Source organism: Homo sapiens, chromosome 19 (assembly GCF_000001405.40).
Source record: "Homo sapiens chromosome 19, GRCh38.p14 Primary Assembly".
Taxonomy (NCBI): domain Eukaryota; kingdom Metazoa; phylum Chordata; class Mammalia; order Primates; family Hominidae; genus Homo; species Homo sapiens.
Genome location: NC_000019.10, coordinates 55,572,592 through 56,594,819, shown reverse-complemented (window position 1 = coordinate 56,594,819; position 1,022,228 = coordinate 55,572,592). Strand labels below are relative to the sequence as shown.

The window sequence follows — 1,022,228 nt, the reverse complement described above, 5'->3', positions numbered from 1 at the left end:
GAGGAAGGGCTGGGGAGAGACTAAGGGAAAAGAACAGGTCAGAGAGGAGAGGAACCAACAGAAAGAAGAGGGAGCGGGTGGGAGGAGGGAGGGGCAGGGAGGCAGGAAAGGAAGAGAATGGAGACGGCAAGGAGGAGAAGGAAGAAAGGGTGGAAAGGGGGATGAGAAGGTGGAAAGGACTATAAGGAAGAAGAAAAGGGTGGGAAAAGGAGGAAAGAAAGAGGAAGTCGAGTTGGGGAGGGCAGGACAGGCTGAAGAGAGGAAAGAATGGGTAAGGAGAGGGAGGAGGGAGGAAGGAAAACAGAAAAGGACAAGGGATGGGTGGAGGCAGAGAAATGAGGGGGATAAAAGAGGCGTGTCACATCTGCTGCAGACATTTCTGCAGTCCAGCCAATGGACTGGCCTGAGGGACCATCCCAGGCAACTTTAAACCTGATAATCATGCTTATCTTTAAAGAACACTTTTTAAGCATACAGATGTGCAAAGAAGAAAATGAGCATAGGTGTAGAATAAAATGTATAGGAGACTATCGGTTTGGACTGAGTTCCTGCACTAGGCCCAACAGATCAAATCGAAATGGAGCTACTCATGCTGAAGTTCCAGGCCACCAACTCCAACTAAGTTGTTACCTGACCTCCTCTCAGGAGAGAAAGAGAGAGATAATAGCCAAGTCCCAAACAGGCCAGTTTAGCAGGCATGATAAAAGAAATCCCCTTTGCTTTAACCATGATAGGGAAAGTAACTTTGAAATGACCCATCCACTCTTGTTCTCTGTTTCTGCTTTCCTCAGCCCGTTTCTGTGTATGAAGCCATATTCCTCTGCTTGGATCACCAGAACACTAGTTCTATTTTATAGAAGGAGGTGTGGCTGGATTCTAGAATTGCAAATAAAAAACAACTAGATCTTTAAATGTCAATTCCCTATATCTTTAGATATAAGAAAAAAAGCATTAATCCTTGTTGTGAGTTTCCTTTGTTCTGACCCCTGGTCTCCACATTTTATGATTTATAAACAATCTTCACAGCCAAGCTACTTTCCAGATTAGTTGGGTAATACAGACAGGGGAGCTTACACAAGAGGAAAGGTAGGAACCAGATGCCTGGCTGAGACCCTTTTCTATAGTAAACCACAAAGCCAAGTTTAAAAACATTTGCTGAATGTCCAAGTGGCCACAAAACCATCAACAGCAGCTAGCCTTAGGTGGTGATTAATGATGTATTTAAATGAAATATTTTATTCTGAGATAAATGTGGATTTATTCACGTCAGGTTGTAAAACATAATATAGAAATCATACAGAGAGACCTATGTCTCTTAGGTAATTTCACCCAAGGGCAACATCTTGCAATATCACAAGTAGGATACTGACGTCGGTCCATTCAAGAGACAGAACATTTCCATCACAAGGATCTCTTCCGATATTTCCACAAGGATCCTTCATCTTGCCCTTTTATAGCCACACTCACTTTCCTCCAGACTCGATCATTAGTCTATCCTCCATATATACAATTGTGTCATTTCAAGAATGTTATACAAATGGAATCATACAGTATGTGAATGGTGGAATTGGCTTTTTTCATTCAGCACAATTCTCTGGAGATATATTCAAGTTGCTGTATAGAGAGAACTTAATTATCTTGCATAACAGAAACTTTATACTCGTTGAGTAACGTCTTCTCACCTCCCCCAGCCCCTGGAAACCACCATTCTAATTTCTGTTTCTATGAGGTTGACTATTTTAGATTCCACATGTAAGTGGAATCATAAAGTATTTGTCCTGTGACTGGCTTCTTTTACTTAGCATAATGTACTCAAAGTTTATCCATGTTGTCGCATATGACAGGATTTCTTTTTCTAGGGCTTAAAAATATGCCATTGTGTGTGTATGTGTCTGTGTGTGTCACTTTTTTTATCTGTCCATCTGTCAATGGACATGTACATTGTCTTCATCTCTTGGCTATTGTAAATAATGCTGTAATGAACATGGAAGTGCATTATTCATTGCAACCTCCTGGAGATCTCCTTGAGATCCTAGTTTCAATTCCTTGGCCATATACCCAGATGGGGATTGCAGGAATATATGGTAGTTCTACTTCTAATTTCTTGAGGAATCTCCAAACTGTTTTCCAAGAAGCACCACTACTTTGCATTCCCACCAACAGTAAACAAGGGTTCCAATTTCTCCACAGCCTAACACGTTATGTTTGTTTGTTTTTTTTTGAGAATAGCCATTGTAACTGGGATGAAGTAATATCTTGCTGTGGTTTTGATTTGCATTTCCCTGATAATCAGTGATGTTTGAGCATCATTTCATATACTTGTTGGCTATCTATATGTCTTCTTTGGGAAAATGTCTACTTAAGTCATTTGCCCATTTTTAAATCGGGTAATTTGTTTTTTAGTGTAATTGAGCTGAAGGAGTTCCTTATATATTTTGAATATTAACCCCTTATCAGATATATGGTTTGCAAATATTTCCTCCCAATTAGTAAGCTGCCTCTTCCCACTGGTAATTGTTTTCTTATTACAGGATTTTGTGTGAACATAACTCTTCATTTCTCTGGGATAAATGCTCAGTAATGTAATTACTAGGTCATATAGTATGTTTAGTTTTCTTCTTAACAAACTGTCAAACTGTTTTCCAGAGTGGCTGTACCATTTTACATTCCTGGCATCAATTTATGAGAGCAGTTTTTCCAAATCCTAGCCAGATACCCAGGAGTGTGATTGCTAGATCATATGGCAAGGGTATGTTTAGCTTTGTAAGAAATCACCAAACTGTTTTCCAAAGTGCATACCCACAGCAATGAATGAGAACTGCTGTCCACAATCTTGCCACCATTTGATATTGAAAGTTCTTTTTGGATTTTAGTCATTCTAATAAGTGTGTAGTCATATCTTGTTGCTTTAATTTGCAATTCCCTAATGACATATGATGGTAATATGATGGTAAGCATCTTTTTCCATGCTTATTTACCATCTGTATATCCTCTTTGCAGTTTTTGTTAGATCTTTTGCCCATTTTTCAAGTGCATTGCTTTCTTATTGTTGAGTTTTATGAGATCTTTGTATATTTTGTATGTAAGTCCTTTAGCAGCTATGTGTTTTGAAAACATGTCCTCCCAATGGTGGTTTGTCTTTTAAGTCTAACAGTATTTTTTCACAGAGAAGTTTTTGTTTGTTTTTTGTTTTGTTGTGTTTTGAGACAGAGTCTCCCTCTGTCGCTCAGGCTGAAGTGCAGTGGCACGATCTCAACTCACTGCAACCTCCACCTCCCGGGTTCAAGCGATTCTTTCACCTCAGCCTCCCGAGTAGCTGGGATTACAGGCACCTGCTACCACACCTGGCTAATTTTTTGTATTTTTAGTAGAGATAGGGTTTCACCATGTTGGCCAGGCTGGTCTCGAACTCCTGGCCTCAGGTAATCCACCCGCCTCCAGCCTCCCAAAGTTCTGGGACTACAGGTGTGAGCCACTGCACCCGGCCCACAGAGTAGTTTTTAATTTTAATGAACAACTTATAAATTTTTTTCTTTCATGTATTGTGCTTTTTTTTTCTTTTTTTAAATTATTTTGGATTGTGCTTTTCAATCTTGTATTTAAAAACTCATTGCTAAACCAAAGGTCACCTAGATTTTCTCCTGTTACTTTCTAGGAGTTTTATAATTTTGCATTTTTACATTTAAATCTATGATCCATTTTAAGTTAATTTTGTGAAAAATGTGTCTGTTTTTTCCATGTGGACATCCCATTGTTCCAGCACTGTTTGTTGAAAAGACTGTTCTTTCCCCATTAAGTTGCCTTTGCTTCTTTGACAAAGATCAGCTGACTATATTCATGTGGTTCTATTTCTGGGATCTCTATTCTGGTCCATTGCTCCTTCTCTATTCTTTAGGCAACACTACACTGTCTTGATTACAATAGCTCTGTCTTGAAGTCGAGTAGTATCCGCTCTCCAACTCTGTTCTTCTCTAGTATTGTGTTGGCTATTCTGAGCATGTTTGTCTTTTCATATAAACTTTATAATCACTTTCTCAATATCCACAGAATAACTTGCTGGGATTTTGATTGGGATTGGTTGAGTCTATAGATTAGTTAGGAAGCACTGACATCTGAACAATACCAAGTCATCCTACCCATGAACATGGAATCTCTCTCAATTTATTTAGATCTTCTTTGATTTCCAAGGACTGTGTATCTGAAGTTTCCCTTCTGGGTTCAATCGCCATCCTGACCCTTCCCAGTGGCTTCCAGTGGGGCTTTTCCTCTTTCTTCCCCAAAAGAGGAACTGGATGGTATGGGGGTGGGCCTGGTTCTCCAGCATAGAGATGCCACTGAGCTGCTGCTGTGGCCTCTGCTTTATGTGTGTGTGGGGATGCAGGGAGTGTGAGTGATCCCAAGGGAGGTTCAGAAGGGAGGGGTTGTTGGGGCCCCAGGTTGTTGGTCCTTTGGAACCAACCACAGCTATTCCTCCCCAGATGTTTCTTCCAGAGTGCCTGGCTCAGGATCCACGATTCCAGCTGTGAGTGAAGGAATTCAGTGTAGGTGCAGGAGGGCCTGTGTGTCCTGATGCCCTGTGCCTCTAACCTCCCCCAGAATGTCCTGTCTGACGTTTTTCCAGCTCAGGGGTGCCGAGTCCACGTTTTTAATTTGAATGATCCAGTGGCCACAATGACCCTCCCCACAAAATGTAGGAGGAGACCCAGAGCCCATTTGCCTTCCTGGGGCACCCCCAAACCTATAACTGCTCCCTGAGCATCAGAGATGCCTAGATGGGGGATACAGGGAGGTGCTACGTTCAGGTAAAGAGAGGACCTACTGTCAGATGATGTGACTGAATTAACGGGCTGTCAGTGCATGTGCCAGGTACGGAATTGGTTCTAGGGAGGGCACAAGGGATGGAGTGTGGGCCTCTCACTCCACGAGCTGAGCTGGAATGGGACCCTCTCACCTCTCCCAGTGAGCGGGCAGGAGCAGGCTCAGATTTGAAAAGGGGGCAGTCTTGGGGGATCCCCTGAAGTCCTCTCTGAGTTCTGGTCTCTGCCCCTCTCTCCTCCCGCCTCTGAGCCAGCAGCTGAATGTCCGTGATCCAGAGATCCCGGAACTTGGACACCCAAGGATGGTGGTCTTTGTTTCCTGGGTCTGTGAGGGGGGTTCAGTCTCTACCTCCTCCTGAATGGGGGCTTGCCTGGCCTCCCTGGGCCCCACAACTCCAATGCTCATCCTCAACCCAGAGCCTCCAGACCATGGCACCAACCTCCCCTGACAGGTGAGCCTCCTCTGGGACTAGTGTGACCTCAGAGAGCCTTTAACTCAGCATTTCCCGAGAGTCCTTGCGCAGGTTGTTGGGGGCCTTGAGGAGGCTTGTTAGGGGTTCCTGGAGGCAGAAGCCAGGGCCCCTACCAGAGCAGCAGGTGGTGGTGACTTGGGGGTGGCTATAAGCTCTCCTGGGACCTGGAGCTCAGTACTCAGTGGGTTTCCATCAAGCCTCCCAAGGCCTCTCTGTGGAGTGTGAGGGGCTGGAGGCTGACCTCTGGGTTTTGGGGGTGAGGCAGAGGACAGGACCGCAGCCTTCATTCAGCACCCTCACCTCCTTTTCCTTCATCTCCTTTGCCCAAGGTGGCCTCCCTCCTTGCCCCTGTGGGCTGGTGGGAGCTCTGGCTGCTGGTCCTCACCTGCTCAGAGAGTGGGCCCCCTCCTCAGTGATGCCCTCTGAATATTCCCCACCAGGCAAGCAGACCCTTTACTGCCTCCAGGACTCATTCCAGAACCTGGACCTGGGGCCTGTCTTCCTGGATTCAGCAACGAACTGCCCCTCTGATTTAAGAACTGTGTGATCTCTCAGAGATGAGGTCCTTGAGGAGTGTATTAGGCCATTCTTGCATTACTGTAAAGAAATACCTGGTAATTTATAAGGAAAAGAGGTTTAATTGGCTCACAGTTCTGCAGGCTGTACAGCAAACATGACATTGGCATTTGCTTGACTTCTGGGGAGGCCACAGGAGGCTTACAATCATGGCAAAAGGTGAAAGGGGAGCCGCACATCACATGGCAAAAACACATGAGCAAGACAGAAGGGGCGAAATGTGCCACACATTTTTAAAGGACCTAATCTCACAAGAACTCACTCATTATCGAGAAGACAGCACCGTGCCATGAGGGACCTGCCCCATGATCCAAACACCTCCCACCAGGCCCCATCTCCAGCACTGGGGATTACAATCTAACATGAGATTTTGGGCAGGGACAAATATCCAAACTATTTCAAGGGGTGGAGCCAGTGCCTAGGCTGAACCTATACCGCATCCTCAGGACCAACAGCCCAGGGTAAGAGTCCAGCTGGTACTTACCTGTCCCCACTCTCAACATGCATTCTCTATTTCTTTCTTCATGTCTTTCTTTCTTCTTTTCAATTAAGACTTTAGTTTGTTTGTTTGTTTGTTTTCACTTTCTGGAAGTCTGAGATAATTGGCAACGTTTTCTGCCTTTAGCTATTTATAAAATATTCAACACTTGTGTTGTTTCATCTTGAATCTTGTTCTTAAAGCTCCCGTTCTTCTTGTTCAACTTACTGATGTGGCATTTTCAGGATATCTAAATCATTGTTCCCCAAAGAAGGAAATAGTCAAAGAGTAGATTGTAAAAATACATAGTTACAACGCAGAAGTTCACATAATTAACTTTACAGACCCTCCCCCTACAAATAAAACTCTTATGTCTGTTTTACCTGTTTCCAAATTAGTATGTGCATTCTAAATTATTTTGATTTTCAGTTTTAGCATTCATTTAAGCCATTTATGTCTATTTTGAGGCACATTTTTCCTCTTTTTTGATCATATATTTCCTTTAAAATTACTCAGATTTAATTAAAGCCCTTTGTACTCTTCTGAAAATACTTTATTTAAAACACCAATATGCTATTAATCAAAAACTGAGGGATCAATTTGAGTGACTCTAAATTGCGTGTAACTCAGACTGTCCCTGTTTGGGCACTGTATTAATAGTGCTTAGTCACAAGGACAGCAGCCCTTATGCCCTTATGAAGACTGTTCCTTAATGTTCCATGAGGTACATGCATTCTGAGTTCCAGGCTCCTTGGATACAAGGAACACAACAAACATGTCAGTGTGAAGGCCACATTGGGTGGGTGGTGGGAGTTTTTCCACCGTGATCTAGAAATGTCAATTCCTTCAACTTAACAGATGGCTCCTATGTCACTCCTGGCCAGCTTCCTGTAAAAGTCAAAGTTTGTCCTTCTGGGGTAAACTGCCAGAGACATTGTTCAGTTATTGCCAAGACTTCTCTTTAGTAAGAAATGGGAACTTGTCGGCCAGGCCTGGTGGCTCACGCCTGTAATCCCAGCACTTTGGGAGGGCGAGGTGGGTGGATCATAAGGCAAGGAGATCGAGACCATCCTGGCTTACACAGTGAAACCCCATCTCTACTAAAAATACAAAAAATTAGCCGGGCATGGTGGTGGGCGCCTGTAGTCCCAGCTACTCGGAAGGCTGAGGCAGGAGAATGGCATGAACCCGGGAGGTGGGGCTTGCAGTGAGCTGAGATCGCGCCACTGCACTCCAGCCTGGGTGACAGAGCGAGACTCCATCTCAAAAAAAAAAAAAAGGGAACTTGTCCTCCTACAATTTAAACTGGGAAGTGCTATAAAGTTGGCAACCTAACTTTATGTTTCCCAAAGGATAGTGATATGGTTTGGCTGTGTCCCCAACCAAAGCTCAACTTGAATTGTACCTCCCAGGATTCCCACGTGTTGTGGGAAGGACCCAGAGGGAGGTAACTGAATCATGGGGCATGGTCTTTCCCATGCTATTCTCGTGATAGTGAATAAGTCTCACAAGAACTGATGGGTTTATCGGGGGTTCCGCTTTTGCTTCTTTCACATTTTCTCTTGCCGCCACCATGTAAGAAGTGCCTTTCACCTCCCACCATGATTCTGAGGTCTCCTCAGCCATGTGGTACTGTAAATCTAATTAAACCTCTTTTTCTCCCCAGTCTTGGGTATGCCTTTATCAGCAGCATGAAAACAGACTAATACAGTAAATTGGTACCAGTAGAGTGGGGTGCTGCTGAAAAGATACCGAAAAATGTGGAAGTGACTTTGCATAGCTTGAGCTTCAAGCCTCTTAAACCTTGCCTGAGAAAATTTCTGTTTGGCATGATGTTAATTTCTACTTACATGAGAGCCAAAGAACTCCCAGTCCAGTTGTGGTAACAGAATCAGTCTACAATCGTCAATTAAAAATCTTACTTTGATTTTTTTTGAATTACATTGAATGTAAAGATCGATGTGTGTGTGCTTAAAGTAGATCAATATGTGTGCACTTCTTTTTAATAAAGAAAAAACTCTTTCAGTGGGAACAAAGGAATACGTGGCTGGTTCCTTTATACAAGGTGTTTTGTTAGAACAAAATAAAGATGGAATAAATATGTGCGCACACGTTACAGGATTTTTAGCCCATTCTTCTCATGACTCATCTGCCTTCATTTTCACAAAACAAAACACTGCATTTCCAGCTGTCATTGGAGAGTGAGAACATTGGGAAGGCTCTGTCACCTATCCATCCTCAGGATGACAAAACCCCACCGCAGCATTCCTTCCCCTGTCTGGCCCTTTCAGGGGGCAGATCATCGTGGTTTTGATACACATTTCCCTAATGGCGAGTGATGTTGAGCATCTTTTCATATACTTGTTTTTCATTCATATATTTTCTTTGGATAAATGTCTATTCAAACCTTTTGCCTATTTTTAATTGGGTTATTTGTCTTGTTATTGTTAAGTTGTAATTCTGGATTCATGTCCTTTACAGATAAATGATTTGCAAATATCTTCTCTCATTTTGTGAATTGTTTCACTTTCTCGATGGTGTCTTCTGAAGCATAGATTTTTTTGTTTTTTTGTTTTTAAGACAGTGTCTTGCTCTGTCACCTGGGCTGATGTGTGGTGGTGCGATCACAGCTCACTGAAGCCTTGATCTCCCAGGCTCAAGCAATCTTCTCACCTCAGCCTCTCGAGTAGCTGGGATTACAGGCATGCACCAACTCATCTATTAATTTTTTTTTTTTTGTAGAGACTAGATCTCACTATGTTGCCCAGGCTAGTCTCAAACTTTTCCTCAAGTGATCCTCTCACCTTAGCCTCCCAAATTCCTGGGATTACAGGCATGAGGTACCATGCCCAGCCTTGAAGCATAGATGTTTTTAATTCTGATAATAGTCCAACTTGTTTTGCTTTTGTTGCTTGTACTTTGACAGTTATATCTATGAAACTATTTCCAAATCCAAGGTCATGAATATATACCACTATGTTTCTTCTAAGAGTTTTACGATTTCGGTTATTGCATTTAGATATTTGATCTATTTGCATTCATTTTCATATATAGTGTGAGGTAGGGGTCCAAATTCAATCTTTCTTTTTTTTTTTTTTTTTTTTGAGACAGTCTTGCTCTGTCGCCCAGGCTGGAATGCAGCGGCACAATCTTGGCTCACTGCAAGCTCTGCCTCCCAGGTTCATGCCATTCTCCTGCCTCAGCCTCCCGAGTAGCTGGTATTACAGGCACGCACCACTACACCCGGCCAATTTTTTGTATTTTTAGTAGAGACGGAATTTCACCGTGTTAGCCAGGATGGTCTCAATCTGACCTCATGATCCGCCCGCCACGGCCTCTCAAAGTGCTGGGATTACAGGCGTGAGCCACTGCGCCCAGCCCCAAATTCATTCTTTTGCAAGTAGATATCCAGTGATCCCACCATTATTTGTTGAAATGACTTTCCTTTTTTTTTTTTTTTGAGACAGAGTCTCACTCTGTCACCCAGGCTGGAGTGCAATGGCGCGATCTCGGCTCACTGCAACCTCTGCCTCCCGAGTTCAAGCAATTCTCCTGTCTCAGCCTCCCGAGTAGCTGGGATTACAGGTGCACGCCACCACAGCCGGCTAATTTTTTGCATTTTTAGTAGAGACTGGGTTTCACCATATTCTCCAGGCTGGTCTCAAACTCCTGAGCTCAGGCAATCCACCTGCCTCAGCCTCCCAAAGTTCTAGGATCACAGGCGTGAGTCACCGCGCCCGGCTGAAACAACTCTTCTTATCCCACATTAAATTGTTTTGACATCCTTGTTGAAAATCAATTGAGCATAAATGTATGGGTTTATTTCTGGACCTTAATTTCTATTCCATTGATCTCTATAACTATCCTTATGCCAGTACTGCATAGTCTTGGTTACTACAGTTTTGATTTAAAATTGGAAAGTGTGACTCTCCAGCTTTGTTTTGCTTTTTAAATATTGTTTTGGCTATTCTGAGTCCCTTGTGCTTCCATATGAATTTTAGGATCAGCTTATCAATTCCCACAAAAAGGAAATTAGATTGCATTGAACATGTAGATAATGTTGGGAAGCATTGCCATCTTAATAATATTAAGCCTTCCAATGCATAAATATGGGATTTTCTTTCAACAATATTTTATAGTTTTCAGAATCTAACTTTTGTACTTTTGTTGATTCCTAAGTATTTAATTCCTTTTGATGCTATTGTAGGTAGAATTTTTTAAACCTTATTTTTAAATTGTTCTTTGCTTCTGCCACCAGGAGCCCCAAAAAACCTCCCCAAGGCCCCAATCTGCCCAAGGACTCTCAGGCCATGCTGAGTTAAAGGCTCTCTCTGAAGTCACATTAGTCCCAGAGGAGGCTCACCTGGTGGGGCAGTTTGGTGTCATTCCCATTTCAATTAGTCTTTTGATCAGAGATGCTCCTTCAGTTACAACCTCTCTACATAGCATTCTTGATCTGCCAGAGAGTCGGTGTAATGGTTTTAAAATCCATTAGACAAATGGTGTTTTTCTCACGGGAAGAATGAATGTATAGGTTTCTGGACTCTTGTCAGGAGACCTGATGTTGCAACACAAGAACCAATCCAGCAATCCTGCCTTTTGAAGTCTGAACAACATCCTTTACATTATGTTAAGAGATTTCTGGCCTTATAATGTAATTTATTAGCGGCCAGCATTTGGTACATGGATGAGTTCAACAAATTCTTAGAACCATGGCAGGCTACTCAAGCTACTTTGTCAATATATTCAGCCTCCTCAAATTTCACTTCCACAAATGCCCTAGATTTTTCTTAATCTACACTAGTAAACTAACTGCCGAAAATTCTTCTAAGATACAGTTACTCTTTGCCCTATTTTAATTTTGTACATATGTATGATTTTATTTATCTATTTTTCAAACAGGGTCTGGCTTTGTCACCCAAGCTGGATTGCAATGGTGTGATCATGGCTCACTGCAGCCTCGAACTCCTGGGCTCAAGCAATCCTCCCACCTCAGCCTCCCGAGTAGCTAGGTGCCACCATGACTGGAAAATTTAATTTTTTTTTAGATATGGGATAGGGTCATGCTACATTGCCCAGGCTGGTCTCAAATGATCCTCCTGCCTGGGCCTCCCAAAGTGCTAGGATTACAGGCATGAGCCACTGTGCTCAGCCTGATTTTTGCATTTAATGTTATGGTCATGTTAAATTCACTTTGTTATTCCATGTGAGCAACAATGGAATGGGGGAATAAGATGAACTGTTAGCTGTCTCTTCAGAACAGCCATATGTACCTATGCAAACAGATGTTAATAGGTGGTATATCACACGAATCCGGAAGTTCAGTATATTCCAATCCTTTGGCTCATCTCCAATATCACCTTTCCAATAGTAGAGCTATATTTTTTTCTGTTCAATATTCTGTTACACAAGAAGTATGACCATATATCCTGCTTTGCTGAGGATATGAACACCTGTTGTCAAGTGCCCTGTGCAGTTAGCTACTCCTTTCACTCTCAAAAATGTCCCAGTTTGAACAATAAATTATATGGTAATTGCATTAATCAGTTCAGGCTGCCGTAACAATATACCACAGACTGGGTGGCTTAAACAACCAACATTTATTTTCTCACAGTCCTGGAGATTAAAAGTCCAAGATCAAGGTGCTGGCAGGGCTGGTTCCTGGTGAGGTCTCTCCTCCTGGCTTGCAGATGGCAGCATTCTTGTTGTGTCCTTACACAGCATTTCCTCTGTGCACATGTGGAGAGACAAACCTCTGGTGTCTCTTCCTCTTATAAGGACACTAGTCCTATGGGATTAGGGCCTCACTCTTATGGCCTAACTTAACCTTAGTTTCTTAAAGGCCTTATGTCCAAATACAGTCATGTTGGGGTTTAGGACTTCAACAAGTAAATTTGGTGGTGGTAGAGGCCAGCATTTGGTGGTGCTGGTGGGAACACAATTCAGAACTGAATTCACAATTCAATTCACAGTGACTCTTGTGAATAAAGTATAAAATTTAACCAGCATTCCACTTTAACAATGCATAAAAATAGTCTCTAAATTTGGTTATGAGCCATCTTAACCCTATGACTTTAAACAATGTAAGACATCTTTCAACAATATCATACAAAATCCCTTAGGTGAATTTTTTTTGCCTTAATGCTAGAAATTCAAGAGCTAAACTTTAAGTTATTCCAAGCAGTTAGATACCAGTATTACATATACCTTTTGGATTCAGCATTCTCCATCCTCCTTAAATTATCATTATCCAGAACCCTAGACCTCTATTCATCCCAGGTGACTATAATGAATAATCAGGCGTTTGCTCATCGCACACCATGAGATGCTTTCCAGTCTAGAATATAAGTCTTATTCGCCCCATCTCATCCAAAAAGCAACTCCCAATACCTGATTTTTCCAAAGATTCTAATGCCCATTACCCAATCTTCGTACCAAATTCTGTATGATTGTTTCTTTACTTGCAAGCAACTGACCAACAGGAGGCAAAAATCAAGTACCGGAAAGACAATGGGTAGTTTGAGGAATCACAGACTTGGAAAGTACAAAAACCAGGGTGGTTCCAAGGACCAATCAAAAGAATAACTGCATCAGCTTTTAGGGAGTTGCCATTGGATGACACAGATCCAAATGCCTTTTGAAATTCAGAGACAATTTTATTGGCCACGTCCATCAAAAACATATGGTAGGGTATGGCCAGTTACTCAAAAGGAAAAGATGAGATAGTGCAGCCAAAAGGAGGAGGCAAGGGAAACTGGGCAGAGAAAAACAAATGCCTACTATAATATATATTTTGATTTTTATTTTTGATATCACAATTATGGGCCTATACTACAATACAGGTCTGCAATTTTTCATTTAGTATAGCACAGCTATCTTTCTATGACTACACACATTGATTTTTTTTCAACAGCTGCATAATTCCTATTGAATGGATATATACCATAATTAATTTATTTATTACCCTGATGGACACTTGTTGTTTTAATAGTTTACCATTAATTTTTTTGCCACTAATACATTTATCTACCTTTGTATATGTTGGTTTCCAAGGAATATTAATTCAAAGGGTATATACATAAAGCAATAGATATGTAATCAACAATGGAATTCCCTTGTTTCCACACATTCACCAATACTGAATGTTATCACTCGATTAGTCAGTCTTTTGGGGAAAAAGTAGATAATCACTTTAATTTGCATTTCTTGATTTCTAGTGATATTGGATAATTTTCATTAACTGCTTTTATTGCATCTTTTGTGAATGGGACATTAGTCCATTTTTCTAAGTTGCAGATTATTATTGGTTTGTAATAGTACTTTGAATATCACGAATTACAGTCCTTTATTATATCTGTTGCAAACACTTTGTGTCAGTCTCTCATTTATCTATTGACTATGATGTTTTCCACCATATAAAAGCCTAATGTCAGCTTTGGGGTTATGCATTAGTGCTTAAAGTCTATTTCAAACCGAGGGTACATATATATTATTCTGTTTTTCATGTACTTTAATTTTACATTTAGACCTTTAATATCTCAGGCATTTCATTAGTGTGAAAGGTACAGATCTGTTTTTCCAGTGAGCTAAGTTTCCCAATGCCATTTGATCAAACCACCTTTTCCCCACTACAATGAAAAATCCTTTTTATCATATATAAGGAGAGTCTGAAAGCTCCACATTCTCTGGTGAGACTACCCATCCCCTAGCCATTATGCTTCTATCAGCAGAAGTGAAGAGGGAGCCCCAAACTCCATTTTCTAGCAGTCATGTACTCTGGATAACGGCTTCCCTCACATGGCCCTCTATACTTCCACAGAAAGCAGTTAAGAGGGAACCCAAGAGCTCTGGGTGCTTCAGTTGAAAAAAAAAAAAAAGTACTCTTCCAGGGATGGCCATAACTACAAAAGGACAAGGGATTCCTCTTTGAGGTGATGAAAATGTTCTAAAATTGATGGTGGTGATGGTTGCACAACTCCGTGAATGAACTAAAAGCCATAAGTTGTACACTTTAAGTGGAACTTTGGGGCTCCCTCTTCACTTCTGCTGATGGATACAGAGAGAAGGATATGGGTGTTCTCCAGAATTGCTTTGTCTCAATAAAGCTGTCACTCAAAAAATACCCTTCCACCAGCTTCTAAATCAACATTTATATGAGTGAACATAACTGCCATGATCTCTGTTAAACCATCAATCCTCCCTTCCTCCAACACTCAAAGCATCATAAACAATATCTGCCTTGGGACTATCATGACTATTTTCATTATGCCTTTTGTGTCTCACAGTTACCTCTAGTTCTTCCCTCATCCTCTAATACCAACATGTTCTGGGGATAGTAAGGTGCCTGATCCAGCACTCCCTAGCTTCTTTTTTATATCATTTCTCTTTATGGGACATATCATATACTTATCACATAGCATGCATTTAATTTTTTCTGTTCTACTAGATCTGTAAGAGCACGTATTTTTGTCCATCTTGTACCTTACTGTATCCCCCAGCACCTAAAATAGTGTGTGAAACATTAGCAAATGTTCAATTAGTATTAGTACTACATTCCTAATGTAAACTACATTCCTCGTTAAAATCAAAATTCTACAGATGATCAGAATCAGCTTCTCAACTAAAAAAATATGGAAATTTTTACTGGAATATCAATGAATTTACAATTTAGGGAGAAATATTTTTATCAGATTTTCTATACAGAGGCATGTCTAGCCTTCCTATTTTTAAATATTTTAAAAATAAGTTTAAGTTGTAACATCTACATTCAGAAACTAATTGCAGTGTACATATTTTTATGTTTTGGCATGTCTTGTCAATCTCATGGAACAAGATGGAAGGTCTTATTGCATTTTATTTTATGCTAGAACAATTTAAATACCACACGAATTGTCTGTGGTACTTTTATAAAGGCCAAAGTATTGAACTACCCTTTTCAGTGTTTCATGGCTATTAATCTATTCAAGTTTTTTTGGCTTGTTACTTTTGGTTTACTACTACCTACCCTGGTTAGTCCTACATTCTACCAAATGCTTTTGTTCTTTGTTTTTCCTTGAGACAGTGTCTGGCTCTGCTGCCCAGCTGGAATTGCAGTGGTGTGATCATGACTCACTGCAACCTCTACCTCCTGGGCTCAAGCAATCCTCCTGCTTCAGCCTCCTGAGTAGCTAGGACTACAGGTGTGCACCACCACGCCTGGCTAATTTCTGTATTTTTTGTAGAGACAGGGTTTCACCATGTTGCTCAGGTTGGTCTCGAACTCCTGAGCTCAAGCAATCTGCCTGCCTCAGCCTCCCAAAGTGCTGGGACTACAGGCATGAGCCACCGCACCCAGCTAAAAGCTTTTGTTCTAATTGGCTGATTCTCACTTCTCAGTGTCAGGTAAAGTGAGAGTTGCTCATCAACAATGTCACAGAGGGAGTGATAAGCCACCATGTTACCTTGTGTACCATAAATCTTTCAATTCTGAGTTTGTTCATCTTTCCTCTCTACCAGGAGAGTAGTCTTCTGTCTGCTCTAAAATCTTAGTCTTAGACTTACTGTTTGGTTTACTTGCTGCTTAATATGATAGTTTGTAAGGAAACCTTTACCTTAATGGCTAGCATTTATTTAGCAATAACTATATGCCAGTGTGTGCTAAATCCTTGAAATGGATTAGTTAATATATTTTTCAAATCAAGTGTTTTAAATGGGAAAATAACATAAATTATGTATTTTTATTTTTAAAAGGTTAGGCTGCCTACAGTGTTAAACATGTAGTTGATAGAAGCAAAAGGGGCAACAGTTATGCTACTGCAGAAATCCAGATGAGATGGTTGCGTCTTGGACTATGATGATGGGACATGTGCTGGAAAAAAGCAGATGGATGCTAGAAGCATTTACGAGATTGAATCTATAGGACTTGGTGGTATGGGAGGGCAGAGGAGAGAATAACTGATGACTCTCCGGTATGAATTCGCTGATGATGAGCAAGATGTACACTCTGCCTGAAGGCTTTTCCACATTCTTTACACTCATAGGGCCTTTCTCCAGTATGAATTCTCTTATGTAGAGTAAGATGGGCAACCTGGCTGAAGGCTTTGCTACATTCCTTACACTCATAAGGTTTCTCTCCTGTATGAATTCTCTGATGCAGAGTAAGGGATTTACGATGGCTAAAGGCTTTCCCACAAACATTACATTCATAAGGTTTCTCACCAGTATGACATCTCTGATGACAAATCAAGGATGCCCTCTGCCTGAATGCCTTCCCACATTCAAGACATTCATACGGTCTTTTGCCACTGTGGAGTCTCTGATGTTGAACAAGATATGAGCCATCACTAAAGGCCTTCCCACATTCAATACATTCGTAAGGCTTCTCACCAGTATGAACTCTCTGGTGCTGAACAAGGTGTGCAATCTGACTGAAGGCCTTACCACATTCCTTACATTCATAAGGTTTCTCCCCAGTGTGTATTTTCTGATGTTGCGCGAGGTGTGCATTCTGGCTGAAGGTTTTGCTGCATTCCTTACATTCATAAGGTTTCTCTCCAGTATGAATTCTCTGATGATGAGCCAGATGCGTGCTCTGCCGGAAAGCTTTCCCACATTCTTTACATTCATAGGGTTTCTCTCCAGTATGAACTCTCTGATGAAGAGTAAGAGACCCACGATGGCTGAAGGCTTTCTCACAGATATTGCATTCATAAGGTTTCTCTCCTGTATGAATTCTCTGATGTACTGTCAGAGATGAGCCATGGCTAAAAGCCTTCCCACACACATTACATTTGTAAGGTCTCTCTCCAGTATGAGTTCTCTTATGCTGAATAAGTCCTATGTGATCAGTGAAAGCCTTCCCACAATCAATACAGTCAAAGGGTTTCTCTCCAGTATGATAATATCGCCGATGACGTATAAGAGAAGCATTCTGCCTGAAAGCTTTCCCACAGTCAATACATTCATAAGGTCTTTTCCCAGTGTGAATCCTTCGATGATGAGCTAGGGATGAGCAATCACTAAAAGCCTTCCCACATTCAATACATTCATAGGGTTTCTCTCCAGTGTGGACCCTCTGATGTTGAGCAAGGTGTGCAAGCTGGCTGAATGCTTTATTACACTGCTTACACTGATAAGGTTTCTCTCCAGTATGAACTCTCTGGTGTTGAACAAGATGAGCATTCTGGCTGAAGGCTTTCCCACATTCAGTACATTCAAAAGGTTTTTCTCCTGTGTGTATTCTCTGATGTTGAGCAAGGTGGGCACTCTGGCTAAAGGCCTTTCCACATTCAATACATTCATAGGGTTTCTCTCCTGTATGAATTCTTTGGTGAAGAGTAAGGGTTGAGATTTTGCTGAATATTTTCTCACAGTCATTACATTTTAAAAGTTTCTTTTCTCCACGGTCTTGCTTGTGTTTTTTCACAACTGAATGTGTTTTTAAGCTTTTCTTATCTGTATGAAAATTAAATATTCTCTCTTCCATGGGAAAAATCTGTTTTATATAAGATAATGTATTCAGATGAAAAACTGTCCCAGATTTGTTAGAGTGATCTCTTTTTTCAATAAGAGTATCTATATGAGTGATGGTCTCTTGCCTAAAATGTGTCTTCTGGTTTACAAGCTCCCTCTCAAACAAGTCTTCACATTTCCAGTTTTTCCCTAATGTTGAACATTCAAGGTCATAGCTTTTAAGTCTTTCCATTATGATTGCCGGGGGTAATTTTTCTTCATAAATATCCTGGTTTAAAGATAATGATTTGGTCACCCACACACACTCCAAGTCTGAAAGATATTAAGAAAGTAAATGTCTCCTTTATTAAATGCTAGAATAATGGAAATTTCGAAAATGAAAATGTGAATCACATAGTTATTGAAACCCACAAGCAGAGGTACATGTTTTTATGGTTCTTACATAAGATTAGGTGATACAACCATCCTTGCACTGCTGTAATAAATCCTCCTTGGCCATGGTATACTATTTCAATATGACCTTTTAAGATTTTGAACCAATATTGATAATTGAGGTTTGTCTCTAATTTCTCTTTTTGGTGCTATTTTGGTAATTTTGGTATCATCGGATATGCTGTATTCATAAACAAAAATGTTTTAAGCTCTCTTTTTATTCTCTATCCCAGAACAATTTAAACAACATTGATGATATTTTTCCTTAAAGAACTATTCGGGGATGTGGCTTCTTTTCTTGGGGGAGGCAGTTCCTATACAACATTCTACATTTCTCTGATGGTAACTTACTTGTTTAAATGTTGTATCTCCTCTTGGTATCAGTTATGGTAACCTACATTATTATATTCTTCTAGAATATCATCTATTTTTTCAAATTATTTTATGGAGAGTTGAGGAAAATAGATTCACATGATTCTTTTAAGTTCTTATGCATGTGTGGTTATTTATAATTATTTTGTTTTTGTGTTTTCTCTCATTTGTCCTTAGTTTATATACTGTGTTGGTTTTCTAATGAAGTATGTACAATACTTTATTTTCAGTAGCGCTACTGTTTCTAATTCATTTATTCCTACTTTTATTTGTAGACGTATAAATCACTACATATAACTTATCTGGGCTTTCCTTAAATTCATTTTGTTCTTTTTCTAATATTGTGAATCAGATGCTTACTGATTTTCATTATTTCTTATTTATTAATGTACATAGGACCACAAGTAACCCACAATCCTCTTGTTGAAACTATAAGAACTGAAAGTAGGGCCAGGTGTGGTGATGCATTCCTGTAGTCCTAGCTACTCAAGAAGCTGTGGTGGGAGTATTGCTTGAGCCCAAAAGTTCAACTCCAGCCTGGGTAACATAGCAAGATCCTGTCTCTAATTTTAAAAAGTAAAATAAAATAAAATAAAATGAAGAACTGAAAGTAGGAAAAGTCTACGCTTCAGGCCACAGATTAAACCAGGACCATCTCATTTGAGGTTCATTTTCTTGCAATATATTTCTGTCGTCTCTTATCTAGCTTTCTAAATCAGTAAAACAGCTACAAAGCAAGGCAAGAAAATTAAAAAAAAAAAAAAAAAATTGAATGAAATACCCTGCGTCAAAAATCCCAGTGAGCACAATATAAGTGGGGAAATGATGTACACAGGGAAAGAAAGTAATATTCATGAGCTAATTTCTTCATCTTTTGTAAGGGTATCAGAAGACAATGTTTGGAATACCAAGCAGAAAAATTCTAAAAGATCTTAAAATATATAAATACATAAAGGTAACAACTTGTAGAACTAAAAACTTTTCTAATTCAAAGGGTGGGGTGGTATAAAGAAGAGAGTGAGAAAAAAACAGACCTAATAAACAACAAAACAAGAATAAATAACACAAGAAATACAAAAAAGAAAAAGGCAGAGGGAAGAAAATAGCTGTAATACATGTTAACTCAATAAACTCACCTTTTAAGGAAAGGAAAATATTTAAACCAGTTCAAAAAACTAAACATCAGCTTGTCTAAAGGATTCAGAAATGTTTGAAGTCAGGGATGATGACAACAATATGGTGCTTGAGTAGAATTAGGTAAACATCAGTAAAACAAGAGCTCAGAAATAGACCCTGGTATGCATAAGAAATCAATAAAGGTAAAGGAGGCAAGTTACACTAGTAGGGAAGAGAATAACCATTCAAAAACTGGTGTTAGAAGAACAAGTTTCAGTTTGGGAGGGAGTTTGAGAGGTGTTTTCCAACACACTTCAGAGACAAGAACATGTTGAGAACAGTTCCTTTATCTCTAGGTATCCTCCACTTACCTGGGCACAGGCCTCTGTTCATCCCTCCTTTTATCACCCAAGGGTCTTTCTCTTGCTCCAGTAAGGAGATCACATCTGGTTTAGAAATGCAAAGACCTGCATGTAAAAAGACATATAAAAATTGCCTATGCTGTGGAAAACTATGGGAAATTCTGATAATGGCATAAAAGACTACTGAGTCATGGGGAGGCAACAGGAGGAAGATACTCTTACCCACTGAAACTAGGTTCCTGTAGTTTTCTAACATCACCTTCTTGTACAAACTTCTCTGAGCAAGATTCAGCCACTCCCATTCATCTTGGGAAAAGTCTATGGCCACATCTGTGAAAGTCACTGAACCCTAAAATGACACAAATATGATCTTGCTCACTCAGTGTTCACATTCCAATGCAGCTCTAGGGTAAAGAGTTATGCTGTTCTCACTTTGGGATTAAAAACACTATGTATAAGTAACTGCACTAAGGGTCTAAATGATCCGGGTCAGGTAAGTTATTGGACAACTTTTCTGCCTAGTTATGCTGTACATATTAGGAAAAAGAAAAAAATGAGATACTCCTTGCTCTTCAAACATTTGCAATTCTAGGTGGCGAGAATACATTACCAATGAAAAAATGCTGACTACATTCAAAACAGGATATAATCAAGTGCTAACGCAATGCTATTCATGTTAGGAGCTAAATCACTTCTCTACATGGAGAAGCTAAAGAGCTCTGGAACTGTGAGAAAAACTTGCAAGGAAGGATGCTGACCTGATGAACATGATTTCAATCTCCACAATATTTTCTAAGAAATCTTAGTGTTCTTGAGATGTTAAGAGGTATGCCTAAAAAATGAAAGGAAAAAAACACCTAGCTATAGTCTTTTCTTCTGAAATAAAAGTATATTTGTATTAGGAGAGAAGAACACATTTGAAAAGTTGTTTTTCATTTTCCTTTTTTATTTACTTCTTCATTTTGTAGAGACAGGGTCTTACTATATTGCCCAGGCTGATCTCAAACTCCTGGCCTCTCACAATCCTCCCACCTCAGCCTCCCAAAGAGTTGGGATTATAGGCCTGAGCCAACATGCCCAAAAGTTGTTTTTTGATAATCTAATGGGAAATTATCAGGAGAAATAATGTGATGTGAGCACATATCAAGCAACCTGTGTTTTGTTACATGAGCTCCATTTCCTAACCAACCCACAAAGTGATCCACTGGACTGTTACTGGGAGATTTTCAATTTTTTTATGACTTCACTTATATCAACATCAGACTTTTAAATAAATACCAGTTTTGAATAAATCAGAAAAAAGGTCAGATTACTCCAATGAATTTGGTCTGTAGTACTGACTAGCTGGGTGAGGTTGGCCAAATTTAACTTCCCTGTGCCTCAGTTTTCCCATCTGAAAAATGGAAATATAGTACTTGCTTCATGGCAGCACCGTGAAAATTAAATGAAGAAACAGATCTAAAATGCCTGGCATGATGTAATTGCTTAAGAATTGTTGCCTATGATAAGGATGAAGAAGGACAGAAGGGAAAAAACAGAGAGAGAAGAAGAGAAGGCCAAGAAGAACAGGTGAAACATTTCATTTAGTATTTCAATCATAATTCTTACATCTTATTTTACCTAACTGTAGTATGCTACAATAGTTTAGACATGGTCTCTGAATCTAGATTACCTATATTAAAATACTGTTCTGTTTAGTTAAGCTATCAGCTTTGTTTTTAACCATTGAAGATATTTTTATAAACTCAAGAGAACAGTCTATTGTATTTACATATAATATTTCCCATTTCTGTTGCACTTCCTTCACCCTGATGCTCCAAGTTCCCTTCTGGTATAATTTCTATCTGAAGAACTCCCTTTAGTGATTCTTGCAGAATTCTGGCAGTGAATGTTCTTAGTTTTCTTTCCTATGAGTAACTTTATTTTATCTGCATTCCTAAGGGCTACTTTCCCTGGACATAGTATTCTAGGTTGACAGTTCTTCATCGTTTTTCAGTGGCTGGTTTTTGAGATTTTTTTGTCTTTAGTTTTCAGCAGTTTGATTATCAACTAGAAGGCTTCTCCTGCAGCTCTTTCTGTCCACATCATTACCCACTTGCAGGTTTTGAGTCTCTTGAAGGTAAACGCACCATGGTCTGGTGGTACTTCAAATCTGGGGCTTTTTCCCCAATCTGACTGCTACTTTTTTTTTTTTTTTTTTTGAGACAGGGTCTTGTTCTGTTGCCCAGACTGGAGTGCAGTGGTACAATCTTGGCTCACGGCAACCTCCACCTCCCAGGTTCAAGTGATTCTCATGCCTCAGCCTCTTGAATAGCTGGGATTACAGGCATGCACCACCACACCTGGCTAATTTATATATATATATATATATTTTTTTTTTTTTTTTTTTTTTTTTTTTTTTTGTAGAGACAGGGTTTCACCATGTTGGCCAGGCTGGTCTTGAACTCCTGGCCTCAGGTAATCCACCCGCCTCAGCCTCCCAAAGTGCTGGGATCACAGGTGTGAGTCACTGTGTCCAGTCTGCCTGCTACTATTTACTTTACAGAGACCTCAGATTGCTGTTCCAGGCATGCTGTCCTGGTTTTATAGCAACTTTCACTGGGAAAAAGAGTGGAGTGTGCATAGTCCATCTTAACCTTTATGACAAATTCTGCCACTCTTAAAATATTTTCCTCTGGCAACTGACATGAATGCTTTTGTTTAAAATGTCCAAATGCGCTAAGAAACAAGTTACCTTGGTAGTGTATGTTTCATGGCATTATACCTAAGAAAAGGTGTCATGCTCTGGCCATAAGTTGTTATGCCTATTATAAAAAAAAAATTTTTGCCAGGCACAGTGGCTCACACCTGGAATACCAGAACTTTGGGAGGCCAAAGCTGGCAGATCACTTGAGGTCAGGAGTTTGAGACTAGCCTGGCCAACATGGTGAAACCCCATCTCTACTTAAAAAAAAAAAAAAAAAAAAATTAGCCAGGTGTGGTGGCACAGGCCTGTAATCCCAGCTACTTGGGAGGCTGAGGCAGAAGAATCATTTGAACCTGGGAGGTGGAGGTTGCAGTGAGCCAAGATTGCACTACTGCACTCTGGCCTGGGCAACAGAGTGAGACTCCATCTCAAAAAAAAAAAAGACAAAAAACAAAAAGAAAACTTAACTACTCCATTTTAAAAATTTTAATTTTCTAAGTTTGTAAACCAAATTCAATACTTTCTTACAATAAGCAATTTGCTGGTGAAACTAGATTAACAGTTTATCTTAATCAGAACATGAACTGTAGCTCTGAAGCTTCTATTGTTGGCCATAAAAATAATAAAATTTAAAATGTTCTAGGGTAGGGTCAGTTTGAGAAACTTTAATCCACAAGGAATGAAAAACTAGGAATTTAGTCAAAGAAAATAATCAGAGATGAGGGCAAAAATTCAACTACAAGAATAATTACTGCAACACTCTATTAACAGCAGATAATTGTCAACAATTTACCTACGGAACAACAAGGGACTGACTAAACAGATTATGGTATTCAACCTAGAAAGAAGAAAGGATGTAAAACATTCCTTGGCATTTTAAGATGTTCACGGCTCCATGGTCAAATGGGGAGAACAAACCTTTGCATACTCTGTTCAGAATGCCATCAATCCCATATGCCTGCACTTCCTCCATTTCATTCAAGGCGTAACTCAGGAATCACTTCCTCTGTGAAGTCCCCCCAACCCTTCCTGCCCTCAGCAGTGAGTAGGATGGTGCAGGCTATATCCTGCTCAAGGATCCCTCACCAAGGAGGCAGGAAGGAGCTAAAATACGGTAGACTTCCTCTTGCCATATTGTGCGGCCTGTTACAGAGCTTCATCAGTAGAGAGGAAGGGGCACTTTTTTTTCTAATTCACCCAAAGACATCATATGGGCTATTAATGGCCCTTCCCAAGTATTCCACTGTGAGTCTACTCTCTGCTTGCAGCACTTCTCACACTGCGTAAGTGTTTGCTGCCTTTTCATTTCTCCAGCAGATTATAACCTCTCTGAGAATCAGGACTGAGACTTAGGAACCAGGCATGGAAATTTCCTCTGAGGATTGTACTTCTGCTTTGTCAGATGCCTATGAAAAGACTGAGCACAAGGGAAGGGCTCAGACTGGGTCATTTCCTGAATGAAAAATAAACAATGAGCAGGAAGGAGAGAAGGAACCTCTGAGAGGGCACTGGGCTGTGTGAGTCTATCCCTCACTCACAACCCCATCACATATCAGAAAGGGAAGAAACAGGAAACAGGCCTCAGGGTGGAACTCTTAAGCACAATATTTTCAGAAGAAAACAAGTATTACCAAATCCAGAAAAGCAAAACTATTTTAGTGGGGAGAGGGGGAATACTAACTCACCAGGGACATGGCTTTACAAAGTTTAATTCCTGCCACCTCTACCTCTTCCTGGCTCTTCATTTGGAGAAGAGCTTTACTCTGGGATTGTAGAGCTGGGGAGAAAAAGAAGTAGTGAGAAACCAAGTAGCACTAATAATCAAAGTCTGAAAATGCTTTCTTCCCTTCAGCTTCTTCTGTCCTCACTCACAGTCCTCACTCCAACTCCCCCACCCCACAGTCCTGATGCTCTTTGGGAGACTTGAAATATATAGCTGGGGTTCCCCTCTGCTCTGGGTTTTCAGGATGAGCATAATATCTCTTGACCCCCTCTCCCCATCAGCCACCAATTCATTAACAACAGATTTATTAATACTAGCCTGTGTGTGTGTACATTTTTTTTTTCTAAGACAGGGACTCACTCTGTTGCCCAGGTTGGAGTACAGTGACGTGATCATAGCTCACTGTATCTTCAAACTCTGGGCTCAAGGGATCCTCCTGCTTAGGCCTCCTAAGTAGCTAAGATTACAGGCATGTGCCACCATGCCCAGCTAGTTTTTTTACTTTTGATAGAGATGGGGGTCTCACTATATTGCCCAATTGCTCACTATATTGCTTGAGGCCAGGAGGTGTCAACCTCCTGGAGTTAGGTATCTGGTCAACCTCCTGGCCTCAAGCAATCCTCCTGCCTTGGCTTCCCACAGTGCTGGGATTACAAGCATGAGCCACCATGTCTGTGCTGCATATATTAATACTGTCTTTAAATCTCCAAAATCTTCAAACAGAATCGGGTATATTGTCACCATTTTACACAAGAAAGCTCTGGGAAGTCAAGTCTTTTCCACAAGTCACACAAATTTGTAAATAACCTAGTCACCAACCTAGGTCTGGCTGACTCTATCACAGAAGTTATTTGCTCATATACCAGAAAATAACAGAAAATAAGTCCTCTGTGCAGTTGGCCAGGATTTGTGAACATTCTATAAGACAAATTCCATGGAGAATTCCATCTTTTCCAGAGAGAGGCATTCCTTTCGTTACAACAGAGTCCATGTGACTTGCAGACAACCAAATGAAAAAATCCTCATGAGGCCTAGGATCTCATTTTGTTTTGTGACAAACTACAGTGTTGAAGCAGTCCCTTGACTCCACTGAGCCATGTTTCCTTAATTAGGAAGGAAGAGGATAAAGTATCTGAATTAATTCTAGTTTCTTTCATCTAAATTCCACTGCCTTCTCAAAGGATTATCATAATGATGATAAAAATGAACACATTACATGGCAGGGACTATACCAAGTGCTTTACATGTATGAGGTCATTTAATCCTTATGACAGTACTGTGAGGTATATAATATTACCATCTCCATTTTACCTAAGAACTTAGAGTCATAAACTTTTTAAGAAAAAAACCCCAAACCTGCTCAGTGGAGGTTCTGGCATATGAACTATTTAGTTATTTAACCCTTTCAGAGTCAGTTTCTTTAATTGTCAAAAGTGGCTAAGAAACCTACCTGAGGCAGTAGTTGAGGAAACTACATGACAGCCAGTGACTCTGGAGTCAGCCTGTTCTGGATCTGAATCCCGGTTCTTCCACTTGCTAGTGATTACTTATCCTCTCTATGCTTCTGTGTCTTCATCTGTAAAAAAGAGGTAAGTAGTTCCTACTTCATAATGTTGTGAAGTTTGGTGCTGATACTCCCAAAAGGTCTTAGAACTGTGTCTGGCACATAATAAACACTCATTAAACATTAGCTATTACTATAGCATGCAGGAAACTAAACAAGCACAGAACAATATGGCTAAAAATAGCCCTTCCTCCCCCTTTCTCTTTATTGGAGTGGGAGGCCAGAGGGGAGGGAGAGAAGCCCAAGGAATGGGGATATCTTCCGTTATTGACTAGAACGTGATTAAGCCATAGAAAGGCTGGAATGCCTCGGCATTTCTGGGTGAAGCTGTGAATCTCGCCTTCTTCCCAAATCCTACAGTGATAGATGGGACAAGGCTCTGACGGGTAAAAATCTAAATGCTGAGCTATTCCTTCAACAGCAGCAGAGTACCCAGAAGTAATGCTATAATGGGTAATATTACGGGTAGTGTTCTCTCCCATGGGCCCTTAGTGATATACCAAGGACCTGAGTCAGGTTATCTGGTTAGGTGTCTCTGGCCAAGTCAAGGTCCCTCCCTAACTAAACCCAGCTCCACTCTGACCCAAGGTGACCCTCCAAATCTTTCGACTTCCAGGTCCACTAGCCTTAGAAACGGGGGACATCCTCCTCCAGCACCTGAACCCCGAAAGACAGCACCCAAAACCTCAATGTCCACTCCGGCAGCCACATCCGTCATCTGTCACTCTTACCTGTGTACTCAGTCCCCATGGTCTTCGCTCCTCGCCGTCCTGTGGACATGGAGCCCTGTCCTGGGCTCTGCCCCTTCCAGATAGGGCTGACAGGAAATGCTTCAGCCGAGGCTGCCCCGCCCGGGCAACTTCCCCGGGCTCTAGGACTTTGCCCACACTGGGCTCTACGCAGTCGATACAGGGGAGAACGGGGTAAGCCTCCTCCGGCCGGGTTTCCTGCTCTTGGCCACTTAAAGTGCTTCACTCATTCCAACACACACCGCCTTCCGCACGCCGCCGGGCCATGCACGCAGGCGCAGATTCGCGGCCACGCACCGGACAGTCACACACCGGGCCGCCATCCCCGCGCGCGCTCGCCCCTCCTCAGCACAGCACCGCACGCTCACCACGTATGGGCACTCACAGCCACCAGGCCACACGCGCACGCTCACGCCCGCCGCCCACACAGGAACCAGGACACCGCCCCCGCCGCGCCCCAGTCCAGCCTCGGCCGCTGCCCCGCCCAGACCTCCCTTCTCCTCAGCAACCGGCGGGACGTGCACTCGCCCGGCTTTGGGTCCTTTCCGGAAGTGGGCGTGTCCTCCGCTGCAATAGCCCCTGGGAAGTGTAGTCCGGAACGGAGGCGGCGTTCAGAAATAGGGCGCTGGCTTTGCCAGGAGCGGCTCCTCTCCAAGCCTGGCGGTCACTGCCCTGTGTCCCCTTTTGGGCCTCTCCTGGTCCTCCTGGTTGGATTAGGAGGCCTCTCAGCCCGGAGTCTGGGTCGCCGAAGTACAGGCCCCTTCACTGAAGCGACCCACGGCGCAGGGGTTTCTGGAAGCCATCGCCAGGCTCCGAGTGTTCAGATGCAGCTGCCAGGCTCAGGACGCAGAGAACTGGCTTCCAGCTCGCAGGAGCGCCTGTCCGTGGTGGGTAGGGTCGCAGGCGTGGGGTGTGCAGGAGCAGTGGGACAGCACTGAAACGCAGTCGGTAAGGCGTAGCGGCTACCCTCTGGAGAGGAAAACCATGACAGGGCGGGGCTTGGGGCGCGGGCGGGGCCTACGCGATAGAAAAGTGAGGAGATTGGGATTTGTCTGCTTTGCACACTTGTGACTTTCTGATGGTGCGCGTGTGGAACCTGTTTTATTTCATGCCTACTAGTTACTGCTCTCTGATATACGGTACGCCCCTCACCTCCCCCCACCCCATTTTATCTCTCCCTGCTGGAAGGAGGGTTCCAAGAAGGCACACAGCTTCCGTCCTGTTCAGGGTTATATTCTCAGTGACTAAAACAGCACATAGTAGGTGCTTAGTTTTTTATTTTTATTTTATTTTTTAGGAAATCACGAAATCTAGCATTGCCAGTCTCACCATGACACAACATGTTATAGGCTGAATATGTCCTCCCAAAATTACTATGGTGAAACCCTAACCCCTAGTGTGATGACGTTAGGAGGTGGGACTTTGGGGAGGTAACTGGTTTTAGATTAGGTCATAAGGGTGATACCCTTATGATGGGGTCAGTGCACTTATTAAAAAAGAGGAAGGAGGGGTCTCCATGTTTACACAACCACCAAGCAAAGGCCATGTGAGGACACAGCAGGATGTAACCCATTTGCAAGCCAACGGGGCCCTCACCAAGAACTGAATGTGCCAGCACTTTAACTTCCCAGCCTCCAGAATTGTGAAAAATAAAGTCTCTTAGTCAAGTCACTTAGTCTATGATATTTTGTTATAGCAGCCCCAGCTGACCAAGATACAGCATCATAGATACTGGCTCACCAGAAACTAACTCACCCTCCCAGTCACACTCAATCACCCAAGGCCACACAGTGACATCTAGACTGGACTCTCCTGGATCCAATTTATGTCAGACATCATAAACAACATAATAAAGCCAAGTCTAGCTGTGAAGATACTTTAACTATGAAACAGCAAATATCATCTTAGAGCTTGTAACGTTTGTGGTTATTTGAGTTGGATGAAAATGATAATATTCTCATTTTAGCTCTGGCATATAAAGAGCTCGGAAGCCTTCATTCCCATCTTCACAACAACAAAATCATTCAACAAACTGAAAATCAACTTTTCTTAGATCCATCAGAGAACTGAAGATAGAAAGGTAACTGACACCCCAAAATCCCGAGAAAGAAAAATACATAAAATTACAGCCAAGATTAGCTTACTTGAAGCAGAAGCCACTGGAGTTATAAACTGGTAAAAACTTTTATTTTTTATAATTTTGATGAATTGCTGGAGGCTTAGTGTGGGCTAACTTGTGAGTTAAAAACTCCTAGGGGCCCAATCTTAGATGGGCCCCCACACTTTCGTGAATTTTACCTCCAGAAACCCTATCAAATTCTCTCAGTGAAGAATGGGGAAAAATCTCAGGTTTTTGGGCAAGGGGAGGAGAAAAGTAAGCACCACATTTTCCATAATAAACACCTGCACTCCAAGAAAAACTACTTACTAGAGTCTTGTTGGACCTTGGGGAGAGGCAATTGGCCAGCTCCAGTCCCTCTATAGCCTGTCTGTCTCAGTAAGGCAGGATTTTTGAAAGGCTAAGAAGTGCTTCTGAAGATCACAGTCCAAGGCCTCAAGCCCACTAGAAAAATAGTATTTAATAATAAGATTATAGAATGCTTCCCTCCCCACTGTACCTCACTGCCACACTAATGGGGCTCTGGTCAATAACAGTAGATTACAACAGAGAAAACTGCAAGGCACAGACTCTATTTAAGAAGGAGTTCTTAGGGAAGCCCACAGAAGGAGAAGCATCTTGGAAAAAGTAGACAACATGCAAGAACAGATGGGTAATGTAAGCAGAGAGATGCAAACTGTAAGAAGGAATCAAAAGGAAATCCTAGCAATTGAAAACCATTGTAACAGACATGAAGATTACCTTTAGTGAGCCCCTCAGACTAAGACACTCTGAGAAATGAATGGGTGAGCTTGAAGATATGTTAATAGAAATTTCCCAAACTGAAATACAAAGAGGAAAAAAAAAGAATGAAAAAAGAAAAAGAACAGAATATCCAAGAACCATGGGACAATTACAGAAGGTGAAATATATGCGTAACTGGAATACCAGGAGGGGAAGAGAGAAAGGAGAGAAAATATTTGAATAATGACTGAGAATTTTCTAAAATTAATGACAGGACACCAGGCCAGTGTGGTGGCTCATGCCTGTGATACATACCAGCACTTTGGGGGGCCAAAGTGGGAGGATTGCTTGAGCCCAGGAGATTGAGACCAGCCTGGGCAACATAGTGAGACCCCATCTTTAAAAAAATACAAAAATTAGCCGGGTGTGGTGCTGTGTAATTGTAGTCCCAACTACTCGAGAAGCTGAGGTGGGAGGATTGCTTGAGCAAGCCATTATCCTGCCACTGCACTCCCTCCTGGGCAACAAAGCAAGACCTTGTCTCTAAAAGCAAGAAAACAAACACCAAACCACAGATCTAGGAAGATCAGAGAACACAAAGCATTATCACAAGTCACCTTTTGACATTATCACCAGCACTATTCAGTCCTTTTAATTTCTTTCAATCCTTTTTGTTTCAGATTAAATAATTTCTATCTATATTCAACTTCATTAACTATTCTGCCACCTCAAATTTCCTGTTAAACCTATCCAGTGGATTTTTACTTTCAAACATTGTATTTCTTAGTTTTAGAATTCCCATTTTCAAACTGATTTACTCATTTGCTGAAATTCCCATCTGCTCATCCATTAATAGCATTTTCCTTTATGTCATTCAGAATAATTATAATAGGGGCTTTATCATTCTTGTTTGCTAATACCAGTGTTTAAGGATTTGTATTGCTTTCTTCTCTTGAATGTGGCTTATGTTTTCACATATCTAATAATTCTTACTCTATGAGTAACACACTGTAGAGACTCTGTTGTCTCTACAGACAAAAAGTCCGTCTGAATTTTGTTTTTAGTAGGCAGTTCACTGTGTTGAACTCAATCTCCAACTCTTGTCTCACTGAGACAGGTAATGCTAAAGCCTTTGTTGGGATGCTTGGAGTTTGTCCAATACTTGTATAGAAAAGGGACTGTCCAGAAATTTTGGGTCTTAAGTGCTGGTGAAGGCTAAAAGGATAGTGAGAAATACTCCATTAAAAACTGGAGGAAAGAGGGTCCTTGTTATGTAATGGCAGAAAGTTTAGCAGCCTGTTATTTGCAGCTAATGCAGGAAGAAGAACTGGGTGACGTAGCTAAGATTTTCAAGGAATGTGCTGAATGTCCTGTTGCTGTTGTTTTCTTGCTGCTTACAGAAACATGCAAAAGAAGAGATATAAATTGAGGGAATAACTGTTAACAAAGAGGACATTAGGATTTTGAAAATTCTTAGCCTCTGTAGGTGGCAAACAATGCCAAAAACAAGAAAGGGCTTCCAAGCAAAAATGAAATCCAAGTTACTGCTAGGAAAACTGGTCTAGATAAAAACTAAGGGCATGGCTGTAAAATCCAGAACCTCAGAAAGACCAAAGCTGGTATCTCAGTACTATTTAACCACACAAAAGCTCTGTAAAGAGATTAAGGCGACCTGACAGACACTCTTATTCAAATAATTAGGCCTCTAAGAAGCTTATCTCAAAGAGATTTGTGGCTGTGGCTTTTGTCTTGTGCAGTGAACCCCAATGAGGTTCTCATGAAGCCCACAACATTTTCAGAAGACTCAGTAGAAACTCTGCCAACTGGAGTGAGAGGGACAGAGACAGCACAAAATGAAGAGACGCCACTAGATTCCTAAAACTCTAGTAAGCAAGCTAAGAAAGCTATTGATAGCATTTGGAGAGATACCTAATGTTAAATGACGAGTTACTGGGTGCAGCACACCAATATGGCACATGTATACATATGTAACTAACCTGCACGTTGTGCACATATACCCTAAAACTTAAAGTATAATAATAAAAAAAAAGCTATTGAACTGCAAATGCGTTGCAGGAAAAAAGGATTCAGAGGGCAGAACCAAGAGTTCAGATGGTGGATAATTATCCCAGGCCATGTGACCTAATAAAGGAATTTCCAAACATTTGTCTGGTTAGATTTCAGAATTGCTATGGAGCAGTGATTCCACTGTATCGGTTAGGGGTGGTGGAGGAGGGGAGACAGATAACTTGTTCTTTATTTTCTTTAAGTCTAAAGGTCTGCAGATCAATACCCATACTTAAGAAAGTATATCTTATGGGCTTCATTAGCACCTGTACCTATGTTAGATGACAAGATTATTGACTTTGAGGTGATCCTGTAATGAGGTGAGACTCTGAGAGGGGCCTTGGAAGGAGTGAGTGTATTCTGCATCTGGAAGGGAAATGAATCACTGGGAGGTGGGGACGGAGGAAGACTGTGGTGGACAGCCATTACGATGTCTCTCAAAGTTCCCCACCTCCTCTTACTCAAACTATTTTGTAATCCCCTCCCCTTGAAGGTAGGCTAAACCTAGTGACTCCTAATTAACCAAATACAAAGATGAGGGGATATCACTTCTAATATTAGGTTACAAAAGGACTTCATCTTCTATCTTGGGCATCCTCTCCTGCTCACTCACTTTTCAAGGAAGCCACTTGCCATATTGTAAGCTGCCCTACAGAGAGGCCCACATGGAAAGGAACCAACATGTCCAGCCAAAGCCTGTAGGGAACTGAGTCCTGCCCACTTACTTGAGCTTGAAAGCTGATTATCCTCTAACAAAATCTTCAGATGACTGCAGCACTGGCCCACAGCTAAGACTGTAGCCATCTGAGAGACCTTGAGCCAGAGGCACCCAACTAAGCTGTGCCTAGATTCCTTCCCCAAAGAAACTGAGGTAATGAACGTCTATCTGTTTTCAGCCACTAAGGTTTGGGGATAATTTGTTACAACAACAGGCAACTAACACGCCATCACAGTTCCTACTCTATAACTCAGGGAAAATAGGAATTCTATCATTAGTCAAAGGTATTATATTGATTAGAATTATAGTAGCTGCTATTACAATTGAAATCCAAATATCATTACCTTAACACAATATAAGTTTATTTCTCACTCATATAATAATCCATTGCTGGTGTTCCTTGATGACTGGGGAGCTTTCCTCCAAATAGTGGTTTAGGGACACAGAGTTCTATCTTTCAGCTTTGCCATTCCATATGATTAAGATTCTACTTCCGTCTGGACAGAACATCCTTTTCTTAAAAACCAAGCCCTGAGTGCCATATTGCTTCTATTCACACCACACTGAAGAAAATTCATCTGATAGACAAAACTGGAAGCAAAGGTGCCTGGGCAGACACATCCCAGGATCAATTCCAGACAATAGAAAAGAACACAAACTTTTGGTGGTCATCTAGTCACATCTCATATCATAGATATCATTAACAAATGCACACCCAGGACCTGGAAAAATAGCCACAGTATGCATTTGTGGTCTCAATAGACCTTGTTCTAAGCTACGCTTGTATAAGAATTCTTCCATAAGCCCTCACTCTGCATAAATGCAAGTCTTTTTCGAATTCCCATGGAATTGTTCATAGAAATTTTAATTACAGTCATTCAGACTCCTGAATGACCCAGTCCTGTGCCACTGATTTAAGTCAATGTGAGATTTGGATGCCATGCCATGGAGTGTTTTTAATTAAAATAAAACCTTAGTGCAGTTTCAACGCTGGGGATCAATTATTAATTACAGTGGAAATATCAGAAATCAGAACACTCTAGAGTTCTGAGGTTTGTTATAACCTTTTTACTTTCTTCTCATAGTTAATGATTGCCCTATAATCCAGCCACTACACATGCCACAGTTCTACACAAATCGGATACCCTTTTCAAATGTAATCACTCATGAAAAGTCTCTGCACCTAAAGGTGGAGATATAGGGACATTTTTCAGTGCTTCTTTCATGTCAAAGGAATATGGAAAGGCTATTGGGCCCTGATGGGAACTTGCAGATGAGTGAAGGGCATGGACATAAATGATCCAATCCAGCATTATAAACTTCTGAATTCTTTCAGTCCATCTATATTACGCAAAGTAATTTCTAACCCTGAAAATACACTTGCAACAATGTTCCCTAGATTTTAGATGTTACAATTAATGAAGGAAATTAAATATTTCTGGGTGAGATTAATCTCTTTCCTAACTTTCTGTATTTCAAACTACAGGTCATACTAAGCTCTGATTTTGGTTACCAGCCAAGCAATAATGGTGACCATGTGAGAAAAGGGACAATCAAGTTTTCAGTCACAGGCTGGGTATGGTGTCTCACACCTGTAATCCCAGCACTTCAGAAGGCCGAGGCAGGCAGATCACTTGAGCCCAGGAGTTCAAGACCAGCCTGGGCAACATGGCACAACTATCCACAAAAAATTTAAAAATTCTGGGTGTGGTGGCACACGCCTGTAGTCTCAGCTACTCGAAGAGGCCGAGGTGGGAGGAACGCTGGAGGCCAGGAGATCAAGGCGGCAGCAAGCCATGATTACATCACTGCTCTCCAGCTTGGGGGATAGCAAGACTCTGAGAAAGAAAAGGAAAGAAAAGAAAAGAAGAAAGGCAGGGGAAAGGAAAGGGAAAGGAAGAAGGAAGGAAGGAAGGTTTGTTTCCAGTCACAAGGGAAGCATGGAGAGGAGAATCAGTGGGGAGGTTGCTTAAGGGTTGAGAGGGAGAGTCAAGGGAGAGTCAAAGTTTTGTAAGATCCTTGAATCCTTCTTGTTAGTCTCATTCCAATAATCCAAATTCCAGTATTTCCCTAATTGCTTAACAGAAGTGACACGGTTGTGAATTCAGTGTGGGGAAAAGAGAGGTCAGACTGTTACTGTGTCTATGTAGAAAGAAGTAGACATAAGAGACTCCATTTTGTTCTGTACTAAGAAAAATTCTGCCTTGAGATGCTGTTAATCTGTAACCCTACCCCCAACCCTGTGCTGGCAGAAACACGTGCTGTGTCGACTCAAGGTTTAATGGATTTAGGGCTATGCAGGATGTGCTTTGTTAAACAAGTGCTTGAAGGCAGCATGCTTGTTAAAAGTCATCACCACTCCCTAATCTCAAGTACCCAGGGACACAAAACACTGCAGAAGGCTGCAGGGACCTCTGCCTAGGAAAGCCAGATATTGTCCAAGGTTTCTCCCCATGTGATAGTCTGAAATATGGCCTTGTGGGAAGGGAAAGACCTGACCGTCCCTGAGCCCGACACCGGTAAAGGGTCTGTGCTGAGGAGGATTATTAAAAGAGGAAGGCCTCTTTGTAGTTAAGAGGAAGGCATCTGTCTCCTGCTCGTCCCTGGGGAATGGAATGTCTTGGTGTAAAACCCGATTGTGTGTTCCATCTACTGAGATAGGAGAAAACCGCCTTAAGGCTGGGGGTGAGACATGCTGGCGGCAATACTGCTGTTTAATGCACCAGATATGTTTGTGTATGTGCATATCAAAGCACAGCACATTTTCTAACCTTGTTTATGACACAGAGACATTTGTTCACGTTTTCCTGCTGACCCTCTCCCCACTATTACCCTATTGTCCTGCCACATCCCCCTCTCTGAGATGGTAGAGATAATGATCAATAAATACTGAGGGAACTCAGAGACCGGTGCAGGCGTGGGTCCTCCGTATGCTGAGTGCTGGTCCCCTGGGCCCACTTTTCTTTCTCTATACTTTGTCTCTGTGTCTCTTTCTTTTCTCAGTCTCTCGTCCCACCCAAGGAAAAACGCCCACAGGTGTGGAGGGGCAGGCCACCCCTTCATTCAGTAAGCATCATTGTTGAGCAAATAACTGCATCTACTGCTGCCTTTTTTAGCAAATACAGCCCCATGCTTAAAAGGAGTATGAGATTCTTCCCAACACAGACATACAGGTACTGATTCAATTCCTTAAGGCCAGAATTTCAAGTAGCCTTGAAATTTTAATTACCCAATTTCATTATAAACAGGTATCATATATACTTTTGGAAGTAGTATTCCTCAATACCTTTGTTTTTGGTAGGAGCTATCCAGACCCTAGTGCACAATGGGCTTAGGATCCTGCTATATCATGAATATCCTTTCACAGCACAAAATAGGATTAGGAATTCATCTGTGCTTTGATCTGTCTCACTGGACATCCATCTTGAATACTCTGCTTCTCTACAGTCTAGTAATCATTCTGTAGTATAAATTTCTGCATTGGCTAGCTCTCTTTGCTTGAGAACCAAAGTATTTGACTCTGACTTAAAATGAGAAATATTAGAATACCAGGTAGTTCACAGACTCAAAGAATTTAACTCAAAACCAAGATGTGAGAAAGCAGGAATCATCTCAATGGATCTCAGTGACAGGTGGAGGAATCCTTAGGTTGCTGCCAAAGGATGACTTAATTCAAACGAATTCCAGCCTAGGAGTCATATCCCACATACTTCACAGCAGGTATAATAAAGGTCCCACCAATCAAAATGAATATTGACTAAAACAAAACATCCATTCTGGCCATACTGGTTCATAAAGCTGAATATTGGCCCTGTTCCTGTCCCTGTGTCTCTAATCAAAATACAGAGAATGAATCTGGTTGTCTTACTTGGAGCATGTGTCACTGACAGTTCATCAGAACAATACAGAATGAAGAAAGGGAAAGTGCCCGCAAAATGCTAGGAAAAGTCTGTGTGTTAAAGACAAAACCAGATTTCAACATAGATACTGAGGCTGTGCATGTGTTTGTATGTACATACACACATATATATTCAGTATTAATTTTGACTCTATGACTAGGTCATTTTACCTGTAAGGTTCTGTAAACCACATATTTCATTAAATATGTTGTAGACGCCACTCCATAGAAGTGTATGTAGAGCTTAACTGCTTTCTACTAATCGCACAACACAGTACTGAATAACTACAATTTAGTCAATCCACTTGGCAGGGCGCTGAATTCTTATTTGTCATAATTGAAACAATTCTACAAGAAAACAATATTTATATCTACCTATTTATTCCAATGGGATAAAATTCCTAGATCTGGAATTACTGTTTGAAAAAAATTCACGTTTATAATGTTGATAGGTCATGCCATCCGAGGAGATAGGGGACGAAGTTACACTGCTAATAGTGATCAAGTACCTGTTTTCCCACACTAATACCATTACTGGATATTATCCAAATTTTATATTGTAATCTACCAAGAGCCAGGAAAATGTGGTTTCATTCATATTCTTCTGATTAATGAGGTTAAGAATTTCACGAATTTTCTTTATCCATTTGGATTCTTCAGGGTGATTCGCCTATCAGTGTGCATGGCAAGTTGTTCCCCACTGCTCTGTATATGTAACAGCATTCTGTTATTTTCTATAAGTTGTATACATTTCCCTTCAACTGTCTTTTACAAGTTTTTGGTGCCTTTCACCATGCTGAAGTTTTAGATCGTTGCATAGCCCAACTTGTTCTCGATTTCTTTATGGCTTCTAGGACTCCATGTCCTACTTGATAATACGTTCCTTTTTTCTACATTTGCCTCTAACATGTTATTTTATGATTAGATATGTCAAATATGATAGTCATATTTCTCTGTAAGGTGTAAATGTGCTTCTAACTTTTTTCTTGGAGAGGGTGGATAACCAATTGTCAAAACATAATTTTCCCGATATTGAAATAATAGTGCCATTATATACTAAAATCTCATATGCAAAGAAATCTATTTCAAAAATTTTGGGGAAGAGTGAGGCAGGAGAATCACTTGAGGCAAGGAGCCCAAGACCAGCCTGGGCAACAAAGCGAGACACAGTCTCTACAAAAAAAATATTTTAAGGTTACAGTGAGCTAGGATCTTAGCACTGCACTCCAGCCTGGATGATAGAGTGAGGCCTCCATCTCTTAAAAAAAAAAAAATTCTTGGCCGGGCGTGGTGGCTCATGCCTGTAATCCCAGCACTTTGGGAGGCCAAGGCGGGTGGATCACGAGGTCAGGAGTTCAAGACCAGCCTGGCCAAGATGGTGAAACCCCATCTCTACTAAAAATACAAAAATTAGCCAGGCGTGGTGGCAGGTGCCTGTAATTCCAGCTACTCGGGAGGCTGAGGCAGAGAATTGCTTGAACCTGGGAGGCGGAGGTTGCAGTGAGCCGGGATCACGCCACTGCACTTCAGCCTGGGCAACAGAGTGAGACTCCATCTCAAAAAACAAAACAAAACAAAAAAAACTTCTTGCTATTCTTGCCTAATTATGCTTCCCTGTTACCGTCAAAGTAAATATATCTTACTGGGACTGAATTATAATTTACAAACATTTTAACAATATTGAGTATTTCATCTAGAAAAATATCATTTCTCCTTTTATTGACATCTTTATTTTTCAATATAGTTTAATAATTTCCTTTCACCTCTATTGATAAATGAGTTCCTTTATCATTTGTTTTCTTGTTTCTGATGTGACAGTTGTATTGCCCTCATAAAATTAAAATCTTTTATACATTTTTCTCTACTCTAGAGCAGAGGTTGGCAAACTTTCTGTTAAAGGATAGGAAATATTTGCAGTTTTGCGAGCCATATAGTCTGTCACAGTTGTCTAAAGCAGCCATAGTCAATAGCTAAACAAGTAAGCATGGCTGTGGTTTGATAAAACTCTATTTACAAAAACAAGCAGCAGATAGGATTTGGTCCATGGGCTTTAGTTTGATAACCTCTGCTCCATAGCAGGGATCACACACATTTTCTGTGTAGGATCAGACAGTAGATATTTGGGCTCTGCAGGCCACATGGTCTCCTGTCACAACTGCTCAACTCTGCTGCTACAGCCTGGAAGCAGCACAATCAAGGTGTAAATCACTGTGTGGCTGAAGCCAACAAAACTTTATTTACAGACACCAAAACTTAAATTTCATATAATTTTCATGTTGAAAATATTCTTTTCACTTTTTTCAACCCTTTAAAATTTTTTTAAATTCTAGATCATGGACCATACAAAAACAGTCAGTGAGACTGTGGCCATGAGTCATAGTTTGCTGACCCCTATTCTGGATCAGTTTACCTCACAATGAATGGTTCCTTAAAAGTTTTAATACGGTTCACTTATAAATGTGATTTTTAAACAAGTCAAATCTTGCAAAGTTTTCTAATTCTTGAGTAACGTCAGTTGTTTTAACTTCATGCATATAAATCTTGCATTTTTCTGATTTTTTAAATTCATTTGTCCCAGCTGGCCTATTCATTCATGGTCCCTAGACTTTCTAAAACAAATCAAGTCAAATGTAAAGTTTAATTTTCTCACCAACAAGGTCACATCACCTTACATTCACATAGGGTCAGATGGAAAGCCACAAAACTAACTTGGCATTATAGAATCAAGTTTTAAAACCAACAAAGGCAAAACCTCACCCACTACTGGAGAATTCTGTTCCTGATAGAAAATGTGCTTTTTCCTACCCTCACCCTACTGCATCATTTTTTTATCAGAGCTGACTACTGTAACTTTTCAATGTTCAAATACAAAGTTTTTAAAACAGCTAAGTTTACTGAGCACTTACTATGGACCAGGCACTGTGCTGAGCACATCTCACACATTAACCAATTTAAAGAAACTATAAGTTTTACAAGAGGAGTGAATAAGTTACATTTACACTTATGTGAAGAACTAACTAATAAGGGACAAAAAGAAAACAAAAGGGCAGGGAGATGGGGTTTTAAACTGCTGGAGTAGTCAAACAGAAATGACGTCTCGAGGCTATGGTGATGGGAGGGAGGATGGATTCCAGAGAAATTTGGGAAACAGATCCACAGGATTTGACGTGGAAGGTAAAGAGGGGCATGTTGACGACTCTCCAGTATGAATTCGCTGATGATGAGCTAAGTGAGCAGTTTGCCTGAAGACTTTTCTGCTTTTCTTATAGTTATAAGATCTCTCTCCAGTATGAACTCTCTTATGTTGATTAAGGTGTCCAATTTGGATGAAGGTTTTCCTACATTCCTTACATTCATATGGTTTCTTTCCAGAATGGATTCTCTGATGTACACTAAGGGATTGACGATGACTAAAGGCTTTGCCACACACACTGCATTCATAAGGTTTTTCTCCAGTATGACTTCTGCGATGACAAATAAGGGAGGATTTTGTCTTGAATGCCTTTCCACACTCAATACATTCATAAGGTCTTTGGCCAGTGTGCAGTCTTTGATGTTGAGTACAGGATGAGTTATCACCAAAGGCCTTCCCACATTCCATACATTTATAGGGTTTCTCACCAGTGTGAACTCTCTGATGTTGAATGAGGTGTGTGGTCTGGCTGAAGGCTTTACCGCATTCCTTGCACTCATATGGTTTCTCTCCTGTATGGGTTTTCTGATGCTGTGCAAGGTGAGCCTTCTGGGTGAACGCTTTACTACAAACCTTACATTCATAGGGCTTCTCTCCAGTATGGATTCTCTGATGAGTGGCAAGCTGAGAACTGATGCTGAAGGATTTTCCACACTCCGCACATTCAAAAGGCTTCTCCCCAGTATGAATCCTTAAATGACTGGCAAGGTGTATATTCTGCCTAAAAGCTTTTCCGCACTCTTTACACTTAAAAGGCTTTTCTCCAGAATGTACTCTTTGATGTTGAGTGAGTGATGCATGATGGCTGAAGGCTTTTCTGCAAACATCACATTCATATGGTTTTTCTCCGGTATGAATCCTTTGATGTACAGTAAGGGAGGAACCATACCTGAAGGATTTGTGACATACATCACATTTGTAAGGTTTCTCTCCAGTATGAATTCTCCTGTGTTGATTAAGCCCTATGTGGTCACTGAAGGCTTTCCCACAATCGATGCAATCAAAGGGTTTCTCCCCAGTATGATAGTATCTCCAGTGACGGATAAGGGATGTGTTCTGTATGAAAGCTTTCCCACACTCAATGCACTCATAGGGCTTCTTGCCAGTGTGACATCTCTGGTGTCGGGCAAAGGATGAGCCGTCACTAAAGGCCTTCCCACATTCATTACATTTATAAGGTTTCTCTCCAGTGTGAATTCTCTGATGAACAGTAAGAGATGAGCTCTGGGTAAAAGTTTTCTTACATTCATTACACTTGAAAAGCTTTTTTCCTGCATAGATGCCTGTTTGTTTTATTACCACTGAACTTTTTTGAAAATTTTTAATTGAATCACGATTATGAACTTTCTCTTCTGAATCGTCCAAATAGAACCATCTTCCAGATTTGTTATATGTACGTTCTCTTTCCTTAGAGAGGGTTTTGTTATGAGTAATTGGCTCTTGCCTGAATTGTGTCTCTTGACCTACTGCAAGCTTCCTTCCAAACACATAGTCAGAATCCCAATTTTCTCTGAAACTGGAACAATCAAGTTTAGTGTTTGAGGTTCTGTCTGTTACCCCTTCAGCATATGAATCTTGCTTTGGAAATAATTCCTGGGTCTCATGTACAGATCGCTGGCCTGAAAGATACCAAGAAAACACATATTTCCTTTTTCGTGTGCTAGGAAAAAGGAATCTGCCAAAAGGAAAACTAGTGAATTAATTCACTAATTGGTGAATTCATCAACATACATTTTACAGCTCTAAAAACTATTACATTTAGGGCCAGGCACAGTGGCTTACACCTGTAATCCCAGTGCTTTGGGAGGCTGAGGTGGATCACCTGAGGCAGATCACTTGAGGCGGATCACTTGAGGCCAGGACAACATAGCCTGCACAACATAGCAAGACCCTATCTCTAAAAAACTTTTTAAAATTAGCCAGGCATGGTAGTATGTGCCTGTAGTTCCAGCTACTCAGGAGGCAAAGGCAGGGGGATTGCTTGAGCCTAGGAGGTTGATGTGGCAGTAAACTATGATCAAGCCACTGCACTCCAGCCTGGGGAACAGAGCCAGAATCTGACTCAAAAAAAAAAAACAATTATTTTCACATTTTCCTGGTTACTTCCACAAGCCTGAAAACATCCTCAATTCTCTGGCCATTCTATAATGAAGCCTTGCAATTTCTCTCTTTTTGGCAATATTTTTCCAGCTTTATTGAGGCATAGTTGACAAATAAAAATTGTATATATTTAAGGTATAAAATGTTTTGATATGCTTATACATGGTGAAATGTTTGCCACAATCAAGCTAATTACCATATCACCTCACATAATATACTGTCACTGAATTGTACACTTCAAAATGGTTAAATTTTATGTGTACTCTTCTATAATAAAAATATGTAAATAAAACAAACAAAAAACAGGCCACACAGCAAAATACAGAAGAGAAAGGTAAGGAAAGAAGGGAAAAATGAGAAGGAAAGAAAGAAAAGGAAGGAAGGTGATAAAGGAGAGAGAAATAATTAAGTTACAGAAGGTCAAACAAATGTATTATATGATTCAAATGGGACTATACATCTATTCATTTTTTAAGAGATAGGAGTGAAACAAATGAAAAAATCAACAAAGTACGTGCTTCTATAAATGAAGATAATTCCCAAGTTAAGCTACTATATAGTAAGAAATACCATATGCAAACTTCTAGACCACACAAAATTGGGGAAAAATTTTATCAAACTTATTAAAAAATAGCATTCATATCAATGTTGCATAAATACAGGAAAATATACAACCCAATAGAAATGTGACTAATGAGTATAAACACACTATGAATAGAATACAAACTCTAAACAGATTTAAGAGCACATATTCTCAACATCGTAAGTAGTTGGGGAAATGCAAATTAAATAAAACATTTTTCATCTAGCAGCTTGGCAAAATTTTTTTTAAACTACAAAATACCCATATTGGTGATGATGTCTAGAAACAGTATTCTCATATATTCTTTACCAACGGTACAGCAAAATATCCATGACACTTTAAAAATACATATACTTCGACCATGCAAATTCATTTCCAAGCATATATCTTCAAGAAATATTCTGACATGTAAGCAAGAAGATATGTACAAACTGGACCACTGTTGATTATAGGTGAAAACTGGAGAAGACCTCCTAAATGTTTAAATATACTCAACAGTAAATAATTTAAATAAATTATATATATTCATATAATACTAAATAGTCATTAAAAATGAAATAGAACTATATGTGTCAAGTTGTTAGCCACACAAATAGGAGAAATCACATTAGAAATAATATACTGGACTATATAAAAATTGAAAATTTTTACATGTCATAATTTTAAAAGACCTAATTAAAATTAAAACTCTTATTGCCATATGTGAAAATAGTTTGAGACAATATATCACAGAATTAGTATGCTTATATACATAGCAGTCACTGAGACTGTTAAGAAAATATTTAACACACAAGAGAGAACTGGGTACAAATGACAGACATTTTACAAGAAGATAAGAGAAAAACCAAATTTACGAAAAAATGTTCAACTTCTTTCATAAAAAAAGAATAATTTTAGTGTATAATCTTTCAACAAATAATGAGCAAAAGTTTTCATGTAAATAACCAATACTTTCAAGATGCAATTAAACTCATACATCTAATTGTTGCTAGTCACCAAAAACAAAAAAACTTTCAGAGCCTAGCAGGTGCTCATATCCAGGAATACAGCAATCCCCAAAATGTGTAGTTTTCACTTAACTTGAAAAAAATCTATTATAATTGTATCTTTAATACTAAGAAATGTAAAGCAACCTAAGTGAGCAATGGTATATACAACGTGGAATCCACATGAAAAACGTGTATGCGTAACTGAATATACACTGTAATTTCTACTATGTGAAAAAATGTGTGTTTATCCTGACTTAAATGGATCTAAGGTGTATGTTGTGATAACGTCACGGTTTTATATTCTTTTGCCAAACAGTAAACAATTACATTTTCTACAAACCATTATTTTCTATGGAAATTTCCTTTCTTTCCCTTGTGCATCAAGAGGAAAAGATCCTTTACTTCCACCTTCTTGCAATTCAACTTCTACCCACCTGTCCTACTAAAACATAGACACCACTGGGAACAACATCTCCTTTGTCTCTATAATGCCCTATTTGAAATTCTGCAAACTCTACTTCATGCAAGCTATCCATAAACATGTCTTATCCTTTCCATTAGAGTAATTCACTGATGGCTTACATTTATGTGTAATTCTCCCTTTTTCCAATCGCCTGCCAATACTCAGCAGAGTGGCTCAATCCCATAACTTTCAATTTGTGGTTCTCACAGGAATGGATGCATGATGAAAACAATAGGCCATTTAACCACAGAAGAGAAAACCTTTGGAAGTCAGCTCAAAAGTGCATCAGGGTCCAGAAAAGATCATTTAAGGAAGCAAGTGGATGATACACGTCCCAGTGGCCAAGAAAAGAAGGAACTTCAGGGAAATGGCAGTTACTGGAGAGAAGGGGGCAAAGGAGGAGGAAAGAATTATTTGGAACTCCCAGAGTTCAATTTTCTTTCCAGACCCAGAGACCCTGGGTAAAGTTTCCTACTGTATATTAGTGAGGATGCAGCCTTTTTGGTAAAAGCTCCGCTCTCTCTTGCAGTAGATTTTCCACACCAGGCTCTCCTGCACTCACCTGAGAACAGGCTTCCTGTCAGCTCTCGCTTCACCATCCAGGGCTCCTTCTCTTGCTCTAGTAAAGAGACTAAATCTGGCTTAGCCACACAATGTCCTGAAAAAGTGAAAAGAGATGAGGTTTGGCCAATAGTCTTGGCATCCTAAAATTGAGAACCACTTCCTTGTTGATAGAAAAGTGTTACTGCTGAAAGAAACAGAAAAACAGGTGAGTAGGATCTGAAAGACACAAGAAGATAACGCTTCAAGCCTAACAAAGACACCAACTTTCACCTCTACAAATGCCAAATTCTTATCTTAGGAATCCACAAAATTCAGGCCAGCATGTCAGAAGACACCCCCTCCCTCCTCCATAATTCAAAACTGAAGTTTGGAAATGGAGGTACCCGACGATAGATTCAAATATGGGAGAGGGACATCCTTACCTGCTGATCCCAGGTCACTGTTGTTCTCCCATATCCCATTCTTACAGAAATTCTTCTGAGCTGGGTGTAGCTGCTGGCGGAAGTCAACAGCCAGGTTTTTGATAGTCACCAAGCCCTGCAATGGTAAAAGCACGTTTTTTAAATCAAACCATGTTCGTGAACTCACCTGGTCTCAGTGGGATGGACTGTGTCCACACTGCAAAAAAGGCACTCCATACCAAGAACTGCAACTTAAGTTCTGGTACACCAGGTCAAATAATGACAGGGCTTAGTTATAGCATACATGTTTGGGGAAAAACACAGAAAAATAGGAGAAACTTTCTGCTATGGAGAGTTTGTCATACTTACACACAGTATGAACTTACACACAGTATGAACCTTTTAACAGACGGAAGGCTTTCCCATATTCATACAAATTATTCAACAAGTCCACAGAGTTTTTCTCTTGTATGAAATCTTTGATGAAAAGGAGGGGTTGATATTCTGCTCAAAGCTTTTTTTTTTTGAGACGGAGTCTTGCTCTGTCACCCAGGCTGGAGTGCAGTGGCGCGATCTCGGCTCACTGCAAGCTCCGCCTCCCGGGTTCATGCCATTCTCCTGCCTCAGCCTCCTGAGTAGCTGGGACTACAGGCGCCCGCCAGCACGCCCGGCTAATTTTTTGTATTTTTAGTAGAGACAGGGTTTCACAATGTTAGCTAGGATGGTCTCGATCTCCTGACCTTGTGATCCACCCGCCTCGGCCTCCCAAAGTGCTGGGATTACAGGCGTGAGCCACCGCGCCTGGCCTCTGCTCAAAGCTTTCTTACATTCATCACAAGTCAAACATTTCTGACCTTGACAGATTTGTTTGTAATTCATTACAACTCAATTTCCCCCTCCACTGTTCTTATGTGTATGGAGATTAGGCACTCTCTGTTCTGAGGGGATAATCTGTCTATAAGAAGCATTGTATTCAAATGAAAACTTCTCTTATAGTTGTTGTAGTCATGGTCTCTTCCCTCAAGAAGAGTTTCCTCATGAAGGATCCTTCCTCTTGCCTGAAATTTGTCTTGTGACTTACCGGCTGTGTCTCAAACAGAGCATCATAATCCCAGTGTTCCCCTAACAGAGAGTACTCCAGATTATAGCTTGTGAGTCTCTCTGTTATCACTGCCTGGGATAGCTTTCCTTCGCAGAAGTCCTTCTTGAGAGGTAACTCCTTGATCTTCCACACAGCCTTCAAGTCTGAAAGACGTAAAGAAGGTAAATTTATCTTTTATCATGTGTTAGTATGAAGAAAAATTCCAAAATGCAACCGTTAAATTAAAAGCCACAAAAAAGCATATAGTCATTTATTTTTATGGAAGAAAATGAAAAGCATATCATTTTGAAAGCTTTCTTATATTACTAGCAATATTCAACCAACCCTACATTCCTAAATTTGTGTAGCCATAGTCCTAAAGGCCACAATAAGACCTTTCCCACCTAAAAGTTGAATAAGAGTTCACATTATGTTTTTAGCAGAAGACTGGAAAAAGCAATTAAAAATCAAGAGATAAGGGAGCTCACAAAGACTTAAATGTAAAATAAAATGTCTAATATAAAGAGAAAGTGGAGGCTATAGAAGAAAACTGCCATATGATCCTTATTTCAGCTTTAAGTCAACTCTTTTTCACTCCTTGTCCATTTCATCTAGAAAAAATTTCATCTCTATCTCTACATACCTCCTTTTTTTTTATTACGATGCTAACTAATAAAAGTCCAGATCCTGGCCTTAAAAATGTAAGTCTTCACAATTAACTAGTCTCAAGAAGAGATGAATGATCTGCAGGAAGAAAAAACAGTTCTATCTCATTAAACTAGCTCAAAGTATGTGATTTCATATGATGTTAAATTGGAAACTTTCACACATTCTTGTTCTCTTATGCTATATGATGACCCATGTGAGTCACTTTAATTTATAACTGTCAGTAACTTGTCCTGTTGTCAATGCAAGCGTTTCCTTTGAAGTGTGAATTGAACAAAGAAACCTTGTAAGATTCCCAATGCTTTAGAAACTGTAACCATTTCCTGTTAGGATAAAACCTCTGAAAGAAATCTATAATTCTAATTCCTTGTCTTAATAATTTGCTGTTCTGGAAATAATACTGTAGTTGAAATTTCTGTATTCCCAAATAGTAAAAATAACAGATATTCCTAAGCAAGAGGCTTAGGAAGAGTCTGCTGAAGATGTTGCGTGTCTGAGTCAGCTGAACTATGACCAGCAGTGGCCTCACCCTACCTGGTTCTCCCACACTCACCTGGGCACCAGGCTCTTGTCATCTTTCGCTTCACTGTCCAAGGCTCTTTTCCTTGTTCCAACGAGGAGATCACATCGGGCTTAGAAACACAAAGTCCTAGACACATAAAAAACAACCTGGTCATACTGTGTGGCTGTCCAGACTGAGATGCAGTCCCCTTGGCTTGACGCAAGAGGGCAGTGCAGGTCTGGGTGATAAAGGCATGAAAGGCTTCTTAGTCCAGGACGTGGGTAGGGTGAGGGGTGGGAAAAGGGGTGGGAGCCCTTACCCAGCGATGCCAGGTTCCTGTAGTTCTCCAACATCACCTTCCTGTACAAGTTCCTCTGAATGGGGTTCAGCCACTCCCACTCCTCTTGGGAGAAATCTACAGCCACATCCCCAAATGTCACCAAGCCCTGAAATGATATAACCATGTTCTTGCTCAACCAGTGCTCATGCCCCCACATGACTGGGGGTTTGTTATAGAAAGAAATGTGTCCCCTGACAAAACTCCTACATTAAACTCCTAATCCCCAGTACTTTTGAATGTGACTGTATTTAGAGACAGGGCCTACAAAGAGGTAATTAGGGTTAAATGAGGTCATATGGGTGGGGCCCTAACCCAATCTGTCTGGTGTCCTTATTAAAACAGGAAGAGATACCACGGTGTGCAGGCACAGGGAAAAGACCACGTGAGGACACAGAGAGAAGACGGCCGTCTGCAAGCCAAGGAGAGAGGCCTCAGGTGAAACCAAACCTGCAGGCACCTTGATCTTGGACTTCCAGCCTCCAGAAGCTTGAGAAAAGAAATTTCTGTTGTTTAAGACACCCATTCTGTGGTATTTGTTCTGGCAGCCCTAACAAACTAATATAGGGATCTAAAGATTCCTTGTCTTCATTTTGAGTAAGAGACTATAAACTCAGAACTGTGGAGATCTAGTTAGGTATTGTACAGCTAGCCTCATTCTGTCTTAAACTCCAGGTAAAAGAGAAAAATATGGAGACAGCCCCTGACTTTGGAGAACTTGCAGTTTTGTGGAGGTGAAAGGAGGCAGCCACAAGAAAAACCCCTGACATCAATTCAAAACTATAAATAACAAAGACTAACTTGTTCTATGCACAACAGGTACTACAGCACTGTCCAACATGGGGACATGTGAGTGGCCTGAAGCAGCACAAGAACTGGGCAATAAACTTGAGATGAACCTCAAAGCATCAATATTATTCATGACTAAACTGGGTTCTAAGAATTTCTATTTTTACTCTCAGTGTTCAGTAGAGGTCATTAAAAAAAAATCTAGCAATTTTTTTTTCTAAAATGAATATGTAATAAGAATGAAAAACAAAAAGCACTATAATGTTTTTAATTAATGAAATGCCTTTACGAACCAAGGTGCCATCTTGGAGAAGCTAGGCATTATGAGGAGCTATCAGGAGCACATTTGCTAACAGCTTGGCATGAGCAGGATTTTCTTGACCAACTGGCAAGATGGGGCTGCTCAGCTCCTGCTGGCAGATTTTTATGGAGCATAGTTTTACAAATTCAGCCTACAACTCTGATACGTTCCAATGTATTTTAAACATCTATTCAGTTGCAACTCTAATCCCAGGAACCTGTGGCTAACAGAAGGCAGATTTAACTGACTAGCAGCTGTGGGATTTTCAAAGTCTAAACTGAAATGAACATGCGAAACAGTTGGACTACCCCAAAAGCTGAATTACAATTCCAGCACTCACCAGCTCTGAAACCTCACTTGGTTACCTAACGCCTCTGTGCCTCAGTTCCCCAGCTATAAAATGGAAAAGGCAACAATACCAACCTTGTAGATTATGTTTTGGATTAAATGAGGCAACACATACACAGCACTTAGAACGTGCAAGGCACAATGGAAGCATGCAGTGAACATGACTTGTAATGATGCTGACTGTCATAACTCTCATCCATAGGGATGCTGCCTCTGCTTGTCACCCTTGACCTATATATTTTCAGGCAGTCCTCACCCAGTCCCCATTTGTGTGTTCTAGATAGAAAAGGCCCCATACTATGAAATGACTACTGTCCTTCTGCATGAAGCCTGGTGAACCTGATAATGTAGCCTTCAAGTTCCCTTACTGAGCCTTGAGCTCCCTTCAAAGTATCCAAGCCAACCCTGTCTTGGGAAACTCACCTAGATAATGCCCTGAACCCCAATAAAGGCTCCAGCCCACAGGTCCCTCCCTCTCTCTTGGTCCCCACCCTTTGGCTGGGCATGTGTGTCCTCAATGTCTCCAAGCCCTTCCAGTAAGCCCTGCAAGGTGTGCTGGCCACTGTTCTCTGGAATCTGTGAGTAATAAACAATCTTTTTGCCATTCTGCTCTAAGTGTCCCTCACCATGCTGCATCTGACTACACAAAACCTAATTTAAATACCTCACTTAACAAACCACAACACCAACCAAGAGCTGAACCTTTTAAAGATTCACATTATTCTACTAGAAACAAAAGTCCCTTTGAGGTTTGATATCTGCTGAATAATATACAATCACTTGTTCTTTAACCTGCTACCAAACTTTAAGGACATTTGTAACTGAATTGTGTAAAAATAGGTCAAAAGGGTTTTGTAAGTGATATCCCAATTTGAGTGAATATCAACTGCAGAGGGAGTTGAATCAGTCAACTGCAGAGCTACACTCTTGATGGTAAACTCATCATGGAGAAGTCTCCTAAGCTGGGGACTGAAAGGCCCCCTGCAGTGTAAACCATGAGGTAATACTTGCAGGAAACAGCCAAGAACTGCTTAATGTCCTTGAGCAAAAGACACACTAATATGGCTACCTGAGGAAGCTAGTCTAAAACAAATGCTGGTCAGCTCTCAGCAATAATTTTGCAAGTTGAAGCATCTTGGCATAAAAGAAGAGGAACTTATTTGCTTGCCAAGAAGAATCAACCCTAGTTTCCCAGGTTGATCATGCTATGCATTAGTGATCTGCTTTTGTACCAGTGGTTTGTTAAATGCCTTCAATGTAATCACGTAGAGGGACCCAACGTTAGCAATATACATATATCCTCCTAAGACATTTTCTGTTTATTCGGACAGCTCTTTATGTATAGAATCAATGACTTTTGTTTTAAAAATGTCTTTTACTGTAAATAACAGCAATAACAATAGCTGAAAGCACTTACAACACTTCAGACGCAATTCTATATACTTATATATTAGCTTATTTAATCCTCACAACGATCCTAATAGTCAGTACTATTACTATTCCCATTTTACAGATGAGAAAATATTGAGCTGTAATGTGCCCAGGATCACAGACAGTCAGCTGTAGAGCTGGGTTTTGAACCCAGGAGTCTGACTCCACAGTCCATGCTCTTAACCTCCACTTCAGGTGTCAGCAAAGTTTTTCTGTAAAGAGCCAGAAAGTAAATATTTTAGGCTTTGTGGGCCAAATAGCCTTGGCCGCAACTCTTCAATTTTGCCACTGTAGCACAAAAGCAGTCATAGATAATACATAAACAAACAAGTATGTTGTGCTACAATGAAATTTTTTTTATGGACACCAAAATGTGACTTTCATTTAATTTTCATGTATTCTTCTTCTTTTGATTTTTTTCAACCACTGAAAAATGTAGAACTCATTTGTAGCTGGTGGGCCACACAAAAGGAGGTGGTGGTGGGCTGGATTTGGCCTATAGGCCATAATTTGCCCAGTTCGGTCCTATATTAAACACTTTTTTTGAAGTACGCCATCTAAGTGTCTTGCCTGTAAATTTCTAAAACCGTCATGATGACATGAGGATGCTGCCAGCTAACACTAGTAAGTCCTTACTATGTGCCAGGTACCTCAATCCAGGCACTATACACATCTTAACTTAATCCTTACAAGAACTGCTTGAGGCAGGTCCAATTATTTTCCTCATTTTACAGATGAAGAAAATGTGGTCACTTGAGTTGCCTGAAGGTTACGCAATGATTAGATGCTAGGGCTAGCATGTGAACCTAGTCCATGACCTTTGACCACTTTGCCATTCTACTTCTATTAAAAGGTTCCACTTTGATAATAGCAGTAATACTTAGTATCCATTCACCCTGACAGTGAAACAAGTTCCAGTAGAAAACATGTTTTCAGATAAAAATAAAATGAACTTTCCCTAACTGATGTCTGGATCAACCTACTTAATTTAGGTGGAGACAAAACATTGTCAAATGTGCAGGTCCTGTTCTTATTCCTGTTGCTGCAACATAAATATGCAGACTTCAAAATGGGTTTCACATTTTTACACTATACCACAGAGAAAACATTATACAGGCACAGAATCTACTCCTGATATAGGCATCTGATGTAAGTTAACTCATCTTAATATACATATGAACTGGGTATGGTGGCACACGCCTATAGGCCCAGCCACTCAGAAGGCTGAGGCAGGAGAATTCCTTGAGCCCAGGAGTTTGAGGCTGTAGTACACCATAACTGTGCCTGAAAATAGCCAATATACTCCAGTCTGGGCAAAACAGTGAGACTCCCATCTCTTAAAAAAATTATATATACATATATATATAATATACATATATTAATATATATATAAAATATACATATATAATATATTCTATATAATATATAAACACACGCACACACACAAAGATAGAGACATTAAAAGAATACCAACAAAAAATAAAAGCAACTTTATACTTACAGAAAAATCTTTCTGTTGAAATTTCATAGAAAAGAATGAATATGAAGTACTTTATAGAAAAAATACACTAAAAAGATTTGTTTAAATTCAATTCAGTTAATTTTTAAAACATACAAATAAACATTTATTTGGTAATAACTATTATTCCTGATGAAGTGTACATTTTTTTCAAAACATGAATTCTAGCTTTTGAGGCACCACTGCTGTTCTATCCAAAAATAATTTTAGAAGTATTCCGATTTCACATAAGCTTAGGAAACCTTAATCCATGAGGCAAGAAAAACTTCTAGGAATGTATTCATACAAAATAATCAGGGGCTGGGCATGGTGGCTCACACCTACAATTCCAGCTCCTTTGGAAGCCAAGGTGGGAGGATTGCTTGAGGCCCGGAGTTTGAGGCTGCAATTATCTATGACTGTGCCACTGTACTCCAGCCTAGGTGACAGAGTGAGACCCTGTCTCTAAAAGCAAAAAAACAAAATAAAAAAATCAGGGACGAAGCACATTTTCAGGTATAAAAATGACTATTCTAACACTATACTAAATATCAAAACACTGGCCACAAGAGAACTTTAAGACTATATTCAAACATTCATCCACCAAATATTTTCTGTATCAGACATTAGGCAAAACTGCCCCAAATCCTTGCCTATGAAGTAAGGAAATGAGACAAGAGAAACTGAGATAAATTAAGTAAAATACATTTGACCTTCGAACAACATGGATCTGGGCTGCAAGGGTCCACCTATATGCAAATTTTTTCAACCAAATGCAGACTGAAAATACAATTATTGTCTGGGCGCGGGGAATCACACCTCTAATCGCAGCAATTTGGTAGCCCAAGGCGGGCGGTTGCCTGAGGCCAGGAGTTCGAGACCAGCCTGGGAAACATGGCAAAACCCCATCTCTACAAAAAATACAAAAATTAGCTGGGCATGGTGGCACATGCCTGTAATTCCAGCTACTTCGGAGGCTGAGATGGGAGCACTGCTTGAGCCTGGGGAGGTCAAGGCTGCAGTGAGCCGTGATGGCACCACTGCACTCCAGCCTGGGTGACAGAGTGAGACCTTGTCTCAAAAAAGATTATTTGTGGTATGGAAAACCTGTGTCCACTGAGGGCTGACTTCTCATATCTGCAGGCTCCACATGGCTGATGAATAAGTGCAAATTTTGGTATACGTGGGATTTCTGTATATAGTATGTTGAAAAGTACTACGAGGGCCAGGCACAGTGGCTCATGGCTGTAATCCCAGCACTTTGGGAGGCTGAGGTGGGCGGATCACTTGAGGTCAGGAAATCGAGACCAGCCTGGCCAACATGGTGAAACCCTGTCTCTAAAAAAAAAAAAAAAAAAAAAAAAAAAAAAAATTAGCCAGGTGTGGTGGCTACTCGGGAGGCTGAGGAAGGAGAATCATTTCAACTCAGGAGGCGGAGGTTGCAGTGAGCCGAGATCACGCCACTGTACTCCAGCCTGAGTGACAGAGCAAAACTCTGTCTCAAAAGAAAAGTACTAAAAGAAAAAAGCAAAGCAGGGAAGAGGGATGTGAAGAACAGGTAGGAGGCTCTGAAATTCTAGACAGGGTGAGCAGGAAAATGAGAAGGCGATTTTTCAGAAAGAAGAGAGTGATGTAGATGTCAGGGGTAACAAGGAGCCAGGTCATGTAGGGCCTGGTCAGTAACAGGAAGAGTTTTGGCTTTTATTCAGAGAAACCACTGGAGGGTCCTGAGCACAGCGTGACACAAGGTGACATGTTTGAATAGACCCCTCTGGCTGCTCATCGGGAAGGGGCTGTGGGGAGCGTGAGCAGAAGCAGGAGGTCACAGAAGCACAGTCAAGAAGCCCACAGTAAAAGGAGGACTTGGACCTGCTGCTGGTGATAGATGTGATGAAAACTGCCAGATTCTGCACATAATTTGCAAATAGAACTGACAGGATTTGCATCAGGACCAAATATGGAAGGAAAAGGCAAGAAATGAGCCAATCATGACAAGGCTTCCGGACTGAGTAACTGAGAGGATGAAACGGCCACTGACTAAGACTCAAACTGTGGGAGGAGCTGGTTTATGGGAGACTCTCAGGACTTCGGGTCTGGACAGGCTGTCTTGAGTTACCCATCAGACACTCAGGCAGAGGAGTGGAGCAGGATACACAGGCCGGCGGCTCAGAGGAGAGGTTTGGGCTCACAATGTGAATCTGGGAGGAGCCACCATGTGGGTAGGTTGTACAGACAAGGAACAGGCTACTATCCCCAGGAGACAGCATGCAGACAAAAAAAGAAAGGGCCATGAGCAGAGTGCTGAGGCACACTCTGTTCAAGTCACGGAGGTAAGAACTGTGGCAAAAACTGAGCAGTCAGGAAGATGAAAGTCAGATGAGTGTGAGATCCCAGTAGCCAAGGGAAAAAAGGGGGCCTATTGAAGGACAGGGATGAGCTATTTGAGGGATAGGTAGCCACCTGTTTTGTAACTGAAGTTTTACTGGAACACAGCCCATCCATTCATTTACATATTGTCTTTGGCTACTTTAGCTCTATAAGAGCAGAAAGGAGTAGATGCAGCAGGACTTTCAAAGCCTAACATATTTTCTGCTGTGGCCTCATCCAGCACAAGTTTGCCAGCCTCTGAGCTATTTCAAATACCAATGATAGTCAAAAAAGACTAAGAATTGAGCACTGCATCTGGTAATGTGAAGATCACAGTAACCCACTCAAGAGCAGTTTGGGTAGGACAACTGGAAGCTGGTTCATCTGTACATATATTTTTTGAGGCCTCAGTGGAAGTGAAATGGTTCATCTATTAATGAGCTAGCTATGATATTTATAGGAGAAGCCAACCGAAACAAACACAACTATTTACTGGCATGTTTTAAAGCCACAAAATCAAGTGGAAAAGCCTTTCATATTGCGCCTCCTCTCCCTAAAATGTTGTCTTTCTTTACTGTGCCTCCCAAACATCTTCTCTCCCTTCAAGGCAAGGCTCAAAAATCACCTCCTTGGTAAATAGGCCTACCCTTCCGCTACAGGAGGCTGGAAGCCAGGAGCGCCTTGTAGTCCTCGCTCATAATACTTGGCCCAAGGATGATCACATTCTAGAATCTTGCTTGTTTCCTTGACATTGGGTCAACAGGCTGTGAGCTCCAGAGCAGGGACTAGGGCTTAGCTATTGGTTTGCTCAGTGGCTGGCACAAAGTGGTCACCAAACAAACCATGTATAGCAGAAGAGTCTGCCGTGTTCCTCAAGGGGCACAATTCCTCCATCAGAGTCCCTCTGAGAAAAGCGGTACAAGGGAGAGGCTGAATCATTTCATCAATCAAGAATGAAGGCTGATTGGGATGAAGAAGAAGCAGGCATCGAGGCCCCGGGCAGTTTAAACTTTTCCCCGTAGCCCATCACTTCACTAGAACGTGAAGAAATAGAAACCCGCGCCCAAACAGGTCTCTTAAACTGAAAACTTTCAAGAAAATAAGCAACATTAAGTCCCGAAAAGCAAGACTGCATTTCAGAGACAAGAGATGAAATGCCAACTCACCTGGGACATGGCTTTAGGTTCAATTCCTGTCCCCACAGCCTCCAGCTTCTTGTTTCTCTCCTGGGGAAGAGCAGTGTCCCTGGAAGGCAGAGCTGAAAGAGAAAGGAGTAGCTAGAGACCAGGTCTACACCACAGTCCCAAATCACCAGCCTAGAAACGTCCCTTCCTGCATGAAAAGGTGGGATCAGATCATTACCCTGCCTAGGGACTGCCACAACGTGGAGATAGGTTTTTTTCCTCCCTGGGAGCACGAAAACAGGAAAAGCGTCTAGTTAGAGTCACCCTGGGAAAGTCAACACCCTTTTACCGCGGCTTGCTGCTCTGAATCAGTTGAGCTTCCAAATCTTCAGATTCTCCCACTCCACCAGCTTCAAAGACCAGGGGCACAGTTCTCCAGCAACTGGTCCCCGAGAGCCCAACCCCCTCCCAGATCTCATCCCGAGATGAATTCGTCCCTGTCCGCTCGGCCCCAAACACCTGTCACTCTCACCTCTGTGCCCAGGCCCCGTAGGGGCCGCTCCTCGCTGGCCTTTGGATGCGAGGCCATTCCTTGAGCGCGGCCTTCCCCGGGCAGGGAGGGCCAAGGTGGCTGGAGTCCCTACAGTCGGGCCTCGGCCCGCCCGGGGCTTTGTGCGGGGGGCGCCTCTACCCGGGAGCGGCGTCGGCTCGCGGACACTCGCGCTCGCCGCCCCCCGCATGTCACCCGAGGCCGCGCGACGCCCTTCCGACCGGTCCCTCACAGACCCACACCCCTGGCCACACCCGCCCGCCACGCCCAGCGAACAGCCCCGCGCGCGCTCCCCCATGGCCCGGCATCCACTGGGCCGCGCCGCGGAGCCGCCCCGCCCCCGGCCGCGCCCCGCCCCTCCCCACCCCTCCCCGCTGCCCCGCCCCGCCCCGCCCCGCCCCGCCCCGCCCCGCCCCGCCCCGCCCCGCCCCGCCCCGCCCCTCAGCCTAGAGAAGCCCGGCGCTTCCCACTTCCAGTGCGCAGGCAGCGCCGCCGGAACCGGGCGTGGCCTCGGCGCAATGCCCGCTGGGAAGCGTAGTCCCAAGCAGGGACGGATGCGGCGGCCCTCGGAGCTCAGGTTGCAAGATACGGTTTGGCCCCGGGCCTATGCAACGCCCGTCCGTCCTGCCCTCTGCGGGTCGCTCTCACTTGTCCCTGGACCGCAGCCGCCGCATAAGTGGTGGCCAACGCTGGGCCTGGGTGTGGCCGGAAGCAGAGGCCGCTCTGACTACACACCCACCCCCCAAAGGCTTCTGGGAGTCGCGCAGGCGCAGCGGCAGACCGGGTGAGGCGGGGCTTGCGGCGAGGGGTGGGACCGCAGGGCCGGAGTAAAAGGGTGCTTGGCTGTGACAGGTGCTAAGGGCCTGGGCGTCAGCTCCTTGCGGGAGCGTCACTGCCGACCGGGAAGGGAAAGGCAATCTTGGGGGCCTCCGGAGTCCGGAGGATCACTCTGATGGGTGATGTGTGTGGGCTAGGAAGGGGGATGTAGAGAGCTTGTGGGATTGTTTTGGGTGCCCCCTCACCTTCTCCCATTATCTCTGGCTACACGGGCCTCCCATCCTCCAAAATACCATTTTCCATTTTGTAACCTATGTATTTGCACGTCCTGGGTCGAAATAGTCTAACCCCAAATTTTCGTCTGGGCTGGCTCCTTTATGCCATTCACTTGTCATCGCCTCAGAGAGGGCTGCCTAACGTCTCAAAAATACCAGCCCTGGCGACCTCTTAAAGTTCCCTTCCTGTGTGAATCACGGTCTGAAGTTAGCTGATGGATTTATTCTTGAACATGTTTAGGACCGGTCTCTCCCCCAGGGGCCTTATCAGAACTGGAGAGCTTCATCCTGGGAGCCAAGGGCCTTGCTGGCTCACAGGCAGTGATGCTGTTACACCAGTCATCACAGATGCACTGACCTCTGCACGCCCAGTCACACTGCACGCCTGGTCTCCTTACTCTTGAATTGATTTCTTTCAGGTCTCCTGGCCTCAGTGATGGAATTAAGATGACTTCTATCTCTGAATCCAAGGGTGACTGAAAGCCGCAAGCTGCAGAAAGGACAAGGTCAGCATTTCTCTCAAAGCACTTCAGTCTCATAGAAAAGGCTTAGTTTCAGTCAGGTGGACCTAGCCATGTAATAGCTGTGGCAGACACTGCTAATGGTCTCTCTGGTGTCTATTTTGCACTCCTTCCACAGCAGAACATTGATGCTCTTCAAGTGGCCATCTGCCCAGCTTATAATACTCACCTCCCCAGTCTCCTTGTAAGGAGTAGTGGCTCTGTAACCAATGAATTTTAAGTACACATTTGCTGGGGGTTTGGTGGATGTGTGGAAAGAGACACAGCTGGCATGTAACTCTGGCCTTTTGTCATCTCACACAACCTTCTTCCTGCTTGGGTATGACACAGGATGTCAACAGGTAGAACAGCTGTAGAGAGCTGGCAAAGGGATCGTGGCCAACTCAACATTCCACTGGAGGCTATATGATCAAACAGCAAACTGTTTATCATGAATGCAGAATGTGGGCAAAGTCGCTTCTGCTCCAGCCACCAGAAGGTTTGCTGAAGGCAATCACTCCCTGGTGTCATGCTCCTTGAGGTTATCTAATGGGACATCTAGAGCCTATTGGTTGACGAATGCAGTCTTGCAAGCCTGCTGTAAATCAAGCTACTGACCGACAACCACCCCCCTTCTCCCTATTCACTCTAATAAATACGAAGGGCTGTAAAGGCTCAGGGCCTGTGTTCACTGGAAGCAAGGAGCCCCCAGACCTCTTCTTCCAAATATACTCTTTTGTCTTTGTCTTTATTCCCATGTTTGTCATCCTTTGTTCAGTCCAACAAGGATAGGGTCCGCTGCAAACAGCCACCTTGGCATCATGAGGATGAAAGTTATGCTAAAGATGGCTTAGCAGAAAAAAAGAGAAATAAACAATCAAAGAAATGGTATTAGAAATGAAAAAGTGGACATAATCACAGAAATTTTTAGAATTTTGCAAATACTGTGATCACCTTATCTCAATATATTTAAAACATATGCAGGGGCTTACCATAGAGAAAATTATAAGTACCAAAACTGACTCAAGAAGAAATGGAAAATCATTAAATAAGTTCTCAGGCTTTTCCATGAATACCAAAGCAATAAATAATCCTTATCCTATAAAACTATACTGGAGAATTTAAAACTAGACACCCTTGATACCAAAACTGGACAAGGACAGTAGGGAAAGAATTTAAGTAGGGAAAGAATTCCAATCTTCAGGGACAACATACACATTAAAATCCTACCTAAAGTGACAATAAACAAAGTCCAGCAATACATAGAAAAATATGTCATGTCCAAGGAAGATATGTCAGAATACTTTCATGTTCTGGAATGTAGAGGCATCACCTATGTGGATAAAGACAGCATCCTGAGTTGATGGAGAAATGGCATAGAAGGAACCAGGTCCTTTGATGACATCATGGAGCAAAGCTGTCTTCTTGCCTTGACCTGCTACCTACCTACATGGGAAGCTGTTACTTGAGAAGGCAATAAAATCTATCTTCTTTATTGACAGAGTTGACAATACCTTTTTTATCTTATTGTAGCAGTCACTTATCCTCAAATGACTGCTATATCCTATTTTCCTATTATATGGGGCTATATGCGTCCTTGTTCATATTTAGCAGAGAAGCAACAGAAGCACACTAAAGAATTATGAAGAAAAATATTTCAATATATCCAAATTTTTAGAGAGCTATAAGAATAATTTCATTATTAAGTTCTCCTGCAGCAGGAAGTTGACAAAATATCTCATCTTAACCACCAGGAGTTACACTGTGCTTTTTTTATAAACCCAAAACTATAGCTTTTTGAAAAACAGAAACCAACAAGAAAGATGAATAATCTCCCGGCTGAATCATTTAGATTAAGCTGATACAACTTATGAACTACTGCCAATCTTCACATTTGCCATATTTATAAATTGTTTTATTAATTTTTTTAAAAATTCAGTATAAAGAGTAATATATACTCACAATAGGCAAAAATAAAATTTATAGCACAAAGAAAGGATGTCATATGCTTAGGTGTCAGATGTTTAACAAACAGAATGTACAACATAATGACATTTGATTTGGGAAATAATACTTAGTCCAATGAATTTAGTTATCCAAGGAATCTACTGATTAAAAATATGAATTTTCTATAAAATCATAATTTCTGATTCTATATTTTTCTCTGGAGAGGTATTTTATGTTTTATGTCCATAGGGCCTTACCACATCATGGGACATAAGTCTTTCCTTAGTCACTCAGGAATAGCCTTGTGATATCTGGCTAAGATGAAGGGCAGTCTACTCCTGTCACTGGGAATTCAGTCAGCTTTCGATGAATCATCTGAGGGTGGAAGAGACACCTGAGCACAAGTTGAGTTTTGTTAGAAAAGACAAAAAGGAGACTGGATGCCAAGCAGGTAACCAACAGTACATACTGCCAAGAAGTTATCACAGGAGTGCCACGGTGGGGAGCCTGTTAATATCATTCACCACTATTAATAAATAAGGATGAAACAGTTCCTGGAATCATCTCAATAGATGATTGAGATAAAATGCAGCTCACACCTGTGATTTTAAAAAGAAAAAGCCTTAGCAAACTAGGAATGGTGGAGAGCTTCCTTACTTGGATAAGAAGATGGAATAAAATTATTATAAACCCCAAATACTTTCATTCAGCTTTGGTTAAAATGGTCTGTCAACATCAGACTGGAAAGCAAAGGTTTCCATAGGTAGTCCTGAAAATGGAAAGCAGTGGCATAGACTTTGTCTTTTATTATAAATAATATTTACTCATAACTTATTATTAATTGGAAAATGGAAAAAAAAAGCCTCAGACCAAGAGGTGAAACCTCACTTAGGTTAGATTTTGTGAGCCTACTTTAAAAGCAGTAGAGTGATAAATTGGCCTTCATCAAACTGAGATACACAGCATGTGAAATAAAAAATTCACTGGGCTTAAAAGCAGAATGGAAACAAAAGAAGTAAGACTAAGTGAACTTGAAGAGAGATTGATGGCAATTATCCAATCTGAAGCACAAAGGAAAAAAAGTTGGGGGGAGAAAAACACTGCTTCAGAGCAATGAACAGGCAGTAACTAAAATTCAAAATACAATACCATTTCCGATTATGAATTTTAGCTCCAGATCAACTGCAAGAACAAACCAGAAATCCCAAGAGTACCCACAGACCCTCTGAAGGAGGCAGGAGACACCCCAAATACTGTGAGTGCCCCAACTTCGGAAATGGGAAAGAGAGATCCTCCTCTTCCAAACATACCCCACCCCAACTGGAGAAACTGAAGGTCTGTTTGTGGGAGAAGTTTCTGACATTTCCTGGAGCTGAGTCAATTTAGAGAGCTGAGCAAAATACAGGGATAGAGGAAGCAGCGGGAAAGACCCTGGGAGCTTGCTGGACCCCAGGCAGGCCATTCCTGCCTGGCACCACAGGGATCCACTGGGAGGGCACTCAGGTGAGAGGGGGAAAACACCAAAGGGAGAAGGAAATCTCCAGCTGCACTTTGTGACACTTTGAACTGGGTGAGAAGCCTCCTGGTCAGAACTTGAGGCAGGGCACAGATCAGGTGTGCAGACTCTGCAGGCAGGAAAGAACGAAGCCCTTTTCTTTTGCAGTTTGGAGGCTCGTAGCCTGGGGCAAGTTCTCAAGCCTGGTTCATCCACTGGCTGGAAACAGACTCAGTTCTGTTGGGGGGTCACAGTAGGAGTGAGACCGGTTCTTTCGTTTGTGTGGGAGCTGGGTGAGGCCTGTCACTGCCAGCTTTCCCCCACTGCCCTGACAACCAGCATGACTCAGCAGAGGCAGCCATAATGCTCTTAGGTACCCAACTCCATTCATCTGGGAACCTCACCCACATCCCCCACAGCAGCCATAGCAAGACCTGCCCAAGGAGAGTGTGAGCTCAGACATACCTAGACCTGCCCCCACCTGATGTTCCTTCCCTGCCCACCCTGGTAGCTGAAGACAAAGGGCTTATAATCTTGGGAGTTCTACAGCCCCACCCACCAATGGTTCCTCTCCAAACTGCCACAGCTGGTGCTCTTTGGAAAGTGCCACCTCCCAGCAGGAGGCAAACCAGCACAAAAATAGAGCATTAAACAACCAAAGCTAAGAACTGTCACAGAGTCCATTTTATACCACTGCCACCTCCACCAGAACAGGTGTTGATATCGATGGCTGAGCGACCCATAGGTGGTTCACATCACAGGACTCTGTGCAGACAATGGCCAGTACCAGCCCAGAGCCAGGCAGACTTGCTGGGTGGCTAGACCCAGAAGAGAGACAACAGTCACTGCAGTTTGGCTCACATGAAGCCACATCCATAGGAAAAGTGGGGAGAGTACTACGTCAAGGGAATAGAAAAAGAATGGTAGAAAAGAATCTGAACAACAGCCTTCAGCCCTAGACCTTCCCTATGACAAAGCATATCCAAATGAGAAGGAATCAGAAAACCAACTCTGGTAATATGACAAAACAAGGCTCTTTAACACCCCCCAAAATCACACTAGTTCACCAGCAATGGATCCAAACCAAGAAGAAATCCCTGATTTACCTGAAAAAGGTTAGTTATTAAGCTAATCAGGGAGGCACCAGAGAAAGGTGAAGCCCAATGCAAGGAAATCCAAAAAGTGATACAAGAATTGAGGGGAAAAATATTCAAGGAAATAGATAGCATAAAGAAAAAAAATTAAAAATGCAAGAAACATTGGACACTTATAGAAATGCAAAATGCTCTGGAAAGTCTCAGCAGTAGAATTGAACAAGTAGAAGAAATTCAGAGCTTGAAGACAAGGTCTTAAATTAACCCAATCCAACAAAGACAGAAAAAGGAATAAGAAAATATGAACAAAGCCTCCAAGCAGTCAGGGATTATGTTACATGACCAAACCCAAGAATAATCAGTGTTTCTGAGGAAGAAAAGAAATCTAAAAGTTTGGAAAATATATTTGGGGAAATAATCAAGGAAAACATCCCTAGCCTTGCTAAAGATCTAGACATCCAAATACAAGAAGCACAAAGAATACCTGGGAAATTAACTGCAAAAAGATCATCACTAGGCACATTGTCATCAGGTTATCTAAAGTTAAGACAAAGGAAATAATGTTAAGATCTGTGATACAGAAGCCAACAAGCAACCTATAAAGGAAAACCTATCAGATTAACAGCAGATTTCTCAGCAGAAACCCTACAAGCTAGAAGGGATTGAGTCCCTATCTTCAGCCTCCTCAAACAAAACAATTATCACCCAAGAATTTTGTATCTAGTGAAACTAAGCATTATATATGAAGGAAAGATACAGTCTTTTGCAGACAAACAAATGCTGAGAGAATTCACCACTACCAAGGCACCACTATAAGAACTGCTAAAAGGAGCTCTAAATCTTGAAACAAATCCTGGAAACATATCAAAACAGAACCTCTTTAAAGCATAAATCACACAGGACCTATAATACAAAAAAAAAAAGTTAAAAAGCCAAAAAAAAAAAAACCAAGGTACACAGGCAACAAAGAGCATGATGAATGCACTGGTACCTCACATCTCAATACTAACATTGAATGTAAATGGCTTAAATGCTCCACTTAAAAGACACAGAACTGTAGAATGGATAAGAACTCACTAACCAGCTATCTGCTGCCTTTATGACACTCACCTAACCCATAAGGACTTCACATAAACTTAAAGGGTGGAAAAAGGCATTTCATGCAAATGGACACCAAAAAGAAGCAGGGGTAACTACTCTTATATCAGACAAACCAAATTTTAAAGCAACAGCAGTTAAAAGAGACAGAGGGATATTATATAATGGTAAAAGGCCTTGTCCAGCAGGAAAATATCACAATCCTAAACATATATGCACCTAACACTGGAGCTCCCAAATTTGCAAAACAATTACCAATAGACCTAAGAAATGAGATAGAGATCAACACAATAATAGTGGGGGACTTCAATACTCCATTGACAGTACTAGATAGGTCATCAAGACAGAAAGCCAACAAAGAGGTCTGGCACAGTGGCTCATGCCTGTAATCCTAGCACTTGGGTAGGCTGAGGCAGGCAGATCACCTGAGGTGAGGAGTTCAAGACCAGCCTGGCCAACATGGTGAAACCCTGTCTCTAATAAAAGTACAAAAATTAGCTGGGTGTGGTGGCAGGCACCTGTAATCCCAGCTATTCGGGAGGGTGAGGCAGAAGAATCACTTGAACCTGGGAGGCAGAGGTTGCAGTGAGCTGAGATCATGCCATTGTACTCCAGCTTGGGTGACAAGAGTGAAACTCCATCTCAAACTTTTAAAAAAAGAAAGTCAACAAAGAAACAATGGAATTAAACTATACCTTGGAACAAATGGACTTAACAGATATATACAGAACATTTCATCCAACAACCACAGAATACACATTGTATTCAACAGCGCATGGGACTTTCTCCAAGATAGACCATATGATAGGCCATAAAATGAGCCTCAATACATTTAAGAGATAAGAAACCACTTTCCTAAAACAGTCCTTCTTTGAAATGTGCCTAGCATCCTATGGATGGCAAGTAAAGCACTCCCTAGAGGTAAAATGCTGCTCTCAAGCACAGGATCAGGAAAAGCTTTTCAACTGTTTTTAGCCGAGGTTTCTCCCAGCAGGCTTAAACCCAACCAGAGGCCTTAAAACATCCCCAGGCACTGATAAAGATATCTAAGCATCATCTAGCCTAGATGTATGAGCTGGGCTTGTGCAAGAATCACCACCCATAATTCTTCAGAATGACTGCAACAGAAGTCTACCTTCCTTAGGGCTCTCCCAGAAATACTATATCCCTTTCTTCAGTATGTGCATACCTTAGTTACAGTTCTTTTGGGACTGCTCTGCCAATTCAGCAGGACAAAACAGGTTTACAACCTGGCAGAAGCATGAATCGGGTCAGGTCTAGGGAGCACAGCAGACAAACTCATATACCATCTTTAAGTCTTGGCCAAAGGATAACTCACATTCAACTTCCCCCATGTCTCAAGGAGTATCTCATTTGATTTAAATGAACCATATACAGGCTGGAAGCGGTGGCTTATGCCTGTAATCCCAGCACTTTGGGAGGCCAAGGTGGGCAGATCATGAGTCAAGAGATCGAGACTATCCTGTAGTCCCAGCTACTCAGGAGGGTGAGGCAGGAGAATCGCTTGAACCCGGGAGGTGGAGGTTGCAGTGAGCCGAGATCGCACCACTGCACTCCAGCCTGGTGACAGAGCGAGACTCCGTCTCAAAAAATAAAAACAAAAAATGAACCATGCACAACAAGCAACACATAAAAAAACTCATGGAATAACATGAGAGCAGCTCACCCCGCCCGCTACCAAAAACAAAACAAAACAAAAACAAACAACAGGGAAGGAGTTCTTGTATCTGTGTGCATGGTTTCTATTTGTATTGTAAACAAAAACAACAAATAAGATACTATGAATGCATTTTTTAAGCTTTATAAAGTTTATGTAGTTAATAACGATGTCATCATGTTAGTCATGAAGTTACATCTCAGTTCATAAACTGCAAGACATCTTTGAGTAGAGATCCATCTCATTTTCCGTAACTACACAGTGATCTACTAAACTGATTTTCTGTAACTTAAGTAACCCATAACTTTAATAGCACTAAACATTTTTTCCAAATTTTTCACAATTCTGCAACACATTTGCTTATGCATCTATATTTCTGCACTTGTGCTTTTTGAGAACATAACTGACTAGGTGTAGAATTGTGGCAAAGGGTAATTATATTCAAAATGCTGACAGGTAACACCACATTGCCCTCTAAAATGGCTTTCCTCTAATTTACCCTCTCAATATTTGAAAATACGGTTTCTCACACCTGCGACAATACTGGATATTATCCAAACTTCACATTCACATAAAATTTCTGCTGGTTTGTGTTGGTGGGGATGAGGACTTTTACAATCTGCACTTATCTGATCATTAGTGAGGTTGAGAACTTCTTCTATTTAACCATTTTAATTTCTTCATCCAATAAATTTTGTTGACATGCTCTGCAAGACTGTGCACCTTATCCTTGCTGCTTTCCAACAGCCCTTTTTCAAGGGCTATATCCTTTCTAATGTATGTTTAAGATATCTCTCAGCCTGTCATATGCCTTTTAACTTTGCATACAGTATCTTACGCCATGAAAAAGGTTTAAATCTTCTACACAGTCCTGTCATTCTCTCTTCATGGCTTCTGGACCTTGTCCTGCTTATCAAAGACCTCCTGAACCTAAAGGCACAGAAATACTCTACATTCTCCTCTACCATCTTAACCTCTTACATCTGTAATGAGTATAGAATGAACTTCTGTGTAAGGAGTCAAATGGGATGCTGACTTTATTTCTAGTTGGACAACTGTCAAAGACATTTAATCTCCCCCAATGATACATCGAAAACACTTTTCAAATATAAAAAACCCATGGATACGACCTTCTACAAAACCTCCCTTCTGATTCCTGCCTAATTAACACTCAACATGAATTTCAGAACTGTCAATGTAAAAGTAACTTACAGGATTACAATATTGAAACATTCATGTAGGATCATGTTATGGATCTCCATTTATTCACAGCCTCTGTTCTCCATCAGCAGAGGCTAATAATTTCCTTTTGTATATAACTAAGTAAACTCACCTATAATTTCATTTCTTTCCCCTTGGTTTGATATCAGAGTTGACTTAGCCTCATGAAAGAAGTGGAACATTTTAAGTGTTTTTTTTAAAAAAAATATACTCCAGAACAACTTTACTAGTGGAACAACTTTACTTGGAAGGTTAGAATAAATCTGTGAACCCACATGTTGAAATAGAACTATATTATTCAATTTCTCTTTCTTCAGTTAAACATTAGTGATTTTTTTTTACTTGACTAAATAAAGTCTTGTATATATTCCCCGCAGGAATTCTAATTCTTTTGTTCGTTTTATCCAGAGCTATATAGCCACTTCTTAAAACATGTTCTATTTATCAAGTCATAATTAATTTCCTCACCAACAAGGGAACACAGCCTTAATCATGAGACAGCCGCTGTGATGTCTTATTATAATATTAAATGTTAAGCATACTACATGTGCTAATCACCATCTACCTTAAGATACTGTTTTAAGTCAGGCTGGTTGCCTGTAATTGCAGCCACTTGAGAATGAGGTGGGAGGGTCACTTGAGCACAGGAGTTTGAGACCACCCTGGGCAACATAGAAAGACACCATTTAAAACTTTTTTTTTAGCTTAAAAAAAGATACTGTTTTGGTTCCAAAATTTTTATGACTGCCATACTGCTTTCAAGAATGCACTGTTTAAAAATAATTTACATCAATTCTGGAGAATACTTATCTAACATTTACTAAGCACTTAGTATGAGTTGGTCATTTTGCTAAGCACTTTATGTACATCAAGTATTTTAACTAGAGTTTTAAGAGTAACTTAATTTGCATTTTTGAAAGGTCACTGTGGCTGTAATGTTAACTCGAAAGGGACAAAAGAGGATGAAGTTTTAGAATTCATGGGTATGCAACCCATTGAATGTGAGGACTTTTTTGCTTATCGGAGGTGGTGTATCACTAAAACTATGCACAGACTTTTTTTTTTTCTTAGCTCATCAGCTATTGTTAATGTTAGTGTATTGTATGTGTGGCACAAGACAATTTTTCTTCTTCCAATGTGGCCCAGGGAAGACAAAAGGTTGGACACCTGTGTAATGATTGAAATAGTCCAGGTGAAATGACTGTGTTTTGGACTGGGGAACCAAAAGAAGTGGATAAATTCCAAAAATATTTAGCAGATATATCCACAGGACTTGGTGATGTAGTGGGTGAGGAAGAGCTGGCTGCCTGAAATGAACTCACTAATGAGCAAGGTGTGCATCTTGTCTGAGGACATTTGCACATTCTTTACATTGTTAAGACCGCTCTGCAGTATGAATTCTTCCCTGTAAAGCATTCAATCTGGCTGAAGGTTTTTCTTCTGTATGCTTCACGAAGTTCTCATGCTGTGTTTTTCAGCTCCATCAGGTCATTTATGTTCTTCTCTAAACTGGTTATTCTAGTTAGCAATTCCTCTAACCTTTTTTCAAGGTTCTTAGCTTCCTTGCATTGGGTTAGAACATGCTCCTTTAGCTCAGAGGAGTTTGTTATTTCCCACCTTCTGAAGCCTACTTCTGTCAATTTGTCAAACTCATTCTCTATCCAGTTTTGTTCCCTTGCCGGCAAGGAGTTGTGATCCTTTGGAGGAGAAGAGGCATTCTGGTTTTTGGAATTTTCAGGCTTTTTGCACTGGTTTCTCCTCATCTTCGTGAATTTATCTACCTTTGGTCTTTGATGCTGGTAACCTTCAGATGGGGTTTCTGTGTGGATGTCCTTTGTTGATGTTGATTATATTCCTGTTAGTTTTCCTTCTAACAGTGAGGCCCCTCGGCTGCAGGTCTGCTGGAGTTTGCTGGAGGTCCACTCCAGACCATATCTGCCTGGGTATCACCGGTGGAGGCTGCAGAACAGCAAAGATTGCTGCCTGTTCCTTCCTCTGGAAGCTTTGTCCCAGAGGGGCACCCACCAGATGCCAGCCAGAGCTCTCCTGTATGAGGTGTCTGTGGACCCCTGCTGGGAGGTGTCTCCCCGTCAGGAGGCATGGGGGTCAGGGACCCACTTGAGGAGGCAGTCTGTCCCTTAGCAGAGCTCAAGCGCTGTGCTGGAAGAACTGCTGCTCTCTTCAGAGCTGGCAGGCAGGAATGTTTAAGTCTGCTGAAGCTGTGCCCACAGCCACCCCTTTCCCCCACGTGCTTTGTCCCAGGGAGATGAGGGTTTTATCTGCACTTTTTTCAAAGATGCGCTGCCCAGAGAGGAGGAATCTAGAGAGGCAGTCTGGCTACAGAGGCTTTGCTGAGCTGTGGAGGGCTCTGCTCAGCTGGAACTTCCCCATGGCTTTGTTTACGCTGTGAGGGGAAAACCACCTATTCAAGCTTTGGTAATGGTTGGCGCCCCTCCCCCCACCAAGCTTGATCATCCCAGGTTGACTTCAGACTGCTGTGCTGGCAGGGAGAATTCCAAGCCAGTGGATCTTAGCTTGCTGGGCTCAGTGGGCATGGGAACCACTTGGCTCCCCGGCTTCAGCCCCCTTAACAAGGGAGTAAGCGGTTCTGTTTCACTGGCATTCCAGGTGCCACTGGGCTATCAAAAAAACTCCTACAGCTAGCTCGGTGTCTGCCCGAATGGCCGCCCAGTTTTGTGCTTGAAACCCAGGGCCTTGGTGGCATAGGCACCCAAGGGGGATCTCCTGGTCTGTGGGTTGCGAAGACCATGGGAAAAGCGTAGTATCTGTGCCGGAGTGCACCATTCCTCATGGCACAGTCCCTCATGGCTTCCCTTGGCTAGGGGAGGGAGATCCCCGACTCCTTGCACTTCCCAGGTGAGGTTACGCCCCACCCTGCTTCAGCTCACCCTCCGTGGGCTGCACCCACTGTCTAACCAGTCCCAATGAGATGAGCCAGGTACCTCAGCTGGAAATACAGAAAGCACCCACCTTCTGCGTTGATCTCACTGGGAACTGCAGATCAGAGCTGTTCCTATTCGGCCATCTTGCCAGCCTCCTGGCTGAAGGTTTTTCTACATTTCTTACATTTATATGTTTTTTATCCAGTGGGACATCTCTGATTAACAGTAGGGGATTGGTGATAACTAAAGGCTTGGCCACATGCACTACATTCTTAAGGTTCTTCTCCAGTATGACTTCTTTGATGACAAATTAAGGATAACTTTCTTCTGAACGCCTTCCCACATTCAAAACACTGATAGGGCCTTTGGCCAGTGTGGAGTCTTTGATGCTGAGCACAGGATGAGCTATCACTAAAAGCCTTTCCACATTCAGTACATTTATAGGGTTTCTCTCCAGTATGAATTCTTTGATGTTGAGTAAGATTGGAAGTTTGGCTGAAGGCTTTCCCGCATTCATTACACTCATAAGGTTTCTCTCCTGTATGAGTTTTCTGATGTTGGGCAAGGTGTGATCTCTGTTTGAAAGCATTTCCACATTCAATACATTCATAAGGCTTCTCTCCAGTATGAATTCTCTGATGAGTAGCCAGCTGTGAACTGATTCTAAAAGCTTTTCCACATTCTTTACATTCATAGGGTTTTTCACCAGTATGAATTCTCAAATGACTAACAAGGTGTACATTCTGCCTAAAGGCTTTCCCACATTCCTTGCATTCATACGGTTTCTCTCCAGAATGTACTCTTTGATGCTGAGTGAGTGATGCATGATGGCTAAAATCTTTCCCACATATATCACATTCATAAGGTTTCTCTCCTGTATGAATTCTCTGATGTACAGTACGGGATGAACCCGAGCTGAAGGTTTTTCCACACACACCACATTTGTAAGGTTTCTCTCCTGTATGAATTCTCCTATGCAGAATAAGTCCTATGTGAACACTGAAGGCTTTCCCACAATCAATGCAATTAAAAGGCTTCTCTCCAGTATGATAACTCCTCCAGTGACGAATAAAAGATGTGTTATACCTAAAAGCCTTCCCACACTCAATACATTCATAGGGTCTTTTGCCAGTGTGACATCTCTGATGTCGAGCAAAAGACGAGCCATCACTGAAGGCTTTGCCACATTCTTTACATTCATAGGGTTTCTCTCCAGTATGAATTCTCTGATGCTGAGCAAGGTGTGCAGGCTGTCTGAAGGCTTTTCTGCATTCCTTACATTTATATGGTTTTTCTCCAGTATGAATTCTTTGATGCTGAATAAGGTGTTCACTTTGTTTGAAGGCTTTCCTACATTCTTTACATTCAAAGAGTTTCTCTCCAGTATGTGTTCTGTGATGTTGAGCAAGGTGTTGCCTTTGCTTGAAGGCTTTTCCACATTCCTCACATGCATATGGTTTTTCACCAGTATGAATTCTAAAATGAACAGTAAGGGATGAGCTATGGGTGAAGGTTTTGTCACATTCATTACATTTAAAAAGCTTCTTTCCTACATAGACTTTCTTGTGTTTTATTACCATAGAATTTTTGGAGAAGCTTTTTTTATCTGATGTGTGATTATAAATACTCTCTTCTATGTTTTCCAGATGGATACATTTCCCAAATTTAGTATATTTGAATTCTGTTTCCTTAGTGATGGTTTCTTTATGAGTGATTATTTCTTTCTTGCTAAACATCTCATGACTTCCCATCTGCTTCTCAAAAAGGTCTTCCCATTTCCAATTTTCTTCAAAAGTGGAACACTCAAGTCCATAGCTAGTAATTCCCTCCATGCATGCATCATCATACATGAACTGCTTCAGAGGTAATTCCTGTGTCACATATATAGATTCCCAATCTGAAAGATATTAAAAAAAAGTGAATGTTCCCTTTATCATGGGCTACAACAAAGGAGACATTGTGAAAAAGGTAATTTAAAAATATTTAATAAATCTCACAAAACCTGTTATGTACAGGCATGTCAACTGGAAAACATTCAGGGAGACCCCAAGAAAGACAGCTCATGAAGGAACATGGGAGAGGTGACTAAGAAAGCGAAATGGGCTAGGTGTAGTGGTTTAGGCCTATAATCCCAGCACTTTAGGAGGCTGAGGTGGATTGCTTGAGCCCAGGAGTTCAAGACCAGCCTGGGCAACATGGCAAAACACCATCTCTGCAAAAAACACAAAAATTAGTCAAGCATGGTGGTACATGCCTATATTCCCAGTTACTCAGGAGGCTGAGGTCAGAGGATCACTTGAGCCCAGGAGGTTGAGACTGCAGTGAGCCATGATTGCCCTACTGCACTCCAGCTTAGGCAACAGAGCAAGACCCTGTCTCAAAACAAAAACAAAAACAAAAAACAAAAACAAAAACCTCAATGTAGGATGAAATCCTAGAGAAGTAGTCTGCAATGGTAATATTTCATGCCTGTATTGACCTAACAGACTATAAATTAAGCTCTCTTCATCTACTCTCTTCCACTTGTAATTGGTTTTCATATACAGTTATGTTAACTTTGTTTAAATACCAATATCGTATCACTACTGCTGCTGAAAAGTCTCTGGAGATCTCCAGTAACCATATACCCTATGGCTTGTGATTATCTTAGGATTTAGGTGAAATCCTATGGTTATCTTTTCATAATGTGAAAATGGTGTTCCTATGAAATCATCTACATGTTTCAATACAGCAAACTCTCCAATTCTCAGAGTTCCCTGAACTTTAATCTGCATATTAAGAGATTTTCCCTTTCATCTTACTTTCAACAGCCTGGTAAAATTATCACCTCTTAGACCACCTTTTTATAAAAAAAAAAAAAAAAGAGGGTTTCACTCAGTTGTCCGGGCTGGAGTGCAGTGGCATGATCATGGCTCACTAACTCCTGGGCTTAAGCAATCTTCCCACCTTCTCTTGAGTAGCTAGGATTACAGGTGTGAGCCACTGCACCCAGCACCTTAAGCCACTGCTTAACAGGGTTTTACCATTTCCCCTTTTGAAGAAATGAATTTTATAATGATATGTAGGTTGATATAACTACTATTAATCACATTCTTATTTACTACCACGAGTAACTTTCTTAACTCCTGACCTAGAATATAAGTTTACAGAAGGAATAAATGTGCTTTAAAAATTATTGCAACATCGGCCAGGTGCAATGGCTCATGCCTGTAATCCCAGCACTTTGGGAGGCCAAGGCGGGCATGTCACCTGAGGTCAGAAGTTAGAGACCAGCCTGGCCAATGTGGTGTAACCCTGTCTCTACTAAAAACACAAAATTAGCGGGGCATGGTGTCACCTGCCTGTAATCCCAGCTACCTGGGAGGCTAAAGCAGGAAAATTGCTTGAACCCAGGAGGCATAGGTTGCAGTGAGCCAAGACTGTGCCATTGCACTCCAGCCTGGGTGACAAGAATGAAACTCCATCTCAAAAAAAAAAAAAGAAAAAAAGAAAAAATATATTGCTACATCACTTACCATAGATAGAAGAAATCTGGGCATATATACAAAGTTATCAGTAAAATATAAAGAAATTTGTATTGAAGAGATGATACTGAGAGAAAACCTGAGGGAAAAGGTGGTTTCAAGAAAAGGCAAAGGAAGGGCTTTCCTTTTCTATGTCATCCATAGCAAATCATCGACTAATCCAATATTTCCTAAGCAATTATACATTATGCACTAAGCATTTGTGATATCAAAGTAATGAAGGAATTGTTCTTGAAAAGTTTAGAAAGTAATTTAGGAAGACAAGACCAACAAAAAAAGTTTTGAGAAGATAATACAAAACATAATCAAGTGTGAGATAAAGATTAAATTGTTATAAAAGTTCAGAGATGGGAGAGATCAAATCCACTAGAGCAGTCAAGAAAGGTTTTGAGGTATTAACATGCTTTGTAGTCCAGGTCTTCATGGTATCAGGAATATCCAGTGTCTTGAATAACTTGGGTTGCTATAACAAAATAGTCTTGTGTCACTTAATGATGGAGAAATGCTCTGAGAAATGCATCATTACGGATGGGCAATTACAGAGCGTACTTATACAAACCTTGATGGATGGTGTAGCCTGCTGCACACTTAGGCTATATGGCCTACTGCTCCTGGTCTACAAGCCTGCACAACATGTTACCACTGAATACTATAGGCAACTGAAGCACAATGGTATTTTTGTATCTAAACATATACAAACATAAAGAAGGTACAGTAAAATATGCTATGAGGACATTTTATATATATTTTTTGAGACAGGGTCCCCTCTGTCATCAGGCTGGAGTACAATGGCATGATCATGGCTCACTGCATCCTCAAACTCCTGGGCTCAAGTGATCCTTCTGCCTTAGCTTCCTGAGTAGCTGGGAGTACCAAGTGCATGCCACCATGCCCAGCTAATTTTTTATTTTTAGTAGGGATGAGGTCTTGCTGTTGCCCAGGCTGGTCTGGAACTCCTGCTGAACCAATCCTCCCACCTCAGCCTCTCAAAGTGCTGCGATTATAGGTGTGAGCTACCATGCCCAGCAATAGAAGAGTTTTTTTTTTTTTTTTTTTTTGAGACAGAGTCTTGCTCTGTTGCCCGGGCTGGAGTGCAGTGGCGCAATCTCGGCTCACTGCAAGTTCTGCCTCCCGGGTTCATGCCATTCTCCTGCCTCAGCCTCTCGAGTAGCTGGGACTACAGGCACATGCCACCATGCCCAGCTAATTTTTTTGTATTTTTAACAGAGACGGGGTTTCACCATGTTAGCCAGGATGGTCTCAATCTCCTGACCTCGTGATCTGCCTGCCTCGGCCTCCCAAAGTGCTGGGATTATGGGCATGAGCCACCACGCCTAGCCAGAAGAGATTTTTTTAAAGTTATACCTGTATAGGGCAGTTCCATCATAATCTTGTGTGACTGTCTTATATGCAGTCCATAATGGATAGATACATTGTTTATGTGGCCCATGACTGTACCACATAGTGGGTAGCTTATTGATGTGGTTTGGCTGTGTCCCCACACAAATCTCATCTTGAATTGTAGTAATACCCACATGTCAAGGGTGGGGCCAGGTGGAGATAATTCAATCATGGGGGCAGTTTCCCCCATACTGTTCACTGGCAGTGAATAAGTCTCACGAGATCTGATGGTTTTGTAAATGGGAGTCCCCCTGCACAAGCTCTCTCCTGACTGCCACCATGTAAGAAGTGACTTTGCTCCTCCTTTGCTTTCTGCCATGACTGTCAGGGCTCCCCAGCCATGTGGCACTAAAAGTCAATTAAACCTCTTTCCTTTATAAACTACCCAGTCTCAGGTATGTCTTTATTAGCAGCTTGAGAACAGACTAATACACTTACAAACAACACTTATAACTAAACAGACTAATACACTTATAAAAAATTAGCCGGCCATGGCTAATTTATTTCTCACAGATCTGCAGACTGGGAAATCCAAGATCAAGGCCCATGGCATGGGCTGGCTTTCTCACAGATGGTGCCTTCTTCCTGTTTCCTCACACAGTGGAAGGGGCAAGGAAGCTCCTTTGGGCCTTTTATAAAGGTAATAATCCCACTCATGAGCCCTCATGACCTAATCACCTCCCAAGGTCCCCACCTACCACCAGCACTCTAGAGAAGATGATTTCAACATGAATTTCAGGGGCACACAAACATTCAGACCAGGGCACCCATGCTTCAAGAATTGAGGCAATGTGGGGTTAATGAACTAATCACCTATAATTTTTCCTACGTAGACAGACTGAAGAGAACAATACTAGAAAAAGACACAGAATGCTGAGTCCATCATCTACTGTTTTCTCACATTTTACTTTTTTGTCACATGAAGATTGTCTTCAACTCCAATTTCCTACAGAGAGCCATGGTTGTTCCTCATTTCCTGGCCTTTTTTAACAGACACTAAGATATCTTATGCATACAATAATACTTATATCTACACATTGACTCAGCATCCCACCAGACTTATAGCTTCTTCCTTTTCCCCTTTTCCCTTCTTCCACTTGTTCTTCACAGGGCCAATTATCAGGAAAGTTCTTTTCTGTTTCTCTATTTGAGGCAGATGGCATCTTCATACAAAACCAAAGTATAAAGTACATCCAAGCAGGGTCTATTTCCCTTCTGATGTGTGGGTATAGTCATCCCTCCTTATCCACAGTGGACACATTTCAAGACCCAGTGGACGCCAGAAACCCGGAATGATACTGAACCCTATATTCACTACACACAACAGATCTGAAAAGCTAGACGAGACTAAGAGACTAAAAGGCAGGTAGGGCATACAGCATGGATGTGCTAGACAAAGGGATGATTCATGATCTGGGCAGGACAGAACAGAAAGGTGCAAGACTTCGTCATACAACTCAGAATGGTGCACAATTTAAAACATATAAATTGTTTACTTCTGGAATTTTCCATTTAATATTTTTGGACAGTGGTGGACTGTGGGTAACAAACTGCAGAAGGCAAAACCTTGAATAGGGGGACTATTGTATTTGGAGGACACGGGAAATTTAGGATCCAAATTATTCCAAAAGATCAAACACTGTTACAGAAGGGAAAGGAGAATGCTTTAAGCCATAATTGTAAGGGCATATATTGATATGCCCTTTTCTTTTGGAACTTTAATTTCAGTGGGAGAGGCAGAATATAAGCATTAAACATAAGCAAGTTAATTGTAGGCTTTCCTGAGTGTTAGAAAGAAAATAAACAGTGGCTTGGTGGACAGTTATTGGGTTGGGATGGGGAAATGTTCATCACATAAGGTGGTTAGGGAAGGCCTCTGATGAGATGATTTTTTAGCTCTGATTTGATATTCAGGATAGACAGACCCCAGGAGAGGAACACTCTGGGTAGAGGAAACAGGAAGTGCATATGCCTGAGTCAGTAAAAAGCTTGGTGAGTTCAGAAAAGTTGACCCTAATATGACATTTGTAAAACACAGGTGGAGCAGGCAAAAGAATGATACTGCCTGTGACTCAGAGGCAATCAGATTTGGAATTACCTCTGGAGCCATCTAGTCTCCCAAGGCTCTTGAGAGACTCAGTAGCTTGGTATACCTGTAACTCACTTGAAACATACCCTGGGTATCTCACATAATTTAGCAAACTCTGGACTAAAGTATAATGAAAAAGCTAAAAAGTAATAAAGAATGAGGTTATAGAAGTAGGAAGGAGCTGATCAGGAAGAGGCTAACAGGGTTTAGATTTTTCCTATCTGCTACAGGAAAGGAATGAAAGAGCAGCAGGGTACATTATAATTTGTAAGCAGTACCTAATTCAAGAGTTAAGAAAAGATTTAAGAAACATAGAAGTTTATATAAGTCTGTATGGCAAAGCGAAAGACGGGATGGTAAGGAGCTGGATAATGATTTTTGCAAAACAAAAATCTTAGAGATTTAAGATTCTCTAATCTCTACAGAATATTAGTTCTTAGAGAGAAGACAGTCAAGTGGAAGAGAAGATATTTGAGGGGCCCATGTGAAGCATAAAGTTTCAGTTTTCTCTCCAGGCCTGTAAGGCTTATGAAGAGTTTCTGAGATGCATAAGTGAGAAGGTATCACCTCTAAAAATGGCTGAGCCATTATGTCAAAAAGATTCCCCTCTCTGGTTCTTCCACACTCACCTGAGAATGGGCTTCTTGTCATCTCACTCGTCATCTCCCAAGGCTCTCTCCCTTGCTCCAATAAGGAGATCACATATGGCTTAGAAATGCAAAGACCTACATATAAAAAAAAGACATGAAAATTGGTCATGTTTTGGGTTATTTCAGAACTAAAAGCCAGTACCTTAATTCTGGTGGAATGATATAGTAGGAATACTAGATAAGAGATAAAGCACATCTGAAGGACAGACTACATAAAACTCTGGAATAGCCTAGTAAGACTGCTAACAGTTAACTCTGTGAACTATTTTATGAGGGGCTTGAGGGCAGAAATTTAGCCCAACATTTTCTGAATATTATCACACAGTAGTAAATGAGGTATTTTAAAAGGTCCCTAGAAACAGTTTGAAGTTTTGAGATAATTGCCTGCTTTAGAAAAAAATCAATACTCTTTAGGGGAATATGACAGAATCCAGAGGCTCTACAATGTTTTATTTAAGTATACATGATAAAATTCAAAATTACTTGACATAAGAAAAGGAAAAAGTGAATCATGCCCATTAGAAAAAGCAAGCAATAGACGCTCACACTGCAATAACGAAGAAGAAATAGCACATGATTTAAAAACAGCTATTATTATATCAATACTTAAGAATATAAAGGCAAATATGCTTGAAATAAATGTACACACAGGATATCTCAGAAACGAAACTACAAGAAGAACCAAATAAATATTATATAATTTAACAAATATAACATCTGAAACTTAAAAATTCACTAGATGCACCTAACCAAACATTGAGGGTAAGGATAGAGTCAGGGAATTTGACTATGAATCAACAGAAATTATCCAATCTGAGCTGGGCACAGTGGCTTACGCCTGTAATCCCAGCACTTTGGGATGCTGAGGTAGGCAGATCACCTGAGGTCAGGAGTTCAAGACCAACCTGAGCAACATAGTGAAACCCTGTCTCTATTAAAAATACAAAAATTAGGTCAGGCACAGTAGCTCACACCTGTAATCCCAGCACTTTGGGAGGCTGAGGCGGGCAGATCACGAGGTCAGGAGATCAAGACCATCCTGGCTAACATGGTGAAACCCCATCTCTACTAAAAAAATACAAAAAAATTAGCCAGGTGTGGTGGCAGGCACCTGTAGTCCCAGCTACTCAGGAGGCTGAGGCAGGAGAATGGCGTGAACCCAGGAGGCGGAGCTTGCAGTGAGCCGAGATGGTGCCACTGCACTCCAGCCTGGGCGACAGAGCGAGACTCCGTTTCAAAAAAAAAAAAAAAAAAAAAATTAGCTGGGTGTGGTGGTGGGTGCCTGTAATCCAGCTACTTGGGAGGCTAAGGCAGGAGAATTGCTTGAACCTGGGAGGTGGTGGGCCAAGATTGCGCCACTGCCCTCCAGCCTGGGCAACAGAGCAAGACTGTCTCAAAAAAAAAAAAAAAAAGAGAGCGAGAGAAAAATTAAAATTAAAACAGAACAAAGATTTTTAAAAGTGAAACAATCCTTAGTTACCTAGGGCACAATATCAAACAATCTAACATAGGTGTAACTGAAGTCCAAAACAGAAAAGAACAGAAAAAAAGATTTGAAGAAATAATGGCTAAAAATCTCCCAAATTTGGTTTAAGATATAAATTTAGTTTCAAGAAGCTCAATGAACCACAAGCATAATCAAAAGGGCTTCTGGAGAACAGAAAGCTAATCTAGCCAATGGGGTGGCCCCAGTGCTTAGAAGAAAGGTCCATAGGAATTTCCCTAACAGTAAGTGATCTGAAGCCATTTTCAGTTTGTGTCTTCAGTTTGTTACTTAATACAAAGATACAGATTTTAAAAGTGATATTCTGAATTTATAGTAATCTAGCTATATATTCTTTGTGAACCTTGTTGTTGTCTAGTGGTGATAGTAATTCTGTAGGAGAGAGAGAACAAGGAAACTGAGGAGACTGGTGAGATTCACATTGTGTCTTGTGTTCCCAATTGCCTTAAGGGTGTATGCATGGAATATTTGATATTCTCCAAATTCACTAACTCTAAATCTCAAGTTTTCTTCAGTCCCTCAATATCCTCTGTTTCTCAGATTCCATTCCCAAATTCCATTCTGACCTACATATAATAAAAGCAAATTTAATAATATATAGACAAAAAAGTTCCTTAAAGGTAGATTATGCAGGAGGGAAAAGATCCTCACCAAGTGATACCAGGCTCTGATAGTTCTCCAACATCATACTCCTGTATAAACGCTTCTGAGCAGGGTTCATCCATTGCCATTCTTCCTGGGAAAAATCTATTGCCACATCCTTGAATGTCACTAAGTCCTGAAGTGACAAATATATTCTTAACCAACCAATGCTCGTGTCCAAAGATAACTCTGAGTTGATCCAAAGTGTCTCTACTTTAGGTGAGAAATAACTCATAGAAGAGAAAAAACATAAATAGGAAGATCCAAGCCAAAACAGTACTTATGGAAGTGTTTAACTGCATTGGGTACAATGGGGCCAATCGATTCCGAACATAGGGAAATATGGGTGCATAACTACAAGGCAGTGAAGACGGCTTCAAGGGAGAACACACACCTGTGTTGAATCTTCAAAAGCATAAAAGGAATATCTAAACTGATATTTTTCAAATGATACTCCATGGGATCCAAGTTTTATTGGCAGGGGCTGGAGAAAGGCATTGAACTAATGTAGCTGATTTTTTTTTCTTAAATAATAAAAACATGTTTAAGAATGCAATTTTCTTAGGTCTGCATCAGTGAATACTGTGTTTTCCACCCACGGTTGGTAGAACCCACAGTTGCAGAACAAAATGAAATTGAAGTTATAACTTTTAAATATTCTTAGAGAAAAATTAATGACCAGTTATAATCACCAGCAGCTTGTAAGAAATTTTAAAAGTTATTGTGGGCATTTTTCACCTTCAGATTTACTTCCGTTGAAAATGAATATCTTCTTAATCTTAGTGCCTGATTTGCAAAGTTATCAAAAATATAACTAAAGACAAGGTTATGAGCACATTTTAATTCGCTTTAAACAGTAATCTCTGTATCATGTCTTTGTTCTGAAGATTAGTGTTTAAAAGCACATTTTAAACAGATATTCAATGTACGGGACTTTAGAAGATATACATACCTTTAGGAAAATGTTTAATATATTTTTCATATAAAAGAATTACAAAATTGTTTACATTTCTCTGTGTACTCACAGTTTTACTGAATTCTAGTTTTCACCTTCTAGTGAGTTGAGAACTAAGAACCATCATTTCACATATTCTTATAAAATGAGATGTATTCCTCAATGCAAGCAAAAGGTGTTCACATTCTTTCCAATATTTAGGATAATTTTGCTGACTATTAAGGACAGAGGAGCTTTGGCTGTTCCCACAGAAAAAACTGCTTTTGATCCTGGTACTTATGGTTAGTAATCTAGTATATATACTACCAGAATTTTACCAATATCTATAGAATAACTTTACATATATGTATGCATGTATATGTAGTGATTTTTTTTAACTGATAATGCTATAACCAATGAAGTAAATCCCAATGGATAGCATCTGAAGAGCTTGTAATTCTTTTTTCTTTTTAAGGACACAACCATTTATTGCAAGGTATCAGATAATTTATGAAATTTCCAGGAGGATTAATACTGAGTAAGTGACTAAATTAAGACTAAATAAATAAATGAGGAAAATAGGCAAATATCTCATTTAGAAGATCTTTCAAATGATTTATGTTTGCCCTTAAGGAGGTAGAACATAATTTCCCACTTCTGGAGTGTAGGTTGTGCATAGTGACTTCCTTACAAACAGTACAGTATGGAAAAGTGAGGGAAAAAAGAGTAACCTTATTATAGAGAAACCTGACAAACACTACCTCAAAGTTAATTAAGTTAACATCTATTAACATCAACAGTAATAAATCATGTTTACAGTGTGCACCCCTGATTTGATGTGATGAAAAAGGAACTTTACCTCTGCAGTCTTCCTCCCCAAAACACAGTACCCTAGTCTAATCATGAAAAAGCATCAGATTTGAGACATTCTACAAAATAACTGAGTATTCCTCAAAGCTGACAAGGTCATCGATAAGCAAAGTATGAAAAACTATCACAGCTAAGAGGAGTCTTAGGAAATATGACTATTAAATGTAATGTAATTTCCTAGATAGAATCCTGGCACAGAAAAAAAACATTAGATAAAACCTAAGAAAGCCTGGCCGGGTGCAGTGGCTTACACTTATAATCCCAGCACTTTGGGAGGCCAAGGCCGGTAGATCACTTGAGGCCAGGAGCTCAAGACCAGCCTACATAGCATGGCAAGGACAACATGGCAAAACCCCACCTCTACCAAAAATACAAAAATTGGCTGTGCATGGTGGTGCATGCCTATAATCCCAGCTACTCGAGTGGCCGAGGCACGAGAATTGCTTGAACTGGAGAGGCAGGTTATAGTGTGCTATGATCCTGCCACTGCACTCCAGCCTGGGTGACAGAGTGAAACTCTGTCTCAAAAAAAAAAAAAAAAAAAAAATTAAAAAGTTAAAACAATGAAAGAAAATCTAAACTAAGCACGGACTTTAGTTACTAATAACATATCAATATTGGTTCATTAATTTTAACAAAAGTACCACACTAATGTAAAATATTAATAGGGGAAGCTTGGTGTGGTATAAGATTTCTCTACACTATCTCTGCAATTTTTCTACAAATCTAAAACTATTCTAAAAAATAAAATTTATTTTTTAAGTAGACCTTCTCAAGAGGAGGACATCAAAGCTTCAAACTATCTTTTAAAAATATATAAAGTCTAGCACTAAACCCAAAATGAGGCATTTAAGACAAAAAACAAGATAATTTTCAAAACATCACAAAATAGAAACACATAAGAGATCCAGATAATGGAATTATCCAACAAGGATACCAAAATATTATGATAATATTTTTAAGGAGCTAAAAGGAAAGGTAGTGAATTCAGGAAGAAAATAGAAAATTACATAAAACAATTAAATAGAAATTCTAGAACTAAGTATGCAATAACAGAAGTTAAGAATTCCATTATGGGCTTAACAGGAGATTAGAGAATTAAAGAGAGAATTAAAGCATAAGTGACATATAAAACAGTGTCAGTTATGTATATAATTGTGATCTTAGAAAAAGAGGAAAGTTTCAGAATATTTGTGGTTGAAAAATTTCCAAATTGATGAAAGACACCAAGCTACGCTGAACACTGACTTAAAACAAAAATAGTGAATAATGTTTACAGTCTATCAAATAAGCATGTGTGTGTGCATTTCAGGTGGTGGGGTTAATGGACTGCATCTTTATCATCTATAGTAGTAGGTTACTGGATCATTTCTAAAACTAAAATAATCAAGAAATAGTGTATGGAACATTATTCAGGAGTATGAGGTTAAATATCAAAACTAAAGACAGTAAGTTGTATTGTGGAGATCCCAACTTACTTCTATAGGGCAAATTGGAGGGGACTAATTCTGTTGTGTATGGTGCTTGTGACTTCAGGTAGAATTTTAATGACAACATGAGGCACACAAACTAAAAGGTCTGTATCTTTGGAAAATTATGTTAGGTAACTCACAAAATGGTTTTAATGCTGAGGAAGACACAGATGCCCAGAATCCATGTAAATGTTTTTTAATATCTCATGAACTCTGACAGCACAAGAAAAAAAAGCAGTGTTTCAAAATTAATTTAACGTAACTTTCCATATGAAGCATATAAATTAATTAAGCATTAATTATGGACATCTGACACTCATGTATGTCATGAAAACACATTTTCCACTTAGAAAAAATGTGAGGAGGGGAATTTCACAGTGGGAGAATTAAGGATTCCTTTTTATACATTGTTTCTTATACATGTGCAATATAATATTTAAAAATTAAAAGATTAAAAGCAGAAATTCAAGTAAAACTGAGTGTAGTACAGCAACAGAACCAAATACACACAGGAATTTAGTGCATGATATAGGTGGCATTTCAAATTAGTGAGAATGAGATGAATAATTCAATTAATGCCATTGTGCCAACTTGAAAAAATAAATCTCTGCCTCACTTATTATAAATTATACATGTAATGTAAAAATGTAATGTAAATTAAATGTAAAAATCTAATGTAAATTAAATTTAACATAAAAAGTTAATGTAATTTCAGCCCTACCATGATAGAAAACCACAAAAATCAAGTCTAAGCTTACCAGAAACTTAACTGTGAAGGATAAAACAAATCTTAGAAGAAAAATAGGACCTAAAGGTAGACAAAAATTTCATCAACAAGACACGAAAAATCATTAACTTTGAAGGGAAGAAAGTATTTTTGTATACACGCAAAGGCATAACATAGCTCTGAATGAGATACATGGTGAGAATAACTTCTTAAAATAACTGGGAGTTAAGGGTGAAATTTGTTTGTAAATTTTGTACCATGTCAACTTCTCACCTATTTAAATTTATAAAATTTGCAAAAATTAAGTAGAATAAGATTTTTCAGGTGAACGAATGAGGTTGGTAATTCATACTTAAAATGTAAAGAAAAACTTTTAAAGAATTTATCTTAAGGACATAATTAGAGATTTGGAGAAAACTTCAGGTAGAGGAATAATTCCTAATGCATTCTATATATAGGAAACGCACTGCATGCACATTTAACCTGGAGCCCAACTCACTAGTACTAACATATCCACATGTATATTCCACACAACATAAATCAAGTCTTTTCACAAGAGTCAACACTAAATTTAAAATGTACACAAGGTGGGAAGAGGAATCTCAGAGGGACCTCCATGACTTTTTATACTAAGCTATTACTCACTCATTAGGTAATTAGAGTTAAAGACAGTGGCCCCTGAGAGAAGTGGGAACTAGGCTCCTGGACTGTTAATCAGGGAATTTTCAAAAGAAAAGAAGCATTACAAAAAGTCCTAAACAGCAAGACTGCCTTTCATGAAGAGAAAGAAAATATCCACTAACCTGGGGCATGACTTTTACTACTTCAACATTCATTTTTGCCTTCTCTTCTGGTCTTTCTCTTGAAGAACAGTGTCTTGGGAGGGCAAGGCTGAAGGAAGGGAAAGGTTAGAGAGAGATGAGGCCAGAGATGCTGCACTCCCAGAATCACTAGCCTAAAACTGTCTTCTTCTTCCCAGCTTTGGTTGATCCCATAACTGGGTATGAGCAACCTATGGCCACTGAAGGGCTAAAACTCATAACGGTTTTTTTTTTTCATGCTTGAGGTCCTAAATTTAATCTTTTTCAAAGAGCTACCTTCCCATTCAGATGCATTAGGTACTCTGCATAGATTAGATTATCTCACTTTATTTTTCAAATAATCCTATAAAATAGTCATTTCCTCCATTTTACAGGTAAAGGTGGAGTCATTCTCTTCTTGGGTCTCTGCTTCATGCTTTGAAAGTCTACTGTTTGAAAATCTGGCTCCTTTCTGGGCCAGATGGATGGGGTTTTTGGGAAAAAAAAAAAAACAAAAGAAAAAGGAAAATCTGACTCCCAAATGCCACCAGAGGCCAGGGTTATCCTCCTTCTTCACTCAATCCCCACCACTGCATCCCTGACCCACCCCCCGGCACTGTTTCACTTTCCTCACCCTGAAACGATGGAACCTTTAGCACTCAATTCTGCCACTTTCACTCTCACCTCTGTCCCAGCCCCTTAATTACCCTCCTGTCACACAGAAGTGAGGGTGTCTCCTGCTTCAGTTAGGAGCTTCAGTCACCCCAGCTTTGCTTCTTACTGAAACCCTTGGACTGGGGACAGGAATTCTATTCCACATTTCCTATCCCGGCAACACACAATTCCAAACAGCCACACTCATAAAGAATCCAATCCTATCAATCTTCCAAGTAGTCTCTCCATACACAGCAGTCATACAGGGCCACAATTATGGGTATACAGGGTGACATACAAACACTAACACAGGTTTCATGGTCACACGGAGGACACAATCACAAGCACCCCAAAACAAGCACATATACACAGTCACATTTCCATTGCCTGAGGACATGAATATAAGCACACGTGGTGATTCACCAACACCTTCACACATACCCCCAATCTTACTTCTCTCACACACACAGCTCACTGTCCCTTATCTCTGTCTCACTCACACATGCATGCTTCACAACCTCACAGAGGTTATATTTGTAAAGCCTTTTGGATAACACACCATGGTTCACATAGTTTCTTTCTCACCCATTTTGGTCTCTCACACAACCACATCACTAGTCTTTCTCTCCCTCTTTCACACATATAAACATGATGGTCTCTCATACATACACATTCAATGGTATCTTTCAAAGAGGCCTCAGTTACTCAAATGCTCCAGTGTCTCACACAGATACACAAACACACTCTGATCTCTCATATTCCAACTGCTTTATCTCATGCACACAAAATACATACTGGTCACTCTCACTCCAATCTTTTTCATACTGTGATACACCCTCTCACAACCTACCAGTCCAGACAGAGACATACTCTAGTCTCTCACATACCCATTGGTCTCTCACACACTCACACCAACATACCCCAGTCTCTCCCAATCACTGAACTCTCAGTCTAGTCTCTTGCTTTTACTCAGACACACACATGATCTTTCTCAGACTCCAGGGAGCCTCATACTTGTTCATCTTTCACACAGGCACATCTATTTCTCTCACACATTGATATACCCTGGTCTCACACTCTGGATTCTCACAATCCAGTCCCTGATAACACACTCAGGTGACAAAGAGGAAAAACAAACTGTTTCTCCTACTCCACTCACACAACACAAAACAGTTCTAAGACCAGATGTGTGGGGATCTACACACACACACACACACACACACACACACACACACACACCAGGCAAGCAATAAGTTCTTCAGTGAATACCAGGTGGGTGACCTCTAGGGCAACCCAGTGAATACCAGGTGGGTGACCTCTAGGGCAACCCAATTCTGACACTATCTACCTGGAGACAGCATAAGATCCCACAGGTTGAGGGCTCAGCCCTACAAAATTGCTCCCCACTTCCAATGCCAGTTGCAAACCCCAGGTTGTTTTACTTGTGCTTCTGACTAGCTATAAATCGGGGTTCCTATGACCCCCTCCTTGCGTTCAATTAATTTGCTAGGGCAGCTCACAGAACTTAGGGAAACACGTTTGTAGTAATAAAGGATATTACAAAGGATGCAGGTGAAGAAATGCATAGGACAAGGTTATATAGGAAGGGGCTCATCCTACAGGAACCTCCAGTGTTCAGCTATCTGGAAGTTTGATGAACCCAGTCCTTTTGGGTTTTTATGGAAGCTTCATAATGTAGGCATGACTGGTTAAATCACTGACCACTGATGATCAGTTTAACCTGTGGCTCCCTTTCCTTTCCCTGGAGATTGAGGGATGGGGCAGGTAATCCCAACCCTCTAATCCTGCCTAGATTGTTCTTGTGACCATCCCTTACCGTGATCAACCTACAGGCTGCCAGCCCACCAATCATTAGCATGCAAAAAGACACTTAATACTTTGGAGATTCCAAGGATCTTAGAAGTCGTAAGCCAGGAAACATAACTTTGTCCTATACTTTGATCGCCTCCCTCTCTCTCACAAACTCATAACAACATAACCTAGTCTCACTCTTTGGACTCTCACAGTTTAGTCTCTTTCTCTCTCTCATACACACACACCAGCCTCTCAAGGAGCCTCACATAATGACTGGTCTTTCACACACAGCCACGTGCTCATCTCTCTCACACTCACTGGTCTCACGCTATGTTGTCTCTCACACACGAACACACCCTGGTCTCACACTCTGGTCTCTCTCAGTCTGTCAGACACACATAACACGGCCTCACACACTGACGGGTCTTTCACCCAAAACACCCATTTCTCACACTCACTGGTCTCCCTTTCACACATTAACATACCACAGTCTCACACTCTGTTCTTGCACAGTCTAGTCTCGCATACATGGTGATTCTTCTCTCTCTCGAACACACACCGGCCTCTCATTGAGCCTCACCCACCGACCGACCGGCCTTTCACACACAGGCACACGCCCATCTCTCACACTCACTGGTCTCTCACACTCCATCCAGCCCGTCTCACTCTCTCACACGAATACATCCTGGTCTCACGCTCTGGACACCTGGTCTGTTACACACTTACACACCCACACACCTCGCAACCTCTCACTGAGCTTCACACGCTCTCTTTCAAATGCAGGCACATCCCTATCTCTCTCACACTCACTGGTCTCTCACACTGGCCCGTCTCGCTCTGTCACACACGAACATACCCTGGTCTCACACTGGACTCTCGGTCTGTCACACACACACACACACACACACAGAAACCACACCCTCTCACGGAGCCTCACACTCTGACAGATCTTTTACACACAGGCACACCCCCATCTCTCCCACAGCTCACTCCAGTGGTCCCGCCGCCCCAAGCCGCCCCGAACGCCCAGCAGCCCCGAGCCGCGGCCTCCGCCCCGCAGACTCGAGTACGCGCGCCCCGCTGGCCTCTGGGAAATGTAGTCGTCCTGGGGACAGAGGACGCGGCTGGGCCTTCGCGACCCGCGTCGGAGCCGCCCGCCTCGCCTGCCCTTCCTGGCCCAGCCCTCGAGCTCGGACTCCCAAACCACCCAAAACAAACCCCCGGCCTCGTCTGGCACCCAGACGCTCTCATCCGAAGGACTCCGTGAGTCGACGCTGGAACCCCCCATCGCGCAGGCGCCAGCCTCTCTCCAGGGGTCGGACGAGAGGGGCGGAGACAAGGCGTGGCCTAGTGTTGAGGGGATTGTCCTCGGGCTGCTGAAGGAGTGAGAGGGACCTTAGAGCAGAGCGGGCGGTGCCTGCGCAGTGCGTGATTACGCGAGCCGGGCGTGGCCCAGGGTTCCGGCGGGTAAGAGCAGGAGTGTGCGCAGGCGCAAAGATTGCGCTCTCCCCCTCTCCTCGCCTAGAGACCAGAAGCGTCCCTAGTTACTAGTTCCTGGGGCCTGGGAGGGAAACGCGCGACGGCTGAGCCTTCGGTGTGAGTACGCGTGGGGCTTTGTGACGCTGTCTGTGCCTCTGTGATCGCGATGTCATTCGGAGCGCGGCCTTCTGTGCCAGTCCGTGGGAGTGTCATTATCTTTCTGTGTTAAGCTTATTTTGGAATAAGACAGCGACGAGGAACCCCGACCGTGTTGTGACTCTGGCGAATTAATACCTCTTTCAGCTGCAAATGGGAATGTCACTGATCAGAGGCAGTGAATAACACGACGTTTTTGGAACCAATCTGCTAGGCTTGAACCGCGTTCAGCCCCTTAACAAAATGGAAATGGTCCCCGTTTTAGGGGACTAGCCCTGACTAGGAGAACTGTAGAATTAGTATTGGAAGGTGAGACAAATAAGGAAAAGCAATTCAGGGGGATACAGCAGAGAAAAAAAAATCCCTGTCCTCTTATTATGTAATTTACTTTGAAGCGGAGAGAGACAAGCCACAAATTCATGAGTTAGATAAACAGTCTGATGAACAGTAAAAAGGGCTATGGAGAAATATAACTCAGAGAAGGTTGTATCGTATACATTTTTTCTATTGTCTCTTATAATGTCTTAACATGTCAAAAAAACCTGTCTGCAGCAGACACCAGCCAGGTGACCGCTACTCCAATTCAATTCTGACGCTACCTGGAAAACATCAGATCCTACAGGTTAGACAGCTCAGTCCCAAAAGACTGTCCCCCACTTCCCATGCCAATTCCAAACTCCAGATTGTTGTACCTGTGTTTCAGAGAGATGTGCTATAAATTGGGGCTCCCACAGCCGGCTCCTTGGGTTCCATTAGTTTGCTAGAGCAGCTCACAGAACTCAAGGAAACACTTATGTTTACTGGTTTATTATAAAAGATATTTTAAAGGATACAAATAGCCAGATGAAGAGACATGTAGGGCAAGGTCCGAGAGAATCCCTAGTGCAGGAACTTCTGTGCCCGTGGAGTTGGGGTGCACCACCCTCCCAGCACGAGGATGTGTTTTTGTCTACCTTCTTGGAAGCCGCTTGAACTCAGGCCTTTTCGGTTTTCAAGGTTTCATTATGTAGATGTGATTGATTAAATCATTGGCCACTGGCGATCAACTTAATTTTCAGGCTCTCTCTTTTCCCAGAAGTAGAGGGTGGAGCTGTGAGTTCCAGTCCTCTGAGCACATGGCTGGTTCCTCTGGCAACTAGCCACCACTCCCCCCAAATATTGGGATTATCTTGAGAGTTTCCAAAAATCACCTCATTAACATAAACTCATGTGTGGTTGAAATACTGTCTTTCACCTTTATGGCTCTGGAGCTGTTCTGGAGCTTTTTCAGGAACCAGGAACAAAAGGCCAGATATTTTAACAAAAGATACTTTATTGCTGCAGTCATTTAGGAAATTAAAAGAGCTGTAGGAACTGAGAGCCATGAACTGTACCTTTCTTTCTAACTCCACATTCAGTGATGTCATATTGGTAGATTGAAATCCACCACAAGGGGACTATTTACAGTATGGAAATACAGTCTACATCGCTAAAGGATGGAGATACATTCTGAGAAATGGGTTCTTAGGCAATTTCCTAAGAACCTTGTTGTGCAAACATCATAGAGTGTACTTACACAAACCTAGATTGTGTAGCCTACTACACACCCACACTCACTCAGACTGGGACAACTTAGACATACCAGTTAACTTACTGTGCACATCTTTGGGATGTGGGAGGAATCTGGAGTACCCAGAGAAAACCCATGGAGACATGGTGAGACTAGTCAGATTGCATTAGGACCCACCCTAACGACCTCATTTCAACTTAATTAACTCTGTAAAAATCCTATATCCAAATACAGTCACATTCTGAGGTACTGGGAGTTAGGACTTCAACATGCAAAATTTGGGGCAGACAAAATTCAACCAATAACAAGAGATTATTTTGATTCTTCTGTCCTCATTCATCCCACCAAGGAAGTAAGGGGTATTTCCATTATCATACTATATATTAAATTATCATTACATTACATATATAATGTTTTCTTTATCTAATTTTTACTTTATATATACCACATTTTTGTTCATGGGCCATCAAAGGTATTATCTCACATAATTCTTGTAAAAATAAAATTGAATAACTAACTTTACAGTTGAAGATTTAAACAATAAGGGACTTTTTCCAAAGCCACACATCTAATAAGTTTCAAAGGTATTACTCTAATTCAAGTTTCTTCTTTCCAAATTCAGAACTCTTTCCATCCTGTAACAGTGCACTATTTTTAAGCTTAACTCCTTTCTGAAGAATATCAAATTTAACAACAGTGTTGGTGACCAGGTGAATTTGGATTACAAATTAATTTCTGGGACAGAATATGATATTCTCAACTTTTGGAACTTCAGGTGAGAGTTGACCAGTTTTCCCCACAGGCTCCATGTGGTCAACGTTATTTGTTTAGAATTGGAAATGGCCTTGTATGACACTGGATCCAACTTATCCTAGCTTGGGGTCAGCTTTATTAATTCTAACAAACTCTTTTTTGTTTGTTTTGAGAAAATGCAAAGTTTGTTTAATCTCTTCAGGTTTCACAACCAGTGGTAGCATAGTGAGTTTATTCACGCCATCATGTTGAATTTTATAAAAGAATCTTACATATGGTTGACTGCTAACATCTACTTGCTTAGTCCCTGAGATTTGCTTATATGGGATAGAGTAGGAATTCCTACAAAAAGAAAGAGAGGTCTGAAAGATAAAATTCCTGGAGTAGCACTGAGTCAGAGTCTCTGGCAGAATCCCAACAAACTCACAGTTCCTGATTTACAGCCCAGGGATTCTTAAACAGTGGTGCCCAAGTGTAGTAACATCATTTGATTGTCCAAACATTAGTTAGCCTCTTCCCTGCCTTATATTATAATGTTCTTCAGGGCAGAAATGACCCGTATCTTGTCCTCTGTTCCTTCTACAGTGTCTAAGTAGATGTCAAGCACATAGTGGGTTATCAATACATTTTGTTAAATGAATGAATTAAAGAAGGACAAGCTATAGCCAAAACTTTAATGGGAGTTTGATGTTTTTTGCCTTTTGCAAGAATCTTGAAGCAAGAAGAATGGATACATTTATTCTTATTATCTCTCTTTTTCATTTAAGATTGTTTACCTAGTGAGAAATCCCAGAGATATAGTTACTTTTGGTTATTATTTCTGGAGAATGAGGATGGTCAAAAATACGGAGTCATTTAAATAATATTTGGAATGGTTTCTTCAAGGATATGGTGAGTCTGACTCTAAATATGGGTTCTTGGCCAGGTGCAGTGGCTCACACCTGTAATCCTAGCACTTCGGGAGGTCGAGCTGGGAGGACTGCTTCAGCTCAGGAGTTTGAGACTGGCCTGGGCAAAATGGTAAGACCTCGTCTCTTCTAAAAATCAAAAAAATTAGCTGGACATGCTGGCCCATGCCTGTAGTCCCAGCTGCTCAGGTGGCTGAAGTGGGAGGATTGCTAGAGCCCAGGAATTCAAGGCTGCAGTGAGCCATAGTCACACCACTGCACTCCAGCCCAGGCAACAGAGCAAGACCCTGTCTCAAAAAAAAAATGGATTCTTCCAGGTGCAGTGGCTCACGCCTGTAATCCCAGCACTTTGGGAGGCTGAGGCAGGAGGATCACCTGAGGTCGGGAGTTCGAGACCAGCCTGACCAACATGGAGAAACCCTGTCTCTACTAAAAATACAAAATTAGCCGGGCGTGGTGGCTCATGCCTGTAATCCCAGCTATGGGAGGCTGAGGCGGGAGAATCGCTTGAATCTGGGAGGCGGAGGTTGTGGTGAGCCGAGATCACGCCACTGAACTCCAGCCTGGGCAGCAAGAGCAAAACTCTGTCTCAAAAAAAAAAAAAGGATTCTTGAAGGGGTAGTGGAGTTTCTGCACCTCAACAGGTATTACTGTCTCACAGTTTAAATGAATGTTGCCATCCAAACTTCTAAGTGTTGTTAAATATCCGATACCTCCAGTTAGCAACAGAAGCTCAGTCAACGTGCTTTGTCCATACAAATTATTCTAAGTACTATGAACATTAAAAAAGATAACTTATGACATTCAAAATAAGAGGAGTGTAATTCACACTACACTGAGATACCATTTCTTACCTATCATACTGAGAAGTGTATTCATTTTTTTATCTCCGCTGTAACAAATTACCATAAACATAGCAGTTAAAGCAAAACAAAACAAAAAAATTATGTTGTGTAGTTCAGAATTCCAAAATATACTTTATGAGCTAAAATTAATGTCTGGGCCTAGCTGCCTGCCATTCCTGAGGCTCCAGGAGAGAATCTACTTCTTGCCTTTGCTGGCTTCAAGAGCAGTGGTCCTCAACCATTTTGGCACCAGGGATGGGATTTCTGGAAGATGGATGGGGCAATGGTTTCAAGGTGAAACTGTTCCACTTCAGGTCATCAAGCATTAGTTAGATTCTCATAAGAAGCGTTCAACCTAGATCCCTCACATGCGCAGTTCACAATAGGGTTCACGCTCCGGTGAGAATATGCTGCCACTCATCTCACAGGAAGCAGAGCTCAGGCGGTGACGTTTGCTCGCTGCTCAACTCCTTCTGTGTGGCCTAGTTTCTAACAGGTCACAGACTGGTACCGGTCTGCGGCCCAGGGGTTGGGGACTCCTGTTCTACAGGCTGCCCTCATTTCTTGTCACAAGGCTGCATCTCTCTTGTCATCAGGTCTCCTTTGCTTCTTACACTTCAGCCTCCCTCCTATAATGACCCATGTGATTACAGTGCCTTCACCTGAATAGTCCATGGTGCTCTCCCTGTTTGAAGATCCTTTAATCACATTGGCAAAGTCATTTTTGCCATGAAAAGTAACAAATGAACAGATTTTGAGATTAAGACATGGACATCTTTGGTGTTGAGAGCGGTGGGGAGGCTCCTTCCTACCACACAGCTAGCATTCAAATTATTCAGATCACTCTAGTGGAGAGACCCTGGGTAGACAGGTATGCTCATATGTTGGCGGTTAGAAGGAAAATGACACAAGTCTGTGTAAGATAAGTTTGCAAATCCTCACATTCTAACACTTAAAATTTACATTTTCATGCAGAATTCCCCCTTCTCCAGTGAAAAAAGTATACAAGCAAAACCACGAAAAAGGTAGATTTACAAAACTATTCAAATGTTTCTTATTTGTAATAGCAAAAAAGAACCAAAATTCCCACCGACAATATCCTGGAACAGCACCCAACTTACAACAAGAATAAGGAATACTGCCACACCACTGCAGAGTGGCCTCTAGGATCCCCTGTTAACTTAAAAAGATTAAGGTATGGAACAAAGTTTGTGACTATTCTACCAATGAACCAAGACAGAGGACAACCCAGAAGACTGCACAGGGAGAGCAGAGCTGGCACAGCTTGGAGTCAGGGTTGGGAGTCAGGTGTGGTCAAGACATGAAGCTACTAACGTCTGCATGGTCGATATCATGGACAGCCTTAAATACAGAATTAAGGAGCTTGGATTTTAACCTGTATTCCGAGTTTAAAAAAATACTGTTTCTGACAAGTACTCTCAGATTTTGGGAGTGGAATTTTTATAAAAGATATTTTAAAGGCTGTAATGCTCCCGCCCCCAAATTTAAAACGTGTTCTAGTTTTGTCAGCTTATCCAAGTCTCCAGCATCTTGCGAGGTTCCCCTATGAACCCATGGAGTATCCATATTTTTAACTACTTCAATTTTGGTATAGCAGCATGGCATGGCCCCAAGGTCCATGATCTTGCATGTTCCTGCATAAATGCTCTCCTTTCAGAGCTCCAAGTGTCTGCATTCAAACAGTGACTATCCAACTTTTTAATAGCTGTTTTTCGGCAGAAAGATGACATAACTTCTATGAGCCTCAGTTTTCTTATTTTTCAAATGGGGATTGGGACTGTATTCATTGAAATAGTGCTGAGACCCCTTCCATGCATAAAAATAATGTGGTATCTTCAGTGTAAGATGAAAAAAAAGTCTTCCTTTTGGTTTTTGAAGGTCTTGGAGTTTATTATCTATATCAGGTTGAACACATCACTTGGTTATTAGAACGTTAGATCATGTCCACAATCAGAGCTCCTATTGGATTATTCCAAACCCTGAGTTGCAGACAACATTAGACATGACAAGGAATTCAAGCAAAAGGGAAACAGAAAACACTGTGCTTTTTCAATGAATCCAATGTAGGAATTGAGCTCCACCTTTTTCAGGAATAGCTGCAATTGTGGAATCAAACAGAAGTCCCTAAATCTCTGCAGTTTTCTGCTTGAATGTTTCATTTTCTAGGTCTCAGTGTAAGTTTCTATTATTTTGTGCCCACATGACCTGAATGTGACCTGACCATTTCTGAGTATGAGGAATTCAATTTTATTGTCCAGATATACAGAGAGAAACAAGTTCACTGTTGATACAAAGAGCAAAAATGTCAAGAGAAGAGGCACTGGTGTGCATACGTCAGATGCCCCACTCTGCAAAAATCAATAATATCTAAGTAATAAGATTCCTCGGGACATGACCCTCCAGCCACATTCATCTGAAGAGAGTACAGATGTGAGGGGGAAAACTCCTGATAACATGTGCTGTCCCAAAGGTTTGTGTGAGTGGAGGATAAACTAAAGATACGTGTTTGCTGCAGTTAAGTACATCATTTTCTGGCATAGCAGAGAGTAGCCAGATTCACAGCAGAAACGACAAAGTCATTGACTCTAAATTAGAGGACACTTAAGTTTAGCTCCTACATTGCTACCTGCATTCTCTTCACAATTCACAATCTATTTCATCACAGACAGAGGTGAGACTCATCTTCAATACTGTATCTCACACAACACCCACTGCTCTGTATCAAGGCTGTAAAGGCAGAATTCCATTTCTCATGCAAATGAGGGAAACAGGAAAAGAATACACGTGTGTAAACGGTAAGTAATACTGTTCAAGACAATTGCAATGGGGGAGAGACAGTGAACTCAACTCCCCAATATAGCAACAACAGTTGGTTTTGTAGCCAACTATAAGAGTAAGGGGGTCAATGGGTGGGAAATCACAAACAGGAACTTGATTAGGTATTAAGGGTAGAATCCTGCTAAAGGCAGGCCAAGGACTTAGACATTAAGGGTGGAAGATGAGGAACCTGATCAAGGATAAGGGAATTCTCACTAAACCTACTTAACAGGATTCTTGCTAAAACTGGGTGCAGCAAGGATGGACACAGAAATCCAAGGTCCAGGCCTACTCAAGAAGAGGGCTCAGGGAAGCCTAAGAAAAGTCTGGTCAAGGAGAGGTCTGGGGCTCAGGAGGACTTACCAGTTCCACCGGAGGAGAAGCTTGAACTCAGTGGGACTTCAATGGGCCCCTGCTGGTACCTTAGCTCCGGTTTCAGGCAACTCCTTAGGGGTCCTGAGTCTTCTCTGAGGCCCCACGTTTGGGCGCCAGATTATTGTTGACGAAGAGTCAAACTCTGTAAAATATTTTAAGAGATTTATTCTGAGCCAAATATGAGTGACCATGGCCCGTGACACCGCCCTCAGGAAGTCTTGAGAACATGTGCCCAAGGTGGTTGAGGTACAGCTTGGTTTCATAGATTTTTAGGGATGCATGAGACATCAATCAAATACATTTAGGAAATACATTGTTTAGGTTCAGAAAGGCAGGACAATTCAGAGTGGTGGCTTCCAGGCTATAGGTAAATTTAAACATTTTCTGGTTGACAATTGGTTGAGTTTATCTGAACACCTGGGATCAATAGAAAGGAATGTTCAGGATAACATAAAGGATTGTGGAGGCCAAATTTTATTGTGCAGAGGAAGTTCTCAGCAGACTTGAGAGAGAGAGCAGGTTGTAAAATGTTTCTTATCAAGCCCAAAAGGGTACCTGGCTCTTAGTTGATTATCTCCTGGATCTGGAAAGAAATGAAGGAAAACAAGGGGGAAAGGAGATTCTCTATAGGATGTGGATTTTTCCCAAAAGAGACTTAGCAGGGCAGTTTCAAGGTATGGCAAGGAAATATATTTTGGGGTTAAATATTTTTTTCCTGGTCTCATAATGTTATGCCAGAGTTATACTGAAAAGTAACTCGTGATGCGTAGGGCCAGACAAAACCCATCTGATGAGAATTTATAGTTTGTAGGGCATGACTCCTTAGACCCCTTAGGTAGGAATTTGGGCAACATAAAAATATCAGAGCTTAGTCCTCATAGCATAGCATAAAAGTCTAGTTCTTTTTTTTTTTTTTTTTTTTTTTTTTTTGAGACAGAGTCTCCCTCTGTCGCCCAGGCTGGAGTGCAGTGGCACAATCTCAGCTCCCTGAAACCTCCGCCTCCCCAGTTTAAGCAATTCTCCTGCCTCAGCCTCCCTAGTAGCTGGGACTACAGGCACCTGCCACCACACCTGGCTAATTTTTGTATTTTTAGTAGAGATGGGGTTTCACCATGTTGGCCAGGACGGTCTATCTCTTGATCTCGTGATCCACCTGCCTCGGCCTCCCAAAGTGCTGGGATTACAGGTGTGAGCCACTGTGCCCGGCTATTTTTTATTTATTTTATTTTACTTTATTATTATTATTATTTTTTGAGATGTAGTCGCGCTCTGTCGCCCAGGCTGGAGTGCAGTGGCACGATCTTGGCTCACTGCAACCTCTGCCTCCCGGGTTCAAGCCATTCTCCTGCCTCAGCCTCCTAAGTAGCTGGGACTACAGGAGTGTGCCACCACGCCCAGCTAATTTTTTTGTATTTTTAGTAGAGACAGAGTTTCACTGTGTTAGCCATGGTGGCCTCAATCTCCTGACTTCGTGGTCTGCTCATCTCGGCCTCGCAAAGTGCTGGGATTACAGGCGTGAGCCACCGCGCCTAGCCTATTTTTCACAGTATAAAATTCAGTGGCCTTGTTATAATCAGAGTTATGCAACAGCCACCACAATAGTTGAGAATACTTTAACGACTAAAGAAATCCTACCCACTAGCCATTACTTTTTATTCTCTTCTCTCGCCAGTCCTTGGCAACCACCAATCTAATTCCTCTGTTTATCTATTTGCCTACTCGGGACATTTCATACAAATGAGATCACAATATGTGGTGTTTTGTGTCTGATTTTTTTTTTTTTTTACTTAGCATAATGTCTTCAAGGCGCATCTAGATTGTAGCATGCATCACTATGTCCTTGATTCAACATATCCCACTAAATTAAAGGGTCAGTTTAGAAACTGATTAAGCCTGTTTGAGCCTATAGTTTCCTTGTGTAAACAGATAATGCATCCACAGTGCTTTGTACCATAGAACATGGGTTGATGTGATGGTTAATTTCAGGTATTAACTTGAATGGATTAAGGAATATGTATGTAACTGGTAAACATTACTTCTGGCTGTGTCTTCAGGGTATTACCAGAGGAGATTGGCTTATAAATCAGTGGACTGAGTGGGGAAGATACACCCTCAACATGGGTGAACACCAGGCTTACCTTCATGATCTATAAATAGCCTTCAAATCAATGCTCATCCACATTTCTTTGACTCACTATATATTTAAGTAAATAAAACCTCTTAATTACTTTTGTTCTGCCTTATCAGCTAGTACACATGTGATTTTAGCTGGATGTACAGAATGAGATCAATTGTTTTGTGGGGTCTCTTTTGTGAAAGGGCTGTATATGCAAAGCATTCCCCAACACAGGAGTCAAGAAACCAAAGAATGAGGTAGACAAATCTAGTATGTGCCTGTAATCTCAGCACTTTAGGAGGCTGAGGTGGGAGGATCACTTGAGGTCAAGAGTTTAAGATCAGCCTGGTCTCTTTATTTTCTCATCTCTGCAGAAAATAAGAAAAGTTAGCTGGGCTTGGTGGCGCACCTTGATGGCACACCTCCTGAGTAGTCCCAGCTACTCAGGAGGCTGCAGCTGAAGGATCGCTTGAGCCCAGGAGGTCAAGGCTGCAGTGAGCTATGATGGTGCTACTGCACTCCAGCCTGAGTGACAGAGCAAGACCTTTTCTCAAGAAAAAAAAAAAAGGCATTGGCTAAATCTAATACAGATGATAAGTACCTATAGTTTGTATAGTTGTTCTATCACTTAGATGATATTAGGCACAACAGGGTATATGTCAGCAAATACCTTATTGAATTCCCTGTAGTCTACTGTCACGTGCCCGGTGCTGTCAGATTTCCTTTCCCAGTCACACAGAACTCCTGAAGGGACTCTGGGCTGGCCGACTAATATTAACTTTGGCTAGTTCCTCTATGGTGGCTGTCATTTCTTTTATTCTGCCAAGAAAATAATTTGTTACTTCACACTGATGATACATCATGGGGGAGGAAAAAGTACAGGTGCCTATTTCACTGCCACTCTTTAAATAGTGTTTACCACCCAAACTCATTGGTGGAATTCCCCCATGGACGTTTGCAAAGTGCATCCTTAAAGGATGTCCATATCCAACATGTTTTCTGGAATAGGTGAGATAAAGACAGTATAGTAAGCAGGGAAACTCCACCATCCAATACCAAGAAGGGGAGGAGTTTGTTCCACTTGGATTGTTTGTCCCCAGTAACCATCTAGAGCTGTCCACTTACCAGCGTGTCTCTCTGGGCTTCCAAGAACTAAGGTGCACTCTGCACCTGTGTCCACTACAACTAGTGTCCTCTGCATGTGTTTTTCAACTCTGATATTGTGAGCTCCACATGGAGCCTCTAGTCACCCTCTACTGCTCATCCCTAGAGGCAACCTTGCCCCCCTTCCGCCCCCTCCCACCCCCGCCCCCCGCCCCGCAGTCTGTAGGCTGGATAGGAGTCCAAGGCTGGAGCAGAGACCGGAGTTCTTTTTTAATACATAGTTTCATCTCCTCCATCCTCCTTTTCTGGCCGGATGCTGGGAAAAGGTCTAAACAGTTGGGCGGGAGTTAAGTCCTTTCAAATGCCCACCAACATGGCATGAGGTTGCTGATTCCGTTTCTTGGTTTATCCCAGCTGAGATCAGATTGTACCACATTTGTTTTCTGGTAATCCTAACTGGGTCTTTTAGACCTCCTTTTTCAAGTCCAACAGACTTGCTATCTCCTTTTCTTTTCCCTTGGTAACCAGTTGGACCTTATCCCTTCCCCTTTCAGTTTCTCCAAGACCAGCTACGGCATCCCGCACATAATATACATCTTGTCCTACAAGGGGACAACTGCAACTGCTGGTCATAGATGGCCTGCTGCATACCCAGCTCCCCTGAATTGCTCTGTGCCTCCTCCAGAGACCACCATGCCAGTGTCTGACCTGGGAAGTCCCCTTCACTGGGCCTCTCGCATAGCCACACCACCATCCATGTGGCTATGCTGTCTCTTGGCAGCTGCTTTAAGAGTTCTTGCTGTGTCCAATAGTTCTGCTGAGGTGTACTCTCAGAGTTAAGCTTTGCTGTGAAAAGACTGCTTGCTATTGTACAGCTGTATCTGTTGGGTTTTGTTTTCCTCCTGCCCTCAAAAGGGGAGGACAATCCTCCTACTCTGAGATAACCTCTGTCTTCATCTGACTCACAAGTCGATTCCCAAGGATTCCAGGTCTCAGCATCTTGGTCTGGTCTAGCAAGGACAGCTCACACTTGCAACCAGTGCAGTTTTTGTCCTCGCAGCTGCATAAAAGCGGCAGACAACAGTTTCCACCTGCACCTCCTGAGTTTCAAGCTTATGCACCAAATTAGATGCTAACACAGATGTGGAGATCCTCATATCCTTCTCTAACTGTAATTACTTCTCTAGCTTCTGTACCTTTGTCTCGGTTGCTAACTGTACTTCTGGGGTCACATGTGCAACCCATAATAGCGGCCACCCCTCTGTTGCCACCTTCAGGGACCTTCAGTGCATGGTGTGGTTTTCTTCTCACAAGCACTCTAGACCCTGTAGTGTTCTGGGCCATCCCCGTACTCAGGCGGTGGTCTGCAGGCATCCAGCAAACGGGCAATATCACCCCACACACACAGAGGGCTGCCCCAAGACTTCCCCAACTGAGGCTTCCTTCCCTTGCCCATACTTTGGCTCCTGAATTCCTCCTGGCTAGCTCACCAACAGTTTCATGAAAGAACCACATAGGGAAAGCAAATCCATACCAAAAAGGAACCAAGAAACCAAAGAATAAGGAAGACAAATCCAGTTTGTCAGTAGAAGGTGATTTATTGGAAAGTTTAGAAACATGTGGCAACAAGACAGGTAGATCTCTGCACTGTTACTCCCCAGACCGAGAGCTTACATACCATATAGAAAGAGCATAAGTGCTTCAGAAGGAATGTGTAGGATCGCTGAAATTGACCCCTCAGGGAAAGGCAAGAATGCTGTGTCTCATAGCCCATAATTTGCCAAAGGACAGGACTTAGGTAAGTACATGTTTATGATAACATCAAGGTTGTCTTGGCTTACACAAGCAACAGTAAGTAAAGTAGAAATCTTGAGGCATTCCTGGGCCTGGGGTTAATCAGAAGTCAACATGGCAGATTAGCATCCAAGATGAAGTGGCATCATCCTGCACAGTGTCCAACGTTGTACACTTGATTAGGAGGGAATAAACGAGATTGAGCACTAGGAGCAACAGTGGCAGGACACCCAACAGCCCAAAGTTGGAAGGAGCACAAGTGTTCACTGATGGATGAATGGATAAACAGAATGTGATCTAAACATACCATGAAATATTATCCAGCCTTTAAAAGGGGAGGAAGTTCTGATGCATGCTACAACATGAATGAACCTTGAGGACATTATACAAGTGAAATAAGCCAGGCAGAGAAGGATAAATGCTGTATGATTCTACTCATATGAGGTACCTAGAGTAGTCAAACTGATAGAGAAAGTAGAATGTTGGTTGCTAGGAGCTGTGGGGATGGGAAGATGGGAAGTCGTTTAATGGGTAGAGTTTCAGATCTGCAAGATGAAAAGGGTTCTAGTGATGGATGGTAGTGATGGCTTGCACCACAATGTGAATGTACTTTACTAACTGCACATTTCAACATGGTTAAGATAGCAAATTTTCATTGTGTTTTTTACCAGAATTTAAAAAGAAAAAAAGGGTTTTTTGTTTTTGTTTTTTTCAAAAAAGTCACAGGACAAAACAAGGTGAGAATGGTCTCATGAAAACCAAAGATATAGAGTGTTTCTAGAATGAAGGATTCATTGAATGCTGCTAAGAAAAAGATGAGATGAGGAATGAAAACATCAGGGGGACTAATGAACAGGGGCACTACTGCTGAAACCATACAGTGTCTTTAAGATGCAGAAGTAGGGTTGAAACCACACTGAAGTAGGTGACACTCTCTTCTTCCTTATCCGGGAATGAGTTGGTTGTTGGTGATCATCAGTCTGATCCACTCCAAGAGAGATCGTAGCAGGGTCCAGTCTGTGCTCTCCTGCGATCATTCGCCATGACTAGAAGTTAAAACTGGGCAAGAACATGTAGACAGTCAGAAAGGCTCATGCTTCTACTGCTCTCCCCTCCCCATTCAGGTCTTCTCCAAGTCATTAATTCCAAGGCCAAGGTGAGTTAATAATGGAATGTCCACCAGGCATGGTGCTCACGCCTGTAATCCCAGCACTTTGGGAGGCCGAGGTGTGCAGATCACGAGGTCAGGAGATCGAGACCATCCTGGCTAGCATGGTAAAACCCCATTTCTACTAAAAATACAAAAAAATTAGCCGGGTGTGGTGGCACAGCTACTTGGTGGGCTGAGGCAGGAGAATCGCTTGAACCCAGAAGGCGGAGGTTGCAGTGAGCCGAGATTGCGCCACTGCACTCCAGCCTGCATAACAGAGTGAGACTCCGTCTCAAAAAAAAAAAAAAAAGAATGTCCATGTGGACTACTTTTCTGACTGCCCTCAATATCTTTGTTTTAGAAACAAACTTAAAATGTGATTCAGTAAAGTAAGCAGATTAGAAAATCTTGTTCTAAGCTACAATGTCATATACAAGAGAATCTGCCTGGTATTGCCCCAGAGAATATTCAGTCTTCAGTTTTATAAATCCTGGCTGCACCCTCAACACAGAGGCACCCAATGTTGACAAGCCCATGTGGGAAGCACCTCAATTATAAGCCAGTACCTCTATTTGAGAGGAAATATAGGTTTGGTACTCACATGTGAAACCCAATTGGGTTTTTCTAACCATGATATTACCTATTCAGACCATGTCTTTCCCAGCTGAAAGGACTCAGATGCATCATTTCAGGAGCTCTACATAAAACCTCTAGCATTGAGTGACCCTGTGCTATAAAATGTGAATGTGTACTCATCATAGATTATAGTTTAAATCATATGGCATTAAAACCATCAAAACTGTATGAAACTCCCTTGAAGCATCTTAGGTGATGTGGTAGTAGCAGTATTATCAAGATATTATAGGCCAGGTGTGATGGCTCACACCTGTAATCCCAGTACTTTGGGAGGCCAAGGTGGGCAGATCACCTGAGGTCAGGAGTTTGAGACCAGCCTGGCCAACATGATGAAACCCCATCTCTATGAAAAATACAAAAATTAGCAGGGCATGGTGGCACATGCCTGTAATCCCAGCTACCCGGGAGGTTGAGGCAGGAGAATCGCTTGAACCTGGGAGGCAGAGGTTGCAGTGAGCCGAGATCACGGCACTGCACTCCAGCCTAGGCAACAGATAGAGACTCCATCTCAAGAAAAGGAAAAAAAAAAAAAAGGTATTACAGTATTATGCTATCACATTGTATTACTACTGTGCTATGTTTCATTTGCTGGCTTACTTACTGTCAGGCTGATTCATTTTACCGTGACATCCATGATTATGAAGACCATGTTTATTATCTTACTATTTTTACTGTTTTATACTAATTTGGCAAAGTGCTTAAAACGTTGTAGAGATTTAAGAAAATATAGGATGAATAAATGAAAAAGAAAACAAATAGCCCAAGCAAACAGCCCAAGACCAAGCTCTGTAATATGATTGTGACTTTATCTCAGAAAATTCCAGTTTGAACCTTGGTTCCACATTTTGTCTACTGGCAAATAGTGCAGCGTCTTTGAAGCACAGTTTCTGTGTGTTTAAACTGGCAGTACTGATTCTTCCATGTACTCACTTCTGATTATTAATTAACTTATGTATGCATTCATGCCTTTTATTCCTTCATACATTTAAGTATTATGCACCTATCATGTGTCAGGCTCTGAAACAGGATTGAGAAAAAGGTGATGATTAAGATGACCCCAACCCACATATTAAGGGAATTTACAGATTTGTATTTGGGCACGACAAAGAGTAGACATATACTTGGTTTCTGTGGTGACAATATCATTTACTGACAGCCTAGCTTAGTATCAGATCCCAGGGTGCAGTTGGTGAAAACATCTATTTTAAGAAATATCATAGATAGGTAAAGAGGGTGAGGCAGGGAGAAAAATACAGAAAAAGTATTGGTTGTCCCAGGAGATTAAATGCAGTGTTTACTGATGGAGTTATGCAGATGGAGGATTTGGTGACTTTGTCAAGCTGAACGAGGAGAAAATCTGGAGTTATTAACTGATTCCATTTACCCACCATCTTTCTTTGTACTATTTCCCTCACAATTTTCACTCTTATCTACATTGCAAAAACTGTCTACGGGGTTATTTTGCTTTAAACACTCAGCTGTCTTTTAAGTTAATTGGAAGAGGAAAGAAAATGTCTTTTAAATTTACTCCTTTACTGTTTCTTGGCTTCTTCCTTCCTTCCCCCTTGACATACACTATGATTCCTCACAGACTGAAGGACTTTAGAATTCGTTGTCGTGTAGAGCTGACAGCAATAAATTCTCACAGCTTTCATGTTTCTAAGATTACCTTGAGTTCATCCTCATACGTGAAGCATATTTAGCATGAAGGTTTTTTTTCCCCCTTCAGCACTTTAAAGACAACTTTCCATTTTCATTAGGCCTTTGTTTTTCTGATGAGAAGTTAGGGGGCATTTTTCTCCTCTTTCTCCACTGCCTGGAATGTGTCTGTTTGTAGCTGGCTGCTTTCAATGACTCAGCTAGATAACAGGAGTGTTAAGAAGCTGTTAGAAGTCACTACTATTTGGTAAAATTCTGGTGATCTTGCCCCATGCCTGTACAGCCCAGCCCTTAGCCATAAATGTACAGAGGACTCGGACGCAGACTTCTTTCATTGATCCATTATAGCTGTATGTCTAGCACATAGTAGGTTCTCAATACATTTTGTTAAATGAATGATTTAAAGAAGGCTGAGCTACAGCCAAAGACTCTAATGTGAGTTAAATTTTTTTATCCACTTGCAAAAATCCTGGAGCAAAGGAAATGGATATATTTATTCTCAATATCCCCTTTTTCATTTACGATTATTTACATAGTGAGAAATCCCAGAGATGCTGTTATTTCTAGTTACTATTTCTGGAGAGCAATAAGGATGGTCAAAAATCCAGAGTCATCTGAAGAATATTTTGAATGGTTTCTTCAAGGACATGGTGACTATGACTCAAAATAGGGGTTCCTAGAAGAATGGTGGAGTTTCTACGTCCAGGTCTTACTGTCTCATGGTTTAAACAAATTTTGCCCTCCAAACCTAGGTGTTGGTTAAATCTCTGGTACCTCCAGTTAGCAACAGAATCTCAGTGAACATGCTTTGTCCCTCCAAATTATTCTAAGTGCTGTGACCATTTAAAAATACAACTTACCATACTCAAAATAAGAGAAGTGTAATTCAAACCACACCGAGATACCATTTCTCACCTATCACACTAGGAGGTTCATTAGTTTCTCTCTGCTGTGATGAATTACCACAAATACAGCAGTTAAAACTAAGCAGTTTTGTTTAAACTGCCATGTTCTGCAGTTCAGAATTCCAAAATATGTCTTATGAGCTAAAATTAATCTGTGGGCCTAGCTACCTGCCATTCCTGAGGCTCCAGGAGAGGATCTACCTCTTGCCTTTTCTAGCTTCTAGAGGCTGCCCTCACTTCGTCACATGGCCACATCCTTCTTGTCATCACATCTCTTTCTCTGCTTTTGCCACTTATGCCTGCCTCTTAAAATGACCCTTGTGATTACACTGTCTCCAGCTGGATAGGCCAAGATAATCTCCCCATCTGAAGATTCTTTAATCACACCTTCAAAGTCACTTGCGCTATGAAAAGTAACACATTCACAGATTTGAGGATTAGGATATGGACATCTTTGGTGTGTGTGTACTGGGGGACCTGCTGCCTACCACAGCTAGCATTCAGATCATTCCAATCACCCTAGTGGTGAGACTCTCATAGACAGGCATGCTCATATATTGGTGGTTAGATGGAAAATGACATAAATCTATGTAGGAAAAGTTTGCAAATTCTCACGTTCCTGCAGTTACATGTTCATGCAGAATTCCCCCTTATCAAACAGAAGAAGTACAAAAGCAAAAACACAAAAAAAGATGGATTTACAAAACTATTCAAATGTTCTTTACTTGAAATAGCAAACAAGAAAGAACCAAAATTGCCACTGACAATATTCTGGAATAGTACCCAACTTAAAACAGGAATAGGGAATACTGCCACATCACCGCACAGTGGCCTCCAGGATCCATTGTTAACTTAAAAAAAATAAGATATAAAGAAAAACCTGTAGACTAGGCTACCAAGGAACCAAGCTGAAGGACAAACTCAGGAAACTGCATGAGGTGAGAAAAGCTGGTACAGCTTAGAACCAGGATGGGAGTTAGGTGTGGTGAAGGCATTAAGGTACTAATATCTGCATGGTCAACATCATGTGCAGCTTTAATCACTATATTAAAGAGCTTCAAATTTAACCTGTATTTCAATTTTTTAAAATATTGTTTTTAAAGGGTGGACTTCCATAAAAGTTATTTTTAAAGGCTATCATGCCAAAAATAAAAAATTTAAAACATCATTTTTCTTTCTGCCAGCTTGTGCAATTATCTGGCATCTTGTGAGATTACCTTGTAATTCATGGAGTAACCATATTTTTAACTAGTACAATTTTTGCTATAGCAGCATAACATGCTCCCAAAGTCCATGATCTAGCATGTTCCTGCATAAATGCTCTCCTCTCAGAGGTCCCAATGTCGGCATTCAAACAGCGATTATTCAACCTTTTACTAGCTATTTTCAGCAGAAGAATGGTTTAACTTCTACGAGCCTCAATTTTCTTATTGACCAAAGTGTTCAGAGCTGCTCCATGTTACAAAAATACTTAGCATCTCTGGCTGGGTGCAGTGGCTCACACCTGTAATCCTAGCAATTTGGGAGGCTAAGGCAGGCGGATCACTTGAGGTCAGGAGTTAAAGACCAGCCTGGCTAACATGGTGAAACCCCGTCTTTACTAAAAATACAAAAAAATTAGCCGTGCATGGTGGTGGGCACATGTAATCCCAGCTACTTGGGAGGCTGAGGCAGGAGAAGAGCTTGAACCTGAGAGGCAGTGAGGTTGCAATGAGCCAAGATCATGCCACTGCACTCCAGCCTGGATGACAGAGCACGGTTCTGTCTCAAAAAATAAAAATTAAAAAAAAATGTAAAAATACTTGGCATCTTTATTGTAAGATTTTTAAAAGCATCCACTTTGGTATTTGAAGTTCTTGGGGTATATGATCTACATGGAATTGAGCAGATCACTTCATTATTTGCACTTCAGCACCATCATGTCCACAGCCATAGCTTTTACTGAATTATGCCAAACCTTTAGTTGCAAGAAATATTAAATGTAAATAATTTGAGCAAAAGGGCAATTATGAAAACACTATGCTTTTTCAATGAATCCTACATAAGAATTCAACTCGACCTCCTTAGAATGAGCTGGAGCAGTGGAATCAAACAGAATTCCCTCAATCTCTGCACTTTTCTGCTTGAATGTTTCACTTTTTATGTTTCAGCATAGGTTTCTATTACGTATGACCCGAAAGCAAGCTGACCATTCCTGAATATTAGTTCTTCTATTTTACTGTCCAGATTTACAGAGAGAAACAGCAAGTTTACTCTTGATATGAAGACTAAAAATATCAAGGGGAGATGCTGGTGTGCATGTGTCAGATGCCCCACACTATATGTCAACAATATCCAAGTAACAGGATCCCTTGAGACATGACCCCTCCAGCCACAGTCATCTGAATACAGTGCAAATGTGAGGAAAAACCTTCTTGGTGGGTAGAAGATAAGCAAAAAACATGTGTTAGCAGCCATTAATTACATCATTTTCTGGCATAAGAGAAAGCAACTAAATTCATGATAGAAACAACAAAGTCATTGACTTCAAAAAAAAAAGAACAATGAAGTTTAGCTCCTATATTTGCTAACTGAATTTTCTTCATAATTGAAAATCCACTTCACAGGTAGAGGTGAAACTTATCTTCAATACTCGATCTCACACAGCACCTGCTGCCTTGTATCTAGGCAGTAAGGGCAGAATTCTATTTCTCTTGCAAATGAGAAAAAAGGGAAAAGGATTTCCATTCACTTCACCCATGTGCTCCTTAACTACTTATGGCATGCATACAGTGGGCTGCAACTGTGCAGACAATCAAACCCATCACCTCTTTTCCTCATCTTTCTCACAGTGACTCATGACTCATGGTATGACCACACTCATGGCTGGCTACAAATGAGAGGAAAAAAGAATGTCCTGATAGTAGCATGTGAGGAACTGCATCAGGTAACCATCTTTCCCCAAAATTCACTCTCTTTCACACCATTTCACAGCTATCTTCCCTCCATTAATGGTTCTATTCCACTGTCCCATTCAAAGGTTATCCCAGTGAGAAGATCAAGGATGGTCGCTGTCTGCCTTTTCTTCATTGTTCCAGTTAGGTGGCAAATGTTATTTATTCAATTTTCTTATTTCCTCTGGCAACATTTCATGCATGTATTGAGGAAGAGCTTAACATATACATGCTGAGGGCTATCAACAATTCTAGGGAAAATTTTGATGAATTCTAGAAACCCAGAGGCAGTGTCAGGAATGGGTGGGAAGGAAGATGGGGCTTTGAGGGGGCTTCAAAAATGGAGCAAGAAGTATTTATATATTCCAAGATTGACAGGAAATTGGATTCCAGCAAGGATGGAGCACGTCAATATTCAAAGACATGCACAGAAAGGGATGGGTGCCATCAAAAGTGGCTGAAATAGAGCTTAAAGTTCAGTCAATGTGCATTGGGGCAGCTAAAGGCCGGGCTCTCCTCAAGGGGAACCAAGGTTTGAGTTTTACAGGATGAGAAGAGAGGAGTATATCTCTGTGTCTGAACTCAGGTGGCAGTTTTCGTCTATTGTGAAACCTACTGTTCTAGCCTCTCTTGGTTTTCTTGTCCCTTGCTCAGAGTGGTTGGGACAATCCCACTCTAAAGAACTGTTTTGCAAATCTCACAAAGAGTCAGTTAATAACCATTTATGGGGTAGAGAAGAAAATAAAAGAGGGAAAACTGGGGAATCTATCATTTCTGTTCTAGTCCATTTACATGGGTGATATACAAAATTAGGAAAGCTGGTCATTTTGGTTGAAAGATAGCTCTATCTTAGAGATTTAAGTTGGATTAAAAGAGGTAAAATACACCATAATCATTTCCCACTCACCATCTATGCTGTTGCTGTTTCTTCTGCTAGAAAAATTTATGGTGTCCTTGCATTGATTTGACTAATTCTTTACAAAACAGCTTAAAATTATCTAGCATATAATCTCCCTAAAAATTCATACCCTCAGACTAATCACACACACACAAAAGTCACACAAACTCAAACTGAGGGACATTTGATAAAAATCCTGATGAGTGACAAGGTCATAAAAGATAAAGACTGAGGAATCATTGCAGACCCAAGTAGACTAAGGGACATGATGGCTTAAAGAAATGTGAGATTTGTGACTAGAACCTGGAACTAAAAAAGATAATACTTGGAAAAACAGTGGAAATCTGAATAGTCTGCAGTTTCTCTGAGAGTATTGTACCAATGTGAAGGTTTTAGGTTGACTAAGGTACCATGGTTCTATATGATGGTAGCATTAAGGAAAGCTGGGGAATGTGTATATAGAAACTCTGTACCATCTCTGCAGCTCTTTGGTAATCCAAACTTATTTAAAAATAAAACTATTCAAGAAAGAATGAAAAAAATTCACTACTTCATAAAAGCCTTTTCTGAAATAATTAATATCCTAAAGTTATATGTTCCCGTAGCTCTCAAAACTTGTTTTCTTTTTTAATATTCCTTGCCATTTATTTATGTCAGTGTTGGTTTGCCAGCCCATGTTCCTCTAGTTTTCAGGCTAAGAATGTATCAAGGACACTCAGATCTAACGGCATTTAAACAGTCTATTTGCCTCTGAAGAGCATTCTCTTATAAACACTATTCTCTATCATTTATTCAGATTACACGTTTGCCAGACGAGCATAACAAACTCATTCTCTTCCTATTTCTCATTTTTTCTTTCCTCCTCATCTTCATTCTCTGCTGCCACTGTTTGTTTTCTTTTTCCCCATTGTATTTACCCTCATGTCCTCTCTCTTGTGGTTCTCATCCTAGGACATAAGAGCCAGTGTAGAGATAATCAGCCAATTACTGGGCAAGAAACTAAGCCCAGAAGAACTGAACTCAAGTCATTAAGCACACATCCTTCCAGACCATGAAAGATAATAAAATGAGCAACTATTCCTTACCATTTATGCCTGAGGTTGCAATTTTTTGAATTTCTGCAATCAGACCTTGGCAATGACTTGAACAGTAGGATATAACTCCCACATGCTTAGCATTCCAATAATGGAACACTAGCCATAAATGGGTACTTGATAACTATATGCATCACAGTAAAGGATGGTTCATGAGAAAAGGTAAGAGTTCTAGTATTAGGATGTGAAAGAAATAAAGACTGAATTTCCCTTCTTCTATTGATACACTAAGACATGAGACAAGAAAAATATTTGACTTTATAAAATAACATAAGTGGCTCATGACTTTGAATGACTAAGAAATGGAGTATTTTTAAGATTATGAAGAAGACTTCTGAAAACAGAGCATTGTTAATGAATAGTGTATATCTTGGGAAACCATCTGGCCTCTGGCCACACTCTTTTTTTTTTTTTTTTTTTGAGACGGAGTCTCGCTCTGTTGCCCAGGCTGGAGTGCAGTGGTGCAATCTCGGATCACTGCAAGCTCCACCTCCCGGGTTCACGCCATTCTCCTGCCTCAGCCTCCCGAGTAGCTGGGACTACAGGCGCCTGCCACCACGCCTGGCTAATTTTTTGTATTTTTAGTAGAGACGGGGTTTCACTGTGTTGGCCAGGATGGTCTTGATCTCCTGACCTCATGATCCGCCCGCCTCGGCCTCCCAAAGTGCTGGGATTACAGGCATGAGCCACCGTGCCAGGCCTGGCCACACTCATTTTCTAGATATTGTTCATCATGTAGAGCACTCTCACGTTTTCTTCTTAGAGAGTTTCTTCTGCTCACAGTGCTGATCTAGGCCCTAGCCCTGTGGAGTGAGTCTTTCTTCACATATACTGAAAATAAGGAATGTTTATCCCACCAAAGAGGCTGAATAGAACCCCTATGGAGAAAAACAGAGGGCAGACATGTGACTTATTACAGGTCAAACCTTCATCTGAGACCCTGTAATAAAGCCTAAACATGCTCACCACACAGTGGGCACTGGAAAGAATGAGGTTGCTGACTTCACAGGGTGGGAAGATTCCATTTTCAACCTGCAGTCTACAATGGGGTGGTTGGGAAGACCTCAAGGAGAGGATGATATTGACCTATTTGCTGGGCTCCCCAAGGGAAGAGCATTCCAGGTAAACGAACAGCAATGTACAAAACCTTGATGTGGAAGCAAACCAGCCACGTTTGAGGAAGAACACAGGAGGCCAGTGGGACTAAAGTGGAATCTGAGAGATCACAGTGTGGGGTTTCATTAGAGTTGTCTAGGCCATTGTGAGGAATCTGGATTCTATTCTTTGTGAGGTAGAAAGTCGCTGGAGAAGTTAAAGGAGACCAGAACATGATCTGACTTAAGGTTTTATAAAATTAATCTACCTGATATGTTAAGAATACATGACTATAAAAAAGTGACAGAATGAGTTAACAAGTTGTTGAAGTAATCCACGTGGAAAATGATGGTGTCAATCATCAAATGGCCAAATAAAAAGAGGTTCAAGGATGGGGGGTTCATCAGCAACCTCACATCTTGGTAAAGATTTAGGTAGAAGAAGGACTAATTGATCCTTTAATTTAGCATCATGGACAACTTTTGGTGACATTTATAAGAGCAATTTCAATGGTGGCGTTAGAGGCCCAGTGTGTTCAAGGAAAAATGTTATCAAGGAGCCACAGACAAAGAACAAAGACTACTCTTTTTAGGATCTTTTCTGAAATGGGGAACAGAGAAATGGGGGAGTTGTTTAAAGAGTATGCATGACTTAGAGTAACAGTGTTTTTAAATTAAGGGAAATTCCAGAACATTTTTATTATTCTAGAATGATTTAAGAGAGTAGGAAAATTATGTGGAAGACAATGCTCATAATTATTAGAGCAGACAATGCTCATAATTATTACAGCAGACAATGCTCATAATTATTAGAGCTACACCCTGAGCAAGTAAGCAAAGCAGTGAGAAAAGTGAGCCTCAGATGAGTGGTTGCCCTTCAGCAGGAACATGGACAGCTCATCCACAGTAATGGGAGGGGGCAGGGGGATGATTGTCCTGTTGGGAAATGTGGAACTTCTTCCTGACCCATCCTGGTTTACTCATTAAATGTGCCTCAAGGTCATCGGATGAAAGAGAAGATTGGAAGAAGCTACTGAAGGTAAAGCAGAAATATAAGGTATGATGTTTTCTCAGGCAACAAGTCTTGGTGTAAGTGGACATTAAGGTTAAAGAGAGATAAGTAAGCAAGGTTTTCTGGTTTCATCTCCTGTCATGTTTAAAGTTGAGTTTACTTGGGATTAGTGTTTATCAGATGAATTCTCTCTAGCAAAAAATGCAAAGAAGTGACTAAAGTAATTAAAGTGACTAAAGTAATTAATTTCAGCATCTCAATGTGGGCTATGAAGTAAATTAGCTCATGAGAGGAAAGGGATAGTAAGATGAAGGTAGATCACTCAATTGTAATTCTCGAGTTGAAGTACTGTGGAAATGGAGTAGCTGCTAATGCACATTTTCTTAAAATATAGATATGTGACATTGAAATGATGGTGGAAATACATACATTATTAATGAAACACAGGTGGGGTAATCTTTTAGTTGAGTGGCTGATGGGGTAGAAGACATGGTCACTAGAAAAGGTCAAGGAACAGAGAGGTGGAGCAAGATGGCAGGAAGGAACACTTCAGCAAACCCCCAGGCAGGAAAATAAATTTCAACAACTATCCATGCAAGAAAATATATTCACAAGAGCTAAGGAAACTAGATGAAAGATCACAGTACCTGGTCTTAGCATAACAAGGAAAGACAATTGAAGACAGTAAGAAGGATACTCTCCCACTGGCCTCACCTCCCTTCTTCCAACCCTAGGCAGCATAGCACGGAAGGCCTTAAAGGAAGGAGAGGGAAACGTGCATGGTACAAGTACTTGCCCTGCCACAGTAAAACACAGCACTGGGCAGAACCTCAAGGCCCCTGAGTACAGAATGGTGGCCATGAACAGAGATTTTAGATCCACCCCAGGCCAGAAGAGAATCTGCCACCCACACAGGAGGGTCCCATGTCCCAGACCACTTCACTGCTGGCTGACTAAAATGGCCTCAGCCCTAAATCAATTCACTGGCAGGCAGCCTCAAATCAATTCACTGGCAGCCATAAGCCTTGGGCAGGTAAAGAGACAACCTACAGATTGGGAAAGAGTAATTTGCAAACCATGCATCTAACAAGGGATTAATATTCAGAATATGTAAGGAACTCAATTCGATAGCAAAAAACTAAATAATCTGATTTTAAAATGGGAAAAAACCTGAATAGATACTTCTCAAAATAAGACACACAAATGGCAAGCAGGTATATGAGAAATGCTCTATATCACTAAGCATCAAGGAAACGGACATCAAAAGGACAGACAGCTCCTGGCCAGCTTTCACAGTACAATTGCTAAGATTATATACTGTGATGGGATATAGGTGCAGAAGAATGCCCTGCCATGTGCAGTACCTCTAGCCTTTGATTAGTACAGCAGAAATAGCAACCATTAGGACTGTGGAATAGGTGCCTTTTAAAAAGTGCTACTAATGCAAAGAGCAGAGAAAATAACAATCTCAGATACCTTAATCAGCATTCTAAAGCGTGAATATCAAAAGGAGCATTTAAAGAAACTGTCATCTCTTGCAGTCAGAGGGCAGGCAGAGCTCAAGTCCGAGCATATGCACTTATTGGAAGAGGTGACTCAGGCTCAATTTCTCAACTACACAAGTCTCCCAAGCCAAAGTTGGACCCTTGATGAGGAAAGAGTTGGCTTTAGGACCGGAGATGGGACATATAAGCAGATGAAGTTGTAGATCTTAAACAGTCATATTCTCTTTAGCCTTATTTTTGCTTTAAGAAGAGTTTCATTCAGTTTCTTGAAAGATAAGGCCCCCCTTCTTTGAAGACCATGCAGAAGCATCATATCAGCTATGTACCTCACAAGATAATGCTTGCCTTCCATAGGAATGTGTATACCATCGAGGCCAGGATTTCAAGACCAACCTGGCTAACATGGTGAAACCCTGTCTCTACTAAAAATACAAAAATTAGCCGGGCATGGTGGCAGGTGCCTGTAATCCCAGCTACTCAGGGGGCTGAGGCAGGAGAATTGCTTGAAAAAAACCTAGATATGACTGTGATTTTAAGACTTTTGCAAAACACAATGCAAATAAGCCAGCACACAACACTGAGTAAATGTTTGTCAAAGGGTAGACAGCAGTGTCTCGTAGTTTCTATAATTTGCTGAATTTATTTTTCATGTGTTCAGTAGATAACTTCAAGATATAAAGAAACCTGGTGCACAACTGGGTTATCGATCGTAAGCATTTGAGCAAAACTACACACCAGGGTTCATGCCTGACCTCAGGGTAGGAGAAGCTCCAGGACTAGTGGGATGTGACTGATAAGTGAAAGGGAGGGAGAGAGAAGCATACATTTGTGACAGCATAAGGAGATTCATTTGCATGTAAGCATCTAGCACGAAAAGATATATGCTGTTTCCTTAACTCTTCAACACCATGCTCTCAAATCCTCTGAAAATATTTCTCCCACAAGAACTTTATTCTGTTGTCACAATTCAGGCCCTTGAAATCCCACAAATAAACTGTATACCTCCCCAGTGATATCCTGACTCAATTCTCTCTGCTTAATCCCTTCAAACAATACTCACAAATATGAGTTCTGCTATGGGCTATGATACAGAAGCTTGTACTAGACAAGTCTTCCTATCATAGCATATGGCAGATGCAACTATGTATGGTAGATCCAACTGTGTATGGTAGACACTGATAGCAATAACTTAAGCATACTCTGAAAATGACCCAGCATGGCAGACGCACCTGAATACATGTTCGGAGTTCCAAATATGACCAACATGGAGATTCATCTTTATCTATGATAAATGCCTGAGTCCCTGGCCTGTCCTGTGGAACGTGGGCCCTATAGGGGATTAAGGCTCTTTGTCTTGGGTTAAATGAGTCCCTGGCCTGTCCTGTGGAACGCTGGCCCTATGGGGGCTGAGGCTCTTTGTCTTGGGTTAAATGAGGGTTGCCATGTGGATGCTGTTAGGAGGAGAGTATTAAGTGAAAATGCTATACAAAGTCCATGCTTTCTGCAGGCGGTGGCAGTTCTCCTGTTCAGCCTACCACCACTGGACCACTCTGTATGTAAGTTCCATCTCACATATAACCTATGCCTCATTTCCTGGATCTGAGTCTCTTCTTCAGCCTCTTGAACCTGGTGCCATCCCTTTTGGAGCTGAAAGAGTTGCAGCATGACACAATAGCATACTACGAAATTAAACTATATCGGGGCAGTTTTGAGGCAGTGGACAAAAGATTCATGTGAGAGGGGAACCTGTTAACAAGCTGAGCCTCTTTATCTCCCCATTCTCTGTCTAGGGATAATTCCTCAACTACAGTGGACAGAGCTGGAATCTGAGCCAAGCGGAGCAGTCATGCTGAGTTCAGGAAGCCTCACTGCTAAATGCCACCTATCAAAGTGGCCTCCCCTGACCATCCTGTGTAAAATAATCCCTCCTTCCTCTCTAGACTTTCTAGCGTCTTTACCCTACTTTTTTTTTTTTTTTTTTTTTTTTTAACAAATTAAATCTTGGGCTGGGCGTGGTGGCTCACGCCTGTAATCCCAGCACTTTGGGAGGCTGAAGCGGGCAGATCACGAAGTCAGGAGAGTGAAACCATCATGGCTAACAAGGTGAAACCCCGTGTCTACTAAAAGTACAAAAAAATTAGCTGGGTGTGGTGATGGACACTCGCAGTCCCAGCTACTCGGGAGGCTGAGGCAGAAGAATGGCCTGAACCCAGGAGGCGGAGCTTGCAGTGAGCAGAGATCACGCCACTGCACTCCAGCCTGGGCGACAGAGCAAGACACTGTCTCAAAAAAAAAAAAAAAAGATTCCAGATACTCTGGAGCTGTCATAGGATCAGGTATTTAATTTATGCCTGTAATTCCCATGGGTTCCTGGGGCAGGGGGGGAAGTGGTGGGGAGTCCTGAGGTGAGAGTGAGGGAAGGTCTGACCAAATCCAAGACCAGGACTAGATTCTGGACCTGGGCTCTGGGACAAACTGTCTTAGAAAACTCATGGGTGTCTTGGGAGATAGTTGCTTTATTCGGAGAATGGGCACAACAGAGCCTGATCAGGAGCCAAGACATCCGACCCACACACTCTGGTTTCTCTGAACTAGGACAGTCTGAGGCATAAAGCTTTTTCCCAGATTTTCGCACTAACATGCCCCTAAAACAGCAGAAAGGATGACATACTTTCTTGGGAGGTGGTTTAAAGAAAACAAAGAAACTGCCAAGTGACAGATTTATCCTAAGATTTCTTGGATCTCTTGACCACACCCCTTATTCTAGTATTACCAGGTATTTAGAACAATCTCCAGTCTAGAAAGAAACTTGCTCCAAGGAACAACTCAGAGAACGGCTTACAGGATTAAAGAAAACCTTAAATGGAAAAATTCACTTTTGACCAGGGACAACAATCAGTAAGTGCTAGCTGCTAGTCACAGAGGTAATGGTAAAAGTCCTAATAGTAGTATCTGTTAGCTTTTATTTTTATTATTGCTACTACCTAATCACAGAAATGGGAAACCAAAACTAGTTCCTCACACATTCTCCCTACTACCTAGTCCCCAAAACTTGCTCAGAGTCACCTGGGAAGAAAGAAATCACAGGCCCTGGGTTCCCCTCACACATATACCCACCTATGCAACTACAAAAACTGGGTCTCAACACACAGGCGGGTACACACACACAGAGTCAAAAACACTGGCTTTCCTTGGCCGGTCGCGGTGGCTCACGCCTGTAATCCCAGCACTTTGGGAGGCCGAGGCGGGCGGATCACGAGGTCAAGAGCCCACATGGTGAAACCCCGAATCTACTAAAAATACAAAAAACTTAGCCGGGCGTGGTGGCGGGCGCCTGTAGTCCCAGCTACTAGGGAGGATGAGGCAGAAGAATGGCTTGAACCTGGAGGCGGAGGTTGCAGTGAGCCGAGATCGCGCCACTGCACTCCAGCCTGGGCGACAGAGCGAGACTCCGTCCCAAATCAATCAATCAATCAATCAATCACTGGCTTCCCACACACACACAACACTCATCCACAAAAACTGGCTACGGCTCGAAACCTTAGTCGGATAGTATTTTAGGCTTTATGGGCCACAAGATCTCTGCTGCAAGTACTGAACCCTGCCATTGTGCAAAAGCAGTCATAGAATAGACGTAAATATACACAAGTATACATATTCAAAATGTGTGGTTCCCCACAGAGACGTACACACCGCAAAAACTGGGCTCTAGAGTCAACAGTAAATAGTTCAGGCTTTGTGGGGCCACACAGTACCTGTTCCCACCTACTCAACTCTGCCCTTCCGCAGAAGTGGATGCAGAAGCTAAACAAATGTCCAGAACATACACACATATTCAAAATCAGTGCCCCCCGCCACGTACAAAACCACAAAAATCGCCTCAGAGACACACGTATAAGAAAACACAAAGGTTCGTCCTCACACATGTTCAGGGTAACACAATGTGGGTCTCACCTACACAAACGCGCGATCAAAACCCGGGACCCGCACGCCCAGATGACCGGGACGAGGCCATACTTCACATCTTCTCTCACAGACTCACAATTACGCAACGGTCACCTCAAACGACTTTATGGCGGACACTCCCGGACCTTCCGCTGTCCGCCCCTCCTCGTCCCTTCTCCCCGCCGGGGTGAGCCTCATCCACCCAGTCTCAACCCCGACGCAGTCAGTCTCACTGCCAGCCCGCCGGCTACGCAGGCGCAACACCGCATGGAACAGCCCCCAGGGCGTGCAGGGGCCGTTGGGAAATGTAGTCCGAGCGCCACGCAAAGGACTGTGGGCCTCTTCGCAAAACGTGCAGGTGAGTCCCCACTGTTGGCCAAAAGAAACATCCCTCCGCTGCTCTCCCGGGTCAGTTCATCTCCGACCCGGACAGAGCAGAACCAGCGCAGCCCAAGCCTTCTTCACCTCACGTTCTGGGTGGGACTTTCCACAGCCTCGCTGCACCCCGGTGGATTCTGGAGGTCGCAGGATGACTGCGTAGTGCGCACGCGCGGGTGGGCGGTGTCCGCCTCCGCGGGTGAGGCCGGCTCCAAACCTCGTGAATGTGGGGGCGAAGGACGCTGGCTGGCTGGAGGCAATAAGCCCTCACACGGGAACGTGTGGTTGTGGGAGCGGGGAAGGCGGCGAATTGGGGAGGTTGGGTTTGGTTAAAGAGCTCGAGGAAGGGCCTCAGTGTCCACACGTGATCTCCTGAGAGGATGAAAAGCAGGGCCAGGCGCCAGTCCCCTAGGAGACCGGTGTGCGTGCCAGCCTCGGGGGTGTGCGCAGGCGCGGGACCTCGCGCGTCCGCCTGCACCAATCGTGCGAACGCGCTTGTGCGTGTGGCGCTGAGGGGTCGGGGCCTCAGGCCGGGGCTGGTGGTACTGTCCCCGAGAGGCGGGTGAGCGCACGCCGCGTGGCCTTGTTTGGGGGCGGGGCCACGCGCCCGCATGCGTGGTGCGTGTGTGAAGGGGGGTGCAGCGCGCGGTCCCGGGGTCCCGGAGGGGAGTGCGCAGGCGCTGAGTCCCTGCTCGGCTGTCTCGGTGGTCGCCGCCGGGGTCTGAGCCCGGGAAGACCGAGGTAAGGGGGCTGGCGAGAGTGTGGGTGTGTCTGAGGGCGTGGGCGGCGCGCCCGCCACTGCGTGGACGTTCCTGCCAAGGCGCGCGTGGGTTTGCGCATCCACGATGGCGTGGGCGTCTGCGCGGGTGCTTGCGTGGGCGGTGGGCTCGCGCCTGCGTGGGTTCTCGGCCCGCCACGGCGTGGGGTTTGCGCCCTTCGCTGCTGTGGTTCTCGGGGCTTGTGCGCCCAAGTGTGAAGTTGGCGCCGCGTGTGAGGCGAGCCGTGTGTGCCTGTGTGTGAGGGAGCTATGTCGGGACCGCGGATGTGTATCGCTGCGTGACCCACGCGAAGGAAACAATGGAGCCATTGGGAAGCCGGGAGTGGGTGTGTGACGCTGACTGTGAAGATTTGTGTTTCTGGAGTGTGTGCGTGTGTCAGTGTCAGGCTGATGTGGGCGTTTATTGTAGCCTTGGGTTACTGTGTGACTTGCCTGGGCGTCTGTCTGCCACTTAGCGTCAGTGGCTTTGCGGTTATGAGTGTGTGACTGTGCCTTTCTGGTGTATATCTCACTGTAACCATGGAAATGGAGGCCCACAGGGGAAGAATTCTTAGCAGCTCTAAGATGTGATGGGCTGCCCTGGAAATCTGTGGAACTGTTTAATTGTGCATGACTTTCCTCCTTGGTAAAATAGCATATTAATAGCACCTGCCTGGGTGTTATTGGGAAGATTAAATGGGATGACGTAGCTGAAACACCCTGCACAGAGCTTGTCACATACTAATCACCGTGTTTAGGTGTTGGTTATGGTGCTGGTGGTCGTTTTTCTTTGACCCTATACAGAGGCAGAGGTAGTGGTGAATACTGGAGGACTTTGCATCTCTGAGCTTCGGACTGGGCTATCTTTGTCCACATACCAGGGCATCTGACCATCTCCAGTTGAGCAGTGGTGCGCTGCCCCCGCCAACCACCTGCGTCGTCAGTTTTCTGCATGTGTACATTTGAGTGGAGGACAGAGCCCTCCACTGACGCTAAGTATGGTTGTGTCCCCTTCCTACCAAGGTAGCTTGGAAAAATAAGAGCATGGACTGTGGCGCCCCGCTGTCTGGTGTTGACTCCTGGTTTCACCACTGGCTGGCTGTGTGACTGAGAGAGCTTACTTAAGTCCACCACTCCTCGGTTCACTTGTAAAACAGTAGTAATAACAGAACCAACCTCAGGTTTATGGTGAGCATAAGTAGAACTTGGCACAAGGAAGTGCCACATCAATGATCATCGTTTTATTATTAGCATAATAACCGCAGGCGTCCCACACCTGGAGAATAAAATCCATAGGTAGAAATGCAAAAGGATGAGCCCCAGAGTAAGGGTTGCAGGTCCAGAGGTAAAATAACTTGGACGTCTAGATCAGGGCTTAGGTTCAGAATTGTGTAGGCAGGGTCCTGGGAGGGCAGCATTAGGGTAGAGGAGGTGGGGTCAGGAACAAAGGATCTTCCTGATGGAGATGTCCCTAGGGAGCCCATGGGGTCAAGAACAGAACTTTGAAGTGTCAGGGACTAAGGGATGTTTCCATATAACACATGGGTCTGGAAATGTTTCTGTCCAGACCAGTGTTTCACAGCCTTGGCACTGTGACATTTGGGGCCAGATAGTTTTTTGTTGGGAGGTGGGAGGGGCTGCTATTCTATGTATTATAGGATGTTGTGCAGCAACCCTGGGCTCTATTTACCAGGCCAGTAGCACACCGCGCCTCCCTCTGGGTTGTGACAAGCGAAAAAAAAATGTCTCCAGACACTGTCAGATGTCCCCTGCAGGGGCAAAATCACTCTGATTGAGAGGACCGTGATGCAAGCGCATGGACAGACCGAAGGCATGATGACAGGGAGAAGAGTAAGGGAGCTGGGGAAGGCGGGGCACGGAGAGATGATAAAAGGATAGTGTTCTGAGATGAGAAGAAACGGCCTGCAGCCCGGGTAAGCTCCGAGATGCATTCATTCATTCAGCCAGTGAGTGCCTACCATGGATTGGGCACTGTGCTAGTCTCTCAACAAAACAGGCAAGGTTTTTACTCAGCTGGAACTTGCATTTAGTAGGAGAGACAAAAATAAAGTCTATAATAGGTGCTGATAGGTACTTTGAAAAGTAAAGCAGGGTAAAGGGATTACAGGGTGTTTGGCAGGTGTTCTTTTTGGAGTCAACATCCAGGTCTCCCATGGGCATTTTGGTCAACTCCAGAGCCAGGAAGGACCACCAGCAGTGACCCTTTGGTATCACTTGATTGGGGAATCTAAGAGTTTGACTTTGATCTTAACCAAAGACTTTTCTCTTCACTGAGGTCTGGACTTCAACAGAAAGAGGTCAGATCTCTAGCCCTGTCCTTGAGACTCTGAGACTCGAACGTTATTCTAAACGATGCCTTCAATGTTACTCTCACCTTGGAATGCTTTATTTAAAAAAAGAAAAAAAAGGGCGGGTCAGACTCAATCCCCAGAGATTCTGATTTAATTGGTCTGGCATAGTGAACTGCCATCAGCTGTGACTATTTATTAGAAAGCTCCCAAGAGACTAATGTACGCACAGGGTTAAGAGCTACAGCTCTGAGTGCCTGCAGCTCAGGCTCCTTTGGGGCCTCTGGGAATGAGATAAATTGATTTGGAGGAGTCAGGGGGAGGATGCAAGTGACCTCTGCTTGGCTATCTTATCAAAAACAGTCCTCACAGCTGCACTTCCCTGCAGTAGGGGTATTCCTAGCCCCATCCTGCAAGTGAGGTAACCTAATGTGTTCCCGGGCAAAGTGGGGAAATGGCAGGCTAGACATGCATATGCATAGCCTGTGTTCTTCCTGTGACAGCTGTGCTGACGTCTTTGGAGAAATTGCCTACGTATGTCCCTGGCCTCTGGGGCTGGCAGGTTCAGGCCAGGAGTGATTTTTGAATATTTGACAGCTGGTACAGCAAAAGCTGACTGGCCCAAAGGAGGCAATGAGGCTGTGGCAGTGCATTTAATGGCTGGTTTTCAGTATATCAGGACCCTCCCCCAATTCAATACCCAGCACAGCCCCCAAGGCTCAAAGGGGTGCCAGGGCAGGAGGGGAAGGCCCCTCAGTTATTTGCCTCAGAAGGGAGGCACAACCACGGTTCAGTAACTCTTTGAAGCATGTTCCCATCCAGGTTCCAGCCGTCCTCACCTCAGGAGGACATAGCTTTGTGCCTTTCAAAGCCCTTTCTCATCTATCATCAGGGACTCGGAAGACGAGCCAGGTTTACAGCCCTGCCTTGATGTGGTATGTGCGATCCAGCCTTCTTTTATTTCATTTGTTGTTTTGAAGATGTAATTATACGTTCATGACACAAAATGCCAAAGCGGGTTTTGGATTTTTCCATACTCACACATATAACCTGGTTCCTTTCTTCAGGGACAGTCACTGCTACAAACTTTTTGTTTATCTTTCCAGAGCCTTTTCAAAGTCATGTATTTGTATACTATATTTTGTTTTTTTCTAAATGACTTTTCTATGTTTTTGCCCTTATAATACCATTTTATCTTGGAGGTTTTTCAGCCTTGGCGCAGTTGATGTTTTGAACCAGATCCTTCTCTGCTCTGGAGGGCTGTCCTGTGCATTGCAGGATGGTGAGCAGCATCCCTGGCCTCCACTCACTAGATGCCAGGGGCACCCCTACTCCCAGATGTGACAACCAAAAATAGCCTCAGACATTGCAGTTTTCCCATAGGGGGCAAAATTACCCCCAGTTAGGAATCACTACTATGGTTCTACTTTGTTTCTTTTAATATGTGGTGTCTCATTATATGCATGTAATATTCACTTAGCCATTCTCCTATTGATGGGCTGTTAGGTTGTTTCCAATCTCCTGATGGTGGTAGTAATAATGAAAATCTTAGCATTGGCCCTGCTTCCTGGCACCACTCTAAATGTGTTACGTATTTTGACTCATTTGATCTTCACCACAACCCTGTGAAGTCATTACTGTGTTTTGTCTCATCTTACATATGAGGAAGCTCAGGCCGGGAGAGGACACATAGAGTGTCTAAGTCCACACAGATAGCGGACGGCAGAGTTAAATACTGAACATAGACAGCCTGCTGCAGGCCCACCCCTTACCCAAGGAAATGTACTGCCCCTTTCTATAAACTCTGCCATTGTGAATACCTTTGTGTGTCTCTCATTGTGCACATGTGCAAAGATGTCTGAAGACATGTACAGGAAATAAGGTTGCTGGATTAAAGAGTACAACAGGGGTAAATAACGTGTATCTTCGGTCTTAAAGACATTGCCAAATTGCCCTCCATTGAATTTACACCAATTTATCTCCTCCAGCACTGGATAAGAATTCTAATCTCAGCCTTTTTAGTGGGTCTCAGTCTTCGTTGGTCTCTTGGATGCTTGGTATGTGGTTGACCCTTGAACAGTGCAGGGGTTAGTGGTACCAACCCCCTGTACTGTAGAAAATCCACATAGAGTTTTCACTCCCCAAAGACTTAAGTACTAATAGTCTACTGGTCACCTTACTGACACCTAAGCAATAACCTACACAGTCTATTAACACATATTTTGTGTGTTACATGTATTGCATACTCTATTCTTACAATAAGCTAGAGAGAAGAAAATGTTATTAAGAAAATCATAAGGAAAATATATTTACTGTTCATGAAGTAGAGTGGTTTTCATCGTCATGGCCTTCAAGTTGAGTAGGCTGAGGAGGAAGAGGAGGAGCTGGTCTTACTGTCTCAGAGGTGGAAGAGGTGGAGGAGCCGGAAGGGGGAGGCCGGAGAGGTAGGCACACTCAGTGTAACTTCTATTGAAAAAAATCTGCATATAAGTGGACCCTCACAATTCAAACTAACATGGCTCAAGGGTCAACTGTATTGTGAGTTGAAAAGGAAAAGGAAGGCAAGCAATGACCATGTTCCAGTTACCGAAGACATCACATGTAAATATCCTAACAGCAGAGGTGAGGTAGGTTTTCTTTACCCCATTGTATAGATGAGCAAACAGGCTTTGTGTAACTTTTTCACAGCCAGTAATTGGCAGAGGCAAGCTTTGAATCCAGGATTACCTAATATCAAACTGCTGTTCTTTCTTCCCCAGTAGTGCCGAGTTCCTTGAAGAAAATTATTTTATGGACAATGTATGAGTCTGTTTTCGTGCTGCTGATAAAGACATACCCAGACTCACAGTTCTACGTGGCTGGGGAGGCCTCACAATCGTGATGGAAGGTGAAAGACACGTCTTACATGGCCACAGGGAGAATGAGAGTCCCTGTACAGAACCATCAGATCACATGAGACTTACTCACTGCCATGAGAACAGCATGGGGGAAACCGCCCCCATGATTCAGTTATCTCCCACCGGGTCCCTCCCACAACACGTGGAAATTATGGGAGCTATAATTCAAGATGAGATTTGAGTGGGGACACAGCCAGACCATATCAGACAAGAATCATCTTCTCAAATTTGGGGTGCGTGGCTGAGTGCACACACCTGTGAAAACTGCGGGATGAATGCATTACAACTTCCTGGAACAAGTCATTTTACCTAAGTAATTGGAAGGGGAAAGCCAACTGATCTGCTTATCTGGTAAATCATTTAAAACATGATTTTTACATTAACACAAACCCAGATTTATTATGAAGTAATATGCACAAATGAACGTGTTTCAAAACAAGAAATCAAAAGAGTTTTCTGTTATGGGCAGCTGCTTTGGGATATATCTCAAACCATAGAAATAGGCATTAGCCCTCCTGTACTCTTCAGGGATATCTGCCCAAAGTTTAAGAATTCCCAGGCAAAGAATAGGGCTTTGTTCTCAAAGGCCCTGCAGCAGTGGTGTGCTGGAGCTGGCTCACCCAAGCCATTCAGCCCCATGCCAGGTGACATCAGTTCAATAGCTTACAACCTGCTGTGGTGGGAGTGTGTATTAGTCTGTTCTCACACTGCTATAAAGAAATACCTGAGACTGGTAATTTTTAAAGAAAAGTTTAATTGGCCCACGGTTCTGCAGGTTGTACAGGAAACATAGCAGCTTCAGGGAGGCATCAGGAAACTTTTACTCATGGCAGAAGGCAAAGTGGGAGGAGGTGTCTTACATGGTGGGAGCAGGAGAAAGAGGCAGGGGGGGTGGGGCTACACACTTCTAAACAACTGGATCTCGTGAGAACTCTTATCACGGGAACAGCACCAAAGGGATGGTGCTCAACTATTCACGAAGGATCCACCCCCAAGATCCAGTCACCTCCCACCAGGTCCCACTTCCAACATTGGGGATTACAATTAAACATGGGATTTGGATGGGGACACAGATCCAAACCATATCAGAGTATTTACTCCATGGAAGTTGTAAACACTATAAATCACCCCTGCAGCAAGCTGCTTATTAAACATTCCCCAGCACACCGTTGTCCTAGGGTCTAACACAGCCCAGAATTCAGGTGTCCAGGATTCAGGGCAGGCCTCTTGGTCCCCATCTCTGTACGAAGGAAACCTCGCTCAGAAAAGTCAGAATCGAAGGCCAGTCTGCTCAGTTCGTCACCGAGCCCTCGCTCCTCAGTCTTAACATGATATGCTCAAATTTTCCCCAACTCCTGTGGCCACTCTACTATGACAGAAACATACATATGGGGATGTTTTCCGGAAGCATTTCACCACACCGATGCCTCCCGTGCCCTGCCAGGGTGGATAGTGGACTCCTGCCATGTGTGAGGAGTGCAGAGTGTGCGGCTTGTGGATAGGGCCTCAAATCCAGGCTCCATCAGTTAAAGCTCTGTGACAACAGGCGGGTCATCGTCCCTCTCTCATCCCCGCGATGGAAGATGAGGACCCTGGGTGGTTGATTTGCCATTCAAGGTTAAAGGAGATGGTGTGATGCATAGAAAGGAGCCAGCACAGCTTTCATTCTCATCGTCATTAACTGAGGAGGTGACGCTGCTGCCCAGGCATGGAGCACATTCAGCACACACACCTGAGCACGTGCATAGAGCATGTGGGCTAAGGACGGTCAATGCGACCTTTTCCCAAACTCACATCCCACAGAACTGGCCCCACCTGGCACTTGTAACCTCAACAGCAGTGAGGGTAAATAGAGTTTACCTTAACGGAGCACTGACTGATATGATCTCATCTCATCCTCCAGCAGCCCTTTGTCCTCCCTTTGCAGATGTAAAGGAGGGAGGTAAAGACCCAGCAAGGTTCAGTAACTTGCCCAAGGTCACACAGCTGCACACATGAGAACATTGGTCAATGCATTGTCCGGTGGAGGACAAGAGATAAAGCCAGAAGGCAAATGTGCTCACAATGGAATGTGTTTCCGCTGTGAAGAAGTGGCACCTGATACATGTGAAGCATACCCCTACCCCGGTTTAGTGGGTGAGGGAAGGCTCCTTGAAAAAGTGTTGGTAAAGAAAGTTAATATTTATTACAAAGCCATTCAGTCATTCAGTTAGCAAACACTTAAGCCCTTTCCGTGTGCTGGATGCTGGTCTAAGGCACTTGGAATACAGAGTTGCCTGTCCTCAGGACGGTTGACAGTAAGCATAATAAGCAAATTCTGCAGCGAGTTACACCACGATAAGAGCTGCTGAAAAAAAATATCTGAACCAGCCGTGAAGGGTGGTGGGGGGCAGCTTGCATTATTAAATAGAATGGTTAGTGAGGCTTGCTGAGAAGGTGAGGTTTGAGCAGACTGAAGGAAGTGAGGTGGGGCTGTGGCAGCCCCTTCAGGGACTAGCAGGGAGGCACTGGCATGGGGGTGGGGGTGTAGGACCCAAACGTGATTCTTCATTCTTACAACTCCCTCCAGAAGTAGGTTCTGTATTGTCCCCAATTGAGAGGTGAGGAAACTGTGGCACAGAGAGGTTCAGTGGCTTGCCCAGGGTAACACAGCTGATAGGAACACTTGCCACCCTCAGTCTGACCCCAGAGTGATGTGTTTACCACCACTGGGGGCCGCCTCACCCTTCCCTCTGACCCTGGCTAAAACAAGGCAGGACCCTGAGCTTCCTCAGCATGAGGGAGCTCTGGATGTGCGTGCGTGGGTGTGTGTGCACGTGTGCAAGAGGGAGGCAGGCAGGGCTGATGTTTCAGCGCTCCTTTCTGCCTCTTGGAGTGGCCTCACAGGCCGGCTTCAGCGATCACCAGCCGACCTCTTCATCTCACCCTAGCCCTGTAATTCCCCTGAATTACAGATGTTTTCAGCACCAGGTCACTGACAAAAGAAGCCCATTTATTGGGCATGAGGACTGGAAGGAAATAGTGGAAGGGTCACTGTGTTCATTTCCTCTTGCTGCTGTGACAAATTGCCGCAAACTTGATGGCTTCAAGCTACACTCATTTATTCTCTTACAGTCCTGAAAGGCAGAGCTACGAAGCCATGGCAGCAGGTGCTCCTTCATCTTCAAGGCCAGCAGCATAGCTTCCATCTTGCAATTTCTTTTTCTGTCTGACTCTGATCCTCCTGCCTCCGTTTTATAAAGAGGACCTTTGTAATTATGTTGAGCCCACTTGGGCAATCCAGGATTGTGCTATTGAGAAATAACTATTTAGCCTTTAGCCTGTTTCCTGGCATAAAACTCCTGAAATCTTACAATTTCTAAAGTGATGTCTGTGAACCCAAAATATCGGAGACAAGTCTCAGTCAATTTAGAAAGTTTATTTTGCCAAGGCTAAGGACACACCTGTGACACAGCCTCAGGAGGTCCTGACATGTGCCCAAGGTGGTCGGGGCACAGCTAGGTTTTATATGTTTTTGGGAGACATGAGACATCAGCCAGTATGTGTGAGATGTACGTTGGTTTGGTCCAGAAAGGTGGGACAACTCGAAGCAAGGGCCCTGCCTTTCAGGTCATAGGTAGATAAGAGACAAACAGTTGCATTCCTTCAAGTCTCTGATGAGCCTTTCACTGAACACACAGTTTACATGTGACAGGAGGGTAGAGGAGTAGTCACTTATGCCTTGGTCTGGCTTAGTGAAATAGGGCAAAGGGAGCAATCAGGTATGCATTTATCTCATGAGTTCTGTGTGTCCTCTGTCCAAAAAGAATTTTCTTTTGGGCATATTGTGAGGGAGGTACGTGGTTAGTAATAAAATGGGAAACAGGTTTGCCTGAAGCAGTTCCCGAAGTGCTGGGATTACAGGTGTGAGGCACCATGCCCTTTTCTTTTACATGTCTTTTGTATGCTAATGAGATGGCTGGTGGCTGGCAGCCCCTGGGTAGCTTCAGGATAGGGTTGGTCACCAGGAAGACCAAGGCAGGACTAGACAGTTGGGACATTGAGCTCCACCCTTCAACCTCTGGGGAGGGGAGAAAGACTAAAGGTTAAGTTGATCACCAAGGGCCAGTAGTTTAATCTTGCCTGTGTAATGAAGCCACCATAAAAACTCAGAAGGACAGGGTTTGAAGAGCTTCTGGATAGCTGAACACATGGAGGTTCCTGGAGGGTTCCCAAGGAAGGCATGGAAGCTCCACACCACCTCACACATACCTTGTATTTCTACACATTTCTTTCTCTGTATTCTTCGGAATAGCCTTCATAATCAACCAGTAAATGTCAGTATTTGCCTGAGTTCTGTAAGCTGCTTTAGCAAATTATTAATAATTGAACCCAAAAGGGGATTGTGGGAACCCCAGCTTAAAGCCAGTCAGTCAAACATTCCTGAAGTCCAGACTTGCAACTGGTATCTGAAGGTGGGGCAGGTGGGGCAGTCTTGGGGGCTGAGACCTCAAGCTCTGGGATCTGATTCTGTCCCCAGGAACATAGTGTCAGAATTGAGTTGGAGGACACCCAGCTGGGGCCGCTGCAGAAATGATTGCTTGCTTGGTGTGTGGAAAACTCCTCACACATGTGGTCATGGATTGTTGTGGTGTGACAGCAGAGGAAAAATGGTTTGTGTGTTTTCCATTTTCAGGATAATTTCCCCCGCCCCCAAGATCCTTAACTTCATCACATCTGCAAAGTTCCTTTTGCTGTGTAAGGTGCCATATTCATGGGTTCTGGAGATTAGGATGTCCATATCTTTGGGGGGGTGGCCATAACTCTGGTCTACCACAGTCACTAATGCCCACAGTGCCCTCATTTCCCCCCCACCCCATTCCCAGGCAGATGAAGTCAAGTATTCCCCTTAGCATGATGTGGCCGGCATGGCACACAGTGCTAATTAGAGGCCCCTCCTGGACCATGGCTCACCTGCATGGGACCCCGCCCCTTCTTGCCCAGTGAGTGTTGCTGGAAAAGAGGGTCCCAATCCAGACCATAAGAGAGGGTTCTTGGATCTTGCACAGGAAGGAATTCAAGGTGAGTCACAGAGCACAGTGAAAGAAGCAAGTTTATTGGAAACTACCCTGTTATAGAGTAGGGTGTTCTCAGAAAGCAGGAGAAGGAATGGGAAACTGTAAGGAGCTGTCATTAAACCTGGAATGTGCAGATGCACTCACTAAAGGTAGGGCTGTTTGTGCTATCAATGACCATTCATCCTTCAGCCTAAGCCTGGTCATTGATGTTATCTCTGAGTAAAGTGGGCTGCACTCTCAGGACATCTGGACATTCTGCAGGCTTGGTGGGAGATGTTCTGTGTGTCTATAAATTTTCTGTAATTGTAATAGGTGGTCAGCTCAGGATGTGGCTACTTTCATACTGTAAGCATTAACCTTATAGCAGGGGCCTTGTGAGCGCCTAGCTACTCACTTTAAGACAGAGTCACTCTAGTCATGTTTTATTAAACCAGAGGCCTGGTAACCAGGGGTCCCTCTAACAAGAGCACCAGAGAAGTGGGGTGTGGCTCAGGGCACCATCCTGAGGGGCTGGGAAACCACACCTCCAGCTGCCTCCCATTGGGGCCAGGACATTGATCATGTGCCCACCTCAACTCCATCTGTTGCAGAATGACTGTTCGCTGGATCCTCATTCTAAGGCTGATACAGCTGAGGGGTGTGATAGAGTGGGGGTTACCTCTTACTGGCTTATGTTTCGGAGTCTGCAGGGCCACCTCCCAGGTTCCAGCATTCTCGAGGGCCTCCCAGGACCCAACCTGTAGTCATGCTCACAGCTAATGATTTATTACAGCCAAAAAATGCAGAGCAGTATCAGCAAAGGGAAGGGTGCACAGAGCAGAGCCTGGGGAAGCCAGGGCCAGGCTCCCTGGAGTCCTCTCCCAGTGCAGTCCTGAGTGACATACTAATTCCCTTAGTAACGAGTTAGAACAACACATGCGAGGTGCTGTCTACACAGCATGCCCATTAGAGACTCAGTGTCCACATTTGTTATTGTGAGCTGGTTACGTCGGCATTCTCTGGTTGGCAGATAACAAAATTGCAGACTCCCAGGAGGAAAGCAGGGGTTCAACATAAGGCGTAAATTGTATGCTCCCTGCACCACACCATGAAGCTGAAGGTATTCTTAACAGTCAGGAAAAGTTTTATATCCGTGTAGGGAATGGTCTCCCAGCCAGGTCCTTAGACGCCAGCCTGGGGCTGACCCTGCACACAGGCCTCTTGGGAGAGCAGCCTCAAGCCTGCCCTGCTGATCTTCTCTGCTCAGCTTGTTTCCTCTGACATGGGCAGAGGGGAGGGTGCCACACAGTAGGGTTAAGAGCCAGGCATTTGGGGCAAATGTCTAGGTTTGAACCCTGGCTCTGCCACTGGTCTACCTTATGACGTTGGGCAAGTGATTCCTCCCTCTCTGTGCTTCCACCTTCCCATCTGGAAAACGGCGTCAGAACTGGACTTGCCACCAGATGTGAGAATTGAAATGATAATCCTCAGTGTTGCTTAGCACATGGAACATTTATTCATCTTGTTAATAATTCATCTTAGTATTCGTATTCTTACTACAACTTCATCCTACAAAGAGAGACATGTAATAATCCAAGCATTCTTCTGCCTAGCTTCTCTTAAATAGGATAAGGCCATCTTAGGATCCATGTTTTGTATCAAAACATATCCATTACCTAACTCTGAACTCAAGCCTGATGGCCTTGGATTTATCTTCTTCTACCTCCACCCCTACGGGGACGAAACAAACATCTGTAGAGGGAACATCCATTATTTCCATTTTCCAGGCTGTGTCCTGCTGTACTTTTTTCATTACAAAGTCACAAAAAGCTTTTGGGGATATTTCTGCTGTTGTTGGCAGCAGGGTATGACGATGGCATTCTTTGGAGGCGTGTGCTGGAACATTTAGGGATGAACTGTCATTCTACAACTTTCAGACAACTGCCTTTTTATAAAAAAGGGTAGGAAAAATGTTAACATTTGGTGAAGAGTAATTAGGCATTCATTGTATCATTTTCTCAAGATGTCAAGCTTTCCACAGTAAGGGAAGTGAAAAGTATGTCCCCATTTCTGTCCTCTCCAAAGACAAATGTGGAGGGCCAGGGAATGGCTGCAGCAGAACTGTGTCTCTGGGATGGGGTTTCAGCACACTGAGGATCTGGTTGAGTTAGTCAACAAGTGTTTATTGAGCACCTGCTCTATGCTAGGTAGGTTCTCAGCCCTGGGAGTAGAGCGGTGAACAAAACAAAGTCTCTGCTTTCCAGCCTAGATCATTGTGTGTGTTTAGGGAGGGGGGAGGTACTACCCACATAAACACCCACATAAAGAAGCTGTTTTCAGAAAGCGGTAAGTGCTATGTGGAAAATGGGGCAATACAATAAGAGAGCATGTGGCAGCACTGCCCCACAGAAACATAATGTGAGGCTGATAATTTTACATTTTCCAGAGGCTACATTGAAAAGGGTAAAAAGCAACACATTTATCATTAAAGTTAATTTTGTTTTGTTTTGCTTTGTTTTTGAGACAGGGTCTCACTCTGCTACCCAGGCTGGACTGCAGTGGCATGATCTTGGCCCACCTCAACCTCTGCCTCCCAGGCTCAAGCAATCCTCCCATCTCAGCCTCCCAAGTAGCTAGGACTACAGGCACACACCACCACACTCAGCTAATTTTTTAATGTTTTATAGAGACAGGGTCTCACTACATTGCTCAGGTTGCTCTCAAACTCTTAGGCTCAGGTGATCCTCCTGCATCAGCCTCAAAGCATTGGGCTGGCCCATTAAAGTTAATTTTAATAACATTTAACTGACTATATCAAAATATTAACATTTCAACATGTAGCCAATATAAACAGTTATCAATGAAATAGTTATTTTTTCATACTGATAGTTTACATTTTTTCATACTGAGTCTTTGAAATCTGATACAAATTTTATACACACGGTCCATCTAGACCCTTAATTTTCAGTGGAGATACCTGATCTGTACTTAATTTCCTAAAACCTTTGGAAAAGCAGAGTCACATACCCAAGTTGTTCCAGACATACTTTAAAGTTTTACGGTAACCAAATTGAGTATCAGTTTTTCATTTTAAATTTACAGTAAATTTTAATAATTTTAGCAATAATTTTAAATTTTATTTTATTATTGTTTTAATAGTGAATAGATTGGAGTGAAAATGAGTTCCGGGCTGGGCACAGTTGCTCATGTTTGTAATCCCAGCACTTTGGAAGGCCTAGGCGGGCTGATTGCTTGAGCCCAGGAGTTTGAGACCAGCCTGGGCAACATGGCAAAACTCTGTCTCTGAAAAATACAAAAATTAGCTGAGTGTGGTGGCAGGTGCCTGTGGTCCCAGCTACTTGGAAGGCTGAGGTGGGAGGATCGCTTGAGCCGGGGAGGTTGAGGTTGCAGTGAGCCAAGATCACACCACTGCATTCCCGCCTGGGCAACAGAGCAAGACCCTGTCTCAAAAGAAAAAAAAAGGGAAGAAAATGAGTTCCTCAGTTCCACTAGTTTTATTTCCCGTGCTCAGTTTTCATATGTGGCTAGTGGCATTCACATTGGACAGCATAGGTATAGACTGATACAGGGCAGAGATTCTTTGAGATGGGTGGATAGAGGGGCCCTCTTGAGGAGGCGATCTGACCACATCTTCCTTCCTCCACTCCACCCACCCTAGTCATGCCACCAACATCTTCCCCGGATTTCTGCAAAGCTACCTAGTGAGTCCTGTCCTCACTCCTGCTCCCTCTTCTGACACACAGTTAACCCACCATATAGACATGCCACAAATTTTTGTTAAATGTTGTCTGATGGTGTCACTCCCCTTCTCAGCTCCCCCTCCTCCCCCAGTGATGTCACACTTGAGATCAAATCCCAGCTGCTCAGCACCCCTTTCATGATCCGGCCCTGCCTGCCTTAGCCCACCCTCCCCGCTGCACTCACTCTGCCTCAGTACACAGACCTTGCTCTCCTCACACCTAGCCTGCGCCCACCCATGACGCTGACACCTGCTGTGCCTCTACCTGGAATGCTCTTCCCCTAGCACCCACATGGCTCATGCTCTCATATTTAGACCTCAGCTCAATGTGACCTCCTCAGAGACACCTTCCCTGACCATTCCACGACTCTAACCCCTGCCCTGGCCTGTTTATTCTTCATAGCAATGACCATGTCCATCATTGTGCTTTATATGGACTTTCTTTCCCTACTGGAATGTAAGGTGCTTGGGAGCCGGCACTCTTCCACTTTAACTCACTGCTCTCCCCCCAGTACCTGGGACAGCTGGACACCCAGTAGGTGCTCAGTAAATACTTGTCAGATGGATGGCCAGAGGTCTGTGCAGTCCTTATTTGCCTCATGACCAAGAACCTGCTATGATCTTAGGCACAAAAAGGGTTGGCCGTGCCCTTCCCTGACCGTGAGCAGGTGAGGGGGGACAGGAATGCGCCAGGTGTTCTGACATCTGTGTGTGTGTGTGCACGTGCATATGTGTGCATGTGTGTCTGTGTGTGTGTGTGTCTCCAGGTTAGGTAGGGGCCTGTGGACTCTGGCACTGCCTCATGACCTGTCTTCTCCCCACAGCCCTGCCTTACCAGCTCTCTGCCCATCTCTCAGTGTGGACCCTAAAGGGGGAGGAAAGGATGCCTTCTGCACGGGGGAAATCCAAATCCAAGGTAAGTGGCAATTCCTCTTCCTTCCGGAACACCCCATCGTGTCTTGTGAGATGTGGACCATTTGCTTTCCTTCCATGGAGACTTGTTGCCTGTTGGAGATCCATCCAACACCTAGTCTTTGGTTTTCTCCCGTTGCCATGAGGGATGAGAACCTGAGAAGGGCCCAGCAGCCAGGAAACTGCTCAGCGAGCCTCTCTCCATTCCCAGTGTGCACATGGCCACTGGCCTGTTTGTTTAGCATTCCCAGGGGCTTTGCCAGTGCCAGGAGAAATGCCCTCCCCAAGAGAAATGTCCTCCGTGGAGGAAGATGAGAGCCACTGTGATTTCTCAGCATGGAGATGAATGCCCAGGTGGGGCCTGCAGTAGCAGAGGGGACTTGACATGTGCTCTGGAGTTAGTCTTGTTGTGTGGTTTTGTATCTCCTTGTAAAACCCATATTTACATGGAGGAAATCTCTTTAACTAAGGTCCCAAGACTAAAAGGCACCACATAGCCCTGCTATTCCATTGACTGCACTGGTGCAGGCAGTGAGGTTGTATGCGTAGCCTCCTGTGGTCAGCATGCTCCACGACTGTCAATCATTGAGTGGTTTTTCCAACAGGCATCTCAAATGCAGTTTCCCATAACAAATGTGTTTGCTTTCAGTTGGGTGTATTAGTTGCCCCTTGCTGCTGTAACAGATTAGCTGCAAACTTGGCAGCTCAAAACAGCACGTGTTTATTATCATGCAGTTTTGTGGTTGGCGTCCAGGCACAACATGGTTTAGCTGGGTCATCTGCTTTGGAGTTCACAGGGCTGAAATCAAGGTGTCAGCCGGCTGTGTTCTCATTTGGGGCTCAGGTCCTCTTCCAGACTTGCTGGTTATTGGCCAGATTCAGTTCCTTCCTACACTTTCCACCTGACCCTCATTTTTCATCTTCAAGACAGCAAGAACCAATAACCAACTGGCCAGGTCAAGTCCAAGATAATCTGCCAAGGTCAAGTGATCAGTAACCTTGATTATACCCTCAAAGAACCTTTTGTCATGTGTAACATATTCACATGTTTCTTGGAGAGCAAGTGGTTAGGAGATTAAATCAGGAGCTGTCTGGGCTGAACACTAGCTTCTCCATTTACTAGCTGTGAGACCTGCAGTAAGTTTTCTCATCTCTCTGGGCCTCAGTTTCCTCATCTGTAACATACTGTGATTCCGCTGACAGTGCCTCTATCACTGATTCACATGAGCACTAAGTGAGCCAGTACAGTCAGGTGCTTAGAAGAATGCTTTGACTTTGTAAATGCCTGGTAGATCCAGGTTGCCACGTGTTCTTAATGCAACATAATTTTAATAACAGCTATGTCTTATATTGTATTTTATTTAACTTATTTAATACACCTGCCCCTTTTGGCCTCAGAACCCTGAATGCTTCCTGAATGATTCTTGGTACCTTGTGTCTCCCATGTTTAAGATGTGTGCACCATTTCCTCCAGCCATGTGGAAGCACAAGTCCATGGTGAATAGACATTTGATTTTTCATTTCAGGCACCTATAACATTTGGGGACTTAGCCATCTACTTCTCCCAGGAGGAGTGGGAATGGCTGAGCCCCATTCAGAAGGATTTGTATGAAGATGTCATGTTGGAGAATTACCGGAACCTGGTCTCGCTTGGTAAGGCTCTTCGTCCCCCACAATCCAGAACCAGCCTATTGAGGGACATGCATCACTCTGGGTCTAGTCAGGAAAATGGAAGCCACTGCAGTTTCTTTTTTAAAAGAGCTTTATTGAGATATAATTCACATACTATACAATTCACCCATAAAAAGTACACAATTAAATGGTTTTTATAATAGTGTATTCAGAGTTATGCATCCATCACCACAATCAATTATATTTTCATTATTTCCACCCAAAAACCCAGTACCCATAAGCAGTCACTCTTCGTCTCCCCTGGCCACTCATCCCCCCAGGTTCAGCAACTACTAGTCCACTTTCTATCTCTCTGGTTGTGCCTGCTCTGGGCCTTTCATACATATGAAATCATAAATATGTGGCTTCTTTGATTTCTAATGTTTTTGAGGTTCATCATGTTGTAGCATGTGCCAATACCTCATTTCTTTTCATTGCCAAAGAATATGTATGGTATGGATAGACCACATTTTGTTTATCCATTCATCAGTTAATAGATGGGCATTTGGGTTGTTTTCACTCTTGTTATTTTGATATGCTGCTATGAACATATACAAATTTTTTGTGTGGATGTATGTTTTCATTTCTCTGGGGCATATACCTAGGGGTAGAATTGCTGGGTCTTATGGAAACTCTGTAGGTAACTCTTGAATTCTTTTGGTATAAATTTTTTTTTTTTTGATACAGAGTCTTGCTCTTTCGCCAGGCTGGAGTGCAGTGGCGCAATCTCAGCTCACTGCAACCTCCGCCTCCTGGGTTCAAGGGATTCCTCTGCCTCAGTCTCTCGAGTAGCTGGGATTACAGGCACGCTCCATCACACCCAGCTGATTTTTTGTATTTTAGTAGAGATGGGGTTTCCCCGTATTAGCCAGGATGGTCTCGATCTCCTGACCTCGTGATCTGCCCACCTCGGCCTCCCAAAGTGCTGGGATTACAGGCATGAGCCACCGCACTCAGCCCTCTTTTGATAGAATTTAAGGAATTGATTTAAGAGGTGTTGTTGAAAGGTGAATAGTGGACATTGATGTAACACAGAGACAGTAATTGCAGGATGCTGCCACCATTCCTGGGGTTGGAGGGACAAAGGGAAGAGTTTGGGGTTTTTAGCGCTTTAAGGAAGGTCCCCTCGGATCTGGGACTCAGAACTTCTGAAGGAGGGGGCAGTGTGCTGCCTGGTTTGTTTATACTTCTGAGGAGCCAGATGAAACTGGTTCTGGGAGTACAGAACTAAAAAACCCAGACATAGAAACCAACAAAGCCCCTATTGGTGGATGTTGACAGGAAGCAGCTGGTGAAGCAGAAGTGAAGACAGCAAGGCCCCCACCCTGGCACCACAAAACAGATAATAGAAGGGTGAGGGTCTGGAGCAGAAAGACAGTAACTTCATAACCAGCCTCAGGAGTTTCTGACTCAATTCTCAGGAAAATAGTTTGCTTTGTCGAATTAAAATTTAACAACTCTACTGGCTATAATTTAGATTCCTGCCTTTCCATGTGAGATTTAAACAACCAAACTCAACACCGCACACTCTAACACCAGATGTTTGGAGGTTTTCCCACACACACCAAACAGTTCTCTAGCACACTCCAGCTGGGTGTCCTCCAATTCAATTCTGACACTGTCTACCTGGAGATAGTGTCAGATCCCACAGGGTAAGAGCCCAGTCCCACAGGACTGTCCCCTACTTCAGAGGCCAGTTGCATGTCCAGGCCTTCCAACTGACCAGCTCTAAATTAGCGGATTCCCATGACCCTCTCCTCAAGTTCAGTCATTTGCTAGAGTAGCTTTCAGAACTCAGGGAGGCGCTTTACTTATGCTTACCAACTCAGTGTAAAAGATATTACAGAGGATGCAGTTGAACAGCCAGATGCAAGAGATGCAGAGGGTAAGTTATGGGGGGAGGGACACAGAGCATGCACCCTCTACTGCACCACCTTCCACGTGGTCAGCAACCCTGAGGCTCTCCAAACCCAGTCCACTGGAGTTTTTAAGGAGGCTTCAGGTAGGCAAGGTTGATTAAATCATTGGCCATTAGTGATTGGCTCAACCTCCAGCCTCTGACCCCTCCCCAGAGGTCAGGAGATGGGGCTGAAAGTTCCAATCCTCTAATCACATGATCGGCAACCAGCCCCCATCTGAAGGCTGTCCAGGAGCCCCCAGTCACAGTCTTCTCATTAACATAGAAAAGACACATATGCAGGAGATTCCCAGGGTTTAAGGAGCTGTGTGCCGGAAACAGGGATGAAAAGCAAATACATATTCTTATAAATCACAATATCACACTCCCCATTCTCCAGCTGCCCTTCACATCCTCTGTGCTCCCTTCATGCTACTAAACCTGCATTCCTGTTGATGCAGAGCGTGGCTCTGACTTCTGTGGTGCCCACATTTATGATCATTTCCCATGTTTGTCCCACGTACAGGTCTTTCCTTTCGGAGACCAAATGTGATCACCTTATTGGAGAAAGGGAAAGCACCCTGGATGGTAGAGCCAGTAAGAAGACGCCGGGCTCCTGGTGAGTGACAGAGAACCAAGGCATATGTCTCAGTCTACTGGGGCTGCTATAACAGAATGCCATATATTAGGTGACTTACAAACACCAGAAATCTACTTCTCACAGTTCTGGAGGCTGAGAAGTCCAAGATCAATGCATGAGCAGATTCGGTGTCTGGTGAGGACTGCTTTCTGGTTCATAGGTGGCACCTTTTTGCTGTGTCTGCACATGGAGGAAGGAGTGAGGGAGCTCTCTGGGAGAGAGATTATAGGTGATTATAGATGATATCTCATTCATGAGGGCTCCACCTTCGTGACTTAAACACCTCCCAAAGGCCCCACCTCCTAATACCATTACCTTAGATGGTAAAATTTCAACATAGGCATTTGGGGAGACATAAACGTTCAATCTGTTGCAGCATAGAGGCAGGTGTTCTGCATAAGAGCTCATGTAATTGTGAGGGGGCAATCTCTTTAAGAGATTATTTGTGTGCCTCTCCCACTGAAGGCTCCAGGCCTGTACAGAGAATTCAAGTCTCTTCAGTATGAGTCCTGGAGGAAGAAAAAGCAACATTTAGTAAGCCCTTACTAGGTATCAAGCACTCTTCTAAGTTCAGGGTCTTCCTCCCAACAACCCCATAAGGTGGGTGCTGTTATTACCCCTACTTTATAGATAAGCAAACAGGCCCAGAGAGGTTTGTTGACTTGCCCAAGGTCACCCAGCTAGGAAGGAGCAGCAGAGGAGGGTTTGAGGCCCAGACCCTCTTCAGAGCGCCAAACAGCCTCTGCCTGTTTCCAGAAGCTCAGCTCTCCACACCCTTATGCCCACCTGTCCCCCTGCATCTCTGCTTTCGTATTTCCTTTCAGAGAAGGTGTAGACTGCCCTCTCTGTTAATACTTACGATAACATTCAAATCTGCATGATTTTTGTGATTCTTTTAAAAATATTTTTTAACTCTTTTCTCCAAGTGTTCTTTTCAGCTACTTTTCAAGGATTCATTGACAAATAGGTTCCTCTTTGGTTGGCCAAGTTATATATTTTGTATGTTTGTTTCTTTAAGTAGCATTCATTGAGTTTCTGCTTAGATGGGATGCGTCATCTAGGAGCTAGGGATCAACATTTTGGTGTAGGCTGGGAGAAAACGGCACCACCTCGAGCGTCTGGCTTTGGTGACGTCCAGGTTCTGAGGGTGTGTAACGGAAGCCAGATGGAAGCACAGTGCAAAAAGAAGACACGTGCATTATTTTACATCTTAATTTCAACATGAAGAAATATCCTTTATTAAAATACTGTTTTTAAGTTTAGAAGAAATTTAGTCATATAACAAAGTTTAGAAAAAGGAAAAGACAAAAACAGTTTATACATAGAGTTATCACTGATTACTTGTTTATTTAATGAAATTGGATTTCATCGTTATTATAAGGTTTATATATTTCTGCTTTTTTCACATTTTGTTTTAGTAGAAATGTTCTATGTTACTAGTCTCTCATGTCCTATTTTCCATTTAGATTCTAATTTATTATTATTAACATCAGCGTATCTGCATTAAGTGCTTTTGCCTGTTTTCTATAGTACTGAGTCACAGAGGGGGAGCTCTAGATACTTCTGAATTACTTTGCAGAAGAATTGTCATATCACCAGCCCCCAGTAAAAAACCCTAGGCACTAGGTCTTTATCTAGAAGACATTTCTCACAATTGCGAGGTCTCACAATTGTGAAATTTCACAAATTGTGGGTGTGTTGTCGCAATTTGTTGCAGGAGGAATGAAGTGCAGCCTGTGTGACTGCACAGGGACACAGCTCCTGAAAGCTGTGACCAGTTTCCTCTAGAGTCTGCCCCATTTCCCTTTGCACACTTTGCTTTGAATCCTTTTGCTGTAATAAATCATAACCATGACTACAACTTAAAAAGGAGAATTATCAAATCAGCACCATCAATAGCAACAGGGTTTGATTTTTCATACTCACTAGTATTGGATATTGCCATTAAAATGTCTCTCTTTATTTAGTAAAATGAATTAATAGCAGTCAGCATTTATTGAGAACTTACTTTGTGCAGATTCTGTGCTAAAGCCTGTAAGTTCAGCATTTCATTTAGTCCTCACAACACTTGTAGAAATCTCTGTCATTCCCAAGTGACAAGATGAGGGTTTGAGTCTTAGAAATGTTAAATAACTTGCCTAGGATCTCCTGTCCGGGAGATGCAGTAGAAGGTTTGAAGCCTTGGCAGTTCACCTTTTTAAATTTTTTTCTCTTTAATTTTTACGGGATATAGAGGTGTATATATTAATATTTACAGGGCACATAGGATATTTCAATACAGGCATATAGTGTGTAAGAATCACATCAGGGTATGTGAGGTATCTATCACCTCAAGCTTTTATTATTGTGTTACAAACATTCCTATTGTACTCTCTCAGTTGTTCTAAAATGTACAACAAAGTATTGCTGACTGTATTCACCCAGTTGTGCTATCAAATAGTAGATTGTATTTATTGCATCTTAACTGTATTTTTGTACCCACTAACCATCTCCTTTTTTCTGCTACCCTTCCCAGCCTCTGGTAACCATCCTTCTACTCTCTTATATCCATGAGTTCAATTGTTTTGATTTTTAGCTCCCACAAATGAGTGAGAACATGTGAAGGTTGTCTGTGTCTGGCTTATTTCCCTTAAAATAAGGTTTTCCAGTTGTATCCATGTTGTTGCAGATTACAGGATCTCATCCTTTTTTATGGCTAAATACTACTGCATGACTGTTGATGGTCATGTGGCTATTGTGAGTAGTGCTGTAATAAACATGGAAATGCAGAGATCTTTTTTATATACTAATTTATTTTTTTGGGGGGGTATATACCAAGCAGTAGGATTGCTGAATCATATATTAGTTCCTATTTTTAGTTTTTGAGGAACCCCCCCATACTGTTGTCAATAGTGGCTGTACTAATTTACATTCCCACAGTGTACGAGGGTTCCCCTTTCTCCATATCCTCACCAGCATTTGTTTTGCCTGCTTTGGGATAAAAGTCATTTTAACTGGGGTGAGATGATACCATGTAGTTTTGATTTGCATTTTTCTGATGATCAGTGATGTTGAGCACTTTCTCATATGCCTGTTTGCCATGTGTACGTATGTCTTTGAGAAATGTCTATCAGATCTTTTGCCCATTTTTTAATTGGATTATTACATTTTTTTCCTATATAGTTGTTTGAGCTCCTTATGTATTCTATGGTTATCAATCCCTTGTCAGATGGGTAGTTTGCAAATATTTTCTCCCATTCAGTAGATTGTCTCTTCACTTTGTTGATTGTTTCCTGTGCTGTGCCCAAGCTTTTTAACTTGATATGATTCTATTAGTCCATTTTTAGTTTCATTGCCTGTGTTTGTGGGGTATTACTCAAGAAATATTTGCCCAGACCAATGTCCTGGAGACTTTTGCCCGTGTTTTGTTTTAGTAGTTTGATTGTTTTAGGTCGTAGATTTGTCTTTAATCCATTTTTATTTGATTTTTGCATATGGCAAGAGATTGGAGTCTAGTGTCTTCTGCATGTGGATATCCAGTTTTTCCAGCACAATTTATTGAAGAGACTGTCCCTTCCCCAATATATATTTGTAACATCTTTGTTGAAAATGAATTCACTGTAGATGTATGGATTTATTTCTGGGTTCTCTATTCCATTCCATTGGTCTGTGTGTCTGTTTTTATCTCAGTACCAAGCTGTTTTGATTACTATAGCTCTGTAGTATAATTTGAACTTAGGTAATATGATTCCTACAGTTTTATTCTTTTTGCTCAGGATGGCTTTAGCTATTCTGGGTCTTTTGTGGTTCCATATAAATTTTAGGATTACCTTTTCTATTTCTATGAGGAATGTCTCTGATATTTTGATAGGGATTGCATTGAATCTGTAGATTAATTTGGGTAGTATGGGCATTTTACTAATAATTATTCTTCAAATCCATGAGCATGGACTATCTTTCCATATTTTTGTGTCCTCATCAGTTTCTTGCATCAGGTTTTGTAGTTTTCATTGTAATTTCACTGTGTTTGTTAAGTTTATTCCTAGGTATTTTATTTTATTTGTAGCTATTGTAAATGGGATTACTTGATTTCTTTTTCAGATTGCTCACTGTTGGCATATAGAAATGCTGCTGGATTTTTATATGTTGATTTTGTATCCTGCAACTTTACTAAATTTATCAGTTGTAATAGTTTCTAGGTGGATTTTTTATGATTTTCCAACTAAAAGATCATATCATCTGCAAAGAAGAAGAATTTGACGTCTTCCTTTCCAACTTGGATGCCTTTTATTTCTTTCTCTTCTCTGATTGCTCTAGCTAGGACTTCCAGTGCTATGTTGAATGTAGAATAATAGTTGTGAAAGTGGGCATTCTTTTTATTTTCCTGATGTTAGAGGAAAGGCTTTCAGGTTTTTTTTCCATTCAGTATTATACTAGCCATGGGTCTGTCATATACGGCTTTTATTGTGTTGAGGAATGTTCCTCTATAACCAGTTTTTTGAGGGATCGCATCATGAAGGGATGTTAAATTTTATCAAATGCTTTTCAGCGTCAACTGAAGTGATCATATGTTTTTTGTCCTTCATTCTGTTTATATATATCATTGATTTGCATATATCAAAGCATCCAGGCATTCCTGGGATTAATCGTTCTTGTTCATGATGAAAGATCTGTTTAATGTGTTGAATTCAGTTTGCTAGTATTTTGTTGAGGATTCTTGAATTAATATTAAGCTCTTTTTTTGATGTGTCCTTGGGTTTTGATATCAGGGTAATACTGGCCTTGTAGAATGAGTTTGGAAGTATTCTGTCCTCCTCTATTTTTTGGAATAGTTTGAGTAGGATTGGTATTAGGTTTTTTTAAGTATTTGGTAAAACTCAGCAGTGAAGCTGTCAGGTCCTGGGTGTTTCTTTGCTGGGAAACTTTATTACAGCTTCAATCTCATTGTTTGTTATTGCTCTGTTCAGGTTTTGGATGTCTTCATGATTCAGTCTTGGTAGGTTGTATGTGTCTAGGAATTTATCTATTTCTTCTAGGTTTTCTAATGTATTGGCCTAGGTTGCTCATAGTAGTCTCTAATGATCCTTTGAGTATCTGTAGTATCAGTTGCAATCATTCCTTTTGCATCTCTGGTCTTATCTCTTTTTTTCTTAATCTGATTAAAAGTTTGTCAATTCTGTTTATGTTTTTGAAAAAATTTCATTTTGTTGATCTTTTGTGGCATTTTTTTTTTTTTGAGACAGAGTCTTGCTCTGTCACCCAGGCTGGAGTGCAGTGGCACAATCTCGGCTCACTGCAACCTCCACTGCCATGTTCATGCAATTCTCCTGCCTCAGCCTCCTGAGTAGCTGGGATTACAAGCGTCCGCCACCACGCCTGGCTAATTTTTGTATTTTTAGTAGAGATGGGGTTTCACCATGTTGGTCAGGCTGGTCTTGAACTCCTGACCTCAGGTGATCCGCCCACCTTGGCTTCCCAAAATGCTGGGATTACAGGTGTGAGCCACCGCGCCCAGGCTCTTTTGTGGTTTTCTAATTTAAATTTCATTTCTTTCTGCTCTGATCCTTACTATTTCTTTTTTTCTGCGAATTTGGGGTTTGGTTTGCTCTTGGTTTTCTAGTTCTTTAAGATGCATCATTAGGTTATTTGAAGTTTTTTACTTTTTTGGTGTAGGCGTTTATTGTTACAAACTCTCTTCATACTGCTTTTGCTGTATCCCATAGGTTGCAGCATGTTTTCATATGTTGTGTTTTCATTATCATTTGTTTTGAGGAATTTTTAAATTTTAATTAAGAAATTTCTTCAGGCCGGGGGTGGTGGCTCACGCCTATAATCCCAGCACTTTGGGAGGCCGAGGTGGGCGGATCACCTGAGGTCAGGAGTTCGAAACCAGCCTGGCCACCATGGTGAAACCCTGTCTCTACTAAAAATACAAGAAATTAACCAGGCATGGTGGTGGATGGCTGTAATCCCAGCTACTCGGGAGGCTGAGGCAGGAGAATCGCTTGAACCCAGGAGGCAGAGGTTGCAGTGAGCCAAGATCGCGCCATTGCACTCCAGCCTGGACAACAAGAGCGAAACTCTGTCTCAAAAAAAAAAAAAAAAGAGATTTCTTCATTGACCCACTGGTCATTCAGTATTATATTGTTTAATTTCAATGTGTTGGTATACTTTCCAAAGTTCTTCTCATTATTGATTTCTAGTTTTGTTCCATTGTGGTCAGAGAAGATACTTGATATGATTTCAATTTGAAAGTTTTTTTTTTTTTTTTTTTTTTTTTTTTTTTGAGACAGGGTCTTGCTCTGTCACCCAGGCTGGAATACAGTGGTGCGATCACAACTCACTGCAGCCTCAACCTTCTAGGCTCAAGCAATATTCCCACCTTGGCCTACTGAGTAGCTGGGACTACAGGCATGTGCCACCACGCCTGGCTAATTTTTGCATTTTTTTTAAAGATGGGATTTCACCATGGTGCCCAGGCTGGTCTTGGACTATTGAGCTCAAGCAATCCACCTGCCTCAGCCTCCCAAAGTGCTGGGATTAGAGGTGTGAGCCAGTGCACCCAGCTTTTTTTTGGATTTTTAAGACTTGTCTTGTGTCCTAATATTTCATGGTCTATACCTGAGAATGATCCATGTGCTGAGCAGAATGTGTAACCTGTAGTTATTGGATGAAATTGTCTGTAAATATCTATTAGGTCCATTAGGTCCGATGTTTCTTTGTTGATTTTCTGTCTGGATGATTTGTGCAATGCTGAAAATGAAGTGGTTAAGTCTCCAACAATTATTGTATTGTGGTCTGTCTCTCTCTTTAGCTCTGAAAATATTTGCTTTATGTATCTCGGTGCTCCATTGTTGGGTGTGTATATATTTACAATTGTTATATCCCTTTGCTGAATTGATCCTTTTAGCATTATATGACTTTCTTTGTATCTTTCCATACTTTTTGTCTTAAGCTCTATTTTATCTAAATATAGCTGCTCCTGCTCTTTTTTGGTTTTCATTTGCATGGGATTTTTTTTCCCTCCCTTTATTTTTAGTCTATGTGTGTCTTTATAGGCAAATCATGTTTCTTATAGGGAACAGATCATTGAGTCTTTTTAAAAATTCATCCAGCCACTCTGTGGCTTTTGACTGGAGATTTAGTCCATGTACATTTAATATTTATAAGTAGAGACCTACTACTGACATTTTGTTATTTGTTTTGGTTGTTTTGTGGCCTTTTCTTTTTCCTTCTTGTCTTCCTTGTGAAAGTGATTTCTTGAATTATATTTTTTGTGTATCTCTTACATATTTTTTATTTGAGGTCAGCATGAGGCTCGTAAATAATATCTTATAACCCATTAATTTAAACTGATGACAATTTAACTTTGCAAAAACAAACCAACAAACAAGCAAAGAGAAAACTAATAAAAACCCTATACTTTAAATTTATCTCCTCTGCTTTTAAACTTTTTGTTGTTTATATTTTAATACTGTGTGTCTTGAGTTGTTGTAGTTGCCGTTTTTTTGTCAGTCCGTCTTTTAGTCTTCCTACTTAAGATATGAGTAGTTTACACATCACAATTACAGTATTATAATATTTTGTATTTATCTGTGCAGTTACTATTGCTAGTGAGTGTTGTATGTTCAGATGACTTTTTATTCGTCATTAGCATCCTTTTCTTTCAGACTGATGAACTCCCTATAGGCTTTCTTGTAGGAGAGGTCTGGTGTTGACAAAATCTCTCAGCTTTTGTTTGTCTAGGAAAGTCTTTATTTCTCCTTCCTGTTTGAAGGGCATTTTCACTGGATATAATATTCCAGGATAAATGTTTTTGTTTTCTTCAGCTCTTTAAATATATCATAATTCTCTCTCCTGGCCTATAAGGTTTCCACTGAGCAATCTGCTGCCAGATGTATTAGAGTTCCGTTTTATGTTGTTTCTTTTCTCTTGCTGCTTTTAGGATCATGTCTTTATCCCTGACATTTGGGAGTTTATTAAATTATCTGAGGTAGCCTTCTTTGGATTAAAGCTGCTTGGTGTTCTATAACCTCCTTGTACTTGAATTTTGACATCTTTCTCCAGGTTTGGAAAGTTCTCTGTTACTATCTCGGAATACACTTTCTACCCCAGTCTCTCTGCCTTCTCTTTAAGCCACTAACTCCTAGATATGCCCTTTTGGGTCTATATACTAGATCCTGTAGGCATGCTTTATTATTCTTCTTCCCTTTGACTCCTCTGACTATATTTTCAAAGAGCCCATCTTCAAGCTCACTATTTCTTCTGCTTGATCAATTCTGCTGTTGAGAGACTCTGATGCATTCTTTAATTTGTCAACTGAATTTTTCAGCTCCAGAATTTCTGCTTGATTCTCTTTAATTATTTCAATGTCTTTTTAAAATTTATCTGATAGGATTCTGAATTCCTGCTCTGTGTTATCTTGGATTTTGTTGAGCTTCCTCAAAATAGCTTTTTTTTTTTTTTTTTTGAGACAGAGTTTCTCTCTGTTCCCCAGGCTGGACTACAATGATGGCATGATCTCGGCTCACTGCAACCTCCGCCTCCTGGGTTCAAGCAATTCTCGTGCCTCAGCCTCCCGAGCGGCTGGGATTACAGGTGTGTCCCACTATGCCCAGCTAATTTTTTTTTATTTTTAGTAGAGACGGGGTTTCACCATGTTGGTCAGGCTGGTCTCGAACTCCTGAACTCAGGTGATCCACCCGCCCGCCTTGGCCTCCCAAAGTGCTGGGATTACAGGCATGCTCCACCATGCCAGGCCAAGATAGCTATTTTGAATTCTCTGACTGAACGGTCACATTAGCTCTGTCACTCCAGAACTGGTCACTGTTGCCTTATTTAGTTCATTTGGTGAGGTCATGTTTTCCCGGATGGTCTTGATGCTTATGGATGTTTGTCAGTACCTGGTCATTGATGAATTAGGTATTTATTCTTATCTTTGTAGTCTGGGCTTGTTTGTACTAGTCCTTCCAGAGAAGACTCTCCATGTATTCAAAGGGGCTAGGATGTGTCTTTGTTCACTGCAGCCATGTTTGCATTAGGGGTCACCCCATGGCCAGTAACTCTGTGACTCTTGTAGACTCACAGAAGTACTGCCTTGGTGGTCTTTGGTAAGATCCAGGAGAATTCCCTAGATTACCAGGAAGTCATTCTTTTCCCTTACTTTCCCTGAATGAATGGAGTCTCTCTGTCTCTGTGCTGAGCTGCCTAGAGTTGGGGAAGGGATGATACAAACACTCCCATGGCCACCAACACTGGGACTGTGCTGGGTCTGACCCGAAGCCAGCGTAGTACTCATTCTTGCCCAAGGCCTGTGGCTACCACTGCCTGGCTACCACTGATGTTTATTCGAAGCCCAAGAGGTCTTAATTCATCAGGTGGTAAATTCTTCCAGGCCTGTTTTTCCCTTTAGGGCAGCGAGTTGCCTTCTGGCCCAGGGTAGGTCTAGAAATCTTGTCCAGGACCTATGGCCTAGAATGAGGCCTTCAGGACACTGCTTGGCACTTTTTTTTTTTTACTGTGGTTGAGATGATATCCAAGTTGCAAGACAACGTCCTCTTTACTCTTCCCTCTCCCCTTGGAGCTGCCAGCTGTGCTGCCTGGAGTTGGGAGAGAGTTGATACAAACACTCTCTTGGCCACTCCAGCTGGTGTGTCACTGGTATGTCACTGGGTAGCAGGTACCCCAAGTCCACTGGTTCTGAGCCAAGCACAGCACTAGGATTTGCCCAGGAATTGCAGTCCTTGTGGCCTAGACTGCCTTTCAGATTTACTTAGGACACCAGAGTGTTTTAGTCTGTGGTGGGGGTACTTGCTGGAACTCAAGTTTCCACCACTGTGGTGGACAATTCTTAGGCTAGAGCTGATTTAAATGCTTCCTCTGGGGGTGCTGGCCAAATTCTGCCCCACGTTGCTTTCTGCTGTGACAGGGCAGCACTGAGTTCCAATGCAGAGTCCCACCATCACTCCATTCTTCCTCCTCCAAACACATAGATTCTCTCTTGTTGCCATGCTGCACTGCCAGGCATTGGGGGAGGGGTGGTGCAGGCATATGATGACTGTCTTTTCTACCCTCCTCAGTGCCTCTTTCTTTGAATACGATGTTAAAACTTGATACTTTGATTGCTCACCTAATTTTTGGTTCCTATGAAGGTGTTTTCTTATGTGGATAGTTGTTCAATTTGGCGTTACTGCAGAGGGGGCAATCGCTGGAGGGCTCTATTTGGCCATCTGGCTCTTCCACTTTCTCCTTTTTAGTTGTTTTGTTTGTTTTTTGAGATAGAGTCTCCCTCTGTCACCTAGGCTGGAGTGCAGTGGCACCATCTCAGCTCACTGCAACCTCCGCCTCCTGGGTTCATGCAATTCTCCTGCCCCAGCCTCCTGAGTAGCCGGGATTACAGGCACACATCACCATACCCAGCTAATTTTTGTGTTTTTAGTAGAGATGGGGTTTCACCATGTTGGTCAGGATAGTCTTGAACTCCTGACCTTGTGATCCACCCACCTCGGCCTCCCAAAGTGCTAGGATTAAAGGTGTGAGTCACCATGTTTGTTTGTTTTTTTTTAAGGAGACAGGGACAGGGTCTTCTGTTACCCAGGCTGGAGTGTAGTGGTGCAGTCATGGCTCACTGCAACCTTAAACTCCTGGGCTCAAGCAGTCCTCCTGCCTCAGCCTCCCAAGTACCAGTTTGTTTCTTGAGCCCTTGTGGATAGACTGGATATCCATATTGGTTTACCCATACTGGATAGGCCATAAATCTTTCTTGTAGATTTACTAGCATTTGTTTTCTGTTTTTACTTATTCTCGTGAATTGTTTTTTCGTGATCTTTCCCCTTTTATCTAGCAGTGACTTTTTTATTTTCTGCTTGTATAGTAAGCTTTCATATAGAAAATACATTAACCATATGACATTACATTTGACTTCAAATATTTCCCCATTCTTTCCTAAGTCTTTTTATTTTATTTACCTCTTATTTTTCTACTTGGTTATATGAAAGTTTTTTTCATTTTTGTGTGATTGGAAGTATTGGCATTCACATTATAATTTTTCTTTTTATTTCCATAGTTAGAAAGAATTTGGGGTAGATTTCATATTATTTTAGTTTGTAATGATTTTGTACTTTATATTGAACTAATTTACCTGGGATTAATTTTGGTGTCTGGTGTGGTTTAAGGATTTCCACATTGAAGATGGGGAGATGGGCTGAGGGGATATGTTAGTATTCCACACAGGAAGGAACAAAGGAAGGTACAAAGGAAAAGGAAGGGAAGCTAAGAGTTTTAGGAAAATGTGAGAGGGAGAAGCAGCTTAACTGATGTGACTTAATGGGATGTGGGGTGGGAAGGACTATAGGAGGAATCTTGGGTTTCTTGTTTTGCTGATGCTGCTAGCTTCACTATAAACATTTCCATTATCTTCCTGTGTTAATTCCTTATTTTGTCTGGTTGTTTTCTGGAACTTCTACTAATAATAATTATAATGGTAGCTACTACCAGTTATTAAGCAACTGCAGGTCCACAAAGCTTTCTCTAGAACCCTTGGAGCAAGATGTGTTTCAGAATTCAGAATGGTGCAGATTTTAGAAAGGTGAACAGGTCATATACTATGTGTGGCATAACATACCCAGCAGGGGCTGGAGCAGTACCCCAAAATCAAACACATTGAGATAGCTGCAAAGACTAGACTTCCTAAGAGCAATAAATGGAGGCTATGAATAGCCTCATTGCATTTCAGATGGGGTTTCACTCCAAATATGTATTCAAAAAGGAAAAGAAAAAAGGAAAGAAGACTTTGGTTCTCAGCTTTTTGAATACTGGAATGGCAGATTAGAGGTCATAGCATGTGCCAGAAATCTCGCACATTATTTCTAATTCTCATGAAAACCTTGTGAGGTACGTGATTATTATCTATATTTTCAAGATAATATGCTTATGGTAATAGAGTTAACAAGTGTGTCACAAGATTATGCAGTTAAATGAAAAACACCTCAGTTAATTCAGTAATGTCTGCCTTTAAAGCACACCTATGAAATAGAAATATAATGTGAGCCACATATGTACTGAAAAAATCTTTAGTATCCACATTCAAATAAAAATCTAAAACCAGTGATATGGTTTGGATCTGTGTCCCCACCAAATCTCATGTTGAAATTTAATCCTCAGTGTTGGAGGTGGGGTCTGTGGGAGGTGATTGGATCATGGGGGTGGATTTCTCACCAAATCTCATGTTGAAATTTAATCCTCAGTGTTGGAGGTGGGGTCTGTGGGAGGTGATTGGATCATGGGGGTGGATTTCTCACCAAATCTCATGTTGAAATTTAATCCTCAGTGTTGGAGGTGGGGTCTGGTGGGAGGTGATTGGATCATGGGGGTGGATTTCTCACCAAATCTCATGTTGAAATTTAATCCTCAGTGTTGGAGGTGGGGTCTGGTGGGAGGTGATTGGATCATGGGGGTGGATTTCTCACCAAATCTCATGTTGAAATTTAATCCTCAGTGTTGGAGGTGGGGCCTGGTGGGAGGTGATTGGATCATGGGGGTGGATTTCTCACCAAATCTCATGTTGAAATTTAATCCTCAGTGTTGGAGGTGGGGCCTGGTGGGAGGTGATTGGATCATGGGGGTGGATTTCTCACCAAATCTCATGTTGAAATTTAATCCTCAGTGTTGGAGGTGGGGTCTGTGGGAGGTGATTGGATCATGGGGGTGGATTTCTCACCAAATCTCATGTTGAAATTTAATCCTCAGTGTTGGAGGTGGGGTCTGGTGGGAGGTGATTGGATCATGGGGGTGGATTTCTCACCAAATCTCATGTTGAAATTTAATCCTCAGTGTTGGAGGTGGGGCCTGGTGGGAGGTGATTGGATCATGGGGGTGGATTTCTCACCAAATCTCATGTTGAAATTTAATCCTCAGTGTTGGAGGTGGGGTCTGTGGGAGGTGATTGGATCATGGGGGTGGATTTCTCACCAAATCTCATGTTGAAATTTAATACTCAGTGTTGGAGGTGGGGTCTGTGGGAGGTGATTGGATCATGGGGGTGGGTTTCTCACCAAATCTCATGTTGAAATTTAATCCTCAGTGTTGGAGGTGGGGTCTGTGGGAGGTGATTGGATCATGGGGGTGGATTTCTCACCAAATCTCATGTTGAAATTTAATCCTCAGTGTTGGAGGTGGGGTCTGTGGGAGGTGATTGGATCATGGGGGTGGATTTCTCACCAAATCTCATGTTGAAATTTAATCCTCAGTGTTGGAGGTGGGGTCTGTGGGAGGTGATTGGATCATGGGGGTGGGTTTCTCACCAAATCTCATGTTGAAATTTAATCCTCAGTGTTGGAGGTGGGGTCTGTGGGAGGTGATTGGATCATGGGGGTGGATTTCTCACCAAATCTCATGTTGAAATTTAATCCTCAGTGTTGGAGGTGGGGTCTGTGGGAGGTGATTGGATCATGGGGGTGGATTTCTCACCAAATCTCATGTTGAAATTTCATCCTCAGTGTTGGAGGTGGGGTCTGTGGGAGGTGATTGGATCATGGGGGTGGGTTTCTCACCAAATCTCATGTTGAAATTAATCCTCAGTGTTGGAGGTGGGGTCTGGTGGGAGGTGATTGGATCATGGGGGTGGATTTCTCACCAAATCTCATGTTGAAATTTCATCCTCAGTGTTGGAGGTGGGGTCTGTGGGAGGTGATTGGATCATGGGGGTGGGTTTCTCATGAATGGCTTAGCACCATTCCCTTGGTGGTGTCTTAGCAATAGGGAGTGATTCTTACAAAATCTGATCGTTGTAATATGTGGCACCTCCTCCACACTCTCTCTCCTTGTTTCACCATGTGATGTGCCTTCTCCTACTTCGTCTTTCACCATGAGTAAGAGCTCACTGAGGCCTCCCCAGAAGCCAAGGAGGTGCCAGCACCATGCTTGTACAGCCTACTGAACCAGGAGCCAATTGAACCTCTTTTGTTTATAAATTACCCACTCAAGTATTTATTTATAGCAATATAGGAACTTCCTAATACAAACAGGTAAAATTAATTTTAGTAATATATGTATTTAACCTAATATATCCAACATATTATATCATATAACCAGCATTTTTACAATGAGATACTTTATACTTTTTTGTAGTAAATTTTCACAGTCTGGCATATGTTTTATACTCATAGTATACCTCAAACCAGCCACATTTCAATTCCTCAGTAGCTACAGGTGACTAATGGCTACTATATTGGATAGCATAGTTCTAAAGCCTGTGTTTATCATGCCACATTCACTCAGGTTTATAGTCAGTTTGCCATACAAGTAGTTATTTTATATCACCTTGGACTTTGGCACCCTATGCCAGCCATATTGATCTATTTTACTACAAAATAGATTCCTTCTTTTAGTCTAATCTCTTACCTATTTTTCTGAGCTTTTCCTGCTTCTTGCTAAAGACTTCACCTTTGTAAATATCTAAATACAGTCATATGCTGCATAATGATGTTTCAGTCCAGTCAACAACAGACTACATATATGGCCATGGTTCTATAAGATCATAAAACTGTTATTTGTACTGTACCTTTTCTACATTTATGTATATTTAGATACATAAATACTTATCATAGTGTTAAAATTGCCTACAGGATTCAATACAGTAACGTCATGTACAGGTTTGTAGCCTAGGAACAGGCTATACAATATAACATAGGTGTATAGTAGGCTATACTATCTAGGTTTATGTAAATCTACTGTAAGATGTTTGCACAATGATGAAATTGCCTGACAATGCATGTCTTACAACATGTTCCCATTGTTAAGCAACCCGTGACTGTACTCAATTCTAATTTTTACTAGTTCTTTTTAAATTTGATCTTAAGAATACATTTTTTAAAATCTACAACTTTATTGAGGTAAACATCATAAAAGTCACTATATCTAGAATATAATTAAATGATTTTGGATAAATTTACAGAGTGTGTAACCATCAATATGATCCAGTATTAGAACATTTTTATCACCCCTGTAAGATTCTTCATGTCCATTTTCAGTTAATCCCCATTCCTACCTTGAGCCCCAGGCAACCACTTATCTTCTGTCTCTGTAGACTTACCTTTTCTGGACACATTCTCTAATAAACATACATTTATCCATTGAACAACCTGTGGAGTTCAATGTGCCGTATATGGCATAAAAGTTATCGTATAAATAAAATCTTATTCATTTTCAAATTACACTCTTCTGAACTCTGGTTATTAAATATCTCTGTAAAGCCTTTAGTATAGTCATCAAAACCACAATAAAACACTAAAAAGTTATGTTTTGGTAATCATAATTGTTGTTGTGATTAATAATGATAATTACATTTATATTGTAGAATCTTCATTTTTTCAGCATGGAAAAGGAGAAACATTTAATTCCTTTATGTCTTTCAGACTCGGGGTCTAAATGTGAGACCAAGAAGTTACCTCCAAATCAATGCAACAAATCTGGGCAAAGCATCTGCCAGAAACTAGTTTCTGCACAACAAAAAGCTCCTACACGAAAGAGTGGCTGCAACAAAAATTCAGTCCTAGTAAAACCTAAGAAAGGGCATTCAGGGAAGAAACCTTTAAAATGTAATGACTGTGGTAAAACCTTTAGTCGAAGCTTCTCTCTTAAACTTCATCAGAACATTCATACAGGAGAGAAGCCTTTTGAATGCAGTAATTGTAGAAAAGCTTTCAGACAGATCTCATCCATCCTACTTCATCAGAGAATTCACAGTGGAAAGAAAAGCCATGAATGCAATAAATGTGGGGAAAGCTTCAATCAAAGAACAACCCTTATTCTACATATGAGAATTCATGATGGAAAGGAAATTCTTGACTGTGGGAAGGCCTTGAGTCAATGTCAGTCTTTCAATATACATCAGAAAATTCATGTTGTTGGGAATGTCTGCCAGTGCAGAAAGTGCGGAAAAGCCTTCAATCAGATGTCATCCCTTTTACTTCATAAGAAAATTCACAATGGAAAGAAAACACATAAATATAATAAATGTGGGAGAGGCTTCAAAAAGAAATCAGTCTTTGTTGTACATAAAAGAATTCATGCTGGAGAGAAAATCCCTGAAAATGCGAAGGCCTTAAGTCAGAGTCTACAGCAAAGAAGTCACCATTTAGAGAATCCTTTTAAATGCAGAAAATGTGGGAAATTATTTAATAGGATTTCACCCCTGATGCTTCACCAGAGAATTCACACTTCAGAGAAACCGTACAAATGTGATAAATGTGACAAGTTCTTCAGGCGGCTTTCAACCCTTATTCTGCATCTAAGAATTCATAATGGAGAAAAACTATACAGATGCAATAAATGTGAGAAGGTCTGCAATCGGCATTCATCCCTTATTCAACATCAGAAAGTTCATACAAAGAAAAAGAAACTATTTGAGTGTAAGGAATGTGGGAAGATGTTTTCTGGAACTGCAAACCTTAAAATACATCAGAATATTCATTCTGAAGAGAAACCTTTCAAATGCAATAAATGTAGTAAAGTTTTCGGCCGCCAATCATTTCTTATTGAACATCAAAGAATTCATACTGGAGAAAAACCCTACCAGTGTGAGGAATGTGGAAAAGCCTTCAGCCACCGAATATCTCTCACACGACATAAGAGAATTCATACTGAAGATAGACCCTATGAATGTGATCAGTGTGGGAAGGCCTTCAGCCAGAGTGCACACCTCGCCCAACATGAAAGAATTCACACTGGAGAGAAGCCATATACATGCAAAACATGTGGTAAGGCCTTTAGTCAGCGCACATCTCTTATTCTACATGAAAGAAGTCATACTGGAGAGAAACCCTATGAATGTAATGAATGTGGGAAGGCATTTAGCAGTGGCTCAGACCTTATTCGACATCAGAGAAGTCATTCTTCAGAGAAACCCTATGAATGTAGTAAATGTGGGAAGGCATATAGTCGGAGTTCATCCCTGATTCGACATCAGAATACACATTCTGAAGAAAAAGCCTAAGGTTGTTTTAAATCTATAAAATCAACGAATGAGGCTATCAAACATATGGCAAATATGTATTTGTCTATAATGTAAATTTTGTGTATATGGGACCATTTGATGATATGTCCCACTTTGAAAGCCAAAGAGCAAAAGTCATTGGTGATTTTGACCTCAGGATTTGAAATTAACTGAAGGAAACTCAGAAGTTTGGTCAGTCATTGTGAATGAAGATCATTTTTCATTTGATAAGAATTACTGGCTGGGCGCAGTGGCTTACACCTGTAACCCCAGCACTTTGGGAGGCTGAGACAGGCGGATCACGAGGTCAAGAGTTTGAGACCACGGTGAAACCCTGTCTCTACTAAAAAATACAAAATTAGCTGGGCGTGGTGGTGCGCACCTGTAATCTCAGCTACTGGAGAGGCTGAGGCAGGAGAATCGCTTGAACCCAGGAGGTGGGGGTTGCACCGAGCAGAGATTGCACCACTGCACTCCAGTCTGGGCAACAGAGCAAGACTCTGTGTCAAAAAAAAAAAAAATTACCGATATTTTACTTCCAGCATAGTTTTAAAGATAATTTATTGGTCACATACAACAAAATAGAATTGTGAAGTCCATTATAGGGCTCTGAGCCTGATTTAAGGTCACAGAAAAAAGAATTTGAGTCTGTTTCTCAGATCTAGAATTATCAAATATAAGGAACTTCTCGGCAAAACAGGGTGCCACTTTCAGCTGACAAACTTGTGGGTGAGAATAAAGAAAAGTGAGTCTTTAGGTAGATAAAGTTGTCACTCATAATGGTGTGTAACAGTAGAAACCTTACTTTACCATCTCCACGGATATGAGGATATATGATCTTCATGGTGTGAACGTCTAACTTGGCTGAGACAAGCTATCAGTAAAAGAACCAAGATATAGTGAAGAATGAGGATTTCAGAGCCAGGAGAAATCAGTATTGTTTTATTTGGAAATAAATCATCTATATTTATATGAGTAAACATTGGTATTTTCATGTAACAATACTGGTATGCAATAAGTGGTGTAATATGAGTTGTTATGGACTGAATGTTTATGTCCCTCCCAAAACTAATTATGTTAAAATCCTCACCATCAATGTGATGTTACTTGGAAATGAGGCATTTGGGAGGCAATTAGGATTAGATGAGGTCATGAGGGTGGAGCCCTCGTGATGGGATTAGTGCCTTTATAAGAAGAGACATCAGGCTGAGCCCGGTGGCTCATGCCTGTAATCCCAGCACTTTGGGAGGCCAAGGCGAGTGGATCATGAGGTCAGGAGATTGAGACAATCCTGGCTAACACGGTGAAACCCCGTCTCCACTGAAAAAAAATACAAAAAATTAGCCAGGCACAGTGGCATGTGCCTGTAGTCCCAGCTACTCGGGAGGCTGAAGGAGAAGAATCGCTTGAACCCAGGAGGCGGAGGTTGCAGTGAGCCAGGATCACGCCACTGTACTCCACCCTGGGCGACAGAGCGAGACTACGTCTCAAAAAGACATCAGAAAGCCTGCTTGCTCTCTGCACCATGTGAGGATGCAGGAAGAAGCCAGCTGTCTACAGAACAGGAAGAGAACCCTACGAGAACCTAACCATGCTGGCGACCTGTTCTCAGACTTCCAGACTTCAGAACTGTGAGAAGTAAATTGTTGTTTAAGCCACCCAGTCTATGATGTTTTGTTATGGCAGCCCCAGCTAATATATGGAGTGGAAAGCCTAGATTTATCTACTGGGTTCTTTTCCTGTCAGCAGTTCAACATGTGTAGTAGCTTTCAGTCTCTGCTGTTTGTGCCAAATATATAAGAAATAAAATCAGATAACTTTTTTGTAATTGGATCATACACAGTTGGGCTCTTCTGTTTAAGTTTTCCTTCTGTAAAAGTTATTTTTGAGAATACCTTAAGTTTAAGATGACTTTGTGGAATGTGTGGAATGTATATGGGTTAGGTCATCCTAACTTTGACCACAATTGATAAAACAACAATCCAAATTGTGAGGGGTGAGCATGCATACAGGATAGTACAACTAACTTCCCATTTAAACTTGTTCTTTCGTATTTGTAAAGCAAGCATAAAAATCCACCCCTTGGAGCAAATGGGTGAGCAAACAGCACAGAGGTAACTCATGGAGAGGCAGGTCTTTTTTCCCCCTCTTTTCTACACACACCCTCTAGCTTGTTAATTCCTCTGCCAATCTGCCATACAAATACATGTCAGTCCCAAATGAATTGTGACACACCTGAAGACTAGGGAGAAGCAAGAGAATGCCCTGCCCACAGTCACCTAATTTCCTCAGGCTTATCTCATTGCCTATTGCATTTCTTGCTCCTCTTGGGGATTTCAAGAGAGCATTAGAATGGCAATACATGATACAGTTAAACTTAACTTGGAATTACTTGTGAGAATTGCATATCCTCACTGCTTTATTTCTGGCCCAGTCAAAAATTCTCATTTCATCTAGTTTTGTCTATTCTCTCCTATTCTTAAGCTCTTAAAGGCATTTGTGAAAGTGCAATAAAGGTAAAGTAACTTTGGGTTCATGTGTCCTCCCAACTGCTTGGAACTCAATTATATCCTAATAGGCCGAATCATTTATTATTTAAATTATTTTGCATTACATGAATTTAAAAAATATATCCAAACTAAGAAGGAAATCAACTTTGTGTTTTTTTAAAGTCCTGAAAACTTAACTGGCAAGAAAAATGTTTTGCTTTACTCCTAGACTGTTGTAAGAGAGCCCATTATTACAGTATTTTGCTTTTAATAGATGCCTATAGATTTCCAGCTTTCATTAGCAAATATTTTCGCTGCACATTTGTTGTGCATGTAAACACCCTGGACCAATCACTGCTAAATCCTGTGGATATGTAAACTAATAAGACACTGTTCTTGCCAGCAGACACTTACAGTTTACCAGGGAATTCAGGTAATAAAATATGGAATTCTGTATAAGGTGCATAGGTAGTACGGAGAAGAGGATGATAAACTTCATGGTGATGGAGGTATGGGGACAGGGATTGTTTTTGCAGATAATATTAAAGGAAGAATGTGAATTTGCTAGGCACACAAAAGTTGGAAAGCTAAAGAGAAAATTACAGATGGATAAAATAATGGCAAACAATAATAAAGTATTTGGGGAGTTACAAGTTCCAGCGTTTAGTACAATGACACATAATTCAATGGTTAGCACTCAATAAGTATTTGAATGAATGAAAATATATTAGTATAGATGGGCTATCTGAAGCATAATCCAATGGGACCTAAACCTGAAGATCACCCTGACATTGAGATAGACCCTTGGGAAAACCAGTTCGGACCCTAAAGATAAGGAATCACTATTCATATCTGAAACCTATGGTGAACTTATAACCACAGCAACAACAAACCATAAACCTTCCTCAATTCCTAGCTATAATTATAAAAATCTTACCCATCCACCTCCCACACACTAAAGGCTACATAGAAAGACATGCCCTTTCCAGGAATTAAATCCATTTACCTTCATATCTATTGTTCTACAGAAGATACTTGGCTTTCAGGAAAAAAAAAATGCAAGGCATACAAAAATGCAAAAATGAACACCTTACCCCACCAAGAAACAAAATTCATCAGAACTAGACTCAGAAATACATAGCTGTTGGACTGACATGGAATTTAAAGGAACTATGAGTAGTATCTTAAGAGTTATAATGGAAAATGCACAACAGGCAAGATTAGATGGATAATTTGAGCAGAGACACAAAAACTATAAAAATAAAATGGGGCTGGGCGTGGTGGCTCACGCCTGTAATCCCAGCACCTTGGGAGGCCAAGGTGGGCGGATCACGAGCTCAGGAGATCGAGACCATCCTGGCTAACACGGTGAAACCCCGTCTCTACTAAAAAATACAAAAAAAAGTAGCCAGGCGTGGTGGTGGGCACCTGTAGTCCCAGCTACTCGGGAGGCTGAGGCAGGAGAATAGCGGGAACCCGGGAGGCGGAGCTTGCAGTGAGCTGAGATCACGCCACTGCACTCCAGCCTGGGAGACAGAGCGAGACTCAGTCTCAAACAATAACAAAAAGAATAAAATGGAAATACTAGAAATGAAAAAACTCAATAAGCACATGAACAATTGTCTTCAACAGGCTCATCAATATACTTGACATAGTCAAGGAAAAAGTAAATGAACTTGACGTTAGGACAATAAAAGTTACTCAAACTGAAACATAAGTGGGGTAGGGTAGGACAAGAAGGAACAGAGAATCCAAGAGCTCTGAGAAAATATCCATTGGTCCAACACATACACATAATTGGAATCCCAGAAGATACAGAATAAATGGGACAGAAGAAATATTTGAAGACATAATGGCCAATATGTTTCCAAAATTTATGAACCCAGAAAACACAAATCTATGAAGCTCAGAGAACCTCAAGGAAGGTAAATATTAAAATCACTCACACACACACACAAACACACACCACCCCAGCCATATTATGTTCAAACTACTGAAAATAATCTTGAAGCAAGCTAGAGAGGGGAAAAAATTACATATAGAAGAACAAAGTTAAGAAAATTACAGCAGACTTATCAGAAGTATTGCAGGCCAGAGGACAATGTAATGGCATCTTTTAAGAGCTGAAGGAAAAAATCTGTCTTCATGAAATGCTCATGAAAATCTTTCAAACTGATAGAGAAATACTCTCAGAGAAACAAAACTGAGAAAATAATACATTAAGAGAAGACCTACTCTACAAGAAAAGTTCTTCAAACAGAAGGAATATGAAACACAGCAGACATTTGGAGATACATAAAGAAATGAAGAGATGCGGAAATGGAATACATGAAGGTAATAACTTTAAAAACTTATCTTAAAAAGTAACTGGCTGTCTTAGAGTAAAAATGTACCATGTAAACAGCATATGAAAGTAAAATATGATAAGCATAATGGATGTCGGAGAAAATGGGAATATATAAAATACTAACATGTTAAGTTGTGTATTATTTGAATGTATATTCCAATTAAAGAAGTAACAACTGAAAATGTTCAATGAGATGTAAACAATAATATAAAATAGAATTATTAAAAATGGTCATTTAGATCATAGAAGGCAAAAATAGAACAAAAACTAAAGAACAGAACAATTAGGATAGAGTTAACAAGGTGGAGATTTTAATCTAACTATATATTTAAAAATATCAAATGTAAATGGTCTAAATATACCAGTTAAACGACAGAGATTCTATGATTGAATGAAAAAGCAGTATCCAACTATATGCTGTCTACCAGAAACATACTTTAAATATAAAGGCATAGAAAAATGGTGGGAAAAAGATACACCACGCAAACATTAACAAAAAAGCAGAAATGACTATATTACTATCAGATGAAGTAGACTTCAGAACAAGGAATACAATCAGGGATAAAGAGTGAGATTACATAATGATAAAAGTTCTGTTTACTGGGAAAATGTATTTATTTATTGATTGATTTTTTTAAGACAGAGTTTCGTCTCACTCCTGTCTCCCAGGCTGGAGTGCAATGGCGCAATCTCAGCTCACTGCAACGTCCACCACCCGGATTCAAGCAATTTTCCTGCTTCAACCTCCCAAGTAGCTGGGACTACAGGTGCCTGCCACCATGCCTGGCTAATTTTTGTATTTTTAGTAGAGATGGGGTTTCACCAGGTTGGTCTTGAACTCCCGACCTCAGGTGATCCACCTGCCTCAGCCTCCCAAAGTGCTGGGATTACAGGCATGAGCCACCACGCCTGGCCGGGAAAATGTAATTCTAAATGAGTACACATTGAATTGCAAGGAAAAATGATAGAACTGAAAAGAGAGAAAGACAAACTGACAATTGTCATTGGAGACTTCATCACTCCTCTTGGTAATTAATAGAACAAGTAGACAAAAAAAAAAGATATAGAAGACCTCAACAACATAATCAACCAACTTGACCTGGTTGACATTTGTTAATATAAAATATTCCAAACAATCCAGGCAGGGTACACATTCCTTTTAAGTGTTCATGAAACATTTACCAAGACAGAGTATAAATATTGATAAATTAAAAAAATTATTTTGCAAACTATGTTCCTTGACTATACCAGAATTACAGTTGCAGTAAACACAGACATCTGAAAATATTTGGAAGGCTTAAATTACAAATTCCATTTTTTTTTGAGACAGAGTCTTGCTCTGTCGCCTAGGCTGGAGTGCAGTGCCGGGATCTTGGCTCACTGCAAGCTCTGCCTCCCAGGTTCATGCCATTCTCCTGCTTCAGCCTCCTGAGTAGCTGGGACTACAGACGCCCACCACCACGCCCAGCTAATTTTTTTGTATTTTTAATAGAGACGGGGTTTCACCATGTTAGCCAGGATGGTCTCGATCTCCTGAGCTCATGATCTGCCCACCTTGCCCTCCCAAAGTGCTGGGATTACAGGCGTGAGCCACCGCGCTTGGCCACAAATTCCATTTTTCTAATATAGAACTGAGTATTTCTTCAGTAAACCTTGTTAGCTTCTTTCAAGAATTTTTAAATTGTCAAATTATTTGCATAAAGTTCATAACATTCTTTTATTCATTTAATAACTATCATTTGTAGTGATATCACATCTGCCATTCCAGATAGTGATAACTTGTATAATCTCTTTTTTAATTGTCTGCAATTTTTTTGTTTATTTCATTGACCTTCTCAAAGAACCAGCTTTTGTTTTTCAGGTTTCTATTTCATTGGCTTCCATTCTGATTTTTATTATTTCCATTCTTGTGTTAACGTTGGGTTTCATTGCTCTTCTATTTCTAATTTGTTAGGTGGAAATAGGAGTCACTGATTTGAGTCATTTGTTTTGTAACATTGGCATTTAGTGCCACTGTATTTCTTTCCAAGTACTGTGGTACATCCCATACATTTTGATGTACTTTTCTCTAAGTTTCATTCAACTCAAAATATTTATTTTCCCTTTTGATTTCTTCTTAGAAATATGGTTACTGAAAAGTGTGCTCTTTTGTTCTAAATATTTGGGTGTTTTCTAATTACTTTTCTGTTATTGATTTAAATCCATTCTGGTTAGAAAACATATTTTGTATGACTTCAGTCCTTTTCAGTTTACTGATATGTGTTTTAAGGTCTGGAATTATTGTCTGTCTGGGTGAATGTTCTGGGTTCATTTGAAAAGAATGTGTGTTTTACTCTTCTTGGGGTGAATAGTTCCACAAATGTCAGTTAGGTCAAGTTGGTGATAATATTCAAGTCTTCAATATCCTCACTATTTTTTCTATTTATATGTTCTATTGAGAGGCATGCTGAAATCTCCAATTATAATTCTGGATTTGTTTATTTCTCCTTGTAGTTCTTTAAGTTCTTTCCCCAATTTCAGGTAGTTGCTTCACATCCATATTCTGATCTGTACTCAGATAAAAAAAAAAAAAAAAAAAGAGGAACACACTGTAGATTACTAGATGCTTTTTTTTCCCTTTTCTGAGAGCTGTCTCCTCTCAAACTCTCTATCCTGGGAACTCTAGCCACCTTGATCTCCCTGACTCCCAGCTCCATCACCTTAATTCGTGGAGATCTGTACCACAGCCTGGAAACTACATGCAGTTGTCTGGGGAAATCATAGGACTCACCTCATTTGTTTCTAATTTCTCAGGGATCATTATTTTATTGCCTGGTGTCGTTTTTTAGTATTTCAGGTGGGAGATTAAATTATTCCCTAGGACTCCATCTTTGCCAGAAGTGTAGATCTCAGATAAGCATTTAGAGAGGGCGGTAATAATGAGGAATCTAGGATTTTTAATTTTTTTAAATAATATCGCAATTAACATTCTTGTACATATGCTTTTGTAAAGATTTACCAATATTTTTAGAGAATAAATTATTGGGTCAAAACGTAGGTATATTTAACATATATTACCAACTTGTCTTTCCTATCCAAACTACTATCTAGAGTGAAGTAGGATTCTTAAGAGGAATTTTATGTATGTTTGTTCATTGCTGCCTGCATCTCCCCCCTTCCCCACACAACTATCAGGATATATCAGTGAAATTTTTTCAGATTTTCTTCTGACTTTTCCTCCATTATGGAGACTTTCTCTCGCTCTGCTTTTCCCAGAGGGCAGAGACTACCAAAGATGCTGGCACATTGTTGTAGTGTGAACTTACTATTTCTGTATTATATTTTCAAGTATGTGATATGAGGTAGTGCAATTTTCTCATTCCATGATGCTAGCACATTCTTTTCATTTTGTTCAGTTTTAATGAAGGGGTGTTCTGTAATTTTGAGCTTACCATTATCGATAAGATCTGCGAATGGCTGGAGTTTTTAATTTTTGAATGAAATGAGCTTTTCCTGATCTACTTATTTATCAAAGGACAGTGCTTTACACTAGCAGATAATTGGTTTTACCCCAGTGAATCTGAAACCTTAATGTGTACAGATCATCTGGAGATCTTGTAAAACTGCAGATTCTGAATGATTAAGTCTGGGTTAAGGCCCAAGATTCTGGAATTTTAACAAACTCTCAGGTGATGCTGATGCTGTTATTCCATGGCGCAGACTTTTGAGTAGCAAGGATTAGTCTTTACTTTGCATTCTTGCACATCACTGGCAGTATTTTATTTCCTCTATTACATGATAAACCTTTTTTTTTTTTTGAGACGGAGTCTTGATCAGTCGCTTAGGCTGGAGTGCAGTGGCGGGATCTTGGCTCACTGCAAGCTCCAACTCCCAGGTTCCCGCTATTCTCCTGCCTCAGCCTCCTGAGTAGCTGGGACTACAGGCGCCCACCACCATGCCCAGCCAATTTTTTTGTATTTTTAGTAGAGATGGGGTTTCACCATGTTAGCCAGGATGGTCTCGATCTCCTGACCTCGTGATCCACCCGCCTAGGCCTCCCAAAGTGCTGGGATTACATGATAAACCATATTTTAAAACTCATGCATTTCCTCCTTAAGCCCTCCTGTCACTCACACGACACTCTGCAACTATAATAGAGTTTACGAGTGCTTCCAAAGCCAGAATGTTTGAAGTGATGTTGTGGCTGCAACCAAGGTGCCCTTTCTTTTGCCCTTCCAGATATGCTGCTGCTTTAGGAAAATTCTGTGCTCCTCAATGCAGCAGTAGTTTCTTTCCCAGGATTCTCACCACATTTAGCCGCACCTCTTTGTGGATTTTGAAGCTCAGAATTATAGATGTTTCTTCACTTCATTAAAGACGAAGCCTCTACATGCATTTCTTACTCTTGTTGCTTTAACTTGGTTTCAGAAAGGAGAAACAAACAGAAACTACTTAATTCCATCTTGTTAAATGCAGAAGTTAGTAAATATTTTTAAAGGCTTCTCACACATATATTCAAACTTGTTTCCTTGTGGGAATACACCAGTCTACCACTCTGCTGTGGAGAATAGGATAAGGGAGTAGGAAAATGAAGTTCCTTACCTGAAGGCCACAGTCTCTATAGATCAGATCTGCTTTCCTTTATACATGCAAACCATCTCATTTTCTGTGAGTTGTATCTCTGACACTTTCTGCGAGGGAGACCTTCTGTGGAGTGTATTAAAAGGAACCCCCGTGAACTGTCTCACTTTCTGTGGGTTGTATCTCTTACACTTGCTGTGAGGGAGGCCTTCTGTGGAGTGTCTTAAAAGGAACTCCCCTGAAGTCCCCTGGCATGCTGGATCCAGGTGATGCTAAACCAATTCTTGTCACCACAGCCCCAGCCTCTTTCTGCTGGGGTTACTTTATCATGCAACCTTCTCTGGATTACTGGCAAGACAGTTTAATTACAAGCCACTGTGTGCTATGTCCATTTGACCCACAGACATGTAACTTACCTATGCTACAGAGTCTGAGGCAGCACCCCTGAATTGAACAAATTAATATTTCTGAAGAAAAAGATATGAATGTTTATACTAACTGGGATCAATGTCAATAAATACCCTCATGTCAATTCAGGTCAGGTTTTGCCATTATGAGAGCTGATTCTCAACCTCCCTTCAACCAGCCCCAATTCTGTGTGTTTTTTTTGTGAATTGGTCAGTTCAGTGATTCAGTCTCTCTGGAAGAGGCATGTACACTTGACACAGGCTGGCTAGAGTACCCCACATACCATGGACCCAATGACTGGTTCAGAGTGGGCACACAGCCAAAACTGAAACAAATCATATTTTCCTCCCAGGGATTGACACGGAGGCAGAGAGACAGAGATATTGCCCTACTTTTGAGATTAAATATTCTATGGACATTTTAAGTCTAATATCCTCAGATGCCATTTCTTTCCCACCAAGAGACAGAACCTGGAGAGAAGGAAACTACTGAAAGCAGAGCTGAGTTACAAACCTCTGATAAGTCTGAGCACTTAAATCCAGCCTAACACTATGCCATACATGTTCAATGCTTTTTAGTTACAAGAATCAATAACCTGTTTCCTAAACTAATTTTGTTTGGTTTCTATCAATCCTGACTACTGTTGCTGTTTCTGGATTTATTTTTATACGCTCTTTATAAGTCTTTTATGAAAGGAAAGGATGTAAGTCATCCCATGTGAGTTTATCACATTTGTTGCATTTTTAACTTGAAATATAGCTAACCTGTATTTTCTTATTCTGTCAACTTTAGGCAGATCTCCTGAATCTCCTCTGCACAATGAGATTATTGCCACTTATCCTTGCTTCAATCTTTCATTTTCCAATCTACCTTCCACCATCCAATCAATCAGCTATATTCTGCCTTTCACATTACTAGATATTTATGTTACAGATAATACTTCAGTGATTTCTATATTCTAAATGTATAAAATAAAATAGCATTGCATTACTACCAACATTTGTTATTCTCTGAAGAGCCAGAGCCAAGTAATATGTAAAGATTACATTCCTCCTCTACACATCCAATGTTATGATCTTAGTACTCACTCAAAGGGAACTATCGTCATATCAAATGGATTTTCCTTTTTCAGTTTTCTAAAATCATGCAACATTTCATGGGGAGTTGCTTAACGTTAAGACTATGATATCTAGTTTGGTTTTTTCTTTGTCTTTCCCAGAGCCAGTAATTATCTTTCTTTCCTTCTCGTATGAACAAAATTTTATCTCCATCATATTGCTAAGATCCTCCAACTTCATATGAATTCTGTTTAATGGAACTCATTCCATCCTTCAAAAAGTTTTTCTTCACTGGCTCCCTGGATTCTTAGTCTACCAATAATTTGGTTGGATTGTTTTCTACACTTATTGCCAAGTGGGTATCCTTGTAATCCTCAACTCCAGTTTCTTGGGTTACAGCCACTGTTCACTTCAGCCTATCCTGCTGTCTTCTTCCTTTTTCATCTACATTTTGCTTGAGTGACTCCTTTAATATCCTGGATAATGGAAATAAATTCCATGACTGAAAACATCAATATTTGGCCTCATGCTTTAAATATTGTTGGCCAAGTATAGACTTCTAGGTCCAAAGTAATTTTATCTCATAAGTTGGAAAGTGCTATTCTGTATTCTATCCAATATTTATGATAGGAGGAAGGGCTAAAATCATCTTGACTGTTGTTCTTTTTTAGGTGACCTAATCATTTTTGAAAGCTTTTAGAATGTTTTCTTCTTTAATATTCTGAAATTTCACAAGCATATTTCTGGATTTTCCTGTTGTGGTTTTCCTAGTTCATCCTATACAACATTCAGTGAGCTAACCCAAGCTGAACATGCTTGCCTTGTTTCAGTTTAGAAAGATTCTCAGTCATTCGATACATTCTTATATTTTCTGTGAAATTTTTCCCAAAACATTGATATTGGACCTTGTAAATTTCCATGTCCCTTTTTCTCATTTTTCTTTTTAATTTATGCATCTAAGGTTTCTTTTCTTTCTAACCTTTATTAAATTTATTACAGTGTATTTTTTTATTTCTTAGTTCTTATCTAATTGTTCCCTTTATTTTGTAGTTTCAAATTGCAGGCTAAAATCAATTTTTCATTTTCTTCTGTTATTACATGACTTTCCCCACTCAGGATTCAATTATATCTCTTGGTCCTTATTATGCTGGTGGTTTTCTTCAAGTGATGATACTTAGCTATCAGTTGCCATTTAAGTATTACATGGTTTGATTACCATAGGTAAATGCCAGGGGGTCCTTTGTATATTTCCACTGTAGGTCTGTTTGCCTAAATTGGAAGGGTTACCAGGGTATCTGTATGCCTGGGAAGGGCTGGCAAGTCAAGGAGAGATGCTCCAAATTCCAAAAAAGAGTTTTAACTTAGACTGCCAACTTTTCATTCTAGGTGTCCAGTTCGTTGTAAACTCAATTTTTTCATGTTAAAGTTTTTTTTTTAATTATTACATTGATGTTTAAAACTTCAAACAGTACAAATAACACTAAATCTTCCTTTGACCAGAGCATCCAATACCAGTCCCTTCCTAGAGGAAACATTTATCAGTTGGGTGTCTGTTCAGAACTTTCACTAAGCATTTGCATACTTCTATAAATGCATTAGAAATAAAATATATTTTTAAATATACAATAGTGTATGCGAAATTTTTACATTTTCAACCAGTAAGTCCTTTAGTCAAATTCGTATCAATATTATCAGCCCATTCTTTTAAACTCCAGCATAGAACTCCTAGTCATTACTTTACTGATAGAAATTTAGGTTGTTTTCAGTGTTTCAAATACTAACTGTACCCTACAAAGTGGCTATAGTGAGCATTTTAAAAACTTCACTGCCTCTAAAGTAGCTGTGATGAGAAATCCTGTCTCCACACCACGACCAATATCTGGTATTATACTGTCTCAATTTGAATCTCTCCACCCGTGATTCCAGCACTTTGGGAGGCTGAGGGAAGAGGACCACTTGAGCCCAGGAGTTTGAGACCAGCCTCAGCAACAAAGTGAGACTTCATCTCTACAAAATAAATAAATAATAAATGAGCAAATTTGCATAACTTAATACTAATGAGGTTAAGCAGAGACTTAGACATCTGTATGTCTTCCACAATTTGGCCATTCTCATCTTTGCACATTTATATACTTGCTTAGTTGTCCTTTACTTATTGACTTATATGTGTTCTTACATGTGTCCGTTATGTGTTTCTTCCTTCCTGTTGCTTATCTTTTAACTTTCTTTAAAAGCACACTAATTTTTGTTGTTGTTGAGACCGAGTTTCACTCTTGTTACCCAAGTCGGAGTGCAATGTCGCGATCTCAGCTCACTGCATTCTCTGCTTCCTGGGATCAAGCCATTCACCTGCCTCAGCCTCCCAAGTGGCTGGGTTTACAGGTAGCCCCACCACACCCAGCTAATTTTGTATTTTTAGTAGAGACAGGGTTTCACCATGTTGATCAGGCTGGTCTCTAACTCCTGAGGTCAGGTGATCCACCCGCCTCGGCCTCCCAACGTGCTAGGATTACAGGCGTGAGCCACCATGCCTGGCCAAAAGCACAATAATTTTTTTTTTTTTTTGAGACAGAGTCTCACTCTATCGCCCAGGCTGGAGTGCAGTGGCATGATCTTGGCTCACTGCAACCTCTGCCACATGGTTCAAGTGATTCTCCTGCCTCAGCCTCTCAAGTAGCTGGGATCACAGATGCCTGCCACCACACCCAGCTAATTTTTTGTATTTTTAGTAGAGATGGGGTTTCACCATCTTGGCCAGGCTGGTTTTGAACTCATGACCTCATGATCCACCTGCCTCAGTCTCCCGAAGTGCTGGGATTACAGGTGTGAACCACCGCACCCAGCCAAAGCACACTATTTTTTGACACAGTCAATTTTATCAATCTTTTCCTTTATGGTATTTGAATATTTTAGAAACACGTGTCTGACACCAAAGTCGTTAACATATCCCACTATATTTTTTCTAATACTTTTGCTTTAGTAATTTACATTTAGATTTTTATTCAGTTAGAACTTATACTTGTTAATGGTGTGAAATAAGGATCCCATTCAATTTACTTATACAAGAGAGGGGAGAGTGAGGAGGCTTTTGGCAAGGGCTACTGACATAACTTTCACATACAAAGGCTTCAAGAGGCTTTTCATCATGTCTTCTTAGAAGCCACAGCCTGTACATAAGCCAACTCCAAGCCTGAACTTCTCTAGGGATCCTTTGGGCAGACTAGATTCCATTTTTAAAACCCTTCGGTCATTCGCATATAACATGCAGCATCTTCTGCTACAATTCATGAACACTCTTCCCTGTTTTGCCTTTTACAAAATTATTTCATCCACTCAAAAGCCTCACCTTTTTTTTTTTTTTAAGAATCATTTACATTGTTCTATGTGTATAATAGAATCTGGAGGGAAAGACATTGTGTGCCGAGTTTTTGAACTTCAAAATAAAATTCTACTTTTCCCAATTAAAATTCTGAAGTTGACAAATTGCCTACCAGAGTTTGTACAAACTCATGCTCTTTTAAATTAGTGCATAGTATCTCTTTTTGTATGCTTTCAATGCAGTTTTATTAATCTGATATTGAAAAAAATAGTATTTCATTGGCCTAAACTGTATTTCTTCTGATCCTAGGGAGATTTAGTACTTACCACATATTTATTGGTCACCTGTTGCCTCTTCATATCCTTTGACTATGAGCTGGAGAAAAGCGTCATTTCCTAAGGGATTTTTATGAGCAATTTTATGTTAAGGATATGAATTCCATAGTTTATATGTGCTGCAATAATTTTCTCCCATTCTTAGGTTTAAAAAATATTGTATCTTTTACTATCTTTGATCATATAAAAGCTTTATAAAGTTCTTATACAGTCAAATCTATGACTTGTTGACAGGAGGTGGGGAGGCTTCTGAATCTCATGTTTAGGAAGGCCAGTCTCATTCCATGATTAGAGTGTGTCACAGACTCCTCTAATCACTGTTTGTTCCACATTTAGATAAAGCACTTGAAAGTAACTTTCACATATGGAATGAATTGTTGTATAGAGCACGATAAATTTTTCCAAAACTGTTAAACCACTGATGGTATAGGTCACTTTTGTTATAATTTTCTTTATATGTGTAACAGCATGAATATGTATGTTCACACATACATGTTAAAACCTTACAAAATTTATTAGAATTTTGTTAGGTAGAATCTGTAAATTAATTCATGGGCTACTGACATCAGTATGATAGTGAATCTGTCTTACCATATAAAGGATAAAATATTTATTTGTCTTCTTTTTCATCCTCCATTAAACTTTCGTCATTCTGTTTGTATCTATAGTCACATGTGAATTGATCACTGCATTGATTATATGCCAAAAGAATTCTGGGGTCAGGAAGTAATATTAAAAGAGGTCAGATGTAAAGAATCAGGGAGTGGTTTGAATGTTGGAGAAAGGGAAAACACATGGTCTGCTGAAGGTATTCATATGTATTTTAAACTTAATGCATACAGAATCAAACATGTTTGTGGGCCAGTTTATGAGAACTGACCTACAGTTTTGGTTTCTTTTCTTCACTAGTTTTGAAATTTTAGTAATTTAACAACCTTTATTATTTTAAATGACATAGATTTGATATAATTCATTCACCCAGATTTAGAACAGGGGTTCAAACTTATACTTTATTTTCTACTCATCATTGGTTACTGACTTGTTTCAAGATTTCTTTTTAATTTCGATTTTGCCTTTGTTTACATGTAAATGATGAATACATCTCAGTAAACTGTCTTATTAAAAATGACTTTTTAGGCCAGGCACGGTAGCTCACGCATGTAATCCCAGCACTTTGGGAGGCCAAGGCAGGCGGATCACCGGACGTCAGGAGTTAGAGAAAAGCCTGGCCGACATGTCAAAACCCTCTCTCTACTAAAAATACAAAAATTAGCTGGGCGTGGTGGTGCAGGCCTGTAATCCCAGCTACTCAGGAGGCTGAGGCAGGAGAATCACTTGAACACAGGAGGCGGAGGTTGCAGTGAGCCAAGATTGCACTACTGCACTCAAGCCTGAGCAACAGAGCAAGACTCCATCTCAAAAAAAAAGACTTTTAAAATAAGACATTAGCATCTTAGAACTGTTAAATATCCAGTGAATGCTGATACAAGCCACCATCTTACCCTATATCATGGACTCTAATGTAAATCCTACTGTTAGATACCCTCCTCACCTACTTTTAGAAAAATGCCTACCATTCCTAAAAAAAAAAAAACTTCACAATCTCTCAGTCCTGAGCTGCTGCATCTCTTTTTATTTCTGAGATAATCATGGCTGAGATGATTGGCTTTCTATGTATAGTATGGTTATCTTTTTACTTTACATTATGGTTTGAGTAATTACTTTATGCTAGGCACGCTGCTGAGCAATTTACATGCATTATTTCATTCTTCTATTAACTTCTGAGGTAGAACCATTATTATTCCCACACTATAAATAAGACTGAAGCTTACAAAGCACAAACTGCTGCCCCCAAATTAGAGGGCAGGAAATGGAAGTGCAAAGATTGGAACCCAGGTCTTTTTGATCCTGGAATATGTATCTTAATCCTGGATAAGTATTCAGAGAATGAGATGGATAGTGACACAAGATAGAAACTTTGGAAGGTAACCTGGAACAAGGTGTTAGAGGCTAGGTTTTTAGGCTATTTTGAAGAATGTGTGCTTTAACTTAAAAACCATGGGATGCCACTGAGGGATTTTAATGAGGGAGAAATGAGATTAAACATATTTTTAAAAATACAAATTTGGTTGCAATGTGGACATCTGACAGAGACAATGGTGAGTACAAGGAGACCAATTAGAAAGCTACTCGAGTATCCCATGTCAAATATATTAATGTGCATTGGACAAGGATGATGGGATGGAAATGGATTCAAGAGGTGGATTCCAGAAATATTCAGGAGATGAAACCTACAGGTCTTGGCAACTGATTTGATGTGGAGGGTGAGGGAGAGGAAAGAGTCAAGAATGACTCCATAGTATGAATTCTCTCATGATGAGCAAGATGTGCACGCTGCCTGAAAGATTTCCTGCAATCTTTACATTCATAGGGTCTTTCTCCAGTATGAATTCTCTGATGTAGAGTAAGAGATCCACTATAGCTAAATGCTTTCCCACAAACATTACATTCATAAGGTTTCTCTCCAGTATGAATTCTCTGATGTTGAGCAAGGCCTGCATTCTGGCTAAATGTTTTCCTACATTCCTTACACATATAGGGTTTTTCTCCAGTATGACTTCTCTGATGTTGTGCAAGTGATGAACTATTGCTAAAGGCCTTCCCACATTCAATACATTCATAGGGTTTCTCTCCAGTATGAACCCTCTGATGTTGATCAAGGTATGCAATTTGGCTGAAGGCTTTCCTACATACTTTACATTCATAAGGTTTTTCTCCAGTATGAACTCTCTGATGTTGAGCAAGGTGTGCATACTGGCTGAAGGCTTTCCTACATTCCTTACATTCGTAGGGTCTCTCTCCAGTATGAATTCTCTGATGTACAATTAGGTATCCACGATGGCTAAAGGCTTTCCCACACACATTACACACATAAGGTTTCTCTCCTGTATGAATTCTCTGATGCTGAGCAAGAAATGAACCATTACTAAAGGCCTTTCCACATTCAATACATTCGAAAGGTCTCTCTCCAGTATGAACTCTCTGATGCTGAGTCAGGTGTGCAATCTGGCTGAAGGCTTTTTTACATTCTTTACACTGATAAGGTTTCTCTCCAGTATGAACTCTCTGATGTTGGGCCAGGTGTGCATTCTGGCTGAAGGCTTTCCTACATTCTTTACATTCATAGGGTTTCTCTCCAGTATGTATTCTCTTATGTTGCGCCAAGTTTGCACTCTGGCTGAACGTTTTCCCACATTCAACACATGCATAGGGTTTCTCTCCAGTATGAATTCTCTGATGAAGAGTAAGGGATGAGCTCTGGTTGAAGACTTTCTCACAATCATTACATTTCAAAAGTTTCTTTTCTACATAGACTTTCCTATGTTTCATTTCAACAGATTTTTTTCGGTAACTTTTCTTTTGTGGTTCATGCTTATGTGCTTTTTCTTTGGTGGGAAAACTCTGTTGTATATCAAAGATTGTATCCTGGTGGAATGTTTGCCAAGATTTGTTATATTCTTTATTTTGAACTTCTGGAAGGATTTCTTTATGAGTGATGATTAATTGACTAAGATGTACCTCTTGACTTCCCAGCTGGTTCTTATACCAGTCCTCACTTTGACAGTCTTCTCTCAAACTGGGATAGTCAAGGCTATAACTAAGATGTCTTGCTCCCACTGTCACAACTTTGGATGATTCTTCATATGTCTCTTGCTTTGATGAAAATTCACTGTTTTTAAATACATACTCCCAATCTAAAAGATATCAAGAAACAAATGACTTTTGTATTTAATTCACTAGAAGAAATTTCTAAAACAAAAACGTGAATAAAATACATCACAAGTTAAAGGATTTAAAAGCTTATAATGCATTCTAAAATAATGACATTATAAATAATAAGAATTTAAGAGAGTTGATTAAGGAAATAATCATTGACAACCAGTAAGGTAAATATAAGAACAAAACAATGAAGGTGGTATTCTAAAAATCATAATCATCTTTTTATATCTAAGTTAATAACAGACTTCAAACACCTTTCCTCTCTTGTCATAGGTTATCCTGCATTCAAGCTAAGTTATCTTTTATAAGCCAGTTTTATGATGTTAATATGATTAAAAACTCCATTGGAATCCCAGGCCTAAAAACAACAGTAGGCAGTATTAATATCCTTATTAGGATACATGTAAAACTTTATGGTTGTTCATATTGTTCATAAAACTCTATGGGTAAACATCTGTAGTTAGAAAAAAGTCTTCCAGAAAATCATTTTCTATGTAACAAACTCCAACCATATGTAAACTTTCAATTGATCCCTGCAGCTAAGATGCCTTCATATAAGAGTAGTTTTGTATCAAACTGCTTGGTCTTACTAACCTAGCACAGAACTTAGTCTGCCTTCCCCTGTCCAGTTCCAAATCAGATCACTTCATTTTTCTGCTTAAGATTTTCCTGTTTCTTACTACATTTAGAATAAAGTGAAAATTCCTACCTTGGTTTATGAAACTCTACATGACCTGGTGTTCTCTGATCTTATCTTCTACTACTCCCTTGCTTGCTTACTCCACTTCAGTCATATGGGAATTCACTTTATTTCCACTTTAGGAGCACCAGACTTGCTGTTTCTCTGCCTGAAAAGCACTTTCCACAGATATCTGCTTGATCCCTTCTCTCATTGCACTTCTTCACTTGAGGTTCTGTTCACATATTACCTCTTCAGTATGGCCTTTGCCGAACATCCAATATGAAGTATTCCACACTCTTATGTTTCTCTTTCCTCCTGCTTTGCACTTCATAGCACTTAACTTATTTAATATCATATTACATGTTAACTTACTCTCTATTCTTATTAGAATGTAAACATTCATGTGCAGGAAGTTTTTTTCTCACCCTTGAACACCCATTGCCTAAAATAGCCTGGACAGATAGAAGGTGCTTAGTATCTTTGGAATAAATACTGAATCAATAAGACATAAAACACCACACTAATTCATCCTCTTATTAGAATGACATGCTTGCATGAATGGGGTAAATGTCTGAAACCAAATGGAATATTACCACTAAACTTAAATATTACAGTGGATAATGATATTTGGAAGGAAAAGAATCTGAAGGCAACATACTTAAATTGAGGCTGCTAATTCCGCTGTGCTGCCTCAGTGCCCTTCCAAATTCCACTTTCCTCTCTAAACAGTTGCAAATCACACCCATGAATGCCCTATAAAAAGTCAACATGAAAATTAAATTCTGAAGACTGATGGGTCAAAAAAGAAATATGAAATGACTGCCAAGGAGCAATGATCTAATTAAACCCAGAATTAAGTTGATAAAACTATAATAAGGAAGTAAAAACACTAATTCTCATTAGACTGAAAAGTTAAGGATAGATATTATAATCGTTACAGGCATGATTCTTACATTTTAGAGTGTATCAGAATTAGATAAAACTTGCTAAACTACAGATTGCTATACCCCACACACAGAGTTTTTGATTGAGTTAGTGGAGGTTGAGGGCTGAGAATCTTCGTTTCTAATAAATTCACAGGTGGTGCTGCTGGTCTCAAGACGACATTTTGAGCATCATTGCACTATAGCACCCACTGGAAGCATAATATAAAAAGGTACAACAAGCCAGCAGATAAAATAAAATGGAATTATAAAAAATATTCAAACATCCCAAAAGAAGATAGAGATGAGCAAATATTTTTTAATGAGAAATATTAAAGAGAAAACAATAGTAGACTCAACTCAAATTATATAAATAATTAAATATTAATGAACTCCTTATTCAGTTAAAAGGCAGAACTTATAGGAATCAACAAAATGAAAGACACAATTATATGCTGTTTATAGAAACCTCACATTACATATAAGAATACATTAATAATACAGATAAAGAAAGATGTAACATGCAAACAGTAAGCATAAGGCTAGATTAACTATATTCACGTCAGATAAAATAGACTTTAAAACTGAGTATTACCAAAGATAGAGACGTATAGTAATAAAAGGATCAATTCATCAGAAAGAAATAATCTTTAATGTCTGTGCACCTAATATAACGCCTCAAAATACATAAAACAAAAATTGAAAGTGTAAGAAATAGGTAATCCTATAGTCATAATAGGCAACTAACACATGCTTTGCTCAGAAACTGACAAAACTAGGAAAAAATAGTAACAAAGAGGATCTCAACAGGGTTAACTACTTTGATCTAATTTATATTTATACAACACTACACCAAACACTTGTACAACATGTATTCGAGTGCACACAATGTGTTCAGTAAATAAGATAGACTATATTCTGGGGCATAAACCAAGTCTCCATAAATCCCAAAGTACCGAAACCAAGATGAGTATGCTCTCTAACCTCAACAGAGGTTAGAGGTTATTGATTTTTAAATCAATAATACCTAGTCAACTCCAAACATCTGAGAACTAAACACATTTCTATATAAATCATGGGTCAGAGTATACAAGAGAAATTAGAAAATATCTTGGTTGATAATGACAGTACAACATATCAAAATCTGTGGGATACAGCTAAAATGGTACTTAAAGGAAAAATCTACAGTTTTCAAATGCTTATGTTAGAAAACAACTAAAAGTCTAAAAATCAATAATCTAAGATGTCACCTCAAGAAGTGAGGAAAAGACCAAAGTAAACTTAAGGAAAGTAGAAGAAAAAGTTAAGAAAGAAAATTAACAATATAGAAAAACAACAACAGAGGAAATAAAACAAAAGTAGGTTCTTTTAAAACATCAGTTATCAAGAAAAAAAGAACAGATATCAGCAACACCAGAGGAGTTATCATTACATAGCCTACAGCTGTTTTTTAAAAACATTAATAAATTGAAAAACTCAGATGAAACACAGAAATCTCTTGAAAGACACAGCCTACCAAAGCTGATTCAACAAAAATCAGATAACCTGATTAACCCTATATCCATTAAAGCTGTTATGTAAAAAATACTTCAGGCCCAGATGTCTTCATTGGTGAATTCTATCAAATATTTAAAGAAGAAATAATACCATTTTATTCAAACTGTCAGAAAATAGAGAAAGATAAACACTTTCCAACTTGTTTTCATAAGGCCAGTATTATCTTGATACCAAAACCAGATAAAAAAATTATAAGAAAGTAAACCCGCAGGCTGGGCGTGGTGGCTCACGCCTGTAATCCCAGCACTTTGGGAGGCCGAGGCAGGTGGATCACGAGGACAAGAATCGAGACCATCCTGGCCAACATCATGAAACCCCATCTCTACTAAAAAATACAAAAATTAGCTGGGCATGGTGGCGCATGCCTGTAGTCCTAGCTACTCGGGAGGCTGAGGCAGGAGAATCGCTTGAACCCGGGAGGTGGAGGTTGCAGTGAGCTGAGATTGAGCCACTGCACTCCAGCCTGGTGACAGAGCAAGACTCCATCTCAAAAAAAAAAAAAAAAAAAGTAAACCTGCAGACCAATGTAGCACATGTACATAAGGCAAAATCTTTAATAAAACTGTGCAAATGAAATCTAGGAAAATATTAACAGCATGATCTTGACCAAGTAGAGTTTATCCCAAAAATGCAAGATTGGTTTCACATTTGAAAATCAATCAATGTAATTCACCATATTAAAAGGTTAAAGAGAAAAAAAATCACATGATCATTTCAACAGATGTAGAAATAGTATCTGATCCATTTATTATAAAAATTATCAGCAAACCAGGAATAGAAAGTAACGTTTTCAAACTGATCAAGGACATCTAAGAAAAACTGACAGCTTACACTGACTTAATAGTAAAAGACAGAATACGTTTTCCCTTAAGATTGAAACAGCACAAGTACATTTCCTCTTACCCCTTCAATTACACATTATATAGGAGGTCCTAGCCATTGCAATATATCAAGAAAAATAAGGTATAAGGATCAGAAGGAAAAAAAAACTGTATTTGTAGATAGCATGATTGTCCATCCAAAAAATCCTCATGGACCTACAAAATAACTGTGAGGGCAACCATTAAATGAATCTAGCGAGGTCATAAGATGTAAAGCTAATATAAAAATCAATTTACATTTCTGCCTACTAGTGGCAAACTATTAGAAAACTGAATTGTTAAAAAAAATTCTATTTATTATAGCACTCAAAAAACTATTACAGACTTAGGAAAAAAAATTTAACAGAGTACCACTACACTGGATACTGCAAAATATTCTTAAGATAAATTTTATTATTTTTCCTTTTTCTTTTTCAGACAGAGTCTTGCTATGTTGTCCAGGCTAGTCTCCAAGTTCTGGACTCAAGCAATCCTTCCAAATCAGCCCCCCAAGTAGCTGAGATTACCAGCGCACACCATTACACCCAACTTCAAGACATTTTTAAAGACTAATAAATGGCTTAATAAACCATACTTATATTAGAAGACTCAATGTTAAGAGGTCAGTTTTTTTCAATTGACATACAGAATCAATGTAATCCCAACAAAAATCTAAGTTTTTTGAGCAGAAATTCTCAACTTCATTCTAAAATTTATATGAAATGCAAATGATCTAAAACAGTCAAGGCAATTTTACAAATTGCTCTATCTGGTATCAAAACTTACTACAAAGCTACAGTAATCAAGGCAGTATGGAACTGGTGAGACAATAGACATATAGATCAATGGAACAGAAGACATTCCAGAACCATACCCACACATATGTGGTCAAGTAATGATCAGGAAAAGTAGCAAGGTGATAGGTGATAGAATTAGGAAGGGAAAGTCTTTCCTGACAAAGGGTCTTGGGGCAACTGTATATCCATATGGAAAAAAAAATGAACCTCAACCTTTACCTCACACAAGACACATAAATTAGCTCAAAATCATTCACAGAGCTAAATATAAATGCTAAAACCTTAAAACTCCTAGAAAAATATCTCTGTGACCTGGGAGTAGCAAGAATTTCTTAGATATAAGAAGCACCAACCAAGACAAATTAATAAATTGGATTTTACAAAAACTGCAAACTTTGCCTCCAACAGAGGTGGCAGCAGAAAAACAAAAAGGCAAGCCATAATTGGCATACATATAAGCCAATACATATAAATGATAAAGAACTTGTTTTAAGACTATATACAGAACTCTTACAAATCATAAGATAAACAATCCAATAAAACATGGGAAAAATGTTTGAACAAAGTTTTCATAAAAGTTATATGCATGGCCAGTAAACATATGAAAAGAGGCTCAACATTATTAGTCATTCCAGAAATGCATATTAAAACCACAATACAACCTTTAGAATGACTAAAATTAAAAATACTACTGACGATACCAAGATTTGGTGAGAATGTGGATTAACTGGAAGTCTCATACACTGCTAGAAGAATGGTATAATTCCTTCAGAAAACTGACAGTTTCTAACAGAGTTAAACATATACCTATCATATAACTCAGTTCTTCCATCTTAAGTATTTACCCCCCAAAAATAAAAATATATGTTCACACAAAGTCCTGTACATGACAGCTGCATAGCAACTTTATTTATAATAGCCCCAAACTGGAAACAACCCAAATGTCCATCACCAGGTGAATGGATAAATGAAATGTTGCATTCATACATGCAACAATACAGATAAATTTCAAGATGATTATCCTGAGTGAAATAAGCCAGACATAACAAAATACATACTGAATGATTCCATTTACTTTAGATGCAAATTAATAAAAAATAAAGATCAGATTCATGTTTGTTTGGAACTGGGAGTGGAGAGTAGGATAGATGGAAAGAGACACACGCAATCTTTTGGGGTGATAGAAATACTAAATGTGTCTTGATTGTGGTGACAGTTTCATGGGTATATGCAAGTGTCATCAAACTGTACAATTTATATGTATCCAGTTTACTGTATGTAAATAATTCCTTCACACTGTCTGATCAAATACAATAAAACCAGAAAACTCTCTTTTAAACAACTCTGGGTGAAAGAAAAAAATGTTTAAGGTAGATTATCTAGTATGAACAGCAGTAACAAAAACACTAAGTATCAGAATCTACAGGAGATAGACAAAGATAAACTTAGAGGAAAATTCGTAGTCCTTAATAATCTCATTACTAAATAAAAGAATTAAATTAATAGATTAAGCTCTCATTTCAGCACTATGGAAATCAAAATAAATAAGAAAATTAGAAGGAAAGAATTAGTAAGGAGAAAATATTTTATGAATTAGTACAGAAAAAAACACAAAATTGGAAAAGAATATGAATACATAAATCCATAAGCTAGTTCTTTAAAAATAAACTGATTTATGAGTAGAGCAACCTAATAAATGTATTCTTTTTTTTTTTTTTTTTTGAGACGGAGTCTCACTCTGTCTCCCAGGCTAAAGTTCAGTGGTGCAATCTCAGCTCACTGCAACCTCCACCTCCTGAGTTCAAGTGATTCTCTGCCTCAGCCTCCTAAGTAGCTGGGATTACAGGAGCCTGCCACCACACCTGGCTAATTTTTGTATTTTTAGTAGAGGCAGGGTTTCACCATCTTGGCCAGGCTGGTCTTGAACTCCTGACTTCATGATCCACCCACCTCGGCCTCCCAAAGTGCTGGGATTACAGGTGTAAGCCACCACGCCCGACCAATATATTCTTTTAAAAAAAGAATAGTTACACAAAATAAAAAATTAAAATTGGAAACCATTATACATATAAAAGAAAACTAATTGTAGATTATTTTGCTCAAATTCATGAAATCTGATAACCTAAATGAAAAGGACAATTATCTAGAAAAATTAAAATGCATAAAATTTAACCAAAGACAGGCTGGGGGCAGTGGCTGATGCCTGTAATCCCAGCACTTTGGGAGGCCCAGGTGGGCAGATCATTTGAGGTCACAAGTTCAAGACCAGCCTGGCCAACATGGTGAAACCCCATCTCTACTTAAAATACAGAAAAATTAGCTGGGCGTAGTGGTGCATGCCTGTAATCCCAGCTACTTGGGTGGCTGAGGCAGGAGAATTGCTTGAACCTGGGAGGTGGAGGTTGCAGTGCACCACTGCACTCCAGCCTGGGCAACAGGTCAAGACCTCATCTAAAAATATATATATATTAACCAAAGACAAATTATAGAGATGCCATTTACCATGGAGGATACTGAGAAAGTTATCAAAGATTCACTTCCCCACAAAGGCCTCAGCATCAGGCTTTATCTCTCAAACTCTTAAGACCAGTGATCTCATTCATTCACACTGACATCTCTAAATCATTCTATTTTTCTGAGCCCCCATCTTCTAAACCAGTTGCATGTTGCATTTCTTTGCTTGGAACTCTCCTCATCTTATATATATAACCCTCTTATGTCCACAGCCAAATTTTTCATCTTTCCTCCTATCAACTTTTGCTTCTGATTGTTTCTATTAAGTGTTATCATCTTCTAGTTACCCAGAATTGAAAATAAAATTGGCTTTCTTTTTTCTTTGTTGGTGTATAAGCCTCTGAATAATCCCAAGAATTTAGCAGAATCCTCTTCTCAAAACATAAAGTCAATGAGGCTTGGTAAAAGAATAAATAAATAAATAAATGCATCAATCCTTCAATCTAAAAGGAATGAGTAACTGAGAAAGGGAAAAACAAAACAAAACAAACAAAAATAACCTGGCTTTTTTTTTTTTTAGACAGGCTCTTGCTTTGTTACCTAGGCTGGAGTGCAGGGGCGCGATCTCAGATCACAGGCTCAGGTGATCCTCCCACCTCAGCCTCCCACATAGATGGGATTACAGGCGCGTGCCACCAGGCCTGGCTAATTTTTTTTTTTTTTTTTTTTTTGTATTTTTAGTTTTGCCATGTTGCCCAGGCTGGTCTCGAACTCCTGGGCTCAAGTGATCCACCCACTCTGGTTTCCCAAAGAGCTGGGATTACAGGCACCTGGATTTTTAAAAAATGAAACCAAGCAACTTGTATAAAACTAAAAGGCAAGGACAGGGAGATGCTGTGACATCTGGATCCAACAATAGGAAAATGGGTTATCAGAGAAGATTACTGTCAGAGAAGACTGTAACTTGTGAGAGAATATAGACAGAGAGAACAAATTGAGGAGCTCATACTAAAGATGCCTCAATATTTCTTCCCAGGCTTTGAGTCTTTAAGAAGAGCTACCCAGGAAACGTCAATTATGAACTGAAATCTTTCAGAATTGCTGAGCTTTTCCTGGCAATGGCTTCTGTCTCCCTATTTCTCTCTCACTCACCAGGGCATGGGCCTCTTGTTCCCTCCTTCTTCACCATCCAGGGCTCTTTTCCTTGCTCCAATAATGAGATCACATCTGGCTTAGAAACAGAAACTCCTGCTTACAAAAAACAAAAGGGGAATTAGGCAGGTCTATAAATAAGATCAAGTTTCTGCATCATCAAGAAGGTGGGAGAATAATGGGAGGGAGCTGAGGAATAAGAATGGGGAAGATGAAGCTGCCAATTCTACAAATTCAACCTATTTTGGGAAGCACAAGAAAAGGAAATTTAGTGAAGCACGTCAGAGGTTTCCCAAATATTACATTGGAGCTCAGTCCCATGTACAGATTCTGAATTAAGGGGACATGTCCTTACCCAATGATACCAAGCTCCTGTAGTTCTCCAACATCACTTTCCTGTACAAATTCCTCTGAGCAGGGTTCAGCCATTCCCATTCCTCTTGAGAGAAATTTACAGCCACATCCCCAAATGTCACCAAATCCTGAAATGACATAAACACATTCTTGCTCAACTAGTGTTCATATCCTCACATGAGCCTAAGTTAAAAAGTTAAATTGTCTATACTTTTAGAGAAAAATATTGCACATAGCAAAACTTTCTGACAGTATCTTAGGTTCTGAGCAACACATGTCAGGTAATTGCTAAATGACTTCTTTGTGCTTTGTTTTGATATTCTGTCATGGAAAGTATACAATTTGAGAGATAATCCTACTGGTAGAGAAAGGATTTATCACACACACAAAATTGGAAAACAACAGAACACTGTAAATAAAGTATAAAATATGTTATTCATACTAAATGCCAGAGCATTTCTCAATATTGGAAAATCAGATACACCGGGGCAGTAAAGAGCTTCGAGGAGGAAACAGGCTAAGCTTTATAATGTGTACATGGTTGAATCTGGCATTTTTCCAAACTCAGTACAATGGAATGGTCAATGTTCCAGAGACATCAATAAGGTTGTATAAAAATATATATAAATATGTTTGATGCTTATATTGACTTTCCAAAATTAAATATATAATAGAAACAGTAAACAAAGTTATATACTGACTTGCAAAAATATGGCTTAAATGTATACCATAACAGAGAGCAATCAAGAAGCTGAGTGACAGATCACCTGATGTGTGAAAGTATGCCACTGAATTTGTGCTTGGTGGCAAAGACAACATTTGCCAACCAGCTGTCAAAGTGATGCATCTCATCTCACTGATGACCTAAGGTATCTCACGTATTTTTTACATTTCATATTACACATTTCACAATGACAACCTAGGTCTTGTGTGTGTTGAATTTTAAACATTTGTTTTACACAAATTCCTCTCCTGTAGATGGTTTAAATGAATGGAAGGCATATGGTTTAGATGACCAGCAGCTTGGTGTCACAAAAGGTATCTGAATCAGGCCAGGTGTGGTGGTGCATGCCTAAAGCCCCAGGTACTCAAGAGGCTGAGGCAGAAGGATTGCCTGGGATGCTTGAGTCCAGCCTGGGCAATATAGTGAGACCCCGTTTCTAAAGACAAACAAACAAAAAGGTATCTGAATCAAAACAAGAAAAAATTTGTCACAGATAAAATGAAGTTGATCTCAAAGACTATGACTTCTAATGTCTTGAGAAGAAGAAGAGTGATATTACAATAAATGTTTGAATCTGTATAATCAGTACTTGATAAGAAGGAATCAAAGAAGTACAATAAAAGTTACTTCAATATGGGACAAATGTTCATTGGAAATAAAAATTTTCCTGAGACTGTGTGTAAGAGGCGACAAATGATTGCCTAACAGCTCTTGATAACCCCACTAAGTTGTAAAGATAGTTGGTAACTTATAATCATGCTACATGAGACAAAATAATAGTAATTTAAGCACTATTAATTTACTTAGTGAATGTCTCCAAGTCTGATAATAAAATGCATCAAAAAATATCTACAGCTCTCACTAGAGAAACATACACAATTGTGCCTGTTTGATGAGCAAGAGAGTTTTAAAAATGTTACAGTACAGCTCCCAAATAATACTACCGAATGTTGAATTAAGGATCTTTAAGATAACACGGAACAAGACCTAGTTTGCTCCCTAAAAATTAAAAATGGGTCTTCTTCCTAACAAGATAAATCAGCTCAAGACTTATCAGGGCTTGTTGTATGGTTAGGCATATGCATCTTGGTTTTGACATGTCACAGAGCCTGCTCTTAAGCTGGGCTGACATAGAGATGGCATTCAATGGTACACACCTGAACATACTGATTTCTTAAATACTGAAATACTGCCACACTCATTGATAAACAGCTACTTCACTGAGTGCTGCTAGTGACCACACCAGATTTCTCCATAAGGAATTCAGCAACTGAAGATTAATGCCCAGCATGGCAGCAAACTCCAGGATCCCAGCTAGGATAAGTTCTGCTGTGTGCCTTTGCCTTGTTGGTTGTCAAATATGAACATCACCCCTACTCTTATATGACTCTTTGCAGAGTAATGCTCCTATTGAAGAAATACTCAAATACATCAGTGATTTTATTTAGAAACCTTTTTAATGGAAAAAAAAATGAGTCAATGTTAATTGCTACTGCCGGAAAAATGCACAAAAATGTTAAGGAGGTTATCTATAAAGGAAGCAAAAGTATGGCTCCAAGAAATATCAATTACACGCATCAGCTGCTTAAAAAGCTTCTATCTCTGAAACATTTCTTAATACAAGGAAATCTGAGGAAGTGACTTGTAGCTTCAAAGAAGGAAAAGAATGTGAATCAGGTCTAAAAATTAAAACTCGTGCTGGATAGGCCTGGGCGCTGCTAATCATCAATTCTACTGTAACTCAAATACTTCAATACAAACTCTTTAAAATTTTGTGCGGGAAAGTGTTCCACACACATCATTTATTCTGTAGACATTAGCGAAGCAGCTTTTGCTACATGAAGTCCTTGAGACATTTTTTAGCTGCACACATGAACTAATAGAGTCTGTGTTTTAACTATCTGACATTTTCCTGTCAGCCAATGAGACCATGAATACCTTGTACATTTTTTTATATTTACTTTGATTTAATTTAAAATATTGCCATCATTAAAGAAACTTAAAATATACTTTCCAGTATTTCTACCCTCAGTGATTTCCCCCCACTCCTTTGTTTTAATTTTATTTTTTGGGAGACCGGATCTTGCTCTGTCGCCAAGGCTGGAGTACAGTGTCACAATCATGGCTGATTGCAGTCTCAACCTGTCAGGCTTGAATGATCCTCCCAACCTCAGCCTCTCAAGCAGCTGGGACCACAGGCACTCATCACCAGGCACAGGTAATTTTTTTTTTTTTTTTGGTACAGATGATGTCTCACTATGTTGCCCAGGCTGGTCTCAAACTCCTGGGCTGAAGGGATCCTCCTGCCTGGGCCTCCCAAAGTGCTAGGATGCTGGGATTGATTACAGGGGTGAGCCACCTCACCCAGCCAATTTTTTCCCTTTTTAAGTTAAAGAATTGGAAGTCTTTCACCCCCATGCCTACTCCCATGTCACCCTACCTCCTAAAAGCAATTATAATTTATAGTTAGTATAATCTGCTCAAACGGTTCCTTATACTAATGTCTATGATTATGTATATATTTCACTTACTGATAATGTCACTTTTATTGGCTGAGTACTATTATACAGTATAATTATGCCCTATCTTATTTACTAACCCCCATGCTTATTTTCAGTTGGGTAAATCTTAATTTTTGTTGTTGTTGCTGTTTGTGTTTTTGACATGGAGTCTTGCTCTGTCGCCCAGGCTGGAGAGCAGTGGTGCGATCTTGGCTCACAGCAACCTCCACCTCCCATGTTCAAGCAATTCTCCTGCCTCAGCTTCCCAAGTAGCTGGGATTACAGGGGCCCACCACCACGCTCAGCTAATTTTTTTGTATTTTTAGTAGAGATGGGGTTTCACCATGTTGGCCAGGCTGGTCTTGAACTCCCGACCTCAGATGATCCACCCACCTCGGCCCCCCAAAGTGCTGGGATTACAGGCGTGAGCCACCACACCCAGCTGGATAAATCTTAATGTTTTACTATGATGTTGCATAGGTCTTGAATTATTTTCTTAAAATCGATTCACAGACGTCATTCTCTCCATTGAGACCAGGATTTCACAAAATTACTTAACCTCAAAAAAATTTTTAATTACACTATTTTGACCCAGCAACGATACGGTCAAATTGTTTTTGAATTGAAAAAACAATTCAGGGTGGGAGTAAAGTGTTGGCTTGCACTCGAAGACATACTCGAAGAGTTCTTCAGGTATTAGTAATACAGAAGGAAAATGGAAGCATGAAAACACAGGAAGAAATTAAGAGTTCTAAAGCAGTAATTACAAATAGAGCAATAAGAATATTGTGGAGTTAAATCACCATAGGCATCTTATCCTGTTCAGGAAGTGATAAGGGTACTAATCATAGGAGGAAGATTACAGAAGAAAGAAGGATTACTACATATGAGTAATGGATGAATATTATCTTAGAAAAGCCACTAAAAGAACAATAAAAATTATGTATAATTACTAAAATAATAAGGAAAAATACCTGACTTAACCAAAAAAAAGCAAAAAAGGAGAAACAAAGGAAAAAAGAACAGATGGGATAAATGGAAAACAAACAGAAACACAGTAGCTTTAAGCACGTACGTATAAGTATTACATTAAATATGTAATAAACACTAAAAGATTAAGATTATCAGGCTAGCTTTTTTAAAACTAGCCAGTTATATGCTGCTTACAAGAGGCATACTTTAAATATAATCTTTAAAGGCAGAGGTTCTCAAAAACCATGCATTAAAATCATCCTGGATACCTGTAACCCAGCTACTTGGCTACTTGGGAGGCTGAGGCAGGAAGACAGCTGGAGGCCAGAAGTTCAAAACCAGCCTGGGCAAAATAGTGAGACCCCATCTCAAAAAAAGATAATCATCATCCTGGGAAACCCAATAAAAATGTGTTTTCTTAGGTGCCACCAAGAGACCATGATTCAGGAGGTCTGGGGTGGGGTCCTGGAAACAGCATTTGGGCTAATGGGTTCCACCTATTCTACACATCATACTTTCAGCTTTTTCTTTCTTCTGTTACCAAATCAGTAGCAGGAAAGAAGAGGTGGCTAACTCTAGCTATCCTGGTCTCACTCACAGATAAGGAATTCATCTGAATGCCTATTACCAACCAGGCACTATTCTAAGAGTCAGGAATACAAAGGTGAACAAAACAAAGTTCCTCCTCTTAATATTCTAACAAAGGAGAAAAACATTAAACATAAGGTCATACATGTCAGGTAGTGACATATGCCACAAAAAACAAAAGAAGGTAAAGGGTGATTAAGAGTGATAGGCTGTTTATTGTAGATAATATAGTCAAGGTAAGTCTAAATGAAGAGGTAAGGTTTGAACAACAATCTAAATGAAATGGGGGAGCAAGCTATGTCAACATGTAGGGGGATGGGGGGGCAAATGCAAAAGTCCAGAGACAAGAAAAAGCACAGTAAGTCTGAGGGACAGCAAATTCACAACTGTGATTAAAATGAAGAGAGGTAAATACTTGTAGAAAATGAGGTCTAGGAAAGCCAGGACCTGAAGCACAAAGGGCCTTATAGGCCATGGTTAGGACACTGGATTTCATTCCAAGTAAGATAGGAAGGCAATGAAGGTTCTGGGCATGGGAGTGAAATAATGAGCCCCATCACAGACTCGCTACAGTGTCCCTCATCATTTTCTACCACCCTTTTCATATCATCACTCATCATCATCGACATTACTGACCCTCAATTTTTATTACAACTTCTTACATCTGACTCAGTCACTAACTGGTTACGTGGACATGTCACTTTCTTCCCCTGGCCTCTTTTTCTTCATCTGTAGAATGAGAAACTTGGACAAGATCACCCATAATTATCTTCCTGGCTTTACTGTTTTATAAGCCTAAGACTGTGCTGTCTAATACACTAGCTACTAGCTACATACGGCTAAATTTAAATCAATTAACATGAAAAATTCAGTTTCTCAGTCATGCTAGTATATACAAGTCTTTGTAGCCACATCTGGCTAGTGGCTACTATGTTAAACACTGCAGATATAGAACATTTCTATTGTCAATCATCACAGAAAGTTCTATTGGACAGTGCTGTACTAGTTGATTTCTGCATCTGCCTCACCTTACTCTTTCTCCATTTTCCATATTTTAACCTAGAGGTGTGTGTGTGTATATATATATATTTAACCTATACAATGCATTTAACCTCTATGTATTTTTCTCTAAGTGCAGAGAATTTTTTTTACTAGATGAATAATCCATCCCTTTCCCACTGATTTAAAATAATATCAGTACATCATATAATAAACTAGTATACATTAAATTCTATGAAGACAAAGACAGGGCCTATTTATCACAGCACTTGGCACAAGGTGTTTATTTTTATTTATTTTTATTTATCACAGCAATTAGCACAAGGCCTTTAATAACTATATGTTCAGTGAATGAAGATTTCCATTCTTATGGAATTCTTATACTTGGATTTGTTTCTTAACATTGTATGTTTCTTCTGGCTCCATTCCACACTATCAACTGTTTTCATTATTATAGACATATACAGCTTTTATTTTAATGCAGATTCAAGTGCTCTCCCATTAGTCTTTTCCAAAACAAAGTTCTGCTATTTTTTACATATTAATTCCACTAATCTTAACTGGATGACCTAGAATAACATAGCTGTGGACACTCAGAATGTCCCTAAAATGGTACCTCATTATTCCCTGGAATACTGTTCTTCAAAGCCCACGGAGTGCCTGGAAAAATCCCTGCCCTAGCTGACCCACACTTTAATATTCAAGACTCAACACATCTCACTCCTCAAGATCACTTTGAGCAAGAGACTTTGCCCTGTTCTGTGACTAAGACCACCTGATAACCCTCCTGTCTTGCCTTCTTTTCAAACCTAGGTCTATGGAAAAGCTTTATTTATGCTAGTGGTTACATCTGAACATACACCTCAGTCTCAATCAACTTACTACAATGAAGGTTTACATATGCCAATGAGTGTATTTTTGCATCTTGAAAGCTTCTAACAGACACTAAACCCAGAGAAGGTGCTGAACTATTTCTTGAGTGAAGATAAAAATGCTGGCTGTGGAAAAAAAGATAACTAGGCTTTTGGAGACTTTTACTGGAAAGCAAGATATGAGGAACGAGTCACTGGATGAATGGAACCTTATTAGGTTGCAGAATTTTGGAAGAAAAACAAAATGTTCGTATAACCTAAAAAATAAGATGGCATTTTAGGGAAGAGAGAAGAAATGCTTCCTTACCTTGGACATGGCTTTAAGGATTCCAGAATTTGACAGTTCTTCTGTCCTACTCCTTCAGCTCCTCTGTGGGAGAGGGACAGTATCCTGAGAAAGTCGAGCTGGAGAAGGAAAAGAAACCATAAAATGCCAGGCCTGCCCTGCAGCTCTCAGTATCATCAGCCTAGAAACCTTTCCTTCTCTTTCTCCTTCTTTCCCCAACCTCAGGAGTAAATTAGAGGTATCACTGAGCAATTCATTTATATCTAAATTTACAATTCTTTTTCCCACATGCTTTGGATCTTAAGAATACAACATACGGGCCAGGCGCGGTGGCTCACGCCTGTAATCCCAGCACTTTGGGAGGCCGAGGCTGGCGAATCACGAAGTCAGGAGATCGAGACCATCCTGGCTAACACGGGGAAACCCCGTCTCTACTAAAAAATACACAAAATTAGCCAGGTGTGGTGGCGGGCGCCTGTAGTCCCAGCTACTGAGGAGGCAGGAGAATGGCGTGAACCCAGGAGGCGGAGCTTGCAGTGAGCCAAGATCGCGCCACCACACTCCAGTCTGGGCCACAGAGCGAGACTCTGTCTCAAAAAAAAAAAAAAAAAAAAGAATACAACATACCTGTTCTGTGTTTAAGTTACCTCCCCATTTATAATTTAAAACAAAAACAGCAATTACAGAATGGTATTACCAAGCAAGGATTTCCCCCTCTTTCACACATGAAGGCTCTTCATCGGAGTAATTATTCAAGGCATCATGGTAATAATTAAGCCAAACTGGAAACCAGTTCTAACTTTTAATTCTTTCCACCCGATCATGATGTTGAAAGGAAATATGTTCCCACCCTTTCTGCAAGGATGACAGATAAAGCTACAAAGTGAAATTTCTCAGAGAAAGCATCTCTATACACAGAGTGAGTATCAGAGGGTCCATGTAGTGTGGTGGACACTCGATCAAAGAGTCAAGACGGCCTACTTCTGGTCCTGGCTTATGACAACCCACAACTGAAAACTAATCTCTTGACTTTTCTGGGCAATCTCCTCAGACAGAAAGAAGGAGAGAGGGAGGGAGGAGCAGGCTATGCTTGAACAGTCATCCAAACCCCCTATGGTGAATTCTTGTCCAGCAGACCTCACTGCCTTGAAGAATAAAGCCATTACCTATGAAGTGGCATAACTCAGTGGTAAGAACTACTAGGCTTAAGGATCAGAACACCTGGTCTCAAACAGCCAAACCACCACATGCTACCTATACAACCTCTGGCAAGTTAGGTAACCACTGCAAACCTGTTTCTCTATCAGTGAAATGGTAACTATTCCCTATCAATTGTTGGGAGGATTCTGAAATGATCTACATAAAGCATTGAGCACAGTGCTTAATTTTCATCTTTCTGTCATTTATTTTCATAACCAGCACATGGTAGGTCTCCCATTCCTTTTTCCTTTTAAATTCCTCACGTGCCCCCAGAGACTGAGAGGGATGGAAAAACTACTGTGCCAGAGGACAAGCAGCCAGCGTGGTCAGCTTTTCAGGCTTAAGGCTGAGGCTCCTGTCTGTCTCTCCCTTTTCAGCTCTCGTCCCTCCCTTTCTCCATCTTTTCCCCTTTATCTCAATCTTTCTGTCTCTCCACCACAACAGCAGTCTCCCAAACCCCAGAGCACACCAGCATCTCCAAGCACCCACACAGCTTCCTGCCCACACAAATCACAGACAACAAACCACATAGTTTCTCATTCTGGCACCTCCCCTGGCAACCTATGGACATGCCCCCACATTGTAGCCCGCCCTGCTCTCACAATGGGTCATATAAGGCCATTCTCAGTCACACTGTCACACTCACTGTCGGGATGACATACAGTGCTAAGTCACACCATCTCCCTCAGTCTCACATAATCACACACACTGTCATGCACAATCTCAAACACTGTCACATACAATCTTAGTCCAACAACAAAAACTCTGTTCACATACAGTTTCACATACAGTGACACAGTCTCACACACTGTCACACAAATTCTGTCGCAGTTTCATGTGGTCCCATATCAACAGCCACACACCGTACACAACCACACATAGCCTCACACACGGTGACATGGTCTCACATACTGTCACAGTCTCATCTAATCCTACACACACGGTCAAGCTCTGTTCACAAAGTCACACACACTGTCACACAGTCTTACATTATCCCACACACACAGGTCACACACACAGTGACATGGTCTTACACACTGTTCACACGTGGTCTACACATAATGACAGTTTAACACTGTCACACATTCCCAGTCTCACACATGGTGACGTGGTCTTAAGCACATACAGTGTCACACAGTCCCACACGGTCCCATATACTGTCAAAGGCTCCCGCATACACCGGGGCAACGGTCTCATACTGTCGCACACATTCTCACACCCAGTCTCATACTGTCACACATAGTCCCACATTTGTCCCACATGGTCTCACACTGACACACATATTCACACACGGCCTCACATTCTCACACTGTCACACACGGTCTCAAATTCTCACACAGTCACACATGGTCTCACACACGATTCCACACTGTCAAACACATTGTCACACACGGTTCCTTAATGTCTCACACATTCTCACACACTGTCACACACGGTCCCACACATGGTGGCATGGCCGCTCCCGGCGTCAGCTCCATCCCGCGCTCCTCACCGCCTCCTCCCTCCAGTGGGCACCTCCTTCGGCGCGGTCCTTGGAGGCCGGGGCTGGGCCAGGGCCCGGGCCAGGGCTCGATCCTGGCCGGCGGCCGCGCTCACAAAGGCGCCGCAGCCCTAGGGCAGGCCGCAGGGGCCGCTGGGAAATGGAGTCCGGGGCCGGCGCGGCGCAGAGGATGCTGGGATGTTGGCCGAGGGCCCCGGGCGGCCGCAGATCCCGCCGCTCAGTTGCGGGTAGTTACTGCTGCGCCCCTTTCCCTAGTAAGCCCACCTCCGCTGGCCTTCAGAATCCCACCCGGACCAGCTGAGCCCTCTCAGGCCGTTCGACTGTCCGCTCCCCCACCCGTTCCACCCGTTCCACCTGCGCAGGCGCAGCTGGTTCAGGTCCCCAAAGGCTGCCAGGCCGGGGTGCCAGCGCGGTGAGGCGCACGCGCAGTGACCGCGTCCGCGCTCCAGCGCTCCGGGTGGGGCTGTGAGTCCATCGCTGAGAAAAGGGAGCTGGAGGACCAGTGTGGAGCCTGAGCCAGCTGGAGAGGGGCCCGGTAGGATGTACGTGTGATTAAGCGCTCTGGCGGCCCGGGCTTTCTCTTTCCCTTTCTGTTTCTTCTCTCTCCGCCTTGCCCTGTCTTTCATTCGCCACTTATTGAGCGCCTGCTGTATCGGGCACTGTCGTGGGCCCTGGGCACACAGCAGTGAACAAGCAGACAAAATCCCCACCTCATGGAGCAGCATTCTAATGCGGGAGGAATTCAATAGGAAAAAATTAATAATAAAGGACACTGATGCATATTGGGAAGTAATGCGTATTATCAAGAAAAGCGAAGCAGAGTATTAAGATCATTCTTTCAGTTCTTCATTCTTTCAGTTATGCCCTCTGAATCAGTGGAAAAAACGCAAGGTGCATTTTTTTCTATTATCTCAACGACAACTAATCATAACAGAAGACTTTTCTGACCAAATATAGGGGAGTTTCCCACACATCTCAAGCAAGCAATGAGTTCAGTGAGTTCTGCAGCGGGCACCAGCTGGGTGTCCTCCAGTTTAATTCCGACGCCGTCTACTTGGAGATGGGTCAGACACCATTCGCTGAGGGCTCAGTCCCCAAGCCTGCCTCCCCCTTCCCACTTCCCACTAAAGTCTAGCCTCTGGAACATCTGACTCCACCACCTTCAAATTGGGATTTTCACCACCCCCTCTTTGCGGTTCGATATTTTGCTAGAGTGGCTCACGGAACTCAGGAAACACTTATGTTTACTAGTTTATTATAAAGGATATTACAAATGATATAGATGAAGAGATGCGTAGGGCAAAGTACAGAAAAAAGGGTGTTGCACCTTCCAGTAACCTCCACATGTTCAGCTGGGTGGAAGCTCTCTAAACCCTGTCTTTTGGGAGTTTTACAGAGGCTTCATTACATAGGCATGGTTGATTAAAATCCCGTCCCCTCCTTAGGGTTGGGGGTGGGGTTGAATGTCCCAACCTTCTAGTCATGTCTTGGTCTTTCCATAACCAGTCCCCATCCTGAAACTCTATAGGGGTTGCCAGCTGTCAACTCATTAGCATACAAAATGAGTTTTTACTGTTACTTTGTAGTTTCTAAGGATTTTAGAAGTTCTATGCTAGGAAGATCAAATATATATTTCACAATATCATACTCTTATTCCTATTCTTCAATCTGTCTTTGAAAATATTTTATAAACTCCTATCTCTAGTTTATCTCCCAATCCTGTACCATCCCTTCCAAAATCCTGTTGTGCCCTTCAATTGCTTCATTTAATTGTCTGACCAAAGTTGCCAGTGACAAAGAGCATCATATAAGCTGGGAATTTTATTTGAGGAAATTAAACAAACGCAACTATGATATCAGCAAAAAATACTAACTGAAACTTTTTTTTGAGACGGAGTCTTGCTCTGTCACCCAGGCTGGAGTGCAGTGGCGCAATCTCAGCTCACTGCAAGCTCCACCTCCCAGGTTCATGCCATTCTCCTGCCTCAGCCTCCCGAGTAGCTGGGACTACAGGCACGTGCCACCACGCCTGGCTAATTTTTTTGTATTTTTAGTAGAGACGGGGTTTCACCTGTTAGCCAGGATGGTCTCAATCTCCTGACCTCCTGATCTGTCTGCCTCAGCCTCCCAAAGTGCTGGGATTACAGGCATGAGCCACCGAGCCCAGCTGAAACATTGTTTATAATAAAATGTTGAACATAAACAATATACCTACTGTCATGGGTAGCAACTAGATAGGGCTTGTATCAAAGGCGGTAAAGAAAACAGTCTCATATTTACCAGGACAGTCCTAAAGAAAGGCAGATTTATTAGAGAACGTATGAAAATACATTGCAAGGTTGCAACTGGCAGCACAGGAGAGAAGGAGCTGTCTGCAAAGAGGCAGGAGCTGGAAGGAAGTTTTATAGGGTCATCCTGGAGAGAGCTGTTGTTTGATTAGCCATTTCTCAGGACAACTGTTCATTGTACTTCCCCACTGGGGCCCCTTCCTCATTGTTGCTTACTTATCAGGACTCCACAGCTACAAGTAGAAGAATGGTCAAATAAATAACAGTATGTTGTAAACCAAAAGGTATTGGAGACAGGTCTCAATCGATTTGGAAAGTTTATTTTCCCATGGTTAGGGAAGCACTGACAGTCTCAGGACGTTCTGATGACATGTGCCCAAGGTGGTTGGGGTACAGCTTGCTTTTATACATCTTAGGGAGATATGAGACATCAATCACTATGTGTAAGATGTACAGTGGTTCAGTCAGGTAAGGTGGAAAAATCTGAGGTGGAGGCTTCCAGGTCATAAATAGATGTGGGACAAAAGGTTGCATTCTTTTGAGTTATTGATTAGCTTTCCACTGAATACACAATTTAGTCTGGCTCTGTGAATTTGCATTTTTACATAAACACTAGGTCCAAGGAAGCAATCAGATATGCATTTCTCTCAGGTGAGCCTCAGAGGGATGACTTTGAATTCTTTCTGTCCTTTGTCCAAAAGGAATTTCCTTGTGGGCAAATTGTGAGGGAGGTATGTAGCTTTTAATCTTTATAGCTATTGTATTTAGGAATCAAATGAGAGGCAGCCTTGCCTGACATAGTTCCCAGCTTGACTTTCCCTTGGCTTAGTGATTTTGGAGTCCTTAGATTTTTTTTTTTTTTTTGAGACAGAGTCTCGCCCTGTTGCCCAGGCTGGAGTGCAATGGTGTGATCTCTGCTCACTGCAGCCTCCGCCTCCCGGGTTCAAGCTATTCTCCTGCCTCAGCCTCCCGAGTAGAGTAGCTGGTATTACAGGTGCACACCACCACACCCACTTAATTTTTTTTTTTTAATCTTTAGTAGAGACGGGGTTTACCATGTTGGCCAGGCTGGTCTCGATCTCCTGACCTCGTGATCCACCCGCCTCGGCCTCCCAAAGTGCTGGAATCACAGGCATGAGCCACTGTGCCCAACCGGAGTCCTGGGATTTATTTTCCTTTCACATCTATCTGATTGAAAACTATACAACTTTTTAAACGAATAATTGCATGGCAATGAAGCAACATGTAAAAATACTTCTTGTATTAAGGTTTCTTAAAGGAGGAACAAAGCTGATAAAATTGCATTATGACTGCAACATTGGAAAACTGTTCCTAAAAAGTAAAAGGAACATAATCCACAAAAATTGTAGTTGGGTTGTGTTTGAGTGTTGAAATTGTTAGAAATAAATTTTCGGTGCCACAAAAGAAATAGCATTCGAACAGAAATTTTCTCAGCAAGGCAATTTTACTTCTACAGAAGGGTGCATCTTGTGGATGGAACAATGGTGAGAGCACACCTGAACAAGGGAGGGGAAGGGGTTCTTATCCCTGACACAGGTAGCCCCTACTGTTGCATCGTTCCCCTATTGGCTAGGGTTGGACTGCACAGTCTAAGCTAATTCCGATTGGCTATTTTAAAGACAGCAGGGGTTAAGAGCTACAGTGGTGGGGTGAGCAGTTGTGGCAGGAAAGACGGTTACGGAATAGGTGACTAAAGGTGACTTAGGTTAGAGCGGGTGACCAGGGGTCTCAGGATGGAGCAAGTGACCAGGAGAACAGATGTGAACTACTGATCAGAACTGGCAGGGAGGTTGTTTACTGAAACTAGGGGCAAGGAGATGAAGAGAATGAGGAAGTTAAACTTTAAAATGGAAAACAAAGAACTGAACATACTGACACAGATTCTTTGAGGAGAAACTTAGAACTCACTGTATTTAACAAAATTATGATTGATAGCTTCCCCTCACTTTTTCAAACCAGACAAGCCTTGTTTAAAATAAGGCATCAGTAAACGTCCAGGTTTTTGCAGTCTTTTCGACATTTCACAAATGTGTGAAGAGAGTAGGCATCTTTATGAAACCACCTTTGCAAAAACTGTATCAGTGAGAAAAATTATTATAGTAAACTGAGCTAACCCACCTATCTTGCCTTTCCCTTAATTATTCCTGGGCTATAGGGCTGAGCTAACTTTGGAAGACATTTACGCTATAGTTTAAATAACAGGCTTTGCCCAAAACTCAATTGTTTTTGTAAAGCTAATGGGAGGCCATCAGTCTGGGAGGAGAGGAGTCTGGGTCCTGCTAAGGTGGCAGCATTATTCAACTGTCAGCCATTATTCCAAAGGTTATAGGATATGCAACTTTCCCAATTACTACTACAAATGACATCACTACTGTAGAACCTCAGATTGGCCTTTTGAGATATCTTTTCAGGTTTTTTCATGTCTGACACCCATGGCTCCACCTGGACCTGATGGTTCCACTTGGACTAACCAACCCAGTTCCTGTGGCACCACCCAGAAGCAATTCACCCCACACAAGGAGAGCTTTGACCCCCTATGATTTCATCTCCAGCCCAACGAATCAGCAGCAAGCACCTGTTATCTGGCCACTCCCACCCCTTCCCCCAAAGTGACTTTGAAAAACCTCTAAGATAAGAGCTTTGGATTAGATGATTTGAGTACGAACTCCATTTCCCATGTGGCGTGGCCAGCCTCATGTCTATTAACCTCTTTCTCTACTACAATGCCATGGTCTTTCTTTATGCAGTGGGCAGGAAGAACCCCTTGGGCGGTGGTAACATTTTTTATTTTTAGCCGTTATCTCTTAAGCTTCTCCTTTTGGCACAACCTTCTACAAAGCTTGGTAAGAGTCACTAAGTAAACTTTGATTTGCTTAAAAACCACATTTATTCTTTGTTTCAGGTGAGCAGCAACTGTTTGGGCTGGTGGCACAGAGGTAAAAGAACTTACCAAGACAGCTGTGGGTGAAGAAAGGCAGATTTATTAAAGACAGTATCAAAGTATGTTATCAGGGAGCAACAGGCAGAATCAGTGGAAGAGGAGCTGACTGCAAGGAAACAAAGGCTTGCTGGAGATTTTATAGGATGGTTCCTGGGCTGATTGATAATGCCAAGGCAGCAGGGAGCTGACCTGCATTCTTCTGTCACCCGAGGTGTTTGATGATAAGTGGATGCGTGCGTTTGATGATAAGCAGGAAGTTTGTGAGTTACGTTCATTATTTGCTCGGCAGGGCTGTATGTCCTGGGTCATAAAGAAAAGCAAGCCTATAGCTTATCTGCTTCCTTTTTTTGTTTATATATCCTGGACCATGAAGAAAATGCAGATCTATAGCTTATTTGCTTTATCTCTTTGCTTTCCCCTGGTCCCACCAGCCTGACTCCTTTTCCCTACGTACGAATCCACATTCTTCCTAAACAGGTAATCAGCAGACGTATGTCTACCTAGCACACCCAAGTTTAACATAATTATCTAAATGCAAAATCTTGAGGAATAAAGATAAAAAACCCTCTAGCAGGCACAGCGGCTCATGCCTGTAATCCCAAGTGACATAGGAGTTAAAAAGAAATTATTTAGGCAGATAGTGAGGGTAAGGAAATCCCCGGTAAGGTTTTCCTTTTAATGAAAAGCAGCCCCCAAGTCATTTCTTTTCTAACAAACAGCAGCCTGAAAAATCAAGCTGCAGACATAGATAAGCAAGCTGGAAGTTTGCACGGGTGAATGCCAGCAGCTGTGCCAATAGGAAAAAGCTACCTGGGGGCCAGGCATGTCCAACATCGCAGCTCCATCTTCCCTTTTCTTTGTCAACCACGTGTACAGCAAGGAACATACAACATGGCCCGGTCAGACAGGGACTCCATCTGCATAATAAAAGATTAGGGTGGGGCAGCCAGCTTCTGATTGGCACACCTGGTCCAACCAATCTTTGGGGCCTACGTAAATCAGACACCACCTCCTGAAGCCAGTCTATAAACCCCGTGCCCTTCGCCACGGACTGGAAGTCCTACTTGGGAGCCCTTTTCTCTCTGCAGGAGCTAGAGCTATTCTCTTTTCTCTTTCGCCTATTAAACCTCCGCTCTTAAACTCACTTCTTGTGTGTCCACGTCCTTGATTCCCTTGGCGTGAGACAACGAACCTCAGGTATTTACCCCAGACAATGATGCAGCTTCACCATCATTTTGCAAGGCTGAAGCAAGACGATCACTTGAGCTCCGGAGTTCAAGACCAGCCTGGGCAATACAGTGAGGCTCCCATCTCTACAGAAAAAAAAAAAGAAAAGAAAAATTAGCTGGTGTGGTGGTACGCACCTGTGTTCTCAGCTACTTGGGAGGCTGAGGTAGGAGGATCGCTTAAGCCCAGGAAGTTGAGGCTGCAGTAAGCCGTTTGTGCCACTGTGGCAAGCCAGATCTCACAAAAACTGAACAGGCAGGCCTCCATAAGAACTGTTCTAGCATTGACTAAATGGTTAGGTTAAATATTAAAGGCTGAGAGAGCCAGCGCCCTAACACAAAGGCTGATGATTTGAAGCATGACAAAATAATGAAGGAATGGTCACACTCCTCATACCAGGATCCATTTAGGATTAAACAAGTTTTATTGGGGGTCTAAAGGAACTCTCCAGACCTCCATAACTTAGTAGGAGACAAGATAAGGTAATTACCTTTGGCACTTGGACCCATCTAGAGTAAGTAAAATCACTGAGGCTCCAGAGGAATGTCCCCAAGGTCTATAACTCAGACCTTAGTTATAGATTAGAAGAAATTAATCACTTGTGTCTTTAGATGAATGCACACTAACATGTAGACATATAGCTTAGAAGGTAGATAAGCACTGGAAAACTTTGTAATTTTGAGTTGGTCTGGCAATATTTTTCTGGCCCTCTCCCTGTACCCGGTTACAGAAATAAAACTCTCTTCTTTCACAGTTCATCAGCATCTTGTTATAGGGCTGCGAGAATAAGCAGCCTGACCTTCAGTTCAGTCCAGGAACACCACTGCACACCAGCTTGGGTGACAGAGTGAGACCTTGTCTCTTAAAAAAAAAAGTCCTCAGAGAGAGGCCACATGTATTTTGTCCTCAGTTGTCACAAGGAAGATGCAATACATTTATTTTTCTCCTGGATTAGTACTGCAGAAAAGCCTTTTATCCTTTTTCTTTTTTGGCTATGGATGTCCAGTTGCTCCAGCACTGTTTGTTGAAAAGGTTATACTTCCTCCGTGGAAATTTATTATTATTATAATGCACAGATTTTAGGTCAGAAAAATTGGGGGAGGTGCCCAAGGTCACTCAGGGAGTAAGTAGCTAAGATTGGGTTAGAACCCACTTTGTTGTGTGATTCCTTGCTTGGATTACTATGCACAACAGAATATGGCCCACCTCCCCACAGTTGATCTCATTCAAGTGATAATGGGTGATCCTGAAACAGAAGGAATCTGGCAGAAGCACGGATATGGCTGGGGATAACAGGAGAGGGAGCTGCTGGAGTAACTCTGTGGGCGGCAAGCCACCCAGGTGCCAAGGCAAGAGACCGAGGACACGAGCTGTTCCAGTATAATAAAATATAAAACAAGAATAGTTATACCAGATATAGATCTTAGATATGATTATATATGAATATCATTAATCATTAGTTGGTAGCAATTACTCTTTATTCCAAATTATAATAATCCTCACTCTATAATCATAACCTGGGAAAAGCCAGGCCATATAGAGATAGGAGCTGAGGAGACATAGTGAGAAGTGACCAGAAGACAAGAGTGCGAGCCTTCTGTTATGCCCAGACAGGGCCACCAGAGGGCTCCTTGGTCTAGCGGTGATGCCAGCATCTGGGAAGATGCCCGTTGCCAAGCGGACCGTGGTCTAGCAGTAGTGTTAGTGTCAAGGAAAAACACCTGCTACGTAGCGGACCGGGAAAGGGAGTCTCCCTTTCCCCGGGGGAGTTTAGAGAAGACTCTACTCCTCCACCACTTGTGGAGGGCCTCAGGCCCACCTGCAGTTATCCGGAGGCCTAACCGTCTCCCTGTGATGCTGTGCTTCAGTGGTCACGCTCCTAGTCCACCTTCATGTTCCATCCTGTACACCTGGCTCTGCCGTTTAGTTAGCAGTAGCAAACCAGTGAAAGTACTAAGTCTCTAATAAGTAGAAATAATGGTGTAAGCTCTCTCTCTCTTTCTCCTCTCTCTCTCTGCCTCGGCTGCCAGGCAGGAAAGGGCCCCCTGTCCAGTGGACATGTGACCCATGTGGCCTTACCTATCATTGGAGATGGCTCACACTCCTTATCCTGCCCCTTTGTCTTGTATCCAATAAATATCAGCGCAGCCTGGCATTCGGGGCCACTACCAGTCTCCGCGTCTTGGTGGTAGTGGTCCCCTGGGCCCAGCTGTCTTTTCTTTTATCTCTGTCTTGCGTCTTTATTTCTACAATCTCTCGTCTCCGCACACGGGGAGAAACCAACCGACCCTGTGGGGCTGGACCCTACAAACTCTGCATGTGCTTTGGCACAGGAATGTGTACTGGGAAGTGGCTGACAAAAGACCTATGGATTCCATGGAATGGAGAGGCTAGCTCAGAGCATTCTCATACTCTTAAAAGGAAGAAACTGGAAGCCACCCTCTAAGACGACCCTGAATGATCCCTGCCTCCTAGTACTTATACTCTTGTGTAGCCTCCACCTACTTAGACTCACAGCTGATTTTGTGACCAAGAGTATAATGGTGTATGACTTCAGAGGCTTGGTTCAGAGTCAGAAGTGGCCATTTCATCATCCTCTAAATTTCTCTTTGGCAGATTAATGAATGTGAGAAAGTAAAAATGGTATAGAAGAAAGTTAGCCTGAGAGATGGCTGGCTTTGTACCTGTTTGGTCTTTTTCCTTCCTTTCCTCCATAAGCAAATACTGACGCATGTACATATAGACACACTCAACACAGTGGGATGTTAAAGGGAAACTAGAGCCACTCGCCCCTTCCCAAGATCAGAGAACATAGGAAAGATGATGACTTTTTGCATCTACCCTCTCCTCTTGAACTCGCAACACTGTCTTGAACCACAAATAAGGTCAAGTAGGATAAATCTACAACTGTCTCCTCAACTGTCCGCTCACAAGTGTGAAATTCAACCATCCTTGCTGAAGTTGTCTTTTAATATCAGTAATCAGCAATAACCAACCTCTGAGCTTTGCTTATATTATTAAATCATTTTATTTGACCCTCAGGACAAAGCTGCAAGCCCAGCATTACATTCTTCCTTTTATGGACAAAAAAAAAAAAACAAAACAAAACCGAGATAGGCACGAAGAAACTAATAAATGGCTGAAATGCTATTTGAATCCACATCTGTCTAATTCTAAAAGTGTGCTTTCCACCACATCACCGCACCTACAAGGAAAATGCAGCCTCTACCCTCTCCTGAAGAATGTGTAAAGAGGCAATATGGTGTGTTTTGGAAAAAGCATCTTTGCAGAAAGAAAGCATTAGCTTCAGTCATATTAGCATCCTTATCCAGCAGCAGTAGCATTATTTTACATATCAGTTACTCCTCCCCAACAACTCAATGAATTAGATGCCACAATCATCCTCACTTTCAAATGTGGAGACCGAGGCACATCTCTAAGACTGGAGTTCAGGCATTCTGGCTCCAGTCTTAGAGATGGTTAAGGGTTCACACTCTTAACCATTTATTACACCATAGAGCTCACCAGGTTTGAGGGAAACAGGATCAAATCAAAAGAGTCACTCAGGACTCCAGTCCTCACTCAAGGACAAACTGTTCCACCTCGGACAGGGAGAGTTTCCGCATTCTGAGACCCAGCATAACAGGTCCTGACCGGCATCTGGCACTCGGACTCCCAATCATACTGGATCACACTGGCTCGGGATGTGTAAAGTCCAGGGCTTCTCACATTTGATGACACCAAAGCCGCCTAAAAACAAGAGAGAATTAACAACTACCTACGGCGGTCTGATATTTGCCCAAGAGATGCCGCCCCATAAAACTCCTTTACATCTTTATAACGTTTTTATTTTGCGTTCTCCTTCATAACCCACATTTAACTCACCATAGATGTAATGTTTAAAATTAGTTACCAGATAAACTCTTACGCTTCCAAACTTTAAGGTTCCTTCGAAACCTTCTGGTAAAACTGTTGTTCCACGGAAATGGGAACGTAACGGATGAGGCAATCTTCCACAGCCGCACACAGTTGTGTATCCACCGCTAAACGGTCCCAGTCATACATTCAACGACCCACGCGGAGTCAGAAGCTACCACCACACACTGTCAAAATCACGCACACACAGTGACGGCCCCTTGCCCACTCGGTCACTCGCCCACAATCTCTCGCTAGAGAATCACACGCAGATAGCACACCCAGCACCACAGACCCCAGGAAGCAACCCAGGGACTCGAACACACGAACAGCACTCCTCCGCGCACTGCGCAGGCACGCCTGCGTCCGGCTCACCCTGAAACATCGCGAGATCCGGCTTCAAGGCCGGGCTGCTGCCTTTACGCCTAAAGACTATGTTTCCCGGAAGACACTGCGGCGCCGGCCCTATCATGGCGCAGCATCGGTGTGCTTTGTGCGTCTGCGCCATCTTCCGGCTGCGCACGGCGAATCCACCGGTACCGTGGTGGAAGCGCGCCCTGGGCTGCCGGGGGCGCGGCCGCGGTGGCACTTGGACCCGAGGAGGCGGCAGGTGAGAGGTTCCGGAGCTTTCCAGGCGCTCTGGGGTCCAGCAGGAGCTGGTGCCCGGGCCGGTTGGGTCTCAGGCCTGAGAAGAACGCAGACGTCTCGCCTCATCGTCGCTCTGTGGCTTTACCGGCGTGAGACTACATTTCCCGCCGGCCCTCGCGGCGTGCGCTTTCTGGCGCCCCCTTTCTGCTTCCAGCCTCATAGCCCAGGTGCATGGACCCCTTAGGTGGGTGCGCAGGGGTCTCCGACCCCCTGAAATTGCGGATGTTTTGCATTCACTGTTATGCGTGCCTTTTTTTTTTTTTAATCTGAGAGGAAATCTTGTTTCATGAGGTTCTCAGAGAGTTACAAGACCCCAGAAGACTTAGAACCGCTAGTTTAGAAAAACTTATACTTGGGAACATTTTATATGTTCAAATTCTATGTCCAGCAATGGGGAAACACTTGAGTGGATCACAGGCCATCCTTTGTAAATAGGATATCGTGCAGTTAATACAAATAATGCTTATAAAAGTGGTCATAATAAGGAAAAGCTGCCTATTACATCATATTAAGCAACATTCATAATTATTTCACTTACACGTTACTTAGAACCAAATGTTTGTAATGCAGTAGGCACCTTATATACTCCTTTACAGAGTACTTCTTGTTTAACAGTGAGCTCAAGAACTGGTTAAATGACAACACTGCGAATACTTGGGTGTTTTTTCTTCCAATTTTTTTGTTTTGTTTTGTTTTTAGCCTGTGTGTTAGTGAGTTTGACTTCTTTTTGCTGAATGTTCTCAAAGGATTCAGTAGTTAATATCTTTGCTTGTCAGTTTTTGATAGTCATTTTTGATAGTCACTTGGCATCCCATTATATGGCTGTGCCAAAAATGATTCAACCTCTTGGCTACTTGTGGACTTGCCTACTTACGTACTAATTTTCAGTTCTCCTATTTAGCAAATATTATTGGACATGCAGCTTTGTGCACTGCTGTGTCTCTATGGAAGGACACATTTATGTGCTGATAATGGAGCACTGGGCGTGCTGTGTGTAATTTGTCTCTTACTGTTCCTTCCAACTCTATCCCATTTGTTGATGCAAGGCATGCTCCATGAAGTGGCATGCACAAAGCCTCAGTTTGGGCTGTAGAGCTTTTTGTATATTTGGCGGTTGGGAAAAGAGCCAGGTAGACTTTCAAAGGTGTTATATTTGCTGCAGGAGAGAGTTAAATGGCCTAGTCCTGGAAAGGCTTTATTCTAGGCTGGGGCTATGCAAATGATGCAGGCCTTCTATGCTCCCTGGCTTGAGGGAAGCCCTCCTTGTCCTTGAGGTAACATGTGGGTCTCAGTCACTAGAACAGCCCTCAGCATCCCTGTCTTAGACTTGCATTTGCAGCAAAACAGAACCACTGGATGTTTAGGGGAAATGGGAGGGAAAGGACCACTGGTTCCCCTTTGCCTTGCAGCAGCTAAAGCTGGTTTCCTGGGGTTGGGTGAGGATCCCTTTGCCTCCCCCTCCTTCTCATTTTCTTGGTGGGCAGAGGGCAAGCAGGTGGGGACTTGTAACTTGGCATTCTAGGAACTGTGAGGCAAGCCTAGCCTCTCATGTTTGCTCTTTCCTCCCCCAGCTCTACCGTCGCAGGACTCTGCCCTTCCCCAAGAGAGGAACCAGAAGGAGGACCTATCAGCCCTTGAAATTCTAAAAGTCATGTCCCTTGTGAGTTTTTAAATCCCATAAATATTTGCTTTCCTTATCTTGAAACTTTCCACCTGGGTTCCATCCAGAAATTTGGTTCTCAGACTTTCCCATTTTAGGGAATAAAAGGACCAGGCAGGAGTCTCCTCTCCCATTGTCCTCTCCCCTCTGACAAATGCCCACAGATTTATTCTCTATAGCATTCTGCATCTCCTGATGGTTTTCGTCTGCTAGGAGGAGAAACTCATTTCCCTGTATGAAATGAGAGCATCCTTTGTAAGAACTGAAGTTTGAAGAGATGGAATGAATGCTTAGGAGCAATCACATATAGAAAAGCAGGGGAGGTGGTGTTGGTTGGTTTCAGTTTCAGCGCATGGTACAGTGTCCTGCTTTGGGAATGATTAATGATTGGATATGTAATTGAGGTTTGGCTGGGAATCCATCAAAAATTTGATGCCAGAATTAAAGTCTAGTTTGACGTTGGACAGAGCATTTGAATCTGGGACATCCTCCATTAGTTTCTTTAGCTTAAGAGGAAGAAAAGTACAGAGCTGAGGATGGTGAGCGATGTAGCAAGTGAGATGATCATCTAGGTGGGTGAGTGGTCAGGGCTTGGAAAAGCCTTAGAGATCTGATCCAACCTCGGGATCCAAAATAAGAGGATGTTTGAGTCAGTTGTTTCACTTGATAGAAAATTGTGCACTCAATAAAAGTTATCTCCATGGTTTTTCCCATGAAGAAAAATGCTTGTGTTATGTTCCAACATAATGATGAACTTTCATCTCCAAGAAATTCTTGACTTACATGAAAATCCTGTATCTAAGATAGAAAACATGTTTCCATAATTTTAAAAAATAAAATATTTGGGGAAAATCCATCAGAAATATTTTTTGTTGTTATTGTTATTCCAAAAGATAGAAGTGATAGGTCTCACCTTGAGAATTTATTGTATGCCAAGTATAGAGTGGGCAGTGTGCTTTATTACACTGTTTCTTAACAATAAGGAAAACTCCATTTAGCTTGATTTTAATTTTCATCCCAGACCTGTACACAGAGCATTGATTTGCAGTTAAAAGGAATGTTTGAGAACAATTTGATCATTCTGTTTTACTCATCCCCATTTCTTCTGTCACCTTTCACATTCAGTCCCACCCTTCTTGTTCAACAAAACAACCCCCCCTCCCGCAAAGACCTGCCCCATCTCCTTTCATCCCACTGTGAACCATTGAAATACATATATATCATACATGCCTGTCATTCCAGGGGTCAGAATTGTTCAGGGATGTGGCCATAGTCTTCTCCCAAGAAGAATGGCAGTGGTTGGCACCTGCTCAGAGGGATTTGTACAGAGACGTGATGTTGGAGACCTACAGCAACCTGGTCTCACTGGGTAAGGTGATCTCGTCTGTTAGTTTGGAGGTTATCCTTGGGCATGTTCCTTCCTGGTCAGTTTTTGGGTGCTTTTCAGTCTTATGATTGGTTGGTCATTTTTGAGGGGTTAAAGGGCGGCGCTGTCGGCTGAAGCTGCATCCCCCTACCCCCAGGCAACTGTCCCATCTTCCTCTGGCACTTCCTGCAACTGCCTCTCCTGCTTGATGACCAGGTCCTGGATCTGAATTCTGGGGCCCCCACACCATAACCAGGTGGCATGTTTCTTCTCATCTCCAGGTCTTGCCGTTTCCAAACCTGATGTGATCTCCTTCCTAGAGCAAGGCAAAGAGCCCTGGATGGTGGAGAGAGTGGTGTCTGGAGGCCTGTGTCCAGGTGAGTGAGGTATCATTGGGAAGGGAGCAGCCACTGCAGGTATCAGGTCCGCTGGAAGTGGCCCTTTGTCTTAGAAGATCTTCCCTGCAGGTTGCTACCTTCAAAGCTTATGTCTTACGTGTTGTTTTCCTCAGCTCGTCAGCAGCATTTGACAAAGGTGGCTGCTCCTTCCTCCTGAAACACTTTAAAAATTCAACCTGGATTATAGGGCTAGACTGAGTACAAATATGGTGGTTCCTAAGGAAAGTATTTTGTCTTTGGAAAGATGTCTGTATCTTTTGACCATTTTTCTTTTTTTATTAATTTTAATTTTAATATTTAAAATTTTTTTTAACTTCAGGAGTATAAGTGCAGGTTTGTTAAATAGGTAAACTTGTGTCATGGGGGTTTGTTTACAGATTATTTCATCACCCAGGTATTAAGCCTAGTACTCATTAGTTACTGTTCCTGATTCTCTCCCTCCGCCCAACCTTCCATTCTCTGAAAGGCCCATGTGTGTTGTCCCGCTCTGTGTGTCCATGTGTCCTCATTTAGCTCCCACTTATAAGTGAGAACATGCAGTATTTGGTTTTCCGTTCCTGTGTTAGTTTGCTTAGGATAATGGCTTCCAGCTCCATCCATGTCCCTGCAAAGGACATGATCTTGTCCTTTGACCATTTTTCTAAAGGAATTTGTATCGGTTTGTTTGAATTCTGGAGTCAGTTAACAAGTACTTATTAAGCTTTTATTATGCACCATGGAATATGCCACAGTATACATTGATGAGGCAGGTGGACATTATCCTTGCTTTCATGGAACTTACACTGCAGTGGGAAAATAGACATGAAATCATACACACTGGACATGAGCTAATATGTGAAAGAAAAAGAACAGGTTCAGTCAGGGTGCATGGTAGGGCCAATGGCCTCTTCAAGGATAAGGCATTTCAGCTGAGACATGGAAGGTGTGATGTAGCTGGGGAATACCAGTTGTAGCCAATGAGTGTGAAGGACCTGAGCAGGGAGCCCTTGGTACCTCTGAGATAATGGATGGCCCTTGTGGCTGAGGTCAGTGAGCAAAGGGAGGAACACAGAGATACACTAGGGGCCGGGCATGGTGGCTCATGCTTATAATCCCAGCACTTTGGGAGGCTGAGGCGGCCAAATCACTTGACCAGTCTGGCCAACATGGTGAAACCTCGTCCCGACTAAAATCACAAAAATTAGCCGGGTGTGGTGGCACGTGCCTATAATCCCAGCTACTTGGGAGGCTGAAGCAGGAGAATCGCTTGAACACGGGAGGCGGAGATTGCAGTGATCCGAGATCGAACCACTGCGCTCCAGCTGGGGCAACAGAGAGAGACTCTGTCTCAAAAAGAAAAAAAAAGATACGCTAGGAAAGGCAACCACGTTATGAAGTTTGGGTTCTGCACTGTGGGCAGAGGGAAAGCACTGTAGAAATAGAGGCAAGCCATGATTTTATGGTCCACCTGGAGAGGATATAAATATTGTGCTTCTCACAAATTATTCACCTGCTAGTTTCAGAAGTCATTGATAGTTTTCTCTTGGATCAGATATGATTAATAGTTACAAAATAGTGATTTTTAAAAAAACTTTATTCTTATTTATTAGATCACATACTCCTGTAAAGAAGAGCTTTCTCCCTTTCACCATTTGTTTCTTCATTTATATCATATGGATTAATAGTAGGTGGCATATTTTTTCTCATTTCCAGGTCAGAATAAAATAAATCTTGTTTTATCCTGTAACAGATTATTACCCATTATCATTATTTATCACAACGTTCATAGTTTTCCAGACTTGCCCAGTGACACCCTTTCAAACTGGCTCCTGGGTTCTTTGGACATAATCCCCCCCCCCTTTTTTTATAAGCACGTTTTTAACTTTTTTAGTTTCAACAATTCAGTAAAAGCTAGTTAACATAAATACAGAAGAAGTCCACACAATTGACATCCGTGTACATAAATGCAAGAATGCCAAACCTCACATGAACCAAAAAGTATCAGCTCTTACAATGTTGACTATTTAGCTATGACTAGTAGGTCATAAATCTTCGCATAAGCAAGGGTACACATTCAAATGTTTTTTAAAACTAAGAATAAAACAATTTTATGTTTCTAAAAGGAGAAGCATAAAAGTCAATCTGTCGAAGAACATAAGGATGTGATAGAAAAGAGATTTGCGTGGGCACAAAGTTAATACACTGTGTTAATACTTTTACATATTAAAATCCCTCTGCAGCCAGGCGTAATAACTCATGCCTGTAGTCCCAGCTACTCAGAAGGCTGACAGAGGAGAATCACCTGAGCCTAGGAGTTTGAGGTTGTAGTATAATATGATTGTGCCTCTGCACTCCAGCCTGGGCAACAGAATGAGACCCCATCTCCCCTGCAAAAAAGAAAGAGAAAGAGAAATACTTTGGAGGCAAACTTTATATAGAACGTTTGTATATAGTTTTTTTTTAAGTCATCAGTGTCATACTTAAACTAAAATGCAGATTGTGTTTTTGTCTCCAAACTGATTGTAATACTTTTGAGTCCAATCAAAACACCTCAGAAACATCCAGTTACTGTTGATTACAATAAATGTGACATGCTGACAGAATTTAAGAAGGTACAGTTTTTCACTGGTGAGAGCAGTAAAAGCTTGGTAATTTTCAATAATGTTGGGATCACTACAGTGAATAGATCTGCAGAACAACATATCTAAAACCCAGACAAATGTTAGGAATACTGGTTCTGTTGAATAAATGACCAATGTTTTTATAGAAATACGTAACATAGAATTCCCTCCTGCTCTTTCACCCTCAATAAATGCTATAAAGTGCATTCACAAAGAGCCATATTAAGATAAAGCTACTGCACAAAATACAGCACTCATATATACTGAAATGAGTAGTATCACACTGGAGTTTAATTGTGCACATTTTATATACCAGTATAGCAACATCCTTAGCCAGAAGTCTCAACAGAATTATCATGAACATAAACGTTTAAGGGTTATATACATATATCAATTTAAAGTATGAAAAGGTGCATTTGAACTTCATGGCAACATTTAAAAATGATATCCTTGTTAGCACATCACCTTGAATCTATGATGTATGATTCAGCAAATTAGGACAGAATCAAATTCTCAGCAAAAAGTACTTTGAGGCTGGGGATGGTGGCTCACGCCTGTAATCCCAGCACTTTGGGAGGCCAAGGCAGGCGGATTGCTTGAGCCCAGGAGTTTGAGACCAGCCTGGGCAATATGGCGAAACCCCATCTTTACAAAAAAGCACAAAAATTAGCTGAGCATGGTGGTGCCCACCTGTAGTCAAGCTATATCTGAGTCTCTTTAAGTCAACTGGGGTTGGTTGCTATAAGTACAGTAAAACCTGCCACTGTAGCTGAAATAATGTACCAGGTAGAATCACAGTCCATTATAGCATTCAGCTTTTTCATGCAGTTTGAATAATCAGCAAAGTATGTTGCTCTAGAAGGACCCACCCTCAATCAACTGGCCTAATCCTCTAAACAAGGAAAAAAGCCCTTCTTTTTCCAAGGTCACCTTTAAGAAATGAAAAGGTTCAGGTAAATGCATGACATTTAAGAAATTTAAGAAATGTCATTCAGTTGATAATGGGCTTCAGCCATGGCGTTCAACTAAACTTCAGATATAAAAAACACCATGGTGTTCAGCTAAACTTCAGATATAAAAAGCTTCACAGAGGAAGACAGCAGCCATGTCATTCTAACTTCTAGCGGACACATGAGAATAGCTGCCACTGTACCAGCATATTCCTCTGGTTCATTCTCCTGCATGTCCTCCAGGCACTGAGGCAGGTTGCAGATCCAACCACACACTTCCAACACCACTTTTATTTTTATTTTTTAAAACTGTGGTAAAATACAAGATTTACCGTGCTCACCATTTTCAAGTGTACAGTTCAGTAGTGTTAAGTACATTCACACTGTTGTACAACCATCATCACCGTCCATCTCCGGAACTCTTTTCATCTTGAAATCCCCATCATCTTTTTAAAATTCACTCTTTTGGGGGCATAATTTATGGTCAATAAAATGCATTTTTAAAATGTGCTATTAATGAGTGTTGACAAATTTATACACCCACATAACCATCACCTCAATCAAGATAGCGAACATTTCCATCAACCCAAAAAGTTCCCTTGTGCTCCCTCCTGCACAGTCCGTCAAACCAATGATTTGCTTTGGTTTCTGTCACTCTATATTTGTCTTTTCTAGAGTCTCACAGAAACATTTACTGTCTTAAAAAATATTGTTCAATAGTGATTCTGACCCACACCAACTCTTTTTTTTTTTTTTTTAAAGTCTCCCTCTGTCACCCAAGTTGGAGTGCATTGGCGTGATCATAGCTCTCTACAGCCTCTAACTCCTGGGCTTAAGCAGTCTTCTTTTCTCAGCTGGGACTACAGGCATGTGCCACTGCAGCTGGCTAATTTTTAAAAATTATTTTGTAGACATGGGGTCTTGCTGTGTTGCTGAAGCTGGTCTCAAACTCCTGGCCTCAAGTGATTCTCCCTTCTTGGCTTCCCAAAGCACTGGGATTACAGGCATGAGCCACCATGCCCAGCCCCACACTAACATTTTAGAATCACTTTTATAACCTCTCTTATTGCCTCCCTCATCTCATGTATGTTATTTTCCTTTCACTGTTCTACTTGTCCATTTTATAATTGCTTAGCTACATTCAAGAGTTAATAGGCATTGAGTCTAAACCCTCCAGTTCTTATTTTAGTTCCTTTATCTGGAAAAAAAAAGAAGCCAAACATATTCGCTTTTTTTCATTCTTAGTATTGGAGTCCAGATATGATACCAAGGAATTATTTCCAAAGCAGCATGTTTATGAAGTCGAATCACCCCAATGGGAGATAATGGAAAGCCTTACAAGTTATGGTCTTGAGTGTTCAAGTTTCCAAGATGATTGGGAATGCAGAAACCAGTTTGACAGACAACAGGGAAATCCAGACAGACATTTCCATCAGATGATCATCAGACATGAAGAAATGCCCACTTTTGACCAGCATGCATCCCTTACTTTTTATCAGAAAATTCATACTAGAGAAAAACCTTTTGGGTATAATAAATGTAGAAAAGACTTCTGGCAAAAGGAACTCCTTATTAATCATCAAGGAATTTATACTAATGAGAAACCCTATAAATGTAAGGAATGTGGGAAGGCCTTTAAATATGGCTCACGACTAATTCAACATGAGAATATTCATTCTGGTAAGAAACCATATGAATGTAAGGAATGTGGAAAGGCCTTCAATTCTGGTTCAAATTTTATACAACATCAGAGAGTTCATACTGGTGAGAAACCGTATGAATGTAAAGATTGTGAGAAGGCCTTTAGTCGAAGCTCACAGTTGATTGAACATCAGCGAACTCACACAGGCGAGAAACCCTATCAGTGTAAGGAATGTGGCAAGGCCTTCAATCGGATCTCACATCTTAAAGTACATTATAGAATTCATACTGGTGAAAAACCCTATGCATGCAAGGAATGTGGGAAAACCTTTAGTCATCGTTCTCAGTTGATTCAACATCAGACTGTTCATACTGGCAGGAAACTCTATGAATGTAAGGAATGTGGGAAGGCTTTTAATCAAGGCTCAACTCTTATACGACATCAGAGAATTCATACCGGTGAGAAACCCTATGAGTGCAAAGTATGTGGAAAGGCCTTTAGAGTGAGCTCACAACTCAAGCAACATCAGAGAATTCACACTGGAGAGAAACCCTACCAATGTAAGGTATGTGGTAGGGCCTTCAAACGGGTCTCACATCTTACTGTACATTACAGAATTCATACAGGTGAAAAGCCATATGAATGTAAGGAATGTGGGAAGGCTTTTAGTCATTGCTCACAATTGATTCATCATCAGGTTATTCACACTGAGAAAAAGCCCTATGAATATAAGGAATGTGAGAAGACCTTGAGTCATGATTCAACTACCGTTCAACCTCAGAGAATGCATAATAGAGAAACACATGTGAATATAATAAATGTAGAAAAGCCTTCCATCAGCAGTTACCCCTTACTAATCATCAGAGAATTTATGTTGGCAAGCAACCATATGAATGGAAGTAATGGGGAAAGCCCATTAGCCTAGGCTAATTGTGACTGTGACTTACTTCTCCCTCTTGGAGAAAGACTTGAAGAATGTAATGCCAGTGACAATGCCTTCATTCAGAGGTAAGCCTTTATCCTAAGTCTGAAAATTCATATCAAAGAAAATTTTATGGATGTAAATTGTTCAGATCATAATTGTCAAAAATGCTGGGAAAGGTTGGGAGAAATTTTATTTCTAACACATTCCAGAACCACATTTTCTAACCACAGTGTAGTAATTTTATCAAGAGCAAAAGTTATAGTTTTCTTACAAGTTAAAAAAACAGCCAGATTATCATTTGCTTAACAAAGAAATCATGCAATTACCATAAATGGTAATGAAAAGAATGAATTGAGAGTTTAACATGCCAAGAGATGTGAAATGTGGCCAAAGAGATGTGAGGGTAAGGGGAAAGCCAAAGCTACACTGGAGGAATTTTTATAGCCTTTGAATGCATGCATATACATGAAAATCTGAAAGATAAACTCATATGCACTAAACATGCTATTCAAGTCTACCAAACATCCAGGCAGTGAAAGAAGAAAGTAACAGAAAATGATGAAATAAAGAGACCATCTTACAATAATCTCAGTTTTTGTTTCTTTCTGATCCAGAAATAATCTAAATTTAGGAGAATATTTCTTAATTTCCACATTGTTACATTGTTTTATGTGACTGGCACAGACAACCATTGGTTGTCATCCCAGCAGCCATACCCAATTCCCCTTGTTATTGGCAGCATCTGTGTCTTGCCTTGGACTCTGAGAATATCAGATGCTAATTTTCCAGTCTCCTGTGCAGCACAGTATGGCCAGTATCTCCCAGTGTTGCTCAGTGGAATCTGCCGGGGCTTCTGGGAAAGATTTTCCTCATTCAGAAGAGACAGGTTTATCATGAAGACTTCCTCCTCTCTCACTTCCTGCTTTTAAACATTTTTATATAAGAACATGATGCCTGAAGCTGCTGCAGCTGTCTTGGAACCAAGAAGAGAAAAAAGTGGACCTCAGAGAAGCTGACCCAGAGCCTGAGAAGACTCAGCTACTAGGCCAATTCTGGAACTGCCTTTTTGATGCCTTGTTATCTGAGAAAAATAAAACTTGATTGCTCAGTTAGTTTTAGTTGGATATTTTGTAAATTCGCAGCCAAAAGCATCCTAAGTGATATAATATCTAATTTAATTTTATTATGGTTGGTAAATGTGGCCTGAAGTTATCTACTTTTTGAATTTTACTCTTTTTTTGGAGATGGAGTCTCGCTCTGTCACCAGGCTGCAGTGCAGTGGCACAACCTCTGCCTCCCGGGTTCAAGCGATTCTCCTGCCCCAGTCTCCCCAGTAGCTGGGACTACAGGTGCACGCTACCATGCCCAGCTAATTTTTGTGTTTTTAGTAGAGATGAGGTTTCACCATGTTGGCCAGGATGGTCTGGATTTCCTGACCTTTGTGATCCACCCGCCTCGGCCTCCCAGCACTTCCTATAAGTGCTGGGATTACAGGCATGAGCCGCTGTGCCACCCAGTTTGACTGTGTGTGTGTGTGTGTGTGTGGTTAAATACAAGATTGATTTCTGTATACCATGAACATTGAAAAAATATGTATTCTGCATTTTTGGATACAAGTTTCTAAATAAGTCCATTAAGCCACTAGATTGCAATAGTAAAAATCTCCATGTTTTCATATAATTTGGTATGCTGGATCAGAATTTCCTAAAAAAATGTTGCCAACACCTTGAGTTTCCAGACATTTACGCTTTTTAATTTATATTGTTTGACTTACAGGGACATACTACTAACCCTCTATTTATGAATTATACCTTTATCTTTACATAATATCCCATTTTGCCTAGTGCAGGGTATAAAAACCAAATCCAGCCCGCTACCTGCTTTATAAAGTCTGAGTGACACATTGCATTTATGGTCTACGACTGCTTTGGTTTCACTACAGCAGAGCTGAGTAGTTGCCACAGAGACTATATGGCCACAACACCTATATTTACTGTCTGGTTTTTTTGTTTTGTTTTTTGAGATGGCATCTCAAACTGGAGTGCAGTGGCACAGCCATGGCTCACTGAAGCCTCAACCTCCCATTCAAGCAGTCCTCCTACCTCAGCTTCCTGAACAGCTGGGACCACAGGCATGTGCCACCACGCTAGGCTAATTTTTAAAAAATTATTTTGTAGATACAGGGTTTTCTTATGTTGCCCAGGATGGTCTCAAACTCCTGGACTCAAGCAATTCTCCCACTTTGGCCTCACAAAGTCCTGGGATTACAGGTGTGAGCCAATGCACCTTGCCTTCTCTGTTTTTTAGTTAAGTTTGGGCCAGGCACTATGACTCCTGCCTGTAATTCCAACACTCAGAGGCTGAGGCAGGAGGATCACTTGATATCATGAATTCTAGACCAGCCTGGGCAACAAAGGGAGACCCTATCTCTACAAAGAAACAAAAAAGTTAGCCAGGTGTGGTGGCATGTGCCTGTAGTCCCAACTACTTGGGAGGCTGAGGTGAGAGGATTATTTGAGCCCAGGAGTTCAAGGTTGCAGTTGAGCTGTGATCATGCCATGTACTCCAGCCTGGGCAACGGAGCAACCCCTTGTCTCAATAAGTTTACTCTTATTGGAAGCAGATGACTTGCCATTGGCAAACTCATGTGCTATGAGCCAGAACCATAGATTTCTGAAGATCAATCTCCCCAGATTCTATTCTAAGCCTTCTACCCATATGGTAATTATGGCCCTCCTTGCGTTTGATGCTAAGAGCTATCACCTGGCTGCCATTATTCTGAGATCCTATCATTCCCATTGCAACTAGAGAGCCCAGTTCCTTAACAGCACCTCTTGCAGCCAGCCCTCGCCTAGGGGACAGCTACTATTGGCCATCTCCATGACGCTTGTTCTCCCTTGTATATCCACTTCTTTTGATCCCATCCTCATTTGTCATGGCAATTCTGCTATCTTCATTTTATTTAATGAGAACCAATGCTTTTTCCAAGCTTCAAAAACTGTCCCAGCATCCATTAGAAGCATCTTTTTCCCTTGCCAGTGTGTTAATCCTGTCATACAGTGACCCCATAGCAAAAAACTCTCCCCTATTCAACTTTGTATTCTACCTAATGATGCAGTAATCTCAGGATCTCCTCCCAGGTATACTCTTCTGGTTCTTGCTTGTACATGTTAGCCAGGTCCTACAGCTCCTTTGGTGTCTGAATCCATTTCTTACCACAGCAGTCCCAGAACTTCCCCAGTTTGGGACTGCTGAAATTTGACCCATTATTGACTTGGGGGAAAGATACTGTGGAAAGAAAGCATTGTTTTAAAGGGAGCATAGAGGGTATAGGGAAATCTGGGATTTGAGCAAGATGTGCAAATGCATATGCTAAGAAGTCTACATCCTGACTCAGAGTTGCCACTTCCTCCCCACTAAGTCTTTCCTCCTAAGACTGAAAGCAAAACAAGGGTGCCTACATTTATCACTTTCATTCAACACTGTCCTGGAGGTCACACAGCAATTGCAATAAGATGAGAAAAAAAAGAACAGCACAGACCAGAAATGAATACACTGTCTATTTGCACGTGACATGATTGCTTATGAAAAAAATCTTAAGGCCAGGCGCGGTGGCTCATGCCTGTAATCCCAGCACTTTGGGAGGCCGAGGTGGGCAGATCACGAGGTCAGGACATAGAGACCATCCTGGCTAACATAGTGAAACCCCGTCTCTACTAAAAATACAAAAAATTAGCTGGGCGTGGTGGCAGGCACCTGTAGTCCCAGCTACTCGGGAGGCTGAGGCAGGAGAATGGTGTGAACCCGGGAGGCGGAGCTTGCAGTGAGCCGAGATCGCGCCACTGCACTCCATCCTGGGTGACAGAGCAAGACTCCGTCTCAAAAAAAAAAAAAAGAAAAAAAAAAAATTTAAGAAATCTGTATGACAACTCCAAGAATAAGTGAAATGTTCAAGACAAGATGCAAGATAAATGTACAAAATGCTATTTTGATGTACAAGTAGCAAACAACTGGAAAAGTAAAAGACAAACGAATTTACATATTGTGAAAATGTCTATTAATAAACTTAAGAAAATACATTCAAGATCTCTATACAGAAAACTACAGGTATTTCTGAGAAAAATTAAAGGAGACAAATAGAACTTATGCTAAGGTTACAGACTGGAAGTCACTGCTGTTAAGTGTCAATTCTCTTCAAGTTTGTCTACAGACTTCATGCAATCTCAATTATAATACCGACAGGCTTTTTGGTAGGAACTGACAAGGTGACTCTGAACATTTATTAGAAAATGCAAATAAGCTAGAGTAGTGAGGCCAATTTTTATTTTATTTTATTTTTTAATCCAGAAAAGCATCACCAGGATTTTTTTTTTTTTTTTTAAGAGACAGGGTCTCATTCTGTCAACCTGGCTGGACTGCAATGGTGTGATCACAACTCACTGCAGCCTTGAACTCCTGGACTCAAGCAATCCTCCCACCTCAGCCTCCTGAGCAGTTAGGACTACAGATGGGTGCCACCATGCCCAGCTAATTTCTAAATTTTTTTGTAGAGATAAGGTCTTGCTATATTTCCCAGGCTGGTCTTGATCTTCTGCGCTTAAGTGATCCTCCTGTCTGGGGCTCCTAAAGTGCTGGGATTATAGGCATGAGCCACCATGCCCAGCCTAGAGAAATTTGTTAAAATAACAAAACTGGAAGACTTACTACCAAATTTCAAGACTTCCTCTAAAGCTATAATTAAGACAATGTGGAACTACTGAGAAGACAAATAGATTGATGAAACAGATCATTTCAGAAGTATACTCATGATAAATAATTGATTTTTGCAAAAGGTGCCAATAACAACGTAAGGGCGAAAATGAAAGACATCTCCCAAAACTGGTGTCACTATGGGTCAATAATATGGGGGAAAATATAATTCAACCTTTACCTCCTCCATTATCCATAATAAAAACATGAAATAGATCTAACAGTAAAAGGTAAAAATACACTATAGCTATAGAAAACATGGAAGAAATTCTATGTAAGCTCAGCATAGAATAAATAATACTTCTTAGAACATAAAAAGCAGAACTAGGTCAGGCACAATGGCTCATGTCTGTAGTCCCAGCACTTTGGGAGGCTGAGGCAGATGGACTGCTTGAGCTCAGGAGGTCAAGACAAGCCTGGACAACATGGTGAAACCTAGTCTCTACAAAAAATATAGAAATTAGGTGTGGTGGCACATGCCTGTAGTCCCAGCTACTTGAGAGGCTGAGGTGGGAGGATCACTTGAGCCTGGGAGGCAGAGACTGCAGTGAGCCATGATTGTGCCACTGCACTCCAGCCTGGGTGACAGAGTAAGACCCTGTCTGAAAAACAAATAAAAGCATAACTATTAAAAAATGTGATTAATTGGATGTGATCAAACTTAAAGCTTTTATCACTGTTATGTAAATGAAAAGGTAGGTTACAGAATAGAAAATATTTCCAAAATCTGGTGAACTCTCATAAATGCACCCGAAGAAAAACCTCTAATTTTTTTTTTTAATTATACTTTAAGTTTTAGGGTACCATGTGCACAACGTGCAGGTTTGTTACATATGTATACATGTGCCATGTTGGTGTGCTGCACCATTAACTCGTCATTTACATTAGGGGGAGGGGGGAGGGATAGCATTAGGAGATATACCTAGTGATAAACCTCTAATTTAAAAAATAATCTGCAAGGCTTCAACACACACTTCACAAAAAATACATATCAACAGTCAAGGGAAGGCATTTTTAAGTTAAATTAAAAGTGCAATGAAATATCATTCCATACAAACTAACAGAGCATATTTAAAAAGACTCAAAGTACAAAGTACTGGTGATGATACAGAATAATCAGAATTAACATTTTGAGTTTTGGTTATTTGCTAAATTTTCCATTACACATTCTACAGTGTCGAGTAAGGTGAGAGCTGCAGCTAAAGGACTTCCCGCATTGACTGCACTGAAAGGGTTTTTCACCAGTATGAATTCTATTATGTTGACAAAGTGTGGAGGAAGTATTAAAGGCCTTCCCACAGGCATGGCATGTATAGGGTTTCTCTCCACTGTGTGTTCTCTTATGAGTAACAAGGGAAGAGTGCGCACTGAAGGCTTTTCCACATTCCTTGCATTTATACGGTTTTTCTCCACTGTGTGTTCTCTTATGAGTAACAAGAGAAGAATGGGCGCTGAAGGACTTTCCACATTCCTTGCATTCATAGGGTTTTTCACCAGTATGAATTCTCCTGTGCAGAGTGAACTGCATCACACGACAAAAGGTCTTTTTGCAGTCCTTACATTGATATGGTTTTTCTCCAGTGTGAATTCTCCAATGTTCAATCAGGGAAGACAGGTGCACAAAAGATTTCTTACACTTACTACACTCATAGGGTTTTTCTCCAGAATGAGTTTTCTGATGTCTAATGAGCTGGGCACTTTGAGTGAAGGCTCTTCCACACTCCTTACATTCATACGGCTTTTCTCCACTATGAATTCGCTGGTGATCTATAAGAGCTGAGACACGGCTGAAGGCCTTTCCACATTCACTGCATTCATGGAACTTTTCTCTCGTATGTGTAGTCTGATGCTGTGTGAGATGAGTCATCTGGCTGAAGGTTTTCCTGCATTCCTTACATTTGTAAGGTTTCTCACCAGTGTGAATTCTCTCATGCTAGGTAAGGTGTGCCCTCTGGTTGAAGGTTTTAATACATTCGTTACATTTATAGGGTCTCTCTCCCGTGTGGATTCTTTGATGCTGAATGAGAGTTGATTGACGAGTGAAGTATTTCCCACAATCTAAACACTGATTGCATTTCTTTTGTGTATGATTTCTCTTATGGAGAGTAAGCTGCATATTGTGGCAGTATAGATTTCCACATTCCTTACATACGTTTCTTGTACATTTTATCACTGTGTCAAACTGCGATAATACTTCATTAATAGCCCTCTTTGCAGATAACTCCTTAATCTCTGCACCTGGCACATCTGAAAGGGGAAAAAAAATCAATGAACAGAAGCAAATTAAACTAATGTAATATACCTATCTTTTATCTTTTCAATCCCACTTTAGGCACCTACTCAAGAAACTAAGATACCAGTTTTTAAGGTTATATTGATAAGAATGCTTATTGAAATAGGCTTTATATTGGAAACAAACTAGGGGTCCCTCATCATTAACCATGGTATATCTCTATCTGTAGTATTACTTAGCTACTAAAAAAAGAGTGAACTTCAGCTGTTTTCTGAGCTGCAGGATAATGTATTAAGTGAAAAGGACAAGATGCAGTGTGCTAAGTTATACCACAAGTTTCAAAACACAAAAAGGTAAATGATAGTTTCTGTATGTATATGTATGCATTAACCAGAGGAATTAATGTGTCCAGACAGAAGGCATCTCCAATTATTTTACTGCAGAAACAATTTGACATAATATAGAAACAATAAAATCAATCATATAATCAGGGGCAGATAGGGTATGAATTCTCACTGATATAGACATTTTGAGATTAAAGAGATCGCTAAGCAAACAGGAAAAATAAGAGGGTCAAGTGAAGGCAGCAAGGAAACAGATTTAGAGCTTAAGAAAACATGTACTATGGGGAATTGCAGGGGCCAAAATGGCATTACAGGAAGACTGATCAACAGGATCAAAAATTAAAGAAAGGCAATAGGACTTGCTACAAAGACGAACATAATACCCTTCTAACCTGTAGTTGTTTTTACTGTTTAGGAGCTAAAGGGCAGAGGGGCAGAGATGCTGGCTGTGCTTGCTGTAAAAGAACAGAACAGAACCCCGGTCAATTATGGAAAATGACTGAGTCTGGCCTGTTTTTCATGCACTAAACATGTGGGAATCCCACTGTTTTTTCCAGATTATACTGTGTATGTAGACAGTGGAGAGGGCTAACCTCATTAAGGGTGCAAGAGGGGCTGGTTTTACAGGGGGCCTCTACTACGAAGGCCTAATGGTTTTGAAAATGAACTCAAATAAAAGATTATTACCAAATGTGACGATTCAAGCTCATTATTCTACATCCTTTTCACCATAGAAATATCCACTTTAGCAAGAACCATAAATTAGTCAGATATAAACTACCTTTCAACGTTGTCTTATCCTAACGTCTTGGTCTTACTTTGGTTACCTTTTCTTCATGAATAGTGAGGCCCTGGAATTCTAACACAGGATGTTTCCTGTTTCTCTTGCTACCAATCAATCAGTCCTTCTCTGCTATCTATAGGCAATTCATTTCTTCCATTCCTAAGGGTCCATCACCACAAAACATATAAAAAACACATTCATCTCCAATTCTGAATTACTATTGAGATCCAGCTACATATTTGTAACTCACAGTTCAAGACATACCTTAATTCCAACAATTCCTTAAATAAATATATCACAAATGTACTTCATTTCCTCACTTTCTATAACTTTAAATATCACCCAGTTTTGAAACTAAAACTTTACTAACTCCCACACATCAAAATAAACCATTTTAATTAGTTTCTACTAGTTAATTAGTTTCTACTTTGCACAAGGTTTGTGGAAGCAAGTCTTAATCCCCTCACTCAAATGTAAACTCACTGCAAGTTTCTATACTTTTAAACAAACTCAGAAAAGAACACAGCAGGCTTTGAGACTGTTCTCCTTAGAAAGGTGTGCTTACAACGTTGGCCCCTGACTGACCTCTAAGGAACTTGGATTTCATGAGGGTTTCTACCATTCCCGGAACTGGTACAAGTGGCTTACTGTGCCTAAGCTATTTGTGCAGATGATGTGGTTTATGCGGAACACCTACTTTCCTTCTGAGATTCTGGATTTTTAGCATATACTCGGCAGAGGGTACCTTTATGGCTTCCCTAAGTAAATTCCTTGGCACTAAGTCTAATGTTGTCTAGCTGCTATTATCTCACACATACCACACAAGTTGCTGCTAGAGGAATTAAGTACCTCCTGTGTGACTCCCCTGGGAGAGGAATCTCGGAAGCACATTCCTGATTTCCTCCAGACTTTGCCTTATGAGCTTACCTTTGCTGATTTTGTTTTATATCTTTTGCTAAAATAAATCTTAGCCATTGTGTAGTAAATAATTTAACCTTTTCCAAAGAGAGTTCTAGTCTTTGCCTTTGGCTCCTGGGAGATGGTCATCTCTGACACCTTGAAATATCCTGCAAGATAAAAGTGTCTCTATTTACCTATGGGCGTTGGACCACACCAGATAATCAAACTATGTGATTTATGTGGGGCTTTGGGTCACATGATATTAGGGTGACCTTCAGAGGAGCTAGAGATTGAGGTGAGACATTAGCAGTCAGCCATGTCTACATGATGGTGCCCTAATGAGGAGTCTGGATAACAAGGGTCAGATAGGCTTCCTTGGTTGGCCACACACTGTGCATACTGCCACACATCATTGTTGGGAGGAGTTAACACTGTCCATGACTCCACTGTGGGGGCATAAATGGAAGTCCTCCGAGACTCTGCCCCATGTCTTTTTCCTCGGCTGATTTTTAATGTGTATCCTTTCATGGCAATAAACTCTAACCATGAGTGTAACAGCTTTCAGTGAGTTCTGTGAATCCTTCTAGTGAATTATCAAACCTGAGGGTCATCTTGGGGACCTTTGGATTTGCAATTCGTGTCAGAATTCAGGGTGGTCTTGGGGACCCCCATACTTTGCAGCTGGCATCAGAATGATGGTGTTCTTCTGGACTATTCACTAACTTTGCAGGCATGAATACAATGATATGATGACTCCTGTGACGACTCCTAGTAAGTCCTTGAACCTGGGGGTGGTCTTGGGGACTCTCAACAGTTGACTAGTTTTAAAAATGGAATTAATGTTAATGAATAAATGACCAATGAATACACCCATTCAAACAATCAGACCACTATATAAGTCATCTTACAGTAAAGAAAACAATATCAAAGAGTCAAATAAAAAAAAAGTCATGAGAAACAGGATCCTGAATTTAAAAGGAAGCTTACCATAGACAAAGAGGAAAGACACACCTGTAATTTCTGAGCCCACAGGCATTTATAAAAGCAGATATAAATGGTGGGTGATCAGTACCCTTTTAGGAACTCAAACTCAAGGAGCCTCAATTTCTACATACGTATGGAACATTGGAAGAGAGCATCTTTCACATCTTAAAGGTGCTTTGCCCTCTAGACCTGGTATGCCTTTCATATACATGGCTTACCCCCGCTAGTTGGTTCTTCATACTCACCTGGCAATGGGCCTCTTATCTCTTCTTTTGCCATTATCCAAGGCAGTTTCCTTTTCTCCAACAGTGAAATCACAGATTTAGAAATGGAAAGTCCTGTGAATAGAAAGAGTTGGCTATGCTCTGGTTACTCAGGTATTGTGACAGATCAACACTGTAATCGAAACACAAGCCATTATAAAAACAAAAACATTAGAACATCTGGCAGATAGGATAAAGAAAGCTGCTCACTCCAATTTCCACATCTCATGTAAATTCTGAATCTCACCAAAGACTCCCAGTATAAAAACAAAAAAAGAAATACTCAAGACCAGTTGCTGAATTAAGGGCTTTAAGCACTTACCCAGCCAGACCAGGTTCTGATAATTCTCCAGCATCACAGTTGTGTACAAATCTCTCTGAGCAGGGTTCAGGAATCCCCACTCTTCCTTGGAGAAGTCAATGGCCACATCTTGGAATGTCACTCATCCCTGAAAATGATAAACACTTCCTTAGAAGAGCCCAAGGAAATAACTGGAAGTTGGGAGGAGCTGATAAGGACTCTTTGTCTTATAAAAGCAGCTTATTTAAGTTACTAAAGAGCAATACTGTGAAATAGTGTTTATTAAAATTTGGGTATAGAAAAATACTTAATAAGGGAAACATTCAAGATGAACAGGGTGATTCAAAAAACACTGAATAATTTAAGAAATGTATTGCTCAGAGATTGTGTATCCACGTATTCAAAACCAATTTGTAAAGGAACTAGCATAGTTGATTTTATAATCTTACATATTCATAGTATGACCACACATTGACTTTGTTGAAAGCCAGTCATGATCAATTCTACCATGGATCTGTAGTGTATCAGAATAACTTACAAATTACTTTTTTGCTGAAACAAAGTGTAGTCCTCTTTCTTTAAATCTGGATCGGACCTACAATTTGCTTTAATCAACAGAATATGACAGAACTAACACTAACTAGTTCCAGATGAAAGCTTCAGGAAGGCTTGGCATCTTCTGTTTTGCCCTCATAGGGGCTCATGACACATAAGAAAAGACAATGAGACGTTGCCAATGGAGAGTGAGACATTCTGAGACTACATCAAGTAAAGCTGAGTAACTCAGCTAGCAGCAAAGAACAGTGGCCCAGATACATGACTCCAGCAATTCTAGCTAAATATAAAATACATGAATGAAGAAGACATCTTGGGGATTCAGGCCCTGGCAGGCATCATAGGATCAGAGATTAATCATTCCCACCCTGTTGAGTTCAGTGTGAATTCCTCACCCATAGAATCATAGGAAATAAAGTAGTCTTTGCTCTAGCAGCTACATTTTAGGGTAGTAGATGTAATGGTCTGAAAACTGCAGCAGATGTGTTATTATTTCACCTTATTTGCCTCCATCAGGCTGTGCAACAGGAGCAAAGAATAAGGTTTCATCCTCAGCTACTTAGGAAGAAGGTGGGAAGAACTGAGGATGCCCAGCCTATGGTTAGTTTTCCTTTCCAATATCCTGGGACTTCATCAACTCATAATACAACTATGATTCCCAATCACTCCAATCATATACAGCTGCCCTGTGTTGTCCTTTCCAAATACACCCTTGCACCATCTGTAACAACAGTACATAGGTCAAAAGCTATTGAAACTTAATTGTATTAAACATGGGGCAGAGAAGGTTCCTCTTTTCTCACTTGAATGTGGGGTTTAAGAAATCTTAAGGATCTCTGGGTGCAGTGGCTCATGCCTATAATCCCAGTGTTCCTGGACCAAGCTGAGGGTCAGGCTGCTATTTATTGAGGCCCAATAACGAGATGCAGATTAACTGGGGAGGAAGGGAGTTTTTATTTCTGTAGCCGGTTACAGGGAGAAGGCCTGGAAATTACTGCCAGACCAACTCACAATTACAAAGTTTTCCAGAGCTTATATACCTTCTAAGCTATATGTCTATGTGTAGGTGTGCATTCATCTAAAGACAAGTGATTAACTTCTTTTAATCTATAACCAAGGTCTGAGTCTTGAAGACCTTCCTCAGGAGCCTCAGCAAATTTACTTAATCTAAATGGGTGTAGGGTGCTGGAGTGATTACCCTTATCTTGTCTCCTGCTAAACCACGGTGGTTTGGGGATTTCCTTCAGACCTCCAATAAATTTGTTTGTGGAGGCGTGGGGGGTTTCTTCAGACCCCCAGTAAAACTTGTTTCATCCTAAATGGGTCCAGTTAAGAACTCCTTCATTATTTTGTCATGCTTTAAGGCCCAGGAAAGGCCGAGGCAAAACTGTTGGTGGGCTTTTGTTACATTCCAGCCTCTTTGTAAGGGTAGTGGCTTTTAATATTTAACCACTCAGTCAGTACTGAAACAGCTGTTATGGACACCTGCATTTGGTGAGACATGGCCTGCCACACCAGCACTTTGGGAGGCCAAGGCAGGAGGACTGCTTCAGGCCAGGAGTTCAAGACAAGCCTGGGCAACACAGCAAGACTTAGTCTCTACAAAAAAATAAAAAAATTAGCCAGGCATGGTGGCACATGCCTATAGTCCCAGCTACTCAGGAGTCTGAGACAGGAGGACTGCTTGAATCTAGGAGGTTGAGGCTGCAGTAAGCCATGATCAATATGATGAATTCATGTCCAATAGGATCAATTTTCACAACGCAATACACCCATCAGCAGATCCCCGATCAAGAAACTGAATATTACCAACACCTCCAAGATTCCCCAAGATTGCTTCAAGACACACCTCTTGCTATCCTGAATTCTGTCACCATAAATGAGGCAGACTACAATATTTTAAATGAATATTTTTTCTTGATATTCTTCAAATGCCAGTATTTTCTTTCTTTTAAGAGACAGCAGTCTTGTTATGTTGCCCAGGCTGGAATGCAGTGGCTATTCACAGGTGTGATCGTGCTGCACTATGGTGCTGAAATGCTGGGCTGAAGTGATCCTCCTGCCTCAGCTTCCCAAGTTGCTGGGACTACAGGTGTGCGCCACTGTGCCCAGATGCCAGTATTTTTTCTACCACTACATCTTCTAAAAGATCACAAAAAGACATATACAGGTTGAATATCCCTAATCTGAAATGCTTCAAAATCCAAAACTTTTTAAGTGTTGATGTAATAGTCAAAAGAAATGCTCATGGAACATTTTGGATTTCAGATTTGGGTTGCGCAACCAGTAGGTATAATGCAAATATTCCAAAACAAAACAAAAAAAATCCAAAATCTGAAATACTTCTGGTCCCAGGAATTTTGGATAAGGGATACTCAGCCTACACAATAATATTCATAGCAGTTTTACTAATAATAGCCAAAAATCTAGAAACATCCCAAATGTCTATCAACAGGAAAATGAGTAAGTAGACTGTAATATATTAACACAATGGAATACTCAGCAAAACAACAACAAATAATGGACATTAATGAACATTAAAATCATTATGTTGAGTTAATGAAGCCAGACACACACCTACTGACTACTTGACTCCATTTACGTGAAGCCAAGCAAAACAAATCCACTGTCATCAAAACAAGAAATTAGTTTCCTCTGAGGGCCAGGGCAGGGAAAACTACATGAAAAATACTTGCAGAAGTGATGGAAATCTATCTTGATGGTGAAAATATCAACAGAGTTAAGGAAGCATTGGAAGTATGGAGGAAATGGGATAAGAACTGGTGGTTAAAAAAAGCCTTAAGCTCAAATACTTCACATCAAAATACAGAAACAATAAAGTGGTAAAAATGTTTTTTTCTGCATGGTTGTTATATGACGGTTGAAATTTTTTTAACAACTTTTCTTTTAAAATACATAAATATAATTTAACAACTTCATGAACAGCTTGAGTCATCATAACAAACAGAATGTGTAGGGAAAATACTGCCTGTTTCCCTAAAAGAAAATGTAAGTTTCCCCTTTGAGAAGAAAATCTATTTTTCAAACAAAATGTCTTGGTGACTACATTTAGCGGGCTAAGAATCAAATCTGGTTGTATTTGCACAAAATTTCAGAGACCATGCAAACACCCTGAAGAGAACCCTTTTTTGGGAAATATAGCCAGCTCATCCATCTTCTCCCTTGCAGCATACTTCTTGTTCCTCATTTACAGAAAGCCAATAGGTATTTTCCGGAATTCCACAGATGAAGCCTGTGACTTTAAGCTGCCCAACGTCAAACTGGAACCTGTGATCCACAACACTCTCTTTCACTAATGTCCTAGTAAATGGCCTGACTTTGTTAACCTGGACTTTCATGCTTAAGATATCAATCACATTCCCATTCCCCAAAATTTCCAAAGGCAGATTACCATTACTGAGTCTGAACCACTCATAAGCATTTTCTATGCTGCGTCCTCTCAGTCTGGAGCTGTAAAGGAATTCAAAGATGACTGAGTATTCACCCCTACTTCAGGAAGACGACAGTCCCCGGATAAAGGCTCTTGTCTTCTCCAGGGAATGTATCTCTGACCCACCACACAGTGCTTAAAAGAAGACTGGTGACAGTGGAGACTCAGATTAATTCATTCAGTGAATAAATGAACACTAAAGTACAGGACATGGACTCTGAGAAGAGAGGTTGCTATAGTCCCACGTGTTGCTGAATGAAAAGACCTGAGCCTTGTACCGGTGTCAGTCTTTACCACCCAAGTAAGCAAAATTAGATGTGCCCAGGACTTAAAACCTATGATGTTGCAGGACAAAAACTTACCTGAGACATGGCTAACGCGCACTGCGCTGGAACCGTGTCCTGAATAGTGACCAGGTCCTGGAAATGCAGAGCTAAGGAGAAGGAAGAAAACTTCAAAGACGAGATTCTCGAACCCACTGCCACCCATTTTCAACCATGTTCCTAACAAACTCCAAAAACGACAGATTTCACTGTCAAAAGAAAACAGTTTAGCGTGCAGCTCTGGTTCCTAAAAATGTAACTGGGCTTTTTTCAATGCCCCAGTGGCCTACTCTGGGATAGAACCATTCACACAAAGAGTAATTTTAATAATGTCCTCTGTGTACACAAACGCCAACACACTGATCACGCGAGCATTCTTGTAAGGCACCCGCCACCTCCAAACTCAGGCCCGGACGCCAGCGCTGACCTGAACGGATCCCTGGGCCTCTGGCCATTCAGCCGCCCACTCCTCCCCGGAGCGCCTCTGAGACGGACCGCCCCGACGCAACACAAACCTCATAATGGCCCAGCCTCCGCGTGGCGCTGGGAAAAATACTGCCCAAGAAAGGAGAAACGGCGACGCTGCCCACCCAGGTCTCCCTGGAGCCCGCCGACCTGAAGCAGCGGCCGCACCGCGTATGCGCCCGGGTGGTTTCTGGGAGTAGGCGAGGACTCGCAGTGCGCATGTGCAGCCCCCACGGCCCCGCTCCCAGTGACCGGAATGCAGAGGCGTACATGGCTAAGAGACGAGCTACCTGGGACACAAAGTACGCGTGCGTATTGACGCCCCGTAGGGCCTCGACGCGGAGCCTGGTGGAGAGGGTTCCGCTGGTGACTGAGTACGTAGGCGTGAGTTCGGCCGTGGGGGCGTGGCTTTGTGCCCGTTGGCGGTGTTGAGAACGCTGCGCCTGCGCAGAGAATCAAGCGGTTGCCTTCTGAGGGCTGAAGCGTATATCAGTACCAGGTTCAGACTTCGTGGGAGGCTTTAAGAGGGGGGGAAGGGCCTATGATAATACATTGGCGTGGACATGTGCGTCTTAAGTTTGGGAAAGTGTTATGAGAGGTGGTTGGGACCACCGAGCGTCTGCTTTGGTGTATCTGATGGCCCCATTCTCCGTGAGGTTAGGCCCATTCTCCGTGAGGTTATGTGATTTGATATGTGACCCTATATGCATCTCTGTGGGTGTTTGGTTGACACTTGAGCTGTAGAGTGTGTCTGCTGTGTGACTTTTTCTTAATTGTTTAATCTTTATGAGCTTCAGTTGCTCATGTGTGCACGGAACAATATTTCTTAGCTAATAGTGTTGCGAGGATTAAGTGCTCATAAATGTGCCTGGCACAAAATAAGCAATGAATGGAGAAACTGTGCTTCAGTGCATTATTTAGATCATGGGCTTTTAGGTCATTTGATTCTACTTTGTCATTGTTTTGAGCTATTTACCAACTCACATTGTGGATCACTGATGGCAGTTCAAATTACTTCTTGTTTACAGAAAAGTAAATTGGAGGAGGCTCAGCTTACTTCCCTCCTCCATCTCCATTTGTGAGGAGGCCAGTTTTTGCCTCTTTTGCTGCTGCATATCATTTTAATTTTAATTTTTTTTGTTTTGTTAAGAAACAGCATCTCACTCTATTGCCAACACTGAAGTGCAGTGGCACCATCATAGCTCACTGCAGCCACGACCGCTTGACATCCTGGATTGAATCTATCTTCCTGCCTCAGCCTCCTGATTAGCTGGGACTACAGGTGTGCACCACCATGCCCGGCTAATTTTTTAAGTATAGGTGAGATCTCACTATGTTACCCAGGCTGGTCTCAAACTCGTGGCCTCAAGCGATCCTCCCACATTGACCTCCCAAAGTGCTGCGATTACAGGCATGAGCCACTGCAGCCAGCCACTTTAATATTCTTGATCTATAAATGTGACTTTTTTTCGGCTCGGGGAAGGGTTCTCTTATGAGTTGGTTTTAATACGTCACCAGTTTTTCTCATTAATGAGTTAAGTAAAATCTTCAATCTGTGTATTTTGCCTATTAGAGTGCCTTGTAATTTTTTCCTGATAGCTGAATATGATGTACTTGGTAAAATGAGCCGCATGATAGGTCTTTAGTAACATGGTGATAAGATTTGGTTGTGAGAGGGGAAGTGTTCTATGGTCTGCAAAAATAATATATAAACTTAGGCACATTAAAATTTTAAAGAGTTTAAGCAGATAGCAGTTCATGAATTGGGCATTGCCAGATCACATGCAGCTTAGGGCCTCTCTGAAGAGGCATGAGGGAAGGGCTTTTACAGGCTGAACTCAGAAACAAGGCAAAGAAAATACTTGATTGGTTAGAGTAGAGCCTTATTTGGATCATTCCAGTGGGAAGTCAATAGTAGGAGGTTAATTGGTGGTTTCTGATTGGTTAAGGCCAGTTACACTGAGTTGGGTTTGGGTTTGCTTAGGTTAAGAATTCAGGCTACTGGAGCCACCTCGGCCTAATGGCCTCCCAATTAATGGTTTCAACAAGTCTTAATGGTAAGGTTTCTTTTTTTTTTTTTTTTTTTTTGAGACAGAGTCTCGCTGTGTCACCCAGGCTGGAGTGCAATGGCACAATCTCGGCTCACTGCAAGCTCCGCCTCCTGCCTCAGCTTCCCGAGTAGCTGGGACTACAGGCATCCGCCACCACACCCAGCTAATTTTTTGTATTTTTAGTAGAGACGGGGTTTCACCATGTTAGCCAGGATGGTCTCGATCTCTGACCTCGTGATCCGCCCGCCTCGGCCTCCCAAAGGTTTCAGTCTCTTATCCTGAGCCCAGGGACTATGAATTTCACAAGTCCTTCCGAGTAAAACCCTTTCCCCTTAAGTGGGACAGGGTGGCAAGAGGGGACCAGAATTGTTTATTTTCCTTCTTCCAGGTCATTTGGACACTGATAAAACCCCAAGACGGTAGGCTCTGATAAAATAGTTTCTCTCCTGAGCATTGAACAGAATGCCGTGGTATATTTCAAAATGGCTACTCTTCCTCTTCCCCTGCCAGAACCAGCTGGGGACTTTTCTCAGATCTTCACTGTGAGAACCTGCTAGAGTCCTTGGAGATAAAACTCACGAAAGTGTAAAGATAGCTCTATGGCAAGGTCTTCTTGGAGTTTTTAATTCTCAGACTTAACCACATTCAGCTTCCAGCAATTCATCAATTAGAGTTCAGGTTTTCCTAACCTTGTTCTGGTTCCTGCAGAGGCACAAAGATTACTGCTTGTGAGTTTCTGCTCTGGTAAGTTATCATTCTCTGTGTCTGCCTGTCTCCAACTTTGGAGGCAGTAGCTTGCCTTGTGACCTCACTTATTTGACAGATCTAAGAAGAATTGCTGATTTTTCAGTTTGTTCAGCTTTTTATTTGTTGTTAGGATGGAGTGAGGACTTCCAGCTCCTTGCTGGACCAGAAACTGGAAGTCTCAGTAATGTCTTTAAACACGTTCACTTTTGTATCCATATGAGACTCATCTTTGAATAGCAGGTAGTGAATTTTAGCTGCTTAAGCCTTTTAACCATGTTGTATAGGGAAACTGCGTGTCTATTGTTGAGGAAATAAAAACAGAAACTTCCTGCCAACCCAGAAAACCTCGCTACAAAGGTAGAAGGGAAAGAAAACAGTTTTATTATTGAATAAGCATTACACCAGAATCCAGTATGTACCATAGGCAGTCGGCTAAAGAGATTGCTAAGACAGAAATCTCATCTTTTTTCTATAGCCAAACAAATACAACCCATTATGTACATTTCTCAAGATCAACAATAATTAGTCAAGTCATAGGAATTGGAGGGCCTCCACTACCAACCAGAGGGCCAAACCATGACTTTAAATGAAGTAATACATTCTGATAAGAACAAAGCGTTCTTGTTTATGTGTGATGTGTCTGTTCTGTTTCCAGGAATGGATGTTTTCTTTTAAAAATGGTTTATTGAAGTATCATGTACCTATCTTAAGTGTACAGCACGATGATGTGTATGCCCATGTAACCATCACCTAGAAGGTAAAGAATATTTCCATCACACTGGAAACTTCCCTTGAGCTCCTTCCCATTCATCACCCCCTTAGAAGAACCACTATTCTGATGTTTATCCCATAGATTCATTTTGCCAGTTCTTGGCCTTCTTAGAATAGTATACAATATGTATTCTTTTGCATCTGGCTTCTCTTAGCATAATGTTAGCAATTCATATGTGTAGGGTATACGTCAACAGTTCTTAGTAGCATTCCATTGCATGAATGTACCAGTTAGTTTATGCATTCACTCATTAATGGACATCCAGCTTGTTTTAAGTTTTTAACTGCTGTGAATAAAGCTGTATGAACATATCTCTCTATGGCCATGTGCACTCCTTTCTCTTGTAATAGAGGTAGGGTCATGGGATAGTTGTGTGTTTAATTTTTTAAAAAACTGTCAGTTTTCCAAAGTGGTTGTACCATATAACATGTTCACTACCAATGTATGATAATTCCAGTCATTCCACATCCTTTCCAAGACTTTATATTGTCGTTCTTTCAATTGTAGTCATTCTGATGTGTCTGTAGTAGTATCCTGTTTTCTTAGTGAAGCAAAAGTAATATCAATAGACAGTCTGATTTATTATTGGCCTACAATAGCTGAAAACCTATTTAGTTCTCAACTTTCTTGAGTAACAACATAAGTTCATATGGTAAGCTGTCTCTACATTGCTTGGTTCAAAAAGTCCTGCAGAGGACCACTGAGCTTTAAAAAGTGCTGTCACCCTTCAGGTTCTCTGTCTCCTCAATCTATTCTTTGCCTGACTTAAGGATTTTTTTCCTGCCCAGAAGCTCTCCAGCTGTTCATCCCCTCCTCCATGTTCTAGCTTTACTGGATGGATGGATTGCCTGTGATGGGAGGGGTTGCTGCAGAGGTCTCTGAAATGCCTTTGAGACCTTTCTGCCATTGTCTTTGCTATCAGCTCTTGTTTGCATTTTACTTATGCAAATTTCTCTATCAAGTGGTTGCTTAGCAGCTCACTTGAATTCTTCTCTTGAAAATAGGCTTTTCTCTTCTACCACATGGCCAGGTTGCAAATTTTCCAAACTACTATGGTCTGCTTCCTCTTTAAATAGAATATAATTTCCAACCTTAGGTCATTTATTTGCTCACACATCTGAACATAGGCTGTTAGACACAGCCATGCCACATCTTGAACACTTTGCTGCTTAGAAATTTCTTCTGCCAAATAACCTAAATCATCACTCTCAAGTTCAAATGTTCACAGAGTCCTAAAGGATGGACACAATTCAACCAAGTTCTTTCCTAAGGCATAACACATGTCACGTTTGTTCCAGTTCCCAATAAGTTCCTCATTTCCATCTGACACCTCAGCAGCCAGGACGTCACTGTCCATATTACTATTAGCATTTTGGTCACAACCACTTAACAGTCTCTAAGAAATTCCAAACTTCTTTCATCTTCCTGTCTTCTTCTGAGCCCTCCAAACTCTTCCAATCTTTGCCCATTACCCAGTTTTGAAGTTGCTTCTGCATTTTCAGATATCTTTATAGCAATACTCCACTGGCTCTTATGTCCTAGGATGAGAACCACAAGCATGAGAACATGAGGATAAATACACTTTGGGGAAAAAGAAAACAGACAGAGGCAGCAGAGAAGGAAGACGAGAAGAAGAGAAAAAGAGAAGTAGGAAGAGGATGAATTCATTTCGCTTATCTGGCAAATGTGTAATCTGAGTAATAGAGGTGAGTGTTTCTAAGAGGATGCTGTTCAGAGACAAATACACTGTTTAAAATCCATTAGATCTGTGTGCTCTTGTCATATCCCTCACCTGAAAACTAGAGAAATATGGGCAGGTAACCACTGAAATATATAAACAGCAAGGAGCATTAAAAATGCAGAGGTACTGAGAGTTACAGGAATGTATAACTTTGGGACATTAATCATTTTAGAAAATGCTTTTATGAAGTAGTAAATTTTTTTCTTTTTTCTTGAGTAGTTGTATTTTAAAATATGTTTGGATTACTAAAAAGTTGTAAAAATGGTACAGGCAGTTCCCGTATACATGTTCTTCAGCGTTGGCTGATGTTACCTTTTTTTTTTTTTTTTGAGGCAGAGTCTCACTCTGTCGCCCAGGCTGGAGTGCAGTGGCATGATCTTGGCTCACTGCAAGCTCTGCTTCCCTGGTTCACACCATTCTCCTGCCTCAGCCTCCCAAGTAGCTGAGACTACAGGTGCCTGCCACTATACCTGGCTAATTTTTTTGTATTTTTCAGTAGAGACGGGGTTTTACCGTGTTAGCCAGGATGGTCTTAATCTCCTGACCTCGTGATCTGCCCTCCTGGGCCTCCCAAAGTGCTAGGATTACAGGCGTGAGCCACCGCGTCCGGCCATCTTTTTTATTTTATTTTATTTTATTTATTGAGATGGAGCCTCACTCTGTTGCCTTTTTGTGCAATCTCGGCTCACTGCAACCTCTGCCTCCTGGGCTCAAGTGATTCTTTTGCCTCAGCCTCCCAAGTAGCTGGGATTACAGGCGCATGCCTCCATGCCCGGCTGATTCTTTGTACTGTCAGTAGAGGTGGGGGTCTCGCCACGTTGGCCAAGATGGTCTCAAACCCCTGACCTCAGGTGATCTGCCCACCTTGGCCTCCCAAAGTGCTGGAATTACAGGCACAAGCCATAGTGCCCGGCATAATGTTACTTTCATACTTAAGTGTGGTATATCTGTGAACCTTAAAAATTCACATGGGTACAATATTTATTAAAGAAATTACAGACACATTTTCAGTGGGTTTTTTAATTTTTTTTTTTTTTTTTTTGAGACGGAGTCTCACTCTGTCGCCCAGGCTAGAGTGCAGTGGCACAATCTTGGCTCACTGCAAGCTCCGCCTCCCAGGTTCATGCCATTCTTCTGCCTCAGCCTCCCGAGTAGCTGGGACTACAGGTGCCCGCCACCCCGCCCAGCTAATTTTTTGTATTTTTTAATAGAGATGGGGTTTCACCGTGTTAGCCAGGATGGTCTCGATCTCCTGACCTCATGATCTGCCCTCCTTGGCCTCCCAAAGTGCTGGGATTACAGGTGTGAGCCACCGCACCCTGCCTTTTTTTTGTTTTTTTAAGTTCCAGAGACCATGTGCAGGATATGCAGGTTTGTTACATAGGTAAATGCGTGCCATGGTGGTTTGCTGCACCTATCAACCCATCACCTAGGTATTAAACCTGGCATGCATTAGCTATTTCTTTTGATACTCTCCTCCCAACCATGCCCTCCTCTGACAGGCCACAGTGTGTGTGTTCCCCTCCCTGTTTCCATGTGTTCTCATTGTTCAGCTCCCACTTATAAGTGAGAACATGCAGTGTTTGATTTCCTGTTCCTGTGTCAGTTTGCTGAGGATAATGTCTTTCAGCTCCATCCATGTCCCTGCAAAGGACATGATCTTGTTCCTTTTTATGGCTGCATAGTACTCCATGGTGTATTTGTACCACATTTTCTTTATCCAGTCTATCACTGATGGGCATTTGGGTTGATTTCGTGTCTTTGCAATTGTGAATAGTGTTACAATGAACATACACATGCATGTATTTTTAAAATAGAATGATTTATATTCCTTTGGGTATATACCCCATAATGGGATTGCTGGGTCAAATGGTATTTCTGGTTCTAAATCTTTCAGGAATCACCACACTGTCTTTCACAATGGTTGAATTAATTTACATTCCCACAAACAGTGTAAAAGCATTCCTATTTCTCTGCAACCTCGCCAGCATCTGTTGCTTCTTGGCTTTTTAATAATTGCCATTCTGACTGGTGTGAGATGGTATCTCATTGTGGTTTTCATTGGCATTTCTCCAGTGATCATTGGCATTTCTCCAGTGATCAGTGATATTCAGCTTTTTTTTCACATTTGTTGGCCACATGTATGTCTTCTTCTAAGAAGTGTCTGTTCATGTCCTTTGCCCATTTTTTAATGGCATTTTGTTTTTTGTAAATTTGCTGAAGTTCCTTATGGATGCTGAATATTAGACCTTTGTCGGATGGATATGTTGCAAAAATTTTCTTCCATGCTGTAGGTTGCTTATTCACTCTGATGATAGTTTTCTTTTGCTGTGCAGAAGCTCTTTGGTTTAATTAGATCTTAGTTGTCAATTTTTGCTTCTGCTGCAATTGGTTTTAGAGATTTCATCATAAAATCTTTGCCCATGCTTATGTGTCCTGTATGGTATTGCCTAGATTTTCTTCTAGAGTTTCTATAGTTTTTATTTTTTTTTTACATATAAGTCTTTAATCCATCTAGAGTTAATTTTTGTATAAGGTGTAATAAAGGGTCCAGTTTCAATTTTCTGCATGTGACTAGCCAGTTCTCCCAACATCATTTTTAAATAGGGAATCCTTTCCCCATTGCTGGTTTTTGTCAGGTTTGTTGAAGATCAGATGGTAGTTTAGTGGGAATAGCATTAAAGCTATAAACTGCTTTGGGCAGTATGGCTGTTTTCATGATATTGACTCTTCCTGTCCATGAGCATGGAATGTTTTTCCATTTGTTTGTGTCCTCGCTGATTTCCTTGAGCAGTAATTTGTAGTTCTCCTTGAAGAGGTCCTTCACTTCCCCTTATTAGCTGTATTTCTAGGTGTTTTATTTTCTCTGTGGCAATTGTGAATGAGAATTTATTCATGATTTGGCTCGCTGCTTGTCTGTTCTTGGTTTATAGAAGTGCTTTTAATTTCTGCACATTGGTTTTGTATCCTGAGACTTTGCTGAAGTTGCTTATCAGCTTAAGAAGTTTTTGGGCTGAGTTGATGGGGTTTTCTAGATACAGCATCATGTCATCTGCAAACAAAGACAAGTTGACTTCTTCTCTTCCTATTTGAATACCCTTTATTTCTTTGTCTTGCCTGATTTCCTTTGCCAGAATTTCCAATACTGTGTTGAATAAGAGTGGTGAGAGAGGGCATCCTTTTCTTGTGCCCGTTTTCAAGGGGAGTGCTTCCAGCTTTTGCCCATTCACTATGATACTGGCTGTCGGTTTGTCATAAATGGCTCTTATTTTGGATATGTGCCATCAATACCTAGTTTATTGAGAGTTTTTATCATGAAGAGATGTTGAATTTTATCAAAGGCCTTTTCTGCATCTGTTAAGATAGTGTTGTGTTTTTTGTCTCTAGTTCTGTTTATGTGATGAATTATGTTTATTGATTTCATGTATTGAACCAGCCTTGCATCCCAGGAATGAAGCCAACTTGTTCATGGTGGATAAGCTTTTTGATGTGCTGCTGGATTTGGTTTGCCAGTATTTTATTGAGGATTTTGACATCGATGTTCATCAGGGGTATTGGCAAGAAGTTTTATTTTTTTGTTGTATATCTCTGCCAGGTTTGGTATCAGAATGATGCTGGCCTCATAAAATGAGTTAAGGAGGAGTCTCTTCTTTTCGATTGTTTGGAATAGTTACAGAAGAAATGTACCAGCTCCTCTTTGCACCTCCAGTAGAATTCAGCTGTAAATCCATCTGGTCCTGGGCTTTTTTTGGTTTGTAGGTTATTAATTACTGCCTCAATTTCAGAACTTGTTATTGGTCTATTCAGGGATTCAACTTCTTCCTGGTTGAGTCTTGGGAGGGTGTATGTGTCCAGGAATGTGTCCATTTATTCTAGAGTTTCTGATTGATTTGCATAGAAGTGTTTATCATTTTCTCTGACAGTAGTTTGTATCTCTGTGGGGTCAGTGGTAATGTCATCATTATCATTTTTGATTGTGTTTATTTGAATCTTGTCTTTTTTTCTTTATTAGTCTAGCTAATGGTCTATCTATTTTATTGATTTTTTTTTTCAAAGAACCAGCTCCTGGATTTGTCGATTTTTTTGAAGGGTGTTTTGTGTCTCTTTCTTCTTCAGTTGTGCTCTGTGCTTGGTTATTCCTTGTCTTCTGCTAACTCTGAAATTTATTTGCTCTTGGTTCTCTGGTACTTTTAGTTGTGATGTTAGGGTGTCCATTTGAGATCTTTCTAGCTTTTTGTTGGATCTATTTAGTGCTGTAAATTTCCCTCTTAACACTGCTTTAGCTGCATCCCAGAGAGTCTGGTATGTTGTCTCTTCGTTCTCATTAGTTTCAAAGAATTTCTTGGTTTCTGCCTCAGTTTTATTATTTATCCAGAAGTCATGCAGGAGCAGGTTGTTCAATTTCCATGTAGTTACGTGTTTTTGAGTGAATTTCTTAATCTTGAGTTCTAATTTGATTGTGCTGTGGACTGAGAGACTGTTATGATTTCAGTTCTTTTGCATTTGCTGAGCAGTGGTTTACTTCTAATTATGTGATCAATTTTAGAGTAAGTGCCATGTGGTACTGAGAAAAATGTATGTTCTGTTGGTTTTGGGTGGAGACTTATGTAGATCTCTGTCAGGTCCAGTTGATCCAGGGCTGAGTTCAAGTCCTGAATATCTTTCTAAATTTTCTTTCTCGATGATCTGTCTAATATTGGCAGTGAGGTATTAAAGTCTCCCGCTATTATTGGGTGGGTATTCAAGTCTCTTTGTATGTCTTTAAAAATTTGTTTTATGGGCTGGGCGTGGAGGCTCACGCCTGTAATCCCAGCGCTTTGGGAGGCTGAGGCGGGTGGATCACTTGAGGTCAGGAGTCCGAGACCAGCCTGGCCTACGTGGTGAAACCCTGCCTCTACTCAAAATACAAAAATTAGACGGGTATGGTAGTGGGCGCCTGTAATCCTAGCTACTTGAGAGGCTGAAGCACAAGAGTCACTTGATCCTGAAAAGTGGAGGTTGCAGTAAGCTGAGATCGCACCACTGCAGTACAGCCTGTGAGATAGAGAGAGATTCAGTCCTAATAAAACAAAATAAAAATAACTTGTTTTATGAATCTGGGTGCTCCTGTATTGGGTGAATATATATTTATGATAGTTGGCTCTTTTTGCTGAATTAAAGTTTTTACCATTACCTAATGCCCTTCTTTGTCTTTTTTGACCTTTCTTGGTTTAAAGTCTGTTTTGCCAGAGACTAGGATTGCAACCCCTGCTTGTTTCTGCTTTCCATTTGCTTGGTAAATTTTCCTCCATCCGTTTACTTTGAGCCTAGGTGTATCTTTGCACGTGAGATGGGTCTCTTGAATACAGCAGTCCAATGGGTCTTGATTCTTTATCCAATTTTTTAGTCTTTGTCTTTTACTGGGGGCATTTAGCCCATTCACACATAAGGTTAATATTGTTATGTGTGAATTTGATCCTGTCATCATGATGCTGGCTGGTTAATTTTGCAGACTTGTTAATCTAGTTGCTTCATGGTGTCGTTGGTCTGTGTACTTCAGGGTGTTTTTGTAGTTTTGAAGAGCACTTGTCAAATTTTTTTATCAAATGTCCTTCAATTTGAATTTGATTTTTTTTCATGTGGACAGAAGGATTAAGATCTAGTATTTGACAGTACAGTAGAACTATAGCTAACAATATTTTGTGGTATAGTTGCTGGGGAAGAGGAATTGGAATGTTCCCAACATAAAGATGGGTGAAGGTTTGGGGTGAGGGAGTCCCAGTTGCCCTGGTTTATTGGTATACATTGTATGCATGTATCAAAATACTGCGTGTACCAACAAAACATGTGTAAGTATTATGTAATGATAAAGTCTGTGTCAGGGGTCTCTGTACACTTATGGCTGAGGGCTGGGCTTCGCATGCATGAGGCAAGATCACCAGACATTTACCAAATAGCAGTGATATGTTTTATTATTCCTCACTCTCCAAACTTGTTAACACACAGCAGTGACTATGAACAGTTCCTTAACACCCTTGGCATCCAGCTGAGTCATTGAATGTAGCCAGACAAAAACAGACACGTCACAGACAGTGGAGAAAGAGGAGAAGAAGGCCCCCTGACTTCTCATCCAAAAAATGGAGGCCTAACACAAATGGAAAATTGTCTTTAAATTGCTGAAGAATAAAAAATACTTAATGCTATATCCTATGAAAATATCCTTTAAATATGAGGATAAAAATCAAGGTAATCTTAGAAACATGCCAAGCTATGAGAATTTTTATTGCCTACAACCTACATGACAACCAGTTCTAAAGGAACTCCTTCAGTCTGCAGGAATCATAGTGCAGGTCCAGGGATGAACCTGAGAAGCAGTAAAGGAGTATATATAAAAGACAACATTTTCTTTCCTGATGGAATTGCTGTAAAACACTACCGACTCTTTAAAGAACAATAACCCCACAGGCAGTTTTTATACTGCAGGCAAAAGTAAAAATTATAAGAATTGCACAAAGAAGGATATGGGGTAAATGGAATCAGTTATACACTCTTGGTTTTCTCCTCACTGAGACTGAAGAGGAAATTAATGAATTTTACAATATGTGAAGCCAGAAAATTAACTTTCCCCTCAGGGCTTAGTTATAAGGTAGCGCCCCCGTCCCCACCCCGTAGTAGAAGTTAGAGAAGGATATTAACAGCCTGTGCTCCTTCTGTGCTCCATGAGCCTCATCTATACTCCCCAGTTTCACATTCCTTAGAGCTCTGTGAATTCTTGCTTACCTCCCCAGCACAGCTGCAAGGTCATAAGATTGATACGTATATATTACACAACCATGTATTCCCAAGGATGTAAGACATGGAGTAACAACTGCCTTTCTTCTCGCTTCTGTAAGTACGCTTCCTGCATCACGTAATTCCCACCACTGATTGTTTAAAAGGTGGCTGCTCTCTTTGTTCGGGGCTCAGACTTTCCTGGACGCTAGTCCTACTGAGCCAGGTGCTCACCTTAATAAAGGCTCTCCTGAACTCTGTTCAGTCTCTCCCATCTCTGATTGTCCCGCTACAAGACAGTTACCAAATCCTCCATCTGCATAACTCCATCAGCAAACCCTGCATTTACCTTCTGGGACAATGTGGTACTTTCCCTACATTTTTCTCCCTGTCTCATCCTTTCATCTATTTATTGCATATCTTAAAGTAGATGTTTTTCACCAACTACACACTGGTATCTGGTATTAATGAGGATGTCAGTAAATAATATTGGCACCACAGAAAATAAGTGTATGTCTGTTCTTTGTCTTCCCAAATACTAATCTGTAAATTTCTTTAGGTTGTGACTTGAGGTCATCATAATCATTACCTTCTTCCCAATCCTGATTCAAACCTTGACCCATAATAGGTGCTTAATACCTAAACATATGAAGGAATAAAGAATGGATGCATATTCTAAGTTAATAAATAATCAGGAACAAATACATGGAAGGATCAGTACTGCCAGTTTAAACACACACAAACTGCGCTTCAAACATCTTGCACTATTTGCCAATAAACACAGTCTGGAGCCAAAGTTCAAGTTGGAATTTTCTGTTATAAATCATTTTATCATAATTGTTTTACAGTCATAATTGTTTTACAGAGCTTGGTCTTGGGCTATTGTTGTTACTTTATTTTTTAATTTAGTTTTTCCAGTATTTTCTTGTATCTCTACAATGTTTTAAGCATCAGCTAAGTCAGTGTAAAACAGTAAAAATTGGGAAAAAAATTGACATGATCTTCAAAATCATGGAGTATACAGTAAAATAAATGAACCTGACAGTAAATAAGCAAATAGAAATACAGCACAGTATTAATACATTGTGACACTGTAATATTAGAACATTTTGATAATACTGTTACTACCACATCACCTGAGACATTTGGAGGCAGTTTTATACAATTTTGATAGTTTTGGTAAGTTTTGATTTAAGCAATAATCTATCATGAGAAAAAGTTCACACTTACTGCCCAGGGTTACTCAATGCTAGAGGCTTCATGTGGAGCTTCTGAAATTATGTATGGGAGACCCGTGGAGCTGTCAATTGGGAACAAAATGCCCCACATCATGATTACTATCCTCAATAGAAAAACCACGTTGGGTTTCAAATATCAGTGTCACACCCACATTTCCTCTGAAATTCAGGTGCTGGTTTACAGCTAAGATGCTTTCCACATGAGCATATTAATGTTGGGGTCCTCAGTTTTGGGGATGTAGCCAGGATTTACTTAAATGAAGGCTGAGGATTTCCTGGGGAAATACCAGAAACATTGTCTTGTATATGACACAGTAGATTGGAACAAGATTTTCTAATATGCATAGTTTAGGGAATCGCATTTTAACTCTGTCCCTAAAACACAGTCATTCAGCCGTCAGAAAGTGGTCCACGCTGACATTCCATTATTAACTCACCTTGGCCTTGGAATTCAAGAATGACTTGGGGAAGAGCTGAATGGGAAGGTGGGAGGTGTAGAGGTGTGGGCCCTTCTGACTCTCTAAACCTGCTTTCTTACGTTTAACTTCTATCCATGGTGAACGATCCCAGGGAACAACAGATTGGACCCAACTAGGATCTCCCTTGGAGTGGATCAGACTGATGATTTCCACTATCCAAAAGCTTCCTGAATAAAAAAGAAGAAGGTGTCACCTACTTCAATGTGACATTGACCCCACCACTACATCTTAAAGACCCTGTGTTATTTCAGCAATAATGCCCCTGCCCATCAATCCAACTGGTGTTTTCATTCCTCATCTTAGTCTTAAGTGCATTCAACTGATGCTTTATTCTAGAGGTACTCTGTTCCTTTCACCTTTATGTGGCCATCTTTACCCTGTTTTGTCATAATACTCTTTTAAAAAACCAACTTTTAAAATGTTAAATTGTGGTAAAATACAAACAAACAATTGACTGGCTTAACCATTTGTAAGTGTCCGGTTCAGTAAATATGCACATTATCATGCAACCATCACCACCATCCATCTCCAGAATGTTTTTCTCTTTGCAAAATTGAAACTCTGTAAACATTAAAAAGCAACTCTTTTTATTCTCTTCCCATCAGCTCCTCGCAACCACCACACTACTTTCCCTCTCTATGAATATTTCTATACCAGGTACCTCCTATGACTGGATCACACAGTATTTATCCTTTCATGCCTGACTTTTACATAGTATAGTGCCCTCAAGGTCCATCCATGTGGTACCATGTATTAGAACTTCCTCTCTTTTAAGGGCGACTAATATTCCATTGTTTGTATAGAGTACATTCTGTTTATCTGTTCATCTGTCGATGGACATGTGGGCTGCTTCCACCTTTGGGCTGTTGGATGCCCTAATATTCTTGCTCCCACTGCTCAATATCATTTTATTTATTTATTTATTTATTTTTTATTTTATTTTTATTTTTTGAGACAGAGTCTCGCTCTGTCACCCAGGCTGGAGTGCAGTGGCACGATCTCGGTTCACTGCAAGCTCTGCCTCCCGGGTTCATGCCATTCTCCTGCCTCAGCCTTCCGAGTAGCTGGGACTACAGGTGCCTGCCACCACGCGCAGCTAATTTTTTGTATTTTTTTTTAGTAGAGACGGGGTTTCACCGCCGTTAGCCAGGATGGTCTCGATCTCCTGACCTCCTGACCTCCTGATTCGCCCGCCTCGGCCTCCCAAAATGCTGGGATTACAGGCGTGAGCCACCGCGCCCGGCCTCAATATCATTTTAAAAAGAGCAAAACTGTCATGTGCAGCCAACATGGAGGGAGGGAACTGGAAGAAATTATGTTAAGTGAAATAAGCTCAGCCCAGTAAAACAATGGCACCAAATAGTCTTAATGCACAGAATAGACCATTGAACCACTGCACACATGCACTTGCTAAATATTACAATATTTTCACTCCCATTTTCCCACCTTTCATATTCTTTCTCTAGTTACACTGTAGTATCCGTTACACTCGATAATCCCAGCTTCCCTGTATGTGCTTCTCCACCAGCGATCTCTGCCTCAATGCATGACACCAACACATGTCTACTATTCTTTGCCTGAAACCTCAGGCATATGTATGTGCCTTCTCCTCATCCATGCGGTTCTCAGCTGGGGTAAACTGTGTCCACCTCAAGGGAAAATTAACAGTGACTGCAGACATTTTGAGTTATCACACTTGAGTATGCTACTGACTCCAGTGGGCAGGGGCCAGGGATGCAGCTAAACATCCTACAATGCACAGGACAGCCCTCTTCCCCCTGAAAATGTATTATGTGGCCCACAATGTCTGTAGTGTAATAGATCGAAACACTGCCATCTGGCAAAGACCTTCTCCTCGACCAGACTTGACTTGGGCTTCCCTGAGTCCTCTTCCTGACTAGGCCTGGACTTTGGACATCTGTGTTGAAACTGTGTTGCACCCAGTTTCAACAAGGGTAATGAGAATCCCCCCATCCTTGATACCTGATCAGATTTCCCATGTTCCACTCTTAATGTCTAAATCTTTGGCCTGCCTTTAGCAAGGATTCTGCTCCTGATACCTAATCAAGTTGTTCTTTGTAATTTCCCACCCACTGACCGCCTTACTTTGATAATTGTCTACAAAAAACCAACTATCATTGCTATATTCAGAGTTGGGTCTCTCTCCCCTGTTGCAATTGTCTTGAATATTCTTCCTCACCATTTACCCAAGTGTCAGAATATTTTTTCTTTTACATCTAACAGTCTCACATTCACGCTCAGCATCTAAGGATAAATGTTTATTTTTTCACCGAAATTCTTTCAATAATCAGTCCCTTCTAACCATCCTGCATGATCACTTAAATCTGCCTTAGCTTCTGTGGGATCTCATGTCTCTCTCTGTCTCTACAGTGCCCCAGTAATCACATTCATTTGCATTATGTTTAATTGTCTGGTTTAATCCGTCTCTCTGAGTAGAAGCTTTGTTAAAACACCACACTATCGGCGCCTGTAGTCCCAGCTACTTGGGAGGCTGAGGCAGGAGAATGGCGTGAATCCAGGAGGCGGAGCTTGCAGTGAGCTGAGATCGTGCCACTGCACTCCAGCCTGGGTGACAGAGCGAGATTCCGTCTCAAAAACAAAGAAACAAACAAACAAAAAAACCCCACACTATCCACCAAAGCATACCCAAGCGCAGGGCATAAAGAAGGCACTCCATCAGTATCTTCACCGCATCCCTTCCTGAGTTTCGGGTCCCACTTCCCTACCTGACTTTGGGTAAGAAAGTGTAATGACATCTTCATCCCGCAACACAATTTCATCTTGCAAACGTCTCAGGTCTGTAAAATTATTGCTGGGAAAAGGAATCCCTTCAATCCAGATAGATCCACCAGCCATCTAAAGAAACACCACAGTCTTCCCAGGTTCGTATTCGCTGCACCTGTGCAATCTTAGCGGCACCACTTTTCTTGTTCTGCGACAGGTTAAGATGCAAAGGATGGAGACATTGGGACAGAGCAGCCCAAGTTCATTTTGATACAGCTCCGATGACTGGACGATTACCAGGCTTTTTGGTCTGGTGCTGATAGGATTAACGACATGGACACATGTGGAGTAGTTTTAAGGAGTGAAAAGTTTAATAGCAAGTAAGAAGGAAGAAAGAAGAGAACAGCTCCCCCGTACTGAGACATGGGAAAGGAACAGAGATAGACCCTGTGCGCAACAGAAAGACAGTCCCTTATATCTGGAGGCTGGAGGAGGCAGTATCTGGTTTGCATAGGGCCCAAAGGATTGGCTTGACCAGGTGTGTTATTCATGTAGCCTGGGAGAAACCAGGCCCTCCCGCCATAGCCTTTTAATATGCAAATGTGGGTTGCCATGATGGTTTGAACACATGGTGTTACTTGGAGGTGGCCTTCACACTTTGCACAGGTGGTAACAAGGAGAAGACGGTGGGAATCACCATGTTGAGTGGACCCAGTTTCTAGTGGCCAGCATTTGCATATCAAAGCTTGTCAGCCCGGCCCTTGAAGCCGCCTTTTTGGTTAGAAAAGAGATTGCTTGGTTAGAAAAGAGATTTCTTATTACAGGAAAATTTTCACCAAGAACCTTTACCCTTACTGTATGCCTAAAATGATTTCTTAATAACTCCTGTAATATCCCCCCCTCAAAGAGAAGTAAACCTAACTGCTGTTAGGGGGTGTTAGATGATGATTCTTTCTGGGTACTGTCTGCTGAAAAGGGGCGTGTGGTTGGGGGGGGACAGCAATTGGGCCTTCTCCTGTGGTTGATCTGAGGTTCTCAGAAGAATGGCATGTCTGTGTGTGGCTCAGCTCACAGCACCATTTAAAGTTTAATTGCTTCTATTAAACTTTATTTAATGTTTTATTAAATAAAACATTATTTAATAAAATATTAAAATATTAAACTTTATTTGATTTAAGGTGAAAAAATATAAATTTTACAAGAAGATTTAAAATGTAGGGTTAGGATACAATTATTAAAATTACCACCGTTAGTGGGGGGCCCTGTTAGACCATAACTGACAGTAGAGTTTGACACCTTTTAGTTACACCAATGGATTGCAATACTGGCTTGCCTCCACTAGATGTCGGTGTACATTACCAGAAACGTTAATATAGCGGTAACTTTTTCCTAGAGAAAAGCGGACATTTCCCCCTTAATCTGCCGTTAGAGAATAACTTTAGGCCTAGGCCATTTTTACAACTTGCAATATGATTGGGAGAAAGACATTATTGGGTGGCTAAAATAACTTTAGCGTTAATTTTGACAATTCCTTTCCTTTAATTACTAAATTCTTTTATGACTTTTATAAACCTTCTTACAACACCTTTACACTTTTTGATTTGTCCTAAACATCCTTTCTTTAAACAACCGGTTATTTCCCTTTAGTACAAGAATTTACCATACAAAATCCTTCCGTACATAAAATCTCTTCCTTTATAACCTTTTCATAGTGTGTATTATATTACCAACCTTTAGTAAAAAGTCTTTTCAAACTTAGTGATGGTATAACTTTCATGCTTCTTATCCATAACTATTAGTCCTGCTATAAGCAAAACAACCTTGACTAAATTTTTCCTGCAATTATTAATCCTGTTATAAGGATGATAATCTGGCAAAATATTACAGCAATTAGAATTTTACAACCAGAATTCCACATTGTGAGTGCCACAGCGTTTAGTTCTATTGCAAATAGTAGCTTGACTAGAACAATTTTCACAAGAGTGGCATAGTAAATAATTTTCATTTAAAACTTTACTTGCCAAGACATAACATGTCCCTTTGGGGATTTACAAAGTTACAAATATGATTCTATGAATAATTAAATCTCTCTGCAAATATGCATTAAAAAGAAGTTCTAATATTTGGCAGTGAACTTTGAGAGGAAAGTTTAGAAATAATAAAAAGTATTTGATAAGGTAGGAGTGGGACTGAGTAAGATGCGTAGCCCTCACTCAGTTACTTATCTTTTATGATTTTCAGCTTAAGATCTTCTACTTTTTTTTTTTTTTTTTTTTTTTTTTTGAGACGGAGTTTTGTTCTGTCGCCCAGGCTGGAGTGCAGTGGTGTGATCTTGGCTAACTGCAACCTCCACCTCCCGGGTTCAAGCGATTCTCCTGCCTCAGCCTCCTGAGTAGCTGGGACTACAGGCGCCCACCACTGCACCCGGCTAATTTGAATTAGTTTTTGTATTTTTAGTAGAAACAGGGTTTCACCATGTTAGCCACGCTGGTCTCGATCTCCTGACCTCGTAATCCGCCCGTCTCGGCCTCCCAAAGTGCTGGGATTACAGGCGTGAGCCACCGCGCTCGGCCAAGATCTTCTATTTCTTCACACTGATATTGAGGACATTCCTCTGGACCGTCAGGGGTTGCTTCCTCAGCTTTGCAGGCTTTGGCTTGATCGTGATGTATTCACAAGTTGATTCCTGTAACTTTTACTGCCCAAGGGGGTTGAGAGAACAACAGTGTAGGGCCCTTCCTAGCTTGGCTTAGGGAAGGTGACAGAGGTGAGAGTTTTACTAATACCAAATTTCTTGGGTTAAATAGAGGTGGTTCCTGCTGGAAGTGAGCTAGAGAGGTTACATGCTTAACCAATTTAGAGGTTTCCTGCCTGAAAACAATTTCTGAGCACATGGATAAGTTTTATCCTTTCCCAAGTGAAAAGCTTGGTGAAGGATTTTAAGAACTTTTCATTGGCTGGAGGCTGGCAAATAGAGTTTGCCATCCTGACTGTAGCCATCCTGAGGGCTGAAAAGTATGCCCTAGAGAAGTAGTCTATTCTATTTTTGTAGGGGAATACTGAGGTTTAATTTCTCTTACAGAGTCTTTTTAGATTAGAAGGGGCTTGAAGTGTGTTAATACCTCGAAGCTTTCATGCCTTTGACTTAGCTGCCTGATCAGCTAATTTATTTCTTTCGGCTACCTTGTTTCCTTTTAATGTTCCTTAAAATGCATCCTTGCTATTTTTTTGTGGAAGAAAAACTGAGGATAATAACCTGCTAATTTCCTGGTGATATTTTATAGGAGATCCATTAGTGGTAAGAAAATGTGTTTCCTTTTAAATGGCCCCAGCATGAGCATGGAGAGCTATGAAAGCATACTTGGAGTTAGTGTAAATGTTAGCTGCCTTTCCCTTGCTTAATTTAGGTGCTCTTGTAAGAGCTATTAGCTCAGCTAATTGAGCGTTTGTGCCTGGGGAGAGTGACTACTGCTTATCCTGCCTTATGTACATCTTGCTTTACTGGCTGTCAGCTAAGAGCTCCCCCTAGAGGACCGTGATTCTGCTACATTATGTGGGCTGTAAACAGTTAAATTATTTCCTAGGGTTAACTTGGAGGCTTTTCTGACTAGTAGAGCTATCATGACAATGGCTTGCAAGCGTGTGTCAACTAAGGTTGAGAAAAAGATTGGATTAGCCTTTTTCCTGAGATGCCCCTTACGGTCATGCTCTGGGGAGAGGGGAGATCTGGATTAGAGAGGAGAAGACAGAGAGAGACTAGCTCTAGTGTTTGGAAGGAGGTTTACTTTCCTTCCTTTAATTTCCAGAATCATCCAGAGCTCCTGTGCTATAATGGCAGTTTGAACCGCTGGAGCCGAGATTTGAGCCCCGGGACCCATCAGTCCTGCTGGACCGTCTGTGAAACTGGTCCTGAACCCAGTGACCTCCGCCTCTGGGGGCAATTCCATCTCCAGTGGTTTTTGCCACAGGCTGGACAGGGTCGAAGTTGCTTCGTCTTGCTGCCTGGGCAATCCTTAAAATGCCCTGGCCTGCCACATCAATAGCAACTAGCAGATGCACCTTGGGGATTCTGGATGTTGCAAGCCTGCAAAGCTGCTGCTAGAGCCTCTGTCCGTCTCCCGAGCTTGCTCTCTTTCTTTTGGGCATCCTCCTCCTGGTCCATATTATTAAAGACCGAAGTGGCCACTTTCAGGAGGCTCTCTAAGGTGCTGTCTGGTCCTGTACCTTGGTTTTGTAGTTTCCTTCTACTATCAGGAGCTGCCTTGTGTAATAAACTTGTCCTTCAGGATGAGCTGTTCCTCAACTGAATTACGGGATAAGGAGGTATACTCTATTAGTGCCTTTCCATAAAGGCTACAGGAGTCTTATCTGGCTTTTGGTCCATTATAGACAGTTTAGAGTATGATACCTTGTTTTAACCTGAATTGACTCTCCCTTAGCTGAGAGAGCCAGACAGACACCATCTTGGCTCCTTCACTTACAGCCCCTTACTCACCCCCTTCCTCAAGGACTTAACTTGTGCAAGCTGACTCCCAGCACATCCAAGAGTGCAATTAACTGATAAGATACTGTGGCAAGCTATATCTGCAGTTCCTAGGAATTTGCCCAGTTGATAGCACCCAGAGCCCCCCGCGTTTGTGTCCGGTTGATAACACCCAAAGCCCCGCGCCTATCACCTTGTGATGGATTTAAAACCCCTGCACCTGGAACCGTTTGCTTTCCTGTAACCATTTATCCTTTTTACTTTTTGCCTGCTTTATTTCTGTAAGATTGTTTTAACTAGACTCCCCCCACTCCCCTTTCTAAACCAAAGTATAAAAGAAAATCTAACCCCTTCTTCAGGGCCGAGAGAATCTTGAGCACTAGCCGTCTCTCGGTCTCTGGCTAATAAAGGACTCCTGAATTTGTCTCAGCGTGTGGCGTTTCTCTGTAACTTGCTCGGTTACAACAAGAATAATTGAGGCTGGGCACAGTGGCTCACGCCTGTAATCCCAGCACTTTGATAGGCCGAGGCAGGCGGATAACGAGGTCAAGGGATCGAGACCATCCTGGCTAACGCGGTGAAACCCCATCTCTACTAAAAATACAAAAAATTGGCCGGGCATGGTAGCAGGTGCCTGTAGTCCCAGCTACTCGGGAGGCCGAGGCAGGAGAATGGCGTGAACCCAGGAGAATGGCGTGAACCCAGGAGGTGGAGCTTGCAGTGAGCAGAGATGGCACCACTACACTCCAGCCTGGGCGACAGAGCGAGACTCCGTCTAAAAAAAAAATAAAAAATAAAAAAAAGTAATAGAGAGGTTGGCCTTGGTTTTCTAAAATGCATATTACAAAGTGCTTTATCTTCCGCTTATCCCCCTGAGCTAATGGGGTACCATTAGGACCCAAAATTCCGTTGATATCTAAAGTTTATTTTGCTGTACAACTCTGGTTTTTGTGGGTTCTTTTTTTCTTTTTTTTTTTTCTAGAGTTTTACTTGCTTCTAACACAAAAAAGGCCAGGTTTTCCTTCAGGCAACTCCTTTATGGAGTTTGAGCTTGCCTTCAACAGGAAAGATGAGGTTTTTTGCCCTGCTCCCCTAATGGTAGAGAGCAGGCTTCAACCTGTGACCCATGATCCCTAGATAAGTAACTGAGTTGGGGATTGTCTTGGCCAAAGAGAAGAGTAGCAACCAGCTGGTCTTCATTTCTTGTTACCATCAGAGCACTCCATAATCATATAAGTTGTGTGATCATTTGTTTTGCTTAAATGTTTTTTGTTGTTGTTGTTTGTTTCTGTTTTCGTTGCTGTTTTGCTTTTTTTCCCCATTGGGTTTTATCAACTCTACCTTTTTTTTTTTTTAATTGAGCAAAGGTTTTTTCTTCTCAGCTGACTGACTTCTGTTTTCTTCTTTTACTTCTGCTGTCTCTCCTTTCTCTTGCACCCTCTGCTGCATGAGGAACGTGACATAGTTTATCATAGTCTGAGGTTCCTTAAAGAAAATGGAGAAGGTGCAACTCCCTTGGGGTAGACACCTGTTTTTCCTTATCAAACCCCAAGAGTGTAAACAGAAAAGTTCATCTCAGCTCTTAAACTGCTTGCTTTTGTATTGTGTTACCTGATTTATTGACTAAAATAGTTATCACAACAAAGTCTACTCTTTGGGTTTTAAAGAAGTGTATAGTTTAGACAGTTAGAAATGTCATTGTTTACAAAATTTTTTTTCTAAGTGCACTGTAAAAACATCACATGGTCTAGCCTCATAATAATTCTCCCTTTTTGGAAACACAGCATTCAGTGTGGGTTTCTGCCCAGAGCTCAGAGAGCCAGTTAAAGGATAGATAATCCCTATCTAAATAAAATTGGTCTCCTTATACCATTCTATGATAAATTTTTATAATTTTATGTTTGATTTGGCATCCCTCTTTAATCTCCTTCTAGCACACCAGACTCTTTCTTTCCATACTTTATAATGCAAATTTTTCTATTTGATTTTCACCTGAGTTGTTTCCTTTAATATGCAAATTTAAGGCTATTTCACTGACAACTGCCTAGAGTTGTGAAACAGGTTACCAAGAATCTGAAAATCCATGATAGCAAAAAAGAAGGTTTTTGTGAATTGGTGAAGATGTACTTCTTTCCGCATGTCTAATATATCTTGTGTATTTATGTGTTATGTAAACAATGTTTCACTAATGAAAATATATAAAAGAGCTCTGATTAATTGGCTTAAAAAGTGTACATCAAATTATCAGAAAAAGAAAAGACTACTCAAATGCTTTTTCAAGTTTATGTGACTTCAGTAAAATCTTTAATAAACAAGCTAGCTTTAAAATTATTATTAAAGTAATATTAGAAATGTCTTAAGAATTGCCAGCATACATTTTTGTTTGCATTTTTTTTTTTGAGATGTAGTCTCGCTCTGTTGCCCAGGCTGGATTTGTAGTGGCGTGTTCTCTGCTCAGTGCAAGCTCCGCCTCCTGGGTTCACACCATTCTCCTGCCTCGGCCTCCCGAGTAGCTGGGACTACAGGTGCCTGCCAACACGCCTGGCTAATTTTTTGTATCTTTTTTTTCTTTTTTTTTTTTTTTTTTTTTTTTTTGAGACGGAGTCTCGCTCTGTCGCCCAGGCCGGACTGCGGACTGCAGTGGCGCAATCTCGGCTCACTGCAAGCTCCGCTTCCCGGGTTCACGCCATTCTCCTGCCTCAGCCTCCCGAGTAGCTGGGACTACAGGCGCCCGCCACCGCGCCCGGCTAATTTTTTGTATTTTTAGTAGAGACGGGGTTTCACCTTGTTAGCCAGGATGGTCTCGATCTCCTGACCTCATGATCCACCCGCCTCGGCCTCCCAAAGTGCTGGGATTACAGGCGTGAGCCACTGCGCCCGGCCGTATCTTTTTTTTAATAGAGACGGGGTTTCTCCGTGTTAGCCAGGATGGTCTCGATCTCCTGACCTGGTGATCCGCCCACCTTGGCCTCCCAAAGTGCTGGGATTACAGGCGTGAGCCACCATGCCTGGCCCTTTGTTTGCATTTATGGATCAAACAATTTCATACTTATCCCTGCCAAATACTATAAGGTGTCAAAACTTGACATAGGGGTTGCAAAAGCATAAACACAGCCAAAACAGAATGACCTTTGCTTGTGTAATCTTTAATAAATAAGACATTGATATTGGTTTAATAAAAATAGCTCTATCTTGAATTTAGTAACATTACCGTAACTTCTAATCTTGTGGCTTTAGGTGGTCTAGTCCACAGGCAGTAAGGAAGTTGGTTTTGGGAAAGGACTGTTATCATCTTCGTTTCAAAGCTAAATATAAAGTGAGTTCCTCCCAAAGTTTGTTTGGCCTATGCCCAGGAATGAACAAGGACAGTGTGGAGGTTAGAGTCAAGATGGAGTCAGTTAGGTCAGATCTTTGTTATTGTCTCAGTTATGGTGGTTTCATAATTTTAAATGATGCCTATCACAGTTTCATAAACAATGTAGGTAAGTGATTAACATAAGATAATTAGGTAAATGTAATGGGATGAATACTTGTAGATAAAATTGTCATAATTTAAAATCTAAATTACTATTAAATAATAGATATTTTATTATTTGGGTATTTTTCAACAAAATATATTGTAGGAAAACATTCTTTCTAAAAACAGGTGTGTGCTTTTTAAAAAGGTATACACTCTTTTGTCTAATTCAAAGCTTATGTAAAGGTTTTATATAAAACAAGGTAAAAGGAACCAGGAAATAAGAGAGATATAAAGAAAGTTAAAGAAATAAAGAGGTTTTTCTCTCCAGCGTGGGGAACGTCCAGCCTGTGGAAGTCAGGCAGTGAGTGCCGGAGGCAAACCCCGAGGCAGAAGAGTTTTACTACTCACTACCTGTGTGACCTTCTGTAAATTAGTCTTGGAACATCCATTTCCTCATCTCTATAATTGAAATGATAATAGTACCTCTCTCAGGGTTGTTGTGAGCCGTCAATGAAAATACACTTAGAGCAGCTTCTGGCATTTGGTAGAATTGGGCTATTTGCTGAAGCTTCTTGGTAGCCCTTGGTAGCCCAGGAAGAAACTTACATTTTGATTTTTTCGTACCATGGCTTTGGTTCACAAATTGCTGCATGGCACTTATATTCTCAGAAAATGCTCTAAGACAACTGCTACCTTGCATTCATTTTTGGGTATTCACTTTGCACACCACTCCAGTAGTCTTCAGAAACTAGTGGCTTCTCCTGGCAAAGCCTCCTCACAGAGGAATACTGAAGGGGGTTGCCAAGGACATCACCAGAAAGAAGTTGCTTTGGATATAACTTCTCCTGAGGAGAAACCTGAAGTTAGTTTCAATAAAGCAATTAGAGATGAAATAAAGGACCATTTTAGGCATTTGAAGGATGAAATTGTGGATCATTGGATAGGACCCGAAGGCCGCCCTCTGCATGAGGTCTTGCTGGAACAAGCCAAGGTTGTCTGACAGTTCTGGGGGAAAGAAGACTTGGATAAGTAGATAGTGACTTCTGAAAAGACGATTGGAGGCAGAAGTGAAGTATTTTTGAAAATGGGCAAGAATAACCAAAGTGCACTGCTATATGGAACTCTGAGCTCTGAGGTGCCTCAGGATGGGGAGACTACCTGAAGTGGGTACTGTGCAATGATATCCAGGATTCCAGGGGGTGCTTTTGAGAGGAAGATGTCTTAGGAAAATGTCTTATGATTGGTCCCAGTTCAGTACTCTGTATCTCCGTGTATGTGGGGATGGTTGGCCTTGGATGATGAATATCAGGGAGGACACAGATATAATCCAGAGGAAAAACAGATGTATAGTTACTTCATGTTCACCCGTGGGGACTCCTACTGGCAGGAGGTCAAGATCCCTTTTTCCAAATTTTTTTCCCTAATCAAGGAAGAGTGCAGGATGTTCAGAGTCAGCTTCTGCTTGACAAGATCTCTTCTATAGCATTCACCTTGGCTGATAAAGTGGGTGGTCCATTCTTCCTGGAGATAGATTTTATTGGAGTGCTTACTGTTCCAGCCCACACAGAATTTGCCTATGAAAATTCTCCAGAGCTTAACCCAAGAATTTAAAAATAAAGATCATGTGGTAGTTTTCTTTTACTAAACTAAGGGTACTAGTATCTACAATGATATAAACAAAATAAAATATTTATTTAAGGGCATCCCCCAAAAAAAAGAAAGAGGTTTTTTTTTTGTAAGACAGCTTAAAGAGAAATAATTTTATATGAGAAAGAATCTTGTATGGTAAATTTAGTCCTAGAATAAAATGACTAGTTGTTTAAGAAAAAGTGATATTTAGAACAAACCAGAAAATCCAAGCATGTCATGAATGGTCTGTATAAGTCACTATAAGAAGATTATTAAATAAGCAAATCAAAAACTTTTATGTGATTAAGTTGTCTATAAAGAGAAATGATAGTAGTGTTTCTGTAGATTGGGTTTGATGTAAGAAAACACTTATACACTAAAGAATTGGTTAGAACAATGAAATTTTCTTAAGGGGTTGATTTACTCAATAAATTATAAGATATTTTATTTTTTAATTTTTAACCCAAAATTCAACTTTTATTGCATCTCACGGGTTTTGGTTTTCTCTCCCTTTTTAAAAGGCACAAAATAGTAACACTCTCCTTCAACTCATTTTCAGGTCATATAAGTTTGTTTTCCTTGGGTTCCAGTTTTTTGTTGTTGTTGTTGCCTGATGCTAACAGTGTTTTCTCAAAGGTCTAAAGGAAATGTTTCCTTTGAACATAATATTCTGTGCACTGCAGAAGGGTTTTTTTTTTTTTTTTTTTTTTTTTGCCTTTTGGTAACCTGCCTAGAAGATTTTATGTTTTATTGCTTAGAAAAAACTGAGGTTAAAAAAATTTTTAATGAAGGTTATTACATTTGTTATCTTCCTGTATGTGCTTTTAAAGTCCTTGTGACATTGAGTTACAGGGCCTTGACTCCTGGGTCTAAAAATGACACCAAGCCCTACTAAATTTTAAATACTGAGAGCTTATATTGAATATATTGTATATATTTCAACCTTGGAGAATCTGACAATTATTTGTCTTGGGGTTGCTCTTCTCGAGGAGTATCTTAGTGGTGTTCTCTGTATTACCTGAATTTGAATGTTGGCCTGTCTTGCTAGGTTGGGGAAGTTCTCCTGGATAATATCCTGAAATGTGTTTTCCAACTTGGTTCCATTCTCCCTGTCACTTTCAGGTACACCAATCAACTGTAGTTCGGTCTTTTCACATAGTCTCATATTTCTTGGAGGCTTTGTTAGTTCCTTTTCATTCTTTTTTCTCTAATCTTTTCTTCATGCCTTATTTTAGTAAGTTGATCTTCAATCTCTGATATCGTTTCTTTTGCGTGATCAATTTGGCTATTGATACTTGTGTATGACAAATGATGGCAACTCCTCTCCAGCAAGGGCACAAAACTGGACGGAGAATGAGATTGATGAATTGACAGAAGTAGGCAGATTTGCCCTGAGGGGTTCCCAGCTTGAAGGGATCCAAGATATTTCCCTTTCACAAGACAATCCCATTCTGTCAATGAATTAATCTGTTGGAGTTTGCTGGAGGTCCACACCAGACCCTGTTCACAAGAAGATCTTTTCACTTCCCTCTTCTCCTGCAAGGGAAGACTTTAAGAGACCTGAATTGACATGGCAAGGTGGTCTCATTTTCAACTCTCAAGCACAAAGTCTTTCTTCTCTTTGGTTTGCCTGCCAAAATGAAAATTCGAGGTTACCAAAAGCTTCAGTTCCAGTATATCTCCTTCTTATTCCACAGAAATTGTAGTTCATGGATATGAAGGCTCTAACAGCTAAGTATAATTTTGCCATCATGAAAAAGCCAATGAGAAGCCAATAAAAACAGGATTTCAGAAACACATAAGTACCTCCATTTCCAACTATGTGTCAAAAGCTTTCCTGATTAAGCTTGTTTGTTTGAGATTTCTCTAGCTGTAGCCAAAAATATCCTAAATTATTATCATTAGTATTCCTTTCATGACATTGATGTGACCTGCTACCCTGACTCATACTAAGAGAAGAATCAAGAGAATTGTGAAAAGGAAAAGTGGTTTTGAACTTCGTTCTCCTGGAGATCCGACAATCTAACCTTAGAACTCTGCTTCCTCCAGTTTTCTCATTCCGTCTGCAGTGAGAGCTGCCCTGCTGGCTCCACTGCTACTTTGAATGCAGGCACTGCCTTGAGAGACATTTTGCTGACAGAAAGATGATAGGGGGGCTTTCAAATGATTCCTTCTGAAAGTTGACATTCAACTCATGTTTACTCTTTGGGTAACTTTATCCTGCAAATTCTGAGAGAACACCATCCTTCTAGGTCCAGTTGGCCACAGAACAGGTTGCATGAGTCTCCATAGCAAAATGGAAATCCAAATGGAATCCAATTTCCATTTGGATTTCCATTTTGCACAAAGTGAGTTTTCTCTGTCCATTTTGGGTTTGGATGGAGGAGGGGAAAAATGCTCAGACTTTCCCCAAGACAGTAGTATCAGACAATCCCCAGGAACAGATTGGAAGGGTCAGTGTGGGCAGGTGTTGAGTTCTCTAAGTCATCTAGAGCAAGGGCAGGCAAATCTTGGCCCACAGGCTAAATATGGCTGCAATTCCTCCTTTACATATTGCTAAATACGGCTACAACCGCTCCTTCACATATTGCTAAATGCGGCTACAACCGCTCCTTCACATATTGCTAAATGCGGCTACAACCGCTCCTTCACATATTGCTAAATGCGGCTACAGCCGCTCCTTCACATATTGCTAAATGCGGCTACAGCCGCTCCTTCACATATTGCTAAATGCGGCTACAGCCGCTCCTTCACATATTGCTAAATGCGGCTACAGCCGCTCCTTCACATATTGCTAAATGCGGCTACAGCCGCTCCTTCACATATTGCTAAATGCGGCTACAGCCGCTCCTTCACATATTGCTAAATGCGGCTACAGCCGCTCCTTCACATATTGCTAAATGCGGCTACAGCCGCTCCTTCACATATTGCTAAATGCGGCTACAGCCGCTCCTTCACATATTGCTAAATGCGGCTACAGCCGCTCCTTCACATATTGCTAAATGCGGCTACAGCCGCTCCTTCACATATTGCTAAATGCGGCTACAGCCGCTCCTTCACATATTGCTAAATGCGGCTACAGCCGCTCCTTCACATATTGCTAAATGCGGCTACAGCCGCTCCTTCGCATATTGCTAAATATGGCTACAGCTGCTCCTTTGCATATTGCTAAATACGGCTACAACTGCTCCTTTGCATATTGCTTACAGTGGCTTTCAATCTGCAAGAGAAGACTTGAATAGTTGCCACAGACACCTTCTGGTTTGCAAACTGTAAATATTTATTACCCTTTACAGAAAAGGTTTGCTGTCATATGTCTCACAAATCCAGTGCAGTCTGTAATTAGTTACAATGAAAAGATGACAATGCCCAGGTCACATTGTTCCTAAGGCCTGTTCTGTATTTCTCCCCATTTAGAATGAATTCCCTGCAGGCATTTTTGCACTCCAAATACATTACGTCACTGTCAAGCTTTCTCCTTCCATATATGCTTTGAACCCTGGGAACAGGCCACCTTTTCAGTTCAGTTCACAGTGGCTGTGTCTTCTGCTTCAGCCAAAACTTTCACTGTGGTCATGGCCTTCCAAGCTACAAGGCCAGCTAGCAGGATGGGAAAGCTACAAGGCCAGCCAGGACCCAAGGTCCTGTTGGGTACCCTAAAATCTCATTCTGTTGTCACCTTTGCCCCCTCATCCAAGTGACCATCTCTGGAATCTAGTTGGAAACATCTCCTTCCTCCCTAGACAAAGACCCATAGTCCTGGTATAATCATCATCCAGTGTAATGGGGGCTCTATCACTGTTTTCTACTGTGTCTTGAGCTATTTGGGCTTCTTGGTTCTGGGGACCTTTGCTGTAGTCTTCCTGGAAAGTAACCCGCCTGACATCTTCAATGAAACCAAATGTCTCACCTTCAGCATGTTGGTGTTCTGCAGTATCTGGGTGGCTTTCCTCCTGAGTTATAGTAGCACTCAGGGAAAGGCCATGGTGGCTGTGGAGATTGTCTCCATCTTGACCTCCAGTACTGGGTTACATGGATGCATCTTGCTCCCAATTGCTACGTGATTCTCCTTCACCCAGAAAGGAACAGTCTTCAATGCCTAAAGAAGAAGCTGAGAAACCATAAACAGAAGGACTATACTATATTTAGATTAAGAGGAGGGACTATAATGCTTATTAGTGGTAGAGAATTTGTAAGCTAATTGTGTAAAGTGCTCCTGAAAAATCAATAAATATTAAACAACTTGTTTCAAAAAAAAAATGAGATATTGGCAAGTTACTTACAGAAGCAAACCTGAATATCCAGTGAATAAGAAGATTCTGGGCTCATTGGAAGGTATTGAGTTGTCACAATTAATTTTTCACAGTAACAGATTTATCTTGTTATACTCTCCCCTCTTCCAGGATTCAACTTTCACTAGTCTTCAGTTTTAAAAAAGAAGATGCTAAGCCTAACTAGTAATCAAAAATGCAAATTAAAAAGCCACGAAATAGCATATTACTTTGCAGAATAAAAGAAAAACTTACAAATCTGTAATCACTAAATATTGACCAGGATGTAAAGCAACATGTACCTGCACACGCACACACACAGAACTAGATAAACTTCACACCTGTTAAGGAATAATTTCCAGGAGGCATTGTTAAGTAAAACAAGCAAGTTATAAATGAAAGTACAGGGCGGGTGGAGCCAAGATGGCTGAATAGGAACAGCTCCAGTCTACAGCTCCCAGCATGAGTGACGCAGAAGACAGGTGACTTCTGCATTTCCAACTGAGGTACTGGGTTCATCTCACTGGGGAGTGCCGGACAGTGGGTGCAGGACAGTGGGTGCGGTGCAGTGCACTGTGCATGAGCTGAAGCAGGGCGAGGCATCGCCTCACCTGGGAAGCACAAGGGGTCAGGGAATTCCCTTTCCTAGTCAAAGAAAGGGGTAACAGATGGCATCTGGAAAATCGGGTCACTCCCACCCTAATACTGCACTTTTCCAATGGGCTTAACAAACGGCACACCAGGAGATTATATCCCACACATGGCTTGGAGGGTCCTACACCCACAGAGCCTCGCTCATTGCTAGCACAGCAGTCTGAGATCAAACTGCAAGGCAGCAGTGAGGCTGGGGGAGGGGCGCCTGCCATTGCCGGGGCTTGAGTAGGTAAATAAAGTGGCCGGGAAGCTCGAACTGGGTGGAGCCCACCACAGCTCGAGGAGGCCTGCCTGCCTCTGTAGGCTCCACCTGTGGGGGCAGGGCACAGACAAACAAAAGGCAGCAGTAACATCTGCAGACTTAAATGTCCCTGTCTGACAGCTTTGAAGAGAGTAGTGGTTCTCCCAGCATGCAGCTTGAGATCTGAGAACAGGCAGACTGCCTCCTCAAGTGGGTCCCTGACCCCCGAGTAGCCTAACTGGGAGGCACCCCCCAGTAGGGGCAGACTGACACCTCACACGGCTGGGTACTCCTCTGAGACAAAACTTCCAGAGGAATGATCAGGCAGCAGCATTTGCGGTTCACCAATATCCGCTGTTCTGCAGCCACTGCTGCTGATACCCAGGCAAACAGGGTCTGGAGTGGACCACCAGCAAACTCCACAGACCTGCAGCTGAGGGTCCTGACTGTTAGAAGGAAAACTAACAAACAGAAAGGACATCCACACCAAAAACCCATCTGTACGTCACCATCATCAAAGACCAAAGGTAGATAAAACCACAAAGATGGGGAAAAAACAGAGCAGAAAAACTAGAAACTCTAAAAATCAGAGCACCTCTCCTCCTCCAAAGGAATGCAGCTCCTCACCAGCAACGGAACAAAGCTGGATGGAGAATGACTTTGACGAGTTGAGAGAAGAAGGCTTCAGAAGATCAAACTACTCCAAGCTAAAGGAGGAAGTTCGAACCAATGGCAAAGAAGTTAAAAGCTTTGAAAAAAAATTAGACGAATGGCTATCTAGAATAACCAATGCAGAGAAGTCCTTAAAGGACCTGATGGAGCTGAAAACCACGGCATGAGAACTACGTGACGAATGCACAAGCCTCAGTAGCTGATGCGATCAACTGGAAGAAAGAGTATCAGCAATGGAAGATGAAATTAATGAAATGAAGCGAGAAGAGAAGTTCAGAGAAAAAAGAGTAAAAAGAAATGAACAAAGCCTCCAAGAAATATGGGACTATCTGAAAAGACCAAATCTACGTCTGATTGGTGTACCTGAAAGTGACGGGGAGAATGGAACCAAGTTGGAAAACACTCTGCAGGATATTATCCAGGAGAACTTCCCCAATCTAGCAAGGCAGGCCAACATTCAAATTCAGGAAATACAGAGAATGCCACAAAGATACTCCTTGAGAAGAGCAACTCCAAGACACATAATTGTCAGATTCACCAAAGTTGAAATGAAGGAAAAAATGTTAAGGGCAGCCAGAGAGAAAGGTCGGGTTACCCACAAAGGGAAGCCCATCAGACTAACAGCGATCTCTCGGCAGAAACTCTACAAGCCAGAAGAGAGTGGGGGCCAATATTCAACATTCTTAAAGAAAAGAATTTTCAACCCAGAATTTCATATCCAGCCAAACTAAGCTTCATAAGTGAAAGAGAAATAAAATACTTTACAGACAAGCAAATGCTGAGAGATTTTGTCACCACCAGGCCTGCCCTAAAAGAGCTCCTGAAGGAAGCACTAAACATGGAAAGGAACAACTGGTAGCAGCCACTGCAAAAACAAGCCAAATTGTAAAGACCATCAAGGCTAGGAAGAAACTGCATCAACTAATGAGCAAAATAACCAGCTAACATCATAATGACAGGATCAAATTCACACATAACAATATTAATCTTAAATGTAAATGGGCTAAATGCTCCAATTAAAAGACACAGACTGGCAAATTGGATAAAGAGTCAAGACCCATTAGTGTGCTGTATTCAGGAAACTCATCTCACATGCAGAGACACACATAGGCTCAAAATAAAGGGATGGAGGAAGATCTACCAAGCAAATGGAAATGTTGGCCTGGCTAGCTAGGTTGGGGGAGTTATCATGGATGATATCCTAAAATATGTTTTCCAAATTGGTTCCATTATCCCCATCTCTTTTGGGTACACCAGACATAGATTTGTTCTCTTTACACAATCCCATATTTCTTGGAGGTTTGGTTATTCCTTTTCATTCTTTTTTTTTTTTCTATCCTTGTCTACCTATCTTATTTCAGAAAGGCAGTCTTCAAGCTCTGAGATTCTTTCCTCTGCTTGGTCTATTCTGCTATTAATACTTGTGATTGCATTTTAACATTCTTTTATTGTGTTTTTCAGTTCTGTCAGGCTGGTTACATTCTTCTCTACACTGGCTATTTTGTCTGTCAGCTCATGCAATGCTTTATCATGACTTTTTAGCTTCCTTGCATTGGGTTAAAACATGATACTTTAGCTCAGTGAAGTTTGTTTTTATCCGTATTCTGAAGTCTACTTCTGTCATTTCAGCCATCTCAGCCCAGTTTCAAACCCTTGCTGGAGAGGTGATGTGGTCATTTGGAGAAAAGAGGGCACTCTGACTTTTTGTGTTTTCACCATTCTTGTGCTGATTTTTTTCTCATCTTTGTGGGCTTACCTACCTTTAATATTTGAAGTTGCTGACCTTTGGATGAGTATTTTTTTCTTTTAATAATTTGGCCACTTTTCTATAGGGCTGCTGTGGTTTGCTAGGAGTCCTCTCCAGTCCCTAGTCATCTCAGATTTTCCAGTACCTGGAGGTATCACCAGTGAAGGCTGAGAAATAGCAAAGATGGAATTCTGCCCATTCCTCTGGGAGCTCTATATTTGTGTTTGTAACACAAAAAATAAATTCTTGGGGTGATGGATACCCCATTTATCCTGATGTGATTATTATGCATTGCATGCTTATATCAAAATATTTCATGTAACCCATAAACATATACACCTACTATGTACCCACAGAAATAAAAAATAAAAATAAATGGTTATGTCAATGTAACTGATACATCATGTTGGAAAAGTGAACAAAATAAAAAATTTAAAAATAATAATAAAATAATTTGTGCAAGATCAGATCATCACCAAATGGTAGAGATGTGATAAAATAGGCAGTCTGTGAGCCACCCCACCCTTTCTTTGCAGAGATTGTGGTGCAGTGGGGTGGTCTATAGTCCAAGCCCAGGCAGACCTCCAGGCATCTAGAACACCCCACTCTATGCAGAGAACTTGGAGCCAAGGAGGTTTCCTATCTGATCTCCATGGCTAGTCACACCTCTGGGTACATGGTTGACACTGGTGCTTGTGTCTGCTATCAGGAAGCCTGTACATGGGCCTGCCCATTCCAGACTTGTCCATCTTGGAATGCATGCTTTGAATTTTTAAATCTGTAATCTCTTATTTTCCATTTTGGTTAGGGATCATTGCTGAAGAGCTAGTGTAATCTTTCAGTGGTGTCACAACATTCAGATTTTTCATGATGCCAGAATTCTTACAATGGCTTCTTCTCATCTGGAGATGTTGGCATTCCTAATTTTTGTAATTATTTTCATGCAGACAAGATTCTTATATATATATATATATTTTTCTTTTTCCTTTCCCCTGTCTCCCTAGAAGGTGTGAGCATACAGTATGTTTGCTACCATCTTTTGGCTTTGCTTTTATAGCCCTATGGACTCTTCTCATGTCTGGCTTTATATTGAGCTATTGTGCAGTTTGGCATACTACCAGCAGATGGCATGCATGAATAAGAGATGGCTGTGGCCAATGTCACTAGGTATATACTTTATTATTGTTTACTAAGAGAAGCTCTCAAAAAATTCAAAGCATGCATTGCAAGGAAGCTCAGCAACACCCAAGGCAAGGTTCAAAATCAACACAAATATTTCTACAGCAATCTAGTAAATGAAGGAAGAGATAAACATGTCAAAAAGAAATCAGTCAGAGCTTCTGGTATTGAAAAGCTCAATTAAGGAATTTCAAAATACAATTAAAAGCTTTATCAATAGACTGGAGCAAGCAGAAGAACGAATTTCGGAATTGAAGTCTGGTCTTTTGAAGAAACTCAAACAAAAAAAAGAATTAAAAAAAAAATAAAGTCTTTGAGAAAGATGGGATTATATAAAGTGACCAAACTTATGAATTAATGACATTTCTGAGAGAAGGAGAAAAGGTAAATGACCTGGAAAACATATTTGAGAGAATAATTTAAGAAAATCTCCCTAATCTTGCTGGAGAGGTAGACATCCAGATAGAAGAAATCCAGAGAACACCTGGGAGATACTATACGAAACAGACATCACCAAGACATAGTCACCACACTGTCTACCATCAATACTAAAAAAAAAAAATCTTAAAGACAGCTACAGAAAAATGTTAGATTATGCACAAAGGGAACTCCATCAGACCAACAGCAGACTTCTCAGCAGAAACCTTGCAAGCTGGAAGGGATTGAAGGCCTATTTTCAGCATTCTGAAAGAAAAGAAATTCCAACAAAGAATTTTATGTCACACCAAACTAGGCTTCAAAAGCAAAGAAGAAATAAAATATTTTACAGACAAGCAAGCAATAAGGGTATTTGTTACCACTAGACCAGCCTTACAAGAAATCCTTAAGGGAATTCTAGACATGGAAACAAAGGAACAATACCTGCTACCATAAAAATACACTTAAGTATATGGTCCTCAGATCCTATAAAGCAACCACCCAATAAAAACCTACAAAGCAACTAGGCAACAACTTCATGAAAGGATGAAAACCTCACATATCACTATTAACCTAGAATATAAATGGCCTAAATGCCTTACTCAAAAGGCGTAGAGTGGCAAGTTTGATTTTAAAAAGAAAGACTCATTTGTCTGCTGTTATCAAGAGATCCATCTCACATGTGACAACACCCATACGGCTCAAAGTAAAAGGTTGGAAGAAAATCATACAAATGGAAAACAAAAAAGAGCAGGGGTAGATATTCTTAGATCAGACAAAACAGACTTTAAAACAACAAAAATAAAAAAGTATGAAGAAAAACATTTCATAATGATAAAGACCTCAATTTAATAAGAAGACTTAACTATCTAAATACATACGTACCCCACATTAGAGTACCCAGCTTCATAAAGCCGTAGTTCTAGATCTATGAAAAGACTCATCCACACAATAATAGTAGGGGACTTCAACACCCCACTGACAGCATTAGACGGATCATCAGAGCAGAAAACTAACAAAGAAACCTGGACTTAAATCTGACACTTGACCAATTGGCCCTAATAGACATTTACAGAACACTGAAGCCACAACTACAGAGTGCACATTCTTCTCATCTGCACATGGAACACATGGACAACAAGCTCAGCCTAAAGCAAGTTTCAATCAATTAAAAAAAATAAAAATCATGGCAGCCATACCCTTGGACCACAGTGCAATAAAAATAGAAATCAATACCAAGATCTCTCAAAACCACACAATAACATGGAAATTAAATAACTTGCTCCTGAATGACTTTTAGGTAAACAATGAAATTAAGGGAGAAATAAAAAAAATTCTTTGAAATACTAGGCTGGGCGCAGTGGCTCACACCTGTAATCCCAGCACTTTGGGAGGCCGAGGCGGGTGGACCACCTGAGGTCAGGAGTTCAAGACCAGCCTGGCCAACTGACGAAACCCCATCTCTACCAAAATACAAAAATTAGCCGGGCATGATGGCGGGTGCCTGTAATGTCAGCTACTCAGGAAGCTGAAGCGGGAGAATTGCTTGAACCCAGGAGGCAGAGGTTGCAGTGAGCCGAGATCACACCATTACACTCCAGCCTGGGTGACAGAGCGAGACTCCGTCTCAAAAAAAAAAAAAAAAAAAAAAAAAAAGAATGCAATTCCATTTACAATAGCTGAAAGAAAAAAAAAAAGCCTAGACTATATATAACCAAGAAGGTGAAACATCTCTACCAGGGGAACTACAGAACACTGCTGAAAAAAATAATAGATGACAAAAATTAATGGAAAAGCATTCCATGTTCATTAATTGTAAGAATCAATATTGTTAAAATGGCCATACTGCTCAAAGCAATTACATATTCAACGCCAATCCTATCAAGCTACTAACATCTTTTTTCACAGAACTAGAAAAAAACTACTCTAAAGTTCATCTAAAACCAAAGAATAGCCTGAATTGTCAAAGCAATTCTAAACAACAACAAAAACAAAGCTGGAAGCATCACATTACTTGACTTCAAACTGTACCACAAGACTACGATAAGCAAAACAGCATGCAAAAACAGACATAGATCAATGGAACAAAAAACAGAACCCAGAATTAAGCCACACACCTACAGCCATCTGACCTTAGACAATGGCAACAACAGAAAAACAATGGTGAAGAACTACCTATTTAATAAATGGTGCTGAGATTGCTGGCTAGGCATATGCAGAAGAATGCAACTGGACCCCTACATTTCACCATATACAAAAATTAACTCAAGAAGAATTAAAGATTTAAATGTAAGACCTCAATCTAAGAGATGTCTAGAAGAAAACCTAGGAAACACCATTCTGAAGATTGGCTTTGGAAAAAAATTTATTACTAAGTTCTCAAAAGCTATTGCAACAAAAAAATGACAAATTGGATCTAATTACACAGCAAACGAAACTAATAACAGAGTAACAGACCACCTATAGAATGGGAGAAAATATTCAAAAACTGCATCAAAAAAGGTCTAATATTCAGAATCAACATAAAAAGTAAACAACTAAACAAGCAAAAATAAAGTAACCCCCTTAAAAGTAGGCAAAAGATGTAAACAGACACTTGTCAAAAGAAAACAAGCAGCCAACAAACATGAATAAATGCTTAACTTTACTAGTCGTCAGAGAAATGAAAGTCAAAACCACAATAATGAGATGCCATCTTACACCAGTCAAAATGACTATTATTAAAAAGTAAAAAAAACAAGAGATGCTGGCAAGGCTACTGAGAAAAGGGAATGCTTATACACTGTGGTGGGAATGTAAATTAGTTCAGCCACTATGAAAAGCAGTTTGGAGATTTTTCAAAGAACTTAAAACAGAACTATCCTTTGACCCAGCAATTCATTACTGGTTTTATATCCAAAAGAAAATAAATTTTTGTACCAAAAAGACACATGCACCCATATGTTCATTGCAGCGCTATTCACAAAAGCAAAGATGTGAAATCAACATAGCTGCCCATTATTAGTGGATTGGATAAAGAAAATGTGGTACATATACACCATGGAATACTATGCAGTCATAAAACGGAACAAAATCTTGTGCTTTGCAGTGACATCGATGCAGGTAGAAACCATTATCCTAAGTGAATTAACACAGGAACAGAAAACCAAACACTGCATGTTCTCACTTATAAGTGGAAGTTAAACACTGAGCACACATGGACATAAAGATGGGAACAGTAGACACTGGGGAGTACCAGAGGGGAGAAGCAAGACAAGAGGCAAGGGCTGAAAAACTATTGGGTACTGTGCTTTCTATCTGAGTGACAGGATCAATCATCAAACCTCAGCATCATGCAACATACCTAAGTAACACACCTACTCATGTATTCCATGAACCTAAAGTGGAAATTAGTTTTGAAATAAAAATTTTTTAAAAATAAAAACATTCATTGTTGGGATAAATAAACTACCCAGATTACAATGGTGATACACAAAGAACAAAATAAGATATTTGACCTACCAAGATGTGAGAAAGTAAATTATCATGAAAAACTTTTTTTTTATGTTTTTTAAATTGTATTGACTATTTCAAGGAATATTTAGATGTTGACTTTCTCTATTTTTCTATTTTCAATTTCAATAATTTCTACTCCAATTATTATTATTATTTCTTCTGCTTGCTTTGGGATTAGAGTACAGAATACAGTACTTTTTCTAGTTTCCTAAGGTATAAACATAGACTATTGAATATAGAATTATCTTCTTTACTGATATACTTAATACTATAACTCTCCTATTTCCCTCTTAGCATTTCTTTTGCTTCATCCTACAAATCTGGTAAGTTGTAACTTCATTTTTATTTAGTTCAACTTTTGTTTGTTTGTTTGTTTTTGTTTTTGTTTTCTGAGACAGAGCCTGGCTCTGTCACCCAGGCTGGAGTACAGTGACACGATCTCGGCTCACTGCAACTTCTGCCTCCCAGATTCAACTGATTCTCGTGCCTCAGCCTCTTAAGTAGCTGTGTTTACAGGCATATGGCACCACGCCCAGCTAATTTTTGTATTTTTAGTAGAGGCGGGGTTTCGCCATGTTAGCCAGGTTGGTCTCATACTTCTGGCCTCAACTGATCCATCCACCTTGGCCTCCCTAAATGCTGGGATTACAGGTATGAGCCACCATGCCCAGCCAAGGTCAAATTATTTTTAAAATTTCTGTTACATTTCTTTTATTTATTTATTTATTTATTTTTTTTTTTTTTTGAGACGGAGTCTCGCTCTGTCGCCCAGGCTGGAGTGCAGTGGCGCCATCTCGGCTCACTGCAAGCTCCGCCTCCTGGGTTCACGCCATTCTCCTGCCTCAGCCTCCCCAGCAGCTGGGACTACAGATGCCCGCCACCATGCCCAGCTAATTTTTTTTTTTTGTATTTTTAGTAGAGATGGGGTTTCACCGTGGTCTCGATCTCCTGACCTCATGATCCACCTGCCTCGGCCTCCCAAAGTGCTGGGATTACAGGCATGAGCCACCGCGCCTGGCCATATTTCTTCTTTGACCCACATTTGGTTTATGTGATTATCTTCTTTACCATATTTTACCCATTTTTTGGAACAATTTTTTTTTTTTGAGTCAGAGTCATGCTCTGTAGCCCAGGCTGGAGTGCAATGGTGTGATTTCAGCTCACTGCAATCCTCGGTTCAAGTGATTCTCCTGCCTAAGCCTCCTAAGTAGCTGGGATTACAGGTGCGCACCACCATGCCCAGCTAATTTTTGTATTTAGTAGAGATGGGGTTTCACCATGTTGGTCAGGCTGGTCTCAAACTCCTGACTTCGTGATCCACCTGCCTAGGCCTCCCAAAGTGCTGGGATCACAGGCATGAGCCACTGCGCCTGGCCACAAATATGTTTTTTTAATGTCATAAAACTAAAATTATTTTATAATAAAATAGTAAAATTTTTAAAACAGGAAGTTTGCATTCTGTGACAGCATTTTTCTTTATAATTGTATCTTTGGAAGTATTCAATATGTTGAAAAAACAACTTGCAACATACATGTCAGTTATAAAACATAGTAAAATGATGAACTACCAAAAACATCCCCATCCACCTAAGGAGTAAACACTGATCACTTCTCCTGTCCATCCATGCTTCTCTCTTTCTCCCTTCACTGTGCTACTCCCATACATGACCACTACCATAAATGTTGAGTTTATTATTAAGCTACTTCTAACTATGTGGATATACTTCATAATATAAATGTATGTAAGGTTTATAATGTATATGTATCAAAATATGTACTAATGTGAATATATCATGTATACTATCATATTTTGATATATATGAATTATCTATACTACACATATTCATTTACATGGGAAATATATACACGTATGGATACTTATGTAATACTACATATAACACACAACTATGCATATGTAATACATGAACTACAGTGCATATGTATCGCATGTGTATGTAAATACACATGTAAAAACAAAATAGATTACATATATTAGTAGATGTGTAAAATTGAATATATACATAAATTTATGTATTGTATAGTATTTGTATAGAATACATAAAATACATTTATACCTAGATAGTATAAGATATGCATGCACTTATATTGTAAAATATGCATTTTGGGATGTAAAATTATATATCATACATATAAGATATTTGTATATATTTAATGTCATTTAATATAATGTGCATATTTATATTCAATATGTGTATGACTTATATGGTATACATATTTAACATGTACATTATAAAACATAATATATAAACATAGTAAATGTATTATTAATAAATATATATATTTATAATTAAAATCATTGCAGTTGGCCAGGTGCTATGGCTCACACTTGTAATCCCCCACTTTGGGAGGTGAGATGGGAGAATTGCTTGAGGCCAGGAGTTCGAGACCAGCCTGAGAAATATAGCAAGACCCCATTTCTATAAAGAATAAAAAACATAGCCAGGTGCGGTGGGATGCACCTTTAGTCCTAGCTACTTGGGAGGCTGAGGCAGGAGTATTGCTTGAGCCCAGGAGTTTGAGGCTGGAGTGAGCCATGATCGTGTCACTACACTCCAGCCTGGGTGACATTAGAGACCTAATGTATATATAGCATGACGAATGTAGTAAATCCTAATGGACACCTGAAATTAGACTCTATCTCTAACAAAAAAAAAAAATCACTGTAGCTTTTCTATATTCATGTAAGTGTCACATGACTATTTTGAGGTTAAGCACAACCTCAACTCGTGAAGGGCATTGTAGGTGGGTCAGCATATAGCACTGAGTGAATGTTTGCTGGATGAGTGAATGATGGGTACAGAGCAAAGTGTAAGGAGTGTCTTTCAGCTGCTATGTTCTGCTCAAGGCTGGTTTCTTTATGTGTTGAAGAGGAAGCCACAGGCATGAAGAAGACTTGGCATGATTGATTATGAGCAGCGCATCAATATGTTGCATATTAGGGCCCATGATGGAAATCAAAGCAGAGGAGACTCGAGATCTAGTGGGATTTGTACCATTAGTGAAGTGGAGGGAGAGATGCCGCACATTTACGTGAGAGCATGTGTGGGTGGGGGTGTCATTTGCAGTTAATCGCCCAGTACTGAAAGGCACCCAGCGGTACACTATGGGAAGTGAAATAAGCCACGCACAGAGAGCCACATACTGCGTGATTCCCATTTATATGTGGAATATTAAAAAGTCAAACTCAGAGAGTAGTAACAGAGAGTAGAATGGCAGTTACCAGGGGTGGAGGGTTGGGGGATTGGGGAGATGCTTGTCTAAGGGCAGAAACTTTCAGCTATAAGATGAAATACTGTTAGAGACCTAATGTATAGCATGGTGAACATAGAGAATCCTAATGTGTACTTGAAATTTTTCAAGAGTTATCTCAAATGTTCTCACCACACACACACACACACACACACACACACACAATGGTAACTGTGAGATGTGGATATATTTATTAGCTTGTTTTAGACATTTTACAATATATACGTATATCAGGCCAGGCGTGGTGGCTCACGCCTGTAATCCCAGCATTTTGGGAGGCCGAGGCGGGCCGATCACGAGGTCAGGAGATCGAGACCATCCTGGCTAACACGGTGAAACCCCGTCTCTACTAAAAATACAAAAAAAAAAATTAGCTGGGCGTGGTGGCGGGGGCCTGTAGTCCCAGCTACTCAGGAGGCTGAGGCAGGAGAATGGCGTGAACCCGGGAGGTGGAGCTTGCAGTGAGCGGAGATCACACCACTGCACTCCAGCCTGGGCAACAGAGCAAGACTCCATCTCAAAAAAAAAAACCACAATATATACATACATCAAGACATCCCATTGTACACTCTAAATATATGTAATTTTTTGTTAATCAAAACTCAAAGCTGGCAAAAGGCACTCAATATATATTGTCTTCTTAATTCTTTAACACCACACTCTAATCCTCTTGAAATATTTCTTGTCATAAAATCTAGGCCCTGAAATCCTGAAAACAGCAACAACAACAACAACAACAGATAACCAGTATATCTGCCTCACTAATCTAATGAATTCTCCCTCCTTAACCCCTTCAAACGCTATTTTTTTTTTTAAGTGTCTACTTCTGGTGATGACAGAGTGACTGGTGCTAGACTGGACTTCCTGATACAGAAAACAACAAACCTGGATGCATTCTATCTGGCAACAGTTTTCAGGCAGGGATAAAAGGTCATGCAAGAGTGAAATTCACACAAGAAGGGAACCTAGCAAGCTAAGCCCCATGACCTCCCTGTTCTCTTTCAGGGGATAATTCCTCTCCCAGTAGATACAACTGGAATCTGGGCCAAACAAAGCAGTCATTGATATGGTTTGGCTGTGTCCCCACCCAAATCTCATCTTGAACTGAGCTCCCATAAAGCGGGACATTAGGAAGGAAGACAGTTTCTGGGGAGGGGCCCCATTCTGTGTGGGAAACGTGTGAGGGGAGAAGAAAAGACACACACACAATACCTTTAAGGGTAAACAACCTTTATCCCACGTAAATGGCAATGTAGATAGAATAAGCAAATTATATAATAAGCAAATGGATATAATAAGCAAATTGCAATGGGGAGGGAAGAAGGGAAAAGATATACATCTATTTACACTCACCAGACTATGGAGGATTCACCACCAGGCTGGGAAGCAACAGCCTAGGCTCCAGAGTCAGACACTCGTCCATGCACAGAAAATGAGAGGTCTCATGAAGCTTCAACGCAGTCTGGGACCCTAGTTCTTTTTGTAAGGAGTTGTTTGACATGAGGCCCAGTCACAAGGGCCCTTCACGACTGGGCTCAAGGAACACAAAAAGGTCAACTTTTTTTTGTGGTTGTCTATTGTTTTTCAATAACTAATGTATAGGAATAGATTGAAATAGACAGTTCTCCAAAACAGTGCTGGGTGAATGCCTCAAGGGGCTCACACAACCTGTTCCAGGACTTGGTGACCATTGTTTGTGGCCATGTTCAATTGAATTCAAACTTAATATTTAACTTTTCCTCCACAGGCCCTCAGAAATTTGTGTCAGTAAATGTGGGAGGGCAGATATCTTTTTGACCTACTAACTTCCTTTTTTTTTTTTTTTTTTGAACATGTACACAGCAGTGGGAATGCCAGTCACATGGGGATTCTATTTTTAGTTGTTTGATGAACCACCACAGTTTTCCATAGTGGCTGTACTAATTTACTTTCCCACCAACATTGTACGAGGGTTCCCCTTACTCTGCATCCTCACCAGCATCCATTATTTTTTGGCTTTCTGATAAAAGCCATTTTAACTGGAGTGAGATAATTTCTCATTGTGGTTTTGATTTGCATTTCCCTGATGTGCTGATGTTGAACAGAGTTTCATATACCTCTTGACCAACTGAAGAACAAAATATGATACATATACACAATGGAATATTATTCAGCCATAAAAAAGAATAAAATGTTATTTGCTGCAACATGGATAGAATTGGAGGACATTATGTTAAGTGAAATAAGCCAGGAATAGATGGACAAATATTCCATCTTCTCACTCATATGTGGGAGCTAAAAACATGGATCTCATGGAATTAGAGAGTTGATTGGTGGTTACCGGAGGCTATGAATAGAGGGGGAAAGGAGAGAGGTTGTTTTGTGGGCACAAAAATACAGTTGGATAGAATGAATAAGATCTACTGTTCAGTAGTACAGCAGGGCAACTATAGTTAACAATAATTTGTTGTATGATTTAAAGTTGCTGGAGGGGAGGAATTGAAATGTTTCCAACATAAAGAAAGGGTGCAGGTTTGGGGTGATGGAGTCCCAATTGTCCTGGTTTATCATTAGACATTGTATGCATGCATCAAAATACCACTGATCCCACAATATATATAACTATTATGTATCTATAAAAAAAAAAGTTCTGCCGGCCAGGCATGGTGGCTCATGACTGTAATCCCAGCACTTTGGGAGGCTGAGGCGGGTGGATCACCTGAGGTCAGGAGTTTGAGACCAGCCTGACCAACATGGAGAAACCCCATCTCTACTAAAAATACAAAATTAGCAGGCTGTGGTGGCGCATGCCTGTACTCCCAGCTACTTGGGAGGCTGAGGCAGGAGAATCGCTTGAACCCGGGAGGCGGAGGTTGCAGTGAGCCGAGATCATACCATTGTACTCCAGCCTGGGCAATAAGAGTGAAACGCTGTCTCAAAAAAAAAAAAAAAAAAAAGTTCTGCCTCAGGGTTCTGCATCCATAAATTCAACAAACCTGGGATCAAACATATTTTTTTGCCAGGCACAGTAGCTCACACCTGTAATCCCAGCACTTTGGCAGGCCAAGGCAGAAGGATCACTTGAGTCCAGGAGTTTGAGATCAGCCTGGGCAACATGGTGAGACCTTGTCTCTACAAAAAATAAACTATGCACCTAGTCCCAGCTACTCAGGAGGCTGAGGTGGGAGGATCACTTGAGCCTGGGAGGTTGAGGCTGCAGTGAGCTGTGATTGTGCCAGCGCACTCTGAGTGACAGAGCAAGAAGCCGGTCTCCAAAAAATATTTTTAAGAAACCAAGGCCGGGCGCGGTGGCTCACGCCTGTAATCCCAGCACTTTGGGAGGCCGAGGCAGGTGGATCATGAGATCAGGAGATCGAGACCATCCTGGCTAACAAGGTGAAACCCCGTCTCTACTGAAAATATAAAAAATTAGCCGGGCGTGGTGGCGGGCACCTGTAATCCCAGCTACTTGGGAGGCTGAGGCAGGAGAATGGCGTGAACCCGGGAGGCGAAGCTTGCAGTGAGCAGAGATCGCGCCACTGCACTCCAGCCTGGGCGACAGAGCGAGACTCTGTCTCAAAAAAAAAAAAAAAAAAAAGAAACCAATAAAAATAATACTAATTTAAAAACCAAGAGAGTCTAACAACTATTTACATAGCATTTACATTGTATTAGGTATTATATGTAATCTAGAGATGATTTAAAGTATACAGGAGTAAGTGCTAGGTTATATGCAAATAGTACTTCATTTTATGCAGTGGACTTGAGCAGCCTGAGATTTTGGTGCCTGAGATGATCCTAGAACTAATCCCCTACAGACATACTGAGAGGCGACTACATGTCTGTATCTATAGATAGATATCAAGATGGCGAGAGATAGATTGGGCAGGGAGGGAACGCGTTTACATGAGATAGAGACAGAGATGAACAGAGAGGTAAGATCCACAATTATTAAAGACACTGTAGTGGAAGTTTTTCCAGGATATTTTGCCCCCAGTATTACTGGAAAAGCTGGTGAAGTGTAAAGCCAGGCGAGGGCTCTGAGCTCTGATGGTGGGGTTGCGGGGTCGCCCGCCTCCTGGACAAATTTGTAGGCCTAGGGAAGCCTGCCGGCTGAGAGGTGTGGAATAGGGGAAGCCAGATCTGGCGGCAGACAATGAGAAGTCCTCAGGCTAAGAAATGGCCTTTCAAAAGGCAGTGAAAGGGACAATTCTTGTTGAAGGAGGTGCTCTTGCAACTGTTTTAGGACTTTCTCAGTTTGCTTATTACAGAAGGAAACAAATGAGCCTGGTCTATGTTGAAGCAGCAGACTGCATTTCAGAACCTGTTAACAGGGAGCCTCCTTCCAGAGACGCTCAGCTACTGACTTTGCAAAAATATATCTGAATTTGATATCCTTGTTATGGGAGGAGAAGAAAGAGGAAGTGGCTGTGCACTAGATGCCGTCACCAGAGGACTAAAAACAGCCTTGTAGAAAGAGATGATTACTTACCAGGGACCAGCAGCAGAAGCACTAATTTGATCCATGGTGGTGTGAGATATCTTCAGAAGGCCATGATGAAGTTGGATATTGAGCAGTACCGGATGGTAACAGAAGCCCTTGATGAGCGTGCCAACCTGCCAGAAATTTCTCCCCATTTATCAGCTCCATTGCCTATCATGCTTCCAGTTTACAAGTGGTGGCAGTTACCTTACTACTGGGTAGGAATCAAGCTGTATGATTTGGTTGCAGGAAGTAATTGCCTGAAAAGCAGTTATGTCCTCAGCAAATCAAGAGCCCTTGAACATTTCCCAATGCTCCAGAAGGACAAACTGGTAGGAGGAATTGTCTACTATGATGGACGACATAACGATGCATGGATGAACCTTGCCATTGTGCTGACTGCTGCCAGATATGGGGATGCCACAGTCAATGACAGGGAGGTAGTGAGCTTGCTTAAGAAGACAGACACCCAGACAGACAGCGAAAGTGCGTGTGAGTGGTGCATGGTGCAAGGATGTCCTCACAGGGCAGGAATTTGACATGAAAGCCAAGTGTGTTATCAATGCCGTTGGACATTTCACAGACTCTGTGTGCAAAATAGATGATAAGGATGCTGCAGCTATCTGCCAGCCAACTGCTGGTGTCCACATTGTGATGCCTGGTTATTACAGCCCAGAGGGCATGGGACTTCTTGACCAGTGATGGGCGAGTTATTTTCTTCTTACCCTGGCAAAAGATGATGATTGCTGGCACTACTGATACCCCAACTGATATTACACACCATCCAAGTCCTTCAGAAGAAGATATTAACTTCATTTTGAATGAAGCACGTAATTACCTGAGCTGTGATGTTGAGGTGAGAAGAGGGGCGACATCCTAGCAGCGTGGAGCAGTATCCGTCCCCTTGTTACAGATCCCAAATCTGCAGATACTCAGTCTATCTCCTGAAATCATGTTGTCCATGTCAGTGAGAGAAGTCTTATTACTACAGCAGGTGGAAAGTGGACAACTTACCGGTCTGTGGCGAAGATACCCTAAATGCTGCTATCAAAACCCACAATTTGAAAGCAGGACCAAGTAGAACAGCTGGGCTTTTCCTTCAAGGGGGTAAAGATTGGAACCCCACACTCTACATGAAGCTTGTCCAGGATTATGGACTTGAAAGCGAGGGGGCACAGCATCTTGCTGCCACCTATGGTGATAAGGCTTTTGAGGTGGCCACAATGGCAAGTGTGACTAGCAAAAGGTGGCCTATTGTTGGAGTACGTCTTGTGTCAGAATTTCCATATATTGAAGCAGAGGTGAACTATGGGATTAAGGAGTATTCCTGCACCACCGTGGATATGATTTCACGTTGTACTCGCCTGGCTTATTATTATTATTATTATTATTTTTGAGACAGAATTTCGCTCTTGTCACCCAGGCTGGAGTGCAATGGTATGATCTCGGCTCACTGCAATCACCGCCTCCTGGGTTCAAGCGATTCTCCTGCCTCATCCTCCCGAGTACCTGGAGTTACAGGCTAATTTTGTATTTTTAGTAGAGATTGGGTCTCCACCCTGGCTAATTTTGTATTTTTAGTAGAGATTAGGTTTCTCCATGTTGGTCAGGACATCACCACGCCTGGCTAATTTTGTATTTTTAGTAGAGATTGGGTTTCTCCATGTTGGTCAGGCTGGTCTCAAACTCCTGACCTCAGGTGATCTGCCTGCCTCAGCCTCGCCTGGCCTTTCTAAATGTCCGGGCAGCAGAGCAAGCCCTACTCAGGATTGTTGAACTAATGGGCAGAGAACAGAATTGAGATGATTATAAGAAACAGGAACAACTTGAAACAACCAGGAAGTTTCTATATTATGAAACAGACTAAACTTTGATCAGAACAGTTAACAGATGGCTCTGAAATTAGCCTACTGCCTTCAGACAGTGACAGGTATAAGAAGAGATTTTGTAAGTCTGATGCAGACCAGAAAGGCTTTATTACCATTGTTGATGTTCCATGTGTATTAGAGAGTATCAATGTCCAAATGGATGAAAATACACTCCATGAAATTCTAAATGAAGTCGATTTGAATAAAAATGGACAGGTTGAACTCAATGAATTTTTGCAGCTGATGAGTGCTATTCAAAAAGGAAGGGTGTCTGGAAGCCGGCTCTTTATACTAATGAAAACTGCAGAAGAGAACCTCGACAGAAGAGTCCCAATTCCAGTGGACCATAGTTACAGGAGGGACCGGGCTTAGGATGCGACTGGCCCGAGCAGATCTGTGTTTGTTAAACAGGTCTTGTTTGTGCATATTTTGCTATGAATGAAGTTCCTTTAAGGACAAAGAAAAGCACACTTTTCTTCTTTTGAGCATATCTGCTTTTACTTAAAATCTGCTAAATGCTAAAACACACGGTCCTTCACCAATCCCAGAGACTCGTTTGGAAATGAACTGATTTCAAGCCATTACTGTGAATAAAGCACCCCAGCATTTTGTGTAAATTCTTTTTTTTTTTTTTTTTTTTTCCCGAGATGGAGCCTTGGTCTGTCGCCCAGGCTGGAGTGCGGTGGTGCAATCTCGGCTCACTGCAACCTCTGCCTCCCAGGTTCAAGCAATTCTTTTGCTTCAGCCCCCCGGGTAGTGAGGATTACAGGCACCCGCCACCACATCTGGCTAATTTTTGTATTTTTAGTAGAGATGGGGTTTCACCATGTTGGTCAGGCTGGTCTCAAACTCCTGACCTCGTGATCCACCCACCTCAGCCTCCCAAAGTGCTGGGATTACAGTCGTGAGCCACTGCACCCAGCCATAAGTTCTGAATTAAGCCTGTACAGCTTCCTTACCTGATTTAAGAAAGGGAGACAAGAAATAGGGGGGAATGAGCTTCTTTGAAATTCGTTCCAAGAACAAAAGAAAAAATTTTCCATTTGCATATAAACTTGACATTAGTTGATTCTGTTGGGGTTGGGGTGGGTATGCAGGGATTGCCTTTTATTATCAAGTGATTTATTTCAAGAGCCTTTAAGGGGAGTCAGGTGAAGGAACCCCCATCTGTGCTAGAGAGTTGGATACTCCTTTAAATAGCCCCACCACAGTCATAACAATAATGATAATGCTGGATTATTTGTTTAGCCACGGTGGTCTGCCTCATATCCATCATGCTGTTTGCAATATTCCTGCTTTCAATCAATTTATACTGAGTGTATTAGGATTTCTGCTATTAAATGCGTGATCCCTCTTCTGCTTCAGTTTCTGGCTTGGCTTTGTCTGTTTCAAAATATGTAGCTTCCTCTTTGGCACAACAAAAAACTCATTTTCACTTTTATTAAATATACGGTGTTATCATTGATTTTATTTTCTCTTATGTATCTGTAAAGATTTTTGGCACATAAATGTAATATTAAAGTCAGTGATGCTATAACTTGCAATGTTTGCATCATGTCCACCTTTTTTAAGGAGTGAAAAAGCCCTAGTATGTTTTTAAAGAATAGCCAGTGCAAGCTCAGTACTAGAGTGACTACACACACTGCATGTTTTCATATGTGGCACTTTGATGTACCGTGTTGGGTTATTGTTCTAGATTGGACTGTTAAATACTATGTTCAAGGCTGGGTTGTCATTTTTATAAAGGTCTTGGTGTTTTATGGCCATTATTTATTACTTTTGATATAGAGAATGAGCTACGTGCATTTATAAAGCAATAAGAGGATGTATTTAATGTGCCTTGTTTTGAACTGAATAAGAACCGGAAGCATGAATCAATAAAACTGATTAAAATGGTCAAAAAAAAAAGCTGGTGAAGTATTTATGTTTTCCTTTAAAACACATGCAGAACACATATACGCATGCTTGCGTGCACGCACACACACAACTCACACACACAACTCTCACACACACACACACACCAGCCAAACAGTCCACCTAAATGGCGCTGTGGTGGTGAGAGCTCTGGGCAATGGAATCTTACCAAACGTGCAGTGCTCTGTTTTGGAGACAGTGACACCCTTTTTGTTTATTTCAGATATAAAACAATGCAGGCTTTGTCCTGAATATCATTATCCAAACAAGAAAAGGGAACATACCTTCTCAAATAGGAGACCTTCCTGGCCTATGATGAAACTTTGGGCCTGACTCTGGCATGCACAGCCTTGTTCTACTCTGTCCTCTCTGTTCTGATCCTTGTGGAGTTTGTGTGGCACCAAAACACTCCCATAGTCAAGGCCAGCAACCAGACTCTGAGCTACACCCTCCTTGTCTCCCTCACACTCTGCTTTCTCTCTTCCTCGCTCTTCATCGGCCGCCCCAGCCCTGCCACCTGCCTCCTCTCACAGACCACCTTTGCAGCTGTGTTCACAGTGGCTGTGTTTTCTGCAGGGCCTTCCAGGCTATAAGGCCAGAAAGCAGGATCCGAAAGTGGATGGGTCCCCAAAAAACAAATTCTGTTGTCTTCCTTTGCTCCTTTACCCAAGTGACCCTCTGTGGAATCTGGCTGGGGACAGAGCCTCCCTTCGTAAACAAGGACCCTCAGTTCATGCCTGGCTACATCATTATCCAGTGTAATGAGGGCTCCGTCACTGCCTTCTACTCTGTCTTGGGCTACTTGGGCTTCTTGGTTTTAGGGTCCCTTGCTGTAGCCTTTCTGGCAAGGAACCTGCCTGATGCTTTCAACGAAGCCAAGTTCCTGACCTTCAGCATGCTGGTGTCCTGCAGTGTCTGGGTGGCCTTCCTCCCGAGTTACTAAAGCACCCAGGGCAAGGCCAGAGTGGCCGTGAGATCTTCTCCATCGTGGGCTCCAGCACTGGGTTACTTGGCTGCATCTTTGCTCCCAAGTGCTATGTGATCCTCCTTCATCTAGAAAGGAACACTATTCAATGTTTAAAGAAGCCTAGTCCAGGCATGGTGGCTCACACCTGTAATCCCAGCACTCTGGAGGCCAAGGCGGCTGGATCGCTTGAGCCCAGGAGTTCGAGACCAGCCTGGGCAATGTGGCAAAACCCCATCTCTACAAAATATACAGAAATTAGCTGCAGGTGGTGGCATGCGCCTGTAGTCCCAGCTACTCAGGTGGCGGAGGTGGGAGGATTGCTTAAGCCCAGGAGGTCAAGGCTACAGTGAGCCAAGATCACACCACTGCACTCTAGCCTGGAAAACAGAGCATGACTCTGTCTAAATAAATAAATAAGAAGCCTGAGAAACCATAAACAGACCAAACAATAAACAGGCTGAGAAGAGGAATTGTAATGATCATTAGTGGCAGAGAATTTGTAACCTGATTGTGGAAAGCACATCTGAAAACAAAGATTGAATGAACTATTTGAAAAAAATGGCAATGAAAGAAAATTTACAGAGGCAAAACCTGAATATCCAGTGAATAATAAAAAGATTCTGGCTGGCTCAAAGGTAGTGAGTTCTACCAATGTATTGTCCACAGTCAGTTACAGACCAAATTCCTTGGTCTACTCTTTCCCCCCTCCTCACTAATGCACTTGACTAGTCTTTAACGAAGAAAAAAAAAATATGCTAATCCTGATAGTCAAAAATTCAAATTTAAAAAACCATAAAATAGTTAATTACTTCTCACTACAATGGCAAAAATTACAAATCTGGAATCAGTAAGTGTTGATTGGGATGTGGAGCACAATAAGGGCATTGGGTAGGGTGAGGTCTGTGAAGATGACGGAACTACTGACCGGGATTTTAGCACCGAAATTAACCTCAAAGCTCAATTGCGCACCCCTTGGTTATGTTGTTACAGATGGTGCAATGCTGGGCCACAGAGCTTGCCCCAGGTCCCCAAGCAAAGTCAGTGGCACTGCCTGGACTGGAAGTTCATCCCCATCCATTTTCACGTGCGGAGTCTCAGGGCTCAGTAAAGAACCATGATTGACGGAGGTCACACAGCAACTGGTATGACAGGGACAGGTTTCCGGAATTCCAGTGTCTTAACACCAAAGCCTGTAGTATTTCTCAGAGAGAACAACACCACTGCTCGTGTGTGCTCAGAAGAAAGTTTAGTGGTCGTAACATCCAATACATCCAACCTGCAGATCAATACACAAAGACCCTGGAGGAAGGTGGGGCGGTAACTTGTCCAAATCTCCAAAGAAAAGGTAAGAATGGTGATCATCAAAGCCGCTGACATTTGAAGGGTCATTGTGTGCTGGCCATTGCTCTGAGGTTCCCTTAATTCTCACAACCACCACCTAAATTTTAACATCAAATTCTAACATCATCCTCACTTTACCTATGCGGAAACTGAGACACAGAGTGTGTCTCTTGCCCGGGGCCCTGAAATAGTAAGGGAGCACAGCAGGGGTACCAGACATTATTTCACAAAAAGGGAAACTGAGGCCCAGAGAGGGTGAAAGGTCACCGGCTCACCCTTTCCGGGACGAGTGGTATAGGGTAGGTGGCCTCAAAGACAGAGCTTGGCTGAGAACCCACAGCCCCTTCACATCAGCTTTCTCCCCTCCCGTGGGCAGCTATGAAGTCACAGGGGAACTGGGAGGGGCCGTTACCATGGAGACTCGAAGCCCATTCAGAGAATAGGGTGGAATCTGCGAGTCGCCCTCATCTCCCAGGGCACCACTTTGGAGCCAGCATTTTCGGCCTCGGAAATGAGACCCAGAGCGCCTCGCGCGAGCAGCCCCAACCTCCCCGCAGACGACATGCGACACCGCCCGGGTGACCCAGGCTCGGGAATCTCTAGGCTTCACGGACGCAGAACCAGGGAAGACACGCCTCAATGCGCGTGTGCAACTCTATCCCGTCCTTTAAAGAAGGCCATGTGGCCTCTTCACCAATCGGAATCCTGCTTTTTCCCTGGTCCCGCCTTATTCCCAGACTTCCGGCGTCTCGCTGGCCGCAAAACAACCCTAAACTACAGGGCTCGGCGACTCCCAGAGACTTCTGGGTATTGTAGTCCTAAAGGTTCAGAGCGACAAGAGCACGTTTTAGTAAAAAGCAGCTTAGAATAAAATGCCTGCACTAGTAATGATTCGGCGAGTTGGAAACGCTTGTTAGATGCTTTCACTCACTGTTATTTGTGGGGGAAGCAGGAGTGAAGGAGCAGGAAGGCGGCCGCAGAGGCTTCTGGGAATTCTAGTTCAGCCCTCTGAGCAAGGGCTGGGAGTTGCGACCCCCGCCCCGGATCCGGAAGTGGTCGCCGAGGCCTCCTAGCAGCCAATGTGAATGCGACAAGTTCCCGATCCAGGCGTCCCGCTCTCCCCGGCCCCACTCGCCAGGTCCTACCACGATGCCTGACTCGTTTGCGGCTTTGGGACCGGTTGTAGGTGGCTTGACCGTCACTAGTAGACGTTTCTGAGTGTGTCGCGGTCACCATGGTAACGACTTTAGCTTCCCTTCCGCCCTTGCGGTGACGTCACTGGCGGAGGCCGGACTGGGGTGGGTTGGGGAGAGGGAGGGCGCATGCGCCTGGGGCGGGGACGTGGGAGGAGGGGGAGATTCGTGGGAGGACCGAGCCCGGGGATGGGACTGGAGGAGTTTCCGTGACCTTGCGGGCTGTTTGTGCTGAGGGACAGCTTTATTTAAATAATAATATGCGTGCAGGCGCCCTGCATGATTCCTGGCCGCGTGCTTTCTAGTAAGTGCGCAGAGACTTTTCGCAAGAATTGATTCACTCTTTTTTCCTTCCCTCCCGATTTTTGATTGGAAACCCAGACTTCCTTTCACGCCTGTCGCCAGGTTAACTAGGTCACTGTTTGCTCTCAGGAGCAACCCTGCCTCCCGCAGTTCGCTTGGTCCTTGATTACAGGTTCGTGCTGTGCATTCATTCATTCACTGAGAGCCGAATAAGTGCTAGTGGCCAAGGAGACAGCAGTGAGCTCAACAGCTGAATGGCCTCAGACCTTACCGAGTTTCTCAATACCAGGGTTATTGACACTGGGGACAGACATTGCTTTGTTGTGGGGGGCTGCCCTGTGCGTGGTAGGATATTGAGGATCTTCCCTCACCTCACCCACTGGATGCCAGGAAAAATTCTCTCCAGCCCCTAGCTCCTGGTCGTGACAACCAAAAATGTCTCCAGACATTGCCAAATGTCCCCTGGGGGCTGAAGTCAGCCTACTGAGAACTGCTGCCCTAAAAGTTTTCCTGAACACTCTTCTATACCTTCCCATAACTTGGTCACCCAGTAAACTCTCACCAGATGATTGAAATCTGATATGAATGTCTGGACATGATCTGACACATTAACTTCATTTTACATCAAATTTAAGAGCACTCCCATCATCAAAGGGAAGGGATAATTAAATGTACAAAGGCCATTAATGGTATCCAGGAGAAGTTACAAAAAACTAACATCAAGCACCTGGACATATAATCATCTGGTTAGCGTATGAAACCTCCTAATGATAAAAGAATTTATAAAGCTAGTTTAAAAATTAGTTACTACTGGGTTCCACCAAAATAAAATACATCATTTTTGCCTAACTTACCTACGGAGGGATTGGCATTCTCTTCTGATATGGTTTGGCTGTGTCCCCACCCAAATCTCATCTTGAATTCCCACATGTGGGAGGGACCCCGTGGGAGGTAATTGAATCATGGGGGCAGGTCTTTCCCATGCTGTTCTTGTGATAGTGAATAAGTCTCACGAGATCTGATGGTTTTTTATAAAGGGGAGGTTCCCTGCTCAAGCTCTCTTCTCTTGTCTGCTGCCATGTGAGACGTGCCTTTGACCTTCTGCCATGATTGTGAGGCCTCCCCAGCCACGTGAAACTGTAAGTCCATTAAACCTTTCTTTTGTAAATTGCCCAGTCTTGGATATGTCTTTATCAGCAGCGTGAAAACAGACTAATACATCTTCCATCTGTCTGTCATCAACTTACTGGGTGGTTTCCGTGGCTTTTAGCAGTTTCTTTATTACATTTTAAAGGATCAGCCCTGTTTGCACATGAGTTGCTGTAAGAAAAGACAAGAGCTTCCTATGAGCTGTTATGCAAACACAGCCATATCAACTCAGTCAGAATGTCTGGAGATGGGAGCCCAGACCTCTGCACTTACAAATAAACAATCATAATCATAGCAGCAGCAGTAACAGTAACTGGCGCTAACAAGCATGGTGTGCTGACAATGCCTGAACTATGGTTGCAGGATTTCTGTGGAAACACCATCTTTAATTCCCACGATGACTGTATGAAATAGGTGCAGTCTACATCCCCATTTAACAGAGGAGGACATGGGGACACAAACACGTAAGATAAGTGCAGCTGAAGAGTGGAATATTTTTTATTTTACATTTTTAATTTTGGGATAATTTTATATTTACAGAAAAGTTGCAATGATACAGTACAGAGCATTCTCATGTACCCCTTCCCCACTGCCACTACTGTTAACATCTTATATAAGCCTAGTAGATATGTCAGAACCGTAACATTGCTACAGTACTGTTAACGCCAGACTTTATTCACATTTCCCCAGTTTTTTCTCTAACGTCCTTTTCCTGTGCTGGGGTCACATGTGGGACACCACATGACATTTAGTTGCCATGTCTTCCTGCCCTCCTCTGATCTGCAGCAGTGTGTCTGACTCTCCTTGTTTTTAATGATTTTGACAGTTTTGAGGTGTACGGACTAGGTGTTCTGTAAAATGTCCCTCCATTTGGAATTGTATGATGCTTGCTTATGACTAGACTTGGATTATGGGCAGGAACTGACTTGTAAAGTTTTTTTAATTTTAATGAAAAATTTTAAATTGATACTTGGTTCAGTTATCAGACAACCTTTAACCCTGTTTGGAACAACTTGGATATGTGGATCTACTCTTTAACTATAAATGTTAGAAAATATAATTGCAGATCAATTTTAGCATTCAAATTGAGATGTGCCATAAGTGAAAAATACACAATGGATTTCAAAGACTTCATACAAAATGAAGGATATAACTGATCTCATTAATAATTTTTTTTATTGACTACATGTTGAAATGTATCTTGGATATATTGAATTAAATCGTACATATTATTCAAATTGATTTTACCGGGCTTCTGGGCTAGTAGGAAGTGTGAAATAAGTGTGGCTCACAGATTTTTATTGGATAACACTGCCCTAGATAATAACAATACATTAATTGAGAACTATGTGCCAGGCAGTGTGTTTTAGAAATATTATCTTATTTAGAACACGTGAACACATAGGGGTGAACAACACGCACTGGGGCCTGTCGGGGTATGGGATTGTGGGGAGGGAGAGCATTGGAAAAATAGCTAATGCCTGCTGGGCTGAATACCTAGGTGATGGATTGATAGGGGCAGCAAACTACCATGGCACACATTTACCTGTGTAACAAAACTGCACAGCCTGCACATGTATCGTGGAACTTAAAAATATATATATATTATCTCATTTAAACTTTACCTCTATGAGGCAAACTCAGTAGACTGTTTCTTAAACTCCACTTTAAAATGATCCCTGGGGTAAAAGAATTTTCCATCCGTCTATGAAATATACCAACTGATGCTTCAGGCTCACTGAATGCCCCTGGCTAGTGCAGTGCTTTCTAATATGCCTTCATTCTTCTCTATTGGTTCAGTTGTGTGACTACCCAGAGCTAGTTGAGTTGCATTTATTCTAAACCTTTTCATTCTAATGGATTTTATTTCAATTATGTAATGCAATTACATTTAACATAAATGAGGAAAATATGAGTGCATCAGCAAAGAATTGTTTCCACCCAAAACAGTAATTCAGTGGGAAAGATGTGATAAAGGCCGATTGTTAATAAGAGCAACAACAAAAAATATGTCAAGTTGGAATGAGCAAGATGGCTATAGGGATGATCTTTTTCTTTTTTTTAATGCAGTGAGGATTTTGCTTAAATAGCTTTGCAAGCATGCCTGTGTCTCCGCTGCCCTTTTAAGGGACAAACTGGAAATTGTAGGTCCATAGACCTATACAACAACAACAACGAAACCCCCTGGTCTTATATCAAAAGATTAGCAAATGCCTGTACAATTTTATGTTTTAAAACAAAATGGTAAAAGTATTTTTAATTACCTATTGGAACCAACTTATTTGATGAACCAACCAGTGATGGTTCTGATCATGATGATAAGAGAACTTCTACCCTACTGTTACTATCCCCATTTTACAGATGATAAAATAAGGCATTAAGAGACAATACCTTCCCCAAGCCTGCATATCTATTAAGGGGTGGAGCTGGGATTCGAACCCAAGAAACCTGTCTCCAGAGCCAAAGCTTTCAACCAGGACAAGGAACCTCCTCCAGAATAGGCAAGAAACATGCAGGCTGGAGAGCTGGATACGGCTTCCTCCTGGAACAGCCATATCCTCACAACTGTATTTCCTCAGGACGGTGGGGGCAGCCCCAAATCTTTACACAAAAGAATACGGACTTTGGAATGAGTCCAACTGGGTCAAATCTCAGCTGTGTAGCTTAGTGTGATGTTGGACGAGCCATCGGTCTCTCTGAGCTGTAGTGTCTTCACCTGTAAAGTGCACAGTTAACTGATAGCGTTTGATTCTTGGTAATCCACCAGCATACCTGTTAGTTTTCAGTGTTGGGCGAATGGAATAACCCAGCCTTTTCAGCCATTTCAACAAGTATACATTTTATTATGGAAGTAGTGGGGAAAGTTCGAGAACGATCTGGAGGAGAGATTTTAGGGGAAACTCCTGCAGTTGCTCTCTCAGCCGCCCTGGGTGCATCCCCCTAAGGCATGGCCCCCACAGACACCTTCTGGCCATGCCTCTGGGCACCCAGGTGCCATTCCTTAAAGGACCCAGTTCATTACCCTCCACACAGGCAGTCCAGGGGACAGAGAGCTTTCTTCAGAGGTTAGAATGCCTGGGAGATGGAGGCCTTGTGAAGGCTAAGCTGAGATGGAGCAGGCTCACTAGAAAGAACAGCAGGGATCATCCCTAAGAAAGGAGAGAGAAATGTATTTGTGCATTGATTTTCGTCTTCATGCATTCTCATACTCCTTGCCTGGTGCCCTCTCCATCCACCTCTACAGGGCTCTTTGTGACCTGCCTCAAGCCCACCTCCTCCCTCCAGCTTAGCCCATTCTCCCCACTCACTAGGTTCCACCAAGTTTGTCCCTATTCCCACCGGGCTGTTCCAGCAGCTGGAACACGCTTCCCTCAGATCTTATGGACCCTAGCTCTGCCCCATCACCAGGGCAAGTGTCTCCTCCTCAGAGCAGGGCTCTTCTAGAAACCAGCCAGTGGGAAGCAGCGCCCCCTCCAGTTCCTCACTGTCCCGGCGCCGGGCCTGAGCTTGTGTTGCACCCCTACCTCCCACTAGAGGGCGCGCCCCGCAGGAGCAGGGACTGCCCAGGCCTGGCTGGGCTGCACCCCCTAGCCTGGTGTGCTGGAGTCACTCAGAGTTGCAGGAAGAGAACCTTAAGGTTTGCTTCTGGGTGCTGGAGTTCCAGGGATGGATCAGGGGTACTTCCTGCTCCCACAGGGGCTCACAGTCTATGTGAGCAGGGGCCCTCAAACTGTGTTCCGCAGGGCCAACTGCAGCCTGCATCCCTTTTAATAAAGTTTCTTTTTGTAATTGAGGTAAAATGCAAACATAATGCATAACATAAAATTCACCATTTTAACCATTTTGAAAGGGCACAATTTAGTGGCCTTCATTACATTCGCCATGTTGTGCAATTGTCACTTCTAAGAGTGGAACATTTTCATCAACCCAAAAAAGAAATCCATTAAAAGCAGTCACTCCCCTTGTTCCTTCCTCCCCTCAGCCCCTGACAACTAGTAATTGGCCTTCTGTCTCTTTGAATTTGCCAGATCTGTCTGTTTCATATACATGGCATCATCTACTGTGTGATCTTTTGTGTCTGCTTCTTTCACTCAGCACAGTGTTTTCAAGGTTCAGCCGTGTTGTTGCACGTGCCAGGACCCCATTCCTCTTTTGGGGGCTGAATAATAATCCATTGTATGAATGCACTACGTTTTGTTTATCCTTTCATCAGTTGTTGGGTACAGTCACAGCCATCAGTGTATTCTCTACGATTGCTTTGACTAGAGTAGTTGCAACAGACCATATGACCTGAAAAGCCAACACGTAATATTTGGCCCTTCACAGAGAAAGTTTGCCAACCTCTTGCCTAATGGGTTGAAAGCACACCTTTATATGAAAATAACTATCTGGTTTGACCGGTGCTTTAATGTATGGTTGAAGAGAGCCTGAGAAACCGTTCAACACCATTCATTTCCTTCAGCATCCTCCCCAGTGGAATCTGAAGGATTGCTGTTGGTTCCTGAACCAAAGCATTGCTTAGGTGAATCTTGAGGACTGAGGAGGACTTTTCTAGGTAGACAGAGATCAAGGAATCAATGTGTGCAATGGCATAATGGAGCGGGAAAAAAAATGTGATGTTTTGGGGGGAATCAGAAATGATTTAATATGGGGGGGCGTGGTGGCTCATGCCTGTAATCCCAGCACTTTGGGAGGCCGAGGTGGGTGGGTCACCTGAGGTCAGGAGTTCGAGACCAGCCTGGACAACATGGTGAAACTTCATCTCTACTAAAAATACAAAAATTAGCCAGGTGTGGTGGTGCATGCCTGTAATCCCAGCTACTTGGGAGTCTGAGGCAGGAGAATCGTTTGAACCTGGGAGGCAGAGGTTGCAGTGAGCTGAGATTGGGCCACTGTTCTCCAGCCTGGGTGACAGAGTGAGCCTCCATCTCAAAAAAAAAAGACTGGGAGCCACCGCTCACGCCTGTAATCCCAGCACTTTGGGAGGCCGAGGCGGGCGGATCACAAGGTCAAGAGATCGAGACCATCCTGGCCAACATGGTGAAACCCCGTCTCTACTAAAAGTACAAAACTTAGCTGGGCGTGGTGGCACTCGCCTGTAGTCCCAGCTACTTGGGAGGCTGAGGCAGGAGAATTGCTTGAACCCGGGAGGCGGAGGTTGCAGTGAGCCAAGATTGCGCCACTGCGCTCCAGCCTGGCGACAGAGCGAGACCCTGTCTCAAAAAAAAAGGTTTAATATGGACAGGGGATGGAATGTGGGTGGGGGGATCAAGAGAAGTGGAGAAAAGTTTAGAGAAGCAGGAGGAGCTTGGAGCCTGAGAACCCTTGGGTACCATGCCAGAGACCTGAACTTGATCAATGGGGCAGAGGCTTCCTGCCAGGTTCCCTGAAAACTTGGGATCTTTTAGGAATTCCACAAAGGTTTGCTTTGATTTTCATTTCAAAAATTAAACTATTTTTTAAAATAGGTGTGTACCCAAAATATAGCACATGGACTGAAATTTTTATTCACTGGAGAGCCACACCAACCTGTTGCATGTTTTACATACAGACCTTGGGGAAAAAATTGTATTACCTGAAGGGCATGTACACTTCACAAGGCAAACTATTAGGCATTTGCAGTGACTTATCTCTGTGGGCTCAGATTTTTCTCCGTATGAACAATTAAAAGGAAACACTGCAAGATACGGGGTAAAAGAGAGTAACGTAAGACAGCAGAGGCCTTCTGTACCCTGTGCTTGCAAATCTCATCACCTCACTTCATAATAAGTAAATGTCACACAGTTAACCTTAGGAAAAGTACCTCTGGTAATGAAAAGCAACTTAGAATTTTTTATATATTGGGATTCCATGTAAGATTTCAGTAGAAAAGTGTTTTGGATTTTCTTTCTTTTAAAGTTTGAAAGACACTCATCATAGTTGGTGAGTTTCCACTGGTGGATTTAAGCAGGACTGCAGCAGGGGGTGGGGGTATATCGTATGATCGAGTTGACATTTTTTAATGTAAAAAGGGCACTGGGGATGCCAGGGAGAGGATGAAAGGCAGGCGACGTGGGAGAGGCCAGGGAGGAGCCTCTTTGTAGCTATCAAGGGAAGAGAAATCTCCCATCTGTCCTTAGTACTTTCTCTGGCGACGTGGGAGAGGCCAGGGAGGAGCCTCTTTGTAGCTATCAAGGGAAGAGAAATCTCCCATCTGTCCTTAGTACTTTCTCTGGCAACAGGGGAGAGGCCGGGGGGGACCCTCTTTGCAGATACCGAGGGAAGAGAAGTCTCCCATCTGTCCTTAGTACTTTCTCTGGCGACGTGGGAGAGGCCAGGGAGGAGCCTCTTTGTAGCTATCAAGGGAAGAGAAGTCTCCCATCTGTCCTTAGTACTTTCTCTGGCGACGTGGGAGAGGCCAGGGAGGAGCCTCTTTGTAGCTATCAAGGGAAGAGAAATCTCCCATCTGTCCTTAGTACTTTCTCTGGCGACGTGGGAGAAGCCAGGGAGGAGCCTCTTTGTAGCTATCAAGGGAAGAGAAATCTCCCATCTGTCCTTAGTACTTTCTCTGGCAACAGGGGAGAGGCCGGGGGGGACCCTCTTTGCAGATACCGAGGGAAGAGAAGTCTCCCATCTGTCCTTAGTACTTTCTCTGGCGACGTGGGAGAGGCCAGGGAGGAGCCTCTTTGTAGCTATCAAGGGAAGAGAAATCTCCCATCTGTCCTTAGTACTTTCTCTGGCGACGTGGGAGAAGCCAGGGAGGAGCCTCTTTGTAGCTATCAAGGGAAGAGAAATCTCCCATCTGTCCTTAGTACTTTCTCTGGCAACAGGGGAGAGGCCGGGGGGGACCCTCTTTGCAGATACCGAGGGAAGAGAAGTCTCCCATCTGTCCTTAGTACTTTCTCTGGCGACGTGGGAGAGGCCAGGGAGGAGCCTCTTTGTAGCTATCAAGGGAAGAGAAATCTCCCATCTGTCCTTAGTACTTTCTCTGGCGATGCGGGAGAGGCCAGGGGGACCCTCTTTGCAGCTATCGAGGGAAGAGAAACCTCCCATCTGTCTTTCGTACTTTCTCTCCGTACCCTGGACCCTAGCCTTGACCAGGCTACCGTCATCTCGTGGAAACTGAGTAGCCTCTTAACTGGCCTCTACACTTCATGTCACTGGGACGTGTCTCTTTCTCACTGACAGCCTTTCCGTGGCTTCCCATGGCTCTGAAGGTTGGGTCTAAAATGCTTGCTCTAATCTTCCAGGTCTGAGGTGGTCTGCTGAGCATGTCACCCACACTCCTCCCATAGTGCCCTCCCACTCCCTCCCCCTTCTCCTGCCCCCATTTTTCTTTCTGACTCCAGGCACATCTAGGCCACTTTCCACCCCAGGGCCTTCGTACAAGCCAGTTCCTTCACCTGGAGGCTCTTTCACTTGTTTTCTGTGTATCTGACAACCCCTCATTCTACAGGCCTTTGATTCATTGTCACTTTCCTAAAGAGGCTTTCCTTCATCACCCAACTATCCAGGGCAAGGTTCTTTAGTTCTCTTTTTCATCATATCCTCAGCTTTTCCTCTAGCTCTAAGTATCACCTGTAATCATCTAATTGTTTTCTTGTGAGCTCAGGAATCTTGTCTGCCCCGTTCACTACTGCATCCAGGATGCATCAGTGGGTCGTTATAAACACAGAATTATCATATGACCTAGCAATTCCACTCCTAGTTTGTACCCCAAAAGATTTTAAAACAGATATTCTAACATAACTTGTTCATAGCACCACGACTCACAACAGTCAAAAGGTGGGAGCAACCCAGTGCACTTTACCTGATGATGGATAAACAAAGTGTGCTATGTCCATGCCGTGGAGTGTTATCCAGCAGAAACGAATACAGTCCTGATACAAGGTATACCATGATGAACCTTGGAAATATTATGCCAAATGAATAAACCCAGATGCAAAGGGCCACGTAGTGTATGATTCCATGTGTATGAAATGACCAGAGTAGGTGAGTTCTCAGAGACAGAGAGTAGACTAGTGGTTGCCAGGAACAGGGGGAAGAGACGATGTCTTGGTACAGAGTTCCCTTTTAGGATGATGAGAAGATTCTGGAAACAGATTAGTGGTGATGGCCACACAATATTTTGAGTGTACTGAATGTCACTAATGGTTAATTTTATGTCGTGTGTGTTGGGCCACAAGTCCTAAGACTTGTGAAAAAATTATAGAGTGAATTTATAAAGGAGTTCCTCCTGCCCGGCACATCCCTGTCATTTACAATGTGTTTCCTTGCCCCTGTCAGGCAGTGGCTTGCAAGTAAGGGTGACGAACTTGGGACTTCTCATGGAATTCTGGGTTTCTATGATTGCAGCTTCCAAATCCACCTGTGTTCCTTACCTCAAATGCCAGGCAGTTGGGATGAACCTCCCCTAACCCCACCCCAGCGGTGGGAAAAGCCCACTTCCCTGCCATAGCATACCTGATGTCCAGTTCCAAGTTACAGTAGTGGCAGTAACACTTGGGAGGAAAAAGTGAACTGGGAACAGAGAAAGAAACAGTTGGGGTGAGGCGAGTGAATTCCTTCCTTACCTCCCTTTCTCCCCATCCCCCTCTCGCTTCTTTCCCGTCCTCCCCCTCTGCTCTTTCCCTCTGGTTGTAACATCTTCTGGTCTTGCTTCTCTATTCAGCCCGCCTCTCACCACTCCCACCTTCTTCCCCATCTTCCAGCCAGTTCTCCTCATCCCCATAAGCAGCACAATCCCCTAAGCTGGGGTTTCTCAGCCTCAGGTTCCTGACGTTTTGACCTGGGTTATTTTTGTCGTGGCGTGTTGTCCTGGGCCGTATGGCAGGTTGAGTGGCCTCCCTGGCCTCTGCCCACTGGATGCCAGTCGAGCTCCCTCCTCCAGCTGTCACAACCAATCCTGTGGTCCAGACACTGCTGAGTGTCTCCTGGGTGGCAACGTCACCCCCGTTTCAGAACCACTAGCATAACTGAAGTCACTGTCTCAGGCTCATCTCCCTGGTCTCTCCATTTTCCTTATTCCTCACACCCAGCGCATAAGCAGTTCCTTTAGAACTGCTGCACGGCTCTCATCTCCATGAGCACCGCCAGGTCCCCTGCGCTGGCTGGTCGGGCCTCCTCTCAGTGTGTCTCCTCCTCTCAGTCTGTCTGCTCCCACTCTCGCCCTGATTCCGATCCACTCTCCACAGGCAGCATTGAGAAGGATCCTTTGATAACTCAGAAGGGATCTTGCTGGCGGCTGTCCACTAGCTTAGAACACAAGCTTCCTTCTCGTGGTCTATGAGAACCTTACATGACCTGGACCCCCCTGCCCCTCTCAGGTCACATAGATGTTCCTTTGGTTCCTCGAAGGTACTCAGTGTGTTCCTGCCTCAGGGTCTGCTGTGCATGCCTGCTTTGCTTGCAGTGGTTGCCCCCAAGCTGCTCTGAAGGCAAGATCCTTCCACTGTCTCATCTCTTATGTCCAGACGTTACCTGCCCGGGGAAGGCTGCCCGTGGCCATGGCTGCTCACTCTGTGATATCACCCTGATTTAGTTCATGTTTTTTGGAGCTGGCTGCTTGTTTCTCTGCAGTCCTCCTGCTATCCCAAACATGGGAGCCCTGGGGACTCAAGGACCTTATGGGTTCCGTTCTTCTCTGAGTCCCCAGCATCTAGGATGGGTCCTCTACACACGTGAATATTTGAAGACTGACTGAATCAATGAATGAAGGATGACTTGTCCTTCCTTCCATCCCTCCTTCCCTTCCGTCTTGCCTCCCTCCCTCCCTCCCTCCTTTCCTTCCTTTCCTTCTTTTTTTTTCTATTTACTTTAATTTTTTGAGACAGAGTCTCACTCTGTCACCCAGGCTGGTGTGATCTTGGCTCACTGCAACCTCTGCTTCCCAGGTTCAAGTGATTCTCCTGCCTCAGCCTCCCGAGCAGCTGGGATTACAGGCATGCGCCACCATGCCCGGCTATTTTTTGTATTTTTAGTAGAGACGGGGTTTCACCATGTTGACCAGGCTGGTCTTGAACTCCTGACCTCGTGATCCAGCCGCCTCAGCCTCCCACAGTGCTGCGATGACAAGCGTGAGCCACCGTGCCCGGCCTGGCTTGTAGTTTCTTGCACCCTGCCTTATTTTCACCTCTCTGAGTCTCGCACATGGTGTTTCTCTGGAATGCTTCCCCTGCTTCCCCTCCTCAATTGGCTAATTCCATTCTGTCCTTAACCCACAGCAGAGGTGTCACCTCCTGCAGAAAGGCTTCCATGAGCCCACACTTCCCCTAGGCTGAGATAAGCGCCACTGCCTCCTGCACTAGCACCTGCTCATGAAGTGCTACCACTCGGTGATCTGGTTCTCTCTGTGGATGTCTGCCTCCCTTACAGAATTAGGACCTTCTTGAAGGTAGCTCAACCATCAGAGTCCCCAGCAACCAGCAACAGGCTTGGTCCTTATGAACGTCCCTTAGAAAGAACAAGAGACAGCGGCAGAGAGAGAGGCAGAATGAGTGACAGTATTTCAAAGGAGCCCCTGGGGCTGTGTTAGTGCAGAAGGGAGAAGTTTTATCCCAGTCTAGAGGTGGGAGGGAGGGAAGAAGGAAAGAGAAGGAAGGAGAGAGAAGGAGGGAAGGAGGAAGGAAAGAACAGGGAGGGGGGGAAGAAAAGGAAGGGAGGAGGAGGGAGGGAGGAAGAGGGAGAGGAAGAAGAGGGAGAGGAAGAAAAGGGGGAGGAAGAAAAGGAAGGGGGGAGGGAGGGAGGAACGGGGAGGAAGAAGAGGGAGGGAGGGAGGAAGGAAAGAAGGGCAGAGAGGGAAGAAGGATGGGAAGGAAGAAGGGAGGGAGGAAGCAGACGGAGAGAGGAAGAAAGGAAGGAAGGGAGAAAGGGAGGGATGAAGGGAGGAGGAAAGAATAGGGAGGGAGGAGAGAGAAGGAGGAAGTAAGGGAGGGAAGAAAAAAGGAAGAGGAAAGGGAAGGAGGAAGGGGAGGGAGGGAGGGAGAAAAGAGGGAAGAAGGAGAGAGGAAGGAAGAATGAAATGAGAGATGGAGGCGGGTGGGAGAGTGGGAAGAAGAGAGTGTTTTACAGAAGGGCTCTCCCACCACTTCCTGCTTGGCACCTCTGAGGCACCCTCCTTCGCTTCCTCTGTGCCCCCACTTCCCTCCTCTTTCCTTCCTCTCCTCACACTCCTCCCCTCCGTGCTGCCTTCTTCTTACCCAGTCCCCTTTGTTGTAGGATACGAAGAGGTAGGTCATCACCATGTAGGCGCATTTCAGGAAGTTCCACGTGTTCTTCCTCTTGGGGAGTGGTTTCCTGGATGGGGTGGTGCCTGAGAAGGGTTTAACTGGAGAGAACCGTGGAGATGATTGATGCTGATGGCCTTCCCTTCCTGCCTTAGAGCTTCCTGTCACTGCTGTCTCTCCATTCTGATCTCCAAACTCACATCTCTGCCTGCCTCCTGAATTGAAATTTTGGTCCACACCCACCATCACTGCCAGCTTCCCCCTTCTTGGTTACCACCATACTCCAGACAAACAGTCAGGAATGCCTTTTGGCTCTCCCACCTCACATCCAAGACATCACCAAATCTGACCCTGTCTTGCCCAGATTTCTCACCAAACTGTCAGAGGGGTTTGAACCAGAGTGACTCCGTCTTGAATAGGGGCTGGGTAAAATGAGGCTGAGCCCTACTGGGCTACATTCCCAGTAGGTTAAGGCATTCTTAGTCACAGGATGACAATAGGAGGTTGGCACAAGATACAAGTCGCAAAGACCCTGCTGATAAAACAGGTTGCGGTAAAGAAGCTGCCAAAACCCACCGAAACCAAGATAGCGATTCAAGTGACCTCTGGTGGTCCTCACTGCTCATTATATACTAATTATAATGCATTAGCAGGCTAAGAGACACGCCCACCAGTACCATGACAGTTCACAGATGGCATGGCAACTTCAGGAAGTTCCCCTACTGGCCTAAAAAGGGGAGGCACCCTCAGCTCCAGGAAATCTCCACTCCTTCCCTGGAAAACTCATAAATAATCCACCCCTTGTTTATCATATATTCAGGAAATAACTATAAGGAGACTCAGTCCAGCAGTCCTTGCTGCTGCTCTGCCTATGGAGTAGCCAGTCTTTTATTCCTTTACTTTCTTAATAAACTTGCTTTCACTTTATGGACTTGCCTCAAATTCTTTCTTGCACGAGATTCAAGAACCCTCTCTGGGGGTCTTGATCGGGACCCCTTTCTGGTAACAAAACCACCACCTCTCCCCCATCCCCAGGCTTCAGGCTCTGCTCTTGATGGCTGCCTCTGCCCACTACGCCATCCTTTCTCTTTCTCATCCATCTCCCACATGAGTGCCAGCAGGATCTTTCTAGCACCAGATCCGACCGTGTCGCTTTCTTATGTCAAACCTCATGAGGTGCAAGAGTGTTTCTTTCGCCTGTGTAACATTTTTCCCTTGTCTTTTTATTTTAAAAGTATTACATTCAGAAAATCTCATTTTTTTTTTACACGTAAACCTGTCTGTCTAAACAGGTTTCCAATCAAAAAATAAAACATTACCAGTGTACAGGCAAATGCAAATCGAAAACGAAAAAAAATGAATTCTCCCTGTTGAAAATTCAGGAAGCGATTACTCCTTGTCCCCTTTGCTTAGAGCATTTACTTTAGAAAATTTTGCCATTGCAAGTCTCTCTCTCTTCAACGTTTACACTAATCTTTTTCAAAGCTAAGTAAGCCTGCGGCCAGCATTATGACCCAGGAGGGTGTTTTCAAGGACCTCGAAACATCTTCCCCAGCTTCTTGTTGGGAGGGGATGGAGCCTAACTTTGGTGGGCACCTCACCCCAAGTAGCAAATCTACCTCCTGTGATAAAGATACTAGAAGTTTATTTTTCCCTTGGATTAAGCCAATTAACAAACACAGTTGGCTATCCCAATAACCAAGTGAATTTACGGTGAACCATGTACAGCAAATAGAGCTGTCAAGTTCTTTAACTTGAGGACTAGCTGTTGTTTATCTTGAGAGCAGGTATGTAATAAGTTGTATCTGCTTGGCTATATAAAAGGGTGAAATTTTTTTTTTCTGTCTTTGCAGTCTCTTCGCATATCATGTTCTGGTTTAATGCTTACCCATTAATAAAACTATTTTCTTTCTCTTCTACCTGGGTGGAGAAGAGCTCTGGGTTTGGAGGATATTTTGTTTTTAATTATATTTCACCAACACCAGCATATCCCAAGCCTCTCAGATATACCCTCCCAATCAAAGGTACACAATCACATCTATAAAAAATGAGGCTCATCTTTCTTTCTTCACAATCCTTTTGCCTATTATTACCTTTCTCTTGCCTGGCTAGGATTTGCACTGGATAGAACGTTCAGTCCAATGTGAAATGCAAGTGGTGATAGCAAGAACGTCTCATCTGTGATCTCAGAGGGAACATGTTCTACACCCTCAGCCCTCTGTGTCGCTGGACTCTGCATCTGAGGACCCAGCCAAAAACTGGTCAAAAATACTTTTTAAAATCCCAATAAAAATAGCAATACAACAATAAAAACAATACAAAAATATAACAGTACAATAACTAAGGAGCATTTACATTGTATTATAAGTAATCTAGAGATGATTTAAAGTGTGCAGGAGGCTGTTCATAGGTTAAATGCAAGCATTATGCTATTTATATCACGGACTTGAACATCAAGGAATTTTGCTATCTGCGGGGAGGTCCTGGACCCAACCCCTGAGGATACTGAGGGACAACTGTGTTTTACCTTAAACAGCTTGTTCTTTGTAAGTTTTTGGTGGCTATTCCTTATTATATTAAGCTGTTCTCTCTACTCCTAGCTAGCTGAGATTTTTTTTTTTTTTAATCATGAACAAGGCTGGGCATGGTGGCTTATGTCTGTAATTCCAGCACTTTGGGAATCTGAGGCGGGAGGCTCACTTGGGCCCAGGAATTTGAGACCAGCCTGGGCAACATAGGGAGACCCAAACTCTACAAAAAATTTAATAAATTAGCTGGGTGTGGTGTCTCGTGCCTGTGGTCCCAGCTACTCAGAGGCTGTAGAGGGGAGGATCACTTGAGCCTAGGAGTTTAGGGCTGTGGTGAGCCGTGATCATACCACTGCACTCCAGCCTGGGCAACAAAGCTAGACCGTGTCTCAAAAAAAAAATAATGTAAGCTGTAAAATCTTACCATATTCTTTTTCTGTATCTACTGAAATGATAATGTGCTTGTTTTCTTTTATGTTAATAAGGTGGGAATACCATATATTTGTTTTTACCTATTAAACCATTGTCGCATTGCTGGAATAAAGTGAATTTAGTCATGATTGTTTAACATGTATTGCCAAATTGCACTTGCTAATATTTAGTCTAGGATTTTCCATCTATATTTATGAGGAAGATTGGCCTGAAATTTTCCTTTGTCGTATTTGTCAGATCTTTTATCAAGGTTATTCTGTCCTAAAACCGAGTTGGGAAATGACTGTTTTTAATTTTCTGGAAGATTTCCTGTAAGATCAATGTGATTTCTTCCTTTTAATTCACTATTAAAGCTAACTTGATCCTGAAAGACTTTTTTGTGTGTGGTAAGGCTATTTAATTACAGGTGGCATTTCTTTAATAGATAGAGGATTATTCAGATTTTTTTTTTTTTTTTGAGATGGAGTCTTGCTCTGTTGCCAGTCTGGAGTACAGTGGCACGATCTCAGCTCACTGCAGCTTCCGCCTCCCAGGTTCAAGTGATTCTCCTGCCTCAGCCTCCCGAGTAGCTGGGACTACAGGCACCCGCCACCACGCCTGGCTAATTTTTTTGTATTTTTAGTAGAGACGGGGTTTCACCAGACGGGGTTTCATCATGTTGGGTGGGATGGTCTCAATCTCCTGACCTTGTGATCCGCCTGCCTCGGCCTCCCAGAATGCTGGGATTACAGATGTGAGCCACCGCGCCCAGCCCAGATTTTTTATATCATTTCATTTGTTTTTGGTAATTTGTGTTTTTTTGGGATTTTGTCCGTTTTATCTAAACTTTCAATTTTATTGGCATAAAGTTTCTCCAATGATCACCTTATTGTTATTTTGTTACCTGCAAGATCTGCTATGATACTCTCTTCTTCCTTCCAAATATTGGCAGTTTGTTTCTCCTCTATTTTTTCTTGTCAGTAATGCTAGAGGATTAAATTTGTATTACGCTTTTCAAAAGAACCAACCATTAGTGTTGTTCTGGCTTTTTTTTTTTTTTTTGAGACTTGCTCAGTTACCCAGGCCGGATGCGGTGGCACAATCACGGCTCACTGCAGCCTCCACCTCCCCAGCTCAAATAATCCTCCTGCCTCAGCCTCCCGGGTAGCTGGGACCACAGGTGCTGCCACCATGCCCGGCTCTGCCTACTTTAAAACGCTCATCTCCACCATCTGGATCACTTGGTGGCTTGCTGCTATTTTCTGGTTTTCCGGCCCTCAGTCCTATCACCCAGGACTTAGCTTGGTAATTTCCATGTCGGGAAGAGAGGACTCACAGTCCACAGAAGCAGCAGCTGGGATAGAAATGTCTCCCACTCACATCTCAGTATGTTGGGTCTCCTCGATGCCCATGAGCAGTGTGAAAGGGGCAGTGGCTTGCAGACTTTGGATGCCCTTCAGGAAGGCAGCCTCTCAGGTACCAAAGCCCCTGCAGGGCCTTGATTACCTGAAATCTTCTCTTCTAAGGCTTTATCATAGCCCAGACAGAAGGGACACACTGTCTTATAGATGAGGAATGGTACGACCCCAAGCACTTACCTTCCTCCTTGCAGCCACTTGTTTCTTCTAAAAATGAAGAGATGGAGGAGAAAAAGAAGCAGGAAGAGAAGGAGGAAGAGGAAAGGAAGAAAGGGAGGGAGAGAGGGAGGGAGGAAGAGGAAGAGGAAAGGAAGAAAGGGAGGGAGAGAGGGAGGGAGGAAGAGGAAGAGGAGGAGAAAAGAAAGGAAAAGAAAAGAAACCATCAGGTGAATTATGAAGTGGGTGGAGACCAAACTCTAAATAGTGCTTCCAGGTGCCTCGAATGAGGAGAGAAGAGAATAAAGTTAGTCTCCCTGTGTCCCTGGATCCCAGGGACTCAGCTGCCTCAGGGCCTTTGCATATACTGTTCTCTCTTCCTGGAATGCCTTTCCCCCAGTTATCTCTGGCTCACCTGCCCTTCTTCTTCAAGCCTTTGCTCACATGTCATGTTCCCTGATCGCCCTTTAAAAACTTTTTTTTTTTGAGACAGAGTTTTGCTCTTGTCACCCAGGCTGGAGTGCAATGGCATGATCTCGGCTCACTGCAACCACTGCTTCCCAGGTTCAAGTGATTTTCCTGCCTCAACCTCCCGAGTAGCTAGGATTACAGGTGCACACCACCATGCCCAGCTAATTTTTTCTATGTTTACAAAATTTGTTTCAAAATAATTGTTTGTATTTTAGTAGAGACGGAGTTTCACCATGTTGGCCAGGCTGGTCTCGAACTTCTGACCTCAGGTGATCCACCCACGTCGGCCTCCCAAAGTGCTGGGATTACAGGCATGAGCCACCATGCCCAGCCAAAAAACTTAAGTTTCCCGCACTGCGTTTCCATCCCCATTACTCTATTGTCTCCATAGGACATAATAGCCTTCAGCAGACCTATAACTACTGCTCTTTGTTTTTTCTCCTCTGATTGGAATACAAGTTTCACTTGGTCACAGACTTCTGTCTGTTTTATCCTCTGCTGCATCTCTAACACCTAGAATAACATTTGGTACAGGAGAGCTAACATCAGTTAATATCTGTTGGACAAATAAAAACATGTTAAACATTTATGATGCAGATGATGATACGGATAAAGAGTGTAGGGTCTGATGATATTTAAGGGACCCCCCACCATAGAAAAAACCAGTACCTGTATATTTCTGTGCACAGGAGTGAACACGAAATAGCAGTCACCAGACTTACCATGCAGTACTTGGAGGCTCAGCAAGCCTAAGGAGGACAGGGGCATACAACGCGAGTCAGAAGGGACAGCATGATAAACACTTCCAGACCAGCAGGTCCAGCAGGCTCGCCCCAAGCCACTCCTCCTCCGAGAAGCCCTGCTGGATTGCCCGCATCGTCCTCTTGCACACTGTCCCCACTGCCACCTCCCCCCTGTGCCACACAGATTCCTGTTGTAGTTTAACTGCCTGTTACTTTTCCATCTCCCCACCTCCACTAGACTGTGAGTTGACGTGAGGGTGTGAGCTTGTCAGATCCATCTTTCAGCTTTCCACCACCCTGCCCAGCCCTAAAAAGCATTCCTCCCAAACCAGCTTCCTACAGAGTCCCGGGGCAGGCATGGAGTGAGGTGTCACCTAGGATCTCTGATGATGTCCATCCAGAAGGAGATGGGGTCCAGGAAGCAAGACAGGTCAGGGGAGCAGACAGGCCCAGAGTATGGAGTTCCCAGGAGCCGTGGAAGAGGAGGCCACATGTAGGGAAAAATCACAACATCAGAAGACAGAGCGATGGGAGCACAGGAGAGCGGAGCCCTGGGTGGGTCGTGCTGAGTAGTCAGGACATGCCACAGTGAACAGCGCAGAACAGTCAGAGGCTGCTTCGTGTGGGTTGGAGGGACGTGCAGTGACTTGCAGGATTTGCACCGCAGCAAGGTTAGGCTGGGAAGGAAGCCGCCACGCCATTCCCATCTCTTCTGTTTGTTTTTGTTTTGTTTTGTTTTTTGTTTTTTAGACGGAGTCTTGCTCTGTTGCCCAGACTGGGGTGCAGTGGGACGATCTCGGCTCACTGCAACTTCTGCCTCCCGGGTTCAAGCGATTCTCCTGCCTCAGCCTCCTGAGTAGCTGGGAGCACAGGCACCCGCAACCACACCCGGCTAATTTTTGTATTTTTAGTAGAAACGGAGGTTTCACCACGTTGGCCAGGCTGGTCTAGAACTCCTGACCTGAGGTGATCCGCCCGCATCAGCCTCCCAAAGTGCTGGGATTACAGGTGTGAGCTACCATGCCAGGCCTTTTTTCCATGTATTTTGTGTCACTCTAATGTAGGCACCTACATACTCATCCAGGGGTGGCACATTCCATCCCACCACCCGTTGTTGTTTTCTGAACTTTGTTTTTTAATAACAACTTGACTGGTATATTAATATAATTCACATAACTTATGACTCACCCATCAAGTGTACAAGACAGTAGTTTTTAGGACATTCACAAAGCTGTGCATCCATCACCACAAACAATTTTAGAACGTTTTCATCACCTGAAAAAGAAACCGTGTACCCGTTGGCCATTGCCTCCAAACCTGGTGCCCCTGAGCAGTCACTCCCCATCTCTCTGGGCTCACCCCCCTCTCCCGCGGTCCTAGGCAACCACTAAGCTGCTTTCCCTATCTGTGGACTTGCCTGCTGTGGACATGTCGTAGAGACAGAGTCATACCCTATGTGCTTTTGTGTCTGGCTTCTTTGACTGAGCACTGTGTTTTCAAGGCGCGTTTATGTTGTGTCCTGTGTCAGCACTTTCTTTGTGGCTGAATAACATTCCATTGTATGAATAGACACATTTTATTTACCCATTCATCGGTGGGTGGACATCCTGACACTTGCTTTTGTAGATGAAGTTTTATTGGAACAGAGCCATGCCCATTCACAATGTGTTGTCTACTGCTTTTGTAAATAAAGTTTTATTGGCACACAGCCATGCCCATTCACTGTGTGTTGTCTGTGGCTGCTTTCAGGCCACAAAGGCAGCATTGAGTAGTGAGTGGCAGCAGAGACCACCTGGCCCTGAAAGCCTAAGATGTTTACTATTTAGCGCTTTACAGAAAACAGAAAAAAAAATGCTGATTGATCCCTGCCTTATGTCACTGAATTCTCAAACAAGCAAAAAATATTATCTCCATTAATCAGGTAGGAAAATAGAATCTAAGGGAGTTTGGGTAAGTTACGCCCACATTATAGATGATGGGAGTAGAGTTCCCACCCAGGCCTCTTTGCCTTAAAACTCAGGCTGTCTCCACCGAACCACTTGCATCCTGGGTTAATGTGAGGGTCCGGGAGAAAGAGCCCACGTGAATCGCCCAGTACAGAGCTTGGCACCTGGTGGGCCCTTAGGCAGGTGTTTGGGATTTTCCTGCTGGGTTTGGCTTTTGCTCGTTACTGGAGCAGGGCTGGGTCTGCTTGGCACCTGGTGGGCCCTTAGGCAGGTGTTTGGGATTTTCCTGCTGGGTCTGCTTTCAGTTTGCAAAGTGCTGTCAGTGCAGCATGAGGACGGAGGCTGGAGAAGGGCCTGGGAAAAGGAGCGAAAGGAGCAAGGCAGAGGGGCCTCCTGCAGACATGGGAGTGTTCAGAACAAAGGTAAATGAGGTGGTCCTCACAGACCCTTGCTGAGCTCTTATCCCGTGCCAGACATTTTATTCAGCGGGGGGTTTCTCAACCTCCAGACGAGTGACATTTGGGGCTGGATAGTTTTTTTGTTGTGGGGGTGGGGTGTCCTGTGCATTGTAGGATGTGTAGCAACATCTCGAGACTCCCCCCATTAGATGCCGTTAGCCTCCCCTACCACCTCCCTGAGTCCTCACAACCAAAAATATCTCTAGGCATTGCCAGGTGTCCCCTGAGGGGCGAAATCTCCCCAATTGGGAATCATCCTGCCAAGTGCATGATCCTGTTTACTCCTCACAACCATATGAGGCTGGAACTATTATGTGCATTGTACCGACCAGGGGCCTGAGCCCTTCAGGAGGCGAGGGTCCGAAGCCCACGGAACTAGAAAGTGGTGCAGTCAGGACCGGCGCCCACAGTGCACACTCTCTGCCAGTTCCTCTTTCCCTTTCTTAGCATAATTTTATCTTCCTTACAATATATACAACATACAATTATAATGATAATACTTCCAGTGTAGGGATGAGGCAGGGACCTCGTTAGTCTGAGCCGCTTTGAACACTTTTGAGTTTGCATTGTTTAATAGCACCGTTTGGGATCCAGACTGGGCTTAAGTTATTCTCTGCACCTGACTGGCTGTGTGACCATGAGCAAGCGACTCTCCCTCTCTTACCACAGTGTTTTCAGTTGTAAAACAAGGACGATGACTTGGGGACTGTCATGAGTCAAGCACTTAACAACCATGCCTGGTACCCAGAACGTGCTCTTGAGCTGCAGGATACCATTTTTCAATTTGTTTTTTCAGATCAGGATGTCTTGGGTTTCACTGAGGCTCAAGCTGCATAGAAGTGGGGTTTGGAGGTGGGTGTGGGGCATGGACAGGATGGTGTCTCAGAACTGGGGTTTAGATGGCTTTGAATGTGGACCAAAAGAAGAGTGTGTCCTCAGCCGAAAGGTAGAATCAACCCAAAATTCAATCAGTGGATGATTGGATTAAAAAATGCAGTCTATCCATGCAATGGAGTATTGCTCAGCCATGAAAAGGAGTGAAGCACTGTCACAGGCCACAATGTGGCTGAACCTTGAGGACACTGTGCTGAGTGATGAAGCCAGACACAAAAGACCACATCGTGTACGATTCTACTTCTATGAGGTACCTAGAATCCTCAAACTTGCAGAGACAGAAAGTGAAATGGTGGTTGCCGGGGCTGAGGTCAGAGGGAGAATGGGGACTGACTGTTTAATGGGTACTTTTTTTTTGGTGGGGCAGTGATTATAAAGTTCTGGAGTCAGTGGTGATGGTTGCACACCATTGTGTGTGTACCAAGGGCCACTAAATCGCACACTTTAAAGTGGTTAAGGTGGGTGCAGTGGCTCGTGCCTGTGATCCCAGTGCTTTGGGAGGCTGAGGTAGGAGGATTGCTTGAGCCCCGGAATTGAAGACCAGCCTTGGCAACAAAGCAAAACAAAAAAGTAAAAAAAAAAAAAGTAAAAACAGACAAAAAAACCAAAAATAATTAGCTAGGTGTGATGATGCACACCTGTAGTCCCAGTTCCTCAGGAGGCTAAGAAAGAAGGATCGCTTGAGCCCAGGAGGTCTGCACCACTGTGCTCCAGCCTGGACAACAGAGCAAGATCCTGTCTCTAAAAAATGAAAACAAGTTACAATGGTAAATTTCATGTTTTGTATATTTTACTACAATTTCAAGACTTTTTAAAAGATGTATGTTACCCACATGTGGCAAACAGTGACTTTTTCAGGGAACAGCATGATGAAATGGTCAGAGATGTTCTTGGGGAAAATAAGTCTGAGCCACACAGCAGTGGGAGGAAGCACAGCACCGTGGTTAAGCAGCTGAGTCACGCAGCCCAGGATCCGTAACCCACCGTCACCACTGGGATGCCCAGTCTTGATCTAGTTACCTAACCTTTATACCTCAGTCAAGTGCAGATGAATAATACTTGCCTTGTGAAGAAGTTGTGGGGAATAACTACACATAACACATTGAAAAGTGCTGCTCTGGTGCCTCGCGCCTGGCACCTAGAAAGCTCTTTGTAAATTTCCATCACTGTCATCACCATCCTCATCATGGCATTACATGAATGCCTGATTCGAGGAGGGATTGGTTTCCATGAGACATCCCATCTATTTGAAGATGATGGTAATATAGCTATTTTTTCCCAGTTCTTGAGTTTAAAAAAAAAAGATGGTCAAAAGCTGAGAGTTGATCCATGGCTAAGAGTGGACCTCCCTTGGCAGAGATGAGAACAGGAGCAAAACAGAAGGGGTCAAATGTGAAACAAGACTCTTAGGTTTCAGTGCTGTTGAGATGAGATGCCAGGAGCAGAAGATCCAGTGGGCATTGTTGGGCAGCAGTGGAGGAAGGAAGGAAGGAGAGGAGAGGAAAAGGAAGAAATTAATAACGCCTTCTTCCTAGCTCCTCCCACCCTGTGGTTCTCAAAACAGATCTTCCCAAAAAAGAGAAATAAAGTGTCTTCCAGATTAATGCGATAGGCTGGGGCCCAGGGTGGGTGACTCGAGATGCTTCTTTGAGACTTTACTCCTTTAGAGACGCATTAATCCAGGTGGACAGAAGCCCCAGGTATTCAGTTTCCGTGGGGATTCATCTTCCAGAGATTAGGAAGATACTAGAGCATCCCTTTGAGTCTCCAGGGTTCTCTCTCATTTCTCCCCCGAGGGTCAGGAGGGAGCTTGAGGAAGGAGCAAGGTGCCCCTCTTTGGTTCTCTTCTCAATGGCCCTCCCAACAAATATGTACAACTCAATGCTTTCTTGTCTTCTGGGGCAACGGTCCTGTGAGCTCGGGGACGTGATATGCCAAGGGCTCACATACTCAGTCCTGCATGTAGCCCCAGACCCACCGTATCCCAGACACACCCTCACGGCTCTCCACACAATCTGGGGCTTGCAGCCCACCCTGAAACCCCTTCAGAGAGGGGAGCAGCAGATGGAGGGTCCCTCTCAACTTGTGTTCTACATTGAGAAGAACTATCCAAAGATTCCCTTCTTTGGATAGTTGCCTCTTCTTCCCAGCACCTGAAAACTTCCAAGTGACCCATAGGAAAGGAAAAATAACTTACTTTTTACTGGAGGAAGTAGCAGAACCAGCATTCGGGGAGTCAGTGTGGAGAAGAGTGAGCAAGAGAATAGAATCAGCAGTATAGGACATTCAATTATTCCTCCATTCAATATCGTAAAACTATTTTAAACTGTTTATGTATTTATATTTCATAGAGAAGGGGGTCTTCCTATGTTGCCCAGGCTGATCTTAAACTCCTGGGCTCAAGCCTTCCTCCCACCACAGCCTCCCAAAGTGCTGGGATTATAGGCATGAGCCACCGTGTCCAACCCAAAGAATCACCATTTGGGAAGCAAACTCAAGAGCTTAGAGTTCCATCACAGACATCCTCCTTCTTTAGATATGAAGTAGGGTCCTAGGCCCTAATTTTAAACAAAGACCCTGAGAAGCACTGCTCTAGCTCAGAGGTCAATAAATGTCTGACCTCTAAAGGGTCAGACAGTAAATAGTGTAGGCTTTGCAGGCCACATGGCCCCAGTCACAACTATGCAGCTCTGCCATTAGAGCACAAAGACAACTACAAATAATACCTAAATGAATGGGTGTGATTGTGTGTCAGTAAAACTTTATTTATAAAAACAAGCAGTGGGCCTTTCTGCTGAGTCCTACTTTATCTCAGTAGTTCTCAAACCATCTGAGCCAAACCATCAGAAGCACCTGAGAAACCTTTTGAAAGGACAGATTCCTGGGACCCACCCCTTGGTATTCTCATGCAGAAGGTCCAGGTAGAACAAAGAAATCTGTCTTTTTGAAAAAGTTTCAGATAATTAGCCAGTTTGGGGAAACCACTCTTTATAACTTGGGTTCCATTTGACCAGTGCTCTTGGGAGAATTCAGTTATATAATAGAGGCAGGTTCTCCAGTATTCGTTTTCTTCAACTCCTTCTAATGAGCAAAAATAACATGAATTAGAGGTACAAGAAACATTTGTGAGGGTCAGAAGTGGTGGCTCCTGCCTGTAATCCCAGCACTTTGGCAGGCTGAGATGGGAAGATTGCTTGAGCCCAAGAGTTCAAGATCAGCCTGAGCAACATGGTGAGACCCTGTCTCTACAAAAATGTAAAATATTAGCTGGGTATGGTGGTGTGCACCTGTAGTCTCAGCTACTCAGGAGGCTGAGGCAGGAGGATTGCTTGAGCCTGGGGGGTCTAAGTTGCAGTAAGCTATGATTGCACTACTGCACTCCAACCTGGGCAACAAAGTGAGAACCCATCTCAAAAAAACCCAAAAACAAACAAACAGACCACCACACACAAGAGAAACATTTGTGTGGTCCAACTATGTGCCATACAGTTTTCTAGGACATGTACTAAAAGATGGACAAGTCTTTGGCCTCGAGGATCAGTACTCATGGGAAGAGGGGTCTCTCTCCGTCTTACCCGAACTAGAGTATAAATACGTCTGTCTTCCGAAGAGACTGCTCCACCATCTTTCTTCCTTGAAATTTCCCCTCCCCTCTGTAAAGGGCCTGGCCCCTTTCTCTCCTCCAGACTATCACTTTTCCTTTGGAGGAATGAATGGGGTAAGCTCCCTCGCATTGGAGCAATTTCTACACCAAATAAAAAAAGACATAGCTTACACTTAGTGAGGTGCTGAAGCTAGCTTACAAGAGACAATTACTAAAATTTAGGAATTGTCCAATGCAGCTCTCAGACCCTTAGCATCCTGAAATCAGGCATGGTCAGAGTATTTACACCATGGGAAGTGGTAGTCGCTACAAACCAGGGCTCCCTTTCCCACTCTCCCCTTGCAGAGGTGGTTGTTAGACATTTACCAGCACAGCATAGCTTAGATTCTTTGGCAGAATCTGTACTGATGATGCTCCTGATGCCAGGCGAATGGCTAAACACTGGGGCCTGGACCAACCCTTCCCTGGCATTTTCTTAAAGGAGTTTGAAGGCCCAGCGGTGGTTATGAGAATCTAATTTCAGAGACAAAAACTGTCACAGTACTTACTTTCTTCTTCTGTCCTATCTGGAGGCTAGAATGTAGGCAGCCCAGGTTGCAACGGAGGGGCAGAGTAGAGAGAGAAATCAACATTAAGACACGGGTCTCAGACACCACTGACTAAGCATCCCTGACCAGTCAGAGGAGAGCAGAGGTGGAAATGCTACTGGAGATGAGGCAACCCAATTCACTCATTTTACGGGTGAAGACACAGACTTAAGCACTCAGTCACGCCTTCTAACAAATGTTTATGAGGCATCTCCTGTGTGCTGGGCATCACGCAAGGTATGGAGGGTGCAGTGGAAAGCAAGGCAGGCCAGACCCAGCTGCTCAGGGAGCTCACAGACTAGTCAGAGAGAAGCAGACAGCAAAAGCATCAAAAGTGGGGTATCGTTGGGATGAGTATTCTGGGTAGACCTGCTGGGTTCCATGGGAACCTATAAGGGGGTGATGGTTGCTAACCTTGCGGGGACACCAGGGGAGGCATCTTGAGGGAAGTGATGTTGTGTCTGAGACCTGGAAGATGAGCAGGGGTTAGCTGGGTGAAGAAATTTGGAAGAGGAGGCAGGAAAGTGTCGCAGACAGAGGGAACGATGTGGGCGTCTTCCTGGGCTGGATGGAGCCTGCAGCTGCCGGGGGCTTGAAGGAGCCCACCTCAGGGGCATGATGGTAGGTGATCATGGTACAAGACGTGGCTGGAGAGTATCTGGAGCTCAGTGAGGCAGACCCCTGTGGGTCAGCTTAAGGGCCTCAGCCTTCATCCTAAGAACAGCGGACACCATGGACCCATTTGGGCCTGTGCTCCCTTCTTGGCTCTGCCACACCAGCCTCGTGACCATCAGCAACTCACTCCATCTCCTTGTGCCTCAGTCTCCTCATCAGAAAAGTGGAATCATAAATGAGAGACCCACGCTCCTGGTCTGCCCAGAACTGAAGGGGTTCCCAGGATGCGAGAGTTTCAGAGCTAACACTGGAAGTGTCCTGGGACGAGCTGGTCACTGTAGCTTTTGTGGCATTTACACCTCTTAGAGGGCTTATAAGGATTAAAAGAATCCATGCAAAGGGATACTTGGAAATTCATTGGCTGATTTAAGGTGCTGAATGAATCTACTGTTAGTGGCCACCTTGCCTCTGATGCTCTGCCTCCTTCCAGCCCTCAGTTTCCCCACCTGTTTAATGACTCAGATGATTTCTAGCCCCATGAGTCTGTGACTTCCTCCACATCTGCCTCAACCCCCTGCCGTTATTATACCTGACAGTGGCTACATTCGATTGGTACTTGGTTTCGTGGCAGGCACTTCACATGTGGAATAAGAACATTTTGCTTTTTATAAAGTCCGGCTGCATTCCAAGGAGGAAGCTCCTGGTGCACAGAGGGCTGATATTTATGGGTTAGGTGGACTTGGGGGGATGGGAGTGGGGGAGAACTGAATTATTGTGCTTGTTAAAAGGAGAAGACTGTGTAGCTCCGCAGGCAATGTGGGAGGGAGGAGAGGCGGGAAGGGAAGAAAAGGAGAGGTGAGCAGAGTTGGTAAGGTGAGGAACCATGTGCTCGAGGCTGGACTGACTGTTCCTGACATTCTCCATCAAAACTCAGTCATAGGTTTCCGTAAAATGTTTCCCACAACACATTTCTTGGGGGAACCCCCGGAGGAGAGTTCTACTTCCAGGTCGATGGGCAAGGAGGAGAGTTCTACTTCCAGGTTGATGGGAAAACAGAGAAAGTGCATGGTGGTTTCACCACCTAAGATGGACAAAACTCGGAAACTGTCATCACAGGAGTAACAGAAACCACAAGGAAGACTTTAGACTCCAGAATCCATGGAATGGTGGGGGTGGGAAGGAGTCAAATCCACTTTCACCAGCTCCCTAATATCTGAGTGTTTCTGGCATTTTATCATAATCTCACAACCACACTGTGCAGTGCGTGCTGTGAATCCTGGTTTACCGGGAAGAAAACAGACTTGTCCTGGGTGGTGTGTGCTGGTAAATAGTGGAGCCAGGTGGAAATTCCAGATATGGATGTATTGGGAAGCCCCACTAGCATTCGCTCTGCCGGGCATCTCTAGCAGTGAGAGATGAGTGCTTAGTGACGCCGAGCAGATCTCACGTGGACACAGATTCAGCTTGAACTCCTTGGGTACCACATGGTGAGAAAGGTTTTCTCTCTCCAATTCTCTTTCAACCAGAGAGAAATTCTCAAAATGGCACTAACGCATCTTTAACTCATAACACTTGCTAGTGTTTATTTCCACCGAACAGCGGGAACAACCTTCACACAAAGAGCCTTGGCAGAAAACAGTGTCTAGTTATAATTTAATCTCGTTTTGTTTTCATGATATTTATCTTCACAGTTGTCTCCTCCTTATGAGGCTGACCACTTACTCAAGCGGTATAAAGCAACTTTTTCAAGTTTATTGACTTAAGGAGAAAGCTGTACGTCCATTTGAAGAATGGGAGGTGTGGGGGTTCTGGCGGTGCATAGATGCAGCAAGAACACCTGTTGGGGTTCAGTCCGTCTGTGAAAAAAATATGGGGGGCAGTGTTTTTTGGCCACCACATTATCAAAAATAAAAAGTTTGGGTCAGGTGCGGGGCTCACACCTGTAATTCCAGCACTTTGGGAGGCCGAGGCAGGAGGATCACAAGGTCAGGAGTTCAAGACCAGCCTGGCCAACATGGTGAAACCCCATCTCTACTAATAATACAAAAATTAGCCGAGCATGGTGGTGGGCGCCTGTAGTCCCAGCTACTCGGGAGGCTGAGGCAGGAGAATCGCTTGAACCCGGGAGGCGGAGGTTGCAATGAGCTGAGATCTCACCACTGCACTCCAGCCTGGGCAACAGAGCGAGACTCCGTCTCTAAATAAATAAATAAAAAGTTAGATAATATCCCATGCTGCTGAAGGTGTGGGGAAACAAGCATCCCCACAGGCTGTATATGAAGATGCAAATTTGTTAAACATCTGTCCAGATTTAAAAGGCAGATACCCTTTGACCCAGCCATTTCCCTTTTAGGAACTTAACAGATAGGAATTTGCAAAAATAAAAAAGCAATGACTGGATAAGGATTTCCATTATAGCGCTGTTTATAATAACATCAAAACAAAATAAAACAAAACTGGGCTGGGCGTGATGGCTCATGCCTGTAATCCCAGCACTTTGGGAGGCCAAGGCGGGCGGATCACGAGGTCAGGAGTTCGAGACCAGCCTGGCCGACATAGTGAAATTCTGTCTCTACTAAAAATACAAAAATAATAATAATAATTTAAAAATTAAAACAAACAAAACAAATCAAAATATGTTAGGAATCCCAGTCAATGGGGTGAAAGGAAACAACTAAAAACATATATATTAGAAAAAAAACTAAATGTACATGAACCAGAGGCTCATTAAATTATGGGAGTACACACGAAGCATTTCTCAGGTATTTGAAAGAGGTAAAGTTATATCACTAAAACACATAGTACTTTTAACTTGAAGAGTTAAGGATGTACATACATGTGTATGACTATTTCTGGGGAGAATACACGTGAGACTAGAAATGGTGCTTGCTTCTAGAGAGCAGAGCCGGGAATGTGGTGAAGAGAATGATTTTGACTTTCATTTTATGTTTCCTCGATATTTTCCCATGTGCATATGCTATTTATAAAACTTAAAAAACTCCACAGCATAATAATTATTAGGCAAAATTCTAGCTGTAACCTTATATAGCAATAAAGATTTTCATTACATCAAAGTTCAAACAAAACATGTGCTTGGATAATACCTGAAGTGTTCTTTAGACTCTACCTAAAAGCATAAATGACTCAATAAGTCTACATTACCTTGCGGACAAGAGAAAGACCAGGTTTAAAAGATACAATCCTGACACTTACCATCCGGTGACAGTCTGCTCATGAGACCTGAGGAAGAAGACATAACACATGATGTGCAAATGCAGCAGAAAGAAATATGCCTAATTAATGGATTTCTCCCAGTTCAACAGATGTAACAAACTCTTCTTCAGGAAGTGTGGCTATAATGCCTCAGTCATGATGCCTCATTATTCCCACTTAATCCCCTTTCCTACCTCTATCAATCATAGCAAGGCCAGGCGCAGTGGCTCAGGCCTGTAATCCTAGCACTTTGGGGGCTGAGGTGGGTGGATCACCTGAGGTCAGGAGTTCAAGACCAGCCTGGACAACATGGCCAAACCCATTTCTACTAAAAATACAAAAATTAGGCAGACATGGTGGTGGGTGCCTGTAATCCCAGCTACTCAGGAGGCTGAGGTTGGAGAATGGCATGAACCCGGGAGGCAGAGGCTGCAGTGACCTACAATTGTGCCACTGCACTCCAGCCTGAGTGACAGAGCAAGACTGTCTCAAAAAAAAAAAAAAAAAAAAATTACAGCAAGCATCACTTGTCTCTAATCTAATTTCTGTTTACTTATCTCTGTTTCCCACCAGACTTTGAGTTTATAAAGAATGAGCATATCAGATCCACTTCTGGGCTCCCATCACCCAAGCATGAGTCCAGGCACAGACTAGATACTCAGAAATTCTTGCACAAAATCCTTGCACCATATTTTTATCATCTAAAACCCACCAATGAATACACACAATCTAACCCAGTTGTACATTCTAGAGCAAAGCCCAAAATTTCCCGCCAAAGTGCACAGTCTGGGGGCATTGTGAAGTGGCAAGGTACTTACCTATGATCCCTGATGGCAGCCCATCCAGGAGAGTCAGCATGGTGGCCAAGGTTACATGCGTGGTCCAGAATGTTGTCCCCAAGAGGTCACAAAGACGAAGCCATAATTAGAAAACCAAAAACGAGGTCAGATGCTGGGGGCTGGGAACAGATTGGGAAGTAGAATCCACAAGGGGTCATGCATGGTGAGCAGTCAGGGACTAAGACTCAGAACGCTGTGAGATTATTGAGGACCCTCGTGCATTTGATGCAGGGAAGAGCGTCCAAAGTGGAGAAAGAGGTTGGGACAGTAATCATGAACCGTTCTTCATTCATGCTAGGAACAGAAGAAAAGATGATCCTTTATTGCCTCTAGAAAGAGGAGCCAAGCTCTGTCCTTCTATTTACCCCACACCAGCCCTTTGAGATCAGATATTGTCCCTATGTTGCTGGTGAGGACGGGTGAACCTCCAAGGAATTACGTGATTTGCAGAGACCTGTGCAGCTGGTGAGTGAAAAAGCAGGAACTCAAACTCAGATCTCTCTGACTTCTTCTAGAAGTCTCCATTTCCTCATCTGCAAAACGGGAACGTTAACTGGGGCGAGGCTTGCTACGTATTGAAGAATCCCACTGGGTTTGCTAGTGGAAAGTGCTGTATTTATGGAGCTCGCAACACCTTTCTCGGTATCACTGAAAATCGTCTGGTAGTTAATGCCTAACGTTGTTGGGAATATTGATGTGGGCATTGAATGGCTGATATCCAGGCTATACATTTTACTAAGTGGGTGGCCTTGGGATGATGAATGAACTCTCTGTGCTCTTTAAAATGGAGATATTGTTTCCTGTTTGGATCTGTGTCAATAAAGAAGGAAGATAATGCAGATTGAGTACTTAGCCTAGCTCCTGGCTCAAGGTAACATTTAGTAAAGTTAGAAATAGTAATATGAAGTACGTAATAATAATAATGATGATAATAGTATTGGATTCATACATAAGGGTGTGTACGTGTGTGTGTGCAGTGGGAGCAGGGACGTGGAATCAGAAAGAGGTGGTAAAGTCTGGATTTATGGAGTTGAAAATGTTTTGCAACCGTAAGTTCACTTAACCTTGCAAAGTAGGCACAGAGAGGTGAAGTGACTTCTCTAAGATTGCCCCACCTAGGAAGGAGCAGAATTAGGCTCCGAATGCAAAGGTGCCTAATGTGGGCCTTGTCCCCTTTCTGCAAGTCATCATCTCACTTCCTGACCTAGCCTTCTGCCCCAGAGTCTTGCAAACTCAGTGACAAAGCCATGGTCTCATTCCACCTAACTTGTTCCAGATTGCTATCTCTAGGAATTATTAAATAGGCAGCGATGATGGTGGCTTTTACTACCTGACCTCAGAAAGCAAAGATGTAAGTCATTGTGTCTAACCAAATATTATTATCGATGTCAGGTAGACCTGAATTGAGCTCTCAGACCTAATAGCTTTCCTTGAGCCATGTGCGGACCATGAAAGAGTGCTCAGTTTCTGGACAAGTGGCTTTGAGGGGAGACAAGTAAAAGGGCTTTTGTTGTTGTTGTTGTTCATCAAAGGACAATTCCACACTTGGTTTTACTAGTTCCGCTATTAGAAGCTAAGCTGTGAACAGACCAGAGAAGAAACGTAAGTCGAAGTTCAGCAGCAATGATCCCTTTTGGACAAAGGCAAACAGACCCCAAAGGGAAAGAGATGGAATGAGAAGCTTACCTTTCAGCACTGTTGGCAGACAAGCAGCAGGAAGGACAGGACCGATGGTAGCCAGTGGGAACCATATTGCCAATGAAGGTTCAGAGAGAATATGAAAGGAATTAAGTCATCCTTGGTACCTCATTGCACCCCATAGGTCCTGAGATAGGTTAGGGAACCAGAATGGGGAGCTGCAATTCATTCTAAGTGCATTGGACCCCTTTGGAGGCACATTTACCCTGAAGTCAGAAACTTCAGGGGTACCAGTGGCCTGGGGAATCCAGACCCTCCCTTCTCCAGCTGAATTTCTAGCATAAGGAAGGTCTCCATAATAACCAAGTGTCATCTCCACTTCTCAACCGGAGACTGGATGTTAATTCTGGGAAAGGAAGACGTCTTACCCACCCTGTACCATATTTTTCTCATCTAAAACCCACCAATAAATACACACAATCTAACCCAGGTGTACATTCTAGAGCAAAGGCCCCTAGATTGTGGTAGGTCATTGATCCTACTGAAAATCTGATCAAAGCTATTTCCCAGAACACCACACAGGTTCTCTTTCTCTCTGACAGCACACCCAGTTTTAGACCTAATGACAGAGGCTTGTTGGCCTCCTCAAAGTCCATCCAGTTGCACCGTTCCCACCCCGGGCAATCTGCAGATTCTGGGTGAAGAGGTCATGTTTGAATTGAGGACATCTGAATCTGCCCCAGGTTGAATGTGATCGTCAGCAGTTTTGCCTCTCTCTTTCATTCCCTTCCTTCTCTAGGTTGAAGGGCGGGCTCCCCATTTATGTAGGGAGAAGGAGATATGACTTACAGTTGACTGGAAGGGGCAGCAGAGCCAGGAGCCAGTGAATCAACATGGAAAATTCAAGGAAGAGAGTGGAATTAATATTAACATCATCCATCTCTGTTAATTTTTACATGCATTTCTTTATTCCTTCATGGAACATTTATTTGCCTGTTGTTATATGGAGTGCGATCTTTATATGGGACGCTATTTTTATGTAGTTTGTCACATAAATTTGACAAAGATCAATACAGCGATAGCATTGTAGTGGCACGAGTGTTAGAAACCCTTCTTTAACTTTGCAGTTTCAGAAATTAATCTTACAGATATATATTTATATAAATATGTAAATGTATATGTGTACATACACACACCGTTGACCCTTGAACAATACAGGTTTGAACTACATGGTTACACTTATCCACTTAGATGTGCATTTTCTTCTGCCTCTGCCACCCCTGAGACAGAAAGACCAACCCCTCCCCTTCCTTCTTCTGGTCAGCCTACTCATTGTGAAGATGACAAGGATGAAGACCTTGATAATGATCCACTTCCACTTAATGAAGAGTAAACATATTTTCTCTTTCTTAATAACATTTTCTTTTCTCTAGCTTCCCTTATTGTAAGAATCAGCATGTAATATATGTAACATACAAAATATATGTTAATCTACTGTTTATGTTATTAGTAAGTCTTCTGGTCAACAGTAGGCTATTCGTAGTTAAGTTTTGGGGAAGTCAAAAGTTATATGTGAATTTTCAACTGCACTGGAGGTTGGTGCCCCTAACTCTCACATTGTTCAAGGGTCAAATGTGTATGTGTTATGGTTTGAGTGTGTACCCCAAACAGCATGTGTTGGAAACTTAATCCCAAATGCAGCAGTGTTGGGAGGTGGGGCCTAATGGGAGGTATTTAGGTCACAAGGGCTCAACTTTCATGAATAGATAAATGCTGGTTATAAAAGGGCTTGAAGCTCTGAGCTCTCTGTCTCTGTTTCTGTCTCTCTCTCTGTCCTTTGATCATAGGATGACACAACAGGAAGGCTCTCACAAGATGCCAACCCCTCAATCTTGGACTTCTCAGCCTCCAGAAACATGAGCCAATAAATTTCTATTCATTATAAATTATCCAGTCTCAGGTATTCTGTTATGGCAGCCCAAAACAGACTACGACAGTGGTTATATCTAGATGATAAAGAAATATATATCTATATATAGATATAATTCTACATATTTCCATGTATAATCCTACAGATATAAATATGTAGATCTACATTGATATATATCCTATATGTCTAATTTCATGTAAGCTGAATTTTTCTTTGAAGGATTATTTAAAAGAGCAAACTACTGAAAACAACCTGAGTGGCCATTAGTATGTGACTGGTCAAACAAATTGTGGACTTCCATACAAGAAATATTATTCAGCCAAAAACGTATAAATAAGAGGTTGAGGATGCTCCTTATGAACTGACACAGAGTCATCTTCTGGAAGTATTATTAGGTGAAAAAAGTAAGGTGCATACAGAACAGTGTGTATAATACGCTGTCTTTTTTGTAAAAATAGAAACAAGAGGACTTTGAATATATAAATACACATTTGTTTCTACTTGCATAAAATATCTCTGGAAGGATCTGGAAGAAATAATTAATATCAGATTCTTTCGGGGAAGGGAAATGAGTGAATAGGTTGGGAAGGAGTTTTTTCCAGTATAACCTTGAGAACTTCTTTAATTCTGAACCCTGGAAATCTTATTTTAAATGAAAATAACATGATGTTTTAAATTGAATAATTAATTAGTAATTTAAATGTAATTAAAGTTTATGTAAATACTGTTTTGTTAATTGAAATATTAATAAAATAATTTAACATAAAACATTTTAATTAAAACAGCATAATATTTTAAATTGAAACAAAAACAGTGTGGATCATGAGATGTTTGCATTTGTTTAGGTTTAGAAGGTTCAGCTTTTGAAGATAGGAAGGAACTAACATAGGCTAGCTTTTTAGGTATAAAAAACCCAAAATGTTATCTGCAGGCATTTTAGCTCACCAAGTCTGGTGTGGGGATTAAATATTTTTAAAGTTTCCCATGTGATTCTCATGATGATGGTCCAGTGTGAGGATTCAGAGCTTTGGAAACCTCAGACCCCATATGGGACACTTACGATTTTGAAAATTAAATTGCATGACGTATTTTAAATTCTCAGTACATGCTAAATGCTTAATTAATATTGGATCCTTTTATCTCCTTTCAACCTGAAATAATAGCATTAAATTATGTTCTCACAGTCCTTTCCATTTTGCAAGGCTCTTTCCATTTATTTAGTCCTACTGAGCGCTAGGAATTTTGCTAGGCTATAGGAATAAACAGATTGAGTAAAGTACAGTCCCTGCCCTCTAGGAACTTACAGTCTTGCAGTCTAGTAGGGGTGGAAAAAAAAGAGATCTTTTTCCCTTCCATGTGACTTGGAGCAGAAATTCTCGAAGTATCATCCAAAGACTACTTGGTGGGGGTGGGAGGTGGTCCCTGAGATCCTTTCAGGGGATGTGATGGTTGATTTGGGGTGTCAGCTTGACTAAGGCACCCATATAGCAGTAAGACGTTTATTCTCAATGCTTCAGTAGGCACTGAGTCCATCCGTCTTCTGCTGAAAGGGAAGCCTGAGTGGTTTGGCATTTGATTAGAATGTTTGGGCTGCCCCAGGTGTGTCTGTGAAGGTGTTTCTGGAGGATATTGGGGTGTGAGTTGGAAGACTAGGTAGGGAAGATCCACCCTCACGGTGGGTGAGCACCATCCAGTTGGATGGAGGCCCAGCTGAAGCCAAGAGGTGGAGTAAGGGTCAATTCTTGCTCTCCCTTCTGCAGCTGGGATGCCCTTCTCCTGGCTTTGGATGTCAGAACTCCAGGTACTCCAGCTTTTGGGATTCTAGGACTTGAACCAACAGCTCCCTGAGCTCCCAGGCCATTGGCCTCAGACTGAGAGTTAGTTAGACCATCCATCAGCTTCCTTGGTTCTGAGGCCTTCAGACTTGGACTGAGCCACACTACTGGCCCTCCTGGTTCTGCAGCTTGCAGACCCCACAACTGAGTGAGCTAATTCCCCTAAGAAATTTGTTCTCAAATATCTCTATCAATATCTTTATCTATATATGTATCTATATGTATATCTTCATGGTTCTGTCTCTCTGGAGAACTCTGCCTAAAACGGGTCTGCATGATCTTCCCTTTTCCAACTCCTTATCTGTGTGAGATTAGATTTTCATTTGCTTCAACCAAAATAGCACATTGTGGCTGGGCGGGGCGGCTCACGCCTGTAATCCCAGCACTTTGGGAGACCGAGGTGGGCAGATCACTTGAGGTCAGGAGTTCAAAACCAGCCTGGCCAACATGGTGAAACCTTGTCTCTCCTAAATATACAAAAATTAGCCAGGCATGGTGGCATGCACCTATAGTCCCAGCTACTTGGGAGGCTACTTCGGATGCTGAGGCAAGATAATTGCTTGAACCCAGGAGGCAGATGTCATGGCGAGCCGAGACCGTGCCACTGTATTCCAGCCTGGGCGACAGAGCAAGACTACGTCTCCAAAATAAACAAACACATAAAGCTAAAAAAAAAAAAAATAGCACATTGTGACAGACTGAAGCAGAAATGAGAATTCAGCTGTTTTCTATTAAACTAGACATCAAAGAGATTTGCAAAAATGTAAAATAATACCTTTCTTACTAAACTTTTTTGGTTTGGAAACAGCCATTTCACTAAAACATTTTATTTATGTCAGTATGTATATTTATTATCCTTATTTTTCAAATATTTTTAATTTCAGTAGCTTTAGGGGTACAAGTGGTTTTTGGTGACATGGATGAATTGTGCAGTGGTGAAGTCTAGGATTTTAGTGCACCAGCATCTTTGTAATGTACATTGTACCCAAAAGGTAGTTTTCATCCCTCACCTCCCTGCCACCCTCCTTCCTTCTGAGTCTCTATTATCCTTATTTTTTTAATGCAGTAATAGATATTTGAATAATAGCTTTACTGAGATATAATTCACATACCATGCAATTCACCCATTTCAGTGGTTTGTAGGATACTCAGACTTGTACGACCATCACTACACCAGTTTTAGAGGCTTTAATCACCCCAAAATAAACCCTGAACCCCTTAGTCATTGTCTCTAAATTCCCCCACCCCTCACCCCCTGGAAATCACTAATGTCCATTGTGTCTCTATGGATTTGCCTATCCTGAATATTTCATATACGGTAAACGGAATCAGGTAATATGTGATCTTTTATCACTGGCATCTTTCACTGAGAATAATGTTTTCAAGGCTCACACACGATGTTGAATGCATCAGAACTTTGTTTCTTTTTATGGGTGAATAATATTCCATTGTATGCATAGACCACACTCTGTTTCTCCATTCATTAATGGATGCATGCTAGGATTACCTTCACTTGCTAGCTCTTAGGAATAGTGCTGCTGTGAACATTTGTGCATGGGTTTTTGTGTGGACTTACGTTTCATTTATCTTGGGCACATACCTAGAGCGGAATTGCTGAGTAACTCAGTGTTTAACATTTTGAGGAACAGCCAGACTGTTTTCCAAAGCAGCTGTATCATTTCACATTCCCACCAGCAGCATATGAGGGTTCTGATTTCTCCACGTTAGTTAGTGTGAAGTGATACCTCACTGTGGCTTTGGCTTCCATTTTTCTGATGGCTAATGAGGTTGAGCATCTTTTTATGTGCTTATTTGTAAATAGAAATAGTTTTTGTAAATATAAGTATTTGTATTTGTAAATATTTATAATATTTGTAAATATAAATATTTTTAAGTTAAAAATCCTTGAATTTACAATAAGGTAAATATCAATAAAGATAACCTTTGGCCGGGCACAGTGGCTCACACCTGTAATCCCAGCACTTTGGGAGGCCGAGGTGGGCGGATCACCTGAGGTCAGGAGTTCGAGACCAGCCTGACCAACATGGTGAAACCCCGTCTATACTGAAAATACAAAATTAGCCGGGCATGGTGGCGCGCAGCCTGTAGTCCCAGCTACTCGGGAGGCTGAGGCAGGAGAATCGCTTGAACCCAGGAGGCAGAGGTTGCAGTGAACCCAGATCGCACCACTACACTCCAGCCTGGGCGACAGAGCGAGGCTCGTCTCAAAAATAAATAAATAAATAAAAATAACCCTCACTGGAAAAAAAAAAAAAGAGCTCTTTAGATCCTTAATAATTTTTTTCGCGTGTTCAGTGGCCCTAAGACCATGAAGTTTGCAAACCACCAGCTGGTGTTAAACATAAGCCAAGGTGTTATTCTAATGGAGATCTGCCCGAAGTCTCTCTTCCCTGATAAATGCTCTTCATTTTCCGAATAGGCCTCTCTTCCCCAGACAAAGGAGTGAAGGAGGGCTGCTCTTTTAGTTGTGAGCATCACTGTAAGCAAACAATAGGTTTGCTTTTCTGAGTCATGTCCAGACCCCATGGCAGGTCTGTGCACCAGATCCAAGTGCCACCCTTCCCCAGAATTGCCAGAGAGGTTGCAAGATCGAAAAGAATTTTAGGAGAGGTAGCTATGAAAATACAGACTTGGGGGTTCCACGGTTCTTACTTTTTTCTTTAGTTGCAACTGGAGACAAAAGCATCAGCCAGCCAGTTCACAACGGGAGCAGGGAGCAGAGAGAGAAATTAGCATTAGACTCAGATCAGTGCAATAACCAAGAAGACCAGAGATAGAAGTGTCCCTGGAGATCAGCTGACCCACTCACTGCTATCAATAAAGCTACTCGGGCCCATCTATCAGCCCATCCATCCATCGATAAGTCCATTCGTTCATCATCCATCCAACCAACATTCACATGGTACATGCTCTGGGCATTGGCCCATGTTTGGTGTTGGAGACGCAGATAAATCAGATTCAGCCCCTGCTCTGTAGGTATTTGCAAGGCTGATTGGGAAGAGAAGTTCTGGTATAAGAGTACACTAGACACCCCAAACTCTGTTCTCACAGAACTTGCTATCTATGGATGTCCCAAACATCTTACAGGTGCTTCAAGCTTAGCCTGTTCAAAAAAGAATCTGTGGTCATCACACTCCTATCCATCAAAAAATAATCTGTTAATGCAATACTTTTTATTTATTCTTACTATTTTTTGTAGAGATGAGTCTCACTATGTTGCCCAGGCTGGTCTCAAACTCCTGGCCTCAAGTGATCCTCTTGCGTTGGCCTCCCGAAGTGCTGGGATTAAAGGCTTGAGCCACTGCACCCAACCAATACGATAAATATCCCTGAGTTCACGCTGATATAAATAAATACAGTACTTGAATAAATAAATGGAGAAGAAAAGTCAGCTTTTCCTTACAGAGAAAGGCCATTGAATATATGTAGATGAATAAGGGGAATAGAAAATCACCATTGGAGAAGCACTGTAGCAATCATTTCTGCAGCAAGATCCACAGATGGATGCTAAAATTAATGGGCAAAAATTGGAGGAGAACAGGGTATTCGCATAGCCTCAAAATTTCTCCCCCAGCGTATTTATTAATTACAAAGGGGGAAAATAGTAACTTAACAGTGGAGAAACCTGGCAGACACCACCTTAGCCGAGGGACTAAAGTTTACACCATGGGTAATAAGACACATCAACATCATGTGGTCCCTGATATAATTCCCGGGGAAGGGTGTGAGACCACTTCTGTGGTATTCCTGCCCTAAATGCATAGTCTCAATCCAATCATGAGAAAGCTTCAGACAAACCCAAATTGAGAGAAATTCTGCAAAACAACTGATCAGAGCTCTTCAAATGTTTCAGGGTCGTGAAAGACAAAGATTGAGGAGGTTCAATCACACATCCTAAGGACAAATCACAAGACCAAAGGAGATGGGATAACAAAATGCAACATGGTTGAGCAAGAGCTGGATTTTCTGAAACAAAACAAAACAAAACAAAACAAAAAACTTAATTGAAAATACAAGGTGGGATCCTGGATTGGATCCTCAAATAGAATAGTTTTTCTATTAGTAGAAACATTAGTAAAATTTGAATGAGGTCTGTAATTTCTTTAATAGTTTTGTTCTGGTGTTGGGTCTTGCTTTTAGTCATTGTGCTATGGTTAGGTAAGATGTTAACAGCTGAGATAACTGGGTGAAGAATATTCAGAAACTTAATTTTTGTGACTTTTCCTCAAGTCTAAAATAATTTCAAAATAAATTTTTTAAAAAACGTGTTCCTCTACAGAGTTTTTTTTTTTTTCTTTTTTTCTTTTTGAAACAGAGTCTTGCTCTGTTTCCCAGGCTGGAGTGCAATGGCAGGATCTCGGCTCACTGCAACCTCCACCTCCTGAGTTCAAGCGATTTTCCTGCCTCAGCTTCCTGAGTAGCTGGGATTACAGGCCCCTACTACCATGCCTGGATAATTTTTGTATTTTTAGTAGAGATGGGGTTTCGCCATGTTGGCCAGGCTGGTCTTGAGCTTCTGACCTCAAATAATCCAGCTGCCTTGGCTTCCCAAAGTGCTGGGATTACAGGTGTGAGCCACCGCGCCCGACCTCTACAGAGTTTTCTCATCTCAGTTAAGGGCAGCCTCAATTCCCCAGTTGCAAATACATGTATGTATAAAGAGAGCCTTTCTGCATGCTTCTCTATCCCCAACCACCAGCATCTGACCCATCACTCAATCCTGTGAGCTGTTTCCTCAGTGCCTCGTAACCTTCTACTTATCCCCATCTTCACCCTGATGACCAAAACGTTTTCTAACTTGTGTGTTTGCCCCTAATCTGATTCCCACCTAATCCATTCTTTCCTGAGGGCAAGACACATTGTTTAAACACACAGAAACACACATACATGCACACACACGCTCCTAAATATGACACTCCTTTGCTGAAAACCCTTTCACAGCTTCCTTTTCCCTGAGGATAACATCCAACATTTTTCCTGTGACTCACATGCCCCCGTCTGTTCTGTTTCCTGCCTCCTGTCTCTTCTTACTTGTAACAGTCTCACCACCATGCCCCTCCTTCTGCCTACCACGTTCCTGACACACCGGCCTCTCTCTGATGGAGGGACTCAGTGCCTTCTGCCCCAGGACCTTTGCATATTCAAGTCTCTGCCTGGAATAGTCTCTCCTAACTCTTCAGCTGGCCAGCTCCTATTCCTTACCTCAAATGTGACTTTTCTAGAGAGGCCATCTCCGAATCCCCACACTAGAATGTGTGTGTTTAGCATGAGAATTCCATGAAGACAGAACTATTTTCATCACTATATTCCCAGCATCAAGCCCGTGGAAAGAACCAGGAATAAACATTTGTGGATCGAATGAGGAAATGGGAACTCAGAGTTATGGCAAGACCCAAGTCCTCTTCCCAATATACTCTTTGGTGTCTTTACGTCGCAAAAGTCTGGAGTCTCACTAGAATTATCTAACTATGGTAATGTTGACTTCCAGGCACTGCACAACGTAAGCTCGTCAATGACATGCAACAGTCCCATGAACTGGGGATTCTTGTGAGCCCCGTTGGTCAGATGAGGACAGCAAGGTTTGCAGACGCAGTGTCTCCCCAAAGTCACAGAATCAGTGATAGAAACCAGGATGCAGACACAAGTGTATCTCCAAGGGCAGGGGCTAGCAACCTAGACTCATTCACCCCACTGTGTCCATCAAGGGAAATGTGAATGTCTAAATGGGAAGCAAGAAGAAGTCTGTTAGACTTCAGGAGCTTCTCTCTGAATCCAGCCCACAAGAGCCTCCCAAGTTGTAAGAAAATACATAGAGGACACAAGGCATGGCTGGAAGCATTACCTTCACGAGGAGTACAGGCTTCTGCCAATCCCAGGAAAAGCAGAATCAGCAGCGACATTTTCAGAAATGGCTCTGATCTGTGCATGATGGGGCTGGGATTTGGGCTGAATGTTCTCCTCCTAGGATAGACAGGACTCTCTGGTCACCCACCGTCTTCCCAGGCTCCAGGGACAAAACTAACTGCCCACACCTGCCCTCTAGCCTGCCTGGAGGCTGGCAGGTCTCCAGACCTGTGCCCACGCCACCAACTGCTGACCAAAGAACTGTATCTGCTTTTTCATCTTAAAGCAACATTTTAGAACAGTTTCATGCTGAGTGTGATGCTTGTCATCCTATGATCTGCTGGCCAAATCCTGCCCTCCTCCTGTTTTTGTAGGGCCTATGAGCTAAGAGTAATTGTTACCTTTTTTAATGGTTGGAGGGAAAAAACAAAAGAAAATATTTCATGACATGAAGATTATATAGAATGTGAATTTCAGTGTCCATGAATAAAGTGTTATTGGAACACAGCCATGCCATTTCACTATGTATTGTCTACAGCAGCTTTCAGGCTGCAAGACTGAGCTTTGTAGTTGTGACAGAGACCATCTGGGCCAAAAGGCCTAAAATATTTACTGTCCGGCCCTTTATAGAAAACGTTTGTGGACCCCTGTCCTAGACGTACTGTAAATTTCAGAAAAACAACAAAGCAAGCAAACAACATCTATCGTATTTCTACTCAGAAGTAAGTATTGTTTTTACATTTTTGTGTATATTCCTTTCCAAAGATGTCTACGTTTATACTTACCTCTAGCACTTACTAGCTATGTACCCTGAGCAAGTTACTTAACCACTCTGTGCTTCATTTTCTTGATCTATAAAGTTGGGATAATGATATTTCCAGGCTAATGTGATACTATCATATCACACCTGTATGATAGTAAATTTGTACTGTTGTAGCCATTAAGTTTGTAATAATTTTTCATAGCAGCCACAGGGAACTAACTGTTTCCACTGGTAATTCTTAGAAATTGCTTTGACAGTCAAGAACTTTAGCTGTCAGTGGGAATATGAACTTGACCCAGTATCCCTCTGGACTCCTGGAATAAAGGCAGAGTGTAGAGACCACTGGTCTATCTAAGCTCTGAAGGTTTCTATGGTACTTCCTTCAAGCCTGATAGAAACAGAGGGTTGTGTGTAGTGTCCTGGAAGGAAAGAGTTCCAGGTGTGGAGGGATGTCCACTCTTGCAGGGGACTCTCTCCTGCCGCCATCTCTGGTGCTATCTATGTTTCAATCCCTAGTACAAGCTGGACCATCTCATGTACATTAGGGGATACCTCAGCGATCCTTCAGACTAGGCTGGAGGAGAGAGTTCTTGTTGGCCATTTGCCATATTTCAGAGCTCCCCTCCTTTGTGAGCACATGGTCCTGGCAACTCATCACCGGGAAAACGTGATACTACAGGATTTGTTATAATGAGCAGAAGAAACAAGGCGTAAAACATGTGGAAGGCTTTTCACATCCGGTGCTATGCGGAAGTAAAGACCACCCAATGAAAACAAGCAAAGGCTATTAATTCAGAGCTTGCTGTAATAAGGGAGGCCACTGACACCATTTGTGTTTGGCACAGACTCAAAGGCAGGCAGGGTAGTGGGAAAGCTTATAGTGAAAGAAAGGGAAGGCTTCAAGAGTGCCTGGTTGGAGGCCGTTGGCATAAGGAAGCTGGCAGTGGTTAATTAGAGGCCATTGTGATTGGTTGGGGGAGCATATTTGGATTTCTCTGATTAGTCCTACGTTTCGATTTTCCATCCTTCCTTAGCAGCCTCATTACCAGCACAGCTGTTTCTTTGCTTTATCAAATATAATCACAGTCCCTAACTCATAACACTAGGGTTTAAATGCAACAAATGCCTGGGATGTAGAACATCATTAATATTCTTTAGCATTATCTGCTCTGCCAGACTGTGATCTGGGGACAGAGATGAGTCAGATACTGGCCTTGCTCATGAGGAACTCATGCTTTAGGGAAGATCAGGATTTCTCACCATTGGCACAGCTGACATTTAGGACTAGATCGTTTTTGTGGTGGGGGCTGTCTTCCGCTTTGTGGGATATTTAGCAACATCTCTGGTCCCTATCAATTACACAGTAGCACCTGCCCCACCCACCCCACACCAACCACCACCGCCACCATGTTTGGGGAGCCACAACTAGGAAGTGATGAGCTTTTAGTGCTTATTACTCTATTTTTATTATAACTTATTTATGTTCAAGTTTATACAATTTAGTTTTGAGTATTGGGCTATGTTAGGCAAGCAGCTAAAATGAGGAATTTTACCTCAATTTAAAAATGTTTTAAATGTAGAAAACTGAAAACGTTAACAATTGACCCTCATAAGCTGGCTCCAGTACACGTATGTAATATTATTTTGTGTGTTTTTACATTTATTCTAAATGGTGTTTCACTGAATCTTTCTTGCACAACTTGCTAGCTATGTATGTATTTATTTATTTATTTATTGAGACGGGGTCTCACCCTGTCGCCCAGGCTGGATTGCAATGGCACGATTTCAACTCACTGCAAGCCTCCGCCTCCTGGGTTCAAACGATTCTCCTGCCTCAGCCTCCTGAGTAGCTGGGATTACAGGCGTGCGCCACCACACCTGGCTAATTTTTGTATTTTTAGTAGAGACAGGGTTTCACCATGTTGGCCAGGCTGGTCTCGAACTCCTGACCTCGTGATCCACCCACCTCGGCCTCCCATAGTGCTGGGATCTTTTTTTTTTTTTTCACCCAGCGTGATGTTTGTGAGATCCACTCATGTCTATGTGGAGCAGGGAAGTGGTGCTGGACCTGGAGACGGCAAAAAACCTGGTTGTTATAGTCACAGACAGCCAATCAGTTAGAATCACAGACATTGAGTCAATCCAGTGTGGATGCCAATCCCTGCCCCACCACACTACGGCTGGCCTGAGTTTCTTCTTGCTACCATAACAAATTACCATAAAATTTGTGACTTAAGACGACATAGATTTATTATCATACAGTTCTGGAATTGAGAAGTCTGAAATGGGTTGATAGAGTGAAAAGCCTTGGTAAAGCTACATTCCTTCTGCCGGCTCTAGGAGGAATTTGTTTCCTTGCCTTCTGCAGCTTCTACAGGCTGCCCACATTCCTGACTCCTGGTCGGCCTCTTTCATCTTCCTAACCAACAGCATGGCGTCTTCAAATCTCTCTCCAACCCTCTCCCATTTTCAGGCCAGCGATGGCCGGTCAAGTCTTTCTCACCGTACATTGCTCTGATTCTCTGTTTTCATCATTCCGTCTCCCTCTGTTACCCATTTCCCTCCCTCTTTCACTTACAAGATCCTTTGTGATTACATTGGACCTACCCCAGTAATCCAGGATAATCTCCCCACAAGGTCAGCTGATTAACAGTCTTATTTTTATCACATCTGAGAGTAACACACTCCCAGGTTCCAGGAGTCAGATGTGGGTATCTTCAGGGACAATTATTCTGCCTGCCTCACAGATGCATAAACTTGCTCAATTGACTATATCCCTGAGCCTCGGTTTCCTCCTATTAATGATAGCAACAATTATTATCATTAATTATTATATTATTATGCCATATAATTGTGAATGTTTTAAAGTATATTGAGGGGATGTGGAGAAATTGGAGCTCTTATACATTGCTGGTGGAAATGTAAATTGGTATAGCCCCTGTAGAAGATAGTTTGGCAGTTTCTCAAAAAGTTAAATATAGGGCTACCGTATAACCCTGAAAGTCCACTCCTAGGTATGTACCCGAAAGCACGGAAAACAGGTAATTACACAAATATTCACACACGAATGTTCACAGCGACACTATTCACTAGAGTCAAAATATGGAAATGATTCGAATGTCCATCAATAGATTAATGGGTAAAGTGTGGTATAGCCATATAATAGGATATTATTCAACTGTAAAAAGAAATCAAGTACTGATACATGCTAGAACATGGGTGAACCTTGAAAATATTATGCAAAGTAAAAGCAGCCAGACACAAAAGACTACCTAGTGTATGATTCCATTGATACGTAATATCCAGAACAAGTAAATCCTTAGAGACAGAAAGTAGATAGTGGTTGTCGGGGACTAGGAATGGGGAGGGAAAGAGGAATGGCTGCTTAGTGAGATGGGGTGAGGGGTAAGGAAAGTGTTTTAAAACTAGATGTGGGTGACGGTTGAACAACATCGAGAATGCACTAAAGGCCACTGAATTGTACACTTAAAATGGTTAATTTTATATCATATGAATTTTACCTCAATTAAAAAAGTTTTAAATGTAGAAAAATGTGTTAAAAGCTCTAAAAATAGCAATTAAAAATCCCATGTTACCAAAACAAAACAAAGAAAACAGTACAAGCATAGGGACTGTGCATATTAAAAGTAACTAAATTTAAAAAGTATTAAAAGTAACTAAATTTAAAAATTAAACCAGCAGCAGCAGCAGCAGCATCTGAGGCTTCTACAGGGAAACAAGTGGAAATAGTTCAACCCCTCTGTACAGTTCCTGGGGCAGTCCCAGAGCTTGAGCAGGTGGGAGGGATGAGCATTCTGTCCCTGCCGCAGGGGCCATTACACCCACAGGGGCAGCGCCCACACAAGGGGTCTCGGCTGCAGCTGGCATGACTGGCTCAGCCACACCAATGCTTCTGTGTCCTGGGCAGCCTGGCTTCCCAACCCCCAAGGAGTCCCAAGCCACTGACTAGGTCCTAGAATAGACAACCCATGTCCTGGGCTCTGGCTGGCTCTCCAGTCAGTTCCTTCACATCTATCCTAGATAGAGGAGCCCTTGGAGTCTTCTGTCCCCCACTAAACAGATAAGGGAGCAATGGGTCAGAAGTTTCAGGGATTTTTCCCAGAAGGGACCTGAAAAGTGTCATCGGATTTAGCCAGGCTCTGAAATCATAGAGGTGCGGGATCAAACCTCAGCTCCCTCCACCTCCTGGCTGTGTGCACTAGGACAAGGATTTCTTTTCTTTGGACCTCAGTTTCTCAGGGAGTAAAAATGGAGGTGTCATAGCAACAGTCGATACTTTTTCTAGCACTGACTACATCCCAGATGCTCTTCTAAGAGCCTTTGCCTATAATAACTCCTACAACACTATGAGATGGGAACTGTTATTAGCGTCATTTTATAGATGAAAAAAGTGAGATCTAAAAGCATAAGGTCCACTCAGAATCACACCACTAGTAATTGGCAGGACTGGGATTCGAAGCTAAGTATATGAATCTGCAGTGAATGCTCTAAACCAGCCCTGTCCAGTAGAACTTTCTGCAGTGATAGGAATGTCCTGTATCCGTGCTACCCAGAATGGTGGCCACTAGCCACGTGCGGCTGCTGAGCACTTGAGGTGACGCTAATGCAACTAAGGAAATGAAGTTTTCATTTTATTTCATTATGAAGCATGTAAATCTAAATAGCTACGTGGTAAATCTAAATAGCTACATATATTGGACAGTGCTGCTCTAAATCATGATACTAAGCGCCTCTCAGCCTTAATAGACTATATACCTAACAGGGTTGCTATGACAGTTCTGACAGAGCCATATGTGTAAAAGCACCCTCTGTGAACCAAGCAGTCTCGGTGTTGGGGATGCACTTTCTCTAACCCTGTGGAGTTTATAGTCTGGTGTAGGAAGACAAACAACAATATTGACAAACACATATATAATTTCATGTACTGGTCATTGCTGCAAAGAAACTGAAATAGGGCCATGTGTTAGAGACCGATGGGGTTGAGATGCTGCCGTAGCTAGAGTTGTCAGGAGAGACCTCACTGAGATGGTCACATTTGAGTTTAGATCCTAATGAAGATCTGGGGTAAGAGTAGCTTAGACAGAGGGAACAGCTTGTGCAAAGACCCCGAGGCAGAAAAAAGCAGAAGGAATTTGACACGCAGAAAGAAGATCATTGTGGATGGAGCAGGGTAAGCTCATGGGAATGTGGAGGGAGGAGAGGTTAGAGTGGTAGGCAGGGGCCAGATTGTCAACAAACCTGAGTGGGCTCCGCCGTGAGAATGATAGTAAGCACAAACCAGGAACATTCCTCTTTGTCTGCTTTCCCTGGGCCCTCTTACACCCACTTGGTTCTCTATTAAATATGGGCATCTCCGGCCAGGCACCGTGGCTCACGCCTGTAATCCCAGCACTTTGGGAGGCCAAGGCAGGTGGATCACGAGGTCAGGAGATCGAGACCATCCTGGGTAACATGGTGAAACCCCGTCTCTACTAAAATTACAAAAAATTAGCCGGGCATGGTGGCAGGTGCCTGTAGTCCTAGCTACTCGGGAGGCTGAGGCAGAAGAATTGCTTGAACCAGGCACCGAGATCGCGCCACTGCTCTCCAGCCTCAGTGACAGAGTGAGACTCCATCTCAAAAAAAAAAAAAAAAAAAAAAGTGGGGGCATCTCCCAAGCAGAAAGCAAAGCCTAAGCCTACTCACTTCTTTGGGGAGAGAGGAAGAAAGTCTTGGACAGTAATTGAGCATCCTCTTTGGGCACCTGCCCCAACAACTTCACACACATTATCATCTCATTTAACTGAGGTTGGATCTGCAAAGGCAGCTTGGCTTGGCAGAAAGAGCGGGAGCTTTGGAATGAGGGCCTAGATCTCACCGTGGGCTCTATCACTTGGTGCTATTTTTAGCAAGCATGCAGTAATAATCATAATACTCTCAGCAGTTAAGCTTAATTGGGTGATTATGATGTGCCAGACGTGGTTCTAAGCACTTCATATCTATTAGCTCATAATTTTAAGAGCTGGGTAGTATTATAATTTCTCTTTGCAAATGAGATAACTTTGCCCAAAGTCAACAAAGCCAATAATTGGAAGAGGTAGGATTTGAATCTATACAGGTATGATTGACATTTGTGAACTTGTTTAGCTGCTAAGTCTCTATACCCTGATTTCCTTTGGAAGAATTACCTCTGCTCCACTGTATGTGGTCCTGGTGGGATAGTTAATGCACGTGCCCATTTTCTCATAATGAAAAGCAAGCAGGGTCCCTCAAAGCTCCTTGCACCAGATCCTTATTTTTACACTAAAGCCAACCAACCTTTGTCCTAAGCCAGGCTAATCAGACTGCTTACCTGGCACTTTAAATCTCGAATTGAGTAAAGCAAGAGTGGAAGAAGCAGATTTAATGCTTTTCAGGTGAGAGTGTTGAGTGGCTCATGATACAGAAATCTCTTGGTTTCCCAGGCTTCACTCTTTCCCAAACCCACTCTCCAGCCTTCACTTTAATCCTTTGAACTCCACCCCTTTGCCAGTTCCTTCCAGTGATTTCTCTTTTAAGCTAGCCAAAGTCCGTTTCTGCCACTGGAACCCAAAAAACCTGCTTGATTCAAGAAGTTCAGCTCTGTTTGTGTTCTAAGGCAACCTCTGGCTGCTGTCCTTCTGTACATAGTCTTCCTTCCATTGGATCTCTCAAAGAGAAAGCTCACTTCCTCAGTTTACTTTCCACCAGCTTTAAGTTTCAAGCCTTACTGCTTGCTTACAGCTTTAACCACTTACATAGAGTATAGGTGCATACTAGATGCTCAATTAATATTTGTTGAAATGGTATTCAAGGTGAAAGATTGAGAAGTGAAGATGGTTTGGAATTGTGTTGTTGATGCCTTTATCATGGGAGTGCCCTGTGCTAGGATGGATCTGAGAATGGTTTTTTTGTAATTCTGAAATAAGCCCATGTGTCTCCCCTACTCCAAATCCTTCCATGGCTCAACATTACATACAGGATAAGCATTTATTTAATTTATTTATTTATTTTTGAGATGGAGTCTCACTCTGTCACCCGGGCTGGAGTGCAGTGGTGTGATCTCAGCTCACTGCAACCTCCGCCTCCCAGGTTCAAGCAGTTCTCCTGCCTCAGCCTCCCGAGTAGCTGGGATTACAGGCGCCTGCCACCACACCTGGCTAATTTTTGTATTTGTAGTAGATACGGGGTTTCACCATGTCTGCCAGGCTGGCCTTGAACTCTTGACCTCAAGTGATCCACCTGCCTCGGCCTCCCAAAGTGCTGGGATTACAGGCATGAGCCACCGCGCCCAGCCCTAGGATAGCATTTATGACTAAAAGCTTTAGTGTGACCTAGATCAAGAGTAGGAAAACTTTTTCTGTCAAGAGCAAGATAGTAACTATTTTTGTCTTTGTTAGCCATATGGTCCCTGTCGCAATTACTCAACTTTGCCACTGTAGTGAGAAAGCCACCAGAGACAATACATAAGCAAGGGGAGCTAGCTATGTTCCAATAGAACTTTATTTATAAAAACAAATGGTCAACTATAGTTTGCCAGCCTCTGATACAGACTCTTCATACTTCATAGTCCAGTCTCCCAACACTTCCTCATCTTACCTTGATTTCTACTAAATGAAACTTTGACTTCAGGATTCAGATCTGATGTCACTTCCATAACACATCTTTCTTGGAATGTACTGCATCATTCCTGGAAGATGGAAGATCTCAGTTAATAGGAAGACCTGAACAAACAGGTCATTTTCTGTAGTGGAATGAGCATGAGCTTGAGAGTCAGATCCAGGTGTAAATCCCAATCCTGCTACTCCCTTACCCTGAGATAGTGTCCAAAAAGTCTTTCTTGGGCTGGGTGTGCTGGCTCATGCCTGTAATCCCAACACTGGCAGGTTGAGGCAGGTGGATCACTTGAGGTCAGGAGTTCGAGACCAGCCTGGCCAACATGGTGAAACCCCATCTCTACTAAAAATACAAAAAATTAAGCTGGGTGAGGTGGCGGGTGCCTGCAATCCCAGCTACTCAGGAGGCTGAGGCAGGAGAGTTGCTTGAACCTGGGAGGCGGAGGTTGCAGTGAGCCAAGATAGTGCTGTTGCAGTGAGCCAAGATCATGCCATTGCACTCCAGCATGGGTGACAGAACGAGATTCCATCTCAAAAAAAAAAAAAAAGTTTTTCTTGGAGCTTCATTTTCCTCTTACATAAAATCATAGACTTTTAGGGGGAAATAAATGAGGTGAAGGTTGTAAAACACTTAGCAATATGTATAGCATATAATATTTATATGGCTCATAGAAGCATAATACTATTATAATTATTGTTATTACATGTTATTATCATGCATTATCATCATCTCAGAGGTTCTTATGAAATCTATACTTCTTTAAAAATGGTGATTTTCGCAATTCCTTGTCTTTGTTTAAATGCATAATTCTCTCCTCTCTCGCCTCCCTTCTTTCAGATGTTTTAGGTAGAAGTAGAAAGAGGAAAGTGTTAGAGTTTCTTCCAAAGAATATGGGAAGATGTTCTGATTGCGTCGTTTAGAACATCCAGGGTCTAGAGTTGCAGTTTTTCTGGGTTAAGGCACTCAGAACATTTTATCTATCAAAGCCACTTGGGACTGGTAGGTCCTGATAGCATAGATGCAGGATTCCTTAATGCCCTTTGCAACTCCATCCCTGTAAATTCAACGAGCCTCCTTCTGGCTTGGAGATGAAAGGAAGATGAATAAGATGATTCTTACTAGATCTGGGATCCCAAAGCTCTGGCTTTCGGAAAAGTGAAATATTATTTGTTCCAGAGGGCACATAACATGTTCCTGGCACATTGGAGGGCTATTCCTCATAAGCTGGAGCTCAGCGCTTGCCCTTAAAATGCACTTCACCCAGCTCACCGTCTCATGTAGGCCAAAGCTGGAAGAACCTTAGATATCACCACATTCCAGAAGCCCAATGCTAAATGTTGAGTATGTGGGCAATCTTCTTGGAAGAAGAGTTGAAGCTGTTACCAAGTCATTGGAGGTATGCCTGGCCCCAAGAAGGGCAAAGGATCACTGCCTAGTCCCAAGGCATCATTCAGATGTGCATGTGAGGAGTCTCTACCAAGTGTCTCTATGTTCAGTAATACATACTCCTACCTTACCCATCACTAAGGAATTTATAATCTACTAAATTTGTTTTTAAAAAAGTATTGTTTCTACCAAAAGACATATGCAAAACGACTTACAGCATAATTACCCATATAGATAAACGTTGGAAATAATCCAAGTGTCCGTCAACAATAGAATGGATAAATAAATCAAGGAATGGATAAATAAATCAATGGAATATTGCACAGCAATAAAAAGGATGAACTATCGATACATACAACCACATGGATGACTTTTATCAATATAATGTTGAATGAAAATCAGGGCCGGGCGCAGTGGCTCATGCCTGTAATCTCAGCATTTTGGGAGGCTGTGGTGGGTGGATTACTTGAGGTCAGGAGTTCGAGACCAGTGTGGCTAACATGGTGAAACCCCGTCTCTACTAAAGACACAAAAAAATTAGCCGGGCATGGTGGTGGGTGCCTGTAATGCCAGTTACTTGGGATACTGGGAGGCTGAGGCAGGAGAATTGCTTGAACCCAGGAGGCAGAGGTTGCAGTGAGCCAAGATCATGCCATTGCACGCCAGCCTGGGCAACAGGAGCAAAACTCCGTCTCAAAAAAACAAAAAAACAAAAAAAAAAAAATTAGAAACGAGACTGCATACTGTAACATACAACTTTTATGAAACTCTAAAATAGTCAAAATTAATTTATGGTGATAGAAGTTAGAAAAGTGGGCCGGGCACGGTGGCTCATGCCTGTAATCCTAGCACTTTGGGAGGCTGAGGCGGGTGGATCACTTGAGGCCAGGAGTTCCAGACCAACCTGGCCAACATGGTGAAACCTTGTCTCTACTAAAAAATACAAAAATTAGCCGATCATGGTGGCAGGCGCCTGTAACCCCAGCTACTCAGGACGCTGAGTCAGGAGAATCACTTGAACCTGGGAGGGAGGCAGAGGTTGCAGAGAGCTGAGATTGCACTCCAGCCTGGGCAACAGAGTGAGACTCCATCTCAAAAAAAAAGTTAGAAAAGTGGTTACCTGTAGGTAGGCACAGATTGGAGGGGCAAGAGGGAGACTTCTGAGGTACTGGAAATATTGTGTCTTCTTATCTGGGTCATAGTTATGTGAATCTATCCGTCTATCCATATGTAAAAATTTATTAAACTGTAACCTTAAGAATTGTACACTTCACTATATGTAAGTTATACCTCAATAAACAAACAAAAATAAAGAAAAATTGTGATAGCCAAACTTTAGACTTGAATTGTTATTTAAGCTCTTTATTTTACATGTGAAATTTTCAATAATATCAGTTTTTGGTGTTTCCAAACAGGATATTAGTCTGAAGAAATAATCTCTTTTTCTCCCCTTTTTCTCCCCTAATACACTTTTCAGTTGTATTTTGATTCTCTCTCTCTGTCTCCCTCTCTCTCTCCCTCTCTCTCTCAATTTGCTCCTGGATCTGATCCAGTCCTGAAAGACACTTTCAAGTCAGGCAGCTATCTGTGCTTTATCCAGCCTCTTCTGGGGAATACTGGACAGATAACAGGGTTCTCTCTAAAGAAAATTAGGTTTCATTCACCAGTGGGGGCCATGCTTGGGAGAAAGATGTCCCTGAGCTAAGGGAAAGTCCCAGCTCAGATGTCACTTCCTTCAGGAAGTCCTCCATGATTAATGGAGGCAGATTAGATGCCTGTTCTAGGAATGTCACAGCCCCTGAGCTACCACTGGGAGATCAGTACCATATCCTGTAGACAACATCAATTTGGCCATCAGCCAGGCTTTGGACTTAATTCCTGTCTCTGTCACTTAAGCTCCCTACATTTTATTTTTTTCTTTTTTTTTTTTGAGAGTCTTGCTCTGTCACCCAGGCTGGAGTGCAGTGGCACAATCTCAGCTCACTGCAACCTCCGCCTCCCAAGTTCAAGAGATTCTCCTGCCTCAGCCTCCCAAGTAGCTGGGATTACAGGTGCCTGCCACCACACCTGGCTAATTTTTGTATTTTTAGTAGAGATGGGGTTTCACCATGTTGGCCAGGCTGGTCTTGAACTCCTGACCTCAGATGATCCACCCGCCTCGGCCTCCCAAAGTGTTGGGATTACAGACATGAGCCACCACGCCCAGCCACATTTTCCATTTCTATAAAATGAGTGTAACAGTTTCTTGCAGTTGGTTGTGGAGTTTAAGTGAGGTAATTTTTACAAAAAAGAGTGCTCTCCAAATGTTTATAAATTAAAAGAAAAATATCTTCTAGCTCAGGGCTTCCCAAGCTTCTCTCAAGAAAGTACCACCTCCTAGTTTTTTGTCAATTCCATGTGTATCCTTAGTATTACTTTTTATTGATTGATTTTCCTCAAACATATTAACTTGTTTACTTAGATGGTCACTGTAGCTTTATCCTAAGCAATACCTAAATACAATAAAATTGCAGATTTTTGTCCTACTGATATTTTACTGCACATTAAAATATGTAATTATATTAGTTTCAACACCAGAGGGAAAAAAAAGAAAAAAGAAATTAAAAAAATGTAAAAAAAAGCCCAGGCGCGGTGGCTCATGCCTGGAATCCCAGCACTTTGGGAGGCCGAGGCGGGCGGATCACCTGAGGTCGAGAGTTCGAGACCAGCCTGACCAACATGGAGAAACCCCATCTCTACTAAAAATACATAACTAGCCGGGCGTGGTGGCACATGCCTGTAATCCCAGCTACTAGGAAGGCTAAGGCAGGAGAATTGCTTGAACCCTGGAAGCGGAGGTTGCAGTGAGCCGAGATCGCACCATTGCACTCCAGCCTGGGCAACAAGAGTGAAACTGTCTCCAAAAAAAAAAAAAAAAAAGTAAAAAAATATTTAATTACTAAAACAAAATCTATATATTTCCCAAAATATTCTCTAATATGTCCATGGTTGGTAGATATTACAGAGCTTAGAAAAGTTTTGCTAGTTGAGAGCAGAGGCTCAAACCTGAAGTTAGTGGTGTTCTCCTTGCCGATATTGTTTCATTGTTATTTTTATTAACTTTTTTCTTTTTAAAAACATTTTTTATAGCATTTAACAATTTTTTAATTTTTATTTTTTTAAAACAAGGTCTCGCTCTGTCACCCAGGCTGGCGTGCAAGGGCACGATCACAGCTCATTTGCAGCCTCGACTTCCCTGGCTTAAACTAGCCTCCACCTCAGCCTGCTGAGTAGCTGGGACCACAGTCAAGTGCCACCATGCCCAGCTAATTTTTATATTTTTTGTAGAGATGGGGTTTCGTTACATTGCCCAGGCTAATCTTAAACTCCTGAACTCAAGCAGTTCACCTGCCTTGGCCTCCCAAAGTGCTGGGATGACAGGCGTGGGCCACCGTGCCCGGTCAACTTTTTCATTTACTTTCAGATAAGCTGCTTGGCATGCACACAAATCCTGAGTATGAAACTCCCTTAAAATCCATTTTTAGCTACTCAAACACATGAATTTTCTGCCACTAAAATTTTTAGTACACACGCCACAAGCATACCTCCATAGATCTCACAAGTGCCTCTCAATAAACAAAAGGGGCAGAGAGGACAGAACGGGTAAACGAGAGGCATGAACAGGAACCAAATCCCAAAGAAAAGGCTGATTGAATTCTAGAGACTGAGATCCCAGGGAAATCGTACGAGGGTCCAGGTAAGAAGAGGGTAAGATCAGAATTACAGGGTGCAGCCAGGCGCGGTAGCTCACATCTGTAATCCCAGCACTTTGGGAGTCCGAGGCTGGTGGATTGCTTGAGCTCAGAAGTTCATGGTTCTACCATGTTGCTCAGACCAGCCTGGGCAACATGGTAAGACCTCATCTCTATTTTAAAAAAAAAATTAATAAAATAAGTACAGGGTGGGAAGACACAATGCTGTTCCAGTTATCTGTAGCTGTATAACACATCACCCCAAAACTCAGTGACTCAGAACAACAGTGCTTTTAGTATCTCTGTGGGTCAGGAAATCGGTGGTGGGCTCAGCTGGGTGGTTAGGCTCAGGGTCTCTTCTGTGCTGACTAGAGCTGGATCTCCAGGTGACTGAAACAGCTGGGGCCCACCCACCAGCTCTCTCTTCTCATGCTGTCTCAGGTCCTCTCCGTGTGTCGTGGGCTAGGTGGGGCTCCCTCACAACATGGCAGCCTCTGGACAATGGGACAGCTGAGGGGAACTGAGGCCTTCGTGCACTTAAGGGGGAGGTTGTGTCGTCTTTTCTGACCTAGCCTCAGGAGTCACGCAATGTCCCTTCTGCCACTTTCTGTTGGAGACAAGCAAGTCACAGCCCTGCCCAGATGCAAGGGGATGGAAATCCAACTCCACCTCTTGATGAGGACCTGACACATTTGAACAGATCAGATGGGAGAGTGTTGTGATCATCTTCAAAAACCACAGCAAGTGTGTTTGTGTGTCTGTTACCCCCTACACCGGAAGGCGTGTCGGTCACCCCCCACACTGGAAGGCGTGTCTGTCACCCCCTACACTGGAAAGTGTGTCTGTCACTCCCCACACTGGAAGGTGTGTCTGTCACCCCCCCACACTGGAAGGTGTGTCCGTCACCCCCACACTGGAAGGCGTCTCTGTCACCCCCCACACTGGAAGGTGTGTCTGTCAACACCCACACTGGAAGGCGTGTCCGTCACCCCCACACTGGAAGGCGTGTCCGTCACCCCCACACTGGAAGGTGAGACCTTCAAGGACAAGGACTCCATTTCCTCTCAGTGTCCCTTGTGCCCACACGAGACCTGATACGTAGTCAGTGCTCAGTATTTATGGAAGACTCTATTGGTGGCCCAGAAAAGGCTCACAGAAGAGATAAGCTTGGTTGTGCTGAAACCACACCCCCTCACTACCCTGTTATAGCACCAAGAGGCGGGTGGGAGCTGAGTCCTGGGAACCTGCGAAAGGCTTGCAGAATCCCCCAGCACCTGTGTCTAAGAAGATGGGCAGTGGTAGGAGGCAGGAGCCAGGTGTGAAAGGCTTGCAGAGTCTCCCGGCGCCTGTGTCTAAGAAGATCGGGCAGTGGTGGGAGGCAGGAGCCAGGTGTGAAAGGCTTGCAGTCTCCCGGCGCCTGTGTCTAAGAAGATCGGGCAGTGGTGGGAGGCAGGAGCCAGGTGTGAAAGGCTTGCAGAGTCTCCCGGCGCCTGTGTCTAAGAAGATCGGGCAGTGGTGGGAGGCAGGAGCCAGGTGTGAAAGGCTTGCAGAGTCTCCCGGCGCCTGTGTCTAAGAAGATGGGCAGTGGTGGGAGGCAGGAGCCAGGTGTGAAAGGCTTGCAGAGTCCCCTGGCGCCTGTGTCTAAGAAGATGGGCAGTGGTAGGAGGCAGGAGCCAGGTGTGAAAGGCTTGCAGAGTCCCCCGGCGCCTGTGTCTAAGAAGATGGGCAGTGGTGGGAGGCAGGAGCCAGGTGTGAAAGGCTTCCAGAGTCCCCCAGCGCCTGTGTCTAAGAAGATGGGCAGTGGTAGGAGGTAGGAGCCAGGTGTGAAAGGCTTGCAGAGTCCCCCGGCGCCTGTGTCTAAGAAGATGGGCAGTGGTGGGAGGCAGGAGCCAGGTGTGAAAGGGGACCAGCTCTTCAGCCAGGTAACAATGGTGGGCATCTCGCTCCCACATACCAATGGTCTGTTTAGTACTGCAGGGACACTGCAGTCCATATCCCAGGGACAAGTGTTCTGTATCCTCCCGTGACATCTGTTGGGAACGTGGAGATCAGCCCTTGGGTTCATCTCCACCTGCCTCCCTTTGTTCTCCCAGCCCTGATCAGTCACCTGGTTCCAGGGATTCTAACGTGTAAATCTCACTCGAATCTCTCCTTTCGTGTCCATTCACATTGCTTCTGTCCAAACTTGGGATGCCCCTGGTTCCCCGCTCTCCTGCCATCACTCCTTCTGCAAACTCGCCCCTCTTGGACCTAAGCCTGACATGTGGCTCTTCTCTCCACACTCTGTCTTTTGAGGGGCTATCTAACCCCGCTAGAAATGATAGCCAAGTCAGGTGTCTATTCCAGAGCCCTTACGCAGGTATTCCCCTGATGGCAAATACACCTCTGGACATCCCACATGTTAAGTTAAATGAGCATTTAATTTCCCCTTCCCACCAGCTCCTCATCTTGGGTTTCCCTTTCGGGGGGATCCCAGAACCACCTGTTTGCTTTTTTTTTTCACCACTATCTGCAACAGATAATCCATCGCAAAACAGGTGGCTCCGGATTTTTCCAGTGCTTCTCAAACATTTCTTCTGCTTCATCAACAGCCCTTCCCTGAACTCAGGACACAATCGTCACACGACTGGATGTCAGGGATCAAGCCCTGGGTGACCTGCCCACTGGTCCCTGCCACCAGGGGCTGCCCCTATATCTGTCTCCACACTAACTGCCAGAATGATATGAAATTTGAATCATGCCACACCCATGTTTAAATCTCCTCAGTGTCTCCCCCGTTTTTCTGCATCTTAAAATACGTGTCTGTGGATATGTGTATATACAATATATATAATGCATGTATGTATATATGTATACACGCACACACCTGAAAAATGTAAGGACATGCACTACATATTAAAAATACAGGCTGAGCACAGTGGCTTACTCTGTAATCCCAGCACTTTGGTTGGGAGGCTAAGGTGGGAGGATCACTTGAGCTCAGGAGTTCAAGACCAACCTGGGCAACATGACAGAACTCTGTCTCTACAAAAACCACAAAAGATTAGCCGGGTGTGGTGGTGTGCACCCATAATCCCAGCTACTCAGGAGGCCGAGGAGGGAGGATTGCTTGAGCCCAGGAGGTCAAGGCTGCAGTGAGCTATGATCGCACCACTGCACTCCAGCCTGGGCAACAGAGTAAGACCCTGTCTCAAACAAACAAACAAAACAACAAAAAATTTAAAATCCTCTCTTTATGGTGGGATTATGGATGACATATATTCTCCATTATCCTTTTTTCTGTATTTTAAAGCATTTCCTCCTGACTGTTCTTTCTTTTTATTGTGTTTCTAGTTTTTTAGTGTGTGTGCATTTTCTCTTCTGAACTTTACCAGCTACTTAACAAGTTCTATTCAAATATCTCATTAAAAGTTTCATGGGAATACAATTTCCAAATGTATTCACTACATGCATGTATGTTATCTTCAGGATTGGAAACAGGCAATAATTACTGTTTTTTAAATAAGCCCTGAAATAAATCAAGTCACCCTTGAGGCCAGCAGTTAACAAATCATGTTTTCTGCCTCCTCAGAGTTAACTTTTTGATGCCAGTTTAGCAGCTCAACGGGCAGAAATAGAGCCAGGTGCTTTGGGACTCATTAAAACCACCCTAACAACCCTCCTAGGGACCCTGAGAATAGACGACACCATGTTTTTCATCCGTCCAGGTAGGCTGTGTAATTATGATCAGTTTATTCAACCCATCTCAGGGCTGGCAAGAAAAACAGCTTCTTTGAGGGAGAAAAAAAAAAAGCCAAAGGGAAAAACCACGTTGGGTCACAGGCAAGAGGGGTTTGGGAATTAATCAACGTGGACCCGTTAGAGGGAGTGAAACAGTGAGATGGCAGGTGGAGAGTTGCACTGGGCTACGGCACAGAGTCGGCCTGTGAGCACTGAGGCAGGTTGGGTTTTTTGTTTTTCTGTTTGCTCGTGGGCAGCAGCGGGCGGCAGACTTTCTAATTCTCTGTGGCTGACTGGGCAAAGTCTTCCCTACCACAGGCAAATCCATAGCTTCCCTCCCCACTCCCCACCTTGTGCGCTCAGCCGGCTATTGTCCACGCTTTGCTCAATATTGACGTTCTTGGAATTGTAGGTTATATATCACTTTGTGTATTTTTTGGACTATCTAAATATTATTCAAAAGCTTTCCTAACTAAAATGGAAGTTCCTTTCCTGTTTCCAATGGGAGCAGCTTTAAAAATGCAGAAAGCCTGTGAAAATGTCAGAACACGACAAATCATAAACTGATAACGTGCCATTTACTGTACCTCACTTATTCCTAAATAAAATTGTAATAAGAAAATATATATTTTAAAATATATATTTTAAAACTCACAGTTTTTGCATCAAAGGTCACAATCAACAGAGTGAAAGCAACCAATGGAATAGGGGGATACCATATTCGCACATTACATATCTGAAAAGGGGTTCATCTCCAGAGTATATAAAGAACGCTAACTCAACAACAAAACACTAACAACATGATTTTAAAATGGGCAAAGAACTTAGACATTTCTCCAAAGAAGGTCTACAAATGGCCAACAGACACAAGAAAAGGCACTCCACCTCACTAATAATTAGGGAAATGTAAATCAAAACCACACCACTGCTATCAAAAAACAGAAAATAACAAATTTTGCCAAGGATGTGGAGAAATGGGAACCCTGGTATACTGTTAATACACAAGGAAAACAGCATGGCAGCCCCCCCCAAAAATTAAACATAGAATTACGATATAATCCAGGAATGCCACTTCTGCTTATGTACCTAAAAAATTGGAAGCAGGAACTCATACTCCTATGTTCATTGCAACGTTATTCACAATAGCTCAGAAGTAGGAGCTACCCAAGCGTTCACTGAAGGAATAGATAAACAAAATATGGTCCATCTGTACAATGGAATATTATTCCCCTTTCCAAAGGGAGGACATTGTGACACATGCTACAAAGACCTCATTTGACACCAGAAAAAATAATATAATAATGTTAGCAGTTTATCCTAGAATTTGTTACAACTAATAGGTAAGATGATGAAAACATTGGTCTCCTCCTGAAATTGTATAATAAATAAAATAGTCTATACACTAATTAGAATGTAATTATATATAGCAACCAAAGTTTATGTAATACTTTGGGACCAACAACAATGATTTGTATAATAATAAAATATTTCATTATAAAATTTAAATATACATTCTAGTAGAGTACAAGAAAAAAATGTCAGATCGAGTGAACCATCATATGAACCACCAAATTTAGCCTCACACTAACAGAAGAGGAAGACTTATTTAAAAAAAAAAAAAAAGATGCTCATTCACTGGTATATCAGTTAGATAACCTTTTCTGTTGTTTGACGCTTTGGTTATGTTTAATGTCAAACAGAAGCAGAACCATCTAGCTGTTATCTGTTAGAACAAGATCTTTTCTGCCATCTGCTGGACATCTGTCATAACTATACAAATTAGCTATAAAATCATTCTAACTTTAAATTTTTAACATAAGCTGGGTGCGTATGATGCTAGTGGCACCGGCTTAGACACAGCCACCTTACCCCGTGCAAAACCTGAATTGACGAAGAGACACTGCATCCCTACTTTCTCCAGTTCTCATCCACTCAGATCTTCAACTTCTTATTGTAAGAAAAAAAAATGTATTTAGTGTCTGTAACACCGGATAACGTCTCCCCACGCGTCCTCATTCTGTTGACATCCCAACGTTCAAAACTGTTCACCTCAGTCCTTAATATCACAACCCTCACCTCCAGCCAGTGTGTGTCTTGCCAGCACACCGATGGGAGCCACTTGTTCACGTCCCTTCACTGGGGTGCACAGACTGCCACCCAGGTGTTCAGCTTTCTGGCATTTTCCTGTTATTTGCGTGCTTTATTTGGTGCACGGGATTCTTTTACAAGTTCTATGATCCTGCGGACAAGCCACTACTTCCATTTCAGGTGTTCCAACCTTTCTAGGTGAGCTATATTCTTGGGGTCCACAAATTTCTCTCTCCATCTTTTTTTCTCTCCCCCTCCACCCCTCCTCCCTGCCCACCTTCTGTTGCTCTTCTGACCATCCAGAGGACTTTTTTTTTTTTTTTTTTTGAGACAGCCTCTTGCTCTGTCACCCAAGCTGGAGTGCAGTGGCACAATCACAGCTCAAAATTCCCAGGCTCAGGTGATCCTCCCACCTCAGCCTCCAGAGTAACTGAACCTATAGGCTCACACCTCTGCAAGGGAAAGGAACAGGGCTTCTGTGTCAGTTACCAGTCAATTGCCTCCCAGCTTCTAAGTCCACAGGTTCAGTGCCGGCCCTGCAATCACGGAGCTGTCCTGGCAACTTTGCAGGGAGCGCAGTGCTAGGCTCTGCCACTAGAGGGGGTGGGAGGGATATCCCAGGAGGAAGAGGCGCCACTGCGCCGCCATCTTGTCTTTCTTCTTGCTCCTGTTATGGCCTTGTCAGCCCCACGTGAATGGGGCCCCCTGGCGTGTTCACGACCCCAGCTCCTGCCTGTGGCTGCCTTACCACAGGCCTCTCCATACTCCAGCCACCAGCCTTGGCCCCTGGACCCCAGAAGGCTGCCTCCTATTTCCCCTGGTGACCATGGTCCCACCCTTGCCCAACCAGAGGCCTCACCCAGACGTTGAGGTTCATACCTCCACTTTTGACTTGCTCTTTCCTTGGGATTATTAAAAGTTTGACCATGTTTGATGTTTGTTTCTTATCACCCCACAGCTGGACAAGCTGATTAGAAAACCTGGGTACTCCCTCTTCTAGTGCCAGTGGGGAGTTCAAACCCTGTGCAGTACCCCTGGCTGTGGCCCATCCCCTAAGCACCATAAAACCCCAACCCCAAACCAGCCTCCTTTCTCTGCCCTCTCAAGCCACATTCAGACCAGCTTGGGAAAGCCCACTCTGCTCTCTTCAGAAATCCTGTTATGTAATAAGCTTCATACCCTCTTGGAGTGTGGGTATGTGTGTGTCCTCAGTCTTAACATTCAAACTCAATTTTGGGTGGTGTAATCCTTTTTCTCCTGGGCGGCCCCAACCTTTGCGTTGTTACAGCCTCTCACCTGCTCAAGCCAGGTTTGGGTAGGTGCACCTGAATCCATCAGTTCTCCTTTTTCTCTCCCAGAAAACCATAAGAGAATCTTGATTGCTCCCATATCCTCTCTTACCCAGCACCCTCCAATCCATTATCACTTGACAGGCATGTTGAGCTTTAAATTAGGTAAACCCAATTGTGCTGCTCCATTCTTTAAAATTTGTCAATGGATTCCCATTCCTCTGAGAAACCTTCCTCCCTAGGTATCCTTCAGAATTCTTTTTTCTTTATAGTTAGGCCCATGTTGTGGTCAATAAATCTTTATTTTGGAGGTCAGAAAGCTTTTTTCCACAAAGGAGCAGAGAATATATATTTTAGGTTTTGCAGGCTATTTGGTCTATGTTGGATATTCTTCTCTGGTTTGCTCATATTACCACACTTTAAAAATATAAAAAACAATTCTTGCCCAGGTGTGCTGGTTCACATCTGTAATTCCAGCGCTTTGGAAGGCCAAGGCAGGAAGATCAATTGAGCTCAGGACTTTGAGACTGGCCTGGGCAACATAGTGAGACACTGTCTCTATAAAAACATTTAAAAATTAGCCAGGCTGAGCGGGCAGGATAACTTGGACTGGCTTATTTCACTTAACACAATCACCTGCTGGAAGCTGGTGCCCAGGAGATCAAGGCTTCAGTAAGCTATGATCATGCTACTGCACTCCATCCTGAGTGACAGAATAAGACCCTGTAAAACACACACACACAAAACTATTTTCTAGCTGTGGGCTATTGAAGGTAGCAGGCCATCGTGTGCCAGCCCCTGCTTTATATTAAATGCTGCTTGTGCAAATTGCTGTGGGTTTTTTTCTCTTCATTGGACTCTGACTGATACAGCTTCTCAATGCAGATTCTCTTTCGAAACTCCCAATCATTTTTCCCCAGAGAAAGAATACGCTAGAAAGTGGATAAAGGCCAAAAGTCCAAAACTAGTGTATCTTCAACTACACAGAAAAGCACCAAAAATGGGCCATAGACATCCCCCATTCAAAAAAATTAAACATCATGGAGAAAGGCACCCCCAGTCAGTCACTGAATACAGAAGGGTCTTCCTGAAGTACGGAGGGTAACAGAGACTGACAGTCACAAGGGTCATCAGTGGTCTTTTTTTTTTTTTTTTTTACACGGAGTCTAGCTCTGTTGCCCAGGCTGGAGTGCAGTGGCACGATCTTGGCTCACTGCAATCTCTGCCACCCGGGTTCAAGCGATTCTCCTGCCCCAGCTTCCCAAGTAGCTGGGACTACAGGTGCATGCCACCACACCTGACTAATTTTTTGTATTTTTAGTAGAGACAGGATTTCACTGTGTTAGCCAGGATGGTCTTGATCTTTTGCCCTCGTGATCTGCCTGCCTTGGCCTCCCAAAGTGCTGGGATCAGTGGTCATTTAGTTGAATAGCTTAGGCCACATAAAGCACATGGTCTTTTTGCTAAAAAGAATAGAATCCATAGAAAATAAAATGTAAAGAGTGTAACAGCAGGATTAGATTTGCTCACTTTCATACTCAGTATGGCTGCCATGTGATAATGGGTGGAAAGCCGTTGGGTAGGAGCGGATGTGGGAGAAATAAAACACTTAGTGTAGCATTCTGGGTAAGAAACCAGAAGGATTGAATATTTCAAATGCACTTATCAGACACTGGCCTCAAGATGCTGACTTGAGCAGTAAGAGATGGTAAGATTTTGCTCAGTTGATGCAAAGCTGGAACCCAGAGGAGACTGCCTCCTCACCACTGAAATGAGGGTCTATTGACGAGCAGCATGTGCCTCACCTGGAGCCTGTCACTGAATCAGACCCTGCATTTTAACAAGATCTGAGGGTGAATTATATGCACATTAAAAATTTGAGGGCCACGAGGTTACAGTAAATGAAGCGAGATGCTAGAAATTTCTCTTTATACTGTACACCAGTGGTTCTCAACCTTTGTTGCACATTAGAATTACCTGGAAAAATTTTTTAAACCTGATTTCCAAGTATCGACTCAAACTCGTATCTCTTGAGGGTGAGAGTCAGGCATCAATATGTTTCAAAATTGTCTGGGGATGGAGAAAGGGAGTCGCTCTTGAGCAGGTCTTTGCTATCTTATCCTTAGGAGCAGCCAGCCTTAAATCCACTCTCTCAGGGTGTCCTGTCTATTCTGCCCTTACCTTTCAAAATTTTCTTATTCCTTTGCAATGAATTACTCTATGCTGCATCTCTTTTACTGTGTGTCTATTGTTTACATTCCTTTAAATTAAGAAGACAAGAACCGAGGTGTCACAACAGTGAACTTTAATAAATGAATCCAGCCTATTTCCGGAGTTCTGAGGATCTCTGGTCTCTGCCTCTGTGAGCTCAACCAGCCATTCATGAAATACCCTCCCAAGACCAGCAGCATCAGCATCACTGAAAATGCAGATGCTCAGGTTATTTAAAACAAGTAAAATCTGAGAAATTTTCACCAAGAGGAGCCTAGGGAGGCATGACAACTCAAGGCAATGTGGCGCCTTGGATGGAAAAGAAGGAAGAGGAGGCCATCGTATCAACACTGAGGAGGTCTCAATAAAATAGGCACCTGAGTTCACAGCAATATACAGAGTCAGCTCATCGCTTGTGGCAAATGTGCCGTATTAAAGAACCATGTGAACAGTGGGGGAAATGGTGCAGAGCATTGGCGAGCTCTATAGACTTTTGAAAGATATTCTAAGATGAAATCTAAGGCCAGGTATGGCGGCTCGTGCTCATGTAATCCCAGCACATTGGGAGGCTGAGCCAGGCAGATCACCCAAGATCAGAAGCTCCAGACCAGCCTGGCCAACATGGCGAAACCCTGTCTCTACTAAAAATAAAAAATTAGCCAGGCGTGGTGGCGGCACACCTGTAATTGCAGCTACTCAGAAGGCTGAGGCAAGTGAATTGCTTCAACCCGGGAGGTGGAGGTTGGGGTGAGCCGAGATTGCGCGACTGCACTCCAGCCAGCCTGGGTGACAGAGTGAGACTTGGTCTAAAATAAAATGAAGTCTATTTTTCAATGCAAACTCTAAGGCCACACCCCTGATCTACTAAACTGGAAGCTCTGGGATCAGGGCCCACCCTTTTGTAGATTAGCAAAGCCTTCAGGATGTGGTACTATCACTAAGACCAACTAGTCACCAGAGACTCCCAATGCCTCTGTAGTTCAAGATTCAAATCAGGAATTTAGAAGTTGCCAAATTTAGACCAAGAAATACACCATCTGGGGCGGGGAGATAAATAGGCAGAGCAGAGAGGATTCGGGGGGGGCAGTGAAAATATCCCCCATGATACTCCAGTGGTGGATACTCATGAGGCCTTTGTCCAAACCCACAGGATGTACAACACCCAGAGCGAGCCCTAATGAACACCATGGACTCTGGGTGGTGGTGATATGTCCAGGCAGGCTCACTGATGGAACAGGTGCACCGCTCTGCTGGGGATGCTGGGCGGGGAGAGGCTGTGCCGTGTGGGGAGGGAGTCTAGGGGAACTCTGTGCTGTCCACTGAATTTCCCTGTGAACCTAAAACAGCTCTGAAAAAGTCATTAGCCAGGCGTGGTGGCTCACACGTATACTCCGAGCACTTCTGGAGGCCAAGGTGGAAGGATCGCTTGAGGCCAGGACTTTGAGACCAGCCTTGGCAACAAAACCAGATCCCATCACTACAAAAAATTATTTCAAAAAATTTGAATAAAATAATACTAATAAAGCCTAATACAAACAATACAGGATGCAGTGGCTCACACCCGTAATAGCACTTTGGGGGGCCGAGGCAGGCAGATCACTTGAACTCAGGAGTTCAAGACCAGGCTGGGCAACGTGGCAAAACCCCTCTCTACAAAAAAATACAAAAATTAGCTGACATGGTGTGGTGTGTTCTAGTCCCAGCTACTCCGGCGGCCAAGACGGCAGAATTGCTTGAGCCGTGGAGGTCAGGTCTGCAGTGAGCTGTGATTACACCACTGCACTGCAGCCTGGGTGAAAGAGTGAGGCCCCATCTCAAAAGAAAAGAAAAGAGAAGAAAAAGAAGCAAAAAAGAAAACAATACAGGATACCCAATAGAAGCTGAGTTTCAGATAAATAATGAATAATTTAGAACAAGCTGATACTAAAAAAAAATTGTTTATTTGAAACACAGATTTCCCCAGGCATTGTGTATTTAATCTGGACACCTACTTTGACAACTTTAATTTACAGCAAAACAGTGGGTAATAGCATGTCAATCAGAAGGCTCCGTTTTTTGTTATAAAATACTGAAAACTAATTAGATGTTTGTTTATTGAAAGAACAGGCCAGGTGCGGTGGCTCACGCCTGTAATCCCAGCACTTTGGGAGGGTGAGGCGGGCGGATCACGAGGTCAGGAGATCGAGACCATCCTGGCTAACAGGTGAAACCACGTCTCTACTAAAAGTACAAAAAATTAGCCGGGCATGGTGGCAGGCGCCTGTAGTCCCAGCTACTCGGGAGGCTGAGGCAGGAGAATGATGTGAACCTGGGAGACTGAGCTGGCAGTGAGCCGAGATCGCACCACTGCACTCCAGCCTGGGTGACAGAACAAGACTCCGTCTCAAAAAAAATAATAAAAGAAAGAACAGCAACACACACCCACATAAACCTGTACGAAAACAATGGACCTAATGAAACAGAAAATAAAGCTCTGTGGGGAGAATGAATATTTACTCCGACATCCTGGCAATTCCTATCTAGGGCACTCCCTCTGTGTGCCAGGCGCCCTTGCACCTGCTTCATGTCATATCTCATCTAATAGCGTCAGTGAAAAATCATCCTTCACATTCTCTGGGTGCAGTGGTTTCTTGATGTGTTTTCTGGTGGTATTTTAACGTTTCAGGCCGACGAAAGGCTCTTAGACACTTGGGACATTTATAGGGTTTCTCTCCGGAGTGGATGAGCTTGTGCTCGTTCAGGTTCTTCCTGTAGGTGAAAACTTGGTTGCAGTCCTTACATTTATAGGGCTTCTCCCCCGTGTGGCTCCTCTTGTGACACTTCAAGGAGAACATCCTGTTGAACCGTTTGTGACAGATGTCACATGTGTAGGGCTTCTCACCAGTGTGGATTCGCTGGTGGACGCGGAGGTCTGAGAGCTGCGTGAAGCACCTCTCACAGAAATTACATTGAAAGGGTCTCTCTCCTGTGTGTGATCTCATGTGGATGGCTAGCTTGGAATTACACGTAAACCTCTTATTGCACACGCCACATGCAAAGGGCAGCAGTTCCTTGGCTTCTTGGCCATTGGGGTGACTGACTGCACCTGCAGGGCCTGGGGAATAAACTGAATTTATCTCAGGTTTTCCTGGGGATTCGCTGTTGCCCACAGGTGTGGCTCCTCCTTGAGGCCCTTCTTGGGAAATGGAGGTGGCGTCTGGTTTGCTTCTTTTGGGACATCTCAGATTCAGAGCGTCTCCTCTGCTCCCGCTGTGAGTCGAAGCTTCTCTCTCCACAACGCAGGCAGAAGGTGTGTCAGCATCCACATTTTCGACAGAGGCTCTTTTTTTGGGTTCCTTCCCCTCCTTTGCTCCCACCACACCTGCTGGAAGAAGGGATTCCACACACAACAGTTAATAAGGTACATTTTCAATACACCAAACTCATTGCAACCAAACACTGATGTTGGCTGACAACTTCCCCTCAACCTTAAACCTAAGACATTGGACCGTAGGTCTCTGGAGAGTAAGGGATGGAGAGGCTTTGGCAGCTGAGTGCCAACTCCCCCAGACATGATAATGCTGGGACCCCAGCCCCACACCCCAGAAGAGAGGGGCTAACCCCTGTGGATCCAAGTCTTCATACTCACTAGGACCGTTTGGAAGCTGAGGCTCTGGGGATGTAAGTCCCGTGTTTTCTTCCCTGTCTACGTTCAGATCCTTCTCCAAGGTTGGCTTGGGTCTCAGAGCCTTTGGGGCACTTTTCATGACAGTAGTCTCTGGCAGCAGGAAGTCCTCTTCCTGACAATGGAAAACCAACAGCAATGACTGCCCTGTCTAAACTGGTGGGTCATGGACATCACTGTCCCTTCCTGACTGGATACACCAACTTTTCTAATGACACAGGTTTAGGGATACGTGCAGACTTCCTATGGGCCTCCCACATCATCCCAAATAAACATCACCACCTCATTTCTGAGTCTCTCCCTAATCTGCACCCTCCATATTCTAAATCAGCTCCTGTGCCTGGTGGTTTTCACTGTTTGGTTCTCTGAGCATATTTCTCCCCGCTGTGCCAACGTCTCCCTGCCCCTGACACTGGAAGGAGCATGACTCTAGGTGGAGGCCCCTAACCCCTGGCACCACTGGCATTGGGGCTGCATCACCCTCCTGGAGGGGGCGCTCCTGTGCAGAGCAGAGACCCCGCCTCCACCCTCTAGATGCTATCAACACCCCACCACCCCCTACAATGACACACAAACACATCTCCAGACATGGCCATGTGTCCTGAAAGGCAAAATCACCCCAGTTGAGAAACACTCCTCAAATTAAGAAATTGACAATCTGTAGAAAGTGCGCTCCTTGCTGAATTATGACATTAAATGTCTTTGAGGAAACTGAATGGGGAAGGGACCTTCAGTTCATTCATCGGTGCCAACTGCCTCCCTCATTTCACTGAGACCATTTCTGACCCCCCACCCTACATGCTAAAAGCTCTCATGGTGGAGAGAAAAGTAGATGAGGCTTCATTCTCTGTGATGACTCAGGAATGTCTAAGGATGTAACACATCCATGGGGAATGTCTCTGTTCTTGTCCTGTGCCAAATCTCTCAATCAGTCCAGAGGCACACTCAGTTTTCTCCTGTTCCTTCTCCCACCTCTGCCCAGACACCAGGGCCTCACACACTCACCTGCCTTCTGGACAGTGCAGGGACCCTGGGCAGGGTCTGCAGCTCTTGGCTGGCCTGGCCTTCCCCCGGACGCATCTCATTCACAGAGGAGGCCCGCTGGCTGGACACGCCTCTCGGATCATCTCTGACACTGGCAGGGATTTCAGCCATCTCGACATCTGATTCCTGCATAAGATATTCCTTGCCAAGAAAATTGACCACAGACTGTAGAGAGAAAAAAGACAATCAGACTCACTATGAGAACCTGAAAGTAGCTCTCATATTCCCTGGGTCCTGCCATAATGCTCACACTTTACTGTAATGTTCAAATCTGCCTTCCCAATGCAGAATCAGCTCTGTGGACACAGCAATCTGTCTGAATTTTTTCCTTTTCTACATAAGTACATAAATATGAGTCCTTTAGATGAAAGGGTCTCTAAACCAAAGAGAAGACAAGGAGAAATATTCTGGGTGAATCCAACTCAATTGGCCGATGGCAGCTCACCTTGTATTAGAACTTAGGGGCTCATTTGGGGACCTGGAGGCAGATCCCTGCATCTGATACCAACCACTTTCCCTGCTTCAGGATGGGACTCCTGGGCCCCGCTTCAGTTCACTCTAATGCCTCCTTCCCTACATTCCATCAGACCTAATATTTCACCAATGTCTTTCTTTCATGTTGGCCTCACACAGTGTGTGGGTCCCTGTACCCCCTCTGCCTGTCCATCTCCTACACCAGGAACTTGCCGTCTCAGCACAGCTGATATTGGAATCTGGAAGATTATTTGTCATGGTGGGTTGTCCTGAGCATTAGAGAATGCTTAGCAGCGTCTCCTGTCCTCCCCCTTGTGACAACAAAAACTGTCCCCAGACACTGCCATGTGTCCCTGATGGGCAAACTCTCCTCTACTTGGAAGCCCTGACCTAGAGCAGCCCCTCGGGTCCTCTCGAGTCCAGCTGCACCGTGCAGCCCCCATCCCAGCTCCCCTTCCCTGCACCAGTCACGAGGGTCCCACTCACCCATTTCTTGGGTCTTCTGTTATTTCGTAGCAGGTCCTCCAGGTCTTTGCAGCTCTGCACACCGTTCACCTTGACTAAGACCTGGAGCTCCTGGGGCATGGAGATCATGAACTGCTCCATCACCAGCATGTCCAGGATCTGCTCTTTGGTGTGGAGGTCGGGCCTCAGCCACAGATGGCACAGCTCAGTGAGTTTCCTCAGAGCCTGGATGGGGTCCGACTCCTCTGGGCAGCTGAACATCCTGAAGTTCACGTGACAAGTCTCAGGGTCCCAGTCATGATTTCCAAGTTGAGTTTCTGGGGAAGCCACAGACTGTGGCGGCTCTGACTCAGGGCTGTTGCAGGGTCCTCCCTGACCCCATGAGGAGTTGCAATTTGCAGCCATATCTGGTGGAGAATATTTCAGTCAGTCTCTGAGAAAGTTCTTCCAGTAGCTGGTGTCTAATTGAGACCTATCTAGACAGGCCTCCTTTGGTTTTCCTCAATAATAGATTCACTGTTCAGAAGTCTGCAAAAAAAAACATGAGCCCGATCAAAGTTTCTAGTCTATCCACCCATCCCTTCCAAAACCCTCATCCAAATCCTGGACGCCACTTCTTCAGCAGCATCGAATTCAGCACAGTGGAAATCAACCCACCCTGTTACTCTTCCGCTGTCTACACCTGACTATATGTTCTGATTTAAAATCCTAATGCTCCCCTGGATTCTGATCTCCAGGAAATCATTGTGCAGAAGTGAAATCAGTTTTTTTTTCAATTGGAACAACATGGTTCCCAACTGTAAATTAAATAGGATACTTATGTGAAGCTCCTAAAATCTGATGCAACAATAACTTATTTATGTTTTCCTGTCCAGACAAGATCCAAGGTAAAGCCCTTCATCATAATTACGCACAAAGATAGAGAAAAATAGTTACAACCTACAGTTGTCCCCCAACACCTTTTCTTGTTAACCCCAGGACATTTGTTTGCTCCAGGGAAGGGAGAGCATTAAGTAATCATGAGAATTCAACTCCTACACAGATATTGCTATTTTGGTAAAATGCACATTCATAAATTTCATCATTTTTACCATCTTGAAGTGCACAATTTCATGGCACTAAGACATGCATGCACCATGCTGTGCAACCATCACCACTGTCTAGCTCCAGAATTGTCTCATCAGCCCAAAAGGAACCCCATCCCCATCAATGATCACCCTCTGCCCACCCACCCCAGCCCCTGCCAATCACTGATCTACCTTCTGTCTCTAAGGGTTTCTCTATTCCTAATCTCATCTCAGAAAATGGATTTAAAGTCTAGTGCTCTATGAAATTTTCAGGAAGTGAAATAATACGATAGATTTTTTGAGGCCAGGTGTGGTGGCTCATGCCTGTAGTCCCAACACTTTGGGAGGCCAAGACGGGAGGATCACTTGAGGTCAGGAGTTCGAGACCAGCCTGACCAAGATGGTGAAACTTCGTCTCTACTCAAAATACAAAAATTAGCCGGGCATGGTGGCACGTGCCTGTAATCCTAGCTACTTGGCAGTCTGAGGCAGGAGAATCACTTGAATCAGGGAGGTGGAAGTTGTAGTGAGCCGACATCACGCCATTGCACTCCAGCCTGGGCAACAAGAGCGAGACTCCGTCTCAAAAAAAAAAGAGAGAAAGAAAGAACGATTTTTTGAAATTTGGTTCTAAATGTAGTTTCATTAGGCAGGACACACTGTGTGATACTCTCCAGGCATCAGTTATTATCCAAGTTCAACAGCTGTGAGAACGCAGCCCTGTCTTCCTAGCCACAGGTGGGGGAAGCAACCGAAAGGTCTTCAGAAGGAAGAAAGAATTGACAGGAGGGTCTCGGGAAAGGTCACTGGAATCCTGAAGGATGGAAAACCTACGCTTCCTGGAAGGAATCTGAGCAAGTACAGAACACAGAGACAGCCAGGGAGACAATCAGCAGAGGGGGAAGACAACCCAGAGGAGACAATATTTACACACCACACATCTCACAAGCAGTTCCTGTGCAAAACATAAGCAACTCAAACTACTCCAGAGCAAGAAAACACATAACCCGCTAGAAGTGGGCAAGGTGCCTCTGTGGACACCTCAGATGAAGACATGTGAATGGCCAGCAGGTCTAGGAAAAGGTGCTCGTCATCACTCATCATCAGGGACATGCAAATCCAAACCACAAGGCACCCCTCACGCCTGCTAGAGTGGCTGTTCCCAAAAAGACACATGGAACGAGTGTTGGTGAGGATTCGGGGGAAAGGGGTCCTCTGCGCCCCGTGCTGGGATGTAAATTAGAGCAGCCGATATGGGAGACAGTATAGAAGCTCCTCAGAAAATTGAAAGTCCAACAACTGCATGATCCGGCAATCCCGCTCCGGGGCAGGTACACAGAGGAAAGGAAATCAGGACGTGGACTCCAAAACAGTGAAACTCTGGAGGGATAGAGGGAGGGAGGGTTGAAAAACTACCTATCGGGTGCTCCTCACATCCTGGGTGACGGGTTGAGTCATACCCCAAATCTCAGCATCACTCAATACACTCATGTAACAAATCTGCACAGGCACCCAGCGAATCTAAAATACAAGTTAAAATCATTTAAAAAATTAAAAAAGAAGTAGATGACATGAATAATAATTTTAAAAGCCTAGTGGACTCATAGTAGCAGTGAGTAGAATGGTGGTTACCAGGGCTGGGATGGGGGTTGGGGAGATATAGGTCTAAGGGTACAAATTTCAGTTGGAGAGATGAATTCAAGAGAGCCGTTGTCCAACATGGTGACTTCAGTTCATAACAATGTATGCTTGGAAATTGCTAAAAGAGTAGATTTCAATCAAGTATTCTCACAGCCAAAAATGATTAGTACATAAAGTAAGGCATGTGAATAGCAGCTTAATTTAGCCATTTTACAGCGTTCACATCCTACAAAGCACATTATGCTGTGCCCAATTGTATACAATTTTTAGTTTTCAATTTGAAAGCAAATTAATTTTTTTTGAAAAAAGCATACAAATATGAGAGAGAAAAGAGAGCCTAAAATTCTGGAATTAAAAGTGGCTTTGCTGCAAGGGCGCCTGCTGCTGCTCAGGCCAAGGCAAGAGGATCACTTGAGCCCAGGAGTTTGATAACAGCCTGGGCAACATAGTGAGATCCTGTCTCTTAAAAAAGTGGTTTCATGTTCCTAGAAATCACCGTGTATTCACTCTCAGTTCTTTTCCCATTAAAGCAAGCAATGGAACATGGGAAAAAATAAAGGCAGGTATGCGGGTTAGTATTCAATTCTGGGAGTATATAGCACACAGGACCCCCAGGTAGGGACACTTAGTGCACATTCTCATTGGCCTAGTAGGTTGATGCTCATTCATTAATGGCTGATTTTACCCTGTGGAAAGGGAAAATCCAGTGATGCTTTTTAACAAGTGGAGTGCGGCCGGCAAGGTGGCTCACGCCTGTAATTCCAACAGTTTGGAAGACCCAGGTGGTATGATTGCTTGAGCCTAGGAGTTCAAGACCAGCCTGTGCAACATACCGAGACCCCATCTCTACAAAAAAATAAAATGTAGCCGGGCCTGTTGGCAGGTAGGTGCCTGTCGTCCCAGCTGATGGTGAAGTGAAGTCTCGCCAATGACTGGAGACCAGGAATTCAAGCCAGCCTGGGCAATGAGTGAGACCCCCGTCTCTAAAATGTAACCTACCCATGATGAGAAAGTTAATATTATTCCTAGTTTACATAAGGGTTTCATAACAAGCCAGAGTTAATCACGGGGTGCAAAGGAGACCCGATGCTTTCACAAGGTCTCCAAGCAAATGCATGAGAAAATAAACCCAAATCTTTCTGAAACTAACCCCCCTGCATGCCAGCTCCTAAACCCCACAGACATGGCCTCTGGACACTTACCTCCTTCCCGCCTTATGCCTCCAACTTTCTCGCATCTGGGATGCACTCTCCAACTGGCCTGGAGCTGAACTGCGCCTATTTATGGAGAAGTCGAAGGACTCCAGGCCCCATTTCCAGTTCCTGCACTGCCCCATGATTGGTTTAGGGCCACGTAATCCATTTTAGGTGATCCGAGTTGATTACATTTCCCAATGAAACCCTGCCCACAGGAAGTTAAAGTATTAAACATGCCTACTGTGCAAATAACATAGGTTTTCCCACTCTACTGAATTATTTGTCATATTGCTGAAGTATTTGGAGGCCTCAGAAAATATAGATCCACAAGTTTTTTTTTGTTTGGTTTTATGGGTTTTTTTTTCTTCTTTTGGTTTTTTTTGAGACAGAGTCTCACACTGTCCCCCAGGCTAGAGTTCAGTGGCGTGATCTCGGCTCACTGCAAGCTCCACCTCCTGGGTTCAAGCGATTCTCCTGCCTCAGCCTCATGAGTAGCTGGGATTACAGGTGCCCGCCACCACGCCTGGCTAATTTTTGTATTTTTAGTAGAGACGGGGTTTCACCATGTTGGCCAGGCTGGTCTTGAACTCCTGACCTAGTGATCTGCCCACCTCGGCCTCCCAAAGTGCTGAGATTACAGGCGTGAGCCACCACACCTGGCCCTAGGTCCACAAGTTTTAATCACTTTGGGTCCCCTCGCGCCACACAGACAGTAATATCCTAACAAATAAAGGACATGTTAAGAGTTGTTGGATTAATATCAAACCAGTGATTTAATGCAGTTTAAGCAAAGCCTTTCACATATTAATGTCAGTATATTGAAAAATACAGTCATTGCTGATATACAATAAATATTAGTGATAATTCTTTACTTTTCTTTTTCAAACTCTTGGAATTCACATGGAAAAGCTTTGCTTGAACTAGTCTAAATCACTGGTTTGATATCAGCCAACCTACCCTTATGTAAAAACAGTGGGAACCAGAGAAAGGCACATGGTCCCCACTCTGCACTCACTCCAGGACGGTGAGAGGGTGGTTTATAGATACACTGAGGGTCCTACAGGGTTCCCTGGTTCTCAGCCCCCTGACTGAGGCCTCTCAAACGTGAAAAGCCTTAATGTTAGGTGTGAATTATACTGCGTGGATCATGGAGTCATTGTGGAATGAAAACTGAGTGTCATGATTAGATTACATGATTAGGTTACAATTTGGGAAGTTCGCAGCATCCGCTGACTGATTCACAAATCCATTCAAATTGTGGCTCATTCATTTTTAATTCAGAGTAAATTTTCTCATCTAACACTTAACATACATTGAAGGGTTATTAATATTACACTGATTCTGGTTTAAATCCTTGGGAAATCTTAAGCCACTGAATTTTGTGAACTTCAAGCTCCCTGTGAATAGAACCAGGGAATTATTACCTTCCTGATATGTTCTTTGGAAGATGATATAAGATTATGTCAGTAAAGTGCCCGACACAAGGTCATTTTGCCAAAAAGTTCTGACACTTATTTCCTGATGCATTTTCTCATACTTTGTGATATTTTTCCTTGTTAAGAATTGAGGCGTTGATAGTGAGTCAGTTCAGAATGGAGTTATTAAGTGGAATGAACTAGAATCTGCCTAAAACCACCATCTACCTACCCAATTCCCTCCAGTCCTCTCCTCTTGAAACATGTCATGTTCTCATAAGGAATGTCCTTGGCATTTTGGTAGGGATTGAGTTGGATCTATAGATCTCTATTAATAGTGTGGTCATTTTCACAATGTGAATTCTTCCGATTTATGAACATGGACTATCTTTCCATTTGTGTGCCCTCTTCATTTCCTCTCATCAGTATTTTATAGTTTTTCTTGTAGAGATCTCCTACCTGTGTGGATAAATTTGTTTATTGATTGATTTATTTTTAGAGCCAAGGTCTCACTCACCTTGGCTGGGTGCAATGGAAAACTCATAGCTCACTGCAGCCTTGAACCCCTGGGCTCAAGAGAGCCTCCTGCTCCAGCCTCCTGAGTGAGTATCTGGAATTACAGGCAAGCACCACCACACTTGGCTAATTTTAAAAGATTTTTTTGTAAAGATGGGGGTATCACTGTGTTGCCCAGGCTGCTCTCCAATTCCTGGCCTCTACCTGTCCTTGGTGACTAAGGTCACCATGCTGGTGTTTACATATCCCTATTCATGGTGTAATTATACTACAATCAAGCTAATTAATGTATTCGTCAACTCACATAGTGACTATTTTCATTTCATTATTTATTTGCTTAATTCCTGGCCTCAAGTAATCCTCCTGCCTCAGCCTCCCCAGTAGTGGGGACTAAGAGCATATGCCACAACCCCTGGCTTGCTTTTTGTTTCTTTGACGTGTGTGTGTGTATGTGTGCGTATGTGTGTATGTCCATGTGTGTGTCTGTGTGTGGGTGTGTGTTCGTATGTGTTTCCGTGTGTCCGGGTGTGTCTCTGTGTGTGTCTAGGGGACTAGACACATATGCCACGACTCCTGGCTTGCTTTTTGTTTCTTTGACGTGTGTGTGTATGTGTGCGTATGTGTGTATGTGTGTGTGTCCGTGTGTCTGTGGTGAAACACTTATGATCTATCATTTTTTAAATTTTTTTTATTTTTGAGACAGAACCTCACTCTGCCACCCAGGCTGGAGCACAGTGGCACAATCTCAGGTCACTGCAACCTCCACCTCCCGGGCTCAAATGATCCTACTGCCTCTTCCTCCCAAGCAGCTGGGAATACAGGCGCCACCCATGCCCGGCTAATTTTTATATTATTTGTAGAGACGGGGTTTCGCCATGTTGCCCAGGCTGGTCTCAAACTCCTGAGCTCAAGCGATCCGCCCGTCTCAGCTTCCCAAATTAATGGAATTACAGGCATGAGCCACCGCGCCCCGGCCCATAATCGATCTTCTCAGCAAATTTCAAGTATGCGATACAGTGTGGATGCTCTTCAACGTACAGCGAAGTCACATCCTGATAAATTGAAAATATAGAAGATAAAAAATGCATTTAATATTATGTCACCTACAAAACATCAGAGTTTAGCCTAGCCTACCCTAAACCCGCCCTGAACACGTACCTTCCCCTACAGTTGGGCAAAATCGTCCAACAGAAAACCTATTTTATAATAAAGTGTTGACTCTCTCCTGTAGTTTATTGAATACTGAACTGAAAGTGACAATCAGAATGGCGGTGTGGATCCTCCTCAGCAATGTGCACAGCTGAAAGCACCGCCGCAAAGGAGAAAAATTGTACGTGGAGCTGTTACCGGATGGAGTTGTCCACGTTCTAGGCGTGTTGAACAGAGAATTGAATGAAACGCACAAAGTAACAAAAGAACAAAGCAACGAAAGACAAAAACACAAAAAAACGGAGTAAGGAAAGCACAGGTTTATTGAAGACAATTCACAGACTGGGAGCGGGGCTCCAGCAAGAGGCCCAAGAGCTTCCTCAATTAGGGTTTTTATTAAAAGGAACCCGGCAATACCCCTCGGTGTCTTTGACAGGCCTCCCATTGGCTACACCCCGTGAAGGACTGACCTGCGACCAGTCAGAGGCTGACGTGGAGACTTGGCCCACCGTCCGTCAGAGGCTGGAGTGGAGGCTTGGCCCACCATCCATCAGAGGCTGGAGTGGAGACTTGGCCCACCGTCCATCAGAGGCTGGAGTGGAGGCTTGGCCCACGGTCAATCAGAGGTTGGAGTGGAGGCTTGGCCCACCGTCCATCAGAGGCTGGAATGGAGGCTTGGCCCACCGTCCATCAGAGGCTGGAGTGGAGGCTTGGCCCACGGTCAATCAGAGGTTGGAGTGGAGGCGTGGCCCACCGTCCATCAGAGGCTGGAATGGAGGCTTGGCCCACCGTCCATCAGAGGCTGGAATGGAGGCTTGGCCCACCGTCCATCAGAGGCTGGAGTGGAGGCTTGGCCCACCGTCCATCAGAGGCTGGAGTGGAGACTTGGCCCACCGTCCATCAGAGGCTGGAGTGGAGGCTTGGCCCACCATCCATCAGAGGCTGGAGTGGAGACTTGGCCCACCGTCCATCAGAGGCTGGAATGGAGGCTTGGCCCACCGTCCATCAGAGGTTGGAGTGGAGGCTTGGCCCACGGTCAATCAGAGGCTGGAATGGAGGCTTGGCCCACCGTCCATCAGAGGCTGGAGTGGAGGCTTGGCCCACCGTCCATCAGAGGCTGGAGTGGAGACTTGGCCCACCGTCCATCAGAGGCTGGAGTGGAGGCTTGGCCCACGGTCAATCAGAGGCTGGAGTGGAGACTTGGCCCACCGTCCATCAGAGGCTGGAATGGAGGCTTGGCCCACCGTCCATCAGAGGCTGGAGTGGAGGCTTGGCCCACCGTCCATCAGAGGCTGGAGTGGAGACTTGGCCCACCGTCCATCAGAGGCTGGAGTGGAGGCTTGGCCCACCGTCCATCAGAGGCTGGAGTGGAGACTTGGCCCACCGTCCATCAGAGGCTGGAGTGGAGGCTTGGCCCACCGTCCATCAGAGGTTGGAGTGGAGGCTTGGCCCACGGTCAATCAGAGGCTGGAGTGGAGGCTTGGCCCACCGTCCATCAGAGGCTGGAGTGGAGGCTTGGCCCACCATCCATCAGAGGCTGGAGTGGAGACTTGGCCCACCGTCCATCAGAGGCTGGAATGGAGGCTTGGCCCACCGTCCATCAGAGGCTGGAGTGGAGGCTTGGCCCACCGTCCATCAGAGGCTGGAGTGGAGACTTGGCCCACTGTCCATCAGAGGCTGGAGTGGAGACTTGGCCCACCGTCCATCAGAGACTGGAGTGGAGGCTTGGCCCACCATCCATCAGAGGCTGGAGTGGAGACTTGGCCCACGGTCCATCAGAGGCTGGAGTGGAGACTTGGCCCACCGTCCATCAGAGGCTGGAGTGGAGACTTGGCCCACGGTCAATCAGAGGCTGGAGTGGAGGCTTGGCCCACCGTCCATCAGAGGCTGGAGTGGAGACTTGGCCCACGGTCAATCAGAGGCTGGAGTGGAGGCTTGGCCCACCGTCCATCAGAGGCTGGAGTGGAGACTTGGCCCACCGTCCATCAGAGGCTGGAGTGGAGGCTTGGCCCACCGTCCATCAGAGGCTGGAGTGGAGGCTTGGCCCACCATCCATCAGAGGCTGGAGTGGAGACTTGGCCCACGGTCCATCAGAGGCTGGAGTGGAGACTTGGCCCACCGTCCATCAGAGGCTGGAGTGGAGACTTGGCCCACGGTCCATCAGAGGCTGGAGTGGAGGCTTGGCCCACCATCCATCAGAGGCTGGAGTGGAGACTTGGCCCACGGTCCATCAGAGGCTGGAGTGGAGACTTGGCCCACCGTCCATCAGAGGCTGGAGTGGAGACTTGGCCCACGGTCAATCAGAGGCTGGAGTGGAGGCTTGGCCCACCGTCCATCAGAGGTTGGAGTGGAGGCTTGGCCCACCGTCCATCAGAGGTTGGAGTGGAGGCTTGGCCCACGGTCAATCAGAGGCTGGAGTGGAGGCTTCTGTCTCGTTATCACAGGAGTGAGGATGTGGCCTGTGTGCTGCCTAATCTTGCCTAGAACTGGCTGCAAGTGCGGTTCTTTTGCTTCTACCTTAACCCCTGGTTACCCTAATTCCCTTGTAGTAGGACGAGCCACAGACGAAACCTCTCAGACACCGAGTTGTAGAAGGAAGGGCTTTATTCAGCTGGGAGCATTGGCAAGCTACTGCCTTGAAATCCGAGCTCCACGAGTGAGCAATTCCTGTCCCTTTTAAGGGCTCACAACTCTAAGGATTTCACATGAAAGGGTCGTGATTGATTTGAGCAAGCAAGGGGTACGTGACAGGGGCTGCATGCACCGGTGGTCAGAGAGAAACAGAACAGGGCAGGGAGTTTCACAATGTTGTTCTATACAATGTCTGGAATCTATGAATAACATCGGTTTTTAAGTTATCAGTTGATTTTTAACTACTGGGTTTAGGCCAGGCAGGCCCAGGCCTGGTTTCGGGCCTGGCGCCGGGCTGCCTGTCTTTGGTTTTACTTCCTTGTTGTTTTTTTTTTAAAACAGGTATTGAGTATAAAACAATATAAAACAATATGAGAGGGTCTCTCTCTTCCCTCACCCTATTCTCCTGCCTCAGAGCCCTCAGAAGTAGGGGATGGTCCCTAACATTGATTACAACCCCTAGTCCGTATAATATATCTTCAGAGCTTGTTCACCCTGCATGGCTGCAAACGTTTTCTCTTTTCTTTTTATGACCTGAACCGGGGAGCCCAGGAATTCTGTACTCTTCAAGAGAACTCTTTCCTCTTCAGTAGTTTCTTCCTTCCCACTTTGTGAACCAGGAAGACCTTGAAAATGGGAACATGCTTCTTGTTTTCACTTTCCTTCTTTTTACCAATTTCTCTGCCTCATTCACTGACGAATTGGCTGCTATCCCACACACCTCCTCTCCTACTGACATTCTGAAATCTTTGTGAGTTCAGCCTCCGGACACACAATCTCTTATTTGTAGAGTTGGGTCTCACTATGTTGCCCAGGCTGGTCTCAAATTCCTGGTCTCAAGAAATCCTCCTGCCTCAGCCTTCCAGAGTGCTGGGATTACAGGCGTGAGTTACTGTGCGTGCTCACGGTGCCTGGCCCGGGTTCCTTTTCTGCCAGCTTGGAAGGGCAACCCCATGACTGAATGTTATTCTGAGGGTGGCTCCGCATTTGCATCCTTGTTACAGTGCATCCACTTGAAACACTGCACATCTGAACTGGGACTGTTAACACACATGCTGATACAGTGTGGGGTGCCAGGAAGTGTCTGCTGATATTTATGGCAAAAAAAAAAAATCTGTTTTGTTTACTTAGTGTATCAAAAGAAAGTCTGGGGTGAACAGTAGTATTTTTTTTTAAGCAGCTGTGAAAAAAAGTTGGAGATCTCCAAAAAAAAAAAAAAAGGTGATTTCATAGAAAAGTATAGGATTCGGTGTGGGTGAGGTTGCTTCAAGTTGGTTTGGTACAAGAACTTTCTAGCCATTCCTTATCTGTTTAGAAGTGAATGATCCACCCACCGCCAGGATGGCTCATCAAACAATGGAACCATTTGCCCTTATGGCGCACAGCTGTAATATCCAATCATCTCCAGGTGCCAAGCATGTCCTCTCATTTCATTCTCAACACGATAACGAGCGGAGGGCGGGGACCATTTCAAAGACAAAACGTGGACACCGTTTTTATAGACAATGATGTTTGGACTAAATGAATGCCATGACCTGACTTTCTCAACAGTCTGAAGCTAAATAGAAACAAGCAGAAGTCTCATCTCAAGCCTGCCAGGCCCCATCCTGTAGGCACATGTGAAATGTAAAAACTTGACCCATTGTACTAGTAGGTGGAGCTGCCATTATTTGAGTCATTGAATAGTGTTGAGACAGAATTGGGTTGACACTGCCAACTCCTAAAATTAGAATCTAGACATTGCAGGTACATCACTCACAGCTCCAACGAATGCCTCTGCCTTCATAGAGTAGCTTTCTGACTTCTGTTTAACATTTTTTTTGGAATAAAGTCTTGGAAATAAGCCCATATAGTCAGACATGATGGCTGATGCCTGTAATCCTAGCACTTTAAGAAGCTGAGGCTGGTGGATTGCTTGGGTCCAGGAGTTAAAGACCAGCCTGGGCAACATGGTGAAACTCGGTGTCTACAAAAACATACAAAACAATTAGCCAGGCCTGGTGGTGCACACCTGTGGTCGCAGCTACTGGGGAAGCTGAGGTGAGAGGATTGCTTGAGCCTGAGAGGTGGAGGCTGCAGTGAGCTATGATTGTGCAACTGTGCTTCAGCCTGGGCAACAGAGCAAGACCCTGTCTGAAAAAAAGAAAAAGAAAAAGAAAAAAAAATTAGCCTATATAGGGGAAGGGGAAGAAAAAAGAGCTCAGTGTGGATCACAGCAGAGTCAGCCAGGTTGATGGCTGTGGCTTGCCCATGAGTACTGGTAGTTGAGATGAGGAGAGCTGGTCAGATTCTGAACTTGTTTTCAAGTTTTAAGAGAATCCTCTTTTTTTTTCATGGTCTTATTGAGGTACAGTTGATATAAAATAAATAACTCATATCCAAAGGGCCCAATTTAATAAAGTTTGGAATACTACTCAGCAGTAAAAAGAAATCATTGATAACACCCAAGAACATGGATGAATCTCAAAATAGTTACGAAGGTGAAAGGGGACAGCCAGAAAAAAAGTGCATCTGGTATGAGTCTATCAATATAAAATTCTAGAAAATTCTATTACTAGGCTGGGCACAGTGGCTGACACATGTAATCTCAGCACTTTGGGAGGCAAAAGCAGGTGGATTGCTTGAGCCCAGGAGTTCAAGATCAGCCTAGGCAATGTAGTGAGACCCATCTCTACAAAAAGTAGAAAAAATTAGCCGGACATAGTGGTCCCAGCCACCTGGGGGGGCTGAGGTAGGAGGTTCACTTAAGGCTGAGAAGTTGAGGCTGCAGTGAGCCGTGATCATACCACTGCACTGCAGCCTGGGCAACAGAGCAAGACACTGTCTCAAAAAAAAAGAAAAGAAAAAAAGAAAGAAAAAAGAAAATTCTGTCCGTGATCTGTAATGACACAGAGAACACCAGTGGTTGTCCAGGGATGGAGCTGTGGGAGGGACAGATGATGAAGAGCCTGGGGAAGCGTTGGAGGATGGTGGGGATGTTCAGCTTCTTGATGACGGCAATGACTTCATGAGTATGTACAAATGTCAGAACTTGGACTCTGGACATGCAGGCACAGGAACCAGCTAGAGGAGCTGCTGCACAGCAGTGTAAATGCACCAAATGCTGCTAAACTGTACAGATAAAACAGTTAATTTTATGTCACGTGAAATTCATGTCAATAAACACATTAATTAAGGTATAGGATTTGTTGAGAGACTGAGTGTGTCATGTGAGGGAAATGCAGGAATCAAGGATAACCCCACAAATCTTGTGGATTGCACATCAAGGGGGCTGGAGCCACCTTTACGTGAGGTGGGGAAAGATGTGGTAGGTCTGGGATGTGTGGTGATTGACAGGTCTGTTAGGCATCCAAGACAAGGGAAACTCCACATTCCCATGAGGGAAGGATGGTGGTTGGTCACGCATTCTTAGAGAAGGCATTATTTTCTTTTTGTCATTATTATTATTAACTTTATAAATTTACAAATAAAAATGGTACATACACATTTTTGGTGTACAACATAATGTTTTGATACATATATACAACGTGCAATGCTAAATCTAATAATTTGACATATGAGTGACTTGCATACTTATCTTTTTTGTATGAGGGGAACATTTATGTATTCATTTATTTTTTGAGAAAGGGTCTGGCTCTGTTACCCTGGCTGGAGTGCAGTGGCGTGATCACAGCTCACTGCAACCTTGACCTCCCAGGCTCAAGCAATTCTTCTGCCTCAGACTCCCAGGTAGCTGGGACTACAGGCTTGCACCATAATGCCCAGTGAACTTTCGTGTTTTTTTGTAGAGACTGGGTTTTGCCATGTTGCCAGTCTGATCTCAAAGTTCTGCTTTCAGCTGTGTACGTTACTGAGGAATATTCACACACCATTCTGATTGTCACTTTCAGTACAATGTTCAATAAACGACATGAGATATTCAGTGCTCTATTATAAAATAGGTTTCCTGTGAATGATTTTGCCTGACTGCAGGGGAATGTAAATGTTCTGAGCACGTCGAAGGTAGGCTAGGCTAAGTGCTGATGTTCAGTAAGTGACCTAATAGTAAATGCATTTTTATTTTCTATATTTTACATTCACAATAGGGTTTATCAGGATGTAACTTCATTGTAAGTCGAGGAGCATCTGTACTGTATACTTGAAATTTGCTCAGAGGGTGTATCTTAAATGTTTCCAACACACACACACACACACACACACACACACACACACACACATCAAGAAATAAAAAGAAAGCCAGATGTGGCTCGTGCCTGTAACCCCAGCTGCTAGGGAGGCTGAAGCAGGATTGCTTGAGCCCAAGAGTTAAATAACTAATAAGAAGGAAAGAACATGGTATCTATGTGAGGTGATGGAGATGTTAACTAGCTTGGTTCTGACGATTGCATCACAACGTATACCTGTTTCCAAACTTCACCCTGGTGACCTTTGTTAATAATAATATGTTGGGGCCGGGTATGGTGGCTCATGCCTGTAATCCCGGCACTTTGGGAGGCCGAGGCGGGTGGATCACGAGGTCAGGAGTTCAAGACCAGCCTGGGCAAGATGGTAAAACCCCATTTCTATTAAGTATAGAAAAATTCACCGGGCATGGTGGCGTGTGCCTGAAATCCCAGCTACTTGGGAGGCTGAGGCAAATAATTGCTCGAACCCAAGAGGCAGAGGTTGCAGTGAGCCTGGGTGACAGAGCGACACTTTGTCTCAAAATAATAATAATAATATAATAATAATGTGTTGGGAAAGTCTTAGCCAGAGCAAGGAATAAAGGGCATCCAAATTCAGAAGGAGGAAGTCGAATTGTCTCTCTTTGCAAACAACATGTTATCATCTATAAAAACACCTGAAACCTCCACCAGTAAAACAGAACTGATAAAGGAATTCAGTAAAACTACAGGATACGAAGTCAACATGCAAAAATCAGTAGTGTTTTTATACACCAACAAGCTAGTGGAACAAAAACCAAGAAAGCAATCCCATTTACAATAGCAAAAGAACCCCTAAAAACCTGGTAATAAATTTAACCAGGGAGGTGAAAGATTTCCACAAGAAAAACTATTAAGTGCTAATGAAAAAAAACAAAAAAGACCACCAAAAATGGAAAGCCATGTTCATAGAATGTGAAAAAGACCATACTATTAATAGACATCAGCAGATTCGATGCGGTCTCTTCCAAAATACCAACGGCAGCTTCACAGAAATAAGACTATGAGTTTACAGAGGGGAGGATTTAGGGGAATCGGGAATTGGGTAGCCAGAGAGTGGCTTAGGCAGCTCCCAGTTAATTCCAGTGAATAATTCCATTCTTAACTCTAACTCATTTGTTAGAGTTGAGTTAGAGTCAACACCTCAGTGGTAAACAAGAAAAAATGTAACAAAGTATGAGAACATGCCTCAGAAAATAATTGTTACAATTTCTTGGCAAAATGAACCTTGTATTGAGCACTTTACTGACATAGTCTTACTTCATCTTCAAAACAACACATCAGGAAAGTTCTACTCCCAAGAAGTTTGAAGTTCCCAGAGTGAAGCGGCTTAAGATTTTCCAAGGATTTAAACCAGAATCAGTGTAAAATTAACAGCCCTCCAATTTGTCCTAAAGGTTAGACGAGAAGGTTTCCTCTGAAATTAAAATGAATGAGTCACTACTTGAATGGATTAGTGTCATCCAACTGATGGTGTGAACTTCCCAAATTGTAATCTAATCCTGCCTAGCACTTAATTATCATTCCACATTAACTCCATGATCCACACAGTAAAATTCACACCCACCGTTAAGGCTTTTCGTGCTTGAGAGCCCTAACTGAGGGGGGCTGAGAACTAGGGAACCCCGTAGGACCCTCAGTGTATCTATAAACCACCCTATCACCGTCCTGGAATGAATGCAGAGTGGGGACCATGTGCCTTTCTCTGGTTCCCACTGTTTTTATATAAGGGTAGGTTGGCTGATATCAAACCACTGATTTAGTCTAGTTCAAACAAAGCTTTCCCATGTCAACTCCAATATTCTTTTTAAAAAATAAAAAATTATCACCAATATTCATTATGTATCAACAAAGACTGTCTCTTTTTTTCAGTAAAAAATTATCACCAATATTCATTATGTATCAACAAAGACTGTCTCTTTTTTTCAGTATCTTGACATTCATATGTGAGAGCTTTGCTCAAACTAGATCAAATCACTGGTTTGATACTAATCCACCAGCTCTTAACATGTTCTTTACTTGTTAGGATATTACTGTCTGTGGCATGAGGGGACCCAAAATGGTTAAAACTCGCAAATCTATATTTTCTGAGGCCACCAAATACTTCAGCAGTATGACAACTCAGTAGAGCGGGAAATATTTGCACAGTAGGCATGTTTAGTACATTAATTTCCTGTGGGTGGGGTTTCAGTGGGAACCATAATCAACGCCGATTACGTAAAATGGACTCTATGGCCCTAAACCAATCACGGGGCGGCGCAGGGAACCGGAAACGCGGCCTGGAGTCCCGCTTCTCCATAAATAGACGCAGTTCAGCTCCAGGCCGGTTGGAGAGCGCATCCCAGACCGAGAAGGTCGGAGGCAGAAGCCGGGAAGGAGGTGAGTGTCCAGCGGGGATGTCTGTCGGGTTTAGGAGCTGGCATGTCGGGGGTTGGTTTCAGAAAGTTTGGGTTTATTTTTTCGTGCGTTTTCTCGGAGACTTTGTGAAGGCAGCGGGTCTCCTTTGCACCCCATGATTAACTCTGACTCGTTATGTAACGCTTCTGTAAACTAGGAATAATACTAACTTTCTCATCAAGCTTAGGTTATATTTTATTTTATTTTAGAGACAGGGTCTCGCTTGAATTCCAGACTAGCCTGGAATTCCTGGGCTCAAGCGATCCGCCCGCCTCCGCCTCCCGAGTAGCTGGGACTACAGGCATATGCCACAACGACTGGATAAATTTTTAATTTTTTTTTTGCAGAGATGGGGTCTCGGTATATTGCTCAGGCTGGTCCTGAACTCCTGGGCTCTAGCATGTTCCCATGTCGGTCTTCCAACCTGTTAGAATTACAGGCCTGAGCCACTTTGCCTGCCACACACCCTTTTTAAAAAGCATTGCTGGATTTTCCCTTTGCACAGGGTGAAATCAAATCATTGATGAATGAGCATCAACCTACTAGGCCAATGAGAATCTGAGCTAAGTGTCCCTACCTGGGTGACCCGTGTGGTATATACTCCCAGAATTGAATACTAACTCCTGTGTCTGCCTTTATTTTTTCCTGTGTCTTGTTTCTTACTTTAACGGGGAATGAACTAAGATCAAATACAAAGTGATTTCTAGGAACATGAAACCACTTTCTTTTTTAGAGACAGGATCTCACTATGTTGCCCAGGCTGTTATCAAACACTTGGGCTCAAGTGATCCTCCCACCTCCGCCTCTGCCTCCTGAGCAGCAGCAGGCGCCCTCTGGCAAAACCACTTTTAATTCCAGAATTTCAGGCTCCCTTTTCTCTATCATATCTGTGTGCTTTTTCAATAAAAATTAATTTGCTTCTAATTGAAAACTAAAAATTGTATATATTTATGGCATATAGCATAATATGCTTTGTAGTATTACAAACATTGTTAAATGGCTAAATTGAGCTAATATTCATATGCCCTACCTCATGTACTAACCATTTTTGGTTTTGAGAATACTTGAAATCTAATTTTTTTTAAGCAGTTTCCAAGTATACAATACATTGTTATGAACTGAAGTCACCATGTTGGACAATTGCTCTTTTGAATTGATTTCTTCAATTGAAATTTGTACTCTTTGACCTATATCTTCCCAACCCCTACCCCAGCCCTGGTAACTATTCTACTCACTACTACTATGAGTTCCACTGGGTTTTTAATTATTATTTATGTTATTTACTTCTTTTTAAATTTTTTTTTGTAATTTGAACTTGTGTTTTAGATTCAGTGGGTACCTGTGCAGATTTGTTGCATGAGTATATTGAGTGATGCTGAGGTGTGAGGTATGACTCTACCCATCACCCAGGATATGAGGATAGTACCCAATAGGTAGTTTTTCAACCCTCCCTCCCTCTATCCCTCCAGAGTTTCACTGTTTTGGAGTCCACGTCCTGATTTCCTTTCCTCTGTGTACCTGCCCCGGAGCGGGATTGCCGGATCATGCAGTTGTTGGACTTTCAATTTTCTGAGGAGCTTCTATACTGTCTCCCATATCGGCTGCTCTAATTTACATCCCAGCACAGGGCGCAGAGGACCCCTTTCCCCCAAATCCTCACCAACACTCGTTCCATGTGTCTTTTTGGGAACAGCCACTCTAGCAGGCGTGAGGGGTGCCTTGTGGTTTGGATTTGCATGTCCCTGATGATGAGTGATAATGAGCACCTTTTCCTAGACCTGCTGGCCATTCACATGTCTTCATCTGAGATGTCCACACAGGCGCCTTAAGCCCTTCTAGTGGGTTATGTGTTTTCTCGCTCTGGAGGAGTTTGAGTTGCTTATGTTTTGCACAGGAGCCCCGTGAGATGTGTGGTGTGTAAATATTGTCTCCTCCTCTGGGTTGTCTCCCGCCTCTGCCGATTGTCTCCCTGGCTGTCTCTCTGTTCTGCACTTGCTCAAAGTCCTTCCAGGAAGTGTGGGGCACTCGCCCTCCAGGCTACCAGTGACTTTTCCCAAGACCCTTCTGCCAGTTTTTTCTCCCCTCTGCAGACCTTCAGGTTGCTTCCCCCACCTGTGTCTAGGAAAGCAGGGCTGTGTTCTCATAGCTGTTGAACTTGGACGATAATTGATGCCTGGAGAGTATCACTCAGTGGCTCCTGCCTAATGAAGCTAGGTTTAGGAATTAATTTTTAAAAATCTTATTATTGTATCAACCCACTTCTTTAAAATATCAAAGAGCACTAGACTTTAAATCCATTTTCTGAGATGAGATTAGGAATACAGAAACCCTTAGAGACAGAAGGTAGATTAGTGATTGCTAGGGGCTGGGGTGGGTGGGCAGGGGGTGATCACTGATGGGGATGGGGTTGCTTTTGGGTTGATGAGATAATTCTGGAAGTAAACAGTGGTAATGGTTGTACAACATGGTGCATGTCTTAGTCCCATAAAATCGTGAACTTGAAGAGAGTAAAAAATGATGAAATTTATGAATGTACATTTTACCAAAATAACAAAATATCTGTGTAGGTGCTTAATCCTCATAGGATCCTTTAATGCTGTCCCTTCCCTGGAGCAAGTAAATGTTCTGGAGTTAACAAGAATATGTGTTGGGGAAAATATTACATTCTAACTCTTTTTCTCTATCCTTTTGCATAATTATGACTAAGGGCTTTGCCTTGGATCTTGTCCTGATGGGGAAACATAAAGGGCTTACTTTATTGTTGCATCACATTTTCAGAGCTTCACCTAACTATCTTATTTAATTTATAGTCAAGAACAATGTTGTTCCAATTGACAGGAAAACTGATTCAGCCTCTGCACAGTGATTTCCTAGAGATCAGAATCCAGGGGTCATTAAGATTTTAAACCAGAGTATGTAGTCAGGTATAGACACTGGAAGATTTCCACTGTGCTGAATTCGATGCTGCTGAAGAAGTGGCATCCAGGATGAGGGATTTCGAAGGGAGGGATGGATGGAGTAGTAACTTAAACTAATGAGGCTCATACTTTTCCCCCCCAGACTTCTGAATGAACAGTGAATCTATTACTGAGGAAAACCAGAGGAAGCCTGTGTAGATAGGTATCAATTAGATACCAGCTACTGGAAGAGCTTTCTCAGAGACTGATTAAAAAATTCTCCACTAGATATGGCTGCAAATTGCACATCCTCATGGAGTCTAGGAGAATCCTGCAACAGACCTGGGTTGGAGCTGCCACGGTCTATGGCATCCTCAGAAACTCAACTTGGAAATCACGACGTGGACCCTGAGATTTCTCACGTGAACTTCAGGATGTTCAGCTGCCCGAAGGAGTCGGACCCCATCCAGGCTCTGAGGAAACTCACTGAGCTGTGCCATCTGTGGCTGAGGCCCGACCTCCACACCAAAGAGCAGATCCTGGACATGCTGGTGATGGAGCAGTTCATGATCTCCATGCCCCAGGAGCTCCAGGTCTTAGTCATGATGAACGGTGTGCAGAGCTGCAAAGACCTGGAGGACCTGCTACGAAATAACAGAAGACCCAAGAAATGGGTGAGTGGGACCCTCGTGATTGGTGCAGGGAAGGGGAGCTGGGATGGGGGCTGCACGGTGCAGCTGGACTCGAGAGGACCCGAGGGGCTGCTCTAGGTCAGGGCTTCCAAGTAGAGGAGAGTTTGCCCGTCGGGGACACATGGCAGTGTCTGGGGACAGTTTTTGTTGTCAGGGAGGACAGGAGACGCTGCTAAGCGTTCTCTAACGCTCAGGACAACCCATCATGACAAATAATCATCCAGATTCCAATATCAGCTGTGCTGAGACGGCAAGTTCCTGGTGTAGGAGATGGACAGGCAGAGGGGGTACAGGGACCCACACACTGTGTGAGGCCAACATGAAAGAAAGACATTGGTGAAATATTAGGCCTGATGGAATGTAGGGAAGGAGGCATTAGAGTGAACTGAAGGGGGGCCCAGGAGTCCCATCCTGAAGCAGGGAAAGTGGTTGGTATCAGATGCAGGGATCTGCCCCCAGGTCCCCAAATGAGCCCCTAAGTTCTAATACAAGGTGAGCTGCCATCGGCCAATTGAGTTGGATTCACCCAGAATATTTCTCCTTGTCTTCTCTTTGGTTTAGAGACTATTTCATCTAAAGGACCCATGTTTATGTACTTAACTAGAATATTCCAGGCGCAGGCAGGTGCTGGAGTCTAGAGAGGAAAAAATTCAGACAGGATTGCTGTGTCCACAGAGCTGACTCTCTATTGGGAAGGCAGATTTGAACATTAATTACAGTAAAGTGTGAGCATTATGGCAGGACCCAGGGAATATGAGAGCTACTTTCAGGTTCTCATGGTGAGTCTGATTGTCTTTTTTCTCTCTACAGTCTGTGGTCACCTTCCACGGAAAGGAATATATTGTGCAGGACTCAGATATCGAGATGGCTGAAGCCCCCTCCAGTGTCAGAGATGATCTGAAAGACGTGTCCAGCCAACGGGCCTCCTCGGTGAACCAGATGCGTCCAGGGGAAGGCCAGGCCCACCGAGAGCTGCAGATCCTGCCCAGGGTCCCTGCATTGTCCAGGAGGCAGGTGAGTGTGTGAGGCCTTGGTGTCTGGGCAGAGGTGGGAGAAGGAACAGGAGGAAATCGTGTGGCCGCTGGACTGATTGAGAGATTTGACACAGGACAAGATTAGAGCCATTCCCCATGGACATGATACATCCCCAAACATTCATTCCTGAGCCATCACAGAGAGGGAAGCCTCATCTACTTTTCTCTCCACCATGAGAGCTTTTAGCATTTAGGGTGGGGCATAAGAAATGATCTCAGTGAAATGAGGGAGGCAGTTTGCACAGATGAATGAAGATTCCTTCCCCGTAGCCAGTTTCCTCAAAGACATTTAATGTAATAATTCAGCAAGGAAACCATTTTCTACAGATTGTCAATTTCTTAATTTGAGGAGTGTTTCTCAACTGGGGTGATTCTGCCTTTCCGGACACATGGCCATGTCTGGAGATGCTTTTGTGTGTCATTGTAGGGGATGGTGGGGTGTTAATAGCATCTAGAGGGTGGAGGTGGGGTCTCTGCTCTGCACAGGAGCGCCCCCTCCAGCAGGGTGATGCAGCCCCAATGCCAGTGGTGCCACAGCTGAGGGGCCTCGACTAGAGTCATGCTCCTTCCAGTGTCAGGTGCAGGGAGACGTTGGCACGGCGGGGAGAAATATGCTCAGAGAACCAAACAGTGAAAACCACCAGGCACAGGAGCTGATTTGGAATATGGAGGGTGCAGATTAGGGACAGACACAGAAATGAGATGGTGATGTTTACGTGGGGTGATGGGGTGGTCCAGGGGAAGTCTGCACGTATTTCCACACCTGTGTCATTAGAAGAGTTGTTGCATCCAATCAGAAGGGGACAGATGTGTCCCTGCTTCCACCAGTTTGGACACAGCAGTCATTACTCTTGGTTTTTCCTCTTCAGGGAGAGGACTTTCTGCTACACAAGAGTATTGACGTAACAGGTGACCCAAAGTCTCTGAGACCCAAGCAGACCTTGGAGAAGGATCTGAAGGAAAACAGGGAAGAGAACCCAGGACTGACATCCCCAGAGCCTCAGCTTCCAAAGAGTCCCAGTGAGTATGAAGACTTGGATCCACAGGGGTTAGTCCCTCTCTTCTGGGGTGCGGGGCTGGGGGCCCAGCATTATCATCCCCTGGGGGAGTTGGCACTCAGCTGTCAAAGCCTCCCCATCCTCTACTTTCCAGAGACCTACAGTCCAATGTCTTAGGCTTGAGCTTGAGCGGAAGTTGTCAGCCAACATCAGTGTTTGGTTGCAATGAGTTTGGTGTATTGAAAATGCGCTTTATTAACTGTGTGTGTGGAATCCCTTCTTCCAGCAGATCTGGTGAGAGCAAAGGAGGGGAAGGACCCCCCAAAAATAGCCTCTGTGGAAAATGTGGATGCTGACACACCTTCTGCCTGCGTTGTGGAGAGAGAAGCTTCGACTCACAGCGGGAACAGAGGAGACGCTCTGAATCTGAGCAGTCCCAAAAGAAGCAAACCAGATGCCTCCTCCATTTCCCAAGAAGAGCCTCAAGGAGAAGCCACACCTGTGGGCAACAGAGAATCCCCGGGACAAGCTGGGATGAATTCAATTCATTCCCCAGGCCCTGCGAGCCCAGTCAGTCACCCGGATGGCCAAGAAGCCAAGGCACTGCCGCCCTTTGCATGTGACGTGTGCGAGAAGAGGTTTACGTGTAATTCCAAGCTAGTCATCCACAAGAGATCACACACAGGCGAGAGACTCTTTCAATGTAATCTCTGTGGGAAGCGCTTCATGCAGCTTATTAGCCTCCAATTTCACCAGCGAACCCACACTGGCGAGAGGCCCTACACGTGTGACGTCTGCCAGAAGCAGTTCACCCAGAAGTCCTACTTGAAGTGTCACAAGAGAAGCCACACAGGGGAGAAGCCCTTCGAATGTAAAGACTGCAAGAAAGTTTTCACCTACAGGGGGAGCCTGAAGGAGCACCAGCGCATCCACTCCGGAGAGAAACCCTACAAATGTTCCAAGTGTCCAAGAGCCTTCAGTCGGCTGAAATTGTTAAGACGCCACCAGAAAACACATCCAGAAGCTACTTCTCAGTGATTGCATAATCCGGTCTATGCCTTCTGCACCAAGAAGAAGTGAATGATATTTTTCATCAATGTTATCAGATGACATTTGACACATGCAAGGGCGTCTGACACACAGAGGGAGTGCCCTAGATATGAATTGCCAGGATGTTTGAGTAAATATGTGTCCTCCCCACTGAGCTTTGTTTTCTGTTTCATTATGTCCATTGTTTTCTTATAGGTTTATTTTGGTTTGTGTTGCTGTTCTTCCAATAAACGATCATCTTATTAGTTTTCAATATTGTATAACGGAAAACTGAGTTTCCTGATTGACATGGGGTTACCCACTGTTTTGCTGTAAAGTACAGTTGTCCAAGGAGGGTGGCCATATAAAATACATAATGCCTGATGAAATTTGAGTTTCAGATAAACAATTTTCTTTAGTATCAGCATGTTCTAAATTATTTATTTATCTGAAACTCAGCTTTTATTGGGTATCCTGTAGAGTTTTCGTTTTCTTTTTTCTTTCTTTCTTTTTTTTTTTTTTTGAGATGGCGTCTCCCTCTGTCACGCAGGCTGAGGTTCAGTGGCATAATCACCGCTCACTGCAGCCGCGACCTTCCAGGCTCAAGCAATCCTCCCATCTAAGCCTCCCGAGCAGCCGAGACTACAGGAGCACGCCACCAACTTGGCTAATTTTTGTGGTTTTTGTAGAGATGGAATTTTGATATGTTGCCCAGGCTGGTCTTGAACTCCGAAGTACAAGTGATCCAACTGCCTCGGCCTCCTTAAGTGCTGGCATTACAGGCATGAGCCGCTGTGCCCTGTATTGTTTTTATTAGACTTTATTATAATTATGATATTCAAATTTTTGAAATAATTTTTTGTAGTGATGGGATTTCTTGTTGCCCAGGCTGGTGTGGGGTGAGCCACCACGCCTGGCTCTAGACTTTCTTTTTCAGAGCTGTTTAGGTTCACAGGGAAATTCAGTGGACAGCACAGAGTTCCCCTAGACTCCCTCCTCACACAACACAGCCTCTCCCTGCCCAGCATCCCCAGCAGAGTGGTGCACCTGTTCCATCAGTGAGGCTGCCTGGACATATCACCACCACCCAGAGTCCATAGTGTTCATTAGGGCTCGCTCTGGGTGTTGTACGTGCTGTGGGTTTGGACAAAGGCCTCATGAGTACACACCACTGGAGTATCCTGGGGGGTATTTTCACTGCCCCCGGAATCCTCTCTGCTCTGCATATTTATCTCCCTGCCCCAGATGGTGTATTTTGTGGCCTAAATTTGGCAACCTCTAAATTCCCGATTTGACTCTTGAACTACAGAGGCATTGGGAGTCTCTGGTGACTAGTTGGTCTTAGTGATACTACCATCCCCTGAAGGCGTGGTTAATCCTCAGGTGGGTGGGCCCCAGACTCAGCTTCTGATTGAGCAGACCGGGCATGGGGCCTGAGAGTGTGCATTAAAATATATAATTCATTTTAGAATAGCTTTCTAAAGTCCATGGAGCTCCCTAATGCCCCACATGGCTTCCCCCATTGCCAACATGGTTCATTAGGATGGCACCTTTGAACTGACTGGAGCGATGAACTGACTGGATATATTGCCGTGATCTAAGGCCCATACCTTATTGAGGCCTCCTTAGTGTTTACACAATGCCCTCCTCTTCCTTCCTCCCCATCCAAGACACCACATTGCCTTGAGTTGTCACGTCTCCCTAGGATCCTCTTGGTGACAATTTCTCAGATTTTACTTGTTTGGGATTACCTGAGAATGTACATTTTAGGTGGTGCTCATGCTGCTGGTCTTGGGAGGACATTTTATGGATGGCTGATTGAGCTGACGGGCAGAGTCCTGCAATCTGCAGAGGTCTGGAAAGGTCCCTTCCCAAATAGGCTGGATTCATTTATTAAAGACTACTTTTGTAAGACTTTGGTTCTTGTCATCTTAATTTAAAGGAATTTAATCAAGAGACCCACAGCAGAGAGATGCATCATAGAATAATTGATTACAGAGGAAATACAATATCTTGAAAGTTAAGGGCAGAATAGACAGGACATCCTGGGAGCAAGGATTCAGGGCCAGCTGCTCCCAAGGATGAGACAGCAAAGACCTGCTTGAGGGAGACTCCCCTTTATGGGAGTCTTGGATGATTACACCTAGGGGGGTGGGAAGAGGTGTTACTACTAAGCATATTCTGGGTGCTCTTCTGGGCACACAGGTGCAGTAGCTGTGCACATGTCTCATTAGCGTCTTAACTGCCCGCCCAGGTGTGTGTTTTTTACTATCATAACAAGAAATGTGTCGGTTTGTGGATGGGTAAGATCAACGTGCACATTCTCTCTACAGTGGAAATACTACAGTGGAAATACCCTACTGGAGATGGCCTTGCTTGAATGAACTCAATTCCAATGTGAACGCTGAGGCTTACTGTGTTGACTGTACAGTCACCACGCGTGCAGCATCCTGAGGACGTGGTCATTTCCTTGACTGCCTATCCTGCCTCACCCAGGTCCGTTTCGGAGTAGCATTCTTTGAGGCAGGGACCTGGAATCCACCATAAAATGTACATAGACTCCCCTTTCATTCAAGAAGTGGAGGTAGGGGTGGGTGGTGGTTCTCCCTTTTGGTGATTGGGTCCAACCTTCTTCACAGACGTAGAAAATGTGTTGATAATACCACCTGCCCGTTTAATTTCAATCATGGTGCTCTATGATCCATTAATGACATCCAATGTTTCTTTAGAGCTTCATTTTCTAATTTGGCTACATGTTGGAGTCACTTGAGGAGTTTTTAATATTTTTTTTAAAAGCAATGCCTGGGGTCCAGCCCTAAGGTAATGATGTGATTGGCTGAGGATGTGGCCCCTGTGTTGAGAGTTTATAAAACTCCGCAGGTGATCTAACGTGTGGCTGAGTCTGGCAGGTCGATTTTCTTTTTTTTTTTTTTCTTTTTTTTTGAGACAGAGTCTTGCTCTGTTGCCCAGGCTGGAGTGCAGTGGCGCGATCTCGGCTCACTGCAAGCTCCGCCTCCCGGGTTCATGCCATTCTCCTGCCTCAACCTCCCGAGTAGCTGGGACTACAGGCGCCCGCCACCACGCCCAGCTAATTTTTTGTATTTTTAGTAGAGACGGGGTTTCACCATGTTAGCCAGGATGGTCTCGATCTCCTGACCTCGTGATCCACCCGCCTCAGCCTCCCAAAGTGCTGGGATTACAGGCATGAGTTACTGTGTGTGTTCACGGTGCCTGGCCCGGGTTCCTTTTCTGCCAGCTTGGAAGGGCAACCCCATGACTGAATGTGATTCTTAGGATGGCTCCGCATTTACATCCTTGTTACAGTGCATCCACCTGAAAGGCTGCACACCTGAACTGGGACTGTTAACACCCATGCCAATACAGTGTGGGGTGCCAAGAAGTGTCTGCTGATATTTGTGGGGAAAAAAATCTATTTTGTTCACCTACTGTATCAAAGGAAAATTTGGGGGAGAACAGTGGTATTGTTTTAAATCAGGGGTGAAAACAAGTTACAGATCTGAAAAAAAAAAAAAGACTGGAGGGCGATTTCTTAGAAAAGCAGAGGGATTTGGGGTCTCGGCCTTCGGGCTCCATCCAGCGCCATCGGCCTGGCGCTGCCGCCAACGCGGGCATGGATGGGCCCCTTCTTCGCAGACAGCATTGGACCGGGGCCCGGGCTCTAGGGGCGGCCTCCGGCCCAGGCTGGGAGGTTAGAGGCGGAGGCCGGGGATGGGGTGCGCGCGCGCAGGGACCTTCCCCTCGGTGGCTCCCCTCTGGTCTGCAGCCGCAGGGCCGTAGGCAGCCACGGCGCCCAGCCGGAACGGCACGATCTCGAAGCCCCGCTTCCCCAAGGACTGCAGCGGCGCGTGGCCAAGCGGTTCAACCAGCCGGCCCAGAAGATCCGCAGGCGCCAGGCCGGGCAAGCCAAGGCGCGCCGCCTCGCCCCTGCCCCGCGTCGGGGCCCATCCGGCCCATCGTGCGCTGCCCCACGGTTCGGTACCACACGAAGGTGCGCACGGCCGCGGCCTCCGCCTGGAGGAGCTCAGGGTGGCCGGCACGCGAAGAAGGGGGCCCGGACGCCGGCATTTCTGCGGATCCGAGGAGGCGCAGTCCCTGCAGGCCAACGTGCGGCGGCTGAAGGAGCCCCGCTCCAAACGCATCCGCTTCCCCGGGAAGCCCTCGGCCTCCGAGAAGGGAGACAGTTCTGCTGAAGAACTGAAACTGGCCGCTCGGCTGACAGGACCGGTCATGCCCAACCGGAATGCCTAGAAGGAGAAAGCTGGAGTCATCATCGAGGAGAAGAATTTCAAAGCCTTCGCTAGTCTCCGCATGGCCCGTCCCAATGCCCGGCTCTTCGGCATACGGGCAAAAAGAGCCAAGGAACCTGCAGAACAGGATGTTGAAAAGCAAAAATAAAGCCCTCCTGGGGACTTGCAATCAGTCAGCAGTCATGCTGGGTCTCCACGCGGTGTGTTTCCTGGCAGCAACTGGGCCTGGGATGGGACTTAGTGGCTGTGACTTCCTGGCAGCGGGTTTGGGGTTTTCTTGAAAGACAGTCCAAGCCCTGGATTATGCCTTACTTTCTGTGTTAAAAAACTGTTGGTTGTTTGACGGGGGGAGGGGGGTTGGGAGAAAAGAAAGAAAAGAAAGAAAGAAAGAAAAAAGAAAAGTAGACGGATTTGCTGGGCACGGTGGCTCACGCCCGTAATCCTATCACTTTGGGAGGCCGAGGCGGGCGCATTGCCTGAGCTCAGGAGTTCAAGACCAGCCTGGACAATACAGTGAAACCCTCCCTGTCTCTACTAAAATACACAAATTAGCCGGGCATGGTGGCGGGTGCCTGTAATCCCGGCTACTCCGGAGGCTGAGGCAGGAGAATTGCTTGAACCCGGGGGGCGGAGCTTGCAGTGACCCGAGGTCGCACCACGGCCCTCCAGCCCGGGCGACAGAGCGAGACTCTATCTCAAAAAAAAAAAAAAAAAAAAAAAAAAAAAGGAAGAAAGAAAAAAGAAAAGAAACGTGGAGGGATTCGGTGTGGGTGAGGTTGCTTCAAGCTGGTTTGGTACAAGAGCTTTCTAGCCATTCCTTATCTGTTTAGAAGTGACCGACCCACCCACCGCCAGGACGGCTCATCAAACAATGGAACCATTTGCCCTTATGGCGCACAGCTGTAATATCCAATCATCTCCAGGTGCCAAGCATGTCCTCTCATTTCATTCTCAACACGATAACGAGCGGAGGGCGGGGACCATTTCAAAGACAAAACGTGGACACCGTTTTTACACACAATGATGTTTGCACAAAATGATTGAAATGACCTGGCTTTCACAACGATCCAAAGCTACATAGAAACAAGCATAAATCTCAACTCAAGCCTGCCAGGCCCCATCCTGTAGGAACAAGTGAAATGTGAAAACTTGACCCATTGTACTAGTAGGTGGAGCTGCCACTATTTCAGTCATTGAATTGGTCTGACACATAGAATTGGGCTGACTCTGCCGACTCCTAAAACTAGAATCTAGACATTGCAGGTACATCACTCAGAGCTCCAACGAATGCCTCTGCCTTCATAGAGTAGCTTTCTGACTTCTCTTTAGCGTTTTCTCAGAAGATGCCTTGAAAATAGCCCATACAGCCAACCGCGGTGGCTCATGCCTGTAATCTCAGCACTGTGAGAAGCTGAGGCAGGTGGATAGCTTGGGTTCAGGAGTTAAAGACCAGCCTGGGCAACATGATGAAACCCCATCTCTACAAAATATACAAAAAAAAAAAAATTGTAAGGCCTGGTTGTGCACACCTGTAGTCTCAGGTACTGGGGAGGCTGAGGTGGGAGGATTGTTTGAGCCTGAGAGGTTGAGGCTGCAGGGCATTATGATTGTGTCACTGCACTCAAGCCTGGGTGACAGAGCAAGACCCTGTCTCAAAAAAAAAAAAAAAAAAAGAACAAAATAAGAAAAAAGAGAAAAAAGATAACAGCCCATATAGGGGAAGGGAAGGAACCAGGAGCTCAGTGAGGATGGCAACAGAGTCATCCAGGTTGATGGCTGTTGGCTTGACCATGAATACTGAAAGTTGAAATGGGGAGAACTGGTCAAATGCTGAATTTGTTTTTAAGTTTTAAGAAAATCCTGGCCAGGCATGGTGGCTCACGCCTGTAATCCCAGCGCTTTGGGCGGCTGAGGCAGGCAGATCACTAGGTCAAGAGATCGAGACCATCCTGGCCAATGTGGTGAAACCCCGTCTCTACTAAAAATACAAAAATTAGCTGGGCATGGTGGTGTGCGCCTGTAGTCCCAGTTACTCAGGAGGCTGAGGCAGGAGAATTGCTTGAACCCGGGAGGCAGAGGTTGCAGTGAGCCGAGATCATGCTGCTGCACTCCAGCCTGGCGACAGAGTGAGAATCCATCTCAAAAACAAAACAAAACAAAAAACAGAGAACCCCTTATCTTTTTCGTATAGTTTTACTGAGGTATAGTTGATATACAATAAATCACACATATGCAAAGGGTACAATTCAATGAAGTTGAGAATACTACTCAGCAGTAAAAAGGAATCATTGATTACACCCAAGAACATGAGTGAATTTCAAAATAATTATGAAGGTGAAGGAGGGCAGATAGAAAAGGAGTACATAAGGTATGATTCCATCGCTAGAAAATTCTACCCCTAGGCTGGGCACACTGGCTCATGCATGTAATCCCAGCACTTTTTGGGAGGCCCAGGCAGGCAGATCGCTTGAGCCCAGGAGTTCAGGATCAGCCTGGGCAACATAGTGAGACCCCAGCTCTACAAAAAAATAGAAACAATTAGCCGAGCATGGTGATGTGTGCCTGTGGTCCCAGCGACTTGGGAGGGTGATGTGGGAGGATCAGTTAAGCCTGAGAAGCTGAGGCTACAGTGCGCTATGATTGTGCCACTGCACTCCAGCCTGGGCAACAGAGCAAGACACTGTCTCAAAAAAAAAAAAAAAGAAAAAGAAAGAAAAAAGAAAAAAAAGGCAAAAATAAGGAAATTCTGTCAGTGATCTGTAATGACACAGAGAACACCAGTGGTTGTCCAGGGATGGAGTTGTGGGAGGGACAGATGATGAAGAGCCTGGGGAAGCGTTGGAGGATGGTGGGGATGTTCAGCTTCTTGATGACGGCAATGACTTCATGAGTATGTACAAATGTCAGAACTTGGACTCTGGACATGCAGGCACAGGAACCAGCTAGAGGAGCTGCCGCACAGCAGTGTAAATGCACCAAATGCCACTAAACTGTACAGATAAAACAGTTAATTTTATGTCGCGTGAAATTCATGTCAGTAAACACATTAATTAAGGTATAGGATTTGTTGAGAGACTGAGTGTGTCATGTGAGGGAAATGCAGGAATCAAGGATAACCCCACAAATCTTGTGGATTGCACATCAAGGGGGCTGGAGCCACCCTTACGTGAGGTGGGGAAAGATGTGGTCGGTCTAGGATGTGTGGTGATTGACAGCTCTGTTAGGCATCCAAGACAAGGGAAACTCCACATCCCCATGAGGGAAGGATGGTGGTTGGTCACACATTCTTAGAGAAGGCATTATTTTCTGTCTGTCATTATCAATATTAACTTTATAAATTTATACATAAAAATGGCGCCTGTAGTCCCAGCTACTCAGGAGGCTGAGGCAGGACAATGGCATGAACCCGGGGGGCGGAGCTTGCAGTGAGCGGAGATCGTGCCACTGCAGTCCAGCCTGGGCAACAGAGCGAGACTCCGTCTCAAAAACAAAACAAAAAAAAACAAAAAAACAAAAAAAAAAACCCTTACTCCTAAGCCATGGGGGGAGTTCAGGTCTTAAACATTAGCTGCCCGATTCTCCTTGCTTGGTGCCCTGCAAATAAATGTCTTCCTTTCTCTCACTGTAAAAGCTTCACGTGGGTGTTTGGCCTGAGTGCACTCGGATAGCAGAGCCCAGTTCCGTTTGGCTGATGTTGGGATGATTTTCCACGTCGACCTCACCTTGTTCTGCATTTTCTTTGAAGTACAGCTGTTTTTTTCTGGGAATCCAGAAAGCTAGAAATAACTGCAGCCATGTTGACCGGCCCAGCCTCCAAGACCCCAGGGATCATGCCAGGGGAGTGGGTCTCTTGCCCCTTCTTCCCTAGCTGTGCTTCCACCTCCTTCCCCACCTCATGTCCCATCGTCAAGGTCAGAGTCTGAAAAGCCACCAGGTGGGCCAGGTGGTTGGTTGGTGCAGATTTGGCTCCGGGTTGGGTAGATTAAGCAGTGTTGGGTTGTTGTTTTTCTGAAAGCAAGGGCACCTTCTAAATTCAATTCAGTCATCCCTAGCATGGCGCTTTTTTTGAGACTGAGTCTTGCCCTGTCACCGAGGCTGGAATGCAATGCTGGGATTACAGGCGTGCACCACCATGCTCAGCTAATTTTTATTTTTAGTAGAAATGGGGTTTCACCATGTTGGCCAGTCTGGTCTCAAACTCCTGACCTCAGGTGATCCACCCACCTCGGCCTCCCAAAATACTAGGATTACAGGCATGAGCCACTGCGCCCAGCCGCACTGGGCTTTTTTGAGGTTGCAGTGGGTATCCTGTTTTCATTGTCACATCAGGTAAATCAAGCTCTTGGCTCAGAGCACATAGGTGGATAAGGAGCAGCAGTGCAAAGGCCACCCAGTGCCACATGTGCCCAGAGCCATGAGGGGCAGTCCCTGGAGTGGTGCATGTAGCCAGCCACAGTGGGAGGGACCCCCGTGCAGGGTGGGTGGGAGCCAGCTGTGGAGTCTACCTTCTTTAGACTGGGAATGGAGGTGCATGACTCTCCGTGGAAATGAACTCACTGATCCCCATGAGAGAACAGGAATTGGAGTGACCAGACAATCAGAAAACCGACCTGCCAGACTCAGCCACACATTTGATCACCTGAGGAGTTTTATAAACTCTCAACACAGGGGCCACATCCTCAACCAATCACATCATTACCTTGGGGCTGGACCCCAGGCATTGCTTTTTAAAAAAATATTGAAAAAACACCTCAAGTGAGTCCAACATGTAGGAAAATTGGGAAATGAAGCTCTAAAGAAATGTCGGATGTGGTTAATGGATCATAGAGAAACATGATTTAAATTAAGTGGGCAGGTGGTATCATCAACACATTTTCTGTGTCTGGAGAAGGATGTTGGACCCAATATCTAAATGGAGAACCACTACCCACCAAACATCCACTTCTTGAATTAAACGGGAGTCTGTGTACATTTGATGGCGGATTCAGGTTTCTACCTCAAGGACTCTTTCTCCTAAATGGACCTGGGTGAGTCAGGATAGGTAGTCAAGAAGGTGACCATGTCCTCCAAACGCAGCACCCATGGGGACCGTACAGCCAACACAATCAGCCCCAGCCTTCACTTTCTAATTGAGTTCATTCACACAAAACCATCTACAAAAGGGAGTTTTCCCTGTAGAGAACATGAGCATTGTGATTTTACCTGTTCACAAACTGACCCTTTGCTCGTTATAATAGTAAAAAACACACCCCTGGGTGGAGACTTAAGATGCTAAAGAGACGTGTGCACAGCTACTGCACCTGTGTGCCCAGGGGACCACCCAGAACATGCTTACTAGTAACACCTCTTCCCACCCCCTTGTGTAATGATCCGAGACTCCCATAAAGGGGAGTCTCCCTCTAGCGGGTCTTTGCTGTCTCATCCTTAGGAGCAGTTGGCCCTGAATCCTTGCTCCCAGGATGTCCTGTCTATTCTGCCCTTAACTTTCAAAATACTCTATTTCCTTTGCAATAGTTACTCTATGATGCATCTCTTTGCTGTGTGTCTCTTGATAAATTTCCTTTAAATTAAGATGACAAGAACCAAAGTCTTACAAAAGTGGCCTTTAATAAATGAATCCAGCCTATTCGGGAAGGGACCTTTCCAGACCTCTGCAGACTGCAGGACTCTGCCTGTCAGCTCATCCATAAAATGTTCTCCCAAGACCAGCAGCATCAGCACCACCTAAAATGCACATTCTCAGGTGATCCCAAACAAGTAAAATCTAAGAAATTGTCACCAAGAGGATCCTAGGGAGACGTGACAACTCAAGGCAATGTGGCATCCTGGATGGGGAGGAAGGAAGAGGAGGTCATTGTGTAAACACTAAGGAGGCCTCAATAAGGTATGGGCCTTAGATCACGGCAATATATCCAGTCAGTTCATCGCTTGTGGCAAATGTGCCATACTAACGTACCATGTTAACAATAGGGGAGGCCAGGCGCAGTGGCTCACACCTGTAATCCCAGCTCTTTGGGAGGCCCAGATGGGCGGATGACTTGAGGTCAGGAATTCGAGACCAGCTTGGGTAACGTGGTGAAACCGCATCTCTACTAAAAAAATACAAAAATTAGCTGGGTGTGGTGGCACATGCCTGTAGTCCCAGTACATGGGAGGCTGAGGTAGGAGAATCGCTTGAACACAGGAGGTGGAAGTTGCAGTGAGCCAAGATCGTGCCTCTGCAATCCAGCCTGGGTGACTGAGTGAGACTCCATCTCAAAACAAACAAACAAACAAACAAACAAAAAATAATAGAGGAAATGGTGTGGGGACAGTAGGGAGCTCAATGGACTTTAGAAAGCTATTCTAAAACAAATTCTTTTTTTTTTTTTAATTTTGAGACTGAGTCTGGCTCTGTTGCCCAGGCTGGAGTGCAGTGGCACAAACTTGGCTCACTGCAACTTCTGCCTCCCGGGCTGAAGCAATTCTCCTGCCTCAGCCTCCCAAGTAGCTGGGACTACAGGCACGTGCCACTGCGCCTGGCTAATTTTTGTATTTTAGTAGAGATGGGGTTTTGCCATGTTGGCCAGGCTGGTTTTGAACTCCTGACTTCAAGTGATCTGCCCACCTCAGCCTCCCAAAGTGCTGGGATTACAGGCGAGAGCCACCGCACCCGGCCTACGAATTCTGTTTTAATGCACACTCTCAGGCCCCACCCCCGGCCTACTAAATCAGAAGCTCTGAGTTTGGGGTCCACCCATCTCTGGATCAACAAAGGCTTCAGGGGATGGTACTATCACTAAGACCAACTAGTCACCAGAGACTCCCAATGCCTCCGTAGTTCAAGAGTCAAATCAGGAATTTAGAGGTTGCCAAATTTAGGCCACAAAATACACCATCTGGGGCGGGGAGATAAATAGGCAGAGCAGAGAGGATTCGGGGGGGGCAGTGAAAATACCCCCCCCACAATACTCCAGTGGTGGGTACTCATGAGGCCTTTGTCCAAACCCACAGGATGTACAACACCCAGAGCGAGCCCTAATGAACACCATGGACTCTGGGTGGTGGTGATATGTCCAGGCAGGCTCACTGATGGAACAGGTGCACCGCTCTGCTGGGGATGCTGGGCGGGGAGGGGCTGTGCTGTGTGGGGTGGGAGTCTACGGGGACTCTGCGCTGTCCACTGAATTTCCCTGTGAACCTAAGACAGCTCTGAAAAAGAAAGTCGTTAGCCAGGCGTGGTGGCTCACCCCACACCAGCCTGGGCAACAAAAAATCCCATCACTACAAAAAATTATTTCCAAAAATTTGAATATCATAATTATAATAAAGTCTAATAAAAACAATACAGGGCACAGCGGCTCATGCCTGTAATGCCAGCACTTAAGGAGGCTGAGGCAGTTGGACCACTTGTACTTCTGAGTTCAAGACCAGCCTGGGCAACAAGGCAAATCTTCATCTCCACAAAAAAACACAAAAATTGGCCGAAGTGGTGGTATGATCCTGTAGTCCCAGCTACTTGGGAGGCTTAGACGGAAGGACTGCCTGAGCCTGGAAGGTCGAGGCTGCAGTGGGCGATGATCCTGCTACTGCAATCCAGCCTGGTTGACAGAGGGAGACCCCATCTCAAAAAAAAGAATAGAAAAAAAAATAAAAAAGAAAACTATTTAGGATACCTAATAAAAGCTGAGTTTCAGATAAATAATGAATAATTTAGAACAAGCTGATACTAAAAAAACAAAAAACGTTTATCTGAAACCCAGATTTCCCGAGGCATATCGTGTATTTAATCCGGACACCCTCCTTGGACAATTGTACTTTATAGCAAAACAGTGCATAACAACAGCATGTCAATCAGGAGACTGTTTTTTGTTACAAAATATTGAAAACTAATAAGATGTTTATTGAAAGAACAGCAACACAAACCAAAATAAACCTAAAACAATAGAAATAATGAAACAAAAACCAAAATTCCCCCGGGGAGGAAAAAGATTTAAACAAACATCCTAGGAATTCCTATCTAGGGCACTCCTCTGCGTGCCAGGCGCCCTTCATCTGTCAAACGTCATCTGACAACATCGGTGAAAAATCTTCATTCACACTTTCTTGGTGCAGAAGACAGACCCGATGGTGAAGTCACTGTGAAGTGGCTTCTCGATGTGTTTTCTGGTGGCGTCTTAAGGTCGCCGGCCGACCGAAGGCTCTTGGACACTTGGAACATTTGTGGGGTTTCTCTCCAGAGTGGATGCGCTGGTGCTCCTTCAGATTTGCCTTGTAGGTGAAAACTTTCTTGCAGTCTTTACATTCGAAGGGCTTCTCCCCTGTGTGGCTTCTCTTGTGACACTTCAAGTAGGACTTCTGGGTGAACTGCTTCTGGCAGATGTCACACGTGTAGGGCCTCTCGCCAGTGTGGGTTCGCTGGTGAAATTGCAGGCCTATGCGCTGCATGAAGCGCTTCCCGCAGAGATTACACTGAAAGAGTCTCTCGCCTGTGTGTGATCTCGTGTGGACGGCTAACTTGCCGCGATACTTAAACCTCTTGCCGCACACCTCACATGCAAAGGGCAGCAGTTCCTTGACTTCTTGGCCACTGGGGTGACTGACTGGGCCCGCAGGGCCTGGGGAATGAACTGGATTGATCTCAGCTTGTCCCGGGGATTCTCTGTTGCCCACAGGTGTGGCTTCTCCTTGAGGCTCTTCTTGGGAAATGGAGGTGGCGTCTGGTTTGCTTCTTTTGAGACCTCTCAGATTCAGAGCGTCTCCTCTGCTCCCGCTGTGAGTCGAAGCTTCTCTCTCCACAACGCAGGCAGAAGGTGTGTCAGCATCCACATTTTCCACAGAGGCTCTTTTTTGGGGTTCCTTCCCCTCCTTTGCTCCCACCACCCCTGCTGGAAGAAGGGATTCCACACACACAGTTAATAAGGTGCATTTTCAATACACCAAACTCATTGCAACCAAACACTGATGTTGGCTGACAACTTCCCCTCAACCTTAAACCTAAGACATTGGACTGTAGGTCTCTGGAGAGTAAGGGATGGAGAGGCTTTGGCAGCTGAGTGCCAACTCCCCCAGACATGATAATGCTGGGACCCCAGCCCCACACCCCAGAAGAGAGGGGCTATCTCCACACAGGTGTAAGTCTTCATACTTACTGGGACTGTTTGGAAGCTGAGGCTCTGGGGATGTAAGTCCTGGGTTCTCCTCCCTGTCTTCCTCCAGGTCCTTCTCCAAGGTCGGCTTGGGTCTCAGAGCCTTTGGGTCACCTTTCATGACAGTAGTCTCTGGCAGCAGGAAGTCCTCTTCCTGAGAATGGAAAACCAACAGCAATGACTGCCATGCCTAAACCGGTGGAAGGACATGTCTGCTTTTTCCTGACTGGATGCACCAACTCTTCTAATGACACAGGTGTGGTGGTTTTCACTGTTTGGTTCTCTGGGCATATTTCTCCCCGCTGTGCCAGCATCTCCTTGCCCCTGACGCTGGAAGGAGCATGACTCTAGGTGGAGGCCCCTAACCCCTGGCACCACTGGCATTGGGGCTGCATCACCCTCCTGGAGGGGGCGCTCCTGTGCAGAGCAGAGACCCCGCCTCCACCCTCTAGATGCTATCAACACCCCACCACCCCCTACAATGACAACAAAAATGTCTCTAGACATGGCCATGTGTCCGGAAAGGCAGAATCACCCCAGTTGAGAAACACTCCTCAAATTAAGAAATTGACAATCTGTAGGAGGTGAGTTCCCTGCTGAATTATTACATTAAATGTCTTTGAGGAAACTGGATGGGGATGGGACCTTCAGTTCATTCATCTGTGCCAACTGCCTCCGTTATTTCACCGAGACCATTTCTTACCCCCCACCCTACATGCTAAAAGCTCTCATGGTGGAGAGAAAAGTAGATGAAGCTTCCCTCTCTGTGATGGCTCAGGAATGAATGTTTGGGGATGTACCATGTCCATGGGGAATGGCTGTAATCTTGTCCTGTGCCAAATCTCTCAATCAGTCCAGTGGCCACACGATTTCCTCCCGTTCCTTCTCCCACCTCTGCCCAGACACCAAGGCCTCACACACCCACCTGCCTCCTGAACAGTGCAGGGACCCTGGGCAGGGTCTGCAGCTCTTGGCTGGCCTGGCCTTCCTCCGGACACATCTGGTTCACAGAGGAGGTCCGCTGGCTGGACACGTGTCTCGGATCATCTCTGACACTGGCGGGGGCTTCAGCCATCTCCACATCTGATTCCTGCATAAGATATTCCTTGCCAAGAAAACTGACTACAGACTATAGAGAGAAAAAAAGCAATCAGACTAACTATGAGAACCTGAAAGTAGCTCTCATATTCCCTGGGTCCTGCCATAATGCTCACACTTTACTGTAATTAATGTTCAAATCTGCCTTCCCGATGCAGAATCAGCTCTGTGTGAACTTTTTTCTTTTCTAGATAAGTATATAAATATGAGTCCTTTAGATGAAAGGGTCTCTAAACCAAAGAGAAAAGAGGGAGAAATATTCTGGGTGAATCCAACTCAATTGGCTGATGGCGGGCTCATGTGCGGACCTGGAGGCAGATCCCTGAATCTCTGATACCAGCCACTTTCCCTGCCTCAGGATGGTATTTCTGGGCCCCCCTTCAGTTCACTCTAATGCCTCCTTCCCTACATTCCATCAGGCCTAATATTTCACCAATGTCTTTCTTTCATGTTGGCCTCACACAGTGTGTGGGTCCCTGTACCCCCTCTGCCTGTCCATCTCCTACACCAGGAACTTGCCGTCTCAGCACAGCTGATATTGGAATCTGGAAGATTATTTGTCATGATGGGTTGTCCTGAGCTTTGGAGAATGCTTAGCAGCGTCTCCTGTCCTCCCCCTTGTGACAATAAAAACTGTCCCCAGACACTGCCATGTGTCCCTGATGGGCAAACTCTCCTCTACTTGGAAGCCCTGACCTAGAGCAGCCCCTCGGGTCCTCTCGAGTCCAGCTGCACCATGCAGCCCCCATCCCAGCTCCCCTTCCCTGCACCAATCACGAGGGTCCCACTCACCCATTTCTTGGGTCTTCTGTTATTTCGTAGCAGGTCCTCCAGGTCTTTGCAGCTCTGCACACCGTTCATCATGACTAAGACCTGGAGCTCCTGGGGCATGGAGATCATGAACTGCTCCATCACCAGCATGTCCAGGATCTGCTCTTTGGTGTGGAGGTCGGGCCTCAGCCACAGATGGCACAGCTCAGTGAGTTTCCTCAGAGCCTGGATGGGGTCCGACTCCTTCGGGCAGCTGAACATCCTGAAGTTCACGTGACAAGTCTCAGGATCACTGTCATGATTTCCAAGTTGAGTTGCTGGGGATGGCATGGACTGTGGTGGCTCTGACCCAGGGCTGTTGCAGGATTCTCCTAGACTCCATGAGGATGTGCAATTTGCAGCCATGTCTACTGGGGAATATTTCAATCTGTCTCTGGGAAAGCTCTTCCAGAAGCCGGTGTCTAATTGCGACCTATATACACAGGCCACCCCTGGTTTTTCTCAGTAATAGATTCACTGTTCATTCAGAAGTCTGCAGGGAAAAAAAGCATGAGCTCTGTTAAAGTTTCTACTCTACCCACCCCATCCTTCCAAATCCCTCATCCCAATCCCAGACCCCACTTCCCCTCTAGCATTGGACTCAGCACCGTGGAAATCAATCCACTCTGTTATTCTTCCAGTGTCTACACCTGACCACATGTTCTGGAGTAAAATCTGAATACTCCCCTGGATTCTGATCTCTAGGGGATCATTGTGCAAAGGCTGAATTGGTTTTCCTGCCCATCGAACAACATTGTTTTTGACTGTAAATAAAATAGGACAGGAATGTGAAGCGCCTAAAATCTGATATAACAATCATGTCAATTCTTTATGTTTTCTTATCAAGATAAGATCCAAGGCAAATCCTTAGTCATAATTATGCAATAAGACAAATAAAAATAGTTACAACGTAAGATATTGTCCCACAACAAACCCTCTTAATCCCAGAATTATTCGCTCCAGAGAAGGGACAGCACTAAAGAATCCTATGAGGATTAAGCTCCTACACAGATATTTTGTTATTTTGGTGAAATGCACATTCATAATTTCATCATTTTTACCCTCTTCAGGTGAACAATTTCATGGGACTAAGACATGCACCATGTTGTGCAACCATTACCACTGTCTAGTTTCTAGCTCCAGAATTATCTCATCACCCTAAAAGGAACCCCATCCTCATCAGTGATCACCGCCTGCCCACCCACCCCAGCCCCTGGCAATCACTAATCTACCTTCTGTCTCTAAGGGTTTCTCTATTCCTAATCTCATCTCAGAAAATGGATTTAAAGTCTAGTGCTCTTTGATATTTTAAAGAAGTGGGTTGATACAATAATAAGATTTTTAAAAATTAATTCCTAAACCTAGCTTCATTAGGCAAGAGCCACTGAGTAATACTCTCCAGGCATCAATTATCACCCAAGTTCAACAGCTATGAGAACACAGCCCTGCTTTCCTAGACACAGGTGGGGGAAGCAACCTGAAGGTCTGCAGAGGGGAGAAAAAACTGGCAGGAGGGTCTTGGGAAAAGTCACTGGTAGCCTGGAGGGCGAGTGCCCCACACTTCCTGGAAGGACTTTGAGCAAGTGCAGAACAGAGAGACAGCCAGGGAGACAATCGGCAGAGGCGGGAGACAACCCAGAGGAGGAGACAATATTTACACACCACACATCTCACGGGGCTCCTGTGCAAAACATAAGCAACTCAAACTCCTCCAGAGCGAGAAAACAACCCACTAGAGGGGCTTAAGGCGCCCGTGTGGACATCTCAGATGAAGACATGTGAATGGCCAGCAGGTCTAGGAAAAGGTGCTCGTCATCACTCATCATCAGGGACATGCAAATCCAAACCACAAGGCACCCCTCACGCCTGCTAGAGTGGCTGTTCCCAAAAAGACACATGGAACGAGTGTTGGTGAGGATTCGGGGGAAAGGGGTCCTCTGCGCCCTGTGCTGGGATGTAAATTAGAGCAGCCGATATGGGAGACAGTATAGAAGCTCCTCAGAAAATTGAAAGTCCAACAACTGCATGAGCCGGCAATCCCGCTCTGGGGCAGGTACACAGAGGAAAGGAAATCAGGACGTGGACTCCAAAACAGTGAAACTCTGGAGGGATAGAGGGAGGGAGGGTTGAAAAACTACCTATTGGTTGCTATCCTCACATCCTGGGTGATGGGTAGAGTCATACCTCAAACCTCAGCATCACTCAATATACTCATGTAACACATCTGCACAGGTACACCCCAAATTTAAAATAAAACTTGAAATTATAAAATAGTTTTTAAAATAAAAGAAGTAGGTAATGTAAACAATAATTAAAAACCTAGTGGACTCAGGCTGAGTGTGGTGGCTCACGCCTGTAATCCCAGCACGTTGGACGGCTGAGATGGGCGGATCACCTGAGGTCGGGAGTTCAAGACCAGCCTGACCAACATGGAGAAACCCCGTCTGTACTAAAAATACAAAATTAGCCAGGCTTGGTGGCACATGCCTGTAATCCCAGCTACTTGGGAAGCTGAGGCAGGAGAATCACTTCAACCCGGGAGCCAGAGGTTGTGGTGAACAGAGATCGCGCCATTGCACTCCAGCCTGGGCAACAAGAGCAAAACTCTGTCACCAAAAAAAAAAAAAAAAAAAAAAAAATTCCCAGTAGACTCATAGTAGCAGTGAGTAGAATGGTGGTTAACAGGGCTATGGTGAGGGTTGGGGAGATATAGGTTTAAGGGTATGAATTTCAGTTGAAGAGATCAGTTCAAGAGAGCAATTGTCCAACATGGTGACTTCAGTTCATAACAATGTATTGTATAATTGGAAATTGCTTAAAGAGTAGACTTTAAGCATCCTCATGACCAAAAATGATTAGTCCATAAAGTAAGGCATGTGAATATCAGCTCAATTTACCCATTTTACATTGTTTCTATCCTGCAAAGCACATTATGCTGTACACCATAAATACGTATCTTTCTTGTTTTTCAATTTAAAAGTAAATTTTTTTTTTTGAAAAAGCATATGGATATGAGAGAGAAAAGGCAGCCTGAAATTCTGGAATTAAAAATGATTTTGCCACAGGGCACCTGCTGCTGCTCAGGAGGCTGAGGAGGGAGGATCCCTCGAGCCCAGGAGTTTGACAACCACCTGGGCAACATAGTGAGAGCCTGTCTCTAAAAAAAGGGGTTCATGTTCCTAGAAACCACTTTGTATTCGCTGTCAGTTCATTTCCCATTAAAACAAGCAATGGGACATGGGAAAAAATAAAGGCAGGTACGCGGGTTAGTATTCAATTCTGGGAGTATACAGCACACAGGACCCCCAGGTAGGGACACTTAGTGCAGATTCTCATTGGCCTAGTAGGTTGATGCCCATTCATCAATGGCTGATTTTACCCTGTGGAAAGGGAGAATCCAGCGATGCTTTTTAACAAGTGGTGTGTGGCCAGCAAGGTGGCTCACACCTGTAATTCCAACAGTTTGGAAGACCAAGATGGGAGCATGCTTGATCCCAGGAGTTCAGGACCAGCCTGGGCAATGTACTGAGACCCCATCTGTACAAAAAAAATTAAACATTTATTCAGGCATGGTGGCAAGTGCCTGTAGTTCCTGCTACTTGGGAAGCAGAGGCAGGCGGATCGTTTGAGTCCGGGAATTCCAGTCTAGTCTGGGCAATGAGAGAGATCTCATCTCTAAAAAATAAAATGTAGCCTAACCACGATGAGAAAGTTAATATTATTCCTATTTTAAGGGAGAGTTATATAACAAGTCAGAATAAATAATAGGGTGCAAAGCAGACCCACTGCCTTCACAAGGTGTCCGGGCAAATGCATGAAAAAATAAACCCAAATCTTTCTGAAACCAACACCCCAACCCAAATCTTTCTGAAACCAACCCCTCAATCCAAATCTTTCTGAAACCAACCCCTGCAGGCCAACTCCAAAACCCCACAGACATCCCCAGTGGACACTTACCTCCTTCCTGACTTCTGCCTCCAGCCTCCTCTCTTCTAGGATGTGCTCTCCAACTGCTCTGGAGCTGAACTGTCTATTTATAGAGAACCCCCGGGACTCCAGGCCTCTCTTCCAGTCCCCTGGGCCCCCACATGATTGGTTTAGGGCCATAGAATCCATTGAAGGTGATTAGCATTGATTACATTTCTCAATGAAACCCCACCCACAGGAAATTAATGTATTAAACATGCCTACCATGCAAATAACATAGGTTTTCCCGCTCTACTGAATTACATTTCATATTTCTGAAGTATTTGGAGGCTTCAGGGACTATAGATCTGCAAGTTTTAACCACTTTGCGTCCCCTCATGGCACAGACAGTAATATCCTAATGAGTAAAGGACATGTTAAGAGTTGGTTGAATAATATCAAACCAGTGATTTGCTCTAGTTTAAGGAAAGCTTTCACATGTGAATGTCAAGATATTGAAAAAAAAAGGGACAGTCATTGTTGATACATAATGAGTAGTAGTGATAATTTTTCACTTTTCAAAATCTGGGAATTGACATGGGAAAGCTGTGCTTGAACTAGGCTAAATCACTGCTTTGATATCAGCCAACCTACTCTTAGGTAAAAACAGTGGGAACCAGAGGAAGGCACATGGTCCCCACTCTGCATTCACTTTAGGATGATGGGAGGTGGTTTATAGACATACTGAGTGCTCCCTAGTTCTCAACCCCCTCAGTTAGGCCTCTCAAGCAAGAAAAGCCTTAATGGTGGTATGAATTTTACTGTGTGGATCATGGAGACCATGTGGAATGACAATTAAGTGCACTTTATACTGATTCTGGTTTCAATCCTTAGGAAATCTTAACCCACTGAATTCTGGAAACTTCAAACTCCCTGTGACTAGAACCAGGGAATTATTACCTTCCTGACATGTTGTTTTGAAGATTAAATAAGATTATGTTGGCCGGAAGTGGTGGCTCCCGCCTATAATCCCAGCACTTTGGGAGGCTGAGGCGGGTGGATCACAAGGTCAGGAGTTTGAGACCAGCCTGACCAACATGGAGAAACCCCATCTCTACTAAAAATACAAAATTAGCCAGGCGTGGTGGCGCATGCCTGTAATCCCAGTTACTCGGGAGGCTCAGGCAGGAGAATCACTTGAACCCGGGAGGCGGAGGTTACAGTGAGCTGAGATCATGCCATTGCACTCCAGCCTGGACAACAAGAGCAAAACTCCATCTCAAAAAGCAAACAAACAAAAAACCAGATTATGTCAGTAAAGTGCCCGATACAAGGTCATTTTGCCAAAAAGTTCTGACACTTATTTTCTGATGCATTTTCTCATACTCTGTGATGTTTTTCCTTGTTAAGAATTGAGGTATTGATAGTGAGTCAGAGTTCAGATGGAGTTATTAAGTGGAATGAACTAGAATCTGCCTAAAACCACCATCTACCTACCCAATTCCCTCCAATCCTCTCCTCTTGAAACATGTCATGTTCTCATGAGGAATGTCCTTGACATTTTGGTAGGGATTGAGTTGGATCTGTAGATCTCTATTTAATAGTGTGGTCATTTTCACAATGTGAATTCTTCCGATTTATGAAGATGGACTATCTTTCCATTTGTGTGCCCTCTTCATTTCCTCTCATCAGTATTTTATAGTTTTTCTTGTAGAGATCTCCTACCTGTGTGGATAAATTTGTTTATTGATTGATTTATTTTTAGAGCCAAGGTCTCACTGTGTCACCTTGGCTGGGTGCAATGGAAAACTCATAGCTCACTGCAGCCTTGAACCCCTGGGCTCAAGAGAGCCTCCTGCTCCAGCCTCCTGAGTATCTGGAGTTACAGGCAAGCACCACCACACTGGGCTAATTAACAAACTTTTTTGTAAAGATGGGGGTATCGCTATGTTGCCCAGGCTGCTCTCCAATTCCTGGCCTCTATCCGTCCTTGGTGACTAAGGTCACCATGCTGGTGTTTACATATCCCTATTCATGGTGTAATTATCACTACAATCAAGCTAATTAATGTATTCGTCAACTCACATAGTGACTATTTTCTTTTCATTATCTATTTATGTCCATAATTCCTGGGTCAAGCAATCCTCCTGCCAGAGGTTGCAGTGAGCCAAGATCGCACCACTGCAACTGCAGCCTGGGTGATGGAATGAGACTCCATCTCAAAAAGAAAAAAAAAAAACGATATCAAAAGAAAGCCAGATGTGGCTCGTGCCTGTAGTCTTAGCTGCTAGGGAGGCTGAAGCAGGATTGCTTGAGCCCAATAATTGAGAATTAAACAAATAAGAAGAAGGAAAGAACGTGGTATCTATGTGAGTTGAGGGAGATGTTAACTAGCTTGGTCCTGGCGATTGCATCACAATATATACCTGTTTCCAAACTTCAGCCTGGTGACCTTCGTTAATAATAATGTGTTGGGAAAGTCTCAACCAGAGCAACGAACAAAGGGCATCCAAATTCAGAAGGAGGAAGTCGAATTGTCTCTCTTTGCCAACAACATGATGTCATCTATAAGAATCCCTGAAACCTCCACCAGTAAAACTCTTAGAATTGATAAACCAATTCAGTAAGGTGGCCAGATACTAAGTCGATATGCAAAAATCAGTAGTGTTTTTATACACCAACAACGAACTAGTGGCAAGAAAAAAATCAAGAAAGCAATCTCATTTACAAGAGCAAAAGACACCCCAAAACCCTGGAAGTAAATTTAACTAAGGAGGTGAAAGATTTCCACAAGGAAAACTGTTAAACACTAATGAAAAATATTAAAGCGGACCCCAGAAAATGGGAAGACATGTTCGTAGGGGGAAGAATCAACATTGTGAAAAAGACCATACTATTAATAGACATCTACAGATTCAATGCGATCCCTACCAAAATACCAACAACATACTTCACAGAAATAGACTGTGAGTTTCCAGAGGGGAGGATTCGGGGGAAGCAGATAGGAAGATGGTGGTTTAGGCAGCTCCCAGTTAATTCCAGTGAATAATTCCTTTTTTTTTTTTTTGAGACGCTGTCTCGGTCTGTCGCCCAGGCTGGAGTGCAGTGGTGTGATCTCCGCTCACTGCAAGTTTCGCCTCCCGGGTTCATGCCATTCTCCTGTCTCAGCCTCCCGAGTAGCTGGGACTACAGGCACCTGCCACCACGCCTGGCTACTTTTTTGTATTTTTCGTAGAGACGGGGTTTCACCGTGTTAGCCAGGGTGGTCTCGATCTCCTGACCTCGTGATCCGCCCGCCTCGGCCTCCCAAAGTGCTGGGATTACAGGCGTGAGCCTCCGCGCCCGGCCATTAATTCCATTCTTAACTCCAACCCATTGTCAACACCTCAGTGGTTAAGAAGGGAAAATATCACAAAGTATGAGAAAATGCACCAGAAAATAATTGTCACAACTGTTTGGCAAAATGACCTTGTATCGAGCACTTTATTGACCCAGTCTTATTGCATCTTCAAAACAACACATCAGGAAGGTTCTAGTCACAAGAAGTTTGAAGTTCCCAGAGTGAAGCGGCTTAAGATTTTCCAAGGATTTAAACCAGAATCAGTGTAAAATTAACAGCCCTCCAATTTGTCCTAAAGGTTAGACGAGAAGGTTTCCTCTGAAATTAAAATGAATGAGTCACTACTTGAATGGATTAGTGTCATCCAACTGATGGTGTGAACTTCCCAAATTGTAATCTAATCCTGCCTAGCACTTAATTATCATTCCACATTAACTCCATGATCCACACAGTAAAATTCACACCCACCGTTAAGGCTTTTCTTGCTTGAGAGCCCTAACTGAGGGGGCTGAGAACTAGGGAACCCCGTAGGACCCTCAGTGTATCTATAAACCACCCTATCACCGTCCTGGAATGAATGCAGAGTGGGGACCATGTGCCTTTCTCTGGTTCCCACTGCTTTTATATAAGGCTGATATCAAATCAGTGATTTAGTTTAGTTTGAACAAAGCTTTCACATGCCAATTCCAAGATTTTGAAAAAAATAAAAAAGTAAAAAATTATCACAAACATTCATTACATATCAACGAGTGTCCACAATTTTCAACATCTTGGAATTCGCGTGTGAAAGCTTCGCTCAAATGAGATTAAAAATGAGATTAAATCACTGGTTTGATATTAATCAACCAACTCTATTTTGAATTTTTCTTTTTTTTTTCTTTTTCCGTTTTGTTTTAATAAGCGAAGTCAACCAGCTCTTAACACGTCCTTTACTTGTTAGGATATTACTGTCTGTGGCATGAGGGGACCCAAAGTGGTTAAAACTTGCAGATCTATATTTTCTGAGGCCTCCACATACTTCAGCAATATGACAACTCAGTAGAGCGGGAAAACCTGTATTATTTGCACAGTAGGCACGTTTAATACATTAATTTCCTGTGGGTGGGGTTTCAGTGGGAAATGTAATCAACGCCGATTACGAAAATGGACTCTGTGGCCCTAAACCAATCACGGCGCGGCGCAGGGAACCGGAAACGCGGCCTGGAGTCCCGCTTCTCCATAAATAGACGCAGTTCAGCTCCAGGCCGGTTGGAGAGCGCATCCCAGACCGAGAAGGTCGGAGGCAGAAGCCGGGAAGGAGGTGAGTGTCCAGCGGCGATGGCTGTGGGGTTTCGGAGCTGGCATGCGGGGGGTTGGTTTCAGAAAGTTTGGGTTTATTTTCTCATGCATTTATTTTCTCGGAGACTTTGTGAAGGCAGCGGGTCTCCTTTGCACCCCATGATTAACTCTGACTGGCGATGAAGTGCTTCTGTAAACTAGGAATAATATTAACTTTCTCGGTCGGGCCCAGTGGCGCACGCCTGTAATCCCAGCTACTCTGGAGGCCGAGGTGGGCAGATCACGGGATCAGGAGTTCAAGACCAGTCTGACCAACATGGTGAAACCCCGACTCTAACAAAAATACAAAAATTAGCCGGGCGTGGTGGCGGGCGCCCGTAATACCCGCTATTCAGGAGACTGAGTCAGGAGAGTCGTTTGAACCCAGGAGGCAGAGGTTAGGGTAATACCCGCTATTCGGGAGACTGAGTCAGGAGAGTCATTTGAACCCAGGAGGCAGAGGTTGCAGTGAGCCGAGGTCGCGCCATTGCACTCCAGCCTGGGTAACAAAGCAAAACTCCGTCTCAAAAAAAAAAAAAGGAGAAAAATAAAGTAATAATGTTAACTTTCTCATCATGGTTAGGTTTTGTTTCATTTTATTTTTCAGAGACGGGGTCTCGCTCATTTCCCAGGCTGGCCTGGAACTCCCAGGCTCAAGCTATGTGCCCTCCTCGGCCTCCACCTAGCTGGGGCTGCAGGAGCACACCACCACACCGCCCGAGTGCATTTTTTTATTTACTATAGAGACGTGGTCTCGCTGCTTTGCCCAGTCTGGTCTCGAACTCCTCGGCTCAAGCAATCTGCCCGCCTCAGCCTCGATCTCCGCTTTCTGAGCAGGGGCGCTTAGGGAACCTGGCGGGAAAACCTCTTTAATTCCCAGAATTTCAGGCTGCCTTTTCTCATATCTGTATGCTTTTAAAAAATGTATCGATTTACTTAATAAATAAACAAAACGAGATGGCCGCTGGATGTGTCTCCCAGGCTGGAGCACAGTGGCACAATCGCGGTTCACTGCTGGGCTGAAGTGATCCTGCCACCTCCGCCTCCCAGAGCACTGGGGTGACAGGAGTGAGCCATCGCACCAGGCCTAATTTACTTTCAAATTGAGAAATATAAATATATAATGGTGTATATGTCCGGTGCACAGCATAGTGTGTCAAGGTGTGTACGCATTGTGCAACGGCTAAATCGAGCAAACTGCCATAGGCTCTACCTCACTGTCTTATCATTTTTGGACAACACTTGAAATCGACTCCCTTAGCAATTTCCAAGTATACGGTACATTGCTGTGAACTATAGTCACCATGCTGTGCAGTAGACCTATTTAACTTTATTTCTTTTATTTTTTTAAAAAAAAGTTTTAATGGCCAGGTGCGGTGGCTCACACCTGTAATCCCAGCACTCTGGGAGGCCGAGGCATAGGGATCACTTGAGTTCAGGAGTTTGAGACCAGCCTGGCCTACATGGCGAGACCCCATCTCTACTAAAAATACAAAATTTAGCCGAGAGGGGTGGCTCACGCCTATAATCCCAGCTACTCGGGAGGCTGAGGCAGGAGAATCGCTTGAACCCGGGAGGCAGAGGTGGCAGTGAGCCCAGATCGGCCACTGCACTGCAGCCTGGGGGATAGAGTGAGATTCTGTCTCAAAAAATAAATCAATAAAACGAAATAAAAATAAAAATAATTTTAAGTAGGCCAGGTATAGTGGCTCACACGTAATCCCAGAATTTTGGGAAGCAGAGGCAGGAGGATCACTTGGACCCAAGAAGTCAAGGCTGCAGCAAGCCAGGATGCACCACTGCATTCCAGCCTGGGTGACAGAGCAAGACACTGCTGCAAGTTTAAAAACAAAAATAGATAACTTTAAAAAAAAATTCCACTTTTATTTTAGGTTCGGTGGGTGCCTGTGCAGATTTGTTACGTGAGTGTACTGAGTGATGCTGAGGTTTTGGGTATCACTGAACCTGTCACCCAGGATATGAGGATAGTACCCAGTAGGTAGTTTTTCCACCTTCCCACCGTCTGTCACTTCAGAGCTTCACTGTTTTGGAGTCCACGTCCTGATTTCCTTTCCTCTGTGTACCTGCCCCGGAGCGGGATTGCCGGCTCATGCAGTTGTTGGACTTTCAATTTTCTGAGGAGCTTCTATACTGTCTCCCATATCGGCTGCTCTAATTTACATCCCAGCACAGGGCGCAGAGGACCCCTTTCCCCCGAATCCTCACCAACACTCGTTCCATGTGTCTTTTTGGGAACAGCCACTCTAGCAGGCGTGAGGGGTGCCTTGTGGTTTGGATTTGCATGTCCCTGATGATGAGTGATGACGAGCACCTTTTCCTAGACCTGCTGGCCATTCACATGTCTTCATCTGAGATGTCCACACAGGCGCCTTAAGCCCTTCTAGTGGGTTATGTGTTTTCTCGCTCTGGAGGAGTTTGAGTTGCTTATGTTTTGCACAGGAGCCCTGTGAGATGTGTGGTGTGTAAATATTGTCTCCTCCTCTGGGTTGTCTCCCGCCTCTGCCGATTGTCTCCCTGGCTGTCTCTCTGTTCTGCACTTGCTCAGAGTCCTTCCAGGAAGTGTGGGGTACTCGCCCTCCAGGCTTCCAGTGACCTTTCCTGAGACCCTCCTGCCAGTTTTTTCTCCCCTCTGCAGACCTTCAGGTTGCTTCCCCCACCTGTGTCTAGGAAAGCAGGGCTGTGTTCTCATAGCTGTTGAACTTGGGTGATAATTGATGCCTGGAGAGTATCATACAGTGGCTTTTGCCTTTTGAAGCTATGTTTAGAACCAAATTTAAAAAGAAAAAAAAATTGGGCTGTGCGCGATGGCTCACGCCTATAATCCTAGCACTTTGGGAGGCCGAGGCATGTCACCCGAGGTCAGGAGTTTGAGACCAGCCTGTTCAACATGGTGAAACCCTGTCTGTACTAAAAATATAAAAATTAGCTGGGCGGGGGCCTGTAATCCCAGCTACTTAGGCTGAAGAAGGAGAGCCATATGAACCTGGGCAGCAGAGGTTGCAGTGAGCTGAGATTGCACCACTGCACTCCAGCCTGGGCAACAGTGCGAAACTCCACCTCAAAAAACATAAATAAAAAAATAAAATTTTTTAAAAATGTAGGCCAGCTGCAATGCAATCACGCCTGTAATCCCCGAATTTTGGGAGGCCAAAGCAAGCGCATCGCTTGAGCCCAGAGTTTGAGACCAGCCTGGGCAACATGGCGAAACCCCATCTCTATTACAAAAATAACCTATAAAAATTAGCCGGGCGTGGTGATGCACTTGTAGTCCCAGCTACTTGGGAAGCTGAGGTGGGAGGATCACTGGAGCCCAGGTTGAGGCCGAGGGAACCATGACTGCAAATTTCCCTCCAGCCTGGATGACAGAGCAAGACCCTGTCTCAAAAAGAAAAAAGAAAAAACCGCTCTATGGTATGATCCCACTACCTGGAAATTTCATAAGACTTTAATCCATTTTATGGAATGAGATAAGGAACAGAGAAACTCCCAGAGACAATAAGCAGATTAGTGATGGCCAGGGGCTGGGGGAGGGGGTTGGGGCAGGAGGTAATTCCTGATGGGGATGGCGTTCTCTTTTGGGGTGATGCAGTGATTCTGGAATTAGAAAGTGGTGATGGTTGCACAACATAGCGCATGTTCTTAGTAAAAGTGATGAATTTCATAAATGTGTGTTTTACCGAAACAACCACATATCTGTGCAGGAGCTTAATTCTCATAGGATTTTTTTTTTTTTTTTTTTGAGATGGAGTCTTACTCTGTCACCCAGGCTGGAGTGCAGTGGCATGATCTCACTGCAAGCTCTGCCTCCCGGGTTCACGCCATTCTCCTGCCTCAGCCTCCCGAGTAGCTGGGACTACAGACGCCCGCCACCATGCCCAGCTAATTTTTTGTATTTTTAGTAGAGACGGGGTTTCACCATGTTAGCCAGGATGGTCTCGATCTCCTGACCTCGTGATCCACCCGCCTCGGCCTCCCAAAGTGCTGGGATTACAGGCCTGGGCCACCGCGCCCGGCCTCTCATAGGATTTTTTAGTGACACCTCTTCCCTGCAGCAAATAAATATCCTGGGGTTAACAGGAAAAATGTGTTGGGGACAATCGTAGGTTGTAACTATTAATATTTTTCTCTAGCTTTTTACATAATTATGACTAAGGGCTTTGCCTTGGATCTTGTCTTGACGGGAAAACATAAAGAACTGACATTATTGTTACATCAGATTCTAGGAGCTTCACATACATATCCGATTTAATTTACAGTCAAGAGCAGTGTTGTTCCAGTTGAAAGGAAAACCAGTTCCACCTCTGCACAATGATCCCCTAGAGATCAGAATCCAGGGGAGCATTCAGATTTTACCCCAGAACATGTAGTCAGAGAAGAACAGAGTGGATTCATTTCCACAGGGCTGAGTCCGATGCCCATGGACAAGTGGGGTCCAGGATTGGGATGAGGGATTTGGAAGGGAGGGGTGTGTGGAGTAGAAAGTTAAAATAATCGGGCTCATGCTTTTTTCCTGCAGACTTCTGAACAAACTGTGAATATATTACTGAGAAGAAACAGGGGCAGCCTGTGTAAATAGGTCTCAATTTGATACTGGCTACTGGAAGAGCTTGCTCAGAGGCTGATTGAAATATTCTCCAGTAGATATGGCTGCAAATTGGACACTCTCATGGGGTCAGGGAGGACCCTGCAACAGCCCTGGGTCAGACACTCCACGGTCTGTGGCGTCCCCAGAAACTCAACTTGGAAATCACGACAGGAACCCTGAGACTTGGCACATGAATTTCAGGATGTTCAGCTGCCCAGAGGAGTCGGACCCCATCCAGGCTCTGAGGAAACTCACTGAGCTGTGCCATCTGTGGCTGAGGCCCGACCTCCACACCAAAGAGCAGATCCTGGACATGCTGGTGATGGAGCAGTTCATGATCTCCATGCCCCAGGAGCTCCAGGTCTTAGTCAAGGTGAACGGTGTGCAGAGCTGCAAAGACCTGGAGGACCTGCTACGAAATAACAGAAGACCCAAGAAATGGGTGAGTGGGAACCTCGTGATTGGTGCAGGGAAGGGGAGCTGGGATGGGGGCCAAAGAATTCTCCAGTCTCAAATATCAGCACAGCTAATATTGCAAATACCTGACCTAGGAGATGGACAGGCAGAGGGGATACAGGAACCCACACACTGTGTGAGGCCAACCTGAAAGAAAGACATTGGTAAAATATTAGGCCTGATGGAACGTAGGGAAGGAGGCATTAGAGTGAACTGAAGGGGGGCCCAGAAGTCCCATCCTGAGGCAGGGAAAGTGGTTGGTATCAGATGCAGGGATCTGCCTCCAGGTCCCCAAATGAGCCCCTAAGTTCTAACACAAGGTGAGCTGCCATTGGCCAATTGAGTTGGATTCACCCAGAATATTTCTCCTTGTCTTCTCTTTGGTTAGAGACCCTTTCATCTAAATGACTCATATTTATGTACTTATCTAGTGAAGAAAAAAATTCAGACAGATTGCTGTGTCCACAGAGCTGATTCTGCATCAGGAAGGTAGATTTGAACATTAATTACAGTAAAGTGTGAGCATTATGGCAGGACCCAGGAAATATGAGAGCTACTTTCAGGTTCTCATAGTGTCTGATTGTCTTTTTTCTCTCTACAGTCTATAGTCAACTTGCTCGGCAAAGAATATCTTATGCTGAACTCAGATGTCGAGATGGCTGAAGCCCCCGCCAGTGTCAGAGATGATCCGAGAGACGTGTCCAGCCAGTGGGCCTCCTCTGTGAACCAGATGCATCCGGGGACAGGCCAGGCCCGCCGAGAGCAGCAGATCCTGCCCAGGGTCGCTGCACTGTCCAGGAGGCAGGTGAGTGTGTGAGGCCTTGGTGTCTGGGCAGAGGTGGGAGAAGGAACAGGAGGAAATCGTGTGGCTGCAGAACTGATTGAGAGATTTGGCACAGGACAAGATTAGAGCCATTCCCCATGGACATGATACATCCCCAAACATTCATTCCTGAGCCATCACAGAGAGGGAAGCCTCATCTACTTTTCTCTCCACCATGAGAGCTTTTAGCATTTAGGGTGGGGGGGTGGGTAAGAAATGGTCTCAGTGAAGTGAGGGAGGCAGTTGGCACAGATGAATGAACTGAAGGTCCCTACCCCATCCAGTTTCCGCAAAGACATTTCATGAAGTCATTCAGCAAGGAACCCACTTTCTCAGACTGTTGATTTCTTAATTTGAGGAGTGTTTCTCAACTGGTGATTTTGCCTTTAAGGACACATTTGGCAATGTCTGAGGACATTTTTGTTTGGCATTCTCAGGGGTGGTGGGGTGTTGATAGCATCTAGAGGGTGGAGGCGGGGTCTCTGCTCTGCACAGGAGCGCCCCCTCCAGGAGGATGATGCAGCCCCAATGCCAATGGTGCCAGGGGTTAGGGGCCTCCACCTAGAGTCATGCTTCTTCCAGCGTCAGGGGCAGGGAGACATTGGCACGGCGGGGAGAAATATTCTCAGAGAACCAAACAGTGAAAACCGCCAGGCAAAGGAGCTGATTTAGAATATGGAGGGTGCAGATTAGGGACAGACGCAGAAATGAGGTGGTGATGTTTACTTGGGGTGATGGGGTGGTCCATGGGAAGTCTGGTGTGTCCAGTCAGGAGGGGACAGACATGTCCCTACTTCCACCAGTATAGACACGGCAGTCATTGCTCTTGGTTTTTCCTCTTCAGGGAGAGGACTTTCTGCTACACAAGAGTATTGACGTAACAGGTGACCCAAACTCTCCGAGACCCAAGCAGACCTTGGAGAAGGATCTGAAGGAAAACAGGGAAGAGAACCCAGGACTGTCATCCCCAGAGCCTCAGCTTCCAAAGAGTCCCAGTGAGTATGAAGACTTGGATCCACAGGGGTTAGTCCCTCTCTTCTGGGGTGCGGGGCTGGGGGCCCAGCATTATCATCCCCTGGGGCTGGCGATCAGCTGCCAAAATCTCTCCTCCACTTTCCAGAGACCTACAGTCCAATGTCTTAGGCTTGAGGTTGAGGGGAAGTTCTCAGCCAAGGTCAGTGTTTGGTTGCAATGAGTTTGGTGTATTGAAAATCGGCTTTGTTAACTGTTGTGTGTGGAATCCCTTCTTCCACCAGATCTGGTGAGAGCAAAGGAGGGGAAGGAACCCCAGAAAAGAGCCTCTGTGGAAAATGTGGATGCTGACACACCTTCTGCCTGCGTTGTGGAGAGAGAAGCTTTGACTCACAGCGGGAACAGAGGAGATGCTCTGAATCTGAGCAGTCCCAAAAGAAGCAAACCAGATGCCTCCTCCATTTCCCAAGAAGAGCCTCAAGGAGAAGCCACACCTGTGGGCAACAGAGAATCCCCAGGACAAGCTGAGATCAATCCAGTTCATTCCCCAGGCCCTGCGGGCCCGGTCAGTCACCCAGATGGCCAAGAAGCCAAGGCCCTGCCGCCCTTTGCATGTGACGTGTGCAATAAATCATTTAAGTATTTTTCCCAGCTAAGCATCCACAGGAGGTCACACACAGGAGACAGACCCTTTCAATGTGATCTCTGTCGGAAGCGCTTCTTGCAGCCCTCAGACCTCCGAGTTCACCAGCGAGTCCACACTGGCGAGAGGCCCTACATGTGTGACGTCTGCCAAAAGCGGTTCGCCCACGAGTCCACCTTACAGGGCCACAAGAGGATCCACACCGGGGAGAGGCCGTTTAAATGTAAATACTGCAGCAAAGTTTTCAGCCACAAGGGGAACCTGAACGTTCACCAGCGCACCCACTCCGGAGAGAAGCCCTACAAATGTCCCACCTGTCAAAAGGCCTTCCGTCAGCTGGGGACATTCAAGCGTCACCTGAAAACACACCGGGAAACCACCTCCCAGTGATTCCAGAGTCAGGTCCACATCCTCCACCCCAAGAGACAGTGAATGATGGTTTTTCTCCAATGTTACCAGATGACATATACACATAAAGCACTTGGTAGGAATTGCCCGGATGTTTGAATAAATATTTATCCTCCCCCATGAGTTTTGTTTTCTGTTTGATTATGTCTGTTGCTTTCTTACAGATTTATTTTAGTGTCTGTTGCTGTTTCTCTTCCAATGAGCAAAGTCTCATCATTTTCCAATATCTCATAAGAAAAAAACTAAGCACAGTGGCACGCATGTGTAATCCCGGCTACTGGGGAGGCTGAGGCAGGAGGTTTGCTTGAGTCCAGGAGTTTAAGTCCAGCCTGGGCAACACAGTGAGACTCCACCCCAAAAATAAGTAAAGAAAAAGTTCAAGACCAACCTGGGCTCAAGCGAGTGAGACCTTGTCTCTATAAAATAAATAACTTTAAAAAATAACAAAAAATAATAATAAGTCTAACAAATATTCCACAGACATTTATGGAACACTTATCAGCTGATATTCTAGGCACTTGGTATATATCCTTAAACAAAAGGAGATGTATTAAAAATAAGAATAAAAATTAGAAGTAAGGCTGGGCCTAGTGGCTAATGCTTGTAATCCCAACACATTGGGAGGCTGAGGCAGGAAGATCACTTAAGGCCAGGAGTTCGAGACCAGCCTGGGTAACAGTGAGACCCCCATCTCTACAAAAATAAAAATAAAAATTAGCCGGGTATGATGGCACACCTGTAATCCAAGCTACTGGGGAGGCTGAAGTGGGAGGATTGCTTGAGCCCAGGAGGTTGAGGCTGCAGTGAGCCATGATTGCATCACTGTACTCCAGACTGGGTGACAGTAAGGCCCTATCCTAAAGAGAAAAATAAAAGAAAAGCTGACATGACTGCCTAAATATTGTATTCATGGCATAGATGCAACAAATTTTTTTAATGCAATCATTGGACTTGGGCTGCTAAAAAAATATTAGAAGGCAATAATTTATTTATTTATTTATTTATTTATTTATTTATTTATTTATTTTTGAGACAGAGTCTAGCTTTGTCACCCAGGCCGGAGTGCAGTGTCAGATCTCGGCTCATAGCAACCTCTGCCTCCCGGGTCCAAGCGATTCTCCTGCCTCAGCCTCTCGAGTAGCTGGGATTACAGGCGCCTGCCACTGTAGCAGGCTGAGTTTTGTATTTTCAGTAGAGATAGGATTTCACCATGTTGGCCAGGCTGGTCTCGAACTCCTGACCTCAGGTGATCCACATGCCTCGGCCTCCCAAAGTGCTGGGATTACAGGTGTGAGCCACCGCGCCTGGCAATTTTTGTAGTAGAGATGTAGTAGAAATTTTTTTGATAGAGATGGGGTTTCACCATGTTGGCCAGGCTGGTCTTGAACTCCCGACTTCAAGTGATCTGCCCACCTTGGCCTCCCAAAGTGCTGGGATTACAAGCGTGAATCACCGTACTTGCCCAGTAAATTATTTTTTGATAAGAAAAAAGAATCCCATCACATAACACTGCTTCAAAACCTCACTGCAAAGCTGGGTGTGGTGGCTCACACCTATAATCCCGGGACTTTGGGAGGCCCAGGCAGGCGGATCACTTGAGCCCAGGAGTTAGAAACCAGCCTGGGCAACATGGCAAAACCCCATCTTTACTGAAAACACAAAAATTAGCTGGGTATGGCGGTGCATGTCTGTAGTCCCAGCTACTCAGCAGGCTCAGGTGGGAGAATCACTTGAACCCAGGAGGTCAAGGCTGCAGTGAGCCAAGATCTCCCAACTGCACTCCAGCCCAGGCAATAGAGTGAGACCCTGTCTAAAAAAAAATCTCACTGCAGCCTCTCGTATTAACTTAATCACTTTAAGTGATTGCTTCTCCCAGGGACGTGAGTCTCCAGCAGGGCGAGAACTCATCTGCTTTCTGCCTCCTTGAATCCCCGACATTTGACTCTGTATAATTATTATTTTTATTATTATTATTTTTTTAGTCTGAGTCTCGTTCTATCACCCAGGCTGGATGGGGTGCAGTGGCACAATCTCAGCTCACTGTAGCCTCTGCCTCCTGGGTTCAAGCAATTTTCACGTCTCAAGCCTCCGAGTAGCTGGGATTACAGGCACCTGACACCACACCCAGCAAATTTTGTATTTTTAGTAGAGATGGGGTTTCACCATGTTGGCCAGGCTGGTCTCGAACTCCTGACCTCAAGTGATCCTCCCGCCTCGACCTCCCAAACTGCTGGGATTACAGGCGTGAGCCACCATGCCATGAATAGTAATTAATTAATATTAATTACTTATTAATTATTTATTGTAATTTATTGTAATAATTATAATTAATTACAATATTAATGAATAAGTATTAACAATATTAATACTTATTCATTATGCGAAGAAAAACCTCAGGATTCCCCAAACTCCTTATGCAAAAGGAGAGGTCAGCCTGGTGGCTGAGTCAGGCAGCGCCCTCTTCCAATTGGACAGCAGTTGCTGGCATTTGGCATCAGCCAGATCCCCACGGAAAGGGAAGAGGCCCCGGGCATCCACGAATGCCCCCGCAAATCATTCATAAGGAAATTCTTTGCTGACTTCCCATAAACAAGAACTCACCCTTTGTAACTTCAGGTCTACAATGTAAGTCTAGCTCCTAAAACTCAGGTCTGTTTTATTCCACACTGACAATGTCCATTACTAGCTTATCTTCTGAGGCGTGGAACAAAGATAAGATGAGCTCAGTCATTCCTCCACCTACCCAAAGATGTCTAAGTAATTGGTGCTTCCTTTACTCCCTTTACGCCCTTTTTTGCCTTCAAACATGCACTTTATCTTATGTAAAACGTTGCACTTTGGGAGCCCAAGGCGGGCGGATCACTTGAGGTCGGAAGTTCAAGACCAGCCTGGCCAAAGTGGTGAAACCCTGTCTCTACTAAAAATACAAAAATTCACCGGCCATGGTGGAAGGCGCCTGTAATCCCAGCTACTCAGGAGGCTGAGGCAAGAGAATTGCTTGAACCCGGGAGGCAGAGGTTGCAGTGAGCTGAGATTGCGCCACTGTACTCCAGCCTGGGTGACAGGGTAAGACTCTGTCTCCAAAAAAATAAAAATAAAAACATAGGCCGGGCACAGTGGCTCATGCCTGTAATCCCAGCACTTTGGGAGGCCGAGGCAGGCAGATCACGAGGTCAGGAGATCGAGGCCACCCTGGCTAACACGGTGAGACCCCGTCTCTACTAAAAATACAAAAAATTAGCCAGGCATGTTGTCGGGTGCCTGTAGTCCCAGCTACTCGGGAGGCTGAGACAGGAGAATGGTGTGAACCCGAGAGGCGGAGCTTGCAGTGAGCCGATATCACGCCACTGCATTCCAGCCTGGGCGACAGAGCGAGACTCCGTCTCAAAAAAAAAAAAAAAATTAAAATAAATAAATAAATAAAAAATAGAAACATATATTTTTTTTAAATGTAGATTTACTGGGCACTAACTAAAGACTGATAGGAATTTAACCATTCAGCTCACCACCTACCCACCCCTCTGCCTCTATGCCTGCCCCCGTCTAAGGAAATGTATAAATAGTAAATATCCTGAAAACTTCAGAAAAACAGCCACAGAGGTGTCTGTGGCTCACCTTTCCCTGGACGTGCCCCACAGCCGATTTCATAAACCTCGATGGATGGAGACTGACAGTGTCTCAGTCACTCATTTTGGTCATTAATTACTTTGAGTCTCACTTTGTTGCCCAGGCTGGAGTGCAATGGCACAATCTCGGCTCGCTGCAACCTCTGCCTCCCGGGTTCAAGCGATTCCCCTGCCTCAGTGTAACACTGTGGTTTCTTTTTCCTGTGACTCCTCAAACCCAAAATGAAAGTAAAACTTTCAGCAAAACAATAATCCAAAATGGATTGCCTCCAATAGGTTATATTTTCCCCAGTCCCTCACCTGATTCTGTCATCCTGGATTTCCCAGTCCCACACCTGACCCCATCATCCTGGATTCTGCTACCCCTAAAAAAATTCCCAGACTAATTAAAAGGGAAAAAATGGAGTGTTTGACAAGAAACATTTTATTCTCTCCATTCTGCTCCAAACTGCCTCTCCTCACTTCTCGAGGAGACTCATGTGGGTTGAAAGAATATGGAGGAGTAAGTACGCAATTTGAAGAATCTTTTCAAATAAAGACACAGACTCTCAGACTTAAGAGGGTTATTTGTATTATGCAATAGCTCGTGTTATAATTGGGATGATTCCAAAAGAACACAATTCCTTTAAATGTGTTGCAGGAATATTCCCTGATTACCCCAGAATCTCCCAACTAGTCCTCGAATTACTATTGGTTCCATTAATAGCACATTATACTGATTTCAAGGATGAATCAATAAAACCTAAGAAACTCCAGAAATTTTTTAGAATAATTCAAATGCTTTACAATGTCTTCATGAGACCTGGGTATTTAACTTCAGGATCTTAGTCTCAGCATAGGGTACCTAGAAAAGGTTTCAGAGGGAGCAGGAGGAGCTGGAGAAGAAGGATAGGAACAGGGATTTGAAGACATCTATGACTTCAGGACATCTTCCTCCTTGGGAATTTTCATGCTGAGCATGCCCAGATCTGTGGGAAAGAAAGAGGTAAACTTTGAATGGTTTTTCTCACTATCACTCCCCACCCAGCTAATTTTTGTATGTTTAGTAGAGATTGGGTTTCACCATGTTGGCCAGGCTGGTCTTGAACTCCTGACCTCAGGTGATCTGCCCACCTCAGCCTCCCAAAGTGCTGGGATTACAGGCGTGAGCCACCGTGCCTGGCCCCTTCTCTCTACTTTCATCTGCCCACATATTCTCCCTTTCCGCCCACATTTTAAGAAGGCACATGGTGATGGTGGGTGTTTTCAAGAGTCAGAATGTAATCGAGGTGAGGATGGAAATTAGTGAATTCAGGGAGCGTATCATACCCAGTATTGTCCAGTACATGCTTTTGAAATGAATTAGTGCTGTTGAAATAAGGACATGGCGTCTCCAGGAATTGAGTTAGGATTGAAGAAGGAGCTGGGCGCAGTGGCTCATGCCTGTAATCCCAGCACTTGGGGAGGCCGAGGCAGGCAGATCACGAGGTCAGGAGATCGAGACCATCCTGGCTAACATGGTGAAACCCCGTCTCTACTAAAAATACAAAAAATTAGCCAGGCGTGGTGGTGGGCACCTGTAGTCCCAGCTACTCAGGAGGCTGAGGCAGGAGAATGGCGAGAACCCAGGAGGCAGAGCTTGCAGTGAGCCGAGATCGCGCCACTGCACTCCAGCCTGGGAGACAGAGCGAGACTCCGTCTCAAAAAAAAAAAAAAAAAGAAAAAGAAAAGAAAAAAAAGGATTGAAGAAGGAGATGGGGTTGGGGCGAACATCCAACTAAAGGAAGGTGGGACAAGCTGGGGTTTGGGCATCTGCTGAGCTCATGATTGGGTGGGAAGGTGGCAGCTGAAGGCTGTGTTTGGATAGTTTAATTCATTCATTTAACAAATATTTACCAAGTACCTACTATGCGTCATGCATTGTGCTAGGCAGTGAACAATACAACGGTCCCTGGCGTGGTGGCTCATGCCTGTAATCCTAGCACTTTGGGAGGCCAAGGCGGGCAGATCACCTGAGATCAGGAGTTGGATACCAGCCTGGCTAACATGGCAAAACCCCGTCTCTACTAAAAATACCAAAATTAGCCGGATGTGGTGGCGGGCGCCTGTAATCCCAGCTACTCAGAAGGCTGAGGCAGGAGAATCGCTTGAATGCAGGAGGCAGAGGTTGCAGTGAGCCAAGATCACACCACTTCACGCCAGCCTGGGCAATAGAGAGGGACTCCTTAAGAAAAAAAAAAATAGAATGAATGCTGGAAATAAAGATCTTATTTAGGAGAGAGGTTGATGTTAAAATTGAACCATGAGGCCAGGCGCAGTGGCTCACGCCTGTAATCCCAACACTTTGGGAGGCCGAGGCAGGTGGATTACCTGAAGTCAGGAGTTCAGGACCAGCCTGGCCAACATGGTGAAACCCCGTCTCTACTAAAAATACAAAAATTAGCCGGACATGGTGGCGCGTGCCTGTAATCCCAGCTACTCGGGAGGCTGAGGCAGAAGAATCGCTTGAACACGGAAGGTGGAGGTTGCAGTCAGCCAAGATCGCACCATTGCACTCCAACCTGGGCGACAAGAGCAAAACTTCATCCCCAAAAAATAAATAAATAAATGAAATTGAACCATGAGGTCAAAGTGAGAGGTTTGACGTCAATGTTGTAGCTGAGGCTAAGCTTGAGGGAGTGATACTGGGGGAGATCAAGGTTGGGTGTGGGGTCCTAATTGCAAAAGTGCTAGATTCAGGCTGGGAAATGAGAGTTGGAACATGAGGTGGGATTCGCAGTGAAGGAATCGAGGTGAAGGGAGCAGTCGAGGCCAGGATGGGGATTCACAGTCGAGGCTGAGTGGTCGGGGTAGTGGCTGTGGTTACAGGTGAGGAGGTCCCTGGTTGGTTCCAGTTTCCTTCCTTTCTTCCTTTACCCTCTAAGCTCTGCCTGCCACTTCCTTGTTCCCCCTCTCCTGTCGGTGTCTCTCTTCTGTGTTTCCTGGCTTTACCTCCAATCTCTGGTTTGGCAAACGTCTCCATCACATTCCTCTTGGAGGGCTGTGGAGGGTGGGAGTAGGGGAGCCCGTCTAGAAACAAAAATACAACATTCACACACACGTTCGTAGTTACAAGTGGGAGCTAAACGATGAGAACACACAGACACAAAGACGGGAGCAAGAGACACTGGGTCCTTCCCGAGGGTGGAGCAGGGGGAGGAGGGAGAGGAGCAGAGAGAATAACCACTGGGTACTCGGCTTAGTACCTGGGTGATGAAGTAGTCTGTACAACAAACGCCCGTGACACAAGTTTTCCTATATAACAAACCTGCACATGTACCCCCAAACCTAAAATAAAAGTTTAAAAAATAAATAAGGCCGGGCGCGACGGCTCATCCCAGCACTTTGGGAGACTGATGGGGGCAGATCTCCTGAGGTCAGGAATTCAAGACCAGCCTGGCCAACATGGTGAAACCCCATCTCTACTAAAAATGCAAAATTTGCTGGGTGTGGTGTCAGGTGCCTGTAATCCCAGCTACTCGGAGGCTTGAGTATGGATGACAGGCGTGAGCCACCATGCCCAGCCAAACCATTCCATTTCTACCATATGCCAGACACTTCTAGGAAATTAACGTGCATTTTCTCACTGAGTCATACAACTAAATCATGGGATTATTCCATTTATGTCATTTCAAAGTGGAGGGATTCTGTGAGGTCTGATGCAGAGAAAACACGGGGCCCATGGTTCAAACAGGATTCGGAATTTCACGTTGGTAACAAAAGAACATTAAAGCAAGCTGGGGCTCCAGGTGACGGCCCAGAAGCTTGAAGGAAACGCATCACTTGCCCAGGGCCCCCCAAATAGTAAGCGGCAGGGTGAGGGCTGGAGCTCACATCTACCAGTTTCCAAAGCCAGGAGAGAGCCCGCAGGGGAGGACGCAGGAGAAGACGTCTAACTCCCCGCTCACTCACCGATGGCCTTCCACAGGTCTAGGATCTCAAGGGCTGTCTCCCTCTTTCCGTCTTGGTCACCCATTTGGGGAAGGTGGAGGACTGGGTAGGGAGGGAGAGAGCAAGAGCAGGTGGTCGGTTAAGTAGAACTGAAGAAACACATCGTCCATCAATTCAACAGCATGGCTCACCGGACGCAGCGCCTCCACCAAGTCTGTCGGACGGGGTGCGTGTTGACCGTCCCTACCTACCGGTGGGGAAATCGTGCAGCTGCAAGCGGTCACTTGCTCGAAATTACCCTGCTGCTAATGGCAGGACTGGGGCTTGAACCCACCTAGGTCTGGGTCCACATCTCACGTTCTTTCTGCTCCTGCCACACTGTCTCTGCAGCCTGGGTTTCCCTGAATGAAGCTCAAACTGAAACCAACCTTGAGCACCACGGGAATCTCGGTATTTTATGGATGTAATGCTCACTATGCAGCACGTGGCCATGGGCACACCTATTGCCCAGGGAAGATGCAACTGGAGAAATGGGGAGAGACAAATGGAGGAAAAGAGAAAAAAGTTGCCAGGAGCAGTGGCTCACGCCTATAATCCCAGCAGTTTGGGAGGCTGAGGCGGGCGGATCACCTGAGGTTGGGAGTTCAAGACCAGTCTGACCAACATGGAGAAACCCCGTCTCCACTAAAAATACAAAATTAGCCGGTGGGGCATTGTGGTGCATGCGTGTAATCCCAGCTACTTGGGAGGATGAGGCAGGAGAATTGCTTGAATCCGGGAAGCAGAGGTTGCTGTGAGCCAAGATTGGCGCCACTGCACTCCAGCCTAGATAACAAGGCGAAACTCCATCTCAAAAAAAAAAAAAAAAAAAAAAAAAAGGAGAGAGAGAGACAAAGAATAGCAGCTAATCATTATACAGCACCCACTACACACCAGCTATTGTTCTATTAATAACTCAATCCTCACAACATTCTCGGATGTAAGGGCCATCATTACACCCACTGTCACAGATGAGGAAACTGAGGCATAGGGAGATCAAGGTTGCAGCCAGGTGTGGTGGCTCATGCCTGTAATCCCAGCATTTTGGGAGGCCAAAAGTAAGTGGATCACCTGAGGTCAGGAGTTCGAGACCAGACTGGCCAACATGGTGAAACCCCATCTCTACTAAAAATGCAAAAATTAGCCGGGCGTGCTGTTGGGCACCTATAATCCCAGCTACTCAGGAGGCTGAGGGAGGAGAATCGCTTAAACTACTCGGGCGGCGGAGGTTGCAGTGAGCTGAGATCGCACCATTCACCATTGCACTCCAGCCTGGGCAACAGAGCGAGACTCTGTCAAAAAAAAAAAAAAAAAAAAAAGAAAGAAAGAAAGAAAGAAAGAAAGAGTGAGAGAGCGAGAGAGAGAGAGATCAAGGTTGCAAACCAAGCAAGGGGCAGAGCTGGGATTTGGGCCCAAGGCTCTGGCTCCAGAGTCCACACACCCATCGCTCTGCTTAGACTAACCCTCCAGACAGATCTGCAAATAAATCCATGGGCCTCAGTGAATGTGGGTGAGGGTCTTTACAAGCCACAAACTCACTGCCTGCAGCAACCAGGCAGACTCGGGCCAGGGATGGAGAGCTGAGCGCAGCCTCACTCACCGGGACCCAGAAGGTAGCCAGCACTATTGAGGGTCCAGCCTCCTCGTCCCTGGATAGAGATGCAGAAATCAAGACTCAAGCAGACAGAAAGCGGGGCAGGCGTCCCACAGGTCCGGGGTGATGTGGGTCGTCATACGACTTTCCCACTGGCCTGTGGAGCAGGTTCATTTCAATCCCCATTGCACCGATGAGGAAATTGAGGACTTCCTGAGACAAAGCCAACTGGCCTGGAAAGAAAGCTTAAAGCGTTCTGTTGTGAGAGGAGAAAGGTGGTTATTGGGGGCTGGGGGGAAGGAGAAATGGGGAATTGTTCTTCAACAGGTATAATTTCAGTTATGCAGGATGAAGAAGTCCTAGAGCTCTATGGCACAACATCGTGCCCACAGCCAGCAATACGGTGTTGCACACTTTAAAGATATGTTAAGCCTGGGGGTGGTGCTCATGCTGTAATCCCAGCATTTGGGGAGGCCGAAGCAGAAGGATGGCTTGAGAACAGGAGTTCAAGGCCAGCCTGGCCAACATGGCGAAATCTCGCCTCTACAAAAAATACAAAAATTAGGCCGGGCGTGGTGGCTCTCGCCTGTAATCTCAGCACTTTGGGAGGCTGAGGTGGGCGGATCACCTGAGGTCAGGAGTTCAAGACCAGCCTGGCCAACCTCGTCTCTACTAAAAATAAAAAAAATTAGCTGGGCATAATCCCAGCTACTTGGGAGGCTGAGGCAGGAGAACCGCTTGAACCTGGGAGGTGGAGATTGCAGTGAGCGGGGATTGCACCACTGCGCTCCAGCCTGGGCAACAGAGTGAGACTCCGTCTCAATAAAACAAAACAAAACAAAAAATACAAAAATTAGCCAGGCATGGTGGCGCACACCTGTAGGTGGGAGGATCACTTTAGCCCAGGAGTTTGAGGCTACAGTGAGCTATGATCTCATCCCTGCACTCCAGCCTGGGTGACAGAGCGAGACTCTGTCTCAAAGAAAAAAAAAAAAAAAAAGAGAGGCTCTTCCTCCAACAACCCTAGTAGGTAAACTTGCTATTAGCTTCATTAGAAAGAGGCTCTTGGCCAAGGCTGGCGGATCACGAGGTCAGGAGATCGAGACCATCCTGGCTAACACGTGAAACCCCATCTCTACTAAAAATACAAAATATATATATATATAATAGCCGGGCGTGGTGGCGGGTGCCTGTAGTCCCAGCTACTCGGGAGGCTGAGGCACGAGAATGGCGTGAACCTGGGAGGCAGAGCTTGCAGTGAGCTGACATTGCGCCACTGCACTCTAGCCTGGGCCACAGAGCGAAATTCCGTCTCAAAAAAAAAAAAAGAAAGAAAGAGGCTCTTGAGGCCCAGAAAGATTCTGCAAATTGCAACAAATTGCAACACACTAAGAAGAACAGCTGGGACTCAAACCCAGGTGGATCCCAGACTCTTTATTTATTTATTTATTTATTTTGAGATGGAGTCTCGCGTCTCACTCTGCCACCCAGGCTGAAGCGCAGTGGTGCCATCTTGGCTCACCGCAACCTCCGCCTCCTGGATTCAAGCGATTCTCCTGCCTCAGCCTCCTGAGCAGCTGGGCTTACAGGCACCTGCCACAAGGCCCAGCTAATTTTTGTATTTTTAATAGAGACAGGGGGTTTCGCCATGTTGGCCAAGCTGGTCTCAAACTCCTGACCTCAGGTGATCCGCCCTCCTCGGCCTCCCAAAGTGCTGGGATTGCAGGCGTGAGCCACCGTGCCCGGCCGGTAGATTCCAGACTCTTAAGGAGGATGTGCACTGAATATTTAAGCCAGAGTGTTCCACTGTGTAAGGTGGGAAGTAGCAAAATAGAACCAACTGCAAAGGATTGTGGGGTAGAATTAGCTAATTCACATCACGGGTTTCACACAACGCCAAGCGCTGAGAAAACCCTCCACAGCCATTAGCTCTTGTCAAAACTCCTCGAACATCCCTATAGGATGGATTCCGTTATCCCTTAGTTATATAGAAAAAAAGGAGGCTCAAAGAAACAAATAGCTTGCCAAAGACCAAGCCAGAACCTGGAGGAGAGCTGCTATCCCAACTCAGGGCAGCTGAATGCCAAGCCGGCGTCTCTTTTTTTTTTTTTTTTTTTTTGTTGTTGTTGTTAGCATTTCTTTTCTTTTTCTTTTCTTTTCTTGTTTTTGTTTTTGTTTGAGATGGGTTATTGCTCTTTCGCCCAGGCTGGAGTGCACTGGCACCATCTCAGCTCATTGCAAACTCAGCCTCCTGGGTTCAAGCAATTCTCATGCCTCAGCCTCCCAAGTAGCTCGGACTACAGTCACGCAAGACCATACCTAGTTAATTTTTTTTTTTTAAGAGATGGAGGTTCTCACTATGTTGCCCAGGCTGGTCTCGAACTCCTGAGCTCAAGCAATTCTCTAATCTTGGCCTCTCAAAGTACTGGGATTACAGGAGTGAGCCACTGGGACTGGCCTCTTTTTTTTTTTTTTGTTAGAAAAAAACTGCATTTTAAATGCAGGCGTGGTGCACAACACGTGTGGAAATACGGCTACACTGCGGAGTGACTCCATCAAGGTAATTACCCTCTACATTACGTCATGTGCTTAGCTTTTTTGTGGTGAGAACACCTAACATCCATCTACTCTCTTAGCAATTTTCAAGTATACAACACATTGTTATGAACAACAGCCACCATGCTGTACCAGAGATCTAGTTTATTTCCCCTGTCTAACTGAAACTGTGTATCCCTGGACCAACATCTCTTAATTATTTAATCCTCTTGGCTAAATAATGAGAGCTGCCTGCCATCCGAGTTAACTGTTAACTCTCACAGTGCTGGAATTGGACAAAGAAGATCCACTCAGAGACCAGAGAGGTTAGGCAATGTGACTGAAGTCACACAGCTAGAAAGTCGCAGATCCCGGATTTCAAACTCAACCCAGCCTCTACAGCCCATGCTGTGGAGGTGTGTGATCAAAGGTTTTCAAAGTGTCGTCCCAGACTGGGTGCCGTGGCTGACACCTGTGATCCCAGTACTTTGGGAGGCCAAGGCGGGTGGATCACTTGAAGCCAGGAGGTCAGGAGTTCAAGACCAGCCTAGCCAACATGGTGAAACCCCATTTCTTCTTTTTTTTTTTTTTTTTTGAGATGGAGTCTCGCTCTGTCACCCAGGCTGGAGTGCAGTGGCACAATCTCGGCTCGCTGCAACCTCCGCCTGCCAGGTTCAAGCGATTCTCCTGCCTCAGCCTCCTGAGTAGCTGGGACTACAGGCACGTGCCACCATGCCCGGCTAATTTTTGTGTTTTTAGTAGAGACACGCAATATTTCTTCTCATATTTTCAGGATTTGAGCTTCTTCCCCAGGACCCTTGACACAAGCCAGAAGCATTTTTAAAAACTCTTCCCAGAGGGCAGGGATTTGGGGACACTGTTGTTTCCGAGGAACTTAGGGAGGCGTTACCCGGTGGGCAGGTGCGGATGCTGGAGTCTCTGCCAGGCTCAGCAAGAGGACGAGGAGGAGGACCAGGGGGACGGAGGGAGGAGCCATCGAAGGCAGGACGACAGGTGCCTACAGCTGCGGAACACGCTGCAAGGAGAGAGCGGCCAGTCATTTTCCGAAGCGGGGGCCAGGTGCATTTCCGATAAGGACAGAGGAATTTATTTTTTAGCTTTATGGAGGCATCATCGAGATACAAAAATGGCGCACATTTAATGTACACATCTTGAGGAGTTTGGACGTGTGCAAGCAATTAAGCCTCTCCTTCCCCCATCATCGGATCAGGCCGACCTGGTCCCCCAGCGCCCATGCCTTCTGCCCCACTGCCTCCACCACTCCATCTTCAAACCTTTCCGTCCCCTTACCTGCCCCTCACCTTTTCCCTGCCACCAATGCTGGGGTTTCTCCTGTTATCCCCATCCCTTCAAGCCCCCCATCACTCTCCCAGGAGCCCCTCACTCCCTCCACCCCTCTGCCCTCCTGGCCTAGGCTCTCACCCCAGTGCAGCTTGGATCCACCCCTCTGCCCTCCTGGCCTAGGCTCTCACCCCGGTGCAGCTGGCATCCACCCCTCTGCCCTCCTGGCCTAGGCTCTCACCCCGCTGCAGCTGGCATCCGCCCCTCTGCCCTCCTGGCCTAGGCTCTCACCCCCGTGCAGCTGGGATCCGCCCCTCTGCCCTCCTGGCCTAGGCTCTCACCCCGCTGCAGCTGGCATCCGCCCCTCTGCCCTCCTGGCCTAGGCTCTCACCCCGGTGCAGCTGGGATCCGCCCCTCTGCCCTCCTGGCCTAGGCTCTCACCCCGGTGCAGCTGGGATCCGCCCCTCTGCCCTCCTGGCCTAGGCTCTCACCCCGGTGCAGCTGGGATCCGCCCCTCTGCCCTCCTGGCCTAGGCTCTCACCCCGCTGCAGCTGGCATCCGCCCCTGTGCCCTCCTGGCCTAGGCTCTCACCCCGCTGCAGCTGGCATCCGCCCCTCTGCCCTCCTGGCCTAGGCTCTCACCCCGCTGCAGCTGGCAGCCGACCCTGTGCCCTCCTGGCCTAGGCTCTCACCCCGGTGCAGCTGGGATCCGCCCCTCTGCCCTCCTGGCCTAGGCTCTCACCCCGCTGCAGCTGGCAGCTCTCCGCAGCTCTCTCTGGCTCCTCGCTCCAGCGCCTGGACTCTTTCACGCCCCCTGAGCTTTTATGCCTTCTGAGGAGACAATAGAAGGGAGGGGGGAAAGGGAGGGGATTAGAAGAAGGGAGAGGGAGTGAAGAGGATGGAGGTGGGGGAACAGTCATCCACTCCAGGGGCTTTCAAACGCTGGTCTGTGAGGTCAAAACACACACTTCATCGCGGGAAATGCTGCTGTGCCTTGGTTTCCCCTGGTAGACCCTGCCCTTCCCCCTCCTTCTGTGCCCCTTTATCTTCCAGCTGTCCTGTTCCAGACTTTGCAGCTATTCGAGGGCTCCCTCCCTCCCTCTTATCTGCGTCTGGGCCTTGACCTGTGTCTTCCTTGGTTGTCTCCACCTGCCACTGGTGTCTCCGTAGCCCTGTCCCCTCTGCCCCCATCAATCCCTCCAAGCCTCCGCAGCTCCCTCACTGAGTTGCATTTCTTCTGTCTTGCACGGTAGACCCTGTTTATTTGTTTACTTGTGAGCTGTCTATCTCCCCGCCCCCCACCTACCACCCTGGCTAAAGGAGACCCCATGAGGGGTGTCAACTGTGTCTTGTTCATGGCTGCGTCCCTAGGCCGGAAGCTCTCAACCAGGAGTGACTCTGCCCCGATGCTGCCCCAGCCTCACCCCAGGACATGTGACCAAGTCTGGAGACAGTTTTGTTTGTTCGTTTTTTTTGTTTTTGTTTTGAGACGGAGTCTCGCACTGTCGCCCAGGCTGGAGTGCAGTGCTGTGATCTCGGCTCACTACAAGCTGTGCCTCCCGGGTTCACGCCATTCTCCTGCCTCAGCCTCCCGAGTAGCTGGGACGACAGGCGCCCGCCACCACGCCCGGCTAATTTTTTGTATTTTTAGTAGAGACAGACGGAGTTTTACTATGTTGGCCAGGCTAGTCTTGAACTCCTGACCTCGTGATCTTCCCGCCTCAGCCTCTCAAAGTGCTGGGATTACAGGCGTGAGCCACCGCGCCCGGCTGGAGACATCTTTACTTGGGACTTGGGAGGGACTCCCGGCATCTCGTGGGTGGAAGCCAGGGACGCGGCTCAGCCTCCCACAGTGCTCAGGAAAGGCCTCCCCGATGGGAAGGACCCAGCCCCGAAAGTCAATAGCTCCAAAGATGAGAAACCTCACAGCAGCCCCTAAAACAGTGCCCGGAGCTCACTCAATACTTGTTGGGTGAACGAATAAGGAGTGTGTCGTTGCTGCGTCTCTCTCCTGTCATGTGTGTTGATCTATCTGTCTCTGCAGCACGCTCTCTCTTTGCCCTGACGTCACCTGCTTTCCAGAGGAAAGAACCTTGGAAGAGGTTTTACTCTTGCTGTTGCCCTTTGCTGTCTAAGGGACAGAGGGGACGCCCTGGTCCTGGCTGGGTTCTGTCTCCTCCTCTCCACCGTGGAGGACACATTGCCTCCAAGGTCCTTCCAGCATTCTGTCGGTTTGTGGCTGGCACTTGTATCTCTGTCCTGTCTTTACACATCCCCATCAGCCCTTACCCCATCCTTTCTCATCCCAAGGGGAAAGGGAGACCCCAGGAGAGGGATGGAGTGAGAAGACGACGTGGGGGATTACAGACACCCTGGTGGGCTCCTGAGCCCCCTCCGCTGTTTCTCCAAGTCCCTCACTTCTCATCCAGAGGATGACAACAACGAGGAGGAGGAGGAGGAGGAGGAGGAGGAGTGGGCAGGGGAGGAGGAGGAGGGGGAAGCTTTTATAGAAGACAAACTGACAAGAAGGTGTGAATGGCTTTGCTGGGAAGGAGAAAGGAGGAGGGAGTGACGCCCACTGCACGGGAGACAGGACTGAGGAGGCGACGCTGAGAGCTTGAAGCTGGGTTACCTGGAGCCCAATGGAGGGTCAGAGAAACAGTGGGAAGTCCTTGCCTCACTGCCCATTAGCTAGTTTGTGAAAAGTAAACGGGGTAGGTCCAAAGCTTGCTCTATCTCTCTTACACACACACACACACACACACACACACACACACACGCAAAACTCAAATGTGGTGCAAGAAATGTCACAATGTCACTTTCTTCTCATTTCTTTCTTTTTTTTTTTTTTATTGAGATGGAGTCTCACTCCGTCACCCAGGCTGGAGTGCAGTGGCACAATCTCTTGTCACTGTAGCCTCCACCTCCTGGGTTCAAGCAATACTCCTGCCTCAGCCTCCCCAGTAGCTAGGACTACAGGTGTGTGCCACCAAGCCTGGCTAATTTTGTATTTTTAGTAGAGATGGGGTTTCACCATGTTGTTCAGACTGGTCTCGAATTCCTGACCTCAGGTGATTTGCCCTCCTCGGCCTCCCAAAATGCTGGTATTACAGGTGTGAGCCACCTCACCCGGCCATCTTTCTTCTCATTTCTGTAACTGAGTCTGTGTCCCTCTTAGTAAATGCAAGCTACAGACACGAGCACCCTTTCCTTCAGAGGACGCTGCAGTTTCTGACCCAGCATCCACCTGGCTCTGGCTGGAGATGAATCTGGCTGGCTTTTAGTTAAATGCCTGCAGCTCCTCCAGGCGCCCCACATGCCATGAGGGTGTGGACTCTATGCCTGGCCTAGGGGTGAGAAGGAGACTGGGATCTGAACAGATCCTTCCCTCTCTCTTTCCTTCAGTGTGGGTAGGTACCTTGGCGCCCACATGTACCAGGTTCCTGTGTACAATCCATTCCAGCCAGGGAGAGTAGAAAAGACATTTGCTGGGGAACTTCTGAAAAGAAACTAAAAACAAAGCTTCCTTGCTCTTTTATTTATTTGTTTATTTTTAAGATGGAGTCTCACTGCAACCTCTGCCTCCCAGGTTCAAGCGATACTCCTGCCTCAGCCTCCCAAGTAGCTGGAACTACAGGCGTGTGCCGCCACATCCAGCTGATTTTTGTATTTTTAGTAGAGACACGGTTTCACCATGTTAGCCAGACTGGTCTGGAACTACTGACCTCAAGCGATCCTCCCACCTTGGCCTCCCAAAGTTCTGGGATTACAGGCATGAGCCACCGTGCCTGGCCTCCTTGTTCTTTTTAAACTTATTTTTTCCCCTTGGAGTTTCCTTTCAATTTTTTTACTTTTTGTTTTTATTTATTTTAAAAATTTATTCTTTTTTTTTTTTTTTTTGAGACAGGGTCCTGTTCTGCCACCCAGTCTGGAGTGCAGTGGCACAATCATAACTCACTGCAGCCTCGACCTCCTGGGCTCAAGCAATCCTCCCACCTCAGCCTCCCGAGTAACTGGTACTGCCGGCATGTGCCACCACAACCGGTTAATTTTTGTTTTTCTGTTTGTTTATAGAGATCGAGTCTTGCTATGTTTCCCAGGCTGGTCTAGAACTCCTGGACTCAAGTGATCTTCCTGTCGAGACCTCCCAAAGTACTAGGATTACAGGCATGAGCCACCGCACCTGGCCCTTAATTTTTTTTTTTTTTTTTGAGACGGAGTCTTGCTCAGCTGCCCAGGCGGGAGTGCAGTGGTGTGATCTCAGCTCACTGCAACCTCCACCTCCCGGGTTCAAACGATTTTCCCGTCTCACCCTCCCGAGTAGCTGGGATTACAGGCACCCACCATCATGGCCGGCTAATTTTTATATTTTAGTAGAGACAGGGTTTCACCATGTTGGTCAGGCTGGTCTTGAACTCCTGACCTCAGGTGATCCTCCAGCTTCGGCCTCCCAAAATGCTGGGATTACAGGTGTGAGCCACTGCGCCCAACCCTTAATTTTTTTTTTAATTTTGAAGTAATTTCAGACTTACAGGAAAGTTGCCCAAAGAATTCCCAGATACTCTGATTTTCCAAATGCTTACATTTCACCACATTTCATTTCTCTGGTCTGTCTCCCGCTTCCCCTCTCCCTTTGCCCCCATTCCTTCTCCCCCTCCTCTCTCTTCCTCCCTTCCTGGATGTTGTGGGAGAAGCCTGAAGTCGGGGAGCCGCTATGTCTTCTGTCGCCAGGAGGGGGCGTAAAGCCCAGGCCGCAGCTGAGCCCCAGGCATTGGGAAACACCGGGAGCTGGGCCTGGGAGCCTGGCGGCCCCCACCTCTGCGCTTCCTGCTCCCTGCCACACTTAAGCCATTTGAGTTAGATTTATTTTCAAAACCACATTATTGAGGTATAATTGGTGTACCAAAAACGCACGTAATGTTACCATGTGACGAGTGTGGACACAAACGTCCCTGACACCATCACCACATCCCACAGTTTCCTTGTGGTTGTGTTTTTCTAATTTGTTATTTAAAAAATGTTTGTGATAGGCCAGACACGGTGGCTCACGCCTGTAACCCCAGCACTTTGGGAGGCCAAGGCGAGTGGACCACCTGAGGTCAGGAGTTCAAGACCAGCCTGGCCAACATGGTGAAGCCCCGTCTCTACTAAAAATACAAAAATTAGCTGGGCGTGGTGGTGTGCACCTGTAATCCCAGCTACTTGGGAGGCTGAGGCAGAAGAATCGCTTGAACCCAGGAGGTGGAGATTGCAGTGAGCCGAGATCATGCCACTGCATTCCAGCCTGGGTGACAGAGCGAGACTCCATCTCAAAAGTAAAAATAAAATAAAAACAAAGTTTTGCTTTTACCAGAATGTTATACAAACTGGATCCTACAGTGTGCAGCCTTTTCAGTCTGACTTCTTTTACTTAGTGCATGAGATTCATCCACGCTGTGGTGTGTGTCAACAGTTCACTCCTTTTTAGTGCCATTCCTACAAATTTCTGACGAATCCTTTAGGTTTAAGTCCTAGAAGAAAAGCAACTCAGTCAAAAGGTATAACCATTCTGGGATTCTTTTTTTTTTTTTTTTTTTCAGACGGAGTCTTGCTCTGTTCCCTAGGCTGGAGTACAATGGTACAATCTCAGCTCACTGCAACCTCTGCCTCCCAGGTTCAAGCAATTCTCCTGCCTCAGCCTCCTGAGTAGCTGGGATTACAGGCACCTGCCACCATGCCCAGCTAATTTGTTTGTATTTTAGTAGAGATGGGGTTTCACCATGTTGGCCAGGCTGGTCTTGAACTCCTGACCTCAGGTGATGCACCTGCCTCGGCCTCTCAAAATGCTGGGATTACAGGTGTGAGCCACCACGCCCAGCCTCTGGGATTCTTAGTATACACATCCAGATTGCCTTTCGACAATCACATACCAGTTTTCAGTCCCACCAGCACCACAGAAAGATTCCCATTTTACTTGAGAAAGTTACATTTTTTAGGGAAAGTTCATGGGAGGGGCTGGAAAAGACCTAAGTATTGGTCATGTGCTAGAAACACCTAACTGAATTATTGAACAAGAGGGGTTGCATTCTTAGCTTTTCAAAGAGGCATGGGTGGGTGAGGCTGAAAATCCCACTATTGGAAAGATTCAGATGTGGAAGCGGCCACAGGACGGGAATCTGCAGTCAGGAAGAGAAGTGTCAGCGTTCTCTCCCAGGAGCATTTCTGTGCAGAGTCAAGGTGAGTCAGAGTGAAGGGGAGCCAACGCAATGTCCAAAGCTGAGAGCTGCATGTGAAATACATCATCGATGCTGACGCTGCATTCACAGGAGTGGTTCAAGTGGGGGCACGTGGAGAGGAGAGGGCTGACTCATGGCGGGAGCTAACCAGGGCGGAAGGACATCCTGGAGTTTGGCCCATGACAACGGTGGGGAGGAGATGAAATAAGCAGGTGCCTTCGCCTTCCAAAGGTCCCGGACATCCAGTTACAAAAACAAGAGTGCAGAAGCAGCCAGCAGCCTCCCGTGACCTTGAATCAGAAGGAAAGCGGGAAACAGTGTACACCGGAGGCGCCCAGGTGGGAAATGACATGCTCTCCCATGTTGGTGGGCTGAGTTGTGTCTTTCTGGCTTTTGTTTTTTCTTTCTTCTTCTTCTCTTTTTTTTTTTTTCTTGAGACACAGTTTCACTCTGTTGCCCAGGCTGGGAGTGCAATGGCTGGATCTCGGCTCACTGCAACACCTGCCTCCCGAGTTCAAGTAATTCTCCTGCCTCGGCCTCCCGAGTAGCTGGGACTACAGGCACCCACCACCACGCCTGGCTAATTGTGTGTGTGTGTGTGTAATAGAGACAGGGTTTTTCACCATGTTAGCCAGGATGGTCTTGATCTCCTGACCTCATGATCCGTCTGCCTCGGCCTCCCAAAGTGCTGGCATTACAGGCATGAGCCACCGCGCCCAGCCTGAGTTGTATCTTTATGGCTTTTGTTTTTTCTTTTTCTTTTTTTTTTTTCTTTTTTTGAGACACAGTTTCACACTGTCGCCCAGGCTGGGAGTGCAGTGGCTCGATCTCGGCTCACTGCAACCCCCACCTCCCAGGTTCAAGCGATTCCTGTGCCTCAGCCTCCCGAGTAGCTGGGATAACAGGTGTGCACCACCACGCCTGGCTAATTTTTGTATTTTTAGTAGAGACAGGCTTTCACCATGGTGACCATGCTGGTCTCAAACTCCTGACCTCAGGTGATCCGCCAGCCTTGGCCTCCCAAAGTGCTGGGATTACAGGTGTGAGCCACTGTGCCCAGCTGGCTTTTGTTTTTTCTTTTTTTTTTTTTTGAGATGGAGTCTCACTCTTTCTCCTAGGCTGGACTGCAGTGGCACGATCTCAACTCACTGCAAGTTCTGCTTCCCGGGTTCACGCCATTCTCCTGCCTCAGCCTCCTGAGTAGCTGGGACTACTGGTGCCCGCCACGGCGCCCGGCTAATTTTTTTTTGTATTTCTAGTAGAGACGGGGTTTCACCGTGTTAGCCAGGATGGTCTTGATTTCCTGACCTCGTGATCCACCTGCCTCGGCCTCCCAAAGTGCTGGGATTACAGGTGTGAGCCACCGTGCCCAGCTGGCTTTTGTTTTTTCTGTAGGTGCACAGATGATATTAGTTAAATTGAAAAGCAGGTAGAATGTTGACAAGAGTGGGAAAAGAGAGTGCATTCTGCCATTGTCTCTGCCTGGAATGTTCTTGCCAGCTACGTGTGGATGACTTCCTATCCTCTTCTCAGGGACATTTATTATGACCACCATTTAAAAATATGTCTATTTACTTATTTATGTATTTGCTTATTTTTTTCTTAAAATTTTTTTAAATTTACAAATACAAATTGAATCTATTTATGGCATACAGCATAATGTTTTGATCTATGTATACACTGTAAAATTATTAAATTGGGCTAATTAACACATCCACCAGCTCGTAGACATCGTTTTGTACTGAAAGCATTTAAAATCTACTCTCATGGGGTGCAGAGGCTCATACCTGTAATCCCAGTACTTTGGGAGGCCGAGGCGTGGGATCACTTGAGGTCAGGAGTTCGGGACTAGCCTGCTCAACATGGCGAACCCTCATCTCTACTAAAAATAAAAAAAATTAACCGGGCATGGTGGCACATCTGTAATTCCAGCTACTTGGGAGGCTGAGGCAGGAGAATAGCTTGAACCCAGGAGGCGGAGGTTGCAGTGAGCCGAGATCATGCCACAGCACTCCAGCCTGGGCAACAGAGTGAGACTCCGTCGCAAAAAAAAAAAAAAAAAAAAAAGAACCTGCAACACAGTAGGTTTGGAAAAAATGAAAAGTAAAATAAAATGAGCTCCATGGAAAGTTGGAGTAGGATGTTGATGTAACTGTGGGAGGCTGCATCTTTCTTAATAACTCTGGGTATCATAATGGTTTGAGGAAGGGCTACAGCATGGAGGTGTTTTTCGGTGTTCAGATGTCAATGGGCATATCTTCCTAAATAGACACATTTTACCCCTTGTGAGCTAGGCAGGCTTTAAAAATCCATGCCCACATTCTGTGTCATCCAGCAGTTCGCCATTCATAAAAAACAGCCAGGTGCAGTGGTCCACACCTGTAATCCCAGCACTTTGGGAGTTCAAGGCAGGCAAATTGCCTGAGCTCAGGAGTTTGAGACCAGCCTTGGCAACCTAGCGAGACCCCATGTACAAAAAAATACAAAAATTAGTTGTGTGTAGTGACATGTGCCCGTAGTCCCAGCTACTCCAGAGGCTGAGGTGGGAGGATCGCTTGAGCCTGGGAGGTTGAGGCTACAGTGAGCCTTGATGCCACCACTGCACTCCAGTCTGGGAGACAGAGGGAGATCCTGTCTCAGAAAAACAAAAACAAAAAACTCCTAAGATGTCAAAATGTAAACCTATATTTGTCTTTGCATCTCACCAAAGAATTCCCCATCTATACACTAAACGAAACAATGAAAAGTGGGAGGGGATAGTCCTTGTGCAAGTTAAAAGCAATCCGTACAGGGCCGGGCGCGGCGGCTCACGCCTGTAATCCCAGCACTTTGGGAGGCCGAGGCGGGCGGATCAAGAGGTCAGGAGTTCGAGACCAGCCTGGCCAACATGGTGAAACCCTGTCTCTACTAAAAATACAAAAATTAGCCGGGCATGGTGGCACAAACCTGTAATCCCAGCTACTCAGGAGGCTGAGGCAGGAGAATCGCTTGAACCAGGGAGACAGAGGTTGCAGTGAGCCAAGATCTCACCATTGCACTCCAGCCTGAGCGACAGAGAAAGACTCTATCTCAAAACAAAACAAAACAAAAAAAACGTGTACAAAAGCTTTATTTCTCTTCCCCACCTGAGATGGGAGGTCAGCACTGGGGGCGGGGAAGTCTGCACCTTTCTTTCCCCTAACTCAGCTTGGAGGAAATGTCTCTGTCCATTGTGCTGAATATTCCATCGTCTCCCTGGATCAGTTCTTCCTTACCATGAACCCAAATTAAGGGGTTACAGTTAACCCTCTAAAGGACATGGGTATGCTGTTGCTTAAGGTTGGGTATTTAGTTAGGATTAAGACCCCGGGCCAGGCGTGGTGGCTCATGTCTTTAACCCCAGCACTTTCAGAGGCCAAGGCGGGAGGATCACTTGAGGTCAGGAGTTCAAGACCAGCCTGGCCAACATGGTGAGACCCTGTCTCTACTAAAAATATAAAAATTAGCTGGGAATGGTGGTGGATGCCTGTAATTCCAGCTGCTCAGGAGGCTGAGGCAGGAGAATTGCTTGAAACTGGAAGGCAGAGGTTGTAGGGAGCTGAGGTTGTACCATTGAACTCCAACCTGGGGGACAGAGCAAGACTTCATCTAAAAAAAAAAAAAAGCCCCACACATTTCCTGCCCATAATTCCAAAGGTCAGTGTTGCTCCAACCTCAGCCTCCCTGCCAGCCATTTCTACCACTTCATCCCCCAGAGAGGAGGGGTTGGGGACTCATCTTCACTCAATGCCAACTCTCAGAGCAATGAGGAAACAACCTCACATTTCACTGGCCCGCTATGGGGCTGCAGGGAATTCACTACAGACTTCTGGGCCTCCATCTCCTCTTTGGTAAACTGAGGAACCAGCTCAGAACTTGCAAACGGGCAGCCAAAACCAGACCCTCAGACGTGCTTTGGGTTTGTTTGTTTGCATTATGATTTTTGTTTGTTTTGGTTCCTTCATATTGTAGCTCACACAGTGCTTGCTTGCTTGCTTTATTTATTTATTTATTTTATTTTATTTTTATTGAGATGGGGTCTCGCTCTGTTGCTCAGGCTGGAGTGCGGTGGCACTATCTTGGTTCACTGCAGCCTTGACTGCCCAGGCTCAAACAATCCTCCAACCTCAGCCTCCTGGGTAGCTGGGACTACAGGCGTGTGCTTGCCACACTGGGCTAAACTTCCACACAGTGTTTTGAAAATTGCAAATCGAATCACGAGCATATAGGGTTTCAAAACTTTTACATAAAGATCTAGATTTCTGTGTTTTTCTATTTGTTTGTTTGTTTGTTTTCTGAGACAGAGTCACTGTCATTCAAGTAACTGTAGTGTAATGGCGCGATCTCGGCTCACTGCAACCTCTGCCTCCCAGGTTCAAGCGATTCTCCCGCCTCAGCCTCCCAAGTAGCTGGGGATTGCAGGCATGTACCACCACACCTGGCTAATTTTGTGTTTTTAGTAGAGATGGGGTTTCTCCACGTTGGTCAGGCTGGTCTCGAACTCCCAGTCTCAGATGATCCATCCACCTCAGCCTCCCAAAGTGCTGGGATTACAGGTGTGAGCCACCTCACCCAGCCAATGTCAGCTTTTTAAAATAAAATAAAATAAATGCCTGCATTTGTACTGTTAGCCAATTCCCATAGTGTAAATATTCCATTAGGGCCAATTTCAACATACCAACAGTTTAACAACTGGCTCACCACTGCCCCCCCAAAATCGTGAATATTTAATGATTTTTTGGGGTTTTTTTTTATTGTTTTTTTTTGAGACAGAGTCTGGCTGTGTTGCCCGGGCTGGAGTGCAGTGGCGTGATCTTGGCTCACTGTAATCTCAGCTTCCCGGTTCAAGTGATTCTCCTGCCTCAGCCTCCCGAGTAGCTGGGATTACAGGCGCCCGCCACCATGCCCGGCTAATTTTTGTATTTCTAGTAAAGACAGGGTTTCACCATGTTTGTTAGGCTGGTCTAGAGCTCTTGATCTCAAGTGACCTGCCCCCCTTGGCCTCCCAAAGTGCTGGGATTACAGGCGTGAGCCAATACGCCCGGAACTTTTCTTTTTTTTCTTTTTCTTTTCTTTTCTTTTTTTTTGAGATGGAGTCTTGCTGTGTGTCACCCAAGCCTGGAGTGTAGTGGTGCCATCTTGGCTCACAGCAACCTCCGCCTCCCGGGTTCAAGCCATTCTCCTGCCTCGGCCTTCTTAGTAGCTGAGACTACAGTTGAGCACCACCACACCAGCTAATTTTTGTATTTTTAGTAGATATGAGGTTTTACCATGTTGGCCTGGCTGGCCTCAAACTCCTGACCTCAAGTGATCAGCCTGCAGCGGCCTCCTAAGCACTGGGATTACAGGCGTGAGCATGACTTGTGGACTCCCCCCATTTAGCCCTCACTGTAACCCCCATGTTATGGATTGAATGTTAGAGTCCCCTGAAGATTCATATGATGAAAACTAATACCCAACGTGAGAATATTAAGAGGTAGCGTGTCTGTTGAGCAGTCTAGGGATGGATGGATGGATGGACAGATGGAGATATAACGATAGATAGATAGATAGATAGATAGATAGATAGATAGATAGACAATAGATAGTAAATAGGTAGGACTTTTGGGACATGATCACATCATGAGGGCTTCATCCTTGTGAATGGGATTCATGCCCTTATTTTATTTATTTTTTATTTATTTTTTTTTTGAGATGGAGTTTTGCTCTTGTGTTCACTAGGCAAATGCAGGAAGAAAGAACAACATTTTATTAATATGTGGAGCCAATGGCCTGTGCAAAAGTCCTGTAGTGGGGTGGAGGAAGGAAGGGCTGAAGGAACTGGGTGATGAGCTGGACCTGGAATGCAGACTAACTGGGGAGGGTGGAGGGTACGAGGTAGACAGGGACCACCCCATCAGGAAACTTCTAGTTGTTTTTTTTTTTTTTTTTTGAGACAGGATCTCACTCTATCGCCCAGGTTGGAGTGCAGTGGTGCAATCTTGGCTCACTGCAACCTCCACCTCCCGGGTTCAAGCGATTCTCCTGACTCAAGCCTCCTGAGCAGCTGGGATTACAGACATGTGCCACCACACCCAGCTAACTTTTATGGATTGGGGACCCAGTTAGCAATCACCTGTGAGAGAGACCAGGACTGGAGCGGCTTGGACCAGGATACTCCTATCATCGACCTCCTCCCACAGCAAGGAAGAAGCAGAGTTGAGGTTTGAACCTGGTGTATGGAACCCCAGAGCCGGAACCCTTTAGCAGGGGAGAGGAAGGGGTGAGGGGAGGGGCAGTCACCCAGGGAAATTGAGTAGAATTAACTAACCCCTGCTGGGTCCTGGCAGAGCCCCTGGTGCCAGGGCCCCCAGGAGAGGAAGCAGAAAAAAAAATCACCTCATGCCACCAGCAGGTTCTTAAAACAATCTCACCCCTCAAGCAATAAAGACGGAAGCAAGAAAGTCAAGGCCAGCATCCAAAACCACAATTCAGATGTTCTCTGGTCTGTGGTATTGGGGTTGATGGATAAAGATCGTAGATGTGATAGTGTCCAACAGACATGGTGGGTATCAGTCACAGGACAGCCCTCATGGCACCTGCTCCATCAGAGTGGATATTGGTGGGGAGAGCTGTTGGGTTTATTTCCTTACTATTCTTTCCTTTTTTTTTTTTTTTTTTTTGAGACGGAGTCTCGCTCTTTCATCCAGGCTGGAGTGCAGTGGTGCGATCTCAGCTCACTGCAACCTCCACCTCCCAGGTTCAAGCCATCTTCCTGCCTCAGCCTCCCAAGTAGCTGGGATTACAGGTGCTCGCCACCACACCCGGCTAATTTTTGTATTTTTTTTTTAGTAGAGAAGGGGTTTCACCATGTTAACCAGGATGGTCTCGAGCTCCTGACCTCAAGTGATGCACCCACCTCGGCCTCCCAAAGTGCTGGGATTACAGTGCCCGGCCCAGGCAGGACTATTTTTAAGACAATTGAGCATGATTTTAGAAGGCTGCACAATTGACATTTTGCCTACTTCCACGTTTCGGTACTTTTCCTGAACAATGTTTCTTCGTTCCCCCTCTCCTAGTAACGGACATTTACGTTGCTCTGATTCTCTGCCATCCCAAGCAGCACCATGAGGAACAGCGCTATGCAGGACCTTCTGCGGATGCACCTGTGCCAGTCTGTCTGGCTGGGGCCTGCACACTCCGAGAAAGGACTGTGCACTCTGAGGAAGGACTGCGCAGTCTGAGGAAGGGCTGAGCACTCTTGTGGAAGTACCGCCCACTCTGAGGAAGGACCGTGCACTCTGAGGAAGGACTGCGCAGTCTGAGGAAAGGCTGCGCACTCTCGTGGAAGTACCGCCCACTCTGAGGAAGGACTGCTAGGTTGTCTCTCTGGAAAGTTTTCTGTTGCCCATGCGGAGAATATTCAAGTTTTGTTTCGGCCTTCCAGAATTTCCCTCCTGTTTGGGGGGGATCATCCTCCACTCCGTTATACAGCCTCGGAGGCAGACACCACTCGTCATCGGATGTCAAACCAAAGCTCCCCCAGGCTTAGCAGGTGTGGGTGCAGGAGGGTGCGGGAGTCAGATCTCCATCTATCTGGTCTCGCCTTGTTTCTAGTCCTTTGCAGGGGTGTTCTTCCAGCATCCTCCAATCCATCCGGGACTGTCCATCTTGAGTGACACAAAAGAGTGGGGCAGGACAGCCTGGCCGACTGTCCCTCCGAGACCAGACACGGGGTGTGTGTGTGTGTGTGTGTGTGTGTGTGTGTGTGTTGGAGGGGTCCCCAAAGGGGCACAGAAGTCCCGGGAGGCTTTTCAGAAGAGAAGAGATGGAGCCTGAATGGGCAAAAGCAGCAGCTGTGCTGTTAGGAGCTGGAGTGAATACTGTGAGCCCAGACACCTGGGATGAGATCCACAGATGTGGCCCGGTCCCTTACTCTTTTGGTGCCTCAGTTTCCCCATCTGTACCATGGGGATAACAACAGTGCATGCCTCATCGGTTGGTTATGATGATAAACAAACTGGATTTTAAAAAGGTCTGGCCCAGCAGACTCACTCTGTGTTTGCTGTTATCAGAACCCTGTCCTCAGACCCTGGCCTGACACCACCTCATACTCCCTCTCATGCCTCTTAGTCACTTCCTGAAAGTCTGCAGCAGACGACACGGCTTCTCCCAGCCCGTCTTCTTCCCCACACGGTGGGCATGGTAACGTCCTTAACATGCACCTGTCAGTGTGAAAGCAGCAGGCTGAGATCACACACCAAGTTCCCGTAAGTATTCTGCATTCATTACCTTATTTTTCTTTTGAGACGAAGTCTCGCTCTGTTGCCCAGGCTGGAGTAGGGCAGTGGTGCGATCTCAGCTCACTGCAACCTCTGCCTCCTGGGTTCAAGTGATCCTCCCACCTCAGCCTCCGGAGTAGCTGGGATTACAGGTGTCCACCATCATGCCTGGCTAATTTTTGTGTTTTCAGTAGAGTCGGGGTTTCAGCATGTTAGCCGAGCTGGTCTTGAACTCCTGAGCTCAAGTGATCCACCCACCCGAGCCTCCTAAAGTGTTGCGATTACAGGTATGAGCCACTGCACCCAGCCTTATTTAATTTTCAAAAACAGTCCCTTTTCAGGAGGGGCATTACTACCAGTCCTGTCTTAGGAGGTGGGTGCTGAGGCCTGTGGTCACTTGCCCTTCCTGGATAGCCTGGCACCTAAACCCTTCCCTGCACTGTTGAGTCTTGAAGGCAGACCTAGACTCCAGTGATGTGCACTGGACCGTCCAGGTGGCTGTTTCCAGATGCCCTCGCAGCCCGGCACAGGCTGTACCTGCCCCAGCCCTTGACACTGAGCCAGAAGCTGAAGCAGAGAGCAAGGCAGTGACCGTGGGGGGGCTTGGACGCAAGGTGGTACCGTGGCGGGCTCAGCCACAAGGCGGCAACCATGGAGGGTTTGACATAGAACCCCTCCCAGGCTCAGGCGCTGGGCACACAGGAACCAAAAGGACCAGGGTGAAGCCAGCCCCAAGACTGGGCGGCAGGGGAGTGGTCAGACCAGCGCTCTCATCCTACGCTTTCCAAAGCCCGGCAACTGCCCTTCATCCACCCGGCAGAGGCTACAGATTTCCTCTCTGGAGAGAAGGAACCGGGGTTGCTCGCTGAGCTGACAAGAGGTGGCATCCTGGAAAGATGCAGCTGGCCAAAGCCTGCCCTCCATACGGAGTCCCCCCCTCGGCCAATGGCTCCAGCTAAAGGTGAGAGAATTCCTTGCGTGGCAGAATGGGCCACCCAAGACCTACCAACACTGACACTCAGGACCCCAGTCAAACAGAGTGGCCTTAGCAAGGGAGGTGGGTGCCATTATCATCACTTGCGGATGTGGAACTCATGCCCAGAGGGTATGACCAACCTGTAGGTTCCCAGCCAGGAAGCTGAAGGGCTCAGATGCGAACCTGACTCAGTGTGGCACTCGGCAGGTCCCTTCCAGGAGCCTCATCCCTGCCTCCGTAGGATGGAGGTGGGGACAGCCCTCCTGAGGACACATTTCCTGCACTGCCTCCCACAGCTGTGCCCAGACTCCCAGAGCCTCTCTCATGCCAAGAGAGTCTGTGGTGGGAGCCAAGACAGCTGACCCCAGAAGCCCCGGGCACCCCAGACGCTCGGCCCTGGGAGGGTGGCTGTGCCGGACAGACTCCAGACAGAGCTCAGACTCCGGGTCTACACACAGTGACTTTATTACTCTATGGATGCTGGTGAACTGCCCTCCCCAACCAGCTTCACGGGGGCAGGCATCTCTGTCCATCCCATGCCTTTGGGTCACAGGGGGCAGCAAGACCAAGAAGACCACAGCCAGGCCCTGGGTTCAGCTTCAGAGCCATCACCCGCTGCCTCCCCCAACCCCCAATCTCCTGAGGGAGGAGAATTCCTAGGGACAAGACCCAGACCCCTTTCCTTCAGCCTCTGCTTCACCAAGGGGGCCTGGCCTGCGCCCGAGCTCCTCCTGGCCTGCCCCTCAGGGGTCCCAGGTCCTCACCTCTGCTCTTCAGGCAGGAAAAGGGCAGGGAGAGAGGAATGGAGGAGGGAGAGGGAGGCTGGGCCGCAGGAGAGAGAAGAGGGGGGAAGGAGGAGACATTAGGGAGAGGCCCCTTCACACAGAGAGAGAGGCCGAGAAATCAGGGAGAAGGGGGGGGCTGAGGTGAGACCTGAGAAGGAAAGTGAAATTTGGGGGAAAAGGAGTTGGAAAGGAATAGGAAGGCGTTGGGAAGTTCAGACAAGGGAGGCGCAGGTGGAGGAGGACGATGGGAGGGAAGGAGGAGAGGAAGAGGCCAAGTGGCGCTGGGAGAGAGCAGGTACCGCCCGGGGGCAGCACCAAGGGCGGGAGATGGCGCTGGCCGGGAGGCGGCTAACCCAAGGGCCAGGGCGGGAAGGGGCCTCCACCATCCGGGCCCGGAGCTACCGCCCCCTGCGCGCTGGCCGCTGCCCGGCCGTGGATGCGCTGGTGGCGCAGCACGTGCTCGCGGCGCCCGAAGCCCTTGCCACACTCCCAGCAGGCAAAGGGCCGCGCTCCCGAGTGCGTCTTGCGGTGGCGCACCAGGTGCTCGCGCCAGTAGAAGGTCTTGCCACACTCGCAGCACGCGTGGGGCTTCTCACGGGCGGGCAGAGGGCGCAGCGCGGGCCCGGGGCTGCCGGGGCTGCCGGGGTGCGTGTCGCGGTGGCGCCGCAGGTGCTCCTTGCGCCGAAAGGCCTTCCCGCACTCAGGGCAGGCGTGCGGCTTCTCGCCCGAGTGGCTCTGCCGGTGGCGCAGCAGGTGAGCTGGTTTCAGGGACGTTTTGCCGCACTCGGGGCAGGACGTGGTGCCCGGGGCCGCTAGGAAGGCGGGCAGGCCAGGCGCCAGCGGGGGGCTGCTGGGCTCCTGCTTGTAGGGGCGCACAGCCTGGGAGTCCCCAGGCGCCGGCCCCTCAGCCCCAGGGGCGGTGCCTGCTGGGAAAAGAAAGAGAGTCAGCATCTGGGTCGGCACGAGGGCGGGGCAAGGACAGCACAGGCTGGGGTGGAGGCAGGGAGGGAACGCTTAAAGGCAGAAACCATTGGGGTGGGAAGAGGGCTGGGCTGTGGGCTTCTTATTCATACCTGTGTCCCGGTACCTAGTAGTGCCTGGCATACAGTCAATGCCCAATACATAATAGATGATGGCTGGCTGGATGATGGATGGGTAGATGAATGCGTGGGTAGATGAAGAATGCGTGGGTGGATGATGGGTGATGAATGGACCGATGATGGATGGATGAATGTACAGATGATGGATGGGTAGATGAAGAATGCGTGGGTGGATGAGGGGTGGATGAATGTCTAGATGATGGATGGGTGGGTGGATAACTAGATGGACGGATGGGTGATGGATGGGTAGATGATGAATGCATGGGTGGATGATGGGTGGATGAATGTACAGATGATGGATGGGTGGGTGGATGACTAGATGGACGGATGGGTGATGGATGGGTAGATGATGAATGCATGGGTGGATGATGGGTGGATGGATGGACGGATGATGGGTGGATGAATGTACAGATGATGGATGGGTGGGTGCATGGGTGGATGAGTAGATGGATGGATGGGTGGGTCATGGATAGATGGGTGATGATGATGGATGACAGAGGGATGGTGGGATTGGTGTGAGGGGGAACATGTGAAGGATGGATGGATGCCTGGGAGAATGATAGAGGGATGGATGGGTGAATGGGTGGGTATATGATAGAGGAATGGATAGGTGGAGGGTGGATGATGGCTAGATGGGTGCATGGATGGATAGATGGATGGATGAACCTCCAACCCCGAGGCCCACCCATACCCCCAATGCCCGCCCCTTGGGTCCGAACCCCGGGGCTCCTCAAGGGCTGGGGTCCAAGTCTGTCCTTGTCCTGGGTCCTGGTGCCAGGATCGTTCACTGAACCCCCTCCCCGGTGCTGGGGGCTGGCGGGGAGAACCAGAGAGGCCAGCAGCTCACCTAAGGGAATCATCCCACTGTCCTCCTTTCCACCTGTGGCCCCAGGGCCCTGCGTCACATCCTGAGGCACCCTCGTTGCTGACGACCCATCGGGGGAGGCTGCTGGCCCCTGAAATGAGAGCACAGTTTTGAACTCAGAAACCTGAGCAAGGGCCTCTATTTCTCCCTCTCCCAACCACCGTCGACCAGCTGTGCAATCCCATCCCTGCTGGGAGGAAGCCACAGTCATGCTGGGCGACACTGAAGCTGCCCCACAGAGAGGCCCCCAGGTGAGGAACCAAGGCCTCCTGCCAACCCCCTGCCAGGGAGCCATCTTGAAGCCACCAACCTTCAGATGACAGCCTGGCCAACACTGCACTGTGACCTCACAGGAGACCCTGGGCCAGGTCCGCGTGCCCAAGCCACTCACAGACTCCGGACCCACAGAGGCTTTCTGAGCTGACAGATGTTACTGTTTACACCCCTGAGTGTGGGGTGACTTGTCAGGAAGCAAGAAATAACTAATACACCTGTCTCAGATCAGCTTCGTCCTGCCCTTTGGATAAAGTGCAAGCTCCTTAACAAAATGCAGAATATATAAGCTACTTTTAACTTGGGAAAAAAGTAAACTAAGTTCAGAAACAACTTTTCTTGGTGTGAAACAGCAGAACAGCTGCCAAGCAGGACGGCACCAACCAGGAAGACCAAAAATTTAAAAAGTTTCAGTCCAACTCGTTGTGGTTTCTTCGCCCTACTACATAATTCCTCAAAACCACGTCCCCAAGGGAAAGGGATGAGAATTCTTCTGGTGCCTATGACAGCTAAGTCACGCACCACACCTTTTCCCCGTTTCAAATATTTTTGGCCAGAGGAGTACGTGGATCACAAAGCAATCACTGGTGTGAAAATTAGCAATGCCTAGGCCAGGCGAGGTGGCTCACACCTGTAATCCCAGCACTTTGGGAGGCTGAGGCGGGCAGATCACAAGGTGAGGAGCTTGAGACCAGCTTGGCCAACATGGTGAAATCCTAACTCTACTAAAGATACAACAAATTAGCTGGGCGTGGTGCCACGTACCTGTAATCAAAGCTACTCGGGACGCCGAGGCAGGAGAATCACTTGAACCCGGGAGGCGGAGGTTGCAGTGAGCCGAGATCACACCACTGTACTCCAGCCTGGGCAACAGAGTGAGACTCTGTCTCCAAAAAAAAAAGCAAAGCGGCAGGGGCAAACCACCTGCCCTCACTCTGACAGACAAGAAAACGTTTCCTAAATAAGGGGGTCAAAATACAAGAGCGTGGGCCTGGTGGCTCATGACTGTAATCCCAGTGACTCAGGCAGCTGAGGCATGAGGATGGGGGCTTGGCACAACGCTGACTAGATCCTAGGTGCCTCGCAACCTGGCTGTGGGACCGTGATGGGCTCTGGGGCCCATCGGAGAGAGTCAGAAGAGCACAGTCTCACTCGGGCCCAGAGCACCACCCTGGACCACCCTCCAGCTCCTTGGCCCTTGGCGGGGCTCCCATGACCCTTGTGTGGTGTCAGCCACAGGCAGAGGCTGGGCAGGGGTGCTGTCCTGGCCTCAGCTCAAGGGCACCGGGGTTGACACACCTGAGAGTGGAGCCTGGGAAGCCGTGCCAGCAGACGGTTCTCCCAGAGATCTTGGGCACAGAAAAGCCTGAGATCCACCCATTCCTCGGGGAACTTCCTGGTTTGAGGCCCCAGAGACAGGGGACGCTGGCCAGGCATTGTCCACAGGAAGAGACATCCAGGGCACACCCATGCGGGGACAGGCGCGCCTTGTGGGGCCAGGCACACAGAAGGGGGGAGCATGGAGCAGCCCCGGGGTCCTAACCCTCCCTGTGATTTTATGATACGTATACATTGGGCTCTGTCCACGGCTCCTGGCTCATGACTCCCACAGCCCTTGTTACGGTCTTGTTCTAACGATGGGAAGCTTTAGGCCTCAGAAAAAGAGTCTCTCCCTGACCTTCTGCCCTACTTTCACCTGCTCTTCTTTCTCCACAAGGCAGGCCTTAAAAACTAAAAATATCCTTAAATCTTCCCCCACCTCTGGCCATAAAAAATTTTTCTGACCTAATTTGTCTGATTGTGGGCCATAACACCCCCCTTCAGAAGGGGTCCTGCCCCTACCCTGGAGGAAAGAAAGCCAAAGGAGGCCAAGAAGGGTCTGAACACACAGGCCTTGCGAGGTTTCCCCGCTCGGTCTACTCGGATTCGATCACACCCGTTTTATCTAATCACATTTCTACATGGCTGTCCATGCTTCAGTTATGCCTCTCAACCAAGTCTCCATAAAAGGCCAAAAGGACAGGGTTCAGGGAGCTTCCAGAGAGCTGAACTCGTGGAGGTGGACAGCAAGGTAAACTAGACCTCACCCACATGCCAGGAGGATGGTGCATCCCAAGTCCACAGGGACAGAGGCCCCTGCGCTCGGAACCCTTCCAGACCTCACCATACGTGGCTCTCCATCTGGCTGTTCACTGGTATCCTTTAAAATCTCCTTTACAATAAATCGGTAAACATGTTTCCCTGGTTCTGTGAGCACACTAGCAAATTAACGGAACCAGAGGAAGGGCTGTGGGAGCCCGATGTACAGCCTGTCAGTTGGAAGCACAGATGAAATAACCTGGGGCTTGTGACTGGCATCAGAAATGGGGGGTCAGTCTTGGGATGTGAGCCCTCAACCTGTGGGATCTGGCACTGTCTCCAGGGAGACCATGTTGGAAATGCATTAGAGGACACCCAGCTTGTGTCTGCTGCAGAGTTGATTGCTTGTTCGGTATGTGAGGGGACACCCCCTCCAACATTTGGTCACAGACGTCTTCTGTGGTCACTGATGCTGAGAATAGAAAAAGATACTTTGAGTACGTTTTTTCCACAGATCCCCCCCTGCCCCTGAACCAGCTGTGTCACCTCGGGCAAGCTGCTTTCCTTCCCTGAGATGACACCAGTACCCAGGACGGACCCTGCAGGCTGCGTGGAGACTGACGAGATGCTGCTGCTGTGCAGTGAGGCTCAGCCCTGTCCAGAGAGGTCTGGCCTCTGCCCTTGGCTCCAGGGAGGGTCACCTCTATGCCCCCAGAACACACTGCCTGATGGCAGGGTCTGCTCACCTGGGGCCCTGGGCCACCCGGGTGGGCTGAGCCCACAGCGTGACTCAGGGTTGGGGGTCTGGGCCATGTGCATCAGCTCGGCCTCTGCCAGGGATGGAGGTGAAGGTCAGCATATCTACACACAACCCCAACAGAGACCGAGTGCCGAGCTCGGGGAAGCGTTCCTGGCCAGCAGCACCCCCTGCAGGTTGTCACACGTTGTTGCCGGGAGGAGTTAGCGCCGTCCACACTCCACGGCAGGAGGACAGTTGGGAGCTCCGAGCACAGAGCCTTCCTCCACCCATTCCACTCATCTCTTCCCTTGGCTGGTTGTCATCTGTGTCCTTTCTCTGTAATAAGCTGTGACCCTGTGTGTGACTGACTGAGCCAATTTGGCACAGCCAGGAACACACTGCCTGATGGAGCCCTCCTTACACCCATCCCTGGAGGGCTCAGGAATCGAGATTCCAAAATTGCAGCTGAGGAAGCCAAGGCTCTGAGAGTCCCAGACATGCGTCCAAGGTCACCCAGCTTGGAAAAGGTGGAGGCAGGACTCATATCCAGCTTTGAAGTCTGTGTACTTTAACTGAGAGACTCTGGTCGGCTTTGAAGTCTGTGTACTAACTGAGAGACTTCCTAAGGATGCAGCATCCTCGTGTATCTGGGCTAAGCTCCACCTGCCCCAGTGCATAGGCCTGTCCACCCACTGTGGGATCAAGCTGCTGATGTTCTGCTGAGGATCCCCTAAGGATGAAGCATCCTCGTGTATCTGGGCTAAGCTCCACCTGCCCCAGCACATAGGTCTGTCCACCCACTGCGGAATCAAGCTGCCGATGTTCTGTTGAGGGTCCCATGAGACTGGCTGCAACCTTCTTTTCCTGTGCTGTCCTTGTCCTGTTAGGTGGTTGGGGGTGGGGGTGGGGGTGGCAGCCTTGCCAGTGAGCTGAGGAACACCTTCCCTGTGTTCTGGAAGTTTGTGTAAAAGGGACCAGCCTGGCCAACATGGTGAAACCCCGTCTCTCCTAAAAATACAAAAAAATTAGCCAGGCATGGTGACATGCACCTGTAATCCCAGCTACTTGGGAGGCTGAGGCAGGAGAATTGCTTGAGCATGGGAGGCGGAGGTTGCAGTGAGCCGAGACCACGCCACTGCACTCCAGCCTGGGCGACAGAGTGAGACTCCGCCTCAAAAAAAAGAACAGATGAGAATGATCAGTTCCTTGGAGGCCTGGTAGAACTTACACATAAAGTGCTGGAATCCAGTGCCTTCTATACGCGAAGGTCTTTCATCACCTTTTGATCTCCCCCCTCTGGTTTCCAGACTCTCACATCTGCCACTACATCATGAGCATATGTTGGTGATTTATATTTTCCTAGAAAACTGTCCATTTCATCTAGGACTTCGAATGCATTGTGTACGTTGAACACGGTGTTCTCAACGGTTGTCAAATCCGCTCCATCCCCGGCTTTGCTTGCTTCCACCATCAGTGTTTGTGCTGTTTCTTGTTTTCCTCCTAGTCAACTTGCTGAAGGTTTGCACTATTCTACTATTCTTTTCAAATATTGAGTTTGGACCTTGATTATCAACCTGTCCTCTGCTAATCTTCTGAGTTTGGCTTCTACATTGAACAGCTACCCTGTGCTATTTTCCTGTGCTCCCAGCTGCCTCTGGAGCCCCAGGGCCTCCCCTTCAATTCCGACCTGAGACGCAGGCTGACTGGGGCATTTCCTGTCAAGCTAACCAGGTACTGGCTGGAGCTGCCTCTCCCCACCTCCCAGGCCTACCCCACTGGCTTTTCTCTGCACTTCCCCGATTGGCAGACGCCCTGCCCCCATCCGTCTTAAACTATCCCCTTTCCCTATTGTGTGCCTGAGGCCAGATGCTGAGTGACTACAGCCAGGTCATTCGATCTTTCTGGACAGATCAGATTCTCTCTCCACAGAAGTGAGGAAGCTGACCATACCCTGGTCTTCCTGTCAAATCCTGTATATCAAAGCAGGACAAGAGGAGGCTGGGAACGGTTAGCCATTCCCTCCACAGCAGGAGAAGAGGAGGCTGGGAAGGGTTAGCCATTCCCTCAACGAGTATTTTTGTAGCACCTACTATGTGCCCAGCACCATCCTGAGCTCCAGGGACACATCACTGAACAAAAGACAAGGCCCCAACCCACAGGAGACTATATGAGACTACATTCCAGCTGGGGCTAGACATACCATAAAAAAGTCATAAACAAACTCGACAAGGCCAACGTAGCCAAGAAGGCTATATATTTCTCTAAGTCCCCTAGACTCTGAGGAGATGGGAACAGTCCTTAGAACCATGGAGGCTGTGATTCCCAAATGTCCCCTGTTCTCCCCCAAATGGAAGAGCCTGCCCCCTCCTGGATGACGGGCTCTCTCTTATTGGTGGTCCCCAACTCCAGTGGCTCACACAGGTCATGAGGCACTTTTAAAAAAAATGTGAAAGTCTACTAGCTGGCAGAGGATGCATCCAGACTAACATGAAGGAATCTCCAGGGCAAGAAAACAACCCAGTCTGAAAATGGACAGAAGACTGCTGCAGACCAAATGTCTGTGTGCCTCTCAAATTCTATGTTGAAATCCTAACCCTGAAGGTAATGAGATTACGTGGGGCCTTTGGGAGGTGATTAGGTCATGAAGGGGGAGCCCTCATGAATGGGATTAGTGCCCTTCTACAAGAGACCCCAGAGAGACCCCTTCACCCCTTCTGCCCTGTGAGGACACAGCAGGAAGCCACCATCTGTGAACCAGCAGGAGACCCTCACCAAACACTGAGTTGGCCTTGATCTCAAACTCCCCAGCCTGCAGAACTGTGAGAAATACATTCCCGTTGTTTTCAGCCAGCAGCCTATGGTACCTTGTTACAGCAGCCCAAACAGACTAAGACGTCACGCAACCCAGCAACTGCACTCCTGGGCGCTTACCCTAGATAAATGTAAACGTGTATTCACACAGAAACCTATTCAGAGACGTAAACCAGCTCTATTAAAAAAAAAAAAAAAACAAAACCCTGGAATCAACCCAAATGTCCTTCAACAGGAGAATGGAGACATTCAGTTAAAAAATTACTGAAGCTGAGGCCCGAATCACCTCATAACCGCAACTTCAAATCTAAGAGTAAAATCCCGGCAACGGTATTTTTTTTTTTTTTTTTTGAGACAGAGTCTCACTCTGTCGCCCAGGCTGGAGTGCGGTGGTGCAGTCCTGGTTCACTGCAATCTCCAGCTCCTGGGTTCAAGCGATTCTCCTGCCTCAGCTTCCTGAGTAGCTGGGATTACAGGCATGTGCCACCATGCCCAGCTGATTTTTGTATTTTTAGTAGAGACGCAGTTTTGCCATGTTGGCCAGGCTGGTCTCGAACTCCTGACCTCAGGTGATCTGCCCACCTTGGCCTCCCAAAGTGCTGGGATGACAGGCGTGAGCCACCATGCCCGGCCGACAGTATTTTTTAAAAGTTTCCAGGTGAGCTCTACTGCTTTCTACCAGTACAGGAGCCTCTCCTCGGCTGTCCTCTCCTTCTCATCCGGCAATGTCTCGGTGAAAACTCTGAGGACAGGCGAGGACCCACACACCAGATGCCAAGAAACCCCAATCCACAGTAGCGCCCCCAGATGTCAGCTGTCTATACACCACCGTCAGTTTCCACACACCAGATGCCAAGAAACCCCAATCCACAGCAGCGCCCCCAGATGTCAGCTGTCTATACACCACGGTCAGCTCCCACTAGATGCCCCCAGATGTCAGCTGTCTATACACCACCGTCAGCTCCCACAGACCAGATGCCAAGAAACCCCAATGCACAGCAGCGCCCCCAGATGTCAGCTGTCTATACACCACCGTCAGCTCCCACAGACCAGATGCCAAGAAACCCCAATCCACAGCAGCGCCCCCAGATGTCAGCTGTCTATACGCCACCGTCAGCTCCCACAGACCAGATGCCAAGAAACCCCAATCCACAGCAGCGCCCCCAGATGTCAGCTGTCTATACGCCACCGTCAGCTCCCACAGACCAGATGCCAAGAAACCCCAATCCACAGCAGCGCCCCCAGATGTCAGCTGTCTATGCGCCACCGTCAGCTCCCACAGACCAGATGCCAAGAAACCCCAATCCACAGCAGCGCCCCCAGATGTCAGCTGTCTATGCGCCACCGTCAGCTCCCACAGACCAGATGCCAAGAAACCCCAATCCACAGCAGCGCCTCCAGATGTCAGCTGTCTATGCGCCACCGTCAGCTCCCACAGACCAGATGCCAAGAAACCCCAATCCACAGCAGCGCCCCCAGATGTCAGCTGTCTATGCGTCACCGTCAGCTCCCACAGACCAGATGCCAAGAAACCCCAATCCACAGCAGCGCCCCCAGATGTCAGCTGTCTATGCGCCACCGTCAGCTCCCACAGACCAGATGCCAAGAAACCCCAATCCACAGCAGCGCCCCCAGATGTCAGCTGTCTATGTGCCACCGTCAGCTCCCACAGACCAGATGCCAAGAAACCCCAATCCACAGCAGCGCCCCCAGATGTCAGCTGTCTATACGCCACCGTCAGCTCCCACAGACCAGATGCCAAGAAACCCCAATCCACAGCAGCGCCCCCAGATGTCAGCTGTCTATGCGCCACCGTCAGCTCCCACAGACCAGATGCCAAGAAACCCCAATCCACAGCAGCGCCCCCAGATGTCAGCTGTCTATGCGTCACCGTCAGCTCCCACAGACCAGATGCCAAGAAACCCCAATCCACAGCAGCGCCCCCAGATGTCAGCTGTCTATACACCACCGTCAGCTACAATGGCTATCGCCCAGGCTCTTATTACTCTTCTTTACTTTTACCTAAAACTAAAATAACACTGACTTAAGACCATGTTGTATCATTGCTGGAAATGGAAAGCCAGTATCATGTGCCAGAGAGAGAGGTCATGGGAAATTCCATCACTCACGGCAGTGTTATTCCCGTCTGTGTGGACACTGATAGGAGAAGGCTCTGAACCTGAGATCTGCCCTTATTAAAAAGAGAGAGTAACAGATACAAGAGAGATGCTAAAGACATCCCAGAGCCACAGTGAGAGGTTCGCCTCGGAGCAAGCAGAGAACGCAGGAGAGTCCCGACGGCCTGGAGCCTGGTGATTTCCCGACTTTTAGATTCACTGAACCAACAGAACTCTCACTGCATCCCCGAATGGAAGATTTTTTTTTATTTTGCAAGATATATACATTAAAAGCAACAATAACCACCACCTACTTTTACCATCTTTTCCTAAAAGAACATTTTAATGCCAACAAAACAGATGGCATGAGCTCAGAGTGGTAACAGTGGCTGAAATCTACCTAGACAGCACCCATGTGCCAGGTCCTGTTCTGAGGAGTCATGGAAACTGGAAAGGGCGAAACCCCGAGGCTCACAGATTCCACGTTGGTTCTGTTCCACCCCCACTTCACCTTGCATTCACCTCGCCTCTGTGGCAGACAGAATAATGGCCCCAAAGATGTACACGGTCTGATCCCCAGAACCTGTCATCTGCTGTCTCAGGGCAACAAGGACTCTGTGGATGGGAGGGAGTTAAGCACTGACATGGGGAAACTCTCCTGAACTATCCTGACGGGCCGAATGTCATCACAGGTGACCTAAGACGTGACCACAGTACACCATGGAATACTATGCACCAATGAAAAAGAATGAGTTCATGTCCTTTGCAGGGACATGGATGAACTGGACGCCATCATCCTTGGCAAACTAACACAGGAACAGAAAACCAAACACCATGTGTTCTCACTCAGAAGTGGGAGTTGAACAATGAGAACACATGGACACAGGGAGGAGAACATCACACACCAGGGCCTGTCGGGGGGTGGGGGAAGGGGAGGGAGAGCATTAGGACAAACACCTAAGGCATGTGGGGCTTAAAACCTAGATGACAGGTTGGTATGTGCAGCAAACCTTCATGGCACATGTAACAAACCTGCACGTTCAGCACATGTATCCCAGAACTTAAAGTAAAATAAATAAATAAATAAATAAGTGACCACAGGACCTAAGTGGGTCAAGGTCAGAGGAGTGATGGGGGATGGAAGCAGAGGTCAAGGTCAGAGGAGTGATGGGGGATGGAAGCAGAGGTCAAGGTCAGAGGAGTGATGGGGGATGGAAGCAGAGGTCAAGGTCAGAGGAGTGATGGGGGATGGAAGCAGAGGTCAAGGTCGGAGGAGTGATGGGGATGAAAGCAGAGGTCAAGGTCGGAGGAGTGATGGGGGATGGAAGCAGAGGTCAAGGTCAGAGGAGTGATGGGGGATGGAAGCAGAGGTCAAGGTCGGAGGAGTGATGGGGATGAAAGCAGAGGTCAAGGTCGGAGGAGTGATGGGGATGGAAGCAGAGGTCAAGGTCAGAGGAGTGATGGGGGATGGAAGCAGAGGTCAAGGTCGGAGGAGTGATGGGGATGGAAGCAGAGGTCAAGGTCGGAGGAGTGATGGGGGATGGAAGCAGAGGTCGGAGTGCAGCACTCTGAGGACGGAGGAAGGGCCATGAGCCGAGGAATGCGGGCAGCCTCTAGGAGCTGGAAAAGGCCGGAAACGGATTCTCTCCTAGAGCCTTGAGAAGGGACGTGGCTCTGCAGATGACACCTTGATTTTGGAGACTTGAGAAGGGACGTGGCCCTGCAGACACCTCGATTTTGGGCCATGAGACCAAACCATTTTGGACTTCTGACCTCCAGAACTGTAACAGACTTGTGTGATTTCTAAGCCGCTGCGTTTGTGATTTGTAAGCCGCTGCGTTTGTGATTTGTTACAACCCACTTTTGGGAACAATGACCCGGAAGGAGGGCGAGGATAGAGAAGCCAGAGCCAGCACAGAGGTGCCAGGAGGCAGGAGCAGAGGAGGGGCGAGCTGTATCCCAGACAATAAGAGGGGGGAGTGTCTGGGGGCTGGTCGGGCCGCATGAGAAGGGAGACGGATGAGGCCACTGGCAGCCTTGACGGGAGCTGCTCCCTCTGGAAGGAAGGAAGGCCGCCCGGCTGCCATGGACTGAAGGCTTTGCTCGCTTTGCCTCACCGAGATGCCCCCTCTCTGCTGCTACATCTCAGCACCCAGCAGGCACTCGGTACGCACTTATGAGGAACACGCGACTGCTCTGACTCTTCACCCTCCTGCCACTGGGGACTCAGGCCTGGCCGCAAACACCCCCTCACTCAGGGCCCCTGTGCCGCTCGAGGTGGCTCAGGGCCTTTGCACTGGCTGCTCTCGTGGCCTGGACCACTCTTCTCAGAGGTCTCTGCGTGGCTGCCCACCGCTCATCACCCAGGCCCCACACAGCAGCCACCAGCCATGGGAGAGTGCCACTACTGAAAGGATGGTATTTTGAACACATTGGGGTCCATGAAGTAAATTTGCCTTTTTTTAACGTGCTGACTAGAACACTTAAGATGGCATGTGCAGCTCACATAACACATCCCCCGACAGGACTCTAAGCCAGGCTGGCAACTTCCCTGACGGGGCCAGGCAGTCAACACTTCCAGCTCCTCGGGCCCTCTGTGGTCATCACGGTGGCAAGTGTCAGCCCCAGGTGACATGAGTGGGTGGGTGTGGCTGTGCACCAAGACTTCACCCAGAACGTGAGTCGGCCCTTGCCTGCTGTGTGGTCAAGAAACCAAACCTGCCCAGAGAGGCCTGGCTTTGCCCTCTGCCCCTGGGAAGTCATCTCTGAGCCCTTGGAGCCTCACGCATGATAAGGAGGGTCTGCCTGCCCCGGGGGACTCAGGCCAGCCCAAAAGCAAGATGAATTTGGGGTAGAGTTTGGACCAGGGGGTATCCTTGACTTTCAGGGGGCGGGAGGCTGAGGTCAGCCACACAGAACGGGGAGGAGTCCCCAGTAAGAACCCAGGACACCACGGTCTGAGGAGAATTCCTGGCCGGCAAGACCCCCTGCGTGCGGGCGGGGTGCGGGGAGAGGACAGCTGGTAACTGCGCTCCCTGGAGCCTTCGTGGCCTTCTTCCCAGCTGCTTCCAGCACGTCCTTCTCTGATAAGCCGTGACCGTGAACACGGCTGTGAGTCCTAGAGAACTCGCAAGTATGCCAGGGTCTTGGGGCCCTCCTGACTTGCAGCTGGTGTGGGGATGGAGGGTGCCGCACGTGGACTGTCCCTCCACGCTGTACCGCAGCCTGTACCGCAGCCTCCCCACCGCGAGTCACACTGGTTTTCAGGGGTTCAGTGGTGCTCCTCCCTGGGCTTCCTGGTGGCTTCCCTGGCACCTTCCCCTCTCCCTTCCCCGCTTGCAGTCCCGCCAGGCTCACCCAGAGCTCCTCCAGCAGGGCCACCGCCTCCTCCCCGCTCTGCGGCTGCCGGCTGCACACCCAGGCCTGCGTGTCGGCGGGCAGCGCGCTCAGGAACTGTTCCAGCACCAGCAGCTCCAACATCTGCTCCTTGGTGTGCACCTCGGGCCGCAGCCAGTCCCGGCACAGGGCGCGGAGCAGCCCCAGCGCCTCCCGCGGGCCCGGCGCGTCGCCCAGGTGGAAGCGGCGGAAGCGGTGCCACGGGGAGTCCAGCGCCAGGCCCTCGGCCTCCTGCTTCACGGGCACCGCCACCTCCATGGGGCCTCCCGGACCGCAGCGCCTGCAGGGAACAAGCCGGTGAGACCCCTGCCCGCCGAGACCCTGCCCGCGGTGCCCAGACTCACAATGGGACCAACGCTCTTTTTTTTTACTTTTTATTTTTTGAGACGGAGTTTCGCTCTTTCCCCCAGGTTGGAGTGCAGTGGCGGATCTCAGCTTACTGCAACCTCAGCTCCCGGGTTCAGGCGATTCTCCTGCCTTGGCTTCCTGAGTAGCGGGAATTACAGGCATCCGCCACCACGCCTGCTAATTTTTATATTTTTAGTAGAGATGGGGTTTCACCATGTTGGCCAGGCTGATCTCAAACTCCTGACCCCAGGTGATCCGCCCACCTCGGCCTCCCAAAGTGCTGGGAATTACAGGCGTGAGCCACTGCACCCGGCCTGGGACCCGCGCTTCTGAGCCGCCCACATACCCAGGATAGGCCCGGCCTCTGTGCCTCGGTTTCCCCTGTAAGATAAAGCACTCACCTGCTCTGCCTGGCCCAGGGGGCAAAGAGGTCTCTGTGAGGGGGCAGCGCTCACTCGGGTGGTGAGGAAAGGGTGTGCCCTTCCTGGGATCCCAGGGAGTCAAGTCCAGGCTGGGTCCTGCCCTGGGCCCCTGGCCTCTGTACCTCAGTCCTGCAGCTCCTCCCGCAGCCTGTCCTGAGGATTCAACCAGAAAACACAGAAAGAGCTTGCAGCAGGCCTGGCAGCAGCAGGTCACCATCAGCACCACCCTCACTGGACTTGTGGGGCCGTGCACCCCACACCCTGGGAGCAGACACTTTGCAGCCTACTCAGAAGCCACCCCAACTAACTGCTGTGGCCTGAATTTGTCTCCCAAAATTCACATGTGGAAGCTCTCACCCCAGTGTGACCGTATTTGGAGACGAAGCTTTTAACTGGTAATGAAAGTTAACTGAGGTCACAAGGGCTGGGCCTAATAGGGCTGTGGCCTTATAAGAGAAAGGGACACCGGGACTCTGTCCATCTCTGCCAGCAGGAGCACACAGCAAGGAGGCCACCTGCAGCCTGGCAGAGGCCCTCACCAGGAACTGACCATGATGGCATTCTGAGCTTCCCGCTCCCAGAACTGAGAAATAAGCTCATAGCAGTTCAGTCCACGGTGCTCCGCTATGACAGCTATGACGGCCTGTCCCAGTCCCTTCCGCTGGGAATTTGCGATCTGGGTGCCAGCACTGTCGGGTTCTGGTGAGCACCTCTTCCAGGCTGCCGACGGCCTCCTTTTGTGTCCTCCCATGGCGTAGAATAGAGAGAGGCAGCGAGCTCTCCTGTCTCTATTTTTTTTTTTAATTTTTGTTTTGAGATGGAGTCTCGCTCTGTTGCCCAGGATGGAGTGCAATGGTGCGATCTTGGTTCACTGCAACCTCCGCCTCCCAGGGTCAAGCGATTCTCCTGCCTCATCCTCCCAAGTAGCTGGGATTATAGACGTGCGTTACCACGTCCGGATAATTTTTGTATTTTTAGTAGAGACGGGGTTTCGCCAGGTTGGCCAGACTGGTCTCAAACTCCTGACCTCAGGTGATCCACCTGCCTTGGCCTCCGAAAGTGCTGGGATTACCGGCATGAGCCACCACGCCCAGCCGTGATTGCCATTTTTAAATGCATTAATAAATACTTTACAATTTTCTGTTTTGGTTTCTACTATGATACGTAACAATAGATATGACTCCCATCAATAAAAGCATGTTAGGGTCTTCAGTAATTTTGAAGGCAGAAAGGAGTCCTGACTTCAAAGCATTTGAGAAATGGTGGTCTCTGAGCTGGTGGGCCGAATCTGGCCTGCAGCCTGTTTTACTTAAGTCTCACTGGCGCACATCCACGCCCACTTGCTCACGCGCTGTCCACGGCCGCCTTGGAGCTACCGAGTGGCTGTGACAGGGCCTGGGTGGCCTGTAAGGCTGTCCACAGAGCCAAAGATAGTCACTCGCTGGCTCTTTACAGGACAAGACTGCCGGCCCCTGACCTCAAGGACACTGGAAGATCAAGACAGAAGGGACCCTGATGACCCCATGGGGCTCAGGCGCCAGCCCGCCCCAGAACACCTCTGGAGTATTATGGGAGAAAAGAATCAGTTCTGTCCTATGTGGAGCCCTGTACTTGGGGTCTCTTCATTACAGCAGCTTGGACTGTATCATAAGGAACTATATAGCAAAGTCCCCTTGACCACAAGGCAGAGGGTGGGCACATAATCTGCTTCTAGCCGGTGAGGTCTGAGAGGAAGTCTGTGTTCAGACAATTTTCCTCCTGATACAACCAAAGCCTGGGCTCCTGACCGCCATGTCACTAACCACAAACGTCATCTCATTGCTGGGACGGCTGCCACAAGACCCGTGTATGCCTACTCTCGCCACCTAGAGCCAAATCACTCCACAGTGATCACAAAAACTTTTTCACTGTAAATCCCTGTCACTTCCTTGCTCAGTGCCCTCCAACTGCTTCCTGTGATGCTCAAAACCCAAATTGCTTACTATGGCCATGAGACCATGCAGCCCAGCCCTACTTTCTCATCTCTGCCTGCTCCCAGATTCTCTATACTCCAGCCACAATGGATCCCTTTTTTTCTTTTTTCTTTTTTTTAAGACAGGGTCTCTCTCTGTCGCCCAGGCTGGAGCGGTGGCATGACCTCTCGGCTCATTGCAGCCCCGACCTCCTGGGCTCAAACCATCCTCCTGGCTCAGCCTCCTGAGCAGCTGGGACCACAGGCAGGCACCAACACACCCAGCTAATTTTTATATTTTTTGTAGAGACAGGGTCTCACTATATTGCCCAGGCTGGTCTCAAACTGCTGGACTCAAGTGATCCTCCCACCTCAGCCTCTCAAAGTGCTGGGATTACAGGAGTGAGCCACTGTGCCCGGTCTGGCTCACTTTCTATCTTCTTGGACCGAAGGCCAGTGCCCACCACAGGGCCTCTGCACCTGTGCTGCCTCCCGCTGGATCACTCTTTCCCCCCAATCTTTGCTTACCTGACTCCTTCTCATGACTGAGGCCTCCATGCAATTATTACCCCCTTGGAGAGCCTCCCCAGATCACCCCCTCCGATGCTGCACCCACGTGCCCTTCCCCCAGTTGCTAAGACGTCACCCTTATTAGTTTTCTTTCAGCATTTAACAAGATCTAGTGTTACGATATCTGTGTGCTGACTTTCTTCACTACAATTCATGTGGGCGAGAGACTCCATATTCCAACCCCAGCATTCTGGCTAGCACTCAAATAAACTTTACAGGCTGATCAATCCCATGAGGTTGGTGTTACTACCCCCAAGTTGCAGCAGGAGCAAGGGGAGATGTCTTACCTAAAGTCACTCAGCTAACACGTGGCAGAGCCTGGACTTGCACATCCACAGCCAGGCCACAGCATCACCTCCCACCCCACCCATCCATCAGTTTAAGGGCTGATGAACCTGGGAGCAGGCAGAAAGACTTATCGGAAGACCCAGGCCAGATCCAAGTCTCAAAAGCCACACAGATGCCTGCTCTGCTATAAAAAAGATCCCTCTGGGACTAAGGAGGAATTTCCGCCAGAGAGCAATGCCACAGGCCATCAAGCTGACCCTGTTTGCAATCTCAGAGGTGATCACAGGTCACTACACCCTGGGCTGTCCAGAAAGTGAGCTCTCTGGGGCAGTGACCAAGTCCAGCTCTTCACTGGGTCGGTGGGGCCATCCAGCACAAGGCCTGCTCCCAAGAAAGCACATGCTGTTAAGTAAGGGCCTTCCACCATGTCAATCCACCCTACCATCCAATGAGCGCCCTGTGCTATGTGCATTCAACAGCTGTAACCCTGCTGTCTAGCTGTCTGTGTCCGCAAAGCACAGTCCAGTCCAGAGCCAGGCACCCTGGATGCCTTGAAGACAGCCACTGAGTGGCTAGTGTCTTATACTGCCCCACCCAACCTTCCCAACAGACCTGTGAGCTGGGGAGATGGGTCCCCTCTTACCATAGGGAGATGCTCAGAGAGTGAAGGAGCCACAAATGGGACCCAGATGTGACTCCAGAGTCCACACCAGTTCCACCTAGTACCCCGGCACCAGCACCCACATATGCTGGGTTAATATCATGGCTAAGAGGCTGTGGAGTCTGGCTGCCTGGCTTCAACTTCCAGCTCTGCCACTCATCAGCAGTGTGACTGTGGACGTGTGACTTACCCCCTCTGTGCTTCATTTCTCCACCTGAGACACAGGACTAACAAGAGCTCCTTCCTCTCAAGAGGCTGCTGGGAGCAGGAGTTAGAAGCAGCCTCCAAAGGCTAAGTGCTCGACAAAGACCGGTTTGTCTACTCTAGGTTCCCAACCTCGACATTAATGGCACTTGTGTCGTGGCGGGCTATCCTGTGCAACATACGATGTCTACCAGCATCTCTGCCTCTTTTCATGAGATGCCAGTAGCACTTCCCAAGTTGGAAAAACCAAAAAAAAAGTCTCCAGACATTGCCACATGTCCCCTGGGGGACAAAACCACTCCTGGTTGAGAGCCGCTGGCCCACTGGACAAATATTTACCTACGGCACAAAGGCTCTGGGGCAAATTCCAGCTCTGCCTCCTACCAGCTCTGTGTCCTTGGACGAGGTACAAGGCACCTTTTGTAATACCCTGTATCTCCATTTCGTTGACTGTAAAGTGATAGAAGGAGAACAAAAATGCTGAGAACCACACCTGGCTAGTAAGTGTCCAGTCAGACTTAGGGTTACTTTGTCGAAGTTTCCCTGCGAGGTGCCCAGGGGACACTGCTATGAACACGCACGCAGATTAAAATACTAAGTATACATTGGAATAGGCGTTAAAATCGGATATAGAGGAGGGTGACTCCATCCTGACTGGGGTAGAGGTGGCGGGGGTCAACTTCATTTGACAATAAACAGAGTTTCTAAGCACTTTACACATATTACCGAAGGTAATAATGCCTTGCAACAAGCTAAAAAGGCAGATGCTCCGCACTGAGAAAGCAGCAAAACAGAGCAACGATTCTTATCTTCAGGAATCTCACAACTCTGTAAAAGTTGCACTTGTAGAAGCAGCGCGCAAAACGAGCCACCTGCGCCGTATCTACGTTACAACAATAACCATCGTCCCCGGAAGCCCCTTCCCGCAAACCTTTCCGAAGGGGTCCGGTCCCGGCGCCCCCAGACTCCTTTGTAGGGTCCAGCTTCCCACTCAGCTTTCATCTCACAGCCCACCCTCTGCTAGGGTCCCCTTCCCCTCCCCCACCTGTCCCTCCCCCGTCCCGCCCCTCCCCCTCCCCCAGGCGCCCCTCCCCCGTCCTCTCCCTCAGCATTTCTCTCCCGCGTTCAGGACCTCGAGGATCCACGACCCCCTCCCACTATCCACCCCTCCCCCTCTCCAAGTCCCTCCCCCTCTAGTTCCCTCTCCCAGCCCCTTCCCCATCACTCAGCCCCCTTCTCCTCCCCTCCCCGCAAGTCTCCCATCTTTCCCTCCTGAGGCCCCCGGCGCCCCTCTTCCCATCCAACCTCTGGTCCCTCCCTCGTCCAACCGCCCCCACCCAATCCCTCCCTCCTTCCCCCCTCGCTCACCTCACTCTCTCAGGCGAGGCCCCCCAAGCCCCCTCACCTCCCCGCACATGCGCACAAAGCTCGCCGGGACTCCATGCCCCAGCAGGCTTTGCGCCAAACTCCCCCGTCCCCCTCCCCCAATCCCATACTCCGAGCCGCTCGTTCAGCCCAACAACTCCCCATGAAGCCCCGGCCTCACCCCGAACTACAACTCCCAGGAAGCATCGCGGCAAAGGCGGCTGCCAATTGGCCCTCGCCTGGGGACCGCCTTACTCCTGTTTGTCACCGCGTGGCGTCTTCGCCAACACTGGAACTACATTTCCCAAGATACGCGAAAGCGTCGTCTGCAGCCTATTTGGCCTTGACGGCGCAAATGTCGCGGGCTGTCTGAGCGCGACAGGCTTTGGACTACATTTCCCAGAATGCACGAGGAGGCTTCCCAGTGGTCTGCGCGCGGGCCCTGGACATGCGCAGAAGTGCCGGGAAAAAAAGAGGGAGGAGGAGGAGGAGCCATGGCGGCGTTGTTGTGGAGATCAGGGGAGGCCGGGCACCGCCGGGCATTTGGGAGGTGGGGCCTCCGGAGCTCTAGAAGCTGGCAAGCGAAGAGGAGGAGGAGGAGGAGACCAGGCTAGAGTTCTGCGCCAATCAGGAGTGCAGGCTACGTCTCCTTGACTACGGATCGCATTTTTTTTTGTCCTCCCTCTCCACCCGGGCAGAACTTAAGGGCCGATGTCGGTGCCAGGAATCAGGACGTGAGCAGGCTGCCCTCCTGTTCCGGGGTGGGCAGTGGCTCAGGAGGGGGCCAGCGCGGGGGCCTCGGTTTGGCTCTTCCTGTGTGTGAACCTGGACAGGACACCGCCCTCTCTTTAGCCTCAGTTTCCCCTGGGGTGAATTGGGGGACAGCGCTACCTGCCACGCGTCCTCGCTGTGCCCCTATTGGACAGACTACTGCCCCGTCCTGAGGCCTCAGTTTCTGCATCTCAGAACTGTGAAGAAGCATATTTGGATTTTAGAGCAGACAGACATCCTAAGAGATCAGCTGAAGTTTTTATCTAGACAGTTCCAGACCTGATTATGGCTCATACAAGCCCTACCCCAGCCCGCAGCGTATTTCCTCCTCCGTACAACAAGGATAAGAGAATCCCCCTCCCATCCTCCACCTCCCCGGCTGATCTGAAGACTCCGCGCCATAAAAACGAAGACAGTGGCTTACCCATAACAAGCATTCATTACATGGAAGTTGTTCGTCTTATATTCATAAATGAACAACTTTCCCCAGGTTTCACAAGCGATGAGTGGCTGACTCAGAACTTTGTGACCAGTTTGCCCACGGTGGCCTAATCTGCCCTGGCCCACCTGTCTACCACTGTCTTCTCCTCGTGTTTAATGAGTTCCAGTCATGCCTCCTTTCTGCTCCTAGAGCACGCTGATCTTCTTCCCACTCATATCCGATGGCCTACTTGACATCTCCTCTTGGATTTCTTAATAGGCATCTCAAACCTAAGGTGGGCAGTAGATAATTTTTCACTCTCTCCCCCACCTTGCGAAGAAATTTGTTCCTTCCCATTACTCCACCATCTTAGAAAGCAAGTCCATCTTCACCCAAATGTTGAGGCCAAAAATAGAAAAGCAGCCCTTGATTCTTTTTTCTTTTTTTTTTTTTGGTTTTTTGTTTTGTTTTGTTTTGTTTTTTGATACAGGGTCTGGCTGTGTTGCCCAGGCTGGAGTGCAGTGGTGCGATCACAGCTCACTGCAACCTCCGACTCCCAGTCTCAAGTGATTCTCATGCTGCATCCTCCTGAGTAGCCAGGACTACAGGCGTGCACCACCATGCCCAGCTAATTTTTGTATTTTTAATAGAGATGGGGTTTGCCATGTTGGCCAGGCTGGTCTCGAACTCCTGGCCTCAAGTGATCTGCCTCCTCGGCCTCCCAAAATGCTGTGATTGCAAGCGTGAACCACCATGCCCAGCCAATTCCTCTTTTTCATCACCATCCACATGCAATCTATCATCAGGTCCTATTGGCTCTGTCTTCAAAATAGATGCAGAATCTGTCCACAGCTCTCCCGTCTATGGCTACCACCTGGTTTAAGTCCCCATGGCCTCTTTAGACACTGTCATGCTTCCACTCTCGCCTCTTCTGCCTCCTGCCCCTCAGTTCCTGCTCCACACAGCGCCAAAGGGATCTTTTTTTTTTAATTGTGGTAAAATATATACAAGATAAAAATTACCATCTTAATCATTTTTAAGGTACAGTTCAGTAGCATTAAGTACATTCAAGCTAGGCCGGGTGTGGTGGCTCACGCCTGTAATCCCAGCACTTTGGGAGACCGAGGCGTGCGGATCAGAAGTTAGGAGTTCGAGACCACCCTGGCCAACATGGTGAAACCCCGTCTCTACTAAAAATACAAAAATTAGCTGGGCATGGTGGCGGGCACCTGTAATCCCAGCTACTCGGGAGGGTGAGGCCAGAGAATCTCTTGAACCTGGAAGGTGGAGGTTGCAGTGAGCTAAGATTGCACCGCTGCACTTCAGTCCGGGCAACAGAGTCAGACTCTGTCTCAAAAAAAAAAAAAAAAAAAAAAGTACATTCAAGCTGTGCAATCATCACTACTGTCCATTTCCCGAATTTTTCATCTTCCCAAATTGAAATTGTACCCATTAAATGTGAACCACCCATTCCTCTCTCCCCCGAGCTCCTGGCCAACCACCATTCTGTTATCAGTTTCTGTAATTTATTTATTTGAGACAGGGTCTGAATCTGTTGGCCAGACTGGAGTCCAGTGGCTCAGTCTTGGCTCACTGTGACTTCTGCTTCCCAGGCTCAAGGGATTCTCCCACATTGGCCTCCCGAGTAGCTGAGACTACAGGTGCACACAACCACGCCCAGCTAATTTTTTTTTTTCTTTTTTTTGTAGGGACAGCGTTTTGCCATGTTACCCAGGCTGGGTTTAAACTCCTGGTCTCAAGTGATCCACCTGCCTCAGCCTCCCAAAGTGTTGGGATTACAGGTGTGAGCCACCATGCCCAGCCCAGTTTCTGTGATTTTGACCACATTAATACTTCATGTAAGTGGAATCATACCGTATTTGTTTTTTGTGACTGACTTATTTAACTTGGCAGAATGTCCTCAAGGTTAATCCATGTTGTAGTGTATGTCAAAATCTCCTTCCTTTTAAAGATTGCCTAATATTCTGTTGCATACACAGACCATATTTTGTTTACCCATTTATCAGAGGAATTTTGTTTTTTAAGATGGAGTTTTCCTTCTCGTCACCCAGGCTGGAGTGCAATGGTTCCATCTCAGCTCACTGCAACCTCCACCTCGAGGGTTCAAGCGATTCTCCTACCTCAGCCTCCTAAGTAGCTGGGATTACAGGCGCCCGCCACCACACCCAGCTAATTTTTTTGTAATTTTAATAGAGACGGGGTTTCACCATGTTGGCCAGGCTGGTCACAAACTCCTGACCTCAGGTCATCCACCCGCCTCGGCCTCCCAAAGTGCTGGGATTACAGGCGTGAGCCACCGAAACTGGTCCCAGAGGGATCTTATTTAAACTTAAATAGGGTCATGTCACTTTTGCTTAAAACCCTCCATTGCAAACCCTTGTCGCTAGCCTGCACAGTCCCACATGATGTGCCTTCAGACCCAGAGCTCCTTTAGCTTATAGAGTGCCTTTGTGTGTGTTAGAAAAGCATGGCCCTCAGAAGCACTGCAGAACTGAGCCGGGGCACACAGCTTGGCAGGCAGATCCGGAGGAATATTCCAGCCACCTCTTCCTGGTTGGCCAGGTGCCTGCATGTCATATACAGGGTTCACACAGGCTCTCGATCCAACACCGTTTCCTTCTTCATCACTATGTTTCAACTCATTGGCCACTTTTTTTTTCTTTTTCTTTTTCTTTTTTGAGGCTGAGTCTCGCTCTGTCACCCAGGCTGGAGTGTAGTAGCTTGATCTTGGCTCATTGCAACCCCCTTCTCCCAGGCTTAAGCGATTCTTCCACCTCAGACTCCTGAATAGTTGGGACAACAGGCACCCACCACCACACCAGTTAATTTTTGTATTTTTAATAGAGACGGGGTTTTGCCATGTTGGCCAGGCTGGTCTCAAACTCCTGACCTCAGGTAATCCGCCCGCCTCGGCCTCCCAAAGTGCTGGGATGACAGGCGTGAGCCACCGCGCCAGGCCTCATGGGTCACTCTTTTAAGTTCCTCTAACACAGCAGTTCTCAAAGTGTAGTCCCCAGACCAGCTGCACAACATCACCTGGGAGCTTGTTAGAAATGCAGATTCTCGGCTGGGCACAGTGGCTCACGCCTGTAATCCCAGCACTTTGGGAGGCCGAGGCAGGTGGATTACCTGAGGTCGGGAGCTTGAGACCAGCCTGACCAACATGGAGAAACCCCATCTCCACTAAAAATACAAAAAAATTAGCTGGGTGTAGTGGTGCATCCCTGTAATCCCAGCTACTAAGGAGGCTGAGGCGGGAGAATCACTTGAACCGGGAGGCAGAGGTTGCGGTGAGCCAAGATCGTGCCATTGCACTCCAGCCTGGGCAACAAGAGTGAAACTCCGTCTAAAAAAAGAAAAAAAGAAATGCAGATTCTCGGTCTCTGCCTCAGACTGAATCAGCAACTCTAGCAGGGGGCCCAGCGATTTACTTCAACAAGGCCTCCAGGGGATGCAAAGGCGCACTCCTATGCATCGGTACCTTCTACCTGCACTCTAGAATAGTCGCCGCTTCACAGGGTGCTTGGGAGGATTCATGAGTTAATACACGCAAAGCACTCGGAAGGCTACCTGGCAGGGAGTACGAGTTCAATAAACACTTGCTATTCTTACTTAACTCCAGTGGAGTCGCTGATAAAAGCAAGCCCAGCTCAAATGCAAAGTTGACTCTTCCCTCCCTCCCCACATCCGTGCAACAAAAACAGCTTGTTTCACTACTGGCTATTGTCTGCTCAGCATTTGTTCACTTCATACAAACTGGACACCTATAATGAGACAGATGAAATGTTGTATGGGCACAAAGGATCCGAGGGTGGACAGAGTACACAGAATCAGTGTCCAGCCAGAGTTGAGGGCCTAGCACAGTGGGTGAGGGCAGGGCTCCAAACCCACCCAACATGCCCCAGCCGAGAGAGCCTGGGGATCTCAGCTCATCGGCGTCTTCACTTGAATGGAGGTCATAACACACTCAGAGAGTTGGGATTGGGGGTGAGCGTGGTTAATAAGGGCCCAAGGGCCCAATAAGGAGCGGGTCCTTTTTTTTTAGCTTTTTTTTTTTTTTTTTTTTGAGACGGAATCTCGCTCTGTCACCCAGGCTGGAGTGCAGTGGTGAGATCTTGGCTCACTGCAACCTCTGTCTCCTGGGTTGAAGCGATTCTCCTGCCTCAGCCTCCCAAGTGGCTGGGATTACAGGCACGCACCACCACACCCGGCTAATATTTTTTGTATTTTTAGTAGAGACGGGGTTTCACCATGTTGGCCAGGCTGGTCGATCTTCTGATCTCAAGTGAGGCCCACCCACCTCAGCCTCCCGAAGTGCTGGGATTACCAGTGTGAGCCACCCTGCCTGACCAGGAGCAGGTCCTTATTGGTGTAAGCCAATTTTGCTGTGCCCCTTCTCCTTGCCAGCAATTGGTTGACGCTCACATATGTGACACTATTCTGGCTAATGAAACCTGAAGGCAGATTTGCTGGGGCACTGCTGGGAAAGGTTTTCCCAACTCTTAAGCAACTGATAAGCAGGAAGAAACAGTTGCCCTGGAGCCCTGCCCTGTCTGCAGGTGACACTTCAAGCTGTGGCAGCCACCTGGGTACCATGAGGGCTGGTAGTGGGAGCTCCTCACTTAGGATGGAAGGGAGGTGAGACGGAGGAACCTGGATCCTTCATGGCATGGTTTGGCAGCTGAATTTTAACCAACCGTGGCTGGACCTGCCCTACCTCCAGGCTTCTCTTGGCATGAAGTAGTAAGTCCCCTCAAGCCATTTTGAGTCAAGTTGTCTGTTGTTGAAGCCAAAAGTGACAGCAAGTCACACATATCCGGGGCCAGCTTCATGGGATGCAACCTGTGTGGTTGCAGGCTGCCCTGCACTTGGTTGAATGCCCAGCTGTGGCTATCTTGACATTTTTTTCTTTTTTTTGAGACAGAGTCTCGCCCTGTCACCCAGGCTGGAGTGCAGTGGCGCGATCTCGGCTCACAGCAAGCTCCACCTCCTGGGTTCATGCCATTCTCCTGCCTCAGCCTCCCCAGTAGCTGGGACTACAGGCGCCTGCCACCATGCCTGGCTGATTTTTTGTATTTTTAGTAGAGACGGGGTTTCACCGTGTTAGCCAGGATGGTCTCGATCTCCTGACCTCGTGATCCACCCACCTCGGCCTCCCAAAGTGCTGGGATTACAGGCATGAGGCACCGTGCCCGGCCTGACATTTTTTTTTTTTAAAGAAATAAGGTCTCACAAACTCCTGGCCTCACGAGATCCTCCTGCGTCAGCCTCCTGAGTAGCTGGGATTACAGCTACCACACCCAGCTTGAAATTCTTAATACTTTTTTTTTTTTTAAACACAGGGCTCTGCATTTTAATTTTGTCCTGGGTCCTGTTTACATAAATATCACCTTGACGATCTGTGCAATGTTGGCACACCAGCGTTTAGGACAGGTCCTAATGTATGGTAAGTGGGCCATAAATCTTGGTGAGGAATGAAATGAAGGAACGACTTCCTGGAAATGTCCTTCCTCCACTTCTTCATCTGGTAACATCATATAATACTCTGTGATCAGACGTCCCCTCCTCCAGGAAGCCTTCCCAGACCACCCCCACACCTGTAAGTCTGGACCAAGTGCCTCACTGGAGCTTCCGCAGAGCCCCCTCTTTCTCCATTTCATATACTATTTTTGGGTGACTGCTCCGCCCACCTCATGCTGAGCGACTCAGCAACAGAGACCAACCCTCCTTGCCTGCTGTACCCAGCTCCTGGCTTGGGGCCTGCCTGTGAATGAGTAAATAAGAGTGAAGGCAAGTGGTTCTTACCCTGCTTCCCAGGCCTGAGGGCGAGAATTCCTTTGACAGCAAATTTAGCTCATACCTTCTAGCTTCTCGGCTCCTTTGTAGCTCTGCTATAATTATTACCCCAAATAATAATTAAGGTTTTTCTCTTTGTATGGTGCTTTGAAGCACTAAGATCCCCCAGGGCAGGGATGGGGTTTGGTTCATCTCTGGAGGCTCGGGTTGGGTTTATGGGTGAGTGGATGATGGACGCATGAGTGAGCTGAGTGAGCGTGTGAGGGGGAGAACCAGCAGAAAGGGGAAGAACCAGCAGAAGGGGGGATGGCGTATGGATGTCAGTCTGTGTCTAGCAGTGCAGGCTCCCAGGGGGCTGGATCTGAACCTGAGTCATCTTTGGCTTCCCAGGCAACAGGAAACGTTTGAGAAAGGATAATGAAATTAATGAACGAATTGCTTAATGATGGATCACATTGCCCATTATCTGACTTCCCCCTCATGCTCCCCCGGCGAGGCAGCAGAGCTCATCAGGAATCACCCCATTTTTTTTTTTTTTTGAGATGGAGTCTTGCTCTGTCGCCCAGGCTGGAGTGCAGTGGCGCGATCTTGGCTCACTGCAAGCTCCGCCTTCCGGGTTCACGCCATTCTCCTGCCTCAGCCTCCCGAGTAGCTGGGACTACAGGTGCCCGCCACCACGCCCGGCTAATTTTTTTGTATTTTTAGTAGAGACGGGGTTTCACCATGTTAGCCAGGATGGTCTTGATCTCCTGACCTTGTGATCCACCCATCTCGGCCTCCCGAAGTGCTGGGATTACAGGCGTGAGCCATCGCGCCCGGCCTGAGAATCACCCCATTTTACGGTTGGGATAATCGAGGCTCAGTGGAGCAGGTGTACTTTCCCAGGTGACACAGCAAGAGACCCGGGTTTTAAGGCCAGCAGCAGGTGTCCTGAGTCTCTCTCACAGATGAGGAAACTGAGGCTCAAGAAGGGCATTCTAGCCAGGTGCGGTGGCTCATGCCTGTGATCCCAGCACTTTGGGAGGCTGAGGTGGGTGGATCACCTGAGGTCAGGAGTTTGAGACCAGTCTAGCCAACATGGTGAAACCAAGTCTCTACTAAAAATACAAAAATTAGCCGGGCATGGTGGTGTGCGCCTGTAATCCCAACACTTTGGGAGGCCGAGGTGGGTGGATCACCTGAGGTCAGGAGTTTGAGACCAGTCTGGCCAACATGGTGAAACCACATCTCTACTAAAAATACAAAAATAAGCCGGGCATGGTGGCCCATGCCTGTAATCCCAGCTACTTGGGAGGCTGAGGCAGAAGAATTGCTTGAACCTAAGAGGTGGAGGTTGCAGTGAGCCAAGATCGCACCACTGCACTCCAGCCTGGGCAACAGTGTGAGACTCTGTCTCAAAAAAAAAAAAAAAAAAAAGAAAGAAAGAAAGAAAGAAAAAGAAAAAAAAGAAGGGCATTCTGAGGTGTCCACCCAGCTCCGGCAGCAGGTTTTCCACCGGCCAGATATATCCTCTTCCTTAGATGTTCAGAGAGTGAGCAGGGCCTACAGGAGGAGCGAGTCAAGCTCACCTTACCCTCACTGCCAAGGCAGAGAAGAATTCCTTGGAAATTCTTCCCAACTGTATCTCGCAATGTCTGGCAGGAATGAACGCGGCTTCTCAGAGGTTGATACTGTGGCTTCCGTCTCGCCCCCACTTCCAGCCCTTTACTCTCTGGAGAGAAATCTCTCCGGTTGGAGATTGAAGCTGCATTTCCCAGACCTCTGGAGAGCTAGAGTTCTGGGCTGAACTGGGCTTTGCTAATTAAGTGCACTCGAGTAAGATGCGGAAAGCCGATCAAGGGCCAAAAGAACCACTGGCAGTGAGGTTTATTTATCTTGGTTCAGCAAGGGAGGACGCATTCCAGGGGATCCCTGTACAAAGAGTCAGAAGAGGCCTTTCAGAGCGTTAGGGCTTGTGCTAGAGGGCTCTGCCGGGGGTTGGGGGAAGTGGAGAGCAGTTCTAATGAAGGCTTAAGAAGCCGGGCAATGCACTGATTGGATTCCTCCATAATTTTTTTTTTTTTTTTTTTGAGACAGTCTTGCTCTGTCGCCCAGGCTGGAGTGCAGTGGCGCGATCTTGGCTCACTGCAACCTCAGCCTCTCAGGTACAAGGGATTCTCATGCCTCAGCCTCCTGAGTAGCTGGAATTATAGACACAGGCCACCATGCCCAGCTAATTTTTGTATGTTTAGTAGAGACAGGATTTCGCAATGTTGGCCAAGCTAGTCTCGAACTCCTGGCCTCTTGTGATCCACCCGCCTTGGCCTCCCATAAGTGCTGGGATTACAGGTGTGAGCCACCGCACCCGGCTTCAATTTTTTTTCTAATTACAGAGATAGGGTCTTGTTATGTTGCCCAAGCTGATCTTGAACTCCTGGCCTCAAGTGATCCTCCTGCTTCAGCCTCCCAAGTGGCTGGGATTACAGGCGTGAGCGACCATGCCCAGCTCTTCTCTTTAATTTTTGCCCTGAAGGCAGGAAGATAGCGCAGGGTTGCGTTTTCAATGGTAAGGAAGTAGCAGTAAAGAATGTGATGTTGTCAGAGGAAGGAAGGTGTTGAATTTTTTGCTGTTGTGGTGTGACTCTTTGTACAGAACACAATTTTTTTTTTTTTTGAGAACGAGTCTCGCTCTGTCACTCAGGCTGGAGTGCAATGGCCCCATCTTGGCTCACTGCAACCTCCACCTCCCAGGCTCAAGCGATTCTCCTGCCTCAGCCTCCTGAGTAGCTGGGATTACAGGCGCCCGCCACCACGCCTGGCTAATTTTTGTATTTTATTAGAGACGGGGTTTCACCATGTTGGCCAGGCTGGTCTTGAACTCCTGACCTTGTGATCCACCCGCCTCGGCCTCCCAAAGTGCTGGGATTACAGGCGTGAGCCACCACGCCCAGCCCACAACCCTATTCTTGCTTGCTTGGAACATCATGACTTGGCTGCCAGCAGGGCCCATTTTCATTCCCCCGCTTCTCTTGCCCCTCTTGCACTGTTCCTCCTGGCAAGTATAACAGTGGAATATGAGGTGTCTCCACGGCAGGCAGTCAGGGCCATTCTCTGACTTCCCGGACCTCAGGTGGCAGCTTTTGGCCCCTGGATCACAGCTCTGGGGATATGTTCTGGAACTCAGAGCTACAGATGAGTCCTCAAAGGCGGTGGCTCCTTGCTGGGACAGTTCCGTGTGGTTCTCTGAGTTATCGCAGGAGGCTCAGCCCATTCAATAATTTTGTGAACATTTAATTCCCTACATTAAACCCTTTGGTAGATAAAATACCTGGCGTGGGGTCTATTTACCTGTTTCCTCTCTCGAACCCAGACTGAGACACTTCTCCATTCCACTTTAGACAATCGCCATAATGGTAATAACTACTCACGGTTGTGAGCACTTCTTATGTGTCTGAGCACTGGGTTTAGCGGCTTCATGCATCTCATTTAGCACTGGCCACACCTGTGAGGTGTTTGCCCTAACAGGGTCAGACAATATAGGGTACATTATCCAAAGAGTCATCTTCCGGCCAGGCGTGATGGCCCATGCCTGTAATCCCAGCACTTTGGGAGGCCAAGGCAGGCAGATCACCTGAGGTCAGGAGTTCGAGGCCAGCCTGGCCAACATGGTGAAACCCCGTCTCCACTAAAAATACAAAAATTAGCCAGGTGTGGTGGTGCACACGTGTAATCCCAGCTACTCAGGAGGCTGAGGCAGGAGAATTGCTTGAACACTGGAGGCGGAGGTTGCAGTGAGCCAAGATCGCACCACTGCATTCCAGCCTGGGCGACAGAGCGGGACTCCATCTCAAAACAAAAACAAAAACAAAAACAAAAAACAAAAAGTCATCATCTGATTGCTGCCAGGAATGAAGTTATCACAGCAGTAAAAACATCCACTGGTGAGACCCACAAAGTGCAAATGTCCCCTCTTTATAACTGTGCTGTGAAAGTCACATCGGGGAAACTGTACAAATCCGCACCTCATTCATGTTTTGATTTTTCTAAGAATCGGGGCATACATTCATCACTGCAGTTGTTGCTTACATTTTGTTAAATATACAACAAAATCAACCAGGAGTCGATTCTCAGCATTCCTGGTAATTCTGTCAAGCCACCATGAACATCTCATCAGGGAACACTGAATCAACGCTCCTAGGGAAACACTGCGTTGGCTTCCTGTGAGCCTCTGGCCACATGTTTGTCAACACAAGCCTTATTTTACGTATGTTTTTATTTAAACATATCTTTGTTGATACATTGTTTTCTGTTTTTTTTTTTGTTTCATTTTGTTTTTTGTTTTGTTTTGTTTTTTGAGATGGAGTCTCACTCTGTTGCCCAGGCTGGAGTGCAGTGGCGCAGTCTCAGCTCACTGCAACCTCCACCTCCTGGGTTCAAGCAATTCTCTGCGCCAGCCTCCCGAGTAGCTGGGATAACAGGTGCTCGCCACCACACCCGGCTAATTTTTTTGTATTTTTAGTAGAGATGGGGTTTCACCATCTTGGCCAGGCTAGTCTTGAACTCCTGACCTCGTGATCCACCCACCTTGGCTTCCCAAAGTGCTGGGATTACAGGCATGAGCCACTGCACCCGGCTCAGCCTGTATTTTCTTAAAATGATGTGTTTTTTTGTTGTTGTTTCATTTGTCGAGAATCCCAAACAAACATGGAAATAACTGTCTTGCATAAATATAAAATACGGGCTGCTGTATTAAGTGCTCTTTTCCCAGTGCCAGTTACTCTGGGACATTGAGGACCTCCTGTGCTATTTCTGGCCATTCCACAGAGGATCGGAGGGGTCCAAAGCCTGTCTCTCTCTCCTCACCACACTGCACAGCCTTCAGGAGACGGGGCTGAGAATTATGGCCCAGGCTGTCTGACCTTCACGAAGACTGGTGCCACTTCTCCAAGCAGCCCCTTTGGATAGGCAGGGGTCTGTGAGCTCTAACCAGCAACCTCGGCCAGGCACAGTGGCTCACGCCTGTAATCCCAGCACTTTGGGAGGCCGAGGCGGGCGGATCACGAGGTCAGGAGATCGAGACCATCCTGGCTAACACGGTGAAACCCCATCTCTACTAAAAATACAAAAAATTAGCCGGACGTGGTGGCGGGCGCCTGCAGTCCCAGCTACTCAGGAGGCTGAGGCAGGAGAATGGTGTGAACCCGGGAGGCGGAGCTTGCAGTGAGCCGAGAACGCGCCACTGCACTCCAGCCTGGGTGACAGAGCGAGACTCCATCTCGAAAAATAAAATAAAATAAAATAAAATAAAATAAAATAAAATAAAATAAAATAAAATAAAATAACCAGCAGCCTCAGACATTTTACTGTGTGCAATAATGTCAGGAAAAACTGTCCCGGATAAATAAACTCCTGTAGCAACAAGAAGAAACCAGGTGGAAGTGTTCCTCAAAACCGCTTGGAATTTATACTGAACTTTTATAGCACTGGGAACAACCCACCACCTGGAGAGAAAGTTTAACAGGTTTTACGATTTATTTAAGAGCTCTCGTTAATTTTTCATCTCATTTTGTCTTTACCACAGAAGGATTCGCTTGAAATGAACTGATGCCTAAAGGGTCATAATATATTTTTCTCATTAAATGAAAATAAGCTTTATAGTTAAGGAGGTCTTTGGGTGTTTGGATTGGTCAATGTTTTTCGCCTTGGCATCACGAGTTTTAGAGGACAGGCTGAGTGCAGTGGCTCACACCTGTAATCCCAGCACTTTGGGAGGCTGAGGCAGGTGGATCATGAGGTCAGGAGTTCGAGGCCAGCCTGGCCAACATGTTGAAACCCAGTCTCTACTAAAAATACAAAAATTAGCTGGGTGTGGTGGCGGACTCCTGTAATCCCAGCTACTCGGGGGGCTGAGGCGGGAGAATCACTTGAAACTGGGAGGGGGACGTTGCGGTGAGCGGAGATCACACCACTGCCCTCCAACCTGGGGGAAAGAGTAAAACTCGGTCTCAAAAAAAAAAAAAAAGTTTTACAGGACAAAGTGCAATGGATGGACAATTCCATTTAAGTTGAGGATTTATTCTTTAATAAATGTATTTGGAAATGCATTTCAGTGAGATAAACATTTGATGATTATTATCATTATTATTTTTGAAACAGGGTCTTGCTCTGTCACCAAGGCTGGAGTGCAGTGGCACCACCATGGCTCACTGCAGCCTCAACCTCCTGGGCTCAAGCAATCCTCCTGTCTCAGCCTCCTGAATAGCTGGGACCTCAGGCTTGCGCCACCACACCTAATTTTTTTTTGTAGAGATGGAGTCTTGCTATGTTGCCTAGGCTGGTCTCCAACTCATGGCCTCAAGTGATCCTCCTGCCTTGGCCTCCCAAAGTGCTGGGATTACAGATGTGAGCCACCACGCCCAGCCAACATTTCATTCTTAGAGAAGAAATGCATATTTATGCATTCGTATATCCTCTTGGAAGCATGTACACACATTTACATATGTGTCTATCTTCCATTTCCAGCACCTACCCTATGAGATTCATGTGAGGGTTAAATGCGATATGGTAATTGAAGCTGGAGAAATTTGGGTTATCTTATTCTCTGGACAGTGGTGAACACAGCATGAGGGAATGCCTGTGGCTACCTGGACCCTTCCTCCAGACCTCTTATTTTGGCTCTGGGCACCCACCCTTGTCTGCAGTCACTGTACCCAGTCTGTCCTGAAGGGAGAATAGAGCACCCCTTCCGTCCTCTCCTTCCACGTGCTTTATGAGAGCTGGTTCCGCCCTGCTCCAGGAGTGGACATGTGACTCTGGACTGGCCAATCAGAACTCCCACCCCTGCCCGGCCCCTGTGATTGGTTCAGGTGAGCCAATCAGATTCAGGGAAATAATAGCAGGGTGAGGAAGTGAGGGTGGCCTTGGCCTTGCAGTGGCCTTTATTCCCCACAGTGGAGGGATGGAAACCAAAGAGGTCCGCGAAGCCCAGACAGCGGGCCAGGCCTGGGGCCCCTGTGCTCCCGGATCCAACCAACCACGCCCCAAGGTGTCCAGCTTCAGCTTCTGGTGTTTATTGCTGCTGTTTCTTTTCAGTTACCCAAGCCAATAAAGTTTTCTTTCTCTTTTTTTAACCTCCAATCCGTTTGAGCTGCATTTGTCTCATGCAACCTGAAACGTGCCACCGCTGCAATCATCACGTCCCACATCCTGCCATCCAGAATTCCCCAGAGCCCCACTCAGCCCGTCTCTGTCCCATCGGTGTGCATGGGGCACAGGCCGGAATGGTTGGTCTGAGGCAGGGTCGCTCTGCTTCCTCAAAGCCCCTCCCTCTGCGCCCCAGCTGCAGCAGCTGGCACACGGAGGAGATGTGCAAATCTAGGAAGATGGGTGAAGAACGTTATAGGAGGCGGCCACAGGGTTCTCCACATAGGTTTGCCATATTTAGCAAATTAAAATGCAGGATGCATTTAAAATGCAATGTTCAGTTGCATTTATTTCAAATAAACAACGGATGTATATATACATCCTATATATATAGATTGGATAAGTACTGGGACTTTTTTTTTTTTAATTATTTTTTTGAGACAGAGACTTGCTCTGTATCCCAGGCTGGAGTGCAGATCTCGGCTCATTGCAACCTCCTCCTCCTGGGTTCAAGCAATTCTCCTGCCTCAGCCTCCCGAGTAGCTGGGATTACAGGCCTGGGCCATCACACGTAGCTAATTTTTGTATTTTTAGGAGAGACAGGGTTTCACTGTGTTGGCCAGGCTAGTCTCGAACTCCTGACCTCAGGTGATCTGCCCACCTCGGACTCCCAAAGTGCTGGGATTACGGGAATAAGCCACCGTGCCCAGACGGTATTGGGAAATTTTTACACTAAAAAATTACTCATCTTTGATTTGGAGTTCACATTTAACTGGGCATCCTGGAGTCTGCCTGGCATCAATACTTCTCAGACTTTCCCATGGCTAAGAATCCCTTGAGGATTGGGTTAAAATGCAGATTCTGACTCTGTAGGTTTGGAGTAGGGCCTGGGATTCTACATTTCTCATGGGTCTGTGGGTGCTGTCAATGCTGCCTGCCGGGGCCTAACTGTGTCTGGGAGTAGAGATGAAGATTGAGCATGTTCACCTAAGCAAAGCACCCAGGAGTGTGTCCGGTACATGATGAAAACTCAAGAAGTGTTTGTTAATTATCACTGTAAGGAGGATCATTTGAAAAGTGTGATTGTGTGCGTTTCTCTGTGTATCAAGGACTTCGAAGCAATTGTACTTCAACAGCTGCAAACTCTCCCTCTCCAATCTGCCAGCTGCAGCTGTTCCTGTCACTCGGCCTAGGGCCACACCCTCAGGAGAAAACCGTGAGGAGGTTATAAAGGGCTCCCCAGCAGGAGCTGCCGCCCGTGCCTCTGCACTGGGGACCTCTGACCTTCCATATCACTACAGAGATGTGTGGCTATTCCGGTCGTCCACCACTCATTCCACGTAGATGGAGGCTTGCGATGCCCAGAGTGCTGGGGGGAGACTTGGGGCTCTTTTGGTTACAAGTGGCAGGAACCCAAAACAGGGCTTTCCTGGAAGAAGTCTAGACTCATTCACTCAAGGGAAGGAAGAGTGGAACGTCCAGCCCTCAGGAAGGTTAGGCAGAGTAGAAGCACCTGAACCTATGGCCTAGGCACTCAACTCAGCTGGGACATTGTCTCCCTCCAACTCTCACCTCTCTGTGAGGCTTCATTTTCTCCTCCTGCAGACTGGCTTCCTCCACACGGTGGGAAGCAAGACTGCCTTGAGCTTTCCAGCCTCTCACATCCCGGCATCTATGCCAGAGAGGGACTCTCCAAAGAGAAGGATCCAGAGAAAGCCACTGATGGGCCAACTTGGGTGAAATGATGCTGTTATAGCCATTTGCAATTCTCTCCGTACTCACCATTGCCCCCTAACCCCAATTTTATTCAGACTCGAGGCTGTAAATTCCATCTAGATGCTGATGCACCCCTGAAAGGGAGCTTTACCATTTTTACTGCCTGGCATCTGAAAACTCTGTATTAGGGAAGGGTGAAGCTGCTGTAATAAAGAAACGCACACATTGTAATGGCACATCACGTTAGAAGGGTACTTTTTCCTCTAAACACATTTCAAATTGTAGCTATATATAACATAAAATTTAACGTCTTAACTATTTTTGTGTGTGTCTGGGAGGGACGGAGTTTCACTCTTGTTGCCCAGGCTGGAGTGCAGTGGCCTGATCTCGGCTCACTGCAAACTCTGCGTTCCGAGTTCAAGCGATTCTCCTGCCTCAGCCTCCCGAGTAGCTGGGATTACAGGCATGCACCACCACGCCCGGCTAATTTTTGTATTTTTAGTAGAAACAGGGTTTCACCATGTTGGCCAGACTGGTCTTGACCTACTGACCTCAGCCAGGAGGCCTTGGCCTCCCAAAGTGCAGGGATTACAGGCATGAGCTACCTCGCCTGGCTACGTCTTAACTATTTGTAACTGTGCAGTTCAGTAGTGTTAAACCTATTGACGTCTTGTGCACCCATCACCCCCATCCATTTCCAGAACTCTTTTCATCTTGCAAAACCGAAACTCTGTCTCCAATAAACACTAACACCCCATTCCCCTCCCCCCAGCCCCTGGCACCCCCCATTCTACTTCCTGTCTCTATGAATTTGACTTCTCTAGGTCCCTCATATAAGTGGAATCATAAAGTATGTGTTCTTGTGTGACTGGCTTGCTTCTCTTAGCATAATGTCCTCAAGGTTCATCCATGTTGTAGCCTGTGTCAGAATTTTCTCTCTTTTTAAGGCTAAAAAATATTCCATTGTATTTATTTATTTATTTTTATTTTTTGAGACGGAGTCTGGCTCTGTTTACCAGGCTGCAGTGCAGTGGCATGATCTTGGCTCAATGCAGCCTGCGCCTCTGGGTTCAAGTGATTCTCCTGCCTCAGCCTCCCAAGTAGCTGGGACTACAGGCGCCCGCCACCACGCCTGGCTAATTTTTTGTATTTTTAGTAGAGACAGGGTTTCACTATGTTGGCCAGGCTGGTTTCAAACTCTTGACCTCAGGTGATTCGCCCGCCTTGGCCTCCCAAAGTGCTGGGATTACAGATGTGAGCCACCGCGTCTGGTCTATTCCATTGCATTTATGTGCCACATTTTGTTTATTCGCTCATCTGTCAATGGACACTGGGTTGCTTCCACCTCTTGGCTATTGTGAATAATGCTGCTATGAGCATTGGGTGTACAAGTTAGATGTGTATTTCTTGATCATGTAGCAATCTAGGATAGATGTTAGGTGACAGGATGTATTTCCACAAGGTGGTCATTCAGGGACCCAGGTTTCTTGGGGCTCCCCTCTTTCTTTAGGGCCTTGAAAGAGCAGGAAGCAGGCAGATGTTTCTTTTTTTTTTTTGAGATGGAGTCTCACTCTTTTGCCCATACTGAAGTGCAGTGGTGGGATCTCGGCTCACTGCAACCTTTGCCTCCTAGGTTCAAGCAATTCTCCTGCCTCAGCCTCCGGAGTAGCTGGGATTATAAGCGCCCACCACGCCTGGCTAATTTTTGTACTTTTAGTAGAGATGGAGTTTCGCCATGTTGGCCAGGCTGGTCTCGAACTCCTGGACTCAGCTGATCCTCCCGTCTCGGCCTCCCAAAGTGCTGTGATTATAGGCGTGAGCCACCGTGCCTGGCCAACATACATGTTTCTTAAGAGCATTGGCTCGGAAGAGGCCTGTATCGCTTCCATCCCATCCCATTGGTGAGAACCAATCACAAGGCCACACTTAGATGCCAAGAGGAGTGGAAAACAGAATCCATCGATGGGAAGCAGCATCCCAAGAGTGATTTTGTACTGCGGAAGGGAAGAACAGATGTTAATTGTCAATTAAGCCATGTCGGCTGCAACCCATCCCATGTTTGGGAAACATCCTGGTATTGGTTGGGTTGCCTTAAGGGAGAGACTCAGAATTACCAATGGTTTCAGTGAGTTAGAAAGTGATTTCTCTCACATAAAATCTCAGCTGGCACGGAGCCTCTTTCACGAAGCCATCCAGTGTCTAGCTGGCTCCCTGTGTCTTGTTTCTCCTCCATCCTCAGTGTTGGCTTCCATCTGGTGTGCCAATGAGCTGTTCTCGATCTTGCCGTTGTCAATTTGACCAGCGAAGAAGGGGAATGGGCTGGAGAGGGAGGAGGCTGTCCCTCCCAACAACCAGGTCACTGCAGGACACCCACTGAATGATCTGATTCAGAGGAGCACAAGCACATGACTTTTCTTATAAACAGGTTTCCTCGTGTAGAGTTTGTACCCTAATAATTTGTTTCTATTGCTGTTATGATAGCACTTCACTCTCTTTTTTTTTTTTTTTTTTTTGAGACGGAGTCCCATTCCATCGCCCAGGCAAGAGTGCAGTGGTGCGATCTCAGCTCACTGCAACCTCTGCCTCCCAGGTTCAAGCCATTCTCCTGCCTCAGCCTCCCGAGTAGCTGGGATTACAGGTGTCCGCCACCACGCCCAGCTAATTTTTGTATTTTTAATAGATATGGGGTTTCACTATGTTGGCCAGGGTAGTCTCGAATTCCTGACCTCCTGACGTCTGCCTCTGCCTCCCAAAGTGTTGAGATTTACAGGTGTCAGCCACTGCACCCGGCCACACTTCCTTCTGTTCTAAGATATATTTAAAAATTTACCTTTGTGATATTTCTGAAGGAGGGACACAGATATCCTCCTATTGACACACACAGTTAACACAGCACTGTTCACCCCACCCCATGGAAAGATGTTATTAAATCAATAATATACATCTTATGATTGATGCTCACTGAGCTTTGAGGGTATACAGTGGCCACAACAATAGACTTATATGTAACACTGCTAATAGGTAATAATAACCACCATCATTTTTGTGAACTTACTATGGGCCAGGTATTGAACTAAGCAGCTCTTACACATATTACCTTGCAGGTTATCTTATTTTTTCCCATTCCACAGATGAGAAATTGAGGCTGAGAAAGGTGTTATTCCACCAGTGAATTATAGCTTCTTATCTTTTCTGACTACCAGTGAGGATGATAACAATTATAAGCGATAAGTCATCTGCCACTTAGGTGAGAGTCAGCCAAGTACAGAACAGAGGAAGGACCAGAAGGACCAGCCTACAAGGACACTATGGTTTGGACAATTATTTTAAAATATGTGTTTTTTGCAAGAATACCAACAGTAACAGCTAACACCCAGTGCGTCCTTACTAGGTGCCTACCTAACGCGGGGGAAGTAGTGGATTCTCAGGGCTATGACACGAGGCAGTGTGTACAGTCAAGGGTTAAATACACGAATTTAGAGCCAAACTCCATGGGTTCGGGCCGAGGCTCTGGCATTCCGGGTGTGTGACTTTTGGTAGGTGATTTGACTCCTCACCTGCAACATAGGGATAGGACCTACCATGAGGCCCTAGTTAGGACTAGGACCTAGTGCGTGTGAAGCACTTGGAGGCGCACAATGTATTTTCATCACTTCAGAAAGGAGGAAACTGAGGCCATGGCACCTGAAGCGCAGCACTCTCTGTCCAGTAACTAAGGAACCCGGGGTCTCTGTCCAGTAACTAAGGCACCTGGACTCGGGCCACTGGGAGGTGCAGCGGCAGAGAAGGGGTTACCATGATAGAGACGGTAGGAGGACCCGGGGTGGCACGAGCGTCCCTCTCCACCACTTCACTCTCCTCACGGCGGGCCCGGGGACCCGGCCGCGCAGGCGCGAGGAGCCCGGGTTGTCGGGGGGGCACCGCCCTAGACACCCGGAAGTCTCCGCCTAACGGGCCCAGCCCGCACCTCCTGTCCGGGAAGGGGGCGGGGCCGAAGCCCCTCGGCGCGGGGCGCCATAGAGCATGGACGGAGGACCTGCGTCCTAGACACTTCCGGAAGTGGCTCCCTCAGGCGCCCGCCGGGCACCACAGAGCTGGGGGCGGTGGCCGGGATAGCGGGCTCGCCTTCCTAGAGCGGCGAGGACAGGGTGGCGGCCCGGGGGGCAGGGAGTAGGGAGAAGGGGGGGAGCGGCGCGGGCGGAAGCGGCCGGGAAGGTCACTTCCGGCCTGGGCGCCCGTCCCCCTGACCCCAGGGTCTGAGTCGCCGCTGCCGCCGCTGCCACCATCCGCGAGGCAGGAGAGAGGAGGAGGAGTGCGGCGCGGCGGCCCCGGGACCAAGGAGGTGAGGGGTGGGGGCGGGGGCCGTGCGCTGGGGGCCAGGTGGGCGCGCGCTTCGGGAAGCTGGGCTTGGGCTGGGGGTGGGTGGGGAGACTGGAGGGCGAGCGCGACTGGGCGGCGGGCGCGCGTGCGCGCTGCTGGGGGGGCGTGAGTGGGCGCGCGGCCGGGGTGACGCGGGCGGGGGGAGTGCGCGTGCGCGCCGAAGAGCTGTGGGAGGGGACGCGCGCCCGGGCGGCCCGCGGGCGGCGAGCGGGGCTGGAGGGGGGGTGCGCGTGCGCGGGTCCGGGTCCAGGGCGCGCGCGTGCGCGTGGCGGGGGCAGGAGCGGGGGCCTCGGTGGGGGTCCCTCTGCTGCGGGCCGTCGGGGGTGGGGCCGCTGTCCGTCCCCCCGAAGTTCCAACTCCGCCGGTCGTGGCCGGAAGTGGTGGCGACTTCGGGGGGAAGTTGAGGCCCAGGTGGGGGAAGGGGCCGCGCGGTTGGGCTGGCCTGGCCGGATACCGCGGCCCCGAGGGCACGGTCTCAGCCCTCGGCCCCCCCAGCCCTTCCTTCCCCTTTTCGAGTCAGCCCGGGTCCCGTTGCTGCCCCGGGCGGGCTGCGCGTGGCCTTTGATCAGGCGGGTAATTACGGGGATTCTGGCCGGCAGGAGGCCCATTCATTCGTCCTTGCTCGGCAGGCGGGGAGGAAGCGCGTCCCCAGCGGGGGAAGTGACTGGGCCAAGGTCAGCCACCGCGTGGCCCACGGGGCAGGGCGAAGGCGGGGACTGGATCGGGTGGCGACTCCTGAGGCCTCCCTCCCCTGTGCCGAGTGGATCAGAGTGGAGCCCCGCCCTCCTGACACCCCACCCCGACCCCCAGTCCAGGGAGCTGACCCCAATTCATGTGGATGAGTGCTCTGGGACCTGCAGAGTCGCACAGAAAAGTGACCCACAGACACAGAAGGCAGGAGTGAGTGGAGGCAGAAGTTTTTCCAGTGCCAGGCCCTGTGCCGGGCACTAGAGACAGGGAGCAGGGAGATGAACAAGGGCTTGGAGTCTGGGTGGAAGGCAGAGACTGAGACCCGGGCGACAGAGTCGCCATCCAAGGTGACCAGACCCCTGATGGAGAGGTCTGGGGGCTGTGGGAGCCAGGGAAGGCATTTTGACCCAGCCCAGTCCGGGGGATGGTCAGGGCTTTAGGGAAGGAATGGCTTGGTCTGCTCTTTGCGGTGTCCTGCTCCCAGGTCCCATGTTGCGCAGTGCTTAGAACCCATCTGGGGATCCGATTGACCCCAGCGCCGGGAAGCACAGTTGCGTTGATCCTGGCTTAGCTCCTCTGAAGACCGTAAGCCTCTTTGGCTAAACGCTGCTGACATTCACCTGCCTGCCTCTGCGCAGTCCCTGTGGTCCTCCGGCCACGCACGGCCTCAGAGAACATCCAGATCAGATTCCTGCTTGCTTATCTCATGTCTTATCCATCCATCCGGGCACCCGGCCTGGCCCCTCCCTGGTGCACTGCCAGAGTGTGTGCAGGCACTGGGTTGTATTCCCCAAGAGCTCTGGGACTGGGCAGGCCTGGGTTCAAGTCCCAGCCCCACCACTCACCTTCGTGGCCTTAGACGAGTAACTTCAGTGCCTTACTTTCCACCAGGACAGAGTGGGAGTGGTAATAATAGTATTGACCTCAGCGGGAAGGCTCTTAATGCTTTCATTTTAGAGCCAGAGCAGACCTCAACAGATGGGTGTAAAGTAAATGGAAAGGGCTCTGGAGCCAGGCCCTTTCCTGGGCCTTGGCCTTGGCACTGTCTCTTCCACTTCTGTGACCTTGGACATGTCACTTCCCTTTTCCCAGGTTCAATTTCCCTTCAGTTGTCTAAAAACGAGAGCAAGTTCACAATTCCCTGAGTAAATGTAATCCATCCAGGCGGCTGCACAGGCCAGGCCCTGTGCTGGGCATGAGGTCACACATGGTCTTGGCACAGCACTGTCCTGTGAGGGCCCAGATGAGGTGCCTGGCCCAGCCTGGGTGAAGAGAGGGATCTCAAGGCCCTTCTGTGCAAGCACAAGGTAGAGTGGTGCTCCGTGCTGGGCAGCCTGGCAGGAATCATACAGTCCCTGTCCCAGAGCAGCTGAGACCCATTCACACTGGGCAGAGGGGTGGGGAGATTTGCCAGAGTGCTCCCGGGAGCTCTGACCTTGAGGGAGGGGTGTGTGGTGCAGGGGAGGTATTGTGTCTTGAAAGATAGAGAGGAAGGATTGGCTACCAGGAACCTGGTACTTAAGGGAGGATGACAGTGGGCTCTGGGCAGGGAATGGCAGGGGTCACAGCTCAAGGCCACCAGCAACTGCCTGGCTGCCCTGGGAGGTCTTTTGTTACTAGGCATACACAGCTCTCAGGACACCCATCCTCAGACATGTTTCACAGGCCTTTCCAAACCTCGTTCGTGTGTCCTCTGGTGCATCCTGAGGCCTCCAGCCTAGTGAGGACTGTGCCAGGTGCTGGGGCCTCTGTGGTGTGAGAAACTGCAGATTCGACAACACTTGCTGGTGCACACTTTGCAGGAACCTGGCCCAGTGCCTGGTCCTCACTGTCCTAAATTCTCAAGGCTCTGGGATGGAGGTGGTCACCTCCATTTTAGGGGTATGGGATGGAGGCTCTGGATGGCACTTGTTAGCCCAAGGCCCCCAGCAGCTTCAGAACCTGTGTCTACTGCGATTCCAGAGCCCAGACCCTTGACCATCACAACCGCCCCCTTCCGCCCCCAGGTTGGGGTCTAGGGGGACAAAGGCTGTTCCGAAGTCCTCTAGGTGTTAGTCATTGGCTTGGAGACGCTGGACTCCCTGCCTAGTGGGGTGTACTGTCCACGAGGACTCCTACACGCAGGGCTGCTGGCTGGTTCAGGGGAACCCCAGCATAGTGGGAGAAGCACAAGTGGCTCGGAAGTTGAGTGCTGAGATCCATGCAACCCCCAAGGAGGCCTCACTCACCCAGCATCAGGGAGAGCAAGGCAGGTGTGGAGTTCGAGCAGTCACACCTCCAGTGTCAGTGGCCCTGTCCCAGGAGCCCAGAGCTGTCACCTTACAGCTGCAGAGAAACCAGCCCAAGCTCTGAGCCCAGGTGGGGCGGCCCCAGGCCTGTCTGTTCCTGCAAGGGACCTGGCAACTTGAGGCTGTTTTTCGTGACGTTTTCCTGGTTCCGTCTCTGCCGTGGCCTGAGCCTTCTCCCTTTGGGCTCACAGAGTGTGGACGTCTCTCTTGTGCTAAATGGGGGTCCCATCTGGCCCCCCTGTTTCGAGGCCTTGCAGTGGATAGTGTTGGGACCCAGAGATGCATCAGAAGTGGTCCTTGCCTCAGCCCAGGGTCCAGCCAGTCAGAGCCATGGATTCCTGAGGCTGCTGTGTGCAGGGTCTTTGCTGGAAATAGCCCCGCCCTCAAGTGCACAGTCTGCTGGATGCACTGTGGGACTGATGGGGACCTATAGTAGGTGTCGCAGAGGTGAATAAGACACGGAGTAAGACACAGATCCCCCTGCGGGACACAGGACCATCCTCAATGGTGGACGTTAAAGGGGACAAATGCCGTTGTCCAAGAGTTAGAAGGAAGCAAGCTGTCTTTGGCAGCTGGCCGACTCAGGTGTGGCTCCAGCCTCCTACGTTGTGGCTCTGTGACATTGCTCCAGCCACTCCGCTAGTGGAAGCCTCGCTGTGGCTGTGTGAGATTGTACTAGCCACTCCGCTTGTGGAAGCCTCGCTGTGGCTGTGTGAGATTGTACTAGCCACTCCGCTTGTGGAAGCCTCGCTGTGGCTCTGTGAGGTTGTACTAGCCACTCCGCTTGTGGAAGCCTCGCTGTGGCTCTGTGAGGTTGTACTAGCCACTCTGCTTGTGGAAGCCTCGCTGTGGCTCTGTGAGATTGTACTAGCCACTCCGCTTTTGAAAGCCTCGCTGTGGCTCTGTGATACTGTACTAGCCACTCTGCTTGTGGAAGCCTCAGTTTCCTTGTCTATACAACAAGGACCACAGTGATAGGCTGTGTTTACTGGGCATCTCCACGGCTTTTGGGTGAGCACTTGACACACATCTCATTTAATCAGGAGGGACGGGTAGCCCAAGCACCTTGCCCAGGTCATGTGGCTGGTTCCTGGGGGGCCAGATCCCACCCTGCCCTGCCCAGAACGGCTGTCCTCTTGTCCCTGTGCTGGCCTCATGGCCTCGCACTGTCTCCCACTGATTGTGGGGCCCAGGATCAGAGCTTATGTGCTTAGGGCACCCTGCACCCAGGACCTGGGATTTAATCCGTGCTTGATGAGTGTGATCTTTTGTCGCTGGATAAGAGAGGATAGAGCTGAGGGAAGGGAGCAGTCTGGGAAAGCTTCCTGGGGGAGGTGCTGTTGATGCTGAGCCGTGGCAGATGGGCTAAGCAGATGTATACTGAGAGGGCAGGTGAGGTGGGAGGAAGGGACTGTGCAAAGGCCCCGGGGGAGAATCCACACCATCTGGAAAATGGCCAGCCTGCCCTGTTGGCCCAGCAGAGGGGTCACAGAATGTAAGGTGGTCCGCAGGTGTGGTTTTGTGTGTGTGTGTGTCTTTTTTTTTAATATAAAGGCTTTATTTTTAGTGTTTTATTTCATATATGTATATATTTTAAGAGATAGGATTTTGCTGTGTTGCCCAGGCTGGTCTCAAACTCCTGGGCTTAATTGATCCTGCCTCCTCAGCCACCTGAGTGGTGACCAGGGGCTTTATTTATTTATTTATTTATTTTGAGACAGAATCTCACTCCGTCGCCCAGGCTGGAGTGCAGTGGCGTGATCTTGGCTCACTGCAAGCTCCGCCTCCTGGGTTTATGCCATTCTCCTGCCTCAGCCTCCCCGGTAGCTGGGACTACAGGCGCCCGCCACCATGCCTGGCTAATTTTTTGTATTTTTTAGTAGAGATGGGGTTTCACCGTGTTAGCCAGGATGGTCTCGATCTCCTGACCCTGTGATCCGCCCACCTCGGCCTCCCAGAGTGCTGGGATTACAGGTGTGAGCCACCGCGCCCAGCCAGGGGCTTTATTTTTTTTTAGAGCAGTTTTAGGTTCGCAACAAAATTGAGAGGAAGATGCACAGATTTCCCATATCCGCCTGCACCCTCCCCCGACACAGCCCCCGCACTGTCAACTCCCACTCCAGGGCAGCGCGTTTTGTGACAATGTATGAACCTACACGGACACCTGATGATCACCCAGAGTCCATAGTGTACTTTGTAGGTGTGTGGGGCTTTTGGCCTCAAGACTGTTTTGTCTTTTAAACAATTCTCAGTTACTCGGCTGCCCTAAGACCCGGAAGCCTTCGCATAAGGATCTGAAGATCTGCAGGCACCAAGTCCTGCGGGCTGTGCCCCGCTGTCTCCACAACACACTGCACCCTGACAGTAGATGAAGTCCCTCTCTCTCGCCCTCTCGGAAAGTAGTTGAGTGTGGTGGCTGGGGCCGTGAGCTGTCTCTGCCGTCGCTGTGCTGATGCCCCCGAGGAAGACGGCTCTGACGGGGAGGGTGTGGGTGGTGCGGGTGGGAGGCATGCGGGAAACCTTTGGGAGGCTGCTGCGCGAGTCCAGGTGTGAAGTGGCTGGAAAAGAATAGAGCAGCGACCATCCTGGCTAACATGGTGAATCCCCGTCTCTACTGAAAATACAAAAAGTTAGCCGGGCGTGGTGGTGGGCGCCTGTAGTCCCAGCTACTCGGGAGGCTGAGGCAGGAGAATGGCGTGAACCCGGGAGGCGGAGCTTGCAGTGAGCCGAGATCGCGCCACTGCACTCCAGCCTGGGCGACAGAGCAAGACTCCGTCTCAAAAAAAAAAAAAAAAAAAAAAGCAGCGAAATCAACGTGCCGCGGCCGGCCTCTAGAGAGGGAGAGGGGCCAGAGCACGGGACAACGGCTTCCCTCTGCGTCCTGAACCCCGCCAGAGGGACGTGCAGGCTGTGCTCTAGGAGAATGTGATCTGCCAAAACCGGCTCAGACGAGAGGGAAGGTCTACGCAGACCAGTCACTGTAGAATGAACAGGAAAGGGTGTGTAGAGCTTTCCCCACCACCCTCAGGGAGGGCAGGCCTGGGATCTCCGTGGTGTCACAGAGATGTCCCGGGGCTGAGGAAATGAGGGCCCCATGCAAGATGCCAGGTAGATGTCACCCCACCTAGCCTGCAGATCCAGGCGGAGGTGCAGGAGGGAACAAGAATGAGGTTTTCAGGCCAGGAGTGAGGGAGCGAAGTGGCCACAGAAAAGGGCAGTGAAAGAGCTGGTGGGGGAGTGGAGGGGTGGCGCTGTGGGCTTCTTGAGCTGGGAGCAGAGCGGGAAGGTGAGCAGGAGAGGGCTCTGCGGCGGGGCCGGGCAGCAGTGTTGGTTCCGGAAGCAGCCATGGGTACCAGGGCAGCAGGTGCTGGACACCCCTGGCACCTGCCCTCAGGGAGCATTGTGCCCAGGAGCAGATGCAGAGTCCCAGGAAGGAAATACCAATAGAAGTGATATCACCACGCTCGTGACATGGTGACAGAAGGTGCTGACCAGCCAGGAAGTCAGCCCTGCCATGGGAAAGGTGGGGTGTGGGCCTCAGGGAGAAGCTGACATTTGAGTAGACCCTTGAAAGGTGAGACTGAGCCAGGCAGGTGGAGGACTGAGCCCGGCCCCTCAGAGAGAGAGACCAGGCCTGGCCGGGGCAGGTGGAGGAATGAGCCCGGCCCCTCAGAGAGAAAGACCAGGCCTGGCCGGGGCAAGTGGAGGACTGAGCCCGGCCCCTCAGAGAGACCAGGCCTGGCCAGGGCAGGTGGAGGACTGAGCCCGGCCCCTCAGAGAGAGAGACCAGGCCTGGCCGGGGCAAGTGGAGGACTGAGCCCGGCCCCTCAGAGAGAAAGACCAGGCCTGGCCGGGGCAAGTGGAGGAGTGGGGCCGGTCCTTAAGGGTGAAAGACCGGGCCTGGCCAGGACTGAGCCTGTCGGTGCATCAGGAGCAGTGCACTGCACAGCGAGATCCGGGCCAGCTGGAAGGGAGGGGGTTTGCAGAGGTGCCGGAGCCAGATGGAACCCTGTGGTGCCTGGGGAGGAACTTGGATTTTGGATTGAGGGGCAGCCGGCACGTGCAGTGGCAGCAGTTTGGGCAAGGAGGTGATGAACTGAGTTGCTTTTTGTTGAGAACAGTTTTATTATGATATGATTCCCATAGTGTACAATTTGCCCTTTTAAAGTACACAGTTCAGCGCTTGTAGTCCCAGCTACTCGGGAGGCAGAGGCAGGAGAATCCCTTGAACCCGGGAGGCGAAGGTTGCAGTGAGCCGAGATGGTGCGATTGCCCTCCAGCCTGGGCGAGAAAGCGAGACTCTGTTTCAATAAATAAATAAATAATATACAGTTCAGTAAGGTTTTTAGTGTATTCACTGATTTACGCAGCCATCACCACAGTCGATTTTAGAACCTGTTCTTCATCCCAAAAGAAACGCCGTGCATCTTCAGCAGTCCCTCCCTCCCTGCCTCCCTGCCTCCCTGCGTCCCGGTTCCTGGGAAGTGCTGATCTGCTTTCTTTCCCGGGGTGTGCCTCTTGTGGGCAGGCGCATAAATAGAATCGTGCTGTTCTGCATCGGGCTTGTTTTACCAAGCGTGCCGTGTTCGAGGGTCATCCCTGTCACAGCTGAACTTCACACCTGGTTATGGTCGTGTTCCATTACGGTCATGGATGGACCACAGTTAGTTCATCCATATGGACATTTGGGTTGTCTCTACATTTCGGCTGTTATGCCTGATGCTTCTGTGAACATTCGTGTGCAGATTTTTGCGTGGACGGACGCATGTTTTCTCTCGGGTCTATACTAAGGAGTGGAATTGCGGGTTCTTATGGGAGTTCTGGGCTTAACCTTTTGAGGAACTAACTGCCAGGTGTTTCCTATGGCGCCCGCACCAGCAATGGGGGTCTCCCCACTTCTCCTGGTCCTCACCAGCACTTGTTTTCTGAGGCTGGCAGTGGGTGTGAGGTGCTGCCTCCCTGTGGGTTTGGTCTGCCTCTCCCAGACGGCTCATGAGGACATCCTTGCATGTGCCTATCAGATATTTGTCTTTCTTTGGAGGAATGCTTTCTCGGATCCTTTGCCCGGGTTCTAATTGGGTTGTTTGAACTGAGTGACTTCAGGAAGATGAGTTGGTGTGTGGTGTGAGGAGGGCACTTCCAAGAGGCAGGGTGGGAGCCAGGATCGTGGTGGGAGGGAGCGAAAGCCCCAAGGGAAGGGGAATGGGGAGAAGAGAGTGAGGGTGGGAGGGAGGAAAGGGCCAGAGCCCTCCGTGCTGGAGGGGGTGGGGTGGGGGGAACGGCTGGTCTGGGCACCCCAGAGCTCCTCCCCCGCCCCACAAAGGCAGGGCCACATGGGGTGCATGGTGGCTCCAAAGAGGTTGTGGAGTCAGGCTGAGAAGGAGCCACAGGATTTGGTGAAAAGTCAGAGAGGGTGTTAGCCCAGTGGTTGGAGGATGACTTGGGGGGAAGGAAGGGAGGTGGCTGCTCCAGGCTGCAAGTAGAGGGGAAGGAATAAGAGACTGGGGGGAGGAAGAAAGCAGGTGGGTGCCAGAGAAGTTTCTGGGCAGGGAGGGCCACGGAGGGCCAGGAGGAGTTGCTTCCGAGAGTGCGGGGGGAGGAGGAGGTGAGATTGGCAGCAGAAGAAAGGGGATAATTGGCAGGCAGGCCTCCAGAGGGGTGGGCGGGACTTAATAACAACAATAATAACAATCATTTGTGCTAATTGGATCTCTCAAGGGCTGGGGCGAGGGGAACGCACCCCTGCCCGTGCTCCAGGTGCTTCCTCTCTGCAGCGGAGGTCAGAGCCAGGTGAGTAAGCACCTGCAGAGGCTGGGAGAGCCTGAGACCCCGACTGAGAAACGGAGGCTGGTAAGGGAGGCCGGGACCCTCGTTTCAGAAGATGTGCAATTCCCAGCTTTCTGGTAGATTCCTTGAATAGCCCAGGGTTTTCTTGAGAGCAAGTGGGGGGCCTTCTCCTAGGGAGCTGGCCTGGACCCTGAGAGCTGGGTCAGGAGCTGCCTCAGGCCCCCGCAGCTCCTGGTGCCCCCGCCTCTCCCATCGTTCACCTCTGCGGGTGAGGGTCCCATGCCCCCGCCATGAGGTCCTGGGGGTAGGGCCTGATGGATTAGGACACAGGCTTCAGCAGGGGCTGAGAGCATGCCTGGAGGGACGGGAGAAGAAGAGAACTGGGGAGCATTGAATGAACACCCGTCTTAACCCTGGTGAGTCCTCAGAAGCCTCCACTCAGTCCCCACACAGCTCAGCAAGGCACCTGCCCTTCCCGTCCCTGCTTTGCAGAGGAGGCAGCTGAGGCTCAGCCATTTCCGCGGGTGGCAGAGCCGGTGATGACGCCAAGGACTGGTACCGCGGCTGCCCGTTGCTCACAGGGGCACAGTGCTGTCACCCAGGCTGGTTGTTTCACATCTCCCTGGTAGGTGTCGGCCCCTCCCTCTTCTCGGAGAGGAAGTTGGGATGCAGAGCAGTGTGGGCCCTGTCCCAGGTCGCCACGGTGCGGAGTTCCTTCCCGCCTCCCTCTTAGAAGAGCGACCAGACCCTGAGCTCTGGCCCCTCACCCCTTACCCCTCCTCTGCTGCCCCCGGCCCCTCTGGCTATGGAATTTGTGGACCCTTATGCTAAAAGGCAGGAAAAAAGCATCTTCCTTTCCTGGAGGTCTCTGGGTCGGCCAGGGTGTTTTGTGTTTGGCATTTCACCCACGGGTGGGTGCAGAGACCCCCAAGCCCAGGCTAGGAGCCCCCAGCACCAAGCCCTTGTGCCCTTGGACCCCACTTACAAAATATGGGTCAAAGGTGAAGTGACCAGGAATTCCAGGGCAGCAGCTGCTGAGCACGGAGCCCCAGGCTGGGCCTCCCTCCCAGCTGCCCAGGCCTTGCCCCAGGTCCCTGCCTGCCCCTCCCTCCTGGCGCCATTCCAGGTGCTCAGCCCCTCTGCTGTGCCTCCTTGGCCTGGCTGTGGCCTGGAAAGTGTGCACCCCAAACGCCGGCACCCTCATTCCTTTATTTACATCAGGGTCAGCAGACTCTCTGCAGTGGGCCACATAGTAAACATTTTAGGCTTTAGGAACAAGAGGGGAAATCAAGGCTACTTTTCATGTAGGTATATGGCTGTCTATTGAAAACATGTAAAAGGTATTAGTATCTGGGGGGCAGTTTGAGGCCCAGCGCTCCCCGCCCGGGGTCAGCCCCTCCACCTCTATAGGCTGCCTCACTACCCCCCTACCCAGCTATAACCACAGCAGGAATCATGCCTTGTGCCTAGCTGGGCAGTGCAGGCCTCCTGGCTCGCGGCAGATCCCTGCTGAGTGAGAGGTGATCTCTGCTGGCCTCTGGGCAGGCTGCTGTGCGGTGGAGAGGAGGGGTGTGGAGGGTGGACTCTCCCGCCTCCCCCATCCATAGCCTGGTCAAGGCCTTCACCCTGCAGGAAGCTGGCCGGAGGTGGAGGCCAGGGGAAGGCTCTGAGCTGGGAAGTCCCTGCTTTTATTGAGTTATGTGATAGAGTTTCACTGGAAGTACATTATCACCACTTGGCAAACAGGTTTCAGCCAAGAAGAGGAGGTGAGGAGCAGCCCCCACCACCTCCTCAGCCCCAAGTTGCAAACTGCTCTCTTCCCTTTTTTTCCTGTGCTTTTTTTTTTTTTAACCTTTCCTACAGTGCTGAGTCTTACGCATTTTTAATGTCTAGGGTGTTGTAATTAGAAAGCCTGTACAATTTTTAAAAGTTTGTTTACTTTCTAATAGAGGTGCAATTAATGTATTACAACATTTCGTTTTTCTTTTTCTTTCTTTTTTTTTTTTTGAGACGGAGTCTCGCTCTGTTGCCCAGGCTGGAGTGCAGTGGCGTGTGATCTCAGCTCACTGCAACCTCTGCCTCCGGGGTTCAAGCGATTCTCCTGCCTCAGCGTCCCCAGTAGCTGGGACTACAGGCACGAGCCACCATGCCTGGCTAAGTTTTGTATTATTAGTAGAGACAAGATTTCACCATATTGGCCGGGCTGGTCTTGAATTTCTGACCTCGTGATCCGCCTGCCTTGGCCTCCCAAAGTGTTGGGATTACAGGCGTGAGCCACCGTGCCCGGCCAACATTTGCTTTTTTAAAATGTACAATTCACTGGTTTTTAATATATTCACAAAGTTGTGTAATCATCACCACTATGTAATTCCTGAACATTAGGCTGCGTGCAGTGGCTTCCCTCCTTGGGTCTCTGGCAGAGTCTGAGAATTAGGTTGACATAGAATAACAGGAGAAAAGCTTACGAATGTTATTTTATTTTTTTGAGACGGAGTCTCACTTTGTCGCCCAGGCTGGAGTGCAGTGGCGTGATCTCGGCTCACTGCAAGCTCCGCCTCCCGGGTTCACGCCATTCTCCTGCCTCAGCCTCCCGAGTAGCTGGGACTACAGGCGCCCGCCACCACTCCCGGCTAATTTTTGTATTTTTAGTAGAGATGGGGTTTCACTGTGTTAGCCAGGATGGTCTCGATCTCGTGATCCACCCGCCTCGGCCTCCCAGTGTGCTGGGATTACAGGTGTGAGCCGCTGCGCACGGCCACAAATGTTATTTTTACAGGTACATGGGAGACTTCAGAAAGTGAAGGCCTCCTGAAGCAGTTAGACCTGAGGGCTTCTATGCCCAAGAATAGCAACTGTGAAAAAGTAACTAAAATCCTTGGGGAGGCTGAGGGAGATAAGGGTTGGTGTGTGCAGCTGTCTCTCAGCCTCAGCTCCCGGTGCTGGTGATGAGCACGTCCTCTTCCTCTACGAGGAGGGCGTGTTTCACGTGGGGTTTCATCTGCTTGCAGGAAGAAAGGGGAGGCTAGAGCACCCTTCTCGCATCTGCTGCTGCCCCCGTGCCTTTGGGGCTGCACTGGGGTGGCCTGTTCTGTGCCGTCGCCTTCACTGCTGGCCCCCAGCACCCAGCCATCTACCAGTTCCGATACGTAGCCCCAGCCGCTGTCCAAGACACCCCTTTAGGCTTTTTCCCTTAATACAGACGTAATTACCTGTTATTAAAATATTAGGAAAATGAACATAAGAAAAACGTTGAGATCACTCTCACTCTTGATGTTGGGCGTGGGAGGGGTGCCAGCCGTCATTCCTTGGCCGGCTCCCTTGCTCCCGTGGAGGAGGGGTGACTCCACCCACCTCCCCGGCGTGGGTCTCTTGAGTTCCTCCCGGTTTCCCCATTCGGAACCTCACTGTGATGGAGGCTGTCTCTGCAAGAAGCATTTCCTGAGATTTGGGCTTTCCTGTCGGTAGCCTCTGGAGAGGTAGAGCTAGCCTGGTCGGGCTGCAAGCATGTTCATGGCAGTTTAGCCTGAACTCTTCCATCCGAGGCACCCAGAGCCCACGGGGGTCTGTCCGAGGGGAGGTCTGCCTGTCCTTCCGCGTGGGTCTCACCTCTTCCTGAGACAGGTCCGGCGAGGGGCTGAGTGTTGGGATTTGCTGTGTCTGGTCTTAAGCCTGTGCTTTGTCCAGACCTACCTGTTTGTGTGCTCACCCAGCTGTGCCTGGCGCTGCCCTGGGTGCTAGGGACCACATGGGTGTCAGAGCGGGCCCTGACATGACAGGGTGCCGGGAGGACAGGCCAGCTAAGCAGAGACACGGAGAGTGGCAGAGTAGCAGGCGTTAGGAAGAGAAAGGCAGGCAGGTGGAGCAAGTGGGGACCCTGAGGAGGTGGCCCTCACCTGGAGTCCAGAGGAGGCAGCTGGGAGGACTGGAGGAGAGCTCTGGGCAGGGGCAGGGTGGAGGGAGCTGGGGAGCTCTGGGCAGGGGTTGGGTGGAGGGAGCCAGGGAGTGCTGGGCAGGGGCGGGGTGGAGGGAGCCGGGGAGCTCTGGGCAGGGGCTGGGTGGTGGGAGCTGGGAGTTCTGGGCAGGGGCGGGGTGGAGGGAGCCAGGGAGTGCTGGGCAGGGGCGAGGTGGAGGGAGCACTGGGCAGGGGCTGGGTGGAGAGAGCGGGGAGCGGCGCCTCCTGGCAGGGCTGCCTTCAGTGCCTCCCGCTTCTGGAGCTGAGAGAGTCTCCTGGGAGTCTCTGTGGCTCTGTGCCTGGCACAGACACTGCTCCTGGCTGCTGCCGCCAGTGCTGCCCTTCACGTGTTGCAGGGGACCCGAGGGTCTCGCCCTGCCGGCCTCATGTTCCACATCCATAAGACAAGCGTCAGAACAGTGCCCACCTCTAAGGGTCCCCTGCGCTTCAGGTGACTCGCAGTCCTCCCGGCAGGTACTGCCCCACACACCTGCAGCCCCTCCCGCAGCCCCCAGCATGCCCGGCCTTCAAGCTCTCTCTTCCGCAGCCCCCAGCATGCCCGGCCTTCGAGCGGCCTCTCCCGCAGCCCCCAGCATGCCCGGCCTTCAAGCTGCTGCCTGTCCCCTCCCCTCCACGCTGCCCATCCAGGGAATGCTCCTGTGGTGCCTTCTTTCTGAGGGCCCACCCCAGCCTCCCCAACAGAGCTGCCCGTCACTTTCTCCCCCTAGACCCCCCTCCCTTTTCTGCCCCTAGGCCCCCCTCCCCGTGTGCTTCCTTCCTGCTGTCTGTGAGCCTTGGGGGCAGGACCTCGGCCCTCCTGGTGACCCTCTTTCTCCTGGTGACCCTTGTCCCTCCCTGTGACCCCGTGTCTCCTGGTGACTCGTTTCTCCCAGTGACCCCATTGTCTCACAGTGACCCCGTGTCTCCCGGTGACCCCGTGTCTCCCGGTGACCCTCGTTTCTCCCAGTGACCCTTATGTCTTCTGGTGACCCCATGTCTGCTGGTCCTCGCAGGTGCTCAGTAAATGAGGACCCTGGAGAGCGCGGCCTTCATGTTCCCACGTGGGATTTGAACACAGTTTCTGAGGCGAGCGTAGTGGTGGGTGGTACTGGGCATAGACTTGGGGCCTGATGGTCTGTGTGTGAACTGTTTCTGTACTCCTCCAGCCTTTCCCTTCTCCCCTTCCCCACGGAGAGACCTTGGGCCTCTGTTTCCTCATCTGCATAATGGGGACAGCAGTCAGACCTACCCAGAGGGCTATCATGGACCCCAATCTACTCACAGTTCGTCAGCCGTTTAGAGCAGTGCCTGGAACCGTGGGGTGGGGTGGCCAGGGGCTGCCCAGTGACCCACATGGCATATCTGTGCACATGAATTTATTTAAACAGGCACGTCCCGAGTTCTCCTCAGACTCTCAGGCCCTTCGTGAGGGCAGGTTGACAGCACCCTGCAGTGGGGCTGGCTCCGTTCTGTACCTGGATAGTGGTGAGCTTCTTGTCACTGGAGGGACTCGGGAAAATCGGTTCAGAGGGGTTGTGCCAAGGAGGTGTGTGGTGCTCAGGTGGAAGCCCCACTGTTCCGCGTGCTGGTCTGCAGACTTCCGCCTGGAATGAGGTGCTGGATGCCGCCGTTCCCACGTGCTGGTCTGCAGACCCCGGCCTGGAATGAGGTGCTGGATGCCGGAGGTTTCCTCAGAGCCGAGTGCATTCAGCCCAAGGGGGCCTCGCCTGGGTTTTCTCTTCCGGTGTTGAGGTTGTTGGGGAACGAGGTGGGGTGGCGCCGCTGTGTCTCACCAGGAGTCCTACCCACCTGGGGGTGAGGTCACACCAGGAACTGGGGCCAGACGGCCGGAGCATGGGCTTTGCTAATGGTTGGTCGAGGGTTGTGCCCGCCTCCACCTCAGTAGGCAACTCTGATAAGACACAGAATTGAAGACTCGCGGGCGGGCTGGGGCCTGCGCAGGCTTCTCCTTCCCAGAGAGATGAACGCGAACGTCCACAGAAATAAATGGATGGACGCGGCGTTGAAGCTGGAGTATACACAATGCCCGCTGTGGAAGCAGCTCACAGTTGTCCTCCAGCGATGGGTGGGTGCATGGACCACTGTGGCCGCCGTACAGTGGAGTGGGGTTCAGCCCGAGAGAGGAGCGACACGCTGGCACGCCGCAGCACCATGCTGTGTGGAAGAGTCAGACACGCAGGAACAGATGCTGTCCCTCTCCTGTGCAGAGCACACGGCAGCAAGTCCAGAGGGACGGAAAGGAGTTCAGAGGCTGCAGGGCGCGGCGGGGGAATGCGCGGTGACTGCCGTGGGCGCGGAAGGGGGAATGCGCGGTGACTGCCGTGGGCGCGGAGGGCGGAATGCGCGGTGACTGCCGTGGGCGCGGAGGGGGGAATGCGGAATGCGCGGTGACTGCCGTGGGCGCGGAGGGGGGAATGCGCGGTGACTGCCGTGGGCGCGGAGGGGGGAATGCGCGGTGACTGCCGTGGGCGCGGAGGGCGGAATGCGCGGTGACTGCCGTGGGCGCGGCCGGGGGAATGCGCGGTGACTGCCGTGGGCGCGCGGGCTTTTTGGAGTTGTTGTAAAGTTGATTGTGGTGAGGGTCGCAAAACTGAATACACTAAATATCATTGCATCGTACACTTTACATGGGGGAATGTTGTGGTGAGGGGATCACATCTTAATGAAGCTGTTTTAATAAAGAAGTGTGGGCCCTGGGGTGTGAGCCCTGGAGCCCTGGCCCGGCAGTGGGAGGCTGTGCCTCCTCGGGCAGGTTTCTCGTGGCTCCTGCTGGAGGCTTCCCCCGAGAAGCTGGGTGGTTACAGCCCCTGCCTCCTGCAGGTGCCGGGGGATTCGGGGAGCCAAGCCCCAAATCTCTACCGTGGGAGGTAGGAGGTTTTTTTGTTCTAAGGCTAGTCAAGTGAAGCAGTTGGCATGGAGAAGGAACAAAGAGATCCGTAACTGGCAGTTAGTTGTAAACACCGCTGCACTCAGGCCGGCAGGACGTTTTTTTAAATTGCCCTTATTCGGCTGTCGAAGTTGGCAGCCCTGTGTCCTCCCCGTGGAGTTTCGCTGAGGCGCTCCTGGTTTATGAAACCCCAGCATGTGGAAAGCTGGGAGGGCACGTTTGCCACAGCTCCACCTGGCGGCCCTGCCCTTCCCTGATCTGTGCGAGGGTTCAGGTTCCAGCCGCGCCTGCAGGAGGGTGGGAGAAGGGCTGGGAGGGCTGCCTCAGAGCCTGTTTCATTTTATTTTTTTATTATTTATTTATTTTATTTTATTTTAAATTTAATTTTTGAGACAGAGTCTTGCTCTGTCGCCCAGGCTGGAGTGTGATCTCTCCTCACTGCAACCTCTGCCTCCTGGGTTTCAGCAATTCTCCTGCCTTAGCCTCCTGAGTAGCTGGGATTACAGGCCCCTGCCACCAGGCCTGGCTAATTTTTGTGTTTTGGTAGAGATGGGGTTTCGCCATGCTGGCCAGGCTGGTCTCGAACTCCAGACCTCCACTGATCCACCTGCTTTGGCCTCTCAAAGTGCTGGGATTACAGGTGGGAGCCACCGCATCCAGCCAGGGAGCCTGTTTTAAAAGAGAGATCTGGGTATGAACCCTTCAACAACTCGGGCGCGTGGCAAAGGCTCTGCTCTCCACTTTAGCTGTGTGTGTGCGTGGCACCGCTTGGTGGTGTGCGTAGAGAACCCTCACAGTGCATGGCACAGGTTGGTGTTGGTGTGCGTAGAGACTTTCACAGTCACGGGTTGGTGGTGTGTGTAGAGATCCTCTTGGTGCATGGCACGGTTTGGTGGTGTCATGTGTAGAGACCCTCATGGTACGTGGCACGGGTGGGTGGTGTGCGTAGAGACCTTCCTGGTGCGTGGCACGGATCAGTGGCGTGTGTAGAGACCCTCACTGTGCGTGGCACGGGTCGGCGTGCGTAGGGACCCTCCCGGTGCGTGGCACGGGTCGGCGGCGTGCGTAGGGACCCTCCCGGTGCGTGGCACGGGTCGGCGGCGTGCGTAGGGACCCTCCCGGTGCGTGGCACGGGTCGGCGGCGTGCGTAGGGACCCTCCCGGTGCGTGGCACGGGTCGGCGGCGTGCGTAGGGACCCTCCCGGTGCGTGGCACGGGTCGGCGGCGTGCGTAGGGACCCTCCCGGTGCGTGGCACGGGTCGGCGGTGTCGTGCGTAGGGACCCTCCCGGTGCGTGGCACGGGTCGGCGGTGTCGTGCGTAGGGACCCTCCCGGTGCGTGGCACGGGTCGGCGGCGTGCGTAGGGACCCTCCCGGTGCGTGGCACGGGTCGGCGGTGTCGTGCGTAGGGACCCTCCCGGTGCGTGGCACGGGTCGGCGGTGTCGTGCGTAGGGACCCTCCCGGTGCGTGGCACGGGTCGGCGGTGTCGTGCGTAGGGACCCTCCCGGTGCGTGGCACGGGTCGGCGGTGTCGTGCGTAGGGACCCTCCCGGTGCGTGGCACGGGTCGGCGGCGTGCGTAGGGACCCTCCCGGTGCGTGGCACGGGTCGGCGGCGTGCGTAGGGACCCTCCCGGTGCGTGGCACGGGTCGGCGGTGTCGTGCGTAGAGACCCTCCCGGTGCGTGGCACGGGTCGGTGGTGTCGTGCGTAGAGACCCTCCTGGTGCGTGGCACGGGTCGGTGGTGTCGTGCGCAGAGACCCTCACGGTGTGTGGCACGGGTTGGGAGTGTCGTGTGCAGAGACCCTTAGGCGCCTGTTGCCCTGTTTCTGCTGTGATGGGTAAGTATCTGCCAGGGGTGTGGGAACTCCAGTCCCTGTTTGGCATGAGCACCACATGTACACTGTCTTGTGTACGCTTGACAGTAACATGTTCTCCATCTTGCCAGTGAGGAAGCTGAGGCGCGAGGAGGCGCGAGGTGGGGTTGCTTGCCCCAGGTCCAGCTGGGGAGTGGTGGGGCTGGGATGGGAACTGGCGGTGGTTGTAGCCCTTGAGGGTCCTTGAGTCCTTCCTGCGGCTGTGTGAGGCCTTGGCTGGCCCCTGCAGTGGGGAGCGGCCAGGCTAGCTCCAGGCCAGTTCTCGGTGTCCTGGGGTAGGTGCTGTGTGCCTTGTCTGCCGGGCGCTGTGCCTGTCACGCCGGGGTCTGCAGGCTGCCTCCCTGCAGGGCCCTCGGTGCAGCCTGGCACCCCATAAACTCTGTCCTTCTGTCTCATCCCCTTCTAACAGGGACCCAGACATGGAGCTGCGGGAAGAAGCCTGGTCTCCGGGGCCGCTGGATTCTGAGGACCAGCAGATGGCCAGTCACGAGAACCCAGGTGAGCAGCCAGAGGCCTTCCCAGCCGACCCCGCTGCCTCCCACCTGACCCTGGCTTCCTTTGCCTCTGGGTGGGAGGAAACCCCCCTTCCCTGTTTTCCCCTCTTGGGGCCCTGGGACCACCCGACCCTGGCCTCCCCTCCCGCCCTGGGCCTTGCACTCCTGGCTGTAGAGGGAGGGCTAGTGTTGTGGCTCCAAGTTTCCTTTCTGCTGGATGATCTTGGGGACCCCTGGGGGCCACCTTCTCTGCCTGACTTCCTCTGTCCTTGCCCCTCCAGCCTGGGCAGCACCCCCGTCTGTTGAGGGTGCCCCCTTCCTCTCCCCACAGCCCCGCCTCCACATCCTGGACCCTCTGCTATGATTCCAGGCGGGCCTGTGGCCCTCCCTGGCAGGAAACTCCTTACACCAGGGGTGGCCCAGGAGCGCAGGGAACCCGCAGGCTGATGCCGACTTTTCAGGGAAAGCTCAGGAGTGCAGGGAACCCGCAGGCTGACGCAGACTTTTCAGGGAAAGTTGTCAGTTTGGGTTTTTATGTGAAATCCTTCACTTTTTGGACATTGGCAATGTGTTTTGTTTGTTTAATAAAGCATTATTGGGGTTGAGCAAAACTCATTTGTGGGCTACGTGGGGCCCAGGTTTGCTTGCGAAGGCCCCATGGTGACCTCACTGTGGCCCCTGACACCTCATGGCCTCCCTCCCCTCCACGGAGGCCGCCTCCCTGCCTCAGACCTGAGGAATAAGGTGCGGCAGCTTCTCTCCTTGCTGTGTCTGCATGTCAGGCCCCAGGTCCCAGGCCCACGCTGGCCCCACGCTGGCCGGGGCTCAGCAGACCTTTTCTGCAGAGAGCCAGAGAGGAAATACTGTTCATCTTGCAGGCTGCGGGCCTCACAGATACCACGCAGCCACAGTCCACACGGAAATGCGTGGGCACACTTGATGCAGAAAGGCCGGCAGAGCTTGCCAGCTCAGGCTGGCATAGCTGAGTCGTCCCATACAAAGACCGGGGTGAAGTTTGGGATCGATTTTGTAAAGCACCTCAGCCCCTTTTTGAGTGATTTCTGAGATCTGTGGATGGAGCATGAACAGAAGCTCCCTGTGGGCGGGGCTGTGGCAGCCTTGGTCCCGGGGTAGAAACTATGATGGGGGTTTTGAGTGCGTTGCCAGGACCGCATGCCCAGGGGGCCCACACCCCGGCCCCAGGCTGCCCCGCGTCTCAGTGGGTGGTTGCCATCCCGCACCGCCACAGCCCTCGAGGGCTGCCCCTGCCTTCTCCCTCGCATACATCCTTGGCCTTCGAACCTTTTCGAAAATTAATTCTGTGGAAATCTCAAGTGTGTGGACGCAGTGTGATGAATCCCTCTTCCTGCGCCAGCGATTCGCGGCACTGCTGGTCCCTTTCTGCCCACTGTGGTTCTCTTTCCACAGCGTTTTAGAGAAAATATCCATCACATCATTTTGTCTGTAAATTCTCCAACATGTAAGGACTCCTTGAAAAAAAGAAAAAGCCCTACAGGAAGCTGATCTCATCTAACAAAATGTCATTTTTCAGGAACTTCATCTAATCTAGCACCCGGTCCTTTTTAAAATACTTCGTTGTCTCCAAAATGCTTGTCTTTGAGTAAGTTCATCTTTAATTTTACAAGTCACTCATACACTCACTCTCTTTGTAGAAGGTAGGTGTCAGGTCCCCTTGTCCAGCCCGCTGCCCTGCCCAGCCCTGGCCCTGCGTCTGTGGGAGTCCTGTCCCCCACCAGGCAGCTGGCTCCGGGGAGGGCCTGCGCTTGGCGCCGCCTCTGGAGCATCACCCCTGCGTGACGCCCTTGCTCGGCTGTCAAAGATGGGCTGCGCACGCTCCCAAGCTGCTCTGGTGTCCGGCGTTCGCGTAACTCCCGTGTGGGGTCCCGCCTACATGCGTCCCCCCTATGTGACAGTGACAGACATCGTAGGTGGGGGTGGAGTGGCGGGGGTTGGCCTGGCCATGGCGTGTGGAGTCCCGCCTACATGCGTCCCTCCTATGTGACAGTGACAGACATCGTAGGCGGGGGTTGGCCTGGCCATAGCATGTGGGGTCCCACTTACGTGCGTCCCTCCTATGTGACAGTGACAGACTTCGTAGGTGGGGGTGGAGTGGCGGGGGTTGGCCTGGCCATGGCGTGTGGAGTCCCGCCTACGTGCGTCCCTCCTATGTGACAGTGACAGACATCGTTCGTGGGGGTGGAGTGGTGGGGGTTGGCCTGGCCATGGCGTATGGAGTCCCGCCTACATGCGTCCCTCCTATGTGACAGTGACAGACATCGTAGGTGGGGGTGGAGTGGCGGGGGTTGGCCTGGCCATAGCATGTGGGGTCCCGCTTACGTGCATTCCTCCTGTGTGACAGTGACAGACATCGTAGGTGGGGGTGGAGTGGCGGGGGTTAGCCTGGCCATAGCATGTGGGGTCCCGCTTATGTGCGTCCCTCCTATGTGACAGTGACAGACATCGTAGGTGGGGGTGGGGTGGCGGGTGTTGGCCTGGCCATGGCGTGTGTGGTCCCTTTTCCTCTAGCCTATTGCTGAGGGATATGGGGGCCCATGGGGCAGGCATCTGGAGAGGAGCATACCCTGGAGGGGCAGGGGAGCATGCCCGCCAGGCAGAGAAAAGGGAACCAGCAGGGCTCGCAGCCCACCTGGCCCCAGCCTCTTCTGCGGAATTAGCGTCCAGGCCCTCAGCCTACCTTGTGGGGTCCTCAGACAGGGAGGAGGCAACTTTCACCATCCTGCATGTGAGCAGTGGCCTAGGGAAGGTTGAGAAGGAGGCAGAGAGAACCAGCAGCAGGAGGTGTCAGCCTGAGCACTTGCCAACCCCAGCCCTGCAGTGCTGGGTCATGGGGCAGGGTGTCTATGTCCTGTGTTGGAGGCAGGAGATGCTGGTTGGAGTGCCAAAGAGGGAGGGTGCCACCCGAGCCAGGCTGCAGGCACTCAGCACAGAGAGGCCTTGGGGTAGATGCCGTGGACCAGCGGGCCCTCACCCCGGACCCTTCCTCAGCTCCTGACTTCCGTGTGTCCCGGCACCTGCTCTGGGAATACATCCCGAGTATGGTCGCTTCTTCCCACCACGGCCCCAGCCCTGTGGCCTTACACACAGTCACGGCGCACTGGCCTTCCTGCGACCTCTGTCCCTATCCTTGTCCCCTCCTGAGCCTCTTGGGGAGGAGGCGAGATCCCGGCGCCGTGCTCAGAACCCTGTGAAGGTGTCCTGGCTTGACGGGAGCGAGAATCCGCCGCCTGTCCAGCCTCCCAGCCCTACACACTGTCTCCCCGTCTGCCTCCCAGCTGGTCTTGGACCCCTGACACGGCCCCCAGCCTGCGTGGCCCTGCTGCAGTTTTCTTCCCCAGAGGGTGTTGTGTGACTCGTCCTTTCTCTCTCTCTCTTTTCTTTTTTTTTTTTTTTGAGACGGAGCCTCACTCTGTCTCCCAGGCTGGAGTGCAGTGGTACGATCTCGGCTCACTGCAACTTCCACCTCCCAGGTTCAAGCGATTCTCCTGCCTCAGCCTCCCAAATAGCTGGGATTACAGGCACCCGCCACCATGCCTGGCTGATTTTTGTATTTTTGGTAGAGACTGGGTTTCACCGTGTTGGCCAGGATGGTCTTGAACTCCTGACCTCAGGTGATCTGCCCGCCTCGGCCTCCCAGTGTTGGGATTACAGGCATGAGCCACCGCACCTGGTGTGACTCCCCCTTTCTGTCCCCTTCCGCCAGCTCTCTGCTCCATGAAATGCTGTCTCAGCAGAAATGTCCCCATGTCCCCTCCCCTGCGTGCCTGTCCTTCAGCTTCCTGGAGATCACTCCCTGGGGCACCAGGTCGCTCAGGGTGCAGACTGTTCAACCAGAGGGTCCCGTCTTGGGGGCCAGGCAAGGCTTCGTTCACGGAGGAAGGGGCTTTGGGCTGCCCTGCAGGGGATGTGGCAGTGTGGCTCGAGGGCCCTGGGAAGCCACTGGGCAGTGGGGACGCTCTCAGCTGCTGATTACAGGGAACCCGGACAGCAGTGGCCTAGCCCAGAAGGACTTGATATGTTCTCGGGCAGCTGGCCTGCAGGCGGGACAGATCCAGGGTGGCCTCTCTCCTGAGAGCCGCTTGTCTCTGGGCCCCTTGCTGTGACGTCCTGGCCACACCGAGGCAGTGCCTCAGCCCCAGGTGGTGGGTCCCCAGGAAGCTCCGGCAGTGTCCTGCTGTGCCACTTCTCTCTGGTGCCGCCTTATCACCTAGGCTCCATCACCCTGCGGCCGTATCACCCGGGTGGCCATATCACCCTGCGGCCGTATCACCCTGCGGCCGTAATCACCCGGGCAGCATCACCCTGCGGCCGTAATCACCCGGTGGCCATATCACCTAGGCTCCATCACCCAGCGGCCGTATCACCCTGGCGGCATCACCCTGCGGCCGTAATCACCTGGTGGCCGTATCACCTAGGCTCCATCACCCGGCGGCCATATCACCCTGGTGGCATCACCCTGCGGCTGTATCACCCTGCGGCCGTAATCACCCGGGCGGCATCACCCTGCGGCCGTAATCACCTGGTGGCCGTATCACCTAGGCTCCATCACCCGGCGGCCATATCACCCTGGTGGCATCACCCTGCGGCTGTATCACCCTGCGGCCGTAATCACCCGGGCGGCATCACCTTGCGGCCGTAATCACCCTGCGGCCGTATCACCCTGCGGCCGTATTACCTGGGTGGCATCACCCTGCAGCATGGGGTTGCCTGTCTTTGGGCCTCTCCTTCTGAGGAGTGTGAGAGGAGAATGGGTTCTGAAGCTCCCAGGCAGGCCTCACTGGCCAGGGCAGGTGGGTCCCCACGATCCAGAGGAATCCCAGGCAGCCCACACTTGGGACCTTCTTGTGAAGAGGAAAGGAGTTGGACTGTGGGTAGCTCCCGGCCATGTCCCCTGTTCAGAGGTGTCCCCAGGGAGGCTTGGGTGGTTGGAAAGCTTTCTGTGGCTGTTGTGGGGAGAGCAGCGTGCCAGGAACCCCTGGCACATGTTCCTTCCATGGAGCTGTATGGGCCCCAGGCTCCTTCACCCAGGCCCATGGCTTTGCCTCAGTGTCCCTGGAGACCTGGGTCGGGGGTGGGGCCTCGGGTGCTGACCGGGGGTGCCCTTGCTGGGCTTAGCAGGCCGGGCTTCAGCATGAGGTTGTCTGAACAAAAGTCTCCATGCCTCTTCTCCCCCAAGCCTCCCGAAATTCCAAAGGTTTGAACCTCCCCACCCCATCTCTTACTGGAGGTCACTCCAGTAGGGTTGCCCCTGCTGATGACCAGAAGGCCCCTGAGAGACGTGGCACAGCAGGGTGCTGTGTGTCCCCTGGGCCAGGTGGCTTTGTCCCTGGGGTCTCGGCTTCCTTCATTTTAGTAAACTGGCTCTGCAGCGCCTTTGCCGTCAGGGCCGGGGGTAGTTGATCCCTCGCGCCGTGCCTGCACGCAGGAACACAGCCAGATAAAAAGAAACGTACGGATTTTATAGGAGACCAAAATAAAAGTTCCACAGAACAGTTCTTCCTGTGCTAGCAGCACGTGCGGGTGTTTCCTCCTCCTGCCTCCATTCCGTTTCATTTACATGCTGGCCGCCGTCCACGCAGTCCATCCTACTGCCTGCCGGGCTGAGGCCCGCAGTGGAGACGCGAGGCGTGGCCTGTGGTGGGCGTGAAGTTCACAGCACGGCGTTTCCCACGTGTAGCACGGTGAAGAACTGCATGTGAGATTGGAAAAGCCACAAAGCCAGTGTTCTTTCTGGTTAGATAGATTGACCTGGGGCGTTTTTGAAACCTTAGAAATTTTGTGATTTTTTTCTGTATTTGAGTATTTCTGGGAGGTGTGTTCAGATCCTCTGAGCTAATACTGGTAGGAATAATGGCCGGCACTTCATAATCACGTCCTGTGTGCCTGCAGTCAGTGCAGCCCCCTTAGGTGGTTACCTTGTTGGATTTGCACAAAACCCCATGAGGTCTGGGTGCTGGGAAAAAAGGGCCGAGACACCTGCCTGGGCCGTGGAGCTGGGGGCTGGTGGGTGGCATGCAGCCTCCTGCAGGCTGAGGCCGGGGCTCCTGAAGATCTCAGGAGGGTGAGACCCATGGCTCTAGGCTGACTGGCGCTTCCTAACCTGCCTCCTGGGGCCTTTTCTCCTGATGACCCCAGATGGAGTTCCCGATGTTGAGAGGGTGAGGGGTGTGGGACCGGGCAGCGACAGCTCAGGCAGCCTCAGAGCTGTTCAGATAACGAAATAAAGACATTCCGCTTCTGAGGAGGGAGCGGTGCCAACAGGAAAGCTTCAGCCGGTGTCTTACAGCTGGAGTTCTGGCTGCCCTCGGGTGAGCACGGGCTCCATGTTTCAGTGCACCCTCATCTCTCTTTATTTTATTTTGTTTTATTTTTATTTATTTATTTATTTTCTGAGACGGAGTCTCACTCTGTTGCCCAGGCTGGAGTGCAACGGCACGATCTCGGCTCACTGCAACCTCTGCCTCCCGGGTTCAAGCGATTCTCCTGCCTCAGCCTCCTGAGTAGCTGGGATTACAGGCACCCGCCACCATGCCCGGCTAATTTTTGTAGTTTTAGTAGAAACGGGGTTTCACCATGTTGGTCAGGCTGGTCTCAAATTGCTGCCCTCGTGATCCACCCGCCTCGGCCTCCCAAAGTGTTGTGATTACAGGCATGAGCGGCCCAGCCTATCTCTTTTTATTTTTTGGAGACAGGGTCTTGCTCTGTTGCCCAGGCTGGAGTGCAGTGGTGCCATCTCTGCTCACTGCAGCCTTGACCCCCTGGGCTCAAGCTGTCCTTCCACCTCAGCCTCCTGAGTAGCTGGGACTCCAGGCACACGCCACCACACCCAGCTAGTTTTTTTATTTTTTTTATTTTTTTATTTTTTTTATTTTTTTAGAGACGGGGTCTCACTATGTTTCCCAGGCTGGTCTCAATTTCCTGAGCTCAAGTTAACCTCCTGCTTTGGCCTCCTAAGTAGTTGGGACTACGAGTGTGAGCCACCGTGCCCGGCCAGATGACAGTTCTGAGTGTTGGGTGATGGCAGAGCAGCCACAGCGTGGCCCTTGAATCTCCTGTATCCCTGCATAAAAACACGGCAACCAGGTAGCAAAACTCAAGTTCCCTGGATCACAGTTGCAAAGTTACTAGGTCCTAAGTTATCCCCATGAGTTGCAAAATACAGCTGGATGAGGATAAACCACCGAGGCCTGTGTGGTGTTAGCATCTGACTGGGAGGAGGGAAGCAGAGGAGAGCCACAGACAGCCTGCAGGTCTTCACTGCAAAGCTGGGCAGGGGAGTCGGGGTCACTTTAGGACCAGCAGCTGAAGTAGGAGCTGTTTTGTCCAAACCAGGGTAGTGGGGAGAGAGGCTGGTGGGAAGGCCCAAAAGGGGCTGGGGCAGCTCAGGCCCTGCAGCTCTCTAAGCAACCAGGTAAAGTGCTGTGCAGGGCAGAACCTCATGTGAGGAATCAGAATCGAGCAGGGCCCCTGTCCTTGGCAACAGAGGAAGGCAGGAGAAGGTCCTGATGACAGTGGGGACAGCGGCTGGAGTGTGTGCATCTGTGCAGGCTGGTTGCAGCGTTTTTACCTGCTGTGTGAGAACCTCTGAGAAGTTAGAACAGCTACCCTGAACCAAGCCGCCTCCTAGAAATTCAAGGAAACTTATACATAAAATGAGCAACAGAAAAATACTGAGTTCAACCTTCCCAAAAGTGATTATAATAAAAAAGATAAGGGACAGGATGGCATTTCTACAGATAGGCAGGCCGGAAGTGCATCCCAACAAGATCAAGATCATTTAGTACAGGGTCCCCAGTCCTTGGTACTGGTGCTGCTCCGTGGCCTGTTAGGAACTGGGCCACACTTGGGGAGGTGAGTGGCGCATGAGCGAGCATTACCACCTGAGCTCCGCCTTCTGCCAGGTCAGCGGCGGCATGAGATTTTCACAGGAGCGGGAACTGCACATATGAGGGGTCTAGGTTGTGTGTTCCTTATGAGAATCTTATTTTTTGAGATGGAGTCTCGCTCTATCACTGAGGCTGGAGTGCGATGGTGCGATATTGGCTCACTGCAACCTCCACCTCTCGGGTTCAAGTGATTCTCCTGCCTCAACCTCCCGAGTAGTTGGGATTACGGGCACACACCACCACACTCAGCTAATTTTTGTATTTTTTTAAGTTAAGATGGGGTTTCACCACATTGGCCAGGCTGGTCTCGAACTCCTGACCTCAGGTCATCCGCCTGCCTCGGCCTCCCAAAGTGCTGGGATTACAGGTGTGAGCCACTGAGCCTGGTCCCTTATGAGAATCTAATGCCTGGTGATCTGAAGTGGAACAGTTTCATCCCTGAACCATCCCCTGCTACCTCCCCACCCTGTCCGTGGAAAAATTGTCTTCCACAAAACCAGTCCCTAGTGCCAAAAAGGTTGGGGGCCGCTGATTGTGAACGAGCTGAGGCAGTGCAGCGTGTGAAAGAACAGCATAATCACAAACTCAGAAACGAGGGGGCAGCCTCGGCAAAGATTTGCAAATAAGAACAAAAACCTTTCAGAATGAAGACTAATGTAGAAGGAACTCAAGAATAAAAACATCGTTCTTTAAAAAAATTGAAGGCAAGAAGGAGGATCATTTTAAAATGAGAAAAAAAAAAAAGGCGGGGCGTGGTGGCTCATGCTTGTAATCCCAGCACTTTGGGAGGCCAAGGCTGGTGGATCACTTGAGGCCAGGAGTTTGAGACCAGCCTGGCCAACATGGAGAAACCCTGTCTCTACTAAGAGCACACACACACAAAATTAGCCAGGTATGGTGGCTCATGCCTGTAATCCCAGCACTTTGGGAGGCCAAGGCGGGTGGATCACTTGAGGGCAGAGGTTCAAGACCAGCCTGGCCAACATGAAACCTTGCCTCTACTGAAAATGAAAAAAAAAAAAAAAAAAAAGCCGGGCATGATGGCTCATGCCTGTAATCCCTGCTACTCGGGAGGCTGAGGCATGAGAATCACTTGAACCTGAGAGGCGAAGGTTGCAGTGAGCCGAGATCATGTCACTGCACTCCAGCCTGGGTGACAAAGTGAGACTGCGTCTCAAAATAAATAAATAAAATGAAAAAAGATTAAAACAGTTTTAAAGGAAACAAGTTAGGAAAAGAAAATCCAACATATGGATAGGCAGAGTCCCTGAAGAAGAGACCCAAAGCAAAAGAATAGAGCGGATAGTAAAAACTCATTCAAGGAACACCCCTTAACACATGAAAGCTGCGCATTGAAAGAGCAAATCACAGATGGTTGCGTTAGAATTGCTGGACGCTAAAGGAAGTCACCGATCCTTCGTGGCAGAAAGCGTGGAAGACTTGGAAAGTCAACATGACTATGCTCGGACTTAGCACTTTATGCCAGGAGAAAATGGCATTATGACTCACGGAAAAGGGACCTTCAGATGGGAAGGGTACAGACAGGCTACCCAGCAACAGCCCTGTGAACCCCGTTCCTCTGTGCCCTTCCTGAGGAACCTAAAAGCGAATGAGCCTCAGACAACTGACCAGGGAAAGGGATGGGAGGAGGGTGTGAGCAGGTCAGTCTCCTGAGCCCGAACATGTCTCAGTCGGCCAAGACCTGCACCTGACGGAGGGGATGCAGCCGAGAAAACACTGAGGGGAAGGAGGACGGTGCGTGCAGCACAGTCCAGGAGTTGTGCCTGGCAGTGGTAGCAGTAGCATTGTTACCCTGAGATCGCGTGTGCACCCAGCAAGAGGGTTGTAATATAGGGCATCCCAGTTCCGCCATCTCCTGCGTCTATGGAATATTCCACTTCCGCCATCCCCTGTGTCTATGGAATATCCCACTTTCGCCATCCCCTGTATCTATGGAATATCTCAATTCTGTCATCCCCTGTGTCTATGGAATATCCCACTTCTGCCAACCCCTGTGTCTGGGATATCCCACTTCCGCCATCCCCGTGTCTATGGAATATCCCAGTTCCGCCATCCCCTGTGTCTATGGAATATCCCACTTCCGCCATCCCCTGTGTCTATGGAATATTCCACTTCCGCTACCCCGTGTCTATGGGGTAGCCCACTTCCACCATCCCGTGTCTATGGGGTAGCCCACTTCCGCCACCTCCTGTGTCTATGGGGTATCCCACTTCCGCCATCTCGTGTCTATGGGGTATCCCAGTTGCGTCATGCCCTGTGTCTATGGGGATCCCACTTCCGCCACCCCCTGTGTCTATGGGGTATCCCACTTACGCCATCCCCTGTGTCTATGGGGATCCCACTTCCGCCACCCCTTGTGTCTATGGATATTCCACTTCCGCCACCCCCTGCGTCTATGGGGTATCCCAGTTCCGCCATCTCATGTGTCTGTAGGATATTCCAGCTCTGTCATCCCCTGTGTCTGTGGGGTATCCCACTCCCGCCATCCCCTGCGTCTGTGGGATATTCCAGTTCTGTCATCCCCTATGTCCTTGAGAACCAGGATTCTCCGTGGGGCTGAAGGGAGGTGCAGATGTCACAAAGAAAAGGATGAATGAAAACTTTAGTCCTGAATTTCTATGGGAAGTATCAGTGTGAACTCAGGAATTTTATCTTAAAAAAAAAAAAAAAAGCATTTCCAGATTTTGCTCTAGAAACATTTATCTCCCGTGGAGGGGAAACCTGGGCTTCCTGGAGTAGTGGTGCTGCAGGTGGGGCAGGAGGCGTAGAGGTAGAGCCTGGGGCGTAGGGGATCTGGAGTGGAGGACCGCCCCCCAGCCCATCCCCTCGGGACCTCAGCTGAGTCCTTCAGTGAGAGGACAGTGATAGTGTTGGCCATGGATTAAATGTGGTAATCCACGGAACACATTTAGCCCAGGGCCAGGCGTCTGGGGACACTGCCCTCCCCCAAGGGTAACTGCTGCCACCATCAGAGTGGCCCCGGCCCTCATTGTTTCTTATTTTTTTAATTGAATGAGAACTCTTGTGCTCCTCACCGTGCTCTTCTCTTGCTGGGAATTCGTTGAATCCCTTTAAAGATGGTGCTGTGAGGTGGAGAAGGCTGTTAGCCTCATTGCTCCTGTGAGGGTGAGGGTGAGGGTGAGGGTGAGGCTTCGGCTTCGGCTTCGGCTTCGGCTTCGGTTTCGGCTTTGGCTTCCGTTTGGCTTCGGTTTCGCCTTCGGCTTTGGCTTCGGTTTCGGTTTCGGCTTTGGCTTTGGCTTCGGCTTCGGCTTCGGCTGCGGCTGCGGCTGCGGCTGCGGCAAGTGGAGCGGCTCATCTTGGCCCATGCGCGGTGCAGACGCAGCCTCTTGTCAGAAACCAGTCTGTGCCTGTGAAGCGCGGTTTCCTGGGCCTTACTGAGATGCAGCACGGGAAGGTTTGCGCAGAGCCCAGGAATCTGCAAGATGTAAAAGAGCCCTGCCTTTTAAGTAATTAAACCCTGTCCATTTAACAGTGCTTAACTCGTACTTAGAAAAAGTAGTGCAGAGATGCCTGTAGAGAAGCCAGATCGCCTACGGCCTAAAGCAGAAAACAGCTCCCACCTCCTGCCTTCCCCACTCCCAGTTTGCCTCTAGAGGAAGGAGCCCCTCCATGCACTCTTTGGGGTTCTCCCTGGTTCTAGGTAAAGAGCTCATGAAATTGCTTTGATAGTTGCAAATCTAATGGGAGGTGAGGACATGGCTCCCACATCCTCTCCCCACTCTCCACTCACTGCGCTCTCCACGTACTGCACACCCGCCCCAGTGCCCCTGTCTTAGCTGCCACTGTGTCACAAGTTTTGTGTTCAGAATTCATGTCGTCATGAATAAATGCTATTCATAGCTGAGTCACAGGGAGCATTGCTACACTTTCTTTCTTCACAGCTTCGAAAACAAAGCAGTTATTTTAATTAAAGGCGTAGAAGCACTTGTAAGGTTCAGATAGTATGGCTCGGTTTACGGTGACAACAAATCTCTTTCCTGCCCGTCCCTTTCTGTCCCCTTCAGTCACACTGCCCCGGGGCAAATAGCTTCTGATGTTTGTTTTTAATTCTCTCTACATCTTTAAGTAATGTGCTTATAACTTACAACATTTTTTGATTTATGTTGACAACGCAGTGGGCTCCATGCCATCTCTCCAGAAGGCTCCCCCCTTCCTGACTTCACCTGGAGTGTTTTCTTCTGCCGCAGGTTCAAGAGCCATATTCGAATACTCTCTGCCTTGGAATAGTGATTCTCACACTGGAGCTGGCATCAGAATCACCTGGGGGGCTTGCTGAAGCACAGGCCCGGCCCGGCACTTTCTCATACAGTGCGTCTGGAGGGAGGCCTGAGCATAAGCGTTTTTGTTTTGTTTTGAGATGGAGTCTTGCTCTGTCGCCCAGGCTGGAATGCAGTGGTGTGATCTCAGCTCACTGCAACCTCTGCCTCCCGGGTTCAAGTCATTCTCCTGCCTCAGCCTTCCAAGTAGCTGGGACTACAGGCATGCGCCACCACGCCCGGCTAATTTTTGTGTTTTTAGTAGAGATGGGGTTTTGCCATGTTGGCCAGGATAGTCTTGAACTCCTGACCTCAAGTGATCTGCCCACCTCGGCCTCCTAAAGTGCTGGGATTACAGGCGTGAGCCACCGCTCCGGGCAGTGCATAAATGTTTTTAATATGTTCTCTGTGGCGCCGATGCTACTGGTCGCAGGATCCCACTTTGTGGAGCACTCCCTTAGCGTGTAGGGTGTGCTGCCTGTGGGTGGGGGATTTAGCGGTGGGCGGCCGCAGTTAGTGGTAGATGGCTGTTTCTTGGACCCAGTCTACTAATGCGCTTCTGGGCATTGCCACTTTGTAGTCGTGTAGCTGTGGGCTGTGACTCGACTCCCTAGTGCCTCAGTTTCTCCCTTGTAAAGGCTCAGTTTTGTGCTCCCAGCTTATGAGGACCTGACGCTGAAGTGTGTAGCGCAGGGGGGCGTCATGGCCCTTCCTTGCGTGTTTGCCAGCGTGGCATCTGGGAGGGTGTTTGGGCTCTGTGTGCTGGGCACCACCGTGCCAGGTGTTGGGATAGAGACTTAGGAGCTTACAGTCTAGTAAGGTCAGGAGTGAGAACGTTGTAATTGTGATTCATGGCTTTGAAAAAACCCTGTGGGGTGCACCTGGGGTGTCCACGGGGGTCAGAGATGCACTTGCTGAGGCCCTCCCACCTGATTCTGTTGCTCTGGACCAGGCCCCAAGGGAGAGCAAATGTAGAAGCTGCACACGGACCCTTCTCAGGAGTGAATGAGCTGGGGAGGAGGCAAGCCCATCCCTCCCGGGAGAGCCCCCAGGGGCAGGCCTGGTGCAGAAGTGTGAAAGGCCTCGTTGACTGCTGGAAGGGCGTCCTCAGTGTAAAGATGTGCAGGCAAAGCCCTGTGTGCCCGAATTGTCCTCACTGAGCAGACAGGAGCCCCCACACCAGGGGCTGACCATAGCCTCTGTAATGGAGGTGGCGTTGAGCCAGGTTTTACTCCCAGGTTCGGAGGTGGGGCTTTCATGCTCATCTCCAATCCCATTACCTGTCTGCAGCCAGGATTGTCTTCCTGGAGCCCGAATGTGACACCATCGCTCCCTGGCGGGCACGTCTTCAGGGTGCCAAACCCACTCCCTGGCTCAGGACCAGGTGTCCAGGGCTGCATTCAAGCCCTGCGGCCCCTCTGCCTAGTGGAACCTTTGCCCGTGAGCCTTCCTCATCCTCTGCCCCCGGCGTCCAGGCTGGTGTTTTGGGTTTCGGGGTCCTTTTCTGGGAGCCTTCCGTGGATCCCGCCCCTCGCCCATGCCTCTTATGTTGCCTGGTTGTTTACAGACCAGGCCTTCTGTGTCTGGGGCATTGTTCTAGAGGTTGGGGGTAAACTGAGGGTCTTAACTCACACAGAGCTGAGGTCTTAGCTGGGGAGAGGGGTAATAAATACTTAGTAAAATGCAGGGAGTGATGCACACTCTGAGGACACCAGGGCAGGTCCTGCGCCAGGGGGAGCGAGGCACCCGAGGCCAGCGTAGCAGCCAAGGCAGGCGTGGAGCCCTTGCCTCTCTTGACTCACCTCCCCCTACCCTCTTGCTTTCCAGTGGACATCCTCATCATGGATGATGACGACGTCCCCAGCTGGCCTCCCACCAAGCTGTCCCCGCCCCAGTCTGCGCCCCCAGCCGGCCCGCCTCCCCGGCCGCGGCCGCCCGCCCCCTACATCTGCAACGAGTGTGGCAAGAGCTTTAGCCACTGGTCCAAGCTGACGCGGCACCAGCGCACGCACACCGGCGAGCGGCCCAACGCCTGCGCCGACTGCGGCAAGACCTTCTCGCAGAGCTCGCACCTGGTGCAGCACCGGCGCATCCACACGGGCGAGAAGCCCTACGCCTGCTTGGAGTGCGGCAAGCGCTTCAGCTGGAGCTCCAACCTCATGCAGCACCAGCGCATCCACACGGGCGAGAAGCCCTACACCTGCCCCGACTGCGGCCGCAGCTTCACTCAGAGCAAGAGCCTGGCCAAGCACCGGCGCTCGCACAGCGGCCTCAAGCCCTTCGTGTGCCCGCGCTGCGGCCGCGGCTTCAGCCAGCCCAAGAGCCTCGCGCGTCACCTGCGGCTGCACCCGGAGCTGTCGGGGCCTGGCGTGGCGGCCAAGGTGCTGGCGGCTAGCGTCCGGCGGGCCAAGGGGCCCGAAGAGGCGGTGGCGGCGGACGGCGAGATCGCCATCCCCGTGGGCGATGGCGAGGGCATCATCGTGGTGGGCGCGCCGGGCGAGGGGGCCGCGGCCGCGGCAGCCATGGCGGGCGCGGGGGCAAAGGCCGCGGGGCCCCGGTCGCGGCGCGCCCCGGCCCCCAAGCCGTACGTGTGTCTGGAGTGCGGGAAGGGCTTCGGGCACGGGGCCGGGCTCCTGGCGCACCAGCGGGCCCAGCACGGGGACGGGCTCGGGGCGGCGGGGGGCGAGGAGCCGGCCCACATCTGCGTGGAGTGCGGGGAGGGCTTCGTGCAGGGCGCCGCGCTCCGGAGACACAAGAAGATCCACGCGGTGGGCGCGCCCTCGGTCTGCAGCAGCTGCGGACAGAGCTACTACCGCGCGGGCGGGGAGGAGGAGGACGACGACGACGAGGCCGCGGGCGGGCGGTGCCCCGAGTGCCGCGGTGGGGAGGGCCGGTAGGGGAGGGGCCCGGGGGGGGGGGCGGGCAGGGCCCCTCGGGCTTGGCGGGAGCGACGACGTGCAAGACCAAGAGACCCAGGGAGAAGCGGACGGGGTGCGATGGACCCCGCGGCATCCCCGGCTCCCCGCCCTCCTCTGTCCCTGCGCCGTCCGTGGGGGGGCACTGGGGCGTATTAGGGCCCGTTCACTTCTCCGCCTCGAGACTCTGCCCCCTCAGCCTGGCCCGCCCTTCCTAAGTTATCGGCCTGCGAGCCGGAGAGACAATGGAGAGAACTGCAGAGGCCGAGTGGCGACCAGGCCCCAAGCGGAAGGCCATTTTCCCTGCTCTTCCTCAGTTGTCCGGGGCGGGGGTGGGGGGTGCTGCGAGGAATGGAGAAACCAGGCCCTTTAGAGGATCCCAGAGAGGGAAGAGAACCAGGGGCCCTTTTCTCTTTTAGAATTTTCTTTTAATCAGCCCACCTTTTGACTCCCCGCCCGCCCCAATCCATTATTTTTTTCTGCCTTCCGGGTCCCATCCTTAGAGCTCGAGTCGTTCCTTCCCCTCCTGGATTCCGGGTAGCAGAGGCAGCGCCGCAGGAGGCGGGTGCCCGTTTGTCCCAGGCCTGGGCGTGGTGGAGGAAGGGGTGCTGGAACAATAAACGGCACTATCCAAATGTCCCCCTCTGCGTGGTTCTTGAGTCCGGGAGGGAGAAGGGCAAGAGGGGTAAACGGAGGCTCTCGCCGGGGCATCAGCAGAGCGTCAGCCGCGCCCCGGGAGTGGCCCGTTGGGTCGCCCGCGGAGGGCTCTAGGCAGGGGGGCCTGTCCGCGGATATCCTCACTATGGTGCGGGCACTCACAGGGCCTGGGAGCTGCTTGTAGATGGGGCAGGGCGGACTGGTCAGGGCCAGGCCTGCCCGCTGCAGGGGAAGGAGCCCCCACGGCTTCTACCACCCTCTCACAGGGGCGGCTGGCTTCCTCCACTCCTATCGTGTGGCCCCCGCCCCTAACCCCAAAAGCACCCTCCTCCTGCCTCCAGCTTCTGGGGGAGACTCTGACTGCAAAGGGCGCACGTCCCCCTACCTGGGTCGTTCACGGGGCTGGTCCCGTGGTTGCGGCTCCCTGCGAAGGAGGCTGGGAGATGAGGTCCCGGCGGCTGCCGCTCCGGGGACAGGACCCCCCGCCCCCTACGGGAGGAGGATGGTGCGCTCAGCTGTCTCTGCTGCAGGGGCCAGGCAGACGAGCCAGCCAGGGGCTGGGGGAGAGGGCGGGTATGCCACAGTCCAGCCGAGCGCTTAGGGCATTTCAGGCAGTGCGCGTGCCCGAGGGGCTTGGTCCGGTAGAGCCGCTGCAGCCGCCCTGCCAGGTGAGCGCTGTTGTTCATGATCAGAAGGGGGCTCGACCATGGCGACTGGTTTCCTGGACCCACAGCCCAGGTCCTGAGGACCCATGTTCCTGGGGCCTTGGGAGGCCGCAGTGAGGGTCCCAAAGGGGTATTTTCAACCTGGCTGAAGGCTGCGATTACTCAGGAGCGATTGGAGGCGGCAAGCTGCAGGCGTCTTTGACTTGGGGGTTTCATAGTAGAGGGGGACTTGAAGGAGAAATTCGGATTTCCAGTTAGAGCCCTTAATCTGCCCTTTCACACCCTGATGTGCTTGAGGAGGGTCCTGGGGCCTCATCTGGAGGCAGGGGGTTTAGAAACCAGGGCCACTGATGGTCTACAGATCCTGGAGGATTTGTTAGAGGACTAGGGAGTGATTGTGGATCAAAAAAGCGTGTTCTCAAGTGGCCAGAGCCTTGCTTAGATAATTGGTATTGCATGTCAGTTTTTGAAATTTCAGGTCACTCGAAAGGAGGGGGTGAACCTTGGCAGTTCAGAGTGGGCTGGGTTAGCAAAGACTGAGGAAGCATTGCTCACTTCTCCTAGGGTCCTTCTGTGGAGCTCTGGCCTTGGGCACTTCTGGAGGCCTGGGAGGATGGGAGGTGCCCTGTCTGGTAGAATTGGCAGCTCGGTGCCCCATAAGTCGGGCACACTGAGTCTCGGGTCAGCCTCTTCTACCTGCTCCAGTATATGGTGGCAGGAGCTGACACCTATAGCAAGAAAGATTCAGGGCAAGTTTCCACCCTGCCCCTTAAGGCTGTGTGACCCTGGGCAAGTGGACTAACCTCTCTGACCCTTGGCTTCCTGCCCTGTGGAAAGGAGAGCTTGCCTGCCTGCCTTGTATGACTGTGTGTGGAGGGGGGAATCCCCAAGCCATGTGTTAACTCACTGGAGCTGCCCTCCCAGGCATGAGCAAAGATGCAGGGGCGAGGAGCCAGGCTCAAATCCCAGCTCTGCACTACTCATCCCACTTTGTAATACAGAACTGAGCGAGCTCACATGACCACCTTGACATCAGCCTGCACCGGACCCAACACCTGACCTGTGCTTTGGTGTCACACGCTGTCCGTTACTGATTCATGCACTCAGGTAGTCATTGCCCACCCCTCACTCACTCATTCTACAAATGTGTTTTGGGCAGCAGCTCCGTGCCCAGTAGGCACGGCGTGGGTCCCAGGTAAAGAAAGGAACATGGGTTCTTGTGGCACTTGCCGTCGGCCCTGTAGTTCACCTGCATTGGAGCTGCTCACCCACGGCAAGGTGAGGCTAGGCGGCCGCTCCATGCTCACAAACCCACCCTGGCAGTGACCGCAGAAGTTCCTTCGGCCCCCATTCCTCTCATGCTCACTTTGGTGGAGGGCACGCCCAGACTCGTTCACGCCCCTTACGGAGTCCAGTCCTCACAAAGGCCCTGTGTGGTTGCCATCATTCCTCGGCTGCTGCTGCTGAAGCTGGTACGAGGAGAGGAAGCAGCCTGCCCAGGCTACTGGTTTGTAAAGTGGTAGAACCTTAATCTGGATCTAAAGTCCTGACACCCATGCCCCCCACCCCCGGCCCCCTGCTGAGTTGATAATCCACTTAATCTTAGGTGTTTATCGGGCACTTCTTTCCTGTGAGGGACTCTGCTAAGCATGGGGGCACAGCAGTGACCTCAACAGGCACAAATCTCTGCTGTCATGGGGGCTGGGAGGGGATACACACAGCTAAGGGCTGAAGGGACAAAAAGAGGCTCTCAGGAGGCAGGAGGTGGAGGAGTCCTGGGCAGGGGGCAGGTGTGACAGGCAATCCCAGGGGGAGTGAGGGCCAGACAGGTGAGTGGAAAGGGACCCTCCACCCAGCTTACTCCCCAGCCTGAAGGCAGTGTTGATCTGGAAATGATTTTATTCCATACAGCCCCGTTTCCCTAAGGGTAGCCTGGAGAGTGTAGGTTCCAGGGAATATTGTTAAGATGTTTGGAGAAAACAGGATCTTGTATTCAAATAACCTGGGAAAATGCTGGATTCAAGTTTTCTTTTTTTTTTTTTTTGAGACGGAGTTTCGCTGTGTCACCCAGGCTGGAGTGCAGTGGTGCAATCTGGACTCACTGCAACCTCTGCCTCCTGGGTTCAAGCAATTCTGTCTCAGCCTCCCAAGTAGCTGGGAATACAGGCACCCAGCACCACACCCGGCTCACTTTTGTATTTTTAGTAGAGATGGGGTTTCACCATATTGGTCAGGCTCATCTTGAACTCCTGACCTCAAGTAGTCCACCCACCTTGGCCTCCCAAAGTGCAGGGATTACAGGTGTGAGCCACTGCACCCTGCCGGATTGAAATTTTCTCATACACAGAACAGTACTTGGCAGGTGGAAGGTGCTGAGCCAAGATTTAGTCGACTGGATGAATTATAAAACTAGCCCCCCACACCCACCCGGCTCAGAACTTTCCACTATGATTCTGTATACCCGGGTGGGGCTGGGGGCCAGGGCAGGGGTAGGTGAAAACATGCAGCATTTTCTGAACTTGTTCTGTCAGAAAACCTTCCATTTATAGAGCATCTTGGGCTGGTGTACTCCAGGCCATCCTTAGAGAAGTGCATGCATGTGAATTGTGTGTGTCTCTGCATGTATGAATGCATGTCTGTGTGGATGGTGCATCTGTATCTTTGTGCATATGTATGTCTGTGCGCATGTGGGTATGTGTGTGTCTGTGGTATACATCCACCCTCCTTCCCCTCATATCTACCACTCAAAGAGGCTGTGGGTGGGGACGGAGTTGCCTCTGGCACCATTGATTTTGCCTCCTCTCCTGCCTTGATGGACAAGTCTATCCAGAAATTCCCTATTTTCTGGCGCCGGTCTTTCAGCACCATGGACAGAGATTCCCCCCCCCCCCCCACCCCACCCCCCACCCCCACCCCCACAGCTGAGTCTGGGATGATGGAGCTCAGTTTAATCCATACGCGTTCCCTTTTAACGCCTCCCGATCAGTTCGAAGAGGGTATTGTTCCTATTTTACAGATAAGGGAACAGAGGCTTTGGGGAGGTTAAATAGTCCTCCAGGCTCTCACAGCTGATAAGTAGCAGAGCTTAATAGTCAGAATCTAATGCCAACACTTAGATCAGTCTATCTGTACCTTATGGGATGCTTGTGAAGTGGGGTGGCCACTAGCCATGACAGCAAGTAGACTGTGGACGGACAGCCTCATTCAGGCTGGTGGGGACTCTGGCAGGGGGATTTGGATCAGCAATTGATGTTTGGTCACAAATAAGATTTTTTTAAAAAAAGTAATGGATACTTTGAGGAAGAGATTACTTACCAAATCTCAACTCCCAAATTCCTCATTCTTCTTCCTGCATTATCCCTTGAAATACTCAGTGAATCTACAAGTGGGTTTAAAACGTAAATTTATCAGGCTGGGTGCGGTGGCTCATGCCTGTAATCCCAGCACTTTGGGAGGCCGAGGCAGGCAGATCCCTAAGGTTGGGAGTTGGAGACCAGCCTGAACAACATGGAGAAACCCTGTCTCTAATAAAAATACAAAAAATTAGCTGGACATGGTGGTACATGGCTATAATCCCATCCACTCGGGGGGCTGAGGCAGGAGAATTGCTTGAACCTGGGAGGCAGAGGTTGCGGTGAGCTGAGATCATACCATTGCACTCCAGCCTGGGCAACAAAAGCAAAACTCTATCTCAATAAATAAACAAACACAAACAAACAAATGTGCTCCAGCCTGGGCAACAAGAGTGAAACTCTGTCTCAAAAACTAAAATAAATAAACACAAACAAGTGTGCTCCAGCCTGGGCAACAAGAGCGAAACTCTGTCTCAATAAATAAATAAAATAAATTTATCAAATGAAAGCATTCCTTGCATATTATTCTGCCCCTTACATATGTATCTCTATCATCATCATGTATCATGTATATATCCACTATACATCATCTATCTACATATATTATCATTTATATACCAATCCATTGTCTTCTATTATTCCCTCTATGCATCAATTATCTATATCTGTCATCTATATGTAGCTATCATTTATGTATCAGTCATCTGTCATCTATTATCATTACACCATCCATGTGTCTATCATCTATAATCTATATCATACATGTATATCATCTGTTATCTACTTACATAGATATGTGTCAATTTATCATCTACCTCCATAGTACATATCTGTGATCTTCCTATCTTCACCATCTATTATCTCTCAATAATCTATTTGTGTACCCTATCTGTTATCTGTCATCTATCTTTAGCTATCTATGTATCTATCAACTATACCTATTTATGTATCTACCTATGATTGTTCCAAAGAGCCCTATCTACATTTCTTATTTTAAAAAACACTTTCAAAGCGTTCCTTTGTGCAGACACAGTGTTTAATTCCTGACTGACGTGCAGTCTGCCTGTTTCTAGTCTTCTGCTACTGTACCAATGCAGCAGGAAGAATCGGACCAAATCCGACCCATACCCTGTGCTGCTTGTCCTGACAGGAACTGTAAGATGAAGGGGAATGTGCGTTTGGATCCCAACAGATCCAGCTGTATCACCCTCCCCAGAGGTCAGACGCTTATCATGTCCCCAAGAATGTATGAAGTGACTGTCTCCTATCTACTCTCCGCAGTGAGGGCTTGGATATGGCTGATAGCTGGGACCCTGGGGAGCAAGGTGACGGTTCAATGTGCACCACTGTGTGTCAGGTGCTTCACTAATACCTTGTTTAGACCGGGCGTGGTGGCTCACGCCTGTAATCCCAGCACTTTGGGAGGCCAAGGCGGGCCGATCACTTGAGGTCAGGAGTTTGAGACCAGCCTGGCCAACATGACGAAACCCCGTCTCTACTACAAATATGAAAATTAGCTGGGCGTGGGGGTGGGCGCCTGTAATCCCAGCTACTCGGGAGGCTGAGGCAGGAAATTGCTTGAATCCGGGAGGCACAGGTTGCAGTGATTCGAGATAGTGCCACCGCGCTCCGGCCTGGGCAAAAGAGTGAGACTCCATCTCAAAAAACAAAACAGAACAAAACAAAACAAAACAACCTCTTTTAACCCTCCACTCTACAGACGGGAAAGCAGGCTCAGAGGGAAGGGACTTCTCCAGGACTTAAAACAAGACACAGCAAAGTTGGTTTCAGCTGCCTGGCTTTGCCCACACTGTTTAGACATGGCTGGATGTCGCTGGTCACAGAGAAGCCAGCCAGCTCAGAGAAGTGAAGCCACTCACTTTAGATCACACGCTCAGTAAATGGAGAACCCGATTCAAACTCAGGACAGTCGGACCCCACGCCGGAGCTGCTTTGACACCGTAGCCGCCTGGTGGAGTCACCCTCGACTCGTCGTCCGCTCCAGGCACTGGGGATGCAGCGGGGCAGACACGCTAGTCCCTGCCCTCAGGGATACAGACTGCGGCCTTCAGAGCAGGAAGTGAGCTGGGTGGAGGGTCCCCTTCCTCTTGCCCAGGTCTGTCTGGATCTCACTCCCCTGGGACCCGCCTCCCACACAGCTGCCTGTCACACCTGCCCATGCCCAGGACTTCCTCCATGTCTCACCCCCAGGGGTCTCTTTTTGTCTCTTCAGTCATCATCTGTGTGTGTCCCCCCCCGCAACCACTCCCACTCCCCGTGAGGGCAGAGATTGTGCCTGTCGAGGTCACCGCCGTGTCCCCTTGCTTAGCAGAGCCACTGGCAGGAAGTGCGTGCCCGATAAACACGGGCGAGTAAGTGGACGGAAAAGCTGAGCCGCGAGGAAAGAGGGGAACTTCCAAGGGCAGTTCAGGAAGCGTGGTCCAGGCGGCGCCACAGCAGGGGAGAGGCCCTGTGGGGCGCAAGGAGCGCTTGTTCACACGCACCAATAGCCACAAATGCAAAGCGCCCCAGCTGGAAGAAAGTTGAGGGGGGAGGAGGCGGTTAGGGTAGGAAAGTGGGATGTGGCGCCCCCTTGTGACCATGTCCCATCTGTGGTCATGATCAGCACTGTTAAGACACCAGCCCCTCGAGCCCAGCCGCTCCCAGTGACCAGGCCACACCGCTGTGGTCATCAGCACTGTTGGACACAAGCCCCTCGAGCCCAGCCGCTCCCAGTGACCAGGCCACACCGCTGTGGTCATCAGCACTGTTGGACACAAGCCCCTCGAGCCCAGCCGCTCCCAGTGACCAGGACACACCGCTGTGGTCATCAGCACTGTTGGACACAAGCCCCTCGAGCCCAGCCGCTCCCAGTGACCAGGACACACCGCTGTGGTCATCAGCACTGTTGGACACAAGCCCCTCGAGCCCAGCCGCTCCCAGTGACCAGGACACACCGCTGTGGTCATCAGCACTGTTGGACACAAGCCCCTCGAGCCCAGCCGCTCCCAGTGACCAGGCCACACCGCTGTGGTCATCAGCACTGTTGGACACAAGCCCCTCGAGCCCAGCCGCTCCCAGTGACCAGGACACACCGCTGTGGTCATCAGCACTGTTGGACACCAGCCCCTCGAGCCCAGCCGCTCCCAGTGACCAGGCCACACCGCTGTGGTCATCAGCACTGTTGGACACCAGCCCCTCGAGCCCAGCCGCTCCCAGTGACCAGGACACACCGCTGTGGTCATCAGCACTGTTGGACACAAGCCCCTCGAGCCCAGCCGCTCCCAGTGACCAGGACACACCGCTGTGGTCATCAGCACTGTTGGACACAAGCCCCTAGAGCCCAGCCGCTCCCAGTGACCAGGACACACCGCTGTGGTCATCAGCACTGTTGGACACAAGCCCCTCGAGCTCAGCTCTCTCCCTAGTGACCAGGCCATACCTCCGTGGTCATGATCAGCACTGTTGGATCCAAGCCCTTCGAGCTCAGCAGTTTCAGACCAGGCTCCGGAATATCCCTGCTGACACAGGGAGGGGAGGAGAGCAGAGGTGGCTGCACAGCCTAACCACTGGCCTCTGGTTTGAAAACTCATTTCTCTTTGCTAAACCCCATTTTCTCATTTGTAAAACCAAGAGCCTGGAATGAGTGTTTCAACTAAAGCCAAAAGAGGGAGTTGTGCCCAAACCATCCAGCTCCGTGCATGGGGTGGATTCAGGGTTACAAGTGCATCCTACGGGGCTGGAGAGAGCACCAGGCTAATAAGGGAGCCAGTGTGAGATGGTAGAGTGGGGAAACCAGAGCACTGTAGCCCAGGAGAAAGGAGCTCCGTTTCCAGCTTACACTGACTGTGGTCACCAGTAGGAAGTCAGACCTAACGATGCCAGAGCTTTCATTTTTTTTTTTTGAGATGGAGTCTTGCTCTGTTGTCCAGGGTGGAGTGCAGTGGCATGATCTCAGTTCACTGCAAGCTCCGCCTCCCGGGTTCACGCCATTCTCCTGCCTCAGCCTCCCGAATAGCTGGGACTACAGGTGCCCACCACCATGCCGGGCTAATTTTTTGTATTTTTAGAGACGGGGTTTCACCGTGTTAGCCAGGATGGTCTTGATCTCTTGACCTCGTGATCTGCCCATCTCGGCCTCTCGAAGTGCTGGGATTACAGGCGTGAGCCACCGCGCCCGGCCTTCATTTTTTATTTATTTTTTCTTGAGGCAGAGTCTTGCTCTGTCACCCACACTGCAGTGCAGTGGCATGATCTTGGCTCACTGCAACCTCCACCTCCCAGGTTCAAGTGATTCTTGTGCCTCAGCCTCCTGAGTAGCTGGGACCACACGTGTGCGCCACCACCCTGGCTAATTTTTATTTTTCTTGGAGATGGGGTTTTACCATGTTGGCCAGGCTGGTCTCAAACTCTTGGCTTCAAGTGATCTGCCCCCGTCAGTCTCCCAAAGTGCTGGGATTATAGGCGTGAGCCACCGCACCTGGCCTGATATATATATTTTTTTAAATAGAGAAGCTGGCAAGACAGATTTAGTAACATGTAACATCATAATTATTAGACTTTCTTCCTTAATATCTCCATGATTCAAGCCAGCAACAGTATGTTGAAAGAAAAACAGTGGAATACCTCCATGAGAACCAAATAAAACATACTGCTGTAGACCAAGCTCGTCCAACCCACCTTATTTTGTTGCTGTTCTGTTTTAGGCTTTTAGCAGCCTGAAATCATGGATTTTAGTTTCTGTCTCTAGTGATAAGTGGAAAAGAGGGATGAGGAAGGGTCTTTACTGGTCCAACCGCAAACAGAAACTGAGAACCTATGACTGTATTCTCTACCTTGGACACCCCTGCTTAGTCTGTTCAGGCTGCTCTAAGAGAATACGTAGTGTGTGTGTCTTAAACAACAGACACTAATTTCTCACAGTTCTGGAGGATGGAAGTCCAAGATCAGGGTGCTGGCATGTCTGGTGTCTGGTGAGGGCTGCTTCCCAGCGTGCGGACGGTGGCCTTCTCCCTGTGTCCTCCTGGGAAGGAAAACAGGAAAATTGGGCAGAGAGAGAAGGAACATGTCTCACATGTCTCCTCTCTGATAAAAGAAAAACTTCAGCCGAATTAAATTTAAAGGAGTTTAATGGAGCAATGAATGATTCGCGAATCACGCAGCCCCCAGAATCACAGCCGATTCACAGAGACTCCAGCGCGACCATGTGGTGCAAGATCTGTAGACATAAAAAAGGGAAAGATGTACAGAAATCGGAGGTGAGGTACAGAAAAGCTGGACTGGTAAACAGCCCGGCATCTGCCTTAATTTAAATTTTTATTTTTGAGATGGAGCTTCTTTCACCCAGGCTGGAGTGAAGTGGTGTGATCTCGGCTCACTGCAACCTCTGCCTCCCGGGTTCAAGTGATTTTCCTGCCTCAGCCTCCCGAGTCGCTGGGATTACAGGCTCCAGCCACCACGCCCGGCTAATTTTTTGTATTTTTAGTAGAGATGATGGGGTTTCACCACGTTGGCCAGGCTGGTCTTGAACTCCTGACTTCAGGTGATCCGCCCACCTCAGCCTCCCAAAGTGCTAGGATTACAGGTGTGAGCCACTGCATCTGGCCTAATTTTTGTATTTTTAGTAGAGATGAGGTTTCGCCATGTTGGCCAGGCTGGTCTCGAACTTCTGACCTCAGGTGATCTGCCCGCCTCGGCCTCCCAAAGGGCTGGGATCACAGGCGTGAGCCGCTACACCCAGCCTGTCACCTGTGTTTGAACAAGTCCTCACCCACTCTTTCCCACGTGGTCCCTCACATCGCCTGCCTGGCATTTGAGTTTGTGACCCCCAACCCCAAGCGTGTGTCAGGATAGGACCGGTTATGCTGCAAGCAAACAGCCCCCATGTCAGGGGCTCACAACACTCAACATTTTATCTTGTTTGTGTTCCGTGCCTGCCATGGGTTGCGGGGAGCTCTGCTCCACGTTGTCAACTCTCTGGGACTCACCATTTGCCGTGGCCAGGCAGAGAGACTTGGCAAATCGTGTACTGCTCTTGAAGTCTCCAGCCAGAAGCGACACACACTTCTTCTGCTCTGGGTTCATCCCCCACAGCAAGGCACATGGCCATGCCCAGCTTTCAGGGAGCCGGAAAGTAAGTCCTATTTTGTGTCTGGGAGGGAAAATGGGAAAATTGGGCAAAGGATTAGTTATTCTGGGTATAATCCAACATGCTGGTTCTCAGAAACCAAACGAGCCTCAACCGTGCATCTCACCTGAGTCTATATTCTCAGTGTTCTCTGTCCTGTGGTCTCAGTGATGGGTCCTGTTCCTTTTACCTGGGGCAACCCCCGGCCCAGCTGGTTCCACCAATGCCAGAACTGGCCTGGATGCTTCTCCACTTCAGCCCTGAGCCTGGGCTGAAGCTGCTGAGGCTCTGCATCCCGCTGGCCTCCTTCCTCTGGATGAGGAGGTAAAGATGATTGCTCACAGTTGGAGGTAGGGTGTCAGAGAGCCCTCTGGGAGCTGCAGATGCACTGTCATTCCTGGTGGGATGAAACACTGCCCAGACCACATCTGGTTCTGTGGCTCCATCTACCTGCCTCTCCTTAGCTGCATTCGCCACTGTGACTGGTGCAATACAGAAATGCTCACTGCAACTGGGCAAGGTCAATATTCTTATTCCGGACCTTCCTTAGGGCCGGTAGGGAAGTGCTGGTTTCTCTCAGCTCTCTGCTGCCACCACCTGGATTCTTGAGAACTGCAGTGTCTGTGAAATGAAGTCGTGGTCCTGGATAAAGGACGGTAAAGTGTTATTATATAACATACCATGTAAAGGCATGGATCTGTGTTAGATAGACAGTGTTTTTGTTCATCTGGTAAAAGTCACATAACAAAATGAACCCATTTTAAAGTGCACAATTCAGTTAGCATTTGGTACATTTACAGTGTTGTAGAACCATCATTTCTGTCTAGTTCCAAAACATTTTTGTCATCCAAAAAGGAGACCTTGTATCCATTAGACAGTCACTCCCCATTCCCACCTTTGCCTCAGTCACCACAAGCTGATTTGAGACAGGCCTCGTTTTGCATCAAGGGTGGTGATTTCTTCAGCATTCCACACAGGAGGAGCTTAGGCCCAGCATTCTGCATGGTGAGCGGAGCCTGGGGCTTGTCTTGAAGCTGGACTTGCTTGTATAGCAAGTGCTGTTTCCTTATGTGTGTGTGTGTTTAGGTTATTTGGGAAAGGATGGCTCATGAAGAGTATATGGTGGTGGTAGGGGAAAAACTTTAGGGTCCTGGTCAGCAACGTACGAGTCTTACCATCCTGTTCAAGAGACCAACCTTTCTGAGCTCCAGCTTTTTCGTCCTTTAAAGATGGTAAATGATGTTTATCTCGCATATTTACTTTGAAGATTGAAGGAGATAACTTACGCAAAGAACTGAGCAAAGGCCAGGTGCGGTGGCTCACGCCTGTAATCCCAGCACTTTGAGAGGTCAAGGCGGGCAGATCACCTGAGGTCAGGAGTTCAAGACCAGCCTGGCCAACACAGCAAAATGCTGTCTTTACTAAAAATACAAAAGTTAGCCGGGCGTGGTGGCATGCACCTGTAATCACAGCTACTCGGGAGGCTGAGGCAGGAGAATCGCTTGAACCTGGGAGGCGGAGGTTGCAGTGAGCCAAGATCACACCACTGCACTCCAGCCTGGGCAACAGATCAAGACTGTCTCAAACACACACACACACACCCCCAAGCCAAAGAACTGAGCCAAGTGACTGTCAAATAGAGGTAACTGGTAGGTGGTCCTGGTTCTTCTTCCTCATCATCAACAGAGCCTGAACCTTGACAACTCATTCTGGGGGCTTAACCACAGTAAGTCACTTGGGACTCCCAACTAGAGTTAGGAACCCAAAAAGCATTCATGATATTTGGTTGCTGCTGTAGCTTAGAAGACAGACAATCTGCCAGTGTGGAAAATGCATTAGGGTTCTTCGAGAAGCAGAATCAATATTCTGTATGTGTGCGTGTAGTCATGTGCTGCATGACATTCCAAACAATGGGCTGCACGGACCATGATGGTCGCATAAGATTATGCTGCTGGAAAATGTCTTCGACCTGGTGCTGTCATAGGCCTTGTAACATCACAGTGCAATGCACAACTCACATGCGTGTGGTGATGTGGTAAACAGGCCAACTGTGCTGCCAATGGTATAAAAGTTGGGCACATACCAGCCTGACCAACAAGGTGAAATCCCGTCTCTACTAAAAATAAAAAAATTAGCTGGGCATGGTGGCTCACACCTGTAATCCCAGCACTTTGGGAGGCTGAGGCAGACGGATCACCTGAGGTCAGGAGTTCGAGACCAGCCTGACCAACATGGTGAAACCCCATCTCTACCAAAGATAAAAAAATTAGCTGGGCATGGTGGCACGTGCCTGTAATCCCAGCTACTCAGGAGGCTGAGGCAGGATTGCTTGAACCCAGGAGGCAGAGACTGCAATGAGCTGAGATCCTGTCACTGCACTCCAGCCTAGGAGACAGAGCAAGATTCTGTCTCAAAAAACAACAACAACAAAAACACACAAAACTAACAAACAAAAAATTAGCCGCGCATGGTGGTGCACACCTGTAGTCTCAGCTATTCTGCTCGGGAGGCTGAGGCAGGAGAATCGCTTCAACCTGGAAGGCAGAGGTTGCAGTGAGCCAAGATCACGCCATTGCACATATAATTATGTACAGCACTTAGTACTTGATAATGGTAATAAATGACTATGTTACTGGTTCATGTATTTACTATACTTTTTTTTTTTTGAGATGGAGTCTTGCCTTGTCACCCAGGCTGGAGTGCAGTGGCGCAATCTTGGCTCACTGCAGCCTCTGCGTCTCAGGTTCAAGCGATCCCCCAACCTCAGTCTCCTGAGTAGCTGGGACCACAGGCACATACCACCACACCCGGCTAATTTTTTTGTATTTTTGGTAGAGATGGGTCTCACTATGTTGCCCAGGCTAGTCTTGAGCTCCTGAGCTCAAGTGATCTGCCCGCCTCAGCCTCCCAAAGTGCTGGGATTATAATTGTCAGCCACGGCCCCTGGGTATACTATAATTTTTAAACGTTATTTTAGAGCATACTCCTACTTACAAAAAAAAAAAAACCGATTAATTGTAGAGCAGCCTCAGGCAGGTCCTTCTGGAGGAACCCAGAAGAACCGTTGTCATAGAAGAAGACAGCCCCATGTATGTCACTGCCCCTGAAGACCTTCTAGGGGGACAAGATACGGAGTTAGAAGAGAAGGATCTTGACGATCCTGACTCTGTGCAGGCTAGACTAATGTGTGTGTGTGTCTTTCTTAATCAAAAATTAAAACGTTAAAGAAATTAGGAAAAAGATTATAGAATAAGGATGTACAGCAAGAAAATCTTTCTATACAGTTGCACAATGCACATGTGTGCATGCGTGTGTGTGTGTGTGTGTGTGTGTGTGTGTGTGTTTAGAGACAGTCAGGCTCTCTTGTCCAGGCTGGAGAGCATGGTATGAACATAGCTCACTGCAGTCTTGAACTACTGGGCTCAAGCGATCCTCCCACCTCAGCCTCCCAAGTAGCTGGGACTATAGGCATGTGCCACCATGCCCGGCTAATTAAAAAATAATTATTTCCTGTAGAGGTGGGGTCTATGTTGTACAGGCTGGTCTTGAACTCCTAAGGGTGATCCTCCTGCCTCAGTCTCTCCAAGTGCTGAGATTACAGGTGTAAGCCATCGTGTCTGATCTATGTTTGTGTTTTAAGCTAAGTGTTATTACGAGAGTCAAAAAATTAAAAAAAAAAATTAAAAGTTAGCTGGGCACAGTGGCTTATACCTGTAATCCCAGCACTTTGGGAGGCCGAGGCAGATGGAGCACCTGAGGTGAGGAGTTCAAGACCAGCCTGGCCAACATGGTGAAACCCCATCTCTACTAAAAATACAAAAATTAGCTGGGCGTGGTGGCAGGTGCCCGTAGTCCCAGCTATTCGGGAGGCTGAGGCAGGAGAATCGCTTGAACGCAGGAGGCAGAGGTTGCAGTGAGCCGAGATCACACCATTGCACTCCAGCCTGGGCGACAGAGTGAGACTTTGTCTCAAAAATAAGTAAATAAAAGTTTATAAAGTAAAAATGTTACAGTAAGCTAAGGTTAATTTATTCTTGAAGAAAGAAAAATATTTTATAAATTATGGTAGCCTAAGTGTGCAGTGTTTATAAAGTCTACAGCAGTGTAGAGTAACGTCCCAGTCTTCACATTCACCCACCACTCACACACCGACTCACCCAGAGCAGCTTCCATGTCTACAAACTTCATTCATGGTAAGTGCCCCATATAGGTATACCATCTTCAAATATTTTCTTTGGTATTTTGTTGTAACTTTTCTACGTTTAAATATATAAATACTTAGTGTTGTGTTACCGTTGCCTACAGTATTCAGTACAGTAACATGTTGTCCAGGTTTTAGCCTAAAAACAATAGGCTCTAAGAGCAAATAGGCTCCAGCCTGTGCAATACAGCGAGAGTCCATCTCTACAGAAAATAACAATTATTTTTTGAGATGGAGTCTGGCTCACATCTGTAATCCCAGCACTTTGGGAGGCCGAGGCGGGCGGATCACAAGGTCAGGAGATTGAGACCATCCTGGCTAACACAGTGAAACCCCGTCTCTACTAAAAATACAAAAATTAGCTGGGTGTGGTAGTGGGCGCCTGTAGTCCCAGCTACTCAGGAGGCTGAGGCAGGAGAATGGCGTGAACCCGGGAGGCGGAGCTTGCAGTGAGCTGAGATCGCACCACTGCACTTCAGCCTGGGTGACACAGCAAGACTCCGTCTCTAAATGAATGAATGAATGAATGAATGAATGAAACGGAGTCTTGCTCTGTCACCCAGGCTGGAGTGCAGTGGTGCAATCTCGGCTCACTGCAACCTCCGTCTCCCAGGTTCCCGCAATTCTCCTCCCTCGGCTTTCGAAGTAGCTGGGACTACAGGCGTGCGCCACCATGCCCAGCTGCTTTTTATATTTATAGTAGAGATGGGGTTTTCTCCATGTTGGCCAGGCTGGTCTCGAACTCCTGACCTCAGGTGATCCACCTGCCTCGGCCTCCCAAAGTGCTGGGATTACAGGCATGAGCCACCACACCCAGCCTAGAAAATAATTATTTTTTAAATTAGCTGGGCATGGTGGCACATGCCTGTAGTCCCAGCTGCTTGGGAGGCTGAGGTGGGAGGATGGCTTGAGCCCTGTAGTTCAAGGCTGCAGTGAGCTGTGATTATGCCACTTCTCTCCATATAGCCTAGGTGTATGGTAGGCTGTATTATCTAGTTTTGTGTAAATACACTTGATATTTGCACACGACTGATGATGCAGTTCTCAGAACAGAGAAAGAGGTTTATGATGAGAATTGTCTCACGTGATTGTGGAGGCTGAGGAGTCTCACGATCTGCCGTCTGCAGGCTGGAGAAACAGGAATGCCTGTGGGGTGGTTCCAGTCCAAGTCCAAAGGCCTGAGAACCAGAGGAGCCAAGGGTGCAAATCCCAGTTCCAGGGCGGGAGAAGATAGGCGTCCCCACTCCAACAGGCAGGCGGGGAGCAAACAGGGTAAATGACTCCCTCTACACCTTTTTGTTCTATTCAGACTCTCATGAGATGAGTCCACTCACAGAAGGGAGGGAAATCTGCATTACTAAGTCCACGAATTCAAACAGTAATCTCAACCAGAAACACCCTCCCAGACACACTCAGAAACAATGCTTAATCTGGGAACCCCGTGGCTCAGGCATGTTGATATATAAAACCTACTATCACAGACAAGCAGGTCCAGTGTGTGGCGGGTTTGGCAAGAGGTTGGGCTAGGGCCTTAACCTGAGCGGTCCTGTGTACCCTCAACCGTTCAAGCTGCCAGGAGGCTCCTTTCCAGGATTGCACCACTGATCCCTGGCACCCAGCTCATAACCCTTACAGAAATGCAGGTAACAGAGGAACAGTCAGTCCAGGACAAACAGGAAACACAGACAAGCTGGTCTGCAAGATCCTCATCTCCAGCAGGGGTCAGCAAAATGCCCCAAAGGCCAAATGGAGCCAGCCGCCTGTTTCTGAAAATAAAATTTCATGAGAACACAGCCACACCCATTTGCTTTTGTGTTTTCTTCAAAATGTTTATATTTTTTTAATTAAAAAATTTTAAATGGACAAAAATTATATATATTTATGGTGTGCAATCTGCTGTTTTGAAATATGTTTACAGCCAGGTGTGGTGGCTCACTCCTGTAATCCTAGCACTTTGGGAGGCCGAGGCAGATGGATCACCTGAGGTCAGGAGTTCCAGACCAGCCTGGCCAACATGGTGAAACCTCATCTCTACTAATACAAAAATTAGCTGGGTGTGGTGGTGGGCACCTGTAATCCCAGCTACTTGGGAGGCTGAGGCAGGAGAATTGCTTGAACCTGGGAGGCAGAGGTTGCAGTGAGCCAAGATCCTGCCATTGCATTCCAGCCTGGGTGACAGAGCAATACTCCATTAAAAAAAATGTATACATTATGGAATGGCTAAATTGAGCTGATTAACTTGTACGTTACCTTACATGCTTTTTTTTTTTTTTTTTTTTTTGTGGTAAGAACATTTAACATCAGGGCTAGGTGTGGTGGCTTGTGACTGTAATCCCTGCACTTTGGGAGGCTGAGGCAGGAGGATCCCTTGAGCCCAGTTCAAGACCAGCCTGGGCAACATAGGGAGACCCTGTCTCAACAAAACAAAAAAACACTTAACATCTACTTACTTAGCAAGTTTCAAGTACGTGATATTTTGCTGTTAACTATAGTCACCACGTTGTACGACAATAGGTCTCCTGAACTTATTCCTCCTGTAACATCAACATTTATATCCTTTGACCAACACCTCCCCAGACTCCACCTCCCCATCACTTTCAGCCTCTGGTAACCATCATTCTGCTCTCTGCTTCTGTGAGTTTGACTTTAGATTCCATATATAACTGAGATCATGCAATACAGATGCTCTTCCATTTACAACGGGGCTACGTCCTGATAAACCCACTATAAGTTGAAAATACAGGTTGAAAATACTTTTTAATTTTTGAGACAGTGTCTCACTCTGTCACCATGACTGGAGTGCAGTGGTACAATCATGACTCACTGTAGTCTCGGTCTCCTGGGCTCAAACCATCCTCCTGCCTCAGCCTCCTGAGTAGCTGGGACTACAGGTGTGCACCACGTCTGGCTAATTAAAAAACAAATTTTTTTTTTTTAGAGATGGGGTCTCTATGTTGCCCAGTCTAGGGAAATGCATTTAATATATTTAACCCACAGAAGGTCATAGCTTAGCCTACCCTACCTTACACCTGGCTCCTAATGCTTACATTATTCTCCAGTTGGGTAAAATCATCCAACACAAAGTCCATTTTATAATAAAGTGTTGACTATTTCATGTGATTGATGGCATACTGAAAGTGAAAGACAGATGGTTCTGTGGGTACTCGAAGGACAGTTGTTACTGAACGAATGTCACTTTCACACCAGTGTAAGTAAGGTCAAATCCATCACAAGTCAGGGACCATCTGTATCTTCCTGTGCCTGGCTCATTTTATTTAATGTAATATCCTCCAGGTTCATCCATGTTGCATGTGACAAAATTCTCTTTGTATTTTCTATGCTTGTTTTTACCCTGTATCGGCAGAGCTGAGCAGTTACAATAGACCTATGCTTGTTTTTACCCTGTATCAGCAGAGCTGAGCAGTTACAATAGACTAAATGGCCCCCAAAGCCTAAAATATTTGCTGTTTGGCTCTTTTTTGGAGACAGGATCTCACTCTGTTGCCCTGGCTGGAGTGCAGTGGTGCGATCATGGCTCACTGCAGCCTTGACCTCCTGGGGTCAAGTGATTTTTGCACCTCAGCCTCCTGAGTAGCTGGGACCACAGGCGTGCACTACCACACCTGGCTAATTTTTTTTCAAGTTTATTTTTTGTAGAGACAGAGTCTCACTACATTTCCCAGGCTGGTCTTGAACTCCTGGGCTCAAGTGATGCTCCCGCCTTGGCCTCCCAAAGTGCTGAGATTGTAAGCATGAACCACCATACCTGGCCTATTTGGCCTTTTACAGAAAAAAATTGCCAACCCCTGGTTTATGGTCTTAGTCAGGACTTGTCTTCGCTCTTCTCCTCCAGAGTTTCCTTCTCTTTTCTGTCTCCATCAAACAGGGTCCTCACCCTCCAGCCCGTATTCTCTCTGACCAACACTTGTGGTACACTCAGAGCTTCGTTTTTGCAGTTCTGGCTTTGAGAGTGTGATCTGAAGAGCACTTGCATCAGAATGGCTTAGGAAAGCTTTTTAAAATTCATATTCCCAGGCTTCACCTGGGTCCCGCCATACCAGAATTGGCCGTGGGGCTCAGGAACCTGAAGCTTGCTCTCTCCCCAGTTGAGACAGTCTCACTCTGTTGCCCAGGCTGGAGTGCAGTGGCATGATCTTGGCTCACTGCAACCTCTGTCTCCTGGGTTCAAGTGATACTTGTGCCTCAGCTTCCCAAGCAGCTGGGATTACAGGCGCCTGCCACCATACCCAGCTAAATTTTTTGTTTTTAATACAGATGGGGTTTCACCACATTGGCCAGGCTGATCTTGAACTCCTGACCTCAAGTGACCCACCCACCTTGGCCTCCCAAATTGCTGGGATTATAGGCGTGAGCCACCACACCCTGCCAGGTTTCTAAGATATTTTCAGGCTAATGAAAACTTCACAAGCCCTGGATACTGTGCTGATAACACCCCCTGCATAAAAGTACAGCCCTGAGCTCTCTCCACTCTGCAAACCACATCTTCCACTTTCACTAATAAATTTCCAGCCTAATTTCCTGCCTTTTAACTGCTTTATTTCCTCAGGAATTCTGAATCAGATCTCAGATGGAGGCAACTATATTGGTTCATCATTTTTTGCTTTTTAAAAAATAATTTACAAACCATGGAATTCACCCATTTTAAGGTGTACAATTAAATAATGCTTTAGTATATTCACATAGTTGTACGTCTATCACTCCAAAAGGAAACCCCGTGCCAGGAAGAGTCACTCATTCCCTGCTCCTCTCCCAGCCCTGGGCAAACTCTCATCTTGTGTCTCTGTGGATTTCCCTCTTCTGGTCATTTCATATCAATGGAATCATACAAGTGGCCTTTTGTATCTGGCTTCTTTACAGTGGATAATGTTTATGAGGTTGATCCATGTTGTAGCACGTATCGCTACTATATTCCTTTATTCCTTTTTTTTTTAAATTGAGATGGAGTCTTACTTTGTTGCCCAGGCTGGAGTGCAGTGGTGCCATCTCGGCTCACTGCAACCTCCGCCTCCTGGGTTCAAGTGATTCTCCTGCCTCAGCCTCCTGCGTACCTGGGATTACAGGTACACGCTATTACCCTGGGCTAATTTTTGTATTTTTAGTAGAGACGAGGTTTCACTATGTTGGCCAGGCTGGACTTGAACCCCTGACCTCAGGTGACCTGCCTGCTGCAGCCTCCCAAAGTGCTAGAAGTACAGGAATGAGCCACTGCACCTGTTGTTTTTTTTTTTTTTTTAATGAGACAGGGTTTCACTCTGTCACCCAAGCTGGAGACTGCAGTGGTACAATCTCGGTTCACTGCAGCCTTGACCTCCCAGGCTCAAGTGATCCTCCCACCTCAGCCTCCCAACGGGCTGAGACTATAGGCTTGTACCGCCATACCTATTTAATTTTTAGTATTTCTAGTAGTGACGGGGTTTCGCCATGTTGCACAGGCTGGTCTCAAATTCCTGGGTTCAAGTGAGCCTCCCAACTCAGCCTCCCTAAGTGCTGGGATTACAGGCATGAACCACTGTACCCAGCCTGCATTCTTTTTTTCATGGCTGAATAATATTTCATTGTGTGGATAGACCACATTTTGTTTACCCATTCATCTGCTGATAGACACGTGGGTTGTCTGCACCTTTTGGCTGTTGTGAACAAGGATACCTACTTCATCTCTTACCTTGGTCACAGGCGGCCTACAGGTCATTAGGCAGCTTAAAGACTGGCTGTTCTTCAAACGCTAGCTCCTGGTCCAGTCAGCTGCAATGGAGGCCAGCTGCTTGGGTCATTCATCCAGGACCCCGGCTCAGAATGGCTTTGCACTCAGTATAGTGACTCACAGTCATCTTGAAATTCTTAATTTTTGAACAAAGCACCCACATTTTCATTTTACACCTGGGCCTCCAGATAATCTTGGTTGATTCCATTTTGACAATGGGGAATAAAGCTAAAGAACAAACCTACATTCTTGGGTGTCTGCTAAGCAGCTGTCACCTCCAATAGAACCAACAAGTGGCTGATACCTTCTGAGCAGGGCTGACACGGATTTCCTGTGAGCCAGTCGCGTCCGGCGAGGGGAAGGGGAGGCCGCTGGGTGTGCTGGTGAGGGAGGGCTCCCTGCTTCCCGTGGACCAGCGGGTCTCAGGCTGGTGCCCCGGGTAACATCCGGCTGTGTCTGAAGACTTTCTTGGTTGTCACAACTGCGGGAGGGAAGGCACCTGGCAGGTAAAAGCAGGGACGTCACTGAACACCCTACAGCCCACAGGCGGGACCCCGATGTGGAAGTGGCCGGTCCCACCGTCAGCAGTGCCTGCGGTGAGAAAATCCACAGTGGGGATGCGGGGAGGAGCCCGCCCTGCTCCCGGGAGGGTCTCAGGGAAGATGACGCTCTGCTGCCACCCAGCGGCCATCAGGGGAAACTCAACCAGGGAGCTGGCGTCCCGCGGGGTTCACTGACCCTGGAATTGCCTTCCCAGGAAGCTTCTACGCAGTGATCTCAGGTGGACGTTCTGTGCCATGCAGCTCAAAGCATCAGAGTTTGTGCGGCTCCACACACACCCCAGCTACAGCGTGGCTGGCAGGTGGAGGTGAATTCTCTATCGTTTGACTCACGGGTGAGGAAAGGGTCCTTCCTCATAGAGATAAGAGCCCAGATCAGCAGGGAGACAGCGCTCCCACCTGTCCTACCCACGATGTGATGCACCAGGCAGCGGGGGCCTGGGACTCCCCACGGTTGCCCTCCAGGACCGGGTCCGTTGCCTTCCTGATGCTCTTCCCTCCCCGTGGTACAAATGTTAAAAACAAACAACAAGACAAAACGAAAAACTATGTAGGAAGGGTACATTTTCATGGTATGTCATGTCCCAAACTTGACGAAAAACCAGCAGTGCAGAAAAAAGTTTTTCTCAGACCTCAAAGATAGCTAGTCTAGAAAAATAGAATAGTCCTAGTCTCTTGCGAACCTGCCATTTTAGCTGTGAGAACAGCTGCAATTCATGCATTTGTCCTTCATTAGAAGGTAATACATTTTAGGAGAACAGGGATCTTTGTCCTGCACTATCAGCCTGAGGGCAGCGGCCAGCACATAGGGTTATAGGGTTTATACAGACTCATCATTACTTCATCCTCTACGTTTAGGAATTTAGAATAAGAAACAAGGAGTTGGGTAGAAATCAAGGTATCATCCCTATTATTCAAAGCTCTGAGGCCAGGCTGGGTATGGTCACTCACACCTGTAATCCCAGTGCTTTGGGAGGATAAGGCGGGTGGATCAACTGAGGTCAGGAGTTCGAGACCAGCCTGGCCAACATGGAGAAACCCCATCGCTACTAAAAATACAAAAACTAGCCAGGCGTGGTGGCGGGTACCTGTAGTCCCCACTACTCAGGAGGCTGAGGCATGAGAATTGCTTGAACCCGGGAGGCGGAGGTTGCAGCGAGCCTAGATTGTACCATTGCAACCCAGCCTGGGTGACAAGAGCAAAACTGTCTCAAAAAAAAAAAAAAAAAAAAAAAAAAAAAAAAACACCAACCCCCGTCCCCCCGCCCGCCACCACACACACACACAGACTCTGAGGCAAGTGGTCTGTATCTGCAGCCTCCTAGCACTTCGCCACAATCAGTATTCCGCCCACCCATCCCACCCTCAGCAAAGCTTGCTGCATGAAAGAGGAAAGTGTGTACACATCTGGAGACAGGAGGCTTGTGAAGAGCACTTAGAAGGTCCAGTTCCTCCCTCCTAGCCGTAGCACCTGGGTAACTCCCTCTACCCTTGGAAATGGCCAAGAGGCTCAAGAGAAAGAAACTCTTTTCCAACAGGCAGCAGTGAGTAGAACACAGCTTTCTGCCAGTGTGGAGTAGTGCATCAGATTCTAGGCGGTTTCATGATCCTCATCCTGGTGTTCCCATCTTGCCAGATCCCCTTCCCTCAAGTGTGGGAGGGGCTTGTGACTTACTTCTATCCAAACGGAATGTGGCAGGGTTGATGGGATCTGACTTCTGTGATGCCATGAGATTGTAAGTCTGTCTTGCTGAGTGACTGTTTTGCTGGCTTTGAAGATCCAATCTGCCATATGGAGACGGCCAAGCAGAAAAGAGCTGGGGATGGCCTGGGGCTGACAGTCAAGAAACCAAGGCCCTCAGTCCAGCAGCCTGAAAATGGATGTTCCTGGGACCTGCATGAACTTGGAAGAGGTCCTTGTCCCGGTTGGGTCTCAGATGAGACCACAGCCCTGGTCAACACCTTCATCGCAGCCTTGTGAGACCCTGAGACAGAGGATCCAGCTGAGTCATATCTGGACTCAAACACCGAGATCACGTGTTTTAACTGCCGAGTTTGTGGTAATGTTGTAAACAGCAACAAACAACTAATACAAGTAGGTAAATATTGGTGGAGTGAATGTTCCAGCCACTTCTACAGCTGATTTACAGAGATTCATCTCTTCTTGATTCTATAGGGTAAGTACAATTTTTCCTACTTTACAGATAAGAAATCAAAAGCCCATGGAGGTTGACATTTGTATAGTGTCATAAAAATCATTCGAAACAGCCAGAATTTGAACACAGGTCAGCATAAAAAACTTGAAGCTGGGCACAGTGGCTCACACCTGTAATTGCAGAACTTTGGGAGGCTGAGGCAGGAGGATCACTTGAGCCCAAGAGTTCAAGACTAGCCTGGGCAAGATAATGAGATGTTTCTAAAAAATAAAAATATTGTTTCTAAACTTGGCTTTTCCCTTTGACCTTCCCTTTGGCTGTAACTTTACAAAGTGGGATATTTGTAACTGTTGGGGGTGGGGTAGGCAGCAGTGCTCAAGATAATGCACTGGACACAGGAGGGCATTGTGTATTTTTAGCTATATACAAGGTGATAGATCTTTAACAAGACTAACATAGTAATGCTTTGTTAACACAAACATTAATGGTGGTTTCCTTGCCCCCCTCCCCCCCCCTTTTTTTTTGAGACAGAGTCTGGCTCTGTTGTGCAGGCTGGAGTGCAGTGGCACGATCTTGGCTCACTACAAGCTCCGTCTCCCGGGTTCACGCCATTCTCCTGCCTCAGCCTCCCAAGTAGTTGGGACTACAGGCACCCACCACCACGCCTGGCTAATTTTTTGTATTTTTAGTAGAGATGGGGTTTCACCGTGTTAGCCAGGATGGTCTCAATCTCCTGACCTCGTGATCTGCCCACCTCAGCCTCCCCAAGTGCTGGGATTACAGGCGTGAGCCACTGCACCCGGCCTCCTTGCCCTGTCTTTATGTTAGATGGGCCTGTGTCCCATGTGGGAGAAGAGGTATCCTGAAGACAGATACTCTGATTCGGAAGGGCTTTTCCCCCACTACTTCACCCATTCACCTCGTAAACCCTATCACATTGGTCCAATGTCCAAGTATTTTATAAACAAACACTCCCAGAACACACAAGTATTTAAAAAGTATTCCTGCAAAGAAACCATAGGTTGAAGATAATGCTAATACTATAACCACAAATAAACTGCAGAGTTGACGTTCCTCCTATATCTGATATAAACTTTATTAGCTCCATTGCAATGGGAGCAGAAAAGGGGGCATGCCAGCCCCTGTCTAATATACGCTGACAGGGAATGATGCTAGAACATTCCCCCGGTTTGAAAGGGGCTGCTGGAGTTAGAGGTTTACACACAGTACAGTGAATGGCTCGTGGAAGGTGGTTGTATGGTAGAGGCAACATTTCAATGAGTAGAATGAACTCCAGAAATGGATTTCCTGGGTCTGAATGGCAGCTCTGCTACTTACTGGCTGTGCATTCTTTTTTTTGAGATGGAGTCTCGCTCTGTCACCCAGGCTGGATTGCAGTGGCATGATCTCAGCACACTGCAAGCTCTGCCTCCCGGGTTCGAGTGATTCTCCTGCCTCAGCCTCCCGAGTAGCTGGGATTACAGGCATGAACCACCACACGGGGCTAATTTTTGTATGTTTAGTAGAGACGGGGTTTCACCATGTTGGCCAGGTTGGTCTCGAACCACCGATCTCAAGTGTTCCGCCTGCCTCAGCCTCCCAAAGTGCTGGGATTACAGGTGTGAGCTGCCCCGCCCGGCCTTGCTGTGCATTATTTTCTGCACCTCAATGTCCTCATCTGTAAGATGGAAGCAAAAAATATACTTACCTCTAAGGTGTTGTAAAGACCAAATAAGTTAATTCATACTGCTTAGGACAGGGCATGGTATACAGGGCTGTGTTAGATTATCATCATTCATCATCGTCATCATGGATGAGAGAAATAAATACAAGAAATCATAAGAAGTATATTTTGGTAAGAATGTAAGAGTTTTCCACTCTTCTAGGAATAGACTGATGGTTCTGTAGCCATGGTAATAAGTAGCTACCTAGACAGGTTTAAATCCATTAAATGGATCCAAGACAACTTACCTCAGTGAACATGCTTTTGCAAGCCAATCAACAGCTGCCCTTTGCATTGGAAATTCAGCCAGTCAGAAGGGATGCACTCTGATGAACACACCTCTACCAATCAGCCTCACCTGAGTAACCACAGGCCAACTTACACCTTCAAGGTTTAGCCTCATTCTGTACCTCCCCAAATTCCTCCCCACAAAGATCAGAAGTCTGCTCTACTCAGAGATACTGTGGTAGACCAGCTTTTCATTACACTAAGGAATAAATTCGGCTTTATGTTTATAGTTCAGATATTGAGTGACAGTAACACCATCCTTTGGTATTCAGGTATGTGCTTTAAAAAACTAGTAGTTGGCCAGGTGCAGTGGCTCACGTCTGTAATCCCAGCACTTTGGGAGGCTGAGGCAGGCAGATCACGAGCTCAAGAGATTGAGACCATCCTGGCCAACATGGTGAAACCCTGTCTCTACTAAAAGTACAAAAAGTTAGCCGGGCGTGGTGGCGGGTGCCTGTGGTCCCAGCTACTTGGGAGGCTGAGGCAGGAGAATGCTGTGAACCCAGGAGGCAGGGGTTGCAGTGAGCCAAGATCGTGCCACTGCACTCCAGCCTGGGCAACAGAGTAAGACTCCATCTCAAAAAAAAAAAAAAAACAAAAAACAAAAAGAAAAACACAAAAAACAAAAAACCACCACTAGTTGTGGTACCCAAATTCAGGGGCTGCTTTTGAAGATCTAGGTCCTCCCAACCTCTCTGCTCCTAAACCATATCCCCACTAGTTAAGAAAACCACTTGACAACTTTTCCAAATGCTTTGTGTTTATTTAATTCCCTCTATATGCTCTGAGATATGACGGACATTTCACAGATACTGAGTCCTATGACTTGAAGGTCTCTAGCCTTCAAATCCAGTAACCAACGTAGAGTGAACACAGAAGAATCACTACCATTGAGGGCTTTGTGAGAATCAGAAATCATTCTCCATCTTTGAGAAGGAACTCCCAGGTGCATAGCTTGCTCTGAGAAAACAGCGTTTAAAGTTCCTCCATCAGATGGGTGTGAGTGGGGCAGGTTTCCGTATCTTCAGTTTTTCCACCAGTACCGGTCATCTTCATCAAAAGAATGCCAACTACCGTCAATTACGACTCGGGGCTTGAGTAGCTGCACTTCCTCCAGCAGCTTCCTTATTTGCACAGGGTACTGCCATTTCCACAGCCTGGGGAGGCAGAGAGAGGACTCGTTACTGAGATGTTGCTTTCGACTCTTCTCCCTTCTTCAAAATTCCTGGTAGCCTCATCAAGGATCTCAAACCTTTTCTTGTACTCTTAAGGAACGTGCCCCAAAGAGTTAAACCAATGACTAACAAATTATTGAGTTTGTAGGATGGCAGACAAGAAAAGAAACAGCTTGCTGAAACATGGAGACTCCCCCTCCACTTATGAAAGAACTGGCTGAAATCGGTTAGAAAAAGTATGGCAGACTGGAGTTTGCACAGAATGAGCTTGCTGATGTCACAGCCTGAATTTCCACCATGTTTTATACTAACTCTCCCTAAATTGGCACATGCAACCCATGATGTAGCATGAATAGATAATTATGCATGCCCAGTGACTTTCTAGATCTCCTCTTTTCTTCCAATCACCTACTAATCTCAAGATCTACTCCCTGAACCTTTTCTAATAATAATGCTGCCTTGAAGCCAGCATGGGGAGACAGATTTGAGCTTGACTCCTGTCTCCTTGTGAGTTGACCTGCAATATAGGGCTTTTTTCCCCCGACAAATCTCCAGTGTCACAGTATTGGCCTCTAGCACATCAGGCAGTGAGCCACTTTTGCTTGATAACAGTAGCATGTTCCCTATAGAATAAAAGTAATTCTCTGCATGTAAAAAAACTTGGATATGTCAGATACTATGCTGAGCTTTTAAAGGCATCTGTTCCTTACAACAGTCCTAACAGTCCTAAGATGCAGGCATGACCTTTCAGTCCATCCATGAATTCCTTCCTCAGAGTCTCTGTGCCGGGTCGTGTTATAGGGTTTGGGGAGGTACAGTAAGTTCTCCCTTAATGTCATTGATAGGTTCTTGGAAACAGTGACTTTAAGCAAAACTACTAGAGCAGATTCTCGAAGAACGTCATTTTCTTCAGAGTCATTGCTATAACAACGAGAAAACATTGGTTTCATTATATGTCGTTTTGCTTAAAGTCACAGTTTCTAAGAATGTATCAATGACATTAAATGAGGACTTCTCATATAGGGATGGACAAGGCAAATTTCCCACCCTTACCAAGCTTATAGTCTACTAGAGGAGAAATAAACATATTTAAATAGATACATAGCACCGCCCCCATTTCACAGATGGGGAAATAGACCCATAATAGGTCAATCAGTAAATCCAGGTCTGACTTCTATCCTACTTCAACTACTAAGTCCCATAGTCACCACTGATCTTGTCAATGGCTATAGTGCCTCATAAATCAAGGATATAAACACATTCTTTCAACAGCACTCCACCTTTTCAGCTCATTTTGTCACTGTAACAGTCCTGACCAAACCAAGACTCCCAGATTCATTGAGCCATGTTTCTCAATTCACCTTCCTCATCCTGTCTTCACCTTCCTCCTATGATTCCAGGGTCTACCACAGCCACTCTTGACTTCTTCCTGGTTATACCCATGTGCCATAACTTGAACCCTGGATAAACTCAACTGCCATCAGCTGGACCATACTGGAGAAAACAGTTACTCAACTGAGAAATTTTCTATTGATATAAATATACCACAAGGAAGTCGGGCGTGGTGGCTCATGCCTGTCATCCAGCACTTTGGGAGGCTGAAGCTGGTGGATCATATGAGGTCAGGAATTTGAGACCAGCCTGGTGAAAACTCTTCTCTACTAAAAATGTAAAAATTAGCTGGGCGTGGTGGCACGTACCTATAATCCCAGCCACTCAGGAGGCTGAGGCAGCAGAATTGCTTGAACCTGCGAGACGGAGGTTGCAGTGAGCTAAGATTGCACCCCTGCACTCCAGCCTGGAGGCAACAGAGTGAGACTCCATCTCAAAAAACTTAAAATAAAATAAATATACCACAACCAACCTCAAATGGGCTATCAATGCTGCCAGCTGTACATTTCTCTGGTCAAGATTTTACTCCCTTCAAGTACAACTGTGTTCCTTCATGCTCAGGGAAGTCTCTGAACTCCTGTTAGTCTACGGATATGAGCTCCTAAATGACAAATGCTTTTTCTACCACTAAACACTGAAGACATCAGTGAACTGCCACTTTGTCATGAAAGAAACTTCTAGTCTTAAGAGATGGTCCTGAAGAACTTCTGTGAACTCCATCAACTCAGCCCTCCAGACTTGTACAAGGACTGAATGAGAGGGGAAGCTGAAATGATGTGTGTGAGCTACTGAAGAAACTTCCTGCTAGGTGAATTGTTCAGTGCTGTTAACTACATTCACACGGCTGTGCAAGCATCACCACAACCATCTATCGCCAGAATTCTTCATCTTGCAAAACTAAAACTCTGCACCTATTACACAACTCCCCAACCCCTCACCCCAATCCTTTGGAAATCACCATTCTGTCTCTATGAATTTCACTCTTATAAGTACCTCTTCGAGGTAGAATCCTACAGTATTTGTCTTTTTAGGACTGGCTTATTCCACTCGGCATGTCAAGATTCCATCATGTAGCATGTGTCAGAATTTTCTTTTTGAGACTGAATACAATTCCATTGTTGGTATACACCACATTCTGCTTATCCTTTCATCCACGAGCGCCTGGGTTACTTCCACCTCTTGGCTATTATTGTGCATTATGCCACTATGAACATGGGTGTGAAATCTGAGATCTTCCTTTTAATTCTTTTGGGTAACATACTCAGAAGTAAGATTGCTGGATCATATAGCAATTCTAGTTTTTTCAGCATAAACATTTATAACGTTCTTTCTGTGCCCTTCCCAACCTACCCAGAAGTGAACTCCATGATATCAGGCACCTGGCCTCTATCTCCCATATTCCTGTATCTCCAGCATCCAGCATGGTACTCAGAACGTAGTGGGCACTCACCAATGGAGTAAAATGTGGCTCCCAAGGTATGACGTCAACTTTTCCCATAAACTGCTTCTCCACCAGCTAACAAGCCTGGAACAGAAGCAGGTCTGTATCTCAGAAGACAATTGCTGGCGACTTACCCAATTATCTGTAAGTTAGACGTGGGACAGGCAAAGGCCGAACACAGCTTCATCATTCCTTTGGGACTGAAGTTATTCTGCACCAGGTTTAGACTGGTCAGATGCCGGTTGCAGGAAAGGGCCAAGGAGAGTGCCTCACAGCAATCAGAAGTCAGTCCACATGCCTTCAACCTGCAGGGTCAGGACACCCAGAAAATAACCCCAAAGATCGATGATGGACCCTTCATTCAACCCGTATGAATTTCACCTTGATACTTTTTCTTTGGGAAAACAAAACAAAACAAAAACAAACAAAAAATGAAACTGGTGGGCTCTGCCTCCCAGTTTCTGGTTTAGTTGTTCTGATGAAAGACCCAAATATTCGCCTTTTTTTTTTTTTTTTGAGATAGCATTTCACTCTTGTTGCCCAGACTGGAGTGCAGTAGCACAATCTTGGCTCACTGCAACCTTCTACCTCTGGGATTCAAGCGATACTCCTGCCTTAGCCTCCGGAGTAGCTGGGATTATGGGCACGTGCCACCATGCCTGGCTAATTTTTTGTATTTTTAGTAGAAACAGAGTTTCATCATGTTGGCCAGGTTGGTCTTGAACTCCTGACCTCACATGATCCACCTGCCTCAGCCTCCCAAAGTGCTGGAATTACAGGCATGAGCCACTGCACCCGGCCAAATATTTGCATTTCTAACGAGTTCCCAGGTGAGGCTACTGTGCTTGGTTCTCACTTTGAGAGATGGTGGGTAACTCAAATTATAGTTGTGGAAAACAATGAAAGAAAGGCTGAGAGTGCCTGTAGCAAGGAAACATAACAAGGAACACAGACCTGCAGAGAAAGCAACACTGCACCTGAAGAAAGGTGAGAAGGCGGAAGGACATATTGACATATGCATTGATATAAAAAAATCACCTGTACACTGTGCTTGCGGAAAGGAGACACATTTGAGAAACAAAGATGACTAGATGGCTAGAAAAGAGTCCCAGACAGTGGTGAGAGCGGAGGCTGGGCACCTAGGTCATACTAAGGGTTTAGAATTTCATCTTAAGAGCAACAGAAAGCCAAGGGACCTCATTGAATATAATAATGGCATTTTATAGGCGTGTTCTATTTTGAAGGGAGCACGCTGGTTATTTTGGGGTGGATGTCAAAATCCGTAAGCTGCTCTGAAATAGTTCACCAGATATACTAAAATACTAATGATTGTTTAAATTAGGTGGTGGGTATATAGGTTTTACATGTCCTAATCATTCTAGATTGAAAAAGAAAAAATCCAAAATGCACAGACTGAGTCTTGCTCTATCGCTGAGGCTGGGGTGTGGTGGCACGAGCTCGACTCACTGCGACCTCCACCTCCCCAGTTCAAGTGATTCTCCTGACTCAGCCTCCTGAGTAGCTGGGATTACAAGCGCCTGCCACCATGCCTAATTTTTGTATTTTTAGTATAGACGGGGTTTCATCATGTTGGCCAGTCTGGTCTCGAACTCCTGACCTCAAGTGATCCACTGGCCTCAGCCTCCCAAAGTGCTGGGATTACAGGCGTGCACCACCGCACCCGGCTGGAATTCTTATGATAGAATAAAAAGTTAATGAGATGCAGCTCAAGTTGTTTTAGCCACCTATGGCGAGATGGTGAGATAAGATTGAATGCTTATTTTTCATTTTGCTTCTAAAATAATATCTAAGCATTTATAAAGACAAAACATCCAGTAGGGAGGCTGAGGATAGAGGCAAGGGAGAGGTAAATCAGTGATGGTATAAGGTGCTGCACACGGATGATTGTGGGATTCCCATCGTGGAGGAAACTAACCTCTGATTAACATGGGTTAAATTAACTACCGCAGGGATGCTTTTGTTTTTTAGAAATAGAGTCTCGCTCTGTTGCCCAGGCTGGAGTGCAGTGGCACGTTCTCGGTTCACTGCAACCTCCGCCTCCCAGGTTCCAGTGATTCTCCTGCCTCAGCCTCCTGAGTAGCTGGGATTACAGGCGTACGCCACCAAGCCCGGCTAACTTTTATATTTTTAGTAGAGATGGGGTTTTCCTATGTTGGCACACTGGTCTCGAACTCTTGACCTCAGGTGATCCACCCCCCTCAGCCTCCCATAGTGCTGGGATGACAGTCATGAGCCACCACACCCGGCCATGCTTTCTTTATTGTTACAGGAGGAAGTGTGTACTGGTGCAGATCATAGTTGGCTTCTTGATAGAAGATTTAGGGCTTTCCTAGTAAATGATTTTATATTATTTGAAGGGGTAGGAGTTATTTGTGAAGCACCCAGTAGAACAAGGTAGGTGCGCATGTCTCCAGGGAATGAATTGTTGTGAAATTGACTCAGGTGGTGGGGAAAACGAGTGGACCAGACAACTAATGCTGGGAAAACAAATTTACATCCATGATCCCTGACTGCACACAACAGCAACTCGCCATTGCCTGTTTTGATCCTGTGATTCTCAGCTACCAAAGAGCAGAGAGGGTGGAGAGTGCGGTTCAGTGAAGCTTGGAGTGTTTGTAGGTGGACACACCCCAGAACAGAAGGCTAAGGGAGACACTGCATTTAGAAGACAGAAAAACAGGCCAGGCGCGGTGGCTTATGCCTGTAATCCCAGCACTTTGGGAGGCCAAGGCGGGCAGATCATGAGGTCAGGAGATTGAGACCATCCTGGCTAACACGGTGAAACCCCGTCTCTACTAAAAATACAAAAAATTAGCCGGGCGTGGTGGCGGGCACCTGTAGTCCCAGCTACTTGGGAGGCTGAGGCAGGAGAATGGGGTGAACCTGGGAGGCGGAGCTTGCAGTGAGCTGAGATCGCGCCACTGCACTCCAGCCTGGGGGACAGAGCAAGACTCTATCTTAAAAAAAAAAAAAAAAAAAAAAAAAAGACAGAGAAAGAAAAATAGAACATGGAGCTAAAAGATGAGTGATGGTATTATAGTAAGATAAGTAAGCCTTGATTTAATAAGAAATAAGATAAAGTTTAATAAAATCATAAAAATAAAACACAAAGCTAGATCGAAGAGGAACTAAAGAAGGGACATGACCACGTAGAAAGAAGTTGAGGGGACAGAGAACCAAGGTGTGATGAGCTTGAAGAACAATGTGTGACTTCAAGAAGGAAAAGGGTCCCGGCCAGGCGCGGTGGCTCACGCCTGTCATCCCAGCACTTTGGGAGGCTGAGGCCGGCGGATCACTTGAGGTCAGAAGTTTAAAAGCAGCCTGGCTAACACGGTGAAACCCTGTCTCTGCTAAACATACAAAAAAAAGTAGCCGGGCATGGTGGCAGGCACCTGTAGTCCCAGCTACTCGGGAGGCTGAGGCTTGAACTCGGAAGGCGGAGATTCCAGGGAGCCGAGATTGTGCCACTGCACTCCAGCCTGGGTGACAGAGTAAGACTCTGTCTCAAAAAAAAAAAAAAAAAAAAAAAAAGGGGAGGGGTGCCCAGATTAAAGCCTCTTACTCAACACAATAGGAATGTGACCTCCCCTAGTGCCATGGAGGGTTATAAGCAGCACACATACAAGACTAGTGCATGGTCAGTGCTCACACATGGTAAACATTCCATTCTAGAGTAGTTCACAGTGCGCTGCAGCCACCTCTGCTAGCTTCCAGAATATTTCCATCACCGTAAAAGGAAACCCCATACCAATTCAGCTGCCCCCCTTCTACTTCCCATTCCCTCTAGCCATGACAACCCCTCTACTTTATGTACGAACTTGACTGTTTTGGGTATTTTATACAAATGGAATTATACACCAGGTGACCTTTTGTGGCTGGCTTCTTTCACTCAGCACGACGTTTTCAAGGCTCATCCATGTGGTGGAACGTATCAGCACGTTTTTTTTTTTTTTTTTCACTTTTTTTGAGATGGAGTCTCACTCTGTCACCCAAGCTGGAGTGCAGTGGTGTGGTCTCGGCTCACTGCAACCTCCACCTCCTGGGTTCAAGTGATTCTCCTGCCTCAGCCTCCCGAATAGCTGGGATTACAAGCATGCGCCACCACACCTGGCTAATTTTTGTATTTTTAGTAGAGACAGGGTTTCCCAGTGTTGGCCCAGCTGGTCTTGAACTCCTGACCTCAAGTGATCTGCCCACCTTGGCCTCCCAAAGTGCTGGTGTTACAGGCGTGAGCCCCTGTGCCCAGCCTCAGCACTTTTCTTTTCATGGCTGAACCATAGTCCACTATATTGGAGCTCTGTCTTAAGCCCCTGGCTGGCTCTGATGCTCACTGAAGTTTTAAGGACCACTCAGGTAATCACTTGCTTTCTGCCCGTCTTTGTCTCTAGACTGTTCACACTACAACACAAAGGTCTTTTCACTTCCATACTTCCGCCATTTAGCACCAGGACTAGCACGCAGGGGTCGTTCAATCGGCAGTTGAGGGTTTTCTACCTCCAGACCTTGTTCCCAAGCATTTGCCACTTCATCCGTCTCATCCATAGGAGCCGAGCTGGAACTTATACCCAGATCTGTGGTGCTGCGAAGGTTGCACTCCATCTAACTTGAGGGACTCATGGAAACCAGATCATCATCATCCCTGTTCAAGCAACCTCATGCTGGGGTCCCCCACCTCCTCCCAGCCCGGCCCGCAAAGAGGCGCCCCAGGAAGTTACCCGAGTCTCGCCAGAACACTGTTCTTTTGCTTCAGTCCCTCGCACAGCGCAGCAACCCCACCGTCACCCAGGGCATTGTCCGTGAGATCCAGGCTCTTCAGGTGTCTGCTCCTCGAGATCACACAGGACAGACTCTCACAGCACGCGGCGGTGAGATGACACTTTACCAACCTGCAAGAGGCGGGGAATAGAGAGAGTCTGCCTCTCTCGAGGAAAGTGGAACAGCGGGAGAAGGTTCAGCAGCATTAACTGGAGTTTCCTTTATTCCTTCCTGACGGGCCACTGTTTTGTCCACTCCTGTGAACAGCTTAGACCACGTGGTATCTGTTGGCTTGAGAGAGGAATGATAGCGGAGGCGGGGAAAGTGTCTGGTGTGATTGAAGGTATCTTTATTTTTTAATTAATTTTTTTTGAGATGGAGTTTTGCTCTTGTTGCCCATGCTGGAGTGCAATGGTGTGATCTCGGCTCACTGCAACCTCCACCTCCCAGGTTCAAGCTATTCTCCCTTCCTCAGCCTCCCGAATAGCTGGGATTACAGGCACGTGCCACTGTGCCCAGCTAATTTTGTATTTTTAGTAGAGACGGGGTTTCTCCATGTTGGTAAGGCTGGTCTCAAACTCCTGACCTCAGGTGATCCGCCTGCCTCGGCCTCTCAAAGTGCTGGGATTACAGGCTTGAGCCACTACGCCCAGCCTATTTTTTATTTTTTTCAAGACAAAGTCTCACTCTGTTGCCCAGGCTGGAGTGCAATGGCACGATATCGGCTCACTGCAACCTCCACCTCCTGGGTTCAAGCAATTCTCCTGCCTCAGCCTCCCCAGTAGCTGGGATTACAGGCATGTGCCACCACACCTGGCTAAAGGTATCTTTAAAAGAAATGAGCACAGCAGAGTTTGCTTCCACTTGGAGATGAGGTCAAGATTCTCCACGGGGGAGGAGGAGAAACTGGAAAGATTCTGACAGAGCCAAGATGGAGAGAAAAGGGGACAGAAGTTACTGAAATGCTGATAGGTCTGGAATCCAAAAGGGGAAGTTTTGTGCTTCTATTCTTAGGAAAAATGGGGAAGATGGGGTGGGTGGCCCCATAAATAACATCTGAATGGTTTATCGCAGGAGAAATGACTGAAACGGCCTCCAAGTCTGTCTTCAGCTTGGGAGGCTAAGGGTAGGATGATAGCACTGGGGAGGGGGATGGTCCATCCTCAGGAGCCATCGGGTGAAGAATAAAGAGGGATGCAGGCTGGGTACAGTGGCTCACGCCTCTAATCCCAGCACTTTGGGAGGCCAAGGTGAGTGGATCACCTGAGGTCAGGAGTTTGAGACCAGCCTGACCAACATGGTGAAACCCCGTCTCTACTAAAAATACAAAAAAGTAGCTGGGCATGGTGGCAGGTGCCTGTAATCCCAGCTTCTCGGGAGGCTGAGGCAGGAGAATTGCTTGAACCCAGGAGGTGGAGGTTGCAGGGAACTGAGATTGCGCTATTGCACTCCAGCCTGGGCAACAAGAAAGAACCTCTGTCTCAAAACAAAAACAGAAACAAAAACAAAAACAAAAACAAAACAAAACAAAACCCCACCAAAACCAAACAAAACACACAAAAATCCAAACCAAAACAAAGCAAAGCAAAAAACAAACAAAAGAAAAAACGGATGCAGTTGTGAGGGCCAACCCTTGAAGACCAGGTAGGGGTGACCTAGTCATTGGCGCTAGCATGGATAAATGGTGATGGAGAGATCCAGTTAATCTCCCAGCACTTAAATGCCATCTCAAAAAAATGATGTCTCTAATTGACTAAGATTCTACACCATGCAGAAGTAGGGCTTGAAACAATTAAAACAAATGGTAGAATTAATACTTGGGGGCACTCAGAAGTTTGTGAACTAGAATCCATACCAAAGTCCTTTATTTTATTCTTGGGAAGGGAGAGATCTCAAAATGATACCCCACTTGTGGTCCATTAATTCTGCCTTTGTAATGAATAAGCAAATGCTACCAAGCATACAAGCGTTTGGAATGAAATCATTTATGCTCATGATGAAAACACTAGATATAAGGTACGTGTCCAGCTTTAGGAGATTTTTAAATTTTAGGAGATTTTTAAAGCCTACACCATTCAATGGAATACCTTACTGTACTTCATTTATTATAATAGACATATCCTCAGACACAATGTGAGACCAATGCCAAAGTTTTGGTTTCTTGGGAGTTCAGTTCTCCACTGGATATGATGGGGGGGTGGTGAGACTACATGAGATTAGATATAGAAAATATTTAGTGCTCTGCCTGCCACATGTTAAGAATGCATTAAGTGCTTGGCGGGGTGCAGTGGCTCACACCTGTAATCCCAGCACTTTGGGAGGCCAAAGTGGGTGGATTGCCTGAGGTCAGGAGTTCAAGACCAGCCTGGCCGACATGGTGAAACTCCGTCTCTACTAAAAGTACAAAAATTAGCCGGGACTGGTGGCACATGCCTGTAATCCCAGCTACTCAGGAGGCTGAGGCAGAAAAATCGCTCAAACCTGGAACGCGGAGGTTGCAGTGAGCAGAGATCATGCCACTGCACTCTAGCCTGGGCAACAGAGCAAGACTCAAAATAAATAAACAAACAAACAAAAAGAAAAAAAGAGAACGCATTAAGTTGCATTAAGTGCTGACTACTATGATCCTTTCTTTGTAAAACATCAAATGCACGCTTGCATCTAGAACAAGAGAACCCCAGAAGACATCCAAACCACTAACAGGGATGACTGCATGGTTGTGAGACTGAAGATCGATTTTTGCTCACTGAGCTCTTTTACTTTTTCTACAGTCTGTTTAATAATGGGATATTCCTATTCAATAGAAACATTTCAACAAAGGGTGAAGAAATTTGAGCCCCAGAGGGAAAGAGATTAAGAGACAAGCACTCTCCCTTCTCCATACAGATAAATAGCTGAAGATGAACTTAGGGCAAGATGCCTTCCTCTGAGGAATGCACAGTGTTTAGGTATCAAGGGCTTCTCAGAACTCATGGTTCCTCCCATGAGGCTCCATCGGCCCTTCCCATGCTCACCGTGGTGTCAACACCTCAGTTTACCTAGATTGCCCTTGGAAAAATGAGTGTCAGCTCACCCTGAAAGCAGTTTTTGGTTCCGGTCTCCCTGCTCCTATCTCTTGACCTTTCAGGAACTCCAGACCCCAGTATGATAGAGTTGACCCAACGCCCATGGGAAACTCACTCCAGGTCCTGGAGATGACAAGATGGTTCTCTCATGACCTCGCACAGAAGCTTCACGCCATTGTCTTCCACAGGGTTCATGCTAAGGCTCAGGTGCGTCAGCCATGAGTTACCCATAAGCGCAAGTGCAAGAAAACCACAGCCAGCCGTGTCCAGGTGGCACTGATTCAGCCTGTGGGGCACACACATGGGAAAGAAGATCGTGATGCTCATTCCCCAGCATGGCCTCAAGTGAGCTGCTGCTCTCCTCCCAGCTGCAGTCTGCTTCTGTGTAGGGTGGGGTCATATTTGTTTTTTTTTCTTTTTTTTTTTTGAGGAGTCTTGCTCTGTCACCCAGGCTGGAGTGCAGTGGCAAGCTCTCAGTTCACTGCAGCCTCTGCCTCCTGGACACAAGAGATTCTGCTGCCTCAGCCTTCTGAGTAGCTGGGATTACAGGCATGCACCACCACGCCTGGCTAATTTTTGTATTTTTAGTAGAGATGGGGTTTTACGATGTTGACCAGGATGGTCTCGAACTCCTGACCTCAGGTGATCTGCCCACCTTGGCCTCCCAAAGTGTTGGGATTACAGGTGTCAGCCACCACACCTGGCCAGGTTTAAGACCTTCCCTCTGACAGAACCTACCCAAATGAGAAGGAGGCAGAAAACCAACTCTGGTAATATGACAAAACAAGGCTCTTTAACATCCCCCCAAAATCACACTAGTTCACCAGCAATGGATTCAAACCAAGAAGACATCCTCGAATTTCCTGAAAAAATACAGGAGCTTAGTTATTAAGCTAATCAGAGAGGGATTAGAGAAATGTGAAGCCCAATGCAAGGAAATCCAAAATATGATACAAGCAAAGGGAGAAATATTCAAGGAAATAGCTTAAAAACAATAAAAAAAAATCAGGAAACTTTAGACACATTTTTAGAAATGTGAAATGGTCTGGAAAGTCTCAGCAATAGAATTGAACAAGTAGAAGAAAGAAATTCAGGCTGGGCACGGTGGCTCACACCTGTAATCCCAGCAGCACTTTGGGAGGCCAAGGCGGGAGGATCACCAGGTCAAGAGTTCGAGACCATCCTGGCCAACATGGTGAAACCTTATCTCTACTAAAAATACAGGCTGGGCACGGTGGCTCATGCCTATAATCTCAGCACTTTGGGTGGCTGAGGTGGGTGGATCACCCGAGGTTGGAAGTTCGATACCAGCCTGACCAACATGGAGAAACCCCATCTCTACTAAAAATACAAAAAATTAGTTGGGCGTGGTGGTGCATGCCTGTAATCCCAGCTGCTCGGGAGGCTGAGGCAGTAGAATCGCTTGAACCCAGGAGGCAAAGGTTGCAGTGAGCTGAGATTGCACCATTGCACTCCAGCATGGGCAACAAGAGTAAAACTCCGTCTCTAAATAAATAAATAAATAAATAAATAAATATAAAAAATAAAAAATAAGTTAGCTGGGTGTGGCGGCACACACCTGTAGTCCCAGCTACTTGGGAGGCTGAGGCAGGAGAATTGCTTGAGTCCAGGAGGCGGAGGTTGCAGTGAGCCGAGATTGCACCACTGCACTCCAGCCTGGGTGACAGAGCAAGACTCTGTCTCAAAAAAAAAAAAAAAAAAAATTAAAAAAAAAAATCAGAGCTTGAAGTCAAGGTCTTTGAATTAACCCAATCCACCAAAGACAGAAAAAAGAATATTTGAACAAAGCCTCCAGAAGTCTGGGATTATGTTAAATGCAAACCTAAGAATAATTGGTATTCCTGAGAAAAAAGAATTCTAAAGGCCTGGAAAACATATTTGGGTGCATAATTGAGGAAAACTTCCCTGGCCTTTCTAGAGAACTAGACATCCAAATACAAGAAGCACAAAGAACACCCAGGAAATTAATCACAAAAAGATCTTCACCTAGGCACATTGTCATCAGCTTATCTAAAATTAAGATGAAGGAAAGAATCTTAAGAACTGTGAGACAGAAGCACCAGGTAACCTATGAAGGAAAACCTATCAGATTAACAGATTTCTCAACAGAAACCCTGCAAGCCAGAAGGGATTTGGGGCCCTTGTTTGTTCCTTGAACAAAACAAGTATCAGCCAAGAATTTTGTATCCAGCAAAACTAAGCATTTTATATGAAGGAAAGATACAGTCTTTTTCAGACAGACAAATGCTGAGAAATTTTGCCATTACCAAGACTCCACTAAAAGGAGCTCTAAATCTTGAAACAAATCCTGGAAACACATCAAAACAGAACCTCTTTAAAGCATAAATCACACAGGACTTACAAAACAAAAATATAAGTTAAAAAGCAAAAACAAAAAACAAAACCCAAGGTACACAGGCAACAAAGAGAACGATGAATGCAATGGTACCTCACATCTCCATCCTAACACTGAATGTAAACGGTCCAAACGCTCCACTTAAAAGATACAGAATGCAGAATAAAAAACTCACCAACCAACCATCTGCTGCCTTCAGGAGACTCACCTAGCACATAAAGACTCACATAAAGTAAAGGGGTACAAAAAGGCATTTCATGCAAATGGACACCAAAAGCGAGCAGGGGTAACTATTCTTAGATCAGATGAAACAAACGTTAAAGCAACAGCAGTTAAGGAGACAAAAAGGGACATTATATAATTATATAATCCTTGTCCAACAGGAAAATATCAAAATTCTAAACATACATGTGCCTAACACTGGAGGTCCTAAATTCATAAAACAATTGCTAATAGACCTAAAAAATGAGATAGATAGCAACACAGTAATACTGGGGGACTTCAATACTCCACTAACAGCACTGGACAGGTCATGAAGACAGAAAGTCAAAGAAACAATGGATTTAAACTATACTTTGGAACAAATGGACATAGCAGATCTATACAGAACATTTCATCCAACAACTGCAGAATACACATTCTAATCAACAGTGCATGGAACCTTCTCCAAGATAGACCATAACAGGCCATAGAATGAGCTTCAATAAATTTAAGAAAATTGAAATTTTATCAAGCACTCTCTCAGACCACAGTGGAATAAAACTGGAAATCAACTCCAAAAGGAACCTTCAAAACCATGCAAACACGTGGAAATTAAATAACCTGCTCCTGAATGAGCACTGGGTCAAAAATGAATACAGAAATTAAAAAATTCTTCAGACTGAACAACAATGACACAATCTATCAAAACCTCTGGGATACAGCAAAGGCAGTGCTAACAGGTTCATAGCCCTCAACGCCTACATCAAAAAGGCTGAAAGAGCATCAACTGATACTATAAGGTCACACCCTCAAGGAAGTAGAGAAACAAGAGCAAACCAACCCCAAACCCAGCAGAAGAAAGGAAATAACCAAGATCAGAGCAGAATTAAGTGAAACTGAAACAAAAAAATACAAAAGATAAATGAAACAAAAAGCTGGTTCTTTGAAAATATAAAATTGATAGACTATTGGCAAGATTAACCAAGAAGAGAAGAGAAAATCCAAATAACCTCACTGAGAAATGGAACAGGAGATACTACAACTGACATCACTGAAAACAAAAGATCATTCAAGGCTATAAGGAACACCTTTATGCACATAAACTAGAAAACCTAGAAGACATGGATAAATTCCTAGAAAGATCCAACCCTCCTAGCTTAAATCAGGAAGAATTAGATATCCTGAACAGACCAGTAACAAGCAGTGAGATTGAAATGGTAATTTAAAAATTACCAACAAGTCCAGGACCAGACGGATTCACAGAATTCTACCAGACGTTCAAAGAAGAAGTGGTGGCTGGGCGCGATGGCTCACGCCTGTGATCCCAGCACTTTGGGAGGCCGAGGCGGGCAGATCACGAGGTCAGGAGATCGAGACCACGGTGAAACCCCGTCTCTACTAAAAATACAAAAAAAAAATTAGCCGGCCGCAGTGGCGGGCGCCTGTAGTCCCAGCTACTAGGGAGGCTGAGGCAGGAGAATGGTGTGAACCCGGGAGGCAGAGCTTGCAGTGAGCCGAGATCGCGCCACTGCACTCCAGCCTGGGCGACAGAGTGAGACTCCGTGTCAGAAAAAAAAAACAAGAAGTGGTACCAATCCTTTCGACACTATTCCACAAGATAGAGAAAGAAGGAACCCTCCCTAATTCATTCTATGAAGCCAGCATCACCCTAATACCAACACCAGGGAAGGACGTAACAGAAACACACACACACACACACACACACGAAACTACAAAGCAATATCCTTGATGAACATAGATGCTAAAATCCTTAACAAAATGCTAGCTAACCAAATCCAACAACATGTCAGATAATCCACCATGATCAAGTGGGTTTCATACCAGGGATGGTTTAACATGTACAAGTCAATAAATGTGATACACCACATAAACTGAATTAAAAATAAAAATCACGTGATTTCAATAGATGCAGGAAAAGCATTCGACAAAATCCAGCAATGCTTTATGATTAAAACTCTCAGCAAAGTTGGCATACAAGGGACATACCTTCATGTAATAAAAGCTATCTATGACAAACCCACAGCCAACATAATACTGAATGGGGAAAAGTTGAAAGCATTCCCTTTGAGAACTGGAATAAGACTGAGGTCTTCTGAGCAGGATGCACCATGGTCAAGCCATGGTGACCTCTGTGACCCACATGTACACATCCAGAAGGCCTCTTGGAGCCAGAAAGTCTAGGATAACAGGAAAACCACAGAAGAAAAACAGCTAGCTCCTGTCTTAGCTGATTAGCCAACCTGCAACATTCTATCATTGTAACATGCTCTACCCTAACTGATCAATCAACCTTGTGGCATTGTGCCCTGTGACCCCTCCCACCTTGTGACAGTGTACCATGTGACATTCTTCCCCTGCCCGCAATAAACGGTCCCAGACTGTTACTTTCCACTGCTTATCCCTAACCGATAAAACTAGCTCCAGACTATCCCAAGGACAAAAAACCAAACACCACATGTTCTCAACTCATAGGTGGGAATTGAACAATGAGAACACATGGACACAGGAAGGGGAACATCACACACTGGGGCCTGTTGTGGGGTCGGAGGAGGGATAGCATTACGAGATATATCTAATGTTAAATGATGAGTTAATGGGTGCATACCAACATGCCACATGTATACATATGTAACTAACCTGCATGTTGTGCACATGTACCCTAAAACTTAAAGTATAATAAAAAAAAGAAAAAAAAACTAGCTCCAATCCCATCACCCTTCGCTGACTCTCTTTTCAGACTCAGCCCGCTCACACCCAAGTGAATACACAGCCTTGTTGCTCACACTTAGCCTGTTCAGGTTGTCTCTTCACTTAGATGCATGCATAACAAAGACAAGGATGCCCACTCTCACTACTCCTCTTCAACACAGTACTGGAAGTCCTAGCCAGAGTAATCAGACGAGAGAAAGATAAAAAGGGCATCCAAGTCAGGAAAGTCAAACTGTCACTGTTTGCTGACAATATGAATGTTTACCTTGAAAGCTCTAAGGACTCCTCCAGAAAGCTCCTAGAACTGATAAAATAATTCAAGTGTCCAGATACAAGATTAATGTACACAAATCAATAGTTCTATACACCAACAGCAACCAAGCGGAGAATCAAATCAAGAACTCAACCCCTTTTACAACAGCTGCAAAACACAACACAACACAACACAACTTGGGAATATACCTAACCAAGGAGGTAAAAGACCTCTACAAGGAAAACTACAAAACATTGCTGAAAGAAATCACAGACGACACGAACAAATGGACACACATCCCATGCTCATGGATGGGTAGAATCAATATTGTGAAAATGACTATGCTGCCAAAGCAATCTACAAAATTCAACGCAATCCCCATCAAAATACCACCATCATTCTTCACAGAATTAAACAATTCTAAAATTCAAATGGAACCAAAAAAAGAGCCAGCATGGCCAAAGCAAAACTCAGCAAAAAGAACAAATCTGGAGGCATCACACTACCTGATTTCAAACTATAAGGCATAGTCACCAAAACAGTGTGGTACTCGTGCAAAAATAGGCACATAGACCAACGAAACAGAATAGAGAACCCAGAAATAAACCCAAATACTTACAGCCAACGGATCTTCAACAAAGCAAACAAAAACCTAAAGTGGAGAAAGGACACCCTTTTCGACAAACGGTGCTGAGATAATTGGCTAGCCACATGTCGGAGAATGAAACCGGATCCTCATCTCTCACCTAACACAAAAATCAGCTCAAGATGTATTAGAGACTTAAACCTGGCCGGGTGTGGCGGCTCACGCCTGTAATCCCAGCACTTTGGGAGGCTGAGGTGGGCATATCAGGAGTTCGAGACCAGCCTGGCTAACACAGTGAAACCCCGTCTCTACTAAAAATACAAAAATTAGCTGGGCATGGTGGCGGGTGCCTGTAATCTCAGCTACTGGGGAGGCTGAGGCAGGAGAATCACTTGAACCTGGGAGGTGGAGGTTGCAGTGAGCTCAGATCGTGCCACTGCACTCCAGCCTGGGTGACAGAGCAAGACTCTGTCTCCAAAAAAAAAAAAAGACCTAAGACTTAAAACTATAAAAATTCTAAAAATTCTAGAAGATAACATGGGAAAAACCCTTCGAGACATTGGCTTAGGCAAGGATTTCATGACCAAGAACCCAAAAGTGAATGCAATAAAAATAAAGATAAATAGCTGGGACCTAATTGAACCAAAGAGCTTTTGCACAGCAAAAGAATAGTCAGCAGAGGCCAGGCGTGGTGGCTCACGCCTGTAATCCCAGCACTTTGGGAGGCTGAGGAGGGCAAATCACAAGGTCAGGAGATCGAGACCATCCTGGCTAACGTGGTGAAACCCTGTCTCTACTAAAAACACACACAAAAAAATTAGCCGGGTGTGGTGGTGGGCGCCTGTAGTCCCAGCTACCAGCTACTCGAGAGGCTGAGGCAGGAGAATGGCATGAACCCAGGAGGCAGAGCTTGCAGTGACCGGAGATCACGCCACTGCACTGCAGCCTGGGCGACAGAGCGAGACTCCATCTCAAAAAAAAAAAAAAAAAAAAAAAAAAAAAAAAAAAAAAAAAGAATAGCAGAGTAAACAGACAATCCATAGAGTAGGAGAAAATCTTCACAATCTAGAGTCGAGTCTACAACGAACTCAAACAAATCCAAGAAAAAACAATCCCATCAAAAAGTGGGCTAAGGACATGAATAGACAATTCTCAAGATATACAAATGGCCAACAAACGTATGAAAAAGGCTCAACATCACTAATAATCAGGGAAATGCAATCAAAACCACAATGTGATACCACATCGCCCTTGCAAGAATGGCCATAATCAAAACATAAAAAAACAGTAGATGCTGGGGTGGATGTGGTGATCAGGGAACGCATCCACTCTGCTGGTGGGAAAGTAAACTAGTACAGCCGCTATGGAAAGCAGTGTGGAGATTCCTTAAAGAACTAAAAGTACAACTACCATTTGACCCAGCAATCCCACTACTGGGCATCCACCCAGAGAAAAAGTAGTCAATATTCGAAAAAGATACTTGTACCCATATATTTATAGCAGGACAACTGACAATTGCAAAATCGTGGAACCAACCCAAATACCCATCAATCAATGAGTGGATAAAGAAACACACACACACACACATACATATATGATGGAATACTATGCAGCCATAAAAAGGAATGAATTAACAGCATTTGCAGTGACCTGGATGAGTTGGAGACTATTATTCTAAGTGAAGTAACTCAGGAATGGAAAACCAAACATCGTATATTTTCACTGATATGTGGGAGCTAAGCTATGAGGACACAAAGGCATAAGAATGATACAATGGACTTTGGGGATTTTGGGGGAAGAATGGGAGGGAGGCGAGGGATAAAAGACTTCAAACATGGTGCAGTGTACACTGCTTGAGTGATGGGTGCACCAAAATATCACAAATCACCACTAAAGAACTTACTCATGTAACCTGGCTGGGCATGGTGGCTCATGCCTGTAATCCCAGCACTCTGGGAGGCAGGCAGATCACCTGTGGTCAGGAGTTCAAGACAAGCCTAGACAACATGGTGAAACCCTGCCTCTACTAAAAATACAAAAAGTAGCCAGGTGTGGTGGTGCACAGCTGTAATCTCATCTACTTGGGAGGCTGAAGCAGGAGAATCGCTTGAACCTGGGAGGGGAGGTGGAGGTTGCAGTGAGCTGAGATTGCGCCATGCCACTCCAACCTGGGTGACAGAGCCAAACTGTCTCAAAACACAACAAGAAAAGAACTTACTCATGTAACCACCTGTACCCCAATAACTTTTGGAAAAATAATGAGAACTGCATCTGTATTGTGTCTGTATCACTAGCAACTAATAAATGCAGTAGTAATCAACACAATTGATCCTCATTATTTATGGATTCTGTATTTGTGAATTTTCCTACTTGCTATAATGTGTTGGTAATTCTCCAAATCAATACCGGGAGTGCTCAGTCCTTCCTGGTCATGCATGTGTGCAGAGCAGAGAAGAACTTGAGTCTCCAGACACACGTTGCTCCCAGTGGAGGCTGAACTGATTTCAGCTCTCCACTGTCAACAATGTCCTTTTTGAGGGTATTTAGTGCCGTGTTTGTTGGATTTTTGTGCTTTTTGTGGGCAATTTTGTTTGTTTTGTGATGCAGTCTCACTCTGTTGCCCAGGCTGGCGTGCAATGGCACAATCTCAGCTCATGCCAGCTCACTGCCACCTCCACCTCGCAGGTTCAAGTGGTTGTCCTGCCTCAGCCTCCTGAGTCGCTGGGATTACAGGTATGCGCCACCACACCCGGCTAATTTTTTGTATTTTTAGTAGAGATGGGATTTCACCATGTTGGCCAGGCTGGTCTTGAACTCCTGAGCTCAAATGATCCACCTGCCTCAGCCTCCCAAAGTGCTGGGGTTACAGGTGTGAGCCACCGCGCCCCGCTGCAATAGTGTTGTTTAAAATGACCTCCTAGCATAGCGCCAAAGTGCTCTCCAATGCTGGGGAGCGTGGGGAGGCTGTGAGGTCCATCACTTGTGTCAGATAGGCTTTGTCAGGCACGAGTCACGGTGCCGTTGGTCATGTGCTCAATGTTAACGAATCAACGATGTGTATCAAGTAAAAGTCATTGAACAGAAACATGAAATACATTTTCATCGATTGATGAAAACGTGACTAGAGGTTCACAGGAAGCTAACCCTGTACCTCTCCCAGGGGCAATGGCTCCATGCTGGCTGGTTCAGTGCTCAAGAGTGACTTTGTAGAACATGATGACCTCCAATTATGAGAACTGACTGTCCTTGAACAAATGACTTCCCACTGTAAGATAACACAAAGGCAGACACAGAATTTTCCAAGAAAGGATGAAACCTAGGAGACATGGACAGAATTCAGCATATACCAGGTCCCTTCATGTGATGATGTCCACACCCCCTCCCCACTGCCTTCTGCTTTGAGAGCTACACCATGCTATGTTAGAAAGCTAGGAAGTCCTTGCAGGGGAGCAAGCCAGACTCACATCAGCCTCTGCAGACTACAGTGGGGAAGCCTCATGGATCGACACAGTAGATTTACACCTTCGTTCCCCAGGCTGTTGTTGGATAGGCACAGGTGTGTCAAGCTCCGGTTGCTGACGAGGGCTGAGGCCAGACTCTGGCAACCCGTGGCTGTGATGCCACAGTCCTCCAGTCTGCAAGAAGAGAGCCCCAGAGAGGACATGATGAGATGCCTTCTTAAAGTTCCATCTTTCCCTCCTTTACAAGGAGGGGAAAGACGTATCACCCCCATAGTTGGCATGTCCTTGCAGACATATGGTGAAGTCGCATCCTCTCTGCCTTTAACTTGCAAACTCAACTCCAGTGCATCAGCCCCAAAAGAATACTCTAAGTATTGTGGGTGATTAGATCTGCCAGTCACAATGGGGAATGGCTGGGCAACAATCACTGCTCAGCCATTTCCAGTCCCCACATGGCTATGATGTAAGGCTTTGCCGGAATGAGTAATTTTTCCAATTTATTTATTTTCTTATTTATTTTTATTTATTTGAGATGGAGTCTCGCTCTGTTGCCCAGGCTGGAGTGCAGTGGCATGATCTCAGCTCACTGCAACCTCTGCTCTCAGGTTCAAATGATTCTCCGGCCTCAGCCTCCTGAGTAGCTGGGATCATAGGCATGCACCACCATGTTTGACTAATTTTTGTATTTATGGTAGAGACAGGGCTTCACCATATTGGTCAGGCTGGTCTCGAAGCTGGCCTCCAACTCCTGACCTCAGGGGATCTGCCTGCCTCAGCCTCCCAAAGTGTTGGGATTACAGGCGTGAGCCACTGTACTGGGCCAATTTTTCCAATTTAAAAGTACACTTAGGGCGGGCACCGTGGTTTGTGTTTGTAATCCCAGCACTTTGAGAGGCTGAGGCAGGAGGACTGTTTGAGCCCAGGAGTTCGAGACCAGCCTGGGCAACATAGCAAGACTCTGTCTCTAAAAAGAAAAAATTAGCCGGGCATGGTGGTACATGCATGTAGTCCCAGCTACTTGGGAAGCTGAGGCAGGAGGATCCCTGGAGCCTGGGAGGTAGAGGCTGCAGTGAGCTGTGATTGTGCCACTGTACTCCAGAACAGTGAGCAAGACCACCCCCCAAAACTACATCTAACACATCATGACCCTTAGGCATAAACTAGATACTCTGTCTGCTTTTGAGATGGAGTTTTGCGCTTGTTGCCCAGGCTGGAGTGCAATGGCGTGACCTTGGCTCACCACAACCTACGCCTCCCGGGTTTAAGTGAGTCTCCTGCCTCAGCCTCCCGAGTAGCTGGGATTGCAGGCGCCTGCCACCATGCACAGCTAATTTTTTTGTATTTTTAGTAGAGATGGGGTTTCACCACGTTGGCCAGGCTGGTCTTGAACTGCCGACCTCAGGTGATCCGCCCGCCTCGGCCTCCCAAAGTGCTGGGTTACAGGCGTGAGCCACCACACCTGGCCATTTAAGCAGCTTTTTATGTAGCACTGAAGTGATTCCAGAAACAGTCTGCTACATGAGTGATAGGTGTTTTCCCGTAAAGAGAACTTGGAGTGAACGCCCCTTCCCCTTGAGAATATGACACCCAAGATCGAGAGCTCAGGGTGTGATCGAGAGCTCAGATGTCACCCTCTGAGCCTGGATGTCTCACTGCTGATACCAGCACTGCCATCCAGGTAAGATTAAAGGTCACCTAGAGCTGTGCTGTCCAGAATGGGAGCTGCTAGCCCCACATGGCTACTGAGCTCTTGACATGGGTCTAGTGTGATGAGGAAACTGACTTTCCCATTTAATTTAGATTTGGCTGGCCACACGTGGATAATGGCTGCCACGCTGGGTGGCTCAGCTGAATTAGCCCCACCCTTGACTCCCGGCATCACCATCTGAGCACCGTCCAACTGTGGACAAGTGACACAGCCTTTCTGAAGCTGTCTCATCTGTCGATAGGGTTATCAACAGCACCTGCTCCGTAGACCTGTTTTGAGAACTCAGCGAGGAAGGGTTGGAGGGATTTTAGCGCTGTGCTTGGCACAGCTCAGTAAGCATTGAATAGTGGTTGCTGTAACTGTTGCTGCTGCTTCGCCTCCCCTCCCTAGATCAGTTATCAGTAAGCAAGTGGGCCAGGCATGGTGGCTCACACCTGTAGTCCCAGAACTTCAGGAGGCCAAGACGGGAGGATCACTTGGGCCCAAGAGTTGAGGCTGTAGTGAGCTAGGATCTTACCACTGCACTCAGCCTGGGCAACAACAAAACTCTGACACGGAAAAGGAAAGAAGTGATATCCCTTTAGGTGTTAGGGGTGCAGAACTGCTGCCCCCTGCGTTTCCACTCGGAGGCCCTTCTGCTACAACAACACAGGCCTGGGTTCATCCCTGCTCTGGGCTCCCTCGTCTCCATAGAAGGAGGTGGGATTGGGATTTTGGGTGACCCTCCTCCTTTTTGAGCCTCTCTGTGCCCAGAAGCCCAGAATGCATGAGCTCTGGCCTGGACTTTACCAGGCAGAGGGGAGCCTGACCGCCACCCATGTTCTTTGAGTGACTGAGTGGGTATACCTCTCCAGTGGTGGGGCCAAGCATTCACTAACCCACAGTGCAAGCTGCACACATAAGCCTCACGCCCAGGAGAGCTTTATCAGGAGGGAAGGTCATTATGCAATTTCCACCTGGCTGATTCCCGCGTCCACCTTTTATCTCCATTTAGAGTTTGGGAGCAAGAACAGATGTTTTTCAGGTCACTCTTACACCCCACACTGGGCAGGTCTTGGGAGGTCCCAACTTCCTTCCTCACCCCTGGTTTGTACATCTGCTCATTTCCCTCCCACCATGACCTGGAGAATCGAAGTTACGATAATCCTGGTGGAAGTTACGATAATCCTGGTGGAAAGGAAGTGGCACTCACATCAGCTTCTGCAGGGCGCACTGGGAGACTCTCAAGGCATCACTGAGAGGCATTACTCCCTGGTCTGTCACCTTGTTTCCTGCCAGGCTCAGAGATTTCAGGCTGGGGGAGGTCGTAAGGATTTGGGAGATCTTCAGGTAACAGGCATGGGTCAATCCACAGCAATCCAGCCTGCAGAGACAGGCAGCATGAAGCAATCCCAGCTCTTGTCCAAAGCAGCCCATTTCCCCTCTACTCAGCACACGCCAGCAGCGCTGGCCGTTTTCCTGGTCCTCGAACTCTGTCTGCTCCTGCCTCCGGGCCTGAGAAGTTGCTGTTCCTTCCAGTGCAACCTCCCCTCCTCCCTCCCTCAGGTTTTCATGGGGTTCACGTCCTTTCATGTCTCTTGAAGGTCGCCTTTCGGGTAAGCCAGACCTTAAATGGTGCCTACCCCACTTCCCTCCATTGTCTCAACATTCATAGCAACCCACCCCAGCCAACATTTTTTTTTTTTTTTTTTTTTGAGACAGGGTCTTGCTCTTGTCACCCAGGCTGGAGTGCAGTGGCGCAATCTTGGCTCACTGCAATCTCCATCTCCCGGATTGAAGCGAGTCTCCTGCCTCAGCCTCCTGAGTAGCTGGGATTACAGGTGCCCACCACCATACCTGGCTAATTTTTGTATTTTTAGTACACACGGGGTTTCATCATGTTGGCCAGGCTGGTCTCAAACTCCTGACCTTGTGCTCCACCCGCCTTGGCCTCCCAAAGCACTGGATTACAGGCATGAGCCACTGTGCCCGGCCTCCACCCAACGTTCCACATACTTATGTTAGTGCTTGTTTCCTGCCTGTCTTCCTTCCTAGAATGTCATCTCCATGAAGGTGGAGGCCTGGTTGCTTTGTTCTCTATGGTCCCCTCGGCAGCTGCGACGGTGCCTGGTACACAAAGGGCACTCGAGCATTTGCTGAAGGGCACGAGCTTCCGGGATGACCGGCAGTATTTACGAAAGAGGAACGTACACAGCTACCCCACGAGCCAGCACATCCACCCCCAAATCTAACACATCACTTAATTCCCTGTTAACCGAATAGCTTAGCATCTCTGCAACTCAGTTTATGCCCTGGAAATGAGGACAACAGCACTACCAACCTCAGCGATGGTTGTGAGGATTAGAATATTAGAATAGCCACGAAACACTTAGGCCAGTACCTGGCTAGGGCAGAGATGAAGGAAGCAGGTTTATTTTATTATTATTATTTTTTGAGACAGTCTCACTCTGTCACCCAGGCTAGAGTGCAGTGGCGCAATCTCGGCTCACTGTAACCTCTGCCTCCTGGGTTCAAGTGATGCTCCTGCCTCAGTCTCCCAAGTAGCTGGGATTACAGGTGCATGCCATCATGCCCGACTAATTTTTGTATTTATAGTAGAGACGGGGTTTCACCATGTTGGCCAGGCTGGTCTTGATCTCCTGACCTCAGGTGAGCCACCTGCCTCAGCCTCCCAGAGTTCTGGGATGACAGGCATGAGCCACTGTGCCTGGTCTGTGTTGAATTTTAGACAGAACTTTTAGAGCTCTCCAAGCCTATACATGCTCCTGCCGTGTGTGTGCACACATCATTCTTTTTGTCTTGTTCTGCTCTCCCTGTGCTGGCCTGTGAGCACCATGAGAGCAGGAATCTCGTTTTGTTCATCAGCACATCTCTGGAACATGTCGTAGTACTACACGCAGAATCAAGCGTCTGTCGTTATTGAATAAAACAATCTCGTTTCATTTATCAGCATGTCCCAGGAACATGTCATACTACTACACACAGAATCAAGCATCTGTCGTTATTGAATGAAAGAATCTCAGCCAGGCGCAGTGGCTCAAGCCTGTAATCCCAGCACTTTGGGAGGCCGAGGCGGGCAGATCACGAGGTCAGGAGATCGAGACCATCCTGGCTAACCTGGTGAAACCCTGTCTCTACTTAAAAAAATACAAAAAAATTAGCCGGGCGTGGTGGCGGGCGCCTGTAGTCCTAGCTACTTAGGAGGCTGAGGCAGGAGAATGGCGTGAACCCAGGAGGTGGGGCTTGCAATGAGCCGAGATTGCACCACTGCACTCCAGCCTGGGCAACAGAGCAAGACTCTGTCTCCAAAAAAAAAAAAAAAAAAAAAAGAATCTCAATTCATTCATCAGCATGTCCCAGGAACATGTCGTAGTACTACATGCAAAATCAAGCATCTGTCGTTATTGAATCAAAGAATCTCGTTTCATTCATCAGCACATCCCTGGAACATGTACTATACGCAGAATCAAGCATCTGTCGTTATTGAATAAAGGAAGTTCCAACTCCTCAATGTGATAGTGAATGGAAACCCTTCACGATGTGGCCCAATCCATCTTCCAATGTCAAAGTCTCCCATTTAGAGACTTAGCTGATCATCCCATCCCTCTATCCAATAAGTACTTTGGGGAATACGGGCCAGGTGTCAGGAAAAGAGCAGTTCTAGGTTCCGGGAATACAGGAGTGAAGAGAAGAGAGCAATACTCCTGCCCCTGTGAGTTATGAGAAGGTAAATTCATTAGTTGAGTTATGAGAAGGTAAATTCGTTAGACTTCCAGGAAACTGGACCTAAGTGACTTCATGCTTTTTCCTTCCTTGGCCCCAAATAGCCTCCATCCATCTTTTCCGACAATGTCTATCTTATTTATTCTTTGAATCTAAGCTCCAGCTCTCTGCACTTGTGGTGCAGACAGTGAGCAAAAGAGTGAGCATGCAGCTTCCTCCATCTGTTCCCAGATAAACCCCACACGATGTCAGGCACAGCATTTCCGTCCTGAGACAACATTTATGCTTTGGCTAATTTCCCTGGGTTACATCTTCTTAAAGTGCAGTTCCCTGGCTGCCAGGCAAACACCACATGGTACAAAGCAAATTCTTCTTCTTTCTTACTATTCTTCGATGTTAGTTGATGTGCCAGCTAACAAAGCTCAAAGCAGGGCTTGTACTTGTCTGTCTCAGAATACTTTATTTGGGAGGGCACAGCCAGTGGATCACTTGAGGTCAGGAGTTCGAGGACAGCCTGGCCAACATGGTGAAACCCCCATCTCTACTAAAAATACAAGAATTAGCCAGGCATGGTGGCGGGTGCCTGTAATCCCAGCTACTTGGGAGGCTGAGGCAGGAGAATTGCCTGAACCAGGGAGGTGGACGTTGCAGTGAGCTGAGATCATGCCACTGCACTCCAACCTGAGCAACTGAGCTAGACTCAGTCAAAAAGAAAAGAAAACTATATAAACATTAAATAGTTGTATCTCTAAACCAAGCTAATCTAATGAAAAAACCACCTTCCCAGGACTTACAAACCACAGTAAGAGCCACAAACTGGGACCGACCAACCAACCAACCAACCAACGTGTCCCTGGATGGTGAATGGTTAAACTGTGGTACTCCATAGCATTGAATGGCCATCATCAACAGAAAGGAAGAAAGTGTGTAACACTTGACTGCTTGGGTGGATCTCAAGCGCTGATGGAGCAAAGCCAGTTTCAGGCGACGATGTACCACACCGATTTCACTTTAAGAGCATTGTCAAAATGACAAGGTTATACAGAGATGGAAGACACACGTGGCTCCTGAGGATTAGGAATGGTGCGGTTAGGGAGGGGTGTGTGACCCCAGAGCATCTTGGTTACTGTGACTGTTACACAAATCTAGATGTAATAAACTGCTATAGAATAATGTACACACACCATACCAGGATCTGTTTCCCAGTTTTGATATTATGCGATAGTATGTAAGATTAACCACTGGGAGAAACTGCCAGAAGGGCACTTTTTTTCCTTTGAGACAGAGTTTTGCTCTTGTTGCCCAGGCTGGAGTGCAGTGGCACGGTCTCAGCTCACTGCAACCTCCGCCTGCCGGGTTCAAGAGATTCTCCTGACTCAGCCTCCCGAGTAGCTGGGATTACAGGTGGCTGCCACGCCTGGCTAATTTTTGTATTTTTGGTAGAGATGGAGTTTCACCATGTTGGCCAGGCTGGTCTTGAACTCCTGACCTCAAGTGATCTGCCTGCCTCGGCCTCCCAAAGTGCTGGGATTACAGGCGTGAGCCACCGCGCCCGGCCCAGAAGGGCACATTCAACCTCTATACAATTAAAATCTCGCTGGGTATGGTGGCTCAAGCCTATAATCCCAGTGCTCTGGGAGGCCAAGCGGGGAGGACCACCTGAGCCCAGGAGTTCAAGATCAGACTGAGCAACCAAACGAGACCTTGCCTCTGCATGAACAATTTTTAATGAAACTGAGTTTTTTTAATTGTGATAAAGTATTTATAACCGAATGCACTATTTTAACTATTTAGGTGTGCAATTCAGTGGCACTCAACTCCTGCAATCGTCACCACCATCCATCACCAAAACTTTTCCATCTTTGCAGCTCTTTAATTTTTGCCACTTTATGTAATCATTTCAAACACAAGTAAAAACGAAGAAAAACAAGGCAAAAGCTCTACCAGAGACGTACCTCAAAGACTCCAACAAACATTTTGGGTGTTTTAAGGCTTCACACGCCATCCTTACATCCTCTTCCTTCAGGTGGGTGCCTCCCAAGTTGAGGGATCTTAGGTTACGGTTGGCCATGACGATTCTCCAGAGGTGCTGCACACCAGGGGTAATCTGTGCATTTCTAAACCTGCAATGGGGAAGGGGAGACACATTCGACACTGGTGATGTTTAGTTGTATCCTCATTTTTCCTTCCCATCCTTCTCCCATTCTAACTTGCAAATTTCTAATTAATTGTATTTCCTTTTAAAACAACGAATACCTGAGTGCCTGTGATGGGCCAGCTACTGGGAATGGTGTATGAAAGAGTATTAACAATCCCTGCCTTGGGGAGCTTAATCCATCCAAACCCGTCCAAACCTGGTGTCAAGGAGCCTGCTTCAGTAACATCAGCACAAGGTTTTTTTTTGTTTTTTGTTTAAGATGGAGTCTCACTCTGTCACCCAGGCTGGAATGCCGTGGTGCGATCTTGGCTCACTGCAACCTCCACCTCCCTGGTTCAGGCAATTCCCCTGCCTCAGCCTCCCAAGTAGCTGGGATTACAGGCACGTACCACCATGCCCTGCTAATTTTTTTTTTGTATTTTTAGTAGAGATGGGGTTTCACCATGTTGGCCAGGCTGGTCTTGAACTCCTGACCTCAGGTGATCCACCCACCTCGGCCTCCCAAAGTGCTGGGATTACAGGCATGAGCCACTGCGCCCGGCCGATCACAAGGTCTTTAGCGACTCCCCACTCTGTGCTTTTGGGAACTTGGTTCCTACACCTTTGGTGGCACTTATGCCCTCAGGCTGCACTTGAAAGGCTTCAGATGGGTCTCTCAGGAGGTAGGGGAGAGCTGGGATAGCGTCATGGGAAGGGATTCTCTCGTAGGGGGCGGGCAGCCTTACATCAGGGTCTGTATCTTGCAGGTGGGATGCCTCAGCTTGGCACACAGGGTCTTCATGGCCCGCTCTGTCAGGATGCTGCTGCCCAGGTCCAGCTGCCGCAGGTGTGGGTGGGTGCCAAGCATGGAGCAGAAATCTTCCCACTGCTCCTCAATGAGGGTCTTATCCCGCATCCTATGTCAGGGGGGATAGAAACATGGGCTCATGGGATGGAGTTTAACATGAGCAGTCGTGGCAACACGTCGGAGGAGAGGGACCGAGCTCTCGAGGTGAGACCACGGTGGCTTTAGAGGCCCTGAGGCAACTTAGCGGCTGCCATCACACTTTGCATGACTAGCCCGGTGTCCACCCTGCCTCCCGGATATACCGATACCCGAGGGGGTATGCAGGCATGACTGGGAACCGCCAGCTCCTGAATCAGATCTTTTTTTTTTTTTTTTGAGATGGAGTCTCGCTCCGTTGCCCAGGCTGGAGCGCAGTGGCGCAATCTCGGCTCACTGCAACTTCTGCCTCCTGGGTTCGAGCGATTCTCCTGCCTCAGCCTCCCGAGTAGCTGGGACTACAGGCGCATGCCATCATGCACAGCTAATTTTTGCATTTTTAATAGAGATGGGGTTTCACCATGTTGGCCAGGATGGTCTCGAACTCCTGATCTCATGATCTGCCCCCGCCTTGGCCTCCTAAGGTGCTGGGATTACAGGTGTGAGCCACCACCGTGCCCAGCCCTGCATCAGATCTTTGCTTCAATTCCAGCCCCACTTGAACGTAAAACTGTGCAACAGCTGTGGAAAACAGTACAGAGGTTCCTAAAAAAATATTAAAATAGAGCTACCATAGGACCTAACAATCCTACCTCTGGGTGTATACCCGGAAGAACTGAGATCAGGATGTGGAAGAGGTGTTTGGTCTCCCACGCTCACTGTGGCATTTTCATAATAGCTCAGATCTGGAAAACTTACATGTCCATCCATGGATGAACAAAGAACATGTGATACATATGTTAATGGAATATTACTCGTCCTTAGAGGAGGACATTCTACCGTTTTTGACAGTGTGGATGAACCTGGAGGATATTATGTTAGGTGAGCTATACCAGTCACAAAAGGACAAATACTGCAAAATGCTGCATGAGTCTACATTTTTTTTTTTTTTTTTTTGGAGACGGAGTCTCTATCTCCCAGGCTGGAGTGCAGTGGCATGATCTTGGCTCACTGCAACCTCTGCCTCCCAAATTCGAGTGATTTTCCTGCCTCAGCCTCCCAAGTAGCTGAGATTACAGGTGCCCACCACCATGCCTGGCTAATTTTTGTATTTTTTTAGTAGAGATGGGGTTTCACCATGTTGGCCAGGCTGGTCTCAAACTCCTGACCTCAAGTGATCCACCCACCTTGGCCTCCCAAAGTGCTGGGATGACAGGCGTGAGCCACCAATACACTGGGCTCATGATTCTACTTTGAAATGTCTAAAATAGCAGAAAGTAGAGTGGAGGCTGCCGGGGGCCTGGGGAGCAGGGGAGATGGAGTTATCGTTTCATGGGCATGAAGGGTCAGTGATGTGAGATGAAAAAGTTCTAGAGATCCATTGTTCAATGTCGTGCCTGTAGTTAATATTGTATCGTACACCTAAAAATTGGAGCAATTAGTCTCCCGTCCACTGGCAATCATCTCCTGTCTGAGTTTATACCTTCCCACGTGTCTGAGTGTATACCTTCCCACGTTTGTGAACAGGGAGCTAACCTCATGGGTTTGCCCTCAAGAATAAAAGAAAAATAGAGGCCGGGCGCAGTCGCTCACGCCTGTCATCCCGGCACTTTGGGAGGCCAAGATGGGAGGATCACAAGGTCAGGAGTTCAAGACCAGCCTGGCCAATATGGTGAAACCCCATCTCTACTAAAAATACAAAAGTTAGCCGGGTGTGGTGGTGGGCAACTGTAGTCCAGCTACTAGGGAGGCCGAAGCAGGAGAATCGCTTGAACCCAGGAGGTGGAGGTTGCAGTGAGCTGAGATCGCACCACTGCACTCCAGCCTGGGTGACCGAGCAAGACTCCGTCTCAAAAAAAAAAAAAAAAAAGAAGAAGAAAGCGAATGAATGTAAGTATAGCACAGGGTAGCTGTGAACACAAGTAGCTTTGACTTTTTATGATATGTAAATTTCCCATCTCAGTGCTTAGCCTGTGGCTGCGCACGTTTTCAGCCAATCTACAGGAAAATTGCCCAGGCTGTGACTCCTCTTGGCTGTGGAAAGAACAAAGTAACGGGCAAGCTGTTCTTTCTTTCTGCACTGACATGAGCTCACCTCCTAAAAAGCAAGCATTTGTACTTGTTTTCCAACCAAAGGTAGCTGCCCTGTTATCAAGGCCTTAGCACACAGCAGGTGCTGTGCCAGACCTCTTCCATGTGAGAATTTTTTTTTTTTGAGATAGAGTCTCACTCTGTCACCCAGGTTGGAGCACAGTGGTGCCATCTTGGCTCACTGCAACCTCCGCCCGCGGGGTTCCAGCAATTCTCCTGCCTCAGCCTCCTGAGTAGCTGGGATTAAAGGCACCCACCACCACGCCCCACTAATTTTTGTATTTTTAGCAGAGATGGGGTTTCACTATGTTGGCCAGGCTGGTCTCGAACTCCTGACCTAGTGTGATCCACCTGCCTCAGCCTCCCAAAGTGCTAGGATTACAGGCATGAGCCACCGCGCCCAGCCCCATGTGATAATTTGAGGCTTTTTTTATTTTTTGAGATGGAGTCTCACTCTGTTGCCCAGGCTGGAGTGCAGTGGCGTGATCTCGGCTCACTGCAACCTCTGCCTCCTGGGTTCAGGCAATTCTCCTGCCTCAACGTCCTGAGTAGCTGGGATTACAGGTGTGCGCCACCATGCCTGGCTAATTTTTGTATTTTTAGTAGAGATGGGGTTTCACTATGTTGGCCAGGCTGGTCTCGAACTCCTGACCTCGTGATCCACCCACCTCAGCCTCCCAAAGTGCTGGGATTACAAGCATGATCCACTGCACCCAGCCTGTCCACAGACAGGGTCTTACTTTGTTGCCCAGGCTGGTCTCAAAAACCTGGCCTCAAGTAATCCTCGTCCACCCAGCCTGTCCACATTCGTCACTGCTGTGTTCTGGGTCATAGGAGGATGACACTGAGACAGTCCAGCAAAGTGTGTTTTCTAGACCTGCACTATTCAGCAAGCATCAGCTATGTGTGACTATTTAAATACAAATGAGGCCGGGCACAGCAGCTTATGCCTATAATCCCAGCACTTTGGGAGGCCAAGGCAGGTGGCTCACCTGAGGTCAGGAGTTCGAGATCAGCCTGGCCAACATGGTGAAACCCTGTCTCTACTAAAAATACAAAAATTAGCCAGGTATGGTGGCACTGCCTATAATCCCAGCTACTTGAGAGGCTGAGTCAGGAGAATCGCTTGAACCCGGGAGGCAGAGATTGCAGTGAGCAAAGATCATGCTGCTGTACTCCAGCCTTGGTGACACAGTGAGACTCTGTCTCAAAAAAAGAAAAAAATACAAATGAGTTGAAATGGAGTGAGATGAGTTTCACCTCCACAGTCTCACTCACCATGTTTCAGATGCTCAACAGGCTTATGAGGCTGGTGGCTGTCCTACTGGACAAGGCACATGGAATATTTCCATCACAGAACCCTCTACTGGACAGCACGGCCCTGGACACCATACCAAATAAGCAGTCCACAAACCTGAGCGGTCACATTCATGGGAGGGGCTTGCTGATGCCTGTAATCCCAGCACTTTGGGAGGCTGAGGCGGGTGGATCACCTGAGGTCAGGAGTTCGAGACCAGCCTGGCCAACGTGGCGAAATCCCATCTCTACTAAAATTACAAAAACTAGCTGGGCATGGTGGTGCATGCCTGTAGTCCCAGCTCCTCGGCAGCCTGAGGCAGGAGAATCTCTTGAGCCTGGGAGGTGGAGTTTGCAGTGAGCCGAGATCGTGCCACTACACTCCAGCCTGGCAACAGAGTGAGACTCTGACTTAAAATAATAAAATAAACCACATATTCCTGGGTTTCAACCCCAGAGCCTTTCCTTTAGTCTTAGGCGGGGCCCTGTATTGTGAAAGACCTTTCCCAGGTGTGGACAATGAGCCAGATTCCGGTCCTGGCATTTTAGCCAGCTGGACGTCATCTGGGCCATTCATCCTGAAAGAATTCTCTGGGACCTTGAAGTTCCTGGAAGTCATGTCAAGTCCCAGCAGTAGAGACACAGAGCTCAGCACACGGCATAGGATAAAACTGCCTGGGGTACTCACCATAGAGGGACCACAGGACATGCCTCAGCGGACTCATCTCTTGGGAAGATCCCTTTGACATCCACCCGAATTTTCCGCAAATACGGACAGTGCTGGAGGCAGAAGGAAGATGCTATCAAGTCCAGGTTCTGGTTAATCGGAAGCCACACTTCTTGGAAGCTGTTTAATGCCAAGCGAACAAACTCTTTGTCTTGAGTCTCGAAAAGACAGTGGAAGGCGTCCAGGGTGTCTCCTGGGGTGGTGGCATTAGGCTGCTGACCCAACAGAGAGACCCAGTGCAGAAGCTTCTGCTTCACCCCCAGGGGAACGGGACAGCCCAGCAGGACCTCCAGTGGCCTCCTTACGTCTTCGCTCACGAGGCCAAACAAGAAACGCTTCATCCAAAGCGAGTGGATATGGAAGCCTGCCTGTTTAAGCTCCATGGACCTCTTTGTCTTCTCAACGTACAGAGGGCAGAGAGCTGGCTCGATTTCCAGGCCCTCTAACACGTAGTACAAGGCGGCACAGAAGTCCTGGAGACTGAGGTGGAAGAAGGTGTAGTACTCCTCACAGTGGCTGTCTGGGAGAAGGATGTTCATGTGAAACAGAGCACGGAGCTCAGACTCCCCGAGTCCTTGAACCATGAGGTCGTCACCGTCAAACACTGACTTCCTATTCCACACTCCCTCCACAGCCATACGGCAGAAGCGCTTCAGGACAACTCTTTCCTCCAGATTGAGACAGCGCCGGACCACGCCTCGAGGGGTGAGCTGATGAAACACAAAAGCGGCGTGCAGGCCTGTGAGCGTTTGGTTGAAGGGGGCGACGCTCTCCCCCACCACGTCCTGCAGCTGCAGGGCCACGCAGATGAGAGAGCCCACGGCGGGCACCTGGCACTGGTCGAGCAGCTCACGGTTGTTCATGATCGCACGCAACCCTTGTGTCTTCTGATGCTCACCAATCCCGCGCTCAAGGAGCAAGTGGATTCTTTGTTCCCCGGAGATTCCTCTAACTAACAGGTAACGGGGAGACACGACCTCTGACTTGAGCTTCTCTGTGCCCACGTCTCTGACGGTGACGATCAGGAAGGACTCAGGGAGCAGGACCTTCCTCAGCAGACTGCGTATGAGGGTGAACGGAGGCTGCTTCTCAGCCCAGTCTTTGCAGAGCTTTGTGTCATTGTTGAGGACAGAGCCCAGGTCATCGAAACCGTCAATGATGAACAACAGCCTTTCTGGTCGGGACATGATCTCCGTCACCGGAGCCTGGGAGTCTGGCCACTCCCTGGAGATGAACTCTGTGACACTGCTCTCCTTCTTCCGCTGCATCTCTCTAACGGGGAGGAAGAAGACGTAGGAGAACATTCCCTGGTAGAGTCCACCTTGCGCCCAGCACAGCACGATCCTTCTGGCTAGAGCCGATTTCCCAATTCCTGACTTTCCGTGCAGAACCACCGTGCGAGGCCGGAAGCCCCACCGGTCTGAATCAAAAGCACCAGCCAACGTTTGCATTTCCGGCCAGTCAGCAGCAGTGTTTTCAAAACTACGACGTACATCCTCCTCCTCAGCGAATTTGGTCATCACGTGACTCTTGTAGTCCCATGTGTCACCTCCATGTCCTGGAGTCAGAGAGGGTAGAATGAAAATCAGGAAACAGACCAGGCACAGTGGCTCGCACCTGTCATCCCAGCACTGTGGGAGGTCAAGATGGGCATATCACCTGAGGTCAGGAGTTTGAGACCAGCCTGGTCAATGGCAAAGCCCCGTCTCTAATAAATACAAAAATTAGCTAGTCATGGTAGTTGGCACCTGTAGTCCCCAGCTACTCAGGAGGCTGAGGCAGGAGAATTGCTTGAACCCGGGAGATGGAAGTTGCAGTGAGCTGAGATTACACCACTGCACTCCAGCCTGGTCACAGAGCGAGACTCTATCTCAAAATAAAAATAAAAATAAATCGGGAAACAAAATTTGAAGCCAGTCTATTTTTTTTTTTTTTTTTTTTTTGAGATGGAGTCTTGCTCTGTCACCCAGGCTGGAGTGCAGTGGCGCAATCTCAGCTCACTGCAACGTCCGCTTCCTGGGTTCACCCCATTCTCCTGCCTCAACCTCCTGAGTAGCTGGGACTACAGGTGCCTGCCACCACGCCCAGCTAATTTTCTGTATTTTTAGTAGAGACGGGGTTTCACCGTGTTCGCCAGGATGGTCTCAATCTCCTGACCTAGTGATGTACCCACCTCGGCCTCCCAAAGTGCTGGGATTACAGGCATGAACCACTGCGCCCAGCTGAAGCCAATCTGAATTTTAGTAAAAATATACCTCACAGAAACCCTGGACCGAGCATCAGTGGGGCCTGAGTCAGCCTCCAGACATGGGTCTTGTTTCTTCCTAGCCAGGTGCTGAGAACATGCTCACTCTTCGTTCCCTACTTTAAAGGCCTCAAAAGCTTCTTAACAATCTACAAAATAGCTCTGCTTCCCTTGTTCAACCCGATGTCCCTTTTTGCACTGGGGACCTGATGGGTTACGCTGTATTTGCTGATGGTCTCCCCCCGTAGAATCTAAACATGGACTTTCTTACTCACTCTTGGACCTTCAGTATTTATGACAGTGCCTGGCACTCTGTGGGAAATCAAGTATTTGTTAAATGAATGATGTATGCCAACATAAGTGGCCTTGGGGAGGGGGAGGGGAACTTGAGGGAGCCACGGATGCATGTACCATGGCCCCAAGTTCTACACCTGTAGGACAGGTGTGCCCCTCCTGTTCCATCCCTTGGTTTCCCCCACGCAATGGGGGAATCCTGCTGTACATAAAGAGGGGAATGGCCGGATGTGCTGGCTCACCCCTGTAATCCCAGCACTTTGGGAGGCTGAGGCATGTGGATCACAAGGTCAGGAGATTGAGACCATCCTGGCTAACACAGTGAAACCCCGTCTCTACTAAAAATACGAAAAAAAAAGTTAGCCAGACATGTTGGCGGGCGCCTGTAATGCCAGCTACTCGGGAGGCTGAGGCAGGAGAAAGTCATGAACGCAGAAGGTGGAGCTTGCAGCGAGCCAAGATTGTGCCACTGCACTCCAGACTGGGCGACAGAGCGAGACTCCATCTCAAAAAAAAACAGAGAGACAGAGAGAGAGAGAGAGAGAACGGAGCACGTTCCTTGAGGTCAAACAGATCCCGCCTGGAACCCAAGCTCTACGGTAGAGCAGTGATCCCCAACCTTTTTGGCACCAGGGACCGGTTTTGTGGAAGACAATTTTTCCACACACCGGGGTGGAAGGGGGTGGTTTTGAGATGACTCAAGCACATTATGTTTATTGTGCACTTTATTATGATTACATTGTAATATATAATGAAATAATCATACAACTCACCATAATGTAGGATCAGTGGGAGCCTGAGCTTGTTTTCCTACAACTAGATGGTCCCATCTGGGGGTGATGGAGACACTGACAGATCATCAGGCATTAGATTCTCATAAGCACGCAACCCAGATCCCTCACATGTGCAGTTCACAATAGGGCTCATGCTCCTGGAAGAACCAAATGCCACATCCGATCTGACAGGAGGCAGAGCTCAGGTGGTAACATGAGTCATGGGGAGCAGCTGTAAATACAGATGAAGCTTTGCTCCCTCCTGCTATACTGCCTGGTTCCTAAGAGGCCACCCTACAAGTCCATGGCCTGGGGGTTGGGGACCCCTGCTGTAGAGCATCTGTATGATTTGATACAAGCTGCTGTTCAGTTTCCCCACCTGATGAAGATTTTTTTTTTTTGAGACACAGTTGCAGTCTGTTGCCCAGGCTGGAGTGCAGCAGCGTGATCTTGGCTCACTGCAGCCTCCATCTCCCAGGTTCAAGCAATGCTCCTGCCTCAGCCTCTCAAGTAGCTGGGATTACAGGTGCCTGCCACCATGCTCAGCTAATTTCATGTGTGTGTGTGTGTGTGTATGTATATATATGTGTATATATACATATATACACATATACATACATATACATATGTATACATATACATACACATATACATATACATATGTATATACGCATGTACGTATACACACGTATATATGTATGTACGTATATATAAATATATGTATATGTGTATATATAACATATATACATATATGTACATATATGTATATATGTTATATATACACATATATATATATTTGTTCTTTTTTTTTTTTTTTTAAGCAGAGATGAGGTTTCACCATGTTGGCCAGGCTGGTGTTGAACTCCTGACCTCAAGTGATCCGCCCACTTCAGCCTCCCAAGTGCTCGGGTTATAGGCATGAGCCACTGTGCCCGGCCCACCTGATAAAGATTTAAGAATATGCATTCAACATTAGCACAGGGCCTGAAAATGTGAAAAAATGAAACTTATCACAAACTATAATTATTTTATACCACCTGACATTTATCACAAACTTCAACTCTTTTATGCATTTAGTTTTTGTCAGCCCCCTAGCTTATAATGTAAGCTCCATGAGAAAAATACCTTGTCTTTTTGCCTCAATAGTTCCAGCCTCTTCAGCCTCTGATATCTGATAGGTACTCAATGAACGTGAAAAAGATTCATATCCTGGGACCTTAAGTTTACTGGTACTACTATTTACCTTAAAAAGGCAGCAAGAGTCTCTCTGCACAAATGTGTAATACAATTACTAACTGTATGCAAAGTCTCCACATAAAAATTCTAGAACTTACACTTCATTGTAGTTGTATCCTCTGAATCAGTCCAAGATGGGTTCCAGGACATCCCCAAATGACATCAAAATCTCCAGATACTCAAGTCCCTGATATAAAATGGTATAACTGCATATAACCTACGCACATCCTCCCATGTAGTTTAAGTCATCTCTAGGCTGCTTATAATATCTAACACGATGTCTACACATTGCTTCATTTGTGTGGATTCTTCCCACGTAGGTTAAGTCATCTCTAGGCTACTTATAATATCTAACACGATGTCTACACATCGCTTCAATTTGTGTGGACTCAACGCACCGCTCAGCATGTAGCAAATTCGGATTTCGCTTTTTGGAACTTTGTGGAGTTTTCCTGAATATTTTTGATCGATGGTTAGTTGAATCCATGGACACAGAACCCATGGGAAACGGAGGGCCGTCTGTCGTCCACATCAGGGGACGTGTTAACAGAGCCGTGTTGAAACCACGGGAAGCACACCTTAAGACTAGAACCTCTATTTGCTGAGCTCAGACCGACCTGTTGTCCTCAGAGGACTGGCAGTGCCACTGGAATGTAGGTTTTTACAGAGGGAGGGAAACCCCAGGAAGCCAGTCTGCATTCAAACTCAGGCCTCCCTCAGTTCTTCCTCAAACACCTCTTTTTCTATGGATTTAATTATCACGTCTATACTTCAGGGTTCCCATCCTCTCCTTCGTGAGGGCTTCTTTCCTAAAATTCCAGACTTGTGTGTCTAACTCGCCCCTTTAAGGGGTCACAGGGCCTCAAATTCAAAGCATCAAAAACTCATCTTTTGTCTCGCTGGGTGCAGTGGCTCACGCCTGTAATCCCAGCACTTTGGGAGGCCGAGGCAGGCGGATCACCTGAGGTTGAGAGTTCGAGACCAGCCTGACCAATATGGACAAACCCCATCTCTCTACTAAAAATACAAAATTAGCCGGGTGTGGTGGCACATGCCTGTAATCCCAGCTACTCGGGAGGCTGAGGCAGGAGCATCGCTTGAACCTGGGAGGCGGAGGTTGCAGTGAGCTGAGATCGCGCCATTGCACTCCAGCCTGGACAACAAGAGCTAAACTCAGTCTCAAAACAAAAAACAAAAAACCTCATCTTTTACTTCTAACAAAAAATATTCTCTCATAGGTTTTTTCTAAGTGATAACAAGAAAAAAAGGTTGTGTTTGTGATCCTACTTTGGAGCAGATGATGAGCTCATTGTTTTCCTTGTTTTACATAAATTTAATTGTGGCTTCCCATCAATCCGGTATATGGTAATTTGTTCATTTATATAGTAGGGATTGGCTGGGCGTAGTGGCTCATCCCTGTAATCCTAGTGCATTGGGATGCTGAGATGGGCAGATCACTTGAGGCCAGGAGTTCAAGACCAGACTGAGCAACATAGCGAGACCCCCTGCCCCCTCCTTTCTATAACAAATATGAAAATTAGCCAGATGTTGTAGCATATGCCTAATTTCCAGCTACTTAGGAGGCTGAGGCAGGAGGATTGCTTCAGCCCAGGAGTTAGGGGCTGCAGTGAGCTGTGATTGTGCCACTGTACTTCAGCCTGGGCGACACAGCAAGACCCTGTTTCAAAAAAGGGGTGGAGTGGAGAGTGTATCTCCCCTTACTAGGTTAGCGTGAAGGTGTCTTGACAATCAAAATGTGGAGAACAGTGCCTAGACCAGAGTAATTATTCTAAAAATGTCACCGATATTTGTGTATATTATTCGTCCCAATTTAAAGTTGACAACACTGGCAACCATTAGTTTTTCAAATATTGGTTGAGTGAATGATTATGTAGCTCACACAGGATCAACATTACATTGCACAGGTGGGATAATAGCCCAGCTTGAAGCTGTCTCAGAGCTCAAAATGTTAGTCACTGACTCCTGGCATCACCACCCACCAGATCGTTCCAGAAGAAAGGTGAGAGCAATTCCCAGAGCCCCTTTTTTCAGAACTCTGCCAATCACCAATTCCAGTTAGCTTTATATCTTCAATATCTCATGCTAGTCAAGTCACTTCTTTCCATCACTGCCTCCTAGGACATGAGTGTTCAGGGAACACTGTTAACAGCCCCAAAGTGAGAAAAAAGCCAAATTCCCATGAACTGAACAACAGATGAAGAAAATGGGGTCTTTCCATACAATGGAATATTATTCAGCAACAAAAACGAAGTGCTGATAGACACTGGAACACGGGCTTTGGAACTTTATGCCAAGTGAAACATGGCCAGTCACAGAAAACTACATATCATATGATTCCATCTACATGACCGATCTGGAATCGGAGAGTTTAGAGATACAAAGTAGATTAGTGGTTGTCCAGAGTTTTGAGGGAGAGGAAACTGGTGACTGCAAAGGGGTATGGGGTTTCTTTTTGGGAGAAAAAAAATGTCTTGGAATTAGTGATGACAGTTGGATAACTGAATAGACTAAAAATAATTGAATCATATACTTCAGGAGGGTCAACTTTATGGTATATAAAATCCTAATTATATCTCAACAAAAAAGCCTCAATCAACAGTTTCTCAGGGAAGCCTGCTCTTACATCTTTGGCTGTTTAATCATCATCCTGCAAAGTTATAGCACTTTAGACTCATCTTCATTCCATAAGGTTTAGCTAATGTGTAAGTCTGGATGATAAATGCCATGAAGGCAGCTGGGCACAGCGGCAAATGCCTGTAATCCCAGCACTTTGGGAGGCTAAGGTGGGCAGATCACGAGATCAGGAGTGCGAGACCGACCTGGCCAATATGGTGAAACCCCATCTCTACTAAAAATACAAAAATTAGTCGGGCATGGTGGCAGGCCTGTAATCCCAGCTACTCGGGAGGCTGAGACAGAAGAATCGCTTGAACCTGGGAGGCAGAGGTTGCACTGAGCCGAGATACCGCCACTGCACTACAGCTTGGGCGACACAGCGAGACTCCTTCTCAAAAAAAAAAAAAAAAATGCCACGAAGGCAAGACATGTTTTTCTTACCACTGTAATTCCAGCACAATTCTTCAATGGCAGGTATTCATGTACATATTAGTTGATAGAAGGAATTACAAAAATAATTACTACCACTTAAGTTTGAAGACAGCATTTGACTACTCTTGGCCATATGTTTAACATCCATCAAACAAAGTTGTGATTGATTCGAGTCCCCTAGAATTATGGGTTCTTTAGAATTTTGTCTTCATAGTATCTGACTGTAGATAATCACAGTGAACTTGCGTAGCTCTATCCATGGTACTGATCAAGAGCTTGAAGGGAAGGGGTTGACACCAGAGACAAATGAGATTGAAGAAAGGCAATCTAAACTACATACCCTTGAAATCTAAACTACTTACACTTCTTTCACCCAACTTTCTTCCAGGAGGGCAACCAAGGAATACATCTATTTTCCTCACCTTGTTCTTCTGTCTCTGCTGCTGTGGCACCTTCTTGTTCCATAGCTTGTGAAATTTCTGCAAAAGAATGAATTCCAACATACTTGTGTTTATTATTCGAGTCAGAGATGTCAGACACCCCCAAGATAAGCTTAGTCATGCCATATTTATTTTCTGGCCAGTTGAAAACATGACAACCACCGGCTCAACTAGAAGACAGAGTGCACTGGTACAATGAGCACTAATTCAAAGCTTGAGGGTGAGGGTCCTAGGCTCATTTCTCCTTGAAGAGACTTGCACAAGTTATTAAAATGAGGGGTAGGTCGGGCGTGGTGGCTCATGCCTGTAATCCCAGCACTTTGGGAGGCCGAGGTGGGCAGCCGAGGTCACGAGTTCGAGACCAGCTTGGCCAATATGGTGAAACCCCATCTCTACTAAAAATACAAAAATTAGTCGGGCACAGTGGCAGGTGCCTGTAATCCCAGCTACTCGGGAGGCTGAGACAGAAGAATCGCTTGAACCTGGGAGGCAGAGGTTGCACTGAGCTGAGATCCCGCCACTGCACTACAGCTTGGGCGACACAGCGAGACTCCTTCTCAAAAAAAAAAAAATGCCATGAAGGCAAGACATGTTTTTCTTACCACTGTAATTCCAGCACAATTCTTCAATGGCAGGTATTCATGTACATATTAGTTGATAGAAGGAATTACAAAAATAATTACTGCCACTTAAGTTTGAAGACAGCATTTGACTACTCTTGGCCATATGTTTAACATCCATCAAACAAAGTTGTGATTGATTCGAGTCCCCTAGAATTATGGGTTCTTTAGAATTTTGTCTTCATAGTATCTGACTGTAGATAATCACAGTGAACTTGCGTAGCTCTATCCATGGTACTGATCAAGAGCTTGAAGGGAAGGGGTTGACACCAGAGACAAATGAGAATGAAGAAAGGCAATCTAAACTACATACCCTTGAAATCTAAACTACTTACACTTCTTTCACCCAACTTTCTTCCAGGAGGGCAACCAAGGAATACATCTATTTTCCTCACCTTGTTCTTCTGTCTCTGCTGCTGTGGCACCTTCTTGTTCCATAGCTTGTGAAATTTCTGCAAAAGAAGAATGAATTCCAACATACTTGTGTTTATTATTTGAGTCAGAGATGTCAGACACCCCCAAGATAAGCTTAGTCATGCCATATTTATTTTCTGGCCAGTTGAAAACATGGCAACCACTGTCTCAGCTAGAAGACAGAGTGCACTGGTACAATGAGCACTAATTCAAAGCTTGAGGGTGAGGGTCCCAGGCTCATTTCTCCTTGAAGAGCCTTGCACAAGTTATTAAAATGAAGGGTAGGTTGGGCGTGGTCGTTCGCACCTGTAATCCCAGCACTTTGGGAGGCCGAGGCGGGCAGATCACCAGAGGTCAGGGGTTCGAGGCCAGCCTGACCAATATGATGAAACCCCATCTCTACTAAAAAATACAAAAAGTTAGCCAGGGATGGTGGCACGTGCCTGTAATCCCAGCTACTCAGGAGGCTGAAGCAGGAGAGTAACTTGAACTTTGGAGGCAGAGGTTGCAGTAAGCTGAGATCATGCCACTGCACTCCAAAAATAATAATAAGAATACAAAAATTAAATGAGGGGCAAAACCTACAGTTAAGAATTAAGGATCTTAGGATCTTAGAGCCAGATTTTGTGGTACATGCCTGTAGTCCCAGCTACTTGGGAGGCTGAGGCAGGAGAATCACTTGAGTCCAGCAGTTTGAGGCTGTAGTGAGCTACGGTCATGCTTGTGGATAGCCACTGCATTGTAGTCTCAGCAATACAGCAAAACTCTCTCTCTTAAAAAAAGAATTGGATTTGAATTAGACACAGGATTCAAATGTGAGTTGTCATAAACTATTTGTAAGATCTTCATCAAGTTACTGAAGTTAAATGTTTCTGTATGCTCATCTAGAAAAGCAAAGAAATTGTTCTTATGTTGTCGAGTTGCTGTGGAGATGATTTGGTAGAGTAATAACACAGCCTCTGGCATATAGTAGCTACCACTGACTGAGAATAACCACTATATATATTTATCAGGAAATAGTTACCATGTGAGGCTAAATACAAATTCGTCTTAGGATATATGAGAATAGATTTGCCATTTTAAAGAACAATCATTAGGGTGGTCTTTGTCTTGTCAATTAGAGAAAAATTATAGATTTTTTAAAATCACAAACAGAATAAAAACCACTTAAGGATTTTTAAGCATGGGAATCAAGTTACAGGCGTAAATTTTTAGATCGCCTTGGTTATTGTATGAAAAATTGATTGTATGTAAAAGTGGATTGCGTTTGGGACGCAAATGAAATGCCTTCAATAACCCATTGTGTATATACACCACAGAAATACAGAAGATGGGAAGAACTGTGTAAAAATGGGTCATATATTACGGGTAGAGACCATATGATCTTCTGATTTGCTAGATATATGGTGGAGAAAATAAATATTAAAAAATACAGCTACTAAGGAAGTCAAGGCACAAGAACTGCTTAAACCTGGGACGTGGAGGTTGCAGTGAGCCAAGATTGCGCGACCGCACTCCATCCTGGGAGACAGAGTGAGACAAACAAACGAGCAAAAAACGACTAAGCTTTTGGTGTAAACGACCAGGCACATAGTGACGCTATTTACCGATATGGAAAACAGTGAAGGCAGATATCAAACCAACGCTCCACCCAACAGCAGAAAACATGCCCTTCTCAACTGCAAACAGACCTTCTTCAAGATAGATACATCAGGCATAAAACATGCTTCAAGTTTATGTTCCTTGAAATTATACAAAGTATGCTCTCTTAACACAATGAAATAAGATTAGAAATCAGTCAGAAAATTTGAAAATTTCCAAATATATGGAAGTGAAGCCACACGATCCTCAACAGGTCAAAGGGGAAACAAAAGGGAATTAAATACTTTGAAATGAGTGGAAACAAAACACAGCAATATTTACAGCGTGTAGGTAGAGCCGTGCATAAAGGAAAATTTATAGCCATAAATGCCTAAGAAAGATCTGAAATATAATATAACTTCCCACCTTAAAGTAGGAAAGAACCCCCTTTTGGGGTTAGTGAGTAGCAAACTCACCCCAAAACAGGCAGAGAAAGGGAATAAAGAAATAAACAAAATACAAGATGGAAATACCATAGAGAAAACAAACCTACCAGTTTGTTCTTTGAAAAGAACAAAATTGACAGACCTTTAGCCAGACTGACCAAGGAAAAAAAGAGACAGCTAAAATTACTGGAGTCGGGAATGAAAGAGGGTCACAACTAACAGCCTTAAAGAAATGAAAAGGATTTTGGCCGGGCGCGGTGGCTCACGTCTGTAATCCCAGCACTTTGGGAGGCCGAGGCGGGCGGATCACGAGGTCAAGAGACTGAGACCATCCTGCCTAACACGGTGAAACCCCATCTGCACTAAAAATACAAAAATTAGCTGGGCATGGTGGCGCATGCCTGTAATCCCAGCTACTTGGGAGGCTGAGGCAGGAGAATCACTTGAACCCAGGAGGCGGAGCTTGCAGTGAGCTGAGATCGCGCCACTGCACCCCAGCCTGGGCAACAGAGCAAGACTCCCTTAAAAAAATGTGGTGTATATACACAATGGGTTATTCAGCTCTAAAACATACAGGAAATTCTGTCATTTGCTACAACATTGAGGAACCTAGAGGACATTATGTTAAGTGAAGTAAGCCAGGCACAGAGAAATACCAGAGGATCTGACACGTGGAATCTAAAAATGTCGAACTCAGAATTGGAGGGTAGAACAGTGGTTACCAGAGGCTGGTGGGGCAGAGAGTGGACCGGGAAAGTTGGAAAACATTAGTCAACAGGTACAAACTTACAGCTAGACAAGAGGAGTAAGTTCTGGTATTCTATTGCACAACGTGGTGACTGGTTAATAACAAAGTCTATTTCAAAATAGCTAAAAGAGGATTTTAAATGTTCTCAGCACAGCTGGGTGTGGTGGCTCAAGCTTGTAATCCCAGCACTTTGGGAGGCTGAGGTGGGTGGATCACCTGAGGTCGGGAGTTCCAGACCAGCCTGACCAACATGCAGAAACCCTGTCTCTACTAAAAATACAAAATTAGCTGGGCGTGGTGGTGCATGCCTGTAGCCCCAGCTACTTGAGAGGCTGAGGCAGAATAATCGCTTGAACCCGGGAGGCGGAGCTGGCAGTGAGCTGAGATCACACCACTGCACTCCAGCCTGGGCCACAAGAAAAGAACTCCATCTCAAAATAAATAAATAAGTAAAAATAAAATGTTCTCAGCACAAAGAATATTTGAGGTGATGGATACACTAGTTACCCTGATTTGATCATTCTACAATATATGCGTGTATTGAAACCTCACGCCCCATAAGTATATACAATTCTTATTTTTCAGTTAAAAATAAAAAACTGTAGTGAAAATAATCGTAGTGAACGTGCAAGGTTCTGTCCATGGTGCTGATCCCAAGATCTCTTAGGGAAGAGGGACTCACACACCAGAGACAAATGAGGATGAAGAAAGGGAAAGTGGATTTCCCCGTCCTTTGAACTACATGAACTTCTCTCACCCAACTTTCTTCCAGGAGGGCAACAAATGAATAGATCTATTTCATTCACCTTGTTCTTTTGTCTCTGCAGCTGTGGCACTATCTTGTTGCACAGCTTGTGAAATTCCTGCAAAAGAGAAGGGAGAAGAATAAACACAAACATACTGTGTATATTATTCAAATCAGAGATGTTGGACACCCCAGATAAACTTAGTCATGCCATAGTTAATTTTCTGACCAGTTTAGAGCACAGAACCACTGGCTCAGCGCCAGGGCAGTGTGCGCCAGTAACATAAGTACTAGATTCAAGATCCGACGATTCAAAATCAAAAGTATTTCTATACACTGGCAGTAAACAAAATAAAATGAACAATGCCAGGCACAGTGGCTCACTCCTCTAATACCAGCACTTTGGGAGGCCGAGGCAGGCGAATCTTTTGAGGTCAGGGGTTTAAGACCAGCCTGGCCAACATGGTGAAACCCCGTCTCTACTAAAAATTCAAAAAATTAGCCAGGCATGGTGGCGTGTGCCTGTAATCCCATCTACTGGAAGGCTGAGGCAGGAGAATTGCCTGAACCCAGGAGGCAGAGGTTTCAGTGAGCCGACATCACACCACTCCAGCCTGGGCAACAAGAGTGAAACTCTGTCAAAAACAAACAAACAAACAAAACAAAACGAAAACAAAACAAACACTCCACTTATAATGGCATAGAACAAAATATTTCAGGACAAATTTAACAAATGAAATGAGAGACTTGTATCCTGAAAGCCACAAACGTAACCAAAAAAAATTAAGAAAACCCTAAATTAATGGAAAGACCACCTTGTGTCCATGGGTTGAAGACTTAATGTTGTTACTGTGTCATATACCCAACATTAATCTACATGACATAATGCAATCTCATCAAAATCCCAGCTACCTTTTTTTGCTTGCAGAAATTGTAAAGCTGATTGATACTAAAAGTCACATGGAAATTCAACAGACCCAGAATAGCCAATCTATCTTGAAGTCAAGTTGGAGAATCACACTTTGAGTTCAAAACTATAAAGCAATAGTAGTTAAGTCAGTGTGGTTCAGGCACAAGGTCAGATATAGAGATCAATGGAATAGATTGGAAAGTTTAAAAATAATCCCATACATCTGTGATTTTAGACAAGAATATCTAGACAATGATAAAGAATAGTGTTTTCAATAAATATTGCTGGAGAACTGGTTATCTACACACAAAAGGATGAAGTTGAACCCTCTACTTCATGCTATATACAAAATTAACTCAAAATGTTTAAAGACCTAAATGTTTTTAAGAGCTGTAACTACAAAATCCTTAAGAGGAAATATTGGTGTAAACCTTCTGATTTTGGGTTAAGCAATTTTTTTTTTTTTTTTTTGAGATGGAGCGTTTCTCTGTCACCAGGCTGGAGTGCAATGGCACGATCTTGGTTCACTGGAACCTCCACCTCCTGGGTTCAAGCGATTCCCCTGCCTCACTCTCTCAAGGAGCTGGGACTACAGGAAAGCGCCACCATGCCTGGTGGATTTTTTTGTATTTTAGTAGAGACAGGGTTTCACCATGTTGGCCAGGAGGGTCTGGATATCCTGATCTTGTGATCCACCGCCTTGGCCTCCCAAAGTGCTGGGATTACAGGTGTAAGCCACCGTACCCAGCTGGGTTAAACAATTTTTTTAAAGATATAACACCAAAAGCACAAACAATCAAGGAAATAAATTTGTCTTGTAAAATAAAAGCCCGCTGTGCTTCAAAGGACAGTATCAGCAATGTGAAAAGACAACTCAGAGAACAGGGGAATATATAAAATTATGTCTCTACATAATCTAGATGATAAAACCTAAGTATTGCAAGTCAACAATATAATGAAGTTAAAAAAGGACCAAGGATTTGAATATACATTTCTCTAAAGACACAGAAGTAGCCAATAAGCACACGAAAAGATTCTGAACATAATTAGGGAAATTCAAATCAAAACCACAGTCAATGTTTCATAACTACTAGGATGGTTACAATGAAAAATAGTGGAGCAAACGTTACTGTAGCTTTCATTAAGGTGTTGGTGAGGATGCAAAATGGTGCAGTCACTCAAGAAAAACCATTTGGCAGAGCTCCTCAAAAAGTTAAACACAGTTGCCATATGACCCACCACTTCCACTCCTAGGTATAGGCCTCCCTGAATCAAAAACACATCTACACAAACACACACGTGGGAATCCATAGCTGCATCGTTCATAATAGCAAAAAAAAAAAAAAAAAAAAACCCAAATGTCCATCATGTGATAAATGAACAAGAAGCGGTATATATATAAAAGGAATACTGTTCAGCCATAAAAAGTTATGAAGTCCTGAGACAGGCTATGATATTGACAAATCTTTAAAACATTATGTTAAAATCCCAGCACTTTGGGAGGCTGAGGTGGGCAGATCACAAGGTCAGGATATCGAGACAATTTTGGCTAACACTGTGAAACCCCGTCTCTACTGAAAATACAAAAAATTAGCTGGGTGTAGTGGTAGGCACCTGTAGTCCCAGCTACTCAGGAGGCTGAGGCAGGAAAATAGCGTGAACCAGGGAGGCGGAGGTTGCAGTGAGCCGAGATCGCACCACTGCACTCCAGCCTCAGCAACAGAGCACGACTCCATCTCAAAACAAAAACAAAAAACAAAAACATTATGTTAAATGAAGAAAGCCAGTCACACAATATAACAAAGTGTCTGATTTCATTTATATGCAAAGTCCAGAAAAGGCAAAATTCACAGACACAAAGTGGATGACTGGTTTCCAGGGGCTGGGTATGGGGAGTGATGGCTAATAGGTATGTGGTTTTCTGGGGTGATGAAAATTTCCTGAAATTAGGTAGCAGTGATGGTTACACAACTTTGTTAATACAATAAAACACTGAATTGTATTAAGATGAATTTTATGATATATGAATTTTCTCTCAACTTTAAAAAAGCAAGGAAAGTATATAAAGAGATTACAGACCAGTTCACTCAAACACAGACGCCAAATTTGAAGTGACTTATCAGCAAACTGTATCAGAAGTGTATCAAAGGTATGTAATGGTGCTTATATCACAGGTATTCCAGGAAAGCAACAGCAGTTTAACACTTGAAAGAAGTCTGTAAGTGTCATTCATTACAATATCAGGTTCTGGGAAAATAATTGTAAGATCGTTCCAAGGAAAATAATTGTAAGATCGTTCCAAATTATGCAAAAGTAAGACAGGCCAATTTTCTCCATCTTGTTGTCTCTGCTGAAGGATTTTTTTTTTTTTTTGGGTTATGGAAATGTCCTAAGACTGGATTATGGTAATAGGTTCATGTTTATAAATTTTCGAATTGTATTCTCAAGATTTTACGATATGTAAACCTGCATCGAGTTATCCGGAAAAAAAAAAAAAAAAAGGCCAAGGCGCAGTGGCTCATGCCTGTAATCTCAGCACTTTGGGAGGCCAAGGCAGGTGGATCACGAGGTCAGGAGTTCGAAGGCAGCCTGGCCAACATGGTGAAACCCCATCTCTACTAAAAATACAAAAAATTAGCCGGACATGGTGGCAGGTGCCTATAGTCCCAGCTACTTGGGAGGCTGAGGCAGGAGAATGGTGTGAACCTGGGAGGTGGAGCTTGCAGTGAGCCCAGACTGCACCACTGCACTCCAGCCTGGGCGACAGAGCGAGACTCTGTGGGAGAAAGAAAAAAGAAAAAAAGCAGCCACTACGGGAAGAACACCTTTCCTTGTGGGGGTGGATTTATATTAGGAGCTATGTCTTGAGCATCATAATACATTCAATCTATTAGACTAAATAGATTCACCATGTAAGAGATGAAAGAATCTGAACTTACATAGAATTTATAAGATCTAGGCTGGGTGCGGTGGCTCATGCCTGTAATCCTAGCAGTTTGGGAGGCTGAGGTGGGTGGATCACCTGAGGTCAGGAATTCTAGGCCAGCCTGACCAATACGGTGAAACTCCATCTTTACCAAATACACAAAAATTAGCCAGGCACGGTGGCGCGCGTGTGTAATCCCAGCTACTTGGGAGGCAGACAGGAGAATCGCTTGAACCTGGGAGGCAGAGGTTGCAGTGAGCCAAGATCAAGCCATTGCACTCCAGCCTGGGTGACAGAGCGAGACTATCTAGGCGGGAAAGAAAAAAAAAAAAGACATAGGAAAAGAAAAAAGATCTAACACAAAGATGACATCTCAGTCTGGAAAGAAAAAAAAAATCAGGCTTTCTGTTGGCTGATCTTCTTTGGGCAAATCTGTCTCTCTGGGCTTTGTAGTCGTCATACGTACGATGCTGACTTCGGATGGATGTATCTTATTGTCTTCTCTAGAGTTTTGTAATAGATTTACAGAAATAAATTTCACAAATCATACAATTCACCCATTGAAAGTGTGCAATCATGATTGAGAATATTCACATTGTAACCATCAGTACAATTTTAGAACATCTTAATCACCCTCAACGAGAAAAACCCTGCCCTCTTAGTCCTCACCCTCTAAGTTTCCCCATTCACCCCAGCCCTAGGCAACCACTAATCTAGTATTTAAATGGATTTGCCGATTCTAGACATTTTATATGAATGGAATCATTCAATATATATCTTTTTGTGATGGTTTCCTTCACTTAGCCTAGTGTCTTCAAGGTCCATCCATCTTGTAGCATACATTAATGTATGTGTGTATATATATTTTTTAAAGACATAGTCTCATTTTATCACCCAGGCTGAAGTGCAGTGACACAATCATGGCTCAATGCAGCCTCAACCCCCCTGGACTCAAGCAATCCTCCTGCCTCAGCTTCCCAAGTAGCTGGGACTATACGTGCACACTCCCACACTCAGCTAATTTTAATTCTTTTGGTAGACGTCGGGTCTTGCTACATTGCCCAGGTTGGTCTCGAACTCCTGGGTTCGAGCAATCTGCCTGCCTCAGCCTCCCAAAGTGCTGGGATTACAGGTATGAGTCACTGTGTCCAGCCACATCATTCCTTTTTATGCCAAATAATATACTATTGTATACATGGACCACATTTGATTCTATAGCTTGATAAAAAAAAAACTGCATTTATTGGGTTGGCTTAGTTTCAAGGGACTTTTTTTTTTTTTGAGACAGAGTTAAGCTCTTGTTTCCCAGGCTGGAGTGCAGTGGCTCACCACAACCTCTACCTCCTGGGTTCAAGTGATTCTCCTGCCTCAGCCTCTTGAGTAGCTAGGATTACGGGCACATGCCACCACGCCTGGCTAGTTTTTTTTTTCCTGTATTTTTAGTAGACATGGGGTGTCTCCATGTTGGTCAGACTGGTCTCGAACTCCCGACCTCAGGTGATCCACCCACCTCGGCCTCCCAAAGTGCTGGGATTACAGGCGTGAGCCACCGCGCCCAGCCTTTGAGGGACATCTTTCCATACCCAGCCCATCAGGAGCAACGACGAAGGCCTGTGATCCCCTATGATGTAAGCTCCTTGAGGGTAGAGTGTCTGTCTCTGATGGCCTTCATCTTTGTACGTGGATAACACCTGCAGTCAGGTCTTTCTGGCACAAGCCCACCTTGCCTCAATTTAACCATGTGAGACTTTGGTGTGCATTGAGCTTCTGGGTCTCGCTGCATGACTAACGACAGCCAGTACCACAGAGGATTGAGAAGCATGGACTAAAGCACTGGCACGGTGCGTGATCCAAGTGGTCTCAAGAAGTGGTAGTTCTCGTGTCCAGGAGCAGCTCAGAGGGATCTCCTAACGTGGCTGATGGCAAGACCCCCGGCTTTTGTCAGGTTTGTTTCAGTCCTACTATCAAGGTTACTCTGTGTGTTTATTTTACGCTCTAAGCCACCATTTGGTAACTTATAAAACCTCTGAGACGCAGTCTTATCACATGAAGGATAACATGTCACACTCACCCGGTGAAGCCTAGATTGACATCAAACTCTGAGCAAAGTAGAACCTTTGGGATTCAGAGCCTCTGATTCAGATGCCAGTTACTCAGATGTTAGCTTTGAAGAGCTCTTTCCCCACCCACAGCCTGAGCAAAGCTCCATCAAAACGAGGTTGGCTTCAACCCCTTCCAAACCAGATTAGGTTTCACGGTCAACACTGGCTGCTGGGAGCTGAGCAAGATGGTAGCGGCGCAGGTAGCAGAGGAGAATTCATGGTGTCTATGCAGCCTGCCTTTCTCCCTGTGTGTTTTGCCTTCCCTTGTGTCATCTTAGTTTTTTGGTTTGTCTTTCCTGTCCCACAATGTGTGAATTTCATGAACACGTATGCTTTGGCCAACGATGTATTGTAAATACGCAGAGCAGTGGCTGGCATGAGGTCAGTGCTCTAATGTTTGGGGAATTGTATTGAATCTGGTTTCATGCTATCTGATTCTTTCCACCAAAGCCTCCTACTGGGTTATTGGGAGGAGCTTGTCATAGTGGGGTCATAAGGTTACCCAAACTGAAGACGATGGGAAGTCCTCAAGTTGTAAGAAAGCCTGAAGACCACAGAACTCTTTTTTTTTTTTTTTTTTTTGAGATGGAGTCTCGTTCTGTCGCCCAGGCTGGAGTGCAGTGGTGTGATCTCGGCTCACTGCAACCTCTGCCTACCGGGTCCAAGTGATTCTCCTGCCTCCACCTCCCAAGTAGCTGGGATTACAGGCACCCACCACCACGTCTGGCTATTTTTTTGTATTTTTAGTAGAGACGACGTTTCACCATGTTGGCCAGGCTGGTCTTGAACTCCTGACCTCAGGTGATCTGCCCACCTCAGCCTCCCAAAGTACTGGGATTACAGGCATGAGCCACTAGACCTGGCCCCAGGCCACAGAACTCTTCAACTTGGAAAGAGAAATACCAGAATTACCAGATCCTCAGAACCCATCCGGTCAGCTAATGTAGGGTAGTTAGACTAGAAAGAACACTAGACTATCAGAAGTCATGGTTCTAATGCCTAGAGATGCAAACTGGCTGCCATGTGTCTTTAAGCACATCCTATTTCCCCCAACTCCACCCCTCTAACCTGGCACTTTTTCCTTGCTTGGTCCTTGGTCAGTCATCGTTGCTTCAGGATCTTCTGGTGAATGTCCTGGAAGACAAAGAAAAAGGGAGACTGGCCTCAATGAAGTCACTGTAATTACCCAAGCCAAGGATAAGAATGTCCCGTGTCCAAATTATGGAGGGGAACCAAGACAAACCTCAGGATCTCAGTTTATTCCATGATTGGCCTATAACGGAGACAACAAAGTCAGACTTTCCTGAGCCAGCAGAAGCACACTGAAGAAACAGAGGTTTGTGAAGAATTCTCTGGCCGTTTTGCTGGATGGCCTTGGGTAAGTCACACAATGAGGTTAATTGTGGTGATTAAGTTTCTTTTCAGGAGTCCTCCTCAAGACCTGTCTTGAACTCCAGACCCAGTTAGTCAATGACTCACTAGATGCCTATGAGTTACCCAAATACAGGTACCTTCAACAACTTACAAGGTCCAAGATTGACTACCCATCCCCCAATCTACTTTTTGCAAAACATCTCTTCCATGGGGTGAGGCCATGGAACCCCATCCACCCAGTTTATCATGCCAGAAACTTGGGGATCACCCATGACACTGCGTTCTCTCTCTCTGCATTTAGTTCTTAAAAACTGTCTTGTGGCCAGGCGCGGTGGCTCACGCCTGTAATCCCAGCACTTTAGGAGGCTGAGGCAGGTGGATCACGAGGTCAGGAGATCGAGACCATCCTGGCTAACATGGTGAAACCCCGTCTCTACTAAAAATACAAAAAATTAGCCGGGCGTGGTGGCGGGCGCCTGTAGTCCCAGCTACTCGGGAGGCTGAGGCAGGAGAATGGCACGAACCCGGGAGGCGGAGTTTGCAGTGAGCCGAGATCGCGCCACTGCACTGGGCGACAGCCCAGCCTGGGCGACAGAGCAAGACTCTGTTTCAAACACACACACACACACACACACACACACACGCACGCGCGCACGCGCACACACACACACACACACAAACTGTCTTGTACACTTTGGAAGCATCTTCCATTTCTACTTCTTTCTGTGCCATCATCCTATTCCAAGCCACCTTTATTTATCTCATGGACAGTAGAAAGACCTCAAACTCGTCTCCCTGTGTTTATTCCACAATCCCCTCTGGGTCACTCAACACTTTTGCAACAGTGCTGAAAGGAAAGTTTGATGATTTCTATTACCACCCCTTTCAAACTATGTAATTGCTTCTACTTGCTATTACAAGTATTTTCAAGATGCCATGTTATCTGACTTCTAGTCCCTCCGTCTTCACCTCCTGCTCATTCTCCGTGGCCCAGCCAAACCCTCTGTTAAAGGCTTTGGGATGCCCTGACTTTATGCTCAGAATGTTTTTCTCTACCATGCTCAGGCAACTCCGCCAACTCCTCTTCTTTGTTTATCTCAGCCTAAAGCTTACTCCTTCTAGGAAGTGATTCTAAACTTCCCTCTCATCTGGAATAGGAACTGTAAGACTTTCTATAAAAAAAAAAAAGACAGTCTCAATCTGTCGCCCAGGCTGGAGTGCAACGGCACAATCTCAGCTCACTGCAACCTCTGCCTCCCAGCTTCAAGCGATTCTCCTGCCTCAGCCTACCTAGTAGCTGGGATTACAGGTGCCTGCCACTACACCAGGCTAATTTTTTGTATTTTTAGTAGAGACAGGGTTTTACCGTGTTAGACAGGCTAGTCTTGAACTCCTGACCTCAAGTGATCCGCCCGCCTAGGACTCTCAAAGTATTGGGATTACAGGCGTGAGCCACGGTGCCCAGCCATAAGACATTTTTATATACAATTTTTAAAAAATTTTATTTTAGGCCAGGCACAGTGGCTCACACCTGTAATCCCAGAACTTTGGGAGGCCAAGGTGGGTGGATCACAAGGTCGGGAGATCGAGACCATCCTGGCTAACAAGGTGAAACCCCTTCTCTACTAAAAATACAAAAAATTAGCCAGGAGTGCTGGCGGGCACCTGTAGTCTCAGCTACTCAGGAGGCTGAAGCAGGAGAATGGCATGAACCCGGAAGGCGGAGCTTGCGGTGAGCCGAGATTGCGCCACTGCACTCCAGCCTGGGCGACAGAGCCAGACTCCGTCTCAAAAACAAAAAAAAATTTTTATTTTAAATACGGAGTCTCGCTCTGTCACCCAGGCTGGAGTGCAGTGGCGCGATCTTGACTCACTGCAACCTCTACCTCCCGGGTTCAAGTGATTCTCCTGCCTCAGCCTCCCAAGTAGCTGGGATTACAGGTGTGTGCCACCATGCCTGGCTAATTTTTGTATTTTTAGTAGAGACAGTGTTTCACCATGTTGGCCAGGCTGGTCTCAAACTCCTGACCTCAAATGATCCACCCACCTTGGCCTCCCAGAGTGCTGGGATTACAGGCATTAGCCACACCCACCTGGCCTATACCATCCATTTTTTTTTTAAAATTATACTTTAAGTTCTAGGGTACATGTGCACAATGTGCAGGTTTGTTACATATGTATACATGTGCTATGTTGGTGTGCTGCACCCATTAACTCGTTATTTACATTAGGTATATCTCCTAATGCTATCACTCCCCACTTCCCCCACCCCACAACAGACCCCGGTGTGTGATGTTCCCCTTCCTGTGTCCAAGCGTTTTCATTGTTCAATTCCCACCTATGAGTGACAACATGCGGTGTTTGGTTTTCTGTCCTTGTGATAGTTTGCTGAGAATGATGGTTTCCATCTTCATCCATGTCCCTATAAAGGACATGAACTCATCCTTTTTTATGGCTATCATTCATTTTTAAAGTTGCCCATTTCTTTCTCTCTACCTCATGGAAAACTGCAAATCTCTGACACCAGACATATGAGAATTTAAACATATGCCACGGTAGATGAATGTTAAACAATCAATCTCATCTTTGCCACTTATTAGCCCATGAAGTTGGTCAAGTTATGTATCTTGTAAGATCCTCTATCACAGCTTCAGCCATAGGGAACCCATTTCACTGGGTGGGGTTGAGAGTCAGATGGTGGGGACATGACAGTTTCAGTGCAGTGCTGACTTGATAAACCCTAGCTCTCATTTTTATGCACTCTCTTCCTGGGAATAATACCCACATGCCCTCCACACTGGGCCTTTTTTCCAAGCTCAGGAGAGAGAGCCCTTGAAGCGTTTTGCAGCTAATGCTGCTGAGCTGCATCCAGGTCACGGATGTGCAGGCATGCCACCTGCGCGCGTGTGTGTGTGTGTGTGTATAAATATATATGTGTGTACAGGCATGCCACCTGCGTGTGTGCGTGTGTGTATAAATATATATGTGTGTACAGGCATGCCACCTGCGTGTGTGCGTGTGTGTGTATAAATATATATGTGTACAGGCATGCCACCTGCGTGTGTGTGTGTATAAATATGTGTGTGTGTATATAAAAATATATGTGTATATATAAATATGTGTATATATAAAAATATATGTGTATATGTGTGTGTATATGTATATATAAATATATATGTGTGTATATAAAAATATATGTGTATGTGTATGTGTATATATAAATATGTGTGTATATATAAATATATATGTGTATATATAAAAATATATGTGTATATGTGTATGTGTATATATAAATATATATGTGTGTATATATAAAAATATATGTGTATATGTGTGTATGTGTATGTGTATATAAAAATATGTGTGTATATATAAAAATATATGTGTATATGTGTGTGTATATATGTGTGTGTGTATATATTATATATATATATATATATTTTTTTTTTTTTTTGAGACACAGTCTCACTCCGTTGCCCAGGCTGGAGTGCAGTGGCATAATCTCGGCTCACTGCAACCTCTGCCTCCCGGATTCAAGTGATTCTCCTGCCTCAGTCTCCTGAGTAGCTGGGATTACAGGCATGTGCCATGACGCCTGGCTAATTTTTTGTATTTCTAGTAGAGACGGGGTTTCTCCATGTTGGCCAGGCTGGTCTCGATCTCTTGACCTCAGGTGATCCACCCACCTCAGCCTCCCAAAGTGCTGGGATCACAGCCATGAGTCACTGCATCCAGCCCACACCTGTATTTGTAGGGCCAATTCAAGGGCTCAGTCAAGGGATTTGTTTTCAGTCTACAGTTGGAGAGATTCTCTAGATAAAAAAGAACTGCTATTTTCTAAATGACCTTTCTCCTAAGTACCCTAAAATAATCATAGAATCTGATCCGAATTCTTGCTGCACTACGGACACCAATAGCCCAAGAAAGTCCAAGCCTCAGATGAGCACCTGGAACCTCAGTCCTTCATCCCACGGCCAAGCACGAGACTCGCACCAAACCACTACCAATGTTATCAACCAATGAGGTTCTTAGCCACTTCCTATGCATTACACATTATTGAACTTTTGCAATGGCACACACAGTAACACATTTCCTGTTCCAAGATGTGGGATCCAAGGGTCAGAACAGAAGGAGACATGCCCGAAGTCTCACAACCGACCCGTGATAGCGCCAGAGCTCAAGCTTAGCACTTACAACCCAAATCCTATTAACTTCAATGAAGTCCATGTGGGTGGAGCCGTTGTCTACCCATTTCTCCCTCCTCCATTATTTTACAGGCTAGAGACTACACTAATTTCCAACCAATGACGATGACCAATAGGATCCTTCTCACAGCTCAGACTCACACTGCAGAGGTGGAGCCGGTTACTGAACAACGATTCTTCCCTGTTCCCATGAGAACCTGAAATCACCTCCCCTCCCTGCCCTAGACTTGTCCCAAGTCTCGCTTACTTTTCATGTCATCCCGTGCCTTCTCCGAGAGGGTTCGCAGGTTCATGTTTTCAAAGATGCTAATGGACGTAGCCCAGGCCAGCGATGCTCCATAATACTCATGCAAGAGGAGTGCCAGACATTCCACGTTGGCATTCTCGATTTCAAACTGTGGAATAGAGCATGTGGTCGATTCTGAAGATTTCTTCTTTAGTAATTCCTTGAATGTCTGAAATTCTTCCTTGTCTAGCTCATAGAGACACCATTGCAGCCCGTAGCTGGAAAAGGTGAGCGATTTGTCTCCTTCCATCTTGATACAAGGCTGAGAGCTCAGGTTTTGGGGGAAAAGTGGATTCTTTGGTAATATAGAGCAAGTAGGACCTGTGGAAAGAGTGACAAGACTTAAAAGAGGATCTTGCAGCAAATTCTCAAGTAGATACAACTAACATCAATCACCTCACTAGATGAACGGCCTTCTCTTTTCAATTCTTCATGGACGAAGCATTTGTTGCCACAATATCTGTTTATCCTATTACTAGACATCAGTGCTGGGACATTTTGTTGTCTGTACCCTTAGTTCCCAAACAGCATCTTAGAATAAAATTGGACGTGCATGCCACAGATGTTCTTAGCTAGTATGTCATACTCAAAAACACTGGCAATGGCCAGGTGCAGTGGCTCACGCCTGTAATCCCAGCACTTTGGGAGACCAAGGCAGGTGGATCACTTGAGGTCAGGAGTTCAAGACCAGCCTGGCCAACATGGTGAAACTCCATCTCTATTAAAAATATAAAAAAATTAGCCAGGAGTGGTGGCACATGCCTGTAATCCCAGCTACTCAGGAGGCTGAGGCAGGAGAATCGCTTGAATCTGGAAGGCGAAGGTTGCAGTGAGCCAAGACTGCATCATTGCACTCCAGCCTGGACAAGAGTGAAACTCCATCTCAAAAAACAAAAAACCACTGGCATGTGTCTTTATAGCAGCATGATTTATAATCCTTAGGGTATATACCCAGTAATGGGATGGCTGGGTCAAATGGTATTTCTAGTTCTAGATCCCTGAGGAATTGCCACACTGACTTCCACAATGGCTGAACTAGTTTACGGTCCCACCAACAGTGTAAAAGTGTTCCTATTTCTCCACATCCTCTCCAGCACCTGTTGTTTCCTGACTTTTTAATGATCGCCATTCTAGTTTATAGCGGCACTATTCACAATAGCAAAGACTTGGAACCAACCTAAATGTCCAACAGCAATAGACTGGATTAAGAAAATGTGGCACATATACACCATGGAATACTATGCAGCCATAAAAAAGGATGAGTTCATGTCCTTTGTAGGGACATGGATGAAACTGGAAACCATCATTCTCAGCAAACTATCGCAAGGACAAAAAGCCAAACACTGCATGTTCTCACTCATAGGTGGGAATTGAACAATGAGTACACTTGGACACAGGAAGGGGAACATCACACACCAGGGACTGTTGTGGGGTTGGGGGAGGGGGGAGCGATAGCATTAGGAGATATACCTAATGCTAAATGATGAGTTAATGGGTGCAGCACACCAACATGGCACGTGTATACATATGTAACAAACCTGCACGTTGTGCATATGTACCCTAAAACTTAAAGTATAATAATAATAAAATTAAAAAAAAAAACCTCTGGCAAATAGATTCCTACCAGTTACTAATAACCAGTTACAGGGTTCTTAGATCAGTTGATTTCTGTTACACCTGTTAACATCAGGTTCCATAAACACAGTAAACAGTTTTGGTGTAAAAATAAACTGCTGAATACTTAAAAGTCATATCTGATAAGGGATTTATATCTAGATAATATACATACACTAAAAGGGAGACGATCCAATTTAATATGGGCAAAGGGTCTGAATATCCATTTCTCCAAAGAAGCTATGCAAATGGCTAATGAGCACATGAAAAGATTAATGTCGTAAATCACCATCAGGACCAATTCTATCCCTACCTGCTAACTCATTTTATAGGTGCACGTCCAGGACCTCTGCTATCAATTACCTCCCCGAGTTGTCTAGAAGCCTGGTCTATGATGACATTGAAATGTAGCAGTTGTTATAAGGCCCCAGGAATAATTCCTAAATCTCTCAAATTTCCTTTTTTCTTGTCATTATAAGAGCCCTATAAATAGTGACAGCCAGTACTGGTTGGCCAGTTTGAGCAAATCTCCTTTCCCCCCACCATTACTTTGTGGTAGATGACAAAGCAATCGAAGGAATACCATGTAATAAAACATTTTAAAGACTCAGGTAGACAGCAGCTTGTCATTGTCTGAGGGGCGGTATTGGTGTGAGATCACCCTTGCTTGACATCTGTACATTTATAGTTTTTGAGCTAAACTTGCAGATACACAGTAAAGTCTTGTCATGTCACCTCCCTGGAACTGGAAGCATCCCACCAAAGTAAAAATCAGCCTGTAGGGTTTCTGTTAACACGGATTTTTGGCTCTGCTTGCTTAGACAGGGCACCTGCTTTATACTCCCTTGACCTGCAGGGACAAAGTTGTCCCCAGTATTTAGCCCCCGTCTTTCCTTCTGCCTACCATTCTTTCCATGGGAAAGTTTTAAGATGGGCTTGCTGAGATTACTTCAAGTAATTAGGAGAGTCAGAAGATAAATTATAAAATTTCAAGTAATTAGGAGAGTCAGAAGAAAATATTTAAAGGAGGGTAGAGGTGGGAGACAAGAGCCTAGAAATGTCATGGTAGCTAAAATCTATTCAATAAGCTGTGGTGTTTTTTGTTTGTTTTTTTTTTTAAATGACTGAGTCTTGCTGTTGCCCAGGCTGGAGTGCAGTGGTGCAGTCACAGCTCACTGCAGCCTCGAACTCCTGGGCTGAAGCAAGCTTCCCACCTCAGCCTTCCTAGTAGCTGCGACCACAGGCTTGCATCACTGCACCAGGCCTTTAAAAAAAAAAAAAAAGTAGAGACAAGGTGTCACTATGTTGCCCAGGCTGGTTTCAAACTCCTGGGCTCAAGTAATCCTCTTACCCCTGGCCTCCCAAAGTGTTGGGATTACAGGCATGAGCTACTGCGCCCAGCCAAATTTGAATATTTTCTTCTTCTTTTTTTCTTTTTGATAGAGTCTCACTCTGTCACCCAGGCTGGAGTGTAGTGGCATGATCTCTACTTGCTGCAAACCTCTGCTTCCTGGGTTCAATCGATTCTCCTGCCTCAGCCTCCCAAGTAGCTGGGATTACAGGCGTGCACCACCAGGCCTGGCTAATTTTTGTGTTTTTAGTAGAGACAGGGTTTCACCATGTTGGCCAGGATGGTCTCTATCTCTTGACCTCATGATCCACCAGCCTCGGCCTCCCAAAGTGCTGAGATTATAGGCGTGAGCCACCACACCCGACCAAGTTTGAATATTTCTAACCCTGTTCTGATTTAGTAATTTAATATGCTTTACAAGATGAGGTGGCTGAGCGCAGTGGCTCACGTCTGTAATCCCAGCACTTTGGGAGGCCAAAGTGGGCGGATCATGAGGTCAGGAGATCGAGACCATCCTGGCTAACACGGTGAAACCCCATCTCTACTAAAAATGCAAAAAATTAGCCGGGCGTGGTGGCGGGCGCCTGTAGTCCCAGCTACTAGGGAGGCTGAGGCAGGAGAATGGTGTGAACCCGGGAGTCGGAGCTTGCAGTGAGTCAAGATCGTGCCACTGCACTCCAGCCTGGGTGACAGAATGAGACTCTGTCTTAAAAAAACAAACAAAAAAAAACATGAGGTGATATATGTGGGTACACGTTTTCCCCTGGGACACAGGAAACATGTTATCATGAATATCCTCTATACAGGAAGGGCCTCTGAAAAGAGTGGCGAGGTAGCAGTCCCTGGACAATTGTCATTGAAAAGAGTGGAGAGGTGGCAGTCCTCGGACAACTGTCATTGAGAAGAGCGGAGAGGTGGCCATGCCTGGGCAACTGTCATTGAGAAGAGTGGAGAGGTGGCCGTCCCTGGACAACTGTCATTGAAAAGAGTGGAGAGGTGGCAGTCCCTGGACAACTGTCATTGAAAAGAGTGGAGAGGTGGCAGTCCCTGGACAACTGTCATTGAAAAGAGTGGGGAGGTGGCAGTCCCTGGACAACTGTCATGGGTTGACCACCTCCCTGGAGAAGTAATAGGCTTTTTCCTGCATTCTTTCACTTTCTTTCTACCCCGGGGAGTGTTCTGCTGCAACGGATTGCTAATAACATTGCAGCAGACAGCAGCGAGGGCAGGGGATTCGATCCGTGTGTCATGGTACCAAGGCTGAGGGTCGGTTTCCTCATAGGTAACTCTAAGAGGCTGTCGACGCACGTGGTGATGCTGAGAGCAGAGCAGCAGCTCCAAGTTCAAGTCCTCCTGCAACCTTCATGATAACATCGCCATGGAAAGTAACTGAACATCGAAGGCTGGGCTCTCCTCTGGAAGCTGGAAATCAGAGTACCTGCCTCTTCAAGGGTTACTGTGAGGTTTCAGTGAAGCAACAAGTGAGCCGGTCGGAAGGGCTGGCACAGAGCATGCATGGGAACCCTGAACACCACCTGCTCTAAAGCTACCTGCCAGACCGAGACGTCCTGAGCAGAAGAGTATGTCACGGTACACAAGCGCTCAGGCTTACGACGCTACTGCCGAGGCGGGCAGATCACCTGAGGTCAGGGGGTCGAGACCAGCCTGGCTAACATGGTGAAACCCCATTTCTACTAAAAATACAAAAAATTAGCCAGGCATGGTGGCGCGCACCTGTAACCCCAGCTACTCGGGAGGCTGAGGCAGAAGAATCACTTGAACCTGGGAGGCAGAGGTTGCAGTGAGCCAAGATTGTGGCATTGCACTCCAGCTTGGGCAACAAGAGCAAAACTCTGTCTCCAAAAAAAAAAAAAAAAAAGAAAAAGAAAAAAAAAGATTTAGTAGGATCTCAATTGTGTGGATTCTAAAACAATTAAATTCATAGCAGCAGAGAGAAGAATGGTGGTTGCCAGAGACTGGGGGATAAAATGGGGAAAAAGGAAATATTGATGAAAAGGTACAAACAAGTTTCAGTCAGAGAAATGAGTTTTAGGGATCCCCTGCACAGCATGGCAACTAGAGTTAATAATGATGTATTTAACCTGCCATGGAATTTAAGAAAAGATGTATTAATATATGCTCCAAAATTGCTAAAAGTAGATTTTAAACATCCTCACCACAAAAAGTAACTAAGGCAATGGACATGTTAGCTTTTTTCTGCCATGTATACATATATCTAAACATCGCATTGTACCTCGCAAATATATACAATTATTGTCAATTAAAAATAAAAGTGGATTTAGGATTGCTTCAATTTGTGAATCTGCAGGTGAGGCTAAAGTGTGTGTATATATATATACACATATATATATATATACACACACACACATATATATATATATATATATATATATATATACACACACACACACATATTTTGAGACGAAGGCTTGCATTGTCGCCCGGGCTGGAGTACAGTGGCACAATCTCAACTCACTGCAACCTCCACCTCCCGGGTTCAAGCAATTCTCCTGTCTCAGCCTCCAGAGTAGCTGGGATTTCAGGCACCTGTCACCATGCCCGGCTAATTTTCTGTATTTTTAGTAGAGACAGGGTTTCACTAGGTTGGCCAGACTGGTCTCGAACTCCTGACCTTGTGGCCCACCCGCCTCGGCCTCCCAAAGTGCTGGGATTACAGGCGTGAGCCACCACATCTGGCCTCATATATATTTTTAGAAAAAGTGTCTCACTCTGTCCCTCAGGCTGGAGTGTGGTGACTATCATAGCTCACCATATAGCCTTGAACTCCTGGGCTCAAGTGATCTTCCTGCCTCAGACTCCCCAAGTAGCTGGGACTACAGGTGCACACCCCACACCTGGTTTCTTATATTTTTATAATTTTAGAATGTCTGAAATTCAGGACTGAGATAAGATAAATCTAATCCAATCTTTGGAATTCCTACTTAATTTCATTAAAAGAGGCAAGGTTTTCATTAACCTACCTACCCTCCAGGAAAAGATGTTTTCTGTGTGTGTGTATGCTACCATGGTTGTTTTGATTATTTTGATTATGATAAAACCATTTATAAGAGTAGATAGTACTTCCTGCTCCCTACCTTCAACATTCAGAGAATAAAAAAATATATAGCTTCAATGGATGTATAAATAGTATCAACAGAAACACTTTACAAACCAGGACTAGATATCCTTCAAATTAATTTTTTTTTTTGAGATAGAGTGTTGCTCTGTCACCCAGGCTGGACTGCAGTGGTGCAATCTCAGCTCACTGCAACTGCTGCCTTCTGGGGTCAAGTGATCCTCCTGCCTCAACCTCCCAAGTAGCTGAAATTACAGGTGCCAGCCACCACACCCAGCTATTTTTTTGGTATTTTAACCAGAATTTTTGGTATTTTGGTATTTTTGGTAGAGATGGGGTTTTACCATGTTGGCTAGGCTGGTCTCTAACTCCTGTCCTCAAGTAATCTGTCCACCTTGGCTTCCCAGAGTGCTGGGATTACAGGTATGAGCCACCATGCCCAGCTACCTTTTAAACTTTTACAGAACTTATACCAATTCTTCTCAAACTATTCCGAGAATTGAAGGGGAGGGAATTCTTCCTCATTCTATGAGCCAAGCATTGTCCTGATACCAAAACCAGAAAAGGACACACAAAAAAGAAAACTACAGGCCAACGTCTCTCATGAACATAGATACAAAAATCTTTGACAAAATTCTAGGTAACCAAATCTAAGAACACATCAAAAAGATCATTCCCCATGATGAAGTGGGATTCATCTCAGGGTTGCAAGGGTGGTTCATCAGCAGACTGAAGGACAAAAACCACACGATCATCAAGACATGCAGAAAAAGCATTTGATAAAATCAACATTTACAAGAAAAAAAACAAACAACCCCATCAAAAAGTGGGCAAAGGATATGAACAGACACTTCTCAAAAGAAGATATTTATATAGCCAACAGATACAAGAAAAAATGCTCATCATCACTGGCCATCAGAGAAATGCAAATCAAAACCACAATGAGATACCATCCCACACCAGTTAGAATGGTGATCATTAAAAAGTCAGGAAACAACAGGTGCTAGAGAGGATGTGGAGAAATAGAAACACTTTTACGCTGTTGGTGGGACTGTAAACTAGTTCAACCATTGTGGAAGTCAGTGTGGCGATTCCTCAGGGATCTAGAACTAGAAATACCATTTGATCCAGCCATCTCATTACTGGGTATATACCTAAAGGATTATAAATCATGTTGCTATAAAGACACATGCACACGTATGTTTATTGTGGCACTATTCACAATAGCAAAGACTTGGAACCAACCCAAATGTCCATCAGTGATAGACTGGATTAAGAAAATGTGGTACATATACACCATGGAATACTATGCAGCCATAAACAAGGATGATTTCATGTCCTTGTAGGGACATGGATGAAGCTGGAAATCATCATTCTGAGCAAACTATCGCAAGGACGAAAAACCAAACACCACATGTTCTCACTCATAGGTGGGAACTGAACAATGAGAACACTTGAACACAGGAAGGGGAACGTCACACACCGGGGACTGTTGTGGGGGAGGGAGCATTAGGAGATATACCTAATGTAAATGATGAGTTAATGGGTGCAGCACACCAACAGGGCACATGTATACATATGTAACAAACCTGCACGTTGTGCACATGTACCCTAGAACTTAAAGTATAAAAGAAAAGATGAACAAAGAAAAAAAAATTCAACATCCCTTTATGATAAGACGCAGAAGAAACATAACTCAGAACAATAAAGGCCATGTATGACAAACCCACAGCTAGCATTATACTGAATGTGGAAAAGAAGAAAGCCTTTTCCCTAAGAACTGGCACACAGGGTGCCCACTTCCGCCACTCCTATTTAACACAGTACTGGAAGTCTTAGCCAGAGCAATTAGGGAAGAAAAAGAAACAAAGGGCATCAAAATTGGAGAAGAAGTAGATTGTTCATGTTTGCAGGCAATATAATCTTTCATTTAGAAAAGCCTACAGACCCCACCAAAAGACAGAGAACTGATAAAGGAATTCAGTAAAGTTGCAGAATCAACATACAAAAATGTTGATTTTTGGATAAATTTTTCAGTATGATGCAAGTTTTTATATAATAAATGAACTCAGTATGATGCAAAAATCAACATAAAAACAGTAGCATTTCTAAACACCAATAATGAACTAGCTGAAAAAGAAAGCAATGTCCTTTATAATAGCTACAAAAATGTACCTAGAAATAAATTTAACTAAGGAGGTAAGAAATATCTATAGTAAAACCCACAGAATACTGAAAAAAATTGAAGAGGATAGATAAAAATGGAGACATCTAACGTTCACTGATTAGAAGAATGTTGTTAAAATGGCCATCCTACCCAAAACAATCTACAGATTCAATGCAATCCCTATCAAAACACCAACGACATTCTTCACAGAAATAGAAAAACAATCCTAATATTTGTATAGAACCACAAAAGATCCCAAGTAGCCCAAACAATTTTGAGCAAAAAGAAAGCTGGAGGCATATTACCTGACTTCACAAAGCTATAGTAACCAAAACAGCATGGCACTGTCATGAAAACAGACATAGACCAACAGAATAGATAATTCAGAAATCCATATATTTATAGCCAACTCTTTCTTTTTTAATGTATTTTTCAGGACTTGTTAGAATATTTTAATATTTAAGTTTTTTTAATACTTTAAGTTCTAGGGTACATGTGCACAACGTGCAGGTTTGTTACACAGGTATACATGTGCCATGTTGGTTTGCTGCACCCATGAACTCATCGTTTGCATTAGGTATTTCTCCTAATGCTATCCCTCCCCCAGCCCCACACCCTAGGACAGGCCCCAGTGTGTGATGTTCCCCACCCTGTGTCCAAGTGTTCTCATTGTTCAATTCCCACCTATGAGTGAGAACATGTGGTGTTTGGTTTTCTGTCCTTGCGATAGTTTGCTCAGAATGATAGTTTCCAGCTTCATCCATGTCCCTACAAAGAGCATGAACTCATCCAACTCATTTTCAAAGGCACCAAGATTAGGGAAAGTACACTGTGTTCACTAGGTGGTACTGCGAAAACGGGATAACCATATGCAGAATTAAACTAGACCCCTGTCTCTCACCATATATAAAAATCAACTCAAGATAAAGTACTTAAACATAAGACTTGAAATAATAAAACTACCAGAAGAAAACATAGGGAAAGCTCTTCTGAATACAAGTCAAGGCAAATATTTTGCGGCTAAGACTTCAAAAGGACAGGCAACAAAAGCAAAAATAGACCAATAGGAGTACATCCAACTAAAGAGCTTCTGTACAGCAAAGGAAATAGTCCAAGAGTAAAGAGACAACCTGGCTGGGCACAGTGGCTCAGGCCTGTAACTCCAGCACTTTGGGAGGCCAAGGCAGGTGGATCATGAGGTCAGGAGATCGAGACCATCCTGGCCAACATGGTGAAACTCCATCTCTACTAGAAATACAAAAATTAGCTGGGTGTGGTGGCACGTGCCTGAAATCCCAGCTACTGGGGAGGCTGAGGCAGGAGAATCGCTTGAACTAGGGAGTTGGAGGTTACAGTGAGCTGAGATGGTGCCACTGCACTCCAGCCTGGTGACAGAACAAGACTCTGTCCCCCCTCCCAAAAAAACCCCGCAGAATGGGAGAAAATATTTGCAAAATAATGATCTGGCAAGGAACTAATACCCAGAATATATGAGGAACTCAAACAACTGTATAGCAAAACTCCAAGTAATCCATTTAAGAAGTGGGTAAAAACCTGAACAGACATTTCTCAAAAGACATCCAAATGACCAACAGATACGAAAAAAGATTCAACATTACTCATCATCGCAATCTCACTGTGGTTTTGATTTGCATTTCCCTCTAGTTGGAATGGCTACTATCAAAAAAGACGAAAAATAAATGCTGGCAAGGATGCAGAGAAAGAAACTCCTTTCCACTGTCAGTGGAAATGTAAATTAGCACAGCCATTATGGAAAACAGTGTAGCAGTGTCTCAAAGAACTGAAAATAGATTAATACCCTATGATCCAGCGATCTGGTGATTTACCCGAAGTATATCAAAGGTATGTCTGCACTCTCATGTTTACCACCCCACTATTCACGATAGCTAAGATATGTAATCTACCTAACTGTCCATCAACAAATGAATCAAGAAAACGTGGTATACACACACAAGGGAACATGTTTCAGCCTTCAAAAAATCCTGCCATTTGTGACAACACAGATGAGCCTGTAGCTCTTCATGTGAGCTACAGCCTGTAGTTCATTGTGTGAAGCAAAATAAACCAGGCATGGGAAACTAAATACTGAATGTATTTTACTCATATGTGGGAGTTAAATTGAGCAAATGGGACTATGGAAGTAGGGGATGTAATTGTGGGTATTAGAGGATAGGGGAGAGGAGGGAGAGGGGAGAGGGGAGGTTGAGAGGAGGAGGGGGGAGGAGAGGAGGGGAGAGGAGGGGGAGGGGGAGGGGGAGGGGGAGGGGAGGGGGGGAGGGGAGGGGGGAGGGGAGGGGGGAGAGGAGGGGAGGGGGGAGAGGGGGAGGGAGGGGGGAGAGAGGGGGGAGAGAGGGGGGAGAGGAGGGGGAGAGGAGGGGGAGAGGAGGGGGAGAGGAGGGGGAGAGGAGGGGGAGAGGAGGGGGAGAGGAGGGGGAGAGTATGGCTCATGGGTGCTAAGATTACAGGTAGAAGGGAGAAATGGGTGCAGGTGTTCTGCAGCACTGCAGGTGAATATGGTGAACTATAACTTATTGTCCACTCTCAAAAAGCTAGAAGGGAGGACAGAGTGTTCACAACACAAATGTTTGGGGTGATGAATATGCTAAGTCCCCTGATTTGATCATGATACATTGTATACAGGTATCAAAATATCACTCGGGCCGGGCGCAGTGGCTCACACCTGTAATCCCAGCACTTTGGGAGGCCGAGGTGGGTGGATCACCTGAGGTCGGGAGTTCAAGACCAGCCTGACCAACATGGAGAAACCCCATCTCTACTAAAAATACAAAATTAGCCAGGCATGGTGGCAGGTGCCCGTAATCCCAGCTACTCAAGAGGCTGAGGCAGGAGAATCGCTTGAACCTGGGAGGCAGAGGTTGCAGTGAGCCAAGATTGCACCATTGCACTCCAGCCTGGGCAACAAGAGCGAAAATTCATTTCAAAAAAAAAAAGTCTCCATAAATATGTACAGTTATGTGTCAACTAAAATAAAGGAAAAACTGCAGCAAATGTATCTATTTTTGACAAAGATCAGGGGTCAGCAAATCTCCCAGAAGGAGCCAGGCATTTTTGGCTTTGGGGCCATTTGCTCTCTGCCACCCGTGCTTAGCTGCTCCTGCACTGGGAAAGTAGCTGTAGACAATTTGTCAACAAAGGAGAAAAGCTGTGTTCCAATAAATCTTTATTTACAAAACTGGGCAATGGGCTGGATTTGACACAAGCCCTACAGAGAATCCCATAAGAATGTTACGTGTCATTATTAAAAAGTCAAAAAACCGACGCTGCTGAGGTTGCAGGAAAAAATGGAAAGCTTATACACTGTTGGTGGGAGTGTAAATCAGTTCAGCTATTGTGGAAAGCAGGGTGGAGATTCCTCAAAGAGCTAAAAGCAGTAGCGTTGGACCCAGCCATCCCATCACTGGGTATATACACTAAGAGGAATATAAAGCATTCTCCCATAAAGATACATGCATGCAAATGTTCACCGTGGCACTGTTTACAATAGAAAAGACATGGAGTCAACCTAAATGCCCATCAAGGACAGACTGGATAAAGAAAATGTGGTACACGTACACCATGGAATACTATGCAGCCATAAAAAAGAATGAGATCATGTCTTTTGTGGGAACATGGATGGAACTGGGGGCCATCATCCTAAGCAAACTAAGACAGGAACAGAAAACCAACTACCACATGTTCTCACTTATAAATGGGAGCTAAATAAGAACACATGGACACAAAGAGGGGAACCACAGATACTGGGGTCTACCTGAGGGTGGAGGGTGGGAGGAGGGTGAGAAGCAGAAAGAAATAACGACTGGGTACTGGGCTTAATAACCTGGGTGAGGAAATAGTATGTATAACAAACCCCCATGACACAAGTTTACCTACGTAACAAACCTTCACATGTACCCCCAAAACTAAAAAGTAAAAAAAGAATGTTAGCTGTCAGCACTTCCGTTCAGTTTTGTACTCTCTCCCTATTCTTTATATCTGATATTCCACTATTATTTATATTTACCTAATTTATATTTGATAGGAAAGCAATCAGATAAAGAGGAGGTATAAAAGTGGAAAAAGGTGAAAATTAACATCTGTATGTAGGTATGTATGCCTAATAAATTACTCAATTTTAAATTATATGTAGTTATTAAATTGGGCTGGTAACAAATGTAACGATGAAATCCCACACAAAATCTAATAACCAGTTAAACGTGAGATCAAATGAACAGCAACTATAGAGGTAAAACATGCATAATTTAGAAAAGTGGCTATCTGTTTTGAGAGCTTTAAAATGCGGCTGCTAGATAAAAGGCTCAATGTGGTGAGGCAGAGGCAGATTCCCAACACATCAGTCATCCTCCATCAGTATAATATCATCCAAGAAGTACTGCTGATATTGTTATCAGGACAAGAAACTCAATGTTTCTATGAAAAGCCAAAACTAGACAAGAAAATTCTAAGAAGAATGATATTCACTCTGTTGATGTCTAGGCTGCACTTTAACATCTACGATAGAAGGTCACCATTTCCGGGGGCTAAATTTTGAAATATTTATGTTCATGAATTCCTACTTTACATTTAGCCCCCAAATAATGAGCAAATGGAATAGAAGGTCTCAATCGAATGGTATAAAAGAGACAAGATGACAGATTAATTCAATACAGTACCCTCCTCACTCCAGAAAAACAAACAAATCTTTAAAGTCCCGCTGAAAAAACTGCTGCAAATAAATTTGAGACATGACAAAGAATGCATTACGTAAACAGCTCTTCCAATCCATGATAATGATCAACAGCTCAGCGGAATTTTTTTTTTCTTTGAGATGGAGTTTTGCTTTTGTTGCCCAGGCTAGAGTACAGTGATATGATCTCAGTTCACTGCAATCTCCGTCTCCTGGGTTCAAGTGATTCTCCTGCCTCAACCTCCCCAGTAGCTGGGATTACAGACACCCTCAACCATGCCCAGCTTTTTTTCTTTTTGAGACAGAGTCTTGCTCCGTCGCCCAGGCTGGAATGCAGTGGCACCATCTCGGCTCACTGCCAGCTCCGCCTCCCGGGTTCCTGCCATTCTCCTGCCTCAGCCTCCCGAGTAGCTGGGACTACAGGCGCCCACCACCATGCCCGGCTAATTTTTGTATTTTTAGTAGAGACGGGGTTTCACCGTGTTAGCCAGGATGGTCTCGATCTCCTGACCTCATGATCCACCCGCCTGGGCCTCCCAAAGTGCTGGGATTACAGGCATGAGCCACCGTGCCCGGCCTAATTTTTGTATTTTTAGTAGACAGGGTATTTCGCCATGTTAGTCAGGCTGGTCTCAAACCCCTGACCTCAAATGATCCACCTGCCTCGGCCTCCCCAAGTGCTGGGATTATAGGCATGAGCCACTGTGCCCAGCCTATTAGAAGGATTTTGAAGAGTTAAAAAACTGCATATGACTTTTGTAATCCCAGCACTTTGGGATCCTGAGGCAGGTGGATCACCTGAGGTCAGGAGTTCGAGACTAGCCTGGTCAACATGGTGAAACCGCATCTCTACTAAAAATACACAAATTAGCCGGGCATCGTGGCGTGTGCCTGTAGTCCCAGCTACTCGGGAGGCTGAGGCAGGAGAATCGCTTGAACCCGGGAGGCAGAGGTTGCAGTGAGCTGAGATCTCACCATTGCACTCCAGCCTGGGCATAGAGTAAGACACTGTCTCAAAAAAAAAAAAAAAAAAAAAAAAAAAAGAAAAAAGAAAAAAAAGAAACGGCATGACTTTTAAATGTACTTTAAAAAAAAGTTATTACTGATAAGGTAAATAGCCAAAATGATGTACTACGTTTGACATGTGAGGCTGACAATGTCCACAATGTGTGACTGGACGCTGCTTTGTGATGGGTGAAGGAAAAGGTGCTCCTACATTAGTGAAGTGTAAATGGGTGCCATCTTTTTGGACGGTACTTTAACAATCTTTATCCGTTTTAAATGCAATTAGACCCAGCCGTGTGTAAAACAGCAAGACTGAAGACCATTTAGGAGTCGATTAAAAACAGGTGGGTTAATTTGAGCACCAACGTGCCCTGCATCCTTAAAAATGCACAACAATCAGCACAGAAAGTTGCCCCATCTGTAAGGCTCTTAATGCCATACACGTGCGCAGAATGTCTTTGGGTGATGAGCAGAAAATAGGGAAGAGACACTACGGGGGCAGGGAAGGACACACTTCCCGCCACACCTTCTCATATTGCTGCTCTTTCAAATTAATACTGAAAAAGGCCGGGCGCAGTGGCTCACGCCTGTCATCCCAGAACTTTGGGAGGCTGAGGTGGGTGGATCATCTGAGGTCAGGAGTTCGAGACCAGCCCGGCCAACATGGGGAAACCCCGTCTCTACTAAAAATATGAAAATTAGCCGGGCGTGGTGGCGGGCACCTGTAATCCCAGCTACTCGGGAGGCTGAGGCAGAATTGCTTGAACCTGGGAGGCGGAGGGTGCAGTGAGTAGAGATCCAGCCATTGCACTACAGCCTGGGCAAAAGAGGGAGACTTTGTCTAACACATACACACCAAAAATCACCAAATACTAAAAAGTACCTCCCATTAAAAAATCATTTTAGTAGAAGATAAGTAGACATAAATGAATTTCATCAAAACAATTGAGGTATTCTTACAATTACCCATCCATGGAAGACCAAAAAACTAGGTACACGTGAACACTGATGATAGAACATTGAAGTTTATGTGCTGTATTGCTCAAAATAGAACCATAGCAAGAAAATAAGCTTTTCTACACATTCCTATAAATATTTAGGGACAATATTGACTATTGGTAAATGGAAAAATACTTATTTCTGAGCACATGTTTAAAAGCTTACATCCTGACCACAGAACAATTAAGATTTTCTAGGTTTTTCTCCCCCTTCTGAGTTAACATAAACCACCTGGATACATGGAAATTGAAAGCAAAACACAGAAGACAAAGACTCTCAACTTAGGCAATGAAATTAAGAAGGAAGGTTATTTGAGAAAGAACGAATTTCGGACTGTCATATCTAAACACTTCTATATACACGTAATTTGAATTAAACATTTCCCTTACCGCTCTACACAATCCTTTAAAGGGGCTGGAGGACCAAGACGTGAACCAGGGCTGTAAAAACCAACAAAAGCCTCAGGGGTGGGTAAGGAAACGAGTATGGTCTAGGGACAGTGATTTTATTTTTAAGATGAGGTGATTGAGCAGGTTCATACATTCAGAGCTGAGAATAAATAAAGGTAGAAGAAGCAAGAAGACGATGAAGACTTTGTCTATATCCTGTCTTAGGTGACTCAAAGCATTTCATTTAAACTTTATATAGCATATATATATATATATATATATATACACACACACATATATATATTTATGTGTATATGTATTTTTTTTTTCTTCTTGAGACAGAGTCTTGCTCTGTCGCCCAGGCTGGAGTGCAATGGCGTGATCTCAGCTCACTGCAAACTCTGCCTCCTAGATTCAAGTGATTCTCCTGCCTCAGCCTCCCGAGCAGCTGGGATTACAGGAGCCCACCACCACGCCTAATTTTTTGTATTTTTTTTTTTAGTAGAGGCGGGGTTTCACCATGTTGGCCAGGCTGGTCTGGAACTCCTGACCTCAGGTAATCTGCCCACCTCGACCTCCCATAGTGCTGGGTTACAGGCGTGAGCCACCACGCCCAGCCTTACATAGCATATTAATACACACAGGGCATCACCGTCCTCACTCCAGGGTTCAAAGCTGAGGTTCTGTGGTGTTGACTGGGTTGCTCTGTTTCAGGGGAAAGTACGTTAATGCATACAGGATGATAACGCCTGGTATTTGCCAGTTGTCAGAGTGGGAACTGATCAATCAAGCCCCAGAGAAAGATGACTGGACGGCCTAAGGATTAATCTGGGATAGGCAGTCACTTTTTCCCGTGAAGTCGGGTGGGTGAGGAGTTGGGGAGAAGCTAGTTATTCGAGTCCAGGCAGGAATACAGCTGGAGGGAGGTAAAGGAAGGCTGCTGGTTGAGGTTATTTTCTGAGGATGAGTGACTTCCCTAAGCTTGCATTTTGTCTCTATGCTTTTTCTACAGACCGTACCCCTCCCACCTCACCTTTCTACCCAGGTGTCCTGAATGATTAGAAAGCAGCAGTTAAGATTATAGGGCTTGAAGTCTCAGACCCAGCTTTGAATGATTTGCTGCTTTCTACCCCAGGCAAGCCATTTAACTTATCTGGGGCTCAGCTTCCTCCCTTGGTAAACAGGACAAACAACACCGTCAGAATTGTATGGCATTTCAATAACTAAGTTACGGTTAACCATAGTATTTGCACAATTAGCACCAAAACACCCTCTGGACTCCTACCAAATGCAGACCAGACATTAGCTAATCCTGACATTCAAGTTGCAGTACCCCCTACTCTGTACTTAATTTTTACTTGAGACGAAGTCTCACTCTGTCACCCACGCTGGAGTGCAGTGGCGTGACCTTGGCTCACTGCAACCTCTGCCTCCTGGGTTAAAGCGATTCTCCCGTCTCAGCCTCCCTAGAAGGTGGGATTATAGGCACATGCCACCACGCCCAGCTCATTTTTGTACTTTTATTAGAGATGAGGATTTCACCATGTTGGCCAGGCTGGTCTTGAACTCCTGACCTCAGATGATCCACCTGCCTCGGCCTCCCAAAGTGCTGGGATTATAGGCGTGAGCCACTGCACCCAGCCCTCTGTACAGTATTTTAGACCGAATGTCTGAAAAGGACGAGAGACTTACCTAAATACCCCAAGTAAATATGAGGTTTTAGAGGAAGATCTTTTCAGCAAAATGGGGTAACTGGACTTTGTTCTTTCAAGGAATCCTTTGGTCCTGGGCTTTGAGCAGCCAGAAGGGAGAGGGTGGGGGCACCTAGTAAGCTCAATACGCGGGTTCTAATCAGCAGTGGAGAACAAAAGCGGGAAGGGCAGAGAGCAAGACAGGAGGAATACTCACCAGCTTCACACCTCACCACCAAGAGCAGGTCCAGCTCTGGGCCAGCTGGCAATCACGGAAAAAAGAAGGCCACGCCCAGCTCCACGCCCACGTGGCGATAGTTCCTGGGGAGCGCTGAGCCAGTGATGTTGCTGCTGCTCATTGGCTGCAACCGGCTCTGAACCACCAGCCCCAGGGAACAGGCACTTTTCTGCACCTGTGTGCACCACTTACAGGTGCTGCTGCTGGCAAGAGGCTGCCTTTACCACCACACACCTGTGCTGAGGGCGCCCGGATGCTCACAGCCTTCAGCTGGCTGTCCTGAAGCAATTAGTGTGTGTGTGTGTGTGTGTGTGTGTGTGTGTGTGTATGTGAGAGAGTGTGTGTGTGAGAGAGAGAGTGCATGTGTGTGTGAGAGAGAGAATGTGTGAGACAGAGACAGTGTGTATGTGTGTGAGAGAATGTGTGTGAGACTGTGTGAGTGGGTGTGAGACAATGTGTGTGAGACAGAGAGTGTGTGTGTGTGAGAGACTGTGTATGATAGAGTGTGTGTGTGAGTGTGAGTGTGTGTTGGGTGCCCTTATTTTACATAATCTGGAAGTTGCACTTGGCATTTTTTAATTTTTTGTGTATTGACAAATTATAATTGTATATTTTCCTGGGGTCCGGTGTGATCTTCTATGTATACAATGTCAAATGATTAAATCAAGCTAACAAACACATCCATTGCCTTGAATACTTATTTTTTTGTGGTGAGAACACTTGAAATGTACTCTCTTAGTAATCTTGAAACAGAAGTTTATACTTTTGATAAAGTCCCATGTATTTATTTTTAGTTTTTTTTGATGTGGAGTCTTGCTCTGTGACCCAGGCTGGAGTACTCAGTGCAAACTCCACCTCCTGGGTTCAAAGAATTCTCCTGCCTCAGCCTCCTGAGAAGCTGGGACTACAGGTGTGTACCACCATGCCCGGCTAATTTTCAGATTTTTAATAGAGATGGGGTTTCACTATGTTGGCCAAACTGATCTCGAACTCCTGACCTCAGGTGATCCACCCGCCTCGGCCTCCCAAAGTGCTGGGATTACAGGCATGAGCCAGTGTGCCTGGCCAAATGTGTTTGAAAATTCCATTTGAAGAATTTATGGTGAATGCATTTTAAAATTTATGGTCTCTCCTTAGGTCATGAAGGTCTTCTGATTAGTTTTTAGAAAGTGTAGTGTCTTTCCTTTCATATTTAGATTTATACTATACTTGGAATTAATTTTGTATATGGTATGAGGTAGGAATTCAGATTTTTTCTTCTATGTAGGAACAATCAATTTAGCACCATTTGTTACAATACTACCCTTTCCCTAGTCTTTTGTAATGTCAGCTTGTCAGAAGTCACGTGATCATGTTTATGCCCTTCTGTTCTGGACTCTATTCTGTTTCCCTAGTATATTTCTCCAATCTCTAATTACATGTATGGAAAATACCATACTGTGCTAGTTATCCTGAACTCTTTGCATTTCTTTTTTTTCTTTTTCATTTTTATTTTTTTGAGACAGAGTCTCACACTGTCACCTGGGCTGGAGTGCAATGGCATGATCTCAGCTCACTGCAACCTCCGCCTCCCCAGTTCAAGCGATTCTCCTGCCTCAACCTCCCTAGTAGCTGGGATTACAGGCGCCCGCCACCACGCCTGGCTAATTTTTTGTATCTTTAGTAGAGACGGGGTTTCACCATATTGGTCAGGCTGGTCTCGAACTCCTGACCTTGTGATCCGCCCACCTGGGCCTCCCAAAGTGTTGGGATGACAGGCGTGAGCCACCGCGCTTGGCCACATTTCTTCATATACTTTAGAATTTGCTTGTAAATTTCCACTAGAGTACTTTGGGAATTTTATGGTAATTGCAATAACTTTATGCATACAGCCAAGGAAAATTGTCATCTTTGAAAGACAGTGTTCCCATTCATGAAGTTTGTATATTTCTCCATTTATTAGGTATTCTTTAATTTTTTCTTTTGAGATAGGGTCTCACTCTGTTGCCCAGGCTGGAGTGCAGTGGTGCAAGCACGGCTTACTGCAGCCTCGAACTCCTGGGCTGAAGTGATCCTCCCCACTTGGCCTCCCAAAGGGGTGGGATTACAGGCGTGAGCCACTGGGCCTGGCCATGGCACAACTGTTGTTTTTTTTTTTTTTTTTTTGGAGACAGTGTTTTGCTTTTGTTGCCCAGGCTGGAGTGCAATGGCGCGATCTCGGCTCAACACAACCTCCACCTCCTAGGTTTAAGGGATTCTCCTGCCTCAGCCTCAAAAGTAGCTGGGACCACAGGCATGCACCACCACGCCTGGCTAATTTTGTATTTTTAGTAGAGACGGGGTTTCTCCATGTTGGCCAGGCCGGTCTCAAATTCCTGACCTCAGGTGATCCCCCCGCTTCGGCCTCCCAAAGTGCTGTGATTACAGGCGTGAGCCACTGCGCCCGGCCACAACTGTTATTGTTTATTCCTATTTGAGATTATTGACACCAGTATAAAAGAAATTTTATGCTTTTAAAAACTGCTTAATAGTACATAGTAATACATTTTATTTTCATATATCGAGTTGTTGTGTGTGGGATCTTACTAATTCACTTTTTAATTATTATTTTTTAATCCCCAGGGTTTACCAGGATTATCAGTTCTTGTTCTATGTATGTAATCACATTGTTTGTGAAAAATGACAGTTTTATTTCCATCTTTATAATGTTGTGTTTATTATTCCTCTTGTTGCCCTGTTACACTGACTAGGACCTCCAGTGCAAAGTTAAATAAAAGTTGTAATAGTGGTTGGGTTTTTTGCTCTCATTTTTATCTTAGGGAAAGAATTTTCACAAATAGTGAAATATTAGATTAAATTAACAATAAGCATGTTAGCAGTAATTTTTTAGAAGCCCTTCCTCAAATTAAATAAGTCACCATCGGTTCCAAGTTTGCCAAGTGTTTTTTAAAAATTGCAAATTGATGTTGAATTTTATCTTTTTTTTTTTTTTTTTTTTTTTTTGCATCTACTAGGTTGGTCTTCCTGAATCTGAAATAGTTCCTGCCAACTTTGTGTTCTTGTTCTGTCATGTCACTGAGGCCCTGCTGTGTTTATCTCAGCACGTTCCATCCACAGGCACATGATATCCATTTGTCTTCTTATTGGTGATGTTAACTTTGAGTACTTGGCTAAGGCACAATCTACCCTGTTTTCCCACTACTCTTACTTTGTAATTCACATGTAGTTTCTGGGGAGAACCTTAAAGACTCATGTGAGTACATCGAGTCTCCATCTACTGGTTTCAGCACCTTCTGATGGTTTCTCTACCACCACATTTCGTCTTTCATTTATTTGCTTTTTTTTTTTTTTTTTTTTTGAGATGGAGTCTCATTCTGTCACCCAGGCTGTAGTGCAGTGGCAAAATCTTGGCTCACTGCAACCTCCACCTCCTGGGTTCAAGTGATTCTCCTGCCTCAGCCTCCCAAGTACCTGTGACTACAGGCATGCACCACCACGCCCGGCTAATTTTTGTATTTTTAGTAGAGATGGGGTTTTACCACGTTGGCCATGCTGGTCTCGAACTCCTGACCTCAGATGATCCACCTGCCTCAGCTTCCCAAAATGCTGGGATTACAGGAGTGAGCCACCGCACCTGGCCTACTTTCAAAATATTCTTTTTCTTTTGCAATTGCCCTATGCTGCATCTCCTTTGCTGTGTATCTGTTGTTTAAATTCTTTTAAATGAAGACAAGAACCAAGGTCTCACGACTGTCATCCACATTTCTACCATTATTTGGTTTGATCATTAAATTATTCCAGATTTGGCCGGTGGGAACTCATTCAATCAGGCTCCTTGTTCCTATTGCTATGTCCCCATTATTATTATTATTTTTCAGAGACAGGGTCTCACTCTGTTGCCCAGGCTGGAGTGCAGTGATGCATCATGGCTCACTGCAGCCTTGAGATTCTGGGCTCAAGTGATCTTCCCACTTCAGCCCCCCAAATAGCTGGGACCACAGGCATGCGCCATCATGCCCAGGTGATTTGTAAAACATTTTTTAATGTAGATGGGGACTCCCTATGTTGCCCAGGCTGGTCACTAACTCTTGGGCTCAAGCAACTCTCCACCTTAACCTCCCACAGTGCTGAGATTACAGGTGCAAGCCACTGGCCTGGCCCCCATTGTTCTCTGAGCATTGTCTTACTTCTGGCACAAGATGTTCCAAGCCCATTCTGTACATTCCCAGCACCAACTGTGGAGTCAGCTCTTTCTCTGAAGATTCTTGGTTCCTTTAATGAGGAACGGTACTTAGAAAACAATACCTGAGCACCAGTGTGCTGTTTCTATGATACCATTGTTTCTACACTTAAGTTTCTTTTTCATGGCTGAATAGTACTCCATTGTGCGTAAGTACCACATTTTCTTTATCCATTCATCTGTTGATGGACACTTAGGTGCTTCCAAATCTTGGCTATTGTGAATAGTGCTGCAATAAACATGGAAGTGCAGATATCTCTCTGATTTACTGATTTCTTTGGGGTATATACCTAGCAGTGGGATTGCTAGGGTGGAGGTTGAAGACCCCAACTGCTCTGGCTTTTGAAATAAAATTTCTTCAGAATTAAGAAATCAACCTGGGCCGGGCATAGTGGCTCACACTTGTAATCCCAGCACTTTGGGAGGCCAAGGCAGGCAAATCACGAGGTCAAGAGATCAAGACCATCCTGGCCAACGTGGTGAAACCCTGTCTCTGCTAAAAATACAAAAAAATTAGCTGGGAGTGGTGGTGCACACCTGTAGTCCCAGTTACTCAGGAGGCTGAGGCAGGAGAATCACTTGAAGCTAGGAGGTGGAGGTTGCAGTGAGCCGAGATTACACCACTGCACTCCAGTGTGGTGACAGAGTGAGACTCCATCTCAAAAAAAAAAACAAAAAACAAGAGAAACCAACCTGGATGATACCTGATCATTACATTGTAAAAAGATGGCTGTTTCAGAAGGGGAAAAAAAACATTGTGATTGCTTTCTAGATCTTTGAGTTTTAAATGCTGCCATAACTAATTTAAGAATGTAGTAGTTAGTTAGGACCTTAAAAAGTTAAGAGTTACACTTCATTTTTAGAGCTCCTTAAACATGAGGTGATTTCCTTTTTCCAGTACTTGCTACATTTATTATCTTCCTTAGAAGTTCCTTGTGCACACTTTCCCCAGACACGTTAAGAACAGGTTTCTTCCTTAACAGTTGATGGACCAGTCTATTGGTAAATAAATCACACTCTAAAAAATTTCAAATTGCATTCATGCATATTTTTAATTAAATTTTTCTAATACCCTTGAAGATATGAAGACATATCTCCAAGAGATGTTTACATGACATATTCAAAGACATTCTGGTAGCCAGGAGTAGATGTGGGTTGGAACTCACCTTACCTTGGTGCCCCCAATGCAGTGACTAATCTATGTGTTAACACATGACACTCCATAACATTGATGGAGCTATTTGGAGGTCATGCCCTACACCAGTTCCCAGAACGAATGGAGCCATTCCAGAGTCAGGACGGCCCACAAAATAGGCAACTGTTTCCCAATTTCTCATTAGGAAAAAAAAAAAATACCCAGAGGGCCACCAGATCAGTCACCAGAGGGTCCAGATCGATTCATCTCTATTGCTTCATCACAGCACTAAGAATTCCAGTCCTGTATTATCTTCAGGAAGTCTCCTTCCACTACAGGGCCCTCCAGTCTTGCCAGCATATCCACTTCATTGCTGTCTTTCTTCTCCCTGGGAAGGATAAAAACAAGGTTTTGTTTTCTTACATTTGGTTTTCTTTTGCAGCCCCAAAACAAAGAGACAGAACCTCTAGAACAGAAATTTACCACCTAGGAGACCACCATGGCCCCATGCAGTAGGTCAAGACAAATAGGAGCACTCTTAGGAGCTCAGGAATGAATTCAAAGTGCCTTGGGGTTCAACCAAGACAGCCCCCATGATCCCTCCTCCTACAAATCACACCCTTGGATGGCTCCCTCTCTCACTGGACCAGGGCTGGACCATGGCCAATAAAACAAGGCAGACGTGATGGGACGCCACTTTCAAGATTAAGTAATAAAAGACTGTGGCTCTGTTTTGAGCTGTCAGTCATCTCTCTCTGCCACCATCTCCCTCTGCCTCTGCCTCTCTCAGCCTCTCGTTCTGGAGGAAGCCAGCTGCAATGTCATGAGCAACTCCCTGGAGAACAACTGAGGCCCCCCCGCCGCCCACAGCCACACAAGTGAGCCTGGAAGCAGATTCAACAGCCCTCATCAAACCCCAGCCAGTGGCTCAACTGAGACCTCGGGAGATACCATGAGCTAGAACCTCCCAGTTACATCGCTGTCGTATTTCTGACCCTCAGAAATTGTGTAAGACAATACGCCTTTATGTGGCTTTAAGTTACTAAGCGTTGAGGTAATTCACTGCATAGCAATAGACAACTCATACACCAGGAAAAATTGTATCTTTCACCCAGAACCCACCACTGGTTGAGAACATGTGTTAGGCACTGTGTTAAGTGCCGTATGTGCGACTTTTCTTTCAGTCATTATAAAATCTCCATGGGAGAAGACACCATCCCAATTTTATAGATTAGCAAATTGAGGCTTAGAAAGATTAACTTGTTCATGGCTATATAGCTGGTAAGTGATAACAAACTCAGCTGTTCAGGAAGAAAAGGTGAAGAAATGAAGAAAAGAGAAGACAAAGACAAGAAAGAAGATATCAGATAGGAGAATCCCAGTTAATGGTTCCTTTAGGTAAAAGTGGGAGTTGGGGGTTTGAACAGCTACATTAAGGGAAATATAAATCCCCAGGAAACAAAAGCAGAATGGTAGCAACACCTGAAACAATAGCATTCCAGGTCCACAATCTCACTTTCTATTTTAAGAGACAGGGTCTCACTCTGTTGCCCAGGCTGGAGTGCAGTGGTGTGATCATGGCTCACTGTAGCCTCAACCTCCTGGGCCCAAGTGATCCTCTCACCTCAGCCTCCTGAGTAGCTGGGACTACAGGCATGCACCACCATGCCTAGTTAATTTTTCTATTTTTTAGTAGAAGACAGGGTTTTGCAATGTTGCCCAGGCTGGTCTGAACTCCAGACTCAAGCGATCTGCCTGTCTCAGTCTCCCAAAGTGCTGGGATTACAGGCATGCACCACTACACCCAGCCCAGCATCTCACGTTTTACAAGGAGCTTCTCTTGTGTGGTAGGTTTTGCACAGGAAACCCGGTGGAGACTTACAAAATGACCTCTTCTCTCTTCTTTTGGCTTGAGAAGGCCTCGCACAAGGTCAGAATACCATAGACTCCAATCGCATTCTTGCTCAAGTCCAGATGTCTCAGATGTTGGTTTTTGCGGAGCATGGAAGCCATGGCCTGGCAGCAGATGGAGGTGAACAGGCAGTTTTCCAGCCTGTGACACAGAAACAGACAGCAGACAGCAGAGAAGTCATCACAACTCATCTGAGAGCTCAGCCGGTGTGACGGCTTACAGCCAAGAAATCACACTGACAGGAATGTGTAATGTTGTTCCAACTATGGTCTATTCACCTATAGTCAATCAGTTTCTTTGTGTCCTTTTGGTGATTTCAGAGCAGGCTATAGTATTCCTCACTCTAAGAATTTATGAGCCAAGTATATCTTTCGAAAATGGCTTGTACCTACTTATCTTCATTCATTCAAAAGATATTTGATTCTACCTAGTGGACATTTTTGACACAAGAGTGAGCAACACACACCATCCTTGCCTTCCTGTAACTCACAGTTGACTGGGCAGGGTATTGAGGGAGGAGACAGGTAACAAAATACATGTATTCAAATAGCATGGTTTTATTGTCCTAATGGGCCAGGTGTTTGGATCTTTTTAAAAAAAAATTTTTTTTGGAGACTGAGTCTCACTCTGTTGCCCAGGCTGGAGTGCAGTGGTGTGACCCTGACTCACTGTAGCTTCAAATTCCTTGGCTCAAGCAATCCTACTACCTAGTAGCCTCCCTAGCAGCTGGGACTGTAGGCACATGCCACCACACCCAGCTCAAATCCTTCTATAAGTAAGTCACTTTGCCCTCCCACACAGTACTCACTGAAAAGTTGGGGAGGCACATCTACAAATAAGTGACCATGTCTCAAAGAGGTGCCGTGTATCATAAATACGATGCCGGCCCATAAGAGTCCTTGAACAAAGAGTAAAATTCATGGATTATTAGATTAATGGGTTAACGGGTTATCATGGGAGTGGGATGAGTGGCTGTATAAGAAGAGGGAAAGAGATCTGAGCCAGTATACAGCATGCTCAGTGACTCACTAGTGACCCTGCAGAGAATCCCCCCAGCACTAAGGCTCTCACCAGATGCAGCCCCTCCACCTTGGACTTCTCAGCCTCCACAGTCCTTTTCTTTATACGTCATGCAATTTCAGGTATTCTGTTATAAGCAGCAGAAAACAGACTAAGACAGATAGGGTCCATGAATTTTACACTGAGCCAAGTTACTGCTCATGACCAAAACTAGATTAAAAAATAATCTCAGTAACTCGCCATTTAACATTACGTATATCTCCAAATGCTATCCCTCCCCCCTCTAAAACTTAAAGTATAATAAAAAAATTTAAAAAAAATTAAATTAAACAGCAAACCCAAAGGGGACAGGTGGATGAAAAGGACCCAAAGCAGATAACTGTCTTGTTAGCCCCACAGGTATACTGGAAACATAAAATTAATTTTGTGATCTGAAAAAAATAATAATAATCTCATACAAGCAAAGGCTTAGAAAATACTGCATAAACACTTTCAAGTGTAGAAAGTTCTTTTCTACCTGAAAATATATTTCACTCAATCTAAGAGATAAATCAACATTTAAAACCCAAACTAGATTTGAGGCATCAAAGAATCATGACTGGCAGTGAATTCATACTGAATTTCATTTGAGAAGCAAATCATCAACAAAAATGAACACCATTATCCAAACTAATCCTGGAAATGAAAGATGTTCTACAAGACAATAATTTAAATGAGCTAGATTAAATACCAAGACTATGCTAATGGAGAGCAAAAAATTTGGATTGAAAGAGGTAAAATTAGATTCATTTTTTGATCATGAGAGGAGATGTTTACAAGTCTTTTCCAAATACTTAAGGTAACCAAAGAATTAAAAACAGAACGAATGCTTTTATATCACTGGCTGGTATACATGTTAGCAAAGAGACCACAAAAAACAGGGAAATATATACATTATATATTTTCATATATAAATATATTAATATAATTAATATATATTTTAATATTATATATAAATATATAATACATATATTTATATAATATAAATTATGTATATATAAATATATAATATACAACATAATATGTAAGTATATAATGTATAATATATTGTATATTTACATATATTTACATATAATATATTCGTATTTATTTTATATATTTATATATACTTATATATAAATAATATATTGCTTATATGTATAATATATAAAATAAGTATCTACATATAAATATTTATAAAATAAGTATATATGTGTCTGTACATATATGTGTACACATATGCAGATATCTTATGTATCTTTATATACATATATATATATATGTATCTTATGTATCTTTATATACGTATATATGTATATATGTATCTTATGTATCTTTATATACGTATATACGTATATATGTATCTTATGTATCTTTATATACATATATATGTATATATGTATCTTTTTTTTTTTTTGAGACAGAGTCTCACTCTGTGGCCCAGGCTGGAGTACAGTGGTGTGATCTCGGCTCACTGCAAGCTCCACTTCCCAGGTTCACACCATTCTCCTGCCTCAGCCTCCCGATTAGCTGGGACTAGAGGCGCCCACCACCACGCCCAGCTAATTTTTTGTATTTTTAGTACAGACATGGTTTCACCGTGTTAGCCAGGATAGTCTCGATCTCCTGATCTCATGATCCGCCCCACCTCAGCCTCCCAAAGTGCTGGGATTATAGGCGTGAGCCACCGCGCCTGGCCACATGTATCTTTATATACATATATATGCATATATATGTATCTTTAGATACATCTTTATATACATATATATTTATATATGTATCTTTATATACATATATGTGTATATATATATCTCCTAAGTGTAAAATTCAATTTCAGACCAGTCATCTCAGATATCAGTCTAAAAGTGACAAACTCTTTGTTATCTTTTATTCAACTGGAAGAATATTTTTTAAAACAATTGTTAACACAGATTGCTGCATCCCACCCTCAGAGTTTCTGGTTCCCTAGGTCCGAAGTGGGGCCCCAAAATTTGTGTGTGTCCTGCCCAGGCGAAACTGCTGCTGATCCACACTTTGAGAACCACGGCTCAGAAGCTTCCCAGTTCTCCAATTCAATGGAGGGAACAATCCAGAAACTTAAAAAGACAGCCCTTTCCTGTTATATATTCCATCCTGAGAGACGCTTATATACAATTCTCCTGGTCTCACAGGAGGAGACGAGGGGCCACTTACTCCAGGATCTGTAATGTACAGTCAGGGTTCTTCAGGGCCTCACACAGCAGGATCACCCCATCATCCTTCAGGCTATTAAAACTTAGGTCAAGACTTTTCAGGGTTTTATTTTTACAGAGCGCAGAGATCATATCCTGACAGCAATTAAAGGTCAAGTCACACTTTCTCAGTCTGCAAAGAAACACAGGTTAAAAACAACAACAACAACAACTACAACAAAACAACAACAACAACAACAACGAAAACACCCTTAGGTTTTACTTCTTTGTTTTTGGGTTCTGTTTTTATTTGTTTGTTTTGTTTGTTTGTTTTTTGTTTTTGCATAATGGCATAACCAAGATGCAATTAATATATCACACAATTCACCCACTTAAAGTGTACCAAATATTGGTTTTCAGTCTATTTATAAAGTTGTATGATCATCACCACAATTTTAGAATATTTGTGTAAGTTCGGTTTGGAATATTTTTGTCACCCCTAAGGAAAACCCTGGATACTTTAGAAGCCACTTCTCACTTCCTCCCCCAACCCACCCCAACCCTAACACCACTAATTTGCTTTCTTTTTCTGGATTTGCCTATTTTTGGCATGTCATTTAAATGGAATCATGTAATATGTGACTTTTTGCGTTTAGCTTCTTTTATCTACCATAATATTTTGAAGATTCGTCCATGCTGTAGCATGAATCAGTATTTCATTTAACAATTAAATAACATTCCATTGCGTGAATACACCATACTGCCTTTATGCCGTCATCAGGGCACAGACACAGGTTGTTTCCAGGTCTTGGGTATTATGAGTACTATGAATAATGCTGCTGTGAACTGTGTGCAGGTTTTCATGTGGAGGTGGGTTTTTATTTCTTTTGTGGATACACCTACTAGCAGGACTGATGGCTCACGGATTAAGTCTGTGCTTCACCTTTTGAGGAACTGCCAAAGCTGCTTTCCAAAGCAGTGGCACCGTTCCCTGCTTCTTTTTGGAGAACTAACAGTATCAGTGTTTCAGGGGGTATTTTGCGCCACCTCTTGCCTTTCACAAACATTTGCTGAGAGTTACTATGCTTGGGGCATTGAATTAGGGGATGGGAATTCACGCAGGCAGAGCCCCTGCCTTTTAGCAGCTCATATTCTCATGTGAGACAAGAAATAAAGAGGGGATTCGATGGTTATGGTTCGGTGATGTCCTAGTAAACCAGCTCTCTAGAGCAAACAAACAAAAGCCCTCATGTGTAGTGATTGCCAGTTTCCATGGTGCAAACACTTCTGCCATGGCTGATTTCAAGCTGTGAAAATGAACTACCTCGTGACAGAGCAGGAGCACCGTGATCTCGGACAGACACTGGCACTTTAAGTTCCAGCTCCCTTTCTAACCTCATGCATTTCAAGGAAATCATTTCTCTCCTAATTACAAGCAGCCAGAAAGAACAGACAGTAAAACACAGATAAGACAGCTAGGGCACAGAGGGAGGTGGGGGGAAAGTCTCTCGGGTAACTGCCAAACTTCACATTCATGCCACGAGCCCCAGTAAAACAATGGGCCTTTTTTCTTTCTTTTTTTTTTTTTTTGAGACAGAGTCTCACTCTGTCGCCCAGGCTGGAGTGCAGTGGTGCGATCTTGGCTCACTGTAAGCTCTGCCTCCCGGGTTCATGCCATTCTCCTGCCTCAGCCTCCTGAGTAGCTGGGACTACAGGCGCCCGCCACTGTGCCCGGCTAATTTTTTGTATTTTTAGTAGAGACGGGGTTTCACTGTGGTCTCGATCTCCTGACCTCGTGATCCTCCCGCCTCGGACTCCCAAAGTGCTGGGATTACAGGCCTCCCAAAACAGTGAGCCTTAATAGCACATTCCTTTCCCTTCAGGTGCACTAAGATAGGGAAGCTAAAAGCAGACTCAGGGGATATGCCTGCAGCTGCAGAAGGATGTATGGGAACAGACACACAACTCTCCCTCCCAGATAAGCACAACCAAGAGTCACAGAAGCAGTCCAAGCCTCTGATAAATATTCCCACCCTGAATCTTTAAAAACTCTTAGTCTATAAGAGAGTGTAGCTCTGACCTAACTCGGCCAGAAGCCCCTCTCAGGTCTGTTTTCTCTAAAATAAACCTGTCCTTAACTGTCAAGCCACCTTTTGTGTTTCTTTCCTCTTTCTTTAATTCTTACACCTCGAGGTAGTCGTTCTTACAGTGATGAACAGATAGATCTCAATATTCCTTAAATTTAAAATACCCTGCAGTCCTTCTGAGTTCACTCCTGGGTGTCTTGGTACACAGTTTGAGAACTCTGCCTCTAGATCACTTGTCCCTGAATCAGAAATAATAACCCTCCTCTTTATTGTGCTTTTCCCCTCAGTGCTAGCACCATGCCTAACACGCAGTAGGCACTTAATAAATATGTGACATAAATGAATATATAACAGGTTCTCTTCATCACCCTGTTCTGCTCCAGGGAATTCAGAGAAGAAAACATTCTGGGACTTACACCAGCCTCTGCAGAGGACATCTCAGGTGTGGCAGGGCATTCCAAATATGCTTGGCCCCTTCATCTTTCAAGGCGTTTTCTGCCAAGCTCAGGTGGGTCAGCATCTTACTCTGCCTGAGACAGGAGGCAAGGCTTTCACAAGTAAGCTGTGTAAGGTTGCAGTTCTCTATCCTATGGGAGAGAAGCACACAGATGACTGAATGGAGAGGGGTCTTTGTCTCACACAGAAGGGTGATCTTCTCAGTCAGGGCTCTCCCTCTGGATGCAGAAGCATCCTCACACCTCTGTCATCACCACTCAGGACTTCCAAGCTTTCAAGGAAAGGACAGCAGCTTCGATGTGGGAATGGTGGGATGAAGGCATTGTGGATCAATAAAACTGATAGACTAAAAAGCTTCTGCACAGCAAAAGAAATAATCAGCAGAGTTAACAGACAGCCCACAGAGTGGGAGAAAATCTTTACAATCTATACATCTGACAAAGGACTAATATTCAGAATCTACAAAGAACAAATCAGCAAGAAAAAAAAATCCCATCAAAAAGTGGGCTAAGGACACGAATAGACAATTCCTAAAAGATACACAAATGGCCAAAAAGCAAATGGAAAAATGCTTGACATGACTAAGTATCAGGGAACTGCAAATTGAAACCTCAATGCAATACCACCTCACTCCTGCAAGAATGGCTATAATCAAACAATAAAAAGAAAGGTGTTGGTGAAAAAGGAACACTTTTACACTGTTGATGGAAATGTAAACTAGTACAGCCACTGTGGAAAACAGTGTGGAGATTCCTTAAAGAACTAAAAGTAGAGTGACCATTTGATGCAGCGATCCCACTACTGGGAATTCACCCAGAGGAAAAGAAGTCATTATATGAAAAAGATACTTACACACACATGTTTATAGCAGCACAATTTGCAGTTGCGAAAATATGGAACCAGCCCAAATGCCCATAAAACAACAAGTGGATAAAGAAAATGTCACACACACACACACACACACACACACACATACACACACACACACACACCATGGAATACTACTCAGCCATAAAAAGGAACAAAATAATGGCATTTGCAGTAACCCAGGTAGAATTGGAGACTATTTTTCTAAGTGAAGTAACTCAGGAATGGAAACCAAACGTCGTATGTTCTCACTCATATGTGGGAGCTAAGCTATGAGGACACAAAGGCATAAGAATGACAGACTGGACTTTGGGGACTTGGGGGAAAGGGTGGGGGGTGGCAAGGGATAAAAGACTACACATTGGGTACAGTGTACACTGCTCGGATGTTGGGCGTGCAAAAATCCCAGAAATCACCACGAAAAAGCTTATTTATGTAACCAGACACCACCTGTTTCCCCAAAACTTATTGAAATAAAAATTAAAACCTGAAAAAAAAAAAGACTAGGTGCAGTGGCTCACATCTGTAATCCCAGCACTTTGGGAGGTCGAGGCAGGTGGATCACCTGAGGTCAGGAGTTCAAGACCAGCCTGGCCAACGTGGCAAAACCCCGTGTCTACTAAAAATACAAAAAGCAGCTGAGTGCGGTGGCAGGCACCTGTAATCCCAGCTACTCAGAAGGCTCAGGCAGGAGAATCACTTGAAGCAGGGAGGCAGAGCTTGCAGTGAGCCAAGATCACACCACTGCACTCCAGCCTGGGCAACAGAGCAAGATTCTGTCTCAAAAAAAAAAAAAAAAAATTAAAACATAGAAAATAAATATATGGGATTAAGAGAGAAGAGAAAGAGACCATCAAAGAATAAATAGCAGACAAGGAGACGGCTGAGGAAGAGACATAATTTCGGAAGTTATAAAAAAGGAAAGACGCATTAAATACATGGGAAGACATGCAAATCAGATAAACTAAGATGAACAGTCAGATGATAAAAAAATAGTCGCTAGTAATCAAGGAAATGCAAATTAAAACCATAAGGTACCATTTCCTGCCCAACAGATTGGCAATAACAGTAACAACAATACTGATAATAGTAAGACTTGGATAGGGATCTGGAGTTAGGAGCACCTTCATACCCATTGCTCTGGCCAATTCGTACACTCTGGAAACAAACCTACTAAAACTGAAGATGAACACTCACCAAGGCCCTGCAATTCTTTTCTTAGAATGTTCATCACAGTGTGTGTGTGTGCGTGTGTGTGTGTGTCTGTGTGTAGCCAACAATTAGAAACAGCCCAAATCTCAACTGTGAGTAGAATGAATAACTAAATTCTTGGATCTTCGTATCAATATCATTCTGTAGTGAAGAGGAATTAACTATAGAAGCAACTAAACAGATGAACACTAAGATATAGATCAGGGAAAAAACACATCACAGGTGATACTTTTATGTAAAATCCTTTTTTTTTTTTTTTTTTTTGAGACGAGTCTCACTCTGTCATTCAGGCTGGAGTGCAGTGGTGCGATCTCGGCTCACTGCAACCTCTAGCCTCCTGGGTTCAAGGGATTCTCCTACCTCAGCCTCCCGAGTAGCTGGGATTATAGGTGCGTGCCACCACACCTGGCTAATTTTTGTATTTTTAGTAGAGATGGGGTTTCACCATGTTGGCCAGGCTGGTCTCAGACTCCTGACCTCAGGTGATCCGCCCGCCTCGGCCTCCCAAAGTGCTGGGATTACAGGCATGAGCCACCGTGCCCGGCCCTTTTATGTAAAATTCAAAGCAACACAAAACGATGTGATGCCTGTTTAAGGATACACGGGTAGTAATATTAATACTATACATAAATTAAGGAGCCTGATCAACCTGATTCAATATGTCATCACAGTGGGGTCGGGGGCAGGGTCAATAAAACCAGTGAGGACAGGCGAAAACAGAACTGATGAGTTCTATTTCATAAACGGGATGATGGATACATAGGACTCATTATGCTTGATATAGAATATTAGGTATAAATCCGTACTTTTATGTAGATATGTTATTTCTCTTTCATTCTTGGCTGGACCCTTATTGACCTATCTATATAATTACATCAATCACAAGACTTATGTTTGCTCCTATACATGTACCTTCCCTATGACTTCTTTTCTCACAGAAGCACTAAATCTACCAAACAACCACCACAACCACAACCACAACCACAGCCACTAGAAAGGAGACTTACGACAGCCTCTCCAGCTGGGCCACAGACAGGTAATACGCCCCACAGTTCTCCAGGGAGTTTTTTCTTAGTATGAGAGTCTTTAGATGCCCGTTACCTTGAAGATTATTGCCAAGATCAGTCCAAATTCTAGGGGTGGCCAAGCAGTCTTCCAACCTGTAGAAGCCAGATACAAATGCTGAGCCATGGTTCTGGGGAAAATGGTACCTGTAGGACCTCCTGGATTCCACTGTCTCATGTCTCAGTCTTCACAGCAGAGACTCGGGGGATTATTTCCAACTTTCCGGCCAGCACACCTGCACCAAGCTCAGGAACTTCCTCCCAAGTCATCAGCAAAAACCAACACACTCTTGGGGCTGTCATCAACTGGAATACAATAACGACTGAGCTCTAACTATTTCCATTCAGCTCCTTGAAATACAAATTTTAAAAAAAGTTAGTTGGAAAAATATAATTGTGTATATTTATAGGGTCCAATGTAATATTTTCATTTATGTGTATATTATAGAAGGCATCAATCAAGCTAATTAATACATCCATCATCTCACCAATTTAATCATTTTTGTAGTGAGAATGTTAAAAATCTACTCCATTAGCAACTTTGAAATAATAGGTTATTATTAGTTATAGTCACCCTGCTGTGCAATAGACCTCAATGCTTATTTCTCCTGTCTAACTCACACTTTGTGCATTTATCTGCCAGTCATCATCAAGGTGAAGAACTGAGATCCAGTGACGTTAGAGAAGGTTTCCTGAGTCTCACAGCCACTGTCTTCTCGGGCTGGATTTCGGCCTCAAGGTGGGCTGTTTATATAAAGACATTCAGTGAAGCATTGTGCTTACCACCTCCAGGTTCCAGCCACCTGAGCTTTCTGTTCTGTGCAAGAAAGGTAATGAAATGCGGAGATTATCCAAGCTACATTCAACTCTGTTGGATGTAAAGGAGCAACGCTGGCAGATGAAAACAAAATGAGAGGTCATACAAATTCTGTTGAGAGAAGGTTCGCACATGGAAAGGCTGGAAAGTGGGGTCTGAACTAAAGGTGGAACTACCATTCGATCCAGCAATCCCACTACTGGGCATCTACACAGAGGAAAAGAAGTCTTTATGTGAAAAAGACACTTTCACATGCATGTTTATAGCAGCACAATTCACAATTGCAAAGATATGGAACCCACTTAAGTACCCATTGACCAAAGAGTGGGTAAGGAAAATGTGGTATAGACACACCATGGAATACTACTCAGCCATGAAAAAAGAATGAAATGATGTCTTTTGCAGCAACTTGGATGGAGCTGGAGGCCATTATTCTAAGTAACTCAGGGATGGAAAACCAAACGTCGTATGTTCTCATTTACAGGTGAGAGCTAAGCTATGATGATGCAAAGGCATAAGAATGATGTAATAGACTCTGGGGACTTGTGGTTGGGGTGAAGGTTGGAAGGAGGTGAGGGATAAAAGACTACACATGGGGTACAGTGTACACTGCTTGGGTGACAAGTGCACTAAAGTCTTAGAAATCACCACTAAAGAATTTATCCATGTAACCAAAAATCACCTGTACCCTAAAACCTATGAATATAAACAAACAAACCAAAAAAGTACAGTCTGAGTAGGTGTGTGGCAGTAAATGTCTAACCACTGCCATTCTGGAAGAGGGAGTCCTGGTGTGCAGTGTTTGCCAGTGCCTGTTGGGTAAATGCCTCTGCCATGGCTGATTTTCAGCTCAGAGTGGGAGGTCACTGAGCGAGGAGTGGGAGGAGGTGCAGAGTAGTGCACCATGACATCATGTTTCCACCAAATGGGTATGGTAGACAATGGCAGCCCCAGGGCAGTGGTCAGGAGCTGGCAAGCAGTGGCTCGTGGGCCTCCTCTGGAGTGCCACTTGGTTTTCTACAGCATATCAACCAAGAATGTTTTCTAATAAAACATTATTTTATTTTATTTATTTATTTTTTGAGACAGAGTCCTGCTCTTGTTGCCCAGGCTGGAGTGCAATGGTATGATCTTGCCTCACTGCAACCTCTGCTTCCTGGATTCAAGCGATTCTCCTGCCTTAGCCTCCTGAGTAGCTGGAATTACAGGTGTGAGCCACCACAACTGGCTAATTTTGTATTTTTAGTAGAGACAGGGTTTCACCATGTTGGCCAGGCTGGTCTCAAACTCCTGACCTCAGGTGATCCACCCACCTTGACCTCCCAAAGTGTTGGGATTACAGGCGTGAGCCACCGTGCCTGGCCTATTTTATTTTTATTTTTTGAGATGGAGTTTTTGCTCTGTCGCCCAGGCTGGAGTGCAATGGCGTGATCTCGGCTCACTGCAACCTCCGCCTCCCGGGTTCAAGCAATTCTCCTGCCTCGGCCTCCTGAGTAGCTAGGATTATAGGTGCGCACCACCACACCCAGCTAATTTTTGTATTTTTCGTAGAGACGGGGTTTTGCCATGTTGGCCAGGCTGGTCTCGAACTCTCAACTTCAGGTGATCCACCCACCTCAGCCTCCCAAAGGGCTGGGATTACAGGCATGAGCCACGGTGTCCAGCCGCCACAAAAATTTTTAAATGGTTAAAAAAATTATTAAACGAATATTTTGTGACATATGAAAATTATATTAAATTCATGTTTCAGTGTTCATAAAGTTTTATTGGAACACAGCTGTATCCATTTGTTTACCTACGAACTCCGGCAGCCTTAGCACTGCAGTGGCAGAATGGAGTCATCATGATGATGGCATGGGCCCAGAGGCCAGAAGTGTTTCTTACCTGGCTTGTCATAGAAAAAGTTTGCTGCACCCTAGCAGTGATAATAATGAACCATAAAATGATTAGGAAACAATGCATTTTGATAATCTATGACTTTTGTTGTTTAATATATTTGTAAGCCTATGATTTAATTTTTAAAAACGTTGTTTAACAACTGGCTCATGAAATTCCTGAATGATGAAAAATCAGCTCTTTCAGGCTGCCATGTGATCCAGCCATCCACCACTGGTATATACCCCAAAGAAAGGAAATCAGTCCATCGAAGAGATGCCTGCACTACCATGCTTGCTGTAGCTCTGCTCTCAATAGCTAAGATTCAGAAACAACCTAAGTGTCCATCAACAGACAAATGGATAAAGAAAATGTGGTACATATACACAATGGAGTACCATTCAGCCATGAAAAAGAATGAGATTCAGTCATTTGCAACGACATGGATGGAACTGGAGACCATTCTGTTAAGTGAAATAAGCCAGGCACAGAAAGACAAACAGCATGTTCTCACTTATTTGTGGGATCTAAAAACCAAAACAATTGAACTCATGGACATAGAGAGTAGGAGGATGGTTACCAGGGGCTGGGAAGGGTAGTGGGAGGGTGGAGAGCAGGGGAAGGTCAGGATGGTTAAAACCATTTATGCCTAGGATTCCATTATTGGAATGCTAAGCACTTGGGAGTTATTTATATCTCACTGCTCAAGGTCATCACCAAACTCTGATTGAAAAAATTCAAAAAATTGCAGCCTCGGGCATAAACGGGTTAACAGGTTGAAAAAGAATAAGACCTAGTATTTGCTAGCACAACAGAGGAACTATAGTTAATAATAAATTGTACATTCCAAAATAACTAAAAGTATAAATCAATTGTTTGTAATACAAAGGATAAATGTTTGAAGGGCTAGATCTCCCATTCTCCAAGATGTGATTATTTTACATTGCATGCCTGAACCAAAACATCTTACGTACCCCATAAATATATATGCCTACTATGTATTCACAAAAATTAAAATAAAAAGTTAGAAAATATCCAGCTTTTGCAATCCAGTAGGAGCTGGGGCTCAGATTTCCTGGTATCAGACGGATCTAGAGCATGGTCAAATTGCACTTTTTATTTTTATTGTTTTTAGACAGAGTCGCCCTCTGTCGCTCAGGCTGGAGTGCAATGGCACGATCTTGGCTTGCTGCAACCACCACCTACCGGGCTGAAGCAATTATCCTGCCTCAGCCTCCCGAGTAGCTGAGATTACAGCCCGTAATTACAGTAGCTGAGATTAGCCTGCCACCACGCTGGCTAATTTTTTGTATTTTTAGTAGAGATGGAGTTTCACCATGTTGGCCAGGTTGGTCTCTACCTCGTGATCCTCCCGCCTCAGCCTCCCAAAGTGCTGGGATTACAGTCGTGAGCCACCGCGCCCGGCCCAAATTGTACTTTTAAAGTTGAACAAAGCCAACAGCAGATCAAAGGAAAGGACAGAGGGAAACTGAGCCTCTCATCACCGCCCTTGAAAAGACCATCCGGGTACCCCGGTTCCCACTCTAACCCCCCTCTCAAATCTCACCTGAGACACTGCAGACGGCACCGGGGGGATCTCAGCACCCTGCATAGAAGCTTCACAGCTTTGGACTCCACTTCCACATGTTGTATTTCCAAGTATCTCAGATGCTGGTTCCCCGTCAAAACACCGATTAAGTCCTGGTTCAACATGGTGCTATTCACACGCCTTAGGCTGGAGAGGGAAGAGCGTCTCCTTGGAATAGGGTCCCGTCCACAGTCGTAGAATTCTGTGGCCTCACAAACGAGGCTCCCGGAAGCTGCACGTGGGACAGGTGCAGTCCCACTCTCAGGGGGTTTACAACTGAATTCAGGATGCAGACATTAAAGAGTGACACAAACCTGTGATTATTCAGGTCCTATCCTGGGAAAACTGTAAGTCAAAATGAATGGCTACATTTTCTTTATCCAGTCTATCATTGATGGGCATTTGGGTTGGAACCATCATTCTCAGCAAACTAACACAAGCACAGAAAACCAAACACCGCATGTTCTCACTCATAAGTGGGAGTTCAACAATGAGAACACATGGACACAGGGAGGGGAACATCACATACCGGGGCCTCTGGGGGGGTGGGGGGCTAGGGGAGGGATAGCATTAGGAGAAATACCTAACGTAGATGATGAGTTGATGGGTGCAGCAAACCACCACAGCGCATGTATACCTATGTAACAAACCTGCACGTTCTGCACATGTACCCCAGAACTTAAAGTATAATAAAAAAAATTTAAAAAAATAAATGACTCACAGGATCAGAATTCGATTGGACTGAGGTCTACAAAGGCTTTCTTAAAGCAAAGGGAACGTCATCCTATTCCTGAAGGATTCGGAGGACTGGTTTTCCCTGCACTCTCCTAAAATCATGCTTTTGGTTTTAAAATTTTTATTTATATTTCTTTATTTTAATAACAAAGCTTAGCTTTTTTTTTTTCTTGTGAGATGGAGTCTCACTCTGTTGCGCAGGCTGGAGTGCAGTGGTGCGATCTCAGCTTACTGTAACCTCTGCCTCCCAGGTTCAAGTGATTCTCCTGCCTCAGCCTCCCAAGTAGCTGGAACTACAGGCACCCACTACCATGCCTGGCTAATTTTTGTATTTTTAATAGAGACAGGATTTTATTATGTTGGCCAGGCTGGTCTTGAACTCCTGACCTCAAGTCATCTGCCTGCCTTGGCCTCCCAAAGTGCTGGGATTACAGGCATAAGCCACCACACCCGGCCTACAAAGCTCAACTTTCTGATCTACTTTCTTTTTAGAAAAATTTTTGTAGATATGGGGTCTCACTATGTTGTCCAGGCTGCTCTTCCACTCCTGGCCTCAAGTGATCCTACTGGCTCAGCCTCCCAAAGTGTTGGGACTACAGTCATGGGCCACCACTCCTGGCCATCACACGCCTTTTCTAAAACCAGGGACACAGATTTGCCTTGCACCTCTAATGCTTATGTTCACTGCTGAATCTCTTTCTTTCTAATTAGTTGTTTAAAAACAGTTTCCTTGAGGTATAATCGATTTGATATTAAAAAACCTGCATATATTTAACATATACAATTTGATGAGTTTGGACTATGCATATATTCGTGATGCCATCACCACAACGGAGGTGGCTAACTAGTTCTTTTTTTCTTTTTTTTTTTTTTGAGACAGAGTCTTGCTTTGTTACCCAGGCTGGAGTGCAGTGGCGCAATCTCGGCTCACTGCAACCTCCGCTTCCCAGGTTCAAGCAATTCTCCTGCCTCAGCCTCCCAAGTAGCTGGGATTACAGATGTGCACCACCACACCAAGCTAATTGTTATATTTTTAGTAGAGACAGGGTTTCACCGTGTTGCCCAGGCTGGTCACGAACTCCTGAGCTCAGGCAATCCGCCCACCTTGGCTTCCCAAAGCGCTGGGATTACCGGCGTGAGCCACCACGCCCGACCGGCTATTTCTTCTACATTCAGTCAGTCCATAAGGAGGGGCCCGTTCTGTGCAACATGGAATTCAGAACTGAGTTCTCAGCTTAACATCCCTAGTCGCACCATCTTTCACAAATCACGTAACCTCTCTAAAGTTTAGTTTCAGGTCTACAAGGGAGAGCATACGACATTTTCTCCTTAGAATGGCTGTGAGAATTAATCCCATGAAATTCTCAGCCCATTGCTTGTCACATAGTACGCACTCAGTAAGCAGGAGCGAATAATAACTATCACAATAATAGGAGAGAAAATATATCTGATAATGGCCAGGGGCCATGTGATGCCTGGTGGCTTATTTCAAGGAAGGGGCCAGTGGTTCACATGGTGAATTATCGGGTTTTTGGATCTTAAAAACTCTGGAGAGATAGCGTATGGAGTGGTGGCTAAGAGAACTGATTCTAGAGCCAGATTTGACTGCTTAGTAATGATGTAAACTCATGCCTCAGTTTCTCATCTGTGAAATAGGGACACCTACTGCTTGGGATGAGTTTTAAGAGCATTCATGTGCAAAGAACCTAAGATAGCCTAGCAGACGGTGGGCAACGCATACACGCTCACTCTTACATTATAAAAAATAGTGGCTGGTTGCAATGGCTCACACCTATAATCCCAGCATTTTGGGAGGCTGAGACAGGTGGATCACTTAAGATCAGCAGTTCAAAGCCAGCCTGGGCAACCTAGGGAGACCTTGTCTCTACAAAAAATTAAAAAAAAAATTAGCCGGGCAATGGTGGGATATGCCTGTGGCCCCAGCTACTCGAGAGGCTGAGGTGGGAGGATTGCTTGAGCTCAGGAGGTCAAGGTTGCAGTAAGCCATGATCATGCCACTGTACTCCAGCCTGGGCAAGAGAGCAAGACCCCACCTGGAAAAAAAATGAAGTAGTGTTTCTCCTCTTCCATGTAAATCTCATCCTTCCCAACCCAGTTCAAATGTGCCCTCTTTGGTGAGGCTTACCCCACGCAGGCACCTGCTAACAGTGGTGTGTTAGAGAAGCACAGAGTGTTGGGGAAGACGAGCTTAAGGCTGTCTGCCTTGGAGTGATTTACCTAAGGCTTGTCAGCCACAGGATCTTAGATAAATCACTTAACCTCTCCAGCTCTCACTTTGCTAAAAAATGGGGGCTGGGCATGGTGGGTCACATCTGTAATCCCAGCACCTTGGGAGGCCGAGGAGGGCAGATCACTTGAGGTCAGGAGTTCAAAACTAGCCTGACCAACATGGTGAAACCCCATCTCTACTAAAAATACAAAAATTAGCCAGGCATGGTGGTGCATTCCTGTAGTCCCAGCTACTCGGGAGGCTGAGGCAGGAGAATTGCTTGAACCCTGGAGGGGGAGGTTGCAGTGAGCTGAGATCCAGCCACTGCACTCCAGCCTGGACAACAAAGTGAGACTCTGTTTTAAAAAAGGGGGGGGATAATAGTACATATTAATACTTCAAAGGAATGCAGCGGTGAACCATACTCAGTGCTCAGGTCGCACGTGGCTTCTGTAAGGCGGTGTCCCTCCAGAGAGTAACCACCACACCCTGGATTACACAGTGTGCTGATTCCACTTCAGGTACGGTCCTGTGGGCTTCACGTGCGGGACTGCATTTCATCTCTCTGTCGTGATGATCATTTAATTTTATTTATTTATAGTTTGTTTTGAGACAGGGCCTCACTCTGTCACCCAGGCTGGAGTGCAGTGGCCAGATCATGGCTCAACATCACTGCAACCTCTGCCTCCTGGGCTCGGGTGATCCTCCCACCTCAGCCTCCCAAGTAGCTGGGACTGGTCTCGAACACCTGAGCTGAAGTAAATAGGCGTGAGCCACAGCACCGGGCTGAACATTTTATGGATGGGCGCATTGAAGTGCACCAGGGAGATGTCAGGAATTCCGTGACCCACTGTGTACACCATTCACTTAAGGACACAGAGCTATTAAGTTGGTGCAAATGTCACTAATGGCAAAAACTGCAATGGCATTTGCACCAAGCTAACAGTAACTAGAGACAGATCGAGCCGTCAGCCTGGCTCCCGTGTGTGGTTTCCTTCACCACGCACCCCATGACTCATTCCTCCTGCACCTCCGTCCAAGGCTGGACATGGGTGCTTTCCGGAAGTCTAGTGTGAGTGGAGAGGGAATGAAGAAAGTGGATGGGAAACAGACCATCTCCATAAAGTTCCTTCCAGTGGGATTTGTGTTATACTCACAGTAGCTTTTGCAGTTTGCACTGAGGGTGCCTCAGTGCGGCCGCGAGAGCCTTCAAAAAAGGAGGCCCCAAAACACTGTTGGTCATAGTCAGGACTTCCAGCTTATCATTCGTTGCAAACACAGAGCATAAGTCTTGCCACCAACGATGCAGCCCATTGCTCTCTGGCGCTCTACATGGAAGGGAGAAGAGAGAAAACACCTCTTCGTTAAACTGGAGAAAATCTACTAGGAAACCCCAGGGCTGGTGTTCCCTATCCTGGTTAGGGCCATAGGCCTCTAGTGACTCTAAGACATCCTCATTTAAATAAAGCACTCAGAAAAACCATCACGAGGTTTCTCATTTCATTCCAGGGAGACTCATGGTCACAAATAAGAGCCCTGTATTTTCCCATGACTTGGAAAAAAGGAAGTTGCTTTTATTTTTTATTTATTTATATTTGAGACAAGGTATCACTCTGCCGCCCAGGCTGGAGTATAGTGGTCTGAACACAGCTCGCTGCAGCCTCTAACTCCCAGGCTCAGGCAATCCACTTCATCTGCCTGAGGAGCTGGGGTTACAGGCACACGCCACCACACCTGACTGATTTTTGTATTTTTTGTAGAAACAGGGATTCTCCATGTTACCCAGGCTGGTCTTGAATTCCTGGGCTCAAGCGCTCCTCCTGCCTTGGCCTCCCAAAGTGCTAGGGTTACAGGTGTGAATCACCGTGCCTAACCAGGAATTGCTTTTTTAATTACATGAGATTTATGTGGGGGGCAGAGATTGAATTATATTCTGTACCTACATTCTTACCCTGTGTATATATAATTCTTATTTTTTAAAAAAATATAGGATCAGAATAAAGGAAAAATTAATCTTTTTGACACAGTGAGTACAAGAAAGAAAAATCCAGAGCTAGATTGGCATGTAGTTTGGCCGTAGAAGGACCTGCTGACTTTCTCTTTCATTCTTCCCCATACAATCGTTTCAGAGAGGCTGACCAAGATACACATGTGAAGATTGCTGTTGGTTGCATTAAAGAAATAGTTGAAAGTGGCCGGGCACGGTGGCTCACATTGTAATCCCAGCACTCTGGGAGGCCAAGGCAGGCGGATCACCAGGCCAGGAGTTCGAGACCAGCCTGGCCAACATAGTGAAACCCTGTCTCTACTAAAAATACAAAAAAATTATACAGGTGTGGTGGTGGGCACCTGTAATCCCAGCTACTTGGGAGGCTGAGGCAAAGAGAATCGCTTGAACCTGGGAGGCGGAGGTTGCAGTGAGCCAAGATTGTTCCACTGCACTCTAGCCCGGGTGACAGTGTGAGACTCTGTCTCAAAAAAAAAAAAAAAAAAAAAAGAGAAATAGTTGAAAGCAACCCAAAAGTATGTCAAGGGGGAAATAGTTTAATCATCTCTAGCACACCTATTTTTCAAAGAATACTTCATTGAAAATGGCATGTATAGACATTGCCAAGACACATGAGATGAAAAAGCAATTTTTAGAATATTTACACTAGCGTAATTTTTGCATAAAATTTAAATCCCATGAAATAGATTCATCCATTTTCACATCCGTCAAATACATAGAAATGCAAATAAGTAGGAATGATATCAACTCCCTGCAGGAACCCATACAAAAGTGATCAATGGACTAACCAACATGAAAGAAATATGTCGTGTCTTAAGATTTCTACGGATGTCAGGTCTTTACGCAGCATCATAGAAAGACATTGTGATTCACTGTGCTTAGATTCTTGAGGTCTTAGTCGGGTGACCAACAGTTATCCCCAAGTTGAACAACAAGCTCTGGTGTTTATTCCCCTCCCTAATAAAAGGTCCTCAGGGACTGGAGGGCCCCTTGAATGTGATTTTGTGGAATGTGTTGGAATTGCCCACATAAGTTGGGAGTAGACATGAAAAAAACATGGTCTGATGTAGCCATTCAATATCTGAGTGAACAGAATTCATTCTACCTGTGGCAGGCCAGGTCTCGCTAGCAGCTGAACAGGCAGGCCTCCATCACAACAGTTTCAGCACCGACTGAGTGGGTAAGTTAAATATTAAAAGCTGACAGAGCCAGTGCCCTCACACAAAGGCTGGAATGTAACAAAAGACCACCAAGAGTTTTGCCCAGGCCTTTCCTGGGCCTTGAAGTATGACAGGATAATGAAGGAATTCTCAACAGGACCCATTCAGGATTAAACAAGTTTTTATTAGGGGTCTGAAGAAACTCCCCAGACCTCCACAAACAAGTTTTATTGGGGTCTGAAAGAACCCCCCAAGCCTCCATGATTTAGCAGGAGACAAGATAAAGGTAATGACCTCAGCACCTGGACCCATCTAGTTTAAGTAAATTTACTAAGGCTCCAGAGGAAGGTCTTCAGGACTCAGACCTTCCTTATAGATTAGAAGAAGTTAATCACTTACGTCTTCAGAGGAATGAACACTTACACGTAGACATATAGCTTAGAAGGCATATAAGCTCTGGAAAACTTTGTAATTTTTAATTGGTCTGGTGATATTTCTTGGCCTTCTCCCTGTGTACCCAGTTACAGAAATAGACTCTCTTGTTTCCCAGTTCATCTGCATCTGGTTATTGGGCTGTGAGAATAAGCAGCCTGACCCTCAGTTTGGTTCAGGGACATACCCAAGAAATATGAAGTGATATCCCTGCTGATAAAGTTAGAGATGTGATGTGTGAGTATCTCATGATGCAGCAATTCCTTTTAAAAAAATACACCCTGGCCGGGCGCGGTGGCTCACGCCTGTAATCCCAGCACTTTGGGAGGCCGAGGCGGGTGGATCATGAGGTCAGGAGATCAAGACCATTCTGGCTAACAGGGTGAAACCCCGTCTCTACTAAAAAATACAAAAAATTAGCCAGGCGTGGTGGCGGGCGCCTGTAGTCCCAGCTACTGGGGAGGCTGAGGCAGGAGAATGGCGTGAACCAGGGAGGCGGAGCTTGCAGTGAGCCGAGATCACGCAACTGCACTCCAGCCTGGGAGACAGAGCAAGACTCTGTCTCAAAACAAACTAACAAACATACATACATACAAAAAAACAAAAAAATACACCCTGGCTAGGCATGGTGGCTCACACCTGTAATCCCAGCACTTTGGGAGGCCGAGGCAGGCAGATCATGAGGTCAGGAGATCGAGACCATCCTGGCTAATACAGTGAAACCCCGTCTCTATTAAAAATACAAAAAATTAGCTTGGCGTGTTGGCGGGCGCCTGTAGTCCCAGCTACTCGGGAGGCTGAGGCAGGAGAATGGCGTGAACCCAGGAGGTGGAGGTTGCAGTGATCCGAGACCTCACCACTGCACTCCAGCTTGGGCGACAGAATGAGACTCCGTCTCAAAACAAACAAGCAAACAAACAAACAAAAAACAAAAAATAGGCCCTGGCTGGACGCGGTGGCTCACACCTGTAATCCCCGCACTTTGGCAGGCAGAGGCGAGAGCATTTCTTGAGCCCAGGAGATCAAGACCAGGCTGGGTAACAAAGTGAGACCCCCATCTCTACAAAAAATAATAAGACAATAAATAAAAATATATGCTAGAGCAGGGGTTGGCAAATTTTTCCTGTAATTGACCAAGTAGCAAATATATTCAGCTTTGCTGGCCGTAAATTTCCTGGCAATGACTCAGTCCTGCCGCGGCAGTGTGGTTAACAGTCACAGACAATATGTCACAAGCATGGCCGGGCTCCAATCAAACTGTATTTACCTAAACAAGCAGAAAGCTAGGTTTGGCCTCCTGGCTGTAGCTTTCTTACCTCTGCCCTGGAGAAACTCAGCCATGGCTGAGAAGCCCTGCACACTGCTTGTCATGGTGAAGAATGGAACAGAACTTAAATTACTTGAAATTTAAATGTCTCATCCCATAAGGAGAGACCAACTTTTACTTATCTATCCACACACTAGCCCAGTATATGTCTAGGATGAGCATTAGCGCTACACATCCATATGCTGAAGACTTATGCAGTCTTTCATGGAAAGACAGGAATCTGGAAGAGATTGTGGTTCCTTTTCGCAGAGCAGTTAAGGAACAAGAAGGCATTTCCATTATGCAGCAGAAGGACAATGTCCCCTCTCTCGCCAGGGGTCAGTCTAAATCGCCTCTCTCTTCTCGTCATAGCCACGGGGGTCAAATTTTAGCTCGTCTTAGCTTCGACCAGATGTGTGACCTTGGACAAGGTGCTCCATACACCTGACCTCCAGTGCAACATGGAGTTGAAGGGAGAAATAATTCACATAAAGCAAGTGCTTGACATTGTGTCTGCTATATGGCAAATGCCAAATAAATATCAACCAATATGAAGAAATGAGTAGTCAGTGCTTTTTGCCACTTCTTAAGAAAAAGAAATCCATTATATTTGCCAAAATAAAGATCTTCTGGAAGAGTTTTGGTCGAGTGGAGGGGATGAGGAATTACATGAGTGGTAACAGTTTGTATCTACTGAGCACTAAATGAAGGACTGGACTTATTCAGTGTGTTGTAGATTTTAACACGTTTAACAACCTTATTTTATATATATATATATATATATATATATATATATATATATATATATATATATAATTATTATTTTTTCTTTTTTAAGATAGTGGCGCGATCTCGGCTATCTGCAGCCTCTGCCTCCTGGGTTCAAGTGATTCTCCTGCCTCAGCCTCCCGAGTAGCTGGGATTACAGGTGCCCGCCACCATGCCTGGCTAATTTTTGTGTTTTTAGTAGAAACGGGGTTTTACCATGTTGGCCAGCATGGTCTCGAACTCCTGGCCTCAAGTGATCCACCTGCCTCGGCCTCCCAAAGTGCTGGGATTACAGGCATGAACCACGGCACCCAGCTTGTTTCTTTTAATTCAAGATGGAAAAGATATTTTTACACGGAAAGAAAGACCCTCTAGAGGTGTGCTGTCTGATATGGTAGCTACTAGCTGCATGTAGCTATCTACATTTAAATTCAGTAAAGTTAAATAAAATGTAAACGTTCATTCACTCGGTCACACCAGCCACATTCCAAGAGCTCAGTGGTTGCCTGTGGCCAGTGGCTCCTGTATTGGATAAGACAGATTCAGGATGTCTTCATCATCACGTTAAGTTCCATTAGCAGCACTTTCCTTGAGACCAAAAGCTTCTGATACACAAAAGTAGGAGTGAGGCTGGGCGCAGCGGCTCATGCCTGTAATTCCAGTGCTTTGGGAGGCCAAGGTGGGAAGATTGCTTGAGGCCGGGAGTTGAAGATTAGCCTGGGTAACACAGGGAAACCTCATCTCTCCAAAAAAATAAAAAATTAGCCAGGCATGGTGGTGCATGCCTGTGATTCCAGATACCTGGGAGGCTGAGGTGGGAGAATTGTTTGAGCCCAGAAGGTTGAGGTTGCAGTGAGCCACGATCGTACCACTGCCTTCCTGGGTGACAGAAAGAGACCCTATCTCAAAAACAGAAGTAGGAGTGATAGATGAAGCAAGGTCCCATCTTTATGGGCATGCAGCACAGAGGGAGGGAGGGTGAACAAGGGATCTCATTTTGCCCAGTATTCTCCCAGGTTTAGCACGGAAAGTCCTATATCCCAGGAACACCTTCAGTCCTGGCAGTAAAACAAAGTCCTGGGTCTGAGAAATCTCCTTAATCCTAAACAAACTGGGACAGTTTGTAAAACAAACATGTATCACCGTAGATATATGTTTGTTTTAAAACAGAAGTACTGGCCGCGTGCGATGGCTCATGCCTGTAATCCCAGCAATTTGGGAGGCCGAGGTGGGCGGATGACCTGAGGTCAGGAGTTTGAGACCAGCCTGGCCAACATGGTGAAACCCCATCTCTACTAAAAATGCCAAAATTAGCCGGGTGCAGTGGCATGCGTTTGTAATCCTAGCTACTCGGGAGGCTGAGGCAGGAGAATCGCTTGAACCCAGAAGGCAGAGGTTGCAGTGAGCTGAGATTGCACCACTGCACTCCAGCCTGGGCAACAGAGTGACACTCTGTCTCAAAAAACAAAACAAAACAAAACAAAGCAACAGAAGTACTGTGCAAACTAGGCTAGGAAAGAGATCAGAAAGGTTTGCAGATTGACCCCCTAAACACCCGGGACACCATAGTCAAGGCCTCCGGGTAGGACGGGCTACCCAAGGAGGGACCGAAGCACTTACTCAGAGCCAGGATGGGAGCTGGAGCTGAGCTTCCACACGTTCATGAAGTTCAGGGTGACGGTCAGTTCCACCTCATGCAAATATTGACACCGCTTCAGGCAAAAAGCAGACACTTGAACTTCTTTGTTGTTGCCAATTCTCAAGACAACTTTATGATAATCATTTAGGGCTTGGCTTACAAAGGCTTCCTCCCGGATTTCATGCAGACAGTAGAATAACTGCGGGACCCCACTGCCCGGAGAAGGTGGGTCACATTTATGCAACAGAGGTATGACTTTCAGCAGTTTCCTCTTATTACCGAAAGACACCTTGCATTGGAATGACTGTTCCACGGCCGAAGCGCAGGCCTCGTTCAGAAAACCGAATAAGAAAAGTCCCATGTGAGAGAGATAGCTTTTGCTTCCTCTGGGACTCGCTATCAGGCGCTGGATATTCACGTGGCTCAACACATGAAAATTTTTGAGTCTTTGTGGGAAACAGAGAACATAAAACAAGGCCGCAAAAAATTCCTGAAAAGTCACGAGGGTAAAGACATAGTGGTCTTCCTCACCTGCAATTCTCCGAAGAATACTCATGCCAAGGAAGGCGGTGACTCCCGTCTGATCCAGCTTGGCTTCCTCAAGATCTTCTTTACCTAACACCCATTTCCTGTGCCACATGCTGTCTGCGGCCAAGTGACACAGACCTTCCAGTTGTGCTTGGTGGATCTTTCTGGAAAAGTTCTCAGCTCTGGTGGGAAACAAGCTAGAAATATACCGGACGAACACAGAGGTGGCATTTGGACATGACTGTGTGAGATTGTTTCCTCTCTCCATTTGCTGTTTCAGACCAGAGCAGACCATCCAGCAAACCACAGGGACCCGGCACATGGAGAAGAGAATGGTGTTTTCCATGGCGAAACTCAAGACTTGGTCTCCCTCCTCTGTGTGTCCAAAATACATCTGGAAATACTTGATTTTTTCCATCGTATTAAACCCCGGAAGGGTTACGAGAGAGGGACATTTCAGCAAGGGCTTGCATGTCTGCCAAGAGGTAAATCTTATCATGATCAGTAGCGTGGCCTCTGGAAGCATCGTTTTGCTCAGCAAACTGCTCAGTAGGACAGACCCAGGCAATTTCTGCCTCCAGTCTTCACTCAGGTCCTCCAGTCTGTCAATGAGGGTAGATGTGAGCTCCTCAAAGCCATCCAAGAGCAGCAGAAGTTGGTCGGGTTTGGACATAATCTTTGACACGAGGTCCTGAGATCCAGGCCACTTTTGCTCAATCAGCTCGGAGAAGCTCTGGTCTGTCGTCTGGTTCACCTCTTGGCAATGGAAGTAGAAAGCACACCAGCGCTTGTGGGCGTAGAACTTGTTTCTGGCCCACTCAAACATCACCTTTTTGGCCAGGATTGTTTTTCCGATCCCAGGAGCTCCCTGTATGGCCACGGTCTTGGGCTGTCTACCCTGGGGTCTTTTGGGCAGAAGCAGACATGGTAAGTACTCCTCGTGCCTGTGTACACCTTGGTAGAAGAAGTCCCTCTGGTTTCCAGGCCAAGTCGTAATGTCCCATATGGGGAAAAACTTTTCCATCACATTCGATTTATACCGCCGTATTTTACCTAGATTTGTGAGATGGGAGAAATAAAGGGTATGACATCAGAGTGAATTGCAAGAACTAATAGAGCAATAAGAAAACCAGTCTCGATGTCTACGTGAAGCCCCGTGATGCCCTTGCATAAATGAAATAACCTTTCCTGATACTGCTGTGTCAACTAGGAAGCACCAACGAACAGAAAACTCAGCTTGAAGTGGCTTAAACAAAACAAGGACTGCTTTCTACGTGAGAAGTATGGCGGGCGTAAAGCTGTTGAAATTAGGTTCAGTGGCGCCATAGTTTCAGGTCCAGCAGCATCACGATTCTCTCAGCCCTTTCTTTGTATTTCTTGCCTCACAGATAGAAGATCGCTGCTGTAGTGTTAGCCGTGTTATCTCCATTCAAATCAGAAATACTTGGGAGGGCCGGGTGTGGCGGCTTGTACCTGTAATCCCAGCACTTTGGGAGGCTGAGGATGGTGGATCACTTGGGGTCAGGAGTTCAAGACCAGCCTGGCTAACATGGTGAAACCCTGTCTCTACTAAAAATACAAAATTAGCCAGGCGTGGTGGTGCACACGCCGGTAATCCCAGCTACTCAGGAGGTGGAGGCAGGAGAATTGCTTGAATCCAGGCGGCAGAGGTTCCAGTGAGCCAAGATTGCGCCACTGCACTCCAGTGTGGGTGACAGAGTGAGACTCTGTCTTAAAAAAAAAAAAAAAAAAAAAAAAAAAGGCCAGGCACAGTGGCTTACGCCTGTAATCCCAGCACTTTGGGAGGCCGAGGCGGGCACGAGGTTAGGAGTTTGAGACCAGCCTGGCTAACATGGTGAAACCCCATCTCTACTAAACATACAAAAGTTAGCTGGGCGTGGTGGCATGTGCCTGTAATCCCAGCTACGCAGGAGGCTAAGGCAGGAGAATCACTTGAACCTGGGAGGCAGAAGGTTGCAGTGAGCTGAGAGATCACGCCACTGCACTCCAGCCTGGGCGACAGAGCGAGACTCCGTCTCAAAAAAAATAAAGAAAGAAAGAAAGAAAGAAAGAAATAGAGACACACTCTATTGAAGTGGTCCCCAAGTGGAAGACAAGTTTTCCATGGACCAGGTGGCGGGGGATGGTTTTGGGATAATTCAAGTGCATTACGTTTATTGTGTACTTTATTTCTATTATTATTACATTATAATATGTAATGAAATAATTATACAACTCAGTATAATGTAGAGTCACTGGGAGCCCTGAGCTTGTTTTCCCGCAACTCGATGGTCCCATCCAGGGGTGATGGGAGACGGTGACGGATCAGGCATTAGATTCTCAGGAGAGCACAGCCTAGATCCCTCGCATGCACAGTTCACGAGAGGGTTTGCACTCCTATGAGAATCTGATGCCACTGCTGATCTGACAGGAGGCAGAGCCCAGGAGGTAATGTGAGCAATAGGGAGCAGCTGTAAATACAGATGAAGCTTTGGTTGCTCCCTGCCACTCACCTCCTGCTGTGTGGCCCAGTTCCTAACAGGCCACAGACTGGTACTAGTCCATGGCCCGGGGGTTGGGGACCGCTGAGCCAATGGTTTGTGTCTGTTTTTTTATTTTATTATTTTTTTTGAGATGGAGTCTCAATCTGTCACCCAAGAGTGCAGTGGCGTGATCTCACCTCACTGCAACCCTCCGCCTCCCGGGTTCAAGCAATTCTTCTCACTCAGCCTCCCAAGTAGCTGGGACTACAGGCAACTGCCACCACGCCCGGCTAGTTTCTGTGTTTTTAGTAGAGACAGAGTTTCGCCATGTTGGTTCTGATTGTAGAAGAAACACTGGACATGGTAACTTAAAATCTGGCTTGCCTTAGCAACTGAGCAGCTCATCCCAGTCCATAGCCCATTTTTTCACCAGGGTCTGCTGTGATACAGGCACATACCAGATTCTCCTTCCTCCAGATTCACCTGTGTTTCTCCCACATTCAAGTCCTCTGGTTCCAAGGTAGGCAGAATGGCTGTAACAGAAAAAAGGAGGCTGTTCCACGGGAATGATAAGATCTTGGTAGCAGGGAAACAGCATGGAGCCAATGGCCTTTTTAGGACAGAAGCAGCCACATGGCTTCAGAGTCTCATCCTCTCACCACCTCCGTTCAGGGAGAAGAAAATCACCTAGATCTATCTCTATCACAGCAATTTTAGGAAATGAGAAAAGGTGTTGTTCTACAATGCATTGAGTAAGGTGTTCAAAAACATGTTATAAATGGATAGCCCAGCCAGACACTGAGGGAGAAATATAAATACACACATACTCTTACACACACAAGTGTATGTAAAATCCATACACAGTTTAATATCTACGTAGGGGTGTATCTATACGTCCAGTCGGCCTTTCATTACCGTGGGATCTACATCGGTGGGATCAACCAACTGAGGATGGAACATAAACTAAAAACCCAATAAAAATACAACAATAAAATAATACAATTAAAAAACCAATACGAGGCTGGGCACTGTGGCTCACGCCTGTAATCCCAGCACTTTGGGAGGCTGAGGCAGGAGGATTGCTTGAGCCAAGGAGTTCGAGACCAGCTTGGGCAACATAGCAAGACCTCAACTCTACTAAAAAAATAAAAAATAATTAGCCAGGCATGGTGGCATGCCTATAGTCCTAACCACTCAGGAGGCTGAGGCAGGAGGATTGCTTGAGCTCAGGAGGCAGAGGCTGAAGGGAGCCATGATCATACCACTCCACTCCAACCTGGGTAATAGAGTAAGACCTTGTCTCAAAAAAATAAAAAACCCAATACAGGATAACAACTATTTACATAGCATTTACATTGTGTTGGGTATTATAAGTAATTTAGAGTGATTTTAAGTCTGTGGGAGGATGTGTATGGGTTCTATGCAAATACTATGCCATTTTACATGAAGGAGTTGAGCACCCATGAATTTGTTCAGTACCCTTGAGGGAGAGCCTGGAACCAATCCCCCATGGATACCAAGGAACTTCTAGCTTAATATCTATGTATGTGTGCACATATGTGTACATACACGTGTATATCTCTACATACACATACACATATAGTCATTGATTCTTGTTATGTGTGGTAGTTCTCGTCTATAAAATTCTTGTGAACACCAAATTCGCTAATACTGAACCATTGCCCCCAGGAAAACACAACGTTTGTTTCCTGCTAGTCTCTGGTTACAACATTTTCATGGACTGATCAATATAAAAACTTGTTTTACATGTGTTTTTGTTTAAAGACACCTTATTTAGTACATATTGTTGATTATTTAACATTGAGCTCGTGGTCAACCACACTGATAAATCCTGCCTGAAGGAAGCTCAGCTAACAAGCGTATTTTCTCCCTAAGGCACAGCATGGCCTTCTTGCCCTGAGGAACATGGAAAGGCACATCAGCACTAGTTTTGGGTACCATTTTTATTTTTATTTTTATTCTTATTTTTTTTGAGACTAAGTCTCACTCTGTCACCCAGGCTGGAGTGCAGTGGTGTGATCTCAGCTCACTGCAACCTCTGCCTCCTGGGTTCAAGCGATTCTTCTGCCTCAGCTTCCCAAGTAGCTGGGACTACAGGCGTGCGCCACCACGCCCGGCTAATTTCTGTATTTTTAGTAGAGATGCGGTTTCACCGTGTTAGCCAGGCTGGTCTCAAACTCCTGACCTCATGATCCTCCCGCCTCGGCCTCCCAAAGTGCTGGGATTATAGGCGTGAGCCACTGCGCCTGGCCCCACCTCGGCCTTTCAGACTGCTGGGATTATAGGCGTGAGCCATCGTGCCCAGCCTGGGTGCTATTTTAAACAGCAAAACCACCAACTCAAAGCACAAAAGTGTGGCACCACATAGGCGTGGAAATGACACTGGCTTACGGGGTGAGAGCTAAAGCCAGAAGGCAGAGCGTCACCTTGTTTGACCTCGGCTAGGAGGTCAGCTCGATTTTTTTGCTGCGTTGCTGTCTGGGAATGATCTTGAAAGCGCTGTAAGTATTGATTTGGGGGTTACGAATACATTTTAATGAGTAGGCACATTCACGAATACAGAATCCATGAACAATGAGGATCAACTGCGTACGTGTGTCTCTGTGTGTGTGTGTGTGTGTGTGTTTCTTGAGATGGAGTTCTGCTTTTGTCACCCAGGCTGGAGTGCAGTGGCATGATCTTAGCCCTCTGCAACCTCTGCCTCCTGGGTTCAAGCAATTCTCTTGCCTTAGCCTCCCGAATAGCTGGGATTACAGGCACCCGTCACCACGCCCGGCTATTTTTTTTTTTTTTGTAGTTTTAGTAGAGACTGGGTTTCACCATGTTGGCCGGGCTGGTCTTGAACTCCTGACCTTGGGTGATCCACCCACCTCTGCCTCCCAAAGTGCTGGGATTACAGGCGTGAGCCACCGTGCCTGGCCTCTCTGTGTATTTTTCATCAGGTTTTCATAAATATTAACATTTTCTGTTTAACACTAAGATTTTCTCTACCACTGGGTCACGGGGTTTCCATCCCCTCTGATTTTCTTTTCCGGTGACTCTCTCTCCTTTTCACATGATGAGCTATTTCCTCCTGTGTTAGGTCTCAACCTTAGCATCATTTCCTCAAAGAGGACTTCCTAGGCTGCCTTATCAAAAGAAAGTCCCTTTTCACAATCAATTACTCTCTAGCCATCTAATATTTGAGCACCTATGACATGCTAGGTGCTGAGCCAGCTGTTGGGGTGCCAGTGGCTAAGGAGACGTAAGGCACCCACTCTCCTGTGTTTATGTTTAAAACTGTGGAGCTGACGTTTTCTCCATTCTTACCAATGAGACTGACTACTTGTAATATCAGCTATTGGGAGAGGCGGGTTCACAGCTCCTATCATGTTTCTGGATTGGTGTATTTTCCTTTAATACAGTAGTCCCCCCTTCTCTGCAGGGTCTATGTTCCAAGATCCCCGGTGGATATCTGAAACTGTGGATAGTACTGAACAATGTGGATACTGATTTTTTTAAATACATATCTAGGCCGGGTGTGGTGGCTCACACCTGTAATTCCAGCACTTTGGGAGGCCGAGGCAGGCAAATCACCTAAGGTCAGGAGTTTGAAACCAGCCTGGCCAACATGGTGAAACCCCGTTTCTACTAAAAATACAAAAATTAGCTGGGTGTGGTGGTGCGCACCTGTAATCCCAGCTACTGGGGAGGCTGAGGCATGAGAATTGCTTGAACCTGGGAGGTGGAGGTTGCAGTGAGCTGAGATCACACCACTGCACTCCAGCCTGTGTGACAGAATGAAGACTCCATCTCAAAATAGAAAAAAAATACATACCGATCTATGATAAAAGTTTAAATTATAAATTAGGTACAGTAAGAGATTAACAATAATAATGAAATAGAACAATTATAATACTATACTATCATAAACGGTATGTAAATGTGGTCTCTCTCTGTCTCAGAATATCTCAGTGTACTGTACTCATCTATTTTTGGCCATGATCAACCCAAACTTCAGAAAGCAAAACCTTGGATAAGGGGATGACTGTAGTCCAGCTCTGCTTTATTCATATTGAAGATGAGGTTTTGGATTACAATATCCTCCAGTGGGATTCACCCTTTGTTGCTGCGAAATGGCCTTTTAAAGTGTTTAACCTTCTTGCTTTAAATATAGCACTCCTGACATCACCATAGCTATACCAGCTGTCTTCTGCTGTTTCCATAGCATATGCTTTTCCACTATTTTACTTCCTACTTCTCTATGACTTCATTTAACGTTCACCTCATATAAGCAGTATTCAGTTAAGTTTTTAAAAAATAGGCCCATATGGGCTGGGCACAGTGGCTCACACCTGCAATCCCAGCACTTTGGGGGGCCAAGGCAGGCGGATTACCTGAGGTCAGTAGTTCGAGACCAGCCTGGCCAACATGGTGAAACCCCGTCTCTACTAAAAATAAAAAAAAATTACCCAGGCATGGTGGTGGGTGCCTGTAATCCCAGCTACTCAGGAGGCTGAGGCAGGAGAATCACCTGTACCTGGGAGGCGGGGTTTGCAGTGAGCCGAGATTGTGCCATTGCACTTCAGCCTGGGCAAGAAGAGCGAAACCCCATCTCAGAAAAATAAAATTAAAAAAATGCCCGTATGACAGTCTTTGCCTTTGGGTTAGATCCATTATCTTCCTCCACTGTTTGCTTTCTTGCTCAGAAGGCCAATAAGTGATAGGGGTGGTGACTAGAGTAGTTTAGCTGCCCAGCAGCCAAGCCCACCCCCACTTTATCCACCAGATCAACACTCACCATTTATCTCTCTGCGGACTACAACACACATTTTATCACAGTTCATAATGGCAAAGATGTTCGAAGTCACATCCCAAGCGCGTCGTCCAGGGAAACGCTCTATCAAGAGATGAACCACCTCTGCCCAGCTGGCTGTCTCGACCTGGTCCCAGGTGATGGGCATGGTGCCAGTACTGAGCTCAGTCAGTAAGAGCTGCTTGAACCGTTGTAGCTCCTCATGGCTCACGTTTCTCATGTACAGCATGACCCCATTTTCACATGGGGAGCCGGGGTAGCAAGAGAATGTCCAGGGCGGAATATGAGAACTGTGAGTGGAGGAGGATGAAAAGGGAATGGGGGTGTCAGAGGGTGGATTCACGTCACTCATCTTTAGTCAAGGCAGAGAACACCTCAGTGTCCACGATAAAGACAACCGATTGGAAGAGAGAAACACGAGACCTGCAGAGACATAAAACAATAAAACAAGAAGATGAAAACACTACCCAAGAAAACAGATTCGTGTAATGCTTACTTGGCAGGTATTCTGCGTGCCGGGTACTCCCTTTACCTCCTTTCCTCAAAGATTCTCTGCCCTATGGAAAAACTGAAGATGCATGGAATGTTTGGGATTAGTCCATTAGACTAATGGATTGTTTGTAGTTTCTATTCTCCATGACTTCTTTTGGGGAAGAGGCAAGCAAAATATCAAAGCCTTCACAAAAGGTTTAGCGAAAAGAAAAATTAGAAGCAGGTAAAATAATTCAGTGAAGCTAAAATCTAGAAAATATATGGTTGGTTAGAAGGCTCCATTAGATTAAAAGTGATCTCAAATTCAACAAAGTTTTTATTCTTAAAAAAATGGATCATGTATTAGAGAGATGCAAATCAAAACCACAACGAGATGTCATCTCACACCAGTCAGAATGGTGATTATTAAAAAGTCAAGCAATAACAGATGCTGTATTCTTAAAAAATGGATCATGTATTAGAGAGATGCAAATCAAAACCACAACGAGATGTCATCTCACACCAGTCAGAATGGTGATTATTAAAAAGTCAAGCAATAACAGATGCTGGTGAAGTCGCAGAGAAAAAGGAACACTTATACTCTGTGTGTGGGAGTGTAAATTAGTTCAACTACTCTGGATGACAGTGGGGCAACTCCTCAAAGACCTAAAAAGAGAACTACCATTCAACTCAGCAATCCCATTACTGGATATATATCCAAAGGAATATAAATCATTCTATTATAAAGACACATTCCTGTGTATGTTCATTGCAGCACTACTCACAATAGCAAAGTCATGGAATCAACCTAAATGCCCATCAGTGATAGACCGGATAAAAAAATGTGGTACATAAACACCATGGAATACTATGCAGCCATAAAAAAGAATGAGATCATGACCTTTGCAGGAACATAGATGGAGCCAGAGACCATTATTCCTTAGCAAACTAACACAGGAACAGGAAACCAAATACCACATGTGCTCATTTATAAGTGGTAGCTAAACGATGAGAACACATGGACACATAGAGGGAACACCACACACTGGAGTCTGCTAGAGGCTGGAGGGTGGGAGGAGGGAGAAGATCAGGAAAAATAACTAATGGGTACTGGGATTAATACCTGGGTGATGAGATAACCTGTACAACAAACCCACCCCCATAACACGTTTGCCTATATAACAAACCTGCACATGTACCCCTGTATCTAAAAGAAATGTAAAAAAGAAATAAAATAAAAAGGATCATGGGTGTATTTTTGTCCCCCCTGCCCCAACTTCCAATAATAGTTTATTTATTTATTATTTATTTATTTACTTAGAGACAGAGTCTCACTCTGTTTCCCAGGCTGGAGTGCAGTGGTGTGATCTCGGCTCACTGCAACCTCCACTTCCCTGGTTCAAGCAATTCCCTTGCCTCAGCCCCCTGAGTAGCTGGGATTACAGGCACCTGCCACCATGCCTGGCTAATTTTTTTGTATTTTTAGTATAGATGGGGTTTCACTATGTTGGCCAGGCTGGTCTCAAACTCCTGACCTCAAGTGATCCACCCACCTCAGCCTCCCAAAGTGCTGGGATTACAGGTGTGAGCCACTGCACCTGGCCAATAGCTTCTTCTTTAACACTTCTCCCTCTTATAACTTATGTGACACCCAAACATCTGGATAAACTTGTTTAATTGACTCAGTCCTCCCTTGGGTCCAGAGTAGCTGGGCTTGGTCCCAGGACAAAGGTGATATGCTCCTGGGTGGCTGACTCTTGCTAGTGCTCCTTCCGTCCAGTGGGTGGCGCTGCATGGAGGAGCCTAACACAGTCACACATTTTCTACCTCTACTTATTCCATGACCATTGCTGACCACGTTCCAGCCACAGTGAGCTGCAGCTTTAAGAAATTTGCAGGACTGGCTGGGTGCGGTGGCTCACGCCTGTAATCCCAGCACTTTGGGAGGCCAAGACAGGTGGATCACTTCAGGCCAGGAGTTCCAGACCAGCCTGGCCAACATGGTGAAACCCTGCCTCTATTAAAAACACAAAAAGTAGCTGGGCGTGGTGGTGGGTGCCTGTAATCCCAGCTACTCGGGAGGCTGAGGCAGGAGAATTGCTTGAACCCAGGAGGCAGAGGTTGCAATGAGTGGATATCATGCCACTGCACTCCAGCCAGGGTGATAGAGCAAGACCCTGTCTCAAAAAAAAAAAAAAAAAAAAAAAAAAGAAAAGAAAGAAAGAAAGGAAAAGAAAAGAAATTTGCAGGGCAAGGGAGGATGTTGGCAGTTACATCATCGTTTTGCTTTACTTTCATTCACTGCTGAAGGGAACATAAGCAGGGGGAACCTATCTGAAAGGCCTTTTCACAATACTACCAATCGTGTGCACTGCCATGGAATTCAGTAGTTCTACTCCTAAAACTGCAACCTGAGGCCAGGTGTGGTGGCTCATGCCTGTAATTTCAGCACTTTGGGAGGCTGAGGTGGGAGGATCACGAGGTCAAGAGATTGAGACCATCCTGGCCAACATGGTGAAAACCCGTCTCTACTTAAAAAAAAAAAAAAAAAAAACAAATATTGGCTGGGCGTGGTGGCATGCACCTGTAGTCCCAGCTACTTGGGAAGCTGAGGCAGGAGAATCACTTGAAACCAAGAGGGGGAGTTTGCAGTGAGTGAGCCAAGATCCCGCCACTGCACTCCAGCCTGGGCAACAGAGCGAGACTCCATCTCAAAAAAAACAAAAACAAAAAAGGCCAGGCGTGGTGGCTCACGCATGTAATCTCAGCAATTTGGGAGGCTGAGGTGGGCAGATCACAAGATCAGGAGATTGAGACCATCCTGGCTAACACGGTGAAACCCCGTCTCTACTAAAAATACAAAAACTTAGCCGGGCATGGTGGCAGATGCCTGTGGTCCCAGCTGCTTGGGAGGCTGAGGCAGGAGAATGGCATGAGCCTGGGAGGCAGAGCTTGCAGTGAGCCAAGATTGCGCCACTGCACTCCAGCCTGGGCGACAGAGTGAGACTCTGTCTCAAAAAACAAAACAAAACAAAACAAAACAAAACAAAAACAACAAAAAAACTGCACCTTACAGATACACTTGCACATGTGAGATGGTGTGTGCACAAGCCAGTCTGTCTTAGTCTGTTTGGACTGCCATAACAAATACCATACACTGGGTGGCTTAGTAACAACAGACATTGATTTCTCACTGCTCTGGGGGCTGGAAGTCCAAGATCAAGGGGTTGGCAGATTTAGTGTCTGGTGAGGGCAGCTTCCTGGTTCATAGAGAGCACCTTCTTGCTGTGTCCTCCTCACATGGAGGAAGGGGTGTGGGAACTCTCTGGAGGCTCTTTCATAAGGGCTGGAGTCCCAATCATGAGGGCTCTGGCCCCATGAGTTAATCACCTCCCAAAGTCCCTGCCTTCTTCTACCGTTACCTTGGTGGTTAGAGTTTCAGCCTGTGGATTTTGGGGGGACGCAGACATTCAGTTCATAACACAGTCCTTCTGGATTTACTCACTGAAATATCCCAGTGTCAAATATTACGCCAAACTCTCTATTTTTGGCACTGGGGATACGTTGGTGAGCAAAAGATACACAAAAAATTGTTGTCCTCATGTGGCTAAGATTTCAGTGAATGAAAATAAAGTGTAGGGGAGGAAAAGCTTTTCTCTGTCCCTTTATTGATCTTAGATTCATTGGCTGGAGGCTTGTACATTGGGGTCATGAAAGACAGATTCACAAAATCACAGCAAACAGAAGTTTATTTATGTGTGCATGCCCATGGGAGCACACTGATGCGATGGAAGACTATACACACCATGGGAAAAAGGAGAGGCGAGAGAGAACAGGAAGTGAGAAATAGCCTGCTGCGATTTGTAAAAGGCTGACGAAAGGGCTCACTGAAGCAGGGATGTCTGAGCAAAAGCTTGGAGGAGAGGAGGAGGTAAGAGGTCACGGAATGGGCTGTGTGGCTATCAGATGAGTTCCAGACAGAAGGGCAAGGACCACCACCCTATGGCCAGGACGTGCCTGGAGCTGTTGAGAAACAGCAGGACCAGGGTGAGTGGAGGTGAATGGGCAAGGGGAAGACAGTGGAGGTGATCTCAAGAGGTCACACAGGACCTGATTGGACTGGCGTGGGACGTCTATAATTTTTAGAAGGATTCTTCTGGCTGGCTCTCCTACTGAGAACAAGGGTAGGGAGCTATAGACATAATCCTGGAAAGAAGAATTGTGAGTTGTTGCACTAGTGTGACGAATTTACCATGAATTTGGTGGCTTAAGACGACACAGTTTTTTTTTTTTTTTTTTTTTTGAGATGGAGTCTCACCCTGTCACCCAGGCTGCAGTGCAGTGGCACGATCTCGGCTCATTGCAACCTCCACCTCCCAGGTTCAAGCAATTCTCCTGCCTCAGCCTCCCGAGTAGCTGGGACTACAGGCACCTGCCACCACGCCCGGCTAATTTTTGTATTTTTAGTAGAGACGGGGTTTCACCATGTTAGCCAGGATGGTCTCGATCTCTTGACCTCGTGATCCACCTGCCTCAGCCTCCCAAAGTGTTGGGACTTCAGGTGGGAGTCACCGCACCTGGCCGACAGCACAGTATTTTTAAGATAAAACATTCAGTTAGGGAGGCTAGAAGCCTGAAATGGGCTAAGATCACTGGACTAAAATTGAGGTGTTGGCAGGGCTGTTTCCTTCTGGAGACTCTAGGGGGAGAATCTGTTTCCTGGCCTTCTCCAGCTTCTAGAAGCCACATGCCATCCTTGGATTTTTGCTCCTTCCTCCTTCTTCAAAGGCAGCAGTGGGGCATCTTCTATCTCATTCCCTCTTCCCTTTCTAATACCTACGAACCAACCTCTCTTTATCCCTCCTCCCTGCTCCGCTTTCCATAAATACATACAGTTATTATGCATCAAAAAAAAAAAATCAGGCCAGGTGCAGTGGCTCACGCCTGTAATCCCAGCACTTTGGGAGGCCGAGGTGGGTGGATCACCTGAGGTCAGGAGTTCGAGACCAGCCTGGCCAAGATGTTGAAACCCCATCTCCGCTAAAAATACAAAAATTAGCCAGACATGGTGATGGGCGTCTATAATCCCAGCTACTCATGAGGCTGAGGCAGAGAATTGCTTGAACCTGTGAGGTGGAGGTTGCAGTGAGCCGAGATCACACCACTGCACTCCAGCCTGGGTGACAGAGAGAGACTCCGTCTCAAAAAAAAATTTTTTTTTCCTAAAGATGGAAATGCTGTGGGATGTCTGTACATTCAAGGGAGTAGAGAAGAGAAAAGTAGTGTTGGCAAGTGAGGAAATAACAGCAGGAGAAGGGGTATAATTGAGGACACAGGCTGGGTCTGAAGTGATCTTGGCAGGAAGAGGGTGGAGAGCACACGTCCAGATGCAGGTGGTTGATGGGTCTGAGCAAGGAGTTCCTGGCCTTTCAGAGAAATGAGGGACGGCAGAATACGCCACCCCCAAATATTCCAGTTTGTTGTACTCATTCTTAAAAATTGGTACGTGATAATTGTACATATTGATGGGAAAGGCAGGTGGGAGGGGTTGGATGAAGAGCGGTTGGTTAATAGGTACAAAAATACAATGGATAGAAGGAGTAAGCTCTAGCATTTGATAGCACAGTAGTGTGACTATAGTTCATAATAATTTGTTGTGTATTTCAAACGGACTATTTTGAGCTGAAGATACTTGAGAAGGAGCAGACACAAGAAAAAATCTGTCTTCCCTTGATTTGCCTAAATGCAAGACATCAGTTTGTAAAGGTGCCCCTTTTCCCCTTCTCTACCAGGAAACACAGAAGTTAATCACCGGAGACAAGCTCCAGATGCGTACAGCAGTGCGAGGGCGCCAGAAAAATCTACACAAGAAACCTTATGAACTAGCCCTCATCCTCCATTTTCTCCCCCATACATTTACCTTCTCACAATTTACCCCCCCAGGAATTCGAGGTCTTTCTCATTTGTCTTTTCACTTCTCTGAGAATGTACTGTTCTGGCCAGGCACAGTGGCTCACGCCTGTAATCCCAGCACTTTGGGAGGCCGAGGTGGGCGGATCACCTGAGGTCAGGAGTTCGAAACCAGCCTGGCCAACATGGCAAAACCCTGTCTCCACTAAAAGTACAAAAATTAGCTGGGAGTGGTGGCGGGCACCTGTAATCCAAGCTACTCGGGAGGCTGAGACGGGAGAATTGCTTGAACCTGGGAGGCGGGGGTTACAGTGAGCCTGGGCGACAGAGTGAAACTCCGTCTCAAAAAAAAGAGAATGTATTGTTCTTTTGTTAGCATGACATATAAGCCTAAGTTCTAACCACCCCTGAGTGTTCTCATCATGGAGTGCTCCCATGGGTATGCACACATAAACTTCTGTTTGCTGTGCTTTTGTTAATCTGTCTTTCATGAGCCTAATGCACAGACTCCAGCCAAGGAATCTAAGATCAATAAAGAGAGAGCCATGGAATCTAAGATCAATAAAGAGAGAGAGAGGGAAAAGTATTTCCTTCCCTACAGAAGTATATCAGGATCATCTACACATGAAATAAGCCAGGCACAGAAAGACAAACATTGCATGTTCTCACATATTTTTGGGATCTAAAAATTAAAACAGGTTGGGCACGGTAGCTCAAGCCTGTAATTCCAGCACTTTGGGAGGCTGAGGTGGGCAGATCACTTGAGTTCAGGAGTTCGAGACCAGACTGCCCAACATGGCGAAACCCTGTCTCTACAAAAAATACAAAAATAAGCCAGCTGTGATGGCGGGTGCCTGTAATCCCAGCTACTTGGGAGGCTGAGAAACGAGAATTGCTTGAACCCGGGAGGTGGAGGTTGCAGTGAGCCGAAATCGCACCACTGCGCTCCAGCCTGGGTGACAGAGCGAGAACCTGTCTCTAAATAAATAAATATCACAACAATTGAACTCATGGATATAGAGAGTAGAAGGGTGGTGTTCAGAGGCTGGGGAGGGTTGTGGGGTGTGGGGAGGAAAGTGGGGGATGGTTAATGTGCCCAAAAAATTAGAAGGACTGAATAAGACCTTGTATTTGATAGCACAACATGGTGACTATAGTCTATGGCAATTTAATTATACATTAAAAATAACTAAAATAGTATAATTGGATTGTAACACAAAGGATAAATGTTTGAGGGGACGGATACCCCATTCTCCATCATGTGGTAATTACACATTGCATACCCGTATCAAAGCATCTCGTGTACCCCATAAATATATACCTCTACTATGTACCCAGAAAAATTAAAAATTAAAAAGCAGGCCGGGTGCGGTGGCTCATGCCTGTAATCCCAGCCCTTTGGGAGGCCGAGGCGGGCGGTTCACCTGAGGTCAGCAGGAGGAATCGCCATACTATTTTCCATTTCCCATCCCCATCAACAATGCACTAAAGTTTCATTTTCTCCACATTCTTGCCAACGCTGATTATTTTCCATTTTAAACATAGCTATTCTAGCGGGTAAACATTTTTAAAAGATAAAAGTCTGTCATCTCCATTTGGTTCTGTGGTCACGTCTTGATCACCCTAGAGTCCATATAACTCTACGTTTTGGTAAGAATTATATCCCATGAATCCCTTTCCGTCCAATTTACAAAGGAGAAAACGGAAATTGAACTAAGTTAAGTAAATTCAGCCCAAGCTGTGAGTGTTGGAAACCAGCAGGTGGAACCTGACCAAATTCCTAAGCCCACGAGCCGAGCCGTGTGGGTGACACATCTGCGTTTATTGAGAAGGAATATTTGCAGAGGGGCAGTGTCAAAGTCAGTGCTGCTTAATCCTTGCGGCTTTCTTTCTCTGTGCCTCGCGATTTCTTCTTCGCGTCTACAGCTATTTTGATTTTTTTCTAACTACATCTGTCAGTGGCTACCCTAGACCTCTGGACACCTGGAGACCCCACGACATCTCTTTCAGGTCTTAGAATTTTGCTAGTGCTATGAGTCTCCTGGCTCTCAGACCCTCAGAGCTGAAAGAAAACTTGGGAATTTAGGACTCCACTTCGGGGTCAGGAAAGCTGAGTTTCAGAGATGGGCAAGGATTTTATGAATGAGAGCTGGTTATGTTTGCAGTTGAATCTCTAGCTCTCACTTTTGATTTTCAGTATGGGCCCACTGGGTGCGCCCAACTCAAGGGTCTAGCCATTGTAACTGCAAGGAAGTGGATGATGAGGAAAAGAGTAGGTAGAAAAGAGAAAAGAACAAAACAAAACAAAACAAAGCTCACCTCTGCAGAGAATTATTCTTCCTGCTCCTTCCTGTCAAAAGCATCTCCCAAAACGGAGATCGCCTGGCCTGCCCCACCCCCCAACCCTTATAGGTGCCGGGGAATTCAGACAATTGGCACCTTCTCTTCCCATTGGCGGGGGCTGGCTCACTAGAATTCCTCTGCATTGCACCGATTGGAAGGCATTTAGCTCCCTTGATTCAGAATGAATGAGCTGCAGGTCTTGATCCTACAGGTGCTTCCGATTTGTAAAGGAAACTCTTCCCTTGCTTCTTAGGTCTAGAAGAACAAGCAACAGAAAATTACATGTTTGGAGAGCTTCCCAGTCTCCTTAGAAGGCTAACACCGTGTTCAGTCCGAAAGTGCCACTTCCCATTTGGAAACATCCAGTCATTCACGGGCTCATCTTGTTTACATGTTCATCTCTTCTACTTGGGATATAATTGTATCGAGCAAAAGGAGGGTCTCAAGATCATCAGGGCCCAGTCTAGGTCCCACATACAACGGGCCCAGTCTCAGGGAGACCCAGAGACAGAGCTTGTGGGAGAAGGAAAACTCACCAGCAGAGAGTACAAGGGAGGGGGCGTTGGGAAGGACTGGCTTGAGGAATTTTCTTTTAAAAAAATTACCACTAGTTGGCTGGGCGCGGTGGCTCACACCTGTAATCCCAGCACTTTGGGAGGCTGAGGCGGGCGAATCAGGAGGTCAGGAGATCGAGACCATCCTGGCTAATGCGGTGAAACCCCGTCTCTACTAAAAAAAATACAAAAAATTAGCTGGGCGTGGTGGCGGGCACCTGTAGTCCCAGCTACTCGGAAGGCTGAGGCAGGAGAATGGCGTGAACCCGGGAGGCGGAGCTTGCAGTGAGCTGAGATCGCGCCACTGCACTCCAGCCCGGGTGACAGAGCGAGACTCCGTCTCAAATAATAATAATAATAATAATAATAATAATAATAATAATAGTAATAATCACCTATAGTTGAAGGGGAGAAACCCCACAAGATAACCAACTTTACCAAGTTTGCATCAACTCAGGATAGAATATCAGCGGTTTTTACATAGGAGTTTTAATTTTTTTCAATTTTATTTTATTTGTATATTTTTGAGACAGGGTCTCGTTCCATGACTCCGGACGAAGTGCAGTGGTGCAATCATAACTCACCCCACAGCCTCGGCTTCCTGGGCTCAAGTAATCTTCTGCCTTAGCCTCTGGAGTAAACGGCATTACAGGAAAGGGGTCCCGGTCCAGATCCCCAGAGAGGGTTCTTGGATCTCTTGCAAGAAAGAATTCAGAGTGAGTTCGTAAAGTGAAATCAAGTTTATTAGGAAAATAAGGGAATAAAGAATGACTACTCCATAGAGCAGCCCTCGGGCTGCTGGTTGCCATTTTTATGGTTATTTCTTGATGATATGCTAAACAACAGGTGGATTATTCATGCCTCCCATTTTTAGACCATATAGGGTAACTTCCTGACGTTGCCACAGCATTTGTAAACTGTCATGGTTCTGGTGGGAGTGTAGCAGTGAGGACAACCAGAGGTCACTATCGTGGCCATCTTGATTTTGGTGGGATTTGGCGGCTTCATTACTGCAACCCATTGTATCAGCAAGGTCTTTATGACCTGTATTTTTTGCTGTCCTCCTATCTCATCCTGTGACTTAGAATGCCTTAGACATCTGGGAATGCAGCCCAGTAGGTCTCAGCCTCAGTTTACCCAGCTCATTTTCAAGATGGAGTTGCTCTGGTTCACATGCCTCTGACGACAGGGACCATAGGTGCATGACAGCACTCATGGCTAATTTTTTGTAGAGACGGGGGTATCACAGGTTAAACAGCCTGGCCTGGTCTTGAACTTCTGGCCTCAAGGGATCTCCTGCCTCAGCCTCCCAAAGTGCTGGGATTATAGGCACGTGCCATCATGCCCGGGCTATGTATGAGTTTTATATTCACAAAGGTTATGATGATGTGTCTTCAGACAACAGCAGAGAGAAAATCAAAGGTAAAATAGTTTCATTAGGTTTACAGGAAATAGCCAAGAATGTGTATAATTTTGAACTTGCATTTCTCTTATTGTATAGGAGATTCAGCATGTTTTCAGATGGTTAAGAGTCATTGGCATTTCTTTGCTTACAAACAATTGTTAATTTCTCCATTTCATTTTGGTAATTTTTCAAAGCTCTTTATAGATTAGACATATAGGCTGGGCATGGCGGCTCACGCCAGTAATCCCAGCACTTTAGGAGGCTGAGGCAGGCAGACTATTTGAGGTCAGGAGTTCGAGACCAGCCTGACCAACATGGTGAAACCCTGTCTCTATTAAAAATACAAAAAAAAAAAAATTAGTTGGGCATGGGTGCACATGCCTGTAATCTCAGCTACTTGGGAGGCTGAGGCAGGAGAATCACTTGAACCTGGGAGGCGGAGGTTGCAGTGAGTGGAGATGTCGCCACTGCACTCCAGCCTGGGTGACAGAGTGAGACTCCATCTCAAAAATAAATAGATAAATAAATATTAGGCATATAAACTCTTTCTGATATAAGTTGCAAATATATTTACCATTTTATAGTTTGTCTTTTTACCTTGCTTCACACATCTTTTGTTATGAATGCTTAAAAAACATTTGTAATAAAATTTGTTTATTTTTTCTCTAATTGCTTTTGAATTTTAAATCTTAGCTAAGAAAGCTTTCCCCACCATCAGGTTTGAGAGGAATTCAATTGTTTTCTTCTGGTGCTTCTAAAGTTTTATTTATGCATTTAAATCTCTGACGTGCTTGAAAATTATTCTGTTGTATAGGAAACAGATCTAGCATCACCATGCTTATTAAAAGTCAATTTCCCTCACTTATGAGTGATGCAATATTTATCAAATTTATATATGTTAATAATTTTATTTCTGGATTTTCTTTTTTCCTTTTCTTTTTTTTTTAATTTTTTTTTGAGACAGAGTCTCCCTCTGTCACCCAGGCTGGAGTGCAGTGGCGCCATCTCGACTCACTGCAAGCTCCGCCTCCCAGGTTCACACCATTCTCCTGCCTCAGCCTCCCAAGTAGCTGGGACTATGGGTGCCCGCCACCATGCCCAGCTAATTTTTTGTATTTTTAGTAGAGACGGGGTTTCACTGTATTAGCCAGGATGGTCTCGATCTCCTGACCTTGTGATCTGCCCTCCTCAGCCTCCCAAAGTGCTGGGATTACCGGCGTAAGCCACCGCGCCCAGCCCTATTTCTGGATTTTCTAGTCTGTTCCTTTGCCCAGTCTGTTTGCACATGTGCCAATACTATATTTTAATCATAAAGGCCTCATGGTATATTTTAATATCTGCTAGGTTTAGTCCCTCCTCATTCCTCCTTTTCAGGATTTTCCAGGCCATTCCTACAAATTCGATTTGTTCAGTTGAATTTTATAATCCACTTCCGCACCTCCAGGTAAAACCTTGATGTATTTGTATTAGAGAGAAGTGATATATTTATGAGGTTGAGCTTTCCATGCAAAAACGTGGTATTTATTTCTTTAAGGCTTAAGTCCACTTTTGGATCTTGCAGAAATGTATTTTATAGTTTTTCTTACATAAGTTTTGGATATTTCTGAAGTTTTTAAGTAAGCATTTTATTTCCATTTTTTTTTTTTTTGCTATAGTAAATAGGGGTATTCTTTTCCAGTGTTTTGAGTTTCCATATTTGAAGTCTATTGATTTTTGAATACTTATTTTATTACCTGCTGTAATACCAATTTCTCTTGTTGTTGATAGTTCTCCCATGCAGTCTTTTGCATTGTCCGGGTACATAATCAAGTTTGCAAATGTAGTTTTACCTGTTGCTTTCCAATTATTATACCTCTCTCTAATTGCTTTCCAATTGCTAGTTTAAAGCCTGTAACCCGAGTTTAAAACTAGCTAACATTGTTGATAGAATTGGTTGACATCTCCAGCAGAATGTTGAATAGCAGCGGAGTTATGACTATCCTCATCTTGTTCCTGACTTCGGTGGAAAATCCTTTGTATTCATGATGGAATGGTGGAAGGAGCATTTCTCCTGCAGTTGGAAGAAGACACAGTCCTGTAAGTGGCGGCAACCGTGATTTTAGTGTCTCACGACCTCTGTCTCCCTCTCCTCTTTCATTGTCCCCTGAGGTCGCCCAGATGGTAGGAGGGGTAATCACAGGCATTACTCCCATCTGTGGCTCTTTGCTGGCGTGGATGGCTCCATTTACTTCAGGATAGTATGGTCTTTAAACCCAGTTTGGCCTCCCAGCCTGAAGAATCCTGTGATTATCTAGATCTGGAGGAGAAAAACCAGATATCGTACGTCTCAGCTGAGTCTTGTCAGCTTCTCAACTGACCCCGAGTTGTGCTGGGGAAAGGGAGCGGGAAGAGAGCTATAAACAGGAGGCCCCGAGACACAGCTAAGAGGAGGCAGACGGACCCGAGGGCTGCTCACAGGTGAGGAGGGGGTGGCGGTGACTACTTCTATGGGGTTTCCCGAATCAGCCTCTGGAAACTCATGTGAGATTCAAAGTCTGGTTGGTAAGAGACGTCTCCTCTCTCTGCTCTAAGGTTTCACCTTTCTCTGGGACCTTTTACTCCACTGTATCCTGCTGGTGTTTTCTTAGGAGCAAAAGTTGATCGCACACACTTCCTTCTTCGATTAGGAGCTTTCCATCTCCTCAACCAAGGGGATTCCGCAGTTGTGTGAGATTTTCTAGCTGAATTTCTCTGTTCTTGTATTTTTTTTCCCTCCAGGGCTTTTGCACTTGCTGTTTTCACTGACCGCTCTACCCCCTAATCCTCTTCCCACCCTCCTTGGCTCAATCCGATGCATGCATCAAGTTTGGAGGAATTTCCTTTCGAGTCCTATGTACTTGGCCTACTTGCTGTATAACTTCATGGCACCATGTGGGTCTCATACCCAACATGCTTCATCCTAATTATAGTTCATCCTCTTTATTTGTGGATTCCATGTGTGTGAATTCATCTACACGCTAAGATCTGCTGGCAACCCCCAAATCAATATTTGCAGAGCTTTCAAAGTCATCCAGACATGCACAGAGCCAGGAAAAATTCGAGCTGAGGTCAGATAAGGCAGTGCTGGTGGGTCTACTTAGTGCCCTGTTTTTGCATTTCTGGGCTTTTCGTCGGTGACTTTGCTGTCTAAACGTCCCCTTGTGTAGTGTGGAAGTTCTGTCTGGTGCTCGACACACAAGAAGGCTGGGATGTGAGTTCTGAAGAAAATGCATGCGTTAGCTGAGCTTCTTTCAGGCATGAGCTATAGTGTTGCTGGCGGTGGGCTCAATGTTAATGAATCAACGATATGTATTAAATTAGGTTTCCTTAAACAGAGACACATATAAAACAAGGTTATGTATTGACTAGTGGATGAAAATGTGACGAGAGGCTCACGGGAACCTAACCCTATAATCTTGGAGGAGTTTGTTGGTGGCTGATGTGATACCTCAGTTCTTCTCGGTTTAAAAATTTAAACAAGAGACATACAACAAAAGTGCAGCATGGAGTAATTTTTTTTTTATTGTTTCGAGACAGTCTTGCTCTTGTCGCTCAGGCTAGAGTGCAGTGGTGCTATCTCGGCTCACTGTAACCTCTGCCTCCCAGGTTCAAGCTATTCTCCTGCCTCAGCCTCCTGAGTAGCTGGGATTACAGGCACCCACCACCATGCCCACCTAATTTTTGTATTTTTGGTAGAGACGGGGTTTCACCATGTTGGCCAGGCTGGTCTCAAGCTCCTGACCTCATGTGATCTGCCCACCTTGGCCTCCTAAAACTAGGATTACAGGTGTGAGCCACCGCGCCCAGCCCCCTTGCTCAGCTTCTACTGGGTGTTCAATGATAGCTTAATGTCATTTGATTCTCAAATAAGCTTTTCCCCTAGTCTTTATCCTCCCTGCTTATACCTGAAAGGGCTTTTCTTCATGATGTTTCAAGTTTTCCTCTGTGTGTCTTTCCCCATCTTTTCTCCAACAATTTCTGGAGTAGTCCAATGAATTTGGGCTGCCAGGGTAGGTCCTAACATACATCTCTTCTGGAGATTTCTCTTTGGGAGACATTCGGGGGTCACACACCAGTAGCTTCAAGCATAGTGTTTTGGGCCAGGCATGGTGGCTCATGCCTGTAATCCCAGCATTTTGGGAGGCCAAGGCCAGTATGCACCTGTAGTCCCAGCTACTCGGACGCTGAGGCAAGAGAATCACTTGAACCTGGGAGGCAAAGACTCCAGTGAGCCGAGATCCAGCCATTGCACTCCAGCCTGGGCAACGAGAGCGAAACTCCATCACAAAAAAAAAAGTCTTTTGTTCTGCTGTCTATCTGTTGCCTTCAATACTACCTGGTATTTTGACATGACCCAGCATACATGCCGGACCAGGTTCTATGGGGGAATAGTGGCAGATCTGTCTCAATCACCATTAGCTGCCTGGTGGCCAAAATCGTGATGGGCGGAAACTTCTATTTTCTCTCTTTGTTACCCCTTCTCCCTGATTAGTTTCCCCCGTTCCCATCTCTCAAATGTCTTTGATCTTTACTGTGACTAATTAACTTCAATGTTCTTCTTATTCACATTTCAGGTGAACCCTCTGAATGTGAGTTGGTAAGTACCATCATGCACCTGTAACTTTTCTAGGACAGCTGTCACTGTTAGTAAGGCAGATAAATCAGGTGCTGATGGCATTGTTCCTTCTGGGATGGGATGAAAGCCAGTGATCTCGAGTCTAGGTAAGGTTGCTAGAGAAAATACCCAGTTGAGGCCGGGCCCGGTGGCTCACGCCTGTAATCCCAACACTTTGGGAGGCCGAGGCGGGCGGATCACAAGGTCAGGAGATCGAGACCATCCTGGCTAACACGGTGAAACCCCATCTGTACTAAAAATACAAAAAAAACTAGCTGGGCGTGGTGGCGGGCACCTGTAGTCCCAGCTACTCAAGAGGCTGAGGCAGGAGAATGGCGTGAACCCGGGAGGCGGAGCTTGCAGTGAGCCGAGATCGCACCATTGCACTTCAGCTTGGGGGACAGAGCGAGACTCCATCTCAAAAAACAAAACAACAACAAAAAAGTGTACTAACACAAGTAGCAGGAAGTACTGTGAAGCGAAAATACTCAAATGTGTAGGCAAGACAGTGAGAGGAGGTGATATTTATGGCTTATGATTTCAACTCTCTCCTTTTCTGCAGGTCACAAGTGTCCTGTGGATATAGGAGTCCTTTGCTGAAGTGAGAAACTGCATGTGTTGGGCAAGATGAACTTTTCTGTAATCACCTGCCCCAACGGTGGTACCAACCAAGGGCTTCTGCCTTACCTGATGGCCCTGGATCAGTATCAGCTGGAGGAATTCAAGCTTTGCTTGGAACCCCAGCAGCTGATGGACTTCTGGTCGGCCCCCCAGGGGCACTTCCCGCGTATCCCCTGGGCAAACTTGAGAGCTGCCGACCCTTTGAATCTGTCCTTTCTTTTGGATGAACACTTCCCAAAAGGTCAGGCATGGAAAGTGGTCCTCGGCATCTTCCAGACAATGAATCTGACCTCACTGTGTGAGAAAGTTAGAGCCGAGATGAAAGGTGAGAGTCCTCAAGAAGGAAGGCGGGAGGGCTGCTTGGTACTCCTGAGGCAAGGAGGTAGCCGCTGGGTTTTTGTGGGGTCATTCCACACTGCCGATCTCCCCCTACAAATCCTCCTTGATAATCTATGACAGTATGATGTTTAAAGGCATAAAGGCTATAAAGATTTAGTGCTCTAGCCTGGGAAGGAGTAGCAAAGGCAAGAAAGGGAATCGGAAGAGGCACATTCAGTTATGTTATAAGCCTTTTTCTTTCTTTCTTTCTTTCTTTTTTTTTTTTTTTTGAGCCTGAGTCTCCACTCTGTCGCCCAGGCTGGAGTGCAGTGGTGCGATCTGAGGTCACTGTAACCTCTGCCTCCCAGGTTGAAGCGATTCTCCTGCCTCAGCCTCCCAAGTAGCTGGGACTACAGGCGCCCGCCACCACACCCGGCTAATTTTTTTGTATTTTTAGTAGAGACGGGGTTTCACTGTGTTAGCCAGGATGGTCTCAATCTCCTGACCTCGTGATCTGCTCGCCTCGACCTCCCAAAGCACTGGGATTACAGGCGTGAGCCACCGCGCCCAGCCCAGGCTTCTTTTAAACATGCAAATTTGTCCCAGTGTGATTGTCGTACTGGGAACAATTTGAGTGCAGCACAGATTTCATGTTAGCTTATGCATGGTTTTGCCCAAGAGAAACACTAAGAAACCACAACAACCCCCGCCCTGCCCCCGCAACCCACCGACCCTGCACTCAGCCGAGCAGAGCCATGTAGGATTGTACACAATGCACACAGGCATGTACCTCAAACATCTACCCGCTTCCTCAGTACGAGCCTTGCCCATTCTACACTTTCTGTCTGATTTCAGATCATTGTTCTTTCACTTCACAAAAACTCACAAGCTGCGACACTTCCCATATTCACAAGCAAAGTTCATGTTTTACTCAGGGTAAAGTTTCATGCCACATCTTCTGTGGCATTGCAAGACCTGCTGAGGTGTTACAGGGCTGATTGTGGTGTTGTAGGATCGTGCAGTGTTTATTGTGGTAATAAAGTGTTTTGTAATTAATCAGCAAGTATAAAACCATGCTGTTTAAGCTTCTGGTTAAAATTTTATATATATATATATATATATATAATCACTGATTCTATCTCCTGTAAGCCGTCTGGTCTTAGTGCACCATGTAATCTGCTGTGGTGAGTTTTCAGAATGCACACATCACTTTATAAAAGAACTGACTGCCTATGAGAGCTGTTGAAAATAATCATGTTTCCTGGTGCCTGTTATAAACCAGACATTGACTCTTTTTTTTTTTTTTTTTTTTTGAGATGGAGTTTCCTTCTTGTCACCCAAGCTGGAGTACAATGGTGTGATCTTGGCTTACTGCACTCTCCGCCTCCTGGGTTCAAGGGATTCTCCTGCCTCAGCCTCCCGAGTAGCTGGGACTACAGGCACCTGCCACCATGCCCGGCTAATTTTTGTATTTGTAGTAGAGACGGGGTTTTGCCATGTTGGCCAGGCTGGTCTCAAACTTCTGACCTCAGGTGATTTGCCTGCCTCAGCCTCCCAAAATTCTGGGATTACAGGCGTGAGCCACCATGCCTGGCTATAAACCAGGCATTTATCTTAATGCTGTCTATACATTTGTACTGACTCTTCACTATATTTATAAGAAGGAGGTCCTATTACTTGTATCTTACAGAGAAGGAAACTGAGGCACAGACAGCTTAAGTAAATTTCCCAAAGTCACAGAGCTGGTGACCAGGAGAGCTGGGACATGAGCCCAGGCAGTGTGTCTCCAAAGGCTCTGTGCTTGACCTTGTACAGCTTCTCCTACCCTCAAATGAGTGAGTTCTAAGGAAGGAGAGTGGGCAATACTGAGTCTTCCATATCAGAACCCTGGACACGGGGCATGCGGAGTCATACAAGTTCGGGCTTTGTGTATCTTCTGGTGGAAAGGAGGATGAGATGGAGACTAGAACACCACTCCACCCTTTTTCCCTGTCCCTCTCTCATTTTTAAAGCCCTCAGATACTCTTGTTTGGAATAGGCAGATGTAAAGCAGAAAACTAGGGAATGAGATTTAGAATTCTTTTTTTTACTGTCTTAATTTCTTTTCTTTTCTTTTTTTTCAAAGAACCAACTTTAGGCTTTATTGATTTCTCTATTGCATGCTTTGTATTGCATTGATTTCTGATTTTATCTTTATTATTTTCCTCTTTCTACTTTCATTTTTTTATTATACTTCAAGTTTTAGGGTACATGTGCACAACGTGCAGGTTTGTTACATAGGTAGACACATGCCATTGTGGTTTGCTGCACCGATCAACCCATCATGTACATTAGGTATTTCTTCTAATACTATCCCTCCCCTAGCCCCCCACCCACTGACAGGCCCAGTGGGTGATGTTCCCCTCCCTGTGTCCATGTGTTCTCATTGTCCAGCTCCCACTTATGAATGAGAACATGCGGTGTTTGGTTTTCCGTTCCTGTGTTAGTTTGCTGAGAATGATGGTTTCCAGCTTCATCTATGTCCCTGCGAAGGACATGAACTCATCCTTTTTTACGGCTGCATAGTATTCCATGGTGTATATGTGCCACATTTTCTTCATCCAATCTATCATTGATGGGCATTTCGGTTGGTTCCAAGTCTTTGCTATTGTGAACAGTGCTGCAATAACCATATGTGTGCAAGAGTCTTTATAGTAGAATGATTTATAATCCTTTGGGTATATACCCAGTAATGGGATTGCTGGGTCAAATGGTATTTCTAGTTCTAGATCCTTGAGGAATCGCCACACTGTCTTCCACAATGGTTGAACTAATTTACACTCCCACCAACAGTGTAAAAGTGTTCCTATTTCTCCACATCCTCTCCAGCATCTGTTTCCTGACTTTTCAATGATCGCCATCCTAACTGGCGTGAGATGGTATCTCATTGTGGTTTTGATTTGCATTTCTCTAATAACCAGTGACGATGAGCTTTTTTTCATGTTTGTTGGCTGCATAAATGTCTTCTTTTGAGAAGTGTCTGTTCATATACTTCGCCCACTTTTTGATGAGATTTTTTTTTCTTGTAAATTTAAGTTGTTTGTAGATTCTGGATATTAGCCCTTTGTCAGATGAGTAGATTACAAAAATTTTCTCCCATTCTGCAGGTTGCCTGTACACTCTGGTGACAGTTTCTTCTGCTGTGCAGAAGCTCTTTAGTTCAATTAGATCCCATTTGTCAATTTTGGCTTTTGTTGCCATGCTTTTGGTGTTTTAGTCATGAAGAAAGGATATCAGAGATTGAAAATAGAGATTTAGAACTCTTAAATTCTGTTTCCAACTGAATATCTCTCTTTATAGAGACCTGGAGAGAGGAATTAGCACAGAGGAGAATGCTCTCAAAGGAAGAACTTACTTTCTTGTTGCTGATTTTTAAAAATATAAACTTAAAAGTTTTTGGATACATAGTAGGTGTCTATATTTATGGGGTACATGAGATATTTTGATACTGGCATGCATTGGGTAATAGTCACAGGGGTAAATGGAGTGTGTCCATCACCTCAAGCATTTATCCTGTTTCTTGTCACTGATGTTTTTAAAATTTAAACTTAAATTTAAAAAATTCTGGATACTTAGTAGGTGTATATATTTATGGGGTACATGAGATATTTGGATACAGGCAAGTGATGCGTCATAACCACATCAGGGTAGATGGGGTGTCCCTCCCGTCAAGCATTTATCCTTTGTTTCTTGTTGCTGATTTCGAATGGCGGCATAAACTTCCTGCCTGAAGGCTGCAGGGCCAGGCGGGGCACATCACAGGAGCCCCGTTTCCCTGGTCCTTGTCTTGTTCCTACTTGGCCTTCTAAAGGCGTGGGTCATGGGGAAGATACCTCTCAAGTAGGAGAAAGCCCTGGGCCACATCCACCTCACCAGCCATGCAGGGGACGATAAAAGCTCAGCAGTTGGATCAGGTGGTTCTTAGTGCCCTGTTAGCCCCATCATCTAGGAAACTGTACCATGAGTATTTCTGTACTTGACCAGTGTTGTGGGATATGCATCTGAGAGTGAGTTTGCGGACACAACTGTGTATACAGGGACCCACGTACTGTCTTTTGGGGACTATTGGCTTAAGGGCTCAGGTTCTGGAGTCAGGATGTCTGGATTCAAAGGCTAGTTCCATTTGACCAACGGTAACCTTGGACAAGTGATTTTTACCACGGGGCCACAATTCTTTCTTAAACTGGGGTCACTGTTCCAACCTCTACATTTCTAGAGTGAAATGCTTAGAAGGCACTGGGCACAGAGTAGGAACTTGCATGTTAGTTGATCTTTGGGGTAGTTTTTTTTATCTGAAAGCGTCACTTGCCCTGGTGGTTTATGGATGATTGTTTAAGCATGGTGCCTGGCCAGCAGTATCAGAGCTGGGAGAGTGTCACCTCACTACACACACACCCTCTACCCCACCCAAGGATATGTCTGTGAATTTGCAGTGGAAGAATCTATTTCAGGCTTCCACAGGTGTACAAATGGAAGTCCAGAACTGGGATTTTTTTTTTTTTTTAAGGAATTAGACTTTATTTCACAGGCAAAGGAGAATAATCGAAGGCAAATGTGTCATATAGTTTTCACTCTTTTTTTTTTTTTTTTTCCTAGATGGAGCCTCGCTCTGCCACCCAGGCTGGAGTGCAGTGGCATGATCTCGGCTCACTGCAACCTCTGCCTCCGGGTTCAAGCGATTCTCCTGCCTCAGCCTCCCAAATAGCTGGGAGTACAGGCGCCCACCACCACACCCAGCTAATTTTTGTGTTGTTATTAGAGATGGGGTTTCCCCACGCTGGCCAGGCTGGTCCCAAACTCCTGACCTGGTGATCTGCCTGCCTCAGCCTCCCAAAGTGCTAGGAGTACAGGTGTGAGCCAATGTGCTGGGCTGGTTTTTACCTTTTATACTTAAATCTATTCTCTCTTTTGGGTTGGTTTTTTTTTTCTCCTGTATAAGGTGTAAAGTTTAGGTTGCTACCCCTTTTCTTCTTATTTTTTCCACCTATAGATATCCATTGGCTCCAGCACCATTTGTTGAAAAGAGCTCTTTATCTATTGAATTGCTTCTGCATCTTTGTCAAAAATCATTTGGCTATGCTTGGGTGGAATTCATACTTTTCAAAGTTATTTCATTATATACATAAAAGTTTAAAATTACTCTATATTCTTCATGCATTGCATTTTAAATTATGTAGGAATCATTTCCCAGTAAAGCATTTTTTTGGGGGGACCTTTAAGACAAGGCCAAGATTTCCCCCACCACCCTCCGCATGGGCAGTGAGGTTTAACATGCAATGGGAACAGGGACCACATTGACTTAAGTGCATAATTATGTGTAAATCACCGGTGCTTCCCTACATTGAGGGGTTGCTAGGATTAGGATAAAGACACCACTAAGTAAACCTATGGAGCCTGGGGGGAGTAATGTTGGGTGTAGGAAGGGTAGGCTGGTTACCTAAAACATGCTCCTCTGGCATTTAAAACATACTCAGATAAGTGCGCCTCACCAGAGAATGGAGGAATGCCTAGGCCTGGTGAGTGACCAGTGGAACTTCCATATGCCCGCTCTTCGCTATTCCTTCATGTCCTTGCAAAGTTCCCTAAGCATGAGGGAGAATAAGTGAAAACTTACTAATTTTTAACCTTTGTTTTCTCTTTGCAGCCATGTACTAGTCCTGCTAGGCTGTTCATCTGGAATAGCCTGGCTTTTCTGACAGGTGGTCCCAGCTAAATTGGAGTCTTAAATTTAATCTATGAAGATCCAGATGGTGATGCCTGATACTTGACAGTAAAGCTATAACCTGGAAGGCTCACATCGTTGGATTCGTTTGCAACAGAGGAATGCCACATGTCAAACAGTTGGCTTTTGGATAAACAGAGCCAGTGAAGAGGGGAAAATCGTCTACTTTTCCTCTGCTTGGGCTATGGCTAGGAAAAGGTTCCCACTCGGGCTCCCTGCTTCCAGGAGAGTTAGAATTCAGGACAGACTTCAGCTTGAAATATGTGGACGTAGGGCTCAGACTCCACAGGTAGGGTCTGTGGAGCTTCAGAGAGCTGGGATTATTTGGCCTAGGCTAACATGGGTGTAGAATGATGGATTCTTGTTCTTTGAAGGAACATGGAACATCTGGAGGAAGTGCAGGACACAGCTTGCTAACCAGAACAAGCCATGTAAACAGTGACAAGCAATGGAGTTGTAAATATTAGAGCCATATCTCTAGATGCAAATCCCTTACAAGGTATTGTCCTGTAGCAGCTATGTACTACACAGTAAAGTGAGTTTGGCCACTGTGAGTTATAGAAGAGGTCTTCTAGCTCATGAGGAAGGGGACATTCAGAGTGGTGATGTGCAGCAAATTGAGGGACTTGGTTTGAACCCAATTCTTGGTGCTTTTATTCCTACAGTATTCTACTCCAAAGATATTAGAGTGGCTTCTCTGTGTGGGGTACTGTTCTACACACTTGGGATGAATCCGTAAACAGACTAGCCATCTCCCTAGACAGGCAATAGACATAACGCATAAATCACATGGTGTGTTAAAAGGTGACAAGTGCAAACGGAGGATAAGGCAGATGGGGAGAGGCTAAGGTATGTTATTAAAGATATAGGTGGTAGTCATGATTAGGATTATCAGGCACCATTGTGGAGGTAAGATTTCAGCAGAGCCTTGAGAGTGAGCTAAGCAGATGTCTGGGAATCCAGGCAGCGGGGAGGGCTGGAGCCAAGGCCCTGAGGCAGGAATGTGCTTAGCGTGTGCTGTGGACTTTCCAGAGTGCACACTGCATCTTCAGTTGGGCTAATGGAGCTTGAGAAAACTGGAGGAATCAGACCTTCAAACTCCAGTTTGTCATAGAAGGAGTTGGTTCTACTGAGAGACTCCATTATTGCTGGTCCATTTTCAGTCTGGGTATTCTCATATGTCATCATCACTGTTTGTTTCAGAGAATGTGCAGACCCAAGAGCTGCAAGATCCAACCCAGGAAGATCTAGAGATGCTAGAAGCAGCAGCAGGTGTGTACACTACTTTAAGTTGATAATGGACAGGTTGCTTGATGGAGCACTCATTCACTGGTCCACATCCGCTGCCTACTCTGAAATTTCTTGAATTTATAGTGCATAAAAAATTAAAAACTTTCCAACTAATTCTTTCAGTATTGCTTATTAAATGATAACTTACTGTAAACTGGGCATACTGATTCCTCCAGTCTCTTCAATCCCGTTTGCCATAGAAAAAGTTGGTTCTACTGGGGGCTTCCATTATTGCTGGCCCATTTTCACTCTGGGGTATTTTCATATCTCATCGTCAATGTTTATTTCAGGGAATATGCAGACCCAGGGATGCCAAGATCCAAACCAAGAAGAACTAGACGAGCTAGAAGAAGAAACAGGTGTGTACATTACTTGGTTGATAATTGACAGGTTGCTTGATGGAACACTCGTTTCATTGGTCCACATTTGCTGCCTATGCTGAAATTTCTTGAATTTATGGTACATAAAAAATTAAAAACTCTTTCCATCTAGTTCTTCCAGTATTTCTTATTAAATAATAACTTACGGCTGAGTAGAACGGCTCATATCTGCAATTCCAGCACTTTGGGAGGCCAAGGTGGGCAGATCACTTGAAGTCAAGAGTTTGAGACCAGCCTTGCCAACATGATGAAACTCCATCTCTACTAAAAATACAAAAATCAGCCAGGCCTGGTGGTGTGTGCCTGTAATCCCAGCTACTCAGGAGGCTGAGGCAGGAGAATCTCTTGAACCCAGGAGGCAGATGTTGCAGTGAGCCAAGATGGTACCACTGCACTCTAGCGTGGGCAACAGAGTGAGACTCCATTTCTTAAAAATAAATAAAAAATATAAACTGGGCATGCTGATTTCTCCAGTCTCTTCACTCTCAAGTTTGCCATAGAAAGAGTTGGTTCTACTGAGAGTCTTTATCATTGTGGCCCATTTTCAGTCTGGGGTATTTTCATATCTCATCATCACTGTTTATTTCAGGGAATGTACAGGCCCAGGGATGCCAAGATCCAAACCAAGAAGAACCAGAGATGCTAGAGGAAGCAGGTGTGTATACTACTTTATGTTGATAATGGACAGGTTGCTTGACGAGCATTGGTTTCACTAGGTCCATAGTAGAGTTGCCTCATACTGACATTTTCTTCAGTTTATGGTATGCAATAAATTAAAAGCTCTTCCCAACTGGTTCTTCCAGTACAATTTGTTGAAAAATGCCAGGTCCAACCCGCAGACCCTGGCCGAACAACGAATGAAAAAATGCACTCAGACACAGATATCCAGTGAAAGAGCAGGCTAGGGGACTGGGCTGCCCACAGATACTGAGGAGGGTGCTATAAAGAGTCAGCAGCTGCTGCCCTGACAAGCTGGCACTGCGGGCATTTATTTAGAACAGATTTAATGACAAAGGCCTTGAGTCAACACACTTGTGGGCAATTCACATGGTGGTGCCCCTTCCACCCCCTACTCCTGCGCGTGGGTGATGAAAGGCCAGGTTTCTGGAGGCATGATAAACAAGCTATTCAGATAAACTTCCCTGCATTCTTCTGTACCTACTACTTGGCCTTTGCCCCAGGGTAAGAACCATGCCTTCAGCTCATTCTTCCCCAAAGCTTTGCAACCCCCTCTCCCCCAGCCTTCCAAGAAAGTTTGCATTTTTCCTACAACTTCTCCCACCACCCTGACTGATCTCCTACAGAAAAATAGGTTACTATAAACGGGATTCTCTGTTTTTCCTGTAGGTTCTCACACACTGGTGTCTGCTTCTGGACTTGGTGCTTTTGTTAAATAACTGATATTGAGATTACCTTTTAACAGGTGAATTAATAGGCATCTGTAGTTTTTGTACCAGTGGCCCTATGGAGATTGTCACTCTGAGAAAGTAAAACATACATTCTAGTTCTAAGTTTAGTTTTATCAAAGAAGTACATGTGCATGTATACAAGCCCCAAAGAATCACAGGGACATAGAGCTTGTAATGCAAAGCATCAATCCTCCCAGCCAGCTCTTGAGGTCTGCTCTACAGAGACATCCACCCACTACTCTTTGGGGCTACTTCTGATATTTGTTTCTATGGTCATAAGTGATTAATATTTCCTGCTATTTCTTAGTTTTCCAATCGGTTATCTACTGACTTCTTGTCATGGTGTTAGGTATCTGTCTTCCCTTCTATCCTCCCATAACATTATCATTTCTCCTGGGTGTAGCAGCATCAGTGTTCAGTATCCTGGGCATATAAATTGATGCTGAGTCTTGGAATGAAGGTTGTATGCTACAGTAGTTTCCTAGGGCCTCTGTTAACCAATTGTATGACAAACTGGATAGCTTAAAACAACTCTGCTGGGCATGATGGCTCACGCCGGTAATCCCAGCACTTGGGGAGGTTGAGGTAGGCAGATCACGAGGTCAAGAGATCAAGACCATCCTGGCCAACATGGTGAAACCCCATCTATACTAAAAATACAAAAATTAGCCGGGCATGGTGGTGTGTGCCTGTAGCTCCAGCTACTTGGGAGGCTGAGGCAGGAGAATTGCTTGAACCTGGGAGGCAGAGGTTGCAGTGAGCCAAGATCATGCCACTGCACTCAAGCCTAGTGACAGAGCAAGACTCCATCTGAAAAAACAAACAAACAAAAAAACAAAAAACAACAATAAAAAAAAAACCTCTTTGAGAGACAGGCCAAATGATACGGTTTGGCTGTGTCTCCACCGAAATCTCATCTTGAATTGTAGCTCCCATAATTCCCATGTGTCATGGGAGGGACCTGGTGGGAGGTAACTGATTCATGGGGTGGATCTTTCCCTCGCTGTTCTCATGACAGTGAGTAAGTCTCCTGAGATCTGATGGTTTTATAAAGGGGAGTTCCCCTGCACATGCCCCCTCACCTCCCACTAGGTAAGTTGTGTCTTTGCTCCTGCTTTGCCTTCTGCCATGATTGCGAGGCCTCCCCAGCCATGTGGAACTGTGAGTCCATCAAACTTATTTTTCTTTATAAATTACCTACTCTTGGGTATGTCTTTACTAGCAGTGTGAGAACAGACTAATATACCAATTAACTGAAATCAACATGTCAGTAGAAAGGCTCTGGGGAAGATCTGTTCTGGTCTCTTCCAGCTCTGGTGGCTTCCAGTATTTCTTGGGTTGTGGCCTCATGACTCTCATCTCCAACTCTGTGGCCTCATTGCCACCTGCTATGTCTTTTCCTCTGAGTGTCTGTGCCTCATCTCCCTCTGCTCCTACTTTAGGATGATATGTGCAATTGTATTAGCCCCCCAGATAATCCAGGATAAGTTCCTCTTCTCCAGATCCTTAACTTAATCTCTTTTTCTGGGATCATAACAGGTAATATTTATTATTCTTTTGCCATATACCTTTGTATGGATGTGTCATGGTTTGTATTTAACCTTTTCCTGTTGACAGAAATCTAGGCTTCCAGCTTTTTAAAAAACATTAAGCAATACTTTGATAAATGTCCATATCATATGTGCATATCCACAAATATTTCTGTAGAAGACATTCTTAAAGTAGGACTCCTAGACAAAAACATATATATATAATCTAAAGCTTATAGTCAAATTGATCCTCTAAAAGGCTGTAACAAAATATCATCCGTTATGATATTGTGGGTGTCTTTTTCCTTCCAAGTATCAATAAAAATTCTTCCAAATATTTGCCAAATTAACAGAAATACTGTCTTGACTCAATATGTGGTTTGCATTCCATTTTGTTACATGGATATATCGTGTAGTGGTAAAGTCTGAGCTTTTGGTGGAGCCATCACCTGAATAGTCTACATTGTACCTATTAAAGGAATTTCTCGTCCCTCAACCCCCTCCTACCTTTCCACCCTTCTGAGTCTTCAACGTCTATTATTCCATTCTATATGTACATATGTACACATGATTTAGTTCCAACTTATAAGTAAGAACTTGCGGTATTTGTTATTCTGTGTCAGACTTACTTCACTTAAGATAATGGCCTCCAGTTCTATCCATATTGCTGTAAGATATATTATCTTTTATGAGTAGTATTCCTGGGTGTGTATATATGTGTATACATACATACATACATACACCACATTTTCTTTATCCAGTCATCCATTAATGGACATTTAGGTTGATTGCGTATCTTTGCTACTGTGAATACTGCTGCAATAAACACAGGAGTGCAGGTATCTTTATGATATGATTTTTTTTTCTTAGAATAGATACCCAATAGTGATACTGTTTGATCAAATGGTAGTTCTATTTTTAGTTCTTTGAGAAATATCCTAATATTTTCATAGATATTGTACTAATTTACTTTCACACCAACAGTGTACAAGTGTTCCATTTTCTGAATCCTTGCCAACATTTGGGTTTTTTGACTGTGGCTTTAATTTGCATTTCTCTGCCTAGTGATAATGAGCATTTTTTTTTTACATGTTTCTTGACTACTTCTATGTCTTCTTTTAAAAAATGTCTGCTTATGTCCTTTCTCCATTTTCTAATGGGATTTTATTTAAATTGAGTTCCTTGTAGGTTCTGGATATTAGCCCTTTGAATGTATACTTTGCAAATATTTTTTCCTATCCTGCAGGTTATCTGTTCACTTGATTACTTCTTTTGCTGTGTAGAAACTTCTTAATTAAGGCATATCAGTTTATTTTTGTTTTTCTTGCATTTGTTTTTGAGGTCTTAGTCATGAATTCTTTGCCAAGGCAATGTCCAGAAAACTTTTCCCTACATTTTCTTCTAGGATTTTTACAGTTTCAGGTCTTACATTTAAATCTCTATTCCATCTTGAGTGAGCTTTTGAATATAGTGAGAGATATGGTCCAGTTTTATTCTTCTACATATGGCTAGCCAGTTTTCCCAGCACCGTTTATTGAATAGAGTGCCCTTTCCCTAGTGCGTGTTTTTATTGACTTTGCGGAAGATCAGCTAGCTGTAGGTATATAGCTTTATTTCTGGCCTCTCTATTCTGTTACATTGATCTATGTTTATTTTTGTACTAGTACCATGCTGTTTTGTTTACTATATCCTGGTAGTATAATTTGAAGTCAGGTAAGGTGATGCATACAGATTTGTCCTTTTTGCTTCTGATTGTTTTGGCTATTAGGGCTCTTTCTTGGTTCCATATGAATTTTAGGATTGTTTTCTCTAATTCTGTGAAATATGTCACTGGGAGTTTGATAGGAATTGCATTGAATTGATATATTGGAAAATATGGTCATCTTAATGACATTTATTCTTATCCACGAGCATTACTTGTGTCATCCATAATTTCTTAAGCTTTTTGTAGTTTTCCTTGTGGAGATCTTTCACCTCTTTGGTTGAATATATTCCTTAGGTGTTTTTTTTTAAGCTATTGTAAATAGATTGCCTTCTTAATTTGGTTCTCAGCTTGATCATTATGGAGTATAGAAAGGCTACTGATATTTGTACATTGCTTTATTTTAATACTAAGATTTTATGAATTCATTTATCAAATCTAGGAGTCTTTTAGAGAAGTCTTTAGAGTTTTCTAGATATAAGATCATATCAACAGATAATTTGGCTTCTTCTTTACAATTTAGATACCTTTTTATTTCTTTCTCTTGCCTGATTGCTCTGGCTATGACTAGCCAGTTTTGTGTTGAATAGGAGTGGTGAAAGTGGGCATCCTTGTCTTGTTCCAGTTCTTGGGGAGAATGCTTTCAACTGTTTCCCATTCAGTATAATGTGGGCTGTGGATTTGTCATATATGGCTTTTATTAGTTTGACATATGTTCCTTTGAAGCTTAGTTTGTTGAGGGTTTTTATCATGAAGGGATGCTGAATTTTACCAAATGCTTCTATGCATCTGTAGAGATGATCATATAGTTTTTGTTTTTAATTCTGTTTATGTGGCGAATCACATTTATTGATTTGTGAGTGTTGAACCGTCCTTGTATTCCTGGGTTAAAACCCACTTGGTCATGGTGTATTATCTTTTTTATGTGTTGTTGGATCAGTTTTCTGGTATTTTGTTGAAGATTTTTGCACTTATGTTCATCAGGGATAGTGGTCTGCAGTTGTCTTTTTGTGTCCTTGTTGAGCTTTGGCATCAGGATGATACTGGCTTAATAAAAGGAATTAGAGAGCACTCCCTCCTCTCCAACATCTTTTTCTGCAACAGTTTCAGTAGGATTGGTACCAGTTCTTCTTTGTATGTCTTGTAGAATTTGGTTGTGAAATACATCTGGTACTGGGATTTTTTTGTTATTAATTTTTTAAATTACTGATTCACTCACTCCTTGTTGTTGATCTGTTCAGGATTTATATTTATTCCTGATTCAATCTTGGTAGGTTGTATGTTCCCAGAAATTTATCTATTTCTTCTTGGGTTTTTAGTTTGTGAGTATAGAGTTGTCCATAGTAGTCTCTGATCATCTGTATTTCTGTTGGCTCAGTTGTAATGTTTCCTTTTTCATTTCTGATTGTTTGTTTGAATCTTCTCTTCTTTCATTAGTTAGTATAGCTAGCCATCTATCAATCTTGTTTATTTTTTAAAGTAACCAAGCTTTGGTTTTACTGATTCTTTGTATTGTTATTTTGGTCTCTATTTCTGCTCTGATTTGTTATTTTTCTTCTAGCTTTGGGTTTGATTTGTTCTTATTCTTTTTCCTTGAGTTGCATTGTTAGGTTGTTAATTTGTGATTTTTTTTTAAATGTAAGCATTTAATGCTATAAACTTTTTTTTTTTTTTTGCTGTATCACAGAGGTTTTGATATGTTGTGTCTCCATTTTCATTAGTTTCAAAAAACTTAATTTCTGTCTTAATTTTGTCATTGACCTAAAGATTGTTTAGGAGCAGTTGTTTAATTTCTGTGCATTTGCATAGTTTCAGGAGTTTCTCTTGAGATTGATTTCTAGTTTTATTTCACTGTAGTCTGAGAAAAATACTTGATATAATTTCCATTTTTAAAAAATTTATTGAGCCTTGTTTTGTAGCCTAACATACGGTCTATTTCAAGGAATGTTCCATGCACTGATGAGAAGAATATATATTCTGCAGTTGAGTAGAAGGTTCTGTAAATGTGTGTCAGTTTCATTTGGTCTAAAGTCCAATTTAAGTTCAGACTTCCTTTGTTGATTTTCTGTCTTGATGATCTGTCTAGTGCTGTCAGTGGGGTGTTGAAGTCTCCCACTATTATTATTTTGCTGTCTTTAGGTCTAATAATATTTGTTTTATGAATCTAGGTACTCTGGTATGGATGTATATATGTTTAGGATTATTATATCTTCTTGAATTGATCCCTTTATCATTATATAAAAATCTTCTTTGCCTTTTTTTAAACTGTTGCTGGTTGAAAGTCTTTCAACTAATATAAGTATAGCTACTCCAGTTTGCTTTTTGTGAAGCAAAGGGGGAAAAGTGGAATCTTTTTCTACACCTTTACCTTCAGTCTATAGTGAAGTAAGATGAGTTTTTTTTTAAGCAGCATATATTTGGCTTATGTTTTAAAATCTATTCCTCCAATTTATATCTTTTAAGAAGCGCATTTAATCCATGTATATTGAAGGTTAATATTGATATATGACCTTTTTTCCAGTTACAATGTTGATTTCCATTTGCTTTGCAGATTTTTTTGTTCTTTTTCTTTGTGATTTGATGGAATTGTGTCATGCTATCATTTGATTTCTTTCTCCTTTGTGTAATTGCTTTATAAGACTGGTGTATTTTATAGTTTTGTGTGTTTTTGTGATGGCAAGTATCAACCTTTTTAGTTCCATGTTTAGAACTCCTTCAAGTATTTCCTGTAGTACAAGTCTAGTAGTGACAAATTCCCTCAGTGTTTGCTTGTCTGAAAAAGACTTTATTTCTTCATTTATAAAGCTTATTGTAGAAGGATACAAAACTTGGGGTTAACAGTTTATTTCTTTAAACAAAAAACCTTTGAAATTCCAATTCCTTCTAGCTTGTAAGATTTCTGCTGAGAAGTCTGCTGTTAGTCTGATGGGTTTTGCTTCATAGGTGACTAGATTATTTTCTCTTACTGATTTTTTTTAGGACGTTTTTTCCTTCACATTAAACTTAGTCTGATGAATAAATATCATAGTGAGGCCCTTCTTGCAATGCATTTTTTTTGGAGTTCATTAATCCTCTTATATTTGGATGCCTGGATCTCTTGCCAGAGTAGGGAAGTTTTTCTCAATTATTTCCACAACAGGTTTTTAAAACTTTTTGCTCTTTCTTCTCCCTCAGGAATGCCTATGATTCATAGGTTCCAACATTGTATGTAGTCCCACGCCTTTTGAAGTCTTTGTTCATTTTCTTAAAATCCTGTTTATTTTTGTCAGACTAAATTAATTCAAAAGACCTTCAAGTTCTGAGATTCTTTCCTCTTCTTTGTCTAATCTGTTGTTGAAACTTTCAGCTATATTTTGTAACTTCAATGAATTTTTCACTTGCAGAAGTTTTATTTGATTTTTCTCTCAAAAATATCTCTTTGATAAATTTCTCATTCATATCCTGAATTTATTTTCTGATTTCTTTGTACAGGTTTTATGATTTCTCTTGGATCTCACTGAGCTTCTTTAAAATCAATATTTTAAATTATTTATCTGGCATTTTTACATTTTCATTTTGGTTAGGATCCATTGCTAGAGAGTTAGTACAATCCTTTGGGGGTATCATAACACCTGAGTTTTTTTAATATGCCAAGAATTGTGCATTAGTTTCTTATCTGAAGAAACTATCACTTCTTATTTTTGCATTTACTGCTGTTTAGATGGGACTATTTTTTCCCTTGAGGATGTGACTATAATGTGTGTTTAGTAGGGTCATTTGGCTTTTCTGAGTGCTTTCATTGACAAAGACTCTATAAATTCCTTGGTTATAGACAGTATTAGTGCAGTGGCTTTCTAAATGTGGTTTTAGTAGTGGTTTACTAGGTGTGTGAGTAGGCTCTTGGTCTCCTGTGGGGCCAGGTTAGTGAGGTCTTAAAGCTTATCTGGTTCCCAAGCACTGTTTACTTGTGTTAGCAGCTTTTGTATTGGGTTGTGTAGTTTGACATCTAGTCCAGTAGATGACACGTGCAGGTTAGAGCCAGCTGCAGCAGTTGCAGTAGCTTTTATGCTTGATTGTTGTTTACCAGGAGAAACTTTCTTGTGCATCAGGCAATGGGCTGGTCTGTGAAATGCATAGGAGCTTGGGCTCCATGATCAGCCATGGAGGGGTGGGAGTGAAGTTGGGTGGGGCTGGACAAGGCAAGCCTATCCTAGCTGATCTCTGCTGGCTGAGTTGGCTTCTCTTCCTTTTTCTGTGCCCCAGCTTCTTCCTATGAGTTCTCTGTTGGGCTCGAATATTCTCTCCTGATACTCTGTTTGAATTGTGATTATCTATTTGTTTTGTTTGTTTTTGAGACAGAGTCTTGCCCCGTTGCCCAGGCTGGAGTACAGTGGTGCGATCTTGGCCTGCTGCAACCTCTGCCTCCCGGGTTCAAGTGATTCTCCTGCCTCAGCCTCCCGAGTAGCTGGGATTACAGGCGCGTGCCACCATGCCTGGCTAATCTTTGTATTTTTAGTAGAGATGGGGTTTTACCATGTTGGTCAGGCTGGTCTCGAACTCCTGACCTCAGGTGATCCACCTGCTTCGGCCTCCCAAAGTGCTGGGATTACAGGCATGAGCCACCGCACATGGCTGTAATTACCTATTTGTAATTTTGGTTCTAAGAACTGGCACCCAATGTCTCCAGTCAGCCATCTCGAACCTCCTTAATCCACAACACTTACTTTTTCTTTGTGGTAAGAACACTTAAAATCTACTTTTTCTGAAGTGTTGAACTATATAACACACTGTTATTAACTACAGTTACATTGCTATGCAGTACATCACAGAACTCGTTCCTCTTGTCTACCTGAAACTTTGTACCCTTTGCTCAAAATTTCTCCTTTCCCTCTCTTTTCCCCGTGCCATTCCCCAGCTTCTAGTAATCACCACTTTATTCTCTTCTTCTGAGTTTTACTTTTTTAGATTCTACATATAAGTGAAATCATCTGGCATTTGTCTTTCTGTGTCTGGCTTATTTCACTTGGCAAGAAGAAATCAGTATGTCAAAGAGATTTTCACTCCCATGTTCATTGCAGCACTATTCACAATAGCCAAGATATGAAATCAACCTAGGTATCCATCAACAGATGAATGGATAAAGAAAATATGGCCTATAGATGCAATAGAATACTATTCAGCCTTTAAAGAGAAGGAAATTCTATCATTTGTGAAATTCTATCATTTGTGACAACACAAATTCTATCATTTGTGATATTATGGTAAGTGAGATAAGTCAGGCACAAAAAGGCAATTACTGCCCCATCTCACTAATATATGGGATCTAAGAATCTTGAACTCATAGAAGTAGAAAGTAGAATGGTGATTACCATTCATTCCTAAATTTTTTGCAGATATGTAATAGTTACATATACTGATGGGGTATATTCTACAAATACATTCTAGTCTGCCAGGTGCCCATTTTCACTTAGATGAAGATAGTAGTAGCTTTCTACTTGTTTTCTCTACCTCCTTTCCTACACTGATGCATCATAATCTATTCTTTATAAAACCTGGAGTTCTAAAAATATAAATTACGGCATCTCATTCCTTGGTTTTCAAAGCAAAGATAATCACGATCCAGCCTCCTACCATGTGCCTTGGTCACTATACTCTAGAATGCTCATTTCTGTCTCAGCATACGTAGTAGGCCCCAGAAGGCCTCTAAGAATCGCTAGCTCAATCACTCCTCACCCCAGCCTCTGTAGAGGTCCTGGCCCTTGTGCTGTGACTGGCCCCACAGTAGTCATTTTGGGAAGAAACCCAGGAATGGGGAGAATGGGAGAGACAAAGCCTTGATCTTCAGGGCAACCTAGAGTCTAAGCCCTCACCAGCTGAAGCTGTCTGGGCACAGGGACCAGGAAAACTGGCAGGCTCTACAGTTACTGATTCCCTTGTGAGTCGAGTCGGGTCAGCCTTCTGTGAGTGGGGGACTCTGACCTGCCCAAATCCCTTGTTGCTCTGAAGTGTTTCGAGGAAGTGAGGAAAACCTGATAGCTGGTGAGGGAAGAGGGCTCATGGGCCCCCTCTACTGGCTAGAAGGTGTCTTTGGGGTGCTGAGCTGGTCAGGCAATGGAGTGGGCACACTCACGAGGCTTGCAGAAAAAAATTCTGGGTGGGCATTCACCTTGGCCTTCCCCCCGCCTGAAAGTACCCCAGACTGACTTCTCTTCTGATGATTCTTCTCCATTCTCAGTGTAGAATCCTCTAGTGAGAGGCTTCTCGCTATGATCCCTTCTCTGCCCTCTCTTAAAGGTGTTCTTGATCGCTCTTATGTTATTCTGTATTTTTCATTTGTATATATCATCAAATTATTTAACTGTCTTCATATTTTGCAACTTTTTTTTTTTTTTTTTTTTTTTGAGACGGAGTCTCACTCTGTCACCCAGGCTGGAGTGCAGTGGTGCCTCTCGGCTCACTGCAACCTCCGCCTCCCGGGTTCACGCCATTCTCCTACCTCAGCCTCCTTTTGCAACTTTCTACCACTGCATTCCCACAAAATCCTGGAAGGCAGAGTTTCTCTTATTCAAGTCTTTGGGGTAGGAACTTTGTAACTGAATCATTCCTAACTCTGAAATTTATTCTTACCATTCTTCTCCCCACTCCGCCCTCTCTAGACCACAGAAGAAAATACAGAGAGAACATGAAGGCTGAACTACTGGAGACATGGGACAACATCAGTTGGCCTAAAGACCACGTATATATCCGTAATACATCAAAGGACGAACATGAGGAACTGCAGCGCCTACTGGATCCTAATAGGACTAGAGCCCAGGCCCAGACGATAGTCTTGGTGGGGAGGGCAGGGGTTGGGAAGACCACCTTGGCAATGCAGGCTATGCTGCACTGGGCAAATGGAGTTCTCTTTCAGCAAAGGTTCTCCTATGTTTTCTATCTCAGCTGCCATAAAATAAGGTACATGAAGGAAACTACCTTTGCTGAATTGATTTCTTTGGATTGGCCCGATTTTGATGCCCCCATTGAAGAGTTCATGTCTCAACCAGAGAAGCTCCTGTTTATTATTGATGGCTTTGAGGAAATAATCATATCTGAGTCACGCTCTGAGAGCTTGGATGATGGCTCGCCATGTACAGACTGGTACCAGGAGCTCCCAGTGACCAAAATCCTACACAGCTTGTTGAAGAAAGAATTGGTTCCCCTGGCTACCTTACTGATCACGATCAAGACCTGGTTTGTGAGAGATCTTAAGGCCTCATTAGTGAATCCATGCTTTGTACAAATTACAGGGTTCACAGGGGACGACCTACGGGTATATTTCATGAGACACTTTGATGACTCAAGTGAAGTTGAGAAAATCCTGCAGCAGCTAAGAAAAAACGAAACTCTCTTTCATTCCTGCAGTGCCCCCATGGTGTGTTGGACCGTATGTTCCTGTCTGAAGCAGCCGAAGGTGAGGTATTACGATCTCCAGTCAATCACTCAGACTACCACCAGTCTGTATGCCTATTTTTTCTCCAACTTGTTCTCCACAGCAGAGGTAGATTTGGCAGATGACAGCTGGCCAGGACAATGGAGGGCCCTCTGCAGTCTGGCCATAGAAGGGCTGTGGTCTATGAACTTCACGTTTAACAAAGAAGACACTGAGATCGAGGGCCTGGAAGTGCCTTTCATTGATTCTCTCTACGAGTTCAATATTCTTCAAAAGATCAATGACTGTGGGGGTTGCACTACTTTCACCCACCTAAGTTTCCAGGAGTTTTTTGCAGCCATGTCCTTTGTGCTAGAGGAACCTAGAGAATTCCCTCCCCATTCCACAAAGCCACAAGAGATGAAGATGTTACTGCAACACGTCTTGCTTGACAAAGAAGCCTACTGGACTCCAGTGGTTCTGTTCTTCTTTGGTCTTTTAAATAAAAACATAGCAAGAGAACTGGAAGATACTTTGCATTGTAAAATATCTCCCAGGGTAATGGAGGAATTATTAAAGTGGGGAGAAGAGTTAGGTAAGGCTGAAAGTGCCTCTCTCCAATTTCACATTCTACGACTTTTTCACTGCCTACACGAGTCCCAGGAGGAAGACTTCACAAAGAAGATGTTGGGTCGTATCTTTGAAGTTGACCTTAATATTTTGGAGGACGAAGAACTCCAAGCTTCTTCATTTTGCCTAAAGCACTGTAAAAGGTTAAATAAGCTAAGGCTTTCTGTTAGCAGTCACATCCTTGAAAGGGACTTGGAAATTCTGGAGTGAGTATTACAAACCATTTCTTTCTCAGCTTTCTCCTGTTTTCTCAGGCTCTGTGCAAATTCTTTCATGCAAAACCAGGGATGTGTTGTCGTTATGTATTCGTGCTTATTTCCGACCAAATGGTCTGGAGCAGCTCTAACTTGAAAGAATGTTGTCCTTTAGGCATCACCTAGTTTCCTAGCTAATCTAATTGATCAACTTAAAGACATCTTTATATCTTAGGCATTGAATATGGAGGGTTTAAGTACCAGGCATTGTGCTAAGACATCTACTTGTATCTAACTGAATGTCCATGACTGAGTGGTTATTAGCTGGGTGTGGTGGCACACACCTGTGGTCCCAGCTACTGGGGGGCTGCGGTGGGAGGATTGCTTGAGCCAAGGAGGCAGAAGTTGCAGCAAGCAGAGATCACATCACTGCACTCCAGCCTGGGCAACAGAGTAAGACCCTGTCTCAAAAACAAAACAAAATAAAAAATAACCTCCCCCAAGGTGAGGCTGATATACATTAATATTTGGGAACCATGGCTCTAACATAGGGACATTTTCCTTTGCTCATCTTTCTCTGTCTCCATCTGCTACAATGCTGAGAGCTGTCAGCCCTCCCAGTGGATCATGGAAGCTAGGGGTGGTCTTGCAACCCCCACACCCTGACAGATGTAGGTTCCCAGGTTGAAGCTATTCTCCTGCCTCAGCCTCCTGAGTAGCTGGGATTACAGGCATGCACCACTACACCTGGCTAATTTTGTATTTTTAGTACAGACGGGGCTTCACCATGTTGGCCATGGTGGTCTCAAACTCCCGACGGTCTCCCAAAGTGGTGGGATTACAGGCGTGAGCCACTGCACCCAGCCACATTAGGAAAATTATAATAATTTTGTTAGGGTTTCTTTCTGTGTCCCGTAGGTTGTATTCTGGGTATTGCTTGAGGCTAATTTGCTCTTATCCGTGTTCTGTCTCTCCCTCATGAAGGACAAGCAAGTTTGATTCCAGGATGCACGCATGGAACAGCATTTGCTCTACGTTGGTCACAAATGAGAATCTGCATGAGCTAGACCTGAGTAACAGCAAACTTCATGCTTCCTCTGTGAAGGGTCTCTGTCTTGCACTGAAAAATCCAAGATGCAAAGTCCAGAAACTGACGTAAGTGTGAGACGCCAGCAGCTCAAGAAGATACCCTAGGAGAATCTCCCAACTTCTCTCTTTTGATGAGTGTGGTTGACTATTTGCCAGAAGGCAAGCTACGTGCTCAGGAGGATAAAATAAACTGTGCTTGTATTTATGAAACTGCTACTTGGGCAAAGTAGGCTGAAATTTTAAAATGCCGATCTATCAAGAATGATCTCGCATTAGAGGCACCTGTGGACAAAGTAATTTTTCCCTAGGGCCTCAGTCCTGTTTTGAGCTGGATTTGAAGGAGTAGAAAACTTCGAGGGTATGGTGGACTCAAAGCACTCAAGAAGAGCTACAGACACGTGTAGTCTGAGACTGCTTCGTGTCTTAAGCAAAAGTAGGTAGTGTTTGATGGGTACTCCTGCATTCAGTGAGTATTGGACATCTCCTGTGTGCCAGGTTCTGTTCTCAGTTCTGAGGTTCTAGCAGTGAAGCCCACAGATAACTCCTGCCATCAGGGATCTTACATTGTGTCAGGGAAGCAAACAAAATCATCAAAATAGGACCCAAGAGGGTGGCATCTCCCAAAGAAAACTGGGGGCTCAGAAAGGATGTATGAGGAGGAAGGTGGCTTGCATTTTTTAGGTAGGAAAGGCAGAAGGGCCTCACTGAAAAGGTATTTGGGTAAAGACCGACTTGACTCAGTGTAGGGAAGGAGGAGGGACTGTGCCCATGGATACCTGGGGAAAAAGAGCATTCCAAGCCAAGAAAACGAGATAGAAGGCACCATGAGGAGAATGTACTTAGTATATTCAAATGATATCAACAAAGCCATCAGGCCTTCTATTACCAATTCTGGACATGTATTTCTGTCCAGTGACATGTTGGAGCCAGCTGCTACAACCTGGTGAGAGCCACTTGTGTGTGTGTACCTATCTTTGTAACTCCATTTAGTGACAGCAAGTGGGCAGATCGAAATTGGCCATGATTGGCTTGGAGAATTTACACCACAGAAATTGGCAAAGCTATAAATTAGGACTTTTTTTTTTTTTCCTGGAGATCCAGTGGTAATATTTATCAGCATACTGCTGCATTTGATGTGTATGTCTTTCCTCTTGGAGGCAACACCAGGGTTTCCTAGGCTTGTCCTGGGATGAATTAGGGAGAAACATGAGCTGCAGAAAAGGGAAAAAGTATGTGAATTAAAAATAGAACCTCTTAAAATAAAGGTGAGCAGGGGGAGGGTCCTCTCTGGAGCTGGAGCACAGCTGTGGACTAAAGCGTATTGGTCCCCTGCTAATATGATCCAAGGAGGAATGAATGACAGTGTCTCAGATCTGGCTTGAAGATAGGAAGGAATTAGCAAATGGAGGTGGACCTTGTATAACAATTAAGCCGGGGGGGAACTATAGAGGAGAGAGTAATGCGTAGCTTTGAATCTGAGGTGGGATTTGTTTGAATGATCTGGTGTCTAGGCCAATGAATTCTACCTTGCTTTTCCCCCACCATTAGGTCTTACTTTTCAAGGTCTAAAGCCTAGATGTGTGCATTGATTCAACCAGTTAAGAGTGAAAGGTTTGATCGTAACTTTCCTCAAACCTCAGTGTATTGGGTGAGCTGGACCAAACTCATGAGAGGCAGGCAGAGGGGGCTGTGGCCTTCATTTATTTTTTTAAAATACATTTAAGTTCAGGGGTACAAGTGTATGTCACTAGGTAAATGTGTGTCATGGGGTTTGTTGTACAGATTATTTCATCACCCAGATATTAATCCCAGTACCCATTAGTTATTTTTCCTGATCCTCTGCCTTTTCCCACTCTTCACCTTCCAACAGGCCCCAGTGTTCCTCACTATGTGTCCATGTGTTCTCATCATTTAGCTCCCACTTATAAGTGAGGACATGTGGTATTTTGTTTTCTGTTCCTGCATTAGCTTCCTAAGGATGATGGCCTCCAGCTCCATCCATGTTCTTGTAAAGGACATGATCTCATTCTTTTTTTATGGCTGCATAGTATTCCATGGTGTATAGGTGCCACATTTTCTTTGTTTGGTCCATCATTGATGAGAATTTAGGTTGATTTCCTGTCTTTGCTATTGTGAATAGTGCTGCAATGAACGTACGTGTGCATATGTCTTTATAATAGAACGATTTACGTTCCTTTGGGCATATACCCAGTAATGGGATTGGGCAGTCTTCTTTTTAAATTTTTCTTTTAATATTAAACTTTTGGTCGTACTTAGTTCTCAAGATAAGGAGAAAGAAGTTCAGAAAATGCAAGAGAGTTATTGCTGGGCTTTTCTAGGTTGGATTGTATGTGTATATGGGGGGGTCATTTCCTAGAAGAATAGGTGGCCCCAGGACCTCTTCATGGCAGGTCTCTAGGAGAGGTGGAGAGGGAAGGAGGGATCCCTGACTTCGTACCTGCAACTGAGTTTACTGATTTTTTTGGGGGGAGTATATTTTAGTTTTTATTTTCAAGGTCCAGTACCATGGCTCAGCCCTTGTTTTTAATTCCTTGTGTACCGTGTATAACCTTGGCAGTGAGTGTAGTAGAAGGCAGGGTGAGGAGGCAGACGGGATCCTGGAAACCAGTCTTCTCCCCCAATCCAGCTTTCATGTCCCTTCCCTTCCTCAGGTGCAAATCGGTAACTCCTGAGTGGGTTCTGCAGGACCTCATTATTGCCCTTCAGGGTAACAGCAAGCTGACCCATCTGAACTTCAGCTCTAACAAGCTGGGAATGACTGTCCCCCTGATTCTTAAAGCTTTGAGACACTCAGCTTGCAACCTCAAGTATCTGTGGTAAGTCTTTGGCTCCCTAGATCTGTCAAGGGGGGTTGCAAGACCACCAGTAGCTTCCACGATCCACTGGGAGGGCTGACAGCACTCAGCCTTGTAGCAAAAGGAGACAGAGAAGGATGAGCAAAGGAGAATGTTCCTATGTGTAGAGCCGTGGTTCTCAAATTTTAATGTATATTAGCCTCACCTTGGGGGAGGTTATTTTTTATTTTGTTTTGTTTTTGAGACAGGGTCTCACTCTGTTCCCCGGGCTGGAGTGCAATGACGTGATCTCTGCTTGCTGCAACCACTGCCTCCTTGGCTCAAGCAGTCCTCCCACTGCAGCCCCCGAGTGGCTGGTACCCACAGGTGTGTGCCACCACACCCAGTGAATTTTTGTACTTTTTGTAGAAATGGGGTTTTGCCATGTTTCCCAGGCTGGTCTTGAACTCCTGGACTCAAGCAATCTGCTTGCCTCGGCCTCTTGAGTGCTGGGATTACAGGCGTGAGTCAATGTGCCCGGCCCAACCTAGTGGGTGTTTTAAAATACAGATTCCAGGCCAGGTGTGGTGGCTCATGCCTGTAATCCCGGCACTTTGGGTGGTGGAGTGGGGCAAATCATGAGGTCAGGAGTTCGAGACCAGCCTGACCAACACGGTGAAACCCCGTCTCTACTAAAAAATACAAAAATTAGCCGGGTGTGGTGGCACATGCCTGTAATCTCAGCTACTCAGGAGGTTGAGGCAGGAGACTCGCTTGAACCCGGGAGCGGAGGTTGCAGTGAGCCAAGATTGTGACACTGCACTCCAGCCTGGGCAACAGAGCAAGACTCTAACTCAAAAAAAAAAATAATAATACAGATCCCAGGAACTCAACTGCAGAGATCCTGCACATTTGGGGTGGGACCTAAGAATGAGCACTTCTAACAGGCTACCACGTCATGCTGCTCTTGCTGGATCATGGACCATGCTTTGAGTAGCGTTGACATGCGGGCCATCCAACCTCTGAAAGGGATGGGGAAGAGGGAGAAAGTCAGCTTTCATTCATGGAGCAGGGGGGGGTCTGTAAACACAGATCACTCTTTCAAAGAGTAACGGTCTGTCTCGGGGCCTCTGTGATAGGTTGGAGTCCTGTGGCCTTACCTACCAGATTTGTCAGCTCTTTCTCAAACTCACTGAGAACACAAGTCTCAACTTCCTCAGCCTGGGAGACAATGATCTCTCTGATGTGAGAAGCCTGAGGGAGTCCTCCACGCTACCAACGTGTCCCCTGAAGGAGCTGTCGTAAGTCTTGCGGCCTTCTCAAAGCATCTTCTTTGCAAGCTGGAGTGGCACAGTGGGGGTGGCAGTGGGTAGGTTTTGGGGAACCTTAGGGATCCCCCTACTGCATTTACTTATCACATTGACATACTTATTTTCTATCTTTCTGTCTTTCTTTCTGTCTGTCTGTCTATCATCTGTCTTTTTTTTTTTTTTTTTGAGATGGAGTCTCACTCTGTCACCCAGGCTGGAGTATGGTGGCACGATCTCGGCTCACTGTAACCTCCACCTCCTGGGTTCAAGCAATTCTCCTGCCTCAGCCTCCAGAATAGCTGGAATTACAGTCACACACCACCATCCCTAGCTAATTTTTGTAATTTTAGTACAGATGGGGTTTCACCATGTTGGACAGGCTGGTCTCGAACTCCTGAACTCAGGTGATCCACTCGCCTTGGCCTCCCAAGGTGCTGGGATTCCAGGCGTGAGCCACCACGCCTGGCCTCTTCTTTCTTCCTACCACCTTAGGTCTCAGTTCCAGCCAGTTTTCCCCTCACTTTGATCATGGCTATCTCACACGGCAGCCTTTCTTTGCATAATTTCCTTAGGCTTCTTTGATTCTCCCCAAATCCAGGGGTTTTCAACTGGATTCTATTAAATTAGTTGAAACTGGGGATGATTTGATTTTTGTCCCCCAGGGGACATTTGGCAATGCCTGGACAACATATTTGGTTGTCCTGATGGTGTAGGGGTTGCTACTAGTGGGTAACACCTAGTGGGTAAAGGTCAGTTATTATTGACATCCTGTAATGCACAGGGCAGTCCTCTCATTCTGCAACTAAGTGCAATCCAGCCCACACCTCAATAGGGCTGAGAAAACCCTACCTTGCCTCACCTTTTTCTCTTTGAGATGGAGTCTCCCTCTGTCACCCAGGCTGGAGTACAGTGGCGCACTCTTGGCTCACCACAACCTCTGCCTCTTGGGTTCAAGCAATTCTCCTGCCTCAGCCTTTCTGAGTAGCTGGGACTACAGGTGCACACCACCATGCCCAGATATATATGTATATATGTGTGTATATATATATGTATATATGTGTGTATATATGTATATATATACATATATATGTGTGTGTATATATACGTGTATATATATGTATGTATATATATATGTATTTTCTTTAGTGGAGATGAGGTTTCTCCATGTTGGCCAGGCTGCTCTCGAACTCTTGACCTCAGGTGATCCACCCGCCTTGGCCTCCCAAACTGCTGGGATTACAGGCGTCAGCCACTGCGCCTGGCCCTTTTTCTCCTTCTTTAAGCTTTTGTTCTTTCTCCAATTTAATCTTCCCATAATGTTTGGGTCTCGGGGGTTAAGGGGTTGAGAGAGAAAGGTAGAGGAACCTGGGCATCATGGCTGAGGCTCACCTTGCACCTGCACCTTCCACAGCCTGGAGAAATGCAACTTGTCGGCAGCCAGCTGTCAGGACCTAGCCTTGTTTCTCACCAGCATCCAACACGTAACTCGATTGTGCCTGGGATTTAATCGGCTCCAAGATGATGGCATAAAGCTATTGTGTGCGGCCCTGACTCACCCCAAGTGTGCCTTAGAGAGACTGGAGTAAGTTTTCCCTACTTCCATTTCTAGATATGACTCTATGGGCACAGATATCTAGAACAATGGTTTCTTCATTTGATATCTATTTATATTATTAAAAAGTAACATTCATTGAGTAATTACTATGTGCCAGGAATTGCTCTAAAACAGATTCAGAGTAGCATCCTGGATTTGTTGATCCCGTCTCTGGAGCTTTTGCCAAGAAACTTAATTTCCACGAGGACCCCAGGAAGTAATGAATTTTTTGGTCAACTCATATGTGAGCTTCTAGCAGAGATAGAACAAGGCCTCAAGGCTGGGGTGGTAGATATGACAGATTTACTTCCTGCCCATGTGGAAGGTATAGTTTTATGAGTGACATATAAAAACAAAACAATAGATATGAAGAAAAACAAAGTAGAACGAGAGTAGAATGACAGGGATGGGGTTGATTTCCCAGCAGGGTCTTCTCTCACTAACCTATTTGAACAGGTGATACTTAAATAGAGACTCAGATGAAGCAAGGGGGAGGCAGCCGTATGCGGAGAAGGAACAGCAGAGTGAAAGGCCTGAGGTTGGGCTGGGCAAGGTGGCTCACACCTGTAATCCCAGCACTTTGGGAGGCTGAGGCGGGCAGATCACGAGGTCAGGAATTTTGAGACCAGCCTGACCAACATGGCAAAACCCCATCTCTACTAAAGATACACAAAAAATTAGTCGGGCATGGTGCCTATAATCCCAGCCACTCAGGAGGCAGAGGCAGGAGAATCGCTAGAACCCAGGAGGTGAAGGTTTCAGTGAGCTGAGATCGTGCCACTACACTCCAGCCCGGATGACAGAGTGAGACTCCATCTCAAAAGGTTGGAATAAGCACAGCATGTTGGAGGAACAATGAGGAAGCTAGCATGGTTGGAGTAGAGTGAGGGTGATAGTGGTAGGAGATGGCAGTGCCTGGGATATGCTGGGCTGTGTAGGAATCTGTTTTGTCTTGAGTGAGATGGAAAGTCATCCTTGGATTGGAAGTGGGATGTTACCTTAATCTGACGTACTTTGAAAGATCATGCAGGCTGCTGTGGACAGGTGGACTACAGTCCGGACAAAAATACCAGTATGAGCAAGAGATAGGGCTCCTATTGACCAGGAGGGAGTGGCCCATGGGGAGGTTATAGGATTTCAGGATAGATCGGAAGGTAGAGCCAATGGGGTTTGCCAATGGATTCGAGGTGGTTTAGGAGGGAGGGTACCAAGAACACCTCCCAGAGGGTGAGGTTGGCAGCTAGGTAAAGGGTGGGACCATTCTCCAATGCAGGGAAGATTGGGGGCAGAGCAGGGTCTGGGTAAGAAGAGTTTGGGTTGGGGGTATAGGAGCTTGAGATGCCATTCAGAGATGTTACGTGAGCCGTTGTAGGCAGGACTGCGGGAATCTAGAAGATTGCCTTGTGGGAATGAGAGACCCCGTACAGTGGTGGACGCACAAAGAGATTCTTTAGGTCTCCTCTTCTCTAGCTGCATCGTGCTGCTCTGGTGCAGGTGTGGAATAGAGGGAAAGGTGGGTTTTCCTGAGACTGGACAATTGTCAGGTGAGTATAAAAAGCACAGAAAAGGCCAAGGACCTTTAGGTGTCACCAAGTTGATTATCCCGGAGAACCACAGACTCTGGCCCTCTGCTCCTTTGCCAGTTCACTGCTCATTCGGCACTGAGTCTCCAAGAATGGGATTATCGATAGGTGATTCACACACATAATGTGAGTTAATCATACGTGTGTAATTATACGTGTATGATCATGATACAATGTGTAGAATTGTAACACCATTATAACTAATTATAATTAGTATTACAACCCTAATATATTATTACAACTCTATTATAGCCCTAATAATTAGTATAATTATAACTGTTATAATTCTACACATTGTAACATCATATACATATAGGTTGTAATTTTAACCAATTATAATTGTAATTATATAATTATGACTAATATTACAGTTATTTATATATTATAACAATTAGTTGTTATAATTTATAATGTAATTGATTGTAATTATACATATATACATGTATAATTGTAACATATATTTCATTATATATTTACATTATGATATATGTATTATGCAATATATGTATGTAATATATAGTTAATATTTAATATATTAACGATATACTATTATGTAACTACATATATTTTCATAAAACTTATATGTTAACACATATTATGCAATACATGCATATCTAATATATGCCATCTCTATTTGTGATATAATAATCTTCTATAACCTGTACACTGCCTGTTTGCCAAGTGCTGTCCCAAGCACATGCACTGCTCGTGGGCTCACTGGCAGCTCTCTGCCAGACCATCCTACTGCACTTCAGAATGGAAGGCAATGAAGGCTGAAAGGAGTGCGGGAGCTTGTTGAGGGTCACCCAGCTGCTGACAGACAAGCCCATTTGGACCCACGCCCAACTGGCTCCAGAGCCTTGGAGCCTTGAAAGTTTTTTTTTTCTTTATTTTTTCCTAAACCAGTCACTAATGAGAACCACAGACTTGGTGTACTCACTGTAGAAATCTGGATCGAGGGAGGGTTATGGTATGCAAGATACTGCCATAGCCTGGGTCGGTGTCCAGCTAAAAAGAAAGACCTTGTCGTCCAGGGAGCTGCTGCATGTGTAGGCTCGGAGGGGGCCCTGAGGCTCTGTTCCAGGAGCCTGGGTCTGGGCTGCTTCCCTGAGTGTCCATCTCTGTGGCTTTCACCCTGCAGGCTCTGGTTTTGCCAGCTGGCAGCACCCGCTTGCAAGCACTTGTCAGATGCTCTCCTGCAGAACAGGAGCCTGACACACCTGAATCTGAGCAAGAACAGCCTGAGAGACGAGGGAGTCAAGTTCCTGTGTGAGGCCTTGGGTCGCCCAGATGGTAACCTGCAGAGCCTGAAGTAAGTTTTCTTGGCTCCCTCTGAGTTGGCAGATGGAGGAGAGCCATGGGAATTGACCCACCAATGCCTGAGTTCCTGATGGGGTTTGAATGAGGCGTGGACAAGCTCTTTGCCATGGAGGAGCTTCTGGTTTTGTCGGGGGTGTGGGATGGGGAAAGTGGGAGGACCGTGAATGTGTGTGTGTCTGGGGGACCTCGAGACCAGCCCCCGGGTTTGATGTTTCACTGGGAGGACTCGGGATCCAGCCCATAGTCGTATTCATGCTACACTTCATCAGGGTGAAAGGACACAAGGCAGATCAGCAAAGGGAAAGGGGCTTGGGACAGAGTCCAGAGGAAACCAGACATAAGCTCCCAGGAGCCCTCTCCCCGTGCAATCACATGTGGGATATGACAAGGTTTCTCTTCAAATAGCCTGATCAATCCTTTCTTCTTCAATCCACAGTACCGCTCCCCTTCCCTTTCCTTCTCTTTCTTTCTGCCTTTACTACGTGCCCAGGCATGCTAACAGCACCAGTGGCTTATCAGTATTAGCTCACCTTCCTTTCCTTATTTGGGAAGAAAACTAGCTCTCCAGCTCATCGCAGACGACTTTTCCCCCTCTCCCCTCTCTCCCTTACTCTCCCTTCTCTCCCTTAAGTGCCCACATTATCTAAGAAAAAGTTCAAACGTTTAGCCAATCAGGTCTAGTTGAGATTGTGTGGTCCGACCCCAGCCAATGGGGAAAGGGCACGGGGTCAGGATTTGCATCAGGGATAAAAACTTTCATTCTCCTTTGTTCTATGTGCTCTCGTGGCGACGGGCCAAAGAGAAGCACTCCTCTGTGCAGAGGTAAATTTGCTTTGCTGAGAAATCTTTTGTCTGAGTGCTCGTCTTTTCCTTAAGACTCCAAGCTTGCTCTCCAACATCACACAGGACACACAATTCCTCCAGCCACCAGCTGTGGCAATCATGCCAAGTGTGGTCTACCAGGGCAGCCCATTAGAGACCCTGAGCCCAGAGTTTTTACTGAGTGCTGGTTATGTGCGGTCTAGCATGTACCAAGACGTGAGCCACTGTGCCTGGCCGGTCAAGGGATTTGTTATTCTTCCAGGGGATTTTGAAACTTTAGAGAGAAGAGCATATATTACAATCCATGCTCGAACTTCAACAATTATTGATTTATGGCCTATCTCCTTTCATCTAAAGCTTCACCAACACTCAGTAATGGGATTGCTGGGTCAAATGGGATTCCTGGTTCTAGATTTTTTTTTTTTTTTTAAGATGGAGTCTTGTTCTGTCACTCAGGCTGGAGTGCAGTGGTGTGATCTCAGCTCACTGCAAGCTCAGCCTCCTGGGTTCACGTCATTCTCCTGTCTCAGCCTCCCGTGTAGCTGGGACTACGGGTGCCCGCCACCATGCCCGGCTAATTTTTTGTATTTTTTTTTTAGTACAGATGGGGTTTCACCATGTTAGCCAGGATGGTCTCAATCTCCTGACCTCGTGATCCACCCGCCTTGGCCTCCCAAAGTGCTGGGATTACAGGCGTGAGCCACCGCGCCTGGCCTGGTTCTAGATTCTCGAGGAATCGTCACACTGTCTTCCACAATGGTTGAACTAATTTCTCCCTCTAAGATTATTTTGAGGCCCATCCCGTGGGTCATACCTCTTCCTTTGTAAACACAAAGTAGTTTTATATTTGCATCTGCATTTATAAGAATGAAGTTGAGTATGTTTTCAAATGCTGACAACCATTGATAAAAACTTCCAGATTAAAAAAACCTGTTGATAAAATTTGCTGATTTTTTTTTTAACCTGTTTCATTTTGTTTTTCCCCTCGTCACTTGTAGGGAATTCTTTCTTGTTTTTAAAACTTTAATCGTTTTATTGTAAATTTACCATCTGTATATGTTTTGGGGGTACAAACTTTATGAATACAATGTGGAATAATTAAGTTAGTTAATGTGTCCATCACCTCAAATACTTAACAATTTTTTGTGGTGACAATATTTGAAATTTATTATGTTAGCAATTTTGAAAGGTACAATGTTCTATTAAGTATGTTTGCCATGCCATGGAATAGATCTCAAAAAAAAAAAAAAACAACAATTATATTCCTGCTGAGATTTTTGTACCCTTTGACCACCATGTCTAAACTCTAGGGAAATCTGACTGTCTTTGATTTGCATGTATCATTTATCAGCCTGGCAGTTCTCTTACACTTGGCCTTTGATGGGTTAGCCATATGGACGTTCTTCACGTAGTCAAAATTTTTTTTAAACAGACTCTTGCTCTGTCGCCCAGGCTGGAGTACAATGGTGCAATCTCGGCTCACTGCAACCTCCACCTCCCGGGTTTAAGCTATTCTCCTGCCTCAGCCTCCCAAGTAGCTGGGATTGCAGGCACCCGCCACCACGCCTGGATAATTCTTGTATTTTTAGTAGAGATGGGGTTTCACCATGTTGGGCAGGCTGGTCTCGAACTCCTGACCTCATGATCCACCCGCCTCAGCCTCCCAAAGTGCTGGGATTACAGGCGTGAGCCACCGTGCCCGGCCAAACCTTTTTGGGATGGGGGGGGTGGGTTTAAGGATTTTGGATGACTCTTTCTCCTCCTGTCGCTTCCTTGTCTTTCCTCTCCTCATCCCTCCCCACCTCAACCCATATTTTCTCCAAATAGTCACCTGGATTAACTATTTTGAACTTATTATGGTATAGTAATTTATTCTGGGAAATTCAGACCTGCCGTTATGGGAGATTCCTGGTATCTTCAGCTCAACTGTCGAGCTTGAAGGCTGAGAATCGTGCACTGTGATAGCCAAGCCAACTCTGGGTGCTGGGGGGTAACCACCACAGAGAGGCCCTTCACGTTCATGCACCTGCGGGGGGCGTGGGAGGGAGAGGGCTGTGTTGCTGTGCCCTCGGCTTTCTATCTCAGGTAAATAGAGCACCTGGAGGTGTCTCGGCCCTCCTGACTCGCACCCTCCTCCTTCGAGGCTTGGGACAAAAGTCTGGCTTCAGGGTGTCTCCTTTCCTTGGACGTGAGATGGGCAGTTGTAAACACAGCACAGCTTCGGGACGCAATTACTTTCCCCCCTTTTGTATGTTTTTATTTTGCAGTTTGTCAGGTTGTTCTTTCACAAGAGAGGGCTGTGGAGAGCTGGCTAATGCCCTCAGCCATAATCATAATGTGAAAATCTTGGATTTGGGAGAAAATGATCTTCAGGATGATGGAGTGAAGCTACTGTGTGAGGCTCTGAAACCACATCGTGCATTGCACACACTTGGGTGAGTTGATGCTGTTCTCCTTGCAGAGTCTTCCTTCTCTACTCTTGCGGGTGGGGAGATATGATCGGATCCCATCGGGGGTTAGAAAGTGAGGCAAAGTAAGGACAAGCCATCTAAGAAATCTCACCCAGGTGTGGTGGCTCACGCCCGTAACCCCAGCACTTTGGGAGGCCAAGGTGGGTGGATCACCTGAGGTCAGGAGTTCGAGAGCAGCCTGACCAACATGGGGAAACCCCGTCTCTACTAAAAATACAAAAATTAGCTGGGAGCAGTGGCTCACACCTGTAATCCCAGCATTTGGGGAGGTCGAGGTGGGCGGATCACCTGAGGTCAGGAGCTCAAGACAAGCCTGGCCAACATGGGGAAACCCCATCTCTACTAAAAATACGAAAATTAGCTGGGTGTATAGGTGGGCATCTGTAGTCCCAGCTACTCAGGAGGCTGAGGCAGGAGAATCGCTTGAACCCGGGAGGTAGAGGTTGCAGTGAGCTGAGATTGTGCCATTGCACTCCAGCCTGGGAGACAAGAGCGAAACTCCATCTCAAAAAAAAAAAAAACAAAAACAAAAACAAAAACTCTCCTGCTAGATGATAAGCTTGAAGTTTTTCACGTTTAGAGAAGTGTTTTACTCTTGTTACCACCATCCTTGGTACATTGAAAATATTGTCTCTCCCAATCTGCCCATGGTGGGTGCCAGGTGCTGGGAAGTTGAGGGGAGCGCAGCCTGCTCCCCACTGTGAATCTTCACTTCACCGTTGTTAACCATCATGCAACGTGTACTAAGCAGACTAAGATGAGTTGCTCTGAACCGTAGGATTTTTTGCTAAATGTGGCTTACATGATAGCAATTTCTCATGTAGGGAATGGTTCCATTAGCTCAGTGATGTTTTCAGAAACAGTGTTAGGATTTGTTAGTATCAAATGAACCGACTCAAATTGTAAACCACCTCCAGCATTGTTGGGGTTTACCAGCCACCTCAAACCTCTATTCAGAGATTGTTAAATCTACTATATAGACACCACACATTAAATTATTGGTTTAAACATAAACTAGACTTGTTCTCTCATAGGCCTGAAAGAAACATGAATAGGTTAACGTTATCTGCAGTGCCAAATTTAAGATAGTTTGGCATAAATGCATTCTGAATCAAGTTTATCTTCAAAAAAATCAGTTAACGAAGCAACTTACTGAACTATTTCCTTAGAGAGACTCATTCTGACTTTTTTCTTTCTAAAAGAAGGGCTTTATGGTTTTTTGTTTGTTTTGATGGGGTCTCACTCTGTCACCCAGGCTGGAGTGCAGTGGTGCGATCTCAGCTCAGTGCAACCTCAAGCAATCCTTCCTCCTCAGCCTCCTGAGTAGCTGGGACAACAGGTGCACGCTACCACACCCATCTGTTTTTTTGTATTTATTATGGAAATGAGGTTTCACCATGTTGCCCAGTCTGGTCTCAAACTCCTAAGCTCAAGTGATCTGCCTGCCTCAGTCTCCCAAAGTGTTGGGATTACTGACATGAGCCACTGCGCCTGGCCAGCGTGTAATAGTTATTTATGAACTCAGGTGGAGATCTCTGATGTGTTAAACTGATCTAATGTATTTTCTCACTTTTGTCTTTGTGTTTCTAGTAGCTAGCCAACCCTATGTTCAAATTTTGTATTGTTGAATTTAGAATAAGATGGAAAAAAGTGTAAATAAGGAATAATAGTGCTATTTCAGTTCTTTCAAAGATCTAATAAACTCATATCCCTTGTATACTAAAATGGTTTGTTTCACATTCTGGCAGGTTAAGTTTTTGTTTCCTCCTCCATCAAATACAGTTTAAAATAGTATGTACCTTTGATAAGATTGATAGATGGGTTAGATGAGTTATATGTCAGTATTTAAAAGGTGCCCGGCATGCAGTAAGTACTCCACTCTTTTCCATTTTTTTTTTTTTTTTTTTTTTTTTGTGAGATGGAGTCTTGCTCTGTCGCCCAGGCTGGAGTGCAGTGGCGCAATCTTGACTCACTGCTACTTCCACCCCGTGGGCTCAAGCAATTCCCTGCCTCAGCCTCCCAAGCAGCTGGGATTACAGACACCCACCACCACGCCTGGCTAATTTTTGTATTTTTTGTAGTAGAGACAGGGTTTCACCATCTTGTCGAGGCTGGTGTTGAACTCCTGACCTTGTGATCCACCCACCTCAGCCTCCCTAAGTGCTGGGATTACAGGTGTGAGCCACCGCGCCCAGCCCTTTTTTTTTTTTTTTTTGAGACAGAATCTTGCTGTCGCCAGGCTGGAGTGCAGTGGTGTGATCTCGGCTCACTGCAACCTCCACCTCCCGGGTTCAAGCGATTCTCCTGCCTCAGCCTCCTGAGTACCTGGAACTACAGATGCATGCCAACATGCCTGGCTAATTTTTGTATTTTAATAGAAATGGGGTTTCACCATGTTGCCCAGGATGGTCTCTGTCTCTTGACCTCATGATCTACCCACCTCGGCCTCCCAAAGTGCTGGGATTACAGGCGTGAGCCACTGTGCCTGGCCAAGTGCTCCACTCTTAAGCAGTCTGCTTTAGTAATAGTTTTTTTCCTGCAGATGTGGTATCTCTTTTCTAACTTCCCAGTCTCAGAGGACTATCTGTTGTGCTTTCTTCCCACCCGCCCCTAGGTTGGCGAAATGCAATCTGACAACTGCTTGCTGCCAGCATCTCTTCTCTGTTCTCAGCAGCAGTAAGAGCCTGGTCAATCTGAACCTTCTAGGCAATGAATTGGATACTGATGGTGTCAAGATGCTATGTAAGGCTTTGAAAAAGTCGACATGCAGGCTGCAGAAACTCGGGTAAACCTCACTGACTTTTCTGCAGGGGAGAACATACAGGGACAAGGCTAGATTGACTAGGCTTCTAGAGCATGTGTCAGGTTTCCATTGCACTCGGCTTCCTCAGGCCATGCAGGCCAACGGAACTTCCAGTAAGGGTGGGAGTGATCTCTGTGCTGTGCACCTGCTGTGTAGCCACGAGCGGCATCTCATCATTGGGCACTTGAAACATGGTTAGTGTGACTGGGAACTGAATTAGTAGTTTTCTTTTTTCTTTCACCTTTTTTGAGACAGTGTCTCGCTCTGTCACCCAGGCTAGAGTGCAGTTGTGTCATCTTGATTCACTGCAACCTCCACCTCCCGGGTTTAAGCAATTTTCCTGCCTCAGCCTCCCGAGTAGCTGGAGCTACAGGCACCCACCACCACGCCCAGCTAATTTTTGTATTTTTGTAGAGATGGGGGTTTCACCGTAGTGGCCAGGCTGGTCTTGAACTCCTGACCTCAGGTGATCCACCCACCTCGGCGTCTCAAAGTGCTGGGATTACAGGCATGAGCCACCATGCCCGGACTGTTTTTTCTTTTCTTTTTTGAGATGGAGTCTTGCTCTGTCACCCAGGCTGGAGTGCAGTGGCGCAATCTCAGTTCACTACAACCTCCCCATCCTGGTTCAAGTGATTCTCTTGGCTCAGCCTTCCCAGTAGCTGGGACTACAGGTGCATGCCACTACGCCTGGCTAATTTTCTTTTTCTTTTCTTTCTTTTTTTTTTTTTTAACATACTTTTAGTAGACACGGGGGTTTCACCATGTTGGCCCGCCTCCCAAAGTGCTGCGATTACAGGCGTGAGCCACTGCTCCTGGCCACCAGCCTATTTTAATATAAATATAAATTTTTAATTTTATTAGGTTGGTACAAAGTAATTTTGGTGTTTGCTATTACTTTTAATGCAGTGGTTTTAAAGTAATGGTTTTTGCTGTCACTTTTAGTGGCAAAAATGGCAATTACTTTTGCATCAACCTACTAATTAAATCTTAACAGCCACATGTCGCTAATGACTACCGTACTGGATGGTGCAGTCCTGGAGACTTTTGGGTATTTTGAGAGCCTGCTTCTGTTTATCATTCTTGTACCTACTGTACGTGTCACTCCATAGCCATTAACTTGTGGCTTCTTTTTCAATACCGACTCTGGGCCAAGCACCATGGCATGGTAGACAGGGGGGAAACAAACGGACATGAGCCTTGTCCTTGAGAGTCTTGAGTTCTCCTCCAGGAGATAACAGGTCTGAGACATAAAAGCAATCTCTGTTGTCATGAATGCTGTGAAAGAAACTCTGGGTTGAGATAAGACAGGAGGGTGACCAGAATAGCAAGGGGCTTGCCAGAGGCGGTACCATTGATCCTGAGTCCCAAGGAGGCTGGAAGGAGGAGTCCCTATATCAGGAAGGGAACATGAGAGGTGACTAGAGATGAAGGGTGGAATGTACTGAGGATGTTTCAGTAGCATGTGCAAAGGCCCTGAGGTTGCACCAAGCTTTATGTTGCCCCTTTGAGGCACTGAGAGAAGAGCATTTAATTAGAACACTTTCCACCCCATTCAGTATTCTGAGAGGAAATCAGAAAGGTAAGCAGGTTGGCTGCAGTTGCTCATGCCTATAATTCCAGCACTTTGAGAGGCCAAGGCAGGAGGATCACTTGAGGCCAGGAGTTCAAGACCAGCATGGGCAACATAGGCAGATCCTGTCTCTACAAAAATTTTAAAAAATTGGCTTGGCATGGTGGCACACACCTGTGTTCCCAGCAACTTGGGAGGCTGAGGTGGGAAGACTGCCTGAACCCAGGAGTTTGAGGCTGTAGTGAGCCATGATCATGCACTCCAGCCTGGGTAACAGAGCAAGACCCTGTCTCAAAAAAAAAAAAAAAAAAAAAGTTGGGGCATGGAGAAAGGTAAGCAGTTAACAGCTGTTACTGGTACATCTCAGCAGAAGTCATCCCAGATGCCAAGGAACCTTGCCTACTTTAGGAAGTGAGTCACGATCTGCACCTTTTAAAGATTTGATGTTGCCAACTTCACACTTCAGTGGTGCATTTTAAAAAGGGTTCTGGGACAGCAACCGTTAAAGATGAAGCTTCTCTGCTGTCTATCATGCATGTGTGCAGAAGGGGCTTCTGACTGGGTGCCCAGACCCTCGCCTCCTCTTGTAGAACGCTCAGATTTTATTTTTCAAAAATTGCTAGATGCAGATTAATGAGAAGTACTTGGATTTATTCATACACAGTGAAAATGGCCTGAGTTACTCTGGCCTGCCCACAAGGTCCCTTGTGTCATCTGCGCCATGGTTTTCTCATCCTCTACCTTTGTGGTTGTGCCTTTTCTCTATGGAAAGGGGTTCCCGTGCCATCAAATCTTCTCCCTGACATCTGTGGGTAAGGCTAGGGTGGTGGGAGGTCCCAGTCGAAGGGTAAACAAAAGTTACCCTTCATTTGTTAGTCTTTCTGTAGGTAGGTGCCAAAGTAATTGTGTTTGCTATTACTTTTAATGCAGTGGTTTTAAAGTAATGGTTTTTGCCATTACTTTTTTTTTGAGATGGAGTTTCACTCTTGTTGCCCACACAGGAGTGCAATGGCGTGATCTCGGCTCACCGCACCCTCCGCCTCCCAGGTTCAAGCGATTCTCTTGCCTCAGCCTCCCGAGTAGCCTGGATTACAGGCACGTGCCACCACACCCAGCTAACTTGGTATTTTTAGTAGAGATGGGGTTTCTCCATGTTGGTCAGGCTGGTCTAGAACTGCCGACCTCAGGTAATTCACCTGCCTCAGCCTCCCAAAGTGCTGGGATTACAGGTGTGAGCCACCATGCCTGGCCGCCATTACTTTTAATGGCAAAAATGGCAATTACTTTTGTCTAAACCTTTATTATGCTTTATATCAGTTTGCCACTTTACACTGCACCCTGCCTGTACTTCACTGCTTCCATCCAGTCTGCTGTTGATGAGCACCTAGGTTGGTTCCATGTCAATGCTATTGTGAACAGTGCTGTGAGGAACACACACATGCATGTGGTCCACATACACCATGGAGTACTACACTGCTCTAAAAAGGAATGAAACCATGTCCTTTGTGGCAACATGGACGCAGCTGAGGGCTATTAGCCTAAGTGAACTAATGCAGGAACAGAAAACCACATACCACATGTTCTCACAAGTTGGAGCTAAACAATCAGTACATGTGGATTTAAAGATGGTGACAGTAGGCCAGGCATGGTGGCTCATGCCTCTAATTCCAGCACTTTGGGAGGCCGAGGTGGGCAGATCACCTGAGGTCAGGAGTTCGAGACCAGCCTGGCCAACATGGTGAAACCCCATCTCTACTAAAAATACAAAAATTAGCCGGCGTGGTGGTGTGCGCCTATAATCCCAGCTATTCAGGAGCCTAAGGCAGGAGAATCGCTGGGGCCCAGGAGGTGGAGGGTGCAGTGAGCCGAGATCACGCCACTGCACTCCAGCCTGGGTGACAAAGTGACACTGCGTCTCAAACAATACGTATATGTGTATGTGTGTATGTATATGAATATGTGTGTGTGTATGTGTGTGTATATACATATATACACATATATTTGTTGACAAGACACGGGACTACTAGGAGGAGGAGAGTAGGAAGGAGGCAAGGGTTAAAGTACTTTCAGGTGCTATACTCACTACCTGGGTGATGGGATCATTCACACACCAAACTTCATGCCACACAGTAGACCCATGTAACAAACCTGTACGTGTTCCCCTGAACCTTAAAAATTAAAAATTACTTCTAAACTTCTTCACTGCTTCTAAACTTCAGTACTTCTTATTTTGCAGGCTTCAAAAAGACCTGCACAATGTAGTGAGAGAGGAGATACAGACCTCACAGAAGGAGCTCTGTCTGAAACTCAAGTGTGCGTGGGATTTTAATGACCTTGAAGACAAGTGGTGGTGGTGATCCCACGGATTAGATGCCACGTGGCTTGACCATGGATCTTGGGGGAAAGCCACCAGGACATCCTGGCCTGTGTGTCGCTCCAATGTCACCATTTGTGGGGACAAATGAGCTGTTCCCTGCAGGAGGCTTTGTCACGGTTGTTGGAGGCCGCCCATTGCACGCCCAGGTCTGGAATCCTAGTGTAATACTGTGTCTGGTACCAAGATCATAAGTTGGCTGTGCCTTCAGTCTTGTCTATGTCCTCCTTGGTGTAATGTTTTTAATTCTTGGAGGTGTTGAGAGAATTCAATAAAGCAAAGCATATAAAAATACCTCAGGAAAGTCCAAAGCCTCATTTCTCATGGATTGAGAAGTGGGATCGATGTGTTTATAATTCCATAATTATTATACTGTGATTAAACCACATAGACATCCAGAACTCCTAATATGCCTTTATCTTCACTTATATTGACTCCCCCAAGAAATATTAGACTCTGCATTGATTTTTTTTTTTTTTGAGACAGGGTCTCACTCTGTCACCCAGGCTGGAGCGTAGTGGCACCATCTCAGCTCACTGCAACCTCCACCTCTCGAGTTCAAGTGGTTCTTCTGCCTCAGCCTCCCAAGTAGCTGGGATTACAGGCATGTACCACCAGGCCTGGCTAACTTTTGTATTTTTAGTAGACATGGGGTTTCACCATGTTTTCCAGGCCGGTTTTGAACTCCTGGCCTCAAGTGATCCACCTGCCTCGGCCTCCCGAAGTGTTGGGATTACAGGTGTGAGCCACCGCACCTGGCCTGGATTGATTCCTATCTCCCACTCTTCATTACGATGTACTTTTCTGAGTTTATTCCATCTCCTGCCCTTCTTCACCCGAAACCTTCTCACTGTGCTCTTTGGAAACCAGCAAACCTATATTTAGAGAATAGGTTGAAACGGTCCCTTTAATCTCCCTCTCTCTGAAACCTGCATCTCCTCTGAGGACATTGCTTCTCTTGCAGCTCTTTCGGGCGTGGTTGTCTTGTCTCGGGAGCCTAGCAGTTAATCGGGTGGGTGGTCTCTTCCTCACCTTCTGCTCTGCGACCATTCTCTTCACCCCTCTGTCTCCCTCTCAGCCTCTATCCTCGTGTCTTTAGATTTAGACCCCTTGTTCTTCGAGCCACTTCCGGACTGCCAAATTAGACTTCAGTTAAAAGACTTTAGCTCCTGGCCCCCCGTCAGCCCCTCCGGTGGTACAAGTTGAGTATCCCTTATCCGAAATGCATGGACTTTGCATTTTTTTCAGACTTTGGAATATTTGCATTATACTTACTGGCTGGACACACAAAATCTAAAATTCTGAATTCGGAAACGTTCCAGTAAACATTTCCTATGAGCATCGTCTCAGCGTTCAAAAGGAACATTCTAGATTCTGGATTTTTGGATTTGGGATGTTCAGCCTATATTCCTTACACCTAATTTTAATCTCCATGCTTGTCCAACCCACAGCCTGGGCCCACTTTTAATGAGGTCCCAACACAAATTCATAAACTTTCGTATGCATAGACTTTTTTTTTGTTTGTTTTGTTTTTGTTTTTTTTTTTTTTTTTAGCTCATCAGCCAGCATTAGTGTGTGGCCCAAGACAATTCTTCCAACGTGGCCCAGGGAAACCAAAAGATCGGACATCCCTGTGTGACTGCATCTTCAACGACAGTATCTTCTGCCGTATCTAAGCCTCCTTCATGCTCAAACTCCAGAAATTCCAACTATTTTGTAGTTTTTTTTTTTTTTTTTTTTTTTTTTTAAGACACTCTCGCTCTGTCGCTCAGGCTGGAGTGCAGTGGTGCGATCTCGGCTCACTGCAACCTCCGCCTCCTGAGTTCAAGCAATTCTCCTGCCTCAGCCTCCCGAGTAGCTGGGACTACAGGCATGCGCCACCACACCCGGCTACTTTTTGTATTTTTAGTAGAGATGGGGTTTCACCCTGTTGGCCAAAATGGTCTCGATCTCTTGACCTTGTGATCTACCCGCCTCGGCTTCCCAAACTGCTGGGTTTACAGGCGTGAGCCACCATGCCTGGCCTAGTAGTTTCACTTTTAATTGGCATTTGCCTCTTCAACAACCACTTCATATCTTCCTGACTGACTCTAACCAGAGATTAATCTGTAGATTCCATTCTCACTGATATACTATAGCAAGAGGCTGTTTATCATGGGCCCTAAGCACCCCTGTACATTCTTTATGGGTATGCATAAAATGTTGGACCCTGACTTTTAAATTTCTTTTTTTTAATTTTTGTTTTTTTGCCAAGGACTTTTGCCAGGTTGTGTTTGCACTGAGCAAACTTGAGGGATAAGGTAACTTTCTACCCCAGACAAAAAGCAGGCTTGTTCTGCTTATTGAAAATCGGCAGATTCCCTAAGCTCAGCATGCTTCTCTTAATCCAGTCTACAGCAGGTACAGTCATCTATCATGGACCCTTTATGGCACCCAAAGCTGTGAGACTTGGGAAGTATGAGGAACTGATTAAAAGCAACAAGAAATACTGACTCATGCTTTTGTCATGGATGATAAAATTATTTGTTTCTGGGCCAGGAGTCTCATATCTTCTGCTAGCTTCCATGAAACAGGAACAGGCTTTTTGGCTCATAAGTAGAATAACACCCCAAACCCTTCTCAGTTCCTGAAGACAGCTGCCTTTTTGCTATACTTCACCCTGCTTAGAGTTTATCTATTTAGCTGACGGTACTCCAAACAGCCCCTCAAATTTGTCTAAACATCTTCCATGCTCTGCCTGCCCCTCTCACTTTGTCCTATGCACTTAAAACCACAAGCCTTTTTCCAATGTTCTACGTATTCCACACTTGTATCCAGATAGCTGAACATGCTGAAGGATGTTCAACCCTGCTTAAATTTATGGCTAATCCTAAGAGTTTTCTTACCGTTGCTTATGGTACTGTTGCACATGATACTGTAACATACTGCTTTAACCCGTTCTACTCAACTTCCATTGTCCTCAACAGTTCTCCATTTTCATGCTCAGTTGATTTTACATATTTCTTGAAGAAATAAGAATCCAGATCTTCCACAAGTACCCACTGCCACATCTACCAGCACCTGTACCCTGATAAGACAAAAATAAAGGCTCTGAGGCATAGAAAGTGTCAACCTGAGTTAGCTGCAGGACAAGAGAGGTAAACCCTCTAATACACAAAGGATTGGATGCTATGGGTTGAGACTTAAGATTGCTGCTCAAGGAGACTTGAAATAAATTTTCTCCAGAAAGTAAAAGTCTTCCTTCTCTATTCTGCAGATGTGCAGGACATGGAGGTAGAATGGGACCCTGTTTACAGGAATAATATTCAGGTTAATACAAAACCATCGTAAGGACCACCTCCCTTTCGCTTATTTTATCCATCTGAAATAGTTTTGTTGTTTTCTTTTTTGAGACAGAGTCTCGCTCTGTTGCCAGGCTGGAGTGCAGTGGTGCAATCTTGGCTCACTGCAACCTCCACCTCCCGGGTTCAAGTGATTCTCCTTCCTCAGCCTCCCGAGTAGCTGGGATTACAGGCACACACCACTATGCCCAGCTGATTTTTGTATTATTTTTAGTAGAGATGGGGCTTCACCATGTTGGCCAGGATAGTCTCGATCTCTTGACTTTCTGATCCACCCACCTTGGCCTCCCAAAGTGCTGGGATTACAGGCGTGAGCCACCACGCCCGGCCAAAATAAAGTTTTTCTTAATCAGTTTGGTTGTTAGATGCCAATGATGTGGTCTTCCGTCCTTCCTCCATGAACTCACCACCACTCTGTCCTATCCATTTGCACAGAAATATGGTCTGCCTCCGGCCACAGACTCTGTCTTTACACCCCAGGATAATTCCTTATTTTGTTACTTTTGGGTCAGTCACTTCCCCTCTCTGGACCTAATTACCTCATCTTCAAAATGATGAGGACAGAAATAATTTGTAATTAAATTAGACCCAATTTTGGCTTTCACTTCTGCCTTTGTTAGCTCTGTGGCTGTGTAACACTTCTAAAATGTACTTTACTCACCTGAAAATATAAAACTGTATCCCGCACAGGATATGTGAAATCGATGTGTCATGGATGGAAATCTCTATGAAGAATAAGATCTTATTAAGTTGTAATTTTCTCTCCCCCGCTCTAACACCAAGAGTCTTTCTTGTACTATTTTATTATTCAATAAGCAGACGCTATCAGAAGCAGTCTTACAGAATAGCTGGAGATCCATTTAGCATTTCATAGCTTATAAAACACCTTCCTAGAGGGTCTAAATCCCCATCAAAGCCCTGTAAGATAGGATAGCCTTACTTTACTGATTTAAAAGCAAAGATACCAAAAGAAAATGCTTTACAACAGATTACAGAGATAGTAAGTCAAACTGGCCTATAAATCCAACTTTTCTATTTTAAGATCTGACCCACTTTACAACACCTGATGGGATCTTTCAATAAGTTGAAGGCTATAATCCTTCTATCCATCCATGTTCTCACTATTAGACATAGTAAAACCCAGAGTCCTTGAAATAAATACTTCATTCTCTTCCTTTTTCTATATCTTTACTGCCCTTTGTAGATGAAATCTGGGATAGAAAGAGTGGGAGACGTATGTGAACTAATTTAGAAAATATTGTCAGGGCAATAAAGGTTAAAAATAAAATCAAAGGTTAATTGCCTTAATCTTCATCTCATTGATTCATATTCAGTTACCAGCTATTAAAATGGGCCATATTTTATTTTGAGACAGGGTCTCACTCTGTCACCCAGGCTGGAGTGCAGTGGCACCATCTCGGCTCACTGCAACCTCTGCCTCCCAGGCTCAAGGGATCCTGCCACTTCAGCCTCCCGAGTAGCTGGGACTACAGGTGTGTGCCACCATGTAACTTTTTTTAGTAGAGATGAGGTTTTGCCATGTTGCCCAGGCTGGTCTCAAACTTCTGAGCTCAACCGATCCTCCAGCCTTGGCCTCCCAGAGTGCTGGGATTACAGGCGTGAGCCACCAAACCTGGCCAACCATGTTATTTCTGATAATCTGACAAGATAAATAAAGACTATCCCAAGATTTCTCCATTGTTTCTTTAAAAATAACAGAGATGGGCTGGGCACGGTGGCTCACACCTGTAATCCCAGCACTCTGGGAGGCCGAGGTAGGCAGATCACGAGGTCAGGAGATTGAGACCATCCTGGCCAACATGGTGAAACCCCGTCTCTACTAAAATACAAAAAAAAAATTAGCCAGGTGTGGTGGTGCGCACCTGTAGTCCCACTTACTCAGAAGGCTGAGTCAGAGGAATTGCTTGAACCCGGGAGGTGGAGGTTGCAGTGAGCAGAGATCATGCCACTGCATTCCAGCCTGGTGACAGAGCGAGACTCTGTCTCAGAGAAAAAAAACAACAACAACAAACAAAAAACCAGGGATGGCCTGGCATGGTGGCTCACACCTGTAATCCCAGCACTTCAGGAGGCCGAGGTGGGCAGATCACAAGGTCAAGAGATTGAGACCATCCTGGCCAACATGGTGAAACCCTGTCTCTACTAAAAATATAAAAATTAGCTGGGCATGGTGGCAGGCACCTGTAGTCCCAGCTACTCAGGAGGCTGAGGCAGGAGAATTGCTTGAACCCAGGAGGCAGAGGCTGCAGTGAGCTGAGATCGCGCCACTGTACTCCAGACTGGTGACAGAGCGAGACTTCATCTCAAAAAACAGACAAAAACACAGGGATATCCTCTGTTTAATGCTTGATCCACAAATTCTCAATTACTAAATTTTCAATTTACTAATCAATACTCAAGTCAATCATATTTAGTCTACTCAATTACTAATTTAGGAATTTTTTTTGTTGTTATTCTACAATTTCTAAGTTTGTCCTAGAATTCAATTACATCAAAGTATCTTAAAGCAACATTTTTTTAGAGTAGACAGATGATTTCAAATCCACTGTACAGTCAGGCCAATGTTACTTTGTAGGACTGGGGGGGCCCATAATAGGTCTTGGAGGGGGTTTGGAAGGGGTAATTGGTGATTCAGGAAAAGAGAAGAGATGAGATAGAAGGGATTCCAGTGTACCTTGACTGCTGAACTTTTTTCTAGGCTGCCTCCAAATTATGAAGCCCGTGAACCAAGACAGACCAATTAGCTTGTGACCAATTGTCTAACTTCAAGCCTATACTTATGAGGAAGGTAGACGGATTATTTGTGTCTCCAGCTTCATTTACCTTTCCTCCCTCTCCTTTTACCCACCCTGCTTGCTGTCTTTTTTGACACTCACTTCCTCACCCACCACCTTGCAATTTTTTTTTAAGACAGTCTCGCTCTGTTGCCCAGGCTGGAGCACAATGGTGCAATCTCAGCTCACTGCAACCTCCACCTCCTGGGTTCCAGTGATTCTCCTGCCTCAGCCTCCTCAGTAGCTGGGACTACAGGTGTGTTCCACCGTGTCCGGCTAATTTTTGTATTTTTAGTAGAGACGGGGTTTCACCATGTTGGCCAGGCTGGTCTCGAACTCCTGACCTCATGATCCACCTGCCTCAGCCTCCCAAAATGCTGGGATTACAGGCGTGAGCCACTGCACCCGGCCAACCATGCAATCTTAAAAGCTTGGCTAGATGTGCCCAGGACTAATGTGTGGCTGAGGTGAGTCAAGCTTGGTGCACAGCTCAGGTTATGAGAGACAGAGGTGGTAGAGTGCTGAAACAGCCCAGGAGATCCTTGGACTGAAGAAGAGACAGATGGAATTCCAGGAATAATGAACTTGGGTGGAAAAGGATTCCCAGGGTGAAGGCAGCCAGAGTGACAGCTTCTTAGCTTGGAAGCAGTTACTTGTACCCTTTAGGCCAATTTTCCCATTACAAGAAGGGTCTTATAGCATCAACCTCAGATTTTGCAAGAATTGAAATAACATATAAAATATTCAGCTTGTGGTAAGCACCTGTCAATGTATTAATAGCTCTTGGGTGAATAATCTCCTTCAATTCTGTCATTAAGATTCTTTACTTGTAACTTAGACTTTTTATAGCTTAGTACCTCTTTTTTTGTGATTAAAAAAAAAAAGTTTTTCAGACAGTGCCTTGCTGTGTCACCCAGACTAGAGTGTAGTGGTGTGATCGCGGCTCACTGCGGCCTCAACCTCCCAGGATCAAGTGGTCTTCCTTCCCCAGCCTCCTGAGTAGCTGGGACCACAGGCATGAGTCGCCACGCCCAGATAATTAAAAAATAATAATAATAATAATTCTAGATAGATATAGATAGATAGATAGATAGATAGATAGATAGATAGATAGATAGATAGATAGATAGTAGAGGTAGGGTCTCTCTATGTTGCCCAAGCTGGTCTCTAACTCCTGGGCTCAAGCGATCCTCCTGACTTGGCCTCCCGAGGTGCTGGGATTACAGGCGTAAACCACTGTGCTGGGCAGCTCAGTACCCGTTCTCTATCAGCACTTCCTTCTCCCTCTTTTCTACTGACCTGTATTTTTAGTGGAGGGAAAACCGTTAGGAGAAAAATGTTAATGTTCCTGCTGGGGGTGGAAATGGACATCTCATGAACATAATTAAGGTAGCTGGAGAATAGGTTCTTTGGTTCCTCAAGCTGCTTTTATATTTTATCACGTCTATTGCACCCAGGTGCAATAGATAGTCCTTAATCATTACCACTTTACAGATGACAGACTAAATGACTTCCCAGATTTTCCTGTTTGTTATTTTTCTTTCCACACTTTTTTTGAGATGGAGTTTCACTCCTGTTGCCCAGGCTGGAGTGCAATGGTATGATCTCTGCCTGCTGCAACCTCTGCCTCCTGGGTTCAAGCGATTCTCCTGCCTCAGCCTCCCGAGTAGCTGGGATTCCAGGCATGCACCACCACCACGCCCGGCTAATTTTTTGTATTTTTAATAAAGACAGGATTTTTCCACGTTGGTCAGGCTGGTCTCAAACTCCTGACCTCAGGTGATCCACCTGCCTCGGCCTCCCAAAGTGCTGGGAATACAGGCATGAGCCACTGCACCCAGCCTCCCCACTTTCTTTTTATTGTGGTAAAACATGCGTAACAAAATTTTACCATTTTAACCCATTTAAAGTGTACATCCCTGTGGCCTTGAGCACACTCACATTTTACAACCATCACCACCATCCATCTCCAGAACTTTTCCATCTTGCAAAACAAACTCTATGCTCATTAAATAACTCCATCTTCTCCTCCTTCCCCTGGCCTCTGGTAGCCAACATTTTACTTTTTGCCTCTATGAATTTGGCTACTGTAAGTACCTCATAGAAGGAGAATGTACGGTATTTGCTCTTTTGTGACTGGCTTATTTCATTTAGCATAATATCCTCAAGGTTCATCTATGTTGTGTCATATATCAGCATGTCCTTCCTTTTGAAGACTCAGTATTTCATTTTATTTATATGCCACATTTTGTTTATCCATTCACCCATTGATGGACATTCAGGTTGCTGATTTTCTCAATCTTCACTCCTAAATCAGTGGCACAGAAGTTCAGAAGTGAGGCCGGGCACGGTGGCTCACGCCTGTAATTGCAGCACTTTGGGAGGCCAAGGAGGACAGATCATGAGGTCAGGAGTTCTAGACCAGCCTGACCAACATGGTGAAACCCCGTCTCTACTAAAAATAGTAAAATTAGCCATGTGTGGTGGCACGCGCCTGTAATCCCAGCTACTCGGGAGGCTGAGGCAGGAGAATTGCTTGAACCCGGGAGGTGGAGGGTGCAGTGGGCAAAGATCGCACCACTGCAATCTAGCCTGGGTGACAGAGCGAGGATCTGTCTCCAAAAAAAAAAAAAAAAAAATTCAGAAGTGAAATACCCCCATTCCTAAAATTTCCTTTCAGCTCCCACTCCCAAGAGATCTTTATTCAAAGGTAGGGGAGACAGGGTAGCCTCAGAACTCAAGAGGCCCAATGAGGAAAGGAGAGCCAGAGGGGAGTTTGGGGAAGAATATGAGAGGCAAAGACCGTGAGGAGAGGTAATATTAGCAATGCCATGGAAATTACCCAAACATTCACATGAACCCCAAAATATATACCACTATTATGTACCAATAAAAAAGGTGCTTTCATCAGGCAAGAACAGATCAGGAGCCCAACCTGGAATCCTAGTAGGACTGGCAGAAAGAAGGGTGCCCAAGTCAGACCAGCCTTTCTAGTGCTTTCAGTGTGGCCAGCGTCTTTCCAAGTCAACACGGGGAGGGGGCCACAGTTTCTTCAACCTGCACTCCTATTCCAGTCATTCATCAGTAGCAAACACTGTTTCAAGATTTTCCAGGCAGTATGGAGATTTCCCAAAGAACTAAACATAGAGCTACCATTTTGTCCGGCAACCTCACTACCGAGTTCTATCCAAAGCAAGAGAAATCATACTAAAAAGATACCTGCATCCATGTGTTTACTGGAGCACTCTCCACAATAGCAAAGTCATGGGATCAACATAAGTGTCCACCAGCAGATGAGTGGATCAAGAAAACATGATTTATAGACAGTGGAATCCTATTCAGCCATAAAAAGAATAAAATCATGTCTTTTGCAGCAACATGGATGGAACTCAAGCCATGATCTTAAGTGAGATAACTCAGAAACTAAGTCAAATAATGCATGTTCTTACTTGTATGTGAGAGCTAAATAATATATAAAGAGTGGCTGGATGCAGTGGCTCACGCCTGTAATCCCACCACTGTGAAAGGCTGAGGCAGGTGGATCACCTGAGGTCGGGAGTTCAAGACCAGCCTGACCAACATGGAGAAACCCCATCTCTACTTAAAAAAAAAAAAAAAAAAATACAAAATTAGCCAGGCGTGGTGGTGCATGCCTGTAATCCCAGCTACTCAGGAGGCTGAGGCAGGAGAAATCGCTTGAACCCAGGAGGCGGAGGTTGTGGTGAGCCGCGATTGCACCATTGCACTCCAGCCTGGGCAACAAGAGCGAAAATCTATCTCAAAAAAAAAAAAAAAGTGTGGAATAGTAGACATTGGAGGCTCAGGAGGGTGAGAGGGAGGTGCAGGGTGAGAACTGACCTAATGGGTACAATGTACACTATCTGTGTGATAGGTATACTAAAAGCCCAGATTTTCCCACACAATATATACATGTAACAAAACCATACTCGTACCCCTTAAATTTATACAAATAAAAAAAGGCAAAAAAAGAATTTCCAATGTTTAGAAATGTAACACTTTATTGAGGGGTTAAGAGGTCCTTGTGAGACCGAGAGACCATGAAGGCCTTTCAGTGACTCATCCAAGGCCACAGAGCACATAAAAACCACGTGTATCATATCAAATCTATGAATGGGGTGCCAGAAATCTCACAACTCAGAGTATCAATGATTTGTATCTCCTGGGTGCAGTGTCATGTAAGTAACGGTCCCAGTCCCTGTCCTTTGCAGGTGTTCGAGTCAGAGCCCAGGTTCCTCGCAATCAGATCTCTACCCTTGTGATTGTGTCACAGTCGTCTGTGATGGTCAGGTTAGGATTTCTCTCTTCCTCAGCCGTCAGAAGTGCCTGGGTTTCCTCATCAAAATCAGTTTTTCTCAGCCTGGTAAAATATTTTAAGAGGTTCTATTTTTAATTCACATACTTTTTCCCTTTTCTGCAGCTCATCTTTCTCCCTAATTCATCCCAGGACAAGCCTAGGAAACCCTGGTGTTACCTCCAAGAGGAAAGACATACACATCAAATGCAGCGGTATGCTGATAAATGTTACCCCTGGATCCCCAGAAAATAAATAAAGTCCCAATTTATAGCTTTGCCAATTTCTGTGGTGTAAATTCTCCAAGGCAATCATGGCCAATTTTGAGCTGCCCACTTGCTGTCACTAAACAGAGTTACAAAGACAGGTACACACACACACACACACACACACACACACGTGGCTCTCACCAGCTTGTAGGAGCTGGCTCCAATATGTCACTGGACATAAATAAATGTCCAGAATTGGTAATAGAAGGCATGAACTCCACACAAACATTTGGATTTGCAACAAGAAGTCAGTGGGAGTTAGGGAGAAAGACTGAAGCTATTTTTACTTTTTCAAAGATAAAGTTAATAGTTTCCATTATCCGAGTACCTGGGCCCTGGCCCTCTGCTAAGGCTTTTTACATGCCTATCTCATTAAATGTTCACAACTGCCTTATGAGGTAGCATAATTGTCCCGACTTGTGATGAAGACAATGAGAACAATGTTAAGGTCACAAAACCAGAAAGTGGTAGTCTGGATACAAATTCAAGCAATTTGTTTCTGGAGCCCCCATACGTTGTATCATTGCTTTGAATCAGAAGGATTAAGTATCACCGTGTCTTGGTCCTTCCTTTTACGTATAATATCTCTCATCTCCATTTGGCATCTGTTTGCGTGCAACTGTCCCACACTGTTGGGGTAAGCTATGTTCTTTAGCACAACTATGTATCTTAATACACATCTTTGTGAGACTATCTATGGTAGGGGCTGGAGGAAGATGAAAACTCACTTATTTAGTTCTGCCATAGTTATCACATTATCTGATGCATACTTTCATAATTACCATGCCAAATAATCATCCCTATTTTGTAGATAGGAGGCTGATAATCAAAGAGGACAAATGCCTTACCCTGGCTTACAGGGCCAAACATGGCAAGGCTAGGAGACAAACACAGACCTCCGTGACTCAGAATGCAGACAATTTGAGTCCTTCCCCTTAATCACGTGTCTACTTTGGTAGTCTACATTCTGAATCTTTAGCAAACATTAAAATGAGAAAGAAACAATGCCAAGCACTCAGCCTTTCCAGGTGGAGATTTATAAGGATGGACTTCAAGAAAACAAACCTGTATCTTCACAAAATGGAAAAAAAAAAATCAGTGAATGTTCTTTAGCGTTAGAGTTATAACAGTTTTAACCCATTATATTTCCCTTTTCTGGAAATGAACAGCCTAATAACTGCCTATGATTACCTTCATCTCATATTGGTTTGAAAACAGTAGGGGAAAATGAATGAGAAAAATGTTAAGGACTCTATAGTTATCTAGTAAAATAATGTTTGTGGGATTATATGTAATTATAAATATAACAAATTAAAATATAAATTATGTTTATATAAGTTTCTATTTATAAATGTTATACTTATGAATATACATATAACTTGTATTTACACATAAATATTTAAAATATAAACATGTATCATAATTTGTATTATAATAATAAGTGATATAGGAGGTAAAAAATTATTTAGGCAGATAGTGAGGGCAAAAGTCCTCAGCAGAGCTTCCCTTCTAACAAAAACCAGCCCAAGAAATCATTTCTTTTCTAACAAAGAGCATCCTGAAAAACTGAGCTGCAAACATAAATAAGGGAGCGCGAAGATTGCATGGGGGGAATGCCAGCAGCTGCGCCAGTGAAAAGAGCTACCTGGGGGCCAGGCCTGTTCACCATGGAAGCACCATCTTCCCTTTTTTATTAGCATGGGTACAGTAAGAAAGAAATGGGCAACATAGTGCAGCTCAGGCAGAGAACCTGCCTGCTTAATAAAAGACTGGGGTGGGGGCTGCCAGAAATTCACACCCTATGCAAACGGCACACCTGGTCCTAACCAGTTTTTCATGCCCTATGTAGATCAGACACCACACCTCCCACCAGCTCGTCTATAAAACCCTCTGCATTTCACCATGGATCGGGCAATCCATTTTTCCGAGACCCCTCTCTGTAGCAGACAGCTCTTCTTTCTTTTGCCTATTAAACTTCTGCTCTTAACCTCACTCTTTGTGTATCTGCGTCCTTGGATCTCTGCGTCCTTGGATCTCCACGGCCCTGGGACAATGAACCTCGGGTGTTACCCCAGACAATGAGGCCACTTCACAAGTGTTTCCATTTGTTGGACATTCACTGTTCACCACTTACTGTGGTAAGAGTTTTATACTCACCTGCTTGGTTCTTACTCCTGCAACAACCCTGAGACAAGGAACATCATTTGCATTTTAAATGCAACGTGATTACACTGCAGGTCCCAGCCAATCCCTTCTTAGCCCGGAGCACTCTGCCCATAGAGCACAACAGACCCCAGCTCACCCGAGCACCTGCAGGGCACACTCTGGGTGTCTCAGGGCCTCACAGAGTACAACCACCCCTGTGTGGTCCAAGGTGTTCAAGGTCAGGTTGAGCTGCTGCAGGGTCTTACTGCAGGTGAGAACAGACGCGAGATCCTTACAGCAGGTGCTCGTTAACCCACATTCTTCCAACCTGCAATAAAAAGACACATGGTAAGATGCGGCCCCAGCCTCAGGGTGGAGGTAGGATGGGATGTGAGCTAGACGTCTAGTTGAGGCACACCCCATTGCCTCAAGTGCAATCTCTCACAGTCCAGTGTTTACGACCTCAGATCACGCGTCTGTGGGTAGGTGGTAAAAGTAGCCATAAGTGTCCATTCTTCTCTGTATCCCTGCCCACAGCAATGTGACTTTGCAGCTCATTCCACTAACAGAGTCTATTTCCGGCTTCATACCTTGCTTTGGATAATATAACATATTATCCAAAAAAAGGTATGAAGCCGTCTCAGATAACAATGGAAGCAAGATTAGGAGAGTTCTGAGCCACCATTTTGGGTGTTTTTCTTCTTTGGAGATGGGGTCTCTGTCATCCTGGCTGAAGTGCAGCAGCATGACCATGGCTCACTGCAGCCTTGACCTGCTGGGTTCTAGCAATTTTCCTGCCTCAGCCTCCTGAGTAGCTGGGACTACAGGCATGCACCACGCCTGCGGGCTAATTTTTGTGGAGATGGGGTTTCTGTCATCCCGGCTGAAGTGCAGTGGCATGATCATGGCTCATTGCAGCCTTGACCTCCTGGGTTCTAGCAATTTTCCTTCCTCAGCCTCCTGAGTAACTGGGGCTACAGGCATGCACCACGCCTGGCTAATTTTTATGGAGATGGGGTTTTACCATGTTGCCCAGCCTGTTCTTGAACTCCTAGCCTCAAGCTATTGGCTTGCCTCAGGCTCCTTTAGTGCTGGGACTGCAGGACTAAGCTATCACACCTGGTGATCTTGGATGTTTTCTATACTTCATCTCTTGAACTCCTGAGATGCTGCTATGGGCTCATTTCTGTCCCTGCCAAAATTTATACGTTGAAGTCCTAAACCCCAGTACCCCAAAATGTGATCATATTTGGATACAAGGTCTTTATAGAGGCAATTAAGCTAAAATGAGGACACTGGGGGGATTCTAATCATATGACTGGTGTTCTTATAAGAGGAAATTTAGACACACACACACAGAGGGAAGAGAACATGAAGACACAGGGAGAAGACAGATGGTTATCGACAAGACAAGAAGGGCCTGAAGCAGATTCTCCCTCATGGCCTTCAGAAGGAGCCAACTCTGCTGACACTTTGATCTCAGACTTTCAGCCTCCATAACCGTGAAGTGATAAATTCATTACCTAAGCCACCCAGTCCATGCTACTTTTTAAACCCTGGCAAACTGATACAGATGCCATGTCAATGAGCCCAGGCCAACCAGTTAGATAATGAGACGTGGCCCAGTTACACCTGTCATCCCCAAGGGGACAGCCAACCCAGCCAGCCAACCTCCATACCATATAGCAAGGTCAACCCAAACCAGCCAATCCCTCAGTTAACCACAGCTTCCTAAGCACACCTGGCTGAGGTCAGTGACGCCTGCCCAGACAAGCAGAGCCAGCAGCAATCTAACTTCTCATTGCCTTAAGCCCTGAAGTTTTACACTGGTTCATGATGCAACCACAGCTAGCTGCTATGTGGTCCTGTTGGAGTTTTCATCTTTCTCTTTCTTCCCATCCATTTTCCGTCTTTGCCACTCATGAAAACATAACCAGGAGCTTGGCGATACCCACCCAAGAATCTCTAAGCGGCAATCCGTATGCGTCAGAGCCCGACACAACAGCTGCACACCCACATCTCCGATTTCATTGCACCCAATTTGCAGAATCTTCAGGTTTTGATTGCTGATGAGAGCAGAGGCGAGGTCTTCACAGCCAGCAGCAGTGATAAAACATTTTACCAAACTGCAAAGGAGTAAGGGTACCATGCTTAAAGGCTATTACACCTCAGTCTAATATCAGGAAAAGAGACACCAAAGCACGACAGCCTTTGTCATTCATGTGGATAGGCACCGTCAGTCCTCCATATCCACAGATTCAACTAGTGGCAGATTGAAATTATTGAAGAATTAAAACAATAACACATAACACGCAACACTAAAAAATACAAACGAAAAAACCAATAGAGTATAACAACTGTTCACACAACATTTACATTGTATTACATATCACAGTAACTTAGAGATGATTTACAGTATTATGGGAAGATGCCTGTACATTATATGCAAACACTATATAGGCCAGATGCGGTGGCTCATGCGTGTAATCCCAGCAGTTCGGGAGGCTGAGGTGGGTGGATCACCTGAGGTCAGAAGTTCCAGACCAGCCTGGCCAAAATGGTGAAACCCTCATCTCTACTAAAAAAAACACAAAAAATACAAAAAATTAGCCGGGCATGGCGATGCGTGCCTGTAGTCCCAGCTACCCAGGAGGTTGAGGCACAAGAATCACTTGAACTCGGGAAGCAGAGATTGCAGTGAGCTGAGATCGCACCACTGCACTCCAGCCTGGGCGACAAAGTGAGAGACTGTCTCAAAACACACACTATGCCATTTTACATTAGGAACTTGAGCATCTACAGATTTTGGACTCCTCAGGGGAAATCTGTAGCCAACCTCCTATGGATATGGAGGGACAACTGAATTGTCTCAGCATCGTTTGTTGGAGGTCTATCCTCTCTCTGCACCAGTGATACGCTATTCCATGATGCGACATCTGAACACACGTGGATCAGTCTGTTTCTGAGATCTCTATTCTGTGTCTCTGGTCTGTCTGCTTATCCCTGTGTGAATCTCATGCTTTTTTAATTTCTAAAACTTTAGATGACACATTTAGAGCAAGAGTTCCTACATTATTTTTATTTGAGACGGAGTTTCACTCCTGTTGTCCAGGCTGGAATGCAACGGCACAATCTCAGCTCACTGCAACCTCTGCCTCACGGGTTCAGGTGATTCTCCTGCCTCAGCCTCCTGAGTAGCTGGTATTACAGGCATCCACCATCATACCCAGCTAATTCTGTATTTTTTTTTTTTTCAGTAGAGACGGGGTTTCACTATGTTGGTCAAGCTGGTCTTGAACTCCTGACCTCAGGTGATCCACCCACCTGAGCCTCCCAAAGTGCTGAGATTACAGGCGTGAGCCACCGCGCCTGGCCCACTTTTTATATTTTAGGTGTTTCTTAGGTATTCTTGGCCTCTTGCAAGTTCCATACACATTTTAAAATTTACTTTTCAAGTTCAACTCAATCACCAAACAAAAACATCGCATTTTCACTGGGATTTCATGAAAGCAAATGAATTCAACTTACAGAAAACTGACTTTTTAGATACTGAATATTTCAATCTTTGAATATAACATTGTTTTATACCATAATTTGATCATATTCTCTATAAAAGTCTCACATATATCACAGTAGCTATTTCTAGGTAATTTCTTTTTTATGTTACTGTAAAAGGTACTTTTATTTAATTCCACTAGCTTATTACTTCTTGTTGGTATATCAGTAACTGTTTTTGATATATTGTTTCAAGCAAGCTTGTTAGACTAATTCTGATAACTTAGCTACAGATTTTCTTGGATTTTTCTATGTACATTCAAATCATCTGTATAGAATTAGGTGTTTCTTCAAAGATTACAGGTTTAGTGTTTTTCTTACCTTGAAGCATTTGCTAAGATTTTCAGGACACTGTTGACTAGAAGTGATTATAGCCACCGTTCTTATCTTTTTCATGATATTGAAGAGAAAGCTTTTCTCTCATCATTAGACAAATGTTTGCTTTAGATTTTTTTGAACATATTCTTTAGATCATCAAGGAAGTTCCCAAATAGTTTTTCAAGAATTGTATGTCTTAATTCAAACTTTTCTGCATTTTAGATCATGATTTTTATTTTTAACCAGTAAAGTGATTTACATTGATTTTTTTACTAATCTTTTTAATGTTAAAGCAACTTTACATTTTGGGGATAAGCCCAACTTAGTCATTATGTTTATTCTTTTAATACATTTATGGATTCTGCTTGCTAATATTCTGTTCAGTGTTTTTGCATTTCATGAATGACACTAGCCTTTAATTCTGCTTTCTTACAAAAATTGTAAGGATTATATTACAACCAATAAAATTCTTATTGGTTTCTGGCATCAAGATTATGCTAGCCACAAAAAATGGTGGGGAGTTTCTCCTCTTCTGATCCTGAAAAAGCTGATGTAAGAGTGGAATTATTTATTCTTTGAATGTCTGGTAAGAATCACCAATGAAGGCTTCTAAGCCTGGAATTTTCTATATAAAAAGATTTGACTGATTCATTTTTCTTTTGTCTTGAGTACATTTAGGTTCTATCATTTTAGAAGCTTATTGAGTCTTGAAAATATCTAAATTTTCAAGTTTATTGTGTAAAGTTGCTCATATGTAATCTTTTTAATATCTGTAGCATCTGTAGTAATGTTTCTTTTCCCATTCTTGACATAGACCTGCACTCTTCAGTGTGATAGCCAGCCACGTGTGACCACTGAGCACTTGGAATGTAGCTTGTCTGAATCTAGATGTGCCATAGTATAAAATACATAGTGAACCTTAGAGAGTTAATACAAAAAAGTAAAATCTCTCATTAGTAATTTTTTGTACTGATTACATATTGAAGTGATGTTTGATATATGGCTAAATAAACTATATTATTAAAATTAGTTTCAAATATTTACTTATAAAATTACTTTCAAATATTACATCACTTTTAATATGGCTACTTGAAAATTTAATATTACATGTGTGGCTTGCATTATATTCTATAGGATGGCATTAACAAAAACTGTTTTTTCCAAGAACCACCCTGCAGGTTTCTGATCTTTTCCATTGTGATTTTTGTTTCATTAGTTTCTGTCCTTATTTTTATTTCCTTCCATCCTTTAGGGGGTTTATTTTACCATTAAAAAAATCCTTAAGTTCATTATTCTTTAGATTCCTTTTAAAATATATACATGCACTACAGCTCCATCTGAGTTTGTTGCAAAGTATATTCCTTTTTCATTTCAACATATGTTCTAATTTCCATTATGATTTCTCTTAGATTCCTGGACTCTATATGGGAAGTAATTATGTTCACCTTGTAAGATTTAAAGTTCAACTGAGTAGGAAGATAATTTAAAAATTAGCATGAACCGAATAATACTTTGTCTTAAATTCTATTTTGTCTGATTCATACAGTTGCGTAAGCTTCCTTTTAATATTTGCGTGGTCTTTTTTTCTATCCTTTCATTTTCATCATTTTATTGAGGTAAAATTTACTTAAGATTAACTATATTAAAGTGAACAGTTCAGTGGCACTTACTACAGTTCACAATGTTGTACAACCACAACCTCACGTTTTAATAAGTAACTTATAAACATTAGTTACGTTTTAATATGGCAATCTTTTAGCTGAAACATTTAATCTGTTCGTTTAATTACTAGCATATTTGAATTCAAATATATATCTTGTTTCATATTTTCTTACCTGTTCAATTTTTGTTTCCTTGTTCTTTTTTGGATCGGGAATTTTTTAATCATTCTGTCTCCTCTTTTCTGCTAATTTGAGTATTCACCTTAATTTACCCCTTTATATTTTGTTATGGCTGTTGTATATTTTTTCCATTAAATCTTCAAGATGGTATTATTTTTATACACAATCCACATTTTGTTTAGATTTATCCAGAGATCTACCCCTCTCTTTGCTCTATCTCTCTTCCATCTGGAATGATTTACTTCTGTCTAAGGAACAGTCTTTAGAATTACTTTTAGGAAGGATCTGGTGGTAAGAAACTTGGTATTTATTTGAAAATGTGTTTTTATCCTCATTCTTGATAGTTTTTGGTGGCTATAGAATTCTAGGTTGACAATCCACCCTCCCGTCTCCCCGCCATACTGAATATCTCACTGTACTGCCCTCTGGTTTCCACTATTACTCTTCACCCAAGTCTGTCTCCTTTCTTGTAGATATCACTTTCCCCCGCCCCAAGCTCCCAGCCCCTTGTTAAATCTTTACAGACCAACATCTTTATATCTGGTGTTCTGCAGTTTCTCCACTATTTATCCTGTTAAGCGCTTATTTGGATGCTTGAATCTGAATTGGAATCTTTCATTGGTTACAGAAAAATTTCAGTCTTCTTAAAATATTTTCTCTTTCCGCGATTCCCAGTAAGTGTGTTAGAACATCTTAATCATCTAAGTCTTATACCCTCTTCTATGATTTACCTATTTTTCTGTTTTCATGCTGCTTTCTAGGTAATTGTAACCTATCTTCCATTTTACTAATTTTTTCTTTAATTATGTCTAATCTACTATTCACCCCATATAGTCAGTTATTATATTTATAATTTCTAGTTGTATTATTTGCTCATTTCATCTCCTTTTCCCTAAGATTCAAACTTGTTATTTTTCTGTAAACATAGTAAGTATAATAGCTTTATAGATAATTAGATAGTTTGGTAGCTGTTTGTATTTTGACTTGTCCTTGGCTCAATGAGCTTTATTTCCTTGTGGGTTGGGTTATTTTAACTGTGTGGTATTTACTGACCTTAAAAAATCCTTTTAGGAATAAGCTGAGGTCAAGGATCATGTCATCCTATTACCTACCTCCTGAGACAATTTGCTCTTGTTTCTTTCAGGCATCTGTTCAGTACTAGTTTAAGGTTATGTTGTGTTTTTTTAATACGTCTTAAGGAGTTTTGGATAGCCTTAAGTGCTATCTACTTAGCCTGCTACTTAAGAATATTTCTGTTTGGGCTGGGCACGGTGGCTCATGCCTGTAATCCCAGCACTTTGGGAGGCCGAGGCGGGCGGATCACGAGATCAGGAGATTGAGACCATCCTGGCTAGCACAGTGAAACCCCGTCTCTACTAAAAATACAAAAAAATTAGCCAGGCGTGGTGGCGGGCACCTGTAGTCCCAGCTACTTGGGAGGCTGAGACGAGAATGGCGTGAACCCGGGAGGCAGCACTTGCAGTGAGCCGAGATTGTGCCACTGTACTTCAGCGTGGGCTGACAGAGCGAGACTCTTCTGTCTCCAAAAAAAAAAAAAAAAGATTATTTCTGTTTAGCTTCTAGATGCTTTTAAATTTTTTCTTAATATTGTATCTGATGTTTTTGGTGTCTTTCAGTGCCAACGATTGGCCCAGATAGCCTAACGCACTACTGGGAGAGAAAGAATGCATCTGGTGTTTTTGTTATGTTATTTAACATACTCTTCAAGTGAGGAATACAAAATCCTAAACTGATTTCCTAATGGATTAGGTAAAAATCACGCTGCCAGATTTCAGAAGCCTCTGTATTTTTCAGGGAAAATACATAACAACATGTTATCCTAACTGGTAATTCTAAAAACACTGCCACCGCCGCTACAGGGGTTACCCAGATATTTCTCTATTTGATAACATGAAATTAAGTCTTTTCACCATCTCCTTTCTGGCTCATCTCATGCTACCCTTTGTCTTCTTCTAAAGCATTCTCTGTTACACACATTAATTCTCACGTGTATTTTTGGATCTCCCACCTTCACGTTTTACCCTTCTACCTGGAATTTTGGCTTTATTTTTGCACCTGATGAAGTGCATTCATTTTGTAGAACACACACCAAATATCATCTTCGCCATGAAATTGCCCCTCAGGTCCCGACCTAATTCCGGCTCTCTCAGTCCTCTACCTATATGCCACTGGAGAACTCTTTGCAACATATTAAATCCATGCCACAGAAGTCAGGGTGCTGATTTGTTTACATGAACGTCTCGACAAGAATCTGAAGCAAGTATTTTTTAAACCTTCACATGCCCAGGCACAGACACTACAGCCTTCCTCAATTCCAGATGCCCCATTCTCAGCAGTGCATGCCCTTGAAAAGACGGCTTGGTCTTCAAAGAAACAGCAAAAAGCCTACCACAGTGAATCCAGGCAGCAGTCCGGATGTTTCAAGGCCTCGCAGAGAGTTTTCAGTCCTTCGTCCTTCAGGACATTGGCACTGAGGTCTAGATAGCGCACGCTCTTGTTACGCAGAAGCATTTCAGAGATGTATTCGCAGCACTGCTCGCTGAGGTGGCAGAAAGCCAACCTATGGGGACAAAAACACGAGAAGGAGAGTGAAGAGGGACGTGGTGTCTCAGGGAGATTTGCTTAATTTCACATTCAGGGTAATATTTCTATAATCTTACAAACTCCCCAGCTGAGATGAAGTTCTGGATTATCTGAAAACACCTCCTCTCATTTATTCTTTTGAGATGGAGTTTTGCTGTCGTCGCCCGGGCTGGAATGCAACGGCGCGATCTTGGCTCACTGCAACCTCCACCTCCCAGGTTCAAGTGATTCTCTTGCCTTAGCCTCCCAAGTAGCTGAGATTACAGGCACCCACAACCACATCTCGCTAATTTTTGCATTTTTAGTAGAGACGGGGTTTCACCATGTTAGCCAGGCTAGTCTCGAACTCCGGACCTCAGGTGATCTGCCCACCTCGGCCTCCCAAAGTGCTGGGATTACAAGGCGTGAGCCACCGCGTCCGGCCCTCTCATTTCTTCTTAGTTGCATGATAGAAGAATTAGAAAATAAGAGGGTAATGCAGAAGGAAAAAGTATCGTGTAATATGGCATAGCTAATACTCTAACAGGGCTTTAATTTTGGTTCTAATTCTTCATCTGATGATGTCCTTGGACAAGACATGGACCTTCTGAGACCGCTCCCTCAGGGACTGGTAAAGTGTATTGATTACCTCATGTGTAGAATCCCCAACTTTTTCAATTTCATTATTCTTTAAAATCACAGTAGGTTCAAAACTTTTTTTTTTTTGGAGACAGGGTATGGCTCTGTCACCTAGGCTGGAGTGCAGTGGCATGATCACAGCTCACTGCAGCCTCTACCTCCCTGGCTCAAGGGATCCTCCCACCTCAGCACCTCAGTCTTCTGAGTAGCTGAGACTACAGGTGCGTGCCACCACACCAAGCTAATTTTTGTATTTTTTTGTCAAGAAAGGGTTTCATCATGGTGCCCAGGCTGGTCTTGAACTCCTGGGCTCAAACAATTCACCTGCCTTGACGTCCCAAAGTGTTGGGAATATAGGTGTGAGCCTCCAATCCCAGCCAGTTTATGAATTTTTTTTTTTTAAGGATCCATGTTGACTTTGAAAAAAAAGTGTGGAGTAGAGAAAAACAAAAAAGCAGACGGTGCAAGCTAGTGATGAACGAACCACATATGGCCTACGGATATTTAGATTTCCTGGCATTTTTATGTTTAACAAAATCAGTTGGCAATATATAACCATCAGTAAAATTGTATGTAAAATCTAGATTTCAACCTCTGTTGAAAACTGGGATATCTGGCAATAATGAGCCGCATTCCCACATGGAAATCCAACAGGCTAGGACAGAACGGGCAACTGCTTCCTGTTGACAGACACAAGATCTGCATTTCCACGGAGGCCTCACCCAGCTTGCTTCTCTCACGGATCTCAATTTTCTGGCATATCCAGGCATTTGTGGACTTTGTTGTTTTTTGTTTTTTTTTTGGTTTATTTTTTGTTTTTTTTTGAGACAGTCTTGCTCTTTCACCCAGGCTGAAGTGTGGTGGTGCGATCTCGGCTCACTGCAACCTCTGCCTCCCAGGTTCAAGCGATTCTCCAGCCTCAGCTTCCCTCGAGAGTAGCTGGGACTACAGGTATGCACCACCAAACCCAGCTAATTTTTGTATTTTGTATTTTTAGTAGAGACGGGGTTTCACCAACTCACAGAGTCTACCAACTTCCATCTGGGTTCCCCTTCCTGAACTGCATCCTGAAATCTCTCTCCAGATAGTTACCTGGGACAATTCTAGGACTCACCTGTTTGTCCCTTATCACTCAGGCACCACTGTCCTTCATTGCCTGATGTCTGAAGTCTTAAACAGTTGTTTTATTTAGTTGGTTATTTTTGGTTGTTTTAGGTGGGAGGTTAAGTCCTGTCCCTGTCCCTCTATTTTAGCTCGAGGTATAAATCCTCTCATTTTCTTGACATTTTCAGAATACTCTTACTTTCATGTTGTTCATATTTCAAAATGCCCAAAAGTATAAAGAGGGAAAAATCTCCATCCTCCCCTATCTCCCAGCTTCTCAGTTCTATTTCTCACAGGCAGCCTATATTATAATACTATTTCTTCCAGTGATATTTGTGTATTTAAAAAATAGACACACTCGAGACCAGCCTGACCAACGTGGAGAAACCCCATCTCTACTAAAAATACAAAATTAGCCAGGCATGGTGGCGCATGCCTGTAATCTCAGCTACTTGGGAGACTGAGGCAGGGGAATTGCTTGAACCCAGGAGGCAGAGGTTGCGATAAGCCAAGATCATGCCACTGCACTCTAGCCTGGGCAACAAGAGCAAAACTCAAAACTCAAAAAAAAAAAAAAAGACACAAATGCATATATATTCTCCTGTCCTCTCCCCTTTTGTATAAGTATCACCTAAAGGTATTAGAATTCCATTAATAGGTAAATCAATTGGCCTTTAACACTTACTCATCTGTCTTCCTTCTGTGTTTTACGTACCCTAAAACTGGCTTGAATAGCCTCTTCTCATCCTATTACTGCAAGAACATCACATGTATTATAGTATTAACTGGGGTCAAGAGGCCCATAGACATTTTTCCCCGCTACTGTCCTGAGTACCCACCAAGTCTATTCTACATGCTCGAAATAACCGTTATCAACACGGGAAGTACCATGTGTGTTGCAGGTGCATTAACCCAACCTAACAGCTTTGAAACACAGTACGTGTTCTGTATAGACAGTCTCACTTGATAGCCATAAGACCTCTAAGACAGGATTTTCCTCTGCTTCTAAGTTAAATATTTTGCTTAAGAAGACAGTATATACGTGATAAATCCTGAACTAGAACTCAAGTCTTTTCTGATTCTTAAGCGTGAGCTTTTAAACCTCCGCTATGTGGCCTCCATCAATGAGCAGACTGTCATCAATAGGCCCAGGTTTGAACTGCCGCCATGGCCCTCCACAGTAGGCACCCCCAACATCCACTCACATCAGGTATACCAGGACCGTGTCTGGGCTGCACAGGGCTTCACACAAAAGGGGCACGCCTGTGTCTAACTGGTTGCAGGATACATTCAGATACGTCAGCTTCTTGTTGTTGGTTAGAAGGCCAGCAAGGACTTCACAATCAATGGGTGAGAGGTGACAATTTACCAGCCTGCAGGAAAGGGAAAATGTCACATTCTGTTGGTTTCTAGTTCCTGGACTCATTCCTCTTGCCAATCCTGTCAGAGTCGGGAAGCCCACATTTGCTGTCCTTGAGAGGCTCACTGCCTCCCAACCCTGTTCTTGATCCCTGTCAACCCAGTCTCTGGGGTACAGAGACAGCCAACCTGAGATGCACAGTCTCAGTTATATGCATGCTTGGCTTACGGTCTCTGGGGTACAGAGACAGCCAACCTGAGATGCACCATCTCAGTTATACGTATGCTTGGCTTACGGTCTCTGGGGTACAGAGACAGCCAACCTGAGACACACAGTCTCAGTTATATGCATGCTTGGCTTACAGTCTCTAGGGTACAGAGACAGCCAACCTGAGACACAGTCTCAGTTACATGCACACTTGGCTTACGGTCTCTGGGGTACAGAGACAGCCAACCTGAGACGCACCATCTGTTATATGCATGCTTGACTTATGGCCTCCGGGGTACAGAGACAGCCAACCTGATATGCACTGTCTCAGTTATATGCATGCTTGGCTTATGGTCTCTGGGGTACAGAGACAGCCAACCTGAGATGCACCGTCTCAGTTATATGCATGCTTGGCTTATGGTCTCTGGGGTACAGAGACAGCCAACCTGAGATGCACCGTCTCAGTTATATGCATGCTTGGCTTACGGTCTCTGGGGTACAGAGACAGCCAACCTGAGACGCACAGTGTCAGTTATATGCATGCTTGGCTTAGCCTCCCCCAGTAACTTATCTCACTGCACTTGGAGAAAATCCCAAAATATACAACATGATCCACAAGGGTCCTACCCATTCCCAAGTCCCCATGTCCCAGCCACCCTGGTTCTTTTTCAGTTGCTTGACAACACAGGTTTCATTCTCTAAGATATTATTCATGTTTGATCCTCCCCAAACTCGTGTCTAGTGGCTCCTTTACTCAACTTGGGCTATTTTGCATGTGTGCCCGCCAAGTGGAATGCTCTTTTTCTGGCCTGTGGTTAGATGCATCTTTATCATTCAGGTCTCTGCTCAAGTAATATCTCCTCAAAGAACATGGAAGAAGCCTTGAACCCGAGTCCCCTAGGACTCCTTTTTTGGTGGCTTGAGTTGATTTGTGTTGCCTCACAACTGTGTGGTTTAACTGTGTGGTTTTCTATTACCTCAACCACTCTCCTTACCTCTGGTTGCCACAAAAAATAAGCTCAGAGACAACAGAATAAAGATGAAAGCCATTATGGGAGTTGTCCAGAAATAAATGTGGAATTGGCAAGTCACCGAGTCCATGGCTCCTCACGCCTCTGCAGCAGGGCTCTGAGGCCATGCATGCTTTTAATGTTCTTTCTAGATTTAAGATATAGGTTGGTGCGGCCGGGCGTGGTGGCTCAAGCCTGTAATTCCAGCACTTTGGGAGGCCAAGGAGGGCGGAACATGAGGTCAAGAGATCAAGGCCATCCTGACCAGCATGGTGAAACCCCATCTCTACTAAAAATACAAAAATTAGCTGGGCATGGTGGTGGGCACCTGTAGTCCCAGCTACTCAGGAGGCTGAGGCAGAAGAATCACTTGAACCCAGGAGGCGGAGGTTTTAGTGAACTGAGATTGTACCACTGCACTCCAGCCTGGGTGACAGAGTGAGACTCATCTCAAATTTGGGGGAAAAAAAAAGAAAAGAAAACAAAGAAGTTAATCTTAATGAATTTGGGTTAGGCAATGGTTTCGTAGCAATTGCACCAAAAGCACATGAGACAAAAGAAAAAAATAAAGTGCATCTCATCAGATTAGAAGCTTTTGTGCTTCAAAGGACACCATTAAGAAAGTGAAACGACAACTCACAGAATGGCAAAAAATATTCACAAAGTACGTCTCGTATATAACTTGTAATCAGAAAACATAAAGAACACTTACAACTTGACAAAAAGGCAAAAAATCCAATTAAAAATGTGCAAAGGTGTTGCCAACAACCATATGAAGAAATGCTCATTAATCATTAGAAAAATGCATATCAAAACTGCAATGAGATACCATCTCACACAGGTCAGAATGGCTATTATTAAAAAAAGTCAAGAAATAATATATGCTGGTGAGGTTGCAGAGAAAAGTGTACACTTACACATTTTTGTAGGAATGTAAATTAGTTCAGCCATTATGGAAAGCAGTTTGGCAATTTCTGAAAGAACTTCAAACACAACTACCATCAAACCCAGCAATCCCATTATTGGGTATATACCCAAAGGAATATAAATCATTGTACTATAAAGACACCTGCACTTGTATGCTCATCACAGCACTATTCACCTAAATACCCATCAACAGTGGGCTAGATAAAGAAAATGTGATACATATACACCATGGAATACTATGCAGCCATAAAAAAGAGTAAGATGATGTCCTTTGTAGCAACATGGATGGAGCTGGAGGCCATTATCCTTAGCAAACTAACACAGGAACATAAATCCAAATATCACATGTTCTCACTTATAAGTGGACGCTAAACACTGAGTACATATAGACATGAAGAAAAGGACAACAGACACCAGGGCCTACTTGAGAGCAGAGGGTGGGAAGAAGGTGGGGAAGAAAAATCTACCTATCAGGTACTATGCTTATTAACGGGTGACGAAATAATTTGTACACCAAACTTCCATGACGTGCCATTTACTTTTATAATAAACCTGTACCCCTGAATGTAAAATAAAAGTTTTTTAAAATGTTGTTTAAATGTTAAAATTTTTAAATGTTTAAAAACCTGTACCCCTGAATGTAAAATAAAAGTTTTTAAAAATGTGTGAAGGACTTGAATATATATTTCTCCAAAGAAGATATAGAAATGATCAAAAAGCACAGGAAAAGATGCTCATCATTAGTCATTCAGGAAAAGCAAATCAAAACCACAATGAGATGCTCCTTCACATCTACTAGGATGGGTATAATAAAAAATAAGTAAATATAAGTAATAATAAAATATAAGTAAATAAGTAAAAAATAAGCAAAGATGTGGAGAAATTAGAACTCTCATACATTGCTGGTAGGAATACAGAATTGTGCAGTCACTGAGGAAAATAACTTGGTGGTTTCTCTAACAGTTAAATATGGATTTACTATATGACCTAGCAAGTCTACTCCTGGTTACAAGTCCAAAAGGATTGAAAGCAGGTGTTCACACATGAGTGTTCATAGAGCACTATTCAGAATAGCTAAAAGGTGGTAACAACCCAAGTGTTCATCACTAGAGGACTAGAAGAACAAAATGGGGAATATCTACACAGTGGAATACTATTTAGCCAAGAAAAGGAATGAAGTACTGATACATGGTACAATTTGGATAAACCTTGAAAACATTTTGCTAAGTGAAAGTAAGCCATTCGCAAAAGACCACATGTGATTCAACTTACATGAGACGCCTGGGATAGGAAAATCCAATAGGACTGAAAGTATGTTAGTAATTCCCAGGGACCAGAGAGATAAGGGAGTGAGGAGTGAATGCTAATGGGTATGGGGTTTCTTTCTGAGGTAATGAGAACATTCTAAAATCAGTCATGATGGTTGTACTTCCTCATGAATATATATGAGGATCACTAAACTGTACATTTTAAAGCATAGTTATACTTTAAAAGTATTTCTTAAAATATATGAAGTACATACTTTAAAAGTATATGTTTTGTGGTATGTGGATATCACAATAAAGTTGTTATTTTTTAAAAAAGGGTTTGGGTCTTTTTGTGTTCGGTTGATGCAAGCTCAGAAAAATGGCCAACAAAGACTAGTATAGAGAAGTATTTGAATGTGTGGGTACCAATGAAGGTAAGTAGAGGGTAAGTATTTACAGGAAACCCTTATTTAATTGCAAAAATAAAAATGCTTGAATTAAAACATACATACTGGAAAGTACACACAATGGTTAAGTGCCAGCCAACGCACTGTCATGAATTTAAGGCACTTGAGTTACCAGTATCCAGGTCAAGAAACAGAGCAGGTTCATCATTCTCCTGTACCCCTCTCCTTCACTATCTTAACAAAAGTAACCGCTGTCTGATATGGTTCGGCTGTGTCCCCACCCAACCCTCACGTCGAACTGTAATCCCAGTGTTGGAGGAGGGGCCTGGGGGGTGACGGAATCATGGGGGTGGTTTCTAGTGATTTACCACCATCCCCTAGAGCTGTTCCTGTGACAGAGTCCTCACGCGACCTGGTTGCTTGGAACTGTGTAGCGCCTCCCTCTTCTCTCTTCTTCCTGCTCCCCCATGTAAGACGTGCCTGCTTTCCCTTTGCCTTCTGCCACCATTGTAAGTTTCCTGAGGCCTCCCCAGAAGCAGAAGCCTGTACATCCTTCAGAACCATAAGCCAATTACACCTCTTTTATTTATAAATTCCCAGTCTCAGGTATGTCTTTATAGCAGCGCGAGAACGTGTGAATACACTGCCCGAACCTCCAACACCAGAGCCTTGTCCATCTTTGAACTTCACAGGAATAAAGCCATAGGATGTACTCTTGAGTCTGGCTCATTGCCATCAACAATGTCTGAGATTTGTCCAGGTTTTTGCATACGACCGAGAGTGTTCTTTCTCATGGAACAGGAGCATGTAACCACAGGTTTCTTATCCAACTTACTGTCAGTGGTATTTCCACTTCTCAGAGATTATGAACACCTGCTGGGAATGCTTTAGTGCCTGTCTTTCAGCAAACTGAGACAGGTCCCTCTGTCGAATGTGCACCTCCAGGTGGAATTATTGGGTTACATAATCTGCCAGAATCCATGAAGGCTGAATACACACAGTTTTCCGAAATGGCTACATCAATTGGGAAACTTTAACTTCCCTATCCAAGTTCTCAGGAAACTAAGTTTGCATACAAATCATAGAAGGAAAAAGTGGATGTCTTCAAATATGCAGCCCCCTCCCCCAACACAAAAAGAAATACATAGTCTTCTCTGAAACCCAATCAGTGGTCTCAATAAACAGAGACTTACGCTATAGTCTTCTCTGAAACCCAATCAGTGGTCTCAATAAACGGAGACTTACGCTATAGTCTTCTCTGAAACCCAATCAGTGGTCTCAATAAACAGAGACTTACGCTATAGTCTTCTCTGAAACCCAATCAGTGGTCTCAATAAACAGAGACTTACGCTATAGTCTTCTCTGAAACCCAATCAGTGGTCTCAATAAACAGAGACTTACGCTATAGTCTTCTCTGAAACCCAATCAGTGGTCTCAATAACGGAGACTTACGCTATAGTCTTCTCTGAAACCCAATCAGTGGTCTCAATAAACGGAGACTTACGCTATAGTCTTCTCTGAAACCCAATCAGTGGTCTCAATAAACGGAGACTTACGCTATAGTCTTCTCTGAAACCCAATCAGTGGTCTCAATAAACGGAGACTTACGCTATAGTCTTCTCTGAAACCCAATCAGTGGTCTCAATAAACGGAGACTTATGCTATAGTTTTCTCTGAAACCTAATCAGTGGTCTCAATAAACGGAGACTTAGGCTATAGTCTTCTCTGAAACCCAATCAGTGGTCTCAATAAACGGAGACTTACGCTAGCTCTTTGACGTTGCCTGCTGGGTAGTTCAAGGCATCACAGAGGGACCTGATGTCATCACGAGAGAGTTTCGTGAGGGTGAAGCTCAGGTATTTCAAGTCTGGCTGATAAAAGAGCACCTCAAAGAGCAGAACACTCTGGCCAGAAAAGGAAACGTTATTTATTCTGCAAAAACAAAGAAAATTTTGGATGAGTTTCATCTAATGGGAGCACAGCCTGCACACCTGTGTTTGTCTCTCATCATCCATCATGAACTCATTCTCTGATTTCACAGCCCAATGACACAGCTCAGTAGTTCTCAACTTGAGAGATTTTGCCCCCACAAGGGACAGCTGGCAGTGTCTGGACACTATTTTGGTTATCTGGACAAGGGGATGCTATTAGGATCTAGAGGGTAGAGACCAGGGATGCATCTTAACACCCTACAACGCACAGAACAACCCCTATGATGAAGAATGATCTGCATGAGATGTCTGTAAGTGCTGAGGTTGAGCAACTGCTCTGGATGTTAATTCTTTGCTTGTGCAGTTAGCCTCGACTGAAAGCTAGAGGTGAGATGAATAGGTCATCTCCGTGACATACTCGAGTCGAAGTCGATTCTCAACTCACCCAAGCTTCTGAAGGCGACAGCTGGGATGCCTCAGCTGGTTACACCAGGTCACAAAGGTCGACTCGCTGAGGGTGCTGTCCTGCACCTGGAGCTCTCTGAGGTGCCCGCTGGTGGTGAGCACAGAGCAGATGTGATGCCAACAGATGAGGCTGTAATCCGACCTGTGGTCAAGAAAGGACGAGCTTTCCACAGGCAGGCGGTCAACACGAGCCACTTGTAACACATATACGCACTACGCTGTCTTCTCAAACAGAAGATGTCTGAGGCAGAGCCTCCCTCAGTCAGAAGGAACGGGACCCTTCAGGTAAGTCACCTTATGTTAGTGGTTCTCAACCTGGGGTGACGTTTCCCCCCAGGGGACATTTGGGGATGTCTAGAGGCCTTTTTGGATGTTAGAGCTTAAGGGAGGGGTGCTTCTGGCATCTAGTGAGTACAGACCAGGGATGTTTCTGAACATCCTACAATGCACAGGAGAGCCCCCCACTGTAACAGGAGAGCCAGCCCCCAAAACATCACCAGTGCCAAGGCTGAGAAACCCTGTCTCACATCCAAAATAGGTTTATTTTTTGAGATGGAGTTTCACTCTTGTTGCCCAGGCTGGAGTGCAATGGCACAATCTTGGCTCACTGCAACCTCTACCTCCCAGGTTCAAGCGATTCTCCTGCCTCAGCCTCCTGAGTAGCTGGGATAATAGGTGCGTGCCACCATGCCTGGCTAATTTTTGTATTTTTAGTAGAGACGGGGTTTCGCCATGTTGGTCAGGCTGGTTTACAGTAAAAGATGAGGCAGCACAGCCCAGCCATTAAGTCGACATCTTCAGCCTAGGCTCAGCCCTAAAACTCTCCATGTCCTAAATACAGGATCCTTGACTGGATAGGATCCAGCTCACTTGACTTCTTTGCCCCAGTTTCCTCACCTGTAACAGGATAATAGGATCCACCTCATATGATTCTTTTGGTTTTTGAGATGGGGTCTTGCTCTATTGCCCAGGCTGGGTTATACAGTGGCACGATCATGGCTCACCGCAGTCTCTTACTTCTGGGCTCAAGCAAGCAATCCTCCTGCTTCAGCCTCCCTCAAGTAGCTGTGCTACAGGCACATGCCACCACACCTGGCTAATTAAAAAAAAAATTTTGTAGAAGTGGGGTCCTGCTATTTTTCCCAGGCTGGTCTTAGCCCCCTGGCTTCAAGCATCCTCCTGCTCAGCTTCTCAAAGTGTTGGGGTTATAGGCATGAGCTGTAAGTTAAAATGTATATGATTTGGCCGGGCACGGTGGCTCACGCCTGTAATCCCAGCACTTTGAGAGGCCGAGGTGGGCAGATCACGAGGTCAGGAGATCGAGACCATCCTGGCCAACACGGTGAAACCCTGTCTCTACTAAAAACACAAAAAATTAGCTGGGTGTGGTGGCGGGCCCCTCTAGTCCCAGCTATTCGGGAGGCCGAGGCAGGAGAATGGCGTGAACCTGGGAGGCGGAGCTTGCAGTGAGCCAAGATCTCGCCACTGCACTCCAGCCTGGGTGACAAAGCAAAACTCCATTTCAGAAAAAAAAAAAAAAAGAACAAGAAGAAAATTTGTATGATTTGTGTTTTGTTTTTTTTTTTTTTTTTTTTTTTTTTGGAGATGAGAGTCTCACTGTCACCCAGCCTGGAGGGCAGTGGTGCGATCTCAGCTCACTGCAACCTCTGCCTCCCGGGCTCAAGTGATTCTCCGGCCTCAGCCTCCCAAGTAGCTGGGATTACAGGTGTGCGCTACACACCCGGCTAATTTTTGTATTTTTAGTGGAGACGAGGTGTCACCATGTTGGTCAGGCTAGTCTCGAACTCCTGACCTTAAGTGATCCACCTGCCTCAGCCTCCCACAGTGGTAGGGTTACAGGCATGAGCCACCACACCCGGGCTGTATGATTTTTTAGACTAAGTTTTCAAAGGTAACTTGCAGCTGAGAGGTCAAGACACAGGGAGTGTGGTGCTATGGAAAAATATCGATTATAGTACTGATCAGCTAATACTTGAGAAAGTAGGAAACACTCTTCACACAGGTCCTCATATTCACTCCTCACAATACAATTATTATTCCCCCTTCTGTAATGGGGCCACTGCAGCCACAAAAGGGCAAGGCTCACAGACAAAGTCTAAGAGCTCCTAAAATGTTGGGCCAGGATGTGAGCTGAGGTTTTGTGGCAGAAAAAATGAGTTTCTAACCATGATCCTATATTAAACACTCCCTCAGCAAAACCCACTTGGGAATACAGACAGATTCTGAGAAGAGAGAAAAAGTCATAGGATGGACTCACGTAGAGCTGTGTTCATCCTCTTTCTTAAAGACATTTTGAACGGAAAAACAGAGTTTCCTCAAGCTGGAGCAGTATTTTAAGCAGTAGGCAGAAACCACCAAGTCCACGTTGTCAATAATATGAAAGTTAGCTTCTTGGAGGAGGTTCACTGCCTGCTTCACAAAGGCAGGATCCTGCATTTCAAAGAGACAGTAAAATATCGCCAAGGAATCCACCTGTCCCTGAGGATTGCCACGCTCCCCTAAGCTCTTCAGGCACTGGTGAATTTGCTGCTTTATCTCTTGGGACAGTTGGAAGCCAAAAAACGCATCCAGTTTTTCTTGTTCCTTTTTATTTAAAAGGCCAGTTAGAAAACACCCCAAAAAAATCCAATGTGCTCTCCTTGCTTTTTCAAAATTGGCAACTAGCAATTCCTGTACACATCTCACAGCTGGGTGAGGATGATCAAGGTGGCTCTTGAGCAAATAGAACAAGGCGGCACAGAACTCCTGGATACACACGTGGAGGAACACGTAGGAGCTCTCACGCTCCCCGTACTTCAGAAGTATCTTGGTGCCCAGCAGCGCAGGGATGTCAGCGTCAACAACCCCATTTCTCCGGAGGTCGTCTTCACAAAACTCAAATGTGTCTGTCCACATACCCTCTGCAGCCAGGGAGCACAGGGCCTTCAGCTGGTGCTGGGTTTGCGGAGTCGGGCCCTCGGCACCCTCAGGTGTGAACAGGTTAAAGACGAAAGAGGAGTACACAGAGGTAGTGCTCTGGCAGGTCAGGGCCAGGTCTTTTCCTTTCTGCATCTCTTGCTTCAGACTGGTACACAGGATCCAGCAGAGGAGCGGGATTTGGCATATGGAAAACAGCTGTTCACTTTCTCTTACAAGATTGAAGGCTTCCATGGCTCTTTTCGGGTCTTTGAAGAAACAGCAGAAATACACTAACCTATCACTCTCGTTGAATCCCCGGGGCTGGTAGATTTCTGAGATCGTCACCTGATCCCGGAGCTCCTTCGGGCACACGGGTTTGATAGCGATGAGCAGGGAGGCCTCCGGGAGCATCTTCTTCCTCAGCAAACTGCTCAGAAGCACCTGCACCGGCCGTTTCTCCATCAAGTCACCACACAGATCCGAATCGGGTTCGTTCAAGCCGCCCTGCAGCTCTTCGAAGCTGTCGATGACGAACAAGAGTCTCTCCGGTTGAGACACGATCTCTGTTATAGGAGCAGCGGGGTCAGGCCACTCTCTGGAAATCAAGTCAGCCAAACTCGTTGGCGGCAACTCCCTCAGTTCTCTGCAGCAGAAATAGAACGTGTACAGGAACCTATCCCGAAAGATCTTGTTGTCCGACCAGGCCATCATCAGCTTCATCAGGAGTGTCGTTTTTCCAATTCCTTGTGGTCCTTGAATGATCACTGTACGTGGCTGTTTCCCAGCTTCCTTGGGAGCAAAAAGGCGGTCCAAATGGTCACATTCTTCTTGCTTGACTTCCTCCTCAAAGTATAGGTGAATCTCAGTGACAGACTTGCTGGACCATAAGCGGCTGAATTTCTGCTTTGCGTGAGCTTGATAGGTCTTTGTGTATCCTGAGTCAGTGAGGGCAAGAGGAGAGAAAACCCACAAAGTTAAGCATTCCTGCATATATTCTTTTTTTCTTCTCAGGATGTATCTTTCCAGGGGTCTACACACTGTGGCCCCCAGGCCAAACCTGGTCAGTCTCCTCTTGTAAATAAAGTTTCATTAGAACTCACTACACCATTCACGGGTATATTGTCTACAGGAGCCTTCCTGATTGAATAGCAGAGCTGAACAGCTATGAGAGACCGTATGACTCACAAAGCCTAAAATGGAAACCATATGGTCCTCTACACAAAAAGGTTGACAACTTCTGCTTTCAATAGACACACACACACACACACACACACACACACACATTCATTGCTACTACGTAAAGTTTGACAACTTCTGCTTTCAATAGACACACACACACACATATACATTCATTGCTACTATGTAAAGTTTGACAACTTCTGCTTTCAATAGACACATACACAGGTATTCATTGCTACGATGATAGCAAAATAAATGGAAAATAGCTATATGACTATCAAGACCAGTTAAATAATTTATGAGACACAAGCTATTATACAAATATTAAAAGTATGGAATAATCTCTTCATATGGATAAGCAACAGGACGGTGTCTATAGCATGTACTCAATTTGCATAAACAAGGGATTTATATACACATATAGGTTTCACATATAGGGACTAGATCTGAAAGTCCACCTAAAAAGGACCTGACCTAGGCAGTTGCCTCCAGAAGAGAGAGGAGATGCAGTAGAGAGGATAGAATGGCACCTCGCATCCATTCCAACTTTATGCCAGTGAGCTTTCTTTCAATGGCAGAATTCTCAAAAGAAAAGCCAATCAAAAAATCCAACAACAGGCCGGGGCAGTGGTTCATGCCTGTAATCCCAGAACTTTGGGAGGCCAAGGTGGGCAGATCATGAAGTCAAGAGATCAAGACCATCCTGGCCAACATGGTGAAACCCTGTCTCTACTAAAAATACAAAAATTAGCCGGGCGTGGTGGTGTGTGCCTGTAGTCCCAGCTACTTGGGAGGCTGAGGCAGGAGAATCGCTTGAACCCGGGAGGCAGAGGTTGCAGTGAGCTGAGATGGCACTGCTGTACTCTAACGTGGGCAACAGAAGGAGGCTCCGTCTCAAAAAAAAAAAAAAAAAAAAAAGATCCAGCAACAGTGATGACCAAGCCCTACGCATCCCACAACCCCTCGTAGCTAAGATCAAGGTACAGATTAAGTTCTGCGATTGGCCCTCACTCTCATGACACTGGAAGGGGAAGGGGAGTGGAGTCTATCTTCTGCCTGTTTTGCTGCCAGCTTCCATGAACACACAGACGCTGGACTCTTCTGTAACAGAAGGCTTGTCTCCAGTTGCTGTAGTTGGCTGGGCGCAGTGGCTCACGCCTATAATCCCAGCACTTTGGGAGGCTGAGGCAGGCAGATCACTTCAGGCTAGGAGATCGAGACCAGCCTGGTCAACATGGTGAAACCCCATCTCTACTAAAAATACAAAAATTAGCTGGGCGTGGTGGTACAGGCCTATAATCCCAGCTACTCGGGAGGCCAGGGCAGAAGAATCGCTTGAACCTGGGAGGTGGAGGTTGCAGTGAGCAGAGATTGCACCACTGTAATCTAGCCCTGGCAATAGAGCGAGACTGTCTCGAAAACTAAAACCAGTTGCTGTGGTCATTGATTTTAAGCAGCTGCTACACTGGTGAGCTTCCCGATTTCTGAATCATAGCTGTCGTGGTGTATTTCTAAAGCCACAGTTCTAACAGTGAGCTTCCCATCTCCCACTTTCCTCTTTGCAGGAGAGGCAGCAGCTCCCTGATACTATAGTTCTTACAGTCATCTCTGGAGCACCAGCCTAGAGGCTGATCCTTCAGCCAGGCCGAAAACTCCTTTACAGTTATCTGTTCCTTAAATAACTAGTACGATGTTTATATTCTGCAAGTGAGTAGCTGCTGATGGACTGGAGATGTAGGGGGCAGTTGTAGATGGGAAATTTTCCCTATGCCCCGCATAATAGTTACTGGATTTGATTGGATGCAGGTGAAAGATATAATCCAGTGCCCACAGACTGCTGACAGTAGGTAATGCTACCTTAAGTTTTTGGGGAGAACAAGGGATTCCCCCAATCTTTCAGTCCCCTGAAGTCCCTAACTGGTGAAAATGCCATCTGACATTGGTGAAGATCCTATTAGCATCTTAAGCTAAGTTGTTTGCCCATTCCCCAATGGCTTCCTGCTTTCCTGGTCTTCTCAGCTGTTCTGGAGATTTCGGTGACATGTTTGGTTGCTCATAAGGGGAATTAAGTGGGTACAACCTCAAACCAACTGTGAAAAGAGAGAAGTGTAAGTACCCAGTGGAAGATCTAACTTTAGACCTGCTTACATTTTATTTTAGCAATATTCTAAAATGGTTCCATGTGCAAAGAATGTTCTTCTTTATATAAATTACTTTTTTGAGACAGGGTCTCACTCTGTTACCCAGGCTGGAGTGCAGTGGCACAAACACAGCTCACTGCAGCCTCATCCTCCTGGGCTGAAGTGATCCTCCTGCCTCAGCTTCCAGGGTAGCTGAGACCTCAGCGTGTGACACCAAAACACTCCAGGAAACATGGGGGAATTTGTTTAAAAATTTGGACTGGGTGGCCAGGTGTGGTGGTTCACACCTGTAATCCTAGCCCTTTGGGAAGCCAAGGCGGGCGGATCACCGGAGGTCAGCAGTTCAACACCAGCCTGGCCAACATGGCAAAATCCCGTCTCTACTAAAAATATAAAAACTAGCTGGGCGTGGTGGTGAGCGCCTTATAATCCCAGCTACTCCGGAGGCTGAGGCAGGAGAACCGCATGAACCTGGGGGGTTCAGTGAGGTTGCAGTGAGCCAAAATCATGCTACTTTACTCCAGCCTGGGTGAAAGAGTGAAACTCCGTCTCAAAGAAAAAAAAATTGGACTGGGAGGGGTTTTTTCCAAGTGATGTTCCAAATCAAGAAAATGAGCAAGAAAGGCTAGCATCGCCAAAAATGGAAACTCTCAAATTATTTTATTTCAAACCAATTATTTTAATCCTCAATATTAAGGAAATTTCCCTGTAACTACTACCAGAATCAATTCCAATTTCACTGGAACAAGATATTACAGATTCTTAACATTTTCAATGTCTCATATTCAAAATCTGGCACTCAAAATTACCGGACATACTAGGAGACTGTATGACCAGATAAAGAGAAAAAGAAACAGTAGAAACAGACCTATAAATGTTAAAATCTTCAGGCAAATTTTAAAATAATTTAAAATGCTCAATAAAATAGAAGATGGAATAAATATTGAGAAAAAATGGAAGTCTGTGAAAAAGGCAAACTGCATAAATAAAACATGTGAACTAAATTTAAGAAATCAAGGCCAGGCATGGTGGCTCATGCCTGTAATCCCAATACTTAGAGAGGCTGAGGTGTGCAGATCACCTGAGGTCAGGAGTTCGAGACCAGCCTGGCCAACATGGGGAAACCCTGTTTCTACTAAAAATACAAAAAAATTAGCCGGGTGTGGTGGCGGGCATCTGAAATCCCAGCTGCTCAGGAGGCTGAGGCAGGAGAATCACTTGAACCCAGGAGGTGGAAGCTGCAGTGGGCCGAGATTGCACCACTGCACTCCAGCCTGGGCGACAGAGCGTGACTCTGTATCAAAGAAGAAAGAAAGAAGGAAAGAGAGAAATAGAGAGAAAGACAGAAAGAGAGAGAGAAAGAGAAAGAGAAAGAAAGAGAAAGAGAGAGAGAGAGAGAAAGAGATAGCAAGAGAGAAAGAGAGAGGAAGAGAGAGAAAGACAGAACGAGAGAGAGAAAGAGACAGCAAGAAAGAAAGAGAAAGAGAGAGAGAGAGAAAGAGAGACAGAAAGAGAGAGAGAGAGAGAAAGAGAAAGAGAAAGAAAAAGGAAAAGAGAAAGAGAAAGAAAGAGTGAGTCTAGGCCAGTATGGTGGCTCAGGCCTGTAATCCCAGCACTTTGGGAGGCCAAGGCAGGAGGATCACTTGAGCCCAGGAGTTTGAGACCAGCCTGGGCAATATAGTGAGAGCTCATCTCTACAATTTTTTTTTAAAAGGTTAGCCAGGTGTGCAATTAGCCAAGCGTGGTGGCACACACCTGTAGTCCCAGCTACTTGGGAGGCTGAGGTGGCAGATCATTTAGCCCAGGAAGTTGAGGCTGCAGTGAGCCGTGATGATGCCACGGCACTCCACCCTGGGTGACAGAGCCAGACCCTGTGTCAAACAAACAAGAAAGTCCAGTAGGTGTAACTGGAGTCCCAGAAGAATAAACAGAAGAATGGAATACACAGACAATGGCTAAAATTGAGAACTGAAGAAAGTTACTGAACCTCAGATGCAAGAATATTAAAGAATCCCAATCAGGATGAAAACAAAGCCACATCCAGGCACATCACAGTAAGACACTGAACAACAACAAAGAAAAACAATTTGGCAGTAAAGTTGAAAGAGCTATATCCTGCCATTGATAACGCAAATGTGCAAAGTAACAGTTAACACCTTATGCCAGGATAAATACAAATGTGACTCTAAAAGCCATATTGCTTATAGATCATTGCTTGTCTGATGTGAACTTTGGCTAAATACATGATTACACCAGTCAACCTCAGTTCACTGTATCCTCTACCGCAGGTGTTAATTGCTCTTGCAAATAAGTCAGGTGCATAGTTCTTATGCAACGACTTCACCTCACAGAGTTTCTGGCTTGACTGCAAGTTCTCAGCTTAGGGTAAAAATCATTGGTGACCCAGATAAAGGTACAATACAGGTTAGGACATAATAGCCACTGACATTTTACCCACATGTAACCACCACGTCTAAGAGACCATTTCCTGCCTACAAGGACAATATTTTCAGGCTGGGCATGGTGGATCATGCCTATAATCCCAGCACTTTGGGAGGCCAAGATGGGTGGATCACCTGAGGTTGGGAGTTCAAGACCAGCCTGGCCAACATGGTGAAACCCCATCTCTACTAAAAATACAAAAATTAGCCAGGCATGGTGGCAGGCGCCTGTAATTCCAGCTACTCAGGAGGCTGAGGCAGGAGAATCACTTGAACCTGGGAGGTGGAGGTTGCGGTGAGCCAAGATCACACTACTGCACTGTCTGGGCAACAAAGTGCGACTCCGTCTACCAAAAAAAAAAAAAAAAAAACCTAATATTTTCCCATAGCACATTCAGGTCCTGTTGTAGACAGGCAGAGACCACTCACCAAAATTAGGACATAGTCCTCATTATAAGAAGGCTTCCCCCTTCCCAGACTCCCTCACCTGTTCTCTCCCTCATGACCTTCATGCAGAGATCCTTTCTATCCATCTTTTGAAAGATTCTTAAGGTTATGTTCCAAGCTTGTTGTTCTTCATAGTGCTTGATCAAGAGGTTTGCAAGTTCTTCCCGGGATGCTTTTTTGACCTCAGTCCAGGGAATCTGCTTGAGTTCAAGCTGCAAAGTCATTTGCTTGAGATGTTCTTTAAATTTCCTGAACTCCTCCTTTTTGAGCTCCTCCAGATACCACATAAGACCAAAATCAGAGAAGAAAGAGGCTGCCATCTTTTCTGGAGCAGAGATACCAATCCTCAAAGAGACAGTGACCAGGAACAATAAATAAATAAAACCTGTAGAAAATTCAGGACAGTGCCAAGTTATTACAAATAAATGGATCAAGATTACCATTATATAGTATCTTGCTAGTACTGGGGGGATGGCAATGAAGGCGGAAAGTTATTTAATTACATTCATCTCACCTTCTCATTCAAATGGTCATGAAAGTCTCAATAATGGATGGGGGAATCAGAGATACAATAATCCAGAAGATACAAGAATCCTATAGTCACCTGACATAGCCTCAATATCCAGGCAAATATAGACTTTACATTTTTGGAAATTACACCGCAGCTTCGGAAATTACACCGCAGCCTCGGACATTACACCGCAGCCTCGGACATTACACCGCAGCCTCGGACATTACACCGCAGCCTCGGACATTACACCGCAGCCTCGGACATTACACCGCAGCCACGGACATTACACCGCAGCCTCGGACATTACACCGCAGCCTCGGACATTACACCGCAGCCACGGACATTACACCGCAGCCTCGGTAAATTACACCGCAGCCACGGACATTACACCGCAGCCACGGACATTACACCGCAGCCTCGGACATTACACCGCAGCCACGGACATTACACCGCAGCCTCGTAAATTACACCGCAGCCTCGTAAATTACACCGCAGCCTCGGACATTACACCGCAGCCTCGGACATTACACCGCAGCCACGGACATTACACCGCAGCCACGGACATTACACCGCAGCCTCGGACATTACACCGCAGCCACGGACATTACACCGCAGCCTCGTAAATTACACCGCAGCCTCGTAAATTACACCGCAGCCTCGGACATTACACCGCAGCCACGGACATTACACCGCAGCCTCGGACATTACACCGCAGCCACGGACATTACACCGCAGCCTCGTAAATTACACCGCAGCCTCGGACATTACACCGCAGCCACGGACATTACACCGCAGCCACGGACATTACACCGCAGCCTCGGACATTACACCGCAGCCTCGGACATTACACCGCAGCCTCGGACATTACACCGCAGCCACGGACATTACACCGCAGCCTCGTAAATTACACCGCAGCCACGGACATTACACCGCAGCCTCGGACATTACACCGCAGCCACGGACATTACACCGCAGCCTCGGACATTACACCGCAGCCACGGACATTACACCGCAGCCTCGTAAATTACACCGCAGCCTCGTAAATTACACCGCAGCCTCGGACATTACACCGCAGCCTCGGAAATTACACCGCAGCCTCGGGAATTACACCGCAGCCTCGGAAATTACACCGCAGCCTCGGGAAGTACACCGCAGCCTCGGAAAGTACACCGCAGCCTCGGGAAGTACACCGCAGCCACGGACATTACACCGCAGCCACGGACATTACACCGCAGCCTCGGACATTACACCGCAGCCTCGGACATTACACCGCAGCCTCGTAAATTACACCGCAGCCACGGAAATTACACCGCAGCCACGGACATTACACCGCAGCCACGGACATTACACCGCAGCCACGGACATTACACCGCAGCCACGGACATTACACCGCAGCCTCGGAAATTACACCGCAGCCTCGGAAATTACACCGCAGCCACGGAAATTACACCGCAGCCACGGACATTACACCGCAGCCACGGACATTACACCGCAGCCACGGACATTACACCGCAGCCTCGGAAATTACACCGCAGCCTCGGAAATTACACCGCAGCCTCGGAAATTACACCGCAGCCACGGACATTACACCGCAGCCACGGACATTACACCGCAGCCTCGGAAATTACACCGCAGCCTCGGAAATTACACCGCAGCCACGGAAATTACACCGCAGCCACGGAAATTACACCGCAGCCACGGAAATTACACCGCAGCCACGGAAATTACACCGCAGCCTCGGAAATTACACCGCAGCCACGGAAATTACACCGCAGCTACGGTAATTACACCGCAGCCACGGAAATTACACCGCAGTCTCGGAAATTCCACCGCAGCTACGGAAATCACACCGCAGTCTCGGAAATCACACCGCAGTCTCGGAAATCACACCGCAGTCTCGGAAATTACACCGCAGCTACGGAAATTACACCGCAGTCTCGGAAATTACACCGCGGCTACGGAAATTACACCGCGGCTACGGAAATTACACCGCCGGCCACGGAAATTACACCGCGGCCACGGAAATTACACCGCAGTCTCGGAAATTACACCGCAGCTTCGGAAATTACACCGCAGCTTTGGAAATTACACCGCAGCTTTGGAAATTACACCGCAGCTACAGAAATTACATTTTTACTTTTAAATATAGAAATTACACTGTAAATATAGAAATTACATTTTTCTCAGTAAACAATAGAGAAGGCATGCCCCACAAATGTAGCCAACTCATTTTGACAAAGGCACAATGGAGGCAGATCGTCTCTTCCATAAATGGTGCTGGAACAACTGGAAGTCCCTCCCTGGCTCTCTTTCTCCCCATCTCTTCCTCTGACTCTATTATGTGGGGACACAGAAGGCAGCTGTGTACAATCCAGAAAGTCTTCATCAGGAAGGGACTCTGCTGGACCTTGATTTGAACTTCCAGCCTCCAGAACTAGAGGAAGTACATTTCTGTTGGTAAGCCATCCAGTCTGCAGCATTTTGCAGTGAACTATAGAAATGATCCCTGGAAGTATAGTCTTAGTCTACGGTACTGTTACAGTCACACTCATGCAAGGGCCTGGAAGCATAACAGATACCCTAGTGGCAATCGATACACCCAGTGTCCAGATCAGCTCTTGGTTTCTAAGACCACTTCCTAACCAAAGAAACCCAGGGCAGGCTGAAAGAGCCTCCAATAGCTAAAACTGTAACAACTTTAGCAAGAAGAAGAATTCCAAGTAGCTTAGATGGATGGATTCTTCCCCTTTAAGGAGATGCGGCATAACTCCCCACCTCTTAAGTGTGGTGTATTAGTCTGTTCTCATGCTGCTGATAGAGACATTACCCAAGACTGGGTAATTTATAAAGAAAAAAGTGGTTTAATGGACCCACAGTTCCATGTGGCTGGGGAGGCCTCACAATCATGGGGGAAGGCAAAAGGCACATCTTACATGGCGGCAGACAAGAGAGGACCAAACGACAGGGGTTTCCCCTTATAGAACCATCAGGTCTCACGAGACTTATTCACTACTAGGAGAACAGTATGGGGGAAACCATCCCCATGATTCAAGTATCTCCCACCGGGTCCCTCCCACCACATGTGGGAATTATGGGAGCCACAATTCAAGATGAGATTTGGGTGGGGACACAGCCAAACCGTATCATGTGGGTTGTACATAGAGACTTCTTTTTAAAGAATATAGTACAGCCGGGCATGGTGGCTCACGCCTGTAATCCTAGCACTTTGGGAAGCCGAGGTGGGTGGATCTCAAGGTCAGGAGATCCAGACCATCTTGGCCAACATGGTGAAACCCCATCTCTACTAAAATACAAAAAATTAGCCGGATGTGGTGGTGGGTACCTGTAATCCCAGCTACTCTGGAGGCTGAGGCAGGGGAATCACTTGAACCCAGGAGGTGGAGGTTGCAGTGAGCCGAGATCGTGCCACTGCACTCTAGCCTGGCGACAGAGCGAGACTCCATCTCAATGTATAGTATAGTATGCTATAGTATCGTATAGTATAGTATACAATACTATAGTATAAAAAGGGGTAGGGATTAACTTCAGAGTGGAGAAACCAGCCAGACACCTAAGCTAGGAGATCAAGGCCAACATGGGTAGCAAGTGGTAGCATATGATATGATGGGAAGGGCACCTTTCCTTCGTGGTCTTCCTCCTCAAAGCCCCAGTCTCGCAATGAGATAAACGTCACACAAACCCAACATGAATGATGTCCCACAAATACCTGACCAGTGCTTCTCAAAACGTTCAAGATCACTGAAAACAAGGAAATCCTGAGAGTGGTCCTAGTTTAGAGAACTCAATGGAGACACAGCAATGAAACCCAGTGGGGGATCCTAGATGAGGTCCAGGCACATAAAAAGGATATTAGGGGCCAGGTGCAGTGGCTCACGCCTGTCATCCCAGCACTTTGGGAGGCTAAGGCAGGCAGATCACGAGGTCAGGAGTTTGAGACCAGCCTGACCAAGATGGTGAAACCCCATCTCTACTAAAAATATTAAAAAATTAGCCGGGCGTGGTGGCAGGTGTCTGTAGTCTCAGCTACTCAGGAGGCTGAGGCAGGAGAGTCACTTGAACCCGGGAGGCAGAGGTTGCAGTGAGCTGAGATCGCACCATTGCACTCCAGCCTGGGCAACAGAGCGAGACTCCATCTCAAAAAAAAAAAAAAAAGGATATTAGGTAAAAAGGGGGGAATCTGAAGAAAGAATAATCTTAGTTAATAATCTATTAATACTGGTTTATTAGTTATGACAAATGTACCATGGTAACGAAAGTCGTTACTAGAGAAATGTGGCACAGGATTTATGGGAACTCTCTGCACTATTTTTGCAAACTTTTCTGTGTCTAAAACAAGTCTAAAATTTTAAAAGATACTAAAAACATAGGGCAAATAGTTATTCATATTAGATATATAAAAATCAACACATTTTATGAATATTTATGGAATCCTACACACAAGAGAACATTCTTTTCAAGCATACGTGGAACATTCATGATAATCAATTAGCTTGTAATTATGCTCATGATAATCAATTATGCTCTGAGCTTTAAAGGAAATCATAATTCAAAAACAAAAAGCCAACAGTAGCAAAGTCATCTTCTTTGTCTTAAGGGCAATGAAATTAGAGATCAATAGCAAAGTCAATAAAAGGGTTAAGTTATACAGTGGAAAATAAAAATAAAGCTGTTTTATTCATGGGTGGCCATTAGGCAGAATGTTGCTGCCCCCCCCTCAAATAAAATAGGTAATTTGGAGAAAAATTTAAAAAAAATTTAATAGCATCTAAGATCCAAAAATTAGGGGAAAGTAGCCAGGCGCCTATAGCCCCAGCTACTCAGGAGGCTGAGGCATGAGAATCTCTTGAACCTGGGAGGTGGGGGTTACAGTGAGCCAAGATTGTGCCACTGCACTCCAGCCTGGGTGACAGAACAAGACTGTCTCAAAATAAATAAATAAAACCCACAAAAATTAGGGAAAATTATTAAGCAGTATTCGGAATGAGAATATGATGATGGAAAGGTGACCTTCATGGCTTCTCCCCTGCGTGCTTTTGCCAATAGTCTTAAAAAGCCTACTTTTAGTAAAATCTTAATTATAGGAACATGTATCTGAGTCCTGAGGCCACCACTGAGCACCTAAGGCAATACTTCTCCAAGGAACATCAGCACCAACTGGTAACTTGCTATGCAAATCCCCAGGTCCTTCCCTAGACACACTAAATGCTGAGGGTAGGGCACAGCCATCTGTTAATTTTGGGCAAATAGTTAGTGATGATATTAGATATATAATATCAGTTATATATCTGTTATATAACATCAGTTATATATAATGTCAGTTAATTTTGACGCATGCCCAGATTTGAAAACCACTGACTTAAAGAATGACTTTGGGCAAGAACATTGCTGGTGCTTTGCTCTGAGACCATCTTGGAGAAGCAGGCAACTAGAGTTGGACTTTTCTTGATGTGGAGACAGTGTCAAGATCAGAGTGTACCAAAACAGAGATATAGACTAATGGAACAGAACAGAGCCCTCGGAAATAATGCCGCATATCTACAACTATCTGATCTTTGACAGACCTGACAAAAACAAGCAATGGGGAAAGGATTCCCTATTTAATAAATGGTGCTGGGAAAACTGGCTAGCCGTAAGTAGAAAGCTGAAACTGGATCCCTTCCTTATACCTTATACAAAAATTAATTCAAGATGGATTAGAGACTTACATGTTAGACCTAAAACCAGAAAAACCCTAGAAGAAAACCTAGGCATTACCATTCAGGACATAGGCATGGCCAAGGACTTCATGTCTAAAACACCAAGCAATGGCAACAAAAGACAAAATTGACAAATGGGATCTAATTAAACTAAAGAGCTTCTGCACAGCAAAAGAAACCACCATCAGAGTGATCAGGCAACCTACAGAATGGGAGAAAATTTTCGCAACCTACTCATCTGACAAAGGGCTAATATCCAGAATCTACAATGAACTCAAACAAATTTACAAGAAAAAAACAACCCCATCAAAAAGTGGGCAAAGGATATAAACAGACACTTCTCAAAAGAAGACATTTATGCAGCCAAAAAACACATGAAAAAATGCTCATCATCACTGGCCATCAGAGAAATGCAAATCAAAACCACAATGAGATACCATCTCACACCAGTTAGAATGGTGATCATTAAAAAGTCAGGAAACAACAGGTGCTGGAGAGGATGTGGAGAAATAGGAACACTTTTACACTGTTGGTGGGACTGTAAACTAGTTCAACCATTGTGGAAGTCGGTGTGGTGATTCCTCAGGGATCTAGAACTAGAAATACCATTTGACCCAGCCATCCCATTATTAGGTATATACCCAAAGGATTATAAATCATGCTGCTATAAAGACACATGCACACGTATGTTTATTGCAGCACTATTCACAATAGCAAAGACTTGGAACCAACCCAAATGTCCAACAATGATAGACTGGATTAAGAAAATGTGGCACATATACACCATGGAATACTATGCGGCCATAAAAAATGATGAGTTCATGTCCTTTGTGGGGACATGGATGAAGCTGGAAACCATCATTCTCAGCAAACTATTGCAAGGACAAAAAACCAAACACTGCATGTTCTCACTCATAGGTGGGAATTGAACAATGAGAACACATGGACACAGGAAGGGGAACATCACACACTGGGGACTGTTATGGGGTGGGGGGAGGGGGGAGGGATAGCATTAGGAGATGTACCTAATGCTAAATGACGAGTTAATGGGTGCAGCACACCAACATGGCACATGTATACATATGTAACAAACCTGCACGTTGTGCACATGTACCCTAAAACTTAAAGTATAATAATTAAAAAAAAGTGTAGCCTCTTGCCACAGGCTGAAATATTAATACCTCCGGCTCTGGGAAGAGATCCTCTGAAAGTGAGGGGAAAGACTGCATTCAGATTGGCTACAGATGGAACTTTAAATATTCCCCCAAACACACACACACATGCATACACACACGCACACACACTCCTCTACCACCACTACCACCACAAAAATCACCAGGGACTCTTTTCTGCATCCAATGTATGTCCCCCTGCAAAAGTTACATGCTGAAGTATGAAGTTTTTGAAAATAGCATACTCGTAGATACAATGAGTTACACTGGAGGTCACAAAGTGCAACTGAAGTCTGGGCTTGTTTGGAAATAGCATCCTTGCAGATGCAATTAGCTGTACTGGAACATGTAAGATGAGGTCATACTAAAGCAGGGTGGGCCCCCGATCCAATATAATTGGTGACCTTATTGAAAGAGGAAAATCTGGCCGGGCACAGTAGCTCACACCTGTAATCCCAGCACTTTGGGAGGCCAAGGTGGGCGGATCACCTGAGGTCAGGAGATCAAGACCAGCCTGGCCAACATGGTAAAATCCCATCTCTACCAAAAATACAAAACTTAGCCAAGTGGTGGTATGTGCCTGTCTTCCCAGCTACTCAGGAGGCTGAGGCAGGAGAATTGCTTGAACCCGGGAGGTTACAGTGAGCTGAGATCATGCCACTGCACTCCAGCCTGGGCAATAAAGTGAGACTCCATCTCGAAAAATAAAAAGAAAAAAGAAAGGGGAAAATCTGGACACATATGAATAGAGGGAAGAGGATACCATGCCACAGGGAAAATGCCACTTACTAACCAAAGCACACCTAAAGCAAGTAGAAGTTAATAGAGAGGAATAAACTGATTCTCCCTCACAGTCTTCAGAAGAAATTACGCCTGCCAGCACCTTGATTTTGGACTTATTAGCCTTCAGAACTGTGAGACAGTAAGTTTCTGTTGCTTAAGCTGTCTGTTTTGTGGTATGTTGTTACAGCAGCCCCAGGAAGCTAATACAATGTGTTAGTATCAGATTTGACAGAGATAATTAGTGGTCTAGAAGACACGTAAAGAGAAGTCATCCAAGAAGAGAGAGATAAAAAGATGAAAAGCACAGAAGAGAGGACAAGAGACTAAGGATGAAAAGGGCTAACACTTGTTACTGGCTCCCCAAAAGGAGAAAAGAGACTGTGGACCAGATGTAGTATGTTTTATTAGGTTGGTGCAAAAGTAATTGTGGTTTTTGCCATGAAAAAAATGCAAAAACCGCAATTACTTTTGTACCAACCTAATATAAGATTGCTACTAGGATGTTTCTTTTTATAATTTTTTTAATTGAGACAGTTTCACTCTTGTTGCCCAGGCTGGAGTGCAGTGGCACAATCTTAGCTCACTGCAAACTCCACCTCCCAGGTTCAAGTGATTCTCCTGCCTCAGCCTCCTGAGCAGCTGGGATCACAGGTGCCCATCACCACGCCTGGCTAATTTTTTGTATTTTTAGTAGAGACAGGGTTTCACCATGTTGGCCAGGCTGGTCTCGAACTCCTGACCTCAGGAGATCCACCCGCCTCTGCCTCCCAAACTGCTAGGATTACAGGTGTGTGAGCCACTGTGCCTGGCCTGGATGTTTCTATTAACCAATGAAAAAAAAATCAATCTACTAATTAAGAAGCCCAATAAAGTCCAAGAGTATAAATAACAAACCCATGTCTAGACACATTATAGGGAAACATAATGACATTAGAACATAAAGAAGTTACACAAAAGGGAAAATCTTGAAAGCATTCCAGAGTGGGGGTAAGGCAAGGGGAGGACAATAATTTATTTGAACGGTTGTGCCATTATGTTGACAGCTGACCTGATCAGGTGCTACAGAAAGAAGAAACTAAAGAAGCAACCATGCAAGGTGCTCAAAACAAATAGCTGCTGACTCAAGTCTAACCAGAATAAAATAATCTTTAAGAAATAAGGCCAGGCACGGTGGCTGACGCCTGTAATCCCAGCACTTTGGGAGGCCGAGGTGGGCGGATCACGAGGTCAGGAGATCAAGACCATCCTGGCTAACACGGTGAAACCCCATCTCTACTAAATACACAAAAAATTAGCCGGGCGTGGTGGCGGGCACCTGTAGTCTCAGCTACTGGGGAGGCTGAGGCAGGAGAACGGCGTGAACCCGGGAGGCAGAGCTTGCAGTGAGCTGAGATCGCACCTCTCCACTCCAGCCTGGGTGACAGAGCAACACTCCATCTCAAAAATAAAAATAAAATAAAAAGAAATAAAAGTAGACATTTGCAGATAAATGACAAATTTTCCAACAGAAGACTTACACTATAGGAAATTTTGAAAATTGACCATTGGAGAGAAGGAAAATTATTGCAGGTGAAAATTAAGAGATGCCACAGTCAATTAGAAGACAAGTTGCTTTATAGAGTCAGTCTTGTGAGACAGAAAATAGAATTAAAATTTATCACAGCTGGCACGTAAATCTAAAAAAAAAAGAAAAAGGACATCAAGTGCTCTAATGTTCTTCTCTGGGAAGATGACAGAAGTAAAAATTTGATAAGAAATTCTGATAAGCCCACTGATAGAATTCTGATATAACCATAAAAAAGTTTGTCTGCCAAAGTAAATAGAGAAGAGGAAAAATGACAAACTAACCTAAAAAATAAAGAAGGACAGAAATAGGAACCTAGAACAGATAAGGTAAATAAAAAAGTGATGGTCAACTCGAACTCTTATTAGTAATTACACAGAATAATTGCCTCAATGGTACAGAGGCAAAGATGGTGAGACTAAATACAAAAACCAAATACTTGCTCTTTAAAGAGGTAACTAAGAACGGAAAAACGAAAGTTGAAAGACTAAACATGCAAATTTGAACCTAAAAAATCTGGGGTAACTCACCCCGTTAGAATGGCTAAAGAAAATAACAAATGTTGGCAAGGATGCAGAGAAAAGGCAACTCTTACACACCATTGGTAGGAATGTAAGTTAGCAGAACCACTATGGAAAACAGTATGGAGGTTTCTAAAACAATTAAGAATAGAACCTACCATATAACCCAGTAATTCTACTGCTGGGTATATACCTCTTTAAAAAAGGAAATTCGTATGTCAAAGAGATATCCTTACTTCCATGTCTATTGCAGCACCTTTTTTTTCTTGAGACAGAGTCTCGCACTATCACCCAGGCTGGAGTGCAGTGGTACGATCTCGGCTCACTGCAACCTCTGCCTCCCAGGTTCACACCATTCTCCTGCCTCAGCTTCCCAAGTATCTGGTACTACAGGTGCCTGCCACCATGCCCGGCTAACTTTTTTTTGTATTTTTAATAGAGATGGGGTTTCACCATGTTAGCCAGGATGGTCTCAATCTCCTGACCTCGTGATCTGCCTGCCTCGGCCTCCCAAAGTGCTGGGATTACAGGCATGAGCCACCGCACCCGGCCTGCAGCACTATTACTAATAACCAAGATATAGAAACAAACTAAGTGCCTATCAATAAATGAATGCATAAAGAAAATGTGGTATATATACTCAATGGAATATTATTTAGCCATAAAAAATAATGAAATCTTGCCATTTGTGGCAACCTGGATGAACGTGGAGGACACGAGGTAAAATAAGGCAGGCACAGAAAGAAAACTACCATATGATCTCATTTATATGGGGAATCTAAAAAGATGAACTTATAGAAGTAGAGAGTAGAACAGTGGTTACTAGAGGCTGGGGAAGGGATGGGAGAGTAACGGGAGACCAGGAGCGATTGGTCAACAGGCACGCTTACAGTTAGAAAGCGCAAGTTCTAGTGTTCTCTTACAAATTAGGGTAACTAAAGCAAATAACAGTGTGGCGGATATTTCAAAATAGCTAGAAGATTTTGAGTATCACTACAAAGAAATGTGTCTAAACAAACAGATATGATAATTACCCTGATTGGATCATTATACAATGGATATATGTGTCCAAACATCACACTGTATCCCATAAATATGTACAATTATATGTCAATTTAAGAAATTTTTAAATGGGAAATCTGAACAAAATAGCATGTCATGCATACGTAAGGTATGATAACCCATCTTACTCACCAAACTCTTCATCCATTCCATTTATTGCACGACTTGAATTAGAAGGAAAAGATATTGAATTATTCCAGGCTTTTAAAAAAATCTGTTGTCATAATATTGATACCAGAAAAGCAGACCCCAAGCCAAAACATTGGTGAGAAATCTAGATGCTGCATAACCACAGGGCTCAAATTACCAGGAAGAGAGAACAATTATAATCATACATGCAACAATAACACAGCCTTAAAATATACGAATGATCAGCCGGGTGCTGTGGCTCACGCCTATAATCCCAGCACTTTGGGAGGCCGAGGTGGGCGGATCACGAGGTCAGGAGATCTAGACCAGCCTGGCTAACATGGTAAAACCCCGTCTCTACTAAAAATACCAAAAAATAAAAAATAATAAATTAGCTGGGCGTGGTGGCAGGCACCTGTAATCCCAGCTACTCGGGAGGCTGAGGCAGGAGAATTGCTTGAACCCGGGAGGCAAAGCTTGCAGTGAGCTGAGATGGCACCACTGCATTCCAGCCTGGGCAACAGAGCAAGACTCTGTCTCAAAAAGAAAAAAGAAAATATGTATACACACACACACACACACACACACACACACACATACACATACACATATGTCTATACACACACACCCCCGACAATGGTCAGCACCATAAGGAGAATTAGGTAAGTCCCTAATCATAGCAGGATATTTTATCAATTTGTTCCAGCAATTAAACAAACAAGTTAAAAAGAAAATAAAGGGCTTAAAAACAATGGAAAAATTTTACCTTGTGGACACAGACCTTTTCATTCAATAAATGGAAAAAACACTATAAGATAGACGAATCAGCTACCAATGTCAGCTATATACTGATCCTCAGGGCAAGCTTCAACATATTTCAAATAATATAAGTTACACAGAATATTCTGATCATAATTTAAGTCAGAATTTGACAATGAAATGAAGGACATTCCAAAATTAAGAAACATACTTCTAAGTAATCTATGAATAAAGAGAAAATATCGGATATAAGATTTTGAACTGAATATTTAATGTTGCATATGAAGTGAGTGAAATACAGCTAAATCAGGAGCTGGAAAAATGTGCTACTTCAAAGGCATAAGGAAGGTTGAAAATTCATAAACTAATTATACATTTAGATAAAAAGCAAAACACACCAAAAGAAAGTAGAAAAAATAATCAATGAAATAAAAATTAAAATACAAGACTCTGTCAAAAGTAGATTCTTTGAAAATACAAACTGGATAACCCCCAACAAGTCTGATGAATAAGAAGACATGAGCAATTAATACCAGAAACAGAAGACACCACTACATACCCTACAGATATCAAAAATTGAGACTATTACCATTTTTATGCCAATAAAACTGATAATTTTGTTCAAATATATAAATTCTTAGAAAATGACAACTTTCATCTATTTTGTGTGTGTGAAGTTTTGAAAGCTTTTTTTTTTTTTTTTAACTCTTCCCCCACAGAAGACTTCAGGCTCAAACATCTTCATCAGCAAATTATGTCAAAATTTAAATAAAAATTATTTTTCCAGAATCTAAGAGAGAGCATGTGTGTGGGTATGTGTGTGTGAGAGCATAAGCATGTGTGTATATGTGTGTGAAAGAGCACACACACACACTCAAACTGAGGCATAGGTTAGATAATGAAAACAGGTTTACATCATCCTCAGCAAATTAACACTGGAACAGAAAACCAAACACTGCATGTTCTCACACAGAAGTGTGAGTTGAACAATAAGAACACAAACGGACACAGGGAGGGGAACATTCACACACTGAGGCCCGTGGGTGAGGGGTGGGAAAGGGGAGGGAGAGCATTAGGACAAATACCTAATGCATGTGGGGCTTAAAACCTAGATGACCAGTTGACAGGTGCAGCAAACCACCATGCCACGTGTACACCTATGTAACAAACCTGCACATTCAGCACATGTATCCCAAAACTTAAATTTAAAAAAAGAAAAAAAAAAAACAGGCTTAGTGTAAGAATTTCCATGTTCGGTCTACTTGTGAAAACAAATGCAAAAATTAAAAAGTCCATTAAGTGTAAGATCTGTACATTAGATAATATCATTCTATTAATTTCCTGTTTTTTATATAGTGTGGTTATCAAAAGAGCTTACTTTTATTTTTATTTTTAGAAGATAAACCCTGAAGCATTTAGGGTAAATTATTAGATGTAAATTTGTACAATGTGTACAAATCTTGAACAGATCAGGAAAAATACTTATATAAGAGTAGAGGGACACCATATAAGGTAAACTTTTAACATTTGGTGATCCTAAGGATATATTCTTGAAGCTGTTCTCTAAGTGTAAAATCACATCATTTTTTTCTTTTAATAGCGTACTAGCTTCCTTGGGCTGGCATGACAACGTACCACAAACTAGGTAACTTAAAACAGAAACCTACTGTCTCATGGTTCTGGAGCCTAGATGTCCAAAATCAAAGTGTTGGCAGGGTGCTGCTCTCTCTGAAACCCAGGGGAGCCCTTCCTTGCCTCTTACTGGCTTCTGTGGTTTGCTGGCAACCTGTGTCACTCTTTGGTTTGCAGCTATGTAATTTCACTCTGACTTTGTCACATGCCATTCTGCTTGTCTCTACCTTCATGTGGCCATTTTTTCTAAGATGGAGTTTCACTCTTGTTGCCCAGGCTGGAATGCAATGGCGCAATCTTGGCTCACTGCAACCTCTGCCTCCCAGGTTCAAGCAATCCTCCTGCCTCAGCCTCCTGAGTAGCTGGGATTACAGGCATGCGCCACCACAGTTGGCTAATTTTTTGTATTTCACCATGTTGGTCAGGCTGGTCTCGAACCCCCAACCTCGGGTGATCCACCCGCCTCGGCCTCCCAAAGTGCTGGGATTATAGGTGTGAGCCACTGCATCCAGCTTGAGACCGAGTCTCATTCTGTCACCCAGGCTGGAGTGCAATGGTGCAATCTCGGCACACTGCAATCTCCACCTCCTGGGTTCAGGCAATTCTCCTGCCTCAGCCTCCTGAGTAGCTGGGATTACAGGCACCTGCCACCATACCCAGCTGATTTTTGTATTTTTAGTAGAGACAGGGTTTTGCCATGTTTTCCAGGCTTGTCTTAAACTCCTGAGCTCAGATGATCCACCCACCTCAACCTCCCAAAGTGCTGGTGTTACAGGCATGAGCCACCACACCCAGCCGCATGTGGCCGTTTTCATAAGGACACCCGTCATTAAGTTAGGGGGGCCACTCACTCCAGTATGACCTCGCCTTAACTAATTACATCTGCAACAACCTTATTTTGTCACCCTATAAAGGGGTTAGGACTTTGTGTGTGTGTGTGTGTTTTTAGGGTTGGGACACAATTCAACCCTTAACAGTAAAAACCAACTTTTATTGATATAGAAAGATAAATATTCTTTCTATATACGTTTCATAGTCTAAACAAATGGCATAATTGGAGAAGGGGGATGAAAAGAGGTTGGCTAATGGATACCAAGTTACACCTGTAGGTAGGAATAGGTGCTGGTGTTCAGTAGCACTATAGGTTGAATATACTTAATATCTTATTATTTTCGAGGGTTTTTCTAACTTTTATGTTAGGTTCAGGGGTACATATACACTGGTTATACAGGTAAACTCGTGTCACAGGGGTTTGGTGTACAGTTTTTCATCTCCCAGGTATTAAGAATAGGACCCCATAGCTATCTTTTCCTGACCCTCTCCCTCCTCCCACCTAAGGAGAGGATTCTGAATGTTCCTAACACAAAGAAATGATACAGGTATGAGGAGATGGATATGCTCATTACCCTGATTTAATGATACGTATACATGTACCAACACATCTCTCTGCAGCTAATATACATAATTAGTATGAGTCAACTAGAAGTGTGATTTTCTTTTTAAATCACATTCTGGAATTACAGTATCAAAGACGTTTCTGCCCTAGGTCAGAGAGCAAGCTCACAAGAGCAGAGAGGGCTTGGGTCCCACCTTTCATGGGAAGTCCCCCCCCTTACCTCATCCCTGTCTATGTTCTCCAGCTTCTCCTACATGTTTGTGTCAACAGAGATGAAGAATCTAATAAGAACATTCCCACCCTCGAAGCTCCAAGGTCTCCCTTCGTGACGAGTCTCCCCCACCTCCACCCCCCATTCTTCTCACAGGTCTCAGGCTCCTGGGAGGCACCTTATAAACACAGGGCGTTCATCTACCCCACTAACTGGAGAGAAGGAAAACGCTGGGTAAATAGAATGGAGAGGCCTGGCTGTGATCGATCAGCCTCAAGAAAGGAGACAGGGTAAAAGGGAGAAAGAAAAGGAAGACCCAAAGTAACCCAGGAAATCAGCACATAGAAGAGACGAACAGCCCAGCACGAAGCGCTGACTCACCGCTCCACGCCTTCCTGGTCCTTAATGATTGGCGGCTGGAAGCGGGAAGAAAAGATCCGTGGTGCCATTTGATTGGCCAACGAATTGCTCCCTTGCCATTGGCTCAGAGGGCTTTTGATGAACAGATCCAGAAAATATGTGAAGCGAAACGCCCACCGCCCCTTGAGGGGCTGTTCTAGACCTTTGCTCCTGGTGTCGTATAGAGCGGGGGATATTTCAAGCTGGAGGTTCCTATTGAGAATTCCCAGGGCTCACGGCTGCAGGGATGCTCCTCCAGTCTCTCCAAAATGGTTCATTTGGAGAGTTGGGGTGACTCTGTTTATAATTTAAATGTCTAATTCCTTCCTACATGCTAAACTCCTTGAAGAATGTTCGTGTGGCACAACATCTTTCTGCCGTAACTAAACCTGTCGTGCAAGAAGAAATTATTAATTATTATTAGATACGGTCTCACTCGGTCACCCAGGCTGGAGTGCAGTGGCGTCATCTCGGCCCACTGTAACCTCCACCTCCCGGGTTCAAGAGATTCTCCTGCCTCAGCCTGCTGAGTAGCTGGGATTACAGATGCACACCACCATGCCCGGCTAATTTTTGTATTTTCAGTAGAGACGGGCTTTCGCCATGTTGGCCAGGCTGGTCTCGAACCCTTGACCTCAAGTGATCTGCCCGCCTCGGCCTCCCGAAGTGCTGGGATTACAGGCATGAGCCACTGTGCCTGGCCTCGGCTAATTTTTGTATTTTCAGTAGAGACAGGGTTTCACCATGTTGGCCAGGCTGGTCTCGAACCCTTGACCTCAAGTGTTCTGACCGCCTCGGCCTCCCAAAGTGCCGGAATTACAGGCATGAGCCACTGTGCCTGGCCTCGGCTAATTTTTGTATTTTCAGTAGAGACAGGGTTTCACCATGTTGGCCAGGCTGGTCTCGAACCCTTGACCTCAAGTGATCTGCCCGCCTCGGCCTCCCAAAGTGCCGGGATTACAGGCATGAGCCACTGTGCCTGGCCTCGGCTAATTTTTGTATTTTCAGTAGAGACAGGGTTTCACCATGTTGGCCAGGCTGGTCTCGAACCCTTGACCTCAAGTGATCTGCCCGCCTCGGCCTCCCAAAGTGCTGGGATTACAGGCATGAGCCACTGTGCCTGGCCTGCAAGAAGAACTTAATGGATATCGGCTACTGTCTTTCTGCGTAGGCAGAACAGGCGCTAAGTTTTTTAGACGCAAGGTCGAGATTTCATCATTGGGCATGGTTTTCCTGCTATTCCAGCTTCCCTACAATCGTTACAGTCATCTTCTGGGTTCACGCCAAACCTCAGTGTCCTAGGAGCTATCCTTTTACAATCACCATTTTAGTTCCTCCTTATAAGAATCCTGAGTTCAGTGTTACGATGGTGATGATCCTGGTTTTGAAATATACACATCAAGGAGTGCAGAGAAACATAATGAGAACTTTAAGGAATTACTGTAACCATAACACAAGTCTCTGTGGTCCAGAACCTAGATTGGGAAGCAGACATGATGGGGACCTTTGCAGACTCATGTACCCATAAGAGCATGCCCGTTGCATCCTCAGGGGTTCCCACCAAAATAAATTTCCAGTTGTGAAGTGAACTTCATTCCCTTCGATTTTCTTTTTATTTTTCCTGGTGATACATGTTCCCCTAAGAGATATGTTTTGTTTTCCTCATTTTCGAATTATAGTGTATCATTCTGTGACTTGATTCTTTTCACTTATTATGTTTTTGAGATTAATCAATGCGAGTTTGTTATAGCTGCGGTTCATTTCTAGGTCTTGCCTCACGGTATTTAAATGTATGACTAGGTCACCATTTAATGATCCATTCTGTCAGTGATAGGTGGTTGGGTGGTTTCTCAGTTTTTGCCAATATGAACAATGCTGTTTTGAACCTTCTTGCACACATCAGTGAGCCCACAGGACTTTTGGATTACCTGAGTGGAATGACTGAGTCCCTGAGGCACAGGTGACTTCAGTTGCCTCTTCAGAAGTGGTTTCACTAATTACATTAGCATCATGCACAGTTGAATATCCCCATAGCTGCACCTTACTGCCTACTCCTGATGTTGTTGACATTTTAAAGTAGTCACCAAATATTAGTTGGAAAAAGTATTTTGTTGTTTTCATTTGCTTTTATCTGATTATTAATATACTTGAACATTGTTCTCATGTTTGTGAGCCATTTGTTGCCTCTTTTGTGAAATACCTTTTCATTGTTTTCCTTGTATTTCTATTGGTTGTGTTCTGTTTTTATTTGCATGAAGAAGTGCTTTACCTTTTCTGAAAAAGTGGTTTGGTCAGTTATGTGTGATGCACGTATTTTCATATATCTCCTCCTAGTTTGTGGTTTGTAGCTTTTGTTATATAAGAACCATTCACTGAAGAGTTTTTATTTTAAATGAAATCAAATTGATCAAAATGTACTTTATGTTTTATAAATGTGAGGTCTTGTTGACAAAAATCATTCCCTACTCCAACTCATGAAGATATCTAATATTGCCTTTTAAAATATGATAGAGTTTTGAATTTCACACAGAAGTATTAAGTCACTTGTAATTATTTTTCTCTAAGGTAGGGAGAAGGGATCCATTTTTTTTTTTTCATTTAAATACAAATGGCACCAGCTCCATTTAATGAATAGTTCACCTACGCCACTGCCCAGAAATCTGTTATAAACCAGCTTTTCGTATTTGCCTACATTGGTTTCTGGGTTCTATGTTTTTTTCACTATTATTTGTTCATCCGTGTGCCAATAAGTCTTTTTTTTTTTTTTTTTTTTTTTTTTGAGACGGAGTCGCTCTGTCGCCCAGGCTGGAGTGCGGTGGCCTGATCTCGGCTCACTGCAAGCTCCTCCTCCCGGGCTCAAGTAATTCTCCTGCCTCAGCCTCCCGAGTAGCTGGGACTACAGGCGCCCGCCACCACACCTGGCTAAATTTTTTTATATTTTTGGTAGAGACGGGGGTTTCACCGTGTTAGCCAGGATGGTCTCGATCTTCTGACCTTCTGATCTGCCCGCTTCAGCCTCCCAAAGTGCTGGGATTACAGGCATGAGCCACCGCCCCCGGCCAACCAATAAGTCTTAATTACCATAGTTTTTAAATTAAATCTTTATAGGGTAGGTCCAACTCAATCATCATTCCCACCTCCCACCCACCTATGTGCTTCAGGCGTCTCTTGGCTTGTACTAGTCCCTTCTATTTTCCACATACATTTCAGAATTATATTTTGATATGAAAATTTCTATTGGGATTTTATTGTTTTACTGAATATAAAGGTCTATTTGGGAGCATATTAACATCTTCATAATAATAATTCCTGTACAAGAATGTAATGTTATCCTTCATTTTTAAGGATTTTGTATATGGCAATAACATTGTATATCATTCAATAAGATTTACAATCTCTTATAAGAATTATTTCTAGTTTATATTTTTCTTGGAACTGCATGTGGCATCCTTTAAAATTTTAAATTCCAATTAGTTTTTTTTTAGAGAAACACAATCAGATTTGTATGTTGATTTATATTCACCAAAGCTGCTTTGAATCCTAACAATTTATCAATAGATTTAAGGGGAGAGAGTTTGCATGGATATTCAAATTATCTCCAATATGATAATTTCGCCTCTTTCTTTCAGATCCGTTTTCTTGTCCCAGTGAACAGGTGCACTATGTTGAAATAAGAGTGGTGACGGAGGCCTTGTTTATCTTGTATCTTATTGTAAAAGGTATTCTTTCATCACTTTCCCGTCCATTATGAGATTTTTGTTTGCTCTTGCTTTTTTGGAACCCTTTACTGGGTGAAGGAAATTCTTTTATTTCCTAACTTACAAAGATACATCTAAAACCATGAATAGATATAGACTCTTTTATATTTCCCCTTTTGCACCTATGAAGATGCCCCTATTCTTCTGTAATCTGTTCAATATGAGGAGCTCTATCAGTCATACCCAGAGCATACTCCCTCCTGACTAAAGCAGATACCTGCGCATAGGACTGAGCTATCAGTCTTCACTAGAGGTCTCCAGGTGATTCCAATAGGCAGCCAAGACGGGCCCCCCGGGTGGAGGATCTAGGACGTGCCTCCGCAAATTCTATCACCTGTTAAACATGCCTTTGGTTGCATTTGTTCCACAAATATTTATGGCCTCCCTCAGATTTGAAAGGATCCTTGCCAGGTGGTTATGTAGACTAGACAGCGTATTCCCCTCATGGAGCTTACTGTATAGATGGTTATCCGAAATTGAGATTATTGGTGGAAAACTTCTTTCCCCCGGCACTGCCTAAGTCAATTGTTTTGGAGGTTCTTGGTCAGATGCCCCATGAGCTCCAACATCATAAACGGGGTGTGGACCGTCTCCTAATCAGCAGACCCTGTTTAGTCCTGGGTGAAGAAAGACAATTGGGGCATCTGGGCAGAAACACGCAGGTGCAGCAGTATTTCCCCTCCATCGCGAAGGTCATCAAGAACCCACCTTGGCCAATCAAGAGAGGAGTCAGCTGGCTAATCACCGGGCAGGCACCGCCTTTTTCTTCCCGCTGCCTAGCTTGTTTGCTTTCGACCAGCCAAGGAGACCTGGTGGCAGGGTTGGTGAGTTACCTTTCTGGCCGATTTGTTTGTTTGGATTTTAAGGTCTTTTTTTATTATGTTACATTGGTTCTTTAGCTTTCTCTTTGGTTAGGAGCTGGAAATAATATGATTGGGGAATAAAATGACTAAAGTTCCTAAGGGCAGGCCAAGCTCTGTTACCTTTTTCAAGTTCACATGAGTAAATTTGGGTCATGCTTTTTTTTTTTTTGATAAACTTATTTAAGTTGACAGATAAAATTGCATGTAGTGTGTGCAGCATGATGTTTTGAAGTGTATGTGCACTGTGGGTGGAGTGTTTAAACCTAACTAACTCGTCATCATAGCCTTATGGATGCTATTCTTCTATGTGATGTATAAAGTGTTAGAGATGAAAAGAATATTTTTATTTATTTATTTATTTTGAGACGGAGTCTCGCTCTGTCGCCAAGGCTGGCGTGCAGTGGTGTGATCTCAGCGCACTGCAACCTCTGTCTCCTGGGTTCAAGTGACTCTCCCACCTCAGACTCCCAAGTAGCAGGAATGACAGGCACACGCCAGCATACGTAGCTAATTTTTGTATTTTTAGTAGAGATGGGGTTTCGCCATGTTGTCTAGGCTGGTCTCGAACTCCTGACCTCAAGTAATGTGCCCACCTTGACCTCCCAAAGTGCTGGGATTACAGGCGTGAGCTCCTGCACCCGGTCCTGAGCTCTATTTTAATGTTAATGCCCGTCAGTTGTGCCTAGGCTCCGAAAGGAAGGAGATAGGAGGAGGTTTGACCTCCCTTCCTGCCATAGTCAATGATTCTGTTTTTCAAGTATCTTGGCCAGGAGGGGGTCCGCTCAGTTGGTTGTGGGCGGGGGGGTGGGGGGGATGGGGGGGGTGGGGCGGTGGGTCTTAACATGTTATTTTTAGTTTACAAATTGATTCTTAACTTTGAGTGCTGAATTTACAGGGGGGATTGGAACAATATACTGGTTCCTGGGCCCAACCTCCAAAGTCTCTAATCAGTGTCTGTATTTCGGGACACTGGGGTTTTTGATAACTCCCCAGGTGATTCCCCTGTGTCTCAGTGCTTGAGAAAGTCTGGTCACAGGTGCTTGAAGTGCCCAACTGTGCGGTGATCAGCTAATCTGATGCAACGCCGACTTGGGACGTGCAATGCTGTAGTGTCAGCTTTTTTGCAGGTGTTGGAGATCACCTCATAGTTCAGTTGGCACCTTATAGTTCAGTCAACAGCAAATTCCAGCAACCAACTTAAAAAGCATTGCAGTGTGGTCAGATGAGTGTACAAAAGGTTGGTGTAAAAAAAGTATTTTGCCCTTTGGGAAAAGTAATAAGAGCTTTTAACACACACTCAACGTTGCATTTTTTTTTTTTTTTTTAGGAAGCTAAGAAGCCATCACTAGGCAAAAAGCTTATGGAATTTTCCTTGAATGATCCTATGTCACAGTATGAAATCAGAAACACCTAAAGACTGAGAGGGTCATGATTAAATATTTCTGGTGCATTATTACCAAACCACTTAAAAATCATACCTTAAAGAACACAAGCAAAGCTCATACAACAGTGTTTAGGGAAATATGGACTGTTTGAGTCTAAAGGTAACTACTTTATTAGACAAACATATCACTAGAAAGAAATACAGTTGACTCCTGAACTCGGAAGTCTCTCAGTTACAAGGATGGGGCTCAAAGGCAATGGTGAAATAGAAGTCAAAGGAGGGAAGAGTTTGGGAATTTGGGGAAGGGTTGGACTTGGTGAGGCTTAACTTACTAATCCCTAATCTACTTGTGTTCACTTAGGGGGGAAAAACACCTAGATACAAGATTTAAAAGAAGAAAACACTTGTGTTAAACAGATTTACAGTGGACCCTTGAACAATACAGGTTTGAGCTGCATGTGTCCACTTATACATGAAGTTTCAAAAATAAATATATTGGAGAATTTTGGGGGAGATGTATGACAACTTGTAGATGAACCAGGCAGCCTAGAAATACTTAAAAAATTAAAGTCAGATATGTCATGAATGCAATCAATATAGATGTGAGTCTACTTATGTGTTAATTGACTGTTGATAAGGCTTCTGGTCAATAGTAGGCTATGAGTGTTGGAAGTCAAAAGTTATACGTGGGTTTTTGACTGCCTAGGGGCTGGCAGCATTGACTTTTGAGTTCAGGAGTCAACTGTATTTCCCTCTAATATGTTTAAGAAAGTGGAGTTACCTTTAGACTCAAACAGTTCATACTTCTGTAAACGCTGTTTTATGAGCTTTTTCTTGTGTTCTTTAAAGTACGATTTTTTTTTTTTTTTTTTTTTTTTTTTGAGACGGAGTCTCGCCCAGGCTGGAGTGCAGTGGCGCCATCTCGGCTCACTGCAACCTCCACTTCTGAGGTTCAAGCGATTCTCCTGCCTCAGCCTTCTGAGTAGCTGGGACTACAGGCGCGTGCCACCACGCCCGGCTAATTTTTTGTACTTTTAGTAGAGACAAGGCTTCACTGTGTTAGCCAGGATAGGGGTCTCGATCTCCTGACCTCGTGATCTGCCCTCCTCGGCCTCCCAAAGTGCTGGGATTACAGGCATGAGCCACCCTGCCCAGCCTAAAGTATGATTTTTTAAGTGGGTTGATAATACATAATAATGCACCGGAAATATCTAATCATGTCCTTGTCAGACTTCAGGTGTTTCTGATTTTATACTATTGTATAGGATGATTTAAAGAGTATTCCATAAGCTTTATGCCTAGTGACTCTGCTTCATAGGTTCCTCAAAAAAAAAAAAAATGCAATATTGTGTCAGCGTGTGTATGTATATTAAAAGCTCTTATTACTTACTTTTCTCAAAAGGCAAAACACTGTTTTACACCAACATTTCATACCCTCATCTGACCACAGTGCAATGCTTCTTAAATTGATTGCTGGAAGTTGCTGTTGACTGAACTACAAGGTGCTAATTTTGTATATACGTGTGTTAGCCATTTGTAACTTCTTGTCTCTTCAAGTTCTATATCTAATTGATATTTCCTCAATGATTGTGAATAGAATTCTTAATAACTTTAAAATCTTCTCTATGTTATCTTCATCTCTCCTGTCTACATATTTTTCTTCAAAGGTCAGATATACATCTGTTTTTATTAAGCCCCAGAGTCACGACACGTAAAGCTTATGGAACATTCCTTATTCTATAAGTATAAAATCAGAAACAAGGGCATGATTAAATATTTCTTAATTAAATATTAAGTCCCAATCATTCCTTAAAAAATACAACCCAATCTTATTTACTGAATTTTGTTTGTATAGTGATGGAAAGCTTGCATTTTCCTTCCATCTAGGTGATGAGCCAAATTTCTCAGCACCATTTAATGCATATTTCGTATCAGTGTGGATTTGTGATACCATAATTATGATATACTTAATTGGGGCTGCAGTGGCCTTACACATGTGCACACATAGCAGCTCTCCTGGGATTTAAAATTTGTTGCAATGAGTATTCTCCATGAGAAGTACAGATCTACTTTAATTGACATCATTACTAACTTTGCAGTCTGATAAAATTCTTTTTTTTATTATTATACTTTAAGTTTTAGGGTACATGTGCACATTGTGCAGGTTAGTTACATATGTATACATGTGCCATGCTGGTGCGCTGCACCCACTAACTTGTCATCTAGCATTAGGTATATCTCCCAATGCTCTCCCTCCCCCTTCCCCCCACCCCACCACAGTCCCCAGAGTGTGATATTCCCTTTCCTGTGTCCATGTGATCTCATTGTTCAATTCCCACCTATGAGTGAGAACATGCAGTGTTTGGTTTTTTGTTCTTGTGATAGTTTACTGAGAATGATGATTTCCAATTTCATCCATGTCCCTACAAAGGACATGAACTCATCATTTTTTATGGCTGCATAGTATTCCATGGTGTATATGTGCCACATTTTCTTAATCCAGTCTATCATTGTTGGACATTTGGGTTGGTTCCAAGTCTTTGCTATTGTGAATAATGCCGCAGTAAACATACTTGTGCATGTGTCTTTATAGCAGCATGATTTATAGTCATTTGGGTATATACCCAGTAATGGGATGGCTGGGTCAAATGGTATTTCTAGTTCTAGATCCCTGAGGAATCGCCACACTGACTTCCACAATGGATGAACTACTTTACAGTCCCACCAACAGTGTAAAAGTGTTCCTATTTCTCCACATCCTCTCCAGCACCTGTTGTTTCCTGACTTTTTAATGATCACCATTCTAACTGGTGTGAGATGGTATCTCATTGTGGTTTTGATTTGCATTTCTCTGATGGCCAGTGATGATGAGCATTTTTTCATGTTTTTTTTGGCTGCATAAATGTCTTCTTTTGAGAAGTGTCTGTTTATATCCTTTGCCCACTTTTTGATGGGGTTGTTTGTTTTTTTCTTGTAAATTTGTTTGAGTTCATTGTAGATTCTGGATATTAGCCCTTTGTCAGATGAGTAGGTTGCGAAAATTTTCTCCCATTTTGTAGGTTGCCTGTTGACTCTGATGGTAGTTTCTTTTGCTGTGCAGAAGCTCTTTAGTTTAATTAGATCCCATTTGTCAATTTTGGCTTTTGTTGCCATTGCTTTTGGTGTTTTAGACATGAAGTCCTTGGCCATGCCTATGTCCTGAATGGTCATGCCTAGGTTTTCTTCTAGGGTTTTTATGGTTTTAGGTCTAACGTTTAAATCTTTAATCCATCTTGAATTGATTTTTGTATAAGGTGTAAGGAAGGGATCCAGTTTCAGCTTCCTACATATGGCTAGCCAGTTTTCCCAGCACCATTTATTAAATAGGGAATCCTTTCCCCATTGCTTGTTTTTCTCAGGTTTGTCAAATACCAGATAGTTGTAGGTATGCGGCATTATTTCTGAGGGCTCTGTTCTGTTCCATTGATCTATATCTCTGTTTTGGTACCAGTACCATGCTGTTTTGGTTACTGTAGCCTTGTAGTATAGTTTGAAATCAGGTAGTGTGATGCCTCCAGCTTTGTTCTTTTGGCTTAGGATTGACTTGGCAATGCGGGCTCTTTTTTGGTTCCATATGAACTTTAAAGTAGTTTTTTCCAATTCTGTGAAGAAAGTCATTGGTAGCTTGATGGGGATGGCATTGAATCTGTAAATTACCTTGGGCAGTATGGCCATTTTCACGATATTGATTCTTCCTACCCATGAGCATGAAATGTTCTTCCATTTGTTTGTATCCTCTTTTATTTCCTTGAGCAGTGGTTTGTAGTTCTCCTTGAAGAGGTCCTTCACATCCCTTGTAAGTTGGATTCCTAGGTATTTTATTCTCTTTGAAGCAATTGTGAATGGGAGTTCACTCATGATTTGGCTCTCTGTTTGTCTGTTGTTGGTGTATAAGAATGCTTGTGATTTTTGTACATTGATTTTGTATCCTGAGACTTTGCTGAAGTTGCTTATCAGCTTAAGGAGCTTTTGGGCTGAGACAATGGGGTTTTCTAGATATACAATCATGTCGTCTGCAAACAGGGACAATTTGACTTCCTCTTTTCCTAATTGGATACCCTTTATTTCCTTCTCTTGCCTAATTGCCCTGGCCAGAACTTCCAACACTATGTTGAATAGGAGTGGTGAGAGAGGGCATCCCTGTCTTTTGCCAGTTTTCAAAGGGAATGCTTCCAGTTTTTGCCCATTCAGTATGATATTGGCTGTGGGTTTGTCATAGATAGCTCTTATTATTTTGAAATACGTCCCATCAATACCTAATTTATTGAGAGTTTTTAGCATGAAGGGTTGTTGAATTTTGTCAAAGGCTTTTTCTGCATCTATTGAGATAATCATGTGGTTTTTGTCTTTGGCTCTGTTTATATGCTGGATTACATTTATTGATTTGCGTATATTGAACCAGCCTTGCATCCCAGGGATGAAGCCCACTTGATCATGGTGGATAAGCTTTTTGATGTGCTGCTGGATTCGGTTTGCCAGTATTTTATTGAGGATTTTTGCATCAATGTTGATCAAGGATATTGGTCTAAAATTCTCTTTTTTGGTTGTGTCTCTGCCCGGCTTTGGTATCAGAATGATGCTGGCCTCATAAAATGAGTTAGGGAGGATTCCCTCTTTTTCTATTGATTGGAATAGTTTCAGAAGGAATGGTACCAGTTCTTCCTTGTACCTCTGGTAGAATTCGGCTGTGAATCCATCTGGTCCTGGACTCTTTTTGGTTGGTAAACTATTGATTATTGCCACAATTTCAGCTCCTGTTATTGGTCTATTCAGAGATTCAACTTCTTCCTGGTTTAGTCTTGGGAGAGTGTATGTGTCGAGGAATTTATCCATTTCTTCTAGATTTTCTAGTTTATTTGCGTAGAGGTGTTTGTAGTATTCTCTGATGGTAGTTTGTATTTCTGTGGGATCGGTGGTGATATCCCCTTTATCATTTTTTATTGTGTCTATTTGATTCTTCTCTCTTTTTTTCTTTATTAGTCTTGCTAGCAGTCTATCAATTTTGTTGATCCTTTCAAAAAACCAGCTCCTGGATTCATTGATTTTTTGAAGGGTTTTTTGTGTCTCTATTTCCTTCAGTTCTGCTCTGATTTTAGTTATTTCTTGCCTTCTGCTAGCTTTTGAATGTGTTTGCTCTTGCTTTTCTAGTTCTTTTAATTGTGATGTTAGGGTGTCAATTTTGGATCTTTCCTGCTTTCTCTTGTGGGCATTTAGTGCTATAAATTTCCCTCTACACACTGCTTTGAATGCGTCCCAGAGATTCTGGTATGTTGTGTCTTTGTTCTCGTTGGTTTCAAAGAACATCTTTATTTCTGCCTTCATTTCGTTATGTACCCAGTAGTCATTCAGGAGCAGGTTGTTCAGTTTCCATGTAGTTGAGTGGCTTTGAGTGAGATTCTTAATCCTGAGTTCTAGTTTGATTGCACTGTGGTCTGAGAGATAGTTTGTTATAATTTCTGTTCTTTTACATTTGCTGAGGAGAGCTTTACTTCCAACTATGTGGTCAATTTTGGAATAGGTGTGGTGTGGTGCTGAAAAAAATGTATATTCTGTTGATTTGGGGTGGAGAGTTCTGTAGATGTCTATTAGGTCCGCTTGGTGCAGAGCTGAGTTCAATTCCTGGGTATCCTTGTTGACTTTCTGTCTCGTTGATCTGTCTAATGTTGACAGTGGGGTGTTAACGTCTCCCATTATTAATGCGTGGGAGTGTAAGTCTCTTTGTAGGTCACTCAGGACTTGCTTTATGAATCTGGGTGCTCCTGTATTGGGTGCATATATATTTAGGATAGTTAGCTCTTCTTGTTGAATTGATCCCTTTACCATTATGTAATGGCCTTCTTTGTCTCTTGATCTTTGTTGGTTTAAAGTCTGTTTTATCAGAGACTAGGATTGCAACCCCTTCCTTTTTTTGTTTTCCATTTGCTTGGTAGATCTTCCTCCATCCTTTTATTTTGAGCCTATGTGTGTCTCTGCACATGAGATGGGTTTCCTGAATACAGCACACTGATGGGTCTTGACTCTTTATCCAATTTGCCAGTCTGTGTCTTTTAATTGGAGAATTTAGTCCATTTACATTTAAAGTTAATATTGTTATGTGTGAATTTGATCCTGTCATTATGATGTTAGCTGGTGATTTTGCTCATTAGTTGATGCAGTTTCTTCCTGGTCTCGATGGTCTTTACATTTTGGCATGATTTTGCAGCGGCTGGTACCAGTTGTTCCTTTCCATGTTTAGCGCTTCCTTCAGGAGCTCTTTTAGGGCAGGCCTGGTGGTGACAAAATCTCTCAGCATTTGCTTGTCTGTAAAGTGTTTTATTTCTCCTTCACTTATGAAGCTTAGTTTGGGTGGATATGAAATTCTGGGTTGAAAATTCTTTTCTTTAAGAATGTTGAATATTGGCCCCCACTCTCTTCTGGCTTGTAGGGTTTCTGCCGAGAGATCTGCTGTTAGTCTGATGGGCTTCCCTTTGAGGGTAACCCGACCTTTCTCTCTGGCTGCCCTTAACATTTTTTCCTTCATTTCAACTTTGGTGAATCTGACAATTATGTGTCTTGGAGTTGCTCTTCTCGAGGAGTATCTTTGTGGTGTTCTCTGTATTTCCTGAATCTGAACGTTGGCCTGCCTTGCTAGATTGGGGAAGTTCTCCTGGATAATATCCTGCAGAGCGTTTTCCAACTTGGTTCCATTCTCCCCATCACTTTCAGGTACACCAATCAGACGTAGATTTGGTCTTTTCACATAGTCCCATATTTCTTGGAGGCTTTGCTCATTTCTTTTTATTTGTTTTTCTCTAAACTTCCCTTCTCGCTTCATTTCATTCATTTCGTCTTCCATTGCTGATACCCTTTCTTCCAGTTGATCGTATCGGCTCCTGAGGCTTCTGCATTCTTCACGTAGTTCTCGAGCCTTGGTTTTCAGCTCCATCAGCTCCTTTAAGCACTTCTCTGTATTGGTTATTCTAGTTATACATTCTTCTAAATTTTTTTCAAAGTTTTCAACTTCTTTGCCTTTGGTTTGAATGTCCTCCCGTAGCTCAGAGTAATTTGATCGTCTGAAGCCTTCTTCTCTCAGCTCCTCAAAGTCATTCTCCATCCAGCTTTGTTCCGTTTCTGGGGAGGAACTGCGTTCCTTTGGAGGAGGAGAGACACTCTGCGTTTTAGAGTTTCCAGTTTTTCTGTTCTGTTTTTTCCCCATCTTTGTGGTTTTATCTACTTTTGGTCTTTGATGATGGTGATGTACAGATGGGTTTTCGGTGTGGATGTCCTTTCTGTTTGTTAGTTTTCCTTCTAACAGACAGGACCCTCAGCTGCAGGTCTGTTGGAATACCCTGCCGTGTGAGGTGTCAGTGTGCTCCTGCTGGGGGGTGCCTCCCAGTTAGGCTGCTTGGGGGTCAGGGGTCAGGGACCCACTTGAGGAGGCAGTCTGCTGGTTCTCAGATCTCCAGCTGCGTGCTGGGAGAACCACTGCTCTCTTCAAAGCTGTCAGACAGGGACATTTAAGTCTGCAGAGGTTACTGCTGTCTTTTTGTTTGTCTGTGCCCTGCCCCCAGAGGTGGAGCCTATAGAGGCAGGCAGGCCTCCTTGAGCTGTGGTGGGCTCCCCCCAGTTCCAGCTTCCTGGCTGCTTTGTTTACCTAATCAAGCCTGGGCAATGGCGGGCGCCCCTCCCCCAGCCTAGCTGCCGCCTTGCAGTTTGATCTCAGACTGCTGTGCTAGCAATCAGCGAGACTCCGTGGGCATAGGACCCTCCGAGCCAGGTGTGGGATATAGTCTCATGGTGCGCCGTTTTTTAAGCCAGTCAGAAAAGCGCAGTATTCGGGTGGGAGTGACCCGATTTTCCAGGTGCGTCCGTCACCCCTTTCTTTGACTCGGAAAGGGAACTCCCTGACCCCTCGCGCTTCCCAGGTGAGGCAATGCCTCGCCCTGCTTCGGCTCGCGCACGGTGCGCGCATCCACTGACCTGCGCCCACTGTCTGGCACTCCCTAGTGAGATGAACCCGGTACCTCAGATGGAAATGCGGAAATCACCCGTCTTCTGCGTTGCTCACGCTGGGAGCTGTAGACCGGAGCTGTTCCTATTCGGCCATCTTGGCTCCTCCCTGCAGTCTGATAAAATTCTAAGCCTCAGTTCTAAAATTTTTCTTTGACATCTTCAGTCATGACGTAAAGATATCATTTTAGGGTGAGAGAGAAGAGAAATTCCAATGAGACTAAGGCAATCTTTTTTTATTTCTTTTTGAGACAGAGTCTTGCTCTGTTTCCCAGGCTGGGGTGCAGTGGCACTATCTCAGCTCACAGCAATCTCTGCCTCCCAGGTTCAAGTGATTCTCCTGTCTCAGCCTTCCAAATAGCTGGGATTACAGGTAGCCACCACCACCATGCTTGCCTAATTTTTTTGTATTTTTAGTAGAGATGGGGTTTCATCATGATGGCCCGGCTAGTCTCGGACTCCTGACCTCAGGTGATCCACCCACCTCGGCCTCCCAAAGTGCTGGGATTACAGGCGTGAGCCACTGTGCCCAGCTGACTAAGGCAATCTTGTTAACCATATGAGCACGAAAAGAACTGACCTCTTGGCAAATATGCTAAGTGTCAATTATGGATACAGAGGCTGAGAACACTGGGGAGAAAGAGAAACAGTGGTCCTGCCCTGATGGAGACTTCCATTTAAGGGAGTAATTAGACCTGAAAGCAGTTCTCCCATCACTAACAATGTTAATGGGTTCTCCCATCACTAACAATGTTAATGGGTTCTCCCATCACTAACAATGTTAATGGGTTCTCCCATCACTAACAATGTTAATGGGTTCTCCCATCACTAACAATGTTAATGGGTTCTCCCATCACTAACAATGTTAATGGGTTCTCCCATCACTAACAATGTTAATGGGTTTGCCTGCTGCAAGGTAAGAGATGGTGAGTTTAGGAGGACGTCATTCAATGTTGTGAGGCTATTTCCTGTTACCCTGTGTGTCAGGTGTTGAATGCCATCCCCTAGTTGGGTTAGGTGGGATGACTTGGGACTGGGCACAGTCCTGTTCACAGCTGTGACTTATTACAGTGAGGGCTACAAAGCAGAATCGGCAAAGCAAAGAGGCACATGGGACAAAATCCAGAGGAAACCAGGCTCCCGAGTGTCCTCTCCCGGCAGAGTCACCCAGGACATGTGGAATTCCCCCAGCAGCAAGTGATAAAAAACACACACGAGGTATTGGCTGCTGTGGAAGATCATTACAAACTCAGTGCTTGGGGTGTGTGTGTGTGTGTGTGTGTGTGTGTGTGTGTGTGTGTGTGTGAGAGAGAGAGAGAGAGCTGGTCACATAGGCATCCTCTCCCTAGCATATTCCAAAATATGCATTAAACAGTGCCGAGAAAATTGGCTCACTGCTTAGATGGAAGGAAATTGCAAGCTTCCAGGCTCCCAGAAGGACAGCAAAGCTTCAGCATAAGCCATGTTGTCTGTACAAGCCATAAAGGCATGTGAGCCACTCTTATCAGCTCTGGGAATGTGGGTGGGGGGTGCCTTCCACATCCAGGTTCCAGATGCTAGCCAACGGCCAATGTAGCAGGCAGATCCTAAAGATGGCAGTTTCGGACGTGTCATGTTAACTCTCTTCTGTACACCCTGAAATCCTGGCTTCAGCCAACACGACACCTGTATGTACATATGTCAGGGTACCAGTCCCATTCACTGCTTTTTATCTCAATAGTATATTATAAATATCTTTGTAGGTCCAGCAAATATAGACCTAGAAACCAATCTTTATGGCTTCACATTCCATTTTATTCAGGTAATGACTTTTTTTCTGAGTTAAGAGAGATTAAGACATTTTTGAAAAACTAAGTTTTCGAAAGATTTCTTAGCATGTTTGTGCATTTAGGTCCAGAATACAAAAATATACATGAGACGAAAAGCTGTGGGATGATTACTCTCCGAAGTCCAGCTTAGGTTTAGGAACTCAAAGGGTGCGATTGCTTCCCCTTTCCTCCTCAGACCCGATACTGAGCAGAGTAAGAATTCCACCACCCTCTGTTCAGTGGGATTTTCTAGTTAACCTTCTCATTTGTCTATCCCCTGCCACTGACTGGTGGCCTTTCATCTGTCCTCCCACCTCAATGTGCCCCAGGGTTTGTCTTCTCCTTTGCCCTAAAATTGTATATGATTTCCTAAAACTGAGCTCTAGGCTGCCAAAGTTTGCTCGACTTCACCTGACCTAACATGAAAGCGACTCCCTGGGTGCATGCGTGCCTTCTGAAACTCAGTGACTTCCTTATTGTTTTTTCTGCCAGCTCAACCATGCATTTAAAGGCTCCTTTAGGGGAGGAGAGGGAAACAGGGAGTGACTGCTTACTAGTTGCAGGTCCTCCTTTAGGGCAAATGAAAATGTTCTGGAAGAGGGTGTCATAGTTCTTACCTTGTTGGGCACTGGGGATTGGCATAGCAATGCTGCAAAACTCAGGTACCATAGGTGCATGTCAGTATGCCCATTTTTTTACCCCTTTATTGGGGGATCATGAGTATCTTTCCATGTACTTCATGGCCACGATGGAGTCAGATCCAACCCAGTGGCTCTATCTTCTAACATAGTACCTGGTATATGAGGTCTGCAAGCTTAATATGCCTACTTCTTCCCTTCAGGTAGGCATCACTGTTGAGTGTGTCTACAATACCAGTGACTCTGTCTTGTATTTGGTGCATCTTATCAGCTTCACTGGCGGTTTCTTTACGCCCAACAACCTAGTTACGGTTGAGTATCTAGTTAGGTTTATTTCATGGTTAGAGATCGAGCAGTCTAGCCTCAAGCAGATACCTGCCATTCTCCAACTTTCTTTTTCGCCCCCAAAGGGACTATTTATCCCTTGTTCTCTGTGTCGAAGCATTTGCTGTAAAACCATGGAGATGTTAGCCAATCCACATCCACTCATATCTGATCAGATCTTCTTTCTCTACCTTTGTCATAAACTCTGAGAGCCTTGACTGTGTTGGGTCAAGGCTCTGGAATGGATTCTTTAGTCACAACTCGGCAATCTCAACTTCTCGTGACGGAGTGTAATGATACCAGGATTAGACTGACATTGAAACTGACAGGTGTGGGAGGCTCACGGGGTTTAGAAATTGGTCAAGGGAAAAGATAACCAAGGGGTGGCAGTTGCACACATGCTTTTTTGGGTGGCATTTTCACAGGTTTGTGTGTGGGGCATGTCTCTTACAGCAGGAGCCTGGCCAGGGGCTACAGTGTGTGGGTCCCTACTCAGGAGGACAGGAAGATGGGGAACCCCTGCAGAGGTGGGGTAGAATTGAAGAGGCAACCTGTGTGTGTGTGTGTGTGTGTGTGTGTGTGTGTGTGTGTGTGTGTGTGTGTGTGTGTGTGTGTAGGCGATACCACTCAGTACAGTGGGGAGGAAGATCTCCTGGGTCCGAGAGCTCCAAAGGGCAGTAGCACCTTGCAGTCATCTTGACCCTGGGGACTTACCTATTGCTGGCAGATGTTGGGAGCAGTTCTGCGAGGTATGCAAAGCGGGCAGGCTCTACATGGCTAAACATCTGCTTATTTGGGCTGTGTTTAAAACAATTGGTTGTATAAAAAACTTGAGTCTGAAGCCAGTGGGCTTTATGCGCTAACAGATTTCAGCCTAGAGTGAAAAAATAACCTAGGGGCTGTCTTTGGCTCATTTATATACTAACAAGACAGAACAGAGTACATCATAACTTAGATTTCTTTTCAGCAGCATACAAGACCACAAACAGCCTGTTTGCTTATTATAACAGTTGCCTCTTCATTAGGAGTCCTTATACGTATCAATGACATACCTCCAAGGAGTATAATCATTGTAAATACAGCCAATTGCTATACAGATTATTCTAACATAGAGGAGTTTCATATACAACAGCATATCTTGTAAGAGACCACAAGTCTAGATTTCCAATCTGCATAGGGTTGACAATTTCAAAAGAAACACTCCCCTCCAAAGTTTCTGTATGATACTCAATTCTCAACCTATATGCTATTTGCTAATCAGGGATAACTTTTACCATAAGAATGTTGCCTTTTAACACAACTGATGTTCCACCTTAACAGAACCTAGAAATTTGCCAAGATCAGTCGACAAGGCCATTGACCCAGACAGAAAGAGTTCAGACTTATCGTTGATGGCCTATCAGAAAGGAGCTTCTATCACACCACAGGAATTGTCTAGGATGTTAGCTTTGGATGAATTGGCATTACTGTGTGGTTTGATTGTCTGATTCCACATCTATTTTTAGATCTCATATTTCTTGTGCCTCAAAATCCCTTCTCTGAAGTCTGCCTTCCCTGGAGAAGCAAGATGGCAGAATCGGATTCTACTGACTTTGACCTGCTGTGGTATCTAGAGAATCTCAGTGACAAGGAATTTCAGAGTTTTAAGAAGTATCTGGCACGCAAGATTCTTGATTTCAAACTGCCACAGTTTCCACTGATACAGATGACAAAAGAAGAACTGGCTAACGTGTTGCCAATCTCTTATGAGGGACAGTATATATGGAATATGCTCTTCAGCATATTTTCAATGATGCGTAAGGAAGATCTTTGTAGGAAGATCATTGGCAGACGAAACCGTGAGTGGGGTCACGAGAAGGGTGGGCAGAAATCAGGGCACTTCACAGGAAGCTGGGTGTTGGGCCTTTTTTTTTTTTTTTTTCTAAATAGGTTTCTGGGAAGCAGGTGGTATTTGAGTACATGAGTAAGTTCTTTAGTGGTGATTTCTAAAACTTTGGCATCCCCACCGTCTGAGCAGTGCACACTGTACCCAGTGTGTAGTCGTTTATCCCTCACCTCCCTCTCACACTTCCCGCCGAGTCCCTGTAGTCCAATGTATCATTCTTATGCCTTTGCATCCTCATAGCTTAGCTCCCACTTAAGAGAAAATACAATGTTTGGTTTTCCACTCCCGAGTTACTTCACTTAGAATAATGGTCTCTAATCCCATCCAGCTTGCTGCAAATGCTATTATTTCGCTTCTCTTTATGACTGAGTAGTATTTGTGTGTGTGTGTGTGTGTGTTCATAATTTCTTTATCCACTTGTTGATTGATGGGCATTTGGGCTGGTTCCATATTTTTGCAATTGCGAATTGTGCCACTATAAATGTGTGTGCATGTGTTTTTGTATAATGACTTGTTTTCCTCTGGGTAGATACACAGTAGTGGGATTGCTGGATCAAATGGTCGTTCTACTTTTAGTTCTTTAAGGAATAGTCACACTGGTTTTCATAGTGGTTTACATTCCCACCAGCAGTGTAAAAGTGTTCCCTTTTTACCACATCCATACCAACATCTATTTTTTAAATTTTTTTTTATCATGGCCATTCTTGCAGGAGTAAGGTGGGATTGCATTGTGGTTTTGATTTGCATTTCCCTGGTCATTAGCGATGTTGAGCATTTTTTTCATATTCATTTTTTCAAGGACTATCAGATACTGGCCATTTGTGTATCTTCTTTTGAGAAGCATCTATTTGTGTCCTTAGTCCACTTGTTGATGGAATTGTTTAGCTTGGTGGTTTTGATACATGACTTTTCCATCCCCAAAGAACCAGTCTTCAGAACTGGACATCACATGAGGACCAGGGATAGATTGGATATGGGTCATGTTCTATTTTGTGGCTTTATGATCCTACCTTTATTTTCTGTTATTATGCAAACCAGCTTATATGAAAGTAGCCAGCCAAAGGATTAGACTCAAAGAAAGTACTTGAGCTAGAGCAGATTTCCCAGCAGAGAGCTCTGTCCTAGAACCATAAGATCCAGCTACAGAAAAGTAGGGGCTCTGTGTAAAGATCATGGAGGGTTAACAACCGGGTACGCTCCTACCATAAGACCCAGCTACAGAAATGTAGGGGACTCTGTGTAAGCGTCATGGAGGGTTAACATTTTGGGTACACTCCTATGCAGGTCGTCATCATTGGCTCATTTAGTCCCTCCCGAACATCTCTAAAATAGATAAAATCATGTATTCCAATTGAAAACCTGAATACCTGAGGGGTTAAGAGAACTTACCAAGATCATGAATACCACACTAAAATGGGATGTTGAAGTCTACAGCTGTAATTGTGTTAGAGTCTCTCTTACATAAAGCAATTATTAGAGCTAAACTGAGGACTCCAGTGTTGGATGCATATATATTTACAGTTGTCACATCCTCTTGCTAGATCAACCCCTGTATTACATAATGACCTTCTTTGTGTCTCATTATAGTTTTTGTCATGGAATCTGTTTTGTCTGATATAAGCATAGCTACTCCTCTTCTTTGGCTTCCAATGGCATGGAATATCTCCCTCTTATTTTCAGTCTATGTGTCTTATAGGTGAACAGTAGATCTTCTTTAGAATGAAGAAGTAGTTTGGTCCTCAAATTCCTCTAATATTGAAGACAACTTTTATACAATATTTACTTGGTTAAACTCGTATCTTCCCAATTAAATAGTATAGCATGTCTTCACTCATCGTTATGACTCACAGGCTTCTGGCCTTCCTTTGCTATTCTCCTCCAACCCATGGCTTATATATACTTTATGGAGTCAAGGCTCATAACCTCGACTATTGATGGCAATCACAAGTATCTTTTTGTTTAGGCTTCTTCTATATTTAAAGCTATACCTGGCTTATCACATACCCCTGTCCCTGATGTGATGAATAATTCATTTCATTGCCTTAGTTAACTGGACTTCATTGTTGCTTCCTCCATCTCTGCCTCTGAGAAGGATTCATGAGTGAATTCCTTAGTGAACTCCTTAATTTTATGTCTAAAACTCTTTGCATGTCTTTATACACAAATGGGAACTTTACTGGACGTAATACTCTCCAGCCACTCCTTTTTAATATTGTATAAATTCCTTCTGTGTCTTCTGGCACTGAATATGTTTGGAGAAATGTTAACCTGTTAAGATTTGTTTTCCTTTTTCATGTTTATTGCTAAATTCTTTTTTTTTTTTTTTTTGAGATGGAGTCTTGTTCCATTGTCCAGGCTGGAATGCAATGGAACAATCTCGGCTCACTGCAACCTCCACCTCCTAGGTTCGAGTGATTCTCCTGACTTAGCCTCCTGAGTAGCTGGGATTAAGGGTGCCCACCACCACACCCGGCTCATTTTTGTGTTTTTAGTAGAGATGGGGTTTCACTATGTTGGCCAGGCTGGTCTTGAACTCCTGACCTCAGGTGATCCGCCCGCCTCGGCCTCCCAAAGTGCTGGGGCTACAGGCATAAGCCACCGTGCCCAGCCTCTTGCTAAATTCCTGAATAATTTCTTTATCCTTAAAGTTTAAAAGCTTAATAGGGGTGCATATGAATGTTCTTTTTAAAACATTTGTCACCCATATTTACATACTCCATAATTACAAGGATTTTTTTTTGTAACCTGAATTTGATCTTTCTGTCTATGTTCTCTATTTTGAGGCCATACATTTTTCTTAGACCTTTTCCTTCCATACCTACATGCTTCTGGCTTTATTGTGATGTAATTGACAGATACAAATTATGTATACTTAAGGTGTACAACTTGATGTTTTGATATACACTGTAAAATAACAATCCGTGGGGACTCTTGCTCACTCACCATCTCCCTGTGGTCAGGAGCCTTCCTGGGCCGTGTGCCAGTCCTGGGCTGGTGGCTGTCCTGTCTCACTCTTCTGTTCTCCGTGGGTTGTGTGGCTTCCTTGATGAATCCCGTGTGTCCTAGATAATCCAGTTGAAAAGCTGGTGTTGCTGCTCTGTTCTCTCTCCATGAGAGCGGTGCACACTACCAGCTTCTGGTCTACCATCTTCTCTAACCATGCCTCACTTCATATTTTAGATATTTTAAAAATTACACTTTAAGTACCTTGACATGGTGGTAAACTTGTTTTCCTTCCTTGAGTGTTTTCTTCCAGAATTAGTAATTTTTTTTTTAGTTGCATGGTTATCCTGTCATTCACTTCTCTTTTCTTATCTAGCTCAAGCTTATGGACAACTGTGTCCAAAATGTATAGCTTGTCCTGGTATAGTGTAAAGCAGTGGTCCCGCACCTTTTTGGCACCAGTTTCACGGAAGACAATTTTTCCATGGACTAGAAGGGGTGGAGATGGATGGTTTGGGGATAATTCAAATGTATTACATTTATTATGTACTTTATTTCTATTACATTGTAATATATAATGAAATAATTCTACAACTCGCCATGATGTAGAATCACTGGGAGCCCTGAGCTCATTTTCCTGCCACTAGACAGTCCCATTGGGGGGTGATGGGAAGCAGTGACAGATCATCAGGCATTAGATTCTCATAAGGAGGGTGCAACCTATATCCCTCCTATGTGCAGTTCACAATAGGGTTCACGCTTCTGTGAGAATCCAATGCTCCCACTGATCTGACAGGAGGCAGAACCCAGGTGGTAATGTGAGCGATGGGGAGCGGCTGTAAATACAGAGGAGTGCTCAGTCACTCACCACTCACCATCGGCTGTGGGGCCCAGTCCCTAACAGGCCACAGACTGATATCAGTCTGGCGTAAAGTCTACTGAACATGCCTCCTAGGCCATGTTGTAATCTCTTATTACCCTTTACATTTTTACCACTATCTACTGAGGGTTTCAATGAGGGGGAAGTGAACCCAAGTTTGAGAGAAGGCTTTCCTGGAGACCATGGCTGTGTCCTCCATGGTGACCCTTTAAATGTCAGTAGCAGGGCTGAGTCCACTCAGTGAGTTTCTCACTTCCATGGACATTGCAATGTCTTTCCCCTCCTCCTCTGCCCAGGGCCCTGAGAAAATAGAAATCCTTCCTGCTTCTCTTGATCATCTTATTCTCAAGACTGTTGTGCTGTCCCTTCCTCATGAGGTACATGCTCACCTGCTCTGTTTACTTCTCTCCAAATTGCAGATATTTAAGAGAATATCAGATATGATTTCTTTTCTTCACTTTCTTCACCCAGTACCTCTTCTGGGATGGCTCGACATATCGCAGTAGTAATTGCAAAAGGTCTTAGTACTTACATAGACTGCTCCCAGTGGAAAACAAAACTCAAATGGAGCTTTGGAATTTGGGACAGGAAATTGGTAGATGCCTGATGGGCCTTGAAATTTTCAGTGGGGAAAGAAACTACAAGTCAAGTAATTAAAGGGTAGAGGAAACTACAGGTCAAGAAACTACTTGACCTGTAACTTTCCTCTGCTTTAAAAAATTTTTTTTCCCAGGCTGGAGTGCAGTGGTGCAATCTTGGCTCACTGCAACCTCTGCTTCCTTGGTTCAAGTGATTCTCCTGTCTCAGCCTCCCGAGTAGCTGGGATTACAGGCGCCTGCCACCATGCCGGGCTAATTTTTGTATTTTTAGTAGAGATGGGGTTTCAGCATGTTGGCCAGGCTGGTCTCGAACTCCTGACCTCAGGTGATCTGCCCGCCTTCGCCTCCCAAAGTGCTGTGATTACAGGTGTGAGTCGCTGTGCCTGGCCACCCTCTACCATTTTAATAAGTTTTCAACATGCCTTTGACCTTCAGTGGACTTTATCAGGTGGGAACCTGAACTGGTGGAAAGTTTAGCAAGGTTGTTCCTGAAATAACAGTGGAAAATGCACATTATTAACTTGAAGATAAGGAGATTTAGGGGGACAATAAAGATGCAGCCTGGTGGTGGTGGTTTTGCTCATCATAAAAGGTGACAAGGGAGAAATGGACTGAAGAATAAACTTAAGGTTTTGAACTAAGTTTATAGAAAATAAAAACGTCCTTGACAGGCTTTTCTGACCACAAAGGATTCTCAAGAAAGAGCTTCAGGGTCCTAGGGTAGTTCTATTTTTCATTTTTTGAGGAACCTCCACATCATTTTTCGTAATGACTCCTCTAATTGACAGCCCCACACACCGTGCACAAGGCTTCCCTTTTCTCCACATCTTCACCCACACTTACCGTTTGTCTTCTTGATAATATCCATTCTAACAGGTGTGAAGGGAATAGCTCATCGTGATTTTTATTTGCATTTCTGATTCGTGATGTTGAATACCTTTTCATCCCCTCTCCTTTTGGGACTGTAATTACACGTATTTTATACTGGTCCTTTGATATTGTATCACAGTTCCCTGATGGTCTGATTGGTTTTGTGATTGTTTTTCCTCTGTGCTTGTTAGGCCAATTCTATTGATCTGTGCTGGTGCCCCCTCATCCTTTCTTCTGTGTGTGCCATCTGCCATTCAGCCATTCCAATGAATTCTTTGTTTTGCATAGTGTATATTTTAAGTTACAGAGCATCCATCTGATTCTTATACTCTATATACCTAATATATGGGGATATATGCATAATATGAAACTTATTATAAAATTACCTCCTAATTCCAAAAGCTGGGTTATCCGTACATATGCTTCTATTCATTTTTTTTTAATTTTACTTTTGACAAATAGTTATGCATACTTATATGGGACAATGTGATGTTTTGATATGCTTCCATTGTGGAATGTTGACATGAAGCTAACAAATCTATTATCTCACATATTTATTCTCTTACGTGTGTGTGTGTGTGTGTGTGTGTGTGTACATGTGTGAAACTGGACAGCTTCTGAATGGCAAAGGGAAATGAGTGAAGAGACTCCTGGATTGGGAGAATATATTTGTAAACTATGTATGATACGGAACTAATATCCAAAGTATATAAGGAACTGCATAACAAGAAAACAGATAACCTAATCAATAAATTGGCAAAAAGAAAAACACCTAAATAGACATCTTCCAAAGATTTTTTTTTCTTGATTATGAATCATGGTTTATAATCATGAACCATACTCATCACCATGGCTTTCTGCTTCTTTGAATCTCAATTTTTTTATTGTATACTAAACGTCATAGATAAAAACAGTAAGGAGAAAGTCCTGTCTCTGCCAGGCTGTTGAGATGTGCTAGGTCGGAACTAGGCAGCCCTGGTAGTCTAGAGGGTGGGATCAGGCCCGTTGATCCATCAGGCTCATCTCCACTGGGGGGGAGCCAGTGTGCCACATTCCAGTACATTCAGGTCCACCACACCAGCCCTGCTGCAGCTGTTCATCATTGGCTTTTATTTATCCCATCAAAGTTCTTCCATGCTGCCAGGCTCCCTCTTTTGCCTGCCCTTACCCAGGGATAAAAACATTTTCAAGTATCTGCTCACTAAGGAAGGAGTCATCCCCCTCTAGGAATTCACTTATTTGGATCATTTCTGTATCATACCTCTATGACAGCTTTATACTTATGTCTTAACATTTTTGTTTGTTTTTGCAGTGGGAGTGCAATCTTGTGTATTCTCAAGAAATAAGACTCCCTTTACGATAAATTTTAACTTTATTCCATACAATTTCATTTATCTTAAGTAGTTCATTAAATGATCAGGATTTCAGTAATGATATGCATAAACAAAAAAATAGAAGGGAAGATGAACGTGTAACTCATGACTGATGGGCCAAGATGTAATAGATACTTTGAGCTGAATACGTACCAGGAAACAGTCCCTGAACTCGAGTTATTGCCTCAAAGGAAAAACTGGGTATGAAATGAAACATAATTGAAGGCTACCTAAAACGCTAAGGAACCCCCAAAAAGGAAAGAAATATGTTCTTGATGCCAAGACATGAGAGGGAAGCCCTTGAAGGATAAAGAACAAAGCTAAAACAGATCTGTCGACTCCACTGTATGAGTTGAATAGGTTTTATTCAACCTTTTTCCTTTAAAGCAATATGGGCCGGGCGCAGTGGCTCATGCCTGTAATCCCAGCACATTGGGAAGCCAAGGCAGGTGGATCACCTGAGGCCAGGAGTTCGAAACCAGCCTGGCTAACATGGCAAAACCCTGTCTCTACTAAAAATACAAAAAATTAGCCAGGTGTGGTGGTGCACGCCTGTAATCCTAGCTACTTGGGAGGCTGAGGCAGGAGAATCGCTTGAACCTGGGAGGTGGAGGCTGTAGTGAGCCCAGTTCGTGCCACTGCACTCCAGCCTGTGCAATAAGAGCAAAACTCCATCTCAAAAACAAGCAACATGATGGTAAATATCTTTGTACCTATATCTTTGTGATAAGCAGTAGTAAGTAAAAATTTCTACTATATTTTTACTGTAAACATGAAAAGAAGCTAAAACTGTTTTTACATCTTGAACTTTCATCTTTGTTCTGTATTTTCTGCCCTGTACTCGCTGGATTAGGCAATCAGGAGGCATGCAAAGCTGTCATGAGGAGAAAATTCATGCTGCAATGGGAAAGTCACACTTTTGGAAAATTTCATTATAAATTTTTTCGTGACGTTTCGTCAGATGTGTTCTACATACTTCAATTAGCCTATGATTCTACCAGCTATTATTCAGCAAACAATCTCAATGTGTTCCTGATGGGAGAGAGAGCATCTGGAAAAACTATTGTTATAAATCTGGCTGTGTTGAGGTGGATCAAGGGTGAGATGTGGCAGAACATGATCTCGTACGTCGTTCACCTCACTGCTCACGAAATAAACCAGATGACCAACAGCAGCTTGGCTGAGCTAATCGCCAAGGACTGGCCTGACGGCCAGGCTCCCATTGCAGACATCCTGTCTGATCCCAAGAAACTCCTTTTCATCCTCGAGGACTTGGACAACATAAGATTCGAGTTAAATGTCAATGAAAGTGCTTTGTGTAGTAACAGCACCCAGAAAGTTCCCATTCCAGTTCTCCTGGTCAGTTTGCTGAAGAGAAAAATGGCTCCAGGCTGCTGGTTCCTCATCTCCTCAAGGCCCACACGTGGGAATAATGTAAAAACGTTCTTGAAAGAGGTAGATTGCTGCACGACCTTGCAGCTGTCGAATGGGAAGAGGGAGATATATTTTAACTCTTTCTTTAAAGACCGCCAGAGGGCGTCGGCAGCCCTCCAGCTTGTACATGAGGATGAAATACTCGTGGGTCTGTGCCGAGTCGCCATCTTATGCTGGATCACGTGTACTGTCCTGAAGCGGCAGATGGACAAGGGGCGTGACTTCCAGCTCTGCTGCCAAACACCCACTGATCTACATGCCCACTTTCTTGCTGATGCGTTGACATCAGAGGCTGGACTTACTGCCAATCAGTATCACCTAGGTCTCCTAAAACGTCTGTGTTTGCTGGCTGCAGGAGGACTGTTTCTGAGCACCCTGAATTTCAGTGGTGAAGACCTCAGATGTGTTGGGTTTACTGAGGCTGATGTCTCTGTGTTGCAGGCCGCGAATATTCTTTTGCCGAGCAACACTCATAAAGACCGTTACAAGTTCATACACTTGAACGTCCAGGAGTTTTGTACAGCCATTGCATTTCTGATGGCAGTACCCAACTATCTGATCCCCTCAGGCAGCAGAGAGTATAAAGAGAAGAGAGAACAATACTCTGACTTTAATCAAGTGTTTACTTTCATTTTTGGTCTTCTAAATGCAAACAGGAGAAAGATTCTTGAGACATCCTTTGGATACCAGCTACCGATGGTAGACAGCTTCAAGTGGTACTCGGTGGGATACATGAAACATTTGGACCGTGACCCGGAAAAGTTGACGCACCATATGCCTTTGTTTTACTGTCTCTATGAGAATCGGGAAGAAGAATTTGTGAAGACGATTGTGGATGCTCTCATGGAGGTTACAGTTTACCTTCAATCAGACAAGGATATGATGGTCTCATTATACTGTCTGGATTACTGCTGTCACCTGAGGACACTTAAGTTGAGTGTTCAGCGCATCTTTCAAAACAAAGAGCCACTTATAAGGCCAACTGCTAGGTGAGTCTTTAAAAAATAAATCCTCTTTCCTGTCTTCCTAAGACCTGCCCATAATTCTAGAGCTTGTTGACCAGAACAAGACAAACTCGGGGCCATGAAGAACTTGACTTCCAATCTAGCTTCTAATTAGACCAGTGACTTAAATCTCTCTGCTTCTGTTTAAACTCAAAGTTTGAGTTAAACCTCAGCACTGTTGAAGTTTTGGGCCAGCTATTCTTTGTGGTGGGGGTCTATCTTGCACATTGTAAGAGGTTTAGCAGTATCTCTGGTCTCTCCTGTGGCCAGTAGGGTCCCCTTTTCCCCGTTTGTGACAGCAACAAAAATCTTATACATCACCAAATGTCTGCTTAGCGGCAGAATTGCCTCATTGCAAACCAGTGGTTTAACCTAATTTCTTCAGATCTGTTGTATAGATTAAAAAGAAATAAACCTTGTATTGTTACATTATAGGAGTATTCATGATAGCACAAAACATGCAACATTGATTTTTAATATTGAAGTTTAAAAATATTTAATAATCTCGCATTTAAAGGCCCTGCACTCAGATGTGTCTTATCAGAATATGGAATCACCAGCTACTTTAATGGATCTGAGTGTTGTTCATTCATGTTTGACCCTACTTTATTTCTTGCTGCATGGTATTAAATCTGAGTCAGACAACAGGCACTCTCAAAACATACTTTAATTTACATGTTTTACAAATTGCTGGAGTTGAATCGATTCCATTGGAAAACTCAATTTTTCTTCTATGTAGTCAAATGAAGAGCCTTGTCTACTGGAGAGAGATCTGCTCTCTTTTTTATACAATGGAGAGCCTCCGGGAGCTGCATATCTTTGACAATGACCTTAATGGTATTTCAGAAAGGATTCTGTCTAAAGCCCTGGAGCATTCTAGCTGTAAACTTCGCACACTCAAGTAAGTACTATATCAACCTCTGCCTTAGAGGTTCCCCTAGGAATAACGGTGGTCTTTTTCTTTCTCTGGGAGAAGACAATATACAAAACACACTTTCAGGTCAGGCTCATCAGGGCCTAGGCTCCTTCTGTACTTCTCAACCATCTTTAGTGTGTCTATGATAAAGATGACCTTAGGCCACAGTAGCATCTGAGGTCCCAGCCATCATGGCTGCCTTCAAGGCAGGAAGCAACAGAAGGGAGAAGGAAAGGTTTATCTAGAAGCTTCAGGAGCTTCCTTGATGGAGTCTTTTCAAAACTCTTTCTTGTATCACTTCTGCTTGCATCTCATTGGCCTGTTTACCTTGTCTTCATACGGCTTCATATAACTACAAAGGGGGACTGGGAAAGTAGTCTCTTGGAATCAGGAAGAAATAGTAACAAGTGGGTTTATCCTAAGGAAGAAAGCAAAAATGGGTCAGGGTAGGAGTCTAACAGTTTCTTTCCTACAGAATGCGTTAGAATCAGGTGAAAAGCAGCTGTACTTGCCTAAACAGTCACTGGGAAAATTAGTATTTATCTGAGTTTATAATAGCTCTATAGGAAATGGCACTAAAATATTCAGTACACATCAACATATATGATCTTAGGATTCTGGAAGCCCAGGAGTTAACTTTATTTTCATTCAAGAAGAATGCCTACTTTGTTTGAGGTGCTAGTCTAAGCACTAGGATATATCAATGGGGGGAAAAAAGACAAATTTCCTTGTTTGCTATCTGATGAGACAGAATATAGGCAGACATAATAAGTACACGCATTTTAAAGTATTTTAGGATAATGGTGTTACGGGGGGAAAAGAATGGCAAGGTCAGGGTGCATAAGTGGGTATTTAGGGGTGTGGGAGGGTACAGGCTGTAGTAATAAGTTCCACAGAGAAAGTGAGATTTGAGCAAAGACTTGAATGAGGTGAAAGAATGAGCCAGATAAACTGTTGGTCATCCCCTGGGATGGGAGGGATCCATGAAACAAAGGCTTTGAGTTCAGAGACCTACATGTTTAGACCAGTGTGAGGCAGGAAGGGTATTACGGAGATGGCTCACAAGTATGTATGGCATGATCATGGTGTTGTAAACCAGTGTCAGGACTGGGTTTTCTGGAGTGAGGTGAGGCATTTTGAGGGGTTTTGAGCAGAGATGCCATAATTTAGCTTGCATTTTAAGAAGCTCATTCTGGATACCGCGTTTAAAAATGGCCAATCGGGGAGCATAGGGCAGAATCTGAAAGCTCAGAGGAGGCTCTTTTTCTTGGCATTTGCCAGGTGAGAATCAATGGTGCCTCTGAGGGTGTGAATAGTAGAGGTTGGTGAGGTGCGAACTCCGGGGCATATGTTGACAAAGGATGATTCCTTGATTAAATCTAGACTAGGAGAGAGAATTGTCCCAAGATCTTTGTTTTGAAAACTGCCATGTGAGAGTTGCCACTGAGTTGGGAAATGACGGCGAGAGCCAGAATCTGAGGAAGGTCAGTCTAAAGTTGTTTGAGCTAAAGCTGTGATGTCTATTAGGTGTCCAGAGAGCAGTGTGTAATGTTTCTGAACTGAAGGTAAAATGTGGGTGTCGTTCATGTATACATGTGTATAACACAAATGTGTATTTAAAGCCAAGGACTGAGTTCACCAAGGATAGGAATGTTGCTCAGGAAGCAAAACGATCCAAAGACTGATGCCCGGAGTTCTCCAACATAAAGTGATTGGGGAGAAAAGCAGAAACTAGCGAAGGCCTTTGAGGGAGTGGTCATTAGGCTAGAAGGTAAAGTAAAGGGTGTGGTATCCTCGGATCCCAGTGAGGCAAGTTTCCCAACGAAGGAAAGGTCAACTGTGTCAGATGGCAGTCCTTATTCAAGGAGACTGAAGACTGAGAATTGGCCAATGACATTAGCAAGGTAGAAGTCATTGTTGGCCAAGAACAGTTCTGGAAGGGTAGTGAGAGCAGAAAAGCCTAATTGAAAATGATGAAAGGAGAACTGAAGACTTTTAGGGCGGGTGCAGTGGCTCATGCCTGTAATCCCAGCACTTTGAGAGGCTGAGGCGGGTGGATCACTTGAGGTTGGGAGTTCGAGACCAGCCTGGCCAACATGGTGAAACCCCATCTCTACTAAAAACACAAAAATTAGCCGGGTGTGGCGGCATGCAACTGTAATCCCAGCTACTTGGGAGGCTGAGGCAGGAGAATCGCTTAAACCCGGGAGGCGCAGGCCACGGTGAGCTGAGATTGTGGCACTGCACTCCAGCCTGGGTGACAGAGTGAGACTCCATTGTGTGTATTTAAAAAAAAAAACAAAACCTTAAACAGTTTTGTTGCAACATGGGGCAAAGACTTGGGAGAGAAGTTGTTTGTGTAAAATGGGGATCAGGAGAATTGCTAGGTAAAGGACTCTGAAAATACGGCAACATGGAAAACATCCAGTCTCCCACCGAGTCGCCACATAGGCTGGGAAGTAAATTAAAAGGGCTTCCCGTGTGTTCTATGCCTGGATTTGCCATAGGATCCTCAATCCTCCAAGGGTTGGCCAGCTTCCACATTTCCCTTCCCGTCTCTTTCCTTTAATGTTGAGTTGGAGATTCCTAACTCTTTTCTCTAGGTGGCCCTTAGAGACAATGACCAAAGCTGTTGCCCTGATGTCCTGCTGCAACTCCAAGGGAGTAATGAGAAATGTTCTTCCGGGGTTGGGGGTGAGGGCCGGTGGTGGTGGTGGGACTCTAGGACAACTTCTTTTTCCTCAATGAAATTGTGAATTATTTGTTATTATTTTTTGAGTCAGCGTCTTGCTCTGTCACCCAGGCTAGAGTGCAGTGCGTGATCTCAGCTCACTGCAACCTCCACCTGCAGGGTTCAAGCGATTCTTCTGTCTCAGCCTCCTGAGTAGCTGGGACTAGAGGTGCACGCCACCACGCCTGGCTAATTTTTGTATTTTAAATAGAAACAGGGTTTCACTATGTTAGCCAGGATGGTCTCGATTTCTTGACCTCGTGATCCACCTGTCTCGGCCTCCCAAAGTGCTGAGATTACAGGGGTGAGCCACCGCACCCAGCCGTGAATTGTTATTTTTTTAACTTCAGGTTCAGTGGTACATGTGCAAGTTTGTTTATGTAGGTAAACTTGTGTCACAGGTTTGACGTACATATTTTGTATATAGACTATAAGACTGTACGCCCAGCTACTAAGCCTAGTACTCATTTATTTTTTCCTGATCCTCTCCCTCCTCCCCTCAAGTACACCTCAGTGTCTGTTGTTCTCCTCTTCAGGTCCATGAGTTCTCATCATTTAGCTCCCTCTTACAAGCGAGAACATGCAGTATTTGGTTCTGTTCCTGTGATAGTTTGCTAAGGATAATGGCCTCCAACTCCATATTCCTGCCCCCGCCAAAAAAAAAAAATGCTCTCTTTTTTATGGCTGCATAGTATTCCATGGTATATATGTATCACGTTTATCCAATCTTGTTGCTAGGCATTAGGTTGATTGCATGTCTTTGCTATTGTGAATAGTGCTGCATTGAACATTCATGTGCATGTATCTTTTTGGTAGAATAACTTGTATTCCTTTGGGTATATACCCAGTAATGGGATTGCTGGGTCAAATGGTAGTTCTGCTTTTAGCTCTTTGAGGAATCACTACACTGCTTTCCGCAATGGTCGAATTAATTTACACTCCCACCAACAGTGGGAACATCCTTGCCAGCATCTGTTTTATTTATACACACACACACATATATATATATACATAATTTGTTTTTCGAGGTGGAGTCTTGCTCTGTCACCCAGGCTAGGGTGCAGTGGCACAATCTCGGCTCACTGCAACCTCCACTTCCCAGGTTCAAGTGATTGTTCTGCCTCAGCCTCCTGAGTAGCTGGGATTACAGACATGCACCACCAAGCTGGCTAATTTTTTGTATTTTTGGTAGAGACGGGGTTTCACCATGTTGGCCAGACTGGTTTCAAACTCCTGACCTCAAGTGATCCACCCACCTTGGCCTCCCAAAGTGCTAGGATTACAGGCATGAGCCTCCACGCCCAGCCTGTTATTTTTTGATTCTTAAATCGTAGCCATTCTGACTGGTGTAAGATGGTATCTCGTGGTTTTGATTTGCTTTTCTCTAATGATCAGTGACATTGAGCTTGTTTTCATATGCTTGTTGTCTGCATGTATGTCACCTTCTGAAAACTGTCTGTTATACCCTTTGCCCACTTTTTAATGAGGTTATCTTTTTCTTGTAAATTTAAGTTCCTTATAGATGCGGGTATTAGACGTTTGTCAGATGCATTGTTTGCAAAGGTTTTCTCCCATTCTGCAGGTTGACTGTTTGCTCTGATAGTTTCTTTTGCTGTACAGAAGCACTTCTGTTTAATTACTTCCCATTTGTCATTTTTTGCTTTTGTTGCAATTGTTCTTGGTATCTTCATGATGAAATCTTTGCCCATTCCTATGTCCAGAATGGTATTGCCTAGTTTTTGTTTTGTTTTGTTTGTTTTTGTTTTTATAACGGAATCTTGCTCTGTTCCCCAGTACAGTGGCATGATCTCGGCTCACTGCAACCTCCGCCTCCCAGGTTCAAGTGCTTCTCCTGCCTCAGCCTCCCAAGTAGTTGAGACTACAGGCACCCGCCACCACGCCCAGCTAATTTTTGTGTTTTTAGTAGAGGCAGGGTTTCACTATGTTGGCCAGGCTGGTCTTGAACTCCTGACCTTGTGATCTGCCCATCTGAGTCTCCCAAAGTGCTGGGATTACAGGCATGAGTCACTGTGCCCAGCGCCTCCAAGTTTTTAATAGTTTTGCACTTCATTTTGTCTGTAATCCATCTTGAGTTGGTTTTTGTATGTGGTGTGAAGAAGGCATTCAGTTTCAGTCTTCTGCATATGACTAGCCAGTTACCCCAGCACCATTTATTGAAAAGGGAGTCTTTTCTCCACTGCTTGTCTTTGTCAGCTTTGTTGAAGATCAGACGGTTGTAGTTGTGTGGCCTCATTTCTGGGTTCTCTATTCTGTTCTGTTGGTCTATGTGTCTGTTTTTGTACCAGTACCATGCTGTTTTGGTTATCATAGCCCTATAGTATAGTTGGAAATCAGGTAGCGTGATGCCTCCAGCTTTGTTCTTTTTGCTTAGGATTGATTGTCTTGGGTATTGGGGCTCTTTTTTTGTTCTATATGAACTTTAAATAGTTCTTCTAGTTTCTGTGAAGAATGCCATTGGTAATTTCATAGGAATAGCATTGAATCTGTAAATTGCTTTGGGCAGTATGGCCATTTTAACAATATTGATTCTTCTCTCCATGAGCATGGAATGTTTTTTCCATTTGTTTGTGTCATCTGATCTCTTTGAGCAGTGTTTTGTAATTCTCCTTTTGATCTTTCACCTCTCTGGTTAGCTGTATTCCTAGGTATTCTTTGTGAGCAATTGTGGATAGAATTACATTTCCGATTTGGCTCTCAGCTTGGCTGTCGTTGGTGTATAGGAATGCTAGTGATTTTTGTACATTGATTTTATTTTTTTCTTTTTGTATCCTGAAACTTTTGCAGTTTATCAGCTGAAGATTTGGGGCTGAGACTATGGGGTTTTCTGGATATGGAATCATGTCATCTGCAAACAGTGATAGTTTGACTTCTTCTCTTCCTATTTGGATGCCATTTATTTCTTCCTCTTGCCTGATTGCTCTGGCTGGGACTGCTGAAACGGAGTAATTTACATGTGGTTGATTGTGTGGCTATTATCAGCCATCAGCATATTTTGTCTTTTGCTCTCAGTGTAGAAAAACATGGTTAAACTTGTGCATGTGGATGTATCTTAATATCTTTGTGCATGTGGATGTATTCTTAGTATCCGGCTTGTGGGTCCCACTTAAGAAAGGTCATGAGGTGAACACACCATAAAGACCCAGGGGATTACTTCAAAGTCAACAGGCTGACCTTGGAATTAGCAATAGTCTTCTGACCTGACTAGAAATTTAAGATCGAGAGCCATGTGTGAGGATGTAATCCACTGAGAATCTTTGTTACAGGATGAAGTGAGGCAGGCAGGAGAAATTGTGGAGAAGATGTTCAGACCTTCACTAGTGCTTTCCTGCTATTATGTCTTCCACAGGTTGTCCTATGTCTCGACTGCTTCTGGTTTTGAAGACTTACTCAAGGCTTTGGCTCGTAATCGGAGCCTGACATACCTGAGTATCAACTGTACGTCCATTTCCCTAAATATGTTTTCACTTCTGCATGACATCCTGCACGAGCCCACATGCCAAATAAGTCATCTGAGGTGAGTTGTTGCTCGGCTGAAAGCTCAGTGCATGTGAGGGGAATGCCTGGGTGTTGGTGGATAGAGGTGCCCCTTCAATAACACTACCTGCTCCTACCTTTTGATGTCACTCATTCCTCAATTTTTTTAGCACGTGGTTTGTTTCTTTCACCAACATTATTCCTGCCTTTTGATTTCAATTTCTACATTGATATTTCATATAACATGGCTTCTCCCTCCCTTGACTGATATTTCTCTAATGATCTAATTCCTCTGGTCATTCTGAAGTAGACTACTGGTCAAACCCTAAAACACTGTCTAGTGGAAATTATTCAAGCCACAAACTGAAATTTTCCAGTAGCCACATTAAAAAGTAAAAGGAAGCAAGTGAAACTAATTTTTTTTTTTTTTTTGAGATGGAGTTTCGCCCTTGTTGCCCAGGCTAGAGTGCAGTGGCACAGTCTCAGCTCACCGCAACCTCTGACTTCCAGGTTCAAGTGATTCTTTTGCCTCAGCCTCCCAAGTAGCTGGGATTTCAGGTATGTGCCACCATGCCCAGCTAATTTTGTATATTTAGTAGAGACAGGGTTTCTCCATGTTGGTCAGGCTTGTCTCAAACTCCCAACCTCAGGTGATCCACAGGCCTCAGCCTCCCAAAGTGCTGAGATTACAGGTGTGAGCCACTGTGCCCAGCCTTGAAACTAATTTTAACAGTATTTAACCCAGCATATCAAATTATATCCATATGTCATTAATGCAAAAAGCTATTGATGTGATTTTATATTCCCTTTTTTGTAAAAGGCTGCAGAACCCAGTATTTCACAGAGAACATCGCCGCTCGGGCACATTTTCATCAGAAATGTTTGACCTCCGTATTGATTTCATAAAATTTACAATTGAGAGAACTAATTCACATGCCCGTGTCCTAAACATACTTAAATCTTCCAATAATTTGGAATCAACCTTTAAATTTAAACTAGCCAAGCCTGGTAGCTCATGCCTATAATCCCAGCGCTTTGGGAGGCAGAGGATGTGGATCACTTGAGGTCAGGAATTCAAGAGTTCGAGACCAGCCTGGCCAACATAGTGAAACTCTACCTCTACTAAAAATACAAAAATTAGCCAGGCATGGTAGCAGGTGCCTGTAATCCCAGCTATGCGAGAGGGTGAAGCAAGATAATCGCTTGAACCCAGGAGGCAGATGTTGCAGTGAGCTGAGATGGCGCCGCTGCACGTTCCAGCCTGGGCAACAAGAGCAAAACTCCATCTCAATAAATAAATAAATGAATAATAAATTCCAATGTAAATGTAGTAAAACTAACAATCCAGTGCCTCAGTCATGCTAGCCACGCTTTGAGTGCTCAGTAGCTCTACTTGCTGGTGACTCAATATTGGATAATACCACTTGCTAGACTTCATCTCCAATAAGTACATTTCGCTTGTACTCTCAATTTCAAGTACCTCATGCTCTAACGGCACCTCCTGTATTCTCAAGCTGCTTTGTCTTGTAAGCAAATCTTCCCACCCTTTAATCCTACTGCGTCCTTCAGCCATTTGAGCAGCAGCTTCCCACCCTTTCACCCCCTTCATCCCTTTCTTTTTGTTTTTGTTTTCATTTTTGTTTTGAGACAGAGTTTCACTCTTTTTGCCCTGGCTGGAGTGCAGTGGTGTGATCTCAGCTCACTAAAACCTCCGCCTCCCGGGTTTAAGCGATTCTCCTGCCTCAGCCTCCCGAGTAGCTGGCATTACAAGAGCTTGCCACCACGTATGGCTAATTTTTGTGTTTTTAGTAGAGATGGGGTTTCACCATGTTGGCCAGGCTGGTCTCCCACCCACCTCAGCCTCCCAAAGTGCTGGAAGCCACTGCACCCAGCCCCTCACTTTCTTTCTGACATAGTTCAAATTCCATGGTTCTTGAGAGTCATTGCCTTCCACCTCACTCAGCATCCCTTCTCCCTATCACATTCTCCCAGCTAAATCCCAACTCTGTTGCCACTTTGTAGTTAGCCTCTCCCCTACCTCAATGCCCCCCTCCCCAAACTCCTTTCATCTTGGAACACATTTTCCTCTTGGCCTTTGGTTTTTCCCAAACCTTGATTATTCCTCCTCAGTCATCTTTACTTGTTTTTCATCTTCCTGGACTCTTATCTTTGGGATATTTCCAAGTGGTTCTAAATGTCTTTTCTATACCCCTTCTATGAGTTCTTATTCATGGCATTAAGTAGCCTCTATGTGATGAAGACTCTTAGGTACTTATTTACAAACATTTCTCCTGGTTTCAGACTCAGTGAAGTATTTGTAGAGATATCAACTTTGATATTTATTTATGAGACAAAGTCTTGCTGTCACCTAGGCTGGAGTCCAGTGGGGTGATCTCGGCTCACTTCAACCTCTGCCTCCCGGGTTCAAGCAATTTTCATGCCTCACCCTCCCAAGTAGCTGGGACCACAGGGGTACACCACCACACCCAGCTAACTTTTATATTTTTGGTAGAGACAGGGTTTTGCCATGTCAGCTAGGCTGGTCTCAAACTCCTGACCTCACGTGATCTGCCCACCTCAGCCTCTTACTTTGATATTTAAATAGGCATTTCAAATACAGATTTTCTTGTGGCCTGGCTTAGACAAATTTTCTAGGTCTGTTGTTAGAGTGGATCCATCTGACTCCTTCCTGCTTCCTTTACTGCTAAGCATGATAGACCAACCCATCTCCCACCTATCTGCAGTACTTCAGCATCTTCCTACCTGTCCACACCTTTGCTTGCTACATGGAAAAGAGTGTAGAAGGGCAACTTTCATCTAGTTTGGATTGTTTTGTTTTCCGGTGTGTGTGTGTGTGTGAGTGTGTGTGTGTGTGTTTGAAGCAAAACATAGCTTTATTTTTTGATATATCAGTTTTACTACAAGGGTAGACTTAACTCTTTTTAGTTTACTTTTAGCTTCAGGGATGCGTGTTCAGGTTTGTTACACAGGTAAACTTGTGTCATGGGAGTTAGTGCAGATTATTTCATCACCCACGTACTAAGCCTAGTACCTCATAGATATTTTTATTTTTTCTGATCCTATCCTCTGAATCTCAGCCCTCAAGTCGGCCCCAGTGTGTATTGTTCCCCTCTATGTGTCCATGTGTTCTCATCATTTAGCTCCCATCTGTAAGTGAGAACATGTGGTATTTGGTTTTCTGTCCTTATGTTAGTTTGCTAAGGATAATGGCAATCTAAGTCAGATCTTGTGACTCTGTCCTTTTAATCTTCAGGCCCTCAACGGCTTTCACTTTCATTCCAAATAGAATACACAGGCCAACGCGACGGCTCACGCCTGGAATCCCAACACTTTGGGAGGCCGAGGCGGGCAGATCACCTGAGGTAAGGCGTTCCAGACAGCCTGACCAACATGGCGAAACCTCGTCTCTACTAAAAATGCAAAATTATCCAAGTATGATGGCGCATGCCTGTAATCCCAGCTACTCGGGAGTCTCAGGCAGGAGAATCACTTGAACCTGGGAGGCGGAGGTTGCGGTGAGCCGAGATCACACCATTGCACTCCACCAGCCTGGGTGACAAGGGCAAAACTCCATCTCAAAAAAAAAAAAAATAATAATAATATAGAATACACCATTTCACGCTGGGTGGCCCTGGCTAACCCTCTCCCCATCTCCTGTTTATGTACCGTGCTGCGGCTGCACTGTTTGTTGTAGATGTTTAAAACACCAAACCTGCTCCTGCTTCTGACTCTTTCCACTCATTTCCTCTGACAGAAATTCCCTTGTCCTAGAGATTCAGAGCTTGCCCTCTTCTCTCAAGTTTCTGTTAAAATTCTTCTACCTTATTTAAGTCAGAGCTTCTGACTCTTCTGTCCTCTAATCTTCAAACCCTCAAGGGCTTCCATTTCATTCAAAATAGAATACACAGGCCAAGTACGATGGCTCAGTGAGAGTCTTCGCTCAGTGCCTGCCCCATAAGGAAGTAGAATACATCCTTTTCTTTCTCTATGACCTACTCTGATTTACTTTCTATAAAGAACTGATCATCTACTAGGCACATGATACATTCAGCCCTGTCTTTACAATGCTAGAATTCCATCGTATTTCTTCCAGTTTTCTGCTGTATCCCAGGAACTTCATACAATGCCTGAAAATAACAATATTTGTTAGTTGAAAGATGGTTATTATTCAAAATCCTCATTGAAGAAGAGAATATTGAGTGACAAGTTGAAGAAAGTGAGACAGCAAACCATGCAGCTATCTGGGGAAAGATCACTTATTTTTATTCTACTTATTTTATTTATTTTTTTTTAGAGATGCGTCTTGCTCAGTTGTCCAGGCTGAAGTGCATTGGTATGATCATAGCTCACTGCAGCCTCGAACTCCTGAGTTCAAGTGATCCGCCCACCTCAGTCTCCCAAGTAGCTGGGACTATAGTCGTGCACCACCACTCCTGGATAATTTAAGGAAAAAAACTTTTTTTAAAAAATAGGGTCCCATGGGGAAAATCACTAAGTAGAGATAAGGGTACTAGACACTAAAGCAAAAATATGCTTGTGGACTTGAGGGAGAGTGAGGAGATCAGGGAGGATGGTACAGAATGAGTAATGAATAGAAAGTTAGACCGGACACAGTGGCTCATGCCTGTAATCGCAGCACTTTGGGAGGCCGAGGCGGGTGGATCCCCTGAGGCCGGGAGTTCAAGACCAGCCTGGCCAACATGGTGAAACCTGGTGTCTACTAAAAATACAAACATTAGCCGGGTGTGGTAACGCATGCCTGTAATCCCAGCTACTCGGGAGGCCGAGGCAGGAGAATCGCTTAAAAACCCGGGAGGCAGAGGTTGCAGTGAGCCGAGATCGCACCATTGCACTCCAGCCTGGGCGACAGAGCAAGACTCCATCTCAAAAAAAAAAAGAAAATAGAGATAGTTGAGAGCCAGAGCATGTGGGGCACCCAAGGCTATGCAGAAAAAACATCAGAAGTCCTTGTAAATGTGATGGTAAGTTGAGGGTCTTGATCAGATTTATAAATGTGATCGTACCCACATCCCATGGTCAGGTGGGATGCTTGATACCTGACTTACCGTTCTGAACCATCACCCTGGAAACCACATGGAGATGAATGCAAAAGAGGAAGGAACTGCCTGCTCACAGCCCTTCGTGAATCTGTAACCTTGCCCAAATTTGAACTCTGAGGAGTGGCATAGGGAGAAGAAAGGTTAGAAGCAAAGGGATCTATTTATTTCCAAGTAGACATCATCGCACTTGGTTAGGTCTCTCTTTTTTTTTTTTTTTAATTTAAAAGAGGGGATAGCTTAAACGCGGGAGCCTCTTTTCATTTCTGAATTCCTCTTACAGCTTGATGAAATGTGATTTGCGAGCCAGCGAATGTGAAGAAATCGCCTCTCTCCTCATCAGTGGCGGGAGTCTGAGAAAACTGACCTTATCCAGCAATCCGCTGAGGAGCGACGGGATGAACATACTGTGTGATGCCTTGCTTCATCCCAACTGCACTCTTATATCACTGGTGTAAGTTGGCTTAGACGAGCTCACCACGTAGAAGCTCAGACTGACTTGAATATCTAAGCACATGATCAAAGAGCAGTGGTGGGGAAAGGGACAGCAAAGCAAAGCAGCCGAAAGCACAGTCTTTGGAGTTCAGTAGGTCTGGGTTAATACTCTGGGTTGACAGCTGATTTGCGAAACGTTGGCAAAAATGTTTCTGGATTTTTTTTCAACTTGTATTTCTCAATCTGGACAGTGGAGTCATAACATGACCAAACATACATCTTTGGAGATAAGAGTTAAAAATGGTGGTCACGGCCGGACGCGGTGGCTCACGCCTGTAATTCCAGTACTTTGGGAGGCCGAGGCAGGCGGATCACAAGGTCAGGAGTTCAAGACCAGCCTGGCCAACACAGTGAAACCCTGTCTCTACTAAAAATACAAAAATTAGCCGGGCGTGGTGGCGGGTACCTGTAGTCCCAGCTGCTTGAGAGGCTGAGGCAAGAGACTTGCTTGAACCCGGGAGGCGGAGGTTGCAGTGAACCGAGATTGTGCCACTGCACTCCAGCCTGGGTGACAGAGCGAGGCTCTGTCTCAAAAAAAATAAAAAATAAAAAATGGTGGTCACAACATTCTAAACACAGCACCTAGGCCATAGCAACTGACTTTCTAAGAGCAGGGAACCTATATTGTTCTCACAGTGAACACGTGAACTGGGTGTCGTGTAGGATGAGATGTGACTGAGAACACAAAGACGAAAGCAAAGGAAAGGTTTGGTGCTAGATTGCCTTGAAATAGGATTTTTTCCCCTGAGTCTCCTTTCAAGAAGGTGGAAGACGGGCTCTCCCTGTATGTAACCGACTGTGGGTTACTCGTAGGTAAGCTCTGTCTGCTCTGGGAAAGTGGCTAGAAAGGCAGACTTCCGGAAGGTTGGGGCATGGCAAACACGATGAAAGATGGCAAAAAAGTGGCAAAAGTGAGGCATAAAGGTACAAAAATGAAGGGCGGAGATCTGTAAAACATGGTCAGAAAACAAAACAGTAAGTAGCTCGGTGTATTTAAGGACATGATTCCCCGTTCACAATTCCAAATTCCAAAAAGACAAAAGAATGCAGTAGGTCATCTTGTTTTTTTGTTTCGCCCATTTTTGGCTCCCTTTAGCTCCTTTCGCCCCCTTTTTAGGACTTGCTAGATTCCAAAACATAATACAAACTGATATAATATTCTTTATATTCTTTATATTTTCTGTAAAAAATACTTGTTTGATTGCAGGATAACACCAGAAACTCCTGTTCATATTATGTAATATCGCATTATGTATGCTTTTATTTATTTTTTTTTTTTGAGACGGAGTCTCGCTGTATTGCCCAGGCTGGAGTGCGGTGGCGCGATCTCGGCTCACTGCAAGCTCCGCCTCCCGGGTTCACGCCATTCTCCTGCCTCAGCCTCCCGAGTAGCTGGGACCACAGGCACCCGCCACCACGCCTGGCTAATTTTTTGTATTTTTAGTAGAGACGGGGTTTCACCGTGTCAGCCAGGATGGTCTCGATCTCCTGACCTCGTGATCCACCCACTTCAGCCTCCCAAGGTGCTGGGATTACAGATGTGAGCCACTGTGTCCAGCCATGTCTTTAAAATCTCAAATTGTTCTAAGATCCATGTGGCCCCAGATAAATCCAGTAAGTAATTGTCAATATGAGCTAATTTTGTTGTAAAAGAAGGTCTCATGAAAAAAGGGACAGACCATTGGTTCAATAATCAGACTCCAAATAGATATTTTTTTCATCTCATATCTACAAGTTTTTTGTTTCCTGCTAGATTTTTTCTTTTTTTCTTTTCCCACTGGTTCCAGGTATAATTTACATATCAGAAAATTCATCCACTTAAGGTACACATTCGATGTTTTTTATGCATATTTAGAGTTGTACAACACTACAATATAATTTTAGAACATTTTTATCACCTTAGATTGTTGGCATGGAGTTTTTCGTAGTTCATACCTGTATTTAAAATAATCCAGATATACTAAGCAAAAAATATTTGTTTTGGTAACTTATTTTAAATAGGCAAGGAATTTCTAAGCCTAAGAACGTGAAAGAAATCACAGTAGTCTGAGGAAAACACCTGTAAAAGGCCAAATTTATGGTCGTGACCAAATCTGACAGCTGGAAAATAGTATGCAAATGAGTTGATAGTGCTGGTTTCTACGAGGACAACAGGGAACTTCTCTAGCTCATTCTTAGTCTTAACTTTTACTTGTACATATAATTTAAAATAAGCACGCATTAGTATACAAAGGAAAACCTAGCCCATTTCACGTGTCAAACCCAAATTAAAATAACTACATATACATTTTCCGATCATTTTAAAGCACAAAAATCATTCTAAGCTTGCAGCTGTGCAAAAGCAGGGAGGGGCCAGGTTTGGTGTGCTGCCAGCCTCTGGTCTAGTGTACCCTTTTCCCATACCAGAGCCAAGATTCAGTATTTCCAACCAATAAATTGGTTGTTTTCAACTTTTTTTTTTTTTTTTTTTTTTTTTTTTTTTGGAGACAGTCACCCAGGCTGGAGTGCAGTGGTGCAATCTCGGCTCACTTCAACCTCCACCTCTCCGGTTCAGGCAGTTCTCCTGCCTCAGCCTCCCAAGTAGTTGGGACTACAGGTGCACACCACTATGCCGGCTAATTTTTGTATTTTTAGCAGAGACGGGGTTTCACCATGTTGACCAGGCTAGTCTCGAAGTCCTGAACTCAGGTGATCTTCCTGTCTCCCCCTCCCAAGGTGCCAGGATTACAGGTGTGAACCACCGTGCCCGGCCTATTTCCAACTTTTTAACCCCTTCCCTGTTTAGGAAAAAAGTGCAGCTCACTGCCAGTGCAGTATTCCCAGGGCAAACAGAAAACGGGTTAAAAAAAATAGAGATTCGGCCGGGTGTGGTGGCTCACGCCTATAATTCCGGCACTTTGGGAGGCCAAGGCAGGCGGATCACTTGAGCCCAGGAGTTCAAGACCAGCCTGGGCAACACAGTGAGACCCCCATCTCTATTTTTAAAAATTATTTAAAAATAAATAATGGAAAAAAAAATAGAGGCTGGAAATCCAGATTAGGATTGAGTAAACTTCCACATATTGGCAACGAGCTAAACCTGGACAGACAAAACGGGATACCACAAAATGGGCTAACAACAGGGCTTCTGGTGTGCCGTCTGTCTCCACTTTTTCCCAGTTTAAAAAAATCTTCAACAGTTCCTGTATTCACTTATAAATAATAAAGTAACTCTTTCAAAGTGAGTTTTTAAACTGAAAATCCTAGGATTCAATTTAGCCAAATATACTTTATCAAACGATGGGAGAAACCAAGTTCCAGAAGTAACGTCTATAAGATTATTCCGTTAGTAGAAGTTGGAGTTAGATTTTTCTCATGCCCTGTTCTGCATCATCCATTCTGTATTTCAGCCTCTGCACTATTTGGGGTACTTCTAATCTCCTTTTCCAAATAAGAAAGTCATTGGTAGAGATTTGGGGCAATGGCAGTAGAAGGCATCGAGGCGCCCGTGGGCGTGGGGTGGGTGGTCTCAGGTGCTCCCCTCTCTGGTGCTCACACTGTCACTGACTCACTCTTCTCTGTGTGCAGGTTAGTCTTCTGCTGTCTCACTGAAAATTGCTGCAGCGCCCTTGGAAGAGTGCTTCTGTTCAGCCCAACTCTAAGACAACTAGACCTGTGTGTGAATCGCTTAAAAAATTACGGAGTGTTGCATGTGACGTTTCCCTTGCTGTTTCCAACCTGTCAGTTAGAGGAGCTTCAGTAAGTCTCCCACAGTTGTCCTGGATGACTGTGTTTCTACTGCATGAGGGCTTGGGTGGTGGGGTTGGTGGCAGGGATAAGATTCCAGTGATGGCATCATGGGTGATAGGGGTACGGGAGCATGGGCTCCCCAGAATAGGCGACATGAAAGCACGGTAAGATTCATTGGCAAAACCTTTTAGCTCAGAAGGAGCAGAGTTCACAAAATCCCTCAGATCCTTATCACATGGAGAAGGGTGCCTGGGCCGGACCCCTCCCCCTGCCCCGGGTGGACATAGCATGGGAAAATGCCACAGGAGAAGGGACCCAAAGATCCTGCCCTGGCCTGGCTTGCAATTTCTGAGGCAGTGAATATCTTTTGGGGTTGGCGATCATGGGGGCATCTTTCTGTTGGGAAATAGCTTTATTGGAAAAGGGATGCATTGGGGGAGGTGGCCATATCCAAGCCACTGGTACCTACCAAAGACATCTAATTTAGGCATGATGCAATGGCCTCTGATTGAACTTCCAGGAAAAAATATGTAACAAGCCACTACAGTTTTTTGAGTGTGCCTCATCAATGATGCTGAATAATCAAACTTCTCGTATTTTCTCAGAAGTAGTGATTCTCCCACTTGCCTGAAAAAAAAATTGTTTAAAAAATGCCTTGGAGTTGTTTAATTTGAACTCTCTTGAAAATGTTCTATTTCAAATGCCTTTTTTTGGGCTCAGAAATATAAGAAACTGATAACCTAAAAGCATCTCCTGTTCATAAAATAGCAACACTATGGCTTGTGAGCTCCTGAACTGAAGTGCTTACTGGACTGTATAAGAATATGCTCAGCAGTATGGTATCTTATCTTTATTTCTGTCTTGTAGTTATAAGTTAAATCCATGTTACCATTGTAATTTGGTACAAATGGGCAGGTAAAATAGGAAATTGTAGGGATATCTTTTCTTTCTAGAATCTTGCTTCCTTTGACAAGGCAGTTTAGGGAAAGCTGCCTTGGGGAAAATAATATAACTCACCCTCCCTTTTTTTCATGGCCCTTAGTTTGTACTTAGTAGGTTGAGACAAATTCACTCATACTGTAGAATAGGGGTTAGAAACCTTTTTCTATAACAGGCTAGACAGTAAATACTCTGGGCTTTGTGGGCCATAATGTCCCTGTCATAACTATTTTTAAGTCTCCCATAGCTGAAGAGAGGCCATGAAAAATGTCAAATGGGTGTGGCTATGTTCCAATAAAACTTTATAAATAAAAAACAAAGTTGTCTAGATTTGGCTCTCAGACCATAGTTTGAACCTTGCTGTAGACTCCAAACACGTTCTTTTGTCATCCTTCAAGAATTGTCTTAAGTATAACTGTCCATTTTGTCTATCACCTACCCAAAGCTGGATAGGGACCTCCTCTATGAGCTCCCATAGGGCACATGGAAGCCCACATTATTGATCACCCTTTATTTTCCTCTAAGTTTGAAAGCATGGATGTGGTTGGCACATCATTAACTCTCTATATATTTTACCGACAGGGTTTTGCTATATTGCCCGGGCCAGTCTCAGACTGCTGGGCTCAAGTGATCCTTCTGTCTCAGCCTCCTGAGTAGCTAGGACTACAGGAATGCACCACCCAACTTTTATAACTACTAAATGAAAAATAGGATCTTCTGGAATCTGCTTTAATATGATTATTCAGTATTTAATATACATTCTATAACAAAGAATATATGTTAAGTGTCAGGCACTCCTCTAGGTGGCTGGGATACATCAGTGAACAGAATAAATATCCATGTATTAATGGATCTTGTATTGGCACTGGGGGAGATAGGAAATAAAACATAAGAAACTTATGTATTGTTAGACCAGAGGTCAGCAAACTGTATCACCCAGGCGCCAAATCTGGCCCTCTGCCTGGTTTTATAAAGATCTTACTGGAACACAGCCATTCATCTACATGTGTTTCATGCATGCATTTGTGCTGCAGTGGCAAAACTGAGTAGTTGTGACAGAGGCACCATGGCCGGTGAAGCCTAAACTATTATCTGGCCCCTTATAGAGAAAGGCCGTCAACTCCTGTATCAGGCAGTAAAAACTGCTATGGAAACTTTTTTAATTCAATCCTAAGGGCACGTAATCAGGAGTGCTGAGGGTAGGGTATGGCCATCTCTAAGCAAGGTCAATGTCACCTCATTGACAAGGGGACATTTGAGCAAAGACTTGGAGAAGGTTGTGGATGGAGTCATACAGATCACTAGAGTGGCGCTTGCAAGCAGAATGAATAGTCGGTGCAGAGCTGTTAACAGAGAAACAGCCAACTGTGCTCGAGAATCAACACGAAGGCCAACGTGGTGAGGCAATGAAGTAGGATTGTAGGAGTAGATAATGGGGGAGACGTGAATGGAAAAACAAGGTGGCAGGTCACATGGGAGAACACGGACAATCGTGAGTACGTTGCTTGCTTTGAGAAAGGACCATTTGGTAAAATCCTCTTTATAGAAAGAATGTATTTAGCCCTTCTCGATGTTGGATTTTGACATGAGTACTGAAAGGCAGAAACGTGAATGTCAGAGGAGGTTGCCTAACATAATTCTTCAGAATCCAAGCTCAGTATTGCAACGGTGTAGGTTGAATGTATGTGGCTTCCCGGGACAAAAATGCTTAAAACATTCTGGCCTCAGTTTCCTTGTTTGTAAAACCAGGATAAGAGCCCTGTGATCATTGTGAGTTTAATGTGCATTAGGAGTTTTGAACAATGCCTGGTATGTTGTAAGTGACCTGTAGATGTTAACACTGCTCTTGTTTCTGTAAGCAGTCCCTTATTCATGAATGTCACAAGACGGGTCCAAGAATGCTTAACACTCTGTGAAATAAATCTTTGGAGACAGGTGGTCATGACTCTAGCTCATGTTTCTGTTTTGCAGTCTGTCTGGCTGTTTCTTTAGCAGCGATATCTGTCAATATATTGCCATAGTTATTGCTACTAATGAAAAACTGAGGAGCCTGGAGATTGGGAGCAACAAAATAGAAGATGCAGGAATGCAGCTGCTATGTGGTGGTTTGAGACATCCCAACTGCATGTTGGTGAATATTGGGTAGGTGCCTGGTGGAGAAAGATCCCTGCCTTTAGCTAGCAACAGCTGAAGAAAAGCACAAGAGGAAGTGGATTGGGAAATACAATACCTCGGACATAATAGTCTAGTGTTTGAAATGGGACTCTTATTGCACAGTCAGTTCTTTTGCCCAAAACTTGGAGGGATCTAGTAGATGTCCAGTTCTCACCCATCTCATCTGCCATTTTTCCTCAAGGATTTGGCCCCACCTTACCTGTGCATCTTCGTTGCAGGCTAGAAGAGTGCATGTTAACCAGTGCCTGCTGTCGATCTCTTGCCTCTGTTCTTACCACCAACAAAACACTAGAAAGACTCAACTTGCTTCAAAATCACTTGGGCAATGATGGAGTTGCAAAACTTCTTGAGAGCTTGATCAGCCCAGATTGTGTACTTAAGGTAGTTGGGTAAGTTGCTTATTTTCCTTGGTGATGGGGAAAATTCTTTTTTTTTTTTTTTTTTTTTTTTTTTTGAGAGACAGAGTCTCACTCTGTTGCCCAGGCTGGAGTGCAGTGGCGTGATCTTGGCTCATTGCAACATCAGCCTCCCAGCTTCAAGCGATTCTCCTTCCTCAGCCTCCTGAGTAGCTGGGACTACAGGCACCCACCACCACACCTGGCTAATTTTTTCTATTTTTAGTAGAGACGGGGTTTCACCATGTTGGCCAGGGTGGTCTCAATCTCCTGACCTCATGATCTGTCCACCTTGGCCTCCCGAAGTGCTGGGATTATAGGCGTGAGCCACCGCGCCTGGCTGTGATGGGGAAAATTCTGTGTTGAGATGGTCTAGGACCTATAAGATGATGATGAGAAACCCTCTTGCCAGTTTCCAATACAAAAAAAAAAAAAAAGTCTTTCCTCTTGGGAGATTGAAAATGTATGCCTCGTTCTTAAAGCAGAGGATGTACTCAATGGTGAGTAAAAGATGACAGTTGATATTATACTTGACGTAGACCAAAAAGGGTTCTACGAATATTTTCTATTTTCTTTCCTCCATTTGGATGTACCCCTCATTACGAGAGAATAAAAATAGGCAATTCTCAGTCTATTTCATGTTTCCAAATCCATTAGATTCCTCTCATAAAAGCAAAAGTTCTCTTCCTTTCTGTGTTACCTAACTGTTGCCAAGTATGTTACCACCAACTTGGATTCAATGACACACTATCTTACAGTCTATGTGAGTGTCAGGACTCCAATCCCAGCTTAGTTGGTCGTCCTTGAGATCTCTCATGAGGCTGCAGCCAAGATGTCATCCAGGGCTAGGGTCAAATCTGAAGGTATGTCTGGGAAAGGAAAAATCAGCCTGCTTCTAAGATCATGTGGTTGTTGGCAGAATTCAGTTCCTGTAGTGCTGTTGGGCTAAGGGTCTTAGTACCTTGAGAGCTGTTGGCTGGAAGAGGCCCTCAGTTATCAGCAAGAAACACTGAAAAGACTTGCTCTCCAACTCTCAAACAGCAACTGTTTGTCAGGTTTTTCAAGGCAATAGAGTTTGTTAGCAAGGCAGAAGTAGCAATTCTATGTAGGCTCACCAAAAAAGTGACATCTCACCATATTTGCCTATTGGATAGAAGCAAATTTGGCCAGGTGCTGTGGTTCATGCCTGTAATTCCAGCACTTTGGAAGGCTAAGGCGGGTGGATCACTTGAGGTCGGAAGTTTGAGACCAGCCTGGCCAACATGGTGAAAACCCATTTCTACTAAAAATACAAAAGTTAGCCGGGCGTAGTGATGCATACCTGTAATCCCAGCTACTCGGGAGGCTGAGGCACGAGAATCACTTGAACCTGGGAGGCGGAGTTTGCAGTGAGCCGAGATCGCACCATTGCACTCCAGCCTGGGTGACAGAGCAAGACTCCATCTCAAAGGAAGCAAATCACAGGTCTTGCTTATGCTAGAGGCAAAGATGATACAAGAGTGTGATTGATACAAGGTGAGGATTGTTAGAAGCCATTTAGAAGCTGCCTATCAGCTTCCATTCACACTGTCACGTGTGTAGAAAGCTCTGGCAATATCTAGCATTCTGTTTCTACCTGCCTTATTTAAAGGAAAATCATATTCAGGTTACTGAGCATTCAATTAGAGACTAAGTATAAGCATCCGGATGACCCATTAATAAAATACAGGAGGGGCAACTCATTTCCCACTCATGTCCAATTTTTCTCAAATGGAAAATGGTGATAATTATCTCAGAACTCTTAAAGATTAAATGAGATCACAGACTCTATGCTGGAGACCCTACTATGAGTTGTTTTCCCTTGTCATCTCTAAGTGATAATTTTTTCATAAATATGGATATTGAGTCAAACTTTCAGATGCATAGAAAAACCCATAAACATTACAAATTTTCCAAATTGCTTATTCTCTTTATTTTTCCTCCCCAGGGCTCTTCTCACCTTCAAATGTATAATGTATTTATTCTATTATCTAATTCCTTCCACTAGAACATGAGCTCCATGATGCCAGGGATATTTTTCCTTCAGTATTATAGGTGCTCAAAAAAAACTAAACTGCAGAAATGACCATATTTCAGGTTATAAAGGTATTTGTGCCTACATGCTAATTGGGACACTCACATGCAGAGAGGGCACAAAATAAGTGGCTGAATCCTCCTCTTTGATTTGGAGAAAGAAACATGAGCATGGGCTGCGGTGTAAGTGTGCCTCTGTTCTCTAGCTATGTAAATTTTTTTTTTTTCTAGTTAGGGTCTTGCTCTGTCACTCAGGCTGGAGAGCAGTGGTGTGATCATGGCTCACTGCAGCCTTGACCTCCCAGGTGCAAGTAATCCACCTCAGCCTCCCAAATAGCTGGGACCACAGGCACGCACCACCACACCCGGCTAAGTTTTTGTATCTTTGGTAGAGATGGGGTTTTGGCATGTTGTCCAGGCTGGTCTCAAACTCCTGAGCTCAAGTGATCTGCCTGCCTCAGCCTCCCAAAGTGCTGGGATTAGACGTGGGACTGGACTGCGTCCAGCCTGTAAACATATTTTAGTTGGAAACTTTGACCCTCAGTATTGGAACCTATAAAGTCTTGAATGCCATTACCCATTGTGAGGATGTAATGTGAGATGCATGTAAAGCATTGAGCACGTAGTGGCGTTGGTTACTACTAATATTACTTCAAACAGTTCTCCCAGTGGAAATCTTGTCTTACATTCTAATATTTAATGGAGAAATCGCTATCTCACGGTTTTCAGTCTGGAACAGATTTTTGTTTCCTCAGAGATGGCTTGAGATACTCCCAAGAATACCCAAAGGATGCCATATGGGGAATTAGTCATTGATGCAACAAAGCTGAGACCTCACATGTAGCATTAACGGCGTTCTCTCTCTGTTTTCCTTCAGGCTTCCATTAACTGGCCTGAACACACAAACCCAGCAGTTGCTGATGACTGTAAAGGAAAGAAAACCCAGTTTGATCTTTCTGTCTGAAACTTGGTCTTTAAAGGAAGGCAGAGAAATTGGTGTGACACCTGCTTCTCAGCCAGGTTCAATAATACCTAATTCTAATTTGGATTACATGTTTTTCAAATTTCCCAGAATGTCTGCAGCCATGAGAACGTCAAATACAGCATCTAGGCAACCCCTTTGATCATGTTGTACGTAAACAGTATTTATTATAAATTACTACCGTGACTGGGATGCAAGAGAATTAGGACTATAATTTTCCTATTTGATGTGTGTGTGTGTGTGTGTGTGTGTGTGTGTGTGTGTGTGTGTGTGACCTTGATCCAGTCAACCACTTCAAATTCCTACACTGTCTCAAGAGTATTAAAAGGATTATATGAAGTAATAAAGGATAAAATGCATTGGAAAAAGCTGTGAAGCATGATTGTTTCATCAGTGGGCACGGTGGAGTAACACTAAAGAAACTATGATCCTTTCATGGTTTGTTTCTTGTTTTTGTTTTTCTGGGTTTTGTTTTTGTTTTTGTTTTTGTTTTTGTTTTGGTCTAGGGAGAGTTGTTAGAAGGTGTCCCTAGGAATCCTTCGAAATGAAATCCTCATCTCACCTTCCCTCCTGACTTCGTATTCCTGCTGCACCATGTTCTTCCCGGATCTACCTAACACCGTAACTGGCATTCATTTCCGTATCTCCCCTGCTCTTAGCCAGCTCCGCTCACAAACTTGTGTGTGTTCCATGGGATGAAGGGTGACTTCTCTAAGCTGTGGAGAAATGTCAGATATGTGTGGCCTCAGAAAAAGCGTCTCCTTTTCACCTTCTTTCAGAAGAGGGAGTTGAACTGGGCATCCTCTGATAATGTTTCCAACCCTGACACTGTATTTACAATGCCCCATTGCTAAGCATCTGGTTGCTGTACCTAATAGGCCTCCATAGGTGAGAGGATACCTACTCAAGGTGGGTAGGTTTTAGGGTCTTTACGTGCTGAAAAAAAAATTTTTTTTTTTTTGTTTGAGATGGAGTCTCGCTCTGCTGCCCAGGCTGGAGTGCAGTGGTGTGATCTCAGCTCACTGCAGCCTTCTGCCTCCCGGGTTCAAGTGATTCTCCTGCCTCAGCCTCCTGAGTAGCTGGGACTACAGGCGCCCACCACCATGCCCAGCTAATTTTTGTATTTTTAGTGGAAATGGGGTTTCACCATGTTGGCCAGGGTGGTCTGGATCGCCTGACCTCAAGTGATCCTTGGCTCAGTTTCTAAGGAGAACTGTCCTAATTTCTCCCTTTGACAGTGTTTCTAGGACACAGGGGTATACAGTAAACCTGAGCTTTCTGGTCCCACATTGAGCCAGGAGCTCAAGCCAAGCACCTGGCTTAATGTGCCACTGTCTTGGTCCAGCCGGGGCATGGATGGTGTGGCTCAGAGCCAGGCAGGGGTAAACCTATTTTGCCCAATGCTATTGCTCACCCTCAGCTCTGAGCTCTTCTCCTGTTTGAGATCTTTATGTTCTGCCTTTTGCTCTAAATGTACAGAAGCACTCACTGGGGTGGTCTTGGCAACAAGCTCTGTACAGGGATGTGTCAGTCACCATAAGCTGGGGCACCTGAGTCCTTAGTTAGAGACAGGCTCCTGGACCTGATCTCCCCACAGAGATGTCACGATCATGTCATCTGTAGTATCTCTCAGTGACATTGCCTCAGTGAGTCTGGGGCTTCTCTGATGAGAATATTTGATTCCCAATGCAAAACCTCCTCAGCCACTTCTGATAAATGCAACTTCTGGACATGATGTGAAGATTCTGATGATTAGCAGAATAACTGGCTAAAAGTGTTTTCTATGTTCCTTTTCAAAACTCTGATTTCAGAATCAAGTCATAATCAGCTGTGGAAAGAAACCTTGAAGGTGAATCAAAGGATCTTACTGTAGTTTCAACTGGGCTTGTTCTTTGATTTTTCTGACATGTTTCTAAAATAAGATAATTTTTTTTTGAGACAGGATCTCACTCTGTCGCCCAGGCTGGCATGCAGTGGCACGATCACAACTCACTGCAGCCTCGACTTCCTGAGCTCAAGTGATTCTCCCACCTCAACCTCCCCAGTAGCTGAGACCACAGATGCATGCAACCATACCCCCCTAATTTTTTGTACTTTTAGTAGAGAAGGGGTCTCACCATATTGCCTAGGCTGGTCTTGAGTGATCCGTCCAACTCAGCCTCTGAAAGTGCTGGGATTACAGGTGTGAGCCACTGCACCCGGCCAGGCTATCACAATTTAAGGAAACCTCTTGTTTTCCCATGACTGAAAATTCTGAAGTCATTGAAGCCATCTTCCCACCTCAATATTGCATATCTTCAATGTCCACATACTCCATGGCATATTGTAATTTGTCATCCAGGTTACCTATATAGCCCTGCCTCCTGTGCCTCTCCTTGGAGAAACAGACTTCCCTTCTTTATTCTAGATAATTTGCACTGAGAGGAAGCATTCCTACAAATAGACAAAAGCCCTATTTAGAGCATATAGAGCAATAATATCAGAATTTTAAAATTCTGTTTAAAATTAATGGAGTGATCTCACTGCAAGTTTCAAGGTAGGGAATTTTAAAAGTAGTCTTTGGTAAAACAAAAATTAAACTGGGAAATAACTGTCAAAATCAGCCTTTGTGGAAAATTTGAATCTAATAATTTACAACCTCCAGGGGAACCGTGAGTGAAGGAAGAAGCTGCTTAATTTCAGGAAGAGAGTTGTGGCTTTTTTTTTTTTTTTTTTTTTGTGGAATCTTGTTCTATCACCAGGCCAGAGTGCAGTGGCATGATCTCGACTCACTGCAAGCCCCTTCTTCCGGGTTCAAGCGATTCTCCTGCCTCAGCCTCCCGAGTAGCTGGGATTACAGGCACCCACCACCACGCCCAGCTAATTTTTGTATCTTTAGTGGAGATGGGGTTTCACCATGTTGGCCAGGGTGGTCTGGATCTCCTGACCTGGTGATCCGCCCGTTTCGGCCTCCTAAAGCGCGGGGATTACAGGCGTGAGCCACTGCACCCAGCTGAGTTGTGGTAATTTGACTCACCCACCTACTCTTCCCCACTCTGCAGCTTGATGGCTGCTGAGAACATGGAGTCCCTCATTCCCAGGCCAGCACGCTGATGCCACAGGATGAAGAATCTTTGTTCTCAAAGAATTGTGGTTGTGTGCCTCCATCTATCTTAGTGGTTCCTTGAAGGGTTGGCTCAAGGGCTTGCCTTTATTTCACCCTTTTTAGATCTACACAGACTGAAGCTGATTTATTGGGGGGTGCCAGTGTCATTAAAAGCACTTAAAGACAAATACACTTGCTGAAGTTGCCTGGGTGAGGGATAACAGGGAAAACAGATGACAGAATGAAAAGCCTATTAAGGAAGAGTCTGGGGGGAGAATTACATGAGATAGTAAGGGCTTTGAATAGCACTGAGGTATACCAAGGATTGAGTTCAATCATACATGTCCATGCAAGATTATAAAAATCTGAGAAACCCTATGTTTTACCTCTGATGATCCCGAGGCTCCATGCAAGCAGGAAATGAAGGCTGAAATGAGAGTTGTAAAAATCCTGGCTAGTGAACCTGGGAGGTGGAGGTTGCAGTGAGCCGAGATCGCGCCACTGCCCTCCAGCCTGGGCGACAGAGCTAGACTCCGTCTAAAAAAAAAAAAAAAAATCAAAATCCTGGCTAAGCTCCCTAGAGGGATCCCATGGCAAAGAGCTTGAGAGAATTTTGGGTTTGCGTTCAGGCATGTTTTAAAAATCTCCATCAAATTGTTAGTAGACCAGAAGGCAGAGACTTCAGTGGCCACACAGGAGAAAGTGAAACCTTTACACAGTAGTTTACAAAGGTTCAAACAAAACAAAAAATGAAAACAAAAACAGAAGACTCCAACTCACAACCAGCAGCAACAAGAAAGCCTGCTCAGGGGTGAGAATTTGATGTCCAGGGTTTGCCACACACAGTGTCCACTTTTTCTTACCAAAACAATGAGGCACACACACAAGACAGTATAATAGTCGTAAGAAAAAATAGCATATGAGCAAGCCAAGACATTGGGCTTCCTCTCCAAATACTAAATTAATTATCTTAAATATGTGCAAAGAACTCAAGAAAATCAAGGGCAGAAGAACAAAAATAAACCAGAGGAATAACTCCTCATCAAATAGAGAACATGAATAAAGAGAAAGTTTAAGAAGGAACCAGTGAGCAATTTAGGGGCAATAAAGTACAACAACTGAAAGGAAAATTCACAAGAGAGTTTCAACAGAACTATTTTTTATTAAAAAATTTTTTTGAGATCTCACTGAGGTAAAACGGAACATCTTGAGCATGTAAAGTTTGATTCTTGTTTTGTTTAAATTATCAGAATAATTGTATGTAATGATTGTGTATGTCATGGTGTTTTGCAATGTAGATGCGTTACCAAACGGGTAAATCTAGTTAGGTAATATATGCATTTCCTCGAAAAGTTGTCATGTTTTTTATGAAAACACTGAAAATTGCCTCCCTTAGCATTTTTCAAGAATATTATTATTAACTATTGTTGCCATGTTGTATTTATTTCTCCTGTCTAGCTGAAATTGTGTGTATCTTGGCCAACCATTCCCTAACCCTCCCACCTCACTGCCCCAGCCCCAGCCCCAGCCCCAGCCCCGGCCCCTGGTAACCCCATTTTGCTCTCTAGTTCTTTTTTTTCCTTCTTTTTTTGAGACGGAATTTCACTCTGTACCCCAGGCTGGAGTGCAATGGTGCAATCTCAGCTCACTGTAACCTCCACCTCCCGGGTTCAAGCGATTCTCTTGCCTCAGCCTCCCGAGTAGCTGGGATTACAGGCGTGCACCACCATGCCTGGCTAGTTCTTGTATTTTTAGTAGAGACGGGGTTTCACCATGTTGGCCGGGCTGGTCTTGAACTGACCTCAGGTGACCCGCCCGCCTCGGCCTCCCAAAGTGCTGGGATTACAGGTGTCAGCCACTGCATCCGGTCTTGCTCTCTAGTTCTGTGAGATCACTTTTTAAAATTCTCCAAGTGAATGAGATCACGTGATATCTCTCTTTCTGTGGCTGTATGTTTCACTAAGCATAGTGTATTCCAGGTTCATTTCTGTAGATGCAAATGACAGAACTTTCTTCTTTTCTATGGATAATACTATTCCATTGTGTATATATGTTACATTTTCTTTTCTGTTTTTGAAGATAGGGTCTCACTCTGTAGCCCAGGCTGGAGTGCAGTGGCATGATCATGGCTCATGGCTCCCTGCAGCCTCAACTTCCTGGGGCTCAAGCAATCCTCCCACCTCAGCCTCCTAAGTGGCTGAAACCACAGGTGCAAACCAACACACCCAGCTAATTTTTTTATTATTATTTTTGTAGAGATGGGGTTTTGCTTTGTTGCCTAGGCTGGTCTCAAACTCCTGAGTCCAAGCAATCCTCCCTTCTCGGCCTCCCGAAGTGCTGGGATTACAGGCTTGAGCCATCACGATGGGCTCTGTCTCTTCTTTCTCTGCCTCTCTTGATTTTGCCCTGTCTTCCTTTTCTCTTGCTTACTCATTGTTTTAATTCACCCCTTCCTCACTCCTTCACTGTAGCTGAAGATTTACTACTTTGATCCTGAAAAAACGTGTCTTGAATTTTTAAAATTTTATTTAACATTTATCCATTTTCTATTTCATTGACTACTACTGTAGTCTTTGTTTTGTTTTGTTTTTTACCTAATTTGCCACTGCATTTGCTCACTTAAAAATGGAAGCTAGACCGGCCGGGCACGGTGGCTTGCTCCTGTAATCCCAGCACTTTGGGAGGCTGAGGCGGGCGGATCACGAGGTCAGGAGATCGAGACCATCCTGGCTAACATGCTGAAACCCTGTCTCTACTAAAAAAAAACAAAAATACACAAAATTAACCAGACGTAGTGGCGGGCGCCTGTGGTCCCAGCTACTTGGGAGGCTGAGGCAGGAGAATGGCGTGAACCCGGGAGGCGGAGCTTGCAGTGAGCCGAGATCGCGCCACTGCACTCCAGCCTGGGCGACAGAGCAAGACTCTGTCTCAAAAAAAAAAAAAAAAAAAAAAAAAGGAAGCTAGATCATGGATGAGGGTATTTTCCTTGATTTTATAAGTGTCTATTTCTATAAATTTCCCTCTAAACCTCAACTACATCTGCACATTTTGTGATATTGTGCATTTACTTTCACTCAGTGTAAGGTATTTTATAATTTCCTTTATAAGTTCACCTTTGATTTGTGTTTTATTTTAAAGTGGTTGTTTAATTTTCATGTATGTGGAGATTTTACAGATTTCTTCTTGTTACTGATTTATAATTTAATTCTGTTGGCATTTGAGAACAGCGTGTATATTATTTCAATTTTCATGTCAATGTGATTTGTCTTATGGCCACATCTGTCTATGCTAGCGAATGTTCAATGTATACTGGAGATGAATGTGTGTTTTCCAGTTGTTGGGTAAAACTGAACAAATACAGGCAGATACTTTTATCAGTTTAACAGGCAGTGTTTCCTTGTCATTTAGTAAGTGAATTAATTTTGGGGGTCAATTTATATTATTATAGTTTATAACCTCCATAACACATTTACTTGATCTTACAGCAAAGCAAAAGAAAAACATTTGCAAATTCATCTGAAAATGTTAAACGTTTATTGTGAAAGAAACATAAGCATGAGTTACCAAAAAATGACACTGCTTTATATTTCATATGCAATTTTTCATCAGCAATACAAGTAGAGCTCAGAATTCCTTGAAAGACCCACATTCTTCTTCCATAACTTTGAACCATAAGTGGACCAAGCGGAGAAGTTCTCGCCTTTGGTCACGAGCACACAGCCACTTACTGTGGATGTTTTCTGTGTTCAAGTGTATAGTTGCCTTGCCCAGGATAAATTGGGGAACTGGCAATGCCATTATTAATTACACACACACACTCAAGTATCCGTGATCATCACGACTTGTATCTGCATGAGCAAAACATGGGCGCAGTGGCTCAGTAGCAGAAATTTTCGTGAATGTGAAGATATGTGACCTATCACTGACATTATAGAAGGAAATGGCCCTCGTTTTTATATCCAGGTAAATCCCCACTCGGTGTAGACCTGAGCTCACCCAGAGACCCGTCACAGGCTTAGTGCTGGCAAAGTAGATCTGTCCTTGTCTCAAACCCACAGTCCAGAAGCCGAGTTCTGAAGAGAGTACAACGTTCCCCTGTCGGTTCACAGATTCCTTGCACACGCCCACATCCCACACTTGGCTGGTGCCCACGCCCACCTCCCAGTAATGGCGGCCGGAAGTGAAGCGAGGGGTGCCCAGGACGCACAGGGCAGTGTCGAACCTCTCAGCTTGCTCCTTCCTATTCTGTCTGAAATTCCCACATCGGACACGCCTCAGGTCTTCAGAAACGATGAGATCGTTGTTGGCTGTGTCCACATCCAAGGTCATATCCACTGTGCAAAGAAGAACCGGTAGTTCAGCAAAGACACACACTACAGACTCCCTCTGCCTTTCTACTGCACAGACCCAAATATTTTATTCATTGTCACTTCTTTTATTCCACGTTCATTCTCAGATCCGAACTTTCTTTAGGAATTTCCCTGGCCCCCCGATTAAGTCAAATTTTATGTATAGAATGTATGAATATAATTGCAACAAGCCCACCTTTCTCATAGTAAAATTCTTGTTTAAGTTATTCAATATTTTGATTAAAGGTTTTTCTCCCTCTTGGTGCATAGGATGGATGAAGGAGGAGATGATAGTTTGCTCTCATAAATTGGTACAGATCCTGTGAAAATCTATACTGTGCGCTGATAACAGCTGATGTTTGGGATCACAAATCTTTTAGGTTGCAGACTTCAGCTAATGCCCGTATTGAACGGAAAGACATTTAAAAGCTGCTTTTTCCAAGGCCCTTTATGGGCTTGGAGCAGGTAGTACAGATTCCTTACCTTGGAACTTTCTCATCCTTGGATTCATCTGCAGAACAGCTCTCACCTTGGGCTCTAGTTCCTTGATCTTGGACACCAGCGCCCCCAGCTGGGCAGCGGGCCTGATGTCATTTTTCTGAGAGACCACAGGGCAGAAAGGGCACAGCACCCCCTTCCCATCGGGCCCCTTTCGCAGTGAGTTCATGCATCGGAGGCAACAGATGTATCCACATTTCAGGTGCGTGGGGTTTTCAAGATAATCCAGGCAGATAGGACAACTGCTTGCTTGTTTAAAGTGTTCAGCCATGGCCACTGTCTGGGAGTAAATAGGCATGGTATTAGCTTTTACGTGAGTGGAATGGCTGATAGTTCTTGGGACACTTTCATCTTTACCTGCATGAAGACATCATCGCCTACTCTTTGTAAAGCACTGGTACTAGGAAATGAAGATACAATATAAGTACAAATATAAATGATCAGGGCCCTGACCTTCCAATATTGGAAATACTGGCTAGAATGAAGGCCATGGCTTGGTATGAGGCTTTGAGTTGAGTGGCAAAAGGGTCTACAGCTGAGCTATCCAATATGGTAGCCACCAGCCACATGTGGCTACTGAGCACCTGAAATGGGGCTTATCTAAATGAAGATGTGTTGTGAGTATAAAATATACACTAAATTTTGAAGACCTAAGGGAGATGTAAACTATCTGTTAGAGAATCTTAAAAATGTATTACATGTGAAATGCTTATATTTTGTTAAACTTACTTAGGCTTATTTCATTTTGCTTGATTTATGTGGCTATTAGACAATAAATTTATCTTACATATGTTGATCACATTATGTTTATATTGGACAGCACTGGAGACCCTCAACCTCCACAATAAGCCTGGCCAATTTTTGTGTTTTGGAGAGATGAGGTCTCACTATGTTGCCCAGGCTGATCTCCTACTACTGACCTCAAATGATCCACCTGCCTCAGCCGCCCAAAGTGCTGGGATTTCAGGCAGGTGCCACCATGCCAGGTCCTCTGAACCTTTTCTAATAAATGGTGATTTGAAGCCAGTATGAGACGACAGATTAGAGCTGGACTCCTGTCTCCCTGGGAGTTGAATTAACATAAAGCTTTTCTTTTCTCAAAAACTCCCGTGGCATAGTATTTGTTCCACCTGGATGTGGCATGAAACTTACAGCATTATATTACACAAAAAACAAAAATAAATAAGTTGGACTATGTCAAACAAAAAATGTTCTGCATAGTGAAGGAAACAAGGGAGACGATGAAAAGAAAGCCTACAGAATGGAAAAAAATGTTTGCAAATTATATATCTGATATTAGGTTAATATCCAAAATATATAAAGAACTCATAACGCAATAGAAAAAAAAAACCCCTAAAACTAACATTCTGATTATGAAATGGGCAAAGGCGAGATCATGCCACTGCACCCCAGCCTGGTGACAGAGCGAGACTTCGTCTAAAACAATAAATAAATAAAAATAAAAGAGTTAAACCAGTAACTAACAAATTTTTGAGTGTACAGCATGGCAGGTAAGAAGGGAAAAAACTTGGCTGGTCGCGGTGGCTCACACTTGTAAATTCCAGCACTTTCTGAGGCTGAGAAAGGAGGATCGTTTGGGCCCAGGAGTTCGAGACCAGCCAGCGCAACATCGTGAGACCCGTGTCTACAAATAATTTTAAAAATTAGCCGGGTGTGGTGGCCCATACCTGTGGTCCCAGCTACTCGGGAGGCTGATACGGGAGGATCACGTGAGCCCAGGAGATAGAGGCTGCAGTGAGCCAAGATCGCACCACTGCATCCAGCCCAGGCAGCAGCAAGACCCTGTCTCCCCCCAAAAAAAGAAAAAGAAAACAAAGAAAAGAAACAACTTTGCTGAAACACTGAAACTCCCTCTGTTCAGGAAACAAAAGAACTGGCTGAAATTGGCTAGAGCCAATGTGGCCAGCTGGAGTCTGTGCAGAACAAGCTTGCTGAAGTCACAGCCCGAATTTCCACTGCATGTTGTACATTAACACCCTTTGAATTTCCACAGTCGACCCACAAGAAAGCACGAAAAGATAACTGCCCATGCCCATGGACTTTCCAGACCTCCCTTTTCCTTCCATCAATTACTTACTGATCTCAGAATCCATCCCCTGAACCTTTTTTAATCACCCAGGCTGGAGTGCAGTGGTTCGATCTCGGCTCACTGCAGCCTGAAACTCCCGGGCTCAGATGATCCTCCTGCCTCAGCCTCCCCGAGTAGCTGGAACTACAGGCCTGCACCACCATGTGCAGCTCATTTTTGTGGTTTTGGAGAGGGGGGGGTCTCACTGCGTTGCCCAGGCTGGTCTCCTACTCCTGAGCTCAAGTGATCCACCTGCATCTGCCTCCCAAATTGCTGGGATTTTAGGCATGAGACACCATGCCAGGCCCTCTGAACCTTTTCTAATAAATGCTGACATGAAGCCAGTATGAGACGACAGATTAGAGCTGGACTCCTGTCTCCCTAGGGTTTTCATTTCAATGCAATGCTTTCCTTTTCTCAAACATCCCCATGTCATCCTATTCACTCCTAGAGTATTGGACAGCGAATCCCTTTTACTCGATAATGTTGGCAGAAGAATAGATCAAGAAATTGTGCTATATATACAATGAAATATCGTACACCATAAAAAAATGGATGAAACTTGAGGGCATTTTGCTAAGTGGAATAAGTCATATAGAAAGCGATAAATACCGAATGACCTAACTTACTAGGAACCTAAAAACACTGAAGTCATAAAATTAGAGAGTGGAATTAAAATGGTGATTGTAAATGAAAGACCTGAAATGGTAAAACTATCAGATCAAAACACAGGGGGAAAGATCTAAGAAATTTGTCTGGGCAAACTTGTTTTTTGATATAACCACCTAAATCACAGGCAACAAAAGCAAACATAGACAAGTGGGATCGCATCACATGTAAAAGCTGCTGCACAACAAAGGAAACAATAAGTTGAAGAGACAATCTACACAGTGGGAGAAGATATTTGCAAACCATACATCCGATAAGGGGTTAATATCCAGAATACATAAGGCACTCAGGCAAGACAACAAATAGGTGAATTAAAAAGTGGGCTAGGATGGGTATATAGTTTCAATTTTGGAAGATGAAAAGATTTCTGGAGATGAATGGCAGTGATGGTGGCAAAATAATATGGACATCATAAATACCATTGAATTTTACACTTAAAAATGGTTAAGATGGTCAATTATATATACTTTACCACCATTTGTTAAGAAATAAAAGACTGAATGAAAATGAATAGTATTCTGTGGGATCATATCAAGTGATACGGTTTGGCTCTGTGTCCCCAGCCAAACCTCATGTTGAATTGTCATCCTCAGTGTTGGGGGAGGGACCAGGTGGGAGATGATTGGATCACGGGGACGGATTTCCTCCGCGCTATTCCCATGACCGTGAGTGAGTTCTCAAAGATCTGATGATTTCAAAGTGTATGGCACTTTCCTCTTTCTCTCTTTCCTGTCACTATGTGAAAAAGCCACTCGCTTCCCCTCTGCCTTCCTCCATGATTGTTAAATTTCCCGAGGCCACCCAGTGATGTTCCCCGTGCGACCTGCAGAACTATAAATTAATGAAACCTCTTTTCTTCATAAATTACCCAGTCTCCGGTAGTTCTTTAGAGCAGTGTGAGAATGAACTGTTACAGAATATTGGTACCAGGAGTGAGGCACTGCTACTATGGTACCTGAAAATGTGGAAGCGACTTTGGAACTGGGTAACGGGCAGAGGTTGCAACCGTTTGCAGGGCTCAGAAGAAGACAGGAAGATGTGAGAATGTCTGCAACTTCCCAGATACTTGTCAGATGGTTTTGATCAAAATGCTGACAATTGAATTGCTCTTAGTGAAGTAAGTTCAAGTAGAAATTAAGGTGATTGATTACGATATTTTCTTCCTATTATGAGTTTCTCACTGAGCTTCAACCGCATCTAGAAATTTTGTAAATGTGTGCTTTTCATTCAACTCAGGATAGCTGTAATTTCCATTGTAATTTCATATTTGATCATTTTATTTAGAAGTGGTTATTTAATTTGCATATATGTGGAGAATTTATGGATTTCTTCCTGTTATTGATTTCCAATTTGACTCTGTTGCCGTCATAGGAGAGGGTGTATTGTATTTCAATTTTAAAGCTAACGAGTTCTCTCTAAGACCACACATATTCGTGGCAAACACTCAGTGTGCACTTGAAATGAATGTCAGTGTTCAGTTATTGGGTTAAACTGAATACATGAACATATATAATTTTGCCGTATTCATAGGTCCTTATCATTTGAAATTCAGTTACTGTGTTGGGTCACATTCAAATTATTATTTCGTTCATAACTTCCATAACACACAGTACACTAATCTTGCAGCAAATAGAAAAGATTGGCAAATGAATCTGAATTTTCAAAATATTTATTGAACAGAAATATAAACATAAGCCCCAAAGAAAACAACATGACAAACTTTAAGTACAATGTAATTTTCCCCTCATTAATATAATTGCTTTCTGTTCATGGTTTACAGAGTGATGGCTCTTTCCCTTCTGTCCCTTTGTACCTATGTGTATCTAGCGGAAAAGTTCTTAGCTATGGCTATGGGGGCACTGAAACTTCCTAAAGATGATTATGTTCAAATGTTTATTTACTTTCCCTCAGAAGAAACTGGGGCACTGGCAGTGGATGGATTGATCACAGAACAGATACTCAGGATGCTCTGATCATCTTGACTTCCACGTTTATGAGCAAAAAATGGACGCCAGGGCTCGCAAACAGGAATCTCGATGAATGTGTTGATATGGCACCCATCACTAACATTGTAAAAGGCAATGGACCTCATACCTACATCCAGGAAAATCCCCACTCTGTGCAACTGGGGACTCACCCAGAGAGGAGTCATAGGCACAGTGCTGGCAGCAAAGACCTTTCCTTCTCTGCAACCCACAGTCAAGAAGCCGTGTTCTGAAGAAAGCTCAATCTTCCCCTGTCGGTTGACAGATTCCTTGCACACGCCCACATCCCACACTTGGCTGGTGCCCACGTCCACCTCCCAGTAATGGCGGCCGGAAGTGAAGCGAGGGGTGCCCAGGACGCACAGGGCAGTGTCGAACCTCTCAGCTTGCTCCTTCCTATTCTGGCTCAAATCCCCACTTCGGAAACTCCTCAGGTCTTCAGAAATGATGAGATAGTTGTTGGCTGTGTCCACATCGAAGGTCATATCCACTGTGCAAAGAAGAACCAGGAGTTCAGCAAAGACACACACTACAGACTCCCTCTGCCCTTTGACTGCAAACACTTAAACACATTATTCACTTTTACTTTTATTCTACTTTCTTTCCCAAATCAAAATTTCCTGGGGAAACTTGTTTGGCCACCTGATGAGGTTAAATTGTATCTATAGGTTGCATGAATATGATCATTGTAACAAGTCCACCTTATTCATATTAGAAATGCCTTTCGAAATAAGTTAGTGGATAATTTGATGAAAATTAGTTTTCCATTTAGCACATATGATACATGAAAGAAGACAGTAGCTTGCTCTCCAAAGTATTCTACAAACTTGCACAGATTCCATGAAAATCTCTACGCAAAGGTGAGAACTGCTGTTGTTTGTGAAGCATGGAAGTTTTAGATGCTAGATATCCTGCTAATGCCTATGTTTAATGAAGAAATGTTTGAAAGTCGTTTTCCCAGTGCCTTTTATGGGTTGTGGCAGGTCCTATAGATTCCTTACCTTGAAACTTCCTCATCCTTGGGTTCATTGTTAGAACAGATTTCAGCTTGGGCTCTAGTTCCTTGATGATGGAAACCAGCGCCCTCAGCTTGTACTTGGGCTTGATGTCATCCTTCTGAGAGACCACAGAGCAGAAACGGCACAGTAAACCTTCCCCATCGGGCTCCTTCTGGAGTGAATTGAGGCACTGGAGGCAGCAGGCATATCCACATTTCAGTTGCACGGCTTCTTCAAGATCTTTTAGACAGACAGGACATCTAATGATCTGTTTGAAGTGCTCAGCCATGGCAAATGTCTGTAGAAAAAAAAATGAACACGGAATTAGAATTTCCACGAGCTGAATGAACAGCTGATAGTGTTTGGGGCTTTTATCTTTACATGCATGGAGCTATCATGGCACCATACTTTAAATCACTACTGCTAGTGATGAAGACACAACATGAATACAAATGTCAATGACTCGAGGCCCTGAACTTCTAATATCTGTAATACTCATTGGAATAAAGGGCATGATTCACCGAAAGACTTTGAGTTGAAATAGTAAAGGAGTCTACACCTGGGCTGTTTCATATGGTAGCCACCAGTGACAAATGGCTATTGAGACCTGAAATGGGGCGTATCTGAATGGAGATGTGCTGTGAGCCAAATACACTCCTCTTTGTGAAGACGTAATGGGGAAAAGAGAATGTAAACTATCTGCTTGAGAAGGTTTCAAGTTGCTCACATCTTAAATGATTATATTCTGAGTTAAAATTCATTAGGCTTGTTTTGTTCTATTTTATGTGACTACCAGAAAATGAATTTACAATTACATATATGGGTTATCTTAAGATTCTATTGGACAGTGCTGGAGTCCATTTGAAGACCTTCTACTTCCCCAACTGTGCAAACTGCATGTGGTGAAAACCCTGATAGCACACCAAAAGGACAAGACACAAAATACAAATAAGTCGTACCAGGTAAAACTGAATCTTCTGCATAGCGGAAAAAAAAAAAAAAAAAAACAAAAAACAGAACTAAAAGAAACCAAACAAGCAGCCATATATATGACAATGGATTAATATCCAAAATATATAAGGAATATTTTCAAGGCCGTAGCAAAAAGAAAAAAAAGCCAAAATAATCCAAATTCCAATGGGCAGAATCCTGAATAGACATTTCTCTGAAAAGCACACACCAACGACCAGCAAGTACTGAGGAACAAGCTCAACCTCACTCACCATCTGAGAAATGCAATTTAAACTGAGGCAGGAATACTGTGTGGTCGCAAGAGAATCGAGAACGTATCCAGTGACAATTTCACATGAGACCAAAACAGTGGCTTTTAAAATTAGCCACTTGTCATTAAAATTACAAGGACAAGGAGGAACCTGGGCTCATGAGGTGCTAAAAAACCGGAGGGAGTTAAGCTGTTTCAAAGCATTGCCACAGTAATGACCGTGGTCATTACCACACTAAATCACACACTCTGCAGTGTCACGGCTGACCCCAGCATGCCCATATGTAGTACAAAAATGGGTACCTCACCAATTCTAAAAAATCTCTGCTTTTTTCCTACAAAACCTAATGATTAGTTCACCTCCTAATTAGAAGGACTGACAAAAATAGAAACCCCAAACTCCTTTGAACGCCACCAGCTTTCAGAATCACGCCCACACTTCTCTCCTAACAGTGTGCTTTTGCTCTGGAATAGAAACTTCTTGCCTTTCACTTCATTCTGGCTCATCCCTGAATTCGTTCTCCCGACAGCATCCAGAACCTGGAAACTGGCTGGGACTGGGTTCTCTCTGGCATCCAGAGAGCCTCCTGAGCCCTCCAGCAATAAAACCGCGATGAGATATTACCCCCTCTCTGCTAGGATGGCTATGATCAAAAAGACAAAAGATAAGTGTTGGTAAGGATGTGGAGAAAGGGGAACCCTTGTGCACGGTTGGTGGGAAAGAAAATTGGTACAACCACTACAGAAAATAGTAGGGAGGTTTCTGAAAACATGAAGAATAGAACTGCCTGTGTTCCAGCAACCCTACTTCTGTGTTTCTATGTGAAAGAAAGAGGTCAGCATATCAAAGAGATATCTGCACTCTTAGGTTCTCTGCAGCATTATTCACAACAGCCATGGAAACAACCCCAGCGTCTGTGAGAGAAAAATAGATGAGGAAATGGTGATATATACATTGGATTATTCTACCATAAAAAAGAAGGCAATTCTGGCATTGCACCAATGTGGATGAAGGCCGAGGGCATGATGGGAAGTGAAATAAGTGAGGCTGAGGGAAGTAAACACTGTATGATCTCAGTTATGTGGAATCTGAGTTGACTGATCTCATAGAATCAGAAAATAGCCACTGCACTCCAGCCTGGCAGACAGAGCGAGACCCTGTCTCAAAACAATTAAAGAAATAATGAATCCCCATCCTGGAAGAGGTGGGTCCCAGCATCTGGCCAGATCTTTTCCACAATAGTAATTTAAACAAACGTTGCTTTTCATTTCCTTCCCTTTCTCCTTCTGAATTAAAAGGAACAAAAAACTGAACAAAAAAAAAATCAGAAAATAAGAGAAGAATGATGGTTGCCAGGGGTTGTGGGAAGGGGAGAATAGGAAAACAATACCAAACCCATAGGAAAACCTGACGTTGAGTAACGCAGCCACCGAACCTCTGTCCATCATTTCAGAAAGTCTACCAAATTCTGATGAAATTCAAGCAAATGGAGATTGTCAAGTCTCTTGCCTTGGTATTGAAAATCTAAGAGTTGCCTAACCGTTACCAGGGCAGAGGTCCCAATATCCTCCAGAAATACAGTGTGTCTGTCATGGAGTTGGCCTCAGACAACACTTGTGGAATCAAGACATTATTGCATTCCCCTAGATTCTCATACGCCTTTTGTAAAAATGAATTCCATAAGATTGAACTCACCTCTCCTTCTGGAGTTTCTCCCCTGGCCTCCAGCTGCTTCTGCGGACAGCTCAGATCTGGAGTGAGAGCTGCCTGCCATGGGCTTTTATACGAGAGGGTCTCTCCACCCACCTTAGCCACACCCTTTCCCTCCTTTTTAATCTAATCAGATTCTGATTTCATTCTGCCATCATTGAGATTGTTACTATTGGACAGGTTTTTACCGTAAAGGAAGACGACTGTGTTTTCAGTGTTATTTTTTAATTAACAAGGACAAAATATTGCCATGTAATAATTTTTAGATAAGATCTTGAATATTATGCCTATTGGTTAAAATTTGGAAATTAATTAAAATTAATTAAAATCGTAAAATTTGGGGTGACATTTAAAATTCCTCTAAAATGAACGGTGCGACTTTCAAAGAGTTTTCTATTATAAATGTCACACCTTTTCACATTTCAATAAAAGAGGTGAGTTAAACCTACTCAGAAGTCGTTACTAATAGGACACTCCACAGACCACACTCAACTCTCAAAATCATTTTCTCTATAATGTAAAGATTCTAATTAAGAAGCTTAGGAAAGAAATCCCAAAACGGTTTCCAGACAATCAGTCAGCCAGTGAAAGTCCGTTTTTCTTTTTAGTTGCAGCATCTAAAATGAAAGTTAAAAGTTACTGTTACAATCTATTTCCCTTACATCACAACATAAGTAAAATGAGATTCATTTCCTCTTTAAAAATGTTCAAAAACGGGTTCCTCATGTATTAAATATATTATAGGTGATCAGAGTTCATGGATAAGAATGTAAAAGTGGGAGACTGGAGGTCAGGTGGGAAAGGATTTGATTACATTAATGTGATTAAATTAATAGTCTTTAATTTAATCATCTCCACAGTAATCATTCTCTAGCGATTGCTAGATTCTCTTCTTTCCTATTCAAAGCCAAGGCAGTTCTCAATTCCTTTTGTCTCATGAAGGCAAATGGAGAAACACAAATCTCTACGTTGTGGTGCATATATTAGATGAAATCCTTGCACACTGCATTTCTTCATTGATTGGGACCTATAATATAATCTGCCACATGTATGTCCATGTATACACACATACCGTATCTACACATATGCATGCAGGGAGAAAATGCTTATCTCTTCTTGCATAATTCTAATTGCTTTATTTTCTCATATAAATCCTTTTAAAATATACTCACATTTCTGGGAGCAGTTATTCTCCAGCTTGTAATTTTATGGGCCCATGTTCCTGGAGCACTGATCCCTCACATCTTTTAATTTTTATCTGCTTTCCGTAAAGCTTGAACAAAATTTATGTTCTCTTTGGGAATACCAGGTGGCCTCAGTTGTGGAAAGCACCGAGCCCAGTGGGTTGATTTGCCTCTCTAATATTCTCCCAAAATATCTTACAGCCTGGAATTGCATTCATGCTCATGTCTTGGGAGAGGAGTTCTTCCGTTTAGAATTAGAGAATAGCGTCTTAGGATTGCTGGCACACTGGTGGGGTTGGTTTGGCTGTTAGATACTTTCCACATCTTTTCCAATTGCATCTTTTCACAGAAAGCAGCTCCGCTGGCTTCTATTCAGACAGTGGTAAAGTTTCCTTGCCCGCTCTCATGTACAGTTCAGTACTTTGAGGGTTTTCTGTGTTTGAATAAACCTGTCCTTCAACATCCCAGTCAGCGAGGGCTGTATTCTCCATGCCCCGTCCCTGCAGGTGTGTCACAGAAGCAGACGTAAATGGTTGGCTTCGGTGGCTTCCGATCCCCAGGCCCTGTTCACTGTACAAGCAGACTTTTCTTTTTCTTTTTTTTTAATTATACTTTAAGTTCTGGGGTACATGTGCAGAACGTGCAGGTTTGGTACATAGGTATAGATGTGCCATGTGGGCTTGCTGCACCCATCAACCCATCACCTGCATTAGATATTTCTCCCTAATGCTATCCCTCCCCTAACCCCCCGCCCCCCGACAGGTCCCAGTGTGTGATGTTCCTCTCCCTGTGCCCATGTGTTCTCATTGTTCAGCTCCTACTTATGAGTGAGAACATGCCGTGTTTGGTTTTCCAATCTTGTGATAGTTTGCTGAGAATCATGGTTTCCAGCTTCATCCACGTCCCTGCAGAAAACATAAAGTCATCCTTTTTTATGGCTGCATAGTATTCCATGGTGTAGATGTGCCACATTTTCTTCTTTAACAATGAAGAGAAGCTCAGAGTTTCTCACAACCCAGGGCTTGGCTCAGTTTCCAAAGGAAACTGTCATCCTTTCTCTCATTGTCAGTGTTGGTACGGCAAACGGATTTGAGGTGAACCCGGACATTGTGGTCTCACCCTGAGCCACTGCCCAGCACGTGGCCCCACCGTCAGTCCAGCCGGGACATGGATGAGGTGGCTCAGAACCAGGCAGGTCATGTTATTGCCCAACCGTGGCTCTGAATTTTTTTCTTCATGATTCCTTAGGTTCTGTGTTTTGTCCAGGATATAAGGAAGCACTCACGTGGGTCGTCTAGTCACCAAGTTCTGTGAGGAGAAGTGTCAGTCAGGATGACCTGAGACCACAGAGGAGAAAAAACGGAACTCTTGCAAAATACTTTCATTAAGTCCAAACAAAACAAAACAAAAACAGAAAACCACAGCCCACAAGTATAACAATAAAAAACCTGTGAACTTTGAGAATCTGATCTGCATCTGCCACAGAACACTTCCAATTTACAACAAAATAAATGAGGCACACAAAGAGAACCGAATGTCTACAAGTCACAAGATGAAATAAATGTGCTCAAGACCTTGGGCTTCCTCTCTACAGACTAAATTACTTGTCGAAGGAGGACCAAAAGAACTAAAGGAAACAACAGACAAAGAACTGAAGTAAATTAGAAGAGTAACACCTCACAAAATAGAAAATATCAATAACCAAATAGAAATTTTAAAAATGAACTAATTAGAAATTGAGGGGCATAAAGGAAAATAACTGAAATGAAAACTCACTACAGAGATTCGACAGAAGTTTTTCCACCTTTTTTGTTTTTATAAATGTTATTAAAATCTAATTCAAGGCAAGTGAAATTGTCACTGCCGATGACACCATCTTATATAGAGAAAACCCTAAAAACTCCAACAAATTCTGTTAGGACTGATAAATGAATTCAGTGAAGGTGCAAGACACAAAATCAACAAACAAAAATTCTTAGCATTTTTATGAATTGTAAATAAACCATCTAAAAAAGAAAATAAAAAATAATTCCGGGCCAGGTATGGTGGCTCACACCTGTAATCCCAGCATATTGGGAGGCCAAAGTGGGCAGATCACTTGTGGTCAGGAATTCGAGACCAGCCTGGCCAAAATGGTGAAACTCTATCTCTACCAAAGAGACAAAAATCAGCTGGGCATGGTGACTGCTACCTGTAATCTCAGCTACTTGGGGGCCTGAGGCAGGAGTCTGCAGTGAGCTGAGATCGTTGCACTGCACTCCAGCCAGGAAAACAGAGAGAGACTCTCTCTCCAAATATCATAATAATAATTCCAATTAAAATAACAATAAGAAAATCAAACCCAAGAGTAAATTCAGTAAAGAAGGAGAAAGACCTGTACAATAAAAAGTATAAAATAGCAATGAACAAAATTGACAAAAACACAAATAAAAGGATATCTCATGTTCACGGATTAGAATTAATATTGTTAAAATGTCTATACACTCAAAAGGATCCGCACATTCAATGCAATCCCAATCACAATTCTCATTTTTCACAGAAAAAGAGAAAAAAGTCCTAAAATTTGGGTGAAGCCACAAAAGACCCCAAATAGCTAAAACAATCATATGCAGAAAAATCTCACAGCTGTAGACATCACACTACTTGATTTCAAAATATATTATAAAACTAGTATAATCAAAACGACATGCTACTAGAATAAAAACAGCCGTTTCTACCAATGAAACAGGAATGAAACCTCCCATATAAACCCGCGCACATGTGGCAAATTGATTTTTGACAAAGGATCCACAATACGAAATGGGGAAAGTACAGCCCCTTCAATAAATTGTGCTCGAAGAACTCATCCACATATAGAAGAAGGCAATTGTATCTTTACATCAAACTGCATGCATGAATCAACTCAAAACGGAGAAAAGAGTTAAATGAAAGACCTGAAATGGTAAACCTATCAGATCAAAACACAGGGGGAAAGATCTAAGAAATTTGTCTGGGCAAACTTGTTTTTTGATATAACCACCTAAATCACAGGCAACAAAAACAAACAGAGACAAGTGGGATCGCATCACATGTAAAAGCTGCTGCACAACAAAGGAAACAATAAGGTGAAGAGACAATCTACACAGTGGGAGAAGATATTTGCAAACCATACATCCGATAAGGGGTTAACATCCAGAATACATAAGGCACTCAGGCGAGACAACAAATAGATGAATTTAAAAGAGGGCTAGGATGGCTATACAGTTTCAATTTTGGAAGATGAAAAGATTTCTGGAGATGAATGGCAGTGATGGTGGCAAAATAATATGGACATCATAAATACCATTGAATTTTACACTTAAAAATGGTTAAGATGGTCAATTATATATACTTTACCACCATTTGTTAAGAAATAAAAGACTGAATGAAAATGAATAGTATTCTGTGGGATCATATCAAGTGATACGGTTTGGCTCTGTGTCCCCAGCCAAATCTCATGTTGAATTGTCATCCTCAGTGTTGGGGGAGGGACCAGGTGGGAGATGATTGGATCACGGGGACGGATTTCCTCCACGCTATTCCCATGACCGTGAGTGAGTTCTCACAAGATCTGATGATTTCAAAGTGGATGGCACTTTCCTCTTTCTCTCTTTCCTGTCACTATGTGAAAAAGCCACTCGCTTCCCCTCTGCCTTCCTCCATGATTGTTAAATTTCCCGAGGCCACCCAGTGATGTTCCCCGTGCGACCTGCAGAACTATAAATTAATGAAACCTCTTTTCTTCATAAATTACCCAGTCTCCGGTAGTTCTTTAGAGCAGTGTGAGAATGAACTGTTACAGAATATTGGTACCAGGAGTGAGGCACTGCTACTATGGTACCTGAAAATGTGGAAGCGACTTTGGAACTGGGTAACGGGCAGAGGTTGCAACCGTTTGCAGGGCTCAGAAGAAGACAGGAAGATGTGAGAATGTCTGGAACTTCCCAGATACTTGTCAGATGGTTTTGATCAAAATGCTGACAATTGAATTGCTCTTAGTGAAGTAAGTTCAAGTAGAAATTAAGGTGATTGATTACGATATTTTCTTCCTATTATGAGTTTCTCACTGAGCTTCAACCGCATCTAGAAATTTTGTAAATGTGTGCTTTTCATTCAACTCAGGATAGCTGTAATTTCCATTGTAATTTCATATTTGATCATTTTATTTAGAAGTGGTTATTTAATTTGCATATATGTGGAGAATTTATGGATTTCTTCCTGTTATTGATTTCCAATTTGACTCTGTTGCCGTCATAGGAGAGGGTGTATTGTATTTCAATTTTAAAGCTAACGAGTTCTCTCTAAGACCACACATATTCGTGGCAAACACTCAGTGTGCACTTGAAATGAATGTCAGTGTTCAGTTATTGGGTTAAACTGAATACATGAACATATATAATTTTGCCGTATTCATAGGTCCTTATCATTTGAAATTCAGTTACTGTGTTGGGTCACATTCAAATTATTATTTCGTTCATAACTTCCATAACACATAGTAAACTAATCTTGCAGAAAATAGAAAAGATTGGCAAATGAATCTGAATTTTCAAAATATTTATTGAACAGAAATATAAACATAAGCCCCAAAGAAAACAACATGACAAACTTTAAGTACAATGTAATTTTCCCCTCATTAATATAATTGCTTTCTGTTCATGGTTTACAGAGTGATGGCTCTTTCCCTTCTGTCCCTTTGTACCTATGTGTATCTAGCGGAAAAGTTCTTAGCTATGGCTATGGGAGCACTGAAACTTCCTAAAGATGATTATGTTCAAATGTTTATTTACTTTCCCTCAGAAGAAACTGGGGCACTGGCAGCGGATGGATTGATCACAGAACAGATACTCAGGATGCTCTGATCATCTTGACTTCCACGTTTATGAGCAAAAAATGGACGCCAGGGCTCGCAAACAGGAATCTCGATGAATGTGTAGATATGGCACCCATCACTAACATTGTAAAAGGCAATGGACCTCATACCTACATCCAGGAAAATCCCCACTCTGTGCAACTGGGGACTCACCCAGAGAGGAGTCATAGGCACAGTGCTGGCAGCAAAGACCTTTCCTTCTCTGCAACCCACAGTCAAGAAGCCGTGTTCTGAAGAAAGCACAATCTTCCCCTGTCGGTTCACAGATTCCTTGCACACGCCCACATCCCACACTTGGCTGGTGCCCACGTCCACCTCCCAGTAATGGCGGCCGGAAGTGAAGCGAGGGGTGCCCAGGACGCACAGGGCAGTGTCGAACCTCTCAGCTTGCTCCTTCCTATTCTGGCTCAAATCCCCACTTCGGAAACTCCTCAGGTCTTCAGAAATGATGAGATAGTTGTTGGCTGTGTCCACATCGAACGTCATATCCACTGTGCAAAGAAGAACCAGGAGTTCAGCAAAGACACACACTACAGACTCCCTCTGCCCTTTGACTGCAAACACTTAAACACATTATTCACTTTTACTTTTATTCTACTTTCTTTCCCAAATCAAAATTTCCTGGGGAAACTTGTTTGGCCACCTGATGAGGTTAAATTGTATCTATAGGTTGCATGAATATGATCATTGTAACAAGTCCACCTTATTCATATTAGAAATGCCTTTCGAAATAAGTTAGTGGATAATTTGATGAAAATTAGCTTTCCATTTAGCACATATGATACAAGAAAGAAGACAGGAGCTTGCTCTCCAAAGTATTCTACAAACTTGCACAGATTCCATGAAAATCTCTACGCAAAGGTGAGAACTGCTGTTGTTTGTGAAGCATGGAAGTTTTAGATGCTAGATATCCTGCTAATGCCTATGTTTAATGAAGAAATGTTTGAAAGACATTTTCCCAGTGCCTTTTATGGGTTGTGGCAGGTCCTATAGATTCCTTACCTTGAAACTTCCTCATCCTTGGGTTCATTGTTAGAACAGATTTCAGCTTGGGCTCTAGTTCCTTGATGATGGAAACCAGCGCCCTCAGCTTGTACTTGGGCTTGATGTCATCCTTCTGAGAGACCACAGAGCAGAAACGGCACAGTAAACCTTCCCCATCGGGCTCCTTCTGGAGTGAATTGAGGCACTGGAGGCAGCAGGCATATCCACATTTCAGTTGCACGGCTTCTTCAAGATCTTTTAGACAGACAGGACATCTAATGATCTGTTTGAAGTGCTCAGCCATGGCAAATGTCTATAGAAAAAAAATGAACACAGAATTAGAATTTCCACGAGCTGAATGAACAGCTGATAGTGTTTGGGGCTTTTATCTTTACATGCATGGAGCTATCATAGCACGACACTTAAAATCACTACTGCTAGTGACGAAGACACAACATGAATACAAATGTCAATGACTCGAGGCCCTGAACTTCTAATATCTGTAATACTCATTGGAATAAAGGGCATGATTCACCGAAAGACTTTGAGTTGAAATAGTAAAGGAGTCTACACCTGAACTGTTTCATATGGTAGCCACCAGTGACAAATGGCTATTGAGACCTGAAATGGGGTGTATCTGAATGGAGATGTGCTGTGAGCCAAATACGCTCTTATTTTTGAAGACATAATGGGGAAAAGAGAACGTAAACTATCTGCTTGAGAACGTTTAAAGTTGCTCACATGTTAAACGATATTATATTTTGAGTTAAAATTCATTAGGCTTGTTTTGTTCTATTTTATGTGACTACCAGAAACTGAATTTACCATTACATATATGGGTTATCTTATGTTTCTATTGGACAGTGCTGGAGTCCATTTGAAGACCTTCTACTTCCCCAACTGTGCAAACTGCATGTGGTGAAAACCCTGATAGTGCAACAAAAGGACAAGACACAAAATACAAATAAGTCGTACCAGGTAAAACTGAATCTTCTGCATAGCGGAAAAAAAAAAAAAAAGGAAAAACCAGAACTAATGAAAAACAAACAAGCAGCCATATATATGACAATGGATTAATATCCAAAATATATAAGGAATATTTTCAAGGCTGTAGCAAAAAGAAAAAAAAGCCAAAATAATCCAAATTCCAATGGGCAGAATCCTGAATAGATATTTCTCTGAAAAGCACACACCAACGACCAGCAAGTACTGAGGAACAAGCTCAACCTCACTCACCATCAGAGAAATGCAATTTAAACTGAGGCAGGAATACTGTGTGGTCACAAGAGAATCGAGAACGTATCCAGTGACATTTTCACATAGGACCAAAACAGTGGCTGTTAAAATTAGCCACTTGTCATTAAAATTACAAGGACAAGGAGGAACCTGGGCTCATGAGGTGATAAAAAACCGGAGGGAGTTAAGCTGTTTCAAAGCATTGCCACAGTAATGACCGTGGTCATTATCACACTAAATCACACATTCTGCAGTGTCACGGCTGACCCCAGCATGCCCATATGTAGTACAAAAATGGGTACCTCACCAATTCTAAAAAATCTCTGCTTTTTCCTAGAAAACCTAATGATTAGTTCACCTCCTAATTAGAAGGACTGACAAAAATAGAAACCCCGAAGGCCATCGAAAGCCACCAGCTTTCAGAATCACGCCCACACTTCTCTCCTAACAGTGTGCTTTTGCTCTGGAATAAAAACTTCTTGCCTTTCACTTCATTCTGGCTCATCCCTGAATTCGTTCTCCCGACAGCATCCAGAACCTGGAAACTGGCTGGGACTGGGGTCTCTCTGGCATCCAGAGAGCCTCCTGAGCCCTCCAGCAACAAAACCGCGATGAGATATTAACCCCTCTCTGCTAGGATGGCTATGATCAAAAAGACAAAAGACAAGTGTTGGTAAGGATGTGGAGAAAGGGGAACCCTTGTGCACGGTTGGTGGGAAAGAAAATGGTACAACCACTACAGAAAATAGTAGGGAGGTTTCTGAAAACATGAAGGATAGAACTGCCTGTGTTCCAGCAACCCTACTTCCGTGTTTCTACGTGAAAGAAAGAAGTCAGCATGTCAAAGAGACATCTGCACTCTTAGGTTCTCTGCAGCGTTATTCACAAGAGCCATGGAAACAACCCCAGAGTCTATGAGAGAAACATGGATGAGGAAATGGTGGTATATACATTGGATTATTCTACCATAAAAAAGAAGGCAATTCTGGCATTGCACCAATGTGGATGAAGGCCGAGGGCATGATGGGAAGTGAAATAAGTGAGGCTGAGGGAAGTAAACACTGTATGATCTCAGTTATGTGGAATCTGAGTTGACTGATCTCATAGAATCAGAAAATAGCCACTGCACTCCAGCCTGGCAGACAGAGCGAGACCCTGTCTCAAAACAATTAAAGAAATAATGAATCCCCATCCTGGAAGAGGTGGGTCCCAGCATCTGGCCAGATCTTTTCCGCAATAGTAATGTAAACAAACTTTGCTTTTCATTTCCTTCCCTTTCTCTTTCTGAATTAAAAGGAACAAAAAACTGAACAAAAAAAAAATCAGAAAATAAGAGAAGAATGATGGTTGCCAGGGGTTGTGGGAAGGGGAGAATAGGAAAACAATACCAAACCCATAGGAAAACCTGACGTTGAGTAACGCAGCCACCGAACCTCTGTCCATCATTTCAGAAAGTCTACCAAATTCTCACGAAATTCAAGCAAATGGAGATTGTCAAGTCTCTCGCCTTGGTATTGAAAATCTAAGACTTACCTAACTGTTACCAGGGAAGAGGTCCCCTTATCCTCCAGAAATACAGTGTGTCTGTCATGGCCTTGGCCTCAGACAACACTTGTGGAATCAAGACATTATTGCATTCCCCTAGACTCTCATACGCCTTTTGTAAAAATGAATTCCATAAGATTGAACTCACCTCTCCTTCTGGAGTTTCTCCCCTGGCCTCCAGCTGCTTCTGCGGACAGCTCAGATCTGGAGTGAGAGCTGCCTGCCAGGGGCTTTTATACCAGAGGGTGTCTCCACCCACCTTAGCCACACCCTTTCCCTCCTTTTTAATCCAATCAGATTCTGATTTCATTCTGCCATCATTGAGATTGTTACTATTGGACAGGTTTTTACCTTAAAGGAAGACGACTGTGTTTTCAGTGTTATTTTTTAATTAACAAGGACAAAATATTGCCATGTAATAATTTTTAGATAAGATCTTGAATATTATGCCTATTGGTTAAAATTTGGAAATTAATTAAAATTAATTAAAATCGTAAAATTTGGGGTGACATTTAAAATTCCTCTAAAATGAACGGTGCGACTTTCAAAGAGTTTTCTATTATAAATGTCACACCTTTTCACATTTCAATAAAAGAGGTGACTTAAACCTACTCAGAAGTCGTTACTAATAGGACACTCCACAGACCACACTCAACTCTCAAAATCATTTTCTCTATAATGTAAAGATTCTAATTAAGAAGCTTAGGAAAGAAATCCCAAAACGGTTTCCAGACAATCAGTCAGCCAGTGAAAGTCCGTTTTTCTTTGTAGTTGCAGCATCTAAAATGAAAGTTAAACGTTACTGTTACAATCTATTTCCCTTACATCACAACATAAGTAAAATGAGATTCATTTCCTCTTTAAAAATGTTCAAAAACGGGTTCCTCATGTATTAAATATATTATAGGTGATCAGAGTTCATGGATAAGAATGTAAAAGTGGGAGACTGGAGGTCAGGTGGGAAAGGATTTGATTACATTAATGTGATTAAATTAATAGTCTTTAATTTAATCATCTCCACAGTAATCATTCTCTAGTGATTGCTAGATTCTCTTCTTTCCTATTCAAAGCCAAGGCAGTTCTCAATTCCTTTTGTCTCATGAAGGCAAATGGAGAAACACAAATCTCTACGTTGTGGTGCATATATTAGATGAAATCCTTGCACATTGCATTTCTTCATTGATTGGGACCTATAATATAATCTGCCACATGTATGTCCATGTATACACACATACCGTATCTACACATATGCATGCAGGGAGAAAATGCTTATCTCTTCTTGCATAATTCTAATTGCTTTATTTTCTCATATAAATCCTTTTAAAATATACTCACATTTCTGGGAGCAGTTATTCTCCAGCTTGTAATTTTATGGGCCCATGTTCCTGGAGCACTGATCCCTCACATCTTTTAATTTTTATCTGCTTCCCGTAAAGCTTGAACGAAATTTCTGTTCTCTTTGGGAATACCAGGTGGCCTCAGTTGTGGAAAGCACCAAGCCCAGTGGGTTGATTTGCCTCTCTAATAGTCTCCCAAAATATCTTACAGCCTGGAATTGCATTCATGCTCATGTCTTGGGAGAGGAGTTCTTCCGTTCAGAATTAGAGAATAGCGTCTTAGGATTGCTGGCACACTGGTGGGGTTGGTTTGGGTGTTAGATACTTTCCACATCTTTTCCAATTGCATCTTTTCACAGAAAGCAGCTCCGCTGGCTTCTATTCAGACAGTGGTAAAGTTTCCTTGCCCACTCTCATGTACAGTTCAGTACTTTAGGGGTCTTCTGTGTTTGAATAAAAACCTGTCCTTCAACATCCCAGTCAGCGAGGTCTGTATTCTCCATGCCCCGTCCCTGCAGGCGTGTCACAGAAGCTGACGTAAATGGTTGGCTTCGGTGGCTTCCGATCCCCAGGCCCTGTTCACTGTACAAGCAAACTTTTCTTTTTTTTTTTAATTATACTTTAAGTTCTGGGGTACATGTGCAGAACGTGCAGGTTTGGTACATAGGTATAGATGTGCCATGTGGGCTTGCTGCACCCGTCAACCCGTCACCTGCATTAGATATTTCTCCCTAATGTTATCCCTCCCCTAACCCCCCGCCCCCCGACAGGTCCCAGTATGTGATGTTCCTCTCCCTGTGCCCATGTGTTCTCATTGTTCATCTCCCACTTATGAGTGAGAACATGTGGTGTTTGGTTTTCCAATCTTCTGATAGTTTGCTGAGAATCATTGTTTCCAGCTTCATCCATGTGCCTACAAAGGGCATGAAGTCATCCTTTTTTATGGCTGCATAGTATTCCATGGTGTAGATGTGCCACATTTTCTTCTTTAACAATGAAGAGAAGCTCAGAGTTTCTGACAACCCAGGGCTTGGCTCAGTTTCCAAAGGAAACTGTCTTCCTTTCTCTCATTGTCAGTGTTGGTACGGCAAACGGATTTGAGGTGAACCAGGACATTGTGGTCCCACCCTGAGCCACTGCCCAGCACGTGGCCCCACTGTCAGTCCAGCCGGGGCATGGATGAGGTGGCTCAGAACCAGGCAGGGCATGTTATTGCTCAACCGTGGCTCTGAATTTTTTTCTTCAAGATTCCTTAGGTTCTGTGTTTTGCCCAGGATATAAGGAAGCACTCATGTGGGTCGTCTGGTTACCAAGTTCTGTGAGGAGAAGTGTCAGTCAGGATGAGCTGAGAACACAGAGGAGAAAAAACAGAATTTTTGCAAAATAGTTTCATTAAGTCCAAACAAAACAAAACAAAAACAGAAAACTACAGCCCGCAAGTATAACAAAACAAAAAAAAAAACCTGTGAACTTTGAGAATCTGATCTGCGTCTGCCACAGAAAACTTCCAATTTTCAACAAAAAATATATGAGGCACACAAAGAGAACCGAATGTCTACAAGTCACAAGATGAAATAAATGTGCTCAAGACCTTGGGCTTCCTCTCTGCAGACTAAATTACTTGTCGAAGGAGGACCAAAAGAACTAAAGGAAACAACAGGCAAAGAACTGAAGTAAATTAGAAGAGTAACACCTCACAAAATAGAAAATATCAATAACCAAATAGAAATTTTAAAAATGAACTAATTAGAAATTGAGGGGCATAAAGTAAAATAACTGAAGTGAAAACTCACTACAGAGGTTCGGCAGAAGTTTTTCAATTCTTTTTGTTTTTACAAATGTTATTAAAATCTAATTCAAGGCTAGGCACGGCGGGTCTTGCCTGTGATCCCAGCATTTTGGGGAGACGAGGCGGGTGAATCACTTGAGGTCAGGAGTTCGGCACCAACCTCGCCAACATGGAGAAACCTCGTCTCTACTAAACGTTCAAAAATTAGCCCGGCATGGTGGCACACACCTGTAATTCCAGCTACTTGGGAGGCTGATGCAGGAGAATCACGTGAATCCAGGAAGCAGAGGTTGCTGTGAGCCGAGATTGTGCCGCTGAACTCCAGCCTGGACGACAGAGTGAGTGAGACTCCAACTTGAAAAAAAAATCTAATTAGAATCAAACAATCTGTACCAATGTAATGTATAAATTTTGATTATTGTTATTTTTCTATTATAAAGACACATGCACGTACATGTTTGTCACAACACCATCCACGCTAGGAAAGACATGGAATCAACCTAGATGGCCAGGAGTGGTGGACTGGATAAAGAAAATGTGGCCCATATACACCATGCAATACTACACAGTCAAAGAATGAAATCATGTCTTCTCCAGTAACATGGATCCAGGTGGAGGCCACTGTCCTAAGTGAAATAACACGGGAACAGGAAAGCAAATATCACGTGTTCTCGCTTAGAAGTGAGAGCTAAGCATTGAGGTCACATGGACATAAAGAAGGGAACAAAGACACTGGGGGCAACTCGAGGGTAGAGGGTGGGAGGAGGGCGAGAATCAAAAAACTCCCTCTCACGTACTGTGCTCATTACCTGGGTGATGAAACTGTCTGTACACCAAACCCCTGAGGCATGCAGTTTATCATGTCACAAAGCTGCACATGTACCCCCATGAACCTAAAATACAAGTTGGAAGGAAAAGAAAAAAAAGAACTTAGTAAAGGAGGGAAAAAAAAACCCAAAACAACATATGGTTCAGGAACCAGCAGCATCAGCTGCTCTTGTCAGAAATTTCTGGGCTCTTGTCAGAAATCCTGAGTCTCAGGAGATCCCAGAGGTGTAGTACCAGAATGCACATTTTAATAAGATCCTCAGACAATTTAACAAATATTCAAGTTGTAGGCCAGTGCTGCCTGAAGAAATATAACATGACCCGCATGTCTCGTAAATGTACTAGTAGCTGCATTCAAAAACATAAAAAAGACCTGGTGAGATTAACTTCAGTAATATATTTCATTGAACCCGATATGTACAGAATAGCATCCTTTCCACTAGGTACCAGCTGCGTTTCTCGTGGTCCAGAGCCACTAGTCCCTACCCTGTTGGACAGCACAGGGCTAGGGCATGAGCTGAATATTCCATTTCCTTAAAAATCTCCAGGTGGTTCTATACTCAGAGGCAAGAACCACTGATGCTCAAAGGTGCATACAATGTTAGGAGCCAGAATCCTTCTAATATTAGGTGAAGAGGCTTTTGCCCAGTTGTTTTTCCCTAGGCCCTTTGTGGGGAGGGTCTAGGTGGGGCAGATACTTTACCTTGGAACTTCAGCATCCTTGGTTCAGCTGTAGAACAGATCTCAGGTGTGGCTCTAGTTCTTTGATCTCGGAAGCTGGCTTCCCCGGTTGACAGTTGATCTTGATCTCATTCTTCTGAGTGACCACGGTACAGAAAGGGCACCATACACCCTCCACTTTGGGGCTTCCTCTTCAGTGAATTGATGCAGCTGATGGATCTACATCTCAAGAATACAAGTTTCTCGAGACAGGCCAGACAGTTAAGACATCTTGCTTCTCACGAATGTTCAGCCGTGGCTGCTGCCTGGGGGGAAAATGTGCCTCTTCGTGGAGATTCCACGAGACGAATGAACTGGGGTTCTTTCACTTTAGGGATTGTGTACCTACTATGTGATATCCCTTGTACCAGGCAATACGGGTACAGACGTGAAGAGTCATGGCTGCTGACTTCTGAATTTCACATGCTAGCTGGAATGAAGAATATCGTTCATTATTCGACATAGAGTTGAAGTGGTAAAAAGGGTCTAGACCCGGGCTGTCCAATATGGTGGCCACCAACAGCATGTGGCTAGCAACCCGCTGAGATGGAGTTTATCTGAATGGAGACATACTGTGAGTGTAAAACACACACTAGATCGTGATGATGTTGGATGAAAAAGGTCGTCATTCATAGCTGTTTAATATTGGTTACATTTTAAAATGACAAATCTTTCGGATGTTAAAATTAATTCAACATGTTGCCTTCCATTTTCTTTAGTGTATCTAGAAAATTTATCATTACATATATGGGTCACAGTATATTTCTTATGAACAGCTCTGGTCTAGACTGAAAGACCCTCCGACTCCCCCCCAGCAGGTCTAATATGACTGTGGGAAAAACTAACGGGACCTGAGAAATTGAGTAAGTTAATGGCTGAGACTCAACTCACCAGCGTCCTGCAGAGTCTTTGAAGCTATGATTTGATTAAAGAAAATGAAGGCCCTTGTCAGTACACCAGCCTGGGTTTTGAAATTGAAGTCCTGCCAATACCTGCCAGGGCAGAGGGCTCAGTGCACACACTGTACCTGGCATGGAGTTGGCTTCACGGCTTCACACAACACTTGCTGAATTAATAAATTACCCAGTTCCCTGGACTTTGCTCTCTCTGCCCTTTGTAGAAATGTAAATTATATAAAATTGGATTTACCTTTCTTCCATTGTGGCTTTTTTTTTTTTTGGCTTTTTTTTTTTTTTTGGCTTCGAACCTTCTGAAATAATTTGGTTTTGGAGTGACATCCATGGGCAAGAGGCTTTTATTGAAGAGGGTACCTCTTCCCACCTTAATCACATCAGGCCACACCTTCTTAATCCAATCATATTTTAATTTAGGCAGAAATAAGAGTTTTACTAATGGTATATAGAGAGGTTACCACAAATGTTTTTGCTTAACGTGGAAACCCACATTTATTATGAATTCCTTCCTTCTGTCAATTTTTTTTTTTTTTTAGATAGGGTCTCACTCTGTTGCCCAGGCTGGAGTGCAGTGGTGCTATCTCGGCTCACTACAACCTCCACCTCCCAGGTTTAAGTGATTCTCCTGCCTCAGCCTCCCGAGTAGCTGGGATTACAGGCGCCCACCACCACGTCTGGCTAATTTTTGTATTTTTAGTAGAGAAGGGGTTTCGCCATGTTGGCCAGGATGGTCTCGAACTCTTGACCTCAATTGATTAACTCACCTCTTCTTATTTCCTTACTTTCTCCTACCTTCCTCAGCCTCTAATAACCACTACTCTACTCTCTAGTTCTGAGATCAAATTTCTTTTAGATTTCACGTATAAGTGAGACCATGGGATATTTGTCTTTTTGTGCCTGACTTATTCCATCTAACATAATGTCCTCCAGTCGTTAAGTGAAATAAGCCAGACACAGAAAGACAAACTTCCCACTTATCTGTGGGAGCTAAAAATTAAAGCAATTGAACTTATGGAGACAGAGTAGAAGGGTGATTACCAGAGGCTGGGAATCGTAGCAGAGGGGACTTGGCGGGGAAGTGGGGATGGTTAATTGGTATTAAAAAATAGAAAGAATAGGACTTAGGATTGGCTAGCACAACCTGTTGACTATAGTAAAAAATAACTTAATGTACATTTAAAAAATAACTAAAAGAGGCCGGGCGCGGTGGCTCACACCTGTAATCCCAGCATTTTGGAAGGCTGAGGCAGGAGAATCACCTGAGGTCAGGACTTCAAGACCAGCCTGGCCAACATGGTGAAACCCCGCCTCTACTAAAAATACAAAAATTAGCCAGGCACCGTGGTGTGCACCTGTAATCCCAGCTACTCAGGAGGCTGAGGCAGGAGAGTCGCTTGAATTCAGGAGGCAGAGGTTGCGGTGAGCTGAGATGGTGCCACTGCACTCCAGCCTGGGCAACAGAGTGAGACAGTCTTAAAATACAAATAAAAATAAACTAAATGAGTATAATTGGATTGTTTGTAACACAAGGGATAAATCCTTGAGGTGATGGATACTCTATACATTTTGATGTGATTATTACACATGGCAAGCCTGAACCAAAATATCTCATGTACCCCATAAATATATACCCCTACTCTGTACCCACAAAAACAAAAAAAAATGGAAAGACTAATGAAAAAACCCAGAATACCCTCCAGGTTCATCCGTGTTCTTACAAATAACAGGATTTCCTTCTTTTTAAAGGCTGAATAGTATTTCATTGTGTATATGTGCCACATTTTCTTTATCCATTCATCCACAGTCACATTTGAATTTTATGTCTATCGTTCCAGTCCTTAACAAACACAGTATGTAGATTTCAGAATTTTGTAAAGTTAAAGTTAAAAATAGAACAAAATGGCACGTACAGTGTTAGGATCATAAGCAACAATGCATTTCTGTAATGTATTTCTTATTAACCTGCAGTAGAAATAGCTTTTAAAATAAACTGATGAATCACAGTTTTATGGACTATTAGTTTTAAGCTTTGGCACCAAACATGTTTTCATATATTAGAAAGGGACATTGACTGTTGAAGAATGCGCACTTTCTAGGAATGTGGACACATCTCATATCTTGACTGGGTTGGTAGTATGTGGGCATATATTTTTATCAAAAGTCAGTGAACTGGTACCTAGATCTTGAATTTTAAATATTATTCTACACTAAGAGAAATCAAGACCCCTTGAAGAAATAGCTAAATCAGGGCTGGGGCAAGGGAAATACTAGAGGAACCTGGACTATCTTGTAGTCCCAGAAAATAAGAAAAGGATCAGTGATGGCTCACACCTGTAATCCCAGCACTTTGGGAGGCCGAGGCGGGCGGATCACGAGGTCAGGAGATCGAGACCATCCTGGCTAACACGGTGAAACCCCGTCTGTACTAAAAATACAAAAAAAATTAGCCGGGCATGTTGGCGGGCGCCTGTAGTCCCAGCTACTCGGGAGGCTGAGGCAGGAGAATGGCACGAACCCGGGAGGCAGAGCTTGTAGTGAGCAGAGATCGCGCCACTGCACTCCAGCCTGGGCGACAGAGCGAGACTCTGTCTCAAAAAAAAAAAAAAAAAGAAAGAAAGAAAGAAAAAAGAAAAGGATCAGTGATGGGGACGTGTCACCGGATCTTGAAATGAAAATGAAATTGAAGTGGGTCCCACTTGCCGAATGTGGACCAATTTGAATACCAAACTAAATATTTACAATAACATAACCTTGAGAATGAAATGAGAATCAATGAATCAATACTGGTGAAATGAACAAGTGAAATATACCACAGTTTCTTCATCCATTCCGTGATTGCTGGGCATCTGGGTTGGTTCCACAATTTTGCAGGGGCGAATGGTGCAGCTATAAACAGGTGTGTACAAGTGTCTTTTTCATATAATGACTTCTTTTCCTCTGGGTAGATACCTAGGAGTGGGGTTGCGGGATCAAATGGTAGTTCTACTTTTATTTATATGGTGGAATACTACTCAGCCACAAAAAGGAATGAATTAACAGCATTTGCAGCAACCTGGATGAGATTCGAGATTATTATTCTAAGTGAAGTAACTCAGGAATGGAAAACCAAACATCGTATGTTCTCACTGATATGTGGGAGCTAAGCTATGAGGATGCAAAGGCATAAGAATGATAAAATGGACTTTGGGGACTTGGGGGGAAGAGAGGGAGGGGGGCGAGGGACAAAATACAACAAATACGGTGCCGTGTATACTGCTCGAGTGATGGGTGCACCAAAATCTCACCAATCACCACCAAAGAACTTACTCATGTGACCTAATATCACCTGTGTACCCCAATAACTTAAAGGAAAATTTTTAAAAATCAGACAGAAAAAAATAAACGAACAAGTGAGTAAAATTCATCCCTCTATTAAAACGTCAGCTAATAAATGTAGAAGAAATGATGAAGTTATAAAACTGTCATTTGAATATTACTCAACCATAAGAAACAAGAAAATTCTGCTATTTGTGACAACATGGATGAGTCTGGAGGACGTGGTGCTCAGTGAAATAAGCCACATACAAAAAGGCAAATATTGTGTGATCTCACTTGTATATGGAATATTTTTTTAAAAAGCTAAACTCATAGAAGCAGAGAGTACAGAGGTGGCGGGCTGGGAGAAGAGGAAATGAAAAGATGCTGGTCAATGGGTACAAACTCTCAATAATAAGATGAATAAATTCTGAAGCCCTGATGTACAAGGAGATGACCATATTTAATAATACTGTACAGTTTACTTACAATTTGTGAAGAAAGTAGATTTTAAGTGTTCTTATCCCACGCAAGCACAAAAAGTTAAGTAATTGTGATGACGTGTTAATGTGGTTGTGGTAATCTTTTCACAATGCCTATGTATAATCGAATTATCGTTTCAAACACATTGAATATGTACAATTTTTACCCGTCAATTATATTTTAATAAAGCTAGCGGAAAATCTTTTAATAAAAAAGAAATTAAAATATCATTTATTTTGGTTACTACTTTTTGGCAAATAAAATGTTCAAAAAGGTTCTTGTTTAGTTTCCAAGTCATTTCAAGAGAATTTCCAGTTTGTTTAAAAAACTTGTGAAAATAGGCCGGGGGTGGCGACTCATGCCTGTAATCCCAGCACTTTGGGAGGCCAAGACGGGTGGATCACGAGGTCAGGAGATCAAGACCATCCTGGCCGACACGGTGAAACCCCATCTCTACTAAAAATACAAAAAATTAGCCAGGCGTGGTGGCGGGCGCCTGTAGTCCCAGCTACTTGGGAGGCTGAGGCAGGAGAATGGTGTGAACCCGGGAGGCGGAGCTTGCAGTGAGCCGAGATCGCGCCACTGCGCTCCAGCCTGGGCGACAGAGCGAAACTCCGTCTAAAAAAAAAAAAAGCCTTCTGAAAATAAATTCCTGCAATTAGAAAAATATATCTGAAGAAACAATTTTATCTTCTGAGTGAGCTTTTAGGGAATACTTGTGAATAGGCTTTATCAAAAGGGTCTCTAACTACATATTTGTTACATGTGGATAAGATGCAACTTCTAACATTTTGCCAACAGACTTTTTTTTTTTTTTAAGACAGAGTCTCACTCTGTCACCCAGGCTGGAGTGCAGTGGCACAATCTCGGCTCACTGGCACCTCTGCCTTCTGGGTTCAAGCAATTCTCGTGCCTCAGCTGGGATTACGGGCACCCACCAACACGCCCAGCTAATTTTTGTATTTTTAGTAGAGATGGGGTTTCACCATGCTGGCCAGGATGGTCTCCAACTCCTGATCTCAGGTGATTCACCCACCTCGGCCTCTCAAACTGCTGGGATTACAAGTGTGAGCCACGGTGCCCGGACACCAATGGACTTCTTAATAGGCATGGTCTAACTAATATAATATTCAGCCAGGATGGGAAATTCAGTTTCAGCCAGAACGAAATAAGGCATAGTGCAATTCATTAAAGAACTAATATATATCCAAAAGAGAAAGAGATAACTGCCTGCAGAATTTCCTGAAATTAAAAGAAAAATTTCACCATCATTATAATTGGCATAATTATGTCTAACACAATTAACTCTAATTTCATCAATATAATAATGAAAGGTGAACTTTCAACAAAACTAAAGAAACCTCCAGGACGTGTAAACGAAAGTGAAATGGAATTCCGAGTGTTCCCTCTCAAGTCCATGCTACTACGAGCTTTGGGCATGGTTGGAGGGTCAGAGTTAGAAATGAGTTGGATTCCTTTGAGGCCCAGAGACTCAACACTCAGGCAGGGACGGGTGTAAGCGTTGACACTGGCGAAGTGAGATGCAGAAACTGAACTCTTCACTCACAGGAGATTCTTGAAGTGCTGAAACTCTAGCGATTCAGCAACAGAATCCTTACCTCTATGCCAGGAGAGAAAGTAAGCCAATTACTTCCCCCAAAGGACAATTGTTTCTCGGCAATTTTAAAATATTAGGAATTGAAAGCCAAAGGCAGTCCCAGAAATTTCATGGAAGGATAGTGAAAGAAAAAATACGAAACCAACACACTAACCCTCACACTTATGAGAGACAAGGCCTACTTGGATGAACCTACCAGAAGCAGAATTGAACACTTTTGGTTACCTTTTGCAAGTGAAGCCATATGGTCACACCAAAGTGAAAATATTCCTTATTCATTGCTTCAAAATAACTACAAGACACACTTGGAAACAATTTCCCATGAGCAAGAATCAGTGACACAACGTGAGAATGTGTGTCCCGATACTCAACACTCTAAAAGGCACTGTGCAATAACTTTAATATTATTAAAATAGTATGCAGGATAAAACTATAAAAATGCATATGGAAATACATTACTATAAACCCACGTAATACAGAAATATTCAATTTTTTTTTTTGAGACAGAGTTTCGCTCTTGTTGCCCAGGCTGGAGTGCAATAGCGCGATCTCAGCTCACTGCAACCTCCACCTCTGGGGTTCAAGAGATTCTTCCACCTCAGCCTCCTGAGTAGCTGGGATTACAGGCATGTGCCACCACACCTGGCTAATTTTTGTATTTTTAGTAGAGACGGGGTATCTCCATGTTGGCCAGGCTCATCTCGAACTCCTGACCTCAGGTGATCTGCCCGCCTCAGCCTCCCAAAGTGCTGGGATTACAGGCATGAGCTACTGTGCCCGGCCAATACTCAATATCTGTAAAGTGGTATGATATTGTAGCAGTAACAGAAAATAGACAAATATAGTACAACAAAAGTTACAGAAAGAGATCAAGGCAACAGGTGGGTGTTTCACAACAAGTGGATGGCGCCAGAAAATTGGTATGGGAAGATAGGCTATGCAATATATGTGTTGAAGTAATTGGTATCAATAGATAAAACTGAACCACTACATCACATTATGAAGATTTATTATGTATAAGTGAATTGAAAATGTAAAAAGAGATATTAATGTGTGAAAGAAAATATAGGGAAATAGTTGACTTTCAGGACAGGAAGTATTTATATCACCCACAAATGATAAGATTAATAAAAATAGACATTAATACATTTTAAAACAACTCTACCCCTAAAATACCATAGACAATAAATAGAAAATCCCAAATTTTAGAAAGATTTATGATTCTATATTAACCAGCAAATTGTATTTTGCATAAATATACACAAAAAAATACATAAAGTCAGGTAAATCTTTAAGGAAAAGAACAGGCAATTCACAAAAGAGAAACCAAGTGACAGCCCAGCCACCCTTTCCGCCCCCCATCATCACCATCATCACCATCATCACCATCATCACCATCATCATTATCTTCATCTTCACCATCACCATCATCATCATCTTCACCATCACCATCATCATCATCACCATCACTATCATCATCACCACCATCATCACAATCTTCATCTTCACCATCACCGTCATCATCATCACCATCATCTTCATCTTCACCATCACCATCATCACCACCATAATAATCTTCATCTTCACCATCACCGTCATCATCATCATCACCATCATCACCATCATCATCAATATCATCACGATCATCATCCTCTTCATTTCACAGAAGAGGAAAAACAAGTGAAGTTAATAAATACTTGCCCATAGCCACACCAACAGTCTAGAATAGAGGTTGCTGTTCCAGCTCAAGTGCTTAACCACTTCTAACCTTCTATGCCAGATCCTGTGGTGGCTATCAGAAAAACTGAAGAAAGGGAGATCAAGACACAGCCCTCTAATGGATGCACCCCGGCCCAGCTAAGGATGGTTTAAGCAGTCAGGGTAAAGAGGTCAGGTCAGAATTTTGATGGTGAGTAGCTGGTTAAAGAAAGGCCAAGATCCTGGAGAGGAAAGATTCTTTGAGTCTCTTAGCTCAGTCTCATTAGGCAGAACTGAGCCACATCTCCCCACAGATCCAACACAGACATTCCTAAGCCTCACTGGGATCAATGATGGCTGGGAGGCAGGACAATGCAGCGGTTAAAATTTGGGCTGACCAAGTAGGAATGTTCTCAACTCTAGCCTCCACCCTGATGGCCTCAAGTATCTTTGACAATGGGAATAATAATGCTATCTACTTCCGAGGACTGTGAAGAGAAGGATCTTGCATGAAATGCACTCAGCTGTAGGGCTTTTACACCATTAGCATTCAATTAATGTTAAAGAGGGTGGGGACAAGAATGGCAGCTGCGGGAGGGATAATGGGGATGAGCGTGAAGAGGGGGCAGCATTCGCACAGGAGTCAATGATGAGGGTAACAGGGTGTTTGGGAGACAACTGCAGATTCTGACTTCTGCCCTTTACATCCAAAGCCAGTTACTCGAGCATATTCATTGATTTCCTTACATGCAAATGCTCCTTTTTAAGTGCTCAACTTTTAAAGCGGAAGTTGAGACATGCACAAAATAGATTTCCTTAGGAAGTTCATAGGAGGAGTCAGATACTCAGATTATGAGAACAGTGGTTCCCATTACTAGTCTCCAAACCAGCTCTCATTGGTCGGGAGAAGATAGTTCGCAGAAGCCCTGTGATCATATTATATTACGTAGGGAGATGATATTAACAGCAGCACGGACTATCCAGCTGGGGGAAAAGCATTCACACCTGAGGAGTTAAAAAAGAACCTAAACAATTGCCGTCTGGGTCTAGTCATCAATATCCATGACAGCCAATGAAAAGGAGAGATTCTGTGGCCAGTCACAGAGCAGCCAGGGCCTTTTATTCTAAGTTTCCACCGCTGTTCTTTGTTGAGTTCCAGCCAGGAGGACCAGGGGCTGGGTTGGGTAAGTCTTCCCCCTGACCTTTCTTTCTTCTTCATTTCCCTAAAGTCTCAGTGCTTCCTGAAGGTCTGGAGTGCATAAGGAACAGGTAAGAGGGCACCAGAAATGATCAAGTCTTGACCTTTTGTTTTGGCAAGGATGCATTGTAGTGAAAACCATTTATTTATTTATTTATTTGTTGTTTTAAGATGGAGTTTTGCATTGTCACCCAGGCTGGAGTGCAATGGCGCGACCTCGGCTCACCACAACCTCTGCCTCCTGGGTTCAAGCGATTCTCCTGCCTCAGCCTCCCGAGTGGCCGGGACTCCAGGCGCACGCCACCACTCCCGGCTAATTTTTGTACTTCTAGTAGAGATGCGGTTTCGCCATGTTGGCCAGGCTGGTCTCAAAGTCCTGACCTCAAGTGATCCGCCCGCCTCGACCTCCCAGTGTGCTGAGATTACAGGTGAGAGCCACTGCTCCCGGCCTGTAATGAAAACCAGATAAATTTGCAGAGAGATTGTGTACCCGGCACTTTCACTTGTTAACTTTTGTGTTTCCGGACTCTAAATTGGGTGAGAGAAAGGGACTCTTCCAGAAGGCATTGTCTCCTTATTTTTTTTTTTCTGAAATTGAATTAGAGATACAGAAAATTGGAGGTCTTGGAGAGCTGAGGAGAAATGATGAAAATATCGAAAACTGAAGGTCCATTTTCCAGACTTGGTCTGTTGGTTCTGATTGGGGGATTCATGTAACCTGGGGAGACAAATAATAAAACACCAAATCTCTGGCAGTGAGAAAGAGTGAAGTGGAGAGAAGGAAGTTTGAGACCTGTTGATCTGGTGACTTGGCTGGTTGGTTTTGAAGTAATCTTTTATCAGCCAGTTCTAAAATGTCCTAACCTTATGCTAAATGACATATTCATCACGTTGTCAGTAATGGTTGCTTTGCATGCCCACAAGAATAGCTTGAGAGTAGGGGTGAGCCAGGGGGTAGAATCTGGGAGGAATGAGGAGATTGTGCCAGAGACCTTGGATGGCAACAACACAAAATGGTAATGGGTGGTGGAGCCTAGTGTTGGCCGAAAGTCTGTGAGGTGTTAGGGAGCACCAGCGAGGGTATCTATACCTTATCTGGACTCCACAGCATGAAGAATGGGGCTGATGAAACCGTCGGCATGAGAGAGCCGCGGGAGACTCAGTATCTGTAGAGGGGGGTGTCCCCTAGAGCAGGGAGGAGAAAGGAATGTTCGGAGAAGAGATTGAGGGGATGTGGGGTTTGTTTTTTTGTTTGTTTGTTTGTTTTAAACTTTTGGTGAAATATACATAAAATTTACCATCTTAACTACTTTTAAGAGTACAATTCAGTGGCATTAAGTGCATTCACATTGCTGTGCGGTCATCACCACCATCCCTAGAACCTGTTCATACCAAACTGAAACTCTATGCAATGTCCATCAAACCACTCCCCGTATCTTCTCCAGCCCCTCTAGTCTCCGTCTGACTCCATACAATGGTCCAATTGTACTATAATAGTATACCATTATTTAACTGTTTTCTTATTTATGAATATTTAGGTTTTTGCTTTCAACAATTATTTAAAACCCTGCAGCGACCATTTGTGCACACAAAACTCTAGGCACATTTGCAAATGCTACTTTGGAATGGATAACCAGAGAGTAAAATCGTGGGGTTGAAGAAAATCTTCATTTTCCATTTTAATAGAGGTTGCCACATTTTCCTCCAAAATTACATGCATTTGTATTCCACCATTGTTTAACATCCATTTCCCCATATATTATGATGAAAATTATGTATATTATTTATTTATTTTTTGAAACTGAGTTTTGCTCTTGTCGCTCAGGCTGGAGTGCAATGGTGTGATCTCGGCTCACTGCAACCTCCACCTCCTGGGTTCAAGCGATTCTCCTGCTTCAGCCTCCCGAGTAGCTGGGATTACAGGCATGCGCCACCATGCCCGGCTAATTTTTTGTATTTTTAGTAGAGTTAGAGTTTCACCATATTGGGCAGGCTGGTCTTGAACTCCCGACCTCAGGTGATCCACCCACCTCAGCCTCCCAAAGTGCTGGGATTACAGGCATGAGCCACCATACCCGGCCTATATATTTCAAATCTGGATGGAAAATGAGCTTCTAGAAAATTTTTCCTATTTTTAACAGCCATTGAAGTTTATTTCATGAAGTTTGTCTGTTCCTTTCTCAGTAAGTTAAATTAGCTTCTTACTTGCCTGTTACATTAAAATGTACACTTAAAATTTAACTATGGAGGCCGGGCGCCGTGGCTCATGCCTATAATCACAGCACTTTGGGAGGCCAAGGCGGGTAGATCACAAGGTCAGGAGTTCCAGACCATCCTGGCCAAGATGGTGAAACCCCGTCTCTACTAAAAATAAAAAAAATTAGCCAGGCGTGGTGGCAGGTGCCTGTAATCCCAGCTACTCAGGAGGCTGAGGCAGAGAATTGCTTGAACCTGGGAGGCGGAGGTTGCAATGAGCTGAGGTCATGCCACTGCACTCCAGCCTGGGCGACAGAGCGAGACTCTGTCTCAAAAAACAAAATAAATAAATAAATAAATAAATTTAACAATGGATTTCCATGCTTTTGCCTTTATTTTCTAATTTTATTGTGATTGTTGAATGAGACCAGTGATCTCTGATTTAGAATACCTGTTTCTCTTTTAGTTTTTCTTTATGCCCAAGATAAGGTCATGTTTAGTAAATGTCCCATATGCGTTTGAATGAAATGTACATATTTGATTTGGAATCAAACCACTTTCCCTTTAAAAAATGTATACATATATTTCACATACATATGTCACAAACTTGTGCATTACCTCAATAGCATATTACTAATTTTTTTTTTTTTTTTTTTTTGCTGGGTGTGGTGGCTCTTGCCTATAATCTCAGCACTTTGGAAGGCCGAGGTGGGAGGATTACTTGAGACCAGGAGTTTGAGACCAGCCTGGGCAACATAGTGAGACATCATGTCTACAAAAATCTAAAAAAATTAGCTGGGCCTGGTGGTGTGTGCCTCTAGCCCCAGCTACTTGGGAGGCGGAGGTGGGGAGGCTGAGGAGGTCCTTGAGCCCCGGTGGGTGTGGGTGGGGGGCCGGTCGAGGCTGCAGGGAGCTGTGATTGAGCCACTGCACTCAGCCTGGGCACAGAGCAAGACCTTGTCTCAAGAAATTTATTGTGGTAAAATACACATAATACAAAACTTACCGTCTTAACCATTTTAAGTGTATAATTCAGTGGTACTAAATACACTTATAATGTTGTACAAGCATCGTCACATCCATCTCCATAACTGTTTATCTTGTAAAACTGAAACTGTCCTCATTAAACAATAGCTCTCCATTTTCTTCTTCAGCCTCGGCAACCATCATTCTACTTTGTCTCTATGATTCTGACCACTTTAAGTACCTCATATACGTTTAATGGAACAGTATTTGTCATTTTGTGACTGGTTTCTATCACTTGGCATAATGTCCTCAAGGTTCATTCATGTCACAGCATATGTCAGAATCTCCTTCCTAGGCCGGGCGCTGTGGCTCACGCCTGTAATCCCAGCACTTTGGGAGGCTGAGGCGGGCGGATCACGAGGTCAGGAGATCGAGACCATCCTGGCTAACACAGTGAAACCCCATCTCTACTAAAAATTCAAAAAATTAGCCGGGCGTGGTGGCCGGCGCCTGTAGTCCCAGCTACTCCGGAGGCTGAGGCAGAAGAATGGTGTGAACCCGGGAGGCGGAGCTTGCAGTGAGCCGAGATCGCACCACTGCACTCCAGCCTGGGGACAGAGTGAGACTCCTTCTCAAAAAAAAAAAAAAAAAAAAAAAAACTCCTTCCTTTTTTTTTTTTTTTGAGACAGAGTCTCGCTCTGTCGCCCAGAGTGGAGTTCAGTGACGCAATCTTTGCTCACTACAACCTCCGACTCCCAGGTTCAAGCGATTCTCCTGCCTCAGCCTCCTGAGTTAGCTGGGATTACAGGCACCTGCCACCACACCTGGCTAATTTTTTTTTTGTATTTTTAGTAGAGACGGGGTTTCACCATGTTGACCATGCTGGTCTCGAACTCCTGACCTCAGGTGATCCAACCGCCTCAGCCTCCCAAAGTGCTGGGGTTACAGGCAGGAGCCACCGGGCCCAGCATCCTTCCTTTTTAAGGCTGTATAATACTGTATTTATAGACTGCATTTCACTTTTCCATTCATCTGTTGATGAACACTTGGGTCACTGATGCTCCTATTAACATGAGTGTCCGGATAACTCTGAGAGAGTCTGCTTTCAATTCTTTGGGGTTGCTGGATCCTACAGTAATTCTGTTCTTATTTTTTCAGGAAATATGATACAGTTTTCCACAGTGGCTGAACCATTTAACATTTATACGTCACTAGGATACAAGGGTTCCAGTTTCTCTACCTTCTCATCAACACTTGTTTTGAATTTTTTTTTTTTTGTAGTTACCATCTTAGTGGATGTGAAGGATTATCTCATTGTAGTTGTGATCTGTATTTCCCTAATGGTTAGTGACGTTGAGCCTCTTTTTATGTGCTTATTGGCTATGGACCATTTGTATATCTTTGGAGAAATGTCTATTCTAGTCCTTTTCTCATTGTTATAAGATTGTTTTGTTATTGAGTTTTAGGCATTCCCTGTAATCTGGATTTTAATCCCTGTGAGATACATGCTTTGCAAATATTTTCTCCCATTCTGTTGGTTGACTTTTTACTCTTTTGATATCGTCTTTGTTTTTGAGACAGAGTCTCGCTCTGTCACCCAGGCTGGAGTGTAGCGGTGTGATCTCAGCTTGCTGCAGCCTCCGCCTCCCGAGCAGCTGGGATTACAGGTGTCTGCCACCACGCCTGGCTAATTTTTGTATTTTTAGTAGGGACAGGGTTTCACCATGTGGGCCATGGGTCTCAAACTCCTGGCCTCAAGTGATCCACCTGCTGCGGCCTCCCAAAGTGCTGGGATTACAGGCATGAACCACCGCACCTGGCTGATACTGTCTTTTGATGCACAAAATTTTAAAATTTTTATAAAGTCCAGTTTGTCTATTTTTTTCTTTTGTCTGTGTCATGTCATATTCAAGAAATAATCCAGACCAAATCTGTGTCTGGAAGCTTCTGCCCTACATTTTCTCCTAGGAGTTTTATACTTTGGGCCTTCCATTTAGATCTTCTTCAATCCATTTTGCATTAATTTTTGTTTATGGTATTAAGGGTCCAAGTTTATTCTTTTGCATGTGACCATAGATGGTATGTAACCTTTGCTAATGGTTTGTAATTATCTGAAAGGTATATTAGCTCAGATACAATGATATTGCGTTTGTCATCATCTCCTTATGTGTAAAGTGGTATTCCCAGGTGCACATATGCTCATGAGTTCTAGATCTTGGGGAACTGAATCTTGGTGTTCAAAAATTCTTAGTCCATTTAGTGCTTTCTAGCTTGAGTGTTTTTCAATGCTGATATTTTATACTATTAATACTTTTTTGGGTAAGAATTTGCCAGGCTTTTTCTTCTTCTGTTTTACTTCTCTGTGTATTTTCTAGGATTCTCTTATAAACAGCATATAGCAGGATTTGTATTTATCCAATGTGAGTCTATATATTAGTGAGCAATTTTATTTCATTCATATGTGTTAAGATTATATTTAGGCTGGGCGCAGTGGCTCAAGCCTATAATCCCAGCACTTTGGGAGGCTGAGGCAGGTGGATCACCTGAGGTCAGGAGTTCGAGACCAGCCTGGCCAACATGGTGAAACCCCATCTCTACTAAAAATACAAAAAAAAAAAATTAGCCGGGCATGGTGGCAGGTGCCTGTAATCCCAGCTACTTGGGAGGACGAGGCAGGAGAATCATTTGAACCTGGGAGGCAGAGGTTGCAGTGAGCTGAGGTCATACCATTGCATTCTAGTCTGGGCAACAAGAGTGAAACTCTATCTCAAAATACATATCTATATATATTTGGTATTATTTTTGCCACCTGTCTTATTTTGTCTACCATATATTTCTACTTCATTTCCTGTCTTTTGTTGAATTGCAATGATTATCTGAAGGGTTTATAATACTGGGAACGTTCACTGCTCTGTTTCTGTCTGAGTTGTCTGCAGATGCTAACCTATAGTAAATCTAACTTTTTCCTTATATACTGTAATAAGAAGGCATATACCGGCCGGGCACGGTGGCTCATGCCTGTAATCCCAGCACTTTGGGAGGCCGAGGCGGGTGGATCACGAGGTCAGGAGATCGAGACCATCCTGGCGAACACAGTAAAACCCCATCTCTACTAAAAATACAAAAAAATTAGCCGGGTGTGGTGGCAGGCACCTGTAGTCCCAGCTACTCAGGAGGCTGAGGCAGGAGAATGACGTGAACCCGGGAGGCAGAGCTTGCAGTGAGCCGAGATTGCGCTACTGCACTCCAGCCTGGGCATCAGAGCGAGACTCTGTCTCAAAAAAAAAAAAAAAAAAGAAGGCATATACCACTAAACGATAAAAAAAAATTTAAATTTGCTTTTATGTCCTCTTCCTTTATTTTCATCTTCCTGAATGTGATCATCTGTAATTTTAATATCCGTTCATTTTTTCATTATCAAAATTGGATTAGACTATACTAAGGATGGGAAGGTCTACAGAGCAAACAAACTCATAGAATGCTGGTAGGAATGTCAGTAATTATATACACAAGGGAAAACCGTTGAGTGTTATGTAGCAAACATGGTGACCTGTGTTTGCTGTTTGACCTATAATTTATAAATCTAGAGAAATGTGTGCTTATATACACCAAACTACACAAAAACACTTGTTCCTGGAAGCATCATTTATGTCAGACAAAAACAAGACACATAAGTGGCAGTCAACTCTACCATTCACATGCATTTGTTTGGAAAAAGATGAAGCTTCTTCCCTAGATGATGTTTGGTGCAAGCTACGCATGATGATATCAATAATTTTGAGCTGCTTTCAGCTGCTGAAGCTTAACTCTGTAATCATGTCATTCTTCTCCAGGTATCATTTATTCTTTATTTTTGAGGATCTTTCTTTTCCCTCTGGAGACACCTCAGTTCACAATCCTGGGGCGATATGGCAGAATCTTTTTTTTCGGATTTTGGCTTGTTGTGGTATCTGAAGGAGCTCAGAAAGGAAGAGTTTTGGAAATTTAAGGAGCTCCTCAAACAACCTTTGGAGAAATTTGAACTCAAGCCAATCCCCTGGGCTGAGCTGAAGAAGGCCTCCAAAGAAGATGTAGCAAAGCTGCTGGACAAACATTACCCAGGAAAGCAGGCATGGGAGGTAACACTGAACCTGTTTCTACAGATCAATAGGAAAGATCTCTGGACAAAGGCTCAGGAAGAGATGAGAAGTAAGTGCTGGATGATGGGGCGAGGACCCATGGGGGAAGCCTGGGAACAAGGTGATAGCATTGTTAAATGAGTGGCCACCCCCTCCATCAGATGAGAATGTGTGTGGGTCAAGGTGAGAGTTGAAGGTAGGAAGAGTTGCAGGCCAGGGCTGTTCATATGTGGGCCAGCGATGAACTGGGGACAGATGGCGTCCTGATACCAACTGTTCACCTATGGAGTGTCTTCCCATTTTTCCACCCCAAGTGGAGTCGTTGTTATAGGAGATGAGTGGCCAGTTAGTGTCTGCATTGCCAGGTCTACTGAGATGGAATTCTAGTATGGTAGTTGCCTATCTTTTTTTTTTTTTTTTTTTTTTTTTTAGAGAAAGGGTCTTGCCATGTTGCTCAGGCTGGTCTTGAACTCCCAGGCTCAAGTGATCCACCTGCCTAGGCATCCCAAAGTGCTGTGATTACAGGAGTGAGCCACCATGCCTAACTGCCTGTCCTTTTTGACCAGACATGTACCAAGGAGTAGGTAGAATCTTAAGACAATCAGACAGCGTATGTCCCGGGTACTACAGGAAGCATTCTTGCGAGCTTGTTTGGAGGTTCTAGTAGGGGAGCACAGCTTCTCTTCTGCCCGCGATGGAAGGACCTTCCTCTATGGGCAAAGGTTGTCATCGTCTTTGACCCAGGGGAGACTTTCAGGACGGACGCATATGGAGCAGTGAGGGAGGAAGTGGACACCCACCCAGCTGGCCACATCAGCCGAATTAGCCCTGGGGCGACCAATGGGGTGACAGACATCACAGCCAGGTTGTCCTCACGTCCTGGAAGCATTCTTTCTGCATAATGTCTTTTCATTCTTATCACAACCCAGGAAAGGTTTACAAGTGAGAAAACTGGACAAAACAGTGTTCCCATGTGTTACATGACTTTTCCAAAAGTGACAGATCTGACTCCGAACCAGTTCTGCTGGACTCATTGATGGGGTCTACACCCTCCTCTCGGGGGATACTTAGGAAAAACTAAATATATTCCCTATTAGGTATCTAGTAATTAGCATTTGTTTCTGATGATTGTTATCTTCTCCCTTTACTTTTGAGTTCCATCAACTTCTGTTACGTTTACTTCTGTTTTGTTCATGTTTCTTCTTTGTGTTGGTAATTCTAATTTGAGACCTTATTTCGTATCCCCACATGCTTGAGGGTATTTTATTTGGTTTGGAGTTGCTTGCTGTGTTAGTTTTTTGTTTTTTTTTTTGTTTTTGTTTTATTTTTTTGAGACGGAGTCTTGCTCTGTTGCCCAGGTTGGAGGGCAGTGACATGATCTCGGTTCACTGCAACTTCTGCCTCCCAGGTTCAAGCGATTCTCCTTCCTCAGCTTCCCGAGTAGCTGGGATTACAGGCATGCACCACCACGCCCAGCTAATTTTTGTATTTTTAGTAGAGACGGGGTATCACCATGTTGGTCAGGCTGGTCTCAAACTCCTGACCTCAGATGATCCTCCTGCCTGGGCTTCCCAAAGTGCTGTGATTACAGGTGTGTGCCAGTTTTCTTTATCTGTGTGGTTCGTGTCTTTGACTTTTCTGCTGATTAATGTTCTATGTTGGCAGATGAAAAAATGACCGAGTCAGTGTCTGAACTGAGAGTTTCTCACTTGGGACACTGAGGTCCTAAATGTTATAAAAATCTCTAAGACATGACATGACTTTTTTCTTTTTTGAGACGGAGTCTCGCTCTGTCGCCCAGGCTGGAGTGCAGTGGCGCGATCTCAGCTCACTGCAAGCTCTGCCTCCCGGGTTCCCACCATTCTCCTGCCTCAGCCTCCCAGGTAGCTGGGACTACAGGCGCCTGCCACCACGCCCAGATAATTTTTTGTATTTTTAGTAGAGATGGGGTCTCACCGTGTTAGCCAGGATGGTCTCGATCTCCTGACCTCATGATCCACCCACCTCAGCCTCCCAAAGTGCTGGGATTACAGGCGTGAATCATCAGTTTTAAATAACCTTGCTTATGAATTTTGTCTCAAAAAAAAACCTTGGAGGTCAGCAAATGTTTACTATGGGCAAATATAGAAAGTGAATAATATAATGATAAATCCATTCAATTAAATAGCATAGGGTTTTGCCAGGCGTGGTGGCTCACACCCGTAATCCCAGCACTTTGGGAGGCTGAGGTGGGCGGATCACCTAAGGTCAGGAGTTCGAGACCAGCCTGGCCAACATGGTGAGACACTCTATCTACTAAAAATACAAAAATTACCCAGGCGTGGTGGTGCACGCCTGTAATCCCAGCTACTCGGGAGGCTGAGGCACGAGAATCACTAGAACCCGGGAGGTGGAAGTTGCAGTGAGCCACAATCACACCACTGCACTTTAGCCTGGGCCACAGAGTGATGAGACTCTGTCTAAAAAAAAAAATTTTTTAATAAATAGCATAGTGTTTTGTGATGAAAAATGTGCATGAATTTAGAAAGATGTCCATAATATATTGTTCAGTCAAAAACCATGTTTGAAAATAGTATATACAGTATAATTCTACTGTAGAGAGAAAAATCGGGCAGAAGAAAAATGTAGAGTAATACAGACACAGATCAAGCTATGAGCCATGATTACATACATTGATGACATTTTGGAATGGCCTTATTTCCTTTCTCTTTATCTGCATATTTTTTAATTTAATTTTTTAATAGAGATGGAGTCTCACTATGTTGGCCAAGCTCGTCTTGAACTCCTGGCCTCAAGTGCTCCTCCTGCCTCAGCACTCCCAAAGCGCTGGGATTACCGGCGTGAGCCACCGTGCCTAGCATGTATGTTTTAAATTCAAGACAGTTTTACAATATTAATTTTATACAAAGTCAGTCACTGCTCAGAGACTTGAATAACTCCTGTGCGACGGTGTTAAAGGGATATAGCGGAGAATAAAGTGGATGCTGTTCCCTCCTGTGATGTCCACAGACGAGTGTGCAAGGAGAGCACAGACCATCGGTGGAACCGTCCCTGCCTTCCTGTGAGCGACTGTAGGGCCCCTTTGCAATCTCCTTCCGTCCAGTCCCTTCCCAAGACTCAAAATTTTTCTGAAATTTGAAAACTCAGATTATGAACAGGATTTTAATTCTTCTCCCTTCCCCATTTCTCATCACTCATTAGATAAACTTTGCATAAAATATATATTTTGTGGCTGGGCATGGTGGCTTACGCCTGTAATCCCAGCACTTTGGGAGGCCGAGGAGGGCAGATCACCTGAGGTCAAGAGTTCAAGACCAGCCTGACCAACATGGTGAGACCCTGTATCTACGAAAAATACAAAAATTAGCTGGGCGTGGTGGCAGGTGCCTGTAATCCCAGCTACTTGGGAGGCTGAGGCAGAAGAATCGCTTGAACCCAGGAGGCGGAGGTTGCAGTGAGCTGAGATAGCGCCATCTCACTCCAGCCTGGGGGACAAGAGCGAGAGTTCATCTCAAAAAAAAAAAAAATATATATATATATATATGTGTGTGTGTGTGTGTATGTGTATGTATATATGTGTATATATGTATATGTGTGTATATATGTGTGTGCGTATATATGTATATATATATATATATGTGTGTGTGTATATATATGTGTACTTTGCTGACAGGTGACCTGCTATCATCAGTTTAATTAAAGAAAATGCAGAAAGTAGGGGAAGGTTATTATATAGACAAGACCAATTTTAGAAACAATTGATATAGTAATTTTTTTTTTTTTTTTTTTTTTTTTTTTTTTGAGATAGAGTGTCAGGCTGTTGCCCAGGCTTGAGTGCAGTGGTGTAATGTTGGCTTATTGCAATCTCCGCTTCCTAGGTTCAAGCAATTCTTGTGCCTCAGCTTCCTGAGTAGGTGGGACCACAGGCACGTACTGGTTGACAGCCGGGCGCGGTGGCTCACGCCTGTAATCCCAGCACTTTGGGAGGCCAAGGTGGGTGGATCATGAGGTCAGGAGATCGAGACCATCCTGGCTAACACGGTGAAACTCCGTCTCTACTAAAAATACAAAAAACTTAACCATGCGTAGTGGCGGGCGCCTGTAGCCCCAGCTACTCGGGAGGCTGCGGCAGGAGAATGGCGTGAACCCGGGAGGCGGAGCTTGCAGTGAGCCGAGATCCCGCCACTGCACTCCAGCCTGGGCGACAGAGCGAGACTCCGTCTCAAAAAAAAAAAAAAAAAAAAATTTGGTTGACAACTGGTTGAGTTTATCTAAAGACCTGGGATCAAAATAAAGGAAATGTCTGGGTTAAGATAAAGGATTGTGGAGATCCACATCCTTATTTGCACAGGAGACCTTCAGAGAGAATAGGTTGTAAAATGTTTCTTATCAGACTTCAAGCCTGTGTTCCTGTTAATGGAGAGGTACAAGGAAGTATGTCTGACCCCCACTTCCCATCATGGCGTGAACCAGTCTCTCAGGTTAAATTTTAAAAGCACCCTGGCTTCAGATGGCTGGCGAGTATTAGAATTTTATTTTTGGTTTACAGTTCTCAGAAGTATAAAAGAATGAGTGCATTTTTACCTATCTTATATCCTGTTCTCATTAACACAGATAAGCTAAACCCATACAGAAAGCATATGAAGGAAACATTTCAACTCATATGGGAGAAGGAAACCTGTCTTCACGTCCCTGAGCATTTCTACAAAGAAACCATGAAAAATGAGTATAAAGAATTGAATGACGCATATACTGCTGCGGCTAGACGACACACTGTGGTCCTGGAAGGTCCTGATGGAATTGGAAAAACAACCCTTTTAAGAAAAGTGATGTTGGACTGGGCAGAGGGAAACTTATGGAAGGACAGGTTCACATTTGTGTTTTTCCTCAATGTCTGTGAAATGAACGGTATCGCAGAGACCAGCTTACTGGAGCTCCTCTCTAGGGACTGGCCGGAGTCTTCAGAGAAGATCGAAGACATTTTTTCCCAGCCAGAGAGAATTCTGTTCATCATGGATGGCTTTGAGCAACTGAAGTTTAACTTACAACTTAAGGCTGACTTGAGCGATGATTGGAGGCAGCGGCAGCCAATGCCAATTATCCTGAGCAGTTTGTTGCAAAAAAAGATGCTTCCAGAATCCTCTCTCCTTATTGCATTAGGAAAACTGGCTATGCAAAAACACTATTTTATGTTGCGGCATCCAAAACTCATAAAGCTCTTAGGATTCAGTGAATCTGAAAAGAAGTCGTATTTCTCCTACTTCTTTGGTGAGAAGAGCAAAGCCCTGAAAGTCTTCAATTTTGTGAGAGATAATGGGCCGCTGTTTATCTTGTGCCATAATCCCTTTACGTGCTGGTTGGTCTGTACTTGTGTGAAACAGAGGCTAGAGAGGGGAGAAGACCTTGAAATAAACTCCCAAAACACCACCTATTTATATGCATCCTTTTTAACAACTGTATTCAAAGCAGGAAGTCAGAGTTTTCCACCTAAGGTGAACAGAGCCCGACTAAAAAGCCTGTGTGCTTTGGCTGCAGAGGGAATTTGGACATATACATTTGTATTTTCCCATGGGGATCTCCGGAGGAATGGGTTATCTGAGTCTGAGGGCGTGATGTGGGTGGGTATGAGACTCCTCCAAAGGAGAGGGGACTGTTTTGCCTTCATGCATCTGTGTATCCAAGAGTTTTGTGCCGCCATGTTTTATTTGCTCAAACGACCCAAAGACGATCCTAACCCGGCCATTGGAAGCATAACCCAGCTTGTAAGAGCAAGTGTGGTTCAGCCTCAAACCCTCTTGACCCAGGTGGGGATATTCATGTTTGGAATTTCAACAGAAGAAATCGTCAGCATGCTGGAGACCTCCTTTGGTTTTCCACTGTCAAAAGACCTAAAGCAGGAAATAACCCAATGCCTTGAAAGTTTAAGTCAATGTGAAGCTGATAGGGAAGCCATAGCTTTCCAGGAACTATTCATTGGTTTGTTTGAAACTCAGGAAAAAGAATTTGTAACCAAAGTGATGAATTTCTTTGAAGAAGTTTTCATTTATATTGGTAACATAGAACATTTGGTAATAGCTTCATTCTGCCTGAAGCATTGTCAACATTTAACGACACTTCGCATGTGTGTGGAGAATATCTTTCCAGATGACTCAGGATGCATCTCAGAGTGAGTCTGTCTATTAATCCCCCGTCCCACACACTACACTTGGAGTTTGCTCTAGTGGCCTGTGGGTATTTCATGGGCCTTATGCCACTGTGCTTAAAAGCATGGAGGTCGGAGTCAGAAAGCCTTCCTTTCGAGCCTTGGCACTGCTGTGGGATCATGAGCTGCAACTTCTTGAACTTTTTCCATTGTATAAAGAGAAATAAAAGTTTTGTCTACTTCATAGGGCTCGTGTGAGATTAAGAGGCGGCTAGCAGGACTTTTTTTTTTTTTTTTTTGAGACGGAGTCTTGCTCTATCACCCAGGCTGGAGTGCAGTGGCGCGATCTCGGCCTACTGCAACCTCCACCTCCCAGGTTCAAGCGACTCTCCTGCCTCAGCTTCCCAGGTAGCTGGGATTACAGGTGCCCGCCACCACGCCCGGCTAATTTTTGTATTTTTGGTAGAGACAGGGTTTCACCATGTTAGCCAGACTGGTCTTGAACTCCTGAACTCAGGTGATCCACCCATCTCGGCCTCCCAAAGTGCTAGGATTACAAGCATAAGCCACCGCGCCTGGCCTTGCTTGCTTCCTCCCTCCCTCCCTCCGTTCCTTCCTCTTTTTTTCTCTCTTTCTTTCCTTTTCTTCTTTTTTTTTTTCACCATTTTTATTGTTGTCAGACTGTGCTTTTCTTTTCCCCCTCCATAGCTTGTGCGGTATCCCCCAGTGACCCCACTGAGAGGGGACTCCTGGAAGTTCGTGCCTTGTTTCCTCTGCATTTTTTCCATATGCCTTTTCCCTCTGCTGATTTTGCCTTGTATTCTTCCATCGGGTTCAGGTTACCAGCTCATACGTTAGCTCTCAGATACATGCTGCTGTTCATGATAACATTTTTGGATACAGTTCCCTGTTCACTGAGGGGTCACCAAATAACCCTTGTTCACAGAACAATCGAGTATTCACATCTAAACGAGGAGGAAATGAAGCAGAATAAGGTTGAATAGCTTGTCCAGGGTCACATAGTTACTAAATGTTTACACCAGAGTTTGATTCCAATCAACTACTCTTGTCTCAGGATCCACTTTCTTTTTTTTTATTTCCAACTTTTAAGTTCAGGGATACATGTGCAGGATGTGCAGGTTTGTGACATAGGTAAGCGTGTGTCATGGTGATTTGCTGGGCAGAGCATCCCATCACCCAGGTATCAAGCCCGATATCCACTAGCTATTCTTCCTGATGCTCTCCCTCCTCCCAAGCCCCACACTCCAACAGGCCCCAGTGTGTGTGGTTCCCCTCCCTGTGTCCATGTGTTCTCATCATTCAGCTCCTACTTACAAGTGAGAACATGTGGTATTTGGTTTTCTGTCCCTGCATTCGTTTGCTAAGGATAATGGCCTCCCGCTCCATCCATGTCCTTGCAAAGGACATTATCTTGTTCCTTTTCATGGCTGCATAGTATTCCATGATGTATATGTACCACATTTTCTTTATCCAGTCTATCATTGATGGGCATTTAGGTTGATTCCATGTCTTTGCTATTGTAAATAGTGCTCCTTTTTTTTTTTTTCTTGAGGCAGGGTCTAGCTCTGTTTCCCTAGCTTAGTGCAGTGGCATGATCATAGCTCACTTTAGTCTTGTACTCCTGGGTTCAAGTGATTCTCTCACCTCAGCTCCCAAATAGCTGGGACTACAGGTGTATGCCACCACATCTGTCTAATTTTTTAAATTTTTAATAGAGATGGAGTCTTGCTATGTTGCCCAGGCCGTCCTCAAACTCCTAAGCTCAAGCGATTCTCTTGCCTTGGCCTCTCAAAGTGCTGGAATTACAGGCTTGAGCCACTCTACCTGGCCAGGGCCTACTTTCTAACTATTATGTCATGTTGGCTCCGTTTACCTGGCTGACCTTCTCCCTGTTCAGGCCTGGGTGTCTGTCAGCTTTGAGGTGCTTTGGAAATGGTGTTCGACCTGTTTTGAGAATGTCTTGAATTGAGTTTAGCCACTGGAGAATCACAATCTTTGTTCTCTCATAGTTACAATGAGAAGCTCGTCTACTGGCGGGAGCTTTGCTCAATGTTCATTACCAACAAGAACTTCCAGATTTTAGACATGGAAAATACCAGCCTCGATGATCCCTCCCTGGCGATTCTTTGCAAAGCGCTGGCTCAGCCTGTTTGTAAACTCCGAAAACTCATGTAAGTTTTATGTTAACCTGTCCTTTAAGCAAATGGCAGAGTTTCCTTCTCTCTACTGTGGCCTTTTTGGAAGAAGACCCATGCATAAATGCAGAGCGGCAATCCAGTGTGTTAAATGTAGTGACATGTACATGTATGTTTATTGCGGCACTATTCACAATAGCAAAGACTTGGAACCAACCCAAATGTCCATCAATGATAGACTGGATAAAGAAAATGTGGCACATATACACCATGGAATACTATGCAGCCATAAAAAAGCATGAGTTCATGTCCTTTGTAGGAACATGGACGAAGCTGGAAACCATCATTCTCAGCAAACTATCGCAAGGACAAAAAACCAAACAACGCATGTTCTCACTCATAGGTGGGAATTGAACAATGAGAACACATGGGCACAGGAAGGGGAACATCACATACCGCAGCCTGTTGTGGGGTGGGGGGAGAGGGAAGGGATAGCATTAGGAGATATACCTAATGTAAATGACGAGTTAATGGGTGCAGCACACCAACATGGCACATGTATACATAAGTAACAAACCTGCACGTTGTACACATGCACCCTAGAACTTAAAGTATAATAAAAAAAAAAAAAAATGTAGTGACATGTAAAATGAAATCTAGTTGGAGGGCCAGAGAGCGAGCAGTCCTGGTTAGGGATGACCTTTGCTTGGATGTGAGTGGATGGAGAATAGATGTTTCTCAGGTGAGAAAGGAAGAGTGCTGAGGACAGACAGAAAAATAGCCTTAAATTTGTAAAAAAAAAAAAAAAAAAAAAAAGAAAAAGAAAAATAAGATAAGCATAATGGTAGCATTCATAAAACAGAGTGCTGATGTGCAATATTTTCTTCCGTTTCTTTTAATCCTAATAAAGTTTTTATTATTACTTTTATACAAATAATGTATGAGAGGATAGAAACACAGTTGTTCCCTGATATTTTACTTATCTTGATTTGCCTGGGCCATGCTGTTCTCTTCACCCCTGTAAGCAAACTTACTGCTTTCAGGTTAAATTTAAGTCTTCCTTCAGCTTGAAAAGTCATGTCATCACGGAAGACTTGCTATGCTCCCAAAGCACCTTATACATCTTTTTGGTAAGAGTTATTGCGTTGAATTATTGGCCCACATATTTGTGCAGAAAAAAGTTAACATAGCAGACGTTAAGACTGCTGTCTCGAGAAAGGCCTGTTTGCTAAGTTGGTCCTTGGCTGATGTCTTTTTTGTTTGTTTGTTTTTGTTTTGTTGTTGTTGTTGCTTTGAGACGGAGTTTCGCTCTTGTTGCCCAGGCTGGAGTGCAGTGGAATGATCTCGGCTCACCGCAACCTCCACCTCCCGGGTTCAAGCGATTCTCCTGCCTCAGTCTCCCGAGTAACTGGGATTACAGGCATGCACCACGACGCCTGGCTAGTTTTTGTATTAGTAGAGACGGGGTTTCATCATGTTGGCCAGGCTGGTCTCAAACTCCTGGCCTTGTGATGCGCCCGCCTCGGCCTCCCAAAGTGCTGGGATTACAGACGTGAGCCACCGCACCTGGCCTGGCTGATGTCTTGAAACTTGGACTTTGGGAGAGTTTCCACCAACCTGACTGATAAGAATGGTTCACTGTTCGTAAATTCTACCGGCACTGTGGTTTATACTGAATGTCTGGTTTCCTTCAGTGAGTTTTGAATTTTGGTTCATGCTAGGCAGAGGGTGCCTATATGACAAGCCCCAGTAAAAACCACGGACATTGAATCCTTAATGAGCTTCCCTGGTAGATGACACTTCACATGTGTTCTCACATTTTGTTGCTAGAGGAATTTATTGTGTCCTGGTGATCCCACGGGGAGAGGACTCTTGGAAGCTTCTGTCTGGTTTTCTCTGGATTTTTCCTATGTTCCTTTTCCCCTTGGTGGTTTTTCCTTTGTGTGCTTTTGCTGAAATAAATCATAGCCATTGTAAGACTGTATTGCAAGTCGTACAAGGTCTCCTAGCAAGTCACCAAAGCTAGGAGTGATCTTGGGGAGCACAGTGTTTCTCTGTTGACTAAACCTCCATGATGGATGGGGATGCGTTTACCCTCACATCCTCAGCATCTAGAAAAATACAAAGCCTTGTAGGGGCTCACTAAACATCCATAGAATGAATGTGTGCTGAAAATAATGAAGGAACTGACTCAAAAGAATTTCTAAAGATCCCACATGGAGAGTAAAAAGTGGACCTCACTGAACTGTTTTTTTTCTGGAAAATGTTAAAGTAGGGGACTGGCTTGATTATAACGCATAAGCAGTATCTGAATTTCAATGGGATATGTGAGGGATACTAGCAAGGAAGAGGTGGTTAGTGGTCTTGCAATGAAGACATTTGTCATTGATTTTTGTTTTATAAATTCAGTCTCAAAGCACAAGAAGTCATTGATTTTCACATGAGGTCAATGGTAACATGAAGCAGAACAGTAATCTGGATAAACCTGGGTGAAGGCGTGAATTAAGATGCACGTGTCCTTCCTAGGAACCTTAGGTTACAAAATGAGGACATTAGTGCTTCTTCACAGTGTTGATGACAGAATAAATAATTGATCTTTTATTTAAAAAAACTTTTTTTGAGATGGAGTCTCTGCCGCCCAGGCTGGAGTGCAATGGCACAATCTCAGCTCACTGCAACCTCCGCCTCCCAGGTTCAAGCAATGCTCCTGCCTCAGCCTCCCAAGTAGCTGAGATTACAGGTGCCCCCCACCACACCTGGCTAATTTTGTATTTTTAGTAGAGATGGGGTTTCACTATGTTGGCCGGGCTGGTCTCAAACTCCTGACCTCATGTGATCCACCTGCCTTGACCTCCCAACTCATTGATATTTTACACAAGTCCTTTAGTTCAGTGTCTAGTAAAAACATCATTAGATTCATTTTAAGTTGTCCAGAAATGATAGAGACAGTTTGGTCATTTCTCTTCAAAGGTATCTAGCCACATGCCTTGAAATTGAAAAATGTTTTTCCTTCTCTTTTCTGTTGTGTATATGAATGATAAATGCAATTGCTGAGACGATGGAGAATCAGAAGCCAGAGCTCATTCCTTCAACATCGATTCTAATGCCTCCCCAAGGTTAGGGTTTAGGGAACATTGGAGGTATCATTCAACTGCCATCACTCACATGGAATGGTTAGTTCAGATCCTGTTCTATTTATCAACTTTTTTTCCCTCATAGTTAAGGAAGAAGTTATACTTGAGAAAAAGTGATAATAGTTTCTGGAAACAGAGTGGCATCAGTAGAGGCTGAGAGAAGTAGATTGATTCCTTGGGTTGTAGGGCAGACTAATAACAGATGGATCAATATGTTCCAAACACACATACCTCCAGCGGTCCTTAATCCCTAACGCTGGGGAGGCATTGGACTCAAAGTTGAAGGAATGAGCCCAGGCTTCTGCTTCTTTATTCATCTCAGCAATTGCATTTTTTATCATTTTATGTGTAGAAAAAGGAAAAAGTTGACAAGGCAAATAGTCAACAAATGGTATCATAATCAACTCTTCTATTTTAGTTTGCCCCTTTTCCATGAGGTTGATTATCCTGAAATGGCGATGATTCCTGATTACATGTTCATCTTTGTGACTGTTTTCCCACCATATTGTCTGTTGACTCGATTGTTTGCTGCTGGCTGACGGTTGGCATTCACTGCAGCTGCCTAGCTAACCAATCCCGGTGCTTTCATGAATGTGGTGTGGTGGCTTGGAGGCCGGATATTCCTGTCCTTTTTGCCACCACCTCCCGCTTATTCTCACAGGTGTCTCCAGAAATCAAGGGGGTTTGCTGTTTTTCTTTTTTTTTTTCTGAGACAGTCTCGCTCTGTCCCCTAGGCTGGAGTGCAATGGTGCAATCTCGGCTCACTGCAACCTCCACCTCCTGGGTTCAAGCAATTCTCCTGCCTCAGCCTCCCCAGTAGCTGGGACTACAGGTGCCCGCCACCACGCCCAGCTAATTTTTGTATTTTAGTAGAGATGGGGTTTCATCATGTTGCCCAGGGTGGTCTTGAACTCCTGAGCTCAAGCAATCCACCCACCTCAGCCTCCCAAAGTGCTGAGATTACAGGCGGGAGCCACCGCGCCCGGCCTGGGTTCCCTGTTTTCATGTGGTAGCACTTCCACCTGTTAGTGGGTCAGGCTCTGCTCACCCTCGCCGCACAGATCCCTGTACACCTCACCGCCCTGTCACCAGCTCCTGGCTTCCTTTATCTCCGGGCAGGTGGTACCTGGGTGTCACTCAGACATTTAGGGGATCACTCCGCCCGCAGTCCGCACAGTTCCTCCAGCCTGCTGTTCCCCTCTGTGATCTGCCCTTATCTGTGTTTTGATTCTGGCCTACTCAAAATTTCCATTCTAGTTTTTGAACATGGTAAAAGTATTTACTTTTAAAATTCTCTGTCATTTCTTAAAGTTGACTAGGAGAGAAATCAGGGTGCGCTCATCTGCTGTAACGCCAGGAGTCACATAGAGCAAGTTCTGTGTGTCATGTATTTATTCTTACGTGTGTCTGGTTTGTAAATACACATTTATCAGGCTAATAAATACATATTATATATGGTTTATACATAAATTTTGTCTGGATTTTAAGTACATATTCTGGTTTTGTATTTATCTGGTAAATATGTACATATCTGGCTTATAGACACATATTTGTAGTTACGTATTTGGTTTATAAATACACATATATGGCATATACATGTAGATATTAAAATAAAAGCCAGCATGAATTGACCATGTTCCAGGCATTACAATAAATGCTCATTTCTTTTTTTTGAGACACAGTTTCACTCTTGTTGCCCAGGCTGGAGTGCAGTGGCACCATCTCGGCTCACTGCAGCCTCCGCCTCCTGGGTTCAAGTGATTTTCCTACCTCAGCCTCTTGAGTGCCTGGGATTACAGGCACACACCACCATACCCAGCTAATTTTTTGTATTTTTAGTAGAGACGGGGTTTCGCCTTGTTGCCCAGGCTGGTCTCAAACTCCTGACCTCATGTGATCTGCCTGCCTTGGCCTCCCAAATTACAGGTGTGAGTCACCATGCCTGGCCTTAAATGTTAATTTCTTAATTACCATGACCATATCTTTCATGAAGAGACTGGGCCACACAGCCATTAGGTCATTTGCCCAATCTTGCAAAAGCAACAAGGAGAAAAGCAAAATGTGAAATCCAGTTTCCTGTAACTCTGGAGCCTGAGTTTTTTGACACTACATAACATTGTCTCTTTTATTAAAAAAAAAAAAATCTTAATTTTAAAACAGAAATGGGTTATTTCCTTGGGTAACACAGTTTTGCTTGGAGCATTAATTCAGATATGTGTGCGTCATTTTATGTGAGGCATTAATCACATTAATCTCAGAATACAAAGAGGTACAAGTATAGTTTGTTCCTGTCCCCATGGGGCTCGGTTTAACATGGGATTCGGCTGACTCGTTCTCCTTCTATGTTTGGAGTTATGTAGAAGTGGAGGGGCTAGGAAGAAACAGGAAAGTTCTAAGCAGCTTGAGCCTCTGTGCTGTCTGGTGTCTAAAAACCCCATCGAGAAATAATTTACTGGCAGGAGTAACCAGAATTCCAGAAACAGTGTGGTGAGGCCCAGCATTCAGGGCAGGAAGAATCGTACAAGAGGTGTCTGTCTTTGTGCTGGGATCTCATTGCATGATGCTATTTTTTTTTTAATCTTTTGCAGATTTACTTCTGTGTACTTTGGACATGATTCAGAATTATTTAAGGCAGTTCTTCACAACCCTCATCTGAAACTTCTGAGCCTGTACGGCACTAGCCTCTCCCAGTCTGACATCAGACACCTGTGTGAGACGCTGAAACATCCAATGTGCAAGATAGAAGAGCTGATGTAAGTCCGGGCTGTTCATGCCGAGTGCTGTTTCTTTCCAAGGTGGGCTTTGCAGTTTGATTTTCTTGTTTTCCTTCCTGGAGGGTCATTGCATCAGCCTTCATCTCTCTTGTTTTTCATCTTTTGAATCTGTCTCTCTCATAAGGTGAAGGTAGATTCTGCCGGGCAAGGCCTCCTCTCAGAAGGTTTGTTTCCGCCTTCCCATCTCTAGTACTCACTTTAATTACTTCTTTTTTTTTTTTTTTTTTTTTTGAGACAGGGTCTCACTCTGTTGCCCAGGCTGGAGTGCAATGACGCAATCTTGACTCACTGCAACCTCAGCTTCCCGGGTTCAAGCAATCCTCCCACCTCAGCCTCTCAAGTAGCTAGGATTACAGGTGCACGCCACCATACCCAGCTAATTTTTGTAATTTTTTGTAGAGATGGGGTTTCACCATATTGCCCCGGCTGATCTTGCACTCGTGGTCTCAACCAATCTGCCCGCCTTGACCTCCTAAAGTACTGGGATTACAGTACTTCACATGAGCCACTGCATCCAGGCTCATCTCACGGACACCTCCCTTGATACTTCCTGGTTCTGCCCTCAGGCAACCAGGCCAAAACAAGAACAACATTTTTTTTTCCCTAAAGATATTTATAGAAACTTGAAACTGAAGCATGTTAATGATCACAAGTGTGATCGTCTGATTTGGCAGTTGACAGCATTAAAGCCAGGGGGAGAATGACTTGCCCAAAGTAATTTCTTCCTCTTGAACATTGTCAGAGCAGCCCCTGTCCTAACTGGGTGATTTCCAGGCAGAGCCAATCTATCTTTCTTTTTCTATTATTATTATTATTATACTTTAAGTTCTGGAGTACATGTGTACAACGTGCAGATTTGTTACATAGGTATACATGTGCCATGTTGGTTTGCTGTACCCATCAACTCGTCATTTACATTAGGTATATCTCCTAATGCTTTCCCTCCCCCAGCTCCCCACCCACCGACAGGCCCCAGTGTGTGTTGTTCCCCTCCCTGTGTCCATGTGTTCTCACTGATCAACTCCACTTATGAGTGAGAACAGGCAGTGTTTGGTTTTCTCTTCTTGTGTTACTTTGCTGAGAATGATGGTTTCCGGTTTCATCCATGTCCCTGCAAAGAACATGAACTCTTCCTTTTTTATGGCTGCATAGTATTCCATGGTGTACATGTACCATATTTTCTTTATCCAGTCTATCATTGATGGGCGTTTGGGTTGGTTCCAAGGCTGTGCTATTGTGAACAGTGCCGCAGTAAACATACATGTGCATGTATCTTTATAGTAGAATAATCACTGGCCAATCCATCTTTCCAAAGAGAACAAAGGAAGTCATTGAGGCAGCAATAAATAAAATCAGCCCACTAAACCCCCTAAGAGAATATGCTCTTCTCTCTCCCAGTTCACTGTCTTGTCTTTGCAGTAACCGTCAAAAATGTAATTGACAGATTCATCTATACTTGGTTAATTTTATGCGTCTAGACCCATCAGGAGAAAGAGGCAGGTTCTATGCATAAGGGTTGTTTGAGCTTATAGAACTGCTGTAGATCTCATTCCTTATTCAAGCTGTTTCCATATCATGGCAACTTTTTTTTTAACTTCTACTCTAACTTTCTCTTCTCAGGGGGAACTTTCAAAATTCTATAGTATTTTGCTCCATTTCATAATTATGTTATTTGCATAGGGTTTTATCTATTATACATTAACATAAGGATTGGGGAACATATCTACAATGATAGACATAATGTAGCTGGGAATGTTGCCTTTTGGGGTAAACTAACTATTCATTTACTTCAGTGTGGTATTGGTGGTGGAAGGTCTTCAAAGTCAGGTTCTCTCTAGCTCAGTAGTTCTCAATGGGGGAATTTTGTCCCTTTGGGGATGTCAATGTTTAGAGACATTTTCAATGATCACAGTTGAGTGGGGAGGGTGCTGCTGGCATCTGGTGGATAGAGACCAAGTGTATCAGTCCGTTTTCACACTGCTGATAGACATACCCAACACTGGGCAATTTACAAAAGAAAGAGGTTTATTGGACTTGCAGTTCGATGTGGCTTGGGAGGCCTCACAATCATGGTGGAAGGTGAAAGGCACATCTCACATGGCGGCAGACAAGAGAAAAGAGCTTGTGCAGGGAAACTCCCCTTTATAAAACCATCAGACCTTGTGAAACATATTCACTGTCAGGAGAACAGCCTGGGAAAGACCCGCCCCTGTGATTTAATTATCTTCCACTGGGTCCCTCCCACAACACATGGGAATTATGGGAGCTACAGGATGAGATTTGGGTGGGGACACAGAGCCAAACCATATCACCAAGGATGCTGCTAAATACCCAGTAATGTACAGGACAGCTCCCCAACAACAAAGGATTATCTAGTACTGGACTACTGAGTGCTAGCCTGTGAAGTGCCCTAGGAGAGATTAGAGTGATGCTTCTCTTCTGGTGGTGGGAGGGGGTCAGCTTGGCTAAAACAGAATGGGGTATTTGCCTAAATCCAACCCAGGGGCTCTTGTACTAGGAAAAAAACATCTAATACTGTGCAGTGGCCCTGGACAAACATTTTTATGGATACCACACCTTAATTCGTGTGTATCTGGAAACCCTTATGACAAACACCTGTTTCTCCACATCAGCCATTTTACTTTGTCATTGTTGTTTACTTTTTATTGAAAGATTATTATACTCACAGGAAATTACAATAATAGTACAGAGAAGTCCCATATACCAATCACCACCCAACTTCCACCAAAGGTAACATCTTACATAACAATAGTGCATTCTTAAAACTAGGAAACTTTACTAATGAAATGTACAAAGCTGTTTTTAAAAATATGCTTTTATGAAACTTCCAGTGAAACTAGACTTAATCAGTATCTTTTAACCAGAGGCTTCACCAGATTATTTGCCTATGAAATGAATGTGTTCCACTTGTCCCGTTTTCTCCCCAACACTTAAGGGTGTTGATCTTTTCAAATCCATTCTGCTTCGGGCATAATATCTGAGTGGTTTTAATTTGCATTTCTCTAATGACTAATAATATGAGCGCCTTTTCATTTGTTTGACTTTCTGGGCTTCCTGTTGTGATATGTCTGTTTGATGTGCTGATGTAGCCCATTGTTTTATTGGGCTGTCTTTTTCTAATTGATTGACAGGTGTTTTTCTTATATTGCGGAATGAATCCTAGGTCAAATACATGCATTGCAAATATCTTCTATGTGGTTTGGTTTTCCACATTCTTAATATCATCTTTGAATTAAGAGAGATTCTTTATCAAAACTGAATGTGTCTTTTCGTGTTCAGCTGCTTTTTGTGTGTGTTTAGGGAATCATTGCCAGGCTTGGTGGCTCATGCCTGTGATCCCAGCAGTTTGGGAGGCTGAGGCAGGAGGATTGTTTGAGGCCAGGAGTTGGAGACCAGCCTGGGCAACATAGTGAGACTCCCGTCTCTAAAAACAAAACAAAAAAATTATCTAGGTATGGTGGTGGATGCCTGTAGTCACGGCTTACTCATCAGGCTGATGCAGGAGGATCTCTTGAGCCCAAAGGTCCAAGGTTGCTGCAGTGAGCTGTCATCACGTCACTGCACTGTAACCTGAGTGACAGGGTGAGACCACGTCTCAAAAGAAAATAATTGTTTCCAAGCCCAAAGTCATAAGAATAACTTCCTGTGCATTTTTCTCTCAAAGTCTTATTGTACCATGCACAAGTGGGGCTATGACCTACTTTGAGTAAGTGTTTCTATGTAGTATAAAGTCAGGTTTAAAAAAAATTCACATATGAACACAGAATGCTGTTGAAAAACCACTTTTTCTCAAGTGAACAACAGTAGTTATCATTATAAACCAGATGACCACGGTGTATTTGAGACCAAAAATATCTGTTTTGATTTTATTTTTGTAGATTTTTTTCCCCCACACATCAGAGAATTGTAGGTTTTCTTTCACTGTTTTCTTTCTTTTGTTCTTTTACATGTTAAAGATGTAATTCCATCCCATTCAGGCTGCCATGCTTTTTCTAAATAAATCAGTATATTTCGTCCCATTGTAGGCAATGTGCTTAATGTGTCTTGTCTCTGGCTAATTTTAAGTTTCCCCTCCCACCCCCATTGTGTGTGGTTTTGGTATTTCTTTGTGTTTATCCTGCTTAAAAATTCACTGAGCTTCCTGCATTTGTGGATGAACATTTGCACAGGCTTCTGAGAACATTTTACCATGATCTCTATCTTTAAATATGGCTTCTGCTACATCTTCTCTCCCATTTCCTCTTGGTCTGACAGGAGAGATCCCCATCATAGTTTCAATCGAGAGGCTTGAAGAATGAGGAGCTTTCTATGCGGCACAGAAGATAATTAGATACAGGCATGCAATAATTAATAAAAAGTCAAAAGACTGAGGAGCTTTTAAAAAATTATCACAATGGAGAGCAAACAATCCATGCATAAACACTTGCATATGCATTGCCCTTTGAGCGGGATGGAGAAGACAGATCTGAAGGTGGCCAGGGGCCGGGCCGGGCATGGCGGATCACACCTGTCATCCCAGCACTCTGGGAGGCCGAGGCGGGCAGATCACTTGAGCTCAGGAGTTCGAGATCACCCTGGCCAACATGGTGAAACCCCGTCTCTACTAAAAATACAAAAATTAGCCGGGTGTGGTGGCAGGTGCCTGTAATCCCAGCTAGTTGGGAGGCTGAGGTGGGATCTCAGCTCACTGCAGCCTCTGCCTCCTGAGCTCAAGCAATCATTTATGAAATGTAATTGTTTTCCTGAGGTCTGTGATCCACTCTAGCAAATCAGTCTAACCCAAGGAAGGGGTCAGGGGAACCCCCATGTATAGCCGGTTGGTCAAACACAGGCAGAGCAACCCAGCGCTTGCAACTGGCATCTGAAGTCAAGGGTGATCTTGTGGGACTGAGCTCCTACCGTGTGGGATCTGACTCTCACCTAATTTAATAAATGATCTGAAAGATACAGATGTGCAGCTGGGATCTGACTCTCAATTTAATAAATGATCTGAAAAATACAGATGTGCAGCCAGATAGACACACAGGATGAGATCTGGAAGGGTCCTGAGTGTGAAGGGGGCCAGCCCCTCCACACCTGTGGGTATTTCTAGTCAGGTGGAGATGAGAGACTCAGAAAAGAAACAAGACACAGAGACAAAGTATAGAGAAAGAACAGTGGGCCCAGGGGACAGACGCTTAACGTGCGAGGACCCGCACTGGCGCTGGTCTCTGAGTTCCCTCAGTATTTATTGATCACTATTTTTACTATCTTGGCGAGGGGAATGTGGCTGGGCAACAGGTGGGGAGAGGGTCAGCAGAGAAACATGTGAGCGAAGGAATCTGTATCATGAATAAGTTCAAGGAAAGGTACTGTGCCCGTATGTGCACGTAGGCTAGATTTATGTTTCTCTTCATCCAAACATCTCAGTGTAGCAAAGAGTCACAGAGCAGTATTGCTGCCAGCATATCTCGCCTCCAGCCACAGGGCAATTTTCTCCTATCTCAGAATGGAATGAATGGGAATGGTCAGCTTTACACCTAGACATTCCATTCCCAGGGACCAGCAGGAGACAGAAGCCTTCCTCTTATCTCAACTGCAAAGAGGCCTCCCTCTTTCACTCCTCCTCCTCAGCACAGACCCTTTACGGGTGTCGGGTTGGGGGATGGTAAAGTCTTTCCTTTCCCATGAGGCCATATCTCAGGCTGTCTCAGTGGGGGAAACCTTGGACAATACCCAGGCTTTCTCGGGCAGAGGTCCCTGCGGCTTTCCGCAGTGCATTGTGTCCCTGGTTAATCGAGACTGGAGGATGGCCATGACTTTTACCAAGTATACTGCCTGCAAACATATGGTTAACAAGGCACATGCTGCACAGCCCTAAATCCATTAAACCACGTGTTTCTGTGAGCACAGGGTTGAGGCTAAAGTTATGGATTATCAGCATCTCAAAACAGAACAGTTTTTCTTAGTACAGATCAAAGTGGAGTTTCTTATGTCTTCCTTTTCTACACAGACACAGTAACAATCTGATCTCTCATTCTTTTCCCCACACGAGTGCAGGAGCATCTGTCCCTGTGGAGCTGGGGCGTGGCGTGTGGATGTGTTTGCCAACCTGGACGCTCTCTGAACCACATTCTTGTAGGATTTTTATGGAGGTTTCATCACACAGGCATAATCGATCAACTCTGTGTCTAGCTCCTCTGGGAAGTGTCAGGATTGGGTTAAGTTTTAGGACACCTACTTAGTGGCTGCAAAAGAGCTGCCCTCCCGTCTCCGGCCACAGAAGCGTGTTGCGCTGAGTGTGTGAAAGTAGGAAAAAAAACACAGTTTGGGTTTTCCTATTTCTTGTAGTGCTATTGACAGAGAGTCAGATTTATCGAGTTCTGGATACTTCTTTGTGGCAGGGTCTGTCCTGTTCACTAAAGGACGTTGAGCAGCATTCCTGGCTGCCTCCATCGTGACAGCCAATAATATATGCAGACATTTCCACATGTCTCCATTAGGGCAAATCACCCCAGGTGGTGAGAAGCGTGGGCTTTGACATTTTTCCTAACTTCAGTGCAAACCTACGGGATTAATGAGGGAGTCATGTCATTACGTTTGCACTTCTTAAAAGTTTGTAATGTGGCCGGGCGCGGTGGCTCATCCATGTAATCCCAGCACTTTGGGAGGCCGAGGTGGGCAGATCTCTTGAGGTCAGGAGTTCGAGACCAGCCTGGCCAACATGGTGAAACCCCCATCTCTACTAAAAATACAAATGAACTGGGCGTGATGGCGGGCGCCTGTAATCCCAGCTACTTGGGAGACTGAGGCAGGAGAATCATTTGAACCCGGGAGGTGGAGGTTGCGGTGAGCCGAGATCGCACCACTGCACTCCTGCCTGGGCAACAGAGTGAGATTCCTTCTCAAAAAAAAAAAAAAAAAAGAAAAAGAGTCTGTAGTGTAGATAATGGATCGGCAGGTGCAAGACTAGAATCAGAGGTGTCGTTTGGTCTGTGGATAATGTTTCATGAGCGATTGAAAGCTTTGGTCCGTCTCATGGTGTGTGTTTCACATGTAGACTGGGAAAGTGTGACATCTCCAGTGAAGTTTGTGAAGACATCGCCTCCGTCCTGGCCTGCAACAGCAAGCTGAAACACCTCTCCTTGGTAGAAAATCCCTTGAGGGACGAAGGAATGACGTTGCTGTGTGAAGCCCTGAAGCACTCACACTGTGCCCTGGAGAGGCTGATGTAAGTTGGTCTGCGGGAAGCACGTTCGGAGATTTCTGAAGCGTGCACCTGGATCCACCCATTATCAAAGCAACGCGGTGCTCACTGAGGGGTGCAGCAGAATGCGGAATCCGTAGCTAGACCTGAGTTCCTTTCCCACGCCTCAGTTGCTCATCAGTAAAATGGAGCTGGCTGGGCGTGGTGGCTCATGCCTGTAATCCCAGCACTTTGAGAAGCTGAGGCGGGAGGATCACCTGAGCTCAGGAGTTTGAGACCAGCCTGGCCAACATGGGGAAACTCCATCTGTACTAAAAATACAAAAATTAGCTGGGTGTGGTGGCGCATGCCCATACTCCCAGCTACTCGGGAGGCTGAGGCAGGAGAATCCCTTGAACCCAGGAGGTGGAGGTTGCAGTGAGCCGAGATTGTGCCACTGCACTCCAGCCTGGGAGACAGAGCAAGATTCCATCTCAAAAAAAAAAAAAAAAAAAGAAAATTTTTAAATTTAAAAATTGCATATATTTAAGCCATACAGTGTGATGTTCTGATATATGCATACACTGTAAAATGATTACTATAATCAAGCTAATTAACAGAGTTATCATTTTGGAGGATGTGAGAACATTTAAAATCAACTCTCAGCGAAGTATACGGTACATTGTGATTAAATAATTTTTAAAACAAAAAGTATTTGACATACATATCCATAGTAAAATGTTGACTGTCGTCAAGGAAACTAACATACTCATCATCTGACATCATTGAAGCATTTTATTTTTTTGTGACTAGAGCACTTAAAATCTATTCTTTTAACAAAACCTTAAATATGTGTATTAAACAACAAAACAAAAATTATTCTACATGGGATATCGTCCAGTACATTCCGTTAAGCCATATGTATACTCTGTTGCAAAGAATGGGTGACTTTTGCCCTAGGTCTTCCAGCTGGTGATGATGTGACTTGGAACTGGAATCTGAGATTGTTTGTTGGGACACTGTATTCCACATTCATCTTTCTGTACATCTGTAGGTGTTACAAGTTTTAATCCCCTTTTCTTTTTTTTGAGACGGAGTTTCGCTCTTGTTGCCCAGGCTGAAGTGCAGTGGCACGATCTCAGCTCACAGCAACCTCCGCCTCCTGGGTTCAAGCGATTCTCCTGCCTCAGCCTCCCGAGTAGCTGGGATTACAGGTGTGCGTCACCATGCCTGGCTAATTTTGTATTTTTAGTAGAGACAGGAGTTCACCATGTGGGTCATGCTGGTCTCAAACTCCTTATCTCAGGTGATCCGCCCGCCTCAGCCTCCCAAAGTGCTGGGATGACAGGCGTGAGGCACCGCACCCAGCTCCTTATTTTCTTGAGTGACAGCAGAGTTCAAGGAACATCTGGAAAGGTTTTGCCTGGGACAAAGAAAATATGGTAATATTACCATAGGAAGCTTCAGTGGGCTGGGAGATGGTGTGTTTCTCTGCAGAATGATGTACTGCTGTTCAGCAGGCTGGGAGACGGTGTGTTTCTTTGCAGGTTGATGTACTGCTGTCTCACCTCTGTCTCCTGTGACTCCATTTCCGAAGTCCTCTTGTGCAGTAAGTCCCTGTCCCTCCTCGATCTGGGCTCAAATGCCCTGGAAGATAATGGAGTGGCATCTCTGTGTGCAGCGCTGAAGCACCCAGGCTGCAGCATACGGGAGCTGTGGTAGGACCGGCCATGATTTGCTTCAATGTCAGGGTTTCTTTTTTTGGATACTGTGGCTCTAGGAAAGACATAGGAAAGGGATATGCTAGCATCTGAATGTATATGTCCTCCCAAAATTCGTATGTTGGGTCCTCACCCCCAGGCTGATGGTACTAGGAGGTGGATCCTCTGGGAGGTGATGAGGTTATGAGGGTGGAGTCTCCCACACCTATAAAAGAGGCCCCAGAGACTCTTCTGCCCCTTCCACCATCTGTGGACGCCGTGAGAAAATGCCACTTCCAAAGCAGAACGTGGCCCTCGCCAGACACTGAATTTGTTGGCATCTTGATCTTGGACTTCCCGGCTCCAGAACTGTGAGAAATACATTTCTGTTGTCTATAAGGGACCCGTTTCAGTCTATGGCATTTTGTTATACCAGCCCAAATAGACTGAGACAAGAAGAGAATGGTGTCTTCTGAAAAAAAAAAATCCAGATGAGGCTATACATTTACCCCACCTGGTTCTGGGAACCTTCAGTGGGAAGGAGTTGTAAGGACACAGCAGGGGACTCAGGAGTTGGGTCTCCAGCCCTAGAAAGGCCTGGATGGAGTCCCGAGTGGCCCTGACTGCCTGAGCTTGTGCAGGTGACTCACCTCTCCCCAGGTAATGAGAGGATAGCTAGAGCCTCCTTAAAGAATCGAGATGGCCAGTTGGAATCACACACATGAAGGACTATGATCAATGCATGCAGGTGACTCACCTCTCCCCAGGTAATGAGAGGATAGCTAGAGCCTCCTCCTTAAAGAATCGAGATGGCCAGTTGGAATCACACACATGAAGGACTATGATCAATGCCTGGCTTGTCATACACTCTTGATAAATGACAGTCAGAGCGTGAGACTCATTCATTCCCTCTGCTAGGAACTGAAGATGCTTCTAGGTGGATAAGTTGGTCAATAGAGCATTCTAACATCCCTGTTCCCATGGACTTCCATCTGATGGAGTGTCAGATACACACACATGCATGTGTGAGGCTGCAAGGATGTGTCTGCATCCTAGATTCTCAGTATTGACATGGGGGCATTTTAGCCCAATTCATTCTGTGTTGTTGGGGCTGCTGTCCCATGCTTCCTAGGGTGTTGAGCAGCTTCCCTGGTTCTCAGCCACTAGATGAGCAGAGAAGAACGAGGGAGGAGAGGGGAGGATGGGGGAGGAGAGGGGAAGAGGGGATGGAAGTCGGGGCAGGAGCGGAAGAGAGGATGAAAGAGGTAAGGGACGAGGGGAAGGGGGGAGGAGGGGGGAAGAGGTGGGGAGGAGGGGGGAAGAGGTGGGGAGGAGGGGGGAAGAGGTGGGGAGGAGGGGGGAAGAGGTGGGGAGGGGGAGGGAGAGGGGAGAGGTGGGGAGGGAGAGGGGAGAGGTGGGGAGGGAGAGGGGAGAGGAGGAGGAGGGGAGTAAGAGGGAGAGGGGAGGAGGGAGAGGAGGAGGAGGGGAGGAGGGAGAGAAGGTGCCAGGGGCACTTTCTCTCCTGGCGTGGTAGACCAAAAATGTCTCCAGACACTACCAGTGTCCTCTGGTGGGCAAAAATCTTGCCTGCCTGAGAGCCACCAACACACAAGTACATACATCAGACACATACATATATATGTGTGAGTGTGGGTAGACACGTGCCTATCCACACATCTATGTGTATCATGTATCTATATGTCATCTGTCATTTATCATCTATTAACTATTCATCTGTCCCCTATCCTCTGTCCTCTATCTACCATTTTTCTGTCTATCTGTATTAGGGAGTAATAAGTACTGTAAGGAATCACCAGCTTGGGGCCTGGAGAGGGATTGGACACATGATATACAAAATAGTCAGGGGAGGGCTCACCAAAAAGGTGACATTTGCACAGGGATTTGAAGGTGGGGAGGAGGTAGCTATGCTGATAATTGGGGCAGGAGCATTTCAACCAGGGAGAATAATGAGGAGAGGCCACAGAGAAAAGAGAGCCAGGCAGGAGAGAAGAAGTGCAGGGACCCCAAAGTGTTGGAGCAGAGTAGGGAAGGTGGAGGAACTGGGAAGTCATTGCTGCTTCCACCTTCTTTGTCTTCCCTCCTCCTCTCTTCCTCCCCTTCCCCCTCCCTTTCCGCCTCCCCCTTCTCCTCCCCCCTCCTCCATCTCCTCCCCCCTCCTCCTCCTCCCCCCTCCTCCTCCTCCCCCTCCTTCCCCTCCCACTCCTCTTCCTCCCCTCTTCTTCCCCTCCCACTCCTCTCCCTCCTCTTTCTCCCCTTCTTCCCTCCTCCCTCATTCTCCCACCCTCCCGTCCTCTGCTCTTCTCTCCTCCCTCATTCTTCTCTCCTCCTTCCCCTCCCCACCCTCCTCATCATCTCAGATTTACTTGGGTATTTCTTGCGTCATATGAATAAATGAAAATAAGGTGGGCTGTTATGATTGACCTCATAAGTGTACGTATTTGTGTGTCTTCCACCTCCCCAGGTTGATGGGCTGTTTCCTTACTTCCGATTCCTGTAAGGACATTGCTGCTGTTCTTATTTGCAATGGGAAACTGAAGACCCTGAAACTTGGGCATAATGAAATAGGAGACACTGGTGTCAGACAGTTATGTGCAGCTTTGCAGCATCCTCACTGTAAATTAGAGTGTCTCGGGTGAGTATCTACTGATCACCATCGTAGGAAAATTTATCTATTTCAAGAATAGGAATTGCTGGAGGGTCAATAGAATGGAAGGGAGGCAGGTTTAAAAGCAAGTCCCTCTGGGACGATCTGATATGTAAAATGCTGCCCCAGGGTTTGCTCAGTCTTGGTACTCTTGCTGTTTGAAACTGGAGAGTTATTTGCCTTGGGGGCCATCCTGTGCATGATAGGGTCTTTAGCAGCGCCCCTGGACACTATCCTCAAGTTGCCAGCAGCACCTTCAGTTGGGATAAAGGTCACTAGACATACGTCCCCCAGGAGCACAATCGTCCTGGCTGAGAAGCCCGGGTCTAGACAGCAGAGCGTCCTGCCGGGAGGTGTGTAATTAGCAAGTAACAATGGCGTGCCTTCCAGCCTACCCAAAGCTAGAGTGGATTCTCTGGTGTGTTTCCCTTTTGCAGGCTGCAAACGTGTCCGATCACCCGTGCCTGCTGCGACGACATCGCCGCAGCACTCATCGCCTGCAAAACACTGAGGAGCCTGAACCTCGACTGGATTGCCTTGGATGCTGATGCAGTGGTGGTGCTGTGTGAGGCATTGAGCCACCCGGACTGTGCCCTGCAGATGCTGGGGTGAGTGGACACTGTTTCCTTTGGGGTGAGTGACTTCAGAACGAGCTTAGTTCATTGGCCATTTGCTCAACCGCGACATGATGGATGCCAGGCTGGAGGGTTGTTTGTGGTGGGGGCCTGTCCTTGGGCCCCTGTTGACACTATAAAATATAAAAACCATTGACATTGTAAGATGTCAAGCAACATTCTCGGCCTTTCTCATGAGTTGCCAGTAGCACTTCCCTCAGTTGTGACAATCAAAAAGAGCTCCAGAAATTGTCAGAAGTCCCTCGGAGACACAGTTGCACCAGGTGAGAACCACTGCTCTATAAAACATCTTCTACTTACGTTGCCCATAAATATGCAACGCCAGCTCAGACTTCAGAAGGGCTTCTGGAATGGGCTAAGGTCTTGATTCAGAAATACATTCGCCAAATGGCAGCAGTTAACGTTGTTCTGAAAATTAGGTTTGCCTTTAGAGTTGTACCTATTTGAAATCTGTAGGATGAATTTTTTATGTTAATTTTTCCTTCTGATTTTATTTTTTTAATTTTTAAAAGTTATTTTTTTATTTTTTAAAAAACAAATGGGCGGGGTATAAATGGAAGAGGCTGAATATTGATAATTGTTCAAGTTGGTGATGAGTACATGAATTCATTATGCTAGTGTCTCTAAGAAAAGTTCACAATATGTTGTTTAAGGTTTTTTTTTTGTTTTGTTTTGTTTTGTTTTTTTGAGGCAGAGTCTTGCTCTGTCATCCAGGCTGGAGTGCAGTGGCACAGTCTCAGCTCACTTCAACCCCTGCCTCCCGGGCTCAAGGAATTCTCATGCCTCAGCCTCCCAAGTAGCTGGGATTACAGGCACTCACCACCATGCTCAGCTAATTTTTCTATTTTTAGTAGAGACGGGGTTTCACCATGTTGGCCAGGCTAGTCTCGAACTCCTGACCTCAGGTGATCCACCTGCCTCAGCCTCTCAAAGAGCTGGGATTACAAGCGTGAGCCACCATGCCTGGCAGAGACTGGTAACTTATAAAGGAAAGAGGTTTAATTGGCTTATGCATCTGCAGGCTGTACAAGAAGCATAGCAGCTTCTGCTTCTGAGGTAGCCACAGGAAACTTTGAATCATGGCGGAATGTGAAGCAGAAATAGGCACGTCTTTGGTGGCGGGAGCAGGAGGAAAGGAAGCAGGGGGGATGCCACACACTTTTAAACAACCAGATCTCGTGAGAACTCTATCATGAGAACAGCACCAAAGGGATGGTGCTCAACCATTCACGAAGGATCCACCCCCATGATCCAGTCACCTCCCACCAGGCCCCACCTCCAACATTGGGGATTACAATTAAATATGAGATTTGGGTGGGGACACAGATTCAAACCATATCACGAATGTCTAGGGAGGACCCCAAGTGAAGGGGGCACAGCAAAACATAAAGGCCCTGAGATGGGGCCAGGCCTTGTACCCTGCAGGGCCAGAAGGGAGTCCCGGGGAGCTGTATAGCAGAGAAAGGGAAAAATGAATTCAGAGAGGAGACAGAGACCCAGTCCCCATAGGGACAGGCCAGGTACTTAAGGCCTGCATTATAAAATAATAATAATAATGTCTCCCTTCTCTTCAACCACCATCCCCACACCCAAAACATGTCATCTCCACAGTAGCAAGCATTCAGAGCAGTTATTTCTGGGTAACTTTCTCATAGTGTCGCTGTAGCTGAAAGGAAACTTAGCCATCTTCCCTACCTCTGAAGATTTAAGATAAACTCCTACTTCTCCTGTGTCTAAATGTCTACGAAATTTTGTGACCTGCTAATCCTCCTCAACTTCTTTTTATAATTGGAGATAAAAAGGCATATAACTATGAACACCTGGCAAGAAGGAAGGACACGGGAGAGGGGAGAAGAGAATTGCAAATGTTAGTTATATTCTTTCAGGAAGGCCTATGTTCCAGTCTTACCAATTATTTGTGAACTTATTTTTTATATTTTCCTGATGCTGAGAACATTTAGAAGTTATAAAGAGACAGAGATTCAACGTATAAAGCAAGAACGATAGCTGTTGAGGGAGTAGAAGCCAGGAGGAAGTCGTGTCCAGTAAGCTAAGGGAAAAAATAAACAAGAAAGTGTAATTAACTGTATTCAATGCTAACTGGGTAAGTAGGATAGAATGTATTTAACAAATTGATGTTATTGGTGACTACAAAAACCAGCTTTGTTGAGGTGGGTTCAGGGGACAATGACACGAAAGGAACTGAAAATAGCGAAAACAGACAAGAACGTTTGACATATTTATGGGTGTAGCATGTGCTTTAATTATTTCTTAGAAAATGGGCAGGTTGTAAATGGAAGAGGCTGAATATTGGTAATTGTAGAAGTTGGTGATGGGTACATGAATTCATTATATTAGTGTCTCTGAGAAAAGCTCATGTTTTTTTTTTTTAAGCAAGCACATTATAAGAAGCAATAGATGTGCCAGGGCATATGAACATCAGATGAATGGAAGTTATCCTGTGTTTTTCTTTTTAACTTAAATTCATCTTTTTTGAATTAAATCTTAATTGATACATCCTGTATATGAAATTTCACTTTATGGTATAAATCAGAGGCTTCCTATCCTATAGGAAAGATTCATGCTTGTTTTTCAAATTCAGTACAATTCTCCCAGTGATTTCTAGGAAAGAATAAAGAGGAGAGGAGAGGTAGACATCAGAATGTAGAGAGGCAATACTGTGTAAAAATGAAAAACAAAAAAAAAAACTTTATTTCTATTTTCCCAGGCTGCACAAATCTGGCTTTGATGAAGAAACTCAGAAGATCCTGATGTCTGTGGAAGAAAAAATTCCCCATCTGACCATTTCACATGGACCTTGGATTGACGAGGAATACAAGATCAGGGGTGTGCTCCTCTGATGGGGAACACCCTGAAGTAGTCGTCTCACAAAGGCTTTCCTTGGCCACAGTGGGACCTTCACCTGGCACCTCTATCCTGTAATTGCACATCATGGCAGCAGGGCTGTGATTTCAGAGGTACTCCCTAAGTGTTCTAGCAATATGATTATGGAGTGTGATTCAGTGTACATGCTGATTGTCTTTGCCTCGGTCCTATATCCCCTTGTCTTTAGAAATCCCATCCTGCCTTGTGATATTTAGAAGCACAAGTACGTTAAACAAGTGCTAAACGCTCTGGAAAGCATGGCTTTATTTTCTTAATGGATGTCTTGGTGTGTAGGAGCATGCATTTGTAGGCACCACAATCCGGATACTTCTGACACAGAAGTGATGCTAGAATGTGTCTATAGATTGTATTGCTAGCATCCAGACTTTCTAGTTTGTCCAGATTTCGATTTGATCAATTTTCTTGTCCAATAAAAAAGCATTTCCAAATCTCTACTTATCCTTTTATATATGACACCCCAATAGATTTTTCTAAAAATTCAGTATTATTCAAATATATCTACACTGTTTATATTTCAAAACACAATATTAAACACTTCATTGTCATAATTAAACATTCCCTAGTTCCCTACGGTAAATTGCTGATGCCTTATTGGCCTGGTCTAAAATTTTTATTACAAAACATAAAAGCAAGATGATGCAGAAATTGGATTATATAATCAGTTATCATTAGATTGAAATATAATCTCAGATTCTCCTGAGAATGAGAAATTGTGGACCTACTCTTGGATCTCTTGGCACACTCCTGGATTCTTTGGATATTTGGGAGGCTGAATTTTCTATAATCTTCAATGTAGAGTGCTCGCACTTACTTGCTTAATTTTACTTCCAGGTTTTCCATATGTTTAAGCAATTATGAACTTTTTTGCCCAATTTTCTATTTGCTTTTGGCCTTTTCCCACAACTTTAAAGAATGCTGGCATAGGCCAGGAGTGGTGGCTCACGCCTGTAATTCCAGCACTTTGGGAGGTCCACGCGGGCGGATCACCAGGTCAGGACTTTAAGACCTGTAAACACGAGTTTACACTCAAGACTGGACAAGGGTTTCCATAGGACAAAAGACACCATTGTGTGGGGGATTCCAGTGGAAAGAAGAACCAAGGAGTTTGCCACGGCCATGTGGGTGAGAATCTTGTGTGTGGGCCTCATTTGATGCTCAGTCAAGATGGGAAAGATATTATGGAAGAACAGAATGGCATTGGCCAGAGTCCCCACCCCAGTCTGCAAAGGAAAGATGGTTTTTATGGCCACTTCCCCTATGGTTCTTAGGACATTGTTCTGAAAAGACATGGGGAGGGTTTCCAGGTGGTCTGAACTGAAGAGCTGGCTATGTCTGTGATGAGATCAGCACTCTTAGCTTTTCATCTTGGAAAGTTATTTTGGTCTTTCCTTTACCCGAAATAGAGACACTGTCATATTCCACAGAAGGGGCTCAACATGGAGAACATACCCCTGACACCAGTTTCACATTTGACTGGTTTTTGGGTATTTATTTTCATTTGTTATTTGTTCTTTCTTTTGTTTTAGAGTCAGGGTCTGCTTTTTGGCTCAGTCTGGAGGGCAGTGGTGCCATCATAGCTCACTGCAGCCTTGAACTCCTGGGTTCAAGTGATGCTCCTGCCTCAGCCTCCTGTGTAGCTGGGACCACAGGTGCACACTACCGTTCCTTTTTTTTTTTTTTTGAGAGACAGCCTCACTCTGTTGCTCGCCCAGGCTGGAGTGCAGTGGCACAATCTCGGCTCACTGCAGCCTCCGTCTCCTGGGTTCAAGTGATTCTCCTGTCTCAGCCACCTGAGTAGCTGGGATTTCAGGCATGCGCCACCATGCCCTGCTAGTTTTTGTTTTGGTATTTTTAGTAGAGATGGGGTTTTGCCATGTTGGTCAGGCTGGTCTCAAACTCCTGACCTGAGGTAATCCGCCTGCCTCGGCCTCCCAAAGTGCTGGGATTACAGGCCTGAGCCACCGCGCTCAGCCCATTTAAATATTTTTTAGTATAGACGGGGTCTCACTATGTTTCCCAGGCTGGTCTGGTACTCCTGGCTTCAAGTGATCCTCCCACTTCAGCCTCTCAAACTGCTGGGATTACAGGCACAAGCCATCGCACCTGGCCCATTTACTTTTTTTTTTTAATCTCTCTTTACTATTGTTTTTTAAATCTCTCTTTACTATTGTTTTTTAAATCTCTCCCTTCCCTTCCCCTCTTTTCTTTCTTTCCTTTTCCTTCCCCTTCCCTCCTTTTTCTCTCTTTCCTGCAATGCTGCAATCTTGGCTCACTGCAGCCTCTGCCTCTGGGTTCAAGCGATTCTCCCGCCTTAGCCTACTGAGGAGCTGAGATTACAGGCATCTGCCATCATGCCCGGCTAATTTTTGTATTTTTAGTAGAGACAGGGTTTTGCCATGTCGGCCAGGCTGGTCTCGAACTCCCAACCTCAGGTGATCCACCCGCCTCAGCCTCCCAAAGTGCTAGGATTTCAGACATGAGCCACCACGCCCGGCCCTCTTTCACTTTTCTAAAACAGTACGCCACTGCATTCCAGCCTGGGTGACAGAGCGAAACACGGTCTTTTAAAAAAAAAAAAAAAAGAAGAAGAAAAAGAGAAGAAAGGAAGAAAAGAGGAGGAAAAAGGAGAAGAAAGAGGAGGAAAGGAAGAAAGAAAAATAAAGGAAGAAAGGAGGAGAAAAAGGAGGAAGAGGAAGAAGAAAAGAGAGGAGGAGGAGGAAGAAGAAATCAAAGTTCTCCAGTCTCATAAACCTGCACATGCAGAGAATCTGGAAAAACTAAAGCTGGGTTGTTCCCCAACCAATGGACATTCTATGGTCCCTTTTCTTCCAGATAATAAGGCCTTCTTTGTAACTGCTATGCAGACCTCTGGCTTCCCATCCAGCATACCTGAACTAAGACTTATTTTGTCTTACACTTTATACTCACTGAAAATCAAGAATCCCATGGTGAGCTATGATCACACACTGCAATGCAGCTTTAGTGATAGAGCAAGACCTTGTCTCTAAATATATATATATATCCCACAACACTCTAAATATATATATATATATATATCCCACAACAACAAATATTCCAGCCACAATGTCAGTATGACTGTTGAAGAACCTGACCTTATGATTGACATGTCATTTTCTCGATACTTTCAAGATTTTCTCTACCTTTGGCCTTTATTAACTTGACTCTGATAATGTTCGGGGATACTTTTCTTTTTTCTAAGAAAGGGTCTTGCTCTGTTGTCCATGCTGGAGTGCAATGGTGCGATCTCGGCTCACTGCAACCTCCACCTCCCGGGCTCAAACGATTCTCCCATCTCAGCATCCCGAGTAGCTGGGACTACAGGTGCATGCCACTATGCATGACTAATTTTTGTATTTTTAGTAGAGATGGTGATTTTGTCATGTTGGCCAGGCTGGTCTCGAACTCCTGACCTCAAGTCATCCATTCGCCCCGGCCTCCCAAACTGCTGGAATTACAGGCTCACGCCACTTCATGAAATGTGTTGTAGTGGCTCTGGATTCTGTATCGTTCTGAGAGGTTTTTTTCATTGGTTTGTTTTCGTTTTTGTGTGTTTCCGTAGGCAAAAAAGTTGCCTGGACAGGTTTACAAAACATATCTCCCCATCTCCCTGCAGTCAGCAGCTATCGGTATCTATGCTAAGTTCCTTCAAAGACTCCTAAGAGGTCTCCATGGACCTCTGAAGTTTAATAGTCAATGATTGGGTCAGAGCTTACTCAGAAACCTCAGGCCAGTGAGGCTTCCAACCTCTGCAGCCCAGGCTGAGTGGCTTGAGTAGCACATTCACTGTGTGGCAGAACTGCGAGTCTGCCCAGGCTTTTCATTTCTTCTGGGCTCCCTGGTGCCTCCCACGTGCATGTGTAGAACAGCATTCAGCCAGAGATGCTTGGGAAGTGGATGAGAACAGCATTCAGCCAGAGATGCTTGGGAAGTGGATGATGTCTACCATTCTACGGATCACTTGCGATGCTTATTTCCCAGGGAACAGAAATGAAGTGGGGCCAGGCCATCTCCTGTCTCTGTTGTCTGTATTACAGAAGGAAGGGAGCGGTGCTGGAGCAGGGGGCCCAGGAGCATCACAGGCGGCAGGCCAAGGAGAGAGATGTAGGTGGCAGGACCCTCCAGGGACTCGGGAGAGACACATGCGTGAGCTTTTGCGATACGGGGTGAGACAGCAAGGGTGCTGTGGGGTGTGTGTGCCTTCCCCCAGACAGTGTGGATGGCTGCATTCATGTTAGGGCTGTCATAACAAAGTACCGCCAGCTGGGAGCGCTATAGAACGTCAATGGATTTTCTCACAGTTCTGGAAACCAGAAATTCAAGATGAAGGTGCTGCAGGGTTGGCTTCCGCCAAGGCCTCTCTCCTTGGCTCCCAGACGGCTGTCTTCTCCCGGCGTCCTCACATGAAGGTGCAACCCCACTATATAACAGTCAGATTGGATTAGGACCCACCCTAATGTCCTCATTTTAACCTTACTTACCTTGTAAAGGCCCTGTCTCCAAATACAGCCCCATTCTGGGGTACGGGGTCGGTGCAGGGTGGGGGGTAGGGTTTCAACATAGAGCTTTCAGGAGGGCGCAGTTCAGCTAGTGACAGTGACTGCAGGTGTCTAAGCGGAGAGGATGGGCCACTCCAACGGGGGGCGGGTGAGCAAGGGGCGCTGGAGAAAGAGCGTGGAGAGCACGTGCCGTCTAGTGTGCGCGCTGGGCTGGAAGGTGGGGACCAGGAGGAGACCGGGACCACGAGTAAGAGCCCGCGAGAGGTACGTGTGAGAGCGACTGTCTCCGTGTGGGCGAGAAGCCTGGAAACGGAGGAACTGGGTTTCCGAGGGACTGAATACCTCGGTTGATAGTCTGCGCGCTGGCCCAGAAGGAAGGAGCACAAGCGCGCACGGGATCCCAGCGTCTTCCCACAACCCCGCCTGCGGCTCCGTCCGCTCTCCGGCGCCCTCTGCTGGGCCAGCAGCCGAAACGCAGGGGAGCGCTTTCCAGCTTCCTCCAATCCCAGCCCACGCGGTAGCCGCTCACACGCAGGTGCTTAAACTTAAATCCATCAAAAATTGGCAAGATTAAAAAAATCTCATGCTGGCCACATTTCAACTGTTCTACGTGGCATGTGGCTAGTGGCATCCCTTTTGTACAGCACAGAGAACATTTCCGGCATCTCAGAAAGTTCCATCAGACGCCCTGCTAGTGACCAATCTGCGAAAAAGTGAGGATCCCAGGCTGCGCCCAGTGGCTCACGCCTGTAATCCCAGTACTTTGGGGGGCCGAGGCAGGTGGATCACCTGAGGTCAGGAGTTCCAGACCAGCCTGGCCAACGTGGTGAAACCCCGTCTCTACTAAAAATACAAAAATTAGCTGGGCGTGGTGGCGGGCACCTGTAATCCCAGCTACTTGAGAGGCTGAAGCAGGAGAATCGCTTAAACCCGGGAGGCAGAGGTTGCAGTGAGCCGAAATCACACCATTGCACTCTAGCCTGGGTGACGACAGTGAAACTCCATCTCAAATTTTAAAAAAAAGTGAGAATCCCCGACTGTCCCAACCACACACAACACACACACACACAGCAGCTATCTCCTTGGTTGAGGGCACTTCCCACTTAGGCCCCTCCGGACAGTGTTGTCCAGGACAGAAACACACGTGGCCACACACACGCCCTCCCCTCCATTTATGGCTGGCCCAGAGCTGCCCAGCCAGAGAGAGACCACGCAGGGCCAAAGGAAATAATCTGCTATCAAAACTGAAAGAGGCCAGGTGCGGTGGCTCACGGCTGTAATCCCAGCACTTTGGGAGGCCGAGGTGGGCGGAATCACAAGGTCAGATTGAGACCATCCTGGCTAACACGGTGAAACCCCGTCTCTACTAACAATACAAAAAATTAGCTTAGCCGGGCGTGGTGGTGGGCGCCTGTAGTCCCAGCTACTCGGGAGGCTGAGGCAGGAGAATGGCATGAACCCGGGAGGTGGAGCTTGCAGTGAGCCGAGATCGCACCACTGCACTCCAGCCTGGGTGACAGTGCAAGACTCCGTCTCAAAAAAAAAACAACAGTGAAAGAAAAGAAAGGAGTAAATGCGGCTTAGATGAACGAATAAATGCATTCACCCATTCTACCTGAAATCAATACCCAATTGATGTAAGAAACAGAAATCATTTAGGTAGATAGGGCGAAGAGAGTCCCCAGCAAAAAACTTCCTAACAAAAAGCAGCTTAGAAATTGCTCCCTTTCTCACCACACCACGCAGTTCAAAGAAATCACTTCTCCTAACAAAGAGCAGCCTGATCTTTCAGGCTGTAAAACACAGATAAGCAACTCGGGCACAGACTTGGGAGGTTCCTGGGTAATCACCAAGCCACATACATAGATGGGCCCCAGTGAAAACAGTGGGCCTAAAGCACATTCCTTTCCCTTTCTTTAGGCACACTAAGGGAAGCTGGAAGCGCGTGGGGGAGATGCCTGCAGCTGCACGAAGGTGCCTGGGAATGGGCACAGAAACACTCCCTCCCCTTTTAGCACACACAGATAAGCAGCAGCGCAGAGCAGCACAAACGAAGGGCCTGCCTGCAGGATCAAAGAATGGGGTGGGGGCCCGGCGCGGTGGCTCACGCCTGCAATCCCACTACTTTGGGAGGCCGAGGCAGGCGGATCACTTGAGGTCAGGAGTTGGAGACCAGCCTGACCAACATGGTGAAACCTTGTCTCTACTAAAAATACAAAATTAGCCGGGCATGGCTGCATGCACCTGTAATCCCGACTACGCGGGAGGCTGAGGCACGAGAATTGCTTGAACCTGGGAGGCGGAGGTTGCAGTGAGCCAAGATGACACCACTGCACTCCAGCCTGGGCGACAGAGCGAGACTCCATCTCAAAAAAAAAAAAAAAAAAAAGAATGGGGTGGGGGCTGCTAGAGACTCTGCTCGATGCAGACAGCACACCTGGTCCTAACTGGTTCTTCAGGCCCTAGGAAGAAAAGACACCCCTCCTCACTAGCCCATCTATAAAACCCCTGACATTTCTTCTACAACTTCACAACCCGTTCGGGACCCGTCTCTGTGACAGAGCTGTTTCTTCCTTTTGCCTATTAAACTCCTGCTCCAAATCTCACTCTGTGTGCATCCACATCCTTGATTTCCTCGGCTGTGAGACCAAAAACCTTAGTATTTACCACAGACAAGACCGTTTTACAGGAACAAGCCAGGCAGGGTCCCGAAAGCTCAGTATTTTAAGGGTCTAACAGGGAGAAGTTCTCATTAATGTCAGCTCCTTCTGAGAACTGCTGGGGTCAGAATAGTCCGGGAAAGGGGAGAGGAGACACAAGGTCCTTGTTCAAATCATGTATTTCTTAAGATACTAAGAGAAAAAAATACAGGAAACAGTATCATTTTTTTTTTTTTTTTGGAGACAGGGTCTCACTCTGTCACCCAGGCTGGAGTGCAGTAGTGCAATCTCGGCTCACTACAACCTCCGCCTCCTGGGTTCAAGCGATTCTCCTGCCTCAGCCTCCTAAGTAGCTGGGATTACAGGTGCCCGCCACCACACTAGGCTAATTTTTGTATTTTTAGTAGAGACGGGGTTTCGCCATGTTGGCCAGGCTGGTCTCGAACTCCTGACCTCGTGATCCGCCCGCCTCGGCCTCCCAAAGTGCTAGGATTACAAGCATGAGCCACAGCACCCAGGCGAAACAGTATCATTTCTAACCCTTTTCATGTGGCTGTCAGGACATGTTTCAAGCACCGAGTCCAGCATCTTGATAAGATGGGAACCAGGGAGCCCTCAGGGCCCCCGCGCCAGCCCTCCCACTGCAAACCCACACCACCCTGGCCGTCTGGAGCTTGTCCCAGCCCGGCTCCCCGTGACATCGGGACCTGGCCACTCCTGGACGTGATGCCCTAAGCTTGCCTCCCCTGCGGATGGATGTAGTGATGCTTGATTTGGGTGGATGAGAACATTCCCCACAACACAAGCCATTTTGCAACCTCACCTCCCGAGCCTCTGAGCTACCTTTCATTCCCCTCTGAGCACGCAGGGTTAACTGCTGTAGGGGTTACCCCCATCAATGCATGAGTTATACCTTTTGACAGTAACACACAACGATTACTAGAGAGCATGTCATTACCATTTTTAAGTGCTCCAGGGGAGGGGCCATGAGGAGGCTGTAGGTGAAACAGGAGTGGTTCAAATGTAAATGATGGCTGAACACGAGTGAGGCATTTGCAGGGGTGGTTATGATAATATTGTCTATAGTTTTGTGTGCTTCAAGATGTCCCTCAGAAAGTTTGTAATTATGGGCCGGGTGCCGTGGCTCACGCCTGTAATCCCAGCACTTTGGGAGGCCGAGGCGGGTGGATCACAAGGTCAGGAGTTCGACCAGCCTGGCCAATATGGTGAAACCCTGTCTCTGCTAAAAACAGAAAAATGAGTTGGCTGTGGTCGCACGCACCTGTAGTCCCAAGTCAGGAGAATCGCTTGAACCCGGGAGGCGGAGGTTGCAGTGAGCCGAGATCGCGCCACTGCACTCCAGCCTGGGGGACGAGAGCAAGACTCCATCTCAAAAAAAAAATAAATAATAATAATAAGGAAAGGAAGTTTGTATTTATGGAGCAGTCATTAAATAGTGCTTTATGGGCCGGGCACAGTGGCTCAAGCCTGTAATCCCAACACTTTGGAAGGCCGAGGTGGGCAGATCACGAGGTCAGGAGATCGTGACCATCCTGGCTAACACAGTGAAACCCCGTCTCTACTAAAAAAATACAAAAAAATTAGCTGGGCATGGTGGTGGGCATCTGTAGTCCCAGCTACTTGGGAGGCTGAGGCAGGAGAATGGCGTGAACACAGGAGGCGGAGCTTGCAGTGAGCAGAGATCGAGCCACTGCACTCCAGCCTGGGCGACAGAGCAAGACTCTGTCTCAAAAAAAAAAAATAGTGCTTTAGGAAATTATAAATATCCATACTAAAATAATGTGGATGAAACATAACATTATATAATTATCCCTGAAAGTAAAACAAAAGCATGAAGAAACATTCAATACAAAACAAACAGCAAAGGGAGCGATTTCTCGGCGGAAAGCATGCTGGAACCCTGTGGAAGCGTGGGCTGTCCCAGGACGTGCAGGCAGGCCTTAGACCCCTGCCACATACAAGCAATCACCGGGGGTCAGCACACTTTTTGTTGAAGAGCCAGATAGTAAATATTTTAGGCTCAAGGGACACTCGGTCTCTGCCACACTCAATGTCACCATTGCCACTGTAGTGCAGAAGCAGCCGTGGCTGCACTCTAATAAAACATTTTTTTTTACAAAAGCAAGCAGCCAATCCTTGGGCTGCAGTTTGAGAAACTCCAGGGGCACCTGTGATGTGAGTAGGCCGGTTTCTCACCACAGTGAAGGGCCTGGCAGGATGGCGCTTGAGGGATGAGCTGGACAACCCACAGTCATCACAGAGACAGACAAGTTCTCAAGAAATAAAACATTTCTGGCCGGACGCAATGGCTCACGCCACACCCGGGAAGCTAGAAGCACGTGTGGGGGAGATGCCTGCGGCTGCAAGAAGGTGCCTGGGAATGGGCACAGAAACTCTCCCTCCCCTTTTAGCACACGCAGAAAACCAACGCAGAGCAGCACAAACTAAGGGCCTGGGGGAGGCGGGAGGGAAGGCATTAGGAGATATACCTAATGTAAATGACGAGTTAATGCGTGCAGCACACCAACATGGCACATGTATATATATGTAACAAACCTGCGCGTTGTGCATAGGTACCCTAGAACTTAAAGTATAATAAAAAAATAAAAAATGAAATGGGGTGGGGGCCGCTACAGTGGCTCACGCCTGTAATCCCAGCACTTTGGGAGGCCGAGGCAGGCGGATCACGAGGTCAGGAGATCGAGACCATCCTAACATGGTGAAACCCCGTCTGTACTAAAAATACAAAAAAAAATTAGCTGGGCGTGGTGGTGGGCACCTGTAATCCCAGCTACTCGAGAGGCTGAGGCAGGAGAATCGCTTGAACCCGGGAGGTGGAGGTTGCGGTGAGCCGAGATCGTGCCACTGCACTCCAGCCTGGCAACAGAGCAAGACTCCTTCTAGGGGGGAAAAAAAAGGGCATTTCTTCCTATTCAATGAGAACATGAGGAAAAGGCAAAAGGCAGAGGCTGGCTGGGAGTGGGTTTGTGTGTGTAAAATTGAGTTTCAGTATAAAAAAAGATCAAGGCAGGACTGAAAGCCCTGAGGCTGGCATCGCAGCTCCAGAGCGAGGGGCAAGCGTAGGGCGAGGAGCGAGGATAGGGCGAGGGCGGGAGTAGAGCGAGGGGTAAGGCTAGGGTGAGCACAGGTGGCAGGGGACTCTGGTGGGCCTGGACTCTGGTGGGCGGGGTGACCCAGGAGCTCGGATGAAGCTCCTACGGGCTCCAGGAAGGTTCCCTCAAGTGCCTTCCCCACCCAACCCCTAGGCCCTGAACAGAGTCGAGACCCAGGAATGTCCCACGCCCCATCGCTTCACCTGTCCCAGGGAGAAATTCTGGGGTTTTTTCCACTTCAGCCCTCTCTGGGGGAAGACGTCGGGTCAGAAGCACATCTGCTCCTGAGAGCCAGCCGGGAGCACCACCATGACTCTTGCTTAGCCAAACCTGAGGGATCTGAACCTCCTCCTAGGCCCATCCGTGCATGCCCTTGTAAAATCCTTTCAGCAAATGAACCCCGCCGCCATCCCCCCCAACCCCCGCCACCCTCACATCTGATAGGCTTCTTCAGCCTCCACCATCCCCAGGTGACCTCTGATCACCCTGGCCTGCCTTCAGCAAGAATCCTGCTAGGTGGGTTTAGCCGAAAACCCCCGGACCCCTGAGGTTTGCTCTTAGTGATTTTCCATCCACTGATGGTACCTGTACCTGTCTCGATGGTCCTGAATAAAGTCTTCCTCACGGCCATTTAACAAGCTCGCCATCCCACTGTGGGGAGAGAGACACATCTGCTGTAGAAAGAGTGATACACACACAGTGGGGGGAGCCCTCAATCGGGGACAACAGCAGGCTCCCAGCATTCTCCCAGCGTTCAACCGTGTATGTCACTAAGCTCAGGTGCTTGGGCCTCATGGGGGACTCCTACACAGCAGCTCCTGCTGAGCACTTTGGTGGCTGGAATATTCTAGAAAGAGGAATAAAGTAGGAGACACGAGATCTGTGGTGCTACTTTGTAATTCGCACTGTAGGGAAAAGAAGATGCCGAAGATGCTGTAGTTAAGCCCCAAATTTATGTGCAAGCCTCTGGGTTTTTGTCTTGTTTTTCAATCCTGTCTTCTCTGTTTTGCCAAATGAGGAAATGGTGGGGAGAATTAAAGCCTCACACCTTTAACCCCTCCACTGGACTAATCCAACTGTATCATTTTATCTTCGTCCTCAGCTTTTTTGAAGAGAAAGGGAGTGCAGGCTCCGCAGTGCGAAATCGTGAAACTTATCCTTAATTTGGTGAATGGAGGGTCTGACAAGTGAGGGGCCCAGGAGCTATGACCCTGTGGGGAGACCAAGATTGGCAAGAGGGAGGCTCGGCTCGCCTCCCCTTTCCATGTGATCCCACCCAGAGCTGCCGCCTTCAGCTGGCTCTCTGTGCCCTGTGGGGCTCCCCCATCACAACCGCCTAGAGCAGCAGGGTCTCGGACAGCCCAAGCGTAAGGGACGCTTGCTGCTGCCTGGGGACAGCACCCCCTCCCCCGGTAACAGTCCCCATTTCCTCCTGGGAAATGACTCTCCCACAACATACCCAGGCCGGGTGTGAGAAGAGGGCTTCCCCTCCCTGGCTAAGCAAGGGGGATGCTCCTCTGCAACTGAATCTGGAACCGGCTGACCCCAAAGTTCCTGTGTCCCTGGGACCCACCTCTTCCTGCATGGTGTGGTCAGCAATTCCTCCATCAAGCCCCCGACAACCCTCCAGACACCCTGGTCTGCAGGGGCAAGTGGAGGCCAGAGAACGCTCCGACACAGGTCATGACCCAATTCACAGCAAGAAACAGAACCCCAACCTCACATCACCCCAACAGCACTCCTTTTGCTCTGCAATCCCCAGGTGACGTAGGTCTGTCCACCAGGGAGTGGGCACACAGGGTGGCCACGACGCTGCTCGGACACCGCAGTCATGTCCCTCTCAGTGGCCTCCAACACTCCACTGGCTGGGTGCTCCCTGGACCCCGACCCATAACAAGTGTCCCTGTGATGTAGCTGTCTGGCCCCACCCTGAGCCCAGAGCGTCCCCCGGGCAGAAGGGGCAAGAAGTCTGACCCCAGGGGCCTGGCCCCACACAGCCTTCACCCCAGCACCTCTGAGACAAGAGCTGTCGGAGTCACTGAGGGAGCGAACCCAGCCGTCAGGACTTGACCCCAGGGGATCACGGAGGGAGACTCCACATGGAAGAACAGCCTGTTCGGCTTAAAACAGACATGGCCAGATCCCCATCCCTGAGGCCCTGGCTGTGGGGCCTGCAACAAGCTGTCACCTAGCCCTGGAGATGACAGCAACACCCCCCTCACAAGGCGGCCCGAGGATTCTCCCGGATAGTCTCACCAGGTGTGGTCCAGCCCAGGACAAGAGCACACAGAGGAAAACAGCACACAGAGGACAACCAGGAGGCGCCTGGTGGTCCACTCAGCTCAGCCGGCAGAGGCTGACCCGGCTTTCCAGGAGTGCAGGGATGGATTAGTGATGCTTGCGGTGGGCCCGGGCGATGGCGACGGTGACCTGTGTTGCACATGTGCCATCTCTCAGGATTCTTCTCCTCCCTGAACCCCAGTGCACTCTCTGACCTCATCCTGGTGTCCCCTCAACACAAGAGCAAGGCCTCCTGCACCGGAAGCGTCTGGCCATGAGTGGCCTCCCGACCACCTGGACCTGTGTGGGCTACAGCTCCGCCAGGCCTCGCACAGTCCACCCTCAACCCAGCCATCCCTTGACCTGGGAGGGTCAGGGAAATCAGGGCTTCTGAGACAGAGGGGCTGGTTGCCAGCCACCCCCGAGAAAGAGATGTGACCTGAGCCCTGGGTCCCTGGATGAAGGGGCTCTGGGGGACACACGAAATCACAGATGGGAATCTGGGAGTGCCAAGCCCGTGGGAATTGCCATTTATTCCCAAAGTTGCCAAAATCATCACCAAGGATTCACCGAGGGTGCGTGAGCGGGTGCGTGAGGGGAACGAGGAGGCTCAAACACTGACTGGGGGTTGGGAGTTTGGAGGGAGGGGGAATGGGTGGGGGCCCCAGCCACCCCTCCCCCTTCTAATGCCACGGGAAAGGGGTCCTCCTCTGGCCAGCTCCCCTCCCCAGGCCCCATGTCCAGTTTCTCTCCGGGGAGGTGGGGTGGGAAAGGAAGAGGGTGTAGTGTGAGTGGGCCCCAGGAAGGGGAAGGGCACTGGGGGTGGGGATCCCCCATTTCACATGCACTCACAACACTGATCTCCCAGGGAGCCGGAATGGGGCAGCCGGATGGAGCCAGGCCCCCTTCCGCCCTGGATTATAGGAGGAAGGGATTAGTGTTGGGGGCCGGGGGGCCCGGGGGCATCATGGGGGGCAGGCCAGGGCCCCCGCCAAGGGGAGAGATGTACGTGGGTGGCGCTCCAGGGACGGGAGGCACAGGACTGAGACGGAGCTGGTTCAGGGTGAGCGTCGCGGGAGGCGCGGGCTGGAAGGGGTTGGTGACGGAAGGGCCAGTGGCTGGGCCTCCTGCAGGAAGAGTAAACCAGAGACACGGAGTGGAGTCAGTGGCGCAGCCCACCTGTGTCCATCCAGCATGTGCAGGCAAAGGGCGAAGTGTCCCTGCCCCGTGAGGCACCTCCTCTGGTGGAACCCACAGGAAGGACTTGAGCAGGTGATGGGCCCACACTCACCGCCTGGCAGGAAGGGGTTGGAGGCCTTGGCTCCAGGCGGCGTGGGGCCCGGCCGGCTCACCAGCGAGTCCAGGTCGACGAGGGCTGCATTGGGCCCCAGGAATGACTCCGGCGTCTTCCGGGTGGGGGGCGTGGGAGTTGGTGTGGCTGCAGGTGGGGGGCTGCCCACAGCCTCAGCCAGAGATCCCCTGACCCCACTCATGTCAAACGCCCCAGGGCTTCGGGCCGGCACCTCTCCTGCCAGCAGCTCCAGCTCTCCTGGAAGGATCCGGGAGAGGGGCTCAGACAGGGCAGACAGCAGTGAGGCTCCAACCCGGGAGCAGTATAGGCCATCATAGGGGGCGCTTCAAAGAGCCCGGTGCCCAGAGGCCTCGGGAAGGAGGAACTGAGGTGCAGAGCGGAAGCATCGCTTGCCCAGGCCAAAACCTCACGTCAGCCCAGATTCCCATAAGGTGGGTCTGATTCCAGTGAGCAAACACAAGAGGGATGACAGAAGCAGGTGTCACCCTCTGACAACCAGAGGGCAGCAACTGCTTCAGGGTGGGGCCGTCCAGGGTCTATAGGCCCGCGGGGGAAGGCAGCGGGGGCGTGTTCACAGGTGCCTCCAGGCTCAGAGGAGCCTGCCCTCAGACGCTCCTTGAGTACACAGCCCCAGAGGGAGCTTCCAAGTGGACAGACAGCACAGACACGTGTTCCGGGCCAGCGTGAAGACATCTGTTGGCTAGAGGTCTGATTTTCTGTTTTTTTTTTTTTTTTTTTTTTTTCTGAGACGGAGTGTCGCTCGTTTCCCCAGTTGGAGCGCAATGGCGCAACCTCAGCTCACTGCAACCTCCACCTCCTGGGTTCAAGCGATTCTCCTGCCTCAGCCTCCCAAGTAGCTGGGATTACAGGCGTGCGCCACCATGCCTGGGTAATAATTTTGTGTTTTTAGTAGAGACGGAGTTTTGGCCATGGTGGTCAGGCTGGTCTTGAACTCCCGACCTCAGGTGATCCACCCACCTCGAGCTTCCAAAGTGCTGGGATTACAGGCGTGAGCCATTGCGCCTGGCCTGATTTTCCTTTTAAATAGATTTAAGAATTCTACCTAATGTTGAAAAAATGCACACATTTGTATGGGACAAAAAAGGGCCTAAAAGAAGGAAAACTGCATGCTGGAAGGTTGCTCTACGTTAACCTAGATAATGAGAGGAGGGAAGCGTGGGTGCAGCTCACTCCCTGCAAGCTGCCAGCCTTTCATCAGTGGAAACAGGTTTCTGTACCACAACCTGCTCTTCACTAACAGCTCACTTAAAATAAAAATAAGAGATCAAGGCTGACCTGACTCATCATGGGACAGACAGGTATCAGCTGAGGGCCGCGGCGAAGCACCAGTGGCCCACTATGACCTCGGGCACTCCTGACGAAGAGCCACTCAGGACTCAGCAGATGGGCCCGTCACCGGCGATGGGCGCCAGCTTACGCCAGCTGAAAACCCCAAGGAGCCAGGGCAGCTAAAGGCAGCACCCATGAGGACGCACCCTGGCCAGCCCAGGAGCCACCAGCAGGTGAGTGGCGACCCGGAAGGGGAGCCTCGGCTGCCTTCCAAACCCCTGTCCACGCAGCTCACTGCACAGGACAAGACAGTCCGTGTTCTTTGAGACACCTGGAGAGTTTGCAAGGCACTCAAGCAACGTGGAGGCAGAGACGGGTCAGAGGTCAACATTCGGGTGGGAAACCTTGAGAACAATTCTCAGTTTTTCTCTAAGTCTGCAATTTCTCTAAAATAAAGATGCACACTTCTTTTAAAGACAGGTGGATGGTTCTGGCCCACTCTACCCAACTGAACTTTTCATCCCTAAGTCCAGCCGGCCCTGCCTGGAGTGGGACAAAGACAGCAAGGGACGGGGCTCCCGAAGAGCTAGGGGAGGCTCCCTCTCGCCACTGGGCAGGGGAGGGCAGGGGCTCACCTGCGCTGCTCCCGGAGGTCGGCAGTGCCGTGCGGAGTCGGTCAAAGTCAGAGAACTCGTCGGGCTCCGTGTCGAATCCCCCGGCTGCTGTGGGGTCAGGATGTTCTGCTCAGCCCCTCCCTGGGGCCCCGCCTCAGCCCCCACCTCCAGTCCAGGCGTCCACCCCTCCCTTAGGACACTCAACACTAACTTCTCCCACTCACTCCCACCCGGGGCTCCATTCCCACCCCCATTCCAGTACCTGTTGTGCCATTGGTGCTGGGCTTGGCAGGTGACCCTCCCCAGGGATCTGAGAAGGCCGGGGCCGGTGTCCAGGGATCGGAGGCTGAGGGCCCACTGACCGGGACCCCACCTGGGTGAGGACAGAAGAGCATGAGGGGCTGGCAACCTTGACTGCCCAGATGGCTAGGGAGGACCATTGCCTCCAAATCTGTGGCTGTTCACACAAAAGCCCCCCTGCCCCCCAGAAACCCACCCCACCCGGCCTCCCGCACACACACTCAAATTCCAACTGGGCTTCTCTGCCAGGCTCTGCCCCTGGGACCCCAGCTGGGGTGAGGGGCTTCCCCGCAGCCTCTGCCAGACCTGCCCAGCCCTCCCTCAGCTCCCACGGCTCGGCCACCCCTCCCCTGTCCAGCTGGGTGTCAGGCCCCTTCTCCACCTGCACCTCCCAGCTCCACCCACCGCCCTCCCCAGATGCCTACGTCACACACGCTCTGCCTTGGCCAGAGCCTCTCTGCCCCTCGGCTGAGCTGCCATCCCCTCCCCACAGCACACCCCCCATGTCCTCCAAGGCACAATCTCACACACCCTGTGCTGGGCTCTCATCTGACCCCCGCCCTTGCCCCCTCCCCTGCACCCAGGACGCCCCACCACTGCCCGGCGCCACTGGCTCGATCTGTCCCTGTCCAAGGGCACAGTCAACCAAAGACAGGTGCACACAGGCGTAGGGGCTGCATGCAAGTGGGCCACGCACTCACCATCGGAACTTCCCCATGGATCAGGCGTGGGCCCCTCCCCAGCTGCAGGGGCTGGGGTCCCACCCCAAGGGTCAACTGAGGGTCCTGCAGGGGCAGCAGGCCTCCAGGGGTCCCCAGAGGCCGGCGTGGGGGCTGGACCTCCCCAGGGATCAGCAGCTGGAGGGACAGGGGGGCCGCCCCAGGGGTCCGAGGTGGGGGCAGCCGTGGGGACGGCAGCAGCCATGGGTGCTGGGCCCCCCCAGGGGTCTGTGGTCGGGGCAGGAGCTGGGGCCGTGAAGACGTCAGCAAGGTCCATGAGGGACGACTGTGGGGGAGAGAGAAGAGAAGGAGCATGAAGAAGTGGTGGGAAGCCTGGGACAGGGACCAAGCTGGGGCCCGTGGCGGGGGAGGCGGCCAGGCCCTGGGTGTCCAGACAGCAGCCATCCATAAGGGGTGAGAGGGAGGCAGGCCCCAAACACACCACCTGGCCTCCCTCCTCATCCGTCATGGGGTCGGCCCACCCCTGCCCACCTACCCCACCCGAGGGTACCACCAGGGAGCCCCAACACAGCCCCACTCCTGCCCCACATCCATTCTCCACACTGCAGCAGGGCAGCCCCTTAACTCCACCTGCTCCCAGGTCCTTGCCCGGCCCTGACTGAGGATGGAGGCCAAGCCCTCCCCTCGCTCGACCCGAAGCAGCTCGATCCTCCCTCTGCCCACCGTGCCTTCTCCAGCCAGACTGGCCAGCCCCTGCTCCATGCCTTCCCCTGGGAAGCCCCCCATGAACCCACTCAGGTCAACCTGAGCACCCCTCACGATGCCCCCTACGTTGCCCCGCCGTCACCCCGCAGTCATCGCGCTGCAGGCCTTCCCACGCCCATTGCCCCACTGTCACCCCGCAGTCATCGCACTGCAGGTCTTCCCATGCCGCACGCACACGCATGCATGGTCCTGTGTTCTGGAAGTGGGCACACGACGGGCCCAGCTAACCAGAGCCCGTCTCAGAACGTGCAGATGCCCCCAACATACTCATGCACACATCTCCAGTCAGCACCCGTGAGGCAAAGGCCCCGGCGGGGATGGGAAGGGGAGAAGAGCTGAGTCCAGGGCAGGGCAGGAGAAGAGATGGGTGAGATCTGGTGCTCCCCCAGCAGGGCAGCCCTTACTCGGGTCACTGGGCTGTGGTGGACACTGATAGAGACCCCCTGGCCGAGGCCAACCTAAAGAGGCTTTCCGTCTACCAAGAAAGTCCCACTGTGCCTGATCACTTATGGCCACAAGCTGTCTGCCGCCTCCCATGGAGAGGAGGCCTTGTCCCCACCCCTCAAACTTGGGCTGGCCTCAGGACCTGCTGAGACCAATAGCAGTGCACAGGCTGACGAGGCAACTCCAACCCAGCCCGACGAGCTTGTCCTGGGGGGCGGCAGCAGCAGCAGCTACTGTGCTATGAGGACACTCAGGACAGACTAGTAACCAGGGAGAGGCCAGGGGAGGAGGCTGGAGGGCAAGGCCAGTGCGGACACCCCGGGCCCAGAGGCATGAGTGACCTCAGCCATGACACGAAACAACCAGCCAGCGGGCCCGTCACAGGGAAGTACTGAAGCGTGACCTGGAAGCACAAGGTTGTGGGAGGGTTTGCTACTCAGCTGCAGAGCATGGGGACGCCACAGAAACAGTGTTCGCGAGGGCGGGACCATGCCTCCTCGCTCACCAACAGGCCCTGGGTGTGCAGCACACGGCCTGGCACCAAGGAGGTGCCCGACAAAGTGTGACAGATGGGGCGAGCCCTGCACCCTCCTCCCTGTGGCCATGCCAGGCTGTTGGCCTATTCTGGGCCTCCCCATTCAGCTGTGGCGGCCGGTGGTGGCCCTCACGGTGCTCAGCCCGAAGGGGGATGGCCAGCGCTGACCACAGGAGGTGGCCGCAGGGCAGCCTGGTCAGTCACCGGCCTCAGCCCAGCAGGGAGGGAGAGGCACAGAGAGGCCGACCAAGCCTGGAAACCCGGTGCCCAGCTCCAGGACCTTGTGTTTCAGTCTCTGCTCCAGGGACCTGGCCACGCAGGAATGAGCGATGGGACGGACGGACACCTGCAGGGGCCAGGGAGGGCAGAACAAGCCCCGCTCACCTCCTCCTTGCCCCCAGTCTCCCTCTTGCTCTCCTCGATTGCCATCTGCAGCCGCAGGTCATCCCCGCGACGGATCCGCTCCTCCTGTTGGGGCACGGGCACGACCAGGGAGACATGAGAACGTGAGCCACGGGCAGATGCCACCTCAGCCTGGAAGCCCCAGCAACCCCTCCCACCCCAACGAAAGCGGCTGAAGGATTCGATGGGATGCGGACAATGTATGAAATGGGGATGGGGCACCTGGGTCAAAGGTCAGGCGGGACAGGGGATAAGGGGAGTGGGGTGCTGTGCTGGCGCACCCGGGGAGGACGGGCACCCGCCTCGGTGGTATCTCCTGCGTTGGGGGGAGGAAGGGACCCTGGTCACCCGAGCAACCTTGGCACAGCTGTGCTGGCCACCACCCAGGCTCTGTCTGACTTGTGGTCCTACATCCTACGGCTGAAGGTACTGAGGTTTCAACACGCGTGAGCCTGTGGGCTTCGGGCCCAGCAGGATGGTGGGGGGTGACTTAGGAAGGGGCGACGGGGCTGGTCTGAGGGGAGCCCCTGGCAGGGGCAGGGACAGGGAGGCTGCTCTGACCTTATCATGCTCTTCTCGGCTCAAACTAAGGGCCAGCTGGAGCTGGGCGTCGTCCTCGGGGCCGCAGGACGGGGGCTGGGGGAGAGAGAGTGTGAGGGGCATGACGGGAGGGGCCAGAGGCAGAGTCAGAGGCAGAGCCAGGGTCAGATAGAGCCGAAGAAAGAGAGGGCTGGGGGTCCCTGAACCAGTGAGGGACAGGCAGAGAGTGACACGCAGAGGGACGGCGGGGTGAGGATGAGGCAGGACTGGGGAGGAGACGAGTGACAGCATGTGGAGCAGCGACAGTGAGGGCCAGGCCCACGCCTGGCTGGGAGGGAGCCTGAAGTGAGGCGTGGAGGCGGGTGGCGGACAGACAGCCCCAGCTGCACGCCCAGTACCTGGTCGGCCTCCTCCTTGCTCATGGCCAGGGCCAGCTGGAGCTGCAGCTCCTCCTCCCCGCTGCTCTGCGGCCACGCCTGCTCCGCCTCGGGAGGGGGGCCTGAGCCCACAGCTGCTGATGAGGCTGGAGGGCGGGTGAGAAACGCGTGAGACCCAGACCAGGGAACGAGAGACAGGAAACCCCATAGCCTAGACAGACGGGGGCTTCTGTGTCCAACCCCACCCCCCAAGTCCCCCACCCTACAACCTCTGCAGGCCAAGACTAGGACTGAGAGGCGGAGACCAGACGCCAGGTGCTCAGAGGAGGAAGGGTGGGGATGCAGGCAGCCCCACCCACGGGAGGGGCCAGGCATCAGGGAAGGACCAGAGCAAAAGTCAGTCTGATAAGCAGGTGGGGAACCCCAGCAACCTCTGAGCCCTGCCACCACCAGGACTCTCCGCGTGCCTGGGGTCTGTCCCTGGGCCCCTGGGGGATGGGAGGTCCTTCCTCCCAGGTTTCCCAGGCCTGTTTCCAGGGCTTGTTGAGAATGGTAGCTCTGGCAGGGAACAACTGGAATTCAGAGGGGAGAACAGCATCCATTGAGACAGCGGGATCCAAGGCCTAGTCGGGGTTAGGGAGTGGGCTAGCGAGGAGCCCTTGGTTCCAAGAGCAGGAGGGGAAGGGAGAGAGAGGACACAGGAAGGCAGGGCCGGACCCTCCAGGAGGCTGCTGAGATATCCCCGGCCTCCACTGCAGCATCCTCTCAGCAACCCCGCCTACCCTCAAACTCTGTCCTGACACTGTTCTCTCCACCCCCAAGGCCTGTGGACCCTTGCCCCCCTCCACAGTGCAGAGGACAGGCTCCAACCAGGCCCTAGGCCCGCCGAGCACAGGGCCATTGCCCCAGCCTCCAAAGCCCCAGGGCGGACCCTGCCTCTCCTGCCCCGCCCTCCCAACCACTGTGCACTGGTCAGCAAGTTCTGTCTGCTCCAGCTCCAAGACGCCGCCTTGCACCTGTGTCCTGTACTTGTGTCCCCACCCAACCCACTCCCCAGGCCCAGGCCTCTCCCTGACGAGCAGGCCCTGGCTCCCCTTGCCCGGAGCCGCAGCAGGCAGCTGTCTGGCGGCCCCACCTGCACCGGGTCCAGGGGCCCCCAGGCTGGCCCCCGTGTGGTGTGCCCAGCAGGGCTGGGTGCATGGGATGCTCCAGGGAGCATGTGGGTGGCAGAGCGGGGCCGAAGGGTGACCATCTGGGGTTATGAGTGAGGAAAGGACGAGAGAACCAGCAGGGATTGACGGACTTGGGTGGGTAAGCGGCCTTCTGAGGGGATGGGCAGATGGAAGGGCAGCGTGGGGCACAGGTGAGGCCAGCGCACAGGGAGGACCACACCCCTGTGGCCCCTCCTGCTCTTCCCTGCCCCTGTGACTTCCTCCTAAGCTCTAGGGACTCTCAGAGGTGAGTGCTGGGAATCTACACCCCATTGCCCAACCTCTACCTTGCACATGCCCCTAACCCCCCAGCCTGGTGGTGGCTAAATCCAATGCCCAGCAGCCCTGAGGGCCCCACCTCCCACATCACAGGTAATACTGGCACCCAGCCAGCAACACCCGGGCCTTCCCATCACCAGAGCACCCAGCCTCGGTGCTGCCCGGGGACCACAGGCCCTTCCCTGCCCACTGAGGGTCTCAGGGCTCACTCCCTAGCTGCCCCCATCCTCCTCCCCAGCCACAGCCCTCCACACAACTCACTCCAAGACAGGGGCCAGCACACCACAGTGGCAGCCACAGCTGGCCTGAGAAGGTCTAAGAAAGGCCTTTACATTTTTCAATGGTTGGAAGAAATGAAAAGAATGCACCAAGATGGGCGAAAATTCAGAGTACCCTTAAAAAATTAAATAACAACTTAAAAGTCTTAAAAAAGACACGTGAAAACTACATAAAATTCAAATTTCGGAGACCTTGGTGAGTGTCGGAGGGGTGCAGCTGCTTCCCAGCAACCGCCAGCGGACGGGGCCAGGCAGCTAGGATGGGAAGGCGTGGCCAGCAACGCAGAGGACATTAGCTCTGGCCTTGCACAAAGTCTGACGACCCCCGAGCCAGGATGTCCCACCCTCAGGCCTCTTACCTGAGGCTCCCACTCTCCTCCGAGCTACTGCCAATGTCCCTCCTCCGTCCACCCCAACCCCGCCACCCACCTGCCTGCCTGCCTGCCTCGAGCTGACCAGCCCCTCTCTGCCGCCTACACTCCCTCCTGTTGTCCCTGGCTCTGAGCACTCCCACGCCACACCGGCTTCCTTCCCTCCACTTCACTCTCTCTCTGCGTTCACGCCCATCTACTGGCTCGTGGGTCCCTACTCTGGAGTCCCAGGCAGGGTCGCACACACCCCGTCACACCCATGTCTCCCCGTGGGTGCTGAAAGGTGATCCCAAATGAGACCCGTCCAAACAGAAGGCCTAGACTTCCCCAAACAAGTCCAGTCCCTCGAGCCGGACCCCACGAGGGCCACAGGCCCTTCCTCCTGTCTGCACCGGCCTGGCTGACCCACCTCCACCTCCAGGGCAGTGCTCTAGCAGCCCCTCCCCATCCCACGTATCCCCACTAACTGAGGCACCTCCACTCTTCCTGGAGAGCAGAAGAGCCTGGCAGACATTCTCCAGCCTCCCTCCCAGTCCTGAGCAGCCGGACTAGCCTCTTCACGGCTGTGAGCCCCCGACCAACACAGACCACACTTCCTGGAACAGTCCGAGACCCACACACCCATCACATAACTGGAAATGTTTCGTGGGACAGATCTTGGCTTGACGATGTGGGATGCACTATTTCAAGTTTTGTTTTCGGTGCTGGTCACCACCCACCAGACTGAGTCCTCCACCTCCAGAAGGCACTGTCAAGGCTCCTAACACAGGCCCAGATGCCTGGTGCAACCTGCAGGCCCTGGCTCTGGCCTTCCTTCTGTGCCTCTTCCAGGCCCCCCTCTGCCTCTCCGATGTTCCCCTCATCTCAGCGCAGAGAGAAGGACAGCACCCTCGGGGGTCACTGTGCGTGTCCCCTCAGAGCCCTGTCCCCAGCACTGATCACCCTCAGGCCCTGAGCCTATGGGGGAGCGGAATAAAAGTTCCCAATTCTAGGCCTGCCCTGGGGCACGAGGCAAGAGGCAGGAAGGGTCCCAGAGCTGCTGCATGGGAGGTGCTAAGGGAAAAAAAGGGCCCAAGTGAGACCAGAGCAAGGGGCCCAGGTGAGGAGAAGCAAAGGGGGATGCCGCGGTCCCTCCTGGCTGGGAGAGAAAGCAGTGGGCGGCCGGGTGCCGGGAGCCGCAGTAGGCGGAGGACAGACTCTAGGCCGTCAGGGGCCGCAGGGAGGGACTCACCCGTGGCGGTCTGTGCCAGCTTTTCCTTGGTCTTGAGCGCGTGCGCCCGCTCTTCCCGCAGCCGGTCCTCGTCGCGCAGCAGGGCCACCAGCTGCTTAGCTTTCTCACGCACGTTCACGCCCTGGTCCTTGCCGTCGCGGTCCACGTACTGGAAGTCCTTCAGCGTCTGCACGGCGTACATGTTCTCCTTGCACTGCTGCGACACGCGCTCCGAGCCGGTCTTGATGAGGTACTCCATCAGCGTCATGGCCTGCGAGCGGGCACGGGGATGCCCGGTCAGCACGCCGGGCACAAGGCGGGCCAGAGACTGCCTGCGACGCGGGCTCTGGGGCGGCCGACTGGGCGCAAGGCCCACAACCCACCTGTCGCCAGTGGGTGGACACACATCTGTCCCCACAGAATACGACACGGCCATGCAAAGGAATGAACACAGACCCACGCTGTGACGGGGACCAGCCGCGGAGGTACTGCGCTCAGCGACAGACGCCAGCACAGAACGCCACACAGCCTACGGTTCCATCGACGTGAATCATCCAGAATGGGCAAATCCAGAGAGACGGAGTGGATTGTGGGTTGCCAGGGGTGGAGGGAGGGATGGAGAGGGACCACCTGAAGGCTATGGGTTTTCCTTCTGGGGCAATGAAGACGTTCTGGAGCTGGACAGAGGTGGTCGCCCAGCACTGTGAATGGGCCGAAGGCCACTGAACTGTGCGATATGAAGGGGGCTGCACAGTGTAGGAGCTCCATCTCAATCCAAATAAAAGAGGAAATGGCAGCTACAGGCACCACAGCCGCCATGGGCATCGCCTGGCATCCTGGAGCCCTGTCTATTTCTTTACAACTAAAATCTAAAGTAACATGGCCAAGAAAACCACATTAGTTAAATCACAATGAAGGGGGTCTTAGTACTAGTTTGAAATGTGTATTTCTGACTGTAAAACCTCACGCTGGTACTAACAGCCTGGAGCAGTAGTTTATCACCTCTGCAAGAAGGGAAGAGATCCACGCAAGGGCCTGTGTAGGCCCGGGCTCTCTTGGGAGGGGCACCCAGGTTCCACACCACCAGGAGCAAAAGGACAGGGCGGAGGGAACATTATCGTTCAATCTGCACCCTTTGGTATGTTTGTATTTTATAATACGAAAACAAACTCCCTTTCAACAAGTTGAAATTAATAGTGGGGGCGGGGGGACCAAGGTCTCTGAGGCTCTCCCTAGCTCAGGCTCAAGTCCTGGGCTTGAGGAGTCATGGCCCCCTTAAGGCTCTGCAGGGGGTGTCTTGGTCACTGACCTCAAAAAAAGGCACAACTTTGATTCTGCAGGGGATTCCAGGGCCTTCACAGAGCCACAGAAACCCACCCAGGGCTCCTAGGGGAAGAGTCAGCTATCACAGCTAAGCTCCGTCTGAACCAAGGAGAAATCTGCCAGGAAAGATGCCAGGGCCATTCATATCTCCTCACCCTCTGAGGCAGCTGGACCTAGCTCTGGCAAGGCCTTTCAAAGGTGTGTTAACAGTATTTACAGTGTAATCAGAGATTAGTCTTTAACCGGCCCTCAAGGTATTTACACGAAAGAAAGGAAAGCAGGTAAGCCATTGCTATGCCTGATCACACCCCAAGCCAAGAGGCAGTCCCAGGTCCACAACTCCTGGGGCCCTTGTGTTTTGGAATTCAGAATTTTCCTGAGTTCAGACCAGGAAAATAACGCACATACAACACATAAGAGAACGCGCTGGGCAGAGTCGTGCCAACAGCCACACTACTGTGGGACCAACAGACACCATGTGAACGACCTCACTTCAGTCTGGGTCAGACTTTGTGCCGAACGGATCATGAAACACTTTCGTTTCCAGAGCTCTCTGGACTTTGGTATCGCAGCTAAAAAGATTGTGAAGCAGGAAATAGTGCGAATACCCACGCACAGTGAAATGCATACATCAACTATGGCACGCTCACACAGCGGGACTACCACATACACTGAAATAAAAGAGAAATGAGGCCAGGTGTGGTGGCTCACGCCTATAATCCCGGCACTATGGGAGGCTGAGGCAGGTGGACCACCCGAGGTCAGGGGTTCGAGACCAGCCTGGCCAACATGATGAAACCTGTTTCTACTAAAAACACAAAACAACTGGCCAGGTGTGGCGGTGCACACCTGTAATCCCAGCTACTCAGGAGGCTGAGGTGGGAGGATCCCGTGGATCAGGGAGGCAGAGGTGATAGTGAGCCAAGAGCACGCCACTGTACTCCAGCCTGGGAGACAGAGTGAGACTCCATTTAAAAATAAATAAATAAGGCCGGGCATGGTGGCTCCCACCTATAATCTTACCATTTTGAGAGGCCAAGGCGGGCAGATCACAAGGTCAGGAGTTTGAGACCAGCCTGGCCAACATGGTGAAACACCATCTCTACTAAAAATACAAAAAATTAGCCAGGCATTGTGGCATGCGCCTGTAATCCCAGCTACTCAGGAGGCTGAGGCAGGAGAATCGCTTGATCTTGGGAGGCAGAGGTTGCAGTGAGCCAAGATAGCACCACTGCACTCCAGCTTGGGCAACAAGAGCGAAACTCCATTTCAAGAAAAAACAAAAAACAGGCTGGGCGCGGTGGCTCACACCTGTAATCCCAGCACTTTGGGAGGCCAAGGCGGGCGGATCACGAGGTCAGAAGTTCGAGACCAGCCTGGCCAATATGGTGAAACCCCATCTCTACTAAAAATACAAAAATTAGCCAGGCGTGGTGGCAAGTACCTGTAATCCCAGCTACTCGGGAGGCTAAGGCAGGAGAATTGCTTGAACCTGGGAGGCAGAAGTTGCAGTGAGCCGAGGTGGTGCCACTGCACTCCAGCCTGGGCAACACAGCGAGACTCCGTCTCATAAATAAATAAATAAGAAACAATAATTAAATAAATATATAAAATCGGGTGCAGTGGCAAAATCCTGTAACCCCAGTGCTTTGAGAGGCTAAAGTCGGTGGATCGCTTGAGTCCAGGAGTTCAAGACCATCGTGGGTGACATGGCAAAACCCCAGCTCTAAAAAAATAAATAAATAAAATAACAAAAAATTAGCTAGGCGTGGTGGCACATGCGTGTCATCCCTGCTACTTGGGAGGCTGTGGCAGGAGGATTGCTTAAGCCCGGGAGGCAGAGGCTACAGTGAGCCGAGAACATGTCAACGCACTCCAGCCTGGGCAACAGTGAGACTTTCTCAAAATAAATGAACAACTGCTTTATGCAACAGCACGGTCAACCTTGCTGACCTGATGGTGATGGTGAGCAAAAGAAGCCAGACACAAAAGACCACGCGTGTGACTCCACATATATAAAGCTCAAGAACAGTCTTGGCAGACAGAAATCAGACACGGTGCTGTGGGAGACAGGTCTCCTGAGGAAACCTGGAAGGCTGAATGCATCCTCTACCTCCCTCTAGGTGAAGGCTACACAGGTGTCCACATGCGTAACAGCTGTGTTATACATTCATGATGTGCTTAGTATACAACTTCTTAATGAAAAATTTAAAACCTTATTTTAGAAGTGAGCAAGTGGGCCAGGTGTAGTGGCTCATGACTATAATCCCAGCCCTTTGGGAAGCCAAGGCAAGAGGATCGCTTGAGCCCAGGAGTTCAAGACCAGCCTGGGCAACACAGTGAGACTGCCATCTCTACAAAAAAATTTAAAATATCTTAAAATTAGCCGGGCATGGTGGTGTGTGCCTGTGGTCCCAGCTATTCCTCAACCATGCTTGGAGCCCAGGAGGTCAAGGCTCAGTGAGCTATGACTGTACTGCTGGATTCCAGCCTGGGCTACAGAGCAACACTTTGTCTCTAAAAAAGTTAAAAAAAAAAAAAGTTTGCAAAATAAGTCATTATTTCTCCTTTGCTTTTCTGAAAACAACCAAAAAGCAGTGGGCAACTGCATAAAATGATAGTCCTTCTTAATGTTAAAGACAGCTTTATCAAGGACATCCTGCAATGCAGAAATAAAGTTTAAAACAGGGATCAGCAAACATTTCTGTAAGGAGCCAGATGAAAAACATTTCAGTTTTTCAGGCCATATACTCTCTGTCTCAACTACTTCACAGCCACAGATGAATGGGCCTGGCTGTGTTCCAATAAAACTTTATTTACAAACACAGGCTGTGAGTGGGATTTCACCAGTGGGCTGTACTTTGCTGACCCCTGGTTTAAAGCCAAGACTGAGACCCTGCATTCCTCAGAAGTGAGGTGGCAGTGCAGGGCCCAGAGGGTGGGCTCGGGGCTCCTCTTGGCTCTACCACCTCCTGCGAGGTAGAGCTGAGCTCCTTTATGTCTCAGTTCCCTCATCTGGAAAACAGAGGAAAAGGAGAAAAAGAACTTCCTTTACAGGGTAACCGTGGATTTCATGAGAACCTGTGTGTGCTACACGTACAAGGTACCAAATAAACGCCGGCCCTTACTCACCAATACTCACCCCCAAGGCCATGCAGGGAGGCCGTGCAGAGCCAGGCCTGCAAGGCCCCCACAGCTCACCCTCCTTCTCCACGGGGACAATAAGGCCCACAAAGTGCCAGCCAGCAGGGCCACAGGGTGGGACAGCCTGGGCTCTGAACAGATGGGCCCAAGCCCCAGCTCCCCCACGAGCCTCGGCAGGCCACCTCCCCCGTCTCTGGGCCTCAGTTTCCCCATCCATCAAAGTGGAAAGACTGCTCCTGCACAACCCACCACCTGGGGCTGAAGTGACAAGATGAGACCATGTGGCGAAGGGATGGTGAGAAGCAAGAGGACTCGCCCTCATGCCAGAACAGGTCAGCACAGAGGGCTCCGGAGAGGGCCAAAGGGGGTGTAGCAGCTTCACAGTGGCTCAGGGCCTCTGGGCCTGTGGGGTTGTCCTCATCACCCGTACTTCCAGAAGGGGACTGCGGGATAGAAGTGGTCAGCCAGGAAGGGAGGCGCTGGCTAGACGTGGACCCAGGGACCCCCTCCTGGACCCCTGCCCTGTGCCTATGCTCAGCTATCGGCGCATGCCGCAGCAGGGACAACAGTGACACGTGCTGACCTCACAAAGCTGCTCTCAGGACAGTGTCCAGCAGGCAGCACAAGCAGCAACCAAAGCAGGTTTCCAGACGCCATCAACCCTCCCCCGGGGAACTGAGGCTGAACCCCACCCCAGCATGAGGAACCAGTGGTTCAGGGTGGAGCGGGAACCCCGTGTCCTCAGCCACATGGGCTGGGGATCCTACAGGCTCTGCTGTGGGGATCATAGAAAGGAGAGTCCCAAGAATCAAGAGATGCTGCAGGGATGGCGGATACAGCAGGAACAGCCAGGCCTGGGGAGAGTCCCAGAGGGGCTGCAAAAACCATAGGGGAGGTCTTGGGGGTGACAAAAACCTTCTATGCCTTGACTGTGATGACAGTTATGAAATATGTGCATCTGTCAGAATCCAGAGAACTCTATCTCGAAAGGCTGGGTTTCACTGTGTGCAAATTACACCTCAGTAAAGCAGCCCAAGCCCCGCCTGGCACTGGAGGCCACGTCCCCTCTCCTGCACTGCCCTGTCCTGCCGTCCACCCTGGCTGCCAGCACCACATGCTCCCCAGCAGACTCTCAGGCCTTGGCACCTGCCAGCCCTGCCCACAGGCCACTCTGTGTCTGCCCCCAGCAGCATCACCCCAGCCACTGACCAGGAAGGATGTGCGTCTGGGGCCCCTCTGGATTCATCCCCTCTGCACACCCACCCCTCCAGCCCCATCCCTCCTCGTTGCCTCCAGAGAGGCTCACCTGCACCTCCAGGGTTTTCCAAGATTCTCAACTAAACAAACGCCACCCAGCCCTTCACAATAAATGACCAATAACTGATTCAATCTATGACTCAACCCAATCCTGGTGTGTCGGGATGGGTATGAAAACGAGTCACAGGAAACGAGCCTCAACCCCTGCTCCCATGTGTAAGTGCTGCAACGCTCCAGGCCTCAGCCTCCTCATCTGTGAGTGGAGGGAACCACCCTCACCTAGGCAGAAGTCTCAAAGATCAGCAAGGACAGGGACCTCCGCCAGAGCAGGCCCAGGTCTAAGCGCATGAGGGTGGGGCCTTGTTGGTCTGGTGCACCAAGACACCCAGAGCGGGCCTTCTGCAGATGCTTGCCGACGGGACCGCAACAGCAGGAGTCTAACACTCACCAGCCCCTGCCCCAAGTCAGACGTGAATCGGCTCCATGGGCCCTCACAGAGGGAGATTCAGGGACGAGCCTGAGATCCCGCCACTGGGAGTATAACCCGGCCCCAGCCCATGTCCTTGGCCACTTTGCCGTAACACGAGGAACACAGTAACCAAAGACCAAAGGTGGGGATGCCAAGGCCCCTGGACCCCAAGAGCAGCAAACTGAAAACCCAGTCGCTGAGTCCTGCTCACAGGCACGACAGCGTTCATCCCCAGCGTGGCATCGCCTGTGCCACGGGGAGCACACACCTGCCTGAGAGGCATTCATAGATGGGGCCCAGAGCGGAAACTTGGCTGCTGTGAGGAAAGGAACTGGGTGTCTGGGCACACAGAAGAGATGGGCACCGTGGGCCCTCTCAGGCCTCCTCAGCACATGAATCTTACGTACGCACCACTCACTCAAAAACAGATTTTAACCACAAGGCTCCAAACTTCTTAGCCTTATATTCGTTGCCTTCATTAAACAAAAAGAGAGATTTTACTCTTCTCCAGTTCCTCTTGAGAACCGGGATGCCATCCCAGGCAGGGTGCACAACACGGGCTCCTGTCCTCCCACCTGAGCCCCTGCACCTGCCCGGGGAGGAGAGCAGGATGCTGACCTTGTAAACGTGACGCCAGTTCTTGCCATGGTCATTGAGCCGCTTCCAGATCATGCTCATGATCTCCGAGAAGGCGACAACGTTGTAGGTGAGGTCGGCAATCTCTGACATGAGGGAGCTGGATGGGCCCCAGGGGTCATTGCTCGTGGCCTCTCGAACCTTGATCTCCGCCTCTGAGTAGTTGTGGACGATGTTCTTCATCTGGCGCCTCAAGGACGAGGTCGACATGGTGCCCGGCTGCAGCAGCAAGGGGCACAGGGCCCCGATGCGTGGAGAGATGGGGCGACTCCCGGACGAAGGCTGCGGCAGGTGCTGGCAGGTCACCGCATCTGCGAGGGGAAGAGGACCTCTGGAAACACAAATGGGACATGGCCTGCCCAGAGCCCTCAGGGTCAAAGATGAGTTCCTAACTGTGGCCCAGAAGGCTCTGTCCCTTGTTAACCTCTAGGTCTCAAAGTAACCCCATCCATGTTTCAGTTCCTCAAACAGGCTGCCTCCTTCCTGCTGGGGCCCCTGCTCAGTGAGGCAGAGTATATGCAGTGGCAGATCGCAGCCCCACAACCTGGCTCAGCACTTCCTGGCAAGGCCACCCTGGGCGGGCTGGATCTTTTGCACCTCAGCTTTCTCTTCTGTCAAATGGGGCTCCATGCGGTCATCTAGAGAACTGACGCCCTGTAAACACCGGCAGCGCATCAGGAGGCCCTCCGTCCTGCCCATGCGCTCTTCCTTCTTCCTCATCCAGGGATATCCACTCACCCCAAGGGCTCTGCTTACACTTCCCAGGTGCACACCCAAACATCACAGTCACCTATCCCTGGGGCCTCATCAGTAAACTCAGTCTCCCTCATGATTTTATATTCTCGTCTGATTCTGTAGCTAAGGTCAACCCACAGGCCCCATGGGGGCAGAGAACATGTCTGTCTGCATGTGGCTTTTCCCAGCAAAGAAGCTGGCCCAGAAAAACCATTCAGTAAACCATGCAAGGAGGAAGTGGAGAGGGAGGGCAGGAAAGACCTCTGGAACAAGGGCAGAGGGGGCAGGAATCCACAGCAGAAACAAGGACACATGGGAAAGAAGGCTGATGAAGGGATTAAAGACAGAGGCAGGAGCAGGGAACCAACCCAGGGCGGCAGGAAGAACCGGGGAAGCCAGAAGACCAGACGTCCCAAGGATAGCGGAAGCCCAAGGCTCAGGAGAGATAAGGAACCTAACAGCCCCACTGCCTGGGTCCCTGCTGTGTGCCAGGTGCTCGCTCAGCACAAGAGGGACATTACCTTTTTCAACACTGCATGCAAAGACTGGGCTCCTGGAAGTTAAATAATTCAACCAAGGTCACACACCAGGAATGGCAGGGCAGACTCAACCCGAGGCCCACCTGAACTCCAAAACTCATACTTTTAAATTAACCTAAATTAAATTAACCCATCCCGAGACTGGTGACGAGAAACAAGAGAGTCAAGCAAATGATGATGACACCAGCAGACACTCGCACTGCTCTTATCCCATGCCAGGCACTGTTTTAAGTGCTTTACATGTATTAACTCAGTTAATCCTTGAAACAACCCCATGATTCATAGCCACCTCACAGGGTGGAAACTGAGACACAGAGGTTCAGCCCCTTGCCCAGGGACACACACCTTACTCCTGGAGCAGCCTGGTTCCAGAGCCAGCTCTGATCACCCATCTATGCGGCTCCAAGAAGCCACAGAGGGAGATTTTCAAAGCCCCGCCATGATGTAAGCCCAGGGGAGATAGGGATGACGGAGAGAGGCTGGCCTCTGCTTCCACCTCAGGCCAGAAAGCCAGGCACCTGAAGACAGATGTAGCTAGTTAAAAAGTAACTCTCTGGAGTCCCAAAACAGCCCCAGCCTAATACATTAAGATGAAGAGATGATGTAACAAATGCAGAGAAGGGGACTGAGAAGAAATAGAAGACAGTTCTGACAGAAAGAGACACATAGAAACCTGGGCAGAGGGAGCTAGGCAGAGACACAATGAGAAAAACACAGGCAGCAGCAGATACAAGAACATGGGAAGACAGGGAGGCAGGAGGCCAAGGAAGAAAGAGGCCCAGAAACAAAAAGAGACCTGGCGCTGAGAAATAAGAGATAAGAAAAATGGAATCTAATGGCAAAGAATATAAAATGTGGGTTCAAATCCTGGCCACATCAGCTACCTGCAGCGCACACCTCCTTGAGACACAGTTTGCTCAACTCTGAAATGAAAGAATTCCTACCTGGTAGGCCTGTTGATTAAATAAGATGGGTACATGCAGTGCTTGGCTCTGTGCCCCACAGATAGTAGGCGCTCAATAACACTGGCTGCTATTATTATCAGAGAAAAAACAGAGAACATTTCCAAAAGGGTGGCGGCAGAAAAGGCACTATCTTAATACTCTGTACTTATTTGGCGTGCATTAGAAAAAATTACCCAACTAGCACATCAAAGCTGAGATTTCTCAGATACTGCTTAGAATGAGACTGTATTTCAAATTAAATTGATTCAAAGAGAATTCTTACATTAAAAAGAATACAAAGGATATGGCAAAGTTCTCCAAGGAGTACTCCAATAACCGACCGATATCTAACACTTACTGTGTAAAAATCTCTAAGCACTGTAATAATAAAAACCAGAGCTCCCAGTAATTACACACTTGCTATGTGTCAGATACCGTCAGGCACTTTACAAGCATCACCTCAACTTACATGCACAAGGACCCTATGATGTAGGAACTACGAATGCCTACGAACTATGGATTTCCTACGACTAGGAAACTGAGGTTTTGACACAGAGACTATCACCTGGCAATTACACAGCTTAGCAGGCAGCCGGGCTTCTGAATCCAAGGCTGGGGCTCTTCACCATCACACCAGAGACTCAGAAAACTGGGGAAAAGGGGCAGATTCTAGATCAAGTTAACAGACTCCTGGAAAGAAACTTCAGGATTGGAGGTGATAGGTATGGGGGCAAAACTCAGATGCGAAGACGGGGCGGGGGTAAGATTTGCACCATAGGCAGAAAAGCCCGCAGGGAAGGGCTAGAGACACCTAGGGAAAAGAAGACTCGGAAACTCAACGAGACACGAACAAATCCTGACAGACACAGACACGACAGACAGAGGAGAGAGAGACCCGGGACAGACACACAAACACACTCCTATCTCCAAACCCTTTTCTAAGTTCACTGAAACAGGCACAGGCAGAGGCCCACAGGAAACAGACGCTGACAGACACACAGACACGAGAGAGACAGACACAGACAACCGACACGGGGGCAGTCAAGGCCGACACAGGAGCAGAGACACAAAGGCCGCCAGAGACACCCAGAACTGGCCAGACGCGAGCCCGCGCGCGCCGCGGCCCAGGCCCGAACACCCGGAGCAGGCGGGCCAGCGTCCCCCGCGCTCCGCCCCGCGCTCACCTCGGCCCCCTCACGCCGGGCTCTGGGGGGTCATGGCGGTCAGCCCCCTGCCCCGCTCGGCCTCGGTGTCGCGGGACGTGCGCCGGGCCACGGGCGCACGCACGAACGCAAGGAGGGCCGCACGCCGACGGCTCCGCCGCCCCGCCGCCCAGAAGGGGCGCGGAGAGCCGGGCGGGGGAGGGGAGCCGCCGAGGAGACGGGAAGCAACAGAAGGAGGCGACGGACCGGAAGCGGAAATTGCCGCGCTCCCCGCCCTCCCGTGCCGCACCCCGCCCTGGCAGGAGTCGCTTCCGCAGCCAAGCCAACCTGGAAGGCATCACTTCCGGCGCGCTGGGCCCCGTTGCTAGGCGCCTCTACGTCACTTCCGCCCGCTGCAGCGGGGGATCCGCGCGGTGCTCACGGAACGCCGAGAGTCAGCTCCAGCTCGCTTGGCGGCAACCGCGGAGCTCCTGGCACACCCACGCCACGCCCGCCCCGGCCCGCTCGGCCACCATCCCTCCTGTCGGCGGGGTGGGAGAGCACTCGGGAACCTCACGTCCCCCGGGGCTGTGCCTGTGCCGACCCCGAGAAGGGCACCGCGCAAGCAGGGAAGGCCTCGAGGCTGCCGGCGCCGGCAGCAGGGGCGTCCCAGCCAGGGGCCCGCAGTTTGCCAAGGGAACCCCCACCCGAGCCCAGAACCGAGGAAGAGGGTCGGACATACTGGACACACAGCCGCTCCATAAAGTAAAATACAACAAAATGTTTAATGAGCAAATTCGTCTTAGCAAATATGAAACTGCCACAGAGAGTAGGAGAGGGGCAGGGGCCACGGGGCTGGGCGCAGGTCGGGGGAGACTAAAGAGGAAAAATCAACTACGTAAGAAACCCAGGAGGGGACCAGAGAGGACCAGAGGCCGAAGGAACAGAGCTGTGGTCCTGGTAAGGGAGAGGGCAGGGCACTGAGGGCCGGACAACAAAATTCAAAATAGTTTGGCCATAAAATATAAACACGCTATGTTCCTACCGTGGGGAAGGGGAGAAGAAAGGGGTCTATGGGAGAAGGAGAGGCTGTTTTGGGAGGGGCTGGGGTCCTACCCCGCCCTGCTGTGCACCCTGTCCCCATCCCAACCCCTTCCCTCTGTGTCTGTGTGGGTGCGTGTTGTCTGTGTGGGCTGTGTGCGCACTTCCCCAGTCCCCTCCCTGCCCTAACCCCCCAACCCCCCAACCCCCGCCCCCCACCCTTAATTGCTGCCATTCCAGTTGCTGCCGGCTGTCGTGTGTCTGCGGCTGTCACTCCTCTGCCCATCGTCTTCAGAGGGGGATAAGGGGGGGGCGGGAGTGGGGAGAAGCCCCCAGCCAGCCCTGCCCCCACCCTCCCCCAGCCGCCTCTACCAGAAGTCCCGGCGGTGATAAGAGTCGGGGTCACAGTATTTTGTGACAACCACTCTGTTGGCGAACTTGCGGCCCGTCAGGCCCTGCATGGCTTTCTGGCAGTCAAACACAGAGGTGAACTCCACAAAGATCTGTGGGGAAAGGAGAGGCAGGTTTGTGAACAAGGCTCACGCCCAACAGCCAGTCAGCGTCCACCCAACCCCAGCACTGAAGGCAGGAAGGGACAGGGAGGAGGGGGCTTCGCCACAGGTGTCAGAAAGGGACCCTTAGTAAGCAGGTTTGGTGGAGTTCACCCAAATATTCTCCAGGATCAAAAAACAAGAGCATAAACACACCATAGGCATGGAGAGGGAGAAAGAATAGAGACATGCCAGAAACTCAGCAGAGCCATAGAGCGCAGGCGGGAGGCCTAGACGAGCTCACCGCGGGGGAGGGGTCCCTCGTGCTGAGTGTCTACTCCACACGAGCCACCATGGTGGGCGCTCCCAGAACCACCCCAACAGCCATGTTCTCCCAACAATAAGTGAACTAAGGGAAGCTCAGAAATTAGGATTCAAACCCAGGTTGAATAAAATTTAAAAACTTGAACCTTGATCTATTCGAGCTTCTAACCTTGCTTAAACCAATTTACAGGAAAATGGAGGGAGGGAAGGATACAATGAGCCTACACGAACACTGAAAATTCTATATAGCAGATGAACTTATTTCTTCTACAAATAAAAGAGCTTGCAAAAAAAAAAAAGAGGGAGTGAGGTACAAAGGATAAATTACACAAACTTTGTAACCAAATTCAAGGCAGGGACCTGATATGGATCCTTACTGAAACAAACTATAAAAAATATCCTCGGCTGGGCACAGTGGCTCACGCCTGTAATCCCAGTACTTTGGGAGGCTGAGGCAGATGGATCACCTGAGGTCAGGAGTTCAAGACCAGCATGGCCAACATAGCGAAACCCCATCTCTACCAAAAATACAAAAATTAGCCAGACATGATGGCGGGTGCCTGTCCCAGCTACTCTTCTTTAACTCGGGAGGTGAAGGATGCAGTGAGCCGAGATTGCGCCACTGCACTCCAGCCTGGGTGACAGAGTGAGGCTCCGTCTCAAAAAAAAAAAAATTATTGGCCGGGCGCGGTGGCTCACGCCTGTAATCCCAGTACTTTGGGAGGCCAAGACGGGCGGCTCACAAAGTCAGGAGATCGAGACCATCCTGGCTAACACGGTGAAACCCTGTCTCTATTAAAAATACAAAAAAAATTAACCAGGTGTGGTGGCGGGCACACTGCACTCCAGCCTGGGCAACAGCGAGACTCTGTCTCAAAAAAAAAAAAAAAAATTCTTGAGATAGAAAAATTTGAACATGGAATAGGCACTAAGGAATTTCGCTAATCTAATCATGCTATTGTGGTTTTGTTAAAAAAACAAAACAATTTTTTAAGGTTATCTGGTTAGAGCAGTGGTTGTCAACTGGAGGAGGGGGGGTGTCCCCAGGGAACACTGAGCAATCTTTGGAGATGCTTTTGGGTGTCTCAGCAGGGAGTAGTGCTCTTGCATCCGGTGGGTGGAGGCTGGGGATACATCTCAATATCCTACAACGCACAGCAAAGGCCCCCACAGAGAAGTTATCTGACCCAAAATGTTAATTGAGAAATAATAGAAATATACTTAAGGATCTCAGGTGAAATAAACCTGATAAGCCTTAAAATAATCCAGCAAAGAAAAAGGAGGGGGGAGAAATAAGCTGAATATGAAAATTAAGAATGACAAAATATTGGTAACTTGAAGCCAGATGAAGGAACACCAAAATATTAGCACATATACTATGATAAAAACGTATCACTATCATAGTCCCTACTTTTAAGTATATTTGAAAAGACATGTAACAAAAAATTTAAGAATAAAACAATACAATGCAGTAATTTTTTTTTTTTTTTTCTGAGACCATGTCTTGCTCTGTCACCCAGGCTGGAGTGCAGTGGCGTAATCTTGGCTCACTGCAACCTCCGCCTCCCGGGTTCAAGTAATTCTCCTGCCTCAGACTCCTGAGTAGCTGGGATTACAGGCACGCACCGCCACCATGCCTGGCTAATTTTTGTATTTTTTAGTAGAGATGGGGTTTCACCACATTGGCCAGGCTGGTCTCCAACTCCTGACCTCATGATCCGCCCGTCTCGGCCTCCCAAAGTGCTGGGATTACAGGCGTGAGCCACCTCGCCGGGCCGCCGATGCAATAAATTTAATATGCAAAACAGGTCAGCTGATCCCAAAGGCCAGGGTCTCTCCATTCCTTCTTCCCACAAATGTTTCCTCAGCCCCTGCTTGAGCCAAGCTCCATCCCAGCACCAGAGGGCAGCCCTGAGCAGCCCTGACATACCAGCTCAAGGGAAGGGGACTCTGGAGGGCAGTGGGCAGGAGCTGCAGTGAGAGGAGATGCCGTTGGCCTTCCCCATGCCCCTTTTCTAAGATGCTCCTTCCACCTCTCCAGCCGCCCTCCCCAACCCTGCTCTCCCTGGGCAAACCACTCCGACATCCCAAGCAGGGCCTCGACAGACACCTGAGTGTCCATCAGCCCTCATGCTGGGAACACAGACCTGTCCAGCTAATTTTTCCTTGACATCTCTACTGGGTGTCTCAGAAACCGCAAAGCCAGCTAGCTGCCCCCCACCCCCCGCTCACCCCCGACAAGGTGCTCATCACCCCTGCATCTCACCTGCCATCCCCACCATCAGAGCTGCCACTAAGCAGCTCATAGGCCTTCTCCTCCCCTCCCCACAAACCCACACCCATCACCAAAGTCTGGACACTTCCCAGGCACAAGTCTCCCTCAAATCCATCAACTTCTCTCCATCCCCTGCTACTACTTTAAATCAGATCACCATCTTTCACCAGATTATTGCGGGAGACCTCATTCATTTTCCCAACTGCAGCCACAATCACCTCAAAAATGCCACCACCACAGTCCTGTTTTCTCCTTCAAAAGGCCACCAACTCCAGGGGAAAGCCGAGCTGCTTCCATGACATAAGAAGGCCCCCACGCCCGATCTGGCCCTGCAGAGCCAGCCTTGGTCCTGACAAACCTGGCTGTGGCATCGCTTTGGCAAGACCAACCCTGCCAGCTCCCGGCAAGCCCTCCTGTCCACAGCACCCTCTCTGCCCTCCTGCTGATCCACATCCTGCCCTGCAGGGCTCAGCAGGGAAGCCAGGGCCAGGGGAAGTACCTGCTGTGCCTCCGCACCCACCCCCAACCTCACTATGTGGGGTCATTTCCATCTGCCAGGCGTGACCACCCTGGAGGCCTCTCAGTATTGCTTCCCTCCCATCTGGCTCAAAATAAGCGGTCGTTCCAAGACCCAGGCAGCCCTCCAAGGCCTGCCACTCAGCCCTGGCCCCACCACCTCGCTCACTCACCTGCTCACTGCCACCTCTTGACCTTGACCACCCTGAACGAACAGTACACCCAGGAATGCGGCCCCTGCCCCGACTCAATACGGCATGCAGGTCCTCTAACAGCTGCACGGACAGCAGGGTGCAGGGACAGCAGGGTGCACGGGACAGCAGGGTGCACGGACAGCAGGGTGCACGGACAGCAGGGTGCACGGGACAGCAGGGTGCACGGGACAGCAGGGTGCACGGACAGCAGGGACCTCTATTCACAACTGAACCCTCAGCGTCTAGATCAGAGCCTGGTACGATGGGAATTCCATACATACACCCAGCAAGGGGATCAAAGAGCAGGTCACACGCCCTCACCACCACCATCTCATGAGGCAGAGAGGTGAGGTGATTACACCTGTCACGGCGCTGGAGGTGACAGGACTTAGCAGAGTCTGAAATCAGACTCCGAGAACCTGAAACCTGCCAGTGTGAGCCACCCCCGCTGTGCCTGTCTCCTTCCACGATGGGGCTCAGGGGCTACGGGGAGGGCTCAGGGTGAGCACAGACACAGCTTCGGCAGGGTGCCTGGCACACAGGAGACACCAGCAGGTGTCTCGGGACTGTTCCCGGCACTCTTCCCCACTCCACAGACCAGGCAAAACCATTTGCACAAGCCAGGCCATATAAGGGGGAGCAGGGCCAAGTTCTACAGCGATACAGAGCTACATTCCCCAACTACTGTCTCGCCTGCAGGTCTTGGGCCCCCACAGGGCCACAAACCCCTCAGGGTCACCAACATCTCCCATGGCCCGGCCTGAGGGCGGCACTCAGTGATGGCATACACCTATACGCACGCGCTGCGAGAGGAGAGAGAGAGGAAGAAAGAGCGCGCGGAGAAGAGGAGGGGGAGAGGGTGAGGGAGCAAGAGAGGAAGAAAGAGGGCGCGGAGAAGAGGAGGGGCAGAGGGTGAGAGAGCACTGAGCCCGAGGCCTCCTGACCTTTCCGCAGCCGGGCACCTCGACGCCGTCCACAGGCCGGGGGATCTCGATGGACTTGACAAGCCCGTACTTGCTGCACTCGTCCCGCACGTCCTCCACGATCTCCTCATACTCCTCGTCGTCCAGCAGCTCCTCAGGCAGCACCATGTTCATGAGGCACAGGACCTCAGTCGGGTGGCCGCCCATCTGCACCTGGGAGCTCATCAAGCCCGGCACTTGCAGGGTCACAGGCGTCTGATTGATGGTGCTCTGTGGGGCCAGGGGAGGCAGCGGCGTCACAGGGGGCCCAGACCCAGTCTCCCTCTGCTCAAGCCTAGGCCCCTCACATGCCCCCCCAGGGGAAAGGCCATCTCTCCACTTCCAACACCTAAAGCCCGACTCCCCAACACTGCACTGAATGCCCCCCAAATGCCTTCCCATGAAAGCTGGGAGAAAGATCAGGAACACTTGTCCCCTACTAGCCAGCCCCTCCCACCCCCAGGGTCCCTCAAGCCAATGGAAGATGACGTGCCGGGGGGCTCACCAGCGTGGCATTCTTGGCTCCCACACTCGCCCTCTGGACCAGCAGCTTCTTATCCCCCAGCTGCATGCCGTTCAGCCCCGCAATGGCCTGTGTTTGGAGGATGAGGGGTCGGGGGGTGCGGGGAGAGGTGGGGTCAGGGACCAGGAGCCCGACACCTACCCCCAAGCCGGGGCATTGGTGGGGGAAGAGGGGAAGGCAAAGGGGATTAAGAGCCTGGAAAAAGCCAACGCCATGGGACAGGGACGAGCCCACACACAGGGCACTGCCTCAGGTTGGCCGCCTCCCGCCCCGTCCCCTGAGGAGGGGAGACCATGGCTTGGCAACAGCGCAGGGCAGGGAAGGACAGACGCGGCAGCGGCCAGCGACCGGGGACTCACCTGATCCGTGACGTTGATGTCCACGTACTCACAGAAGGCGTAGCCCTTGGAGAGCCCCGTGGCACTGTCCTTGACCAGGTTGAAGGCCTTGAGGGGCCCAAAGGATGTCAGCAGCTCTTTGACCTGCAGTAGCCGAGAGTCCATCAGGGCTGGGATGAGGTGGGGCGGGGTGGGGGGACGGGTCTGGAGGGAGGCAGGGAAGTTACCTGGTCATCGTTCAGGTAGTTGGGTAAGCCCCCGATGAACAGCTTGTGGGCAGAGTCGGGGACCACAGTGGACACAACCCCTATGGGTAGAGAAGAGGAGGACTTCAATTCCAGTACCAGGTTATCTCCCAAAACCTGGACAGTCTACGGCGAGCTCCTCAATTGCCAAAGAGAACACTTCCTGCCTGATCTGACGAGGGAGGGGTCGCCACGTGCCCACCCCACCCCAGCCTTATCTGACCAGTGAGGGTCCTGGGCAGTGGCACACAGAGGCTCCTCGGGGAGAACGCACCATGTCTCCCAAATCTGCCCAGCCTCAGGGGAACCTCAAACTAGAACATCCTCCAGAACGCTCCAAAGGCACAAAGTTCACACCCACATCTGCTACCTGCTGCTGTGGAATGCTGGCAGGTCACCTGGGCTCGGGACCTACTGGTGAGTCACAACACACCCCACCCCTTCTCTGACAGCCACCCAGGCAAGGCTCCCATTAAAGCTCAGTCCCGGCCGGGCGCGGGGGCTCACGCCTGTAATCTCAGCACTTTGGGAGGCCAAGGCGGGCAGATCACAAGGTCAAGAGATAAGACCATCCTGTCCAACATGGTGAAACCCCGTCTCTCTAAAAACACAAAAATTAGCGGGCTGTGGTAGCGTGCACCTGTAGTCCCAGCTACTCAGGAGGCTGAGGCAGAAGAATGGCGTGAACCCAGGAGGCGGAGGTTGCAGTGAGCCGAGATCACTCCACTGCACTCCAGCCTGAGCAACAGAGTGAGACTCCATCTCAAAGGAAAAAAAAAAAAAAGCTCAGTCCCTTCCCTTCACGCCCTGTCAGAACTGCAGGTGCCACTGCAGGGGTGCAACTGCCCTCACAGGGGTGGCACGACACGATGAGCAGCCGCGGCTGCCCGGGAAGTCTCAGAACAGCATCCGCAGCATTAGCTGCTCTGATCTCACTGGGAACTGTGGGCTGACTGTGGGATGCAGGATCCAGTGTCTTCGAGGGCTGACATACCAGAGTGGGGGCTTATCAGCTGAATTTACTGGCCCTCGATCCTGCCCTATCCACTGAACTCTGGACTCACAGACAAGTGCCTGCTGGTGGGATGATTCAACCTGAGACCCCACAGGCTCTGCCAATGTAACTTGACGCCGTCCTGTCAGATATCAGCTATGCCAGGCCCCGGTAACCAACCAGCCTGACTCCCAAGTTCAAAACCTAGGCCATATGGCCTCCCCTTCCTCTGCAGCCTCCACACCAAGTGTGAGTGGCCCCATCCCACCTCCATCCTGATGCTGGGAAGGAATAGGTAAGACAGGAAATGGGAAAGAGCCTCAGAAGCATGAGCCGCTGTGCCCATGGAAGGAGGGGAGATGCCCCCACACACCCTCTCCCACCTACTCACTCAAGCCCTTCCAGCCCATGATGACGCTGCCCCCACAGAACTGGAAGCACCAACCCAGCCAGCTCCAACCACCAGACTGGGGCCACACAGACCCCAGGAGACCCAGCTCCTATGCTACAGGGACAAGTAGCAGCAGCCCGGGAGCAGGAACACACACCGGGCACTCACCCCATGGGCCAGGCATCCTGTAAGACTTTCAACCTCCTACTGCAATGCTATACATACAGCACAGAAGGCAAAAACTGAGGCACAGAGCAAAGACACACAGGCAGGAAAAAGGCAGCCTCCAGAGCCCACACTCAGCTGTGACTCCCCACAGGCAGCATGGCAGGCTGCAGGCTCTGCCTGGGTCCAAGGAAGAATGGGTCACACTGGAAGCTCAGCCGCGAGCCCTGGCTCTGCCCGTCTCACTTGAGCAACACAGAGCCAAGGATACAAGAGTTGGGCTCCCTGGGTTCATGGCTCCTTGGGTTCAAGTCTTGTTTGTACCATATGAGCCTCCAAGGGCCTCAGTGTCTTCATCTGTAGAATGGGAAGAACCCTGGTGCCCATCGTGTGAGCCACGTGTGTGAGAACAGCTCAGGCCAAGTGCTGATTCAATCGAGGACGTGAGAACAGGCACGGCAGTCCCCATGGCCCGGGCATCTGCCAGACTCAATGCCCACAACAGGACCCACCCAGCCCAGACACACACTGTGAGCACTGTCAGTGGGGTCAGCCGCTGTTACATGACAACAACTTCAAAGGAATCTTCTCGGAGTCTTGAGTTCCTCCACTCATCACTGAGGACAAGCCCTGCTTGGCAGGGATGTTCCAAGAGTTGGGCGGGGAAACAGGGCCCCATACCTCTGCAGCGGCTGCATCTACAAAGCATCACACCTGGAGCAGAGGCTGTGTGGGGAAGACCCAGCAGGGATCCCCATTGTCCCGAAGCTCTTTCCTCATCTGTAAGATGGAGCAATGTCCCCTCCCATGGTGACCAGGCCATCTTGGTGCAGGGGGCGCCTGAGAGGAGCTCGGCAGCCACTATCACTGGGTTGCCCTCAGCTCAGCCCCTGCCAGAGCACCCCATCACCTTCAGAAGAGTCAAGCTCCTCAGCCTGGTAAGAGAAGCAACCTTAGATCCATAACCCACGGTTCCTATTCCCCAAGGCCCACCACACGTCCCTACCCAGGAAGGAGGCGCTGCACAGTGAGGCCAGCTGCACCGCCATCCATCTTTACTTACAAAAACAGGCAGTGGCCGGGAGCAGTGGCTCACGCCTATAATCCCAACACTTTGGGAGGCCAAGGCAGGTCACAAAGTCAGGAGTTTGAGACCAGCCTGGCCAACATGGTGAAACCCCATCTCTACTAAAAACACAAAAAATTAGCAGGTGTGGTGGCACATGCCTGTAATCCCAGCTACTCGGGAGGCTGAGGCAGGAGAATCGCTTGAACCTGGGAGGCGGAGGTTGCAGTGAGCCGAGATCACACCACTGCACTCCAGCCTGGGCAACACAGCAAGACTCCGTCTCAAAAAACACAACAAAAAAACAAAAAACAGGCAGTGGGCCAGCGTTGGACTCTCAGTTGTAACCTGCCAATCCCTGTGTCGTAGAACTGCCGTGCATGGAGGGCACTTAGGACAGCGCCAATCCCTGTGTCGTAGAACTGCCGTCCATGGAGGGCACTTAGGACAGCGCCAATCCCTGTGTCGTAGAACTGCCGTCCATGGAGGGCACTTAGGACAGCGCCAATCCCTGTGTCGTAGAACTGCCGTCCATGGAGGGCACTTAGGACAGCGCCAATCCCTGTGTCGTAGAACTGCCGTGCATGGAGGGCACTTAGGACAGCGCCAATCCCTGTGTCGTAGAACTGCCGTCCATGGAGGGCACTTAGGACAGCGCCAATCCCTGTGTCGTAGAACTGCCGTGCATGGAGGGCACTTAGGACAGCGCCTGACACACACTAAGCACCAGCAAGTGGCGGGCCACTCATGGGACTTAAAATGAATGAAAACGCAGTGGATTCACCAGGAAGAGACGTGGGGAAGACATTCTGCAGCTTGATCGGGGAAACGCACCCATACGTAAAAAGTCCATGTCGATTGGGAGCATGTCAACATATATTACAGGCTCCAAAAGGTTAGCTGAATTTACCAAAACCCATGATGGAAAAGCACTGGGCTGAGCGCAGTGGCTCATGCCTGTAATCCCAACACTCTGGGAGACTGAGGTGAGCGGATCACTTGAGGTCAGGCGTCGGAGACCAACCTGACCAACATGGTGAAACCCACCCTCTACTAAAAATACAAAAATTAGCCAGACATGGTGGCAGGTGCCTGTAATCCCAGCTGCTCGGGAGGCTGAAGCAGGAGAATTGCTTGAACCCTAGAGGCGGAGGATGCAGTAAGCCGAGATCGTGCCACTGCATTCCAGCCTGGGTGACAGAGCGAGACTGTCTCAAAACAACAACAACAACAAAAAGAAAAGCACTGGAGGCCAGTGAGGGACCTAGCCCAAGTCCTGCCTGACACAGATGTGCCTCCGTCTGGGGCTCCACATCGCCTGCCCTGAAGAGCTGACTCAGTTCCTAAAGGGCTCCTCGAACAGTGAGTACCCGCCAGCAGAACCCCACCTCCTCCATGTCCCAGGCCTGAGACACAGCCGCACCCTGACAGGGCATCAGACAAGCCCTCCCTCAAATCCCATTCATCAGCTACAAGGGTCAGCCAACTATAGCCTGTGGGCTGACAGGGCCCATCACCTGGTTTTGCACATCCTGCAAGCTTTCTAAAGGGAGACCATTCTGTGGCCTGTGAGAAGCACAGGAAAGCCCAACCTCAGCAGCCACGCGTGTCGAGGTGTGCCGGCACACAGCCAGGCCCACGCACGCAGACACCGTCCGGCTGCTTTCACACACAGTGACATGGTCGCCAACCCCTGGTCTGCTATGTTACCTACCAATTACAGATGATGTTCAACACAGCTATGGGGAATGGCCCAGAACACAAGATTCAAGGCAAACACTAGGAGACAAAAACAAGTGAATACCCAGGTGCCAGACCCCACAGCAGCAGCTTTGCTGCCAACCGTCGACACACAGCAGCCCCGACGGGCACAGACTGAGCCCTCCAAGGTCCCACAGCCGCAACGCAGGCACGAGGTCCAGGCCACAAGCCCCTCGCTTCCCCAGCACCTTTGGTCTGATCCTGGCTCTGCCACGTACAAGCTGTGTGTCCTCAGCAGGTGACAGCTCATTCTCCCGGCCCTAGGCACCTTCTCTACCAGCAGGAGAGCACCCCACTCACAGAGACTTAGGGGAAGCAGGGAAAAGGCACCTATCTTCCACAGTACTTACACAACTTCCTAAGCCACTCCAGCTGGGCTGAAGGGATGGACAGGCCATGGGAACAGGACTGGGGGAGAAAGGGGCCCTTAATGGATCCCCCACTCACCAGGCACATAGACGGAGGGGTTCTCTGACATGCCAGGAAGCGGCTGGTAGTCGTGAGGCCTGCGGATCTTTAGTGACTGGCCCTGGAAGATGATGCCATCAAAGGCCATAGCCTGGGTAGTCTCGTCCACTGAGCGGAACTGAATGAAAGAGAAAGGAGTGGTGAGGGATGGGGGTCAGGGACTAGTACAGCCCCTAGTGTTCCAGGATTGGGATTTCCTCTTTCCTTTCACTCATGTGAACAAATACAACATGCCAGGCCCCAGGCTGGGCACTGGGAGTACAACAGACACGCATGTCCCTGCTGCCAGGAGCTCACACTCGACCATTAAAAACACCAGGCACCCAACACAAACACAGAGGCAAACACACAATTGCAGGCTGTGATGACACGGAAGAGGGACAAAGTGCTGAAAAGGGATGTTACGGGAAAGGTTAGTTGAACGGGGAGATGACAGTACTGGAGTCTTTCTGGTGAGGGGGACATTTCAGCCCATCTCCGGAGCAATGCAACTGCAAGTGGACTGCAGTGAGGCAAAGACAGAGTGAGAGGGACAGAGTGAGAGGGAGTGCTCAGACAGTGAGAGGGAGTGCTCAGAAATCTCTGCAGTAAGCTAACACTGCCCACACCTTCACAATACTTCATGAGAGTTATCAGTCCACCAAGAGTCGAAAATCAAAAACCAAGGCCTTTTCCCGACAGTTGAGAAACACAGACACAGAAGACTAGTTAGGAACATCAGTTAGCTGGGGTAACAGAAGACTAGTTAGGAACATCAGTTAGCTGGTGTAAAGAACTCTAGCCAAGCAGGCAGGAGCATGGTAGGTTCTGGGAAGGTCAGTGTGGCCAGAGTGCAGAGAGGACTGGGCCGGAATGGTCTGGAAAAGGCCAAAGAGGTCTACAGAGGCCAAACAGGCCTCTCAGGTCACACAGAAAGCAAATGGAAGGCAGAAAGTAGGATCAGATCTGTAATGCTATAACAGGGCTCACTTCAGCGACCGGGTGGAGAAGAGGCTGCAGAGGGCCTGGTGGAAACAGCACAAGGCAGCTCCACACAACATCAGCCTAAGGGCTGGGCCCTCACATCACACACGTTTCCTGGACCTCACTCACTCCCCCAGCTCACCTCCAAAAAGGCAAAATTCTTGTCCTGGTTAATCTGCACAGCCAACACTGGGTTGCCAGGGGCCTGGGTCAGCCCCCCCAGGCGCATCTGGGCGTTGAAGAAATCCATCATGGCCTCCTGCAGAGGGAATAGGAGACAAGGGGGGGGGCGGGGGAAGGGAGGTGGAGAGAGGAGGGGAAGGGTGAGAGAGGGAGACACAGAGGGGTTTGGGGGTAAGGGGAGAGGGATGAGGGGAGGGAGGAGGGGGGGAAGGAACAGTGGAATATGGGTGGGGGTGTAGAAGTCAATAGTAAGAACAGAAGCAAGAGAGAAAATGGGGAGGAAGCAGTAGCAAGAGACGGCCAAGGGCAGGCGATGGACAGGCGTTGGGGGACAGCCACAGGGGCCCCAAAAAATCAGGGGAAAGGAGAAGATTGTTCAAGAAAAGGCAGAGGGCATGATGACAACACAAAATGAAGAAAAACACGAAACACAAGAGATGAAGAGACAGAGCACACAGGAAGGGCCACCCAGTGGAGACAGACAGAAAAGTGGCAGGAAAGTAGAAAGGAAGTGGCAGGCAGGGGCAGAGACGAGCAAAGGACAGAAAGGGAGAGCAGGACAGAGACGAGCGAGGAGGAGGAAGTCAAGAGTGCAGGGGCAGGAGAGGAGGAGTGTAGGGAGGAGGGGCAGGGACGGGAGGGGAGGAGAAAAGAGTGATGTGGAGGAATCTGGCCCTGGAGTCCGGGGGCTGGTTTATCAAATGTAGCAAAGTGCAGGTTGAGAAAGTCAGAATGGACCTTACTTGCCTTCGACGATGGTAGCAAACTTTTTGTTGCTACGAGGGATCTCAGCCCCACAATATTTCACTTTAAAGAGAAATGGAAACAACTCTTTGATCTCGGGATTCTCAGGGGGTGCCACAGGAAGGGGTTGGGGAGAGGGGAGAGGGAAAAGGAGTGGTGGGGAAGGGGGAGGTCAGGGGCGATCAAAAATAAAAGAACAGCGACCATGGGAGGGACGTGGGGGAGAGGATAGGGGACAGGCGGCAGAGAACGAGAGGCGTGTCAGAAAAAAACTGAGGGGCAGCGTGCGTCTGTGTGTGTGTGTGTGTGTGTGTGTGTGTGTGTGTGTGTGTGTCCAAGTCTCCCTCTCTGTCTCTCTCCGACACGTAGGTACAACACGTGGGTACATTATGTGTGTGCTTGATCCCTGGGTTGCTGGAGGAGGTTGGGGGGAGGGGAGACGGGAGAGGGGAAGAGGAGGGAGGGAGGGCCACCCCCAGCCCGGCCCCTGGCTGGCTCAACTCCATCGGTCCGTCTGGGAGGGGGCCGGGGGGTCTTGCAGGAGCAGAGTCTGACCCGTGCAGGTTGGGGAAAGGGAATGGAGGGAAGGGGAGGAACGGGGTAGAGGGACAAGGGAGAGGGTAGGGGGCAGGGGAGGGCAGTACCTCAGTGATGCCAAAGGGGATGTTGCCCACGTAGAGGCGCCGGGCTTGTCTGGTCATCTGGCTCCCGACCACGGGCACCGGCGTTGGGGTCACAGCCAGACCGTCAGGGGTCATGGTGGGGAGAAGAGCAGTGGCTGGAATCTGACCCGCAGCTTCAAAGGGAATAAAAGCCGGATAAAACCCCATCAGGGGAATGCTCAGTGACCACCCCTCACCACACACTGGGAGTTCCCCTCCTCAGCAGAAAGCTCCTACAGGCTCTCGGTCTTAGCACCTTCCAGAACCCTCTTTCCACCCTCGGGGCCCCCACCCAGTAACTGCTGCTCCTCAGAAGCCTCACTTCCTAATGGCGTCCAGATGGAGGCCTCATTCCCCTGTCAACCACGGGTGTCTCTGGTCATTTCCTCCTCTAGGGAGGCTTCAAAAGCGCAGAGACCAGAACCCCCAGGGGTGTGCAACCCTCTACCTGTGTCTTTGACCCCCTCCAAGCACACACGCAGGGGAATGACTGACGGAGAATCCCAACCCCTGTACCCTCCCGCTCTGGGAGCAGCCTGGCCAGGGGCCTACCTTGCATGGCCTTGTACTGCATTGGGGTGATGTGCTCAAAGCCTGGGGGTGGCACGTCCCAGTATTTACGGACCTTCTTCTTCTTCTCGTGGCGGGGGGAACGACTGGGGGAGGTGGGAGGGGAGAGCGGGGCAGGGCAACCTCAGTCTGACCAACAGTGGGCCTGCGAGCCCCCTCCCAGGCACCCTTTCACCCTCCCCGCAACCATGTAAGCTCCACTCTCTCCAGGGAAGGAGAGGGTCTGGGGCAGGGCCTGGGAAAGGGGTGCTGGTTTCAAGGTAAGTGGACTCTTCCCAGTGCTTGGGCCAGGGCTGGAAATGGGCGGGACAGGGTGCACGGGCGTGAGGAAGGTGAAGGGAGTGGACATCAGGGAGGAAGGGGCAGGAAGAGAAGCTCACATCAGTCCACCGTGCTCCTCTTTAGCGCCTCTGGTCAAAGGTTTGCTGGGGGGTGGGAGGGAAAGGTATGGGGAGGGGTGACTGGGGACCCTCGTCTTCCCCACATGCCACACCCCCCCAAGGGCACTGAGCCCCAGGGTGGGAGCAGGGCCGAGGTCAACAAGCAGCAAGCAGGCCACCCTCGGCCCTGCCATTTCCCCCCAAACACTCCCACCCCCAGGAAAGAGGAAGTGAGGAAAGGAGAAAGGGGCCAGGGGCCAGGAAGGACCAGTCTCTAGCTGGAGAAACTGAGCCGGGAGGAGGCAGGAGGACTTCCGCCTATCCTGCCCTTCCTCACCTAAGGAGGCAGAGAACAGAAAGGGGAGCCTAGAAGGGAAGAGGCGGTGGAAACCGACACCCCTGGGCCAAAAAGTCAGCCCAGGCTGTGGATACTGCCTCGGTCCCAAGAGCTCCCTTCTCCTGGGAGGCAGGGAAGAAAGAAACTGGAGGCAGAGACCAACCCCCTCGAAGAGAGTCCCACAGAGAGCCACAGAGAGTCGAAAAGAAGGAACAGGCCCTCAGAGTCAGAGACAGAGAACAACCCCTTGTGAAGGAAAACACAGAATCAATTCCCAGGCTCCAGATAAAGAGCCTATTGCCCCCAGCAACCCACCAGCAACCACCAAGACAGAAAATGAAAGAAACCCCAGAAACGGGGGAAAAAATCGGAATCCAAGACAGACCAAGCAGTAGATCCCTCCCCCAGATCCACACAAAGAACGAACGAGCCACACAGGGCCCGGACCCAGACACAGACACACACAGGCCACCCACAGGCCGGCCAACACCGACCCCCCGACTCCCAGGCTGGCCCAGGGGATCCCTGAGCCCTAGTACCTGCGTCGTCGCCTGTCCCGGGAGGCGCTCCGCTGGTCCCGGTTGCGCCGGTCGCGGCTCCGGCTCCGGCGTTTGCGGTCCCGGCTCCGAGAGCGGCTGTGGCTGCGCTTCCGATGCCGGTTCTCCTTGTCCCGCTCTGGGCAAGGGTGAGAGGAGGGGCACGGGATAAGCGGAGTAAGGATGCGGGCCCAGCCCACCCTGCGCGCTGGTGGCTATGTCCCAAGCCCCAGGGAGGCCACCCCCAAAGGGAAGGGATTCAATGGAGGAAGGGAATTAACAGGCCTCCTGGGTCCACAAGCGAGTCCAGGGACCATGAGGGGACCAGGGGGACGGGGCCTGGAAATGCCCCCGGGGTGTAAGATACCTGAGGATGCTCAGGAGGAGCTGGGGAGCCAGAGAAGACAGAGGAGGCTGGCTCCTGGTCCCCCTCGAGGGCTGAGGGGCCTGACCCCAGGGTCGTCCCTGAGAGGGGCAGGGCTAGAGGCTGGGGAATCAAGAGACCCAATGATGTTTTCCTGAAGGGACCCAGCGACCCCTCAGGAAAGACCTCTGCAACTAGCTGGCACCCACAGCCCCACCATCAGGACTAGGGGTCAGGTGCCAGGCAGGATCTGATATCCCCAGGAAGCAGGGAAACTCAACCCATCCCTTCCCAAGCCGGTGAATAATGCAGAAGCAAGCACCCTTCCCAGGGGAAGAGAAGGGCCTCGGAGAATCTGCAGACTGAAGGGGAAAGAGGCCCTCCTCTCCTTCAGCAGGTCAGGGGAGGAGCTTGCCCCATCCAGACTTGAATCCCAAACCACTTGAATCTCTCAGCCTCACTCCCTTCAAAGCCAAGTACTGAAGAGACTGTAAAGGCGTGAGTAGGGGCGGGTATCTCTGCCAGCCTCCAGCAGGCTCCCTCAACCCTCTATTTGCCTGAGGTAGCCACTAGGAACGGAGCCTCACTGGCAAAACCACAGAAACCTCTGCTCTCACCAGACCCTTCAACCCCTGAAGAGAGACCGGCCCTTCAAGATGGAGGATAAACCATGAGCATGGGGGGGCGGGGGGGTTCATGAGCACCGCCACACCATTTCCTTAATTCAAAGACACCCAGATTTCTCAGCTAGCCATGAAGCACACACACAAAACAGATGCACACGTTAAGGTGCTTATATATGTTAACACGCATCTCCTGGAGTGATCATCCCTGGGGACAAGAGGAGGAAAGGGCACTGAGGGAGGATGTTAAACTTCAGCCTCACCCACAGTGTTTTGTCTCACGTTTTTGCGATGCAATGTGAATGTCTGGAAAAGCATCACAATTCCAAAACCACCAACACTCAGAAAAATATGCACCCAGCAGGGAAAAAAACAGCAACAAATATTGAGATGCTTCCTACAACCGGAATCTGTACTAAATTGTTTTGTTTGTTCTTAATCCTCACTACTGCTTCGGAAAAACACTGCTGGGGGCTGACATAATGGGTAAGGAAACTAAGGTATAGAGAGATCACAATTACCAAGGTCAAACAGCTAGGAAATGGTGACACCAGAATTTAAACACTCTGACATCAGTGAGTTAAGCACGAGGCCATACTCTCGAATGTGGATCAGGCAGAACACTCAGGTCTGGCTAGAACCATTAATGACAATATAATTGTCCCCTTGAAGGCCAAAAACCCCAAAATCAAAAACTGAAATTGGGAGGAACAATCGGCAGGACAGGCCAGCAGTGTAGAGCAGCGGGCACACAGGCACGGCACTGGGCACAGCTCCTCGCTTATAAGATGGACAGGCTGTGAGCCCCAAGAGCCCTTTCTGCTGCTAAGGCTCTGAAACAGGCAAGCAGGCAGACAGGAACCCACGCAGAGAAAGCAATGATGCCCGCTGGGTGCCTGGGATATAGACAAGGAAATTCCCTGTAGATACAGGTAGCAGAGGAAAGGACTGAAGCAGAAGGCGACACGTACAGAAGCTGGCCCGTCCTCCGCAGAGACAAAGACTACAGGCAGTGACACGCGGGCAGAGCTTCCCCTATGGCAAGAACCCTCTCCCACACACTGATGCTGGACAGGTAAAAACAATGAGAGCTTCGTTTGCTCAAAACACTGTATTGTGGTCATCTTATGGGAGCAGCTCCGCCAACCCAGGAGCCGTGCCAGGTCTCAGGGACTGCCCTACCAGCACCAAAAGGGAAACCCCGGGAGAACCGGTGAAGCACCATCTGAGAGCCTCAAAGAACCGCCCAATCAGCTCCACTTGGTCCAGCAGAGTGGAACTTGGCCTTGCAGCCAGAGCTCAGAATCAGTACCTGCTTTTCTGCTTATGAACAACAAAAACCATGCAAAAGCAACTTAGCCTTTAAGACTTGGTTTTCTCTTTAAACGAGGGTCGTATCTACTCCATCCAGGTGTTGTGTGGCAGAATGACATTTGGAAAGCACCTTTTCCTGCCCTTTCCCAACTCTGACACAATCTCTGTGAGCGGAAGACCCTCCTCTCTAAGCATGGAATTTTACAATTGCAAATATCGCTTACTGCACACCCAGTGTACGCAAAGCCACATGCCACACACTTTACATGTTACCCCATTTAATCTCAGCTCTGCCTCTGACTAGCTGAGCCCTGAGAAAGTTTTTAACTTTTCTGAGCCCTCAGTTTCCTCCCCAGTAGAGGTGGAAATCATTTTGGCCTCACAAGGCTGTTAAAAGGATCCACTTAGTAAAACATGCTAAGAGTTTAGCGAAGAGCCTGGCACACGGTAAGCGCTCAGAGTTTAACTACATCTATCGTTACTATCATCCTTTTTAATCTTCTCAAAATCCGGTAACAAGAAAATAATAATCAGTCTACAAATGGAAAAAAATATATAAACGTATTAAAAGCAGTTACTAAACGACAAAGCAGGTATCTAAACTTCCTGATGTGCTCAACTCCAAAGCCTATGCTCTTGAGCAGTCCATCAACTAAGACAGAGTCAGACCCTCAGTAAACGTTATTGCTTCCCCAGGACACTGTTTCCTAATACAGCCCCTACCCAACTCTAGCCCGGGTTCAAAGGAAAATTCCTCAGCCCTCATTTCGTCCTCCGAACGAGCTAGGAACATGGGCAGCTGAAGCCTGAAAAGAAACAAGTCTCCAATCTTCCCTGGTCCTGTATTTCTTCACAAACTGAAACACGGAGGATTTTTAAAGCGTCTTAACAACTCTCCCACTTCTAATATTATTGGAATCCCTAAGATCAGGGCCCCAGGCTTTTTGTTCTAACCCATCACAATTTTCGATACCCTGAAGGGAACCTGCCTCCCACCTTCCCCGTAAGTGAAGAGTTTAGCGCAGTGGGCCAGATCCCTCTTCCTCCCTCAGAACCTGTTTTCTTATCTCTATATTGAGATCTGAGACTGAGTATTATCAGGTGCCCTGAGATTGGGATTGTAAATGATTTGAGGTTTGTCTCAAACACTCCATATCGCGATTCTCGGGACCGCCAAAAGCCCCGCATATGCAGGATGTGTGCGTGCGGACACTCAAAGAATGCAGATGCTTTTAGGCAACATGTGCCAAACACGTTAATATGAGGCGCCCCACTACCAACAGACGGGGCAGAAACCACCTGGCGGGAGAGATCAGAGCAAATCAGCAAAAAGGAAAAGGGGTACGCGAGGGGCCCGTGGCCTCCAAGCATCCGCCGAAACGGCTCTGCCCTCATCCACGTGAAGGAAGGAAAGGGGCCCCCCCACCAAGTTCTCACAACCGCCATTTTGGAAACAAAGGGGGCGTGGAGACGCTGCCGTGGGCCCGACCGGAAGCGGAAGTGCCAAGGCAGCGGGAGAAAAGAGATTACGGGGACTAACATAATCTCCTTTTCAGAGAAACCAAAAAGATTTTAAAAAACAAAAGTTCACGTCGAGGCATCTGGCGCGCTCGTGCCGCGTCCCCCGCGCCACCTCCGCCAGGACCACGTGGGGCGCAGGGACAGCCGCCGTGCGCATGCGTCACGGGCCCGCGCCCCGCCGCCCCCTTCCCCTCGCCTAGCGCGCGGCGGAACGCTGGGGACGTCACGTGAACGAGGCGCGCGCCACGGAACCAGGGTTGGGGGGCGCCGCGCGGCCGTGAAGTGGGGGGAAGCGAGGGAGAAAATGGCGGGGGGGCAAAGAGCGACGCGAGGAGCCGCCCACACCTCCGCCCCGCGACCCCGGTGCCCTCACCTTGTTTATTCTCGTTGAGCTGCCGCTCGAACTCGTCGAAGTCCGACATGCTGAGGCGGCCGCGTAGGGCCCTGTGCAGCTTTCGCCTCGCCTTGCCGCCCGCTCCAGCCGCTTCGGCTACTTCCGCCGCTGGCTTCGGCTACTTCCGGCCGCCGCCGGCGCTTCGCCACCTCCTACCTAATCAAGCCTCCGGCAGCCCTCCCCGCCCCGCCCGGGCTCCGCCCCCTCACCCGCCCGCCCGCCCGCGAGCTTGCCCCTCCCCCCGAGCCTGGCTCCGAAGCGCCTCGGCTATCTCCGGATACTGGACGAAGGCGAAGCAGGCGGCCGCTTCGGCTGCTTCCGAAAACACCCGAACGTAGGGTTTCGCCGACTTCCCAGGTTTCCGTAACTTTTCCGAGATTATCTCCTCAACGTTCGGAGGTTTCCGTGTGTCCTCGTGTGCCACTGCGCCCAGTCCCCTCTGCGAGTTCGGGTTCTTCCAACAATTCAATCCGTCCCAGTCTTTGGCTTCTTCCACGGACTTGCTCCGATCTTCTCCGCCGGCCCTGTCCAAGCAATCGGCCACTTCCGACAATCCTAACCGTCCCGGCCTTCGGCTCTTTCCGGAGATTTCCGGATCTCGCCCTCGGGCCCCTCCTGGGATTAAGCTCGAGTCCGTGTTTCGGCTCTTTCCGGAGATGCCACTTGCTCACGCCTCCGATCAGAGAACTTCGGCTCCTTCCGCCACCGCTTCGTGAAGGCCTCACTCTCCGGGGACAGCTTCGACTTTTTCCGTGGGTACCTCGGCTCCTTCCGGCTTCGGGAACGGAAAAGGGAAGGAGAACAGAGACGAGATGGATCAGGGGAAGGGATAGAGAAGGGGACGAGGTCCTAGTTCTCGGCACCTGGCTCTCCGGGTGGGGAAAGTGAAAGAAAAAAAGGGCCGGCCTCGCGGAGGGCCTGAGAAGGTTGTGCCAGACAAAAGCAGCAAGAGGGATGAAGGGTGCGCGCGACCGCTGCGGAGGTTGCCAGCGCGGCTTTTTGCGCCTGCGCAGGGTGGAAGCCGCGGGTGAGGGGAAACAGGCTTCTGCGCCTGCGTAAAAGTCGTTCTGTGGCGCGCTCTCCCACTGCTCCCGTGAAGGGGGTTGCGGGGACCAGGTTTCAGTCCCCATTGCGCGTGCGCGAGATTTCCCTTACAACGGTGAAAGTGCTTAATCCCCAGCCGTTAAATCCGGCCACCCTCTTGGTTGTCTCGGCAACCACATCAACGCGCTCCGGCTCTTCCCGCCGCGCAGGCGCGGCAGACGGATCATCTGGCATTACTTCCGGGAGACAGATGATCTGGCGTTACTGCCCCCTGGCGGCCCAACGGAAGTATCCTCCAGACTTGGCCTGGCCGCTAGGTGGCCTCCCTCGCTAGAGGTCATCGACTCACGCCTCTCGCGCCGCGCTCCGGTCTGGGTAGCCCAGCGGGTAGTGTCCACGCTTCTTTTTACTTTTTTTTTTTTTTTTTTGAGACGGAGTCTCTGTCGCCCAGGCTGGAGTGCAGTGGCGCGATCTCGGCTCACTGGAACCTTCGCCTGCCGGGTTCAAGCGATTCTCCTGCCTCAGCCTTCCAAGTAGCTGGGACTACAGGCGCCCGCCACCACACCTGGCTAATTTTTTGTATTTTTAGTAGAGACGGGGTTTCACCGTGTTAGCCAGGATGGTCTCGATCTCCTGAACTCGTGATCCGCCTGCCTCGGCCTCCCAAAGTGCTGGGATTACAGGCGTGAGCCACCGCGCCCGGCTGTGTCCGCGCTTCTTTTCCCGAGCTCTGCCTCCGAGTTTTCTGGGGCGCAGCTGCTTCACTCTCCATCTCTGCCTCCGGGGGGCTAATTACACCGTATCCTACCCGTCCTCCCGCCTGACCACCCACCCCCTTGGAAGCCCCCGCAACCCCGTCACCGTCTTCGGGGCGACGGCCGCCCCCTCCCAGGCACGTCCCCCTCCTAGGAAGAGGCTGAGGCCAAGTTTATTCCAAATTTTCACGTCGTTTTTTAATTTAAATTATCTGAATAATTCTCTGTCTCACGCGGAGTTGGGGAGGTCTGTCCGGGAATCAGGTGGGCAGCTCCTCCGCGGGGCCAGGGCGGAGACGGGGTCTGTACAGTCCCCCACTCGAGGGGGGGGCACCCGCCTGCCTGGTTTTCCAGGAGGAAGGGGCCCGGCGAGGACAGGGCTGGGCAGCCCAAGCGGAAGGGGGTGCCGGCGTTCGGGAAGGGGCCGCGGCCGGTCCGGGGCCGTCGCGCTTGGGGGCCCGGCTAAGGGAGCCCCCAACCCAGGGAGCGAGGAGGAGGGGCAGGGGCGCGGCGGGGAGAGGGGCAGGTCATCCACCGGGGTCCACGGGGGAGGAAGGCCCGGGTGGAGGCGCGGAGGCGTGGTGCGATCACCGCTTGAAGCGGTAGGTGATGGGCAGCAGCAGCTTGCTCTTCTTGAGCGCCTGCACCTTCTTGAGCGTCTCGTCGTCCAGGGCCAGAAAGCAGCGGCGGGAGTACTCGAGCAGGCGCTCCTTGGAGGGGTCGAACTCGCCCACCTCGGCCAGCTTCTCGGGGGCCACAATGAGCAGCTCGGCGATGGGCGTGGTCAGCGCCACGGTGTTCCTGTCCACGCGGTGGTGCTCGAAGGCCCGCGACATGCTCTTGAGCTTCTGGAAGGTGCCCAGGATCTTCTTGTACCGGCAGAGGACCCCGTCGGCGTCCTTCACTGAGGGGTGGAGGCGGGGACACGAAAGTGAGGGGCAGGGCACAAGACTGAGGGGGCGGACACGGGAAGGGAAACGGCCATGGGAAGAAAGGATCTCGGCGAGCAGAGGCACGGGCCGGTGCAGGTGGAGACGGAGAACAACAGGCAAGGAAGGGGCAGAGAGGAGGGGAAGAATCGCAGCCAGATCTTGGACCAGTGGGAAATGGGAAGAGGCAGGCCCAGGAAGGAGAGTGAGGAGACAAAATGAGCCAAGAGGCCGGGTTCAACCCACGCGGTCCCAGCACCCCCCGACACCCCGAGCCATCACCCTCGTCTCCCTGCCTCAGGTGAATTCACTTATTCAAGTCTCACCCTCCCCGTGAGGTAGGTCCTACTGCGCACCTCCTCCTTACTGATGAAAGTTAAGGAGGTGCCCAAGGTGGCCCTGCCCTCGACGGTGGACCAAAACTTAAAAGTAAACCCAGGACAGGCCATGCGCGGTGGCTCACGCCTGTAATCCCAGCACTTTGGGAGGCCGAGGCAGGTGGATCACGAGGGCAGGAGATCCAGACCATCCTGGCAAACACGGTGAAACCCTGGCCTCTACTAAAAATACAAAAAATTAGCCAGGCGTGGTGGCGGGTGCCTGTAGTCCCAGCTACTCGGGAGGCTGAGGCAGGAGAATGGCGTGGACCCGGGAGGCGGAGATTCCAGTGAGGTGAGAATGCGCCACTGCACCACTCCAGCCTGGGCGACGGGGCAAGACGTCCCCCCCGCCAAAAAAAAAAAAGAAAGTAAACCCAGGACCACACGTGGAGGAGGGAGAGACAGAACCCGGTGGGTCTTTCTCCAGCAAGGCTGGAGGGGCTTGGAGAGAAAGGGGGACCTCTGGGAAGGACACACAGCAATTCAGCAGCCCGGGCCCCTCAGCGCCCGCCCCATGCACCCCACTCACCTCGCTGCCTCTCCCGGGCCTTGGGCTTCCCAAAGCGCCTCCGACTAGCACCTCCCTTCTGCTTCTGCCGCCTCCTCTCACTGGCGCTGCCTTCTTCGGACGCTCCGCTGAGGGAGGAGGCTGCTGACTCAGGGTCCGAGGCCTCGCCCCCAGCCCCACCACGGCTGTCCCCCTCCATCCGCCTGGGCCCAGGCTTCATCCGGCAGTGGTCCTCTGGGGAGATGGAGACACACACATGAACCAAGGGACCAGACATCCCATCACAGGTCCCGGGACTGAGAGAGGCTGCAGTCCCCGAACTGGATCCCCCAACCTGGGCTGGTCCCCTAAAGAGACAGAGAGACAAGGAGTACGGTAGAGACGCTGGTGGCTGAGTAGAGCCAGTTGGGGTCTGTGGGAGGTGGTAATGGGTGGAGCATTTTCTCAGAGGCCTGGGTTGGCAAGAGGTCTTACGGAGGCAGCCGACCAGGGGCCTCAGGACCCCTGTGACTATGCGCGGTTCCCATAGGGGAGGGAGAAATTTCTGGGGACTGGGCGGGACCTCTGGAGAGTAGCCTCTGGAAACCCAGGAGGCAGGCAAGGCCTTGGCTGGAGTCGGGGGGTCAGACCGAGAGAAATCAGGGGCCCTGGGTCCAGCAGGCTGGGTCCCACCTCCATCTAGACAGAGGGAGCCGGCAGGCGGAGGCCCAGACACAGATTCCTCTAGAAGGCGGGTTAGGGGAGGGCTCTGGTGCCAGGGTCCCCACTGGGAAAGTGCCGAAGCCGCAGGGCCAAACTGTCTGTGCAAAGGAGTCAGTCACCCAGGATGGAACCATCAGTGAGAGGAGACAGTGGCAGGCCCAAGGGCAGCCAGAGGTGGTTTGTTCCCGAGCAGAGGGAAAGCCAGATCCCCAGATGCTGGGCTTCCAGTAACAGAGACACCACAAGACCATAGCCCCCTTGCCTAGGATTTTTGGGGAAAGGGTTGAATTCACAAAGAGAGATGTGGGAGCTTTTGAGGGGTCTTCCCAGCCAAGGAGCTAGCAAGGCTGAGATGAGGGTAGGTGGGGTAGAGTGTGGGTTCTCCAGGCCATGGGCTGTCGGGCAAACGGCCTGACCATCCGGGGAAGAGGATGGGGCTGGGGTCCAAAATGTATTAAACAGGGCACAGGGTCCCACCAGTCAAGAGAAGACGCTAGCTGTGAACTGGCTGGGGCTGGGTGCTGCTGTGGGAGCTATCTGGGCTGCTTCTGGCCATGAATTATAGCAGAGCAAGGTATGTGGGTGGGGACTGCCCAGGAATCAGGCAGGGTTTGAGGGACAGCACCTGCTGGGGTCACCACCCAAAAAGGCCCACAAAGGAAGGGACTTAATGTCTTTGATGGGGAAGGAGTGCTCATTAACCAAGGATGGGACAGGGTGGGTGGGAAGATGGCCCCTGGTGTCACAGAGGGGAGGGGGGGACAGGAGGAGGCCGGATGGCTGGACTCTTGGATCTTGGAGAAGACAGGGACGGGAGGAGGAGCAGGGGCCCCCTGAGGAAACCCAAAGAACTAGGGTGGGCCTCTTGGCCAAAGAGATGAAGGAAGGTCCCCCTAGGAGTCAGAAGAGAGGGGCTCTCAGGTGCCAGGGTCCCTGAAGTCACCATGGGCCAAGGAAGCAGATGGCAGGGCACTGGAGGCTGATGGGATTTGGGGAGCTGACGGAGAAGGCAGGAGGACGGGCCCCAGTAGACAGTTCATGGGGATGAGGCCCTGGAATCAAGTGAGGAGGCAGCTGGGCCTGGGGGCCCAAAACAGGCAGGGGACTAGCAGATAGGGCCAACATGGCAGGTCCCACCCAGCCAGCCAAACAGTGGAGCCTTGAGTCTGGGTGAGCGGGTACCCAGTAGCGGGACAGGGAGGCATGTGGATCAGAGCACCCCACACACACCTGCCTCCATCCGAGCAGAAGAGATGAATTTGTCCAGCTGGCACCGCAGGAAGTCCCTCTCTTCCTCCAGGTCCTCGATGCGCTTCTGCAGCCAGGAGTTCCTCTCCAGAGCCATGTGCAGCTGGGTCTTGACGCTGTTCATCAGAGCCAGGGCGGAGGACGCAGCCTCCGGAGGCTCTAGGGACACAGCGAGGGTGGGGGGACCAGGTCACACCCTGGGACTCAGGGCTTGGCTTCCCAGCTGACTCCAGTCCCTCCACACCCCCTCAGCTCACCCTCGAAGTTTCTCCGAGAGGGGCTCAGACTGTAAAAGATCTGTGGGTCTAGGTGGGGTGCCTCATCGAAGGGAATGGAGATCTCGAAGGTCTCATCGTCCTTCACTGGAGAGGAGAGGCCCCGGGTTACCCCAGAGAATTCCCCGGGCCTCTCAGGCCACCCCCCAACCACGGCAGCCTGGAGCCGACCGCACTGGGACCCAGGGTAGGGAAGGGGACCCAGCTTCCTCACTTGTCCGCCTCCGACTGCTCCGGTCATTCATGGCGCGGCTTCCTACGGACCCCAGCAGCCGAGGGCCTCAGGGGCACTGGACAGAAACGGCAGCCACAAATGGAGAGACGCAGATGGACTGGAGGGTCCATCCTGGGGGAGGTGAAGTGAGACAGGAGGGACCTTCTGGCCTGGACCCCTGGTCTGAGGGAGGAGGGAGCCTGGACCCCAGGACTGAGGCAAAACGCGCCTGGGCTTCAAACTCCTGGGCTCCTGGAGTCAGGGGCAGGGGGCCCAGCCGCCTAGGTCCTGGGGGAGAAGTGAGCTGGGGACGTGGGCTCCTGGGTATCGAAGGAAAAGGAAGCTGAAGCCCTAAATTGCTGGGTGCCCCAAGGGGTCGCCTGACCAGGGACACCTAGCCTGAAGGGGAAGGACCCTCTCTCATCGCGGGCCACTGCCAGGCCTAAGGAAGAGGCAGGTGCAGGGGGAAACTGCCCCAACTTCCCAGGGTAGGAGGAGGTCCAGCCCGTGCGCGCTGCCTCCTCTACCTTCGGGGCCCCCACACCCCTCCCCCGCACTCGCGTGGGCGGGCGGACCGTCCCCCGGTGGTGGGGGCTGGGCGCGTGCGCAGTACGGGGAAAGGTCACGCGTGGGGGTGCGCCCCCCCCGCCCCCGCCCTTTGTCCCGCGGGTGGGAGGGGGAGCGGTCGTGGAACGATTCCAGCGGGAACATGCACTAGGGCGGGGGTGCAAACGCGGCCACCATCCCCCGCCCGCGGGTGCCCGGGGTCCGAGGGGCCGAGGCCCCCCGCGCTCACCCACCCGCTCGCGGAATCCGGCTCGGGGACCGACGGCGGCGGCGCCCATGCCCGGCGCCGGGGAGCGTCTGCAAAGTGTCACGGGGAGCCGAGGGAAGCGCCCACCCACCCGCGAACAGGCGGGGCGGCAGGGGAGCGTGTCGTGGAACTGAGCGACGGAACGGGCAGGGACGCGGGGACTCGCCCAGTCGGGCCAGGCTAGCGCCCCTCGTTGAAGAGTCCCCGGGTCCAGGTGAGGCCCGCCGTTTGCGGCAGAAGCAGAGGGTCTGCACTTGCGCGATAGCCCCTTACAGCACTCCCCCGCCCTCCCCGAAGCTCAGGCAGGGAACATCACGAAATTCCCATCCTGGAGAGCTGGCGAGTCTCCGGGGGTCCCCGGATTGGGTGGCGGTGTGCCCAATGGGCCCAGAAGGCAGGAGAGTGTTTGAGACACCGAGAAAGTTGGAGCGAAAGGAGAATCTACTTTTAACGCTCTCTCAGGAACTAGCCAGCGCGGACCCCTCAGAGCTCCCCTACCTCCTACAGCCAGACCCCAAGGTTCTCAGGGATGTGGGGGCCAAAATCGGGGGAGTTACCCCTCTCCCGGAAAATGAGGGCCAGGAACACGCCACCCCCATCCCCATGTTGGTAATTAAGAGCTGGCTTTGGAGCAAAGCTAGATTCCAGTCCTGACTGTTCCTGCTCCTCCCCAGCCTGTTAACTCACCTGCAAAATGGGGAAATTACAAGCCCTTCTAAATTTATTGTGAGGATGCAGTGATGCGACACACAGAAGCTCAGCCCAGCACCTGGCCATCGTCAGGGCTGAAGAGAGGAGCGCTGCTGGTATTATTTGAGGTCAGATGGTGGGGTATGATGGCAGCCTCTGGGAGGCTCTTTCCCACTCTGGGGAGTATGAACGGAAGATTTGTTCTTCCTCCCAAAAAAACAGGTCGGAAGAGCAAATGAGGCCTAGCACAGTGCCTGGCACAAAATAGGCAAGAAAAATGAATGAATAAGCAGATGTTTATTAAGCTTCAGGCTCAGCTCCACCTGCCTCTCCTGTTCACCAGAAGCATCCAAGCTCTGGACTGTGGCCAGCCCTTATAAGAGCAAGGTCTTAACCCGATGGAGGGAGAATCTAAATGTCTGCACCGCCTGCAAAGCTGTGACCATGATCCTCCCCTCCCCACTTTACAGATTAACTGCAGCCTGGTCCAAAAATTCCAGGGGGAGCCATCTGCCCTAGATTGGTCTTTTCCAAACTACAGGTTCATGGGTGGAGAATTCAATAGAATAGGATGAAATCAGCAGTTTAAAAAAATATTTAGCCGGGCGTGGTGGTGCACACCTGTAATCCCAGCTACTCAGGAGGCTGAGGCAGGAGAATCGCTTAAACCGGGGAGGTGGAGGTTGCAGTGAGCCGAGATCGCACCACGCTCCAGCCTGGGCGACACAGCGAGACTCCGTCTCAAATAGTAATAATAATAGTTGATGGAAAAAAAAATGCACAAACTAAAGCTAACTATGGTAAAGAAATTTTTGTGGGCCGGGCGCAGTGGCTCACGCCTGTAATCCCAACACTTTGGGAGGCAGAGGGGGGCGGATCACGAGGTCAGGAGATCGAGACCATCCTGGCTAACACAGTGAAACCCTGTCTCTACTAAAAATACAAAAAATTAGACAGGCATGGTGGCGGGCGCCTGTAGTCCCACCTACTCAGGAGGCTGAGGCAGGAGAATGGCATGAACTCGGGAGGCGGAGCTTGCAGTGAGCCGAGATTGCGCCACTGCACTCCAGCCTGGGCGACAGAGCAAGACTCCGTCTCAAAAGAAAAAAAAAAAAAAAACTTTTGTTTCGAGGCCTAGTGCCCTGAGGGAGGCCGAGGTGTGTGGATCACCTCAGGTCAGGAGTTCGAGACCAGCCTGACAAACACGGTGAAACCCATCTCTACTAAAGGTACAAAATTAGCTGGGCATGGTGGCACACGCTTGTAACCCCAACTACTTGGGAGGCTGAAGCAGGAGAATCGCTTGAACCCAGGAGGTGAAGGTTGCAGTGAGCTGAGATCACGCCATTACACTCCAGCCTGGGTGACAAGAGCGAAACTCCGTCTAAAAAAAAAGAGGCCAGGCGCTGTGGCTCACACCTGGAATCCCAGCACTTTGGGAGGCCGAGGCAGGTGAATCACCTGAGGTTGGGAGTTCAAGAACAGCCTGACCAACATGGAGAAACCCCGTCTCTACTAAAAATACAAAATTAGCTGGGCATGGTGGCACACGCTTGTAATCCCAGCTACTAGGGAGGCTGAGGCAGGAGAATCGCTTGAACCCAGGAGGCATTGCGGTGATCCGAGATTGTGCCATTGGACTCCAGCCTGGGCAAAAAGAGTGAAACTCCGTCTCAAAAAAAAAAAAAGGAAACTTGGTTCACGTGTATTTTGCTTATCTGTATACTCTATTGCCATATAAAATGTGTTTGTAACAGGAGATTGTGGTTTTAAAATTGTTTCAGTTAAAAACATTCTTCCCAGATGACCCAGGTCTTCAGGAGCTGAGGAGGGGATAACCCCAAGGCAGGCCAACCTTCCCATTCCCCAGCCAGGCAAGCTGAGGTCTCCCTGCTAGACGGCCACCAAAGAGGGTCTGAGATGCTGTCTCTAAAAACAAACCTCGAGTGCTCAGAGTGGGAAACGTGTTTATTGTTTGATCAGTCTCAGGCCTGGTTGGGGGGTGGAAGGCAGGACTGGGGTCCCTTCCCCAACAACAGCGCAGAAGCCCCAGGAAGATGGCGCAGATTCCTGACGACCCACAGCCACCTTTTATGAGGCCAGAGACTTTACACACCACACTCCCCACCTCCATCCAGTCAAGGCTCTGCCATGGAACAGCTGATATCTTTAGGCTAGAGGACTCCATTCTGTGTAGGGGCTCATTCCCATCTCAGCTCCAGAACACGGAGGACCTGAAGATTACTCACGGATTCCTCCTTCAGGCAGGGCTCTGCCTTTGAGATGCGGCTGCTCTGTGTCTGTGTCCAGGGCCCTGAACACCAGCCTCAGGCTCTCACCAGGTGTCTGGACAGGAGTCCAGGCTCCCTGCAAAGTCCTGTGGTACCTGGGGCACCCGGCAGCCCGGCTCATGGATGCTTCCACCGCGTGTGTTTCTGCAGTGTGTTCTGCTCCATAAAGCGGCGAGGGCAGTGTGGACACTGAAACGGGCGTTCCCCAGAGTGCACCCGGCTGTGCTGGGCCAGCTCACCCGCATCCCGGAAGCGGCGAGGGCAGAGCGGGCAGCCGTGGGGCCGCCCACCACCCGCCAGGTGAATGGAATGGTGCCGTGCCAAGTGGCTGGCGCGCTTGAATGCCTTCCCACAGATGTCACACTCGAAGGGCTTTACCTCCGAGTGGGTGATGCTGTGTCGCTGAAGGTAGGACATGTACTCGAAGACCCTTGAGCACACGGGGCAGCTGTAGCACTTTTTCTGGCCTGGAGCCCCACTGGCCCCTGGCTCCCTCTGTGACTCCTCGTCCACCAGCACTGTGTAGGGGACACCCTGAGTGTCAATAAGCAGGTAGTGGTTGGGCCTTGGAGGAGATGAAGCCTGGGGAGATCCGATGGAGGAGGAAGGTCCAGGTTCTGGGGAGCGGCAAGTCCGACGGGGAGGGCCCTCCATGGTCTCAACGGAGGAAAATGCCAGAGGCTGAGGGCAGGGGGATGGCAGCACCAGCATCCGGAGGGCTGGCTGAGGCCTGGTGGATGGGAGATGGGATAAGAAGGTTATATAGAAGAGGGCAGCTCAGCACCACAGGCTCCATCCTTTTCCCTCCCTATACCCGGCCCAGGACCTCTGCATCCTGCTGCCCCTCAGTCCCTCTTTTCCAGTCCCGCTCACAGCTGGAGTCTGTGGCCCCCTAAAAGGTCCCCAGGGTCTTCCTCCTTGGAAAACCTCTCCTAGCCTCGGTGCTCCACCATACACTGTACTCACAGGATCTCTTGACCTCCTCTGCACAACCTGGACCTCGCTCTAACCTTCCTCTTTGTGCCCTCCCAGGTCACTGGGTGCCCCACCCCGCAGGCCTCCAGGCCTCTCCCTCCCCTCCTTCTAGCCCTTTCCAGGGTCTGCGTGTTGGCCTATGCTACATACTCAAGCCTTTCCTGACCCCCTCCATACAAGCCAAGCCTATTCACAGGGGCTCCGACGTTAGGACCCCCAGGTTCCGGCCCTCTCTCCAGCCACGTGTCTGAACAACTCCGTGCTCCCACCCGTCCACCCACCTCAGGTTCTCTCTAGTCCTCGCCCGGCCTCCACCAGGCTCGTTCTAGGTCCCAGCGCTCTCCGGGGTTCCACCCCCGGGGCCGCAGCCCTCGCTTTCTGGGCCTTTCTGTGTAAGTTCTCGCCCCCTCCAAGCTCCAGAACAGCCCCCTCCGGCGTCTGCCCCACTCCCGCCCCGGCCCAGGTACCCTCCACGCGGTCCAGCCCCTCCCGCCGCCCGCCCCCAGCCCCCTTCCTCCTCCCGGCCCCCGTACCCAGTGCAGCAGCCTCTCAGGTCCGGGCGACTCCAAGCGGCCCCGGGCTACCCTCGCAGTTGCAGGCGGCGGCGAGAAGGGGACCTCTGGGTGTGCCCCAGGAACTGGCGGCGCCGGCCGAAAGAGAGAAGCCGAAGGGAGAGAAGAGGGTCTAGGGAAGGAAGGTTGGGGCGGGGCGCCCGGGCCGTCGCGAAACGGCTCCGGCCAGAAACACACACCGAGAGGAAAGTACCCAAGCGAGGAAGATCCGGTCTCCACCCCCCAGCACCCAACGTGCACGCACACGCAAGGAAGAGCCTGAAAATGGAGTGCGGAATGTTTATTGAGCAAAGGGTCGGGGGCGTGGGCGGAAGGGGGGTAGATACAGAAATGAACCAGACCGTGCCCGTGCTCTTTATCATCTCTTCCCCGCAGACAACCACCGGTTCACCGCTCCAGAGAGCAGAAAACCAAGGTTTAGAGAGGTCATGTCACTTGCACAGGCTCACACAGCACAGCTGGACTGGAACCCAGTTCCGACTGGTTCCCAGGCCCAGGGAGGGGCAACGACTTTGGTCTACATCACACAGCTAGAAAGGGGGTAAGGAAGGAATGATGCTCCTCCCTTTGGAAGGTGGGGAAACTGAGGCCCAGGGTAAGGCAGTAACCTCAGCAGAGCCAGGGGGTGTGTGTGGGAGTGAGTGACGCTGTGTGGGTCAGACTTGGTGGCCCTGAGACGGGCAGGGCAGCACAGGCCGGGTCTCGAGCTTAGTGGAGGCGCACGTGCTGCGCCAGCTCCGCGGCGTCCTGGAAGCGGCGTGGGCAGAGCGGGCAGGTGTGCGGCGGCCCGGCGCGGGCGCGGTGCGTGGCGCGATGCCGCGACAGGTGGCTGGAGCGCTTGAAGGCCTTGCCGCAGGCGCCGCACGTGAAGGGCTTGAGGTCCGAGTGCGACACGCGGTGGCTCTGCAGCCGCAGAGGGCTGGCAAAGACACGGGCGCACTCCGGGCAGCTGTAGCCCTTGCGAGGGCCGGGCTCTCCTGGGGGCGCCTCGCGCTGGGGCGGGCCCCGGGGCTCCTCCTCCAGCTGCACCGTGTATGTGTAGGGGACCCCATTGGCGTCGATGAGGAGGTGGCGGCCCAGCCGCGGGGGTCGGGGCCCCGCCGCCGAGGAAGGAGTGGAGGAGGGGCCTTCCGCCTTGGGGAAAGGGGGAGCCTTGGGGGGCGGTGGGTCCATGGCCTCCGGAGAGGAGGACCGAGGGTGGGGTGGCCGCGGCGGCAGCAGCAGCATCTGGAGCGGCAGCTGGGAGCGGCGGAGGGGAGATTAGTTAAAATTGCCACTTCCTTTTAGGAAAAGTTTCCTAAAATGGAAAGCATCCCCACTATCACTGCTTGTTACCCTTTGTGCGCCACTGACTACCTCCCTAGCAAAATAAAAACTGTGACTCCAGCCCGGCTCTCCCACGTTCCATCAAGCTGCCTCGGAGAGGGCCTCCAACTGAGCTCTGCAAAACCCCGCCACCACCTGCCACTCCTCCTGGGTCCACCTCTCACCACTCAGGTCAGGTCTGAGGACGTAGTCCCCCGACTTTTCTTCCCTTTTCTCCTCTCAACCCACCCCAGCAGACAATCAATCCCTAAATCTGTTTACCTCTTTACATCTTAGACCCCGGGCCTCCTGACCGCCGAGATTTCTCTAATCTGTGGTTTCTTCTTTTTTCCTGTTGCCCAGCCCCAGTTCAGTTTACTTCCCCTCCCTTTGCCGCCCCCTACCCCCCCACCGGCCCCCGTATCGGCCTCCTGGCCCTCCGTCCCCACTACATGCCGCAGGGCCTCCCCATCTTCATATTCCGTGGCCTCCCTCACTTCCTCTCTAGGTACCTCCCCAGAGCCCCACTAACCCAATTCCCCACATTTCACTAGGGCTTTTCCATCCTGTTCCTACACTTAGCACCTCGAAGTCTAGTCACCTCTCCCCACTACGGAACCCATCGTCTTACTACATCTATACACCCCAAAATGGCTCAAATGCCTTCCTTCTGTATACCCCGCCCCCCCAACCTGGCTACCTGCTACATTCTCCCCAAAGGCCCCCTTTTCTCTCGCCCCCCATATATGGCGGTGACATCGTTACTTCTTTCTGTACCCATCAGGGGCCTTCTCCCAAACCCCGTTATGCACACCAGGCTCCGGGACTCCGCTTCCCACAGCACCTCTCCCAAGCCCACTTTCCCCTCCTTTCTGTGTACGTCTGGCATCTCTCTTTCTCCTCGTGTTCACCTCTTCCAGGAGCCCCATCCCTCTCCCTGTTACACACAGCGTGGTCCCCCGCCCGTTCTTTTGCTCTGCTCCCCTTGTTTATGGGAACCCCAGCGCCCGGGCGTTTTCGCCCCCATCCCGCTACACACCGCCTGTCCCCTGGCCCTGGGGCCCCTCCTATTGCCTTCACTTCCCCAAGGAGCCCTGGCGCCTCGACTTCCCCTCCCGTCCCTCCGCCCGATCCTGCCGCTCCCGACCCCCACCCCCATCCCGGGTGGCTCCAGCGCACTCCCCCAGCCTGCCTGGCCCCGGCGTCGTCCCAGGGCCAGGCTCCTCCCTCCATCCCGGCCCCCGTACCCCGTGCGGCGGCCTCTCGGGTCCGGAGGAACGGGCCGAGGTCCCGGGCGGCCCCGGGCTTCCCCTGGCGAGCGCCGGCGGCGGAACCGAGACTTCCGGGCAGCTCCGGGCCGGCGGCGCCGGGGACGCGGGGACTGGGGGCGCGGGGGTGCGAGGGGTTGGCGGAGTCCCTGGGAAAAGGCGCCGGCCGGAAGCGCGCGAGCCCAGTGCGGAGGTTCCGCCGCCTGGAGCCGGCGCTCCCACCCCTCGCCTCTGCGGAGCGCCCTGCGGGGAGGGGACCGGAGGCGTGGGGTCCACTGAAGACGCCCGCCCCCGGCGGCCCCGCTCCCCTCCCACCTCCCGAACGGAACGATTCCGCCGCTTGACAAGAGATCGGCCAATAAACCGAGACTAAGCAAAGTTACGTCTTCGCCCTAAGGCCCACAAGGGTTTGTCCTCTTTCCACTGGGCCGTCGCTGCCTGCTCGGCCGTGGCCACCCACCGAGGTAGAGGGCGGGAGAAGGGATGTTCCTGCCGGCTGAGCAAATGTGGAGACCGAGGTCCAGAGACCAGCCATTGGCTCCGATGTGGCCGGGCCGTGATTCTCCACCCAGCAAATGGGGAGGCCGAGGCCCGGAGAAGGCCAGACGCTGCCAGATAGTTGGGGAAGGTATGTTCTTTCCACGGGGCACATGCGGGAACCGAGGCCCACAGAGGGCCAGACGGCTGCATGCGCAGGTGGGGAGGTGTGATATTTCCAGAAGGCATGTGGCGACACCGAAGCGCAGCGAAGGCCAGGCTTTGCCAGATGCGGAGGTGGGAAAGGCTGGCACTGCCCACGGGGCCCACTGGAAGCCTGATGCGGGCTCGCGGGCTGCGCCAGGTCCTGGGGCACTTGAGGCCCGGGCGCTGGCTGCGCATGCGAAGGACTCCGGCGTCGAAAGCAACGCGCGGTGGCGCTGCAGCCGCACTGGAGAGCTGCACACGCGGCAGCACTCGGGGCAGCTGCAGCTCCTCCTCCAGCCACGTGGCGCCACGGCCTCGCAGGAGGGCGGCAGCAGCAGCATCTGCAGGTGCAGCTGAGAGTGGGGGACAGAAGAGGAGTAACTGTCACAGCGAGCCCCAAGACCCTGGGGTGCCACAGCTACATCCTAGAGCACTGTCCATCAGAACTTTCTGCAATGGTGGAAAGTTCTATGACAGTCACTAGCCACGTGGGACTCTTACACTCTTGAAATGTGGCTGGTGTATCAGAGGACCTGAATTTTAAATTGTATTACATTTCCCATAATCAGCACGGTGGCTCACACCTGTAACCCCAGCACTTTCGGAGGCCAAGGCGGGCGGATCACCTGAGGTCAGGAGTTCGAGACCAGCCTGGCCAACATGGTGAAACTCCTTCTCTACTAAAAGTACAAAAATTAGCCGGCCGTAGTGGTGCTCCCCTACAGTCCCAGCTACTTGGGAGGCTGAGGCAGGAGAATCGCTTGAACCCAGGAGGTGGAGGTTGCAGTGTGCCAAGATCGTGCCACTATACTGCAGCCTGGGCAACAGAGGGAGACTGTCTCAAAAAATACTAATTTCCCATAATCAAAATTTAAGCCACATATGGCTCCTACCTTATGGAACAATTCCAGAGACCACTGTCAACCAGTTGTAAACTGGAGGCCCAAGGGCCCAAAAGGCCTCACAGTTATATTTGGTTTGGGACACAAGGTACTTTTTAAACATTTTACTGGGCAGTATGTATATTTTTTGAGACAGAGTCTCACTCTGTCGCCCACGCTGGAGTGCAGTGGCATGCTTCTGGCTCACTGCAGCCTCACCCTCCCAGGCACAAGTGATCCTTCCACTTCAGTCTCCCAAACAGCTGGGACTACAGGCGTGGGCCACCACACATTTTGAGCCGGACCACTCTTTGTTGTGGGGGCCCATCCTGTGCACTGTAGAGTGTTGAGCAGCATCCTTGGCCTCCACCCACCAGATGGCAGTAGCACCCTCCCCCAACCCCAAGTTGTGACAACCCAAAATGTCTCTACACATTGCCCGTGTCCTCTAGGAGGCAACATGGCTCCTAGCTGAGAACCCCTGGTCTACTTAGACAATTATCCAACCTGAGTGTCTTGCCAAGATCCCTGATATAGTTAAGATGTCTGTCCCCTCCAAATCTTTTTTTTTTCTTTTTTTTTTTTTTTTTTGGAGATGGAGTCTTGCTCTGTTGCCCAGGCTAAAGTGCAGTGGCGCAATTCTAGGCTCACTGCAACCTCCAACTCCCGGGCTCAGGTGATTCTCCTGTTTCCACCTCCCAAATAGCTGAGATTACAGGTATGCACTACCACGCCCAGCTGTATTATATAAAATATAACAATTTTATATTTTTGGTAGAGACAGGTTTCACCATATTAGCCACCTGGTCTCCAACTCCTGACCTCAGGTGATCCACCTGCCTCAGCCTCCCAAAGTGCTGGGATTACAGGGTTGAGCCACCACACCTGGCCTCCTCCAAATCTCATGTTGAAATGTAATCCCCAGTGTTGGAGACGGGGCTTGGTGGGAGGCATTTGGATCATGGGGGTGGATCCTTCATGAATGGCTTGGTGCCATCCTCGAGGTAATGAGTGAGATCTCGCTGAGTTCACATGAGATCTAGTTGTTTAAAAGAGCATGTCAGGCTGAGCGTGGTGGCTCACGCCTGTAATCCCAACACTTTGGGAGGGCGAGGCGGGCAGATTACGAGGTCAAGATCAAGACCATCCTGGCCAACACGGTGTAACCTGGTCTCTACTAAAAACACAAAAATTAGCTGGGCGTGGTGGCAGGCGCCTGTAGTCCCAGCTACTTGGGAGGCTGAGGCAGGAGAATCACTTGAACCCGGGATGCAGAGGTTGCAGTGAACCGAGATTGTGCCACTGCACTCCAGCCTGGCAACAGAGCAAGACTCCATCTAAACAAACAAACAAACAAACAAACAAAAAAGCGTGTCACCTCCTGCCAGTCTTTTCCCCCCACCATGAGATATGCCAACTACCCCTTTACCTTTCACCATGATTGTAAGCTTCCTGAAGCCCTCGCCAGAAGCAGCTGCCAGGACCACACGTCCTGTATAGCCTGCAGAACCGTAAACCAATTAAGCTTCTTTTGTTTATAAATTACCCAGCCTCAGGTATTCACTCATAGAGACACAATGAAACTAACACAATCCCTCTCTTGAGTTTCAGACCATATAACTAGTGGCACTGTAGTGGCCACAACCCCCACCCCCACTGCTATCCCCAGAAATAATGACAACAATAAGCAACATTTATTGAGCCCTCACTCGGGAACAGCCATTGCTAAACGCACAGCATCCTCAGGGCAGAGCTACAAGGAAAGCACCATGAGGATCCCTGTTTTACAGATGAGGGAAGCAGAGCTCAAAGAGATCGTGTGATTGGCCTGAGGTCACACATCCGCAGGCGGGATGGCCAGGATAGCACCTGCCTCTGCCCACACCAGGTCAGTGCACATGACCCCTGTCAGCAAGCCACACACTTCCCTGTAATCCCACCATCGCCGCTGCCACCCCAGCGCAAACCACCACCACTTACGCCCAGCTTATAGCAGCAGCAGCCTCCGCCTCCATCACTCTCTCCCTCCCCTCTCGTTTTTTTTGTTGCTGTGTCTTTTTTCAGACAGAGTCTCACTCTGTCGCCCAGGCTTGAGTACAGTGGCACGATCTCAGCTCACTGCAGCCTCCACCTCCCAGGTTCAAGCGATTCTCCCGCCTCAGCCTCCTGAGTAGCTGGGATTACAGGCGCGCACCACCATGGCCGGCTAATTTTTTGTAATTTTAGAAGAGACAGGGTTTCACCCTGTTGCCCAGACTGGTCTCGAACTCCTGGCCTCAAGCGATCCGCCTGCCTCAGCCTCCCAAAGTCCTGGGATTATAGGCGTGAGCCACCATGCCTGGCCTTCTCCCTCCCTTCCCTATGGCAATTTCCAAGTGATTTTTTAAGCTCACAGAATCATTCCCTGACTTAAAACCTTCCCCTCTGAGACACAGCAACATATTGAGACCCTGTCTCTCCAAAAAAAATGATAATAATAATTAGGCAGAGGTGGTGGTGCCTGCCTACAGTCCCAACTACCCAGGAAGCTGAGACAGGATTGCCTGAGCCCAGGAGTTTCAGACTGCAGTGCGTCATGATCAAAACCTTCCCCTCTGCCCTTAGAGTAAACCCAGACACTCTGCAAGGCCCTGCGTAGACTGGCCCCCCAGCTGCCTTCCCTTCTGGGCACCATGGTGCTGGCTTTCCCTTGCCCAGTGCACCAGCCTCTCCCATCTGGAGAGCTTTTGTGCTAGCTCCTCCCCTCTCTGTGATGTTCCTTTCAGCCCCTCACAAGAGTGACTCCTTCCTGGCCTTCAGGTTTCAGCTCACAGAACACTTGGTCATAGCAGCTTTTAGTGACCGTGGTAGCTCCAGGTGCCCTGCTCTGCGTCCTCCGTCTGTTCATTTCCTTCACATCCCACAGCACAATCCATGATATGGCCTCGTTGATCTACTGCCTGCTGTGTTACTGCCTGCCTTCCCCACTCTCCAAGGCCCAGCTCCATCCTGGTCAACATTCTACCCTCAGAATCTATCAAAGGTCTTTCAGGAAACGGTAAGGAATCAATTCGATATTGGTTGAATGAATACATGAATGAATTTGATCGCCCCATCCAAAAGTGAAGCATTACCTCCCTACCCAGCTCCCCACCAAAGAGAACCCCTGCTCAACCCCAAGACATGATCATGAGGAAGCCACACCATCTAGACAAAATTCTTGCCACACCATCTAGAACTTTGGACGTCCCCATTTCCACCCACTCCCTCACTCCCCAAAGCCAGACAAGCACCAAGTTCCATCACCTCCACCCCCTGAGGGCACTGACCTCCGTTCTCCAAGCCAAGTTCTGGCCCCTTCCTTCTCACCTGGACCACCATATCTGGTACCCTGGCCTCCAGTTCCCCTCCCACACTGGCCTGACCCTGACAGATGCTTCTCACAGCTGTGTTGAATGCAACTTCAGCACCATGCATAACATTCTCCCGGCCCCCTTTACCCTCAGGACCAAGTCCGAGTTTCTCAGCCTAGAATTTGAGGCCCTTTGTGAGGTGGCCCAGCCACTTCCTCACCTCACTTCTCATTCCTGTGCTCCAAGCACACACGGCATCTCACAGCCCCCTGGCCAGACCTTGAATTTACACAGCTCCACACGCAAAGGCTTATGTGTTTTCCTCGCCCTGGGAATTCTTCCCCTTTCCTCTACTGGCAGCCTTCTCCTTAGCCTTCTGGAATCATGTATTCTGACCTCTCAAGTTGGCTAGGTGTCACCTATATGCCCTGCTCACCAGTCCACCAGCTCCTCTTTTTAAAATCCTCCCTATAGTATAACCCCCTCAGCCTGCCATGAAAGGCCTCTCACAACCTGGCCTCAGCCACCTTTCCCACCCTTGCCCTCACCCAACCTGTTCCAGACAGCTGCAGCGAATCATTCTGACTTCTCCATTTACACCTCAAATCTTGGGCCACTGTGACTGATTACTCATGTCCCCAAACTTCAGTTCACACTGCATATTCATATCCAGGGTCTCGATGAATCCTCTCAACGGTCCAGCGAGGCTGGCAATCAGATGCACTCCACAGCGCAGAGGGGGCAGAGGCCACTCAGATCTCCGGCCGGAGTGACCGATTGACCCCCGCTCCAGCACCCTCACCTCCCTCTGGCTGCCCAAACCCTCCCCAGCCTGCAGTCTGGGTCCTGCCTCCTTCAGGAACCTTTTCCTGGCCACCCCCTCTTCTCAAGGTCCACTATTCATCCCACTTTGTCTTCCCATGGGAAATAGCCCCTTCTCCCCTCGGGAAATAATACAGTGATGCCCAGGCCTGTGCCTCTGGGGCAATTGGGATCCAAGAAGCCCACCCTCAAGGCTTTCCGCCCTCCTCTTCCTATACCTCGTCCCCTGGTCACCGTAGCCCCTCCCCAAGCCTCCTTCGCAGGGCCTCTCAGTTTCCAACGCCCACTGCCCTGGGGGCCACTCTGTCCCACACCCCAAGTCCCTCACTTGGGCAGGACTCTTAAGAATGCCGTCACTGCTGAACCTGCTCACTCCCCGCAATCCGGCCCGGTCTCCCTATCCCTACGCAGCAAACTTTCACGTCCGGAAGCGGCCGCAGTGACGACTTCCGGGATGCTCCGACTTCTCCAGCAGCTTCCGGATTCGGAGAGCAGCAGGAAAGCACTCGGGCCAGAAACGCACCCACAAGAGAAAGGTTCCTGCGTCGCGCACCTTGCTACTCCACACACACACTACACAAAAGTTAAAATGAAATCACTATTTGGCGCCGTGCCGGATGCTGAGGGAGGGAATACAACAGAGATGGCTTTTGTCAAAAAAAAAAAAAAAAAAGGACTTTTCTTTCTTTTTTTTTTTTTTTTTTTTTTTTGAGACGGAGTCACGCTCTGTTGCCCAGGCTGGAGTGCAGTGTGTGATCTCGGCTCGCTGCAACCTCCACCTCCCGGGTTCAAGCTATTCTCCTGCCTCAGCCTCCCGAGTAGCTGGGATTACAGGTACACACCACCACCCTCGGCTAATTTTTGTACTTTTAGTAGAGATGGGGATTTCACCATGTTGGCCAGGCTGGTCTTGAACTCCTGACCTCAAGTGATCCACCCACCTCGGCCTCCCAAAGTGCTGGGATTACAGGCGTGTGCCACCGTACCCGGCCAGGAAAGACTTTCTAGAGTAGGAAAGACAGTACAAAGTCTTTCTACAAATAGGACCTGAAATCAGAAAGGTCTAGTGATTTGTCTGTTGCTACAGAGCAAAGGCAGAGGGCTGAAATTCTTCAACTCATGAGACAGTTGAAGACAGTCAGGCCCTAACTCTTGATTTGCTCCATGGCAAGAAAATGGAGTACCGTATCCCTATTGGTTAGGTGGTAACGCCAAGGCCATAGAGGGGCAGTCATTGGCCCTGGATCACACTGCTAGTCAAAGCTGGCTAGTAGGATGTAAAGACTTTTATTTTAAAAGTCTCAGGGCTGCCAAATTCATTATGCCAAAGGGAAGGTTAAGCCTGGAGACTGAGTTATGCAACACTGCTATCTGCTTCCCAGATCAACAGCTGTTGCTTCAGAACCTTGTGTCAAAGCATTACACGTTAGCCAGACCCTCACAGAAAAACAAAGCGCCTCAAGTACCTCCACGTGACCACCAGTACACATTGTTGTTTGCTGTCCTCCATCCTCCCATAAAACAAGAACATGGGCCGAGTGCTGTGGCTCACGCCTGTAATCCCAACAATTTGGGAGGTCGAGGCGGGCGGATCACCTGAGGTCAGACGTTCAAGACCAGCCTGGCCAACATAGTGAAACCCCATCTCTACTAAAAAAAAAAATACAAAAAAAAAATTAGTCAGGCGTGGTGGCGCACACCTGTAATCCTAACTACTTGGGAGGCCCAGGCAGGAGAATCGCTTGAACCTGGGAGCTGGAGGTTCCAGTGAGCCAAGATGGCGCCACTGCATTCCAGTGTGGATGACAGAGTGACTCTGTCTCAAATAAAAATAATAATAAGAAGAAGAACATGTCCCTTGTAACTTTAGGTTTGCAATCTAAGTCTAGCTCCTAAAACTAAAGTCTGTTAGGTTTCCCACTGATAATGCTTATCTTCCCAGGTACAGAACAAAAACGATGAGCTCAATCATTCTTCCATCTGTCACCCTCTTCCCACCTGCCTTCCCTCCTTTAAGGAAATGTATAAATACTAAGCCTCCTGAAAACCTTTCCATAAGCCACAGAGGTTTTCTGTGACTCTTGCCTTTCCCAGGTCTGCCCTCAAGCTCTGGATATATAAGCTCTGGAGTGATTGAGGCTCTTGCCTCAGTAACTTATTTTGGTTAACAATGATGTCACTTCCCTCTGCAAGGCTATGTGATGGAGGGAAATGATATCCAGCTCTAAAGATAACCTAAAGAGGCCGGACGGGGTGGCTCACACCTGTAATCCCAGCACTTTGGGAAGCTGAGGCGGAGGATCATCTGAGGTCGGGAGTTCGAGACCAGCCTGACCAACATGGAGAAACCCCGTCTCTACTAAAAATACACAATTAGCCGGGCGTGGTGGCGTGTGACTGTAATCCCAGCTACTCAGGAGGCTGGGGCAGGAGAAGTACTTGAACCCAAGAAGCGAAGGTTGCAGTAAGCCGAGATGGCACCATTGCACTCCAGCCTGGGCAACAAGAGTGAAACCCTGTCTCAAAAAATAAATAAATAAAATCAAGTAGGTGGCCTCAGCCTTCTCAGCCGGCCAGGATATGCTGGGCCAACTCCTGGAAATGTTGGGAACAGTGGGCAGAGAGGCAGTGACCGTCCACCCAGCTGGTTAGCCAGTGTTGGCAGAGGCTGCTGGAGTACTTAAAAGACCTTTCCACTGGACCACACACATGTTCATATCATAGGGCCAGGAGGATGCTGAGTGTGAGACATGATGCTGTGTGAAGTAGAGCAGGCTCGTGAAGGTTTGTAGGAACTCAGGGCAAGGCTGGGAACTGGGCCCTCTTTCTTTGCCTCCTCCTGAGCTGTCTTCTTAAACCACAGTACTACGTGTGTAGGGCACCCCCTGGTGGTCAATAAGGTAATGACAGTTTGGACTTAAGGATACAAGTGAGGACAAAATAGGTGAGCAACTCATCCTGGTTTGGGAGAAGTCCTGGGACTATCCAGTTTTAAAACTGAGAGGAAAAAATAAAGAAGAACAAGGCAAGAAAATAGATGTCTTAGATTTGGCAAATCACCACCATCTGGCTGTTGACAAGGAGACAAGTTATTCCCATTTTATCGATGGGGCTGCTGAGACCAGAGAGTAAACTGCCCATTCACAAAGTCCAGCAGGTGCAGAGTTAAAATAGATTACCCGCCTCCTGAGCGAGACTAACGGGGGAAAGAAGACCAGCAGTTACCCTAGGTGGCAAGTAAATCTTTCTCACTTTTTTTTTTTTTTTTTTTTTTTTTTTTTGAGAAGGAGTTTCGTTCTCGTTGCCCAGGCTGGAGTGCAATGGCGAGATCTCAGCGCTGCTCACCGCGACCTCCGCCTCCCGCGCTCAAGCAATTCTCCTGCCTCAGCCTCCCGAGTAGCTGGGATTACAGGCATGTGCCACCACTCCGGGCTAATTTGTATTTTTAGTAAAGACGGGGTTTCTCCATGTTGATCAGGCTGGTCTGGAACTCCTGACCTCAGGTGATCCGCCCGCTTCGGCCTCCCATAGTGCTGGGATTACAGGCCTGAGCCACCGCACCTGGCGGATTGATCTTTATTGGACACCTGCTGCGACAGGGAACCCTCCTAGGCCTCGTGGGGGCGACAAAGACCAAAATATCAAAATGTCTCACCCACCTTAGAACCTGGAAGAAGCAGGTAGGGACTACTGTGTTTCCTCTAGCCTGCAGAAGCTCAAGTTCAAAGACTCGTTCAGCCTCACTAAGGAACCTTACGTAACTCACGACTAGAATTTGGAAGAAGGCCCTTTGGTTTCTCAAATTCAGCAGTAACATTTCACAGATAAGGAAACTGAGGACCAGAGAGGTTGAATGAAATTATGGCGATAGGCCTGGTGCGGTGGCTCACGCCTGTAATCCCAGCACATTGAGAGGCCGAGGTGGGTGGATCAGGAGGTCAGGAGTTTGAGCCCAGCCTGGCCAAGATGGTGAAACCCCGTCTCTACTAAAAATACAAAAATTAGCTGGGTGTGGTGGCAGACGCCTGTAATCCCAGCTACTCGGGAGGCTGAGGCAGGGAACTGCTTGAACCCAGGAGGTGGAGGTTGCAGTGAGCCAAGATCGCGCCACTGCACTCCAGCCTGGGTGACAGGGCAAGACTCCGTCTCAAAAAAAAAAAGAAAGAAATTATGGCGGCTAGACACGGTAGCTCACGTCTGTCATCCCAGCACTTTGGGAGGTCAAGTCGGGAGGATTGCTTGAGCCCAGGAGTTCAAGACCAGCTTGGGCAACATGGTGAAGCCCTGTCTCTACAAAAAAATACAAAACAGCCGGGCATGATGGCGTGAACACTTGTAGTCCAAGTTACTCAGGAAGCTGAGGTGGGAGGATCACTTGAGCCCAGGAGGTCGAGGCTGCAGTGAGCTATGATTGTGCCACTGCACTCCAGCCTGGATGACAAAGCAAGACCCCATCTCAAAAAAAAAAAAAAAAGAAAGAAAGAAAGAAACAAAGAAAGAAAGAAAAAGAGACCGGGCGTGGTGGCTCACGCCTGTAATCCCAGAACTTTGGGAGGCCGAGGCGGGCGGATCACGACGTCAGGAGATCGAGACCATCCTGGCTAACACGGTGAAACCCTGTCTCTACTAAAAATACCAAAAAAAAAAAAAAAAAAAATAGCCAGGCGAGGTGGCGGGTGCCTGTAGTTCCAGCAACTCGGGAGGCTGAGGCAGGAGAATGGCGTGAACCCGGGAAGACAGAGCTTGCAGTGAGCCGAGATTGCGCCACTGCACTCCAGCCTGGGCGACAGAGCAAGATTCTGTCTCAGAAAAAAAAAAAAAGAAAAAGAAAGAAAGAAGGAAAAAGAAAAAGGGGCCGGGCACAGCAGCTCATGCCTGTAATCCCAGCACTTTGGGGGGCCGAGGCAGGCGGATCACTTGAGGTCAGGAATTCGAGACCATCCTGGCCAACATGGTGAAACTCTGTCTCTACTACAAATACAAAAATTAGCCGGGCGTGGTGGCAGGCGCCTGTATTCCCAGCTACTTGGGAGGCTGAGGCAGGAAACTCGCTTGAGCCCAAGAGGTAGAGGCTGCAGTGAGCCAAGATCATGCCACTGCACTCCAGCCTGGGCGACAGAGTGAGACTTTCTGTCAAAAAACAAACAAACTGGCCCGGCGCGGTGGCTCACGCCTGTAATCCCAGCACTTTGGGATGCCGAGGCGGGCAGATCACGAGGTCAGGAGATCGAGACCATTCTGGCTAACACAGTGAAACCCCGTCTTTACTAAAAATACGAAAAATCAGCCGGGCGTGGTGGCGGGTGCCTGTAGTCCCAGCTACTCGGGTGGCTGAGGCAGGGGAATGGTGTGAACCCTGGGGGCAGAGCTTGCAGTGAGCCGAGATTGCGCCACTGCACTCCAGCCTGGGAGACAGAGCAAGACTCTGCCTAAAAAATAAAAATAAAAATAAAATTGCATAGTAAACATCCATATACCTACCATACCAGGTTTATAGTTTTTAAATATCATCTGCAGTTTGATCCTGAAAGGTCATCATGTTCAGCCGATTATTTTTTTAAACTGCTTTATTGAGGTGTAATTCACATATCACTACATATATAATTCGCCATTTAGAGGTGTGTGTGTGTGTGTGTGTGTGTGTGTGTGTGTGTGTATGTGTGTTTTTGAGACATATTCTTGCTCTGTGCCCAGGCTGGAATGCACTGGCACGATCTCGGCTCACTGCAACCTCTGTCTCTTGGGTTCAAGCGATTCTCCTGCCTCAGCCTCCGGAGTAGCTGCGATTACAGGCCCAGCTAATTTTTGTATTTGTAGTGGAGACGGGGTTTCACCATGTTGGCCAGGCTGGTCTCCAACTCCTGACCGCAGGTGATCCTCCTGCCTTGGCCTCCCAAACTGCTGGGATTACAGGCGTGAACCACCGCGCCTGGCCTCTTTGTAGTTTTTTTGAGACGGAGTCTCACTCTGTTGCCCAGGCTGGATTGCAATGGCACGGTCATGGCTCACTGCAGCCTCAACCGCCTGGGCTCAGGAAATCCTCCCACCTCAGCCTGCTAAGTAGCTGGGACTACAGGCATGCACCACTACACCGGGCTTTTTTTGTTTTTGTTTTTTGTTTTTGTTTGTTTGTTTGGTTTTTGGTAGAGATGGCTGTCATGATGTGTTGCCCAGGCTGGTCTGGAACTGCTGGGCTCAAGGGATCCTCCTGCCTCTGCCTCCTAAAGTGCTAGAATTAGAGGCGGAAGCCACTGAACCCCACCCAATTCACCCATTTAAAGTGTATAATTCAATAGTCAGTATATTCATAGTTGTGTGCACATATCATGATAGTCAACGTTAGAACACTTTCATCACCTCAAAAAGAGATCCCATGCCCTTTAGGTATCACTCCTCTATTCTTCCTTCCCCCCAACTCTCTATCCCCACCCAACCTAAGGAACCACAAAGCTACACTCTGCCTCTATAGATTTCCCTATTCTGGTGTTAATAGAATCTTAATAATATGTGGTCCTTTGTGCCTGGCTTCTTTCACTTAATATATTTTTAAATTTTATTTTATTGACACATAATATTTTACAGAGTTTGGGGTACATGTATTTGTTACACGCATAGAATGTGTAATGATCAAATCAAATCGGGGCATTTGGGGTAACCACCATCTTGAGTGTTTATCATTTCTATGTGTTGGGAACATTGCAAGTGCTCTCTCCTAGCTACTTTGAAATACACGGACTGGGCGTGGTGGCTCACACCTGTAATCCCAGGACTTTGGGAGGCCAAGGCGGGTAGATCACCAGGTCAGGAGTTCTAGACCAGCCTGGCCAACATGGTGAAACCCCATCTCTACTAAAAACACAAAAATTAGCTGGGCGTGGTGGTGGGCACCTATAATCCCAGCTACTCAGGAGGCTGAGGCAGGAGAATCGCTTGAACCCGGGAGGCAGAGGTTGCAGTGAACCGCGATCGAGCCACTGCACTCCGGCCTGGGCAACAAGAGCGAAACTCCATCTCAAAAAAAAAAAAAAAAAAGTATGTCTTCTCTGTAACTATGTTGGTACCCATTAACCAACCTTCATTCATCCCTCCTTCCACCACACACCCTTCCCAGCCTCTAAGTTAGCATAATGCTTTAAAGGTTCATCCATGTTGTCATGTGGATCAGTATTTTATTCATTTATGGCCAAATAATATTCCACTCTATGGATATACCACATGTTGTTTATGTTTATGGACATCTGGGCTGTTTCTGCTTTTTGGCTGTTATGAATAGCATTTGTTTACAAGTTTCTGTGTGAATGTATATTTTCAGTTTTCTTGGGCACATAGAAAAATGAAAGGGAGAGGAACTGCAGAGCCATCTAGCTAATTCTATCAGCCAATTTCTTTTAAAAGGCAGGAAATCTAGGCTCCGTGAGGAGAAGTGAAGTGCTCAGGTTTTACAGGAAGATAGAGATGGAGAGAAGCGAGGCAAATCTGATTCCAAGTCCAAGACTCTTCCTGGCATTTTCTTTTATTTTTTTATTTTTTTATTTTAAGATGGAGTCTTGCTCTGTCTCCCAGGCTGGAGTGCAGTGGTGCAATCTTGGCTCACCGCAACCTCCGCCTCTCCAGTTCAAGCAATTCTCCTGCCTCATCCTCCCGAGTAGCTGGGATTACAGGCGCCCACCACCACGCCCGGCTAAAATCTTCTTGCAATTGTCTAATGGCTCCGTGTAGCAGGGCTTCTAGCCTCAAGTCATGCAATAGCCTGTTAGTGTTATGCCAGGTACCGAGGGACTCAGAAGCCAGACAACAGGTGAAAAGGCAAGGAACCCAGATTCATTTTTAAATTTTAAAATTTTATATTTATTTTATTTTATGTTTATTTATTTGTTGAGACAGGGTCTCACTTTATCACCCAGGCCAGAGTGCAGTGGTGTGATCTTGGCTCACTGCAGCCTCAACTTCCCAAGCTCAAGCAATCCTCCTGCCTCAGCTCCCCAAGTTCCTGGGACTACAGGCGTGCTCCACTGTGCATGTTAATTTTTGTATTCTTAGTAGAGAATACCAAGCCCAGGCAGAACCCACATTTATTGAGCACCAGTTGGTTCCAGGCATCACACAGACCTTTGGCATTCTCAATCAGTGGCATTCTAACTACAACCCTGCCAAATGACATTATGGTGCCCACTTTGTAGATGTCAGCTAGACACTTAGAGGAGACATTGCTTGCCCAGAGTTGCACAGCAAGCAGATAAACGGATCTGGACCCAGGTTTGCCTGATTTGAAAGCTTATGGTAATTCCACTAAACAGTGCTCTCCTCTGCAAATATTTAATAGCTTTAGTGGGGGTGGGGAGGAAAAAAAAGGGAAAAAATACTCAATAGCCTTAAGCTCTGGTACAAAGTTCTTCTATCTGCATGAATTCAATTTCTCACTCATTCATTCACCAAACACTCACTGAGCCATATACATGCCTTCTCTATAGGGATGTACAGAGGGGATACAGAGATGACATACTTCCAGCTCTCAAAAAAGGGAAACTGGAGGATGAGTTCTGGGTGCTATGAATGATCTCTTTTAATAAAGAGCTTCTCAATAAGAAATAGACCAGGCGCAGTGGCTCATGCCTGTAATCCCAGCACTTTGGGAGGCCGAGGCGGGCCGATCAGCTGAGGTCAGGAGTTTGAGACCTGCCTGGCCAACATATGGTGAAACCCTGTCTCTACTAAAAACAAAAAACAAAACAAAACAAAAATACAAAAATCAGCTGGGCTGTAACACCCTGGGAACAAATCCGAACGTTCCTTCTAAACCAACGCAGGCCGACTCGAGGCTCTAGCAGTCAGTGGAAGACCTCAGCGGAACTGAAGAGGCTTTGCTTTGTTTCCACAGTAAAGGTTTTTGTGGTTACCTCTGCACCACTTGCGATAACGTAATGACGTGTCACACCTGTAGTCCCAGCTACTTGGGAAGCTGAGGCAGGAAATTTGTTTGAACCAAGGAGGTGGAGGTTGCAGTGAGCTGAGATCACGCCACTGCACTCCAGCCTGGGCTGTTTCTCAAAAAAAAGAAAAGAAATGAAATTATTTCACACCCAAGAGATTAGCGAACATTTTAAAGTTTGAGTATCAGATATTGATAGGAATGTTAAGCAACAAAGGTCCCTATTTATTGCTAGTGGGAGTGCCAAATGGTAGTAATTATTATAGCTAACTCATAGCACCTGCTGTGTGCCATACATTGTCCAAAATACTTTATATATAATGACTTCTTTAATCATCATAGCAACTGTGTAAAGTAGGTTTTATTATCACCCTCATTTTGCAAATTAGGAAACCTGGACAGAAAGAGCTGACTTAAGCATTAGACACAGTAGTAGATACAGTGCCTAGGGCCCATGATACTCTTAGGGACCCACAACATTTAAAAATTTATTTTAGGCCGGGCGCAGTGGCTCACACCTGTAATCCCAGCACTTTGGGAGGCCGAGGTGGGCGGATCACCTGAGGTCAGGAGTTCGAGACCAGCCTGGCCAACATGGTGAGACCCTGTATATACTAAAAATACAAAAATTAGCCGGGCATGGTGGCGGGCACCTGTAATCCCAGCTACTCAAGAGGCTGAGGCAGGAGAATCGCTTGAGCCCGGGAGGCAGAGGTTGCAGTGAGCCATGATCATGCCACTGCACTCCAGCCTGGGCGACAGAGTGAGACTCCATCTCAAAAAAAAAAAAATTATTTTAAAATCAAAAGAAAAGAAGGGAAATATAGCTTTGGAAGACCAAGGCAGAAGGATCGCTTAAGGCTAGGAGTTCAAGACCAGCCTGGGCAAGGCAAGACAGCAAGATCCCCATCTCTATAAAAGAAGAAGAAAGGAGGAGGAGGAGATAATTCAGCCTAAGTGGTGTTTATCTTTATTTTATACCAACATATCACAAAATATAATTTCATATATATTTATGAATGAAATGATCATGCTTAGGATCATGTTTAAGTATCTCCTATCCTGCCCTTTCAAGAAAACTATTTAAAGATGTTTCCAAACTCTTCCATGTCTCTTCTCAGTGGTTTGTCACAATGCTTCTACAGTGCTACACAAAAGAAAGAGAAATGGTCCAGAGAAGTGTAGTGACTTATCCAAGGTGATACCACCAGAATGACTAAACGGGGCAGCTAAGAAGAGCCCCGTCCTTGATGCTGCTGAAAACCCCGCGTTTTTGAGCTCTTTCCTCCCAAACATAACATCAGCTTGCGGGTTTTTGCGTCCTCCCAGGACCACCTGTGTTGCTGTTTACTGAATATTTTTCTCCACACTGCCTTTTTTTTTTTTTTTTTTGACAGAGTCTCTGTCACTCAGGCTGCATGCAGTGGCGAGATCATGGCTCACTGCAGCCTCGACCTCCCGGCCTCAAGCGATCCTCCCACCTCAGCCTCCCGAGTAGCTGAGAATACAGGCATGAGCCACCGCACCCGGCCTACACCGACGTTTATAAACTTGGCGTCATTACGTTGTCATGAGCAGTGCAGAGGTAATCACAAAAACGTTTACCGTGGAAACAAAGCAAAGCTTCTTCAGTTCTGCTGAGGTTCCCCTGACAGCCAGAGCCTCGAGTCGGCCTGCGTTGGTTTAGAAGGAACGTTCGGATTTGTTCCCAGGGTGTTACAGGCATCCTAGCGCCACACAGAGCGTACCCTCGGAGGGACAGACAGGTAATTAGAGAGGGAACAACTCACATTCTCCCGGGCTCAGCCGCCACGCCCCGCCCCGCCACGCCCCCTGCTGCACCACGCCCCCTCGCAGCCCCGCACTGCGCCTGCGCAGTAGCTCTTACGCCAGTTCGAGCCCCACCCCCTTTCAGAGCGAACATTGGCCTTGGGGGCGGGGCTTGGGCACAAGATGGCCGCTGCGCGCCCAGAGGCCCAGAGTCGGAGCTCACCGACTCCGGAGTCGCGATCCCAGGAGCCACTGGACCTGGTGCGGGCAAGGAAGGGGCCTGGGCGTGGGGCTCGAGGTGGGAGGAGGTCGTAGTGTGGGGGGCGGGTCCGGGGCGTGGCCTATGAGGGGGTGGGCGAGGGAGGTATTTAGTGCTATGGCCCTGGGGGTGGGGCTTCTTGTGGTTTCGCGAGGGGCGGGGCAGGGGAGGAGACTATGTCATGGTGGGCGGGGTGGGGGAGGGACCTATGGGTGGTGGGCGGGGCCTGGATGGGGGCGGAGTCTGAGGACGGTGTTGTCTTGTGGGACGGGTTTGGGTCCAGGGAAGGGGGCTTACCAGGGATAATTTGCATAATTTGGGTGGAGCCTTGTAAGGGGCGGGGCCTCATAAATTCTAGGGCTAATTCTAGGGTAGAAGGTTGGGAAGGTGACCCTGAAAAACGTGGGGGATTATGATTGGAGCACCTATGTCGGGGTAGGGGATAATTCTTCAAGGGTCTTAGTGATGCTTCTCGAATGCCCAAGGGAGAATTTGGGGGTAGAAGTGGGTGGTCTAGGTGACTTTGGAACTTCCTCCACGTTACCCCACTCAGAATTAGACTAATTGAGGACATTCATTCATTCAACAAACATTTACTGAGCTCCTACTTCGGCTCTGTAAATAGAGAAGTGACCAAGACAGACAAGGGTTGTGTTCTTTTGGAGCCTGCAGTCTCTTGAGAGGAGAGAGACAATAAAGGAGAGTTACTGTGATATGTTCTATAAAGGAAATAAAAATTGAGCCAATTTCTATAAATTGAGCCAAGAGTAGGGGTGGGGCAGCTAAATTTAGACGAGAGAAGTCAGCTGGGTGCCGGCTTATGTTTAAGCTGGGGTCAGAGAGATAAGTGGAGCTACATCGCCACAGATATTATAGTGACGATTTGGGATAAGTCATTTGGAGCCACTGGAGGGTTTTGAGTGCGAAAAATGACTTGATCTGATTTACATTTTCAAAAGACCTTCAGGCTATTCCTGGGAGGTGGGTTACAAGCCAGCAGAAATAGGAACAGAGATGCCCTTGGGTTTTTCAATTTTGGAGGCGCCAAGTGATGGGGCTTTAACTAGGGTGGAGGACAAAAGGTGGGATCCATGATATATTTTGGACAGGAGAGGAAATGTTGATGAGGATACAACAGAATCCTGGAGGATGGGCCGGGCGCGGCGGCTCACGCCTGCAATCCCAGCACTTTAGGAGGCAGAGCCAGAAGGATCTCTTGAGCCCAGTAGTTGGAGACCAGCCTGGGCAACATAGTGGGACTCCCTCTACATTAAAAATAATAATAATAATTTTTGTTTGTTTTGCTGTCTAAGATGGAGTCTTGTTCTGTCGCCTGAGCTGGAGGGCAGTGGCATGATCACATCTCACTGCAACCTCCACCTCCTGGGTTCAAGCGATTCTCGTGTCTTAGTCTCCCGAGTAGCTGGGATTACAGGCAGCAGCCACAACACCTGGCTAATTTTTGCATTTTTAGTAGAAACGGTATTTGCCATGTTGGCCAGGCTGGTTTCGAACTCCTGACCTCAGGTGATCTGCCTACCTCAGCCTCCCAATGTGCTGGTATTACAGGCCTGAGCCACCGTGCCCAGCCAGAAATAATTTTTTTTTAACTAGCTGGATGTGGTGGTGCATGCCTGTAATCCCAGCTACTCAGGGAGATGAAGTGGGAGGATCGCTTGAGCCCAGGAGGTCAAGGTTGCAATGAGCCACGATCGCGCCAGGGCAACAGAGTGAGGCCCTGTCTGAAAATAACAGAGGAGCCCAAGCTTTAATAATTGGGGCGTGCTGGGGCGGTCCTGAGGCAGGTTCCACAGGCTCCTCTTTCTTCTCCTCTTGCCCAGGTCCTGGTGCCTGATGACTGCCGGCCTGGCACACCCCCGAGTGACCTCATCGAGATCCAGGTGGTGAAGGTGACGGACACCACGCTGGTCCCTGAGCCCCCGGAGCCAGGTTCTTTCCACTGTGCCTTGTGCCCTGCTGCCTTCCGGCTGGTTTCCGAGCTGCTGTTCCACGAACATGGCCACTTGGCTGGGGCCGAGGGAGGCGGGCAGGGTGGGGACCCGAGCCGGTGCCACGTGTGCGGCCACAGCTGCCCGGGCCCCGCCAGCCTGCGCGCGCACTACAGCTTGCACACGGGGGAGCGGCCCTACCGCTGCGCGCTCTGCCCCCGCGCCTTCAAGGCCTTGGCGCCCCTGCTCCGGCACCAGCACCGGCACGGGGTGGAGCCGGGCACCTCTCGGAGGCCTCCGGACACAGCGGCCGTTGCAGAACAGAGGCCCGGGGTGGCCCCGGAGAGGGCGGAGGTGGTGATGGCGGCGGCGGCGGCGGGCGCAGCGGTGGGGAAGCCTTTTGCCTGCAGGTTCTGCGCCAAGCCCTTCCGCCGCTCCTCAGACATGCGAGACCACGAGCGCGTGCACACTGGCGAGCGGCCATACCATTGCGGCATCTGCGGCAAGGGCTTCACCCAGTCCTCGGTGCTTAGCGGCCACGCCCGCATCCACACTGGCGAGCGCCCGTTCCGCTGCACGCTCTGCGACCGCACCTTCAACAACTCCTCCAACTTCCGCAAGCACCAGCGCACCCACTTCCACGGGCCGGGGCCGGGGCTGGGAGACTCTGGAGGCCAGCTGGGCTCGTCGGCGGCTGAGGGGTCGGGGAGCGGGTGTGGGGTAGGGGACCCTGCGGAGGAGGGGCGGGGGGAGACCGCGAAGGTGAAGGTGGAGGCCGACCAGTAGGCTGCAGACCAGGGACATGGGTTAGTTAAGGCGGAGGTACGAGGCCGACCCGGGGAGGGGGACGGGGTGGGGAAACGGAGGCAGGGGACAGAAGAGGGGAGATTGGGGGAGAGATGACAGCTGCAGGGATGGTTGTGAGCCGCTAGTGATGGAGAGCAGAGGGAGAGGGCCAGGCTCCAGACTCCCACACGCCCACACAGCACCTCTGCCAGGCCTAGGAGAGGACAGGTGCAGCTCTTGCAGCTCTGCGGGTGTGCGGCCAAAGGCAAGGCCCACGGGCTGGATGTCACTTCCCCGACTGTCTCTTGGTTGGCTTGTCCTTGTGCAAGACCCAGCCTGTCACGACAGAGCCTGGGCACTTCAGAGGAGGAGCCAGGATCGAATGGAAGGGGGGAATTGGGGTCCACCATAGTCTTCTGCTCTGGTCCTCCACGGGTGGACCAGGATGGAGTCTCCTGCCTACCTCACTGCATTGCACTGGACCTGGGATGCCTATCCACCCTCTGGCAGAAGACACTCACCAGGTTATCTGTGAAGAGACTCTGGGATCCCATCACCTCAAAGCCAGAGGGTCCCCAAGTCACCGCTGAGAGCACTTGAGCCTCAAGGATGTAAGCCTGACCATAGGATCTTGACTCCAACAGCGGCAACCCCCACCCCCATTGTGGTCCGTCCTTAACCCATCCACTCTTCTTCGGAGGCAACTGAGAACACATAAAGCAAGCAGCTACCTAGCATCCCCCTCCTAAAGCTTTAGACTCAGAGCCCAGGGTCCCCCACAAGCCTCAAGGTAGCCTCAGGTTTCTCTAATTTCCTCCACTCCCAGTTCGAAGCAAACAGCTTACTGCCTAGTCCCCGCCAATCCCAAGGGCGGGCTGGCTGATGGCAGCATGGTGGGCTGGCCTGGGTGTGGAGTGAAAGAGTCACTGTGGTGGGGGCGAGAGGAGGACTTGGGAGCTGGAGGTGTGACACCTTCAGTTCTGTTCCTATTAAAGGACCTTCTGAAGGGCTTCTCTGTCGGTCTTGTATTCGGATTGTCCGCTTTGGGGAGTTGGGGGAGGAGGGGCCTCACCATGGTTTTGCCACCAGCAGTCAGTTGCATCATCTCTTCCTCCAAGCTTCTGTTTCCCCATCATCAGAATGGGGGGTGAGTAGGCCCCACTGTGGTTACGTGTTATGTGGTTCAGCTGTAGGAGAGGGGGGTCAGGGAAGTTTGGCAAAAGCACACTCAACATGCTTTGCATGCTTGTTGAGTGAGAGCCTCTGATTTGCACACCTTTCTGTTCACCCAGTGGGCCCCATGAGATAACTCACAGGCAACTCACAATGTGAACAGAACTCATTCCATTTTCCTCAAAGAAACCTCCATGCTTCTGATGTCATTGGCACCACCACCCAAGCTGGATACCTGGGCAGGTTTAAACCTTCTTCATCCTCATTCTTATGTCCAGTCCCTTATCAGTTTCCCTCAGTTGAGCCAGTTAATATCTTTGGAACTGGAACGTGTTTTCGGCATCACTACACTTGTAGACCAACAGTGGTCTCACACACAGACAACTGCACAGCAGTCCAGTGCCTGCATTTTTTTTTTTTTTTTTTTTTTTTTTTTTTTTTTTTTTTTTTTTTGAGATGGAGTTTTGCTCTTGTTGCCCAGGCTGGAGTCCAATGGCACAATCTCTGCTCACTGCAACCTCTGCCTCCTGGATTCAAGCACTTCTGCCTCAGCCTCCTGAGTAGCTAGGATTACAGGTGGGCGCCATCACGCTCAGTTCATTTTTGTATTTTTAGTAGAGATGGGGTTTCATCATGTTGGCCAGGCTGGTCTCAAATTCCTTACCTCAGGTGATCTACTCGCCTCGGCCTCCCAAAGTGTTGGGATTACAGGCGTGAGCCACTGCACCCGGCCACCTGCCCTCTTCATTCTCCATATGGCATCCATGCAGATCCTTGTCACCAAGACACAGCTCCTTGTGGCTTTGAGACGATTTGGAAATGTGAATGCCTACAGGAGCTGGGTGAAAATGTAAATACACGAGCAAGACGGCCAGGTTCAAGGGGAAAATATCAGCAACATGAAATAATGGCGATTGCCACCAGGTCTCAGAATTGGTATTCAACAAATTGGAGAGTGCCTCTTCAGAAGAGGGTAATGGCTGCTCAGCTCCGGAACACAGATTGGGTTGCCACATCTTCCAGTTTCTTTCAGAAGTTCCATTAGTTCACATTATGTAAAATCTTTTGATTTCCCAATGTTGGCAGTCAAGTCAAACTTTTTAAAAAATGCACAGACTAAACAAAAATGTGTTAGTGGTCATATTCGGCCTTGCAGCTGCCAGTTTCCAGCCTCTAGCCTATAAAATCACCCAAGCCCCACAGTTTGGAATTCAAGACCCTTCAGGGTTTAGCCCCCAGGAACCCAACCTCCAGCCATACTAATCTGTCTTAAATGCTCCAGAATAGCAGGGTTTAGTTCAACACACTAAACTCTCCGCCTGGAAATCTTTGCCACTTCTTTTTTTTTTTTTTTTTCTTATTTATTTATTTTTTTGAGACAGAGCCTTGCTCTGTCGCCCAGGATGGAGTGCAGTGGCATGATCTCGGCTCACTGCAAGCTCCGCCTTCTGGGTTCATGCCATTCTCCTGCCTCAGCCTCCCGTGTAGCTGGGACTACAGGCGCCTGCCACCTGCTCCCACCACCACACCCGGCTGATTTTTTGTATTTTTAGTAGAGACAGGGTTTCACCGTGTTAGCCAGGATGGTCTGGAGCTCCTGACCTCGTGATCCACCTGCCTCGGCCTCCCAAAGTGCTAGGATTACAGGCATGAGCCACCGTGCCCGGCCTCTTTGCCACTTCTTTACCTGGAAAACTCCAGTTGGTTTATGTCATCGTTCAGGGATCACCTTCTCCCCAAGAAGCTTTTCTAGCCCCCCTTCCACTCTGACAGGTGACTCCTCTGTGCTCCCTCAAGCCCTAGTGATACTTCCAAGTCCCTTACACTGTGAGGCTCCATTTCCATGTTACTGCTGAACCCTGAACCCTGGGGGCACTGGCACAACGTCTGTCTCATGCTGGGTCTTCAGCATTAGAACATGGAGCCACACAGGGTAGCTGCTCTCCCATGGGTCACACAGGACTCACCCAAGCAGCGCTCTTACCTAGTTTCATCTTCAAGTTTCTTTTTTTCCTTTTTTTTTTTTTTTTTTTTTTTTGAGATGGAATCTCGCTCTTGTCGCCTAGGCCGGAGTGCAGTGGCGCAATCTCAGCTCACTGCAACCTCCACCTCCTGGGTTCAAGTGATTCTCCTGCCTCAGCCTCCCGAGTAGCTGGGATTACAGGCACCTGCCATCACGCCCAGCTAATTTTTGTACTTTTAGTAGAAAGGATGGTTCACCATGTTGGCCAGACTGGTCTCGAACTCCTGACCTCAGGTGATCTGCTCGCCTTGGGCTCCCAAAGTACTGGGATTACAGGCATGAGCCACTGCACCTGGCCTCATCTTCAAGTTTCTGTACTGAAGTACTCTGGGACTGAAGTCCAAATTATTTATTTGTTGAGATGGAGTCTCACTCTGTCACCCAGGCTGGATGCAGTGGTGCGATCTCAGCTCACTGCAATCTCTGCCTCCTGAGTTCAAGTGATTCTCCTGCCTCAGCCTCCTGAGTAGCTGGGATTACAGATGCCCACCACCATGTCCAGCTAAGTTTTGTATTCTTAGTAGAGATGGGGTTTCACCACTTTGGCCAGGCTGGTCTCAAACGCCTGACCTCAAGTGATCTGCCCGCCTCGGCCTCCCAAAGTGCTGGGATTACAGGCGTGAACCACCATGCCTGGCCTGGAGTCCAAATTCTGTGGATTTTTGAGATGTCCCTGGAGCACCTTTGTTCTTCAGGACCCCAGGCCCTTCTTCTAACAAATGAGATAACTAAACACACATTGCCAGGCATACATCTTGCTGTTCCCAGAGCCAACATGAGAGCTGTGAACGGGCTTTTGAATCTCCCAATCATTACCCTGGAGGACAAGTGCTAAGAGGGAGCTGTATCATGACCATCAGTCTGCACATGGTTGTGAGGCAGCCACGGCAGCCGGATGGGAGTTCTCTTTTGTGTTACTTGAGGCCAAGGGGCACGTCCAATTCATCTGTTTCCCCAGTGCCCAGCTCAGGGCCTGGCAGGCAGGAGGTCTCCGGAAGTGGTGGTGGAGTGAACAAAGGCTGAAAGCATCCGGAAGGGGAAGAGTCGGGGCATGTTAAGTCAGTTCCTGAGAGCAGACACTTACCTGTCTTGTCCATCTCCATTTGCCCAGCTCAGACTAACGCTGGGAATACAGCAAATCCTCAGTAAGTCCCTGTTGAATGAGAGTGAGTGAGAGACAGAGGCGCCCGGCATCAAAACTGCAGAGGAAACAAGTTTTAACTTTGTGCTTTGCCACCATGTGATCCCCACTCTCCCTGGGTGGGATGCAAGGATGGACTCCAGCGGCCCTCATGGTAAGATTTATTATTCTCCGCTCTGTACAAGCCGCGTCTGCCACCCCGCCCCCCACCCCCCCACCCCAAAAAGCACCCAGCACTCCCTTGTGCCCTCCCAACTCTGCTCATACTCCACTGTCCAGCCAGATTCCAAAGGAGGGGGAGGGGCGGTTCAGACCCATCTCCGCCAAAACTTACTGGGGGCAGAGTGCTGCTGGGGCGGGGGCTGATGCGGGTCACAAACGAGGGTTGGACGGAGGATAGGGTTCAGTGTCTGATGGGATGAGGGGAGGGCAGAGAGGTCGAGGATGGGAGTGATTCAGTCTTGAGCCTGTCGGGCGTGCGCCCTGAAGGTCGCCAGTCCGTGTGAAGTTCTGAAGGATGGGGCAACAGCGAGGAGGGGGGAAGAGTCTGATCAGTCCTGGGAGGTGGGAGTCCAGAAGGGGGCTTTTGATGGGAGTGGGATGGGAACCCCTCGGTCAGGCATCCTTCCCGGCCAAGGTGCCCGCCCCTGCTCCAGGCCCCCCGAGGTTCTCGGCCTTGTGCGCCAGGCGGTGTTTCTTGAGGCCGTAGGTGTTGGCGAAGCCCTCGCCGCAGGAGGAGCAGCGGAAGGGCCGGCCGCCCTGGTGGGCAGCCAGGTGCTTACGGAAGTAGCCGGGATCCTTGAAGGCCTTGAGGCAGGCGGGGCAGCGGAGCTCGGGCCGCGGCGGCTCATGGGCGCGCTGGTGGCGCAGCACGGAGCTCAGGTAGAAGAAGCCCTTGCCGCAGTGCTCACAGCGGTAGGCGCGCTCGCCCAGGTGCAGCCGCTGGTGCTCCAGCAGGTTGGAGCGGTAGCGGAAGGTCTTGCCACAGGCGCTGCAGCGCTGGGGCCGGGCCACAGCGTGCAGCCGCCGGTGCTCTGCCAGGCTGGACGACTGCGCGAAGCGCTTGGCGCACACGCCGCACTTGAAGGCCCGCTCGCCAGTGTGCACCACGCGGTGCTGCCGCAGGTACCAGGAGCGCAGGAAGCCTCGGCCGCACACGCCACATCGGTACGGCCGCTGTTCCGTGTGGCAGCGCTGGTGGCGCATCAGCAGGGCCGCCTCCCAGAAGCGCTTCCCGCACACCGGGCAGCGGAAACCCCGCTTCTGCCGATGGCTGCGGCGGTGTAGGAGCAAGTCGTAGGCGCCCGCGAAGCTCTGGCCGCAGAGGCCGCAGCCCAGGGTCCGTCGCACCAGGTGCACGTACTTGTGAGTCACGAGGCCCAGGAAGTGCTTGAAACTCTGGCCGCACGTGGCACAGCTGAAGCGCTCGGGGCCGGAACTGGCACCCCCGCCAGCACCTGCCACCGCCGCCCCGCCTGCGTCCTCACCCCCAGACACCCCTGCCAGTGCCGCCACGGCCGCCCCCACCTCCCCCGCCAGCCCGTTGTCCAGCACGCTGGCCGCATCCGTGCCGCTGGAGCCGTCCGGGGGCTGCAGGCCGCCGGGTGCGGGCGGGAGCAGGCGCTCGGGGGCGGCCTGGTGGACCAGCTTGTGCCACATGAGGTTCTCGATGAAGCCGAAGGTCTTGCCGCAGGCGTCGCAGCCGTATGGCTTCTCTGCCATGTGGACCTCCTTGTGACTCATGACGTGAAAGAGATCCGGGAAGTGCTCGCCGCAGTCCGAGCAGGCGTAGCTCAGCCCATCGGTGGGCCCTGCAGACGTGCCCGAGGCCCCGGGCCCACAGGCCCCCGGTGTGCCTTGGGTGGAGGGGAGGCCGGCTGCCCCGGCCAGGGCGCAGGGCAGCTGGAGCCGGTGCACCTGGCGGTGGCGGGTGAGGCTCTGCGGGTAGCCGAAGACCTTGCCGCAGAGCTCGCACTTGTAGGGCCGCTCGCGCGTGTGCACCACGTGATGCTTGCTCAAGTGGAAGGATTCGCGGAAGCGCTTCCCACACACGGGGCACTGGTGGGGCTTCTCGCCCGTGTGGATGCGCTCATGGCGCTTCAGGGTCTCGCGGCGCCCGAAGCCGCGCCCGCAGATGCCGCAGCAGAACGTCTTTCCTGGGACGCTGGCGCCCGAGCCTCCCGCCCCGCTGGTCCCCGCGCCGCCGAGCAGCAGCGGGTGGGCGCCCAGGAGCGGGACGGGCACAGCGCCGTACACCACCGCCGCCGCGGCCGCCGCCGCCTTCTCGCTGTCTGTGGTGGGAGGGTCGGGGGGCAGGAGGTACGGGCCCGGGGGGAAGGTGGGCGGGGGCTGCGGGGCCGAGGCCGCCCCGTCCTTGGGCGCCTCCGCAGCGGCAGCGGGCGGGGCGTGGGCGGCCTTGTGGCGGAGCAGGCTCTGCGGAGCCGAGTAGGACTTGCCGCACAGGTCGCAGGGGTACACGGGCCGAGGCCCCCCGGCGCCCGCCCCCGCGTGGGCCGCCTGGTGCTTGAGGAGGTAGGAGGCGTCGCGGAAGGCCTTCCCGCAGATGCCGCAGGGCAGGCGCAGGAGGTCGGCCGAGTGCGTCTTCACGTGGCGCTTCAGACTCTCCCTGCGGTTGAAGCTTTTGCTGCACACGGAGCAGGAGAAGGGCTTCTCGCCCGTGTGGATGATCTGGTGCTGGTGGAGGTGACTGGGCTTCTTGAAAACCTTCCAGCAGAGTGGGCAGGCGAACGGGCCATCGCCACCCCCGGTGGCAGGAGGGGGCACCCCAACACCAGCAGGGGCGGCGCTCCCGTCTGCGGAGGGGGCAGGCGCCACGGGCGTGGCTGGAGGGCCCGAGGACACCGTGGAGGGGGCGGCGGCGGTGGCGGCGCTGGCAGCGGGTGCTGGGAGGCCCAGCGGCGGGAGGTGGGGGCCGGGCTGGGGCGGGCCCCCCGCGGCCGGTGGCACGTCCTTGTGGCAGCGGCGGTGGCGGATGAGGCTGGACACGTGGTTGTAGGTGCGGCCGCAGACGCCGCATTCGTAGGGCCTCTCCCCCGAGTGCACCAGCATGTGCTGGACCAGGTGCGAGGACTGCTTGAAGGACTTCTGGCACACGCCGCAGGGGAAGCGCCGCTCCATCAGGTACTTCAGTCTCCGGAAGTAGCCCTTGTCGTCCTTGGTGGGGTCGCAGGCCGCCGCCGCGGGGGGTCCTGGCGGGGTCTGCGAGGGGGCAGGAAGCGGCCCTGGGGCCCCCGCGGGAGCGCCCAGCCCAGGCGTCACCCCCGGCCCGGACGCGGGCCCTCCTCGCTTCAGGTTCCCAAACAAGTGCTGGTGCCCCGAGAGGTCCACGATGCCCCACTGCGGAGTGGGGAAAGCAGCGTCAAAGAGGGGAGGAGGGGGCGCCCCGAAGGCGGGCGGCAGGGGCGGATCGGGCTTCTTGGCTTGGGAAGAGGAAGAGGACGAAGATGACGACGAGGAGGACGAAGAGGAGGAGGAGGAGGACGAGGACGAGGACGAGGAGGGCACCTCCGCCTTGGGCTTGAAGGTGGACTGGGGCGGGTAGTCATACTGCGGGGGAGGGGGCTGCGGCGGGGGCTGCGGCGGGGGGCCGGGGGCGCAGGGCAGGGCCGCCACCGCCTTGGCGTGTTCCCCATACAGTTCCATGGGCTCGAAGCGCTGGTGGTTGAGGAATTCCAGGAAGTCGAAGGGGTAGCTCTGGAAGTGCACCCCGTCCTCGCCCCCGATGCCGCTGCTCCCGCCACCCCCGGCGCCGCTGCCCGCTGGGTTCGCCTCCATCTCCGGCGGGTGGGAGACGGGAGACCCTGTGAAGAGGAGGACGGGGCTGAGGACACGGCCGCGGCGCTGGGTCTCCCCGCAGGTGAATGGAGCTGTGCGCCCACTCATCCATCCTTGTGCGGATCACCCCCTAGCCTTCCAGATTTAGGCTTCCAGTCCCTCTGCCTGTCCACCCCAAAGGGCAGCCCTTCCTCTTGGCTCCCTGGCCCCAGGACTCTCCTACTCACCTTCACCTTCCCTCTCTGTGTTCTCAACTCCCACCCACTCCCCACCTCTTTTCCTTCTCTAATTCCTTCCATCTCTCCCCATCTTTTCTGGGGTCCTGACACAGCTTTGTAGAGGGGACCCTCTCCTCCACACCACCTGCAGGCCCTCTATTATTTGTAGAAACGGGGTTTTGCTTTGTTGCCCAGGCTGGTCTGAAACTCCTGGACTCACGCCATCCTCCAGCCTCCACCTCCCAAAGTGCTGGGTGATTACAGATGTGAGCCAGCGCGCTGGCCTGGGCCGTCTCTACTTTCTCTCCTTTTCAGACTCCAATTGTCCAAGCATCCTGGGGGCCTCTGGACTCAGTTTTCTTTCCAAACCCTCTCAGACCCTCTGCTGTCTCTCCATACTCCTGCACCCTACCCCACCCACAGCCCTCCGTCCTCATCCCTTCAGGTTTTATCCTAAAATGAGCATAATGATAAGGGGAATCACAGTTTCTATCAGCGTAATTAGGAGGGAGGACTCTGGGGCCAGAATCAAATGTAAGCCCTGCCACTTCTAGCTGTGTGGCCACGGGCAAGTGACTGAACCTCTCTGTGCCTCCATTTCCTCATCTACACCTGGGGACCACAAAGCACATGCCTACCTCACAGGACTGTGAGGATTCAACACACACATATGTGCAAGGCTCTTAGGGGGCGGTTCCTGGCACTCTGTAAGCACTCCGTACATAGAAGGTATGGACTGGGCACAGTGGCTGACAGCTGTCATCCCAGCACTTTGGGAGGCTGAGGCAGGAGAGCTGCTTGAGCCCGGGAGGTGAAGGCTACAATGAGCTGTGATCACATCACTGTACTCCAGCCTGGGTGACAGAGCAAGACCTTGGCTCTAAAAACTAAAATTAAAAAATTGAAGATACGATACTGTTATCACTGTTACTACTAGTAGTAGAAATGGGGAAGTCAGGACAAGCCTAGAGAACTGAAAAAAGTCAGTATGGGGAGTGCACTCTTTTAATATTAATAGACAGTAGAAAGGAGAATTTGCTTGCCTGGGAGAAACAAATTCCAGCAAGGGGGCTGGCATATAGTCAGAAGGTGGTCTGATACAATCAAAACACAGACCCTGGGCTTGGACAGACCTGGGTTCAAATCCCATCTCCACTGGGATCCACACTTTCTCCATGTTTAAAATGGGGGAACCCCTATACCGCAGGGAGATTCAACAGGGTTGGAACAGAACATAATGAAACACATGCATCAGCAGAATGCATTCAACCCCCTGAGCTATTTGTACCATCCATGACATCACACACCTGGGCTAAGCCTAGCAACAGAAGCAGGGAGCTTGAGTTCCATCCTTGCCCTTAGTGGGGCTTCTCCTGACCCCCCCATGTCCTTGCCCTTAGTGGGGCTTCTCCTGACCCTCCACCCCCGGCATCATTCTCTGGCACCTCCTTTACACGACTTTTCATTCCAGATGGCAGGTATCCATGTGTGTACCCCACACCACACCAGACCCTCAGCACCCGTAACTGATCTCCGAGTTCTTGGTCTACTTGCTGGCCTGGGGAAGCACCTCCACCAAGTGGGCGGAGGGTGAGTCGGTGAAGGGCCCATGAGGTCTGACCCGCTTCCTGTCCATCATCCCTACCCGATGGGGGCCAGGCTCTAAGCCCAGCCCGCTATGGGGGTCAAGGGGGTTCCTACCAAGGCCTGGACCCTTTATCCTCTATCCATCGGGCTGCTCTCTCCTCCCACAGGTGAGGGGTGAGTGTCTCTTCCACCCCCACCCCAAACGCCATCCTGGAGTGAGATATTTTTAGTCTCCAGCTCCGGGTGTCCTTGTCCTTGGACAAGACTCAACATCCCATGCCCTTCACACCCCCTCCGTTTAATCTGATCTCCGGAAAGAGGACAGGCTTGGCTGGGGTGGTAATTGGAAGGCTGTAGGTGGAACCTAAGTTGGGGAGACAGCTCTGGAGGGGGCTGACTGGCCAGGGAGGCAAACACAGGCCATAAGGATGCAGGGAATAGGGGGTGATTTAGGGCGCTATGGGGAGGGAGGGCAAGAGTGTTTGGGGAAAGAAGCCCCTGACTAGCTTGTCTCCACTAGAGCACAGGTTAATCGTAGCTGTCACTGACTGGACATCTCCTAGAGGCCCGCCACGGTTCTAAGCACGTTACACATATTAATTCACTGACTCCCCACAACTCTAAATAGGGGCAGCTGTTCCCGCCGTTGGATAAATTAGAAAACTAAGGCATGGAGAGGCAAAGTGAGTTGCCATGGTCACGGAGTAGGAGTCTGGATCAATGGGCTTGAACCCCATTCCCACCCTTGCCCCCACAGCAGTGTTTCACTGGGCTGTTCCCCGAGTGAACAAAGGTGAGGGGAGAACTATCAGGATAAGAGCTTTATTTAGGGATGTCTTCTGGGTTATGAGGGGTGTCTATACAAGGGGCCTGGTGGGAGAGGGTGGTGGTTACTTTCTCTTCTGCCTACAGTGTTCTTCGCCAGATTTCAACAAGACTCCCTCTGGAGCCTCCTTGGGTCTCTACTCAGCACTCCCCACCCCATCACTCTCCAGTCCCTCATCCAGCCGCAGGTGTTTCATTATAGTTATTGCCACCAACTCATGTCATTCCTTTTCTGTGTGTTTACTGTTTGGCCCCTCTCTAGGAAAGCAAGGACTTGGCCTGTCTTGCTCGCCCCTGTGACCCCAGCACTTAGCGTAGCACTGGCCCAGTGTGGGTGCTTGACAAATATCTGCTGGTATGTGAAAAGGAAACACCACCTTCCTAAATTACCAATGGGTCCACAAAGAAATCATACATTAGAAAATGCTGGCCAGGTGCGGTGGCCCACACCTGTAATCCCGGCACTTTGGGAGGCCAAGGCAGGAGGATCACCTGAGGTTAGGAGTTCGACACCAGTCTGGCCTACATGGCGAAACCCCGTCTCTACTAAAAATACAAAAATTAGCCAGGCTTGGTGGTGGGCGCCTGTAATCCCAGCTACTTGGGAGGCTGAGGCAGGAGAATCGCTTGAACTCGGGAGGTGGAGGTTGCAGTGAGCTGAGATCGTGCCACTGCACTCCAGCCTGGGCAACAAGAGCGCGACTCCATCTCAAAAACACAAACAAACAAAAAGCAAAAAAACTGCTTAGCAATTAATGAAAATGAAAACACAACATACCAAAGCTGAGGAGGTGCAGCCAAAGCAATGCTCAGAGGGAAATGCACAGCTGTGAATGTCTATCTTGGTATTTGTGGAATGAACAAAGCGATGAGACTAAGCTGATCAAACTCCCAGAGGAACGGAGGGGGACATGTAGCAGAAATGGAGCTAAATGATCCCAGGAATTCCTGGGAGAAGCAATTCTGGGGACAGTGATGTTATGAGGAGGGCACTGAGGGCAGGGTGTGGAGATGCTGAAGGGGATACATCAGTGGTGGACAGAATTGATCAGGCTTATGATAATCTCCACTAGGAAACCAGAAACATTCCCTCTTTCATACAACTCAAGCCTAAACTGGTATCTTTTTAAGAGGGGATGTCATAGGAGGGTTTTATGCAGAGAGAAGCATGATGGGGAGGGACCCACCCCTCCACCACCACCACCAAGGGACAGGAGTCCCACAGCAAGTGTATTAACGGTTCACATTTATTGTTTGACCAGTTTGATATTTGTTATTGCCTGGAGGCAGCACAGTCCTGTACCATGACTGGGCCCATCTTATAAGTGGGGAAACTGAGGAGCAGCATGGGGAAGGCATTCCTCCAAGGTCATGTGGCCAATAAAGAGGAAAGCAGGTAACTGATTCCAGGTCTTTCTGATGCCAGACTGTGGGCCGTTCTGCTGCAACAACGCTGCCTTGTGATGAAATTCTGGTTTGTTAATAAAGAGTAACGTGCGCATATAACACTGGATGTGTGCTTTCTACCAGCCCAGCACTCTTGTAACTCTGATGTGTGTGAGCTCAACGAATCCTCCCAGTAACCCTAGAAGATGGTTACAAGCATTGACTCTGAAATACAAAGGAAGAGACTGAGGGCCAGAGAGATAAATTAAACTTCCAAAGTCAGGCCAGGCATGGTGGCTCATGCCTGTAATGCCAGCACTTTGGGAGGCCGAGGTGGGTGGATCAACTATAGTCAGGAGTTCGAGACTAGCCTGGCCAATATATAGTGAAACCCCGTCTCTACTAAAAATAAAAAAATTAGCCGGGTGTGGTGGTGCACACCTGTAGTTCCAGCTAGTGGGGAAGCTGAGGCAGGATAATTGCTTGAACCCAGGACACAGAGGTTGCAGTGAGCTCACGCCACTGCACTCCAGCCTGGGTGACAGAGTGAGACTCTGTTTCTCAAAAACAAACAAACAAACTTCTAAAGTCACATTGTTAACTAGTGGCAGGGCCAGTGGTTGAAGAAAGGCAGCAAGGCTCCAGAGTCCCATCACATGCTGTCTTTCGGTATTTCTCCCTCCAAAATGAAGGAGGACCCCCGCCCCCAATCCCACTTCATACTGGAAACATGCATTGCTCCACCCATCTCCCTGCCAACAAATCCCAAGTCTCTTGGCTTGACCCAAGACCAGAACAAGTCACCAACATTTGTTGACCTCTAACAAGCATTGTACTTAGGTGCCTTATGTGGCTTGTTTCATTCAAACTTCACAACAAATGTGTTATTATTATTCCCATTTTACTGACAGGAGGACTATAACCAAAGCATGTCTATCCTCGGTCCCAAACCAAACAGTAACCCCATCTCATTCAAAAGCCACAGTCCTGACTGGGCACGGTGGCTCACGCCTGTAATCCCAGCATTTTTGGAGGCCAAGGCAGGCGGATCACCTGAGGTCGGGAGTTTGAGACCAGCCTGACCAACATGGAGAAACCCCATCTCTACTAAAAATACAAAATTAGCTGGGCGTGGTGGCACATGCCTGTAATCCCAGCTACTCGGGAGGCTGAGGCAGGAGAATCACTTGAACCCGGGAGGCGGAGGTTGCAGCGAGCTAAGATCACACCACTGCACTCCAGCCTGGGCAACAAGAGCGAAACTCCTTTTCAAAAAAAAAAAAAAAAAAAGCCACAGTCCTTACAATGACCTCCACAGTCTCCTGGCTGCTCTTCCCATGTGCCCACTCTATTCCTGCTGCAGGGCCTTTGCGCTGGCTGTTGCTGTTGCCTGTAATATTCTGACTCTCAGGCAACCATCTCGCTCACCCCTTCACCTCCTCCCCATCTTTGGTCAACTGTCTTCTCAATGAGCCTCTCAGTAACCAATGACCTGTCACCCAGGCCCACATCCTCATCTCCCTAACCCTGCTTCATTTCTCTCCTTACTGCTCAGCATCATTTATAACCTCACATAATCTACTTCTTTGCCTTGATTTTGTTGGTCTCCCCATCCAGATGATCGGCTTCCTGAAGGCAAGGATTTTTATCTCTTGCTCACTGTTCCATCCCCAGGACCTACAACAGTTCCTGGCTTGATACATTTTTGTTTGAAGAAGTGAATGAATGAGGCTAGGAAAGGAGGGAGTGATTTGCTCAAAGCTGTGAACCCTAGTGGAATCCAGGGCTCATCCTCCCAATCACTTCGCTCCTGGGGTTAGGGCGCTGTTAAGAGCAGCCCCCAAGTGGGCCACAGTTGTCCAGGAGAAGGGGAATTTTTACTCTTGTATAACTTTTTGGTGTGTGGCTTTTGGGAGGGACAAGATGACAAGACATAGGAAAATCCTGGGGGAGGCCATCCTGAACCACAGCCCCCCAGGTCTATCTCTTTATCCCGTGATATTCTGAACACGCACATATACTCTTGGTTTTTGTTTTTATTTTTTTTCACTGCAGCCTCGAACTCCTGGGCTCAAGCAGCCCTCCCACCTCAGCCTCCTGAATAGCTGGGGACTACAGGTGCCCACCAACCACACCCAGCTTTTTTTTTTTTTTTTTTTTTTTCCTGTAAAGACAGGGTCTCACTATGTTGCCGAGGTTGGTCTTGAACTCCTGGCCTCCAGCGATCCTCCCACTTTGGCCTTCCCAACTGCTGGGATTACAGGCATGAGCCACCTCGCCTGGCCTGTATTTTGTCTTTTAATCATCTGCCCCCTCAACTAGCATATCCACTCCATGAGGACAGGGATTCTTGTCTATTTTGTTCTCTGTTGTACCCCCAATGTAAAGTAGGTGCTCATTAAACAGTTGTTCAACCAGTGTTTACGAATGAACGTATGAATGAATGAAGAACATTCTGGGCTCGGTAGAGCTGACAAAGGCTAGATAATTTATCCCAGTGCCCTCACCTCCAAAGCCTTTTGAGACCAAAGCTTCCTTCCTCTTGTTCTTGCCTTCAAATCTTCCACTCCACCCTCACCGGCCTCCCCTGCTGCTCCTCCACTCACCGTGCTCACCGCCACTTCAGGGCCTTTGCACTTGTTGTTCTTGCTGCCTGCTCACCCAGATCTTTGCATGGCTAAGCTGCCACTTGTAATTCAGCTTTCACCTCTAAAGTAGTTCATCAGGCTCTCAGAGAACCCACAAAACCCCGTGTATCTTTGTCGACTCGTGTCTGATCAACTAGACTGTGAGACCCCGCACAGTGAGAACACTGTGTGTATCGACCCCCTTCGTGGCTGTATATTATACCCTTCAGCTAGAATAGTGAATATGCGTTCAACGCAGAAGGAATGCCTACGAGAAAAGAAGTCACACCCTAGTGAAGTCCAGGGTCTTCCCTAGGGAGTCCAGGACGATAGCCTGAGAGCTGGGTGAGAAGCTGCAGGTCAGGGCAACAGTTGTTCACGCCATAGGAAGAGGATGAGGCACATTCTGGGAAGGAAGGCTTCACCGCCTCACTGCGGGACACTGTTCTGTGGCAGAAGTAATGAAGACGGGCTGACCGCGATGAGGGTGGGGTGAGAGGAGGTACGGGAGTATGTCATGGGAGCCTGGAGCTAAGCAGGCGGATATTTCTACCTGAGGCGGGAGAGGATGTGAGTGTGAAGGAACTCTAGAGGGAGCTGTGCCGCTGCGATGGGGGGGTGGCTTTGAAAGGGGCATTCTTAAGGGGAATCACTGGAGGACCTGCAGAAGGGAAAAAGGCATTCTTGGTGCTGACCAGAATAGAAAGTATTTTCACACCCACGAAGGGGCGTTCTGCTGGGGAGGGAGGTGGTCAGGGCCATTGGGGGCTGTTGCTGTATGGACAGAGATAACGGGGGACAGTTCTGCTGCAAGGCACTAAGGAAACACTCTGGGGAGAATTATATAGAGGATACTAATAAGAGGGTTCACGAGCAGCTGCCCTACATGGGGAGGGGCAATGCTGATGGCATCTGGAGGCTGACCTGGAGGAAGCAATGACGGGGAGCGCTATGTGGAGGGGATCCTACGAGGAGGTATCATTTGGGGGCCCTGGCAGCCGTTTAGGGGATCGCCACGAATGAAAGCGCTTTGGCAGCCATCCTAGCTGGGGGCGTTCATGGGGGAGCTATCTGCAGTGATCCTACCGGGGAGCAGTGATTGGGGGTCCCTTGGCAAGGGCCCGGCGGGAGCTGCACTGACTTGCTAGGGGTTGGGGGACGTTCTGGGGACCACAGCGGGCCAGGGCGGGGCCCCCCGCCCCCGCTGCACCCGGGCCCCCGGGCCACGCACCCCGTCACTCACCGGCGCCGGGGTCTCCGCCGGGAGGAGGCCGAGGAGGCGGAGGAGGCGCCGCCGCTCCGGGGAGACCCGAGGGCCCGACCGGAAGTGCCGCCCCCTCCCCCCTCCCCGGCAGCCCCGCACCGCCCGCCTGCCCGCCCGCCCGGAAGCGGAAGTCGCGCCCGTTCCCGAGGCGCCGGCGTGGAGGATCGGAAAGAGGAGGCGGTGGCGGGGACCAGGAGGGGGGAAATGCGCTTGCGCACTGACTCGGGGACGCGAGCAGTGAAAGCCCGGGCCGATTCCGGTGGGCGAACTGAGCCAGGTGCGCCTGCGCTTTGAATGCCCGCCTCTTCTACGGGAACCCCGCGACACGCTCTGGGCGTCCGGTTAAGCCACACCTCCGGCTCGGGTCTCACACTGAAGCCCCGCCCCCTGGCCCTGAACCACGCCCATCTCACAGCGTGATTATAAGCCCCCTACTGCCTCAAAGTCTGTCTTCGTCCCCTCGCCCTCATGCAGTTTCTCCTGTTCTTCCCCCTCTCCAAGCTCCCACTCTCTGGAACTTCACCCCTCCCTAGGCCCCGCCCCCTCCATCCAAGCCCCGCCCCTTCACCCCATAGCATTTAAGTTGCACCTCGTGACTTTTGAGTGCCTCCCACCTCTAAAGCATTCTTTTAAATCGGTGGTTGTCAAGGATAGTTGGGAGGCCAGCAGCATCCGGCTGCCTGCTCAGACCATGCGGAATAGAAGCCCTGGGGTTGGGGGTCTAGGGATCCGTGTTTTGAAATACTCTGATTCTGCTGCATGCTGGTCAAGAGCCATGGATTTACCACACTTGACACTGCCCGCTCATATAATCGCTATAATCCCGGCTCCCAACTCAGCCCCATCCCAAACAGCCAAACCCAGACCCATTCAGCCCCTCCTGCTAAGCTTCCACTCTCCCAGGAACTTCCCTTAGATTAAGTACTTCCTTCTCTCCCCATCGCCTCCATAGCAGTCGTGCGCCCCCATCAGCACCTTCTAAGTCCCACCTCCAATACCCTGTTCCCTCAGAGTTTCTCCTTTAAGCCCCGGCCCCCGGCCCTCGGCCCTGAACCACGCCCACCTCAGAGCTGAATTATTATAAGCTCCGCCCCTCACCTTAAAATCCGTTCTCTTGGCCTGGCGTGGTGGCTCACGCCTGTAATCCCAGCACTTTGGGAGGCCAAGGCAGGCGGATTGCTTGAGCACAGGAGTTCAAGACCAGCCTGGGCAATATGGCAAAACCCCGTCTCTACAAAAAAAAAAAATACAAAAATTAGGCTGGACGCGGTGGCTCACGCCTGTAATCCCAGCACTTTGGGAGGCCGAGGCGGGTGGATCACGAGGTCAGGAGGTCAAGACCAGCCTGGCCAAGATGGTGAAACCCCGTCTCTACTAAAATTACAAAAATTAGCCAGGCGTGGTGGCGGGCGCCTGTAATTCCAGCTACTCGGGAGGCTGAGGGAGAGAACTGCTTGAACCCGGGAGGCAGAGGTTGCAGTGAGCCAGATTGCCCCACTGCACTCCAGCCTGGACGACAGCAAGACTCCGTCTCAAAAAAAAAAAATTAGCTAAATATGCTGGCGCCCGTCTGTAGTCTCAGCTACTCCGGAGGCTGAAGCAGGAGGGTCGCTTGAGCCTGGCAGGTCGAGGCTGCAGTGAGCGGTGATAGGGCCACTGCACTCCAGCCTGGATGACAGAGCGAGACCCTGTCTCAAAAAAAAAATTATCCGTCCTCCTTGCCCCACTCTCACGCAGTTCCTCCTGTTCTTCCCCAGCTCCAAGCCCCTACTCTCTATTAGATCAACTCTATCCATCCTCTTTAAACCGCTCTCACTTTCTGCGGACCAACCCCTAAACCTCTTTAAGCCCCACCCAACTCTAACCCTCTTCTAAGCCCCCGCCCCAGGTCCCAGCCTAACTGCCCCGCAATCTCAGCCCCACCCCTCGCTCCTTAGCCCCGCCCCAATCCACACCCCTTATCTCTAAACCTTACCCAGACCGTCCTGCTCATACCTTTGTCTTAATTTTTCCTTCCAAACAGTAGGTCCTCAGGACAAGGAGGTGGGGCAAAGTGGCTGCAGAATTTCTGGGAATTGGCTAGGAGAGAGGCGGTCGGACCTACAGTCAGGTCTGCATGGAAGGTTCAATGTTTTTAGTTAGATTGGATGTGTACTGGGAATACAGCTGACCCTTGAACAACAGGGGTTTGAACTGCAGGTCCATTGAGAGGCGGACGTTTTTTCACCCAAACACCGGTGGAACATACAGTATACGAAGGGCGGATTTTCCTACATCCGCGGGTTCCGCAGGGCCCACTGCTGGACTTGTGTATGCCCAGATCTTGGTATCTGCGAGGTTCGTGGAACCAATTCCCCGCGGACTCCGAGGGACCCATGGACTTTGGGGTCTGATGGAGATGGGGAAGGGGCCAAGGTTCCCCCCAAAACCATTCTTTGGCGAGCACCACGCTCATGAGGCACAGGAAGTGGGGTCCTCTCCAATTCCCCGCACTCCCGACAGGACGGTGTAGCCGAGGAAGAACATTTGAAGGCAGGAGAGGATGGCATCCCGGCACGGAACACACACAGGCAGCCAGCAGGCAGAGATTTATTTCCACAGCCCCTGCCTCCAAGGGTCTGTTAGTCTGGGGGAGGGGGGCTGAAGGCAGCTGGACCCCAAAGTTTAGGTCTCCACCCTCCACCTGCTCCCACAACGGGAAGACCACCGGAAACAAGGGTGTCCCGGCCCCCTGGCTCAGGCCCAGCACCAGCCAAACTCCCTGCTCTAAACCTGGCCCAGGGAGCGATGGCCGGGGGTGTGGGTCAGGCCGGCTCCCCTTTCCCCTCTGTCTCCTCCTCCTCCTCGGCCCCTGCTGTGGCCGGGATGCCCTCCTCGTCCCACGGCGGTTCAGACCCTGGATCTGGTGCACACAGGGGTACCCCCATGGCCTCCGGGTGCTTGCGCTTCGCATGGCGCCGGAGCGTGTTGGCCTCTGTAAAGCGCAGCCGGCAGATGGGGCACTGGTACGGGCGCTCCCCCGAGTGCACGCGGTGGTGGTGCGCCAGCTCGCCCGCCTCGCGGAAGCGGCGGGGGCACAGCGGGCAGCGGAAGGGCCGCAGGCCGGCATGGATGTTGCAGTGCCGCCGCAGGTGGCTGGAGCGCTTGAAGGTCTTGCCGCAAACCTTGCACTGGTGCGGCTTCAGCTCTGAGTGCGAGATGCTGTGGCGCTCCAGGTCGGAGAGGTAGGGGAAGGCCCGCAGGCACACCGGGCAGAAGTGTGGGGCCTTCCTGGGGCCAGAGCCCTCAGGCCCAGCCGCTGAACCTTCAGAGACCGTATAGGGCACACCCTGATCATCGATCAGGAGGAGGTCGCTCCCGCCACTGCTGCCTACTGGGGCTGTCACCCCCTGCACCTGCACCAGTGGGGGCTCCTGCCCTGACTTGGGGGGGCGGCCCCGCTTGCGAGGGAGGGAGGCCTTGAGTGTCCGATTTGAGGAGGTGGCTCCCCCAGGACGACGGCCTCGGCGGCCCCGGGGAACAGGAGGAGATAAGGCCAGAGGTTTCTCTTCCTCCCCGGGCAAAGGCGAAGGCAACGGGTCTGGGCTGGGGGTGTCCATTGAGCAGTGGGGGGCTTGGGTCTGGGCACTGGAGCCAGCTAAGAGGAGAGAGGGGCAGAGTCAGTGCTCACAGGGTCTAGAGCACCCCTGTGTCCCCCAACACCTCGCCCATCCCTCTCTCCAAGTCTCTTGACAAAGGTGTGTTTGACATTCATCCAGATACACAATTTTAGCTATGCTGGTGGGTAAAACAGTGAGATGATCTTGTATCAGCTGATAAACAGGCACTTCCCTGAGCTCCACCAGACATCCCTATGCCTCCCTAACTCTCCTTCTGGATCTAGAAGTTCAAGATCAACATGAGCAACACCCCTCCCCACCTCCCCACAAAAAAAAACCTTCCAGAGAGGATAGAGTCCAACTGAGAGTGCAGACCAGTATTGTGATCCTTGAAACGGAGAGCCCATCAAACTCCAGAGCCATAGAGGCCTCACGAATGCTCTCATCCCTCCCTGCTGACTGGCAGAAGTGGGGAAGGGGTTCCAGAGTGGAAAAAAGGGACTGGTCCCAGGTGATATTTGACCCTGATTCCTGGATGAGGAAACATATCTGCGATGTTAAGAGCCTGGGCCCTGGAGTCAAGACATCATTCGTTCAAATCTTTACTCTCTGCGTGGCCTTGGGCAAGGTGTTCGCTTCTCTAAGCCTTAATCAAGACTTTTGCAAAATGGGACACATAGTTCTACGTACTTGCCCAGACATGCCATGAGCATAATACCCACAAAGTGTTCATACACAGAAGCTTTCAGGACACATTAGCCATTGTTATCAGGAGCAGCTAAGCCTCACATCAACCCTCTGAATAGGGCATATCTGTCCCATTTTGCAGATGGGGAAACTGAGGCACAGGAAAGCCAAGTCAGTTGCCTAAGTTCCTCTGCCAGTAAATGGCAGGGCCAAAACTGGAAACAGGTCTTGTGACCCGAATGTCCCAGAGAATGGAGAACAAATAAACCCAAGGAGGAAAGGGGACATTACGAGGGCTCAGTCCTGGGTTTGAATTCAGCTCTGCCTATAACTAGCAATTGACTTTGCCAGTTTCCTCCTCTGAAAAGTGAATAAACCAGGGTTGTCAGGAGAATCGAATAAGACAGTGGGCTTTAAAATGCCCCTCGAACACTGCCTGGTGCACAGTAAGCACTCAATAAACTTCACCAACGCCACCACCATCTTCCCGGCGCCCACTCAGATACTGGGAGCATGGGATTGGGGTGTAACGGAGGGGAAGGGGAGGCACAGGTGCAGCTGGAAGCAGGTGCTGCAGGTGCCCCCCTGCACCCCCCCCTCCCCTTTAACAGCCACATAGACTGCTGTCCAGAGAGGAGCAACCACCTTTCCATACGGTTCGCTCCCACGGGGTAGCCTAGTCTAGGAGTCTGGTCTTTGGAACGGTGGAAAGGGGGAGACTGGTCCCCCGACCCTCCCCGTCCCCTCGCCCCGGTACTGACGCGCCCATCGGCCCCCGAGCTGCGAAGCCCAAGCGCGGGGCGGGCCCTGCGGGGGCGACGGCCAATGAGCGGCGCCGGGTAAGCGGGCGGCGGGGGCTGCCAGGAAGGGGGTCTGCGCGCGCGCGCCCGGACGGCTTCGCGGGGCGCGAGCGCGGGAGCAGGAACAGGTGTTGGAGGCGCGCTCCGGGAGCGCGCGGCCCGGCCTCCCCTACCCCCACACCCCCCCTCCCGCCTGCGCCCCCCGCCTCTCGGGTACCTCATTTGCATGTCGCCGGGGCTCGCGAGTGTGCGCGCGCGCGGGGGCAACGGGGCCGGCGCGTGGGAAGGGGAGGGGGTGAGGGGGCCCTGCCCCTCGGCGGCGGCGAGGCGGGGGCGGCGGCGCGCGGTGCCGGCCCCGCCCCTCGGAGAAGCGCCGGGCCCCTCCCTTCCTGCCCTTCCCGCCCGCCTGCGCGCCCGCGGGAAACAAAGGGGACTCGCTGGGTCCTAACGACCGGTCGCGGCCACGCCCGGAAGCCGCGCCTGCGCACCGGCGGCCCTGGTGTGTCCCCAGTGGGAAATAACCCAGCACCACATCCCCAACCACCTCGAAACGCCTTTCCTCTCACAAAGCCCACAGTCGGGTGACCCAAAGACAGATACCGAATGATGAGGAGCGGGAAAATGGCTGCCCAGTGCCCGTAATTAACATGGCACCGGACAGGCTTCGAAGCCCATGGAGTGCTAAGTGGATAAGATGGTGCCGGTCTTTTCCAGCTCTGTATTGCAGTTGGCGCACTTCGCTTTCTTTTTTTTTCCCTAGTCCAACTGTACATCCTAATCGGAGGAGTCCGAGGCTGTGAAAAAGAAATAGTATCTGCTCTCATTTACGTTAGCATCGCCTAGTGTCGCCACGGAGAAGCCCCCTCGCTCTCAGCTCCTTGCCCTTAGTCTGTATGGCGCCGTGGGTGTCCCTAAGCCCCGCCCCTTCCCGCTGCCCTCACCCAAGATGGCGCGGGCCTGGCTTCTTCAACCTCCAGGGCTGGGAAAGGAAAGGGAAAGAGGGAGAAGGGCGGGGATGAGGAAGGGGAGCCAAGAGGGCGGGAGAAAGGGGGAGTACGGCGGGGGAAGGGAGCTGAGGCGGAAGTCGAGGGGCCCCCCGGGTGGAAGTGACGCTGCCCCCGCTGCCCAAAATGTCGGCGCCCAGAGGGAGGTGTAAGTAATTAAAGAGGAAAGCCGACGGACTTCCCCGGCCTCCCGGGGCCGCCCCGGGTCTCCAGGACCAACGCTCCGTACGAGCGAGGTGGACTCGCCTGGCCCCGGGGCCTGCCCGACCTGCCCCCCAACCGGGCGCCCAGGGCTGCACCTTTTAGGGGCAGGGGGAGGGGCACAAAAGGCCGGCTCTCGGGGCCTGGGGCCTGGAGCAGACTGGGCAAGTGGGGGGGCCCGCTCCTCAGGCTGCGGGGTGGAGGAGGAGGCGGGGCCTAGTGGCTGCTGGGGCGGAGCAAGGGCTGGGAGGAGCCTGAGTTGGGCGGAGCTTAGAGTGGAAGTGGGAGGGGCGTGGAGGAGGGAGAGTCTGGATAGAAAATGGGAGGGTCTTAGGCAAAGAGGTGGGGTTTGATAAAGGGGCGTGGCTCAGAAGGAATGGTGGGTAGGCCCTGGATTGAGGGGTGGAAGGAAACTCATTGAGGCTGGTTGGGTAAAGGGAGCCCAGGAAGCAGGAGGGAGGAGTTTAGAGTAGAAGGGATGGAGTTTGTCTGGGGTGTGGCTTAGAGAAGTAGGTAGGCCTAGTGAGGGGGGTGGAGTTTAAGGGTGTAATTTGGAGGGGTTTAATGCAACTATCAGGTCTTTATAATGAATGTGGAAAGGACTTGCAGGGGATGGGAATAGACTTCGTAGAGAAGGCCTGAGAAGGTGACGGGAGTCCAGTGGAGAGTCTTAGAAAGGATGTGGCTTCTTTAAAGGAAAAATTGGGTGGAGTTTTGGAAGTGGGTCTTAGTGGACCCGAGAGGGGCTTAGATAAGTCAAATAACTTAGCAATCATGGTAGGACTTAAGGAGGAATCCAGGAGGAACTTACGGGATAATAGTCATCCAAACAGCTTACTTGTTGCGTCTTTGCTGTGCACCAGCTTAAGTGGGCACGTAGCATTTATTGCCACAATTTTACTTAATTCTCGCCACCACTCCATGAGGTAGGTACTACTATTCCCATTTTACAGATGAAGAATTTTTATTATCTGATGTTACAGGAGTAATTCTGGTCTCCCTGCAAGGATGACTCCAGTGTGCTTAGCCCCAAATCTTTGCCCTCCCATTCGCTAAGTGGTCATCCTGGAAGAGGAGTGGGAGGAGCTTAGAGGGGAGTGGGAGGGCCTTTTGGAAGGAAAAGGGCTTGGCAAAGAATACAAGATCCTTAGGGAACATTGTGGGGGACTTTGAAGGGAGTAGGTGGGACTTAAGGAAGAGTGGGAGAGGCTTAAATTACAGTGGGAGGGGCACAGAGAGCAGTGGCCGCGCATTGGCGAAGAGCGAGGAGAGGCTTAAAAACACTCCGTGGAGTGAGGAGACTATGAAGTGATTAGGAAGATTTTGCCACAGGCGTGGAGCCGCGAGAGAAGGGTTTCTAAGAGAGTAGGAGGATTTTAAAGAACAATGAGAGTGGCTTAGAGAGGTGGGCAGTGGGAGGGTCTCCCAGGGGACAGGTGGTGGGTCTGGGAACCTGGGAGGAGAGAGCTGATGGGGAGCCGACCCCCTCACCTGCTCCTCTGTCTCCCCACTACTCCAGAGAGAGCCCCCACATACCACTGTATTCCCCGCCACCATGGATGACGTCCCCGCCCCAACCCCTGCACCAGCACCGCCCGCCGCTGCCGCCCCCAGGGTCCCGTTTCACTGCAGTGAATGTGGCAAGAGCTTCCGCTACCGCTCAGACCTGCGGCGCCACTTTGCCCGGCACACAGCGCTCAAGCCCCACGCATGTCCGCGCTGCGGCAAGGGTTTCAAGCACAGCTTCAACCTAGCCAACCACCTGCGCTCGCACACCGGGGAGCGGCCCTACCGCTGCTCTGCCTGCCCCAAGGGGTTCCGCGACTCCACCGGCCTGCTGCACCACCAGGTGAGTCCCACAGGCCGGCCCTAGGCTGGCCTCCCTGGTCAGGACTACGGTGGGATCCCGCGCCCCACTGTACTCTGGGCAAAAGGAAGCTGGCCCAAGGCCTAGGCGCCCGCCTCCTCCCATTAGAAAATGTCCCTCCCTCCCTACCAAAGCACCCTGACCCTTGAAAGCATGCGCTATTTCTCATTCAGTCACCAGCAACCCACGAACTGGAACATTCATAGTAAATTTCCCCATCTATAGGCTCCTGCCCGCCCCATCTCCCTGCCAATACCCCGCGTGCACGCACCAGCATCTGCAATCTAGTGTTTATCCTTTCCTTCCTTACCGTTTTAAGACTTAGGTTTATCAGGTGTATACTTAATTCCTTTATTCATTGATTATCAGTTATATACTTAATTCCTTTATTCATTGACTATCAGCTTTCCCTGCACCAAACGGCTGTGTTGCCAAGGCAAAAGCAAATTCCATGCCTTCAGAAAACTTACTTTCTTTTGGAGGTGGTCAGTAGCCAAGTAGACAAGAAGCAAGAAAGCAAGTATGCTGGCAAGAATGTTCTGGAAAAAGATAGGAGGGAAATTTTAAGAAACAAAAAAATACTGGCCAGGCGCAGTGGCTCACACCTGTAATCCCAGCACTTTGGGAGGCCGAGGTGGGCAGATCATGAGGTCAAGAGATCGAGACCATCCTGGACAACATGGTGAAACTCTGTCTCTACTAAAAATACAAAAATTAGCCAGGCGTGTTGGCATGCACCTGTAATCCCAGCTACTTGGGAGGCTGAGGCAGGAGAATCGCCTGGACCCGGGAGGCAGAGGTTGCAGTGAGGTGAGATTGCACCATTGCACTCTAACCTGGGCGACAGAGCGAGACTCAGTCTCCAAACAAACAAACAAACAAAAAATACAAATCAATGTGTGAGAGTAAAGAGAGGAGAGCTATGGGCTACTTCAGACAGGTGGGGAAGGTTAGGGCAGGTGATACCTGAGCCAACCTGCAGTGTGAGGAATCCTCCCTGGGAAGAGCATTCCAGGCAGCAGGAACAGCAAGTGCAAAGGCCCTGAGGAAGGAAGGAGTGTGCTGTGTTCCAGGAAGCGATGGGAGACTGTGGGGTTGGGGTGGAAGGAGGTAAGGTGAAAGATGGGACGGGCTAGGTCACACTCTGTCTATGTGCCAGACACTTGCACAACCAGGGTGAAGAAAACCAGGCATCTACCGATGGTCTTTCACACTTGGCTGTCCTCTCTGTCCCCATGCATCTGCCTTGGTTCAGGACTTCACATCCTGAATGTTGGCCCCGGCTTTCTCAGTGGTCTCCCTCCTTCCTGTCTCTCTCCCTCACATCCAGTCTCTGCATCTATCACAGAGTGACCAGGTGACCCCTGCTTAAATCCCTTGATCCTTAGGATGAAAGGGGAGCTCCTTAGCTTGATGCAACAATTGACAGTCCCCTGAGGGGCCTCACCCCCACCCACCAGTAGGTTGTGATTCAACTGAACCATTTCAGGAGCACCTACTGTATTTAGATACAGTGCTAGGCTCTCTGGGGGAAAAAAAATAGCTAAGGGAACAAAACAGATACAGTCCACCCTTTGTATGGCCTCGAGTCAAATGTGGGAGATGTGAACTGAACAACTAGGTTAATCAATGTTAGGCTGCAGCCGAGACATCTGAGGATGGAGGATAACCATATTCTGAGGCTAATGCAAGAGAGAGCTGAAGCAGTCTGGATCGGGGATGGGGTCAGGGATGGTTTTCCCGAGAAAAAGGTGAGGAATGATCTGCCTCTGGGGTCCGAGGCTTTCCGGATCCAGGGAACAAAATGTGTACTTTCAAGGAAGCAAAGCAGGCTTTGGAGGAACTGGAGGAAGGCCAATGTGACTGGAGCATGGAGAAGCAGAAAGTGTGGCTCAGGAGAAGTCTGGAGAGTGCCGGACCCTGGAAATACAGCTGTGAGCAAAACCAATGTGGTCACTATTTTTATCGTCCTTAGCTGGTGGGGAGACAGACAACACTCAAGTTATATGTAGACACTAAGTGTGCTATGAGCCATAGGCTTTAAAGAAGGAGGGTGGAAGAGGATCACTGATGAGCCAGGGGGCCAGATTCCGGGAAGGGTTTCCAAGGAGCTGACAGATAAATAGACCTACGGGCATTCCAGGCAGTGAGAACAGCATGTACAAGGGCCCTGGGACCAGCATAATCTTGTTGTGTTAAAAGAGTAGAGAGAGAATAAATTTAGTGACAAAGAGGATAGAGATCCCTACACCCACACTGTACAGCAGGTGCATCGAGTCTGGAGCCAGAAAGGCAAATGAACATCACTCCCTGTTCCTTCTTCAGATCTGTGCCCCTGGCAGACATTACTAATCAAGCACTGCACTCTTTCTCATCCAGCCTCACCCTTCTCCTCACAGGCCTCCAGGAAGACATTACCATACTCACAAATCTCTCTCTGTTATTCCAAAATCTTAAATCAACAAGGACAAATATCAATACAAAAAACCTCTCTAAGGCACGGTTTTACACAGTCTACAAGCCTGGCAATGCCTCAGAAAAAAATACAGATTCCTGGACTCCCTCCTGGGAGATTCGATTCCCTAGACTTGGAAGTGATTCCCTGGATCTGTATGTGTGAAAAGCGTTCAGTGGGAGAAACTCTGAGCAGTAGCCGGATTCGGTTCAAAATCACTTCTCTGCCCTAACACACCTAAGGCCTGTATTCAGCTCATGATAACTGGCTCGGGATAGCAGGGCTTGACAAGGGAGAAGACACACCCTGCTAGGGCTGGCTGCTGTGTCACTTTAGAGCTGCACTGTCCAGTATAGCCATTAGCCACCGATAGTGATTTCTTTTTTTTTTTTTTTTTTTTTTGAGACAGAGTCTCGCTCTGTCGCCCAGACTGGAGTGCAGTGGCGCGATCTCGGCTCACTGCAAGCTCCGCCTCCCGGGTTCATGCCATTCTCCCGCCTCAGCCTCCTGAGTAGCTGGGACTACAGGCGCCCGCCACCACGCCCGGCTAATTTTTTGAATTTTTAGTAGAGACGGGGTTTCACCGTGTTAGCCAGGATGGTCTCGATCTCCTGACCTCATGATCCGCCCGCCTCGGCCTCCCAAAGTGCTAGGATTACAGGCGTGAGCCACCGCACCCGGGCTTTTTTTTTTTTTTTTTGAGACAGAGTCTCGCTCTGTCACCCAGGCTAGAGTGCAGTGGCACGTCTTTGGCTCACTGCATCCTCCACCTCCCGGGTTCAAGTGATTCTTCTACCTCAGCCTCCTGAGTGGCTGGGACTACAGGTCCCTGGGACTACCCGCCACCAGGCCCGGGTAATTTTTGTATTTTTAGTAAAGGCAGGGTTTCACCATGTTGATCAGGTTGGTCTCGAACTCTTGACCTCAAATGATCCACCCACTTCAGCCTCCCAAAGTGCTGGGATTACACACGTGAGCCACCGCACCCAGTCGTGTTTTTTTGTTTTTTTTGAGACACAGTCTCACCCTGTCATGCAGGCTGTAATGTGGTGGCATGGTCACGGCTTACTGCAGCCTCAAACTTCTTGGCTCAGCCTCCCAGGTAGCTGGGACCACAGGAGTGTGCCGTGTCCAGCTAGTTTTTAAAATTATTTGTAGAGACAAGGTTTCCCTGTGTTGCCTGGGCTGGTCTCAAACACCTAGGCTTATGCAATCCCAGAGTGCTGGGATTACAGGCGTGAGCCACCATGGCCAGCCAGGACATGGCCTTTTTAAGGACCGAAAGAATCTACCGTGACCCCAAACAGAGAGTGATAGGACGAGCGTTTCCCTAGATCATGGCCCTGTAGGTGTGACAGAGAGCTTGTGCCACAACCCTCTGGGAGTCCAGGAATCCGTTGTCCGGGCTAGGTTCTCAGCCCTGACGTTGTGCCCTTCCTCCCGCACCCCTAGGTCGTCCACACTGGTGAGAAACCCTACTGCTGCCTGGTCTGCGAGCTCCGCTTCTCCTCACGCTCCAGCCTGGGCCGCCACCTCAAGCGCCAGCACCGTGGGGTTCTCCCCTCTCCCCTGCAGCCCGGCCCTGGCCTGCCCGCCTTGAGTGCGCCCTGCTCCGTCTGCTGCAATGTGGGGCCCTGCTCGGTGTGCGGGGGCTCAGGGGCCGGCGGCGGAGAGGGCCCCGAGGGGGCAGGCGCGGGTCTGGGCAGCTGGGGGCTGGCAGAGGCGGCAGCTGCGGCCGCGGCCTCCTTGCCCCCATTTGCGTGCGGCGCCTGCGCGCGGCGCTTCGACCACGGCCGCGAGCTGGCGGCCCACTGGGCGGCGCACACCGACGTGAAGCCCTTCAAGTGCCCGCGCTGCGAGCGCGACTTCAACGCGCCCGCGCTGCTGGAGCGGCACAAGCTGACGCACGACCTGCAGGGCCCGGGCGCGCCCCCAGCGCAGGCCTGGGCCGCGGGGCCAGGCGCAGGGCCCGAGACGGCGGGCGAAGGCACCGCTGCGGAGGCGGGCGACGCTCCTCTGGCTTCGGACCGCAGGCTGCTCCTGGGCCCCGCGGGGGGCGGCGTGCCCAAGCTCGGGGGGCTGCTCCCCGAGGGCGGTGGGGAGGCGCCTGCACCTGCGGCGGCCGCCGAGCCCTCGGAAGACACCCTGTACCAGTGCGACTGCGGGACCTTCTTTGCGTCGGCCGCGGCCCTGGCCAGTCACCTGGAGGCCCACTCGGGCCCGGCCACCTACGGCTGCGGCCACTGCGGGGCTCTGTACGCGGCGCTGGCCGCCTTGGAGGAGCACCGGCGGGTCAGCCACGGTGAGGGCGGCGGGGAGGAGGCGGCGACCGCCGCCCGGGAAAGGGAACCGGCGTCCGGGGAACCCCCGTCTGGCTCCGGCCGCGGCAAGAAGATCTTCGGCTGCTCCGAGTGCGAGAAGCTGTTCCGCTCACCGCGAGACCTGGAGCGGCACGTGCTGGTGCACACTGGCGAGAAGCCGTTCCCGTGCCTGGAGTGCGGCAAGTTCTTCCGCCACGAGTGCTACCTCAAGCGCCACCGGCTGCTGCACGGCACCGAGCGGCCCTTCCCTTGCCACATCTGCGGCAAGGGCTTCATCACGCTCAGCAACCTCTCCAGGCACCTGAAGCTGCACCGGGGCATGGACTGACTGCCAGGCTGCGTGCGCCCTGCCCTCCACCCAGCCTCCTGGACTCGGCCTGGACCAGGGGACCTCGGGACTGCGCGTGAGGCCCCGGCCCTCCAAATCCAAATCCAGACGCAGGCCCTGAAATGAGGGGACCCTGACTGGAGAGGTGGGGGCCACCAAAAACCCACAAAGGCCCCGGAGCTGGGGGACCACAAACAAACAGGGTCCTTAGCTGGGGCAGGGGAGCCCAAATCTAGGGAGAGACTCCTGAGCCTGAGGTCCCTGGAATGAGTGTGGGTAGCCGTAAGTCCCCAAGACATGGGGACTTTGCAGTGAGCAATGGGTCTCCACAAGTACCTCTCATCTTGAGAGCCCTAATACTAAAAGATGGGCACCCACCCCCACCAAGGGAAGACTGCCCCATTCCCTGAGAGCCATCATTCCTAACGACCTTGATCTGGAGAATGTGGAGGGAGCATGTCCCTGAATTTTCCTAGATCCCTCCAAATGCCACCCACCAGAGTCACTGGTGACCCCAGAAAATGGATATAGCCGAAATCTGCCTTTCCCCTTTTTCATTCCCTGTGCTGAAAGAGGGACCAGGGTAGATGCCCCCTGCCCTCGAATCCCCCCTCCCCGACTGTGGAATGGATCGACCCTAACGATCTTCCCCGCCCCAAACACTAGAATAGACTGGCCTGAAATCCCCTTGCCCAGTAGAATGGACTGATCTATGTGCACACACCCCCATCACATGGAATGGGCTGGTCTAGGCTGTGGCCTGCCACCTTCCTTAGAGTGAATAGGGCGGACACTCCTCTCTTTTCCTGTAGCGTGTGGACCGGTCCACGCAATTCTTTATCCTGTGAACTCATCTGAGTGGGAGGTGGTGGACACTGGGGTTTCCTTCCCTCTCTCCGTAGCATCCGTTGGTCTTTCTCTCCATCTCTGTTGGTTTGTCTGTCTCTGTCTTCCTCCCAATCCCTAGGGGAAGGGGGCATTTGGCTAGGGGGTGCCCCTGTGAGCCTCGACCTTGCCCCCTCGTCCCTCTCCCCAGTGTTTCCAGGACCCCCAATAAACCTTGTCCTGTCAGTCGCTGATGCCTCATTTTCTGATCCTTGGCTCCAGGCGGGGGGGATGGGGAATCTCTTAGGACAGACTCCCTAAATAGAGACGGGTCCTCGTTTTCTCCTGAGAAGTTTCAAAGCTTTGAATAGTACATGCCCTTTTAAATTAGAGTCGGTTTAGGCTGGGCTTGGTGGCTCACGCTTGTAATCCCAGCACTTGGGGAGGCCGAGGCAGATAACCTGAGGTCAGGAGTTCAAGACCGTGCCTGGCCAACATGGGGAAACCCTGTTTCTACTAAAAATACAAAAATTAGCCGGGTGTGATGGCACATGCCTGTAATCCCAGCTACTCGGGAGGCTGAGGCAGGAGGATCTCTTGAACCTGGGAGGTGGAGGTTGCAGTGAGCCGATATTGCACCACTGCACTCCAGCCTGAGCAACAGAGCGAGACTCTGTTTCATAAATAAATACAATTAGAGTCAGTATCAATCAAAATGAGTTCCGTCCCTTAAATACATGATCCACCTCCAACAGACGGACACGCCCCCTAGAAACTAGACACGCCCTTTAGAAGTCACCAATCTTATAGGACACACCCCTTGGAAACCAAACTGCCTCATTAGAGGCGTGTCTGAGCAGAGGCCCCGCCTCTTAGATGCTGCCTTGGACCCTATACCAGACCCCCAGAATAGGACCCGCTCATCAGAGAATTGGGGGTGGGGGTGCCTTCAGACTGTCTCCTGCACACTGCATTGTGTTCCCGTACTGAAGGCTTATTCTGAGCCAGGCGTTGGAACTCCCTGTGGGGATCATCCCGGCCCTCCTGGGGTTTATGTTCTGTCGTGTAGGCGACGGGTATGGAGAAAAGAGGAATCAAGTAAATGTAGAAAATAATTTCAGATCGTCCTGAGCATTCTGAAGGCAATAGGGAAGGGTGGTAAGAAAATGAATGGCCACCTTACTCACTTTTTATGCCACCTTAGATGGGGTGGTCCATGTGGGCTTCTCGGCGGAGGTGGCGTTTGATCTGAGCCCTGAAGGGTAAGGGTGAGCAAGGACCTGCCAGGAGGATGCCCAAATGGACACAGGAGGAAAGTGAGCTCAGGGAGGGAAGGATGAGATGAGGTTAACAGGTGGGTAGACGTCACATCACAGTAAGCCAGGCAAGCCAAAACAGGTGTTTGACTGTGTTCTCTGGGTGATGGGAAGCAAAGTGTTAATCGAGGAGGGAAGGGACCACCCTTGCATCTTACCAAGATCCCTGTGGCTGCTGAGTGTAAACGAAGCTGCAGGACGCAGAGTCAGGAGAGTGCAGCGCTCCTGCAGTCCAGGAGAAACTTGTGGGAGCCTAAACCAGAGTGACCAACAGAAATCACGCCTGTAACCCCAGCACTTTGGGAGGTCGAGGCGGGAGAATCACTTGAGCTCAGGAGTTTGAGACCAGCCTAGGCAACATAGTGGGACCCTGTCTGTACTAAACATAATAAAATAAAACAAAACAAAGAAATGGGTGGGTTGGAGATGAACTCTGGAGTACGAATGCAGAGGACTGGTTGTGTGCATGTGTGTATTGGTTGGGGGTGAGTGTAATGGGAAGGGAGAAATCAGGAATAAATGGTTGAGTGGTGGCATTTCTTACTAAGACCAGAAAACTGAGGGAGGACACATTTAAGTAGGAGTTTAGGAGAATCAAAGTTTCCTCCCCTTTAGTTCCTTAAGATTTTTTTGTTTGTTTTTGAGATAGGGGCTCACTCTGTTGCCCAGACTGGAGTGCAATAGTGTGATCTCGGCTCACAGCAAACTCCACCTCCTGGGTTCAAGTGATTCTCATGCCTTAGCCTCCCAAGTAGCTGGGATTACAGATGTGCACCACTACACCTAGCTAATTTTTGTATTTTTAGTAGAGACGGGCTTTCACCATGTTGGTCAGATTGGTCTCGAACTCCTGACCTCAGGTGATCGATCTGCCCGCCTCGGCCTCCCAAAGTGCTGGGATTACAGGTGTGAGCCACTGCACCCTGCTGAGTTTCTTAAATTAAATGCCCCACAGGTTGCCATTCTCAAATATTGAACATACATATATCCTGTGATGCAGGAATTCTACTGCTAGGCGTAAATGCTAACTCAAGTCCCCCTGCACCCAGAGACATACAAAAACATTCATAGCAGCAATACTTTCAACCCCAAACTCAGGACAACCAAAACGCCCATCAGCAATACAGTGGATAATTAGCGATGGCATATTATGCAGTGGAATACTATACGGCAACAAGAATGAATGAGCTGCAGATAAACACAGTATCATGAATGAAAGTTACAAAGATACAGGACCCAAAAAGCCAGAAACAGAGCATGATTTCATTTACATAACATTGAGGCCAGGTGCAGTGGCTCACGCCTATAGTCCCAGCACTTTGGAAGGCCAAGGCAGGAGGATTGCTTGAGTCCAGGAGTTCGAGATCAGCCTGGGCAACATGGCAAGACCCCGTCTCGAGTAAAAATACAAAAAATAGCCAGGTGTGGTGGCGTGTGCCTGTAGGCCCAGCTACTCGGGGGGCTGAGACAGGAGGATCGCTGGAGCCTGGGGTAGGGGGACGGAGGTTGCAGTGAGCTAAGATCATTCCACTGCATTCCAGCCTGGCCAACAGAGGGAGACCCTGTCTCCAAAAAAAAAAAAAAAAAAAAAGCAAACCCATTATAATGCACATAAAACTAAACTGTAATATTGTTAAGGATACATTGTCAGTAGTAAACCATATAAAAAAGCAAGGACAACAATGTCCTATAAAACTCAGAATAGTGGACTGGACAAGTTAAGCGGGAGGGGATATCCTGGAAGTTTCCACGGTTGCTGATAGCCGACAAAGTTCTAGTTCTTAATCGGACGATCATTTTATAATTATTTATTCAATTGTGTGTTTGTATTGTGCATTTTTTCTCTGTGTGTCTTATATTTCACAAAGAAGATATTTTAGGCTGGGCGAGTTGACTCATGTCTGTAATCCCAGCAATTTCAGAGGCTGAGGCAGGAGGATGGCTTGAGCTCAGGAGTTCGAGACCAGCCTAGGCAACATAGTGAGATCCTGTCTCTACCAAAAACAAAACAAACAAACAAACAAAAAACCGGCATGGTGGTGCACGCCTGTAGTCCCAGTTACTTGGGAGGCTGAGCTGAGAGGATCACTTGAGCTCAGGAGGTCGAGGTTGCAGTGAGCTATGATCGCACCACTGCACTCCAGCCTGGGCGACAGAGTGCGACCCCGTCTCAAAAATAAAAAATAATTCCGAACGTGTTGGCTCACGCCTGTAATCCCAGCACTTTTGGAGGCTGAGGCAGGCGGATCACTTGAGTTCAGGACCACCCTGGGCAATATGGTGAAATGCCGTCTCTACTAAAAATACGAAAATTAGCTGGGCATGGTGGTGCACGCCTGTAATCCCAGCTACTCGAGAGACTGAGGCGGGAGAATCGCTTGAACCTAGAAGGCAGAGGTTGCAGTGACCCAAGAACATGCCACTGCACTCCAGCCCGGGTGACAGAGCGAGACGTCCGTCTGAAAAAATAAATTAATTAATTAAAATTTAAAATATAAATTAAAAAAGAAAGAAAAAGAAAGGAAAATTTAAAGGAGGAAGACATATTCTGGGAGGAGAAAACAAGTAAGAGTTTAGCACTCAAGGGAGACTTTTTGAATGGAGATCCACTGTTGCCTGTTTGAAAAAGCTCAACCTTTGGGAATAAAATCAGCTAAATCTTAGAGATATTCCTCTCCACTCTGCAACCGCCACTCAAAAACCAGACATGCTTTCTGGTTTGAGAAAAAAAGTATCTTCTTTCGAGAAACAAGGCCCGCCCACTTCGAAGCAGGCACCGCCCCCAGGGACAAGACCCGCCCACTCCGAGACCGGCTTAGAGACAGGCTGAGCCCCGGAGCTGCGCACTGGAAAGGCGCCAGCGTTGCCATGGAGATGGCCGCCGGCCAGGGAGTAATGAATAGGGACCTCGCGAGGCTGAGGTTCCCACCCACCTCACCTGCACCACAGTCCTTTCTCTTCTGGGGCGGTAACGAGAAGGACCCATCCCATTTCCTCCGTGTCTCACAAGCGCCCGGTGCTGGACTGGACACTGCACCCAACGCGTCACATAGCGGCCCCATTTTATAGATACGCTGATTGAGGTTGGAGGGGGGGTGGGAAGCGAGGAGAGGACAGGAGCGGGAATTTTACCCTGAGGACGATCTCAACCGTTGCAAAACATTAATTACTAGCCAGACGCCGGCGACTCACACGCCTGTGTTTGGCGAGCTGATTCCTGCGTGCAGACCTTGGAGCCAGCCAGCGTCCTGCACGCTTGCCTGAGCGGGAGTCTCCCCCGGGCCCCCGAGCCTTCTTCCTTTCAGGAACAGCCTCACTCCTCCCACCCTTCATCCCTTTTTATTCATCCACAAATGCTTGTTAAGCCCCTTGTCTGTCCCGGGCAGCCACCTGTGGGCAGAGCCGTTAAACAGGCAAAACAAGCCCCTTCCCTTGTGGAGTTTTTATTCTAGTGGCAGGGGAGATAGGGAATCCATGGGACATTCACACATTGCCTAGTGTGTGTTCGTGATAAGTACCATGTTGAAAATTAAAGGCCGGCGCCGTGGCTCACGTCTGTAATCCCAGCACTTAGGGAGGCCGAGACGGGAGGATCACCTGAGGTCAGGAGTTCGAGACCAGCCTGACCAACATGGCGAAACCCCGTCTCTACTAAAAATACAAAAAAGAATTAGCTGTGCGTGGTAGCAGGCGCCTGTAATCCCAGCTACTCGGGAGGCTGAGGCAGGAGAATCGCTTGAACCCAAGAGGCGGAGGTTGCAGTGAGCTGGGATTGCATCACTGCACGCCAGCCTGGGCGACAGAGCGAGACCCTGACTGAAAAAAAAAAAGAAAGAAAAAAGAAAAAAAGAAAAGAAAAAAGAAAATTAAGGCAAGGTGAAGGCCAGAGGGTGACGAGAGGCTATTTTAGCCTGGGTGGACAAGACAGGTGTCTCCAGGAAGCTGTAGGAGTGAGGGACGTAAGCGAAGCTGGATGCAAACCTCGGGAGGGCTTTCCAGGCCGGGGCAACCGCAAGTGCAAAGGCCCTAACTCGGGACAGAGCGGAGAGGGCGATGTAACGCGGAGAGGGAGGTAGGAAGGGAGGGAGGCACCGGGGTCCAGGCAAGCAGGGCCTTGAGGACGGGGGTGCACGTGGGGGTCATTAGGGAAGCTCTGGGTGTTATTCCGAGGGAGATGGGGAGCCATGGACGGGAGGGTGTTGGGCTCAGGAGTGAGGTGATATGATTTCTGGGTGCTGGAGGCTGCACGGGAGAGGGGGGGGCTGGAAGCAGGAGAGCCAATGAGGAGGGGGAGACGGTGGGACTGGCATCGGGGAGTCCAGCCCTGAGCCAGTCAGCGACAAGCCCCGCCCCCTGCCCAGGGAGCCGCCTTCCCAGCCGGAGGTCGAGGGGCCCAGGCCCCCCCTCTAGCACCTGGGCCCCCGCCCCCCTCCTCCCGGCTCCCCGCCTCGGTCTCCCCAGCATCCGGCCCGGCCTCCACGCGGGTCCCACAGGAATTTCTCTAAAACACTAATCGGATCATGTGACTCTCCTGCTTAAAACCTTTTCAATGGCTTCTCAGTGCACTCGGAATGAGTCCAAGCTCAGCCTGGACTCGGAGGCCCGGCACGGTCGCTGGGTGCAGCTCTGGCCTCTCTCCGCCACACTGGCCTCCTTTATGCCCTAATGCAAGACCCCCAACCCCATCCCCCGCCATGTGCTGGGGAAGCAGAGCGCAAACCCCCTTCCATGTGCTGTGCTCTCTGCTTAAAGTTTTCTTTTCTATCACCTCCATTCCTGAATTCATTATTATTTCTCCTCCTCATCCATCTTTCAAGCCTTCAAAATATAGATGATAAAATAGTACACACATCCTTGGTATATACCCAAAAGAATTAAAAACAGCTGTTCAAACAAAAACTTACACACCAATGTTTATAACAGCACTATTCACAATAGCCCAAAGATAGATGCAACCCAAATATCCATCAACAAATGAATGGATAAACAAAATGTAGGTGACAGCGGCCCTCCACATCCGTGGGTTCTGCACCCTCAGATAGGAGGCTGTAAGGGACTCGATCACCCAGGGATTTGGAATCTGAGGAGAGTCCTGGAACCAATCCCCTGCGGACACCGAGGGATGACTGCACTCACGCAGAGGAATACTATTCAGCCACAAAAAGGAGTGAAGAACCAACTCATGCCATGGCACGCATGAAGCTTAGAAACATTATGCTGGCCAGGTGAGGTGGCTCACGCCTGTAATCCCAGTGCTTCAGGAGGCCGAGGTGGGCTGGTCATCTGAGCCCAGGAGTTCAAGACCACACTGGGCAACATGGCGAGATCCCATCTCTACCAAAAACAAAAATCAGCCAGGCGTGGTGGTGCATGCCCGTAGTCTCAGCTATCTGGGAGGCTGAGGTGGGAGAATCGCTTGAGCCCTGGTGGTGGAGGTTGCAGTGAGCCGTGATTGCACCAATGCACTCCTGCCTGGGCGACAGAGAAAGACCCTGTCTCACTTTTTAAAAAGAGGGGGGCAATGTCCTTTGTGGAGGAGGAGGAGAAACTTTTATGCAAAGTGAAAGAAGCTAGTCACAAAGGAACACATATGGTATGATTATTCCATTGATATGAAATGTCCAGAATAGGCAAATTCATAGAGACAGAAAACTGATTATTAGTTGACAGGGGCTGGGGATAGAAGGGAGTGTGGGAATGACTGCTAATGGGCTTAGGGTTTGTTTGGGCTGATGAAAAGGTTCTGGAACTAGGCTGGACATGGTGGCATACGCCTGTAATCCTAGCACTTTAGGAGGCTCAGGTGGGAGGATGGCTTGAGACCAGGAGTTCAGATGAGGCTAGGGAACAAAGCAAAACCCCATATCTACAAAAAGAAAGAAAGAAAGAAAGAAAGAGACTCACGCCTGTAATCCCAGCACTTTGGGAGGCCAAGGCAGGTGGATCACCTGAGGTCGGGAGTTTGAGACCAGCCTGACCAACATGGAGAAACCCTGTCTCTACTAAAAATACAAAATAAGCTGGGCATGGTGGCACATGCCTGTAATCCCAACTATTTGGGAGACTGAGGCAGGAGAATCGCTTGAACCCAGGAGGCGGAGATTGCGGTGAGCCGAGATCACGCCATTGCACTCCAGCTTAGGCAACAAGAGTGTAACTCTGTCTCAAAAAAAAAAAAAAAAAAAGAGTTCTGGAACTAGACAGCGTGGATAGTTGTGCAACATTTACTTAGTGCCATTGAGCTGTGTGATTTAAAATGGTTACAATTATAAAGTTTAAGTGTATTTTACAAAAAACATGTTAAAATACACACACCCATATTCTGACTACCAGCTTTGAAATATTAGGGATACAAATGACTCCCCGCGGACCACCCCCTCCAAGATCTGATTGCCTCTCCTATCTCAAACATAACTTATATCTTGAATTTGGTGCCTATTATTACCACAGACATTTTTAGACTTTTATTCCATGGTATATATTCTTTAAAATATAGTATTATGGACAAGGTGCTTTTAAAAAGCATGCTCCTAGTCTGGGCACGGTAGTTAATGCCTGTAATCCCAGCACTTTCGGAGGCTGAGGTGGAAGGATTGCTTGAGCTCAGGAATTCAAGACTAGCTTGGGCAACAGAGTGAGACCCCATTCCTATTTTATTTATTTATTTATTTATTTATTTATTTATTTATTTATTTATTTGAGACGGAGTCTTGCCCTGTCGCAGGCTGGAGTACAGTGGCACGATCTCGGCTCACTGCAACTTCCGCCTCCCAGGATCAAGCGATTCTCCTGCCTCAGCCTCCGGACTAGCTGGGATTGCAGGCGCGCACCACCATGCCCAGCTAATTTTTGTATTTTTAGTAGAGACGGTTTCACCGTGTTGGCCAGGCTGGTCTTGAACTCCTGACCTCAAGTGATCTGCCTCCCTCGGCCTCCCAAAGTGCTGGGATTACAGGCATGAGCCACCACGCCCGGCCTTTTATTATTTCTTTTAAATCATGCTTCTGATCCACTATCATTTCTCCTATCTGTTTGTGAAGTGAAACTTCTTACTGAGACTCGCTAGGTTTGGAAACTTCTAGTATCTCACTTTCATCCTCTGTAAAAGGGAAAAATAATGGTACCTACTTCATAAAGCAAGGAGTAAATGGGATCATATTTGTAATACGCTCACAAGAGTAAGCTATTATTTTTCATTTCATTTATTTTTATAATCCCCATGTATTTCTTTTTCCTTTACTTTTTTCTTTTCTTTTTTTTTTTTTTTTTTTTTTTGAGGTGGAGTTTTGCTCTGTTGCCCAGGCTGGAGTGCAATGGCACGATCTCAGCGCACTGCAACCTCTGCCTCCCAGGTTCAAGCCATTCTCCTGCCTCAGCCTCCTGAGTAGCTGGGATTATAGGCATGTGCCATTATGCCTGGCTAATTTTTGTACCTTTTGTAGAGATGGGGTTTCACCATGTGGGCCAGGCTGGTCTTGAACTCCTGGCCTCAGGTGATCTGCCCACCTGGGCCTCCCAAAGTGCTGAGATTACAGGCGTGAGCCACCATGCTTGGCCTCCTTTACTTTTTTGAGTATATAGCACATTCACACGGTTTTGAATTCAAAAAGTACAAAAAGCCGGGCACAGTGGCTAATGTCTGTAATTCCAGCACTTTGGGAGGCCGAGGCAGGTGGATTGCTTGAGCCCAGGAGTTCAAGCCCAGCCTGGGCAACATAGGGAGACCCCATCTCTACAAAACATACAAAAATTAGCCAGACATGGTGGCACACTCCTGTAGCCCCACCTACTCAGGAGGCTGAGGTGGGAGGATTGCTTGAGCCCGGGAGGTCGAGGCTGCAGTGAGCCGAGATCACACCACTGCACTTCCTCCAGCCAGCCTGGGCAACAGAAGGAGATCTCATCTCAAAAGAAAACAAAACAAAACAAAAAAAAACAAACAAACAAAAAAACAAGGATAGAGTGTAGTAAATTTCTGTCCTGGAAGTTAGACTATGTTGCCAGTTTCAGTTTCTTCTCTCTTGTTCCAGTTCATCTGGACACAATCCCAGAACACACACAAACCCAGAACAGGCTGCAGGCTGTACTTGACCTTCCATTTTTCTCTTCTACAGGTTATCACTTGGAGACTTACCATATATGCACACGGTGAGCTTCTTTGTTCTTTTCTATGGACACCTAGTATTCCACTGGGTGGATCAGTCATGATTTATTACTCAGCTCTCCTACAGATGGGTGTTTAGATTGGTTTCAGCTGTTTGCAGTGATGTGCAGTACTGCAATGATTAACCTGGTGCAGACATTATTTTGTGCAGTTCCGAGTAGATGCCTCTGAAGAATAAATTCCTGGAATTGCTGGCTCGGTAAGAATGTTCCAGGTTCTACTTGCCCCAGCCGTGTATGAAAGGACCTGTTTGCTCGCACTCTCATTAGCACTGTTTGGCAGGAATGTAACCTTAAACAAACAGCGTCAAGCTGTGGGTATACTCCTGCAAAATGCCTTTTCTGCTCCAGAATAGGTTTCTGAGATGTCGCCAGGTTGGTTTCATTCTGCCAATTTCAGCTGAAACATTGCTGCCTCCAGGAAGACCTCAGGAATCACCTCCTCCCAGTGTGAGCTCAGCTCAGTGCCTTCTGTTCTCTGCATTCCCATAGCAGTTCCCTGCCTCGGAGCACACGTTCCCCCACATGCACTCCAGCGTGATTGATCCGTATCTATCTGCCTTCCCCATCAGACAGTGAGCTCCGGTTTTTGCCACTGTGACTCCAGCACCAAGGACAGCACCAGCCCATAGTAGGTGCTCAGTAAACATTGGCTGCTAAGGTCCCAGTGAATATGCGTATATGTAGACAAATATATGCAGGCTGGCCCGTAGTAGATATTCAGTAAATATTGGTCGCTTAGGGTTGAATGAGTATATGCAGGGGCTTTCACAAAGGGGGAAACCGAGGCTCGAAGTGGGAGAATCCTTCACCCAGACAGCCAAGGGAAGGCTGGAGCCAGGTTCTGATCCAGAGTGCCAGTACTTCCTGAAGCCTCTGTCACTGATTCATTCATCTTCCTCCCCCGGCCACTCCCCTGGCCTGACACAGTGCCTGGCACAGACAGGACCTGATAAATGTGTATTTGTTGAAGGAATGAATGAATATGTGTGTGTGCATGTTGGGGAGCCGGGAGTAGCTGGACCCAGTGTTCCAGGCCCTCAGCACCCTCCGCCCTCTGGGAGCCCGGGGGACAGGCCCCCAGCCCCCTCCCCTCACAGGACCCTGTAGTGCAAGCTGCCTTCCCTCCCCTCTCCAGGTCCCCCGTCCTCCCGCTTCCGGCTTCCCAGCCAGTCTTTCCTCTTTCAGGCTCCGAGGAAAGGCCAGGTTTCCGGGGGGAAGGCTTAGGCAGTGACACCGAGCCCAGCCTCCTCCTCCACCCCCCACCACGCTCAGGCCCCCCTCCCTCCCCGCCACCACCGTCCGCGTTTGGCCGGCCGTGGGGAAGGAAGAAAGGAGCCAAGGAGGCGAGGTAAGAACCCAGCCCCAGCGACCAGGACCAAGCCCCAGGCCCAGGGCTGAGAAATCCTCAAGGCCTCGACCCGGCCCCAATTCTGCTGATCATGCCTTCGGGGAGCTGCAGGCTTGGCCCGGAGGAGATCGGCCCCCCTCTAGGACCTGGGACCCCCGACCCCCACCAGCCTCCCTCCCGAGTCCAGGGGTCCGGCCCTCAGTCGCCTCCTCCCTGGGGATTCCCGGCAGCTGGGTCCCCAGCCCCCGCCTCCCCCTTGTCCTGGGAGCCCAGCCCCCTCCCCAGCCCCTCCTCCACCGGGACCCAGGAATCCACACCTCCTCCATACCAGAGTCCAGATTCCCCAATCCGTCATGACCTGGACCCAGGAGTCTCAATCCCCAGCTCCCATCCCCATCAGTCCCAAGAGTCTGGGCCCCTAGCCCCCTCCCAACTCAGACCAGAAGTCTGAACCCTCCTACTCCCCGACCTCTCCCAGCCCCTGGCATCTGAGAACACACTCTATTTCCGGGGCCTACCGGCTTCAAATCCCACCCCCTCCACTCAGGCCCCATGGGCTGTGTCCCAGCCCCTCCCAAAACGTTCAGCCTGGCCGGGGGACCTGGAGCAGAAGCGGTTCGCTGACTTTGTCCCCCTCCGTGCCTCTGCCCAGTTCACTCCCTCTGTGTCTCTGTCTCCCTGTCTCTCCGGCCCCCAACCCGCCACTGCTCTTCTGATCTCTGCTCTTGCACTATCTCTGCCTCTGGTTCTCCAAGTCTCTTTGTTTCCTCTTCTCTGTGTCTCTGTCTCTCTGCTGGGTGTTCCTCACTCTCCTCTGTCTCTTCTCTGCTCTGCCTTTCACCATCCTGTCTTTCTGCGACTCCTGGTCTCTGTCTGTCCATCCCCACTTCTCTGTGTCTCCCATCTCTGCCTTCTCCTGTCTCTATTCCCTGCTCTGTCGCTCTGTCTCTGATCTCTCTCCTCCTGTCTCTCCATCTCTGGCCTCCCCTCGGTGTCTCTCATCTTTGTCTCTGTCTCATATCTCTCTCCTGGCTAAATACCTGACCCTCTCTGCCTCTCCATCTCTGACTGTCTCTGCTTCTCTTTCTGCCACACCCCACGCACCTCTTTTTATCTCTGCCCCGCTTCCCATCTCTCCCCTCTCTCCCCACAGGCATGGATCCGCAGCCTCCTCCACCCGCCCAGGGCAGCCCACCTCACCGTGGCCGAGGCCGGGGCCGTGGCCGAGGCCGTGGTCGGGGCCGTGGCCGTGGCAGGGGGGGCGCTGGAGCCCCTAGGGCGCCCCTGCCCTGCCCCACCTGCGGCCGCCTCTTCCGTTTCCCCTACTACCTCTCCCGGCACCGGCTGAGCCACTCGGGGCTCCGGCCCCACGCCTGCCCGCTGTGCCCCAAGGCCTTCCGCCGGCCGGCCCACCTTTCCCGCCACCTGCGCGGCCACGGGCCCCAGCCCCCGCTGCGCTGCGCCGCCTGCCCCCGCACCTTCCCAGAACCGGCCCAGCTCAGGCGCCACCTGGCTCAGGAGCACGCGGGCGGCGAGGTCGAGCTGGCCATCGAGAGGGTGGCCAAGGAGACGGCCGAACCCAGCTGGGGCCCGCAGGACGAGGGCTCGGAGCCGCCCACCACCGCTGCAGCAGGGGCCACGGAGGAGGAGGCGGTCGCAGCGTGGCCTGAGACGTGGCCTGCGGGGGAGCCTTCCACGCTGGCTGCGCCCACCAGCGCCGCGGAGCCCCGGGAGTCGGAGTCGGAGGAGGCCGAGGCCGGGGCAGCAGAGCTGAGGGCCGAGCTGGCGCTGGCGGCCGGGCGGCAGGAGGAGAAACAGGTCCTGCTCCAGGCAGACTGGACGCTGCTGTGTCTGCGCTGCCGCGAAGCCTTCGCCACCAAGGGCGAGCTCAAGGCGCACCCGTGTCTGCGCCCCGAGGGCGAACAGGAAGGGGAAGGGGGGCCCCCGCCACGCCCCAAGCGACACCAGTGCTCCATCTGCCTCAAGGCCTTCGCCAGGCCCTGGTCCCTGTCGCGCCACCGGCTGGTCCACTCCACCGACCGCCCTTTCGTGTGCCCAGACTGCGGCCTGGCCTTCCGCCTCGCCTCCTACCTCCGCCAGCACCGCCGCGTCCACGGCCCCCTCAGCCTGCTGGCCCCGCTGCCCGCGGCGGGCAAGAAGGACGACAAGGCCTCGGGTGCACGGAACTCAGCCAAGGGGCCGGAGGGGGGCGAGGGGGCGGAGTGCGGGGGTGCCTCGGAAGGGGGAGAAGGGCAGAACGGAGGCGACGCCGCCCCGGCTCGGCCCCCCGCCGGGGAGCCCCGCTTCTGGTGCCCAGAGTGCGGCAAAGGTTTCAGGCGCCGGGCGCACCTGCGGCAGCACGGGGTGACCCACTCGGGAGCGCGCCCCTTCCAGTGCGTGCGCTGCCAGCGGGAGTTCAAGCGCCTGGCCGACCTGGCGCGCCACGCACAGGTGCACGCGGGGGGCCCAGCCCCGCACCCGTGCCCCCGCTGCCCGCGCCGCTTCTCGCGCGCCTACAGCCTCCTGCGCCACCAGCGCTGCCACCGCGCAGAGCTGGAGAGGGCCGCCGCGCTGCAGGCACTGCAGGCCCAGGCCCCGACGTCGCCGCCACCGCCCCCGCCGCCCCTGAAGGCCGAGCAGGAGGAAGAAGGGCTCCCGCTGCCCCTCGCAAACATTAAGGAAGAGCCGCCCTCTCCGGGGACCCCACCCCAGTCCCCGCCGGCTCCCCCTGTCTTCCTCAGCGCCTCCTGTTTCGACAGCCAAGACCACTCAGCCTTCGAGATGGAGGAGGAAGAGGTAGACAGCAAGGCTCACCTGCGCGGGCTGGGGGGCCTGGCCTCCTGACCTTCGCCGCCCTGCCCTCCGCCGCTCCGCCTGAGCTCCCCGGTTTGCAGAATGGAGGAGGGAAGTTGAAGGAGCCACCTCCTCTGTCTACCCACCCGTCCCCTTCACGCCCTTGACACTAAGGAGTGGGGGGCCCTGGACTGCCCCTTCCTCCCCCATCGCCCGCCCCCAGAACCCCTGATGCTGGTTAGGAACCGCTCACCCCAACATGTGTCTTAAGGCAGGACGACTTGGAAAAAAAGGCGGCGGACAGTTGGCCAGAGGGATGGAGACTGGTGGGGACGCCCCCGCCTCCCTGTCCCCCGTTTCACACACTGGACACCATCACCTCTTTGGAACTGCCAGACCCTGGGGGTCCCCAGTGAGCAAAGGTCTGTCCTTGTCCCTTTGTCTGTCTGTGAATAAATGTGAGTTCGTGAAATCCAAGAGAGCGAGGTGTTCTGTGGAGGTGGGGCAGGCTGGGGGCGCTGGGGCGAGTCAGGATTTGTCCAGCCAACTCTGAACTTGGGTTCAGAGCAGGAAGGACACAGATGCATCAGAAAATATGTGGCCCTCAACCAAGCAAGAAGCCGGTGAAGGCTGGGTTGAGAAGAAACAGGAATGTGAGAAGATAGATCATCGTCACCGCTGCCCTGTGGAAGCTCCGCGCGATTATCCTCACCACTGCCCTGTGGAAGCTCCGCGCCTTACTCAGTCAATCTCTACCACACCCTTACTCTGTGTCAGCGGTGGTACTAGGCACTGAGGAGGAGTCCAATACCTTCCTCTGAAAGAGCTGGAATTCTAGCCCTGCATTGTCCAACATAACTTTTTTTTTTTCTCAGAAAAGTTTCCATAATCTTTCTTCCCTCACTCTGTTGCCCAAGCTGCAGTGCCGTGGTGCAGTCATAGCTCACTGCAGTCTCAAACTCCCAGACCCAAGCAATCCTCTTAGCCTCTCAAGGAGCTAGGACTACAGGTGCATGCCACCACACCCAGCTGATTGTTTCATTTCTTGCAGAGACGGAGTCTTGCTATCTTGCCCAGTCTGGGAGAACTTTTTGTGATGATGGGATATTCTACATCTTCACTGTCCAATATGATATCCAGCAGACACACGTGGCTATTTCCGTTTAAATTTAGAATATGGAAATGTAAAGACATTAAGATGAAATAAATGTAAAAGTTCGGTTCCTCAGTCACACTCTTCACTCTTTTTTTTTTTTTGAGAGAGAGAGAGAGTTTCACTCTTGTCGCCCAGGCTGGAGTACAATGGCACGACCTTGGCTCACTGCAACCTCCACCTCCCAGGTTCAAGGGATTCTCCTGCCTCAGCCTCCCGAGTAGCTGGGATTACAGGAGCCTGCTACCACAACCAACTAATTTTTTGTATTTTTAGTAGAGACGGGTTTCACCACATTGGCCAGGCTGGTCTCGAACTCCTGACCTCAGGTGATCCACCCGCCTCAGCCTCCCAAAGTGCTGGGATTACAGGCGTGAGCCACTGCACCCGGCCTCAGTCTCACTATTTCAAGGGCCAAAGAGCCCCATGTGGCTGGTGGCTGCCATATTGGACAGGACAGATCTAGAACATTACATCATTGAAAAAAGTCCTAGCAGGATGCAATATAGCACCAGGTATAAGGGCTACCAAGAGTAAACCACCAGACAGTATGATGGCAGAGCAGGACTGGGGGTTGGGGCTTCTCTGGCCAGGCGATGTTTGATTTGAATGAAGATGGAGGGAACCAGGTATGAGAGAGAAACATCTGTGAGAAGACAACACCAGACAAAGAAAAAACAGGGGCAAAGGCTAGGAGGTAGGTACTACAGGATTTTTTTTTTTTTTTTTGGACACAGGATCTTGCTCTATTGCCCAGGCTGGAGTGCAGTGGTGCGATCACAGCTCACTGCAGCCTCGACTTCCTGGCTCAAGGGATTCTCTCTTCTCAGCCTCCCAAGTAGCTGGGACTACAGGTGTGCACCATCATGCTTGACTAATTTTTATTTTATTTATTTATTTATTTATTCTTTTGAGACGGAGTCTCGCTCTGTCACCCAGGCTAGAGTGCGGTGGCGTGATCTCCTCTCACTGCAAGCTCCACCTCCCAGGTTCACGCCATTCTCCTGCCTCAGCCTCCCGAGTAGCTGGGACTACAGGCACCCGCCACCACACCCGGCTGATTTTTTGTATTTTTAGTAGAGACTGGGTTTCACCGTGTTAGCCAGGATAGTCTCGATCTCCTGACCTCGTGATCCTCCTGCTTCGGCCTCCCAAAGTGCTGGGATTACAGGAGTGAGCCACTGTGCCCGGCCATGCTTGACTAATTTTTAAATTTTTTGTGGAGATGGTGTCTCCCTATGTTGCCCAGGCTGGTCTTGGACTCCTGGGATCAAGGAAGCCTCCTGCCACAGCCTCCCAAAGTGCTGGGATTACCAGCATGAGCCACTGCACCTGGCCATTACTACATATTTTAGAAACTGCAGGTAATTGGAGGTGAGGTGGGAAGTTTCAATTTCTACACATCTTCAAGTTGTTGGGTTTTTTTGGTTTTTTGTTTTTTTGGTTTTTTTTTTTTCGAGATGGAGTCTTGCACTGTCACCCAGGCTGGAGTGCAGTGGCACGATCTCAGCTCACTGCAACCTCCGCCTCCCAGGTTCAAGCAATTCTCCTGCCTTAGCCTCCCGAGTAGCTGGGATTACAGGCGCCTGCCACCGCACCCAGCTAATTTTTGTGTTTTTAGTAGAGATGGAGTTTCACCATATTGGCCAGGCTGGTCTTGAACTCCTGATCTCGTGACCACCTGACCTCATGATCCACCCACCTCAGCCTCCCAAAGTGCTGGGATTACAGGCATGAGCCACCGCGCCTGGCCCAGTTGTTTTCTTTTTACCCGTTTATTTAGGTTCCAGGAGTGGAAGGAAGAGGGATATCTCTCAGCTAATCTTCCTTAAACACCTTTCTCTTTCCTTCTCTTGACATCCTGCTTTCCCCCAGCACCTTCGATGGTTCTCTCTTGCCCTATGCAAATAATGATGGGCGGGGTGCAGTGGTTTATGCCTATAATCCCAGCACTTTGGGAGGCTGAGGTGGGTGGATCACTTGAGGTCAGGAGTTCGAGACCAGCCTGACCAACAAGGTGAAACCCCGTCTCTACTAAAAATACAAAAATTAGCCAGGTTTGGCAGCGGGCGCCTGTAGTCCCAGCTACTCAGGAGGCTGAGACAGGAGAATTGCTTGAACCCAGGAGGTGGAGGTTGCAGTGAGCTGAGATTGCAACACTGCACTGCAGCCTGGGCGACAGAGCGAGACTCCATCTCAAAAAAAAAAAAAAAAAAAAAAAAGACGTTGACTACTTAGGTACCTGCACACCCACAAGAAACAGCAAGAAAGGGGCAGAGCCTCCCCCTTTTCCAGGACAACAAACTGAAGCTCTGAGAGGGAAGCTGTTTCCCCAGTGCGTCAACAATACTAGATGGATCAAAGGAGGCAGAGAAGCAAGAAAGATGGTGATTGAGGGTCAAGGTGGGAGAGGATGACACCGAAAGCTTCAAATAATTCCACCTTCAATGATTTCACACATCTTGGCTGAGCCCTTAGCACTGTGCCGGCTTGTATGGATTAGTTTGTTTGATTTTTTTTTTTTTTTTGAAACGGTCTCACTTTTTTGCCCAGGCTGGAGTGCAGTGGCGCAATCATAGCTCACTGCAGCCTCCATCTCTTGGGCTCAAGTGATCCTCCTGCCTCAGCCTCTGGAGTAGCTGGGACTACAAATTTGTATCACCATGCCTGGCTAATTTTTATTTTATTATTTTATTTTATTTTATTATTTTATTTATTTTATTTTATTTTATTTTATTTTATTTTATTTTATTTTATTTTATTTTAAGACAGAGTCTCGCTCTGTCGCCAGGCTGGAGTGCAGTGGCGGGATCTCAGCTCAGTGCAACCTCTGCTTCCCGGGTTCAAGCAATTCTCTGCCTCAGCCTCCCAAGTAGCTGGGATTACAGGCACCCACCACCATGCCTAGCTAATTTTTTGTATTTTTAGTAGAGATGAGGTTTCACCATCTTGGCCAGGCTGATCTTGAACTCCTGGCCTCGTGATCCGCCCCCCTCGGCCTCCCAAAGTGCTGGGATTACAGGTGTGAGCCACCGCACCTGGCCTACTTTTTTCTTTTGTAGAGACGAGGTCTCACTATGTTGCCCAGGCTGGTTTCCAACTCCCGGCCTCAAGCGATCCTCCCCACTCAGCCTCCCAAAGTGCTGGCATTACAGTCGTGAGCTACTGTACCTGGCCTGTCCCAACTGTTTATCACTGAGTTTAAGCCCAGTGCTGGATGTTGGGGCTAGTATTTGATGACACCCCTTAGGCACTCTTTTGACACCAACCATCCAGCTCAGGAGATGAACAATAACCCAATATTGGCACGAATAGATTAGGGTTACCAAATGAGACTGGTTCCCCAAAGAACTAGATCCTATGAGAAACTATAACCAAGCGTCAAGTGTTGGGGAGATGGGAGGCTGAAGTCTGCTTTTATTACATCAAAGCTACTCCCTCCTCAGGAACCATCAGTGGCTCCCTATTACCATATCTTAATGTGGGCTCCTATTTAGTGAGAGCCTACCATGGCCAGACACCTTATCCATACAATGTCATGGACAAAACCCATCAAACGAGGGAATTACATAGCTCTACTTATAGAAGGGCCAGATTGGGGCTTAAAGCAAAGAAGCCATTTGTCCTGCTTCAGTAATCACTACTATGAAATGAGCCTTGCATATTAAATGGGTTACTTAGTGGAAAGGGCTGAAGACAGTGCTTGGGCCTGGTAAGTAGTTGTTGCTGTTGGCCGGGCGCAGTGGCTCACACCTGTAATCCCAGCACTTTGGGAGGCTGATGTGGGTGGATCATCTGAGGTCAGGAGTTCGAGGCCAGCCTAGCCAACATGGTAAAACCCCATCTCTACTAAAAATACAAAAATTAGCCAAGCATGGTGTCGTATGCCTGTAATCCCAGCTACTGGGGAGGCTAAGGCAGGAGAATTGCTTGAACCTGGGAGGTGGAGGTTGCAGTGAGTCAAGATCATGCCACTGCACTCCAGCCTGGGTGACAGAGCTAAAAAAAAAAAAAAAAAAAAAAAAAAATGGAGAGAAAAAGTTGTTGCTGTTGGTTGTTGCTGTTGGTACTTTTAGCTATTATTCTCCCTGGCTGGTATATACATGATCTCAATGAATCCTCACTGCTCCACGGGGAGGCAGGAAACACCCTCCCCATTTTCTGGATGCAGAGAGGAAGTTCCTTGTCCAAGATATCACGGTTACAAATTGGCAGACCTGGTCCTCGAACCCTTACCCAGGCCAATCTTACCCTCCC

General features: G+C 46.1%; 34 protein-coding genes, 14 long non-coding RNA genes and 12 pseudogenes across 180 annotated transcripts, besides 107 other annotated features; 24 read left to right on the top strand and 36 right to left on the bottom strand.

The window, feature by feature from the left end:
- Nucleotides 4,329-4,866, top strand: SIGLEC31P (sialic acid binding Ig like lectin 31, pseudogene; annotated as a pseudogene).
- Nucleotides 5,909-7,395, bottom strand: LOC124904777 (uncharacterized). The gene is made up of 2 exons (XR_007067354.1): nucleotides 6,728-7,395; nucleotides 5,909-6,594 (listed from the first exon to the last, which is right to left on the bottom strand). It is a non-coding gene; the product is annotated as an uncharacterized LOC124904777 (long non-coding RNA).
- A 4,530-nt stretch (nucleotides 7,396-11,925) lies between these two features.
- ZNF470 (zinc finger protein 470) lies at nucleotides 11,926-27,352 on the bottom strand. Of its 3 annotated transcripts, XM_047438804.1 has the most exons (7): nucleotides 27,290-27,352; nucleotides 26,782-26,945; nucleotides 25,937-26,062; nucleotides 24,449-24,540; nucleotides 20,300-20,426; nucleotides 20,087-20,182; nucleotides 11,926-18,107 (listed from the first exon to the last, which is right to left on the bottom strand). In XM_047438804.1, exons 4-7 carry the CDS (start codon nucleotides 24,506-24,508, stop codon nucleotides 16,237-16,239), a joined length of 2,154 nt encoding a protein of 717 aa, XP_047294760.1. In that variant the 5' UTR covers nucleotides 24,509-24,540; nucleotides 25,937-26,062; nucleotides 26,782-26,945; nucleotides 27,290-27,352; the 3' UTR covers nucleotides 11,926-16,236. The 3 variants fall into 3 exon arrangements, with proteins under 3 accessions (XP_047294760.1, NP_001001668.3, XP_047294761.1); NM_001001668.4 differs by having other exon boundaries at nucleotides 26,782-27,352; XM_047438805.1 differs by lacking the exons at nucleotides 25,937-26,062; nucleotides 26,782-26,945; nucleotides 27,290-27,352 and adding an exon at nucleotides 20,836-20,909 and having other exon boundaries at nucleotides 24,449-24,541.
- ZNF470-DT (ZNF470 divergent transcript) lies at nucleotides 26,799-49,245 on the top strand. Its single transcript, XM_047439806.1, has 2 exons — nucleotides 26,799-27,747; nucleotides 47,549-49,245. Exon 1 carries the CDS (start codon nucleotides 26,799-26,801, stop codon nucleotides 27,735-27,737), a length of 939 nt encoding a protein of 312 aa, XP_047295762.1. The 3' UTR covers nucleotides 27,738-27,747; nucleotides 47,549-49,245.
- Nucleotides 26,913-27,022: an enhancer, noted in NCBI's record as "active region_15122". NCBI's record gives its function as "activates an Ori minimal core promoter by ATAC-STARR-seq in GM12878 lymphoblastoid cells {active_cell/tissue: GM12878}" and the evidence as "EXISTENCE:reporter gene assay evidence [ECO:0000049][PMID:35858748]".
- Nucleotides 27,403-27,612: an enhancer, noted in NCBI's record as "active region_15121". NCBI's record gives its function as "activates an Ori minimal core promoter by ATAC-STARR-seq in GM12878 lymphoblastoid cells {active_cell/tissue: GM12878}" and the evidence as "EXISTENCE:reporter gene assay evidence [ECO:0000049][PMID:35858748]".
- Nucleotides 27,623-27,672: an enhancer, noted in NCBI's record as "active region_15120". NCBI's record gives its function as "activates an Ori minimal core promoter by ATAC-STARR-seq in GM12878 lymphoblastoid cells {active_cell/tissue: GM12878}" and the evidence as "EXISTENCE:reporter gene assay evidence [ECO:0000049][PMID:35858748]".
- Nucleotides 38,012-57,873, bottom strand: ZFP28 (ZFP28 zinc finger protein). 4 transcript variants are annotated; one of them, XM_011526463.4, is made up of 8 exons: nucleotides 57,022-57,873; nucleotides 55,104-55,195; nucleotides 47,186-47,312; nucleotides 46,918-47,013; nucleotides 45,699-45,862; nucleotides 44,639-44,753; nucleotides 44,215-44,310; nucleotides 38,012-41,136 (listed from the first exon to the last, which is right to left on the bottom strand). In XM_011526463.4, exons 1-8 carry the CDS (start codon nucleotides 57,200-57,202, stop codon nucleotides 39,428-39,430), a joined length of 2,580 nt encoding a protein of 859 aa, XP_011524765.2. In that variant the 5' UTR covers nucleotides 57,203-57,873; the 3' UTR covers nucleotides 38,012-39,427. The 4 variants fall into 4 exon arrangements, with proteins under 4 accessions (XP_011524765.2, NP_065879.1, XP_011524764.1 ...); NM_020828.2 differs by lacking the exon at nucleotides 57,022-57,873 and adding an exon at nucleotides 55,594-55,872; XM_011526462.4 differs by lacking the exon at nucleotides 57,022-57,873 and adding an exon at nucleotides 55,300-55,574.
- Nucleotides 39,370-40,569: an enhancer, noted in NCBI's record as "P300/CBP strongly-dependent group 1 enhancer chr19:57065620-57066819 (GRCh37/hg19 assembly coordinates)". NCBI's record gives its function as "activates an origin of replication core promoter dependent on BRD2, BRD4, P300/CBP, MED14 and CDK7 cofactors, with strong dependence on P300/CBP, by STARR-seq in HCT116 cells {active_cell/tissue: HCT116}" and the evidence as "EXISTENCE:reporter gene assay evidence [ECO:0000049][PMID:35650434]".
- Nucleotides 46,337-47,536: an enhancer, noted in NCBI's record as "BRD4-independent group 4 enhancer chr19:57058653-57059852 (GRCh37/hg19 assembly coordinates)". NCBI's record gives its function as "activates an origin of replication core promoter dependent on BRD2, P300/CBP, MED14 and CDK7 cofactors, and independent of BRD4, by STARR-seq in HCT116 cells {active_cell/tissue: HCT116}" and the evidence as "EXISTENCE:reporter gene assay evidence [ECO:0000049][PMID:35650434]".
- Nucleotides 56,086-58,664, top strand: ZFP28-DT (ZFP28 divergent transcript). 2 transcript variants are annotated; one of them, NR_183967.1, is made up of 3 exons: nucleotides 56,086-56,395; nucleotides 57,083-57,169; nucleotides 58,488-58,664. It is a non-coding gene; the product is annotated as a ZFP28 divergent transcript (long non-coding RNA). The 2 variants fall into 2 exon arrangements; NR_183966.1 differs by having other exon boundaries at nucleotides 56,086-56,567.
- Nucleotides 58,665-64,607: 5,943 nt separating this feature from the next.
- ZNF471 (zinc finger protein 471) lies at nucleotides 64,608-86,965 on the bottom strand. Of its 5 annotated transcripts, none has more exons than XM_011527148.2 (5): nucleotides 83,847-86,965; nucleotides 83,216-83,303; nucleotides 78,419-78,545; nucleotides 76,243-76,338; nucleotides 64,608-70,496 (listed from the first exon to the last, which is right to left on the bottom strand). In XM_011527148.2, exons 2-5 carry the CDS (start codon nucleotides 83,246-83,248, stop codon nucleotides 68,872-68,874), a joined length of 1,881 nt encoding a protein of 626 aa, XP_011525450.1. In that variant the 5' UTR covers nucleotides 83,249-83,303; nucleotides 83,847-86,965; the 3' UTR covers nucleotides 64,608-68,871. The 5 variants fall into 5 exon arrangements, with proteins under 5 accessions (XP_011525450.1, XP_047295085.1, XP_047295084.1 ...); XM_047439129.1 differs by having other exon boundaries at nucleotides 83,897-86,965; XM_047439128.1 differs by having other exon boundaries at nucleotides 83,920-86,965.
- Nucleotides 67,973-69,172: an enhancer, noted in NCBI's record as "P300/CBP strongly-dependent group 1 enhancer chr19:57037017-57038216 (GRCh37/hg19 assembly coordinates)". NCBI's record gives its function as "activates an origin of replication core promoter dependent on BRD2, BRD4, P300/CBP, MED14 and CDK7 cofactors, with strong dependence on P300/CBP, by STARR-seq in HCT116 cells {active_cell/tissue: HCT116}" and the evidence as "EXISTENCE:reporter gene assay evidence [ECO:0000049][PMID:35650434]".
- A 4,104-nt stretch (nucleotides 86,966-91,069) lies between the features above and the next one.
- LOC124904776 (uncharacterized) lies at nucleotides 91,070-106,247 on the top strand. The gene is made up of 3 exons (XR_007067352.1): nucleotides 91,070-91,170; nucleotides 92,347-92,396; nucleotides 106,175-106,247. It is a non-coding gene; the product is annotated as an uncharacterized LOC124904776 (long non-coding RNA).
- Nucleotides 99,383-116,946, bottom strand: ZNF667-AS1 (ZNF667 antisense RNA 1). Of its 2 annotated transcripts, none has more exons than NR_036521.1 (2): nucleotides 116,439-116,946; nucleotides 99,383-100,657 (listed from the first exon to the last, which is right to left on the bottom strand). It is a non-coding gene; the product is annotated as a ZNF667 antisense RNA 1 (long non-coding RNA). The 2 variants fall into 2 exon arrangements; NR_036522.1 differs by having other exon boundaries at nucleotides 116,544-116,696.
- LOC105372471 (uncharacterized) lies at nucleotides 106,261-108,866 on the top strand. Its single transcript, XR_007067351.1, has 4 exons — nucleotides 106,261-106,346; nucleotides 106,780-106,874; nucleotides 106,968-107,024; nucleotides 108,731-108,866. It is a non-coding gene; the product is annotated as an uncharacterized LOC105372471 (long non-coding RNA).
- On the top strand, nucleotides 116,727-155,491 carry ZNF667 (zinc finger protein 667). Of its 20 annotated transcripts, XM_047439210.1 has the most exons (9): nucleotides 117,475-119,498; nucleotides 120,696-120,808; nucleotides 122,198-122,317; nucleotides 122,399-122,500; nucleotides 122,633-123,121; nucleotides 132,391-132,482; nucleotides 134,005-134,131; nucleotides 136,573-136,665; nucleotides 152,079-155,491. In XM_047439210.1, exons 6-9 carry the CDS (start codon nucleotides 132,450-132,452, stop codon nucleotides 153,656-153,658), a joined length of 1,833 nt encoding a protein of 610 aa, XP_047295166.1. In that variant the 5' UTR covers nucleotides 117,475-119,498; nucleotides 120,696-120,808; nucleotides 122,198-122,317; nucleotides 122,399-122,500; nucleotides 122,633-123,121; nucleotides 132,391-132,449; the 3' UTR covers nucleotides 153,659-155,491. The 20 variants fall into 20 exon arrangements, with proteins under 20 accessions (XP_024307405.1, XP_024307410.1, XP_047295168.1 ...); XM_024451640.2 differs by lacking the exon at nucleotides 122,399-122,500 and having other exon boundaries at nucleotides 122,636-123,121; XM_047439209.1 differs by lacking the exon at nucleotides 122,399-122,500.
- Nucleotides 136,627-137,826: an enhancer, noted in NCBI's record as "MED14-independent group 3 enhancer chr19:56968363-56969562 (GRCh37/hg19 assembly coordinates)". NCBI's record gives its function as "activates an origin of replication core promoter dependent on BRD2, BRD4, P300/CBP and CDK7 cofactors, and independent of MED14, by STARR-seq in HCT116 cells {active_cell/tissue: HCT116}" and the evidence as "EXISTENCE:reporter gene assay evidence [ECO:0000049][PMID:35650434]".
- An 11,964-nt stretch (nucleotides 155,492-167,455) lies between the features above and the next one.
- ZNF583 (zinc finger protein 583) lies at nucleotides 167,456-190,806 on the bottom strand. 14 transcript variants are annotated; one of them, XM_047438234.1, is made up of 5 exons: nucleotides 190,731-190,806; nucleotides 187,697-187,794; nucleotides 180,735-180,861; nucleotides 180,380-180,478; nucleotides 167,456-171,929 (listed from the first exon to the last, which is right to left on the bottom strand). In XM_047438234.1, the coding sequence occupies exons 2-5, from the start codon at nucleotides 187,703-187,705 to the stop codon at nucleotides 170,452-170,454; spliced, it is 1,713 nt and encodes a 570-aa protein (XP_047294190.1). In that variant the 5' UTR covers nucleotides 187,706-187,794; nucleotides 190,731-190,806; the 3' UTR covers nucleotides 167,456-170,451. The 14 variants fall into 14 exon arrangements, with proteins under 14 accessions (XP_047294190.1, NP_001153332.1, XP_016881839.1 ...); NM_001159860.2 differs by having other exon boundaries at nucleotides 180,380-180,475; XM_017026350.2 differs by having other exon boundaries at nucleotides 180,380-180,475; nucleotides 190,641-190,759.
- Nucleotides 190,255-190,464: a silencer, noted in NCBI's record as "silent region_11069". NCBI's record gives its function as "represses an Ori minimal core promoter by ATAC-STARR-seq in GM12878 lymphoblastoid cells {active_cell/tissue: GM12878}" and the evidence as "EXISTENCE:reporter gene assay evidence [ECO:0000049][PMID:35858748]".
- Nucleotides 190,925-191,064: an enhancer, noted in NCBI's record as "active region_15119". NCBI's record gives its function as "activates an Ori minimal core promoter by ATAC-STARR-seq in GM12878 lymphoblastoid cells {active_cell/tissue: GM12878}" and the evidence as "EXISTENCE:reporter gene assay evidence [ECO:0000049][PMID:35858748]".
- On the bottom strand, nucleotides 195,645-201,144 carry ZNF582-DT (ZNF582 divergent transcript). Of its 3 annotated transcripts, none has more exons than NR_037161.1 (4): nucleotides 200,379-201,144; nucleotides 196,772-196,939; nucleotides 196,437-196,543; nucleotides 195,650-195,926 (listed from the first exon to the last, which is right to left on the bottom strand). It is a non-coding gene; the product is annotated as a ZNF582 divergent transcript (long non-coding RNA). The 3 variants fall into 3 exon arrangements; NR_037159.1 differs by having other exon boundaries at nucleotides 195,650-196,543; nucleotides 200,379-200,603; nucleotides 200,767-201,144; NR_037160.1 differs by having other exon boundaries at nucleotides 195,645-196,939; nucleotides 200,767-201,144.
- On the top strand, nucleotides 201,286-212,069 carry ZNF582 (zinc finger protein 582). Of its 4 annotated transcripts, none has more exons than XR_007066621.1 (6): nucleotides 201,286-201,378; nucleotides 202,988-203,076; nucleotides 204,319-204,445; nucleotides 204,724-204,819; nucleotides 209,636-211,040; nucleotides 211,902-212,069. XR_007066621.1 is itself a non-coding variant. In NM_144690.3 (5 exons), the coding sequence occupies exons 2-5, from the start codon at nucleotides 203,068-203,070 to the stop codon at nucleotides 210,955-210,957; spliced, it is 1,554 nt and encodes a 517-aa protein (NP_653291.1). In that variant the 5' UTR covers nucleotides 201,286-201,378; nucleotides 202,988-203,067; the 3' UTR covers nucleotides 210,958-212,069. The 4 variants fall into 4 exon arrangements, 2 of the variants coding, with proteins under 2 accessions (NP_653291.1, NP_001307300.2); XR_430188.4 differs by having other exon boundaries at nucleotides 201,286-201,600; NM_144690.3 differs by having other exon boundaries at nucleotides 209,636-212,069.
- On the bottom strand, nucleotides 208,130-208,594 carry SLC25A36P1 (SLC25A36 pseudogene 1; annotated as a pseudogene).
- Nucleotides 209,960-211,159: an enhancer, noted in NCBI's record as "BRD4-independent group 4 enhancer chr19:56895030-56896229 (GRCh37/hg19 assembly coordinates)". NCBI's record gives its function as "activates an origin of replication core promoter dependent on BRD2, P300/CBP, MED14 and CDK7 cofactors, and independent of BRD4, by STARR-seq in HCT116 cells {active_cell/tissue: HCT116}" and the evidence as "EXISTENCE:reporter gene assay evidence [ECO:0000049][PMID:35650434]".
- Nucleotides 214,992-226,721, bottom strand: ZNF542P (zinc finger protein 542, pseudogene; annotated as a pseudogene). Of its 5 annotated transcripts, NR_003127.2 has the most exons (7): nucleotides 226,597-226,721; nucleotides 225,884-225,954; nucleotides 225,483-225,541; nucleotides 221,537-221,663; nucleotides 221,197-221,289; nucleotides 220,063-220,134; nucleotides 214,992-217,953 (listed from the first exon to the last, which is right to left on the bottom strand). The product of NR_003127.2 is annotated as a zinc finger protein 542, pseudogene, transcript variant 4 (transcript). The 5 variants fall into 5 exon arrangements; NR_033418.1 differs by lacking the exon at nucleotides 225,483-225,541 and having other exon boundaries at nucleotides 219,995-220,134; nucleotides 226,360-226,699; NR_024056.2 differs by lacking the exon at nucleotides 225,483-225,541 and having other exon boundaries at nucleotides 226,360-226,699.
- Nucleotides 216,624-217,823: an enhancer, noted in NCBI's record as "BRD4-independent group 4 enhancer chr19:56888366-56889565 (GRCh37/hg19 assembly coordinates)". NCBI's record gives its function as "activates an origin of replication core promoter dependent on BRD2, P300/CBP, MED14 and CDK7 cofactors, and independent of BRD4, by STARR-seq in HCT116 cells {active_cell/tissue: HCT116}" and the evidence as "EXISTENCE:reporter gene assay evidence [ECO:0000049][PMID:35650434]".
- Nucleotides 226,291-226,420: an enhancer, noted in NCBI's record as "active region_15118". NCBI's record gives its function as "activates an Ori minimal core promoter by ATAC-STARR-seq in GM12878 lymphoblastoid cells {active_cell/tissue: GM12878}" and the evidence as "EXISTENCE:reporter gene assay evidence [ECO:0000049][PMID:35858748]".
- Nucleotides 226,466-226,760: an enhancer, noted in NCBI's record as "tiled region #13801; HepG2 Activating DNase unmatched - State 1:Tss, and K562 Activating DNase unmatched - State 1:Tss". NCBI's record gives its function as "activates a minimal TATA promoter and a strong SV40 promoter by Sharpr-MPRA in HepG2 and K562 cells {active_cell/tissue: HepG2 | K562}" and the evidence as "EXISTENCE:reporter gene assay evidence [ECO:0000049][PMID:27701403]".
- Nucleotides 226,542-373,517, top strand: ZSCAN5A (zinc finger and SCAN domain containing 5A). 23 transcript variants are annotated; one of them, NM_001322072.3, is made up of 7 exons: nucleotides 226,542-226,611; nucleotides 231,422-231,585; nucleotides 278,552-278,906; nucleotides 369,772-370,157; nucleotides 370,986-371,189; nucleotides 372,079-372,229; nucleotides 372,494-373,517. In NM_001322072.3, the coding sequence occupies exons 4-7, from the start codon at nucleotides 369,774-369,776 to the stop codon at nucleotides 373,243-373,245; spliced, it is 1,491 nt and encodes a 496-aa protein (NP_001309001.1). In that variant the 5' UTR covers nucleotides 226,542-226,611; nucleotides 231,422-231,585; nucleotides 278,552-278,906; nucleotides 369,772-369,773; the 3' UTR covers nucleotides 373,246-373,517. The 23 variants fall into 23 exon arrangements, with proteins under 23 accessions (NP_001309001.1, NP_001308990.2, NP_001374784.1 ...); NM_001322061.4 differs by lacking the exons at nucleotides 226,542-226,611; nucleotides 231,422-231,585; nucleotides 278,552-278,906 and adding exons at nucleotides 279,981-280,139; nucleotides 281,436-281,537; nucleotides 366,381-366,568 and having other exon boundaries at nucleotides 372,497-373,517; NM_001387855.1 differs by lacking the exons at nucleotides 226,542-226,611; nucleotides 231,422-231,585; nucleotides 278,552-278,906 and adding exons at nucleotides 279,981-280,139; nucleotides 280,477-280,570; nucleotides 281,436-281,537 and having other exon boundaries at nucleotides 372,497-373,517.
- Nucleotides 251,096-252,481, top strand: NDUFAF1P1 (NDUFAF1 pseudogene 1; annotated as a pseudogene).
- Nucleotides 253,618-280,117, bottom strand: ZSCAN5A-AS1 (ZSCAN5A antisense RNA 1). The gene is made up of 3 exons (NR_186830.1): nucleotides 279,834-280,117; nucleotides 256,315-256,515; nucleotides 253,618-254,034 (listed from the first exon to the last, which is right to left on the bottom strand). It is a non-coding gene; the product is annotated as a ZSCAN5A antisense RNA 1 (long non-coding RNA).
- Nucleotides 255,915-256,602, top strand: VN2R18P (vomeronasal 2 receptor 18 pseudogene; annotated as a pseudogene).
- Nucleotides 272,355-276,260, top strand: LOC729999 (glycerol-3-phosphate dehydrogenase 2 (mitochondrial) pseudogene; annotated as a pseudogene).
- LOC105372468 (uncharacterized) lies at nucleotides 276,782-279,814 on the bottom strand. The gene is made up of 2 exons (XR_936088.3): nucleotides 279,315-279,814; nucleotides 276,782-278,999 (listed from the first exon to the last, which is right to left on the bottom strand). It is a non-coding gene; the product is annotated as an uncharacterized LOC105372468 (long non-coding RNA).
- VN2R17P (vomeronasal 2 receptor 17, pseudogene) lies at nucleotides 276,935-277,537 on the top strand (annotated as a pseudogene).
- LOC124900420 (uncharacterized) lies at nucleotides 284,366-322,072 on the bottom strand. Its single transcript, XM_047439799.1, has 5 exons — nucleotides 310,614-322,072; nucleotides 309,796-309,822; nucleotides 305,929-305,953; nucleotides 303,974-303,979; nucleotides 284,366-303,195 (listed from the first exon to the last, which is right to left on the bottom strand). Exon 5 carries the CDS (start codon nucleotides 288,577-288,579, stop codon nucleotides 287,461-287,463), a length of 1,119 nt encoding a protein of 372 aa, XP_047295755.1. The 5' UTR covers nucleotides 288,580-303,195; nucleotides 303,974-303,979; nucleotides 305,929-305,953; nucleotides 309,796-309,822; nucleotides 310,614-322,072; the 3' UTR covers nucleotides 284,366-287,460.
- Nucleotides 284,366-322,072, bottom strand: EDDM13 (epididymal protein 13). Its single transcript, NM_001354658.2, has 15 exons — nucleotides 321,901-322,072; nucleotides 318,711-318,728; nucleotides 313,122-313,127; nucleotides 312,321-312,329; nucleotides 310,614-310,622; nucleotides 309,796-309,822; nucleotides 306,382-306,435; nucleotides 305,929-305,946; nucleotides 303,974-303,979; nucleotides 298,853-298,861; nucleotides 298,458-298,484; nucleotides 297,289-297,315; nucleotides 292,725-292,852; nucleotides 289,990-290,027; nucleotides 284,366-284,696 (listed from the first exon to the last, which is right to left on the bottom strand). The coding sequence occupies exons 1-15, from the start codon at nucleotides 321,983-321,985 to the stop codon at nucleotides 284,672-284,674; spliced, it is 486 nt and encodes a 161-aa protein (NP_001341587.1). The 5' UTR covers nucleotides 321,986-322,072; the 3' UTR covers nucleotides 284,366-284,671.
- On the top strand, nucleotides 333,852-339,761 carry LOC124904775 (uncharacterized). Its single transcript, XR_007067350.1, has 2 exons — nucleotides 333,852-337,166; nucleotides 337,311-339,761. It is a non-coding gene; the product is annotated as an uncharacterized LOC124904775 (long non-coding RNA).
- On the bottom strand, nucleotides 347,353-350,895 carry ZSCAN5DP (zinc finger and SCAN domain containing 5D pseudogene; annotated as a pseudogene).
- LOC124904774 (uncharacterized) lies at nucleotides 357,248-363,166 on the top strand. Its single transcript, XM_047439798.1, has 2 exons — nucleotides 357,248-359,697; nucleotides 359,768-363,166. Exons 1-2 carry the CDS (start codon nucleotides 358,409-358,411, stop codon nucleotides 359,838-359,840), a joined length of 1,362 nt encoding a protein of 453 aa, XP_047295754.1. The 5' UTR covers nucleotides 357,248-358,408; the 3' UTR covers nucleotides 359,841-363,166.
- Nucleotides 357,586-358,785: an enhancer, noted in NCBI's record as "CDK7 strongly-dependent group 2 enhancer chr19:56747404-56748603 (GRCh37/hg19 assembly coordinates)". NCBI's record gives its function as "activates an origin of replication core promoter dependent on BRD2, BRD4, P300/CBP, MED14 and CDK7 cofactors, with strong dependence on CDK7, by STARR-seq in HCT116 cells {active_cell/tissue: HCT116}" and the evidence as "EXISTENCE:reporter gene assay evidence [ECO:0000049][PMID:35650434]".
- Nucleotides 376,990-377,846, top strand: RPL13P13 (ribosomal protein L13 pseudogene 13; annotated as a pseudogene).
- Nucleotides 385,359-392,547, bottom strand: ZSCAN5C (zinc finger and SCAN domain containing 5C). Of its 2 annotated transcripts, NM_001358413.3 has the most exons (5): nucleotides 392,498-392,547; nucleotides 388,523-389,033; nucleotides 387,558-387,761; nucleotides 386,636-386,786; nucleotides 385,359-386,371 (listed from the first exon to the last, which is right to left on the bottom strand). In NM_001358413.3, exons 2-5 carry the CDS (start codon nucleotides 388,904-388,906, stop codon nucleotides 385,620-385,622), a joined length of 1,491 nt encoding a protein of 496 aa, NP_001345342.1. In that variant the 5' UTR covers nucleotides 388,907-389,033; nucleotides 392,498-392,547; the 3' UTR covers nucleotides 385,359-385,619. The 2 variants fall into 2 exon arrangements, with proteins under 2 accessions (NP_001345342.1, XP_047295186.1); XM_047439230.1 differs by lacking the exon at nucleotides 392,498-392,547 and having other exon boundaries at nucleotides 385,620-386,368; nucleotides 388,523-389,342.
- Nucleotides 386,473-386,642: an enhancer, noted in NCBI's record as "experimental_51953 CRE fragment used in MPRA reporter constructs". NCBI's record gives its function as "activates a minimal promoter by MPRAs in K562 erythroleukemia cells, with activity observed for both the introgressed and non-introgressed 19:56719632 variant alleles {active_cell/tissue: K562}" and the evidence as "EXISTENCE:reporter gene assay evidence [ECO:0000049][PMID:34662402]".
- Nucleotides 392,548-396,929: 4,382 nt separating the features above from the next.
- On the top strand, nucleotides 396,930-405,134 carry ZSCAN5B (zinc finger and SCAN domain containing 5B). 2 transcript variants are annotated; one of them, NM_001385638.1, is made up of 5 exons: nucleotides 396,930-397,086; nucleotides 401,766-402,151; nucleotides 402,767-402,970; nucleotides 403,833-403,983; nucleotides 404,245-405,134. In NM_001385638.1, exons 2-5 carry the CDS (start codon nucleotides 401,768-401,770, stop codon nucleotides 404,991-404,993), a joined length of 1,488 nt encoding a protein of 495 aa, NP_001372567.1. In that variant the 5' UTR covers nucleotides 396,930-397,086; nucleotides 401,766-401,767; the 3' UTR covers nucleotides 404,994-405,134. The 2 variants fall into 2 exon arrangements, with proteins under 2 accessions (NP_001372567.1, NP_001073925.2); NM_001080456.5 differs by having other exon boundaries at nucleotides 397,037-397,086; nucleotides 401,641-402,151.
- Nucleotides 407,321-407,919: a transcriptional cis regulatory region, noted in NCBI's record as "candidate enhancer chr19.6329 targeted for multiplex CRISPR interference". NCBI's record gives its function as "positively regulates ZNF582 gene expression with high confidence in K562 cells {active_cell/tissue: K562}" and the evidence as "EXISTENCE:mutant phenotype evidence [ECO:0000015][PMID:30612741]".
- Nucleotides 409,045-418,812, bottom strand: GALP (galanin like peptide). 2 transcript variants are annotated; one of them, NM_033106.4, is made up of 6 exons: nucleotides 418,758-418,812; nucleotides 417,625-417,750; nucleotides 414,186-414,234; nucleotides 412,568-412,648; nucleotides 411,608-411,685; nucleotides 409,045-409,605 (listed from the first exon to the last, which is right to left on the bottom strand). In NM_033106.4, the coding sequence occupies exons 2-6, from the start codon at nucleotides 417,709-417,711 to the stop codon at nucleotides 409,550-409,552; spliced, it is 351 nt and encodes a 116-aa protein (NP_149097.1). In that variant the 5' UTR covers nucleotides 417,712-417,750; nucleotides 418,758-418,812; the 3' UTR covers nucleotides 409,045-409,549. The 2 variants fall into 2 exon arrangements, with proteins under 2 accessions (NP_149097.1, NP_001139018.1); NM_001145546.2 differs by lacking the exon at nucleotides 414,186-414,234.
- Nucleotides 418,576-419,126: an enhancer, noted in NCBI's record as "H3K27ac-H3K4me1 hESC enhancer chr19:56687063-56687613 (GRCh37/hg19 assembly coordinates)". NCBI's record gives its function as "activates a minimal SCP1, AML or CMV promoter by ChIP-STARR-seq in naive H9 embryonic stem cells {active_cell/tissue: H9 hESC(naive)}" and the evidence as "EXISTENCE:reporter gene assay evidence [ECO:0000049][PMID:30033119]".
- Nucleotides 419,127-419,677: an enhancer, noted in NCBI's record as "H3K4me1 hESC enhancer chr19:56686512-56687062 (GRCh37/hg19 assembly coordinates)". NCBI's record gives its function as "activates a minimal SCP1, AML or CMV promoter by ChIP-STARR-seq in naive H9 embryonic stem cells {active_cell/tissue: H9 hESC(naive)}" and the evidence as "EXISTENCE:reporter gene assay evidence [ECO:0000049][PMID:30033119]".
- Nucleotides 422,728-422,857: an enhancer, noted in NCBI's record as "active region_15117". NCBI's record gives its function as "activates an Ori minimal core promoter by ATAC-STARR-seq in GM12878 lymphoblastoid cells {active_cell/tissue: GM12878}" and the evidence as "EXISTENCE:reporter gene assay evidence [ECO:0000049][PMID:35858748]".
- Nucleotides 427,353-427,553: a silencer, noted in NCBI's record as "peak3570 fragment used in MPRA reporter construct". NCBI's record gives its function as "represses an SCP1 promoter by STARR-seq MPRAs in K562 erythroleukemia cells {active_cell/tissue: K562}" and the evidence as "EXISTENCE:reporter gene assay evidence [ECO:0000049][PMID:32103011]".
- Nucleotides 432,276-432,375: an enhancer, noted in NCBI's record as "active region_15116". NCBI's record gives its function as "activates an Ori minimal core promoter by ATAC-STARR-seq in GM12878 lymphoblastoid cells {active_cell/tissue: GM12878}" and the evidence as "EXISTENCE:reporter gene assay evidence [ECO:0000049][PMID:35858748]".
- ZNF444 (zinc finger protein 444) lies at nucleotides 433,927-462,267 on the bottom strand. Of its 18 annotated transcripts, none has more exons than XM_005259034.3 (6): nucleotides 453,463-453,533; nucleotides 452,434-452,544; nucleotides 448,400-448,573; nucleotides 447,612-447,930; nucleotides 436,218-436,326; nucleotides 433,927-435,196 (listed from the first exon to the last, which is right to left on the bottom strand). In XM_005259034.3, exons 4-6 carry the CDS (start codon nucleotides 447,906-447,908, stop codon nucleotides 434,619-434,621), a joined length of 984 nt encoding a protein of 327 aa, XP_005259091.1. In that variant the 5' UTR covers nucleotides 447,909-447,930; nucleotides 448,400-448,573; nucleotides 452,434-452,544; nucleotides 453,463-453,533; the 3' UTR covers nucleotides 433,927-434,618. The 18 variants fall into 18 exon arrangements, with proteins under 18 accessions (XP_005259091.1, XP_047294993.1, XP_024307341.1 ...); XM_047439037.1 differs by lacking the exon at nucleotides 453,463-453,533 and adding an exon at nucleotides 453,026-453,122 and having other exon boundaries at nucleotides 451,229-452,544; XM_024451573.2 differs by lacking the exon at nucleotides 453,463-453,533 and adding an exon at nucleotides 453,026-453,122.
- Nucleotides 453,571-453,710: an enhancer, noted in NCBI's record as "active region_15115". NCBI's record gives its function as "activates an Ori minimal core promoter by ATAC-STARR-seq in GM12878 lymphoblastoid cells {active_cell/tissue: GM12878}" and the evidence as "EXISTENCE:reporter gene assay evidence [ECO:0000049][PMID:35858748]".
- Nucleotides 453,741-454,070: an enhancer, noted in NCBI's record as "active region_15114". NCBI's record gives its function as "activates an Ori minimal core promoter by ATAC-STARR-seq in GM12878 lymphoblastoid cells {active_cell/tissue: GM12878}" and the evidence as "EXISTENCE:reporter gene assay evidence [ECO:0000049][PMID:35858748]".
- Nucleotides 462,295-462,464: an enhancer, noted in NCBI's record as "experimental_51899 CRE fragment used in MPRA reporter constructs". NCBI's record gives its function as "activates a minimal promoter by MPRAs in K562 erythroleukemia cells, with activity observed for both the introgressed and non-introgressed 19:56643810 variant alleles {active_cell/tissue: K562}" and the evidence as "EXISTENCE:reporter gene assay evidence [ECO:0000049][PMID:34662402]".
- Nucleotides 464,988-465,488: an enhancer, noted in NCBI's record as "H3K4me1 hESC enhancer chr19:56640701-56641201 (GRCh37/hg19 assembly coordinates)". NCBI's record gives its function as "activates a minimal SCP1, AML or CMV promoter by ChIP-STARR-seq in primed H9 embryonic stem cells {active_cell/tissue: H9 hESC(primed)}" and the evidence as "EXISTENCE:reporter gene assay evidence [ECO:0000049][PMID:30033119]".
- Nucleotides 465,489-465,989: an enhancer, noted in NCBI's record as "H3K4me1 hESC enhancer chr19:56640200-56640700 (GRCh37/hg19 assembly coordinates)". NCBI's record gives its function as "activates a minimal SCP1, AML or CMV promoter by ChIP-STARR-seq in primed H9 embryonic stem cells {active_cell/tissue: H9 hESC(primed)}" and the evidence as "EXISTENCE:reporter gene assay evidence [ECO:0000049][PMID:30033119]".
- Nucleotides 465,489-466,026: a biological region, named in NCBI's record as "H3K4me1 hESC enhancer GRCh37_chr19:56640200-56640700".
- Nucleotides 465,857-466,026: an enhancer, noted in NCBI's record as "experimental_51876 CRE fragment used in MPRA reporter constructs". NCBI's record gives its function as "activates a minimal promoter by MPRAs in K562 erythroleukemia cells, with activity observed for both the introgressed and non-introgressed 19:56640248 variant alleles {active_cell/tissue: K562}" and the evidence as "EXISTENCE:reporter gene assay evidence [ECO:0000049][PMID:34662402]".
- Nucleotides 467,260-467,429: an enhancer, noted in NCBI's record as "experimental_51865 CRE fragment used in MPRA reporter constructs". NCBI's record gives its function as "activates a minimal promoter by MPRAs in K562 erythroleukemia cells, with activity observed for both the introgressed and non-introgressed 19:56638845 variant alleles {active_cell/tissue: K562}" and the evidence as "EXISTENCE:reporter gene assay evidence [ECO:0000049][PMID:34662402]".
- On the bottom strand, nucleotides 470,275-473,210 carry LOC124904772 (uncharacterized). The gene is made up of 2 exons (XR_007067348.1): nucleotides 472,888-473,210; nucleotides 470,275-471,300 (listed from the first exon to the last, which is right to left on the bottom strand). It is a non-coding gene; the product is annotated as an uncharacterized LOC124904772 (long non-coding RNA).
- Nucleotides 473,029-473,398: a silencer, noted in NCBI's record as "silent region_11068". NCBI's record gives its function as "represses an Ori minimal core promoter by ATAC-STARR-seq in GM12878 lymphoblastoid cells {active_cell/tissue: GM12878}" and the evidence as "EXISTENCE:reporter gene assay evidence [ECO:0000049][PMID:35858748]".
- Nucleotides 473,029-473,758: a biological region, named in NCBI's record as "NANOG-H3K27ac-H3K4me1 hESC enhancer GRCh37_chr19:56632431-56633146".
- Nucleotides 473,043-473,758: an enhancer, noted in NCBI's record as "NANOG-H3K27ac-H3K4me1 hESC enhancer chr19:56632431-56633146 (GRCh37/hg19 assembly coordinates)". NCBI's record gives its function as "activates a minimal SCP1, AML or CMV promoter by ChIP-STARR-seq in naive H9 embryonic stem cells {active_cell/tissue: H9 hESC(naive)}" and the evidence as "EXISTENCE:reporter gene assay evidence [ECO:0000049][PMID:30033119]".
- Nucleotides 473,489-473,608: a silencer, noted in NCBI's record as "silent region_11067". NCBI's record gives its function as "represses an Ori minimal core promoter by ATAC-STARR-seq in GM12878 lymphoblastoid cells {active_cell/tissue: GM12878}" and the evidence as "EXISTENCE:reporter gene assay evidence [ECO:0000049][PMID:35858748]".
- Nucleotides 473,525-507,454, top strand: ZNF787 (zinc finger protein 787). Of its 3 annotated transcripts, none has more exons than NM_001002836.4 (3): nucleotides 473,525-473,648; nucleotides 491,593-491,681; nucleotides 505,728-507,454. In NM_001002836.4, exons 2-3 carry the CDS (start codon nucleotides 491,603-491,605, stop codon nucleotides 506,795-506,797), a joined length of 1,149 nt encoding a protein of 382 aa, NP_001002836.2. In that variant the 5' UTR covers nucleotides 473,525-473,648; nucleotides 491,593-491,602; the 3' UTR covers nucleotides 506,798-507,454. The 3 variants fall into 3 exon arrangements, with proteins under 3 accessions (NP_001002836.2, NP_001338611.1, XP_047294120.1); XM_047438164.1 differs by lacking the exon at nucleotides 473,525-473,648 and adding an exon at nucleotides 482,375-482,454; NM_001351682.2 differs by lacking the exon at nucleotides 505,728-507,454 and having other exon boundaries at nucleotides 491,593-493,170.
- Nucleotides 473,619-473,698: a silencer, noted in NCBI's record as "silent region_11066". NCBI's record gives its function as "represses an Ori minimal core promoter by ATAC-STARR-seq in GM12878 lymphoblastoid cells {active_cell/tissue: GM12878}" and the evidence as "EXISTENCE:reporter gene assay evidence [ECO:0000049][PMID:35858748]".
- Nucleotides 473,989-474,308: a silencer, noted in NCBI's record as "silent region_11065". NCBI's record gives its function as "represses an Ori minimal core promoter by ATAC-STARR-seq in GM12878 lymphoblastoid cells {active_cell/tissue: GM12878}" and the evidence as "EXISTENCE:reporter gene assay evidence [ECO:0000049][PMID:35858748]".
- Nucleotides 473,989-474,480: a biological region, named in NCBI's record as "Sharpr-MPRA regulatory region 1998".
- Nucleotides 474,186-474,480: an enhancer, noted in NCBI's record as "tiled region #1998; K562 Activating DNase unmatched - State 1:Tss, and HepG2 Activating DNase matched - State 1:Tss". NCBI's record gives its function as "activates a minimal TATA promoter and a strong SV40 promoter by Sharpr-MPRA in K562 cells, with weaker activation in HepG2 cells {active_cell/tissue: HepG2 | K562}" and the evidence as "EXISTENCE:reporter gene assay evidence [ECO:0000049][PMID:27701403]".
- Nucleotides 474,389-474,438: a silencer, noted in NCBI's record as "silent region_11064". NCBI's record gives its function as "represses an Ori minimal core promoter by ATAC-STARR-seq in GM12878 lymphoblastoid cells {active_cell/tissue: GM12878}" and the evidence as "EXISTENCE:reporter gene assay evidence [ECO:0000049][PMID:35858748]".
- Nucleotides 476,625-477,340: an enhancer, noted in NCBI's record as "H3K4me1 hESC enhancer chr19:56628849-56629564 (GRCh37/hg19 assembly coordinates)". NCBI's record gives its function as "activates a minimal SCP1, AML or CMV promoter by ChIP-STARR-seq in primed H9 embryonic stem cells {active_cell/tissue: H9 hESC(primed)}" and the evidence as "EXISTENCE:reporter gene assay evidence [ECO:0000049][PMID:30033119]".
- Nucleotides 476,716-476,885: an enhancer, noted in NCBI's record as "experimental_51832 CRE fragment used in MPRA reporter constructs". NCBI's record gives its function as "activates a minimal promoter by MPRAs in K562 erythroleukemia cells, with activity observed for the non-introgressed 19:56629389 variant allele {active_cell/tissue: K562}" and the evidence as "EXISTENCE:reporter gene assay evidence [ECO:0000049][PMID:34662402]".
- Nucleotides 478,746-479,422: an enhancer, noted in NCBI's record as "H3K4me1 hESC enhancer chr19:56626767-56627443 (GRCh37/hg19 assembly coordinates)". NCBI's record gives its function as "activates a minimal SCP1, AML or CMV promoter by ChIP-STARR-seq in naive H9 embryonic stem cells {active_cell/tissue: H9 hESC(naive)}" and the evidence as "EXISTENCE:reporter gene assay evidence [ECO:0000049][PMID:30033119]".
- Nucleotides 479,457-481,000, top strand: LOC124904773 (uncharacterized). Its single transcript, XR_007067349.1, has 2 exons — nucleotides 479,457-480,257; nucleotides 480,416-481,000. It is a non-coding gene; the product is annotated as an uncharacterized LOC124904773 (long non-coding RNA).
- Nucleotides 481,345-481,454: an enhancer, noted in NCBI's record as "active region_15113". NCBI's record gives its function as "activates an Ori minimal core promoter by ATAC-STARR-seq in GM12878 lymphoblastoid cells {active_cell/tissue: GM12878}" and the evidence as "EXISTENCE:reporter gene assay evidence [ECO:0000049][PMID:35858748]".
- Nucleotides 482,815-483,492: an enhancer, noted in NCBI's record as "H3K27ac-H3K4me1 hESC enhancer chr19:56622697-56623374 (GRCh37/hg19 assembly coordinates)". NCBI's record gives its function as "activates a minimal SCP1, AML or CMV promoter by ChIP-STARR-seq in naive H9 embryonic stem cells {active_cell/tissue: H9 hESC(naive)}" and the evidence as "EXISTENCE:reporter gene assay evidence [ECO:0000049][PMID:30033119]".
- Nucleotides 484,112-484,181: an enhancer, noted in NCBI's record as "active region_15112". NCBI's record gives its function as "activates an Ori minimal core promoter by ATAC-STARR-seq in GM12878 lymphoblastoid cells {active_cell/tissue: GM12878}" and the evidence as "EXISTENCE:reporter gene assay evidence [ECO:0000049][PMID:35858748]".
- Nucleotides 502,385-502,890: an enhancer, noted in NCBI's record as "H3K27ac-H3K4me1 hESC enhancer chr19:56603299-56603804 (GRCh37/hg19 assembly coordinates)". NCBI's record gives its function as "activates a minimal SCP1, AML or CMV promoter by ChIP-STARR-seq in naive H9 embryonic stem cells {active_cell/tissue: H9 hESC(naive)}" and the evidence as "EXISTENCE:reporter gene assay evidence [ECO:0000049][PMID:30033119]".
- Nucleotides 502,385-503,601: a biological region, named in NCBI's record as "MED14-independent group 3 enhancer GRCh37_chr19:56602588-56603787".
- Nucleotides 502,402-503,601: an enhancer, noted in NCBI's record as "MED14-independent group 3 enhancer chr19:56602588-56603787 (GRCh37/hg19 assembly coordinates)". NCBI's record gives its function as "activates an origin of replication core promoter dependent on BRD2, BRD4, P300/CBP and CDK7 cofactors, and independent of MED14, by STARR-seq in HCT116 cells {active_cell/tissue: HCT116}" and the evidence as "EXISTENCE:reporter gene assay evidence [ECO:0000049][PMID:35650434]".
- Nucleotides 502,891-503,396: an enhancer, noted in NCBI's record as "H3K27ac-H3K4me1 hESC enhancer chr19:56602793-56603298 (GRCh37/hg19 assembly coordinates)". NCBI's record gives its function as "activates a minimal SCP1, AML or CMV promoter by ChIP-STARR-seq in naive H9 embryonic stem cells {active_cell/tissue: H9 hESC(naive)}" and the evidence as "EXISTENCE:reporter gene assay evidence [ECO:0000049][PMID:30033119]".
- Nucleotides 503,731-503,900: an enhancer, noted in NCBI's record as "experimental_51805 CRE fragment used in MPRA reporter constructs". NCBI's record gives its function as "activates a minimal promoter by MPRAs in K562 erythroleukemia cells, with activity observed for both the introgressed and non-introgressed 19:56602374 variant alleles {active_cell/tissue: K562}" and the evidence as "EXISTENCE:reporter gene assay evidence [ECO:0000049][PMID:34662402]".
- Nucleotides 507,873-508,472: an enhancer, noted in NCBI's record as "H3K27ac-H3K4me1 hESC enhancer chr19:56597714-56598313 (GRCh37/hg19 assembly coordinates)". NCBI's record gives its function as "activates a minimal SCP1, AML or CMV promoter by ChIP-STARR-seq in naive and primed H9 embryonic stem cells {active_cell/tissue: H9 hESC(naive and primed)}" and the evidence as "EXISTENCE:reporter gene assay evidence [ECO:0000049][PMID:30033119]".
- Nucleotides 508,808-509,307: an enhancer, noted in NCBI's record as "H3K4me1 hESC enhancer chr19:56596879-56597378 (GRCh37/hg19 assembly coordinates)". NCBI's record gives its function as "activates a minimal SCP1, AML or CMV promoter by ChIP-STARR-seq in primed H9 embryonic stem cells {active_cell/tissue: H9 hESC(primed)}" and the evidence as "EXISTENCE:reporter gene assay evidence [ECO:0000049][PMID:30033119]".
- Nucleotides 509,308-509,809: an enhancer, noted in NCBI's record as "H3K4me1 hESC enhancer chr19:56596377-56596878 (GRCh37/hg19 assembly coordinates)". NCBI's record gives its function as "activates a minimal SCP1, AML or CMV promoter by ChIP-STARR-seq in primed H9 embryonic stem cells {active_cell/tissue: H9 hESC(primed)}" and the evidence as "EXISTENCE:reporter gene assay evidence [ECO:0000049][PMID:30033119]".
- Nucleotides 513,303-513,362: a silencer, noted in NCBI's record as "silent region_11063". NCBI's record gives its function as "represses an Ori minimal core promoter by ATAC-STARR-seq in GM12878 lymphoblastoid cells {active_cell/tissue: GM12878}" and the evidence as "EXISTENCE:reporter gene assay evidence [ECO:0000049][PMID:35858748]".
- Nucleotides 513,693-513,842: an enhancer, noted in NCBI's record as "active region_15111". NCBI's record gives its function as "activates an Ori minimal core promoter by ATAC-STARR-seq in GM12878 lymphoblastoid cells {active_cell/tissue: GM12878}" and the evidence as "EXISTENCE:reporter gene assay evidence [ECO:0000049][PMID:35858748]".
- Nucleotides 514,133-514,192: a silencer, noted in NCBI's record as "silent region_11062". NCBI's record gives its function as "represses an Ori minimal core promoter by ATAC-STARR-seq in GM12878 lymphoblastoid cells {active_cell/tissue: GM12878}" and the evidence as "EXISTENCE:reporter gene assay evidence [ECO:0000049][PMID:35858748]".
- On the bottom strand, nucleotides 516,019-528,136 carry LINC01864 (long intergenic non-protein coding RNA 1864). Its single transcript, NR_110741.1, has 4 exons — nucleotides 527,845-528,136; nucleotides 517,745-518,259; nucleotides 517,478-517,641; nucleotides 516,019-516,708 (listed from the first exon to the last, which is right to left on the bottom strand). It is a non-coding gene; the product is annotated as a long intergenic non-protein coding RNA 1864 (long non-coding RNA).
- NLRP5 (NLR family pyrin domain containing 5) lies at nucleotides 533,010-608,045 on the bottom strand. Its single transcript, NM_001433705.1, has 15 exons — nucleotides 607,999-608,045; nucleotides 590,725-591,084; nucleotides 585,967-586,032; nucleotides 579,022-579,078; nucleotides 575,422-575,478; nucleotides 574,389-574,445; nucleotides 566,311-567,907; nucleotides 562,039-562,209; nucleotides 561,111-561,278; nucleotides 556,625-556,795; nucleotides 553,728-553,898; nucleotides 544,232-544,402; nucleotides 541,012-541,182; nucleotides 536,410-536,580; nucleotides 533,010-533,424 (listed from the first exon to the last, which is right to left on the bottom strand). The coding sequence occupies exons 2-15, from the start codon at nucleotides 591,011-591,013 to the stop codon at nucleotides 533,292-533,294; spliced, it is 3,450 nt and encodes a 1,149-aa protein (NP_001420634.1). The 5' UTR covers nucleotides 591,014-591,084; nucleotides 607,999-608,045; the 3' UTR covers nucleotides 533,010-533,291.
- Nucleotides 567,051-568,250: an enhancer, noted in NCBI's record as "BRD4-independent group 4 enhancer chr19:56537936-56539135 (GRCh37/hg19 assembly coordinates)". NCBI's record gives its function as "activates an origin of replication core promoter dependent on BRD2, P300/CBP, MED14 and CDK7 cofactors, and independent of BRD4, by STARR-seq in HCT116 cells {active_cell/tissue: HCT116}" and the evidence as "EXISTENCE:reporter gene assay evidence [ECO:0000049][PMID:35650434]".
- NLRP8 (NLR family pyrin domain containing 8) lies at nucleotides 606,191-646,988 on the bottom strand. Of its 2 annotated transcripts, none has more exons than NM_001317000.1 (10): nucleotides 646,551-646,988; nucleotides 642,208-642,282; nucleotides 638,720-640,319; nucleotides 632,583-632,753; nucleotides 628,440-628,607; nucleotides 624,124-624,276; nucleotides 620,998-621,111; nucleotides 618,517-618,687; nucleotides 615,256-615,426; nucleotides 606,191-607,006 (listed from the first exon to the last, which is right to left on the bottom strand). In NM_001317000.1, exons 1-10 carry the CDS (start codon nucleotides 646,915-646,917, stop codon nucleotides 606,907-606,909), a joined length of 3,090 nt encoding a protein of 1,029 aa, NP_001303929.1. In that variant the 5' UTR covers nucleotides 646,918-646,988; the 3' UTR covers nucleotides 606,191-606,906. The 2 variants fall into 2 exon arrangements, with proteins under 2 accessions (NP_001303929.1, NP_001420635.1); NM_001433706.1 differs by lacking the exon at nucleotides 606,191-607,006 and adding an exon at nucleotides 613,662-613,761 and having other exon boundaries at nucleotides 620,998-621,168.
- Nucleotides 624,480-625,679: an enhancer, noted in NCBI's record as "BRD4-independent group 4 enhancer chr19:56480507-56481706 (GRCh37/hg19 assembly coordinates)". NCBI's record gives its function as "activates an origin of replication core promoter dependent on BRD2, P300/CBP, MED14 and CDK7 cofactors, and independent of BRD4, by STARR-seq in HCT116 cells {active_cell/tissue: HCT116}" and the evidence as "EXISTENCE:reporter gene assay evidence [ECO:0000049][PMID:35650434]".
- Nucleotides 662,484-703,128, top strand: NLRP13 (NLR family pyrin domain containing 13). 2 transcript variants are annotated; one of them, NM_001321057.1, is made up of 12 exons: nucleotides 662,484-662,827; nucleotides 669,785-669,853; nucleotides 670,162-670,230; nucleotides 670,841-670,906; nucleotides 681,527-683,114; nucleotides 684,087-684,257; nucleotides 686,864-687,028; nucleotides 689,708-689,878; nucleotides 692,615-692,785; nucleotides 695,883-696,050; nucleotides 698,701-698,828; nucleotides 702,699-703,128. In NM_001321057.1, the coding sequence occupies exons 1-12, from the start codon at nucleotides 662,509-662,511 to the stop codon at nucleotides 702,722-702,724; spliced, it is 3,111 nt and encodes a 1,036-aa protein (NP_001307986.1). In that variant the 5' UTR covers nucleotides 662,484-662,508; the 3' UTR covers nucleotides 702,725-703,128. The 2 variants fall into 2 exon arrangements, with proteins under 2 accessions (NP_001307986.1, NP_789780.2); NM_176810.2 differs by lacking the exon at nucleotides 702,699-703,128 and having other exon boundaries at nucleotides 698,701-698,875.
- NLRP4 (NLR family pyrin domain containing 4) lies at nucleotides 712,965-758,280 on the bottom strand. 3 transcript variants are annotated; one of them, NM_134444.5, is made up of 10 exons: nucleotides 757,886-758,280; nucleotides 742,460-742,804; nucleotides 735,571-737,146; nucleotides 733,273-733,434; nucleotides 732,661-732,828; nucleotides 726,944-727,111; nucleotides 723,823-723,993; nucleotides 717,654-717,824; nucleotides 715,856-716,026; nucleotides 712,965-713,350 (listed from the first exon to the last, which is right to left on the bottom strand). In NM_134444.5, exons 2-10 carry the CDS (start codon nucleotides 742,737-742,739, stop codon nucleotides 713,233-713,235), a joined length of 2,985 nt encoding a protein of 994 aa, NP_604393.2. In that variant the 5' UTR covers nucleotides 742,740-742,804; nucleotides 757,886-758,280; the 3' UTR covers nucleotides 712,965-713,232. The 3 variants fall into 3 exon arrangements, with proteins under 3 accessions (NP_604393.2, XP_016881834.1, XP_016881833.1); XM_017026345.1 differs by lacking the exons at nucleotides 717,654-717,824; nucleotides 757,886-758,280; XM_017026344.1 differs by lacking the exons at nucleotides 726,944-727,111; nucleotides 757,886-758,280.
- On the top strand, nucleotides 758,245-809,421 carry NLRP11 (NLR family pyrin domain containing 11). Of its 8 annotated transcripts, NR_169621.2 has the most exons (13): nucleotides 758,245-758,484; nucleotides 761,905-761,994; nucleotides 762,726-762,857; nucleotides 776,584-776,916; nucleotides 784,482-786,051; nucleotides 786,806-786,967; nucleotides 793,081-793,248; nucleotides 796,483-796,591; nucleotides 798,570-798,740; nucleotides 802,349-802,519; nucleotides 805,421-805,591; nucleotides 805,843-806,013; nucleotides 808,949-809,421. NR_169621.2 is itself a non-coding variant. In NM_145007.5 (12 exons), exons 4-12 carry the CDS (start codon nucleotides 776,646-776,648, stop codon nucleotides 809,193-809,195), a joined length of 3,102 nt encoding a protein of 1,033 aa, NP_659444.2. In that variant the 5' UTR covers nucleotides 758,245-758,484; nucleotides 761,905-761,994; nucleotides 762,726-762,857; nucleotides 776,584-776,645; the 3' UTR covers nucleotides 809,196-809,421. The 8 variants fall into 8 exon arrangements, 5 of the variants coding, with proteins under 5 accessions (NP_659444.2, NP_001284672.1, NP_001372380.1 ...); NR_169620.2 differs by lacking the exon at nucleotides 776,584-776,916 and having other exon boundaries at nucleotides 796,516-796,591; NM_145007.5 differs by lacking the exon at nucleotides 796,483-796,591.
- Nucleotides 771,588-772,142: an enhancer, noted in NCBI's record as "H3K27ac-H3K4me1 hESC enhancer chr19:56334044-56334598 (GRCh37/hg19 assembly coordinates)". NCBI's record gives its function as "activates a minimal SCP1, AML or CMV promoter by ChIP-STARR-seq in naive H9 embryonic stem cells {active_cell/tissue: H9 hESC(naive)}" and the evidence as "EXISTENCE:reporter gene assay evidence [ECO:0000049][PMID:30033119]".
- Nucleotides 775,885-775,974: an enhancer, noted in NCBI's record as "active region_15110". NCBI's record gives its function as "activates an Ori minimal core promoter by ATAC-STARR-seq in GM12878 lymphoblastoid cells {active_cell/tissue: GM12878}" and the evidence as "EXISTENCE:reporter gene assay evidence [ECO:0000049][PMID:35858748]".
- Nucleotides 785,023-785,317: an enhancer, noted in NCBI's record as "tiled region #15410; HepG2 Activating DNase unmatched - State 12:CtcfO, and K562 Activating DNase unmatched - State 12:CtcfO". NCBI's record gives its function as "activates a minimal TATA promoter and a strong SV40 promoter by Sharpr-MPRA in HepG2 and K562 cells {active_cell/tissue: HepG2 | K562}" and the evidence as "EXISTENCE:reporter gene assay evidence [ECO:0000049][PMID:27701403]".
- Nucleotides 785,076-785,125: an enhancer, noted in NCBI's record as "active region_15109". NCBI's record gives its function as "activates an Ori minimal core promoter by ATAC-STARR-seq in GM12878 lymphoblastoid cells {active_cell/tissue: GM12878}" and the evidence as "EXISTENCE:reporter gene assay evidence [ECO:0000049][PMID:35858748]".
- Nucleotides 815,897-817,267, bottom strand: RFPL4AP1 (ret finger protein like 4A pseudogene 1; annotated as a pseudogene).
- Nucleotides 821,400-825,702, bottom strand: RFPL4AL1 (ret finger protein like 4A like 1). Its single transcript, NM_001277397.2, has 3 exons — nucleotides 825,645-825,702; nucleotides 822,730-823,024; nucleotides 821,400-822,218 (listed from the first exon to the last, which is right to left on the bottom strand). Exons 2-3 carry the CDS (start codon nucleotides 823,013-823,015, stop codon nucleotides 821,641-821,643), a joined length of 864 nt encoding a protein of 287 aa, NP_001264326.1. The 5' UTR covers nucleotides 823,016-823,024; nucleotides 825,645-825,702; the 3' UTR covers nucleotides 821,400-821,640.
- Nucleotides 825,703-831,398: 5,696 nt separating this feature from the next.
- RFPL4A (ret finger protein like 4A) lies at nucleotides 831,399-837,526 on the bottom strand. 2 transcript variants are annotated; one of them, XM_011526915.4, is made up of 4 exons: nucleotides 836,832-837,526; nucleotides 835,645-836,276; nucleotides 832,734-833,028; nucleotides 831,399-832,222 (listed from the first exon to the last, which is right to left on the bottom strand). In XM_011526915.4, the coding sequence occupies exons 2-4, from the start codon at nucleotides 835,804-835,806 to the stop codon at nucleotides 831,645-831,647; spliced, it is 1,035 nt and encodes a 344-aa protein (XP_011525217.1). In that variant the 5' UTR covers nucleotides 835,807-836,276; nucleotides 836,832-837,526; the 3' UTR covers nucleotides 831,399-831,644. The 2 variants fall into 2 exon arrangements, with proteins under 2 accessions (XP_011525217.1, NP_001138486.1); NM_001145014.2 differs by lacking the exon at nucleotides 836,832-837,526 and having other exon boundaries at nucleotides 835,645-835,723.
- Nucleotides 837,527-839,169: 1,643 nt separating this feature from the next.
- Nucleotides 839,170-841,208, bottom strand: LOC105372465 (uncharacterized). Its single transcript, XR_936081.2, has 3 exons — nucleotides 841,062-841,208; nucleotides 840,154-840,600; nucleotides 839,170-839,515 (listed from the first exon to the last, which is right to left on the bottom strand). It is a non-coding gene; the product is annotated as an uncharacterized LOC105372465 (long non-coding RNA).
- Nucleotides 856,418-886,382, top strand: NLRP9 (NLR family pyrin domain containing 9). Its single transcript, NM_176820.4, has 9 exons — nucleotides 856,418-856,725; nucleotides 861,270-862,821; nucleotides 864,828-864,989; nucleotides 870,676-870,840; nucleotides 877,922-878,092; nucleotides 879,595-879,765; nucleotides 882,230-882,400; nucleotides 882,850-883,020; nucleotides 885,776-886,382. The coding sequence occupies exons 1-9, from the start codon at nucleotides 856,446-856,448 to the stop codon at nucleotides 885,906-885,908; spliced, it is 2,976 nt and encodes a 991-aa protein (NP_789790.2). The 5' UTR covers nucleotides 856,418-856,445; the 3' UTR covers nucleotides 885,909-886,382.
- RN7SKP109 (RN7SK pseudogene 109) lies at nucleotides 857,220-857,535 on the bottom strand (annotated as a pseudogene).
- On the bottom strand, nucleotides 885,287-919,594 carry EPN1 (epsin 1). 4 transcript variants are annotated; one of them, NM_001130072.2, is made up of 11 exons: nucleotides 919,385-919,594; nucleotides 915,965-916,293; nucleotides 909,175-909,424; nucleotides 905,826-905,950; nucleotides 905,449-905,523; nucleotides 904,870-904,953; nucleotides 902,763-903,066; nucleotides 902,024-902,134; nucleotides 901,783-901,869; nucleotides 899,837-900,094; nucleotides 885,287-899,672 (listed from the first exon to the last, which is right to left on the bottom strand). In NM_001130072.2, the coding sequence occupies exons 2-11, from the start codon at nucleotides 916,190-916,192 to the stop codon at nucleotides 899,464-899,466; spliced, it is 1,731 nt and encodes a 576-aa protein (NP_001123544.1). In that variant the 5' UTR covers nucleotides 916,193-916,293; nucleotides 919,385-919,594; the 3' UTR covers nucleotides 885,287-899,463. The 4 variants fall into 4 exon arrangements, with proteins under 4 accessions (NP_001123544.1, NP_001308192.1, NP_001123543.1 ...); NM_001321263.2 differs by having other exon boundaries at nucleotides 901,783-901,866; NM_001130071.2 differs by lacking the exons at nucleotides 905,449-905,523; nucleotides 919,385-919,594 and adding exons at nucleotides 917,086-917,270; nucleotides 917,602-918,191.
- On the bottom strand, nucleotides 886,962-887,243 carry VN1R106P (vomeronasal 1 receptor 106 pseudogene; annotated as a pseudogene).
- Nucleotides 892,182-893,066: an enhancer, noted in NCBI's record as "H3K4me1 hESC enhancer chr19:56213120-56214004 (GRCh37/hg19 assembly coordinates)". NCBI's record gives its function as "activates a minimal SCP1, AML or CMV promoter by ChIP-STARR-seq in naive H9 embryonic stem cells {active_cell/tissue: H9 hESC(naive)}" and the evidence as "EXISTENCE:reporter gene assay evidence [ECO:0000049][PMID:30033119]".
- Nucleotides 892,383-892,677: a silencer, noted in NCBI's record as "tiled region #1300; K562 Repressive non-DNase unmatched - State 8:EnhW". NCBI's record gives its function as "represses a minimal TATA promoter and a strong SV40 promoter by Sharpr-MPRA in K562 cells {active_cell/tissue: K562}" and the evidence as "EXISTENCE:reporter gene assay evidence [ECO:0000049][PMID:27701403]".
- Nucleotides 913,527-914,027: an enhancer, noted in NCBI's record as "H3K4me1 hESC enhancer chr19:56192159-56192659 (GRCh37/hg19 assembly coordinates)". NCBI's record gives its function as "activates a minimal SCP1, AML or CMV promoter by ChIP-STARR-seq in naive H9 embryonic stem cells {active_cell/tissue: H9 hESC(naive)}" and the evidence as "EXISTENCE:reporter gene assay evidence [ECO:0000049][PMID:30033119]".
- Nucleotides 916,492-916,901: an enhancer, noted in NCBI's record as "active region_15108". NCBI's record gives its function as "activates an Ori minimal core promoter by ATAC-STARR-seq in GM12878 lymphoblastoid cells {active_cell/tissue: GM12878}" and the evidence as "EXISTENCE:reporter gene assay evidence [ECO:0000049][PMID:35858748]".
- Nucleotides 916,492-917,117: a biological region, named in NCBI's record as "Sharpr-MPRA regulatory region 14549".
- Nucleotides 916,823-917,117: a silencer, noted in NCBI's record as "tiled region #14549; K562 Repressive non-DNase unmatched - State 2:TssF". NCBI's record gives its function as "represses a minimal TATA promoter and a strong SV40 promoter by Sharpr-MPRA in K562 cells {active_cell/tissue: K562}" and the evidence as "EXISTENCE:reporter gene assay evidence [ECO:0000049][PMID:27701403]".
- Nucleotides 919,313-919,642: a silencer, noted in NCBI's record as "silent region_11061". NCBI's record gives its function as "represses an Ori minimal core promoter by ATAC-STARR-seq in GM12878 lymphoblastoid cells {active_cell/tissue: GM12878}" and the evidence as "EXISTENCE:reporter gene assay evidence [ECO:0000049][PMID:35858748]".
- Nucleotides 919,813-920,032: a silencer, noted in NCBI's record as "silent region_11060". NCBI's record gives its function as "represses an Ori minimal core promoter by ATAC-STARR-seq in GM12878 lymphoblastoid cells {active_cell/tissue: GM12878}" and the evidence as "EXISTENCE:reporter gene assay evidence [ECO:0000049][PMID:35858748]".
- U2AF2 (U2 small nuclear RNA auxiliary factor 2) lies at nucleotides 920,104-939,785 on the bottom strand. Of its 4 annotated transcripts, XM_011526410.2 has the most exons (13): nucleotides 939,667-939,785; nucleotides 935,839-935,958; nucleotides 935,475-935,610; nucleotides 934,599-934,643; nucleotides 934,201-934,304; nucleotides 933,631-933,782; nucleotides 932,202-932,318; nucleotides 931,076-931,214; nucleotides 926,234-926,313; nucleotides 926,028-926,150; nucleotides 925,639-925,737; nucleotides 925,128-925,376; nucleotides 920,104-920,886 (listed from the first exon to the last, which is right to left on the bottom strand). In XM_011526410.2, exons 5-13 carry the CDS (start codon nucleotides 934,220-934,222, stop codon nucleotides 920,752-920,754), a joined length of 1,116 nt encoding a protein of 371 aa, XP_011524712.1. In that variant the 5' UTR covers nucleotides 934,223-934,304; nucleotides 934,599-934,643; nucleotides 935,475-935,610; nucleotides 935,839-935,958; nucleotides 939,667-939,785; the 3' UTR covers nucleotides 920,104-920,751. The 4 variants fall into 4 exon arrangements, with proteins under 4 accessions (XP_011524712.1, NP_009210.1, NP_001012496.1 ...); NM_007279.3 differs by lacking the exon at nucleotides 935,839-935,958; NM_001012478.2 differs by lacking the exon at nucleotides 935,839-935,958 and having other exon boundaries at nucleotides 925,651-925,737.
- Nucleotides 938,960-939,039: an enhancer, noted in NCBI's record as "active region_15107". NCBI's record gives its function as "activates an Ori minimal core promoter by ATAC-STARR-seq in GM12878 lymphoblastoid cells {active_cell/tissue: GM12878}" and the evidence as "EXISTENCE:reporter gene assay evidence [ECO:0000049][PMID:35858748]".
- Nucleotides 939,400-939,539: a silencer, noted in NCBI's record as "silent region_11059". NCBI's record gives its function as "represses an Ori minimal core promoter by ATAC-STARR-seq in GM12878 lymphoblastoid cells {active_cell/tissue: GM12878}" and the evidence as "EXISTENCE:reporter gene assay evidence [ECO:0000049][PMID:35858748]".
- Nucleotides 939,750-939,799: a silencer, noted in NCBI's record as "silent region_11058". NCBI's record gives its function as "represses an Ori minimal core promoter by ATAC-STARR-seq in GM12878 lymphoblastoid cells {active_cell/tissue: GM12878}" and the evidence as "EXISTENCE:reporter gene assay evidence [ECO:0000049][PMID:35858748]".
- Nucleotides 939,890-939,939: a silencer, noted in NCBI's record as "silent region_11057". NCBI's record gives its function as "represses an Ori minimal core promoter by ATAC-STARR-seq in GM12878 lymphoblastoid cells {active_cell/tissue: GM12878}" and the evidence as "EXISTENCE:reporter gene assay evidence [ECO:0000049][PMID:35858748]".
- Nucleotides 939,990-940,659: an enhancer, noted in NCBI's record as "active region_15106". NCBI's record gives its function as "activates an Ori minimal core promoter by ATAC-STARR-seq in GM12878 lymphoblastoid cells {active_cell/tissue: GM12878}" and the evidence as "EXISTENCE:reporter gene assay evidence [ECO:0000049][PMID:35858748]".
- On the bottom strand, nucleotides 941,659-947,420 carry CCDC106 (coiled-coil domain containing 106). Of its 6 annotated transcripts, none has more exons than NM_001370467.1 (6): nucleotides 947,244-947,420; nucleotides 945,743-945,818; nucleotides 945,511-945,615; nucleotides 945,236-945,412; nucleotides 943,325-943,537; nucleotides 941,659-942,390 (listed from the first exon to the last, which is right to left on the bottom strand). In NM_001370467.1, the coding sequence occupies exons 2-6, from the start codon at nucleotides 945,771-945,773 to the stop codon at nucleotides 942,074-942,076; spliced, it is 843 nt and encodes a 280-aa protein (NP_001357396.1). In that variant the 5' UTR covers nucleotides 945,774-945,818; nucleotides 947,244-947,420; the 3' UTR covers nucleotides 941,659-942,073. The 6 variants fall into 6 exon arrangements, with proteins under 6 accessions (NP_001357396.1, NP_037433.2, NP_001357398.1 ...); NM_013301.2 differs by lacking the exon at nucleotides 947,244-947,420 and adding an exon at nucleotides 946,543-947,232; NM_001370469.1 differs by lacking the exon at nucleotides 947,244-947,420 and adding an exon at nucleotides 946,543-946,801 and having other exon boundaries at nucleotides 945,743-946,062.
- Nucleotides 945,143-945,192: an enhancer, noted in NCBI's record as "active region_15105". NCBI's record gives its function as "activates an Ori minimal core promoter by ATAC-STARR-seq in GM12878 lymphoblastoid cells {active_cell/tissue: GM12878}" and the evidence as "EXISTENCE:reporter gene assay evidence [ECO:0000049][PMID:35858748]".
- Nucleotides 946,253-946,382: a silencer, noted in NCBI's record as "silent region_11056". NCBI's record gives its function as "represses an Ori minimal core promoter by ATAC-STARR-seq in GM12878 lymphoblastoid cells {active_cell/tissue: GM12878}" and the evidence as "EXISTENCE:reporter gene assay evidence [ECO:0000049][PMID:35858748]".
- Nucleotides 946,413-946,532: a silencer, noted in NCBI's record as "silent region_11055". NCBI's record gives its function as "represses an Ori minimal core promoter by ATAC-STARR-seq in GM12878 lymphoblastoid cells {active_cell/tissue: GM12878}" and the evidence as "EXISTENCE:reporter gene assay evidence [ECO:0000049][PMID:35858748]".
- On the bottom strand, nucleotides 949,197-959,817 carry ZNF581 (zinc finger protein 581). 2 transcript variants are annotated; one of them, XM_017026867.2, is made up of 2 exons: nucleotides 959,705-959,817; nucleotides 949,197-950,267 (listed from the first exon to the last, which is right to left on the bottom strand). In XM_017026867.2, exon 2 carries the CDS (start codon nucleotides 950,246-950,248, stop codon nucleotides 949,655-949,657), a length of 594 nt encoding a protein of 197 aa, XP_016882356.1. In that variant the 5' UTR covers nucleotides 950,249-950,267; nucleotides 959,705-959,817; the 3' UTR covers nucleotides 949,197-949,654. The 2 variants fall into 2 exon arrangements, with proteins under 2 accessions (XP_016882356.1, NP_057619.1); NM_016535.4 differs by lacking the exon at nucleotides 959,705-959,817 and adding an exon at nucleotides 951,046-951,171.
- Nucleotides 949,272-950,237: an enhancer, noted in NCBI's record as "H3K27ac-H3K4me1 hESC enhancer chr19:56155949-56156914 (GRCh37/hg19 assembly coordinates)". NCBI's record gives its function as "activates a minimal SCP1, AML or CMV promoter by ChIP-STARR-seq in primed H9 embryonic stem cells {active_cell/tissue: H9 hESC(primed)}" and the evidence as "EXISTENCE:reporter gene assay evidence [ECO:0000049][PMID:30033119]".
- Nucleotides 949,479-949,528: an enhancer, noted in NCBI's record as "active region_15104". NCBI's record gives its function as "activates an Ori minimal core promoter by ATAC-STARR-seq in GM12878 lymphoblastoid cells {active_cell/tissue: GM12878}" and the evidence as "EXISTENCE:reporter gene assay evidence [ECO:0000049][PMID:35858748]".
- Nucleotides 949,539-949,588: an enhancer, noted in NCBI's record as "active region_15103". NCBI's record gives its function as "activates an Ori minimal core promoter by ATAC-STARR-seq in GM12878 lymphoblastoid cells {active_cell/tissue: GM12878}" and the evidence as "EXISTENCE:reporter gene assay evidence [ECO:0000049][PMID:35858748]".
- Nucleotides 949,769-949,878: a silencer, noted in NCBI's record as "silent region_11054". NCBI's record gives its function as "represses an Ori minimal core promoter by ATAC-STARR-seq in GM12878 lymphoblastoid cells {active_cell/tissue: GM12878}" and the evidence as "EXISTENCE:reporter gene assay evidence [ECO:0000049][PMID:35858748]".
- Nucleotides 950,969-951,018: a silencer, noted in NCBI's record as "silent region_11053". NCBI's record gives its function as "represses an Ori minimal core promoter by ATAC-STARR-seq in GM12878 lymphoblastoid cells {active_cell/tissue: GM12878}" and the evidence as "EXISTENCE:reporter gene assay evidence [ECO:0000049][PMID:35858748]".
- Nucleotides 951,139-951,358: an enhancer, noted in NCBI's record as "active region_15102". NCBI's record gives its function as "activates an Ori minimal core promoter by ATAC-STARR-seq in GM12878 lymphoblastoid cells {active_cell/tissue: GM12878}" and the evidence as "EXISTENCE:reporter gene assay evidence [ECO:0000049][PMID:35858748]".
- ZNF580 (zinc finger protein 580) lies at nucleotides 951,350-953,818 on the bottom strand. Of its 3 annotated transcripts, none has more exons than NM_207115.2 (2): nucleotides 953,637-953,818; nucleotides 951,350-952,323 (listed from the first exon to the last, which is right to left on the bottom strand). In NM_207115.2, exon 2 carries the CDS (start codon nucleotides 952,309-952,311, stop codon nucleotides 951,793-951,795), a length of 519 nt encoding a protein of 172 aa, NP_996998.1. In that variant the 5' UTR covers nucleotides 952,312-952,323; nucleotides 953,637-953,818; the 3' UTR covers nucleotides 951,350-951,792. The 3 variants fall into 3 exon arrangements, with proteins under 3 accessions (NP_996998.1, NP_001156895.1, NP_057286.1); NM_001163423.2 differs by lacking the exon at nucleotides 953,637-953,818 and adding an exon at nucleotides 952,672-952,723; NM_016202.2 differs by lacking the exon at nucleotides 953,637-953,818 and having other exon boundaries at nucleotides 951,350-952,768.
- Nucleotides 951,789-952,258: a silencer, noted in NCBI's record as "silent region_11052". NCBI's record gives its function as "represses an Ori minimal core promoter by ATAC-STARR-seq in GM12878 lymphoblastoid cells {active_cell/tissue: GM12878}" and the evidence as "EXISTENCE:reporter gene assay evidence [ECO:0000049][PMID:35858748]".
- Nucleotides 951,963-952,257: a silencer, noted in NCBI's record as "tiled region #1979; HepG2 Repressive DNase matched - State 1:Tss, and K562 Repressive non-DNase unmatched - State 4:PromP". NCBI's record gives its function as "represses a minimal TATA promoter and a strong SV40 promoter by Sharpr-MPRA in HepG2 and K562 cells {active_cell/tissue: HepG2 | K562}" and the evidence as "EXISTENCE:reporter gene assay evidence [ECO:0000049][PMID:27701403]".
- Nucleotides 953,449-953,968: a silencer, noted in NCBI's record as "silent region_11051". NCBI's record gives its function as "represses an Ori minimal core promoter by ATAC-STARR-seq in GM12878 lymphoblastoid cells {active_cell/tissue: GM12878}" and the evidence as "EXISTENCE:reporter gene assay evidence [ECO:0000049][PMID:35858748]".
- On the bottom strand, nucleotides 954,021-959,817 carry LOC107983998 (uncharacterized). 2 transcript variants are annotated; one of them, NR_171682.1, is made up of 3 exons: nucleotides 959,108-959,817; nucleotides 956,652-956,723; nucleotides 954,021-954,694 (listed from the first exon to the last, which is right to left on the bottom strand). It is a non-coding gene; the product is annotated as an uncharacterized LOC107983998 (long non-coding RNA). The 2 variants fall into 2 exon arrangements; NR_171683.1 differs by lacking the exon at nucleotides 956,652-956,723.
- Nucleotides 959,196-959,363: a silencer, noted in NCBI's record as "fragment chr19:56146823-56146990 (GRCh37/hg19 assembly coordinates)". NCBI's record gives its function as "represses an EF-1alpha promoter that drives an FKBP-Casp9 reporter gene in an ReSE screen in both phorbol 12-myristate 13-acetate-treated (for megakaryocytic differentiation) and untreated K562 erythroleukemia cells {active_cell/tissue: K562 | K562(+PMA)}" and the evidence as "EXISTENCE:reporter gene assay evidence [ECO:0000049][PMID:32094911]".
- Nucleotides 959,483-959,572: an enhancer, noted in NCBI's record as "active region_15101". NCBI's record gives its function as "activates an Ori minimal core promoter by ATAC-STARR-seq in GM12878 lymphoblastoid cells {active_cell/tissue: GM12878}" and the evidence as "EXISTENCE:reporter gene assay evidence [ECO:0000049][PMID:35858748]".
- Nucleotides 959,643-959,862: an enhancer, noted in NCBI's record as "active region_15100". NCBI's record gives its function as "activates an Ori minimal core promoter by ATAC-STARR-seq in GM12878 lymphoblastoid cells {active_cell/tissue: GM12878}" and the evidence as "EXISTENCE:reporter gene assay evidence [ECO:0000049][PMID:35858748]".
- Nucleotides 969,774-970,273: an enhancer, noted in NCBI's record as "H3K27ac hESC enhancer chr19:56135913-56136412 (GRCh37/hg19 assembly coordinates)". NCBI's record gives its function as "activates a minimal SCP1, AML or CMV promoter by ChIP-STARR-seq in primed H9 embryonic stem cells {active_cell/tissue: H9 hESC(primed)}" and the evidence as "EXISTENCE:reporter gene assay evidence [ECO:0000049][PMID:30033119]".
- Nucleotides 969,874-970,023: an enhancer, noted in NCBI's record as "active region_15099". NCBI's record gives its function as "activates an Ori minimal core promoter by ATAC-STARR-seq in GM12878 lymphoblastoid cells {active_cell/tissue: GM12878}" and the evidence as "EXISTENCE:reporter gene assay evidence [ECO:0000049][PMID:35858748]".
- Nucleotides 970,094-970,153: a silencer, noted in NCBI's record as "silent region_11050". NCBI's record gives its function as "represses an Ori minimal core promoter by ATAC-STARR-seq in GM12878 lymphoblastoid cells {active_cell/tissue: GM12878}" and the evidence as "EXISTENCE:reporter gene assay evidence [ECO:0000049][PMID:35858748]".
- Nucleotides 970,224-970,273: a silencer, noted in NCBI's record as "silent region_11049". NCBI's record gives its function as "represses an Ori minimal core promoter by ATAC-STARR-seq in GM12878 lymphoblastoid cells {active_cell/tissue: GM12878}" and the evidence as "EXISTENCE:reporter gene assay evidence [ECO:0000049][PMID:35858748]".
- ZNF784 (zinc finger protein 784) lies at nucleotides 970,254-974,079 on the top strand. Its single transcript, NM_203374.2, has 2 exons — nucleotides 970,254-970,336; nucleotides 972,176-974,079. Exons 1-2 carry the CDS (start codon nucleotides 970,259-970,261, stop codon nucleotides 973,067-973,069), a joined length of 972 nt encoding a protein of 323 aa, NP_976308.1. The 5' UTR covers nucleotides 970,254-970,258; the 3' UTR covers nucleotides 973,070-974,079.
- Nucleotides 974,080-977,550: 3,471 nt separating this feature from the next.
- On the bottom strand, nucleotides 977,551-989,173 carry ZNF865 (zinc finger protein 865). Its single transcript, NM_001195605.2, has 2 exons — nucleotides 989,088-989,173; nucleotides 977,551-981,227 (listed from the first exon to the last, which is right to left on the bottom strand). The coding sequence occupies exon 2, from the start codon at nucleotides 981,199-981,201 to the stop codon at nucleotides 978,022-978,024; it is 3,180 nt and encodes a 1,059-aa protein (NP_001182534.1). The 5' UTR covers nucleotides 981,202-981,227; nucleotides 989,088-989,173; the 3' UTR covers nucleotides 977,551-978,021.
- Nucleotides 982,226-982,345: an enhancer, noted in NCBI's record as "active region_15098". NCBI's record gives its function as "activates an Ori minimal core promoter by ATAC-STARR-seq in GM12878 lymphoblastoid cells {active_cell/tissue: GM12878}" and the evidence as "EXISTENCE:reporter gene assay evidence [ECO:0000049][PMID:35858748]".
- Nucleotides 988,905-989,404: a silencer, noted in NCBI's record as "silent region_11048". NCBI's record gives its function as "represses an Ori minimal core promoter by ATAC-STARR-seq in GM12878 lymphoblastoid cells {active_cell/tissue: GM12878}" and the evidence as "EXISTENCE:reporter gene assay evidence [ECO:0000049][PMID:35858748]".
- Nucleotides 989,448-989,999: an enhancer, noted in NCBI's record as "H3K27ac-H3K4me1 hESC enhancer chr19:56116187-56116738 (GRCh37/hg19 assembly coordinates)". NCBI's record gives its function as "activates a minimal SCP1, AML or CMV promoter by ChIP-STARR-seq in naive and primed H9 embryonic stem cells {active_cell/tissue: H9 hESC(naive and primed)}" and the evidence as "EXISTENCE:reporter gene assay evidence [ECO:0000049][PMID:30033119]".
- Nucleotides 990,000-990,551: an enhancer, noted in NCBI's record as "H3K27ac-H3K4me1 hESC enhancer chr19:56115635-56116186 (GRCh37/hg19 assembly coordinates)". NCBI's record gives its function as "activates a minimal SCP1, AML or CMV promoter by ChIP-STARR-seq in naive and primed H9 embryonic stem cells {active_cell/tissue: H9 hESC(naive and primed)}" and the evidence as "EXISTENCE:reporter gene assay evidence [ECO:0000049][PMID:30033119]".
- Nucleotides 991,655-992,205: an enhancer, noted in NCBI's record as "H3K27ac-H3K4me1 hESC enhancer chr19:56113981-56114531 (GRCh37/hg19 assembly coordinates)". NCBI's record gives its function as "activates a minimal SCP1, AML or CMV promoter by ChIP-STARR-seq in naive and primed H9 embryonic stem cells {active_cell/tissue: H9 hESC(naive and primed)}" and the evidence as "EXISTENCE:reporter gene assay evidence [ECO:0000049][PMID:30033119]".
- On the bottom strand, nucleotides 991,682-995,246 carry ZNF524 (zinc finger protein 524). Of its 2 annotated transcripts, none has more exons than XM_011526487.3 (2): nucleotides 994,739-995,246; nucleotides 991,682-992,745 (listed from the first exon to the last, which is right to left on the bottom strand). In XM_011526487.3, exons 1-2 carry the CDS (start codon nucleotides 995,016-995,018, stop codon nucleotides 991,913-991,915), a joined length of 1,113 nt encoding a protein of 370 aa, XP_011524789.1. In that variant the 5' UTR covers nucleotides 995,019-995,246; the 3' UTR covers nucleotides 991,682-991,912. The 2 variants fall into 2 exon arrangements, with proteins under 2 accessions (XP_011524789.1, NP_694951.1); NM_153219.4 differs by lacking the exon at nucleotides 994,739-995,246 and adding an exon at nucleotides 994,412-994,532.
- Nucleotides 994,027-994,576: a silencer, noted in NCBI's record as "silent region_11047". NCBI's record gives its function as "represses an Ori minimal core promoter by ATAC-STARR-seq in GM12878 lymphoblastoid cells {active_cell/tissue: GM12878}" and the evidence as "EXISTENCE:reporter gene assay evidence [ECO:0000049][PMID:35858748]".
- Nucleotides 994,027-995,057: a biological region, named in NCBI's record as "H3K27ac hESC enhancer GRCh37_chr19:56111129-56112002".
- Nucleotides 994,184-995,057: an enhancer, noted in NCBI's record as "H3K27ac hESC enhancer chr19:56111129-56112002 (GRCh37/hg19 assembly coordinates)". NCBI's record gives its function as "activates a minimal SCP1, AML or CMV promoter by ChIP-STARR-seq in naive and primed H9 embryonic stem cells {active_cell/tissue: H9 hESC(naive and primed)}" and the evidence as "EXISTENCE:reporter gene assay evidence [ECO:0000049][PMID:30033119]".
- Nucleotides 995,058-995,932: an enhancer, noted in NCBI's record as "H3K27ac hESC enhancer chr19:56110254-56111128 (GRCh37/hg19 assembly coordinates)". NCBI's record gives its function as "activates a minimal SCP1, AML or CMV promoter by ChIP-STARR-seq in naive and primed H9 embryonic stem cells {active_cell/tissue: H9 hESC(naive and primed)}" and the evidence as "EXISTENCE:reporter gene assay evidence [ECO:0000049][PMID:30033119]".
- Nucleotides 995,287-995,706: a silencer, noted in NCBI's record as "silent region_11046". NCBI's record gives its function as "represses an Ori minimal core promoter by ATAC-STARR-seq in GM12878 lymphoblastoid cells {active_cell/tissue: GM12878}" and the evidence as "EXISTENCE:reporter gene assay evidence [ECO:0000049][PMID:35858748]".
- FIZ1 (FLT3 interacting zinc finger 1) lies at nucleotides 995,303-1,003,444 on the top strand. 4 transcript variants are annotated; one of them, NM_032836.3, is made up of 3 exons: nucleotides 995,303-995,346; nucleotides 996,919-997,248; nucleotides 1,001,174-1,003,444. In NM_032836.3, the coding sequence occupies exons 2-3, from the start codon at nucleotides 996,955-996,957 to the stop codon at nucleotides 1,002,368-1,002,370; spliced, it is 1,491 nt and encodes a 496-aa protein (NP_116225.2). In that variant the 5' UTR covers nucleotides 995,303-995,346; nucleotides 996,919-996,954; the 3' UTR covers nucleotides 1,002,371-1,003,444. The 4 variants fall into 4 exon arrangements, with proteins under 4 accessions (NP_116225.2, XP_005259409.1, XP_047295520.1 ...); XM_005259352.5 differs by having other exon boundaries at nucleotides 995,303-996,325; XM_047439564.1 differs by having other exon boundaries at nucleotides 995,303-997,248.
- Nucleotides 1,007,409-1,007,458: a silencer, noted in NCBI's record as "silent region_11045". NCBI's record gives its function as "represses an Ori minimal core promoter by ATAC-STARR-seq in GM12878 lymphoblastoid cells {active_cell/tissue: GM12878}" and the evidence as "EXISTENCE:reporter gene assay evidence [ECO:0000049][PMID:35858748]".
- Nucleotides 1,008,896-1,008,955: a silencer, noted in NCBI's record as "silent region_11044". NCBI's record gives its function as "represses an Ori minimal core promoter by ATAC-STARR-seq in GM12878 lymphoblastoid cells {active_cell/tissue: GM12878}" and the evidence as "EXISTENCE:reporter gene assay evidence [ECO:0000049][PMID:35858748]".
- Nucleotides 1,012,623-1,012,917: a silencer, noted in NCBI's record as "tiled region #13032; K562 Repressive DNase matched - State 8:EnhW". NCBI's record gives its function as "represses a minimal TATA promoter and a strong SV40 promoter by Sharpr-MPRA in K562 cells {active_cell/tissue: K562}" and the evidence as "EXISTENCE:reporter gene assay evidence [ECO:0000049][PMID:27701403]".
- Nucleotides 1,013,629-1,013,768: a silencer, noted in NCBI's record as "silent region_11043". NCBI's record gives its function as "represses an Ori minimal core promoter by ATAC-STARR-seq in GM12878 lymphoblastoid cells {active_cell/tissue: GM12878}" and the evidence as "EXISTENCE:reporter gene assay evidence [ECO:0000049][PMID:35858748]".
- Nucleotides 1,013,972-1,018,046, top strand: ZNF579 (zinc finger protein 579). Of its 5 annotated transcripts, none has more exons than XM_017026411.3 (4): nucleotides 1,013,972-1,014,025; nucleotides 1,015,179-1,016,821; nucleotides 1,017,090-1,017,240; nucleotides 1,017,384-1,018,046. In XM_017026411.3, the coding sequence occupies exons 2-4, from the start codon at nucleotides 1,015,181-1,015,183 to the stop codon at nucleotides 1,017,443-1,017,445; spliced, it is 1,854 nt and encodes a 617-aa protein (XP_016881900.1). In that variant the 5' UTR covers nucleotides 1,013,972-1,014,025; nucleotides 1,015,179-1,015,180; the 3' UTR covers nucleotides 1,017,446-1,018,046. The 5 variants fall into 5 exon arrangements, with proteins under 5 accessions (XP_016881900.1, XP_016881899.1, XP_016881898.1 ...); XM_017026410.3 differs by having other exon boundaries at nucleotides 1,017,389-1,017,741; XM_017026409.3 differs by lacking the exon at nucleotides 1,017,384-1,018,046 and having other exon boundaries at nucleotides 1,017,090-1,017,375.
- The last annotated feature ends 4,182 nt before the right edge of the window (nucleotides 1,018,047-1,022,228 follow it).

Excerpts from the sequence above, each read along its gene's own strand:
- ZNF470 (NM_001001668.4), bottom strand. The coding sequence starts at position 24,508 with ATGAAGAGCCAGGAAGAGGTAGAGGTGGCAGGAATTAAACTTTGTAAA. Across the intron at positions 20,427-24,448 it reads TTTGTAAAGCCATGTCCCTG|GGTTCAGTGACTTTCACAGA; the intron begins GTGAGTTAGTAT and ends GTGTCATTTTAG. Across the intron at positions 18,108-20,086 it reads GAACAGAGGCCTGTGCCCAG|ACTTGGAGTGTGTGTGGGTG; the intron begins GTAAGTGGAGGA and ends AATATCTTTCAG.
- ZNF470-DT (XM_047439806.1), top strand. The coding sequence starts at position 26,799 with ATGGTCTTCGCTCCTCGCCGTCCTGTGGACATGGAGCCCTGTCCTGGG.
- ZFP28 (NM_020828.2), bottom strand. The coding sequence starts at position 55,801 with ATGCGGGGGGCGGCGAGCGCGAGTGTCCGCGAGCCGACGCCGCTCCCG. Across the intron at positions 55,196-55,593 it reads TACGGGGCCTGGGCACAGAG|CTCTGCCTTCCAGGGACACT; the intron begins GTGAGAGTGACA and ends TTTCTCTTTCAG. Across the intron at positions 47,014-47,185 it reads CAGGAACCTGGCATCGCTGG|GACTTTGTGTTTCTAAGCCC; the intron begins GTAAGGGCTCCC and ends TTATGTGTCTAG.
- ZNF471 (XM_011527148.2), bottom strand. The coding sequence starts at position 83,248 with ATGAATGTTGAAGTAGTAAAAGTCATGCCCCAG. Across the intron at positions 78,546-83,215 it reads TAGTAAAAGTCATGCCCCAG|GACTTAGTGACATTCAAGGA; the intron begins GTTAGTGGATAT and ends TTGTCACTTCAG. Across the intron at positions 70,497-76,242 it reads GACAAGAAGCCCATTCTCAG|ATTGGGAATCTATATATGTG; the intron begins GTGAGTGTGGAA and ends AATATCTTTCAG.
- ZNF667 (XM_024451637.2), top strand. The coding sequence starts at position 132,450 with ATGCCTTCTGCACGGGGGAAATCCAAATCCAAG. Across the intron at positions 132,483-134,004 it reads GGGGGAAATCCAAATCCAAG|GCACCTATAACATTTGGGGA; the intron begins GTAAGTGGCAAT and ends TTTTCATTTCAG. Across the intron at positions 136,666-152,078 it reads AAGAAGACGCCGGGCTCCTG|ACTCGGGGTCTAAATGTGAG; the intron begins GTGAGTGACAGA and ends TATGTCTTTCAG.
- ZNF583 (XM_047438234.1), bottom strand. Across the intron at positions 180,479-180,734 it reads CAGGAGCTTGGTATCATTGG|CAGGAGTTTCTGTTTCTAAG; the intron begins GTAAGGACATGT and ends GTTTTTTGTAAG. Across the intron at positions 171,930-180,379 it reads AACAAGAGGCCCATGCCCTG|ATTGGGAGTATGTATTTAAA; the intron begins GTGAGTGAGAGA and ends GATATCTTTTAG.
- ZNF582 (NM_144690.3), top strand. Across the intron at positions 204,446-204,723 it reads CAGCAACCTGGTCTCACTGG|GTCTTGCCGTTTCCAAACCT; the intron begins GTAAGGTGATCT and ends TCTCATCTCCAG. Across the intron at positions 204,820-209,635 it reads GTCTGGAGGCCTGTGTCCAG|TATTGGAGTCCAGATATGAT; the intron begins GTGAGTGAGGTA and ends TTTCATTCTTAG.
- LOC124900420 (XM_047439799.1), bottom strand. The coding sequence starts at position 288,579 with ATGGGAGGTTTCTCTTCCCTCGATAGCTGCAAAGAGGGTCCCCCTGGC.
- EDDM13 (NM_001354658.2), bottom strand. The coding sequence starts at position 321,985 with ATGCACAGATCAGAGCCATTTCTGAAAATGTCGCTGCTGATTCTGCTT. Across the intron at positions 297,316-298,457 it reads GAGCCTCCAAGTACTGCATG|AAGAAACAAGTGGCTGCAAG; the intron begins GTAAGTCTGGTG and ends CTTCATTTTTAG. Across the intron at positions 292,853-297,288 it reads AAGTGGCTGCAAGGAGGAAG|TTAAACCCTTCTCAGGCACC; the intron begins GTAAGTGCTTGG and ends GGTTCTCTCCAG.
- LOC124904774 (XM_047439798.1), top strand. The coding sequence starts at position 358,409 with ATGGAGGCTTGGCCCACCGTCCATCAGAGGCTGGAGTGGAGGCTTGGC. Across the intron at positions 359,698-359,767 it reads TGGCCCACCGTCCATCAGAG|GCTGGAGTGGAGGCTTCTGT; the intron begins GTTGGAGTGGAG and ends GGTCAATCAGAG.
- ZSCAN5A (NM_001322072.3), top strand. The coding sequence starts at position 369,774 with ATGGCTGCAAATTGCACATCCTCATGGAGTCTAGGAGAATCCTGCAAC. Across the intron at positions 370,158-370,985 it reads ACAGAAGACCCAAGAAATGG|TCTGTGGTCACCTTCCACGG; the intron begins GTGAGTGGGACC and ends TTCTCTCTACAG. Across the intron at positions 371,190-372,078 it reads CTGCATTGTCCAGGAGGCAG|GGAGAGGACTTTCTGCTACA; the intron begins GTGAGTGTGTGA and ends TTTCCTCTTCAG.
- ZSCAN5C (NM_001358413.3), bottom strand. The coding sequence starts at position 388,906 with ATGGCTGCAAATTGCACATCCTCATGGAGTCTAGGAGAATCCTGCAAC. Across the intron at positions 387,762-388,522 it reads ACAGAAGACCCAAGAAATGG|TCTGTAGTCAGTTTTCTTGG; the intron begins GTGAGTGGGACC and ends TTCTCTCTATAG. Across the intron at positions 386,372-386,635 it reads TCAGCTTCCAAACAGTCCCA|CAGGGGTGGTGGGAGCAAAG; the intron begins GTAAGTATGAAG and ends CCCTTCTTCCAG.
- ZSCAN5B (NM_001385638.1), top strand. The coding sequence starts at position 401,768 with ATGGCTGCAAATTGGACACTCTCATGGGGTCAGGGAGGACCCTGCAAC. Across the intron at positions 402,152-402,766 it reads ACAGAAGACCCAAGAAATGG|TCTATAGTCAACTTGCTCGG; the intron begins GTGAGTGGGAAC and ends TTCTCTCTACAG. Across the intron at positions 403,984-404,244 it reads TCAGCTTCCAAAGAGTCCCA|ATCTGGTGAGAGCAAAGGAG; the intron begins GTGAGTATGAAG and ends TTCTTCCACCAG.
- GALP (NM_033106.4), bottom strand. The coding sequence starts at position 417,711 with ATGGCTCCTCCCTCCGTCCCCCTGGTCCTCCTCCTCGTCCTCTTGCTG. Across the intron at positions 414,235-417,624 it reads CATCCGCACCTGCCCACCGG|GGACGAGGAGGCTGGACCCT; the intron begins GTAACGCCTCCC and ends ATCTCTATCCAG. Across the intron at positions 411,686-412,567 it reads AGACCTGTGGAAGGCCATCG|ACGGGCTCCCCTACTCCCAC; the intron begins GTGAGTGAGCGG and ends TTTTGTTTCTAG.
- ZNF444 (XM_024451575.2), bottom strand. The coding sequence starts at position 447,908 with ATGGAGGTGGCGGTGCCCGTGAAGCAGGAGGCCGAGGGCCTGGCGCTG. Across the intron at positions 436,327-447,611 it reads CCCTGCTGGAGGAGCTCTGG|GGGCCAGCAGCCTCCCCCGA; the intron begins GTGAGCCTGGCG and ends CTCTCATTTCAG. Across the intron at positions 435,197-436,217 it reads CAGTGGGATGATTCCCTTAG|CAGGCACCGCCCCTGGGGCT; the intron begins GTGAGCTGCTGG and ends TTCTTTTCCCAG.
- ZNF787 (NM_001002836.4), top strand. The coding sequence starts at position 491,603 with ATGGAGCTGCGGGAAGAAGCCTGGTCTCCGGGGCCGCTGGATTCTGAG. Across the intron at positions 491,682-505,727 it reads GGCCAGTCACGAGAACCCAG|TGGACATCCTCATCATGGAT; the intron begins GTGAGCAGCCAG and ends CTTGCTTTCCAG.
- NLRP5 (NM_001433705.1), bottom strand. The coding sequence starts at position 591,013 with ATGGAAGGAGACAAATCGCTCACCTTTTCCAGCTACGGGCTGCAATGG. Across the intron at positions 586,033-590,724 it reads GGCACGGGATGACATGAAAA|GACATTCACCAGAAGATCCT; the intron begins GTAAGCGAGACT and ends TTTGTCTTCCAG. Across the intron at positions 561,279-562,038 it reads TGCAAGATACAGACCCTGAT|GTTTAGAAATGCACAGATTA; the intron begins GTAAGGCTGCCC and ends TCCCCATTGCAG.
- NLRP8 (NM_001433706.1), bottom strand. The coding sequence starts at position 646,917 with ATGAGTGACGTGAATCCACCCTCTGACACCCCCATTCCCTTTTCATCC. Across the intron at positions 624,277-628,439 it reads TGCCGTCTGCAGTGTCTCAG|GTTGGAAGACTGCTTGGCCA; the intron begins GTGAGATTTGAG and ends TGGCTTCTACAG. Across the intron at positions 613,762-615,255 it reads AAGAGAGAAGAGGTCATTTT|GGAGAAGAAAGACAGCAATG; the intron begins GTAAGTCTCCAC and ends TATCCTTCCCAG.
- NLRP13 (NM_176810.2), top strand. The coding sequence starts at position 662,509 with ATGAACTTTTCTGTAATCACCTGCCCCAACGGTGGTACCAACCAAGGG. Across the intron at positions 683,115-684,086 it reads AGGGACTTGGAAATTCTGGA|GACAAGCAAGTTTGATTCCA; the intron begins GTGAGTATTACA and ends TCCCTCATGAAG. Across the intron at positions 692,786-695,882 it reads GGTAACCTGCAGAGCCTGAA|TTTGTCAGGTTGTTCTTTCA; the intron begins GTAAGTTTTCTT and ends TTTATTTTGCAG.
- NLRP4 (NM_134444.5), bottom strand. The coding sequence starts at position 742,739 with ATGGCAGCCTCTTTCTTCTCTGATTTTGGTCTTATGTGGTATCTGGAG. Across the intron at positions 737,147-742,459 it reads GGTCATGAGGGAGAGAACAG|GATACACAAAGACCTATCAA; the intron begins GTGAGGGAGTCT and ends TCACTGACTCAG. Across the intron at positions 727,112-732,660 it reads GGCAACGTCAAAGAGCTAGC|GCTGGTAAATTGTCACCTCT; the intron begins GTAAGTCTCCGT and ends CCTTTCCTGCAG.
- NLRP11 (NM_145007.5), top strand. The coding sequence starts at position 776,646 with ATGGCAGAATCGGATTCTACTGACTTTGACCTGCTGTGGTATCTAGAG. Across the intron at positions 786,052-786,805 it reads CTTATAAGGCCAACTGCTAG|TCAAATGAAGAGCCTTGTCT; the intron begins GTGAGTCTTTAA and ends TCTTCTATGTAG. Across the intron at positions 786,968-793,080 it reads TGTAAACTTCGCACACTCAA|GTTGTCCTATGTCTCGACTG; the intron begins GTAAGTACTATA and ends TGTCTTCCACAG.
- RFPL4AL1 (NM_001277397.2), bottom strand. The coding sequence starts at position 823,015 with ATGGCTGAGCACTTCAAACAGATCATTAGATGTCCTGTCTGTCTAAAA. Across the intron at positions 822,219-822,729 it reads AAGGATGAGGAAGTTTCAAG|TGGATATGACCTTCGATGTG; the intron begins GTAAGGAATCTA and ends TTCTTTGCACAG.
- RFPL4A (XM_011526915.4), bottom strand. The coding sequence starts at position 835,806 with ATGAAATCAGAATCTGATTGGATTAAAAAGGAGGGAAAGGGTGTGGCT. Across the intron at positions 833,029-835,644 it reads GAGAAACTCCAGAAGGAGAG|ACATTTGCCATGGCTGAGCA; the intron begins GTGAGTTCAATC and ends TTTTTTCTATAG. Across the intron at positions 832,223-832,733 it reads AAGGATGAGGAAGTTTCAAG|TGGATATGACGTTCGATGTG; the intron begins GTAAGGAATCTA and ends TTCTTTGCACAG.
- NLRP9 (NM_176820.4), top strand. The coding sequence starts at position 856,446 with ATGGCAGAATCTTTTTTTTCGGATTTTGGCTTGTTGTGGTATCTGAAG. Across the intron at positions 862,822-864,827 it reads GACTCAGGATGCATCTCAGA|TTACAATGAGAAGCTCGTCT; the intron begins GTGAGTCTGTCT and ends GTTCTCTCATAG. Across the intron at positions 870,841-877,921 it reads TGCAAGATAGAAGAGCTGAT|ACTGGGAAAGTGTGACATCT; the intron begins GTAAGTCCGGGC and ends TTTCACATGTAG.
- EPN1 (NM_001130071.2), bottom strand. The coding sequence starts at position 917,648 with ATGGGTGATCAGAGCTGGCTCTGGAACCAGGCTGCTCCAGGAGTAAG. Across the intron at positions 905,951-909,174 it reads GCTGGCACAGACCGCCACGG|CCTCATCAGCAGCTGTGGGC; the intron begins GTGAGTCCCTCC and ends CCCGCCCTCCAG. Across the intron at positions 904,954-905,825 it reads GCAAGGAGGAGGCCGACCAG|GAGGAGCGGATCCGTCGCGG; the intron begins GTACTGGGCGTG and ends GTGCCCCAACAG.
- U2AF2 (NM_007279.3), bottom strand. The coding sequence starts at position 939,715 with ATGTCGGACTTCGACGAGTTCGAGCGGCAGCTCAACGAGAATAAACAA. Across the intron at positions 934,305-934,598 it reads GAGGAGCACGGTGGACTGAT|TCGTTCCCCCCGCCACGAGA; the intron begins GTGAGCTTCTCT and ends CACCTCCCCCAG. Across the intron at positions 925,738-926,027 it reads ACATCAACGTCACGGATCAG|GCCATTGCGGGGCTGAACGG; the intron begins GTGAGTCCCCGG and ends CTCCAAACACAG.
- CCDC106 (NM_001370467.1), bottom strand. The coding sequence starts at position 945,773 with ATGAATGACCGGAGCAGTCGGAGGCGGACAA. Across the intron at positions 945,616-945,742 it reads GAGCAGTCGGAGGCGGACAA|TGAAGGACGATGAGACCTTC; the intron begins GTGAGGAAGCTG and ends TCTCCTCTCCAG. Across the intron at positions 943,538-945,235 it reads TTCTGCTCGGATGGAGGCAG|AGGACCACTGCCGGATGAAG; the intron begins GTGTGTGTGGGG and ends CCATCTCCCCAG.
- ZNF581 (XM_017026867.2), bottom strand. The coding sequence starts at position 950,248 with ATGCTGGTGCTGCCATCCCCCTGCCCTCAGCCTCTGGCATTTTCCTCC.
- ZNF580 (NM_207115.2), bottom strand. The coding sequence starts at position 952,311 with ATGCTGCTGCTGCCGCCGCGGCCACCCCACCCTCGGTCCTCCTCTCCG.
- ZNF784 (NM_203374.2), top strand. The coding sequence starts at position 970,259 with ATGGCCGCTGCGCGCCCAGAGGCCCAGAGTCGGAGCTCACCGACTCCG. Across the intron at positions 970,337-972,175 it reads CCCAGGAGCCACTGGACCTG|GTCCTGGTGCCTGATGACTG; the intron begins GTGCGGGCAAGG and ends CCTCTTGCCCAG.
- ZNF865 (NM_001195605.2), bottom strand. The coding sequence starts at position 981,201 with ATGGAGGCGAACCCAGCGGGCAGCGGCGCCGGGGGTGGCGGGAGCAGC.
- ZNF524 (XM_011526487.3), bottom strand. The coding sequence starts at position 995,018 with ATGAGAGCAGATACTATTTCTTTTTCACAGCCTCGGACTCCTCCGATT. Across the intron at positions 992,746-994,738 it reads GAGAGGAAAGGCGTTTCGAG|CTGGCTCCAGTGCCCAGACC; the intron begins GTGGTTGGGGAT and ends CTCTCCTCTTAG.
- FIZ1 (NM_032836.3), top strand. The coding sequence starts at position 996,955 with ATGGATGACGTCCCCGCCCCAACCCCTGCACCAGCACCGCCCGCCGCT. Across the intron at positions 997,249-1,001,173 it reads CCGGCCTGCTGCACCACCAG|GTCGTCCACACTGGTGAGAA; the intron begins GTGAGTCCCACA and ends CCGCACCCCTAG.
- ZNF579 (XM_017026409.3), top strand. The coding sequence starts at position 1,015,181 with ATGGATCCGCAGCCTCCTCCACCCGCCCAGGGCAGCCCACCTCACCGT. Across the intron at positions 1,016,822-1,017,089 it reads TCGAGATGGAGGAGGAAGAG|GCAGGACGACTTGGAAAAAA; the intron begins GTAGACAGCAAG and ends ATGTGTCTTAAG.